Raw genomic sequence first — 850,807 nt, forward strand, 5'->3', positions numbered from 1 at the left:
CTGAGGATCTAATAATGAGTGCATACATCACCAATTGAGTTTTTTTACTTTCAAAATATTTTGTGGTATCATGAAAACATGGTGTAAATCCCAAGGGAAATTTGTCTAGAGATTTGATGAAGCTTTATCTTGCTGTCCAATTAGAAAATGGATGACTGGAAAGATTCTTCTAAAAACTGGCTAAGATATTTATTGCCAGAATTTTCTTGAGGAGAAACTGTTGGTTTGGCTCCACCTACATTCCCTTACCTCAGCCATGTAATCCTGAGCACCTGCTCCTCAGGAGTCAATGCTTTCCTTCAAAGGATCCTTATACATACAATGGAGCTGATGCACAAAACTGCCTTGCCGCATTTTTGAGGATCTCAAATCTGGCCCCTTGTTTACATTATCCTTCTTTTTGTTCATCAAATTTCCAGATTCCTGACTGTTTACCAAACTTTATATTGCCTTCCTATTCCATTCTTGAGGATCCATGGTCACTGCAACTGTCTTTTCAGGTTTGCCCCAGCTGTGGCTTGTGTGACCAGTTTTGATTCCTTGCCATTTGATTCCTGACCACTAGCTCTGTGCATGAAACCTGCCTCGCCCCTTTTAACATCCCCATAACTTGTCACGCACTTTATCCAAACGAGTTCCCTGCTCTGAGTCTACAGCCGTGACTCACTACTGCCTGTATTTCCAGATTACTGGAATTACTGCTCCATTCCAGATTGCTGCCAGAATTAATGCTATTGCTTTCTCTGTAACACTTTGTACTTTTCAAAGGATCATAATTTATCTCGTTTGTGCTTACAGCCCCTTTCTATAATGAGAGCTGTTCATTCCCATTTCATTGGTAAGAAAATCAAGACTCAAAGAGGCCAAATAATTTACTTAACACCACAGTGATGATTTAATACTTCGAATGCTAGTTTTGAGGACCTTATTATTCCCCCAAAATCATGTTTTAGGGAATTTAGCAGTCCTTTAGAGGAATGATTTTATTCTGACTTTAAAACCTTTTGTTTTTTTCTTCCTTTAACATGTGACATTGCCTTGTAATGTAAGTAATCTGTATCAAACTATTGAATGTATTGAATTGTTAGAATTTTTACCTTTTAAGTTCTTTCCTCCTTTCTTTCCTTGAGACATTTATCAAGTACTTACCATGTATCAACCAATGAGCATAGTATATTGCTGCAGAGTTTATTTATAAACTGTAGTCCCTGCTTTCAAGTAGTGCTAATGTAGTCAGGAAAAAATTGTATAACAAATTACTACAAGACTATTCTTTTTCATAAAAATAAATACCATATAAAAGTATCATTTTCTGAAATCATATTATTTATATACATTTTACTAGTTTATTGTCTGTGACCTCTATTAAAATATAAGCTACATGAGGACAGGGACTTTGTTTCATTTACCACTATATTTCCTGTACCTTGAAATGACACATGGCTTGCAAAATACATTCAATAGATACGTGTAGTAAGGAATAAAATGTTTGTTCTCCTTTAGGCTTTTACAAAATTCTCTTATGTTTCTAGCAAATGAAGACTATTTATCAGATACCACATGAGTGGCTCTCGTTGCATAATCGGTTAGCACGTGCTACTTTATAAGATACTACATTAATTCAATGTATTTCACTTAAAGTTTTTGTTCTATTTAGTTGAACTCCTTTTTAGTTTTTCTAACCTTCTTAAAAAGGCCATATATGTTATATTATTTAATAGACACACAATCTTTTAAACATAGAATTCATGTATTTAACAAACATGTATTGTTAGAAATACATAATGTCTCTTTAAAGTTATCCCATTTCATGTTTTGCTCACTGGATGGTCATTAGTATGTTTTCTGATGACTCTATAATGAATGCTATAGAATTGCTACTGTAAAAATTATTAATTTACTAGTTTATTTAGTAAATTTGTATTTCATTTTAGGTTAAGGCTTATGGTCACAAAGCTCAAAGGGTTGATGTATCAATTATATTGACTATTTGTTGTTTATATCAACTACTTTTTGTTTGTAGTGGCTGCCTTCTAAGTTCCGTTGCATCTCTGCTCTTAAATCTGTTCTGTGTTATATGTGATTATATTTTCTTTGGCATTTTTCTTACTTAAACGTCAAACAGATTACATTTCCCAATTTTAGAGTGCTGAAACTATGTCTTTATAGTTATTTTTCAAAATAGTTAACAGTAATATCCACAGGTGTAAAGTTAATATATGTTTTATAGTGATTCAGTATAAGATGTTTTCAGTTTAGGCATTAGTAGAGGGATTTTTTTAAGAAAAAATTAATCATATGACATTTCCAGTGAATGAAGACTACTTATTAGATACTACTTAAAGACATTATGACTTTTATAAATATTCTGGATAGGACAATTCCAAAGAGGTAACAGATAGGAAAAGAAAGTAGAGGTACAAAAATCTGTTGTTGACTCCCATTTTAAAAACTGGAAGCCATATGGATAATCTTAGCCATAGCTAGGAAGTGCATACCATATGAATGCCCACACAGTGTTGTGGGCCAATGTCAACACACACACCGATGAAATAATTTGGAAAAGTTAATGTCATGAAATGCCACTGTCCCTTTAAAGAAGGAAATCAGGGAAAACCCTCTGTCTTGGCATAAACTTAAAAGTACTGAGCTTGTTTACAAAGAAAGCAGTAACAAAAGATTTTTAATGAAAAGGAAAAGGAAATAGATATTGAGAAGTCTGGTTTAAACCATCAGATACATTTTGGTAGACTGTTTACTTCTATGGGCTAGTAAATTGTAAGGAAGTATTTTGTTATTATTATGTCTTTGTTCTTTTGGCTTCTTATTTTTATAAAGTTGCAGAGAAAAATACTTAGTTTCTAATATGCCTTCTTTCCCTATGACTAGCAAAAAGCAAAGAAAAGTTATATTGCCAATTTTACTTAATGTAATTAAAGGGATAAAACATTTGAGATAGGGATGGAAATCATTAAGGCTATCTTAAGATAAACAAATGTTGAATATATATTAGGCTATTCGTTAAACAAACAAAACACTAAAGAAGATACTGATGTCCTATTTGCTCTTTGAAGAAGGGAAAGCCAAGTTAATGAATGAAGAGAAAATAAGTGGAGATTAGTGTATTTAATTATATAATTTGAAAACTCACAAAAACTGTACTAAGCCCTCTTTTGGCACGAATCTATAATCACTTCTATCACCTGTTGAGCAATTATTACAGGCACTGTCTAAGTGCTTTATATGTGTTATCTCTGTAAATCCTCCAAGCAATACATATGAGGTAGTTACAATAGTACCCCCTTATCCCATGGTTTTGCTTTCCATGGTTTAAGTTACTTATGGTCAACCATGGTCCGAAAATAGTAAATGGGAAACTCCAGAAATAACAATTAATAAGTTTTACATATCATGCTATTCTCAGTAGCATGATGAAATATTGCACCATCCCACTCCATCCTGCCTGAGACGTGAATCATCCCTTTGTCCAGTGTGTCCTCATTGTACCTGCAACCTGCCCCTTAGTCACTTAGTAGCCATCTTGGCGATCAGATTGACTGTCACAATATCGCAGTGCTGTTTTCAGGGAACCCTTATTTTACTTACTGACCTCAATGTGCAAGAGTAGTGATGCTGGCAATTTGGGTATGCCAAAGAGAACTTAAAGTGCTTCCTTTAAGGGAAATGGTGAAAGTTCTTAATAAGAAAAGAAAAAAATTGTATGCTGAATTTGCTAAGATGTATTGTAAGAATGAATTTTCTATCCATGAAATTTGAAGTTAAAAGAATTTCTTGCTAGTTTTGTTGTTGCACCTCAAACTGCAAAAGTCATGGTCACATTGGTGATAAGTGCTAGTTAAGATGGAAAAGGCATTACATTTGTGGGTGGAAGACGTGAACAGAAACATGTTCCAATTGATGACAACCTGTTCCATCAGAGAACATTGAGCCTGTTTGAAGACTTCAGCAAGGGATCCTCTAAAAGGAGTAACACTTAGTCATTTACAGCAAGTAAAAGATGGGCACACAGATTCAGGAATAGGTTTGTACTGAAAAATATAAAAATTATTGAAGAGGCTGCATCTGCTGCTGATGAAGCTACTGCCACATTTGTGGCAGAGTTGATGAAATTGATTAAGGAGAAAGGATACCATTCAAAGCAAGTCTTCAATTATGATGAAACCAGGCTCATCTGGAAGGAGATGCCTAATAGAACCCACATTCATAAAAGTGTAAAGGAGGCACCAGGGCATAAAACATGGAAGAACAGATTAACTCTGGTGCTATATGGCAACGCTGCAGGGCATACGATAAAGCCAGGCGTACTGTACAGAGAGAACCCATGTGCTCTCACAAACAAAAACAAAAATTATCTGCCTGTGTTTGGTATAGGGATCAGTACTATCTGCAGTTTCAGGCATCTACTGGAGGTCTTGGAATGTCTTTCCGTCAGATAAGGGAGAACTGCCATATATTTTACAGGTTCAGAAATAGGCTTATAGGTAATTTTTCTGGATTTGAACCCAATCTACCTAAATTCAAAATCCATTCTTTTAGCCACTACACCATAATTTGAAGGATTATTTGGGATTAGAATGGGGATGGTAAAAAACAAAACAAAACAAAACAAGCCAGTGAAATGTTTGGGAGAAATGTTTTATTTTATAATGTAATCATGTGAGCTGTCTTGTGCTTATGAAAGAAAACACTGTGGTATGAATTATGAGGGCAGGTCAAACCAGGTGCCCACTATGCTTACTATGCCTCACTGGATGCAAATAGCCTGAAACACGCTTTGTTATGTGTTCTTGCCACTGCAAAAGAAATCTGGCTGAGCTTGTTTTAATATAAACAGAGAAACTAGTGATAAAGCTGTGGCTAACATATCACATTTCATTCACTTCTCACAATTTTAGATCGGCCAGACAGAAATGAAGTTTTATATGCACATTTGTGTGTATTTAACAGAACCCTAAATACTAAATATGATTAAGCATCTTAATTCTTTAAGATTTGCTTTTACATTAACAACAAATGGGTTATATATAATGTATATTCCAGAATATTTAAGTTTAGACTCTCAGGTAGAAGGTACAGGTCAGATACTGTGTTCTTTCTTTTTACCTCTCTTTTCCCATCCCGACCCTTCTGTCTGTTAAGTGAAAAGAGATACATTATAGTTCTGGGAAATCAAAGTATAAACCTCCAATTGTCTCCATGATAATGGACCTGCTAATAGGACAATGAAGTAGCTATTTCAAGCCATACTTCCACCAGTTAATTCATGGCTGCTAGCAGCAGAGAAAGGCTCTAATCTAAAACTTTATGCACCACTACTAGGCTCAGATTGTTCTATGAAGTTTCTCAGTTGAGCTAGAGTTTGGTAAACATGCTGCCACCTATTTTGAAGAGATTCTAATAATGAGATACCTATTCCAAAGGATCCTTGGATATTTCCTCACAGCATTTCTTCTCTCCCCTTACCCAGGGTGTGTGATTTTTTTATTATAAATATATAGATATGTAATCATAACCTTTTTAAACAAGGACTAGATTACAAATTTTTTTTCCAGAAAAGCATAATAAGGAATGATACATTAGTATGAGAATGAAATTAAATTTTAGTTAATTTTAATGAATAAAAAATAATTTGTTTATTCCAAGTGATTTTTGTCCAGGATTAAAATGATTTCCAGGAAATAGAAAGGCTAATAGCATTTTCTGAACATTTCTAGGCATAGATAAGAGATATAAGACCAGATTGGCTCCAGATATCATTTCTTGGTGGGGCGCTTTCAAATATACATACAAAAACATGATGATGTTAATTTTATATGACCTTTCCTGGTCTCATTAGTATCTTTTGTCTGGTCACTTTGGTAGAAATTAGTAATGGCTTTGGTCTGGGTCCCAGTATAGGCAGTGTGGGATAGGAGTAGAGCTGTGGCTTCAGCCAGTCACAACTAGGATCAAATCCTAATTGTGTCACTTCCTTAAGTGTGACTTCACACAATTGACTGAACCTCTCTTTAGACCAGTGTCCTAGTATGGGGATAATAACTTACTTGAAGGACTATGGTAAGGATTTAGAAATAACACATGTAAAAGTGTGTGGCAGGTAAGAGATAATCAGTGTGTGACAGCTACAATTTTAAACAATTAAGCAGCCAGTAAAAATTAAATAAACTCCTTTCTTTAACATACTTTTCTTTCTCTAGCCTATGTATACCAACCACAATGGCAACTATGGTAAAATAGATATCTGCACAAAACTAAAAGAAATTTACTACTCAATGTTTGTTAGTATGAAAACATTTTATATATAGTTTTTCTTTCTTTTTGAATTTCACTGAAGGAGTTGTGTAGTTGACTACATATATTAACATGAATTTCTTACTCTTGGCAAAGGAGGCAGAGAAGAGGGAAACTAAGTGAAAATTTGTCAACCTATGCTATCTGAAAGAAAAATATTTTTTTTAAAGTGGAATTGGGTACAGTGTTTTAGATCACTTTTTTTTCTTTTTTTTTGAGACGGAGTCTTGCTTTGTTGCCCAGGCTGGAGTGCAGGGACGCGATCTCGGCTCACTGCAAGCTCCGCCTCCCGGGTTTGTGCCATTCTCCTGCCTCAGCCTCCCAAGTAGCTGGGACTACAGGCGCCGGCCACCACGCCCTGCTAACTTTTTGTTTTTCATTTTTTGTATCTTTTAGTAGAGATGGGGTTTCACCGTGCTAGCCAGGATGGTCTCGATCTCCGGACCTCGTGATCCGCCCACCTCGGACTCCAAAACTGCTGGGATTACAGGCGTAAGCCACCGCACCTGGCCTTAGGTCACTTTCATCTGGGTGGGAACATGAATGTATTCATGAAAACAGCACTTCCACAGGCAAGAACTTCAGTAGGGGAGATGAGAAGGATAGGGCTGTGGACAGAAGCAAGAAAATGAGTAAGGCACTAAAGGAGGAAAGCACAGTATATTACTTGGGGATAGAGAGAAATTCATGTTGGCTGAAGCCCTGTTTTCCCACCTGGGGACTTCGGAATTATTCAAAGTGATCCATGAATACTTATATACATCAGGTATTGTTTGTGGACAGAATAAAAGTTAAACACATGCAGGTGAATTTGTTTCCTGGGGCTGCAGTAAAAAAAGCACCGCAAACTACAGGGCTTAAAACAACAGAAATTTATTCTCTCATAGTTCTGGAAACCAGAAATCAGAAAACAAGGCAACAGCAGGCTCCTGCTGTCTCTGGAGGCTCTAGAGAAGAATCCTTCCTTGCCTCTTCCTCACTTCTGGTGGTTCCCAGCAATCCTTTGCTTTTCTCAGCTTGCAGCTGCTTAACTCCAATCTCTGCCTATGTCTTTACATAGCCTCCTTCTCTGTCTTTACAACGTCTTCCCTCTGTGTGTCTCCTCTCTTCTTATGAGGACATGGACATATTTGGTGAAGGGCCCACTCCACTCCATTATCTCATCTTAAGGTCACATTCACAGGTACTTGAGGTTAGAACCTGGATGTATCTTTTTGGTGGACACGATTCAACCCAAAATGATGTGTATATGTATTTCAAATATATGTAGATGTGTGATTTTTTAAGTGAAAATTATTTAAATAGCATTATTAACCTGAAAGTAACAGTTCATCACTGTAAATTTTCTCAATTAATGGATATTAAAGGAATACATCTGTCAGGTAGGAGTCTAATAGTCTATAATTCTTTTTAATGATAAAAAGAGTTGTACACACTGCGAAGGGTTGGGATCTGTGGTATAGGGTTCCTGTGGAAGAGAATGAGATAAAACTAGCAAATAAGCTAAAGTATGAAGGGTCTTTGGTACTGATAGGACTTAATTTCTTAGGCAAAGACAATTACTGGTGATGTTTTCACAGATGCAGTGCATGTATGTAGAAGCTATTGTGACGAATACAGTAGAATCCTGGACCACTAATCTGTCCATCAAGGTGGAACATTAGGAAGACTATCATGTAAGGATGAACTGCAGAAGAGTGAGTGTGGAAACAAGGAGACTAGGTATGAAGTGACTAGAATCTAAACCAGGATGACTGCAGTGAGAATGAAAAATATGAGATGAATGCTAGACCCGCTCCCACGAAGAACGGGCAGAGGTATGACAATTTAATGGTGAATAAGTATGTGTGTATGGTGCATTTGTATGCATATTTATATGATGTTTATGGGTACATGTTTACATTAGGCTGTGTGTATATCTAGTTCATTTATGATTCCAGAATACTTATTATTTCAGTACCATTTGACATTTTTTAATTACTTGCTGATAATTTTCCATGTCTCAACACAATCTTTTTCTAAATGAAAAATTCAGAATCACTCATTTCAATTAGTTTAATTTTTGGCATACAAATATGTATTGGTTGGTAGGCTTCAACATTTTAACCATTCCCAAATTGGGTCAACTTAGGATACAAATATAGAATTCTATTTTGTGTTTGTGTTCCCTCTTTAAGAGGAAATTAGTGGAGCAACAAAGGTAAAAGAAGTAGTGGTAGTTGGAAGAAACTGACGTTTAAGTTTGATGAAGAAATTCTAAATAGACACCTAGAGAGGCTAAATGAATTCAAGTCCCCAAGGCAGGACAAATTGCAACCACTGATCCTAAAAGAATCTGAAAACTAGATCACTGAACAACTCTAATGGTCTTTGAGGAGTCATAGAGAACTAGGAGTGCCAGAGGATTGAAGTGCTAAAGGCAGGGGGAGGTTAATTCTCAAAAATCCATAGCAAGTAGCTTAATATCTCCAAAGAAAGTAATAATACTTCACATCAATATATTTTCATTTAATTTTGCTCAGATACAGAAACAGAGAGTATCCAGACTGCAGCTAGACAGTTGTCAAGGTCCCTTACGGTATCCTTTGGGAAAGCCAGAGGAATATGTGTGCTAGTTATCAGCACACTATGGTAGCTAATTTATTATTGAAGGAGTATACTAAACAGGTGCTTATAAACAACTTAAATCAGTTTTCAAACTTTTTGACTACAATTTGCAGTAAGAAATACATATTACATCATTACCTAGTAAACATACATATGTATTTTTATGTACATGTGCGTGTAATTAAAGCAGATCTTATAAAACGGTACTTACCCTTACAAAATAGATTTTGAAATTTCTCAGTATGTGTGTTTCTATTCATTTCATTAAAAAAAAAAATCCTGTTGGTTGCAACCCACTAAATCAATTTCATGACTTCCTATTGGGTTGGGACCCACAGTTTGAAAATGTGAATTGATTCAAGCAGAGTGATACTGGTGACTGCTGAGCTGTTTTCATCCTGTTCAATCAAACATTTGAATGGAGGTATAGAAGGAATGTTCCCAAATTTGCACATAGGCTAATAAGACAATAAATTATTTGCATGATATAATCAGGATTAAGAAATTCCTAGCAGATGAAATTTAAATGGATAATTAAATAGAAAATTTGTATTAAATAATTTTTTTTGTTTGTTTTGAGACAGAGTCTTGCTCTCTTGCACAGGCTGGAGTGCAGTGGCGTGATCTCTGCTCACTGCAACCTCTGCCTCCCGGGTTCAACTGATCCTCCTGCCTCAGCCTCCTGAGTAGCTGGAATTACAGGTGGCCGCCACCACACCTGGCTAGTTTTTGTATTTTTAGTAGAGATGGGGTTTCACCATGTTGTCCAGGCTGATCTTGAATGCCTGACCTCAAGTGATCCACCCGCCTTGGCCTCCCAAAGTGTTGGGATTACAAGCATGGACCACCACGCCTGGCCTTAAAATAAAATTTAAATTTAAATTGATATGTTCTATTTTGTACTTATATCTCAAAGTCTACATGTAAAGCTACAAATTGTAGATATGCTGCTGCTAAAAAAAACCAGTAATAACAAAAGAAAACACCTTAGTTTTTCAGGTCGATAATTATTTCATGCAGAAGCTATTGTGGTTAATAAAGTAAAATTCTTTATTAATCCTAATTAATGCTTGATGGTCTAATCTGTCCATCAAGATGGAACTTTACGAAGATTACCCATGTAAAGATGGACTGGAGAAGAGTGAGTGTGGAAAAAAGGAGACCAGGTATGAAGTGACTAGGATCTGAAACAGGGTGGCTGCAGTGAGGATGAAAAAAATGGGATGAATGCTAGACCTATTACCAGGAAGAATGGGCAGATCTATAACTAATTTAATGGTGATAATAATTTCAATATGAGGAGAATGGAACCAAAATTATTTGAGAACCTACTACCTGCCAAATTACACGAATCGTTAGTGTCATGTTAAGAAAAAAATCTAAAACCAAAACAAACCAAACAGATCTAATTTGATTTGGGGCAACACTAACAGGAGCTATATTGCTAAAGGTTGAGGGTGAGGTAAGAATTTCTCTCTGTTTTATACAGGTCTAAACCCACATCGAATTTGGAGTATTCTGTTCAGATAAAGTTTAGAGGAAAGCAAGAAATGTGTTCTTAAAGAACAGGTGAAGGAAGTGGGAATATTTAGTGTGGAGAACTGCTGTTTCCATCCATTCATTTTTGAACATATTTATTCAATGTAAATTATGTCAGGCAAGGTAGATGCAAAAAAAAAAAAAAAAACCCCAAAAATAATGACGCAAAATAACTGTGGGTATTTTCCGGCAGCCAATGAAGGGAAACATTATTGATTGTTACTTGCTACTACATTAAGTACCTTAAATGTATTAGCTCCTTTAATCCTATAAAGTAGTATTATCATCCTTACTTTGGGTTGAGTAAACTGAAGCTTTGAAGCTAAAGTCATTTTCCCAACATCACACATATAAGTGGGTGGTGGAACTAGAATCTAAATCCAGCTTCCATTGAATCTGGGGCATGACTTCTCAACCTCTCTGCAATATTGCTTCCTGAAACTCAGATTCACAGGTTTCTTATCTTTGAATGGTTGTCCTTAGGAAGTATGGGTATGCAAAAATGCATAAAAAATTAATATTCACCACATAAAATATATTTTCTAATCTGGAGATTTAAAAATATACATATTAGGTATCTTCTATTATTATGTAGCTTTTATTTCAAAATATTGTTAATGTAAATGTAAAGTTATTTGTACATTTTCAGGGAAAAGGTTTTGTAGGCCAAAAAGAAATAGACCTGCTGACTTTTCTAAACTTTATGCTTTTGGGATGGTATGGAAGACATATAACTGTGCAATTATGCAGACTTGCATGTGGTTATAATTGGTATTACATGTGTTTATAGGTCATGCAACACACATGCCTGTACACTAAGGACACAAAGACACATTGACTATATGCTAGCTGCTCAGCTGAAATTATTTTATGGAATTCTTACTTCCCTATGGAACACATATTATCATCCTTACTTAAGGAATGAGGAGACTGAAACTCAAATAGCTTGAGTAGACTGCAAAGGTAGTAAGTTGTAAGTATGACTCAAAGAATCATGCACTTTCCACAGTATCATAGCGCCTGTGAGGAGCTGATCGTCTACTGGAGAAAGCTTTTTAATTGGTAAGCTCTTTTAAATATCTCTGAAATTGCATTAAGTAGGCAAAAGAAGTAGAGTTTTCCTACTTAGAAATGGTGATATTATCTTTACCCACTCACTATCTTCACTAAAGAAAAATGAGCAGAAAAATACAACCAAGTGCATATACAGACTGCTTAAGAAAAAACACAAGAAAAATTAAAATGGAAATGTTAAAAATGATGTTAAGCTATTCATTCAGAAAGGAAATAGAAAGTTCAGGTTATTACTGTCTCTCAAAGTACTCATGCAAGAAGTCTAAAAATAGCAAAAGGTAGAACCTGCTGCCATATAGATATATGCACAGTGGGTAAAAAAACTTAGTGTGACAACCTTTCAGTCTAGATTTATGTATTTTAAAAAGATATCATTTTAAACTTGCAAATGAAACAGTACTCTTAAAAGCAGATGATACTCACTTGGGACAGACAAAAATGTAGTAGAAGGATATAAATGTTACAGGATTTTTCAATTATATAGTATATCTCAAGTCATACTATTATGACTTGTATGTTTTGTAAATTTCCCGTACAGTTTCAAGCATTCTAGCATTTTATAATTCAATTGCCATTTAATTTAAATGGACATGCTAGTTACCACTGCTTTCAGAAGTGTTTGCTTAACTACTTTAACAATTCAATCACTTTGGTGCAAGTTTAAACAAACAGACATGCAACCAAGAATTCATGCTAAGTACTGGTTTTGAGGAACTATTTTATAACCTATGGTACTTAGAATTTTACCGTGTTCCCATATCCTGGGAGTTAACTTGACTGGCAGGTCCAATTAAATATGAATAATAACAAAACTGATTATGGTGGATTTGTATATTGACCTTTTTCATTTGAGATGACAAAACGATTTGAATATACCTCAAGATACCTAATATTTCTGGTGACTTGCAATAATCTTTATTGAAAAGGGAAGACCTCATGAAATATTAAAGAAAATTATATCCTTCCTTTCAAGGAACAGTCATGCCTATTTAGTTTTAATTCAATACTAGCAGCAAGACTACTGTGTACATTTTAATTTTTAAAAATTAAAGGTTTATTTTTTGTCTCTTGTATCTGTGCAGACATAGATATGTACTTTTCTCACACATCAAGGCTGGCAGTGAGAATCACCCATGTTTTTAGATAATTTCTAAAGTCCTCTGAATTGTACGTGCCTATGAAAAAAGGAAGCATCAATAATTGGCATCATACCTGAGGATCGTCAGGATTTTGTCGTTCCCACCAAACTACCCCAAGTGTCACACACTGCAGTCTTTTTAGGCTGGGAGGTGAGTTCAAGAGCTGTTTGTTGTTCCGAGCTTGATCCAGAGTGGATCACTGTTTGACAAGTTCTATTTTAAGTCGTGCCTGAGTGTGCAGGTGTCAGCCTCTTTCATGGCTGTAGAAAAAGCACCATTACACTCCATCTGTATTCTTCCCCCGACAATGCATGATCGCCCCCCCCGCCCCCACCCCGTGCATTTGTTTCTGCTTTGCCAGCCACTTTTTCTTTGGGAAATTCTAGGGAGGGCAGGCGGACAGGACTGCGAGGAAGGGCGAAGAGGGGCAGAAAGAGGTCGTCTGCCACTCCCCTACCTTACAAGGCACGTGGCACTGGCAGTAGCAGCAGCTGGATGCAACAACGGAGATGAGGAACCTCCTCCCAGCAAGAGGATATTGAGAGAAGGAGGAGGTGGCAGCGAAGGCAAGACATGCACACTGTGTCCTTCCCCACAGGGAGAATCCGCCCTCAAGGGAAAAACCACAAGGAAGCCACTACCCGCCCCGCCTCTGCCAGCTTGCCCCAGTGTCTGGCAGCAGTCCCCATGCACCTGCTCACCTGTCTATCCGTTCGGGGTGGTTGGGGGAGGGACGAGGGGTGTCGGGGTGGGTGGGTGGGAAGAGAAGGAGGGCAGGGCAAAAGAGGGGGTGCACCGAGGGCTCCGCCCCCCCGAGGCTGTGCGCAGGCGCAGTGGCTGCTACCGCAGGCAGGGGGCGGCAACATGGCGGAGTGAGCGGCGGCGTCGGGGCTTCACAACAACAGTGGCGACCGTAGCAGCGGCGGCAGCGGCGTCAATAGCATCGGCCATAGCCGGAGCTTCAGCACCGGCCAGCGTCGTGGCCAGCTGCTCGCGTCCTAGGGCTTCTCGGAGCGGCTGCAGCATCTCCGCGGGGGGCGGGCCGGGCCGGACGGACCGGGAGAGGGAGAGAGCAGAGGCAGCGGCGGCGGCAGCGGCAGCGGCACACCTGCTGGGCGGGCACGGCCGCTTGCCTGGCAGCGGTTAGCGGTACCGCCACCGCCGAGAATAAGCCTGCGGATCCCCCGCCGCCTCCGCGGGGGAGAGCGCCGGAGCGGGCCGGGCTGAGGCGCAGGCGGGGAGCGGGCCCGGCGCCGCGGCGCTGGTGGATGCTGGGGCTCCGAGGCGACGGCCGGGGGGCGGGGGCCGAGGCAGGTATAACGGTACCGGCGGCGGCAGCGCCGCTGCTCTTCCCTTCTCCTCAGGAGGGGGGCCAATGGCGAGCGAGAAGCCGGGCCCGGGCCCGGGGCTCGAGCCTCAGCCCGTGGGGCTCATTGCCGTCGGGGCCGCTGGCGGAGGCGGCGGGGGCAGCGGTGGTGGCGGCACCGGGGGCAGCGGGATGGGGGAGCTAAGGGGGGCGTCCGGCTCCGGCTCCGTGATGCTCCCCGCGGGGATGATTAACCCTTCGGTGCCGATCCGCAACATCCGGATGAAATTCGCAGTGTTGATTGGACTCATACAGGTCGGAGAGGTCAGCAACAGGGACATCGTGGAGACGGTGCTCAACCTGGTAAGGAAAAGGCGTGCTCTCAGTCTGCTTCCCCAGTCCCCACATACACCGTCCCCAGCGCCTTTCGCTCCCACCCTCCACCCCCAGGGTCACACGCGCCGCGCGTCCCTGGGAGCACAGAGCGTTCAGCCGGTATTGCCCAGCGGGTGACCTGCCTGCGCGTTGCTAGAGCCACGCCACCTCCCTACTCTCCTCTTTCTGGTCCTCTCCTGCCACCTGAGCGCAGTGCCCAACTTAACACCGCTTCTTACCACTTTTTAGGACCACGAGTAAACCAGTACCCGCGGTGAAGGTTTTGGGTCGACTTTAGAGTTTAGTTAGGAGGTGAGGAGGCCTCGTGTTCTCTGGGGTTCTTTTTCTCACACTCTTAATTGTCCGTGGTGTCGCTCTCCGAGGATGACAGCCTTGCCCCTGGAGCCTAGATTCCCCCGTGTTGCTGAAATGTGAGAAGCGCATTAGCTTCCAACTTGAGCAGCTGGGGTGTGATGTTTTCGAAGGAGACAGAAAATGATGCAGTTTTGCATCTGTCTTTAAATATTCCAAGGCCATGATGGAGAGTGTTGTGTCTGTATCCATCCCCCTCCGTCTCTGAAGCAGCCGTCCCTTCTTTGTAATATTGCCCTGAATATACTGATCTCTTAGTCATTTTTTGTGCACACAAGGTGTGTGAGGACACCAAATCATACAGGTTGATTTCTGTGGTTACTTTCAGTAGTGTGGCATGTGGGTAAAGACTAAAGGAAAGGTTTTAAACGCAGCGGTAGGTTTTGGTTCCTTTCATGGTAAGAAAGAGTTACTGCAGAAGTGTGTATGACTTAATGTTTTGCGCTATCTACAGAGAGGCTCAGAAGCGTTTAAGATGTCAAGGAAAGAAATGGAAAGAAATAAGGAGAGGAGAATCATACATTGAGGATAATTAACAGTAGTTCATATTTAGTGCTTTGTAAATGGAGGTTTTTTTTTTTTTTTTTTTTTTTAATGCAGCCAAGCTTTTTAAACAGTTTTCTCTGCAATAGATCTAGTCTTTGACATACTGTAAGGTTGGGCTTTGGGAGGCAAGACATAAATCGAGAGCAATCAGTTGAGTATTGTATTTGGTGTGGAGTCACAGGAATGTAACAATATGCTCACAGGGGTACTTCGTTAACACCCATGCAGTCATTTTTCAGCTAAGCAATTATTTTTACTTACTCTGTTGGAAAACTGAGAGAAAGCTGCAGCTACATCAGTGGTGTCCTGAGACATGCATTAGATAATGTCTACGGTTTATGAACCTCATAAATGCACAGAAAAGTTGAAGCTGTTTTTTTCCTTTTGCTAGTGTGTCAGGTCAAAGGTGATTATCTGTCTTTGTTATATTCATTGCTGTTTAAAACAAAACACCTCTTTTTACTTTCGTGTACCTTTCAAATAAATCATCATGAAAAGTCAGTGTAAGTTTGAGGGAATGTCACTAAGTTGATATAACCAAGTTCTTTTCAGAACACTACTAGAAATAAGGTTTTCTTGAATTTTAATTTTAACTAGCTGCAAATAAGAGATCAGTACTTGCCATTTCTTTTTAAAAGAAGATAAATGAAATCTCAAACTGTTAGTATGTTAGCAGGTAACTGTATTTCTGTAATTTAAAGGAACACATTTTTAGTTGCAGTTTTGATCTAACCAATATCATTTATACGTTAGATTATATTAGGCTATTTTAGTAAGTATTCCTATGCTTACTTAATACATTTTAACCTGGTAAGAGGCAGTAGAGCTTTCACAACCTGGAAACTGATTTGAATGTATAACCAGTTTGGACTCTGCAGCAGTAGCAATGTATGCTGAATCAGTTCTTAACAGATGGGGTTTTTTAGATATATGGTAGACTAAGAAAGGAAGTGAAATGTTTCTCTTGAGATAAAAAAGAAATTTAACTCTTCAGAGCAATGAAAATCTGACATGAAGTTTCAGTATGCAGACGTTATTTTAGAGAATTTTACCATTAAGCTTAGAGTCACTAGAAATAAAGTAATACTGAGATAGTATATCCTGAAATCCACTTAAGACTTTGTAACTGCAATGATATTTGGAATTTAAAGAGTTAGGTTTAAAATTTCTTTGTATATATTCAAAGAATGCAATAGATTTTTAAATAGAAACTTTTGGAGAAAAGAATAAATGACAAAAGGAGCTGTTTATTAGTACTAAGTTGTTAATTATATTAATTGTGGAATATAAATTAGTCATTTGAAGTGTAATTTTCTTGAACTGTAGATTTAGAGCTTTATTGTCCAATACACTCATGAAAATGTCATATGAAAATTTAAGTGGATTCTCAAAAATATGTGGAAGTCATGGGCATTTAAAAAACTAATTATCAAACTTAATTCTATTTATTTAATAAGTAAACCAATAAAATTCATATAGGACACTCAGTGACTCGTTAGAGTTTGGAAACCTTTAATATTAAATCTAAAACGATTTTTTTAAATTTTCAGTTTTAATTTAACACATTAAATAAAAATGTAAAGTGAAATAATGAAATACCTATTACTGTGCCCTGAATGACAGAAAAGAATGGAGAACTAATGAAACTTCAAAAAAAAAGAGGAGTTTCTACCTTAAACAATACCCTTGTCTCAGTCACCTTTGTCAGTATATTTTTCTTTCTTTTTCCTGTTTATTTTTTCTTCCTATGTAAGGATACTCATAAATACTTGGTTTTTAGGTGCTATTTCTCACATGCCTTGGCCAAAGAATTAAAAGCTGGGCAGAGTGAAGTTTAAGCATGCACTAAAGTGTAGGACTTCTTCAACAGAGCAGTGGCTGTAATTTTTCTGCTTTGTTTCCCAAAGGTCTAGAGACCTATTTTTACTACTAGGTGGATTGTGGGAGTTTGGTGAAGAATCACCAATGTGATATGATATAAAATGAGTGATTTTTATTAGAGATGTATGTATTTTGTATAATGATGTTATAGTTGACTTAAAACATTGAAATATGGAATGGATAATGTTAGGAAGATAGGTAAATTAGTTTGTGAATAAAGTTACAGTCAGAGTGCATTGTCAAGGATTTTGCATTGTAGGTCTACTAATGAAAGAAACTGATCCTTAACAAAGTTTGGCTTCTGGAGGAATTATTTAAAGTGGCAATATAAGAGAATTTAACTACAGAGAAGAGATTTTGTTGATTGTTTTCAGTTGTAAAGCTGGCATACTACCTAATCTATTACTTCTTTTGTAAACACACTTAACATATGTTTATATAAGCTTTATCCATATTTGAAGTAAAAGCTATGTAAATATCATGTGTTATCGTTGCTTATAACATGGAAGTTTCTTTTATAAACATAAATTTCTAGAAAAATATGTTTATAATAGAGGATTAATATTTACTTAGTGAAAGAATTCATAATTTTTTTGCAATGGCTTTCTTATGTGTATAGTATAATTCTATGATTATAATTATGGAATTTAATTATAGACTTGAAGATTTTTTATGAATAACTGAATTCATGAAATTTTTTTCATGAAATTTTTTCATGGATTTGTAGTTTTTTTTCATGTGTTACTGTGAGTTATATCAGTGTGTCCAGTTGTAGAAAATGATATTTCCTCTGATTTTTTTTTTTACATTCTAAGTGGCATGCTGTTGGCTGAACTGGAAGCCTAACAAGATGCTTTGAGGGGATTTGTGGTTTACTAAATTTCTTTCATCTTGGCTTATGGATCATGGTATTTTGGTTAAAAGGGTAACTTTAAGGTTTTTTTTTTTTTATACTTGAATATGGCAGTAACTCTTCTTCCTTAGAGTTTTTTTAAATTTGCAGCTTGATAGTCATAATTTTCATTTTAAAGATATTTAGAATTTTACAAACAAGGTGTCTTCTGCATTTGAATTATATTTATTTAAAAAATATACAGTTGCATCTTAGAATCATGGAGGTCCTTAATACTAATAAAACCACATTTATATTAAAATAATTTCCTGCATTTTAATTTATGTTGATATGTAAGCCTTTTCGTATTAATTTGAGTTGTATTTTATTTTCATGATTGGGTATGGAAAATAAAATTCAGGATTCATATGTAAATGCTCGAGGTTTCAATATCTTGAGGAATTTTGAGATTTTCCATAGAAATATTAATTTAGTCACATAATGACACTAAGGTAGCAAATATTCTATGGTCAGTCTAAGATCAAGTTATATTAATTTTAAATAAATGTTTTGTGTATTGCTAGCTGCTTTTTGGCAAATACTATGCTGTTAATTAAAAAATATCTCAAGATTCTTTATTCTTTTGCTATACTTTTCCCAAACTGTGTGAAATAATTTATTGGGTCTAACAGACCCAGCCCCCGTTTTGTGTCACTGGTATAGCTGTATTATAAAATTCAGTCATCTGCGTTTTTTTTTGTTTGTTTTTTTGTTTTTTGTTTTTTTTACTGTATACTGAACGTATTGTTATGCATTAGTTCCAGGTTTTCCATTTCTTGTCTTTATACAATGTCAGCATATCTCTTTGGCATCACATATCACCCTGTAGCATTGCAGTTATTTGTGTGTGTTTCCCTTCCTAGGCTGTGAACTCCATGAGGGCAGGAGTTGATTTTATGTATATTTATTTTTTGTATTTCTAGGCCTTGGATAAGTTAAGTGCATTTGTAGTGTGCAGGACACTATCATTAGGCAGTAATGATTATGGTCAGTTTCTGAAGTTATATTCAACATTACGGTCCAGACTTAGGATCCTGAAATAAACTCATATATAAACTCAACTCATATAAACTTCATGTATTTCTTATTCCTCAAACTAGAAATATGTGTTCAATGTGTATGATATTACCTGACTATGTAGGCATTACTGCATATGTAGATGTTATTTTGAACTGGCATCTGTTAGTAAGTTCAAATCTGGTAAAAACTTTTCAGTAAACTTTTATGTATACTCAAATATAATCACATAACAAAGTCATGTTGTTAACAAAGAAAATACGTAATGCATTGAAGAGAAATTATAGAAAATATTGTTAGCATTTGTCATATTGCCAAGAATAGTGGACATCTCTTGTTTTTGTGTGTCTGGCATACATTTCACCTCTTTGTAGTGGTACCTCAGTTTTCCTTTGATGACTCATTCATTCCCCATTTGTAGTTCAGCTGGTTTAGGTGGGTCTACCCCACTGCCTGCCTTAAGGGTCAGACATCTAACCTAGGTGTGGCAAGAATTGTGGTGATTGGTTCAGGGACAAACATTTAACCCAAGGGTAGCGAGCCAGAGTAGGTTCCAGGAATTGTGCTGGAAGGCTTTCTGATGGGGATGCTGAATGTGTAAATTCTTAAGAGTTGTAGGTCCCTGTCTTAGAATTTGACCAGGTGTGAAGCAAATAACCTCATGATTCTGTTGGAGAACCTAGAGTTCTTTATGTCTGTGGTGATTATCTTCTAACCATTAAATTATCTCCTTTAAAATTTACCATTGTTATTTATTTCAAATCAGTGTAAGTTGGGTTTTTTGTCGCTTGTAAACAGAAGGAATCCCCAGTAACATAGACATTAGTATCTGGAAATGACACATTGTAGGAAACACACCTTAGATTTTGAAATGGAGTGGAAGGCAGTGAGAACTTTGTGGTCCTCTAGCAGTTCCTTTTTACAGAGCAGCTGTTTAAATTGTCACCTGTGTTATCTTTGTCAATGGAACTACTGAGGTTGGAATATTAGGGATGTTGGAATGTTTTGGTCACTTTTTGGGGTCTTTGATACAATGTCTTTTAAGAGAGCAGTTAACTTTGGTCCAAGTTAGCATGCTTGAAAGCAAAGCAGAAAGAAAATGTAGCCTTTCCAAGGCAGAGAGGATCTTTCTGCCTGTAGCTGCCATCCAAGATAGCAGAGAATTAGAATATTAAAGCTTTGTAGGTCATAAAGGCCTAAGTTTTTACCCCGTGCTAAAATTGCCGAGTAAAGCCAAGAGTTTAAATTAGAACCAAATAAAGTTCTGTCTGATAAGCTTCTCCCAAGCCTCTCATGCAGTATACGCCAGCCTTCTGACCGAAGTAACAGTAATACAGTTGTGAAGAGCTTTAAGATAGGATGCAACCAGGGAGCAAGTGATAGAATAGCTGTGCCTCCTCACCCAGTTTATTGTTTCACATTGCTTCAAGGAAGATCATTAAGCTGAGGGTTAAGGGGATAAGAGTACTGGGAAGGCCTATTGCTATGAGACTGAAACTTAAAAGCTGACAAGATCCTGACAGGATCTCTTGTTTTAGTTGCGAATTCAACTCCTTTGACTTAAGTAAATTGACGAAAAACTTACCAAAGTTTTAGGGAAGCCATACTTTGAGAGAAACCTCAAGCCTGGTAAACAAAGGCCTGCATTCTTTTACTTCTAAGGCAATTCTAAGCTCCAGCAGTATAGCTGCTAGAAGGAAAATCTGCATTATGGAGGATAATAAGTGAGATCTTCTGAGATAGTGGTAGTGAATGCGTTCATATTGGCCGACCCAAGGAATTCCATTAGCAAGGACAGGGAATTCTTGTTACTCTGACCAATGACATATGGTTTATGCTTTGAAATTAGTTATCATGGTGTTTCTTTAACCTTCTCCAGTCTTCTAAATGCAGTTATTGTTTCTTAATGTTCTTTTACCATTGTATATTAATTAGAAGGTATAGTTAAATTTATTACATAGCTATGTAATTGGTCAGGTTTGAGGTACCACCAAGAAGAATATTGTCATAACACAAAAATTTCAGACTTGAGGTTAGATGCAGTAATTTGACTTTGTCTTTTTTCACTCTCTGGTAAGGTGGTAAGTACACTTCCTATTGTGTCTAAGATAGCCATGTTAAACATGGGTATTTAAGTAGTTATATGTATGAAAAGAAATGAGTGTCTGAGATGGGTGGGTAGCCAAGGACTCTAATGTTATAGATTTCTGCCGGTTTTGGCTGCCTAGCATCCATTCTTTCTGCTGTTAACATTCTCGATTTTTTGATACTCTTTTAGGGAGTCATTCTTGATTTTTATGGTCTGGGGCTTCACTGGACTTTATCCTGCTTTCCTGGACCAGACAGAGAAACTGACGTCTGGCCCAACAGTAACTGGTGTTGGTTATAAAATTTAGCTGCATTTCTGAGACAGCTTGATAACTTCTTTCTGAAGAAAGAAAAAGGTGCTTTCGCTGGGGTTGCTGAAAATGTTAGAATGTAAGTCTAGAATTGATTGCAGTCTGCACCATGAAGGCAGATTCTACTTGAGAACAGAGCTGTTAGAAAGGCATCTAAAACCAAGCCATACATTGCTGATGGCAGCTTTGGATCCCCTCAAGACAGTTCCATCTCCAGATATTTCAGTGCATCATTTTGCTTTAAGCCAGTTTGAGTTGGGTTTCTATCCATTTGTGCCGCGATATTCTAAAGTAAAAAATATTTAAATACTAATGTTTAAATTAAATATTCTAATATTCTAAATTAAAAAATTTAGAATATTCTAATTTTCTAAATTAAAAATTTAGAAATATTTAATTTCTAATATTCTAAATTAAAAAATTTTTAAATACTTTAGGTATTAAATATTACAGGACGAAGCATAAGAAAAATGTTTACTTGTCAAAGGACTTGATATATTTCAAGAAAGAAGAAATATACATGGTTAATTAATATAAAAATACTCACTTTGGCTAAATAAGAACATAAGGTAACAGATAACATGAAAAGGAAGTGATTAAAAAGAAATGACCAGCTGGTCATGGTGGCTCATACCTGTAATTCCAGCACTTTGGGAGTCTGAGGTGGGAGGATTGCTTGAGCCAGGGAGTTCAAGACCAACCTAGGCAACAACCCTGGAGGTTGAGTCTGCAGTGAGCTGTGATCACGCCACTGCATTCCAGCCTGGGTGATGGAGTAAGACCCTGTCTCACAAAAAAAGAAATCATGATTGTTTGCTAGGGCAAGTTAAAATAATCTTAAATGCTCTTTCTGGGCTCGTAAACTGTTACAGCTATTCCGAGTGATGTTTTACCAATATGTATCAAGGATTTTAAAGAGGTTCCTATAATTTATTCTTAGTTCTTTAGGCCAAAGAAAAAAATACCTGCGGACAGGTATGAAAATTAAGTGTATTTTTATGATATAACATGTGGCAACAACTTAAATGTTCAGCAATAGGAAAACATTAAATATATTATTTTTACATCCATGTTATGAAATAACATACAGCTATTAAAACATTCTGTGCCTCAGTTTCTTCGTGTGTAAAATGGGATTTCAACCTTATAAAATAGATATACAGGTTGTACAGATTAAATGGGTTAATATATGTAAAGTGCTTGGTATATAGTAAACTTTAGTTAGTACTTACTATTGTTGTTTTAGTTCTTACCTTGGTCCTGAGAATCACCTGACCATAGAAAGAAGTAATGATCTAACTAAAAGTGATCTGTCCTATTTTAGCTTGGAGTACCTGAGCCTAGTGACCTGTCAGGGAGGGGACTCTTAGGTACACACAGATCATGATCTCCTGCTGAAGCACAGGACATCTGTTGTCTTGAATCCTGCATAGTCTTTATCAGTGCCTGAGGTAGTTTTTCTGATTTCTTACTTTGCATGAGGAGGGTGAGAAACTGGGGAAGGAAGAGGCAAGAGGTAACACCAGTTCCTTTGTGTGGAGTCTCTTCCATCTCTTCTCTCACAGGGCTGACTTTCACATGTTGATGTGGTAAGACATGAATGGTGATCCAAGGCAAATAGTAACTCCCTCTGGGAGTATTTGCTTAAATATTTAGAAGACTACTTGAGTAACAAGTCTAAGGGGCAAGTTAAAGGATTAAAAACTAATTTATGACTATTTTAGAAACTAACATTAGCCTATAGTTTAATAGCTCTTAACTATTTACAGTACACTTGCGGAACTGAACACAGCAGTGTTCTCTAACCCTCAGAATAATTTCCTTTTATAGATACCATTCCTGCTTTACATATGTAGAAACTAAGGCTGTAGAAAATGTGAAGTAATTAGACACGGTTATCTAGGTACCAAGTAGCACAGCTGGGACTCAGACCTTCAGGTTCCAAAGCTAGAGTTCTTTCCCATTACTAAGCAAATGTAGCTAGTACTTAGAAATTATCCCAAAGACAGCATGTATGAAGGGATGATGTTGGAAGGGGAGGGACCAGCCAGCCTCAATGAGTTGATTCTCTGGTAGGGAATGTGCCCCATAGACAACTTAGGACAGGCTATTCAGAGGAAATTAAAAATGAATGCAGGTCAATTGAATGGATTTGTACACTAAAGTGACTTAGCAAGAACTATACCATGAGTTATTAATATTTGAGTTTTGGGAAATAATTGGTTATATGGTAAATGGCTTTGAATTTTATACATTTTCACTGGGCATAATGTGGATACTTGAGAAATTACTCTGAACCAGAATAATAGTATGCATTAATATATTATACAGAAAAAGTAAATTCGTGATTTTCTTGTTACATATTGGAGGTAATTATTTGAACCACTGTATATACCATATTTGCTTGAATAAAACAAATGAGTTATAGAAGGAATTATACTAGCATCTGTGTAATATAATTTCTAATAATTGTGATTTTTCTTTCAGTTTATGAAGGTAGAGCAAACATTGATTAATAGCAAATTTTATGGGAGTAAAAATATCTAGATATATTTCTCTTTAGCAAATACTTTCATTTTCTGAGAGAAATAACTTGCAGCAGATTAAAAGGTGGTATATACATATTTTTATGTTATTGAATTTTTTTACATTTGGGAAGGGAATTGGCATTTATAGATTGGGTTTGGGTTCATATCTTATGTTTTTAATGTCCTCTTCCAACTCCTTTGAAATAATAACTAAACTATAACTGAGGTTAAGGGGCTTGTCCAAGATTGCAAAATTGCTTAGTAGCAGAATGAGATCCAAAGCTGGATCTTCCATATTCAAGTTTTGCTATTTAAATACACCATTACCTTTGATAATGATGATGATGACAGTGATAGAATCTTTACATGTCAGACACTGTGTTAAGCATATGACCTGTGTTATCTTATTTAATCATCTTGACCTATATTGTGAAATATTCAGTGAAATAAAGTCATTGTCTTTCTAAGCTAAGCAAGTCTGCTATCTTAAAAGAGAAGTGTTTTCAACTCTGAATGTATAAACGATACTTGATTATAAAATGTCATAGAATTATTTCGCTTAATTTATACTAATTCTTTATAACTTGATCACCCTTTCAAAGTCCTTGAATTTAAATTAAGTATTTAATTTTTTTTAACCTTAGGAGATATGAGTTATCAGTACAAGAATGTTCCTTTTATTATAATATATTGACTGTTACTTGATAGTGGTTACATTTCTCAAGTCATCATATTCTTCCGTCTTTTGTTCTTTAGAACAGCTCATCTTTCAAGATTTAGCTCTTACCCCTACTTAAGTGACGTCTTCCCTGATATTCCCCTAAAAGCTATTCCTCCCAACCTGTGCTTTCCCATAGAATTTTATACATATTTCAGATTTAGTACCCACACGTTCTATTTTAAATTACAGTTGGCCCTCTGTATCCATGGGTTCCATATCCGTGAATTCAGTTAACTTTGGATAGAAAATACGTGAGAAAAAAATGGATGGTTGCATCCGTATTGAACATGTATAGACTTTTTAATCTTGTCATTATTCCCTAAACCAGGGGTTCCCAACCCCTGGGCCATGGACCTGTTAGGAACTGGGCCACACAGCAGAAAGTGGGCCATGGGTGAGCGAGCATTACCACCTGAGCTCTGCCTCCTGTCAGATCAGCGGTGCCATTAGATTCTCATAGGAGAGCAAACCCTATCATGAACTGCGCAAGCAAGGGATCTAGGTTGTGCGCTCCTTATGAGAATCTAATGCCTGATGATCTGAGGTGGAACAGTTTCATCCCAAAACCATCCCCCCTGAACCCCCCATTCATGGAAAAATTGTCTTCCATGAAACCGGCTCCTGGTGCCAAAAAGGTTGGGGATCACTGCCCTAAACAATATAGTATGACAACTATTTACATAGCATTTACTTTGTATTAGGTATTATCTGTAGAGGAGTTAAAGTACACAGGAGGGTGTGCGTAGGTTATGTGCAAATACTATACCATTGTATACCAGGAACTTGGGAATCTATGGATTTTGGTAACCACAGGGGGCCCTGGAACCAATCCCCCAGAGATATCAAGGGACAACTGTGTTTGTTTACTTATCAGACTGCCTAGAGGCTCTGAATCTTTTGAGGATCAGCACATTATCTTACCTTGCTATTATGAGTATTTAACATAGTATCTGGCATTTTGTGGTGTTTAGTGAACTTTACCCTGAACATTTTCTCTCATCTTTGATATAGTTAGTTTGCTTGTTTCAGTCATGTCCAGCTTGGGTACAAATCTTATCTTTGCAGGCTATTCTGATTCTTTTGATTTCTACATTTGCCTCTTGCTTTAACATTTCAGTTTTTATTTTTATTTTTGAGTGGAGGATGATTGGTATACCTACATGTATACAGTTGTCCCTTGGTATCCATGGAAGATTGGTTCCAGGACCCCTCAGGATACCAAAATCCATGGATGCTCAAGTCCTTTGTATAAAACGGCATAGTATTTGCATATAACCAACGCATATCTTCCCATGTACTTTAGATCATCTCCAGATTACTTATAATACCTAATGCAGTGTAAATGCTAGGTAAATAGTTGTTCTGTTGCATTGTTGAGGGAAGTGACAAGAAAAAATGTACATGTTCAATACAGATGCAACCATCTATTTTTTAAAAGAAATATTTTCGATCCCCTATTGGTTGAATCTATGGATATAGAACTCATGGATACAGAGGGCCCACTGTAAATACACGGTGTATATTTTTAAAAAAGTTTTCTGGATATTTGAGACTGGTAAGGAGTCAGAGTGTTTTCGGATCTGGTCAGTGGACTGACTGTTTCACTTGCATAGTTGAGGAAACTGAGAACCAGGTAGGTTAAGATCCTACGGTCCTTCACAGACTAGGAATTAACACCCAGATTCCCTGACCCTTAGTCCAGTTCTTTTTTCATTTTATCTTGATGACTGTAGTTCCACTTTGCTTAAGCTCATTTTCTGCTTTATAACTTTCATATGGAAACTTCCGTTTTTACTCCAGCAGGCTCAGAATACTTAAAATGATAGTTAAATAAATTACTGAATAATCCTAATCCAGTGTGCTATTGCTAGAGTCAAGATACTTCTTGGGTACATAAAAGAGTAACATAATTCATACCTTCAAATAACTTGAAATTCAGAACAAAGAATGGAAGAATAAACAAATAAATTATAATGGATAAAAGTAATATTGTAGAGATATAAACAAAGTGCTGTGGAAACATTAATGGAACTACTAACTTTGCTTGGAGGAGTTGGGAAGGCTTCATGGGTAGATGTCTTGTGAAAGGGATCTTGAAGGACAAGTAACTGTTCCAGGATTAAAAGAGCAGGAAAAGAACAGCTTTCCACAAAGGGATAGCTTGCACAATGACAAGAGCCACGAAGGAGTGTTTTCATGGTTTTTTGCCTTAATGCTAACTATAGACTACAGTAAATTCAATCAACTTTATTTCTTTTTGTAGAAATCATTTTTTTTTTAAATTCTAGTGGTACAGTTGACCATTCATATCTTTCAGTTAGGAGGAGTTAATTACCCCTACTTGTAGGAGGGTCAGCCTTTTGTTCTGTTCAGGCCTTCAACTGATTGGTTGAATGAGGCCCATCCACATTAGGGAGGGCAATCTGTTTATACAGTATACTAATGCAAATGCTAATCTCATTCAAAAACACCCTCACAGACATTCAGAATAATATTTAATGAAATACAAGGGCATCCTCTGGCCCAGTTAAGTTGACACCTAAAATTAACCATCATAAGAGGTATGTATTTTTTCTATCAACTCTCCCTTTTATTTGACTGTTGAAAGATATATTGTTATACCCATTGCAGAAAAATTATAAATGTGTGCACATGGTAGGCATTTAATAAATATCAAATGAATGAAGTACAAAAATGAATGACTCACTGGCAAAGAAAAAAGACGACTTTAATTTTGAGTATATTATAGTTCTGAAGAGAAGGTAAAGATGAATAGATGAAAATTAACATTAACATTTGGCATTTACGTTCATTTTCAGTAGTCTTTGAGGTGAATGATGATTAACTTTTTAAGGATATTAGTGTTTTGCATTTATAAAAAAGGAAATTTATATACAAATAATTTTTTATGAGAGCAAAAAAACTATGGTTTTGAAAGTCAGTAAACTTTTTTTGTTTTTTTTTTTTGGTCGTTAGGTTTATTCCCAGGCTGGCCTGATATGTTCAGATTCTTGATATCTTTATTTTTTTATAGAGGTAAAATATACATAACATATAATTTATTTCAACCCTTTTTAAAATTTTGTTTTCAATTGACACATAATTGTATGTATTTCTGGGGTCTAATATGATGTTTTGATACATGTATACATTGTGTAAAAATCAAATTGGGGTACTTAGCATGTCCATCACCTCAACTATTTATCATTTCTTCGTGATAAGAACACTCAAAATCTTCTAGTTATTTTGAAATACACAGTACAATATTGTTAATCATAGTCACCGTATATTTTAACCATTTTAAAGTGTACAGTTTGGTGGCATTAAGTGATTTCACATTGTTGTTCAACCATCATCACCATCCATGTCCAGAAATTTTTCATCTTCCCAAAATGAAATCCTGTGCCCATTAAATAGTAACTTCCATTTCTCGTCTCCCATCCTCGGGTGATCCGCCCACCTTGGCCTCCCAAAGTGTTGGGCTTACAGGCGTGAGCCACTGCACCCGGCCAAAAGTAATTTCTATAGGACTCAGATTCTTTAGTTCTGTTTCTTTAAAATCATGTGGAATATATATATATGTGTGTGTGTGTGTGTATATACACATATATACACATACGTGTATACACATACACGTATACACATACATGTATACACATACACGTATACACACATGTATATACATGTATATGTATATATACATACACATATACATATACATATATACATACATATACACACACATATATACATACATATATGTAAACACACACACATACACACACACACACACAGACACACATATATATACCCACCATAGTGATATTTATTTAAAAATTCATTTTTTCCCTTGCATTTGTTTTGTTCTCATAGTAGAGCTACTCTTGATTCTCTTATCTTGAAACTTCTCTGTAATGCTCCACACCTAGCCCTAACCCTGTATTTTCATAGTATTCCATTTCTTTCATCTTTATTACAAAGCTTAAAATAATTAAACTGGAAAGACAATCTTAAAAGGTGAGGGAGGTGAAGAGACTCAGCAGGCCAAACCAGAATTCTGGCACAGGAAAGGAAAGACCACAAACTCTCACACATGTATAATTTTTGTTTTGTCACCTAAAAATCGATTTGTGGACAACAAAACTAATTTGTTATGTATGATTAAGCCTGATGATTTCACTTCCTTACTGAATATTCAGCGATGATTTTATCCCAAGTCATCCTTTATCTAAAGCAAAATACTTGTAATTCATTTGTTCCTTAAGAGATTGTAAACTTGTTACATTAAACAATCTGAATTTTAAAATTAAAAAAAGATAAAGCAAAAACTTTTATTTATCTTTCATACTACCTGTCTATTTATAGGCTTCTAGAGAGCTTGACCAATATCTATTTGAACTTATTTTATATAACATACAACTTCTGAAGATAACGTGTTTTCGCTACAACTCCTTTGTTTTTGTATTTTTAAGAAACAACGTACAATTTGTTACCTTTATTATAGTCCTAGCTTATCTTAAATAACTTAATGAAGACTTATTGGTCATGGATATATTTATGCCTCTTTTGAGTCTATTTATAGCTTTATTTGTCTCTTTGTTTGCTTCTTGTTCTAAAATACTGCTTCTTTTTGTTTGTGTCCAGCTATACTATCCAGTGTGGAAGCCCATTTCTTGTGGCTGGTGAGCGCTTATAATGTGGCTTTTGAGAATTGAGTGTGCTTTAAGTGTAAAATACACACGAATTTCAAAGACTTAGTTAAAAAATATATCTTATTAATAATGTTTTATATTAGTTACATGTTGTAGATATGTTGCCTTTAGGTTATTTTATTATAAATAAAACATACTTATTAAAATTCATTTTACCTGTTTATATTTCTTTTAGTGTGACTACTAAAATTTTAAAAATTATATATGTACCTCACATTATATTTCTTTTAGATAGCATTGTTCTAACTGAGGTAAGTCAGTTATTAGGTCTTATATTGGAGACTTTGGGAGACAAATTCATATTTTACATGATTTTATGAACTATAATAGTCACTTGTCCTTTATCTTTGGAGCAAAAACGATTCATTTTTATTTATAATGAAATTAGAGGATATTCATCAGTAAGAAGGGGAGGACAGATTCAGATTAAGTTGTGACTGGGGGAAGTGACAATGGGAGGAGACCCCCTAATGCCTGGTAAAGTCAGGTATTGTGGCCTAATACATAGTAAACATTTGATACATATTAATTTTTTAAAAATTGGGTCAGGATTTGAAGAAATAGTAATAGGATATTTCACACCATGAATAGAGTTATAGTTTAAATGCATAGGTATTAAGTTTAGGCCCTGGGGAGACTGGAGGTGCTTTTGGTTTTTACTGCCTGCCCTTGAGAGTAGGAGCTAGAACTCCAGACATTTGTGAAAAATGAATAAGAGAAAAGGTGGAGGAAGGGATGAGAGTAAGTAAACTCAGAGTGTTTGGAACTTATTTCTAATTTTTGCAGTCTCATAAAATTTGATTTCCAAAAATTGCAATAGTTTATCAAAGTAGAGTTAAATAAATGGCTTGCTAAAACTTAGAAGAAAATTCAAGTTGGTCTGATTCAGTTCAGTACTCTTAAGATCAGGATCACCATGAATATGGATTTTTCCTTAACTGTTTTGGTAGCAGCACTATTATGTCAAACCTTTCTTTTTCTGTAAGGATATCCTGTCCCCTCACCACCTCCTAAAGGAACTGTTTTTTCCTTTCTGCAAATCGAGTTATAGTTTTCCATTAATCTGCAATAAAAATTGAAAGTATGTTACAGAAAAAATACCTTAGAAGCCAGGTCAAATAGTATTATATGTAATAATACAGTAACTAATTATGAAGTGCTATGTTTATTTGTCATGTTTTTTAAGAGTTGAGGTTTAATGATTCATTTTTTACCAAAATGTGACTTTTCATATTGTAAGTTTCTTTAGAGTATCTATTTCTATGAATAAAATATTCTAAGGTGTGAATTTTATGTTTTTTTCGTAGGCGTTAATCTGTTCACATGCTTGTTTCATTGCTGTTGTTGAAGTCATCCACCTGGCAGACAGGAAGCTCTGCTTGGGTGGGATTGGAGGTGCAGTCTTTCAATACTGGACTATACTAAGTATAGATTCTAATGGCACCTCATTAATACTATATAGCAGTTCAAGATTCCTGGAATGGTCATAAAATTGTTTTGAACTATTAACAGTTTCTCATCCAGGCCTTAGGATAAAAAAAAGCGTTCATTTTTATGGCGACTGACATACTTATTTTAGGAGTCTGTTGAGTAGCTGTGAAGAAGCATTTTTCTCTTTGAAAGTACTCAGTTACATAAGTGTCATAGGGAGTATGTTGAGCAAATAGGTTTTAGTCAGATTTGCTGATGCTGCATAATGACATTTTGGTCTACAATGGACCACATATACAATGGTGGTCCCATAAGATTATGATGGAGCTGAAAAATTCTTATCTCCTAGCGAAGTCAGAGCTATCATAATGTCATAGCACAATGCATCATTCACTGTGGTGATGGTGGTGTAAGCAAACCTATTGCACTGCTAGTTGTATAAAGGTATAGCACATACACAGTTATGTACAGTACATAATACTTGATAATAAGCAGCTGTGTTACTGGTTTGTGTATTTGCTATACTGTACTTTTTATCATTATTTTAGCATGAACTCATGCTTAAAAAAAAAGTTAACTGTAAAACAGCCTCAGGCAGGTCTTGCAGGAGGTATTGCAGAAGAAGGCATTGTTATGATAAGAGATGACAGCTCCATAGGTGTTGTTGCCCCTGAAGACTTTTCAGTGGGACATGATGTGGCGGTGGAAGACAGTGTTCTTGAAGATCCTGACACTTCTTAGGTTTAGGCTAATGTGTGTGTTTGTGTCTTAGTTTTTAACACAAAAGTTTAAAAAGTTAAAAAAGGTAAACATAGAAAAAGGTTATAAAATAAGATACAAAGAAAATATTTTTGTATAGTCATACAATGTGTTTGTGTTTTAAGCTAATTATTATAGAAGTCAAAAAGTTAAAAAAATGAAAGTGTTTATAAAGTAAAAACGTTTATAGTAAGCTAAGGTTACTTTAATATTAAAGAAATAAACTTTTTTTTTGGTAAATTAAGTGTAGCCCAAGTATATACATTTTATAAAGTCTGTGGTAGTTATTGTGATGTCCTAGGCCTTCACATTCACTCACCACGCAACCACTGACTCACCCAGAGCAACTTCCAGTCTTGGAAGCTCCATTCATGTAAAGTGTTCTCTACAGGTGTACCGTGTTTTATCTTTTATACTATATTTTTACTGTACCTTTTCTATGTCTAGATATGTTTGGATATATTAATACTATTGAATTATAATTGTTTATGCAATACAGTAACATGCTGTGCAGGTTTGTAGCCTAGGAACAATAGACCATGCCATAGAGCCTATGTGTGTGGGCTGTACCATCTAAGTTTATGTAAGTACACTCTGATATTTGTACAACAACAAAATCAACTAATGACACATTTCTCAAAATGGAACTCTGTTGTTAAGCGATGGATGACTGTATTTTATCCTAGAAATAATGTTTAACCTTATTAGTGATGTGCACTCTGAAAGATAAACTAATATATTTTAGTTACTGTATGACAGACTGTCACTCAGTGTGACAGCTGAACCCAATTACATTGAAAAATTATGCTGCCAAACTCTGAAATAAATTGAAGATGACCTGGCTGGAAAATATAGGATATAGACATTTACAACAGAGATTTGAATTCCAATGAAAGAATGGTTGTAGTTTTGGATCGATATGCATTTTATATTTTAGAACCTTAATTTATTATCTGTGTATGTAAAAAGATTAGAGCTGTATTAGTGGGAAGATTGTTTATGGGAATAAAATGTAATAATTAGATGTGTCACACTTGTGGCATGTTATTAGTTGTTAAAGAGGGACTCTATTATAGCTTACTCCTGAGAAAAAGCCACAAGGGTAATAAAAGTTTTGCTTTATATTATTATCAGGACATGATCAGATATTAATGTTTAACATACACTCATAAGTTATTAAATTATATCATTGTCCAGTTTTGATTCAATTATTCAGTGTGGGCTACTATATTTAGCTCACAGATGATCTATTCTTTTGCTCCTAGCTATTTCTCTGTGGCTTCCCCTCCTCCTGCACCCACCCCCATATAAATACCAGTCTATTGGATCTAAATATGTATATTCATTTTCAGTCTAACTTCATATCTGGTCACATATCCATTTTATCCCACAGACTTTTATTGATTACTTACCATATGTAAAGCTAGGCACTTAGGATACAATGATCAAGATAAGGTCTCTGCCTTGGAGTTTATAGAGTTGTAGAGGGTGACAAATATGGGCAATGAGATGTGTAAATTCTATCATAGAAATCAATTAGGATTTCTATGATATTAGGGTATTGTGGGCTACACTGAAAAAAGAAATCTGCCAAGTAAGTCAAGGTAAGTCTTTATAAAGGTGATGAAGCTTGAGTTGAGTTTTGAAAGATGGCTGGAGGCTAGATCTGGCTACAGCTGTGTGGTCCAGCATGATGGCCACTAGCCACACATGTGGCTAGTGAGCATTTAAAATGTCCTTAGAATATAAAATGCACACTTAATTTTGAGGGCTAGGTGTAAAAAAAATGTAAAATAGCTCAATAATTTCATAATATTTACTACATTTTGAAATGACATTTTGGATATTTGGGTATATGTACTGAGTTAATAAAATATAAGTTAATTTCACCTGTTTTATTTTACATTTTTCATGTGGCTAATAGAAAATTTGAAGTTATATATATGGCTTGTATCTGTGACTTGCACTATATTTTTATTGGCTGTCAGTGGTCTGGAGATTTCTGAAATTTTTAAGATTTTTAAATTAGATGAACCATTAGAAGTATAGAAAGAAACTGAAAGGTAGTCTACCATGCCCTCTTTCTCTCTCTGTGTGCATATGTGTGTACATGTGTGTATATACACACACAACCTTTATGTTGTTCCAGTCATTCATACTTTAGGTTTTCTGATTATATGTCAGTAAACCTCATCCGAACAGATGCATTGAATTAATAGCAACAATTTAAAAACCACAAACCACTGGGGAAAAACTTGTTCTCCCTACTCTGGTAAAAATTGCTTACATAATTCATGGAAATCAATATGGCAACAAATTAAAATCCATCTTATTGTCAGCAAATACTTTGAAAGGAAAATTGAAAACATTATTATAGAGTTGAGGAAACAATTATTAGAATAAAATGTTGGAGTTTAAGTACAATGAGAGTACTCTTATTCCCAACATGTTTTTATATATTATTTGCTATATTGTTTCTTAATGAAATAAACAACTGCTTTTTGTGAGCTCTATAAAAATATATATAAGTGAATGTACACTTTTGACAGAAATTCCTGTATTCCCTGCTTATTGAAACCAGAAATCAAGAAGGAATTCTACCTTTACCTGGAAAGCAGAAGATGTGTTTTGTGAAGATTTACTTGACTTATCAGAACAAGTCTCTCTTCCGGTATTTAGATTGCTACTTTGTATATTAACTGTCGGGGCACCATATTTTAAACAGGACTCTGAATTGAATACTAGAACTCCAGAATGCTGGTGCTTGATAAAATTTTAAAGATTATTTAGTTTTTCAGATGTGGAAAGCTAGGCACAGAGAAATTACTGATTTAATGTGGGATACTCAGATTTTAAGTTGCCATACTGTAGAACTGGATTTCAGGTCTCTGATTTTCTAGTCTAGCAGTGATCTCTTCAGTTATATTAACGTGAGTCTCTGGGGTTTGGCTGGTGTATTAGTTTGCTGGAGGTGTCATGACACATACTGCAGACTGGGTGGCTTAAACAATTGTAATTTATTTTCTCACAGTTGTAGTGGCCACAGGACTGGTTTCTTCTGAATCTTTCTCCTTGACTTGCAGATGGCCGTCTTTTCCGTGTGTCTTCATATGTGCTTTCTTTTGTGTGTCTATGTCCTAATCTCCTGTTCTTACGTGGACATCAGTTATATTAGATTAGGGCCTATCCATATGATCTCATTTTATCTGACTTATCTCTTTAAAGGTTCTATGTCCAAATGCAGTGCCGTTAGGCTGTACTGTGTTCCCCCCAAAATTCATAATGTTGAAGTCCTCACCTTTAGCATATGAATTTTTGGGGGGATACAGTGCAGCCCATAACAGCTGGTCTTAGCGAAAATAAGGGTAAAATGAGTGATAGTGATAAAAATGTAAGATCTTTTATTAGTAATGCTTTACATAAATTCCTGTAAAAATGACACTGTTTTCTATTTTGTAAACCCATTGCTTTTTTACTTTGAATTATTTCATCCTTGTCCATGCTTCTACTCTTTTCTTTTTCCCCCCCTTATGTATTTTTATTCTCATGTGCCTTCATCTGTGCATCCAAAGGCACTGTTGGTTCAGTAGTATCACCGGAAAAGCCCAAATATTTTTGACTTCAGCTAATTAAAAGGAAACACCTTTAAAAAATATATGCTGCAATGTTTGTAGAAAATCTAGGTCTTTTCTTTATTAATATCAATAATAATAAAAATAATAAACCTCTGTTAAGTGCATATTAGGTACCAGGGATTTTGCTAAATTCTTTACCCTACAACTTTGGTAGTTTTATAGATGAGGGAACTAAAGATTAAAGAAAGTGAAATAATTTTTCCAAGATTTCATAGCAAATAACTGTTAAATTAAGCTTCAGACACAGACAGTACTTGCTATGCTTACTGCCTGTTTGTTAGAATTCTTAGGAATTTAACTTGCAACTGTCTCGAATCCAAGCTATACTCTGATTGAAATTAAGATATGGAAATAGCATCACATGTTGATAGCTTTTGTGGTAACTATCGTGTTTACTATGGCAAGCATTCAGCACACTGAGCTTTGGATGTTTAAATATATTGAAGCTTTGATTCTTGAAGCCCTCAAGAATCTGTTTGCTTACCCAGGCACAAAATCACTCAGCATCTTCACTTGGCACATAAATGCTAATTGAGTATCATGATATACATGGCATGTCATAATTTGCCCCTGCCTGTCTTTCTAGTGACATTTTATTTTTTCTCATAGCTCTACACTCTTTAGTCATAATAAACTACTATACTTATTTTCTGGAATTTAATTATTCTTATGGCTCCTTGGGGTTGCACATGTTCCTTAGTTCCATTTAGGAAATATTTTATTGATTACTTACTAACGCACAATTCAAGGTTTGTTTGTTTGTTTCTGTCTCTGCACTATTGAGAGTGATGTTGGGGCCTAAAAGACCAAAAAGGAGTTGTTTACAGGTGGACTTGGACTGTCCTGAAGAGAATCTGCAGATACCTATTTGTGTTTTGCTAACTAGAGTTTAAATGACAATGGGCCAGAAGGAGCAGGGCTACAAAGGGAAGGGCAGGGGGAGAACGTTATCTGTGTCTTTGGGTCCATTAGTAGGTACGTGCTTGATCCCAGCTGGATCAGGTTAATACTGGAGCAGAATTAGGAACAGAGGGCAACAGAAAGAGTGAGTGGGGAAAGGATTATTGTGGTGACTATCATTTTGGTGCTCCATAGCAGTGCCTAGAGTAGAGGACCCATCACAGAAGTGTTCTAGGAACGACTTATCTAGGAAACTAGCTACTGTAAATTTGGTTGTCTATTTTTTCAGACGTGGTGATACATATTATGGTCTTCCATTAACATACAGTATATGTCAGCAGCATTCTTGTATGGTTTTAAACCCTGACAGAACTATAGAGACCTTTTGGTGAGGAGAAGCAGATTAGTTTAAACATACTTCTATTTCTAGGTACTTGATGGGAGCATAGCATAGGGATGGTATGCCAAACTCTGAGGACAGAACAGGATTGGGAAGATGATTCTTATCTTTAAGGATTTCAAGTTCTAATAAGAGAGACTAATGTATAAATTAAAAAATACTAAATAATGTGTTCGGGCCTTTATGGTAGGACTAGTCAGAATTCAAATCCTGGCTCTGCCCTTTCTTTGCTTGTGACTTTGAGTGAAAGTGTGTATTAGATACCACAGTATCACAGAGAAGAAAGCGATGAACTATTTGAAGCAGTTGGGAAAGACATTAAGGTGGAGGATTCCCCTGAGATTTGCTCGAAAGGGTCAGCTGCAGTTTGCACAGTAGACTGGTGGAGTGAGGGCATTCCAGATAAGGAAATTTGAATTGGCACAGTGTATTCTAAATAGTGTTTTCTTCCTAGAAATGTTTTTCTTTCCCAGAAAATTCATACCTATTCTTTAGATTTAGCTTCTATATTTTTTTATGGATCCTTGTTTAACTCACATCTCTCAACCTCAGGAGTCACATGGTTGGCAAATGCACTTGGTTAGCAAAACTGCAGTTGCCATGATCAAGGTCTCCTGGATGACAAGAGGTGGGAGGAGGAGAAATAAAGATAATGCATTAAATGTGTATATTTATATATAAACACATAACTAAAAGTTCTGGAAAACAGTTGTTTCCAAAACCAGAATTATCTGTTGTTGCTTGTTTGTACTGAATGTAATAAAATGATAATGTAGTTACAAGTTTTTGTAAGGTATGTTGCTAGGCTGTTGACTGTTTTGATTTAATATTAGTAGGAGCTCTTCATGAGAAGAAACACTATTACATTAAAGGTATACATCAATTATGAGTTACATGTTTATTTCAGAAATGTTAAAATATGAAAAAATGTTTCTTGGAAAAAGGAAATATGGTATTCTGAATTAATAACTTTATGACATAGGCATTTGTGTTCCCATTTGTATATAAGAAAAATGAAGTTTGGTGAAATTTGAAGATAAGAACTTTGGGCAATATGGAACAAGAGGCTTTTATAAGAGAGTGGCATGAGTGAAGTAGTGTGCCCATTGCATGTAGATTCATCTGATTGGCTAGAGTAGTATCCTCTTATCCTTTCAGTGTTTCTTATATTTCTTCTCCTGAAACGGGACTGGTCAGAGAGCACAGCCTCTTCTGTAGCGAAGTATATGCAAGTTGGGAGGTGCTTCTTTCTAGCTCCGAGTTGTGCTTGCTTTTCTTAGGTCTTTTATAACTGTAAGCGGATGTACTTGACTCTCTACATTTATATTTGTAGGATTAATGAATAAATACTATTTGAAATCAATCAGTTTTTGTGTCCTAGTTTTCTGTAAATAACTTGGCCTTTGTGGTATGACTAATCTGAATTCAAATCCTTGTCTGTCTTTTCGTGGCTTTGTGACCTTGAACTATGTTACGTATCTCTGAGCCTGTGTTTCTCTCTCTCTCTGTGTCTCTCTCTGTGTGTGTATGTGTGTGTACCTATATATTCTCACATATATGAAAATGAGGTAAATGATGTTATTTTTCCTTTTATTTCCCTCATAAGTGGAAACTGTATATATGAGAGAATTCTATATATAACAGATCATTATATTATTGTTTCTGCTACTATACTGCATGTTCATTTAGCACATTTATTAGTCAAAATGTGGTCCACAGATGAGGTTTGCATATTCGCGAAATATTTGCTGTTCTAAGAGGAGATAAGGAACTTGTGCCAGAATGCAAATCATCTGTGCTAAGTACACTATTTCTTTCAACTAACCTTTCTTTTTTTTTTTTTTCTCATAACAAGACTTTCTTGATGAAGGAAGCAGAATGTCGATTCATATTTTACTTCCATCTCCTCATTGGCTAGCACTCTGAGTAGCCTGAATGTAGAGTGCTTTTGGAAGATATGTTGAACAAAGCTTAATTTTATTTATATTACTTTTCATTTTTGGTGTTAGAAAGGTTTGTTATTGTTAGTGAAAAGATTATTAATTTTGAACTTGGATTCTAATTGTGTCTTTGCTACTCATTAGTCGGGCAACTGAATTAAATCTTCTAGGCCTTATTTTCCTGACTGAAAATGAAGGTTGGGTTAGATATCTGTGGTTTTTGTAGGCTTTAACATGTTAATAATTATGTTTTTTAAGTACTGTTTTTTTCAAAAAGCAAAACTGAGGCCTAGTCAAAGTAGTAGATAAGAAGCACTGCAATAGAAACATACTTTAAGAAGCCCCTTTTTGGAATAGATGTTTTATTAAGCTGTTGTCAACGATATGCCAAGGATTTGATGCTAAGGCTGTAATGATTAATAAGACTGTTTTTGTCTTCAAGTAGTAATATCCTGGGAAAAATAGACAAGTAAATACATATAAATGTAAATACATAAATTGGTAGTGTGTTAGAGATATGGACCAAAAATATGTGAAACAGGAGGCTGTGAAAGACTCTAGAACAAAGGTAAGCAAACATTTTCTATAAAGATCCAAGTATTTTAGGCTTTGTGGGCCATGTGGTGTCTATTACAACTACTCACCCTGCAGTTGTAGTGGAAAGGCAGCCATGTAAATGAAAATACATCATTTTTCAACACCAATTCTCTGGCACTAATTAAGTGTCCTAAAATTCAATCCTGATACTACATAGAGTTAGTGCAAACCTCTTAAATTAGAGGCAAAATCCTTCAATTCTGACACTAATTGAAAGTTAGTACAGACTCTACAAGTTAAGGAGCTGGTCCCACAAGACTGCTTCCATTTCATATGCCAGCCTGAAATAGGCTACCTGCACTTCTGCTCAACTGACCACAAATTCAGAGGTTCCCACAACTTCCCTCAGGTTCTGTAATCACTAGAATGACTCAGAGTTCAGGAAAGTGCTACACTTGCAATTACAGTTTTATTATAAAGGAAACAGCTTAGGAACAGCCAAATGGAAGAAATGTATAAGCAAGACACTGAGAGGGAGTGGGCTACAGAGCTTCCATGCCCTTGCTGGGCACACCACCCTCCCAGCAGATTGATATGTTCACCAACCTGGAAGCTTCCTGGACCTCGTTGTTTGAGTTCTTATCAAGGCTTCAATTATGTGGCCTGATTTATGGAGTACCAGCCTTCTATTCACTTGCTTAGTTTTTTTGACTTGGCCAGCCCTTGCCTTGAAACTGTCTAAGGGCCCCAACATGAGTTACCTTGTTAGCATGAGCTCAGCTATGGTCAAAAGGGTCTTGTTATGAATAGCAAAGGACACTCTTATCACCCAGGACATTCTAAAGATTTTTGAAGTTCTGTGCCAGGAACTGGGGGCAAAGACCAAATATATATTTTAAATTATACGATAGGCAGCCATTACTGATATGTAAATGAATGGCTAATGGCCGTATAATAAACCTTTATTTACAATAAGACATTGAGCTAGAACTGACCTTTAGGTAGTAGTTTGCAGACCCTTGCTTTAGAAAAATATGAAAAACTGCTGAAAGAATGTGACATTTGAACTGTTTCTTCTATTTATTTTAAACTTTTTGCTGATAGGATACTATTTTATAGAATTTTTAAAATTTATTTTCAGTAGCACTAATAGATTTTTTTAAGGTGCTATGAGAGTGAGTAAGGAACTTTTTTTTAACACATATGCTGTGATTATTAATGTGTTTTAATATCAATTATTAATATCAATTGATTATTAATATCAATTGATTATTAATGTGTTTTAATATAAACTGGGAAGGACTTCAGTTAAGTCCTCTTTGTGCCTCTTACTCCAGTAGGTAGGCTTGAAAACTACCTACTGGATCACAACTGGTAGGCTTTATTCTCCTGAGTGATCATGACTTTTATCACATTCCTTGATTAGTGATGTTTTTGTTGAGAATGCTGTTTACCTTCTGTCATTTATATTTTGCATCCCACTCTTGTTTTCAAAATAGTGAAAGGAATTAGAGCCTTGGGTTGGAGTTTTATTCCCCTGACTTAATGGGCCTGTGACTAGGCAGGTTCCACATTCTGAGAGCTGTCCAGTGAGGGATTAGAAATTCGACACTTACTGCTGTGTAATAGGTTAAAGGATGAACATTTAAAATTTTTTGATTTAAAAAAAAAAAACTAAAATTTTTTGGTCTGTTTTTTCTTTTTTTCTGACTTGATGGTTTTATTTTTTATTTTTTAACTTTTAAGTTCAGGGGTACATGTACAGGTAGAGTGCTTTTGGGAGATATTTTTTACATAGGTAAATATGTGTCATGGGGGTTTGTTGTGCAGTTTATTTCATCACCTAGGTATTAGCCTAGTAGCCATTAGTTATTCTTTTTGATCCTGCCACCCTTGACCCTCCGATAGGCCCAGTGTTTGTTGTTCCCCTCTATGTGTCAGTGTATTCTTACCATTTAGCTCCCACTTACAAGTGAGAACATACAGTATTTTGTTTTCTGTGTTAGTTTGCTCAGGATAATGGCCTCCAGCTCCATCTATGTGTCTGCAAAGGACATTATCTCATTCTTTTTTATGGCTGCATAGTATTCCATGCTGTATATGTACCACTTTTTTTTTTTTATGCAGTCTATCATTGATATGTATTGAGGTTAATTCCATGTCTTTGCTATTGTGAATAGTGCTGCAGTGAACGTACGCATGCATGTGCCTCTTAATAGAATGATGTATATTCCTTTGGGTATATACCCAGTAATGGGATTGCTGGGTCAAATGGTATTTCTGTCTTTAGGTCTTTGAGAAATCATTGCACTATTTTCTACAATGGTAATCTGCACTACCACCATAGTGTATAAGCATTTCTTTTTCTCCACAACCTTGCCAGCATCTGTTGGTTTTTGACTTTTTAGTCATAGCCATTCTGCCTGGTGTGAGATTGTATCTCATTGTGGTTTAGTTTGCATTTCTCTCATGATCAGTGATGCTGAGCTTTTTTTCATATGATTGTTGGGCACATGTATGTCTTCTTTTGTGAAGTGTCTGTTCATGTCCTTTGCCCATTTTTTAATGGCGTTGTTTGCTTTTTTCCTTGTAAATTTGTTTAAGTGGCTTATAGATTTGTAAGATGCATGGTTTGTAAAATTTTCTCCCATTCCGTAGGTTGTCTGTTTACCCTGTTGATAGTTTCTTTTGCTCTGCAGAAGCTCTTTAGTTTAATTAGATCCTATTTGTCAATTTTTGCTTTCGTTGCAGTTGCTTTTGGTGTCTTCGTCATGAAATCTTTGCCCGTGCCTATGTCCTGAATGGTATTGCCTAGGTTGTCTTTCACAGTTTTTATAATTTTGTGTTTTATATTTAAGTTTTTAATATATCTTGAGCTTATTTTTGTATATGGTAAAAGGAAGGAGTCCAGTTTCAATCTTCTGCATATGGCTAGCTAGTTATCTCAGCACCATTTATTGAATAGGGAATCCTTTCCCCATTGCTTGTTTTTGTCAGGTTTGTTGAAGATCAGATAGTGGTAGGTGTGCATCATATTTCTGGGTTCTTTGTTCTGTTGGTCTGTGGGTCTGTTCTTGTGCCAACACCATGCTGTTTTGGTTAATGTAGCTCTGTATTATAGTTAAGTTGGGTAGCGTGATGCCTCTAGCTTTGTTCTTTTTGCTTAGGATTGCTCTGGCTATTCAGGCTCTTTTTTGGTTCCATATGAATTTAAAAGTAGTTTTTTTCTGGTTCTGTGAAGAATGTCAGTGGTAGTTTAATGCGAATAGCATTGAATCTGTAAATTACTTTGGGCGGTATGGTCATTTTAATGATATTGATTTTTCCTATCTATGAGCATGGAATGTTTTTCTATTTGTTTGTGTCATCTCTGATTTCTTTGAGCAGTGGTTTATAGTTCTCCCTGTAGAGATCTTTCACCTCCCTAGTTAGCTGTATTCCCAGGTAATTTATTCTTTTTGTGGCAATTGTGAGTGGGAGTTTGTTTGTGGTTTGGCTCTCAGTGGGACTGCTGTTGGTGTATAGGAACGCTAGCAATTTTTGTACATTTATTTTGTATCCTAAGACTTCCCTGTAGTTGTTTATCAGCATAAGAAGCTTTTGGGCTAAGATGATGGGGTTTTCTAGATACAGGATCATGTCATCTGCAAACAGGGTTAGTTTGACTTCCTCTCTTCCTATCTGAATGCGCTTTATTTATCTGTCTTGCCTGATTGCCCTGCTGAATAGGAGGGGTGAAAGAGGGCATCCTTGTCTTGTGCCAGTTTTCAAAGGGAATACTTCCAGCTTTTGCCCATTCAGTATGATGTTGGCTGTGGGTTTATCATAGATGGCTCTTATTGTTTTGAGGTATATTTCTTCAATACCTAGGTCATTGAGAATTTTTAACCTGAAGGGATGTTGAATTTTATTGAAAGCGTTTTCTGCATCTATTGAGATAATCATGTGGTTTTTGTCTTTAGTTCTGTTTATGTGATGAGTCACATTTATTGATTTTTTAATGTTGAGCCAACCTTGTATCCTGGGGATGAAGCCTGCTTGATTGTGGTGAATAAGTTTGTTGATGCGCTGCTGGATTCAGTTTGGCAGTATTTTGTTGAGGATTTTTGCATTGATATTCATCAAGGATATTAGCTTCAATTTTTCTTTTCTTTTTTTTGTGTGTCAGGATGATGCTGGCCTCATAGAATGACTTAGGGAGGAGTCCCTCCCTTTCAATTTTTTGGAATAGTTTCAATAGGAATGGTACTAGCTCCTCTTTGCACATCTGGTAGAATTAAGCTGTGAATCTTTCTGGCCCTGGGCTTTTTTTGGTTGGTAGGCTATTACTGCCTCAATTTCAGAACTCATTATTGGTCAGTTCAGGGATTCAGTTTCTTCTTGGTTCAGTCTTGGCAGGGTATATGTATTCAGGAATTTATCCATTTTTTTTCTACATTTTTAAGTTTATATGCATAGAGGTGTCTATAATATTCTCTGATGGTTGTTTGTATTTCTGTGGAGTATTCCCCTTACCATTTCTGATTTTATTTGAATCTTCTCTCATTTCTTCTTTACTAGTCTAGCTAACAGTTTATGTATTTTATTAGTTTTTTCAAAAAATCAGCTCCAGGATTTGTTGATCCTATGAATCGTTTTTCATGTCTCTACCTCCTTCAGTTCAGCTCTGATTTTGGTTATTTCCTGTCTTCTGATAGCTTTGGGATTTGTTTGCTCTTGATTCTCTAGTTCCTTTAGTTGTGATGTTAGGTTGTTAACTTGAGATCTCTCTAATATTTTAATATAGGCATTTAGTGTTATAAATTTCCCTCTTAACACTGCCTTAGCTATGTCCCAGAGATTCTGGTACCTTGTATCTTTGTTCTCATTGTTTCAAAGAATGTCTTGATTTCAGCTTTAATTTTATTATTTACCCAAAAGTCATTTAGGACCAGGGTATTCAATTTCCATGTAATTGTATGGTTTTGAGTGAATTTCTTAGTCATGAGTTCTAATTTGATTGCGCTGTGGTCTGAGAGACTGTTATGATTTGAATTCTTTTCCATTTCCTAAAGAGTGCTTTACTTCTGATTATGTGATCGATTGTAGAGTAAGTGCTGGGATTACAGGCGTGAGCCACCACACTGGCCTGGTTTTTGTTCATATTCTGAATTCTACTTCTGCCATTTCAGCCATCTCAGCCTTAGTCCGTTTCTGAACCCTTGCTGCAGAAGTGATGCGATCATTTGGAGGAAAGAGAGCACTGTGGTTTTTTGAGTTTTCAGTGTTCTTGTGCTGATTCTTTCTCATCTTTGTGGACTTTGCTACCTTAAATCTTTGAGGTTGCTCACCTTTGGATTTTTTTTTCTTTTAATAGTCTGGCTGCTTTTCCACAGGACTGTTGCGGTTTGCTGAGGGTCCACTGCAGTCCTTAGTCATTTCGGGTTTTCCAGTACCTACCTTAAGGTATCACCAGTGAAGGCTGTGAAACAGCAAAGATGGCAGCCTGCCCCTTCCTCTGGGTGCTCCATCCCAGGGAGGTACGGACTTGTTCCTGGCCCAAACATACCTGTAGGAGGTGGCCGGAGATCCTGACTGGCAGGTCTCGCCCAATCAGGAGGAACAGGATTGGAGACCTGCTAAGGAAGCAGCCTGGCCACACTTTCATAGAGCAGCTGTGCTGTGCTGGGGTACCACTTCTGCCTCTAGTTGGTTTGGGCTCTCTAAAACCTAGAGGCTAGAATGGCTAAGTTGCCCAAATAGCAAAGATGGCAGCCTGCCCCTCCCTCTGAGAGCTCTGTCCCAGGAAGTTTTCAAATCTTTGTTGGCCAGAGAACATTCGCGAGGGTGTCTGGAGGCCCCCCTTGTGAGGTCATGCCCAGTGATGAAGAATGGATCAGTCTGGTCACGTTTTGGTAGAGGAGCTGTGCTGTGCTGGGGAATTCCTTCTGGCCTAGGTTGGTTTGGACTCTCCAGGGCCTGCAGGCTGGAACAGCTGAGTCATCCAAACAGCAAAGATGGTGGCCCCTACTCCCCACAGGAACTCTGTCCCAGGTAGGGGTGACACTGTTGCCCCTGGTTAGCTGGAATTCCAATCCAGTGGGTCTTATCCTGTGTGGTGCCATGGAAGTGGGGTCCGCAGACCATTACTGCCTGGTTCCCTGGATTCAGCCCCCTTCCCAGGAGTATGTATGGAAGTCCAACCTCCTGCCTTGCTGGAGTTGCAGTCACTTTTGCCAGGATACCCAGAGGCAGAGTCTGTAAAACTCCTGGACCCCTCTGCATGTCTGAGTGGCTGCTCTGCTGAGACTCCACACAGCTCTTTGTGTCAGACTGAAGGCCCTGCTGGAGTGGGTTCATGAAGGGATCTCCTGACCTGAGGGTTGCAAAGATCCGTGGAAGAAGCATGGTTTCCTGGGGTTGCACATTCACTCACCACTTCACTTGGTGGGGGAGGTTCCTCTGGCTTTGTGTCACTCTCAGGTGGGCCATCATCCTGTCTGCTTTTCATTGTTCTTTATGGGTTGAGTTGCTTTCTTGATTAGTCCCACTCCAAGTACCTGGATGTTTCAGTTGAAGGTACTGTATTTACTCGCCCCTTTCATTCCTCTCTGTGAGAGCCATGCACCATTGCTGCTTCTCATCGGCCATCTTGGCCCGAATCCTCTGTTTTCTTTTTGCCAGAGTAGAAGTGGTTTCCTCTTCTTACCTGGACGTTTCACAATGGAGTGAATAAGCAAGCTGATATCAATTTATCAGCTTATCTTGTTTGTTTCATTTCTTAGTATACATGAGGTTTCAAATGGTCACAAAGATGAACATTTAAAAGGCCTCCAAACAAGGAAAACTGGCAGTAGGCCAGAACTGACTATTTTAATAGGGATAGAGAGTTTGAGTTTGTTACTGTAAACAGAGGATAGAGAATAAAGAGAATTGCCTGTATGAGTACATACAAAAATGATGATGAAATGAGGGTAATGGGAAAATAATATTTTAGTGATAGAATAAATGCAAAATTCAGAAAAACCAAGGTGGAGTTTATTCTTTTTGTCAGTAGCCACAGATGAGTTGCTAGTATCATCTTTAAACACAAATGGCAAGGACTTAAATGTGTTTATATGTGTGGACTACAGCAATATTCTACCAGTTAGCAGCGCATGAAATAGCTTGTTCACTTACTGGTTCAGTTGAAGTGTTTTTACTTAAATACCTAATAAACATTGTTGATACTGAATTAGGCTTGTTAGGAGAAAAAATAGAACAATAGTTTTCACAATTTTTACCCGGTAGTAGCTCATGCATGAGGCTAAGCATGTAGTCCTCATACTATCACCTTGAGGTAAAGTCCTGTTATTCACAATTTACATATGGGGAAAGGAGATTAAGTAACTTCCCTAGGTCAAGCAGGTAGAAATGGCTGCACAAGACTCAAGCCTTTTACTGGTTTTCTTCCTAACAGACATAATTTCTTAAGTTCTGTGAGAAAATTACAAAGAAATCTGGAAGCATCACATTATCCAGCTTCAAACTATATTATAAGGCCTTAGTCACCAAAATAGCATGGTACTGGTATAAAAATAGGCACATAGACCAATGGAACAGAATAGAGAACCCAGAAATAAAGCCACATACAGCCAGCTGATCTTCGACAAAGCAAACAAAAGCATAAAGTGGCAAAAGGACACCCTATTCAACAGATGGTGCTGGGATAATTGACAAGCCACATGTAGAAGAATGAAACTGGATCCTTATCTTTCACCTTATACTTGAAACTGAGACCTGAAACCATAAAGAATCTAGAAGATAACATTGGAAAAACCCTTCTAGACATTGGCTTAGGCAAAGACTTCATGACCAGGAACCCAGAAGCAAATGTAACAAAAACAAAGACAAATAGATGGGACTTAATTAAACTAAAAAGCTTCAGTACAGCAAAAGAAATAATCACCAGTTAACAGAAAACCCACAGAGTGGGAGAAAATCTTCACAATCTATACATCCAACAAAGGACTAATATCCAGAATCTACAAAGAGCTCAAATCAGCAAGAAAAAAACAATCCCATCAAAAAGTGAGCTAAGGACATGAATAGGTACTTCTCAAAAGAAGATATACAGATGGTCAGCAAGCATATGGAAAAATGCTCAACATCACTTATTATCAGGGAAATGCAAATCAAAACCGCAATGCGATACCACCTCACTCCTGCAAGAATGGCCGTATCAAAAAATCAAAAACTAATAGATGTTGGTGTGGATGTGGTGAAAAAGGAACACTTTTACACTGCTGGTGGGAATGTAAACTAGTACAACCATTGTGGAAAACAATGTCGAGATTCCTTAGAGAACTTAAAAGTAGATCTACTCTTTGATCCAGCAATCCCACTACTAGGTATCTACCCAGAGGAAAATAAGTCGTCATATGAAAAAGATACTTGCACATGCATGTTTACAGCAGTGCAATTTGCAATTGCAAAAATATGGAATCCTCCCAAGTGCCCATCAACCAATGAGTGGATGAAGAAAATATTGTGCATAAATGCCATGGAATACTACTCAGCCATAAAAAGGAATGAAATAAGGGCATTCTCAGCAACCTGGATGGACTTGCAGACTATTATTCTAAGTGAAGTAACTCAGGAATGGAACCCAAACATCATATGTTCTCACTCATATGTGAGAGCTAAGCTATGAGGACACAAAGGCCTAAGAATGATACATTGGAGTTTGGGGACTTGGGGCAAAGAATGGGGGGTGGCAAAGGATAAAAGACTACACATGGGGTACAGTGTACACTGGTCTGGTGATGGGTGCACCAAAAACTCAGAAATCACCAGTAAAGAACTTATTTATGTAACTGAACATCACCTGGTCTCCAAAAACCTATTGAAATAAAAAATTTAAAAAAAATTACAAAGAATTATGACTTTCTAAGGATTGGATAGATATCTTTTTCTTTTTTCTTTGTTTCTTTTTTTTTTTTTTTTTCATGGAGCAGAGACTCAGACAAAACTTCATAAAGGAGAGATGTATAAGATGAAGTGGAAATCTAAGGTGAGGCCTAAGCATGGAGGGCATTGAATGTTAGGTGACAACATGAGGAGTTACTTGAGTCATAGAGCTGTTTTATTTCTTTTGTTCATTTTACCTCTCGTAAACCATTCTGTGCTACTTTTTTCTCTAGGAAGATTGTTCAGATTTTTGAGGCTTTGCAGTTAAATGCTGTTTTGCTTCTAGAGAACTTTTCTTTTTTTCTCTCTCTCTTTTCTTTTTTTTTTGAGACAGAGTTTTGCTCTTGTTGCCCAGGCTAGTGTGCAATGGTGCAATCTTGGCTCACCATAACCTCTGCCTCCCAGGTTCAAGTGATTCTCCTGCCTCAGCCTCCCAAGTAGCTGGGATTACAGGCATGCACCATCACAGCCAGCTAATTTTGTATTTTTAGTAGAGATGGTATTTCTTCTTGTTGGTCAGGCTGGTCTTGAACTCCTGACCTCAGGTGATCCGCCTGCCTTGGCCTCCCAACTTGCTGGGATTACAGGTGTGAGCCACCGTGCCCAGCTAGACCTATTACCTTTGCTTATATATACTTATGTGTAAATACTTAATATAAATGGATATGAATTGTACATAATTATCTTTTTTTTTTTTTTGAGACGGAATCTCTCTCTGTCGCCCAGGCTGGAGTGCAAGGGTGTGATCTTGGCTCACTGCAACCCCTGCCTCCCGGGTTCAAGCGATTCTCCTGCCTCAGCGTCTTGAGTAGCTGGGGCTACAGTCATGTGCCACTGCACCAAGCTAATTTTGTATTTTTAGTAGATACTGGGTTTCACCATGTTGGCCAGGCTGATCTCGAACTCCTGACCACAGGTGATCCTCCCACCTTGGCCTCCCAAAGTGCTGGGATTGCAGGTGTGAGCCACCACGCCTGGCTGAATTGTACATAACTATCTTAAACAGAATAGATGCTAACATTAATCTGTATTGAGAAGTAATCTAATTAATTTTGATAGTTGGAGTCATTTTCCCCTCCAGATGAAGGCTAATGAGGTTCAGGATTTTGTTTCACATTTCTTGTACCTGCCATACACTAGGCATTCAATCACTATTTGTAGAAGGACAATTTTAATTTTAATTTAAAGTTTTTAATTTAAAGTTGTTCTTTTTTTTTGGGGGGGGGGACAGATTTTTGCTTTGTGGTTCAGGATGGAGTACAGTGGTATGATCACAGTTTACTGTAGCTTCAAACTCCTGGACTCAAGAAGTCCACCTGCCTCAGCCTCCTGAATAGCTGCCATTATGCCTAATTGATTAAAAAAATCTTTTTTAGAGAATGGGTCTCACTGTGTGGCCCACGCTGGCCTCAAACTCTTAGTCTCAAGTGATCCTCCTGCCTTGGCCTCCCAAAGTGCTAGGATTACAGGCATGGGCAACCACATCCTGCCTAAAGTTATTCTTTAATCAATCTTCAAACCTTGGGATGGGTATTTTCTAAGCAGTGCTGATCAAAAAGTAAGTAACAATGATTTCAGGGAAATTCTGGAAGACTCTTAAGTCAGCTGTAATTATTAATGGCAAGATTTGGTTCTGGCGCACAGACTTCAGATAATTAATATTTACTGATAGGAAGAATTGAAAAAATTTTATAGTGAACACCCATATATGTACCACCTAGAGTCTACAATTTACATTTTACTAAAATAACTTTATCACATATCTGTATTTTTATGCATCCATCAACCTGTCTTTTTTTTCTGGATCCATTTAAACTAGGTTGATGCCATGCATATCTTTTAACTGAAATTCAGTATTTGGCTACCTCCCCACCATAAAATTACATACAGTGAAAACATCTAATATTCTGTGAGTTGTGACAAATGCATGTACCTGAGTAACCCAAACCTAGAACATTATAGTCATCCCAGAGAATTCCTCATACCCCTTTCCAGTTAATGCCTACTTCTATACTCCCAGAGACGGTCAAAGGTTTTTTTTCCACCACAGATTAGTATTGGCTGTTGTAGAATCTTGTATAAATGGAGTCTTAACAATGTCAATGAACCCTTTTGAGTAAAACTTATTTTATTTAACAGTGCTTTTGCAATTTGTTCATGTTATGCTTATCAGCATTTGTTACTTTTACTGATGAGTTGCAGATCATTGTATAAATATACCAGGGTAAGCTAATCCATTCTCCTACTCATGGAACTCTAGGTTGCTTCCAGTTTTTGGCCATTGTGAATAAAACTTCCTTGAATATTCACCCATAAGTCATTTTAAGATATATGTTTTTATTCCTTTTGGGTAAATACCTAAGAATGTAATTATTGGGTAGAGAGATGGCATATGCTTGGTTTTAAAAACCTGGCAGACCATTTTGTTAAGTGATTAAAACATTTTGTATTTTCAACAATGTATGAAAGATCTCTTTTCCCCAGCATTTCATATGGTCAGCTCTTTTAGACATTCTGATGGCTGTATATTGATACCCCATTGTGGTTTTAATTTGAATTTCTGGGATGGCCAGTGATGTCGAGCCCTTTTTCATGCCTTTATTCACCATTTAAAAATTTTCCCCTGGTGGCTGGGCGCAGTGGTTCACACCTGACTTCGGGAGGCCAAGGCAGGCAGATCACCGGAGGCCAGGAGTTCGAGACCAGTCTGGCCAACATGGTGAAACCCCTTTCTACTAAAAAGACAAAAATTAGCTGGGCATGGTGGCGTGCACCTGTAATCCCAGTTGCTCGGGAGGCTGAGGCAGGAGAACCACTCAAACGTAGGAGGCAGAGGTTGCAGTGAGCCAAGATTGAGCCACTGCACTCCATCCTGGGTGACAGAGCAAGACTCTGTCTCAAAGAAAAAAAAAAGAAAAAAGAAAAAATTTTTCCCTGGGAAGTATCTATTCAAATCTTTTGCCAATTTGTAAATTTTTTAAAATGTAAGAGTTCATTATCCTAGAGACAGATTTTTAAGTCAGATGTATGTTTTTTGGAAAATTTTTTAAAAGTCTGTATATTTTCTTTTTACTTAAAGCTATATTTTCAGGAGCACTTTTAAATATTGATAGAATTTAATTCATCAACTTTTTCTTTTATGGTTATTACTTTGTATCCTTAAGAAAACATTGCTTTCCCTGTAGATCATACAGATACTCTTCTGTGTTTTCTTCTAGAGGCTTTATAGTTTTAATTCTCATGTCTGTTATCTATATGAAATTAATTTTTGTGTCTGGTGAGATAGGGGTTCAGATTTCTTTTTTCATATTAATATCCATTTGTTTCATCACCACTTGTGGAAGAGACTTTGCTTTTTCTATTGGATTGCTGTAGTACCTTTGAAGAAAGTTGAATGATGTGTAAGTATGAGTCTTTCTTGTTCCATTGATCCATTTGTTGGCCTTTATGTCAGTACTGTGGTGTACTGTGGTGTCTTGATTACTGTAGTTTGATGTAAATTTTGAAATCAGGTAGTTTAAGTTTTCCAGTTTGTTGTTGTTGTTTTGCCCTAGGATTGCCTTAGAGTCTAGCTGTTTTTTTTGTTGTTGTTGTTGTTTATATAAATATTTTATAATCAATTGTCAGTTTCTAGCAAGAATCCTGGGTATGTTGAATACATAGTTTAATGAGGGGGTAGAGGAGATTGACTTGTTACATCCTACTGTCTTCAAATCATTAGTATCATGTATCTCTCTAATTTACTAGATCTTTTAAAAATTTCTTCCAGCAATGTTTTCTGGTTTCTGGTTTCTGGTTTAGAGGTATAACTTTTTTTATTACATTTTATTACATTTTTATTACATTTATTTATTTATTTAAATGCTATTTGCTATGGTTGGAATGATGGTGTCCCATGTTGAAACTTAATCCTAATGCAACATTCTGAAGAGGTGTGGCCTTTGGGAGGTGATTAAGTAATGAGGGCTCTGCCCTGTTGAATGGGTACCCTTATATTTAATACAGTGTTGAATGTCGGTGATGAAAATGAGCATCCTTGAGTTGTTAAGGATATTAGGAGGAAATTGGTTACTATTTGATCATTTAGTAGATTACAATTAAGATGTTAGCTATAGGAGTTTGTAGATACTATTTATCTAGTTGAAAAAGTTTTTCCTCTTCCTGGTTTGCTAAGAGTTTATACCATCTGAATTTTGTCAAATGATTTTTCTACATTGATTGAAGTGCCCCTGTGTATTTCTCCTTTTATTAGTATGATAATAGTTATATGTATTTTCTTAAAATAGCTTCATTGAGGTATAATTTATATATCATACAATTCACGTGTTTTTAGCATACAATTCAATGAATTTTAGTAAATTTACATAGTCATTTAACTATAATCAAAATGTACTTTTATAACATTTCCATTACTCTCCAAAGAAATAATATGCTAATTTGAAGTTATTTCCAATTCCCACCCCCAGCCTCAGGCAACTACCAATTTACCCTCTTCATGTTTGCCTTTTCTTGACATTTTGTATCCATGGAGTCACACAATGTGTGGTCTTTTGTGCCTGGCTTCTGTGACTTAGTATAACGTTTTTGAGGCTCATCTATTTTCCTTTTTATTGCCAAGTAATATTATGTGGATATACCACAGTTTGATTATCCATTTACCAGTTTACGACCATTTGAATTGTTGCTGATTTTTGGCTTTTATGAATAATGCTGATATGAACATTTGCATCTAAGTCTTCATATGGATATATATTTTCATAGATACCTAGAAGTGAAATTCTGGGTCATATGGTAAATCCTTGCTTTAAGAAACTGCCAGACTATTTCCAAAGTGATTATACCACTTTACATTGCCACTGACAATTGATTTTTGAGTATTATAAACAATCTTGCATTCTTAGGATAACCCCATGATGTATTTTCCATCTTGCATATTGCTGGATTTGGTTTGTTAACAATTTAAGGATTTGTGTGTCTGTGTTCATGAGAGATTTTGGTCTGCAATTTTATTTTCTTATAATGTCCTTGTCAGGTTTTGTTTATGAATGATTTTTATAGAATTCACCAATAAAACATTGGCCTGCACTTTTCTCTGTGGGAAGGTTTTTTTTTTTGATAATGGGCTTTACTTTTTAATCTAGATTATTTGCATTTTCATTCATCTTGTGTCAGTAAATTGTGTTTTGCAAAGGATTTATCTGTTTCATCTAAGTAATTGAATTTGTTAGCATACTGTTCATAAACATTTCTCTGATATTCTTTTAATGTCTGTAGGATCTGTAGTGATAATCCTTTCCAGATATGGATAATTTATGTTCTCTCTTTTCTCTCTCTCTCTGTCTCTTAAGCTTATGGTTTATCAACATTATTAATATTATTAATTTCAAAGAAATAAATTTGGCTATGTTAATTCTATTATTTGTTTTTTATTTTATTTATGTTCTTATTATTACTTTGTTCTAGTTGCTGCTGTGAGTTTTCTTTGTTCTTTGATTAGCTTCATGAGGTGAAACTGTGGGTCAATAAGAGCTTTTTCTTTTCTAACACTGTATAACTTCCTCTAGGCACTGCTTTAGCTCGTTTTACAGAATTTAATAGTTTTGATCAGATTAGTTAGGAGTGTTGTTTTTAAAGGCATTTCTAAAGATTTTGTTGTTATTGATTTTTTTTTTTTGAGATGAAGTCTCTCTCTGTTGCCCAGGCTGGGGTGCAGTGGTGTGACCTACCTCAGCTCACTGCAACGCCTGCCTCCTGGGTTCAATCGAATCTCCTGCCTCAGCCTCCCTAGTAGCCGGAATTACAGGCATCTGCCACCATGCCCAGCTAATTTTTTATATTTTTAGTAAAGACGGAATTTCACCATGTTGGCCAGGCTGGTCTTGAACTCCTGGCCTCAGGTAATCCTCCTGCCTCGGCCTCCCAAAGTGCTGGGATTACAGGTGTGACCCACCATGCCTCACCTGATTTCGAATTTAAATCCATTGTGGTACAAAGACAGGATCTGTGGACTTTAGTACTTTTAAATTTATTGAGACTTGTCTTATGGCTCATCATATATTTCCTGTTTTGGTGAAAACACCATGAATACTTGTAAAGAATGGTGTTTTATGGTTATTGGTTGTAATGTTTCTAAGCTCTCAATTAAGTCAAGTTAATGATAGTGTTGTTCATATATTTTATGGTTTCACCTATGGGTTTTTTTGCTTAATTTTATCAGTTATTGAGAAAGAGTCTTAAGAATCTCAACTATGATTGTGGAATTTTCTTTCTCCTTTAATTATTTAATATTTCAGTTTTGCTTTATGTATTTTGAAATTCTTAGCAATTGTGTGCACATTTGATTGTTATCTGTTCCTCAGGAATTGACCTTTGTATTATTATTATTATTATTTTTTATACTTTAAGTTCTAGGGTACGTGTGCACAATGTGCAGGTTTGTTACATAGGTATACATGTGCCATGTTGGTTTGCTGCACCCATTAACTCATCATTTACATTAGGTATTTCTCCTAATGCTATCCCTCCCCCTGACCCCCACCCTACACCAGGCCCTGGGTGTGATGTTCCCTGCCCTGTGTCTAAGTGTTCTCACTGTTCAATTCCCACCTATGAGAACATGGGGTGTTTGGTTTTCTGTCCTTGTGATAGTTTGCTCAGAATGATGGTTTCCAGCTGCATCCATGTCCCTGCAAAGGACATGAACTCATCCGTTTTTATGGCTGCATAGTATTCCATGGTGTATATGTGCCACATTTTCTTAATCCAGTCTATCATTGATGGACATTTGGGTTGGTTCTAAGTCTTTGCTATTGTGAATAGTGCCGCAATAAACGTGTGTGCATGTGTCTTTATAGTAGTATGATTTATAATCTTTTGGGTATATACCCAGTAGTGGGATCACTGGGTCAAATGATATTTCTAATTCTAGATCCTTGAGGAATTGCCACACTGTCTTCCACAATGGTTGAACTAGTTTACACTCCCACCAACAGTGTAAAATTATTCCTATTTCTCCACATCCTCTTCAGCATCTGTTGTTTCCTGACTTTCTAATGATCGCCATTCTAACTGGTGTGAGATGGTATCTCATTGTGGTTTTGATTTGCATTTCTCTGGTGACCAGTGATGATGAGCACTTTTTCATGTGTCTGTTGGCTGCATAGACGTCTTCTTTTGAAAAGTGTCTGTTCTTATCCTTTGCCCACTTTTTGATGGGTTTGTTTGTTTTTTTCTTGTAAATTTGTTTAAGTCCTTTGTAGATTTCTGGATATAAGGCCTTTGTCAGATGGGTAGATTGCAAAAATTTTCTCCCATTCTGTAGGTATCCTATTTACTCTGATGGTAGTTTCTTTTGCTGTGCAGAAGTGCTTTAGTTTAATTAGATTCCATTTGTCAATTTTGGCTTTTGTTGCCATTGCTTTTGGTGTTTTAGTCATGAAGTCCTTGCCCATGCCTATGTCCTGAATGGTATTGCCTAGGTTTTCTTCTAGGGTTTTTATGGTTTTAGGTCTAACATTTAAGTCTTTAATCCATCTTGAATTAATTTTAGTATAAGGTGTAAGGAAGGGATCCAGTTCCAGCTTTCTACATATGGCTAGCCAGTTATTAAATAGGGTATCCTTTTATTTATTAAATAGGGAATTATTTCCCCATTGCTTGTTTTTGACAAGTTTCTCGAAGATCAGATGGTTGTAGATGTGTGGTGTTATTTCTGAGGCCTCTAATCTGTTCCATTGGTCTATATATCTGTTTTGGTACCAGTACCATGCTGTTTTGGTTACTGTGCCTTGTAGTATAGTTTGAAGTCATGTAGTGTGATGCCTCCAGCTTTGTTCTTTTTGCTTAGCATTGTATTGGCAATGCGGGACCTTTTTTGGTTCCATATGAACTTTAAAGTAGTTTTTTCCAATTCTGTGAAGAAAGTCACTGGTAGCTTGATGGAGATGACATTGAATCTGTAAATTATCTTGGGCAGTATGGCCATTTTCACGATATTGATTCTTCATGAGCATGGAATGTTCTTTCATTTGTTTGTGTCCCCTTTTATTTCATTGAGCAGTGGTTTGTAGTTCTCTTTGAAGAGGTCCTTCACATCCCTTGTAAGTTGGATTCCTAGGTATTTTATTCTCATTGTAGCAATTCTGAATGGGAGCTCACTCATGATTTGGCTCTCTGTTTGTCTGTTATTGGTGTATAAGAATGCTCGTGATTTTTGCACATTGATTTTGTATCCTGACACTTTGCTGAAGTTGCTTATCAGCTTAACGAGATTTTGGGCTGAGACGATGGGGTTTTCTAAATATACAATCATGTCATCTGCAAACAGGGACAATTTGACTTCTTCTTTTCCTGATTGAATACGCTTTATTTCTTTCTCTTGCCTGATTGCCCTGGCCAGAACTTCCAACACTGTGTTGAATAGGAGTGGTGAGAGAGGGCATCCTTGTCTTGTGCCAGTTTTCAAAGGGAATGCTTCCAGTTTTGGCCCATTTAGTATGATATTGGCTGTGGATTTGTCATAAATAGCTCTTATTATTTTGAGATACGTTCCATTAATACCTATTTTATTGAGAGTTTTTAGCATGAAGGGCTGTTGAATTTTGTTGAAGGCCTTTTCTACGTCTATTGAGATAATCTTGTGGTTTTTGTCATTGGTTCTGTTTATGTGATGGATTATGTTTATTGATTTGCGTATGTTGAACCAGCCTTGCATCCCAGGGATGAAGCCGACTTGATCGTGCTGGATAAGCTTTTTCATGTGTTGCTGGATTTGGTTTGCCAGTAGTTTATTGAGGATTTTTGCGTCGATGTTCATCAGGGATATTGGTCTAAAATTCTCTTTTTTGTTGTGTCTCTTCCAGGCTTTGATATCAGGATGATACTGGCCTCATAAAATGAGTTAGGGAGGATTCTCTCTTTTTCTGTTGATTGGAATAGTTTCAGAAGGAATGGTACCAGCTCCTTTTTGTACCTCTGGTAGAATTCGGCTGTGAATCCGTCTGGTCCTGGACTTTTTTTGGTTGGTAGGCTATTAATTATTGCCTCAATTTCAGAGCCTGTTATTGGTCCATTCAGAGATTCACCTTCCTGGTTTAGTCTTGGGAGGGTGTATGTGTTGAGGAATTTATCCATTTCTTCTAGATTTTCTAGTTGATTTGCATTGAGGTGTTTATAGTATTCTCTGATGGTAGTTTGTATTTCTGTGGGATCGGTGGTGATATCCCCTTTACTATTTTTTATTGCATTTATTTGATTCTTCTCTCTTTTCTTCTTTATTAGTCTTGCTAGCGGTCTATCAATTTTGTTGATCTTTTCAAAAAACCAGCTCCTGGATTCATTAATTTTTTGAAGGGATTTTTGTGTCTCTATTTCCTTCAGTTCTGCTCTGATCTTAGTTATTTCTTCCTTTTGCTAGCTTTTGAATTTGTTTGCTCTTGCTTCTCTAGTTCTTTTAATTGTGATGTTAGGGTGTCGATTTTAGATCTTTCCTGCTTTCTCTTGTGGGCATTTAGTGCTATAAATTTCCCTCTACACACTGCTTTAAATGTGCCACTGAGATTCTGGTACATTGTGTCTTTGTTCTCATTGGTTTCAAAGAACATCTTTATGTCTGCCTTCATTTCGTTATGTATCCAGTAGTCATTCAGGAGGAGGTTTTTCAGTTTCCATGTAGTTGTGCGGTTTTGAGTGAGTTTCTTAATCCTGAGTTCTAATTTGATTGCACTGTGGTGTGAGAGACGGTTTGTTGAGATTTCTGTTCTTTTACATTTGCTGAGGAGTGCTTTACTTCCAGCTATGTGGTCAATTTTGGAATAAGTGCGTCGTGTTGCGGAGAAGAATGTACATTCTGTTGATTTGGGGTGGAGAGTTCTGTAGATGTCTATTAGGTCTGCTTGGTGCAGAGCTGAGTTCAAGTTCTGGATATCCTTGTTAACCTTTGGTCTCATTGATGTGTCTAATATTGACAGTGGGGTGTTAAAGTCTCCCATTATTATTGTGTGGGAGTCTAAGTCTCTTTGTAGGTCTCTAAGGACTTGTTTTATGAGTCTGGGTGCTCCTGTATTGGGTGCATATATATTTAGGATAGTTAGCTCTTCTTGCTGAATTGATCCCTTTATCATTATGTAATGGCCGTTGGTTTAATGTCTGTTTTGTCAGAGACTAGGATTGCAACCCCTGCTTTTTTTTGCTTTCCATTTGTTTGGTAGCTCTTCCTCCATCCCTTTATTTTGAGCCTCTGTGTGTCTCTGCACATGGGATGGGTCTCCTGAATACAGCACACTGATGGGTCTTGACTCTTTATATTTGACAGTCTGTGTCTTTTAACTGGGGCATTTAGTCCATTTACATTTAAGGTTAATATTGTTATGTGAATTTGATCATGTCATTATGCTGTTAGCTGGTTATTTTGCCTATTAGTTGATGCAGTTTCTTCTAGCATTGATGGTCTTTACAAGTTGGCATGTTTCAATTTGGCATGTTTTTGCAGTGGCTGGTACTGGTTGCTGCTTTCCATGTTTAGTGGAGCTCTTGTAAGGCAGGCCTGGTGGTGACAAAATCTGTCAGCCTTTGCTTGTCTGTAAAGGATTTTATTTCTCCTTCACTTATGAAGCCTAGTTTGGCTGGATATGAAATTCTGGGTTCAAAATTCTTTTAAGAATATTGAATATTGGTCCCTACTCTCTTCTGGCTTGTAGAGTTTCTGCCGAGAAATCCGCTATTAGTCTGATGGGCTTCCCTTTGTGGGTAACCCGACCTTTCTCTCTGGCTGCCCTAATATTTTTTCCGTCTTTTCAACCTTGCTAAATCTGACAATTATGTGTCTTCGGGTTGCTCTTCTGGAGGAGTATCTTTGTGGTGTTCTCTGTGTTTCCTGAATTTGAATGTTGGCCTGTCTTTCTGGGTTGGGGAAGTTCTCCTGGATAATATCTGAAGAGTATTTTCCAACTTGGTTCCATTCTCCTCATCACTTTTAGGTACACCAGTCAAACGTAGATTTGGTCTGTTCACATAGTCCTATATTTCTTGGAGGCTTTGTTCATTTATTTTTACTCTTTTTTCTCTAACTTCTCTTCTCGCTTTATTTCATTAATTTGATCTTCAATCACTGATACCCTTTCTTCCACTTGATCAAATAGGCTATTGAAGCTTGTGCATGCATCATATAGTTCTCATGCCATGGTTTTCAGCTCCATCAGGTCATTTAAGTTTTTCTATACACTGTTTATTCTAGTTAGCCATTTGTCTAATCTTTTTTCAAGGTTTTTAGCTTCCTTGCGATGGGTTTGAAGATCCTCCTTTAGCTCGGAGATGTTTGTTATTACCGACCGTCTGAAGCCTACTTCTGTCAGCTCGTCAAGGTCATTCTCCGTGCAGCTTTGTTCTTTGCTGGTGAGGAGATGCTATCCTTTGGAGGAGAAGAGGCACTCTGGTTTTTAGAATTTTCAGTGTTTCTGCTTTGGTTTCTGCAAATATTGCAGAACAGCAAATATTGCTGCCTAATCCTTCCTCTGGAAGCTTCGTCTTAGAGGGGCACCAGCCTGTTTGAGGTATCAGTTGGCCCCTACTGGGAGGTGTCTCCCAGTTAGCCAGTTAGGCTACACGGGGGTCAGGGAGGAGGTAGTCTGTCTGTTCTCTGAGCTCAAACACCATGCTGGGAGAACCACTGCTCTCTTCAGAGCTGTCAGATAGGGACGTTTAAGTCTGCAGATGTTTCTGCTGCCTTTTGTTCAGCTATGCCCGTCCCCCAGAAGTGGAGACTACAGAGGTAGCCGGCCTTGCTGAGCTGTGGTGGGGTCCACCCAGTTCGAGCTTTTCCGGCCGCTTTGTTTACCTACTCAAGCCTCAGCAATGGCAGACCCCTCTCCCCCTGCCAGGCTGCTGCCTCACAGGTTGATATCAGACTGCTGTGCTAGCAGTGAGCAAGGCTCTGTGGGCGTGGGATCTGCCGAGCCAGACATGGGATATAATCTCCTGGTGTGCCATTTGCTGGGGACTGGAGCTGTTCCTATTCGGCCATCTTGGACTGACCTTTATATTGTTATGAAATGTTCTTTGTATTTGGTGATACTTTTTGTCTTGACGTTTACTTTATCTAATAGTTACATTGTTGCACAATCTGTCTTGTTTATTTGCATGGTATATCTTTTTCTGTTCTTTTACTATTAATTTCTGAGTTTTTTATTTTCTTATTTTTCTGTACACAGCGTGTAGCTGAGTCTTTATAAAAATTAAAAATCCATTGTGACATTCAGTCTTAATAGGAAAATTTGTGTTCCAATAGTATTTAATGTAATTACTGATACTGGATTTAGGCCTTCTATCTTACTACTATTTGTAGTTTCTTTGTCCCATTTGTTTTTTCTTCCTGTGTTCCTCCTTTTCTGCCTTCTTTGGATTAGTTGATTAGAATTTCATTCTTTTATATATTTGTTTTTTAGGCCTATTTCCCTGCATCATTATTTTAGTGATTCTTCTACATCTCTAGCTTTTCACAGTCTAGAGTTATTACCATACTGTTTCACTTAAAAAATAGAAATCTTCATCCTTACAATAATAAAAGTCATTTATCTTCCTCTTCTGCTGTAGTTGTCATGTGTATTATATCTACGCATATATACCCAATAAATGTATTAGTCTGTTCTCACATTACTATAAGTAACTACATGAAACTGGGTAATTTATGAAGAAAAGAGATTTAATTGATTCACATTTTCACAGGGTGTACAGGAAGCCTGGCTGGGGAGGTCTCAGGAAACTTACAATCATGGCAGAAGGTGAAGGGGAAACAGGCACATCTTCACATGGTGGAGCAGGATAGAGGGTGAAGGGGGAAGTGCCACATACTCTTAAACAACCAAATCTTATGGGAACTCACTGTCATGAGAACTGCAAAGGGGAAGTCTGCCTCCATGATCCAATCGTCTCCCACTAGGTGCCCCCTCCAACACTGAGGATTACAGTTTGACATGAGATTTGGGTGGGGACACAGAGCCAAACCATATCATTCCACACCTAGCCCCTCCCAAATCTCATGTCCTTGTCACATTTCAAAGCACAGTCATGGCTTCCAAACAGACCCCCAATGTCTTAACTCATTCTAGCATTAACTCAAAAGTCCAAGTCCAAAATCTCATCTGGGACAAGGCACGTCTCTTTGCCTATGAGCCTGTAAAACCAAAAACAAGTTAGTTACCTCCAAGATACAATGGGGTTACAGGCATTGGGCAAATGTTCCCATTCCAAAAGGGAGAAATTGGCCAAAACAAAGGGGCTACAGACCCCATGCAAGTCCAAAGCCCAGAAAGGCAGTCATCAAATTTTAAAGCTCCAAAATAATTTTCTTTGACTCCATGTCACACATCCAAGCACACTGATGCAAGGGGTAGGCTCCCAAGACCTTGGGCATCTGTGCTTCTTTGGCTCGGCAGGGTACCGCCCCCTTGGCTGGTTTCATGGGCTAGTGTTGAGTGCCTGTAGCTTTTCTAGGCACATGGTGCAAGCCATCAGTGGGTCTACCATTCTGAGTTCTGGAGGATGGTGGCTTTTTTCTCACAACTCCACTAGGCAGTGCCCCAGTGGGGACTCTTTGTGGGGGCTGCAACCCCACATTTCCCCTTCACACTGCTTAGTAGATGCTCCATGAGGGCTCTGCCCCTGTAGCAGACTTCTGCCAGGATATCCGGACATTTCTATTCTCTGATAGCTATTTGGAGGCTCCCAATTCTTAACTCTTGCCCTCTATGCCCCCACAGGCTTAGCAACACGTAGAAGTCACCAAAGTTTGCAGCTTGCACCATCTGGAGCAGTGGCCTGAGATGTATCTGGGGCCCTTTTAGCCACAGCCACAGCTGGAGCTGGAGAAGCTAGGATGCAGGGAGCAGTGTTCTGAGGTTGTGTAGGGTAGCAGGGCCCTGGGCTTTGCTCTCAAAACCATTCTTCCCTTAGGCCTCTGGGCCTTTGATAGGAGGGGCTGCGGGAAAACCTTCAAGGCATTTTCCCCATTGTCTTGGCTATTAACATTCAGCTCCTCTTTACTTATGCAAATTTCTACAGCCAGCTTGAATTCCTCCCCAGAAAATGGGCTTTTCTTTTCTCCCACATGGTCAGGCTGCAAATTTTCTTAACTTTTATACTGTTTCCCTTTTAAGTATAAGTTCCAGTTTCAGATCATCTCTTTGCTTATGCATGTGACCATATGCTGTTAGAAGCAGCCAGGTCACATCTTGAAGGACACTTTGCTACTTATAAATTTCTTCTGCCAGATATCCTAAATCATCTCTCAAGTTCAAAGTTCCACAGATCTCTAGGGCAGGCGCAGAATGCCTTCAGCCTCTTTGTTAATGGGTAACAAAAGTGATCTTTGCCCCAGTTACCAATAAGTTCTTCATCTGAGGCTACTTCAGCCTGGACTTCATTGACCATATCACTGTCAGCATTTTGGTCACAACAGTTTAACAAGTCTTTAGGAAGTTCCAAACTTTCCTTGGTCTTCCTGTCTTATGAGCTCTCCAAACTCTTCCAACCTCTGCCCATTACCCAGTTACAAAGCTGCTTCCATATTTTCAGGGATCTTTACCTAGTTACAAACCTGCTTCCACATTTTCAGGTATCTTTATAGCAATACCCCACTCTCCAGTACCAATTTTCTGTATTGACCCATTCTTGCACTGCTGTAAGGAAGTACCTGAGACTGGGTAATTTGTGAAGAAAAGAGGTTTAATTGATTCAGTTCCACAGACTACAGGAAGCATGGCTGGAGAGGCCTCAGGAAACTGACAATCATGGCAGAAGGTGAAGGGGAAACAGACACATCTTCACATGGCAGAGCAGGAGAGAGGGAGTGAAAGGGGAAGTGCTACACAATTTTAAACAACCACATCTTGTGAGAACTCACCCATTATCACAAGAACTGCCAAGGGGAAGTCCACTCCCATGACCCAGTCACCTCCTACCAGGCCTGTCCTCCAACACCAAGGATTACAATTCAACATGAGATTTAGGTGGGGACACAGAGACAGATCATATCAATGTACACTACACAGTGCTATAATTTTCACTTCAAGCAGTCATATGTATTTTAAAGATATGCTAAGGACATATATTCTTCTATGTTTACCAATATGCATGCCATTTCTTTTACTTTTCCTTCCTTCCAGAATATCTAAGTTTCTGTCTTGTATCATTTCCCTACAGCCTGAAGAACCTATAAAAGCACTTTTAAAAAACATGCTGGCAACCAATTCTTTTAAGTTTCTTTCTTTTAAATTTAAAAATGTGTTTATTTGACTGTTCTTTTAAAGGATATATTTTGGGTGTAGGAATTGGGATTGACAGCATTTAAAAAATGTACCACTGTCTTATGGCTGGTTTTTTTTTTCCTGATGAGAAGAAAGTAGTCATTCAGTCGTTGTTTTTCTATATGTAATATGACTTTTATTCTCTGCCTTTTTTTTAAGCTTTCCTCTACCCTTGATTTACAGGTATTTGGCTGCTGAACCTTGTCTTTTTGACAAGTTTTTTGAATTTTTAAATTTATGTATTTCACCAAGTGTTTGAAAAATGTGTGTGTGTATATATATGTATGTGTGTATATATATGTATATATATATATATATATTTTTTTTCTTTAGACAGAGTCTAGCTCTGTCGCCCAGGCTGGAGTGCAGTGGCGTGATCTTGGCTCATTGCAACCTCTGCCTTCTGGATTCAAGCTGTTCTCCTGCCTCAGCCTCCTGAGAAACTGGGAATACAGGCACATGCCACCATGCCTGGCTGCTTTTTTGTATTTTTTAGGAGAGATGGCATTTCACCATGTTGGACATGCTGGTCTTGAACTCCTGACCACCATACCTGGCCAAGAAGCAAATAATTTTGGAATCTGTAGTCCCTTAATGGGGAGAAAAGGAGCTAGGATGAAATACATAAATAAGAGTTAAACATTTGACTTGGTAATGAGGTATTTGAGGGGAATAGTGCCCTTCAGTGTTTATTCTTGCTTCTTTTAAGGTAAAGACTGGAGATACTTATTTTATTTATTTATTTTTTTGAGACAGAGTCTTGCTCTGTCACCCAGGCTGGAGTGCAGTGGTGCGATCTCGGCTCACTGTAAGCTCTGACTCCCAGGTTCACGCCATTCTCCTGCCTCAGCCTCCTGAGTGGCTAGGACTACAGGTGCCCGCCACCACACCCGGCTAATTTTTTTTTTTTTTTTGTATTTTTTAGTAGAGACAGGGTTTCACTGTATTAGCCAGGATGGTCTCGATCTCTTGACCTTGTGATCTGCCTGCCTCGGCCTCCCAAAGTGCTGGGATTACAGGCATGAGCCACTGTGCCCGGCGAAGGCTGGAAATTCTTAATGTGACTTCTGAGCCCTTGCATGATCTCCAACGAGTCTCATCTCCTCCTACTGTTGGATTCATTACTTGCTCCTCTCCCCACTTTGCTATCTATACTGCAATCACACTAGCCATCTTATATCGTATCTTATTAGAGCTTATTCATTTGGTGACCCTGTTATTTCTGCTTTAATTTCTCCTCTTCATTTCCTGTTTATCTTCCTCTGGATACTTTCTTTTCATCCTAATGATCTCAGCCAAAATATTATTTTTTCAGTTATTTCATGGCCTCTCCTAATAAGATTATATGCACCAATAGCATCCTCATTTTCTTTTTTGTAGAATTTCTCATTGTTGCAAATAGTTGTTTACTTATGAATATCTGTTTAACCTTGCTACAATGTAAGATGTATAATGCAGTATTTTTGTGTTCACTGCTGTATTTCCTGCATCTACTACAGACCTTTGCATATAGTAGATGCTCAATAAATGCTGGAATGAATAAATCCAGAGATGAACTGATTATTCAGGATTTCATTTAGCTAATTTTCAGTGAGGAATAAACTGCCAAAGATTAGTGTGAAGACTATCCCCACTAGTTTCTATTTCTGACTCAGAGTGAGGAAGTGAGTCTCCAAAACTAAATAACCAAGATAAATGATGACTGTTTTTCATGGTTTGAGTATGACCCCTGGTTACAACATAGAGTAGTGCCTGCAGGCTATAATGTCTATCACTGAAATGAGCTATAGTGAGGAACATTATGTCCAATATGCACTTAGTCTGTTAACAAAAATTTTCATTTGTAAAAAATACTGTATTTCTACCCTGTACATTTTTTTCCCTATTTTAGCTTAATTTTGATTATGGTTCTTTTGAAAAGATATGTAGAAACAGTAAAAGATTACCTAAAACTATAAAAAAATGGCTTCTATAAGGGGCTGGGCATGGTGGCTCATGACCGTAATCCCAGCACTTTGGGAGGCTGAGGCAGGTGGATCACTTGAGGTCAAGAGTTCAAGACCAGTCTAGCCAACATGGTGAAACCCCGTCTCTACTAAAAATACAAGAATTAGCCAGGTGTGATGGTGGGTGCCTGAAATCCCTTCTACTTGGGAGGCTGAGGCAGGAGAATTGCTTGAACCTGGGTGGCAGAGGTTGCAGTGAGCCGAGGTCATGCCACTGCACTCTAGCCTGGGTGACAGAGCAAGGCTCTGTCTCCAAAAAAAAAAAAAAAGAAAAAAAAGGTTCTATAAGAAAAAAGTAAATAAATGAAGTTTAGTGGTTTATATGAAATAATTCGATTCAAAGGGATGCCTTACATTAATTTTAATTATGTGGAACGAGTTTATACTAATCAGTTATTTGTTTTAATAAATGAATGGGAAAATTAAAATATAGCTTTAAATAGGGGAGATTTATTTCAAATGAAAGGAAAAACATATTGACAGTTAAGAGTGAGACAGACATAGGAATATTCCAGCAATTGAGAGTGTTGATGATGCGTCCTTGGTGACCTTTTAAGAAAATAGGAAAATATCTATTTATTGATATTTCCTCCTGTGTATGTAACTACTTTTAATGGTTATTTTTCCGATACAGTTTACCATATTTTTGTCATTAATTTTTTAAATCCCCTGAATATGGAGAAAATCCTACCTTTACTGTTATGTATGAGCAATAAAACTCATTATAACTAGTCGTGTAAACCGTGACCACCAGGTAACTCATTGATAAGTTGGCATAGGAAGGGACCTCATACAACAGGGAATTCAGCTAAAATATTAAAGTTGCTAATTCTGAATCTTGGCAGATGGCTGGAAGTCCAAGTCATCTTTATTCTGAGACTCTGGTGCATATGGATGGTTTTTGGTTGGGTCTGCTATCTGAGGTATCTGACATGGTAGGTATTATGGGCAAATGATAATGTTCATATTTGAATAGTTGATAATGATTTCAAAGAATTATTATACATTGAAACACAAGGTCAGTCAGTGGCTGGAAATGAATGCACACATTTGAAGTGAGAGGACTGCTGAGAGCTTGTTGGGTGATTGGGACCTCAGTCCTAGGTTCTCTCTGCCCTGACCTTCTGGCAGGAGGAATAGAGTTAGCTCAGGAAACAAAGGTAAAAGCCTATTTTCCACAACTAGGTAAACCAAGTAAGCATTAGGGATATTAAAAAGGAAAAACTGGCTGGGTGTGGTGGCTCATGCCTGTAATCTCAGCACTTTGGGAGGCCAAGGCAGGAGGATCACTTGAGGTCAGGAGTTTGATACCAGCCTGGCCAACATGGTGGAACCCCATCTGTATGAATAATACAAAAGAAAATGAGCCTGGCCTGGTGGCACGCACCTGTAGTCCCAGCTACTCAGGAGGCTGAGGCAGGAGCTGAGATTGTGCCACTGCACTCCAGCCTGGGTGACAGAGAGAGACCCTGTCTCAAAAAAAAAGGAAAAACTTTAAGCATGTTTAACTTTATCAGAGGTTGCCTGAGCAAAAAACAAACAAACCAAAAAACCCAATAACAATGATTTGCGATTAGGCAGCCCTCAGAACTAGAACAGGTTCTAAGAACTGTGTGCTACCTGTTCACCTAGCATTTATGGACAGAAAACAGAGTAGGGCAAAAAGAACAACTTAATTGGTTACAGCTAGGTGCTTTGTCTCACTTTAATCAGCTGACTGTCAACAGTTGACTGAAGCTCAGATACTGTAACTAATAAACTCAGCTTTCTGTTACATGAATACATGCTCAAGTTTCATTCAGCATGAATGACTTCATATTAGTTTGGTCTGTTGGGCCCAGTACAGGAGCCTAGTCCAAATCAATGGCCTCCTGCAAATTTTATTTAACAGGTTAAAAGTTTAGTCCCAGAATATCTGAATTAGAGCATAAGACGGAAAGATGAATTCTCAGTCCTACCTGCTAATGGGACGTGAGCCTTTAGATATTCTGCAGGGCTTGACCAGAATTAGCTCAGAGCCTGAGCATTTGTTAACTTGTAGCTTGTAGCTGTTGAAGCTTGGAAAAGGAGGGATTCCACCTTAGAGAAATTAAATGACTTGCCCAAGATCACAATACTAATTTGAAATTGTGTCAGAATTGGGATCTAGGCCTATTCCTAATCTAGTAGATTTGCTATATAATACCATCTTGAATGTGCAAATATATATATAATATATATAATCTAGTAGATTTGCTATATAATACCATCTTGAATGTGCAAATTACAACCTTGTAGTTACTTCACAAAGTGTGATTATTACTGTAAAGCTTAAAAAGTTGTTGCTGCTTGGAAAAGCAATCCTGAATAATTAAATAAATCTTGTTATATAAATATAAAATTGCATAAAATTTTTAGAAAACTGTTGATAGAGTCTTTATCATTTATTTTACATTCATATTCATCCCATGGTAGATACTTGCCACCTTATATAGAACTTTTGCCAATATTAGGGTTTAATAAATATTGATTGAATGCTAATATCTGAAATGGTAGTCGGAGGACTTGGGCTTTTCACCTGTGCATTTGTGTGCGTGTGTGTGTGTGTGTGTATAATTGTCAACATGATAGAATTTATACTATAATCAAAATTACCTTGGTTTTTAGCAGTGATTTATAGTAGATTTACTTTTACAACTATCTTTTGAGTGGTCCCAGCAATAATTAGTGAAACATAATGTAAGAACCATCCATTATCTTCTTTTTATAAATGAGGAAACATACTCCAAGATCATGTGACTGGAAAAGGAAACATGGGAAAATCATATTTCTGAACATGAGTTGTACAATTACCAGATTTTGTTTTAGGAAGACTCACTATTAAATGTGTGTGTGCCTGTGTGTGTATGTTTTGATTAATGTATGTATTATGTGTTAAGTAAATAGTATACATGCTCATTGCAAATCATTTAAAAATATATGTGAAGAAGAAATGAAAAATTGCCAGTAATCTCATTGCTCGATGGTCACTATTGTAAACATCTGACATTTGTTAAATCTATTATTTATGTCCTGTATTCAAAGTAGTGTGGAGGTAGGCAAGATCACTGGACTAGTCAGGAAATTTGAATATTCTACCTGTCTGTTACCTTAGTTTTTGACCTTGGTGTAGGGATTCTATGATTACCAACATTTAATTTTTAAAATTATTTCTTACCTTACCTTCTTCTCCAGTTTATATTGTTATTTCTATTAAATAAATATGACTTTGTTTTCCAGTGAGATAACTAGATTAACAACATTATCTTTATAGTCAGTGAAGAATAAAATATGATGTTTCACCTAGCTCATGTAGTTCTAGTTCTCAAGAATATGATATGTGATACTTTTTGAAATATTTAAAGTAGTTTAAACAGTATCCATTTGACTCTATAAAAGCCTAGCTAGGCTCTCCATGAAGGGAGCAATTCGAACAGATGGTTTGTAACATCTTTTTCAGTTTTAAAATGCAGATACTGTGATTCCATTTCACAATGATATATGAACTCATTCTTCCTTATTATTATTTTCCAAAATGGCAATTATTTTGCTTCTAGACCAGCAAGCTAATATGTCAAAAACTCTTATATGTAAATGTAGTTGTTTAAAAATATTTATGCTGTGTAATGTCAGTAATTTATGAGTTACAGACATGATATCCCTTATATTTTTGCTTAATAATTCATTTTTAGGAAAAACTAGGAATAAAATTATTCTTTGTATTTTTACCAGTCTTTTCCCAACCAAGTGTTACTGAAACTGTCATACCAAAATCTTTTTACCTTTTAAGGTTCTCACTTTTGAGGCTGAGAACTATGAAGCTAGTATTCCAATTTGCATTCATTGTTGTAATTTCTGGCAGCATGTCCAGTTTACTTCTACTGTTAGGTGCTTGTTTGTTGTACTTATGAAGAACTAAGAAGGATTTTCTAGTAGCCCAGAGTTATGTTATTTTTTGCTTAGTGACACTTTTTACAAGAGACCTTATTATAATGAAACCAATGAAATGCATCATAGTACCTTTTTCAGAGTGCCAGTGGCTTATGAGGTATTTTTTTTTATGTAAACTTGTTAAAGTCATGTAACCAACTATTGGGCAAAATTCACCCCTGATATTTCACATAGGTTCTTTTCTATTTTCCATAAGTGTCGGCCGGTCTGAGAAATAAAGGGACAGAGTACAAAAGACAGAAATTTTAAAGCTGGGTCTCTGGGGGAGACATCACATGTCGGCAGTTTCCGTGATGTCCCCCCAAGCCACAAAACCAGGAAGTTTTTAGTGATTTTCAAAAGGGGAGGGAGTGTACAAATAGGGTGTGGGTCACAGAGATCACATGCTTCACAAGGTAATAAGATAACACAAGGTAAATGGAGGCAGGGTGAGATCACAGGACAACAGGACCGGGGCGAAATTAAAATTGCTAATGAAGTTTCAGGCAGGCATTGTCATTGATAACATCTTATCAGGAAACAGAGTTTGAGAGCAGACAACTGGTCTGACCAAAATTTTTTAGGCAGGAATTTCCTCATCCTAATAAGCCTGGGAGCTCTGTGGGAGACGGGGGCTAATTTCATCCCACAGCTATGACCGTAAGAGACAGCCGCCCCCAAAGCGGCCATTTTAGAGGCCACCCCTCAGGGATGCATTCTCTTTCTCGGGGATGTTGCTTGCTGAGAAAAAGAATTCAGTGATATTTCTCCCATTTGCTTTTGAAAGAAGAGAAATATGGCTCTGTTCTGCCCGGCTCACCAGCAGTCAGAGTTTAAGGTTATCTCTCTTTTTCCCTGAACATTGCTGTTATCCTGTTCTTTTTTTCAAGGTGCCCAGATTTCATATTGTTCAAACACATGTGCTCTACAATATGTGCGGTTAACGCAATCATCACATGGTCCTGAGGTGACATACATCCTCTTCAGTTTATGAAGATGACGGGATGAAGAGATTAAAGTAAAGACAGGCATAGGAAATCACAAGGGTATTGATTGGGGAAGTGACAAGTGTCCATGAAATCTTCACAATTTATGTTCAGAGATTGCAGTAAAGACAGGCGTAAGAAATTATAAAAGTATTAATTTGGGGAACTAATAAATGTCCATGAAATCTTCACAATTTGTGTTCTTCTGCCATGGCTTCAGCTGGTCCCTCCGTTCAGGGTCCCTGACTTCCCTCAACAACTAACCAAGCTTATATCCTTATGGTAGAAGTAGAGACATATTATAAATATTTATAACAAACAAAATTGGGGTAAGAATCCTTCTTTTGTTCTATTGTTTGGTCAGTCAATAAATATATTTTTAAAAATTTTTGTGGGTATATCATATAGGGAATATATGTGTGGAGTACTTTAGATATTTTGATACAGGTATACAGTGTGTAGTAATCACATCAGGGTAAATAGGGTATTCATCACCTCAAACATTTATCCTTTGGCTTCTTTTCAGTAAAAAAATTTTGTGTTCTCACAGCTCTCCCCCAATACTCTCTTTACCCCCTTACCTAAAATCTAAGTGCTTTTTGTTCTCACGAGTCCTCTGTACCTTACGATGAGTGAAGAGCTTGACATTCTCCAGGTATTTTGCTTCTAGACCACTTTTTTAAAAATCACCTTCTTTCAGCAGAGTGTTCTCACTTTGAAATCTGTGTAATACCTGCTTTTCCATGATTGTTCGTATGCTTACTGCCATTAGTGATTTAAAAAAAAATAAGCTTCATAAAAGTGGAAGCCTGTATGTGAATTTTTCTGTGATTTTTTTTCTTTTTTGACTCAACCTTATGGGTTTGAGTTCATTTATTTGAGTATTTCCCTTTAACAACAACAACCTTATGAGATAGACACTATTATTATCCACACTTAACAGATGTGGGACTGAACACAGTTATGTGTTTAGGTAATTTGCATAAGGTTATATATCCAGTAAGTACAGTGTCTGGATTTTAACACAGGCATTCTATTTCAAAGCCCAGACTCTTAACCATTATACAGTACTTACATTCACTGGTAATCAGAACAATGGAAACTAAACTGTGATGCCCGTCATCCGTCGGTCTGTCTGTATCTATCTTCCTTCTGTCTACATACCTTTATATGTATTTAGATTATCAACAGATTATCTGCAGCAAAACTGGGTACAGTAATATCTTTAAGGGCCAGGGGAAGATAATTTTGAATTTAGTAATGTCCTATCCAGACATTAACATTTTAGAATAAGATAGACATAAGGACAATTTCAGGCATACAGGGACTCAGAAACTATCTTGTTCATAGATCATTGCTGAAAGAATTATTAATGGATGTACTCTAGCAAGAAGAGCAATGAACCAGGAGAAAATAATGGGATACAGGATGTAATGATGCACAAAGAAAGCAGTAGAACATGCTGTTAAATTCAAATATAATTGAAAAATTTACATGGGGAATTGGGAGAGAAAGTATAGAGGACAGTAAAATAGTAAGCTATGGTTCTGGTCCTGTTTCGGAGAAGATAGATACACTTGCTTGCTAATGTTAAACTTGGCTAGGAAAAAAATAGATCTACATATAAACTGCTATAATAATACCACCTACAATTTACTAAGCATTTATATGTGCCAGATACTTTCTTAACATTTTACATGGATTATAAGAGATACACACACATTCACTCTATATATGTTGGGTTATATAGATTATATATTTATAATATATATAAAACAGACACACACATGTTTTAAAAGCATACACAAATGCAGGGCTACTGATTGAGCAAACATTTAATAATTGTATCCTTTAGGAAATAGAGGGGAAGGGATTGAGATGGGGAGATGTGAAGGTCAAGTGGAAAATTTTGCTTTATCTTTATAGGTAAATGCTTTTACATTAAAAATGCCATCACATATTATTGTTTTTTTAAAAAACCTGAAGAAGTTTAAGCAGATATACCAAAAATATCAATAGCAATTAAATGTTTTTTTATTTTCCTTTTTTGTTTTTGTTTTTTAGTGTAATTTTGAATTTCAAAAAAGAAAAAGCCTTGAGAGACACTTGGCAGCAATGATAACTTAGTTGGTTTGTTGTTGTTGTTGTTTTTGCTAAGAGAGGAGGTCTTAGTATGTTTCTGAGGTTGAGCTTGAACTCCTGGACTCAGGTGATCCTCTCACCTCAGCCTCCTGAGTAGTTGGGACTATAGGTGCTTGTCAATGTGTCTGACTTGTGGCGTAGTTCTTAAGTCTCTTCAAACTTCTATTAAAAATAATAACTAGGGTAACTGAAGGAAGAAACAAATACTGGGTAGGATACAGAGAAAAGGGAACTCTTATACGTGGTTGGTAGAAATGTACGTTAATATACAACCATTATGGAGAACAGTATGGAAGTTTCTCAAAAAACTGAAAATAGAACTACCATATGATCCAGCAGTCCCACTGCATAGGATATATCCAAATGAAAGAAAATCAACATATGAAAGAGATACTTCATATTTTATTTTATTGCAGCGCTATTCACATGTTTATTGCAGCGCTATTCACAGTAGTCAAAAGATGGAGTCAACCTGAGTGTCCATCAACAGATGAATGGATAAAGAAAATGTGGTATATGTGCACAATGGAATATTATTTGGCTATGAAAACAAGTGGAATCCTGTCATTTGTAGCAAAATGGATGGAATGGAGGTATTATGTTAAGTGAAATGAGCTGGGCACAGAAAGATAAATACCACGTGTTCTCACTCATATGTGGAAGATAAAGTTGATCTCATGGTAGTAGAGAGTAGAATAGCAGTTCCTGGAGGCTGGGAAAGGGAGGAAGGATAGGAAGAGATTGGTAAAAGGCTATTGTAATTTTGTAATTACAGAATTACAGTTAGATAGGAGGAGCACTGTAGGGTGACTATTGTTAACAATTTATTGTGTATTTTGAAATAGCTAGAAGAGAGGATTTTGAATATTTCCAACACAAAGATGTGAAAAATGTTGAAAGCGATAGATGTGCTAATTGCCCTGATTTCATCATTATACATTGTATGCATTGAAATATCACTCTTTACCCCATATGCACAATTATTATGTTAATTAAAAATTAAAATAGGTGACAGTATATCCCCTGTATCACTGAATATGAGTAAAACAATGGATAGCAGCAAGAATTATGGGGGAATAGCCAGTGACCAGGAATGGTTAAAGGAAAGATCAACTATGGTGTATTCTAAGATCTGAGGAAACCAGAAACCACAAGCAAGTGTTCACCTCCAAAAAAGGTACCCTCGGAATGAGAGCTCAGGGGTCCCATCTGAGACCAGCAGTTGCAGTTGGTAGGGAGCTTACAGGTTACATACAGTTTGTGGGTGCAAGGAGACCGTGGAAAGGTCTGAGAGAATAGGGGTTCCCTGGGCCTTCAGTGTTCTCTGACATACTCAATAATGTTTGGTCCTACAATGAGGAAAAATTTATAGAAATAGAACACAATTTCATCAGGGCAGGAACTCTGTGAGTAAAGGAGGGAAATCTTCCAAATACTAATAGAAGAATGACCAGGAAAGATGCATCTCAGAAAGTACTGGAGATGAGGCTATTCTTGAGGCTCTTACTTTTTTATATTTCTTCATAACAACAGTAAAGCTAGGAACTCTATTCTGTCCCCATGTCCTCTCTTCTAATAGTTAAAGAGAAATGATCTCATTTAAACATATGCATTAGAAAATGACTGTATTACAACTCCACAAAAATATATCAGGTCGGTGCAAAAGTAATTGCAGTTTCAGATAGTGAATTTTAAGTCATTAGGCTCAAACACATATTTATTAATCAAAATAGGAACCATTACAATCAACACATCTTTTGCCAATGAGAAATAAGTTTGTTTATTCCTGTAGTATACAAATCTGTTTCGGGATGCCATGAACTCTTGGAGTGCATTTTTTGCCTCCTGCTGGTTGTAGAAGTACTTTCCCCACAAAAAGTTGCCGAGATGCTTTAGTGGTGGTCAGTTGGGGAGAGGTCAGGTGAATATGGCGGATGAGGCAAAACTTCGTAGCCCAGTTCCTTCAACGTTTGAAGTGTTCGTTGTGCAAGGTACATACCATAAGCCAACAAATAAAACCTCAGTAAATTTCATAGAACAGGAATAGTAAGAGAACGTTCTCCAACCACAGTACAGTGAACGAAGAATGCACACACTCAATCCAAAGATGGCAAGAAAGAAGAAAATTATGCATAGAAAAACTTGAATCAACAGAAAACATAAAGATGGTAAAAAGTTGGGTATATTAATAATCAAAACAAATAGTATGAGCCTGGGCAATATGGTGAAACCTCATCTCTACAAAACAAAAACCAAAAATAAAAATTAGCCCTGTGCTGGTGTGTGCCTGTAGGCCCAGCTACTCCAGGGGGGCTGAGGTAAGAGAATTGACTATGCGGTGCAGCAAGCCATGATCATGCCACTGCACTCTAGCCTGGGCAACAGAATGAGACCTCCTCTTAAAAAAAGAAAAAAAGGGTACGCAGTATATGACTGAGGTTATAAGTGGGAAAAAGAAAATGCAGGTATATGCTTTTTACAAGAAATGCCTAAGTAGTAAAAGGATGAAACATGAACTAGACAAATAGCTGCCCAGCCTGTCTCCCCCAAGATACTAGGTGACTTTTAAAGTGCACACATTTGATTTTAGGAAGAATAAAGAGTTCTCTAAATAAAAATTACATTTCAGTTCATAGATATGGAAATAATTTAAATGGTTTTAACTGCATCAAGTTTGTGATTGTTTATATGTTCCCATGTAGTTTGGGAACATTACACTTTGAATTTGTCATCCATATACATTTTATTTCTTAACTTTAATTTTTATCTCATTTAGATTTGGTGGGATGCTTTGTCTTCTTTTTTTAAGAAAATTTAATTTTATTTTAAGTTCCAGGATATATGTGCTGGATGTGCAGGTTTGTTACATAGGTAAATGTGTGCCATGGTGGTTTGCTGCATGTAACAACCCATCTCCTAGGTATTAAGCCCTGCATGCATTAGCCATTTATCCTGACGCTCTCCCTCCTCCCACCCCCACCCGACAGGGTGTGTTGTTCCCCTCCCTGTGTCCATGTGTTCTCATTGTTCAGCTCCCACTTATTAGTGAGAACATGCAGTGTTTGGTTTTCTGTTCCTGTGTTAGTTTGCTGAGGATAATGGCTTCCAGTTTCATCCATGTCCCTGCAAAGGACATGATCTTGTTTCTTTTTATGGTTGCATTAGTATTCCATGGTGTATGTGCACCCCATTTTCTTTATCCAGTATATTATTGATGGGCATTTGGGTTGATTCCATGTCTTTGCTATTGTGAATAGTGCTGCAGTGCACACACGTGTGCATGTATTTTTATAATAGAATGATTTATATTCCTTTGGGTATATACCCAGGAATGGCATTGCTGGGTCAAATGGTATTTCTGGCTCTAGGTCTTTGAGGAATTGCCACGCTGTCATATTGGATGCTTTGTCTTCTAATGTAGATCATTCATATGGTCTTCAAGTCTTTTGTAAATTGCTGAATGTTTGAAATAGTTTGCTGTGATTGAAAAGGAAGTTAAAGGGGAAAAAAGCACTGGACAACTAGACTCTGGTTTGCTGCTACCACTGACAAACTTTGTTACTGCCTCTTGACTAGTTTCTTGTTTCATTTATGCCCTTTGAGGCTCTAATATCCCATTTTGGAAGCAGTTCTTGTGGATTGGGGATATCGCTGTATTTTTCTCTCTGTAGAAAATACCAGTGCATTTATTCGATCTGTGCATTTGCTTATATATTTCAGCAAGTCCACTACTTAATAAAATGATCACAGTAATCCCACTTGGTATATGACATGATGAAAATGAAGGTGCTATCTGGTTAAAGATCCAGAAGAAGAGGATTTATAACAAATAGTGTTTGGACATTTGAAATTAATCATCGAAAAGGATATTAATAGAACAGTGTGAATTTGCAAAGTAGATATAATGCAACTATGCACATGATAGAATAAAAATAGAGCTTTTGTCTTATTTTTTATAAGCTTAGGAGAATTAAGACATGATTTAATGATTTATGATGACACTTAGTATTTTGCCAGTTTTTTATTACCTTACTTATTATATATTATAATGCATTAAGTTGATACTGATTACCAACTATGTGCCAAGCTTTGTACTGTTACATGTGAAATGGTAAACTGTATTTGAGCAGACGATTTCCCATGGCATTTTTGCATGTCTTGTATTAGCATTTGTTCTGGACTATCTTTTCAGGGATTTTGGTGCAGGAAACAGCCTTGAGAGACAGACATACGTTTGGCACAGGGCAGATTTTTTTTTTTTTCCTGACCATGATAATAAAGATGTTTCCCTCTGAGGCAAAGGTTGGACAGGTTTGCTGGCAGCTCCTTTAAAAGACTGGAGTTTTCAAAGCTTGTGGTTCCTTCTCTGTGATGCAAACTCACTGTGTGTGTGCAGCATCCACCTGCCTTGCTTCTGCTTTAACCCTGTGAGACTTTGGAGGAGAGAGGGGACCAATAGAAACATGAAGGTCATGATGTCTGTTGTGCAATGAATAATGAAACCTTTAATCTCTGACCCTATAAACTTAGATCTTTTGCTATCTATGGAACTATCAGGCTAATTTGTTAGTTTGCAAGTAGGGTAAAATATCAGACCCTTTCTAGTTCTTGACCCAGTGGAGATTGATTCCTTGGTATTATAGCATTTCTTCTCTAGTGGTGAAGACAGAGAGTGAAACAGTTACTTACAGTATCCTTGATAATTGTTATGATGGTATGGAAGCACCTAGCTGGAGCACTTAATTCAGTTAACTAGTTAAGGAAGAGTCAAGGATAGCTTAACAGAGGAAGTGACATATGAGAATAAGTTAGGCAAAAGACAGAGATTAGAAAAGAGTTTATACTTCCAGATATGTGTATGCATAATTATTTTAGGCTTCCCTTTTTTGTTTTGTGTTTATGAATTACCTTACACATTTTAAACTCTTGGAAGAGACAGGAACCATTTCATAGCCTCCATGGGTTACATTCTGTAGTTTTCCTTAGGTATAAGGCTTATTTCTTCATTTCTTATAAGCTGCATGTGGTTGATCTTTTGTTTAAAAAAAGTATATATATATTTAAAAATGTATATATCTATCTGTCCAGTTTGCCAATTCTTGTCTTTAAATTAGAGGGTCTAGTCTCTTTACATGTAATTATTGACGTATTTGAATTTAAACATACCATATTACCAAGTAGCTTTTTATTTGTCATGTCGGTTCAGTACATTTTTCTTTTTTTCCCACTACTTTTGGATGTACATGTCTTTTATTTTTATTCAGCATCCCCCTTTATTAACCTTAAAAATTATTATTTTACTATTCTTTTAGTGGTAACCCTAGATATTATAACATGCATGTTTGATTTATTAAAGGGTAAAATAAATTTATACTTTTATTATTTTCTGGACAATTTGTGGATCTTTGAACACTAATTTCATTTATCCTTCTCCCAAATTCAGTGCTATTGTTTTTGGTATATTTTAATCTTTTCCATCTTTTAAGCTCTTCTGGACATCATTGTTATTGATAAACATAGTAAATATTTATTTAGATTTATCCATGTGTTTTTCCTTTTTCTAGCCTTTATTTCTTCCTGCATTGCTTTATTTCTTCCATCTGGGCTCATTTACTTTCTGCCTGAAACATAGATTTTAGTATTTTCTTTGTTGGAAATCTACTTTTCACAGTCTCTTTCTTTCTCTGCAATTTTTAAATTTTTCCTTCACGTTTGAAGGATATATTCCTAGATATAGAATAACAGTTGGCAGTTATTTTCTTTCCTAGGTTTTTAAAGTTTTTGACAGAGTCTCACTCTGTCACCCAGGCCAGGCTGGAGTGCAGTGGCACAATCTTGGCTTACTGCAACCTCCACCTCCTGGATTCAAGGGATTCTCCTGCCTCAGCCTCCTGAATAGCTGGGATTACAGGCATGCGCCACCAAGCCCGGCTGATTTTTGTATTTTTAGTAGAGGACTTGTGTTGTCATCTGACTTCTGTTATTTCAGTTTTTGAACAATATGTTGCTGCTTCTTTGAAGGTAATATATCTTTTTTCTCGTTACTTTTTAAAACAATTCTGATTTTTAGCACTTTTCCTCTGATGTGCATAGATGTGATTTTTTTTGTACTAGTGAAATGGATGATAGATCAGAAATGATTCTGGTATCTATAGCTTAATTTATTTAATTGGCCTTGAAAATTTATTTGTAATGCTGTGTTCAAATACTGCTTCTTTATTTCTTTCTCCTGTCCTTCATGAAGTGTAATTATAGGTATGATAGACCTATTCATTGTATTTCACATCCTTTTTCCCCCCTCTGTTTTTATCCTTATGTCCTCACTATATCCATATGACTGAATATTTTTTTGATGTGTATTCTAGTTCACTCATTACTTCTTCAACTGTACGTAATGTGCTGTTAAACCTACCATTGAATTATCAAATTCGCTTATTTTTCAGTTGTGGAAAGTATGTTTTGTACTCTTCTATGGTTTTTTGTTTTTTGCTGAAATCTTCAATCTGTTTTTTTTGTTTCTGTTTTTGAAACCGGGTCTCACTCTGTTACCCATGCTGGAGTGCAGTGACATGATCTCAGCTCACTGTAGTGTTGACCTCCCAGGCTCAAGTGATCCTCCTGCAGTGGCCTCCTGAATAGCTGGGACTACAGGTGCATGCTACTGTGCCACAGCTAATTTTTTTTGTATTGGTGGAGATGGGGCTTTACCCTGTTGCCCAGGCTGGTCTGGAACTGCTGAGTTCAAGCAATTTGCCCACCTTGGCCTCTCAAATTGCTGGAATTACTGGTGTGCGCCACCGTGCCCAGCCCTTAATCTTGTTTTTCACATTAGTAATTGTTGTTTTATGTTCTGGTTCTGATAACTTCATTATCTAGTCATCTGTGTATCTGCTTCATTATCTAGGAACCTATATGTCTGTTGCTTTCCTTAGCTTTTATTCACTTCTAATCATTTAGTATGGCTGGCTATTTTTTATTGATGTCTGAATAAAGTATATGAAAATTGTAGAGGCAATTTGAGGCTTTGGATACTGTTATCTTCCTTGAGAGAAGATTACTTTTGATTTACGCTGGTGCTGGTGCATAGGCTTGGGACCCTGGCAGTCACAGATTGTTACAATCCAACTAAGAATAGGGATGATTTGAAGTTGTGCCTGGTCTCTGCAAGGACTTACCTATATCGGTTTTTGTTTTAATTGAAATGAAATTCACAATACCTATAGTTCACTGTTTTAACTATTTAAAAATATACAGTTTAGTGGTTTTAGTATACAGTTGTCCCTTCGTATCCTCGGGAGATTAGTTTCAGGACCTCCCATGGATACCAACATCTATGGATGCTCTAATCCCTTAAGGAAAATGGCTTAATATTTACATATAACCTATGCATATCCTCTCATATCCTTTAAATAATCTCTAGATTACTTATAATGGCCTATACAATGTAAATGCTGTGTAAATAGTTGTTATACTGTGTTGTTTATGAAATAGTGACTAGAAAAATGTTTGTGCATGTTCATTACAGACACAGTCATCCATTTATTCCCCAAATATTTTTGATCCATAGTTGTTTGAATCCATACATAGAGACTATGCATACAGAGGGCATAATGCAGGTCTGTATTTACAATGCTGTATAATCATCACCTACTTAATTCTAGAATACTTCCATTACATTCAAAAGAAACCCCTCATCTCCCAATTTCCTCATCTCATCAACCCCTGGCAGTCCAGTAATCTATGGATTTACATATTTTAAATGGAATCATACAATATGGTCTGTTGCTACTGCCTTCTTTCTACTTAATATATTTGGCCTTTTTTTTTAACCCTTACTTTTGGGGTATACTTATTTGCAACAATTCTTGGAAGTCTGTGAACCCTAGCTTTGTCTCACTGTTTTCATGGGCATATTAAAATCTTTGTTCAGGTTCTCAGCCCTCCAACTGTTGTTTTTACAGTGGGCATTTATCTTGAGAGGGAAAATAGCCTTAAGTCTGGGCTTACATCTCTGGGCTTCCTTTCTCTCTTGATCTGCCTTTGCAGTCCTAGTTTTCTTGGTAGCTCTCTAATGTCTTCAAGTATTGTTTTTATGTTTTATCCATCTTTCTAATTCCCAGTGAGAGCTCATTGGAATTAGACTATGTAAATATTTGCTGAATGACTAAATTCATTTATTGAAACATTATTTATTGAATGGAAAATATGTGTCAAGTGCTGGAGGTATAGTAGTGTACAAAGCAACAAAACTCTCTGCTCTCCCACAGGTTACATTCTAGGAACAGTTGATAGAAAATAAAGCATACACCTGAAATACATAGCATGTCAAAAGGTGGAAATTTCTGTGGAGAGCATAACGCAGGGAAAGATAGAATCAGTTCTAGGGTGTTGAGAGCTGTTTCAAGTAAGGTAAGTTAGGGAAAACCTCCTTGATAAGATGACATTGGAAGAGTTACCTGAAGGGAGAGAGCCATATGGATATCAGGCAGAGGGAACAGAAAGTATAAAGATCCCGAGTAAAAAATGAGCTGTCCCACTGTCCAAGCAAGAGTATGGCTGGAGCAGAAATGAGGTGTTAGATTAGCTCCAAGCTCTGGGGGATGGACAGGTCATGTAGAGTGCTGTACAAGTTTGGATTTTATTAGAACAGAGTTGGGAAGCTGCTGGAGTGTCTTGAGTAGAGGAGAGACATGATCTGCTTAGCACTCACATTGATCCTGTTAAAACTGGTATTTCAGAATAAACCAGATCCTGGGTGGTGAGGGTGGATGCGGAGACACCATCTGGAGATTTTTTCAGTAACACAGACAAGGGAGGAATACTCTTTTAGATCAGGGTGCTAGTAGTGCAAGTAGAAAGAACTGACCAGAATTTAGATACATTTTGAAGGTACAGACAACCCAGTTTGCTAGACATTTGAATGTGGGGGCATGAGAAAGTCAGGAGTTAAGTTCTTGGCCTAACTGATCAGAAGGATGGAAGTGCCATTGAGTGAAACTAGAAAGCTCACTAGAGGATCTAATTTGCAGGTGGGATAGGCAGAAGATCAAGAGTTTGTTCTTGGCCCTGTTCAGTTTTATATGCCTGTTGTGCAGCTACAAGGAGATGACAAGAAGTAAGTTAAATATATGAGGCTGCAAAATGGTCTGAGGTTAATATATACATTTGTGAGTTATTAGTATCTTGTTGATACTAAAAAAGCTTTGAGATTGAATGAGGTCATTTAGGGGTGAATGTGAATAGAGAAGAGATGCAAGTACTGAAATCAGAGACAATTCAAATTTTATAAGTCCAGGGCTGAGGAGGACTCAAAAAGAAGAGTAGATGGGGCTCATGCTTATAATCCCAGTACTTTGGGAGGCCAAGGCAGGAGGATCACATGAGGCTAGGAGTTTAAGACCAGCCTGGGTAACATAGTGAGACCTCATTTCTACAAAAAGTGAAACAAATATTAGCCAGGTGTGGTGGTGCTCACCTGTAGTCCCAGCTACTTGGGAGGCTGAGGTGGGAGGATCGCTTGAGCCTGGGAGATTGAGGCTGCAGTGAACCAAGATTGTGCCACTGCATTCCAGCCTGGGTGATGGAGACCCTGTCTCCAAAAAAAAAAAAAAAAAATAGATGGGCCAGGCATGGTGGCTCGTGCCTATAATCCCAGCAGCTTGGGGAATCTAAGGCAGAAGGATAAGTTGAGTCCAGGAACGGGAATTCAAGACCAGCCTGGACAACATAGCAAGACTGGGTCTCTACAAAAAAAAAAAAAAAAAAAAAAAAAATTAGCTGGGTGTGGTGGTGCACACCTGTAGTCCTAGCTACTTGGAAGGCTGAGTTAGGAAGATGACTGGAGCTGAGAACTTTGAGGCTGCAGTAAGCCATGATTGCCTGGGTGACAAAGCAAGACCCCATTTCTTTAGAAAAAGGGCTAGTAGCTCAAGGATGAAGTGGAGCCAATGATTTTTTTTTTTTTTTTAAGTTGGGATAGATTTTACTGTGTTTGCGTGCTGATGTGAATGATCTAGCAGGTCAGAGGTCAGGAACGAGTCTTGTAGCAGTTTTCTTGAGGAGGGGAACAGGTATGGAATGTAGAGGGCGAAGGACATAGGTGGAAGGTGGGCTCTATATAGTCCTAAGGTAGTTCATCCACAAGAGAAGGGAAGGCAGATTATTTTGGTAACCCTACAGAGTTAATAGATAGAACATATCAAAGTTGCCTTTCATCAATAAGAGTAAGAATGGTGGAGGAGGTCCTGTAAGTTAAGCAGGGAAGAGAAGCAGCAAAATAAAAGGAAATAGACCTGGGAAATGGATTGTAGAGGAGCACTGAGATAATTTCACCTTCTCATCTATAAATTGAGAAAGTTTAATTAGGTCCATCTCAAGACTTTTAAGTGAATAAGTAATTGACTAACCACACCTTGAATACTATAATATATAAATTCTTGCTATTATTTGCTGTGACTTAGTTGTCAAACAGTAAAAACAAGTGTTTGATATGGATATAATATTGATATAAACAGAATTATTGTTAGTGCATATACATATGACATTGAAATGCAAATCTTATTGCTAGCAAAAATGTTTTGATATTGATTTCTATATATAGTTGAAGCTATAGATTATGGAAAACAGAAGCAATGCCCATAGTTGGTAATTCACATTTGAACTACATACTGATCTCTTACTATTCCTAAGAATTTCTAAAACATATTTATGGAAGCTAAGTTTAGGTATGTATGTTCATTTCAGGGAATATTCATTTTGGGCTACTTGATATTTTACTTAAGCTTAATTACTCACAGGTGTGCTATTGCAGTTGCATGATAAAGGAAATAACTAAATTTTATGACTATCCAAAACATTCTTTGTGATTTTTTACTATCTATAAAATTTTTTTAATTTTAATTTTTAATATAGTATTGCTCTGATATTTAGCAGTATTAATCACTTGTCATTTGTATCTGTTTATCAGTACATAGTGCCAGTGAAGCTGAAGTCATAGATATTATTCCCAGTAAGTTTTCCTCCTTATTTAGTTCTTGCTGCCCATGTCATACTGGAAAAATAAGGCAACTTAAATTTATTGAGTACTTTTAAAGTTCATTTTATGCCACTGTAACAGAATAGTACAGACTGGGTAATTGATAATGAACAGAAATTTATTGGCTCACAGTTTTGGAGGCTGGGAAGTCCAATATCAAGGTGCTGGCATCTCATCAGGGTCTTCTTGCTGTGTCATCTCTTGGCAGAAGAGCAAAGAGAGGGTGGGAGAGAGAGCAAGAGGGGGCCTAAGTCATCCTTTTATAGGGAACCCATTCTTCTGATAAGGAGCCCTCTCTCATGATAGTGGCATTAATCAGCTCGCTCCACCCTTGTGGCCTAATCACCTCTCTTTAGGACCCATCTCCCAACAATGTTGCATTGGGGATTAAGTTTCCAATACATGTCTTTTGTGGGAACACATTCAAGCCATACCAAGTAAATAGCCTAGGTGAGTCACTTTTGAGTACTTTACCTGTGGTAGAGTCTTTAGTCTTGCAGCTATCCTGTGAGATAGGCGGTGTTATTCTGAAAAGTTCCATGCCAAATTATGGATTTAGTAAGTGACAGGGTTGGGATTTATTTCCAAGTTATTCTAAATCTAAAGACTGTGCCACTATTAATGATCAATTATAGTTCAGTAAAGTCTATTTTGTATAACATTTAAAAATAAAACAATGGCATCCCCGATCCCACAGAAATACAAACTACCATCAGAGAATATTACAAACACCTCTATGCAAATAAACTAGAAAATCTAGAAGAAATGGATAAATTCCTCAACACATACACCCTCCCAAGACTAAACCAGGAAGAAGTTGAATCTCTGAATAGACCAATAACAGGAGCTGAAATTGTGGCAATAATCAATAGCTTACCAACCAAAAAAAGTCCAGGACCAGATGGGTTCACAGCCGAATTCTACCAGAGGTACAAGGAGGAGCTGGTACCATTCCTTCTGAAACTATTCCAATCAATAGAAAAAGAGGGAATCCTCCCTAACTCATTTTATGAGGCCAGCATCATCCTGATACCAAAGCCTGGCAGAGACACAACAAAAAAAGAGAATTTTAGACCAATATCCTTGATGAACATTGATGCAAAAATCCTCAATAAGATACTGGCAAACAGAATCCAGCAGCACATCAAAAAGCTTATCCACCATGATCAAGTGGGCTTCATCCCTGGGATGCAAGGCTGGTTCAATATACGCAAATCAATAAATGTAATCCAGCATATAAACAGAACCAAAGACAAAAACCACATGATTGTCTCAATAGATGCAGAAAAGGCCTTTGACAAAATTCAACAACCCTTCATGCTAAAAACTCTCAATAAATTAGGAATTGATGGGACGTATCACAAAATAATAAGAGCTATTTATGACAAACCCACAGCCAATATCATACTGAATGGGCAAAAACTGGAAGCATTCCCTTTGAAAACTGGCACAAGACAGGGATGCCCTCTCTCGCCACTTCTATTCAACATAGTGTTGGAAGTTCTGGCCAGGGCAATTAGGCAGGAGAAGGAAATCAAGGGTATTCAATTAGGAAAAGAGGAAGTCAAATTGTCCTTGTTTGCAGATGACATGATAGTATATCTAGACAACCCCATTGTCTCAGCCCAAAATCTCCTTAAGCTGATAAGCAACTTCAGCAAAGTCTCAGGATACAAAATCAATGTGCAAAAATCACAAGCATTCTTATACATCAATAACAGACAAACAGAGAGCCAAATCATGAGTGAACTCCCATTCACAATTGCTTCAAAGAGAATAAAATACCTAGGAATCCAACTTACAAGGGATGTGAAAGACCTCTTCAAGGAGAACTACAAACCACTGCTCAAGGAAATAAAAGAGGACACAAACAAATGGAAGAGCATTCCATGCTCATGGGTAGGAAGAATCAATATCATGAAAATGGCCATCCTTCCCAAGGTAATTTACAGATTCAATGCCATCCCCATCAAGCTACCAATGACTTTCTTCACAGAATTGGAAAAAACTACTTTAAAGTTCATATGGAACCAAAAAAGAGCCCGCATCGCCAAGTCAATCCTAAGCCAAAAGAACAAAGCTGGAGGCATCACACTACCTGACTTCAAACTATACTACAAGGCTACAGTAACCAAAACAGCATGGTACTGGTACCAAAACAGAGATATAGATCAATGGAACAGAACAGAGCCGTCAGAAATAATGCCACATATCTACAAGTATCTGATCTTTGACAAACCTGACAAAAACAAGAAATGGGGAAAGGATTCCCTATTTAATAAATGGTGCTGGGAAAACTGGCTAGCCATATGTAGAAAGCTGAAACTGGATCCCTTCCTTACACCTTATACAAAAATCAATTCAAGATGGATTAAAGACTTAAATGTTAGACCTAAAACCATAAAAACCCTAGAAGAAAACCTAGGCATTACCATTCAGGACATAGGCATGGGCAAGGACTTCATGTCTAAAACACCAAAAGCAATGGCAACAAAAGCCAAAATTGACAAATGGGATCTAATTAAACTAAAGAGCTTCTGCACAGCAAAGGAAACTACCATCAGAGTGAACAGGCAACCTACAAAATGGGAGAAAATTTTCGCAACCTACTCATCTGACAAAGGGCTAATATCCAGAATCTACAATGAACTCCAACAAATTTACAAGAAAAAAACAAACAACCCCATCAAAAAGTGGGCGAAGGACATGAACAGACACTTCTCAAAAGAAGACATTTATGCAGCCAAAAAACACATGAAAAAATGCTCACCATCACTGGCCATCAGAGAAATGCAAATCAAAACCACAATGAGATACCATCTCACACCAGTTAGAATGGCAATCATTAAAAAGTCAGGAAACAACAGGTGCTGGAGAGGATGTGGAGAAATAGGAACACTTTTACACTGTTGGTGGGACTGTAAACTAGTTCAACCCTTGTGGAAGTCAGTGTGGCGATTCCTCAGGGATCTAGAACTAGAAATTCCATTCGACCCAGCCATCCCATTACTGGGTATATACCCAAAGGACTATAAATCATGCTGCTATAAAGACACATGCACACGTATGTTTATTGCCGCATTATTCACAATAGCAAAGACTTGGAACCAACCCAAAAGTCCAGCAATGATAGACTGGATTAAGAAAATGTGGCACATATACACCATGGAATACTATGCAGCCATAAAAAATGATGAGTTCACGTCCTTTGTAGGGACATGGATGAAACTGGAAATCATCATTCTCAGTAAACTATCGCAAGAACAAAAAACCAAACACCGCATATTCTCACTCATAGGTGGGAATTGAACAATGAGAACACATGGACACAGGAAGGGGAACATCACACTTTGGGGACTGTTGTGGGGTGGGGGGAGGGGGGAGGGATAGCATTGGGAGATATACCTAATGCTAGATGACAAGTTGGTGGGTGCAGCGCACCAGCATGGCACATGTATACATATGTAACTTACCTGCACATTGCGCACATGTACCATAAAACCTAAAGTATAATAATGATAATAATAATAATAATAATAAAAGAAAAAAAAAAAAAAAAATAAAACAATGGTTATGTAGTCTTGTGCCTGTGAATTGTTCTTTTTTACCTGGCTGTGTATCATCTTTAATTAGTGTCTTCCTGAACTCAGTTACCTTCTTTTAATTAGCCTTTATTTTATGTTCTTATTAGAAACTTGATAATTTCTACATTATTGAAAAACGAAATTTTGTAAGTAAGAGACTGCTTAGGATATTATCGAATAGAACTAGAGGTCGAGAATTGAATGGCATTAAGTTGGCTCCTGATTGTGTACTTTAGGGATAGGTTATTTTTGTGGAAGAGTTAGTAAGAATTCTTTTATCAAATAGATAGTTAATAGACTATAAGGGGTAGATGGTTGAAAACTAAATATTTAAATATTATTTTAAAGCTACTTACAAATATACTGACATCACACAAATGATATGTAATACATGCTTAATAGATATATAATAGTTTCAAATATTTCAGTGCATACTATTTAGGTGCTTCTCGTAGAATGGTCAACAAGACCAATGTGGAACTTATCATTAGAAGTTCATAGTCCAGTGTTTATATATAACCCAACCCTGAGAGATATATCCAGCCCCCACCCCTAGAAACTTACTGTTTTCCCTCTGATTATAAAATATTCTTTTTAGAACATTTATGGAATAGGAAAAAATATAAAGATAAATGGAAAAGATTTATAAGCCCACAGCTCAGAGATACACTTTGGACATATTTCACTTTAGTTTCTTTTTCCTTTATACACATTTATTAGCATGAATTAAACATGTATCTTTTTTTTTTTTTGAGACAGAGTCTCACTCTGTTGCCCAGGCTAGAGTGCAGTGGTACAATCTTGGCTCACTGCAACCTCTGCCTCCCATTTTCAGGCGATTCTCCTGCCTCTGCCTCCCGAGTAGCTGGGTACAGATGTGTGCCACCACGCCCGGCTAAGTTTTCTATTTTTAGTAGAGATGGAGTTTCACCATGTTGGCCAGGCTGGTCTTGAACTCCTGACCTCAAGTAATCCACCTGCCTTGCCCTCCCAAAGTGCTGGGATTACAGGCGTGAGCCACTGTGCCCCGCCTAAACATGTATTTTATAAAGAAAAATCTGTTTGCTACATTTTGCTTTTAGTTTTTAATTTTCAGTTCTTTTTTTTCTTTTTGTCTCAGGGTCATATATGTCATTCTTTTTTCTCCTGTGACTCACTTAATCTTTGTATTTTCTGATGCAATAAATTCTACTTTAACATGTATAATTTCTTTTTATTTACTCGGTTTTGCTTTTTAGAAATTCTCAACTTCATGAGTTAAATGCCTGTCCCGTTTATTGTTATTATTTGCTGCTTCTAATTTTTGTTGAAAGCTTTTTAAAAGAGAAAATTTTGTAAACGCCTTCTCATTAGGATATAAACACAGTTATTTGGGAAGTTACATTCCTTTCCTGTTATTACCAAAAAAACTTTTTTTCATCTCAAGCAGGTTCTGTGAATTGTAGGGACCAGAGAACATTATTTTGTTGTTCTAGTCACATATTTTTTATTTCTCTCAAACAGAAGTTTTGAACAAGTGAATCTTCTCTTTTTCCTTTACCTCATCTGGTAATTTTTGCAGTCTATTTGTGCCATACTTGCAGTCTTAAAACATTTTTTTTGTTTGATTTTTACCACTTTTAGGTCTTCAGATTCTAAATTCATTATGTACTCTGATGCCAAAGTTGTTGCATACTTCACAGTTGTCTTCTTAGTAGATTATTGTACTACTTTGGCATCATAGAACCAGAAGACCTTAAGAGGTCATATAATTTTGATGAATATTATTTTTTAAAGATCTGGAAACTGGGGCTTGGAGAAGAAGTAAACTGATGTACCTAGCTCACTAAACTAATGTACTTCTGCTAAAAGGTTTTAGCAGAATCTTTACTTAAAAGCAGGGGTCTACTGGGACCTGGGCAAGCCTCAGTCCCTACTGTGAGATGAAAGCCAGGCCATCTGCCAGCCCCACCCTGCAAGGTGCCTACTCCCCGTAAACACAGAAGCTTCTTGGTGCTAGCAGGCACCAGACAAACAGGCCAATGTGGGGACAGGGGCGGGGCCCTACCTGGTGGTGCCACTGGGCTCATGAGGTTGCCCAGGCCTTGGCTGCAGCAGTCCCACTGCCAGCACTGGGAGAGGTTGAAGAGCATGAGACAGGCCACCAGGGCCACTGTCAGCAGCATGACCTTTGGCTCCAGGCAAGAAGATGGAGCAGGCAATGAAGCCCAGGACGCAGCTGCAGGTGTAGTACTGGGGAGGAGTTGGTGTCACTCAGGACAGGGCCACACCATCACCTCCTCTTGCCTCTGATCCAGCACTGACCCCAGAGCCCCACTCTCCAGTGCCTCAGCATCGCGCTCTTGCCTTGCTGCCTCCCTTCTCAACAAAAAGCAACGAGACCTGAAAAAAAACAAAAAACAAAACAAAAACACACACACAAAGCAGGGGCCTAGATCTCTTTCCATTTAACCCCATTGAATCTGATTTGAATCTGGTTAGTAGTTCTGTGAGAAGCTATTACAGGATTTCAGATAATAAGATAATTGAAATAATGTAGCTATTCAGATCATAAAACTCATTTAATAATGAGTTATTGAGAAACTAAGTATTGTGATCTAAGTGGTGTTTTAGGAAGGTGAATTTGGCAGATATTGAGTGGTGACATAGGAAGATGTGAGGAGGCAAAAGAGGGATTTTGAAACTGCCTGGCATGGTTCTGTATTCCATCCCAGATATCTTTAACAAAAGCTAACAAACAGTATATACAACTACTTTCCATTTTTTTTTAATGTTGTCAGTTTTCTTTTATGTGGACTAAAGCATTGCATTACTCTAACAAGTAAGATAATATTGCATGATACAATAATGAAATATTATTTAATTCGTCATATAGTCATTATTTTTGAAAAACAAAAATGAGAAAATTAGCCTTCAGAAAAACATTATGAAGATTAAGAATAATTACAAAAATATTTTAGTATATATTTAAATTCTGCATTTTAAAACATCTAGAAACATTAATAACTTTATATTATGAGTTATATTCATAATATAAAAATACTCTCTTCAGTGTGCTCTATTTGAGAACTTACGTAATAACCTCATTTAACATTATGTGTAACGGTGATTCAGGTGGGCAGATTTTATTTCACAAAGTGCAGTTATAATTATGGCTGAATTTTGAGATTCATATAAAAAAAGGAATATAGATATTAGTTTTTCTTATATGATCTTTATCTTTTATTCATTCATTTGAAAGTCATTCATTACACAGTTGCATTAGATTGAAGCAAATAACTAGAATAAAGTTATGTTTTATATCAAAGCATGTAATTCTTAAAACCCCAGATATTCAAGTATTGTTTACAATTAGGATTTAAAAGGTTAGAAATGATGTGCATGTTAACTCTCGTGTAACTTTTGTGAGTTACACTTTGATGTGATTGAGTTTATAAATTTCTTTGTAATTATGTTCTATAATTTTTTTGCCATATGTGTATGTGTGTGTATGTAGATATATGTATACATAGTGTGTGTATACATATATACACATACATGTTAAAATGAGGATAACTTATGAAGAGACTTAAGTTTTATGGTAAAAATGGAGTTTATTATTTTGTTAGAATCTGAGTATTATATCTAACTGGGATGTATACATTGTAGTAATTTATTCATCAGCAACTTGGATATCTTGGACATTTGACAACTCATTTGTTGAGTCTCATTTTAGAGGGGACATTTTCTTGCATGACAGTTGTGAACTGTTATGTATCAGGCACTGAGGCAGGTACTAGGGTATATAATGGAGTGCAGAGCTACAATACAAACTCTGCCGTCCTTCAGCTTGTGTGTGTATACACACACACACACACACACACACACACACATATTTATTTATTTATTTTAATGGGAGACAGATTATATACACACAAATCAAGTATAGGTTATATAGTGCTAGGAATGAAATAATGTATTTTTATACAGAATAATGGAGACATGCGGTATTTTAGGTACTGTAGTCAGTGAATGCCTCTTTGAAGAGGCAGCAGCTCAAACTGAGAAGTATGAGAAAGAGTCAGTCTTGCTAAGAGCCAGTTAAGAGCATGTTAGAAAGAAGGAACAGTGAGCAAAAGGCCTGGGAGTTGGGAGAAACTGTGCCTATTTAGAAACCAACTAAAATCTGAGTGATTGGATCCTTTAATGAGCAAAGGGGAGAGTAACATGATTACATTGGTGAGGTAGACATGAGTAAGATTTATTCAGGTTTTGTGGACTGTGAGAAACAGTTTTGATTCTGTTACAAGAGCAGTGGGAAGCCATTGAAAGGCTTTAGGCTAGGGGAGTGACATAATTTCTTTTATGTTCTAAAAAGATCATCTGCCACAGTGGGAGGGGAACAAAGGCAAAAAAGTGGCAATCTAGTGTAGTGCTTCATTTATAGTGGTTACACAGTGATTTTTTTTAAATTAAATAAAGTGAAGAAACTAGAATTAAGCAGGAATCTGTTGTTTCTAGTTGTTTCCAGTAGGGATGTTTCCATCTGTACACTATTTTTAGTAAAAATGCATAAACCTATGTTTTCATTTCCCTTGGGTACTAAGAGTGCTGAGACCTACCTGTGGGTAAATGTGTGTTTAGTGCCTGTTATAAGAAATTTGCCAAATTGTTTTCCAAAGTGGCTGTGTCACTTTGTGTTCATATAAGAAATGTGTGAAAGGTCCAGTTGTTTTACATCCTCTTCCATACTTGGTGTTGTCAGTCTTTTTGATTTGAATCTAGTAGATAGATAGTGGTAGCTTACTGTGGTTTCAGTTTTTGTTTTCTGAATGCCTAATGATGTTAAGTATTTTTCCATGTGCGTATAGAACATTTTTATATCTTTTTTTGAAATATCTGTTAAGATCATTTGTCAATTTAAAAATGGCTTATTTTTTTAATTAAGATGTGAGAGTTCTTTATATATTCTGGGTACAAGTTTTATCAGATACATAATTTGCAGATATTTTTCTTCAGGCTCCGGTTTGTCTTTCCATTTTCTTAATAGCATATTAATTTTGTAGAAGTCTAATTTATTGATGTTTTTTCTTGTCCTTTTGTGGCTTACTTAAAAAATATTAGCATAATTCAAGACAAGAAAAGATTTTTTTCTTAGAGGTTTTACAGATTTAACCCTTATATTTGCATATGATATAAAGTAAGGATAAAAGTTCATGTGGCTGTGTGGTTGTTTCTGTTGGTTGTAAATACTGCTCTTTCTCCATTATTTATCTTGTCACCTTTGTCTCAAATCAATTGATCATTTATTGATTTGTTTTTTAATTTATGTGGGTTTTTTTGTGTGGGTTTATTTTTGGACTTTCTATTATGTTCTGTTAATATGTATGTCTATTCTTATGGTAATGACATATTGTCTTGATTTTTGTGGCTTCCTTATAAGTCATAAAATCTGGTAGTTTAGGGCCTCTCAAGTTTGTTCTTCAGTTTCAAATTTGTTTTGGCTATTGTAGGCTTTTTGAATTTCCATATACATTTTATAATCAATTTGTGATTTTTCTAACAAAAAGCCAGGCACAATTTTGATTAGGATGGTGAAAGATCAATTTGGAAGACCAAGACATCTTCTCATACTTAAATATGGTAAATGTCTATATCTACTTAGCTTTTTCTTTTCTCTTGTTATTATTTTTTAATCTTAGCAATGTTTTGTAGTTTTGAGTATACACTTTACAAATATTTAGATGTACTTACTACTTTGTATCTCATCTTTTTATATTATAAATGATATTCTTTTTAGTTTTAATTTATTGTTTCAATTGTTCTTTGCCAGTATAAATAAATGTAATATGTTTGTGTATATTGATATTAAATCCTGAGAATTTGGTAAAATTCTTTATTAAATTAGAAGTTTTGGGTAGATTCCTTAGGATTTTCCGAGTAGACGATTATGAGGTTTGTGAATAGAGATAGTTTTACATCTTCCTTTCCAATCTTTGTGCCTTTAATTTATTCATTTTTCTTCCTGTTTTGCATTTGGTTGAGCATCCATGATAACACTGAATAGAAGTAGTCAGAGAGAACATCTTTGCTTTATTCATGACCTTAGTGTGGAAACCATGCAGTCATTCACCATTAAGTATGATGTTAGCTATAGGTTTTTTATAGATGCCTTTTATGAATATCTGGTTGAGGAAATTCTATTTCTAGTTTGCTGAGAGCTTTTATAATGAATATTTTTGAATTTTGTCAAATGCTTTTTCTGTGTCTTTTGACATCATCATGTGGCTTTTCATTTTTGGTCAGCTGATGTGGGGAATTATGTCATTTGAGTTTTTTTTTTTTATTGATGAGCAAATCCTGCACTCCTGGGATAAAACCAACTTGGTCATGATGTCTTTTTTGTTTTTTAGTATGTTGCTGGATTTAATTTGGTATATATTAAGTGTTTTTGTGTCTATGTTCACGATGGTTATTTGGCTGTAGTTTTCTTTGATATGGTTTTCTGATTTTGTTACCATGATATTGTTGACTCATGGGTTCTGAAATGTCCCTTTCATTAAAATTTTTTTTTTGTTTTTTGTTTTTTTTTTGAGACAGAGTCTCACTGTGTCACCCAGGCTGGAGTGCAGTGGTACAGTCTTGGCTCACTGCAACCTCTGCCTCCTGGGTTCAAGCGATTCTCCTGCCTCAGGCTCCCGAGTAGCTGGGATTATAGGCGGACACCACCACACCTGGCTAATTTTTTGTATTTTTAGTAGAGACAGGGTCTCACTATATTGGCCAGGCTGGTCTCGAACTCCTGACCTCAAGTGATCCACCTGCCTCGATTAAAATTCTGAGAAAGATTGTGTAGAATTGATAGTAATTCTCACATGAGTGATTGATAGAATTCATCTGTGAAATCATCCAGATCTGGGGTTTTGTTTGCAGGAAGGCTTGTAACTACAAATTTAATTTTTATAGTAGATATAGGACTATTTAGATTGGCTATTTATTCTTAAGCTTTGGTAGTTTATGTCACTCAGTGAATTTGTCTTTTTAATATAAGTTGTCAAATTCATAGGTATAAAGTTGTTCACAAGAATAACATCTCTTCATAGTGTCTGCAGATCTATAGTCATGACTTTTATTTGTATTAGTGGTAATTTATATTTGTTCTCTTTGTCTCCCTCCAGCCTCTCCAGCTGTCCCACACCTCTTTGCTTCATCTGGCTAAATAAATTACAGAACTAACCAACAATTGGTTTCACCAGTATTCTATATTGTTTTATTGGGTTTTATATCTTTGTTTTTTTCCCTCTTGTTCTAGTTATATTTTTTCTTTGACTTATTTTGAGTATAATGTGCTCTTCTTTTATAGTTTCTTAACGTGGAACCTAAGGTCATTGATTTGCAAACTTCTATAGTAGTGTAAGTCTTTAATGTTATAAATTTCTCTAAAGCACTGTTTTAGCTATATCTAATAAATTTTGATATGTTACATTTTTATTTAGCTCAAAATTTTCTAATTTTCTTGGTGACTTCTTTGATCTATAGGTTATTTGGAATAAGTTTCCACATACTTAGGTATTATTATTCTGATGTATAGTTTTATTGATTTTTAATTCTACCGTGATCAGATATCATACTTTGTATAATTTGTCTTTTAAATTTATTGAGATTTCTTTTGCGATCTCAGATACTCTTAGCTTGATGACTGTTTCTTGTACGCTTTTAAAAGGCTATATTTTCTGCTGTTGTTGGATGGTATGTATGCCCCAATAACAATTTAGTAAAGTTGTTTGATAGTGTTGTTGAAATCTTCTATATTCTTTTGTAAGACAGAGTCTTACTCTGTCACCCAAGCTGGAGGGCGGTGGCACGATCTTGGTTCACTGCAACCTCTGCCTACTGGTTTCAAGCAATTCTCATGCCTCAGCCTCCAAGTAGCTTGGACTACAGCTGCGCGCCACCACACCCAGCTAATTTTCTTGTATTTTTAGTAGAGACAGGGTTTTGCCATGTTGGCCAGGCTGGTCTCAAACTCCTGACCTCAGTGATCTGCCTTCTTCAGCCTCCCAAAGTGCTATGATTACAGGTATGAGCCACTGTGCCTGGCAAATCTTCTATATGCTTATTGGTGGATTTTTTTTATATGGGGGGAGATGTCTTTTTAATCTACTATTACTGAGACAGGTGTGTTGAAATTTCAACAAAAATTGTAGGTTTGTCTATTTCTCTTTCATTTGTATAGGCTTTGCTTCTTGCTTTACGAAGCTATTATTAGATGCATTCACATGTAGGATTGCTGTGTCTTCTTGATGAATGGATTTTTTTTCTCCATATGAGAAGCCATGCCTTCTTCCAGTTACTGTTCTTTTTATAAAGTCTAATTTGTCTGATATTAATTTAGCTCTCATTTTTTGGAGTTTTTTTTTTTTTTTGCATAGGGTTATTCTTTTTGTGTCATGGGCTGGCAAACTATTGCCCATCTGCTGGCTGCCTGACTTTATAAAGTTTTATTGGAGTGGTGGCACACCTTGTCTTTACACATTCCCTGTGTCTGCTTTCAAGTTACAGATGAATAATTGAGTAGTTATCATGGAGACCAAATGGCTTACAAGTCTAAAATTTTCAGTATATGGCCTTTCAAGAAAAAGTTTGCTGACCCTCTGCATTTTTTTTGTAGACAGATTGTAATGGAGTCTTGCTATATTTTGTATATTCTTATAATCTCTGCCTTTTGAGTCATAGTTTTAGATTATTTACATTTAATGTAATTATTAATATTGCCACAATTCTGGCAGTTATCATTGCTGTTTATTCCATATTTATTACATCTGTTTTTCTTTCTCCTTTTCCTATTTTATGTCTGGTTTTGGATTAATTGAATATTTGTTATGACTTCATTTTACATATACTCTTGATTTATTAACTACACTTTTTTTTACATGTTTAGTGGTTTTTCTAGAGTTTATCATATGCATCATTAACTTAGTGCTCTCTAACTTAAAAGTAATATGCTACTTCAAGTTTGGGGTTAAGAACCTTATAAAAGTATACATATATTTCTCCCTCCATGTCCTTTGTGCTGTTGTTGTTACTGTTTTTATTTCTACGTGCATTATCTTAAGCCCATAATACATTGTTGTTATTTTTACTTTAGATAGTTATGTTTTAAAGAGATTTCAAACTGTGGAATTTTTTTTAAACAAGATACTTAACATTCTGGTGCTCTTCAGTTTTTTGTGTGGATTTAAAATTTCCATATGTTTTCTTCTGTCTGATTAAGTTACTTACATTTCTTATAGTAAAAGTCTATGAGCAACAAATTCTCTCTTGTAGTTGCCTGCAGAAGTCTTTATTTTGTTTTCATTTATGAAATAGATTAGGATTTTTACTTGTTAGACTAAGAGAATTTAAAAGCGTATAGTCGTTTGGCCATTAACACTTGTTTTTAACTCATTTTACTTGTCACTTGACTACTGGCAGTCAGGTATCCTTACTGTATCTATTATTATAGACATATAAAGCCATTATAAAGGTGGCTATACAGCTTTTGAAAAATTGCATGTTGCTTTAAATATATTTGAAAGATGTATTTTCAAGTAGGCACTTTAAGAGTATGATAGTCACTCCCTTTGTTTTCCCTTCCCTAGAGTTTTTATAGACTGTATTTGTAGCAGCATTTGATATACTCTTGGGTACAGTTATTTCTATACCACAGAAAATTGCCAATACGAATTACTTGAGAGAGGACCAGTGTAAAAGAAACAGGAACCAAATAAGTAATTTTCTATTTTGCTTGCCTTTGTTTCTTAGCTGGGGTACAGGGTCATTAATGTTTATTATGTTCATGTGTAAATTATAAGTATTTTTCTGTTATTTACTAAACAATTATCTAAAATTCATTTATTTTACATGCTGATGGGGGCAGATCTTAAAGGTTAAATGCTTGGTGGAGATAAATATATATGTCTTGGGCATGGTTTCTCTGGTATTCATATATTTATTTATTGTATTGAGAAGACATGGATTTAAATTCTGATGCTAACACTAGCTTTGGGATCTTGGGCTGGTTATTTAATGTATGCTAACCTCAGTTTCCTCATTTGAGACACCCATTGCACAGAATTTTGAGAATTAAATGAGGCTATACATACAAATTACTCAGCATGTGATAAATGTTCACAAAATGGTGATTCTTAATTATGTTTCTGCTTACATTTTTATCTCTTCATATAATTTCATATAGGTATAGCTTTATCTAGAAGAAGATTTATGTTTTAGAAATTAATAACTCAAGAGCTTTATAATATAGATTGTGCCTACTTTGAAAAATAATTTGAATTGGCTTACAGTAAAAGATAGCAGTATACTAAAGGAAGGGAAGCAAAAACTAGGCAGGAAGACAGATTAAAGAAAGGAGATAATGAAGACAAATATAGTTATCAAAATTTGATCCTTAATTTTTAATTTCCTGGAAACCAAGGCTAAAAGGATAATATGGTGGCTTACACTATTCTTATTGTATATTAAAAGAAAGCATACTAGTTCATTAAGGTGCTTAACATTTTCCCCCAAATTTTATGATAAGAAAAATGTATTTCTTTATAAAGGGACACTGTCAGTGTAACTGATGGGAGAAGTCACCTACAGGTCAGATGCCTAAGGAGATGAGAAATTATACTACTGATCTCATACTATATTCTTAACTTGCTTATATTTTAAAGGGCTTTCATATTTTTTTCAATTTTTATCTTTGTGTCCTGTATAATAAGTTATATTAAATGTAATGTATAGTAGAGCTATAGTAGATCCCATAAAAGTATTCGATCATAGAGGAGGGTAGTATTAATTTTGAAAAGAAATGTTTCATATGATCTCATCAAGGAGGTGGAAATTAAGTTGGGCCTTGAAGACATTACTAAGGTTTAGAGAGACAAAAGTATGTAGATCTGTGTGTGTATGTAAATATAGTTACCTATACAAAAGAAAAAGTGTGAGTAAAAACAAGGAAATGTAGAATAATGCAGTGGTCACAAAGTAGAACATGGCAGAAGTGAGATTAGGAAGACTGGGTCAGGTCAGATCTTGTAGGATCATGAATGCTATTAAGAAATTTGGTCTTTCTTTAGAAAATCGCAAGGCTCTTTTTCTTCCACCTTTTATTTTAGGTTTGGGGGTGCAGGTTTGTTACATGGGTAAATTGCGTGTCTTTGGGGGTTGGTGTACAAGTGATTTTATTACCCATGTAGTGAGCATAGCACCCACTAGGTAGTTTTTCAACCCTTGTGCACCTCCCATGCTCCACTCTCAGGTAGGCCCTGGTGTCTGTTGTTCCCCTTTTTTGTCCACATGCACTCCATGTTTAGCTCCCACTTACAGGTTACTTCCATTTTCTGATGGACTTAAAAGTGAGAGCTTATTTGTGTTCATGTGATAATTTGCTTAGGATAATGGCTTCTAGCTGCATCCATGTTGTTGCAAAGGATGTGAGTTTTTTTTTTATTACGGCTGCATAGTATTCCATGGTGTATATGCACCACATTTCTTTATCCAGCCCACTGTTGATGAGCACTGCATTGATTGCATGCCTTTGCTATTGTGAATAGTGCTGCGATGAACATACAAGTGCGTGTTTCTTTTTGGTAAAACAATTTGTATTCCTTTGGATATATACCCAGTAATGGGATTGCTGGGTCAGATGGTAATTTTGGGCCTGGCGTGGTGGCTCATGCCTGTAATCTCAGCACCTTGGAAGGCCGAGGCAGGTGGATCACCCGAAGTCAAGAGTTCAAGACCAGCCTGACCAACATGGCAAAACTCTGTCTCCACTAAAAAAAAAAAAAAAAAAATTAGCCAGGTGTGGTGGAACACACCTGTAGTCCCAGTTACTTGGGAGGCTGAGGCTGGAGAATCTCTTGAACCTGATAGGCGGAGTTTGCAGTGAGCCGAGATTGCACCACTGCACTCCAGCCTGAGTGACAGAGCGAGACTCTGTCTCAAAATAAATAAAATAAAATAACATGAAATAAAATAAAAGTAGTTTTGTTTTAAGTCCTTTGGGAAATCTCCAAACTGCTTTCCACAGTAGCTGAACTAATTTACATCCCACCAGCAGTGTATAAACATTTCCTTTTCTCCACAACTTTGCTAACATCTATTATTTGCTGATTTTTGTTTTTAGTAGCCATTCTGACTGGTGTGAGATCTTACCTCATTGTGATTTTGATTTGCATTTCTCTGATGATTAGTTATGCTAAGCAAATATACTTGTTGACCTCATATATATGTCTTCTTTTGAGAGGTGTCTGTTCATGTCCTTCACCCATTTCTTAATGGGGCTATTTGTTTTTTAGTTGTTGATTTGTTCATGTTTCTTACAGATTCTAGATGTTAGACTTTTTGTAGGATGCATAGTTTGCAAATATTTTCTCCCATTCTTTAGGTTGTCTGCTTATTTTGTTGATAGTTTCTTTTGCTGTGCAGAAGCTCTTTAGTTTAATTAAGTCCCACTTGTTTATTTTTGTTTTTGTTGCAATTGTTTTTGGAGACATCATCTTGAAATATTTACCAAGGCCTATGTCTAGAAGGCTATTTCTTAGATTTTTCTTCTAGGGCTTTTATAGTTTTAGCCCTTACATTTAAGTCTTGAGTTGATTTTTGTGTATGGTGAAAAGAAGGGGTCTGGTTTCAATCTTCTGTATATGTTTAGCCAGTTACCCCAGCACCATTTATTGAGTTAGGGAGTCCTTTCCTCATTGTTTGTTAATGTTGACTTTGTTGAAGATCAGATGGTTGTAGATGTGTGGCTTTATTTCTGGGTTGTCTAACCTGTTCCATTGGTCTGTGTGTCTGTTTTTGTATGAGTACCTGGTTACTGTTGCCTTTAGTACGGTTTGAAGTTGAATAGTGTAATGCCTCTGGTTTTCTTCTTTTTTTAATGCCTGTGACGTCTTTGTTTTAGACTGAGAGCTCTAGTGGGAGAGTGATGAATTGAATAAAAGAGATGTTTCATCCTTTTATCTCTTACTAGTCACACTTGTCTCTCACTAGTTTATTTTGCTATCACTTACATTTTCTTCTCCATCCTCATTTTGTTTTTTACAGACTCAGGTTATTAGGTTATTCTAATGATCAGTGAGAGGTTCTTTTCTGTTTTAATCTGTTTTACATACTACTAACATGCTGAGTTGTGTGGAAAAAATTTTAATTAGCTCCTTATTCCTATTCTAAGTGAACAAATTCTTTTGCATTTTGATTTTTTTTTTCTTGAAGTCTGATATAATTTGGCTCTGTGTCCCAACCCAAGTCTCACCTTGAATTGTAATAATCTCCACATGTCAAGGACAGGACCAGGTGGAGATAATTGAATCATGGGGGCAGTTTCCTCCATGCTGTTCTCATGATAGTGAGTGAGTCTTATGAGATCTGATGATTTCATAAGCATCTGGCATTTCCACTGCTTGCACTCATTGTGTCTCCTGCTGCCCTGTGAAGAGACGCCTTCTGCCATAAGTGTAAGTTTCCTGAGGCCTCCCCAGCCAGGTGGAACTGTGAGTCAATTAAACCTCTTTTCTTTATAAATTACCCAGTCTCAGGTATTTCTTCATAGCAGTGTGAGAACAGACTAATATAGAGCCTCCTTGTAATCTCACTGTATTTCTCTGCTTTCTGTTTTCTGACTGTTCCTGCTTTGTTTAGCTAGCGTGTTCACTGCTCTTTATGTTTTATATCTCTTAGTTTTTTCTCTAGTACAGGGCACTTTCTGTTTTCAAATGCATGGCAATATCTTTCATAGTTATCCATACCCATTGCAAATCTCATCTTTTCATGAAGATGTATTTTATTGGGCTGCTGTTGTACTATCCTCTTTTGTTTCTGAACTGTTGGTTAATACATTTTAGCAAATGATTGTTCCATAATTGTTTTATATATTCTTTGAATTGGCCAGCTAGATTGTTAGCTTCTAAAACAGCACTACCAATAGAAATATAAAATGAGCCAGACATAGTTTTAAATTTTCTAGTAGCCACATTTAAAAATCAAAAGAAACAGATACAATTAACATTAATAATATATTATATTAAACTCAGTATATCTGCTACTTTGGTGGTTAGCTGTTATTTTGACAGTTACCTACCTAAAATGCCAAGATAGAGAAGTATTCTATTACTACAAATATAGTCACACCCATCCTCTTACCCTCATAACCCTAATTCTTGGTAACTACTACTCTCTTTTCTGTCTTTATTATGTTGTCATTTAGAGAATGTTACGTAAATAGAATCGTATTTTATGTGATCTTTGGAGACTGATTTTCTTCACTCAACATAATGTCTGTGATATTTATCCAGGTTGTTGTGTGTATTGACAGTTGGTTCCTTTTTATTGCTGAGTAGTATTCCATGGTATGGACTTTCCACAGTTCATTTAGCCATGTACTTTTTGGGAGGGCATTTAGTTGTTTCTACTTTATGGCTATTACAAATAAAGCTGCTATTAACAATTATGTACAGATTTTGTTGTAGCTATGTTTCCATTTCCCTGGGATAAATTCCCAGTAGTGAAATTACTTGATAATATGCTAACTGTATGTTTAGTTTTGTAATATACTGCCAAACTATTTTCAGAGTGATTGTACCATTTTATATCCTTACAAGCAATTTATGACAGATCCACTTTTTTTTTTTGCATCCACACCAGCACTTGCTGTTACTACTGTTTTCTGTTTTAATTGTTCTGATATATATGCAGGGATAACTCTTTGTGCCATCCATAGATCCTCTTTGATCAAATGCCTCTTCATGTTTTCTGCCCATTTTCTGATTCAATGGCCAGCTTCTTTACTGTTGATTTCTGTTACATTCTAGATGAGTCCTTTATCAGATATGTGGTTTACAAATACTTTCTTCCAGTCTGTAGCTTATCTTTTCAACTTTTTAACATGATCTTTCTCAGAGCGAAAGTTTTTATTTTTATGAAGCCCAATTTATTAATGTTATCTTGAATGGATCCTGCTTTTGGGGTCATGTCTAAAAACTTTTAGCCAAGCTCTAGGTCCTGAATATTTTCTGCTATGTTATCCTCTAAAAGTTGTATATTTTACATTTAAACTATGATTAATTATGAGTTAATTTTTATAAAAGATATGAAATATCTTATAGGTAGAGGTTCATGTTTTTTGGCCTGTTGATAACCAGTTGCTTTGACATTGTTTGCTAAAAAGGTTGTTCATCCTCCATTGAATTGCTTTTGTATCTTTCTTGAGAATAACTTGTTGATAATCATTTAGGGCTATTTCTGGGTTCTCGCTTATGCTTCATGATCTATGTGGCTTATCAACTCACCAGTGCTACACGGTTTTGAATTATTATAGCTATATAGCAAGTCTTAAAATTAGAGAGTGATTCCTCCCACTTTATTTTTGTTTGTTCAAGAAAAAATTTAAGGTATTGTAATTCCTTGCCTTTCATATAAAGTTCAGAATTATCTTGTTTACATCTACTAAAAATATTTCTGGGATTTATAGAAAATGCATTAAACTGATATGTTAATTTGAGGAGGGTTGATATCTTTATTATGTTGAATATTCCATGAACATAGTATGTTTCTATATTTATTTAGGTCTTTGATTTCTTTCATCAGTGATTTGTTGTTAAGAATGATAGTCTTGTATATAGTTTGTTAAATTTACATAGACAATTCATTTTTTAGTGACTGTAAATGGTATTTTAAAATTTCTGTTTCCACATGTTCACTGATAGTATATAGAAATAGAATTGACTTTTGTATGTTGATCCTGTTACCTAGCTGAACTCACTGAATGGTTAAAGAGATGTTTTCCTAGATTCCTTGGTGTTTTCTTTAGGCATTCATGTCATATGCAGATGGGAGAGTTTTATTTCTTCCTTTTAGATCTGTGTATCTTTTATTTCCTTTGTTTGCCTTATTACTCTGCATAGAAATTCCAGTACTGTGTGGAATAGCAGTGGTTGTACAACTATCAACACTGTCTGCATTGAAAACTTTTTCATCACCCCCAACAGAACCTTTATATTCATTAGGCAATACCCCCACATTTCCCCATTCCTCATCTTTGGTAACTCTAATATACTTTCTTTCTCTATGAACTTGGCCTGTTTTAGATATTTCATGTAATTGGAGTTACATATTTGCCTTTTTGTGTCTGATTTATTTCACTTAGCGTAATGTTTCAAGATTAATCCATGCTGTAGCATGTATCAGAACTTCATTCCTTTTTATGGCTGAATAATATTCCATTGTATGGACTATATTATTAAAAGTTATTATAAATTTTTAATAATTAAGACTGTGTAGTATTGGGATTCTTTCTTTTTGTTTCTGCTTATTCATATTCCTTTGTTCAGTTACAGCAATGGTGAGAGGACAATTTTCTCAGAAACTTTTCTTGTCTATTTGACTATTGAGGGCACAAACATTTAGTCTACAACATTATGTGTTATATATAATATATAACACATATATTTGTGTTTATATAATGATATATAAACATTAGTCTATACCACCACTGCTGTGGTGTGGATGGCTGTAATGGGAGTCCAAGAAAAACCATTTTTATGGGTACTGGGAAGAATTTCTGGATTAAATGGTATCTAAATTGATATTTGTTTTTTGTTTTATTATTATTATTATTATTTTTATTTTATTATTATTATTATTATTATTATACTTTAGGTTTTATGGTACATGTGCGCAATATGCAGGTTAGTTACATATGTATACATGTGCCATGCTGGTGCGCTGCACCCACTAACTCGTCATCTAGCATTAGGTATATCTCCCAATGCTATCCCTCCCCCCTCCCCCCACCCCACAACAGTCCCCGAAGTGTGATGTTCCCCTTCCTGTGTCCATGTGTTCTCATTGTTCAATTCCCACCTATGAGTGAGAATATGCGGTGTTTGGTTTTTTGTTCTTGCGATAATTACTGAGAATGATGATTTCCAATTTCATCCATGTCCCTACAAAGGACATGAACTCATCCTTTTTTATGGCTGCATAGTATTCCATGGTGTATATGTGCCACATTTTCTTAATCCAGTCTATCATTGTTGGACATTTGGGTTGGTTCCAAGTCTTTGCTATTGTGAATAATGCGGCAATAAACATACGTGTGCATGTGTCTTTATAGCAGCACGATTTATAGTCCTTTGGGTATATACCCAGTAATGGGATGGCTGGGTCAAATGGAATTTCTAGTTCTAGATCCCTGAGGAATCGCCACACTGACTTCCACAAGGGTTGAACTAGTTTACAGTCCCATCAACAGTGTAAAAGTGTTCCTATTTCTCCATATCCTCTCCAGCACCTGTTGTTTCCTGACTTTTTAATGATTGCCATTCTAACTGGTGTGAGATGGTATCTCATTGTGGTTTTGATTTGCATTTCTCTGATGGCCAGTGATGGTGAGCATTTTTTCATGTGTTTTTTGGCTGCATAAATGTGTTCTTTTGAGAAGTGTCTGTTCATGTCCTTCGCCCACTTTTTGATTGGGTTGTTTGTTTTTTTCTTGTAAATTTGTTTGAGTTCATTGTAGATTCTGGATATTAGCCCTTTGACAGACGAGTAGGTTGCGAAAATTTTCTCCCATTTTGTAGGTTGCCTGTTCACTCTGATGGTAGTTTCTTTTGCTGTGCAGAAGCTCTTTAGTTTAATTAGATCCCATTTGTCAATTTTGGCTTTTGTTGCCATTGCTTTTGGTGTTTTAGACATGAAGTCCTTGCCCATGCCTATGTCCTGAATGGTAATGCCTAGGTTTTCTTCTAGGGTTTTTATGGTTTTAGGTCTAACATTTAAGTCTTTAATCCATCTTGAATTGATTTTTGTATAAGGTGTAAGGAAGGGATCCAGTTTCAGCTTTCTCCATATGGCTAGCCAGTTTTCCCAGCACCATTTATTAAATAGGGAATCCTTTCCCCATTTCTTGTTTTTCTCAGGTTTGTCAAAGATCAGATAGTTGTAGATATGTGGCGTTATTTCTGAGGGCTCTCTTCTGTTCCATTGATCTATATCTCTGTTTTGGTACCAGTACCATGCTGTTTTGGTTACTGTAGCCTTGTAGTATAGTTTGAAGTCAGGTAGTGTGATACCTCCAGCTTTGTTCTTTTGGCTTAGGATTGACTTGGCAATGCGGGCTCTTTTTTGGTTCCATATGAACTTTAAAGTAGTTTTTTCCAATTCTGTGAAGAAAGTCATTGGTAGCTTGATGGGGATGGCATTGAATCTGTAAATTATCTTGGGCAGTATGGGCATTTTCATGATATTGATTCTTCCTACCCATGAGCATGGAATGTACTTCCATTTGTTTGTATCCTCTTTTATTTCCTTGAGCAGTGGTTTGTAGTTCTCCTTGAAGAGGTCCTTCACATCCCTTGTAAGTTGAATTCCTAGGTATTTTATTCTCTTTGAAACAATTGTGAATGGGAGTTCACTCATGATTTGGCTCTCTGTTTGTCTGTTATTGGTGTATAAGAATGCTTGTGATTTTTGTACATTGATTTTGTATCCTGAGACTTTGCTGAAGTTGCTTATCAGCTTAAGGAGATTTTGGGCTGAGACAATGGGGTTTTCTAAATACACAATCATGTCATCTGCAAACAGGGACAATTTGACTTCCTCTTTTCCTAATTGAATACCCTTGATTTCCTTCTCCTGCCTAATTGCCCTGGCCAGAACTTCCAACACTATGTTGAATAGAAGTGGTGAGAGAGGGCATCCCTGTCTTGTGCCAGTTTTCAAAGGGAATGCTTCCAGTTTTTGCCCATTCAGTATGATATTGGCTGTGGGTTTGTCACAGATAGCTCTTATTATTTTGAGATACGTCCCATCAATACTTAATTTATTGAGAGTTTTTAGCATGAAGGGTTGTTGAATTTTGTCAAAGGCCTTTTCTGCATCTATTGAGATAATCATGTGGTTTTTGTCTTTGGTTCTGTTTATGTGCTGGATTACATTTATTGATTTGCGTATATTGAACCAGCCTTGCATCCCAGGGCTGAAACCCACTTGATCATGGTAGATAAGCTTTTTGATGTGCTGCTGGATTCGGTTTGCCAGGATTTTATTGAGGATTTTTGCATCAGTGTTCATCAAGGTTATTGGTCTAAAATTATCTTTTTTTGTTGTGTCTCTGCCAGGCTTTGGTATCAGGATGATGCTGGCCTCATAAAATGAGTTAGGGAGGATTCTCTCTTTTTCTATTGATTGGAATAGTTTCAGAAGGAATGATACCAGTTCCTCCTTGTACCTCTGGTAGAATTCGGCTGTGAATCCATCTGGTCCTGGACTTTTTTTGGTTGGTAAGCTATCGATTATTGCCACAATTTCAGCTCCTGTTATTGGTCTATTCAGAGATTCAACTTCTTCCTGGTTTAGTCTTGGGAGGGTGTATGTGTTGAGGAATTTATCCATTTCTTCTAGATTTTCTAGTTGATTTGCGTAGAGGTGTTTGTAGTATTCTCTGATGGTAGTTTGTATTTCTGTGGGATCGGTGGTGATATCCCCTTTATCATTTTTTATTGCATCTATTTGATTCTTCTCTCTTTTTTTCTTTATTAATCTTGCTAGCGGTCTATCAATTTTGTTGATCCTTTCAAAAAACCAGCTCCTGGATTCATTAATTTTTTGAAGGGTTTTTTGTGTCTCTATTTCCTTCAGTTCTGCTCTGATTTTAGTTATTTCTTGCCTTCTGCTAGCTTTTTGAATGTGTTTGCTCTTGCTTTTCTAGTTCTTTTAATTGTGATGTCAGGGTGTCAATTTTGGATCTTTCCTGCTTTCTCTTATGGGCATTTAGTGCTATAAATTTCCCTCTACACACTGCGTTGAATGCATCCCAGAGATTCTGGTATGTTGTGTCTTGGTTCTCGTTGGTTTCAAAGAACATCTTTATTTCTGCCTTCATTTCGTTATGTACCCAGTAGTCATTCAGGAGCAGGTTGTTCAGTTTCCATGTAGTTGAGCGGTTTTGAGTGAGATTCTTAATCCTGAGTTCTAGCTTGATTGCACTGTGATCTGAGAGATAGTTTGTTATAATTTCTGTTCTTTTACATTTACTGAGGAGAGCTTTACTTCCAACTATGTGGTCAATTTTGGAATAGGTGTGGTGTGGTGCTGAAAAAAATGTATATTCTGTTGATTTGGGGTGGAGAGTTCTGTAGATGTCTATTAGGTCTGCTTGGTGCAGAGCTGAGTTCAATTCCTGGGTATCCTTGTTGACTTTCTGTCTCGTGGATCTGTCTAATGTTGACAGTGGGGTGTTAAAGTCTCCCATTATTAATGTGTGGGAGTCTAAGTCTCTTTGTAGGTCACTCAGGACTTGCTTTATGAATCTGGGTGCTCCTGTATTGGGTGCATATATATTTAGGATAGTTAGCTCTTCTTGTTGAATTAATCCCTTTACCATTATGTAATGGCCTTCTTTGTCTCTTTTGATCTTTGTTGGTTTAAAGTCTGTTTTATCAGAGAGTAGGATTGCAACCCCTGCCTTTTTTTGTTTTCCATTTGCTTGGTAGATCTTCCTCCATCCTTTTATTTTGAGCCTATGTGTGTCTCTGCACGTGAGATGGGTTTCCTGAATACAGCACACTGATGGGTCTTGAGTCTTTATCCAATTTGCCAGTCTGTGTCTTTTAATTGGAGCATTTAGTCCATTTACATTTAAAGTTAATATTGTTATGTGTGAATTTGATCCTGTCATTATGATGTTAGCTGGTTATTTTGCTCATTAGTTGATGCAGTCTCTTCCTAGTCTCGATGGTCTTTACATTTTGGCATGATTTTGCAGTGGCTGGTACCGGTTGTGCCTTTCCATGTTTAGCGCTTCCTTCAGGAGCTCTTTTAGGGCAGGCCTGTTGGTGACAAAATCTCTCAGCATTTGCTTGTCTGTAAAGTATTTTATTCCTCCTTCACTTATGAAGCTTAGTTTGGCTGGATATGAAATTCTGGGTTGAAAATTCTTTTCTTTAAGAATGTTGCATATTGGCCCCACTCTCTTCTGGCTCGTAGGGTTTCTGCCGAGAGATTCGCTGTTAGTCTGGTGGGCTTCCCTTTGAGGGTAACCCGACCTTTCTCTCTGGCTGCCCTTAACATTTTTTCCTTCATTTCAACTTTGGTGAATCTGACAATTATGTGTCTTGGAGTTGCTCTTCTCGAGGAGTATCTTTGTGGCGTTCTCTGTATTTCCTGAATCTGAATGTTGGCCTGCCTTGCTAGATTGGGGAAGTTCTCCTGGATAATATCCTGCAGAGTGTTTTCCAACTTGGTTCCATTCTCCCTGTCACTTTCAGGTACACCAATCAGACGTAGATTTGGTCTTTTCACATAGTCCCACATTTCTTGGAGGTTTTGCTCATTTCTTTTTATTCTTTTTTCTTTAAACTTCCCTTCTCGCTTCATTTCATTCATTTCATCTTCCAGGGCTGATACCCTTTCTTCCTTTTGATCACATCGGCTCCTGAGGCTTCTGCATTCTTCACGTAGTTCTAGAGCCTTGGTTTTCAGCTCCATCAGCTCCTTTAAGCACTTCTCTGTATTGGTTATTCTAGTTATACATTCTTCTAAATTTTTTTCAAAGTTTTCAACTTCTTTGCCTTTGGTTTGAATATCCTCCCGTAGCTCGGAGTAATTTGATCGTCTGAAGCCTTCTTCTCTCAGCTCGTCAAAGTCATTCTCTGTCCAGCTTTGTTCCATTGCTGGTGAGGAACTGCATTCCTTTGGAGGAGGAGAGGCACTCTGCTTTTTAGAGTTTCCAGTTTTTCTGCTCTGTTTTTTCCCCATCTTTGTGGTTTTATCTACTTTTGGTCTTGGATGATGGTGATGTACAGATGGGTTTTTGGTGTGGATGTCCTTTCTGTTAGTTTTCCTTCTAACAGACAGGACCCTCAGCTGCAGGTCTGTTGGAGTACCCGGCCGGCCGTGTGAGGTGTCAGTCTGCCCCTGCTGGGGGGTGCTTCCCAGTTAGGCTGCTCGAGGGTCAGGGATCAGGGACCCACTTGAGGAGGCAGTCTGCCCATTCTCAGATCTCCAGCTGCGTGCTGGGAGAACCACTGCTCTCCTCAAAGCTGTCAGACAGGGACATTTAAGTCTGCAGAGGTTACTGCTGTCTTTTTGTTTGTCTGTGCCCAGCCTCCAGAGGTGGAGCCTACAGAGGCAGGCAGGCCTCCTTGAGCTGTGGTGGGCTCCATCCAGTTCAAGGTTCCAGGCTGCTTTGTTTACCTAAGCGAGCCTGGGCAATGGCGGGCGCCCCTCCCCCAGCCTCGCTGCCGACTTGCTGTTTGATCTCAGACTGCTGTGCTAGCAATCAGCGAAACTCCGTGGGCGTAGGACCTTCTGAGCCAGGTGCGGGCTATAATCTCCTGGTGCAACGTTTCCTAAGCCCGTCGGAAAAGCACAGTATTCGGGTGGGAGTGACCCGATTTTCCAGGTGCCGTCTGTCACCCCTGGAGAGGGAAGTCCCTGACCCCTTGCGCTTCCCGAGTGAGGCAGTGCCTCGCCCCTGCCTCGGCTGGCGCACGGTGTGCTCACCCACTGACCTGCGCCCACTGTCTGGCACTCCCTAGTGATCTGAACCGGGTACCTCAGATGGAAATGCAGAAACCACCCGTCTTCTGCGTCGCTCACGCTGGGAGCTGTAGACCTGAGCTGTTCCTATTCGGCCATCTTGGCTCCTCCCACCTCTAAATTGATATTTGTAGATTTAATGGAAGTTAACAGATCCAAGGTTTGAGAGGGAACCCTGTATCGTGCGTAGGGAGTAACACATATAAAGGATTTTCTATGAAGTGAGGGATGGTATTGTAGAAACTTTCCTTATGGCAGTAGCTGGGAATTAGAAAAAACTGAGGCTGGGAGTTAATTTGGGCTTTCTGAAAAGTGTTACCATTTTAGAGTTTATCCAAAATAACAAATTGCAAAGAAATCCAGCAGTTTAACAATTGTTCACTTTGATTTAAGTAATGAACATTGAATTATTGCATATGATCCTAATAATCTAAGATTTCAAATCAAGATATTTAAAGACTCACTCTATACCTAAAACATACACAAAAGGTACTTAAATTGCTAGTATTTATAAACCTCAGTGCTCTTAGAAGACAACATGTTTCCAAGTCAGCATTTTGTATTTCAAAATTTTTATTCAGTAAAGTTTATTTGCTTTATGTAAATAAAAGTTACTGCAGTTTAAAAAGCTCAGCTATGATATTTATTTACACAAATTCACTTAAGACTGATTCTTGAGTAGCAAGCATCATTGTGGACCACTTCTCTAACAGCAGTAGTACCTTTTAGAATTTTTAGAAGGCCTGGAGGAAAAGAACACCGTTAACTGTGCAAATAGAGTATCACAAAGATGCATTCAGATTTGTAGGATGTCTCAACTGGTTTATCCTTCTCTTTTATATATGGTCACGTGATTCAACACATCTTTTCAAAGAACAGATTTTTAGTATTTAGCTTTGTTTTTTATTTAGCTTTTTCAGCTTTGCTACATCATTTCCTTTGCTTTTTATGATGTTTTCTTACGTGTTTTTAAAGTATTTTTATTTGATTTTCTTATATTTGAACCTTCAAAATCTTCTTTGTTGCTTTTAACTTTAACAAATTCTTTTAAATTATGGTATACTACATGTAGATGTTTCATTTCTTATCCACAAAAATAATTGTTTCCTCATTTTACTCTTCATAGAGCTTTTATAAATATCCCCTCTCTCTTTCTTTCTTAAATCTACACCTCTGACTTCATAGCAAGTGATTAAGTGCATTTTGTAGTCTATATTAGGATCCTGGATCTGCCGCTTACTTATGTGTGACCTTAGTCTTGTTGCTTAACCTCACTTATCTTCAGTTTCTTTCTATGAGGATAATGAAGCCTCACTGTAGTTCTTCATAGGATCATTAGAGAATTGTTTAAATAATGAAGGTCAACTCTTTTTACTTATTATACGCTTTAGTTGCTAATAAGCAACTCATTACAAGCAAATAAATATTTACCTAATCTTGGGATGATATTTTCATTCAGCAGTTAGCCTCTTTAACACGAATGTATTAAAAGTTAACAATAAAGGTTATAAAACCATCTCACTGTAGAAAGCATAGGCCCATTACAACATCTGTAGTAAATATTTTTACTGCTTCCGGCAATGAAATCAGAGAGCTAAATGATACATAGAAAGGGGCATTGTGTTTTTGGCTGTGAAAGATGTACACTCAGGCTTCACATAACAGAGCCTGATTGTTAGAATTACATATATTAATTGTTAATTCCTTTCACAGCAGACTCCCCCAGCACCCCTGCAATGAGTCCATCTCTGCTATTTACATATGTAATTATTTGGCTATACCAGACTCCGCTAAAGCAGTTACAACTGGTTTAGGAGATTCCTCTAAAAAAAATTCTCCAATACTCTACAATTCAAGTGTATACCCTTCATTCTACAAATTTATACAGAGGCCCGTAGGCATAAACCTCATTATCGGCTTCTATTGGTTCAATCAATAAGTGTCCGTATTGTTGATTTTCCAACCTTTTGTTTTTATATGGTTTATTTCTTGAGAACCTTTTCTGAGTTACCAATCACTAGTGTACAAGATTCACGGTAGTGACAGACTGAAGTCAGTTGGGCTCATAATAATAAACAAAAAGGAGTTTTATAGTAAGACAATGTTATGGTAAAAAAGTGATGTTTGAGTTGGTTTCAGTAAATGTCCAAGTAGTATCTAATAGAGTGCATGATCCACAATAAATTTGATTTTGCTGGAAACGTAAGACTTAAGCTTGCTGAATTTCATGGAACTTCAGAGGTATTCGATTGGAGACTACTTTTTTTCTTTTTTTTTTTCAATAGCTGGAAGCTGGGGTGGTTAGAGAACTGATAATTGCTAACCTTTAACTGAATGTTAACTGTATGTCTCCCATTGTGCCTAAGTACTTAACTCAATTATCTCATTTAATGCTCCCAACAATTCTATTAGACAGGAACTTTTTTTTTAGGTTTGTAGGTACATGTGAAGGTTTGTTACATAGGTAAACTCATGTCATGGGGGTATGCTGTACAGATTATTTAATCACTCAGGTATGTATTAAGCCCAGTACCCAATAGTTATCTTTTTTGTTTCTCTCCCTCCTTCCACCCTCCACCTTCAAATAGAACCCAGTGTCTGTTGTTTCCTTCTTTATGTTAGTAAGTTTTCATTATTTAGCTCCCACTTATAACTGAGAACGTGTGGTATTTGGTTTTCTGTTCCTGCATTAGTTTGCTAAGGATAATTAGCCTCCAGCTCCATCCATATCCCCATAAGAGACATGGTATCGTTCCTTTTTATGGCTGCATAGTATTCTGTCTTATATATGTACCACATTTTCTTTATCCATTCTGTCATTGATGGGCATTTAGCTTGATTCCATGCCATTACTATTGTTAGTAGTACTACAGTGAACATTTATATGCATGTGTTTTCGTGGTAGAATAATTTGTATTCCTCTGGATATATACCCAGTAATGGGATTGCTGGGTGGAAAAGTAGTTTTGCTTTTAGCTGTTTGAGGAATTGCCATACTGCTTTCCACAATGGTAGAACTAATTTACATTCCCACCAACAGCACATAAGTGTTCCCCTTTCTTTGCAACTTCACCAGCACCTGTTATTTTTGACTTTTTAATAATAGCCATTCTGACTGGTATGATATGGTATCTCATTGTTGTTTTGATTTGCATTTCTCTAATGATCAGTTTTATTGAGCTTTTTATTCATAAGCTCATTGGCCACACTTATGTCTTCTTTTGAAAAGTGTCTGTTCATGTCCTTTGCCCATTTTTTAGTGGGGTTGTTTTTCTCTTGTAAATTTAAGTTCCTTATAGATTCTGGATATTAGACCTTTGTCAGATGCATAGTTTGAAAATATTTTCTTGTATTCTGTAGGTTGTCTCTTTACTCCATTGATAGTGTACTCATAGTGTACAAGTGTTCCCTTTTCTTCACGTTTTTGCCAGTGTTTATTATGCTTGTCTTTTGAATGTAAGACATTTTTAACTGAGGTGAGATGATATCTCATTGTAGTTTTGATTTGAATTTCCCTGATGATCAGTGATGTTGAGAATCTTTCATATGCCCATTTGCCATTTGTATATCTTCTTTTGAGCAATTGCTATTTAAATCTTTTGCTCATCTTGGTTCGGATTATTAGATATTTTCCTGTAGAGTTGCTTGAGCTCCATATGTATTCTGGTTATGAATCCATTGTCAGATGGATAGTTTGCAAATATTTTCTCCCATTCTCTGGGTTGTCTCTTCACTTTGTTGATTGTTTCCTTGCTGCACAGAAGCTTTTTAACTTGATGTGATTCCATTTGTTCATGTTTGCTTTGGTTGCCTGTGCTTGTGGGGTATTGCTGGAGAAATTTTTGCTCAGACCAGTGTCCTGGAAATTTTCCTCAATGTGTTTTCATAGTAGTTTCATGGTTTAAGGTCTGAGATTTAAGTCTTTAATCCACTTTGATTTGATTTTTATATATCATGAGAGATAGGGGTTTAGTTTCATTCTTCTGCATACAGATATCCAGTTTTCTCAGCATCATTTATTGAAGAGATTTTCTTTTCCCCAGTGTATGTTCTAGGCACCTTTGTGAAAAATGAGTTCACTGTAGGCTTGTGGATTTGTTTCTGGGTTCTCTATTCTGTTACATTGGTTTCTGTGTCTGTTTTTATGCCAGTAACATGCTGTTTTGGTTACTATAGCTCTGTAATATAATTTGAAGTCAGGTAATGTGATTTCTCCAGTTTTGTTCTTTTTGCTTAGGATAGCTTTGGCTATTCTAGGTCTTTTGTGATTCCATATAAATTTGAGCATTGTTTTTTTTTTAAAATTTTATTATTATTATACTTTAAGTTTTAGGGCATATGTGCACAATGTGCAGGTTTGTTACATATGTATACATGTGCCATGTTGGTGTGCTGTACCCATTAACTCGTCATTTAGCATTAGGTATATCTCCTAATGCTATCCCTCCCCCCTCCCCCCACCCCACAACAGTCCCCGGAGTGTGATCTTCCCCTTCCTGGGTCCATGTGTTCTCATTGTTCAATTCCCACCTATGAGTGGGAATAAGCGGTGTTTGGTTTTTGTCCTTGCAATAGTTTGCTGAGAATGATGGTTTCCAGTTTCATCCATGTCCCTAGAAAGGACATGAACTCTTCATTTTTTATGGTTGCATAGTATTCCATGGTGTATATGTGCCACATTTTCTTAATCCAGTCTATTGTTGTTGGACATTTGGGTTGGTTCCAAGTCTTTGCTATTGTGAATAGTGCCACAATAAACATACGTGTGCGTGTGTCTTTATAGCATCATGATTTATAATCCTTCAATAGACTGCTAGCAAGACTAATAAAGAAGAAAAGAGAGAAGAATCAAATAGACACAATAAAAAATGATAAAGAGGATATCACCACTGATCCCACAGAAATACAAACTATCATCAGAGAATACTACAAACACCTCTATGCAAATAACCTAGAAAATCTAGAAGAAATGGATGAATTCCTCGAGAAATACACCCTCCCAAGACTAAACCAGGAAGAAGTTGAATCTCTGAATAGACCAATAACAGGCTCTGAAATTGTGGCAATAATCAATAGCTTACCAACCAAAAAAAGTCCAGGGCCAGATGGATTCACAGCCGAATTCTACCAGAGGTACAAGGAGGAGCTGGTACCATTCCTTCTGAAACTATTCCAATCAATAGAAAAAGAGGGAATCCTCCCTAACTCATTTTATGAGGCCAGCATCATCCTGATACCAAAGCCTGGCAGAGACACAGCCAACAAAGAGAATTTTAGACCAATATCCTTGATGAACATTGATGCAAAAGTCCTCAATAAAATACTGGCAAACCAAATCCGGCAGCACATCAAAAAGCTTATCCACCATGATCAAGTGGGCTTCATCCCTGGGATGCAAGGCTGGTTCAACATACGCAAATCAATAAATGTAATCCAGCATATAAACAGAACCAAAGACAAAAACCACATGATTATCTTGATAGATGCAGAAAAGGCCTTTGACAAAATTCAACAGTGCTTCATGCTAAAAACTCTTAATAAATTAGGTATGGATGGGACGTATCTCAAAATAATAAGAGCTATCTGTGACAAGCCCACAGCCAATATCATACTGAATGGGCAAAAACTGGAAGCATTCCCTTTGAAAACTGGCACAAGACAGGGATGCCCTCTCTCACCACTCCTATTCAACATAGTGTTGGAGCATTGTTTTATTTATTTCTCTGAAGGATGTCATTGGTATTTTGATAGGGATTGCATTGAATCTATAGATTGCTTTGGATAGTGTGGATATTTTAACAATATTGATTCTTTCAATCCATGAACATGGAACATTTTTCTATTTTGGGTGTCCTCTTCAATTTATTTCATCAGTGTTTTATAGTTTTCATTATAGACATTCTTCACTTCTTGGAGTACATTAACTCCTAGGTATTTAATTTTTTGTGTGGCTGTTGTAAATGGGATTACTTTTTAAATTTCTTTTTCACATTGTTCACTCTTGGCATATAGGAATGCTGCTGATTTTTGTATGTTGATTTTGTATCCTGTAACTTTACTGAATTTATTATTCTAATAGTTTTCTTGTGAAATCTTTAGGTTTTTTCAGGTATAAGATTATATCATCTGCAAACAAGGATAATTTGACTTCTTCCTTTCCCATTTGGATACCTTTTCTAGCTTTCTCTTGTATAATTATGCTAACTGAGACTTCCAGGACTATGTTGAATAACAGTGTTAACAGTGGGTATCCATATCATGTTCCAGCTCTTAGAGAAATGGCTTTCAGTTTTTCCCCATTCAGTATGATACTAGCTGTAGGTCTGTAGTATATGCTTTTTGTTATGTTGAGGTATGTTCCCTCTGTCCTTAGTTTTTTGAGAGTTTTTTTTATCATGAAAGGATGTTGAATTTTATCAAATGCTTCTTTAGCATCAATTGAAATGATCTTGTGGTTTTTCTTCATTCTGCTGATATGATGTATCAGATTGATTGATTTGTATATGTTGAACCATCCTTGCATCCCAGGGAGAAATCCCGCCTGATCATGATGAATGATCTTTCTATTGTATTGTTGAATTTGGTTTCTGTGTTTTTTGTTGAGGATTTTTGCGTCAATATTCATCAGAGGTATTGGCCTGTAGTTTTCTTTCTTTTTTTTAATTTTATTTTTTATGTGTCTGTGACTGGTTTTGGTATCAGGGTAATACTGGCCTCATGGAATGAGTTTGGAAGTATTCCTTCCTCCTCTATTTGGAAGTATGCCCTTCTCCTCTATTTTTCAGAATAGTTTGAGTAGGATTAATATTAGTTCTTTAAATGTTTGGTTAGAATTCAGCAGTGAAGCTATCATTTCCCGGGCTTTTCTTTACTGGGAGACTTTTATTACAACTTCAGTCTTGTAGCTCATTATTAGTCTGTTCAGGTTTTGGATTTCTTCCTGGTTCAATCTTCGTACTTGTATGTGTGGAGCAATTCATCCATTTCTTCTAGATTTTCCAAATAATTTGTGTGTGGTTGCTCACAGTAGCTGCTAATGATCCTTTGAATTTTTGTAGTATCAGTTGTAATGTCTCCTTTTTTATTTCTGATTTTATTTATTTGGATCCTCTCTCTTAGTCTGGTTAAAGATTTGTCAATTTTGTTTAGCTTTCTAAAAAATGAACTTTTTGTTTCATTGATCTTTTGTATTGTTTTCTTCATTTCAGTTTTATTTATTTCTGCTCTGATCTTTATTATTTCTTTTCTTCTACTAATTTTGGATTTGGTGTGCTCTTGATCATTTAGTTCTTTAAGATGCAGCATTTGATTGTCTGTTTGATATTTTTCCTCTTTTTTGATATTGGCACTTATAAACATCCCTCTTAGTACTGCTTTTGTTGTATCCCATAGGTTTTGGTATGTTGTGTTTCTGTTATTATTTGTTTGAAGAAAATTTTCAATTTCCTTCTTAATTTCTTCATTGACCCACTTGTCATTCAGGAGCGTATTGTTTAATTTCCATGTATTTGTATAGTTTCCGAAATTTCTCTTGGTGTTTCTAGTTTTATTCCATTGTTGTCAGAGAAGATGCTTTATATTATTTCATTTTTTTTGGAATGTCTCAAGATTTGTTTTGTGACCTAACATATGGTCTGTCTTTTCAGTTGATCCATGTGCTGAGGAAAAGAATGTGTATTCTGCAGCTCCTGGATGAAATGTTCTGTAAATACCTATTAGCTCAATTTGGTCTGTAGTGCAGATGAATTCTGATGTTTCTTTGTTTATTTTCTTTCTGGAAGATGTGTCCAGTGCTGAAAGTGAAGTTTTGAAGTCTCCAGATATTATGGTATTGGAACCTATATTTGTCTTTAGCTGTAATAATATTTCCTTTATATGTCTGGGTGCTCCAGTGTTGGGTGCATATATATTGAAATTGTTATATCCTCTTGCTTAATTGACACCCTTATCTTTATATAGTGACTTTCTTTGTCTCTTTTTATAGTTTTTTTCTTGAAATCTCTTTTGTCTGATATAAGTATAGTGACTTCTGCTCTTTTTTTGGTTTTCTTTGGCACGGGATATCTTTTTCCATCTGTTTATTTTCAGTCTTTGTGTGTCTTTATAGGTGAAGTGTGTTTCTTTTAGGCAACAGACCAATAGGTCTTGCTTTTTCATCCATTTAGTTAGTCTGTGTCTTTTGATTGGCGAGTTCAGTATATTTACATTCAATGTTATTATTAAGTAAGGATGTACTCTTGCCATTTTATTTTTGGTTTTCTGGTTGTTTTGTGGTCTTCTTTCTTGCATTTCTCTTCTCTAGTGAAGATGATTTTCTCTGGTGATTTAGTTTCATGATTTTTATTTTTTGTGTGTCCATTGTATATTTTTTGGTTTGAGGTTACCATGAGCCTTGCAAATACTATCTTATCATTCATTATTTTAACCTGATAACATAACCCTATTTGCATAAGCAAACAAACAAGCAAAAAGAAAACTAGTAAAAACTTGCCTTAACTTCATTTCCTCGCTTTTTAACTTTTTGTCTGTTTATATCTCATCATACTGCCTATGTCTTGAAAAGTTGTTGTAGTTATTATTTTTGTTTGGTTCATCATTTAGTCTTTCTACTTAGGATAAGAGTAGTTTGCAAACCACAGTAACAGTGTTATAATATTCTGTGTTTTTCTGTGTACTTATATTACCAGTAAGTTTTGTATTTTCAGGTGATCATTTATTGCTTATTAATGCCCTTTTCTTTCTGATTGAAGTACCTCCTTTAGCATTTCTTGTAGGACAGGTCTGGTGTTGATGGAATCCCTTAGCTTTTATTTGTTTGGTAAAGTCTTTATTTCCTCTTCATGTTTGAAGGATATTTTCACTGGATATACTATTCTAGGGTAAAAGGATTTTTCCCTCAGCAATTTAAATATGTCATGCCACTGTCTCCTGGCATATACGGTTTTCACTGAGAAGTCTGCTGCCAGACGTATTGGAGCTCCTTTGTATGTTCTTGTTTCTTTTCTCTTGCAGCTTTTAGGATTCTTACTTTATTCTTGACCTTTGGGCGTTTGATTACTAAATATCTTGAGTTAGTCTTCTTTGGGTTAAATCTTCTTGGTGTTCTAAAACCTTCTTGTACTTGGATGTTTTCTCTAGGTTTGGGTAGTTCTCTGTTATTTGAAGGTTTACTCAAAATAAACTTTCTACACCTATCTGTTTCTCTACCTCCTTTTTAAGGCCAATACCTCTTAGATTTGCCCTTTTGAGGCTATTCTCTAGATCATGTAGGCATGTGTCATTGGTTTTTATTCTTTTTTCTCCTCTGTGTGTTTTCTAATAGCCTTTCTTCAAGCTCATTAATTCTTTTCTCTGCTTGTTCCAGTCTGCTCTTAAAGGACTTGATGCATTCTTAAGTATGCCAATTGCATTTTTGAGCTGCAGAATTTCTGCTTGATTTTTAAAAATTATTTAAATATCTTTGTTCAATTTATCTGATAGAATTCTGAATGCCTTCTCTGTGTTATGTTGAATTTCTTGAGTTTCCTCAACACAGCTATTTTGAATTCTCTGTGAAAAGTCACACACATATCTTTGTTTCTCCAGGATTGATTCTTGGTGTCTTATTTAGTTCATTTGGTGAGGTCATGTTTTTCTGGATGGTGTTAATGCTAGTAGATGTTCCTCGGTGCTTGGGCATTGAAGAGTTAGGTATTTATTGTACTCTTCATTGCCTGAGCTTATTTATAGCCACCCTTCTTGGGAAGGCTTTCCAGTGACACTGTGATTCTTACAGACTTGTAGAGGTACTGCCTTGATGGTCTTGGGCAAGATCTGGGATAATTCTCTAGATTACCAGGCAGAGTCTCTTGTTCTCTTCTCTTACTTTCTCCCAAGCACACAGTCTCTCTCTCTCTTTCTGTTCTGAGACACCTAAAGCTGGGGCAGGTATGACGTATGACACAAGCACCGCTATGATCACCACCACCATGACTGTTCTGGGTCACACCTGAAGCAAGCACAGTGCTGGGTCTTGCCCAAGGCCTGCCTTAATCGCTCCTTGGCTATAGCCTATGTTCACTCAAGGCCCTAGGGCTCTACAATTAGCAAGTAGCAAAGCCAACTGGGCCTGTGTCCTTCTCTTCAGGGTGGCAAAGTCCCCCTGGCCACTAACAGGTCCAGAGATGCCATATAGGAGTCTGGGACTAGAGTCTTAGAAATCTTAGAAACCTTAGAAATCTACCTGTTATTTTGTTGTATTACACCTGAGCTGGCACTCCAACCACAAGACACAGTCCTTCCCCTTTTCTACTTTTCCCCTTTCCAAAGGCTGAGGAGCCTCACCCCTTAGCCACTGCCACTCCTGGCCATGAGGAGTACTGCCAAAGTACCACCGACGTTCCCTTAAGGACCAAGGGCTCTCATATCAGCTTGTGGTGAATGCTGCCTGGCCTGGATTCACCCATCAGGGCAGTGGGCTCCCCTTTGGCTCAGGGCAGGTCTAGAAATGCTGTCCAAGAGTCAAGTCCTAGAATTGGGGACCCCAAGAGCCCACTTGGTGCTCTACCCTACCGTGGTGTTGTTGGTACCTAAGATGCAAGACAAAGTCCCCTTTACTCTTCTTTCTGTTTTTATCAAGTGGAAGGACTTTTGCCCCATAGCCACCACAACTGGTAATGTGCATAGTCTCACCTGAAGCCAACAAGTCTCAGAAACTCACCAAGGCCCTCAGCGTAGTACCTTGGTATCACTGCTGGTTATTCAGGACCCAAGGGCTCTTCAGTTAGCACATGATGAATGCTGCCTAGACTGGGTCCTTTCTTTCAAGGCAGTGGGTTTCCTTCTGGCCCAGGGTGTATCTAGAAATGTCATCCCAGAGCTAGAGCCTGGAACAAGGGCCTCATGACCTCAGGGTGCCCTATTCTTCTGTGGCAGAACTGGTAAACAAGGTGAAAGGCAAACTCCTCCCCACTCTTCCCTCTCCTCTTCTCAAGTGGAAGGAAGGGGTTTCTTTTGTATCCACAAGCTGTGCAGTCTGGGGTTAGGGGAGGGGTGATGCCAGCATTCCCTTAGCTGCCCCAGCTGGTATCTCAGTGTGTCCATGCCACTTTAGTCCACTGTGTTTGGGCCTAGTTCAGCACTAGGACTCACCTATGAGGTGCAGTCCTTATGGCCTAGACTGCCTTTCAAGTTTACTTAGACACCAAGAGCACTCTGGCCTTTGGTACTGAGGTTTTCAGGCACTCAGGTTTGGACCGCTGGTATCAGTGATTCCCCTCTGGCTAGGGCTGGTTGAGATGCCTTCTTGTGGGTGGACATCAGCTTAGTTTGGTCAGGTTTTCCTTTATGCTATAACAAGATGGCACCAGGTTCAGTGCCTCACAATTGCTCTGTTCTGCCTTCACCAGCACCCAGAGATGCTCTTGGCACCAAGCCATGCTGCTGGGGTCAGGGACGGGTGGCGTCAGAGACTCAGTTTTTCTATCTTTTCAGTGTCTCTTTCAGTGATATGAGGTTAAAACCAGGTTCTGTGAGTGCTCACATGACTTTTAGCTCTTATGAAGATGGTTTTTTCTGTGTAGTTGTTTGTTAACTTAGTGTCCTTGCGGTAGGGTTAGAGGAACGATCTGTGGAGTTTTCTGTTCTGCCATCTTGCCTCACCTCCCTCCTAAAAAATATTCTTAAATGAGATTGTAATGTTTGTATGAACTTGGATGAAGACAGAATTCTTATGTTTGGATCCTGGGTCTCTGACCCATTTTGTAACATTCTTCAACATACTTTTAACTCTGTGCCTGTGATTCCTTATCTGTAAAATGAAGATAATAATAGTGTCATAATAGATGTAAAACATTTAAAACAGTACTAAATGCCATGTAAGGTTAAGTGGTGGTATTATTACTATTTATCCTATTTACATCATATTCTGTGGTGATCTGTCAGTATTTGTGAATACCTTTCAGTGATAGGAAACTAATTCTGCTTCTTGATCCTAATTCTACTCCCTGTCTGTTCCTAATCTTGTTTTTCCTTTGCTTCTTCTTTTCTCATCTACTCATATTTTATGTCTTCCTTCATGCTTTATATAACTTTTAGCCACCTTCACTGTTTTTTGGAATAAAGTAATGTATGCATACATGCATATACATCTTTGTTCCTAGAATTTAGCACTGTTAGTGCATGGTTTTTATCTTGGACATTCATATATTCTAGTTCCAGAACAGTAACTTCTAGACCTTAATAAATTATTTATTGAATGAACAAAGGAATCAATGACTTCAAATTTGTCAGACGTTGTATATGATTATTATTTTATTCCTAAATCTTATCGTTCTTTAGACCAAAAGGATATCCAGTTTGACAGTGTTCTTTTTTAAGAATGATGCTTTTAACTGAATATAATAGTTCCTATGGGATTCGATCAACAGAGAGTAAAAGAGTATTATTATGTTATTTTATTCTATGTGTATTTGTCTATTACTGTACTTAAAATACCAAATGGGAGGGGCAGTATGACTTTGGACTCATTTGCCATAATGCTGAAGTCAAATGTGTTGCTGTTAAATCAGCTTTCTTTTACCCAATTCACATTTGCGCTTTAAAAAAAAAAAGCATTACAACACCTTGCATACTTCAACTTATTTTTTAACATTCATTTCATTATTTCAATATTTATTATAAGTTGTATCAGTTTCATATTTCTTTATCTTCTGTATATGGAGATTATGCCCCAGTTATATCTCTTTGTCTGTAAGACTAGTAATGTCAAAAAAATGAATTTCATGTCTTAACATTTATCCTTAGTAAATTCTGTATTTTCTGTTGATTATCCCTTTTAAAGGCCAAACCCTCTTTTTAGGAATTTTTCCTGAATCTCACCCAGGAATCGCATGCTGTAGTTTGCTCTATTTTACTAGATTTGAAATCACCCTTTTCCATTTATGTGAAAATTAGATTTATGTTTGCTAGTTTCGATGCTCACAACACCTTTCACTTATCTGTAGCTCTTATACTTTTGATCAAAATTAATTTTATACCAGAATCCTTGAAATTTTTTAGAGTAGTAGCTTTGAATTCTTGTTATTATTTCATTCTACTGTCATCAGCAACCTCCCATGTTAACACTATTGTTTCTTTCTGTTTACTTTCAGCTGGTTGGTGGAGAATTTGACTTGGAGATGAACTTTATTATCCAGGATGCTGAGAGTATAACATGTATGACAGAGCTTTTGGAGCACTGTGATGTAACATGTCAAGCAGAAATATGGAGCATGTTTACAGCCATTCTACGAAAAAGTGTTCGGAATTTACAGACTAGCACAGAAGTTGGGCTAATTGAACAAGTATTGCTGAAAATGAGTGCTGTAGATGACATGATAGCAGGTATGGGGTTGTCTGACAGGAAAGTATAACTTAAATGTTTATAAAGTTTCACATACTTCTCTTTATATTCTGTAGGTAATGTAGATTTGTTGACATTACTTTGATTTAAAATAAATGGAAATGTATGGAAATTTTACTTTTTATATTAATGGAAAACCTGAAGAGTGGAAGAAGAAAAACATACTATAGTAGACAAACATAATTACTAATGTTGTTTTCTAAATTTTAGAAAATCTCAGTACCGTGGAGTGCTATGAAATCTATCAGAAAAATACACAGTATTTTTTATGTAGTATTTCATTAAGCTTTTACATAATTAAAATACCACAATAGGTATTATAGTTCTGTATAATGAGCATTTTACCAAATTCTTCTAGTTCTGTGCCCCTCAATCTGGCACATATACAACTATGACAGGAGGTACTAAGAGCCTTAGATAAGCATGGTGTATCTTTTGGATATGTCCATTTTTGAAGAAACTTTTGTATTAAAATAAACTAATATATTATGGGCTAGAACATAAAATTCACCAAGAATTTCAGGATAAAAATACTAATGTTTTGCTTGTTTTGGTGATTTCAAACAATAACTTTGAAATCTATAATTTTTTCACCACCAACCCTTTACTACCTTGCATGCTTATTCTCCTGTGTGGCTAGATGCATTTCAGAAAAGTGTTGTGAATATTATTCCAGAGCAAATATCCTTCCAGAAAGTAAGTTTAAAGTTTGAAATGTTTATTTTTTGTAAGCCACGAATCTTCAGCCTAAGTATCTTCTGACATAAAAGCATTTTCATAATTATAAAAGTGCTGATATTACCCTCCACAGTATTATATCTGATCCTGGAAAGTAGTTCAGATACCAGAGAATACTCTTTTAACATTTTGGTTTATGCATTTCATTATTTTTAAAATTTATGGAACAAAACATTAAACAAGAAAGAATGGAATGAAAAATGCGTTAAAAAAGAATGCAAAATTGCAAAAAGAATGCTTTGAATGTAAATATTTCAAAAAATTTGATTTTCTGAGAAAATATATTAAAAATCATATCTAATTACCTTCAGGGTGGCATATATCTTTTTTTAGAATGATTTAGCAGTCCCTGTATTGGGTACTGATGGCTAACTTGATGAAAAATGAGATTCAGACATCTATTTCTTAAAATACCTTTTTAATAAAAATATATTAATAGTAGCATTTCTATAAATTCTAGAGTTACTTAATAGGAATTTATTAATATACACTGAAGTGTACACGTTTTATAGAACATCATATGGTCTTTTAATTCTTATATCTGAGCTTAAGCTCTTAATTTTTTTTTTTGTAAATTGGCTGCTACTCTATGGAGTGCAGTTTAGAGAATGAGCCAAAATTACATGCATAGTAGTTTACTGGTACATAATTCATCAGCACTGAAATGTAAGTGACAGTGAAGATGATTGTACCATAGAAGTTCATATCTTGACATTGCTATTACATAAAGCTCCTTAATTCTCTTATCTTTTTCTCAGTAATAATATTAATAACACAAAGTTTTCACTTTTTGTAATTTCTAGCATTTCCCTTTAAAAGAGCTTGATGATGGAAGGATATGAGAAAAGAGAATAAATGTCAGAAAAATACCTCTGTCTTGCTTTTTAATAGGGAAATTAAACTTTACATATTATACTAAGGAAGAACCAGTGGCCACCAAAACACTACTAACAGTTCATATCTGAATGTATTGTAGTATATTAAATTCAATGGGGTACTTTTTATTTAATCATGTAGTAAAAATGTCACTAGAACGTGGCTAAATTAAATATTTATAGCAAATTGATATGAAAATTTCATGGTCTTAGTATTTTTTCTTTTAAAAAACTCATTTCTGATTACTTTCAATCTTGTTCTCCAGCAAAGAAGACCTTCTATAATAAAATTAAACTGAGCTGCTTGGTTGTGTTACATATACAATATATAAGTAATTCGTATTTTTTCTCTTTTAAAAATAATTTCTGATTACTTTTAGTCTTGTTCTCCAGAAAAGACCTTCTGTAATAGAATGAAACTGAACTGTTTGGTTGTGTTACATATACAATATGCAAGGAATTTTTAAAAATTTCTAATTAAATACAAATTTAATAGATTACTTTTTGTGACATACATGGGAGATAAGATAAAGATGAAGTCTTGTATAACCTGAAAAAATTTAAACGTTGCAAATATTTTTTAAAGTTTTTTAAAAAGTATTTTATGTAAACCTTTAAGAAATCTTCTGTAAAGGTTGCCATTGCAGCTAATTGCTTAAAAATACTTCATATTATAGCAACATTAAATGGACTAAGAAAAAAATACTTCATATTAGCTTAGGGTTTTTATAGTACTTAAATTTTTTTATAGAAACACACTTTTTGACCTATATGTACCAATATTTTAATACATTTTTGTTGCTTCAGTGATGACATGTTTTATTTCATTAAAATATCACTCTGAAAAGTGGCATATCCACTGTCACAATTTTATCATAGAGATTACTTATTGTGTGTTAAATAAAATTATTTATTAATTGATTATTAATTGATGAAAAGCATACTGTTTCAATTTTGAAATATACAAATGACAAATACTTTTTAAAGTCTCAAATTCCAGTTATTAATCTGTGATATGATATTGAATAATATACATTATATATGAGTACTAAGTATTTCAGCTTACCCTAACCTGACCTTTTTATTAACTGATTATAAGCTTTTAGAATATATATGTGTATTGCTTTGTAATAACCTTTGTAGTATGTTTCATTCTTAAGAATTGCTTTAGAAGTTGAGAAAATGAAGTATAAATGTTTAGATGTTCAATTTCTTGCAAAGAACAATGACAGAAGAAGTATTAATCACAATATGTAGAGAAAGCAATCAGAGACGAGATTAAATGTATAATTTTTCTCATTATTAGGTGTGCTGGTGTGTCTGTTATATGTACATAAACACTCACACTAGCATGATGGATACCACTATTAATGTATTTAAATTACACTTCTACTTATAAACTAGTGTGTAAGAGTGAGGGTTCTGAAGCTATACTGTCTGGGTTTGAATCCTGATTCTACCACTTGCTAGGTCTGTGTTCTTGGGCAATGGAAATAAATTATCTGTGCCACAATTTACTCATTTTAAAAGAGGATAATAATGGTACTTACCTCATAGGCTTGTTAGGAGGATTTGTGAGGTTAGTATCTGTAAACCACTTGGAATAATGTCTCACCTGGAGTAAGTGGTAAAAATTGCTAATGGGCCAAGGAATATACCAAGAATATATTAAGAATAGATAATTCTGAAAGACAATATAGTCAGCTGTTACTTTTTCATTTGACAATAACCAGTTTGCAATTTTAAATCTTTGTATTTGCATATTTTACCTACCTTTCCCTGCACACAGCAAGCTGTGTTGTGGTGTGTGTGTGTGTGTGTTTTCTTGGAATATGTAAAATCTATTTTACATTTCTGCTAAGACAGCTTAATTGCAGTGGTAATTTAATGGGGGAAAATCATGTAATTCAAATAAATTCTTTTGGTTATTTAATGAGTTAAAAATTGTTAATTGGAATGGCTATTCATGAGGACATTTAGCTGTATTAGATACATATATATATATATATAGAGAGAGAGAGATGACAATGATAACCTTTATCTTTCAAAAAGTATATTACCTTGACAGATGGCAGCTCATGACTAGAGTTCAGAATAACTTTATTTTCCTTTGAAGATCTTCTAGTTGATATGTTGGGGGTTCTTGCCAGCTACAGCATCACTGTCAAGGAGTTGAAGCTTTTGTTCAGCATGCTTCGAGGAGAAAGTGGAATCTGGGTAAGCTGTGGTCAGAGGGAAAGGTATTCAGTATCAGTCCATTAATACTTAATGTTCAAAAGTTTGTCTCTAGAGAGCTATATACTTGAATTTATAATGGAAATTGCTTTCTTCTTAAATGATTTAGTAAATGTTTTGTAAATGATTTAAAATTAATTTTTCTCTCTAGTTAGAAAACAGTCCAATGGCTAACATGGTATATTAAGTATGATTGCTAAATTTGTACAATGACATTTCTTTCTTTTATTGTTTCCCCAGCCAAGACATGCAGTAAAATTATTATCAGTTCTTAATCAGATGCCACAGAGACACGGTCCTGATACTTTTTTCAATTTCCCTGGTTGTAGTGCTGCGGTAAGTTTTAAATACATGTGCTGATTTTTATTTATTTATTTTTAGGTCAACTTCAGTAAGGTTTAATTTACATATAATAAAATCTACAAGTTTAGAAAGCACAACTTGATGAGTTTGGAAGTCATACAACCACTGCTATATAACAATTTGAACAATTTCATCACTCCCCAAAATTCCCTTGTGCCTGTTGGAAGACATTCCCCTCTACCCATCCCCACTCCTTACTACCTCTGATTTACTTTGTGTTCCTATAGTTTTGCCTTTTCTAGATTGTCATATAAATAGAATCATACAGTATACCATGTTTTTGTTTTTGTTGTTTTTTTTTGACGGAGCCTTGCTGTCACCCAGGCTGGAGTTCAGTGGAGTGATCTCGGCTCACTGCAACCTCTGCCTCGCGGGTTCAAGCAATTCTCCTGCCTCAGCCTCCCAAGTAGCTGGTATTACAGACGCCCGCCACCGTGCCCAGCTAATTTTTGTATTTTTAGTAGAGACAGGTTTCACCATGTTGGCCAGGCTGCTCTCAAACTCCTAACCTCCTGTTTGCCCGCCTAGGTCTCCCAAAGTGCTGAGATTACAGGTTTGAACCGCGGCACCCAGCCTGGTATATAGTCTTTTGTGTCAGGCTTCTTTCACTTACCATGATGCTTTTGAGATTTTTCCATGTTGTAGTTTTAATTACTGTTTTATTCTGTTCTCTCTTTTTTTGATTAGTATGGCATTTTATGGATATACCACAGTTTATCAATCCTATCCATTCACTAGTTGATGGACTTTTGGGTTTCTAGTTTTTGGCTGTTATAAATAAAATTGCTGTGAACATTTGAGCACAGGTCTTTCTATGGACATATGTTTTCTTATCTCTCAATTAAATACCTGAGTGAGATTGCTGGATTTTATGGTAACTGCCTGTTTACTTTCATGAGAAACTGTCTACGTATTTTCTGTATTAGAACATTGTACATTCCTATAAGCAGTGTATGAGAGTCCCACTTGATCTGCATCCTGGACATTTTCAGTCTTTTAAATTTGAGGCATTTAAATGGTTATGTACAGTAGTCCTGCCTTATCCATGGGGGATATATGTTCTAAGACTGGCTCAGTGGATACCTGAAACTGCGGATAGTACTGAACCATCTATATAATACATTCTATGGTTTTTTCCTCTACATACATACCTGTGAAAAAGTTTAAATTACAAACTGTGCACAGTAAAAGATTAACAACAATAATAAAATATAACAATTATAGCAACATATTATAGTAAAACTTCTGTGAGTGTTGTGTCTCCCTCCCTCCCTTCCCTCTTTGTCTCTCTCTCAAAATATCTTACTGTACTGTACTCACCTGTTTTTGGACTGTGGTTGACCATGGGTAACTGAAACCATGAAAACACAGATAAGAGGGGATCTACTGTAGTGGTACCTCATCATAGTTTTAATTTTGCATTTTATTCATGACTGATGATGATGAGCATTTTTTCATGTGTTTATTGGCCATTCTTATGTCTTCATTTGTGATGTTTCTGTTCAAATCTTCTGTTCATTTAAAAAATTTGGTTGTTTTTCTTATTATCCTAAGAGTTCATTATATATTTGGAATGTAAGTTCATCTATTAGATCAAGGTAAAATAATCCCTGTTTTAAAAAGTCAAGAAAAGTTATATATTGTTTGATAATAAAATGTTATTTGTATTGTATGATAATAAAACTGCCTGAACTAATTGCTTAAATACTGAAATCCGAAAGGTTAGTATAGGGTTTAACTCTTCATTTGAAATAGTGTGTATGTGTCTGTGTGTGTGTGTGTATGTGTGTGTGTGTGTGCACGTGCACACATATGTGTGTGTATGTGTATTTTTTTTTTAACAGCAAGCACTTAGAAATCTTTGACTACTTTGGGATTATTTATTGGCCACCTACATCTTCAGTCATTATGCTTGGAGTAGATTACATTCCTTACTCTTGAAAAACTCTGATGGCTAGATATGCAAATACAGCTTGTTACAATAAGAGTTATAAATGATACTGTAGATTTAGGTATGGGAACAAAACTATGGGAACACAATTGAAAAGAGCAACCATGCTAGGTTGAAGTCCAGAAAAGCTTCACAGATGAGGAACATATTAGTCTGCTATTAAAGAATAAATGAGATTTTGTTGGAAGGAAGAATGATTTGGATAGAAGCAACATGGTGTATAGGAAGAGGAACTGTAAAAGAACTAGTGGAATAGCTGGTATATTTAGATGTACTTTGGAATGTGGGGTTGGGTAGTAGAGGAGGATAAAATCAGAAGGGTTTATTGGAGCCATAGCATGTGGGAAGTCTTGTATAACCTGAAGAAATTTAAATTTTATTCTGAATGCAGAAGATTTTTGACATGGAAGGTCCGTGTTGTATTTGAGAAAGGCCATTATCAGCAACATGAAGGATCTGTTTGAGGAACAGATTAATTTTAAAATCATAATGGGTAATTATCTTTTATGTAGAATTTGGATAAAGTCTAGGAAAACAAATAAGTCCATTCAGATGTTTCTTGAAGTCAGGTGAAATAATCAGCTACTTTCTTATTTATTCCTCAGAATGGCTACATTTTATTTGATTGCTGTTTTCAAGGGAGTCCTATATTACTCCTTTTCTGCTTACGAATGGATCTGAATCCTTTTTGGGTATAAATATGAGTAGTTAAGTTTCTGAGTAATAAATGTCATACTTTGCCTTTCTTGGTTTCAGTGTTGTTAGCATTATGAACATTATCTCTTAATGCTTGCATTTCTTCAATATTGATTCCATTAACATTTTCTGGCTCAGTCATTTTTGGAGTTAAATATTCAATCTCCTTTAACCAAATGGATTACTACTGAAAACCTAGCATAAACCATAGAAAACTGAAATTGGGAGGCTTATGTGTGAGAGACTGTATACTGATGAAACTAGATGGGGACTTCTTGGAGTATAGTCTGAAACCCGCTATGTAACCTAGAGATAAAATCTAATTCACTGAGTATTTGAAAATTGAATGTTTCTATAACCAACAAATACTATTTAGGTGTACTGAGAGTGTTTTAATAAAATACTAGCTTTTATTTTATGGATTTGTTTGTGATTTTCTGGTATTTATACTTTGATTGTTATTTAATCTGCAAAAGCCATATTTGACCTTAGCCACTATTACATTTCTTTAACTGATACTTTTGTACCTTTTCTCATTGTCTTGTAGGCAATTGCCTTGCCTCCTATTGCAAAGTGGCCTTATCAGAATGGCTTCACCTTAAACACTTGGTTTCGTATGGATCCATTAAATAATATTAATGTTGATAAGGATAAACCTTATCTTTATTGGTAAGTAATATGTGTAATTTTAGGACTTTTTTCTTTAAGTACTTGAATTCTATAAATGTATAGTCTCAAGGCAACTTAGATAGAATATATGTATATATGTATATATGTGTGTATAATATATGCTAGAACTGTGAAGACACTGTAAATCAGTTTTATTTATGTATGTATATATGCATTTATTTTGCTATTGATTCTAGGTCATCTGCCTCATGATTATCATTCTTTTTCAATTACAGTGTAAAAGTCAAAGGTACAGACTTTCTGTCCTAGTCTCCTTCAATGTATATCAGTTGTGGGATTTTTAGTGAGGATTGCTGGTCCCTGAAAAAAATCCAAACTGTTACCAGATTTCATTCATTTTTGCTTTTTCACTTACTTTGTTCTATGAGCATAACTGAAATATGCTTTAAAATTGTTGATAATAACTATGTAAGATATTGTAAGATAAGATTATTTGGTGTGGATAACTAGAATGAGTTGATCAACCTAACAATGTGTTGATCTGTAAGGGTTGAAAGCTTGGTAATTTTAGTATGCCAGTAATACACAGTACAGCATACTTAACAATAAGAACATCACACATTCATTGATTGCCATACTGCATGCTAGGCATTGTAAGTGTTTATATATATGAACTCATTTAATACTTGCAATACTCTGAAATAAGACTGCCTGTGTTCAAGTTCTGGCTTTACCACCTACTATTCACCCTGTACTTTTGGTGTCTTCAACTATACCAATGAGGATAGTAATAGTGTCTATCCCATAGGATTTAATGAGAGAATCATATTTAAAGCTCTTTGTATAATGGCTGGGTCAGAAATGTGAGCCCAGAAATATGTGAGCTATTACTATCTTCTAAGCTCTATTATAAAATATATATGGATAAAATGAGACCAAGTTTTAAATAAGCATCTGAACTTCCAAACATAAATGGGGTTGGACTTCAAAGTGGTCATTTTGGGAGATCATACATTAATTTCAGTGGTATCTGCATTTTTCAATGATTAAACATTTTTCTACATCGTGATTAAATTTACAGCTAAGGGAAATGCTCCTGTAGAAGAAAACAACTATATTTCGTGGTTACATCTTTTTAATTTTTTAAACTAAAAATATACTGCTTTGCTTGATCAACTGTATTGTTTATCAAACTTGACTCTGACCAAGTTTTTTTTTTTCTTTTTCTTTTTAATTTGTAAGCTATTTTCAAACGTATACCAGAATTAGAGAGCAGGTTGTTATTTAAAATGTGAACTTTGTGTAAATGTGTTCTGTATTTGCTGATTGCAAATGGTCCTTAAAGTCTACTTGGTGGTCGGCTTTTGTTGGCAATTAATTTGTTTTTAAGTGTTTCTGAGATTTTAGATTGAAATACTAAAAGCTGTCTTAGTCTTTTATTTCCTAGTTTAAATTTCTTATATTTACTTATAACTAAACCTTTTATATTTTTGTTTAGTTTTTATTTGACACATATTAAACTGCTTCTACTGTACAGGGAAATAAGTTTTATTTTTATAAGAATGTTTAATAGCCATTAGATGTTTAGTTCTTTTTATCAGAGGATATTATACTATTCTCAGTTGTCTTTGCAGTTTTCGTACTAGCAAAGGAGTTGGTTACTCTGCTCATTTTGTTGGCAACTGTTTAATAGTCACATCATTGAAGTCCAAAGGAAAAGGTTTTCAGCATTGTGTGAAATATGATTTTCAACCACGCAAGGTAGGTAAAAGTAAATATTTTTATAACTCACCTGTTATGACAAAATTCTTAACTCTCCTTTTATGAGCTCTGTAGTATTCTCTTTAACTGGTTTTCCTATGCTTTTAATGGTTTTCTCTTATCCTTGTCTGCATTTCCTTTTTACTTTTATGTCTAATTTTTGTCTTCTGTAAGATCAGTGTTTTGATCTCTTGTGGTGTATTTCTCTTACACTCTCTCATTATCTCAGTCTGATCTGTTCTATGGCATTCTTTCGATAGATACTTATTATTTACTGAGTATTGGATACCATCGTAGGCACTAGGGACTTATAAATATTTGCCTTTTTTTTAAAAAAAAAGTTAAATGTTAAACCCCCAGATTAAGGAATGCACAGATACGTTTTTTTGTGGGAGATTCACCTAATCCTAGTAGTTCTGAATCTTGTTTCCTAAGATTGCAGGTTTTGTTAATTTCTGATGCTTTAATAATGCTGGCTTCAAGGAGAGGAATGTTGCTGTACTGTTAGTTTTGGTTCATGAAATGTGTCTTTACTTAATATCCCAAATAATAGCAGAGACAAGGCCAAAACACATTTTAAAAACTGCTCTAAAGAGAAAATGCAGAGAACTGTGCAACTGTATGATTAGAATTATAAGAGATAATTTATTCATAATCAGGCGGCGTTTTCTAGAGAGATTTTCCTGCCTGAGTAGCAGACTCCATCTTTGTGTCAGAATAACAAACCATCTGAAAATCCACATGAAAGAAAACAAGGACAGAGTGCATAGGAGTTCCCGTCACACATGATTAAGGCTTTGCTCCCCTTCCAGGTTCAGGGTTCTTTCTTGGGTATATGACAGTGAGATTGTCAATGTTTTTTAGGGCACACTGCCTCCTCCTAACAGAAATATTGCCTTACCCTTTGTGATTAATGGTACAATCATAACAGATATGATGAACTCAAATGTGGCGAGGGGGAGGTCTTTATTTCTTTTTCGTATCTTTTTTGTTTGTTTTCTTGTTGCTTATGATTTGATGTGTGTCTTCCCATATACAGAAAAATATATTATTTTGGGTGGTATTTTCAAAAATTTGTTTAGATTTTATATGATTCTAATGAAAATATTTGCTTTATATTTAATGTCAGTTATTGTCATTTCTATTAAAGAATATCAATTTAACAGTAATTCATTAACATATACTTAGAAAATGGTTTAAAAAGCAATGATTCTGAATAAATATATTAATTCATTATAATGGTGAACTCTTTCTTTTTTAATACAATTATTTTAATACCAATCACATTGCCTTTGCTCTGGAAATTCTGTTTTATTAGAATTAAGGTGAGACCAAGATAGTTTGCTAAAAGTGCCAAATTATTTTGAATTTCAGAGGAATAGATTAGAAGTACAGTTGTTGGTATTATAATTTTTCATGTTAGGATTGTGTGTTTTTAACAAATATTCTAGGTAACTTTTCTCATCAGACAATTTTAGGAAATGATGGTTTAAAGAATATACAGTCAAACAATTAGAGTGAAGTTATAACCAAATGAAATTGTCATTAACCAATAAAAAGCACTTTTACCCATTTGTTCTCACTTTTTCTATTTTGTGTCTTCTTCACTGTTCACCTTGTGGAAAACACATTCTCCTTTGTAAAGCTCTCAATATGCAATGATTCTAAGGGGTCTAGTTAGGAGCAGGGCCAGAGAATGATGGGGATTTTAAAAAGTCTTCTGTGAAGATTCTCACAAACCTTGAAAAGTCATAAATATTTGCTTTTACTGTGTTTCATTATTCAAAATAAATTCATTCTCTTATTTATTCCTTTAATTTTCCATAGATGCCCTAGCTAAGTTGTTGTTATCCTTCCTAATACGAGATTTACTGGCCTTTCAAAAAGAAATCTTTACATTAAAACTTTTGCTTTCTCAGCTGTACCACTTAACCAGCTGTTAGAACTTGTGAAAATGGATATCAACCATTAGCATGTTACCTAATGGTAATATGTGCTCTAGACATATTAGCTACTATTGATATCATGCTGTACTTTTTAATCTTCAATTTATTTTCATATCTTCAATTTATAATACATATCTTGTGGATTCTTAATATGGATCTTTTTATTCCTTATTACTGGTTGTGTCGTTTCATAAATTTCTTTTTGAGTCTCAAACTAAATGCAGACTTCACTATATATACATAATATCACTATGCACACATAGTTTCCAAGTTTATTTTTATTTTCTTTAGTTAAAGTATATCAGATCAAAAGTTAGGCTTTTGTTTTTAACCATTGAAAAACTCATTTGTGTCTGTTATCTGTAGAGTACAGTTTGGTGTACCATGGAAAGAGAAAAGTTACTTTTCTTGTAAATAAGTACTATGGTCTTTACTGAGATCAGCTCATTAATGAGTGCATTTGTTTATTCATTCATTTAATTTTATCATATATTATTGTTACAACCAAAAGCAAACCTTGATAAACTCCAAATCTGATTAATTTTTCTGTATTAATTATCTAAGTTAATGGTACCTTTACCCATCTAAGTGAAAATTGGAAGCCATCTTAGACTATCTTAGACTCCCCTTTTATATGTTAACACTTCTTATCAGTTCTGTTAGTTAATTCCCATCCTCATTTAAAAATTATTAGTGCCTTTGTCTTAGTTCCGAAGCTTATGGTGTCTTACCTAAACCTTTGCAGTGGTTTTTCAATTTTATCTTTATCCACACTTGCCTACCTATCTCACCTCCACATTGCTGCCAGTTATTTTCTTTAACTATGGAGCAGATCGTTTTAACTTTCCTGCTCAAAATTATTTAGTTATACCACATTATGCAAAAAACAAAGGCCTAAAGGTCTGTTTACAATCTGGTCTTTGCCTGTTTTTGTTTTTGTGTTTTTCCTGCTAAACCTACACACTGAGGAAAGTTTTGTCAAGCATCTGTGCTGTATCGTATTAAGATTCTGCCTGGAATGTTTTTTTAACCCCTGTCTACTGAACAGTTTCTTTTCATCCTTTAAGCTTAGTCTTACAGTTCATTTTATTCTTTTAGTGAATACTTCTATGATAGTCTCTCTTCTCTATTTGTCTTTCCTTCCCAGTTACTTACAGTATTTACTTTTATTACTCCCAAATCTGTATTTTAGATACTCTCTATTCTCATAACTGTTTCTCTAGTGAAACTTCCTTGAGTGTGTCTATATTGTCTGTCTTTATATACCCATGATCCAAGGTTGGGACGGGGTACTTGGCATAAAGTAGGCTCAGTACATTTTTTGAATGAATGAATGCCTCTGAAAGGTAAATAATAATCAATTTTTAGCATAAACGAACCTCATCATGGGACATAGTAGATAAAAACAAAATAACAGTTTAGTCAATCGTATGTTATTTATGGGTGCCAAATACATTGGGAACTTTTCCTCATAGTTTTCATACATTATCTATTTATAATATGCACAAGGATTCCACAAAGTAGGCATTATTATTCCCCTTTTTCAGAGATGAAAATAGGTTCAGAGATACTAAGTAATTTGCCAAAAGCCATAGAGCTAGTAACCTGGGAATCCAATTCATGTCTTTATGAAGTAAAAATCTTCCTGCCCAGTACATTACTTCCTGTCTAGAGTAGTAAGAACTCAGTAAGTATTGTTTGAATGAGTACTTTTTTATAGTAAGTACACCAATAAGTATAATAATACATCTAGTATTTATCTTAGAACTGTCTTTGGGCAGGAAATCTTTTCCTATAGGCATTTATTTGTGTCTCTTCTCTTTAGAAATGCAAAGTTTTTACACATTTTACTCCACAATATAAAGTTTGTGTCATCTGTGTTATTTAAATAGCATTCTGGTTGAATATTTTCAAATTCAGTGAAGGTAATATATGCAAACTTTAATTCTTATACTTGTAAAATTCTATAAGATTTTCCTTAAATTTATTTGACACTCTTTTTTTACAGTTTTTTCTTGATAATTTTGTAATATTTAGAAACAATTGTTAAATGAATACATTAAAGATTTTCTCTTCTGATTTTAATCAGGGCTAACATATATGTTGGTTTCGAATCAAGTGAAAGACTTAGTTTCCAATAAATTAATGATTACCTGGAATGAAAAAACTTAAAAAAGGATGTGCGTTTTAGACAGTTAAATGTCTTGACCTGACCTTGCTTTTATAGAAGCACACTGTTGTTTTGTATTACTGACTTTTTTGAGTTCTTTAATGCAGTTTTTTTTTTCTTTTTTTTTTTTGAGACAAAGTCTTGCCCTGTCGCCCAGGCTGGAGTGCAGTGGTGCAATCTTGGCTCACTGCAACCTCTGCCTCCCAGGTTCAAGTGATTCTTGTGCGTCAGCCTCCCTAGTAGCTTGGATTACAGGCACATGCCACCACGCCTGGCTAATTTTTGTACTTTTAGTAGAGACAGGGTTTCACCATGTTGGCCAGGCTGGTCTCGAACTTCTGACGTCAGTTGATCTGTCCACCTTGGCCTCCCAAAGTGCTGGGATTACAGGTATGAGTCACCGTGCCCAGCCTATTTTTGTTTTCTAAGTTGAAATGAACAAAATTGAATTTTGCTCAAAGTATTTTAGATACCTTGAAATAACTAATATTTTAGTGATTAAGGATTATTATAACTTTTTATTTCTGAAAATATATATGAAATAATTGAATAGTGCATTTAAATAATCTGTAGAACAAAGTTTGTATTTTATATTTTGGTGGGAGGGAGAAACCAGTTAATTTTCCCCCCTTAACTTCAGAAAGCATACTTGTTTAAATGTTTACAAATCATTTGTATTTTTCTATACTTTAGAAAAAAATATTTCTATATTCTCGATTTTAGGCTATTAACTCTCAGGAGACTAAAGATTGTTTCAGAAATCAAACCATCCATATTAAAATAGATACTTAAAATGCTTTTTGATACCAGTAACTATAAAATTGGCACTTAATATGAACTCATTCATTTATTCTTAATAAATATTCCCACATTAAGTTATTAAATATATAATTATCACTGGATTTACTAAATATAAATTGTGAAATTGAAGCTACCTAAATCTTATTATAAATGCTAAAATGTTGTTTCTTTGACAGATCTTTCCTGACCATGCAATCCAAAGTAGAATCCTTGTTTATTCTTTTTCAGTTTATACTGTTCTTTTTCTCTTCACTGTAGTCACCATGATTTATAACTCTACATTTGTTTAATTGTGTCATATATATTTCTTTTACTAGCTCATAAATTCCAGGAGAACTGGTCAGCCTTGGGTATTTGCAGTGCCTGGCACGATGTAAATTTTAAATGAATGAACACAAATAAATTATATTTCCACAATTTTGAATCTTGGTATAGTGAAAGGAACGTCACGCTGGAGGTCAAGGGGTTGTAGTTCTTGTCTTCTCCAGGAATATTCTTTATGTGCCACTTCTACCATCTGTGAAATGAGAAATGGGAGGGGGAGCTTGATGAAGTGGTATTAGATGATCCTTAATAGTCCTGTCAGCATATTCTTGTAGGGTTTTATGAATGTTATAATTGCATTTTAGACTGTAACAACCAAACATTACATATTGATATATTTAATTTTTTTATTTAAGTGGTACATGATCAGCATTGTCCACATTTACAATCGATGGAGGAACAGTGAAATTCGGTGTTATGTTAATGGACAACTGGTATCTTATGGTGATATGGCTTGGCATGTTAACACAAATGATGTAAGTCTTTATTTTTCTGTCTGTGTTTTAATTTGTTTGAGAGTATGATCTATCATTACAATATGAATTGAATAATAAAATTGGTAGAAACTTAAAACTTTGAAAGTTTATTCTTTTTATTAAATGAATCTTTCATTGTTAAATTTAGTATAAGAAAATTTCTAAAAGACATGATTAGTGATTAAAAAACAGAAACGTTTAGCCAAAGTTTTAAGTTTTTTCGATCAAAAACCGTGAATCCTGTATTCTGTTTTTTCCAGCATCAAGCACTAAAAAATGTGGTTTACCCCTTATTTAGATATGGAAAGAAGACCCTAAACAGAAGTATAACAGATAGTCACTATTATTAATTACATAGTGATACATGCTATGGAGAAAATAAATTGGGGATATAGAAAGTAGGTGTAGGGAAGGGAGAAGCCAGATGGTCCAGAGATGATTTCAGTAGGAAGAGTTGAGCAAGCAAGGTATATGGGGAACTTCTTCTATTCAGTGGGAACAGTGAGTGCAAAGGCTTTGAGGCAGAATAGAAAAGTTCAAGGAAAAGGCAATTTGTCTGGAGCAGAGGGAAGAAGAGACAAAATAATATTAAGAGATGAGGTTAGGCAGAAATCATTTTGGCCTTCATAAGCAAACAAGGCCTGGGTTTTCGCATCTTACTCAGCTTAAAAATCCTTGGAAGGTTTTCAGCAGACAAGTGATGTGTGCTTCTATTTTAAAACCATCAGTCTGCCTGCAGTATTGAGAATATTTTGAAGGGAAATTACAGAAGCAGGAAGATCACTTAAATCGCTTATTGCAATAAAACAAAGAGACTTTATTAGTTTCTACCAGTATGTTAGCAGTGGAAGAAGTGACACAGTTGGATTCTAGGTAGAGAATAACTAGAATTAAAACCTCAAGGGTCCTTATGGTTTCTCTCCTTTGGGCTTTCCATTGTCTACATTCCGGCCTGTCAGAGCCAAAGTGAAAGGTTTGTTTTGATGCTGAAAGTACCTGCAAGCTCAATAATATACAACCCTTCAATCATACCTGGTTTTATAAGAACTTACCTCTTAAACACAATTCATTTCTCAGTTTTGTTTGCGTCTCTCTAGGCTTTCATCTCCCGAAGGGCAGGGATTTGCTTATCCTGTCTTGTATTCTTTTAACTAGCACTGTGCATATGGTCCACAGTTTGTCCCCTAGATCGGGGCTGGGCAGACTACACCCTATGAGCCAAATCTTACCCTCCCCCTGTTTCTGGTTTTGTGTAAGCTGGGGGCTAAGAATCTTGGCTTTTAATTTTTAAAGGTTTTTTCTTTCTTTTTTAAGAGACACAAACAAAATCAAAGAAGAATGGGACAGAAACCAGGTGTGGCAGGCAAAGTTTAAAATATCTTCAGTCTGTCCCTTTATAGAAAAAGTTGCTTTTCTCTGCCGTAGAAACTCATGGTTGAGCCACAACCAATAAATATTTAATAGAATGTTGTTTTCAGAATTAGAATACACAGATGAAATTCTGCTTTTTATCTTCTCTCCAGAGGAGATCTCTCCAGAGTCTTTTTATTATAGAGTGGAAGAAACCCCAGTGGTCTTCTTGACTCATTAAATGATAAGACAGTATCTTGGAAAGAAAAGACTTAGTTTTTTGGTTATTTGTAATAGTGTCCTAAGAAGTGGAGAATTCTAGATAATAACATATATACATACTTTATGCAGTTAAAGTTCTTATACTTCTAATTAAAGATTGAGTATTTAATGGCAATTTTTTTGTCTTTGTACCCCATTCACAATTTTTTTTGTTACTTTATTGAAGTACGAAAAGTACTTCTTACATATGTAATTTTTGCTTATTCGTTCTAAGGTGTGAAATAGCCTGTGGGGATAGGAGAAAGGAACTGAGCCATGACTGCCTTCTCTGGTTTGGGTGGGCGAGGTGTAAGAAGTAGAGGCCGGAAAGATCAAGCTTTTGGTTTCTTCAGTGCTGAATTCCTCATGTGGAGAGCACTGTACCATCGGCTTTAAGCAGCAGATCTTAGTCTTATTGTTTATTTGATTCTGTGTAATTCCTACTCATATATGAGAAGGGATTGATTTTCTTTGCGTCTTTTACTTAATATGGAGGAATAGAGGAATAGATTCGTAATTTCAAAAATAAAGTGAAATAAAAAAATTAGACCCTGTGTGTTCATGATTAAATTTTGGAATAGTCATTCCCTTGATTCAGATCAATCTCTCTATATATGGATCATTATACATCATTACAGTTTTAAATTAGTTTAACTTTTGTAAATAAATAATTATAAGCTCTTTTGCCTTTAACTACAATATTTGAAAAGTGGTAAGTCTGAAGATTGAGTAGGTGGCTATTGTTTGTTTGCTTAAAGTAAGTGTGAAACATGTAACTGATCATTTTCCCAAAAAACTTGACTGGCATTTATTATTAAAATAATAAAGTTTTAATTGATGCTTTCTTCTATTATTATTGTTATATTTTAAAATATTCATGATAATGAAGGCCTATTTAAGGATTTAAACCTTTTTGTCATTAAAAATAATGCATTTTTTTTATGACTTTTAAAAATAGAGCTATGACAAGTGCTTTCTTGGATCATCAGAAACTGCTGATGCAAATAGGGTATTCTGTGGTCAACTTGGTGCCGTGTATGTGTTCAGTGAAGCACTCAACCCAGCACAGATATTTGCAATTCATCAGTTAGGACCTGGATATAAGGTAGTAATAACTGTAATTTTATAAATTCTATGGAGAGTTTTAGATGTAAAATGTGGTGTAATATAATTTTTAGTGAAAATCTTTCTTTAATACGGTTTAAGAGTCATTTCTATTTTTTGGAATGTAGTCAGTTTTTATTATATGTTTCTTTTTGGTTCAAAGATGCTTTTTTCTCAACCATTTTTATAAACTTCTATTCTTCAGAATATTTTCTAATATTGATGGCATGCCTTTTGTTAACGATTCTGAAATAATCTTATAAAACTGTTTTGCTTAATGTATTTAAAATACAAAAATTTGAAATATACATATTACATAATGAACATAATAAAGAACTTGTTAATATTACTGGTAACTTGGAAAGAAGAGTTAAAGATTTAGAAGGAAACCAAGATAATATATTTCATGGGCCTGAAATTATTCAATTTTAGCTTATATTTTTGCTTTAATTGCACTAAGTGAGGAAGTAGGTACAGTAGTGAGTATACTAATTTAGCAAAACTGATTAATGTAATTTATCATATTCTTTTTGTTTTTTAAACTTTAAAAACAAAGACTCTAGGTAAGATAGAGCATGCACATATATGAGTTAGTTTTAAATGTGTAGTACATCTGGCTAGGGGAGTATATAAGGGTTCTATTTAAATCACATTGGGAATTGTGAAGTCTCAAACTACTTGGAGCTGAAAGAGAATTACACATTATAGTCAAAGTGTTTATAATTCTGAAGGAGTACTTGTCTTGTATGGAAGTGTGGTTTTTTATTGAACTTAATTTAAATAATTAATGTGAAGATTGTGTTATGGAAAGGAGTAGTAAATATTAAACAATATTCCCTCTTTGGCCTTTGTATTTTTGCATTGGTATTTCTCTTTTTATGTCATACATATATATATACAGAGAGAGAGAGAGAGAGAGGAAAGTTTGAATTTACCCATATTAAAAGATCTTTTTGTTCTCAGTGACTTTAATAACCATAATAATATTTAAGAATAATAATTCTATTATTTTTATGTCAAGGTAACAATACTTGCTATCATATATTTTCCATATCATTTTTGGTTTTGTCTTACTAGCTCTAGAAATGAATTTGTGCTTTTACAGTTACTCTTTCTTTCATGGGTCTTTTTGTTGGGTTTGCATCCTGGTTCTGCCATTGTTGATCTTGCACAGGAATATTTTTGTAATGCACATTTTTTATTAATATGCTGCATGCTTTTCTTTCCTAGTTCCTTTGAGTTGTTTCATAAAATACTTGCAGGGTCTTTTTAAGCTCTAATAGAATGATATTAAATAGAGTGACAAGCAAACAAATGAAATATAAAAAGGCAGAATATCAAGAAAATACAAATCCAATATGATTGCTAATGTTAAATTTCAGAATTGATGGGAGCTTCCTGGCAACATCAAGGAAAAGGGCTGAATATAAGCAATTTTGTAATTCTTCTATTCACAAAGAAGCAAACTTTGTCCTGAACAGCTTTGCAAACTCTGTAATTTGTAGTATTCTTTTCACACGTCTTTCTTGTCATTATTTTTAACAGCAGTGATAATGAGCAGTAACCCTGTCATCATGTGTACACAGCTCATGTGACATAGTGTATCCTTAGTATCCTAACACACAGTAGAGTACCTAAAGTCAGAACTTTTAAGAGATATACCTGTAAATTTGGGCATTACATCAGAGAGTATTTTATTAAGTTTTGAAAGTTCTCAGCTCACTGCATCCCTTGTTGTTAGTGGGAGTTGATGATAAATCCACGGGTAAATGCATTTTCTCAATTTGTAAATATTTTAAGTACAATTGCTACCATGACAGGCATCAGCAAAAATTTTTTATATTAAAAAGCGCTTTTTTTCAGAAATTCAGAGAATATAGGGAAGGAGGAATGCATATGATCAGATTGTGTTTTGACAGAAAAGCTGAGTAGTTCACACATTATAGTCACAATTATCTTGGTAAAGTCACTTCCTGTGAGTGAAGGGGTAGAGGGCTACAGTGGAATTTTTAAGGTGGACATTTGGATAAATCACAAATAATAACTAGTGGTCATTTGGATAAATCACAAATGGAGTTTAAATTACTTAGTGTTGTATAATACAATAGTATTTAAATTTTTTGCCTTAAGTTATATGGAACTTTCTTTCATTGTAATGGTCAGACAATATTTATGATTCTGAGCTTAGTGTAGATAGCATGTCAACATATGGGCTTCGAAACTAATAAAATAAGTTAATTCTACCTTCAAATAATGTCATCAAACTATATATTCAATGGAGCCTGTCACAAATGATTTTGACTTGTTGGTCACTGGAGTGCTAGGTAATTTTTGTTCTGTCGAATGTTTGGTTTTGAGCATTGCAGTTTATCAGTAAATATTCCGTACTTGGTTATTTTCTGGAAACAGTAAATAAGTTAGGGTGTCACTTATCAACTAAATAAACCATTCAGTTTGGAAAATAAAATATTTAGAAATTCAGAAATTCAGAAATTCAGAAATATTCAGAAATTCAGAAAATATTTAAAATACAGAAAATCTCACTGTAGATTTGTCTAGTATGGTGAAATTTACTATCAGATAAGTTTACTGTGGATCTCTATTTGGGGTTATTTAATGTCTTCGAGATTATAAAATCTTGTGTATCAGGTGGCCCTTTGACATAAGCTTGCAAATCACATTTTAACAAAGTTTTTATATTTTATAATTATTACTAGATATTTTCTCAGTATTATGTTAACCCTGTGTGGCAAGCAGTTAGTCTTCATTGCCAGATATTTGAAAATTTAGCTTTGAGTTCTCTCCTTCATTTATGAATATGATAACAATGGTTTTATGAATCGCTATATCATAATAAAGTTCTAACTCATAAGAGAAAAAGTATAACACAACCTCCAAAATTAAAATTCACTTCAGAGGATTTCCAATACTTGTATGGAGGAGTGAGCTCCTAACAAACTGATCTTCTCACAAATAACCATTTGTAAACTGCACATAATATAGATAACATCTATAGGGTTATGGAGATTGAATAAAAGCAGGCAGGCTTTGGAGGGTAGTCAAAATATGGAACAGTCGGTCTGCAGGGACTGATATCCCTATTTTTTGCTTTTATAGGAAACTTTCTGGCCAGAAAGTTTCTCTACAATATTGTATGGAGTAGTAGTCACACAATTTAGCATATAATCCCAAAGTATTTTTTCTAAAAATAGGAGAATGTGACTTATTCTTAAGGGAAGAGAAAATCATCATATACCAACACCAAGATAACCCACATGTTGGAAATATCACATGAGGTCTATTATAACTAGTGAGGTAGAGAAAAAATTACTTATAATGAATTAAAAGATAGGAAGTATCAGCCATGAAATAAAACAAAGTCAGATGGAAATTCTAGAACTGAAAAATATATCAGAATTAAAAATAAGCTGTATGGGCTTATTAGCAGAATTAATATGATAGAGAAGTAAATGAACTTGAATATAGATTGATAGAAACTTTGAAGAGAGTTGTGAAAGATTGGGGTAAAAAAATAGAACCCTAGAGATGTATGGGGCAATTTTGAAAGGTCTGATAGACACAGTATAAGAGAAAGAGCCAGAAAAAATATTTGAATAAATGATGATAGAAAACTTCTCAGATTTGGTAAAAGGCTTACATTTATAGATTGAAGAAACTCCGAAAACTCCAACCAAAATAAATGCAAAGAGAACCAAAGTAGGCACATTACAGTCAAAGTGTGGAAAACCAAAAATAAAGAGAAAATCTTGAAATCAGGCAGAGGAAAACTAGACATTGATAAGGGAAAAATAATTTGAATATCTGTACACATCTCATCAGAAAGCAGGAAAGCCATAGAAGTGGAACAAAATCCTTAAAGTTCTGAAAGGAAGAAAAAAATCTGTCAACCTAGAATTTTTTTATCCGGTGAAAATATTCTTGAAGTCTTTTGAAAGAAAATTAAATAAATTTGTTGTTATTTGACTGTCATTACTGACTGAAGAAGAAAACCTGGATGATTAGGAGTATATACATGTAATACATATGACAACTAACAGAAAGATTTGTGGAGAGGCTATAAATGCACCTGTGTAGTTGAAAAGTTACTGTATTTTACAACGTGTCTTGATAGAATGATGTTGACTACAATTCAATGGCTAAAACAAAATTAACAAAGTCAAAATTGCATGTCTTTTCTTGAATGATAGGCCAAATATGTATCCAGTATTTCATTTACCCACAGCATATGTTGTAGACCCCTCTTTCAAATTAAAGGTAACAAAAGCTCAATTGAAAGGAAAAACAAAATAAATCAATGCTAGCTACTAGAGATAAGGTAAACTAAATACAAATAATTAGCCTTCACTAATTCATCCATTCATTCTTTTATTAAACAGTTGGGCACTGTTCTAGATGCTAGGGATGTAAGAATTAAAACCAACAAAAACCCCTGCCTGTATTTTGGAGAAGTAGGGTGTGCAGTATCATGGGAGAAGATAGATGACAAAACAAAAGAAAAATATATAGTGTCTATATGGTGATAAGAGCTATGAGACACACAAAGCAGGTAAAAAAGTTGGAAGTTGATGCTAGCCAAGTGGATATACGGGGAAGAGCTTTAAGGGCAAATGCCAGAGCAAGAATAAAGGCCATTAGCAGAAGCTTACTTCACAGATTAAAGAACATTGTGACTGTTTTCCTGTGACTGTCACAGAAGGAGCAAGGGGAAGAGTCAAAGAAGATTAATTCAGAGAACAATTACATGCTTTCAGAGGATTGTTATGACTTTATTTTTGCTGTTGAGTGAGAGGAACAGCCATTGAAAAGTTTTGAGCCTGATACCAATTTGAAAAGGATCACTCTGGTTACTTTGGTAAATAGGGAGAAAAGGTGGAAATAGGGAGACTAGTTAGGGGGCTGTTGTAGTTATTTAGTGAAAGAGCTCTGGAAAGTATTGCAACTCGATTAGATTTTTGATAAAGCATATCTAAAATATCTGACTCTAAAAGGTGAGCTTTTGGATACACTTTGGAGGTAGTGCCAGTAGGATTTTCTGTCACTGTGAACATGGGGTAAGGGAGCAAGAGAGGATTGAGAGGAGCAAGTAACCCCATGAATTTTAGGCTGAAAAACTGAGCTGATGGAGTTGTCATTTACTGAGATGGGGAGGACTATGAAGAAATAAGTTTTGGCAGAGAAGATCAAATATTTGGTTATGGACATAGGTTATAGACATAGTTGTTTGAGATGCCTGATATTTAAATGTAAAAATGAAGAACGTCTGGAGTTCAGAGGCAACATATAGGTTGGAGATAGAAATTTGGCATTGGCAGGGTATGGACAGGATTTAAAGGTAAAGGACTGGATTTAGGTACAATGAAGTGAGTTCAGAGAAAAAGATAATTGAGAAATGAGTCCTTGGGAAAGCCAGTGTTTGTAAGTTGAGGAGATGCAGAGGAACCAGCAAAGGAGAATGAGGAGAGCAAGGGAATAAGGAGAAAAAGCAGGAGAGTGTGGTGTTTTCACTTGACCTACTTGAAGTTAAATCTCCTTTCTTCTTCATTGAGGATACTGACTGTCAAATACACACAGGATAATAGATTAGAAAATCCTGTAATTATACATAAAGAACAGCCTCAGAATAACAATGCCAATGATGCCCAATTGTTATAATTACTGAAAATACAGTTAATTTGTTTTTGCATATGTTATCTTCATTCTCCGTCTTGCCATTTTAAAAATAGTTGAGGTATGTTACAAGGTGAATTATGTTCCACTAAAATTCTAACCCTCAGTAGCCTGTAATCTGACTGTTTTTGGAGACAGGGTCTTTAAAGAGGTAATTAAGATTAAGTGAGGTCATTTGGTTATTGGGCCCTAATCCAGTATGACTAGTATCCTTATAAAGAGGAGGAAATTAGGACACAGCCACACACAAAGGGAAGACCATGTGAAGACACAGGAAAGAAAAGGTGGTTAGGCTGTCTTCAAACCAAGGAGAGAGTCTTCAGAAGAAAACCCTGCTGACACCCATATGTCAGATTTACAGCCTCCAGAACTACGAGAAATTAAACTTCTTTTATTTAAGCCATCCAGACTCTGGTACTTTTTCATAGCAGACCCAGCAAGCTAATGCAAGGTCTTATCTGCATTGTGAGCGCACACAGTTACTACATACCACTGACTCTTAACTCTTACTTAATCATAGTTCTATAAGTACCTGTGTGTTTAAGGCTTATATTATTTCCTTATATTGATGTGTTTTGGCTGTGTTTTAACTCTTTCTGTAGTAGATTCCTCAGGAAGAGTTCATGGAAATAGTATTTCTTGAGAAATGCATTTTGATACTAGTTTGTAAGGGGCTTTATACTTTATACTTGAAAGTCATTTTGCCTGGCTATAAAATCCCTGACTTTTCTTTCTTTGGATGTCTTAAATATGCTACTAATTTTTCTCTGGCATGAGGTATTGGTATTGAAAGTCTGTTGACAATGTAGTATCTTCTCCATTACAAGGCACTTAGTCTTGTTAGATGTTCAAAGGATTTTTTTTCTTTTTCCTTAAATCTAGTAATTTTGGTAGATATGTCTTGGTGCTGGTCACTATGAGTTAATTTCTCAGGTATGTGGTGTCCACTTTCATGTGTAGTTTGCATCTTTTCATATTTTGAGAAATTGTTCTTGTACTATACTTTTAGAATTTCTTCTATTTCCTTGCTTTGGTTTTCTTCTCCAGAGACTTGACTATGCATGTTTATTTACTTTGCTTATCTTTAATATTTCTCTTAAATCACTTCTCATATTTCACTTTCTCTTAAATCTTTATCTCCTTCATTTCTCTCTCATTTTAAAATTTAAAAGTAAAATAAAAATTACAGAAAAGCTACAAGCACTATCCCAGTCAGTTTTTTTCCTGAACCATGAGAGTAACTACTGACATGATGCTCCATCATTCCTGAATGTTATGTTCCTACAAACAAGAACATTCTTTCACATAATTATTGTGTAACATAAAATCAAGAGGTTAGCATCAATGTGTTACTACCATTTAATTCTCAGGCCCCACTAAATTTTTGCTAATTGTTGTATAATGTCTTTTTTAGTAAAAAGATCCAGTTTACTGCATTTACATTATAATGCATCAAACAGCTTCTCAGTCTTTCCTTCATTTTCCATATGGATGCCCTCTTCACCTGAGGCAGGTGTTGGCTTCTTTTCTGGCTGCCTTCCATCATGGATGTCCTCTTAACCCTTCTTCAGTTCTAGCACAAAACACTGAGCTAGGCTGTTGAGCTGTTTCCTTCCCCATCCTTCTGGAGCCCCAGCCGCTGCTGGGCAACCCTCTTATTCAGATGCTACCCTCTCTCTAGAACTCTTGACACCCCTTCCTAGCTTACTAGGAAGCACATTTTAGGCAATATGCTCCCTGCCCTGCTGGTGTTGTGCCGTCCCTTGCCTGGTTGCTCCCCTTTGTGCATATTCTCTCATCTTTCTCAGGCTACAACAACCTGAGCCAGGCATCCGCCCTGTGAGGATGCCCTCCTCTGCCTGCCCAGGCTCCGACATGCCAAGCCACACACAAATGAATGATTTTCAACCTCCGCTTTAGATGCAGCTGCCTCCCAAGGTTTGCCCTCTCCTCTCAGGCAGATGCCTTCTCATCCTTTTCAGGCTCTGACAGAGAAGCCCTTAGTGTACCTAACCTTCCTTACCTTGCACATACTCAGAAACTTTATGTCAAGGCACAACCCACTTGCCTCTTCCTTGTTGTTTCAGGTAGATGCCCTATCACATTTTTAGAATTCTGACATCATGAAATGGGCAGCTCTCCTACCTGCCCTTCCTACCCTTCTTATGCTCTGACATCCTGCAACAAATTGCACTATGTTGTTGGCTGTAGATTTTTTATAGATGCTTTTTTTAGTAGATAGAAGTTCCATTCTACTCCTAGTTTGTTCAATGCTTTCTATAATAAAAAGTGTTAGATTCTATCAAATATGTTTTGTGTATCTGTTGAGATAATAATATTAATATGTTATTCAGTCTAGGTACAGGCTTGTTAATAGTGTTGATCTTTTCAAAGAACTGGCTTTTGGTTTCATTGTGTTTTCACAGTTTTCTTATTCTCTATTTCATTAAGTTCTTCTATAATTCTTTTTATTTTTTTCTTTCTGCTTGTTTTATGTTTAGTTTGCTTGTTTGCTTCCAGGGACATAAGATGGGAGGTTTAGTTGTTGATTTGAAGTCCTCTTTTTAAATACAAACATTTACAGGTATAAATTTCTAAGTGCCTTAACTGCTTATATTTTGGTATTTGTGCCTTTATTCATCTAAAAATATTTTGTAATTTCCCTTTTGATTATTTCTTCTTTGACTCATTGGTTATTTAGAAATGTGTTTATTTCCACATATTTGTGAATTCATCAAATTCCTTTATATTATTGATTTCTAACATTCCAGTTTGGACAGATAATATACTTTGTATTATATCTGTCTTCATAAATTTATTCAGGTTTGTTTTATGACCTGAGTTTGGTCTATTCAGGAGACTGTTTCGTGTGTACATTTTCGTTTTTGGAAACAGGGTCTCTCCTTCTGTCACCTAAGCTGGAGTGCAATGGTACAGTCCTAGCACACTGGAGCCTTAGATTCCTGGGCTCAAGCTATCCTCCTGCCTCAGTTCCTGGGTAGCTGGGACTATAGGCACAAGCCACTGTGCCTGACTAATTTTTCAGTTTTTTATGGAGACAGGGTCTTGCTATGTTGCTCAAGCTAGTTTTGAACTCCTGGCCTCAGGTGATCCTCCTACCTCAGCCTTCCAAAGTGTTGTGATTACAGGCATGAGCCACTGAGTCCAGCTATGTGTACTTTAGAAGAATGTGTATTAAGCTGTTTTAGGATGGTGTGTTCTAGAGATGTCTGTTAGTTCTGTTTGGTTTTTGTTCAAATCTTCAGTTTCCTTCTTGATCTTATGAATGGAAAGTTGAGTATTGAAGTGCCCAACTATTATTTTTAACTTGTCTGTTTCTCCCTTCATTTCTGCAGACATTTCTTCATGTATTTTGACTCTCTGTTGTTGGGTGCACATATGTTTACAATTGCTATATCCTCCTGATAATTGGCCCTTTTATCATTATCCAATGTCTTTTTAATATCTAGTAATATATCTTGTTTTAAAGTCTATTTTGTCTGATATTAGCACAGCCATTCCAGCTTTCTTGTGGTTTCTTGATTTTTCCCATTTTATTTACTTTAAATATGTTTTTATCTTTGAATATTCTATAAACAGTATGTTATTGAATCTTATTTTATTATCCAGTCTGACAATCTCTGCCTTTTGATTTGATTGGTTATTTCGTTCATCTTTAATGTGATTATTGATAGTTAGGTTTCTATCTGTCATTTTATTTTTTGTTAGCTATGTGTCTCATGTTCTTTTTATTTATTTATTTATTCTTTCCTGCTTTCTTTGGATTATGTGCCTATTTTCTTATATAGCATTTTCAATTTTTAAATAATTTTTTTCACTTAAAAACATTTCTTTATAGTTAAGCTTGCCATTTATAGTTGTCTGATCTGTTTTATTCCACAGTTCCTCTCTTCCTGCGTTTTGTAGTGTTAATTTTTTTTGTTGTTGTTTTTTTTTAGATGGAGTCTTGCTCTGTCACCCAGGCTGGAGTGCAGTGGCACGATCTCTGCTCACTGCAATTTCCATCTCCTGGGTTCAAGTGATTTTCCTACTCAGCCTCCCAAGTAGCTGGGATTACAGGCACGTGTCACCACATCCAGCTAATTTTTGTATTTTTGGTAGAGAGGGGGGTTTCACCGTGTTGGCCAGGCTGGTCTCGAACTCTTGACCTCAGGTGATCCTCCTGCCTTGGCTTCCCAAAGTGCTGTGACTACAGGCATGAGCCACTGCACCCGGCTCCTGTAGTGTTAATTTTTTTAGTGTTACATTGTAATTCATCTCTTGGCTTTTTTGCTATATTTCTTTGTTCTATTTTTAGTGGTTGCTGTAGTGATTACAATATACAACTTAACTTTAACCTATAATAGTCGAGTTAATATCGAACTACTTCAAGTAAAATACTAGAACCTTTTAACAATATATCTCTACTTTTCCTATTCTTAATATTGTCATATGTTTTATATCCGTGTCCATTACAAACCCAACAATACAATGTAATTTTTGTTTTGATGAGTCCTATATCATGTGTCCTTAAGATATTAAGGATTATATATTCCTATGTGTTTGTGTAGTACCTATCCATATATTCATCTGTCCATCAGTATTTAGTATTTTATATTTACTCACATATGTATGATTTCTGATGCTTTCATTTTTTCCTGTAGATCCATGTTGTCATCAGGGTCATTTCCTTTCAATGTGAAGAACCTCATTTAGCATTTCTTATAGTGTAAATATAATGGCATAAATTCTGTCTTTTAAATTAAAAAAAAAAATTTCTTTAGTGATTGCAGTAGAGCTTACCATATACATCTTAACTCACTGGAATCAGCCTCAGATTTATATTAATTTTATCCTAGTGAGTTATATAAATGTTACTTCTATAGAGCTCTATTTGTTTTCTCTGTTTTTTATGATATTATTGTTATACATATAATATCTGTATATGTTACGAACCCAACATGACATAATTATTACTTCATATAATTGTGTCTTTTAAAGAAGCTGAGAGAAGAAAGGAGATACAGTATATGTTTGTAGATTTTGTTATATTGATCTTCTGATTTATCATTTATGAATCTCTTCATTTGTTTCTGTGGATTCAGTTACCACTTGGAGTTGTTTCCTTAGCTCAGTACAACTTTGCTTCCATCCACCTTCTTTGTTATGCTGAAGTGGTCCATATTGAAAAGCATGCATCATACTCTACTCATTTGAGTGTAATTAGTACAAAATATATTCATACCTTCTTTTCTTCTTTTAAAATAATTATAAGTTTTACTGAAGTGTAATTTACATGCCATACAAATCATTAATGTTAAGTGTACACGTCAATTTTTTTAATAAACTTACAAAGTTGTGCAGACATCACAACAATTTAATTTTATAACATTTCTATCACCCCAGAAGGATCCTACCTGCCTGTTTGCAATCACTCCTCATTCTCATCCATGTCCTAGTCATACAGTTTTATATAACAATTCTTCCTCTGAAAATCCTTCTGAAAGAAATAATACAGTAAATATTGATATTTATATAAAGGCTTATACTTTTATGTAAAATTTTTTCTTTAAAAAATTTTTTTTAAGAGTCAGGGTCTCACTGTGTCACCCAGGGTGGAGTGCAGTGGCATGATCATGGCTCATTGTGGTCTCAAAATCCTGGACTTGGTGATCCTTCCACCTCAGCTTCCTGAAGAGCTGGGACTACAGGTGTGTGACAGACACCACACTCGGCTAATTTTTAATTTTTTGGTAGAGATGGGGTCTCTCTCTGTGTTGTCCAGGCTGATCTCAACTCCTGGCCTCAAGTGATCCTCCCACCTTGGCCTCTCAAAGTGCTAAGATTACAGGTGTAAGCATTGTGCATGTCCGCCTTTATATATAAATTTAAAGACATAGAAATAACCTAATACTACAAATAAGGAAAGATAAGAAAATTACCTTCATTTAATGGACTCTATGTTTATATTTAAATTACATTATACACTTTTTTAAACCTAAAAGTTTTAGATTTATTACATAAACTTGTTTTCCTCCTACAAACCAAAATAGGGTAGGGTATGTATCATGGACTCAGAAAAACTAAGACCAGTGTTTTTCCAAATAAAAATAGGTTTTATTAGATATCTTACATTTCCACAAAATGATTTTAAATCTTTCAAGAGAATATATTAAAACTTGTTAATTCCAGTGTAAGCAGTATGAACAAAATGAAAGCAAGAGTTTCGTTCTAGACAATGGGATGTACAAATGTTTCAGCAGTGGTAAAATGCAGACACGGAAAGCTGATTTCAGTGTTTAACAACTTATCTGTGTGTTTTAATTCAGTCACTGTTTTTTTGAATGCAGGTATGCTGAGTTCTTAAGCATTCTAGTGATAACACTACCCTCCTCATTCAAAAAAAAGTATTATCAATGAAATACTTCAGACTTCAGCATACACAAATTTTTAATCATTCATGTTGCTCTTGTCTTGGCACATGCCTAATAACTAATGGTTTGCATCCAGTTTTGTTTTAGATAGTCTCTACACACTAGTCCAGAAGTAAAAACTGACATGTTTGGTCTGGACAGTGTTAAAATGTTTGAATTAAATTTTAAAATATAGTGATTTTAGATAAAAATTCAGATTTCATGTTTCTCTTGAAAAATATGGAAGAACTAGCAACATTGAACAGTTGACTTGAGCTGAGGAGTAGGGGCCACTTTTAGAAAGGACAAACCTTCTCTAGTTTGAGGAAGTCCCCATCTGGCCCAATTCACTTATATGCATATCTGTGTGCCTCCCGTAAGAACTTGAGTTTGGGACATTTGATTTAACCTTATAACATTAGAGTAAGAAAATTGGAGCCACATCAGCCTAATGATTTCCTCAGCATGAAAAAGATAATTAGTGTCAGAGTCAGGATTTTAAGATTATTTCACTATCGATACATTGAATATGGACTATAAATCAGAAGACTTAGAATTACGTGCTGACCCCTTCTACATCTTAATTTCTGTAACATTCAGTTTTCATAGTTGTAAGTTGAAATTAATAGTAATACTGATATGTGATTATTGCAAAGGTTAAATATTATTTATCATTATTAGATTCATATCTGCAGAGCAATTTTAACCACATCTAACAGTACCTTTCTTGTTATAGATGGCATATGTTTAGTTCTTGTGTTTCATAAAAAGTAATAACATGTTTTAATGAACTTCTCTTCTGAGTTTTGTATGTATATTGTGATATTATTATTGAGTAGCATTGGTATTTCTTAGGTTGATTTGCTTTTTAATAAAGATGTGAATATTTTTACATGTTAACTTTTTATAGCCTCAAATGATAGTCATTTTTCTCTATAAGTAATTCATGTGCCAGGCACTGTTTATTTACACAAATACTTTTTAAAGTGTTAACAAGAAAAATTCAACTTAAGCTATGATGTAGTCAAGTAAAATCCTATTTATATGTAATATCAGGTTTGATATTTTTTCTAATGAAATGATTTTGCCAGTCATCAAAAACTTTAAATTAGAAAATGAAGATCTGAGCATCTTTGTTGGCATAATAAAACTTAACTCTCATTGAATTGAAGTGACAATAACAAAGTAAGTAATACCACTGAATAGTCCCTGACACATGAAAGGTACACAAGTAGTTTATTATTGTAAATGTTTCTCTGCTTTAAAACTTTTGAGTTTAATTGTTGCTTTTAAAAAGAATGTTTACCTTAGTTTTATGTTTTCAGAGTACCTTCAAGTTTAAATCTGAGAGTGATATTCATTTGGCAGAACATCATAAACAGGTTTTATATGATGGGAAACTTGCAAGTAGCATTGCCTTTACATATAATGCTAAGGCCACTGATGCTCAGCTCTGCCTGGAATCATCACCAAAAGAGAATGCATCAATTTTTGTGCATTCCCCACATGCTCTAATGCTTCAGGTGGGTGAATCGTGGCTTTGTTTTCATGTTCTTGTCAGAATTTGACAGTATCTTTATTTTATATATCAAACATTGCTCATCTATAAATCTATGATTTTTTGTTTCTTTTTTGGCTTTTGCAGATTCTTTTAAGTGAAACTTTAAAGAATATCTCTCTTTTCTGTAGCAGTATACTCTACCCTGGCCTTGTCTCCTTAGTAGGAAATCTGTCATATCTATTATCTTATATATTATATAGCCTTTGAAATTAAATCAATTAACTTAATAAGTTAGTTGTTAGATATAAAAACATACTTTGCTTTAAGAATGTATTACTAATATTCTCTAACATTAAAATTACTTGTCTTTAAATCCATCAATAGTATTTCTGATTTTAAAATAACGTTTGATTTTAACTTCATATTTTTAGTGTGAAAATGTCTCAACCTAAGATTTGAAATTTAAAAGTGATTAGCAAAGGTATTCACTTTTTTGTCTTATATGTGTATAAAAATTATAATCAAAGGCTTAAAAATGTCCAAGTATGTTATTTAATTCTATTATAAAGGTATTTGGAACAAGGAAATAGTGATGAAAATCATTCTATAGAAGTTTAATAAACATTTTTGTTTTTGGACATAGGATGTGAAAGCGATAGTAACACATTCAATTCATAGTGCAATTCATTCAATTGGAGGGATTCAAGTGCTTTTTCCACTTTTTGCCCAATTGGATAATCGGCAGCTCAATGACAGTCAAGTGGAAACAACTGTCTGGTAAGTTTTCTTTGCATGTACAATTGCTGGTATTTTATACACACTTAAGGACTATGCATGGTGTACTCAGTGCTGTGTAAATGTATTACAGTATTTGGGTTCTGCCCTTAAAGTGCTAATAAAAATTTTTTTAGAACTAATGGAGATAGATATTTATACAATAAATAAAACCCTGACATTTAGGTTGTTATATCATAAAGGAATGCCTTTCTTGATAATAAATAGAAAATTCTTACCAAAGATAGTATAATGATTATAATATGTAGTTGAGGGAAAAATATTAATCCTGACCTTATCATTTGCATATACTCATGGTGTGAATTGACCATGAAACCCTGTCAGGTTGAAGAAAATTACTAGGGTAAAGTTATTCAGAAGAATAATATTTATTAGCAGTTACATAATTTATATCTTAAAGAATGGTATTATTTTATAATGCTTTTGTCATGGCATAAGTCTAGCATAATATTAATTGACATCAGCCCTTATTTATATATAGTTTATGTTTGAGGACTCAATCTAACCAGGCAAATCCATGTTTATGTAAAAATTAAATCTCTTCTAATGAGTGTGATTTCATGTGCATTTTTATAGTTTCTCTTTTATTAAAAAAAACCTTATGTGCCAGACTCTTAATTTAATGTTATATCTTAGAATTATACATACAAGAATTTAAAAATGAATTGTAGCAGCTATTTTGACTATACACATTGCCATGCTTGGGGATTTTAATGGGCAAGTTATATAGATAAGCATTAATTTTTATTCCAAAAGTAACATAGTAGTGCTTCATTAGTGTATATATATACATATACATGAGCTCCTTAATGGGTTATCTAATTTTGAATTGATGGCGAATCTAGTGAATGAAGATATGGGAAAAATTTAAGGTACAATGAAATGCTTTTTCTCATAATTATTATCTAAATTAGCTATTAATGAAATTCCATTTTAGTATTTCTAATTATATTATTTCTGTGTTGGGAACATCTTTATGTAAAGTATAAATCTAAATATAGATATGAGATTTGTACATTTATAACATTCACCTCCTGTCTGTGGGTCTTGCCTTCTTTTATATCAATATAGTGTAAAGGTTGGAGTTTTGAAAGTAAAAAGCTTTGAAGTGAAAAGGAATCCTGAGGTTATGTCCTGCTGTGATACTATTTTGCTTGTGAGATCTTAAATAATCTAATTGGAAGGCAGCTCAGCTTAGTGGCAAAATCAAACTTTAAATTTCAGTCCTTTATTTAAATTCAAAACGTTTTGCTATTTATCATCTCAGTGAACTAGGACACATTATGATCAGTATTTAAAATCTAGTCAGTACTGTGAAAAGAAGTGGGAGATGAAGTAGCCACTAGAAAAATCCGTGTATAATTTAAATATTTCTTATGAAATAATATGAAATACATATATTATCAAATCTTACTGCTAAAACCATATGTAATAGGTTATTTGGTTTATTCATCCAAGACACATGGTTACTTTTTACTGTTTTTCTTCAAAACTCATTTAATATTTATATTATATCTTGGTATTTAAAATTGTATTTATTTCATTGTGGAGATAAAAGATAGTGTGAGGAGTCAGCATACCTATTTTCATTTTGGTTTTAGTTCTTTAAATCATTCATCCTAATATTTCCCTATATTAACTAATTCCAACCTTTTCAGTGATGTCTATTATGTCCTTTGTTTGTTTGTTTGTTTATTTATTTATTTATTTGAGATGGAGTCTTACTCTGTTGCCCAGGCTGGAGTGCAGTGGTGTGATCTCTTGGCTCACTGCAACCTCTGCTTCCCAGATTCAAGCAATTCCCTTGCCTCAGCCTCCCAAGCAGCTGGGATTACAGGCAGCTGCCACCATGCCCAGCTAATTTTTTTATTTTTAGTAGACACAGGGTTCCACCATGTTGGCCAGGCTGGTCTTGAACCCCTGACCTCAAGTGATTCACCTGCCTTGGCCTCTCAAAGTGCTGGGATTACAGGCGAGAGCCACTATGCCTGGCCCTGTTTATAGTTTAGCCAATAGAAAACATTACAAGAAAGATACCACTCTGCTCTTTAAATGTAATACGTACTCAATTCCAGGCTACCCTGTGATTTAGTTATGTACTATTTTGAATTCTTATCTATTACTTTTTCATTAATTATTTCAGTATCCTAAATATCTGAGATTTGCTCTTTGGTACAGACAATTGTGTGGACCAGTAATACAGTCTTTTGTTATTTAATGTTTTATAGGGAACCATTATAGAAAAGTATGTGCATCAGTGAAATAGTCTGTGATTTTGCAAGCTGTTAAGTGGGATTTCTCCCTCTATTTGAAAAATACAGATTCATGGCTATGCAGGAGTTATAGAATTTTATGTTTTATGGCTATATCATCCGTTCATATCGATGATTGGGACCTTGAAATAGGATTTATCATCTTATTTAGTCAATAATAAATTGTTCTAGATTAAGGATAATCAATTTGAAGTTTTTAAATCTTACAGAGAAAATTTAGTATACTCCTTTTTTGGAAGTCTGATTGCATAGTAAATAGATGAGTGAAAGTTGCAATACTGTCTAATTTTTAATTACTTTTTTGAGAAATGGAGCTAGGCTCAAATATAAGTTACTTCTCTGCCCTCTGTGTTTCAAGCTGAAGCATTTTCTCTTCCACATACTTTTCTCTACTAAGTAGTACCTTTTAATGAAACTTTTCATTGTTTCTTAAGCCTTACCTCTGTTGGCACTACTACTTTGTTTTATCAACTTTGACGAGTTTTTACTTTATATAGGGGATTTAGAATAAAAAAAAAATTATTGGCTGCGGGTGGTGGGTCACGCCTGTAATCCCAGCACTTTGGGAGGCTGAGACTGGTAGATTGCTTGAGTCCGGAATTTCAAGACCAGCCTGGACAACATGACAAAACCTCATTTCTACAAAAAAATAGAAAAAGTTAGATGGGCATGGTGGCATGCGCCTGTAGCCCCTGCTACTGGGGAGGCTGAGGTAGGATAATCACTTGAGCCCAGGAGGTGGAGGTTGCCATCAGCTGTGATCACACCACTGCTCTTCAGCCTGGGTAACAGAGCAAGACTCTGTATCAAAAAACCACCCCCAAATTATTGAAGGAATAATTTCATTTTCTAGAGTTGTCAAAGATGGATTTATTTTTGCTGGATAATTTTTGTGACTTTTTAAATTATGAAGGCCACTTATTATAGTTATTATATGTATGGACTTTCAAGTCAGACAAACTTGGGTTCAAATCTTGAATTTAGTATTTATTACTAGTGCTACTTTGTGTATGTGATTAATTTTTTGAGCATAACTCAAACTCTGAAGTAATATAGCTTTTGTATTTTGTGTCTAGAATGACTCAAGAAATTAAATAGAAACTTTATTTTCCTTTGAATTGGATGATTGTGTAGACTGAGTACATATTCTTATTGAGTACATGTTATTGAGTACATACATCTTATTGAGTACATATTATTCTTACATTGAGCTATGTTTTTAAGAACATGGGTAATTATGTAGGTGATACAAAATAAAACCTTCCTCATTGTATGACCTAAGACAGTTTTGCTTTGAAAAAAATTTATGTTTTCTGGAACAAGGTATAAATTGAGTTTTGTATATCAAACAATTAAAAATACACCAAGAGAATAGTTTCATTAGAGACCAATGTAATATATTGCATAAGTGTTCTTTTGGTGGAAGACAAATTTGGGCTCAAATCCCTGTCCTGTTTTATACTGTCTGATGTTAGGTGATGGGATATTCATGGGTGTGTAGTAGTGGTACATGGCATTTATTGAATACGTACTATGTGCTAGTCACTTATTTTTAAAAAATAAATTTTATTGCGTATGTTTAAGGTAACAACATGATGTTATGGGATACATATAGATAGTAAAAAGGTTACTATGCTGAAGCAAATCAACGTGTCTGTCATCTCACATAGTTACCTATTTTTTGGGGAGAGGGAAGCGGCTAAAACATACTAATTATGAATCACATACAAAATATAATTCTGTTACCTACAGTCCTCATGTTGTACATTAGATGTACTTGTTCAACCTACATATCTGGTACTTTATTTCCTCTAACCTACATCTCCCCACTCCCAAGCCCTGCGTCCCTTTTCCCTGATAGCGACTGTTTTGTTTTTTATCTCTGTATATTTGAATTTTGTCAGTCATGTATTTTAATGTAATTATTTGCTGATGAAGCAGAGAAAAATTGAATAACTTGTTCAAGATCACAGAGACATAAGTGGCAGAACCAGGGTTCTAATCCTGAAAGCCTGACTCTAGAGCCCTGAAACCACTGCGGACTACTCTGAGAATCACTTTTGCCAGCTGTGGAATGATTTTAATAAGTGCCAACTTTATCTGATTGTAATATGAATTAAAATAAGACATGTAAAGTATCTGTCATAGCGTCTGTACGTAGCGTCTGGCATTTTATGAGTTTTCTTTTTACTTTCCATGAGTACTAGTCTATTGGTTAGATGCAACTTTTTAATTATTAAAACTTAGTTTTAATGTTATTATAAACTATGATCATTTTTATAAAGTAGAAATTTCAAGTGATAATTTAAATAAATAATCTTAAGTATATGAATATTTTTCTAGGAAAAGCATTTTTTAAAATTACAATAAATACAGTTTGTTTGCTAGAAGGATGGAATGTAAGATATAAAAGTGTTTAGAGAATCCCATAAAGCATTTATGTCAACAGTCCTATCATATGAACAGTCCTCTTGTAATGTGAATATTTATGACTCATTAGTTTGTTCAGTGAACTTAAATCACAATTTATTTTTTAATATTATCTTGCTAATTAATCAAAGTTATTCCAGTAATTAACTTGAATTTTACAGCCACTTTAATAATTAAGCAGCCCCTTAATAATTAAATATTTCATTCTAATATTCTGATTAGCACTATTGTAATACGTAAAGCAACAGAATTACCTGGAAAATTTAAATATTTCAGCGTCTAACTGCCTTAGCCAGATTTCCTCATACACTTAGAAGTGACATGAAAATCCTTTATCTGACCATGTTTCCTGATTTTTAATTCAGAAAAAATGTCTATTATATACAGTGTTAAAATTTTATTACATACTCTTAATCCAACTTAATCTGACTTCAAAATAATATGTGATTGTTTTTAATAGGGAAAAGAATTAAAATTAGTACCTGTTTATAATAATTGCTTCTCTTATGGAGGTGGTGGTTCTTATATATAGAATATAATTATTAATTTAGTTTCCAAAAGCATTTAAAATATTTGTATTAGGCTATAGTTTATACAGTTATATTTGCTTAGGTTTTTCAGAAAGAATATACCACTGATATGTCTTAAGATTCATATCTCTTTGTTTGCCTTTAAAAAATTGCTAAATTGGTACTGAAAACATTTTGAAGTGATAAATAGACACAAAAAAATACATTTGATGTACTTGCACTACTACTTTCAGAGGAGAAAAATGAAGTAATTTGGTTAGTGAGATTTAAGCAGAGTAAAATGAAATATATATTGAATTCACTATGCAAATTAACTTGTAAGTAGTAAAAAGTAAAATACATTATTCTGTCTGAGACATCAGGAAACATTACATATAATTTTCAAATAGCTTTTTCTTCTTTTTAAATTTAGCAACAGCCACTTTTAATGCTATACTGCTTTGTGTTGTTTAGTTTTCAACACTTAATTTTTCTCTGTAAATTTTTCTTTGTCTTGTTAAAAGGTTTCTGCTTTTATCATTGACCCTTCACTCCCTCTCTCTTGCTGTGGAAAAAAGGCACCTTTTTGGCAATAAAATTAACTACAAATTATTCCTTGCAGAAATTCTGGCGACCATGGACACATCTTCACTGAATGTGTTGCCTTAATTTTCTTCTAGTTTGCATTTCCACATTCTGTTGTCTTTAATTTTTCAATCTTACTATCTTCTAACAGGAGTATTGTTATTTTACTCATGCCATAGATTTCATTTCTTTTAACTGTCTTACATTACCTTCCTTCATTTATTTTGATTTTATGACAGCCGTGCAGGTATAATGGCATCAGTCCAAAACTAAAGTAAATATTATTTGCCTTTATAAAGAATATTGCCACATGCCATAATTCATCCTCAGAAACCCAGAATACTTTTAACAGAATGTAGCTATAATACTGATTGTCACAAGTGTTTAAACCCTCTTCTTTTTCCATCCAGGGGTGAGATGTGATGACCATAACATGTAATGAATGAAATTTTCAAGAAAAGATTTAGTAAAGCATACTAAAGAGATTCTAGTTAACTTAGTATTATAATTTTATTGGTTTTTATTTCTAATTCTACTCAAATTTTTAGGTCCACAATCTTGTTACCTAGGCTGGTAACTTCCAGTGCTTTATCTCTAGCTTACCTTCAATTTAGGCTTATACACATAAACCATTGATGGAATATTTCCATGTGGAAAGTATCTCAAACTTAACATGACTCAAATAAAAATTCATAAACTTCTCATCTACCCAATTTCTATTACTTTTGATTTTCTAATGTTACTGAGGAACATTGTCTCCAGGCAGTCTCTTAAATTAGAACCCCAAGAGAACTCATCAGTTACTTTCCTCCCTTTGAATAATTAAAATATTAGCTGTTCCTATATTTCCCACATACAATCTATCATGATAAACTATTGCTATTATTCCTTAAATACCTCACAAAGCTACCCTTTCCCCTCCATCCATATTGCTACTGCCTTAGTCTTGGTTCCCATTATTAATTACTTCAGCTAGTATATATCCAGTAATTGCTGTTGCCCTTTTCCAGTAATTTTTTTTTCTTTTATTATTATTATTATTATTATACTTTAGGTTTTATGGTACATGTGCGCAATGTGCAGGTAAGTTACATATGTATACATGTGCCATGCTGGTGCGCTGCACCCACCAACTCGTCATCTAGCATTAGGTATATCTCCCAATGATATCCCTCCTCCCTCCCCCCACCCCACAACAGTCCCCGAAGTGTGATGTTCCCCTTCCTGTGTCCGTGTGTTCTCATTGTTCAATTCCCACCTATGAGTGAGAATATGCGGTGTTTGGTTTTTTGTTCTTGCGATAGTTTACTGAGAATGATGATTTCCAATTTCATCCATGTCCCTACAAAGGACATGAACTCATCATTTTTTATGGCTGCATAGTATTCCATGGTGTATATGTGCCACATTTTCTTAATCCAGTCTATCATTGTTGGACATTTGGGTTGGTTCCAAGTCTTTGCTATTGTGAATAATGCCGCAATAAACATACGTGTGCATATGTCTTTATAGCAGCATGATTTATAGTCCTTTGGGTATATACCCAGTAATGGGATGGCTGGGTCGAATGGAATTTCTAGTTCTAGATCCCTGAGGAATCGCCACACTGACTTCCACAAGGGTTGAACTAGTTTACAGTCCCACCAACAGTGTAAAAGCGTTCCTATTTCTCCACATCCTCTCCAGCACCTGTTGTTTCCTGACTTTTTAATGATTGCCATTCTAACTGGTGTGAGATGGTATCTCATTGTGGTTTTGATTTGCATTTCTCTGATGGCCAGTGATGGTGAGCATTTTTTCATGTGTTTTTTGGCTGCATAAATGTCTTCTTTTGAGAAGTGTCTGTTCATGTCCTTTGCCCACTTTTTGATGGGGTTGTTTGTTTTTTTCTTGTAAATTTGTTTGAGTTCATTGTAGATTCTGGATATTAGCCCTTTGTCAGACGAGTAGGTTGCGAAAATTTTCTCCCATTTTGTAGGTTGCCTGTTCACTCTGATGGTAGTTTCCTTTGCTTTGCAGAAGCTCTTTAGTTTAATTAGATCCCATTTGTCAATTTTGGCTTTTGTTGCCATTGCTTTTGGTGTTTTAGACATGAAGTCCTTGCCCATGCCTATGTCCTGAATGGTAATGCCTAAAGCTGGAGGCGTCACACTACCTGACTTCAAACTATACTACAAGGCTACAGTAACCAAAACAGCATGGTACTGGTACCAAAACAGAGATATAGATCAATGGAACAGAACAGAGCCGTCAGAAATAATGCCACATATCTACAAGTATCTGATCTTTGACAAACCTGACAGAAACAGGAAATGGGGAAAGGATTCCCTATTTAATAAATGGTGCTGGGAAAACTGGCTAGCCATATGTAGAAAGCTGAAACTGGATCCCTTCCTTACACCTTATACAAAAATCAATTCAAGATGGATTAAAGACTTAAATGTTAGACCTAAAACCATAAAAACCCTTTTCCAGTAATTTTCAATGGCTAGAGGAGTTATCTTTCTAAAATACAAATCTGATTATTTCACACCAGTGGTCATTCACTGGTTTCCTGTTGCCTCAGAACAAAGTCATCATCTGATTTGGTCATGCTTACTTATCTTCTCTAGTCACATTTCTTGATAGTCTTTCCAAACCCAAATTCTTATATATAGCAATAAGGACAAAGGGTGGAAAATGCTAGCAGGGGCATTCTAGAACATGTATTTATGAATAAAAGGTGCTACAAATAGGGACAGCCTCAGCAACAGTGTATAGTTGGGAACATGGTTTTTCTGAAGTCCTTGGATTTACAGTGTCAGTGAATTAGGGAGGGGATTTAACAGAATACTTCATTTAAGGTGTCTTGGAGTCTACCTACCTGCTAAATAAAGGGAAGGTTTCTGTGTACTTAAATCTGGCTCTCAGCTTCAGAATAGAGATGGAGTGTCTGCTGTCATGCAAGTGGACAATAAGCAAAGCCATAGGTAATCTGTATACCAAATGACCAAGTATTTGTTGGCCAATACCCTGTTTAACAGATCTTGTTTAATAATGAGCACAGAGAAACCTATCAGCATAGAACTTACATTATCCAGCATTTGCTAGTTATAGCTGTAGTAACAAACAACCTCAAAATCTGGTAGCCTCATAAAACAACAAAAGTTAATTGTTTTTTCATAACTGGTTGTGCTGTGTTCCCTGTGTTTTCTCATTCTGGGTCCTAGATTGAAAGATTAGCTGTGATATGGAATATGTTTTTCTTGTGACAAAGAAGAGCAAGAATCTGAGTTAAACAATACAGTTGCTCCTGTAGCTTTTGGTCAAATGAGATGAATGTCATATTCAATCTGCTAGCCGAAGAATGACCAACCAAGCCCAACTTCAATGAGGGGATTTGGTTGTAAAATATATGTCCTGGAAGTGGGGGTGGAAAGTAAGTCTTTGGCCGTAGGCAAGGAATTATAATCTTTTCATTGAGATGGAAAAGTCAGTAATTGGGAATAATAATGCAATCTCCCATGGGACTTATGAAAAAGTATTACGGTGCACAGGAAGGAAACTCATATCCTGAACACTTGAGGCAAGCCGACTTATAAAACTTGGGGAGGCCCAGGCGGGCGGATCACGAGGTCAAGAGATCGAGAGCATCCTGGCCAACATGGTGAAATCCTGTCTCTACTAAAAATATAAAAATTAGTGGGGTGTGGTGGCACGTGCCTGTAGTCTCAGCTACTGGGAAGGTTGAGGCAGGAGAATTGTTTAACCCGGGAGGCGGAGGTTGCAGTGGGCCAAGATCATACCACTGCACTCCAGCCTGGCAACAGAGCGAGATTCTGTCTTTAAAAACGGAAAACAAAAAACAAAACCTACTAGGAGGAATTCAGAAGAAAATTTTGGTAAAATGTAGGGTACAAAATGATCCTGTGTGAAATAGTAGAATAGCGTAAGGCTGTCGTTGAGACAATACTATCAGAATTTAGAGATGATGGCCAAAGTCTATATTTTTGCCAGACATTGTAGAATATTCTGATATAAAATCAGGTGTGGGAAACAACAAAGAATGTTTTTCTAATTCCTTTTGGTAACTTCTCATTGAATTAAAAACTGTATATGTGCCTTCTTTTGGATTTACTGGAGAAAGTAAAAATTAAAAATGTAATGGTTACAAAAATATGGAAAACAAGGGAATGGGAATAGAACCATAAAACAACTGTTAATATAAAGTAACAGGTTATATAACCTAGAGATACTGTTAACTGTTAAAAGGCAGAAACTCACATATTCATTAAATAAGTCAAAATCCAAAGATGTAAGCTTTAAAGAGAAACTTTCATTTAAAACTAAATGGTAAAGAATATTGGTCTCAATTTTTGGTCTGCTGTAGTCTGGCAATTTTTTTCTTCGTTTACCACTAATAAAAGTGTGGATAGTATACTAATAAAAATGTGGCTATTTTGTCCCATATAGCCACATGGATGGTATCTTTTTACCTAAGAAAGCACATATTCCTCATTTGCTGGTTAGAATAAAATCATTTGTTAAGCTACATAGAAATAATAGAAAATAGTCCACCATGTTTGTTACATTTTATCTAGAAAGTAGGTTAGGTCACTCACTACTAACCTGTTCCAAAACGTTCCCTAAAATTTTACTTCTCATGGGATGTGGGCCCTTTTGCAACTATTCATTTTCACGTAATTCGTGGTGGTTTTATACTTTTTCTACAGGAAGTGTCAAGACATACTGCATGGCTTGAATGATACATTTTCTATAGTATAGGTACCCATACTAAAGAAATAGTAGTAGTAGTAGATTATTATAATAGTAATATTACCTGTTTCTAAAGTATGGGTACAGATGCTTGTTTCTTTCTGCACTGTGTAGTTTTTAGAACAACACAATTCTCCCTTTTCAATGGTTGCCTGATGCTGAGTTGGCACCTTCAAATTATTTTCTCAAGAGAGTGTAGGGGTCATGTACCATACAAAATTAAAAAAATTGTTTAGTTCCATATCCAGAACATTCAGGTAACTTTTGTCTCTCCTAGTACAGCTGTCGTACATATTATTTTAATTGATATCATTGAAGATCTCTTCCTTGGTGGCCTGTGGGTGCCTATTAATAGATCCAGCATTTAGAAACAGGGAAGTCCTTTGCAGGATCATTTTGACATTACTTTACTGAGGATAGTAGTCAGGGACTTGAGTGGGGTCTTACTTATCTGATGGAAAAAGAAGACTGATATATTCTCTGACAAAGAGGTTATGAGCAAAACCTCTGCCTTTAATTATGTAATTTCTAGATATTCTTTATCAGGAAGTCCAAGCTGAAATTGGAGGGTAGGTCACAATAAGGCTCAGTTGGAAGAAGAAAATATTTTTGCCATGGAGAGGAGGGCATATAACCTTTGGGGCGGTAAAGCTGACTCATAGCAGTTGGTATGTATCCCTTGTAACTCAGCCAAGTACACTAGGTAGCACATCATTAATATAGTTGAAGACCAGACTTAAATAGGTTTAAGAACATAAGGAGTTCTAGTAGATGAGCACTGTTAGGAAGCAAAGGGTAAAAAGTTTAGCACTAATTGATTCCTGTGAAATCAATGTGGAAGTCAGGCATGAGACACATAAATTTATTTACTGCCAAATATTTTTATAGATGGAAATGAGATACAGGACTTGGTACCTTTGGTATCTTATGCATAGTGAATAGGACCAGGTATGATCCCTTCCAGCAAGTCTTGGTGGAGCTTTAATGAGGATCCAATGTCAGACCAAAGATGCTGGCATTCATCATCCCAAGTTCATCAGTAGGGCTTTTTATACCTCTAAAAGGTTTGCCTTAACACAATGACTTTATGATTTAAAACATCGAATGAAATATGTATACATAAATCCTTCGTAGGATGGCTTGCTGCTGGAAGGCCTAGAGGGAAGTTTCATGTGTCTCACCCTCAGCAATTCATGGGGGAATAGCAGGAGTCCTATTTTTCTGGTGGCTATATATCTCATCAGGGTTATGAGCATCTGCCTATTAGAGCCTAATTTTTGTACAAATCCTAGCTATTTATTATTTTTGAATTCTATCTTGGCATTTTCTGTATTTGTGTTGAAAATATTGTTGAAGTTGATCTCCTTTAGACACTTCCTTTGCAATGACTTTATTAATGGGCAACGGTACTCTGAATCTAGGTATTAAATATTATATGACAGCTTTTGTGAATGGATTTACTTAGCTATCTTGATAAAATACATATATTATTTTTTGAACTGTTTTTCGTAGAAACAAACAAATTCAATCTAAATATTTATTAATGACTTTCAAGATGGGCAGGCTTTTTTTTTTAAATGCTTATCTCCATTTTGCAACAGGCAAATATGGCAGGAATGACAATATGTGTGAGGCATTTGAGAAAACAATTTGGAGGATATTAACAATGTTTGTTTGCATAACTTTATTTTTTACCTTTTATGCCAACTCATGTGCAAAGAACAGGAGAAGATTTTTTATATAATCTAACAGCAATTTGTGGAGTATAAAAAAGTGAATCTTGTTTTTAAGAGTATTTTTTTCTTTTCTTAAAAATGTATTTTGTTGATTAAAAATACTTTGCCAAATTTATAGGTGTATGTGAATATTTGTTACATTCATAGAATGTGTAATGACCAAGTAAGGGTATTTGATCATCACCATCACCTTGAGTATTTATCATTTCCGTTTTGGTAACTTTTTTTTTTTATTATACTTTAAGTTTTAGGGTGCATGTGCACAACGTGCAGGTTAGTTACATATATATACATGTGCCATGTTGGTGTGCTGCACCCATTAACTCGTCATTTACCATTAGGTATGTCTCCTAATGCTATCCCTCCCCCCTCCCCCCACCCCACAACAGGCCGCAGTGTGTGATGTTGCCCTTCCTGGGTCCATGTGTTCTCATTGTCCATTTCCCACCTATGAGTTAGAACATGCAGTGTTTGGTTTTTTGTCCCTGAGATAGTTAGCTGAGAATGATGGTTTCCAGCTTCATCCATGTCCCTACAAAGGACATGAACTCATCATTTTTTATGGCTGCATAGTATTCCATGGGGTATATGTGCCACATTTTCTTAATCCAGTCTATCATTGTTGGACATTTGGTTTGGTTCCAAGTCTTTGCTATTGTGCATAGTGCTGGAATAAACATACGTGTGCATGTGTCTTTATAGCAGCATGTTTTATAATCCTTTGGGTATATACCCAGTAATGGGATGGCTGGGTCAAATGGTATTTCTAGTTCTAGATCCCTGAGGAATCGCCACACTGACTTCCACCATGGTTGAACTAGTTTACAGTCCCACCAACAGTGTAAAAGTGTTCCTGTTTCTCCACATCCTCTCCAGCACCTGTTATTTCCTAACTTTTTAATGATCGCCATTCTAACTGGTGTGAGATGGTATCTCATTGTGGTTTTGATTTGCATTTCTCTGATGGCCAGTGATGATGAGCATTTTTTCATGTGTCTTTTGGCTGCAAAAATGTCTTCTTTTGAGAAGTGTCTGTTCATATCCTTCGCCCACTTTTTGATGGGGTTGTTTGTTTTTTTCTTGTAAATTTGTTTGAGTTCATTGTAGATTCTGGACATTAGCCCTTTGTCAGATGAGTAGATTGCAAAAATTTTCTCCCATTCTGTAGGTAATCTGTTCACTCTGATGGTAGTTTCTTTTGCTGTGCAGAAGCTCTTTAGTTTAATTAGATCCCATTTGTCAATTTTGGCTTTTGTTGCCATTGCTTTTGGTGTTTAGTCATGAAGTCCTTGCCCATGCCTATGTCCTGAATGGTATTGCCTAGGTTTTCTTCTAGTGTTTTTATTTTTTTAGGTCTCACATTTAAGTCTTTAATCCATCTTGAATTAATTTTTGTGAAATGTGTAAGGAAGGGATCCAGTTTCAGCTCTGTACATATGGCTAGCCAGTTTTCCCAGCACTATTTATTAAATATGGAATCCTTTCCCCATTTCTTGTTTTTCTCAGGTTTGTCAAAGGTCAGATAGTTGTGGATATGCGGCCTTATTTCTGAGGACTCTGTTCTGTTCCATTGGTCTATATCTCTGTTTTGGTACCAGTACCATGCTGTTTTGGTTACTGTAGCCTTGTAGTATAGTTTGAAGTCAGGTAGCATGATGCCTTCAGGGTCGGGTTACCCACAAAGGGAAGCCCATCAGACTAACAGCTGATCTCTCGGCAGAAACTCTACAAGCCAGAAGAGAGTGGGGGCCAATATTCAGAATTCTTAAAGAAAAGAATTTTCAACCCAGAATTTCATATCCAGCCAAACTAAGCTTCATAAGCGAAGGAGAAATAAAATCCTTTACAGACAAGCAAATGCTGAGAGATATTGTCACCACCAGGCCTGCCCTAAAAGAGCTCCTGAAGGAAGCACTCAACATGGAAAGGAACAACCGGTACCAGCCACTGCAAAAACATGCCAAATTGTGAAGACCACCAAGGCTAGGAAGAAACTGCATCAACTAACGAGCAAAAGAACCAGCTAACATCATAATGACAGGATCAAATTCACACGTAACAATATTAACCTTAAGTGTAAATGGGCTAAATGCTCCAATTAAAAGACACAGACTGGCAAATTGGATGAAGAGTCAAGACCCATCAGTGTGCTGTATTCAGGAAACCCATCTCACGTGCAGAGACACACGTAGGCTCAAAATAAAGGGATGGAGGAAGATCTACCAAGCAAATGGAAAACAAAAAAAGGCAGGGGTTGCAATCCTAGTCTCTGATAAAAAAGACTTTAAACCAACAAAGATCAAAAGAGACAAGGCCATTACATAATGGTAAAGGGATCAATTCAACAAGAAGAGCTAACTATCCTAAATATATATGCACCCAATACAGGAGCACCCAGATTCGTAAAGCAAGTCCTTAGAGACCTAGAAAGAGATTTATACTCCCATACAATAATAATGGGAGACTTTAACACCCCACTGTCAACGTTAGACAGATCAATGAGACAGAAAATTAAAAAGGATATCCAGGAACTGAACTCAGCTCTGCACCAAGCGGACCTAATAGACATCTACAGAACTCTCCACCCCAAATCAACAGACTATACATTCTTTTCAGCACCACACCACACCTATTCCAAAATTGACCACATAGTTGGAAGTAAAGCACTCCTCAGCAAATGTAAAAGAACAGAAATTATAACAAACTGTCTCTCAGACCACAGTGCAATAAAACTAGAACTCAGGATTAAGAAACTCACTCAAAACTGCTCAACTACATGGAAACTGAACAACCTGCTCCTGAATGACTACTGGGTAAATAATGAAATGAAGGCAGAAATAAAGATGTTCTTTGAAACCAACGAGAACCAAGACACAACATACCAGAATCTCTGGGATGCATTCAAAGCAATGTGTAGAGGGAAATTTATAGCACTAAATGCCCACAAGAGAAAGCAGGAAAGATCTAAAATTGACACCCTAACATCACAATTAAAAGAACTAGAAAAGCAAGAGCAAACACATTCAAAAGCTAGCAGAAGGCAAGAAATAACTAAGATCAGAGCAGAACTGAAGGAAATCAAGACACAAAAAACCCTTCAAAAAAAATCAATGAATCCAGGAGTTGGTTTTTTGAAAAGAGCAACAAAATTGATAGACTGCTAGCAAGACTAATAAAGAAGAAAAGAGAGAAGAATCAAATAGATGCAATAAGAAAATAATAAAGGGGATATCACCACCGATCCCACAGAAATACAATCTACCATCAGAGAATACTATAAACACCTCTACGCAAATAAACCAGAAAACCTAGAAGAAATGGATGAATTCCTCGACACATACACTCACCCAAGACTAAACCAGGAAGAAGTTGAATCTCTGAATAGACCAATAACAGACTCTGAAATTGAGGCAATAATTAATAGCTTACCAACCAAAAAAAGTCCAGGACCAGATGGAATCACAGCCGAATTCTACCAGAGGTACAAGGAGGAGCTGGTACCATTCCTTCTGAAACTATTCCAATCAATAGAAAAAGAGGGAATCCTCCCTAACTCATTGTATGAGGCCAGCATCATCCTGATACCAAAGCCTGGCAGAGACACAACCAAAAAAGAGAATTTTAGACCAATATGCCTGATGAACATTGATGCAAAAATCCTCAATAAAATACTGGCAAACTGAATCCAGCAACACATCAAAAAGCTTATCCACCATGATCAAGTGGGCTTCATCCCTGGGATGCAAGGCTGGTTCAACATACGCAAATCAATAAATGTAATCCAGCATATAAACAGAACCAAAGACAAAAACCACATGATTATCTCAATAGATGCAGAAAAGGCCTTTGACAAAATTCAACAACCTTCATGCTAAAAAACTCTTAATAAATTAGGTATTGATGGGACATATCTCAAAATAAGAAGAGCTATTTATGACAATCCCACAGCCAATATCATACTGAATGGGCAAAAACTGGAAGCATTCCCTTTGAAAACTGGCACAAGACAGAGATGCCCTCTCTCACCACTCCTATTCAACATAGTGTTGGAAGTTCTGGCCAGGGCAATTAGGCAGGAGAAGGAAATCAAGGGTATTCAATTAGGAAAAGAGGAAGTCAAATTGTCCCAGTTTGCGGACGACATGGTTGTATATCTAGAAAACCCCATTGTCTCAGCCCAAAATCTCCTTAAGCTGATAAGCAACTTCAGCAAAGTCTCAGGATACAAAATCAATGTGCAAAAATCACAAGCATTCTTATACACCAATAACAGACAAACAGAGAGCCAAATCATGAGTGAACTCCCATTTACAATTGCTTCAAAGAGAATAAAATACCTAGGAATCCAACTTACAAGGGACGTGAAGGACCTCTTCAAGGAGAACTACAAACCACTGCTCAATGAAATAAAAGAGGATACAAACAAATGGAAGAACATTCCATGCTCATGGGTAGGAAGAATCAATATCGTGAAAATGGCCATAGTGCCCAGGGTAATTTATAGATTCAATGCTATCCCCATCAAGCTGCCAATGACTTCTTTCACAGAATTGGAAAAAACTACTTTAAAGTTCATGTAGAACCAAAAAAGAGCCCGCATTGCCAAGGCAATCCTAAGCCGTTTTGGTAACGTTTTAAGTCTTCTATTCCAGCTACTTTGAAATGTACCCTACATTGTTGCAAACTATAGTCACTCTACACTGATATTAAACATGAGAACTTTTACCAACTATCTAACTATATGTTTGTACCTACTAACCAACCTTTGTTTATTCCCCCTTCTACCCTCGTACCCTTCCCAGACTCTGTATCTATCTTTCTACTCTCTACCTCCATGTGATCAATTTTTTTAGTGCCCACATATGAGTGAGAACGTGTGGTATCTTTCTGTTCCTGACTTATTTCACTTAACATCATGACCTCCTCCTCCATCTGTGTTTCTGAAAATGACATGGGTTCATTTCTTTTTCATGGCTGAATAGTACTCTGTTGTGCATATGTGCCAAATTTTCTTTAGCCATTTGCCTGTTGATGGAAACTTAGGTTGATTTCATAGCTTTGCTTTTGTGAATAGTGCTGTGTTAAACATGTGAGTGCGTGTATCACTTTGATATACAGATTTCCTTTCCTTTGGATAAATACTCAGTAGCAGGATTGCTGGGTTGAATGGTAGTTCTATTTTAACTCTTTGAAACATCTCCACACTCTTTTCCATAGTGGTTGTATTAATTTACAGTGTGCAGAAGTTCCCTTTTCTTTAGATCCTCACCAGCATCTGTTATTTTTTGTTCTGCTTATAATAGCCGCTCTAACTGGGTTAAGTCGATGCCTCATTGTGGTTTAGATTTGCATTCCTCTTACACTTAGTCATGTTGAATATTTTTTCATATACCTGTTGACAATTTCTGTGTCTTCTTTTGAGAGATGTGTATTCACGTCATTAGCCCACTTTTTAATGGGGTTATTTTTTTTTTTATTGTTGAGTTGTTTGAGTTCCTTGTATGTGCTGGATATTAGTCTCTTGTAGGATGAATAGTTAGCAGATATTTTCTCCAGTTCAAACACAAATTGTCTCTTCACTCTTTTGATTGTTTCCTTTGCTGTGTAGAAGCTTTTTAGTTTTATATAGTCTCATTTGTCTATTTTTGTTATAGTTGTCTGTACTTTTGAGGTCTTAACCATGAAGTATTTGTACTGAAACAATAAAACTACTAGAAAAAAACATGGTGAAAACACTTCAAGATACTGATCTAGGAAGAGATTTCATGTCTATAACTATATTTAAAAATTAAAATATTTATATTAAAATACTTCCCCTAAAGTTGGTACCTAATCTTATATAAGGAAATTTTAGAGTACACTCTGGAGAAGTCGAGTCAGCACAACATTAAAAGTGTGAATTTGGAAGTGGAAGGGACTACAGCTTTGGCGGAAGCATGAGTCACTATTAACATCATCATACAGCTTTTGGTCAGCAATGAATTTTATAATAGTTACGGCAGAAGGAAGTTGTAAATGATGTAAGTCATAAAGTAGCATTAAAATAATATGCCAGGGAGATTTTTTTCAATAGTAGGCAAGGAATTCTTAATTATATGATTGTGTAAAATCATGAACAGCTTCAGAACCATAAAAGAAGTCATGGCATCTATCAACATTACAGCCCAAAAGTAGACATTTATGAAAGGCATGGATATATGCTCCAGAGAGAGCATCAACTTTAGACAATTTCAGACACTTGGACAGAATAATCAGAAGGCAAAATAAGACGTTTTGTTACTTGATGTAGGAACAAATGGTATAACCAGAGAATCTTGTAGACTATATTTGACTTACATTAGAGATAAGATGAAGATTTTGAAGTAGGAAGTTTGTTAAACAATGTTGGTTTTCATCAACTGGTCGAGTTTTCTATAGCTGGAGTTTGGAGTAAAGGGGTTGGTATGGGGCACCAATAGTAATGTAATACAGGGAAGAAGAAGACTTTATATTTTCCAGGCATTAGAAAGGTGCAGTGTTTTGGTATTTTGGATAGGTACTGAGGTATCACCTACCATAGTTAGTGTCAGACAGGAATCTATTACGGAGGTTGAAAAATCCTCCATGATTATTGCAGCCATAGCTACTAAATGCAATCCAAAAGGCAAGCAAGCTGCTATGAGATTAAGGGGAAAATCTGTAGTGAGCAACTGGATGTTGTTTGTTCTTTTGAATCTCCCTTAATGTACCCTAAATAATTCCATACTTCAAAAGAAAGGTAACGGTTTAATATAATTAGGAAAACTCAATATAGGGACTTTAGACAGACGTTATTTAGGAAAGTGATAAATCTTTTCAGTTTTCTGGTTCTGTGATGACAGCCTGCCAGTTTTTATGGTCATTGAGCTATTGTAATATAATCCAGTTTCCATGGTTAACCATAGCCATGTGGATTTGTCAAACTATATGGTCTGGGGGCATCCCAGATAGCTTCTATTTAGGAAAATGCAAGGTGATGTTTTTAGTAGAACTTAGTAAAAATTACGCTTTTCCAGTGTATTCTGGGTCAAGTTTATTGGAGTACTTGATATGAAAGATAACTAAGAATTAGATATTAGGCTGGTAGGGACTCTGAAATACATAGTAGTATACAAGCTTTTTTTTTAAAAAAAAATCTGGCTGTATTAGTCAGTGTAGGTTATATGATATCAAATTAGCCATGAGACCTTAGCGGATTTATACAGTAAAGGTTTATATAGTGTTCCTATGATCAAATGTAGTTTCTTCAGCAATCTAAGGTATTGGGTTTCACCGTCCTATTTCAGAGTAGCCCACTATTCATTGTAGGAGGCAGGGAGAGGGACTAGAGAATTATGCGTAGGCTTTTCATTGTTGCAACCCACAATAGATTTCTGATAACATTTAGTTGATTTAGTCACATAATTAACTATAATGGGGTTAGGAAATGTTTTCTGTATACTCAAGAAGTAGGAAAATGACATGGGAATTATTAATAACAAACATTGTCTCTAGCATACTTGGTTTCTTAGCTGGTAAAATTAGTGGGTTGCAATGGTTCTTGGTTAGAATTATAGGTTCTGGTGTGAAAGGATTTGACAGCTATTAGGGATGTGGTGGCATAGCAGTATTAAACCTGACTTTAACTGATGTGATGCTATATGCCAATATCTGGGCATATTGAACAAGTTTGTCTAATTAGTATGTTGAGATCAAGATGTGGGGACTCAGAAGGATTTTTTGAGTCATCTTAGTTTGGAGCTTCATTCAAGTCAGTAAGAATACAAAAAAATCAGTTCCAGTTCTGGTTAAGGTGGAGTGAGCACACTCTACCCTGTTTCTCCTACTCAATGCAAAAAAAAAAAAACAAACAAACACCTTACATGGACAGAATTCACACAGCCACTATTTCAGAGCTCTGAAAAGTGAATAATAGCAGGTAGAGTGGGGAACAAGAGCAGAATTCACAGTGCCTTTGAACTGCAAGTGAGTTCACTATACTTTTTGCCCCTTCATTATCCCCTAACATGAATTAAATGGATTGAAAACCTGAAATTGTGCACCAGGGTGCAGTGAGAGACAACTCTGGGAGAAATCCTCTAGTTCTAGTACAGAGTGCCCTGTTAATTTTTCTTTTCTTCACCTTGTTCTGTTATGGCCCAGCCCTCATGTGGTCTTACCACCAATGGAAGGCTATAGAAGCCAAAACTCTGAGGGAGGCTTTTCTTTGATCAGTGAAGCTAGAGTCCTAAGAGGGTGGGACAAACACCCTTTTCTTCTTAATCTCTCTGCCTTTCTGCCAGTGGCCCTGGATGTGAACAGACTTGTAGAATACATTGCAGAGCAGAGAAACTAAAGCCCCAGCGTTTTGACAGGAGAACTGAAAAGAAGAGCCCCAGAACTGAAAATATCAGGGATGTCATGGAAAGGGAAGAACATGAGAAAGTAACCCTGTAAAATTTTTTAATGAAATTCAGCCCTGACTTGTGCATACATGGATCTAATCCAAATTACAAGTTGTAGCTGCTACAATAAGGTAAGAAAATGAAAGTCATACAGATTATAAAGGAAAAATAGAATTATCTGTTTTCACAGATGACATGATTGTGTATGTAAAAATTCTCAAGGAAATGACTTATAAATTCGAGCACTAGTAAGCCGTGTTTAGCATACTAGTGTCACAAGATACAAGGTTCTCATACAAAAATGACTTGTATTTCTTTATATTAACAATGTACAATGTGAAACCACATTTAAAAATAACATTAACCGTGGCCTGAAAAATGTTAAATACTGAGATATAAATTTCACAAAACATGTACAGGATGTGTGTGCTGAAAACTACAAATTTCTGATGATAGCAATCAAAGATCTAAATAAGTTTAGGGCTATATAATATTCATGGACTCAACATATAAAGATGTCATTAAATTGGTAGATACATGTAACACAATAACAATTAAAATCCTAGCTGAATATGTGCATTAATATAGACAAGATGAGTCTAAAATTTATGTTGAATGACAAAGTAACTAGAATAGTTAAAACAGTTTTGGAAAAGAATAAAATTGGAAGAATTATACTTAACTGACTTTAAGACTGACTTGTAAGCTGTAATAATGAAGACAGTGTAGTATTAGTAAACACATATATCAGTGGAACAGTATAGAGTCCAGAAATAGTCCCACACATATATGGGCAATTAATTTTTGGCAAAGGTACGAAAGTAGTCTAATGGAGGAAGGATAATCATATGCCAAACAAATGTACTTTGACCTAAACCTCACAATTTATATGAAACTTAACAAAAAACTAAGTCTAAATATAAAACATGAAACTATAAAACTTTTATGGGAAACATATGAGGAAATTTATGGGACTTAGGGTAGGCAAAGCTTTCTTAGTTGTGACAACAAAAGCATAATTCACTAAAAAAGGGATAAATTTCGTTTTGACTTTGTCTGAGTTAAAAACTTTTGCTATGCTAAAGATGCAATGAAAAGACACGGTACAGGCTGGAGGAAGATAACAGCAAATCGCTTATTTGACAAAGGATTTATGTCAAGAATAAATAAAGGACTTTCAGTCCTTAACAGTAAGACTACAATTCAGTTTTTAAAAGTGGACAAAAGAGTAGACACTTCACCAAAGAGAATATAAGGATGTCAAAATAGTTCATGAAAAGATGCTCAACATCATTAACCAACAGATAAATGTAAATTAAAACTATATAAAACCATTATATACCTAGTAGAATAAAAAATAGCTATTGTGCTAAATACTGGCAAGGATGTGCAGAACAACTAGAACCTATTACTGGTGGGATTGCCAGATGGTTCAGCCAGTCTGAAATATAGTTTGGCAGTTTATTATAAAGTTAAATATACACTTATTGTATAGTTTAGCCTTTCTACTCCTGGGCATTTATTTATGAGAAATGAATGAAAATCATGTTCACACAAAAGCCTTTATGTGAATGTTTATAGTAGCCTTATTCGCAATTGCTATTCTGCAACCCAAATGCCTTTACAAATGAGTGGGTATACAAGCTGTGGTACATCCGTTAATACTCATCAACTAAAAAGAATGGACTCGATGTATGTACTTACTTGGATGCCTCTCAGAGGCAATATGCTGAGCTTACAAAGGGAGACTTAGAAGCCTACAGACTGTATGATTCCATCTATGTCACATTCTTAAAAATATATAGTGATAGAGAAAAGGGATAAGTACTAGAGCCTATGGGTGTTGAGAAGTTGTGGCTATAAAGCTGAAAAGTGATAGCACAAGTGAATTTTTTGGTGTGATGGAACTGGGCTATATTTTGATTGTGGTGGTGGTTATACAAATCTATGTATCTATTTAACATTCTCAAACTGGTACACCAAAAAAAAAAAAAAAGAAAGAAATTTCCCTGCATGATCATTTAAAAAATAAAATTAACTATTAAAAGAATAGAAAATTCCTGACCTGTGTAAAGCCTGAGTATTAAAGAATTGTTTCAACTTCGTGTATTCAGCTGTTTATCTGTTTATTTTCTTGCATTTGCGAATTCCAGCACTTCTAGCGTATGTTAATCCTGTTTCTGTTAAATAAGCTGGGGCTTGGGTGAAAGTGGAGCCAGCACCAAGATAAAGGACTGGGCATTTGGCCTTCCTGCTGTGGCATGTTTTGACCTTGAAGGGCGTTAGAGAATGCATAAATGGTTAAGATCATCCATGTGTAATTATGACCTGTTTCCAATTTTTCTTTCCAATTTAGAACTTAAGCTCTCCTTAGGGGTTAGGAAGTTACATTATTAAATTTCTAAAGCATTCATCTATCCATATTTACTATAGTGGTGGCTGCCATTTGTAAAATGTCAAGGACATTTTCATAAAGGGACTATGACATTTAGTCCACTGTAAGGTGTGGTATGTTAGTTGTGGTTAAACTGCAGTACTATTAGGCTTTGAAAGTTATTTCTTTTGCCTTTGAAGGCTTTTAGTAAATATATGAAAGGAGCTTATATTAAAAAGGCGTTTTGCTCTCAAACTATATAAATTTTGTTACATACTATATACTAATATAGTAATATAAGAGATTTAGAATGATTTTTTTACATATGAAAATTTTAACATTTTGTTTTCTTCAGAAGACAAATTGACACATTTCAAGCACTTTTTTATACTTCTTAAAACTATATTTGTCAAAAATAAAATACACTATACAACATAAAATTAAAAATCTCTGACAAGACAAAGGAAGATATAAATGAGTAATAACCTCACTTTTAATAGAGCCTCTAAGGAATGCTCTTAAATATCCATGACAGTGGTAGCAATTCAGTTTATAAGGCTGCCTTGCCTTTTTATCACGATGAAGAAAAAGGTAGAAATTACTGAGAAGAGATTTCATGGCTCGGGGCAGACTTAGTGATTTCATGTGCTATCTTATGTATCCATCTGTCCTTGTATTTTACTGTGTTGCATTTCACAGTTTTCCTTATTTCATTCTGCATTCACCGCCTATGCAGGCATTGGTCTTCTTTGAGATCACATCTTCATGAGGGCGTTGTCTAAAAGTGACTGCTAAATATACCTGGAGTTAGAAACATATGGTTTAGCCCTTTCTAATGTTGAACTGTGAAGGAAATTTAACTCTTACAACTTATTGTGAGTTTTTTGTGTGTCACCGAAAATTATCTTGGATGCGAAATTGTCTTGGGTGTGGACTTGAATTGATTAATGTACAGTGAAATCAATTATTTCTGCTATGATCACTCTCATTTAGGAAGAGTTTTGTAGTGAGACAAATACTGTAGAAATATGATATTAAATATTTTACATAATTTTAATCATCTTTTAAAATATTTCACTGTAATTCAGTCCTAAATTAGGCTTAAGAGATGAAACCTTTTGAAAATGTCAGAAGATTTTTCCCCCTTACTGATACCATAAATCTGATTTGGAACTTAATCTACTTAATCAATTACTTTGCAACATTCTTTTAAAAGGGGAGGAGGTATTGGATTTTAGGGGGAATCTTTACTTTTTATGTAAGGTATTTCCAGTCTTCTTAATAAAAAGATGTTTATTTAAAAAGCCAATTTAGCTGTGGTACTTAGCTTTCTCAATAAAAACCAAATTGAATAGCCAGTTTATGTCTTCAGAGAGCTACCTTTGAACATAACTTAGGTTTATATATTCACTCTTAATCATTTTAATTATGAATTAGTTGTATCTTTATGATATATTGAATTCTAAATAAGTACCTCAAAGATAATAAAACTTTATGGATCACATTACATGAGTTATCTACATTAGTTATTAAAAAAATAAATACAAATTGAAATGGATAAAGTTATAGTAAAATAAGTCAAAATCTATATTTAAATTTTAATGGAATATAACTATATATTTTTATTATAAACAAATTAATTATGTTTATACATGGTTAATAAATATTCTGAGGTATTTGTGGGCCAAGACTGTTGTGGTATTCTTTATCAATAAAGGCCAAAAAGCTCTGGAGAAGTAATAAATATGCTAATTTATAAGAGGTATTATTATACTATTTCTTTCATTTTTTCCCATGGTCTAGCCCTTTAAAATCTGATACTTGAAATAAATATTATTTTCTAACTTAAATGAAGCTTATTAAGAATTACAAGATGGTAATTATTTTTAAGAAAAAACACCCACTAGGTTATTAACATCATTTTCTTAAAAAGATACAGGATTACAAACTCTTATCCATTCTTGAAGTAGAATTGCTACTTATAGAACATGTATTATGGTACTGTCTGTTGAAAAGTTTAGCAATTATATATCATGACATAATAATCAGCATACTTTTGGTCTATGAAGTAAAATACTCCTATGAAAATCTGTTCCTAGGTATTGCTATACTTTTCAAGAGAATTTTCTGTGTTGTATTAGTTTTGGCTGACACAGATACTTGCTTTTTGGTTTATCCTATAGTATATATTTAGATCCTCTGCAGATGAACTGATGTGTTCTAGACAGGAAGTGGTATGTAGGAGATATAGGAATGGGCTGAAGTATCCTTTATATTTGCCTTTGTATCTAGGGGAGTTGGAAATAGGCAAGAATGGAGAGAAATTTTGTATGGCAGTACACAGAATTTTGCAAGTTTATTGTGAGCCCTGCAACAATCCGATGCATTTTAGTTACTGGTAAGTTTGTTAAATTATGTTTGAAAATGTACCCCTTCGAAGATGGCCATCTATTTACTATTACGTCCACCATGTCAATTATACCTTATTGTAAAGATTTTTTTTTTTTTTTTGCAAAGATGTGGTATTGCTATTGCATTGGGTTTCAGGTATAAATTAAAACGACTTTTGTTAGTGAATGCATTTGACCTTTCAATTGGTGTCCTGGTTAATATTGAACTGAAATTAACACTTTATGGATAGCAGAGTCCTGTGTTAAGATTTTGGAATAATAATATTAATATTTCTGTTTTTGTAATGGAACTCCACTGTGTTTAGAGGTCTGAGTTAACTCATTAGATGTTTGAGAATGAGTAGTTATTCTGACATAAAAGAATGAGAAAATCCATGTCATCCATGCAATTTTACATGGTTCTATATAGTAGGGTGATTTACTGTAAGAAATACTTTTTTGCCTTTTTTCATGGATCATAGGGACCATTGTGAGGCATTTCTAGTCGTTCTTTTTGGCAGTGCTCATGTTTAGGAATCCATTTTCCCCCTAAATCACTAACTTTGGTGTATGTAAGAATTCTATGAACAGATTAAGAAATTGTGTAATCTCTATGCATAGTTTTCTTTATTCTTTTTAAATATCTAGGCAGATGTGTTAGGTGTAATATAGTACTTAGCAATTATTCGTGAAGTGGCCTTGACTATTCAATTCATTTAAAATGGACTAGATTGCTTAATAGCTGTGCTTCTTTACAGAAACATTTTTTAAAATCCCAAGAGATTCCTTGGTAGTTGTATTTTTCTTGTAAGTGTCTATCTTTGGCTTAAGGACAAAGTAAAAGAATATCATTGATTTGTGATAGTTTACTTTTTTTTGTGGTTTAAGGATATAGGATCAGTTAATATAATTGAATTTTAATTTCCTGTAATGAAGTACTTTATTTCTAGATACTATATTTTGTCCAGCTGGTATGTAATTCATTAAACTGTGAATTTTTATGATAATGATAATGATAATTTTGCTGTTGGTTCTTGTTATGAGAACATTTCTAATTTGAACAAAAGTAGCCACACTGTGAGAAAAATGTATTATCCCTATTGAAACTGGAAGAGCTAGAATAATTCAAAAATTAGAATAACTTCAGATTCCTTTTGGGCTTTAATAATTTTCAAGTTTTCCTTATTACCAGATTGTCTGAATCACTTGTAAGAATGAGTACTTCTGCATTTAAAATATGTTTAGAAATTTGTGGTTTTTACCCTTTCTTATGAATATAAATAGGTAATTTAGGGTATATTATAAAACATTGTAAATTGATACTATTTTAATTCATGATAAAATCTGGTATATAACAATTTATTTTGAGCTACATTAAGCATATACAATGAAGGAATGTGTATTTCCATTATTTAGAATACTATATTCATGTATCAGTGTTGCTGGTTAAAATCATTATATGTAACTGTGAAGTAATGCATTATCAAAGCTTAATTCAATGCAATCATTTCTTTTTATTTTGTTTCTTCATTCATTCCAAAGACAAATCAAGTGCTTAATCTTTGACACCTCTTTGTCTGCTTTTGTGTATTTGTTTATATATTGTGTAATTGTCACTTTTCATTTCAATATTACATAAATCATTTCTTTGCTCTCATGAGCTTTTCTTAGGGCATACCTGGACATAAGTGACATGTTACATATTTCTCTGGATTTTTTTTAACGAAGGGTTTTTGAAGAATAGTCCTAAATGAAAAGTTTATTTAAAAATAGGGTTTGTTCTTACAAAGCAATATTGCATCTATATTTAAAATTCTCTACAATAGCTTGTTATTCAGAAGAATAGTATGATACAGTGTTTATTATGGAAAATGATATGTGTATGTTTCTTGGGTTTACCTGAAGCCAGACATATAAATATATGTAGAGATAAACTTTGATGTTTTACTTTGGAATGTAAAAAAACTACACAGTTATGATTCAGTTTATTATATTTAATTTGTAAAGGACAACACTAGTTTTCTCATGCTTATGAGGAAATATATTCTTTCATAATATAAGGCATAATAGTCATTGTCAGTAAAATAGAGATTAGATTAGAATATGGTTATCTTTTGGCATAATAAAATACTGAAATGGAACACTGTTTATAATAAACATGTGATGATTACATAATGATGTCTGTACTTTACATGCAGTGCTACTCTTTTGGCATTCCTGGTTGAACTACTTAAAAGTTCAGTAGCCATGCAAGAACAGATGCTGGGTGGAAAAGGCTTTTTAGTCATTGGCTACTTACTTGAAAAGGTAAGTGATATGTGTTGATGGTTTTATTGTGTAGCTTCACAGTTGGACAGCTGACAATCACTAATTATTTTTTTTTTGTAATTTCACTTTCCATTGACTGTATAGAGATTATAATATTTGCTACTTCACAAACGTCTTAGATTTAAGTGTAGACATGGAATTAACTGGGTATCGGAAGTGTAATTAAGAAATTTTGAATAAAAAAAACTAAAGAAAAAATTTACATCTATATCTATTCAAGCAATAAGTATCATTTCTCTTAAGTTTTTCTATAGTAGTGCCCCCTTATTTCTACTCTCACTTTCTAAGGTGTCACTTACCCATGGTCAACTGCAGTTCAAAAATATCATGGAATAAACAATTTATAACTTTTAAGTTGTATGCTATTCTGAGTAGAGTGATGAAATCTCATGCTGTCCTTCTTCATCAAGCCTTGGACGTGAATCCTCCTTTTGTTCAGCTTTTTCATGCTGTATACACTGTCTCTCCATTAGTTATTTAGTAGCTATCTCAGTTCTCGGACTGAAAAATCGTATATATTATCCACTAGGGGTCTTAGAACTATTGCCTCAGGATAAGGAGGGAGTACTGTAGTTGTTTCTTTGCTATCTTTTCACTTAGACTTTTTTTTTTTTTTGAGACAGTGTCTCACTCTGTCTCCCACACGGGAGTGCAGTGGCACGATCTTGGCTCACTGCAACCCCCACCTCTTGAGTTCGATCAAGCGATTCTCCTGCCTCAGCCTCCCGAGTGTCTGGGATCACAGGCGTGCACCACCATGCCTGGCTAAAGTTTTTTTTTTTTTTTTGAGATGGAGTCTCGCTTTGTCACCCAGGCTGGAGTGCACTGGCTCAATCTCGGCTCACTGCAAGCTCCGCCTCCTGGGTTCATGCCATTCTCCTGCCTCAGCCTCCTGAGTAGCTGGAACTTACAGGCGCCCGCCACCATGCCCGGCTAATTTTTTGTATTTTTAGTAGAGACAGGGTTTCACCGTATTAGCCAGGATGGTCTTGAACTCCTGGCCTCAAGTGATCTGCCCGCCTTGGACTCCCAAAGTGCTGGGATTACAGGCATGAACCACCACGCCTGGCCTTAGACTGTTTCTTGAAAGTCTTTTTTATTAAGATAAAAATCTTAATCTATATTTGGTATACATGAATTTACCTGTTGTTTTGTGTTATTTTTTAATCATGCGGTCAAAATTTTCATTTTGTAGTAATAGAAACATTATTTTGTGCTCTTTTTCCCTGCTCTTATTTTGTATTATTTAAAGTAGTTTTTCTGATCTATACATAATATAAACAATAAAAATTAGATGGGTTTACTTTTTCCCATTTTGTGTCATTTATGTTTTATGACCTCTTTTGCTTTAGTCAAAACTGTGCTTTTACGATGAGTGCTGAATTTCTGATTATGATCTCACAAGAGTTTAGTTGTATCATGTGATTTCCTTTGAAAATTAGAGTGAGATTTCATGAATAAGTGTTTTTTTGTAACAAATACCTATGCCCTTTATTAGCACTCTCTGACCTTTTCTTATCAGTTAGTTAACTCTATAATATTCAGCTGCTCTGAAAATGAAATTGTTTGAGAAGTAATAGAAGTGAGATCTCAACTAAGGGATAAACATATTTCCTTTGGAAAAAAATTGAGAAGATATTTTGAAGTAGTTTTAATTTTACCTCCAATTGTTTTACATTTGAAATGTTATCAATTGATTAATGGATAAACAAAATGTGGTATATACATGCAATTGAATATTACTTAGTCACAAAAATAATCAAGTTCTAAAATATGCTATATTTTACATATTACGTATATAACATGTCTTTTCTTTGAATTAAGTGTTGACCTTTCTTTAAGGATTAATGATTGAAGAGTGGTAGATTGTTAAGTAAATTGATCATTGGTAGCATTTCTTTATTGAGATGATTTTTTCCATAAGATTATTAAGAACTTAAGGCTCTTTGGCTTATTTTTTTAAATGATAGAATACTCTTTTTCTGTATCTAGCGTATAATAATTGTTTAGAAGATGTATGATAAGCTACATTTAACTTGAATTTGATAACATATGAAATGCCTTTGTGAGGTTACTCTGTGTGACAGGATTTCTGTGAGGACTTACCCCGTTAAATAATTTTTCATTTGTTTAATGAGAATGTATCAGAAAATTCTAAAGTAAATATTCTTTTACTTAAAACTTAGCTTATAATTAGAAATATTTGTAAAAGCCTTCAAATAAAAACGTATGTTAATATTTCAAATATTATAATGTCAATTTAGTGGATGCAAAATATTATTTCATTGTAGTTTTAATTTGAACTTTTCCTAGATTTCGAATAAGATTAGACATTTTCATATATAATTGTAGAAAATTAATCTTTTATCTTCTTTGTTATTCATTTGCTTTACCAATATTCCCTATGTCTCTTCATGATTCCCACCCCTAGTCAACCCATAATTCACTTTTTGGCTTTATGAATTGCTTATTCTAAATATTTCACATAAGTGGGATCATACAATATTTGTCTTTTTGTATTTGGTCCCTTTTGCTTAGCATAATGTTTTCAGTGTGCATCCATGTTATAGCATATTTTAGAACTTCATTCTTTTTTATAGCTAAATAATATTCCATTAGATGTATATACATTTTGCTTCTCCATTCATCAGTTGATATACATTTGTGTTGTTTCTATCTTTTGGCTATTATGAGTAAAGCTGCCGTGAATGTTCATGTACTGGGTTATATGTGGACATATGTTTTTATTTCTGTTCAGTAGATACCTAGGAGTTGATTTGCTGGGTCCTATGTTTATTTGAGAAACTACTGATGTTTTTCAAATTGACTCCAGCATTTTACATCCTACCAACCATATTTAAGAGTTCCGTTTTTTCCACATCCTTACCAACTCTTGTTCTCGTGTCTTTTTGATTCTGACCCTCCTAGGGGTTGTGAAATGGCTTATCAATTTTAAATTTGCATTTTTGGGATGACGTGATGCTGAATATCTTTTCATATGCTTATTGTCTATTTTCATGTGCTTATTAGCTATTTATTGATCTATGTTCTTTGAAGAAATATCTTTAGATCCTTTGCCCATTTAATAATTGTGATATGTGTCTTTTTATTATTGATTTGTAGGAGTTTTTTTAATATTCTGGATACTAGTCCCTTAATAGATGGATGATTAGCAAATATATTTCTCCATTCTTTGGATCACATTAATTTGTATTTCCCTGATGACAATAAAGTTGAACATATATTTATTTTCCTTTTGGATATCTTCTTTTGTTAAATACCTCTTTAGAGTGCCAATTTTCACTTGGGTTGTCTGTCATTTTGTTACTGATTTGTGGAAATCATATATATATTTTGGATGTGATTACTTCATTGGATATACACTGCAAATTATCTCTTCTTCTTTGGCATGACTTTTCACTCTCTTAATGGTGATTTTTGATAAACAAGTTACTAATTTTAATATAGGTTAAAATTTTCAGTTTCTTTTATGACTAGCCCATTTTAGACCCATATCCTGAAGCCATAAGATTATTCTGTTTTCTTCTTAAAATTTTGTTTTATCTTTCATATTTAGATCTATAATCTATCTGGAATTGAATTTTGTATATGGTATGAGGTACAAAGGTCAAGGTTCTTTTTTTCTATAATCTATCTAGAATTGAATTTTGTATGTGGTATGAGGTATAAGGGTCAAGGTTCTTTTTTCCCCCATGTATGTCATCTAGCTGGCCCAGTACCATTTTTTGAAAAGATGATTTCCCACTGCATTGCAGTCTAATCTTTGCCATAAATCAGATGACCATGTATGACTGGGATGTTTTTGTGTGTTTCAGGCAGTACAACAGTATTTTAATTTGTATAGCTTTTTTAGTACGGCCTGATATTTAAGAGTATGTCATCTAGCTTTACTGTTGTTCTTGAAGATTGCCTTGGCTGTTTTTGGGTCTTTGCATTTCCATATATGTATCAGCTTATCAACTTCCACCAAAAAACATGAAGATTTTTATTGCATTATATTGACTTTTTTCCTATATTGAATCTTTCAGGTCATATACTTGGTATATTCTTTTATTAATTGAGATTTTCTTTTGTACTTTTCTGTATGGAACAGTTTCTGTCTTTTTGATGGATTTATTTCCAGGTATTTGATATTATTTGATGCCTTTAAAATTTCAATGTTTTACACTTGATCTTACCCAAAAGGCCAAGAAGCAATTAAAAGTTTTGATTTTTGTTACTGGTACATAGAATTATAATTGATATTTATGTTGAACTTTTATATACCAGTCTTTCTATTCCTCTGTTAAATCTAGTCATTTGTAGATATTTTCAGAAAAATTTTTGTAGACAATAATAACATTGGAGAATGATAGTTTTGTTTTTTTCCTTTCTAATATTTGGTGTTTTTTTTGCCTTGCCTTGTTATGCCTCCTACAAAGTGCCAGTACAGTGTTGGAATAAAAGTTGTGATAGTGGCCATCCCTATCTTATTCCTGATCTCATGGGCAATGCTTTTAATAATTAGCCACTAAGTATGATATTTTTCATAGATTACTTTGTGTGGATTTTTTAGTTAAATTAAGGAATTATCTATTTCTGGTTTCCTAAGAGTTTTCTTTATTATAAACAGGATTTTATCTAACACCTATTCTGCAGTATTTGAGATGATTATGATGTTTCTTCATTTTTCTTAATTTAGTCAATTACATTGATTATTTTTCAGATTTTAAATCTTCCTGATATTCCTGGACTCTCGTTTACTCCTAAATCTGCTCCTATTCCAACCTGGCTTTCATTCTTACATGTCCTTTTAAGATGGCTCATGTCTTTGTCACCAGTGGCCTTCATAATCTGTCCTGTGATTATTTCTCAGTCCTTATCTTATTTGACCTGTGAATATTTCAGTTGAACATTCTTTCGTTCTTGAAATGTTTTCTTGCATTGTGTTTTGTGATGGCTTGCTTTATTTTTTTTTCTTACTTATTCTCTCTCATTAGTTCTGCTTCATCTTTTTAAATTCTGATGACTGTTCTGTCCCAGTGATTAATCCTGGAAAGCGTTTCACTTTTCCATCTACACAGTACCTTACTCTAATTGAGATTATCCACTTCTACAGCTTCCATGATCCTGTAAACACTAATTACTCTCAATTGTTTCTCCTATTTTTAGTTCCACTTGGATTTCTAGTAATCTTCTTGACTAAATTATCCAAACTGATTTTTCTCTTAATTTTTCATCCTTCAGAGTTATTTATCTTATTTAGTGGCATTACCATTCAACAAGTAGTTGAAACCAAAAAGTTAATTCTTTTTGACTCTACTTTTTTTGCACTCTAGATCCAAACTCAGGAAATCATGTTGTCTTACTGTCAAAATGTATCCAGAGTCAATTACTACTTCCTCTTTACTTCTCAACTCCTTACCATGTCCGTTGATATCATCTTAGTTCAAACCATGATCATCCTTCACCATTGATTACCTACCGTCCATTTTTCACTTGAAGTTAGACTAGTTGTCCTAAAATGTGCCAAGTCTTATTCAAGTCTTCATCCTTCTCATAATGAAGTCATAAGCCTTATACCTCACTTCATCTCTTCCCACTCTTCTTGCTTTCTCTGTTTTAGGCAAAGGTCTTTTTGCCTTTTCCTTAAGAACTAAAATGGTAAGCATTTACCCAAGGACTTTTGCATTTACTTCCCCCATTGTTTCCATCACTCTTTCTTCAGATACTCACAGACTTTGATTCTATGCTTCATTCAGGATTTTGCTTATATGATGCCTTATCACAGAAATATTCTCCGATCATTCTAAATAAATTGGTATTCCTTCCATAACCATCAGTATTTACCTACGCTGCTAATTTTGCAGCACCATTCTGGCATGTTTTATATTTTTTACTAATTTTCTGCCTCCTTCTGCTAGAATGTAGGCTTCATGAAAGCAGGGGCAATGTATATATATTTTTGTCTCCCCGTATTGCTATATCTTCAGCACCTAGAACAGTGCTTAGCTCGGTAAATAGTTGTTGAATTGAGTATATGAAAAGTCCTTGCATGCTTGTCTGATTACCTACAAAGAGTAACTTTTTTACCTTTCTTGGAGGAATGCTCACGTTGTGTTATTTTTAAATAATCACTGGCAAGGTTAGTATTAATAGTATAGGTAATAGAAGTTTCATTTTTTAATTTCTTAACTAATAACAGGTTACTGGTTAACTGCCACTTAGCTTTTGTATCTCCTTGTCATGTAAGATATCTTAGGAAGATAGTATATGAGAGGCCTTTTTATTAAAAACAATTCTACTGTTCCACGAAAAAATTTTAAGGTGTTTTTGTTCTGTTTTGCCAAAATATGATCTTGTGGAAAACTTAGAGGTTATCCAGCATATTCAATAGGATATTTTTGACTGTGGTTAGTAGAAAATTTGATTCAAAGTATCTTAAACATTAGGAAAATATACTAACTAATGTAACTGAAAGTCTAGTGTTAGATGGCATATCAGTTATATTTTTGGCAGGAAACAGATGGCATACTCAACCTAGGTTTTTGAGAAGACTTTAATGCAAGGGTATTTAAAAAGTTGTAAGCAGGGAGCTTGGCAAGATTTGAAGAGATGAAGGAAATAAGTGTTTAGCATAACCCAAAGAGAAAGTTATTGTAGCTATTAGGAAAAGGGTACCTGATGGGAGTGTGGTCTTCAAGAAAGGAGTATAGTGTAAGTGTACTGAAGGGGTAAAATCTGGAAAATACATACCCAACTTCATTTTCTTTCTGTCCTTTAATTTCTTGCTAATGTCAATTAGTCAAACCCAACTGGAAACCAGTAGGCAAGAGAGCATCCCAAGAATGAAAATAGGACAGGTAAGGTTGGAAAGGCAGCAAAAGGTTGGAAAAGCAGCAAACAGTTAAGTTGTGTTTCAGCGTTGGGTTATCTGAGTCTCAATAATGTCATCAGAGACCCAGGTTTTATCTATATCTCTGCTGTACCAGCTACAGTGTTGATTTTATGCTAAAGCTGATACTGTTTGAGGCTGCCAGAGAGAACTGGTGCTATAGACCTTCACATCCAGGTGAAGAAAGCGAGCTCCTTTCTGTCAATTACTGAGCAAGATTCTTCTCTCCAATTTGATTGGTTAGCTTAGAGCTTGGCTAGCCTACCTTTGAACCAGTTGTTGCTATGAGAATGCTAAACTTTGATACTGAGTCTCTGAGCTGATCATTGCCTGCCACCGTCCCCTCCACTCCCTACCAAAACAACAACACATGATTAATCTGGTTGGATTAGGCTATTTGGAGCACAACCTTGGAGTCCTGGGAGGAGCAGAATGGATAATATACTATAATGTACCTCTACAATTACAATAGTTTTACACAATTTATTGAATATATACTCATACACATTATATATATGTGTGTGTGTGTATAATGCTTTCTACAATAAAAATGAACATTTCTGATAACCTGTTCTGTTATGGGCTAATCTAAATATTGGAACAATCTCTCTTTATTGAATAGAAGTTTCTCTTTGTAACCGCTAGTGCTCCTGTTTGTTTTAGTTAATTCTATATAATGCAACTATTTTTATAACTTCTCAGATATTATTTTCAAATATGGTTAGCCATGTCACATATAGTACTTCTTAAAAATTATGTATTCTGCCACCACATGAAAGTAATATATAGATCAAATTCCAGAGCTTACATTTTCTATAAGATTTAAATTGTATTTCCATCTGAAGGTTACAGATTTATAACTGTAAATTATCCAAGTATAGATCTCTTTCTAAAATAGCTTTACTTGAGAAAATGAAACCAAATACCAAAATATAAAAATATTTTAAAACCGTTAATCAAAGGAAATACATTTAAAAGCAGAGTCAGAGATCTTCTTTCTTCTTTTCCCGGGCTGTGTTTTTTCCTACCTATTCTGTTCTTACTGTTTTTGAATTTGACGTTAATTCAGTTAAAACATTTCCTGAGAAATTAGGGTAGGGATCAGGAGGATAAAAGATGAATAAGATAACATCCTTTCTTATATTAGGAAAGAGATTTTTTTTTACACTAACAATAATACAAGGAAGAAGGATAAGTACTACTAAGAGGTAAAGGTAACATGCTGTTGAAGAGAATATTCATTTATACATTTATATACTATTTACAATCCAGAATAGTAGGATTTTGAGTAGGTCAGTAAAAAGACACAATTTTAGAAAAATATTTTCTAAAGAATAATTTTAGAATGCAAATCTGCTACCCAACAGCATTAATTGGTATGTGAAAACAACGCCCCCCTCCCCCCGCCTTTTTTTTTTAAAAGTAATGTAGAAGGCCTTGTGATGCTTCTAGTATACCTTTAATGTCATGGTCCAAGTTCCAAACTTGTTTCTATATTATGAATTCATCAAGTGGATATGTTTATAATGGTCAGCTTGATTTTATAATACAAGTTAATGTTCTTTATAAGGACAGGATGAATAATTTTTATGAGCTACAGTCTGGTCACATAGCATGTTTATCTAGTAACAGGATCTGACTATTCTATTTTAGAGTTTTAAGTGTAAGAGTAGAATGTATCAGATCATGTTCTTGAAATCATTACTACTGAATAAAAATAGAATGTATAGGATAAGCTATGTGAAATTATAATTAGTGAAGGAGCTGGCTACAGTTTTAAATAACTAGTGATCTCTTATTTTAATTTCATTCCTTTACAAATATTTTTTAATTTAAAGTACTATATTATTTTCGTTGATACTCCTTTAAATATGATTACCCAATCTTTACTTTTTTTTACTTTTAAAACTCAAATACTTGTTTTGGTTCCCCCCCTTTTTGACAGTGCCAGGGAGTGTATTTGACTAATAGTAATCAACATGTATATTTTCTAAATGACTAAAAGTCTTGAGTTCTACCTTTAAGGTAAAGGAAATGTATGCAAGGGTGTTACAAACTGGGGGAGCAAGATGGTAAAGCAGGGGAAGCAAACGTGTCCTGTGGGTGAAATTGGCCTACAGTAATATTCTGTAGGACTCAGCAAAGAGGTTAGTTTTGGTCCTCACCAGTCTTTATTGTCTCCTACTCTAGTTTACACATTGTTGTTAGTTATTTGCAATCATTTTAGTTTGTGACCATTTATGTAGAAGTGTGAAAATTTATGATGTGCTTAAGTCAAATTTATTGAGTTGTCCTTATTATGAGCATGAAAAATGTAGCTAAATCATATGGGAGGTGAAATTGGTAAGACAATTTCATCCCTTTTAAACTTAGATTGTCTTAAACTGATATTCAGACTTCAGTCAGTGAAGAATAGGGAGGAAAGATGTGTTGTGTGATGTGTGCTTCAGGATTGAGTGGTAGGTGATTCTTTACCCTATGACTGAAAGGATAGTGATACTACAAAATACTATCACTAGATGAGGAAGAAAAGATTTGTGTAGGAAGATAAATTTTTTGATATTTGAGTTTGAATTATCAGCTTTTTTGAAGAGCATTTTTTAATATTATAGCATTTTTATCTGAAATTGTATTCTAGGATAGCATTGTCCAATTAAATTACAATTCAAGCCTCAGATGTAATTTAATATTTCTAGTAAAAAATTATAGATGGTATTAATTTTAATAATGTATTTAGCCTAGTATTTTATTTTGATAATATGCAAAATATTATTTCAACATCTATTCAATAAGAAAATATGATTTTTAAAAATAATTCTTAGCTGGAAAAACCCAGTTTTTTCATACTTACAACACATCTCACTTTCAATTGCAATATTCCAGCAGCTCAGTTGCCACATAGGGCTTCTGGCTACTGTATGAGATGGTGCAGCTTTAAGGTTTTTTTGGTTTCAATTTTGGAGAATCTGTTGTTTAAATACCATTGGTAATAGGTACATGGTGATAGCAGTTGAAAATTCTTGAAGCGAGTGTTCAGCATAGACATAGTGTTATATGAAGCTGTGAAAGCGTACTATATCATCCAAGGATAGGGTATTTATGGAGAAGAGAAGGCCAAGGAAATAATATTTTAAGCAGTATTTTACATATTTTTAAGCAGTATTCTTACATATTTTAAACACTATCACTTTTTATTTCTGTGTCTAAGATCTCTTCTTGTATGTCGATTTATACAAAAAAATGAAATGAAGCCATTATTTATAACATTTCATTTCTTTAGCTAATAGTAGCATTATTTAACTTGAATTATTTATCTGTAATTGTCTTAGATCAGGCTTCAAATAACAAGCTATCACTCAAAGAAATAGCTAAAATTTTAGATCTCTTAAAGTTATATTTTAATAGCAAAGAAAACATAAATGTTTATTTCATATTTATTAGGGATAGCATATGAAAAATTCATGTGTCCTTATGCTAAGTCAGAAATTATACAATTTGATATTCTGGATGTTTCAAGCTAGAATTTCTGTTTTCTGTCTTAGTCATCAAGAGTTCATATAACTAGAGCTGTCCTGGAGCAATTTTTATCTTTTGCAAAATACCTTGATGGTTTATCTCATGGAGCACCTTTGCTGAAGCAGCTTTGTGATCACATTTTATTTAACCCAGCCATCTGGATACATACACCTGCAAAGGTATGAATTTTATACTTATTCACTTTGTTTTAGTGTAATGTTATACATTATAGTTGCTGGATCTACAGTATTCAGTGGAAAACATTTGAACATTTTAGCTTATTTTGTAGTTAATCTGTGGCAATTGTGTTAGGCAGTATCAGGAGATCAAAATATTTATAAGTAGTAAAACAAATGAAACCATTCTCCAAGCATTCAGAGGGCTGAGGCAGACAAAATAGGCTAAAATTGCCTATTTGGTAAGTAAGAGATTTTGGTTTAACTTTAATAAGGAAATTCCTGGAAGGAATCTAAATCTCTTACTGCAATTTAGCTTAATGTCACAAGGTTAATTAAACACAAACAGGCTACCAAGGAAAGTTATGCAATCTTGACTCTTAGAAAACCACATATCTCAAATGGTTTAGGTTTACTCCTGCCTAGACTTAAGAGACTGGATTAAGTAGGTGCCAGAGTTTGCTTACAGCATATTATATAACTGATGTTATTCCCTTTTTACTTCTTTCATGCATGGGTGAGGCACACATTTGTATGAACTCAAGGGGTGAAGAAAAAGTACAAGAACTCCTATATACCAAGTGAATCTTGAGTCTGATTACTTGACTTAGAAAAGAAAAAGCGTTATTTTTAAATTGGCTCCTTTCCTGAACACTATTAAGGATAAGTCTAGTTTGGAATAATATTTTATTATAGCAATAAAAGATAGCCCCAAATCATTAACATACTGAGTCCATTGAACTATATCAATACCACATTCAAAGTAGTCTGTTTTGCGCAAACAAAGATCTTAAGTAGATCTTAACAATTAACTACAAACAACACCTATTTTTGGCCTTATTAAGAATTTGTCCAAAAAGAAAAAACCCAACCAACCCACATATTTATTGTATTTGGTCAAAACTAAGAACAAAAAAAACAGCCCATTTCTTCACAGTATTAAAGTGGTTTAACGCAAAAAAAAAAAAAAAAAAAAAAAGAATCTTTGTGTAACACTTCATTCTAACATCTTTAGATGTGATACATACTTTTCAATGAAGAAAATTTGCTATACCAATTTTTGGAAGACTAGGGAAGAGAACAGATAACTAATTGTATTATGACTGTAATCATTTTGCTGGAAAATTGCTTTCATTTTGAAGGTAGAATTTATATCATTACAAGTAAATAATACTAATTTAAAAATAAATATATACATGAAATAAATATTTTCCAGGTAATAACAGAAAATTCTTATTATTTTATATACAAGGATTTAGTCCTAGTTGAAATCAATAATGAGGGATATTTTGATTTTGGGCTATCTTTTACAGTTTAAAAATATCTCACCGAGTTATTAATTATATTGCCTAAGCCCAAATCTGAATTTTGAGAACTCTTTTAAGCAAGATGTCTGACATGCCATCTCTATGCTCACATGGTCAGATTGTGAAAGCGAACTATATGTTATGGCCATAGGTGAGGAGAATTTGAAATTGCATGAACTTTTAGGATATATGACAAAAATATATATGTTTTCAAATATGCTTTAGCTGACTGATGTTCTATTGCTATGAAGAAATTTTTACACTGAAAGCTACTGAAATGTACTTTAAGAGCTTTAGTTGACTTTTGAAATATTTTAATCTTTTTATCAGATTAATTTCAATAAATTATTAAATCATTTTAAAATTATTTAATTGCCACAGCTATTAGACTACCTCTATTATGAGTTTATTAGAATATGTTAATTGCAGATTATATATTTTTTAAATATAAATAATATTGAATAAGAAAGTTATTTTTAACCTCGTAATAAATGGTCATTTCTTGGCCTTTACTAATTCACATTTAAATTAAAACTGAATGTATATAATATAAGCACTTGAGGCATTTTAAATTCATTTTAATGATCTGTTAATATTCTGTATTAGGTTCAACTTTCCCTATACACATATTTGTCTGCTGAATTTATTGGAACTGCTACCATCTACACCACCATACGCAGAGTAGGAACAGTATTACAGCTAATGCACACCTTAAAATATTACTACTGGGTTATTAATCCTGCTGACAGTAGTGGCATTACACCTAAAGGATTAGGTATGTATAACACTTCCACTGTATTTACATTTGCCTATGATTATTCTGTATTCTGAGTACTGTTAAAGTGAGCAGTGTACATGACTATGAAATCACTGAAATGTTTTCTTTCTTATGTAGCAAACCGGCATATTGAGAATTGTTTGTGGTAAAGAAGTTTAGGGCTTTTCAATATTAAATTATTTTGGAATAAAATCAGTTAAAAAGCAACAATAGTCTTTATTTTAGCCTGTACGCTTTTTTTTTCATTCAGGAAGATACATTCATAATATTAAAAACAGATAAATGATATTGGTTATAACTGGTGTGTTCTAGTACATCAGTTGCTTTCAACATTTTCAGATTGTTACTTTTTTGTATTTTTATTCCAAATTTATCCTTTGTTCTGACTATAATGGAAACTAATTTAATTCTTCACTGTGATTTCTTTTTTGTTTTGGAAATATAGCCAGTTTTTCTAATTATACAAAAAATATAGAAAATAAAATAATACAGAAGAAAAATTATATTTATGACCCAAACCCCAAGAATAATTACTGATATGATTTTGGCGTCTTTTCTTCCAGAGTTTCTCATTGCATACATATATAAAAATATTTAAACTTTTTAATTATACATTGATATTTTCTCAATTTTTCTATCTTTTTCTTTTCTCAGCTCAATGTAGTAATGTAAGGGGATGTACCATTTACATCATTTCTAAAGTTTTGATTCTGTAAATGTTAGAGCATTCTCTCATTTATATATGTGTTTACCTCCATCTTTGATTTGTTTAAAATTACTGAGAAAGGGGCTAATGACAAATATTTTAAATTTTTTTCAGGAGTGTCATATTATTTTACAGTTTTACCAGTAGTATGTTAGAGTACTTCCTTTTGCGTGCTCACAGTAGCATTGAATATTATAGTTTTATAATAATCCCGTTGATAAGGAAAAATAGCACTTTCCTTTTTTTTTTTTTTTTTTTTTTGAGACGGAGTCTTGCTCTGTCACCCAGGCTGGAGTGCAGTGGCGCTATCTCAGCTCACTGCAAACTCTGCCTCCTGGGTTCATGCCGTTCTCCTGCCTCAGCCTCCTGAGTAGCTGGGACTACAGGCGACTGCCAGCACGCCCAGCTCATTTTTTTATATTTTTAGTGGAGACAGGGTTTCACTGTGTTAGCCAGGATGGTCTTGATCTCCTGACCTCGTGATCCACCCGACTCGGCCTCCCATTTTACTATTTTAATATTTATATAAGCTTACTTTTATTTCTTTTTATTAATGGGGCTTTAGAAGTTACTTATACTCGGATCTGTTATTTTGTCCTTTTATGGCTTCTTCCATTGCTTTTAAGTTAGTAATGCCTAAAATTTATTGGATTTTTCTGCCAAGCACTCTACGTGTTAATTTGTTTAATAATATATATAATATAATTATAGATAAATAGACATATTCATATACATACATAAGACTGCATCTATATATAACTTTGTTTTTGATATTATCCTCATTTTAAAGATTAGGAAACTGAAAGTTGGTACAAACCGAACAGCACCAAAATTTGAATCATATCCATCTGACTCAGAGACCTAGTTCTTAAATGCTACACTATGATAGAGTTTTCTCTAGTCTAAACAAATCATATATTCACACATAATAATTTCTGCCTTAAAATATTAATTTCTAATTTACAGAAAAGTTACAAAGTTGCAAGCATTGCACAAAGAATTCTCATATGTCCCTCACCAGATTCTCAATATTTTACATCTTATCACTTTAACCTTTACTATTCTCTCATGCTCTCTTTTTATGTATATATAAACACACCTACAGATATACACACATATTTTTTCTGAATCAATTGATAATAAATTGTAGACATGATACTCTGTCACCTCTAAATACTTTATTGTGTATTTCATAAAAGGTAAAGGCACTTTGTTAAATAACCAGAGGATACCCATTAATATCAGGAAGTTAGCATTAATACAATACTATCATCTAATTCAAAGACCCCATTCAGATTTCACTAATTACACTAATAATGTCCTTTCTAGGAAAAAGAAAATTCTGTTGCCCTAAGTCTGTTGAGGATCATATGTTGTGCTTAGTTGTATTCTTACTTTTTGTGTTCTTCAATGTAGAATAGTTTTTTAGTATTTGCTTGTCTTTCAGGACCTTGACATTTTTGAAGAATACAGACCAGTTATTTTTTTGAATAACCTTAAATTTGAATTTTCTATTTGTTCATGATGATTCAGGTTTTTTCATTTTTACATGAAATAACACAGAAGTCATATTGTATCTGTCTCCTTGTATCATATCAAGGAGGCACATGATGTTGAGTTGTCCTTTTACAAGTGATGTTAACTTTAAACATTTGATTCAGGTATTATCTTCCAGGTTTCTTCATTATAAAATCACTCCTTTCTCTTTGGTAATTAATAAGTATTTGGTGGAGAAATACACTGAAACTATATAAATATCCTGTTCTTCAACAAAGTTTCACCTACTTGTTTTAGCTTGTTGATGATTCTTACTAGATTATCTTTATTGTGATGACTGACAAATGATGTTTTCTAAGACATTAATTAAGTTGGCATATCTACTGTCAGGAAGAACTTGTTTTACTCCTCCATTCATCTATCTCTCTCTCTCTCTCTCTATCTATCTATCTATCTATCATCTTTTATATCAGTATGGACTCATGTATTCAATGTGTTATATCAACAGTTGGCATACTTTCTTTGCAAAGGGCCAGATAGTGTTTTAGGCTTACGGAGCCATAAGGTCTCTGTTGCACATAGTCAGCTCTGACATTGTATTGCAGAAATAACCACAGACAGTATGTAAACAAATAGGTGTGGCTTGTTCTAGTGAAACTTACAAAAAGAAGTGGCCTGATGGATTTAGTCCTAGGGCTGTGGTTTGTCTGTCTCCTGGAATGTATCATTATTTTGATGCTCAAGATTTGGCCAGTAGGACCCTTCACATGGATTATGGGACAAATGCCCATAAGTTTTTAATACTTTTTTACTTTCTGAAACAAGATGTTTCTGACTTGTCCTACACTTTCCTTATCCCAGCCCTGAAATTAGCCATTTTTCCAGGAAGCCCTGGTTTGCTTGGTGGATACGGTTTTCAGAAACCAAGATCTGGATGTGAGGTGTGCTTCTTGGTTTTTGAATGTCATTGCTTCTATGTACTTTTAGTGGACAGATCTAGGAAATGATGTTTATCTATATGTATATAGGTACATCTCAACTGATTTATCAATATTAAAACCATGAGTTCACAGCAGTACCTTCAATTCCAGTCCAAAGCCACATGGCTCAACCTAGCCTCAAACTTTTTAAATTTGCAGCTTTCTTGTTCAATAGTGAGAAATCTTGCTCCTATTGTCTTTAATATATTTATATATTTTCTTATTCTACTTTATAAAACCAATGTTTTGATACACACGGCATAACCTTCTCAGCTTTAACATTGCTAGTCATCTGTAACCATACCCTCAGATTTGACTCTGAATGGCCCTTGTCTCCTCAGCCCCAGTTGTTTCTTTGGCACTGCCACCCTCCTGACCTCTACTGTCTCCTTGGCCCTGACCCTGAAAGTCCTTCCAGACTCACTTGCCTCTGGCTCTGTAAGACCCTGGGTATCACCAGGGCCTCTGCTCCCTCCATAGAACCCTTGCCCCTGAGGCCTCACTGGCTCTAGCTACATCAAAGAGAGGGAAAGGAAGAGTACCAGTACATATATTTTAAATGAAAATGACAGGAAAGTGGAATCAGCATTTATTTTTCTTTATCATTTAAATTATTATTTTACTTTAACATTTTAATACTTTGAAATTAATTTTGTTACATAGTAGAATGTAAGGTTCTGACTTGAAGTATATAGTTTTCTAAATGACAGCATTTTTCAATACCATTTTAAACAAATGCTTTCTTTTAAGGACACTCTAAAGATAATTTGCACTACACTAGCTTTCGTAGAAGTATTCATGTGTAAGCACTCGCCTTGAGAAGTAGGATATTTTTGCTTTGACTATAACTTGACACTTTTGTCTCTTAAATTATTGTTATATATAGTTAAGTGTAAAAGCATTGAGATATATTAAAAATATTATAGGACAGGTAATACATATTTATGGTAGCAAGTGAAATAATACAAAGGTTTATAAATAAAATGTTACTACTCTCCCAGGTAGCCAATGTTACCAGTCTTGTATATCTTTCTACTGCTTTTTCTCTGCTCATACAAACATGAGCTTACTCATACATACACATAGGTGTTTCAAAGCTTTATTTTGAATACATCATGAACACAAAGTGGTATAATTACGTATATCAATGTAATATATAAACATGTTATAAATATAAATATAAAATGAACCTCATTTAAACATCACTAAGCCTAAGAAACAGAACATTACCAATGAGCCTGAATATCCTCATGCGTGGGCACATCTCTTTTCTATTCCCTGTCATAGAAATCACTCCATCCCAAATTTTACGTTATTTCTTTTCTTTACTTGCGTGCTTATTATTTTTTACTATGTTTTACTCTTTTGCTATTTATGTATGTATTACTAATTTATTGTTTAGCTTCTATATTTTACATAAATAGTATTTGGGGATTTGTTGCTTCATTCAATTTTATATTTGTTAGATAAACCGGTTTCTATTTTATTTTGCAGAAATGGATTTATATCATACACAAAGCACACAAATATGTATATATTTCTTTGCAACATGCTGTTTGTATTATGCAGTATACAATAAAAGTAATTATTGCTAACATTTGAGTGCTTGTGATTAAAATGGGCCTGGTACTAGTCTAATTCCTTTACATATGTTGATCCATTTAATCCTCACAAGACGTCCTATGACAAGCAGTATTATTATTCTTACCCTAACAATAAAGAAGAAAACAAACCTAAGGCATGGAGATGTTATAAAACTGGTCCAATTTTATTAATTGGTAGCAGAAATAGAAGAATAAGGAAATTATTACTAAGACAGTATCTGTCTGTTCTTAGATGGAGTGTGGGTGTGATCAGGAGAAAGAATGTGGCACAGAGCTAAGGTCTGGAGCATGGTGAGGGCTTTGGCATGCAGGGCAGGATGGGACCACAATCAGTTGTTAGAAATTCAGGAATTTTATGAGCTGCTTGTTAAATCATTGGTAGCTTGAACTTGAAATCAGATTATTATTAATATGATAGAAATCAGAAATACATAAATGCTCAAAATCAGGACCTCATCCCTCCACTCTGCAGATAATTCCTTTAGCAACATACCAATGGTTGACGGGTTTCCCTGTCAGGCTACTGTCAGTGTTCAATTTCTTGACCAAAGAAGTGTTTATACAGGTGTTCATTTTATGATAATTCATTAAGTTGTTCATGAATGTTTTCTGTACATTGGCAATATTTTACAATGAAAAGTTTTTTTTAAAGTAATTCCAAGTGTCAATAGGAGGGGAAGAGTACTTTGTGCATCTTGGTGGCAGTGGGGCAATAAAAGATAGAGAGCAGTCTGGGAAATAGGGACGATATTTCTTTTGTTGTAATAGGCGGGATGGATTTTTTGGATAATAACTTGCTTGCGGATATAATAATCTTCATGTAAATATTAAGTGAATAAGCAGATGCTATACATTATAAATGAAGGGATTATGCTTTTAAAACTTGTAAAGCAGTAGATAAATACTGGTTGTTACAAGTAAGGCTTAATGTTACTGGATTTTTATGAATCCAGCTTTGTTTTTTAAAAGTATTCTTTATTGTATATTATGCATATTACATATATTATATTTTCATTTTTATTAGTAATTAAATATTTTGAAATTACTTTAAAATTTGTGCATTATGATAGAACTGATATGTACATTTTAATATTTTATACTCATTTTCACTTATTGACACAGCATAAATGCCCACTATAATATGTATTTTCTGTATACAAGTGACATAGAAGAAATAGGCTGCAAAACAAATAATTGCCATAAAACAGAGTGTCATTTTTTCTGTGCTTTGTTAAATAATGTGTGGGGTGAAAATGGAGAGAGTCCTTAAATGAAGACAAGTTTAATTGAGAATGGAAGACATACTGGGAAACCTATTAATGTAATAAAAACAGAAAAAAATTAAAGCATTAATATAAATACTTGGGGATTACACATTTATAAATGGATATTAATATATAACAACTTTTTAAAAAGTTCTTTTTTCCACCAAATCAGACATTCAGTAAATCATTTGAAATTGCCAAAAATTTGAAAGTTAATTTTTGGATACTCACATGTTATTAAAATTTTATAGCATTAATATAAATATTGTAATTTTAATAAAGATAACTATTCAAGAATGCCATAGTATCCCAACATAATTGCATTTAGCTTATTTAATATCTTGTATTTTTTATTTTTACTTTTTTTTTCTGTTTTGTTCTAGATGGTCCCCGGCCATCACAAAAAGAAATTATATCACTGAGGGCATTTATGCTACTTTTTCTGAAACAGCTGATACTAAAGGTAAAATAATTTTATATAATTTAAAATTATAGTATATTAGGTAGAAAGGAATTTCTGGCATGTTTTAAAATTATTATTGTTAAATTAGTAACAGCTACCTTTAATTCATAAATTGCTTTCAAAATTCTGCACATCTTAGTATTAACTTTTATTGAACTTAACTAACTTCTGGTTAAATGCTCTCTGAAATCTTCCCTATTAAGGGATGTGACAGAAATGGACAAGGAACATATGAATAAGAATTGAGCCCTTATAGTAATTGACCATTATTGTAGAAAATGATCTGTGTGCCAGTTTAAGAAGGCTTACATAATGTATTTTATTGTAGTAGGATTTTTAAATGTTAAGATGAAACCAGAGTGAAAATAAATATAAATTGTGAGATAGTACACAAAAATTGATACTGTATAGTCTTGCATTTATATTGTTTTAAGGAAAGAGTAAGTGATTAGAAAATAGTCATAAGAATACTTAGATGGTCAAAATATGCTAACTTTTTATAGTGAATGTCAATCAAATACTAATGACTTTTAAAAATTGATATAATTTTCTAAATAACGAAATAATAGTCTATAAATTGTGAAATTTGTGGAGATTTTAATTAAAATATCACTACATTAAACTAACTCATTTTCTTTTAAAATGATTATTTTGATGTCTTTTTAAAATTAAAATTTTAATTTTAGATGTAAAGTAATAAAATATTTTTTAAAAATTAGGATCGAGGGGTCAAGGAAGATGAACTTCAGAGTATATTAAATTACCTACTTACGATGCATGAGGTAGGACATGTTATGGGCCTTTTATTTTAATTATTTAAGCCAATCTTTAGAGTAAAATTTTAAATCAATATTGGTGATTTATGCAGGATGAAAATATTCATGATGTGCTACAGTTACTGGTGGCTTTAATGTCGGAACACCCAGCCTCAATGATACCAGCATTTGATCAAAGAAATGGAATAAGGTAGGATTATAATATTAGTATTACTATTAGACTTTAATGGAGTACAGTTGTTCCTCCTAGAATAACTGCTATTCTATGAATATTTGAATAAATATAGCAAAGTCTTGCACATGAGAGAATAAATGGAGAATGCTGCTATTGATCCTCGAATACTCAGGAAACTGATGAAGTGTATAAACAGTAGTCTCAGGAATCAAGAAGAGTAGTTAAATTGTTTTTGCTATAGTAAGGACATTACAAATTGTGAATAGAGCATTTTTTTTTTCAAGAAGACATGAAAAAGCAAGGCACCTTTTACCAAAAGAGGATACAATGAAATTTTATGATATGGGGCCTGAGAGAGATTATAGCCAGATTTGGAAGTTTCGTAGAATGGTAATAACTTGAGTGGGTTTTTTTTTTTCAGCTGGTGATGAAAATTAAAGAATTTTGAATAGGGGAAATGTTGTGCTCAGACTGCTATTTTGTTAGATTTACAATCACCAGTGTGAAACATGAGTTGAAGGACAAACTGATGTAGCAATATCAGCAGGGAGATTATTTTGTTCATCAGTATTAAAGATGATGACTTGAGACAGTGGCAGTGCAATGGAAATAATAGAGATGAAAGATGTTTTGGAATAAGAGGCCAAAGCCAAAAGAAACTGAAAACCAACTTTTGTTGTGGCAGTTGAAAAGTAACTTGGTAGATAGGTGAAATATAATTTCTTAATTAGTATTTTTATGAACTTAACCCTATAATTTAGCTTTTTAAGGAATTCTTTGTTTTTATTTTTCTGGAGTTTTAATTAGTGGGATGAGCAGGATATCGAGGTTATGCCATGTATAACTCAGTGAATTTCCACAGTTTTATTGTGAAAAAGAGTTTAAAAGAGAGTTTGGAAATAATGTATCAGTGACTGTCAAGGGCTTTTTTAAGTGCCTTTTTTACTTGGCCAGTTATATCAGTGAATAACAACTTTCTAGACTTGAAGAACTCCTTTTCAAATTAGAGAAGAAATCACTATCTGTATATGCATATCTCACTTGTGATATCACTATTACCTTTGAGTTTATAATTCATAGGGCTGCCAATCTATTTGAAGAAGATTATACATTTAGTGATTAACAACTGTTATAATTTTTTTTTTTTTCTTTTTGAGACAGGGTCTCACTCTGTCACCCAGGCTGGAGTGCAGTGTGCAGTGGTGCGATCTCAGCTCACTGCAAGCTCCACTTCCCGGGTTCACGCCATTCTCCTCCTGCCTCAGCCTCCTGAGTAGCTGGGACTACAGGCGCCCGCCACCACGCCCGGCTAATTTTTTGTATTTTGTTTTAGGAGAGACGGGGTTTCACCGTGTTAGCCAGGATGGTCCCAATCTCCTGACCTTGTGATCTGCCCACCTTGGCCTCCCAAAGTACTGGGATTACAGGTGTGAGCCACTGTGCCCACCCTGTAATTTTTTACTCTCAAATTTGAACCATATGAAACTGTTGATACTTAACTGATTTTACCAAATAATGGCAATTTCATATAGCTTGATCTAATAATGTAGTACAATTACACTCACTCTTCTGAACTTATATTTAGATTGAATAATTAGTGTCCTTGTCCTTAGATTTTGCTTTGTTTATTATATTACCTGGTAAATTTAGTGAATCAGTTGAAGATATCCACATTACTCTTGTAGAAGATACCAAACTTAGATTGTCTAATATGATGAAATGCAGAAATATAATTCTATTATTTTGACACATCGGAAATATAATCCTACAATTGAGAGTGCTATTTGGTAAGATCTTTAGGATTTACATGTATTTTAAATGTATGGTACGAAAGAACTGATTAAGCACAACAGATGAAAAGGCCTTGTGCTCATGGCTGACCATGAGCAGAACATGTCAGATTGTTACCAGTATGTTAAAAACAATCACACAGATTAAAACTTGACATTTCAGCTTTTCTACTTCAAAAATGTGGAGAAAGCTGGTTCAGAATAGTATAAATGATGAAAAGAATAGGCTTATTAGATAGAAAATATTGAAAGTGGCTAATGCATTTATATGTCTGTATTCTAGAAAATAGCCATTAAAGGCTAACAGTTGTATATGAAGTATTTTGGGTGGAAAATTCTGGTCTGTTGTAATTCATACAGTTGAATTCAGTATAACAGTTGAACAAAAAGAATGAACTCAGTTTAATTCTGATGGTATGCTAATTGGGCTTAAGGAAGCCCTTGTAATAACAGAACACTGAACTAAGCAGCTAAAAATTTGATGTTTTTATATCTGGAAAATTTCAGAGAAAGGAATAAAGAACTACCTGTCTTATATAGCTTAGACCATTTGCTTACTGAATATAGTGAGCTTAAGCAGGTGAATTAGGATTATTGTTAATTAGTAATAATGTATATTACAAGTAAACATTCATTAACAAAGTAAATTTCTTATTCATACTGTATCACATCCCTAGGTATGTAGATGTGGGATGGTCCTAGACATTTTCATGTTTCAACATTAATCATAATTTCTCTTGACCCAGGGTGGGGTCTAATGCCTTTTTTCCTGCTACTCAAAGTTATTCCTAGACGGTAGAAACGCTGTGAGAACTTCCAATTCTGTATTTTGAGTGTAGCCACATTTTTAGACTGTGAGGGGTTTTATTTATTTATTTATTTATTTATTTACTTTTAGACAGAGTCTCCCTCTGTTGTCTAGGCTGGAGTGCAGTGGTACCGTCTTAGCTTACGGCAGCCTCCATCTCCTGGGTTCAAGCAATTCTCATGCCTTAGCCTCCCAAGTAACTGGCACTACAGGCATGTGCCACCACACCTGACTAATTTTTTTTGTATTTTGGTAGAGACGGGGTTTCACCATGTTGCCCAGGCTGCTCTTGAACTTCTGCGCTCAGGCAGCCTGCCCACGTTGGCCTCCTAAAGTGTTAGGATTACAGGCGTGAGCCACCATGCCTGGCCCAGACTGTGAGCTTTTACTTTGGTTCTCAAGACTATTTTTGCTGTTTAGTGTTGCTTCTTATGATTTCTTGAATGTATTTTTTTTTGACATGTCTGACTTTGCTATTCTCAAACTTGTCTTTTTTCATTACTGATCTTGGTTCCTAAAAGTTTTGAAAATGGATTTCAGTGTAAACCCATACATATTAATGAATGTGGGATTCAAAAAAAAAATCTTCCAAAGGAAATAATCACTTTTCTCATAGTTTATTCTTTAATAGATGAAATGCAAAGCATAAAAGAAAAAAAGAGAAAAAGAAGCAGTATCAATAACATCTTTTCTTTTGGCAAAACTAAAAATAATGACTCGGCAAAACTAAAAATAATGACTTTAAGCTATTTGTTCCCCTTTGTATCACTGAAATTATGAAAATTATATTGCATCTTTTACTAGATTCTCTTGTTCAGCTGAGTACTTTACCTCAAAATATGCCATGGCATTTTATTTTTTCAGAAACATATTTAATAAAATAAAGCCCACTGTAATGTTACAGCCCCTAAAGAACTTTCTTATATTCTAGAATTAGTTGCCAGTGTATATAGTTGTCATTGTCCCTTCTACTTTATTGAAACAAATTACTTTTTTAATAGAAAAAATATAGAATAAAATTTCTAAACACTTACAAATATTATAATGAATATGGCCCTACTTTTATATAGTACTTGAAGTGATTGTATAGGTTAGGTTGTATATTAGTAGAGGCTATTTTGCTCCAAGTAACAGAAAACCTCTCAAGCTTTTAAAGTAAAAACTGAATAATATACTTGTTAAAAAAAATCTTACCAAAGTATTATAAATCATGCTGCTATAAAGACACATGCACACATATGTTTATTGCGGCACTATTCACAATAGCAAAGACTTGGAACCAAACCAAATGTCCAACAATGACAGACTGGATTAAGAAAATGTGGCACATATACACCATGGGATACTATGCAGCCATAAAAAATGATGAGTTCATGTCCTTTGTAGGGACATGGATGAAGCTGGAAACCATCATTCTCAGCAAACTATTGCAAGGACAAAAAACCAAACACCGCATATTCTCACTCATAGGTGGGAATTGAACAATGAGAACACTTGGACACAGGAAGGGGAACATCACACACCGGGGCCTGTTGTGGGGTGGGGGTAGGGGGGAGGGATAGCATTAGGAGATATACCTAATGTTAAATGATGAGTTAAGGGGTGCAGCACACCAACATGGCACGTGTATACATATGTAACAAACCTGCACGTTGTGCACATGTACTCTAGAACTTAAAGTATATAAAAAAAAAATCTTAGAGTAGGAACCAGGAATTGTAGGGCTATTAGGAAACAAGTTTGCTTTATCTGCTGCTTTCTGTAAGCTGTTTAATCCTTCCTTCTGTATGTTGACTAGCCTTTCTGAACAGAAACAAAACATTGCTGTTCTAGTTTCTGTTTTAAACAGTTTTTGAATTCAAGAGCCCAGCAAAGAGGAGATGCTGTTTCTTAGACCTCATTCCAAATTCTCAAAAAGGAGAAATAACTAGGCAGGTGTCTACCTATCATCTAATTAGTTATACCAAGAAAACAGGATTAGGGTGCAAGTGGCTCACGCCTGTAATTCCAGCACTTTGGGAGGCCAAGGTGGTCGAATCGTTTAAACTCAGGAGTTCCAGACTAGCCTGAGCAATATGGCAAAACCTCACCTCTATATTAAAATTAAGAAAAAAATTTTAAAAAAAGGAAGAAAATAGGGTTATCAAGTTTAAATGTTGGAGCCAATTCTTAGAGAGAAGAGATGTGGCCTAACTAAGCATGTGTTAGTATGTTGGGAGGCAGTACTTATGAACACCAGTCACATTGCCCTTTTGAGTGTATGGCTGAAGGACATGTTTAAAGAAAAATTATTAAAGCATGCTAGTTTTTAATTTTTCCAAAGAATTATAATCCTGAGAAGAAAATCTTCAGAGTTTTATATTTCACATATGTATAATTTATCTGTAAAGCATATAGTGTGTTTTTGTTTTTAATATTAGTTAAGTTTTTAAAAGATAATTTATATATTTTGTAGGGTGATCTACAAATTATTGGCTTCTAAAAGTGAAAGTATTTGGGTTCAAGCTTTGAAGGTTCTGGGATACTTTCTGAAGCATTTAGGTCACAAGTAAGTTGATATTTGTCGTAATGCATTCTAGAAATAACTATCAAGATTATGTTTTATGAGTTTTGTATGTAATGTAACATGAAATTTGACTTGAAAAATCTAACAGTGGAAAATAATAGCTTTCTGTGGTAGAAATTGTAAAAATGTTTTATAAAATATGTTTTATTAATAGTAGATTATGAAACAAAATTACAATTTAAGTAATTAGTTTATTTCTATATTATTCCTGAAAATAAAGCATTATCTATTCTAAAGATGTGATAAAATATTTTGTCAAGATACAATGATACACATATAGGTATGACTTCAAGGAAAGCTTTCTTGACAAGGAAATACTGTGTATATGTTGAGGTCTTTCTGAGAGTTGATCTTATGCTTACATGCTGAGTCAGTATTTGTTATTAGTTTCTAACAGTAGGGCTTATTGATTAATTTTCTGACTTGAAGATGCTAGAATACCTCATTTCTTTCCCCAAATCCGGAATCTGAATACTTTCTAAGAACACTTTTTGTGAAGAAACTACTGCTGGCTTAATGATTGCAATTCATACTACACTATCCAGTGTAGGAATGTTTTAAGAGTATATTTTCCTTACAATTGAAGCCCAGGAAGTAGTGCAACTATAATTTAAATGTTACTAGATGAGGTTCCTATCACAACCTCATTGTTGCCCTTGTTTTTTTTTTTTTTTTTTTTTTGGTGCTTACTTAAATTTGCAAAGCGCTTATTTGTAATTATCATGAAAACTGCACAAAATTCAGACAAGACCTGTCTAACAAGCTGTATAGCCTAGAAGTTTAAATATTTTTAAAATTTCGGTACCAAACAATAATTAAGTAAGGGAGACTAGATATACTATGGATATGGATATAAGGAATAGTTCAAACAAAGCCAGGATTGTAGAAAAGGATATATATATATATATGTATATATACAGTTCCATATATATATATGGAACTTTAAGTACACTTGGTGACAGATTACTGGGAGTGAGGAAGCATATGCCCTTTTTATATTAAGAGATAAAGCTCACTTATTTAACTTCAGTTAATTAAAATAAATTGACTGGAGAAAGTTAAAGGATTGTAGCCCAAGATGCAGCCTCCTAAAAATGTCAAGAAAGCACATTAAAAAATTTACAAAAAGATGAAAACTCAGTTAATACAAAATTTAAAATAACAAGCAGGCAGTTTCCTGTATAAAGATGCTGTTTAAGATATCCTATTTTCCCTTTTTTTCCTGTAAAATGTATAAATGATATAACAAGAAGTAAAAAATGTACTCTCTATCACAAATGTTATCACAAGTAGAAGACAGATGCAAATGTATGAACTCCAGAATATGGGTATCAGCTTTAAAGTTGCTAAGGTTGGGTAAAAGCTGTTAAGGCTAAAGAGAAGAGAAAATGCAAAGAGTATGGTGAGAGAGTTCACTTATAGCAAATAGGAAGTGTCAGTGAAAGTAAAGTTTCTGAAGATGAGAGGCACACCTTAAATTACAAAAATAGATCATTTGTTTGAAATAATAGATATACATATCATGCCTGATAGCAGAGTTTTTTTGAATCAGACTGGTTTCAGAAAAGGAGAAGATATATCACAAAGAATTACACAGATGAACTGTATTTGTGGCAAGCAGTCTATCTCGTGGCTATAGAGAAAGGAAAGTTTTTGGATTGTGAAAGCAAAAAGGTTACCCTTGTCCCTTCTTTTACACATATGCATGGAAGTGTCCTGTCCATGTAAATTAGACTGCATCAAAAGAATTGGCACATCATCAGTGCACGTGAATCAGATAAAAAACATGGAAAAAATAAGTTAAAGTAACCAGTACGTGAATAGCACTTAGCAGAAAAATATTGCTATGGAATACATAGCATTTTGATTTAAAAATTTACTATCATAAGTTAAAAATAAACAAATGCATATATACATACATACATAGATACATAGCTTCTGAGAAAGAACCACTAAACAGAATTTGGAGAAGTAATCCAGCTACTCAGGAGGCTTATGCAGGAGGATTGCTTGAGCCCAGGAGTTTGAGTCCAGCCTGGGCAATGTAGTAAGATCCCTATCTGGAAAAAAAAAAAGTTGTAAGAAATGTTAACATAGTGATATGGTTTGGTTGTGTCCCCCCACCTAAAATCTCATCTTGAATTGTAATCCCCACCTGTGAAGGGTGGGACCAGGTAGACATAATTGGATCATGGGGGCAGTTCCCCCCTGCTGTTCTTGTAATAGTGAGTCGCATGAGATCTGATGGTTTTGTAAGCATTTGGCATTTCCCCTGCTTTCCCTCACTCCATCTTGCTGCCCTGTGAAGAAGGTGCCTGCTTCTCCTTGCCTTCCACCATGATTGTAAGTTTCCTGAGGCCTCCCCAGCAATGCAGAACTGTGAGTCAATTAAACCTCTTTCCTTTATAAATTAGCCAATCTTGGGTATTTCTTCATAGCAGCGTGAGAATCGACTAACACAGATAGCATGGAAGTATTTAATTATGAGCTAATAAAACATTGGACAAATACTGGAAGAAAAGAACTATACACAAAAAAATAAAATTGGAAATTGCTCAAAGGCAAAACTCTGGCTAGTAGCATAGTGAAATACACAGAAGATAAAACTGAAAAAAAAGCAAATATTATGAATAGATGAAAATATGAGTTTAGGATTAGAAAGAAAATGAGCGACATGGGAGAAAAACAAATTACCATAATGGCATAAATTGGCCAGGTGTGGTGGCTCACGCCCATAATCCCAGCACTTTGGGAGGCCGAGGCGGGCAGATCAACGAGGTCAGCAGTTTGAGACCAGCCTGGCCAACATGGTGAAACACCGTCTCTACTAAAAATACAAAAATTAGCCGGGCGTGGTGGCGGATGCCTGTCATCCCAGCTACTCGGGAGGCTGAGGTAGGAGAATTGCTTGAACCTGGGAGGCGGAGGTTGCAGTGAGCTGAGACCGTACCATTGCATTCCAGAGCCTGGGCAGCAGAGCAAGACTCCATTTCAAAAAAAAAAAAAAAAAGCCAAAATAATAATAATGGCATAAATGGAGTTCCCAAATAAGAAAAGCAGAACAATGGAACAAAACAAATATTTAAATCTATAATTCAGTGAAGTCTTGATGTAAGATTTTGCCATTTTTATTTAGAGGACATATTGTGTGCCAGGGAAAACTGACCTAGAATGGTTAGCATCAAAGTGCATTACTGGACTTAAATATAAGAATACTTTGTATAATAGTGCACAAATAAGGAGAAAAATGAGTCTGGCTTTAGACTCTAACTTTCAATACAAAAAAACTATAACAATCATAAGATAATTAAATGAAGAAAGTTGGAGCCAAACTATCCTTTAAGTAAAAAGGATGCTGTCAAATATTTTTTAGCCATACAGCAAATTATTTCTGTGACTAAATCTTGAGGAAATTGCCGGGAATAAAGTCCAACCAACTAGGAATGACTGGAGAAACTATTGCTGAGGACAGCTGGTGAGCACTGAATAAATTTAACCATAAAACTAAGACTGAAATAAATGTTCATATTACTGTGACAGACCAGAATTTACTTTTTATATATGCTAATAATGTACAAATGACATAACCGTAATGAATTGGGAGGGGGCTGAGAAAAGAAGGAAAGTAGAGCAAGTGCAAAGAGTCAGAATTTCCATGTAAGTGGACAGATGAAATATTACAAATACAGGCCTATTGACTAAAATTTGATGATGTAGATGAAAGGAAAAAATTAAGAGTAAATATGCTGACATTTATATTTCTCCTAGTAGGGAAATGCCCTTTTTAAACAGATGGAGGATTACTTATTCTTTCACAGTTAAAAAGATAAGCAGTTCTATAAAATTATAAAGCTTTCAAAATATTTAAGATCTGTATTGATAAAACTAAGAACAATATATGTAATGGAACTTTGGAAAATCTGTAAAGATCAGTAAGCATAACATAAAATATGACATATCTAAGACCAGTCATACTGTCATAAAAAAAATGTAAAAGCTTTTATAAATCACCTGTTGAAAGGAAAATATCACAATTGATCACAGTAATGAAACCCAGTTCTATATGCAAGAAACATACCAAAAAACCAAAGTGGTTTTGAAAGGTTGAAAGTAAAAGGATGAGTAAACGTTTATTATGTAAATACAAAGACAGCAGAAAGTAGGAATCATGATCTTAATATTGGACAAATTAGAATACAAGCCAAAAAGAAATAACCATTACCATTAGATAAAGAAGAATTCTTTATAATGATAAAATGGAAACATTCATAAACTAGAAATCACAGGAGAAACAGTCACTTAAAGTTTAAGACTTCAAAACAAACTTTAATTCACCTATTTCAGTCCACAAAAAGCCAAGAAGTATCTGAGATGGTGGGATAAATCTTTTTGACCTTAAACTTGTGGGTCGGTGTGTAGGAAGATTGGAGTGCTATCATGCTGGCTCCAGGGGCTCATGGCGCAGGACTTATAGCTTGCTAAGTTTTATACTACAAGTCAGTAAGTTTAAAGGGTGCTCTGCCTGACACTACCTGCAGGGATCTCATCATTTAAAATTCACAGCCATGAGTTTTGACCTTGATTCTGTGGATAGTGAAAAATAGCAACTCATCTAAAGGCGCCTACTAGCCAGAGGCAGGATGAGAGAATCATCAAACTATGTACCCAGTGAAGTAAAACTATGGTGGAGGCTGTTGTGGAACATCTGAATTTCATTTATACAAAGAGCTTTTGAGATTCAAATAGAGCACCAACGATAATATTCTGCTCTTTTAGCTGATGATTTTTTAACCAGTTCACCCTACTTAGTGGATGATCTCAAAGCATGGATGAAAAATAGAGAGTGAGAGAAAAGATAAAGCCTTAGAAAATAAGAGACTTCGCATGTGACTATTAAGAGTTCAAAACCAAACACCGCATGTTCTCACTCATAGGTGGGAATTGAACAATGAGAACACACGGACACAGGAAGGGGAACATCACACACCGGGGCCTGTTGTGGGGTGGGGGGAGCGGGGAGGGATAGCATTAGGAGATATACCTAATGTTAAATGACGAGTTAATGGGTGCAGCACACCAACATGGCACATGTATACATATGTAACAAACCTGCATGTTGTGCATATGTACCCTAAAACTTAAAGTATAATTAAAAAAAAAAGAGTTCTTAGAAGAGAAAAGTGATGGGTGTAAAAACTAGATATCCTGAAACACTTTGATCTACTAAAAACTTAGAAATGTTAGATAAAAATATGTCAAAAATCCTATTAAATATATAGGTGTGCACACAAAAGTAAGGGAAATTCTCACATGCCAGAAATGAAACTCAAGCATACTAAAAGAAACAAGACTTTAAAAACAAGGTAATTTAAAAATAAACCATGTAATTAAAAAAACCCTAAGTAACTTGTGAAAATGAAAAGGTAGTAATTACAATGAACACCTATATGGAAACATTAAACAGATTAGACAAAGCTTCAGAAAGAATTGGTGAACTGAGAGATAGAACTGAAGAAATTACCTAGAAATCAACACCAATAAACAAGATTACAACCATGACATTAAGAGAGATGGAGAAAAAAGGAAAGGTTTCAAATATGGCTAAAAAGAGTTATAGAAAAGGGGATGAGAGAATGAGGAAGAGGCAATATTCAAAGTAAATTACTAAAGTTTTACAAAATTGATGAAAGAGCTGATTTCTCAGATTTTGGAAGTAAAATGAATTCTAATCAGGGAAAATTAGCATGAAATCTTACCACAAAGTGAAACTCCAGAACCCAACAAGGACAAGGAGAACAACAAAGGGAAGTTAGCCATATAATATTAAAAGAAATATAATATTTTAGTAAAGAAAACAATGTAGTACATATTTGTGAATAAACAGAGCAAAGTGCAGTTCATAGATTGACCCAAATACTTAGTGATTTTAGTGCTAATAAAGGTGCCATCTCTGATGAATAGAGTGATGATATACTTTTAAAAAATGCTGTCTGTTAAAGGAATGGAACAAATGATATATTTTTATTTGCATTTAAAAAGTTAATAAGAAGTTATAAAAAATATACCACTCTGGTGAGGGATGTTGACAGTGGGGAAAGCTGTGTATATGTAGGGGTAGGGACATATGGGACTCCCTACATTCTGCTCAATTTTACTGAGAACCTAAAACTGCTCTAAAAATAAAGTGCATTTAAAAGATAAGGGTAAAGTGGTAGGGAAATGAGAAATCAGAAAGTGTATGGGGGAGCTGTGAGTGATGTGGGAATGTAAGGGATGAGTTGGGTGTAAAATCTCTATGTATCTTTTTATGTCATATATTTTTAACTAGGTAAATGTATTACTTATTCTAAAAATTAAATGATAAAAGCTGTTATTGCATTATTTAATTATTTAAATATGTAAATATATATAAATATATATTATATATAATATTATATATATAAATTATTTAAATATATAAAAATAAACTTTAAGGCAAAAAAATTAATGAGGATGAAGGGGGCCACCATATTGTGAAAAAGGTGTAATTCATTAGGAATGTAAAACAGTTTCAAATGCATATACACTTAGTGTAGGTGAGTCATGGAAATCTATTAAAGACTAAATTCGGAAGAGTATTTTACAAATTTTAACATATTTTTCTCCTTAAAAGATCAATTACAAAAAATCTCGAAAGTATAATTTGAAAAAAAAAATCCATTGGCTTGAGTGTCATACACATTCTTTTCAAGCACACAAAACTATAGAAATTATTTAAATGAGGCCATAAAGTAGGCTCAATAAATTTAAACAAATTGTCATACAGATGACTTTCTCTGCAAACAGTGCAATTAAACAAGAAATCAATAACAAAAATTAAACTCAGAAAATAGAAATATATGTATCTTCTAAATAACTATAACAAGAAGTTATTCATTACGCAAATTATAAAATGCAGTAAAAAATATTTAAAATTACGTATATTTACACTTGTGAGATTTGGTCTAAATGATACTAGAGAAAATTCATAGTTGTAAATATTTATATTAAAAGCAGAAAGGTACTTAGGTTTTCATTTTTTTAGGTTCTCAGTTATGCTTACCTCATTAATTGTCAGTGTAAGAAGGCAAAAGAAATAATAAAGGGCAGAAGTGAATGAAACAGAAAGCAAGACTATTAAAAAAGAGTAAAGGCAAGGACAAAAAGCCTTATTATTCACTTATAAAATACTTTTCCATGACTAGCTAAAGAAGGAATTGGCCACTATTTCACCTAATAAAATTAGTACAACCTTGATACCAAAATTGGATATGGATTATCCAATTATAAGGGAAATTTATGGTCAATCTCCCCTATGAACGTGAGTCTATCAGTTACTTTTTTAAAAGTATACAGCATAACCAAATTGAGGGTAATCATAGAATGTAAAGGTGGTTTAACATCAGGACAACATTTCATCTATTTATTAACGAAGGAGAATAGCTGTATAATTATGATGTGTGCAAAAAATTTTCATAAAATTCAGTATCATTTGTCATAAAAATTTTTAGCAAACCACAAATAGAAAATGATTTATTAAATCTGGTAACGTATGTCTACTGAAAACTTTCCGCAGTCCTATTTAATGAAATGTGAGAAGCATCCCCTTTGAAAAACTAACAATTAACAAAAGCCTGCTTTCACCACCCCTGTTCGACATCCTATTGGGTAATATTTTGGCATTTATAAAGCACTCCACTTAAAGCTAGCAAAATTGTTTTCAAGTGCATATGCAGCATTCTCCAAAATGTATTATGAGTAGGGCTGTAAAATATAAGACAAGTCTCAGTAAATTTAGAAACTAATGAATCAAACAGAGCATATTATCTGACCACACAGAATTAAATTTGAATGAAAGAGGTTTGAGAAATTGCAAGATATTTGGAAGTAAAGAACGTAACTAATCCCTGAGTCAAAAAAGAAATCATAAAGAACATTAGACGTTAGTTAGAACTGAATGAAAACAAAACCACAGCATAGACTACTTACTGAATGCTTATGCATTGCTGATGGAATGTAAAATCCTGCAGCCATGTTGCAAAAGGATTTCCTAATTTCTTAAAAAGTATTACCATACTTAGGAATGTATCCAAAAGAAGTGAGAACATGTTCATAGCCAGACTTTGCATGAATGTTCTTAGGACTATTATTACTATTATTATTATTTTGAGACGGAGTCTCACTCTGTTACCCAGGCTGGAGTATAGTGGCACGATCTCCGCTCACTGAAACCTCTGCTTCCCATGTTCAAGCAATTCTTCTGCCTAAGCCTCCCACGTAGCCAGGACTACAGGTGCGTGCCACCATGCCCAGCTAATTTTTTTGTATATTTAGTGGAGATGGGGTTTCACTATGTTGGTCAGGCTGGTCTCAAACTCCTGACCTCAGATGATCTGCCCACCTCAGCCTCCCAAAGTGCTGGGATTACCGGCGTGAGCCACTGTGCCCAGCCAGTATTATTATTAATAGTAGCTCCAAACTAGAAACAATCCAAAAGTCAATCAGCTGATGAATGGACAAACAAAATGTTTTATGTCCATACAATGGAATACTATTGTGCAATTAAAAGGGAACAAACTACTGTTAAATACTATGACATAATGAGTCCTAAAACTGTTATGCTAAGTGAAAGAAGCCAGATGCAAAAAACTATATACTGTATGTTTCTGTTTATATTAAATGTCCAGAATGCAAATAAGTGGTTAAATGGGGCTAGCAATGGGAGTGGGAATTAACTGCCAGTGGGCACAGGGAACTGTTTAGGATGATAAAAATGACCTATAACTGTATTGTAATGATAGTGGCATGACTCTATATAATTTTTTAAATGAATTGTTCATTTTCAAAGTGTGTGAATTTTGTGGTATGTGTATTATACTTCAGTAAAGCTAGTAAAAATGTGAAAAACAAAATTTAAAACCCTTTGAAAGTGCAGGTTAATAGTATTATCACTTTGGATTAAGGAAGGATTTCTAAAACAATAAATACACATAAATCATACAGCAAGAAGATAAATTTGACCATTAGAATAAAAAGTACTTTAAAAGATACCATAAAAAGCGAAAAGACAAGGCACAAAGTGAAAGAAGATATTTGCAGTTTATCTAGGATACAGTGGATTTGTATCCTAAACATATGAAAAAAATCGTGCAAATAAATTAGAAAAAGAAAATCTGTTAGGATCATGAAGAATATAAACAGACAATTCACTGAAGAGGAACTTCAGTTAGCAGTAAACATAGGGGTAATATACTCAACTTCAGTAGTAATCAAGAAAGTGCAAATAAAACATGCATTTAATGCTCATCAGGATGGTAAATTTTAAAACTGTTGACAGTATCAAGTATTGACAAAGGATGTACATCAGTGGTAACTCTCCAGTCACTGGTGGAATTATATACTGGTACAATCACATTGAAGAACAATTTACAATTTTTGAAAAGGATAAAGATACTTATACTCTATGACTAAGGAACTCTCTCCTTGCCATAGAGAAAGTCTCGTGTGTGAACAGTGTTCAATATAATATTGTTAATATTAAAAGTTGGAAACAACATAGAACAGGAGAACAGATAAATAAACTAAGGTATATTCATACAATTGGATATATTCAGAACTGAAAATGAATGATGTAAAGTTACCTTCCACAAATCAAATATAAAGCAATAAAGCAAGTTGCAGAAGGATACATAATAATGATGAAATTTATTTCAACTTGAAAAATATGTGAAGACGAAATTGTAAATTGCATATGAATAGATATTCATCTAATTAAAAGTATAAAGATGTACATGGGAATAAAAAACAAAATTTATGATTATTGGTTATCCCCAAGTAGAGTGTGAAGAATGGGATAATGGACAGGTATCCAGAAATACTTACCAAGTTGGTTGGTGGCTACATGAATATTTATTATGTTTAAAAAAAAACTTGGGTAAAGAAACATATAGCAAACAAAAGTAAAGCAGAAATTTATTGACACTATAAAAATCAGATGGGATTTGAAAGCCCAAAACACAATGAGTTGAACCTCAGGTTAAAAGTTCAAAAGAGAATGTGGAAGGACATTCTGTATTTTGAAAGGAACAACTTAAGTAGATGGTGTTAAGTTCATAAACCTGAAAACATCAAATAGCGATGTCAAAAATATAAAGCAAAATTCATTTGAGATTCAAAAGAACTTGATAAAATATAATAATGGTAGAGATGACATATCTCTCTCAGAATGGGACCAATTGATAATACATACAGATATAGAGAAATTGAGTAATAGATTCATAAAACTTGGCTCAATGGATATATGTTCAATCTTACATATTTTGAGGATATATTCATGGCTAAAGAAGATGTACAAAAAAAAATTTAAAAAAAAGGCGGGTCATGTCCTGGGCCATCAAATGAACAAAGCAGACAGAGTAGACATTTTATTGGACACTACTTCCTGACCATAATGTGATAAAATTGGAAATAAAAAAAGAAATTATGCAAAAATATCTTACCTACTTAGAAATTAAGAAGCAGTGTGAAGATATCCTTTAGAGAATAGAAGAAAATAAAATAAAAATTGGAAATTATCTAAAATTTTCTGTACTTCATAGCAAAAACTTATCAGAAATAAATACCTCCATTATTGAAAAATAAAGATTAAAAGTTAGAGGAACTTTGTACTTATATTACAACATTAATTAAAGTACAACAAAGTAAAGTAGGAAGTACAAATTAGTAAGGGTGGAGGCTAACATGAAGAAACTAGAAAAATAAAAACTGTTGAATTGTTGAAAGGATCAGTAACTACAAAGCTGATGTTTTTAAGGAACAAACAAAATGAATCAAACTTGCCCATACCTCATTGAGATAAAACAGAGAGAAGCTTTTGAATAAGGAAAGCCTTTTTAAATTATAGGACAGATTATAATAATTATAAGAAAAATATAGTACATTATGATGACATATAAGAGGTCCACTTCTAATTCTTGGTAGTATCATTTTCTATATATTTTATGTGTTCATTTATTCGGTTTTTCACACATATACATAGTACTTTTCCATCAATTAAAAAATGGGAAGGGTAATATCAAGTCATTAATAAATAAGATAAAACTACAGGAGCACAAAACATGCCCTGTTTTGCTTCACTAGTAATCACCAACAAACCTATCCTATGCTCCCTTAATGCAGAACTGTGTTTTGATATAGTTTCCGTGTAAACATTGGTGCATGTAGCATTGAGTTCCTATACCTTATCCTCCATTCTAGCCTCAAAATAAAATGCTGGGGAGATGTAGGTTAAAATCTGAAATAATATTACAACTGTCCTGACAGATTGAAGAAGATCAGAAAGTATAATAATATCTACTAGTTGAGTAACTAATGCTTCTTACTACAGAATAATATATACAATGATAGCCAAAGGAAATTGGAAATGTAAATACAATTATAAATTGCTTCCTGAAAACCATTAAAAAATTAAAAATGCAGTAAATGGAGAGCTATGCTGTGTACATTAATGGGAAGACTCAATTATATAAAGATAGAATTGTAATAAATCAATTTGTAAACATAATGTCCTTCTGGTAAAAAAAATTAATTTTTATTTAAAGGTTAAAAAAACTCTTCAAAAGCTAACTCAGATGAACAAATGAGTAAAAATGTCAATAGAAGTTTGAAGAATAAGAATAATGAGGATTATTGTAATAAGTCTAGTAGACTTTACATCAAGGAATAAACTTAAAGAAGGGGTGTAGAATAAAAAGCACAGAAATACATCCTGATAGACATGTATATCTATATCTATATATATGTATGTTTAGATACTAGAAACATAATTAAAATATGAATTATTCAATAATTGGCAGTAGGAAATTATTTAATTTTTGGATTGAAGGTGGAGAAGAAGCCTTCAAACCATATCACCACACTCAGCCCCCTCCCCCCCCCAAAAAAAGAAAACCGAAAACCACAAACATTTTACAAAGAATAAACATTTGGAATTGTGGACTTCCAGATCAAGTTGATAAAGAGAGATGAAAGAATTTCCCTTGTCCAAACCTAATGAAATAAACATATAGTAAAATAGAGACTCTTCCCCCTCCAAAATAATAAATTCAAATGTAACCAGACAAGGAAAGCAGCATCACATAAAGCAATGCATTCAAAATATTGACAGCTAAAAAAAAGAACCCAGAGATTCTGGAGTGACTTCGTAAGTATCCTTCCCTCATTTCTATCCCTGCAAAGCCAACAGAATTCCTAGATTTCTCCCTTAATAATCCCCACATTAGAGTGATAGGAATTGATTAGGTATGCCTGGTTTTTCTTCTTTAGGACTTTTGGTGAGTGAAAATAGTTCTTTTTTGAAACAAGGAGAATGAACTGAGATTAATGTTCTGTGATGAAAGTGGGATTCCAAGTTTTTGTATAACATATCACACTGAGGGATCAAGTCAAGGCCTGAAATAATTTCCTTTTGGAAATGAGATATAGTCCCTTAAGTAATGTATAGAAAAAGCACACCATCTTCTAGGAAAATTTGACAGAGAATGATAACACTAAGACATATAGTATTTAAATAAAAGTTTAGTGATTAAAAAAAATAATTCCTAAAAAGAAAATGAAAAAACTAGGCAAAAAAGAAGTACTTTCAAATGGTCAAACATTTGGCTGGCCTCAGACTTCTCCCAGTTGAATTCAGTGCCAAAAGAAACAATGCAGTGTCTGCAAGTTCTGAAAGAAGGTGTGACCTGAGAATATTATATCCTGCCAGATTTTTAAGTATGTAGACATCAGGTCAGAATTCAGAAGACAGACTTCTTCATCTCCTCTTGAATGGCATCCCCAGTCAATTGAGAGCTGAGTCAAAAGAAAAACCACAAATGGTAAAGACACGGTCAAGGAAGTGAATTCATTTGAAGTAGACGAAGACCCAACAATTCATACATAACAGCAGTGTTACGATGAAAATAATTTAAGTGTTTTAAACCTTGATGTTCAAATAGCAATATAGCTCACAAAAATTAGATGACATGAAGTGTGAGGATGGTAATTATCTGTCTTTAATATAAAAGAGTAAATTGATACTTTCTAAAATTGAAATGTTTAGTTAATTATGTAACACTTTGTTTTATTCGTAATTATTTTTTAAGCCTCATAGAGATTTTTAATTAAAACAAAGCCCTTTGGCCGGGCGCGGTGGCTCACGCCTGCAATCCCAGCACTTTGGGAGGCCGAGATGGGCAGATCACAAGGTCAGGAGATCGAGACCATCCTGGCTAACACGGTGAAACCCCGTCTCTACTAAAAATACAAAAATTTAGCTGGGTGTGGTGGCAGGCGCCTGTAGTCTCAGGTACTGGGGAGACTGAGGCAGGAGAATGGCGTGAACCCAGGAGGCGGAGCTTGCAGTGAGCCGAAATCACACCACTGCACTCTAGCCTGGGTGACTGAGCAACACTCAGTCTCCAAAAAAAAAAAAAGCCCTTCATGTGGTAAAGAAAGTCATCTGAAGTTTTAAATTTTTTTTTTATTGTTTCATGTCCTTTTCTTTCTTTTCTGTTAAATGTGAGTAAAATTATATTTGATGCTTTTTATTTAAAATAAAATTTAGTATGAGTTTCTTCTATCCTTCTTTATTCCCTCTTCCTTCCCTTCTCCTTTCTTGCCTTCTCTTACACTCCATGAAAAGATGTCTAATGTTTATTGTTATTTATTGTGTTACTTTTGGGTAGTAGAATTTTAAGTCTTGTACTTTCTGTTTCCCTACAGTTTATGAATTTCTATGTTGTATATGATTTAACACAACCAATTAAATAATTACGAAAAATGAGTTAAAATAAAAATCATTTTAAAATGCTATAGTAGAAAGAATGAGTATTAAGTATAAATGAAGAAATGACAGGATCAAAACTTGATAGATTTTATTCAAGAAAATTAAAAAAACCTTTGATGCCACAAGATCCCTTGAAATTCAGAAAGTGGAAAATATTTGTCAATGAGTTGACAAAAGAATAATTTTCCTGATATTATTAGGGATCTTATAATTAGTAGAAAAAAGATGAACACACAGAAGAAAAAAATGGATCACAGGACAGTATCAGGAAGTTCTTGGAAGTAGTATAAATGGTTAGAAACTTTCAATTGATCAGCAATTCTTGTCAATGAAAATAAGATCTACTTTTTACATACCAAATTGACTATTTTTCTGATTATTATAATACATAGGGTTGGTAAAATGCATTTATACCTTAATAGTAGAAATATAAATGTGCATATTTTTGAAGGTCAGTTCAGCAAAGTCTCATAAAAATTAAAATATAAAAGCTTTTAACCCAGTCATTTCAGTTTTTATCCTAAGGAAATAACCATGGTTATGCCCAAAGATGTGTCTGAAGGAAAAGTTTATTTATGGTAGAAAAAAATTGGAAATTACATGAATGGCTAACATTAGTTAATGGATAAAACAATTATGCTACTTTTTTTTTTCCCCCCCCCCGAGACGGAGTTTTGCTCTGTCGCCCCGCTTGGAGTGCAGTGATGCAATCTCCGCCCACTGCAACCTACACTTCCCATGTTCAAGTGATTCTCCTGCCCCGGCCTCCAGAGTAGCGGGGATTACATGCACCTGTCACCATGCCCGGCTAATTTTTGTATTTCTAGTAGAAAGAGGATTTCACCATGTTGGCCAGGCTGGTCTTGAACTCCTGACCTCAAGTGATCCTCTCACCTCAGCCTCTCAAAGTGCTAGAATTACAGGTGTGAGCCACTGCGCTCGGCCAGTTATGCTCCATTTTTCTTATCAGTTATATTTTATGACGCTGAAAAATACACAATATATTGTTGATTTAAAGTAAACAAACTATAAATTACCTTAAATAGAACAATTTCCATTGTATTCTTCTCATCCTCTCATTTATATCTATATGTCATATATGGATTTATATGCAGAGTAATTAATCTGTGTATAAAATGATATTTATAATGATTATGTCTGGGTTACAGAATTATGGGGTTTCTTTTCTTTCTTTATTGTTTTCTTTGCTGTTTTCATATATACTCTGAATTTGTTACAAGAAATATCTTTTTTTTTTCTGAGACAGAGCCTAACTCTGTTACCTAGGCTGGAGTGCAGTGACGCAATCTCAGCTCACTGCAACCTCCGCCTCCCAGGCTCAAGTGACTCTCCTGCCTCAGCCTCCCAAGTAGCTGGGACTATAGGTGCATGCCACCAAGCCCAGCTAATTTTTGTATTTTTAGTATAGATGGGGTTTCACCATGTTGGCCATGCTGGTCTTGAACTCCTGACCTCAAGTGATCCGCCTGCCTCGGCCTCGCAAAGTGTTGGGATTACAGGCATGAGCCATCACACCCAGCAATAAGAAGTATCTTTGGCCACCCCACAAAAAGATTGTTTTGTGAAGAAAGAAATTTAAATACATTTCAGTGGAATGTATAGTAAGCTAATACATCTATAATGTGCACGATTACAAGATTCTGTAAAAAAAAAAGATTACACTCTTGATCCATGTGGGCAGAAATCCTGTCAAACTCAAGATATAAAGCAAATCAGCACTAAAAACTGAGGTCTCTTTAGATCTTAAAGTTAATTATGATGTTAGTTTTTCCAGTAAATGTCCCACTGAAGCCTTTCCTGAACTAAACCCATAGAGCTAGGTCTTTCATTAGAAGTCCTATAAGGAATAAAATCATGTGATGTACAGGGCCAGTGCACCATTTCCTGCTTAAGATGATGGATGGCATTTTTTTAATCTCTTGACTGCTGTGCAACAAAATTTATTGGTAAGTATTGTTTTAAAGCAAACTACAGGAGGAAGTTGACTCATCTCTACCATGGTGTATGCACAGCATCTTCAAGTTTCCCCCGAAACTAGAATTAAGCATCTATATAAACGTTTGCACTGGAGGAGATAATCAAGAGGGCATGGATTTCTTCGGAAGCTGTAGTAGTATTGGCACAGTTAAGAGAGTATTCTAAATTTCAGATAGCCTACTTAATTAATTAGTTCACTTTTTTGAGACCAGGTCTCACTGTGTTGCTCAGGCTAGAGTGCAGTGGCACAAGCTCACTGCAGCCTTGATCTCCAGGAATCAAGTCATTCTCCCCTTCTTGAGTAACTGGGGACTACAGGAGCCTGCCACTATGCCCAGCTAATTTTTTTTTTTTTTTTTTTTTTAAGTAGAGATGAAGTCTTGCTATGTTGCCCAGGCTGATCTCGAATTCATGAGTTCAAATGAGCCTCCTGCCTTGGCCTCCCAAACTGCTGGGATTACAGGCATGAGCCACTGAGCTGGCCTTTAGATAGACTAATTTAGACATATGTTTACCAGCTCCTTGTAGCAGAGATCTGTTTCAAGGTCAATGCTTTGTCATTTGTTCTTTCCTGATTGGGAGCAAAGGAACACTTAAGGCCTTCTTTTCTTGGGCGAGGCTTGAGTTGGAAGAGATTTAAACCTTCCCTTCCATAGTCCTATAATACTCATTAGCCCTGTATTTTTTTAAAATAGCCGTTTGACCTTTTTCAGTCATATTTAAGTGTTTTGCAAACACAGCTGCAGAACAGATGCCCTAGCTTCCTTTTGAGTTTAGGTCGTTTTGCTTTTTCCTTGCCTGGAGAGGCAGATGGGGTGAGGGGATCAACAGTCCTGTGTCTTTTGTTATGGAGTGTGGCTCTTGGAGGCTAATGTTAGAAGAGACCTTTTGCAGATGAATGGACCCACATAAATGGTTCATTTGATTTCTGTATTAATTATGGTAACAATAGCTGCCATAACTGATAAATAATGAAATTCTAGTCACTTAGCAGGCTAGTAGTTTATTTCATGTTCACTTAAAATCCAAATAGGTTTTCCCAAGCAGTTGATTATCTTACAGTGATTTAGAGACCCAGGCAGCTTCTCCCACCTTGTAGCTCCATTGTCTTCCTTCTGTGGATTCTGTGTTGCTGGCTTGGGGAAAGAGCATGGAAAATGTGCATGAGTGCTTTTCCTGTGGGTCAGGCCTAAAAATAATCTACAACTTTTCTGTTCACATTTTATTGGCTAGACTCAGTTAAATAGTCACACTTAGCTATAAGAGAGGCTGGAAATGTAATACAGATGTGGACCCAGGAAGAAAGGAACCAGAGTTTAGTGATTACTTTGTCAGGCTGTGTCACAGTTGCCAATCCAGAGAACAACAGAAAATTGAAGAAAGAAATGAAATACTGAGAGTTGGGAGAGAAGATGATCCAGATTTTGAATTCCTTTTTGTTTTTTTTTTTTTTTTGAGACAGAGTCTCACTCTGTCGCCCAGGCTGGAGTGCAGTGGCTCGATCTTGGCTCACTGCAACCTCCGTCTCCCAGGTTTAAGCGATTCTTCTGCGTCAGCCTCCTGAGTAGCTGGGACTACAGGCGTGTGCCACCACACCCAGCTAATTTTTGTATTTTTAGTAGAGATGGGGGTTTCACCACATTGACCAGGCTTGTCTCAAACTCCTGACCTCATGATCTGCCCACTTCAGCCTCTCAGAGTGCTGGGGTTACAGGCGTGAGCCACTGTTCCTGGCCCAGATCTTGAATTCTAAGGAAGTGACACAAATGAGAGGCCTGTAGTAATTCTTGAGCTAGAGCCAAGAGTTCCAGGAGGCCTTTAATGGAACCTTCTATCCTAAGTATGGGTGTGGGAGGGACACAATTAAATCAGGCAACATTAAGTAGAAAGATATTTTTTAAATCCATTGGTAGACCACAAATACAAGCAATGATGAACTCTCTTTAATTATGCAGAATTATTTTGTTTTATGACACCAAAATTAAGCTAGAGTATTTATTTTAAACCATAGTTTTAGTTCTTGATATTAAGGTTTGTTACAGTCTATGTTATAAACTTTGAATTTGGACAGGCATGATTTAAAAATTATGTGGTCTCTATGTTAGGGGAAACCAATAATTTTAACCCAATAAAATAACTTCTAAATAGTTATTTGAAATTTGAAAATAACAATGACATTTATGTAATATTCCATAATTTGTACATTTCACATTTTAGTTCACACAGATATTTTATTGAAAAGTTTTTAACTAATAGTCTTGAAACTTTAGGACACAATTGTGTTACAAACTGTTGTTTCTATAGATGGAAGTTCATAAAAATAATTACTTGTATTGTTCTGTATCTGGTTATAAATTGTTCTCTCTTACCTAAAAGTCATGTGATCAGAGAATCCAATGTGTTTCATGGTGTTTTATTTTTCCCCCTTCTCTCCAGGAGAAAAGTTGAAATTATGCACACCCATAGTCTTTTCACTCTTCTTGGAGAAAGGCTGATGTTGCATACAAACACTGTGACTGTCACCACATACAACACACTTTATGAGGTAAAAATAAAAAATGTGTGATGAAAGTTTTAAGTGTATACAGTGGAAACCCTCTTAATCTATGCACTTGAGATGAGTAGTTGGTCTGTTAATCTAAAAGCTAATTAAACCACAAAATGGTTTAATGGTAAAAATGAATATATACCTTATATTTTTATTTTATTTTAAAACATATCCATGTACAATTTTTGCCAATCTCTTTATGTCGATCCAAGAGCTTTTCTTCTTGTATGGGTTGGCTGACTGGCTTCACACAAAGTCTTTGTCACATAAACTACATCCATTTTGTAGTATATATTAGTTCTACTTCCCCATCCCCACCCCTCTGTTTTTATCCTCTCGTTCCTACTCTCTCTCTTTCTGCTTCTATTAGCTATCCACTGCCAGTATTAAGCTAGAGTTGCTACTGGGATAAATTTCGGTAAGAATTATTTGTAAAAATGATATCTGGAAGCATCTTTGGATCTCATCATTTCAATTTAGAGGTTCCTTTTTTATCACTTCCAACAAATGGAACAATTTTGGGTTCAGTATTTTCTAGGAAGTATGTATACTACCTCACAGAGTGGCTACTTTCATTTTTAAATGCTAGTGAAATGTTAGTAACGTCCCCTTACATTAACCTTAACTCTGCTTTCCTATAACTGATCTTCAGTGGTCCCAGTTCTTTTTCTCTAGCACAAGAGCTAACTGCCAGCATCCATTTTTGTATGGCTCTAAGTTAAGGATGCTTTTTATATTTCTAAATAGTTGAAAATAATCAAAAAAAGAATAATATATGAGTTGTAAAATGTATAGGATTTTCAAATTTCAGTGAACACAGTCACACTCATTTGTTTAGCTGTTGCCTGTAGCTGCTTTTGTGCCACAACCAGAGAGTTAAAGAGTTGTAACAAGAATATTTGTTATGCTCTCCTCACCTTGCACTGTCACTTGGCAAACTAGGAATTACAGTGATGTATTACCTCAACAGTGTTTCATGTACCACTTGTATTGCCAAACCTAAGTTTTCTGCTTTTAAATACCAGTGCATACCCATCATGTCAAAACAAGAAAAGAAAAGTGGATTTTTAATTTCACACTTTGAAATACAGCAGAGTGTAGATTATTTTATTATAGATTTAGATGGCAAGGCCTTGTGTCTGTTATACAAGGGCATTATAGTCATGCTAAGAGAAAACTTACAGGTACTACTAAATATCCATAATGTTATTCCTAACTCAGAAGAGCAGTGGTCAGAATATCTCATCATTGTAGATTTCTTTATGAAAGTGTTTTAAAAATAAAAATGAGAGACATTGAGAAAGGCAGATGCCAAGCTTCTGAATGGAATTGTACTATAATTTTGAATTAACCTGTAATCTCAGCTACTTGTGGGGCTAAGGCAGGAGGATTGCTTGATCCCAGGAGGTCTGCTTGATCCCAGGAGGTCAAGTCTGCACTGAGCTGAGATCGCGCCACTGCACTCCAGCCTGAGTGACAAAGTGAAACCCTGTCCCCTTCAAAAAAAAAAAAAAACAAAAACAAAAACAAATTTACACTTCTCTAATACTTGTTTCTTTTCATGTAAGCCATGGAACAGATCAGGTCAATTGCAGATTTTGCACAGTCGTCAAACAGGATACGTTTTACATTTTTAAATGATGGGGGAAAAAGAGTATTTTGGGATATGTTCAATTATATGAAATTCAAATTTCAGTCTCTGCAAATAAAAGTTGTTGTTTGGGTTCTGTTAAGGAAAAGTACAGAGATTTATTGCAAAGAGAAAAGTACACACTCAGGAAAGGGGAGTGTGGGTATACTTAAGATAGAGTTGCATGCAAGGGTTTTTGGGGCTGCTACCTTTATGAGTTTCTTCTAACCAAGGGATGGATGGAATATTCATAAAGATTACTGTAAAAGGGTAGATATTTCTCAGAACTGCAATGCTATCTAGTTTTACTCCAAATTTGGGTGTTCCTGGAACCATTATGGCGCTGGTGAGTGTGTGATTTAGTATGTCAGTGAGTGTATAATGAGGTCCTAGGTGAAGCTCCATCAAAGCCAGTGCCATACTGGGTACAGTTAGCCTTAGTTATCTTGGCTCTCATCCTGGCTTTTCAGGGTCTTATCAGCCCCTAGTTTCTGAAGCTATTTCAACAGTTTCCTTTTGCTAGTCATGTGAAACTGCTGCCTGGAGTTTTTTATTCTCCTGCAACCACCCTTATTATTCCTGTTTCATTTCCCCTTCCCCTTCAGAGATTTCCATCTCTTATTCTTATGGGTTGATGAGGGAGAAGGTCGGTCTTCTTTATCTACTTCCTGCTGATTAGAGATGTTGGCCCTGCCTGGCAAGGGCATGGAAATCTTTGACTGCCTGGCCTGAGGGTTCTAAGGGTGAGTCATCAGGAGACTCTGAATCCAAGGCAAGGATTGGAATCATTGCATGACCATCATTTTGACATGGAACTGTTGTAATGTAAAAGACACAAAATTTACAAGGAGGTTAAACAAGTAAGGACAAAGATTCATAGTAATAAGAGAGCTATTAAAGGTCGAAGGAAAGAACCATGTCACAGTTGGTAAGTATCCTTTGATGGAGTCCCAGATGGTTTGAGCAGTGGGATTATATTGAAATTATGTAGCCAGGTAGCCTGTTAGTAAATCTTTTGAACTTTCAGTTCAGCTAATCCTGAATTGTTAATATAAGAACAACAGATGTGGTTTATTACTGTGCAAACCCCTCTTTGTTCAGCCAGAACATAAAGCCTCTTGTTGTTTCCTTGACCATTCAAGAAGTTCATGCTTTAGACCTGTTAGAGCTTCATACAGTAGCTTAGCAATGAGCCTAAATCCTGGGATCAAAATTTTGCAAATTCCTGTCATACCCAGGAAAGTTTTGAGTTGCTTCTTCGGTTGTAGAGGCCTGACCTTTAAGATAGCTTCCTTTTGTTCGATGGACATGGTGTAGTTTCCTGGGCTTAGGATGTACCCCAGATATTTTACTTCCAGTTTAGAAGTCTGGGCCTTGGGTGGAGAGACTGGATACCCTTTCTCCCAGGAAGTTTAGAACTTGAATAACATTCTTATCTGAGGCCTCTTTAGTGGGTCTGCATATAAGGATGTCATCCACATATTGGCGTGTGGCTTCCCTTTCTGGCTCTAGTTCCCTTAATTCTCTTGCCAAGGCATTTCTGAACAAGTGATGGCTATCCCTAAAGTCCCGAGGCAGTACAACCCAAGTATACTGCCAGGAAATACTATTTTCAGGATTAGTTCACTCAAAAGCAAACAAATAGTGAGAGTCAGGGCACAAAGGGATACAAAAGAAAGCATCCTTAAGATCTAATATCATTAACCAATTGGTGTCTTCTGATATTTGGGTAAATATGGTAGAAGGATTTGGCACTTTAGGATGTAAGGGAATTACAGCCTGATTAATGGTTCATAAGTCTTGAACTAGACAATATTCTTCATTTCGTTTTTGGACAGGGAGGACAGGACTATTACAAAGAGACTGACGTGGAACTAGGAGGCCATGTTTTAAAAACTTCTTAATTACATGTTAGAGTCTTCACCTGGCTTCTTGTGTGAGGAGATATTGATGCTTATGTGGGAAATTATTTTTGTCTTTTAAAGAGATGATCACTAGCTGACCATGTATTACTTTGCCAGGAGTTTCTTGGTCTCATACTTGTGGTTCCATTTCCAGATCTTACTTTGGAAGGAATCTTCTGTTTGTCTGATACTGGTATCGAAAAAACAAGCATTGCCAATACTTGAAAGAAATGTTTCCCAGGGCCTGATAAACATAAAGTGACTCCAATTGTGGCCAGGAAATCCCATTCCAATAAAGAAATGGGACATAGAGTTTTGTAGGCTGCAGCTCAGGGGTAAGGTAAAGTGTTTTGATATTGGAGTGTCATCAACACCCATGACAATGCAGTTATTGGAAGATAAGGTCCAAGAGTGGCCTTTAGGACAGAGTAACTTGCCCCTGTATCAATTAAGGAATTAATATTCTTTCCTGCCATGTCGAGTCACCCAAAGCTCCTTAGTTGTGATGACCATGCTTTTGTGGGAGCCTCCAGGAACCTTGGGTCCCTTCAGTCCTCAGTTATAACCATTATGGCATAAAGTTTCCTTCTCTCCCTTTGGAGCTGAGGGCATTCCCTTTTCCAATGGCCTTCCTGCTTGTAGTGAGGACAGGGTCTGGTTGTGCTCCCTTGGCTGGGGCAGTTATTGCCCCTGTGTCACAGCTCCCCATACTTGAAGCAGCAGCCATTACCTTTTAAGTTTTCTGGTAGGTCTGCTTGGTCCATGGGTGAAGCGTCCCTCTGGGTGACCCTGAGGTTGCAGGATGCTGCTTATAGTGACTGCTATCATTTGGGCCTGCTGCTGTCTCATTGTTTGCCATGCTAGGTCCTTTCAGCATATTCAGCCCTATTATTGAATACCACGAAAGCCACATCAAGCATTTGATTAATAGGCATTTGGGATCCCAAAGCCAATTTCTGTGGTTTTCTTCTGATGTCAGGTGCTGACTGGCTAATAAAGTGTGTCCCAAGTAAAGTTTGGCAAGCATCAGTATCAGGGTCAATGTTAGTATATTTTCTTAGGGCTTCCACAAGGCATCTCTGGAACAAAGCTGGGTTTTCATCCTTTCTTTATTTCCCTTATTTTATCATAGTCCACAGGCTTGGTGTTACATTTTTTCATTCCCTTCACTAAACAAGTCACCATATGATTTCTTTTTCGTAGATCAACTTGGCCCTGTTGATAGTTCCAGTTGGGGTCATTGTTAGGCACAGATGTGGCCCCCATACCATATTCTTCAGAGTCCCCAGATGACAGATTGTTAGCATAAGCCTGGGCCTCTGCCCAAATATGCTGCTTTTCTTCAGGGGTGCAACACATGGACAAGATGATATGAATATCTCCGCAAGTTAACTCAAATGAGAGTGAGAAAGCCCAGAATTCCTTCATGAATTTAGTTGAAAATCAAAGGTACATGCACCTGATGAATGATCCCAGCATCCCCACTGGCTACCTCCCTAAGTAGACATAGCTTAGAATGGTCCCTTAGGAGGGTAGGAAACACCACTGCAGGTGACCCCAGCAGGGCTCAGTTCCCTTGGTAGGGAAGGTTATATAGGATGTTAAGGAGGCGGACTAGTAGGAGTCTGGGTGCTGGAGACAGTGGAACTAGAAGACTGAGGAGTTAAAGGTGGAGCTGGGTAAGAGGGAGAAGCTGTGGGTGCCAGACTGTGTCTGGGTTAGGAGGTGAGGGAAGGCTCTGGATTAGTTATTTGATATTTCCTAATTCCAACTAATTAGTTTTTTGATATTTTCCAAAAGGGGATCATTTAGGATATCTGGTTCCTCATTTGGTTCCCTTAAAGGAAAGGGTATGAGTATAACAGAGGCGGGAATTCCTACAAAGCTCAGAGTTTTGATAAAGAGCTATGAAGGCCTGTACATAGAATATTTGAGTCCATTTCTTCTGATGTTCACAAAAAACGATCTAATTACAAGATGGTATTAAAATTTAGGGTCCTGTTCTTTGGCTGTTGCATCCCATTTTCTGAAAGAGAGTTAGTTACCCTTGGCTTTGACTTGTTCTTGGGACAACGGACTGCCAGTGATTCTAAAATGAGGCTGATGATGCTCCAGGCTGGCTCATCATAAAGATAATACTGGTGGGCTGGGCGAGGTTTCCAAACACTGGTGGGACCTTGACCCCAGCTGGTGTTCAGGCTCTTGATAATAGGAGTTCAAGGATGAGTCACAAAATAGTGATAGCATGGGGATTTCTTGCAAAGAGAAAAGTACAAACTCAAGAAAGGGGAGTGTGGGTGGACTCAAGAGAAAGAGTTGCATGCAAGGGGGGTTAGGGCTGCTTCCTTTATGCACAAATAAAGTTTTATAGAACATAACTCATTAAGTAAATTCCTTTGGTCACTTGACACTACAGAGTTGAGTAGTTGTAATGGAGATTATATGATCCACAAATCTTAAAATACTATCTGATCTTATCTATAAAAAGTTTGCTGACCACTGCTCTACAGCAGCACAGAGAAATTTAACTCCCCTTTGTTGTTCTTTTTATTACAAGCTGTATTATAGTCTTCTGTCAGAATTAATATTCATCATTGCAAAAATTTGGAAAATGTAGAAAAGCACCAAAATAAAATTTAGCAAATACTGATTAATACTTAAGAATATATACATATTTCTCAACTCATACACATATGCACACAGAACTTTTATAAAATGTTATCGTAAATATGGTTTTCTTATCCAGCTTTTTACACCTATAATTACAAATATATTTATCACAAAATATTTATCTATAGCTGGGAAGGCAAACTCTTCTGGTAAAGGGACAGATAGTAGTATTTCAGGCTTTGTGGGCTATGCAGTATCTGTCACAACTACTCAAATCTGTTGTAGCTCAGAAGCAGCCATAGACAGTATGAACCAGACAGGCCGTGTACCAGTAAAACTGTGTTACAGAAACAGGTGGCAGGCTAGATTTGGCCCACAGGCCATAGTTTTCTGACCCCTGCTCTATAATATTACTTTTAACTACTTGATTTTTTCTCTATTTTATCAGTAAATTTAAGAGTGGCTGCTCTTTAGATTAGTGAAGAAATCTACTGACTACTCTGAATTGTTTGTTTGTTTCTGAGCTTAATATTCCCACTTTGTGTCAATCATTCCACAAATCACAAGATTAGTAGACCATGCCTTTCTGAACAATGCCTTTTTGAATTATAGTAGTGTTTTAATATTGTTTCAATATTTGGCATACAGAACTGAATAAGTACCAACGTAATGGCTTTTCCCTATGCAGAGTATAATGAGGTCATTTTCTTTCTTTATTCTGATATTGTATTTCCCTCGTCATATTTTTTATTGGGCACTTCTTATGACAAACATGGCAAATTCTTTATGTACATTGTTTCAGATCTTATAACTACCCTATGATAATGGTATTTTTATTGCTTGTTAAAACAGACAAACTAAGATTCACAGGTTAAGTAATTTGCTGTATGTCATGCCACTAATAAATAATCATAAAATAGGTAGGTTCCATGATATATATGCATAATGCAAAAATGTCAGAATCTCTCCTCAGTTGACAGCATTAAAGTCCTCCTCTGAATCAAAACCTGTTACAATATCAGATTAGGCTTCTGAAGGCCAGTGCCTAACATTGATGAACGTGTGTTTATGTTTTGATTTTTTGGACCTACTAATTGGTTTGGTCAATGATGCCTGTGTAAGTTTTTAATCATTGTTTTACCTATGTGAATTTTTGAGCATCTGCTTATTTTGACCTCTTATCCATAATAGAGAGTCTGAGTAGTCAGTGAAACTTTATATTGAGTGTAGCATAATAACATAATATGTTGAATTTGAAAAACCATTGTGTTGTAGTACTAACCTTTAAATAAGAAAATTTCATATGCATGTATACACACATATGTATATTTCTATTAAGTCTTCCTGAAATGTGACTCAGCACAAGTACAGCAGCATTTTTACCCACCACCTATACTCCTGTATATTCCTAGTATCCAGATTTTGGTCTCTAGTGATATTCTACACAAAACAAAGGCAACTAATTGCTGTTCCTGTGTCTTAGATGAGGAAAACTCAAGATAAGTTTGAATTCTCTGATACTGGATATGGGATGAGGCAGAGCTCCTGAAATGATGAAGGAACCAACTTACAGGCCTCTGACCAATTTTAGTAGTAATACTTGTTTTTAAAATAGAATACTGTTTATGGTTACTTTAAATAATTTTTTCAGGGACTTTGAGTTTATAATGAACCCATATTCTAAAAAGAAAAGTTTATGTAAGTGTATGAAATGCCAAAAGAGAGAGATGATAAATGATTGGTTATCATTGTTAATCCTACAAAATAGCAGAAAGAGTCTTCAACATAAGCTTTAATACTACTGCCAAACCAAATTTTATTATCAGAATGACAGGACAGTGGATTACTGTTTCTGGATCACCAGAGTTTAAACATTACATCTTTTGCTGTGTCGCATCTAGTTGCAAAAAGATTAACTTGTGTGATGGGTATCAATTTAATTTTTGTTAACATAGTAAAGGAAATTTAACTGAAAAAGGAAATCGCTTCCAGACTTGCTGCTTAGGTTTAATTCATCTTGTTAGCATCAACCAGGTTTTGTACTCTTAGCAAGAATTAGTTGTTTGATAATCCAGAGTTTGAAATGTTTTTTTAATCTTCATTTTCTTTTTTGAGTTTGGGGAAATCACCTTAATCTCAGCAATGCATCAGAATAAATATTACTACAACTCTATGAATGTGTAAAATTAAGTGCAGAAATAATAAAGAACCAACTTATGGTGTTGATAATGATATTTTAGACTAGAGTTGAGTAGAGTAGAGTTGAGTAGAGGGGAGGGGAGGGGAGGGGAGGGGAGGGTATAGGAGGCCAGGCACAGTGACTCATGCATGTAATCCTAGCACTTTGGGAGGCTGAGGTGGGTGGATCACTTGAGGTCAGGAGTTTAAGACCAGCCTGGCCAACATGATGAAACCCTGTCTCTACTAAAAATACAAAAAGTTTAGCCTAGTGTGTTGCTGTTTACCTGTAATTCCAGTTACTTGGGAAGCTGAAGCAGAATAGCTTGAACCTGGGAGGCAGAGGTTGCAGTGAGCTGAGACTGTTCTACTACACTCCAGTCTGGTCGACAAAGCAAGACTCTTGCTCTGAAAAAAAAAAAAAGAAATTTGTTATTTTAACAAATGTTTTTTGAAGTCTTATTAGGATAAAGACTATGTTATAGTGACCTTTGAAGCTTTTAAGTTTGATAAGATGCTTGTAATATAATAAACAATAAATTTGAAGTCACAGGCCAGGCGCGGTGGCTCACGCCTATAATCCCAACACTTTGGGAGGCCGAGGTGGGCGGATCACCTGAGGTTGGGAGTTCGAGACCAGCCTGACCAACATGGAGAAACCCCATCACTACTAAATATACAAAATTAGCCAGGCATGGTGGCGCATGCCTGTAATTGCAGCTACTCAGGAGGCAGAGGCAGGAGAATCGCTTGAACCTGCAAGGTGGAGGTTGCAGTGAGCCAAGATTATGCCATTGCACTCCAGCCTGAGCAAGAAGAGCGAAACTCTGTCTCAAAAAAAAAAAAAAAAAATTAAGGCACAAAATCAGATTTTTAGCAGGACATGTCAAACAACATTGTATAAGTTGTGAAGATGTAAAAATCTATCTTGATTATTTTGAAAACAAAATTAATAAATTATTTATGTGTATAGTTTTCTGAGGTGAATTTATTCTGTAGGATATATACTAAGAAGTGAGTTAACTTTAATGGACCTCTTTTTGAAATTACTCAAAGCTATTTTATATACATATTATTTAGGAATTGTAATATTTATAAAACTTGTGTTTTACATTCTATTTGTATCTTTAGTTTTGCTTTGTTACTCCATCTCTAAATTATGAGTAATTATGTTTTCCTTTTGTTAATGATTTGTAGTACTCTCTAATACACTTAAGAATTGTTTGATTTTAGAATATGTTTTCTGCAGGCAAAACAAGTAGATTTTTATGTTTAATACACTTGTAAATCTCAACAATAATATCTGTTTCATTACTTCATTGTGATACAATTTTTGCTTTATGGGTTCTCTTTGCATACTCTTCCCTTAATTTAGTTAAACATGTAGTGGTGACACAAGGAGCCAAATGTAAGATCTTATAACCTAAATGAGAGCTTTGTTCCTTATAGTAATAACTAACCAATTTAAAGGAAAACATATATTTTTTAAATTAACTGTTTCTATAAGGATATAACAATTTATGAATGCAATCATTTTACAAGTTAGTCAGCTTTAAAACTAAGTACTTAATAATCAAAGTTTTTCTCAAAATTATAGAATCTCAGAGGTGGACAGTATGTTAGATACCATCTTATTCAAACTTTCTCTTCACAGAAAAAAAAAATCACAAAGTTAGGTAGCTTGTCCAAACCTGTAAAAATTCTCTGACCCAAATACAGTGGCAGTTAGATGCAACAGCAGGATTAATAGTTTGCCTTTTTTTTACCACCCCATCTCAAAAAGTTGAGCCTACTAATATTACAAAATTTATGCATGATGAAACTGGGGAGCAGGTGCATCAGAAAGATAGCTTCTGTAGCCCCTGCTTCAGCTTAAAGTTCTGTAACACATGAATTGCAAAATAATTCCATTTATAAAATGAAATTTCAGTGTGTAATGCTGGGCTCAGGTGTATCTCTGTAAATAGCATATAAAGTTACCTCCATGCTTATGATTCATTATTGTTTCCCTCCCTGTCGATTACCTGTATTATAGCCACTGGGGACATGTGGCTGTTGAACACTTAAAATGTGGCTGGTATGAATTGAGATGTGCTCTAAGTGTTAAATACACATTGGTTTTCATGTCCATATCCAGCTCTGAACCTCTGTACAATTTTGTTTTAGTGGGGGTTTGGGGTTACTATGCATATCTCTTACCAATCCAGTCAAACCTTTGGGGCCCATCTTGAGCCCTGCTCTTTCATTAAAATGTTTGGGTCTACATTCATCTCTTTTTATTTATATCTCATTATTCCCTTTCTCCCTTTTTAAACTTATATAGGTTCTTTTTTTTTTCTTTTTTTCTTTTTTTTTTTTTTTTTTTGAGACGGAGTCTCACTCTGTCGCCCAGGCTGGAGTGCAGTGGCGCAATTTCGGCTCACTGCAAGCTCCGCCTCCCGAGTTCACGCCATTCTCCTGCCTCAGCCTCCTGAGTAGCTGGGACTACAGGCGCCCGCCACCAAGCCCGGGTAATTTTTTGTATTTTTTAGTAGAGACGACGGGGTTTCACTGTGTTAGCCAGGATGGTCTCAATCTCCTGACCTTGTGATCCACCCACCTCGGCCTCGCAAAGTGCTGGGATTACAGGTGTGAGCCACCGCGCCCGGCCACACAGGTTCTTAATGATAGTCTATCATGTTTTGTTACTTAATTGGGGCATGCATTTATGCCTGCCTCCAGAACAATAATTAAATAAATTGCTACTAGAAATGAAGTTGCACCTAGCAGTGTATTTTCAGTCTCCAAATATTTAGCAGAGGGAGGGCACATAACTGGTTATTAATAAATACATGTTGAATTGAGTTTCTGAGTATATATTTGTCATTTAAAAAACCCTTATATTTTAATATGTTATAGTTTTCAAAGCACTTTCACATATGGAGCTTTATTTAATCTTCCTAGCAGTTTTATTAGATAGGCAAGGCAGTTATTCTTTTCATTGTTAGATGATAAAGTAGGGACTTAAAAAGACAATATAAAAACTGGTGACACTTTTGTTTCCTGTGCAATGTGATTTCTTCTCTTTTGGTTGAAAACACTTTAACTGTCATGGGAGAGTTAGGTCCTGGTTTCCTTTAAGCTCGTCTGAAGTTATTTTGAATCCTTTATTTATAACCACGATTTTCTTGGATCTCATCCACTGGGCTATAGGTACACACTAGGGTCTTTGGGGCAAGTTGTTGTGAAAACTCCTTATACGTATATACCAAGCAATAAGTGATTGCTCTTTAGTATATGATTTTCAAAGAAATTTTATCTCATGTCAACTCCGTTTGATTAGGAGTGCATGTATGGGGTCCTTTGTTTAGAAAGTTGTGAAACACTGTTTAGTTTTAACAAAGAAGTGTTTAGTTTCGTCAGAGGTATGAGAATGAGGGCAACAGGGATAATTAAATGCTATATTATTTAATAAAATAGGTCAGTTTTTATTTCAGGTCAATATCTTTTTTATGAACATTCCTAATATACTTATGTAAGTGTCCTGTCTTAGTCTGAGCAGAAAGGGAAGGAAAATCAAACTTCTGGACGTTGTGGTCCTTTTCTAATCAGAAGAGACCATCCCTCTCTCTCAATTTGCTTTTTCCATCTTCAGCTTCTACAATATAGCTATGTTCAATTGTCCTTTCAACTAACATTGGTGGTTTTGCAGCAGTTTTTGTACTTGACTTAGGTTTAACTGTTTATTCAGAATTTGCCATGTTAAAGCTAAACAGGACATTAAATCACAGATATAAAATGATGTCTTTATTAAATATAACCTCATTGGGTTTATGTAAGAGATAAACACAAGCTCAAGCCTAAAATACAGTGAGCAGTCATACATACATTATTGATATATAATTAGGTTAGTTATTCTTTAACAAATATTTACTGAGTGCTGTTGTGTGTCAGGCATTAGTGCTGATTACTAGGAATATAACAGTGAAGATGATGTTCAAAATCCTGCTCCCACATTTTAGTGGGAAAGTTAGTAAACGTTTTAGAATTTTCTCTTTCCTTTATTTGGTCATTTTTTTGTATTTGAAAGAAATAATTTAAAAAACTCATTAGTAAATGACAACGAGCCACATTATTAGGAAGAACTTTCCCTTGTCACACTTATTGAAGTAGGGGCCAGATGTGGTGGCTCATGCGTTTAATCCCAGCACTTTGAGAAGCTGAAGCAGGAGGATCGCAGGAGCCCAGCAGTTCAAGATGAGCCTGGGTGATAAAGTGAGACCCCATCTTTACCAAAAAATGAGAAAAATAATCAGCTGAGTGTGGTGGCATGAACCTGTAGTCCCAAGGCAGGAGGATCGCTTGAGTCCAGGAGTTGGAGGCTGCAATGAGCCGTGATTGTGCCACTGCAGTCCAGACTGGGGGTACCGTAGTGAGATTCTGTCTCTAAAAAAAAAAAAAAAAGTAGTTCATAAATAATTTTATGAACACTGAAAAGGCATTTCAAACAATAAATTCATTAATTTCCTAATCTTTCCTTCTATAGATACTGGTTCTGGTTTTGTATGTATAAATAATAAATAAAATTTGGTGAATACACAGTTAAAGAGTTTAGACGTATGTGGAATTCATTAAAAAGTCTCTTTAGGGCTGAGCACGGTGGCTAACACCTGTAACCCCAGCACTTTGGGAGGCTGAGGTGGGTGGATCATCTGAGGTCAGGAGTTCGAGAGCAGCCTGATCAATATGGTGAAACCCTGTCTCTACTAAAAATACAAAAAATTAGCCAGGCGTGGTGGCACATGCCTGTAATCCCAGCTATTTGGGAGACTGAGGGAAGAGAATCACTTGAACCCATGAGGTGGAGGTTGAAGTAAGCCAAGATTGCACCATTGCACTCCAACCTGGGCAACAAGAGTGAAACTCCGTCTTGAAAGAAAGAAAGAAAAAAGCCCCTTTAGAAGAGATGTTTCTTTTGGTTTGGACTGCATTGACATTTCTTTTGCAGGTTCATTGTATATCTATATTTTGCAGTTATGATTTAAATTGTTTTCTAAATGAAGTTCAAATTCTTCATCTTTCAGATCTTGACAGAACAAGTATGTACTCAGGTCGTACACAAACCACATCCAGAGCCAGATTCTACAGTGAAAATTCAGAATCCAAGTGAGCAAATGGCAGTTCTTTATTGTATTGTGGTAGGCGCATGGCAACACATGAGACTAAATCAAAACTTTTCCTAACCCCTTAAATCATTATGGTGTTTACCTAGTTCATGACAATTTTAACTCACCTTTTATAGTGTTAAGTATTTATTTGAAAGTCGGTAATACTTTTTGAGTTGAACATAGGATATGGTTACAAATCTTCAAGTTTTTTTTCTTTGTTTACAGTGATTCTTAAAGTGGTGGCAACTTTGTTAAAAAACTCTACACCAAGTGCAGAGCTGATGGAAGTTCGTCGTTTATTTTTATCTGATATGATAAAACTTTTCAGTAACAGCCGTGAAAATAGAAGGTAAGCAGTTTGGATACTATAACAACACTTTATTCCATAATTAATATTTTCTCTCTTTTAGATTTTCAATTCATTTCAAATCTTTTCCATATTGCTAAATACTTTTAATCATCAGAAAAGGCATTTTATGTTTCTTTGACATAATCTGTATTCAGTATTCTTCTATTTATTCTTATATTATTTTTATTTTGTTACATGGATATTCTATTTTAATTGTATATATGAATATACAGATAAACTCATATTTAGAATGTAATATCCCTTTTAGTGGTACCTGTCTATCACCAATGGAACTTTCCGTTGTAATTGTGTTGGATTTCCCCATTTTCATCTATGCTTCCACCCCATTTTTCTTATGGCTGATTGTTGTGCATTTTTAAGCTAGTTAGCTAGAACATGGGGTAGAGTCTGAGGCCATGAACTCTGGGGTAGTCATTGCCTGAGTCTATAATTTAACAAATATTGATTGAGTGCCCATTGTGTTCAGTGTAAGACCTTGTGCTACACAAGATAGTCTTAGTACACAGTCTCAGTACATTCCAGTGGGAAACAAAACCATAAAGCAATGATTAATTATAATGTGTTAAGTACATTGTCAGTGCTAAAGGTGGTGAGAAAGTAGAGAAGCAATAAGTAAATCTGACTGTGAAAGTTAGGAAAGTGATTTTGAATGATAATTAGGATTTTTCCTGGTAGAGAAATAAGAGAAAGTCATTCCAAGTATAGAATATATAATGTGCAGCATGACTGTACACCTTGCTTTACTGAGGTCAGATCATATTTTCACTATTTTATTTATCAAAGTTTCAAAATAGTAAATTCTAACTTAATTTGGATATTTTTAATGAGATCAAATTTTTTTCTCCCTAGATGCTTATTGCAGTGTTCAGTGTGGCAGGATTGGATGTTTTCTCTTGGCTATATCAATCCTAAAAATTCTGAGGAACAGAAGATTACCGAAATGGTCTACAATATCTTCCGGATTCTTTTGTATCATGCAATAAAATATGAATGGGGAGGCTGGAGAGTCTGGGTGGATACCCTCTCAATAGCCCATTCCAAGGTAACACGGGATTTAACATTTTAATATCATCAGAGTTATTGCGGTGGATTAAATGGCTACAAATATGCATCTGGTGCCATCTTGTGGGCATCTTAGATTTTGACAGATTCCTGTATCTCAGTTTTGTATTTTTTCCCTCAATGTTCATAGACTGTTAGAACTTGAAAGTGGCTTATAGATGAATTAATTCAAATCCCAAATTTATAAATTAGGAGTTTTATACCCAAAGCTGACCTACATCTGTTTTATAGCAAATCTGAGAACTTTAATCTGAGCCACTTGCTCTTTCAACTGGTTTTTGGAAGAATATTTTATGAAATAGTCTCTGAAATATACTTTTTAAGACTTTTTTTTAAGAAGTCAGATTTTTTTATTTCCAAGTGGATCATAAATACAGTGTTTAAGTTTAGTGGTATTTTAATTGCTTTATCTTTTCTTTATTTTTAATCTTAAAAATCTGTATGTCTATTTTAAGTATTATTTGATCTTTGGTAAAATGAAATGGTGAATTAAAGTGTACAAGTATAGACACATTAGATTCTGGAAATTCAGAGTTACGGGTTTCTCATCATGAAGTGTTATAGAAGAAGCATGCATGTTAGAAGTATGGCTTTTAATTTAGTGTGTGCCATAATTGAGTTTTGTGATTTTAGGAGACTCATTAAGTCTTCTTGAACATGAGTTAGAAAAAAAGGTTTAAAAGGATAGATAGTAAATATTATAGGCTCTGTGGGCTGTATAGTCTCTGATGCAGCTACTCAACTCTGCTGTTCAGTGTGAAAGACAATACATAATGTAAATGAATGATCATGGCTTTGTTTGAATAAACCTTTATTCACCCAAAGAGATGATAAGCAGTTTTGTCCCATGGGCCTTATGTTACCAACCCCCACTTTTGCGACTTGCTTTCTTCTTCTGTAAAATTAAGGGGATTTTTGTATTATGAGATATTATTTAAAGGATGGTCCCCCCAATCTAAAATTCTGTTAACTTATTTAAGTATACATTAATAGCACCCATGTCTGTAAGAGAAGGACTATGAACTTTAAAAACTATTAGAAAAGCTTTTGTTTCAATTATAAATTTACATTTTGTGAAGTATTGACACCTCAGATTTATCATTGCTTTAACAAATTTGAAAATAGCAAAGAAAAAGACATTGCAGGTCTTTGTGCAAAAAAAAGTATTCTGATTATTAATAAAGAAGCCTAAGTAAAGTAACAAATCCAAAACAGCTTATATAAGGATAAAACTGTGATGTTTTAATAGCTTGTAAATTTATATATTTAGTGATATGTGTGAATTTTTTTAACATCAGTTGTTGGGAAAGGTGCACATATGAGCAATAGATGGTGAAAACCGACATAGTAATAGTACTTTGGATATTGTATATTATTAGCTGCTTATTCTCTGTTTAAGCTTACATAAATATGTGGAAGTTAACTGGCATATTAGGTTTGGGTAACATTGAAATACTTAGCCTAAAAGAAAATAGCTTTTAATATTGCTGAGTTATCTGTGTGATTTTGGCAATCCTTATAATAAATCATATATAGCTGTATTTATTGATTATTTCCAGTTCCTTAATGAAACTAAGCACTTGCTTTAGGACTAAAAAGTGCCAGCTTTGAAGTCTTAAACTTTCTGGCATTATTTTTTCTATTTCCACAATTTAATTTGTATTATTTAGTTTTTTCTTTTTGATATGTACAAAATGCCTTAATGTTTTCTTTACTTATTCCTAAGGTCACTTATGAAGCTCATAAGGAATACCTAGCCAAAATGTATGAGGAATATCAAAGACAAGAGGAGGAAAACATTAAAAAGGGAAAGAAAGGGAATGTGAGCACCATCTCTGGTCTTTCATCACAGACAACAGGAGCAAAAGGTGGAATAGAAATTCGAGAGATTGAAGATCTTTCACAAAGCCAGAGCCCAGAAAGTGAGACCGATTACCCTGTCAGCACAGATACTCAAGACTTACTCATGTCAACAAAAGTGTCAGATGATATTCTTGGAAATTCAGATAGACCAGGAAGTGGTGTACATGTGGAAGTACATGATCTTTTAGTAGATATAAAAGCAGAGAAAGTAGAAGCAACAGAAGTAAAGCTCGATGATATGGATTTATCACCGGAGACTTTAGTAGGTGGAGAGAATGGTGCCCTTGTGGAGGTTGAATCTCTGTTGGATAATGTATATAGTGCTGCTGTTGAGAAACTCCAGAACAATGTACATGGAAGTGTTGGTATCATTAAAAAAAATGAAGAAAAGGATAATGGTCCATTGATAACATTAGCAGATGAGAAAGAAGACCTTCCCAATAGTAGTACATCATTTCTCTTTGATAAAATACCCAAACAGGAGGAAAAACTACTTCCTGAACTTTCTAGCAATCACATTATTCCAAATATTCAGGACACACAAGTACATCTTGGTGTTAGTGATGATCTTGGATTGCTTGCTCACATGACCGGTAGTGTAGACTTAACTTGTACATCCAGTATAATAGAAGAAAAAGAGTTCAAAATCCATACAACTTCAGATGGAATGAGCAGTATTTCTGAAAGGGACTTAGTGTCATCAGCTAAGGGGCTGGAGTATGCTGAAATGACTGCTACAACTCTGGAAACTGAGTCTTCTAGTAGCAAAATTGTACCAAATATTGATGCAGGAAGTATAATTTCAGATACTGAAAGGTCTGACGATGGCAAAGAATCAGGAAAAGAAATCCGAAAAATCCAAACAACTACTACGACACAAGTAAGCTACCTTATATGAGTTCTAGAAATAAATAAAAATGCATTGAATAGATAGAGTTGTTAGCACCAAAACAGAGTAATTTCTTATCAGTTACTTCATGTTTATATTGAATTATAGTATAATAGTAATTTATGGAACTAAATAGTGTATAATTTCATGTATATAAGAAACTAAAAATATCTCAATTATATTTCCAACTCTGCCACATTCTTCTGTCTAACTTTGCTCAACCTCTCTGGGCCTAAGTTTCCTTATCTAGTACAAGAGGTTGTACTAAAGGATGACCTTTAAGGTCTCTGCCAGTTCTAACATTTTATAACTCTGTGACTACATTTACACATTTTGTACTCAAGATCTTCATTCTGAATACTTGATTAATTTTAACCTTTTAAGCTTCAGGCCCAACCCTGTTCTGTGGATTATAGAAAAGAGGACTTGGAGCCCAGATTGAACTGATAAATGAAGGGGAAGGGAAAAGGGAAGTGTTATTTATCCAGTGCCTACTATGTCCCGGGCACTATGCTATATGTTTTCAGATTTAATCCTCACAACAACCCTGTGAGGTAGGTAATATGGCTGAGAAAAATTAGAATTATTAGCAGTGAGAATTTTCTGTTCAACCACATGAATAGAAATTAGTTATAAGACAATTAAAGACTCTTAGATCTGGTTGTTAGGAAATGTTAGTGCTTCAGTTTTGACCTCACTGGAATAAAGCTAAAAACAGATGATGTTTTCTGATATGGATTTTAATTGTTGAGCTCTGAGTTATGACTATTTCTTTATTTTCTAGGATAAATAATACCTTATGGTTAAGAGTTTAAGAAATAAGAATACATTTACCGTTAATGACTTGGGTTTTGTTATCCTCTGGGTGCCCCACTTGCCTTTTAATGTCATTGAAGATACATTGAATGTGTTTCCATTAGGTTTATACTATGAAGAGTAAACCATGCCTGTCTTGTGTCTTTGTACTCCAGTAAGAATCCTTCATAATATATCATGTGTGTGGGGAAAGTATTTTTATTTTTTCTCTAACTGCCAATTTCCATTTTTGTGGCAGTTGCATTGTAGTGATAATTGGCAGGAGATGAGAATATTGAATTAGATACAGATGTAAAATAAAGGAAAACATCGTGCATTGTTTATTGAACAATAGGCTCGCCTGTTGAACACTAGGCTTGCCTGTTTTTCATTTGGAGTTTATAGACATTTTTCTGGTTTGTTTTCTAAGTTATCAAATGCGTTTGTGTTTTTGAATTGAAGTACTGTAAGTGAAACAGACTTTAAAGTTAACTTGAAACTGTTCAAGTAATATTTTTTCTAATCTTGTGCTTTAGTTACAATTAGTTGTTGACATATATCCAGTGTACTTCACTTTGTATATGCACACTTCATTAAAGAAGTAATATGGTCTAATTTAAAGACTTTTAATGGAGTAAAGGGGTCTGGTTTTCAGTGTGAACTTTGGTGTTAAGTTTAGGTATTTGATTATCTTGCCTAGTTTCTGCACTAGTAAAATAAAAGCAATAATGGAGACTTCAGCCCAAAAAGTTTCCTGTGCAAGGAATTACCAGGTGAATAATATATGTGAAATATATTAAACTGCTAAAGTCATATGCTAAAGCATTAAAGCATTATTCACTTTACTATACTCACAGTTTCATTTTAAAATGAGGTATTTCTTTTGTATTCCACAAAAGTTCATCTTTTCCTTCTTTAGGCTGTGCAGGGTCGGTCTATCACCCAACAAGACCGAGATCTCCGAGTTGATTTAGGATTTCGAGGAATGCCAATGACTGAGGAACAGCGGCGCCAGTTTAGCCCAGGTCCCCGGACTACAATGTTTCGTATTCCTGAGTTTAAATGGTCTCCAATGCACCAGCGGCTTCTCACTGATTTGCTATTTGCATTAGAAACTGATGTACATGTTTGGAGGAGGTAGAAGTATTTCTTTTTTATAAATTAAAAGCAAATATTTAAAATCTGTCATTGCCTATTCTATTTGGTTTTGACAAAAGCAAAAATCTGCCTTGATTAAAGGAATTTCCACATTTTTCTTGTATCCTGTTTAAATTAATACCATGTACTAAATTTATTAGTGATAATATTATAATATATACTGTTTAAAGTTTAAAATCACCCTGTGACATGTGTATTCAGAGCCTGTAGTATTTAAGCAGTTAGTGGATATCAGTTCAAAGATGATAACTTAGACAACAAATCTACATAAATTAAACCATTGCCTTTCTAAATTTTCAATTTAATTTTTTAATAGTAAACGTGAAACAAATTAATTATGAGAGCACATTATTTACATAGGCATGAATACAATTAGGAAGTTGATGGTTATAAGTAACAAGGGCAACTTAAATGATCTAGCACAACATTCTTAGGAATGTTGGCTTCCATGCTTCTCCTCATTTTCCTTTTAGGATTCAAGGTGGCTGCTTCAGCTCCCAACATCAATTCATCATAAGAAACCTGCCCAAATTAAAAGGCAGAGATGACTCTTCTTCCTTCCTCTTCTTCCTATTTTTCCTCTGCCTCCTCTTCTTCTCTCTCCTCTTTCACTTTCTCTTTTTCTTCTCCTCTTTTCTTCTTTTTTTTAAAAGAAGCCTGTCAAGAAATTTCCCCCTTATGTCTCATGAGCCAGCAAGATCACATCCTCTTTCAAAATCAATCACCAGAAAAAGCAAATGGGATTATAATGACTGGCTTTTAGAGACTAATACTGGTTAATTACCTAGTAACTAGGGTTAGGCTAGTCTTTCCTATACCCAATCAAGCTCAATAATAAAATAAAATATAAAATGTGAGTTAGCAGGGAAAAAGTTATGACTGTTGTGGAAGAAGTCAATAAAGTCTGCCATAGAAAGATTTTACTTTTGATTTTATTTGATCAATTTGTTCTTAGACTACTCATATACTTTCATTGCTAATTGTTATATGATAAATTACCTAGAGATGGTAACTAAGGAAACCTAAATACCATGAAATACAATGCTATTAACATGAAGACCAATGTATGGAGATAAATTATGTAATTTAATAATTATAATATCAGTAGCCTCCAAGTGAGTGATACTCAGCTTTTTTTCCATCCACCTACTCTGTGTTTTTGTTTTCTTTAATGGGCTCTCATGAGATTACCCAAGTAGAATTTAATGTAATTTAAATTTTTTAAAGGTAACACTTTATTTTTAGGACAGGGAGAAACATCTTGAAATTTAAGATACACAGTAATAGATAATAATTCACAACTCTAAAAGGGTGAGAATTACTGACTCAATTTTGACCATGGAGTAATTTCTTTTATTTAATCTTATTTTTTTCCCATTAAAAAACAGTTCAGGCCAGGTGTGGTGGCTCACGCCTATAATCCCAGCACTTCGGGAGGCCAAGGCGGGAGGATAGCTGGAGCTCAGGAGTTCTAGACCAGGGCAAGACCCTGTTTTTATAAACATTAGCTAGGCGTGGTGGTGTCCACCTGTAGTCCCAGCTACTCGGGAATCTCCTGGGCCCAGGGAGGTTGAGGCTTCACTAAGCCATGATCCCACCACTACACTCTAGCCTGGGTGACAGCAGAGATCCTTTCTCAAAAAGAAAAAAAAAAATTATATTCTTGACTGACACCAAATGAAAGCAGGGTATTTTTTTGACATCTACATTGTATGTTATGTATGAGAACACTGTACTGTCAACTTGCTTTGAGATTTTTTTCCTTTTCTTATTAAATAAGTTCTTGAATTTGTACTGATTTATTTATACTCCCCTATCATGTCACTTCTTTAACAGTATACATTTTCAATGTGACTAGTCAAAGGTGGGGCTGAAGTCATTGGGGATGTGACAAATTGAAATTGCCTACAAAATAGAACTTTCAGTTAAATTTTTAGGTTTTCAGTTTCAAATTTTATTTATGGTTATGAAAATTTTGAATTGGTTCTATTTTGAGTTTCCATATTATTTTTAACATTAGACATACTTTTTATATTTAAAAGGTTTTGCCTTTCAAGAAAAAACAATCAGATTTGGCAAAATAAATATTTTTAGCCAAATTTGTTGAGTCAGTCATATGTCTTAGAATCTAGTACTGTATTTTTCAAGCAAAATAATAATATAATGAGTTAATATACTTGGACACAACAAAATCCTGTGGAGATGAATGCTTAGTTTTTGGTAATGTGATATCTCAATTATAAATTGCTTTATTTTATAATAATTTGATTTTAAATATGGCTAGCTCCTACAGTTCTATAATTTTTCACTTGTTATTCTCAGTAAATTGTCTAAGCTTTTCATTTAAGTAAGCCGAAACATACTCATTTCTGTTTTCTGTATTTTAGCCATTCCACAAAGTCTGTAATGGATTTTGTCAATAGCAATGAAAATATTATTTTTGTACATAACACAATTCACCTCATTTCCCAAATGGTAGACAACATCATCATTGCTTGTGGAGGAATTTTACCTTTGCTCTCTGCGGCTACATCACCAACTGTAAGTACTTTGCCTCCATCTAGTGGTTATGTTTTATAATTACATGTCTTGAGCATTTCAGTGGTGTTCTAGGCTGTAAACAGATTTTAACCAGACCTGTACTTTTTAGGGAAATTTTTAACTATTTAAATTTCTATTTCCACCACTTTTGTTTATCAGTGTTGGGTTCCACTTATGAAAATATTTCTCTGGTAATTCTGATGAATACTTCATCAGAAGAGTATTGCATTCTTCATCAAAGATATTGTATATCTCTTCAAATCTATAGTATAAATAAACTCTTAAAATCCTTGTTATTTAACATTTTATTTATTTACTGATTCAACATTTATTTTACAAAATCTAGCCTTGTCTTGATTTGTTTCTGTATAAAACATTGAAATGTGTTAATATAATACATTTTAAAGGTATTTAATGTTAATTGTGTATGTCATTTAAAATATAATAGGTCAATGTTAACTTTATATTTTAGTTGTCATTAAAAACAAAATCTTTGATTCATACCAAGACAGGCTCCATAGCTACTTGCTCAGATGGGAAAGAATATAGAATTTTGCTTCCCATATTACCCATGTTCTTGTTGCCGTATTAGAAACTCATCCTTAAGCTCAGAAAGCATACCTTTGCCAGAGGGAAATATTTCATTTTACTAAGATGTCTATTAGTTGGTGAGACACTGTTTCCAAGTTGATCTCTAAGTTTATTTCATCATTAACAAGCTTTTTCTATATGACTCTTTTTCTTACTGTTCTTTTGTTAATGCCACCACCATCACCAGAGCAGCCTTGAAACTTCAACATTAGCAGCCACAGGCTATATCCTCACACACTTTCCCCAGGCCTTACTCTTCTGTTTTATTCATGAATTTGCTCAAGAAGTCCACAAAGGGAAGCATTCCAGTTCAGAAGGAGGAATGCAACAGAGCAAGTCACCAGTAGGGCCTTAATCAAATTAGCAGCTGAACCAAGGAAATGGAGCTAAGAAGAACAGTATAAATGGTTGATGGTGTGTGAAGAGTGCAAGTATGCATACACCACTCCTTTTCTTTAATCTCTCTTTTCCTCTGGTGATTTATACCAAATTCTGGTAAATTGAGAGTTGTGTATGATTTTTAAATGCTTTCTAATAGTGAGACATAGAGGGCATTTTTTTCTTCTCTTTTCTTTTTTTTCTTCTTTTTTTTTTTTTGACAGAGTATCATTCTGTGACCCAGGCTGGAGTAGAGTAGGGCGATCTCAGCTCACTGCAACCTCCACCTCCTGGGTTCAAGCAATTCTTCTGCCTCAGCCTCCCAAGTAGCTGGGATTACAGGTGTGTGCCACCACACCCAGCTAATTTTTGTATTTTTAGTAGATATGGGGTTTCACTATGTTGGCCAGGCTGGTTTCAAACTCCTGACCTCAAATGATCTGCCTGTCTCAACCTCCCAAAGTGCAGGGATTACAGGCATGAGCCACCACTCCCGGCCAACGTGTTTTTTGTTTTATATATTGAAGACTGAATAAATCAATATTTTCTTTGTGACTTTTTCTTGATCATATAAATTGCATTTTATGTTTTATAAATTATCATTTGTTATGAAGAAATTTTTAAAAGGTTGTATTGAAATTCACTTTGAAATGTAATAGTGAATGTTTTTAAATTTTGCATGGAACATAAAATGCTTCTTATGTAAAAAAAAAAAACAAACAGTTTAGCAATAAGTTATTTAAATTTGTATAGGTTTAAAATATTCACATTACCAAATAGTTTTCCAAATTTTAAAAGCAAAAGATCTTTAACTATTAAGATAGAATATTAAAATAATGAAGTAAACTATAACATACATACTATTGCACCAGTCAAATTTGCTTATTTATTTTATGATGATTGTGCAGTAAAGATACTGACGCTTTGAGGTTGGCTTCCAAAATTATTACGATTAAATTTTGACCACTATAGTTTGGAATTTAAAATTATTTATTACCTAGACTATCTCAACAGACTTGAGAATTCATTCAATGATAGAAACCTTTGTTTATTTTCTCAATTTCTATATTTCTGTTATTTTGGCCCATTAACTGTTTGGACCTATGCCTGGCTGTACAACATACCTGATTTTATGTTTTTTGAATGAATTGCTTCCTTAAGAGAAATAGCCGAACCTGTCTCTCATTTTGTATCTGGTAGAACTATGATTGGTGCTGACTGCTGAATGTTGTTTTTCTATTATGAATGTTGTTTTTGTATTACTGGGTTGTATAATATTCTTGCTAGAAGTTGTAACGTAGCAGAGGGAAAAAGTTGGGAAAGAGGAGGTTGAATAATGAGGGAAATTAAACCTGAATATTTGGGCTTTTTATATTTAAATTTAAAGTGTAAAAAGCCAAAAGAGAATTTTGGAAGGGATAAGTGAAAAAAGGAAACATTGGTAACGTGAAGATTACTGAAAGGAAACATTGTCTTGTAAGTACTTTTAGAATTTTAATCCTAGATATATGAAGAGAGATGGAAACATTTGAAACTAAGGTTTGAGTGAGCTGGTAATTTTGTTTATATATATAGTTTTTCAGAATATTCTTATTATGTGCATTTTATGAAGAAATAGGAATAATAATGGTTTGTGGCAGTAGTTCGTAAACTTTTGTGTGTGGGGCCAGATGGGAAATATTTTAGGTTTCGTTGGCAGTATTGTTATCTGTCACAGCTAGTCAACTCTGCTGTGATAGTACAAAAGCAGCAATAGACAATACATAAACAAATATTTTTTGTCTGCTATTTCTATGAGATTGACATAGAAGTGGTCTCTTTTCTGCCCTGGAAATTTAGATGAGTACAGTAATTTATACTAGAGATAACATTTTTGTATTGCTGTTATAGTATCATCATCATGGAAGAAAATTTTTGAACTATTTAATCTTAGTTGGAAGGAACATATCTTAATGGAAACTTAAGAAAAAAAGAATATATATATATATATTGTTTATAATGATAGTTTGAGCACCTTGAACTTAGTACTCTTGAAGAAGCAGCACTTTATGGGAGTTTCAGTTTTGCCTAGATTACTTAAATTCATATGTAGCATAGAAAATAAATTACAAAAATAGTTTCAGATCTCCGGGTTAGACCAATAGTTTTAACTGTAGTACTCAGGGAAAAAAAATAGACCTCTTAGTATGTAGTTTGGCCAATCTTTGCTTTGGGAAAGCAGCATTATTTTTGTTGTTGTTGATTTTTTTAGTTGATGTTTCTGTGACTAGTTAATTGAATCCTTTCATTTATTCTCTAATATATTGTTTAACTTGGTCATAAATGAAAGTGAGAAATTGAAGAAGAAAAAGAAAAGCAAAGAACATGGATCAACCACAAATTGCACACTTTGTGATTTTAAGTTGACCACTTTAGTCAGCCATCCAGAACACTGAATATTATGGAGCTTAATTCAGGGCTTAATTTTCTCTGTCCCAGAAAAATAGTAGAGACTGACATTTCTAGCTCTCCTAATAGTTTCATAATTATAAGAAAGAAGAGCTGCTTTTTCTATTCTGTCCAAAAATAACAAAGTCTTAATTTTAGTTTATTATCAGAATGTATCATAAATAGATTTGGAAAAATTACGAATAATGTTGTTGGTTTTGCTGTTCTTTTGTTTATCTCATAGGACTGATCATACTTTACTATTCTCAGGATGCTTTTATATGTTTTCCTATACAATGTACCATGAAAATAGCATATTTTAAGATTTATACTCACATGTACTTGTCAAAAATTAAAAAGAATAGTTGATGATTTTTATTGTGAAACCTAATTCTATCTGATATTTGAATATAATGAATATAATTATTAATGGAATAAGAATCTTAAACTTAGTATAATACCTATTTAATTACCTTTATTCATATTCCGGCCTCATTTAGTGTATCAAGTTATTTTCTAGCATGGAAAAGTGGTTTATAAGTTATAATCTCTCAAATATTTTATTATTTTATTAACTTATGGGAATTTTCAAGTATAGGAAGGATTCTGTATATTTGAGAATACAAATTACATTATTTCCTTATAGAAAATTCTAGAGGTTGGTATAAATAGTTCATTTCCCTGAGTCATTTCTGCCTAAACCAGAATTGAGGTAGGGATTTTGCAGAGGCATTATATTAGCTTATTTATTAAAATGTTCCATTAATTATAGGAAAAGATACTTGTTTTGTAAAATAGAGTATGCATTATTTCTAATATATGAACTATACTTATATATATATTATTTGGGCAGAGTTACTACAATAAAAAATAAATTGAAGTCTAAATATTTGATATTTAACTTTGATCATGTCTAATTTATAAAATGAAAACCTCTTCTGAGAATTTTGCTTTTAATAAAATAATCAAATATAATTTTTAAATATATTATTTTGTGTTTCAATTTTACATTGTATTTTCATTTAATTTAATAATTTCCTTTTCTTGTACTTTTTTGGTCTGTTGTCTGTTTTGTCTAATGCATGTCCAGGGTTCTAAGGTTAGTATTACTTTTGTAGTAATTTTCAGCTTTTCAGTTTCAAGTTTTATTTTTACTTATTTATGAAATTTTTGACTTGGTTATATTTTGAGTTTTCATATCATCTTTAACATGAGACATATCTTTTGTATATTTAAAAGAGTCATTGAAAGGATTATTTTCCCAATGCATTGATGTATTACTATTTTATTATGCACAATAATCTCTAGATTAAACTATCATAATGAACACAATGGTGTTACAGTCATATGTACAATCAGATTTTAATTGGTTCTAAGGAAAGTAAATTGGATGAAATATATTATTTTAAGATTTAATAATTGTATGAGAGTGATCTTTATTTTTTAGCCCTATCTTTTGATGCTTACATACTTCATTTTTTAAATTACTTTTATATAAAATGGAATACAAATTCTCTTTTAGACTATTGTGTCAAAAGTGCCTTCTACTTTAAAATTTAATTTTTTCAGTCAAAAAAACACTTTGGTGGATTATATGGACACCCTAATAATTCTATTTATAATTCACTCATTTTAAAATGAAAGCATAGTTTGACAGGTCAAAACACTCAAAACCATTAAATAATGAATATAGAGAGATAGCTATCTGCAATTTCAGTGATTCAAAATGATGAAGAATTTCTTTGTGAACACAGATCTAGATATTGTAAATTCTAACATTTGAAAAATTATTTATAGTATTTGATAGACGTAAGAAATGGCCAAGTTCTTCATTCCTTTTTAGAACATTTTAAATTGAAAACAGATTTAAAATGAATTTTTTGCTTTTTCTTATGAGACATGATGTCATGGTCATAGATTTTTAATTGATATTATGAAGTGATGCTGTATATTCATGAAGTGCTAAGAAGTAAAGAATCTGCATTTTAAAATCCAAGTAATGAATTAATCATTTCTTTATGCCATGTGTACTGAATTGGCATAATGTTGTAAAAACTGAAAACACCTTTCTGTCTCTTTCCAGGCTCATTTTAGAGAGAATGGTTTTAACCCTATTTTGTTGTTAAATGGAAGGAGGAATGGTTGTTACATTTTATACATCATTTAAAACTGAGCTTAGTTATATAATGCTTCCAGTAGTCACCTATCATTTTTATTACCCACTTTATGCACAAGAAATGTTTTGAGTATTTTGAGTTCTTTTTTCAGTGTTTTCTGCTCACATTTCCACGTTAATGCTCCTGCTTCTTCCAAGCAGGAAGAAGTTTAGGTGTAATGATGGCTATAAACGATGTCAAAATGGAACATTAAATAGGAGTAGATACCTATTACATATGCTAACCTTGTAGTTGAATTTATCATTTGGTTAAGAGTTAATGTTGATTGGAATAGCTAGTGTGTCCATTTTCAGAAAATTAAATAATATTTTTTTTACTTATGAAGTATTCCCTTCCTTGGTTCCTTGAGGCACTGATAAAATGAGGCCTAGTCCTAAGGAACAAAAATAATTAAAATGCTGTATAGTCCATGGTGCAAAACAAAATAAGAAATGTTGACATTGTTTAAAAAACCATAAAGTTGTGCATTTTAAGAAACACAATACTTTGTAATATTCCCTCTGAAATCAGAAATGTAGTGAAAGTACAGTTTGCCAATCTAGAATGCTATGATTCTTTTTATTACTAGTGTTTTATAAGTCACGAATTAAATATCTGTAGACAAGTTAGCGATCTTGATTATTTTTACCCTAGAGTTTTATTGTACGTGTAAAGTACCTAGTAGTTTCAGTTTATTCTAAAATGGATAAGAAATTGTTATGCATTCTAATTTGACAGCCATCTCATTTTGATACTAAGTTAAATTACCATGTATTTTCCCTATTATTCATCATACATCTATAGGAAAGAAAAATCAAAGCATATATTTTTATTAATGGGAATGAATATTTTAGAAAAGAAATATCAATTTAAAATCTTTATAAATTACAAAACAAAACTAGTATAAGTACATATATGTGGTTCTCTCTAAATATCTTTGTGAAATGATCTTAAGTTTAGGATGTCATTTTTATAACTAAAGACATTTAAAGCTAATGTTGATTTTAAAATGGGCTTTTCCTTTATTCAAGGATAATTGATAGGTAAAGTAACCAAATTTGGTAACCAGCTCTGGTGATATATGGAATTAGTTGAACATTTATTTTATTTATAAAATATGGTAAATATATTAAATTTATGTTCACTTGTAGTATGTATGTATATGTATTATATTTCCAAATTTCCAAATTTAAACAAGACTTAAATCTTCTACTTTTTAAAGACGGAATTGGAAAATATTGAAGTGACACAAGGCATGTCAGCTGAGACAGCAGTAACTTTCCTCAGCCGGCTGATGGCTATGGTTGATGTACTTGTGTTTGCAAGCTCTCTAAATTTTAGTGAGATTGAAGCTGAGAAAAACATGTCTTCTGGAGGTTTAATGCGACAGTGCCTAAGATTAGGTAAGTCTGTTAAAACAATAGTGCATGTCAAATAATTATCTACAGAGCAGCTTTATAAAGCACTATGGTACATAAAATATTGAGGATATAAGTTGATGATTATATAATATAGAGATTATCTTGAGATACAGAGATTATTTTTATAATTAATCAGAATTACTAAATTTTAAAAATTATGCCTTAACATTGGAGATTTCACAGAACTGATCATCTTTAATGGTTCATAGTTTGAAATCAAGAGTGAAATATACTTGGAATTCTTTCAAAATCAATAAGACTAACATTTGTCATTGAAGTGATTTTTAATGCAAATCCATTTACGAATCCAATTTTGGTAAACTAATACTGAGGGTAGTGTCCTGGCCCCACAAACATGTCAGATATGCATAATGCTAGAAGGTTAAAATAAACTATGCTAATCTTACTGTTTCTTGGGGTGAACAAATGTCCCTAATAAACGTTGTTATACCCATGCTGTTCACCTTTTATCTGTGTGGCAGTGAAACTTTAGCACTGAAACCTCTTAGTAAATCTGAATGAATTCTTTAGATAAGAACCATTTCTACCTCTCTTAAAAGGAACATTGATTTACACTACTTAGACTTTCAAAACAACCAGAAAACTGCTCTTTTTGTACTTGCCTTAGATCATGAGCAGGACATAAGAATTGCAAGGCATGAAATAGGAAGGACGTTCCTGATATGTACTGTTTTCACCCATAACTTTTAAAGATTATGTCAAAAATTCCTTTCTGATTCAAGAAAGGAACAAAGACTTGGTTTAAGAATGGTGGAATGAAACCTATTTTTTTTGTTTGTTTCGTATTATTTATTTAAAGACAGGCAAGCTGAGAGGAATCATTTTGTATTCATTATAAAAGAATGTTGTGGGGTGGGGGGAGGGGGGAGGGATAGCATTGGGAGATATACCTAATGCTAGATGACGAGTTGGTGGGTGCAGTGCACCAGCATGGCACATGTATACATATGTAACTTACTGCACATTGGGCACATGTACCATAAAACCTAAAGTATAATAATAATAATAATAATAATAATTACAATAAAAGAAAAAAAAAAAAAAAAAAAAAAAGAAAGATTGACCACATTAAGATCTTTCTGGCAACCAAGAAGTGTGGGTTAACTGACTGTGGGCCATTAAAGACATTTCCATTGACATATAACAAGAGCTTCCAAATGAACTGTGTGAGAAAGAGATATATATATTTTTAAAATGGCTCAATATCTTGAAACCTGCATTTATTTGATTATTCTGTACTTTTATTTTTAAATATAGTCCAAGACTTTACTCCCTATTTCATTTTTATCCTACTACTACTAGCATATTTAGTTGTTTAATCAACCACAGGAAACTTTTATAAGTGAATAATAATAAAACACTTTTATATTACCTCCTATGCTATTTACTATTCTAAGCACTTTCTATATATTAATTCAGTTAATCCTCACAACAGCCCTCTAAGGCAGTTACTTTGTTCATCCTCATTTTACGTATGCAAAAACTGAGGCACAGATAGTTTAAGCAGCTAGCCTAAAACCACACAGCTCCAAACTGGAAAATACAGGATTCAAACTCAGGTGACAGTCTCATTTCAAACTCTGTACTATTTGTTACAGTACTCTACTGCTTCTTAAAATAAATGAATAAATAAAAACATACATATTGAATGCTTATTGACAAAGCCCAGAGACTTTCCCACCATGAAGGAAGGTGGATTTGGGGACCTGTGAGACTTGAGTATACTGATGTACTCTGTTATTGCCTGAAATGGAAAGTTGTGCTCAGTAGAGTCGACAAGGTAGTCTAAGGGCAGAAGCTTTATTAAATTTTTAAATCAAATATGAATTTTATGTTTAAAAATATTTTATTGATCCATAAATTCAGAACTGTGAAACTCAGAGGGTAACAGAATAAGGAAGGATACATTGGGGGTTTCAGAGCCTCTGGTAATGTTTTATTTCTTCAGCTGGCTGGTGGTATATGGGTATTTTGTTTTATTTTTAACTATATGTGTATTTTGTAGGTACTTTCACTACTGTATTTCATAATTTTAAAAATTATTGATCTAGTTGATTTTAAGATTAATAATTTATGAAGCAAGGGGAAAGAAAGGGAAGAAGAAATAAACTTGCAGCTTTTTCCAGGATATCAAAGCCAACAATTTATATTAACAATATGTTTTTGAATTTTTAAATAGTTTGTTGTGTTGCTGTGAGAAACTGTTTAGAATGTCGGCAAAGACAGAGAGACAGGGGAAATAAATCTTCCCATGGAAGCAGTAAACCTCAGGAAGTTCCTCAAAGTGTGACTGCTACAGCAGCTTCGAAGGTAAGTAAACTTTTTTTTTTGGTCAAATATAAATGACCTGAAAAAAATCTTTTTTAAGTTGATGAGAACAAAGTGCCATGGTATTCCTTAGTGATAGAGAGCAGGGGCATTGTCATTAGGCAGCTCTAGGCTGCTTCACAATTTTGTTACCAAGATTACTTAATTTCTCTGAGATTTGTGTGTTTTGGTTATTAAATCAAGTTACTAACAATTTCTACTTGATAAAGTTCTTACAAATATTATAATTAGCACTAAAAACTTATTTCTATTTTTAATAGTCATATATTTTCACAGAATTTAACGTATGAATAATTCTCCTTTTAAATGGGTAGGCATAATAGTCAACAAAAACTCATTGAATGCCTATTCAATGAATGGAGTATTTTGAAATATACTATTAATTTTCTTTCTAAATTAGCTCTCATTATCATATGCTTAACTGGCCCTTGGCGTCACATCCAGTTTCATTAACATGCTTTTCGAGGTTCTGTGCCTGGTCCTTGCTTACTTCTCCAGCAGCAGCTCTCAGCCCTTTACCCTTGCTTGTGCTGTTTTAGTCATACCGTAGACTTCATTCAGTTCATCAAAAGAAGCTATTCCCCCTAACTTCTCAGACTTTTATATGATTTCCTTTCCATAAAGTATTCATCCTTATTTTTTATCCAGCTAAAATCTATGCAGCTACTAGGTTACTTTAAATGCTACATTTTCTCAGGAAAATGTTTTTTGACACCCTCACTACCACCCCAGTCAGTCTAGGGTTGTTTCTTCTGTTTGTTTTCATAAAATTACATAGGTCTGTTATCACTCATTACACTTGTAATTACATGTTTAATATTGATACAGTAACTTTTTGCTGAATAAGTGAAGGTATGAAATAGAAGTTTAATTCATCTTAAAAGTTCTATTGCTTTAAACTTCTGCAGATGGCAAGCAGACTGACCACATGTTTATCCTATTCGTTGGTTATTTGCAGTGTTGTAACTTTTTTCTTTTTCACTACTGTCAGAGAACATTTGTAATTTGACTATATATTATTTACTGCTCACAGGACTCCATAGTGCTCTTATTTGGCTTGGGAAATTAAATACAAATGGATCATCAGTAATGCCTGATATCATTTGTGTAGGCATAGTAGACAGATAGGTACTTGAGGGCAGTGTCTGTGTGTTATAGATCCTTGTAACTTCAGAGTGAGTAATTATGTTTTTTTGAGACGGAGTCTCGCTCTGTTGCCAGGATGGAGTGGAGTGGCACAATCTCGGCTCACTGCAACCTCCGCCTCCCGGATTCAAGCGATTCTCCTGCCTCAGCCTCCCAAGTAGCTGGGACTACAGATGTGTGCCACCACGCCCAGCTAATTTTTCTATTTTTAGTGGAGATGAGGTTTCACCACATTGGCCAGGATGGTCTAGATCTCTTGACCTCATGATCACTCACCTCGGCCTCCCAAAGTGCTGGGATTACAGGCATGAGCCACCACGCCCGGCCACTTCAGAGTATTTATAGCACTATGAGTACTTTGTAAAAAGAGGACAACTCTAGAATCAGACAGTTCTGAGTTTGTATTCCTGCTTTACCACTTAACTGGTTTTGCGACCTGAGAGAAATCTCTTAAATTTCTGTGCCTCCATTTTCTAATCTTTAAAATGGATACAAATCTTAATTTACAGAGTGTTTGTATTAATTAGACAAAAGCCATAATAAACTGACATGCTTAGATTTCTGGCATGCAGTGAACATTCAGTTATTACTGATTTGTTCCCCTGTCTGGCAGTTTGCCACTTAATATATTGTTGTGAAATGAATAAATAGTATTTTGAAGGTGACACCTTTGAGATGTAAGCACTTCAAAATAGTAATGTATTCAGTATTTTGTAGATATACTAAATAAAGTAGATAATAGAAAGTCCTTAAAGATTTTTATAACTAGTATTTCACTGATTGTAGAACATGGACAGAAAAGCCCAGTAGGAAGGAAATTGGTAGTAACTTACTTGAGCTAATCAGTATTTATCTGGCAAGAACTTTGGCAGTGAAAAATGGGTAAGTAGTGATGAATGTAAAAATACTAGGGGAAGATTTGACATTTCAGAACAATGAATGGACCTGAGTGGTGTTTTTTTTTTTTTTTTTTCCTTCCTGTGTTTATGTGTTTCTTATGTGACATTTTAGGAAGTAAATCGGGTATTTTTTGAATGCAATGGGAAAGTTTCTTGCAAGTTTCTTGCATGAATCCCATACCTTCATACGACCTCATTTGTATACTGTGTGAAAAGGAACAATTACACAAGCTTTTCCTATCATGTTGTCTTTATAAGGATCAAATTAGATTGGGGTAGAGAAATACATCATATAGAAAAGAAAATATTTCTAATCTTAAAATCTGCGTTATATTCATTTATGCTGTAAATTATGTATTATTTTCTTTAACCATCCTGTAGTAAATATTATTAGTCTGTTGTTCAAATGATGTAGCTGAAGTTCAGAGAGGTTAGCTTCTCACCGATGGTCATATAGCCAGAAGTTTTGGAATTGTAATGGAAACCAAATACTATCAACCTTTAAATATTATGCTTTTATTAGTATGGTGTGCTGCCAAGGAATCAGACATTTTAATTTTGGGCTAGAATATCATGATTGACATTCATTGAGAAATAGAAGGTACCCTGTTTATTTTTCATTGTTAGAGTAACAACAAGTACATACCTATTATGGGCTGGAATTGTATTTTGCATTATACATATTATCTAATTAAATCCATACAATTTTTAACACACTGTGTAAGTGAGAAAGTACTTGATTGAGTTTCAGGGAACCTAGTTCACTTAATAGTCTACTGTGTGACTACATTACCTGAAATTTGTAGATGTTTTTCCTCCAACTATAAAATGTTTTGTTGGTAATAATCTTTAATGTCTTTCAGCTTTAATGGACTGTGGCTGATTCTTTTTAATCTTACCATTTCTAACCTTGAATAGACCATGAAATGGTTACACATATAAAACTCATACAGTAATGTAGTATAATAATCTCATATATTATAAAAGCATGATGGATAAATGAACCCAGAGACTCAAAGAGATTTGTTAACTAGAGGTAGAGAAAGTGAGGCTCAGGAAATCTTATGAAGTCCAAGATGAATCTGTATTCTACTATAACCTTACCTGCCTTTATGAGTCTATAGTGGTAGCTGTGCCAATAACGAACAAGAATGGTAGTATGGAAACCATGACATGAGTAGAGAGCAGAAAATACGCATTGTAATGGAGGATTATGATCAATAAATGTTGACTCAGACAGGAGGAGATACATGATGTGACCAGTTTAGCCTGAATTAAGAAGTGATACTTCTGTATATTATCTGTAATATATTATCTATTCACAATTCTTTTTATTTTCAAAGACTCCATTGGAAAATGTTCCAGGTAACCTTTCTCCTATTAAGGATCCAGATAGACTTCTTCAGGATGTTGATATCAATCGCCTTCGTGCTGTTGTCTTTCGGGATGTGGTAAGTTATACCTGACTGGTTTCCCTGAAATAAACCTTCTACTGTCATTCATATGAAATACATTTTATAAGAAAGCTGCTTATGAAGACGACGTTCCCTAGTATCTGGGATTGTTGATTTATTGCATACTTCTCATTATAAAATGGTTGAACCTTAGCTTTCTCTGAAAGCTTATTGATAATGTTACTTTTAAAAAATGGTCTGAAATTTTGATGTAAGTTGCTTGCATACTAAGAATAGGACTAGCTCTGAAAAATTATAATTAACTTTATCTTGTATCAACTACTCCTCTCTTAGTATTCCTTGCTCCATTTCCAGGTACTAAAAATTTGTTATTATTAATGATCCTTACATTATGGATGAAAGGGATTAATTCATTAGGTGTTACTGACAATTACTTTTGGAGGAGGGGCAATTAAAGAATAATCTGCATTTTAAAAAATACAGGTATCTATGGGAATTTGAGTTAGAAAGATAGCTTAATAAAGCTAAAGGGAAAAGATAAGTTAAAGAGGTTTCATGGAACCCTCCAATCTTATGATCAATTACTCCAGGCAAATAAAAATAAAATTGGCCTTTTCAGAAATTGCATAGAAACATATATGGTGTTTCACATCAGATTCAATGCTGACAGCATCTCTTAACATAGTTATTATAAACCAGCCACTTTGAATTCTGTTTTTCTTGTTTTAGTTGATGATTCTTATTTAGTTGTTGATTCTATATGAAATGTAGAAGAAAGTTTATATTTTAAATTTATATTTAACAGTAAATTGAATGGCATGCTTTGTACTTTAGAAAATGATTAAAGTATATTTAGGTTATATAAAATAATGCTATATGTTAGGAATGTACAATAGAAAAATCGTCACTCTGTTTAATATATATTAGTTATAAAATGCTAGGAAAATTCCAAACATACCTACAGAAAAATAGGCAATGGACACAAGGCAACAAACATGATAAAAATTCAGTATCCCTAGTAGTCAACAGAATGCAGATTAACACAAGAGTGAGAGATTTTTCACTATTAAATAAACTAAAAATTTTAAAATGATAATACCTAGCATTGTCTGGGTGCAGTGAAACCTGCTCTGTCAAATATCACTGGTGTTTGAGCTTTCAAATAGCTCTTTGCCAATATGGTTAAAACTCTTACAAATCTTGATGTCCCAGTGAACCACTAGAACCCAGTGGTTCTAGTCAGAATTTGTTTAACTTAATGTTTTCATCAGAGATATCTACAGGAAATTTGGCAACATTATAAATATCCAGTAATAGAATTTTGGCCTAAAAAATCTTGGCCTAGTCATTCAGCAGTGACCTATTCAGCCTTTAAGCACATATTTTTGAAGGAAATTTAATGACAAAGGAAAATGATCATGATATATTTTAAGAGAAAGCAACAGCATGTAGAAGTACTAATATTATACAAGTATTACTTATGTATATTGATTGTATGTACATACATATGTGCATCTTTATTTTTAAAAAAAGACTGAAAAAATATACCAGTATTCCACCAATGATTATCTCTAGGTAAACAGATTTTATTTATCCTTTTATGCTTTTTTGTAGTTTTCAATTTTTTATAATAAACCTATATTGTTTTTATAATTAATAAATAATGAAGGTTTTTTTTAAAAAAGTGAGACTACATTAAAGTATAAAAACCACAATGAAAGAACTCACCGTAATCTAAACTCTAACCTAGACTTCGAAAGAAGATACCATTCTTACTGACAGTTTAACCATTTAGAAATGGGAATAGTCTTCATGAAAAAAATGTGTTGTGAAAAGGATTTTTTTTAATGAATGAAGGATTAAAAACATGGAGCACATCTTCATCTCGAAAGGCACAGTCAGATGTAACATATAACATACCGAAGGAGTTTCTATTAAGGGTGACATTGTGTTTAAATTGTTAGTAAATTTTGAATTAGGTTATATGGTAGATGATGATCATTTCCGTCAAATTCATGAATATTTTATAAATATGTTGGATAACCCAGCAGTGGTTGTATCTGTGAAATATGGTGATGAAAAGAGAATGCTTTGGAAAGATTTGGGTTTGAATTCTGACTCTACCTTATACCAGTTGTGTGGTCTCAGTGTTGCTGAGTCTTAACTTTTTCTTAACCCTTAACTGGAAGCTTAGGATAATATGTATTTAGTGCTTGATACATAATATAAAACCAATTAATACAAGTTATATTACCTTGATGTTGTTCGGAAGGTACACCAGGGCAACACTTAAAGCAGACCGGAGAAACATTATACAGCTCATGTTTTCTCAGTAATAAAATACCTGAGCAAGTCAATTAATTTGTATACAAATTTAGTCATTCCCCAGATGTTTAGCCTCTATATATACTGAGCTTCATTTCCAAAGACAGAACTGGGAATAAGAAGCACAATTGACTAGGAGATCTGGGTTAAAAAAAAAAAAAACCTAACTCTTTTCATGCCATATATAAAGGAGATTTTCCTGTAGCTGTGACAGCAGTTTAGTGTCTGTTATTTACCGCTTTGCCACTGTGTAGTTGGCATTCATTCATTCCACACGTATTTGTTGAATGCCTTCTGATTGCCTGGTACTGAGTTTCTAGTGTTAGAAATAGAAGTATTATGGGATATTATGGTCTGTCATAACTTGAGCAATGTGTGAATCCGTTCTTGGTTGGTATCTTTTTTTAATCTGATTGTGCTTCATTTTCCTTTGTAATAACTGCTTAGGCATTTGATTTCTTCACTTCTCTCTGTGTTTATCGTATCATCATTGTAATGCAAGGAATATGCATTTTAAACCGTTTGTAAGACAAAGTATCTCTAGGAAAGCTATAACCCACAATGTATGAAATAGTAAATTAAGAATTATTCGGAACAGATTTTATGTATTTTGGTCATTTTCCCCATTAGCCAGACTGTTTCACAATATTAAATCGTCAATAAATATGTCTTATTTGCTTTTGGCCTGCAAATGCACATAAATTATGAATCTTGTTTGCATTGTGCTTAGATGAATAAATATAAAGTGCCTGTTAATTGAGTTACTAGAATTTATTGCTTGTTTGTTTTCCTTATTTCTTATTCTGCCTATTATCCGTGGGCCACAGTAACTGCTTTCAGTTTCGGTTTGAAAGTATGTTTTACCTAGCTTATAAAAGAAGCTTAATAAAGATTTACATTTTATTCCTTAGATATACTCTAGTATATTAGAGGTCATATAATTTAGACTTGATACTTATTATTTCCCTGAAAGAAGTTTATCTAGGCTTTTTGAATAGAGCTCTCAAGGTTACATGAAGCTTGTTATATTTTTGGAAAGCATACTTATTTTAAAGTTATCTCTCTACCATACCACAGCCATTGTTTTAACTATCATCGCTTTCTGACTTGGCCAGTTTTTTTCAGACCTTTTACCATTTGCTGTTCTCCTCTGGAAAAACTCCATTTTATCTTCGAGTTTGGAAATGAGGAGCCTGAAATATTGGCAGTGTTTTAGAGTCATTTTTCCTGTGCAGAATAATGGACTATTATTTCTTTTAAAAAATGTTTTATTTCCATAGGTTTTCGGGAAACAGTAGTATTTGAATACATGAGTAAGTTCTTTAGTGGCGATTTGTGAGACTTTGATGCACCCATCACCTGATCAATATACACTGACCCCAATTTGTAGTCTTTTATCCCTCACCCACTTCCCACACTTTTCCCTTCTAGTCCCCAAAGTCCATTGTATCATTTTTATGCCTTTGCACCATAACTTAGCTTCCACTTATGAGTGAGAACATATGATGGTTTTCCATTCCTGAGTTACTTACTTCACTTAGAATAATAGTCTCCAATCCCATCTAGGTTGCTGCAAATGCCATTATTCCATTACTTTTTGTGGCTGAGTAGCGTGACATAGTATATATATATACCACAGTTTCTTTATCCACTCATTGATTGATGGGCATTTGTGCTGGTTCCACATTTTTGCAATTGAAAATTGTGCTGCTATAAATATGCATGTGCAAGTATCTTTTTCATATGCTGACTTCTTTTCCTCTGGGTAAACACCCAGTAGTGGGATTCCGGGATCAAATGATAATTCTTTTAGTTCTTTAAGGAATCTCCACACTGTTTTCCACAGTGGTTGTACTAGTTTATGTTCCCACCAGCAGTGTAGAAGTGTTTCCTTTTCACCGCATCTGTGCTAATAATTTATTTTTTGATTATGGCCATTCTTGTGAGAGTAAGGTAGTATCACATTGTGGTTTTGATTTGCATTTCCCTGATAATTAGTGATGTTGAGCATTTTTCATATATTTGTTGGCCATTTGTATATCTTCTTTTGAGAATTGTCTGTTTATGTCTTTAGCCCACTTTTGGATGAGTTTTTTTTTTTTTTGCTAATTTGTTTGAGTTCCTTGTAGATTGTGGCTATTAGTTCTTTGTCGGATGAATAGATTGTGAAGAATTTCTCCCACTCTGTGAGTTGCCTGTTTATTCTGCTAACTGATCTTTTTGCTGTGCAGAAGCTCTTTAGTTTAATTAAGTCCCGCCTATTTATCTTTGTTTTTGTTGCATTTGCTTTTGGGTTCTTGGTCATGAAATCTTTGCCTAAGCCATTGTCTAGAAGGGTTTGTCAAATGTTACCTGTTGATACGATCAAAGATTGAATTAGCTTTTTCTTATGCTGCCATAATCGTACTTCTGGCTCATATTGAGCTTATGTAAATTCATGTTTTCTGCTCCCCCATTGTTTATTTCTCCTTTATTTTGTATTCATATAGTCTCTTGTTCCAGTTACACTAGGATTTTATATGTATTTCAGTTGTAGTTTTATCCTATTAATTTTATTCAGTTATAGTATATAAACCCTTGATTTTTTAAAAATCCAGGACATTAAATTATTCTGTTCAACTTTATGCCATCTACATATTTTATAAGCACACATACTATGTTGTTATGTAAGTAGTAGATAATAATGGACAAAAATGGACAAAGAATGAAATTTTAATATTCTAGTTTTTGGAAATTACATTCCAACCTATGGATGATATATTTTAGGAGTTTTATATTTATAGTTAAATAATACTTATTAAATAAAAATATATATTTAGCAGGTTTTCATAAAAGTTACATGTCATATTTTGCCTCCATAAAGATAATAAAATAGCAATTTCTAGTGCTTTAAGAACTTATACTTCAAAAAGTTTGAGTGTTAAAACTGTCTTTTCATTTTTCATAGGATGATAGCAAACAAGCACAGTTCTTAGCTCTGGCTGTTGTTTACTTCATTTCGGTTCTGATGGTTTCCAAGTATCGTGATATATTAGAACCCCAGAGAGAGACCACAAGAACTGGAAGCCAACCAGGTAGAAACATCAGGCAAGAAATAAATTCACCAACAAGTACAGGTACCTAACATTGTATAATTATTTGAATATTCACCATGATGTATCTCCTTTTTTTCACTTTTACATCTAGATTTAAACTGGACCTCTTCATAATCACCTCAAATATTTATGAATTGTTGGTATAGAAATGCTCATTTAGTATTCCTTAATTCAACAAAAATGTATGAATGGTATTTTATATAGTTGCTACATTCTGATTTTATCAGTATAGCTTTGGTTTCAGTGTTTCTCATTTATTAATACAAATCATTAATTTATACCACTATTTAATATGCAAGTAACTTATATATTGTTAAATATATTACTTTTTTAACCTTTATAAACATGAAAGTAGAAAGTCATTATAGAGTTGTTCAATGCCAAGGACAAGCCAAAATACAAATCTTTGTAGCCAAGCTCAAAAGTTGGATTTTTTTCTTTCTCAGCTGTATACAGTTAATTCAGTATCTAAATATTCTATCAGTGATTTATAATCAAACATGTGTTCTAAACTTTATACCAAAGTGGCCTCAACTAAAATCAAAGACTTGTGGAAAGTTAACATGGACAACAGTGAACCACCTTGGGTCATGCTGCCTTTTTCATTTGCAGAAAATGCTCATGTTGCAGCAGTTCTTGCGTTACTAGCTTTGCCCACTCTACTTCAACAGCATAAACACAGTTTCTGGCAACTAACATTTTAATATTGGACACCTTCTATCATTATCTTTTCCTTCCAGGTGTTTATATCAAGGTTGTTTCTCTATTGTTTGCAGTGAAACCTTGATAACCTAATGGTTATTTCATGTACCACTGGATTAATTTGTAGTTGAAATTTTCTTTCCTAAATAAATGCATATGATTTATAAATAAAATGGATATTTTAAAAAGTGAGTAGAAATTAGTGGTCAAATCTCTGCATCTTGTTTTTCATAAGCATATCCTATTTCATGTACCTTTTATTGATGTCATGGAGATATGGATTATGTTTTAGCTACAGTATTTTGCTGTTGCATGATACATGTACTTTTAACACATAAACATGAGAATATTTCATTATAATATACTTTTGCTTTTAATTTTATTATTCAAATTAAACATCATCCTACCATTCCAGTTCATGTTTTTTCACCATTTAAAACACTAAGACTTATCGTCTTCTTTTTCTTCAATTTTAATGCTTTTATATCCATTATATGTACAAAAAGTAATAGTATAGTGAACCTTCTAGTTCTGATTTTCTTGTGTATTTGTATGTCTCTGTGTATGTTGCTAGAATTACTGTACTTAACAAGTGTATTATTTTCTTTCTCTTAATACATACCTCTTTTCTTCAGATATGCATTTGTTATTGCTAGTATTGTTTGCATGTTGCAGTAATATAGAATTGTCATGGATCTTCAGTGGACCATGTGGCAGGTTGTTACATGCTGGCTCAAATTTGATTCCATGATTTTCTCCACAGTTGTGGTCATACCATCTATCCCTCATCCAAGTTTGAACCATGGATTCCTTGCCAAGTTAATTCCTGAGCAGAGCTTTGGCCACTCATTTTACAAAGGTAATATTGACCTCATCTCCTGACCTGTTTGGGTATTCTTATTTCATGAATTGTTTTAAAATAAATATTCATGATATAATTGTTTATAAACAAGTATATACCTCAGGTTTCATGGAGATTTGATATGTTGTATTTATACCTAGCTATTGAGAGCGAAGTATAGCTTTTATATTTGTATTTTATTACATTTCAAGTATCATCTATAAATTAAGGATACCTAATTATATGTATATTAATATGCATAGTGGTAGCACTCAGGAGAGATCTCAGGAGAGTCACAATTTAGTAATGGGACTAAATGAGCCTAATATAAAGGCTACTCTAGAATAAACCTTAAAAACGTGCCTTGAAAGCATCAAACTGATCTATATGTTATTTAACTTCCAGTTAGAACAAAGCCCCAACACTGTTTAAAGAAATGCGAAAAGTCCTTATGAAAAACCATAAAATTAAATGTTAGGCGTCCAACAAAAATTACTAAACATGCAAAGAAGGAGAAAAATGTGATGCATAAGCAAAAGAAAAAAAATCAGTGAATAGAAACAGATTTTGAGACAACAGAAATGGCAGAACTATCAGATACGGACATTATAGAAGCCATTACATGTATATTCAAGATGTTTTTCAATGTAATGGAAAAAGGTAGCATATTGAGGAGAGAATTGGAAGATATAAAGAAAAGAATGACAATTTTAGAGATGAAAAATACATTAGCCAAAATGGTAATATCTCTGTGTAGGAGTAACATGAGATTACTGACTTCAGAACAAAGGATTATAATAGGTAGAATTCTGTGATAGTGCCAAGATTTTCCTGTGTACGCACTCTGCAAAATTTCTGGGATGGTAAATATGATGGTGTTTACTCCTGTGATTAGGTTATGCTGTATGGCACATTAGTCTTTAAGAAATGGTGATTATCCAGGCGAGCTTGACCTAATCGCGTGAGCTCTGTAAAAGAAGAGAGTTTCCTCCTCTGGTCACAGAACAGGAAGTCCGAGAGACTTGAAATGTGAGAGAGATTTGACATGAAGGAGGATCTTTATTGCTTAGATGGAGGTGACCATCTTATTGCTTAGATGGAGGAGCAAGGACCTGAGAAAACCACATAGCTAATAGCACTCACCAGCTGACAGCCAGCAGGAAAGTGGGGACTTTAGTCCTACAGCAGGAAGGAACTGAATTCTGCCAATAATTGAATGAGTTTTGAAGAGGACCCTGAGCTCCAGGTGATACAATACTTCAGCGTACTCCATAACTGGCTAATCATATGGAACAGCAACTTTTGGAACAAATAAAGCTAGCAAAATATTTTTGTTACAACTTGATGAATGTACAAATATTATTTTTTATAAATGTGCAACCTTTGAACAGCATGATGAAATGAAGGGAAAAATATTGTTTTCAACTTCACTGCTGGCTGACAAACACATCTAGCTCTAAACTGTGCAAACCAAAAAAAAGGATGAGATTGTCAGCAAACATTGCCTGGAGTTTGTCTGGTGGAGTGTGTTCCAAAGGCTCTGCTATGGAAAGTATCCGGATGTATCTGCCCAGATTAAGGAGCCTATATCAGAATATTAATACACATTGTCAAGAAAGTCTTGCTATGAAAATAGTGTCAGTTAAACTGAAAATAGTTTCAGTTACACTGAACAGTGGTGTTAGTAGCATAATAAAATTTTGAATTACTTTAAGGCCAATGTGGTAAACTTGCTATTATTCTTTATATTATGTGATACTGTGGCAGATTATCATAACTGTTATTGCATGCTGTAGTGCAGTGGTTATTGGGGGAAAATGTCAAATATTTTTCATAAACTCAATGCTTCCAAACAGGGAAAGATATTTTTTCATGATAGATATGTTCAAAGAGCACAAACAAAAGTTAAAATCTTAGAGGTACACAATTTCTGTGATATGTTTCACAATTTAATAATAATTATCGGCCCAGCTCGGTGGTGCATGCCTATAATCCCAGCACTTTGGGAGGCCGAGGAGAGAGGATAGCTTGAGACCAGGAGTTTGAGACCAGCCTGGGCAATGTAGTGAGACCCCGTCTATACAAAAAATTAAAAAATTAACCAGGCATGGTGGCATGTACCTGTAGTCCCAGCTACTCAGGAGGCTGAGGTGGGAAGATTGCTTAAGTCCAGGAAGTTTAGGTTGCTGTGAGCCGTGATTGTGCCTACTGCACTCCAGCCTGAGCAACAGAGCAAGACCCTTTTTCAAAGAAAAAAAATTATTAAGTATTCTGATCTTTAGGAATGATCTGATTTGGTTCATCTTTCAAGTTATCACCTGTCATTTTATGGACTGGGCAGACTATTTTATATTTTATTTTCCAGCAATAGAAGATTCACAGATAGCAAATTCATGGATCTAGAATCCATTTCTGTCATTGAAATATAACTTATATCTTACTATGACTATACAAAATGTAGAAGAGTTTTCATTCCATCAACATATCTGTGTGACACTACTTTCTCCTCTTTGAGTGTTATTGACATAAAACAAAAACAATTTAAGTATTTATTATTTCCCGAGTTGCTTTATTGCCAGTTCACCTTAGATTAGATAAATTAACCAGCAAAAAGCTCATAGTCAACATCATAAACTTTATTTATAATCGCAGTGTTTGTTCAAAATATTCATATAGGCATTTGGGAGGTGAGGATCACTCTTTACCTAAAATTTTTTGTTTAGTTATGTTGTATAATGAAGAGAAGTTACAAGTGTAATAGTCGTTGTCTAAATTAATCACCAGTTCACTTTCGGTGAACAACGCAGGCCATTTTTATAATTGTATCCTTTTTCTTTGTGCTATTTTTGTCTGATTATATTTATTGATGTGTAATTTTATGTCTGCCTAATCAAATAACAAAAACATTTGTGCTTTTATTTTGTGTAGTTTTAAAATTTTTTATTTTTTCAGTAATTTGCTACAATTGGTAAATAAAATTTTATATTTTATTTTCTAAACGTATCAGCGAATGATGGATTGAGGACATAAAAGTAAATTTTCACAAATAGTTTGAGAAACTCTTTTCTGGACTACTCTTCAGCTCCTTCACACCCCACTCCCTTCTTTCAGCTCCTTTACACCCCACTCCCTTCTTTCAGCTCCTTTTTGAGACTTTAAGAAAACTCTGAATTAGCTCTCTGGTCTCTCTTTTTAAATTTTGATGTAATCCCTTAGTTCAGACTCAAATCCCTTTTTGAAGTATTGCCATAGTTTCTTCATTGGACTCTTAGTTTCTAGGCTTTCTCTCGGTTTATTACTGACAATTTTGGAAATAACACTTATATATAATACAATATAGTAAGGTAGTAAGTATAATTTATGTACCATTTTAATATAGTAAATATTTTATAATATATAATAACTATAATAAAGTAATTTTTCTTCCTAAAATTCTCAAAAGGCTCCCTGTAATTTTTGGGACAAAGTTAAAATGCCTTAACATGGCAAAACTACTCTAATTCTGACTTGCCTCAATTACAATAATCAACTCCACAGTGGGTTCCTTACTTCTCTTACTGATCGTTATTCTTTTATTTTTACAGTTTTGCTACCAATTTCGTGGTTTCAAAAGATAAAGCAGATTATGTCCTTTCTTGACATAAAATTTTTAGTAGTATTTAGAGTAACATTTCACAAGGGCCCTAGATAAGATGACTGTTGACTACGTTTCCAACTTTATCTCATGCTATTCTTTCTTCTTCTCACTACGAAACCGTCAGACTACCTTCTAGTTTTTTAATCATGCCAAGCATTTTCATGCCTCAGGATGTTTGTATTTTGTTCCTGGATTTTGGCTCTTTTCCCTGTTTTGTGTGTGACTGGTACCTACTCATTCTTCAGGTCACCTTCTCCGAGAGGCCTTCCCTGACTCCTGTAACTGACTAGCTTCCTTTCCATTATTATTCTTTCTCATATCATCTTGTTTTATTTCCTTTCTTCTATTCAATGCTTTGTTTAATCATTTATTAGAATGTATGCTTCAAGAGGGTAATCATAACTAACTTTTTTTTAGTTTATGTATTTATGGTGTACAATGTGATATACTGATATTTGTATGCATTAGGGAATGATTAAGTCAAGCTAATTAATGTCTTCATCACCTCACATATCATTTTTTTTTGTGGTAAGAATGTTTAAAGTTTATTCTCAGCAGTTTTCAAGTACTGATACATTATTAACTATAGTCACCATGGTGGAAAATAGATCACCAGCATTTATTCCGTCTCTGTAACTGAAACATTGGTCCTTTTGATGAACATCTTCCCAGTCCCTAGTAACCACCATTCTACTCTTCACTTCTGTGAGTTCAACTTTTTAAGATTCCCTATATAAGTAAAATTATACCTATATTTGTCTTTTTATGTCTGACTTAATTTAATGCCGTGTCCTCCAGATTCATCCATGTTCTCATAAATGACAGGAGTTTCTTTTTTTATGGCTGAATAGTGTTCCATTGTGTATATACCTTTTATTTATTCATTCATCTGTTCGTCAGTAGACACTTGATTCCATATCTTGACTATTGTGAATAATGCTGCAATGAACATCAGGGTGCACATACCTCTTTCAAATAGTGATTTCATATCACTTGGATATATACCCTGAAGTAGAATTGTTGAATCGTATGGTAGTTCTATTTTTAATTGTTTGAAGAATCTCAATACCATTTTCCATAATACCTCTCCTAATTTTCAGTCCCATCAACAGTGTACAAGGGTTCCCTTTTCTTCACATCTTCTCCAACACTTATATTTTACTTTTTTTTTTTTTTTTGGTTTTTTTTTTTTGAGATGGAGTCTCACTTTGTCACCCTTGCTTGAGTGCAGTGGTGCGATCCTGGCTCACTGCAACCTCCGCCTCCCGGGTTCAAGTGATTGTACCGCTCAGCCTCCCGAGTAGCTTGGATTACAGGCATGCCCCACCGTGCCGGGCTAATTTTTGTATTTTTAGTAGAGACGAGGTTTCACCATCTTGCCCAGGCTGGGCTTGAGCTCCCCACCCCAAGTGATCCACCTGCCTATGCATCTCAAAGTGCTATGATGACAGATGTGAGCCACTGCGCCTGGCCACATTTTCAATAATAGCCATCCTGTGTGAGGTGATATTTCCTTGCGGTTTTAATTTGCATTCCTCTAATAATTAGTGAAGTTGAGCATTTTTTATATACATGTTAGCTGTTTGTCTTCTTTTGGGAAATGTCTATTCAAGTTATTTGCCTATGCTTTAATTGGGTTATTTGTTTTGTTGCTGTTGAGCTGAGTTCCTCATATATTTTGGGTATTAAACCTTTATCAGATATATAATTATATATGTTGGCATTTTATAATTAGTGTTATTGGTTGCCTCTATTGCATTATAAAAGTGCATGATACATTTTAATAGGATTTATGGTTTTTTTTCCTTTGAGAAGAAAAGGAAAAAGAGTAAAAACCAGCTAGGGCAAGAGAAAAGCAAAATACATATATATGAATATATTGTAAGTTCTAGTCGATAATTTATTTAAAATATAAAAATTATAACTACATTAAAATTTGAGTTCTAAACATTACTTGTAAGTGGGACTTTGGGAAGAGCAAAGTAAGAACCTCCAAAATACTGCTTCTCTAAAAGAGCAATGAGAAGAACACTGGCAAAAACTGTCAAAATCAACTTTTTCAGTTCTTCGGAAAGCAATCAGAGGCTTACAACAACCCAGAGGGTGTTAATCCCAGAAAAACTCTAGACCTTTATAAGAACAGCAAGATTTAGAGTGATTTAACTCACCCTGTTGCCATCTACCTTTCCTCAGCTCTATGGTAGCTTTGAAAACCAGAGGCCAGACACCAGTGATAGTTTTGAAAACCAGTAGCCTAGCAGCCACTGAGGATAGGAGTGGGAGTAGGTTAGGTTTAGAATTCCTTAGAAAGTCTCGACCTTAGAGCATTATAACTATTCGAGCTGTATGGAATCTTCCTGGAAAAACTCCATTCACAGGGCTTATTATTATTTGACCTAATCTAGAGTGTGTTTAGTAAGAAAAGCCTGTCTCCAAGGTGTTTGTTGAAAATAATCAGCATTTTTTTTAATGTTGCAACTGCCCAAAGTGACAGTGCCAGTTGGGGCAAACAAGAACCTTGCCTAAAAGCTTAAACAGATGTGAGAATGAGATATCCAGATTCCTGGGGCTGTCCTCAGGCCCAGGGAAGACCTGAGAAGGCCTCAGTCTCTCACCCTTGGCTGACCTTGAGGCCCAGCACAAGAAGGAAGCGCAGGCTAAGAGAGAGTTTTAAACCATGGGAACATTGCAAGCATACCCAAACACACACACACAGAGCCTGTGGCAAAGGGTGGAAAATTTATTGGTTCAAGACATTTAAGACAATGTCTGTGCAATCATTAGCTGACCACTAGGTTAACTGAGCAGAGACTTAAGTGGCTACAGATGATGGAAAACAGATTTTACAGAATTAGTTCAGGAAAATGAATAAAGAGAACAAGAACAAACTGTAGGCGGGGTCAGATTTCCATGATTGCCACATTATGTTATTTAAAATATCCAGTTTACAACAAAAAGAATTACGAGACAAGCAAAGAAATAGGAAAGCATGGTCAATACACAGGGGGCACAAAGCAGTTGATATAAAATGCCCCTGAGGAAGCCCAGATATAGAACTTACTGGATAGACACTTTAAACCAGCTATTTTACATATGCTCAAGTAATTACAGGAAGCATTTTCTAAAGAACTAAAGGTATAAGAGCGATATCTCACCAAAAGGAGGATACCAATAAAGATATGTGTAATAAAGAACCAAATAGAAATTCTGGAGTTGAAAATTGTAATAACTGAAATGAAAAATTCACTTAGAGGGGTTCAGCAGAAGATCTGAGCTGGCAGGAAAAGAATCAGCAACGTGAAGATAGCTCAATTGTGTTTATCCTGCGCTGGGGAACAGAACAAAGAAAGAATAAAGAAAAGTGAACAGAGCCTCACAGACCTTTGTGACACTATTAAGTTGAACCAACATATGTATACTGGGAGTCCCAGAGGAAAGACGAGAAAAAGAATGGAGCAGAAAGAAAATTTGAAGAAATATTGGCCTGAAAACTCCCTACAGTTGATGAAAATCATTAGTATGTATGTCTAAAAAGTTCAATGCACTCCAAGTAGGATAAACTCAGAGAGACCCACATGTTGACACAGTGTAGTCAAAACATCAATTAGAAGATTTTCTTGGCTCTTAATTTTCATTTGTCTCTTATGGGCATATAATTTAGTAATAATATTTAATTCCTGAAGTTGTATTCTTTTCATACACTTAGTGTAGCAAGCAAACAAAATAAATCATATATAAATAATTTCAAACAATTAATTCATTGCAGTATTTTTGTTTAAAATGAACTTTAATGAGGATTTAAAATCTTTTTGTGTATTTTTTTCCTCTTTGGAGTTAAGATATTTAATTAATTTTGCATTTATGGATTTAATATAAACAAAATGTGTAAGTTAGTTACATACAGCTTTTTTATGTTTTATTTTAAATTACAGTGATTTAGTTTGCTTATATTATTATTTGAAGTGCCAAAGCTTAATATAATTTTTAGTGCTATACTAACAAGGTGCTGTATGTTTCGTTCATGATATTCCTTATTTACAGAGTTTGGAAAATGGCAATTTCAGTAATTTAATATGTAAGACATATTGAAATTCTTCATAAATCATGGTAAGACAGGATTTTTGGAGGAAGGAATGTGATACGTGAAGTCACTGTGTAAATATCATGTCATTTGCTGAAGTTGTCCTCATATTTTTCTCAAAATGTATTAGATGAACTCATTATAGTCAATGAAAAACAGTAAGAAAAAGAGACATCTGGCATCCAAATGCCTGTTTCTGACAAGGTTAAGATCACTCTGGCTAGTAATGTTTCTGCTCTGTGCACTGACATTGCCTGTTGCTACAGAAACTGATAAGAGCTATTGAAGACTTACATGCCTGTGATTAATATAACCTACACAGATGCAATCATTTATGGTTTCCCTGCAGTTCATGCCTAACTTCCTATTTAAATCATGGATTAAATCCTCAAAGTACTTTAGTGTCACAAAGAGGTATTCTGGAAACATAAGTTATCTAAGTTGAAGTTTATGGTATCAACTGAGAGCATGTTCTGTTAAAGATGTAAATGCATACTGAGAAATTTGTAGGTTTTTTGACTACTGATCTGTTTTTTTATTGCTATTATAAAATATCCTATTGGCATTTAGTTTTATTTCTATGTAATATCACAGCGTGTATGCTTTACAAAACATATTTATTTGAATAAAAGTCATTGAAATATCAAAATTACTACTTCTTTTTTGAAATCATTCTTTTATCAGCCTCAATAAAAATAAAATTGAGATGTTTTTAGTACTATGTACATATTTTGATGAGCTATTTGAAAATATTCTAATATTTGATTTCTAGAAACTTTTAATTGTGTTTTATAATCTACAGGTCAACATTTATATTGAAGTTTCAAGTATCTAGTTAGAAAGTTAAAGATTTTAATGTCCATTGTAAGTCAAATAGTTGAGCAGAAAAGCAAAATATTATGTAGTTGGTGGCAAAAGTCTTTTGATGTGGTAGCTTGTGAACACCAAATCAGATTTTATAACTTTAGATATTTTGTTTGCTAGTGAAATGCTTATATTCCAGTCTAATATAACTTGAGAAGTTTAAACTTTTTGTGTAGCTGTTAATGTAACATGTCATATATAACGATACTTAGACATTATATTAATGGAAAGTCAAAACACTAGACCATATCTGTAAATTAGCTAAATTCACACTAAGTGTTAGATATGATTATATGACTTTTGATAATTAAACTCTATAAAAATTAGACCATGCTAGTAACCATGACACTGTTTTGTTTTTGTTGTTGTTAAAGTTTTTGTTTCTGCATTTACATTTTCTGTCCTCTTGTCACTGTAACTATTTAAACTATTTAATTCTCTCCTGATATTTTGCTGCAATTGTTTTCTCTCAAAAAATGTACAATCCATAGATGCAAATGTATGTTAAACTGTATTCAGTGGTGTCTCTAATAATGAAAATAACTGCCTCAGTCATCTTATCTTCTTATTCTAGATTTGTAGGTTATTTATCAACTTCCAAAATTTTGACTATTGTCTCAGTTTGAATGATCCCAAAATGTACGTCTATTCTTCTTTTGACCTACAGATATAAATATCTTAGAGATTCTGTAGACTAAAAGTGATTCAAAATTTAGTTAATTATTCTCCTGAAGAAATCTCATTTTATTCCTTTCTCAGTTAGTGACATATTACCACTCTTTTTCTTAACCTAGATATTTCAGAAATATCCTTAGTCTTCTCCTCCTTCTCATTTCTAGGGTTACTATTCTAATTTAAGTCTTAGTCTTCTCTGACAAGATTTCATTAAAAATGCCAGAGTGTTGTCTTTACTTCTTACCTGTTTCCTTCTCTAGTCCTTTGCCTACTATTATTGACATTGTCTTCTCAAATGCAGTTATTTTAATTTTTAATATTGGAAGCAGTAAAGAATCTACCCTGATTTTCACATTGGTCATCCAATATGAATGTTTGAATATTATTATCATATTCCACAGATTAATCTATTCTTTCAGTCTATCATCTTTGACCAAACTAACAAATAAACAAAATTTAAACCTATTCAATAAATATGAGGAAAACTATGATATAACATTGCATTGTGATAAATGCATATTTTAAGTCAGTTTAAATTAGTATTTGATATTAGGAATATTGAATAATATGAAGATGTTATTTATTCCTAATTTAATGTATAGATTTGATATAATTTGACTCAAAAGAAAAGGGGGGGGGAAATGGGAGATTTTATTTCAAAACCTGGCAACATTTTCTGATGCTTATCCTAGAAAAAGTATTATAAATTCACACCCTCAGGAAATTTGAATGGTATGCCATTAGTCTAAATTCAAGCAATTAAAAAAACTGTCTAATAGACAACACCCAAGAATTGAGTCTGTTACTGACAAAATCCCTTCATACTGTTTTTAATTTTTTAGTATGTATGTACAAAACTTTCAGCAAGCTGTGATCACACCCAACAATTCTATCATCAGAACAACACTTCCTTGTGTTCTTACTAGAGATTTCACAAAAGATTTTGTGAGATGTCTTGCTGACATCAAGGTAGCCTATTTTCCTGTTGGGCAGTTTCCTGGTGTCTTGTCCTAACAACCTTTGAATTCAAAGAAACAAGCAAATAATAACAACAAAATCTAAGAGAAGTTATATAGAATTTACTGATTTTCAATTTTTAGGAGATCTTTGAAATAATTTAGTCTGTGCTTCTCATTTTCAAAGATTATGAAACTTTCAAACTTAAATGCAAGTTTAAGCAATACAAATAGCTAACATTTACTGAGTTTCTACTTTAAAGTGAGAACTGCAGTGAATTTACATACAGTAGCTTAATGGTCTCTTACTTTATTCAAAATGATTCAGTTAAGGACTGTTATCTCCATTATACTTAGATGAGATACACTTTTCAAGGTTATCATTTAGAATTTGGTAACATTTTATTATATGGAGAACTTTATTACATTAGCCTTTGTATGATGAAATTTGATAGAAATTTAACATTTTAAAGATTTTTTATTTCATTACTTTTAGTTGTTAATATTATATGTGTATTTCATTATCTGTGTAGTTATATGCACATGTGTGTTTCTGATTTAATTTTCACAAATTGAAATTTATATTTATTTACAAAGAATGAGCATGAGTGTTCCAAAATATAGGCCTTGTCCTTGAGGAACATTATTATATTATTAATGTATTTATTCTTTTGAACTAATCGTTTGACTTGCTTTGCATTTTTCAAGTGTGTCAGAATTTTACGTATTGTAATTTTAAAATTATCTTCAATTATCTTGAATATTTCAGATATTATTAGTTATTGAAGTACCAAAGAAAGTATAAAAATGACTTTATATTTTTAAGGAAACTAATAGAGAAATATAAGAATTTCTCTTCTATGATTGGCAGCTAACAATCAAAGGATAAGAGGAGAACATCATATAATTATTATTTATAAGCTGCTTTAGGAAATTGTTATAGGAACTATTTCCTGATGCTTTTGAAGGCATAAGTTTTGAAATGCCAGATGATTTAAGAAGCAAGAGGATTATTTTGATGCTCCCTGAACAAAATAGTAGGTGTATTGGATGATATCTTTTTGGGTTTTTTTTGTTTGTTTGAGATGGAGTTTTGCTCTTGTTGCCCAGGCAGGAGTGCAGTGGCATGATTTCAGTTCACTGCAGCCTCCACCTTCCAGGTTCAAGAAATTCTCCTGCCTCAGCCTCCCGAGTAGCTGGGATTAGACGTATCCCACCGTGCCTAGCTTATTTTTGTGTTTTTAGTAGAGACGGTGTTTCGCCATGTTGGCCAGGCTGGTCTCAAACTCCTGACCTCAGGTGATCCACCTGCCTCAGCCTCCCAAAGTGCTGGGGTTACAGGCATGAGCCATTATGTCTGGCTGGATGATACGTTTCAACTGAGTTGTGTTACTACTATGCACATCCATTTAGCAATTTTTTGTTTCTACAGGTTTTATTTTCTTTATTTGAGTATATGAAAACATTTGATTAATAATAAAAGATTTTTACTTTCGAAGCTTTTTTCTAACCTAGTTTCTTTCATTACAGAAACACCGGCTGCATTTCCAGACACTATAAAAGAAAAAGAAACACCAACTCCTGGTGAAGATATTCAGGTAGAAAGTTCAATTCCCCATACAGATTCAGGAATTGGAGAGGAGCAAGTGGCTAGCATCCTGAATGGGGCAGAATTAGAAACAAGTACAGGCCCTGATGCCATGAGTGAACTCTTATCCACTTTGTCATCCGAAGTGAAGAAATCACAAGAGAGCTTAACTGAAAATCCCAGTGAAACGTTGAAGCCTGCACCATCCATATCTAGCATTAGTCAAACCAAAGGCATCAATGTGAAGGAAATACTGAAAAGTCTTGTGGCTGCTCCAGTTGAAATAGCAGAATGTGGCCCTGAACCTATCCCATACCCAGATCCAGCACTGAAGAGAGAAACACAAGCTATTCTTCCTATGCAGTTTCATTCCTTTGACAGGTAGGTACTGAACTTACTATTCACAGGGCTTTATACATAAAAGGAAAATTAGACTGTTAATTTTAAAATATAAGGAAGATCTTGAAAACTTCATTAATGTAGATTCTTATTACAAAGACAATCAAAATGATGGCTCAACCTAATCTTATAATAAGATATCTTAATAATACATCTTAAAGAAGAGGTTTCAATGTGATATGATGGATAGCACATTGAATTGGAAGTAGGGAAACATGGATTATGGTTATATTCCATTATCAAAGGACTACAGTACATTGGGGTGTTATTTTTCTCTTTGGACTTAGTTGTTTCATGTATATAATGGGGAAGGGGATGGGTCACATCTGTCCAAGGTTTATCCTTGCTCTGAAATTCCATTATAATATTATAAAGTACTATAATAATTGTTGGAGATTATATAACATGCTTTAAGTGATAACATTTAAATTCGAACCTTAAATGGAAGTATATGGAAAAATTTTAAAATTGTTTGTGATCATCTTCTTTATGAGATTTCCAATACGAATGTAAAAGCGTATTTTGAAGCATGCATTTAAAAGTAAATATTTTTGAAAGGTATTTTGGCATTTCAGGTATCGAAACTATTTATAACTGGCCCATATGTCATATGTCTACATTCAAATGTTAAATCATGCAAGGAATTTTTTTTAAGGAACAATTAATTTTTTATTCCAGTATACATTCAATAAAAATGATACTTCACAGAAGCAGAATAAGATATTTTAGAACCAAATATCCTATGCGTCTAATATCTTCCACTATTTAAAAACATGTGCAAGATTAGAAGAATATTTTAGTCACTAATTACTAACAGTAGTACTTAACATTGATCACTGGGATTAATGTCTATTCCAAATAATGTTTGCATGTTAATGTATTAACTAAAAAATGTGATGGCTTACCTTTTAAAGTAAATCATTGTTATTGATGTTTTAAAACATCTTTTCATACAAAAAATTTATATATATGTATGAGGTGATTGACAAGCAAGTGTTTTTTTGTTTTAGAAAGACAAGATCAAATTAGGAAATAAAATGTTTCTAAATGGAAATGTCAAAATATGTAGTCAAAAAATAATATCTATTCCATATTGTTTTCTTTAAAGTAGCCAGACTGCTTTGTTCTAAGTAACATTTTAGTTTAGGGGTAGAGGATGTGGCAGTATAGTCATTTCAGTTTGGATGAATACCCTTTTTTTTTTTTTTTTTTTTTTGAGCTGGAGTCTCGCTCTGTCACCCAGGCTAGAGTGCAGTGGTGCGATCTCAGCTCACTGCAACCTCCACCTCCTGGGTTCCAGCAGTTCTCTGTCTCAGCCTCCTGAGTAGCACCTGCCACCACGCCTGGCTAATTTTTGTATTTTTAGTAGAGACGGGGTTTCAACATCTTTGCCAGGCTGGTCTTGAACTCTGACCTCATAATCCACCCGCCTTGGCCTCCCAAAGTGCTGGGATTACAGGTGTGCGCCACCGCGCCTGGCCGAATTACCCTTTTAATACACAATATAATTTAAACTTTGCCTGTCAACACTTTTGCCAGTGTTTTACAGATATGTCTTGAAAATCTGTTGTGGAAAATGTAAGTGGCACTGGTTATCATGTAGAATATAAATATGAATAAACTTAGTTTTATCTTCTATGAACTTAGTAGTAAGAAGATGTTTGCAAATAATTGCTATAATAGATAAAATGTGTCAAAATTTTAAAAAGTAAAAAATGGTAGGACTATAAAATGTAAGAAATATTTTTCTTTTTTTGGTATTTTGGTATTAATATTATGTTTGGATGTTCATTCATACAGTGATGTTCCCTGGGTGTTCCTTATGATGTTTCACATTTATTTCACCTTTTCACATATTTGGTTTATGTTTTCACGATATGCCTGTATGTGTGTTTATTAGTTTGTATAAACATATGCATGTAAGTATATGTACTTGTGTATTTCTATAAGCCTATAAGGTAATATATAGTAATTTAAGTTTTGTATTCTAGTTAATTTTAAATTATATCTTTAAATGTTGGTAAAATACAAACCAATAAATACAGATGATTATTGTGATTTACATATGAAAATCCAATGAAATAAACATTAAGTAAAATTTTTTGTTTTAATTTGGATTGTTGTTAGAATGAGTTTTTTAATTAAAACTTTAAAAAGCAGTCACCTGAGTGCCAATATTCTTAGCTACTCAAAATTTATTATACTTTTGAGAATATTGCTTTAAGAAAAATACAGCTTTCTATATGTTCCTATAGCATTTGTACAAAACGCAGTAGGAGTGGACTTATTATTCTAAATTGCATAAGTACAAATGAAATGGAAGAGCACAAAGCATATTTCAATTCTTTTTAGGAAAAGAGTCTCTAGTGTAGTTAATATATGCAGTAGCTCAAGTACTATCAAATGTAAATGATGAGGTGATATTGATGAAAGGAGGGGATTGAGGTCTCAGGGGGCGCTGATGACGGATTGAACAGAAGCGGCCTTGCACTGCACGTAACTCAAGTCTGTCGTCTTCACTGCTCAAAGCCATAATGGGAGGTGGCAGTTTGAAATGAGTTGCCACGGCAGAGAGTATTATTTTTGAAATGCTTTCACACAAATCACTAGGCCCTGCATACAACTTAGTTTCATGCTTTAATGTCATCAGGAGGCACAAATTGGTGTGTCTAATTGTTTGCCACCTGCCAGCAAAATGAGCTGCCAGCCAGCCAGACGGGTTTGATTGTCTGTCAGCCATTCAATAGATTGAGAGTGACAACATCAAAAATTTAACTTCAAACTCTGAAGCCTTGAGCAGCTTTTCAGAGACATCATCCCCACAAGTGCTTCTGGACCAGTGCATTTTTCAATTATACTTCCAGGGTATTGCTACCATTTGCCTTATCTGTCTTAAGGTAGCTATAATTACATTATGAGGTATATAAACATATTTCTGAAGCACTAAAGTCTGAAATCCAAGTTATGACATGTCTTTTAACATCAGATCGAATTCGTTGAAAATGAGATCCAGGATGACAGGCTTTAGAATGAAAGTCCTGAATGCTACCGATTCCAAACACAGAATCTATCATGGGTCTTACTTTACCAATAATGTATTTTTCATTTTAATCTTTAGTTGAAAAGTAGATATAAACTCAGTTGGTTGCTTCTTTGTAACTAAATCATACTCCTAATAATATTGTACAGTCTCAGTAGAATTCATGTAGGATTTTACTTTTGTTAACCAGTTTTTTATTGGTTATATTGCAGACATGCTAACAATGAATTCCTTATACTTATCCTGGATTTTAAATTTGGAAATAATTTCCTAGAACAACTGGGATAATTTGAGTTATGTTAACTTGTGTTCTACATCGAGTGTATCTCACCCCTTAGGATGGCGCATTGGTGAATTTCAGTGTTTTGAAGTTTGTAATAAAAAATTGCAACATCAAATTCTTAGAAACATTTAGACTTAATTAAAATAAGCCTTTTTTCTTTACTATTACATATTTCAGCAGATTATGAAATATTACATAAATGTTCTCTACATATATGGAAAGTACTGATTCTTTTTCTATTTCCTTCAGTCATCTGTGCAGATTAAATATATATCTTTGATTATACTCAGTGATTCCGAACAGATGTGTACTCATGAAGTATTAAAATGCTAGAGATCCTCTAGTACTGTTCTATAATGAGCAAACACTGTATGTAAATAGGAAATACAATCATAAAACTATAACAATATTTTCAAAGTTCTGTTACTGTGAAGCAGAGAGAAATATTTATGATGGTTTTATTTTTAACAGAAAAGCTTAATAATCTCATTTTAGAATTCTTAAATCAGGTTGCCAAGTTCTCCAACAATACTATCTCTTTGGATAGATTACTATATTTATCGATGGTTTATAAAATGTTTTAATTGAGCTATTATTTTTCATGTACTGTGTAACTTTTACTTTGGAGTAATGCTTTTATCTAAAGCCACCAATTAACCGTTTACTTATCTTTTAAACTAAAAATTTAATCTTATATATCTGCATGTTTTTTATCTTTTGAGAGTTTGGTATATATATATCTATGTTTTGGTTCAGTTTTAACTTCCTAGGATTTCCAGAGATCCCACTTAGTTTGAACAAAAGACAAAAAAAAAAAAACAGAGGGCAATGTGCTTCTCATACATTTTTAACTGTTAGTATGTTTTTAAAAATTGTTTTAAGTGTGGGATATCACACAAAGCTTATAATTGTGTTGCTTCTTTGGCTAACACACATCAAACTTACACTTCACTTTTTCAGATTTTGCAAACCTCCTGTACTCAAATTACTGGGTTTGATATATTCAGGGAAACTAGTAGGTATTTTTTCCTCAAAATTTTAGTATCCTTGCTTCCCAGTGTTTAATTCTCTGAAAAAGAAAAATCTATTTTGTAAATAATATAGGGCCAAAAAAGCAATTTAGATAGACTTCATATTATTAACCATGAAGTATAAGCTTAAGCTAGGTATTTTCTCTTTAGTTTCATTAGTATTCTAATATTGATATTAGTGGTAAGGATGAAATTTCAGGGTAAATATTTTTTAAAATGTTGAGTAGAGTTAATGAGGTCTTCTTACGTTGATTTATTTAAAGTTAGAATTAAGTAACTATGAAAAATTATAATTACTTCTGAGGGCTTCAATTTGTTCTTATTACTTTCTATTTTTTTAAAAAAAGTATTTTGACCATATCACTTAAAAGATGAACAAATAAACATAAGCCAAATTGATTATTCATCTTCCAGCCTTTACAATTGAAATTTTCTACATCTAGCCACTGTAATTTCTGCTTTTATTATGCTGCAAGTGCCCTGAGTATATATTTTAAGGTCAATTGCCAGAAGATTCAGTTTTGACTGAGCATGTTTGTGTCCTCATTTCCCCAATGTTGTTGATTTTGTCTCTCCTGGCATTTATAGATAGCTGAATAAAGTTCAGTGAGCTGAATAAAGTATCTCTCATTAATAGGTGATTTAATGAGATTCTTTATTGTTTCTTAAACATATTTTTTATATTGCAATTCTCAAATATTTTACAAAATAAGGAAGCATGATAGATAACATCATGAGAGCATTCACCTTGTGATTTCTGATGAACTGAAGTAAATTGTCATGTTATCCTAGAATCAGTAACAAATTATTTTTCTCTTTTAAGTTTCAACTTTTTCTTTCAAGATATATATTTAACATCCACATCCTAGTTAGAGAGTGATAATCTGGAAATTAGGGGAACTAGATATTAATAGTTGGTCTCTCTTTAATTTGTTCCAGGACCTTGATCCATTCTTTTTGGCTCTCTGGAACTCAGTTTCCCAACCCATATAATATGGTATAAAGCTACGTGATTTCTAAAAAGTCTCATAAATTTCCAAAATCCTATTTAAATGAAATGGGCTTATTGTTAGTCCCCCAAAGCAACAGATAGATATTTTTGAGCTTGGCTAAAAGATTTGAATCCCAGAAAAGGTGCATCTCCATTCTCAAATTACATTAGCCCCTCAGCATCTCTAAGGTGGATTCTTTCTGTTACTTCCTAACTGCCCTCACTATTTCCATGTTTCCTCTCTCACCCCAAATTTGTCTTTTACATTTATGCCATAGACATTTTTCTAAAGTGTGAAGCTGATGAAAATTCTGAAATAATTCTTGTTATTTATATAATAATGGAGGATTATTTTAGTTTGGAATAGAAAGTCCACACCTTTCACCAGCCAGAAGTATCTAAAGCAATTCCTTTAACCTACCTTGTTTTTTCATGTCTCTTTGTCTTGCTAGGTTTTTACTATTAAATTTTTGTATGCACTTTTTCCTACTTGGTTAATTTCTATTGATCCATTTCATTTCAGCCCACTCTTCCTTGATTGTGCACAGCCTGTGTTCCTGAAAGGTCCTGGGCATAACTCTGACCAGGTCAATTATTGAAATATATTGCATTGTCAGTTTGTCTGTCATATTCCTTAAAGTATCTAAAGAATATGCCCCAGGGCATGGGGCATGTATTATTTGTCTTGTGTCTCCCAAACTTAGTGTAATCCCCTGTTAGTGCTCAAACAGTAGAAGGGAACAGAAAGAAAGAGATTCTTATAGTGTGCCATGAATAATTATAAAACTCACTTGCCTTAATGAGTCACTGTTTAAAAGCTCTTTCTTATCTTCAGTATCTCTGTTTGTACTTAGGATAAACCATGATGTACACAGATAAGATAGTATCCCTGTTTTTACAAAATTTACTGAACTGTTTAATGGAGACTGCCAATACTCTATCCTTATACCACTTTTCCTGTCCCTTTGCATTCACTTCTTTGGCCATCTCATCCACTCTCCTGGCGTTAAATAGCATCTGTATGCTGATGACTCTTATATTTATATCTTAGTTTGAACCTCTTTTCTAAACTAGAGACTCATCTATCCAATTGCTTATTCAACATTGCTATTTGGATGATTAAAAAGAGGTATAAAAAATTAGTATAAGAAAGCTGCTCCAACCACATTCTTCCCTATCTTAGTTAATGGCAGCTTGTCCTTTCTGTTACTTAAGGCAAGTTTTTTTGCATAATCCTTGACTTTACTCTCATGTCCACATCCAGTTCTTATTTAAATCTTATTTGCTCTGCCTTCTTAATATTGCCAAAATTTGAATCATTTCTCACCAGATTTTACTTTGCTATTCCACTCCAAACCACCATCATTTCTTGTTTGTATTATTGTAGTCTCCTAGCCATTCTCCACAGTAACCATTGTCCCTCCTAAGACTATCCGTGACATAGCAGCCAGAGTAGTCCTATTATAACCTAAGGTTATATCCTTCTTCTGTGCATAAGCCTTCATGGTTTCTCATCCCTCTCTGAATAAAAGCCAGCATCTATACGGTGGACTACAAGGCCCTGTGAGCTCAGCCCTCTTGCTTATCTCATCTCTTACAGCTCTCCATGTCACCCAGTGTTCTCTTGTCACACTAGCCTTTGTACTGTTACTTCTGCCTGTGATGCTCTTCTCTAGATAGCCTCCTGGCTTATTCTTTCACCCCTTTCAGTGTTCTCTCAAATACTACCATTTTTTGTCAATCTTCTCTGAGCCACCCTTTCAACATTATTCCTTCTTCTTATCTATGCTTTATTTTTCTTACAGCACTTAACATCTGATATACTATATTTACTCATTTATGTTATTGTATTTGCTATATCTCTGTATTGAAATGTCAGTGCCATGAGAGCAGGGATTTTATTCTATATATTGCTATATCTCCAGAACTTACATCAGTTCCACACACATTGCAATGCTCAATAAATATTTGTTGAATGAATGAGTGAATATATCACATCTAGCTTTGAGACAGGATAAATTCAATGATGGAAGAATTCACACTTACATGTATTACTTATCAGTCAATTTATTAAAATCATATAATCATTAATGAAATATTTTATCAAGTGAATTAGATTGAAATATGTCCTAGCTTGTCCCATTTTGATGATAACTTTTACAACCTTGTGGTGTGTGTAGATTCTATGTAGTATAAAAGAATTATCCACTTTCTTGTAGTTAAGAGTCTTAAAGATGTGTGATAGAAGTTTGAAATTGTGTGGAAAGCATAGTATCGAGATTTTTTAAAAATTCAATTGGCAAAGAATATGTAGAATAGAGCAGGGGCCCCCACCCCTGGGCCATGGACTGGTACCGGTCTGTGGCCTGTTAGGAACCAGACAGCAGGAGGTAAGCAGTGGGCAAGTAAACAAAGCTTCATCTGCATTTACAGCTGCTCCCCATTGCTCGCATTACTGCCTGAGCTCTGTTTCCTGTCAGATCAGTGGTGGCATTGGATTCTTCTAGGAGTACAAACCCTACTGTGAACTGTGCATGCGAGGGATCAAGGTTAAGTACTCCTTATGATAATCTAATGCCTGATGATCTGTCACTGTATTAGTTTGTTTTCACACTGCTGATAAAGACATACCAAAGACTGGGAAGGAAAAAAAGGTTTAATTAGACTTACAGTTCCACATGGCTGGGGAGGCCTCAGAATCATGGCAGGAGTGAAAGGCACTTCTTCCATGGTGGTAGCAAGAGAAAATGAAGAAGCAGCAGAAGTGGAAACCCCTGATAAAGCCATCAGGTCTCATGAGACTTATTCACTATCACAAGAATAACACAGGAAAGACCGGCCCTCGTGATTCAATTACCTGCCCCTAGGTCCCTCCCACAACATGTGGGAAGTCTGGGAGATACAATTAAAGTTGAGATTTGGGTGGGGACACAGCCAAACCATATCAGTCACTAGTGCCAAAAGCTTTGGGGACCACTGGAGTAGAGGATTCATGGTATCTGTCAGGATGAATAGCATATCTAAAAGAAGAAGAGCATAATACCTGAATAGTTTAGTTCAATGGCTCTTAACCTTTTTGTGGCTATGTATGCTTTTGAAATTCATTAAAAACTATATGTTCACTCCAAAGAAAATGTTTTTACCACCAAAATTTGTATATATTTTAGTGTATTTATGTACCCTAAATAGGTTACCCACAGTAGGTACCTAGACTTCTAGGTAAGACTTTTTTTGGTGTAGATGGAATAGATAGCCAGTGTGAAACGTTGTGTAACAATCTGATAGAATATTTTGTAAGAGTTGAAAATTTTTACTCTCATATATAAATAGTTGCTAATACCAAGTAACATTTTAAAAGATAATTAATTTGTTATCAACACATATTGGTTGGTGTGGACTTTCAAATTAATTGTAAGATTGATTGCTAAGAAAGAGAATGGTTTGAGATAAAAGGGAAGGGGTAATATTAAGGACAAGAACGTGCAGTCCTTTAATCCTAGATAAACAGTTTGGCCATCTGAATCAAAGCGGAAATAGTTCTTACAAACTCATGATGTTGTAGATGCAGAAAAAGATCAGAGAAATCGGTCAAATACAGGTTCCTGCTTCTCTCAACTAAACCCTTGTAACTTGGTCATCTCAGCCATTTGAACACATCAGTGATTAGAAACTGGAATTCATAAAAATTATCAGAGATTTTTTTCTTCTTGTTGGTCCTAATTTGGTATTCTGAGGTACATGGAAGTTTCATTTTGTTTTCTTATCAGACTTTCAGATTTTTAAAATTGCTGTAACTTTTTCTCACCCTTTTACTGTAATTTTCTGTCCTTTCAGCTTTTCCTCACATGACTTGTTTTCCAGATCAACTGTCATCCTAACTGTTCTCTTAGGGACATCATTCTGTTTGTCATTATTCTTGAAATATAGTGCCTAAAACTACACATATGAGATATGACAATGGCAGAGTATATGAGGATTATTGCTTCTTTCAGTCTGGGTATTTTTGCTGATATAGACCCAGACTATATCAGCACTTTTGGGAGCCATAGCAATACTCATAATAGCTAAAATGTATTGGCTGCTGAGAATATTCCATGGACTGTGCTAAGTACTTTATATGGGTTACCTCCTTTTATCTTTATAACAATCTTATTGCACCCTTTTATAACAATCTTTATAGCAGTCTTAAGTTTATGATAATATTACCATTATGCATCTCATTTTAATGGGGAGGAGAATGAAGCTTAGAGAGATCTATGTGCTCAATACCATGTAGTAACTGCTGAAGGTAGAATTCTAACCCGGGTCTGTAGGGTTAGAATTCTGTGCCATACTATCAAACTCTGCTGAGTTTGCCAGCAATGAAATGTCTGGAGGCTTTCACATCAATTGCTATTAATTCAGTGCTTTCAGATTTTTTAGTAGGCATTTAACCTTTCTATATTTTACTTATAAGTCATAATTACGGGATTTAGAGATTTTTTTCTCTCGCTCTTATAACTTATTTTTCCTAATATATTTCTCATAGCTTCTGCATTAGACAAGATACCAGTCTGTTACAGAGAGCTTTTGCTCAAAGTTAGTAATGATCAACAGATCAGAAATTTATAGTAATAGTTTTTCTACCTTCTGCAAATTCATCTCATAGCACTGTTAATTAGCTCATGATTCTTTATCCATAAATAAGCATCTTTGTGTCTGCTGTTTGTCCTAAAAAAAATCATGAGAGATGCAGAAAAAAGAGCATTATACTTTCACTAATGACTTCTCTTCAAATCAACAGTTGATGGTTTTGTTTTCTTGCTGGAGAGTCAATGAAATAGTACATCTCACATTATTTTATAAGTTTAGAGGAGAATTTTGATAACAAACCCCAAATGTTGGCATGTTCCTTTTTTCTATTGATTTTTATGTAGATCATTATAAGTAGATGCCTTATATCCCATAGACAAAAAATATATTTCACTTTAGACAGTGGTAATGATTATTAACATTTATAATACACTTCATAATTGACAAAGTCCATTTAAATATGATCTCATTTAATCCCCAATTGTGTGTGAAGGAGGTAGCATTAGTCTTACGATTTTACACTCAAAAAAAATGTAAGATCATACAGTTTGAGAGTGGTCCAGTTTTCAAGCCTTAGTTTTGAAATATAGTCCACATCTTATATTCTTTTCTGCAATGTCACACTACCTCTCAATGAAATAAACGAAGACATTAGATGAGGACTTGCCAATATGGGAATTGAAAGCATAATGTGTGCTTTAGATAATTAGATAGATAGTTGAGAGTTAAAGATTGAATCTAAAGAATTTGACACCAACATGCTTAAAGAGAAAAGAAGAAAGTACCTAGAAGGAGATAGTGAAGAAATTTTTTGGCATGAGTAAAACCATTGAAGATTATAATACCTTTGGTCACACAAAATATTTTAAGTATTTCTAAAATTAAGAATAACAATTATTACAAATTTAGATTATTAACATTAAAGAAGTCACTGAGGATGATAACAAAACCACTTATTTGTGGAAAAAAAGTGTTGACATTAAGGAAGTTTAAGCAACAGACTTATTTGAGAAAGGACCATTGATGTAGTTTTCTTTAGGTAGATTTTTTTCATTGAGTAAGTATAAAATAGAGATGCATTAAAAAGATGTAAATCAAGTTGGATATTTTAGTACTGTCAGTTACCAGTTTCCAAGCATTACATTTGATTAAAATAGATCATACATCTATTTGTAGATGAATAAATTCAATGATGGTTGAGTAAGGTTTGGAAGATATTTGTTAAATGAAGTTTGCAGTGCTATAAACTTTGAGAAGAATGAATCTTTACTGCAAGAAGTTTAGATATTTATTAAGTTAGAGAAGTAGTTTCTTTATACATTTTTAAAAATTGACTAATATCCATATTTATTTGTCATTTAACCTTAACACAATGTCAAATTCAGAAATTTTTAAATGAAATACACTTAAAATACGTTAAAGAAACCTGGGGAAATGTTGAACTCCTCTGTTAAAGAAACCAAGGCTCAAAAGCTAAATAAACTTCTAACCAAATGTCTCTCTATCATCTCCGTTCTCTTTCATTATAATAATATTCCTACTATAAAAGCAACTCAATTTTGTTCAGAAAAATAAAGCATAACCTTATTATGACCTTAGATGTTATTTATTATTCCTTGGTTTAATTTTCAGCTTTACTATGAAGAAGCTTTAGAATTTGGCATTTAAAGGCTGGGCACGGTGGCTCACGCCTGTAATCCCAGCACTTTGGGAGGCCAAGTGGATGGATCACCTGAGGTCAGGAGTTTGAGACCAGCCTGACCAACAGAGTGAAACCCTGTCTCTACTAAAAATACAAAAATTACCTGGGTGTGGTGGCACGTAGCTGTAATCCCAGCTACTTGGGAGGCTGACACAGGAGAATCACTTGAACCCAGGAGGCAGAGGTTGTAGTGAGCCGAGATGGCACCACCGTGCTCTGCCTGGGTGACAGAGTGAAACTCTGTCTCAAAAAAACCAACAAACTAAAAATCAAAAAACAAAAAAAGAATTTGGCATTCAGATGTTTTATGTTTTTACATATTTATGAATATTTTAAACATGGAGAATGTGATATGGGTAAGATGGACATTTTTTATGTATATTTTGCCAAAAATTCTATGTGCCTAGGCAAAATCTCCTAACTTTAGCACAAATTTCTTAATATTCTCAGATTTATGATCACAGGCCACATGCCATCTTAAGAAAGGTTTGCAGACTCCAAAGTCTAGAAAAATGTTGGCCAAATCAATTAGGCAACACACTTTATAATATATCCTTAATGTCCATATCCTTTCCACTGACAAAGCTGGACTAAGGAGTTTAAAATTTTTTTTTAATTAAAAGAAGAAAGAGGGAGAAATTCGATGTTGACTGTGTATATTTGTTGCAGCGGGATTATAATTCATCTTCAACCTCATGTTTGTTATTTTCAATCCTTCATTTCTTTGCAGGAGTGTTGTGGTGCCTGTAAAGAAACCACCTCCAGGTAGTTTAGCTGTAACCACTGTGGGAGCCACTACTGCTGGAAGTGGGCTGCCAACAGGCAGTACCTCTAATATATTTGCTGCTACTGGAGCTACACCAAAAAGTATGATTAATACAACAGGTATTGTCCTTATATATTTTTGTGATACTCATCTTTTTATGTTTTCTATATCATTTTTCTGCTTATTTGATCTTAAAAGTTAAAATACCCTAATCATTTAAGATTATCTTAATTTTTAAGAAGGTTATATTTTATGTTATGACTTTTTAGAATTTGTCTATAGTTGTAGAGTGCATTTTTTAGTGGTCATTTTAGAGGACAGTATTGGTTTTGAGTCTTCTCAAAGCAGTGCTGTTTATTTTCAGAGTGAAATCAGATTACTGAAAGATATTTGGGGAGCAGAAGCAAAAGATAATTTGAACCCTGAAGTTGGATATGTAAAAATCAGTAAAATGCATCAAGAATATCAAGATGTACTAAAAATGTTAGTGACAGAAAGCAGATTTGGGGACATGATTGGTTGAGTTCTAACATATATTCTTTGCTAAATCCCCTAAGGGAGGCAGAGCTCCCCTAAGAACCTTGACGATATGCAAGCGCCTCAACTTGATAAAAAGTGCATGTGAATAAGAACCATTGTTTGACGTTGAATTAATTCATATACATAGCTTATAATTTGATCCAATTCATTGCCCAACAAATTCCTAATGAATCTAGGAACAAAAAATTTCAAATCATTACAAATATTAAAAGTCTGCCTAAAATAACCTTTTTTTTTTTTTGTAAATTTCCAGAAATGTTCCTGTTGATTATTAGCTAAATAAATCCTTACCCAAATCTTTGTGATTCCATTTTAGGTATTTATACAGCGCAAGATGATCCCTGACTTTTCTTCCCTGACTATAGTAGTCTTCTCTTCTCCAAACTGTATAGCCTTGAACTTTTCCATTTATTATCATTACTTAGATTCTTCCCATTTTTATTAATTTCATAGCTCTTTTTTGTGCTTTCTGTATCTATCTTGTTTATCATACCACCTGAGTCTGACATACCATGAACAACACATTTATGGGGTTGTAGTAAGTAGAATGTACTCTATTAAGAATATTTATATTGGCAAATAAATGTCATTAATGGCATTGTGTCAAAGAATAGACTATCTATTGTTTACCTGTATTATAAATAGATATTTCTATCTGGCTTGTCTGAAGACTTTAAAGTCTTTCCAGTATTAGACTTTCATTCTTTATACTCATTCAGCTTTCTAGAAATAGGAGTAAAACCGTTTTTCTTTTACTAAAGTGTATACTTCAAAAGTGTAAAGGTTTTAAAAATATGAATAAAGTCCTTATTCTTGTTAGGAGTTAGGTAAATGCAAAATGAAATCACCTTTTGTATTTTTATATGAGACAAGTCATGATGTTTTCTTTTTAATTTCTATTTTAAGAATTAATAATGAATATGGAAAGTGATGGTAGCAAGAGATTTGATGATAGTATGAAGTATATAATATTACAATGAGAAATAAAAATGTAAGTGATAAACTTCTTAAAAATATGTGTGTGTATATGTATAAATTGTGAGCCAACAGCTAAACTGGGCATACTGTTCATTTCAAATATTGGCACATAGGTGCTATAAAATGTTATAGTGGAAATCCCAGTAAGCAATTCAGTTTTATGGGAATTAGTATAAGATGATAATATTTAGGAACACTAGATGTCCCTCAACTCCGCAGCTATTTAGTATACTTACGTGGCGTATGATAGAAAAGTCTTTACTAAAATAGCATCTTTATATCATTGAGGGAAGACTCATTATTTTAAGATCAGATACTAATGTAACTCATTATAGCCCTTCTTAAGCAGTGATCTTATCAAAAGAAACATTAGATGCTGCAGTGCCACAAATTGATGCTCAGATAGTTCACTCCAAACTATGTCTTAAATGATGAAAACCAAAAATGTTACAATGTAGCTATAAAAAGATAAGTTTTTCACAAATAAATTTGCATTGGTTTATCAGCATCATTTTATCGAAAAAATTTTTCATTTGTTGATTTTTTTATTTATACCCTATTTGTAGTACGTAGTTTTGTTAATGTAAATAAATCAATTAGATTTCAATGCAACATCTGTTATATGAAATTATATTTATTAGCATACTTACTAATGGCCAAATGATTAATTGTCAAATTCGGTTTTGAAATTCTGATGAGTAATTCTTTCAAAATCAGATAGTAATGGTGTAATTAAAATGTTTTTAAATAAATTTATGTTTAAGGCTAAAAATTATTATTTTGGGAACAGGTGCCGTGGATTCAGGGTCCTCCTCCTCTTCCTCCTCTTCTAGTTTTGTGAATGGTGCTACCAGCAAAAACCTTCCAGCTGTACAAACTGTTGCTCCAATGCCAGAAGATTCAGCTGAAAATATGAGGTATGCATGACTACTTGTTTTTATTCATTTTAACTCTTTTTAAATGTAGTGAAACAGTACACAAAAATACAAAAATATAGAAAGAGTTCTTGAGAGTGAAGGTTAATTATTTTGTGATTACATTTCACAATTCTGATATTTTTGGCTAGTTATTATGTAAAAATCTGTGATATATTTTGATCTAAGCAGAGATCTTCAGTGATTTTAAAATGTTTACTGTTGTATAGTGTATGGTAATTCACTGTCATTTAGTGCATGTTACTATTTCCAGTAAAGGTTAAAACATGTACAAATGGTAACGTGATAAAATTGGGCATCTTTGGGGGGTGATAAAAAGTTCAAAATATAAACTTTCAGGCTAGGCGTGGTGGCTCACGCCTGTAATCCCAGCACTTTGGAAGGCCTAGGAGGGCAGATCACTTGAGGCCAGAAGTTGGAGACCAGCCTGGAAAACATGGTGAAACCTTGTCTTTACTAAAAATACAAAGCTTAGCAGGGTGTGGTGGTGCACGCCTGTAATCCCAGACACTCGGGAGGGAGGCTAGGGCAGGAGAATCACTTGAACCTGGGAGGCAGAGGTTGCAGTGAGCCGAGATCGCACCGCTGCACTCCAGCCTGGGTGACAGAGTGGGACTGCGTCTCAAATAAATAAATAAATAAATAAACTAACTTAACTAAGTAACTTTCAAAATAAATCTACAATGTTATATATAACATCATTGGAACTTGAATAAGCAAACATTACCTTATCTGTCATGATTAAAGACCATTCCTAGAAGAGACTGGCCCTCATTCTTGGAGTAAGATTGTGTATACGTATACACACACACACGTGCACACACGTGTATGTATTCACAGTTTTTATAGAAGTATAACACAAATATAGAATATAAAAGCTTATTGAAAGAATGAACACACTCATCATCAACCAAGTCAACAAATAGACTGTACACCAGGAACGCCTACTTTGCACTTTTTTCCCAGTCACTGTTCTTGCTTTTCTTCCAATTCCTTACCCTGACTTTTAATACTAAGCTAGTTTTGTCCTTTTTGAATTTTATGTAAATGTAAGTACATCATATGTATTTCTTTGTCTCTGGCTTCTTTTGTTCAACATTATTTTTATGAGATTCATCTACTATTGTTGCATATAACAAGAGTTTATTCATTTATTCTCCTTTTATTTATTTATGTGTCTATACCATAATTTATTAATTCATTTTACTGATGATGGCCATTTGAAATTTTCCATTTCTTAGTTATTACAAATAATACTGCTATATAGATAAGGCCACTTATAATTACTATGAGTATACTACTATTACGTGTGTGTACTACACATTAATATGCATATTTGTTAGATAATTTGGAGTGTAATTGTTGATTCGTAGTGTTTGTATATGTTCAGTTTTACTAGATAATGCCAAATGGTTTTCAAAAGTGGTTGTACTAGTTTACTAACTCAGCAGCAGATTATGAGAGGTCTTGTTGCTTCATATCTTTGTTAGGACTTAGTATTTAGTCTCTGTCATTTTAGCCATTTTGGTGGAAGTATAGTGGCATTCCATTGTATTTTTAGTTTGCATTCTCCTGATGATAAATGAGGTTGAGCACTTTTTAAATACATTGGTCTTTTGTTTTCTTCTTTTGATTTGCCTGTTGAAGTCTGTAGTCCATTTTTTTAAATTGTGGGCTTTTTTTTGTCTTTTTCTTATTAATTTTTTGAAAGATTATATGCCATACATATGTGGATTATATGCCATACATATATATGTAGATTATACATATGTATGTTATACATACATACATACGTACATATGTGGATTATATGCCATACATATATATGTAGATTATACATATGTATATTATACATACATACATACATATGTAGATTATATGCCATACATATATCTTCTTCCATTTTCTGGCTTTTCTTATCATTATCAATATGGTCTATTTTGATCAACAGAAGTTGTAAATTTTAATTAAATTCACTTTATAATTTTTTGGTTTATAAGTCCTTTTGGTGTTGTAAATGCTTTGTCTACATTTTCCCTGTCTTGCCTTCTGGATGCTTTATCCTTTGCTTTTTGTATTTAGATGTGTAATCTATTTGGAATTTTTTGTGACTATAATGAGGTAGGAATAATAGGTATATGAAGATGACCCAGCACCATTTATTTGAAAGACACTTCTTTTCCCTGTGTTCTGTCACTTTTGTCACAAATTAGTTTTTCATATACACTTGATTATGGTTTAGCAAACAGCTCTGCCTCATCTCTTTGTCTGTCTTTAAGTCATACCATCTTAATTAGCCTTAGGTTTAATAAATATTGAGTTGAGTAAGATCTTCTCACCCTGTTATTTTTCCTCAAGAAAGTCTGAGCTATTCTTGATGCTTTGCATTTATATTTATATTTAGAATTATATTTATATTTTGGATATATAATGGATATTAGTTTGTCAATATCCATTTTAAAAACAACCTGCTGGGGTTTTCATAAGTAATGGAGTATTTGGATCTATTGCAACTGGGGCTATATAGGTCTCTTTCAATCTGTAACTAACAAACTGTGATTATCATATATTCCTACCATTTCCTTAGGTGTTCTTATTTTTTTCAGTAATGATTTTTAGTTTTCTATGTAGAAGTCTTACATTTTTCTAAATTGATTTATTCTTAGGAATTGAATATTTTGTATATGTTTCTGTTTTCCTGAAGTTTTCAGATAAACTTCATTGAAACTATTTGTTTATATTGTTTAAACTCAACAAAAAAACACTCATTTTGAGCGTACATTTTGATGAGTTTTGATTAGTTTATGCATCCACATAACCACCACCAAAATCAAGATGTAGAATATACCCATCACCCTGAAAGTTCTGTGTGCCCTGTTTGTTATTCGCTCCCATCTCTGCCCCAGGGAAACACCGAAATGCTTTTTAACATTGTGAATTAGATTTGCCTTTTCAAGGTTTTCACGTAGATGGAATCGACAGTACATACTATTTTTAGTGTCTGTCTTCTTTCATTTATCCTAATGATCTGTGATTTATCGATGTCTTTTTGTTTATGAGTAGTCTATTCCTTTTTATTGGTAGGTATTATCCCATTATATGGCTATTAATAATCTACTCTTCTTTTCACCTGTTGATAGCCATCTGGGTTTTCCCATTTTGTTGTAGTTATAAATAATGATTCTATGGATATTTGAAAACACGTCTTGGTGTGGACATAAATTTTCATTTCTTATGGCTGAACACTAGGAGAAAAATTCTGGTTGGGTAGTGAGTGTATGCTTAACCATATGAGAAACTGCTGAGCTATTGTGCAAAGTAGTTGTATCATTTTATATTACTGTCAGCAATGTGTAGTCCTATTTTTTCCATATTCTTGTCAGCGCTTGGTATTGTCAGTCTTTTTAAGACTTTATAATGGGTGGGTAACCGTATCTCATTTGGTTTTATGTTTTCTTTCCTATTGATTAATGATGGTGAGTATTCTTTTTTGCATATGCTTATGGACCATTGAAATCCCTTGCTATCTTTTAAAATTTTTCTTGAGATATGAGTTCTTTATATATTCTTCGTATATGTCCTTTGTGAGAAACATGCCGTCTAGAATTTTTTGTTCCACTTTGTTGTACATATTTTTATTTTCTTAAAAGTATTAATAAAAAAGTTTCTAATTTGACAAAGTTCATTGTCTCAAATAGTTTTGTCTTTTATGATTTGTGCCATTTGTAAATCATAAGAAATCTTTACCTACCACAAAGTCATGTAGATATTCTACTATATTTTCTTCTAAAATAAAAGTTTTGTAGTTTTATCTTTATTAGGTTTCTGATCTGTTTTGACTTAGTTTTTGTGTCTGTGGTGAGCTAAAGGTTGGGATTTGGGTCTGTTAATGTTTCAGTACCATTCAGTTACCTTGGAATTGATTTAAAATCAATTGACCACCTATGTGTAGATCTATTTCTAGACTCCATTCTGTCCCATGAACTATATGTCACTACTGCACTATCTTCCTGTATCATAGCTTTATATTAAGTTTTGAAAGAGGTGATGTAATATAAGTCCTCTAACTATTGTTTTTTAAAATTGCTTCTACTTTTCTGGGTTAATTTGCATTTTCATATAAATTTTAGAAGTGACTTGTCAATTCTAAAGCAACAAAAAAAGAAATTCTGCTGAAATTTTAATTACAACTCTGTTGAACCTTTAAATTTGAAGAGACTCTTCATCGTAATACTGAGTATTCAAACTTTTGAAATTGTCATTCATTGGGATCTTTAATTTTTTTCTGCAACTTATTGTAGTTTTCATTGTAAAACTCTTGTACTTATTTTTATGTCTTATTAAATTTTTATGTTTTTCTAAATTTTCATGTGTTTGATGATATTATATTAGATTTTCTGCTCTAAATTTCCAATTGGGAGTTAGAAGCCAGACAAAAAAGAGTACACAGTGTATGATTCCATTTTTATGAAATTATAGGAAATGCAAATTAATTTATCTTAAAAAATAGCAAATCAATGATTGCATATGTCCATTTTACCTCAATAAAACTGAAAAATGGGGACAATTTTGTATTAGTGTATTGATTTTTATATATTGATTTTATATTTTATAATCTTGCCACTTACTTTTAGTAAACTTGGTAAGTTGTTTAGAACTTTCTAAACTCGCATAATCGATCTAACATTTTCTGTAATTTCCTTATTATTTTCTGTGCATGAGATAATCTCACTTGTAGCTTTAGTATTATTTATCCTAAAATGTTTGAGAATTCAGTAGAGCCATTTCTGCCTGGAATTTTCTTTCTGGGAAAATTTAAATTATAGATTCAGTTTTTTTAATTGATAAATGGGTATCCAGATAGTATATTTATTTTTGTATCTGTTTTGTTATTTTTGTCTTCAATGAATTTACCCATCTTATCTAAGTTGTTGGATTTATTGCCATAAATTATTTGTAATTTTTAAATTTTTATTATTAATATTTTAAAATATAAGCATGATCTCTAATGATGTTCCCTCTTTCATTTCAGATTTTGTTAATTTTTGTTTTTTCTCATTTTTTCATTATCAAAATAGCTATTGCTTTTCAATATTATGATTTCCCCCAAAAAATGATACTGTGTTCATTAATATTTTTAGAATTTTTTTGTTTTCTGTTATGTGCATTCTGCTCTTATTACTCCTTTCTATTTACATCACGTTTGCTTGCTTTTTTCTTTCCATGTCTTAGAGTGGAAACTGAGATTGTCTATAAACTGTGGACCATGGGCCAAATCATTCTGCCACCAGCTTTGTACATAAGGTTATTGGAATACAGCCACACTCATTTGCTTATGCATTGCCTATCACTGCTTTCACATTACTGTGACTGAGTTAAATAGTTGGAACAGAGACAATATGGCCTAAAGCTTAAAAATGTTTACTATCTTATCCTTTACAGATGTTTCCCAGCCCCTCTCTTGGATCTTTGATTTTAGACCTTTCTTGTTTAATGATATGGTATATGAGCATTTAAAGCCATAACTTTTCCTCCAAGCACAGTTTTACCTGTATAGTACAAATGTAGTATTTTTTATATTCAATTCAATATTTTTTTCTAATTTTCCCTATTTCTTCTTGGATTCATACACTTTACAGAGGTGCATTTTGACATATATCTTTCTTCAGTAAAAATACTGCCATGCAATCCATTCAAGTTGTTGCATGAATTAATAGTATGTTCCTTTTTTATTTCTCAGTCATATTCTATGGTATGGATGACAGTTTAAACATACACCTACTAAAGGACATTTAAGTTTTTTTCCAGTTTGGGCTATTAAAAATAAAGTTACAGTGGACATTTGTTTTTATGTGAACACACATTTTTATTTCTCTGGGATAAGTACCCAAGAGTGAGATTGCTGGCTCTATGGTAAGTATATGATTAGTTTTATAAGAAACTGCAAAACTGTCTTCTAGAGTGGCTGTACCACTCTGTGTTTCCAATGGCAAAGTGTGAGTGGTCCAGTTTCTCCTCATTGTTACCAGCATTTTTTTTAAAGCATTCTGATAGGTATGTAGTGATATATTACTGTGGTCTGAATTTGCATTTTCCTAATGGTTCAAGATGCAGAACATCTTTTCTTGTGTTTATTTTCCATCAGTATGTCTCCTTTATGAATTGTCTGTTCATGTCTTTTGCCTATTTTTTAATTGGATCACTTTTTAACTTTTGAACTCTGAGAGTTTTTGTTATGTTCAAATACAAGTCCTTTTTTAGAAATTTAGTTTGCAAATATTTTCTCTTAGATGTGCTCCCTGTTTCATCCTTTTAATGGACTTTTTAGCAGAGAAAAATTTAAATTTTTTTTTAATCTGGCTTGTCAGATTTACGTTTTTATAGTTAAGCTTTTGGTGTCATGTCTAAGAGCTCTTCACCTAGCTCTACGTTCCTAAAATTTGTATTGTACTTTCTATAAAGTTTTGTGGTTTAAAAGTTGTTTTCCTTTTAAGTCTGTGATCTATTTTGAGCTGATGTCTGTGTAAGGTGTGAGGTTTAGGTTGAGGTACATGTTTTTGCCTATGAATGTCCATTTGTTCCAGCACCATTTGTTGAAAAGGCTATCCTTGCTCATGAGGCATGTTTTTAAGACCTTTTAAGGCAAATTTAGAGAGGCCTCTATTCTTGGATTGCTTTTGCCATGCTTAGGAAGGGTGGACTTGCTAGAATTTCTCCTGAATGCTCAGTGTATTTAATGAGATCTCTCCTTTCTGGCTGGAGGGAATACAGACTATTCCCAGCACTATGCACTCTCAGTGATGTTTGTGTTGCAGCTCCTTCATAATTATTCTTTTCAAAAAATTGTTCTATTCTAGCCCTTGGAGCTTTCAGGCTTCACATAAGTAGATTGCTATTCAGCCTAAGACTCAGGTTTTGGGAAATTTTTTGCTTTATAGCTTCCTCCTCTCAGGGACTCTGTCCTGCAAATTCTATTCACCTTGGCCGTTTTGAACTACAGTCTCATTCGTGTCAACTCAAAAACACTGCAGGACTCAGTATTTGCCATAATATAGGAAATACCTCCATAAAGGAAACATGGATGATGGGGGAGCTCACCTCTTTGGTTTCCCCGTCCTTAGGGTTCATAGTCCTCTACTCCCTGTATTGTCTGAAAATAGTTGTTCCCTGTATTTGTCTAATTTTTTAACTGTTAGCATGGAAGGTAATTTTAGACCATCTTACTTTTTCAAGGCTATAAATGAATTTTATATTTTTATCATGTTGTCAGTGATTTCTTTTATAAATTTTAATTCTTTTAGTTGTTTCCATTTCAGTATGTTGAGAGAATATCCTGAAATGTTAACTCACTTATTACTCCTAATTATTTTTCTGTAGATTGTTTCAAAATGTATATGTATATACATAATTCTGTCATCCATGAATGGGGGAGTTTTTTCCCCCATTAAAATCCTTGCACCTTTTAATTTCTTTTTCTTAACTTACAGTGCCACCCAGTACCTCTAATGCAATTTATTATAGTCATGGTTATAGCAGGCATTCTTCTTAAATTCTTCATCTCAGATGAAAAACATTGAACATTTATCATTAACTATGATGCCTCTTACCTATTAATTATATATAATTTTCAATAAATATTATACATCTCTTATATTTGTATTTAACAAAAACTTGCTATCATGATGTATGTTGAATTTTATCTTATGCTTTTTAAATATACACTAAGATGATCACGTGGTTTTTCTCCTTCTTCTGTTAACATGGTATACTATATTGATTTAATTTTTAAATGCTAAAAGAATTCTCAATTTCTGTAAGAAATCCTATTTCATTATAATGTGAAATAGATTTATCTCTTGAAAGCTTCTATAAGATTATTTTTTGATTTTTTTCCCCTGAAATATTTAGTAAACTTCACAAGCAAAGACAGCTAATCCTGGATCTCTTCTTTTAGGAAAGTTTTTAATTAAAATTTCAATTTAATTAGTTACAGATCTCACAAAATTTTCTATTTTTTCCGGTGTCAGCTTTGGTAGGTTTTTGTTGGCATAAAGCTTTTCATAATACTATCGTGTTATTCTTTTAACATTCATATAATCTGTAGTAATGTCTCTTCTTTTTATTCTTGATATTCTTTATTTAAGCTAGCCAGCTTGTCTGCCTTCCTGCCTTCCTACCTTCCTGCCTTGCCTTCCTTGCCTTCCTTCCTTTTCTTGATGAGCTCTGGCAGTGATTAATCAGTTTTATTCACACTGCCAAAAAAATTTCTAGAGAGAAGTAACAAGAAACTGTTAAGTTGAAGGTTGTACATTATTTGTTTCCTTAGTGCAGTAGTTTTCTAACATCAGCATGCATCAGAATAACATAGAGGGCTTGTTAACATACAGATTGCTGGATACCTGATTCAGTAGGACTCCAGTAGGGCATGAGAATTTAGGGCACCTCTAACAAGTTTTTAGGTGTGTTAGTCAAGCTTATTTAGAGAAACAGATTAAATAGGATGTTTACATTCATATGAATATACATGCATATACACATGATTTATTATAAAAATTTGGCTCACATGATTATGGAAACTGAAAATTCCCAATATCTGCAGTTAGTATGCTAAAGACCCAGGAGAACCAATGTGTAGTTCTAATCAAAGTACCAAGGTCGGAGAACCAAGAGAGTCAGTGATACAAGTTCCTATCCAAAAGCTGGCTGGCTCAATACTGAAGAAGAGCCGATGTTTCTGTCTGAGTCCAAAGGCTGGAAGAGACCAGTATTCCTAGCTCAAACATTCGGGCAGAAGGAGTTTGCTCAACTTTTTTGTTCTATTCATATCTTCAGCTGACTAGATGAAGCCTTCTTACATGAAGGAGGGCAGTCTACTTTACTCAGTCTACCTATTCAAATGTTAATCTTATCAATAAATACCCTCACAGTCATACCCAGAGTGCTGTTTAATCAAATATCTGGACACCCAGTAAAATTGACCCATAAAATTAACCATCATGCTAGATCATGCTGATGCTGCTGGTCCAGAGAACACACTTTGAGAAGCAGTGTGTAATTGATAATCCTCCAGATTGCAGAAGTTGTCCTTGATTTATTGAGGTCCTATTCCCACACAATGCATGGTCCTTCCTTACTCTAGTTTAACTTAACTTACCCCAAATTTTGCAGACATACATGTACATATGTATTCATGTATGCATGTTCATCTTAAATTCACACCCTGCAAGAAAGTATACTTATTTTATTGGTCAACATCTGTTTTGATTTAGCTAAATGACTACCATTTTTTGTTGCTCATCATTCTTTCCTGAATGTCTGACCTCCACCTAGTATCATATTTCTTCTTCTGAAAAAACGCTTCTTAGTATTTTATTTAGTGCAGGTTTGCCTGTCATGAATTTTTAGTTCCTATTTCTCTAAACATCTTGGAAATCCACCTCAATGTTTGAAAGGATATTTTGAACCAACAGAATTCTAGGTTGGCAATTATTTTCTTTTAGGGCTTTGAAAATATCATTTTGAAAATATCATTTTATTGTCTTTTGGCTTTTTTCATTCTGTGTTTTATTTCTTTATTTTATAGGTTAATTCCTAGTCATACTGTTTCTGTTCTCCACTCCAACCCACCTGATGTCTGTTTTAAAGGTGTTCTGTATTTTGGGAGTTGATAAGTTTTACTATGATGTTTTCAGGTGCTGTGGATTTTCTTTGTATTTGTCCTGCTTAAGATTTGTAGAGTTTTTCAAATCTGAAGTTTTATCACTTTCATTCAATTTTGAAACTTCCTAGGCATTACCTCTTCAGGTATTGCTTCTGACCCATTTTATCCTTTTGTTAGATCTTATCTTACATAAAAATTAGACTTTTTAAAAATACACTTCTTACCTATCTATATTTCTACCCCTATTTCTCTCTCAGTGATTTTGAGTATTTTCTTTTAACCTATAGTCTACTTTACTAATTATCTCTTTAGCTGTGTCGAGTCTTCTCAGTTCTTAATTTCAATTTTTGTAAGTGCTCAAATTTCCATTTGACTTTTGTAGTTTAATATTATCTTCCAGCTGGGCGTGGTGGCTCATGACTGTAATCCCAGCACTATGGGAGGCCGAGGTGGGCAGATCACAAGGTCAGGAGTTCGAGACCAGCCTGACCTCTTCATAGTGAAACCCCGTCTCTACTAAAAATACAAAAATTAGCTGCGCATGGTGGTGGGTGCCTGTAATCCCAGCTACTCGGGAGGCTGAGGCAGAAGAATTGTCTGAACCCAGGAGGCGGAGGTTGCAGTGAGCCAAGATTGTGCCATTGCACTCCAGCCTGGCGACAGAGTGAGACACTATCTCAAAAAAAAAAAAATCTTCCAATCATCTATCTTATCCAGTTGTTTATCTTGGTCTTTAATTTCCTTGAATGTAAATATAGTTACCCTAAAGTCTTTGATTATTTATCAGAGCTACCTCTGTCATCTTGTGTTACTTTTGGTATTCAGTAATATCTTCCTGTCTACTTATGCTTCTTTTCTTGTTATTATTATGTGAAAAACCTATGTAGTATCTGAAAGATTATAAACATAATATGAAAGTACAAAGTGGTGTTTTCTTCCAGAAAAAAATATATTTTCTTCTGGTAAGCGTTAGCAATCCTAAAGGACCTCAATGAAGTCAAGGTTAGAGGGCCAGTCTTTTTTCTGATTCACCAGTTCTTTAAAGTGTAGTTCTATAGGATCTCAACTTAAATTATAAGGGTTTTTCTAAGCTTTTTTTCCTCTTTAGTAGGCTCCGAGCTCCAAAAATTTTGTTCAATTTCAGTCATTCAGTTGCTTCTACCAAAACATGTCCATGGGGGAAGAGCAGTCCAGAAACCAAAATCATCTTCTTAGAGTTTCTTCTTCAGGATCATGGTCAAATAATTGACTTCTGTCTTAACTCTCCATTTCCCTCAAAGAAGTGTTTCTGGTTTTGTCCAGCTTAAAAAAGCTTGTTCTCAGCAAGAGAATTTGTCTATTACTAAAGGTAGAAATCCACATTATTTTATATAGTTATTGTGTTTATGATCATATATTAGATGGAGTGTAAATGTTAAAATGGCTTGGTTTTTTTTTAATCACTGATTTCAGCTGGATTATGTCAGATCCATTCCTTCTGATCCTTAATTATGTAATAGAAAAATGTGTAACTTTTTGGTAATTTTTAAGTTGTATAAAGCTCATCCAATTAAACATTTTCAACTCCTTACATGACTTTCTTTATTTTAATGAAGGGTTTTGATGGTAATTTTTTCCTTTCTTTAAACTTGTCTATATTTTTATACTTAAAGCAGTTCTGCTTTTTTAAAAAATCAAACTAACAATTTTTATATTTTAATTGGTATTTCTACATCATTTGCATTCAGTGTAATTACTGACATGATTGTATTGATATCTACCAATTTGGTAATTGTTTTAGAATAAATTGTTACTTTCCATCTGTACTTTATTTTCTTTTTCATCTTTTATGCCCTCTGTTGGGTTAATGGAGTATTTTTTCATTATTTCATTTTCTCTCCAATATTGTCTTATTGGAGACAATATTTCAAACATTTTTAAAATGCTTAAAACAAAAGACAACCTTGTAAACATTTTAGGGGCTTCTCTACGACTTACAATATAAATCCTTAAATTATCAGAGTCAGTTTTTAATATTATTACAAAGTTTCATGTGTTAATAAAGATGCTTGTAACAGTTTACTCCTAATTCCTCTTTCACATCCTTTGTGTTAATGTTGTCATACCTTTTACTTTTAAATATCTTACGAAGAAATAGTAGGCCGGGCATGGTGGTTCACGCCTGTAATTCCAGCACTTGGGGAGGCTGAGGTGGGTGAATCACCTGAGGTCAGGAATTTGAGACTACTAGCCTGGCCGACATGCTGAAACCCCATCTCTACTAAAAATACAAAATTATTTGGGTGTGGTGGCATGTGCCTGTAATCCCAGCTACTCCGGAGTCTGAGGCAGGAGAATCGCTTAGAAACTGTGAGGCAGAGGTTACAGTGAGCTGAGATTGTGCCACTGCACTCTAGCCTGGGCGACAGAGTGTGACTCTGTCTCAAAAAAGAAAAAGAAAAAGAAACAGTACACTGCTATTTTGCTCTAGACAGTGAATTTTATTTTAGAGCAATTAAAAATAAATGCATTTTATAGATTTATTTATCTTTTCTAGCACTCTTGTTTGTATAAATCTGTTTTTGTCTGGTATATTCCTTATACTTGAACTACATTTAAAAGTATTTGTAGTTCAAAGTCAGCTGCATGAATTACCTCTGTTTTTGTTGTCTAAAAAGGTCTTTATTTACCATCTTTTTCTAAAGAATTTTTTGGCTACATATAAAATTGTGGACTTATATATTTTTAAAATGGCTTTGAAAGGGATTTCATCTCATTTCTTCTGGCTTGTACAGATTCTAATGACAATGTCATTCTTATCTTTGTTCCTCTTTATGGAATGTGTTTTTATTCTCTGAATGCCTTCTTCAGATTTTCTCTTTATATTTGAATTTCAGCAGTGTGTTATGTTACATATTTTTTAACTTATTTATTAAAATTCTAGTTGGTGTTTTCTGGGCTTCTTGTATCTGTAGTTTTATGACTTTATTGTTTTTGGAAAATTCTCACTCAGTATCTCTTAACATATTTCTTCTGCTCTGGTATGTCTCTGTGTTAGTTTCTATTGCTAGAATAACACGTTGCCACAAATTTAGCAGCTTGAATCAGCACTGATTTATTAATTATAACACAGTTCTGTAGATTAAGAATCCAACACTCAGGTCACACTGGGCTAAAATGCAGATGTTGGCAAGGCTGCATTTCTTATTGGAGACTGTTAGAAAATGAGCTTCCAGGCTCACTCAGGTTATTAGCATAATTCAGTTCTGTATAGCTATAGAACACATGTACCTGTTTATTTGCCTGCTGTCAGAGGCTTCCCTTATCTCCTAGAATTCACCTTGCATGTGGCCTCCTACATTCGGAATTAGTAATAATGCATCCAGTTTTTCTCAAACTTGGGATCTGTCTGTTTTCCCCTTATACGTATCTTTTCTGCCTTCCTCTTTTGCTGTACTTCTCTAGCCAGAGAGTTTTCTGCTTTTTAGAACACATGCGATTAGACTGAACCTATCTACGTAATCTAGGATAATCTCTCTACTTTAATGCCCATAACCTTAATTTCACTTGCAAAATCCTTTTTGCCATGTAATATAATTTATTCAAAGGTTCCAGGGATTATGGTTTAGGTATCTTTGTGGAGCCATTATTTGGCATACCAGCATACTGCACTTCTCTTTCTGTGATTCCAATCACATTTATATAAAATTATTTGATACTGTTTAATAGCTTTTGAATGCACCAGTGTGCACACTCCATCTGAGTGTGTGTATATTCTTTTTTCTTTTTGTTTTAGTATGTCTATATTTTACTGGCCTATCTTCAAATTCACTGAGTCTTTCCTTGGCTTCATTGAGTCTTTTGACAAGTCCATTGAAGGCATATCATTTCTTTTACTGTATTTTTAATTTCTACCATTGTTTCTTCTTTACAGTTTCTTACTTTTGCTGAAAATTTCCATCTGTTTATGTATGTTTTCTGCCTTTTCAGCTGTTAACTCTTGACATGTTAATCATAGTTATTTTAAATTCTTTTATAGTTCCAACATAGGGTTCATCTGTGATTTTGATTCTATCGGTTTTTCTCTGGCTTTTTTGTTTGTTTGTTTCTTCATGTGTAAGGTAATTTTTAGTTGAAAACTGGACATCATGTATAGGATAGTAGTTCCTGACAGTTGTATTTGTGCTCTAAATGGGTCTGCCTCTCCTTATGCTAAGGCTTTTGTGAGAGGGGTTGAGTCATTTTAGTCTGGAATTGAGCAGGGTTTATGTTTTCTTGTTGTTTTTGTTACTCTCTGTGTACCATGGACTTGAAATTTCTCTACCTTTACTTTGTGTTTAGTTAGGTGCTAGTTTTTCAGAGTGTCTTACTCGCTATTTCTGTTCTACCCTGTTCTACCCTGTTCAGATTCAGAGAGATTCTCTACACTATGTAGTCCCTTCTGCAATAGTAGACTACTGTTATCTGTTACTGGGTGCTTGCAAGCCTGGTGTTCAAGGGCACGGGGTTCTCTTTTGTCCTGGTCTAGACTCCATTTTAGTCAAGTGCTGTCCTGGATCTTGAAGGTAGGGCTTTTTCAGTGATTTTATATATTTCTGTATGATTGGGGATCTGTAAATTTCAGGACTCAGAATGTTTCCCTTCCCCTCCCTCAGAGTAGAGCGTTTTTTATGTTCCTTTCCTCCAGCTGCAACAGGCCTCCTACTGTGCCCCAAAAGTGACAGGAGTTGTTGTCTTTCTCTCAAATGCCTAAGACTTCCATTCTGTAGAGAAAATAGGAAGAAGGATCTAGGCAGAACTTTGTGTCTTTTCTGCAGCAATTAATTCTCCCTCCTTTAATCTGGAGCAAGGAAGGAAGTTTTCTGCAGTCTTCCATGCTGCCTCCAGTTTTTCTCCTGAGTACTGTTTAGGTTTGAGTGGAAGAGCCTGGGCATTGTTGCAAACTCCCCTTGTGTCTATAGCTCTGGGGGTTTTATTCTCTTACAGTTCACACATGGACTTCAGAAATTTATAAAAAAAAATTTAGCTGATTTTTTTCTTGCCAGCTTAATGTGGTGCCCAGTGCTGCTTCTTCCTGTTCTCTGCCTCAGGTTAGCAAGTTCATGCATCCTAAGTCTTCTTGGAGTTCCTATCCTCAGATTTCAAGCTGTTTGGTTGCCTAGCAACCTCAGCTCTCTGATGAGGCCTAACAAAGTTATAATTCTTTAGATTATCTGGCTTTTTCTTGTGATTTTTGTGGGAATGACTCTAGTTTTCTACATCTGAAATAGAAATCCTCTATTTCATTTTAAAAGTTCAAATTCTTAGTTGATTTTTCAATTTATATATTCAAAAATATTATATTTTACTAAATACTACACTACAAAACACTCATTAACTGCTATTCCAGAAAACAAATTCTGTAGGTGCTTTACTGGGGAATATTCTTGATAATATCACCTATAAATAAGTGGCAGTGGAAGATTGGTCTGAAGGAAAAGTGATGCAATTGTAAGAGATATTCCAGGCCACTCCATGGGAAAGCTCTGAAATTGGAATGGCTCCAGAGGTGTCCTCAGTTGGGTCAAAGGAGCTGGGTTTTTATTTTTCTTCTAATTGACCATTGTTTGAATTCACACTGTTCCTAATGAGAGGGCTTAACCTTGGGTGAAGCAGCTCCCTTCTAGGGAGGAATTCAGCTGTGAGCCATCACCCCACAGTTCTCCTCAGAACTCTCCAGGGAAAGAATGTCTCTATCCTAAAAGAGGATCTTGGTGAGATACCACAGCTCCTACTACATTAAAATATTTTTTTAAATATACTAAATATTTTATTTGGGAGGATAAATGTTATTATTACAATTTTCATGTCAAATATTTAAGACACAATTAGCCTTACCCTTTTTATCACTAGATTTGTTGTTTGGTTTTAGTTAGACTTATATTCTTGAGTTTGTATTTTTATTTCACTATAGTTAATTTTTATGTCACTTAATTTAAGTGATTGACTGGAAAGAAGGAATTGTTCTACATCAGTTTTTTTTTTTTTTTTTTTACTTTCGTAATTAGTGCACTCCTAAAAACTTTTCTAATTGTCTAAGGGCATCCCCAAAAAAGCATGACATAATGTCTATTCACAGATGTGATCATGGCACACAACAGCTCTGAATTCCTGGGCTCAAGTGATTTTCCTGCCTCAGCTTCCCAAGTTGTTGGGACTAGAGGTTTGCATCATCATGCTCACGTAGGCATTACACATCTTAAAACTTGAAAAATGTTTACTTGGAATTTAGTTTATGATATAAAGCAGTAAACTTTTTACTTATAAAAATATTCTATTTAGCTTCAATTTCTTAGTCTATAGCTTTATCTACTTTTTTAACCTTTTCATCATGCACTTGAAAATAATTTTGTTTAGGAGTAATAAAGAGAAAATGCCAGTTTTAAATTTATAATATCACAGGGAAATAAAATAAGTAAGCATTTTTTTTTCAATATCATGTTTTCCATAGTGGCCACAACCTTAGAAAGCTATAACTTAATAAAATTGTCAGTAGGTAATTATGTCACAGGTTTGCAGATTTAGGATACATTTACTCATCAACTATTTTGGTATGTTAAATTATATTTAATATTAGAAATTTAGTGACAACAGACAAAGTATTTGAATTCTGTGTCAATTCCTAGTCATAATATATAGCTGATAAGAATTTAACTTTACAATGTGTGGTTGTGTTCTATCATTAATACTCTCTTAATCTTGCCTTTTCATCTGTTTACCTAAACCCAATCAGTTCACTTACCAATGCCTACATTTCCTCATTTACATAGGAGCATTCAATTAATAAAAATCTACTATAGAATTCACTAATGTAATAATTTCTTTTATGTCTGAGTAAATCTTTTAGGTACAGTACTTAAGGGTATGTGATTATTTCTTTTTGTTCTATGTTTTCTTATTATAACTACCTATTTTATATGATTTAAGAAATGAATTAGGAAATTTAAGCACTCTAACCTTTCAAATCAAATTGTTGTTTATTATATTTATGACAATGTGCTAAGTACCTAGGAGAATACAAAAAGTAAATAAAATTAAAAGTAAGTAAAAATGACTTTATGAAGTAGCACAAACATAAGGGAGTTTGTTAAAATAGAATACACAGTGTATGTAGGGCCCTAAATAAGAATAGAATTATTATATTTTTATAGAATTCTAAAACATATAACATTAAGAAAAGATCACTTTGTTATGAACTGTGTTTATAAGGGGATTCATTTAGATGACAGGAGAGAAAAATCTTCATTGTTTTACTGATTTGTGTAATTAAAATTACCATGGCTTTGGATATTTCTTGAGGCCAGTTACATGTGGCAAGATTTGATCATAATTAAGCCATGGGTTTTCATACATTATTTTTCCCATGGATTAATTATATTTTTATTCATATGAATTTCTTAGAATTAACTGTGAATGAGACTTCCTTAATACAGGTAAAAGCCAATACATGATTGCAGTTTTTAAAAACCATAATTGTAAGTTTTTGTGTTTTAAGTCATATTGTTTTAATCCAATCATTGGAGCTATAGAATTTCATCTAAAGCCTTATTATTTCCTTTAAATATTTTGTTTTGAGTTGGTAATTTTGTTAGAGTGGTTTATAATTTCTCAAGTTTCAACAAGAATTTTCTTCATGGAAATAAGTAATTCTCTTTATTTATTTTTTTTTATTTGTGTAAATTTAAGGGATACAAGTGCAATTTTGTTTTGTGGATATATTGCATAGTGGTGAAGTCTGGGCTTTTAGTGTATTCATCACCTGAATAATGTACATGATACCCATTAAGTAATTTCTTACCTCTCGCTCCCGCCTTCCACCCTCCAACCCTTCCAAGTCACCAGCCTCCAGTGTCTATCATGCCATATTCTATGTCCATGTGTATACATCATTTAGCGCCCACTTGTAAGTGAGAACATGTGCTATTCGCCTTTCTGTTTGAGTTACTTCACTTAAGATAATGGCCTCCAGTTCCAGTAATTTAATTCTTTTTCTTAAGAGTTTATACTTACTATTAAGAAAAATAGCCAAATTCAAAATAGTCATCAATCAAGCATCTTAAACACATCATTAGTGTGACTCAAGGGGAAAAAATAGACTGGGGAGAATAGAATGAGTGGCTTGAAATTGTATGCTTTTCAACCCACACTTGATAAAGTCTGTGGTTAGAGCCCAAGAACTTAACCAAATATTAAGTTATTAGAGTATAAGGTTATAAAAGTCACTCAGACTGTGCAGGGCAGATTCCCCTACATAGGGAAATACACCTTTGTATTACTTCTGTGCATAAAATGTCTTAGACTAAATGAATAGTTTTTTGTTTTTGTTTTCTGTGGGAAAATAGGGGTCTTGCTCTGTTACCCAGGCTGGAGTATGGTGTCAGGATCATAGCTCACTGCAGCCTTGACCTCCTGGGCTCAAGCGATCCTCTTGCCTCAACCTCTTGAGTAGCTAGGATCACAGGCACCCACCAGCACACCTGGCTAATTTTTTAATTTTTTAGTAGAGACAGGGTCTCACCATATTGCTCAGGCTGGTCTTGAACTCCTCGGCTCAAGCCATTCTCCTTCTTCAGTCTTCCAAAGCACTGGAATTATAGGTGTGAGCCACCATGCCCAGCCTAAATGAATGTTTTTGAATAAATGAAAATAAACTTTCAGAGAAAACTCAAAAATCACTCTTTAGAATTTTCCCCTAAAGTCAGTACATTATTATGCCAGTTTTTCTTACAAAATAATTTGCTGAAGAATACCTGGTTTTATTCTGGTGGCTATATGTTCTTTGTATTTTTATTTTAAGGAGAAAATTTTATTTATTTTTATAGGACTTAAGGGCATGGGCTTTTCTCACATTAACATAGCTTTTAATTTATTTTTTACATATTAACAGATAGCTGTCTCATGTGTGTCTTGGAATTGGGGAAAAGGAGTTTTACATTGTGTGTTTCTTTGAGATGAGAACAGAAATAACAAAATGGCAATATAGCCACAATATGTCTTTTTTGGTATTTTTTGTAATTAATCCTTATTTTCAGGTGATAAAGGAGGGTCTTAGGCTAAAGTTTATGTTTGTACCATTTTCTTTCACAATTTAAATTGTGTAACAATGAAGCTAATTTATACAGCATTTATAACCTTTGGAATACATTGTGGGGAATCTGTAAAAAACAACAACAACAAAAACTTTCTTCATTGTGAAAAATGAGGATGAAGTTTTTCCATTTAGAATATTTTGCTGTTGTAATTCCAGCAGAATTATTTGATAATGGTTTATATACATAAAACTTCTAATCCCTTGCTGAGTAAAATATTACATTCTTTGCCCCCTATTAGAAAATTCAAATTCTCATTGCAGGATGATATATAAAAGCAACATTTAATATACTAATAAATTTTATAAGAAAATATTTGCAAAAAAATCTTAATAGGGATTCACTTTCTGAGAAATATCTGTTTTTATCTATTACCCTTAAGTCAAGATAATTGGTAATAATGTATATTTATACATACTTACAGAAGTAATCAGTTGCTTGGATTAATTGAAGTTTCTATTTCATATTTAACTTAATCACCAGTATTTTTGTAATTCTGACGCCTCTAAATCACACAGAAATCTGTAAAATAGGGGAGAAAGTTCTCAAACTGGGATAAAAAATGTTCCTAGCTTTAACTCAATAATAGTACATTAAATCCAATAGCTACGATGCAAGCCTCCATTAATCAATAATTTTTCTAAAATAATTTTACTCTCACTTATTAATCTTAAATAAAAATAATCATACTTCATTTAGAATTGAGCATCAGAAACTATTATATCTAGATTTTTCTCCTTTTAATAAACTCACTCTTACCATTCTAACCACTTCTTAGTACAGGGAATTAGTTTAGCTGGGAAGAGCTGTAGGACATGATTCTAGAGATTTGAAGGAATTAATGAAATGATAGATTCAAAAAAGAATCTCTTTGTATTCACTAACAGATAACTTACTGTGATTATGCTTATTCAGTGACTTCAGGTAGCCTATGTTTTGCTCGCTTCTTTGTTAATTCTTTCTAATAGTAAATACTCTCATTAAAACAGTCATTCTCAAAGTGTGTTTCCTGGATCAGCAGCATCAACACCACTGACTGAGAATTTGTACTTCTAACAAATGCTCGCCATACACACAGACCTGCTGAATCAGAAACTAGGGTGGGGCTCAGCAGTCTGGTTAAACGGACTCTCCAGATGATTCTGATCCACACTATAGCTTGAGAATCAGTGTCTTCAGGAGGTCCTTGCTTTAGGAATTACAGAGTAGGGGAGACTATTGAAATCTCTTTATTTCACTAAGCCTGCCAAATCCCCTTCAAATCCCTTTTTCTTATGGAAAATTGTTCCTCCAGAATTTTCTAAATATATGTGGCAGTGATCAAACGAGTTTTCTCCATGCTTTCCCTTTTCTCTAGAGCTGTTGACACGCGTAAGAGGAGACAGAGTTAAACAGAAGTGCTGATGGTGAGACTTAGAGTGCTCAGAGATATGAAACTTGGCTGTTTCCAATTTAGGAAAGAAGTCATCCGATATTATTCTCTAATAGCTATTTAATTGCTTAAAAAATTTAAAAAGATGCCATAGTTTAGTTTTAAACCTTATTAATATATTGCAAATTATTTTATCGTTAATTGCCTTTTTTTCATTTATAAATTTTTGCCTCATATATAACAAAATGTTACCTGGCATTGTGGCAGAACTTGTATTATTTTGTAACATTGTTTAATTGCTAACTTTACATATCTTCTGTGTAGAAGAATGTGTGCTCATCTAATATATTGACTTTGGTTTGTTTAATGTATCAGAATCACATTTTGTGAGTGTAAATATGGGTGTGTTCAAAGTAGAGTCAAAAAAGTGGGCATTATTGACCTCTCACTGTGTGCTGGGTGCTTTTCTGTGCACTTTACATCCCTTAGCTTGTTTAATCCTCACTGGGTAGATACTGCAATCATCTTCATTTTGCAGACATAGAAAGCCTAATGTGCCTAAGGTTGCCTAGCTAGTATATGATAGAGCCAGGATTCTAGTCTAAGCAGTCTTACTCCAAAGCACTTTTATCTAAGACAGATAAATCTGTTACTATGTTATTCATTTGTCTAAGCAGAAATATTTTCCTTCTCCCCAGTTTTTACTTTTACATGTACCAAAGTATTTTTAAGAATGTCAAATAGTGCTTATGTATGGCTATTAACTTAAAATTCAACAGTGAACTATATAATAATACAGCAGTTTGTAAAGAAAAGTAAATAGGCTTATGAAATGGAAAATGCCTACTTTGGCAAAGCATTCAACTGTATTACAGTGAATTTCAGTTATTCCCTTATTTGTCCAGATTTCAAGCAATACCTCCTTGAGAGCAAGAATTAAATTATTTGTAACTGGCACAGGGACCCACATTGTCAGTGTTCCAGATCATTTTCTTTGATGGATAGATACATAGAGAAGGCATACAAAAACTCATTTACATGACACTCATAGAGCGGTGGACAGTCTTTGGCCCTTTTGGGTGGCATAACCTCAATTCTTTTTCATAGTATAGTCATTCCAATTTAGCTGAAACCTTTCAGTAGCCTTATGACTGTATGTGAAACTGTACAGGGTGTCCCTCATACATGAAGCTTGCTATTATTCCATGGGCTAGAAAGGACATGTATGATTTTTAAAGATTTTAATTTAGAAGTAAAGTTTATTTGACATTTTATATTGAATTATATTTATTAGTTTTTATGTCTTAATTTCAACAGCATCACTGCAAAACTTGAAAGAGCTTTAGAAAAAGTTGCTCCTCTTCTTCGTGAAATTTTTGTAGACTTTGCCCCATTCCTATCTCGTACACTTCTTGGCAGTCATGGACAAGAGCTATTGATAGAAGGTATGATTTCTCTCTCTATTATAATTATTTTAGTTTACTATAATGTATGTATTAATCATGGCATAATTTGTGCTTCTGGAGGAATATATATTTCCAAAAGTATGTAAAGGCATTACTTCACAAATTCTAATAAGATATTCAATATGTTTTCTCTTCACTCATTTTTTTTAAATAACATGTTTGCATGGTCAGTGCCAATAAGAAAACCTTGAAGATGAAGAACGTTGAAAAGGTGTCAGAATGAGAGGCTTTGGCTCTTTAATCCATCTATCAGGGCTGACGTACATCCTGTCATTAAGATAACCTGTTTATTAAGCAGTGATCTCTGAAATTTCCTTCTGACTCTGAGAGCCATGCATCTTTAAGTGATTTTTCTTGTTCACATAACATTTGTAGTGTGAGAATCCTTAACTAAGAAGACATTAAAAATCCAGAGAAATACTTAACAAAGAATTGATGAAGCCGTTGTCTCCTCAACAGCAGCTTACATAGAGTAAGGAGGCAAAGCAGATAAATTTACTAGGAGAATAGCTTTGAAAAATATGGTTAATCAAAATCGTATTTCTTTTTAGAAAGTTTTGTTTTATGAATATTTCTGAGCTTCAGAAAGAATTAGACAATATCAAGATGATCTGTAGGTGAATAATGGCTTTAGATGCCATTTCAGGTAGTCCTGGGATTTAGCATCCTTGTATATCTTTTTTGCTTTTCACTTCCTGTTTACTGTAGAAGAAAGAGAGTTTTCCTGTGCCTGTTCTGTTATTGTCCCAACTGCTTCTTCTCAGTGTTTCTATTAGGAAGACTGTGATAGTTAATGACTCGGCATCTGGGAGCTGACTTTGAATCCTAGTTCAACTGCTTTCTTAGCTTTGTGGCCTTTGTGAATTACTTAGCCACTTTGTATCTTAGTTTCCTTTCTATAAATTGGAGTCAATGATAGCACTTTAGAGTTCTTGTGAAGATTAAATTATGCAAGGCATTTGAAGCTCTTAGAATATTGTCATGTAATGAGCTTCTCAGGTTTCCAAAAGCACTGAGTTCCTTCTGGGCTAGGTACTATGTTACATACTTTTGGTATATTAGTAAACAGACAAAGATCCTTTTCTTCAGATGGAGCATATATTCTAACGAGAACACAAAATCAATAAGCATTAAACAAAATGAATAATTAAATTATATAGCGTGTTAGAAGATAGTGAATGTTATATAAAAGGATAAATACAACACAGAGAATTGGGATTACAGAATGACAAGGTGAGGTTGAAGTTTAAAGAGAGTGGTCAATTTTACATAGGCCTCATGGTAAAAGTTACATTTGAGCAAAAACTTACATAATAAGTAATAAAACTTACTTAATAAGTGCCATACAGCTTATTAGAAGAGGAGTGTTCTATGCAGAGAGAATAATCAGTACATTGGCCCTAAAACGAGGATAGAAAGATGTTCTTGGTATGATCTACCAACAGGAAAAATGCCAGTCTCATGTGAACCAGAAGGACAGTAGTCGAATATTAGGGCCAGAGAGGTAATGGGTTCTTTGGCTTTAACTAGTGTGTTGTAGGGAGGCTGCTGATGTTTTAAGTAGGGCTGTCACCCTGGATGCTACTATTGTCATTATTATACTCCCACCTACAAAGTGAAGTATAAAATGCTCTGAAGAATTGGATTCTGAGAAGAACCATGCTAATTTAAAGCAGCCCCAAAATGAACTTTAAAAGTTCTTGGAAGCTTAAAAACTATTGCTTGGCCACAGATTGTATGTATAATTTAAATAGCTTTGTTCTAGATGTGTATGATTGATTACACAAAATCGTGTATTCATTGATTCATTCAAGACAGAAGAAATATTCCTCATGGAGCTTACAGTCTAATGAGCAAAGAGACATAAAAACCAATAATTAAAATTAAATAGGATATGTGCTATAATGAAAGTATATACAAAGGTACAGTGGGAAATGAGACTAGATGGCCTACTGACCACTTGCAGGGCACATATTCTTCTAACTGGGTCAATGAGGTAGTTGTGTATACCTGGTCTTACTCCTGCTGCTATAAAGCCACTTCTTCATCTTTATGAGGACACACATGTTTGAAAGTGTTATGTTCCCTGCTTCTACCTAACTCCTGTAACAGCTCAACCCAGTCTTCTGAATTCCAGACATAGTTGAAGTTACCTAGCATAGACATCTAAACCCATATACTCCAGGGATACCTCAAACTCTGTTTATCCAAAATTTGTTTTCCTTCAATTTACTTTTCCTTCTAAATGTATTTATTTTGTCATTAGCATTACTATTAATGCAAATATTTGAGGTGAAAATTTGATTTTTCTTTAGCTCCTTTCTCCTTCAACTTTAATATTTACAATTACTTCATGAGAATGAATAATTTCCGAAAACAGTAGTTAGAGGATAGTTCTTCAAATATTATTAACATTACAAACATTATATCAATCCATGTGTAAAAACCTTCCAAAGTAACCTAAATATTATGTTAGCTGAAAGTGGTGGCATCATAGTTAGGGATTCTAAAAGGTACTAGGTTATCAGTTGGTCCTTCTTGAGTCCCTTTTTTTGCTTTTAATTCTTTTGATTTCCTGTAGTTAGATGCTATTGAGAAGCAAGAATGCTGGTTATTGATATTTTTATTTTCATGCTTTTCTGTAACGTGTTACTTTATTAAAATAAAGAAGTTCAATAAACATCATTGAAAAAACAAACTTAAATGTTTCCTCATTCCCTACAAGATAAAAGCCTTTTATTTTTTCTGTTGCTATCTTTTCCTAAAATGATTTGATAGGTTTTACAGAAATGTATAAATACTGACCAAAGACATAATAAAACAAAACAGCGAATAAAGTTTGTCATGTATGTAATAATGTTAGTAGTGAGTCCTGCACTGTTATTAAAACTAAGACAAATTCTGTACAAGTTTTCTAGCCGCCAGAGCAAAGGCACAATTATGTTAAGTTGTAAGACTCACGTTACTGGTTCCTAAGTGATAGTTTGTGGCAATTTTACGTTAACTGCTCTGTATTGGAAAATCATGAACCCCTGTGTGTAGCTACTTTCCAGAATCTTCCATGGCCACGCATTCACATTGTTTCTTACTTATTTCTTCTCATCAATGCACAGAGAAAAATGATTGAGTAATTGAGAGCTATTTTTTTTAGCTTCTCTGTTTACCTCACATATTCTGAATTGAGTGGAAAGACCATTAAGAATATGCCTTCATTGTTATCAGTGCATCCAGGTGAACCTGGATTTTTTTTTAACGTAACTATGCTAGAAATGAAATATTGGAACAGGTTAGATATTAAAAAGTTCATTTTGTGTTCCCCTGGCAGTATACAATTGTATCTTATAACTTTCTACATTCAAAGAATTTTAATACATCCTACTTTTTAAACTATATGGGTGTAATATTTATGTCTTTCTTTGCTGATGTTTAAAATGACTTTTCTTTATAAAATGATGATAGCAAATGGTAGATTTTTAGGTTTTGAGTTTTGTTTTTTAAATGCCAGTAACTTGGCAGCATAAAAAGCTGACAACCCTAAAATATGATCCTTTAAATTTTTGCTAGTTCATATAACCCAAAACTCTGGAAACTATAGTTGTTTAAGCGAATGACTTTCAGTATCTGTCACAATTTGGTCATAACCGTCCCTTCCAGGCCCAACTAGTCTTTATCTTCTTGCTATAAAAAAACATTTCTTAAACATGTAAAGAAGTCACATACTATCACATTTCTTTGTTTTTGTACAGCTCTTCTTTCTGCATTTAATCCTTTTTTTTTTTTTTTTTTTTTTTTGAGATGGAATCTTGCTCTGTCGCCCAGGCTGGAGTGTAGTGGCACGATCTCGGCTCACTGCAAGCTCCACCTTCCGGGTTCACGCCATTCTCCTGCCTCAGCCTCCCAAGTAGCTGGGACTGCAGGCACCTGCCACCACGCCTGGCTAAATTTTTTTTTGTATTTTTAGTAGAGACAGGGTTTCACCATGTTAGCCAGGATGATCTCGATTTCCTGACCTCATGATCCGCCCACCTCGGCCTCCCAAAGTGCTGGGATTATAGGTGTGAGCCACCCCACCCGGCCTGAATCCTTTTTTTTTTTAATCTCCCCAAATTATACTCATCCTTTGAGTCCATTTTCAGGCTCATTAAGCAAATTAATGTCATGACTTCTGTGCTCCTACAGTATTTTACTTATGTAATATTAATAAAATTATTTTACACTTATTGAAATAGGAAATATCTTATTGTTTATATTGTCATTACCTAACTTAGATTCTGGTACATCATAAATATTCAGTGTTTTTCCCTTGTGCTTGAATAGAATATTATTTTTCTTTCTTGGGAGGCCGAAGCAGATGTATTGCTTGAGGCCAGGAGTTTGAGACCAGCCTGGGAAACATAGTTCGACCCTGTCCCTAGAAAAAATAAAAAATTGCCCAGGCCTGGTGACATGTGCCTGTAGTCCCAGCTACTCTGGAGGCTGAGGTGGGAGGATTGCTTGAGCGGGAGATTGAGGCTGCAGTGAGCCACAATCATGCCACTGCACTCCAGCCTGGGCACCAGAGACCCTGTCGCTAAAAAGAAAATAACGAAGGACTGGTAAGATTTTATGTTCTGTGGTAAGAATTCCTGGTATTGATCAGTTCCTCATACTTAGGAGTTTGCTGCTGCACTCATCCAAGGTCCATACTTGCTCTCCACCCCACCCTGTAGAAATGCATGTCCTTTTATCTTCTCATTCTTGAGCATGTACTCTTACTCATTCTTTGTTCTTCCCTCTCCTTCTGTTTCCCTTCTTTCTCTAATTTGATATGCTTTTCCTTTCCCTTGAGAAGAAAATTTATCAAAATATTATGAAGAACTCAGGACATTTACATGATAAAAACATATTTACCCTAGCTTTGAATATTTCTGTTTAAGAAATAGTGCTTATGATGAATAAATCTCACTGCATTTCAGTTTACCATATAAATATGTGTGTGTTTGGTAGGAACAAAACTGAATTTAGGTAACTGAAGATACTTTATGAAAACAAAAAGCAATTACTCTTCTAACTTCAAATAGCCATAAAGTATATTTGAATTGCCTCTTTATGTTTTATATTCCATTTTTCTTAATGCACACATTTATTTGTGTTTAAATTATTTCTTATGGGATAATTAATCCTTGGTAGTTTTTATTGTTGGTGTCCTTTCATTTTCTTAATTATCTATTACTTTGATTAGTTAGCTTGTGACTGTATCATTCTAGAACAATGTAGTTCACCTTTTAAGACCATTAACAGTAGCTATTTTTAGGTAGCTTTTGATGTATGTTTTCTCTTAGCAATAATTAAGGATTTTCGAAGACAGTAATTTGAAGCTTACTGGACTTCAAGAAAATTATGGATTTTCAATTTATAAACTAATGCATAAAAACTACTTAGAATAGGTATGTATGCAAGTATCAAAACCTACCAGCCAAAGATAACAAAACAGCCTAAGAATCCAGTTTATGTTCTGTGAGCATTGTTTATGTTCTATTGAGAGCTCACAGAAATATTCAGAGTAACTTAGTTGTGATGAGGATATAGCAGAAAGTCTCATATGTGTCCAAGGACAGGAAATAAAATATAGTTGATCTTCAGGCAGCCTGGAAATGGGAGAAGAGTCAGTAACAAAGACTACTTCCTTTGATTCGCAAAGCAACTTTATAGCCTCCTGTCTTTTATTCTCTCTGTGTATCTACTCAAAATGTTTTTACTTTTCTCCCAGACCAACTTCCCTTGCTTAGTCATCAGAACATATCTTAGCATAGCACCTTAGCCCTGAATCTTAATGCATTTTTAATGTAAATATCCTGCATCATCTAACTATAGTCACTTAACTTATCAAGAGAGAATCTGAATGGCTCAGCCAGGACTATTATTTTGTTCCTCCTGGGGTAGGTGTCTGACCCTGTCATAATCAGCTAAGCCTGAAGTGGGATAGAGGTGTCTGAGATACATGAGGCTCTCCCTTTTAGGCTCTATATGCACGTTGAAACATTTTAGAAAGAGATGTTAGCAGTGCAGGAAATTTCACTGAAGGGTCCACTCTACTTTTGGTGGCATTAATAAATATTTTATTAAAATCTTATAATACTCAAGAATATTTATGGTTTCCAGGACTAGCATTTTTTTAAAGTATATAAATATAGCATGAAATTTCTACCTCCACCAAAGAGGACATCACTGACATATTATAAAATGAATGAGCCTAGTCAAGAAGCTCCATATCATTCACAGATCATTTGTAGTAGCATTATAGACACATAATCAGAAAAACTTGCAGTATTTTTATTTAAAAATTATAGACTAAAATGTAATTTCAGAATTACTGTTTTTAAATTACAATAATGCAAAAAATGTACACAAGAAAATTGGGGTAAATGGAAAATGCTGGCATAATTTTTAAATATTCCTGATTTCCTCCATAAAAAATGGATGGAAGAATAGATAATGAAACAATAACTACAAGAACAATGAATGGACATTTGCAACAAAACTAGGTGACAGGTATCTCATTGGACCCCAAAATACGCCTAGGTGGGGACCATCTAGCTATAGCTACATGATATACATGATATCAGCTGATTTGTGGCAAGGACTCATGGTGGCCATCAAATATAGATCTATCTGGAGAATTAACTAAATGAGGGTTATATAGGAGAAATTAAAGAATATGACTGCTTATTCTGAAAAATTTGAAAAATGGGGCAATAATCATGTTGGTAGTAATATTATCGATATTACAAAACTGTTACATTATGTTGGATAAAGCTACTTGGTAATTATTAATATTCTAATTATTTTATCTCATGTTGTTGAAAATCAGGATTCTGGCTCAAGAAAGGCGATCCAGATATAAAATAGGAGAGTTTAAGTAAAAGCTTTTAATTTGGAATTTGAATTGGACATTTTCATGTGAACTTATGCATACATATGCATGTACATGGACACATACATGCATACCCATATTCTATAGGTCTATGCATACTATACTAGTAGCCCTGTCTATTGTTTTGCCTGGACACAAAAATCAAGTCAGTAGCAGTGAGTAAACTTAAGGTCCATATTTACTATTAAAATATCACTTGCCAATGAAAGAAACAGGGACTTCATAGAGAAATAAGTGATTTCAAGGCTGGGGCAGGAAATATTAATCATTTACCTGCAACATTTTGTGACACCACAAAGCAAGGAAGGTATCAAAGGTTGTCAGAAGAACTCAGGAGCTAACTTAAAGAAATTCCTGTTGTCCCAAGATGGAGCAGTTTGAGCATCCATAAATATATTAGGTTGGTGCAAAAGTAATTGTGATTTTATTAGCAATTGGCAAAAATCGCAATTACTTTTGCACCAATCAATAATAACTGCAATGCATTAAAACACCTGGATATGTTTAAATCTATGTATTCGTAATGATAATTTAGAAAATGATTTTGTCAAATTTAGAGAATGATAGAGAACTAACTTACTTTGAAAACTGAAAGAAAATTAAAAGAATAAAGTATTTCTTATGTCCTTTCTTTGTGAACTGATCATTGTATTATGAAGTTATGAGGGGGGATGTTTTGTTTTTACAAAAATATATTATCTGATAAATAATGGTGGGATATGTGAGTTAGATTATCATTTAGCACCCTCTAAGAATTTAATAGATCTAAGCTTCAATGGCTGCTAAACTCACAAATAGAGAGACAGCTAGACAATTAGATAGGAAAAATACCATCACCTATCAAGACTGTATGTATGAATGAATGAATAAAATAAAACCATATCTGATTAAATCTGTACATTCAACATATTGAACTATACCATGGGAACTCAATAATCAAAATTAATACTGGAGGAAATTCTGCAATACAAATTGAGTTGGTCTCTTCAAAATAAATAACATGGGGAAAAGAGATCTAGAAAGAACCTGTAGCTTAAAAGAGTTTTTTTTTTAATTTCAAAAATCACCAAAACTAAGTTGTTTGTAGAAATAACTCTATGATTTAGGTATTAAAAACTATAATCAAAAGCAAAGTGATTATCATAAAAATCAGAATAATGGTTTGTTATAAGTAGGGAGAGGGTTAGAACGGGAAACATGGAGTACTCCTGGGATACCTGGCAATAATTTATTTCTTTAGCTATTTAGTGGTTTCAAGGATGTTCACTTCATAATATTTTATTAACTGATGTTTTCTGCAGTTTACTTATTAATATTTTGTAATAAAATAATGTTCTCTATGGAGAAGATATAAAAATTCTTGAATGACATTAAAGACCTAAATAATGGTGAACTATATCATATTCATGGTAGGAAAACTCATCACAAAAAAGTTGTTTCAGTCCGTGTTAATATATCAATTTTAATGAAATTTTGATTTAAAATAATTTTTAAATTATTTTCATGGAATTTTATAAGCTTTCTCTTAAATTTCTGAGCAGAATAAAGGGATGAAAATAATCGAGTAATTTTGGAAATTAACAAGCTATTATAATTAAAACTGCATAGCAGTAGTGCAGAGATAGATCACTGTGTCAGAATAAATCTCGAAAAACAGATCCCACATACATATGGTAACATTATGAGACAGAGCTCCATTGTAGACTGGGGAGAAATAGGTGAACAATGGATCTAGATCAATTGGATTCCCTTTTGTTAATTAAGAAGACAAAACAAAGTGGATCTCTTTCTCCTTAAACAAACAAAAGACACTACCAGTGTGGTTGAAAAGCAAATGTCAAATGTTTCAGGAGAAAAAAACATAGGAAAATATCGGTAATACCAAAGGTATTATGTAAACTAGATAGAAAAGCATAAAATGTAGAGGGTAAAAAGTCACCATATTAAAACTATTTTGTTTTATCAAAACAACATTAAAAAGTGAAAAGATTGAGAGTAACACAAGCAATATAGTGACTACGAACCTTGAAGTCCTCATTCTCCCAAAGAAAAAATGCATATACAAAAATATATGGAGCAAATTAGTGTTGTTAGAAAGCTCATAAATCAATTAAGATTTATTAGATCAGATAAGGTGTTGCAGCAATGAAGGAAACACCTAGCTAAGATAGAGCTACTCAAAACGTTAGGAAGTCCGTTGGTATTTTGTTTGCCCTTATCCCACACCCTCCTCAACACAGTGCAGCATATATGATAATGAGGAAATTGCTCAGTTCCCAATTACTCCTTTGGGGTGGAAGGGAAAGAATGGAACTTGCTTGCAACATTCTCACTAAAGACTGAGAAGTGACTATATTTTTTAAAAGCCCAAATTTTAACAAAAATAATACAACACATTCAAAGAAAGAGAGAAACATAGTTCATTCAAAGGAACAAAACACCTTCCAGAAACCACATTTAAAGAAATGTAGGCCTCTGACTTCTTTTAAAAATAATTTAAAACAACTGTCTTTAATATGCATGTGAGCTAAAAGGTAGCAGGGACTGACAACTAAACAAAATTAGGAAAAGGTTTTATGAACACAAGGAGAATATGAACCTAAAGAAATTATTTAAAAGCAAAAACTAATTTGAAGCTGAAAAACACAAAGGAATTAAAAAATTCGTTATTAGAGTTCAAGAGTAGACTCAATTAGACAGAAGAAAGAATCAGCAAACTTGAAGACATGTCATATGAAATTACTGAGCTAGAGGACCAAAACTAACAGAATGAAGAAGAGTGAACAGAGCCTAAAGGACCACATCTTCAGACAGACTAACATAGGTATTATGGTAGTTGCATAAGGAAAACAAAGAGAAAAGGGCAGAGAGCATATTTGAAGGAATAATGGCTAAAAAACTTCTCAAATTTTAGGAATCAGACATATGAACTGAAGCTCAACAAGCTCGCATGGGATAAATTCAGACACACACTGAGACACATTTTAATCCAACTATTGAAAGTCAAAGATAATCTCGAAAGAAGCAAGAGAAAATTGTACATGTACAATGAGCCTCTATAAGTTATCACCAGGTTTCTCAGTAGAATCCATGCATGCTGGAAGGCAGTGGGATGATATATTTAAAATGCATGAAGTAAAAAGCAAAACAAAACAAAAAGAAACCGTCAGCCAATAATACTACCTCCAGCAAAACTGTCCTTTAAAAATGGAGGAGAAATTAAGAATTTTCCAGATAAACAAGAGCTGAGAGCATTTATTACTACTAGATCTAACCTATGAGAAGTGCTAAAGGGAGTCCTTCAGCTTGAAAAGAGGGAGTCTACACAGTAACTCAAAGCCATATGGAAATAAAAAGTTCTACAATAGACATATTACAAATATGAAAACTTTATTATTATAATTTTGGTTCTACTATTCTTTTAAAAGATTAAAATCCAAAAATGTAAAAACAAACCTATGAATCTATGCTAATGGGTAAGCAATATATAAAGATATGACTTGTGACATAAGTAACATAACTTGTGCAGATGACTGAGCTGTAAAGGAATAAAGTTTTTATATGCGATTGAAGTTAAGTTGTTCAGTTTAAAATGAACTGTTATAACTTTAAGATGTTTTATGTAATCCACATGATAACCACAAAGAAAATATCTGTAGAAATTACACAAAAGAACAAGAGAGAAAGCACATCACAACAAAATTCAACTACACACAAAGGAGGGAAGTACGGGAAGAAATAGACAAAAATGCAATGACATACAGAAAACAACAAAATTAAAATAGGTCTTCCTCTTTCAGTAATTATTCAGGATGTAAATGGATAAAAACTCCTCAGTCAAAAAACATAGATTAGCTGAATGGATGAAAAATCAGGAACCAACTATGTGCTGTCTTTAAGAGACACTCACTATAAATCTAAGGACACATAGAGGTTTAAAGTGAAAGAGTAGAAAATGATATTCTGTCCAAATAGTAACCAAAACAGAACAGGGATAGTTAATATAAGACAAAATAAACTTTTGAAACTGTTAAATGAGACAAAGAAGAACAATATATAAGGATAAAAGGGTTATACAAAGAAAATATAACAATTATAAATTTATATGTACCAAACATGAGAGTTCCTAAATATAAGAAGCACATATTGACAGACTTGAAGGGCAAAAAAGTTCTGCAATAATAGTGGGAGACATTCATATCCCAATTTCAATAATGGATAAAACAACCAGGTAAAAGGTGAATAAGGAAATAGATGACTTGAACAACACTATAGACCAATTGGACTTGACAGACCTATAAAGAATACTTCACCCAATAGCATCAGAGTATACATTTTTCTAAAATGCATATGGCGCATCCTCTAGGTTAGACCATATGTTAGGTCATTAAACAAGTCTTAATACATTTAAAACGATTAAAATCTTACAAAATATCTTTTCTAATCACAATGGAATGAAACTAGAAATAAAAACTAGAAGGAAATTTAGAAACTCCATAAACACTTAGAAATACAACAACATATTTTGAATAACTAATGGTCAGGGAGAACTCACAACGGAAATTAGAAAATAAAACAAATGAAAACTGAAACACAACATACCAAAACTATGGGATGAGGGTAAAGTAAAGCTAAGAGGGAAGTTTATAGTTATATATATTTACATTTTTAAAAATCTCAAAACAACAATCTAGAAGAACAAACCAAGCCTAAAGCTAATAGAAGAAAAGAAACAGTAAAAATTAGAGCAGAGCTAAACAAAATAGAGAATAAAAAAGCAATAGAAAAAAATCAACATTAACCAATAGGTGATTTTTTTATTATTTGAATTAAAAAAAAATTGATTTCCATAGGTTTTTGGGAAACAAGTGGTATTTGGTTACATGAGTAAGTTGTTTAGTGGTGATTTGTGAGATGCAGGTGTACCCATCACCTGAGCAGTATACACTGAACCCAATTTGTAGTCTTTTATCCCTCACCCACTCCCACCCTTTCCCCCGAGTCCTCAAAGTCCATTGTATCATTCTTATGCCTTTGCATCTTCATAGCTTAGTTCTCACTTATGAGTGAGAACATACGATGTTTGGTTTTCCATTCCTGAGTTGCTTCACTTGGAATAATAGTCTCTAGTTCCATCCAGGTTGCTGAGAATGCTATATAATTTATTCCTTTTTTCTGGCTGAGTAGTATTCCATCATACATGTATATCACAATTTCTTTATCCACTCGATTGATGGACATTTGGACAGGTTTTATATTTTTGCAATTGCAAATTGTGCTACTGTAAACATGTGTGTACAAGTATTTTTTTCATATAATGACTTATTTTCCTTTGGATAGATACCCAGTAGTGGGATTGCTGGATCAAATGGTAGTTCTACTTTTAGTTCTTTAAGGAATTTCCAGACTTTTCCTTAATGGTTGTACTAGTTTACATTCCCATCAGCAGTGTACAAGTGTTCCGTGTTCACTGCATCCATGCCAACATCCATTATTTTTTGATTTTTTGATTATAGCCATTCTTGTGGGAGTAAGGTGGTGTATCGCATTGTGGTTTTGATTTGCATTTCCCTGGTCATTAGTGATGTTCAGCATTTCTTCATATGTTTGTTGGCCATTTGTATATCTTCTTTTGAGAATTGTCTATTCATATCCTTAGCCCACTTTTTGATGGGATTGTTTTTTTCTTGCCGATTTGAGTTTCTTTTAAATTCTGGATATTAGTCCTTTGTCAGAGGTATAGATTGTGAAGATTTTTCCCCACTCTGTGGGTTGTCTGTTTATTCTGCTGACTGTTCTTTTTGCTGTACAGAAAGCTCTTTAGTTTAATTAAATCCCTCTTATTTATCTTGGTTTTTGTTGTATTTGCTTTTGGATTCTTGGTCATGAAGTCTTTGCCTAAGCCAATGTCTAGAAGGGTTTTTCTAATGTTATCTTTTATAATTTTTATACTTTCAGGTCTTATATTTAAGTCCTTGATCCATCTTGAGTTGATTTTTTTATAAGGTGAGAGATGAAGATCAAGTTTTATTCTCCTACATGTGAATAGCCAATTATCCCAGCACCATTTGTTGAAAGAGTATCCTTTCCCCACTTTATGTTTTTATTTGCTTTGTCGAAGATCAGTTGGCTGTAAGTATTTGGCTTCCTTTCTGGGTTCTCTATTCTGTTCCATTGGTCTATGTGCCTATTTTTATACCAGTACCATGCTGTTTTCGTGACTATGGCCTTATGGTATCATTTGAAGTCAGGTAATGTGATGTCTCCAGATTGGTTCTTTACGGTTAGTCTTGCTTTGGCTATGTGGGCTCTTTTTTGGTTCCATATAAATTTGAGGATTGTTTTTTCTAGTTCCGTGAAGAATGATGGTTGTATTTTGATGGGAATTGCATTGAATTTGTAGATTGCTTTTGGTAGTATGGTCATGGTCATTTTCACAATATTGATTCTACCCATGCATGAGCATAGGATGTGTTTTTGTTGGTTTGTGTTTATGATTTCCTTCAGCAGTGTTTTGTAGTTTTTCTTGTAGAGTACTTTCACCTTTTGGTATTTTATTTTATTTTTTGCAGCTATTATAAAGGGGTTGAGTTCTTAATTAAATTCTCGGCCTGGTCACTGTTGGTGTATAGCGGAGCTACTGATTCGTATACATTAACTTTATATACTGAAACTGCTGAATTCATTTATCAGTTCTAGGAGCTTTTTGGAGGAGTCTTTAGGTTTTTCTTTAGGGTTTTCAGCAAACAGCGACAGTTTGACTTTACCAATTTGGATGCCCTTTATTTCTTTCTCTTGTTTGGTCTGGTACAAGAATATCTACTCCTGCTCACTTTTGGTGTCCATTTGCATGGAATGTCCTTTTCCACCCTTTTACCTTAATTTTATGTGAATCCTTATGTGTCAGGTGAGTCTTTTAAAGGCAGCAGATACTTGTTTGGTGAATTCTTATCTATTCTGTAATTCTGTTTTTTAAGTGGAGTATTTAGGCCATTTACATTCAATGTTAATATTGAGATGTGAGGTAGTATTCCATGTATTATGCTATTTGTTGCTGAATCCTTTTTTTGTAATTTTGTTTTATAGGTTCTGTGAGATTCATGCTTTAAAGAGTTTCTGTTTTGATGTGTTTCCAGGATTTGTCAAGATTTAGAGCTCGTTTTAGCAGTTCTTGTTTTGCTGGCTTGGTAGTAGAGAATCCTCTCAGCATTTGTTTGTCTGAAAAAGAGTGTATCTTTCATTCATTTATGAAGATTAGTTTCTCTGGATACAAAATTCTTCGCTGATAATTGTTTTGTTTAAGGAGGCTGAAGATAGGGTTCCAATCCCTTCTAGCTTATAGGGTTTCTGCTGAGAAATCTGCTGTTAATCTGTTATGTTTTCCTTTATAGTTTACCTGATGCCTTTGCCCAACAGCTCTTAAAATTCTTTCCTTTGCCTTGACTTCAGGTAACCTGATGACAGTGTGCCTAGGTGATGATATTTTTGCAATGAATTTCCCAGGTGTTCTTTGAGTTTCTTGTATTTGGATGTCTAGATCTGTACCAAAGCTGGAGAAGTTTTCCCCAATTATTCCCCTAAATATGTTTTCCAAACTTTTAGATTTCTCTTCTTCCTCAGGAATGCCAGTCATTCTTAGGTTTGGTCATTTAACATAATCCCAAACTTGTTGGAGGCTTTGTTCATTTTTAAATTCTTTTTTCTTTGTCTTTGCTGGTTTGGGTTATTTCGAAAACCTTATCTTCAAGCTCTGAATTTGTTTCTTCTGCATTTTCAATTCTGTTGCTAAGAGTTTCCAGTACATTTTGCATTTGTCTAAGTGTGTCCTTTGTTTTCTGAAGTTGTGATTGTTTTTTATATATGCTGTTTATTTCACTGAAGATTTCTCTTGTCATATCTTATATCACTTTTTCAATTTCCTTAAGGTAGACTTCACCTTTCTCTGGTGCCTACTTGATTAGCTTAATAATCAACCTGAATTCTTTTTCTGGCAATTCAGGAACTTCTTCTTGGTTTGGATCTATTGGTAGTAAGCTAGTGTGATTTTTTTGGGGGTGTTAAAGACCCTTGTTTTGTCATATTACACAAATTATTTTTATGGTTCCTTCCCATTTGGGTAGGCTTTGTCAGAGGGAAGATCTGGGGCTCAAGGCTGCTGTTCAGATTCTTTTGTTCCACGCAGTGCTCCCTTGATGTCATATTCTCCCCCTTTTCCTAGGGATGTGGCTCCCTGCTAGCCAAACTGTAGTGACTGTTTTTTCACTCTGGATGCAGCCACCCATCAGGGCTACCAGGCTCCAGGCTGGTACTGAGGTTTGTTTGCACAGAGTCCTGTCATGTGAACCATCTTCAGTTCTCTCAGTCATGGATACCAGTACCTGCTCCAATGGAGGTGGCAGGGGAGTGAAATGTACTCTCTGAAGGTCCTCAGTTGTAGTTGTTTAATGTGCTAGTTTTGTACTGGCTGGCAGGAGGTGGTGCTTTCAAGAGAGCGTCAGCTGTGATAGTATAGGGAGGATCAGGTGGTAGTATAGGGAGGATGGGCAGGGCCCCAGATCTCCCAAGAGAATATGATCTTTGTCTTCAGCTACCAGGGTGGGTAAGGAAGGACCATCAGGTGGAGGCAGGGTTAGGCATTTCTGAGCTCAGACTCTCCTTGAGCTGGGCTTGCTGTGGCTGCAATGGGGGTGTGTGGTTCCCAGCTCAATGGTGTTATGTTCCCAGGAGGATTATGGCTGCCTCTCCTGTGTCAAGCAGGTTGTCAGGGAAGTGCAGAAAAGCCGGCAGTTACAGGACTCACCTAGTTCCCTCTCAACCCAGATGGCCGGTCTCATTCCCACCATGCCTCTCCCAACAGCATCAAGTTTGTTTCCAGGCAGTGGGTGAGCAGGACTGAGAACTTACCCCAGGATACCGGCCTCCTGTCCCAGAAAGCAAACAGGGCTTTTGCCTCTCCTGCCTGTCAGGTCTTCACACTGAGTTCTTGCCTTCCCCCAAGTTCTGGTCAGGAAACTTCACATTCATTTGGAATTGTTACAAAATTCAGCTGGAGGTTTCCTTCTCCCTGTAGTCTTTTCCCAGTTCCTCTGGCAGCCCTCCCCGAAGACCCCAGTGAGACACATTAGGAATGGCTTCCCTGGGGACCAAGAGAACCCACAGGGCTTTTCCCTGCTGCTTCCTCTACCCTATATTTTGCTTGGCTTTCTAAATTGTCTCAGTTCCAGGTAAGGTCAGAATCTTTTCCAGTGATCTAGACCCTCACGTTCCCCAGTGAGGGTGTGCATTCAGGGGCAGATGATCCCCCTTTCCCACTTTCACAGTTTGGACACTCACAGTGTTTGGGCTGTCTCCCAGGTCCTGCAGGAGCAATCCACTTCCTTCAAAGGGTCTGTGGATTCTCTCAGCTTTCTTGGCATATTCATCTTGAAGCAAAAGTTGATAATGTGAGTCTCCACATTCTGCTCTGTCCATCCAAGTAGAAGCTGCAATTTAGTCTTGCCTCGTATCTGCCATTTTTTCCTCTCCCCTAAAATAGTTTATTTTATTAAAAAGATCAACAAAATTGAAAAACCTTAGCTTGATTTAGGGGAAAAAAAAGAAGATTCAAATAAAGTAAAAAATGAAAGAGTAGGCATTATAACCAATGCCACAGAAATATAAAAAGATTGATTGTAAGAGAATACTATGAATAATTTTATGCCAACAAATTAGATACATAGAGGAAGTGAATAAGTTCCTGGAACCACACAACCTACCCAGATGAAGAAACAAACCATCAACAGACCTACAACAAATAAGGATATTCAATTAATAATAAAAAAATCTCCCAACAAGGAAAAGTCTAGGATCAGATGACTTCACTGTTGCATTTTTCCAGCTGTTTAAGAATAATTAACACCAACCCTCCTCAAACTCATTCAAAAAAAATTGAACAGGATAGAATATTTGCAGACTCATAATATGAGGTCAGCATTGCCTTACTACTGAAACCAGATGCAGTACTAAAAGACAACTATAAAACCAATATCCATTGTGAATATTAATGCAAAAATCTTCAACAAAATACTCTAAACTGAATTTGGCAACGTATTAAAAGGATTATATACCATAACCAAGTAAATTTTATTACTGAAATGCAAGGATGGTTCAGCATATAAAAATTGATCAATGTATTACATCCCACAGAATGAAGAAAAGAATTACACAGATCATCTTATTTAATTAGCTTATTGTGTGGGGAAAAAAACCCTCTTAAAATTCTCATGGAATCTCAAGGGACCCAGAATAACCAATACAATCTTAAGAAAGAACAAAGCTGGGGGACTCACAGGACCTGGTTTAAAAACTTCTACTTACGTAGCCCCACAAGTCAAAACAATGTGGCACTGGCATAAAGACATAGTAGACCAACGGAATAGAATCTCTAGCCAAAAACAAAACAAAACAAGCGAAAAAACCAACAAACAAAAAAAGCCAGCCCTTACTTATATGGTCAAATGATTTTCAACATGGGTGTCAAGACCATTTAATAATGAAAGGACAGTCTTGTCAACAAATCATGTTAAGAAAACTTAATATCCACATGTAAAGGAATGTTGTTGGGTCCTTACCTTTCTCCATATACCAAAATTAACTCAAAATCCTTCAAAAACCTAAATGTAACACCCAAAACTTTAAAACTCTTGGAAGAAAACAGGGTAAAAGCTTCATGATGGCCGAGCATGGTAGCTCATGCCTCTAATCCCAGCACTTTGGGAGGCCGAGGCAGGCAGATCACCTGAGGTTGGGAGTTCGAGACCACCCTGTCCAACATGGAGAAGCCCCATCTCTACTAAAAATAAAAAATTAGCCAGGCATGGTGGCATATTCCTATAAACCCAGCTACTCAGGAGGCTGAGGTAGGGGAACTGCTTGAACCTGGGAGGCAGAGGTTGCGGTGAGCAGAGATTGTGCCATTGTACTCTGGGCAACAAGAATGAAACTCCATCTTACAAAAAAAAAAAAAGCTTCATGTCATTGGATTTGGATTTGGCAATGATTTCTTTCTAAAATTAGAAATATAGGCAACAAGTAAAAATAGATATATTGGACTACATCAAAATTTTAAACTTCTGTGCATCAAAAGACACAATCAACAGAGTGAAAGGCAAAGGCAACCTATGGAAAGGGAGAAAATATTGCACATTATATATCTGTTAAGAGCGTATTATTCAGAATATATAAGAACTGTTAGAGTTGAACAATGAAACTACAAATAACCCAGTTTAAAAACATATAGTCAAAAGCACAAGAAGAAACCTTACATCCATTAAGCACAAGAAGAAACCTTACACCCATTAGGATGGCTGCTATCAAAAAAACAGAAAATAACAAATGTTGGCAAGGATATGTGGAAGTTGAAAACTGTGTACTCTTTGTGGGAATGTAAAATTGTGCAGCCAGTATGGAAAATAGTATGGCATTTTGTCAGAAAATAAAAAATAGAATTAACATATGATCTAGAAATTCCATTTTTGGGTTTATAGCCAAAATAATTTAAAGCAAGGTTTCAAGGAAATATTATTTGTGACCTACGTTTATAGCAGCAGTATTAACAAATGGTCAAGTCATGGAAGCAACCCAAGTTTCTATGAACATATAGATGCATTTCAAAAAATGTAGTATATACATACAATGGAATGGTATTCACTCTTAATAAGAAGGAAGTTCTGACACATGTTGCCACATGAATTCACCCTTAAGGAAATTACACTAAGTAAAATAAGCAAGTCACAAAAACACAATACTGTATGATTCCACTTACACGAGTTATCTAGAGTAGTCAAATTCATAGAAATAGAAAGTAGAATGTTATTTGCCAGTGACTGGGGGTGATGGGAAATAAGAAGTTGTTTAATGGAGTATAGAGTTTCAGTTTTGCAAGATGAAAAACCTCTGGAGATGTGAATATATTTAACACTACTGAACTGTGTGCTTTAAAATGGTTAAGACTGTAATTTTTATGTTATGTATATTTTACTACAATTTTAATTAAAGTGAAAAGTTCACCCATAGACTGGAAAGGTGTATGTCTAACAATGATAATCAACAAATGTTGATATCCAAATTACACAAAGAAACTCCTACCAATGAATAAGAAAAACACAATTCTATAGAAAAAATGGGCAATAAGAATAAAAATCTGTTAATTTGTGGATGGGTTAAATACAAGCGGTCAGTAAACATGTAAAAAAAGTCAACCTCATTTTCAATCTCAAAAATGGTTAAAAAAGCCAAAATGAAACAATTTCACTCCCATCCAATAAGTATACAATTTATACTTAAAATCCATTTATTAGGAAAGGTGTAGAGTTTTCTAGTGGAAGTCTAAATTGATGAAACCACTTTGAGGAATAATTTTGCATTATCATGTAAAGTTGAATTTGTAAATGTACATTGATTCAGCAATTTTATTCTTGGGAATATACCATGGAATAATTTTTGCATGTGTACACAAGAAGATACAGATGTAAAATGCTTATTAAAAACAGTGACTTTACCCGAGACATACTGAGAACAACCTAAATGTATATTAAAAGAAAATTGTATAATTAAATGGTATACTATGCAGTAGTGAAATGGGATTTCACAAAAATATTTACCATAAAAGCTTAGCACATGGATAAGGATACTGTATCTTCTTTAGGGACACATTCATAAGTGGTAAAAATATAAACGCCAATCAAGATGATAAATTTACAGTAGTTATTACATCTAGGGGAATGGTATCAGTGCTGTAACTCTAACGTTCATGGGGAATGCATGTGGACATCAGAATGGAAGCAGGTGTAAGGGTTCCACAGAAGAAAACATGGCTACCAAAGCTCAGCCTGGCCTTAGCCATTGCACGAAGCATGGTGAACTCTGCCTTCTATAATGTGGATGCTGGGCACAGAGCTGTTTTCTTTGATTCTGTGGAGTGCGGGACATTGTGGTAGGGGAGGGGACTCACTTTCTCATCCCATGGGTACAGAAACCAATGGCATTCCACTGCTGCTGTCAACCATGCAGTATGCCAGTCGTCGCTGGTAGCAGATTCATAGTATGCCAGCATCCCTGTGCATCCCCTTCCAGCCTGTCACTGCCAGCTTCCTCACATCCTCACCAGCCTTGGAGAGGACTCCAATGACTGTGTCCTGCTGTTCTACCATCTGTCACTACAGAGATCCTCGTCAGTGGTGGCTCACTTTGATGCTGGAGAACTTACCACTCAGAGAGAGCTGTTCCCCAAGCAGGTGAGTGATGACCTTGTGGAGTGAGCAGCTGCCACCTCTGGGCTCATCCTGGACGTCATGTCCTTGATGCATGTGACCTTCAGGAAGGCGTTCACAGAAGCAGTGGAAGCCAAACAGGTAGCTCAGCAGGAAGCAGAGATGGCCAGATTTGAGGTGGAAAAGGATGAGCAGCAGAAAGAGGCGGCCATCATCTCTGCCTATGATATGGCTCCAGAGCAACTCACTGGTGCCCGGGGATGACTACCCGATGGAGCTGTACGTGCTCAAAGCCACCAAGAGCGTTGCTTACCAGCTCTTGTGCTCTTAGAACGTTACCCACCTGCCCACGGGGTAGTCCATGCTCCTCCACCTGCTCTAGTGCTACCTGTACCTCCGCGGGCCAACTGGGCCACAGCCCTGATGATTGTTAACACCAGCCTTCCTTCTGCTCCCACCCCAGAAATCACTGTGAAATTTTGTGATTGGCTCCAAGTGAAAGAAATAAAAGTAAAATCACTCCAGATCTCTAAATACTCTATCAAATGAAGCCCTTTCATTTTTCTCACATCCATCTACTTTTTTATCCACTTCTGTATTAGTCCATTTTCATACTGCTATAAAGAACTGCCCAAGACTGGGTAGTCCATAAAGGAAAGAGGTTTAATTGATTCACAGTTCCAAATGACTGGAAAGGCCTCAGGAAACTTACAGTCATGGTGGAAGGGAAAGCAAGGTACCTTCTTCACAAAGCTGCAGGAAGGAGAAGCGCCAAGTGAAGGGGGAAGAGCCCCTTATAAAACCATCAGATCTCATGAGAACTCACTGTCCCGTGAACAGCATGGGAGAAATCACCCCCATGATTCAGTCACCTCTGCCAGATCTCTCTCTTGACACTTGGGGATTATGAGGATTACAATTCAAAATGAGATTTGGGTGGAAACACAAAGCCTAACCATATCAACTCCACTGCTAAAAATTCCAAAGTATATATGCAGACTGGCTTTAAGCCCCAATTTGGGGCCTGCTGGAGCTCCGGCCTAGGCACTGGCAATTGTCATAACAAAGGTAGGGCAGTGTGTGATCGACGGGTGAGCACAGTTGTCAGCCTGAGTAATGTGTAGCGTCTATCCTGTCCTTGATGGTTGATTGAAGATTTGAGGATGATTGATATGTAGCTGAACCGAGAAGCCAGGCATCAGTTTTTCTAGCTGTCCCTGCACAGATGCAGCTGAAGAGAGGTGCTAACCAAGGTCAGAGAGGAAGTGGTCTGTCTCTTACCCTAAGATTGATTCTCTCTAACAGTGTGACCAGCCGAAGCAGGTGTGTATAAAGTGGGCATGAACTGAAGAATCTGTTACTGTTGAGCTGGATGGGCCTGAATGTTGCCCCCCAGGTCCCTAAAACTTGGGATGGACTTGAGAGAGGAGGCCTGCACCAAGATGTGAGTCCCATTGAAGACTTCCTCTCTGCTCCCCACCTTGGTCTCTCTCAAATACCCAACAGAATTCCAACTTGAAGGATTGCATCCTGACAGGGCTGAACACGCCTGCTAAGGAAGTACGCATCCTGTGTTCCTGGCTCGCTCATTCACAGACTGCTCTTCTCGAAGGCTCTGTGCCTGTGCTTTGAAGGAAACAACCATGGGAAGAAAACAAATGTGTATAAACTGCTGTCAAAAAATGACACCCAGACCCTCAAAAAAAACCTGAAAATTGGAAATAAAATATATACCCAGGAATACTTCTTTTTATTGTGCTTCGCTTATTATGCTTTACAGATACTATGTTAACAAATTGATGGTTTATGGCAACCTTGCATGGAGCAAGTCTGTTGACACCACTTTTCCAAAAACGTGCTCACTTTGTGTCTCTTTGTTGGCAGTTTTTAGCAATGGTATATTTTTTAATTAAGGTATGTACTTTGTGATTGTTAGCCATAGTGATATCACACACTTAGTAGATTATAGTATAGTGTAACATAATTTTTATATACACTGGGAAACCAGAATTGTGTGACTTGCTTTATCGTGATACTTGCTTCATTACAGTGGTCTCGAACTGGACCTTCAGTATCTCTGAGGATGCCTGTGTCTTTAAAACTGTGTGTTGATCATCATTATATTATGGTGTATACCAGGTTTCAGGCAACTATGACCTAGCAGTCAAATCTGCTTTTGTAAATGGAGTTTTATTGAAATACAGGCAGGCCATTCTTTTATGTATTATCTAGATTGCCTTTGTACTACAGTGGGAGAGTTGATTGGTTTCAGCAGAGACCATGTAGTTCACAAAGCCTAAAATATTTACTATCTGACACTTTAAAAAATTGCTTACCCTTGATCTATACTTCTATACATTTCTGTAGGTAAGAAGTACTAAGAAAAAAAAAAGAACAGAAGAATGGTATATTAGGATTGTCATTGTCATCTGATATCCTTACACTTTTGATGAAGTTATGAAGTTCTTTCGTGGTCCAAGTTGAATAAAGTTGATGATTCCTGGGTATTTAGTCAGGGACATTTAGTTGGAAATTAGTCAGCTACATTTTTTGTTTCTCCTCCAAACTATAGCATTATCATTTATTTCCTATATTTTATAACATATTTTTGTAGCTACATCCTTATCTAATTTTCAGCTGAAAAAATAACATAATCTTATTTCTCCCACCTTTTTGAGGAAATGATTATAATAATATATATAAGAACTTTGCCCCTTGATGAAAGCATTTGATTAATATTTGGTCCAATTTTAGCCAGAATCTTCAGGGGTAATATTCTTACTATAAAATTCTTAAAAAATTAAAATTATATTGTAAAACCTAAAAATTTTAACTAAATTCCTAACATTTTTATTCTTTACTTTTTTTTTTTTTTTTTTTTGAGACAGAGTCTTACTCTGTTAACCGGCTGGAGTGCGGTGGCATGATCACAGATCACTGCAGCCCTGAACTCCTTCCCTAGGTTGATCCTCCAGCCTCAGCCTAGCCTGGGACAACAGGTGTGCACCACCACACTCAGCTAATTTTTTAAACAATTTTTGTGGAGATGGGGTCTCCCTATGTTGCCAAAGCTGGTCTTGAATTCCTGGGCTCGAGCAGTCCTTCCACCTCAGCCTCCCAGACTGCTGAAATTACAAGCATGAGCCACCGTGCCAGGCCTATTTCTTATTTTTGATAGCAGTATTAGTATATACAATACTTTAATTTTGTTCCTATTTTTAAAATATTTTTTTCAGGATAAAGACAGTTTAATTAACTATATAATAGCTTCTGGAACACTATTTTTAGTTCAAATTCTGTTATCTAAATTTAAAAGCACTTAAAGTTGATACAGCAAATATATCTCATTGTTATATCCAAAATTTCAAATTGGTAAGAATAAATCTATGAACTGGATTCTTAGAAATAGTCTCCTTTTTATTGTTAGTTACATTAAAATATTATTTTTTTAAATATAAAATTAGTTTGAAGATTATTTCTCCATAGGGAAGTATTACATAAATAACAATTTAATGGGAATAATACAATAAGATTAGTTTCTGTTGCTAAAGTTTTACCTGTTGCTTGTGAAAACTAAAATTAAAAATAAAATGTGATTTTGTTTCACAGTAATATTAGGTTATCACATTTATTCTTTAATGAATCGACCTCATGTTGCTTGGCTATCAGGGATAAAAGGTATAGAGTACCATTACCAAACTCTAAAACATTACTTATTTTTTTCCCCACTTAATGGTTATACTTAGTCACTAATTTTGGAATAAATATGGACTGTTGCGAAGCATCACTTTCATTCTTTCCGTATTGAATTATAACGTGATATTGTCATGGGATCCTTGGGGTGTCACTTCGCCAACCAGAAACCTCTGTGGCTAGTGGCACTTTTCCCTGAGTTTTGCTCAGGCATGCTGGGCTCATTCCACCCACTTGGCCTGACATGCTGCACTCAGCTCATGCTGCAGGCCTAGATCCCATGCGAGCCAGGCACGGAGCAGCAGTGGGTGCCTGAGCAGGCAAGCACAGGTTCCGGCCACTGTGCACAACCAGGCACGCTGACTGCTGCAGTGGGGTGAAAAGCTCTAGGCACTGGCACAGGCGCTAGCTTCATGCAGGCCTGCAGCTAGATCAGATGCATCATAAGCAGCTTCCACTGCAGGCACCCATGTCTGGATGAGGGCAAGATGATAGCACCTGGAAGCTTGGAGACACCAGAAATTACAGAGCCCCAGAAAGGGTGTCACAGCCCAGGCCTGGGGAGCCCCTAGGTCTGGGCTCCCTGAGTCCTGCAGCTGTTCTCTCCTCATCACCCACAGTGTGGTGAGCAGGGGTGGGAGGATTGTTTCAGCCCTGTTTGTGTTACAGCTTTTCAGTCCCACCATTTGGTGAGTCCCAAGTTCTTGACTCATGTTCAGGAAGAATGAGATATGCAGACAACTAGAGGGTGAGCAAGGTGGAGAAGAGCTTCATTGAGCGACAGAACAACTCTTGGGAGACCCAAAGTGGGTAGCTCCTTTCCGCAGGCAGGTCATCCCAGTGAGTGTCCAGCTCTCAGTGGAAAGGATACCTGGAGTGAGTAGCTCCTTTCCACAGGCAAGTAGTCCTGACAAATGCAGCCCTCAGCAGAGAGGAGACCCAGAGTGGATAGCTCCTATCTGCAGGCAGGTTGTCCCGATAAGTGTCCAGCTCTCAGCAGAAAGGAGACCTGCAGTGGGTAACTCCTATGCACAGGCAGGTTGTCCCTATGAATGTCCAGCTCTCATCGGAGAGGAGGCCCATAGTAGAAAGCTCCTTTCTGCAGGCAGGTCATCCTGATGAGTCAAGGAGACCCAAAGTGGATAGTTTCTTTCTGCAGCTGGTAGTCATGATGTCTGTGTAAGTCTGGCTGATTCTGGGGTCTTTATGGGCTCAGAAGGGAGGAAGCTCATGCTGATTGGTCTTTGGGAGGCCATAGACAGGCCTGAAAAAATCACTGTAAGTTCTCACTCTGGACTGCAAACTATACCCAGAACTGAGAGCCTGGTTCCCAGGCTTCAGGCCATCCCAGGCTTGAAGGTGGAGCTTCACCAGGGTCCCACCCCTTTCTGCCCAGGAGCCTTTCTTCCTCCTATGCCATCAACATGATATCCATGGCACCCAGGCTGTTCATGCTGAGGGACGCCTGCAGGCTCACGCTAAGCCATCCTCAGCACCCTCTCAGCCTCCCTCCTGTGCTCTTTGGCACCCAGTGTCCGGAGGGGGCCAAGGTGATAAGGCTGGCATGTCAGCACCACCCAAGCGTGTGCACGCCCAGCTAGGTTGTGACAATGCCTGGGTGTGGCCACAACTTTGCTCTACCCAGGAGTGGGTGCCAAGAGTAGGGGGAGCCCAGGCAGCGGGAGCAAACACTTTCAAGCCTATGGGGGCAAGGGCTGTCTGCACCCCCAAGAGTGCAGGAATGTCAGGGTCTGGAGCCATGGCTGGGCAGCTGCAGTTGCACCCAGGACTCCTGCCCTGACAACTCGATAGTAGGGGGAGCTCCTACCTGTTCCAGCCCCCATCTAGTCCATGCAGCCCACAGCCCTGGCCATGCCTCCCCCACTGCAGTTGGTGTCTTTGTAGTGGACACTCCAGATGGGCCACCACTGCCATCAATGTCACTTTTTAAAAGTGTGTGAGAGAAAGGAAGTGGATAGAGTATTACAGAGAAAAATGATAGATAGGCAAAATCTGTTAAAGAGCATGGCAGCTTGATAGAATTATAGTAGTAAAGTGGGTAAGTTTAACTTGTTAGCATTTTTATATGAGGCATGTACAGGTCAAATTGTCATTAAATACTGTTTGTGGAAAAATATGTTTTTGGATGCTAACTGTTCTGAATTTTCCTTTTTAGTTTTGCTAATTCTATTGGTATTTTGAAATCTGTTTAAAATATTTTATATATGATTAATTTCTGTACTACTTCTGGGAGGTAACAAGATAAAATAGGCACCTAACTTTGATCACAAAATTTATTAAAATTTGCATTAATTAAGAGCAGCAATGTAAATGACTACTATGGTTATGTTTACTATTTGAGATATTTAAAAAATACTTCATGTGGTTACAGTTTCCATTTTTACACAAATTTGAGCTTATAATATACAACATGATGGTATGACATGAAGAATATGGAAAGGAAACTTAGCTATGTTCAATAATCTAATGAAAAAATATTTTGGAAAAAGTTGTATATAAGTGGTAAACTATTTGAAAATCATTCTTAAAAAAAATTTATTTCCTGCTTTTTAAAATGTGATAGACTCCAACTTATATCCTGTTGGGCCATTTGTCCTTGTGCAAACAAAAATTGGTAATTTTCATATAGATCTGATTAACAAAAATAAACTGAATGAAGTCTGACATATGAAAGGAAAATGCTCCAGTTTTTTTCTTACTTGATTGAATAGTTTTTTCACAATCTAAAATGAGTTAACTCCTACAGGAAATTTGAAAGACTCTTCATGTTTTATGTCTCTCCAAAATGGAATTTTGACTCACTTTTACAAAAGATTTTAATATTTATTATTTTTATTTGTAATGAACTTTACATATAATACAAATTTTCATTTTATAGATTTTTACATTTTACTTTGTTTTCCTAACGTTTCATGAATTGGAAGTACTGTAAAATAAGGTTTTGCAAACTTTTTCTTTGAAGATTTGGGATTGTTAGCCACACAGTCTTTGTCTTTTTTTTTTTTTTTTTTTTTTTTGAGACAACATCTCGCTCTGTCACCAGGCTGGAGTGCAGTGGCGCGATCTCCACTCTCTGCAACCTCCACCTCCTGCGTTCAAGTGATTCTCCTGCCTCAGCCTCCTGAGTAGCTGGGATTACAGGCGTGCGCCACCACACTTGGCTAATTTTTGTATTTTTAGTAGAGATGGTTTCATCATGTTGGTCAGGCTGGTCTCGATCTCCTGACCTCATGATCCGCCTGCCTCGGCATCCCTAGGTGCTGGGATTAGAGGCATGAGCTACCATGCCCGGCCATATTTTTTGGTTTTTGTGTTCTCATATTTTTATGATCCTTAAAAACCATAAAATCTGTTTTTAATTTACTGGCCGTAAAAAAAAAAAACAGTGGCAGAATAGGTTTAGCGCATAGACTACAGTTTGTCAACCCCCTTCCTAGGATAAGAATAACATCATCAACAGAAAAATTAAATTTAGATACTGTTGATAATGTTGGTGTTTATCTTTCGTTTAATTGGCTGTGACTATTATACTATATGATGATGTAACTTGTAAATCTCATATGATATCTGTACAGGCAGTCCTTGACTTACAATGATTTGATATGATTTTTTTAATTTTAATGGTGGTGCAAAAATGGTATGTATTCAGTGGAAACTACTTCAGTACAGCATTCAATAAATTACATGAGAAATTCAACATGTTACTATAAAGTAGGATTTGTGTTCAATGATTTTGCCCCCAAATAGGTTAATATAAATGTTCTGAGCATGTTTGAGGTAGGCTAGGCTAAGCTATGATATTCAGTAGGTTAGCTATATTAAATGCATTTTTGACTTAAGATACTTTCAGCTTACATTGGACTTATCAGTACATAACCCCATTTTAAGCCAAGCAGCATTTGTGGTTCCTTTCCGTGCTAAGCACTTACAAGCTTTTCCTTAATAAATGGTTATGGGAAGTTAATTTTCTCCATTTTGTTTATTATCTGGTGTCCTGAATACCTGTTCTTGAAACCTTTGCTTTGAAATAAATTTCATTTTATTTTTAGCTGGGCACCAGACTCAACTGGTAAAATTTCCTGGCCATCTAAACTTTATTACTATGTTGTTTAATAATGAACTACATTGACTGCAGAAAGCATTTATCTTCCTATTTTTGATAACTAGTTTTCATCAATTTTGTTAACAGGTATCATTTTCAGTTATTTGCATAATTTCTGCCTAACTAGCAGTGAGCAGCTGTAGTTCCTAGAGTTGTTATTAGTTATCTTGTTTAAAGAAAATGGTCACTAACACTTTAAAAATATTTTACAGACATACACCAGTGATGTTTTGTGTAACATTTCATGTTTTTGTAAATGATAGATTCTATTTTCACATTAGGGGAAAAATAATTCACCTATTTTGCTAAATCTCACAAAAACTTACCAATCTAAAATCAATCATTTTTACTCTAAAAATAAAACATTTTGTTAGCAATTTAAAAAAAACATTATAATTATTCTTTAGAGATATCTATTGGCATATGAACAGATAATCATTTGAATTTTTACAAATATAGTTAAGTGATATTTCATCAAAAGATCTCATAACTTTCAAAAAGCCACTGAAATTTTTTAGGTATGTAAGTTATTTGGGTTCTCAAATGGTCAAGATTTTGTGTTATAACATAACTTCAATCAAAGAAATGTTATTTCAGGAATGATATTTAAAATATAGAATATTTGGATAGTCATCAAGATGGAAAAAGATGGCCAGTTGATTAGCTGCATCAGCTTACTCAACATTGACAATCAGTGCTTTAACAATTGATGGCTACATTGCCTTCACATAGAAATTATAATCCAATATGAAGATATGGATGTATTTAATATCTGTAACATAGTATTTTGTATACAATTAAGGATTTTACTTTAAACACGTAAGATGATGTCCTCACTTCTTGGTGCTTTCAGAGATGGGGAAATCAAACTAAAACCCATGAAATAACAAAGTCAGTCTTTAGCCAAGGTTAAAGCTTCTTTAGTAGTCTTGATTGAATATAAGGCCCTACACAGGATATTGACAGGAACAGGGAAAAAGAGGCAGTGACATAGTGTTTTGAAAGAAAATTCTAAAAGACATACTTTGATTTCTTCTTTTTCTCATGATGGCATAACAGGAAGTAGACATTAATATTTTCCAATTATAATCACTAGAAAATTGGACAAAATATATGAATAAGGAGTTTTTATACATTGAACAGTAGGCCTCAGATAACTGTGAACCATGAGAGAACAGAAATAATTGAGTTGGGCTTTTTAATTTCTCTGATTTGCCTGGAGGCACTTTCTGGATTGTAGTGCAAGAAAGGGAATTTCCAGTAAATCACAGCACTCTTGCTGAGTTGAGGAGACAGTGATCAGAGTTCAGGAAGTTATGGAGCAGAATTTTGTGGAAGAGGAAGCATCACAGTAAAATAGCTTGAGAAATCTGCCTATAAGCCCCTTGAATCTTGAATTTTTTTGAACTGCATATGTAAAGGGCAAAATTCCACAAGACTGGGTAAAATATGATCATGGACCTTTAGAGCAAGAAATTTCTAGAGCTCACAGAAGGGAAAGTGTTTTTCTATCTCTACTCAGCCAGAGTGGCTAATCCTAATTGATTTTCTGGGACGGAGAGCAGACAGTCCAGAAGAGTGGCACATTAGTAGTAGAGTTAAATTATTTCTAGAGTAAAGGGTTTTCTAGAACCATTCAAGTCTAAATCTAATCTAAAAGTATCTTCAAAATAGGCCTCAGATGGTCAAATTGTTTCGCCGATAACTCAATTATGAGAACAAAGCCCAACACATTTTAAAGGAATACAGCAAAATGCAGACCCTTAATGTAATCCTCATAATACCCAGCATCCAAACATAATTACTAGACCTGAGATAAAGCAGTAAAATGAAGCACATTACTGAAAGGAAAGTCAGTTGTAAAACTTTCTGGGAAATAACAGGGATAAGGGGTTTAAAAGACAAGGATTGTCAGCTACTATAAAGATGTTTAAACATTTAAAGTAAAATATGGACCAAGTGCCATGGCTCATGCCTATAATTCCAGCACCTTGGGAGGCTGAGGCAGGTGGATCACCTGAGGTCAGGAATTCGAGACCAACCTGGCCAACATGATGAAACCCTGTCTCTACTAAAAATACAAAAATTAGCTGGACATGGTGGAGCATATCCGTAGTCCCAGCTGCTAGGATGCTGAGGCAGGAGAATCACTGGAACCTGGGAAGTGGAGGTTGCAGTGAGCCAAGATTGCATGACTGCACTCCAGCCTGGGCAACAGAGCGAGACTCCATCTCAAAATAATAATAATAATAACAAACTAAAATGTGAATGTGAAGTGAATTGGACAATGTAAAAAAGAAAGAAATGGAACTCTGGAAAATGAAAAATAAAGGCCTAAAATGAAAATTCATTTGATGACTTGAGCCGAATATTTTATACTGATTAAGAAATAGCAGTGAACTCGGAGATGTAGAATAGTATGTTTCCAAACTGAAGCAGAGAAAAGACGAAAAAAGAAAATGGAGACCGGAGCCATAGAAACCTATTACATAAATCAAGCAGTTTAATATACATGGACTTGGAGTTCAAGAAAAAGGGGTTGAGAGTGGAAAATAATACCCAAATATTTTGAAAACTATAAATCCTAATATCCAAGAAATTCAGCTAACCATGAGCAGGATTAACACAAATAAAAATTACCATGTAACATAAGTAAACTGTTTAAAAGCAGTGTTAAACAGCAAAATTTCAAAAAACTCTTATTAACAAGAGACAAATAGCTAATTCACTTAACAGTGACTTGAAAAGACACTTCACCAGTGATTATATTAAATGCCAAATGAGCACATAGAAAGATGGCCAACATCATTAGCGATCAGGTAAATGCAAATTAAAACCAAAATTAAATACCTCTACAAATATATGAGAATTGCTAAAATAAAATTACTGACAATTCCAAGTGCTGCCGAGAATATGCAGCAGCTGGCATCTCATCCATGGTTGTCATCCATGGCTTTGAGAATGCAAAATAGTAGCCATAGAGGAAAACAGTTTGGAAGTTTCTTATTTAGTTAGACAAACTCTTAATTATATGACCGAGTAATCCCATTTCTGAGTATTTTCCCTGGAGAAATGAAAACTTATGTTCACACAAAAACCTATAAATCAATGTTCACATCAGTTATAGTTGTGATACTCAAGAGATGGAAAAACACAAATGTCCTTCATGAATAAACAAACCGTGATTTAAACACAGGAATGCTACTGAACAGAAACAAAGGACCAAACTTATAAACCTGACTATGTAGATGAACTCAAAGACATTATTACAATGAGTTTTCTTGTGAGTAAGAAAACTCATTTCAAAAAGTTATATATTGTGTATTTCCTTTTTTGGGGGAAATTCTCAAAGCAACAAAATTATACTGATGAAAATGGATTAGTGGTGGCCAGGAGTTATGGGTGAGGTTAAGACTTCCAAGGATTCCTTCAGGCAGTGGAGCTATTGTGTGTTGATTGTGGTAGCAATACATAAATCAGTGCATGTGACAACACTCATAAAACTACACAAATACTGATAAAAGACTTGTACAATGAAAAGTACAAACCACTGCTGAAAGACATTAAAGGCAGAAATAATTAGCAAGCTATTCCACGTTCATGGGTTGGAAGAGTTTACGTCAGTCCTACCCAAAGCAATTTATAGATTAATTGCAATTTCTATAAAAGTCCTAATAATGTGTTCTGCAGAAATAGAAAAATCAATCCTAAAATTCATTTACAAACTTAAGGAACCCTGAATAACCAAAATAATCCTGAAAAAGAAGAGCAAAGCTGAGAGGCACATACATCCTAATTTCAAAACTTGCAACAAAGGTACAGTAATCAAAACAGTGAAGTACTGGAATGAAACAGACGTATAAGCCAATGGAATACAATCTCTAGCCCATAAATAAAGTCTCCTATATACAGTCAAATTATTTTTGACAAGAGTGCCATGATCATTCCCTAGGAAAAGGCAATCTTTTCAACAGATGGGAAAAGTGGATATCCACATGCAAAAGAATGTAGCTGGACCCTTCACTAACAACACAGACAGAAAAGATAGACTGCAATCCAATAATCGTAGCAGACTTTATCAGCTGACTTTTAGCAATGGAGAGATCATCCAGACAGAAAATCAATAAGGAAACATTGGACTTAAACTATACTCTCGACCAAAAGGACCTAACCGACATATAGAAACATTCTATCCAGTAGCTACAGAATACCCATTCTTCCCCAATCCACATGGAGCATTCTCCAGAATAGAACATGTATCACAAAACAAGTCTTAACATATTTAGGAAGACTGAAATTGTATCAGGTATCTTTTCTGACCATAAAGGAATAAAAGTAGAAATTGAAAACAGGAGGAACAACTTCAGAAAAATCACAAATACATGGAAATTAAACAGCATGCTTCTAAACAACTGATGGGTCAAAGAAGATATTAAAAGAAAAACTTAAATATTCCTTGGACAAACAAAAATGGAAACAACATACCAACACCTATGAGATACAGCAAAAGCAGATCTCAGAGGGAATTTTATAGTAATAAATGCCTACATCAAAAAAGAAGAAAGATCTCACACAACCTACAGTGCACCTCAAAGAATTAGAAAAACAAGAGAAAACTGAGCTCAAAGGTAGTAGCAGGAAGGAAATAATAAAGATCAGAGCAGAAATAGATGAAATAGAGACTAGAACAACAATAGGAAAGATTGACAACACAAAGAGTTGTTTTTTTTTTTAAGAAAAACAAAATTTACAAACCATTAGCTAGACTAAGAAAAAAGAGAAGACTCAAAATCAGAAATGAAAAAGGAGATGTTACAGCCGATAACAGAGAAATACGAAGGACAACAAGAGACTATTATGAATAACTATATGCCAACAAATTGGATACCCTAGAAGAAATGAAAAAAAAATCTAGATACATACAATCTACCAAGATTGAATCATGAAGAAATAGAAAATCTGAACAGATCAATAATGAGTAGGGATCAAATTAGTAATAAAACATCTCCTATCAAAGAAAAGCCCAGGATCTGATGGCTTTTCTGATGAGTTCTATTAAACAATTAAAGTGTTTATACTCATCTCAAACCCTTTTAAAAAATTGAAGAGGAGGTAATATTTCCAAACACCTATTACAAGCCCAGCATTTCCTTGATACCAAAGCCAAGGACATTATGAAAAAAGAAAACTGTAATACAATATCCCTGATGAACATAGATGCAAAAATCTGCAACAAAATACTAGCAAACCCAAGTTAACAGCACGTTTAAAAAATCACTCACCATGATCAAGTGAGATTCATCGTAGGGATGCAGGGATAGTTCAACATACATTAATCAATAAATGTGATACATCACAATAACAGATTGAAAGACAAAAACCATATGATCATTTGAATAGATGAAGAAAAAGCATCTGACCAAATTCAATGTTTTTGCATGATAGAAAGTCTCAACAACTTCAGAAGGAATATACCTCAACACAATAATGGGCATTCTGACAAACACAACTAGCATCATATTCAATGGAGACAATTTGAAACTTTTTCCTCTAAGATCTGAGAGAGAACAAGTAAACTCACTCTCTTCACTTCTATTCAACATAGTAGAAGTCCTGGACAGAACAGCCAGGCAAGAGAAGGAAATAAAATGCATCCAAATGAGGAAAAAAACAATATTGTCTTTTTGCAGATGACATGATCTTATATGTAGAAAACCCTAAAGAATCCTCCAAAAATTATTAGAACTAATAAATACATTTAGTTAAGTTGCAGAACACAAATCAATATACAGAAAATCAATAGTGTTTCTATATATTGACAGCAAATTATTTGTGAAAGAAATCAAGAAATCAATAATATTTGCAATTGCAATGTTTCCTAAGTAAAACGCTTAGGAATGTGTTTAAACAAGGAAGCTCTCTACACTGAAAATTATAAAACATAGATGAAAGAAATGGGAGAAGACACAAATAATGAAAACCCATGTGATCATGAGTTGAAAGGTTAATAGCATTCAAACTACACAAAGTGATCTACAAATTCAATGCAATCCCTATCAAAATACCAATGACATTCTTCACAAAAGTAGAAAAATCAATTCTAAAATATGTATGGAACCACAGAAGACCCCAAATAACCAAAGTAATCTTGAGTAAAAAAAAAACATTTGAGGCATCACATTAGCTGACTGCAAAACATATTACAAAGCTATAGTAACCCAAACAACATTGTACTGACATAAAAATAGACATACATACCAATAGGATAGAAAGATAGCCCAGAAATAAATCCACACATTTACAACTAACTGATTTTTAACAATGGTGCCTAAAAACAGTGGAGGTAGGCAGACTCTTCAATAAATAGTGTTGGGCAAATTGGCTATCCATGTTTAGAAAATAAAATGAGACCCTCATTTTACATCACACACAAAAGTCAACTGAAAATGGATTAAAAACTTAAATGTAAGACCTACAACTATGAAACTACTAGAAGAAAACATAGTGAGAAATCTCCATGACATTGGTCCAAGCAAGGATTTTTGGATGTGACTCTAAAAACACAGACAACAAAAGCAAAGACAAATGGGATTGCATCAAACTAAAAAACTTCGGCACAGCAAAGAAAACAAACAACAGTGAAGAAGTAATCTACAGAGTAGGAGAAAATATTTGCAAACTATACATCTAACAAGTGGCTAATATTCAAAATATATAAGTAACTTAACTAAGCCAGAAAACAAATAACTTGATTTAAAAATATGTAGGAGAACTGAATAGATATTTCTCAAAAGAAGAAATACAAGTGGCCAAGAGGTATATAAAAGTAATGTTCAACATTACAAATCAGAAAAATTCAAATTAAAACCACAATAAGATATCTCCTTCCTTTTTAAATATAAATATTATCAAAAAGATAATAAGTGTTGGCAAGGATGTGGAGAAAAGGGAACACTTGCTCACTGTTGGCGGGAATGTGAATTAGGATAGCCATTGTGGAAAACAGAATGGAGGTTCTTCAAAAACCTAAAAACAGAACTACCATATGATCTAGCAGTTTTTCTACTGGGTATATATCCAAAGGAAATTGAATTGATATGTGAAAGAGATATCTACACTCTCATGTTTATTGCAGCATTTTTCACAGTAGCCGAGATATGTACTCAGTTTAAGTGTCCATTAACAGATTAATGGATAAAGAAAATATGCTATATATACACAGTGGAATACTATTCAGCATAAAGAAGGAAATATTTTCATTTGCAACAGCATGGAAGAACCTGGGAGACATTAGGTTAAATGAAGTAAGCCAGGCAGAGAAAGACAAATATTGCATCATCTCACTCACGTATGGAATATAAAAAGTTAGACTCATAGGAATAGAGAGTGGAATGTTGGTTACCAGGGCCTAGGGTAGTTGGTTATGGGAGTTGGGGAGATACTGATCAATGGATACAAAATGTCAATTAGATAAGAGGAATAATTTCAAGATATCTATAGTACAACATGGTAACTATTGTTAACAATAAACAGTTATCCCATGAACAACTCAGTGTTCGGGGTGCTGACCACGTGTGCAGTTGACAATACCATATAACTTTTCAATTCCCCAAAACTTAACTACTACTAGCCTTCTATTGACAGGAAGCCTTATTGATAACATAAAGTAAATTAACACATTTTATATGTTAATATGTACTGTATTGTTAAGAATAAGCTAGAGAAAAGAAAATGTTATTAAGAAGATTATAAGGAAGAGAAGATATATTTACTATCCATTAAGTGGAAGTGGATCACCATAAAGGTCTTCATCCTCATTGCCTTTACATTGAGTAGGCGTGGGGGAGAAGAAAGAAGAGGGGTTTGTCTTGCTGTCTCTTGGGTGGCAAAGACGGAATAAAATCCATATATAAGTGGACACAGGCAGTTCAAAGCTGTGTCTTTCAAGGGTCAACTGTATTATATTTTTGAAAAATGCTATAAGGGTGAATATAAAGTGTTCTTACCACAAAAATAACTGCGAGGTAATGCATATGTTAATTAGCTAGATTTAGTCTTTCCACAATGTGTATATACTTCCAAAAATGATATTTACAAAATACACAATTTTATCTGTACATTTGTTAATGAATAAAAATATTCCAAGGAGAAAAGCATCAGGGCATTGGATTTGGCAATTATATCTTAGATATGATACCAACGGCACAGAAAACGAAAGCAAAACTAGACAAATTAGATGTCGTAATAATTTTAGACTTTTGTTGATCAAAATAGAATATCAACAGAGTAAAAAGGCACTCCACAGAAAGAGAAAAATATTTGCAAATCTTTTATCTAATAAGGGATTTATATCCAGAATATATAAAAATCTCCTAAGACTCAACAACAAAAAAAAACTCAAAGAAGCACAAAAGAGTTGAATAGACATTTTTTCAAAAAAGTACATACAAATGGTGAATAAGCACATGAAAAGATACTCAGCATCACTAGTCATTAGGGAAATGCAAAACAAATCCAGAATGAGATGTCACCTTACACCATTAGGATGGGTACTATTTAAAAAAAAAAGAGAGGAAGAAAAAACAATAATAAATGTTGGCAAGGTTGTGGAATAACTTAAACACTGAACTGTTGGTGGGATTTTAAATGGTACAGCTGATGTGCAAACCAGTGTGGTGGTTCCTAAAAAATTAAAAATATAGTTACCATGTCACCTAGCAATTTGACTTCTGGGTACATACCCTAAGGAACTGAAAGCCTGGTCTCAAAGAGACATTTGTATATACACAGGTTCATTGCAGCATTATTCAAAACAGCTAAAACATTGAAATAACCTGGGTGTCCATTGATGGAATAATGAGTAAGAAAAATGTGGTACACATGCAGGGGAATATTATTCGCTCTTAAAGAGAATTCGGGCATATAATGCAACATGAATGACCCTTGAGGACATGAAGCTAAATGAAATAAACCTGTCACAGAAAGGCAAATGATGTGCGATTTTATTTATGTGAGGGACATAGAGTAGTCAAAAATCACAGAGACAGAAAATAGAATGGTGGTGGCCAGGGGCTGCAGGGAGTGGGGAATGGGGAGTTACTGTTTAATGGGTGTAAAGTTTCAGTTTTACAAAATAAGAGTTATGGAGATGGATGATGGTGATTGTTGTACATTATGACTGAACTTAATACCTCTGCCTTGTACACTTAAACATGACTAATATGGTAAATTTTATGTTTTATGTACTGTACCACAGTAAAATGTTGGAAAAAATATACAAACTTAGAATTAAATGAATTCTATTAAAAAAAATAACACAAACACACCAACAACAACAACAAAAAAACATGTAGCCCTGTTGCAAAAAATCTTGAAAACTGACCCAAATTGTATCTGTAATCTTGCCTCTGAACATTATCATTTTGTATATTCATTTCCAGTCTTTTTTAGTAAATATATTTTTATGTAGGAAGACAAGTAAAAAGGTTCATTTTAATGTATGATCATTTAAATTTTAAGTTTTAAAAAATCTATCAGAAGAAAAATCACATCACTTGCAAAAATAGACAGAAATTATGCAAGCCAGAAGATAATGGAACATCTTTAAAGTGCTAAAAGGATAGACTGCCAACCTGTTATTCTTAATTCAGTGAAAATATTCTTCAAAAATGAAGGCGAGATAAAGACTTTTTCAGACAACAAAAGCTGAGGAAATTTATTGCCAGCAGATCTGTATTGTAACACTGTTAAGAAAACGGTTTTCAAGCAGAGGGTTAAAGATACCAGATGGAAACATGGACACATACAAATGAAAAAAGGAGTGCAAGAAATGGTTTCTGTGTGAATATTCAGGTGCTCCTCAACTTATGGTGGGGTTACATCCCCATAAACTCTTTTTATGTAAAAAATAACATAAGTGGAACCACCACAAGTTGGAGGTCATCTGTATATTAAACATTGTTTTCTCATTTTTAGTCGATGCAGAAAATGCATCTGTTAATATTCAATACCTAGTCATAATAAAATCTCAGAAAAATAGGACCTGAAGTGAAAAAAACTGAACTAATTGGTATCTAGGAAAAAACAACTTATGACATATTTGACAGTAAAAGACCAAGTAAGATTGGGCAAGAGTTTTATCTCTCATTACTTTAACATTTTACTGAATATTCTAACTAGTACAGTAAATATGGGGGATGCACATTCCCTCTTACTACATGGAAGTGGTCAATATTATAGAGAAGTCAATAGAAGGAAGATTAGGAACAGACCACATGATGTCATCGTTAGAATCTTTGATTTGGAGACAGACCTCAGAAGAGTAGTGGAAACGAATATAGAACTGTAGGGTGTAAAATGTTTGAATAACAAACTGAGTAAACATAGACCATTCATTGGAGAAATTTGACAATGAAACAAAAGAGGAAAATCGGTGGAGGTTTGTGTAACTGTTGAAGATTTTATTCATGGAAGGGAAAGCTGTGTTTGTTAGGATATAGAGGGAAAAGAACCATTGGAGATGTAAAAATGAAGATTGATAGAGATAAGAGAAATAATGCAGAAAAGCTGTCATGAGTTAAGAAAGGACTCAGAAGAAATAGAGAAGTTTGCTCTGGAGGGGAGCAAGGACAACTTCTAAACTTAGAAGGATAAATTATAGGCTAGGAATAGACATGGGTTGAGGGAAATGTAAATGGAATTTTCTGTGTCCATTTTATTTATTCAATTTACCATCAAGGATATTCTAATTCAGTTATTACTTAATTTTGTGTCCAAAGAATACCTCTTTTTGACTTGACCGGATGTTCTGAGAACTTCTCCAAATTATTTTTTCTTACAAATAAATAGAAATTAAGTAGCCCCCAAAGTAATCCAAATGTTTACTAAATGTAGAAGTTGACAAAGATTTTTTTCATTACAGTTAAATTCTACCAAGAAAACAACCTCCACATAGAGAAATTATACTCTTTTGTCATAAACAAACATTTAAAACTGCACAGTTTAGTATTTCAATATGGAAATTTCCTTTTATATAATAAAGATGGTTAACCCAAAGAAGACATGATTTGTCAAGAAGAATGGTTACAGACCACTTTCAAGATGGCTGAGTGGGAAAAGCTTTGGTCTACAGGTCCCAGCAAGATTTATGCAGAAGATGGTGATTTCTGCATTTCCAAGTGAGGTACCTGGTTCATCATACTGGGACTGGTTGGACAGTGGGTGCAGCCCATGGAGGTAGAGCTGAACCAGGGCAGGGTGTCGCCTCACCTGGAAAGTACAAGAGGTCTGGGGATTTCCCTTTCCTAGCCAAGGGAAGCCATGAGTGACTGTACCTGGAGAAACGATACACGCCTGCCCAAATACTGTGCTTTTCCAACAGTCTTTGCAACCGGCAGACCAGGAGACTCCCCCTGTGCCTGGCTTGGTGGATCCCACACCCACGGATCCTTGCTAGCTGCTAGCACAGCAGTGTGAGATTGACCTGGGATGCTGGAGCTTGGCAGGGGGAAGGGCATCTGCCGCTGCTGAGGCTTGAGTAGGCAGATATATGCTCACAGTGTAAACAAAGCAGCAGGGAAGCTTGAACTGGGCGGAGCCCACCGCAGCCCAGCAAGGCCTACTGCCTCTCTAGATTCCACCTCTTGGGGCAGAGCATGTCTGAACAAAAGGCAGCAGACAGCTACTGCAGACTTAAATGTCCCTGCCTGACAGCACCAAAGAGAGCAGTGGTTCCCTGCAGCACAGCATTCGAGCTCCGATAACGGACAGACTGCCTCCTCAAGTGGGTCCCTGACCCCCATGTAGCCTGACTGGGAGGCACCTCCCAGTAGGGGCCTACGGACACCTCATACAGGTGGATGCCCCTCTGGGACGAAGCTTCCAGAGGAAGGATCGGGCAGCAGTATTTGCTGTTCTGCAGCTTCCACTGGTGATACCCAGGCAAACAGGGTCTAAAGTGGAGGTCCAGCGAACTCCAGCAGACCTGCAGCTGAGGGACCCGACTGTTAGAAGGAAAACTAACAAACAGAAAGGAATAACATCAACATCAACAAAAAGGACATCCACACCAAAACCCCATCCATAGGTCACCAACATCAAAGACCAAAGGTAGATAAAACCACAAAGATGGGGAGAAACCAGAGCAGAAAGGCTGAAAATTCCAAAAATCAGAATGCCTCTGCTCCTCCAAAGGAACACAACTCCACGCCAGTGAGTGAACAAAACTGGATGGAGAATGACTTTGACGAGTTGACAGAAGTAGGCTTCAGAAGGTCAGTAATAACAAACTTCTACGAGCTAAAAGAGCATGTTCTAACCCATTGCAAGGAAGCTAAAAACCTTGAAAAAAGGTTAGACTAATGGCTAACTAGAATAACCAGTGTAGAGAAGAGCTTAAGTGACCTGATGGACCTGAAAATCACAGTACAAGAACTTGGTGAAGCATACACAAGTATCAATAGCTGAATAGATCAAGTTGAAGAAAGGATAGCAGCGATTGAACATCAAATTAATGAAGTAAAGCATGAAGACAAGATTAGAGAAAAAAGAGTGAAAAGAAATGAACAAAGCTTCCAAGAAATATGGGACTGTGTGAAAAGACCAACTCTACATTTGATTGGTGTATGTGAAAGTGACAGGGAGAATGGAACCAAGTTAGAAAACACTCTTCAGGATATTATCCAGGAGAATTTCCCCAACCTACCAAGACAGGCCAACATTCAAATTCAGGAAATACAGAGAACACCACAAAGATGCTCCTCGAGACGAGCCACCCCAAGACACATAATTGACAGAATCACCAAGGTTGAAATGAAGGACAAAATGTTAATGGCAGCCAGAGAGAAAGGTTGGGTTACCCACAAAGGGAAGCCCATCAGACTAACAATGGATATCTCTGGAGAAACCCTACAAGCCAGAAGAGAGTGGGGGCCAATATTCAACATTCTTGAAGAAAGAATTTTCAACCCAGAATCACATATCCAGCCAAACTAACCTTCATAAGTGAAGGAAAAATAAAATCCTTTACAGACAAACACATGCTGAGAGATTTTGTCACCACCAGGCCCATCCTACAAGAGCTCCTGAAGGAAGCACTAAACTTGGAAAGGAACAATTGGTACCAGCCACTGCGAAAACATACCAAATTGTAAAGACCATCAATGCTATGAAGAAACTGCATCAACTAACGGGCAAAATCACCAGCTAGGATCATAATGACAGGATCAAATTCACACATAACAATATTAACCTAAAATGTAAATGGGCTAAATGCCCCAATTAAAAGACACAGACTGGCAAATTGGATAAAGAGTCAAGACCCATCAGTGTGCTGTATTCAGGAGACCCATCCCACGTGCAAAGACACACATAGGCTCAAAATAAAGGGATGGAGGAAGATTTACCAAGCAAATGGAAAGCAAAAAAAAAGCAGGGGTTGCAATCCTAGTCTCTGATAAAACAGACTTTAAACCAACAAAGATCAAAAGAAACAAAGAAGGCCATTATATAATAGTAAAAGGATCAATTCAACAAGAGCTAACTATCCTAAATATATATGCACCCAATACAGGAGCACCCAGATTCATAAAACAAGTTCTTAGAGACCTGCAAAGAGACTTAGACTCCCACACAATAATAATGGAAGACTTTAACACCCCATTGTCAATATTAGACAGATCAATGAGACCAAAGGTTAACAAGGATATCCAGAACTTGAACTCAGCTCTGCACCAAGCAGACCTAATAGACATCTACAGAAATCTCCACCCCAAATCAACAGAATATACATTCTTCTCAGTACCACATTGCACTTATTCTAAAATTGACCACATAATTGGAAGTAAAACACTCCTCAGCAAATGAAAAAGAACAGCAATCACAACAAACTTTCTCTCAGACCACAGTGCAATCAAATTAGAATTCAGAATTAAGAAACTCACTCAAAACCACACGACTACATGGAAACTGAAGACCCTGCACCTGAATGACTACTGGGTAAATAACAAAATGAAGGCAGAAATAAAGATGTTCTTTGAAACCAATGAGAACAAAGACTCAATGTACTAGAATCTCTGGGACACATTTAAAGCAGTGTGTAGAGGGAAATTTATAGCACTAAATGCCCACAAGAGAAAGCAGAAAGCAGAAAAGATCTAAAATCGACACCCTAACATCACAATTAAAAGAACTAGAGAAGCAAGTGCAAACAAGTTCAAAAACTAGCAGAAGACAAGAAGTAACTAAGATAAAGAATAAAACTGAAGGAGATAGAGACACAAAAAACCCTTCAAAAAAATCAATGAATCCAGGAGCTGGTTTTTTGAAAAGATCAACAAAATAGATAGACTACTAACAAGACTAATAAAGAAGAAAAGAGAGAAGAATCAAATAGATGCAATAAAAAATGATAAAGGGGATATCACCACCGTTCCTGCAGAAATACAAACTACCATCAGAGAATACTATAAACACCTCTACTCAAATAAACTAGAAAATCTAGAAGAAATGGATAAATTCCTGAACACATACACCCTCCCAAGACTAAAACAGGAAGAAGTTGAATCTCTGAATAGGACAATAACACGTTCTGAAATTGAGGCAATAATTAATAGCCTACCAACCAAAAAAAAGTCCAGGACCAGACGGATTCACAGCCGAATTCTACCAGACATACAAAGAAGAGCTGATACCTTTCCTTCTGAAACTATTCCAATCAACAGAAAAAGAGGGAATCCTTCTTAACTCATTTTATGAAGCCAGCATCAGCCTGATACCAAAGCCTGGCAGAGACACAACAAAAAAAGAATTTTAGACCAATATCCCTGATGAACATCGATGCAAAAAATCCTCAATAATATACTGACCTACTGAATCCAGCAGCATATCAAAAAGCTTTTCCACCATGGTCAATTCAGCTTCACCCTTGGGTTGCAACACTGGTTCAACATATGCAAATCAATAAACATAATCCATGACATAAACAGAACCAGTGACAAAAACCACATGGTTATCTCAATAGATGCAGAAAAGGCCATTAACAAAATTCAACAGCCTTTCATGCTGAAAACTCTCAATAAACTAGGTATTGATGGAATGTATCTCAAAATAATAAGAGCTATTTATGACAGACCCACAGCCAATATCATACTGAATGGGCAAAAACTGGAAGCATTCCCTTTGACAACCGGCACAAGACAAGGATGCCCTCTCTCACCACTCCTATTCAACATAGTATTCAAAGTTCTGGCCAGGGCAATCAGGCAAGAGAAAGAAATAAAGCGTATTCAGTTAGGAAAAGAGGAAGTCAAATTGTCTCTGTTTGCAGATGACATAATTGTATACTTAGAAAACCCTGTCATCTCAGCCCCAAATCTCCTTAAGCTGATAAGCAACTTCAGCAAAGTCTCAGGTACAAAATCAATGTGCAAAAATCACAAGCATTCCTATACACCAGTAATAGACAAACAGCCAAATTATGAGTGAACTCCCATTCTCAATTACCACAAAGAGAATAAAATACCTAGAAATACAACTTATAAAGGATGTGAAGGACCTCATCAAAGAGAACTACAAACCACTGCTCAATGAAATAAAAGAGGACACAAACAAATGGAAGAACATTCCATGCTCATGGACATGAAGAATCAATATCATGAAAATGGCCATACTTCCCAAGGTAATTTATAGATTCAATGCTATTACCATCAAACTACCACTGACTTTCTTCATAGAATTGGAATAAAAGTACTTTAAGTTTCATATGGAACCAAAAAAGAGCCTGCATAGCCCAGACAATCCTAAGCAAAAAGGACAAAGCTGGAGGCATCATGCTACCTGACTTCAAACTATGCTACAAGGCTACAGTAACCAAAACAGCATGGTACTGGTACCAAAACAGACATATAGACCAAAGGAACAGAACAGAGGCTTCAGAAATAACACCACACATGTACAACCATCTGATCTTTGACAAACCTGACAAAAGCAAGCAATGGGGAATGGTTTCCCTATTTAATAAATGGTGCTGGGAAAACTAGCCATATGTAGAAAGCTGAAACTGAATCCCTTCCTTACACCTTATACCTAAATTAACTCAAGATGAATTGAAGACTTAAAATGTAAGACCTAACACCATAAAAACCCTAGAAGAAAACCTAGGCAATACCATGCAGGACATAGGCATGGGCAAGGACTTCATGACTAAAACACCAAAAGCAATGTCAACAAAAGCCAAAATAGACAAATGGGATCTAATTAAACTAAAGAGCTTCTGCACAGCAAAGGAAACTATCATCAGAGTGAACAGGCAACCTACAGAATGGGAGAAAATTTTTGCAATCTACTCATCTGACAAAGGGCTAATATCCAGAATCTACAAAGAACTTAAACAAATTTCCAAGAAAAAAACAACCCCATCAAAAATTGGCCAAAGGATATCAACAGACATTTCTCAAAAGAAGACGTTTATGCAGCTAACGGACACATGAATAAATGCTCATCATCACTGGTCATCAGAGAACTGCAAATCAAAAACACAATGAGATACCATCTCATGCCAGTTAGAATGGCAATCATTAGAAAGTCAGGAAAGAACAGATCCCGGGGGAGGGATAGCCTTAGGAGAAATACCTAATGTAAATGATGGGTTGATGGGTGCAGCAAACCAACATGGCACGTATATACCTATGTAACAAACCTGCACGTTGTGTACCTGTACCCTAGAACTTAAAGTATAATAATTTAAAAAAAGAAGAGATGAGCACCCAAAAGTTGTAGATGGCATATCTGAACATCTGCTATAGGGCTGACTGAATACATGTAATTTTTAGTTAGTATAAGATGACTTTATCCCTTACTATGAAATCAATCTTCTACTTTGATATGGTGATTAGAAGATACTTTTGTTTTACAAAATAAGAGCACATATGGCCTGTGTCGTATATTCCATGATAATTTTTAAAGGGAATTATTTTCCCTTTTGTTCTAATACAATTGGTGTATTTGTATAAATTTTTAAATGCGAACCAGGAAAATACCAAAAAAAAAAAAGAGGCTATGTTTAGAATTACCCTCATCATCTGGTGCGAGCTTGGATTATTTGGCAAATCAAGACATTTGGGTGCTTAAAATACAAGGTAATATAATGAAAGGTCTATATATTCCATTAAATTTATGTCATTGAATAACAAGTTTGGTTTGGAGGGCATACATGTAACTTCTTTTGAGACGAGAAATATTTTTACATTATGAAAAATTGCATGCTGACTATAATGTCTACTCATGATAAACTACATGGAATCTTCAAGAAGCTAAGCATGAAATTAATGTTGGCTTTTATTATTATACTCTCTGGGATACTAATGCATGTTAGAGAAATATGTAAACAACTTGGGAAAAAACTAAATTGGGAAATTTTTAAAAAGGAAATACATTGCTTAGCACTTATATTGTAGTGTTTAAATTTTCCAAGTAATTTATACACTTATTACAGACATACTGTAGTTCCTAAATATGAGTAGACTAAAAGATACTAGCCTGAGTTTATTTAGTAGCTGATGGCCCTCTGCCCATCCTCAGGTTGCTCTAAGCAAAGTCCACGTTTTTTTAATTGAATTCTGATTCTTTTTGAATAAAATAGATTATATATTTGTTTAAATTTTGTAATATTATATTACATATTTAAAGAAAACTTTAGAGAACTATTTACTTTTTCCTTCTGTTTTAACAGAGTAATGGAAAGCATGCATGCAGAACAATAACAATGCAACATAAGCATCTGTGGCCCCAGGTGGCAGGGATGTAGAGAGAACATAGGAGATACCTATATGTAAAAATTCAGCTAGTTATGGACAAGATTCAACAAAGCTGGTACTTACCTTAACACTGCTTTGTTTCCAACTATATTCTTAAAACAAAATTTGGTAAAGGAAAAATACAGTATACACACAAAAAAACCAAGGTGGATGACATGTAGATCAGGTTTAAACCTGGCAGAGACCAGGTATTAAAGGAAGTAAAGACATCAGAGAGCCAGAAAAACTCATATTTGTTCATGACTTATTAAAAATTACATTAGGCTAGGCGCAGTGTAATCCCACTACTGTACTACTGGGATAGAGTACTGTACTACTGGACAGTAGTACAGTACTCTAATCCTGTAATCCCATCACTTTGGGAGGCCGAGGTGGGTGGATCACTTGAGGTCGGGTGTTCAAGACCAGCCTGACCAACATGGAGAAACCCTGTCTCTACTAAAAATACAAAATTAGCCAGGTGTGGTGTCGCATGCCTGTAATCCCAGCTACTCAGGAGGCTGAGGCAGGGGAATCACTTGAACCTAGTAGGCAGAGGTTGCAGTGAGCTGAGATCGCACCATTGCACTCCAGTCTGGGCAACAAGAAAGAAACTCCGTCTCCAAAAGAATAAATAAATAAAGGGGGAAACAACATATGTATGCAAAGGAGGGTAGAAAGAAAGGAGCAGCGACTTTGCCAAATACACATATTCTAAAGGAAAAAAAGAAACCTAGATTCTAGACTTTCTTGAAAAAAACTTGAATAGAAAGGGACAAAATTAAAATATGATTTAGGGTCGGTTGCAGTGGCTCACACCTGTAATTCCAGCACTTTGGGAGGCTGAGGCAGGCAGATCACTTGAGGCCAGGAGTTTGAAACCAGCCTGGCCAACATGGCAAAACCCCATCTCTACTAAAAAATACAAAACTTAGCCAGTGTGGTGGCACATGCCTGTAGTCCGAGCTACTTGGGAGGCTGAGGCAGGAGAATCGCTTGCACCCAGGAGGCAGAGGTTGCAGTGAGCCAAGATCGCACCACTGCACTCCAGCCTGTGTAACAAGGGCAAAACTCCATCTCAAAAAAAAAAAAAAATATATATATATATATATATATATAATATATGTATAGGCACACATTATATATATGTATATATATGATTTAGAAACAGTAGTGTACAACAAGCGTTAAATAGGAGAGTTTGGGTGTAGGAAGAATAGATTGTATTGAACAAACTCAATAAGGATGTTATAAATTTGAACAATGAAAGAAAAAAGGATAGTTGAAAGGCAGTTTTAAAGTATATGAAAGTGGCTTCATTTTCTCTACCTATTATTGTATTGTAAGTTTAACACATGGCAATACAATGCAGTGTAATTCACCATTTTATGTTCAAACCTAACCCCTGCGAAAAATATTAAGAGCCTTTACTGGTCCCATCAATTAACTAAAATGCTCGAGGTCTACAAGATAAAACCCCATGAACTCACAAAAACAGATTCTATAAATGATTTGTCATCTTTATGCTACCGCCAAATACTGCTTGTTGGTTTAGCCACTTTTCATTCTTGTTTTCAAGTGCATAATTAAATAGAAATTTGATGCCTAAATAACTAAGAACCAATATTTTTCCATATCATTTCATTTCTATCATATATCTTATCTTTGGTACCAGTTCAGCCCAGTAAGACCTGAAGGAAGGACTTAGAACCTGGGATACTCAAGACAGAAAGAACTATGTATGCTTTAGCACAAGGATTGGCAAACTATTTCTTAGATGGGCCAAAATATGAATACTTAGGCTTTGCAACCATGTAGTCTCTGTCATAGTGCTCAACTTTCCTATAACATGGAAGTAGCTACATAGAATCTGTAAAAGAACAAGCTCAGCTATGTTCTGATAAAATTTTATGAACACTGAAATTTGAATATTGTATAACTTTTAAGTATCATGAAATATTGCCTTTCTTTCTGTTTTTCCAGTAACTTTAAAATATGAAAACTATTTTTAGCTCACAGGCCATATAAAACAGAAGGTGGGCCAGCTCTGGAGAACTGATTTTCAGACTGCAGGCTGTGGTTCATTAGGTATACAATGTAATCAATAAAGCAAGCCCTGGTCAATACTTTTTAATGGCAGGCCATGCCATAGCATAACATAGATGAGAATATCGCAGTTAAAGGAAGTACTATTTTGTGAAACATTTGTTTCAGTTACATATACAGGATCATGATATGAAATGTATTGCTGTAGACTGTAATAAAAAAGATTTTAAATCATTAATCTATTTACTAGCAAGGAAATTTAGTGTCAAGAATGTGAAGTGTCTTAGCTCAAGTTTACACAGCTAGTTTGTAGAGACTACATTAAAACCAGATATTCTGATTTTCAGTTCAGAGTTTCTTTGACTTAATTAAAAATTAGATTCGGACTAAAATAATTCTGAAATACTTATAAAATTGCCTAATTTTGAATGATCAGGATAAGCTCTAACATTAAAATATTTAGAGAAATGTAAAAACTAACTGGCTTATTACTAACATTCAGATTATTAGCAATAGTCACCTAATGTGAGTTTAAAACAATACAATGAATTAGAAAGTATAGAGGCAGACTTTTTCCTGGACCTTGATCTGTGCTGTCCAGTTATGTTGTTCCTTGCTCTCTAGTTTCAGACTAGGAGGTCAGGCCCAGGGCATGTCAACTTTGACCATCAGTCTTCAGTCTGTCCTTCTCAGGTATCAAAACACAATTTTTCCCATTACACATGCCCCTTAATTAGGTAGCATTACCACAACATAGGTGGACGCTGGATCACAAGAGAAATAAGCCACCAAGAACTAACTTGCTGAAAAGCCTGAGAAAAATAAGCTGAGGGAATGGACATTTCCTAAGACATAAACCTGGAGAAGTTATCCATTTCCCCTGTCTGCCCACCATGGGTGTGTCAGGTTGATTTTTTAAAGGACAATTTTAACATATAAGCTATTTTCTAATTTTTAAATTATTTGAAATTTATTTTAGTAGAGATTTTATTTGTGTGTTTCTATCTAAATTAATTTATAGGGATATACATGTTATATTATCCATACCTGAAAGGTTGTTCTCTCTGTACTCAGTAGGATTGTCCTAATTACACAAAGTCCAACCAAATATATTCTTCTGATTAAACATATATTTTAGCTTATAAACTATTTACTTAAAAAGATTATACAGGTAATTTCAACAGCAGTACAACAAAGCATTTCAACTGAAAAATATTCTCACATTAAGTGTGCTTTCTATTTACATATTTGTTTTGTTATAGAGAATATCTGAAGCTCTACATCCTCTCATGAGTAAAAGAAGATGTTTAAATTAATTTCAGCAGATTTTCTTTTATAAATTGAATAATATTATTTATAATTACTGATCCTAGAATAATCCCTAGGTCAGTTTTTCTCTAGAAATTAATAGCTGTTCATTATTTCAAGTTAAATATTTCTACTGGTATTTTTTAATTCCACCGTTTTCTAGTAATCACAATAGGAATTACATTAATAACATTATTTAGCTTGCTTACCAAGTCAGTATCCTAAAAAGATTCTGAGATAATACTTGGTCTTATCACAATAAACTGATCAGTTTAACTACCTGTATACTTCATTAGAATTCAGGCTTCTCCAGCAGATGGAACATAACTGTTTTATATTTGTGTCCTGGCCTATGGTAAGTATACACACTACTTATAAAATCAAATCTTTGGATGCCTTTTATCCTTGGAAATGACTGGGTTCTCTTTTTGACAGATTTTTTTTTTTTTTGCCATGTATTTGATGCCCTTTTTTAGATTTCCTAGTTCATCCAATTTCAAAATATAACTCACTTTGTAATAGATCTCCGTCATATTGTAACTGGATTCTAAGTAATAAAAGTACCACTTACTTTTAGTTTATAATAGGTCTAATATTTTACACTAGAAGTGTTTTTTTTAAATTACGAAGTGACTCACATACTGACTTCTTTATTGTATCATTATTGGACTGTATTCCGGTATGTAATATAGAACTTGACTCTGAAGATCTCAGCATGAATTGTGGATAGTTGTGATTTGGATATAGGATTTTCTAGTTAGGCAAAATAATCTTGTTAATTCAATGACATGTAATTTTTTGTGTATGTAGTCTTTGGCATACTATCCCAATAAATTATTCCTTGGGTTGTATCATGGTTATAATAATTTCTGTGACTTTGGGGAATATCTTCAATGTTGTAAAATTGAAGGAAATTCTAAGAACCTATTTCATTCCTATGAATGAATGAAACTGTACTGATTACTCATCTCTAATTTTTTTCTTAAATGGGGGATTCGGTAAGAAAATTCGGCTTGGATTACATTTGAGAATTTATTGCTTTGAGCACAAATAAGGAACTTTGTGAAGTTTAGTTTGTTTTTTCAGGGTATTTCAACAATTTGGCAATAATTATTGTATAAAGTTAATGTACTTTTGGAAGTAAGTGAGGTTCACTTGACTGACCTCTACTTGAACCTGCCTTAGCCTGAAACCATTTTTTTGGTGATTTATGCCTTAATTACAATAATTATCAAATAGTTTCCTTTTACCAATTACATTTTTTCTCTTTGACTTCGTGAATATCTTTTTATGAAGAGTGATAGATAGCATTTCCATTTTACATGATATATTATTTAAGTATTTCAAAGAAAAAACACCAGTGCTCTTTTGAATACAAAAATAAAGATCTTAAAGGTGTATACAATACAAAAGCTACCTGAAATTTATTTAAATTTGTGAACTTGTAATTAGTAAATATATTTATTTGAGAATTTAAATAAATATCAGAATTTAGGTAGTTTGAAACTGTATACAAATTGTTCGTGTATACACACTACGCTTAAAAGGATTTATATTTTATAGAATATAAATTATGTTATGTTATTTATTTATTTATTTATTTTGAGACGGAGTCTTGCTCTGTCGCCCAGGCTGGAGTGCAGTGGCACAATCTGGGCTCACTGCAAGCTCCGCCTCCCAGATTCACTCCATTATCCTGCCTCAGTCTCCCGAGTAGCTGGGACTACAGGTGCCTGCCACCACGCCCGGCTAATTTTTTTTTTTTTTTTTTTTTTTGTATTTTTAGTAGAGACGGGGTTTCACCGTGTTAGCCAGGATGATCTCCTGACCTTGTGATCCGCCCACCTTGGCCTCCCAAAGTGCTGGGATTCCAGGCGTGAGCCACCACACCCGGCCAATTATTTTATTTTTAATATGGAAGCATTACTATAGCCACTTTTATTTAAATGTAACTACTTGTGTAATGTAATCATATGACTAACATGGTATGTGTTCTCTTCTTTTGATTATTAATATTTCTTGAAATGATTGTACATGGTTAAAACACATGTATCATTCTTAATAATTATTTAGGACCAGAGTCTTTCTTGAGCAATGTTAAAATTTGAACCAGACCTAGGTTAGTAACTTTAGAATTTAATTGAGGCTTTTGAAATTTCAAGGAGCTCAGAGAGAAATAAAGAAAGTTGATGCAGAGGAGTGATACAGGAATAACAATTGATTCTATAATTAAATTTAACCCAAAAAGAATTGCAAGATCCAAATGATTTAAGATAGCAAAAATGTCTCTTATTTCCCTTATTTCATCTGTACTCATTGCTGTTGTGATTATATTAGCAAGAAACTCAGGTCAGTCACCTTCTGTAGTAGAAATCTGAGTTACTACTGTGAGTAAAAGTATCTCATTCAATTTCAAAAATAATTGTTTTATATTATTTAGAGTCATAGTACTTTATTGTAATCCTTATTTCAGTACCATATTCTTTAGACTCTTACATAAATCTGTATTTGTATGTCTTATCTCTGTAACTGGTCTGTTAGCTCCTTGAGACCAAAGACTGTATCATTTCTGGATTTCTTATAGATCCTTATAGATAGTGCAAGGCCTATAGCAGTGATGTAATTATTGTTCCTTAAATAAATTTTTAAAGCATAAATTAAAAAAGAGTAAAGTCGGGGCAGTGTTTCACAGATAATAGGTGTTAATAATATTGCTGATAATGCCATTAGAGTATTCTCTTCAGCTCATATTAAAATCAGGTTACTAGTTTAAATCTGTATAAAAACCATCACTATAGATTCCTTTTTGTATTATAATCTGTCATTTTGTAGAAGACTTATCTGTGAGTGTTATGAACTTCAATTCTGGCATTATGTAAAAAATTCTCAGCAGAAGCAAAACTATAAAAAAAGAAAAAGTATTCACAGTTAAATTTCTAGGCTGTATCAACACAATGACAAAAAATTTAGAAAGTTTATTTCAATAAATCAATCAAAATTATTATTTGGGTATTGTGTAACTACAGTTAAACTTAACTTTGTTTCTGAGCAATCTAAACATTCTGGGATTACAATTTAAAAGCACTTAGTCAACCATTCTCATGTGGAAATTGATTTCAGTTCTTCCAAACATCTGAAATTTCTGTAGTGAAATGTGTAATATCAAATTACTTTGAAATTGCAATTAAAATTAATAATATTAATTTCTTTATCAGTCTTCCAAAATATCTAATGTAACACAGTACCACTGATTTCTGACTTTCGATAAGCCAGATGCATTTTGCAATTCAAATATTTTGGATCAAAGAAAAGTAATAAGTGCATATATTTCATAGCATCTTTAGGAAAGGCTGGGAGAGCTCCCTAATAAAACACATTAACATGTCTACAGTAATACATAGAGATTTTCACAATAAATAGAATAACAAATTGTAAATAGCATCACATTATTCAGGGGAAATTTTGCTGATAATTGAATTTGTGATCTTACATGAAAGCTTTCAGTTTTCAGAGATTTTTGGGTTTCAGAATTGTGAAGTATCATGGATGTACAGCTGAAATAATTGCCCCTGCAATTTTTAATATCTATCGATGTATAAGTGTGTGTATGTATGCATATGTTTTTCTTTCTCCTTTTCTCTTACATGTATGTACTCATGCACATGTGTACACAGACACACACACACACCACACAGATGCATGTACACACACATCTTGGGATGGGTAAATAGTTTCCTTGGAAGACAGCCAAACTCATTTGTTTATGTATTGTCTATGGCTACCTTTGACCACATGCCAGAATTCAGTGGTTGTGACAGAAACTTATAGCCACCAAAGTCAAAAATATTTACTATCAGGACCTTTACAGAAAAAGTTTGCTGCCACCTAATATATCTGGTATATCCAGAAACTTACGTTTTGTTCCTATTTTAAAGACAGTAAGACTGCCATAAGTTTGTGATAACTCAGTTTTTAGTGAACTAAAGAGATCAATGAATGCATGAACTCTCAGTGTCTCTACAGTATTTTGCAGGGTTTTTTTTTTGTTAAAATTTATAATCCAAACATGACTGTAAGCTGTATTGGCTTAATTATATTTAAATAAGCTTTTTTAGTCAAAAAAATGAATTTTATTATAGTTTTAAGTTAATATTAGAGTTGATTCCATTTGTAATACAGTTTTAAAATAAAATACTTGAGAGAACACATAGACAAACCTTAAAATGTCCAATTAACATAGTAACTAATCTACCTATATACATCTTAATATTAATTTTAGCAGTAATAAAAATTTAAGCCATTATTGTTATTTCAAAGGATGTTTCATGTCGATTTTTGTTTGTTTTCTTGGTTTTGAATTAGGAAGCCACATGAATTCCTTGCTTTGCTGTTTTTTAGGGTTTAGATCTTAGTAAGTTCAGGTGACTTACATGGTAACATTGAAAGTAAATTTTACAGAGAGAAGCATATCACAGTGAGGGAATAGGAAGATAATTTCATGTTTCAGATTAAAAAAGTAAAAGAATAGTAGAAAATATCAGAAATTACTATTGTGCAGATAGAGGTGTGTAAGTATTACAGGAGTCTAAAAGACACTCATTATGGTAATACCTTGTGTCTTAGAATCCTTCACAATACCATGGGAAAAGTGTAGAGTACAGAATTTTGAAGAATACACCACTGAAACTAAGGCAAATGAAGCATATTGGACATGCGAAATTCCTTTCCACGTCTATAGTTATTCAACATTTGTTACTGAAATGAAGGTATTTCAGTGCCATTCAGCTCTACTAATTTGGGGATTTTTAAAAGTTAAGAATAGGCTGGACCTGGTGGCTCACGCCTGTTATCCCAGCACTTTGGGAGGTCCAGGTGGGTGGACTGCTTGAGCTCAGGAGTTCACATCAGCTTGGGAAACTTGGCAAAACCCTGTCTCCACCAAAATTACAAAAATTAGCCACTGTACTCCAGCCCAGGTGACAGATCAAGATTTTGCCTCCAAAACAAACAAAAAGATTAAAAATCATTAGAAGATTAACTAAAAACTAGTTAGTCTTAGGCATATTTGATTTTTAAAATTCAGATTGTCAGTATAGTCATGTTTATTTGATGGAGAATAAATTGGTATCTTTTATTGTGAGGAGAAATATTGTCTACAATGAAACTGATCACTTTTCCTTCTGCAGATTTGCTTCTTTATTTGCTTTCCTTATCTCAGTTAAAGGTATCATCATCACACTGTGATGGTTCCTTTACCCTGTCCCAAATAGTTGTTAAAATGGTTGTCTAAAATAGTCTGTCTCATTACAGAATGCCTTGAGTTTGTCTCTACTTGCATTGCCACCATCTTGAGCTCAAGCTTTCAGTCGTGTGACTAAACTCTTTAGTTACTAGCTTCTTCCTATACTGCTGACAGAAAGTGGTCTTTCCAAAATAGAGCTAATTCTGTCTGCACGCTGCTTAAAATCCTGTAGTGGCTCCCTGGTGATGATAGGATAGTGTGCCATGTATGGCTCTGCTTCCTGCCTACCTCTCTGTCTTCATTTCCAGTCACTTCCTTTCATCCTTCACACCCTACGACATAACATTCCAACTCCACTTTGCTGACGATTGCATGCTTCTTTATACCTCAGACATTTCTCTGTCACCTGGAATGACCTTCCTTTCTTTCCACTTTTTGCTTATATAGGCTCGGCATTATCCAACCTAAATGTCACATTCCCCATAACTTCTTCTCCTAGACACAGTTGCTTATTACCCTTCCTGTGCTTCTCACACTGCATTCTCTATGAACCCCTAAGATTCTCTATCATGATTATTTGCTTACATTATCTGCCCCACATCCCACTTAGTACCTGCCATGGTATCAGGCACATTAGACAATATGCTTGGTAAATGTTTTTTGAATGATTTGGGATCTTATTCTAAAAAATGATGTTCTTATTTTTGCTCAAAATGTAGTTTTTTCTCTACAGTTGATAGTGAATGATGATTTATAGATTTATTGATTCAATTAATATTTACTGATAATATATTCAAAGCCATCATAGATGTCTGTCAGAGTCTCCTCTCTTGGATCCTTACTTAAAGAAAACTTTGACATTTAAAAGATGAGTTCCATATAAGAGCATGATTTCTTGTCCCTAGAACATGTAATATTCTTCATCTCCCACCATGAGGAACATTCTGCTAGAGATGGAATTTTTCAACAGTATTTTAAAGCTTTAGGGCTCTTTTAACTTGATATTCAGTTCAACAGATGTAAAAAGTTAGACCTGCAGATTGACTCAAAAGAGTCTGACAGTTCTTTATTAAAATAATATCATTGTACCTTTTAGTAGTGTTTGTATTAAATAAAGATAGCTTTGTCCCAAAGGCCAAGCTTCTGACTTTATACTCATTTTGGAGATTTCTTATCTGGTTTATCATTTGTGACAGTTTTTTGTTTTGTTTTGTTTTATCTTGTTTTTTAGTGGGGAGGGAGTGTCATTCTGAAAATAGAAATTGACTCCTACCCCTAGTCAGTGTGAACCCAAAAGAACTGCCAGTTTTTTTGGATAATGGTTTACTCAGCTATATCTGTTTTATTTACTGCCTGGATCTGGACCACCTCAAGTTTGTCCAGCTAATTAATCTTCTCAAGCACTTGTATCTTAGCCACTCAGTGAGCTGACTTCATCTTTCAACAATATAGTTCATAATATATTCAAAAGCTCTTAATGGACGATTTCCTTACTGTTAGAATATCTGCCAAATATACAAGCCTCCTTCCTCATAGGCCCCCACACATTTATTGTCTACATTCCAGGTGTTCATTTTATACTGCTAAGCTGTATGGCTTGCAGTACTGAATCAGTAATTCTGGTTAGAATATTTATTCCAGCAAACATACATATTTTCTGGTGAAATATTCTATTACTTTGCCCACACTCCTAACTATATTTTTGTTGGGGAGGCACATATGTACAGCTCCTTTGGGAGCTACTTCTTAATTAACAAGGCACAGATTGTTATGATAGAATAGGAATGCTATAAACAGTCCTTAGTATCATTTCCCCATTTTATAACTTGCTTTAAATTATTCCTTTTGTCTTTCAAAACCATATAATTTTCTTTCAATCTTAATCTATCTTTGATTTTTACCCTAGCCCTCCAGTCCACTTTAACACTGTTATAGTCTATTCATCCATCCCCCAAGCTATAAAGGTTTTTTTCAGATTTTCTCTTTGTTCTCTGCTTCCTGTGTACCTTTTGCTTAAGCTATTGCTTTTTGTCCCCTTGTCTGACCACAATAAGCTACTTTCACCAGGAAAACTGTCAAAATCATTCAACTTTGAATTGACCATTACAACCCTTCTCGTAATCATGTATTGCCACCTTATTAATGCCAAACTATTTATGTAGCTCTGCAGCAAACAGAATGGGCTTTGAGTTAGATGACTTGAATTTGGGTCCCAATTCCACCACTGACTGAATGACACACCTTTGGCTAGCCACCAAATCTCTTCAATTTTTGTGTATCAAATGAGGTAGTAATAACTAGTTTAAACAGTTATTAAGAGATTCAAATGAGACAGCATATATGTAAGTTATTTGTAAATTCTAAAGCTCTATATAAATTTTATATAATGTTAATTTGAATTAAAATATGGGCACTTGGGAAGATATAAATAATAACTTATTACTCTAAACTCCTTAGTACTAACACTATATTTTGCTCATAAGTGGAGATATCAAATAAGTTAATTTGATTATGAATTTTTTGCCACATACAAAAAGGATACACTCAAACTTTTTGGGACATACATTTGTAAAATATTTGTCTTATGCATATACAGCTTAAGAGTTACTTATAGTATCAGTCAGTGGTTGTATTTTCATTATCTCTAGTAAAATATTGAGTTTACCTCTTTTTTTTAGTAATACTCCCAACCAAAGTGATTATGTAATTTTTGAAGATAGGTCTTTCAAATTTGCCTCTGCTTGTATTGTCATTGTCACATTTAGTTTTTCTTTTGCTCTTGGGAGAATCCATTTATTCCTTCTGTCCAAAACTAATTAGACAAAACACATGAGTAAAAAAGGTGTGAGGTTCTATGGACTTGAAATCACAATGGCCTTTTACAAAATACTGAGAGCACTGTTTGCAATTGCAATTTTGCTATTGTGTCAATTTTTTGTCATTCCTTTTGAACAAAGCATTAATGAAGCATTTGTTTATATTTTTCTTATGATGGAATGATGGTATTTGTAAAAAACTATAAATGGGCTTGTTGCATAGGGTTTTTTATAAGTTCATTTTAAAAATTGGCTTCTGAGAAATTAATGCAATTTCATGTTTTTCCTAATTTTACTTCAATTTGTTACATATTTAAAAACTCGTACACAAAATGTATGTGAATAATTCTTTATATCAAAGCCTTATTGTCTAAATTTACATAAGTTTAATTATGATCCTTTGGCCTTTTACTTGTTTTTTCTTTGTCAGAATTCAAATCTTTGAGTAGTCAACAGGTGATAAATGTCCCATTAATCTTTCTGACTCCCTAGAACCTGAGCATGAGAATTACTGATCAGTTACACCAATTGTCGCTTAAATGAGTTTCTCACATCTGCCTCTTATTTCATTAGTTAACTGTCTGCCCAAATATCTGATAAGATGGAATACTAGTACCTTTTTACAGCTTGTTCTGTCGGTCTGTACAATAAGGAGATAGGGTCATTAGCAAAATGGGCACAAAAGGATATTTATCCATGACCTACAATAAATATACATGCTAGTGTCTAGAAGGCATTTGAGACTGTTTATTGAAATCACCTTAAGAAACGAAAATAACTGGTTTCACTTCGGTTTTCCATTTAGCAACAAATAATGTTAAGACCATGGCCTTCCTTACTATATGATGCTTTTACTAATTACATTTATCATCAAAGGAAGAAAAATCATAGTATTTTTAAAAACCGTGAATGTTCTTGTTACACAGAAGTTATTTTTGAAAGAGGAAAATCTATTAAGTTACTTTAATTTTAAAATTGAAAAAGTTTAGAAAATATTTTCAAATTACCAAACATCATAATTAACGTACTCTCAACAGTGTTTGTAATACTTGATTACCTCATTCTCTATGTTGGCACTTCGAAAAACTACCAATTCAGATCTGCTTTCTTATCATATACATTGTTATACAGCAGTCATACTTTCAATTGGAAAAAATCTTGATAACTCCATCAGTATATATAAGAATTAATGTTTAAACTGTTTATAGGAAATATACGTTCTTAACCTGTAGAATGGGAATAATAATATTATGTCACAGAGTATAATGATAATTAAATGAGACCGTGCACGTAAGGCACTGTGCCAATGTGTTAAATATTGCCCAGCACATACTAAGTGATCAATGAGTACTAGCCATTATTACATAGACATTATTACATTCAATTTTTTTTCTTCTGCTATCTATTTGGGGAGATTGGAAGTGTAACAGTGAAATATTTCATAAGCATTGCTTGATGTGTTAATCATACTTTTTTATTATTTTTAAAATTATTTAATAACTGATAAGCTATTGAAATTACCTATTTGTAAATTAATTTTGTCTTTTGGAACAAAATTTAGGCAGAACTTCAATGATTATTGTTCTTTGCTCCAAGGAAACAGCCATATAATAAATGTCATTGGAGTAATAGCAGCTATACCTAGCTCATCAATTTTAATAACCTTTCCCACCTTGCTTAAATGTAAGAAATGCCTCAACCAAATAAACAACCAAAGCATGAAGTCAGTTTTTGAGTATTTTCACATCATCTTGTGACAAACCCACAGCCAATATCATACTGAATGGGCAAAAACTGGAATTGTATCTGAATAGTTTTAAATTATTGCTAAAAATGTATGCTAGGTGAACATTTTCATTCAGTTTACCTTAGGAATTCTATTTAAAAGAAATTTTTTTCTAAATTAAAATTATATAATGAATTAACTCAGAATGATAATTTCTACCATTGTAATTTCATTTTGTTTTAACTTTTCTTTGTTGTAGGCCTTGTTTGTATGAAGTCCAGCACATCTGTGGTTGAGCTTGTTATGCTGCTTTGTTCTCAGGTACAAAATCTCATTCACTCAGTTACATTAATATATGAGGATTTTTTGTGACTAATAATAAAAAGTATGTGCATATATATGTGTATGTTTATGTATTTTTAAAATTTCCATCTATTATCCTATAGATGGAGAAAATAATTTATGTTGAGTTTTATTAGTATGTAGATTATCTTACCATGTAAATATTGACTTATTCTCCCTCTCCCTTCTTCTACTCTTTTTAGCAATATTATTCTCCTACCCTTTCGATTCTTCCATTGTTTCCTATCATATATGTATATAAAATATGATCTATAAAATATCTTAATTTATAATTTTTAAATGTATTATTAATTATCTTGTTTCTTCTTCTCTTATATTTGAGATAATGAGAAGTTAAGTTTTTAAATTCCATACCCAAAGTGTATGATACAGCTTATTAATGAATGGTCTTTGATATAAGACCTTGCTGCTTTCTCTTTTTTAAATGTAATTTGTATATGTCAGTGTAAATTCTAGAAATCTACTTGAGCTGTTTATCTTTAATAATCAGAATCAAAGATAAATGATAATTATTGGGTATTGTTTCTTCTTAACAATTAACAGGGAAACCAAAAATAAATGTAAACATATTTTCTGATTACTTAAATAGGAACCTATTGGTCTGTCTTCTCACCAGCTCTGTCAAGTCTCCTAGCAGTCCTGATTATCCTGATTATCATATTAGTGTTAAATATTTTTTACTATCAGAATGAAAAAAGAGCTTGTGTGTGTTTGTAATAAGCAGTTATTATCTTTATTCGTAGTTTCCTCAGTAGAAAGAAACATATATCTAAGCTATTCCTAATTACTGGCCTGAGGTTTGCCTAAAGCCACAGCTAACTCGCAAACAAACAACAATATGCCTTCAAGTAATCCTCTAAAACATCAGCAAAACTGAACAAAACAAACGAAAAACTTACCAATTGATTTTCAGTTTTCAGGTTTACTTTCTTCAAGAATATATTCCTAGGAAAATCATTAGGCCCATTTTCCTCTTTATAGCCAGGAACAATATTGGTAAGAAAGAGGTTAAAGAAAACAACATCTCTGTGAGGAGGTCATCTGCAGGGCATTTGAAAATTTTGTCACCTACTGTTGAAGTCCTGAGTTCGAGAGACTATCTGGACTTTTTCGATTCATGATGATGCACAGTTCTGTAAAATGCTTTTATGGAAAAATAGCTTAAAATTCCTTCTTCCATAGCCCTGTGTTTCACTGCAGTTCAGAGAAATAAAGAGGAATGTAGCATTAAGATCTAGTGTCTTTGATGGCCTCATCATCTAATCATAGGTTTAACATTACTCATTTGCTGGCTCCAGGAATTCCTGCCATTAAGGGCCCTAGAGATGAAACTTTGCCTCAGATATTGATTGAAAGGAAGAGTGAGAAATTTAAGCTCTCTATGCAGTGCACTTTCTTTCAATGTTTCAGCAAAGCAATATTGTAAACACGCCTCTTTATTTGATTTTTAAGTTGAATTTTTAAAATAATTCGGTGTTTTTAAATATTTTAAGTGTTTAATTGATTAAATGCACCTCACTTAAGTAGCTTAAGAATATATGCTTATTCTTTAAAATAGCTCCCAATTGTTTTTGTTATTTTCTGTTTAACTGAAATAATGCTTTTGACTAAATATTTTTAATGAAACAAATAATCCCCTTTATTCCTAGTCAGGGGGGATAAGTTTACCATTTTACTGTGAAATTAAGCTTCTAGAACTATCTTTGTAGATCATTAATTGCTCCGTGAATGTTTAAAATCATGTCTTTAGTTGTAAGGACACACATACCAAAAAATGGACATGTCTTCAAAGTTTCTTAAAATAATGTGCCATTTTTCTATACTACTTAAATTCGAGATGATTTATATCCTATTCTCATCCATTAACAGGGCAACATAGCAGTAACATACTTCTGAAAAGAGAAATAAATACAGTTAATGATGCTGTGGAGATTGCTTGGCATAGCTCTCTCCAAAGCAGTGTTCTTCTACAGCCTTTAATGCATCTCTTGTAGAATGAAGCACAGTCCCTGTAGAATTAGTACAGTTCTATAGGCCGTCTTTGTGCCAAGGCAGTAGGTAATCCTGATGACTCTTGAAAGCTGCAGAGTTCTGAGTTCTTTTTGTTTTGCTCTACAGACAGCCCTTTGTAAGTCTTCATAGCTCCGTGTTATTATCATGAGCAGTATTAATACTAATAAAAATAGTTGAAAATTTGAATAAGTAACTTTAAGTTACTATCTTGATATACTATGTGTATATTTTTCCACAGTGAGAAATCCAACTAAGATATTATTCATATTGTCATTTAATGCTGGTTAGAATAAGTTAGAATTCTTCAAATGGAATTTTTAATGTATTTATTTGCTTAAAATATGCTTTTCTTTTTCCGAATTTAGACAAGCCATTGAAAGATAAAAATTTTTTAAGAGACCAGGCAGATAAGTATTAAAAAGGGAAAAGAAAATGCAATATTGTGTTTTTTATAGGATTTTGTTTTTCTTTGCTACAACACATTAGATGGCTTTTATTTTTATGCTTCTCATTTTCATTTTGGAAATTTCCTGTTAGCAACTACATATTATTAAGGATATTAGCTTTTCTTTCTTATCTGAGCTCCTGAATAAACTTACTATTCCTAATAGTTTGTGCCCAAAATATGGTCTAAATTTACGTGAGATCATATTACAAGTGTCTGAAGGTACTTGTCAAGGATAATTCAGTTCATATGGGCAAACTTTTAAACTCCAAAGGATATATCATCCAGTCTACCCCCCAATGTAATTTTTTATCTTTGTGGAAAACATATTTAAGTCTTAAGAAGAAGCTGTTAATATTATCATCATGATATATTTATCATTCCACAAATACCCAAAACATTTTTGACTGTATTCTGGATTTTTTTCTGATATAGATCTTATGATACAAGTATATTTATTCTTCACTTTTATTTTGTATTAAAGTTGTCATTAGTAGCATTTTAAAAATTGGTTTCATATCATTTTGAAGTGATATGAACTAAAGTAAAAAAATTAATATCAAATCAGTGCTTAATTAGGGAATACAAGGTCTTCTACACATTCTTCAGTATATCACAGGTCTGATACTATCTTCTATCATAGCTTTTTTAAAAAAGTTTTATAATTAGGTATGATTGAGGTGCTTATTCTCTATATGTACTTATTGGTTTATTACATTATTTTTACTGTATTGTGCTCTTTGATGAATAGCAGATTTAGTTTTCAAGTAAACTTCTTTAGGTACTATAATAGTTTCTAATTACTTCCAGATTTTTTAAGGAAGTCTCCATAAGATATACTCCAGGAAAAGTGGACTGATGTTATCCCATAGCATTTCTTTAAGTTTTTATAAGTAAAGCTTAGCAGATGTCACTTGCATTTTTCTGTGCCTTATCTGTCAATAGAAAACATTTTATAAATTGAGAAGCTGTACATTTAAAAAATTCTTAGTATTTAAATGCTTTCTGACTGGAGGCAACGATTAAGCAAATGCATGCTTAGTAAGTCATTTCTACTCTTACTGAAAACCTAAAGATGTATAAGTAATATAAAGTAATAGGCCTGCAAGTCTTAGTTTGGTATCTGTGTATGAAGTCACTAACATGAATTATTTTGTGGTTTGTTTGAATTTACTTTTTTCTAAATACCTCATATACTTAAATAAAAAGAATTTCAGTGACTTCATTGATGTGATCAAAGCATTAACCCAGGACTTCTAAGAAAGACAACACTTGTAAAAGAACCACAACTGAAGAACAATCTTTTTTTTTTTTTAATGATTTGGCCTTTGAACATTTATGTTTTTCATTTTTCCTCCAGTGTGATATAGTTGAGTCAAATAGTACAAAAGAAAAAATATACTTTTCTTCTGCTAAATACAATAAACCTGAGGCTGAGGTACAAAGACATAGATAAGAGAACATAGAGGCCTATTAAAAAACATTCATTGTAAGTACTCAGTAGTGAAAGGATTTTTGGTGTGTATAGTAAGAAGATTTCAAATATAAGAAAACCAGGGATGGAGTAGATGTTTTTTCCCCATGTCTTTGGAAATATCATGAAATTCTAATTATCATGATGAAGTTATGTCACATTTAATTTGGTAGTTAGTTATTTAGTGACTACATTTTTTAAGCATTTTAATGGTTACTAAAGACTTACATATTGTTCCATTTCTCACGTTTAGTGTTATCTATGAAACTTGCCAGTTTTGCAGCTGAATTTGAATTCAATTAAGAACAATAAAAAATTATGACCTGATACTTAAAACTGAATATAAATGAGCAGTTACCTTTGTGTGGTTCAGTAAATGGGTCCTATGTACCAACAATAAGATTGTCATGGAAAGGTTTATTGAGGTGAACTAAAAATGAACTCTGAAGATGCAAGATATCCTATTCAGCATAAGCAGAGGAGAATTGGGCTGAAGAAAAAGCCTGAGCCCTGTTTCTTCAGAAACCTTAGGTCTGGAGAGGAATGAGTCTGTTCAGCAGTGTCTAATCATTTGGCTTCCCTGGGCCACACTGGAAGAAGAATCATCTTGGGCCACACATAACATACACTAACACTAACGACAGCTGATGAACCAAAAAAAAAAAAAAGTCTCAATGTTTTTAAAAAGTTTACGAATTTGTGTTGGGCCGCATTCAAAGCTGTCCTGGGCCATGTGCAGCCCATTGGCTGCAGGTTGGACAACCTTGTGTTACATCCTCAAGCCAGTTACCAGCCTCATTTATAGCACATCAGAAATTAAGTAGCCATATGTGATTAAGGTCAAGAGACAGCAAAAACAATTTTTTTAAGAAATAGAAAATTAAAAAAACAGCAGAAATTAAGTGGCCAGGAAATATATAGTATTTATTTGTTTACTTAGGGTATTATCCATTTCCAGGCAATGTGTAATCCAATACCTTCCTCAAGAGTATTTTTAATATAAAATATTGTAGTGTGTTAATAGTATAGAATTAAGGCTAGTAAGAAATATCTAACTTTTAAACAGTATTGGATGGTTCATGATCATTGACTATAGATTCTGTTTTTAGAAGGGCCACTTTTTCATTTTCTAATATCTAAGAAATCCCTGCCTTTTTCTCTAGATGGTGGGTGACCCCACCTCTTATCTGTGGTATAATGTCATTTCCAAGTTAAAGGGGTCAAATTTGGGCATTTAATTTTTTTGCAGTGGCTATGTTATATAATCTTTATTGCCATAAAAGTTTGTAATATGTCCTAAAGTATAAATAAAAGTTAAATAGGAAGGTGAAAATACAGTGAGGCATAAAGATTATAGTCAACTCAGATAACAATAAAGATTTAAAATTATTAGAGAATATGGAGAAAGTTATATACTGAAAACATAGACATTTTAAAGGAAAAAGAGTACCAGTAGGAAATAATTGGGATATCTGTATTTAATATATCTTGGGGAGAATCAGTACAGAACAGATTGCAACAGGAAGACAGACTCTCTCTCTGTTATATGTTCAATTACTTATAGCATTCCTGGATGAAAATTTAATCAAAGATTTAAAGAGCATAGAATTCAAATTACTTTTGATTAGTTCTATGAGATATTTTATTGTTGGATTCTTTTTTTAAACTCTTAGAGAAGTTAGCAGGTATAAGAAATTTTGAGTCAGTCTCTTTCATGTTATAAAATATTTTTTCTAAGCTACCTGTGATACATACAATACTCACACATCATATAACACTTATATATAACAACTTAGCACATATCCACCTCAAATTATAGAGGTAATAGTTTATGAATAAACAAAAAGTTCTGACCTCATCTGTTAGAAATGATAAACTAAGCCTGAGCGCGGCGGCTCACGCCTGTAATCCCAGCACGTTGGGAGGCCAAGGCAGGTGGATCATGAGTTCGGGACCAGCCTGACCAACATAGTGAAACCCGTCTCTACTAAAAATACAAAAATTAGCCGGGCATGGTGGTGGGCACCTGTAGTCCCAGCTACTCAGGTGACTGAGGCAGGAGAATCTCTTGATCCCGGGAGGTAGAGGTTGCAGTTAGCTGAGATTGCACCACTGCACTCCAGCCTAGGCGACAGAGCGAGACTCAGTCTCAAAAAAAAAAAATGATAAAAAAGAATAACAGTCTTTTTTTTCTCATATCTAACTTCTCAGAATTCTAATAAAATTGAGGGAAAAAAGAAATCAATAAGCCTAGGCCATCTGCAGGATCATTTTTAAGAGTGTTTAATGTCTGTGACAGAAGAGAAGGAATGTAGAATATTCTGAATCCCTGAATCCCTGACACTAAGCCCACCTCCCTGACCTAAAATTTCTTTCCATACTTTGCCTCAAAATTCACATTTCCCTTTCTCCCAGTATTTTGGTTTATTTTTCTTTAATCTTTATTTTCCTGTGTCTACATTGCATAAGTTTTTCAGACAAATTACAACAACTTTGAAAAATAGTGAGAACTATATATATATTCCACAGTTTTACCTCTAGTACACATTCTCTTTTTTGGTGGCAAATTTTCTTCATTTTTATTTTATGCGTATTTCAATATGCTTTATTTTTATTAGCTATCATATAATAAGTAGTTTTCCATATCCTCTTTTTTGTTACATTGTACATTTCCTCATGATCATTTTTTCTGTGGTTTCGTTGTTTAAATAATTAGAGACTCACAGGAAGTTGCAAAAATAGTATACAGAGTCCCATGTACCCTTCCCTCAGCTTCCTCCAATAGTAACATCTTACATATAACTGTAGTAGAGTATCAAAACCAGGAAATTGATATTAATGTAGTACTGCCAACTAGATGATAGACATTATTCAGCATTCTCTATTTTTTACATGTGTTCATTTGTATGTGTATGTAACTCAATACAATTTTATTCCAAGTATTAATGAAACCAACATGGTTGTTCCTGTACCTCCTATCTTCCCAATTATTTCAAACTCTTTTATTTCATGAAGCCTTTCTGTATTATTATTATTATAAGGTTCTAATCTCTCCATCATTCCCTTAGCATCTGAGTGCGTAAATCTGGGTGATAAATATAGGTACCTGTTTATATGTTTTAATTGGATGCTCTGATGTGTGATTAAGGTATGATTTTCTTTATCTACCACATTTCAGTTTCCATTAGAATAAGCTGCATTTCTAGTATTTCCTTTCTTTTTGAAGAATTTTATTCAGCCAATAGAGAAAATAAGTATTGGATAGTCTCAATATATTTAATTAACATTTATGAAGAGCATTTAAAAGCATACATTGTTTATTTACAACAATCCAAAAGAAAAGACTACTTAAGGATGACACAGAACTTTGCAGTTTTGTGAAGTCACTTTATGGATGTTATTCATTTCAGTTCTGCTACAAATTTACACCATACTAAAGATCACTTTATTTTTCTATTGCCTTCTGTTGTGCTTACCACTATGTCTTCCACTCCTAGTATAAATATCCAGCATATAGTATAGGTAGTTATTAATGACATTTTGAGTTATTTTATAAATAAAAAGGAATATATATTAGCTAAGGTGATTTGTTATTTATTTTTATTGTGATAAAATACATAAAATGTAAAATGTGCCATTTTTACCCTTTTAAGTATACAATTCAGTGGCATTAATTAAATTCACAATGTTGTGTAACCATCAACACTACAATGTGAAGGTTAGGGAGGCCAGTCCCCCTACACAGTCAAAAATATGCGTATAACTTTTTACTCCCCCAAAACTTAACTACTAATAGCTTAGTACTAGTGACCAGAAGCCTTACCAATAACATAAGCCGTCAGTTAACACGTTTTCTGTTATATGTATTATGCATTGTAATCTTACAGTAAAATAAGCTATAGAAAAGAAAATGTTATTAAAAATATATATAGATACATAGCCTGTGTGTGTGTGTGTGTGTGTATATATATATATATATATATATATATATATATATATATATATATGCTTCTTTTTTTAATTTTAATGTAGTCCAAAAGTACAAGAAGCTGTTTGAGAAGTCCAGAATATAGTAGGTCTTCAAACAAAGGTCAGCTAATTATGTGTCAGAGATTCTTGTACTTAGTTAAAAATGGTGATCTCTAAATTTCTCTACAGCACTAATGTTCTTATACTGGCTTCCACACCTGTTGCTGCATGATCATTTATGAATAAATATGAAATATTTAATATAACTTAGTACCTATTTCTAAATCTTAAACTACATATTTGAATGTGAGAAACTTTTTAACAACTCAAACCTAATATATAAACATGTGTGTTGTATATACTCATAGAATATGCTCTCTTTAAAAATATTATCTTGTAAAACAGTCTAGACTTTTTTATTACAAACACAAATGCAAATACATACACTCATTTTATAATAATAAGATGTGTCCAATTTGAAACATAATTTAGTGATCACCTAAAGTCCTGGAAGCCTCCTTATGTTTATATGATACACCAACTTTTCCTTGAGTAACCAACTAAATATATTTCAGTATTTCCTAATAGTTTTTTTATGGTTGACTATTATATCAGTAATCTTCTCTTTGAATTGATCATTGATTATTCATTTCTTACATTCAGTTTTTCCTGTAATACTTTTAGTAAGATCTTCATAAAAATAAGAAATGAAAATAAAATAAACGGTACTTTAAATACTTCACATATATATTTCATTAATTATGTATGTTTTATATACATTGAAAAAAATTCTCATCTCTATTTTCACCCTACAGAGTGTTTTTTTCACTTCACTCCTTATACTTACTGACTTCAACTTATAAGCACAGAATTTCTAAACATGCCAGTTATAATGAACATTCACTTTGAAAATTTTAAGAAACACACCTATGTATTTTAGTGACAGATAATGATAAATAGATATTAAACATACCAGAAGTATAAAGTCAATTCTGGAATTCTTGAAGACTTAAGATATCAATTTACTCTACCATTTTCCCTTGTAATTTTTTCATATATTCAAAACTTTTATGATGGATTGAATCTCTAAGGACATTAAATTGATTTATTTAATTGTATACAAAGAAGAGGGAATGAAAAATGTACATTGAATTGACATAGATGAGGAGAAACTGATGGGGAGGATTATGTTTTGGATCTGAGATTTCTTCGACTAGTCCATCTAACTACCATAAAGCGATTGTGAAGAGAACATAGGGATTTTATCGTCATCCTTCTGGAACTTATTTGTCTTCAAAGTGTTTAGTTTCAAAGGGTCCTTAACATGAGATCCAGTTCCCTGAAAAAGTCCTTAATCTTGAGGAAATTTTATGCATCCATGTTGAAGAGTTAAAAAATAGTGACAAAACTATCTAAAGACTTGGCAGCTCTCTGCAGGCATTCAAACCCAAAGTTAAGTATTTTCCCCATGAAAGTAAAAGGTTGTTCATTTATTTTTTCAGCAGAAAACTGAGTATATGTCTATGTAGGTGTGTTTTCTCAAATGGAAAAAAATTCTGGAATAATTTGTAAGATAAGACTTTAAAATATACCTTTTTCCTGTCATTGCCAAGAGCTTCTTGTTGATGAAATGACAGTAAATTATTCTTATCGCTTTGCATGTGTTTTCATGTATCTGTGTGCCTTGTTTTAAGCAAATTCTCTAAGTTTATGTATTTGTCAGAGAGAATTGTTAGAGTGCTAGGACAGGGACTAAAGTTGTCTTCCATGTCCACCTCTATCCCATTTTTTAACTTTCAAGGTAGCTTATATCTCAGCATCCACAACAAACAAATACCGTTTCTTCTCTATGCTATGTACTTTTCTTGTCACAAAGTTTTGTTTATCTCTCCTTTCAATATTTTATCCAATTATTTTTTGAAGCTCTTAGAATCAGTTACATAGTAATATGCACTTAAGAAGTATTTTTTGAAATTAGCCAGGCATAGTGGTGCACGCCTGTAGTCCCAGCCACTCAGGAGGGTGAGGCAGGAGAATCGCTTGAACTCGGGATGTGGAGGTTGCAGTGAGCCGAGATCGAGCCACTGCACTCCAGCCTGGGTGACAAAGCGAGACTCTGTCTCAAAAAAAAAAAAACAAGTATTTTTTGAAATTATAAAAAGAAATGTGCATCAGTGTAAAAGAATATAATCATTGTCTACCCAAGTTTGTTACAAAAATTCAGAACCATGTGTATCTCATTTACTTCACACACACGTGTAAAGTACTACAAATATAAATAATTCCATTTCAGAGGCAATGTTTCATGATTAATAAAAGTAACATTAACTGATGAGAAGATGATATAGGATTTATCCCATTTCCTATTTTCAGAGTTTTAAAACTATTTCATTTACATGCTTTAAGATTTGTTACATTGCTAGCATAAATTCTAAGACCTTACTCCTATGGAAAAGAGCGATAGAAATAGAAATTTTTAGACCTGACTCCTATGGAAAGGGACAATAATAAGCATAAATTCTTGTCATAAGTATTGCACTTTTCCATAGGAGTCAGGCCTAAAAATTCATCGGTAGCTTAGGATAACCAATGGAGAAGATGCTCTTTGTTACACTTTTCCTATAGGATACATTTTTCTTCTCATTCCGTTTTTTTCTTTAACTTAAGCATTTTTGTTTGCCACCCAATACTGTGTACTGTTGTCTACCTAGGATGTAAAGGAATTGGACTTCTCAACTAAATATGGTAAAAAAAAAATTATCTTTGCCACTTTTACGACTGTCATTCACAAATTATTAAACATGCTTTAAAAACCACATGCAATCCTAACATTTTCTGAGCAGGAAAATATACCTTATCTTGTGAAGAATATTTTATAGTCCCTTTTCTGTCTCTCATTTAGTAGGTGAAAAAAATAAACTTCTGTTTTCTTCATTGACCACAACAATGAGAGTCCACAATATGGTTGTTGTTTTTTTTTAATTTTACTTTAAGTTCTGGGATACATGTGCAGAACATGCAGGTTTGTTACATAGGTATACATGTGCCATCGTGGTTGGTTTGCTGCACCTGTCAACCCGTCATCTAGGTTTTAAGCTCTGCATGCATTAGGTATTTGTCCTAATGCTCCCCCTTCTCTTTCCCCAACCCCCCAACAGGCCCCAGTGTGTGATGTTCCCCTACCTGTGTCCATGTGTTCTCATTGTTCAACTCCCACTTATGAGTGAGAATATGCAGTGTTTCATTTTCTGTTTCTGCGTTAGTTTGCTGAGGATAATAGTTTCCAGCTTCATTCATGTTGCTGCAAAGGACGTGAACTCATTCTTTTTTATGGCTGCATAGTATTCCATGGTGTATATCTGCCAAATTTTCTTTATCCAGTCTATCATTGATGGGCATTTGGGTTGGTTCCACATCTTTGCTATTGTAAATAGTGCTGCAATAAACATACATGTGCATGTGTTTTTATAGTGGAATGATTTATCATCCTTTGGATATATCCCCAGTAATGGGATTACTGGGTCAAATGGTATTTCTGGTTCTAGATCCTTGAATCGCCATACTGTCTTCCACACTGGTTGAACTAATTTACACTCCCACCAACAGTGTAAAAGTGTTCCTATTGCTCTGCATCCTCGCCAGCATGTGTTGTTTCCAGACTTTTTAATGATCGCCATTCTAACTGGCATGAGATGGTATCTCATGAGAGCCCACAATATGTTTTATGCTAAATCCCAGAAAATAGCTGATACAAACTTATGTTTAAAATTTCTAGTTTTAGTGCTGTCTGTATGTCTAAAGTCGTTAATTCTCCAACTCTTCTACTTGAAGCAGCACCTCATGGGCTGCGGTAAGGAGGAGTTGGAAGGGTGGCCCAAACTGTAACACATGCCACCCACCAGAATCACAAATGTTCTATGCTCTTAGGCTTTCAAATTCTCATTTTACTTTATTTTTCTTACATTCCTTAACATTTTGAATTAGATTACTTTAGATAATTTTTTAATTTTTTGTTTTCCTCTCAGGCTCCAGGGGGGCTGGACATGTAGTATATATCCTGGGCATAGTTACTGCCTGTGTCTTATGTATCTCATACCCCACATTAAATAAACAAAAGCTTTAAACTCTCTTCCTTCAGAAAAGATAATTGGTAACGTTTTTGTGACCTTATACATTGTTAATAGCAGTTCATAATTTTTCATGTAGTTAACAGACATTGACTTGGTAAATTGAAATTATGCAAATAGTTGAAGAATTTTGAAAACCTTCAAAAACTGAATTATATACTTTCTTAATATTAGGTGGAACCACTTTGGCTATTGCTTAGGTCAAGGCCTGCATAAACTGTTCTTGTGCCCCAGCCATATCATGTTAATGGAGCATGTGTGACAGAAAAGAAAACATTCATATCTGGCAAACAAACTAATAATAGAACCTAGGGAAAAAAATGCACCAGGAAATATAAAATTTAAACATTTTTATACATAAGGAATTTTTTTGTGTTTGCCATTCAATGTTGGCTAAACTTCTGGAATTAAAGTCTTGTTTCCTTAATGTTGTAGTATAGTCATTATGACAATTGCACCATCTATTTCTTCTGGCTCTAGTGTCATCACAGATTAATAAAACCTGGCTCTTCCTTTAAAAATACAGTACTTAAAATCTAATTATATAATGTGCACATAAAACACATAAAGAGTAAACTGAACTCATAGAGTCACATGAAGAAGACTATTCAGCCAGCTGGTGTTAAACTCCCATATTGAAAAATTGGTATTTCAATTTAAAGTTGCTTTAAATTCCTATATCAAATAAAAGTATTTGATGTCTACCTACATCAGGACAGGTGAGCAGGACAGATAGCAGGATAGACAGAAGATTTAAATTTCCTGCCAGGCACAGAGGAGAACAAAAAATATCTTCTTTACATTAAAAAAACCTTTCTCATTTTCATAATTAGCAAAACTTTTTCATGTCTTCATGGAAAATGAGAACCCAGTTAGATTCTTTTTCTATAGGATTAAAGAAACACTATGTTCAATTAGTATTGTTCATCTGTAGTAGTATCATTTTAAGAGGTCTCATTACCAGTCAGCTGGTTTCATATCTCTGGCAATAACAAGAGGTGGATTGTATGTTAATCACTATTGACCCAGTAGATCACTAATTAATAATATTTTTTATTATGTTACTCAGACTGTAGCAGGTGTTGATTTAAAATTATATTAGAATTGAAGACCACATATATCTTAAATTCAAAAAGACCAAGACAAATAAGACCAAGGAGTTTACAATTTTCTGGGAAAGAAGTACAGTAAAGTTTACAGTCATGTTACTAAAGTCTGGGTGCTTTCTTGAATAATAACTGGACTATTTTATACATAAACAAGTAAAGGAAAACTTCACACTTTTTACTCTTTTTCTGAAGAATTAACTGTTCTTATCCCTTTTCAGGACACTCCATTCTTTTATGCATTCATCAGGATTTCTGTCACCTTTCATCTCTTGTAATTTTCTGTCTCTCCTTCACCCTTTCATTATGGTCCACAATTATATTTAAGTCTCTTCATCATAAAAACTTCACAAACACTTTCAAACTTGTCTTTCTCTGAGCATCCTGTCCATTGTTTCTTGGCTTTAATCACAAAACTTTTTGTGATTGTTTACTCCAGTTACCACTTTCTCTTTCTCACTTACCAGCCCAGTACAATCAGACTTTCCTCCCAGCATTTAGGGCCTCTCTTTTGTCCTCATCATACCTGACTTTTCTGAAATATGAAAATGACAATGTAATGGCATGCAAACAAATGGAATAGTGATAGTTTTCTAATGATTATATTTTAAAAATATGGAAAATCTTGCAAAATTAAATGAGAATGTGACACAGTCCCACCATCAAAATGAGAAAGTGACACAGTCCTACTGTCAGAAAATGTTTAATATTCTCTTCGACAAGAAGACTTCTGCCACCCTCTCTCCCTCTCTAATAGTGACTCTTCTTTTGGTAGAAAACTAAAAAAAGAGCAACTCAGGCCTTCTGAGAAAGGAGTTGAACACAAATACAGGTCAACAGTATTACATTGTCATTGAACAAATTCAGGAATTACATTGCCTTGACAAAAACAATTCTCTGTGTGTGTATGTGTGTGTGTGTATCTGTGTGTGTGTGACGGAGTCTTGGGCTGTCACCCAGGCTGGAGTGCATTGGCGCGATCTTGGCTCACTGCAACCTCCACCTCCTGATTCAAGCAATTCTCTTGCCTCAGCCTCCCGAGTAGCTGGGATTATAGGTGCGCACCACCACACCCGGCTAATTTTTGTATGACAAAAGCAGTTCTTGAAGGGAAAACATATAATTGCAGTGATACATTTTTATTCAGAATGTTTTCATAAGTCTTCTGTGTTCAGAATCTCTCTCTGTAGGCTGATAAAGTAACTGTTTCCCTTTTGACAGTCTGTTACCCTGCTTTCAGTACAAGTCTCTCCTGATTCATCACAGAAACTCTTTATGGTTCTGTAAAACTAACACTGTTCTAAAAAAAATTGTTTTTAAAAAATTTTTAAATTTACTGTATGTAGTTTAAAGGCACATAACCAACAAATACAGACCCCTACTCCACCACTGAGATCCACTGGTCTAAATCAACCATTTCAACTCTTTTATCTGTTTACTTTATTAGTAAATTGTATTTTCGAAATTACACTGTTATACCAATGTTCTTGGTTTTACAATTTTAAATATTTTTGAAATTTATTATGTATAGTATGTCACCCTTAACAATGCGGCCACTACCACCTACTAAAAAATATGGAGGAAAGTTTCCGCTTTTCTCAGCATTTCCCCATTATAGCCATATCACAGTTTTAAGTGTGTCAGTATTTCTTGTAAGTATCATCTGTAGCTAAACTATCCACGATTTCCTTCCTGAGATAACTATTTTCTCTTAGAGTGAATTGCCTCTTTGCTCTTTATTTGTTGGCCAAGTTTTCTGGATGCCTATTACTAAATTTCCCCCAAACTTTCCAGTAGAACTACTGGAAAGTGCATGTTAAGTATTCTGTCAGCCTCTGCTTAATCCTGTTTTGGTACTTTCATTAACAATTATTTGGAGAATTTTCATTGCCTCTGTCTTGTTTTAGTCTACCGTTTCTTAGATATGGGTCTATCTCTTTTTAAAGTTCTTTTCTTATAGTATGTTTAGGGTTTGTCCCAAGTTCTTTCCATCTTATTGAGCGCTTTTGGTGCGTTTGCATTCCCCTCCTCCAGTGAGATTGGGCTTCATCATAGGACTTTCTCTGGCCAGTGAATGTGGACAAAGGGACATGTGTTACTTCTGGCTGGAAGCTACAAGAGCCAGGGCATGCTTAGACCCATTCTCTTTCCCTCCATCTTGGCTGCCAACAGTGTTTCAGACAATGGCAACATAGTCAGTATGACTCCCAGGATGATGCCAATGATGATGTAGAGCAGAACACAGACAGTGGACACAGAATTTGAGCAAGAAGTCAACTTTCATGTTTTAAGCCCCTGAGATTCGGAGACTAGCACAACATAAACTTGTTTCTCCTGTTTGATATATTTTCTCATTTTGGCAGAGCACACCATCAGTGGGTTCTTCAACAAGAGTCATTGATAAATTTTTATGCATGTGTGAAAATGTGATTATTCTATCTTCATATGTTACTGATAGTTTAGCTGCATAGTTTGTTCTGAGTATTCTATTCTTCATAATTTTGAAACTGGCTGATGTTAAACTCTCATATTGAAAAATTGGTATTTTAACTTAAAGTTACTTTAAATTCGTATATCAAATGAAAGTATTTGATGTCTACATACGTCAGGACAGGTGAGCAGGACAGACAGAAAGCAGGATAGACAGAAGATTTACTTTCTTCCATGTTCTCGTTTTGCTGTTGAGAAGTCTAGTCTCATTCAGATTCCTGATTCTTTATATAAACTTTTATTTTTTCCTGCAAGCCTCTTCCTTAACCCTGGTGTTCTAAAATTTAATGATGATATACTTACTAGGGTATATTATGTATTATATTATTCATCATATAATTAAATCCTAGAAAATATTTGAAATTCCTTTGATAATTTCTTGATACAATGTTTCTCATTCACTCTTTCTAAAATTTCTACTTACTAGATAGTGACCTTTCAAAGGGAGAGCCTCTAATTTCTTTGTCTCCTTTGTTTTCTATCTCTGTCTTTTTGGCTGTACCTCATTATGTCTTTGTTCTGTTTTCTGGGAGATATTTTCAACTCTTTTTTAATGTATACAATATCTTCATATGTCCCAGTATCATTACTACATTTTTTTGGTGTTGCTTCATTGTCTCTCATTATTTGGGTTTCATTCCCTTCCCCCCAACCCCCACCTCCATTATCCCTTTCTAATATTGGTCTGTGTCTTTAATATAAGGTTGCAAACAGGATCATAGGTAGTGACTTTGAAAGTAATATCTGTCATTAAAGGGTGCTTTCTCTTTCTGTTTTCCTGAGGTAGTGTATATACGTGGAGTGTTTTCTTTCAAATAATGCTATAATATTCTGCTTCTGTTCTTAAATTTTGGTAGATCTTTTTCTGTCCCTTTCAATTGCCTCTTTTTTGCAATCTTAAAAATGTGAATCCTTTCCAGCCTAGGAATACCTTCTCAGCCTAGATATTTGATCCTCATTTTGTTTATACTTCTTAGGAGACTTTGCCTAATGTTATGCCTTACTCAATATTTCTATGTAAATAATTCCAAATTTCACATTCTTTTTTGATATACCATTGCCACTGTAAATTCAACAAATTCAGACAACAGTGTTTGTGATTTTCCCCAAATGTATTCTTCAGTATTTTCATAATAATATTACCATTATCCTAGTCATCTACATTGAAAACTTAATAATCTTTTTATCTCAACTTCTCTACATCAGCTCTTAAATTCAGATTCTCATCTAGTTTTGGCATCTCTTCTTTGTAACATCTCTTATTTTTTATTCCCTATTTGAAATACTCATTTAGACTCCTAATATTTCTCTTGTGGAAAGGCATGTAACAACAATCTCCTACAACTTCCTCTGGCTCAAAACTGACAAATTACTCTTCTAAAACACTGATTTATTGAATGAAGTCTTGTGATCATATACTTTCACTGGCTTTCTCAAACTTTAAACTGTAATATCCTTAGCTTAGCTCAGACTTACTTGTACTGTTCCTCCATCAAAGGCTGTAAATTAGTACATCTCATGGGCTGTATGCAGATTCCATATAATTTTAGATTGATTCAAAGATAATTACCTCTTGATTTTTTTAGACAAGGCATAATTTGGGATGCACATGTAATACCTAGATATGTACTCTGTGAAATATCTTACCGAAAAATCTTATACATGTTAGAAGTTTATGGTGACTAAAGAGTCTTAGTGTACAAACACTATCACAGAAAATCATGTGTAAGAAGTTGTAAGAATCTAGTCTTCATAGTGGCATGGGTCTTCTTATGTAAAAATCAGTTTTCTCTTTAAGTTAATATCCCAATGAATATGAAGTATTTCTGAGAAATGTACATATTTTGTAGGATCCTGATTTCCAATAAACACAGAATATAGAATGAGAATAACAAAGAGGCTTTAAATTTTGTAAAAATTTGGGAAAAGAAATTTTCTGTAATTGTTTTATACAGAAGTAGTTTGAAAGTTTCAGTAAGTTCTGTACAATGGAATAGCAATCTTGTCATTTGGATAAATTTTAGTTAAAGGTTATGATAGCTAGAACCCAGTGGCTTTGTACTATCCCCAAGTTACCATATCTCTTTTCACTAGTTGTTGATTTTCTCTCCTTGGGAGATTCAGGATTTGTTATTCTATAATTCAGCACACATTTATTTAGAGCACAGAATATTTATATACACACAAGTACCTACTTTGGGGGACTGTGTTTATTTTCAGAATGAGTGCAAAGCCTTTAAAGGGAAAGGGATCAGGAGTAGAGTGAAGGGTTGATAGAGAGACTGTGTTTTTTGTGAAGCTAAACCCATGGCCAGGGCAGCTGATCACCTCTGTACAACCAACACCTTATTAGAAAAATCATGGGGGAAAAATCTATAGAGGAGGGCCATGACTGGTCAATAAAGATTTTTCTATTAAAATGCATTAGGGAACTTTGAGGAGTATTTAGTTAGAGAACCATTGGAAGGGATATAATTTTCAATCCAAAACACTGCTGTTTACCAGATATATATATATATATATATATATATATATATATATATATATGCACACACACACACACACACACACAGATATATATATATATATTTAAAACCCCTATATATATATTTAACCCCAAATATATATATTTAAATATATATTTAAAACTCCAAAATATGTATATATTTAAAACCCCAAAAATAGAAATCACTAGCATAAACCAAAAACAGTATATAAATTATATTCTAAATGTGCTTTAGGAAGAGCATAAAATAAGCATATGCTTTTCTAATCCAAAATACTTAATTATAATCACTTATGTTCATAATGATGATCCTTACCTTGAGAACTGCCAAATTCACAAACATAATCTAAATTAGCAAAGAGAGATTACATAGTTATCTATTACATATTTAGCCATAGATTTACTATTTTTTTTTAACAATTTTCAAAAAAGTTAATTTGTAACTTTTTTCTAATTAGCATTAAATAATTAGCATTAAGTAATTTGGAATGTACATATAGCTAGAACATTGCACTTCCAAGTCAATTTAAATATGTTTATGTTTCTAATAGTTTATATTTCTAGTATTCATTTTATTATCTTAATGTAAAATTTCTATATGAGGAGCTAAAATTTTCTGTCCCAAATGTTTCTAGTCTTTGTATAGTCAAATTAGGCCTCTTTTGGTCATTTTCTGTCTTTTGGAAAGAAGCTTTGTGCTCAGAACCCCCTATACCTGCAGTCTCACTTTCCATCTCAGTTTGCATCCAGCCTGAAAATTTCTGGTGAATCAAAAACACCTTCTAAACTAAGTGATAAAAGTAAAACTTGATTTTTTACAAAATAATATTTGTTACAAAATCTTGTAAAGACATTTGGAAATAATATAATGTGGAAGTTATTAACAACATCAAAATGATCCTTAAACCAGATGTTACTTTCATTAAATGTTCACTTTTCTCATGTTTGTTTTGGTTTCTTCTTTTAGGAATGGCAAAACTCTATTCAGAAGAATGCAGGACTTGCATTTATTGAGCTCATCAATGAAGGAAGGTAATTAATTTTACAATTTTGGACAACTAGTCAGTGTACATTTTATTCCACTGGGCAATTGCTCTTTCCCACCATCTGTTCCAAAAATGTAGAAGAAAATATCTTTTAGTTAAAAAATTTATCACACAGGTACTTAATTAATCTTTAACAAAGTTTAGAATGCTAAACATTTAGTTTTGAAGAAAAAGCCATGCATGAAATAAAGGGACAAACTTTATAAGGTTTGGTGAGATCTGAAGTACATTTTACTGAGTAGTAAAGTTGTTTTACACAGATCGAGTAAACCCAATCTGCAATCCCATCTGCCACTCCATCTGTTTTCAGAGCAGTGCTCAGTGTTTATTCCTTCAGCTTCTCCTCAGTCTATGTGAAACAGTTTTATCTGAACATGTCATGCATTCAGTGTCCAACTGAAAATGTGAGGGATATTAAATATAGCAAATATATCTGTCTCGGTTAGAAATTTATATATTCTATTATTAAAACAATAAGTAAAATTACATTTGAACCCATTATTATATTTACCATTTTGTGGTAAACAGTTGTTAATTATTATTTTTGCAGTGCTTTATTGGCAGTGGACACATTAAAACAGACGTAGCTGTCACCACGTGACATATATAGCTTCTATCAGCCCAAGACCTGCAAACTTTACAACTTGAATTTCTCGTATGATATAGTGCATTCTTTGGAATATGATGATTATTTGTCATGGCCTATTTATTTCATATTTGAAACCAGCTTTCATTAGATTGATGAGGAAATAATGCTTACTGTATATAAAATTTATCTTTTCAAGTAGGGGAATCATGAAAGTATAGTCCTTGAAAATTAGTTTCTATATGGTATAGATACCCAATTTTTAAAAATTAAATATCACTTAGTATTATTCATTTTTTCCATCAGTGTATTATATTTTGAGAAATATCTTCTGTTTTTATAACAATTTATCTTATTTTATATTTCTCATTTTGATATTTTGTGACCTAATCATGTTAGCCAGTAGTACAGAACTAAAATTGAAAATAAGCTTTGCATTCACTGCAACACCAAAGATGCAGGAAAATATCAGTTTTCTTTTATAACACAAATAGTATTTTACATAACAGCACTCACTATGTCTTACAGAGTTTCATTGTGATAGGAGTTGCTAATAATTATTATCCGTTTTCAGGTGATGAATAAACAGAAAAAAACTATTTGCTAAGGCTAATCATTGTCATTTCAGTTTTAGAAATAACTCTCAGTGACATATCCACAATTATTTTGTTTCAACTGCGAAGTAAAAAATATATATATATATAATTATTATTATCCATAACTCTCCTAAGAGTTATCAGAATTGATCCTCTAAACACTTAAATTAAGATTATAGTAATAGGCTTAGAAAAGGAAGGGGGTGGAAAATTTGCTAATATCAGAGATTTTAAGCTTCTGATAATGCTTTTATCAGTCAGTGGTAGAATTTGGGATTTGCTTTATATTAGGAAAGGTTAGAAATAAAGAAAGTAGTCACAATTTAAAAAAAAATTTCAATCTAGGCTGGGTGCAGTGGCTCACGCCTGTAATCCCAGTACTTTGGGAGGCCAAGTTGGGTGGATCACCTGAGGTCAGGAGTTTGAGACCAGTCTGGCCAACATGGTGAAACCCCATCTCTACTAAAAATACAAAAATTAACTGGGTGTGGTGGCAGGTGCCTGTAATCCTAGCCACTCAGGAGGCTGAGGCAGGAAAATCGCTTGAGCCCGGGAGGTGGAGGTTGCAGTGAGCCAAGATCGTGCCATTGCACTTCAGCCTGGGCGATGAGAGCAAGACTTTGTCCCCCCCCACCAAAAAAAAAAAAATTCAACCTATAATAATCTCGGAAATTCTGTCCATTTTGTTCTCTGTACTCTCCTAAATTTCTGTTTCTACTCTTCATGGGACTCGTTCTTCCAAATAAAAGTGATTTTGGAATAAGGATTCAAATATGAATAGCTGTAAATATATAAGAACAAATCATGTATGCATGAGTGAAGCACCCACTACATGTCTAATACTATTATAAGAGTTAGGAATAGAGTTAGGAATAAGATATAAATGGTTCCAGTTTCTTGGGGAAAGGCAAACATTAGATGAACACATACAATAATACAAGGATACTGTGGTAAAAGTGGTATAGGTAATGATGCAATCGTACCGCAGAATACTTTACCTAGTCTGGAGGGATGCATTCCACTGAGTGGTGGGATTATCAAGGTTTTCAAAAGAGTGCTTACCCAAAGGAATGCCATTTGAGAGATCATTAGGAGACAGCCAAGTGAGAAAAAAAAAGTAGAAATACAATTATTGGCAGAGGGAATTGTATAGTGCAGAAGACTAGGGGCAAGAGAATAGTGAGACATGTTGCCGGAGAGCTATTTTCAGTCAGCCAGCAGCTATTTAAATGCATGTTATATGCCAGCCACATGGAGGCACAGGTCATTGGCAAAGGTCATGCCATGAAGCTGTGCAAAGGATACTGGAGAATAACTGAAAATGTTTAGGTGTAGCCTGCAATGTAGAGGGTTTCACGGGCTCAAGACTTGAAGCAATATCAATCTGAGGTTCAGTAATCTTGTTGAAGAATATGGTGTCATGGACTAATAGTGGCTGTGAGGATGGAAGAAATGAACAAATTTGAAGTATCTTTTGGAAATTAAGTCACTATGATTGCTAATATATTGGATGGAAGAGGGGAAAGAAGGAATCAAGGATATTTTGATGTCAGCTTTAGTAACTAATAGTTTACAGTAAAAGTATAATTCACTTGGCTAGGAGAGTAGAGAAAGTGAGGTTTGAGTTGAGAGTTTTTCACTTTTGGGTTACACTGAACTTGTGGTACCAGTGAAATATCCAGGTGGAGATGTTCAATAGGCATGGGCATTTGAGTATTGAGCTCTCCAAAGAGAGAGCTGGCATGGAGATTTAGACTTATGAGTCTTCATGTTATTCATGGTCAACTGTAGAAAGGATACAGATATGATGCTCAGAGAGAGTGAATAGAGTGAGTGGAGAACCAGGGGCCCTGCTTTTACTCCTGTTTCTTCTGGGAATCCTCTTCTCCCACATCTTCACACGATTGGTTCTCATCTTTGAGGAATCAGCTTAAATGCCACCCTCTCACAGAGGCTCCCCTGACTCTCTTATATAGTTGTTACACTCCCATGACATAATCCTCTTTTAACACATAATAACATCATCTCAAATGATCTGCTCTGTTTGCTTATTTACATCTATTTCTCCTGCTAAAATGTGTTTTCCTTAAGATCTTGCGTCTTATTCATCATCTTATTTGCTGCTATATCTCTATTTTCTGGAATAGTGCCTAGCATGTAGTTAGCATGCTAATGAAATGTTTATTTATTTGCCATGTTAAATGAATATTTATTGAAAGCATAAAGAAAAGAATGTGAGTAGAATGTTTAAGGAAGAATGTATGATCAACAAGAGGATTTTTAAGTTAGTACTAAAGGGACCACTGGGTTCAGCCACAAGGAGGTCATGATGATCTCATCCAAACTTAATGCTGGTGAGCACCTGTGTGCTAAAGAAGCTGGATGTAGATCCAAATCCTACCCTATTAGAGCTTACAGTCTAGTGGGGGCAGCAGCCTTAGATTAAGTAATTGCAAGTTTAATAAATATGTGAAGGACAACTAAAGGATGCTATGGGAGCAGGCAACTGAGAGAGGTATTTTTTGAAAAAGTGATGATTTACCTAGAGTAGAGGGACAGAAGCCAGGTTGCTTTGAGTTGAAGAGCTAGCCCAAAATGAAATACAGACAGCAAGTATTTCTCTAAAGAAATTTGGCCAAGAAGGGGAAAGATAGAGTGGTTGCTGTAGGTGAATAAGGTTTAAATTTGGAGAGAGGGGTTACTTTTTAGAAAGAAGAACCTGTTTTTCAATTTTGATGGAAAAAAGCAATATGGTGGGAGGGAAAGAAGGCAATATTGACAGCATAAACTCTCTGAGAGGGGTGCATTGAGATAGAAGGATTGGCCTTTAGTGGAAGAGCACTGAGAAAGGATGAAGACAATTAAATTGGTGGCAGAATTCAGAAGAGATTTCATATGATGCCTTCTATCTATGAAATGGCAGGTAGGGTCATTTGCTGAGAATAAAAGAAATTGGGAGAGGGTATATACTATCTTTAGAAAAGTAAAGAATACTGAATATAGCGATTGTAAAAGAATAGAGAAGAGAAAAACCTAAAAAAACCTCAGAGGCTTGCCAGGCAATTTGGGGGAGCCAATTGAGGTTGCTCTCTCTTTGATAGTGTAATGTTTTCTTCAGCAGTTCACAGTTCAGAGAAGATAGGCATTTGCTTTAAAGACATTGACTTCTCTTACTTTAGTGAAAATAATCTTTTCACTGAGGACCAACCCCTTCCTACCCCTAATCTGGATTAGGTACCTTTCTCTTGTTCTCCCATTACCTCAATTTTTCCCTGATTTATATTTACCTATCTATAGTGTTTATTTGTAGTGGATTTTTTATGGCTATTCCACAATGCATAGTATAATACATAGTATCCATATGTTAATTCTACTGAGTTCAAATATCAGTTCTCCCATTGATAAGCTGTTAGACTGCAGGCAAGTAATAATCTTCCTCTGACATTGTTTCTCATCTGTAGAATACTGTAGCACCTTTCTTGCTCAGTTTCCCTGAAAGTTCAAAATAATATATATGATATTTATTAAAGCTGCTATAAGTCCTTAAAATGGAAGTTTTTACTTTTGTTATTGCATATAATATGTATTCAGAATTTTGCTTACTCTCACCTTTAGTTTGGATCATCTCTTTCAATCTAGACTTTTCTCTTTCACAAGTATGAACTGGGACTTCTGGTTCAAAAAGTCATATTTAGGTAGCTGGGATGCAGTTCCAGTAAAAAGCCCAAAATTACTCTGTTTATCTTCCTACTGTATGTTGATGCCCATTATGTGCAAAGCACAAATTAGATATTTTATACATGCTTTTATCCCATTTGCATGCACATATAACATTTTTGCAACTTCTTCATATGGCTTAATATGAAATATTTAAAAATTCACTTTATTTGGGTTGTTAGAATATCAGTCTTTAATTTGTCCTTATGGGAATGAAAATAAAAATCTTTAAGTAGAAATTATTATAAATGTTTATCCTACTTAACAGCTACACTCATGAATACAATTCATCAATCATAGCTGGAGAAAGCAATTGTGCAGTTGTCTACAATTAACAGGACAAAAACAGTTGATGAATGTGCATCTGAATTAAAGTACTCCCTAGGACAGGCTGAAATTATACACTGGATCATTTAAAGGAATCTAACAAAGGATCTTTATAATTAAAACAAAGCAAGGTTAATGGGATGTAAAATTGCCTGTAATATCTTGGCAATAATGATTGGAATTTGAATTATTAAAATATGCATTGAAGAATAAGGCAAATAGGAAGTACTTATTTAAAATACAGAATTTGAGTGATCTTTTTAAATAAATTAATCATTTGCCTAAAATAAACCTTTGTCACTCTTTTAAAAGAATATAGAATTTAATTTTTGAATATTCATCAGAAAAGAACTGATCATATTTATGTTTAGCACTGAATTTAAGCTAGAGCTCTCAAGATTCTGATTTTTTGTTTTGTCCTTTAGAATAGGGGAAAATATATACCATGCATTTCTTAGGTTTTTAAGAGGAGAAGCATATTGCATCCAAGTATAATTTTTTAGTGATTGTATGGCACCAGTTTGAATGTATTCTTTAATTTAACAAATGCTAGTTAATATTTTAACCAACAAGCATTGGTTTGCTTCAGTTTATTTCTCTTATGTCTTTAATTTGGCAAAAACTGTATTTAAAAATAAAACAAACCAAAAAAAACTTCCAAAGCTGTAAAATAAGAAACTATTTCCGAAAATAGATATTCTGGTTTAATTTGGAGCCAATAATCTCTGGAAGCTACTGGAAAACAGAAGTTTCTTTTCCATGTGTTTTCTTATAAAATCTGACGTATGCCAGTTTTTCTTTAACATTCTTTTTTAATTATTATTATTTTCTAATATTATACTTTAAGTTCTAGATACCTGGGCAGAACATGCAGGTTTTTTACATAGGTATACACGTGCCATGGTGGTTTACTGCACCCATCAACCCATCACCTACATTAGGTATTTCTCCTAATGCTATTCCTCCCCTAGTCCTCCACCCACCAACAGGCCGCAGTGTGTGATGTTCCCCTCCCTGAGTCCATGTGTTCTCATTGTCAGCTCCCACTTATGAGTGAGAACATGCAGCATTTGGTTTTCTGTTCCTGTGTTAGTTTGCTGAGAATGATGGTTCCTAGCTTCATCCATGTCCCTGCAAAGGACATGAACTCATCCTTACTTTATGGCTGCATAGTATTCCATGGTGTATATATGCCACATTTTCTTTATACAGTCTATCATTGATGGGCATTTAGGTTCGTTCCAAGTCTTTGCTATTGTCAACAGTGCTGCAGTAAACATGTGTGTGCTTGTGTGTTTATAGTAGAATGATTTATAATCCTTTGGGTATATATCCAGTAATGGGATTGCTGGGTCAAATGGTATTTCTGGTTCTAGATCCTTGAGGAATTGCCACACTGTCTTCCACAGTGGTTGAACTAATTTACACTCCCACCAACAGTGTAACAGTGTTCGTATTTCTCCACATCCTCTCCAGGATCTGTTGTTTCCTGACTTTTAAATGATCGCCATTCTAAATGGTGTGAGATGGTATCTCATTGTGGTTTTGATTTGCATTTCTCTAATGACAAATGATGATGAGTTTTTTTTCCTATACTTGTTGGCCACATAAATGACATCTTTTGAGAAGTATCTGTTCGTATCCTTTGCCCACTTGTTGATGGGGTTTTTTGTTTTATTTCTTGTAAATTTGTTTAAGTTCCTTGTAGATTCTGGATATTAGCTCTTTGTCAGATGGATAGATTGCAAAAATTTTCTCCCATTCTGTAGGTTGCCTGTTCCCTGTGATGATAGTTCTTTTGCTGTGCAGAAGCTCATTAGTTTCCTTAGATCCCATTTGTCAATTTTGGCTTTTGTTGCCATTGCTTTTGGTGTTTTAGTCGTGAAGTCTTTGCCCATGCCTATGTCCTGAAAGGCATTGCCTAGGTTTTCTTCTAGGGTTTTTATGGTTTTACGTTTAAGTCTTTAATCCATCTTGAGCTAATTTTTGTATAAGGTATAAGGAAGGGGTCCAGTTATAGTTTTCTGCCTCTGGCTAGCCAGTTTTCCCAGCACCATTTATTAAATAGGGAATCCTTTCCCCATTGCTTGATTTTTGACAGGTTTGTCAAAGATCAGATGGTTGTAGATGTGTGGCATTATTTCTGAGGCCTCTCTTCTATTCTTTTGGTCCATATATCTGTATGCTGTTTTGGTTACTGTAGCCTTGTAGTATAGTTTGAAGTCAGGTAGCATGATGCCTCCAGCATTGTTCTTTTTGCTTAGGATTGTCTTGGCTATACGGGCTCTTTTTTGGTTCCATATTAAATTGAAAGTAGTTTTTTCTAATTGTGTGAAGAAAGTTAATGGTAGCTTGATGGGGATAGCACTGAATCTATAAATTACTTTGGCCAGTATGGCCATTTTCACAATGTTGATTCTTCCTATCCATGAGCATGGAGTGTCTTTCCATTTGTTTGTGTTCTCTTTTATTTCCTTGAGCAGTGGTTTGTAGTTCTCCTTGAAGAGGTCCTTCACATCCCTTGTGAGTTGTATTCCTAGGTATTATCTTAGTAGCAGTGGTGAATGGGAGTTCACTAATGATTTGGCTCTCTGTTTGTCTATTACTGGTGTATAGGAATGCTTGTGATTTTTGCACATTGATTTTGTATCCTGAGACTTTGCTGAAGTTGTTCATCAGCTTAAGGAGATTTGGGGCTGAGACGATGGAGTTTTCTAAATACATAATCATGTCATCTGCAAATAGAAACAATTTGACTTTCTCTCTTCCTATTTGAATACCCTTTATTTCTTTCTCTTGCCTGATTGCCCTGGCCAGAACTTCTGATACTATGTGGAAGAGGAGTGGTGAGAAAGGGCATCCTTGTCTTGTGCTGGTTTTCAAAGGGAATGCTTCCAGTTTTTGCCCATTTGGTATGATATTGGCTGTGGGTTTGTCATGAATAGCTCTTATTATTTTGAGATACGTTCCATCAATACCTAGTTTGTTGAGAGTTTTTTGCTTGAAGGGGTGTTGAATTTTATCAAAGGCCTTTTTTTTGACATCTATTGAGATAATCATGTGGTTTTTGTCATTGTTTCTGTTTATGTGATGGATTACATTTATTGATTTGCATGTGTTGAACCAGCCTTGAATCCCAGGGATGAAGCCAACTTGATCGTGGTGGATAAGCTTTTTGATGTGCTGCTGGATTCTGTTTGTCAGTATGTTATTGAGGATTTTTGCATTGATGTTCATCAGGAATATTGGCCCAAAATTTTCTTATTTTGTTGTGTCTGTGCCAGGTTTTGGTATCAGGATGATGCTGGCCTCATAAAATGAGTTAGGGAGGAGTCCCTCTTTTTCTACTGTTTGGAATAGTTTCAGAAGGAATGGTATCAGCTCCTCTTTGTACCTCTGGTAGAATTCGGCTGTGAATCTGTCTGGTCCTGGGCTTTTTTTGTTGTTGTTGGTAGGCTATTACAGCTTCAATTTCAGAACTCGTTATTGGTCTATTCAGGGATTCGACTTCTTCCTGGTTTAGTCTTGGGAGGGTGTATGTGTCCAGGAATTTATCCATTTCTTCTAGATTTTCTAGTTTATTTGCGTAGAGGTGTTTATAGTATTCTCTGATGGTAGTTTATATTTCTGTGGGATCAGTGTGACATCCACTTTATCATTTTTTACTGTGTCTATTTGATTCTTCTCTGTTTTCTTTTTTATTATTCTGGCTAGAGGTCTGTCTATTTTGTTAATCTTTTCAAAAACCAACTCCTGGATTCATTGATTTTTTTGAAGGGTTTTTTGTGTCTTTATCTCCTACAGTTCTGCTCTGATCTTAGTTATTTCTTGTCTTCTGCTAGCTTTTGAATTTGTTTGCTTTTGCTTCTTTAGTTCTTTCAATTGTGATGTTAGGGTGTTGATTTTAGATCTTTCCCGCTTTCCATTGTGGGTATTTAGTGCTATGAATTTCCCTTTAGACACTGCTTTAGCTGTGTCCCAGAGATTCTGGTACATTGTATCGTTGTTCTCATTGGTTTCAAATAATTATTTATTTCAGCCTTCATTTCGTTATTTACCTGGTAGTCATTCAGGAGCAGGTTTTTCAGTTTCCATGTAGTCGTGTGGTTTTGAGTAAGTTTCTTAATCCTGAGTTCTAATTTGATTGCACTGTGGTCTGAGAGACTGTTATGATATCCATTCTTTTGCATTGGCTGAGGAGTATTTTACTTCCAATTTTGCAGTCAATTTTAGAATAAGTGCAGTGTGGTGCTGAGAAAAATGTATATTCTATTCATTTGGGATAGAGAGTTCTGTAGATGTCTATTAGGTCCACTTGGTCCAGAGCTGAATTTAAGTCCTGAACATCCTTGTTAATTTCCTCTCGTTGATATGTCTAATATTGACAGTGGGGTGTTAAAGTCTCCCACTATTATTGCATAGGAGTCTAAGTCTCTTTGTAAATCTCTAAGAACTTGCTTTATGAATCTGGGTACTCCTGTATTGGGTGCATATATATTTAGGATAGTTAGCTTTTCTTGTTGCATTGATCCCTTTACCATTACATAATGCCCTTCTTTGTCTCTTTTGATCTTTGTTGGCTTAAAGTCTGTTTTATCAGAGACTACGATTGCAACCCCTGCTTTTTTTTTGCTTTCCATTTGCTTGGTAAATAATCCCCTATCCCTTTATTTTGAGTCTATGTGTGTCTTTGCACGTATGATGGGTCTCCTGAGTACAGCACACTGATGGGTCGTGACTCTTTCTCAACTTTGCCAGTCTGTGTCTTTTAATTGGGGCATTTAGCCCGTTTACATTTAAGGTTAATATTGTTATGTGTGAATTTGATCCTGTCATTATGATGCTAGCTGGTTAATTTGCCCATTAGTTGATTCAGTTTCTTCATAGTGTCAATGGACTTTACAATTTGGTATATTTTTGCAGTGGCTGGTACCAGTTTTTCTTTTCCATATTTAGTGTTTCCTTCAGGAGCTCTTGCAAGGCAGACCTGGTGGTGACAAAATCTCTCAGCATTTGCTTTTCTGTAAAGGATTTTATTTCTCCTTTGCTTATGAAGCTGAGTTAGACTGGATATGAAATTCTGAGTTGAAAATTCTTTACTTTAAGAATGTTGAATATTTGTCTCCACTCTCTTCTGACTTGTAGGGTTTCTGCTGAGAGATCCACTGTTAGTCTGATGGGCTTCCCTTTGGGGCAACCTGACCTTTCTCCCTGGCTGCCCTTAACATTTTTTCCTTCATTTCAACCTTGGTGAATCTGAAGTTTATGTGTCTTGGTGTGCTCGTCTCAAGGAGTATCTTTGTGGTGTTCTCTGTATTTCCTGAATTTGAATGTTGGCCTGTCTTGTTAGGTTGGGGAAGTTCTCCTGGATAATATCCTGAAGAGTGTTTTCTAACTTGGTTCTGTTTTCCCCATCACTTTCAGGTACACCAGTCAAACGTAGGTTTGGTCTTTTCATATAGTCCCACATTTCTTGGAGGCTTTGTTTACTGCTTTTAATTCTTTTTCTCTAATCTTGTCTTCACACTTTATTTCATTAAGTTGATCTTCAATCTCTCATATCCTTCTGCTTGGTGTATTCAGCTATTGATACTTGTGTATGCTTCATGAAGTTCTCGTGTTGTGTTTTTCAGCTCTGTCAGGTCATTTATGTTCTTCCTTAAACCGGTTATTCTAGTTAGCAATTCCTCCAACCTTTTTTCAAGATTCTTAGCTTCCTTGCATTGGGTTAGAACATGCTCCTTTAGCTTGGAGGAGTTTGTTATTGCCCACCTTCTGAAGCCTGCTTCTGTCAATTTGTCAAAGTCATTCTCCATCCAGTTTTGTTCCCCTGCTGGCGAGGAGTTGTGATCCTTTGGAGAAGAGGCATTCTGGTTTTTGGAATTTTCAGCCTTTTTCAGCTGGTTTTTCCTCATCTTTGTGGATTTATCTACCTTTGGTCTTTGATGTTGTTGACCTTCGGTTGGGGTTTTTGAGTGGGCGTCCTTTTTGTTGATGTGGATGCTATTCCTTTCTGTTTGTTAGTTTTCCTTCTAAGAGTCAGACCTCTCTGCTGTGGGTCTGCTGGAGTTTGCTGGAGGTCCACTCCAGTCCCTGTTTGCCTGGGTATCACCAGCAGAGGCTGCAGAACAGCAAAGATTACTGCCTGTTCCTTCCTCTGGAAGCTTTTTCCCAGAGTGGCACCTGCCATATTCCAGCTGGAGCTCTCCTGTGTGTCTCTTGACCCCTGCTGGGAGGTGTTTCCTTCAGTCAGGAAGCACGGTGGTCAGGGACCCACTTGAGGAGGCAGTCTGTCCCTTAGCAGAGCTCGAGCACTGTGCATGGAAATCTGCTGCTCTTTTCAGAGCCAGTGGGCAGGAACGTTTAAGTCTGCTGAAGCTGACCCACAGCCACCCCTTCCCCCAGGTGCTCTGTCCCAGGAGGATGGGAGTTTTATCTATAAGCCCCTGACTGGGGCTGCTGCCTTTCTTTCAGAGATACTCTGCCCAGAGATGAAGAATCTAGAGAGGCAGTCTGGCCACAGTGGCTTTGCTGAGCTGCAGAGGGCTCCGCCCAGTTGGAACTTCCCGGTGGTGGCTTTGTTTACACTATGCGGGGAAAACCGCCTACTCAAGCCTCAGTAATGGTGGACACCCCTCCCTCCACCAAGCTGCAGGGTCCCAGGTCGACTTCAGACTGCTGTGCTGGCAGCGAGAATTTCAAGCCAGTGGATCTTAGCTTGCTGAGCTCTGTTGGGGTGGGATCTGATGAGCTAGACCACCTGGCTTCCTGGCTTCAGCCCCCTTTGCAGGGGAGTGAACAGTTCTCACTGGCATTCCAGGCGCCACTGGGATGTGAAAAAAAACTCCTGCAGCTAGCTCATTGTCTGCCCAAACGGCTGCCCAGTTTTGTGCTTGAAACCCAGGGCCCTGGTGATATAGACACCCAAAAAAATCTCCTGGTCTGTGGGTTGCAAAGACGGTGGGAAAAGTGTAGTATCTGGGCCGGAGTCCACGGTTCCCCATGGCACAGTACCTCACGGCTTCCCTTGACTAGGGTAGGGAGTTCCCTGACCCCTTATGCTTCCCAGGTGAGGCGATGCCCTACCCTGCTTCAGCTCACCCCCTGTGGACTGCACCCACTCTCTAACCAGTCCAATCACCCACTGCCTAGTCATCCCAATGAGATGAGCTGGGTACCTTCTGGGTTTATCTCGCTAGGAGCTGTAGACTGGAGCTGTTCTTATTCGGCCATCTTGCCAGCCAACCTCCCATGCTCCTTTTTTGCCATTCTTTTATTCACTTTATACATCTAATTAGTTAATAAACACACTGAGTTTCATATATGAAACATGACTTTTACAAAATTACCTGCATAGATCTTAAATAGTATTTCTGATTTACACATATAACCTTAGACATTGATGATAAATAAAATGTTATTTATCTAAAGTCCCATTTAATAATGGTTAGATTTCAAGTAATAAGGAAATATATTTCAAAATTTGTGATCATAAATTGTATTTGAATTATATTTTGTTTTTTGAGACAGGATCTCACTCTGTCATCCAGGTTGGAGTACAGTGGCATGATCTCAGCTCACTGCAACCTCCATTTCCAAGGCTCAAGCGATCCTCCCAACTCAGCCTCCCAAGTAGCTGGGACTATAGGCACGAGCCACCATGCCCAGCTGCATTTTGTATTTTTTGTAGAGATGGGGTTCTGCCATGTTGCCCAGTCTGGTCTCAAACTCCTGAAATTAAGTGATCCATCTGCCTCAGCCTCCTAAAGTGCTGGGAATACACGCATGAGCCACCATGCCCAGCCTAAATCACATTTTTAACCATGTTTAAAATATATCTACATATGTATGCATATTATTTTTTCTCTTCTGAGCACAAATTTAAATATACTTTTCTCCTTATTACATTAAGAAACATAACATTTAAAAAGTGAATCAATGAAAAAGTTACCTATTTTGGTGTATTCATTTCTATGGCATATTTTTCCATTTCTTATTTCTTAGAGACACATACCATATCTTTTTGTTCTTGGTTTACTCATTGCATGCAAAAGCCAGTCAAAGATTTACATAATCTATGTCTCTATTAGAAAACTTTTATTTAATTTCCATACCATTCGGATAGGTAAGATCAACTTGGCAATAGAAGAGCCTAGAGTTGGCCTTTGCATTTGTGGCTGGTGTATTGCGAAATCACGGATGCAGGTAGAAGTGAACTAACGGGCTACACTAACATGAAGGTATAGATGTTGTGCACATGGCCAAAGGATACACCAAAGGTGAGAAGTGAGGAGATAAGATGAGCAGGACAGATAGGACAAGTATACAGGCATGACCTGTGTCATAGATTTTAGCTTATGCAAGAGTCCTAAAATGCCAGGAGAATTAGAATATTGAGTTATGTGGACTGATTAGTTCATATGTTGGTAAAATAAGAACACATAACTGATTTATATTCCTCATGTCCTGTTGTACAGATCAATATTTGAAAAACCAGAATATTTCTTCTATAACATGTCTCTTATAAAGATCCAGTCCCAGCCAAACAAGGATTAAGAAAAACTTATTGTTACTGTTTTTTAATTACAAAGGTAATATAATACATGGACATGCATTCCTGAAGTTCTTAACACTTACTAATTAAAATATATCTTAAAAAACAAAACCTGAATAAATACTTAGAAAACACTCATTATGTAGTTAGTTTTAGCAGGGACATAAATACAATTTGCACATATTCCTCATCTACGAGTAACTCATAATTGAGAGGTTAGGATTTATGTGCAGAAAAAAATTAAACAGTTCCAAAATATTATAGTCAATATATGACTATTTTCAAACTAAATGATATAAAAATGTCAATGACTTTAGAAGGAGCTATTTCAGTGCACAATAATGATTGCAGAAGCCTTCTTTTAGGAGAGAGGACCTAAGCAAGTATAAGCACAATGTGTGGAATCCAAACAAACAAACAAAAAATCATCCCTGGCTTTTTTGGTGAAAATTAAAATTTAGAACAACAGAAAATACCTTATGAGTTTCATTATCTAATGAAGCAAATGTGGTCCTAATTTTAGTTGTAAAAAATAAAATCTGTCTTTGAAGTTTATATTATTTAAATAGTCAAAGTTTTCCTGATTTTTTAGTGCTAACCAGTAATTTGCTTAATTCTTAATGCTGATAGGGTTTTATAACATTAATCTCTATATCAGAAAGAGTATGAAAATTTTACATGTTTTTCTTTTTTAAAAGAATTACTCATAAAGCAGACTTCAAAACAATAAATTATACCAAAGTCTAGATTTCCGTATTCAAAAAACAGTGTAAGAAAAACAATGGACTTAACTTACTAAAGAACTGGGTTGATGTTAAACAATAAATATTTCTTTTTAATTTTTTAAAATTTTTAGTTTTTGTGGGTACATAGTAGATGTATGTATACAGGATATATAAGATGTTTTGATACAGGGATACAATGCATAATAATCACATCAGGGTAAATGGGGATGAAACATTATTATTTAAAGAATAAATAATACCAATATGCTGAAAGTCTTCCAGAAATAGAAGAGGAGGTAATGCTTTATAGTTCCTTTTATGAGATATCATAATACTGATACCAACACCAGAAAAAGACATAACAAGAAATGAAATTACAGACTTATATCCATCATAAGCATAGGTGCAATAATTTTTAACAAGGTTTGGCAAATCAAATCTAGCAATATATGAAAAGGATTATATTATGAACAAAAGGTAATGATCCTCCAAAATGCAAAGTGTATATAACATTCAAGACTATTTATCATAAATTTTTTCCCAAAGCTAATGTCTAGAATGGTATTTCCTGTGTTTTCTCCTAGGATTCTTACATTTTGAGATTAAATGTAACTTAAATTTTTAATCTATCTTTAGTTAATTTTTATATATGGTGAAAGGTAGGGGTTCAGTTTCAACTTTCCCTATATGGCTAGGTAGCTATCCTTGCACCATTTATTGAATAAGGAGTCCTTTCTCCATTGCTTATTGTTGTCAACTTTGTTGACAATCAGATGCCTGTAGGTGTGCAGCTTTATCTCTGGGTTTTCTGTCCCCTTCCATTGGTTTGTATGTGTGTTGTAGCAATAACACCACGCTGTTTTGGTTACTGTTGACTTATAGTTTGAACTTATGTAATGATGCCTCCGGCTTTGTTCTTCTTGCTTAGGGTTGCTTTGGCTATTCAGGCTCTCTTTTAGTTCCATATGAATTTCAGAATAAGTTTTTCTAATTCTGTGAAAAAATGACATTGGTAGTTTGATAGGAATAGTGTTGAATCTGTAGTATGGCTATTTTAATGATATTCATTCTCCCAATCCATGAACATTGGATGTGTTTCCATTTGTTTGTGTCATCTATGATTTCTTTCAGCAGTGGTTTATAGTTATCCTTGTAGAGATTTTTCACCAACTTAGATGTATTCCTAGATATTTTTGGGAGGGAAAGGGGAACTATTATAAATGGGATTGCATTTTTTATTTGGCTCAAAACTTGAATGTTATTGGTGTATAGAAATGCTACTGATTTTTATATATTGATTTTGTATCCTGAAACTTTACTGACATTGTTTATTAGTTCCAGGAGCCTTTTGGCAGACTCTTTAGGGTTTTCTAGGTATAGATTCATATTGTCAGTAAAGATATGATAGTTAGCTTCTTCTTTTTCTATTTGGGTGCCTTTTATTTCATTATCTTGCCTGATTGCTCTGGCTACAACTTCCAGTACTATGTTGGATGGGAGTGGTAAGAGAGAGCATTCATGTCTTGTTCCAGTTCTCAAGTGGAATGCTTCACATTCAGTAAGTCCTCAAAAGCAATTACAACAAAAACAAAAATTGACAAGTGGGACAAGGTTAAACTAAGAGCTCCAGCACAGTGAAACTAACTGTCAACAAAGTAAACAGAAAACCTACAGAATGGGAGAAAATATTCACAAACCATGCATCCAAGGCCTAATATCCAGAATCTAGAAAGAACTTAAATCAACAATAAAAAACAAACAGCCCCATTTAAAAATGGGCAAGATACATGAACAAACATACCAAAAGAAGACATACAAGCAGCAACAAACATGAAAAAATGCTCAACATCACTAATCATCAGAAAAATGCAAATCGAAACCACAGTAATATACCATTTCACACCTATGAATAATGGATATTATAAAATAAAAAAACAGCAGATGCTGGAGAGGCTGTGGAGAAAAGGGAATGCTTATACACTGTGATGGAAATGTAAAGCAGTTCAGCCACTGTGGAAAGCAGTTTGGAGATTTCTTAAAGAGCTTAAAACAGAGCTACCATTTGACTCAGCAATCCCATTACTGGGTATATATCCAAAAGAAAATAAATTGTTCTGCCAAGAAAACACATGTACATGTATGTTCATCGCAGCACTATTCACAATGGCAAAGGCATAGAATCAACCTAGGTGCCCATCAGCGGTGGACTGGATACAGAAAATGTGGTATGTACACACCATGGAATACTATGCAGCCATAAAGAGGAATTAAATCACGTTCTTTGCAGCAATATCGATGCAGCTAGATGGCATTATCCTATGCAAATTAAAGTTGGAACAGAAAACAAAATACCACATGTTCTTACTTATAAGTGTGAGCTAAACATTGGATAAATATGGACATAAAGATGGCAACAGTAGACACTAGGTACTACTTGAGGAGGGAGAGAGAGCAGGAGACAAGGGCTTAAAGACTATCTGTTGGGTACCATTCTCACTACCAGGGTGATGGGATCAATTGTACCCCAAACTTCAACATCATGCAATATACCCAGGTAACAATCCTGCATCCCCTGAATCTAAAATAAAAATTGAAATTATTTGTTAAAAAGAATATATATCAATGTAATATACCACATCAACAGACTGCAAAAGAGAAAAATATACGATCATTGTCATAGATGTAGGAAAAGCATTTGAAAAAGTCAGCATCTATTCCTGATATATAAAAAAAACTCTCAGCAAACTACAAATTAAGTTGAACTCCCTCAATATGAGTGGCATCTGCAAAAAACATATAGCTAACATTTTAATTAATGTGACAGACAAAATGCTTTCCTTGTGGATCTAAAGCAAGGCAAGGATGTTCTCACCACTTGTATCAAACATTTGACTGGAGTTCTTAGCCAGTTCATTTTGGCAAATAGAAGATCTTAAGATGTATGACAAAAGGTACTAGAACTAATAAGTAAATTTAGCAAAGTCACAGGATACAAGACCAGTGTTCAAAATCAGTTATAACAACAAGCATGTTAACATATATAAAACATTGGAAATTGAAATAAAATAAACTATTATAATAGTATCAAAAATAGGAAGCACTTAGGGGTATACTTTAAAAGTATGCAAAAGACTCTACAATAAAACCTACAACATATTTCTGCCAAAAAAATAAAAATAAATACAGGGGAAATGGGGATGGTTAATGGGTACAAAAAAATAGAAAGAAGGAATAATGTCTAGTATTCAATGGCACAACAGGGCGACTATAGCCAAAATAATTGTACATTTTGAAATAGCTAAAAGAGTATAATTGGATTGTTCGTAACAGAAAGGATAAATGCTGGAGGGGATGGATACCCCATTTTGCATGATGTGATTATCATGCATTGCATGCCTGGATCAAAATATCTCATGCACCCGCTAAATATATATACCAACTATGTACCCACAAAAAATAACATATAAATATATTTAAAAATGTGCGGACACTGTGTTCGTGGATCTGAAGACCCAGCATTATTAAGGTGTTAGTTCTTTCTAAAGTGAGAGACACAACAGAAACCTAATTAAAATTTCAGCAGGCTTTTTTTTTTGTTTTAGGTAGAAATTTAACCAGCTGATTTAAAAATGTCTGTGAAAATACACAGGGCCTAAGATAACCAAAACAAATTGAAAAGGAACAAAGCTGGAAGATTTATACCATTTGACTTTGAGACTTATTCTAAAACTACAATAATCAAGACAGGATAGCACTGATGTAAAGACAGACAGATCAACAGAAGGAAATAGAGAATCCAGACCTTACAACTCAATGATAAAAAGATGAACTACACAAGTAGGCAAAAAATCTGAACAGACACTACACCAAAGAAGATATACAAATAGCCAATCACTGTATGAAAAAATTTTCCACCTCATTACTCATTTGGCAAATTCAATTTCAAACCACAATTAGATAACATTACACACTTACTGTAATGGGAATAAATAGATTGTCAACACCAAGCATTGGTGAGGATGTGGAGCCACGGGAACACTTGTACCGTGGTGGTGGAAGTGCAAAATAATATACCCACTTGGAAACAGTTTTGTCAGTATTTTACAAGGTTAAACATATTTTTACCATATGTCCTAATAATTCCAAGCCTAGGTATTTGCCCAAGAGAAATGAAAAATAAGTCCACATTAAGACCTGTATGTGAATATTCATAGCAGTTTTATTCGTAATAGCCAAGGACTGAAAGTATCCCAAATGTACATCAACAGGTAAATTGTTACTCATTATCATCCATCATTATAAGTAAATTCAACTCCACAATTTAAAAAATGTGAGCTACTGATACACACAATAACATGTATGGAACTTAAAAAATGCTTGTGTGAAGTGAAAGCAGCCAAACAGCAAAGACATACCACATGATTCCATTTATGTGACATTCTATAAAAGACAAAATTATAGGGACAGAAAACAGTTCAAGTTCACTTGCTACAGATGGCAGGAAAAAGTAACAAAAGAACATTTTGGGGTGAGGGAAGTGTTCTTGATAGTGGTCTTGATTAGATGAAATATGCATTTGTCAAAATTAAACTGCAGTTTTAAAGGGTTAATTTTATTATGTGTAAATTGTGTCTCAATAAACCAGACTTTAAAAAAACTACAGTAGCATTTCATTGCTTATAAAGTTCAGGCTCTGTAACACTACCCAGAAGGCCTTCGCTTATCTGGCCTTCTTCTCACACTGAATTAGGAACCTACTTCAGGTTCCATGAAGTGCTCCTATACCATGCTTATATTTTACTGTCATTTACTACCACAAAGAAGGTTCTCAGTAAATTATTGTTCAGTAGATGAATGCCTAACTTTTTACCCCTTGTCTTTACTTACTCTCTGGAAACTATTAGCAGCCACACCAAACTGATAGCTTTTCCCGAACAACATAGTCACCTGTTTCTGTGACTTTGAGCAAGTTACTTAATCTGTTTCAGTTTTTTTTTTCTTTGTGTATAGTGGGGCTAATTGTGCTTAACTAATAAGATATGAAGTGAAGTAAGAATCAAATGAGATGATAACTGTAAAGCACTTAGCCTATTAAGTAGTCAGTTCTCAGTGTTTCTGGAACATAATAAAGACTCAAGAAATGTCATTTGTTTTTATCAGGATTTAGTTATTTAAGTGGCACTTTAGCTGGATTTTGAAGGCTCTGGACAATCGTGAGGAAAATAGAGGACCTTTCACATCCCACGCAGGAGCACAGATGGGTCTCCTATCTAGGGGCTTTCCCTTAACACTTAATTCCACAGGGAAGGGATGGTTTTCATCCAGTGTTAATTCACTCTCGTCACCCTGCCTTCTCTTTTCAATGCTTCTCTCCTTTCCGTATCAAGTCCTTATATTTCAGTGTCAAGCTCCAGGATTATTATTTTGGTTTCTCTTTATTCTCCCTACTTCTCACCCAATCAAAATGAGAGTTCCCATAGTAAATTAATACGTAGTTAGGTCTGATTGTATTTTTATATAATTGTTCATATAATCAGCTGACCCCCAAAGGCATGAATAATTGATAGATTTTATCCTTCAGGAAAGATTTCTATTTTAAGAGAATAACTTATCATTTTTTTTCTAATAGCTATATAGAGGGAGAAGTCTCTAGTGTCTTATTTTTCCATCTTGTTCTACACAAATAGAAAGTCTCAAAATATCCTGCTACATATACCATCATTATGCCTCAGTGTTCAGATCTTTGTAGTTTTACAGCCTATGAAAATGAGTAAATTGGGTCATTCTTCAAAAAAAGAGTTTGATTAGTAGCATAGTTCATAACTAATATGTCAGACTACAAATCTAGATTATGAACATGAAGAATTGATATGAATTCCCCTCACAATCTGGTATGGAGCTTCATAACTAAATAGTAAGATCTGCCATCTCTTTTTCTCTCTTCTAAGGAGCATAAAGATGACCAATCTATTAATGTGTATCTTTCAGAAAAGGGAACTACCATTTTGAGGTACTTTTTAGTGACACCAGAAACTTCATGACTTACTTTTGAGATTTTGGAGCCAGAGGAAATTACACCAAGGTATTAAATCCCCAATCAAAGTCTGTCTTCTTCACTAAGTAAATCAAGATCTTAAAATCTAATCTTACAGTTTGGGCATGCACTCTTTCCCCTAGTTTGTAGGAGATCTGAAATAGTACACTCCCATTCTCTTATGACAAAAACTGAAATTAAGACATAGGGAAAATTATTTGTCCTAAATTGTCATGCTGCTGAACAACAGAACATAGATACAAACTAGTTCTGCCTTTTGTTCTGTAATCTACATATGATGAAAAATGAATTTGACCTATCCTATTGCCTTTTCTATTGATGTATTTTTCATCAAGTAATAGAAATTGTTTATATTTAAAATGCAGGATCTCACAGTCTGAGGTCAAAGACATGCATTTAAATTATAACAAACTGCATAAAGTCAGTTACTTCCAAGAACATCAGAACTTGCTTGTTGACATCTGTTCCATTTGGAATAGGATACTTTGTTCTGTTAACTGACTTCTTTTTTCTGGTATTCATGACAACTCTTATCTGTTATTAAACAGAAAAGAATAGGACTGGATAAACTATTTTCTTCTTCTGTTTCCTATGAAAAATAAACTTGCATTAGAAAATGAAGATCACTTTATTCACTTTCTGTGTTGTATAGATACTCCAAGTAGGAAATGTTCTGTAATAGCTATTCTTAAATTATCTGATGTTTTATTTACCTTGTTTTTTCCGTGTTAAATGTACTGTACAGTTTTATAGCTTTAACAAAAATGACATTATCATTAAATACTATTTTTCTTAGCCTTCTTCTTCCCACATAACATATTCATGCATTCATTCAGTCATTTATCCGTTTAGCTGTATACTATTTGTGAGTTCATACTTCATGACAGGTACCATGCAAATCATACTGGATACTGAGATAAATAGATTTTGTACTTCATTTACTGAATTTTGCAGTTTTAGAAAGAGAAAGACTTTTTAAAAGAAAATAAGAGGAAAAGCAAAGGTAGTGTGATAAATAAATATCCGGAACATTTGAGAGATTGGGAGAGGTCTCTTAGCTCTATAGGGATGTGGGTGTGGCAGGGGTTATAAGAAGAAGAAATGGCATATCTAAAGGCCCTGAAATAGCATGACTCATTAAAGGAAATGCAAGGGTTATTCAAGGATATAGAATAAATATGTTAAATTGGCAGCAGAGAAGGTAAGAGAAGTAGACAGACATCTCTATATCGTAATAAATTTAACTGTTATTTTGTAAGTTGGGAGTAGCCACTGGAAAAATTTAACTTTGGATAACACCAATGGAAAAGTGAAAAGTGTAGAAGTAGACAGACATCTCTATATCATAATAAGTTTAACTATTATCTTGTAAATTATGGGTAGCCATTAGAGAAATTTAACTTTGGATAACACCAATGGAAAAGTGAAAAATGTATTAGAAGGATGGAAGACTTGAGGGAGGCAGAAAATTATATGGCTGTTGTAATCCAAGTGAGAAAAGATTAAGATTTAAACAAAAGTATTATTACTTGGAAGAATTAATAGATTAAAAGTATATTATGGAGGTAAAATTCACAAACCTTGGTGGTTCAGAATATTCACATTCTACATAGAGTACACTCATTGGAGCATCATGAGTCTTAAAAGTGTTAGGACTCCTTCATGGCCAGCCCTCCCCACTATAAATTAGTGCCCCAAGGGGAAGGAATTCCCTCAGTATACGCCTAAAGTAACATGTCATTGGGATTTTAAACCTGCCACCAAAAGTAAAGCAGAGAATCTAGCCTGGTACTATCAGACTAAGCCAAGATCGTTAAGAGAGGCTGATATGTTTCTAGTGGACTCTTCTTGTTATCACCAGAAACAAAAGCAAACCATCCATAGATAAACACTTAATGACTAAATATATGAGACTGAAAGCCAATGTGCATGAGAATCACCAAGGGGGAAAAAAGAATTTAGATCTCTAAGGGCTGCAAAGGTTAGAATTGTGAAATAAAATAAAGCGCAAAGTAGAATGAATAAAAAGAGACCATTAAAAATGAAGAAGATTTGGAAAAACAGAAACGTGGAATTTTTAAAATACAAGTTGGAAAAAAGATGTTTATTGATGATTTATCAGATTAGACAAAGATAAAGGTAATTAGTTAATTGGATTTTTAAAATTTTTTATTTTTGTGCATACATGGTAGATGTATATATTTGTAGGGTATGAGATGTTTTGATACAAGTGTGCAATACATAATAATCACATCATGGAAAATGGGGTATCCAGCACCTCAGGCATTTATCCTTTATGTTACAAACAATACAATTATACTTTTAGTTATTTTTAAATATACAATTAGATTATTATTGGTTATAGTCACCCTGTTGTGGTATTCAATATTAGGCCTTATTCATTCTTTCTAATTAATTTTTTTTGTACTGTTAACCACCCCTACCTTTTCTCCAACTCCTCAATACCTTTTCCAACCTCTTGTAACCATCTTTCTACTCTCTGTCTCTATGAGTTCAATTGTTTTGATTTTTAGATTTCACAAATGAGTGAGAACATGCTATGTTTGTCTTTTTCTGTGCCTGGCCTATTTCATTTAACATAATGACTTCCAGTTACATCAATGTTGTTGCAAATGACAGGGTCTCATTCTTTTTTATGGCTGAATATTACTCCATTGTGTACAAGTACTGCATTTTCTTTATCACTTCATCTGTTGATGGACATTTAGGATGCTTCCAAATCTTGGCTACTGTTAACAGTACTGCAACAGACATAGGAGTGTAGATACCTCTTCCGTAGATCAATTTCCTTTCATTGGAGTATATACCCAGCACTGCGATTACTAGATCAAATGGTAGATATATTTTTAGTTTTTGAGGAACCTCCAAAGCATTCTCCTTACTGGGTTGTACTAATTTACATTCCCACAAACAGTGTATGAGGGTTCCTTTTTCTCCACATCCTCGGCAGCATTTGATATTGCTAAAGTTTAGATAAAAGCCATTTTAAGTGGCATGAGATGGTATCTCATTGTAGTTGCTTGTTTGTTTGTTTGTTTGTTTGTTTTGGGACAGAGTCTCACCAAGTCACCCAGGCTGGAGTGCAATGGCATGATCTCAGCTCACTGCACCCTCCAACTCACAGGTTCAAGGAATTCTCCTGCCTCAGCCTCCTAAGTAGCTGGCATTACAGGCGCCCACCACCGCGCCCAGCTAATTTTTGTATTTTTAATAGAGATGGGGTTTTACCCTATTGGCCAGGCTAGTCTTGAACTCCTGACCTCAGGTGATCCACCCATCTTGGCCTCCCAAAGTGCTGGGATTACAGGCGTGGGCCACCGTGCCCATCCTCGTTGTAGTTTTTGTTTGCATTTCTCTGATGATCAGTGATGTTGAACACCTGTTCATATTCCTGTTTGCCATTCGTATGTCTTCTTTTGAAAAATGTCTGTTCAAATTATTCGCCCATTTCTAATTGGATTATTAGATCTTTACCAATAGTGTTATTTGAGCTCCTTATATATTCTGGTTATTAATTCCTTGTCAGATAGGTAGTTTGCAAATATTTTCTCCCAATTTATGGATTATCTCTTCACTTTGTTGACTGTTTCCTTCGTTGTGAAGAAGTTTTCTAACTTGATGTGATCCCATGTGTTCATGTTTGCTTTGGTTGCCTGTGCTTTTGGGGTAGTGCTCAAGAAATCATTGGCCTAACCAGTATCCTGGAGATTTTCACCAGTGTTTTCTTCTAGTAGTTTTATGGTTTGAGCTTATGGATTTAAATCTTTAATCCATTTTGATTTGATTTTTATATATGATGAGGGATAGGGGTCTAGTTTCATTCTTCTGCATATGGATATCCAGTTTTCCCCACACCATTTATTAAAGAGATATCTTTCTTTGGCACATTTGTCAAAAATGAGTTCACTGTAGGTGTGTGGATTTGTTTCTGAGTTCTCTATTCTGTTTCATTTGTCTGTGTGCCAGTAACATGCTGTTTTGGTTACTATAGCTCTGTAATATAATTTGAAGACAGGTAATGAGATTTCTCCAGCTTTGTTATTTTTGCATAGGATAGCTTTGGCTATTCTGGGTCTTTGGTGATTCCATATAAATTTGAGCATTGGTTTTTTTCTATTTCTGTGAAGAATGTTGTTGGTATTTTGATGGGGACTGCATTGAATCTGTAGATTGCTCTGGATAGTATGGTCATTTTAACACTGTTGATTCTTTCAATCCATGAACACGGAATATCCTTCCATTTTTTGATGTTCTCTTTGATTTGTTTCATCGATGTATTATAAATTTCCTTATCGAGATCTTTCAGTTCTTAGGTTAGATAAGTTAAGTGTATTGAATATATTTTCAACTTACAGTATTTTTGACTTATGATGGGTTTATTAGGACACAACTTCATAAGTCAGGAAACATCTGTGTAGATTAATTACACATATATTAATGTTAATTAATGTTAATTAATTAACATCCTAGGAGATGTTACTGCCTTAGGTAAAAGATAAGAGTTTAGGCAAATAGTGTGTTAACCAAAAGTTTGGGAGGAACAGCTTGGAAATGGGTACATAAGGGCTTTGAAAAGCTCTAACATATTTATGGAAGTCTAAAAGGCCATTTGCATGCCAGGGGCTATGTGCATCCTCTGGACAGACTTAGGAAGGCCTTAAGCTTCACCTTCTGCTGGCCTTGCGACAATATGGAAACAGGAAGTGAATGCTAAGGTAAAGTTGAAACTTGCCTGGTTGATTATTGAAGGACTGTCCCTACTCAGAGTTCCTTAGGAAAATCTGGGAGGTTTTTTCTATCCAGGAATTTAAGGAAATCTCTATTCAATTATTAGCTGACCACTAAGGTAATGAAACACAGATTTCAGTGGCCACACATGACAAAGAATACAAACCATACAAAATTAGTTAAGAAAAATCACTCATCAGATAACGAAAACAACACCAACAAATCCTAGGGAAGAGAGAGAATGAGATTTCAAGAGTTGCCATATTATAATACTCAAAACATCATTGCAAGGAGACAAATTAAAAAGTATGACCCACACACAGCAAAAAACCAAATCAATAGAAACTCTGTTTGAGGATGCATTGCCTAGAACTTTCTAAACACAGACATTAAGTTTTTAAAATATGTTCCACTAGTCAAAGAGATGTGCTTATACGCTACTGGTGGGGGTGCAAATTATTTCAGCTATTGCGGAAAGTAGTGTGGCACTTCCTTAAAGAGCTTAAAACAGAATTACCATTTAACCCAGCAATCCCATTACTGGGTATATACCCAAAGGAATATAAATTGTTCTACCATTAAGACACATGCATGCAAATATTCACTGCAGCATCATTCACAGTAGCAGAGACATGGAATCAACATAAATATCCATCAATGGTAGACTGGGTTAAGAAAATACAGTACCTATACACCGTATTATGAAGCCTTAAAAAAAAATGAAACCATGTCCTTTGCAACAACATGGATAGAGCTGGAGGCCATTATCCTAAGCAAACTAACACAGAACGGGAAACCAAATACTGCATATTATCTTTTATAAGTGGGAGCTAAACAATGAAAACACATGATACTAGGAGGTAAATAGCAGACCCTGGGGACTACATGAGGGTAGAGGGTGGGATAAAGGAGAGGATCAGAAAACATACCTATCGGCTACAGTGCTTATTACCCAGGTGACAAAATTATACACCAAACCCCTGTGACATGCAGTTTTCCCATATAACAAACATGCCCATATACCCTTGAACCCAAAAGTTAAATAACAAGGGAAAGAAAATACTACACTAAAAAATATTTAGTTAGTACCAAAGAAGGCAAGAAATGGAAGAAGAAATAAATAAGACATATAGAAAACAAATAGAAAAATGGCAGAAGTCCTTTCTTATCGATAAATCAGTAATTGCACTAAATGTAAGTGAAATGAACTTTCCAATTAAAACACTGAGAATTGAAGATTGGATTTTATAAAAAGGATCCAACTGTAAGCTGTCTACAGGAAACAGATTAATAGACACAAATAGGTTGACAGAAAAATGATTTTAAAACATATTCCATATAAATAGAACTCAAAAGAAGGGATGACTATGCTAATATCAGACAAACTATATTTTAATACAAAAATCATTACAGTGACAAAGACATCATATAATGTTAATTATGTAAATCCATCAATAAGATATCATAGTTTTAAAAATATATGCACTTAACAAGAGACCCCTAAAATATATTAAGCAAAAACATACAGAACTAAAGGGAGAAATAAATAATTCAAATACATTACTTGGAGATTTTAGTATCCCATTTTGAATAATGGATAGAACACGTAGACTGAAACAACAGTATATACCACCTAGACCTCCCAGCCATCTATAGAATATATCATTTAAGAGTAGCAGGCACATGTTCTTCACAAGTGCACATGAAACATTCTGTAGGACAGACCATATGTGGCCAAAAAACAATTCTCAATAAATTTAAAAAGGTTGAAAGCATGCATTTTATCTTCTCCAACCACAATGGATTGGAATTTGAAATCAGTAAGAGAAGGAAATTTGAAAGATTCACAAATGTGTGGAAGTTAAACAGGAAACTACTAAATAACCAATGGGTTAAAGGATAAATTACAAGAGAAATGACATAATACTTTGAAGAGAATGAAAAAAAATCAAAACTCATGGGATGCATTTAAAGTAGGGCTCAGAAGGAAATTTATAAATATAAGTAACTACTTTTAAAAAGGGGAAATAAGAAAACATTAATATAACCTGCCCCACCCCAAACAGGACAAACTAGAAGAAGAGGAGCAAATTATATCCAAAGCAGACCGAAGGAAGGAAAAAATAGCAATTAAAGTATAAATAAAGCAGAGAATTTGAAAGTAATAAAGCTTAATAAAACCAAAAGTTGATCCTCTAAAAAGACCAACAAAATTGAAAAAACTTTAGCTAGAAAAAAAAGAAAGAAGACTCAAATTACTAAAATTGGGAATGAAAGTCAGAACATTATTAATGACCTTAACGAAAGAAAAAAGATTATAAGGGACTACTTACTATAAACCATTGTGTGTCAATACTAGAAAACCTATATGAAATGGAAAAATTTCTGGAAACATAACTAACGCTAAACTAAAACTGACTGAATATGAAACAGAAAATCTGAATATTGCTGTAACAGTAAGGAGTTTGAGTTAGTAATTTAGCAAAACTTCCAACAAAGAAAAATTCATTACCAGATGTTTTCCCTGGTAATGCTATCAAACATTTGAGATGAAAGAGAATCAACAGCAGTCCTTCTCAAACTCTCCCAAAACACAGAAGAGGATGAAACACTAACTCATTTTATGATGCGATTATTACCCTGAATGATACCAAACCCAGATAAAGTCGTTTGAAAAGTAACAAACCGGTATCTACCACGCTATTAAATAAAGGTTAATAAAACTACAAATCTTATGACTATGGATGCAAAAATCCTGAACAAAATACTGGAAGATCTACTTCAGCAATATGTAAGAAAGGATTATATACCTTGATTAAATGGGATTTATTCCAGGAATTTATAGTTGGTTTAACACATGAAAATCAATCAGCGTAATACACCATATTGCTGAAATGACTGGGAGAAAAACACATGATCACATCTTAATAGATAAAATCATTTGACAAAATTTAATACTGTTTAATGATAAAAATACTCAACATATTAGGAATGGAGGGAAGCTTTCTCAGCCTGATAAGTGAGATTTACAAAACAAAACAAACCAAAGAACCCCGCAATGAAGTCATGCTTATTTATGAAAGACTGAATGTATTCACCCTAAGGGAAGAAGACAACAATGCCCACTAATACTAGTGCTATTCAACATTATACTGCAGGTTCTAGCTAGGGTAGTTAATTAAGAAAACAAAATAAAAACTGTCTAAATTGAAAACGAAGAAATAAAACTCTCTATTTGTAGAAGGTAGGACTTATATATAGAAACCCTTAAAGAAACTCCCAAAAAAAAAAGGATCTGTTAGAGCTAATAAACAAATTCAGCAAAATGGCAGGATATGAGATCAATATACAAAGATCAATTGCATTTCTATACACTAGCAATGAACCATCTGAAAATAAAATTAAGAAGATGGTTCCATTAACAATAAAGTCAAAAATAATAAAATGTAACAATGATATTAAGTAATGCTCAACATCAGTAGTCATTGTGGAAATGCAAATCAAAAGTACAATGAGATACCACTGTATAACCATTTGGATGGGCACTGTAGTAGTCTATTCTTGCATTGCTATAAAGAAATACCTGAGACTGGGTAATTTATAAAGAAAAGAGGTTTAATTGGCTCTTCTGCAGGCTGTAAAGGAAGCATAATGCTGACATCTGCTTGGCTTCTGGGAGGCCTCAGGAAACAAACAATCATGGCGGAAGGTGAAGTGGGGTCAGGCATGTCTTACATGGCAGAAGCAGGAGCAGGAGAGAGGGGGGAGGTGTTACACACTTTTAACAACCAAAGTTCATGAGATCTCACACTCTTATCATGAGAACAGCAGCAAGGGGTATTTCTAAACCATTCATGAGAAACCACCACCATGATCCAGTCACTTCCCACCAAGCCCCACCTCCACCATTGGAAATTACACTTTGACATACAATTTGGGTGGGAACACAGATCCAAACCATATTAGGCACTATCAAAAAATTAGAAAATAATCAGTGTTAGTAAGGACATGGAGAAACTGAAACACTTGTACATTGTTGGTGGGATGGTAAATTGGAGTAGTCACTATGGAAAACAGTATTGCAGATCCTAAGAAATTTAAAAATAGAATTGCCGTATTATCCAGCCATTCCACTGCTGCTTATGTTGCCAAAAGATTTAAAAGTAGGGACTCTAAGTAGTATTTGTGCACCTATGTTCATAGCTGCGTTATTTGCAGTACTTAAAAGGTTAAAGCAACCAAAATGCCCATTGACAAGTGAAGCGTAAACAGAGCTCCTTATACATACAATGGGATATTATTCAGCCTTAAAAACGAATGAAGTTGTTTGTTTTTTTCTTGTAAATTTGTTGGAGTTCATTGTAGATTCTGGATATTAGCCCTTTGTCAGATGAGTAGGTTGCGAAAATTTTCTCCCATTTTGTAGGTTGCCTGTTCACTCTGATGGTAGTTTCCTTTGCTGTGCAGAAGCTCTTTAGTTTAATTAGATCCCATTTGTCAATTTTGGCTTTTGTTGCCATTGCTTTTGGTGTTTTAGACATGAAGTCCTTGCCCATGCCTATGTCCTGAATGGTATTGCCTAGAAATGATGAGTTCATGTCCTTTGTAGGGACATGGATGAAATTGGAAATCATCATTCTCAGTAAACTATCGCAAGAACAAAAAACCAAACACCGCATATTCTCACTCATAGGTGGGAATTGAACAATGAGAACACATGGACACAGGAAGGGGAACATCACAATTCAGGGACTGTTGTGGGTTGGGGGGAGGGGGGAGGGATAACATTGGGAGATATACCTAATGCTAGATGACGAGTTGGTGGGTGCAGTGCACCAGCATGGCACATGTATACATATGTAACTTACCTGCACATTGGGCACATGTACCATAAAACCTAAAGTATAATAATAATAATAATAATAATAATTACAATAAAAGAAAAAAAAAAAAATTATCAATCAGCTGACTTTAGTTTTACAGTTTAGCCTGAAACCTGAACAACTTGTAGGAGTTTGTGCCTTGTGGGTAATAATAGGTATGCGTGGTCAATGTAATACAGCATATTTCTTTCTTTCTTTTTTTTTTTTTTTTTTTTTTGAGATGGAGTCTTGCTCCGTCGCCAGGTGGAGTACAATGGCACAATCTTGGCTCACTGCAACCTCTACCTCCCAGGTTCAAGCAATTCTCCTGCCTCAGCCTCCCGAGTAGCTGGGATTACAGGCACATGGCACCAAGCCTAGCTAATTTTTGTAATTTTAGTAGAGACAGGGTTTCACCATGTTGGCCAGGATGGTCTCAATCTATTGACCTCGTTATCCACCCGCCTTGGCCTCCCAAAGTGCTGGGATTATAGGGGTGAGCCACCATGCCCAGCCATATACAGCATATTTCTTTAAACTATATAGCTAGCTACTTTGGTAACATATATATTTATTTGCAAATAAAATTATGATTATATTTTAAAAAAAAAAAAAAAAAAAAAAAAACGAATGAAATTCTAACACATTCTACAACATGGATGCTAAATAAGATAAGCCAGTAATGAAAGGACAAATACCTCATGATTCCACTTATATGGGGTACCTAGAGTAGTGAAACAGAGACAAAGTGGGATGATGGTGGCCAAGGGCTGAGGATGGAGGAGCAGGTAATGGGGACTTATTAATATTTCTAAATAGGTAAAGAATTTAGATTTTTCCAAATGAAACAAGTTCTGTTAATGGATATTAGTGACAGTAGCAAAACATTGAAAATGTGTTTAGTACCACTGAACTGTACAATTAAATGCTGTAAATTTTGTATTATATGTATTTTATTACAATTAAACTTTTTTTAAAAAAGGAATAAATTTAGCCAAAGAATGTCAACACTTGTCCATCAGAAACCACAACATTGTTGAATTTCTTTCAAACATTGTTGAAAGAAATTAAAGAGAGTATAAATAAGTGGAAATACCTCCCAGGTTTTAATGGATTGGAAAAGTTAATAATTTTAAGATAACAGTACTTTTCATATTTATATATAAGGTCAATGCATTCTATCAAAATTTTAGCTGTTTTCAGAAATGGAGAAGCTGATTCTAAAATAATATGGAATTGCAAGAGACATAGGATAACCAAACCTGTATTAAAAGAATAAATTTGGAGGACTTATACTTCTTAACTTCAAAACTTAACACAAAGCTACAGTGATCAAAACAGTGTGCTACTAGATAAAGATTGTCTTACAGAGAAATTTAATAGAATTGAGAGTCCACAAAGAAACCCATATACTTATGGTCAATTTATTTTCAACAAGGTTGCCAAGACTTTTCAAAATGACTGTCCTTACCATTGTTGAAAGGACAGTCATTTCAACAATGGTGCTGGAACAACTGGATATCAACAGGCCAAGGAACAAATCTAGTCTCCAACCTTACACCCTATGAAAAAATTAATTCAAAATGCATGAAAGACCCAAATGTGAGAACTATAACTATTAGAAGGAAACATAGTTAAAAATCTTCATGACCCTGAATTACCCAATGGTTTTCATAGATATGACACCAAAAGGACATGCAAAAAAAAAGTAAATTGATAGTCATCAAAATTTAAAACTTGTGTGTGTCAAAAGACATTCATTTACAAGATAGTGAAAATATGACAGCAGAATTGAAATCAATGTTTTCAAATCATGTGTCTAATAAGAGTCTAATCTCCAGAATATAAAAGTAACACTTCCAACTCAATGATAAAAAGACAAATGGCCCAATTTAAAAATGAGTGGAAGATATAAGTAGACATTTCTCCAAAGAAGATATACAGATGGCCAATGAACACGTGAAAAGATTCTCAGAAATGCAAATGAAAACCACAATAAGATACCACTTCATATTCACTAGAATGGCTATAATGTTTAAAACAGACAATAACAAGTGTTGGCCAGGATTCACAGAAATTGGAACCCTCACACTTTGTTGGTGAGAATGTAAAATAGTACAGCCACTGTGGAAAACAGTTTGGCTGTTACTCGACAAGTTAAACATAGAGTTACCATATGACCCAGCAATTTCATCTGTAGATACATCCTCAAGAGAATTGAAAACATGTGTTCACAAAAAACTATTCATAATAGCATAATTCCTAATTGCCTGTAAGTGGAAACAACCCAAATGTTCATCACCTGGTGAGTTGGTAAACAAACTATGATATATGCATAAAATGGGATATTATTCACCAATAAAAAGGAATAAGGCACTCATACTTGATGTGGATGAACCTGAAAAATAGTGTGCTACCTGAAAGAAGCCAGACACATATTGTATGATTCCATTTAAATGAAATGTCTAGAATAGGAAAATCCATAGAAACAGAATGTAGAGTAGTACTTACCAGAAGAAAGGAGAAAGAGGAAATTGAGACTAGCTACTAATAAGTGTAAGGATTTTTGCAGAATGATAAAAAGGATCTAGACTTATATAGTTCGTGGTTGCACAAGATAGTGAGTATACTAAAAACCACTAAAGTGTACATTTTTAAATGGAGAGGATTTTGTTATGTGAAATATATCTCAATTTTAAAAATACTTTTTAAAAATTAGCATGAAGTGAACATCTAGCGATAGCCATAATTTTAGTTTATCCCTGAGAGAACAGCAACTAAGAAACTTACAATGTATGCATGTCAGGATAAAATAAGAAAATCTCATAATGACAAAACTATACAAGGAGAAAAGTATGCAAACAAATTTGTAAATGTGTGTACATCTACATAGAAATTGTCTTTATAAAGGGCTAATGATATGTAATATGTGAGTTTGAACTGGACAATACTGGGCAATAGCTTGTAAGTTAGAAGGTATTATTACATAATATTGTTGTAGAAGAGGCTTATGATATTATTTAACTTCATACTTATTTAAGTTAACTATACCTGGTAAAAGCCCAAGCATAGCAATGAATAGAATAAATACGTTTCCAATCAGTAGGGAGGAAAAGGATGGAATCAAAACTAAAGTTTCTATCCCCAACCCCTCCCCACCCCAATAAAAAGCGTTAAAAAACTGGGACCAATGGAAGATTTTTAAAGTATTGGGCTGGAATTAAATACATTATATATCAATAAGCACAATAAATATAAAAGGACTATGATTTCCAGTTAAAAACCAAATTTCTCAGATAAGATTAAAACTCCAGGTGAGTTCCATTTACTAAAGGCAGATTCCACTAAATCTGCCATCTTAGTGGAAGATTTCAACACTCCTATCTCAGTTATCAAAATATCCGGGAGACAAAAAAATTCAGTGAATATATACAAGATTTGAATAACATAATTAGCATTTGATACTATTGATACATACAACTTTTCACCCAATCATAGAGAATACATATTATTCTCAAGCAAACATGTAACATGTGTAAAATCTGATCACATGGTTCAGGGGTCCCCAATCCCCGGGCCACAGACTAGTACCAGTCCTTGGCCTGTTAGGAACCAGGCAGCACAGTAGCGGGTAAATGACTAGCAAGAGAGCAAAGCTTCATCTATATTTATAGCCACTTCCCTTTGCTGGCATCACCGCCTGAGCTCCGCCTCCTGTCAGATCAGTGGCAGCATTAGATTATCACAGGAGCATGGACCCTACTGTGAACTGTGCATGCAAGGGATCTAGGTTGCATGCTCCTTATGAGAATCTAATGGCTGATAATCTGTCACCATCTCCCATCACTCCCAGATGGGAACATCTAGTCACAGGAAAACAAGCTCAGGGCTCCCACTGATTCTACATTATGGTGAGTTGTATAATTATTTCATTATATATTACAATGTAATAATAATAGGAATAAAGTACACAATAAATGTAATGTGCTTGAATCATCTCGAAACCATCCCCTTCCACCCACACTGGCCCGTGGAAAAATTTTCTTCCATGAAACTAGTCCCTGGTGCCAAAAAGGTTGGGAACTGCTGACATAGTTAGATCATAACACAAGTCTTATCAGATTTTAAGAATTAGTGTTATCAATACCATGATATCTGACCAGTGTAAATTTATATTTGAAGGCAAGAACAAAAAATTTATATTAAAATATTCTCATTACTGCTGAAGAATTTTGAACACTTAAATAACTTATATTTCAAACATAAAAAGCATTTAGACTAAACAATAATAGATATACTAAATACAAAAACTTGTAGAATGTAAGGAAAATGAAACTTGAAGATAAATCTATTTGCGTAAAAGCTTATTACTTGAGAGAAAAGCCTAAAATTAATGAACTAAATCTCTAACTGCAAAAAAAATATGTCCAAGTTAGAAAAATAACAGAACCCCTTCACAAAGTAGAAGAAAGCTAATAATAAAGAAGTCTAACAGAAATCAGCAAAATAGAAAAGTAGAAGAAAGCTAATAATAAGGAAGTCTAACAGAAATCAGCAAAATAGAAAAATAAGATACAGTGGAGAAGATTAACAAAGATAAATGTTTATTCATTAACTAATAATAATAAATGAGCAAACTCTTCTAAGATTAAGAACAAAATAAAACAACACAAATAGTGAACATACAGAATGAAAAGGAGACATAATTATAGCCAAAACTAATTAGAAAAGAAAATGAGAGTGCTATCAAAACCTTATGCCATTAAAATTACAAATTTAAATGAAATGAGCAATCTCCTAGAAAATATACAGCTTCCTATAACTGAAAAAGAAGAAACAAAACCCTAAATAGTTCTTTAAGTATGAAAGGAAATTAATCAGTAAAATTTCTTCCTGTAGAGAAAACTCTAAGCCCAAATAGTTTACAGAAATAATCTACCAAATGTTCAAGTAAAACTCTGTTCCAAACTTACACAAACTCCTGGAGATCACAGACACGGAATGATCCAGATCGTTCATTGAGGACTGTGTAATCTTAATTATAAGAGCAAATAAGATGTGTGGGAGAAAGGAAAATCACACGCCAATCTCCCTTATGAATATAGATCTGTAAGTTCTAATTAAAATATTAGCAGAACTCAATTCAACTGTGTATGAAAAGATAACATGTGTATGTGGGGCAAACTGGAAGACGGTGATGAGGGAAATTTATCCCATGGATGCAGGAGTTGTTCATCATTTTAAAAATTTCTAAAAATGTCATTCATTTATCACATTAAAAGTGAAAACTTTTATGATCATCTTAGTAGGTGCAGACATCTAGTAAAGGTCAGTAACGTTCATGATTAGAAAGAATACTCTTAGCAAATTAGGAATAGAAGAGAATATTGAACTATTTTAATTTAAAAAACAATATCTACAGAAAACCTGCAGCTTTATTTGTAAAACTCACAAGCAATCTGAACAACATATTGCTTTGGCATATATACATATGTGAGATAAAATAATTTGTTAAAGAAGCAAGAGACTGATAAACACCAAGTGCAGCAGAGTGGTTTATTTATTTATTTATATATTTACATATACTATTATCTTTAAGTGAGTGAGCTTAGGATAGTAAAGACATTCGTGTCGCCTCTCAAAACCTGAGTTAAAAACAACTTGACTGTGAAAAAATATAGATTTTATCCTCAGTGAAAATTCATTTTGTTACTTTCCTTAGCAGTCTAGATGTAAGACTGAGAAAGGAGACCAGTGTGTTAACCCAGGGTCACACATCTTTAACTCCAGTGCAGCAGGTAGATCAGGAATTAAGTGAAGGTGTTGGCAAGAGAGTGGTTAAAACATGGAATTGTGGGATCCCAGATGGATGCAAAAGGAAGTGAATTTTTAAGCAGAAGAGGAAAGAGAGCAGCAAGGATAGGAGATCATGATCTGAGAGTAGACTTAAAGCATAAAGACGTGAAATGAAGCTACTTATGGCCATTGGATTTCTTTGCTGAAGTAAGGGAGACTTGAAGATCTTTTGAGTTAATCAAATAACTGTGAGCTGCTGTGATCAATGTTTGGTAATTGTGGGTAATGGTGTCATTCAGAATGGTGGCAAGAGCCATGGAAAGATACCTTCTCCTCGTGTAAATAAAACAGCATAGATCAGTTGGCAGAAATCATAAGTGCCCAAGATAGGGGAACAGACTTTGAAAAACTGATACAATTTCTTTGGTGTGTCTGAGGACAGGAGTCTTTTGTTACAAAGCCTCCACCCCCCAGCCATGCTGCTTTGCTTTTCTAATCCACTGCTTTGCTCCTGGGAATGATATGTATTAACCAGCCAGACCATGTGCCCTTCCCTTCCTGCTGTCTCCTGTTAATCTATTTAAGTTTTGTAATCTGCACTGATTTGCACATATTAGATTTCTTCCTGGCTTTCTTCAGCCTTCAGCATGCACTAGACAAAGCCATTGAATGGAATATTCTAATATCACATCCCTTCTCTCTTTTGAAGCCTCTCTACAAAATGTAGGCTGATAATATGATCAAAAGTTAATAATCAGTTTACATGATATTCTTTTTTAGCTTCTTTTAATTTTCCATTTCCCTCAGTGATTAAGACTGTATGTTTGTTTGCCCTCCAACGTCATTTACAGAGGAGTTTTTATCTTTTTTTCCTAAGTATTGTCACATCTAACAGATTTCCATAACCTTTGTATTCTTTTAATCATTTGTGTTGTGGTTAACTTTTAGACTGAAAACTAGACAACTTTCCCATTAGAATGTGTCTGTGTCCCCCTCAACAGATTGGAGACGTTGCTGCTCCATGCTTCTAGGAAATATCTGCAGCTATCCTGCTGCTATGCAAGATTTTACTGGTGCCGCTGTCATACTGTCAGAACCATTCCCACTGGTCCTAGAGTGACAGAGTAGTTATTTAACCTAAATCTCATCAAGGAGTGATTAAATCTATATCTGAGCAGACATGGATTTTAGACGGATTTCTACTGAGAACTGTCTTGAATTCAGTGTTGCTCAATATTTACATTACCACCCTAAAATAAAGGAACCATTCACCTGTCGATTTTTATGGAAGATGCCACAAAGATACTCAAGTAATTTGGTGGAAAGATATTAAAACTTCATGTTTTGTAATTCAGCCTTGATATTAGAAAGAACAAATAAATCCAATATAGTCACACTCACCTCAAAGACATACGTAGGCTTTTAAAATTATATTTAAATAATAAATTAGAAATATCAGAATACATAATGATATTTTGTTTCTTCTGCTTATATTTATGTATCAGTAAAGAAGAAAGTTTGCCACAGGTAGACATGATATAGTGAAGAATATAGGAGGAATTACTAGGACTTAGTATTTAGTAAGTACAGAAATTAAAACAAGTTAAACCTATTCCCATCTGATTTATATTTATGAAAACTTGAGCAAAAAAAAGTTGATATATTTCATTAATGAGCAGTGAAAATAAGTAATGCTGTTATTGAAATAGTACTCCTGATTAAAATCCCCGGAAAGAAAAACTGGACAATGAAGGAATATGAGGATTAGAATGAAATTTAAAAAGGACATAGATAAAGGAACTGAAACCACTTCTTAAGCTTGTCCTTTAAGGAAAACCCAGAAAGACTTGAAGGTAGCCTTTTAAATATTATTTTTTTAATATGCAGTAATTACTTATTGCAAAAAAGAAATTGAAGAAGGCACAAAAAGGCCAAATCATTGTTTTTAATTGACACAGTGAAAAACAAAATGATATCAGTTATTATAATCAATATTATCTTCCCCTCCTCTTCCTCCTCCTCCTCTTCCTCCTCCATCTCCTCCATCATCATCAACATCATGTGGCTTAAACCAGTAATCAGTTTTTTTCTTTCTCATGATTCTCATTGCCTGGGCTCAGCTAAGCAGTTCTCTCTGGCTCCATGTGGAGTTGCCTGGGTCTGCATTGTCCTGAATGTGACTTACTTTGGGCTGAGACCTCATCTAGGCCTGAGAGCCCGAGCAATTCTTTGCTCTTCAGCGTGCTCCATGTGATGTAGGCTTCTCTCAGGGGAGCAATAGACTCTAGAAGAGAGAGTTCAAAAAAAATTAAAAGCTGCCGGACATCTTATGTCCTAGCCTCAGGAGTCACATAGCATCACTTCTGCTGTATTCTGTGGCTCGCAGGAAGTCACAGGGCAAGCTCAGATCGACAAGGAGTAGAAAAAGTCTCCATTTTTTGATGACGAAGTTACACTGCAAAAGAGCATGTGGGATGGGAAATGTTGTTGCAGCCATCTTTGGAAGTAATCTCTGCCACATGTTATAAAAGAAGTTAGAAGAAGCTCCCTGTGTGTACATGTGAAAAGATCTCCAAGATACATTTCTATTTGAGAAAAGCTGGGTAAAGAACAGACTGTATAATGTACTAATAATTATCAGTGTTAGGAAGTGTGGGAAAAGAATATATTTGTGTTTTTATTTATATATTTTAGAAGTCTCTGAAACACACCCAGGCACAACAGTGGGTACCTGCTGAGGTTGAAAATTTGGTGACTAGGGGACATAGTGAGAGGCTTTTCACTGTAAAATGTCACTACACATTTTTAAAATAATCCGAATCTTCTAAATAAGTAACTTCTGTAGTTAAAAAAGTCGGCTCTATGGTTGAACTTTAACTGTAGTTCCATATTAGAATTTGGAATCTCAGCATTTAAAAGAATTTTAGATGTCATTTAGTCCCATCATCTGCATTATTTAAAGTAAGAATCTACATGGTTTATCTGAAATTCAAATTTAACTGGGTATCCTATATTTTTAAAAATTTTGAGGTACAATATAAAAAAATAAAAATAAAGTAAGAATCTAGTCTATTGATTTCCTAAAGTATGGTCATTGAACTTATCTGTGAAAAATTACCTCTAAGATAGTGACTTCTGTTGCATAACCATTTGAAAACACTCCAACCGAAATTTTTTATTTTTGAGTAACCTATCTTAATTGAATTAACTGAATTGCTGATTCACAAGACACACTATTTAACAGAGGAATTGGTGCAACAGTTTCATGACATCTTTCTGTATTTCACATTCTATTGAATCATAATTTAAAATATATTAATTTTATATCTAGCTTTATCTAAAACATATATATTTGAAGTACTGAAATCTGATTATTGAAAAAAATTGAACTAACCAAAGCTATTAAGAATAATATTTCTAAAGGTATTTTTCTTTTTAGATTACTGTGCCATGCTATGAAGGACCATATAGTTCGTGTTGCAAATGAAGCTGAGTTTATTTTGAACAGACAAAGAGCCGAGGATGTACATAAACATGCAGAGTTTGAGGTAACGTTTTGGGAGTAGACTAAATTCTGCCTATTATAAGCCAAAAATCACCTATCTGTGACCTTACATAAGAAGGTTTTTTTAAAAGGAAAATTTCACCGAAAGCATTTCTGTTCCTGTTTTTTAAAAGCATTAGTAAATGTCAAACACAGAGTACGAATTTATTTTCACCCCATTTACAGCATGAAAACATTCCTTCCGCCCTATATATGCCTAACCATTTGGTAGACTGAAGTTAGTCTAATCTACTCGAGAGTAAATGCAAAAAATAATTTATAATGCAACAATTTTAGTTATTTTAAGCTAGCAGAGATTTACACACCAGTAGGTAGATATGAGTATATGATACAGTTATATGAATAAACTCATATAAGATTCAAAAAAATCTTTCAATTTCTATGTTTTATACATAACACTTATTTATTATTTCAGTTTATTCCATTTACAAGACAAAATACGTCCCAGAAATATTTATGTGCCCTGGTGTTTGGCTTAGTTGGACTTGAAAGTAATAAATGACCCACCAATTTATTCTCCTGATACAACAGGCTAACAAGTATGGTGTAGCTAGAAATCAGAGCCCACAATTCTAGTTTTGATGAGGTTTTTATCTCAGTTAAGCAGCTCTGTGAGTCATACAAGTTGATAGACTAGGTCTAGTGATCTCTGACCTAGCTGGCTGAAAAGCATGAGACAGGAAAATAGCCGCTGTTGCTTTCAAACACATGACCTCTGCTTCATTTGGTCAGAAGAGGCACAAGACAAGCAGCCACTTGTCTTGTGAAATTGCAACAACCGTATTCTGAAAAAGATACCAGATATTTTAAACTTTGATAAAAGTATAGTGATCTTTAAGTGTTTATCAAAGTGAAGTTTCGTATTAGTAAATAAGATTTGGAATCTCAACTGAATTCCCTGCAGGATCAGTTTTGAGTCTCTTGTATTTCCACTAAGAAAATCAAGATATTTTGTGAGGATATAAGCAGATCAATATTTGTCATGTGAAAACATTTAAAATAGATTTTCAAGTGGCTAGATATTAGTTATGAGCTTTAACACATTTAACCAAGGTGACATTAAGCCAAGGGCAGTGTTTCTCAACCTTTTTTGTTGTTGTTATTGATTCCCTAAGGAGTCCTTTTAGACATTTTGCCTAATTGGCCTCTCATCCCAGAGAAATTTTATAATACCACCCATAGGCTGTGTATCTGTTTTTGTACTTACATACATTTGTGTTTTATGTACTGAAATAACAATATTTTTATCCCTCACCCGACACACACCAATTTTTCACTCTTAGGAATGAGATTACTCTCGTTGTGGGTCATCTTCCCAAGGTGATAAGAGGTTTCCAAGGAGACATGAAGACTTAGTGTTTTTTAGATTTTATATACATAAAATATAATATTAATGTAAATGTAATTTTGATTATATTGCCAATGTTATTTCATGATTGTACCTTATTTTTTTAACCTGAGATGTTTATATCTCTCCTTTTTGGGTTAGAGCTATTGATATGTGTGTGTTTGTGTGTGTGTGTGTGTGTGTAGTTTACACAAAGATATCCCTTTTAAATGTAAAAGATTTTACAAGTCATGACACTTTGCTAGAACTTTTTGAGGAATTTTTCTATCCCCCATATCAGCCTATAATTAGGAAGAAAAGTATATTTGATTTTAGATGGGTACTTCACAGTTAAGTTTTTTTAGTTAACTACTGTAATTGTTAACGAAGAAAAATGAAAATTTAATTTTACTCTCCAATGAGCTAATGAAATATTAACCTCATTACTGAGGCAGATCATTGTACTAATTGGTGATTCCCTGTACAAAAAGATAAATTGGAAAATGAATTAATCCTTCTTAGATTACTGTAGGGTTATTTCTCCAGAAGAGATTACTTGTGGTAGTAGTGTATATCAATAGATAAATGGGAGGAATATGTTCAAGTACCTTCCATGAAATAGATTTTTGCATAGTAATGATGAATGTGAACTAGGTCTATTTATTTTATCAGATGTATGAGACTTTTTTCTTCCTAGTTATATTACTTGTATTACACGTTTATTAATGTTAAAAGTTATAGTCACACCACTCTGTATATTTATTGTAGTTTTCTGTATAAAAACTGCAATAAAAAGAATCAAATTTATAATTAAAGAAATATTTCTCTTCATGTTTATGTTAAATATTTTTAATACAACAAATGATCCATTGATAGCAGTGTTGCTAACAAATATAAGAATGAATACATGTCAGATAGCTGACATGACAACTGATAATTATCGGAAAAGGGAGGTAAGAATAAGGTAGTAGTTCTCATGAAACCGTTTGAACACATTACATTTTAAGAATGTGGAGGGATCGTAGAAAAAAATCTTGTCTCAACTCCTCGTTTACAAATATGAAACTGAGTACATTAAAATATATGGAGTTTGCATATTTTGTGAATTAAAATCCAGGTCTACTGAATTCCTAAATGACTACATTTTCTTCTAAATCACATTACCATTCATGAAATGGAAAACTATAAATTAAATGACAGATTTTTGATTCATATGTAATTATCAGGAACATACCTCTTATTTTAAGTGAGATATACTATATTGGCTTGATAAACAAGTAGGTTTACATTTATAGTAAGTATTTGTGCTTCTAAAATACATGAAAATTAGATTCTCAGAATTGGAAGAAACCATGAGTCTTTAATTACTTCAATATTATTCAAATTATTTTACATATATTTTAGAAAGAGCACATTTTTATATTTGAAAGGTGACTATATGTATTCTTTAGAACAAAATATCAAAAGATTACATTATTTGAGTTTTAAAAAATTGAATTCCTGTTACCCTTTAAACTTAAATGTATATCATCCTTACTTATATGCAGTAAAAAGTTTATTATTATGCATTGTTTGTATTTCTTTATAGTCACAGTGTGCCCAATATGCTGCTGATAGAAGAGAGGAAGAAAAGATGTGTGACCATCTTATCAGTGCTGCTAAACATCGAGATCATGTAACAGCAAATCAGCTGAAACAGAAGATTCTCAATATTCTCACAAATAAACATGGTGCTTGGGGAGCAGTTTCTCATAGGTGAGTTATAATAAATTCGAGTAAATAATAATTCATAGGTTAATTATAATAGTTGGTAATAAAAATATGGCTACAAATTTAAGTCATTTAGAAAATATAATTTAAAATATAAAAAATTACTTGAAAATTTTCCTGAAATTTTTAATAATTCTTCATCAGAAGAGTTTAAGGGAAAATCTAAACTTTTTATAGTAGCTACAGTGGAAGTTATTTCTACTTTATAATAATATGCAACATAATACAAAATATGGTTAGGCAAGTATTTTAGTCTACTGTCTCTCATATGTAACATGGATGTTTAGGTATAAGAAGTGGCTCTTTTTAAAAAAGTTATCTTTTAGAGTCAACTCTTCCTACTTATTAAATTTATATCATTCTTTTTTATCCAGAAGCATATGTAAGCATATACTACAGAGAAGTAATATGTTCTTTTAAAAAGTTTTCTTTCATAATTTTCTCTTCAGTCTTACCAAGGGAAGATTTTCATCTCAAATATGATTGTTTATGATAATACAGTACAACTAAAACCAAAATTTGGTTGTTTATAAATCACAAATGCTCTCCCTGAAGTTTTGTGGACATACCATTATTTTTGTTGTTGTTGTTGTTGTTGTTATCTGTACAATGAAGTTTTCTGGAAAACTAGAAGTGAAACAGGTCACTATATTTAGATTGCTGATATTCTTCCTTTTTATATTTTTATTTTATTTGACCTCACTAAATGTTTTTATTAAATCTCTGGCAGAGTTTATTAAATCTGTTTGACAGAGTTGGCTGGTGAAATGTAAATGGGATACTACTAAGAAGAGCTTTGGTAAAAATGATTCTGTTGACCTGGTGCGGTGGCTCACCCCTGTAATCCCAGCACTTCGGGAGGCCGAGGCGGGTGGATCACCTGAGGTCAGGAATTTGAGACCAGCCTGGCCAACATGGTGAAACCACGTCTCTACTAAAATACAAAAGTTAGCCAGGCGTGGTGGCGGGCGCCTGTAATCCTAGCTACTCAGGAGGCTGAGGCACAAGAATTGCTTGAACCCAGGAGGCAGAGGTTGCAGTGAGCCGAGATTGTGCTACAGAACTCCAGCCTGGGTGACAGAGTGAGACTTTGTCTCAAAAAAAAAAAAGATTCTGTTAGAGAAAAACACCTAGAATATGAGTAGGATGGTATTTAACCAACTTCCTGGGATTATGAGTGTAAGATGGATTTTTTAAAACTTTATTATTTTTGGATTTAAGGTAAAATTATAACATATGTCTTTAAAATAGTCAAGACTTAATATTTATCATAATAATAGCAATAATCCATGACCGCTAACATTTATTATTTGTTGTGTGCGAGGGACCATACTAAGAACTTTACATGGATTATTTCCTTTATCCTTGAACATTTTTATTAAGGGTGACATTGAGGTATTCTCCATTTTACCAGGAAGAACCTAAAGCTGAAAGAGGTTAAATAAAACTTACATAGTATCACACTGCTTGTACAAATAGAGGCAGATTTTATCAGTCAGGATGCTCCAGAGATATTTATATTCATTAACTAAATTTATTTTAAGGAATTTATTCATACAATCATGGGAGCTGGTAAGTCTGAAATCTGTAGGACAGGCTGGCAGGCTAGAAACCCCGGCAAGATTTCTGTGTTACAGTCTTGAGGCAGAATTTCTTCTTCTCCGGGAAACCTCAGCTTTTGCTCAGGCCTTCGGTTGATTGGATGAGCCTTTCCCCCATTCTTGAGGGTAATATCCTTTACTTAAAGTTAACTGACTGTAGATGTTAATCATATCTACAAAATACCTCCACAGCAACAGTTAGACTAATGTTTGACCAAACAACTGGGCATTATAGCCTAGCCAAGTTGACATAAAATTTAACCATTAAACACACTAACAATAACCTGAGCATTTTACCCATCTACAGACCTTGTCTCCCTTTTTGTGTTAGCTGAATTGGGTTTATCTAGTAATACTTACTTATATGTAGTCAGGACTCTAACGTTATATTGCTACTAACGCAGCTGGTATGATTCAGGATATTGCCCTAGCTGTATAAAGCAGTACATGGTTTGGGTTTTAATTATTTCCTTATGTAATTAGAATACAGCTAAAGGACAGTGACCTCCATAGCAGCAGTCATGTGGTAACATGTCAGGTGCGTCCTGTGCTAGCTGGTCAACAACCTTTCTGACATCTCATTAGACTGACAGAAAGCGTGGCCTGAACCCACAGAAGAGCAGGTGTCTTCTTTCCTGCATGTTAATTTCTACTTCCAACTATCTGAAAAAAAAAAAACACAATTTTTTATGATCATTTACTAACTGTGTCACTGAACTCTAAACCTTTAAGCATAGATTTTGTTCTGTTTAATCCTCCTTAGTATTTGATTAACTAATAGGGCTCAGTCATTGGACCTCTTCTCTTTTCTATCTTATTCACTCTGTAGACAATTTTATCTAGTCCCATGATTTAAAAATACTACTAATATGTTGATAACTCCAAAATTTATTATTCCAAGTCCAGATCTCTCCCGTCGCCAGGTCTGTATGTATATTCATCTGCCCACTTGGCATCTTCTACTTGATTATCTAACAGTCATCTCACACCTAACATATGAAAACTGAGCTTCTAATATTTTCTTCCAAACCAGTTTCTCTTATATTTTGCTCCATCTCAGCCAAAGGCAACTCCATTCTTACTGTTCCCGAGGTCATAAATGTTGCTCTGTCCTTGACTACTGTTTACACATCCCACATTGAGCCCTTCAGCAAATCTTACTGACACTGCCACAAAATATATCCAGCTTTGACTGCTTCTCACCATTACCCTGTATCACCTTAGTCCAAGCCACATCATTCTCACTTGACTTATTGTACCAGCATGATATATAGTATTATTTTTATATTTCACTTGACTTATTGTACCAGCATGATATATAGTCTTTCTTTTTATATTTTTCCCCTGTCCTCCTAAAGTCCATTCTCAGCATAACAGCCTGAGTGACTCTTATTAAAATGTAGATCCCTCTGCTCCTGTGCTTAGAAACCTCCACAGCTGTACTATGCCAGACTGTAACCACTAGTCATGTGTGGCTATTCAAATTTAATTAATTAAAATTTAATTTAATTAAAAATTTGATGCCTTAGTTGCACTAACCAAATTTCAAGTACTCGGTAGACACATGTGGCTGGTGGCTACCATAGTAGTTATCACAGAACCTTTCCGTCATTGCAGAAAGTTCTTTTGAACACTTGCTGCAGAGGTTTAGCATTCACTGAGGGAGAAAATAAGATCTCATAGTGACTTATTAGGCCCTACATGGTTTAGTCTTTGTTAACTCTTCAACCTCCTCTCCCAATACTCTCCCCTTGGTTCTTTTTGTTCTAGTCACCCTGGCTTCTTTCTTGCAGGTCATGTTTGCTCTGTTTAAAATGCTTTCCCAAAAAAATTTATTTGGCAAACTTTTACGTTTTCTTCAGGCCTTAATTCCAAATGATACCATCTCAAAAAAAAACCATTCTCTAGCCACTCTGTCTAAAATTTTACTCTTCCTCCAAATATTTTATATTGCATTTCCCTGCTTTTCAACATCTATTACTTTGATACTTAAATTTCATATATTTTACTTATATATTATTTTTATTGTTTTGTTTTCCAGTAGCATGTAAGCTTCATAATGTAATAGATTTGTTGCTCTTTTATCCATAATTGTATCCCCAGCACCTAAAATAAGCCCTGATGCATAGTAGGTACCAAAAAATTTGTGAATAAATTAATGAATAAACACTTGGTGTATGCCCTTTTTTCAATGACGACACCTATCATGGAATAATAGAAAATAAACTAGTCCATTGGGAATAATTTTATATTTTACTTAACTTTATTAAATGCCAAAAAGTACTTATCCCTGCATGAAACCAAAGTGTTAGAGCCAGCAACACTCTAAAACAGTTGTTTACAAATCCAGTAACATGTTACATAGAAAAGTTTATATATTCTAACTGGAGTCATAAGTTCCTCAAAAAGACAAGAAAATATTTTAACAGCAAAAGTTGCTTTTGAATGCTGTTATTCTGTGAATGTTACAGATTTGGCTTTTGTATAAATTATCAACTTCTATATATTATTCAGTATATGTTTCTACTACAGAATAATGCTCTCAACTTGTAAATGCAAGAAAAATGTGTGGCCATATTTTCCATTGCTAATCCAATGGGATTAATACAGTTGTGCATGTAAGAATATTTATGTCATACTTAGGAGTAACTGAAAAATATTCTTCCATAGTAGAGTGACCGTTGATTTTTTGTTTGGAGTTCATCCTACTGAACTTCTAAACTGTTTTTGACAGTCTTCTGTGAACTCTATTCTTTTGATCTCTTGTGTCTCACCGTTACGTCTGACCTCACATCCTGTGAGCCATGCATCTTCTCAGCCCATGGCTCACTCCACCACAGCCACCCTGGCCTCTGTCTGTTTTGTGTACAGGCCAAGCACTTCCTCCTTTTGTATGCTGTTCCTTCTGCATGATATACTCAGATAGGTCTTTGCACAAGTGTTTCCTCATTAGAGTGGATTTCTGTGACCATTCTATCAAAAATTGCACACCACATTTTTCCCTTCATCACTCCCTAAATTTTCTAAGCTTTAGTCTTCTTCATAGCACCTATCACTTGGCATATAATTTAGTGTTTAAGTATTTTTTACCTGATAACATGGACTTTCATTTACTAGTGTATCCCCAGTGCATAGAACTCTGCATATAATAATTGTTCAACACATAATTTAAAAATTCATGAATCCATGAAAATTTCCATACACATGTATCATGGCACTTGTGTAGATAGCATGTAAGCTGGTTTTGATAAAATAATCTTTCCACATAGAATTTGAGCTTTATAATCAACATTAAGAGCTCAATTACTTACTAGCTGTATGATTTGTAAGCTGTGTAATCTCGAGCAAAGAGGTTTTTTTGTTTTTCCTCTTTTTTGTTTTAACTTTTAAGTTCAGTGGTACATGTGCAGGTTTGTTACATAGGAACACGTGTGGGGGTTTGTTATATAGATGATTTCATCACCCAGGAATTAAGCCTAGTATCTGTTGGTTATTTTTCCTGATCTTTGCCCTCCTCCTACCCTCCACCCTGTCGTAGGCCCCAGTGTGTGTTGTTCCCCTCTATGTGTCCATGTTTTCTCATCATTTAGCTCCCACTTGTAAGTGAGAACACATGGGATTTGGTTTTCTGTTCCTGTGTTAGTTTGCTAAGGATAATGGGCCCCAACTCCATCCATGTCCCTGCAAAGGAAAGGATATCATTTTTTGTTATGGCTGCGTAGTATTCCATCATGTATATGTACCATATTTTCTTTATACAGTCTATCATTTATGGCCATTTTTGTTGATTTCATGTCTTTTGAGCAAAGATTTTACCTTCCTGATGCTCACCTTTTCTCATTCAGAAAATGGGATGAATAGTTTCTACTAAATTGGGTTACATTAATATGAAAAGTTGAAATACTGTATGCAAAATGCTTAATATAATGTCAGACATAATAGATATCCAATGCTTGTTAGTAGTCTCTTCTTTTTTCTGTTAGTCTGCTCTTTGCAAAGACCCTTTTAAAAATATTTTCTGCCTGCTTAATCACTCTTTAACTTCTAATATATAGTTGTAATATGTTGATTTTATTCATTTTATTAACATATAATTCTTTTTTTTAATTGAGATGGAGTCTCACACTGTTACCCAGGCTGAAGTTCAATGGCACGATCTTGGCTCACTGCAACCTCCGCCTCCTGGGTTCAAGTAATTCTCTTGCCTCAGCCTCCTGAGTAGCTGGGATTACAGGCACGCACCACCGCACCCAGCTAATTTTTTTATATTTTTGGTAGAGACGGGGTTTCACCATGTTGGCCAGACTGGTCTTGAACTCCCAACCTCAAGTGATCTGCCCGCCTCGACCTCCCACAGTACTGGGGTTGTAGGAGTGAGCCACCACACCTGGCCTCAACAGATAATTCTTGAGCTCCTATTTGTACAAAACAGATATACTTTCTCCCCAACTGAGTTTATAGTCTAGTAGAAGAGATTGATATTGAATTAATAATTATAGAAATAGGCCAGGCATGGTGGCTCAAACCTGTAATCCCAGCACTTTGGGAGGCCAAGGTGGGCAGATTACTTTGAGGTTAGGAGTTCAAGATCAGCCTGGCCAATGTGGTGAAACCCTGTCTCTACTAAAAATATAAAAATTAGCTGGGCATGGTGGCGTGTGCCTGTAATCCCAGCTACTCAGGAGTCTGAAACAGGAGAATCACTTGAACCTGGGAGGCAGAGGTTGCAGTGAGCCGAGATTGTGCCAGTGCACTCCAGCCTGGGCAACAGAGCAAGACTCCATCTCAAAAAAAAAACAATTATGGAAATAAAAGATATAAAGCTTTGGCAAATGATAGGATAGAAAAGTGCCAAGTACTTTGAAGGAGCACATAAAACAGAGGAGCTTTATTTTAGATTAGGGAGTGAGGAAAGACTTGTTTGAAGAAGCTCTGTTTAAGTAAAAAGATGAGTAGCACGTGTTTAGCAAAGGGTGGCGTGTAAATCATTCAGAAAAGAAATATTACAAAGACTCTGGGCTTAAAAAACAAAATGAACAAAAAGGAGGATAGTTTGGTGCTTAGTGAATATTGGGGATAGTGGCTTGAGAGGAGGCTGGAGAATAACATGAGCCAGATGATTTAAAGTCCTGTTCGATCACGTTAAGGATTTGTGACTTTATCCTAAGTAGCATGAAAAGCAAAGAAAGATTTGAACAGGAGAATAACATGATCTGATTTATATTTTAACAACATCAGTCTGGCTGTTATGTGAAGACACATTTGCAGGATAAATAGAAATATATAGTCACCTTATTTATAGCTGAGTTCAAATACCACCTTTCTCTATAGCATCCCTTGGCTTTCTCTTATCTTTTTCAACACTGCTTCCCCATATTTTGTTGTTGTTATCTGTATTGAAATTAACTGTGATATACCACTTAATGTTTTATAGCCGTGTGAATGTGCCTGTCTCTTTCAACATACTTGTAGCTTCCTAAGCATAGGAATTGAATACTAATTGTTGTTATATCCCTGTTATCAAATATATGTTAAATATGAAGGAATTTCATACCTCTAATTTTCTACTTGCTATTCTACCAAAAAAAAGTTTAGTTATAACATAAAAATCTCTTTTACATCTATCTTTGTATTCAGTGGTGGGGTCAGTTCTAACATACTTTAGCATTTGAATTAATAATATTGATCTTTATTTCTGTGTTGAGGAAAAGCTATGAGAGATCCTTTAACATGCGTATTTCCAGATTCAGTGTTGTTAAATAATGCTCAATGTATATAGTTTTTCTTTGTTTATTTTAGCTTTTTGGATCATATTTTCTATTACTTAAACTATGTAAGCCATACAGCCTAAATTTCAGTGAACAGGGTTTAATAGCCCCTTGAGTTTAATAGGCGTATGTGTGTGTGTGTGTGTGTGTGTGTGTGTGTGTGTGCGTGGGCGATCTCACTTTTTACTATTCATTTTCAAATAAGCATTACTATTGTCTAGTTTTCTGGTAAGATGTTGGCAGCACAGCTATGTATTGACGGTAACTATATTGATACTTAACTTGGAATGTCTTATTTTCATCCTAACAACTGTAAGGAAGACATAATTTTTTCTATTTTACAGATAAAATATGTGAGATTCATAGAGATCAAATGTCTTGCCCCATATTACACAGCTAAGTAATAGAGACAGGAGGAGGATTTGAGTCTAGATTGATCCGACCCTAAAGCTTGTAGTCATTTCAAGGACTAATTACTGATTGTTGTATTGATTATAAAAACTAGCCATTAGAATAATGAAATACAAAGAACTGTGTAATTAAGAAGAAGACTGAAAACTTGGAAATCTGGAGCTTTAAAAAGTATTCTTGAAAATTGAGGGAGGAGCCAAGATGGCCGAATACGAACAGCTCCAGTCTACAGCTCCCAGCCTGAGCGACACAGAAGACGGGTGATTTCTGCATTTTCATCTGAAGTACTGGGTTCATCTCACTAGGGAGTGCCAGACAGTGGGCGCAGGTCAGTGGGTGCTCGCACAGTGCGCAAGCCGAAGAAGGGCGAGGCATTGCCTCACTCGGGAAGCGCAAGGGGTCAGGGAGTTCCCTTTCCTAGTCAAAGAAAGGGGTGACAGATGGCACCTGGAAAATCGGGTCACTCCCACCTGAATACTGCGTTTTTCCGACGGGCTTAAAAAATGGCGCACCAGGAGATTATATCCCGCACCTGGCTCAGAGGGTCCTACGCCCACGGAGTCTCGCTGATTGCTAGCACAGCAGTCTGAGATCAAACTGCAAGGCTACAGCCAGGCTGGGGGAGGGGCACCCGCCATTGCCTAGGCTTGCTTAGGTAAACAGAGCAGCCCGAAGCTCGAACTGGGTGGAGCCCACCACAGCTCAAGGAGGCCTGCCTGCCTCTGTAGGCTCCACCTCTGGGGGCAGGGCACAGACAAACAAAAAGACAGCAGTAACCTCTGCAGACTTAAATGTCCCTGTCTGACAGCTTTGAAGAGAGCAGTGGTTCTGCCAGCACGCAGCTGGAGATCTGAGAACGAGCAGACTGCCTCCTCAAGTGGGTCCCTGACCCCTGATCCCCGAGCAGCCTGACTGGGAGGCACCCCCCAGCAGGGGCAGACTGACACCTCACATGGCCAGGTACTCCAACAGACCTGCAGCTGAGGGTCCTGTCTGTTAGAAGGAAAACTAACAAACAGAAAGGACATCCACACCAAAAACCCATCTGTACATCACCACCATCAAAGACCAAAAGTAGATAAAACCACAAAGATGGGGAAAAAACACAGCAGAAAAACTGGAAACTCTAAAAAGCAGAGCACCTCTCCTCCTCCAAAGGAACGCGGTTCCTCACCAGCAACACAACAAAGCTGGACGGAGAATGACTTTGACGAGCTGAGAGAAGAAGGCTTCAGACGATCAAATTACTCCGAGCTACGGGAGGATATTCAAACCAAAGGCAAAGAAGTTGAAAACTTTGAAAAAAATTTAGAAGAATGTATAACTAGAATAACCAATACAGAGAAGTGCTTAAAGGAGCTGATGGAGCTGAAAACCAAGGCTCGAGAACTACGTGAAGAATGCAGAATCCTCAGGAGCCGATGCGATCAACTGGAAGAAAGGGTATCAGCGATGGAAGATGAAATGAATGAAATGAAGCGAGAAGGGAAGTTTAGAGAAAAAAGAATAAAAAGAAATGAGCAAAGCCTCCAAGAAATATGGGACTATGTGAAAAGACCAAATCTACGTCTGATTGGTGTACCTGAAAGTGACAGGGAGAATGGAACCAAGTTGGAAAACACTCTCCAGGATATTATCCAGGAGAACTTCCCCAATCTAGCAAGGCAGGCCAACATTCAGATTCAGGAAATACAGAGAACGCCACAAAGATACTCCTCGAGAAGAGCAACTCCAAGACACATAATTGTCAGATTCACCAATGTTGAAATGAAGGAAAAAATGTTAAGGGCAGCCAGAGAGAAAGGTCGGGTTACCCTCAAAGGGAAGCCCATCAGACTAACAGCGGATCTCTCGGCAGAAACTCTACAAGCCAGAAGACAGTGGGGGCCAATATTCAACATTCTTAAAGAAAAGAATTTTCAACCCAGAATTTCATATCCAGCCAAACTAAGCTTCATAAGTGAAGGAGAAATAAAATACTTTACAGACAAGCAAATGCTGAGAGATTTTGTCACCACCAGGCCTGCCCTAAAAGAGCTCCTGAAGGAAGCGCTAAACATGGAAAGGAACAACCGGTACCAGCCGCTGCAAAATCATGCCAAAATGTAAAGACCGTCGAGACTACGAAGATACTGCATCAACTACCGAGCAAAATAACCAGCTAACATCATAATGACAGGATCAAATTCACACATAACAATATTAACTTTAAATGTAAATGGACTAAATGCTCCAGTTAAAAGACACAGACTGGCAAATTGGATAAAGAGTCAAGACCCATCAGTGTGCTGTATTCAGGAAACCCATCTCACGTGCAGAGACACACATCGGCTCAAAATAAAGGGATGGAGGAAGATCTACCAAGCAAATGAAAAGCAAAAAAAGGCAGGGGTTGCAATCCTAGTCTCTGATAAAACAGACTTCAAACCAACAAAGATCAAAAGAGACAAAGAAGGCCATTCCATAATGGTAAAGGGATCAATTCAACAAGAAAAGCTAACTATCCTAAATATATATGCACCCAATACAGGAGCACCCAGATTCATAAAGCGAGTCCAGAGTGACCTACAAAGAGACTTAGACTCCCACACATTAATAATGGGAGACTTTAACACCCCACTGTCAACATTAGACAGATCAACGAGACAGAAAGTCAACGAGGATACCCAGGAATTGAACTCAGCTCTGCACCAAGCAGACCTAATAGACATCTACAGAACTCTCCACCCTAAATCAACAGAATATACATTTTTTTCAGCACCACATCACACCTATTCCAAAATTGACCACATACTTGAAAGTAAAGCTCTCCTCAGCAAATGTAAAAGAACAGAAATTATAACAAACTATCTCTCAGATCACAGTGCAATCAAGCTAGAACTCAGGATTAAGAATCTCACTCAAAACCGCTCAACTACATGGAAACTGAACAACCTGCTCCTGAATGACTACTGGGTGCATAACGAAATGAAGGCAGAAATAAAGATGTTCTTTGAAACCAACGAGAACCAAGACACAACATACCAGAATCTCTGGGATGCATTCAAAGCAGTGTGTAGAGGGAAATTTATAGCACTAAATGCCCACATGAGAATGCAGGAAAGATCCAAAATTGACACCCTAACATCACAATTGAAAGAACTAGAAAAGCAAGAGCAAACACATTCAAAAGCTAGCAGAAGGCAAGGAATAACTAAAATCAGAGCAGAACTAAAGGAAATAGAGACACAAAAAACCCTTCAAAAAATTAATGAATCCAGGAGCTGGTTTTTCGAAAGGGTCAACAAAATTGATAGACCGCTAGCAAGACTAATAAAGAAAAAAAGAGAGAAGAATCAAATAGATGCAATAAAAAATGATAAAGAGGATATCACCACCGATCCCACAGAAATACAAACTACCATCAGAGAATACTACGAATACCTCTACGCAAATAAACTAGAAAATCTAGAAGAAATGGATAAATTCCTCGACACATACACTCTCCCAAGACTAAACCAGGAAGAAGTTGAATCTCTAAATAGACCAATAACAGGAGCTGAAATTGTGGCAATAATCAATAGCTTACCAACCAAAAAGAGTCCAGGACCAGATGGATTCACAGCCGAATACTACCAAAGGTACAAGGAGGAACTGGTACCATTCCTTCTGAAACTATTCCAATCAATAGAAAAAGAGGGAATCCTCCCTAACTCATTTTATGAGGCCAGCATCATCCTGATACCAAAGCCGGGCAGAGACACAACCAAAAAAGAGAATTTTAGACCAATATCCTTGATGAACATTGATGCAAAAATCCTCAATAAAATACTGGCAAACAGAATCCAGCAGCACATCAAAAAGCTTATCCACCATGATCAAGTGGGCTTCATCCCTGGGATGCAAGGCTGCTTCAACATACGCAAATCAATAAATGTAATCCAGCATATAAACAGAACCAAAGACAAAAACCACATGATTATCTCAATAGATGCAGAAAAGGTCTTTGACAAAATTCAACAACCCTTCATGCTAAAAACTCTCAATAAATTAGGTATTGCTGGGACGTATCTCAAAATAATAAGAGCTATCTATGACAAACCCACAGCCAATATCATACTGAATGGGCAAAAACTGGAAGCATTCCCTTTGAAAACTGGCACAAGACAGGGATGCCCTCTCTCACCACTCCTATTCAACATAGTGTTGGAAGTTCTGGCCAGGGCAGTTAGGCAGGAGAAGGAAATAAAGGGTATTCAATTAGGAAAAGAGGAAGTCAAATTGTCCCTGTTTGCAGTTGACATGATTGTGTATCTAGAAAACCCCATCGTCTCAGCCCAAAATCTCCTTAAGCTGATAAGCAGCTTCAGCAAAGTCTCAGGATACAAAATCAATGTACAAAAATCACAAGCATTCTTATACACCAATAACAGACAAACAGAGAGCCAAATCATGAGTGAACTCCCATTCACAATTGCTTCAAAGAGAATAAAATACCTAGGAATCCAACTTACAAGGGATGTGAAGGACCTCTTCAAGGAGAACTACAAACCACTGCTCAATGAAATAAAAGAGGATACAAACAAATGGAAGAACATTCCATGCTCATGGGTAGGAAGAATCAATATTGTGAAAATGGCCATTCTTCCCAAGGTAATTTACAGATTCAATGCCATCCCCATCAAGCTACCAATGACTTTCTTCACAGAATTGGATAAAACTACTTTTAAGTTCATATGGAACCAAAAAAGAGCCTGCATCGCCAAGTCAATCCTAAGCCAAAAGAACAAAGCTGGAGGCATCACACTACCTGACTTCAAACTATACTACAAGGCTGCAGTAACCAAAACAGCATGTTACTGGTACCAAAACAGAGATATAGATCAATGGAACAGAAGAGAGCCCTCAGAAATAATGCCACATATCTACAACTATCTGATCTTTGACAAACCTGAGAAAAACAAGCAATGGGGAAAGGATTCCCTATTTAATAAATGGTGCTGGGAAAACTGGCTAGCCATATGTAGAAAGCTGAAACTGGATCCGTTCCTTAAACCTTATTCAAAAATCAATTCAAGATGGATTAAAGACTTAGGCGTTAGACCTAAAACCATAAAAACCCTAGAAAAAAACCTAGGCATTACCATTCAGGACATAGGCATGGGCAAGGACTTCATGTCTAAAACACCAAAAGCAATGGCAACAAAAGCCAAAATTGACAAATGGGATCTAATTAAACTAAAGAGCTTCTGCACAGCAAAAGAAACTACCATCAGAGTGAACAGGCAACCTACAAAATGGGAGAAAATTTTTGCAACCTACTCGTCTGACAAAGGGCTAATATCCAGAATCTACAATGAACTCAAACAAATTTACAAGAAAAAAACAACCCCATCAAAAAGTGGGCAAAGGACATGAACAGACACTTCTCAAAAGAAGACATTTATGCAGCCAAAAAACACATGAAAAATGCTCACCATCACTGGCCATCAGAGAAATGCAAATCAAAACCACAATGAGATACCATCTCACACCAGTGAGAATGGCAATCATTAAAAAGTCAGGAGACAACAGGTGCTGGAGAGGATGTGGAGAAATAGGAACACTTTTACACTGTTGATGGGACTGTAAACTAGTTCAACCATTGTGGAAGTCAGTGTGGCGATTCCTCAGTGATCTAGAACTAGAAATACCATTTGACCCAGTCATCCCATTACTGGGTATATACCCAAAGTACTATAAATCATGCTGTTATAAAGACACATGCACACGTATGTTTATTGCGGCATTATTCACAATAGCAAAGACTTGGAACCAACCCAAATGTCCAACAATGATAGACTGGATTAAGAAAATCTGGCACATATACACCATGGAATACTATGCAGCCATAAAAAATGATGAGTTCATGTCCTTTGTAGGGACGTGGATGAAATTGGAAATCATCATTCTCAGTAAACTATCGCAAGAACAAAAAACCAAACGCTGCATATTCTCATTCATAGGTGGGAATTGAACAATGAGAACACATGGACACAGGAAGGGGAACATCACACTCTGGGGACTGTTGTGAGGTGGGGGGAGGGGAGAGGGATCGCATTGGGAGATATACCTAATGCTAGATGACGAGTTAGTGGGTGCAGCGCACCAGCATGGCACATGTATATATATGTAACTAACCTGCACATTGCGCACATGTACCCTAAAACCTAAAATATAATAATAATTTTTTTAAAAAAAAGTATTCTTAGGTTTCCCAAATCCAAGGCCCAAACTGAACTGACTTTCGAACTGCCTCCCACTGAAGGCATGGAAGAACTTGTCTGAACCTAAGAGGTTCACTTGACTTCCAAAACAAAAATAAACAAACATTCTACAGAGGAAGTTAACATGATCCAGTGTACTACAAGGTAATATTATAAATGTCCAGGATACAATCCAAAATTACTCAATATACAAAGGAAAATCTCACCATTTCTCAAGGACAGACAGTTAACAGATGCCAATCCCAAAATGACTGAAATGTTCAAACTATCAAAGACTTAAAAGCAACTTTATTATCATCTTCCATGAAGTAAAGATAAATACTTTTTAAATGAATAGACTGATAGATCTCAGCAGGGAAATAAAAAGTATATAAAAAAAATGAAAAATCCATCACCTGAAATGAAATATTCACTGGATAAGCTCAATAGTAGAATGAAGATGACAGAGGAAAGAGTAAATGATTTTGAAGATAGATTACACAAAATTTTATAATTGAAGAGAAGAGAGAAATCAGATTGAGGGAAAAATTAACAGAGCTTCAGGCACCTCTGGGATAATATCACACAAAACGTCTAAGTTTAAACACTGAATCATCAGAAGAAGAGGAGAAAGAAATTGGTACAGAAACATTATTTACAGAAAAAATGATTGAAAATGTATCAAATTAGGTGGAAGATGTCAAGTTAGAGACTCAAGAAGCTCAGAGATGACAAACAGTATAAATACAATTATACAAGTAAAGCTAAATCTAGACACATCATAATTAATCTTCTGAAAACCAAGGTAAAGAAAAAATCTTGAAAGAAAATACAGGAAAACACAATATGTTACATATAATAGACAACAGTTCAAAAGATAACTTTTTTTTTCAGAGATAAATGGAGGCCAGAAAAATAATTGGCAACCCAGAATTCAGCATTCAGCAAAAATATTCTTTAGAAATGAAGGCAAAATTAAAACATCCTCAAGAAGTATTAAGAGAATTCTTCACTAATCGAAATGTTCTCAAAAGAAATTCCAGACGACCTCTTTCAGGTAGAAGGGGAACAAAAACATAGAACTTGGAACTTTAAGAATGAAGAAGTGTTTTTTGTTTTGTTTTGTTTTTCCCACAACGGTGCAAAGGCAATGTGGTGGAGAAATGATAGTCTTTTCAGCAAATAATGCAGGAACAATTGAACATCCATGTGCAAAAATCGGAACTTGACCTGCACTGCGGACCCTATAAAAAACTTAACTCCAAATTGACCATAGACTTAAATACAAAATATAACACCATAAAACTTCTAGAAGAAAACATAGGAGAAAAATCTTTGTGACCTTGCTTGTTTTGGGCAAAGAGTTATTAAATACAGTACCAAAAGTCTGCTCCATAAAGGAAAAAATAATTAAAAACATTTTTTCTGTGAAAGACTGTTGAGAGAATGCCATATTCCTTCAGACTGGGAAAACCATAGACTGGGAAAAAATACTTTTAAAACTTAACAATGAGAAACAAATATTGTAATTAAGAAAAGCAACCTAAATATTTTAACAGATGCTTCGTTACTGTAGGCAAACAGATCAGTGGTTTTCAAGGGTTAACACCTGAGGGAGGATTTAACTAGAAAGTGACCACATGAGAGAGCTTTTCGGGATGATGGAGCTGTCCTATATTTTTATTGGGGTAGTGGTTTTATGTATGTATGCATTTGTCAAGATTTATACAATTGTAAGTCAGAATGTGAATTTTACTATATGTAAATTTTAAAATGTTTTAAAACTTTAAAAAATACATGGCCTGGAAAAGGTTTTTTAGGTGATTCTTCAGTTGTCAACACTAGTATTTGTCACAGTCTGCATTATATATTTATTGTAAAGATTTCCATCAAATATTATTTGTTGCTATAAAGATAAATAAGTTACAGCTCAGATTATCTGTTATTTCTATGCAAACACTATTATGTTGGTCATAGAGTCTCAAGACCATAAATTGTATTAGCTTTCTCTATAGCTATACCTATAAATAGGTTAATTTTTACTAGATGTATTTATATATGTGTGTGTATGTGTATATGTGTGTTTTATAGAATCCCAAAGTAAATTTACCATTCTCTAATAGAGATTATGAATTATTAAGACAAGAAAAAAAAACTTTTCCCAGCAATTTTTACATAATGTAAAATGTCCAGGTTTTACCTAGGAATGTGCTCTACACTGAATGAATATAGTTGTTACAAGTATATTGACAGTTATTGAGTTAGACTAAACAGTCTACCAATTGTGATCTCAGTAACACTGTGAGATCTAAGATGACTCACCCATGCCCACCAAACAAACATGCTTAGGAAATAAATATATTTACATCATAGATTATATTTTTAATGGCTATAAAGCTTCACAAAAGGCTGTGTTATAGTTTTATGAGAGCTGTGTAAATGTACATAACAGGTTCAAATGAGAACATGTGTTCTTTGATTTCAGTTTGATATTCTACACTTCCAAAACAAGAATTCTTAAACTCACTGTTTCAAGAATTGAAAGTCAAAATAATAATTTAAATAAATTAGAATGAGGATTATAAGCACAAAATAATAACTTAAAGTGACATAAGGTAAGCACTAAAACATAAAGTAAGCAATGACCAGGTGTAACTGTAAAGTAAAAATTATATGCTTTTTCAGCAAATTTTGGGTTTAGAATATTCTCATGCAGTCTATTCACTTTCACTTCCTGTTCCCACTACTGTTTCCCTTATCTTCAGACCTTCACCATTGCCATTTATGGTGGATGTGCATTGCAACCACCATACTAAGGCGTTTATTCAAATCCAGTTTAATTTGCTCCTAGCCCCTCCATGGGGCTGGTAGAAAATTTAATCCCAGTTATTTATAGAGCCCCAAACACATACACACTCTAGGATTAGGTAGAAATTTTAATAATTTTACTGGTGTAAAGCCCTGGGATTCTTATTTCACTCTGGACTCTAGGAGCATGTTTGATTTGTTCTTAAAGGTAGGTCTGTTTCTGGCCAAAATGCTACATTAGTTTCTGTACTAAGGCAAGGAGCTGTGGTACCTAGCGCATGGCCATATGGGTTCCTGCCATTTCATTAAAAGTAAATGTACCCTATCACTTTTATGACCCCTTTCTTATATTACCTTCCTAGCCTTGGAATTAACTACCTGAACGCTGATTACTTCAATTTCCTTACCCCAAAGAGCCTTCCTGTCCATCCTCTCTTCCAGGATAGTTCATCTACTAACAATTCTCATATCTTTTGAGAAGATAAGGGAATTCTCAGGTCTCCTGAATTCAAGATCCTGCTTGTTCTGAAAGGGTTGGCATAGGATGAAGTGGAAATTTTGCTTATTTTTCTGATCCATTTGGATTCCCTGGCTTCCCTTGCTAGAACCATCCTAAAACATCTATCTGATTCAAAGGTACTATATAACCATGGAACAATTTTTTCTTCTCCCTTGGGTATTTGAACCTCTGACATTTAACTCATCATGTTCTAGCTAAATGATTAATTCTGACTGTTCTAATGAACAGAAAACATAAATCTCACTTTAGGTGGAATCATTGTGACTTACTGATTGAATAAATAGGAAAGAATCAGGAATGTTGCTGTCATCCTTCATTGGGTGAATGGTGGTGCCACTCTTGGAACTAAAAAATGCAGAAGGAACTGGTATACAAAGGAATATGATTATGTTGAGTTTGCCTTGCCTGTGGCATGTTCTAGTGGAAATGTCTACCAGGAAGTTGAAAATAGAAATAGCTCGATGTGACATGAGGTCACTACTTATGCATGTGACAACCTTCTCAGACATATCCAAAACATATTTCTCTTATGGCCAACAAATTTCATCTCTCCTATTTTCCCAGTGAAGGGCATCTAGGAAACATCCTTGATTTACTTCTTTCCTTCAGCCCTTTCTCTGCCTATACAACCCACATACACAAATAGTCTATCAGCAAGTCCAACAACACATGTTGAGTATATGCTCTCTTCTTCCAAGCACTGAAAATAGTTTGAAGATGGATTCTTCCAGAGCTGTGTCTTGCTGGGTGGGTTCACCAAGGCAAACGAACAAGGTAAATATTAAGATACAAGTAAGGAAGTGGTCAAAGTAATAGAGTATACTTAGTCTGAGATAGTTAAAGAAGGTAAGTAGAGAAAGAAGGGGATTGATGAGCAGAAAATTAAGAAGTTAAGGAAACAAGCATCAGTGTTTTAAAAGGATGGGACATTGTAAGATGTTTGAATTTAAGATTCAGAAATACAGCAATTAATACAAGATTGACAAATTCAGAATGTTGTCATGAAAGTGATTAAGGGGGATTGAAGATCATGGTAATGAAGAGATTATGAAACTGAAAGGATAGAATCTTCTGTTGATTTACCCAAGATAAATCCAGGAAAGGAAGATTGTCAGCATCTTCTAAAAGTTTTCAGTAAATAAGTGAAATGGCCTGTGAGGCTGACAGATAATCCCAAATGAGGAGAGGTATAAGATGGTATTGCCTGATTTAACAGGAGCCTTAAAAGAATCCCATCTCAAAGTTCATCTTCCTTAAAACAAAATATAATGCAGGTGCAAAGGTAGAGGAGTTGAAAATATATTACGGAATGACAGAGCTTTAAAAGCCAGTCAAAATTCATTGACCTTGATAGAACTCTAATACAGGTCACATTGGTAAGAGTAACTATTTGAAAGCACTTAGTGATGTAGATCAATAATGATTGGATGGGTCAGCACCAAAAATGTCTGCTATTTGGACATGAAGGAAATTAGGCGGAAACCTCTATGAGCCAGTTCATTGCCATCATCATTTCTGATGCATTTTTTCTAAAATATGTAGATTTTTACAAATTAAGATAATTAGTAAGTCAGAATTATGATACTTTGTAAAATGCCTAATACATAGATTAGAATTACATGAAACAACAAATAATGATAATGAAGAAAATCAGCATGTAAATGTAAAATAACTCTCACAAATATTAAACTACTTTTTCAGCAACAGAAAAGTCATTAGTTTTAAAATAAAAATTAGTTTTTGGATTCCCTACATTAATGAAACTGCTCCTTGGCTTACAAATGGCATGACATTTAAAATTTTTGACCCATTCGCAACAAACATCTGTAGTTAAAGTGAGGCTATCACAGTCCCTTAGTCTATAACTTAGCTGCTTATTAAAATATACATCTACCAAACCAAAAAATGTTTTTCAAAAAGTAACATCTGGAATCTTGTCAGATTCTAAGGCATTTTTGTTGAAATCATTGAAGATGGAACCTTATTAGGCTAGTGAGATAAATCTCTTGACACTTGATGTGATTTTTTTTAGAAGCTTGCTTTTTGGTTTAGATATTTTTATTTACATATCACATTTTCTAAAACAAAATGTTTTACTCAAAAAATGTTTGGAAAATTATGAAAATATATGTTAAAAAGGTTTAGAAATTTGAATTCTGACCGCCTTTTTCTCTATAAATATCCTTTTTTTATAACAACATATATTTTTGCTTTTCGTTAAGTGAAGAGTAAATTGGTTTACAGTGATATTGTTCTATATTATATGCACACTCAATAATGCATTAGATTGTGGAGCATTTTCTGATATTTGTTCTCACAAGTAAGTTAGTGTCATTTGTCAGTAATAAGGCTTGCCTGTGTAGCTGGGAAGTGCCATTGCCCTAGAGTGCTGTATTTCGAAGTCATCTGTCATGGATACATTGTAGAGAGAGAAGACTATTTATGTTTATGGCTTTTTAAGTAACTGAGTTAAAACCCTTTGGAATATAGAGAAATGGCTTGTTTACTGTCATCACTGTTCACTTAATCCTACGACCTTGACATGATAGCATTCCTATAAATCTCCCTGTGGGTAGATCAATAAAACAGATGAACATCAAAATGTAATGATTGTTTCAGCTTTAAGAATTAACTATGTAATGGAATAAATATAAGCCAGTAAGCAATATTACAGAAACATTCTATTATACCAACCCCTTTTTCTAATAGATAACACTTACTAGAACATAAGGAGTTATTATATATTCTATTTTATGATAATGTTTGCAGTATCTAACAGATTATTATATATTAAAAAAATAGATACAAATAATATGCATATTATGATTGAATTTTTAAAAAGTAGTTTAAAATTTTTGGTATACCTATGATTATAAAAATAATGAAGTAGGTTTTTTTTGCAATGATTTAATATAGCTTTATTTTACATTGTTTTTATTGCATTATATCTCCATTGTTAATTTTCTCTAGTTCATTCATTTTAATTTTGTAATTATAGTTCCTCAAACATAAATTTTTAACTACAGTACGTTACTCTTTCCCCCAATGTAAGCAGCTACTAAGGTATTCAGGAAAAAAAATTGAGGAAATTGGAAAACTGAAAAAATAATTAACAAATCACACGAGGAAAAATTAATGGATGAAACTTAAGGGAAGTAACACTCAGTCCTCACTGTACTATATTCCAGAGTCCATGTCCACACACAATAAGAAAATACAACTTAGATTCAACAGCCTCTGAAAAAGTAAATACTATGAGTACTCCCATTGCTTACATAATAGATCTGTAAGATAAAATTATTTTAAAACAAGTTACATTTGCCTCTCACCAATTTTCATGTGTAACCAAAAAAATGGCAATTTGGTTTGGTGTAGTAAGAATCTCTATTCTTTTTGAACGAGATTTTGTACTTTGCATGATAATGATACATTCTAAATACTAAAAGTATGCTATATAATGTGAAATCTGTGAAAAATCATAGAATTTATGCTTTATATAAAGATTATAATAGAATTATTATTATAGAATTATGTCTAATGTAACTGTAAAGACCCTTATAAGCATTTTTAGTAGCTACTTAGGTAGAAACCTAACAAAATGAGGGTTTTGAAGCCTGTCAGTAAAGAAAAGCAATATTACTATGATGTATAAGTCCGCAGAAAAAAAGATGGTAGAGATATCTTTACTAATTTGATCGTAGACCATTAACATCTTCCATGAAGATAAGGTGGATATGTGTCAGTAAATAAATGGTCAACTATTTTACTTTATGTTTAGACAATTGAGCCCCAGGAATATTTTCTTCTATTTTAACAGGCTTTCAAATTGATATAAGTCCTGAAAATTTGATTCATAATTTATCTAGAAGTTACAAATTGTAATATCTCCTTGTGCATACTGTTAGAAGCTGTTGTTGTTTTTTTTTTTTTTCCAATTGGCATTCTTTTCTATTACCATTATTCAGTAAATAGTTACCAAATTGTGGTCAAACACTCTATTGATAAAGATACCATTCAGAGCTAGGGAATAGAGTATTACACAAATAGAATTTTTATGCCTGTTTTGAGTCTTAACATAAGTCTAAAAAATTAAATACATCTGGCTTTTGGATGAAGAAAGACTTTTGAAGGCTAGGCAGTAAAATATGCCAAATATAAACTATCACATTGGCATTTTTACAGGTTGTAAACTAGACTTATCCAACTGAATAAGCTAAGTGTTCTTATGACACTTTAATACACATTACTAAGCAGTAAGTTAACATGCATACGAAGTAGACAACTAACAAAATACCTTGTTAACTGATTTAGGATCAGTAATTAAGTCCACAATAACTGATGGATTGTTAAAATTTTCACCTTTCATTAAATTTGATGTTTTATGGGCAGAGTTATGTGAATATTGGTTCCAAGTATTAATGCTTCCAGGGGCACTTAAGTGAAGAGGATTTTGTAATTATTTTCTTGAAAAGAATCCTATTTGTTGATACCTACTTTAGTTTAATGTAAAATATATAAATCAATTACTACTATGTAATTCAGTATCTTATATAGGTCCTTTCAATCTATATTAATAATAAAGCTTTCTTCCCAGGTAAATTCCAACTATATCTAATTTACTATCACTCAGATTATTTTACGTTAAACTTCAACTGTGGTCAATCCAAATTTGATCAATAAAATAGTAATCATCTCATAAAGAAACCTAAATATACTCCTGTCTCAGACTTTTTGTGACTGGTCTGTGCTATTCTAATTTTGGTGTATAATACAGGACCTAAAGGAATAAAATACCTGTCAGATTTGTTACTTTTCATTGTTTGAATTTCTTCTCTATCTCTATTCTGTCCCACTTGAGATCATGCCAATAAGATATTTTTTATTTTGAAATTGCAATCTCATCCATCTTCACACAATCAAAAATTATTCGTTTTTATTTCATTTATTATAAATATCTTTACTATTATTGATACTACTATTGTTCGTTTGTTATTTCTTGAAACAATCTATACTCCAGATATTTTAAATGGCTGTCTGAAGAATTTTTAATGTTTAACATGAATATTATTTTTAATACACTGTACCTGCCACTTAGGCTTAAAGATTAAAAACATGCAAATGTAAGTAGGTATTAGTTATTATTATGTCATTCCTTGTTACGTATTTACCAAATGAGGCAACTTGTTAATGATATAAAAATATTAAAATATCTAAATTATACCTAAAATCTAATATATATTAATTCAGTTCAATATATTTTTTTCTTTCAGATGCTAAGATTAGAAAGTATGGCTAAGAAGAATCCACTATTTTAGCCTCTGACCAATTAACAAGTACAACCAAACCACCTAAGGCACATCAGTGCTCTGAAGTGTTTCCCCTGCATTTTCTTGTAGTCATTTTATAGCTTTGGGTTTTAACATTTAGGCCTTTAATATATCTTTAGTTCCTTTTTTTATATAGTGAGAGATAGGAGTCCTGTTTCATGCTTCTGCAGATGGATATTCTGTTGTGCCAGCACCATTTTTTTTTTTTTTTTTTTTTTGAAGAGAGTGTGTGTTTCTCCAGTGTGTGTTTGTGACACCATTTTTGAAAATCGGTTGGCTGTAAGTACATGGATTTGTTTCTGGGTTTCCTGTTCTGTTCCATTGGTCTATGCATCTGTTTTTATACCAATACCATGCTCTTTTGAAGTTAGGTAGTATGATGCCTGCAGCTTTGTCCTTTTTCTATAGGATTTGCTTAATCTATTCAGGCTCTTTCAGGGTTCCATATGAATTTAGGACTTTTTTTCTATTGCTGTGAAAAATGACATTGGTGTTTTGATAGGGATTGCTTTGAATCTGTAGATTGCTTTGGATAATATAATGATATTAACAATGTTAATTTTTTCGATCAATGAGCATTGGATGTCTTTCCCTCTGGTTATATTTTATTCAGTTTTGTTCATCACTGTTTTGTAGTTTTGCTTATAGAGGTTGTTCACCTCTTTGGTTACATTGCGAATAGGATTGCCTTCTTGAGTTTTTACTCAGCTAGTTCATCATTGCTGTATATAAACACTACTGATTTTTTATGTTGATTTTATAACCTGCAACTTTACTGAATTTATCAGATTAAAGAGGTTTTTGGTGGAGTCTTTAGGTTTTTCTAGATATAAGATTATGTCATCTGTAAAGAAGGATGGTTTGATTTCTTCTTTTCAAATTTGGATGCCCATTACTTTTTCTCTTGCCTGATTGCTCTGTTCAGGACTTCCAGTACTTTGTTGAGTAGAAGTGATGAAAATAGTCATCCTTATCTTGTTGAGACTTATTTTGTGTCATAACATATAGTCAATCTTGGAGAATGTTCCATGTGCTGATTAAGAAGAATGCATATTCCATGGCTATTGGATGAAATATTCTATAAATGTCTGTTAGACCCATTTGGTCTAAAATACAGTTTAAATTCAATTTTTTGTTGTTGTTAATTTTCTGTCTAGATGATCTAATACTGATGTAAGGTGTTGAAATTCCTAACTGTTACTCTACTGGAGTCTATCGCTCCCTTTAGATATAATAATTTAATAATAGTTGCTTTATATATCTAGGTGCTCCTGTGCTGAGTGCATATATGTTTAGAATTGTTATTTTCTCTTGCTGAGTTGATCCCTTTATCATAATGACCTTCTTTGTCTTTTCTTTTTATTGCTTTTGACTTAAAGTCTGTTTTATCTGATGTAAGTATGGCTACTCCTGCTTGTTTTTGGTTTTCCTTTGCATGGAATATTGTTTCCCATTCCTTTATTTTTAGTCTGTATTGTGTCTTTGCAGATGAGATGAGATTCCTGTAAGCAGCATATAGTTGAGTCATGTTTTTAAACCATTCAGCCAATCTATATATTTTAAGTGGAATGTGTAATCTGTTTACATTCAAGGTTGTTATTGATACATGAGGACTTATTTCTGTCATTATATTAATGGACTTCTGGTTGTTTTGTATATGCTTTGTTCCTTTCTCTCTTTTGTTTATCATTGTGGTTTGGTGGTCTTCTGTAGTGGTAACATTTGAGTTCTTTCTCTTTCTTATTTGTGTGTTTAGTCTACCAGCGGATTTTATACTTTCAGGTATTTTCATGATTGGAGATAGTATTCTTTTGCTTCCAAGTATGGGACTCCCTTAAGTATTTCTTGTGAAGCTGGTCTAGAGGTGATGAATTTCCTCAGCTTTTGCTTGTCTGGGAAAGACTTTATTTCTCCTCCATTTATGAAGGATAACTTTGCTGGGTAAAGTGTCCTCAGCTGGCAGTTTTTTTTTTTCTTTGAATATGACATCTCATTCTCCACTGGCCTATAATGTTCATGCTGAGAAATCCCTTACTAGTCTGATTGGGGTTTCCGTATAAGTAGTTAGATGTTTTTCTTTTGCTGTTTTTTGAATTCTCTCTTGTCTTTAACTTTTGACAGTTGGACTATAATGTGCCTTGGAGAAGACCTTTCAAAATTGTATCTCTTTAGGGATCTCTGAGCTTCCTGTATCAGGATGTCTAAATCACTTACTAGACTTGGGAAATGTCCAGCTATTATTTTCTTAAATAGGTTTTCTGTCTCTTTTGTTTTCTTGTCATCTTCAGGGACACTAAAAATACAAATATTTAGTAGCTTTGTGATGTGTGTTGTGTCATGAGGACTTTGTTTTTTTATTTATATTCTTTTTTCTTTATTATTTTCTTACTGGGTTATTTCAAAATACCTTTCTTCAAGTTCTGAAATTCTTTCTTCTGCTTGAGCTGGTCTATTGTTGAAGCTTTCTAATGTATTTTTTATTTCATTCCATGAATTCTTCAGTTTCAGGATTCCTCTTTGTTTGTTTGTTTGTTATGATACCTCTTTAGTAAATTTCTCATTCACATTCTGAATTGATTTTCTGATTTATTTGTGTTATCTGAATTCTTGCATATCTTACTGTGTTTCTTGAATATCATTTTGAATTCTTTCTCTAGGATTTCATAAATTTCTTTTTCTTTGGAATCTCCTGCTACACCATAATTTTGTTTCTTTGGAGATGTCATATTTGCTTGCTTTCTTCATGGTTCCTATATCCTTATGTTGATATCTGCACATCTGGTATAATTGATGCTGCTTCTAATTTTTTGAATTTGGTTATGTAGTGGAGGACACTTTTATGAAGATGTGTCTGTGCTGTTTGTTGGGTAGGGCACTTTGGCCTGATTCTGGGTGCATGCAGTAATGTACTCTCTATATAATTTCTTAAGCTTTAAACAGCATCAGTTGTATCTATGATTTCCTCAGCAGCTTAGGGTGTGGTTGTTTGTGGAGGCTGTGGTAAAGTTTTGTTGGAGATGGAGATGCCAGGTGGGCCAGTCCTTTGGGCTCTGTGGTAGCAATGGAGGGCCAAGTCTGCCTGTCTTTCGACCCCTATTTGGCATAAGCTGGTACCAGTTTTAGCAAGTCCAGACATGCCAATTTTTGAGTTTCCAGGTGGCTTTCTTGGGTGCCAGCAGTGGCAGCAGAGGGCCAGGTGAGTAGATGGGCAGATTGGCTGATCTTTGGTTCCCTGGGCAATGGGTGTGGTATGAGTGATGGTAATAATAATGACAGGACAACCCTCTGGCTCCCAAGTTGTCTATGCTAGCATTGGCAGTGGCTGTGACAGGCTGGGTAGGCTCGTCCCAGGCCTGCAGGTGGTATATGGGAACGGGTGCTAGCTGTGGTGGTAGTGGCAAGTTGGGTGGCCCATCCTTAGGCCCTCATGGGAAGTACTCAGGTGGCAACAGTGGTGGACAGGGCAGAGTGATCTCCAGGCCTCCAGAGAGTGTGCTTGGGCACTGGGGAGGGCAGATCCAGGCCAGCAGGACCTGTCCTCAGGTACCCTGGTGGTACATGCATATGCTGGCTGAGGTAGACAGGGAGGGGTTTTTCCGCAGCCCCCCATTGAATTGCTTGGGTAGGGATAGCAACAACTGCACTGTGGCCTTTCTGCTGGGGAGGGAGTGGTTGCTTTCAATGTGCAGCAGCCATAAGCAGGCAGCTGGGGAGTGTGCACTTCAGCCCCAGGTAGCAGCTTCGTGTGGTGGTGTCTATCCTCAGCACACATAAAAATGTGCAGTGGCACCATTTCTGGGGACAGTGGGGATGCTACCAATGGCTTGTGCTTCAACTCTGTCGGCAGCCAACAGCAGTGGCAGCTGTGGGTGAGGGATGTCAATGGAAGCCCAAGGATGTAAAGACGTAGGGGCTGTTGGGCCACAGGGCAAGATGCAGTCCAATGGAGACTGGGCTCTCAAAATGGTGCCTTGATGTAGCTGCTTAGGCCTCAGGGGTATGTGGGATCAGTTTGAGATCCTTTTCTCTGGCAGTGTAATCACGTTGTTTCTATGCAGCTTCTTGTTTTATTATCAGAGCCTCCAAGGGCCAAGGGACTCGCCTGAATCTAGGATTGCAGGAGTCCATGGTGGGAATGTGAGCCACTGGGGGTCTCTCACTTACCCTTTTCCCATACTGGGAAGCCTTTCTAGGCTCCCAGCTGATCTCAGCTGAGTGGGCTGCCTCACATCCCTCTCCTTCCTTTCCTTAGGTGTTTCCAGTCACCTCTCTATTGAATTCCAGTATTCTCTTTTAGATGATCTATTGGAAGTGTGATTATCTACTTGCTATTTTGGTTCTTCTTTGTGGAGGGGGCAAGTACCAGATGCCTCTAGTCAGCCATGTTAAAGCCCCACATAACACATATTTTAATTTTGTATGTGTTATATACTGTATTCTTACAAGAAAGTAAGTTACAGAAAAGAAAATGTTATGAAGAAAGTCATGGCCAGGCGCGGTGGCTTACACCTGTAATCCCAGCACTTTGGGAGATCAAGGCAGGCAATTGCTTGAGTCCAGGAGTTTGAGACCAGCCTGGGTGACACGACAAAACCCCATCTCTATAAAAAATACAAAAATTAGCCGGGCATGGTGGTATGTGCCTGTAGTCCCAGCTATTCAGGAGGCTGAGGTGGGAGGATCGCTTGAGCCCGGGAGGAAGAGGTTGCAGTGAGCTGTGATGGCGCCACTGCACTCCAGCCTGGGTAACAGAGGGAGACACTGTCTCAAAAAAAAAAAAAAATAAATAATAATAATAATAATAATAATAATAACAAAAACCTAAGAAAGAGAAAATATATTTATTACAAATGAAGTGGAAGTGGATCATCATAAAGGTCTTCATTTGTATCATCTTCATGTTGAGTAGGCTGAGGAGGAGGAAGAAGCAAAGGGGTTGGTCTTGCTGTCTCAGGGTCTTTTTTGCAGAGGTGGAAGAAAACCCATGTATAAGTGAATATGAGCAGTTCAAACCTGTGTTATTCCAGAGTTAACTCTACTTGAATATCTTGCTTATTGTAGCCTCCCTCATCAGTGATCTGAGCTAGATCTTCTGAATAACTTGCTGCAGCTTCTATGTCAGCACTTGTTTGTTTTACCTTTATGGTATGGAAGCAGCCTTTGACATGCCTTCCTCACTAAACTTGATCATTCTAGCTTTTGACTTTAAATCAAAGACACCATTTTTTTTTTCACTGGAACAGTTAGATGCCATTAATTGGGGTTATTAATTGGCTTAATTTCAGTATTTTTTGCCTCAGGTAATGGGGAGGCCCAAGAAGAAGGAGAGACAAGGCAAACAGCTGGTTCTGGAGCAATCAGAACACACATTCATTAGTTGAGTTCACAGTTAGATATGGGCAACATTCATGGCACCCCAAAACAATTACAATAGTAGCATCAAAGATCACTAATCACAGATTACCATAACAGATATTTTAAAAAGTTTTAAATATTGGAAGAATTACCAAAATGTGACCCAGAGACATTAAATGAGCACGTGGCACCAATAGAGTTGCTTGATACAGGGTTGTCACAGACTTTCAATTTGGAAAAAATACACTTATCTGTGAAGTATAATAAAGCTAAGTGCAATAGAACAAGGTATGTTGTACCTCATAGAATTGTGGAGCATATGTTAGAAAATAAAATCCTGCAGTTTTATGAAATTTGTATTAAATAAATGGATATTTCAAATTGGTGATAAATTTAAAAGGAAACCTAAATAATAACATTAACACTTACTGTCTTATTTTTCTAGTTTAAATATATACAGTACTATATTTAATCATCAGAATAGTCACCAGCATATTTCAAACTAAGAAAATTTACACAAGTTTAAAAGTATCTTTACTGTTCTGATTTTTAACCATTTACTCATAGTTTTCCTTTATTTTTCTCACTGTTATAACGTGAGAAATTTATCAGTTGGCGTTGTACTTTTACAAATTCACAGGAATGCATGCTAGACTATTTACTAGAAATAACTTTCCTAGATAAAACTGTGTCAAAGTATTGTTCATTTGTAAATGTTTTCCAAGAGAAACAATACCAACTTCAATACCATAAGGTGGAAATTCACCTTTGGCTTTAAAATTCACTGGCAGTATTCTTTTTATTTATTAAAATTAGAATGTGCATAAGATTGCTTTTCATCTCTCAGTATTTAATTATAATTAGTCACTTTCGCACTACTTTCCTTCCTTTCAAAACAGTACACACACAACTTTTGAACGCTTCTACTAGTTTTTGTGTTTATTTGCTCAGTTAAAATCAGATTTAAAATTCATGGTAGACATTCATTTCTTTTGGTATTTTAAGTAAGCCTAAAACATGTGTTTTATTCAAGAACTTTTAGTCATGCCATCTCAACGTAAGGTCATCTCATATATCATATTCTTGTGCTCCTTTTTCAGCAGCTTTTTGATACATTGGTAAAATGAAATGTAAGAGGGTAACAATGTTTTTCTGATTTCAAAAGGGGAAATCTTAGAAAATCTCCTACTTATTCAAAAAATAATATTATATCAATCCTCAATTTTTGACTCTGGTTTTTCCTCTTCTACCTTAACTGAATTATGATCAAACATACATATTTACAGATTTTATTCTTTGCTTCCACTACATAAAAGACTTGCAACTATTTTTTATGTAATACAGAGAAAGGGACATGCATGATTATGTCACAGTTTTGCAAAAATCTAGCAAGGTGACAAGTTAACTTGTGTTTCTAGAAACCGTACATGAAATCATAGCATTTGTGATGCTGAAATTTATTGTAAATGACAGACCTTTGTCTTTGCAGCAGAATAACAAGTGATCTTAAATATAATGAGTCAGAAATATTAGGGAATTTATTAAAACATTAGACGTAATTTGTCAGTTACTTTCTAAAATTCATAGTTACCTGAATTAATATGACTGTTATTTACAGTTAATAGATAAATTGTTTCTACCTAAATATTTGAAATGTAATCCCTTTGTGTTAAATATTTTCTCCTCAGAAGTATTTACGAGGGGAAATTGTCTAGGATACAGTTGTCAGGGACTAATTGGATACCCTATAAAACATAAGACTTTATTTTATATATTTATTATTATTATTCTTTACTTTTGCTTTTGGTCAAGAAGGCAATTGGAAAAGAACAAGGACCTGTTGTTTCCATGATCTAAAGATTTTTACTGCAACAGCTAAGCAGCTCAGTTTTATTCAATGCTACATTAACTTTTCCATTAAGGGTGCTGTTGTCAAGTACAGAGCCTTCATACATTATGAAGTTGCTGTCTGGTATTTGTTCATTGATATGATTGCTTTATTTGAATGTTTCAAGTCATTCTGGAGTGAAAGCCTTCATCACTTTTTAAGATTGTTGTCTCTTTCATTTTAAATTTAGTTAAATTTAATTGCACTGCTATAGTTTAAGGTCTGTAAATGTTTTCATAATCCTGAATTCTCTCGTTTTTTTCTTACTTAGAACTACTGTCACTTAAACTAAAATATAATTATAGTGTTACTATTATTCATAAAATCTAGTGTTCAGTGACAACTCTTACTTCAGCAAGAAAGAGAAATACTTTGGTGTCATGATGCCCCTTTATTCATTTTTCTTCTTTTGTTTCTTTCTTTCTATAAATTTTTCCAGTTGTCTACAATTGCTCAAGAGCCGAGTAATATTCTCTAGGAGGCCGGGGTCTTAGGGTGAAACTGATAGGAGGAGGAATAGGATTCCCCCATTCTGGATTAGACTGAGATGTTTAGTCTAGAATGGAGGAGATGGTTAGACTGTTGAAGGAGAAGGAGATTTAGAGTTGTAGAGTGTTTAGGAAAAGGGGTTTTGAAGTTGTGGGCACATGCTGTAATACAGGGAGGCCACAGAAAAGTTTCTGTAAGCCTGCCTCGGGTTGACCATGTGGTACCCCACTGAGAAGACTGGTGAACTTACCTATTGAGAGGCCCTGTCCCGCGTTCCTAGCAAATTTTCAGACCTCCTTCCATACTGGTAAAAGGATAAATTCTGTGGTGATGAAAAGCCTATTATAGTTACATAACCTTTGTTTTTGTGATTCCTTAAAGAGCTAAGACAGAAAATAGATCATTAAAATGAAGTTTGTGTTCTGCAATGTTTTATTTGATGATAGGTTGGTTAGTTTTAAAATTTTGACCAAAATAAAAAAAGTGAAGAGAAGAAACAGATGTCTCCACCAACTGTGGGTGTAAGCTACAGTGGTGGCAGTGTGACTGATGTTCATCAAAAACAGTATTAATCTAATAAACAGCAAGGAGTAGCAACAGCAATGGTGAAACACAGGGCTGGGAAGGAAGCTAATTTGAACACTGTCCAGGGGTTGCAAAGGGAGATGCGGCAGAATACAGTTCCCTGCCAATGAAGGACTACATAGTCAATTTAGGTTGAACTGTTGAGGGTGGCCATGAGAAGGAACTGTCGTTTGGAGATTAGGGTCTGATAGGATATCCCTTTCTTGTATAGCAATAATCTCGATTCACTGTAGTTTGATAGTTAATGTCTCCCAAATACTTAATGCTTCCAAACTTTTACTTCTGAAACATGTCACTGTCTTAAAGCAGCAAGGTGCTATCTCTTATTCCATAACCTTGTTAAGTTTACCTGTTCCATTGAATAAGCTTCTAGCTCAGATCTCAGTGATTTGTACCTATCTATCCCTGATATTTAGCCTTCCAGTTGCCTCTAATTTTAAATTGCTTTCTCAGCCCACTGCTTTACCATACCTTATCATCTTGGAAGCATTTGACTCTTGCCTTCCAGTAACTTCACAATAAATTATGATACTTTCTACCAGTGTAGTCCTATCTTTGTGACCCCTGTTATCCCTGTCTGTCATTTCTCCAATCAAAACAAATAGACCATAAACATATACACAGGTAAATAAGCTTACTCCCTGCCTGAAACAAAAACACTGATTTGTGTCTTTTCATTGAAGTTTCTTATTTATTACTTTGATCTTTATAAGCTCTGCAATAATTACTTTAAGACAGCAGCTCAAAAGAGAGCCCTATCATAGTATTTTTCTAAATAAATTATAGTTATTCTGATTACCATATAGCTTTAGGAATGGAAGAACAAAATAAAATGTCATCATCAAATATTACTGTCTTGGGGAGAAACAGGAATACTTGCATGTATATATGTGTATGTGTGTATCTAGGAATAGGCCAATACAAATAAAGTCTATTTTTGCTTCATTCTTCCTCACATTTCAAATATCTTTGCTTCTAGAAATCTCTTTGGCCCAGCTGGCTGGCCTGGCCTCTGAAGGCAAACACCCTGTCTATGCCTCACAGAAATAAGTCTATTTTGCTAGTAGATTCTAAGAGACAGAGAAAAATTAATAACTCAGGAATGAACACCTGTGGTCAAATTACAGAAAATAAAATAGATCATTCAAAACATATTTTGGTTATATCCTGGTATATTTAAGGCGTATCATGACATTGGGTGGCCACTTAGCCACTGCTTATAAAGTTAGCCTTATACTTTATTTTTATTTGTTGGTAAAGAATCCAAGTTAGAGCCTTTTAGGTCTTGAGTAAGTATTATTTTACAAGTAAATCAAATTGATGGATTTGAATTTCAAATACACATTGAAATGGACCATAGATCACCACAGAATATTTAAAAAGGCAAAGAGGCATGACTGATTTTTTTCCTTTATATTAAAGTATGACATACATACAGAAAAGTACATATGTCATAATTATACAGCTCCATGAATTTTCAAAAACTGAAGGCACCTATGCACTTACCACACTAGATGAAGACACAGACAATTACCGACACCCTATATGAACCCTTCTTGTATTCCCCACCCTGCTAAGGTAACTGCTATCCTAAATTCTAAGAGCATTTATTTATTTTGCTTACCCTTATATTTATAAATGTAGATGGAATCATGTAGTATAAACATTTTTGTCTAGTATCTTTTGCCCAATATTACATTTGTGACATTCATTGATATTATTTCATATAGATTGTTTATTCTCATTGCTATATAGTAGTCCATTGTGTTAATGTAACTGAATATATTTATTATACAGATTTTAACTATTATGAATAATGTTGCTTTGAAATTTCTGGTACATATTTGTTTTTTTTTTATGAATAGAGTTCTGTTGAGCATATACCTAGGTTTGGAATTGCTGAGTCATAGTGTAGACTTGTGTTTAGCTTTACTGCTGAACAGCTTTCCAAAGTATTCAATTGCTCTGTATTCTCTCCTATACTTTACATTTTCTGTGATTTTCATTTTAGCTATTTAGGTGGGAGTATGATGTATTGCCTTATAGTGTTAGTGCATTTTCCTGAGGTTGAGTGCCTTTCATCATGGCCAAAAAAGGTCACTTGCCTATCTTCTTTTGTCAAATGTTTATATAAGCCTTTGGTCCATTGTTCTATTGGATTGTCTTTTTATACTTACTGATTTGTAAGAATTCAGTATATATTTTGGATCTGAGGCATTTGTTTGATATATATATTGCAAATATCCTACTCTGGGTTGCCTTTTGCTTTCTTATTTTTAGTTCTTCTAATCTATCGTTTTATCTTTTATGATTAGTGATTTCTGTTTTTTGTTTCAAGCATCTTTGCCTAGTGTGGCATCACAAAGATGTTCTCTTAGGTTTTCTTCCAAAAGCTTTCTTGCTTTGATTTTTACTTTCAGATTTGAAAACCATTTGGAATTGTGTATGGCATGAGGCAGAAGTCAGGATTACTTTTTTTTTTTTTTTGCATGGATATTCAGTCAACGTATTATTTATTGAAAAGACCATACTTTTTCTTTCTGTACTTAAGATGTTTGTTTCTGGACTCTCTCTACAGTTCTTTTGGTCAGTTTGTCTATTTTTAGACCAATCTCACACTGTCTTAATTACCATAGCTCTATAAATAGATCTTTATACCTGGTAGAGTAAGCCCTTTAGCTTTGTGGTTCTCGCAAATTGACTTGGCTATTCTTGGCCTTTGCATTTTCATGTTAATCTTTTGAATCAGCATGCCAATTTCTGCAAATAATAAGTGTTAGGATTTTGATTGGGATTGCATTGAAGGTAGAGAACAAGTTGGAGGGAAGTGACATCTTTGCACTTTTGATATGCAAATGGCATAATATATTGATATATGCCTTTCTGTATAGGTCATCTGTGATTTCTCTTGGTAATAATTTGTAGTTTTCTCTGGGCATGGTGGCTCACACCTGTAATCCCAGCACTTTGGAAGGCTGTGGCAGGTGGATCACCGGAGGTCAGGAGTTCAAGACCAGCCTGGCCAACATGGTGAAACCCTATCTCTACTAAAAATACAAAAATCAGCCTGGTATGGTGGTGGGCGTCTGTAATCCCAGCTACTCGGGAGGCTGAGACAGGAGAATCACTTGAACCTGGGAGGCGGAGGCTGCAGTGAGCCGAGATCACGCCACTGCACTCCAACCTGGGCAAGACAGAGTGAGACTCTTGTCTCAAAAAATATAATAATAATAATAATAATAATAATTTGTAGTTTTCCGTGTGGAGGTGTTACAGGTATTTCATAAGATTTATTTGTAGGTGTTTGATATTTTTTGAAGCTGCTGTAAATGGTATCATTTTAAAAATTTGACTATGAGCTTGAGACTGATAAAGAATTTGTTTTCCTGCATGGACTTTTATCCAATAACCTTGCCAAATTTGCTTACTGGTTTTAACAGTTTGTATATTTTATTTGATTTTATATATTTTATGAGATTATGAGCGCAATCATTTGCAAATGCTGTCAGTTTTCTTTTTCAGTTTGCATAGCTTTGATTTGTTTTTCTACTTTCTGTAATGACTACGGTCTCCAGTACACTGGAGTATGATAATGAAAATCCTTGTCTTGCTTCTAATGACAGAGAAAGTTTTAAATATTTGTTGCCACAATTGTGATATTAGTCATAGGTTGTTTGTTTCGTTTTGCTTTTTTATAGATACTTTTTACCAAATTAATGAAATTTCCTTCCTGTCCTATTTGTTAAAAGTTTTTATCCTAAATTGGTATAGAATTTTTTAATATGGTTTTTGTGTATCATAATTGCCGTATGATTTTTCTTTTTTTCTACAAATGGTAGTGATTGAATTGAGTGTGGTTATAATATTAAGCTATCAAAAGGTAATTATTAAACTCTATAATGACTTTTCAGACTGTAAACTTATTGACAGTTTAAGTACCTACCCTCTGGCAATGTTTTTGGTACCTAAGTAGTAGTTTTTGTTAGCTAACTGGTAGTTCAATTAATATGTCATTTGGGGGAATATATACTTTCTTTTGTCCAAATTAGTGCCATTAAACAACTATTCTGTAATATGTCACAGCAGACTACTATGCTGTACACTTTGTAAAATGGAAAGATATATAAGAATCAGTCCCAGCCTCAATGAGCTATAGTCTCATTTGTGAGATCATACCAATTCTTAGGTAATTATAATATTAATACAAAGCAATATTTAGTACTATTTGAGTGAGGCATTAACTAACCTGTATGCTCTATAAAGACATACATGAATATTCAGACTTCTATTCCCAAGGAATAGAGTAGCATGGGATGAAATGGCCAGGCTTCTTTGAGAAACATTAAGTTATCTAAAATAAAGTATGAGAGTAATAGTAGTTGAAGATAAGACTGCAACTCTACTGCAAAGTAGAGTTCATCAATCAAGGAGGATCTTGAATGACCAGCTAAAGATTAGACCTGGTTCTACCTGGTTCTGTAAGCAACTCGATTTTACAGATAAGGAAATATATCTTGAGAGGCCCTGACCTGCCTTTGGTGATAATAAATCAGAACTGGAAGTTCATAATAAAAAGAAGGTAATCACCTTAATCCTTAAAGAAATTCTTCACCTTCACCAAACCAGTTTATGTGACTGATTATTATACCGGTGTTGCTTTATACTCATAAAAATAATTTGTTTATTGTCCATTTTTAATTATATTCTTCTATTTCTAATTATATTTCTTAGTTGTAAAACTAAATTGATGAAGAATGGAAAACAACAATTATTCTCTAGCCATGACAGATATAATAGGCATTCATGTCATAAGATACTAAATGTTATAATGAGGTCACAGGGCACTGGAGAAAAGGAAACAAGCAATATAGTACCTCTGAGTGATGAATGTGAGGGGAAACATCTTATATAGGGCACTAGCCAGGATATTTATCATTTAGTACTGAAAGCCTGATGACATGATAACAAGGATTTTCTATGGTAGTTATGATAGCAGAATCCCATAGCATCTCTTCATGATGTCTTTATCCCTTTAGCCCAGCACTTGCTTAAACAAGAGGCAAATGGCCACAGATTTCATTTGAAATGATAAAAACACCTTTATCATTTCCTTTTTGGCTGTTGTTTTAGTTCTCTTAATATTCAGAACAAATAATGTAATTCTATTTTATTTAACATATACTTATGCACAAGAACGCTAGCCTTTGTAGTTGGAAGGAAGGTAAAAGGAGAAACACGAGCCATATAGATGAGAAACTAATTAACAGTTTTGTTGTTTTGGGGAGTATACTGCATTTGGAGTAGTAAATGCTGTCTTTTAGAAAACATTAATTGCACATAACAATTATCAATAAATAATTGTGAAATGAATTAATGCAAAAAGGGAGTGAATTGTTATCATTTCTACGTAAGCCTATATGCATGGTGTTAATCTCTTCTCATTCACTTGTTTTTTAAATCACAACTTTTTAATAGGTTTACATTTTCCAAAAAGTGTATTTATATTATTCACTTTAATAGTAAAAATGCCTGTATTTTGCAACATGATAAAAAATTTCATAAGCTAATTTGAACTAAAAGTGGTTAATTTGGTAACAAGGGAAACTTTAGTTCATCTTAAGCCCCTAGTTTAGACTTTTATGGGCTGTATTTCAAATTCAGACTTTTGCTACAAACAAAGGAAGAGTAATCATTCTGGTGTGAACAGTGCCACTGAAGGACATAATTCTCTCATACCATCTGTCTTTATATAACCTGTAGACCAGCAGGCACTAATTGATAATACAGTTGCTTTTCCCTCTGTCCTTAAATGCATTAATACTGGCCAGATCCACATCTCACTATACACTGATTATACATACCAGTACCTTACAGATTTGAGGAAATTTGAATTGTAAGAGAATTCATGGAAGAGAAATTTAGACATAGGCTTTAGTGGAGGTAAATCATCAAAACTGCCCATCTAGAAAGACTCCGAATTTGATAAATTAGGTGACCTCAAATTGAGGGAGGTTAGATGACTTGGTAGAATTTTTAAGAGCATTCAGAATTGAGAATAGAAGGACGTATATTATCTAAAGTCAGAAAATAAAATAATATCAGCCAGGACCCAGATATGCCTAATCAATATATTAACTATCAATAGCATTATTTAAGGGGGAGAGTGAAGAGCTGGAATAGGGATTGTTCATGTAACATAGTTCAGTCTAATTCAGAGAGCTATAGGGTTTTGCATACCCGGGCGAATGATTGTCAATGTGTAGCTGGAAATAATGCTTTTAAGTGAACTTTTAGATCAACTCAAGGCAGAGATAATCCAAAATACAGCTTTTAGATTGAGAAGAAAAGCAATGAGAGACCACTGTGGGTGAGAGGGTCAGGCATAGCCAAGCGATGTGACTGGTCCTCGTGCAGGCATCCTCCTAGCCCAGAGACAACAGTCACTACGCAGGATCTATTGGACATAGCTGTACTGCTGGGAAAGACATGGAAGGATGTAGTATATAATACAAAAGTTAGGAAAATGAACAATAACTAAAATTATTCATGAAATTTGACCTCGATGACAGGAATAATGTTGGTAAAATTTTTATCAGTATTTTTAAAGACAAGGAAAATAATTTCAGGAAAAAATACAAATTTGTGTGTATGAGCATGTTGAAACATATTTTTATGTTTAAGGTAAATGTATAGTTTCTTCCATGTTTGGGATAGTGATGAAAAAGCCAAGCAGATAGGTATTGGCATATGACTGGCTGGCCAAAAGAGAGTCAATCTGGAAAGATGAATCCAGTATAGAGGCCCAAGTGATTTCTAGAACTAATTAAAAGAAAAATTGAAAAGGAAAGAGATTCTAATACCAAGGCCCAGTCACACCCATACTGAGTGAAGTAGCATGCAGAAGTCACTAAGACACCAAGGAACAGGTTAGAAAATTGGGAGAAAAACATGAACAATATGAATATTAACTTTCAGATGCTAATATTATATCAGTGTTCTGTTACTGAATCAGTTGTAATGTTCTAAAGAGTATTTACTTATCCTAAACTTTTATACCTAAATGGATTCTCTCTACCTTTAGTAAAAATTGCTAACCAGTAAATTACATCTCTGAGACATTAAGTAGTACCTTTGAAGTATGTGAGAGTAATATATCTCCAAAAGTACTTTATATGTAATCAGAGGAGTGATTATTTCTTCAGTGGATTACAGCCTTCTCTTGTCAAAGCTGTCTTATTTAGGCTTTTTTACAAAGCAGTTTTTAAAATGCATCCCATCAGCATCTAGAACCTTGAATAATACTTTTTTTTTTTTTTTTTTTTTTTTTGAGAGGGAGTCTCGCTCTGTCGTCCAGGCTGGAGTGCAGTGGTGGCGATCTTGGCTCCCTGCAACCTCCGCCTCCCAGGTTCAAGCGATTCTTGTGCCTCAGCCTCCCGAGTAGCTAGAATTACAGGCACCCGCCATCATGCCGGGCTAATTTTTCTATTTTTTGTAGAGATGGGGTTTCACCATGTTGGCCAAGCTGGTCTTGAACTCCTGACCTCAGGTGATCCATGCCTCCCAAAGTGCTAGGATTACAGGCGTGAGCCACCGCACCCGGCCTGTTTTTTAATTACTTATTTTCAATCATCTTCATTTTGCAAATGGACTACTTTTTCTGGAAAGATTAAGAATATGATATTGCACCATTCCCATTGTTAATTACAAGTTCAGCTGAGGATCACCAAACAGGATTCAGTCTGAAAATATTATCTACTTTTTGATGTTACCTTTGTCTTTTGAAAGTATACTCTTGCTACTGTTGGCTCAGATGTCCTGTGTTTTAAACACTGCATTTATAGTATTACATTTTTTCCTTCTACTGGTGATAGTTTTGTTCTTCAAGTAAATCTTTTTTAATCTCTGCTGCATTAAAATTTTAATAAGTTCTAAAATAGTTCAGCTTTTTTAGGCTTCAGTAAGTTAAGGTTGGCTTGAGTTTCTGTATGTATTACTTATAGAGTACTTTGTTTTGATTATTCTATGAGGTAAAGGTTTTAAAATTTTTGTTTTAAAATTAAAGATTTTTATAATTAGTTTTTTGCCTTGCTTTTTTTCTTTTTAAGCATTTTGCTTCCACTTGGTTAAACAATATAAATCATACATTTCTCAATTTACAACATTAAGAAATTAATATTTTATTTTATTTAACATACTAGTTGGTCCAGGAATGGTGGCACATGCCTGTAATTTCAAAGCTTTGGGAGTGTAGAGTGGAGGATCACTGGAAGCCAGAAGTTCTAAACCAGCCTGGGAAACAGAGCAAAGCCCTTGTCTCTGCAAAAAATAAAATGAAAATTAGGCAGGTGTGGTGGTGTGTTCCTATAGTACCAGCTACTTGGGAGGCTGATGCAGGAGACTTGCTTGGGCCCAGGAGTACGAGGCTGCAGTGAGCCATGATCACATCACTGCACTCCAGCCTAGGTGACAAAGAAAGATCCTGTCTCTAAAAATAATAATAATAAAATAAAAATAAAGCATGTTAACTGGAAGTGTTTTGTCTTTGGTATGTGCCTAATGCAATAAAATCTCTATTGCTGTTCTCTGTTTCATACTAACTGGACAGGGATTGGCTTTATATAAGGCTCACCACAGTGCCATGCACATGTGGAAGGTGTAGCTTAATAAATAACATTTACCATCACTGATTTACATTGTTTCCCCATCCCATCCATTTTCTAGTAATGTTTTATATAATTTTCTAGAGAGATTCACAGTAAATATAATGGTATTTCAGGTAATTACATTAATGTGCCAGGTTTTAATTAAAATACACATTTTCTAAATATATAATAGAAAACCTACAATGTTTATAAATAGATAAAATAAATGTTAAAAATAAAATATATAATTTGAAGTTGAATGCTGTCAATTTGGAAGATTTTTTTAAAGGCCATGATTATTCCATAACTGTTTATTTTCTCTAGATTCTTAATGGTACTCACAAATAAATATTAATAGCGTGGCAACAAATACTTATACTTTGTTTGCAAAATATATTGATGTTCTACTTTAAACTCTCCAGTACATTATGGATGACTTGAGCAAAATTCTTATTAACAGAATTTTCATCTGTACATTTGTGAATTAAGAAACAATAAGTGTTCTCTGTCCCCAAAATATTTCTACTACATAGTCTGAAATTCTTGCAAAATGCTTTATTAATGCTTAATGTCACTTTTAGCTGTTAGTTAACAAATGGAGGTACTTTGTATGTTAAATAATAATTCACTGACTTTAAAATTTGTCCCTTTTTAATTCTAAATATTTAGAGTAGCTCATTATAAAATAACTATAGGATTATCTAATCCTGTAAGATAATGTTGACCTAGTTAAAAATGGAGAACAGGCAAAATGAAAAAGTAGTAGTTACTTCCCAAAGTATTTTTTAAAATTCAATGTTTTGGTTAACTAGATTAAACAATTAGTTTGTAACCATGATTGACCATCAAGGCAAACAAACCTGAATTTCATTTGATCATTTTATTTTCTTAACCTCTGTTTAAAAATATATTGAGTTTTTTATGATTGTTGATAAATGTGGCTGCCCTAAGCTTATAGCAGAAGATCAATGTTTTAAAAATTGAAACAGTATAGGTTTGTATTGATTAATGTGGCTAAATCAAAACGAGAGGCTTTGTAACAGCTTTCTTAGACAGGCTGCTCCCCAGTAACGGCAACCTATCAATTTTAGCTTTCCACTGATAAATCAGCTTGAAAATTGGATGTCAAAATTTTTTTCACTGAAGTAGTGATTTTTCATGCCCTTTAACCTTTTCTGATATATTAGATTGGTTTATAAGACTAAGCTCTATCTTACAGAAAGCAGTTGTCAGATTGACATTTGGATAGATTTTTAAATGATTGTAACAACTGTTTTTATCCCTGTATATAAAATACGTGTGTGTATAATCATATATATTACCTCCCTAACTAGAAGGATTGTTTATCATGAGAAAAATTCAATTTCACATTACAAAATTATAGATGTGCTGTTTATGGGTCTTGGATATTCAAAGAAGGTCAGAGCCTCAACTGGAAGGTTAAGACACATGCTTCCAAAAGTATTTTAGTTTTCATTGAGTAGGGACACTGATTTTTTTTTCTTGAGAATTGATTTTTCTTTTTTTTCTTTTTATTTTCTTGAAAATATTAATGGATTAATTAATGGCACCTATTCTATGTTGTTATATGGTCAATAGTAACTTGATATGCTTTATTACCAAAAACAAAAATGAAAACAAAAAACTGACAACACTTTCTTATTTATCAGGAACCAGTATTGAGGATTTGAAATAACACTAGAAAAGATTTGATTAACAGCACAGGAAAACAGGCTTAATTTGGATTTAATGGGGTAGACTTCAGTGACAGCTGACAGTACCATACCTTCATGCCTACATAGCCGACTTTAAGTTAGCCTGAAAAGGTATTGATTGTGAAGTTCCTGTTGTATAATTACTTTTTGCTAGGAAAAGAAAAAAAAATGCATGGCGTATTGATCTAGATGGGAGCATTTGAGTAGCAGTTTCCCTTGGCTAACAGTGAGTGTCATCTTTCAGCCATGATAAATGGTAACGCTCTGGCTCAGCATAATTACTTTGTGGTGAAATGAACCTCCTATCCCCTTTGCCTTTTCCCTGCAAGGAGATATAGTAATCATCATCATCTGAAAGCCATGATTTACTGAACTAATCATCCTCTTAATAGAGGAAAATCTTTCCCCCCAGAGTGTGTCCAGTTTTTGCTAACTGAAACAGAAATGCATTATGAAATGATAGAATTTTTTTAAATTTCCAAATCCACAAATATACATCTTTTTAATCAACTATCAATTATTCCTGACCTATGCTTCTCCCCTCTGTCTATTCCCAACCTACTAGGTAACCTTTGATCTTAACATCAAATATAAATAAAAAGAGAAAAGCAAGATGGCCAAATCTTATGTACTCATTTTGACAATAGGTATAATAATTATGTAAAGAAATTTATTACATTTGGCAAAAATAGGAATTTATTTAGTTTAAACATGTCTTGGAAAGCCTTCTGGGTATAACACTTTTTCATACAATTTTTAGTGTTAAGCAACATTATTATTTTTTAGTTTCTGTGATGGTTCTCTACATTAAGAGGCAAATAAGATGCCTTGAATGTGGAAACCAAACATTCCCCCCAATTCTAAAAAACTAAGATATTTTATATTGTGTGTTAGCTTTTTTGACAAAGACATTTAATATGTTATCAATTTTTTATTAAGCCTATGTTATATTTTGCTGAAAATAGATCTGTATTTACTTGCCAGTACTTTAATATTTCCCCTGGGTAATGACTTTTAGTTAAGTAATGTTATTTAAAGAATATCTGGCAGTCATTTTAGATCATTTTAAGACTGCTGTGAAGGGTTTGGATAAAGGTCATTTTCAGTGATTGTGCTTAGTTAAATAAATGTGAAAGGTTTCACAAAGGGAATCTTGCTTTTCAGTGTGCTGTCATAAATTTCCTCTTAGCACATCTGGGAATACCAAGTAAAATGTAGTTGTTTCTGCCTTGAAGGCATTATATTTTATATTTTCCTTCTCTTTGTTTATTTTCTCCTCATAATTGTATTTATTCCCACAACTGAGCACAAAGGTTTCATTTTGTCATAAATTAGATCCTCCACTTTTGACAGTTTGTGGAAACCCCTACATATATTTCTCTAAACGTTTACAAAGAGTAGATTTTTTGCTAAGACTTCTGGAAAAGTCTGGCGGGTTTCTTTTTTTTTTTTCTTTTGGTAAACAATTCCTCCTTGAATGTAACCCTGGTTCACAGTTTGCTCCCACTCTGACCACAGCTGGCCTCTTGCTGTTCACAGCTGAAAAGTGAAATCAATTCTTGGTCTAACAAAATGCCAAAATGCAGATGAAAGCCATTCTGATCATTCATAGTCATTTCCCGTAATTTTATCAGCCTGTGGTACTTATATTATCTCTGGAAAGCATTGTTTATTCAAGTAAATTCAGTCCCAGCTTCTTTGTTGAGTGTTGCTGTCTTCTAGGAAAATAATACTTCCTTAAACCCATAAGCATTGTGAATACTCATCATTATACAGTTTTCTAAAATAACCATTGCTTTTTCCCCCTAAGGAAATATTACATGTCTAATCAAATCCTTTATTATTTAAATTCTAGAATTTCGTATTCTAGACAAAGATGTCTCTCTATTTCTGTTAACAAAATTTAAAATTCTGAAACCAGAAAAATGCTAAAATACCTCAATCCAAATGATCATTGATCTAGTATTTTCTTAAAATTTTTTTTAACGAGATTAGATAGAAAGCTGTATTATTATAGCTGAATGCTTCAGAGGTCACAGAACAACTGAGTTTGATGGAAAACAGCTTTTCTCCTTCCTATTTTAAATGGTTCCTACTTTGATTGCAAGCATTTATTATAATTATCAAGAGATTAGTCTGCTGTGATAGAATCCTTGTAATGGAACCATTTAAAAGGAATATAATGGCAGTTTATTGGATTCTGCAAAAGAAAGGAGCACAGATAAAGAGGTCCTTTTATAAATGGCTCAACTGCTAGCTGAATATACTAATTTTATTATTCTCTCTTAGTTCCCTCACTTTAGTAGTTTTTGTGGTTAAGATTACAGTTTTTTTCTAATATATAACCTGTCCTCTGGTCATTTCTATGGTTTATGTCTTTTGTAGGGTGTGTGTGTGTTTGTGTGTACTCAGTACTCTCTGATATATCATTTTTGTTTTAGAACATATATTTGTACAATATTTTTTCTAAGATTATTTTGAATATTTACGTTTTGATTTTTGAAACTTATAGGCATATTAGATGAGTCCATTCATCACTTCTCATTCATGTGTACTTATTCTCTAGGTACAATAAAGCAGTCCCTCCCAGTGCAGTAAATACCCAGAAAGTGGGACTTAAGACCTATTCCGTGCTAATACCTTTTCTATAAAAATTAATGCAGTTGACACTCAGGGTAGATATATTTGGATTCTTTCTAATTTCTCAAAGGCAAAAATAAGGGCTTTAACACTTTCTTTTTCTTTGGAGACTTTAATCCATTTGGAGCCAGACACAAGAAAATACAAGGACAAAATTTTTGAAGAACCTAAATTCAGTAAACTAGATATTCCTGTTCTTTCCCAAACTGGAAACTAGTAGAATTGCAATGTTTGCTAAAATACTTGAATAAACAATTAGAGAATCGATGCCTGCAGAGAAAAGGCACTAAATGTTGTCTGTCAGAGGTGTCAGGGCTAGATAGAAGACTCAAGTTCATCCAAACAGATTCTTGTGAAGTGGGGGACTGGAATGGGGAAACTTAAATAATGCTAAAATAAGGCTATTTTAGAGATTATACACTTTCTGAAAACAAAAATCAGCTAGTAAGTACCTTGCACTAATAGGTATCTTGAGCATAAGAGGTCTTCAAGAATATTTTTTGGAAAATTTTATTTTTATTAAAGTAGTAAAGGAAGCATCACTTTTTAAATCTTAGATTTTATATTTCTTTGAAGAATTTCAAATTGTATTATCTCCTTTTTTACATTTTATGTTATCAATGTACATGTTGTTATTTTCTTAATATCACTGCTATACAAAAATGCCTGATTGAAGAGGAGTGATGGTTTTATTTCTTCATACTTACCTGAAAATTCTTAAATCAGTTGTCCTATGCCATAAGAAGGCCTTGCATTCCAGGTGCAGTGGCTCACGCCTGTAATCCCAACACTTTGGGAGGCCAAGACTGGCAGATCACTTGAGGTCAAAAGTTCGAGACCAGCCTGGCCAACATGGTGAAACCCCGTCTCTACTAAGAATATAAAAATTCGCTGGGCTTGATGGCACACACCTGTGATCCCTGCTCCTGGGGATGCTGAGGCAGGAGAATCACTTGAACCCAGGAGGCAGAGGTTGCAGTGAGTTGAGACGGTGCCACTGTACTCCAGCCTGGATTACATAGCCAGACTTGATCTCAAAAAAAAAAAAAAAAGAAGAAGAAGAAGAGGGCCATATAGCTTAAAGGTTTCTAGACGTAATAACTCACTGTAAGAGTATACCTAGTTTTCTTTTCTTCATTACTTGAGTTTCATGTTGTACACATAGAAGAATTTGAAATTGTAGTTATGCAACTATTATGATAGATATAAAAGAAGTTATTTAAAAGAGAGAGACATAGTTCAGAAAGACTGAATAATGAAGATGGTTAAAGATTTACAAATTTGTTGTACATTCTACAAGTTTACCTTGCTTTGTTATTCAGTTCCATACTTAAGCTTTGCTTAAAAGAATATTATACATGTGTGTTAATATTTACATGGATGTTTGTAAGTAAATAATCATTGTAGATGCATGAAGTATGTGTATATAAATAAATAAGAATATTGGAAACATGGAACATAAAAGTAATTCAGAAGGGTAATTTCTGTTCACTCGATTCTTATGAGCACTACACAAAATATCTAAACAAGTGAAATAAGGAAGTTTACATATATTAATTGAAAACTATCTCTGGCATTGATTGTCAAACCAAGTCATCAGAAAGTTATTTCTTACTAAATTTTCCTCAGATATAATTATATCTGTTAATTTTGCAAATTAGTTTTCTATACAACTGAATTTAGTTTTTGCTTCTATCTCTGTTGTAAGCAATACCACACATATAATGCTACTTTCATTAATATGAGTTTGATCAATAGTGGAACTAAATTTATATATAGGGGAGATGTAAGAATAATAGCAGTCCGCTTGGTAGAAGGTATCACAAGCACACTGTTTCTCTTAGATTTTATATTATAAATGAATAAAAATAAACTTTTCTACAAATATCATATTTGTATTTTGTATGCAACATTTTTATTAATTTTATTTAGAAGAATTCAGGGAGACTGGTAAGATCATACTTTAATCATTTATGAAAATGAAAGCAAAAGAAAAGATTTATGTTTACTTGCTAATACTGTAATAAGGCAACTGAGAAATATTATTGAAAATAAATTAAGGAATTGTGGCATTTATTCAAGCACTTGGACCAAAAAGGGATAAGAGTTTTACTTTTAGGAATTGTTACAGATCTCCAATCCCTTTAAAAGCCCTGAAGTATGTAAATTTTATAATATGCCTATAGGAAACATTTGGTGGTAAAACCTAACTTGAGCCAGTGTGTGTGTGTGTGTGTGTGTGTGTGTGTGTGTGTTTGCCTTTATCCCACTTAGAGTCAATATTTATACATTTCTTTGCAGAAATATTAATTTATTTGATTACAGAGTAGTAATCTAAATGCTACTAGGAATGACATATAATACAAAGTAGCTGCACCATACTGATCTTCTAACATGAGAAAAATTATGATTTGCAAAACATACTCAATCCCAAGGGTTGTGCATAAAAACCATGCTAACGGTACAAATGGCAGATCAAAGCTGCCGTGAGACCTGGAGCAATCAGAAAGGAAAAATTGAAGTCAGGTCTTTGAATAAATGGGACTTTTTTTGCCCTAGATAATTTCAAATTAAGAATGGTATCGTGCCTAGACCAAAGGTGTTTTGAGGTACAGAAGTTAAAAACTCAGTTGAGTTAGCAGTATTCAAAAGGAAGGTCCAAATAGGACACATTGTGGTTATTAATGACCTCCCAGGTCACAGTTGAACATTCCACTGGGAATTATTTCCTGTCATAGTTGTATTTGTTGGCTATCCAGAGCTAGCACTTTCGGAGTCCTATTCAGTAATTATGATCTACATTCTTTCTGAGAAGCTGTTTTTTTACAACCTCTCTAGACTAACCCTACCAATATGACTGACTGGTTTGAAATTGTATTTAATCAATATAATTTGTCCAGTTACCCTAAAGTGAAAGATAGCAATTGTAATGAATTATTTTTCCCTGTACAACACCTTAAAAAGTTAACTTGGAGCAGTAATGGAAGCTGCCTCTCAAAACACATTTTAGCACATTAAAAAAATGATTTTTAAAATTCTCCTGGTAGACAACTAAATGTAAAATTGCAGAGCATCCACTAGAGTTTTGCTTTCATCCCAGCTGAGATTAATTATAAGAAGTACAATACTCCAAAAATTAGGATAATTCTATGGCATAGAATAAATAGAAAATGATAAACTTAGCTTTCATTGCCAAACATTTAAATTAATATCCTTTGGTATGCTTTTTTCTTTAAAGTGTTTTATTTGGTGAAAATTGGAATCCAAAACATCATTTGAAACACTCATTTATTTCGGAAAATTTTCTGATTATTTTATTGAGATTATTTAAATTTAGAGTCCCTTTTTGTTTTTCAGTTTCAAACATTTATGGAAAATTCAGGTACCACTAAAACATCCTTTTTCCTATTTGAAATTTCTATATGTAAATGGTACCAATGATATCCAAATTTGCAACTATGAAGTAGCTAAAACACTAAGACAATTAGAAATACAATTTTAGTGTATGGTTTTCCAAGTTAAAGGAAAGAAGTATGAAATACATTGTCTATCTTTGCTGTCTCCCTTCCATTTAGATTTGTATTTGATTAGACAGAGCAAACCTAGGCTTAAGTTATGTACCTTATTAGAGAAGTTATTCTCTAATTAGAAGTTATTCTCTAATTGGCTTATTTTCCCTGGGGATATGTGTTAAACAGTATAACTACTACTTTTGCTGCCAGGAGCTTTATCCTAGAGATCAACAGCCCATTCTAGGTATTCTTTTATAATATGCAGCATACCAAGATGACTAAGGCTCACCTTCCTGTTTGAACTATTTTATATCATTGTATAGACACAGATGTACGAAGTGTGGGAAAATAGCATATCCTTCCCTTCCAGAAAAGCAGAGACTTTATTTAGCTTATCTATACTTCTTTTTGCTCCCAATCATTGATGGATTGGCCTATCTCCACCACGCACTTCAGCTGAACACTGTACAGATCTGAAAGGCTTACTTCTGGGAACAGACATTTATGTATTTCTTTACCTAGAAGGAAAGGATTGTCTTTTCAAAACACAAGGGAAAATGCGTTTTGTAATTCTCTCCTTTCTTCCCTCACTCCCTTACTTTTCCCTCTTGCCTTTTTTCCTCCCTTCTTTTTAGTGTTAAAGTAGAGCTTCAAGTATATATGTGATCATTGAAGAAAACTTAAGTGTTACAGTAAAGCTGTAATGTTTAGAAACATTTTTAAGTTGTAAAGATTTTCCAAATCAAATAAAAAGTGGTTCAATTTCGATTTACCAACAAATTCAAAGAATTAATATAAATGTATTTTTCTTGCTACATGAGCAAACTCGCTGGAAAAAAATGAGACATTTCATTCATTCTAGATCTTGGTATCTCCTCCACATAACATATGCATATATACAAACACAGAACATAAACTCACTTCCCTTGGAAATTTCCAAAACTATGCTAGACATGGAACTAGTTAAATTAGCAAATTCTCTACCAGATAATTCCTTGTGGTTTCTTCTCTTATCCTTATTATTTTCTTTTTCTACTTATATTAGGCTTACTTTGTTTTGTTTTCTAATTTTTTGAGGTACAAGCTTAGGTCATTGGTTTTAGATCTTTCTACTTTTTAAAAAATATAAATATTTAAAGCTGTAAGTTTCCTTCTACACACTGCCTTAACTGCATCCCACAATTTTTATCTGTTTTACTTCCATTATTGAGTTTCAAATGCTTCCTACACTTAAATTTCTTTTGTAACCCATGTATTATTTAGAAGTATGTTGTTTAATTTTCCGATATTTGGAGTGTTCATAGAGATCTTGTTATTGATTTATACTTCAACTCCATTGTAGTCAGAGAACATACTCCGTGTAATTTCAATTCTTTTAAATTTGAAGATTGTTTTAGGACGCATTATATATGGCATATCTTGTCAAACATACTGATGTGGTTTGGATCTGTGTCCCTGCCCAAATCTAATGTTGAATTATAATCCCCAGTGTTGGAGATTGGGCTCGGTGGGAGGTAATTGGATCACAGGGGTGGATTTCCCCCTTTGGTGCTATTCCTCTGATAGAGTTCTCATGAGATCTGCTTGTTTGAAAGTGTATAGCACCTCTCCCTTCTCTCTCTTCCTTCTGCTCTGGTTATGTAAGACGTGTCTGCTTCCCCTTCACCTTCTGCCATGATTTTAAGTTTCCTGAGGCTTCCCCAGAAGGAGAAGCTGCTATATTTCCTATGTAGCCTACAGAACTGTGAGCCACTTAAACCTCTTTTCTTCATAAATTACCCAGTCTCAGGTATTTCTTTACAGTAGTGCAAGCATGGACTAATACATATACCATGTTCACTGGAAAATAATGTACATTTTTCACTCATTGAACATAGTGTTCTATAAATTTAAATTAGGTCAACATGGTTGATAGTGTGTTTCAGACTGTTTCTTTACTAATATGTTTGTCTACTCATTCTCCCTATTAAAAGAGAGATGTTAAAATATTCTAATATGATTGTGAGATTATTTATTCCTATGATTCTGTCAATTTTGCTTCATGTATTTTAGGCTCTGTTATTGACTGAGTACACATTTGTGAATGTTATGTTTCTTCAGTAATTGAACTCTTTCTCATTATTAAATACCCCTCCTTATTCCTGGTAATGGTACTTGTTTTAAAGCAAACTTTGTCTGATAATAATATACATAGCTACTCTGGCATCTTATGCTTGTTATCTATATGCTTTTTTATTCATTTATTTTCCACTCATCTGTGTCTATGTTTTTTAAGTGCATTTTGTGAACACACAACATATAGTTGAGTATTGCTTTTTTTTTTTTTGAGACAGGGTCTTGCTATGTTGCCCAGTCTGGCCTCAGACGAACCTTCTGCCTCAGCCTCCCAAGTAGCTGGGGTTGTAGATGCATGTCACTGCACCTAGTGGGTATTGCTTTTTAATCTGTTTTGATCTCTGCCTTCCAATTAGAATGTTTAGTGTATTACTGTTGATTATAATTATTGATGTGATTTGATTTAGCTCTAAAATTTTAATATTTATTTGTTTCTGTGTGTCTAGTCTGTTTATTTCTAGTTTGTGCTCTATTCTCCCTTTCATTCTTTTTTTGAATTATTTGAATATTTTTTAGAATTTCATTTTAATTTATATATTACATTTTTGCTATGTATTTTTGCAGCATATTTTTAGTAGTTGTCCAGGGATTATTTTATACATCCTTAAATTTCAGTTTACATAGAGTTAATAGTGTACCACTTTATGTAAAACATAGAAACATTGAAACCATATAGATTCATTTGTAGCTTATCAGACAGGGTCTTAGTCACCTTGCACCATTGCTAGGGACTACAGTTGAACTCAATCCAAAAGATCAGAAATGGGTAACTCACCAATTCCTCCAAATTTTGCTCACCTCCAAAATAATTCTATTTTTGTTTACTCCCAGAACCCTCACATTGTTGTAACCTCTATTTTGTTCAGATTTTATAATTGCTATCTGTAGGAGATTCAATTTATGAGGCGTTTACTCCTCCAAACTGGAAGTAGAACTCGAACTAGGAGTAATTTTTCATTCATTCCTGTCCTTTACCACTCCTCCAGTAACCTTCCCTGTGCCCCTGTATTATATCAGATAGTCCTGTTGGCTCTATCAATGTAAGATATTCCATTTCTGACCTCATCTCTTCATTTTCAATGCTATGCACTACCAGTGTCTTCATCCTGGACTTCTACACTATCTTGCTAACCGGTCTTTCAGCTTCCACTTTAACACTACCATTTTTTTCCTCACACCGAAGCCAAAGTAAGATAAAGTAAAAATTTAATTTTATTACTACCCCTTCCTTAAAACCTTCAAAGACTCCTTCAAGACCCCAAATGAATTTGCCCATGCCTACCTTTTAGAACACATTTGATCCCCTTATTCACTAGACTTAAGCCATACTAACATTCTTTCTGTTAAACCCACCAGGCTTATATCCAACTTAATGCCTTCCCTGCAGGCTGTCTCTACTGTCAGTGCTTTTACCTTTAATCTTTGGGTGGCTGGATCCTTTTCATCATTGAGCTGTCAGCTCATATGTCAACTTCTCATAGAGGCTTTCCCCAACCATACTGTATATAATATTTCTAGTCCATCTCTATCTCATGACTAAGCTTTATTTTATTCATAATACTTAACATTATCCACAAATATTTTGTTTACATACTCTGCTTAACTACAGGAGAATGTAAACTCCATGAAGGCAGAGACTTTTTTTACTCTTGATCAGTGCTGTATCCTCAGCTCCTAGAAATAGTGCCTGTTATAGAATAGCCATTAAATAGGTATATTTTTATTGAATACACACATACATCAGAGATACTGTGGGTTCAGTTCCAGATCACTACAATACAGTGAACATCCCAATAAAGCAAGTCACATGAATTTTTTGATTTCCCAGTTTACACTATACAGAAGTCTGTTAAGTGTGCAATAGCATTATGTCAAAGAAATGAACACACCTTAATTTAAAAATACTTTATTGCTAAAATGTTAATGATCATGTGAAACTTCAGCAAGTTATAATCTTTTTGCTGATGAAGGGTCTTACCTTGATGTTGATGGCTGCTGAAGGTTGGAGTGGCTGTAGCAATCTCTTAAAACAAGAAAACAATGAAGTTTTGCCACATCAGTTGACTCGTCCCTTCACAAAAGATTACTCAGCAGTATGTGATGCTGTTTGATAGCATTTTCCCATAGAACTTCTTTCAAAATTGGAGTCAGTCCTCTCAAACCCTGCAGCTGCTTTATCAGTTAAGTTTATGGAATATTCTGAATGCTTTGTTGTCATTTCAATAATGTTCACAGCATCTTCACCAGGAGGAAATTCCATCTCAAGAAACCATTTTCTTTGTTCATAAGAAGCAACTCCTCATCCTCAAAAGTTTTATTATGAGATTGTAACAATTGCTATTGCTGTGAACCTGTCTGGTCCTGGACTTTTTTTGGTTGGTAAGCTATTGATTATTGCCACAATTTCAGCTCCTGTTATTGGTCTATTCAGAGATTCAACTTCTTCCTGGTTTAGTCTTGGGAGGGTGTATGTGTTGAGGAATTTATCCATTTCTTCTAGATTTTCTAGTTTATTTGCGTAGAGGTGTTTGTAATATTCTCTGATGGTAGTTTGTATTTCTATGGGATCGGTGGTGATATCCCCTTTATCATTTTTTATTGCATCTATTTGATTCTTCTCTCTTTCTTCTTTATTAATCTTGCTAACGGTCTATCAATTTTGTTGATCCTTTCAAAAAACCAGCTCCTGGATTCATTAATTTTTTGAAGGGTTTTTTGTGTCTCTATTTCCTTCAGTTCTGCTCTGATTTTAGTTATTTCTTGCCTTCTGCTAGCTTTTGAATGTGTTTGCTCTTGCTTTTCTAGTTCTTTTAATTGTGATGTTAGGGTGTCAATTTTGGATCTTTCCTGCTTTCTCTTGTGGGCATTTAGTGCTATAAATTTCCGTCTACCAGAGGTACAAGGAGGAGCTGGTACCATTCCTTCTGAAACTATTCCAATCAATAGAAAAAGAGGGAATCCTCCCTAACTCATTTTATGAGGCCAGCATCATCCTGATACCAAAGCCTGGCAGAGACACAACAAAAACAGAGAATTTTAGACCAATATCCTTGATGAACATTGATGCAAAAATCCTCAATAAAATACTGGCAAACAGAATCCAGCAGCACATCAAAAAGCTTATCCACCATGATCAAGTGGGCTTCATCCCTGGGATGCAAGGCTGGTTCAATATATGCAAATCAATAAATGTAATCCAGCATATAAACAGAACCAAAGTCAAAAACCACATGATTATCTCAATAGATGCAGAAAAGGCCTTTGACAAAATTCAACAACCCTTCATGCTAAAAACTCTCAATAAATTAGGTATTGATGGGTCGTATCTCAAAATAATAAGAGCTATTTATGACAAACCCACAGCCAATATCATACTGAATGGGCAAAAACTGGAAGCATTCCCTTTGAAAACTGGCACAAGACAGGGATGCCCTCTCTCACCACTTCTATTCAACATAGTGTTGGAAGTTCTGGCCAGGGCAATTAGGCAAGAGAAGGAAATCAAGGGTATTCAATTAGGAAAAGAGGAAGTCAAATTGTCCCTGTTTGCAGATGACATGATAGTATATCTAGAAAACCCCATTGTCTCAGCCCAAAATCTCCTTAAGCTGATAAGCAACTTCAGCAAAGTCTCAGGATACAAAATCAATGTACAAAAATCACAAGCATTCTTATACATCAATAACAGACAAACAGAGAGCCAAATCATGAGTGAACTCCCATTCACAATTGCTTCAAAGAGAATAAAATACCTAGGAATCCAACTTACAAGGGATGTGAAGGACCTCTTCAAGGAGAACTACAAACCACTGCTCAGGGAAATAAAAGAGGATACAAACAAATGGAAGAACATTCCATGCTCATGGGTAGGAAGAATCAATATCATGAAAATGGCCATTCTTCCCAAGGTAATTTACAGATTCAATGCCATCCCCATCAAGTTACCAATGACTTTCTTCACAGAATTGGAAAAAACTACTTTAAAGTTCATATGGAACCAAAAAAGAGCCCGCATCGCCAAGTCAATCCTAAGCCAAAAGAACAAAGCTGGAGGCATCACGCTACCTGACTTCAAACTATACTACAAGGCTACAGTAACCAAAACAGCATGGTACTGGTACCAAAACAGAGATATAGATCAATGGAACAGAACAGAGCCGTCAGAAATAATGCCACATATCTACAACTATCTGATCTTTGACAAACCTGACAAAAACAAGAAATGGGGAAAGGATTCCCTATTTAATAAATGGTGCTGGGAAAACTGGCTAGCCATATGTAGAAAGCTGAAACTGGATCCCTTCCTTACACCTTATACAAAAATCAATTCAAGATGGATTAAAGACTTAGACGTTAGACCTAAAACCATAAAAACCCTAGAAGAAAACCTAGGCAATACCATTCAGGACATAGGCATGGGCAAGGACTTCATGTCTAAAACACCAAAAGCAATGGCAACAAAAGCCAAAATTGACAAATGGGATCTAATTAAACTCAAGAGCTTCTGCACAGCAAAGGAAACTACCATCAGAGTGAACAGGCAACCTACAAAATGGGAGAAAATTTTCGCAACCTACTCATCTGACAAAGGGCTAATATCCAGAATCTACAATGAACTCCAACAAATTTACAAGAAAAAAACAAACAACCCCATCAAAAAGTGGGCGAAGGACATGAACAGACACTTCTCAAAAGAAGACATTTATGCAGCCAAAAAACACATGAAAAAATGCTCACCATCACTGGCCATCAGAGAAATGCAAATCAAAACCACAATGAGATACCATCTCACACCAGTTAGAATGGCATTCATTAAAAAGTCAGGAAACAACAGGTGCTGGAGAGGATGTGGAGAAATAGGAACACTTTTACACTGTTGGTGGGACTGTAAACTAGTTCAACCCTTGTGGAAGTCAGTGTGGCGATTCCTCAGGGATCTAGAAGTAGAAATTCCATTGGACCCAGCCATCCCATTACTGGGTATATACCCAAAGGACTATAAATCATGCTGCTATAAAGACACATGCACACGTATGTTTATTGCAGCATTATTCACAATAGCAAAGACTTGGAACCAACCCAAATGTCCAACAATGATAGACTGGATTAAGAAAATGTGGCACATATACACCATGGAATACTATGCAGCCATAAAAAATGATGAGTTCACGTCCTTTGTAGGGACATGGATGAAATTGGAAATCATCATTCTCAGTAAACTATCGCAAGAACAAAAAACCAAACACCGCATATTCTCACTCATAGGTGGGAATTGAACAATGAGAACACATGGACACAGGAAGGGGAACATCACACTTTGGGGACTGTTGTGGGGTGGGGGGAGTGGGGAGGGATAGCATTGGGAGATACACCTAATGCTAGATGACGAGTTGGTGGGTGCAGCGCACCAGCATGGCACATGTATACATATGTAACTTACCTGCACGTTGCGCACATGTACCATAGAGCCTAAAGTATAATAATAATAATAATAAAAACAATTGCTATTGCTATTTCCACTATATCTGCAGTGATTTCCTCCACTGAAATCTTTAATTCCTGAAAGTCATCCACGAAGGTTGAAATCAGTTTCTTCCAAATTCCTGTTAATGTTGATATTTTGACATCCTTCCAGGAATCACAAATGTTCTTAATGGCATTGGAAATGTTGAATCCTTTCCAGAAGGTTTTTGATTGATTTTGCCCGGATCCATCAGAAAAATCACTAGCTATAGCATTACAAAATGTGTTTCTTAAATAACAAAATTGAAAGTTGAAATAACTCCTTGATGCGTGGGCTACAGAATGGCTATTGTGTTTGCAGGCATGAAAACAATAGTCATCTCCTTGTACATCTCCAATCAAAGCCCCTTGGTGACCAAGTGCCTTGTCAATGGGCAGTAATATTTTGAAAATCTTTTTTTCTGAGTAGTAGGTCTCAATAGTGGGCTTAAAATATTCAGCAAACCGTGCTGTAAACAAATATGCTGTCACTAGACTTGATCGTTCCATTTTTAGAGCACAGGCAGACTGGATTTAGCATAATACTTAAGGGCCCTAGAATTTTTTGAATAGTCAATGAGCTTTGGCTTCAACTTCAAGTCATCAGCTGCATTAGCCCCTAATAAGAGAGGCAGCATGCCCTTTGAAGCTTTAAAGCCAAGCATTGACTTTTCTCTAGCAATGAAAGTCCTAGGTGACATTTTCTTCCTATGTAAGGCTGTTTCATCTACATTGAAAATCTGTTGCTTAGTGTAGCCACCTTCATCAGTGATCTTAGCTAAATCATTATATAACTTGTTGCAGCTTCTACATCAGTACTTGCTGCTTTGCTTCATCTTGCACTTTTACAGTATGGAGATGGCTTCTTTCTTTAAACCTCATGAAATAACCTCTTCTAGCTTCAAACTCTTCTTCTAGCCTTCATGGAATTGAAGAAATAGGGCTTTGCTCTGGATTAGGCTTTGGCTTAAGGAAATGTTGTGGCTGTTGTGATCTATCCAGGCCACTCAAACTTTTTCCATATCAGCAATAAGGCTATTTTGCTTTTGTATTAGTGTTTTCACACTGTTATAAAGATACTGCCAGAGACTGGGTAATTTATTAAAGGAAAGAGGTTTAATTGACTCACAGTTTGCATGGCTGGGGAGGCCTGAGGAAACTTACAATCATGGTGGAAGGGGAAGCAAGCACCTTCTTCACAAGGCAGCAGGAGAGAGAGAAATGAAGGAGGATCTTCCATACACTTATAAAACCATCAGATTTCATGAGAACTCACTCGCTATCAAGAGAACAACATGGGGGAAACTGCCCCCATAATCCAATCATTACAGGTCCCTCCCTCGACACATGGGAATTACAATTGGAGATGAGATTTAAGTGGGAACACAAAGCCAAACCATATAAGCTTTCTTATCATTCATGTGTTCACTGGAGAAGAACTTTTAATTTCCTTCAAGAACTTTTTCTTTGCATTCACAACTTGGCTAACCATTTGGAGGAAGAGACCTCGCTTTTGGCCTGTTTCAGCTTTCAACATGTCTCCCTCACTAAGCGTAATCATTTCTACCTTTTGATTTAAAGTCAAAGACGTGAGCCTCTTCCTTTCTCCTGAACAGTTAGAGGCCATTGTAGGGTTATTCATTGGCCTAATATGAGTACTGTTGTGTCTCAGGGAATGGGGAAGCCCAAAGGGAGGGAGAGGGACAGGGGAACCACCAGTTGGTGTAGCAGTCAGAATGCACAACATTTATTGATTAAATTTACCAACTTATATGGGTGCAGTTTATGGCACCCCAAAACAGTTGTAGTAACATCAAAGGTGATGGCTGACAAATAACCGTAACATATAATAAGAATGAAAAAGTTTGAAATATCGCAAGAATTACTAAAATGTGACAGAGACACAATGAGCATATGCTGTTGGGACTATATCACGGATAGATTGGCTAGATGCAGGGTTGCCACAACTCTTCAATTTGTAAAAAAAAAAAAGTCTCCGTGGGTACATTAAAGTAAAGAGCAATAAAACAAGATATGGCTATGCTGAATTTGCCAGCTGGACTTGGTATATGATTTCCTGAGCCTCCTTTCCTTATCTATGAAATTTGGGTATTAAAACATATATCATAGAACTATTGTAAGAATTATATGTTTAAGGGATATAATGTAGTGCCTGGCTCATATTTTTTACTCAGAAAAATTATCTTATTGAGAATCACAAAAAAGAAAAGAGACATCTAATATGCCCTACTTTTTCTCAGAGTAAGAAAAATTATATATCTTTTTTGAGGATTATACCACAGCCTTGAGAGAAAAAGTGAGAGGAAAGAACCTTAGAGCTCATATTATCCAAGATGATAGAAAAATACTTTAAGCAGGCCTGGGAGCTCTGTAAAATCTGATTCAATCCTCCCTCCCCTTACTGCCTCAATCCACAATGAATTTTATATTATTCCATTTGTAGTCTGGGATTTATAATCTGGAAAGTTCTCTGGAAATGTTGGAATGGGATTCAGACTATGGGATGATCAAGGCAATCACAATCTCAAGCAAAATTCATTTATCTATTTGCGGAGCACTCCTATGGTAGGAGAAAAGAAGAAAATCACTGAGAAACCTTTTTTTTTTATGGGAGTTCATAGTTTTTAGGCTCATTCTTTTTCAGAGTGGCTGTACTCCGAGGTAAGTAGCCCTGCTTTCCTCATCCACATGGCACATCCCTCTTTATCATTAAAGGCTCATTTCTAACATCATCTGTCTCTTTTTGCCCCAGCAGAATTCATAATTCCTTCACCTGTGCCCTCAAAGCACTTTATTCAAACATTGATTACATTATATTGTAATTATTTATCTATTTGTTCTTCTCTCCACAATACTGTAAGCTTTTAAGTAGAAAATACTCCTTACTAATATTTATTGTATTAACTCCTAGCACAGTTGCTAGAGCATGGTAGTCACTGAAAAACAGATGCTGTAGCAAGCACTATTTCTGAGCAATGGGAATAGAGCAATGATAACACAGAAAAGACCTCTGCCTTCATGAGCAAGTAGGAGGTGGCATGACTGAGCTAACGTGCTTAGCAGCCCCTGCCTCATAGTAGATGATATTTTTAAGTGAAGAATCACCATCTCCCTGACAACACATTCCAAAGTATAATCAAAGGGCTATCAATAAGTGTTACTTAAATAAAACAGTGTGTGGTCAAATGAATTTAGGAAATGTTGAGTACCCAAACAGTAAACAGTTTTGTTTACTTCAGATTTCCACTATTGCAGAAAACTTCACCGGAGTCCCTAAAGTTAGTTAATCAAGTCTTCCTAAGTGTATTCTAAAACATTTGTTATACCCTCTGTTGCTCTATCTTAAGACATCTGTAAGAGAAAATCTTCTAGCTATTTTACAAAGGGTCATCGCCATCTTTAAATAGTTCAGAATCAATAAGATCTGTCTATTGCTTTGAAAAGAATGTGCTTTTAGAGAAGGCAGAGGTCATTTATTATCAGCTAAATGTACATCATTTTATGTTCATTATTTGTATTTAGAATTAGAAAAAAACTTCCATTAAAGGTCAAATCAATGGATTATGGATTAGTGAGTTGTGAAGTGTGTGCTGAGTTTTCTAGTCATGTTATATGCCGTTGTTTTAAATACATAAGCCTCCTTTATGTGAAAGAGGAAATAATGAAATTGATTACAGAGTGCAGCTGTTCATCTGTAATCATAGGTTGTGTAACCTGTGTACGAGATCTTGGGTTTTTATTAACATGTTATCATTATTAATTTTACATGAACTATTTAAATTTTGGATATTGAGTCAAAATAAGCAAAATTCTGATAATTACCTAAATTGGGGAAATAGTTTAAAACCACTTCAAAAGGTGAACAAGAAAATATTTCAGACATTTTAATATAAAATTTAATTTAAATATAATTGCAATAAAAGATATAAATCTCAAAGTAAATACTTAAAAAGTTTAAATTATATAAATACATCTGTTATGCTGATCTTTAGAAAATCATTTTATACCTGAATAGTAAAAATTAGTTCAAAATTAAATGTTATCTTTAAATATCAGTTTTTAAATAAGTACAAAATCATTTCTCTATCGTGAATGCCATTTTTAAAAATATTTATCCACATTAATGAGAATTTGGAAGAAAAAAATATAATGAAAGATTGCCATATGGATACTGAACTAGCAGCTCTTTTTCTTGTTCTTTTATTATTATAATAGTCTTAATGTGGCAAATATAAGTCAGGGAGAGAAAATTACTTTGAAAATGGCTTGTATTTTTAAGGACTGACATGTATAGGAAAAGAACCCAAGCGCAGAGTGTGGAGAGTTTGATTGTTTTCTGAATGGGCACAAAAGTGAAAACTTCAGCCAAGTTAAGAGGTTTTGTAAATAGGAAGTTAATTGTAAAACTAACAAGTACACTTTTTAATTAGTTTAAAACCAGATGTGTTTGATAACTTTTTGGTGGTGTGGAAACATTTTTCTTTGGCATGCCTCATAAATATCAGAAAGAATCAAATACAAATAGGCCAGATTGCATTTAATTACTGAGATGATTGCATAGCCTAAAGCAGACTTCACAAAGGCAGACTAAATTGTCACCATGTTCTTAATTTACTATGTTGTATTTTCCTTTTTGGGCTAAAAGTGTTATTGGCAAATAATTCCCTCCTACAAAAGAATGATAAGCTTCTTAAAAAGTGATGCTTTTAGTTCCATTATCAGTAATTTCATAACTACTTCCACCTCACTTAGTGGAGAAGCAAAATAGGACACACATGATTTTGTTAAAGTCCATAAGCATGTTTAATACTTAGTAGCTTTCCTCTGCCTTTGAAGACTAGTCTGTGTCATAACTTTGTTTTAAAATTTATATCTACTTTTATTACATGAAAAAACTGTGAGACAGCAATCACATTAACAAAAATAAAAAACTAATTATTTAAAATAAATTACTTAAAATTGTATTTAAGTATTTTCTTTGAAATGGCTGTTAATGTTAATATGATTAATAACAAATATTAATAGCTGCCTATTATTTGCAAACACTATTATAAGTACTATGGGGTTGCAAAGCTGCATGAGGTGAATATCCCAATCTGTTGTTGCTTACAATCTAGTAAGAGTGTCAAAGTATAAATGCATGAGGCATTAAATTAACAGTTGAGATCCAAAAAAAGAACAATACAATGATTAATTGCCAAATTTACAAGCAAGAGTATTTTAGAGAGAGGAATGGCATGTGATACAAAATAAATATTAGAAACATAGCAAAGAAGAATACACAATTAATTGCCAATTCGATCAGCATTAAAATTTTAATAAGAAGAATAGCATAGAACTTGGAATGAACACGATTGGAGGAAACAGTCAGAAGGGAGTAAAGATTCTAAATAATGCAGTAAGAGAGATGATACTGGAAAGAGGGCACACTCTGTGGACCCTGAGAAGCAGGATAGGAAATTTACTTCAATATTTCTATCATTTCAGTAAATATTGCATTAAAAATTGTTATGTTTGAAAAGAAACAAATCTGGATTTTTTTGAAAACATATTGTTGTAGAAATAGAAATGCAAAAATACATGCACTTTAGTCTGTGTAACAGTTGATGTAATTACTATTTATTGGTGGACTCATGGCAAGCACTAGGAAAAGAGAAAGAGCATTATAAGAACTATTACATCCATATGAATGAGAAACGAATACTCAGGGAAGTTGTCATTTACCTAGTAGGTGGCAGGGCTGGGATTTGAACCCATATCTTAGTAGACTGTCTCATGCTGCTGCTGCTGCTACTGCTGCTTTCTTATATGTGCCAGGCACTGGGCTAAACACTTTACATATATTCCTTCTATCAGTTTTACAAAATCGATTTATCTCTATTTTGTGAATGAAAGAACTGAGGTTTAGATAATTGCAGTAGTAAAAATCATGAACTTAATAATTTTAATACCAGGCTTGTAAATGTGACATAGCTAATAAGACATCTTTAATATAAGATATTTTATGAGATTTAAAAAACATTGATTTTGCTGTGATAGACGTAGTTTCAAAAACAATTGACAATTGTACAATTTAGCATTTAAGGATATACCTCAAAGTAAGTCCTTTCCTGTGGGATTTCTAACAGTAATCAAATGCTGAAGTCTTATGGGGAAGAATTTTTAATTACAATTTCTAAAAATATGTAAGCCTATTCAATATAGCAGTAATTTATTAAGATGAAAGAATGCCTACTTTCTTCCAAGTGTGGTAATTGCTCAATAGAATTAGATATTTCACAAATAATTTTACAATTTTGTTAATTAAGATTAAAGTAATTATCTTGGCCCTAAGATTGCTTTAAACTGAGAGTCTAGCTCTACTGGCAGAAAAGAAAAAGAGTGTATATGAGCTCTAAAAAGGTTTGTATGCTATTCCTGCCCCCGCCATCTCCAGAAAAAAAAGGCTGAGTCAGAAAAAGAGCTTGTTAAAGATGCGAAGAGTGAAAATGCAATTCCACATTTGTGGTAATAGAGAGCTTGTTGAATAAAGCTAAAAACAAATCATTTCTCTCTTTTTACTCTCCAGCCCTGCCTTCTTGTTTAATATTTGGAGTCACTTTTTTCCTTCATGTTAATAAAGTGAAAAAATATACTCGTTATACTAAATTTTTCCTCAAATGGCTCCACCTTTAAAACTTTCCATTGACTTCAGCCAAATCTTTTTTTTTTTTTTCATTTATTTCAATAGGTTTTGGGGGAAACAGATGGTGTTTGGTTACATGAATAAGTTCTTTAGTGGCGATTTCCAAGATTTTGGTGTACCCATCACCTGAGCAGTGTACACTGTACCCAATTTGTAGTGTTTTATCGCTCATCCCCTCCCACCCTTTCTTTGAGTCCCCAAGTCCATTGTGTCATTCTTATGCCTTTGCATCCTCATAGCTCATCTCCCACTTATGAGTGAGAACATATGAGGTTTGGTTTTCCATTCCTGAGTTACTTCACTTAGAATAATGGTCTCCAATTCCATCCAGGTTTCAGTCAAATCTTTTATGTAGGATCACACCCTGGTGACCTTTAAGAAATTGAACCATCACAAGAAATCAGTTGGCAGTGCTCTAGTGGGGTGGCTTTTCCTCTTTAGTCATAGATTAAGGAAAGCTCAAGAACCACAACTCTACTGCTCTGTCTGAACACTCAATTGTTAATTTTGTTCCTCTTCTTTTAGCTGAAATTCAGATTTTATAAATATTGTGAATAAATATTTTGTGAGAGTTGAGCTCAATTTCCTGGACAACACACTTAAAATACTTGCTCTTATGTCTTACAGTTGCATACAGAACCTGACCAGATGTTTATGGGGTTTTTTTTTCTTTTTTCTTTGCTTTTATTTATTTATTATTATTTTTTTTTAGATCAAGGTCTCACTCTGTTGCCCAGAATGGAGAGCAGTGGTGCAATCTCAGCTCACGGCACCCTCTGCCTCCCAGGTTCAAGCAATTCTCCTGCCTCAGCCTCCCAGGTGGCTGGGAGTACAGGCATCCACCACCACACCTGGCTAATTTTTGTGTTTTTTTTTTTCAGTAGAGACAGGGTTTCACCATGTTAGCCAGGCTGGTCTCGAACTCCTGACCTCCAGGGATCCACCTGCCTCAGCCTCCCAAAGTGCTGGGATTACAGGCATGAACCACTGCACCTGGCCTATTTTTTTTCATCTGTGGTTATCGCATTGAAATTATCCCTTAAAGACTGTAAAACCACTTTATTCCTTCAGATACCAGAAAATTAGGCTTATAGGGAATGATAACCAAGAGACAAAAAGCAACAGCTAAATATTTTTTTGTTCTAAAAAAAAAACTGCTTTTCCTGAAGAAAGCAAAATAAACTAAAGCCCAGATTAAAGAATCAAATATAAAGACATCTAATACTCTTATCAGAAGATCTTTCTGCATCATTTCAAAAAAAAAAAGGCCGTAAGCCTCTGATATGATTATTTTAAGGACAGAATGAAGATTTCCTCTTGAATGATTTGCTGTGCCCTTTATCAAAAAGACATGTGTCCATCCACTTTAACATTTCTGGTATAAATATACCTTGTCCTTTAAAAATTACTGCATAAGATTAAAATCACGAGCATTGCTATACATCATCAACAGTCAAGCCAGAGAGCCAAATCAGGAATGAACTCCCATTCACAATTGCCACAAAAAGAGTCAAGTACCTAGGAATACTGCTAACTAGGGAGGTGAAAGACCTCTATGAGGAGACCTACAAACCACTGCTCAAAGAAATCAGAAATGACACAAATAATTGGAAAAACATTCCATGCTCATGGATAGGAAGAATCAATATCATTAAAATGGCCATACTGACCAAAGCAATTTATAGTTTTAATGCTATTCCTATTAACCTACCATTGAGATTCTTCACAGAACTAGAAAAAACTATTTTAAAATTCATATAGGAACAAAAATAGCCCAAATAGCCAATGCAATCATAAGCAAAAATAATAAAGCTGGAGGCATCACACTACCCAACTTCAAAATATACTACAGGGCTACAGTAACCAAAACAGCATGGTGGGTACAAAAACAGACACATAGACCAATGGAACAGAATACAGAACCCAGAAATAAAACCAGATACGTACAACTATTTGATCTTTGATGAACCTGACAAAAGCAAGCAATGGAGAAAGGGTTTCTTATTCAATAAATTTGGTGCTAAGATAAGTGGCTAGCCATATGCAGAAGATTGAAACTGGACCCCTTCCTTATACCATATACAAAAATAAACTCAAGATGGATTAAAGACTTAGATGTAAAACCCAAAACTATAAAAACCCTGGAAGATAGCCTAGGTAATACCATTCAGGACATAGGCATGGGCAAAGATTTCATGACAAAGACACCAAAGCAATTCCAACAAAAGCAAATATTGACAAATGGGATCTGTTTAAAGAGCTTCTGCACAGCAGAAGAAACTATCAATAGACTAAACAGACAATTTACAGAATGGAAGAAAATTTTTGCAAACTATGCATCTGACAAAGGTCTCATCCAGTATCTTTTAGGAACTTAAACAAATTTACAAGCAAAAAACAAACAACCCAATTAAAAAGTGGGAAAGAACATGAACACTCTTCAAAAGAAGACATATATGTAGCCAACAATCATATGAAAAAAAGTTCAACATCACTGATCTTAGGAGAAATGCAAATCAATACCACAATGAGACACCATCTCACACCAGTCAGAATATGGCTATTGTTAAAAAGTCAAAAACAACAGATGCTGGTGAGGTAGTGGAGAAAAAGGAACACTTGTATGCTGTTTGTGAGAGTGTAAGTCAGTTCAACCATTGTGGAAGACAGTGTGGCAATTCCTGAAAAACCTGAAGACAGAAATACCATTAGATCCAGCAATCCCATTACTGGGTATATACCCAAAGGAATATAAATCATTCTGTTATAAAGACACATGCATGTGTATGTTCATTGCAGCACTGTTCACAATAGGAAAGATATGAAATCAACCTAAATACCCATCAATGATAGCCTGGATAAAGAAAATGTGGTACATATACACCATGGAGTACTATGCTTCCATGAAAAAGAATGAGATCCTGTCCTTTGCAGGGACGTTGATAGAGCTGGAGGCCATTATCCTTAGCAAACTAACAGGCACAGAAAATGAAATACCACATGTTCTCACTTGTAAATGGAAGCTAAATGCTGAGAACACATGGACACATAGAGGGAAACGACACACACTGGGGCCTATCTGAGAGTGGAGGGTGGGAGAACAGAGATAATCAGGAAAAGTAACTGGTGGGTACTAGACTTAATACCTGGATGATGAAATAATCTGTACAACAAACCCCCATGACACAAGTTTACCTATGTAACAAACCTGCACAAGTACCCCTGAACTTAAAAGTTAAAAAGAACTACTGTGTAACATTAACATGATATTTCAAAGTTCACTGTAAATGAAGAGTTTACTTGCATAGTGTATTTTATGCCTAGATGTTTTATTTTTCATATTATGTAACTAATAATGTTATCATACTTTAACCAAATGGCTCTACCTTTTTCTCTTTTGGATAAATAAGTAAATTTGGAGTAAAAGTGATGCCAAGAAGTAAAATATATTATTGCTGCAGTGAGCAATACAGGGGAAAAGGAAGGCAGAAGGTAGCAGAAACTACAGAGGGGGAAGTGTAGAGAGGGCTGCAGCTTAACAAAGTAGTAACTCAGTAAAAGAAACACGTACTGGAATTAAAATTTTAGACAAAATGTTACTTTCCTATCCACTTTCTTTTTTCATGTCTTTATTTGATTTGGTTGATAACAAACTTCTCTAACAATTAAGTATAGCTTATACCATCTAACCTATACTTTAATTATATTCATGCTTTTTTGCCTAAAAGTTTCATTATTATTAATTGGGGATCTTTTTGATTTGATACTGGCATTTATTACTGTCTTCCTCTAGTGTGAATCCAAAATGTTTCAGAGAATTTGTCAAGAATCATCATTCTATAATAATAACTATATCCTACTGATATGCATGGAAATAAATGAGGATATAAACAAAAAGTTGAAATGCAGCTCAGTGATGTATTTACAATTCTGATTATAGAATCCTATCTTTCCTTCCATGTTTAGCAGTCACATGGAGAAGGAACAAATTAGTCTGGCTTTAAAACATTGAACTAAAAACTAGGATTTGACTGTCTAAGCCATAGCTTTACAGTGTCAGAATGTGAGAGTATACTTTGTAAAGGCAGGAAGGATGCATTTTTCAAGAACTTCACCAATTAATTTGCAATGTAAATTGATGTAACAACCAGATAATAATACACAACCCTAGGTAAGGGTGAATGGAAGAGTGTCAGAGAAGGAAGACCTTGAAATAATACATAGGCAAGAGTCAGAATAGTAGTAATGGCTTAAGATATATATCAGATGTAAGAGGGGACTTCAAAAGGTTCACAGAAAAATGGAATTAAAAGATAGGAATAAAGACATATAAACTTTATCTCTCAACATAAATGCCATCAAGTTCAGGACACTTTTGTAAGTGATACCAGCCATTTAGTCCATCCCTAAAGAACTGAGGGTCTTGGAATTTAACATGTCAGTACAGTTTTTTTTTTTTTACATTATTAACTGAAGAAAAGGGTACCCTTTACAAACTTTTTAAGATTAGGAAACAAAAAGAAGTTACAAGGAGCCAAATCAAGCCTGCATGATGCATGCCTGCTGATTTCCCATAGAAACTCTTTGAAAATTGCACTTGTTTGATAAGGGGAATGAGCAGGAACATTATCAAGTCAGAGGACTCTCTGATGAAGCTTTCCTGGGCATTTTTCTGCTAAAGCTTTAGCTGACTTTCTCAACACACTGTCATAATAAGCAGATATTATCATTCTTTGGTTCTCCAGAAAGTCAGCAAGCATAATGCCTTGAGCATCCCACAAAACTGTTACCATGACCTTTGCTCTTGACCAGTTCACTTTTGCTTTGACTGGACCACTTCCACCTCTTGGTAGCCATTTCTTTGATTGTGCTTTGTGTTTAGGATAGTAAGTTGTATCTCCTGTTACAGTTGTTCAAAAAAATACTTCAAGGTCTTTATCCTACTTGTTTAAAATTTCTGTTGAAAGCTCTGCTCTCATATGCAGCCGATATAGGTGCATTGATTTTGGCACCCATCCAGTGGAAAGTTTGCTTAACTTTAATTTCTCAGTTAGAATTTGTAAGCTGAACCAGTTGAGATTTCTACAGTATTGGTTATTGTGTGTGCTGTTAATCATTGGTCCTCTTCAATTAGGGTACAAGCAAGTTAATTTTTTTTTCATAAATTGTTGTAGATGATTTGCCTCTGCCTCTGCGGGCTTCATCTTCAACACTGTCTTGTCTCTTCTTTTTTTTTTTTTTTTTTTTTTTTTGAGACAGAGTTGTACTCTGTTGCCCAGGCTGGAGTGCAGTGGTGCAAACACAGCTCATTGTAAACCTTCACCTCCTGGGCACAAGCTATCCTCCTGCCTCGCCTCCTGAATAGCTGGGACCACAGGCATGTGCCACCATGCCCTGCTAATTATTTTTTTCTAGTTTTTGTAGATAAAGGGTCATAACATGTTATCCAGGCTGATCTTGAACTCTTGGGCTCAAGCAGTCCTCCCATCTCAGCCTCCCAAAGTGCTGGGATTACAGGCATGAGCCACCACATTTGGCTTGTCTCTTTAAAAAGTCATCCATCAACACCTGTGAAAAGAAGGGGGACAATACAAGTTTTTTATTTGTAAACTTCTGATTTCTTTAATTGTTCCCATGAACGTTTTTTTAACCATCAATGATTTTATCATTCTTCCACCCAAACTTTACCATAAATTTGGTACTTGTTCTTAGTTCAGTTTTAGCAGCACTTACATTGCTCTGAGAGGGGTTTTGTTCAAACTGATGTCTTATCCTTCTTAGTGCCTTAAACTATATCCTGTTCAGACATGTAGCAGGTTAGTACAAGTTTATTTTGGTGCAAAAAATTTGAAATCCATGCATAATATTTTCATAATACACATTTTCCATGAACTTTTTGAAGTCCGCTAGTATATGTATAGATATATATTATAGGTAAGAGATTTTGTGTGTGTGCACACATGCACGCACAAACCCACAGCATTGCAGTACTATATATTACTGGGAATACATCCAACAGGACACAAGACATGTTAAGTAAAAGGGCGCTGACCTTTCTTATGGTGGAGAAAGTGCCAGTAAATATAGACTGTGTCTTTTCAACATATTTTGTAATCATGTTTCATTAGTGATTTCTCATATATATACTTATGCATTCACCTGTGCAGCAAGTGGGTTCCCCCATTTTCATTACTTTGTCTCACCTCTTTCCTTCAATTTGGCAAAAATTTTAACTATAAGTTTGTTTTTATTATGAAATAGACTGAAAGCTGCACAAAGGCTAGAATCATGCTGATATTTACCTAGTATGCATACCTCGTATTTAGTCTGTGGCTTGGCTCATAGATTTGTACAATAAGCATTTGTTCTAATGAATGAACATAGACATTACACATACAGTACTCTATGTATATCGTAGTTATCACTGTTTATCCAGAGTATTTAGTACTGGTTGTAGAGAGGCAGGAAACAGCTATGCTGGTGCTGTCAATGTAGTATTCTTAAGATAGTCCATTTTCTTGGTTGCTTTCTTTACAGTTAGAAGCGGTGCAGCATAAGCAAGGAAGTCAGACTGCCTGAGGACACAGTCTGCCACCAACTAGTTGTATGATCTTGGGCACATTACTTAACCAGTCTGTGCTTCCATTTCTTCATCTGTACAATGAATTAATAATAGTACCTATCTCAAAGGGATTAATGAAAAGTGGTTGAGTAGTGAGTAGATATGTGTACAGTGTTTAGAAAGGTACCCAAACACAATAAGCTCTCAGTAAATATTGGCCTATTTTCTTGATCACTAAAGTGGTAGGAAGGGAATATCGCTAATTATATACTAGCTCTTAAAAGTTTTTGTCTGGAAATGTCTCACTTCTGCTCACATTTTATTAGCTGGAGGAGGTCACATCAACATGATTAAGTTCAAAGTGATTGAAAAGTACAATTTTAAAATGTGTATCGAAGGAGAGGATAACCATTTGTAACTCTCAGTACTTATATTTTTGTTTAATCTTGGTGGGATTAGAATTCATGCACAGAAGTCCTGACCTCAGTGATTACCACTTAACTCTTGTAGCCAAAGGGAAATTCAGTTTCTTATGTATTTTATGTGTGTATTTAGTAAAATATTCCTTTGTTTACTTCACTCTTTCCTCTGTTCCATTAGATAGTTTTTGTTACTACATATTAAATAATCAATTAATTTTCAGTAGTGCTTCACCAGGTAAATTCAGGTTTCTCTGTAGCTTATAAAGGGGAACCATTCCTGAGGGGCCAGGGGGCTTTAAGGAAAATCAAGTACATGCTCATAAGTTGAAAATGCAATTATCAAAAATTTTATTGAGGAAACTATGAGTGCCTAAACCCTATTTATCTGAAAATAACACCAAGTTCCAGCTAATGAACATCATTATATCAATAGTAATATTAATTATCATAATACAACCTAACTGGAAATCTTCCCTTCATTAATTATTCACAGTTCATATGTTCTTTTCTTGCAGTAGTACACTATTCTCATATAGCCACACTCATGAACAAAATATACATATAATGCTCAATGTTTCTGTATAATTTAGTCATTAATGGCACAAAGTTATAAAGAACAAAAAATAAACAAATGAAAAGACAGCATATGATACCACACTCACCTTCCTAGTTGACATTGGAGGTATCATACATGAGATAATAAAAGTATAAGCTAGCAAATCCAAACAGACTTCAGTGTAGCATGACTACCCATACAACTGTGGAGACAGTAGCATAGGTGGCTCCTGTCTGTTCAACTGGGTACTCTCCAAATACAGGAACTCTAAATTAGCCCTTCTTCATGAAAAGAAATGCTTTTATATACCAAACTGAGGACATTCATTGAAACACTTAGAGCAATCAGAATATACTGACTAAATAGTCATATCATAGGATAACATGAAGTTTTGATCATGCTTGCACATTATTAATAATAGTTGCATCTACAGTTACTCTTTTTTTATTATACTTTAAGTTCTGGGGTACATGTGCACAATGTGCACATTTGTTACATATGTATACATGCGCCATGTTGGTGTGCTGCACCCGTTAACGCGTCATTTACATTAGGCATATCTCCTAATGTTATCCCTCCTCCCTCCCCCCACCTCACGACAGGCCCCAGTGTGTGATGTTCCCCACCCTGTGTCTAAGTGTTGTCATTGTTTAATTCCCACCTATGAGTGAGAACATGTGGTGTTTGGTTTTCTGTCCTTGCGATAGTTTGCTCAGAATGATGGTTTCCAGCTTCATCCATGTCTCTACAAAGGACATGAACTCATCCTTTTTTATGGCTGAATAGTATTCCATGGTGTATATGTGCCACATTTTCTTAATCCAGTCTATCATTGATGGATATTTGGGTTGGTTCCAAGTCTTTGCTATTGTGAATAGTGCCACAATAAACATACGTGTGCATGAGTCTTTATAACAGCATGATTTATAATCCTTTGGGAATATGCCCAGTAATGGGATGGGTGGGTCAAATGGTATTTCTAGTTCTAGACCCTTGAGGAATTGCCACACTGTCTTCCACAAGGGTTGAACTAGTTTACAGTCCCATCAACAGTGTAAAAGTGTTCCTATTTCTCCACATCCTTTCCAGCACCTGTTGTTTCCTGACTTGATTTAATGATCGCCATTCTAACTGGTGTGAGATGGTATCTCATTGTGGTTTTGATTTGCATTTCTCTGTTGGCCAGTGATGATGAGCATTTTTTCATGTGTCTGTTGGCTGCATAAATGTCTTCTTTGGAGAAGTGTCTGTTCATATCCTTTGCCCACTTTTTGATGGGGTTGTTTGTTTTTTTCTTGTAAATTTGTAGATGCTGGATATTAGCCCTTTGTCAGATGAGTAGATTGCAAAAATTTTCTCCCATTCTGTAGGTTGCCTGTTCACTCTGATGGTAGTTTCTTTTGCTGTGCAAAAGCTCTTTAGTTTAATTAGATCCCATTTGTCAGTTTTGGCTTTTGTTGCCATTGCTTTTGGTGTTTTAGTCATGAAGTCCTTGCCCATGCCTATGTCCTGAATGGTATTGCCTAGGTTTTCTTCTAGGGTTTTTATGGTTTTAGGTCTAACATTTAAGTCTTTAATCCATCTTGAATTAATTTTTGTGTAAGATGTGAGGAAGGGATCCAGTTTCAGCTTTCTGCATATGGCTAGCCGGTTTTCCCAGCACCATTTATTAAATAGGGAATCCTTTCCCCATTGCTTGTTTTTGTCAGATTTGTCAAAGATCAGATAGTTGTAGATGTGTGGTATTATTTCCAGGGGCTCTATTCTGTTCCGTTGGTCTATGTCTCTGTTTTGGTACCAGTACCATGCTCTTTTGGTTACTGTAGCCTTGTAGTATAGTTTGAAGTCAGGTAGTGTGATGCCTCCAGCTTTGTTCTTTTGGCTTAGGATTGTCTTGGCAGTGTGGGCTCTTTTTTGGTTCCATATGAACTTTTAACTAGTTTTTTCCAATTCTGTGAAGAAAGTCATTGGTAGCTTGACGGGGATGGCATTGAATCTATAAATTACCTTGGGCAGTATGGCCACTTTCACAGTACTGATTCTTCCTACCCATGAGCATGGAATGTTCTTCCATTTGTTTGTGTCCTCTTTTATTTCATTGAGCAGTGGTTTGTAGTTCTCCTTGAAGAGGTCCTTCACATCCCTTGTAAGTTGGATTCCTAGGTATTTTATTCTCTTTGAAGCAATTGTGAATGGGAGTTCACTCATGATTTGGCTCCTTGTTTGTTTGTTATTGGTGTATAGGAATGCTTGTGATTTTTGTACATTGATTTTGTATCCTGAGACTTTGCTGAAGTTGCTTATCAGCTTAAGGAGATTTTGGGCTGAGATGATGGGGTTTTCTAGATATACGATTATGTCATCTGCAAAGAGGGACAATTTGACTTCCTCTTTTCCTAATTGAATACCCTTTATTTCTTTCTCTTGCCTGATTGCCCTGGCCAGAACTGCTAATACTATATCGAATAGGAGTGGTGAGAGAGCGCATCCCTGTCTTGTGCCAGTTTTCAAAGGACATGCTTCCAGTTTTTGCCTATTCAGTATGATAGTGAATGCACTTATTATTTTGAGACATGTCATAAATTGCTCTAATTTTGAGACACGTCCCATCAATACCTAGTTTAGTGAGAGTTTTTAGCTGTTGAATTTTGTCGAAGGCCTTTTCAGCATCTATTGAGATAATCATGTGGTTTTTGTCTTTGATTCTGTTTATATGATGGATTATGTTTATTGATTTGGGTATGTTGAACCAGCCTTGCATCCCAGGGATGAAGCCAACTTGATCATGGTGGATAAGCTTTTTGATGTACTGCTGGATTCGGTTTGCCAGTATTTTATTGAGGATTTTTGCATCGATGTTCATCAGGGATATTGGTCTAAAATTCTCTTTTTTCTGTTGTGTGTCTGCCGGGCTTTAGTATCAGGATGATGCTGGCCTCATAAAATGAATTAGGGAGGATTCCCTCTTTTTCTATTGATTGGAATAGTTTCAGAAGGAATATTACCAGCTCCTCTTTGTACCTCTAGTAGAATTTGGCTATGAATCTGTCTGGTCCTGGACTTTTTTTGGTTGGTAGGCTATTAATTATTGCCTCAATTTCAGAACTTGTTATTGGTCTATTCAGGGATTCAACTTCTTCCTGGTTTAGTCTTGGGAGGGTGTATGTGTCCAGGAATTTATCCATTTCTTCTAGATTTTCTAGTTTATTTGTGTACAGGTGTTTACAGTATTCTCTGATGGTAGTTTGTATTTCTGTGGGATCAGTGGTGATATCCCCTTTATCATTTTTTATTATGTCTATTTGATTCTTCTCTCTTTTCTTCTTTATTAGTCTTGCTAGCGGTCTATCAATTTTGTTGATCTTTTCAAAAAACCGGCTCCTGGATTCATTAATTTTTTGAAGGGATTTTTGTGTCTCTATTTCCTTCAGTTCTGCTCTGATCTTTGTTATTTCTTCATTCTGCTAGCTTTTGAATGTGTTTGCTCTTGCTTCTCTAGTTCTTTTAATTGTGAAGTTATTGTGTCAATTTTAGATCTTTCCTGCTTTCTCTTGTGGGCATTTAGTGCTATAAATTTCCCTCTACACACTGCTTTAAATGTGTCCCCAAGATTCTGGTATGTTGTATTGGTTTCAAAGAACATCTTTATTTCTGCCTTCATTTCGTTATGTACCCAGTAGTCATTCAGGAGCAGGTTGTTCAGTTTCCATGTAGTTGAGCGGTTTTGAGTGAGTTTCTTTAATCCTGAGTTCTAGTTTTATTGCACTGTGGTCTGAGAGATAGTTTGTTTTAATTTCTGTACTTTTACATTTGCTGAGGAGTGCTTTACTTCCAACTATGTGGTCAATTTTGGAATAGGTGTGATGTGGTGCTGAGAAGAATGCATGTTCTGTTAATGTGGGGTGGACAGTTCTGTAGATACGTATTAAGTCCACTTGGTGCAGAGCTGAGTTCAATTCCTGGGTATCCTTGTTAATTTTCTGTCTTGTTGATCTGTCTAATGTTGACAGTGGGGTGTTAACGTCTCCCATTATTATTGTGTGGGAGTTTAAGTCTCTTTGTAGGTCTCTAAGGACTTGCTTTATGAATCTGGGTGCTCCTGTTTTGGGTGCAGTGCATATATATTTAGGATAGTTAGCTCTTCTTGTTGAATTGATCTCTTTACCATTACATAATGGCCTTCTTTGTGTCTTTTGATCTTTGTTGGTTTAAAGTCTGTTTTATCAGAGACTAGGATTGCAACCCCTGCTTTGTTTTGTTTTCCATTTGCTTGGTAGATCTTTCTCCATCCCTTTATTTTGAGCCTATGTGTGTGTCTGCATGTGAGATGGGTCTCCTGAATACAGCACACTGATGGGTCTTGACTCTATCTAGTTTGCCAGTCTGTTTCTTTTAATTGGAACATTTAGCCCATTTACATTTAAGGTTAATATTGTTATGTGCTATTCTTAAAGACATTATTATTAGAGTATTTTCTAGTGTTTTTTCTATAGTGGCTCATATGTTGCAGAAGAAAATGGCAGAAGAATAACTTATTATGTTGAAATACTAAATAGAAGGAGTGATGCAGGAGCAGTTTAACTAAATAAACAGAAGAAACTATGTGCTCGTATAGTGATGAATTTCAGTAGGAAAACAGAGTGAAGAACATATGAGAATGAAAGGAAAGGAAATGCATGATGTTGTTTTACCACAAGAACATATGCTCAGCACTGAGAATATTGCCTAACACAAAATAGATGCTCAGTAAATATATTTTTGAATGAGAACCATAGAAAGAAGGATGGAAAGAAATAGACGAGAAGGAGTTTGAACAGAAAACAGATGGTGATATCCTAGATTGGTAACCTGGCACAGATGCCAAATATAATGGTGTTGGAACATAAGCCTTTTATGAACATATTATTGTACAGTAGAAAAACCTCTCATGATTCATGAGTTGGTGGTAAACAATATTATCAGAAAAATGAGAATATAAGGAGAGTATGATTTGTATACTCTATGTTTTAGTTCATTGAGACTGCTATAACAAATTACAGGCTGAGTATTCCTTATATGAAGTGCTTGGAACCAGAGTGTTTTAAATTTAGGATTTTTTTCAGATTTTGGAATATTTGCATATACATAATGAGATATCTTGGGGATGGGACCCAAGTTTAAAAACAATTGTCTATGTTTCATATATATACCTTATACACATAGCCTGAAGATTTTATACAATATTTTTAATAATTTTGTACATGAAACACAGTTTGTGTTAAGTACTTATATGTGGAATTTTCCACTTATGGCATCATTTCAGCACTCAAAAAGTTTTGGATTTTGGAACATTTTGGATTTTCAGATTAGAGATGCTTAACCTGTTCCATAAACTAGGTAGCTTATGAACAACAGAAATTTATTTCTCGCAGTTCTAGAAGTGAGAAGTCCAGGATCAAAATACCAGTAGATTTGGTGTTTGGTGAGGGCCCCACCACCTGGTTCATAGAACAGTGCCTTCTCCCTGTGTCCTCACGTGATGGAAGTGACGAACAGGCTCCCTTGAGCCTATTTTATAAGGGCACTAATCCCATTCACAAGGGCACTTCTCTCATGACCTAATTACTTTCCCAAAAGCCCCAGAACATCATACCATCACCTTGGAGGTAAGGATTTCAACATATGAATTTTGGACAGAAACATTCAAATCATACTAATAACAGTGTTTCTGAACATTTCTTTATTAGAAACTGCTTTTAGAAAAATGTAATAAAACTCTAGACTTCTCCCTCAAAAATACATATATACATATCCCATAAAATTTTGTAGACCATTTCAGGAGTTTTGTGAATCTGTAAAACTCATCCATTGGTTAATGATGAGTGCCACATTTTTAAATAATGTGAATGTTGGCTTAATATCAAACCCCACCCCCCAAAAAACATGAAAAGAAGAGCACAGAAGTGCCAATGAACAACACAAAGCTCTGAGATAGATATCAGAAGGACCAAAACCCAGAATAACCTGAGGTGCAGTCTAAAAAAGTAATAGAACTCCTCCATCAGGTCCCACAGTATAATAGGGTATAACCCATTATCATTCCATTTAGTGATTATAGTTTTTGTGTCCACATATTCACTGCTAGTATATAGAAATACAATTATTATTTGTGTGTCTATCTTGCATCTTGTGACCTTGCTTAACTCAGTCCTTAGTTCTAGGAGTGTTTGACAGATTTTGCATGATTTTCTACATAGACAGTCATGTTAGCTGCATATAGGGACAATTTTATTTCCTCTTTTTCTATTTATATTCCTCTTATATCCTCCCTTTTGCCTTACTGCATTGGCTAGAAATTTCAGTACTCTGTTGAGTAAGAGTGGTAACAGCAGACATCTTTGCCTTATTCCCAGTTTTAGGTGGAGAACTTCAGTCTTTCACTCAAGTATAAAGTTAGCTAAAGATTTTTGTAGATACTTTTATCGAGTTGAAGAAATTGCCTTTTATTCCTGTTTTCCTGAACTTTTCTAAAATTGTGAATCATTGCTAAATTTTGTCAAATACCTTTTATAATGACTAATATGATCATGTGATTTTTCTTCTCAGCTGTTAATGTAATGCACTACATTGATTCCTAAGGATTTTTTTGTCTATATAAAGGATGGATATTGGTCTGTAGTTTTCTTCTTTTGTACTGTTTTTGGTTTTTGTATCAGGGTGATATTAGCTATAATAATTATTGAGAAATATTTCTTCCTCTTCTGTTTTCTGGAAGAGATTATGTATAATTGGAGTTAATTCTTCTTGAAATGCTTCATAAAATTCTTCAGTGAAACTATCTCGGCCGGGAGATTTGGGGAAAGGGGAGTAAATGTCTTAAATTTCTTTAATTGTTACAGAGTTGTTCATATTATCTTTTTCACATTGGGTGACTTGTGGTCATTTGTGTTTTTTGGTCCATTTCTTCTAAGCTGTCAAATTTATGTGTGTAGAGTCTTTCACAGTATCCACTCCTTCTTTTGATGTCTTCAGAGTCAGTAGTGATATCCCCTTTTTCATTCCTGATATTGGTAATTTATGTCTACTCTTTTTTACTTTGTCAGTCTTTTTAGAGGTGTGTCAGTGTTATTGATTTTTTTCAAAGAAACAGCTCTTTGTTTTGTTAATTTTTCTGTTCTTTTTCTGTTTTCAGTTTCACTGATTTTTATTGATTTCTGCTTTTTTTATTGTTTCCTTTTTTCTACTTGCCTTTTATGTGTTCTTAAGGTGAGAATTTAGACTACTGATTTTAAATGTTTCTTCTTTTCTAATATATGCATTTAGTACTATAGATTACCCTCCCAGTTCTACTTTAGTTGTATCCAACAAGTGTTGATATTTTTTATTGTGATTTTCATTCAGTTCTGTATTCTTTTGGTTTTCCCTCGAGAATTCTTTTTTAAATCAAGGGTTATTTATTTTTTCTGCCTTCCTATGGGTGACTTGGTCATTTTTTAGAATTCTGTTTTATCTATGTTTCTTAGTATGTCCCTTTGTGTAGCTTTTTTAGTGTTTGCTCTAAGTATTACATTTTTTATGCATAGCCTTATCAGTCTACTGGTGCTATCATTCTGTCAGTCCATGTGAAATATACACACTTTACGTCCTTTCGCATCCCTTTGCCTTCCCCCATTTATAATATAGTTATCTTAAATATTACCAGTAAATATACTTAGAACCACATCGGTGTTACAATTTTTGTTTCAACAGTAAAACATAATATAGAAAACTCAGGAGGAAAAGGAAAGCCTATTATAGATAGTCATATTTTGCTTACTGTGTTCTTTCTTCCTAATGTTTCAGTGTTTCTTCTACTACTTCTCTCATGTTTACAGGACTGCCTATAGCCTTTCTTCTAGAGTAGCTCTGATGGCAATAAATATTCTGTTTTTTACTTCATCTAAAAATATCTGCACTTGTTATTTCTGGAGGTATCTTCACTGGCTATAGGATTTGGGGTTGACGGTTCTTCTCTTTTAGCACCTCAAAAATATTTTGCCACTTCCTCTGGTCATCATTGTTTCTGATGTAAAATATATTGTCATTCTGTTTTACTTCTATAGATGAGATGCCATTTTTCTCTGGCTGATCTTTAGACTTTCTTTGCCCTCAGTTTTCAGAAATTTAATTATGATATGTCTTAGCATGAACTTCCTTGGATTTATCATGTTTGGAGTTCAGTAAGCTACTTAAATCTGTACATTTATGTTTTTGCCAAATTTAGAAAATTTTCGGCCATTATTTTTTCTTTTTTTTTTTTTTTTTAGATTCTTCATTCTTTCACATACAGAGCATCTTTTTTTTTAAATTTTATTATTATTATACTTTAAGTTTTAGGGTACATGTGCACAACGTGCAGGTTTGTTACATATGTATACGTGTGCCATGTTGGTGTGCTGCACCCATTAACTTGTCATTTAGCATCAGGTATATCTCCTAATGCTATCCTTTCTCCTCCCCCAACTCCACAATAGTCCCCAGTGTGTGATGTTCCCCTTCCTGTGTCCATGTGTTCTCATTGTTCAATTCTCACCTGTGAGTGAGAACATGCGGTGTTTGGTTTTTTGTCCTTGCAATAGTTTGCTGAGAATGATGGTTTCCAGTTTCATCCATGTCCCTACAAAGGACATGAACTCATCATTTTTTATGGCTGCATAATATTCCATGGTGTATATGTGCCACATTTTCTTAATCCAGTCTATCATTGTTGGACATTTGGGTTGGTTCCAAGTCTTTGCTATTGTGAATAGTGCCACAATAAACATACGTGTGCATGTGTCTTTATAACAGCATGATTTATAATCCTTTGGGTATATACCCAGTAATGGGATGGCTGGGTCAAATAGAATTTCTAGTTCTAGATCCCTGAGGAATCGCCACACTGACTTCCACAATGGTTGAACTAGTTTACAGTCCCACCAACAGTGTAACAGTGTTCCTATTTCTCCACATCCTCTCCAGCACCTGTTGTTTCCTGACTTTTTAATGATCGCCATTCTAACTGGTGTGAGATGGTATCTCATTGTGGTTTTGATTTGCATTTCTCTGTTGGCCAGTGATGATGAGCATTTTTTCATGTGTTTTTTGGCTGCATAAATGTCTTCTTTTGAGAAGTGTCTGTTCATATCCTTTGCCCACTTTTTGATGGGGTTGTTTTTTTCTTGTAAATTTGTTTAAGTTCTTTGTAGATGCTGGATATTAGCCCTTTGTCAGATGAGTCGGTTGCAAAAATTTTCTCCCATTTTGTAGGTTGCCTGTTCACTCTGATGGTAGTTTCTTTTGCTGTGCAGAAGCTCTTTAGTTTAATTAGATCCCAATTGTCAATTTTGGCTTTTGTTGCCATTGCTTTTGATGTTTTAGACATGAAGTCCTTGCCCTGCCTATGTCCTAAATGGTACTGCCTAGGTTTTCTTCTAGGGATTTTATGCTCTTAGGTCTAACATTTAAGTCTTTAATCCATCTTGAATTAATTTTTGTATAAGGTGTAAGGAAGGGATCCAGTTTCAGCTTTCTGCATATGGCTAGCCAGTTTTCCCAGCACCATTTATTAAATAGGGAATCCTTTCCCCATTGCTTGTTTTTCTCAGGTTTGTCAAAGATCAGATAGTTGTAGATATGTGGCATTATTTCTGAGGGCTGTGTTCTGTTCCATTGGTCTGTATCTCTGTTTTGGTACCAGTACCATGCTCTTTTGGTTACTGTAGCCTTGTAGTATAGTTTGAGGTCAGGTAGCCTGATGCCTCCAGCTTTGTTCTTTTGGCTTAGGATTGACTTGGCGATGTGGGCTCTTTTTCTGTTCCATATGAATTTTAAAGTAGTTTTTTCCAATTCTGTGAAGAAAGTCATTGGTAGCTTGATAGGGATGGCATTGAATCTATAAATTACCTTGGGCAGTATGGCCATTTTAACAATATTGATTCTTCCTACCCATGAGCATGGAATGTTCTTCCATTTGTTTGTGTCCTCTTTTATTTCATTGAGCAGTGGTTTGTAGTTCTCCTTGAAGAGGTCCTTCACATCCCTTGTAAGTTGGATTCCTAGGTATTTTATTCTCTTTGAAGCAATTGTGAATGGGAGTTCACTCATGATTTGGCTCTCCGTTTGTCTGTTATTGGTGTGTGAGAATGCTTGTGATTTTTGTACATTGATTTTGTATCCTGAGACTTTGCTGAAGCTGCTTATCAGCTTAAGGAGATTTTGGGCTGAGACGATGGGGTTTTCTAGATATACAATTATGTCATCTGCAAACAGGGACAATTTGACTTCCTCTTTTCCTAATTGAATACCCTTTATTTCCTTCTCCTGCCTGATTGCCCTGGCCAGAACTTCCAACACTATGTTGAATAGGAGTGGTGAGAGAGGGCATCCCTGTCTTCTGCCAGTTTTGAAAGGGAATGCTTCCAGGTTTTGCCCATTCAGTATGATATTGACTGTGGGTATGTCATAGATAGCTCTTATTATTTTGAGATACGTCCCATCAATACATAATTTATTGAAGAGTTTTTAGCATGAAGGTTGTTGAATTTTGTCAAAGGCCTTTTCTGTATCTATTGAGATAATCGTGGTTTTTGTCTTTGGTTCTGTTTATATGCTGCATTACATTTATTGATTTGCGTATGTTGAACCAGCCTTGCATCCCAGGGATGAAGCCCACTTGATCATGGTGGATAAGCTTTTTCATGTGCTGCTGGATTCAGATTGCCAGTATTTTATTGAGGATATTTGCATCAATGTTCATCAAGGATATTGATCTAAGATTCTCTTTTTTGGTTGTGTCTCTGCCAGGCTTTGGTATCAGGATGATGCTAGCCTCATAAAATGAGTTAGGGTGGATTCCCTTTTTTTCTATTGATTGGAATAGTTTCAGAAGGAATGGTACCAGCTCCTCCTTGTACCTTTGGTAGAATTTGTCTGTGAATCCGTCTGGTCCTGGACTTTTTTTGGTTGGTAAGCTATTGATTATTTCCTCAATTTCAGATCCTGTTATTGGTCTATTCAGAGATTCAACTTCTTCCTGGTTTAGTCTTGGGAGGATGTATGTGTCAAGGAATTTAACCATTTCTTCTAGATTTTCTAGTTTATTTGCGTAGAGGTGTTTACAGTATTCTCTGATGGTAGTTTGTATTTCTGTGGGATCGGTGGTGATATCCCCTTTATCATTTTTTATTATGTCTATTTGATTCTTCTCTCTTTTCTTCTTTATTAGTCTTGCTAGCAGTCTATCAATTTTGTTGACCTTTTCAAAAAACCAGCTCCTGGCTTCATTAATTTTTTGAAGGGTTTTTTGTGTCTCTATTTCCTTCAATTCTGCTCTGATTTTAGTTACTTCTTGCCTTCTGCTAGCTTTTGAATGTGTTTGCTCTTGCTTCTGTAGTTCTTTTAATTGTGATGTTAGGGTGTCAATTTTAGATCTTTCCTGCTTTCTCTTGTGGGCATTTAGTGCTATAAATTTCCCTCTACACACTGCTTTGAATGTGTCCCAGAGATTCTGGTACGTTGTGTCTTTGTTCTCATTGATTTCAAAGAACATCTTTATTTCTGCCTTCATTTCGTTACGTACCCAGCAGTCATTCAGGAGCAGGTTGTTCAGTTTCCATGTAGTTGAGCAGTTTTGAGTGAGTTTCTTAATCCTGAGTTCTAGTTTTATTGCACTGTGGTCTGAGAGACAGTTTGTTATAATTTCTGTTCTTTGACATTTGCTGAGGAGTGCTTTACTTCCAACTATGTGGTCAATTTTGGAATAGGTGTGGTATGGTGCTGAAAAAAAATGTATATTCTGTTGATTTGGGGTGGAGAGTTCTGTAGATGTCTATTAGGTCCACTTGGTGCAGAGCTGAGTTCAATTCCTGGGTATCCTTGTTAACTTTCTGTCTCATTGATCTGTCTAATGTTGACAGTGGGGTGTTAAAGTGTCCCATTATTGTTGTGTGGGAGTCTAAGTCTCTTTGTTGGTCACTAAGGACTTGCTTTATGAATCTGGGTGCTCCTGTATTGGGTGCATATATATTTAGGATAGTTAGCTCTTCTTGTTGAATTGATCCCTTTACCATTATGGAATGGCCTTCTTTGTCTCTTTTGATCTTTGTTGGTGTAAAGTCTGTTTTATCAGAGACTAGGATTGCAACCTCTGCCTTTTTTTGTTTTCCATTTGCTTGGTAGATCTTCCTCCATCCCTTTGTTTTGAGCCTATGTGTGTCTCTGCACGAGAGTTGGGTTTCCTGAATACAGCACACTGATGGGTCTTGACTCTTTATCCAGTTTGCCAGTCTGTGTCTTTTAATTGGAGCATTTAGCCCATTTACATTCAAAGTTAATATCGTTATGTGTGAATTTGATCCTATCATTATGATGTTAGCTGGTTATTTTGCTCGGTAGTTGATGCAGTTTCTTCCTAGCCTTGATGGTCTTTACAATTTGGCATGTTTTTGCAGTGGCTGGTACCCGTTGTTCCTTTCCATGTTGAGTGCTTCCTTCAGGAGCTCTTTTAGGGCAGGCCTGGTGGTGACAAAATCTCTCAGCATTTGCTTGTCTGTAAAGGATTTTATTTATCCTTCACTTATGAAGCTTAGTTTGGCTGGATATGAAATTCTGGGTTGAAAATTCTTTTCTTTAAGAATGTGAATATTGGCCCCCACTCTCTTCTGGCTTGTAGAGTTTCTGCCGAGAGATCAGCTGTTAGTCTGATGGGCTTCCCTTTGTGGGTAACCCGACCTTTCTCTCTGGCTGCCCTTAACATTTTTTCCTTCATTTCAACATTGGTGAATCTGACAATTATGTGTCAGAGTTGCTCTTCTCGAGGAGTATCTTTGTGGCATTCTCTGTATTTCCTGAATCTGAATGTTGGCCTGCCTTGCTAGAGTGGGGAAGTTCTCCTGGATAATGTCCTGCAGAGTGTTTTCCAACTTGGTTTCATTCTCCCCATCACTTTCAGGTGCACCAATCAGACGTAGATCTGGTCTTTTCACATAGTCCCATATTTCTTGGAGACTTTGTTCGTTTCTTTTTATTCTTCTTTCTCTAAACTTCTCTTCTCACTTCATTTCATTCATTTCATCTTCCATCGCTTTCTTCCAGTTCATCGCATCGGCTACTGAGGCTTCTGCATTCGTCATGTAGTTCTCGTGCCATGGTTTTCAGCTCCATCAGGTCCTTTAAGGACTTCTCTGCATTGGTTATTCTAGTTATCCATTTATCTAATTTTTTTTCAAAGTTTTTAACTTCTTTGCCATTGGTTCAAACTTCCTCCTGTAGCTCAGAGTAGTTTGATCCTCTGAAGCCTTCTTCTCTCAACTCGTCAAAGTCATTCTCCGTCCAGCTTTGTTGTGTTGCTGGTGAGGAGCTGCGTTCCTTTGGAGGAGGAGAGGCCCTCTGATTTTTAGAGTTTCCAGTTTTTCTGCTCTGTTTTTTCCCCATCTTTGTGGTTTTATCTACCTTTGGTCTTTGATGATGGTGACATACAAATGGGTTTTTGGTGTGGATGTCCTTCCTATTTGTTAGTTTTCCTTCTAACAGACAGGACCCTCAGCTGCAGGTCTGTTGGAGTTTGCTGGAGGTCCACTCCAGACCCTGTTTGCCTGGGTATCAGCAGCGGTGGCTGCAGAACAGCGGATATTGGTGAACCACAAATGCTGCTGCCTGATCGTTCCTCTGGAAGTTTTGTCTCAGAGGAGTACCTGGCCATGTGAGGTGTCAGTCCGCCCCTACTGGGGGGTGCCTCCCAGTTAGGCTACTCAGGGGTCAGGGACCCACTTGAGGAGGCAGTCTGCCGGTTCTCAGATCTGAAGCTGCATGCTGGGAGAACCACTACTCTCTTCAAAGCTGTCAGACAGGGACATTTAAGTCTGCAGAGGTTACTGCTGTCTTTTTGTTTGTCTGTGCTCTGCCCCCAAAGGTGGAGCCTACAGAGGCAGGCAGGCCTCCTTGAGCTGTGGTGGGCTCCACCCAGTTCGAGCTTCCCAGCTGCTTTGTTTACTTAATCAAGTTTTGGCAATGGCGGGCGCCCCTCCCCGAGCCTCACTGCTGCCTTGCAGTTTGATCTCAGACTGCTGTGCTAGCAATCAGCGGGACTCCGTGGGCATACGACCCTCTGAGCCAGGTGTGGGATATAATCTGGTGTGCCGTTTTTTAAGCCCGTTGGGAAAGCGCAGTATTAGGGTGGGAGTGACCCGATTTTCCAGGTGCCGTCTGTCACCCCTTTCTTTGACTAGGAAAGGGAACTCCCTGACCGCTTGTACTTCCCAGGTGAGGCGATGCCTCGCCCTGCTTTGGCTCGCACATGGTGCGCTGCACCCACTGTCTGGCACACCTCAGTGAGATGAAGCTGGTACCTCAGTTGGAAATGCAGAAATCACCCGTCTTCTGCATCATTCCCGCTGGGAGCTGTAGACTGGAGCTGTTCCTATTCAGCCATCTTGGCTCCTCCCCCACCCGCCATTATTTTTTTGGACATTTTTCCGGCTCTGCTGACTTTCTCCTCTCCTTCTAGGATTCCAGTGACACAAATGCTAAATGTTGTGCTCCACAGATCCCTAAGGCTCTGTTCATTTTTTCTTCTATTTCCTTCTGTTATTCAGATTGCATAATTTCTATTATCGTGTCTTCCAATTAAGTGATTCCTTCCTCTGTCTCTTCTGTTCTGCTGTTGAGCACATCTACTGAGCTTTTATTTTGGTTATTATATTTGTCAGTTCAAAAACTTCCATTTGGTTCCTCTTTACATCTTCTGTTTCTTTTCTGAGAGTTTCTATTTCTTTGCTAAGGGTATGTTTTTTCATTCATTTCAAGCATTTTCATAATTGCATATTGAAGTATATTTTCAATCATGGCTGCTTTAAATTCTCTGCCATTTCGATGTTGACATTTTGGGGTGATCTTTTTACATTCCCTTGGAGATTTTCCGGGTTCTTGGTAGGACAAGTGATTTTAGATTGAAACCTAGACCTTTTCTTATTTTTTTCTGAGATAATTTATTTTATTTAAACCTATTTAGACTTTCTGTAACGTTGCTTCATCTGGAAGTGGGGACACTCTCTTATATCTGCTAGATGGTAGTAGAAATCTAAGTTCTTCACTTGGCCTCTGTTGAAACCCAGTGAGTCGGAGGCTCTTCTTTACTGCTTGATGGGGGTGGGAGTTCCTGGTCCCCATGTGAAGTCCACTGGTGGGCTGGCCTCATTGCTGTTTGTCAGCAGTGAAAGTCCTGACTCTGCAGTAGGCTTCCTCTGACACTACCCCAGTGGGGAGGGGGAAGGATGCCCCATTACTGTCCAATGGGAAGTGGAAATTTAACCTCTCCACATGGTCTCCACTGACTCCATGTGAGTGGGGCACCTTGTTACCAGCCAGCAGAGATGAAGCCCTGGCTGTCTACTTCGTGTTCTCTGATACCACCCAGCAAAGGTGTTGGGTATCTCATTACACCTTCATGAGGGTACATGTCTGGGTTTCACACCCATCCTTTGCTGGTGTAGGTCAGGTGGGGACACAGTTTTTCTGTGATGTTTGGCTGGAGTATAGCAGTTTTCTGAAAGTTTTCTATCTTGCTAAACTGCTGGTTTTTTGATCCTTTGACTAGAGGGAGCAGGCTTTTGCTGGGGCTTTTTTTTTGTTTGTTTGCACTCATTGGTCTATCTGGGCTGTTGGCCTCTTTGCCTCCGGGTGTGGGATATATGAAACAAAAAGAACTCATCAATATGTTGTTCCTTAGGTCCTGGGGTCCTTAGCCAGTCTGCCTTCTCTCACCTTTCAGAGTCTTCTCTTTTTTTAAATCTATTTTAATAGGTTTCTGGGGAACAGGCAATATTTGGTTATGTGAATAAGTTATTTAAGTGGTGACTTCTGAGATTTTGGTGCACCCATCACCTGAGCAGTGTACCCTATACCCAATGTGTAGACTTTTATTTTTCACCCACCTCCCACCCTTTCCCCTGAGTCCCCAAAGTGTGTGTGTGTGTGTGTATGTGTGTAAATATATATATATACACACACATTTTCTTTATCCACTCACTGATTGATGGGTATTTGGGCTGGTTTCGTATTTTTGCAATTGCAAATTGTGCTGCTATAAACATGCATGTGAAAGTATCTTTTTTGTATAATGACTTCTTTTCCTCTGAGTAGATACCCAGGAGTGAGATTGCTGGATCAAATGGTAGCTCTACTTTTAGTTCTTGAAGGAATCTCCACACTGTTTTTCATTGTGGGTATACCACTTTACATTCCCACCAACAGTGTAAAACATTTACATTCTCACCACATCCACACCAACATTTTTTTTTTTAATTTTTTGATTATGTTCATTCTTGGAGGAGCAAGGTGGTATCGCATTGTGGTTTTAATTTGCATTTCTCTGATAATTAATGATATTGAGCATTCTTTCGTAGGTTTGTTGGCCATTTGTCTATCTTATTTTGAAAATTGTCTATTCATGTCCTTAGCCCACTTTTCGATGGGATTGTTTGTTTTGTTCTTGCTGATTTGTTTGGATTCCTTTTGCCCAATGTATAGATTATGAAAATTTTCTCCCACTTTGTGGGTTGTCTGTTTACTCTACTGATTATTTCTTTTGCTGTGCAAAAGGAAGCTTTTTAGTTTAATTAAGTCCCATCCATTTATCCTTGTTTTTGTTGCATTTACTTCTGGGTTCTTGGTCATGAAGTCTTTGCCTAAGCCAATGTCTAAAAGAGTTTTTCCAGTGTTATCTTCTAGAATTTGTATGGGGTTTCAGGTCTTCAGAGTCTTCTTATGTTTGTTTTATATACTCTTTTTTTTTTATTTTTTTTCTTGCCAAAATTCTTTATTCTCGCCAAAATTCTTTATTCTCTAGCCAAAGATGATGTCTGTTGTTAGTGTCTTTTTTTTTCTTTTTTTTTTATTATTATTATACTTTAAGTTTTAGGGTACATGTGCACAATGTGATGCTAAATGACGAGTTAATGAGTGCAGCACACCAGCATGGCACATGTTTTATATACTCTTTCCAGAACTGTTCAGCTGCCCTTACAGAAGAATAGGGAAGAGTATGTCTATGGTTAGAAATTTTAGATAACATTAGCTCTCTGACCACTTTTGGTGAATTCAGTGACTTAATTTTAACATAATCTTAATGAAAATCAATATAGCATGATTTTAGCATGGTCTTCCTTAAAATTACTGGGATTAGTTTGTATTTGTAAGGACAGAAATCATCCTATTTTAAATTAGAGAGATATACTATTTATTACTATTATTCATCAAGTAATCATTATTTAACAGAAGAATTAAGTTATAATTATGATGTACAGGAAAAATAAGTGCATTAAAGCATACTTCAAAGACTTACAATTTTAGTTCTTTTTATATGCCCTTTATACTATTGGGTTTTTATAATGAAGTTATAGATAACAAAATTATATAGCCATAAAATCTAAAATGCTTTTCAAAATGAAATTATTTTTCTCAATGGCCATACATTGAAAAAATCCATAGCTTTTTTTTGAAATTATAAAAATATTTTCATTAATTCAATGAATATTTAGTAAAAACATACTGTGTGTGAGACATTGTGCTAGAAATATAATGATGAGCAAAACATACATAGGTCCTGCCTTAATCAGACTTAAAATGTTCTTCTACAGTAAAATATCAAAATAATTAATGAAATGAAATCTTCTAGGAAAGTATTTTATATGTTTTTATGAATAGTGCTGCTCTGGAAAATTAGAATATTATCTTTTGAGTGTATTACTCCACTACTAGATGCAGAAAAACTGACTTCTTAAGCAGTGGTATTTATTACTAATATTTATTGAAATTAAATTGAAAACAAAAATTATATCATGAAATGTTTCATTGGCTATATAATGGGCCTATTTCCATCATTTCTGAAATATCTCTTGGATTTTTAGTATTGGCTTAGAGTATAAAATACAGTGATGGCCAATGTTGGCCATGGCTATTAATGGTTTATATTAGTTGAAAGCTGTAAAATCATCCAAGAACTCTATTAGCATTAGAATAATAATTTACCAAGACAATTACCACATACTGGAAATTTTTGCAGCTCTAATTCAGTATTATTAATAATGGATAAAATTGCATTTTTCTCAGGTTGCTGTGGGCAGCGGGGAATTATTTCAATGAATATTTCAGCACATTATTTTAATCATTTTTCCACCAAATCCAAGTGGGCAATATTTTATACTTCTTAATTCAGCCTACTAAGAAACCATGGTCATTAAATTGTAAACTATTTGTAGTGAGGTCTATTCTGTGATTTACAACCCTTGTTAAAAACAGTGTAAAAGAAAGCAAACTGTACCATTAATACTTGTAATTTGATATTGCCTTTGTTACTAAACTCCACATGATTAATGCTTTTAGTAGAAAGAAGAAAGTTTTAAAAAATAAAAAGCAGAGCTGAGTGGTATAATACCTAAAATATGAGAATGTTATTATTTTAAGTCTTTTTCACTTGTAGAGGAAATATATATATATGTATATATATACACAAATACAAGTGTAAAATATAAGTATCTCCAAAATTATCTTAATTTTTCAATGAGACCAACAAAATAACTTCAATTTTATAGAAAAATGTACTTCCAGTTATGCACTGTTATTAACAGGGATTACTTTTTTTCCCTCTACTCTTAGCCAATTGCATGATTTCTGGCGTTTGGATTACTGGGAAGATGATCTTCGTCGAAGGAGACGATTTGTTCGCAATGCATTTGGCTCCACTCATGCTGAGGCATTGCTCAAAGCTGCAATAGAATATGGTTAGTACCAATGCTTCTTCCACAAAAATACTTCTGGATGTGAGGTGACCCCTTGTGTTTGAGAATTCCTTTTTTTTTTTTTTCTCTAGTATTTAATGTTCTCCATGTCATGAGTCAGAAATATTTTGTTCTGCTTTATCCTTCAGCATCATTTAGGTTACTGTTAATCAACCCAATATTTCTCAGACTAGATGTATTTTTATAGCCTTCAACTTATTTTTAAGAGATAAATGGACTTCACATAGTTAGTTATTAACTAACATTCCTTTCATATATCCTAACACAAGAATAAAATCAATTTCTTTCTTGGTGTCTTTCAAACTTTGATGACCAAGACCCATAGTAAATACTGTGATCCTGTACTCAGACTTATGTATTTTATGTATAAATTTGTTTCTGTGTACACACTTATATATACTGCATTAATATACATATACACATGCAATATATATACATATGCATACTGTGAGTATATGTTTATGTATGCATATACATACTGTATATATAACTGAAAAAATGTTTTATTAATAACCTCTTTATATGATATTTTGTTTTAATCCCACCTATTCCTTTCAGTTTAATAAAATAGTATTTAAAATCTTGTTATAAGCTGCCAATTTAAATTTCCAATCCTCCAGTGGACTACAAATGAAGTTTGAAAAAGATGGTCTCCTACTTATAGTATCATTAATTATCACACTACAGTAGAACTATATCCTAAATTGTTCTTTATAAACTGTACAATAAATCATAAATATCAAAATATTTTTGTAGTTTAATAAAAATGCTGCTACTTTAGATTGTTTTCTACTAAGAAGTATACTTAGGAACACTTGATCTACCTGCCCATTTTTAAATGCTCTAACAAGTTAAAGTTTGATGGGGTATATCAGAATTTTACAAACCACATTCACTAAAGAAATACCAGTAATGAACACTGTCCATGTATTTGTTATCCACTTTTGTTCTTCAGTTACTTGTATTTTATTATATTAATTTTCTTTTATTTGGGAGTATTAGTGAGCCATCTGTTTTTAAATTTTAAAGACAGTTGATAAATAGTATTATATCAAATCATAGTTTATATCATGTAATACCATTCATGTTCTTAATGAATTGAACAGGGAAATAATAAAAAGACAAAATGTGTAAAGCTTTTAAAATTTCTTTTCCCAGTAAGCTTTGAATTGCTACAACTTAATAAGCATCAAAATATCATTAAAAATAGATAAGGATTTCATATGAAACTATTATACCTAAGATAAAAGTTATACAGTAACTTTATACAGTAAAAGTAACTATGGAAAAAATATTCTGGAAAAAAATTGTAGTTTGTCTTCTTTGAATAACTAAAAATAGCACCTCAGGATAATAGCCCTCTAAGGATTTGATACCAACTCAAAATGAGTTATCATTATGATCCTGTAGGAGAGAATCTTAGAAATATCTGCCTACCTAGTAGTGGCATGCTTTATAATATAAGCTTAAAATTATTGAACCTTCATTTCATTTAACCAATAATTTAGACTTTTTCACCAATTAATCCTGAATTTATCTCATTTGGAAGTAGAAACATATAAAGACAATTTGTAACAGAGTTTATACTACAGTGATATCATTAGTAATACTGAGTTGCCAAAGCTTTAATTGTACAGAATTCATATTATATTACATTCCACAATCTACAGATTACTTTTAAGAAAGGCTTTTTTTAGAAAAATGTTTGTATTTCTTCTTAAAAGTGAATACTTTGTGTGTTTAATTTGTAAAATAATTTCTAATAAACCTGTGTCAAAGGCTATAAGAAACAAAATTTAAAATCTTTGAATAAAATCTTTTTCAAACTGATAGTCATATTTTAATAAAATAGTAACTATTGTTAATGAACCTAAAGTAAAAAATAATACCCTAATTTTGAAATAGATAAGAGGTGTGATACTAAATATTCTTTATATGTACTATATTTTAAAATACAGTATTTATGAATTTTCAATGTGGATCATAAGCAACGTTCAGAACCTATTATCTATCCCTCTTGAGTTGTGTTCTTTTATAAAAGAAAAGAGGAGTATGTTTTTATTATACCTGTTAAGAACAAAGATGACACATCTACACAGTAAAATATTCAGGGAATTGACATGGTGGTATTGGAGTTACTCCATGGTCATTCTAAGGTCAGGGAGTGGAAGACTAAAGAGAACTAAAACAATTTTATCTCCAAAAACAATTATCCTCTAACCTTCATCACAGTTCACAAGTCTATGGATTTTAGAACTGAGTGGAGAGTTGGGAGTAAATACAGAGGATGTAAAGAAGGTGAGTGGGAAGCTCTCCCTGGAGTGATCTATACACAGAAGTAGAGGGAAGAATCACAAATTGACGAGAGAAATTTAGTATTGTGCCTTCTTCCTACCTCTTAATGTGCACTCTAACCTATATAGAAAATATCTCTTCAGAAGAAATAGGAAGTACATGTCAATAATTATTACGAAGCACTTAATCCAGTAAATGTTGAAAAACTTAATTGAAAACAGATTTTATACTGCCAAGGACCCAAAAGATAAGGAAAGACTGAGAAAATATTCCAAACTGGAGAAGACCTAAAAAGATAAGATAGATTATTACAGCACGTTTGTTTGTTTGTTCGTTTGTTTGTTTTTTGTGACGGAATTTCACTCTTGTTGCCCAGGCTGGAGTGCAATGGCACGATCTCAGCTCACTTCAACCTTCACCTCCTGGGTTCAAGCGATTCTCTTGCTGGGATTACAGGTGCCTGCCACCATGCCCGGCTAACTCTTTTGTATTTTTAGTAGAGACAGGGTTTCACTATGTTGGCCAGGCTGGTCTCGAACTCCTGACCTCAGGTGATCCACCCACACCTCGGGGTCCCAAAGTGCTGGGATTACAGGCGTGAGCCACTGCGCCCAGCCTTACAGCACATTTTTCTAGATGATTGCAGTTGGTAATATTTGACTGGAGTCCATGATCTGGATGGCAGTATTGTTATCAATGCTAACTTCCAGAGTTGGAGGGTTGATGGTGCTTAGACAGGAATGTTCTTGTTTTGAGAAATACAACGGAGTAGTTAGGGGTAATAGGGTGCCATACCTGCAACTTCTCAAAAGGTTTTCAAAAGATTAGTGATAATGAATATGTGCAGGAGTGGGGTGGGGGGTAGTGTAGATGTTTGTTAATATTGGGAAAACCCGGATAAGGATCAAAATGGGAGTTTTGTACTATATTTGAAATGTTAGTTTGAAATTATTTCAGATTTTGTTTAAATTTTATCCCTGCAAGTTGAATGAAAAGAAAAAGCAATTTTAAAAAGTACAGAATAAATCATTTATCCATTGTAAATGAGCTCAGAAACCTTTTTCTTGTAATATTCAGTATTAGTGGTTTTGCAGTAAAAAATAAAAAGAATCTCATGTAAGTTGCTGAAACAATGTAAATGAGGATTGCTGGAAACAAGTCCTTTGCAAAACATTTTGCCAGTGCACATCAAGAGCCTCAAAAATGCTGATAATCTTTGACCCAACAGTTGCCCATCTAGGAACTTGACCCAAGGAAATAACTCAAAAGAGGGGAAAAAAAAGCTATTTTAAAATATTCACCACAGTTTTATTTGGAAAATCTGAAAAGCAATATAATATTGTGGGAAGACTGGAAAGTTTGGTTTCAAAAAAAAAAAAGAATGGACTCAAAAAAAAGAAAGAAAACAGACAGATTTCATATATTTTAAAGAAAGATTTTGTATATACAAATTGCCAGAACGTCCATGTAAAAGTTAAAAAAAAATAGCCTGACGTCTGGATATTCCGTCTGCCATTAAACATTTACATGTGTTTAAGTATTTTGAAGTCTGGCAGTGTATAGACTAACATCCAAATGACTTAATGTTTTGGAGTTGTATAGATGTAGATTAAGAGTATATTGATAGCACAAACCTGCAAATTCTGACTAAGCTACTAGAATAAATTGAAATTCAACTGATCTCTTCCTCTATGTTAAATAATGACACTATTTCAATTTCCCTGTTGTTAAATTCTACTGTGAAGGCCGGGCGCGGTGGCTCACGCCTGTAATCCCAGCACTTCGGGAGGCCGAGGCGGGTGGATCAGGACATCAGGAGATCAAGAGCAACCTGGCTAACACAGTGAAACCCTGTCTCTACTAAAAATACAAAAAATTAGCCGGGTGTGGTGGCAGGCACCTGTAGTCCCAGCTACTTGGGAGACTGAGGCAGGAGAATGGCATGAACCCAGGAGACAGAGCTTGCAGTGAGCCTAGATCGTGCCACTGCACTCCAGCCTGGGCGACAGAGCAAGACTCCGTCTAAAAAAAAAAAAAAAAAAAAAAAAAAAAAAAAAAAATCTGCTGTGAAAGGTAAGTGCTAACTGTGTAGAATTTCTGCTGAAAACTTTGGTCAAAAAATTTTATATTGATCTACATGGTAGCAACAAAAAAGATTTTAGGAACAAAAGAACGTTTTACAGATGGAACTTTCAGAATGTCTAGAAGTATTTGAATTAGTTATCAAAGTTTTCAGAATTTTCAACATGTTGTGTACACTGGGAGAACAAGCTTAAATTACTTAGAAAGAAAATTTTTACATGACCATCAAAGCAATCCCTGGGATTTGAACCATTGATTTCATCTTATCTATTAATGTAGTAAGTATACTGTAGTTCAAGAATATAAGCCTTTATTAGTGTAATAGAAGTAAAACTGATTTTGCAGACTTCATGTTTTAATAAAAATATCTTGAGTCATTTGATTTTTTCTGATATCCTAAATTCAACTAAACATTTTAAATTACAGTTACATTTTCATGTGATGGGAAGGAACATTTAGCCATCATTTGGATTTCATGACATTATTTTCAGGCAATTTATTTGGTGCCTCAAATATATTAATAATATATTAGCAATGCTTTCTTTTAAATGAACAAACAATCAGAATTGGATATAATTTCAAGGAAATAAAGGATAATAATTTTATTTCATATTTACTTTGAAAAGCTTTCCCTTCAATATCATTATTAAAACTTGGTTGACCTTTTCCAGTTGGAAAATATCCTTTATACTGATGGAGTTTTTCATGCTTTTTTAGTAATACTAATGAGTTGAATAATTTATGAGGTTGTCATGTGCAAAAGATTTTGTGTGATATGATATACTTTCAGCCTCTGGTGTTGGAATGTGATTAATGAAAACCTAGAGGCAGGTAATTTTTTCCCTGATGGTTAGTGTTCTAATTTTGCGTGTATTTAATGTGTTATTTAGGTGTTTTCTAATAGTAAAATCTCATACAAGTGAAAATTTAATTGATTACCATGAATTTTATGGACCATAGCAATGGAACAGTATGAGGAAAATATTTTAAAACTCATAAACTCATCTTCTGTTCTGCAGAATTCTTTTTCTTTTGAGCAAATTAGCTAATAGGGAAATGATTGAAAAAGGAGGGTTTTGTATATTGTTTATATATTAAAATAAAACCTAGACTAGTCAAATTCTGGTGCATTTCTAGCATGTCAATATTGTAGTTGTCGAAGAATGGTACAAAATCTTAACAAGTTTGATTGTCTTTTTGACTGTCAATTATTATTTAGGCCTCTGTTGCCCTTTCATAAAATTATAGTGGAACAATGTTTCATCAAAACCTAAGATTGCAAGCACCTCCATGTCTGTGATCAAAGACAGCATCTTAAATAGGTCTGATCAGGCATCGTAGAAGAGAGCAGGCTGCTTCACCCTGAGGAAAAAAAAAACGTGGAGCAAAAATGACAAAGTTAATCAGTCATTTCTTGGGCAATAAATAATAAGATATGCTGAGAACTGCAAATGAGAACATTCTTACATTCCTCAGAGATGTGTCTGCTTAACACCTGATTTATCTAAGCTTGTGAAGCCATCAAGTTATGACCTTGATGAATAAAAAGCAGCTCTGTAATGAATCTGGAATTAAATTAGTTTTGATGGTATATGCATGGCTACTGTAATGTGCTACTTTCAGTCATCAAGAATAAGAAAGGCAGTAAGAATAGAAAAATACTAAGACAGCTCTACAATTGTTGAGAAAGAAGCTATCAAGTAATCTGACTTCATTTTTCAAGACTTTATAGTTCTTATAACATGTGAGAGAGATGACTTGATTTTGTAAAACCTAATAACCTATTGGTTGTATTATGTGGAGACTCTAGTAAACATCTTCATTATTGTTCATTGATAACTCCATTTTAGTTGGTGTATTATTAATTGGATCTCCTTATTTGAAATGAAGTAGGTAATCTGGTTATGGTTTAAATAATTTATTGAAAGTTAATGATGTAAATTTTTAAAAAGAGAGAGAGAAAGACATGCAGGAAGTGTCTGTCAGCTCTTTTTTGGTGTCAGTGTCATATTTTAGTATCATAGCCTTGTCTTCACCCTATAGTTTTTACAGTCTCTTAAAATAATTTAAATGGATTATATAAAGGCTAAGTTACAAAATATTCTTATAAAATACATTTGACAGATATTATGTAGCATTTTTCATATTAATAAATGTTCTAAGAGGCCACTTAGTTTTCTGTTGAAGGTTCAGATTGTAGATTTTAAACAGATTCAGAGGACTTGTGTAACTTTATTAATTTAAAAGCATTTATTGAATAACTTCTACATACTATGCACGTGCTAGCTGCTGGATTTGGAGATTGAGACAATCAGTTTCTTCCGTCTAACAGCACATAGTTTAGTGTAGTGATTCTCAACAGGGGCAGGGGTAGGGGTGCACTGCTGGCATCTAATTGGTAGAAACCAGGAATGCTGCCTAAAATATCCCACCACATACAGGAGAGCTCCCCACAACAATGACAACAGCAAAATTCCAGCCCAAAATATCAATAGTACCGAAGTTTGAATAACCCTAGTCCAGTGGAAAGGAATAAAGAAAATAAACAGTTATCATAGAGGGATGTAGTAGTTCCTAAAGGGGCACAGGGAGAGATAGTGACTTACTGAGTCTGGTTGGAGTAGGCTTCGTACAAGTTAAGGCTTATGAATTGTCTCAAGACTTGATTATGAATTTACCAGGTTATCGGGGAGTAAAGGCAGAGGTGATAACAGAAATTACCATGGCATGGAGACATAAAGGACCCTTACTCCTTTGAATGGCCTTAATATTTGGCATTTGATGACAAGTCACTTCGTAAAGGTTTCAGAAAGTATTTTTATTTTAGATGTCTCATATTCCTAGATAAAACAAAAACCATTTGAGGATAAGATATACCTAATGTAAATGACAAGTTAATGGGTGCAGCACACCAACATGGCACATGTATACATATGTAACAAATCTGCACGTTGTGCACATGTACCCTAGAACTTAAAAGTATAATAATAAGTAAATAAATAATTGAATTTGCAGTTTAGAAAAAAAAAAGAATCAGATCTTCTATCAGTTCCATTTGGAACATTCACATTAATACAATTCTTTGTGCTTATTACTCAGTTGCTATTTTTTATTTAATTTATAATTGATTGATTTTTTTTTTTTTTTTTTTTTTTTTAAGACGGAGTTTCACTCTTGTTGCCCAGGCTGGAGTGCAATGGTGCGATCTTGGCTCACTGCAACCTCTGCCTCCCAGGTTCAAGCGATTCTCCCACCTCAGCCTCCTGAGTAGCTGAGATTACAGGCATGCGCCACCACGCCCCGCCGCTAATTTTTGTGTTTTTAGTAGAGACAGGGTTTCACCATGTTGGCCAGGCTGGTCTCAAACTCTTGACCTTAGGTGATCCACCCGTCTTGGCCTCCCAAAGTGCTGGGATTACAGGCATGAGCTACCATGCCCAGCCCGATAACTGATTAATTTTAAGGTATACAAACAGATTTTAACCACACCGTTCATCACTTTGGGTAACAACATTGGAGGATGGATTTTCTATAAACTAGGTCTAGAAGGATGGTATTTCCAAATCATTTCTGACTGTCATGTAACTAATTTAGATCATTGTTCAGAATCTTGCTTCTTTTAGACTAATTTTTGGTTAAGTGTACACACAATCACATTTATAAGTGATTACAATATATAATTGTAATATTTTCATCAAAGTATATTAAAAATATTATGGGAGCTCAGTAAAGAGGGTTGCCTAACTGAATAAATATATTTTAGCTGGAGTCGAAAGGATGAATGGAAGTCTTCCCAAGCCAATGAGTAGGAGAGTGTCATTGTGGAAAAAGGGACCACATAATACAACATAATGTATTCAAGGAATGGAAAATGGTACTAAGTGATGGAACACAGGATAGTGTGGGGAAATGGTATGAAGATGAGGCTGAAACACAGTGGCGACCCTGCTGTGAAGGGGATTGTCGTTAAACAATTTTTATTTGGAAAATGACAAACCATAGAAATTAGGTGACATGCTAAATAATAAGTGATAGATAGAGCTAAAACTCAACCCAAATACCAGTCTCTTACTCTACAGTGTGTTGTAGTAAATACATTTGGAATTTCCTTAACTGTGAGGGCATTACCGAACATTTCCCTGCTGTAAAGTTTACCTGCTAATATTTGGTTGGCACTTACAGCCTATCGTCTGTAAAGATACATCAGAACAGATTAACTTAGTATCATTCCCAGGATATGTATTCTATGCCATTTAGGAAAACATTTTTAAATGTTTTAGTGTTTTAAAAAGTGCTTTTAGATAATCTGTATCAGCACCATCACTTAGGTATTTCATTTTTTAATAGTTAAAGAGACTTTTAAAATTATCTCTTTGTTCCATGTCTCTGGGCCAATTGTTTACCTGTCTCAAAAATCTCCTACCCCCATTTTCCATCATCTCACACTTTTAAAGTAAATTGTCCACAGTGGACTTTGTGATATACTTAAAAGAAGACACCAAGCCTCTCATGGAAAACCAGCCCATATTTATTGTCTCCACTTATTTTCCTTAAATTGTCTATACAAACATGAGTTTCTCCCTCACATTTTTAAAATTCCTACTGTAAATTCTCCATTGAAAATTCTATTCTATAGTAATCTGATTTCTGGTTGTTAATGCTGTGTAGAGCAAAACCAGCATTCATTTTTGGCATAATGTAATTAAAATATAAATGCTAACTTGCATGACCTATCAAAGCCTATGTGTTTGGGATATGCCATATCCCAAATGAAGGCCATGTTGTCATTAATGCCACCTGAATTCTTTGACCTCTTGCTGGCTCCTTCTCCCACCTCATGACCCCGGCCACCTTCACAAAAACTGCTGTTCCACCACAGTGATCAATTAGGGAATTGTCAGGTTCGTAAATTTACTAAATGTGCCATGGGGATACCAAAATCACTAAATGAATGATTGGACTGAGATCGAAAACTGAGAATATTGTCTTAGTGCATATGCTGTCTGCAAGATGGAAAAATAAACTTGTTTCCTATTTGAAAATACATGGAATGGAAAAAGTTTAAAACTCTAGTAAACAAGGAATGCTAGATGTGAAAAAAAAAAAAAAGAAGACGACACTGAGGTAATGTCACTTACTGTGCAAGAAAGTCTCCCCACCCTCTCAGCCCACTCTCAAGTTGTCCAGTTAATCTTTTTTTTCATTCTAATAGTTGCCAAACTTTCTAATTCACATTCTGCTGCTCACTAGCCATCTACCCGTCTTGGTACATGATGCAGGTTCCTTTCCTTTGTGCCTCCCTCCTTTTCTTGCTTTCTTTCAGAAAAACATATGCTCATTATAGGAAATACCAAAAAAAGTGCCAACAAAATTTAAAGAAGTCATCCACATAAAGATAGCTGTCTTTATCATCTTCATGTATTTATTTCATGTTAGTCTTTTTCTGTGTGTATTTTATCATAGGGACCAAACGCTATGCAATGTACTCATACAGTCACAAAGGTGAATAGTGCATCATCTCTGCTCTTTATGATATTTAGAGAGTTCCAAAATGACCCAAGTTTTCTATATGTTTTATTACGTTTTTTCACAGTAAAATGTGCCCTGTGATTTTTAATATAATGAAATCTCATTTTAAATAATTAAAAATCTTAACTTCATGGCTAATCAAAATCCTGTCGAGTAATATCCAGTCTAAAATGTGGAGAGAGTCTGCGTTTACCATCATGTATATTCTTAAAATATGGTTTATCAAATTTTCTTTAGAAAGCATAGAATGCAGTTTTCTACATTGACTCCATTAAGATTATTAAGTTAACATTTCATACTTATATAGTGCTTCACTTAAATTCAATAATATTTTCTTGCACTTTTTTAATTGCATTTCTCTGTTTAAAAACGCTGTTTATGAATTTCCCGTGTGTTGGTCTGCTCTAAAAAATATTGCTTACCTATGAATATTTTGAATTAGGAATAAATGAAATTCCATTTTTGCTGTCAGAACCAAATTGTAAGAATGCATTGCATGTCTTTGAAAATCAGTATACTCTATTAGCAGGCCTGTCAATATAAAAAGTGCATTCCATTTCCACCTCTTGCTCTAATAACCTTTTCTGTGTTACTCTGAGGCAGTTCACATAATCAGAGTATATTGTCAGCTTACTGGAGTTGGGGAAGCATGAAATGAAAACCACGTTAATATTGATCCAATTCTTTTGCTTGCAAGTGTCCTTGATGTCCTTTTCCAGTGAGCAATAACTGTTGGTGTTAGGTAGCCATTTTCTTCTCTTCTTTCTTAAATTCCAATAAATTGTTTACAAGCATAACTAATCTGAATAAAAATTTAACACTTGGAATAATTTCCATGTGTTAATTCCCAGATTGCTAATGCTGCACATTTACTATACCACTGAACTGTTTTCCCCCAGCTTTTCAAAACACAGCCTACCTAAAGACGTAATATTTATATCTAGTTTAGAACAGAAGTCTGTACAAGTTCCTTTTTGGTAAAATTACATAAGATGCTGTACTCTGACTTTTATGTAATATAGTCATGTGCTAAAATGGACCATAAGTGCCATGAATTATTGATCCATGTAAGGAATAGCATTTTTGAACCAAGTTTATTATAAATTTGAAGCTGGTGTCTTGGGTTTTTAATTTTATAATGGTGTAGATAATATCTATTTTGGATTATTCAATATATTCTCTGTCAACAAAATTAAATTGAAGTGGGAATCGTGGTTAGATCCAACTTGTTCGAACTAAAATATCCACAACTAAGAAAGGAGGAATTGGATGGCTGAACTATCCAGACTTTATATCTGTATTTATTAAATTTTCTTAGTAAATATTCAGATTTTTACTTCAAATGTGTTTGGAACAACAAATAGAAACAGTCTATTTCATGTGTAGAAATACTTGCTTTCATAAAATAATTTTATATTGATAAAGTGAGGCTTCTGACTCAGTATCAGGTATAAAAGATTGAGAAAATGCTTGAGATTTCTGGTCATTCTTTCTAATTTAGTGTTTTTATTCAGTATCACTAACAATTTTTGCCATTGGGATTTTTCTATTGAAAGACCTGTTTTCTTTTCCTTTTTTAAAAAAATGCTATTTTATAAAGAAGATGATTTAATTTTTTTCCTTAATCTTCATTAGAAAAGGGATCTTTCCTGTTATCATAATTTGTTTCTTAAAGAAGGAGACACTTATACAGTGAAACATAAAATTAAAATTTGAATTTAGATGATTTACAAAGAAAAATATTTACTTATTAGTAAATGATTGTTACAGTAGACTGTTCTAGTGTGTATCTATTACTTTTATCTCACAGATACACTAAGGTAAGCATAAAATGTTTTCGAATAATAGGTTCCTCAGTATAAGAAAAAGCATTCTTTCAGGTTTTTTTGAAATGTTCAAAATTGTAAACTTCTCAGTAATAGATTGATTCATACATATTATTGCACAAAATTATGTCATCATATCTATTGTAATTTTCTGAGAGATATATTTATCTTAAATCTTTTTCCTTTTAGTGGAAATTAAACAACATCATTTAGAGTTACTAAAAGCACTGATCTGAAAAGGTATTTGTTGCTCAGACTTAAGTTTTAATGAGAAAAAGTAATCTTTAAAATTTCCCAAAGTATTCATGTAATTAATGCACTTTAAAAAGTATTTAGGTTTGGAAATGAATTGCAACATTTTGTTCTACTAAAAGAGTGGTAGACTTTGTCAAAATACATTGAACAAGCTAAAAAAAAATTGAGAAATGGCGTATAATGAAAAGAATTTCTTCTTTGAAAAAGAATGCCATCCTGTTCAACAGATTTCTGAATGTTTAGAAACAGAATTACCTGATAATACATTTAGGTAAAAATAAAATAGACCACATTTCTATTCTGCCAGTGTCCTCCCAAAGATCTTTTTCCAAAGGTGAAAAGAAGCCTATATTAAATGCATTATCTCTTCTTGAGAAAGCAGTTCTTTTCCTTCAAATATCCAAGATACTAAACATATTTATGTAATTAAATATCTGTATGCAAAATCAGAAGTACATGTCAAATACATTGGTGCTTTATGTAATTTTATATAATAATATCTTTAAATAAAATAGTTATGGAAAACCTACATTACATTTAAAATGTAAGCTATTTATACTACATTCAATTTCCAAAGTACTTCATAACACCTGTACTTTATGCTATCATTCCTGTCTTCAGGGAGCATCCAATCTAGTGGAGGAGCTGAAGGCTCATTCATGTTTTAGTGAATACGAACACTGTTATAACAGCATGGTGGAAGGAAGAATATTAACTCCAACTGAAGGAAAGGAAACTATCACTTGTTGAATACCTGATGTTGGATAGGCATTGTGCCAAGACCATAGACTCATGCTTTATCTTGAGTTTTTTAATCCTCAGATAAGCCAGCTTTTTTTCCCCCTCTTTACATAAATCTTATGCAACACTATTGTAAGCAATAAAGCATTAACTATGTTCTTTTTCAGTTTTAATTATGTACTCAGTATACTTTTTATCGTCTTGTTTTATCTTACTTATTTTATCAAAATTTTAATAAACATTTTTGAAAGCTTACTATGTAAGTAATCTCCATGCATTTCCATTGTCTCATTTTAACTTTGCAATAATCCTGTGAAAGAAAATGTGGAAAATACTTAATATTACTCTTCTACAAATTGGGAAACTGAAATTAAGAGATTGGTCTGAATTTTTTTAATGTTTCTAATGGATATTAGTGGGGAACAATAACTTATGAATGGCAAATCAAATAGTCCAACTCTCCCACTTATGAGGAAACTGTAAAGTACATGAAAAGAAAAGTAACTTAACTAATGTGCATATAAAATTACTAATATATGAATTGCGTTTGTGTTTTCATTTACTCAACAAACATTTATTACAATTTTGGCATGTGAAATTAAAGTCCAGTAGAGAATCCCTAAAATAAAAACACTCCAAAATTAAACAATGATATGATGACTTATTTCTAAGATATAAATGTTTATATATATTATATATATATATATATATATATATATATAGTACTTGAAATTCTAGGGTACATGTGCACAACGTGCACGTTTGTTACATATGTATACATGTGCCATGTTGGTGTGCTGCACCCGTTAACTTGTCATTTACATTAGGTATATCTCCTAATGCTATCCCTCCCTCCTCTCCCCACCCCACAACAGGCCCCAGTGTGTGATGTTCCCCGTCCTGTGTCCAAACGTTCTCATTGTTCAATTCCCATCTATGAGTGAGAACATGCAGTGTTTGGTTTTTTGTCCTTACGATAGTTTGCTGAGAATGATGGTTCCCAGTTTCATCCATGTCCCTACAAAGGACATTAACTCATCATTTTTTATGGCTGCATAGTATTCCATGGTGTATATGTGCCACATTTTCTTAATCCAGTCTATCATTGATGGACATTTGGGTTGGTTCCAAGTCTTTGCTATTGTGAATAGTGCCGCAATAAACGTGTGTGCATGTGTCTTCATAGCAGCATGATTTATAATCCTTTGGGTATATACCCAGTAATGGGATGGCTGGGTCAAATGGTATTTCTAGTTCTAGATCCCTGAGGAATCGCCACACCGTCTTCCACAATGGTTGAACTAGTTTACAGTCCCACCAACAGTGTAAAAGTTTTCTTATTTCTCCACATCCTCTCCAGCACCTGTTGTTTCTAAGATATAAATGTTATACAGAGATGGAAATAATCAACCTGACTGAATCCTGAAGGAATAGGCACGTAAGAGATTTTAGGTAAAAGAAATTACATAGGTTGGACTTAAAGATTTGATACAATGTGGCATGTATGCAGACAAAAACATTCAGCTTTTAGAGAATATGAGGTACAAAGAGGCCAAATCAGTAAAATAGTGAGGTTAAATAAGCAGAGGCTAGATCATGAGCTTTAAACCATATGTTTAAATGGTACAAAGAAAATAACATTGAAAATGTATTATTCCACTGTTGATATACATTAGATAGATATATATATACCTATATATCTATATAAATATACCTATATATATATAACTATATATATAACTTTTCAATAAATGAAAACCTCATAGTTCCACAGTCAATATAAATAATAATAGCATAAGCTGGTGAAAAGCTGAGTCTACACTAAAACTGGCTTATTATGGGGTTATATCTCTTTTCTTTGTGTGTTAGCCACACATATGATTTATAGCTAACCTATTGTTGTGAATTACTTTTTTCTTTATTAGTATAGATGTTTTAGAGTTGATTATAGGAGGATTTCTTAAACAAAAATAAAATACTGTATTTTTCTTTACATTAATTGTTTATATTTATCGATAGAAAAGAACATAAAGGGCACATGAACTAATTTCTTTGCCTTGATCGTGTGGCCATTCCAGGTAGACATATTCTTTGACGTCGTTAAGAGGAGTTAATGTCTCCAGTTTGTCATTTCTGTATTTTAACTTAGGCTTATTTAAAATAACAATAAAACTTTAAAATGGTAATTTAAAATATATCAATAAGAGTAACAATAATACTGGAATATAGTAACAATACTAGAAACATTTTAGTTCTGCTGTTACTTCACCTTTAAAATATACCTTTTTTCACATGGATTCTTGGTTATTAATAGAAATTTTATGAAAAAGGAAGTTTAGATTTCTGCAGTGCAATATTCTGTATTACATAACATTTTCGTATACAGAGCTTTATATATATATATATTTACTAAGAAGTCAGTCTATAGAGTGCTTTCATGTGTTATTTGTCACATGATGTAGAAAATAACATAAGTGCAGTTTTGGATTTAGCTTCCTTGAGCTATAATTCAGTGGCATTTTTTCTCCTGTAACTTTTAAATTTTTTGGTATTTTAATGTTTTCATAGGCAGTAGCATATATGTCTATCCTACCCAGATTTACACATGATATACATTTTCAGATCCAAGGCGTTCTGGTAGTTTGTGGTATTCGCTTGTTAATTTCTTGATGAATGGCTAAAGAGGCCAAAAAGTACACTCAGGCCAACATGTCTTCTGAAGATAGATGATCTCAAATAAATTCTCTTCCCAATCAGATTTTGATTTGTTGGGTGTTAAACCAATTCTTTCTAAGGACAGTGTTTACAAGCCTTGTAATGAGACAGCCCTTTGAGACCTTACCTCTTTTTGCCTGTAATTTTGATGAATGAAACTCTAATTCATAAAGGATATTGTGATTGAAAAGCACCTTTAGATCTCATACACTTTAATTTAGATAAATGTTTGGTGCAGTACCATAAAATCAGGAAGTTTGCTGAGCTGCAGACTGATAACACTTCAACAAGGATGATAAGCTTAGTGTGTTGATATGGATTAGTTTACTATATATCTTTTAAAGTCGTGTTTGTTTTACTGCTTTAAAACCAGAGGGGATAAAATTGAAAGCTTGATATACATTTCAGAGCTCACCTTTTTTCTACTACATTTTCTTCTTTGGTGGATTTTTATTTTGGTAATACAAAAGTAACATAAAGCTTTTTTACTGACAAAGATTACCCATGATTTTTATATAAGGAAAAACTTGCTTTATTAGATTACTCACACTTAAAAGGCTTTTTTGACTTTATTGTAAAAAACCAAGTTCCTTTTCATGTAAATACATAGATTCTCCGGCTTGCCCCAAACTAAAAGCAAATCACTGAGACTCTGAGATATCCTGGGAACTTCAGACTTTGAAATATGCAGGGGTGACTGTAATGTCTGAGTTTATACATTTATTCAGGATTTATAAGGGCTTGCTCTGTGCTAGGCAGCGTGCTAAGTACTGAGAATACCAAGACAAAAACATGTTTCCAGTCATGAAGGAACTTGGAGGCTTTTGTGGAGTTAAATAAGCAAGCAGTTACGATATCTATAAATTATCAGTAGCAGGGTTTATGAGATATGGTGGAAGCATAAGGGAAAGAGTACACAAGTGCTCTTAAGAAATCAGAGAAGGGAATGGGGTGGTGGGGTGAACTTGAACTTCAGTTCAGCACATGTTTGTGGCACAACTGCTGGGCGCCAGGCACTGAAGCTACAGAAATGGGACCGAGGACAGACACATAGTAGGTAACACCTATACAGTGCAGTTGAATTACGTGTAAGCTGTGAACTTGCAGTAGGGTTTGTTAGGAGAGGCAACTGAAGGAAGTGAGTTTTTAAGGGCAAGTAGCAATTAGCCAGGCCAAGGAGGAAAGGTGGGAACATACCCTGCAGAGGGAATAACATTAGCATGGGTAAAGAGGTATATGAAAGCATGACATATTTTGGAAGCTATAAGTGGTCCAACATTGCTGAGGAAGGTGTGGTGAAAACACAGAACTGGTAATGAGAGGATAAAAGGCCTTGGTAAGCCATGCTAAGAATTTTATCCTCCAGTCTAAGTCTTGGACTAAGGATTTTATCCTCCAGTCTAAGTCTTGCATTAGGTGTCCTTGATTGGGAGGAGTTAATGAATAATTTCAATAGGAAAATGTCCTCATTTATTTGTGTTTTATAAAAATCACTCTGACAAAAGTATGGAAGGTGGTGTGAGTAAGGCAGCTGTTGACACCCTCTAAACCAAAACAGTGATGGCCTGAACTAGGGCAGTGGCAGTCACCATGCAGGATGAATTCCTAGGTTTCTGCTAAAGTACATAGTTGGCCAAAATAGGAGGAGGAGAAGGAGCAAGAGACAATTAGCTTAGTAAGAGAAATGTTCAGTTAATAATATTCAGGCAAAGTCCAGAAATATAGCTGAGAAGACCTCAGGAGAGATTTCTGAATTATTAATCATTGGATTTCCCTCTTTTGTTCTCAGATGATGCAAGCTCTGTATTTCTGTTTGCCAAGAAGCAAACAAGTTATAAAGATAGCTACCCTCAGAAGATTACTCTTGGGCTGGCTTTATATCACCAAAAATCAAACAGAATTAAGATAAGGTTCTGAAGCATTCAGTTATCTATCCCCAATCTTTTATTCCAGAAATAATAATTATCTATGGGCCATTGGAAGAACAATACACATGGAACCCATTTAATTCCCCTCCCCTCCAATGTAGCATTGATTTGTAATAATACTATTTGTCTCTGAAGTATTTATCAAAATATATGTTTAACAATCTATTACTTTATACACTTAAGGTATGTATTAACCATGTGCTCTAAATGTGGTTATGCAGTAGGAGCTAGGATGACAGACTATACCTCTTAGCCAGTGATACTCTGTAATGGGATTGTGATGTGACTATGTTCCTCAACATGTGTTTTTACTCTGGCGGCCTTTGAGTCCATTTTTTCATATTTTAGCAAACAGAATTAGCCTATATTCACTGAGAATAAGAAGTATACAAACTGCAAAGAGAGAAAGGAAAAAAGCCAACTATTTTACAATGCAAGTTGTATGACAGCCAGATGTACTTGGAAGAAAATGGTTGAGGCTAGGCACAGTGGCTCATGTGTATAATCCCAGCACTTTGGGAGGCCAAGGTGGGAGGATCACTTGAGCTCAGGAGTTCAAGCCCAGCCTGAGAATATAGTAAGAGCCCATCTCTACAAAAAATAAAAAAATTTTAAAAAGTAGCCAGGCATTGTGGTATGCATCTGTGGTCCCACCTACTCAGGAAGCTGAGGTAGAATGATTGCTTGAGCCTGGGAGATCGATGCTGCAGTGAGCTGTGATCATGCCACTGTACTCCAGCCTGGGTGACAGAATGAGACCCTGTCTCAAACAACAACAACAAAATGGTTGAGCAAACATCAGTAGGCAGTAAAGGACTGTTGGAAGTTCTATGGTCTGGGCCTGGGTGAATTGACCAAAAGTATTGTAAACTTTCGACCAAAGGCATGACATCATTTGGAGAGTCATTGTCTATGTTCCAACACCGTAATGTCCCCTAAAAATATAATACAATACCATATAGGACTGATTTATAAGGCTCCCATTTCCAGGAATATATCCACCACCCCAAATGAGATATGAAGACATTTTCCTAGTTAAAGCTGCTCCTTAAAGACTATATCCTAATACAGAACACAGTATATTACAATGCTTTCTTCTAAATTGAATTTCAGCTTCAAGTGATACAAAAGTATTTCATTTGTGTGGTGTTTGTGTGGGTGTGGGTGGTGTATGCATGTATAAAATTTGCTTTCAGTTCAGATAATTTTATATTAATTGTCACCTGCCAAAGCAGGTGTTTGAATGTAAATATGAAAATATTTATTGAACAGTCAAATTCTTGAGGGATTCAGATGCATTCGTTTCTAACTTATACATTAATGCCAGGTCAAATCTTGCAATATTTCCAGTATTTCAGTTTTTCTGCTTATTTTCATGTGTTTTGGTTTTGGCTTTTTGTGTTTTTGTTTGTTTGTTTGTTGAGACGGAGTCTCACTCTGTCGCCCAGGCTGGAGTGCAGTGGCGCGATCTCGGCTCACTGCAAGCTCCGCCTCCCGGGTTCACGCCATTCTCCTGCCTGGGCCTCCCGGGTAGCTGGGACTACAGGCGCTTGGCTCCACGCCCGACTAATTTTTTGCATTTTTAGTAGAGTCGGGGTTTCACCGTGTTAGCCAGGATGGTCTCATCTCCTAACCTCGTGATCCGCCCACCTCGGCCTCCCAAAGTGCTGGGATTACAGGTGTGAGCCACTGCGCCCGGCCGGCTTTTTGCATTATTATATATAGCAAAATAAGGCTATTATTTCAGAAAAACCAGTATTTATTTCACTAATTCCTAAAGAAATAGCTATTGTGAAGAAGCTTTTATGTCTCCATCATTTCTAACTCCGCCTTTCTGTAACTTTCCAATGATCATTTTTCCCCTCACATGTGAATGGTTTCTCGTTTTCTGCATACTTATCCACTTTCAAAAATGATCTGCTAATTAGCTAATTAGCAATTGATTAGCTAATTAAGACAAAGTATAATTATGTAAAATAGTGTGATTTTAAGAAAATAAGTTTGGGGTGAAGTACAGACTTTTTGTGCAACATGCACTGATCTTAGAGCCCTAAGACATGGATCTTCGTGTCCTAAGACATGGTAGAGTTCTTTTCTCTACCACTAGCAACTGCTAGGTTCCTCCAAAATGCATGTAGCTTCCTCTGCCTGTTTCCTCATCTTTAAAATAAGGGTAAATCATTACAGCTCCGCACACCCCATGTTTCTCACAGAAAACCAAACAAGATAAAGAAGGTTAAAATGTTCTGTAATTGTGAAGTAATATGTAAATGCAGCATATAATTTAATAAAGCAATCAATTATTTGTAATACCTACTATAAGCAGAAACAATCATAATAACCTAAATTCTTATATTTTTATTGTGATTAGGCACGGAAGAAGATGTAGTAAAGTCAAAGAAAACATTCAGAAGTCAAGCAATAGTGAACCAGAATGCAGAGACAGAACTTATGCTGGAAGGAGACGATGATGCAGTCAGTCTGCTACAGGAGAAAGAAATTGACAACCTTGCAGGTAAATTTTAAAATACATTTTTCCCATTTGTTGTAAATAAACACAAAGCTACTGAATTCAAAATCTGTCTCCTAGTAAATAAATGTGTGTCAATGGTTGTAACAATGCTCAATCACATGAATGTTAAAACCCTACTTTATCTCATTTCTAATATTGAAGAGAGGACCCCAAAGAAATGTGTATTTTATTGGCAATAAATGAATGTCATCAAATTTCTAGGTAATGAAGAGCAATTTTTTATATAGAAGAAATAATACATAGTATCAGTTATTCACATCTAATGGCCTATATTATAATTGGGAGGTGGGACAGAATGACAGTTTCATTGATTTACATGTATCTCCCACATGCTAAGAGCCAAGGTCCTTCACCCAGGTGCCAATTGAATTTGCCATTTCCTCCCATTTGTCATTCTAAAGAATGTCTCTCCCCACTCCTGTTTTGTTCTGTAGCCTCGTATTGCTAAGCCACTAGCAGATATTCTTTCCCCTACCACCTCAGTTTTACCTTGTCGTGATATATGTCTGAGATCAATTCTGGATGTGATTCTACAGTGACCAGATGGGGTATGGATATCTTAGCATATTCACCCATAACCTTTTTTGGGTTTTAAGCCACTTTGAGAATCTGATGAAAGCAAATGGCTTCATGAAGAGGCACATACAATTCTGTATACAATGTCATAGTGATCACTGACCTCCAGAAACCAGTCCATGGAATCATATCCTCAACCTCACCTTAAAAACTCCTGCTTCAGAATCTTAAAAAGTAGCTGAGTCTTAGTTCTATACTTGCAGCCCACACAAGGTTGAGGTGGCAGGTGGCAATAGAGAGGTGGACTTATATTTATAGTTCTTGATACAACATCACACTTGTTGCAAGGAACATACTGAAAATTATCTGGCATGGCTTTATGAAAGTCTCTACTGATTGCTTTCTACCGGTTAGAGAGTTCTCTTTTCATCTCCAAAGAGAAGATGTTACTGTTAATTATAAACTGGAGATAGCACATTATTCTCCCTTTTCTAGATTAAGAAAGAAAATATTTAATAAGTTTATTCTAATGCTAGTTCCTAGATATTTCTATATTATTCACATTTCTGTATTATAAAAACTATTTTTTCAATTTAAATGTACTCTTAAGTCTGTGACCAAATGTTTGCCTAAAATTCTTAAGTAAATGTTCAAGTTTTGGTTTTGTTGTTTTTGTGGTTTGTTTTAGTAGCTCAGAGATTTTATATGAGGCCATTTGGAAATTTAAGCTAATGAAGGTCATTGATTCTGTTTGCCCACAGATGTGTTTTCTTTTCTGCTGGTCTCATTCTTCATCTTAAAGAATATAGAAAATTCACAAATGTTATTTCTGACCCTTTTAGATTATGTGTTGTCTTTCCTATTCATATATGCTAGCAGAGATGTTTAATAATTGTACAGTTCAGATTAGACTCCCTGGTCCTTTGTTCCTACTGAAGATAATTAATTAGTTAGCATAGATTTGCATAGTCCCCTAAAGTTTATTATAAGACTGCGCAGTAATGCCAGTGGCACAATTCAACAAAAACTAATAACCTTTTTATATTTCTCTTCTTTAATGGTAGCTAATTATTAATATTAATTTATTCTTATAAGAAAAAATCCCCCAAAAAAGTTAAGTTCAAACACCTAAAGAACAATGAAAATATGCTTGAAATAAACTTTTTAAAATCAAATTATATGGCTCCTGACCAATTCACTGAATCAAGACTCCTCTAATTTCTGTCTTTTAATGGATTTGTCATTGAGCATACCTGTTCCTATCCATAATATACCTGGTCCTAACTCATACTCTTCTAGCAGGATCCTTGTGTGTTACAGCTGTCCTAAAGTATTGATCCTCTGCCTACTCTGTAGAGTTCATTTTAAAAACAGCAGTCTACAAATGTACTCTGAACCTTGAATACAGTGGAAAAGAAGTAAGGGATGGATGTTTTATGAAGGGCCACAGAAATATGCTGCATATTTTATAAGAATAGATTTATTTTGTAAATGCTGAAGCCTATTAATCTAGACTAACATAATAGTTACAATGTTACATAACATTCATTTTTAGAACTTTGTTACAAGCCAGAATTCTTAGGTTTAAGAAATCAGCTATTGGTTAAAGATGCAGATTACATCAATACGTAACTGTTTTTGCCCTAAGCAATTATTGTCCAAATCATGGTTATCTCTGTTGCAGAAATTAAAATTTGTTTAATAATAATGTCTGTCTTACTCATAACATGTCATTCTAAGTAGCATGACAGAGCTATACTGCCTAAAGAAAATGTCACCCTTACAGGAGACTTAAATTCAAATTAAAACCCAGGCCGGGGGTGGTGGCTCACGCCTGTAATCCCAGCACTTTGGGAGTCCTAGGTAGGCAGATCACGAGGTCAGGAGATCAAGACCATCCTGGCTAACATGGTGAAACCCTGTCTCTACTAAAAATACAAAAAATTAGCCAGGCGTGGTGGCGGGTGCCTGTAGTCCCAGCTACTTGGGAGGCTGAGGCAGGAGAATGGCATGAACCTGGGAGGCGGAGCTTGCAGTGAGCCAAGATCGCACCACTGCACTCCAGCCTGGGCGACAGAGCGAGACTCTGTCTCAACAAAATAAATAAATAAAAATAAAAATAAAAAATAAAAAAAAGGAAATCCTAAAATCGGTGTACAATATTAATATAATGTCATATTTATTTGCTATCTCAGAAATATTATATAAAGTAAAAAGTGCCTATTTCAGTCTCTGAGATAAAAATTATAGGTTTATCTTTTCAAGACAACTTAATGAAATGGCTTGCATATTATTAGTATGAGAAATGTACTTTCAAATATATAAAAGTAATTACAGTTCTTAGATTTTAGAATATATATGAAAGAATGCATTATTACTATAATTGTAAAGGTAAACCTAAACCTGCTGATTAGCATACTACATTTTCCTGTTATTTACAAAACCCTGTTTTGCTGACATAGGCATACAGATAAGCAGACATGCACTATAATTTGCCAATATATAATAAGTTAAATTCAGATAAAAGAAAGTATGCTAATTAGTACAGAAAACTTAGAGAAAGTACTAATTTAGTTAAGATTAATTCTGTTCTTATTTTAATTCAAAAGGTAGATCAATTTCTCTTTATAAAAAAAAAAAAGAAGAAGAGAAAGAAGAATATCTGGCATGAAGTACTAGGAGCCAGACATCAAAACCAGCTTTTTTCTATATATAAATGATGCTGCTATTATAGATTTAACATTTTCTGTAAAAGGAAAATCTGTATTTTCTGCCTGTTGAGAACTGTTTAATAGCAGTTACTCTTCAGTACATTTACATTTTCATGTTTTTAAAACTATTTTCCTTATAGCTGAAAATATTGACAAAGGGATATGGTGAGCTTCTCTAAATAAAAAAGAGTTAGGCTTAGGGTTAGGGTTAGTGTTCAGACAGCTTTGTGTGCAGTAACCTGTTTAATCTAAACAACAACCCAATAAGGTAAAAATTATTACCACAAATTTTGGAAATAAAGATAAAGAGGTCAAGAGATTAAGTAACTTGCCTAAGGTTAAGTATGCAAAATAATGTATTTCCTTACAAATACATAGTGTATGGTTTGAACTAAAATATACCAAATAGTACATTTAAATGTATGTGTGTGAGTGTGTTTGTAGGTATATATCATTAAAGACTCTTCTGAAATGATGTAAAAATGACATCTTCTGTTTATAACTCAATTTTTACACTGCTTCCATTACATTCGAAGTATATGAATATGTATAATAATTAATTTTAGTTTTGCTTATAGATAGTCTATGTGTGGTCCAAATCAATCTGGTAAGTTAAAAACAATATGACAAATAGAATGCTTTTAGTACAATTTTGCTTAAATGTTGGCCTTTTCTTATGTTTTCTCCATTTTGTTTGGAGTTTTCTAGTTTTAATAAAGATAAAATGTTCCACAAATTCTATAGCTTTAAATGTCATACAATTTTCTGTTTCACTTTTAGTTCCCTTTCTTCCCAAGCTGTTCGTCTCAAGAGGCAAGTTAAATGTGTGTGACTACTAATTACCCAATTTATTATGTATTGTAGCAAATGGCTAATACGATTATAATATAGAAGTATGCCAATCAATAAAGTAATTATTATATTAATAAAACCTAACTTAATTTACTTTAATTGCATTTTTAGTTTGTAGTGATTCACCAAAGTGAATTAGTACCTAAATCCCATATGTGACTAAAGATTTCAATTTACTAATTATATTTTTTACTGAAAACATTGAGATTGGTATAATTCAATGAATTTTAATATAAAATCTTGATTACCTATTTTAATTTGAAATTTAGCAAGTTGTTTCTTCAAATAACTATTGAGTAACTGAAATTCAAGATTAACTCAAATTTATATAAATTGATAAGTGAAGGGTTTAATTAAATTGAAAAAATGGCATCCCACCAATGAAACGTATTTCATTTCTTTTAGAATGGTAGTTCTGTCACATATGCTGAGTGACAATAGAAATATTTTACATAATGGAATTGGAATTTATATAGGTTCCTTATTATTTCTTCCAAAAGTTAGTAATTTTACTAATTTAGGGAATTCCGAGTTAATGATAATGATGGTTCTTTATGCTTTGTTATCAGTTTTGTAAATTGTAATAATTTTATTTTTTGTTTGCATATATATTTGCTGTTAGCAATAACAACATATGTATATTGTTATTAGTTGATATATATATAGATAGATAGATAGATGCAGACATATATGTTTTTATTACCAACAGTCCACCCATGTTAATGTCTACTCACTTAAAAATTTCACAGGCCCAAACTAATGTCCACACTTCTTCACCTGAAATATCCTTCCTATTTCTCTGTTCCACTCCCTCTCCCATCTCCTCCTGTTAAAAACCCTACCCATTTTTAAGACCCATTTAAAACACTTATGAAATATTCACTGGCCAATCATATCATCTCCATAATGTTTTGTGTTAGCATATTTTTTGGAAATAGCATTATTGAGATGTAATTCACATATCATATAAGTGACCCGTTTACAGTGTACAATTTAGTGATTTTTTAGTATATTCATTCACAGGGTTATGCAACTGTTACCGAAATCAATTTTAAAATATTTCATTACTCCAGATAGAAACCTTGTTACCATTTGCCTTTCTTCACCAATTTTCCTGTTCCCTCTTTCGCAATCCTGGACAACCACTAATCTACTTTCTGTCTCTATAGATTTGCTTATTCTGGACATTTTATACAAATGGAATCATAGATAGACTTTAGTGACACCACACTTAGCAGGGTGTCATCAAGCGCTTTCCATATTTTAACATGTAGTCCCCTTTTTTTTTTTTTTTTTTGAGATAGAGTCCCGTTCCATCACCCAGGCTGGACTGCAGTGGCGTGATCTTGGCTCACTGCAAGCTCTGCCTCCCGGGTTCACGCCATTCTCCTGCCTCAGCCTCCCGAGTAGCTGGGACCACAGGCACCTGCCACCACGCCCAGCTAATTTTTTGTATCTCCAGCAGAGATGGAGTTTCACCGTGTTAGCCGGATGGTCTCAATCTCCTGGCCTCGTGATCCGCCTGTCTTGGCTTCCCAACGTGCTGGGATCACAGGCGTGAGCCACCGTGCCCGGCCGCATGTAGTCCTTTTTATGGCAGTTATTCTATTGTGTGGATACACCACATTTTATTTATCAGTTCATTAGTTGATGGACATTCAAGTTGTTTCCACCTTTTCACTACTATGAATAATTCTGCTGTAAACATTTTACAAGATTTCATGTGGACATATGTTTTCATTTATCTTAGTTATATTCTTAAGAGGGGAATTGGTGGGTCAAATAATAACTCCACGTTTAACTTTTAGACTATTTACCAAAGAGGCTGCACCATTTTGAATTCTCATCAGCGGCATGTGAGGGTTTCGATTTCTCCATATCCTCCCCAAGACATGTTTTTATCTGTCTTCCTTTATTATAGCCACCCCACAACATTTTGATTGTGTCATTCTTAAGACACATACCACATAAAGCCTTGCACTGTAGATGTTCTTCCACGTTTTCTCTGTCCTTTTAGACTAGATCCTTAAAGACAGCGTTCATGTACTGTGTAGCTTTGAACCATGAAGAAATCTCCTAACACAATTATTTGCCCTCAAAGATTCCCACTTAAAAATATTATGTGGGTAAACTGGAAAGCTGAGATAATTATTGAATTAGTTTATATCAAAAGACAAAACAAAACTTATAAGCTGTTAAAATAAATGTTTGGGGGCTCAAATTATCGACTGTCTGCTCATACTAACTGAATTATTCAGATAATTTCAATACCTCATAATAAGTTTTGTTTTGTCTTTTGTTTTTTGGTATAAGTTAATTATACCAAAAGCTGAATTTCACTTCAGCTCATCACTTGAATTTTCCAGGATAGGAACACCTAAAGTTAAGCTAATCTTTATTGCATTTCCACTTCTGGTAAACGTGTCATTTTAACTAAATGTCTTTGTAAGTTCCAATTTATAAGGTCAAAATACCACAACTACTGTTACTGTAAAAAAAACTTAGCAAATAGAAAAGTTGTTCTATATCCAATGGATTGTAATGCTACTTTGATTTTTTTTTAAGTAATTAGTACAGGGAGATAGCAACACAAGGAAGAAGTATTCAAATGTAAGTGTTGGATTTTTTTTCATTTGGGTTTTTCATAATGGTAAGTTTATATTTCTTTACCACACCCCACACACACACACATACACACACTTACCAAGTTAAGAATCCAAAATTTAGAAAAGTAATTATGTAAATTAAGAATGAGAAAAATACAGAAGTAAGGAGGAGATCTACTAAAAGGCTCTCTGAATTGCCAGTCATCTCCTTCATGACCCACTTTGTTGCCCATGACAGTTCCCAGTTGTACCTTCCCTGATTTTTAGAGGGCAATATATTTTCAAGCTGTTTTTCTTCTTGTAAACTGGTTAGGTTGTATACATATTCTATAGCTATTGTTCTACTAGTTCAAAACAAAATCAGGTATCCAGTGCTGAAAACAGGGCTGGCAGGTGGAAGAGGGGGCATTATGTAGAATTTTTCTTAAAGCTGACTATTTCTGCCTTCGTAAATATCTTTTTGATTACATTCACTTGCTCATTTACTTAACCATTAACATATTCTGAATATCTGCTAAATATATAGAACATTGGTATTCAGATTGTGATAGAAAAAAAAAAGTCCTCAAGAGAATTAGCTCTGCTACCACTACCTCTGGGTATCTCAAATAACCAGGAAGTTATGGCAGATAATGTATCTTCCCTAAGAAATGAAAGTAGACAGTTGAAATAATCAGCTTGACAGTTAGACCTTCAGTGTCCTAACTTCGAATATCCAGATACCAGAGGCAAAGCTGTTTATATATAAATTGAATGTTTTCTACAAACTGACCTAGATAGGAGAGTAAAACAAAAATATAGAGCATGTGGGAAGAAGAAAGAACTCAAGATTCTGGGAAAACATAATTAAAATAAACTATAGAATTCTAAAAGCTAAGAGTTTGTCTAAGAATATGTTCTTTAAAAAAGAATAATAGTATAAGCCAGTGGCACAGAAAATTTTGTTGTGACTGTTGACTGGAATGCTCACTATCGGAGAGAGCATGTTCAGTGCGGATAGACTCAAATCCATCTGCTTAAGCCTAACTCTGTGCATTGCAATTCTGATACAGTGAATGTAACATTCTGTCTCCAACAAAACTAGGATTTTTTAAAGGTTCCTCCATATTTATTTTTATTTCATTTTAGTTACAGAGTCTAACTAGAAGTTATTCAACCTGATACTTGTATTTAGGGGGAAAATATCTCTTAAACATTCTGGATTCTCTAAAATGCGTTTTGCTCAGGATTTTCCCCTTAATTGTTAAACCCATGTGTATTTCAAGGGAAATTTAATCCATATGTCCCTGACTCACTCACACTTAACTCATCAAAATGTTGTTTAGTGAAAGCTATTTGATGTTGAAAAAGCCTTATGAGTCTTTATGAGTCTTTTTTCTCTCTTTGAATGAGGAAGTTGCTTTGCCAGTCATAAATAGTATACCCAAAGGATTCACATTCAGCTTCAAACAGAGAATTCACAAAGCTCTTAGAGACAACATTAATACATGCCTATTTCTTATAAAAGCTAAAGTATTTAAATTTCTAACTTAATTTTTAAATCAGTTAAGGTGTTATAAAAATAAATAAAAGCTTCATCTTGAATATTGAGCCTCTTTGCCTCTTTTCATTATTTTCAAAAAGTCTACAGGCCCTTTTAGAGTGTGCAAACATTTTACTGTAATCCATATTTATTTCCATAAACATATGTCCCCTTCAACCATGATTCCATCATCTATGAAACACTATAAGGTACTCTTAATTGTAACAACATCCCTGATAACCAAACTGTGTAAATTAAAAATATAATAAAAAGACACAATTCAACCATGCTTATTTAGACATTGTCTTAGTTCATTTTCTGTTGTTTGTAACAGGATACCTGAAACTGGACAACTTATAAGAAAATAAACTTATTTTATACAGTCATGGAGACTGAGAAGTCCAAGGTCAAAGGGCTGCATGTGGTGAGGGCCTTCTTGCTGGTAGGGACTCTCTGCAGAGTCCTGAGGCCACACCCGGCATCACATGTGAGGGGCTGAGGGAACTCACATGCTATCTCAGGTCTCTCTTTTTCTTCTTATAAAGTCACCAGTTCTACTCCCATGATAACCCATTAATTCATTAATCCACAAATGGATTAATTCACTCACGAGGACAGGGCCCTAATAACCCAGTCACCTCTTAAGGGCACCACTTCTCAATACTGCCACACTGAGGGTTAAATTTCAACCTGAGTTTTGGAGGGGACAAACAAACATATTTACACAACAGTAGGCATCAACCATAAATCATATATGATTTGCATTTTTTGTTAATTTTAAGAATAAAAGCTACCCTTTGTTATGGTCCGGTGTTTCACAAACCATACTCATAAGATCTGTTCTTTCTTAATACAATGTAATAGTTGAAACCCATTTTGATTTTCTACTTTTTTCTCTGTATGGAGAATTTATCATAAACTAATTCCTCTACAAATTTATAGTCATATTCTCTACCAATCTGGAGAATGGGGCAATAAATAACTAACTTACCAGGAGACCATATTTTTCTAAAATGAGGTGACTAAGCTTTCATGGTTATTTTTAAGCATGTGAATGAGGATATTGATCACCTACTGAAAATATATGGGTCGTCTTGTTAGATCACATTTGAGCGAAAATGCAAGATAACAAAACAATTTTCCTAGTACCAAATTATGAATGTTAGCAACTTGGAAAGGAGGAAGAGTGAGCTCTTCATTATCTTGTCACTGCCATACTAAGAGTGTCCTGGTCCTCTCTCTGAAAGACTTTGCTGCTTACTCAAACATAAGGTTAAAAAGAGATTTTGCCACTACAGTTAGAGCAGTGCTATACAGAAGGATCAATAAGTCTTTTTGCATACTGAAAATATTTTATTTAATTAGTTTATTTCCATGGATTGATATTGCAGAGCCAGGATAGCAGCTATAGAAATACTTAAACAATTAGCCCTAAGGACAAGTATTTACATGGCAGTTAATTTACAAATAGCTATTCCAGTAGAATATGTTCTATCAGTTCAAGTCATCAGTCCAATGAAAACAAGTCAATTGTTTTCTCTTAGAATAAAATCTGATTAGAATAGAAAATGTCAAGATTCACACAAAGTAGGGACAAGGCCTGGAAGGACCTGTTGGACCCTTATTCTCTGATGCTAGATCCAAACTTCATTCAGGTGAATGTGGTTGTCCCACCAAAACAAATATAAGTATCGAATATCAACTCTGTGTAAGACATAATGGTGAGTGCTTGGAGTAAAAAGACACATATGATCAAAATTCTGCCCTCCAGGAAGTTATAGAGGAGAAGAGATAATGAAAAAAATAGTTAACCTAGATATAGAAAGGAAACCATTCTAACACAAAACACTATCCTAGAATAACATGGATTCTGGAAAGCCTTTATTAGAATGGGTATTTCCTTTCTTGAGTCTTGAAAAATAAGTTAAACATTTAGAGAATTGTTGCAGATGGCAGGAAATGTATACTAAAACATTAACTTCTGTGTGAAACTACAGTAGTTCTAAATTACTTAGGTAAAAAGCATGAGTCAGGGAGTCTCTGAAGTTGAGACTGACAAGCTTGGGGAGGGAGCTTTATGTGCCTTAAGGAACCTTGATTTTATCCTGAAGACCACAGTGAGACTGTGAAAGATTTTAAGCATGACAGTGATGAATTTTTTTTTAAAAAAATCACTCTGGCCCCTGTGTAGAATATGCTTTTAGGATGCCCAGACTTGAGGTAAGAACTTGACAGGAGGCTGTTTTCCAAAGCAGCAGTGATGAGAGCCTCAAGTAAATTGACAGCAGGCAGGAAAAAGGAGAATGGGACAGCTACCAAAAAAAAAAAAAAAAATTAGAAGGTAATTTGTGGAGGACTGTAATAACTGACTAGTGCAGGAAGTAAGAATGAGGGGAATCAGGCCTGAGAGGAGAGGTGGTTTAGAAGTTATTAACTGTGTGTGGGAATGTGCTGATGCAAGGTCTTCTGTGGGTGGGAGATGAAGATGCTTGATCTGTTGGGCCTCCAAAATTTTCAAAAGAATAGAAGTTTGAAATTTGAGAGCCAAGTTGGGCATGGAGTTCATAATGGAAACCAGTGAGATCACCTAAGGAAAGTAAGAAAACAGAGAAGTAGTAGGTCAAAATCAGATGCCCTGTGGCACAAGGTTTAAAGGGCAGCCAATGAAGGAGAGCCCGTAATAGGATACCAAGCAGGATGTAAAGTAGTAAGAGAAAAGGAAAGAATCCTATGCTTAGGAGTCAGGAACTCTGGCTCAGCATTTTTCAAACTAATGTTCCTTGTAACACAGGTCTTTTGAAAGATGCTAATGAGAAAAAAGAAACTCTATAGTTAAATGTGTTTGGAAAATTATGAGTTTAAAAATAAGTTGCAGGCCAGGTGCAGTGGCTCATGCCTATAATCCCAGCACTTTTGGAGGGTGAGGTGGGAGGATCGCTTAAGCTCAGGAGTTCGAGACCAGCCTGGGCAACATGGTGAAACCCCATCTCTATGAAAAAATTTAAAAAATTAGCCAGGCGTGGTGGTGCGAGTCTGTGGTCCCAGGTACTCAGGAGGCTGATGTGGGAGGATCCCTTGAGACTGGGAGGCAGAGGTTACTGTGAGATGGCGCCACTGCACTCTAGCCTGGGTGACACAGTGAGACTCCGTCGCAAACAAACAAACCAGAAAAAGTTGCAGACTTTTTAAATTGATGGACTTTTTCAAGCCTTTAACTTACTAATTAATGAGTATTTCCCAAACATCTTGGCCTAAGTAGAGGTTGGACTGAAACTAAAGGAGAGAATAGGAATGAGGAACTAAGAGATGGAAATTCATGTCTAGAGCTTAACAAAGAAGGGAAGAAAGGAGATAGAAATAAGAGAGCAAAGCGGGCAGGGGAGGGTAGGACTAGTAGCACAGATAGAGAGGGTAACTACCTCAAACAAGAAGAAAGATATATTTCCAGAAACTGCTGAAAACCAGTTTAGGATAAATGCAGACAGAGACAGTTAAGGATAAATGCAGACAGAGACAGTTAGGGATAAATGCAAATGCAGAAAAATCTTTAGATAGAGGAAGACAAATGAAAAAAATTTAATTTTTTTCCAAAATATGAATTCTTCATTTATTATATAATCAGGATGAACAAATATATAGGTGAACTTTGCTAGAAAAAAAAAATCCGTGTATTTAACCATCTTCTCGGGAGAATGTGTGACCCAGAAAAAGGGTAAACCCCAGTGCTCTGCACTATAATTTCTGAGCTCTAATCTTTGATTCCTTAACCTACAAAGTCTGACATTCAAGGATATGTATGATTTTTCAGTTTCATCTCACACTGCTTTCCCTTACACATCCTAATCTGTGGCCAAACTTATTTACTGCTCATTTACGCCTACAACTGTGTATTTGTCCATACTATTCCCCCTTGCTCACAATGCTCTCGAAGACCCCAACTTGTCCAAATTTCTACCCATCCATCACAGCTCACTACAGATGTCACTGCCATCATTCTGTCCCAACTGCTCACTCCCCCACCAAAAATAGGCTGGAAATCATGATTGTTCTGTGAATGTCTAGAATTTTTTTCTGTCCCTTTCTTGATAGGAGGCAGCGTATATAACAAATACCCTCACTTTCGAATCAGATCACCAGTTTTGAATCCTATCTCTCATTTACTAGTTGTATGACCCCAAATTCCTCCAACCCAGATTCTCATTTTCTTATCTGTAAAATGGAGATGATAGCAGTGCTATCACACAGGGATGTTAAGAGAAATAAATCATGTAAAGTGCTTTACACAATTCTTAGTTTAACCCTTTCTTCCTTATGTCATAATTATTCTTGTGTATTCTTTACCTTATACTATAAGCTCTTTGTGGGTAAAATTTATGTCTTATACACCACTGTATTCTCTCCTTATATGCAAAAACAATACACTACTCATTAATTTTCGTTGACTACGTGAATGAATGAATGAATGCTGAGTTAAATATGTCTCTACACATTTAATTACAAAGAGCAAGCAAGTTATATACACTAGGAAAAATACAATAGTCATAAAATTATGCCATTTAAAACCATAATAGTATGCATGTAATATAACTAGAATGATCAATTACATTATAACTCTCATTGGTTTTCAGTATATTTTTAAATTTATATTTTCTCTAAAATAGTTATCTTTTATATTTATAAAGAAAAACTTGAAATCAATTTCAGAAAAACGTAAAAGATGTAATATATTAATTTAAGTGGGCTTTTACTATGACATATAAATGCAACACTGGTATATATCATTTTCTATATTCAATTCCACAAACATGGATTGCATACTATATGACAGATACTGTAATAGGTGAACAAGGTAATAACCCCTGTCTTCAATTAGCTTGTGCCAAATGGGAGAAACAAACTTTTAAACACATATATTTAATATATTTTAAGTGCCATAAAGATATGGCTAGGAAACTATGGAAATATAAAGGCAAGCTACTTAATCCAACCTAGGGGTGCCAAGATTTAAATCATATCCTCTGGTTTATTCACTCCTCTAGTCTAGTAGAAATTTACTCTTCCCGACCATTAAATGATATCCCAGTGCCATAAAAGAGTCAATACTCTTCCAGAAGGTGAAAAATGTATTCCGTATGTTGAACTAAATGTAATATAACTAGAAACAGAAATCTCAGCTGGCTCACTTATTAAATCAAAAGGCAGAGCAAATTTTCACATTGAACATTAAAACTATCACTGTTGTTTAGTACTTTTTGTACTAGAAAATAACTCCGCCCTATTTTACTTATAGTATATATGCTTTTTAAGCTTTTTCTTCTAGGAAATCACACACTGCCTTTGCAGAAAATGCAGCAGTTGTTTTTTTTTTTTTTTTTTTTTGGTTCCTTGTAACATAAAGAATTACCTGCTCTACAAACACATTGGTAAACATAGTCGGTTAAAGTTAGAGCATATAAGAGTCTTTCTCAGTACTTTTTAAAATTATGTATTATAAATACATTAAGGTGGGATTTTAGATAATAGTGTAAAAATAGATGATCTACCATGATGAACAAATAATATGCTAAATTTCAGTATTCAGTTGCTCATATAAGAGGGCTCCATTCCTTCCATGTCTGTTTTAGACTGTGTTGAGTTTTTCAGATGTAGGTTTACTCTCATCTCAAAACACCTAATATGTGTTCTTCATCATCTGTCTCATTTTATACAATAATAATGTAAGGAAACTATGATCTGTGGGGATAATTAGTTATTGTTAATCTTAGTGTTAAGGATAGATTATGCTCAAGAAGTCACCTAGCAGCATCAAGAGTCCAATTCCTGAAAACAGTGAGCTTTTGTGTAAAATTTGAGTTTATAGAATATTTATAATGGATAGTTTAGGGGAGGGTACATTGTGTCTTTGTGAATATGTTAGGGAGGAAGTAGTACTGAAGTTTAAATTCATAACCCTTGAGGCATCGTATTCTATGAGTTGTTCAAGTATTTTTATTTTATTCAAGCAAAAACATCCTGTAACTATTTCCGCGCAAAAAAAGTTCAGGGCTGGAGTGCAGTGTCACTGTCACAGCTCCCTGCAGCCTTGACTTCCAGGGCTCAAGGGATCCTCCCACCTCAGCTTCCTAGGTAGCTAGGACGATGCTACCAAACCCAGCTAATTTTTTTAATTTTTCATAGAGATGAGATCTCGCTATATTGCCCAGGCTGGTCTCAATCTCCTGGCCTCAAGGAGTCCTCCCGCCTCAGCCTGCCAAAGTGCTGGGATTACAAGTGTGAGCCACCATGCCCAGCCCTAAAAAAAGAGTTTGAAAATTTCAAAATATCATTACTCTGAAATTTTATCTAGACAACTATCAATATTCTCTGTATATAAATAAAACAGTCACTATCTAGAGACTTTGCTACTATGATTTTTTTAATTTCCTTAAGACACTTCAGGCACCTGAAACCCAGAGAACCATCCTGGATATCTAAAATTTGGGAGTCTAAAATTTTTTACAGTATTTTTTCTAGAACTTCTCCTTCCCTCAGGCATATACACAAATGCCTCCATTTTTATAATGCCCAAAGCTTTCCTAGGATTCCAAAACAAAGTTACAACTTTATTATATACTTCAGTAATTTGTTTTGAGATTAAAACATCTTATTCTTTTATTTCTATGGGGGAGAATGTTTTAGGGAAATTGACTGTACCATACTTAAAAATAATGAGTCTACGGCCGGGTGCGGTGGCTCAGACCTGTAATCCCAGCACTGTGGGAGGCCAAGGCGGGCGGGTCACAAGGTCAGGAGTTCAAGACCAGCCTGGCCAACATGGTGAAACACCGTCTCTACTAAAAATACAAAAATTAGCTGGGCATGGTGGTCTGCATCTGTAATCCCAGCTCCTTGGGAGGCCGAGGCAGGAGAATCGCTTAAACCGGGAGGTGGAGCTTGCAGTGAGCTGAGATCATGCCACTGCACTCCAGCCTGGGTGACAGAGCAAGACTCCGTCAAAAAAAAAAAAAAGAGTCCAAAGCAGTGACAGATATTTTAGATATGTTTAGTCACTCATGCTATGAATTATTTCCCTACAATGTATACCACATTATAAAAATAATTGTAAAAATTTACTCCCTTATTATATTTTTGTCCTGATTTCTTTGGAATAATATTATTTTACATTGAACATAAAGAATTTCAGATTAGTTTTAGTTCTTCTAAATAATGTCAGGATTTTAAGTTTAATAATTCTATTAAGATTAGTCAATATTTATTATCCCAAAATAACAATATTTTACATGTTCTAAAAGCAAATTGAGCATGTAGTTTCCAAGTAATTGAAGCTGAAGAAAATCCATATAGCTAATACAACTTTTAACAATATTAAACTAAGTTTAGGAAATATTCAAGTGATTCTAAAATACATTATAATTTTATGTACCCTAAATATAGTTTACCAATTGAAAGTCATCAAATACTTCTAACAATTCCAATTTTAATTAAACTCCAACTCTTTTTTTCCATACATAGTCTTTGCTGTGCTTTACATTGAAAGTTGTAAAGAAGCTTAGCATTACTTGGAAATTTAATAGCCATCGTTGCCTTTTAATCACTAGAATGCAGTTTACCCCCTCCTGAAAATGATTAATTTACCACCCCCCCACTCCCCTACCCTGAAAATGATTAATCCCTGCAAATGAGAAAAAGAAAAAGCAGCCTCTGACCTCTGGGAACCGGCCTGCCTATATCTAGGCCTCATTCTTTTTGAGAACTGGCCTGGAGCTCACAGCTAGGCCATGGTGTTCTCTTGTTGGACATAACCTCACAGAGCACCAACTTCATACAGGGTTGTATGATGATGGTGTGAGACAAAAAACAACTTTATAATTTTGACTAAGCACAGACAAAAGCAAGATCACTGTGCATACCACAAAAATACCAGACATTCCCCTCTTTTGGCCAATATGAGTGACTGCTACATCTTTTCAATTAGAGCTTTAGCATACATTTAGTCTTCCCTCCCTCTAGGTAAGATTGATTGGAATACTTAATCATTGAATTATTTCTGATGCCTGACAGAGCCCAATCCAGAGCAAAGCCCTGCTTTCCTGAACTCTTCCCAAAATCACTTAAGTAAAATCCAGATCCTACAATGAGTCTTTTAACACCCGTAAGTCACCCCGTGGTTCTTATTGTTGTCAGTTTCTCTCACTGCAATGAATAATAAAACCCACTTGTTCAACTACAGATGTGTTCTTGGTGGTCTTTGGCAAGAAAGCATTGACACATCCAATAACTTAAAATTTGTGAATATTGGACTATTAGTTCTGTAAAAATGTAAAAGAGTTTTGTGGCCGTGCACGGTGGCTCATGCCTGTAATCCCAGCATTTTGGGATGCCAAGCCAGGTGGATCACCTGAGGTTAGGAGTTCAAGACTAGTCTGGCCAACATGGTGAAACCCTGTCTCTACTAAAAATACAAAAATTAGCTGGGCACAGTGGTGCATGCCTGTACTCCCAGCTACTCGGGAGGCTGAGGCAGGAGAATCGCTTGAGCTCGGGAGGCAGAGGTTGCAGCGAGCCAGAGATTGGGCCATTGCACTCCAGCCTGGGCAACAGAGCAAGACTCTATCTCAAAAAAAAAAAAGAATTTTGTAAAGTTTTACCAAAATGTCAGTGTATTATTAAGATTTCTGTGCTTGAAATTTTTATTTTCATCAGGATAATCTAAACCCACAAGTATTTAACATTCTACTTTTAAAATATATTTGATAAATGGTTTCTTTTTAAATATAAAACGTGTACTTTCTACTGTAGATCCATGATGAGGTTTACCATCTCAATTGGTTAAAGATCTTAGGGCTCTAAAGAGAAGTTATTATTTTAAAGATTCATTATGCTTGGGTGGCTTTTGTTCTAGTTCAGATTTTAAATTAGATAAATGGGAAGTAATACCCCTATCCTTTCAAAAATAGTAATGGATCAGTATTTTTTAAGCATTTTGTTGCCAGTTGTAAAAAGTAAATAACATTTATATTTTCCTTTTAATTACCACTTTAGATGGTGGAACTTTAAATTATTATATGCATCAATGCAATAGGAAGAGGTTTTGTCTTATCCATTTGTTTAACATTGAATATCAATACTTCTATGTGTGCCGAGGACATTATAATTTATTCTTTTATTGCTATAGTAGTGATTGGGATGAATATATTTACAGTCATTCCTCAACTCACTACACCAAGCAAAGTTTAGGAGGTTAAATGTGTAGTTACTTAAGTTATCTTCTAGAACAGAATCAGCTAGATCACCATCTCACCGTCATTCAGAGATGCCATTCTTTGTAAACTATTTTTATTTGGAAAGGGATTCGAGGTTTTCAAATAACCAAGTACTGTATGGAAGATCTGCTGGCTTGTGATTGTGCCTTATGTAAACATTTTAATATCGGATCCCTAAAATCCAAAGGCTCCCCCAAAGGGGATTAAAACATAATCCCCTCTCTCTATTCTGTAGTGGATTAACTCCGTATTCTCTCTGCGGCTGGTTTGCTCCCTGAAGACTACAACAAAAAGATTCAGTGCTCCTTAAACATGCTATGGAATTGGAAGTTGTAATTGGAGATTTCCAAAGGACGAGGGTAAAAATGACACACTATTAATGCTGAATATTTCATGATGTGTCTTTCTTAAAGAAAGACCAGTTCGAAGCCCTTTTAACGCCCAGAAAATCTCCTGAACAGAACGATATTGGAGTAAAATCTAAAGGAAGCCGTCTCCTTTCAGAAACACAGAGAAGTAGAGAAGATGTGCTCCCCACGAAAAGTTCACGGATCGTGTACTTAAAATTTTGTAATGTATTTCAATAAATCAATGGGTATGGTTTTGATGTTTCACGATCCTTTTTTTTCATGTTCTCAATTTGGATACGTTAAATTACTTTTTAGGAGAAATAAGTAATTCACCATTTTTAGTGTTTTTGACCATTATTTGTCTCCAAATGCCAGAAACCTCTGTTAAACTGTAAATCTTGGTAGTCCTCTGTCTTTAGAATGGAGACTTTTTTGAGGTTTTTAGCAATGCCCAACAATGTATAACTTTGTTTCCAATGTGAACCAAATCACCTTTCTCACCTTGCCCCAATCAAGAGTAAACCGCATAGATTTCTTCAGAGAGAAGATAGGAAAAGTGGCATCCAAAGGAGCGTCCTGGTTGCTTAAGGGTTAAGGGAGCGGTTCGAACTGGCCCGAGCTTTGGGGGATTCGGAGGAGGGCGCGGGAGGCAGGAGGCGCCGCCAAGCGCGCGCACAGACCCTCCAATAAACACAAAGGAGGGCCTGGGGAATAGAAACCCAAATCCACTTGTAATCGTACAAGAGATTCGGGCGTAATTACTTGAGCAACCTAGATTAAGATTGATGAGCCTTTTAAAGTGGTGCTTCAGATCGACTGCCTCTCCCTTTCCAAAGAAAAACCTTGTGCAACCGAGGTGGACCCCGACTCGGCTGGGCAGAGGCCGAGGCCCAGAGTCCGCGAGCCCGGGGGGCTCATCGGGGGATCCAGAGCAGTGAAATGAAAGACAAGGCTGTGCGTGGGTCTGGCCCGAGCAGTCCCGACAGGGCTGAAAGCTGACACTGTCACAGTTTGATCCTTAGCCACCCCCTTGTAATCGCGACAGAAGCCAGCCCAGCCCTCTGTGTTCCCGCAGCCTCGGGAACGGCCCGGCTTTGTGCAGGACGGTCGCAGATTGGGTGTGTGCTGCGCCAGGAAAAGCCAACTTGGCCGCGTCTCCCGAGCCCGGCCCGGCGGGGGCCGAGAGCGGTGTCGGCGCGAGGAATCTCCGCCCGGAGGCCGAGGCCTAGCGGCCGCGGGGAACCTAACTTTTTATTGCCTTTCTCCGACTGTTAATGTGATGCGTTTGACTGTATGCATTTGAGAGAAGTGGAAGGGATTATGATGCGCCCTTGCTACCTACAAATGAATAGTTATATCCGATCCCAACGTTATGTATAACGTTATATCGTGTTTCAAATCCAGGATTGCGAAGAATGTCTCCCTTTGGGGAGACTTTACAGGAAACATTTAGGTAATAACCCATTTGAATTCATATTCTATACGCGTAATTCGTGATTTTCAACCTTAACAGATTGAGGGAATTCGAAGCAAGCACCCTGGCAGGCACTTCTAGTGAAGCTGTTTCTGTAGTTTCAAAAGTTGAGAAGTAGCACTTTCGCACGGTTTTTTGAGAATCGTTTTGTTCAAGCGTCTTACATTTTCATCACTTTTGATATATTCTCTGTGAGAAAATGACTAAGATTTTCGTTCTTTTCTACATAAGAACTTTATGTAATGTCCGTATGCACGCGTATGTGTGTGTGTGTAGCGCACCTTAGGAGACCGATATTAGATTAATCTTCCTGCAAAAGGCAAACCGCTCAGAAGAGCGGAATTTATCATTTAGATCCTTGCCCCCTTCTCGTCCTCTCGCCTCTCCTTGGGGAGCGCCGCTGCTGAGTGGAACGGCTTCGCGCGATGGCTGGTCTTGGGGGCAGTGCTGACTGCCTAGGGTCTCTGGAAAAGCCAGTGATACTCGATGGAGAATTGGGGCATTTGTCCGTTCTGCACTTTTAAGTAGGTTAATGGCAGCCCCTCACCAACCATGTAGGATTTCTAGGTGGAAATTGAGCGTTATTCGGTATCCTGACCTCCTGGGTTTTCATACCATTTTTTCTCTCTAGTCTCGTTATAAAGTAATGTATAAAAGCTAAGTAGTCCTTATCTTACGTGAAAAAAGAGTTTGCCGCATAATACAGGCACCATTTTTTCTAGTGCATCCTTATCAATAAAAACCTCTGGTATCTTTCTGGGGGGGAGCAGGAAGGGCCACAGGGGCTCAGCCTGACTCCCCTTGTCCTTGCCTTGCAGGCCCAGTGGTTCTCAGCACCCCTGCCCAGCTCATCGCTCCCGTGGTGGTGGCCAAGGGGACTCTCTCCATCACCACGACAGAAATCTACTTCGAGGTAGATGAGGATGATTCTACCTTCAAGAAGATCGACACGAAAGTGAGTTAAAGCGATTCCATGTACAGTATTGGTGGCTTTGTGGCAGGAAGTGGTTTTCAATTTTGTTTGGTTTTACCTGACAGTGGAGGAGGGGAGCACATTCTCCTCTTTCTCATAGAAAATAAAATGAATGAAATAGCATGTTCTCTTTATGGAATTGAAGAATATATTAATGAATTTAAATCCTGTATTACCAGAGCATGCACATTTTAACAGTCTTTCTATGAGTGCCTTTGTTTGCACTTGGGCAGATTTGGTAGTTAAGCCAATTGCTCCCAAGTCCCTGGGGCCCAGAATCTCAGGCTCTGAGGCTGACTACGAAAGGTCTTGGGAAATTTCTTATTAAGATCACTTTTAATTTTCAAAACTTTGTATTGTAATGTGATTATTGAAAATTATAAGGAAACTGGGGGGAGAGCCATTTAGATATAAATTAATCTCCATTAGTACACCCATTTTGTCCATCTCCTGAAATAAGAATGGGTTTTATATGTGGATTTAAGAGAAAAGCAGCTGATTCTCTGAGCTTTGATTTTAAATATATATGCTAGCACTCAGATGTTTAAATATTGTATTCTTTGGGTATAAAGCCAGAAAATACATATTTGGACCATTTAAATGCATATTTATTAAATGTTATTGTGTGGATTTTAAACACCAGAGTATTAGAGTAGCTCTTTCTCAGCATTTTCTGAGATCTATTCTAATGTTTTAACTTTCATGTTACTGTGCAATTTGCAAACTTCTATTCTGGGGTTAAGAATTCAAGAGCATGAAGTGTCATGCTAGAAATTCTAGCATCATTTTGCAAAGATCTTCCTTTATTTGCAGAAGAATTTATTCTAAAATAGTCAAAGACAAATGCTCCCACAGATCCAGAACTTTATTGTTTTTAATTTAGATATTGAAATAAAATGTTATAAAATAGTATTTGTAGACTAGAGCTGAAATCCAAAAATTTACCGTCACCTGAATTAACTAACTTAAGGCCCATAGGTGATCAGCCTTTTCAGCACTTGTTGACTACTAAACTATTCCAAAGGATAGCCATGGGACTTCTTTTACTTCCAACTGCAAATGTAGTTTTTAAAATGAGCTTGAATGCACTGTATTTTAAAATAACTTAAATTTTGTGTTTATCCTTTTATTAGCTTGCCTTATGAAGTCAAAAAGAAATGTTGAATTTCTAATGAATTTATTCTGCTAATGGAACCCTTATTACATAAAATAAGGTTTGACATAAAATATATTGGTCAGAAAGGATCGTTTTATTAGTTTTCATACATAATTTTCAAAGTTTCATTATGACTTTATCAGATTTTTAACTGAATTAGTCAGATTTTTAACTCAGTCATCTCTACTGTCATGATAGACTTTTTTTCTTATATTATCAAAAATGCTACAAGAAGAGCAAGCTTTCAAAGGTAGATTTAAATTGTGTCTGTTGTAGAAAGGAATTGTCTTACAGGCAAGTTAGAGACTGAGAGTAGATTATCTTATGGACCTATACAGAAAGAGCTTTTCTCCAATGTTTTATTTTTAAGGATTTCTTAGCATATTTCTCAAAATGTTTAAGATATTCAAGAGGGTTTGATTTTCAAAATGCAGCATTACATCTTGTGATAGGAAACAATTTAAAGTGAGACACAACAACTTTTATTTTACTTCATTTATTAGCATCTAATTAAATAAAAACCAGCAACAAATTAAAATCTAAATCACAAAAGTAATTATCCAGTGTATTTCAAGTGCATTTTTCAAATATATAATTCAGATATTCAAGCGTTATTATATAAGCTGAATTCAAATTTCTTTGAATATATTTAAATAACATTTCAAGTATATTTATGGAATGTTAGAAATAGAGCAAGCAATATTTGAAACAAAATGTAAACTTTTTAAAGTTCAGACACTTTCAAAGACAGATAAAAGTACCAGGAGGAAATCTACCTTTAAATGATATCTTTGTTAGTGGAAAATGTCTGGAAGTATCCAGAATGGCAATTTAAGCTCTGTTCACCAAATCACAAAACACCAACATCCACACTTTCAAAGACAATGTGAGATCACAATATTTGTTACAAATCAAAATATACATTACAGTTTCTTTCAGATGGCATATCCAAATCGTGTTTACTCACATACAGATGCACCTAAATCATCAGGATTGCTATAATCCTTTGATAGTTAGGCAGAGTGTTTGTCGCGGTCTGGCGTTACAGCTGGGCTGTTTACGGAGTGTTACGGTGTACTTTTCAAGGGAGATAGGAAATCGTGTGGAAAGAAGTCTTCTAATACTAGTGGCTTTGGGTTTTTCTCCATCAGCTTCCCCTACTTTTTCTCCCCTTGTGGGGTTGGGTGAGATGATGTTTAAATATTGTATTATTATTCCTTTTTAAAGGAAGAGATTGTTTGCACTGCGGAGTGGAATATTAGGAATTGAACAGAAGTTTACACTTAATAAGGACTTTGAGAAGGGTGATAATTTCGGCTCTTGATTAAATCATCCTCTAGAGTTTTTCCAAACTTTTCGGGTTGGTCAGGATCTCTCTTGCCAGTCGCCACGTTTGTTTGGCAGCGTTTTCCAGAGCTGAGTGAGGTTTGCCTTGAAACAGATCTAAGTTCGGTAGAAAGTAGTGGGGACACCGCCGGCACTGCAGGCAGGAGATAAGTTGCAGCAAAATCCCGTTCAGCCGATCACCCAGGCAAGACTCGTCCCAGTCCGACTCTCGGGGATGCTTTTCACACTCGTAGGAAACCAGAGTCTTCATATGGTAATTGTTCAAGGGCTGGCCCGGCAGTTCAAGGTGACGATCCCTTAAGGTTTTGAGGATGGAGAGACACTTCTTTCTGCAGCCCCCCATCTGCAGTCTGTTCTCTGCCTCCGCGAACTGCAGCACCCAGGCGTCGCTCTCCGCCGAGCTCTGCTTGCCGGCCAAGGAGTGGCACTCCTTGGACAAGAGATTGAAACCTTCCGCCTTGACCTCCGCCACCCGGTTGGGTCCCGGCCAGGGGATGTGGGGAAGTGGCCAGTGGGCAGCACTCCTCGGCCAGATCCCGGTGCATTTAAAGGCCGGCGTGATCTGCACCACGTACCTATCTCGGATTCTCAGTTTCACTTCGCTGGTGTCTGCCACCATCTTTACCACATCCCGGTAGCTACATTTGTCTACCGCTTGAGCCACCAGCGTCTGAAACCTGGACCGGATTTTGCGCGCCGAGAGGTAGCCGGAGGCGGTAATGAATTCCACCCAGAGGGACATGCTCCTCTTGCGCCCGTCGCTCAACTTCAGCACCGCGCAGCCGGGCAGTGAGCCATCGTCCACGAAGTTGAACACCCCCATTTGGTTGAGATAAAGCACCACTTCAAATTCGGTGGGGGAGATGACCTCGAGGCCCTCGTAGCGATTGTCCAGCTCGTTGAGGGAGCTGATGAACCGTGGCTCCTGCACTTCCACTTCCTTCAGTACGTCGGAAACTACTTTGCAGACTTCCCGGATAGTTTTGGCAATGGCAGCTTTCCTGGCTTGGCATTTTTCGTTGTAGTATTTATTCAGATGGTAGACCAGCTTGGCCTGGGCCGCAATCATGTTGGGGCAGAGATCCGGATTGTACACCGGAGTCTCGCAGTAAGCTGTGGGATCCAATGCGGCTGCTAGAGCTGGAGCCAACTTCGGTGGAGAAACGGGCCGCAGCACTCAGAAATGGATCAAAAATGCCTTTCGGAAGTGCTGCAGCGTTGGTTTCCCTGCTGCTGCTGCTGCTGCTGCTGCTTTTCCCTTCCTTTTATCTTTGAGCCCAGCCGTTCTTAAAGTGAAAGATTGTCCTCCCCCCCTCCTTGTCTCTCTTCCTTTTTTAAAGAATCCTTGTGTGAGAGAACCGCTTGGAGAGATCACCTTCTCAGGAATAAAAAAACAAAAGTTGCGCTGAGACCCAGCAAAGCTCTTCCAGTAGTCAAAATAAGCACCCCTTTCCGTATTTATTTACGCTTTCCCGTAATCATTGTGTGTGCAGCACTGTTAATCAAACGGAGGAAAAGTGTGCTGAGAGTGTGTCCGGGGTGAGTGTGCGTGTGTATATGTCAGAAGAAGCTGCTGTTGGTTTGTCTAAGAGCCCAGATGCACTCGTGTGGAAATTATAAAGGCAGGGCCAGGCAGGCGGGTGGCCAATCGCCACTGGGCTCGTCACGACAGCCTCCTTCAGCTCCAACCCGGCTAATTAATCCCCCCTCATGGATATAGGCACACAAACTAAAGGTAGGAGGCTGCTGCCGGCAGAAAACCACCCAGGCCACCTAGACAGTTTGGAAATCAAGAGGAATCTCTCAGCTTTGGTATTACTTGAAGCATATTGACGTTTTGAAAAGACTTGGCAAAGCGGCTCTCTTCTGTGCCGAAAAACCTGCTTGTCTTTTTACCGCTGAAATGCAAATACAGGTGTCTTAATGGGCATCCATCAATTAGTGATCTAGACAGGGTTTTCTAAAACAAAATCACTAACTTGCATTTAGAGTAAGATGATTAACGTCTGTTAATCCTTGGGGTCTTCTTAAATGCAGGTTGAAAGTTTGTTCTTTCATGCAGACTACTGGCATATGGAAGTTGACTTTAGATGGAGGAGTACCTGCGTAATTTTCTCATTCTGGATGTTCCTATATGTTAAAATGATTTTTTGAAACGTTGAGGTAGTATGCTCTTTTTTTACTTATGTTTTTTTCCTTTTTTGCATTTGTTGAATCTGAAAATTATTGCTGAGTGTGTTAGATGTTCTACCCCCGTTTAAGTTAGGATGTTTAAAAAATATTTGATACATCCCTCTGCCCCACCAGCTGCAGTCTTTGCACTTTAGTGGACTTGCCCAGCATTACAAGCAGGACACAAAGCTATATATGCACTTATAGAAACATTTGAAAAATAAATTGTCTCTGGGATGGACAGAGTATTTTAGCGTTATTTCATAGTGACCTGTATTTTAGTACATAAAATTCAGGTGAGATCATAAGATCACGCTTCCTCACAGATAACTATCCCGAAAAATTGAAGGCTTGGGGTTTCTGGCTTGTTTACAGATGTATAATTAAGGATATATCTCCTGTCTTAAGTGTCCTTAAGTGGTGACCTGGCAGTAGACTTCTAATTTTATACTATTTCGTGTGATTTAATTAAGGGAAAATGGTTAACATTTGCAAAGAAAATTAACTTGCAGTTATCTGGTTTTTTTTTTTTATTTAAACATCATTTTGAAAACAAAAGTGAAATAAAGCATTTCATTTCTGAATTTTGGAACCTGGAAACAGGAGGAGGAATTTTTTTTTCCTAGTTGGTGGTCCAGTTGTGTCCTCAAAGTACAGGAAACTAAAGAAATACTACTTAGTGGTTATGTCGTGGTTTTTAAACCTAGGTGGCTTTTTTTAATTGTCTACCTTTAAATTTAGATGCCACGTCTTTCCAATTAAGAATATTTCCCATCAAATCCTATAACTCCTGGTAACAGGTTTGTAGGCACTTTCAGAGCCACTTTTAACAAGATCTTCTTCAGGGCTTCCACTTGCTACTTAAGCTTTTGATTTTTGTTTGTGTGTTTTGTTTTGCACACGTACAGCATCACAAAACCACCTATTATTTAATTTCTCCTTATCCAACAGTGATAGATTCCAATTTAGCTGAAAATAGTACACATTGGGGTGCGTGGCACCCATCTATTCTATTTCCCAAGAACCTTCCATCACCTTAAGAGCAGGGTCTGGGAACACCCAAAAAGCCCCTCCCCACTTTGCCGTCGTCGCGGGTGAATGCACTACTACCTTTTGGCAGTTGGAGGGGAGACGCATCAGAGCCGGAGAACCTGCAGCCACGACGGCGAGGATGTGCAGTGGTCTCTGGGGAAACGCCGCCTTCTGCCCTCACCCGGCGCGGGTGGCCCTGTGCCGTCCGCTCGCCGCCTCTCTCTCGCTGCTCCGTATTCCCGTGCCCTCTTACTTTCCTCTCTGGGCTCAAGATCGCTACGCTTTATTTCTCCGCGAGCTTATTTGAAAAACTTACTTGGTGTCCCGGCTTACTCTCCACCTCTGCTCCAGACCACGCTCTGCCCACGCACCCCTCAGCCTGGACCGCCCACGTCCGGCCCAGGTGTGGTCGCTGCCAAGCCCCAGCTGCGGGCCCCTGCGCCCTGCGCTCTCTCCCTTGGGTTCAGGCTAGGGATGCTTGCCCCAAGACCTCGCCCCTTGCCTTCTTGGGCCACCTGCAGAACACCCCTGGTTGTCAAGGACGTGAGACAGCCGAGGACGGGGAGGCCCCAGGGCTGTTCGGGGGACCTTAAGTGGGTCCAACGCGAAGGACGCGGGCCTGCGAGGGACGCCGGCCGGGCCTGGCTGGAGCCAGGCGCGCAGGTGGCGCATCTTGGGGGCTCACTGTGCAGCTTAATTGGGTTAAAGCGAAGCTAAACACCGAAGCACTTTGTGCAAACTAATTGGTGCAACCAGCGCCTTTTCACTAACGATTTGCACTTTGAGAAAGAAAAATGAATGGTGAGAAAACGTATACTAGGAAACTCGTTAGATCTAGAGTGTTCAGGAAAGTGAAGTCATTTAGTTTCAAGGACGCCAGGACTGTGTTCTAAGCTGCTTCCTTAAGCACCCCTCACACACGGAGCTGAAGGTGATTTACATAACATAGGATTCACCGGTCCGCGATTATCACTGTGGGTGAACTGGGCGCCCTGGAATGAATAATACTCTAGTGCAAGTACTGCTTGTTGCTGCAACACAGTGATTTTCTATTACACTGAACACGTGAAATGAATTGCCTTCTGTAGCTGAATCCTTTCAGTGATCTTAGACGCCCCTCATTGTTGAAGCGGGAATTAAGCTATTCGGAGAAGTGTGTTTTCCATCCCCGAAATTTTTTTATGGAAATGACCTATAGAGAGGGATTACAAATAACAGTATATTTTTGTGCAGTTCAGCTAATTTTAATCTAGGCTTGGGGGATATATTTATTTTATGGGAATAACATTTAACTATTTTTCAGTAAATTTAAAAAAAATCATTTGACCTATTAAAATAGTTATGTCAAATGATTATGCAGTACATAGAGATGGCGTAATATACATTTATGTATTAATTTGAAAAGTTTTTTAAAAAACTCCAGTTGTACCAGTCTTGCAATATTTTTTGTTGTAAATATACTCAGTGCTACTAGAATAAAATTGTGTGTGTGTCATGCTTTAGGATGTAAATACTTAATTGTTTTCAGTGGTAGGCATGCAGACATCTTTGACATGAGCTAATAATAGAATGATAATTGAGGAAAACTGGCCTAATTGAAGGAAAAAACATCTCAAGAATCTCATGATTTAATGATAGTTTGAAATGCTTATATTGAATGGTATTTAGAATTTTAATGCCTAACTAACTGACTTTTACATTGCATTTACTTAGTTTATGAGGCAGGCTTGATTTAAAATGTACCAGTTAGGGAAAAAAAAAAAAAAACAATAAGGACATAGCACACCATTATCATAAACGTTAGTATTAGTGAATATAAAATAATTAAATATTGTGATCCTTAACACTTCGAAGCATTCAAAATAACAGTGGCAAATCAACTTTTCCTCAAGTACTATTTCCTAAATAACTTGTCTCCACTTCTGTAGACCTGCTTACTTATATGGGATATACAAAGTAATTCACAAATAGTGTCATTATTAAGCTTAAAGAAAAATTCTGTTATGTTGAGAAATACAAGAATGCAAGATTTCTTTGTTTTAGAAAAAAAACCTAATTTAAATTTGAATTGCATGTTCATAAATCTCAGCAATTGTAACCATTCATCTGGAAAAAAGGTATCTGTTAAAGGATGTGCACATACATGTTAAGTGCTTATATAGATATTGTTTGGTGTTTTTTCATTATCTGCTAGCTGCTAGTCTATTCACAAGTATTCATGAATTTAAAGTTTTATTTTTTTAATATGTGCTTATTACACTGGGGAGATAAAAAGAATATGAAGTTGAGTTTATTACATTATTTATCCCTACTGCTGGAGTGGCTTTGAAGGCTCATTGTAGGCATCTGATTTCTTTCCCCCTTCTTTTTTTTAAAATGCACCCAGGCTATTTCAAGTGTTTCATTCTGCCAGACACAATATATTTCTTTTTTTACACTAGAGAAATTAAAGACAGATATTTGTGCAGGGTTTTCTTTATGTGTCACATTAAATAAAGTAAAATAGAGAGAGTTTTTCTGGTAATCTAATTTGATGGCATCTATACCTTTCTTCCTGTGTGATTCCTGGTATAAGAACACTTGAGACAAAAAATAGCTTGAAACCTTTCAAGGTTTCAGTGATTTCTTAAAGTAATTATTTCATCTTTTAATATCAGATTTATTTCAAAGTCAAGCAGAGGATTGAGGTCACTGTTTGCACAATTTAGACCCTATTTTATTTCTTCAACTAGAACATTTTGAGAATTGTGGTTAATTTTTTAAAATTGTTTATTCTTCACTTGACTGATGAAGGCCTTTGCCTCAGTTTTCTTCATCACCCTAGTTCACAATCATATAGTCACATTTGTAGTGAAGAGTACTTTTTTTCTCTACAGTGTTGCTTAATCAACTTGATATTGGTATTAATAGGTTTTTGAAAAGAAAATTTTGAGATTAAAAATGGAAGTTGGGAGTATACTTGTAAGAATTGACCACCACTGCTTGATTTGCAGACTTGAAGTAATACTGGATAACTAGCCAAAACTTTTCTTTTGGTAGAAAAAGAAATTTAAAGCCTGGCTTATTTTCATAATTGTCTCTGTTTCCTCACTTCATTTGCATGTGTACACAGAGGTACAGGATGTTTTTAGTTGTATCTGTAAACTGAAAAAAAAATGGGGGAAGGGAGGTTATCAACCTAAAGAATTTTTTATTGTTCGGCATAAATTGTGATCTCTAACCTTTTCCAAAACATTTAAGGACAATGAAGTTAGTCATTCATTTATTGAATATTATGTAGGAAATATGGATTCCAATAGTCTAATTTCTCACAAACCCTTCAGAAAGTTACTATTATCTTTCTAATAAAACTAAAATCTTTTTGTTAGATTTCAGCTTATAATTTTCTTGTGATATTATAGAAATATTCAGACAGGATAAATGGGCTCATGATTCTTTTCTATATAATGTATGAAAATTAGGTATTTCCTACCCTATAACATATATACAAATCTATGTATGATTTTACATACATGAATTTACATACATTTGTGTATATAGCTACATTTTTAGTACTGTTAATATGCTATATTTTTATTGCATTTAGAGAAAACAAGGGAATCAGAATCGATTAGTGTCTGTTAATCCCTACATCTGTACTAGGTCAACCAGGACTGCATTGCTCTCATTACTGTTTCGTACTGCATGTGATTAAGCCACTGAAAATATTCAACATGACCTTGAGACTAGAATATGGTACATAGATAATCAACTTCCAGTGATTACATGTCTAAAATAACCTTTCCTATTTTTAATTTATAGTTTTGAAGCTTATTTTTTAATGAGCAAAGTAATTCTTCTAAAGTAAGATTTATTTTTTTTAATGATCAGTAACTGGAGTAATAGTTTAAAAGGATAATTACATCAAATAGAAAACGATTACCTTTTATCATGTATATTATGTGCAGTAAAATTATAAATGGTTTATAGAAAAAGAAGGAAATTAGTTTATAAATATAAATTTTCTTTATATCTTTACATATAAATATAGAGATAACTATCTGAGAATATAATACCTGTATAATATTTCATTTCCAGTTACATTTCATTATTTTCACTATTGTAATAATATACATTTTAGTACACCAATATGTACTATTTCTTGAAAGCACACTTTTTTATATAATGATTTGTCAAAAATATCAAGTGTAAAGTAATACTAATGAATAGTTAATACTTTTACATTCACATATCCTTATCCATTTTATTATCTAAAATCCCAATCAAATTAGAAGCATGAACAGCATAGTTTGTAAGATGTAGTGTTCCTGATTTAAAAAAAAAAAAAGTGGGAACCTAGTGAAATAAGATGTATAGCTTCGTTTTTCTGTGAAATTTATTTTTTTAAGTTAGATTTGTTGATGTGTAATTTGCATACATTAGTATTCCATGATTTTTCCATATGATTGTGCCATTCTATGAATTCTGACAAATGTATACCATCATAGAAGCTCTACCACACATGTAGATAGAACATTTCTATTACCACAAAAATGTTTCTTCATGCCCTTATTTCATTATTTTTATTTGGAAATTTTATGATTGATGTATAAATGTCTGGGTGTTTTAGTTTTATATCAAAAGATCTTTAGACTGTAACACCGTTATTTATTTCCCCTAGAGTTTACTATTTTGTCATGCTTCCAATTAAAGACAAGTTTTAATCAAAAAACACTGACACAGGCAAAGTATAAAATATTTCAGATATATAATCAATATGTTTATAATTTTTATTTTATGTAAAGTTCTTTAATTTTCATGTATGTAACAAATTAATACTTGGTAGAAGATTCATTTTTCAAAGAAACTCTTAATACTTAGTAGCTAACATGAATATATGTGTTAGATTTATGAATCTGATTTATAGCTTACACATCAAAATATGCAAGAAAGAACGGGTTTCTCATATAAGTTAGCAACATTTGAGGCATATTTGTAATGTTTCTAGCTTTATGGCACTAGAGAAAGAAATGTCAAGATTTCTCAATATTTTTACTTTACATTTTCAGTAAATTAACCTTCCCTTTGAGTGGTAGGAATTGAGGCTAAAGAGTTTATTAGATCTAATATTACTTAATATATGCACATTCTTGGGACATGTGTATAAATATACATTATCCTAATTTTGTATAAATATACATTATTATGTAAATTTAGATGGTTACAAATACTCTAAACCAAGAATTATTAATTATAGGACTGAAGACATTGATAATGATGCTCTTTCAAATATTTTGCCTTTTTACAACTTGGAGTAGTACACCTAGTTTTTTATTTCTTCCCCCAAGATATACAAATTATTTAAATGCTTTCTGTTTTATATTTTTATTTGGCAGTTACAAAGAAATTTTAATGTTATGCATGCTTACAGGCCTATTAAGAAAGAAGTTATTGCTTTCTTAATAATCTCAAACCATCTTTAGGAAATACACTCTTTTTATGGTTTGCAAAATAGCCCATGCATGCAGGCTGTGTACAGACACACACACACAAAAACACCAGTGTTTAAGATACTAAAAGATTGAATTGGCCTCTATACATTTTCCGTATTAATCTGTTAAAAGGAAACAACTACTAAATATTGGATTCTTGTTGCCACCAGGAAGTAATATCCACATCCACAAGATTGTCTCATAATAACCCTTAACAGTTTTTGATAATACCTGAAGAGACTGTACCTAAATGGATTTTTAAAATAACACGGGAAATTCCAACAGCATGTACTCAGTCACATATACTACGTCAACTTTGAATGTCATAAGCTTTTAATTATGAAATTGAGAAGTTTATTGCTAGCCATTTTGTCCATAGAAAAAATTTACTTAAATATTTACCTACATTAATATGTATGTGTGTATATATATATATATAGATATATATGTAGACCCTCACTAATTTAAAATTGTTTTTTACTTTTTTGCAACGGATCAAGTTTAAATTTTTTGCAACCTTAACCTGCCTTTGATAAACAAAATGTATAACTCTTCAGGGGGAAAAATGTGGGATGTTTTGTTTTTTGTTTTTTACTAGCAATTTCAGTTCTTCATTTGTTTTGCTCTCCACGCTGCATTAGCACAGTTTTCCCCTGTGTGCATCTGCCAGTGTACAATTTAGCCACGGGCATCTGTAGACCTTGTGGTGATCAGTATTGCAGGCAAAAGCCATATGTGTTTAAATAAAACAAAAATCTCTTTATTTCATTTGCAGTTTTAACTGGATGGATAACTTTTGTGCCTCAAGACAGAAGAAGAAAAAATGCAGAAATAATTAATTGCCTCTATTCTTGAGGCAGTTTCATTTCCCCTCCAATATGGAATGCTTGTCAGCTTTCCTGATAAATGACTGCATGTATTTGCATAGATTTTACATTAACACAAAAATTAGTTTTATTTGTGGAAAACTAGTTTACATAATAATATAAAACCCCGTGTTATTGATTATGTTTCCAAGCATTGATGACTTTAGAGGGGTGGTAGTATTCTAAATTTTCAAAAGTCTGATCAACCTGTATAATTTAAACTTTCTTTTGATAAATAGTTTTACATTAAGATCTAAAAGACATATTTATAACATTTTAAAGTTTTAAAACTTCTTTTCTAGATATACTTACCACAACTGTTTCAGACTCATAGTAGCACCCATTTGGTAGGAAGATTTTGATTTTGAACTTTTGCCAAGGAATATTTTTAAATACATATTACCAATTACATACGCTTCAGCCAATTGGAAGACTGCATCTATATGAATTACTTTAATTTTCATATTCATATTATGAAAAAAAGATGGGTGCTATATCAGGTGTGTACAGTTTAGCTAATTCTTGGGAAGTTATGCATTATTTACAACCAAATTTAAAATATATCTGGAGAACTGTCCTCTCCATCTTTAACCTGTTTCCTTCAATATACTTAATTAATCACCCAGCCCTGAAAAAACCACTCTGCTGGAGCTGTTAGGGTACTGAAAACAATTCTGCCTCTCTAAGTGGCAGGCAGTAGATGTTTATTCATACTATAATCTGGCATCTTGTTGTCTAGAGGCAACCTGCTAATTATGTGCTATCATTGTATTATCCATGTTATGGAAAATTCAAATATGTTCACTACTGTTAGTTACATCACAAAGCTTTTCGTAAAATATACTTGATCCTCAAGAAACCTACTATACTTAATGGCAACCTAAACCAAGAGTGTCTCTGCCACTTCTTGATTCTGGGACACCCGGGGTGCCAGCTGTCACAGCTCAGCTAATGATGACAAATGCCCCTCTCTATGCAGATTGCAGAGCTTGCAGTCTGCTGTGAAAGGCAACCAGATTACCTTTCTTCAGATAGTAACTTAACCTTTTAAACTCGTGTCAGAATGAAATGATCAGCTGTGATAGTTTCAATATCTGTATCTTTAAAAACAAAAATCAGAATAATATCAAATAACACCTTTAAAAATTTCCGGTATTTGTATGATTTACAGTGTTTTACCCTTGAATGCTGTAATATTCTTAAATAAGAAACTCTGGGTGAGACATACTTCACAACCACTTTAGAGTGTGTATTTGAACTCTGCATATAAATCAGGTAATAGGTAATTGAGAAAATTCTCCAGATTGTTTAGTCTAAAAAATAGGCTGATGAAATTTTGAGGAAAAATATGTTCTTCTCTTCACCTGAATGAATGGTAAAGCCTCAATTCTCCCACTGCTTGTGCAAGGCTAGCCTGTCCCAAGCCAATAGTTATATTATGTCATTAAAACTTAGTTATTCCAAAATGATTTAGAGAATAATTGTTGCTAATGATTGTTTTCTCTGGGTATTTTCAAATATGGTCTTTTAAGTTATTAATTTGTTCTATAGAAATTTATCATATTACAGAACCTATACTTACATGGATTATTCAAAACAATAATGAACACCATTAACCATAATGTAATTCAGACGGATAAATTACCTATTAAATGAGATAATGCTTTACAATTGCAACATTCTTTTCAATTTACAAAGGATTTATATCCATTAATTCATTTGATACTTAAAATAATTCTGAGCTGGGAAAGATGGGTGACAAGGAACAGGGACCAATATTTAATGAGTATTTAATCTCATTTAATCTTCACAACAAATATTAGCTCCCATTTACAAATAAAGAGACTGAGGTTTAGAAAGTTTGCCTCTTACCAGGGTCACACAGGTAATTGCAGAGCCAGGTCTGTCTGACTGTGGCTGCCGTCAGCACCACAGTTGCTAGACTACATATGTCCATAGCCAGATACAATTCACAGAAACTGCTACTAGGATATAAATGTTATTCCGAAAAGAAATCTACAGGCTTGCATTTACACAAATAATATAATTGATGAGTTTTAAAGATAGGGTTCTTTATAGGATGCTTTTAGATAGGTAAATACTGAGATACTTTTATGTTATAAATTTTAATTTTATAAGGATAATATATTGATCTATCACATTGGGAGAAACTATTTAGGAAAGATATGTACTATTTACTGAATATCAAATTGGACTAATTCACCTAGATAACCACTTCATTGTAAAACTTAAGATTAATGGGATATACCTTTATAAATGTGATGAGCAGAAGCAATTATTTCAATAATTACTTGAGTGAAATATTTATATACATTTCTTTTATAAAGGTTTATCCATATCATAGTTTTACTATGTAATATCAGTGAGCTATACAACCCACAATATTGTTTTTCAGCTCAAGATACATTGAAAACTTCCTTTGATCATGAATTTAAGTGCAGTCATTTCCAAGAAAGCTATGCCAATGCCAGTTGTTTTTATTCTGTAGTAAATTATTCTTTGATATAGATACTAAAATGTGAGGAAATTTTTTCAATGATACATATGATTATATTATTATATAAAGACTGTATTTTATGTACTTATTAGTAGAATTCTATTAGTACTTATATAGAATTAGTACTTATAGTTACTAATCAGTACTTATGCTCAATTTGTATTTCACTCTACATAAAAATTAAAACTTACAGTGAATATTTTACTAAAATGTGTCATGCAGTTAGTATCAGGGAAAAAAGTAATTCTGCCTCATAAGTCAGACATTTTATATCAGGGCAAGAAAGAACTCTGGAGGATAATGCAATGGAACCCTTTTCATAACTGTCTGAATCTTCTCTACACCATTACCAGCCATGGTAACAACCATAGCCAGAGGTGGTTATCTAACCTCTACTTTTACCTCCATGAATGAGAAACTTACTACCTACTCAGATAGTTAATTGCACTTATAACAGTTGTAATTGTTAGAAAGCTCTTCCTAATATTGAACCAAAATATTTCCCCTTGAAACTTTCACCTTTTGGCCCCTACTTTCCCTTCTGAATAGTCGTATCCCTTTAACAAATATATGCTTTTTAAATTCAGCATTTCAGATACCAAGTTGAACATACTCCAGTCTTTCAGCCATTACACCTTTGGCATATTTTAAGTCACCTCACTGTTTGGGACCCATTCTGGTACATGATTTTCTTCAAGTACGGTGCCCAGAAATTGTTACTCCTAGAATGGATTGGTACATGTAAAGTAGAGAATAATAGTAAAACATGGGTCACATTAGCTTTTTGGGCATATCCATACCCATGCAGATAAATGCTGTATGTCAATGAATATCTTATTTGTTTAAACATATTATTACCGAGGTCCTAAGTACATGATTTTTGTATTCATCCAACTCATATCTTGCTATTTTTAGGTATTTTTTCCATGACTTGACTTATAATAACAAGTTATACATCATTATTTTAAGAATCAGTAGGCATAACAGTTCTTTCTAAAAATGTGTTCATAAGCTACACATAGAATATTCAGAGCAAAACAATCTAACTTTAATGAATTTAATGTTTTTGCTCAGTTTAAGTGTAGAAGGAAGCTAATCCACTTAATAAGACCTCAGGATACATTGAATTTACTAAATACTCCACAGCCTTTGTATAGTTTTTTTTCCACATATTTAAAATTCTAATATTAGTTTTTCATAGCTTTATCGAAATGTGTAACTAAGAAGCCTCATTTGGGATAAAGTGTATACTTTATATATTTTGGCATTTATCAATTTTGCTTTGTCAATAAATTTTATATCTACAAATGAAATCTATAGGTTTCCCACATGCTTGATCAATGACCAGCAAACTAATAAACTTTAAATGCAAATAGATGTGCTCCTAGGACTTGTAGACTATTATAGGAATCACCAACATATTGATCTACATATTTTAACCTTTTGACAATAACAAGGATTTCTAAATAATTTAGCATGAGCAGAGGTAAATACTTTTAAAAAGTGATATTTTTAAATAACTTGAAGCCAATGTGAAAATTTGTAAATTAAACCAAAGTAGTCACAAGACCCATTCTGCTCAGTTGTTTTCTTCAAGTGCAGTGCCTAGAACTGAATATTCAGTATCACAGAGTGAGCTGGTGAATGTAGGGCAAAGAGGCCTCCCTTAAGTATTAAATACATTGTTGGAAAAAACGTATTCTGAGAATTCTCAAAACACATTTGAGAATCAGTAGTAAAATACAAAATATATTTTAATATATATTAATTAAGTAATTTGTAAAATACAAAATACATTTATGTCTGTATGGGTGGCAAAAAAAAAAAAATCGCATTAACTTTTTTGTGTTAAAGCCTTGAATTTCTTTAAGTGTAGGCACATGTTTTTATTTGCCAAGTTTTTTTTTTAAATGAGGATGTTTCATTACTACTTTATTTATTACTGCTGTGACATCTAGGCAATAAAAGACAAAGACAGCCTGCCTGAAATTTGGCTTTCTTGCAGTTTGTATCTTGAATGGGGAATAAAGAAGTCCAGTGCATTTACAACAGAAACATTCTCAAGTGAAGAGCTGCCCCATCTGTTTCATCTGGTGGCTTATGCAATAAGAGGTGTTATCACATGAATCTAAATGCACAAGCGGTCGTTTTATGAACTCTTTCTGTGCTTTGAGGAGTTTATAAGTTGCCTACTCTATTGTGTGTCAGTCCCAGCTGACCCAAGTGCATTCTGCGGAGCATATTTGGGGGATAATTAGAACTAATGAAGCCTGGAATACAGCTAATTCTCTAAGTGATTTATTCTTATGCTCTTCTCTGATCCCTAAGAATTCTGCAAATCATAATCTATGCCTCTTACTTTTTCCTAGCATTGTGTTGATACAGCTACTTTATGCTTAGCTGATGGACATCAAAAGTAAATTAGGTATTTGAAAGGCCGAGAAACGTGTTTCAAAGTAAAACTTTACATTACTTATTAGTCCCCAGGCTTGAGAAGAATGCCAGTTCTTCAACATTTTATGTTTTTGTTTAAATCTCAAAATGTTTATGGCACTTGCAAGTAGATAATAGGATAGAAAATGTAAAGCAATAAAAGCTTATTAAAAAATGTACCACTGGGAAATAAAACCTACAAGTAAAATAATTGAAAATTATTAATGGAAGATTCCTATTTCTTAATTATGTTTCCCAAGGAAATCTGAAGTTTAAAAAAAAAAACTTTATGAATAGCTTTCATGTTCCAAAGCTGTTTCATTAACCTGGCTTCACTGTCCTAGCAGTGTTGAAAATGATGTTTCTTTACGTGCCCTCACCAAGTAGTCAATGATTCAGTGGCCTGTAACACTGTAAATCCCATCAACTTGCTTTCCTTTCCTGTTATAACTGTTTCAATGAGTGGCACTTTTGTTGTGCGGGTTCAGATCTGGTAGCTTACTGAGGGCATACTAGAATGAGGACAGACACAAATGCCAACAAAAGAAGGCTATAACTTTATTAAAGCCTTATACTCAGTAAATAAGATAGTGGAGCCACTTCAGCTAAGTAGTTTTATAAGCTATGTCCTATTTGATCTTCTGTTGTCTAGAAACTATAGTAGAATTTATTAAGAATTGTTACTTTTACCTATTGATCCCAGTATTTAATATTTACCATATTCTAGAGCCCAGATAACAAAACCCTTAAGGGCAAGTACCACTTTGTTAGTTAGACATACTGAAATACCTGTACTAATGTAGATCACCAACTAGACTGATTATCGACCAAAGGACCAGTTGGAGATTCCTGAATCTCATTACAAGATACCTAATCCAGCCTCAGATAAATTCTAGTCTTAACTGTATACCCTGACATAAGAAGTTACTGTTTCTCATATTTTACCTTCTGCCTAAAAGTCAGCTAAACACTCGAAAACATGTCTTAGGAACTTGATGAAAAGTTGCAGGTCGTTTTTTTTAAGAACATTTTTACATCTTTAAACAAGACAAAGAACAAATTGGTAAAATTGGCTAAAATTGTTTTTGTTATCTGCAAGTTATTCTGCTAGGTGCTTTATCTATATTACTGTATGTACCTTCATCTTCTCAACACTGTGAAGTAGAAACTTCTGGCCTCATTTCATTGTTAAGAATCTGAAACACAGAGAATTCAAGTAACTCTTCCAAGTTTACAAAGCTAGGAGTTAGCAGAGTTAAGATTTTCATCTATGCCATCTGGCCCCAGGCTCCAGAGTGTGCTTTCTTAGTCATAATATAGAACTTCTCTAAGTTTGTCTTGTCATCTGTAGAACAGGGATAATTCTGTGTCACAGGGTTGTTGCACAGGTTAAATAAATTAATACACATAAAAAAGAATATTTTAAAACTTATATTACCCAAGACCACACAGTAGCTAGCAAAGATAGGATTCAAACCCAGCTTTTTCTGTCTCCAGACTTCTGAGTTTATGTAGCATCATGCTTAGGTATGTTTGTTGAATGAATAATTAAATGAATATCATCTGTTCTGTACTTCCCAGTGGAAGATTTTGTTAATTTTGCCGGTTATTTTGATAGCATATAGCAGGTACTCAGTGCCTGAATGAGTGAAGGATTTTTCAAACAATACTCGCCAATATAATATGTTCTATACATTGATCACTCTTTAAATTTATATCTCCTAGCCAAGACCTCTCCCCTTAATTTCAAGCTGGTATGTTCGGTGGTCTTCTCCACATCATCTCACATATATAAGATGCATTTCAAACTTAGATTCCCAATTGAGCACCTGCTTCTCCATCAGTCATCTGTACCTCAGTAAACTGCAGTGCCTTTTTTCCAGTTGCTTAGGCCAACAACATGGCTGTCATCTTTGACTCCTCACTTGCTTGTGTACCCAATATCCAGAGTATCAGCAAATCCTCCAGAATCTGCCTATCTCTCACCAACTTTATAGCTTCCATCCTTGCAAGCCACCATCATCTCTTAATGTATTTTTGGTGCCCATCATCTTGTATGTGTACTACTGGTTATCTGAGACAATATAGAATGAGAAAAAGTACAAGGAATTATGCTAGGGAATATAGCTTCTCACTGTATTCCTCTGTGAGGAATATGATCCAATAGGAATAAATGAGAAGGAATGTTCAGAAAAGTAAGGAGGAAAACTAACAGATATGACTATCTTAAATGCCAAACACAAGAATATTGTAATAAAAAGTTAGTGGACAACAGTTCAGCTACCACATAGAGTTCAAATAACATAAAAAGTTCTTTGTCTTTCCACATCTCTATCAATGGAATTGTAGAGACAGAAGCAGATCACAATAGGATTGAAGAGTAAATCGCAGGTGGAAAGTGAGGTAGACAATACACTTTCAAGAAAAGTAGGATTGGAGACTATTCTAAGTGAAGTAACTCAGGAATGGAAAACCAAACATTGTATGTTCTCACTCATAAGTGGGAGCTAAGCTATGAGGATGCAAAGGCATAACAATGACACAGTGGAGTTTGGGAACTCAGGGGGAAAGGGTCAGAAGGGAATGAGGGATAAAAGACTACGAATTGGGTTTAATGTATACTGCTCAAGAGATGGGTGCACCAAAATCTCACACTAAAGAACTTACTCATGTAACCAAATACCACCTGTTCCCCAAAAACCTAGGGAAATAAAAAATTTAAAAAAAGTAGAAATAAAGGAAATGTAAGAGATAGTATGGTAATTATGAAGTGATGCAAGAAAAAATTGTAAAGGTATTTGAACATATTTAGGGCATAGAGAAAGAAGCCATAGAGGAGAGGTTAAAGTTAAAATGAAGGACTAAATCATGGAGGTCTCTCTGTCTCCAAGATCAATAGAAGGAAATGGTATTGTCTTGAGGCTACAATGAGAGATGGCTTTTTTCCTTGAAGATAAACTCTACACAATTATTAATATTGCATTTTATTTTATTCCATATGTATTTGTAACAGTGGAGGGTGAGATGTTGGGTTTAGGATAAACAGGTGGAGATCTGAAAATGTAGCAGGAAGAAACTGTTGCATTGTAGATGGTGGTTTTTAAAGTTGGTGGATTATACAACTAGGCCTCAGTTTTCTCTTGGCACTTAAAGCACTGGGACTGAGGTAAACTTCAAGAAGGGACTTAGATGTTTAAACTGTCACTAAAAGGAATGGGAGATAACGATGCTGAATCCTGCTTTACCTGGCAACCCTAGATGAAGGTGAAAAGTAGATGTAGTAAAATTTCTAAATAGATAAGTGACTGAGATAGCTTAAACACAGGCAGAATAGTTTTCTAAGCAGAATATGGACATAGGCATAGACTGCTGAAATACAAAGAAATCAAGGAATTTTAAGATTAAGGTACAGAATAGATTGTCTATATGAATACTGAATTCTCTAAAAGTGATTATAAGATTCTGGGTGGAGAGGGAAAGAATTTTGGGGAAAGAAGACCCATGAAGAGTAGAATGAATGCTGTTAAGTGAATGGAACAGGAGACAATCTGAGTCACCAGAGCCTGCACAAAACAAACAAATGGGCCTAAGAGGGGTTGCTGGGATTTTGGAAGCCAAAAGATAACTTGATGAAATCCTTTGTAGCCTAATGCTTTGAATACTTTTGACAGATTTGATAAGCAGTTTTATCATCAACAACTAATGATATGAGAGTTTATTTAAATTTATTCCTGGAGCCAGGGAATTCATAGACTCTTCTTTTAAAAGACCCTAACATTCCATATGAAAGTATTTTTTAGGTGTCTGCCCAAGTGATAATCCACTTTAGTATATCTGTTCCCAATACTACCAAAGTGTCCATCAGGATATTTTGGTAGGACCCAGTCATATGTTTTATTTGAAGTATGTAAAACTGCCAAAGATACTTTACCCTTAAGTGTCTTCATATCATATAGCTTTCTTTAGTTTCCCAGTAGAGTGAGGAAGCCCTCGATTAGGAACCAGAAAGCTTGGGTTTTAGAGCTTGCTCCTTTTTTGAATAGAATATATAATCTTTATTAATGAGCTTAGTTTCCTGCCCTGTGTGATGAAGGCATTGGAGTAGATGATTTCCCTTCTAAAATTCATTCAGTTCTCAGTATTATTTAACTTTGAGATGAGTACAAAATAGCAGCAGTTTTACCTTTAAAGGTGTATCTCATCATGTGCAACATATACATTCCTGAAAAGTTAGCATATTTTTATTATTTGAATTATATTTAAATATATCTGTGAATTTATTCTTCAAAGGATCCTTACAATAAATCTTTTAAAAATGAATTCATTTTATAAATTTAGTGATTTCTTTATAATGTATAATTTCAAATTTAAATCTTTAGTTATTAAATATTTTTAAAAACACAACTCTATATATTTGTCTTTATGTAACTTTATAAAGGGTATAATGAATATGAATATAAGGAATACAAAACCAATGATAAGTAAGAAAATAGTAAGAAAGTAATTAATCACTTTATGCAATAAAAAATGATAAAGGGGATATCACCACCGATCCCACGGAAATACAAACTGCCATCAGAGAATATTACAAACACCTCTATGCAAATAAACTAGAAAATCTAGAAGAAATGGATAAATTCCTCAACACATACACCCTCCCAAGACTAAACCAGGAAGAAGTTGAATCTCTGAATAGACCAATAACAGGAGCTGAAATTGTGGCAATAATCAATAGCCTACCAACCAAAAAAAGTCCAGGACCAGATGGGTTCACAGCCGAATTCTACCAGAGGTACAAGGAGGAGCTGGTACCATTCCTTCTGAAACTATTCCAATCAATAGAAAAAGAGGGAATCCTCCCTAACTCATTTTATGAGGCCAGCATCATCCTGATACCAAAGCCTGGCAGAGACACAACAAAAAAAGAGAATTTTAGACCAATATCCTTGATGAACATTGATGCAAAAATCCTCAATAAGATACTGGCAAACAGAATCCAGCAGCACATCAAAAAGCTTATCCACCATGATCAAGTGGGCTTCATCCCTGGGATGCAAGGCTGGTTCAATATACGCAAATCAATAAATGTAATCCAGCATATAAACAGAACGAAAGACAAAAACCACATGATTATCTCAATAGATGCAGAAAAGGCCTTTGACAAAATTCAACAACCCTTCATGCTAAAAACTCTCAATAAATTAGGAATTGATGGGACGTATCTCAAAATAATAAGAGCTATTTATGACAAACCCACAGCCAATATCGTACTGAATGGGCAAAAACTGGAAGCATTCCCTTTGAAAACTGGCACAAGACAGGGATGCCCTCTCTCGCCACTTCTATTCAACATAGTGTTGGAAGTTCTGGCCAGGGCAATTAGGCAGGAGAAGGAAATCAAGGGTATTCAATTAGGAAAAGAGGAAGTCAAATTGTCCTTGTTTGCAGATGACATGATAGTATATCTAGAAAACCCCATTGTCTCAGCCCAAAATCTCCTTAAGCTGATAAACAACTTCAGCAAAGTCTCAGGATACAAAATCAATGTGCAAAAATCACAAGCATTCTTATACATCAATAACAGACAAACAGAGAGCCAAATCATGAGTGAACTCCCATTCACAATTGCTTCAAAGAGAATAAAATACCTAGGAATCCAACTTACAAGGGATGTGAAAGACCTCTTCAAGGAGAACTACAAACCACTGCTCAAGGAAATAAAAGAGGATACAAACAAATGGAAGAACATTCCATGCTCATGGGTAGGAAGAATCAATATCATGAAAATGGCCATACTGCCCAAGGTAATTTACAGATTCAATGCCATCCCCATCAAGCTACCAATGACTTTCTTCACAGAATTGGAAAAAACCACTTTAAAGTTCATATGGAACCAAAAAAGAGCCCGCATCGCCAAGTCAATCCTAAGCCAAAAGAACAAAGCTGGAGGCATCACACTACCTGACTTCAAACTATACTACAAGGCTACAGTAACCAAAACAGCATGGTACTGGTACCAAAACAGAGATATAGATCAATGGAACAGAACAGAGCCGTCAGAAATAATGCCACATATCTACAAGTATCTGATCTTTGACAAACCTGACAAAAACAAGAAATGGGGAAAGGATTCCCTATTTAATAAATGGTGCTGGGAAAACTGGCTAGCCATATGTAGAAAGCTGAAACTGGATCCCTTCCTTACACCTTATACAAAAATCAATTCAAGATGGATTAAAGACTTAAATGTTAGACCTAAAACCATAAAAACCCTAGAAGAAAACCTAGGCATTACCATTCAGGACATAGGCATGGGCAAGGACTTCATGTCTAAAACACCAAAAGCAATGGCAACAAAAGCCAAAATTGACAAATGGGATCTAATTAAACTCAAGAGCTTCTGCACAGCAAAGGAAACTACCATCAGAGTGAACAGGCAACCTACAAAATGGGAGAAAATTTTCGCAACCTACTCATCTGACAAAGGGCTAATATCCAGAATCTACAATGAACTCCAACAAATTTACAAGAAAAAAACAAACAACCCCATCAAAAAGTGGGCGAAGGACATGAACAGACACTTCTCAAAAGAAGACATTTATGCAGCCAAAAAACACATGAAAAAATGCTCACCATCACTGGCCATCAGAGAAATGCAAATCAAAACCACAATGAGATACCATCTCACACCAGTTAGAATGGCAATCATTAAAAAGTCAGGAAACAACAGGTGCTGGAGAGGATGTGGAGAAATAGGAACACTTTTACACTGTTGGTGGGACTGTAAACTAGTTCAACCCTTGTGGAAGTCAGTGTGGCGATTCCTCAGGGATCTAGAACTAGAAATTCCATTCGACCCAGCCATCCCATTACTGGGTATATACCCAAAGGACTATAAATCATGCTGCTATAAAGACACATGCACACGTATGTTTATTGCGGCATTATTCACAATAGCAAAGACTTGGAACCAATCCAAATGTCCAACAATGATAGACTGGATTAAGAAAATGTGGCACATATACACCATGGAATACTATGCAGCCATAAAAAATGATGAGTTCACGTCCTTTGTAGGGACATGGATGAAACTGGAAATCATCATTCTTAGTAAACTATCGCAAGAACAAAAAACCAAACACCGCATATTCTCACTCATAGGTGGGAATTGAACAATGAGAACACATGGACACAGGAAGGGGAACATCACACTTCGGGGACTGTTGTGGGGTGGGGGGAGGGGGGAGGGATAGCATTGGGAGATATACCTAATGCTAGATGACAAGTTGGTGGGTGTAGCGCACCAGCATGGCACATGTATACATATGTAACTTACCTGCACATTGCGCACATGTACCATAAAACCTAAAGTATAATAATGATAATAATAATAATAATAATAAAAGAAAAAAAAAAAAAAAAAAAAAAAAAGAATATGGCCAGTCCTAATTGAGGTGTGCTGTAAGTATGAAAGGCACAGCATATTTCAGACTTAGCAAAAAAAAAAAAAGTAAAATTTCTCAATAATTTTTTACAAGATTATATATTGAAATAATGTTTTGGATATACTGGGGTCAATAAAATATATTGATAAAATTAAAAAAAAAAAAAAAAAAAAAAAAAAGAAAGTAATTAATCACTTTAAATGAATTCATGACTTCAGGGTACTAACACAATTTGGAGGTTTGATTGAAGGACCAATCATTGTTGAGGAATTACAGAGACAGTGAGATATGTCAGAAGACTAGATGAGAGCAAAATATTAGAGAATTTTGCTTGGCACCTTCTTGATCAACAATGGTAACAAAAATGTGATTAAGTCTTAAGGGAAAAAGTCAACGCTGCCTCAAATCCTGTGGGTAAGCAAATAAGATCTAAATTTTTGAAAAATAAATCTGTAGTCTGATAAATTAAGATGTATTAGGTTGGTGCAAAAGAATTGTGGTTTTTCCCATTACTTTTCATGGCAAAAACTGCAATTACTTTTGCATCAACCTAATATATTGTAAGCCCTAGAGCCATCACTAATAAAATAACTAAATACATGTAGTTAAAAAATAAGTGAAGGAATGGCAAAAGAAGGCAGTAAAGGAGGAAGAGGTGAACAAAAATGATATGAAAGATACAGAAAACAAAAAGCAAAATATCAGATGTAAATCCAACCATATCAATAATAGCATTAAATGTAAATGGATTAAACAGTCCAATAAAAAATCAGAGACAGACAGGTGCAGTGGCTCATGCCTGTAATTTCAGCTCTTTGGGAGGCTGGGATGGATGGATCACTTGAGCACAGGAGTTTGAGACCAGCCTGGGCAACATAGCAAAACTCCATCTCTACAAAAAATAGAAAAAGTAGCTGGATGTAGTGGCACATTCCTGTAGTCCCAGATACTGAGGAGGTTTAGGTGGAAGGATCACCTGAGCTCATAGAGATTGAAGCTGCAGTGAGCTGTGACCGCACCACTGTGCTCCAGACTGGGCAACAGGGTGAGACTCTGTCAAAAAAAAGAAAAGAAAAAAAAAATCAGAGACTGTCAACTGAATTAAAATAAAAATAAGATCCAACTCTCTGCTCTCTATATACAACCAGATGCTGTTAACTCTGTGTTTTGACCCAGTTTAGGTTCAAAGATACAGATAGGTTGAAAATAAAAAGATAAAAAAAGATATGCACACAAACAGCAACCATAAAAGACCTAGAGATGGCTACAATAATATCAGATAAAATAGACTTTTACACTAAATAAAGCCACTACATACAAAGAGAAACACTTTATAATCAAAAAAGATTAGATTATAGGGGAGTTATAACAATTATAAATATCTTTGCACCTGACAACAAAGCCCAATGTCCATAAAGCGAAAACTGATAGAATTGAAAGAAGAAATATTAAATTACCCAATAATAGTTGGAAACTTCAATACCCTGCTTTCAATAATGAAGACAATAACTAGATGTAAGATTAACAAGGACATATGCTCCTCAGTTTATAAGGGTATTGCATCCTGACAAACCCATCATAAATTGAGGAGTGTATTTTATGTGTATCATTTTTGCACCACTGTAAAGTCAAAAAATCATAAGTCAAACCGTCATAAGTCGGGGCCCATCTGTAAATAGAAGACTCAAGCAACACTATAATCCAACCAGACCTAATACACATCTGCAGAACACTCCCAAGAACAGCAAAATTTCTTAGTGCACGTGGAACATTCTCCAGGATAAACCATATGTCAGGCCATAACACAACCCTCAATAAATTTAAAAGGATTAAAATAATACAAAGATTTTTTGACACAATGGAATTAAAAATCTTTCTACAGTTGACAAACTGAACAGCAAATACTTCGGATGATAGGCAAGATTCATAAACGATATAGAAACCATGCCATGTGACTTGAAAGAACTGAGGCTAGTGTACCCAACTAAGGAGTCTAATTTGGATGGTAGAGATGGGGATGAAGTAGGATATAATAGTTTCCTCTAAGAAGCCTGTCGTTCATAACAAGGAGAATATTAATATGTATACATGATCTTCCAGAGGACACAAGTAAGATCATTGGGTGGAAGTTACAGCACAAAATAAGGAAGAATATTATAACTGTACTTTTCAGTTCAGTAAGATATAGGCAGTATTGTACTTCCTTTTTTAAAAAAACAAGGTCTCATTATGTTGCCCAGGCCTGACACAAACTCCTGGGTTCAAGGGATCCTCCCACCTCAGCCTACCAAGTAGTTGAGAGTGACTAGAGTCACAGGCCACTGTGTCTGGCTCTACTTTCATATATTGTGTTCCTTAAATTGGATTTTTAAAGTCCTATGTAGAAAAGCCAAACAAGGCCAGGTGTGGGGGCTCACTCATATAATCCCAATACTTTGATTGGCTGAGGCAGGAGGTTAGCTTGAGCCCAGGGGTTTGAGACCAGCCTGAGCAACATGGTGAGATCTTGTCTCTAAATAAATGAAAAACTTAGCCAGGCATAGTGGTGCACACCTGTGGTCCCAGCTCTTCAGTAGGCTGAGGTGGAAGGATCACTTGAGCCCAGAAGGTTGAGGCTGCAGTGAGCGATATTGTCACCACTGCACTCCAACCTGGGTTACAGTGAGATTCTGTAAAAAAAAAAAAAAAAAAAAAAGAAAGAAAGAAAGAAAAGAAAAAGAAAAGTCAAACAGTGGTTCTTAATAGCTGTTCTAGCAAGGATGTTTAATTCCTGCAATATGTCTTTTCTCAAAAAGTCAAGGAGAAACCTTAATAACTGGAGCAGCTTGGTGTGCAGGCACCTCTACCCCTCCCAGGACTGGAGCTAGAACTTAGATATCGAATCAGGATATCTCATGTCTTTCTCAACAAAATAATGCTCCCTCCCCCGAAACAAATTTAATAAACTTCTAAATAAATTATTGCACAACTTCCTTATGGTTTGGAAGGAACTTTTTCCTAACTTTATCAAATTTAAAGAACCATAGAGCAACTCTTTCTCCTAAGTCTATGCTTCAGTCATATGCACTGTGAATTACGCAAATAGCTTAGTTAGATATGTAGATGAGTTAAAAATAGAATCTGCGAAACAAAATGCAGATTGTACAAAAATTAAGGATATGATCACCAGTCCAGGATCACCTCCAATAGGTTATCTCATAAGCTGTGAACATTGCCACTTAAAGTGATTCACTCAGGGCCTAAGGAACCTTCTGTAGGAGAAATTGAGGAAGTGCTTATACTCTGTATGATTTCATATACACATACAAAAAAATGGACTGAAAAATATAAATCTGTTTTGCCAGATGTTCTTAACATTTATATTTATCTGCATTAAAACAATGTTTTTGTTACAGGAGAGTGGAATTTTCAAAAAGATTTTAATAAGAAAAATTATTTCATTTGCTATATTCTCTCAGAACATAAATTACACTGTAGCAGTAAGTTAGACTTTCTTTCATACTCTGGAAGTACATTTTAGCATATTATTCTTCTAGTAAACTAACTGATATCCATAGAGTGCTGAAGAAGTTGGCATCCAGATTATTTGGTTTACCTATAAGAGATTAATTTGCATATCACGAAGGTCTTCATAAATCTGGGTGCAGTATCTTCCAGTCTTTTCTCTGTTTTGTAACACTTGACCCATCAATTTAGCTAGTACCTTGCCTGAAGTACAGAAATGAGGAAGACATAGTATATTATCTCTTGTAATGATAGGCAAATGAGGAATCAACTCTTACAGGTGTCTGGGAGATTTCAGACTATGTATTTATAATCTTATTTAATATTATATAACCAAATATTTTTATGCCTTTCCACTAATTTTCTACCAAATGCTTAAAGAGAGTCTATTTAGAATAAAAACCACTTGAATGGAATATTTATGTTAAGAGCTTACTAAACATTCTTTGTAGTATTGGCTATTATTTTTTACCTTGAATGTGTTGCTTAAATTTGGACTTTTTCTCAAACGCTATTGGTATTTTAGTAGCAAAATTATTTAATGGTAGATGTTTAACATTGGAGATCTTAGCATATATTGATTTGCACAAAAGTTCTATTATTTAAAGGTCATATATATCAAATTTCATAAAGGAAATGCATTGGAGATGCTTAGTAGACATTTTCTTGGGCACTAAGAATTACTTGCTTATAAGGATATTTTACTGTTTATGTATAGGTTAAATACTTCACTTGTAATGTCCATCTTCTAAAGAAAGTCCTCTCTGGATTGAAAATTTCTCATTGCTAATCTTGTTTTTTATATGTCCAGTAAGAATTACCAACATATCCTTCATGAGCTATGGCAAATCATTGATAATTACTGTTCAATTTATTCCTCCCTAGGCAAATGGGTTCCTTTGTAGTACCTAGGACAAGGGATCCAGAGGCAGGAGTCCTCTGGCATTGATGACTGGTGGAATAAGCCATAGTGACACATAGCTACTATACCACATGAGAACATCATGATTTGTTTATTTTAGAACTGGTTGTAGCAATATTAGAGGATGAAATGATTTTCTTAAAGCACTAGGAGAGTGGGGACTACATCATCAGGATAACTTAAAGAAAAGCTGCTCAAAAACAAAGTGCCCCATTCTCTTTAATAAATTGTACTCTCTCCTTGACTATTTAATTTATGCAAATGCACTATGAAAATATTTTTGCTTCATATCTGAATCTTCATAAGAAAATGTATATTTAAAAATACTAAAATCATATTTTTCAGTTACCTACATTAAATGCTTTATTCATGTTATAGTTTAATTACATGATAACTGTCTTCACCAATGGAAATGTAATGTGCTAAATGCTCCATTAATTTTTTCCCCTTTATACCTTATGCTCAGTTATGCCTGGTACAAACGACATATACTTTTCTGATATTATTGATGAGGTGTTCATGACCTTTCTGTTGAGATTTGTGTGGTGGTGCTGTTTAAAGAAAGAGTACTTAGTGGAATTTGTGTGACCACACCAGGCAATTGAAGAATAGGTATTATTTCTGGCCTTGGATCTATAACCCAAGTTAATTATAATCACTTTAAGAAGAAAACCGTCTTGCTATAGCAAGCTGTTTTGGGTTTTCTTTTTCTAAATGAGAGAAAATTGATGTGATGCTTTTTACATTGCATTTTACAGCAAAGCATAAGATCTGTTTACCTGGTTGAAATTCAAATTGTTTTATTATGGTGTCAATTCTTTGGTTTTGGCAGCACTTCTGAAGTGTCTATTCACAAAAAGACTCCCATAGTGAATGAATGCTAGTGTTGACACCACCTAACAAGCAGGGATTATGTGTTTACAGAAGAAGTAATATGATAGGTCAAGTATAAGAGGCACTTCTCAAGAGCACTTCAGCACATAATGAGTGACTGACTAGAAAGTGCGGAGCTGCCACTCTTTGGCTTCGAGTCCGTGTTGATGCCTGCCTCTCTTCTCCAAAGCTCTCTTGATCATGTTCAGCTGCTCTGTTCTCATGTGGGGAATAATAGTAGAGTAAAGCTGCTTTTCTGTCTCATTTTTCTTGCTAATTTACACATTCAAGCCATTTTTTGTTTGCTACCCTTATTTGCTATTCCCTTTTGTCCAGGCACTGTTCTCTTTTTTGCCTCAGGCCTAAGAACTAATTTGAGCTTCTATAATTACTTCATGTTTTACACCTGTCTGCATATCATGCACCCGCTTGTCTCTGTACTTAAGCTGTATATTTCCTTGCAGAAAAGCTAGTTTTCATATACAAGGACTCCTAAGTTTCTCCCCTCAGACTTCCTACAGAAGAAACACAATTAAACTGTTGCGATATCCTCAGCCATGCAGCTGACCTTTGCAGTTCATGAAGGACAAATGAACGCTGTCTGCTCAGACAGTTTGTGTTAAGACATTGTTGAGCAGAGAGTCTGAGCTTTGTTCCTCATGAATGAAGCAATGGTTGTAGTCATTTTAAAATCATTAAGACTCTGAATGCACAGTCTCATTCTACAGTGTTTGCTCTACAGCTGCTCTTCTGCTTTAATAGCAGCTTATTAAATTTGGGTCAAGGATACTCTGAAGAGTATCACAATGAAGAAACTGTTCTAAAAGTTACCTGTTTAAAAAAAGGCAATTGATTAGATTTTTAACTTAAGTGACAGCTGCAATTCATTGCCTGTTCTTTGTGATGTCCTGCAGCCCAAGCAGCCTTTTGTAATTTGGGCTTCATTTTGCAAGAGCTTTCCTGAACAATCCAGGGTTGCTTTCCACTCGGAGCCTGCTTCAATCCAATTAGGAGTTTAACAAGGGTCAAATTAAGGAGACTTTACACTTCATGTTTGCATCATTAGCCACAAGACTGTTATGTGAGTGCATGACTGTGTGTCAGGGAAGAGGGGAAAGGCTGCAGGATGGGACAGACACAAAGTTGTCATCCACCGTGTGGTGTGCTCCTTTACCGATGGAGGCTCAGCAGGCTAGCAACAACATTTCCAGTTGTCTTTTGGGGTTGCTGCCTTGTCAAATCAGCTGGTATATAGTTGTTTGGAGGTTACAGGTGCTAGCTAGGGCTGATAAAGAAGAGTGTTTTTTGCCTACTCTTTTCTCTTCTGGTAGTCTGTTGTGATTGGACAAACGACTGGGAAGACATGAAGTTGAAACCTCTTGAGCATTCATTATTTTTGATGAGATGACAACTATCTAGGTTCATGTTCTCACTCCTCGTGCTCTTTCCTGGCTCTTCTTTTTTTTTTTTGAAAACATAATTGTTGGTTCTGTAAAATATTATCATAGGAAATGGAAACTAATTTTTAGGAGAATAGTTTGTTAGAGGCTTTGCAAAGACCAGTTACCTGTTATTCAGGAAAACAGAGTTCACGATAGTATTTTCAGAATTGTGTTATGTAGAATAGCGTTTTGCTCCACTTTGTCCATACCATCAAGATATATTTATATTTAGCCATATTATGTCACTGTTTAAAGAAAATGACCTATTTCTAAAAAGAAGAGACAACAGAATTCTGCTAATCAGCAGTTCCATGCGTGGGATATCGCTAGAGAACTGTTGCTGTGCCCCTTGAGCAAAGCTTTGTGCTGCTACGCACAAAGTAAAGATTTATCTAAAATAACACTTTCATTGTTCCTTTCTTACCTCCTCAACCCATTAATAGGTACTTTAGTATCATGAGAGTTTTCATAGTTTAATCCCCTTTCAAAAGCTTTTCAGAATAAAAGCTCTAAATGGTCCTCAGTATTAATTTGATGTGACTTCTGTACAATATGGTTTAAAACTCTCAGAAGCACATTTTTACCGCTTACCCTTTTTCATCAGAGCAACGTGTGGAAAATACCAGCTAAATGTTTAGTGGAGTCTCTATTGTGAGCCGTTGTTGTTGCTTTCTGATAACGTAGATTTTCAATTAAAAAATTATTGTCATTGTGATATATATGACTGTTAATCCTCAAGAATATTTGGGCTCTCCATTTTTAAAAATGTAAATGTCTTCTTGATATTTTTCAAAGCTGTAGTTTTATAAAGTCTCTGATTTGCTAAGAATTAAGAGCGAGTAATAAAGTCAGCCTGGTAAATAGTAATCAGGCTTGATTATATGCACTCAGTTACATCTTTGTTTATATGTAGACCACAGTAGCTTCAAACACAAGAGCTTCCAGCACTAATAAATAACCCACCTCACCTTTTTTATGTGATGCTTTTGAATACACATTTATCTTTCTTAAAACAGCGAATATATGGTAAATGTAATTCTTGCTGTCTATAAAGCATTTGATGATGGAACTATACATTCCATGCCACCTTCTATTTCCTCGACTTCTCCTACAACTGCAAAGCGTCCAATATGATGGGGGCGGGGAACCCCTGTTAATCCTTTTAAATTCCAGATCCCCTCTCTGAATTTTTTCCACATTGTCGGAGGGGGTGTATGTCTGTGTGTGTGCATGCATGTGTATATACACACGTAAATATCCTTCCACAGAGAAAAAGGTATTTATTTCTAAAAATATTTTTGAAGCACCTGCTAGTGCTAGGGACTGAGCCAGTGAAACAGCAGAGAGAGCTCAAACAATACCACCTTGCCCGCCGGAGATTTAGTGGAGTGGAGAGATAGACAGAAATCACAGGAAACAATGTAAACTTACGACTGTGAATGTGCTCTTATTGGGGAATGTGATGTGGTCAGCAAGTTCAGAGACAGTTTTCCTAAGCAAGTGACCTTAGGCTAACCTTTTGAAAACATCGTGCTATAAAAAATTTTTATTTATTTTCTTTCCAAAGAACTGAAAATATTTCTGCATATGCTTTGAATTCAACATTTACAAACATAATGAAATTTGTGCTGGTAATATATTAGGTAAAAGAACATGTAGAAAAAGGCATCTGGAAGGAGATATAAATAATTATAATTTCTAAGGAAAGTTTTAGGCTTAGTTTTAAGTTACATTTATGGACAGGAATGAGCAAGTGACTTCTAAAACTATTCCTTTTTCTTCATTATGTTTTCCCTGGGTTTTTTTTTTCTTTTCTTTCTTCAACAAAGTTTTTTCCATGATTTATCTGCTTACCAGGTGGAAGCAGATTGGAATCTTCTGCTATTGAATCAACAGTGTGCTGGGACCAGATCCTCTGGGGGTTTGTGGGTCTGTACATTCAGTGACCTCACTATGGTAGCTTGAAATCTGCTTATGACAGTAGAATCTATACAACAGAAATTGGTAAACCCTGCAAATTATCCTCCCCTCCCTGCACTAGCTTGTTTAGCAGCACATCCATGCTTATGTCTGATATAGTACGTGGGATTTGGGCCTGCAAATAGATTTGGGAAAAAGAGTCCATAACACAGCTTCCCTCCATAGCTCCAAAGGAACTATAAATGGAAACTAGAAAGCTTAAAATCAAGTTTTGGATTTTTTTATTAATTAAGTTTTATGAGTTTTAAAATTTAGCTAATTAGATCATTTATCTTTTAAGATAATAGCCACAACTCCTCCCCATCAATTAAGTGATGATTACTTTTTTAAATGATTGTCTTTTGCATGTAAATGTTTACTAGTTTCCAGTGTAATCACAGGCAATATAAATTTGAAGGTATATTTTTAAACAGCACACTAATGATCTTTATCAATCAGTCTTTTTTTTTTCTTATAATGAATTAAATGTTGCTTTGCTTTCAAAACCAATGTACTCTTTGGTTTTTTCTAATATAAAAGTAATACTTGCTAAATACTTAAATATTACAATGTAGTCAATATATAATAGTATAAAAAATAAAATTAAAATTACTGATAATCAAACAGCCCAGAGATAAGAATTTAAAATACTATACATTTTCAGTGTATCTGTCTACATATAGGTAGATATATAATTTTTATAGATCATAGTATAAAGATTATTTTGTAACCTACATTATTCATACAACACAACAATATAATATGAACATATTTCTATATCAATAAGTATTGATCTACATTATTCCTTTTAGTAGCTACATAACAGTTCATTGTATAAATACCATATATTAATAATAACTAATCACCTACAGGTAAACATTTTTTGATATTTTCTCTATTTTAAATACTGTATAATTTTGTAAATACCCTTTTGTATACTTGTTCATTTACCAGGATACATTTCTTAAGGTAGCATTGCTGGTATTGAGAATTCATGGTTTGTTTCATTTTGTTTTTGAGGCTTCTATACAAATTGCTTCCAAATTTCCCTTCAGAAATTTTGTACTAATACATAAAATAGCATATTGGACTATTTATGTCATTGTTCCTTTGTCAATATAGGTATTATTATTCTTATTTATTTTTGTTAACCTGATTAACTGATCATCACACTGGTTTTAAAGAATCTAATTTAAAAACTATTTCTTCCTGCACTATAGCTCGTAAGCTTAAAATTGACTTCCATGTAGTAAAATGTTATTGTATTATTTTTCAATTTTGATTATTCCCTAAGAGAAAGGAACAAGTACATGATTTGAAGTGTGCAAAATTTATGTAAAAATATGAGAATACAGTTTTACATTAAAGAGCTGATAAAATATATATTATGCTATCTAGGAAGAAAGAAGCAATTATTAATATTCATTTACAGTTGGATATTTGAGATATTTCACATTCTTCACATCCATTCATGAGTGAATATTTGTTTTAGAGGAAACATTTTGGATTTTAAAATCAGAATGTGGAGCATCCCTTTGTAGAATGTGGCCAGCTAATTGAAGTTACAAACAACAAAACAACCAAAAACACTGCAATCCAAGCAAAGCATATCTGAAGCAAAATTTGGCCTAAAGCCTGCCAGTTTACAAACTCTGTTTTTTGTGGCTTTCTTCCTATGTAATATAATACACATCTAACCAGTTCTTAACTAAAACTGTTTCTCTTCCTTTCCCTGAAACCTTAGTAACACCTACCTGTTTAGATTGAGCATGCCCAACTTGGAGGCTGCCACAGTTAAGACCATTTTGTCTCTTCTCACACCCATCCCACTTCACTCTTGGACTTCACTTGACTTTATCTGCAGTTGCTGTTTTTGAGTATGTAAAGATAAAAGATAAAAATCTTTTCATTTATTTATTTTTCTTTTTTTCTGATATTGTTAATATTTAAGTATTTTATATTGTAGGTAGGAGGGAACTTTTTTTTTTCCTTTTTTGATACACAGTCTCACTCTGTTGCTCAAGCTAGAGTGCACTGGCACAATTATGGCTCACTGTAGCCTTGACCTCCTGGGATCAATCATAGCTGGGATTATAGGCGTGCCCCTGTGCCAGGCTAATTTTCTTATTTTTTTGTAGAGACAGAGGTCTTACTGTGTTGTCCAGGCTAGTCTCGAACTCCTGGGCTCACCAAACAGTCCTCCCCACTTGGCCTCCCAAAGTGCTGGGATTATAGGCGTGAGCCACTGTGCCCAGCCAATATGTTTTTCATGTTTAAATGCAATGTTGCTTATTTTTTGGTATAAAAGAAAAATGCTACGATTATCGGAACCTCATTTGTATCTCAGTAAATTACTGGCTTGTATTAATTTACTGCTTAAAGTAAATATTATAAATATATATATTATTTTAAAGAATGTGGGCAGAAATCAGAATTCAAAATAACATTTTTAAAAGAGGCTATGCCATTAGCATACATAGTGAGATATGCATTTATTTAAAACGTACCTATACTTGTTTGGAATCATGCTTACTATGTTCATATGAATCCAACATTGAGGTAAAAACTGGCTTTTTAAAAAAAATTCGTTGACAATAGACATATAGAGTTTGAGTTTAGACCTATAAATAGCTAACTGTTATTTCAATGATACGTATTTGGCCTCTGACCTTTGTTGCTTAAAGACTAGCTCACTATGCTCCACAGTTAATCTAAAACTTAGTTATACCATAGCGACCTATTCTGGAGTATGAGAATTGGAAGTGAGAAATGGAAGTAAGAATTCTGAACTGGGAGTGTAATCAGTTCTCACTGTTTAAGGAGTCCAGTTTTATTATTTCTCCTTCAGCTCTTCATTTTTTCATGTAGTGAGCATAAATACGGACTTTTTAACTGTTATATTAGGGATACATCTATACCTAAGCTGAAGCCTGAAGCTATATTTTAAATTTGTGATTCCATCTTAGAAGGAATAACCAGAGTACAATTTTGAAGAAATAGGTTAAAAATGCATTCCCTTAATAACTACATTTTTCTCCTCGAAAAGGTTAATGTAATAAAATAAATTCTCTGAGAAATATTCATGAGTTTTAATATCTGGAAATCTTTTGTATGTGGGACATTTTAAAAGTTCTTTGTGTTTTAATGAATATTCAATTAATTGATTTTAAATTAATTAGGTTTAAAGACAGAAAGCATTCTACTTTAGTCTGTAAGTTCAACTTACAGATTTGATTTTACTCATAAATATTTTGCATATAAAAACATCATTTACTTTCAATTAATCTTTAATTCAAATTTAAATAACTGATAGGTTTGAGAAATCAAATTCCTGTAATCATTTAACACCAGATCCATACTAATTCATCAGATTCTTTTATATATTTCCAACTTCATCTATTAAATTTATTTATTTATTTTATTTTTTGAGACATGTTCTCACTCTGTCACCTGAGCTGGAGTGTGGTGGCGTGATCTTAGCTTACTGCAGCCTTAAACTCCTGGGCGCAAGTGATCCTCCAGCCTCAGCCTTCAGAGTAGCTGGGACTACAGGCATGTGCCAGCACACTCAGCTAATATATATATATATTTTATTTTTGTAGAGAATAGGTCTGGCTTTGTTGCCCAGGCTAGTCTTGAACTCGTGGCCTCAAGTGATCCTCCTGCCTTGGCCTCTCATAGAACTGAGATTACAAGCGTGAGCCACCTCAACCAGACCCATCCATTAAATGTATAAATCTGATTTGTCACTATTTACGGCAGTAGTTTAAATACTTAGAAATTTTTTTTTTAGGTTTATAAGTCTGCCTTATGTTTTTTAAGTGTTTGAGAAACCAAATGTATTGATTCAGCAAGAGTAATTTGAAATTCTTACAAAGAACTGTGATAGCAAAATGCTATAGTTAAAACGGCCCAGGGGTCAGCTGGGTTCGTGTTCTGTCCGTCCCTCACTCATTCCCAACAACACAGTCAAAAGATAAATCCTAAGTAAATTACCCCACAAATTTTTGAGTTAGAATTTGTGATAAATTATTTCATTGCAATTTTTCAAAATAAATAAAGCCTCAACATGATTTGTCACAAGTCATAGAGCCAGTTAGAAGAACTCAACCTAGAGCTCGTCTGATTCCTAGGTCTGTGTTCTTAACTCCAAACCATTTCTCAAATTATAGAACCATTGCCATAGAGTTCGAAGGTATTTTCTAAGTCATCTGGTCTAATTCTACATTGTAGGACTCCTTTCTTGAACATCCCTTTTAATATCCATCCATTTTGAATGTTTATAGCAATAACGACCTCCTGTTAATTTTTCCCCTTCTGACTACTGTCCCCCTTGTCCCCCTTAAAGCTATCTCCAATGACTTCTTTCTTTCTTTGTCTTAAAACCACTTAATATAGGCTTTGCTTCCAACGCTTCTCTGAAAATGCTTTTGTTAAGGTCACCAATGACCTCCCTTTTACAAAATCCATAGGCCAATCTCTATTCTGTTTATGTAATTTATCATACCCTCATCCTGAATTGAAACTGACCTTCCCTTCCAGGACTCCCTACTCCTGTTCTGCCTCACTTGCTTCTCCTTTTCAGTCTTCTTTGCCAAAATTCTGTCCTTTTCTTCAACCACCTGATGTTGGAGTGTCCCAAAGCTCAGTTCTTGGACCTTTTTTTTTTCTTTTTACATTACTCTCCTGTAATCTTATGGCTTAAATATTCTCTGTATACCGAAAACTCCAAAATTTCTATTTCTAGCCTGACTCTCTTTCTTGAACTTCAGGCTCTTATATTCAAATGCCTGCCTGGCATTTCTGCTTGAGAGTCCAATAGTTAAACCAAACTTACCTTGTCTAGTTTGGAACTCCTATTTTCCTTTTCCACTGCCCTTCCCAATTCCCAAAATATTGCTGTACCTACAGTCTTTCTTATCACAGTTCCTTTCAGCTCTTTCAATCCAGTTGTTCAAGCCAAAACCTTGGAGTTAATTTGACTTCTCTCTTTCTCTCACACCCAACATATACAGTCTCTTAGCAAGTCACATTATCTGTACTTCAAAATATATCCAGAATTTAACTTGTCACCATCTCCATGGCTACCATGTAGATAAGCCTCTTCTGGGTATTCTTTAATTTTGAATGCACTCCTTACAATGAAATACTCAGAAATGGCCTGATTGAACATGTTGCAATGGAATTGCTCTATCCCTTTTCCATCATCATAATTCATTCTAGGATTGTAAGGATCATTTTAGTAGTCATATCACGGTGTTGACTGGAGTCAACCAAAGTTCCAGTATTTCTTTTATATTAATTGCTGCTAGATAGGTATCACCATCTAAAATAATTAAGTGACTATCACTTGTTGAGCACCTACATATACAACTTTGTTTCATTATTACCCTTAAAGATAGGAATTATTATCTCAATTGGTAGATGAAGAAATAGAGACTCAGAACAGCTAAGTAATTTGCTTAAGATCACAGGGCTAGAAATTGGTAGAAATGGTAGTAGAATCCAGACCTGTTTCACTTTAAAGCCAATCTTTGGACCATCACATATGAAGGGCTGCAGGTGAGAAAGAACATGATACACTCAAGGATTTGAAAAACATGCAATATATTGGGAAAGTATAAGGGATAGGATGCTGGCAAGAATCAGACCAGAGAGGGAAGTGCTCAGTTTTGAGGGATATTATAAGCCATATTTGAGGGGTTTACATTTTACTGACAAACATTGGGAAGGTACTATTAAGGTATTTCAAGCAGATTTACTTTTCTAATTAATGATTACTCTAATGTTAGCATGAAGAATGAATTGGATGACAACAATGCTGAGTTTTAATGGCCTAAACTAGAATAGTAGCAGTGAAAAAAACAGAAATTGATAGATCAGGTGGATTTCAGGAGTAAAGTGGATAACATTTGTGAACTGACTGGATGTGGGAGGTGAGAGAGAGGATGACTGCCAGGTTTCTGGCTGAGTGGTTGATAACATTCATTCAGAATGACCATTGGAGGAAAGGAAAGTAGTGCTGGAATGGGTATAGGAGATGTGATAACTTTACTTTTGGAAATAGTAAAAGGAATCTAGGAGACATTTCAGTGGTAATACCCAGATGACATCTGATCTAGGATCTAGGGGAGTGGAGGTCTCAGCTGCAGGTAAATCTGTGAGGTAAATCTGTGAGATATCAGAACACGGGTGGTAACTGAAGTCACAGAACTGGATGAGTTGAATGGAGGATTGTTTGGAGATCCCATAGCTAAACTGGGGCTCCAATATCATACTGTCTAGCAATCATGCCCTAATGGGAAAGGAAGGGGAGCTGGACATGGGTGTCTGCTGTGTGCCTTTCAATGGATATGCCTTTTACCTGCAGATGGCCTGATGCCTCGTTGTCCAGCCCTGACCAGGAGTCCTTCCCATGGATAACTGTTTATAATGGCAGATGCCATTGTGTCTCTTGTCTGACCTGTGTCTGGCGTATGCCTGCCTGACTGTGGCTATGGTTCTGCGAACCCAACCTTGTGGTTCCCCCTTGCATCCTAGGAAAAAGCCAGCTGGTAGCTGGCTGGTAGCTGGTTTTTCTAACGGAAGGCACAAATTCGATACACCACCACAACAGGAAATAAGTTCAGAAAGCTGTTACTTATAGATCCTGGGCAGGGAGGGCACCTTGAGTCAGGAGGGAAGTTCTCTGTCCCAGGTCATGTGAGGCAGGCATGTAGCGTCAGAGAGAGAGAGTGAGCGAGTGAGCGCTTGCATGGAAACTAGCAGTATATGTAAGGGAATGGGGGCAGGAGGGTCACTTTAAGTTCGTGGGCAAATGCATGAATGGTCCATTTGAAGGAAATGGCGAAAAAGCTAAGAGCCCAGTCTGCTAGGCCAGAGAGAGGCCTCTAAGTTTTTGTATTTGGCCACCGGCTTAAGCCATTTCTGGTGTTCTCCTTCTAGTACCTAGGCAGCAACATTTGCTGTGTTGTTTCCATTACAAGGATGCCAGTCTTTTAAAGATAGGAAGGAGTTGTTTGCAAATGGCATTTAAAGAATAGATAGAGAGTTAGTGGGAAAAAATCAGGAGAGTGGTAGTGGAAGTCAAGAAAAGCGGTCCAAGAAGGATGGACTGACCGGCGAACAGTGCCAAATCTGAAGGAGTCAGCTAGATAGGGACTGAAAATAGCCATTGAATTTAATAAGGCAACAGTCACTATGGAAAGGGTTGTTTCAGCAGATTGTCAAGGGCTTAAGGATATTAAGTATTTTTTATTTTTCAAGCTAAAAGGGGAGCTCATTTCAGTTTATTAAATTTCATCTTGAAGACTTCAAGCTAACTTCTACTTCACGATTTTGAATGTCAATAGATCTGATCTGAATATGAAATTCTAAGGAAGATTTTTCCTTATAGCCACTAAATGTTTATTAATTATTCTCAACATACTTTTGAAAACATTTGAAATGGGTTTGTATCAGAGGTGACTCCAGAATTTCTATGTAGAGGAGATTAAGACTGTGAGCATTTGAAAGGGGAATTGAAAGAACGATCCATGGAACTTGTGTGTTTCCATGGCCTATATTACAAATCAATAAAAACAGTGAGGTGTTCTAGAGAGGTTTTTATTCACAACTTAAATAAGTTTAAGGAAGGACACATGCAGCCTCGTATAACCGCTCTTTCTTCTGTCATTCTTGACATAGTTTTGCATTTTTGTAGCATCCATGACATGAAAATAATGTTAAATACCTTAGTGTCCATTTATATTTTGACTTAATTTTTCAGCTCTGTTGTTCTGACCTATCTGGGTAAAAGTAATGTGCCTTGTGTTGTAAGTGTTAACACTAAGGGTCTGCCATGCACCAGCCACCTCTCTGGGATATGTGAGGATGATGTTTAGATAGTTCTTGCACCAGATTTTTTACAGTATTACATGTTACTGTCTGTTTTTTGACTCAGAAAAATAAAATCAACTTGCAAAGGAATAAAAAAGAGGGAAGAAAGGGAAAGCAAGTTAGGAAAGAAGGTAAACGAGGGAAGAAGGAAGCATTTACTGAGCGTCTGACTAGGTACCAAACATTATGCTAGAAACTTTCATGTATAGTATCTCATTTAGTCCTTACAATTTTGTTAGGCACTCATTTTACAGTGGAGAAAACTAGAGTTTGAGAAGGTCCAGTAAGATTTATTAACTTATCTAAAAGCTATGTAGAAAGTAAGAAATAAAGCTGAGATCTTATTAATGTCCAAAATGCTTGCCACCACACATCATGCCATCTTACCTGGAAAATTCATTTTCCTCATTTTAATATTTTAGTCCTATTATGACTTCTTAATGGATTTTCAGATAACATAGTAATAAGTAAAATATGGTGGATTATAAAATAAAATATGGTGGATTATAAATAAATAAATATGGTGGATTATAAGTACATCATTCAAGTTTGCTATTGAAGGAAATGTATGTTTCTTTTAAAATAATTGTGATCCATTTAAATATCAGCAATCCCAAGTAAAAACTCAAATAAATACTCAACTAAAAGCTTGGGCTATTTCTGAAAATCATTGTTAGTTTTGAGATGTATTTATTCACATAGTCAACCTGCAATTGTCAAGTGATACAGCACAGGAAGCATTGTTCAAGTTGCTGTGGAATACCTATGCTATTCTCTGCTTACAGTGACTGGACTTTAAACAATTTTTAACCACATAAGGACTTTTAAAATAATGTATTTATTAGTGATTATCAATATATAACAATATGTTGCATATATAACATACAACTCAGAACACATAAGTACTTTAAAGTTGACTTAAACCTACAATGAAATATTAAGTACAGAACCTATTACAGACTTTTCGAGCAAGGAACACATTTGAGAAAGAAAGAAAAAATAATCACTAGCATAATTATTACTGGATTTGTTATTCACATATCCAGTATCTCTAAACCCTCATCAGGCATTGATTGCAATGTATATTTTTACTCTAAAGTATTCTATGCAAGTAGATATCTCTCTATATATGCAGTTAGCAAAGATAGTCAAATATACTGCTATTAGTAAGGCAGCATTACAGTGTATCATATTACCTATGTTAATACACTCTTGAAAGAAGTTATATAATGTTTTAATTTTTTAACTTCTACAAATATTTTTTAAATTATCCCATATCTTGTTATTTGCAATATAAGAAGTTAGGTATTGTGTATTGTTAATATAGCAGTTACCTCCTTTAGTTACCTGAGAGTACTGTTTACAAATAATTAGGAGAATGACAAAAAAGTACAGTTGGAAATTGTATCATCTGTCAGTACCTCTACTGAAAGTTGTTTTTAATGTCCAGTGGAGATGTTTTGATATTTATAATTGCCTCTACTTTGTTTGCTTAAAGTATGTTTTGACTAAGCTACGCAGTGACTGTTTGAAGATAGATATTCTATTCAGGAATTTTTAAAACCTCAATGTCTAAAAGAACTCATCGAACTCACCCCTGTCTTGAACTGTCAGTGAAAGCACATGCTTTTAATTTCTAACGCACATTAGTTGTGTTTGCACTACAGGTACACGACAGGAAGTAAAATCTGGAACCCGTAGCTTCCTAGTATCAATTAAAATCTTTGCTGCATGAAACAGTATTTTTTGAGGATTACCTGATGGTTGAAGGGTTCATTCATTCCTAAATATTCTGTATCCTGGGATTAAACCTGAATAGCAGAAACTGTCAACCTGGACTATCATGTTGGCCTCTGTTCTGGTTAAAATCTTTGGTTACATGGAATAGGCTTCATTCAAGTTACCTCAAGCAATAGACGCTATAGGTATATATGGCCTGGAATTTAAAAATGGAATAGCTGGGTCAGCTTTAGGGACCAACTGCTCTGTTTCTCTTTCATAAACCATTTTGTCTGCTAATCTCTGAGTGTGCTTTTCTTCTTCTCAACAGATAATCTTCCTGTACTTACTCAAACAGCTTTGGTTCCCTTGTACTTTCAGCTTGCCTGAGTCTTATCTTGGCTCCCTGGCCTGTCACTACATTGTGATATTTCAGCTTCAGTTCCTACTGCCACACAGTTCTTTCTGCGTTTCCTTTTTCTAGCTCTCTACAAAAAGAATCCGACTCATTCGACTCCTATTTTTGAGTCAGGCCAAACCACGGACTATTGGCAAACCTCTGGATTAGCTGTCGTTGATTCAGCCTAGAGGAGGTACCTTGCGGTCCTTATAGGTCGACCTCCTTCCACAAAAACTGTGGCTGAGCCCATTTCTCTCAGAAGGCAGCTGCAGGCTGTCTTGTACTACCTCATGGTAGGATTGATTTTTCGAAGTTGTGCTTTGGGAAATATTGTAAGCCTTGAAACTCAGTGTAAGGTTATTGTTGAAGACATTATTGATTATACTATACAGGGTTTTTTTTTAACTCTTGGCATAAATTTATTTCTAGCTTTAGTATTAGGAAATAATTGTGCAATTATTCCTGAACTTGTTTGTTTTTATCTTTATTACCTTTGTGGTGAAATTATTACTTTTTTCTTTTTTTTTTTTTTTAAGATGGAGTCTTGCTCTGTTGCCCAGGCTGGAATGCAGTGGCGCAACCTCGGCTTGCTGCAACCTCCGCCTCCCAGGTTCAAGCAATTCTCCTGCCTCAGCCTCCCGAATAGCTGGGATTACAGGCGCCTGCCACCACACCTGGCTTTTTTTTTGTTTTGTTTTGTTTTTAGTAGAGACGGGGTTTCACCATGTTGGCCAGGCTGGTTTTGAACTCCTGACCTCAAGGGATCCACCTGCCTCAGCCTCTGAAAGTGCTGGGATTACAGGCGTGAGCCACCGTGCCTGGCCTATTACTTCTTTTTCAACATTGCCTGTTGGGAGTTCACAAATTTGTGCCCCAAACACAGGAAGTTTAAATGATTCTGTGGTATGCTTTTTTATTCTTATTATCCAACTTACACCTGAATTCATTTTCTGCTTTTCACCTTTTTTAAATATATTTCTAATTTGAATTATCATTTATATATTCCTGTAAGTCACTTTACATCTTTTCAGAAGTGAGGTATAGATGTAAAGTATATAAATTATAACACATTCAGGAACATGTTCATGTTTCCAGCTAGTTTTTAGTTAAATGTGAGCTAATTTTAAAGAAATGGACAAGTAATTGGAAAATAATAGTATGTGACATTTTTCTGTATTTAAGTAATTTTAAATCATCCAGCTGCTTTTTTAAAAAAACCAAAATTCCCATTGGGTTTAGAACTATCTTTCAATATAATTTGAGATTAGAAAATCTATTTTATTACAGATTAATCATTTTTTGGTCATAACTATTTGTAGCATATTGTTTGTTATGGAGAAGGTAGTAGAAGTGTAATAAAATTAATATACATTTTAAATTATTTTTACATAAACCCGTTTCTAAAACAGCAGCCTCTAGCCCTCCAACAATAACATACTCCTAAAATTATTTTTCCCCAGACTCTACTTCTTGGCTACTCCTTTAGAAAAAAAAAAGAAACTGACATCAATTTTATATAAAAGAAGCCCTTGAAGTGGAAAGTTAGGGAAGACTGCATGAGTTTATAGCAGACAAAATGTCGCTTACGTTTTGCTGCTCAGTAGTTTGATATACTCATTTGCTGATGTGAAATGACGAGGGCTTACAAAACAGGGTTTTGTTTTTTAGCTGCCTGTAGACCTAGTGGGGCCTAACAGAACCCAGTCAGCAGGTCATTAACTCTGGAGAAAACAGCTTGCATTAATATGCTCTAATCCGGTATAATTAGTCAAATTACTGCATGCCGACCAGCTTGTCATGTGTTGTCAGACTTGGCATGTACGCTGGGTTGCCTGGGTCCCTCTGGAATGCCACCCTCAATCAGAGAAAACTGCTCATTTGTAGTGGGTCTTGAACTCTTGATGGAAAAGCCTACTAAAATAGTGGTCATAGAGGAATTTTTATTAATTTTTTGAGAAAAAATTATTTTTGTCAAAAATAATTTGGTACTTTGGTGATTGAAATGGAATCTGTTCATTTTTGCTGTTTTCTGTACCATATCTATGTAATACTCCAAGAAAAATTAACATTAGTGCAAACAAAAAAGAGGTCGAAAATAAATAATTACCAGTTGATAGTTTATCATTCCAGTATATGGCAGTGTGCATTTGTAGGTGTTTGTGTATGTGTGGGTCTTTTTCCAGTAGGGTAAGAGGTTATTAAACTCTAAAAGGGCTACATTAGCATAAATTTACAAGAGCTCTTGTTCTGGCGGCATGATAAAAACCTGTGTTACCTTTGCATTAACACTGAATTGCTTGTTGTGCTTTTGGCAATGACAGATAAGTCAGTGTAATTCCCCATTGCAACAGAAATGATGCTCCAGATTCCAAACGCATCCTGAAGATGTCACTGACAATAATCTTCAAAGAACGGGCAGTGAAAGTGGGCTGTATGTTTGTAGGATGATATACTGCAAATGACAGGAAGAATTATGTGAGTGAAGACGAATCTGTAACATATTATTAAGCAATTTCACGAGAATAACAGGGATAAAAGGATAATGGATGAGGGTGTCATTATTACCTTCATGTAGAGGGAAAGCAAAAGCAAAGGTAGAGAGACAAGATTAATTGAGGAAGGGTGAAGCCTTCATTGCTCATCAGCTCTTTTGTACTCTTTGCTCCTGAAATTCCAGACTGAGGAGGGGAAAAGGTGCTCAGAGCTGCATTTTAATACATCTGGCAAAGAGTAGAATACTGACAAGGCACTTTTTAGTCACCTCCCTTTTTATCAAAATACACATAATGACTGTTACCTTTTGAATGTTCCGAAGTCACAGCAAAAATTCAGCAGAAGGTTTATTCTTTGTGCATGTATGTATGTGTGTTTGGCAGCTTTGATTATTAATTATGCTTTTAAAAACCAAAATTATAAAATACCAAAATGGTTTTTTCCATGCATTGCCAAAAAATTGCTATTTTCAATTAAGAGAATCACGTTCTGTGATGAAACATTTCAAAATCCATTATATTATTATTTTGATTAGTCTAAGGACATTGTGTTAAAAAGGCAATGTATTTTATAAGCAGTTTTTACTCTCTATTTTCTAAGTACATTTCCCTTTCATGTAGTAACTGGTTTTTTTTTTAATGTAAATATATTTTCCCTTTGTTAAATGCAGGGTGTGAGTAATTAAAAGCTTAAAATACTAAATTCTCCATTTATATCTTTTTTAATTACCTGTTTCTTATAACTTCTCATTGGGCCAATTACTCCAAAGCACATATTATATCACACACAATAAGATGCAATATAACATAGCAACCACTATCCTTCTGGTTGCAGAATGGTATCACAGGTGTTTTGCTGTAATCTGAGAAACCTTTTGGGGCATGAAATCCCTTCTGATTATAATTTACTCATGATACGGAGTTAACCTTAAACATTGTAGAAACTTTAAATTATATATATATATTTCTGTGTGCTGGACTAGTAGGAAAATAAAATGATCATATTACAAGCTTAAATACGTATCCAATGGAGATACTCAAAGATTAATTTGGGAACAAGAAGCCTACATTTCATCCTTGTCTACATAGCAAGTTCATATATTCAGGAAAGGTAACAAAGGGTTGAGATTCAGGAGTCAGTGAGAATTGAGAGCCATGCAAGGCTGATATCCAGATAATAATCAAGAGTGTAACGTGTATATTCATACACAGACATTCATAGCAGTAGTGCTATTAAATGCTACATGTATATACCATCTAGTAATGCTATGTTTTATTGCATACTGTCTCTCTGTATGCCTATAATATTTTATCCTTGTCATTTTCTGATTAGCAGAACTAGAATTTCTATTTTAGTTCTATAAATGGGAAATTTGAGGAGCAGAAAATTAAATGAGTCTACCCAAGTAATTTTATAGTAAATGATGCTTCTAAGAATAAAACCATCTTCAGATACCTCATCCAATCTACTTTCCATTTGCTGTTTGATTTTTTAATTTGTTATTCATGCCACATTCTGTTTTTTTGATATTTTGCTAGTTTTGATGTGTGTCTTTTAAATTATCTTAAATGTTTCTTCACTAAAGGAGCATCCTCTGCCTTATGTTCTCTGTAGAGTAAGGGAAAAGAAACTAACATTTGCCAAGTACTTAATATGTGTCAGACACTGTTCCAGGCACTTTGTATATATTATCTAACTTAACATAGTTATAATAGCTAAGTGAGTTAGATATCATTATCACTGTTTTACAAAGGACAAGCAAATTCAGAGATGTTCAGTTATTTCTCCAAGCTCACAACTGGGAAGTGTTAGGGATTCAAATCTAAATTTTCCTGGTTCCAAAGATCATGTTCTTTCAATTACTACATACTCACTTACTCTTGTCTATCCTATATCTTAACATATACAGTCAAAATTATACTGTCTTTTTACGTCTATCCCATGTTTTAGATCTCCAAATGTCTGTATTCAGTGGCCTTTTTCTGCCCACATGTTCCTTGATTTCTGCATAACATTTGACACTGAGCTTCCGAAATCCTAAACGTGCTTCCTTGCTAGGTCCTCCAGTCCCCTTCCCTGGCCACTCTTCCGTCGGCCTAGCCCTCAATATTCTCCCATCCCCAAAGGTATGTCCTTTCAGTCACCTCCATTCTCTGCCGTAGAGATCTAATTCCTTTTCATGCTTTAAACTTTCACCGTGTACAGATAATCCCAAAGGTACTTCTCTAGTCTTGTCTTCCTTCTACAGCTCTATATTCTTAGCTGCCTGCTCTGTTGATTAGCTCTTAGTATGCTTTGCTTATCTCAACCAAGCTCATAATTTTCCTTTTTTCTAATTTCCTTTTAACTTCCCAATTTTAAAAGATGTCGTGATTCTAATCACCCAGGCCTTATTGCCCATTTGAATTACTTAGAAATTCTTTAGCTCAGCATCAGAAGCCTCTCCCACCTCTTTAGCCTATTGGAGTTTATCTCCCATCTCCATCTTTGGCAGATCAACCATCCTTCAAGGCCCATTATCAGGTATCATCTTTAGTAAGAGGCTTGCCCCAAACCAATCAAATGTGTGTATTTCTCACATCTTTGAATCTCCAAACAATTTGTACCTTCTACTATATATTTTATTATAGTTTGTCTTTTATTATTTTTATAGTTGTCTACTCACTTCCTTAGACAGTAAACATCTTGAAAGCAGGAACCATTGTATCTTATACACATAGTACTTGGAACAACCTTACAAGATATTAATAAATATTTGTTGAATTGAATTAAATAAAATTATCTGACAATCTCAATCAAGTATTTTAAAAATATTATTTTTTCTTTTACATGAAAAAGTCTTTACTATGTTGAAATTTAATATTAACCTTTTGATTATTTGACATTCTTGAATGTATTTTCTTTCCTAATTTACATTTCTACATTGCAATTTATTATCATAATAGTTACCATTTATTGAGCATGTACTTCCCTTGGTACTTTGTTAATTCCGGATATATGGAGGTGAGCAAGTCCCTACCTTCATGAAGGTCACTATTTCCTTGAGAAGATACTGCTCTTTTCATATGACATTTCATACCAACAGTCCTTTATAGTTATATGTATGATATATGGAAAAAATTAAAAAGAGAAATCAGAGCACTTTATTATATATTTAGATATATCTGAATCTTAATTATATTAAATCCTTATAACAACTATAAAATATAGGTACTATTTATCCCCATTTAACAAATGTGGAAGCAGACTCTGAGAGTGAAAGGTACTTTTCCCAAATCACAAAAGCAGTAAAATGGCAGAGCCGGAAATGGAATTGAAGATGGTTTAAAGCCAAAGTCTGTGGTTTTCCACTGTGCCACATGGCTCTGCATATCCTTGTCTTAGCAAAGGGATGTTACATGACAGGAGCTCTTAACTGTAACTCCTGTATTTGCCTCAACCTAGAGGAGGCAGGGAACATTAGTCATAATTATGCCAGACGATGGTTAGAATGGTATTACTTATTAAACTTAGGGAAAGCATACCCCCTGCAGTTTTATAAAAGGAAGGAAAATATCTTTCTACTTTTGTGCAAAATGCCCAATCAGGTTGAGCACACATGGTTGCCCTACTTGCTAGCAGCAGTCACAAGATCCCAATTATTGATATAATTTGGGTCAGAGAGAATGTTTTCTGCATCCTACCGAGCTTTGATTTGGGGCGGTGTGGGGGGAAGGTTGCAGGATACCTCATAGAGGCTGACACTTTCCACTGCACGTGCTGCTGCTCAGATGATTATAAGAGAGCAATTCTTCATTCACCGTAAGTCCAAATCAAACGTAGAACATGACAAACAGAATTAGTTCCTCTCTTCCCTTTGCATTAAGCAAATTTGATGCTTCGTTGTGAAAGGAAAAAGCAAGCAAACATCAACAGATTGACTAATACAATTCTACTTAGCCTTTCAAGCAATCTTTCAGACTGCTTCTTATGCCTACATGTCTATTTATTCTTTTCTTCTTGTTCTTTAATTCCAGACCTCCTTTATCAAGACTTCTTTTGTCTTCCTTTCCTGTAAGCTGTTTTTAAATGTATTCTTTGTTTTGGGGAAAAGTAAAAATTTTCTTTTGGTTTCACATTACCCAAATTTCAAAATTCTAGTCCACATTCTCATACAAAAAAATGATACTCCTAAGTTTTAGATAAGGTTAGGATTTGTTTTATTCAATTGCTTGCATCTGTTAGATGATTCTAATTTTATGTTTCAACTTATAAACTTTTAAAGGTGGGATCATACAAGTCCCTTTCATTGACCTTATTACTACCCATCATGGTGACATACCCAAATGTTCATATATTAGTGCTTTTGATTATAAAGATTTTCTCTTTATTTTCAGATTTTCTAGGCATTCATGAAATATTAGTTTCATTTATTTTTTAACATAGTTTTGGCCTTGTAAATAGCATTCAGTGTAATGTAGACATGAATGATTATTTCTTACAGAAGAAATGAAGAGTATAATTCATTTATTTTTTAAAAATTTTAAAGGGATACATAATAATTATGCCTATTTATGGGGTACATGTGATATTTCGATACATGTATACAATGTGTAATGATCAAATCTGAATAACTGGGATATTACCTGAAGCATTTATCATATCTTTGTGTTGGGAACATTTTGAATATTCTACCTATTTTGAAATATACAATACATTGTTATTAACTATAGTTACTCTGCTGTGCTATTGAACACTAGAACTTATTCCTTCTATAACTGTATGTTTGTACCCATTAACCAAACTCTCTTTATCCCCACACCTGCTTCCCATCCTCTGGTAACTATTACTCTACTTTCTTCTTCTTTACAGCAGTCCCCAACCTTTTTGGCACCAGGGATGGGTTTCATGGAAGATCATTTTTCCATGGACCCAGGGCATGGGTGGGGATGGTTTCAGGATGAAACTGTTCCACCTCTGGTCATCAAGTATTAGATTTTCATAAAGAGCATCCAACCTAGATCCTTCGCATGTGCAGTTCACAATAGGGTTTGCGCCTGCTGGCCCATGGCTCACCTCCTGCTGTAAAGCCCTGTACCAGTCCATGGCCTGGAGGTTGGGGACTCTTGCTGTATAAGATCAACCATTGTATATTTGTCTTTCTGTGACTGGATTTGAAGAGCATAATTTAACCTGGTGATTTGATTAGGTAGAAGCCAAGCCTAAGGTGCCTATAGTATCACTATAGTCACCATGTATAATAATACTAAAGTTTAAAAATGCCTTGAGATAAGGCAACCATGTCTCTTCCTATACCAGCGAGATTCTAACATTTCCTCTCCTTAGTACTGAGAAAGGGAGTTTTTATAGGATAAGGGACTGGAGAGAGGTTGAGAGGGAAGATGTGCCAATGGTGATGCTAGCGAGGAAAAGGTTAGAGTATCCGGGGTTACAGGAGTATGGTGCCAAGGAAGTCATGCCACAGAAACTCTGAGGGACACCAACCAAGTGACCAGTGATCTCTCTCTCTTTTTTCCAACTAGCTTCAGGAATTGATTCCCCTATTTCTCTCTTCCAGTGCTATTATAGATTACTTTCACCCAGGGTTTCTTTCCTTTTGACCTCAAAGAGGAAAAGAACACAGTCTTCTAGTGTCTCACAACTGTCCTCTCCCTTTAGCCCTCAGACTCCTTTAAACTTCTATTGGAAAATTCTAAGTCTTTATATCACTTCATTTTGAGAGCTTCTTCTTGAAACTTATGTATGACATACTATAAATGCAACTTTTTTCGGACAAATCTTTACTGACAAGGCAAATTTTTCATTGAGGAAAAAATCTTTTATTCCCTCACATGTCTTCTTTGTCCATAGAGAAGAAAATTCCACTCAAGCTTTTGTTGTTCTTCCCATGGGAAGGAAATTTCTGCTCTCATTTTCCAGAGCATTTTCATTGCTGGGTGTTGGAGGCCTTGTTTTGGTTTCAAAGCACACTGAATTCATCAAGTCTTGCCAGGATAACCTTGCAATAAGGGAGGATAATATTAGATATTAATTTTATTAATATTTATTAATAATTACTATTTAATACTATAGTAATTACTATTAATTTTTATGAAAAGTTCCTAGTTTTACATCTGGTTATTGTTCCCCTGATGTACATTTCCTTAGTCAAAAACCCTGCAGGAAAAGGCAAAATACGATAGGCTTTAAGCAGCAAAATTTCACCCACAGGTTCTAATTCTGATTCCATTATTATTACAAGTATGAATATTCAGGAATCATTTGGTTGCAAGAAATAGAACTCAAACTAGCTTAATGTAAAAGATCATTTATTTTAAGCAATAGGAGTAGCTCATGAAATCCCATGACAAGAACAGGCAGAACCTGAGGAGAGACTGGAACTGAGGATTGGAAAGCCATTTGTCTGGATGTCTCCCCTTCTGAGCCACGTGGTTCTTTGTCTCTGCTTCTGCTTCATTGTTGTTTCTCCTCACAGATAAGATGTCCCTGGATCTCCCTGCTAGAAACCCAAAAGTCACTGCAGGGACATTACAGAGACTGTAATTCACTGCTGCTCCATTACCAACTAAAGTTCCACTTTCAAATTCCAAGCAGAGGGAATTTGGTTGGTTTGCCTCGGCAACAAGTGTTCACCCTGGTCTAAATCAGCTCTGGTCAGACAGAAGTAGGGACACACCTCTGAGAGTATGGGGAAGAGTTTTTGAGAAAGGGGGCATGGTTGGTACATACATTCCAAAAAGTCTCTCCCCTTTAACTATTTTGGTTCCTCCTTTCATCAGCATACTATTCAGAAAGAAGAATGCCCAACCCAGTTTGGAGAAAGATAGGAAGATTCTTAAATATGAACCCATCAACAGGCAGTCAGACAGAGAGGAGCAGGACATTCCATACACATAGAAGGAACAGTGAGTGCACAAGTACAGAGGGGCGAAACACTTCTGAAAACAGCAAGGATTCAAGGGGATGTAGAGCAATGGTATGAGGGGAACCCAGAGATGGATGCTGATACTCAGCAGCAGCATTTGCTATAGGATGCTGGGGGTGGTTGGCTGGGCACAGTGGCTCGTGCCTGTAATCCCAGCAGTTTGGGAGGCCAAGGAGGGTGGATCACCTGAGGATCACCTGAGGTCAGGAGATCGAGACCAGCCTGGCCAATATGGTGAATCCCTGTCTCTATTAAAAATACAAAAATTAGCCAGGCATGGTGGCGCATGCCTGTAATCCCAGCTACTGGGCAGCTGAGGCAGGAGAATTACTTGAACCCAGGAGGCAGAAGTTGGAGTGAACCAAGATCACACCACTGCACTCCACACTCCAGCCTGGGCAACAAAGCAAGATTCCATCTCAAAAAAAAAAAAAGGATGCTGGGGATGGGAGTCAGAGTCTGGAGGCAGGGGCATTGGTAAGGGTTTCTGGAGGTTAGAAAACCACTAAGATGGGGTCCCCACCCTCCCCCGCGACAGTACCAGTCTGTGGCCTGTTAGGAACCAGGCCACCCAGCAGGAGGTGAGCAGCAGGCAAGGAAGCACTGCTGCCTGAGCTCCACCTCCTGTCAGATCAGCGGCAGCATTAGATTCTCATAGGATCGTGAACCCTATTGTGAACTGTGCATTGGAGGGATCTAGGTCGCACACTCCCTATGAGAATCTAATGCCTGATGATCTGAGGTGGAACAGTTTAATCCCCAGACCACCCCACCTCCTCACCCCCTGGTCCATGAAAAATTGTCTTCCATGAAACGGGTCCCTGGTGCCAGAAAGGTTGGGGACTGTTGCACTAAGAGACTTACACGGCTTTATCAGTGAAAATAAAAAGAACAGATGTGAGAAATATTGTGGAGCTGGAATCAACAGGATTAGCCACCAGTTGGATGTAGAAAGGAAATGACAAGAATATTTACAGATGAGTCCCAAATGTTTAGTTTGATGGCTTTATGAATAGTCTTGCCATTCACTAAGATAATGACAAAAACTTACTATTATTATAGTGACCACCCTTTTTGAGTACCCATTATATACAAAGTACTGTGCCAGAGAGCTTTCCATCCACTATTTAATCACTCTATTGTCCCTATGATTGATATTATTTTCACTGTTTTATATATAAGAAATGCAAGTCTTCAAGAATTTAGGTATGTTGCCTACATTCATGTAACTCAAAGTACAGAGTTAATTTTCATGCCCATTTCTGACAGCAGAACCACCCTGCACTTGGGTTTGTTTTTCTTAAGAAAGAAGAACAGATTTTAAAGAAAACAGAAGTTCAGTTTGGACTTACTACATTGAGTTTCCTGTGAGACATTCAGCTGGAGAGGTCTAGTGGACATTTGACTATGGGTCTGCAACTTATGAGCAGTCTGGGCTGGACCTTTCGATTTGAGAGACAGCAGCTTAAAGTGGGAATTATGAGAGTGGCAGAAATCACTCAGGGGGAGGAAGCTGCCCAATGAGTTACTATGTAAAGCAGACGCCTGCCTCTCCTGGGGGTTGTTTGACATCATAAATACACTGACATACAATTTTTCAAGGCATTTGCTTTCAATTTTAAGAATCCCTTCTATATCAGTTATTATAGCCCTGCTTTTTAGATTTGTACTTTTTCTTTCTCTTTTCAAAAATAATTGCCAGGGATTTGTCTTTTCTGAGAACCAGTTTTTAGATTTCTTAAATTTTCACTTTTACATTTTCTAATGATTTTTCTGTTTATTTTAGCTATATTTCCCTCTGCTTTTTTCCTTTGATATGTTTTTCTTTTTTTTTAAGATTTAAATTGAATTCCAAATTCATGAAGTTTTCTTTATAGTTGTAAGCATTTAAAAGTAAAAATTTACATTGGCTTTCTATTTTCATCACATTTCATGGTAATGTTTTAAATATTCACCATTTCCTAAATGATCTATTACTGTGCTCATTCCTAAGACAATGACATTAACCCAAATGAATCTAATTGGTAGGATATCTTTGGTAATAAGGTCTTTCTTGGTGCACTGGAAAGAGGATAATGTGAAGCCTCACATTGCTCCCTCTAGATTCTATACCACATGTTACCCACTCAACTCAGAATCCATAAGGAAGAGCTGTGCTACAGATTCACAGAAAAAGAAAAAGATTCATCCTCTCTTTTTGAGTGTTTTTCAGAACAACAAGTCAAATCTTTTGGTTAAGTTCCAAAGGAACAAGTCAGCAATGAACATTGTGGTCTGAGCGAGGAAGGGAGTTCAGGGAATGCCTCCAAGCCCTTGTACTCCCTTTCCCATCTGTTTTTCACTTTCTCCCATTCTCCCAAGTACTTAGTAGAGTTTTCCATTAAGCTCCACTGAACTGAGCCATTCTCAGCAAAATAACTCCACAAATTATTTATTGCAGTTCAAATAAGTTCCAAATCAAATTCTGTGTCATTGAATATTGATATCATTTTTAAATTCCTTCATGTCAGATTGGTATATTACATTGAGTTTGTCATACTTAACCAACAAACTAAAGCTAAACATTTTCCAAAGGAAAAAAGCAAATGCTGAAATACACCACTTGGATTTTATTTAATATTATTTAAAATAACATTAAACTAGAATATGAGGACATAAATTCTATAACTAAGCTACTGATTTGTATATCATAGAAAAGTAATAAAACAACTCTCTTCTAAATAAAGGCTTATTTACACAATGTTAAATGGTCAGAACTACAGCACTTATCAGGATGTTCCTCGTCAGCCCACAAGGTATTGCAAGAATAGATTACCTGGATGAATGATTTAGAAGGCTTTTATCTAGATAGTCAGCATAATAAAGATAGGACACAGTGTATTCTGGTCCCCAGTGTGGATCCTTTTTCTAATTTAGAGAACTAAATTGATGTCATTTATTTAGAAGAATGCTCAATAACAAAATGTATTACTTTATCCTTTTAAATGTCCTACTATGTTTCAGAAAATATTTAAAGCAAATTAATGCATATCAGAAATAAGTTATCTTGTTACTGTCAAAGGATATTAAATGTAATTGCTTAATATATTTACTTACCTTGCTTTAGTGCCTGGTATATCAAACCACTGAATGTCAATCAAGATATGCATTAAATCATTACAGAGATTAGTGGTAAATATTACTATATTATTAAAATAAATTTGAGGCCAGGTGCGGTGGCTCACACCTGTAATCCTAGCACTTTGGGAGGCCAAGGTGGGTGGACCACCTGAAGTCAGGAGTTCGGGACCAACCTGGCCAACATGGCAAAACCCCATCTCCACTAAAAATACAAAAAATTAGCCAGTCGTGGTGGTGCATGCCTGTAATCTCAGCTACTCAGGAGGCTGAGGAAGGAGAATCACTTGAACCCAGAAGGCAGAGGTTGCAGTGAGCCAAGATCGTGCCACTGCCCTCCAGCCTGCATGACAGGAGCAAGACCCCATCTCAATAAATAAATAAATAAATAAATAACAAATCAAAAACAAATTTTAAAAAACTTGAGAAAACATTCCCATATTTAGAGGGAAGTGTACTCTATATGGGAACTCTGAGGCAGGATACTTGGTATCTTAGTCTTTTGGGGTCACTGTAACAAAATACCTTAGATCAAGTTATTTATAGACAACAGAATGTTATTGCTTATAGTTGTGGAGGCTGGGAAGTCTAAGAACAAGGCACCAGCACATTTGGTGTCTGGTGGAGGCTCTCCGCCTTATACATGGTGCCTTGTTGCCGTGTCTTCACATGGTAGAAGGGGAAGAGGGTTTCCCAAGCCTCTTCTATAAGGGTACTAATTCCTTCCCAAAGGCCCCACCTCTTAGGGATTACAGGTTAGGTTTTGACATACGAATTTCAGAGGGAAGGGAGAGACACGAACATTCGGGCCATAGCATTTGGATTCCAGTCTCAGCTCTCCCACCATTCAGACTTTTTGTGACCTTGATGAAATAAGTTAACAGTTCTAAGTCTTTCCTTCCTCGTTGGTAAAATGGGGACACAAATTCTTGTCCAGCCTATCAAAAAGTGATTTTGTGATGCTTAAATAAAGTTGAATATTTGAAAAATGTGTGGTATGTATAGAGTTATATATTAAGAACTTCTACATTTTGTTTTGTAGATATTTTAAATTATTTTACTATGAAATGGTCAAATCAGTAGAAAAACCAACCAATGTCATGTACTCAACTGCCCAACTTTAACATTTCATAAAATTTGATATATTTGCTTCTGATCATTTTTACAAAATAAAACATTAAAAAAATACAAGTTTTTGGCCAGTGGCCCATGCTTGTAATCTCAACACTTTGGGAGGTCGAGGCCCGTGGATCACTTGAGTCCAGGAGCTCAAGACCAGCTTGGGCAACATGGTGAAAACCCGTCTCTACTAAAAATATAAAAATTTTGGTGGTGCACGCCTGTGGTCCCAGCTACTCAGGAGGCTGAGGCAGGAGAATCACTTGAACCCAGTGTCCTTGGAGTGTCACTTTTCCAGCTGGAAACCTCTGTGGCCTATGGGGCCTTTTCCCAAGTTTTGCTGGGGCCCACTGGGCTTGTTCTGGCCACTCAGCCTAGCAGGCTATGCTAAGCTTGCACTACTGGCCTAGATCCCATGCCTGCCAAGGGCGAGCCAGGCACAGAGCGGTGAAGAATGTGTGAGCGAGCGCATGGTCGGGCCACTGTGCACAGCCAGGTGTGCTGGCTGTGGTAGTGGGGCAGCTCCAGGCACTGGCACAGGTGCTGGCTCTGTATGAGACTAAGGCTGGAACAGGCGTACTGCAAGTGGCTTCAATGGTGGGCACCGGGAAATGCGGTGGCGACAAGAAGCCTGTAGACACCAGGAACCACAGAGCCCCAAAGAGAGTATCACAACCGTGGCTCAGGGAGCCCCTAGGTCTGGGCTCCCTGAAGGGCCCCAGCTCTTCTCTTCCTCTCTCCTTCTCTCTTCTCTCCTTCTTTCTTCTCTCCTTCTTATCTCCCACAACCTGGCAAGCAGGGGCCATGTTTCAGCCCTGTTTGTGTTAACAGCTCTTTCGGTCATCCAGACTAATGTCCAGCCCTTAGCAGAGAGGAGACCCATAAGAAGTGTGGCTGAGTCAGGTTATTTTATGGGCTCAGATGGGAGGGAGTACATGGTGATTGGTCCATGGGTGAACATGGGCGTGCCTGGAAAATGCACCATCTGATTGGCTGAACGGTCATCAATGAAGTCTTCCCTCTGGGCTGTGGACTTAACCTGGAAGTGGCAGGCGAGCCTCCAGGCTTCAGGCCATTCCTGACTTGAAGGTGGGGTTTCACTCGCCCCTTTCTGCCCAGGAACCGGTCTGCCTCCTGCCATCAACATGCCATCCACAGCACCCAGGCTGTTTATGCTGAGAGGTGCCTGCAGGCCTATGTCGAGCTGCCCTCAGCTACCCCCAGCCTCCCTCCTGAGCTCCTCGGTGCCCAAAGTCCAGACAGGGCCCCAAGGCGGCAGGGGGGCTGGCATGTCAGTGCCACCCCAAGTACACACACACCCGGCTGGGTCACAACAGTGCCCAGGCTCAGCCACAGCCTTGTTCTGTACCAGAACGTGCTGGGAGCCAGGAGAGGCCAGGGAATGGGAGCAGGCACTTCTGAGCCTGCGGGAGCAAGGGCTTCCAGGGCCCCTGAGAACATAGGGATGCCCAGGTCCAGAGCCGCAGCTGGGCGGCTGTAGCTCAGTAGGGGGCGGGGCTCCCACCCGTTCCTGGCTTACGCTGCACGGCCGAACACACGACTTCATCCGCACCTTCCGCGCGCGTAGGCCGGAGGCTTCCCAGCGGCTGTTGGAGTCAGGCTGCCTCTGCCATCACTGGGAGGTGAAAGTTGCAGTGAGCTGAGATCATGCCATTGCTCTCCAGCCTGGGTGACAAAGCAAGACCCGGTCTCAAAAAATAAAAAAATATGTTTTACCCCACAATGGTTCCATTTTGTTCCCTCTTTCCCTAGAAACTCCACATTATTATATGGATGCATTATCCTAATATGATCATGTTCAATTTAGGCTTCCTACTCAATTTTCAGTTTTTCATATATGCAACAATTTTACCCCAAGAATAAGTACATCCATTATGATGACGTTTAATAGAAGGGCCAGGCCACTCACATAGATTTTCAGAAACACTGAATTTAGTCATCATCAAGAAAATCTGTAATCAAACTCTGTTTGTCTTTTTTTGTTCTCTTTCTGCATGTTAGTTGATGCCAAACAGAAATAAAGAAGACATTCTTTTAAGTGCATTTACACCGTAAGAAAGATTGCTCATTGAAAATATTGATTTTTAATTATTTCTTTGAGATAGATAAGAACCAGAAGCAATTCCACAACTTGATAAAAACTACAATTGTAGGCAAATTTGGATGACAAATATGAATATTTACTGTATTGGGAATAAGGTTAATATTTTAAAACAAGGTTGACAGGAGAAAAATTGTCTTAGTTTGCAAAAGGAAATTTGTTTCTTTAAGTGAAAATTGGGGTCAGTAGGCCACAGCTCTTCTTGCTTTTACATGCCTGAAATGAATTAAATAATGCAGTAGCAAAGCAGTACTGAGCAGACTAATGAAAAAATTATACATTAAGGCTCAAAATCATTATACACTAGAAATACGTGTTTTATATAAGAAAACATGAAATTTTAAATGCATTCCCGTTTCACCTCCATTATCTTAAGAGAGAAAAACTAAGTCATATCTTCTTATGTTCATTAAGGAACTCATGATCTTTTTCTAGGGAGCAAGGGTGGTTACTGCATTCTCTTTGCTGATTGTGATTTCAATGTGATTAAAGACTTATTCTTCATACAGTAGATGCAGTATCCAGCCCCGTATGCTATTCAAAGTGAGTATAATATTATTTTATAGAGGGTAAGTCTAATTTTGAGTTGTTTACCCTTCTTTGGATTCCCTTAGTGAAATAATGATAGTAAATAACTTTGTTAAACATGTACTTACTATGTTCTCAGAATTGTGCTAGGTACCCTACACCCACTCTCTGATTCACAATAACCCTTTGAGGCAGACATGATTTTCACCATTTTATAGATGAGGACACAGGCTCAGACAGGTTAAATAAGTTGACCAAAGCAACCAGGCTAGTAAGTGGCAGTTATTAGATGCTCACTTCATATTTTCAGTAGTGACATTTTCAGTAATGTATTGCAAATATATTAATATTCAATCCGCTATCAAATTTCATGATTTATGACTTTTAAAGTAAATGTGAGTGGGAGTCTATTTTAGAAATCAAAATGAATAGCACTTTAAGTACACTATGCACTTGTGTACACTTATACACATGGAGCATTGTGTTTGGCTCTTTTGGTTTCAGTGCCAATGCCAGTAGTTACCCTGTGGAAAATGTTAGTGAAAAACACTAAAGTGTAGTAGAAAGTACATTTTATTATATAATTACCATTTTATATGTGGGCATATAGTAAACAATCAACCTATGCATATTACGTATAACTTTACTTTGAAAGACATGTAAATAGAGCAGTCATACTGTGACATATCTATATGATGCTCAAATAACCATCTGATTCACAGAAGTTATTTCATTAGAATGTGGTTTTTATTACAACCTTTCACTCTTTAGTCCCTCGTGTCAAGTTGTATAGACAGGGCCCAAGCTGTCATGTCCTCAGTGGGTTGTATTTATTTATAATGGTACATTTTTCCCAGCATCACAAAAGGCAGAAAATTTGTTATTGCCATGTGAAAATACTCGTTTTGTACCATTATTCTCTTTACACATATTTGTCCTCAGAATATGGGAAATAAAATTAGCACTACTGCTACCCGGTAATCTTTACAAGAGGATTGTTTTTGAAGATAAGGAATTCAAATATCAATAAGCTGAACTGAAACCAATATTAAATTTCCAATGTGATGTGGCTTCTGTTTGGAAAGAGACGGAGCTGGTCTATGTTTCTTTACTCTGTGTTCATAGTATCAAAGTAACCTTTGTATCTGTTTTTCTGTAATGATGACATTTACACTTGGTTGCATTAATATGAAGTAACATGGATTGGGTGTGTTAGTCGGTTCTTTTTAATTACTGTGTAAAAATAATATGTAATTGAAGCAAAAAGCATTGTTTCCAATCCTAATTTTTTTTCCTCAAGTCCATCCTGTCAAGCTGCAAGCGTGAAAGTTATTTTCTGGTGGTGTGATTAGATTGGGGCTGAACCCTCCAGCTGGCAGGCCTGTCTATGACTGGCGGCGGCCTGTCCCCAGTGCTTGTCATTTCCTGACATGCCTGACAGGATGGGGACAGCCGCCCCAGACAGGTTCATTAGATGGTGTTTTCTACAGCTGTGCTATAAATAAATAAATAAATAAATAAATAAATAAATAAATAAAGAAAAAGTCTGTGCTTTGTCAAAGCCCAAGCTGTAGGGGCCCTTCTTGTTGGTTTAAACCAGGGCCTTGTTTTGACAAATTTTGATCTGTGCAGTTTTTAGATTTTCTGACACATTTTTGTTTCCTTCCCCTTTGGCCTGCACTTTGTGCTCTCTGCCTTGTTGCTGCTTCAAAATCCTAACATAGTCTTCCCAAGAGAAAAAGAATCACCGTTACTGAGGGCTTAAAAGAAACAATAGTGTAATACTTCATAAAATAGCAATACTTAATCTATTTCCATGGTGATCTGCACAATGGAGGAAAAACAATCTTGGGACTTGTGATAAGCCAATTACAAGAAAGGTTAAGAGTTTTTATAGTGCCAGAAACATGCCATCTACATGAAAACATAGGATCATTACTAACAGTCTACACTGTCAAATACACTGCTCTTTAGAACTGCCAGAAATTTAAGCTATCTTCATTTTTGAGCTTTTAGGAAGCTGACAGAGTTTTCTGCCTGTGTTCATAGGCTTCGACGTCAGAAAGAGAAATTACGGAAGACTGTAGAATACTTGCTAATTAAAACCAGAAATAAATTCAAAAATCAAATTTAGAAATATGCTTCTTTATCAATGATAGGGCCCCTTTAAGACTAACTAGATTTGCCAAAAATGGAGTGCATTTGAAACATACATTTCTATAGAGTCATGATTTATCATTCTCAACCCCAAATTCAAACTTTTAAAACTGCAGAATTGGAAAGAAAAAAAAAATTTTCAGCGAATAAATTATTCTTCAGGGTTGCACCTGTAATTAAAAAGTAGCTATTGACATCTGTGCCTTAGAGACTTGCCATAGTCTCCCTACTATCATAGTTGCTGATAGCTGCTTTCCATTAAGAGAAACATTTTATCTTAATTTTTAGTAGATAGAACATGCCCAAATAGAACATATCTGACCATATTTGTCTAAATAATCTTAGCGTTGCTGTTAGCTATATTTCCTTTCACATGTAAAGATACAAAATATAATAATGTTTGTATCTCATATGCTTTGTCATTGGTGTAATAAGTAGTGTTGCTGAAAAAAAATCAAATTCCTCATTCACAGAAATCCTAGCCCTTACCTTTCCTTTGTATTGTTAGCTTTCACTGCTTTAGTTCCCCGTCTCTATGACAACTGTTTAAATTGGGATGGGCAACTGTCATCTGGAGTATTACTGAGAGAAAAGTGTTAGTGAGCACACAGTTCCCATAGATAGAGCATTTCAATATAATCCAATTTTAATTGAGCTCCAGAGACTTTGATGTGCTGCAGAAGGTTGGGAGAGAGCTATTCCAGGGAGAAATTAAAGCAGCCCAGCAAGGCTTCCCTACTCCAGACTGTCACCATTTTAAGTAAGCATTAGCATCAGACTTAACCTGCCCCTATGGAACATCTCACTTCTTTTTTCAGCTTTTCACTGATTTATTTTGCCATATGTAAAAGCAAAGCACTTTCATCTTTTTATATACGTTTTTACACCCATTTGATTAGGCTTGAAAAGCTTGTACTGGACCTGAGATTCGTCTTATGCTGTCTGTTGGACTTTGCTTTGGCGGCTCATAAAAGACATAGAAAGGAGAGTAGGGATTAGCTTGAAATTGTCAGCTATTATATATTAAACTTTCTTTTTTAATACTGCTTTGTAAGACCCTATTTTGGAGCTAAAAAGTTGAAGGAAGTGTAATTTGTATTTAGCTTCGATTTGTCATTGAATTTCATTTTAATGGTTAGATTCATGGTCATTTATTAGTGGCTATGATTTTTATTTCAAAATGCATTAAAATATCTTTTCCTCATCACATGAAAAGTACCTTTCAGGGAAAGCTGGTTCGGAGCAGCTGAATACGGACACATCAATCCTTAATAGAGAAACCATTAACCCTTTATTTTTTTTAATGGAGAGGAAAAAGGGGTATTTTTCCACATGTATTCAAAGAGCCTTTTAAATATTTGAAATATAATGTTGAACATACATTAAATATGCTAGTAATAATAAAAATGACATCAAATCACAATGTTAATTATAATTGAGTACTAAATATTTTGATTGTACAAGTCAAAAACTTTGTTACAGGTATGGTAAACTTAAGGGAATTATTATCTATTTGTGACATACTCGACATTTCTGATCTATATGGGCACCTTAAAGAAAAACACATATTTAGAAGTTAAGTAAAATATGATAATAATTAGAAATCAGTTTGAGTCTATGCATCATTCTAGATACTTGTAGTACCAGAAGTAGATTGACTGTAAAGCTAATGAATCTTTAACATCAGGGCCCCCCTTACTCTTCAGGCCTTGGGGATGATGGGAGTTGCCGATAATTGTACAGTGGTTTCAGTTTACTAAGTTGCCTTAAAAGATCTCAGAAGAATAGAACCTAATTTCTAAGGCACTAGTAATTTGTTGAGATTTTTTTTCTTATTCTAAATATTCCTGTGCATAGCTTATTAGAGACAATGCTGCAGTGAGTGATCTGGTACATATTTCATCTGGCTTTTCTGGGAGTATATTCACAGCATAAATTCATAGAAATAAAATCACCAGGTCAAAGGGTACATACAAATAAAATTTTGATAGATGCTGCCAAAATTTTCTTGATATGTTTTATTATTTGTGCAACCACTAGCAATATAGTGAGAACTTGTTTTTCTCACAGTGAGCTCAGTATTAGCAAACTTTTGGATTTTTACCAATCTGATAGATAAAAAATATAGTATTTTCATATAATATTCTTTCTCCAACGATGAATCATGTTAAGCATGTTTTCAGTCAAGGAAAGCCATTTTTACTGTTTTCTGTGATTTATCTATTTGAGCTTTTTGAAAAGGAAAATGTTACCGTCTCAATGTCTGTGGGAGGGGATTATTGATAAATAGTATGGTTTGTCTCATGCATGTTATTTTTCCGTGTTAGTTAACATAAAAATTTATACTACATATTATGAAAATTATATACACATATAGATATGCTTCCAACCTAGATTAATTTCTCATTCCTCAATGGAATTTCCTCCTAAATATTACTGTCATTTGTTCTGAGGATAAGAATTTTTTAAAATTTACCTGCATACCCAAGAAGAATTTTTCTGCTCTAGCATAAATCAACTGCTCTGTTACCTCAAATTCTAGCTCATTACTTATAATATAATTAGCTAAATATATTAACACTCTATTTGCTATATAGAATTCTAAACCAGAAGGGCTGCATCCTTTATAAATTAGTTAGCCAATGTGGATGTCTCTAGTATATATTTTTATTTATTTACTAAACATGCGTACTGGAGAAGCATACACTGGCACTCCAGGCAGCTGCATTCATTGAGTACTTGCTGTGTGCCACACACTATACTGAGCACCAGGGAAAACATTGCACATTAAGGTGGGGTTTTGACTGAAACACAGAAATAACCTCTATATATGGAGAAAATAATATTAGGTTTATTTATATTATCAGTGGAGAGCAAAGCTTTAATAACACTAGATATTTTAATTTATATTTTATTCACTGGTTATCATTCCTTTAAAGTTGTCAGGTGTAGATAGGTTAATCGTTTTTATTGTTAACACATTTTCTTTGTGGAAGTTCATGTTTATGTGAGTGATAACAAACAGAGTGATTGCCATATCTAAACTCTGGACTGAACTTCTTATCTTTTTCATAATACTCGTAAATCTGCCGGTAATCCTAAACCTGGGAAATGGCAGAAAACCCCTAGCCACTGGAGCCAGAAACCCTTGAGACTCCTTACATACCTTTACCTCAGCACAAAACAAAACACTCTAGCCCTATCTGTCTCAGAACTGTCTGCTCTTCCTTCCCTCTTCCTACCTGCTGCAACTCTCTTAAGTCAGACTTCCTCTACTTCCTACTGGCTTCATTCAGATTTCTAGTTTAGCCTCATTCCAAGTCATTCTCCATACTGCTTCCAGAGTGCTCTTTGCAAATGCAGTTTTAATCTTATAACCACCTTCCTCCAGTGCTCTCAATGGCATCACATTCCTCATTAGAGCTGCCATCTATTGAGGGCTAAGTTAAAATCCCCATTCCAGTTCATCCTTTCTGCAGTGAGTGCTCTGGACAGCCTCTTGCCTGTAGACACGTGACCTCTGTACTTAGAGTGGAAACACCTGAGATAAGAACTTTACATACCGTAGCTCATTTAATTCTTTCAACAACCCAGTAAAATAGAATCATCCTATCAATCTTACAGATAAAGACACAAATAGAAAAGCTGGGCTCCATGAAAGGAGGGGCCGTCTCTGTCTTGTTCACAATGTGTCCCATCACCTAGCACAGTATCTGGATCCTAGTACATGCTGATTGAATTTTTGTTTGATGAACAAATGATGTGTTATGCCAACAGGCTTTGCCTAGGATCAGAGAACTTGCTCATGATATTCAAATGAAACAAATAAAAGGCAAATTTTCAGCAAAGTAGTATTTTGCTTCAAATAGCTTACAAAGAAAGAATAAAAACTCAGCAGAAGAGAAAAAAATAATCCTGGGGCATTCCAGAAATGCAGAAGAAACTTTTTGGTTATATTTAACCCTGGAAATACTGTTTTCATTGCCTGCGAGTCGGGTAATCTCTAAATCCTCTTTTTACCCAATTATAGATATTTGTGAAAGGTACTCATTTGCCAGCGAGGGCCATTTACTGGGCTATTTACAGTTAAACTGAGTTGCATTTCTTGAAGAGCTAATTTTCATCTAATGTAGAAAACTGGCGGCAGAAGCAAAAACACCATGGGAAATTCAGTAGGTACATTGTGTAGTTGAACCATGAAGGTGTTTTAAGGTGTTTTTTGTTTTGTTTTGTTTTGTTTTTTATGTTAAACTTCAAATGCAGAAGACAGAACACCCAAACCGTTTAGTAAGTGGTATATAAGAACAAATTCCAGGAAATAATCAGAGCTGATTTGAGCAATGTGACACATAGAACCAGAGACTGGATCAGAGAAGAAAGTGCACTGGAAAGGATCTGGGCTGAGGTCAAGGCAGAGACTGCTCCCATCACTCCTGACTGAGGGTTCACTAAGGTCTGGGTGAGGAGGATCGTGAATTCATTTGTTCAACACATCTATGTAGCACAGCCTTTCTGCTAACCTCTCCACTTGATACTTGCTGTGTTATTTCATTTAATACTCACGGCAACCCTGGGAAGTAGGTGTAATTTGTCCCATTTTATATAAGGGAAACTGTGTCTCAAGTATATTGGGAAACTTTCCTGAAGTTATACAAACTTTAGTGTCTGGCTGTCATCCTCCAAGTCCAAGTTCTTTCTACTACAACGTGGCATACAGATATATAAAAAATTACTTTAGTCTACAAAACTAAGTGCTAGTAAAGTACATACTTATTGCTACATACTGGTAGGATGAGGGAATGTGGCAAGGGTAACATTCATACTGTCTTAGGTAGATACACATTAAAATAGACCCAATCAAAAGGACTTCCAAAATGCAAATTTCCCTGCATGAGGTTATGTTTCATTCTACCACTTCTTTTCAGGAGACGGTGATGCTGAGGGAACTCTAGCTTTAAGAGAAAGAAAAATAAATTCTCGTGAACCCCAAGCATGCACCTGTGAATAGCCAGGGGCACTTGGGTTTTCAAGTGAAAATATGCTTCACAAACCCTGAACTCATACTTCATGATAGCTTTCAGTTGCTAATTGTCACTGAAAAAGAAAAGTCTTTAAAACCTGAAAAATAATTCACATTCATCTTTTCTTTCTGGTCCCTGATGAGCCTACTACCTACCTGGCAGATACTTGATAAATGGTAAATATTTTTTGAATAAATGCTTTTTTGAGCAGTAAGTTTTTAATACATCATAGAAATTTACCAGGTAGACAAGGAAGAGAAGTTATTCTAGAACATAAAGTGTGAAAATGTTTGATATTTGCATATGTTTTTTTTTTAATTCCAATAGACTTTTTTAGAACAGTTTGAGTTTACAGAAAATTGAACAGCTAATACAGAGAGTTCCTATATATGTGTGTGTATTGGTCATGTTTTTTTCCTTCTTCAAAGAACAGGGACATGAAAGTAACATCTGATAATAACACTTTATATTAGAAAATTGTCAGCTGCAAATAACAGACACTCTAAACTGGCTTTGTAAAAAATAGATAAATAGATGATAGATAGATAGATAGATAGATAGACAGACAGTCAGTCTTGGATTCTGGTGGTCTCCAAGGTTGATTCAGCTAGTCGTGGATGCTGTCAAGAACCCAGGTGCATTACCTGTCTTTACTCAGTGATCCTTGGTTTGTCCTAATTCTTACACTGATAGCGATGTGGCTCCAACACTTCAAAAAATCAACATAAGCTCAGAAATATTCAAAGGAATGAGAGAGCATCTCTTCCACTGGCTCCCTCACAGCATGTGGAAACTTTTCTAAATCTGATATACCCCTGGAACCGGCCACGGGGTCAGTGTGTCCTGGCTTGGAAGTGATGTAAGAGAAGTCAATACCTGAACATGATTGGAGTTGTGTCAATCAGGGAAATGGGGCGGGGGGATAGGGTGGGAATAGGAGGAGTGGAATGGTTTCCAAGTAAGTAAGCAGTAGTGTCTACTATAGAGTTTCTTTTAAGAAAGCATAATAAAATACAAATGGTAAATTTTGATCAGGCCTTCTGAAATACTGGAATTTTTTTCAGCTCCAATAAACCACTTTTTTTCTGTCTCCCTCAATCATAGACACCCATTGACATAGCACCAATTACTCTGTTTATACTTCTGCTACTAGAGAATAACTATATATAGACCCTGTATATATACAGGGTCTCCTAGCTTAATCATTAATAGAAGTTAATCAGAAGAACAAAATCAGAAATCAGACTCTATATATACTCTTTAATTCAGTCATTCAACAGATTTTTTACTGAATTTCGACAACATACCAGGCATTGTGCTAAGTAATAGAGATACAGTAATGAGAAGAAAAAAATGGTCAAAAAGCTTATAGTCTAGTGGAGGAGATTAGATTAAAAATGAAATTATACAATGAATTTGCAAAATTACATTTGTGGTAAGTGCTGTGAAGAGAACTTGTCTCATATAGGTGCTATTAGAGCATAAGATAGGGTGATTTTACCTAGCTAGGGAAGTCAGTGGCAAAAATAAAAGCAAAAAGAGACCTTGAAGATGAGTAGAAGTGAACTCGGCAAATAGGGGAGGGAAGATATTTCCAGAGGGGGAAGAATATGTGCATTGGCTGTGTGACAGGAAACAACATGGTAGGTAACAAGGGACTGAACGAAGGCCAGTGTGGCTTGACCTCAAGGGCAAAGTGGAACCTGATTCATCTGGAGCAGGAGACCTCTTGTGTGCACCACTAACCCCATCCCATCTCTTTTGTTGTTGGCTCTGCTTCCTCAGAACTCCTGCTACCTTATGATTTCTGTTGACTGCTTTCTCGCTGTGTTCTAGCTTCTTCCCACTGTCCTCTTCGGGCTGTCTCTGAATATCTTGAATTCAAATCATTAAGAGAGATCCTCTGATTGGACCAGCCAGCCAAATTCGTGATAGCATGGCTCTGATGGTTTTAACAACCACAGACTGTAGCTACCTTACTTAGATAACCACAGGTGGAGTATCCCTTGTCGCAAATGCTTGGGATCAGAAGTGTTTCAAATTTTGAATTTTTTCACATTTTGGATATATATAATGAGACATCCTGGGGATGGGATCCAGGTCTGAAAATGAAATTTGTTTATGTTTCATATAAACCTTATACATGTAGCCTGAGGGTAATTGTATACAATATATTTTAAATACTTTTGTGCATGAAACAAAGTTTGTGCATTGAACTATCAGAAAGCAAAGGTGTCACTACCTCAGCCACCTGTGTGGACAGTCTGTGGTTATTTGGCATCATTATCATTCTTGACACTGAATTTACATGCTACTGATAAGCAATCACTTTCTTACACTTATTCATACATAAGTACATAACAGTAAAAAAATGACACACTGTTAACACCGTGTAAAAACAATGTGTTCAGTGTAACTAAGCAGCACAGTAGCATCACAGAATACCTGGATCAGCTGTTAAACAGCAGCAACAGCAGACAATGTGGGCTTTCAGTCTCTACCTACCATGCTGGGTTTTGATTAGAAGGTAGGAGGTTGTACAGCAACCCCCGTGAGGACACTGAATAAACAGTGCATCACATACCTGCGTTATGACTGTGACCTGTCACCTGAGGTGGGATGTGGAATTTTCTACCTGTGGCCTCATGTTAGCACTCAAAAAGTTTCTGATTTTTGAACATTTTGGATTTTGTGTTTCCAGATTAGAGATGCTCAAGGTGTACTTTTAATATTAATACTCATCCTGGTTCCATGCAGGGTGGTGGCATACTTGGTAATAAACATGGTACAAAGGAACTTTTCAGAAGAGGGTATCACCCATGTTCCATCCAGTCCATAACAAATTGGGAATCACTCTGGAATATTTTAATATGGCTGGTTTTAATCATTCTAGACCATGTAGATTAATAATTCTTTTGCCCATGTTTATTATTAATAAAAATCAAGAAAAGTATTCATAATTCATTAGTGTGTTAAATTACTGCCATGTGCTAGGCTCTGTGCTAAGTATAAAGAATGCAGAGATACACAGAATTCCTGCCCTCAGTGAGTCAATAGGTTAGTGGGAGACACCAAGAAGTCAACCAACAATTATAGTTTGGTAAATATTATAAAAAGGTGGGTACAGGGTTCCCAGTGGGAGCAGCAGGGTCTCCTAGCTTAATCATTAGTAGAAGTTAATCAGAAGAACAAAATCAGAAGGGATCTGCCAGTCAGAAGAAATATCATTTGCAGGGGCACAGAAGTGTGACAGAACATGGCACATTGGGGAGCAGAGAAGTGTTCAGCATGGTTAGAATTTAAGAGCTAGGAAGAATGCACATTGTGGCTAAATAGGGGATTTTATACTACTATTAATAATAACATTTGCCACATTTTAAATACCTACTAGGTACCATAGTATATATGCTTCATATGAATAAATTGTACTATGATTTTGATTTTCATGACATTAGGATGCAAATTTTTAAAAAATGTTTGAAGCTATAATGGATTAAAATTAAAAAGTGCACTAGGGCCGGGCGGGGTGGCTCACGCCTGTAATCCCAGCACTTTGGGAGGCCGAGATGCGCGGATCACGAGATCAGGAGATTGAGACCATCCTGGCTAACACGGTGAAACCCCGTCTCTACTAAAAATACAAAAAATTAGCCGGGCGTGGTGGCAAGCGCCTGTGGTCCCAGCTACTCCGGAGGCTGAGGCAGGAGAATGGCGTGAATCCGGGAGGCAGAGCTTGCAGTGAGCCAAGGTCGTGCCACTGCACTCCAGCCTGGGCGACAGAGCGAGACTCCGTCTCAAAAAAAAAAAAAAAAGTGCACTAGTATTTGTAATACATGCAGTTTTCTTCAGGTTAACATAAAGAAATGTTAACTAGAGAAAAAATGTTTTTTAATTAAGTCATATTTTACTATTGCTACAATCATTACTGCAACTCTACCCTGTAATCTTGTTTCATTCTGGCTGTATCTAAAATTTTAATATGAAATATTTTTAAAAAGAGAAAATAACTTGTCTTGACAATTTATAATATTTGTAAAATCAGACCCTATTACCAAATTAGTTAAAACAAAAACCTCTAACCCAGAACTCCAAATGATCTGAAACAGAAGAAAATAAATGTCTATAGAGAGAAGACATATAAATATAACTAGTTTAAAAAATTAGCAATATGCAGAATAATACATAGAGAAGTTAATGTATTCAGCATAGAAATGAAAATAAATACTGGAAACTAGAAATTTCTTTATTTTCAGTAGTATAGAGTTCTGGTCTCCCCACCTCATCCCTTTGTAAAATAATAGCAGAGAGAAAAATAAAAGATTTTAGACTATGCCAAATTTGAGAAAATGAGGAAACACAGCCAAAGATACAATATTTACACAAGAACATTCATGCGTAGGACAAAAATGAAGCAACTGTGCCAGTATCATTTTTAATTTTGAGAGTTTTACCATGATTTGAGAGTATGTGTTTGAAGATGAAGTAGACACAGAGGACTCCAGCTGCAACTCAGTTTGTTTGTAAATTAAATTTTAAAATATTTTACTCAACAAAAATTGAGTTCCTTCTCTGTGCAAGTTCTATAAGGAATACAAAAATAGAGTACAACTCAGTCTCTATCCTCATTAAGTCCATTTTTTAGGGGATGTATATAATAAGATAGATCAATTTAAAAGGATCTGCCACAATGTAAGAGATGCTATTGGAGAAACACAAATAATGCTCTTTTGAGTAGTTCCTGGTTCTTTACTAATGAATATAAAATACCATTTACATAGATTTGGAACAGTATTGCACTTCTGTAGCCCAAATAGCATCTACCTTGCAGCCACAGCAGTGATTTCTGAAGTGCCAGTTTCATTGTCTCACCTCTTTCTTTGTTAAAAATCTTATAGCGGCTCTCCATTATTCTCAGACCAGAGTCCAAACTCTTAATCTGGGTTATGAGATCTCGCCCCACATCCTGCTGCCCACTGACCCTTTATTGTTCTAATTTTATTTTTCACCTCTCTGCTTCTTACAATATATGCACACACAGTCTGGGTCCATTGCTCCCCCCCACCCCCCCAGCACTGTGTTTATGTATCCTTACCTACATGTTTACATATGTGTTGTTCTTTCTGCTTGGTACTTCCTTTTTCCCCACTCCCCTGCCTTTTCCCATTATTTGTGATTTTCCACCAAACTGTGAACTCCTAGAGATCAGGGACTCTGCTTCTCCTGTTCACCATTGGTTCATAATGGTCAGCTGATAAATATTTGTTAAATGAAAGTAACTGAAGAAAAATAAAATTGATAAACCATGAAGACACTTGGTAGAAAAGAGCTGACCTAATTATGGGCTTTTTATAAAATAGGAAGCCTTCTTGCAGTTTATCACTGCTAATAATGAGACTGGTAGCTGGTGTCCCGAATAGTTGGGCTTCGTAGTTAAGAGTTAAGTACTATGATTCCAATAATGTCTAGGATACAAACTACCACTAAAGAAACAATAAGTGTGGCTTTTAGTTCAGTAAAAGGCTATGTGCTGTGGTCCAGATTTTCTACATCTGTTTTGGTGATGTCATCAACAAAGATTAGAACCAGAGGTCTGCATGGGGTGTGTGTGTGTGTGTGTGTATGTGTTTGTGTCTGTACACATGCACAAAAAGGTAGGGAGTAATTGCAGTAGTAGGCTGACATTTGTTAAGCATTTCCTGTGTGCCAGGCACTGTGCTGAGCATTTTTTGAAAAGAGCTATTAATATCTCATTCAATCTCACAATGACCCCATGAAGTTAGGTAGCATTATTTTTCCTCATCTTTAGATAAGAAAACCAAAACATCAAAAATTAATGAGCTTGCCTGAGGTCTCACAGCTAGTAAGAGAGGCAGACCCAGGGGAAGCCTTAAGTCTAAGGTAAGTAGGTCTGTAAATTGATGAATTAGAGAAAAAAAATCAAGATTATTAAATCAAAAGTTCTCTACGGATGGGCTGCCTATATTTCCCCCAATTGTAGGATGTTTTGACACCCCCCCACACACTGCATACCCATATGCCCATGTACCAATAATGGCTGTGTTTGTAATGGCATATAATAACATTTCTAAACACAGCCATTATAGCAACATTGTTTAATTTTCATTGAGGATATATTTTCTGGAAACCTTCATTTTTCCAGCTTCATTTCTTGATCATTTTTGTTTGCCTCACAGTTAAGCCATTTCCAATTTTTCCCGTTTTCAGTTTTATATTGCTGAATTGTTTTCATCAGGATTAATTCTTTTCCATGGAAGTTTTATGGAGTGACTTGGTTCTGTGATCAATCTTTTGGTCCATATTACATTTTACTGACTATAGTGCCTGCGCTTGACAATTTTATTTTGATGATAGTATTCATTATTAATTGAATAAAAGGCTAAAATGAAACTCTTCTGCCAGATATTTGAAGATTTATTTCTTGTGTAGGAGTGGTCTATAGCAGTTGTTCTCTAACTTTTTTTCACCAATTTTATAAAAGAATTTTATAAAGCTCTATACCACATTGCACATGTTTAAATTAACAGTTAAAATTTTCCATAATTTTAAATATTTTAAAAAGACATGATATCCAGTATGTTCTAAATATTACTATTTTAAAATAAAATTGTTATATTACTTTTCAGATATATCCAGTAGAATAAAATAAGTAGAATAGTGATTGATTACTATTATCATCTGTTTTAAGATATACAAATAAGCTCTTTTTTCAAATGAACATTTTATATAATTTCTCTCTTTGAACTCATACTTCCTTTGAATTCCTTCTCCCAAATTTACCTAATCTAAAATATTTGTGCTTGTGAGTCTTTTTTGATCACTATATTATACTACTCTGCAAAAAGTGTGTATACTTACTGATTAAAGCTTTAGTTTTTTAGGTTCCTAAGACCATAACATTCCAAGTATTTAAAATTTTTATTCTGAAATGAATTGTTACAAATATTATTAGCATACAATCATACAACAGCATAAATATATTGTGAACTTTGAAAAATAATTATTAAGCATAAAAATGAAATTATATTAGAAATTCATCTCTTAATGAGATGAATAGTTAACACATGCACATATGAATATTACTTATTGCTACAACAATACAGGAATCAATATTAGAGCTACTTATAACTTTCTTTTTTATAGAGGTGTTGAAAAATCTTGTTCACATAAGTAAATAGCATGTCAAAGTTGTATTATAGACAATGTTATTCAATGTTTTCTACTCCTTCCAAGTTGTGTGCTAACAATCACATAACAATCTATTGTCAGAAGTTATTTTTAATTATCTCTCAATTGACAGCCCATTTAGATCCAACTTCTCCTCTTTGAAAGTAAAGAATTGGGAAAACATCTGACTTGCAAAAGGATTTTTTTTTTTAGTCCAGTCACTGGGAACATTCACTTTCTAATCCCTCCATCAGGTATTTTGAATCATCCCATTTGATGCTCCTACTCCTCAACAGATCTTATACTCCAGTCAATACACCATAGAGAAATACCATTTTTTATTTTACTTTTTAAGTGGGAGAATGGCAATGTGTTTTTCCCATCTCCTTTTTGGAGGTGGGAAAGAGAACCTGTACTATCTTATGTTTCTCCATGTCTTTGGTAGGGAAATAGCATCACCAAGACATGTGGTGAGAGGTGGGAAGGGAGTGTTCCATAGCTGCTCCCCACATCCTCACCGCATGTGCCACACAGCAGGTATCAGTCAGACATGGTCTTCCAGGTGGTCATTTTGGAAGTCAAGCCTCTCCCAGCTTGTAGATCGATTTTCCTTCAGGGCCTTGGAATCTTCTCCATTCAGCTGACAGTTTAAAAAGAGCATGGATGATCTCATATGAGTGTGGACCTGAAATTTCTTTTGAACTATTCTTCTTGAATATATTTGCTGTAATCCTGAGCCATTGCCACAAATTCCAAATTTATATGAAATTATAAAATTAATAGGGATTTGTAACTTTAAATTGCACCACAACAAGCCCTTTAATTAAACTGTTGAGGCTGCAAGTGTGGATGAATGCGACAACCTTAGGAACTCTAAAAAGGGTTTGCCCAGCCTTCTGCAGCATTTTCATCAATTCGTAACAGGAAATTCAACTGGAAACAAAATTTAGATTTTTTTCACATTCAAAGAAAAAAATTTGTAATACTTGTGCTAATATATGCATTAGATGATTTGAGATCAGCAAAGTTATCCCTAAACAAGTGCTTTTTTAAGTTGCACAATATTTAGCTTCCTTAAAAAGAAAAAAAGATGAAACTTTTTTCTTCTGTGATTTGACAGTCATTTACATGTTTCTGACAACATATACATGTCCGATACACATGAGTGCACAGCAGCCTTGTATTTTTCAACGTGATCATCAGATAATATGTGTTAAACACATATTTGGGTAGGTGGTTTACAAGGGATTTCTATGACATTTGTATTGTATTACTTTCTATGTAGCTTAGTTTCTATGTGCTTTCTATGTACTTTAGTTCATAAGTGAACTAAAATTCATAAGTGAATGGGGCAGACCTCAGGGTATGAGCCTGACACGAACTCTCTTCCTTCACTTCTTTTGGATATTAAGCAGTTAGCTCAGTATAGTTCAGTGGTCACTTAAGAAAATCACAAAGTTCCATAAGATTTGGGGTTAAGATGCTTTAATATTCTTGCTTATGATCTGTATGATGTATCAAAAATTATGTTTATTCAGTTCTCAAAAATGAAACTGATGGGATAGTATTTGTTGATTAGATTTCATTGTATATTAAATAATTTGAAGAAACAGGCAGGCACAAGCTAGATGATATGGGAAGCTTGGCTCAAGAAAGAAAACAAAACCACAAACCTCAAGTATGCATGAAAGTACTTAAATGACTTAGAAAAATATCTTGGACTATAATAAAAAGCAAACTGAAAGAATTATTGTAGAATGTCCTTAAACTTATAGAAAATTATGTAACCGGTAAAGGTATAAATAAAAAAGACAGTTTTATAGTATCAGGCCATATTTCAGACCTGGGCTTGATGCCCAGATTTTTATAGAAATATACCATAAACTCAGTATTCAACTGACTGTGATTGATATTCCTTTACATTTATGAAATGTATACAGATTGATTAACTCATCACTTGCCTGAAGCAGCATCCCCTCCAGTCATTCTGCCCCCATCCCACAGCATTCCACTCTATCCTCCACATGCCTCCCTAGTGCTGTGCCTCAGATCTCACTCTGCCACCTTCCTGCTAAGCTTCAGGACTTTCCCAATGCCTGTGAGCAGAGCAGGGTAACAGAGCCTTGGGGTATACTCCAAAGAAGACACAGTAATCACATTTATCTGAGTACCAGTGTTTTATCTTAACAATTCATTTGTTTTTGCATTATTTTCCAGCCTGTGCTAATTTTACTACAAAACTCTTTTAAATTGCTTACCAGAAATAAAATTGATGCTCAAGAAGGGGTTCCAAATGATATTCTTTGACATACCTTAGTATACATTTTCCCATGTGAGAGGCGTAAGTCCATAATATCAAGTCAAAATTGCTTAGCCTAAAGCCCTGCCATAACTCCTCTGGAGTCAAGGAATCCTTTTATTGTAAAGGTAGTGTCTTCTCAGCATGGGATCTAACCCAGTGGAAAGTTCCATGGTAGCGCAAATTAAACTACTAAAAAAGAGAAACCAGCTGTATTTAGATTACTGTTTTGGTTCTTGATTAAAGTCAGCAGGGGTGTTTGGTGGACTATACCATTAGGACATAAACATGAGAAGTCTGAAGGCCACATTGGAGAGAGCTTCTTCTGGTTTAGCAAAGGAGTCAAAATGCATGTACTTTGTACAATTTCCTTAGAACCTTCCCCATATGTACTATTTCTATCAGTTTCCCATTGTGATTTATTAAACAAACAAATGTATATGGAGCACATATGTGCCAGACACTATTTTAGGCACTGTGTATCGAACAGTAAATAGGATAGATGAGCATCCTATTCTCCTATTTGATGTCACAGGGAGGGGACAGACAAAAAACAAATAAGAAAATTAATCATTTTCGTGTGCAGAATTAAACAATGATAAGATAGTCTGGGTGTTGTGGCTCATGCCTGTAATCCCAACACTTTGGGAGGCCGAGGTGGGCAGATCACTTGAGGTCAGGCATTCAAGACCAGCCTGGCCAATGTGCCAAAACCCTGTCTCTACTAAAAATACAAAAATTAGCTGGTTGTGGTGGCACACACCTGTAGTTTCAGCTACTCAGAAGGCTGAGGTGGGAGAATCGCTTGATCCCAGGAGGTGGAGGTTGCATGAGAGGAGATGGCATCGTTGCACTCCAGCATGGCCGACAGAATGAGACTACATCTCAAAAAAAAAAAAAAAAAAGAGAGAGAGAGTTACATGATAACTCTTAAATTGTGTGTCAGAAAAGGCAGCTGAGAGGAGTAGATCTAAAATTATTATTATTATTTTTTTTTTTTTTTTCGAGACAGAATCTCGCTCTGTCACCCAGGCTGGAGTGCAGTGGCGTGATCTCAGCTCACTGCAACCTCTGCCTCCCGGATTCAAGCAATTCTCCTGCCTCAGCCTCCCAAGTAGCTGGGATTCCAGGCATGTGCCACCATGCCTGGCTAATTTTTTTGTATTTTTAATAGAGACGAGGTTTCACCATATTGGCCAGGCTGGTCTTGAACTCCTGACCTTGTGATCCACCCACCTCGACCTCCCAAAGTGCTGGGATTACAGGCATGAGCCACCGCGCCCGGCCTAAAATTTTTTTAAATAAAAATGTATTATGGAATGAAAATCTTTTTAAATAAAGAAATTTTAGGATCATCTTATTCCGTGATCAATCTTGAAGGTAACAAGCAGGGAAAGCAGGAGGTAGTTTGCTATAAAAAAAAGAAAAGAAAAGAAAATGACCCTAGGCTCTATTGGGTTTTCCTAGCAGGGAATTATGGCTAGCTCAGAACACTGTCTTTCATCAGCCCTTTTAGGATTTCATATGCTTAAATATAACATGGGTTATTGTAAAGTAATTAGGCAGATTTTTTGAAAAGCATGTAAGAACATACATAAAAATAATTTTTCTTCCCATGTCCCCTTTGGTAAGGGCTGAACACTTATTTAAATGATGTTGCCATTGTTCAAAATAGCTTTGGACCTTTGGATCTGTCTTTCAGAATTTGCATCCTAAGCCATTTAGAAGCTACTAGCAAAATCATTTTCTTTTAATTTTGTTATCTCTCCTTGTCCTCTTTGCATTTAAGCTTTACTGATCTTGGGTTCCTTTTTTCTTGCTGCAGAGGGTCTCTAAGGACCATTATGCTCCCAGGCTGTAGCTAAGAGAATGGTGATAGGAAAACTGAGTTTGTGTATTAGTTGGGATCTAGTCAGGGGAGAGGAATCAGAGTGCAATTTAGATAGGAAAAGTGTAATATAATTATCATATAAATTATGCCAGGAGATTGAGTAACAAGGGACTGGCTAGTAAGAAATAAAGATAACTTTAAAGAATATTGGCCAGGCGTGGTGGCTCACACCTGTAATCCCAGCACTTTGGGAGGCCGAGTCAGGTGGATCATTTGAGATCAGGAGTTCGAGACCAGCCTGGCCAACATGGTGAAACCCCATCTCTACTAAAAATACAAAAATTAGCTGGGTGGTAGTGGCACGCATCTGTAATTCCAGCTACTTGGGAGGCTGAAGCAGAAGAGTCGCTTGAACACAGGAGGTGGAGGTTCCAGTGAGCCCAGATCACGCCACTGCATTCCAGTCTGGGTAACAGGGTGAGACCCTGTCTGAAAAGAAAAAAAAAGGGAATTGATGAAGCCGTTTATGGGAGGTATCCCAACAGAAACACTCTGCTACAAAATGGCTTGGGGTGAGGGAAGTACTGAGAAAACTGCTGGTCACTGGGTGCTGGGAGCATCATGCGTCCCAGAGCCGAGTGCTGGAGAACAGGCGCCTGCCAAGTGAGAACACCAGAACACAGAAGAAAAAACACCCTTCCTCCTGTGTGGTCTATTCAGTGCCCTTTCCTGACAAAGTTTAATGCTATGCCAGGTAGCAAAGGAAAAATATTTTAAGGACACAGGTTCATTTTCACAGAGCAAGCAATTAAGGGTGAATTTGCACATGGAAGGCCATAAATGAATAACTGGCACAGTTTATAAAATACAGTTTTACATGGTGCACTTAAGGAGTCAAACTAACATACTTTTTGGAGCTACCTGCTTGCTATAACTAACACAAAAACTGATAACATGCTTAATGGAAATAAATGCTTGGTCAAATTTTCATTACACCACAGCTCCAGAAGGAAAAAATAAGTCAAAATATGACTCTGTGTGTATATACACATGTGAGATATCAATATATCTGGACCTAGAAATATAGATACAGGTATCTTTCTGACATAATGCTATTGGTATAAGGGTGCCAACACAGCTTTCATGGGAAGATCTATCATTTTTTCTGATATTAGATTCACTTTACTGTTTGGGTTTTCAAATGGCCATAATATTTTTAGTAACTTAGTGAAATAATTATTATAATTAAAGATAGATTTTGTTGTTGTGGCTGTTTTGTCTTAAAATGTTTCCTACTTGACAAAAAAAAAGAGTTAATCCTGTGTCACTATCCCTTTCCTTTTTAAAAATCATACTGTTCTATGAAAATCAAATATGGAAACCATTATAGCCAACTAACAATTTATAAATATAAATTGTGGCAAGTCACTATAACCCTTTTGTGAAATGTACAAGAAGAAGTTTTGCATTTAGAAACCAAAAACCACTTGTCACCTGATGCTCAACAACAAGGAGATATAAATTCATCAATGGAACTTAATAGCCAGGGTCATGTACTTTATATTCTTTGTCTCTGCTTAAACTAGCCATTTCCAGGTATCATTATCACTGTTTTTCAGATGACAAAAACCAGATGGAGTTAAATAATTGTTTTTCAAAATACTGTAGTTGGTAAATAGCAGAGCCAAGAGTTAAGTAGGAATCTGAATGGCTCTAAAATGTTTCAGATTTAAATAGACATCTGACTGCCTCCGAAAACCTTTCAATGTCTAGAGAAAGACAAAAACTGAATTAAGGGTTACAAAATGGGATTTTCAAAAAATAAAGACCAAAAGATTATACACTTACATATTTTATGTATATTTCCTAGAGAAAGGAAGTATAAAAAGGAACTTCATAACTTGTTTTCAAATGTATATATGAATATAATGCATGTAAAATGAATATAATGTATGTAAAACTCAGTAGCTGTTTTCATTTCCACCAAAGCAAATATAAGTGCAGTAGAGTATACCACAGCAAGTAGAAAAGTCCCTATGAATTGTTAATACACGTTGGTGTATCAGGAAGGAATGTGCTTGTTGTAGATTTGAGGACAGTAGCTTAATCAAATATAGATTATATACGTGGTTAACCAGAAGTCCAGATATGGATGGTTGCTGTGATTGTTTCAGTAGCTCAGTATTAGATCCAACCTTGGCCTTCCTCTCATAGTTACACAATTGCTGCTACAGTTTCAGCTATCACATCTCCATTCAAGCAGGAAGGGCAAAGTAGTATGCCAGCTACATATGACTCATTTCATCAGCTTTTCGCAAACATCCTCAACTGCTTTTGGTTTTGATCTCATTAACCAGTGCTTGGCCTAATGTCCTTCCACAAAGTTACAAGGGAATTTGGGGAAGCAGGGAATAACATTGTCAGGACTGGCTTAGACCATGGGTCAGCCAAACTCTGCCCTGGGGGCCAAATTCAGCTCATACTTGTTGTAAATAAAATTTTGTTGGAATACCTCCATACCCCTTTATTTACACGTTGTCTATGGCTCCTTTCATGTTACAATGGCAAAACTGAGTAGTTGCAACTGAGACCATATAGCCTGCAAAGCCTAAATGTATTTACTCTCTGGCCTTTTACAGAAAAGTTTGCTGACACCTAGATTAAACCAATCATGATCCTTTGCCTGGGGTTGACCATATGGACACTTTGGGGGTAGCTGGGCTTCCATTAAGCAAGGAAGAAAGGGGAGAAAGGATATTGGAAAGAACCAACAATATATGTCTCACAGGTGGTCACCTGGTCCAATTAATTATATACAAGACCCAAAAGTGATAATATATTTTTGGTTTTAAGTCACAGAGTCTCCTTGAATATGTTTTTCTACTCCTTCTTTTCCTCAAGACCCAACTAAGACACTTTAGAAAGGCAGAAATTTTGCAAATACACAGTATCAAATTATTGACAATGCTGTGACAGACAGTGAATTCATTTCTAGTTTTCTGACTTTTACTAAGATACTGTCAGAGTAGATCTTAAATCCATATTTTATTGATTGACACTTCCCTTTAAACTGTTTATTTTAGGTTCTTGCATACACTGAGGGACTTCACGGAAAATGGATGTTCAGCGAGATACGAGCTGTATTTTCAAGACGTTACCTTCTACAAAACACTGCTTTGGAAGTATTTATGGCAAACCGAAGTAAGTCCCCTTAAATATTTTGAAAGAAAATGTGCTCATATTTACATATTATTCATTTACATGGTATGATAATGTCTTGATTTTTCCCACTGTATTTCTGATGTGCTCTAGCTTAAACAAAAATTCTTTTTAAAAAATAAAAAAAGAATGAGTTTGTTTGAAATGTTAACCCTAAGTTTCTCATGGATAAAGTTATACTGAAAGCTGATTTTTCATGAAGATTCATTACCTTTACAAATAAATCATGATAGGCACTTGAAGATGACTTGTAAAATTGATGGCTAACTTTCCTGTGGTTTTCTAAACTCTGTTTTTTTCTTCTTACCACAGCCTCAGTTATGTTTAATTTCCCTGATCAAGCAACAGTAAAAAAAGTTGTCTATAGCTTGCCTCGGGTTGGAGTAGGGACCAGCTATGGTCTGCCACAAGCCAGGTAATTATATCATATTACATATTATCTATGGCTTGTTAACATATTTGAATCTCAATATTACAGCAATGTAAATGTGGTTATAACATTATAATTATTTCAGAGACCAAAGAATTTTCTTTCTCTGAAGGTTATTTGTAGGGATAGAGATTATGAAAATAGCTATTTTGAGAATGACAGAATGGTTAGGGCAGATTTTTATTTAATACATATAAATAACAAAGTAAAAAACTTGATTACATATCATAGCTAGCATATAATTAAGACATTCTTGCTTGTTAAAATGTTACAGGAAACATACCAAAAGCCTGACGATCATAAATGATTAATTGCTATGTAATAGCATATAAATAATGTTTTTATAAGTGCCATATATAAATGCTTCTTAATTAAAACAATAAAACCCTTAGAGTTTATTAAGGGTAATAGTCATTAATTATGGTATAGTTGTAACCACATTTCCTAGATTTTCATCTTGGTATTTTAGAGGAATCATTTTGAAATCATATATTATTAGAAGATACTAATGTAAATAGAAAATATAATCAGTAGTTACTTATATTGCTGATACCAGTTTGTCGTTTTTGGCTCGAAATAACTGAATACCTTACTAAAAGTGGCTTAAACAATAGGGGTGTGTGTGTTTAATATAAAAGATCTGGAGTTAAGGTGCTGGCAGTATTGGTTCAGAGGTTCAGTGATGTCAGAACTCTGTTGGCTTTGTATTCACAAAATCACCACTACTTCTCCAGCTACTACATCTTCACACAACTGCATTACAGTAGGAAAAAGACACAAAGGATTTCTCTTTAAGCTTCTCTGTTTTAGGAGGAATGTATTTCTCAGAAGCCTAAAGCAATCTTTATCTTAAGTCCCTTTGGCCAGAATACAGTCACCTTCCCATTCCTAAAACAATCACTGCCAAAAAGGTGTGAGTTCTGTTGGCTTAGCCCAATCATTCCCTAGGTTTTATGGAAAAAGATACCTCTGATTCTTTGCCAGCTCCTACATGAACAAAAGAGGATTTCCGTTGATGAGGAACAAAGGGAGATTGACTTTAGGTAGATACAACAGTGTCTACCACATGGACTGTTATGCCCTTGAGAATTATTGCACAGCACTGTATGGATGGAAAGGAAAACTAATCTTTGTCTATCCTCCCTTAAATAGGCTACAGACAACTGAAAGACAGGGACTGTGTTTTATTTATCCTTTAATCTACAGGACCTAACACAGTACCTAATTGCAGCAGTGCTTTTTAAGTGCTATTCAGCTGGGGTTACCTTGTATTGTACCTTATCTATTCTCTTTAAGCTTACAGTGTAAGACCAATTCACTGACATGTATACACATGCTCAAGATATTTGCTAGTAGAATGACAAGATTAAACTAAGATATTAGTAGATAATGAAGCACTTATATAAAATACAGGTCAAAGAAAAATGCACTTCATCTATCAAAGAAAATGAGGTTAGTTCTGCAAGACTTGTTCTTATTGAATCTAAGCTGACTCATAATAATCATTACTTCCTTTCCCAAGTGCTTACATACTATTTGTTTAATCATCAATTCAAGAATTTACTCAGGAATTGACATTAAGAACTTAGGAATGGGTCTAACTTTTTCCTTTTTAAGAATAATCTCCTGTCTTCTGGTGTATTTCTCAATGACCGTGATTCCTGAAAGATTACTAATAGAGGTTTCTATATGGCATGTGTAATTTCCCTCAGTATTCTTTGACTTGTCTGGACCGGAATTCATTTAAAACAATCAGAAGCACTTTTATTTTATTTCTTACCTATTATGAGTATTGTTTCCCTTTTAACCACATTTGGTCTCTTTTTGACGTTTGGAAGATCATTCTTTTTTCTTTTTCTTTGAGACAAGGTCTCACTCTGTCACCCAGGCTGGAGTGCAGTGGCACAATCTCAGCCCACCGCAGCCTTGATGTCCCCAGGCTCAGGAGATCCTCCTACCTCAGCTTCCCAAGTAGCTGGGAATACAGACATGTGCCACCACGCCCAGCTAATTTTTGTATTGTTTCACCATGTTGCCCAGGCTGGTCTCGAACTCCTGGACTCAAGCAGTCCACCCACTTAAGCCTCCCAAAGTGCTGGGATTACAGGCAACAGCCACCATGCCCAGCTGGAAGATCATTCTTTATAAGAAAACTGAAAACAAAAGAGCGGTTCAGTAGTTTTGGTCTCTCTGTAATTCATAATGCCATTCTATCTTCAAACGTCCTTTTGTTGTCCTTTTTTCCCCAAAAAAGCTCAACTAATAGTTTCCTAATAATATTCTTACAGACTCAGTTTTATGTACTTCCCTAGATATACATCCTTAGAAGTACCAAGTGGCAATGGGAAAACACTGCATCTAGGCTTAAACCTGTCACTTAGCTGGGTAACAATAAGCAAGCCTCACACTTAGTAGGAATTCAATAAATACTGGTAGAAAGAATGAATAACACTACTCAAGCAGGATGACACTCTTATCTACTATAAAATGGGGAAATATCTTTCCAAGAGATATTTTGCAAGATATCTTTGCAAGAGATATTTTGATAATCTTTTGTGCTATGTACAAGACAATGCCTATTAAGATTCCATGTGAATACTCATGTTAATAATCCATGAGTAACAGAAATAGCCTTAAGTCTGTTCCCAAACTAAACACCAAGGAGTCCTGAGATATCACAGTGAATTCTCAGGGGTGCTGCAGGGCATTTTTTAATTTTTTAGGGAAAAACAGCAACATTTGTCAGATACCACACAAACTATTTGCTCGAGTTAGTTCCAAGTTTCAACTTAGAATGATTAGATAGGGCTGCATTTTTTTCAGTGACACCTCTGAGAAACTGGTGTTTGGTGGCTACTGTCTTCAAAAACAAGAGCCACATGAAAAATCAGTGTGGAACAGGAAATGAATGTGATGTTGTCAGATCTGATTCCAAGGTTTCAGAAGCTGTGCAGTTTCCAATAGACATACACACCCCATTAGTAAATGTGGTTATTTAAGAATGAAATATAAATATTTCTCTTTAAGTTTATGAGGACTGTATTTTCAAATAGCTACTCAGTTGTTAAGATGTTAAATATTTATTGAGTTGTTTAGAGCTAACTACTTAATAAACAGAATTGTAAGATATTTCTCTTGGTCAAGGAGCACTATGAAAAATTATGGAGATACTAAGGGTGCCATGAATTGAAAAAGTTTGAGAACCTCTGTCAATCAGTTTAAAAACCCAGTAGCTTTATCATACTTTTCTAAATACAACTGCTTTCATTATTTTTAGATGAACACATTGAACCTGGAAAGTTTCATAACTTGGACCAATTATCATGGTTTATTCCCTTAGGCTGTTCCTATGTCCCTTCTTCTGGACCCACGCATTTTTTCAAAGTTCCCAGTTGTTTATATTTTACACCATTGCAGGGATAGATATTGTACGGGCAGAGGCTGTGCATGTGTACACACTCTGTGTGTGAAGGCAAGTCTAAGAAGATCATTGATAGACATTAAGTCAAATGCATGTAAGCAGGTACCTGACTACCTACCTACCTACCTAGTTAACATGGAGCAGATTTGCTGTATTGTTTAAAAGCTACTTGATTTATCTTAAGTATAGTTTTACTTTTTTTTCTTGTTGATTTGTGAAATACTCATTTGCAGCTATGATTTTACAAATAAGGTTGCTTTCAAATTGTTTTATCCTGAGTAATTAAGTATATCTTCTCTATAATAGAATTCTCAAATATTGCTAATTTCTACAATTAAAATATATTTTCTACTTCATCTAAGAAGGATAAACCATAAATTACTTTAAATTGATTATCAAACCAATATATTAGTTAATATTGGATTTTTTTAAGTTATGAGTTAAAGAGACTATGTTTGTTATGCTGTGCTTAATTGCTAGGAGGATATCATTGGCCACTCCTCGACAGCTTTATAAATCTTCCAATATGACTCAGCGCTGGCAAAGAAGGGAAATTTCAAACTTTGAATATTTGATGTTCCTTAATACTATTGCAGGTAAGATGTCTCATTCTTTAATCTAAGAATATGTTTATGTTCATCAAAATCATGGTAATGTAGCCTGATATAATACATTTTTCTCTTTGGAATTCAACTGCAGCATTAGAGTAAATTTTGAAGCACTCACATTAAATTTTATCTGAAACTGTACAAGCTCATACCAAACTTTTAGATGCATTTATTGTTGAAGAGGCTTTTCCTTGCTTTCCTTCTGCCATTTCCTTTGCTGACAGCTTTGTCTGAAGGTTTATTAGAGTCAACAAACCATTGCCAGAGTGTCTGGAAATAATAATGGGAAAAGTAATTTCACTACTTTGTCATTCTCAGCAATAGCAGCTAGACAGGAGAATAACAACAGGATTCTGCCTAGTACAGATGTCACCTGGATTATGGCATGATTAGGTTACAGCATCTTTTTTTCTTAAAATCTTCAAATAAAAATACAAAATCAGATTACATTTTCTAAATTATGAGTAACTGCCATCAACCTTTGCAGTACCATGCTTGCAAATCAAAAGGAGGTAGTGGCTTTGTTTTCTGCTAAATCAGTGGTTAAACATGTCTATGAGATTTCAGTACTTCATCTTTTTTCTTAAGTTAAGCTCCAAAAGCCCTTATTCAGGATGAATTACAAAGAGTTTACTTCTATAAACCAGGCTCTACAAAAAGTTTTTGCAATTAGATGAATTTAAATAACCACATAAATAAAAGTGCTTACCATAATTATTGTTTTGTTATGAATGAATGCTCACAACCGTGTATTTAGAGCTGTGTACTTCTCTGAATCATTACTTTAAAAATATAACTATGTAATATTACTCTTTTTTAATCTATCACTCATAAGTGTGACTAAAGATACTATAGGTATATATTAAATGTGGGTAATATAGATATGTATTAAATAGACAAAACTTGATTTGTCCACAAAAGGGAATAAAGCTATTTGATATATTAAAATGCTTTTTCACTTTAATCCCAATACATTCATGTATATATGTTCATATATACATGCATTTATTCATATGTGTAGTATATACACATATATATCTTGAATAAACCTGTTTACTCCCTCAAAGATAAAAGAAATGTGTTATACTATTTAATTAGCACATTATTTATAAATAGAATGAATTTAAACATCTGAAATGTAAAGAACTTAATTTCATGAGCATATTTAAGTAAATAGCATGGTGTAGCAGAAAGAACGTAACTTTCAACACCAAAGAGAAGAGGGATAGAATCCCAGATCTGCCAGCTTCCTGTCCTGGAGCATAAATTGAATTTTAACTTTTAACCCTATCATGGACTTTTAATATTTTAATAGCAATATTTAATATGTTTACATCTGTTGTAATAACTGGTATGTTTGATCTTATATCATCTTGTTTTATACTATTTTTTTAATGTTCTCTTGCTTTTTATATTGTTTGTTCTCTGGCTTTACAAACAATTTTTTGCTCAGTGCTCTTGTAATTTAAAATGTAAGCACCTTGTTATTAATTCCCCTAGAGATACTACATTTTTAAAAGCCTTATAAACTATTTTTCTTAATTTGAACTCAAAAACGAATTAACATTTTTAAATCATACCTAAGTAAGACAAAAACTTCAACTCAATTTTATTTCTCATTCGTTGCTTATATTCGCAAATATAAATTACTAGCCAGAATCCAGATTATTATTAACTTCATACTCAGGGGTCTACATCTTTTTGCAAATTAAGAAAGATTTCAAACTATTGAAATTATGTGTTCCTACAGTATATTATTTTCAGCTATATGGATCTTTACCTGATTTTTCAGGATGATATTCTCTGTACTTTCTTGTGTAACATTTTTCCATATTCCCTGTGTTAGGTTTTTATATTATCTGCTCTTGAGAGACCTATCAAGACTTAGTATCATTAGACACCATTAGATGGACTTACGATTTTTTTCCCTTGGCTATGCTAGCTATTTGGAGCTGTTGGATATAAAACTGGAGGGCAGGGTGATATACCTCACTTGCAATTCAGTTTCCAATGTAGCAGGCATTCATATTAAATGGTTTTGCTATTCTAAAATGAGATTTTTCTCCAGGCTCTGGATGGAATGTTTTCTAGTTCATTGTTTTAAGGGTCTCTTCTAGTCTCCATCCCTTCCCACTGCATTTTACTCATGTAAGGTCAATTTCCCACAGTGTGGTACAGTACCACCTGTAACTACCACCCACTTCATGCCTGTTACTTTCTTGGAGTCTCTTTATCTGTCCAACTCTGGAAGGTTGCTGTGTCTAAATCTGGATAGAGATAACGTTGTCATCCCTTCTAAAAGTTGCACCTGAGCAGTATAGAGCCTAATATGCTTTTATCTATTTGGGACAATCTTTGGGTTTCTGAGCCAGAGCATGCAGACTGTGGTGGGAATTTAAAAGCATCTTTCTATTCTTTTTTGAATCGTTGAAGTCTGTTTTATTTATAACATGAAGATTATATAGGCCACTGATTTTTTCAAAAATTACTGGGTACTTCCTTTCAATTATTATGACTAAACGTGAAAGCCTGACTATTGTAAGCAATGGGATAAAAATTAACAATAGGGACTAGGAACACAGAACACTTACAGTCTAGATGAATGAGTGAAATACACATAAATAAGACATTTTAAGATGGCTGATAGTAAATGCTGAATCATTGCTACCATGAATGCTGCATGAGCTTAGCAGAGGGGAGGTATTTTAAAATGTGTTTGGGGAGAAAAACAGAGAAGAGCTTCACAAATTTCTGCCAGTTGTGTATATATGGTATATTCAGTGGACAGAATTATCATACCTTGTCTGGAGTAGAGAATTATATATAATATTGGAGCCTTAGAGAAGAGCCAGATTATAAAGAGGCTTTTAAGAGTCAGTATAGTGTTAGAGTAGAAGGGAATGCGATGTGGAGTTTTAGAAAAATTAAACTGATAATTACGTATGGCATAAATCAAAATTGAGATTCCTTAGCATTAGTGCTATAAGGAGAGTATTACAGTAGTAATAGTAAATTGTTACTGAATATTTACTATGTACCACATATTCTATTTTTCCCTGACTACAGAAGCAAGTAAAGTATGGTTTCTGCCTTTAAAAAGATCGTAATGTAGTGAGGAAACAGACATATACCAGTAATTCCACTAAAAAGTATTGGAATGTATAAAATTGTGTACAATTTTATAATGTATAAAAAAGTATTATAATGGGAGTATATGTGAAGCCATGTGAGGTAGTCAAATCTAGGAGCCATTATTTATAACTAAGAGAGCAGAAAAAGCTTCCCATAGGTGACATTTAAATTGGGAATTGAAATATGATTAAGAATTCACTAGAAAGTAGGCAGAGGGCATTCCAAGAAGAAAATGTGAGGTGAAGTATTTGGATGAGCGTATGGCAGCAGGTATGGCAAAAAGAGAGTAAATGACACTTTGTACAATATCATTATACAAAAAAGTTTCACTGTAATTTGTTCTAGTTCAATGGTTATCCAAGTGTAGTCCCCTGACCAGCATTATTACCTTGGAGACCTGTTAGAGATGCTGATCCTCAGACTCCTCCTCAAGCCTACTGAATCAGAAGCTGGCAACCTGCCTTTCAGCAAGCCCTCTAGTTGGTTCTGATACAAAAAGTTTGAGCACAATTGCATTAGCCATTTAAGACCTAATTATCAGGACAAGATTTGCATATAAAACATTTAAAACATACAAGAAAGTACAGGATTAAGTGGCATTCAGTGTAATAAAAGTTTAGAGAAGTGAGAGATTAATATGAAATAGTCTACTCGAGGAAACCTTGGAAAAGATGAGCTTTAAATGAACTCTTTAAGGATTTTGTCAGATGTAGATGACTATCCAGGCAAAATAAACCTTAATAAGTAGAATGACAATTGAAAAAAATTATGAATATGAATATCCTGAGGTACTCTTGCTGGATAAATTCCTATTAATTTAATTCTTCTTTGCTATCATCCTGAAATTTTAAATAGGAGTGCCAGTTTAAACTGAGCACCAGCATTAAAGACATGGGTGATGGTTTTATTAGAGAAGTTTCATTAATGCCATGACTGAATACTTGTTAGTGCAGCAATTAGATTTGCCTGTTTTCCTGATTGGTGGACGGTGTGTATCCATTCATCTCTTCTTATCAAATCACCCTTCAGAGTTCTCTTATGATCCTAAAATAAAGGGTGCTGTAAAGATGTTAAGTTGTACCAGTATCACTTTAACGAACACGGGTCCTAAAAATAATCATACTATTTTATAACACTGTTTTAGGGATACGGTTATTGTTCAGGAAGTATTTATTTCATTTGATTGATTGAAATTTAAGATTTATCATTTCTAGATAGGATGTTAGTCTTCTTTTTGACAAATGTAATTTCTTAGGTAATCTAAAGCCAAGACATGGTTGGCTTATATTTTGTCATAATATGTTTTAAACATTTTTATTTGATATCAAGATTCAGAAAAAAAATAGTATTTTTATTATGTCTTTGTTTCATTTTTCCTATTGAAACTTTCCTTGGCCGGGCGCAGTGGCTCACGCCTGTAATCCCAGCACTTTGGGAGGCCGAGGCAGGTGGATCACGAGGTCAGGAGATGGAGACCATCCTGGCTAACATGGTGAAACCCCGTCTCTACTACAAATACAAAAAAATTAGCAGGGCGTGGTAGCGGGCGCCTGTAGTCCCAGCTATTCGAGAGGCTGAAGCAGGAGAATGGCGTGAGCCAGGAAGGCGGAGCTTGCAGGGAGCCGAGATCCCGCCACTGGACTCCAGCCTGGGCGACAGAGCGAGACTCCGTCTCAAAAAAAAAAAAAAAAAGAAACATTTATTTGTTAACAGTAAGAACTCAGAAAAAATAGTAAATAATAGTTTATGATTATTGAATAATTTATAATGTGCCAAACATTGTTCTAAGGACTTTATATGTATTTGCTCATTTAATCCTCACAGTAGCCCCATGAGTTAGGTTCTGTTCTTATACCCATTTTACAGAGATGAGGTAGAAGGTAGCTAAATAACTTGGCCCGAGTCATAGGGTTAATAAGTCACACAGTCGGGATTCAAACCTAGGCAGCTTAGCTCCAGAGTCTTCATTCAGTTACTACAGCGTACTGTTCCAGGATATTCCTGGTACCACACAACTTCACCTCCAGTCACCAGCTTTAACTTATTAGCTGCTTTTAAAACCTAAATAATTAATGATTTAAAACAATTTTGTAATTTTCTTTTACATTTCATCAAATTAACCCTTTGAAGTTTATTTACTGTCATGACTTTTGTAGATACTGATATTCTAGTACTAGATCTGAGCCTGGAATTATTATCTTTAATGTAGAAGCTGGCACTGTTTTCAGTTAAGCTTTAGATCAAGAGAAAAAGACTCTGAGACAGAGATTTGCTTGAGGATTTTTATTGAAAAGCCCTTGGGATCAGCATCTGTGGGGGAGTGAAGAAATTAGAACTGGGCAGAAGGAGGATTCAGATCTCAGTGCAGTTGTGACAAAGGCTTCAGTAGATCCCACGTGGTGCCTGGGGCTGCGGTAACCGTTCAAAGTTGTCTTGGCTTGAGGCAAGGGAGCCAGGTCTTCATTACCTCCACTCTGCAGTCATTGGATGCAGACTCCTGGGAAGGAGACATGACTGGATTGGGGGCTTGCTTCTAATGATAGCAATTCTTGGAGACGGGCATAGCTGAACACCACCAGCCATCAACACCACCAGCCATCATTGCTCCCAGCATCCACCATACCAGCAGTTCTCAGACTTCAGTGTATCCAAAGCAGGATTGCTAAAACACAGATCTTTGGTCCCCACTGCCATAAGTTCTGATTCAGTAGGCTTGGATTGAGCCTCAAGAAGCTGCGTTTCTAAGAAGTCCCCATTTAATGCTGATGCCATTGATCTAGGGACCACACTTTGAGAATTACTGCCTTGTATCTACATTCTTTAAAAAATATACCTAAAAATAATTTTATTAATCTTCATATAGCACTGTCAGTATCACACATTTTGACTCTTATGATAGGGCATCCTTAGCATTTTATGTGCATTTTATCTTCCCAATGAGAAAAAAAGTTTTGCTCAGTAAATACCCATGAAATTAAGTTACTTAATATTTATTTTTGTAAATATTTGCAGGATGTTGTGATCTATTATGTAAATTCACTAGAATTACTGGATGAGGGATTCTTTAAACCTCTTGGATTAAAGAGAAGTGTTACAGAATTGGAATCTGGTTGACAAGATGAAACAATCTTTTCTGGCTTCACACATTTAAAAATTTAGGTCAATGTGACCTAATAAGTTTCATATTTTCTATAAATATTATCCACAAATATTCTATAAATAATTCTAAGACTTAGATTAAAACAGTACCAAACTCTACATTATTATTACACTCTCAGATTTATCTTCTTTCCCAAAAATATTATTTTAGTATGAAATACAAAGTACATTTTATGACCCATTTCTTAAGGTGTCTCATACTTGACCAATTTCACTTTTCTCCTTTCTAGATGCTTTCAAAAATAAGGTTCTGTATAAAGCACATGGTCTCAGTATCATAGTATTAATGCATTATGCAGACTTTTTACACCCTCCTGTGGTATGTGTAGATGTGCATAATTGCATATAAATAAACACACATTTACTGTATGTAAGTTTTGTAAAGATACTTTACATAGTAAAAGAAGTTTGCCAAATATTCAGGAAACGTATTTAAAAGACATCTAAAATCCCATAAATGTGTTCTTAGGCTTTGTTTTATTCTATTTATAAATTTAATGAATGTTCATTATAGAAAATTGGAAATACAAAAAATGGTAATTTTAAAAATTAAACCACTCAAAAGTCTAACCGTAAATATCACAGTTGACATTTGGGTGATTTTTCTGTTTTTCTTTCTCTGGGTGTGGTGTGTCATTGGGAACCTGTAATGTATACAGGTTTGCTTTCTACTTTTTCCATTTCACTAAATATTCTTTGAAGGCATGACTTTTAAAACTACATGAGAGTCCAACTTAGAAATATGGCATAATTTATTTAACTATTTTTGAAACACTTGATTTTTTTCAAAGAACATTAAATTTTAGATGATTGTGTAAAATAATCTTAATGATACTTAGAGTTCTACTAAAAATGTGGTTTCAATTTTCAGTTCCCAAATTGACCTGATTTCTGTTTGTTTTCTGAAAAATACAATCTATGCCTTATTTTATACCTTGTTAGATAATATTATGGAAAAGATGTTAAAGCCTGTAATTCTTGCATTTTAAAAAATAGGAGAGTAACCGCTAACATAGCTTTGTGTAAATGATTCCCTGTTAAACTTGAGAATTTTTTTTAAGGATTTTGAGTTGTTTTTCATATGATCAGCTAAAGAATTCAGCACGACTTCTCCAACCCCAACCTTTTTCTCCTGTTTAGCATTTTCCACTTTTTTACTCTGTGATGAACAAGCCCTCCCTGGTTAATTATGTATATATTTAGCTACTGCATGTGTTGGGCTTATTATTGTCATCTAATTAGATGTAACTTGAACTGCTTGCTTCTAGAAAAATCATTAAAAATTCTTTCCTAATGACCTAGAGATGACAAAATGTCTGTAAAGTGTGAAGAAGCAGACAAGCACAGGAACATCGCTCTTAAAGAGTGTTAATCCAGATGCTGCAATCATCTAATTAAACAATATTTTGCTGTCATTAACATTTTCACCAAGGAATTGCAGTTATAATTTCTTTGTCAGCTGTCTCTAGATCACTTTACCTTCAAAACCAAAGTGCCATATAAAAACATTAAATTGGATGGTTTAATTAAAAAGTTTTTTTTTAACGAAGAAACATATCCAGTGTTTCTGAGATCTCATTTACTGTGTTTCACTTTTATTATTTGAGTAGATTAGTGTCATAGGCTTGCGGTATTTAATATTCATCTTCTAAGATAAATTCTTATAAGCATAGTTAGCAAAATAAAGTGTATGTATGTGTGTGTGTGTGGAGATAGATAGATAGATAGATAGATAGATAGATAGATAGATAGATAGATAGATAATCTCCACACACACAAATATATATATTTACTTACCACTGCTGGAAAAGGAAAGGATTTCCTACCAATTATAGCACCAGTGTATTTACTAAATATCAACTATCCTAAAGAAAAAACAAAACAATTAGTAATTAAACATCTAGGTATGCCAGAGCCTAATGAGTATTACTTTGGAAATAACTCACTTTTTGGATGATTTAATGAACAATTTTTTTTTTCATTTCACAAAGGTGTTCAGTAGAATAATTAAAGGAGTAATGCTAATTCATGATTAAAACATATCAATGCAAAACCCCAAAGTGCCACTTAATCACTCTTTTTTTCCATGTAACATCAAATACATTGTGCATTTTAATTCAAATCAAATACATATATGACTGTCCATTTTACAAGGCTCTTATGCAGAAATTTTTATTAAAAACAAGCATTAATGTCATTATATTTATTTATAGTTTATTATATTTATTAGAATTAAAATAATGCTATAAATCTCTGATAATTTAAAAATTACTAAAATTTTCTTTTTAGCACTTATTTTCAAAGGACCTCTCAAAGATTATTGAAAGTGAATTACAAAAAAAAATTCAGGACAGAATAATAGACATGAAATATGGCTATTGGCATCATTCATTTTGTGTATATGTGTGTGTGCATTTTTAAATAATGCTTTTCTTCTTTGTATTTTTTTCCAAAAAATAGCATTATATTTTTTTAACTTTTATTTTAGGTTCAAGGAATACATGTGCAGATTTTTTGTAGGGATAAATTACATGTCACAGGTGTTTGGTGTACAGATTACTTTGTCACCCAGGTGATAAGCGTAGTACCCAATAGGTAGTTTTTGGATCCTTACCTTCCTCCTTCCCTCTACCCTCAAGCAGTATCCTTTTCTTTCTTAGAAAATCATTTCTATTAAAAGGCTAGTGTCTTCAAATATACTCTACATTTTTATGCTGTTAGCATTTATACGGTACATTTAAATACGTGTTTATGTAAATTGGCTTTTTATTTTAACAGTTTTCCTTAATATATAAATTATAAAGCTTCATCAGAAATTATTTTAACAATTGTGGTATCTGATTTTCATCTATCAATTAATTTATTTAATATATGTTATATCTAGATAGGTAGCATCAGCATTATTCTATTTTAAAAATATACACTGGAATACTTGCTTTTCATTAAAATCTACAGATTTTTAAGTAGAACGGTTCCCCCCAGAAAATGGAAGAGCTCTAAACTCTGCCATGGACCCATTTAGGATCCCAGAAATAGCTCTGTCTAGCCAATCTGTACTCTTTGTATATATACATATAAAAAAAATACTGAGCCCAATCAGGTGTCATAGGTTAGCATACATATGAACTATTAATAATAAATTTTCAAGTTTAGAATTGTACAGCTTTTATTTTACAATATTGGTACTGTTTTAGCAGATTATTGACATGTCAGAAGACTTTAATATGGCTCCAGACTCTTGTTTAATCTCATCATTATTATTATTCACCATAGACTTAAACACAAGTGGGTTCATTGATTGCTTGAGCTACCTAGCTGTAGATATTTTCTTCTAGTTTAATGTAGACATTTACAATATCATTCTCTCTCATATATACCTCTATGCCTTTGCTTAATCTTCATCTTCTAAAGATAATGTTCTGCAGTTTTCCTTTACTTGACTTATATTTGTTCATCTTCTGAAATTTGGATCATTTTATTCCATTTTTATCACATGCATATCCATTCCATCAACAAACATTTATTGGGCAGATGGCATATGCCAACACACAGAGATTAAAACAAACAAACAAACAAACAACCCAGCCCTGAAATTTATGAGTTTACAGACTGGGGGAGAGGCAGAGAAGTAAACAGCAATGTGTATCCGGTATAATAGAGGTCTGTATGAGAACTGTGGTGAGGCAACACAGGGGAAGCCCTAACCTAGCTGTAACCTCATCCCAGTAAATGCAAAGTGGAAGCAACATTCTGCTGCCATTACACACACCTATATTACATACCCATACCAGTTTATACATTTAAAGCAATATGCAGTTTAGTTGTAAAATGCAAAGCTTCATATAATAAACAGATAAAATAGTCATCAATAAAATATTTTCTAAATGTATTAATTTGGTTTGGTGCTTGCAATTGCAGATTTTGGTTCTTACTCAGATTGTAGTTCTTTTTTTTTTCTATTTCACAGTTATGTTTTCCAAATGCTATAAGAGCAGATATCATTTAATGTAGTTTCCTGATGATGAACAAGATAATATCTGCATATCTATGCTACTGTGATAGTACACGAGGTGTGTGCAACCACAGCACACTGGATGAAACTCATATCACTAAATACCAGTGAAATAGCTGTTTTGTGTGAATTTTAATGGAAATTTAGAAAATTACTGATAATTGGATCATAACCATTTTTATGAAAAATAATTTTGTTCAACAAAAGTTTTCTTAGGATCCTGTTTCTTTAATAGCTATTCTCTTAATTTCACCTGAACATATGTTTTTTCAGTTCCAGTTTATGGGGGGGGGGCACAGCTTGCTCCCCTAAACTTTCCCCATTCCCACTGTGCCTCAATATCATACCTGAAATATTTAAGTCATTCTACCAAAGCATAAACGGACATATTCATCCTGAGATCCAGCAGTTCTTCGCTAAAGTGAAACAACATAAGATAAAAAAAATTCATGAACTTAAGGAGTGAAAAAATGTATGATTGACATCTGCCTCTGTAGTTTTTCATCCTAGCTTCAGAGTATTTCTGTCCACTTGCAAATTCTCTGCATTCATTCTTGATATAAGTTTAACATAGTATTCTGTGTACTCATAATATAATTTCTAGATATATATTCATTATAATAGAATACCATCACGGCCGGGTGCAGTGGCTCAGTCCTGTAATCCCAGCACTTTTGGAGGCTGAGGCAAGTGGATCACAAGGTCAGGAGTTCGAGACCAGCCTGGCCAACATGGTGAAACCCCATCTCTACCAAAAATACAAAAATTAGCCAGGTTTGGTGGCGTGTGCCTGTAATCCCAGCTACTCAGGAGGCTGAGGTAGGAAAATCGCTTGAACCCAGGAGGCAGAGGTTGCAGTGAGCCAAGATCGCGCCACTGCACTCCAGCCTGGGCAACAGAGGGAGACTCCATCTCAAAATAAATAAATAAATAAATAAATAATAAAATAGAATACCATCACATAAGCTGCAGATGTGCAGTTCAGTGGGGTGACTTCCTCCATAATTACTTTCAGGGCCTCTGACTGAGAAGGCTCTGCTTCCAGGGTTGCAATATTATCTACATCAGCAGAAGAGAGATGAGACACACATGCAGGAAGTTTCAGTGGGCCAAGCCTTGAAGAGACTTTGCTCACATTCTGTAGATTAGAACTAAATCCCATGGCCATAGCTACTTCTAAGGGAGGCTGAGAAACGTGGTGTAACACAGGAAGAGGAGAATCAATTACAATAGCCAGCCAGTAGCCTCTATCACAATCTTATAAATAGTAATTCTAGTTACGTCTTAAAACAATTATTGAGTGCATTCACTTGAAATGCATTGTTAGCAGAGTTAAAGATATGGTTCAATAAATAAAAAGTTACTTTTCTTCTGAAATTCAATGGATGCTTTGTAAAAACAGAAACTATTTCATAAGCATTTTGTGTATACAAATTTTTATTTCTGTTTTTCTTTACTAGGACGGACATATAATGATCTGAACCAATATCCAGTGTTTCCGTGGGTGTTAACCAACTATGAATCAGAAGAATTGGACCTGACTCTTCCAGGAAACTTCAGGGATCTATCAAAGGTAACTTTTAAATATATAGAAGTCAGCTTTCTTCATAAGGCTATAGTCTAATAGTATTTCTGTCAGAGTATGTATAGCCAGTTAATGTTTGTAAGAAAGTGAAACTGATTATCTTGACTTACATAGTCATTTTCTAAATCTTACCAATTCTTAGCAGAGGAATTAAGCTACAAGAAGATAACCTAGTACTAGCATAGGCAAAATGAAATGGGTATTTGAGAAATAGCAGATGTAGAGAGAGGTTTCTCATATATCCTAGGCTTTAAAGTCAAGGTTAAAAACCTAAAATTAGTAGAAAATATGATGGCAAATCATTTATATGATATGTTCCTTAGATGATAAGACATTTATATTGACCATAAAATACACACATTGTAGGGAAATACAACACTGAAAAGAAAGTCAGTTAATTTTATCAAGTGTCTGTCTATATATGAGAGAGAAGATATGATAGCCCAAAAGATGGCAAGAAAATGGTGCATAACGGTAATAAGAAATAAAAGGCAAAATTTTTATTAGCTCACCTCATTTGTCCAGAGGAAACTACAGTGTGATACTAAACTGTTTGAAATTCAGTGAAGAACTGGGAACTAAGCCCAAAAAGCTGCTCTATAGTCTAAGCTTACGCCAGAGGCCTGCCTTAAAGTTTATGTATGTTAGAACCCATAGTAAAGCCTCAGCCCATTGACTTTGAATGTATCTCTCTTTTCTGTCAGACTTGATTGTCTGATGTAGCAATCCATAGAAAGTTGAAAGGTATTTGTGTATACATTTGGTTTTGGGGGCAGGTTTAAGGGGCTAATTGACAAGAGCAGCATAAGCCCTGTGATTTAGGGAAACAACATTAAAGCCAATTTAAAATTAATCCCACAGATGATTTTTAACTCAGCATGCCTGCTTCTGCCCCTTTTCTGGCCTTTGAAACCTAGACCTACCCAAGTTGAAGTTCTATATTGCACTAGTTACTAGCTGTGTGACCTAAAGCTAGTTTCTCTTGTCCCATTTGTAATATGAGAATAATAATACTGTCCCATGTCAAATAGTTGTACAGATCTAATGACATGTATATTTAAAGAATATAACATAGTACTTGGCACATAGAAGCACTTCCTGAGTATTAAGTATTATTGTTACACATGGAATATTTCTTAGCCTCTTTTGAAGACTGTTTACTAATTTTTTCATGTTCTTATGTGTCATTCAGTCTCCACTTCTTTTATTTTATATAACTCCCTATTAAATTTTAGTTGGTAGCTCACGGATAATTTTAGCTGTGGTATTATAGATGTTAAAGGGACCTAAAAGATCAGTTAGCCAACATCTTACTGAGAGTCACACAACTGGTAGAGATCAATTGCTAACAAATGAATTCTAATATCCTTGCAAATATAGTAATTCTTCCAATGTGAGTCAACCAAAAATTTTTAACTATTTACCATATTCAGGTAACTAAATTATTTAAGATAAGGTAGATAGAAGCATTGTAATTCATGCAGCCTGCCCTTCAGGAACAAATCTAGTTATAGATTATCTAAATAATAAGATCAGTCCCCCAAAAAATTAAAAATAAAGTGCAATATTTTAGAGAGACCCACACAAGAGACAATACATGCAGGTTGAGTATCCTGTATCTGAAATGCTTGGGACCAGAGTGTTTTGGATTTTGGATCTTTCTTGATTTTGAAATATCTATATATATATTATATACCTACCAGTTGAGCATCCCTAATCTGAAAACCCAAAATCCAAAATGCTGCAGTGTTTCTGTTAAGCATCACATCAGTGCTCAAAAACTTGGATTTGGGGCATTTGAGATTTCAGAATTTTGGATTAGGGACAAGATTAGGAACAAGAACTCTGCAGCTAGACTGCCTACATTCAAATCCTAATTCTGCCATTTACCAGCTGTGGAGCCTTAGACAAGAGTATTAGTTTCTCTTTGTCTTAATTTCCTCACCTATATAATGAGACATCAATAATAATAGGGTTGTTGTGTGGAGTGGTGGATGGGTTAATAAGCATAAAGGACTTAGAATAGTGCGGGGACATCAGTATTAGCTAATGCTATGTATACGACAATAATACAGTGGTGAATCATTGATATAGGCCATATGCTTTGAATTGTATTTCAAATAATGATGATGAATATATGCTACTGCGTTCATATTGGATGAGAATATTTGAATGGCATGCATGACTTGCCAAGGTTGAAGTGTAATTTTGGGGTGTAAAACAAAACCAAACTAACTTATTGATGTGAGGATGAAAACTGTCAAACTAGTTCTTTGACAAAATCTTGTCTGCATGTATTTTATTTAACATTAATTGAATAGCCATTACTTAGACATTATAAAATATATATATATATACAATAAAAATTCAGAATATAGATTCTCAGGTAGCATATTACAACCTCATACGATGACTACTATTATGGCTATTGTATTATTTTTAAAACAAGGAAGGAAGTTCTTTTTATTTGAAATCAACTGGGATGTTCTGTTTAAAGGAAACTTATAGACTGAAGCTCCTTTTTTCTCTCCATCTATTTATTCATTCTTTCAGTTGTTCAGTCAACAAATATTTATCACACATGTGCTATATGTCAAACACTCTACAAGTGAAAGAGTGTACAGGAGTGAATAAAGCAGACATACTCCCAGCCACTTGAAGGGAGTTCAGCTCAGAGCAAAAATGAAAACCCAGATAGTTACCAGTAATATGAGAGGCCAGCATTTACGAGATAGGTATAGTGGGGACTGTGCCTCACTGGGGAGTACAGGCTCAGCCTCACTAAGATGTTTGGACTCAAATGTTCTTGAAACACTAGCCCAGCCAAAGAAAATGTGGCACTCATTATGATTAGTACGGGTTATAGAAGGCATCTGGTAACATATTTGCTGGTAATCATAGATTTTTTTCGTTTATCCATGTAGGAAAAAATGAGTTAAAATAAATGAGGAAGTCACTGTTTCTGCAGTAACTGAAGATATAAACATTTCAAGGTTTTGTTTGTTTGTTTGTTTGTTTTTGAGACGGAGTCTCGCTCTGTCACCCGGGCTGGAGTGCAGTGGTGCAATCTTGGCTCACTGAAGCCTCCGCCTCCCAGGTTCAAGCGATTCTCCTGCCTCAGCCTCCCAAGTAGCTGGGATTACAAGCTCCCGCCACCACACCTGGCTAACTTTTTTGTATTTTTAGTAGAGACAGGGTTTCACTGTATTGACCAGGCTCGTCTTGAACTCCTGACCTTGTGATCTACCCATCTCAGCCTCCCAAAGTGCTGGGATTACAGGCGTGAGACACCACGCCCAGCCCATTTCAGGGTTTTTATGCTAATCTGTGTAATGTGTATTTCCTTTGGCGGAGCTTTTCCTTTTGTGCCTCACATGTGCTCCTCTAATTTTATATAGTGTTAAGTAAATAATACAGGTAAACAGATGGAGCCAAAATAAATTAGGCAATGTGACTACGAACTGTAGTTTTGCAAGCATGTAGTTCTTCATGCTGTGAACAGTTGAATCCATGAGCTCTTAAAAGATAGATAGCTTTTCTTCCAATTTCACTATATTCTGTGCTTTAGCAATTTGTTCTTTCTGTTCTGTCACCCTAGCATGATAGGAAAATGTTAGCAAATTAAAGCCTCTTGATATGTTAATAAATTACTCGTGCGTTGTTCCCATGCTTCATTGACTTTCTTAATAGGAGCTTCTTACAAATGAGCTAGAAACCTGAGACTATCCTGTATAAAATCCATCGATAAACAAGATTTTAATGTATGAAAATATATCTTATTATATGCCTCATGGGAAAATGACATTTGAAGTATAATAATATAATTGGAAGGAAAAATTACTATGGTGCAATATTATCGCAATGAAGAGATGTCCACTAAGAAGCACATGAAATTCTTGTAGTTATAATCAATACCGCAAATGAAAATTGTAATGGAGAGTTTCTTACTCTTCAGAAGCTCAAGGAAGAATTGAAATACTTGAATGATATGACCAAGAACATTCTAAAAGATCTCTAACAACAAAAGTAGTTGTTTCTAAACAAACACTGGGAGTCCTGATCCCAGTAATAATTCTTAGCAGTGAATAATTCTAGAATTTGTTTCAATAAACATGTGGTACCCCAAATACTTTTTATATTCTTTACTATATGAAAAAATTAAGAAACTATGAAATGTACAATGCCAAAAAAATAAATATTTATTTTCTTTCTTTATACCATGACATTACACAGGCTTCATGAAATTCTGTGTTGTATCAGTTGGGAAACTTGAATGAAAGTTTCAGAAAACACAGCTGAAAGTGGCTTGAACAATAGTGGGAATTGGGAAAAAAAATTAAGAGGTTGTAACTGGAACATGAAAAGAATGTAGGCTTCGCTCAAATATTTGTTTCTCTGTCACATATTGTGCAAATTTAAGATGTTTTCTAAATTCTCTGAACTTGTTTTCTCATCTTTAAAATGAACACAATCATACTTACATAATAGGGTTGTTGAAAGATTTTAACACCGTAAAGTAGTTAAGGCACCTAGTATAATGCCTGACACACAAGTGGTGTTCAGTGAGTGGCAGTGACAAAGCAAATTTCCATAATTATCATTTGAGAGTTCACTATCTTTGGTATGATTGACAAAAACCTAGTGAAGGTTATTTGATTCCTCTGATTTATTTTTTATTCTAATAAAATTAAAAAATAATGCCATTTAATAAAATATTTTTAATTCAATAAATAATTCTGTTTTATCATCTATTTGAGTTGTCAAATTATCAAAACTGTAACATCAAAACACTAAGGTTATATTAAATGTTTATTAGAACTTTAGATGCACATTTATTTAGACTGAAATATTTTATAATATTCTTACTTGTTCTTTGGCCCACTTAATTGAACATTTGAAGAGCACAGGAGCAAAAAAAAAGTTCTTTATCAGTAAGATTTTTTAGACCTCTCATTTGATTAGACATCACAGGTTCAAGTTTTATTTATTATGTGTACAGGTTAGAGGCTATGTTTATTGTTTGATATGAGGATCAGCAGATGAAACAATCTGCCTTTGACCTATCTTTTCAACACCAACCAACAGTAGGTTTAGAGATTTCCTCCCCACCCCATTTATATAGGTATTCCTTATGGTGAAATCTATCTTACAACATGATATATGCTAGGGCTTCAGTTATTTACATATACTCATATGAACTCGACTCTTAAATTACAGTGGTTACATGACTTTGACGTGAAGCACAGTCTCTGCTCATTAAAGTGTAAATAGAATTTTCCTATTTCCCAGTCATGCCCTCTGATAAGTGAAATAGTTTCATCACAAAACCAAGTCCTACTAATATTGACATGAACATAAGACATCACATACACACACCCATTCATTGAGTGGAAAAAATATATTTTGTTAACACAGGAGTTGTTTGACTGACAGATGATGATAAGCATAACCATTTTTCCAAATTATTATGCCACTTAATAAAAGGAAGTGATAATGCCTTGAGGCTTTGAAATGTGATAATGCAAATGGATGCACTGAAGTGTGAATACTCTTCAACCATCCACCCTCGATACTACCAAATGTCTATCTACCACACAGAAAAGAGTTTATATTGGTAAGGTGGGGAATGGCATGACTCAGCAATCTAGAGCAAGTTGGGTTTTTTGTTGTTGTTGTTGTTGTTGTTTTTGAGATGGAGTCTCCCTCTGTCACCCAGGCTGGAATGCAATGGCATGATCTTTGCTCGCTGCAATCTCAACTAGAGCAAGTTTCTGTGTTTATTTTATCTTTCTTTTTCACCGTAAGTTAACAACATCTAAAATGAAATTAATTCCATTTACTTGATCATAATCTACCTAATGCTTAGTTTTAAACAACAAAACATGAAGTATGGGCAAAACTACTAGGTGTGTTAGTAGTAGTTAGGATGATATAAAACTAAAAGATAAAAGTGTGAATGTGTAAATTTAATTATATACCATCTGCCAAATAACCCTGCTGCCAAATTTGAAATAACTTGTTTCAATGTATGTTGAATGCTGCCTTAACATATAATCCACAGTATGTTTAAAATTGTTTTCATTAGACTTGCTAATATGGCAGTGCTGAGGGACAAGGTATTGATTGGCAGTGTTTGGATACTGTTTTAAACTCATGAGATATTCATTTATTTAAATTAATACTTTTATTCATTCACTCATTCTTTCATTACACATGTGTTTATTGACAACCTACTCTGTGCCAGACACTGGAGATACAAAGGCAATAAGACTTAGTCCATACCTTTAAGAAGTTACAGTCATTTTTTTGTTTACCCAGTGACATATTAAGCTATTCTCCTTCTGATTGAAAAAAATGGAAGAACCAAGAAAAGTGCAACTAAAAAGGTAGACTTCACAGACACTGGTAACCAGAAATAGTGAAGTGTTTTTGTGTTTGTTTGTTTATATCTCCACTGTTGCTTGTTGGAGACATAATAGGGTGACAGGGAACTTTATAGATTTATACAGAACTTCCAAAGCAGTCCTAGGCTCTGTTTGCTTATACTGAATGTCTCTTTATCCTCTTTTCTTGTTCCTTCCCACTTAGCCAGCTGAATCACCCTTTCAGAAAAAGAGAGGGAAAAAAATCCTATAGAGCTTGTTCTGCTTTGAAAATTTTAGGCTGTTAAAGAAGAAACTGAAAACAGCAGGAACACTGTTAAGTGTATGCTCTTAGAAGAATCCTACCTATGGAAAGGAAAAGAGAGCCTGCTTTATGCACTTTAATTTCACCAGCCACATGTCACCTCTGTGTCTAACCACAGCATTATCATGCAAAACTAGGCCAAATTCAGTCTCCTTTAACCTTTCTTTCCAGCTGAAACAGAATATTAAGCAGTTAGAAGTGATCTTGAAACTAATTTGTAGCCCCATAATTATCCTTCTACTTAATATCTGGAAAACTTCTAGAACTGACACATGAAGATTTAAGATGCTCCACTGTTTGTAGGTGAAAGTATTTACTTTTCACTAAGATATATAAAACTAATTTTCTTAGGAACTATCTTGGGATAATGATAATAATAATAGCCAATATTTTGCATGTGTTTATTATATGCCAGGCATTGTGCTAAGCATCTTCCATGGATTGTCTTGCTTTACCCTCACAATGCTATGATGAATTGCACTGGTTATATAGATTGCATTTTCTTCCATTTGTTACCTATCATTTCTCCATAATACATAGGTAGGATATTCTTTAAAAAAAAAAAAAAAAAAAAAAGCTAGTGATTAATTTCTCTTCTAGATGCCCTCTACCTTTTCTAAATGCCCTGGAAGTTTTTATACACTATCAAAAAAAAAAAAAAAGAAGGAAAGAAAAAGAAAAAAGAAAACCTCTCCCTATTATCCAGTAAGAATTAGTTCTTTTAAAATATCCTGCACAATGCTCAGTCATGTCAGATATGAGCAGAGGAGTCAAAAGAAATGCGGTCAGCAAGCCATTCCACACCTCTAAAGCTTTCGGTCCTATGTGGGACTAGCATTCCTATGAAAGTGCTTAAAGCTGGATGTGGTGGCTCACGCCTGTAATCCCAGCACTTTGGGAGGCGGAGTCAGGAGGATTGCTTGAGGCCAGGAGTTTGAGACCAACCTGAGCAACATAGCCAAACCCTGTCTCTACAAAAAATTAAATTAAAAAAATAAAGTGCTGATAGATTTTTTTTTTTTTTTGAGTTTCACTCTTGTTGCCCAGGCTGAAGTGCAATGGTGCAATCTTGGCTCCCTATAACCTCCGCCTCCCGGGCTCAAGCAATTCTCCTGCCTCAGCCTCCCCAGTAGCTGGGATTAAAGGCATGCACCACCACGCTTGGCTAATTTTTGTATTTTTAGTAGAGATGGGGTTTCACCATGTGGGCCAGGCTGCTCTGGAACTCCTGATCCGCCCACCTCAGCCTCTCAAAGTGTGGGGATTATCAGCATGAGCCACCACACCCGTCCAAGTGCTAATAGATTTTGCTAATCAAATTGCAACTTTAGATCAAAGATTATCTTTCTTCATAATATACTCAATTCCACCCTATGAAAAACTATAAAAAGAAACACATTTAATTAATAGACAAATATAATCTTAACACTTCTCTTTATTAATGTTTCATGACTTCAGGTTCTGTTCCTTAATAATGTATTTGAAAATTGTTTACTGATTTGCTGAAGTTCATCTGATGACAAAAGGCCATATTAAGCCAATTAACAGTATAAAATTGCAAAGGGAATGTTTAATCCACACTTAACGAGAACGCAATTTTAACATATTTTAGAGAAACAAATTTTCAAGTCATTTAAAGCATTCTTATTTAGAACAACCCAAAACATAGGAAAGACTTGGATTGATTGGAAAGGTTTTGCTTGTTTTTGTACTCTGTTTTAATTGATTTTGACTTTACTATGAAAATTTTTAAACAAAGAAAAAGTACCAATTCCTAATAACAATACCCATTAACCAATACCTACATGTTATAATTATTGACAGTTTAGCTTTTATTGGTTTACTGAAGTATTTTTAAATAAATTAAATATATCATACTTTACCCCTAAATATTTCACTATGAAAAATAGTATTTTCCCATATAATCAGATCACCATGATTACATCTAACAAAACCTATGACAGTTCCCTAATATTATCTAACACTGTGCCTATAATCAAGGTTTTCTAATTATCTCCCATGTGTCTTAACAATTGTTTTGCTTAAGCCAGGATTCCAGTCAGCGACCACACAGTACATCTGATACTTCCGTCTTATTTGTCTAAAAGTTAGAATAGCTCCCAGCCACCCTAACACCCCCACCTTTTTTTCATGATATTGATTCATTTAAGAGAGCATGCCAGTTAACTTACAGAACATAACAATAACAGCCAATATTTTGCTTGTGTTTATTATATGCCAATGCTAGGCTTCTGAATTTGTCTTTTTGTTCCTTGTGTTGTCATTTAACTCGCTGTAACTAGTAAGGTTTTGATGTATGCTGATTCAAATATCAATGAAGATTGATAATAGAAGCTTTTTGTTTTGTTTTGGTTTGGTGTTTTTTTTTTTTTTTGAGACGTTGTCTCACTTTGTCACCCAGGCTGGAGTGCGGTGGTGCAATCTTGGCTCACTACAACTTCCGCCTCCCAGATTCAGGCAATTCTCCTGCCTCAGCCTCCCAAGTAGCTGGGATTACATGTGCCCACCTCCATGCCTGGCTAATTTTTGTATTTTTAGTAGAGATGGGGTTTCCTCATGTTGGCCAGGCTGATCTGGACCTCCTGGCCTCAAAGTGATCCACCCACCTCGGTCTCCCAAAGTGCTGGGATTACAGGCATGAGCCACTGCCCTGGCCAATAATAGAAATTTATATTTGGAAATATTTGGTCAATAACACTAGCCAAAATATAAAGTTACTATAGTTAATTTAAATTTATCAAAGTTAAAATGTTCACGTGTGAAATATATTTCTGGGTCATATAATTCTAAAAGCCATCTAAAATTATCTCTATGAGATAAACCAAATTCATGATTAAACAGCAAAAAAAGAGTATATAGGGAAGACTAAAGTCTCCACATTCTCACTGCCCAGAGACAACTATAGATATACTGTCATGTATATTCTTCAAAAAATAAATTATACAAAGTAGAATTACTTGATCAAAACTCTATGATTTTTTTAAATATTACCAATTTTCCCCACAATAAATTTATACTGATTTATTTGCCAGCAGCATTATGAGATATCACGTTTTCCAATACTAAGTATTATAAAACTTAACAATTTTTGACAATCTAGTTAATAAAAATAGTTTTTGTTTGACATTTTAACAATTGTGAGTGTACTTATCACTTTTGATTACATATAATAGAAAGTCAACTTACACTGGCTTTAATTTAAAATAAAAATTTTATTAGCCCATATAACTGAGAAATCCAGGGATGGGTCAGCTCAGGAAAACTGGATCCAAGTGCTCACCAGAATTATCAGGATCCACACCTCTGTTACTTTTCTACATTGGCTTCATTCTCAAACAGGCTTCCCTGTGTTACAGTAATGATGTCTTTGTAACCCGGCTAGAAAAAGAGAGCTTTTCCCAGATAGTTGCAGCAGAGTTTCATCCGATCAAGTTGAATTACATGCCCATTTCTGCTGCAGTCATAGTGCCATTGTGAATAAAATATTATGATTGACAGGTCTAGATCCCATGCCCACCCAGGGAGTCAGGTAGTGAGGTCACCTCACCTGCACCAGGTAGACCAAGAGTGGGGAAGGAATGGTTCACAAAGGAAGAAGTCATAATGAATGCTAAACAGAAAAAAAGAATATATATCCATTACATTGTAGGAACTGGTACTGTCTTTTCTTATATATGTTGCAAATTGGCATTTATTATTCTGTGAATTGCCTATTCATCATATCACTTCCTCATTTATTTAATTAGATTGTTCATTAGCTTCTTATTGATTTGTAAGAGCACATTTTTAAGGAAACTAGCTCTTATGTGCTATGAATATTTTTCACTTTGTTATGTCTTTCGATTTTTGCATAAAATTTTTTTCTAAAATTTCCACATGGAAATTTTATATAATATTATATAATTGGGTTAATCAGTCTTCATTCATTTAGCATTTATTGCTCACTTAAAAAGGTTCAGGTACTGTAGGTGTGAGAATAAAGAGATGAATAAAAGACAGGGAGTTTCTTCGAAGGGCTACACTACTGGGTTAAAAAGGTTAGAAAGTTGCCTGTTACCACATGGTGTCATGTAAGGCTTTACAGATGCAATTTGAAGAAACTCCAAAAAAATGAGTTGAAGTCCCTTAGATAAAAAGGGAGCCCGGGAATTTACTTGAGCACAGAAGCGTCTGTAGGTATGATTTCTATGTTGTCATAACAGAATTTTCAGAATGATGACAGGTAGTTCATGACTGAAAAAACAAAAAAGGTAAGAACTCTCAAAGTCTCTTCTAAGGATTTTCAAGCCCTTGATTACAAAAGATAACTAGATAACTTAGATATGTTAGAAGTTCAATGTCTTAAAAGTATTGAAATAAGTAAAAGCTATCGTTAGAAGCCAGACAAATGAGTCAAATGTACCCAGCTTCAAGCTGTATGTAGCACAGAGCTGCAGCTGGTTCTGTAAAACATCTAGCCACTGACTAGCAACGTGATCTTCATTTGACTTTTCTTCAGTGTACTCATTTGTAAGAGATTTGGTCAAGTAGACCTGAATGTTTCCCTCCATTTCTGTGGATCTATGAGGAATGAGGAATTAAGTAGGAAATTGTGAAAGAAAAAAGTCACATCAAGGGCCGGGCATACTGGCTTATACCTGTAATACCAGCACTTTGGGAGGCCAAGGCAGAAGGATCAGTTGAGGACAGGAGTTCGAGACCAGCCTGGGTAGCATAGTGAGATTCCATCTCTATTGAAAAATAAAGTCACATTAAGATCAGAATTTCATATTTAGCAATGAAAAAGCAGTGCAGTAGTGTGGAATGTGGAGACCCAGGTACCTGTTTCCTCCTCATGAAATTAGGTTCATATTGAATGCCTTGCTGTCCTCAGAGACTTATGAAAATGAGTCTAGAAAATGGATGTGAAGACAATATGTTATACAAATATATAGTATCATCAGCAGTTGTAATAGCAGTAGTGAACTCTTGAACATTTTATGTGTGCAGGTTTGAGTATTCCTTATCCATAATGCTTGGGACCAGAAGTGTTTCAGACTTCAGGTTGTTTCAGATTTCAGAATATTTGCATATACACAATGAGATAGCTTGGGAACAGATCCAAGTCTAAACAAAAAATTATTTCATTTCATATACACCATATTCCATATAGCCTGCAGGTCATCTTCTACAGTTTTTTTTTAACAATTTTGTACATGAAATAAAGTTTGTGCTAAGTACATACGTGTGGAATTTTCCACTTATGGTGTCATGTTGGCATGCAAACAGTTTTGGAATTTGGAGCATTCCAGATGTCAAATTTTTGGACTAGGGATGCTCAACCTATATAACAGTAGAATCCTAGTACCATGAACATCATTACCATTTTCAGTTTTTTATGATATATTAGAATTCAGTGTTATTGACATTGCTTTAACTAGGCCTCTGAGTTCTCCTTGACAAACTTTTTTTCTTGAAAATTATAATGTAGTTTGATGACATTGACCATTCATCAGATCAATCCACATTTATTTATTTGTATTTGTTTAAATCAATAACTCTGTGCTCAGACTTTTATGTTCTCTAAAAGTTCTTCTGATGTCTCATATAATACCATTTATCCAATATGTTTTATTTATATAATTTTTGCGGTCATTTTTACTTATTAAATTTATATATTTTATACCTGTTCTAAGAAAAGGACTTGGTACAATATGCAGGTTTTAAAAGATAGAAAAATATTGATAAATCAAGGCTAAGATGACGGAAAGAGAAAACAGCAAAATGAAACTAAAGAAAAAGTTAGCATGCAGAAATACACACCAAATACATACCAGAAGGTTTCAAAGTACAGTCTAAGGTATTGCATCTAAACAGTTGTTTTAAAAACAAAACAAGTATGTATTTCTCATAAAAAATTTAAAAAATAAAGAGAAACACTGGAATAAACACATTTAAACAATTATATTTACCATAGTATTTATCAGAGCCTTAAGATCACGTAAATCCCCACAAACATCTGGTAGGATTTTTGTTTCATGTAATAAAGTCACAAAGGTTTTTATTTTTAGGAAAACCAAGCTTTCTGTGGCACTGAAGTTTGAGACAGATTTCTCTCTTTGGTCTTCAAAACAGGGAAATTGAGTGATAAGAGTAGAGAAAATTCTCAGCATTATTTCTTCACTAACTACAGTAGTGTTTCATGTGAACATCCTAATGCTACACATGTAATTTCCCGTAAATTTTATAAGGAATGCGAATTTTTGTACATTAGTCACTTCTTTGATTCTTTGATATTGGAAATAGTGCCTTTTTGCAAGCTATGTAGGCTTTTTAGCAGTTTTAAAAACTGAATTATAATAATGAAGTTTTATAGGGATAGAAATTTTATTTTTCATTTTTGTGTTTTTTGCACCATTTTTTCCTATTTGTTAAAGTGTTCACCTGTAACACAAAAACTAAAAAAGACAAAACAGCAATAAATCTAAAAACAGGCTTTAAACTTTCAGTTAAACTGTTGTATATGGTAACACTTAAAAAGTGCAGAAGTCGCTGTATCCAAATGCCCACCGTTTGACAGAAAAGGACACTATTTATTGATATAGTAACTATAATGAAAATTGAAAAATATTGCAAGTAAATTTATAAATTTTATTAAGTGTAGCCTTACCTTTTGACCAGAATTCTTACCATATTCATCTGCCAAAATCAAATGATATTGACATTGCAGTATTTGCTAAAATTTTTAAAGTATAGCAAACTTACAACCTTGTCAGTATGTAGGTAAGTAGGTCATTGATTGATAGATGGAGAAATATGATATGATAGGTATCTATTAGGATCTCTTAAGAAAATATGTCATCTATGACAAAATTCTTATTTCCCCAAACATTTTGAAGCTTTTTGCTTTCTAATTATTTATTGCTGTTTGACTATTAGAAGCAAAACGATAGAAAAATATTAAGCACAACGCAAATCACTTACATTATGTTTCATAAAAGTCGTTTCTAACCTTATTAGGTAAAAATTCAAAATTAGAAATACATTTTAAGAAGTTACTAATGGAGGCATATACAGACTTTAATACTGTGCAGCTGTTTCCTACAAAGCATTACTCTGTAAAACACTGCTATAACATGACTTTGATGAAACTTGTGTAAAATAAAAAATATAAGTATTTACTTTTCCTTTTCCAGAAGTGAAAGAGAAGATTGGAAAAGATTAGAGGAAGAGACATGCTCCTTTTTAAAGAATGTTGTGTGAGATTTTACAGGACAAACAATATCAGATAAGATCAAACCTTAGGGATTGCACAGACATTTTATGCATGTGAGAGGTCTATTAGCATATTCACGACAGAACAAAGTATTAAACATTTTCAGTGCTTTGAAAAATATACTGAGTTAGAAAAACATATCTGAACATCTAGTAAAGTATAAAATATGTAGGTAATTTTAAATGAAAAACTCATTACTTTGGGCCAGGCGCAGTGGCTCACACCTATTATCCCAGCACTTTGGGAGGCCAAGGTGGGCGGATCACAAGGTCAGGAGATCGAGACCATCCTGGCTAACACGGTGAAACCCCATCTCTACTAAAAATACAAAAAATTAGCTGGGCGTGGTGGCGGACTCCTGTAGTCCCAGCTACTCGGGAGGCTGAGGCAGGAGAATGGTGTGAACCCAGGAGGCGGAGCTTGCAGTGAGCCCAGATGGCACCACTGCACTCCAGCCTGGGCAACAGTGCGAGACTCCATCTCAAAAAAATAAACAAATAAATAAAATAAAAACATAGAAAACTCATTTATTCAATTCCATAACAGACCTTACATTCATTTCACTTTATAACAATTACTTTTACCAATAATGTAATTATGTTGTTTTAAATATTATTAAGATTTTATGTAATGTTTAACAAAATTACATTGCCTTTTTTACATCTAAAGAGATTTGAGAGATAATGAAATTTAACACAATAAAGTTTAAACCTTAGAACTTTTTTAAAAATCTAAATTTTTATACTATCATACTTTGTTTTACAAAATGAAGACAAAAAAGTTTAGGAACCTTAAAATATTAACACTTTTGTGCATGAAAAATACAGCTTTTATATAAATAAATTGTTGAGTCTTTGTTAATCATAATTAAAGTTAACAAAAAATGAACATAATTTACAAATAATTTAAATATTCAGGATAAGCACCCTTGCAAATAAGAGTTTATTATGGAAATTCTAACAGACTTTTTACTGCTGATGACCTCATTGTGTTATTTGAATTAGTCTCCTGAGGCCAAAAGAAAAGGCTCATAATAATTTATAAATGAATCTTCCTCTCTTGTGTAACATTATGTGTCCTGTTGAAATACTAATTTTCTACTACTTCTCTTGTTAAAATTAAGCCTTCGAGGGATCTTCATAGTTAATTATAAATATTAAATTTTGAAATAAAGTAGACATTGTACTTAGTACTCTTTTGTTTTCTCTATAAACATACTTAATTTATAGTATACAACTTAAATCAAAATAATGTGCTTATTTGATACCATAAGCACGGACTCTGTATACCATTAATCCAAAATCAGACAAAAACTTAAGCTAAGGCAGTTTGCTATTTGAAATCATGAAGATGGTATGCTGGAAATTCCTAATGATTAGATGTGCTAAAATTTTGAGACTGTGATGCAATTAAGCACATGCTTTTTGAAGAAATCAGTATAGGGATTAGCATCATAATCAGTAAATAGGGTGGTGGTACTGATAGTAGAGGTCTTAGTGGCCTCAGCAAAATGCTTTCCAGGGAATCTGAATTTCCATTCCATCACCCTTAGGTGTGTAGTTTAACAATAAAAAGGATAGTTGTTCCATCTATATACTAACAGAATGAGACTAACATTCTATCAGGCTTCCATATGGAGGGTTGTCTTTCACACTCTGGGTAACTGGCTGTTAAGACAAGGTTTTCACTAATATGGTTGTCATATGGTCAATCTCTTCACCTTCTCTCCATTGGGTTTCCTGTATTCCAAGCTGAATTTTCATTATGTAGCTTATTAAGTAGGAGGAAAATAACAAAACTGTTGGTGTGGCCTTAACAGTTTAAACTAGATCACCTCTGATAATCTAGTTTACAAAAACTTGGTAAAGTCTAGAAACTTTGTACTATGAGTTATCCTCTTGGACAGTTTTTAACAAGTGTAATGATTTGTAATTAATATCAAAATCCAGTATGGTAAAAAACGTAATACAAAATAATGTATTTATGCTGTATGGCTAAAATGAATTAACAGTGAAATGCTGAAAGTATAAAGATTTATTATCTAGGATATCTAATATGACTGTATTAAACAAAATATTTTTTTCTTTTAATAGCCAATTGGTGCTTTGAACCCAAAGAGAGCTGTGTTTTATGCAGAGCGTTATGAGACATGGGAAGATGATCAAAGCCCACCCTACCATTATAATACCCATTATTCAACAGCAACATCTACTTTATCCTGGCTTGTTCGAATTGTGAGTATCTTCATTGAGTTAGCTTGCCTTTGGTACCTTAAAATTTTAACATAAGTAAATTAAATAAAAATCAAATCAGTTGTAATTTGATTAGCAAAGATTAGAGACGAGTGAAGTAGAAATTAAAGATTCCAAAGTAGCAAAATATGAATTTTTAAATGAGTTGTCTCATTTGCAAAATTGGATTAGGAAGATAGTTATCTATTGCTAGGTATTATGAGCTTAAACCAAACCAGTTGTCCAGTTATAAAGGAGCCAAAATTGAGTACATACCTTTTTTTTTTTCAGTGAGAGGGTCTCTTACTCTACCACTGAGGGTAGAGTGCAGTAGCACTATCATAGCTCACAGCAGCCTTGAACCCCTGGGCTCAAAGGATCTTCCTGCCTCAGCCTCCCGAGTAGCTAGGACTACAGGCATGTAACACCTTGCACGTCTATTATTTTTTTATTTCTATTTTTTTTTTTTGAGACAGAGTCTCGCTCTGTTGCCCAGGCTGGAGTGCGATGGCATGACCTCGGCTTACTGCAATCTCTGCCTCCCGGGTTCAAGTGATTCTCCTCCCTCGGCCTCCAGAGTAGTTGGGATTACAGATGCCCACCACCACGCTCAGCTAATTTTTGTATTTTTAGTAGAGACGGGGTTTCGCCATGTTGGCCAGGCTGGTCTTGAACTCCTGACCTCAGGTGATCCACCTGCCTTGGCCTCCCAAAGTGCTGGGATTACAGGTGTGAGCCACCACGCCCAGCCCAGCTATTATTTTCAAACATGGGATCTCACTTTGTTCACCACACTGGTCTCTCACTTGTTCCCCTGGGCTCAAGTGATCCTCCTGCCTTATCTCCCAAAGCACTGGGATTACAGGTGTGAGCCACCACACCTAGCCCTGGAGTGCATTCTTAATACCCACTGCCTCCTTTCTCACAAATGAGGCATACTGGCACTTGCTCTCCCCCTCTCTCATTCTTGCTTCTTGGGCAGCATGTTTTAAAACCAGTTTCCAAATGTTTTGAAAACCTCTTTCTGTTACTTTTCTCTTTCTCCTAAGACATAAATATATATAAGTCTCACTGATCTTAAAAAAAAAAAAAAAAAGCTTCCTGCCAGCCTCTGCCCACTCTGAAGTTCTTTCCCATCTCTCTCCCTGCATAGTCAGATTCCTGAAAGCACAACCTCTGCTGTCCTGCAGTGCACTGTGGTGCCTGTTGCCTCTACTTTATCACCTCCCATTCAGTCTTTAGCCTGGTTGATTTCAGTTCCACATCCATCACTTTACTGAATTGTTTTTGGGGAGGCACACATTATACAGATAGAGCGTCCCATTTTTTACCTATCATGTCTCTTGAAGCATTTCACGCCATTGCTAATCTTCTCTCCTTGAAATTTTCTTTCAAGTTCCTTTTACAATATCCTCTCCTGGTCTGCCTCCTGCCATCCTACCTGTTCTGCTCAGTCTCCTGTTCAGATTCTTTTTCCTTAATGTTCCTCTTCCACAGGATTTTGCTTTATATTTCAGCTGAGCTGTGTCATTCAGTTATAAGCTAGTAATTTCCAACTTCTCTCTTCTTTGCAAACATTTCTCATGGGTTCCCGACCCATATTTCCAAGTGCCTACTAGATATTTCTACCTGAACATCTCACAGTACCATAAGCAGAATTTCAATAAACGAACTCCTCATCTCCCTCATGAACCTGCTGTGGTTAAATGCCATGATTATTCGCTCAGCTGCCCAATCTAGAAACTGGGAAGCTTTTTCCTAGATATTTTCTCTATTTTTCCAACCTCTTACATCCAGTTAGACATCCACAGATTCTACCAACTAAATATCTCTATCTCCTTTTCTGTATACTGTGGCACTTTCTTTAATTTAGATTCCCATTCTCTCTCACCTAGATTATTGCAAAAGCTCTTAACAAACCTCTTTTCCCTTATTCTTGCCTTCTCCATTCTGGTCTAGATAGGAGCACTATAAGCGACTGAGGAGTACTGTAGAATGCTAAATTAAATCTCTTAATCAATAATTTTTCCCCTTATTAAGATATACCTCAGACCACTCTATTGTATGGGGCTGACGTGCCCAAGAAACACATTGGTAAAGCAGAGTATATGAAACTGCATCTCCTGTCTTCGAAAATATTTTTTCCCTTCGCCTAAATGACAGCTCTAGTTTGTAGGTCTTCCTTAGGCACTCTCTCCATTATGGGGAAAAAATTAACTTTCTACAGAAATTTAGTATGAATACGTTTTAAGTAACTTGGAAACCACTGATAGGTGACAAACTACAATTATTTTTGTTAAGAAAAATGTTGCCAGAATTATGATTCTATTTGAGCACAAATTTTATCCCTTTCATAATTCTACACCAGCATAAGAAGTTAAGGAAGTCTGGACTAACTAGTCTTTTGAGAAAACAAACCCAAATCTTATTTTTAAAAATAAACTCTGTAATGATAAACTAAAGGAAAAGACATAAAACTATTTTTAGACCAAAGTTATTAAATCAGTCTAGTTTATCCAAACATTCGCCTTAATTCTGTGAACTTGGATTCTTTTATAAAAAACGTTTGTGAGTTAGAAGTTTCTTAAGAAATACTTTTTAAATCTGGCACTTTTAAAGTATAGATGTTCTCTTTTTTATTTTCTGTTAATTTTGAGAATATTAGATTTATATCATTGCCTATTTATCTCTATAAAGCAATCAGAACAGAGCATCTTTAGTTTCTGGGTGATAATAATAATTCCAGAAGTAGGAAAATACTTCAAACTCACAAGAGGCAAATGCTTTTCAAATCCCAGATACATGGACACATAAAGAGCTTATAACTTCCAACCTGCAGTTTCAGCCACAAGTCAAAACTAAACAAAGTCACAAAAATTTACCAGTCAAGATCTCAAAAGAGCTGGCTTTCTTTATAATAGATATAAAATATGCTCTTAAGTGATTTGAACTCACAAATAGTCAAACAGACAAGAATACAAAAAAACTAATTAATTGGATTCGCTGATCACCAAATGATCAGACCATAAAACCAAAACTAAATTCTCAATCATTACTGCCACCAGTGGAAAATTACCTATTAGCTGTGCGGAAACCAGAAACAAAACAAAAAAATCAGTAGAAGGAGTAAATTTTAAAACCTAGAAAAAAAAAAGTCACTGAAGTTCAAATTCTGTTTGCTGCCTAGGGTCCACCCTGGAAGCCAAGAAAAGATGTACCTGGGCTTAAGTAACCCATGAGATATATTTCTTAAGCTACACAGTTAATTTGAGTTCATCAGATTAGTCCACATGGAACTCTCAAAGGGACCACCGAAACTGTTAGCAAAGGAAATTTTTGGAAAACACTGAAACTAGAGATTTTCACCTGGGAGGCCTTTTCATACCACCTCAGGTCCCATCAATGACGATCATTGCCTTAGTGAATCACCACCATAGAGGGAGCAGGACACCTCTTGCAGGTACTTTGGGGATGAGGAAAAAGGTCAGGAGCCCTTCCTGAGAAAATGTTATCAACTGGGTTGTTTGGAGAATTAAATGAGAGTAGATATATGATAGTATTTTGAAATACATAAAGTGGTGTTCACTGTTTTTTTACCTAATCAAGTTAGTCTGAAGCCAGATTTACAAGACTTCTTCAAGTGTGACTCCATAAGAATACTTGTTATCAACAGCCTAAGTTAACCTCATCTATCCCTAATCAGCTAAACACTTTCTCAAATCATAACTCAGAATTTATCCTTAAGTGGACTTATTATTCCAGCAAAATGGAATTCAAACTTGAATCTATGCAAGGGTATGCCAGAATATTCTACACATTTATCCTACACATGCCCTTGTCTATAGCAGTGCTGCACAACAGAAATATAATGTAAACTACCATGTGACTTAAAATTTCTAGTAGCCACATTTATAAGTAAAAAAGAAACAGGTAAAATTAATTTTAATAAATATATTTGTTAATCTACTATTTCCAAAATGTTATAGTTTAAACATGTAACCAATACAAAAATGTAAAATAAGGCATTTTACATTTTACATTTTTGAAGGGAGGGTACTGAGTCTTTGAAATTCAGAGTGTATTTTATATTTACAGTGCATCTCAATTTGAACTAGCCACATTTCAAGTGCTCAATAGTGACATGTGGCTAGTGGCTACTGTTTTGGACAGATCTATAAAACTGCTTTTTTGGGAACTCAGCCCAAATATCTTATGTCACGTGGTTATAAATAAAAGTATCAGTCTAATGGTTTACTAAGTGTTTATCCTAATGGTCCAGGAAATTGTAATGTCCTCACTTCCATTCCAAGGAGTTTATGAAATAGAAAATGCATTAAAATTTGGGTCACTAAGAATTTGTTGACAAAAATAAAATACACATTAAAATAAGTGTCTGCCCTTTACCTTAGACCTTTTAGACCTAAACTCATTAAGCTTATTTGTTTCAATGTACTTAGTATAACAACAATAATAATTGCTTAAAAATGCTAATTAACTACATACTTCATTACTTTAAATTAAAAATATTATTTTAAACAAACTACCAGTGAAATCACTTGTCTACAATATGAGACCCTGAAAAGACTGTTTTCCTGACAGCTGCCATTGGGCAAATCATGAATAAACTTATAGCAGTGTTTGGAGTTTCTTCAGATATTAATATTAAAAGACACATTTTACTTGGAATGTTTTTACTTTACATCTTACCCTAGACATATAACATGTATACAGAAGTAATTAAATCTTTTTCCCTGGCTTGCTGACCACTCAGTAACTCGTTCACCTTCCAAATTCAGTATATTCAACCCTCCCATTCAAAACTGATTTGTCAAACATTTCATAATTTCCAAGGAAGTGATGTTTAGAATTTGACACTTTCTGTGTAAATTATGGCTTGTTTTGAAAGCTTACCCTAAAGCCTCTTTAAACCATAATGTGTCTTTAAAAGTATATATGTATAGTAGAAACATTTTTGCAAGTGTTGTAACTAAAACCAAAAGATAGTGCTACTGAGTAAAATATTGTTGTTTATCTTGAATACTGAGGCATTAAGGACAATGCATATTTACTCAGAGGAAGATGAGAAATACTTAACCAAGAGCCTAGTGCATGGTAGGTACATAGGTTAATTAGTGAAAACTTTTGGAAGATTCTAAAAGATACTTCTTGGTTCTTGGAAAAGAAATAGGAGAAAATAAACTTCTGGAAATAGACAAAGGCCAGTAGAAATAATGGTTCCTCCATTTGTTAGAATGTGACCTTGAATTTTCTCAGATATAAAAGGGGAATAATTACACCTACTCTGAAGGGCGATAGTAGGGATTCAGTTAACTTAGATAATACAGAGCCTGGCACAGAAAAATGCTTAGTAGTTGTTATTTCCCTTCCCTTTGTATTTTATTATGCTTCCAATCACATCTTTTCTTTGCTATAGTTATGTCCCAGGCACTATTACCCATAAACGAGATTTGTTTTGGCTTTTAAATGGAATGAAGAGAAGGAAAAGAAGAACAGAACTACAAGAAGCGAAGGATGTAAAAGATTATTATGAGATGACTAAGCAAAAATCACGTAAGACAGAAGAATGAAGAAGTTGAGTAAAGAGAAGAGGCAACAGGGAAACAGCATTAGATGCCCACGATGGAATTAGTTGATCTGTAATCATCCAAAAGCAAGAAAGGCTGTTAGTGTCTTCAGAGGGGACTAAGGGGTATGATAGAATACAGAAGGACAGGTACTTTCCAGTGCAGGCAAGGTGAGTTAGTTTTCCATCACTGAAAAAGGGTTGGAAGATATGAAATGATGTTGGAGTGGATGTAATTAGGAGAAGAAAGTCTGCCATTGGCCATTTATATTGCAGGACCTAACCTGAACTTTTTAAAGACTAATGAGTTCCAGAATTGTAATTTCTGAAATTACTGTTTAATATGTATTCATTTATACATCTTATCTCCCATGCCTAAAACTTTTCTAATATAATGGTGAAATGTCCAATCTATTGATGTACACATGGAAAATGGCCCAATTGACAGGTGGTAGGCAAATAAATATCAAAGTTATTTAAGGTTAATATAGCACCTAATCCTCTATGTTAGTCAGATATGAGTCAAATGAAAAAAAAAAGGCTCTGCATTGTGCCTTGAAGGTAAAAGGGAAACACATGGAAAAAAGCAATCTCCACAGTAATCAGAGCTTGAAAGATCAATACTTACTTATAAACAAATAGGTTATCAATTTCTAATAGTACTCTACCACTGTAGCAACTGGAGGCCTTCAGGAATAATGAGAATATATGTCAGTAATGTAATATGTGACCCTAAGACAGTTGTTAATCAGATCTTTTTAAAAGCTATTTAAAACACTGAAATGTGGAATTCAATATTCTCTGCTTTTAGGTGCCACGAGATTCATTCATAACTTTGTTACCGGAAATAAATATAATTCTTTAATTTCAGATTTCTTTTCACTAAGCCCATCTGTGCTATTCTTGGCATGTCTTTGTTAAGAGTTGAAAACTAGACAGGATTTTGTAATTTAGGTTGAGGTGGAGATCAGCTTTTAGCGGCTGATGATAAGAAGTACGGCTTTGCATGTATAAATGGGTTTTCACTCACATCTGTTTAATAGGTTAAAAAACCTAGAGACAAGCCTGATCCCTCTAAATTAATCTCTGCCCACTACCTACAGTGAAAATTAAATGCCTTACATCAGCATCCTGCAATAATAAAGTGGGTTCTGAAGAGACAACTTTTTGGTCAAACCTACTAGTAGTTAAGAACTGAAAAGAAAACCTGTATCTTACTCTCACCCACCATACTCCCATCTCCCAACAATACCTTGTATGTTTAGGTGTATTTAACACACATTTGTTAAACATTGTTAGCCATGTGCTGTGCTTGGGGCTGGGGATAGAGAGATAAATAAGGCCTTAGGAACTGGCAGTCTGGTGGGAAGTCCAACAGTGAATGCTTGGTACAGTGCATAAAGCTGGTAGTCATTTTCATAACTCTGTGTCAGGTAAGATACATCAAGCTTTCTCTATGTTATTTCATTTAATCTTATTTAATCCCATAATTCCCCCAAGGTATTGTCGTTCCCAGTTTACATAGATGAAGGAATGGAGACAGTTACTTGACACAGTTACTCAAGGTTAAGTAAGCTTGCCCAAGATAGAGAAATAGTTCCACCAAGATTCAAACTTAAATCTGTCATATTTCATTCAGTTTACCATTGCTGCATCTAGAATTTTTATATCCCCATTTTATTTAATATAATTTAGTGACAGATATATTATTTTCACTACCTTATTTTTAATAGTGATTTAAACATCTAAAAAGCAAATAAATTAGTGAAAGACATGTCATATAATTTTTTTCTAACTTAATTTCACTAACATTTATTTATTTCTCATATCACTTAAAATCCTAAACAGTAATATGGACTTCTTGGATGCATATCTGATTTTCAGGTGAATCAATACTGTCCTCCTTACTTGTATATTGTTTTTTCATTGTTGATCTTATCTCTTTCATCACCCTTTTCTCTCATCCAACACTGAACATGAAATAGTGGCAACATATTACAAGTTTACAAAATTGATGACATCGGCCATACTAAATTTCAGGGAGATATTGAGGAAGATCAGTATTTGTTGCTCTTACCCCAACAGCCAGCCCTTAAGGTTAGTGGCAAGAAGGGGAGTTTAAGGGGACAAAGTATGTCCCCTTTGTACATACATACAAAGGAATTGTAAAGCATACAAAGGAATGAACAGAGATTACATATTAAAGAAAGAGGACTAAAATATTTTGGAAAATGTCATGTAGGTTTCTTAGCATTATTGAACCTGGGAATGACATGTCATTCGTCCTAGACTTGAGAGAGAAGAATTAAAGCAGGGAAAAGGAAATATGTATCTATCTTTGCTATAATTGTAGTTAAGAAATCCTTAGCAGGAATGAATGTTATTTAATCCTTTTAAACTTGGAAGCAAATTTAGTGATATCAAAAACACAACAACAATCTAAGAACTCCCAGTGTGAGAACTCCCAACTTAAGAATTACAGAAAAAACATTAAAATTAAATGCATTAGGACATTGCAATAAAGTTATTCCTAGGTTTTCTGCTATAGGAACATGTACTGGATGGCAGACACTATGTTATCCAAAGATAATAGTCACAGAATACAAAAAGGTCTGGTTTATCTACTGTCATTTGTACTTACTTTATTCTTCGTTCAACAGATTATATATTTAGCAACTTCTATGTACCAGGAGTTGTTCTAAGTGTTAGAGATAAAACAATGAATAAGGTAGATACGGAACCTACTCATAGTGGGGAATATAGACAGATTAACAATCAATTAAAATCAGTGTGATAAATGTTTCAGTGCTGTTTGAGGAAATACAGATTGCTATTTGAGCATACTGGAGAGCCGTGGTAGCACAAGGAAAGTTTTTCAGGAGAAAATGACATCATGGCTGAGTCTTAAAGGATAAAAAGAACTTAGTCAGGTCAGAATAGTGAAATAAATGGGTAAGTTTATACCCAGCCTAGGGAACATCACATACAAAGGACAAGAGGTGAGAGTAGTGTGGCAAGATTTTAGAATGTGAAGAGGGGAATGGTGAGAGATAAGAGTTAAGCAGGTTCCAGATCATTCAGGCTCTTGTAAAATGAATTAGGTAGTTTAGACTTTCTCCTAATCACTCCCAAGAGCTATTGAAGGTTTTTAAGCAGGGATTTGCATTTTAAAAACATCATCAGACCATAAGGTGGTACTAATACTTTCGTAGTCTTTCACAGGTAATCTAAGATGGACATTCTCTACCTAATTCCACACTGCAGTGATCAGTATCAGAGTGATTTTTGTGATCAGTATCAGAGTGATTTTTCTTATTGCAATGTTAGTATATATATAGCCTTAATTATTAGAAAGAAAAATCCAACTTATGAATTATCATTAATGCAAAATTATTTATCAGAAAATCATAGAGCACTGGAACCACATCATTTCACAGATGAGAAGACCAGAAGCAAAATGACCTGCCAGAGTTGCAGACTGACAACTGCTGCCTTGGCCTAGTCAAGCCCAGACAGGCATCTCCTACTGCCTTAATTTGGGGGCATCTTTCTAGGACCCTGCTCTGCCTCCACATCTTGAAGGATTTTAAAGATAGCCATGTTTCACAAAGGAATGAGGGCAGCTGTGTTTAGAGTGGTCAAATTTCTGATTCTGTTTTTTTGCTTAGGAACCTTTCACAACCTTCTTCCTCAATGCAAATGATGGAAAATTTGATCATCCAGATCGAACCTTCTCGTCCGTTGCAAGGTCTTGGAGAACTAGTCAGAGAGATACTTCTGATGTAAAGGTAGGCTCTTTTATTTGTTGATATTCATTAAATTTCAAAATATGTGGAAATTTTGATTTTTTTAAGTGGGTATGTATAAGACATTTTATATTGCAGCTTTGTTCCATCGTATTAAAATTATATGGTACATCTAACCTTAAAGGAAATAATTTTGAACATTATAGAAAATAACTGAAAATTCTTTTATATTACCCAGTGAAGGTGTTTTCGTTATTTCAAGAAATTCCTACCTAATTTAGATCGAATAATCAGGAGATGTGAAAAGCCTATAAATTGCCTTTCCTGCTGTTAACTCAATATTTGGTCCATTCCATAAAACACAGCAGGAATTGGATTTGACCTTAATGTGTCATATTGTTATAGCTTGCCTGGCTTGGGGTTTGCATAGCCTGGGGCAATTAATAAAGCATTAATGACAAGACTCATTTAAAATGTAGGCTTTTCTGTATAGCCTTAGCTTTTACTTGACTGTGCCTGGGGATACTATGCAACAATACACATTAGATTAAACCAACACACACACAATATCCAGAAACAACCAGAGAGCAGAGTAATTTTACAGTTGGTACTGCTTAACTATTGTTAAATACAAAGATTTGTTATTCATTTATATGGGCTCCTATTTTAAAAAAGAAAAACATTGTATTCAAAGCAATAATATATATTTGTTCTCTCATTTGTCTCATTTTTTTTTCCTGATAATAAGGTTACATGGCCAGGTTATTGCATAGGTAAATGTGTTTCTTATTTTAAGCTCATTTTCTTCAAGGCACATTTTTTTCCCATTACTGTCACTCAGTATAAAAATGTTATGGTATCATTCCATTTAAAGCCTTAAACCAACAAAAGTTAGTGAGTTAAAATCAAAATTGTCATTTACATATTTATGCTTCTCTATTGCAAAACATTTGTAAAAGGCAATTTCAGTATTACTGAACTGTAATTGGATGAATACAAGTTTTGTTCAGTATTTTTCCAAAGCAGAAAATAAAGGAAATGGAGCCAAGTAGATTGTAATGTATCTGTGTGTTTTACTTGTTGTCGTCAAACTTTACATAAATGAATATTTATTCATACAACATATTTACATTTGTAAAAAAAATAAGAGAATTTAATATGCATCCTTACTATATTAAGCTTTGAAGTTCTAACGGTCTTACAACTTTGCTGAGACCTAAACTCTAAAATATCCATAAGCCATCATTTAAAATGATTTGTTACCATTGAAGTCAAGGAGGGAGTCTGTTTCTTATATAATAACACTTTGAGAATTAATACAGAAAATGGGAGTCCATAGGTTCCCATTGAACAGTAGTATCCAGAATTCACACAATGTTCATAAAAAGCACTCAGATATTTTGTATGTGAATTAAATATTCTTATCTATAATTGAAGGCTTCTTATCGCAGTTAAGATTATTGATATTTTAAATCAGAGCTATATCCATATTATATCAGCCTATTTCAAATGAAAATGCCTGCTCACTGTTATTTGACATCATCACACACACACACACACACACACACAAAAACTGGCTTTTCAACTTAATTCAGAGATCCACCCTCACATGCCCACACGCATACTGGGGTCAGTCATTCTAATGTTTTTATACAGTTTTAGATTTCACTTCCTAGCCTGAGAATTTCACTGGTGCTTTATACCACCAGTCTCTGATAACCGATGCCCTGTACCGGGCTTTTTCCTCTAAATTCTCCCAGGAATTTTCCTCTTCAAAAGCCTTTCAGAAACATTTACATTTTATTACTAATTGTATTTGGGGGACTCCTGGGGTCACATCATCCAGGACAAAGACCAATGTGGATATCACTAACTTGGGAGTTTTTTTGTTTTTTTATCCTCAAGCAGCTGTACTGAACACAAACATGCAGATTTTTTTTTTCCCCAAAGACTTAATTAGTTCATAAGAAGCTCATTTCCCCAGGTTGACATTACACAGATTGCTCTCATTTTCAGCTCTCTTACCACCACTCGTGAACTTTTCATATTATATGTTAATACATCTTAGATATCTTGCCATGTAGACCTCCCCTTTCTTTTTAAAGGCAGCATGCTACATATATACAATAATTTATATATGTGATCTCTGGTTGATGGAGAATCTTTCTCCCTGATTGTTACTATGAAACACAAGGCTATAGTGAACATCTTTGCACAGACATCCTGACGGACTACTTCTATATACATAAAGGCTAATTCCTATTAATGGGACTGATGGCTCAAAGACAATATACATTTTTTTATTTTTTAAGATATTGCCAAACCGTCATCCTCAAAGATGAAAATTCACTCCCTACAGCAGTGTGCAAGGGTACCTCTTTCCCCATGCCCCCACCCGTCATCACTATTGTATTAAACAATGGAACTTCTGCTAGTCTGGCAAGTGAAAAATTAAGTTATGTTTGTTTTAGTTTGCATTTTTTTTTTGAGTGAAGTTGAACATTTTTCGTGTACTTATTGACCTGTACACTGACTCCTATCTTTTGCTCACTTTTCAGTTGGGTCACATGTCTTTTTCTTACTGATTTGAAAAAGATCTTTGAAGTTGCAGAAGGTTCCATTGCAAGTAGGGTTTCTCGGTCGTCTTAGCTTTGTTGTGGTTCGTTTAATGTGTGTGTGTGTGTGTGTGCGTGTCTGTGCATGTGTGTGTGCGTGTGTGTGTGTGTCCAGTCAAATATATTTATATTCCCCTTTATAGCATCAGAATTTGGGGTCCTCATGACCAGAGTGTTAAAGAGAAGATAAGACTTTTGGGTAATAACTAGTGCTAACTTGAGAATCTTCTGAATTCATGATTAAACCTGATTTATCAGAGAAAAATATGTCGCTACGAGTAATAATTGTTTTGCTACTTGTGTGTTAAAACCTAAAGTTTTTATTTCTTATTTCTAAGCTGTTAAAACACAGCATTTGATATATTTTTTAAGGAAGTGTGTTTCCATTTCCAGAGAAGAAAAGTATCTCTGCAATGTCTACTAACTTAGTCAGTTAATCACATAGGAGAGAACTAGGATGCAGAAGATGGTTTTATTCTGTCTGTCTCTATTAATGTCAGTCTCTTCCTGTGCTAATGAACGCAAGCTGGGAAGAAGGAGTGCTGCTGAAGTGACCTTTCAGGAGAGAGGTCTCTGGAGTTGAGTCAGACTAGTTAGTTTTTACTTTATTATTATTTTTTAAATTTCTTTCCCTCTAGCCTAGTCTTGGTAACAATGACATTCAACTTACTGAAGTTCTTACACTAATTTTCCTTAATGCCTTCAAAAGTTGTTACATTACTTTTAGAATAGCTATGTAGATGTCAGAAAAGGTAGCTGTGACAAAATGTCATTAAGGTGACATAGTGTAAATTAATACAGTTAATGGAGGTGCTCGCCACTGACTCATTGACCCATTATGAGCTCTTGTGGAATTAATGAATGCCAGGGCATCAGTCTTTTGAAAAAAAAAAAGAAAGAAAAGAGATGGCAGCTTTAAAACCTTGCAATGAATTATATTAGAAAAGTGAAAACGTCTGGATCGGATTTGATTTCACTAGGAAGCCATAAAATGGTGTGCTCTCTCAGCAAAATATATTAAACTGAAATGTCAGATTTGATGCAATAGGTATACAATTATGATAGTGTTAATAGTGGTCTTCTATCATTCTAAGACATACTTTCAGGTCCAATTTCTCAGCAGCTTGAACTTGTCATAAGCTTATAAATTAGGAATTGCATTTGAGGATATGTTCTTATTTTTTGACAGAATGTATATAATACTATTAACTATACCGTGGGGGTTTTAGTGTAGCTGCTAAAATAAACTAGAAATCACATTTATAGACACAAAATGCCTGCCGTAATGTTCATTTTGCCATTTCTTTAATAATATTTGGTGTTTTCCTGCACTGTTTTTCATTTAGGAAATTTTAAACTACTTGGACTTTTTCCTTAAAGAGAAGCTGATTAACAGAAATTTATCAATGGGAAGAGAGTCAGCAGAACAGCAGTTATCTTAAGCAGGCAATCTAGTGTCTAATGTGCCTCTGTAGGAGTACACTTACACATTATAAAAATAAACCCATCTTTTAAAATAATACTGAATAGTTTTCAAACATGTTTTTGTTGGTTGTTTGATACAGTCCTTGAAACAATCCTATGAGGTAGTAGTCATTAACCCTATTTTGTAAAGGAGGTTCATGAATATTAAGTGACTCACCTAAGTTCACACTCAGGCAGGTAAAGAGGAAGCCAGTACTAGCACAGAGTCTGTCCAGTTATTTAAGATGCTTCATATCCAAAAGGATTTTAAGAATGGGAGCTGCAAGGCCACTTCATGCCTAGGCCCGGAAGTCGCATCATGTTACTTCCACAGCATTGTATTGCTCAAAGCAAGTCACAGGGCCCGCCCAGAATTAAGGAACAGTAGACACGGACTCTACTTCCTGATGAGATGAGTTGCAAAGTCACATTTCAAGAGGTCACTGAGGGTGGAGGGATTACTGTGCCCATCTTCGGATACAGTCTACCACAGTCCTCCGAATCTGGTCAAAATTCACATTCCTCCTACATGTAAAATATACTCAACTTGTTCCCCACAAGTTCCATCCCAGTATTTGCATCACACTGAAAACCTGGTATCTCGATGTCTACATAAGCTCCAGATACAGATAAGGCACAGCAATTCCTAATTTGGAGACCAGGGAACCAAAAAGACAAATTATCTGTCCCGTGTACACACAACATGTGGTGGTAAGACAGAACAGTTAAACTTCAGTAGAAACTCCACTCAAAAGGGGGAGAATGTGGAAGGTACATAGCAGTCAATGTTCATAGCAGTTCTGAAACCCAGCCAGGAACAAGTTGTCAATTACCCAGACTGCAGGGACAGGGACTGTCCATGGATTAGGGCCCAGGTCTGTTATCTGGGCTTGGCTCCCTAATTCATTATTTTCCATGGCTCTTGGTTACTTCCTCTGGGACACTGGCTTTGCCCTCTGAATCATTCTTTTGTTTCCAGAAGAAATAAGCATGGTTTGCAGCTGAGTATCTTTCTCTGCATGCTTCCTGACCATAGAAAGTTAGGGCCAAAGCCTCATATTCCCAAGCTGGTACAGCAGCTTTAAAACTGTGTAGCCTTTCTGTGTATCAAATTAGAAAAAGCTAATACTCGCAAATCCTTTTGGAACAGGATTCTCTCTTTCAAGCTGTGAATTAGGATACTGTTTATAATGCCCTAAGAATCCCTTTCCCTAGTGAATCACTCTGCGTAGCTGAGCAAGTCTGAAAAACACTACCTGAAATTTTAACTTTTATAAAAGGGTTTTACAGGCATTCCCTTGATTTTAGCTTTATTCTATGGCCATATTTTACTTGTAGCACCTTGGAATTGATCTTTATCCTGAACCTATGTCTTATTTTGAGAATCTTTTGCCAACTGAAGAGAGTGTTCTAGGCCCTTCTGTTTCTTGAAATACTGCTTCAAAACTGAACAGTTTTCTTCCTGAGTTCATCTCTCTCTTGCATAGCTTATCTCTTTTGCATAGCTTACACCATTAGATGAAACCACTGGTCACTTTCAGCATTCTGCCTGGAAATCTTCTAAGTCAGAAGCACATGCTTATTAGGTACTTTTTCTGTCTTTGAAATTATTGCAGAAGACAATGTTAATTTTCCACCACTACTTAAGAGGGACTGCTTCCAATAACAACTTCCTTGCTGATCTTCCAGACCTCACCAGGCTCCTCACCACCCCTCCCACTTCTGCCTGCTGCCTCATCCCAAGACAGAATCATGTGTTAAATTCTTTTTATTACTTTAGCACTCCACTTTGAGGATTCAGTTTCTGTTTTGGTCATTTATGACTTTGTAACAAATGACCCCAAAACCTATAGGCTTAAAACAACTATTTATTCATCGACAATTATGCAATCAGAGTTAAGGCTCAAAAAGGACAGCTAATCTCTAAGCCACACAGTGACAGTGGGGCAGCTTGACTGGGCAGCAGAATCTACAGTGGCTTTGCTCACATGTCTTGTGCCTCATCTGAGATGGCTGGAACAGCTAGGAACTGCCTGGGCATGTCTGTCTCTATCACATGTTTCTCTAGCAAGGGAGCCACTCTTGCATGTGGTAACTGGCTTCTAAGAGGACTAAAACAAAAGCTGCCAGGCCTCTTAACTCTTAGGCTGCCCTAAGAAGCCTTGCAGTATCACCTTGTCACATTCTATGTGTTGAAACAAGCCAGGCCTTATTCAGACACAGGGGAAATAGACTCCACCTCTTTATGGGAGAAGTAAACTGGAGATGCCAAAGGGCTTGCTCGTGGGATGGGAGGACTGTTATAGCCATCTATGAGAAAACTCTCTGAGTTACCAATTTAAAAAATACTTTAAGTACTAGTTTGGTTTGTACCATTCTCTACAGTCTGAGTGTGCATTTAGACATAAACCAAAATCTCATGAGCAAGCAATTTATAAAATACATCTGATTAGTTTAGGTAATATATGTTAGTCCATATATATGTCAACTTTAGATAACCATATTTAGAAAATATGATTAAGTGTAAAGTTTGAGCTCAAAGCTTGAGAATGGTCACCCCATAACATAGGTTCGAGTAGCCCTGAATATACACTCTGATTAGCAGCAATCATAAATGGGTTTTTAAGAAAAAAAGAGGAGGCAGGTCCTAAGTTGCTTACCAAGAATTTACATTAAAATAAGATAAGCCATTGGCTATGCATTGTTCTTTGTATCACCGATTTCAGGAACATGAAGATAATGGGTAAGGCAGCTGGTCAGAAACAAAATGCCTTTTTAAACAGTTGCTCCCCAGGCTTGGGTTGAGGAGGCAGCATGAGTGACTGAAGTCCCACATGCACGTCTCTCTGGACCTGATGAATTTTTGCATGCCTCACATAACTCAGACTGCTGTGAGCTATTTTTTTCCTCTTATTTGCTAAAAATACTTGCGTCATCTGAACTGTCTACATAGCTATTCATTGAAACACAAACATCCATAGTGACAGAACTTTTTTCCTGAATTACAGGATGCACTTTGGTACTGGGTAAACTCTAGTCTCAGAAGTAATATTTTTGATCTGTGCCCCTAAAAAAAATTGAGGCCAAATAGCTTCTAGAATATATTTTATATAAAGTTATGAAATGTATTGTTTTATAAACATTATTTCATTTATCCTCACATCTACCCTAAGAGTTCATTGCTGACATCACCACCATGTTACATATCAAGAAACTTTTTGTCAAAAGGTTAAGAAACCTGCCCAAGCTAGCAAGAAGTCTGGATTTGAACTCAGACCTATTTGATTCTGATGTACATAAGGTAGCATTTCCCTGGTAGAAGAAGGGACAATCCCAGTGCTGCTACCTGCCCAGCTTCCCCCTTTATCTTCAACTCACTGGTAGCCATGAGGTTCCTCTTCTTTAAGAAACACACTTTGAGCCGGATATGGTGGTTCATGCCTATAATCGCAGCACTTGGAAAGGCAGAGGTGGGCAGATCACTTGAGATCAAGAGTTCAAGACCAGCCTGGCCAACATGGTGAAACCCCGGCTCTACTAAAAATACAAAAATTAGTCAGTCGTCATGGCACACACCTGTAATCCCAGCTACTCGGGATGCTGAGGCTCAAGAATCTCTTGAACCTGGGAGGCAGAGGTTGTAGTGAGCCGAGATCGCACCGCTGCACTCCAGCCTGGGTGACAGAGCAAAACTGCATCTCAACAAAAAAAAAAAAAAGAAACACACTTTGAAAACCAGGCCCTGCAAAGTTTTTAATCAACATTTCAATGCCTGAAATTTAGGATATGGTAAACATAGTAATCTTGATTCATTTTTAATTTCACAAATATTTATGGATTACATATTATATGTTAGCACCATTCTTAGCAAGATAGACAAGGTCTCTACCTTTTGGGATTTCTATTGTGATGGGACATGCAAGCATACAACAATAAATAGAGAAAATAATCATTGCTATGCAGAAAATTAAAACAGAGTAACGTCATATAGAATGACTAGATGGTGGCCGGATGTGGTGGCTCACACCTGTAATCCCAGCCCTTTGGGAGGCTGAGGCAGGCAGATCACGAGGTCAAGAGTTCAAGACCAGCCTGGCCAATATGGTGAAACTCCATCTCTACTAAAAATACAAAAATTAGCCAGGTGTGGTGGCACACGCCTGTAGTCCCAGCTACTCGGGAGGCTGAGGCAGAAGAATCACTTGAACCTGGGAGGCGGAGGTTGCAATGAGCTGAGATCATGCCATTGCACTCCAGCCTGGACTCCAGCCTGGAACAAGACTCCATCGCAAAAAAAAAAAAGAAAAAAGAATGACTGGATTGTTACTTTAAAAGGCAGAATACAGAATATAGGAGCAGGAAACCTGGATTTAAAGTATCTGGGTTTGATTTTTGGCCTTACTACCAATTTGCAGTGCACCCATTAGCAAATTACCCACCCAATCTTTACCTCAGTGTTCATGTCTATAAAGTGGGAATAATAAGAACATCTACTTCACAAACTTTTTGTGAAGATTAAGAAAATATATCTAAAGCACTTAGAACAGTGCCAAGACATAGAGAGGTACCAAAATAAATGTTACCCGCTGGTTTAAAACAGAATGACCACAGTTAACATTTAAGTTGATTCCTGGCCTCGGAGCACAAATGTAGTAATTGTCATCTTCTTGCACATAACTAGTTGAATCTCAGAGATGAAATGCTCATATTCTTTGGTTTATATTTTTAAAATAACAAATCTATTCAATAATGGAATTGTGAATATAAATTATACTAATGTCTTGTTTTTAACATACTAACTTTAAATAAAAATTGCTATTTGAAACAAGATTGTAAAACAATAAAACTGAGACCAAAAAAAAATCTCCCCTCTGCTGCTTCAGCTACTTCTCCCTAGACTTCTTGTGATTTCACTTCCTCTACTATCCCCTTCACAAAACTCCAAACTATCCCCAACTCTGGACTTCAGGTTCGGAGAGCTTTAGTCACTGATAGCTCTGGTGTTTGAAACCTCTAGGGGGCTGCAAATAAGCTGTGCTTCAGAAGTTTCTTTCTATCTGTGTTTAAAACATGTCTGTTTAGTGATTGTTTCCATTATGAGATATCTGGGAGAGTTTCTTTGTCCCTTCAGACATCAAGCCCATAACAGCTTACATCTACTTCTTAGTTAATGCCCTAATTTATGACCACATTTTGGGTGGCCTGATAAGAATGGAGCCAAAAAAACCATCCTTACTTAGAAGGGTATCCTGAAGGCCCTGGTAACACTACTTCTTTCTATGACTAGCCCCAGTTAGGGCCTCCTTGAATGATCCTACTGGAGTATTCTTCCTCCTGCCCTTCTAAAGAACCATCAAGACAGATCTTTCTAGGCCTTCCTTGTTCTTTGGTGGAGGCCAGCTGTTAGTGCCCTTCTTTCTAGACTGCCTAAATGAAAATGGAATTAGTCTTCTGCCTCTTCTGCAGTTTGAGAACAATTCTGATGGCAACTTTAAAAATCAACTTTTTCTATATTTAAATTGAGCTATTTTATACTTTTGAGCCTTTTAAATGTAACTTGAATAAGCAAGATAACATTTTTTAAGCAGAAAAGTTTCCCCTTAAAAGGCAGATTTCATGTCAGCGTTTATATCCTTTTCCTTTTATTTAATAAAGTTCTTCATTCACTCTTTCCCCATCTTGAGTCATTTTTCCGACCATCTGCATATTCCCCAGAAGATTTCTAGTCTTATTAAAATAACTTCATCCAGTATCTTTAATAGTTTAATATTAAATGAGCACAGGCTGCATGCAAAGTATAGCACCGAGAGCTACGAAGGATCCAACAAAATATAAACCTCACAAAATAGGCCCAAAACTTTGCGTTTGCCCAGATTTTATTCATACTAAAATTGCATTTTCCCAAATTTTATTCACATTAATAAATATGACATCCTATGTTTCTTGCGCCTTTGTGAATCTAATTTAATGACTTTCAGTGAAATTGTATTGTAGTGGTAAGTAGGTTAATAATGACCACATATTTTATACAAGAAAGAATGGGAAATAATATATGAAAAACATTATAGAGTGCCAAGATGGTATAAGATAAATTAAGACTATTTGAGTTGTTTAAATAAAACTAAATATATTTTGCTATATACATATAGATATATATGTTCCTCTCTGCCCTCAAGGAAGCTTCTATAGCCTCGTTATAGAGATAGGACATGAGCACAAATAACTGATGAAAGGCAGTAAGGGAAACACCAGATTTATGTGAGTCTAGTACATATAAATCACACTCCCAACCAAGCAGCTGCACAAGCTTACGTTCCTTCCCACTTTGGACCCTTTAGGGTGTTATTGCTATTGTGTCACATGAAGACCAGGTCATATGCAAATAGCAATAGTCTTTGCCTTCTCTGCACCTTTTACTAATTCCTCATGTTTTCCCAAAGAGTGAGAGTAAGAGCAGAAGAAACTGTATATTTTACATTAATACATTGAAGTCATAAGATAATAATATGCATTTCTGATTGGGTGCCAATACATGAGAACAGCAGTGATTCTTTACTTCTACTCTCCTGTCAGCGATCATACCAAACTGCTCCTTCCGTGACAGATAAACACTGTCATGTTTGCCCAGCCTGGAAATCAAACTCATGATAGTCATTGCTGATAGAATAGTCACTGCTGAAGCACCCTTTAGGCTGTCTTATCCTTCAATTAAACTGTATGATTTTTGGCAAATAAACGTGTTTTCTACCGTATGGTTTTTCTTTCAGCCTCTTCTCCATTTCCCCATTCATATTGGAGTCATTGAAAAATTATATTAATTTGTATTAATTCCACTAGAATTCTCTTTTCCTTTTTCGTTGTGGCCTTGAGGTCTTGTGCAGTTTATTGTTGATACACATTTGGCCCTTAGTGTGAGTCATCTAATTCCCTCTCTTTAGCGCTGTTGTAGATTTCCCCTCTTTGGTAAAGTTCCACAGTAGGGCCCCTTTCTCTCCACACTTAGCAGTTGCCCTTCTCTCTTTCTCCTCCCTACACATGCATATACACCACATCTCCCATTCTCCAATCTCTCCTTTACTTTGTCACCCAGTGTCTTGCTATAAAACAAATCTGTGTTAAAAACTCTTTTTTAAAATTTCTAAACCAATAAGACAAAATCCGAACAGCGTATCCTTCATAAAACTTTTCTCATCCATCTGGCCTCATATACCTCCCACCGTCTCCTCCCTCCCTTGTCTTGATCTACCCACAATATACCCTATTCTCCTCTTGTGCTCAGTTTCCCACCACTCCATATAATTCCCTGAGGGTGCCCGGCCCCCTCTTCTGGTTTTCATCTTAGCCATGCTCCCCAACTCCAATGTCCCATCTCCATTGAAGTCTCTCCTGACTTGCCCAGAATCCCCTGCTCTTTCCTCCCTGCTCCCTTCTTCCACAGCTGCTATTGTGTATTATAACCATCTGGTTCTACATCTGCCCCATAGGCCAGACTGTGAATTACTTGACAGTAAGGCCGTGTCTTGTTCATTTTTTGTTTCCTGAGTACATATCACAGTTTCTGGTACTAAAAACCTTTACTATATGCAGAAGTAAATGTCAGAGAAATATGTAAAGGATTTTAGAAATATTTCTATTTAAATAGAAGAAAACTGAGATTCTTAAAAAGCAAAGCTCCATTTATCCAGAAAAATCATTTATATGGACCCGTTGATGCACCCATAACGCTGGAGAAAATGAACATTTATATTTTTCTTATGGCTCACAGTGATCATCATAAGAGTAATGGTCAGTTTCACACAGAGCATTACTAAAATGAACGCCCACTTAAAACAGATATATCAGTTTTAGTGGGAGAACTCGTGAAGAGAAAGATTTTATATATGCTTTTTCTAGAAAGTTAGGGATGCAGTTTATTTGAAGACCTCAGTATGTGGTGGTTTTAATTTTTTCTATGCATTCCTAGAAAAGACTGCAGTGAGATTTAAATTTCAGATGCTATGCCATCAATGTTGATCATATTACACAAATAAATGTGTAGCCTCACAACCCTATCTTGATATTTGAAAAAAGATGATCAGGATGGTACACATAAAAACTACAATAGTTTGTTTTAATTTTCTCCCAATTACTTTTTAAAAAACAACAAAAACTTTCAGGGTATTAAAATCAGTTCATTTCTATATCAGATTTATTCTAAAGTAACAGAAACCTCAAATTAGACACTGTACATCACACACAAGTTCTCTTTGAATCCAGTTGTTTATGCTACACTTACATACAAGTAACACAAGTTGTCTTTGCATCCAGTTTATTGAAAACCTGTCATTTCTATGGCATGCATTAAATATTTAAAACTGTTTATCATATTGGGTATCATCTCTTTTATTGTGTTCAGTGATTGATATAAAAATAATTTACTTTATCAAGTCAAAAAAACTATGAATCTCTTTATAAAAGTCACATATTGTAATTGTCAGTATAGTTAAAAAGAAAAGTAGAAAATATGTGATCTATTACAAATACTGGCAATTAGTTTTTAATTTGGATAATTCATAAATTTTCAGATGAAGATTTTATACAACATAGACTTGTTTATATAGCTTTACATATTTGTTTTCTAATGCTATTGTGAACTGTTGTTAATTTGTATACCCATTTCTCTTCATTAATTTATGGGAGGATAAGATTGAAAATAGGTAACATTTTAAAATATCTATCATAAACATAAATTTTCAAGTGAATTTTTCACAAGAAATGCTTCATCTTCTCAGATCTTTAAATAAAATTAAATGAAGAATAGAATAGAATTAATTCATAAAATATTGGTTTTAAGAAATTATTTTATTCCATTTATAGTTAATAAGTTATAAGTTAATAGTTTTATTCAACTGATTTTTATAAAGTGGCTTAATATGCTTCATTTTTATTCCCGATAGGAACTAATTCCAGAGTTCTACTACCTACCAGAGATGTTTGTCAACAGTAATGGATATAATCTTGGAGTCAGAGAAGATGAAGTAGTGGTAAATGATGTTGATCTTCCCCCTTGGGCAAAAAAACCCGAAGACTTTGTGCGGATCAACAGGATGGTAAGAGAGATTTTGCTTTTGCTTGGGCAGTCATCAGGGAGTTAACATATTCTGTAGTTTTGTTTTGTCCTGTTCTTTACTATAATATTACCAATTGCCACTTAACATCTATAAATACAAGCTTAAAATTTTAAGTGAAAAAGAAAACATTTTACTGTTGTCTTGACAGCATTCCTTATTGTAGAGTGGATTTTCCTTTCATGAGGACTAATAAAGCAATGGTAATTCAGTTATGTTTGCTCCCTTAGGAGAAGGCAATCAGATGAGCATCTGTTGACTAATATAATGTATTCTAAAGTGCTTAAAATAAATGCCTATTTCTTAGTTTTGCCTACTGACTAAATCTGAACACTTTTTTCACTTATAAAAACAGAACAGAACAGAACAAAAAAATTTATTCTGTTTTTCAGAACAGAAAAAAATTTATTTAGAACATATTTATATGTGGGATATTTATGCTGTGAAACGTACCTTATGGTATAAACATTCTGAAATAGAAAACATCTTTTTTTGTTTTGTTTTAGAGACAATGTTTCACTCTGTTGCCCAGGCTGGAGTGAAGTGGTGCAATCATAGCTCACTGAAGCCTCAAACTCCTGGGCTCAAGCAGTCCTCCCACCTCAGCCTCTTGAGTAGCTGGGGTTATAGGCAAATGCCACCATGCCAAGTTAATTTTTAAAAAAGATTTTTTTTGGTAAGATAGGATCTCACTATGTTGCACACACTGATCTTGAACTCCGGGGATCAAGAAATCCTCCTACCTAGGCCTCCCAGAAGAAAACATCATTATTTTAAGCTATATTACAGATATCTGGGTGTTTAAATGAGAAATGTATAAATAGAATGTTCACATATGGGAATTTGATGGGTTTTAATACATTTTACACATATTTAAGGAGATTTTAATCCCAACATGGTTATAGTACATGACAATAAACCACTTTACAAAACAGCCTCTCTAGCGTGCTATTGAATTACATCAATAAAACCAATGACGCCAAATGTATTTTTAACTCTGTTTCATTCACTCCCAAGTTTTTCCAACTGTCTGATAAATATATTTTATTTTGCTTTTACAGCTTATTTATTTGAATCAGAATTCAAATAAGGTCCACACATTGTGAGGGAATTCACATATTCCTTAATCCTCTTTTTTTAAAGAGCTTAATTGAAATATAATTCATATCCTGTGCAAATTGTTCATCATTTAAAGTAAAAAAAAAGTATATTAGTCCATTCACAAAGTTGTGCAACCATCACCACAATCAATTTAAGAGCATTTTTATCACCTCATAGAGAACCCCATACCTTTTAGCATCTTCCCCGATTTTTCCTGATTTCCCCATTCCCCCCAGCTAGCCCAAGGCAAACACAAATCTACTTTATATCTCCATAGATTTGACTATTCTAGACATTTCATGTAAACAGAATCATAAAATATGGGGTTCTCCTCCCCTCCTCTCGATTTTCTGTCACTTTTCTTTTGGACTTTACTGTCAGTCACACATTTTCTTCTATTTTGGAGCTATATGTTCTGTCTCTAAGAAATATTTTACTTTTAATGTACTTTATTTTAGAAAGTTGCTGATGTAATATACCTATGCTTAAAAGCATCATCTAGATAATCTGCAATGTGTTCTCCCCCCTTTTTTTAAAGAAAATTTCATGTTTTGCATAAGTCTTATTGCCAATCTCTCTCACTTCTCAATCTGTTAAATTGGCACTTTCAGATATATGCAGTTATTTCATACTATTCCCTTGAACAATAGCTTATTTCTTCAATTTATATTTTTAATGTGAATGACTTATATTTCAGTAACATATACTTCTGAAAATTTCTGTTTCTTTTTAGAATTGGTATTTCATCACCACATTATTCTCACATACTTAAATGTTATCTATAAATATCAGTGTAAGGATACCAGCGCTACAAATGCAACCCTAAAGGCTCATTGTATATCAATATCTCTCAGTCACATCATTCCATTGTAGCTCCAGAGCTCAGAGCCCTGCTTGGCACATACTAGTTGTTCAGTAAATATTTCTGAGTGAATGAATGAATTAATGAATTATAGAGGTGTAGTAATCTCATTGCTGTTAGCATATAGTCTATTAAGTCCAAACTAGTCAAACTGAATGAATCCTTCACTCAGGCAAGCAAAGTAGCCAATAGTTGTTGGACCAATGCTTTTGTTGATCATGCTGTTGAACAGAATTCTCATATGGGTGCTGATAATAAGTGCCTCTTACCTGTCAGGCATTAAGCAAGGCACTTGATTTTTTTTAACATTTATTTTACAGATAAGAAATATGAATGCCAGACATGTTTCATAATTATCCATGGCAGAGCACAGATTCAAGTACAGGAAAGTTTTAACTCCTAAGGTATACTCTTTCCAGTATGCCAGCTACCTCTGATATTATCTCTTCTTTGTGAAATTCTTTGAGATTATTGGCTCTCTACTTTTAGGTTTATAATTGTCGATCGAGACCTTATTTATTTCCTTTAACTTCGTGGATATGGTTAATGCAGATCATTCACAGATAAAGACTGCAAGTATACTAAGCTTAAATATGCATTAAAGAAAAATAGAGTAGTTATCTTTATTATCCACTGGACATTTCTCATTTATTAATTTGCTAATGTTTACTGATAATGTACCAGGAAATGTATATGATATTTTTTAGACTTCTAAACATGCAGTAATGCAGACTGGATGAGCAGGAGGCCACTGTTGTTTCCCAGTCCCAGGACTAGGCCACATTTCCTGCTAGAAGAGTACTATTTTCAGTGGTACCCATCCCATTCAGTGTACAGATAACTTTAGGAAAGGGATTTGCCTTCTTAATAAAAGACTAAAAGTTCGAGAAGAAAGTTTTAGGATGAGCGAAGATCTACTATGATACAGGGAAAGGACGTATGTTTTTAAAAATTGGGGAAATGGGCTCTTATGTATACGATCTAAACCATCTTGTCTTAAGTTTCTAGTAGAGGCCTAAATTAACAAAATTGTGTTGTGAAAAGCATAGGGCATTTGGTGTTAGCATTTTTGGAAGCAGTTATCTAAGATCAGTTTCTCATTATAGTTATTTAAGGAGAGACTTTTCTGTATTGAAAAGAAGCCATTAGAGAGATAGTATGATGTCTCCTTTCAGTTTTTGCAACAACTCCCTTATCTTGCGTTACCAATAGCAAATTTCAGTGAGAACAGGAGTAACTAAGTATTTTAACTAGTACTCAATTATAATACACATAAATACTTCTCCAGATAGAGAAAGCCTGCGCAGAATGCTGTTTGGAAATAGGAACACAGCTAGTCAGTGGTCTTGGTGAGAAGCTGCCTGCTCTGTAAATGAGCCGAAGTCATAACAAAGATAGGTGGAAGTAAAGGTCCTCCGTGATATCTCTTCTTAGGAGTACGTCTGCACTGATGCTTCCCAATGCAGACGTAGGAAACAGTGGACTGAGTGATTGGTGAAATGCCTCCAGATTCATCTGCTGAAAAATAATTTGTTTGCTATAGAAATTGGTCCCCACAGTTTTTCCTCCTTTTTATTGTCCTCTCTGCTCATAGCTCACGCTGTCTTCTTAGCTGTTCTGCTGTGTTCATTGCTTTACCTGATTAATAGACATGGCAAAACGGGCTTTAAAGATAAATTGGTGAAACCTTGTCCCTACAAAAAATACAAAAATTAGCCAGGTGTGGTGGCACAGTGTCTGTAATTCCAGATACTCAGGAGGCTGAGGTGGGAGGATCGTCTGAGCCTAGGAGGTCGAAGCTGCAATGAGCCGAGATTGCGCCACTGCACTCCAGCCGAGATTGCACCACTGCACTCCACCAGAGCAAGACCCTCTCTCAAAAAAATAAAATAAAATAAAGATAAATTGGCATTCAACAAATGGTGCTGGAAAAATTGGTGCTAGAAGAGTTGGATATCTATATCCAAGAAAAGGAAGGGGAAGGTTTCAGTCCTTATTCACACCATATAAAAAAATTAACTCAAAATAGATCATGGACCTAAGTTTAAAACCTAAAACTATAAAACATCTAAAAGAAACATATAGGAGGAAATCTTTGTGACCTTATGTTAGCGAAGATGTTTTAGGTATGACAACAAAAGCACAACCCATAAAAGAAAACATTAATACACTGGACTTTATTAAAACTTAGCTTGTTTCAACACTACTGCAAGAAAATTAAAAGACAAGCCACAGGCTGAGAAAAAATATTTCAAAACACATCTAATAAAGGACTAGGATCTAAAATATATAAAGAGCACTCAAAAATCAGTAAAAATAAAACAATATTTAGATAATTAATTTTTTTAAAGGAGGGGCAAAAGAATTCTTCAGCAAAGAAAATATATAGATGGCAAATAAACACATGAAAAGATGCCTCATATCAAAAATTAGTCCACAAATTAAAATTAATCAAATTGAAACCACAGTAAGCTACCATTACACATTAGAATGACTTTAAAAATTAAAAGGGGGAAAAAAAAACCTCTGATGTTCCAAGCCCTGGTAGAGATGCACAATAGCTGAAATTCACATATCCTGCTGGTACAAAACAGTTTGGTAGTTTCTTATAAACACACACCAACCATATAACCCAGCAACCCTGCTCCTTGGTTTTAGCCCCCCAAAAATGAAAACTTATATTCATACAAGTACATCAGTGTTTATAATGGCTTTATTTGCTTTCATCAAAAGCTGGAAACTACCCAAATATTTCTCACCTGGTAAATGGATAAACAAACTAAAATAAACTATAGTAACTCCATATTACGAAGTACTAGTTAGCCGTAAAAAAGAACCAAGCACTGATACATGTCACAAAATCACTTTCTTGTTGTCGCTTAGATGATGCTAAACATTTTTAACGGCTTTATTAAAATATAAGTTATATATCATAAAATTCACTTGTTTTCAGTGTACAATTTAATGATGTTTAGTAAATTTTAACAGTTATATGACCATCACCACAGTCTAATCTTAGAATATTTTCACCACCCCAGAAAGATCCCCTGCCCACCTCCAGCCCAAGGCAACTGCTAATCAACTTTTTATCTCCAAAGGTTTGCCTTTTCTGTGTTATTTCTTATAAAAGGAATTATACAATATGTGGTCTTTGAGTTTTACTTCTTTGAGTAGTTTTTGAGATTCACCCATGTTGTAGCATGTATTGGTATTTTGCCCAACTTTTTACATAATAGTACCACATTGTGTGGAATATCGCATTTTGTTCGCCCATTCATCAGCTGATGAACATTTGATTTGTTTCTACTTTTTGGCAATTTTGAGTAATGCTGCTATGAACAGTCATATACAAGTTTCTATGTGAACATACATTTTTTTTTATTTGGGGTGTAGACCTAGGAGTAGAATTGCTGGGTCATGTGGTAAATTTATGTTTAACTTTTTAAGAAACTGCCCAGCTGTTTCTCAAAATGACTTTGCATTCCCCAGGAATGTATGACAGTTCCAGTTCCTCCATATCCTCACTCCCACTTGTTATTACATGTTTTTTTTTAATTACAGCCATTCTAGTGAATGTGAGGTAATATCTCATTAAATTTTTTTTTTTTTTTTTTGAGACGGAGTCTCACTCTGTCGCACAGGCTGGAGTGCAGTGGCGCTATCTCGGCTCACTGCAAGCTCCGCCTCCCGGGTTCACGCCATTCTCCTGCCACAGCCTCCTGAGTAGCTGGGACTACAGGCGCCCGCCACCACGCCCAGCTAATTTTTTGTATTTTTAGTAGAGACAGGGTTTCACCGTGTCAGCCAGAGTGGTCTCGATCTCCTGACCTCGTGATCTGCCCGCCTCGGCCTCCCAAAGTGCTGGGATTACAGGCGTGAGCCACCGCGCCCGGCCTACAATTTTAATATATATTCCCTAGTGACTAATGATACTGAGTATCTCTTCGTGTATTTATTGAATGCTAAAACATTTTTAGATTTATTTTAATAAAACATTTAGTGATTCATTATAGACACAGAATTTGTGTTTTTCATAGTCAAAGAGGTTTGTATGCCCCCAGAATTAATAATTTTATTACTGATGTGCCTAAATGAAATAGAAAAGTCAGTCTTGCTTTTAAAGACAAATCCCCTAGACAGTATTATACCCCAAATTTTTTGAATGTAGGAAAAGCTAATAATTATTATTGATGAGAAACCATTAAATAATTAGTGTTCGTATAAGCTAAACAAGCAAGACCTACCTATATGTGCAGAAAATGCTACATTCAACTAGTGTGTTGGGTGGTAATGCAATCCAACTAAATAAACTTTCCAGATGAATGAAGTTTCTAGATTTTCCTAAGTGAGAACTTTTTTGAAGCATTATGGTTATCTTTTAAGTTTTATTTTATTTTTAATTGACAATTAATGACTGTTTATATTTATGGGGCATACTGTGATGTTTTGATATATGTATACAAGTCAGAATAGTTAGCATATCCATCACCTCAAATATTTATCATTGCTTTGTGGTAAGAACAGTTAAAATCCTCTCTTTTATATATATATATGTGTGTGTGTGTGTGTGTGTGTGTGTATATATATATATATATAAAATTAACTGCAGTCACTTTGCTGTGCAATAGAATACCAGAGTTTATTCCTCCTAACTGTAACTGCACCCATTGACCAACGTTTCCCCTTTCCTTATCGATATCTCCCATCAGCCTCTGGTAACTACCATTCTACTCTCTACTTCTATGAGTTTGACTTTTTTAGATTCCATACGTAAGTGAGATCATATATTATTTGTGTCTGTGCCTGGCCTATTTTATTTAACATAATATCCTCCAGGTTCATCCATGTTGCCACAAATGACAGAATTTCCTGTTGTTTTTTAAAGCTGAATATTATTTCATTGTTTATATATACCGTATTTTTAAAATACATTCATTCGTTGGTAGACACTTAGGTTGCTTCCATATCCTGGCTATTATGAATAATGCTGCAGGGAACATGGGAATGCAAATAACCCTTTAGCATATTGATTTCAGTTCCTTTGGGTAAATACCTAGTGGGATGGCTGGATTATATGGTAATTCTATTTTTAGTTGTTTTTGTTTGTTTGTTTGTTTGTTTTGAGACAGGGTCTCACTCTTGCCCAGACTGAAGTGCAGTGGCGCAATCGGTGACCACTGCAGCCTTGAACTCCTGGGCTCAAGTGATCCTCCCACCTCAGCCTCCCAAGTAGCTGGGACCACAGGTGCATGCCACCACACCCAGCTAATTTTTAAATTTGTTATAGAGATGGAAGAGTCTTGAACTCTTGGGCTCAAGTAATCCTCCCACCTCAGCCTCCCAAAATTCTGGGATTACAGGCCTATTACAGCCACCAACCCAGGCTTATTTTTAGTTTTTTGAGGAATCTCCAAATTGTTTTCCAAAATGGCTTTACTAATTTATGCCACTACTAACAGTGTAGTTGTTCCCCTTTTCTCCACATCTTTGCCAACACTTATCTTTCATCTTTTTTATAATAGCCAATCTAACAGGTATAAGGTGATATCTCACTGTGGCTTTAACTTGCATTTTTCTGATGATTAGAGATGTTGAACATTTTCTCATATGTCCATTGGCCATTTGTATGTCTTCTTTTGAGAAATGTTTATTTAAATCCTTTGCCCATTTTTAATAGGATTATTTGTTTCCTTGTTGTTGAGTAGTTTTGGTTCCTTGCATTATGGTTATCTTTCTAAAATTTATTACTACTTTGTTCCCTGCCCTTTTATACAAAGGATGATACTTAATTTTTTACTTAAAAAAGTCGAGTTTATCATCCTGAGTACCCATTGTTATTCCATGAAGTGATATAATTCCATATCTATTATTTTCTACTTTCTTCTTCAGGTTCTCAGCTATCAGCACAATTCCCTTTAATAGCCCTCAGCCATACCGATGAAAATTGGTTGTTTACAATCTCTTCTAGACTACAAAACCAGATAATTCATTGTATCAAGCCCTTATTATAAGGCTTAAGAATCAGTCAAGTGCTCAGTGAGGCCCTAGAGGAAATGTGAATTTTGTAGCTCTGATAGGGAGTGACTTTAGCCTCTACCTCAAGTTTCACTGGCCACTGCTGATTTGGAAGTTGTGTATCAAAAGATGAAGTGACAAAATCGTCCTTAGTAAATTAATGTAACTACAGGCAGCACCAGGTTAACACTTCTTCAAACAGCTATCTGGCTGGCCTAAGGCACTCTTCTCCCCTAGTGTAGCTGCTTGCATTTCTTTCTCCTCTTTCCTCATTCCAAGACTTAACTGCTGACAACTGCTGCAAATCAGAATGGATACCTTAATCTTAGCCACCTTACCCCATACCCTAGTGATAGTCCTGAGTCATCCTGATATGAAGCTTGACCAGGATATCATAATGGCAATGATAGTGCTTGTAGCATATGCCATTTGAGTTTGTATTCTGTGCCAGATACTGTGCTAGAACTTCAGGTGCATCATTGTTTTAATCCTTAAAAAATCACTTTCAGAGTCCAAGGCAGATCGATCGCTTGAGACCAGGAGTTCAAGGACCACCCTGGGCAACATGGTGAAACCCCATCTCTACTAAAAAATACAAAAAACAAACAAAAAAAATTAACAAGGCATGGTGGTACATAGTCCCAGTTACTCAGGAGGCTGAGTGAGAGAATCACTTGAGCCCAGGTGGAGAGTGAGCCAACATCACACCATTGTACTCCAGCCTAGGTGACAGAATAAGACCCTGTCTCAAAAAAAAAAAAATTAGCTGAGGAGGTATTAACCTGAAACTCATTGAGGTAAAAATATATATATATATTTTTTTGAGACAGAGTCTCACTCTGTTGCCCTGGCTGGAGTGCAGTGGCACGATCTCAGCTCACTGCAACCTCCGCCTCCTGGGTTCAAGTGATTCTCCTGCCTCAGCCTTCTGAGTAGCTGGGATTATAGGCGTGCACCACCACGCCCAGCTAATTTTTTGTGTTTTTAATAGAGACAGGGCCTCACCATGTTGGCCAGCCTGGTCTTGAACTCCTGACCTCAGGTGATCCGCCTGCCTCAGCCTCCAAAAGTGCTGGGATTACAGGCCTGAGCCACCGTGCTCGGCCCCATTGAGGTAAATTTACATGCCAAATACCACCACCTTATCAAGGTGTCAGTGTTCTTATTCACAGTCTCCAGGATAGGTAAGTGGTGGTGGTAAGAGGAGCTGTGGAGGAGAGGAGAAAGGAGAAGAGAAGAAAATCCGAAGCCAGCTCCACAGGGTGAGCAGAAGATGGGAAGAGATGAGAATTCAACCTGGTCCAGCCCCAGCAGCTTTTAGGACCTGACTGTCTATGGTCCCTGTTTCTATGTCTTTTACCCTCCACCCTCACCCATAAGGCTTCCTTTCACGGCCACGAAACCCTCAACTTACAGCTGAGGAAGTACCAGCTCCCTCTGCCCATCTGGTATGAGAGGAAATGTGTCCTCCTTCAATTCTACAAATGGAAGAAATGATATTCATTTACATTCTAAGCTTTGTAGTCATGGGATTTTAGAGCTGGAATATACCTTTATTTGAATGAGGAGACTGAGGCCTAGGAAGGCAAAGTGGTTCATGGAAAGTCTGAACCCAAGTGCTTTTCTAACTAACCATGCTTTGTGTCACAAGTTGGAACTCTGAATGTAGTGTCCCCTAGTTCCGTCTTAAAGTCTGTAAAATTCCACCTGTATTTTGAATTAAATTTAATTTATAGATTGACTTGCAAACAAAACCATAGTAGAATAATACTCTTTCGACTGCAATATATATTCCAATCACCAAATTATAAAGAAACTTGGGAATATCCTGTTTGTTATTTGCAAACTGTCTGTATCTGTGCTTGGATGGCCTCCAAACACCTAATTGTGACCCAGACTTAAAATTCAGTTTTCATCAGTGACACTCTGGTCTATCTCAGTATACATGTGATCAATACACAGGTTTTCTTTTAAAAAGTCTCTTTAAAAAAACAGATGGTTTCATGTCATTTGGGTTTTAGAGAATTAACAGATTATTCATTGAAAGGAATAGCCTGAAAAAATGGTATAATACTATAAAGACAATTTAAACTCTGAAGTAGGTTTTCCCTCTTACTGTAAGAGAGAATAAAACACATGAATACAAATTCTGAGTAACAATTTTTAAAATTTATAATTGCTCAGAGTACTTATATTGCACATAAATGAAATATAACAAATAATTTACTCCTGATACTAACATGACCAGTTTAAGAACTGACTTCTGTTTATATATACTTCTTACCTGTTATAACTTGTCTTTTTAACATCTAAAGTGCTGATAAGCAGACTTTATTCAAAGTGTGCTTCTTCAAAATAAGCCTCACTGTGTAGCATCCCTGTAAATACATATTAATCCAGCCAGCTGTGTGCAATGCACTAGGAACTGTAAGGATTCATATGTAATTCAGTGAAGCCACTGTTCCTCAAATATTTACTCTCGCAGATTCAAAAGAATTAAGTTTTACAACTAATATATGAAAGATACATATTGTGCATCTCTGGAAATATAAAACATTCTCAGAAATGAATAGTCCATTTTAATTGTAAGTAGTAAGTTCCAACTTGTGTGCATGAAGGAATGAAAGAAGCAAGGCACTGCGGTTTCCCTATGTTCTAAACCAAATTCCTGTTATTTCATCATAGGAATTAATGAATCTGGTAAGACTTGTGAACTGAACCTTTATTCCATGGAGCAAAAGGCTTTGTACAAAAGTCTGCATATTCAGGATAATTAAGCTGCCCCAGTCTTTGTTCTCTGCATCACCTGGAAGCAGTGCCGGGTGAAATGGATCACGTGTAGGACTGCCTCACTTGAAAAGTGCTTATTGTTTCTGTGTTGTGCTTCTGGGTTTTCCTTGAAGGAAGCCTACAGAATGGAAAGGGAAAGCTACCTTGTGTATCAACAAAAAGCTGTATCCGTAACACCTATAGCAGCCATTCTTAGTTGCTTCAGAATTAGAGCTAAAGGACAAGCCCACACTGCTGCCTCTGAGAACTGTCTTAAGCATCAATGCTATGCAAAGACATCTCGTGAAATGTGGCTGCGTGACTCTGCAGCTGCTCCTCTCTCAGTGTCTCCTGTGCTGCTTCAACCTGAAGTTTTCCTTCATAGCACCTTTTTCATAGTTTCTGTTGCTCCAATGCCTGGTCGGTTTTCTCATCCTACTACTAGGAAATGATCATACTGATCTCTTGCAGAAATAATGTCAGATATCTGTGTTAAAACTAAAAAGTTTAACCAGTTATCTACATATGTTCATACTTGCTGAAGGAATGTTTATTTGTTGAGTATTTATGTAATATACAAAGTCTAGGCACTAATATAAAATATCAAGTATTTAAATTTTCCATAAATTCCTTGAATATAGGCTTTATTTTTTATGTTGTTTTGTAACTTTAAAAGTTTCTAACTTTATATTGGCTGGGTAATTCATACAGGATTTAGTTCTTATGAAATAGGTTTAGAGAAAAAGTGCTCTAGTACATTTATAATTTTGACTAGGATTATCTTCAGTTATTTGAAAGAGTTCTTTGTAATGAGCCTAAAGTATAAAATGAAAATGTCATATATTCCAAAGAAATGACATTCACAGTGGTAAAAAAAAAACCTCCATTTCCTTGTATGGATTAGTATTCTGTATCTATGAGTATTCCCTCCTTCTTCTTTCAAACTGTCATTAAGAAATTCAAGGCAAAGATGACAAAATATTATAAAAAGTGATATCATTGATGATTAAATGCCCAGCTTTATTACTGCATGCCAGCAATTGAACAGCAGGTATTTGATGCATTTGTAGCAGACTTTACATGTCTACAACCTAATTTCATTTTTTAATTTTTTTAAAAATGAAGCAGTACTTTGTTGTTTAAGTTATGGACAATAACATGTATGTAATTGGTTAGAGTTGTTTGTTTTGTAAATACAGTGCCAAGAATTGTGTTTCACTGAAGAGCTGTGAAATACAAAATTTACTCTCACTAGAAAATCTGGAAAAGTAATGCAGACACATTTAGTAGACATTTCAATGCATTCTAAGGTCATGAAGTTTATACGTCAAGAGTTGGTTTAATTTATCCACACGAAGCTAGGCTTATTAGACTGACTTACTCGTGAAACATTAATAAAGCATTGTGTTTAGTTCTAACCTGATTATAATCTGACCTTTTGACAAAGGACAGAAGTAGAAAGTATCTCTGATAACATTACCCTGATGCTGGGTTCATCCATCATAATCTACCCTTTTAAAAATTTGTTTTAGAAAAAGGCCCTTTCACGGATGTGCATTGATAATCTCATCTAGCCCTCAGCCCAGCAGATTCCTGGTGCTGCTGGGCCAAGTACAGGCTGTCTGCAGTCAGCAGAGCACGCACAGCAACTGAGGCAGGGCAAGCCAAGCTCCAGTGTGGCTCTGCTCGTATTGTATTATAACCTTTACAGAATGTCCATATTTCAAAGAAAATGTTTCCTGTTTAAGCTGGGTTTTTTTTTAAGTAGATTATACCCCAAATGCAAATGTAAAAATTTGCATTTGGGGTATAATCTACTTTTTAAAAAACCCAGCTTAAAAAAGAATTTTAAGCAAATAACATAAGAATTTTTGGAAATCTTATGTAGGAATTCAAAATATCAAGATAGACAACTTGTGTTTGAGTGCCATCTCTGGAACACCTGTTAGCCATGTGTTGTGCTGAACCCCTATTAACTTCAACAGGGATGGCACCAGGTTCTAGAGGCCAAAGAAGAGACCCAGAGCCAGCGAGCATGACGTAGAGTTTCTCTGGGGACTTACCTATCAGGGAAAGTCCAGTGGTAGCAGGCTGGACAGGAGACCCATATGGCTCAGTGGCAGCAGACTGGACAGAAGAACTGCAACCACTTGCAAAAAACCTGCTGTTTATATCACATTTTTATTTAACACTCCCCCACCCAACCACAACAACCTCTATCTGGCAACCTTCATTTAACCCAAAACAAAGGGCCTTGATTCCCATTATGGCCTGAGTTCCAAGAGATGGGCCAGAGGGGGCTCAGATATTCTTCACAGGTAAGGAATGGATCTCCAGGTTGGCCACCCCAATTCCCTAGCTTGAGACTGTCAACTGCATATTCAGGTGTGTCTGCCATACAGGGTCATTCTCAAGGTTTGTTCAAGTCATCACTGTCAGGTGCAGCTTACCACACACCACAACACTTGGAAGTAAGACACCCTATTATCTCTTGGAACTGCAGTGTCCTCCTTATTTCTCAAATTGAGGACTTGTTCATTCCATAAGTCTTTACTGAGAGCTAGTTAGGAGCAAGGCATTATGGAAAATACATAGAATGGCCGTGGATCCTACTCTAAGTGAAGCTAGAGTAGAGAAATTCCTTCGTTCATTCCGTAGTTATGAAGGGGCTATCATGCACTTCATCCTGCTCTGGACTCTGGGAACACAAGGATGAGCAACTCAGTGAGTGGCTTCAGAAGGTGCACTCTAGTTAGGGACACAGACAAATAAACAAACAGTCCCAGTAAACACTGATAGTGTTTATTCAACAGATACCTGTTGAGTGTTCCGGGTGATGTTTTATGTGTTTGCAAGGATCCCTGCCATCCTGGAGCTCACTTTTGATCAAAGGAAGACAGGCCATAGACAGTTTTTAAAAGTGAAATATCTAGTATCTTAGAAGGTGATCGGTGGTAGAAAATAACACTGCAAGAAAAGGGGACCAAGAGTACCTGCAGGGGAGAGAGGTCAGGACAGCCTCCCTATGAAGGGAGATTAGAGGTAGGCCTGGAGGAGCAGAGGGAGGGAGCCAAGTGACTCTCTTGGGGAAAGAGCATTGTGGGCAAAGGGAATATTAGAGCAAAGGCCTTGTGGCAGGGATGTGCTTGGCAAGGAGGCCAGTGGGCCAGGAAAGCGTGGGCAAGTGGGCACACAGTAGGAAAAGAGGACTGAGTAATAGTGGGGGAGCATCACACAGGGTCTTGAAGGCCATCATAAGTACTTTGCCTTTTTACCCTGAGTAAAATGTAAAGTCCCTGCAGTCTTTTGAGTAGAAGAGTGACTGATCTTCCTTATGTTTTGAAAGGATCAGTCTGGCTGCAGTGTTGGGAATGAATGATTCTGCAAGGGTAGAATCAGGGAGATCTGCTAGAAGGTAATGTGAGAGACGATGGTGGCTTCGACCAGGGGTAGCAGTAAAAGTAGTAAGAAATTATTGATTCTGGGTGTATTTTAAAATTTGAGCCTATAATCTCCCTGGGACTTCCTACCAGTGCCCATTTTCCCTCAGGTATCTCTAGTCTTACAGAGGCAGGTGAAGGGCTGGGGATGAGCATGCGTAGTAGTGATGACTACAGTAGCAGAGATAGATAAATCCATCTTAGCAGAACATTTTAGAGAGTTCTGCTAAAATGAAAGCATGGGTATTTAGTTCCTGTTGTCAACTTGGCCCTTTAGCAGAAATTCTAAGCAGCGGAAAAAGCCAGAGTCAACATGTTTATCCTCCACTAGACTGTAATCTTTTCCAGGATGTCGAATGCTTATTCATCTATGTGTCCTTCAAGGCTAATGTCTGACATATGGTAGGTGGTCAGTAATTTGGGGCAGGAGAGAGATTAGACTATAATCACCTTCCTTATTTGCACTTCAGTGGGATCTGCTCCCAGAGATCAGAGGTTTTGTCTTGTTTATCACAGTATCCCAGGGCCTAGAACACTGCCTGGCACATAACAGGTGCTCCATATTGAATGAATGAATGTTCCCTCTGTTTGAAATGCTCTACTCCCAGATGTCTTTACAGTTCATTTCTTCATTGGGGTCCTTAATTGTCACAAACTCAGAGAAGCCTTCCCTGGCCTCCTCCCCTAAACTAGCAATCGTCCCCCTACTGCACATACACCCTACTCCCCATCCTGATTTTCTGTTTCCTTCACACTTGTCACCTGCTGACACACCCTGTATCTTACTAATTATCTTAGTTTTTGTTGGTCTCCTCCCACTACAATGTAAACTCTCTTGCAGGGACTTTGGGTTTTTTTGTTCACTGCTATAATCTTACAGTCTAGAAGAGGGTCTGTCACAAAGCAGATGGCCAATCAATATTTGCTGAGTGAATGAATGAGCTTCTTCCCCAGCCCCGCCCTCATTCCTGACACTTCTTTTATTCCTTCCTCTTGTGATCATCACATCTTTTCCACTGCTTTAATTAAATATTTATTAAACAATAATTATCCAATGATAGGTTAAGAGTTATGGGAAATGCAAGATATGAATTAGATAAAGTCTCTATCTTCAAAAGGCTTACATTCTAATTGAGGATATAGTATTAACTTTGGAAACAATGAAGTGCTAATTGGCAATCATCCCATTCATTTGTACAGTACCTCACAGTTTGTTGTAAAATGATTTCACAAGTACATTTGCATGTGTTATCTTACTCTGTTAAGTAACAAGAGGATACTGATGAAAAGTGTTGGGTAGAAATTCATAGAAAAAAACAAGTGAGAGCTGAGAACACAGGAAGCAAACACTGAACTTGAGTAAGAAGGATGGGTAGGTCTTCAAAAAGCAGGAAGACAATGCTTTCAAGCTAGAAAGAAAGAAAGCAAAAGCTCTGAGGTCATACCAGCTGCTGTGTGCCCAAGGGCTGTGAAGTGTCTATGCTGGGGAAGCTAAGGATTTATATCAGGAAGTCCTGAGAAACAGTGGGGAAAGGTGGGATGGAGGTTTGAAAGGCCTGAGTCAAATAGGTTATGCTGGGAGGAGCAATGGCAGCTTTGAAATAGAGAATGGCAATGTGGACATGATGGCTTGACAAGTCTGTCCCAGAAGCAGGACACCAGACAGACTGGGTTACAGAAGAAGTTTGAAGTATGTTGTAGTAACCCATGTGGAGAGCTGTGAGGGCTAGAAATAATCTTCTGTCTTATACATCCAGAAACAGTCAAGTACTGGAATAATTTAAGCCCCTTAAAATAAACATCAAAGACAACTATATTGTCTCTACTTAAAACAGTTGAATTACTGAAGTTGTATTAGCTACAACTTCAGTCAAATTATGAAAAGAAGATGGCATAGACACTACAGAAATGACAATGTGGCTTTCTGATTATCTACTTGAATATATGCAACTCTATTTAGAGAATTTTTTAATCCCAAAAGCAGATTTTTGAGGTAATGAGAAAAAGGGATGGGAAATAAATATTTTTGCTCTGGTCTAGAAGAAGACATGGGTATTTAATATTCTTAAACTTTAAAATTCAGGAGAAATATAGTCTCCTCACAGTTAAATTCAGCAGTCTACTTTCTTTTTTTCATAAATTTCAGAGAAGCTTTACCCAAAACCTGCTAGAGAAAGAATTCTGTACCATCCAATACTCATGGGACAAAATAGAAATTAGAATGAGGGAAATATTATCCATCTAAGAGATATCCTCTCTAGTTTAAATATCACTCTTCATTTCCTTCTTTCCAGATCCCCAGGGTAGAGCTATGGATTTGGAATTGGTTTATCTAGGCTTAACGCAATTGCTTCTGCCTTTAGATGTGCAAGTAGAGGGTAAAGAAAGCTATGAAGACCATTATGACACTAAAAGCTTAGTAATCAAGTATTTCTTTACATTTTTCCAATGTAAGTATTGTACTAAAAATCCTGTTTCAAAGTGCCAAATGGGTTTGTATATAAAAATGGTTCCGAAAAGAACAAAATAAACAGATAGCAATGACCGGTCCATACTGTTTATAGTAAAGAGTCTTAATGTCAGGCTTCAGCTTTAGACAAGTTGTTATATTTTAATTATTGATAGCTAATGTTCCATTCTTAGATATTTATTTAATTTTGAACTAGATTTAGCTTTTAAATGTGTAAACTGTATCTTCTTTTCTTTCTGCACAGTAAGTGGCAAGATAAAAAATCGACAAGACTTTGTTTAACCTCTTACCTCATTGTTCCTTTGTCATGTAATTTTATAATAAAAAAGACAAAATTATTTAACTACCATTAATTATTTATTGATTCACTATGCTGCCTCTCCAATATATAGAATAGGGTAAACAACTATAGACATAAATATTTTTAAATTTAATTAAAGACTATTATGAGCGTCTATAAGCTAATAAATTTTAAAACGGAAATGAAATGGATGAATACTGAGAAAAATATTTAAAATGTCAAAATTGAGACTTAACAAGACTTATGGAAATTTAAATGGTAAAATCTTCCCATCCCCTCCTCAAAATTCAAGGTCCATATTACATTACACGTAAATTCTACCAAATTTTCAACAGATAATGAATTCATTTTCTTATACAAATTGTTCCAGGAAACATGGAAAGCTATCCAGCTAATTTTATGAGGCTAGTGGGATCTTAATTCCAAAAATAGTGAAGGGGAGGAAAAAGAAATAAGGCTTATTTCATGTACGGCTATAAATATAAAAATTCTAAATGAATTATTATCAATGTTATTAAATGTGTATGTATATGCCTGTGTGTATGTGTGTGTGTGTGTGTGTGTGTGTGTGAATTGCATCAGGAGTAAGTAGAGTTTAACTCTTAAGATCAGGAAAAAGACAGGGATTTTCCACATCACCACTGCTGTTTTACATAGTTCTTAAGGCTAAGAACAATTCTATAAGAAAAAAAAAAAGTTATAAGTGTAACTACTAAGAGTTGCTACAAACACAATCAACTTCTAGAAATCAGTATCATTGTTCTACATCATTAATAACCAAGTATAAAATATAGTTTTAAAATATTACAGTTGCATCAACATTTATGAAGTATCTGGGAATAAACTTAACCAAGAACACTAAGATAAAACTTTTATGGAGAAAATTTTATTTTTTAACTCTAATAAAGGACATAGAAAATGATCTGTATAAATCAAGGTATTTGGGGACTTTGGATAGTAAAACCTAATGTCAGTGTTCACAAATTAATTTATAAATTGATTGGCATTCCAATCAAATTCTTTTGATATATCTATGCACTTAATGTAAAAGCTACAAAGAAGAATAAATGTTCCTGAATAGCCTAGTTTATCCTGAAAAAAAGAATAAATTCTAGCACATATTGAGATATGTAAGAAATAAGATAATTAAGATAAATTAAGGTAATAATAGAAATGAAAAATATAGAAAGCTGGACACACACATATGTTGACATGATAGATATATAGAAGAGAGAGCAAAAGAATATAAAGATAAAGTAGATTAATAATAGAAATGAAAAATATAGAAAGCTGGGCACACACATATCTAGACATGATAGATACATAGGAGAGAGAGCAAAAGAAAAAGGGAGGAAGGAGGCTGGGCTTCTATGTAGATTATGATATTATCTGTAAATAACAGCAGTTTTATGTCTTCGTTTCAAATATATATTCACACAGTAAAGATAATACCATACATCTCTGAGAAAAGGAATTTTTGTTTAATAGATGGTATTGGAAAAACTCACTCACTATATAAACAAAAATAATACTGGACCCATATCTAATATCATATATGAATGAAAGTAGATCTAGATTAATTAAAGATCAAAATATGAAAAGTAAAACCATAAATATAAAGCTAATTGATAAAAATATAGTTATCTCTGTAATTCAAGACAAAACCTCAAAGCATAAACATTTTTAAAACATGATTTGATGATCTCAAAATTAAGAAAATATATCCAACAAAGAACATAGATAAAGTAAATAGATATATGACATTTGGGAGAATGCATTTGCAGTGTTTCAAACCAACAAGGAACTCTTATCTAAAATATATAAATCAGGCCAGGTGCAGTTGCTCACATATGTAATTCCAGCACTTTGGGAGGCCGAGGCAGGCGGATCACATGAGCTCAAGAGTTTGAGACCAGCCTGGGCAACATGGTGAAACCCTGTCCCTGCAATACAAAAATACAAAATACTAAAATACAAAAATTAGCCAGGCACGGTGGTGCATGCCTGTAGTCCCAGCTACTCGGGAGGCTGAGGTGGAAGGATCACTTGAGCCCAGGAGGCAGAGGTTGTAGCGAGCTGAGATCGCAACACTGCACTCCACCCTGGGCCATAGAGTGAGATCCTGTCTAAAAAATAATAATAATAAAATTAAATATATAAATCAACAATATAAAGACAAGAACCTCCAGTTTTTAAATGGGTAAGGGATATGAACAGGAAATTTACAGAAGAGGAAACCCAAAAGACCAACAAGCATATTAAAAAGATGTCAAATCTGTTAGTAATTTGAGGAATACAAATTAAAACAATGAGATATTATTTTGTATCTCTTATACTGGCCAAAATTAGAAACCTGGATAATACTAAGAGTTGATGGAGAAAAGGACATATAGAAACTGTCATGCATTGCTAGAGAGTGGGCACAGATGACTCACATTAAGTTTGCACTCCCAGTTCTACTCCAGATTATAAATCCCAAAGAAATTCTCACAAAGATCCAAAAGGGGCATTTATCACAGGTTTGTGTCATGGGGATTAGAGGCAGCCTGGTGTTTCTTATCAGGGGAGTTTTGTGCAGCCATGAGAAGCAATGGGCTAGTCACACAGTGACACAGATAGATTTTTAAAATAATACTAAGTGAGAAAAGGAGCAAAATGAAATTTTTAACCCTATATATTTTTATAGTTCAAAAGTATATCCACAAAAGAATGAGTAATGTTTTATAAGGGCACATACAAACAAAAGGAGAAACATTAAATACATTATAGTTATTGCCTATGGTGGTGGAAGGAAATGAAAATAGGAGATGAAGATAAAAGAGAAAAAATACATTTTAAAAGCTCAAATTATTGAAAAGTCATCATTCCCACTACCACTCATGATTCCATTAGGTATTTTATGCAATAATGGTTTTACTCTAATAGAGATAATAGTAAACTTCATCAAACCTTTCTTTAGTGGTATCTATAAGATATATTTGTAATGAATGTGCTTAGCTGATCATGTTGGTAAAATCTTCCTTTAAATTATATATCTGATTCCATAACTAAATTGAATTCCTGTGAATGGACTTGAGCAGTAGTTAACTCAATAATGAACCTGTATTTACTCATTTTTTAAATCCCTTCATTTATTGCATCAGACACTGAAAATATTACTAAATAATTAGACTGACCTTTTTTCTTAATTGAATAGTTACAGAGAATTGACAAAATCATTTATACAAATTGACCAAACTAATATAGACATAATACAGAATTTTAACCATCTCTTCTTTCAGACTTTGTCTCATTTCCTATGTTCTACTCTGAACTGTTATTTCAAGATCGATGAGATAGACAATACAGAAATTCTGTTTACCTTTAGTACGGAAACTGTTCTTTCATAAAATGTCATTGTTTACATGCTGAATGAGATTGGTGTAGATGAAATACAAAAAATTTTGAAAGGAGTAAATCAGGAAAGGGATTGAAGGGAATAAATTACTAGTTAAATATGATCACAGGAAAAGTTGAAAAGTATTATTTATAATATTTTATATACTTAAAAAATGAAAAGCAGTTTTTGGCAATCTTAATTCAAGAAATCATTTATTCATTAAGTGAATTCCAAATTGGTTTCAACACCATGGAAATCACAGAGAATGACTTTGTTCACATATTTAGTGACAGCCGTAATTTAGAAATTGTCTTACATGGCTGTGCAGTAGCTGAAATTTACGAAGCTAAATGTACAGCTCTTTTTCATGTTGTTGAAATCAGTGTCCTCTTTAAATCACTAGGAAGTTGATGATAAATGACTGCAGTAAGTGAGAGGCGTAGTGAGCCATGCACCATCACTACTTATTTCACGGACCTGAGCAAGACTCCCTACCTACCTGTCAAGACACCTTTAGGAAGCTTCTGATGGCTTCTTAGGAAATAAAAAGGCCTTTTTTTTTTTTCTGTTTATGGAAACTTGGTATGGGCCTTGACTCTCAGTAATTTATATTTCTTTCCCATTAGCTAGCAAACATCCAAAATTGCCCAGTGATTCCCAAACTGTGTAATAGCTGAGTTAATTCATAGTGGAAGAAAGACATTCCTTTCTAGTCATCTCAGAGGTAAGCTGGAGGACTTCAGGCAGGAAAATAAATGTATATCAGAGTTTCTCATAAAATTGCTTAATTTCAAACTAATATTTAAAAATGAGAAATGAAATTGTAACATGGTATTAAAAAAGGTAATTTAAATTATTTTTCTTTTAAACATGAGTGTGTTTTTATAAGAAATTTATTTATGTTAAATCATATTATGTACCTAATGGAGCCAAGAGAAAGTTTAGCATTTTAGAAAGGGAAAATTTTCGTTTAGGTCTCTGTATTTTCATTTAGGTGTCTGTAAAATACTACTGAGGTAGTATTTTTCCATTTCTAGGAAGTGAAGATCTGATACATATAAATCAATTATAGAAATTTAAAGAGCATATTCTCCTTTTTATATATAATATTTCAAAGTAAAAAAAAAAGGATATGAAGGTGTACTAAGTTTTGATGGTCTCTCATTTCTTTCTTGACGCATTTCAGGCCCTAGAAAGTGAATTTGTTTCTTGCCAACTTCATCAGTGGATCGACCTTATATTTGGCTATAAGCAGCGAGGACCAGAAGCAGTTCGTGCTCTGAATGTTTTTCACTACTTGACTTATGAAGGCTCTGTGAACCTGGATAGTATCACTGATCCTGTGCTCAGGGAGGTAGGTGTTAAGTCCCATATTATTCCAAAAATTTCTGTCATCTCTCAAACACAAATTTGACATTCCGTCTCTTTCTGTATAATTTTGTTTTCAACATAACTTCTTACAAAACAGATTTCAGGTTCTTGACATATGTGGAAAAATTGAAAAAAGTCCCAAAACAAGTAATGCGACCAGTATGTGGTTCCTTTTTAAATTGCAGACACTTTAAATATACTTCTATATCTGTATATTTGTTTTTCTTACTTCAAAATTTACATTAAAATATGTAATCCTTTATGTATGTTAGTAATAAATGAAACCTAGCTGAATATTTAAATAGAAATATTTCACATTAAAATAATCTGCCATTGTGGCTCTTCTTAAAAATAAAAGCACAAGTGCTAGGATTACAGGCTCAGTGGCTCTTGCCTGTAATCCCAGCACTTTGGGAGGCCAAGGTGGGCGGATGGCTTGAGCCCAGGAGTTCAAGACCAGCCTGGCCAATATGCTGAAACCCCATCTCTACAAAAAATACAAAAATTAACAGGGTGTGGTGGTGCAGGCCTGTGGTCCCAGCTACTGCGGGGGCTGAGGTGGGAAGATCGCTTGAACCCAGGAGGCAGAGGTTGCCATGAGCCAAGATTGCACCACTGCACTCCAGCCTGGGTGACAGAGCGAGACCCTGTCTCAAAAAAATAATAAATAAATAAAAGGAATATTTCTACCTTTTAGACAGAATACTCAAAAAAAATGCATGAATGAAATAGATGCAGTTATGCTATTTTATTCTTATGTGTTTTCAATCTGAAATGTTTATAGCTAACAGTTGGGAATTATGTGCTGTAGTATGTATATAGTATTTTTAGTGAAAATATTCATATAAAATATTACTTAAATCACTTCTACATTGCACAAAATGATTTCAGATAAGTGGAAAGAGTGAAGATGCAACAGCTGCTACATAAGTGTTGCTTCAAGGAAGTGATATCCCAGTCTTCCATTCTACCAGATATCTGCCATCTGTTGTATGCAAAACAAGTAATCATTTCTGCATCTCCAGCCAGTGGAATGCTTTTCTTATTTTTTATTTTAAAGGTGGAAAACTTGGAGATGGCAGCAATGAAGCTCTACAGAAAAATTTGCATTCATAAGTTTATTTCTTATACACCTCTATAAAATTAAAATGACTCCATTTGTATGGTTCAAGCAGAGAAGAGGAAAAGGAAGGGAAGAGCCTCATAATCATTGATCCTTGGACCCTTAGGGCAAAATATTGTGAGAACACGTTGCAAGCATATTATTAGGGGCAATATTGTACCATATTGTGTGCACGAGAAGATAAAATTATTGCCTGAAGCCAAGAGAAAAACAGAGACAGAATGAATGAATGAGAGAGAAGGCAGGTATTATGAAATTGGCTGGCGAAATAAGGAATTTTCTCTACAAATCATTACACTCACCCAACTGAGTGTCCCCAGTTGTGTATAAACTGTAATCAGATTATTTGGTAGGAGATAATTCTAAGCTTAATTAGTCTCTTAACTATACACCCTTGCTTATTACATGCCTGTTTTATTAAATACTTTATAAACTATTCTTTTAAGGCTAATACCTTTTAGACTTAGAAAAAAAGAAAACAATTGTAATACTTCATTCTTATATTCCAAGATCAACTGAATTGTCTTTTGACTTCTAAATGTCATAGACATTTTTGCTTTTGGATATTTTGTTATACATTTTTACCCATTATAATAAAGTTCTGTTCTTATAAAGAAAGTTGCAGGTTAATCCTGTTGGGCAAAACAAATTAAATACATTAAACACAAAATAAAATAAATAAATTAAATACAAAATAAAATACATTAAGCATCTTATATGTGATGAAAGTGCAAGGCAGCATTAAAATTGACAGAAAAATAGCAGATTTTTCCAATTTAAATGAGGGTTTAAAAAGAGATAACTGAAAGAATTTGAAAATGAAATTAAAATGGAAATTTTCTTTACATGGATACAGTGTTCATTATTTGAATCTTATCAAAATACCTGTTTCTACAAAATAACACGTCATTGCTTTGGACAGTGAAAGAAATGTGTATAAGGCTTTGTTAATGTAGAACTTCTTAATGAAACATTACATAGAAATGTAAAATTTAAAATGTAAAATGTAAAAATTAAAAATTGTTTTCTGTTGAATGGGAATGATTCAAGCATATGTGGGCATATTATATAGATGGACTGAAAAATATGTTGTATTACAGCTTTATGACCTTCTAGTGATGCAGACTGTCTACTGCTAGGGTGCCTCAGCTCAGGACTCTTGTCTCCTTTCAGCATGCTCATTCGAAGCACATAATTGCCAGACGCTCAGGTTTCATTAGAGAGACCGAGTCATACTGTGAAATGTATGTTCTTTCTCCCCAAACCCCTTGCCCACTTCCTCAACCCTATAATTCTGTGTCAGTTCTTAGAACACTGTACATGTGAAGGAGCGCATACCTGGAATACTCTTACTTCCCTTGCCCCAGCCCCCAGAGGCCTGAGCACACATCAGCAGAGAGGTTTACCATGACCCCGTGGACCTGTGTGGACTCAAGATTGCTTAGGAAGAGCCTCTATCTTGTTGTGACCACTAGGGGGCCATTTAGTACAGTGTAGACTAACATTAAATGATTTCAAGGAATGCTAGTTAATTTCCCCTTTCCCACTTCCCACCATTCGCCCCTCTAACATATTCCCCTTGCTGTTAATGCCAGTTAGCCAAGTAGAAGCTAACAGATTCCCACAAAGACGGTTCTGCACTAACATTTAAGAATGTGAGGAATAGTGTCCTCCAAAGGACGAGAGCCCACCTGAATCCTGTGAGCTGGGTAAGTGAGGCCGAGTCATTCAATCTCACTTTACCTCAGTTGCTCTCTCTGTAAGTACATCTATTGTTATAAGAAAGAACCCAGATAAAATGGAGTGAAGTACAGCATCTTCATTATTTAGTGGTCATTTATGCACCCTTACCTATACACAACCCCTATGAGTAGACCATGTGGGAGGCACAATACCTTTTTTTAAAACATTCTTGTTGAGTTCCTGGAGGTCTTGTACTGCTGTGTCGTGACTTGAGAGAGTTGATTCCCACCTAAGTGGTTGGACACAGACTCTTGGAAAAAGCAGAGTTTAAGATATTAACCCTTTTATTGAGCTCAATACATTTATTTTATTTGATAATGTTTATCTTGGTATTTTTAAAATACAAAGATAGTACATTTCATATAGATAAAACCAAAGGAAGTCTAATTATGGCTACACTAAACTCCAACTAGCCTAAGATGGATTTTTTCATGCTTAAAATAAACACTAATTTAAAAAGAGAAATATTTAATATATGAATATCTATATATGTCTCCTTTGTAAAAAAAAAAAAAAACTACTACCTGCCTATAACTTTGAGTTTTGAAGTTAGTGCTAAAGTTTGAGAAATGGCTTAAGGTTATTGATTCATTCTTCCTTGACAGGTGAAATCATGAAGCAGCACTAACCACAGCAATTATGGCATTAAAATGTCAAGAAATTAGAGGTCAGAATAACAGATAATTTTCTTCTCTATGTCAGATTGAAAATTGACATTCTTTGACAGTTTAGGAACTCTGGCTGAGAAAATTATGACAGCTTAACTTATTTTATACTTGTAAAGCAGTAATTGATAATAAACTTTATCATGACAGCCTTTGGGCAGAAACATGACAGTACAGTTCTGGTACAAATCTCTTCTTAATATGTAAACACTAGATCTGTTGGATAGTAGATATTATTTAAATTGTCTAAAGTCTTGGCTTACATCATAATCTTCTATGCACTTTTTTTCATAGATGAGCTCTACTATTTGAGCAGTTTTTCAAGCATTATAAAGAATATTTTTTCTTATCCATTTTTATATATTAATAAAAAGTATATGATCTGATTTATATTTTTACTTACTAAATGATGACCAAGCAACTTCATCCTATGACCTGCTTAGGAAAGAGAATATTCTGGTTGGTAATCATTTAGTCCCATGGTTTTCTAACACCTTGATGCTCAGATGTGGCCCATAACCCAGCAGAATCAGCATCACCTGGGAACTTGCTAGAACTTCAGCCTCTCAGCCTTCCCCAACCTACTAAATACATGTAATGAGACCCCTAGGCAACTTGTTTGAGACATTAACTTTTAAGAAGCACTGCTCTACTAAAGGTGTGTTAGAATCATTTGGAAAGCTTTTTTTTTCCCCTACAAAACTACAGAGAATGGTATAATGAACCTCCATGTACCTATCACCCAATTTCAAAATTTAAAACCATTTCATCAAAACCTCACCCTCCCCTTGTATTTTTTATTTTTTTTTCTTTCAGAGACAGTCTCACTCTGTCACCCAGGCTGAAGTGCAGCAGCTTACTGCAACCTCCACCCCCCAGGTTCAAGCAATTCTCCCACCTCAGCCTCCCAAGTAGCTGAGATTACGGACACCCACAACCGCCTCTGGCTAATTTTTGTATTTTTAGTAGAGACAGGGTTTCACCATGTTGGCCAGGATGGTCTTGAACTCCTGACCTCAGGTGATCTGCCCGCCTCAGCCTACAAAAGTGCTGGGATTACAGGCATGAGCCACTGTGCACGGCCCCCCTGTACTATTTGTAAATACACATGTCATACCCATCTAACTCCCCATCCACTCTATCCTCCGCATCACATGGGCATCTCAGAATATCCAGGGAAAGGCTTCAAGCAAGTCTTATTTTGAAAAAACAAAAAAAAATTATCTAGGAATTTCACACACATTCCCAATTAAAAACCATTAAGCTAGCCTAACACTCTCATTAAATAATTTTTTGTTTGTTTGTTTTGAGACGGAGTCTCGCTCTGTCGCCCAGGCTGGAGTGCAGTGGCGCGATCTTGGCTCACTGCAAGCTCCGCCTCCCGGGTTCACGCCATTCTCCTGCCTCAGCCTCCCGAGTAGCTGGGACTACAGGCGCCTGCCGCCACGCCCGGCTAATTTTTTGTATTTTTAGTAGAGATGGGGTTTCACCGTGTTAGCCAGGATGGTCTCAATCTCCTGATCTTGTGATCTGCCCGCCTCGGCCTTCCAAAGTGCTGGGATTACAGGCCTGAGCCACCGCGCCCGGCCTAAACAATGTTTTCAGCTGGGCGTGATGGGTCAGGCCTGTAATCCCCACACTTTGGGAGGCCGAGGCGGGTGCATCACTAGGTCAGGAGTTCAAGACCTGTCTGCCTCAGTGTATGATTATATTGTATGCCATAGGCAACAAAAATGGATAGAACGATGAGAATGAGATTATAAGTTGTATCACAGCTCAACCATTAGTATTTGAGTGACATTAAGTCAGTCACTTAAATTTTATGTACCTGTATTTTCTCACCTAAAAAAATGATGACAGAGACGATACCTAATTCATAGGAGAAAAATATGTGAAAATACTTAAACTATAAAGCACTACACAGGCATTATTACCTAAAGGCATAATTAAATGAAGTTATCTTAGAAGAACTTTTGTTTTAATAATTTCATTATATCTGACACCAAAACTATCAATTTAATTTAAAAAAATCTGTTAGCAACAGAGAAAATAAGTTAATTTGTTTTTAATATTATTTAGTAAAAAGAAGCAGTTGTGGCTTTTAAATTTATTTTCAATACTGTCTCCAAAATTTTATAAAGATGGTCTAATTGCAGCCCACTTATTTCCTGTAACATTCTTTCTTGATCTAAATTAGTATTAGCATTTATATCCTTTATTATCCTTTATATTTTTAAAAGTTTTATATTAGGCCAGGCACTGTGGCTCATGCCTGTAATCCCAGCACTTTGGAAGGCCTGAGGCGGGCAGATCACGAGGTCAGGAGATCGAGACCATCCTAGCTAACATGGTGAAACCCCATCTCTATTAAAAATACAAAAAAATAGCCGGGCGTGGTGGCGGGCGCCTGTAGTCCCAGCTACTCAGGAGGCTGAGGCAGGAGAATGGTGTGAATCCGGGAGGCGGAGCTTGTAGTGAGCCAAGATCGTGCCACTGCACCCCAGCCTGGGCGACAGAGTGAAACTGTCTGAAAAAAAAGTTTTACTTTAGTGTCATTAGTTTTCTATTCATATTATCAAATGAATTAGCATCACTAGTACTGGCATTAAAGTTGTACTGGTTCAGCAAGAGAAAAAAATTGAGTCAATATTTCAACAGAAGCTGTAAGCATATACCAGACAAGTTATTAACAAGATACTAAGTTCTGAGCTTGTCATAATACTTGTCATCATTCTATAGTTGACGTTACCAAACTGAAAATGATTTCAATGGCTTCTTTTTAACGGTGAGAGGTATGCACATAAGTCTATCATAAAAGGCTGTTTTGCTGGCAGCTGTTAGAACATATTATTTATAGATATACACATTTATTTATGCTGGAAATATGAAAATATTAAGTAGTTTTTAATATTACCAACAGTCATAAAAATGTGGCATTTTTAGTCTAATTTTCTGTTAATATTTCTTGGTTTTCTTAGCTTATAGTTTCTTTTTCTATCTTTTTCTTAATCTGACAGGGATAATACCGCCTCCCTTTGGATCTGCTATGGTGAAAATATGCCCATAGGAAGTGGGCTAGATTACTTCAGTTTTTACTTTATTTTCTTGCTGAAATGTTCCTTGCTACTACAGAGAATTGACACAATAGGGCTGTCAAGAACCAGAAGATAGATGTGTCTTTAACCAAAACAGCTGCAATGCTGGCTTTTTTGAGAAGATGAATTCATAAAATTTATAAGATAAAAAATTAACACCCTTTTTCATCCTGATGATGTAAATGAAGGGTAATTTAAAGGCCCATAATGACAACATTGGGGGCCTCTACAATCATTGTCTTCCTTGAATTCTTTCTATTATTCTTTATTCTTTCTATGAATCCTTTATCCCTCAGCCTTTCCTCACCCCACTTCTGACTGTCTTTGATATGACAAGGAATATCAACACCACCTGCCCGATCTGCGTGAATGAGTTGTAGCACAAAGTTACCCATTTACAACTGCCATGATGCCTAATTTTCTTCATATGGGGGATATGCAGGGTTCTTCTCCTGGGCAGTTATTCTGAGAAGTGATTGCAACAAATGATCACAGAGTGGTTGATAAAGATTTCTTAAAACCATCTTAATTTCCCCCTATAATTACTGCATGTTTTACTGGGATGAAAATTTTAACAGATTCAAAAGCCAAGTTAAAATGGAAAGAAAACCCCTACATTTTAATTAGTGGAGTGAAAATACGTATTTGATGTTCTTTAAAGCTAAAGAATCATTTTGGGAACACGAAAAATACCATGATTCCTAAAACTAATAAGGATATAGGTTCAAATATATTTGTTATGTGTTTCTCACTGCAAAGGTTTGCATTGAGAGCCATAAGGCTTGCATTGCAAAGGTTTGATGAATAAGGTTTTAATATAGAAATTAGTATCAAGGAAATTAATGACACACATTTAATTTTGATTAGTGAATAAATCTTTAATTTAGGTCCATCTTACCTCCTCATAATTACTGCAGTTCTTCACTAGGCCATGGTCATCAATCGTCCACTAGAAAAGCATAAATAATGCAGCTAGTCAAAGTTGGACGTATGTCATTTATGTGACTTGTGCTTCTTTCTCTGCTTTGTGTTATTTTTATTGTGTGGTGTTGAGAAGTGCTAATTATTGATTTTCAGAAATTAACAGCAAGTACTTTCACAAGCATCTAAAGCCATATTTTACTCAAGGGAAGAAGGGTGAAAATTGCAACCTGCTGTTTATAATAGAAATAGCTGGAAGGGATTTCCTCATCTTCTATTAACATAGATTTCACTTCTATAACACAGTTGTTACCTCAGCACAAATTAACAATTATTCAAAACATATTGCATGCTTCAATTTGTTGAAATAGATATTACTCAATCTAAGTACCTAGGCATTTCGCTTAGATATTTAGAACTCATTTTTAAACATTTTAAACATATTGATAATGAGCCTATTTAAAGCCATTTGAAGTCTCAGTACAGTATATCTAAATTACTGTTGCCCATTTATGTCAAAATCAAGAAGAATATTTTGTTCTGCTGAATACATCCAATAATACTTCATTCTCACTTTAGTATACTAAAAGTATATGATTTCAATTTGGAATATTTATACCAGCACCTGGTAAACCTGTGTCTCAATGTCATTCCACATACCAAACAAATCTATTCCAGCTTTTTAAAAAAATATTTTCCCATGATTAAACACTTCCAGTGAACTTATAAAGGCCACCACTTCTCTCTCATTCCTGCTCCTACACCACCACCTCTCCCTCAACTTGTTTTCCTCCTCCTTCACCTCCTGAATCAGCCAGCATAGAGTTTAGTTTATATAAACTTATTCAACCAGGGAAAATTTGGCAGGGATGTCATACTGATTCTTCTCACCTGTGGTAAAGGATTTGTGGATTGAGTCCTCTACTTAGGTACCATTTAATGATTAACCGCAAAGTGGGCAAAGAACCAGAAACCTGGAAGAATCCTTAAGCGATCATCTGCTAAAATCTTTGCTTCCAGGTAGGCGAATCCCTAAGTCATCTAGAAAAGAGTATTTCAGTTCTCTTCCTGAGTATCAACAAATATTTATTGCAATGAGACTCTACAGCCTTTCCTATATGCTTACAATGTTTATCTCTGAAATATGTAAAATCCTCAATGAAAATGCCCCTTGCTTGGATATAATCTTTTTTTGGTCATTCCTACCCCAACATGTAGCAAAAGGTAACCAGCATTTCTCTCATTTGTTGTGCCTGAATAACAATCCTATTTGTATCAGTCAGGATCTCAGCACATTACCTTTCAAAGCGATAATGAAGACTCCAAAGAAGACATACACATGACCAACAAGTATGTGCCAGCATCATTCATCATTAGGGAAATGCAAATCAAAGCTGCAGTGAGATACCACCTCATACCCATTAGGTTAGCTACTATCAAAATAGAAAACAACAAGTGTTAGTGAGGATGTATATAAACTGGAAACTTTGTGCACCATTGGTAGGAATATAAAATGCTACCACTGGTATAGCTGCTAGGAAAAGCAATATGGCAATCGTTCAAAAATTAAAAATAGAATTCTCTATGACCCAGCAAATTCTACTTCTGGATATATATCCAAAAGAATTGAGAGAAAGGGTTTCAAAGAGACATTTGTATACCTATGTCCACAGGAGCATTTTTCACAATAGTCAAAAGTTGAGGCCAGGCGCAGTGGCTCACACCTGTAATCCCAGCACTTTGGGAGGCTGAGGCAGGCGGATCACAAGGTCAGGGATTTGAGACCAGCTTGGCCAATATGGTGAAACTCCGTCTCTACTGAAAATAGAAAAATTAGCCAGGGGATGGTGGCGGGCGCCTGTAGTCCCAGCTACTCGGGAGGCTGAGGCAGGAGAATCACTTGAACCCGGGAGGCGGAGGTTGCAGTGAGCTGAGATTGCGCCAATGCACTCCAGCCTGGGTGACAAAGCAAGACTCCATCTCAAAAAAGAAAAAAAAAAGTTGAAAGCAACCCAAGTGTCCATGGATGGATGAATGGATAAACAAAATGTGGGGTGGTGTATGTGTGTGTAATGCATTATTAGTCAACCTTAAAAAGGAAGGAAATTCTGACACATGCTACAACATGGATGAACCTTAAGGACATTAATACTAAGTGAAACAAGCCAGTCACAAAAAGACAAATCCTGTATGATTCCACTTCTATGAGGTATCTTAACGAGTCAAAATCATAGAGAAAGAAAGTTGAATAGTGACTCCCAGGGACTAGAGGGAGTGGCGAGTTTTTGTTTAATAAATATAGCGTTTTAGTTTTAGAAGATGAAAAGAGTTCTGGAGATTGGTTACACAGTAGTGTGAATGTACTTAACACTAGTGAACTGTACTCTTAAAAATGGTTAAGATGGTAAATTTTGTGTTATATATATTCTACCACAATTAACTTTTTTTAAAGGATAATGAAGAGAGTTATTAATGGTTGTATTTACAAAGGTACAGACATGGTACAGTGGATGAATAAGGGAAAGTGACAAGGAAAGGGAGCCATTCCCAGAATCTGGCAATAAAAGTGCTCACCCAACAAGAGCTGTGGCCTTAGGTAGAGGAGTACCGGCCAGGCACTGCCAAAACGGGACTTGGCAGAGAGGGGCCATATAATCCTGTCTCTGCTCCTGAGCTGTGTCATTGGCTGAACCCACTGGGAAGGTATAGAGCAAGGGAGCACCGGTCTGTGGAGGCGCATCTTCCAGAGCCAAGGAAGGTGTCCAGCTCGCTGGTCTGTTCCCCCTGGGTTGTTCATTTCTCTAGGCCAAGAAGACTTATTTAAGGCTTCCAGGCCTGGTCAGCCACAATCAGCTACATTAAAATGCACTCACTCTTCCTACCTGAGTTGACTTATACTTATTTTAAGTGGAAAAATTGAATGAGCTTGTCATTGATGGCACTGACCTGATTTGGACAGAAAATATTCTGGATTGAGCATTTTCTATCTGGAGGAAATGATGCTTACTTTTTCACATTCATTTGTTGAGTCAATTATGTAATATCACCATTATAATTCAACATGCCAAGGAGGAAACAGGGATCAGCAAGAGGATAAGTCACATCTTCATTCTGCTTAGATTTACGCTAAAAGAAAGAAACCAAGAATTAAGGCAGGTAACTGGACAAATCAGAATCCCTCCCTCAAATATTGTCTAAGCGCATCTACTAATTAAGGCAAATGTGGTCCCTTTTTATTCGGATTACCAAATATTTGCTTAAATATTCTAATAATTTTGCCAGGGTAGGTTTAGCCTTAATGCAGTTGAAGGTTAAAACAAAAGGAAAAATATTTATTCTTCTATTTTGTGGTTTCTATGAAAAACTAGGAGCTGTTGAATATAAAATAGCATTTTAATTTTTTATATAGTGTAATATTTATAAAGCAAGAAATAACAAAGTGCGGATATTATTTGCTCGATTTATTTTGCTCCTGTTTTTCCAGCATTAAAAAGTAATGCTTTATATGATCTTGTTTGATTACAACAATAAACCAGAAGCAAAAGCTTATCAGTTAAAATACAGTCTGCCATTAAGTAACCTTTCCTTTTATCATTTCAGATTTCAAATTCCATTGTTTTTGTTTATTTTTTTCCTGTTTGGCATCGGTAGAATTGTGGGTGGAACAGAAAGATGATATCAATCAATGTGTTTTTTTATTTTGTGTCAAACTTGTATTTTTTGGTTTAAAAAAGAGTACTTTTAAGTATTAAAAGCCTTGTAAGTAAGAGCTATACAGTGAGATAAACAAAATGCTAAGGAGACTTTGAAAATCTTTTTCTGTTTTCTCAAGCAACCACTTTTACTACTTTTTTCTTGAATTTTCTGAAAATTGTTAGTGAATCTACTGGTATTTGGACGTAGTTTGATATTTTGCATTGTGGGTACCATAACCTATAGTACTTTATAAAATGCTGATTTTTCTGAAAAACAATTTAAAAGTTTATACAGACCAGGGAGATGGATGAATAGGTCATTTGAGAGCATGTATTACTAGCTCCTTCGTGCTGTTTGTCATGGCTCTGTAGACCTGATGGCATTTCATCTGAAAGGTAATACTGAATTACATTTACCAAAAAAAAAAAGCAGTTGTAATCATTCTATGGAGAAAAATGTAAATGGGTTAAATCTACCTGCAATGTGGAAAAGACAAGATTAACCAAAGTTTTTACCTACCACACACCAGAGAAGGTATGGCTTCTGAATTCTGGCTTACTTGGTTGCCACATTTAATTTTACCTTAGTAGGAAGTCTTTTATATTAATAAGCAAATGTGCAACACATAAGCACACAGTATATTTATCGATTTCCTCTTCTGAGGATTTAATTCCAGGTGTGTATCTTTATTCATAGAGGAGGTAGAACTTTCTTGGAAGGGAAGCCAAAAAGGAAAGAAAACAATTAAGAGATACAGAGGTCAAAGGAAGAAGGCATATGTCACATCATAGCTAACACACACGCCCCTTTGTGCACACTTTAGAGGACACCTTCTCTAAATGGATGAATTACAAAAGGCACTCCTTTCTCTGGCTGTCAAGGTAGATTCTATCACTTATTTGCCTTCCAACTGGGCATCTTTGTACAGGGCATAAACAGCATACCCATGCACAGTGGCCCTGGCCTATGAGGAAGAAGAAAGACTGAAGAGAACTTGTTAAGTAAGGAAAAAGGGGACTCCCATGAAGATGTCATAATTTTGTAATTTAGTAGGTGGGTCCTGCAGAATTGTATAAAGGAGAGCCTCACCAGACTAAGGAATGGGATAATCAGGAAGTAGGGAGGGGACAAAAGGGAAAGTGTCCCTAATGGAAACTTTTCCTTAATGGGAGCTCTATATACAGATAAGCAGGTAATAAACATAACTCAGTTATGTGTCATATATGTGTTTGTAATCTGAAAATCATTTATACTGTTCAGATTTACTTATTTTGTTCATTTGTGCATAACTCAGTTCACATTTATCTTTACTTCTCTGCCTATACCTACAAAATTCCGTGTTTTATAACTTCCTCAAGGTGTTCAACCTACCTATCTCTCGGTGGGTCTTAGCTGGAGAGAAAAATAAATGCTAAGCGCATGATGTCGGTTCAATAAATAGTCAGCAAAACAATTTTTATAATCAGTAAAAATCCATAAAACAATTAAAATTTAACACTCTTTAACTTAATTTTCATTTCTACTTTAACAATTCCAGGTAAAGAAATAATTATTATAATTATTTTGTGAGACAATTGAGTTTTGATATATACAAGATTTATTAATAAGTTATCAGTACCCTAAAAGACCACATAATGTAAATCATTACTTTATTTACAGCTTCAACCATTACGTTTTGGGTTCACAAATACTTACAGAAAATAAATACACAAAACCATTTTGGAGAAACATTTTGGCGGTAAAACTAAACTTACTCCTGCCCTATGACTCAGCAATCCCATATCTAGGTATAGACCCTCCAAAAACTGGCTGCTCACCTCCATCAAAAGACATGTACAAGAATCTTCTAAGCAACTTTATTCATAATAACCTGAAACTGTTAACAACCCAAATATCCATCACCAGGAGAATTGATAAATTGTGGTAGGTTAATACAGGGGAATACTATGCAGCAAAAAAAAAAAAATGAACAAACTACTGATACATACAACAAGGTTGAATCTTGCAGACATTATGTTGATCAAAAAAAGCAGAAACAGAGAATATGTAGTGTATAACTCAATTTATCAAAAATTCAAGAATAAAAAATAATCGATGATAAACATCAAAATAATTATTAGCTTGACAGGGTGATGGGGCTAGATAGGGGGAATAATTGGCTGGGGAGGCACACAAGGTTACCAGTATCTACGTATTCTCTCATGTAACCACCACCCAGACCAAGATATGGAACCTTCTAGTTCCATTCTAAAGTCCTCTGTCTTAATCTAGATGGTGGTTAGAAGAACTGAAAAAATGTATACACATACATATATACATTCATCAAGCTGTACACTTAAGATTAGTGTACCTTATACACTTTTATCTTAAACCTTAAAAAATGAGAAATTTGAATAAATAAATAAAAGTGAATGCACATAATAAGCTTAACTTCAAGATACCAAAATCAGTGATTTCTTAATAACATTAAGAAAGAATATTATTTAAGTACAAGCAAATCTATATTTTCATGTTATTCTACTAAAGTGTTGTCTACCAATGGATGCATGGTCTTTTCTATTTGTGAAACATCAGACGTTTTGTTAGCCACATTTGTTTTAAAAAATCTAGTGGTTTAAGCCTGTTACCTATGCTAGCTTTGTATGAAATATGTAAGACTCATGATACCACTGTTTATTTAAGTAAAAAGCTACTATGATTTATTATCAATACTCCAAAATCATAATGTGTCTTACAATCAATCATAGCATAGTTTAATTGATAGCATATTTTACTTATTAATAGTATATAAAATAATGGAGCTTCTAATAATGGATAACATAGATTTAATGAAGTTGGATTGACAGACATTTCCAAAGTTTTAGTCTTTTTCCACATACATTATACATGCTCATGAGCTCACGTGTTCAATGTTAACTCATTTTGGGTTTACTGGAAAGTACAACAGATATACAAAGCAATTGATATCTTGTAATACAAATTAAAGTTTTAATTATTATATTTTAAAAGGATTCACAAGCCCCAAAGCATATAAGAACCAGACAGGGAATAGATGAGTGACACAAGCCAGTGGCAGTGCCCAGGTCACATGAGTGGTGGGCGTTACAAAAGGGCAGTTGTGCAGGAATGCTGATACGGTATTGCCTGATCTTCTAAGTTTTTAAGAGAAGCCAAAAAATCCAATTTATTGTATGCCATTTACTGACCTGTAAATTTTGGCTCAAATAGAAACCATGTCTGTGAGCTGAATCTAGCCCATGGGATGCCAGTGTGTGACTCTGGGCTGAATGTAAGCTCTTTGAGGGCAGGAATCTTTATCTGTTTCATTTTACCAATATCATTAATATCTAGAATGGAATCTAGTATGTAGTAGGTACTCAACAAATACATGTTTTGTGAATAAATAAAGTTAACATTAAATCTCGCTGACCCTTGCAGACCAATGTATAGAGAAATAGATACATGTAGAATTTTTTTAATGACATTTCTGGATAATATAGAAAGAATTCATCTCACAGTTCCAGTAGTTTTTTTTTTTTAACTTGATATATTTGGAAATTTTTAAGGGAAAATTTCTATATGGTAGAAAACCTTTTCATGCTATTGACAAGCTAATTCTTACTTAATCTTCAAACCTGAGCTCTGTCCTTTTTCCAAAAGTCTCTTTCCTAAGAACCTATTCCCCTTCCCCTCTGTCACTCGTCTGGGCTCCCAGGGCAGCCTGGGCTTGTCTCCACTGTGGTCCTGCTCCCTACCATGTGCACTGACACACTCATCATCTTTATTTTGGGGGCTGCTAACTTCCTGAGGTCAGCCTGGTATCTGACTTTGTATCCCTTGGCATAGTAAGCATTCAACAAATGTCTGTTAATTGTTTTTGTGGTATTGAATTGTAAAAGTAAAAAATTCTGAAGTGCTTTTCTTTTTCTAGACCAGGTTTCAGTTTTATACAAATGTCCTGCTTCTATATTCACCAAATATTTTTAGAATCTCTGTTAAGACTAAGTCACCGTCCTGACCTGCAGAGATTCAGTCTGAACAAACAGACATACATAAATAATTGTGTGTTAAAATCTATAGTAAAGGAGAAAAATGTGCTGTGAGAATATGCAGGGCATTCATTATGATTTAGGGAGTCTGGGAGGTGAAGGATTTAGATCCCTGCCCAAGGTTAGTATTTGGGGAGGATTTTCTCCTACATAGGGAGTAGCTCTCAGAACAACTACTTCATTGTAACAATTCATGGGTTGCAGAATGAGTTCTGCTTGTCACCAGGCAACCCTCCCATTCACAAGACCTGCACACTTGACAAGAAAGTCATTGATGACCCCCTGAAAGTGGGAAAGGACAGAAAATCTTACATGGGGAGCAGGCGAAGAAAGATAGTAGGTGCTCATTTCCCCCTCAAACGTTTTAGTAATGACAAGAAGTAGAACTTAAAGGAGACAGCATGCTTTTAAAGATCAGAAAAATCTGTACGTTGTTAAATCAAAGGGTAAGGAATTACTGGAAGGCAGGATTACCAGATAGCTAAAAGGTAAATATTGGACTGAGATCCTTTGGGTCATGAATGCGTGTAAAGTAGATCACAAGGAAGAGGGAGTCAGTATAGTCTCAAAAGAAATAAACATTAAGTGTCGAGAACTGACTGTCTTAATGAAAGGATAAAGTTAGTCACAATCTCATCTTTATCCTGATGCCTGATTGGGGAGCTCTTTTAAATATATATGCATATGCATATGTATTCTGCCTTAGTCCAAAATGGTCAGAGTTGGGACTCACTGAAGAGAACTGCACAGAAGATTTCTAGAAATTTTATCCATTTCATAACATTTTCTAGTACAATTTTAATACTTTCCTTTAAGAAACAAAACTAGAGTCAAGCAAAGCATGTTTGTTGACTAATTCCTTCAATAAACATTTAAAGGCTCCCTACTAAGTGCAAGACACTGATCTAGAGATTAAAACATGTTTAATTTTACCCCTGGCTCCTCGCCCCCACTCGGGTCCTTTTTCTGGGGAAGTAAAAACAGGAGTAGCAGTATCTGTTGTTAGAGAGACGTTTAGCTGTTCATGATACATGAAGCTAGGTATTAAGCATTTGCTAACCAGGGCAGCGTTAACAATAAAATTACCACTTTTCTTTCCCAAATAATTCTCAAGAGTTAGTTATTAAAAATGTGAACCTAACCAGAAATGGTCTCTTTCCCCTTTTAGAATCATAAATCTTGCACTGGGGAGAAATAAGTAGGATGTAAATGCATCATATGTGAATAAAATTTAGTTAAATAGTCACACTTCACTTATGAGTGGACACCATGCAAATAAATGTATACATAAAAATTGGACAGCGCTTAAAGAAATTTAATAATTCATCCCATTGCCTCTGCAGATAGAAGAACCAAAGTCCCATTTACGCCATGGCTAAAATATGGCAGATAATGATGCATTCATGTTTAATATTGCTAATAAATTTGCAGGTTCGCGTTTTTATTGATAAACATTTTTTTGAAATACAGTGTAGGAGGACAGATTTTTAAATGTAAGTACTTTATAAATTAGAATTGTAGATAGCGATGAGATTAGTGGTGGTGCTATGTCAAGAGCCATCTACCAACTCACCTGTGCTTCTGCAAACACTTAGCTATGATTTTCATATTTCACTTTTATGTGCAACCAAATTGCACACAATTTAGGGAAAAAATTAGCATGGTAGCAGAGTAATGATCATTGTAAATATCATGCTTCTCCTTGTTGACATAAATTACATATAATATTTCAGAAAAATATTTTTGTTAGTCTAGCTTAATATATGGAAATATTTTGCCTATAGAATTTATATATAGAGGAAATACTTAAGTTTCTTTTAAGATTATCTATTTGACACACACAAGAAAGGTATATTGTACAGTACAGACAGTTTGAGGGCTAAAATTATTTTTATTCCTTGGAGGCTATAAAATCTCATTTCCAGCTACATAGGCTTTAATGAAATATTGTATAGCTTAGGATACAAAAGATTTATTTCTTTTTTGGGTGAGTTCTCTCTAAAATTTCAGGGAAAAATTTTGAGAAAATGAATTTATACCTTAAAAATAATATTCCAGAATTCATCTTAAAATAGCATAGAAAGCTAAAATATATTTTTGTAATGAAAGTTTTGTTATATTTAATAATTCTATAAAATCTTGGTGTTCTTTCTACTGATTGCCGTCTGAATTAATTGGAACCTATAACTTTCTGAATTTTATTTTGTATAATTGGTAGGCTTTATGTCTCATTCTTTTTTTCCCCATTAAGATTCCAGAAGCTTATTTCATTAGAGACCCCCATACGTTCCTTCTTACAAAGGACTTTATTAAGGTATATGTGCTGTATTTAGTGTGGAAAGTGTTCTTTGGTCTTTAGCTGCATGCATGTATTCACAGGTTAGATTTTCCACATTTAACCCCAGCTTCTGGAAATAAGAATAGTGACTGGGTTAACTGAAGCATGTTTGGAAGGAGAAGCAAAGCTTGTCTACAAAATACTAACACTTGGATGATTCTGCACCCTGAGAAAAGAGCACCCGTTGAATTTTCTGGACTTTTTTTCATGGCTGACTTGGGATACACTTGCATTGTCAAAGCGTGTGTTGGCCTCTCTCTTTGATGCATATTGATTATGACAATCACCCTCCTTCCCCTGCAGGCCATGGAGGCACAGATACAGAACTTTGGACAGACGCCATCTCAGTTGCTTATTGAGCCACATCCGCCTCGGAGCTCTGCCATGCACCTGGTAAGCCATATCAGCATGTTGAGATTTTTTTTTTCTTTCCTTTTTACCTGGGAATAGAGCAAATAAAATTGTGATTTTAACAGCATATTTTAAAAGGGTTCTCGATTTATTGGTTAACTCTTCAGCCTAAGTACAAACTAATACCCCAGGGAGAGACAGAGAAGGAAGTGTAAATCTACCTTTAAGTCCTACTTAAGCTATCCCACTTTTGGATTCACAAAAATAGCCATCTTCTCTATGTATGCCTCTACATAAACTCACTCATGCACACACAGGCATAGAGACACACACTGACACCAGAATGAGACTATATTTGTAAATTACACTGAAAAATATATTGCAGACACAATTTGATATTGCCAAATTTCATGGCAAGATACAGTAGGGGAAGTAGTTCATTTGAAGAAAAGGAAAGAAATATAAAGGTAATTTATGGTTATTGCAAAGAGGTTGAACAGAGTGGTTAAGAGTAAGGGCCCCAGAGCTGGACAGGGCAAACACCATCTCTGCACTAGCTAGTAAATGACTTGGGCAAGGTATTTAACCTCTCTGTTTTTGCATTTCAGCATCTGTAAAATAGAGGTAAAAATAGTACCTACTACTGAGAATTGAATGATTCAATACAGTATAGCACTTAGACCAGAACCTGTCATACAATAAGTTTTTAATAAATGTTAGGTGACATCATCAAAATTAGCTACTGGTTAAACCTTTTATTCCCACTTTGCAAGGGAGTCATATTCTTTTCATTTTAATCTGAATTTAAAAGTCCATTTCCATAAAAAAGTTTCTTTACAGTTTATTAGCAAATAGTAAACATTTTCTTCTTTAAGTAATTTGAAGAAGGTAAAATTTTTATGAACAATTTCTGTAGAATTTTTTTAAAACTGATTTTTCACTATTTTTTTACTGAAGTAAACAATTCTTGAAGGTAAAAATGTGTTCACAAGATGAACTTCAAGACAACAAGTACTCTAATTTTAGAGTAAAGAGCTCTGGAACATGGTCCACAATATATGTGTAAACAAATGTATACACTGTTATTTTGTGATGGAAGTATTAATCACACCTTTCATTTACTCTGTCATTTAACGAATTTTTATTGAGCCCCTTCTGTATGTCACATCTGATGCTAAGCCCTGGAGATACAGTGACAAATAAGTCCTCTAAACTTTCAAGAAATCAGTAGTCAAACTTTTGGGAAACACATAAATGCTTTTTATTTTATTTTATTTTATTTTTTTGAGACAGAATCTCACTGTGTCACCCAGGCTGGAGTGCAGTGGCCCAGTCTCGGCTCACTGCAACCTTCGCCTCTCTGGTTCAAGCAATTCTCCTGCCTTAGCCTCCCGAGTAGCTGGGATTACAGGTGTGCACCACCACCCCTGGCTAATTTTTGTATTTTTAGTAACGATGGGGTTTCACCATGTTGGTCAGGCTGGTCTCGAACTCCTGACCTCGTGATCTGCCCGCCTCAGCATCCCAAAGTGCTGGGATTACAGGTGTGAGTCACCATGCCCGACCTAAATGCATTTGTTTTTAATTTTTTTTTTAAGATAGAGTCTCACTCTGTTGCACAGGCTAGAATATAGCGGCATGATCATGGCTCACTGCAGCCTCAAACTCCTAGGCTCACACCGTCTTTCTTCCCCAGTCTTCCTAGTAGCTGGGACTACAGGTGTGTGCCACCATGCCTGGCTAAATTTTTAAAATTTTTTGTAGAGATTGGGTTTTGCTATGTTTCCCAGGCTGGTCTTGAACTCCTGGGTACCCTCAGTCTCCCAAAGTGCTGGGAATACAGGCATAAGCCACCATGCCTGGTGTGTGTTTAAACTCTTTTTTTTTTTTTAACCTTCCTACAACAGCTCAGCCAAACAGCTTCAGCCTCCTTGGTTAGTCACTAGTGAACTCTTTTGACTGCAGTTGGTCCTTCTGCGTAACTAAACAGAAAGGTTTGCACCAAGCTCAGGCTGTTGCCGTATAAACCCCTCAGCCACATTGTAGACATAGAGATGTGGCCTTGGAGCCTCACCATTTTTAATAAACTGTCCAGGAGAATATCTCTAACACTTTATTTTATGAAATGCTTTGGCAGAAGAGTTTTATTCCCGTGTTAGTTTTCTGTGTTTAATAATAATAATAAAAATATTTATCCTGGAGATATGCCCAGTCAGAATTCATTACTTTCCTGGAGGAAGTTGTTAGAGACTGAATTGGCATGAAACTGTTTATAAAGAAACTCTAAGCTTTCTAAGTTCATGTAGCAGAGAATTCATATATACTGCAAACCATTATGAAACATGTATGAAAGCTAAATAATGGTTATTTCCAGCCTCCCTACTTTATGTTTTTAATATGGTGGTATTTGTAGTGTTTTGTAAGACTTACAGTATCTACTTTCTGTCAAGTCATATGCTAGATGTTTACAAAACAGAGGCTGAAAACAGAAAGAAGAAAACACATGGACACGTGATAGGGAACAACACGCACTGGGGCCTATCGTGGGGGTGGGGGTGGTGGGAGGGGAGCATCAAGAAGAATAGCTAATGTATGCAGGGCTTACTACCAAGGTGAGGGGTTGATCTGTGCAGCAAACCACCATGGCACACGTTTACCTATGTAACAACTTGCATGTCCTGCACATGTATCCTGGAACTTAAAATAAAATAAAATAATTTAAAAAAAAAGAAGAAGAAAAAGCATTGGCCCTCCATAAGCTCCCAGCCTAGAAGGGAGAAACAAGGCTTCAACCATAAACAGTCAATGCCAGAGCAGAACCTGGGGAGCACTGCCAGGGAAGCACTCGGCTGCTTTATGGGGCCATTATATTTTAATTATTTAGACTGTAGTCATGACCCCAGATCAACCAGATAGAAATGAAAGTATTAGTCAATTCACTTTATATTTCGTGTAAAAAATGGGAGTCACTGATTTAACTAACTTTCCCACCAAACTGATTTTTAAGCTGCATTGAATAACTGTATTACATCATGTGGGTGTGTCTGTGAGCTAACTTTTCACGTTGCATTGTGGTGATATTTGAATTGAGGCTGGTCTTTAATGATTCTGTGTCCCTGTATTAGTGCCTTCACAGAATTCTTATTCTCTACTCTCTGTGCCATCCCCAAGTCAAAGCTGCTCGATCTGGGGCAGACATTCACCAGTATGAAAGTTTATGTGGCTTCTTTTCCTCCTTGTGTGTGCTCGTGCTAGCCTTGTCTGTTTAACCTCATTCTCCCTAGACCTTTCACTAACTATGTTATTCCTTTTGTCTTCCTCTGTTCTCTTCCCTTTCTATTCAACAGTGTTTCCTTCCACAGAGTCCACTCATGTTTAAAGATCAGATGCAACAGGATGTGATAATGGTGCTGAAGTTTCCTTCAAATTCTCCAGTAACCCATGTGGCAGCCAACACTCTGCCCCACTTGACCATCCCCGCAGTGGTGACAGTGACTTGCAGCCGACTGTTTGCAGTGAATAGATGGCACAACACAGTAGGTACGTGTGCCTGAGCAAATCACTTACTAAAGATTTCTTTAAAGCTACAATTAAAGTAAAAAAGTGTACGGGGGTTAGCTCATATCCCACATTATCTACAAAAAACAGCAGACTAAATAAATAATTGTCAAACCCAACTAAGTGACTTCTATCTGTCTCCTTCATTTCTGCTGTATGTTAGTGCCTCATAAGATGCTTGGATCATAGTTAAGTACTCAATAACCATTTGACAAACTGAAGCAGTTCTACCAATAATTCAGGTTCTCCTACTCTATTCTGCTATTGCCTAACTGCAAAAAAATACACCCCACTTTTTTCCTATATCAAACAGAAGAGAGTTTGAATATGGGTTTCTGGATGCTGGCTTCAAATCCTCTTTTCTCTATATCAGTAATTTATTTAGCAAATATTTGAATGACTATTATGTGTCAAGTAGTCCTAAGCACTGTATATACAGCAATAAACAAAACAAGCACCAGCTCTATTTTTGCAGAGCTTAGAATCTTTGCACAAAGATAAAATCTAAATTCTCCAGTGATTTCACACTTCACATGTGTTTCTCCAAACTCATTCCTGAAAGTACCAGCCAGTACATCTTGAAGCGACATAATGTTGTGGCAAACATTTAGACATATTGCAGGAGTTCAAGACCAGCCCGGCCAAGATGGCGAAACCCCGTCTCTACTAAAACTACAAAAATTAACCAGGCACAGTGGCAGGCACCTGTAATCCCAGCTACTCGGGAGGCTGAGGCAGGAGAAATGCTTGAACCCGCGCAGCAGAGGTTGCAGTGAGCTGAGATCGCGCCACTGCACTCCAGCCTGGACGACAAAGTGAGACTTTGTCTCAAAATAAACAAACAAACAAATAAAAGCACATATAGACATATTGATGCTTAACCAGGGCAGAAGTGGATATGACCAAATGATTTAGTTGGCCCAGTTCACCACTTGAGATCTCTCAGGAAGCCGAGGACTCCCCGTCTCCAGAGTTGAATAGCTGAGCCATGCCGAAGTAACCTGAATCTTTCTATTCTACTGACCTCTACATTGCTCTAAAAAATACAGTGATTTGTATCCTAGCTTTATCTCCTAAGAGTTTCTAAGTGCACCTATTTTAAGGTTATTGGTGATATTATCAACATAAGGTAATGCTACTTCCATTCCATCAGAGATAGGCAGCACATATCTTAAGGAAAATTTATGACTGTATTATTCTCAGGAGACAGCCTCTAGAAATGTTTTGCATTGAGAAAAACTATAAAGGACCAAATTTTTATTTAAAATTGTTCGAAAGTGTTGTATATATTATATAATCACATGTGAAAAACTATGGCTAATGAACTTCATCAAGCTCTAAACATTAATCCTCTGAAAGTAGCTTTTAGTGAGATTAAGATTTTAGGTGTGGCCCAATTTTATACCTTCAATTTACTTGTCATATGTTGAAAAAAAAGGCCCCATTGAATGGGAGCCCCAGCTTCCTCTGTCCTGCCCCAGGTGAGCCCAGGCTCATACCCATCCCTGCTTGGAAGCATAGCCCTTTCATTGATTTTAGGCTCACTGATTGCTCAGTGACCTTAGCTTTTTGATGGGTTCAATAAATGTTACAAACTTCTATTTATCCAGCTTTTTCTCAACATTAGAACAGAAACAAAACTCTTCCTAGCCTTCTACATCATAAGTGGAGACCTGAAGTCCCTGTTGTGATTATTTTGTAAGGCTGTCTACAGAGACACATATTATAACTGAATCAGAACAATTTATCAAATCATTTTTAAGCAAATATGCATTTTGCAAAATCATCATAAAACACTGCCCATTAGGAAATTCCTTTTTTCTGAGAATTTTATGTTAGTTTTTCTCTCTTTTTTTAATCTTTAGGCCTCAGAGGAGCTCCAGGATACTCCTTGGATCAAGCCCACCATCTTCCCATTGAAATGGATCCATTAATAGGTATGTTAATAAAAAAGAATAAATTTTCATGGATACTATCCACATATTCATGTATAGTTATTTTTCATAAGATAGTTGAACAACATTTTTTTCTACCACAAGATTAAAATGCTAATAATATCAAATTATCATCAAGGAGCTGTGTAAATCATAATATGCCATCTAAGAACTTTTTGGTATTAAAGCAATTGTTTCTTGATATTTTTGGAGGTCATTTAAGTTCTTTATAAATAAGGCAAATAATTCCAAACTGTATTTTCTTTCAGCCTAAAGTGTTCTCTAACAGCTCAGTATTATTTAAAATATAAGGATTCAAAAAGATTACTAAAGGCTGGGGGAGGAATAGCATTAGGAGAAATACTTACTGTAAATGACAAGTTGATGGGTGCAGCAAACCAACATGTCACATGTATACCTATGTAACAAACCTGCACATTATGCACATGTACCCCAGAACTTAAATTAAAAAAAAAAAAAAAAAGGGCCGGGCGCGGTGGCTCAACGCCTGTAATCCCAGCACTTTGGGAGTCCGAGACGGGCGGATCACGAGGTCAGGAGATTGAGACCATCCTGGGTAACACGGTGAAACCCCGTCTCTACTAAAAATACAAAAAATTAGCCAGGCGCGGTGGCGGGCACCCGTAGTCCCAGCTACTCCGGAGGCTGAGGGAGGAGAATGGCGTGAACCCGGGAGGCGGAGCTTGGACTGAGCCAAGATGGCGGCACTGCACTCCAGCCTGGGCGAGAGAGCGAGACTCCGTCTCAAAAAAAAAAAAAAATGGGAACTAATATTGAAGAACATCTTTTCTGGCAGTCTTTTTTTTTTTTTTTAAATAATGTTTGTTCTATCTATATCACTGGATGATTAGTAAAATAAATTAGAAAAAAATTGAAAATGCTACGAAAAATTATTAAGTTACATATTAAAATCAAGGTGTTTTATTCTTAGGTTTTTTTTTTTGTTTGTTTTGTTTTTTTTTTGAGATGGAGTCTCATTGTGTCACCCAGGCTGGAGTGCAGTGGTTCAATCTCAGCCCACTGCAACCTCCGCCTCCCAGGTTAAACCAATTCCCGCATCTCATCCTCCTGAGTAGCTGGGATTACAGGCGTGCACCACCACGCCTGACTAATTTTTGTATTTTTAGTAGAGACAGGGTTTCACCGTGTTGGCCAGGCTGGTCTCGAACTCCTGACCTTAAGTGATCCACCTGCCTGGCCCTCCCAAAGTGCTGGGATTACAGACGTTAGCCACCATGCCCAGCCTCTTATTCTTAGATTCAAATTCATCCTTCGTCTTTGAACCTGGAAATAAGATAAGATGCAGACATTTCAATTAGTTACTTATACCCATACACAAAATACCATTTACATGTCTTTGGGAGCTTATAAGCTTTAGGATTAAGAATATTATTAGTCTAGTCTAGCTATTTCTCTTTCCAGTAGACATTGACAATGAAATATACAGCTAGTGTGTAACCATGGAAAAATTAATAGGTCTATTCTAATTAGTAAAGGACCAATTGTATAGTTTTCAAGTGGCCTGGGACCTTTGGTCTTCTTTTCCTTACTGACTTTTTTGTATAATTTTTTAATTGCTTATGTTTCCTAGTAATTATTTTTATACTGTTAGTAGATATCTACAGATAGTAGTACTTATATTTAACTGGTGTTAGAGAGTGGTGGTGACCTTCTACATCTGCATTTCTGTTTAAGAATTCAGCCCAGGGATTTATCCTGAAAGGATGGCGAGCAGTAAGGGACAGGCTGGCATGCAGACAGGCACTGGGGAAATCAGATGGTGTCTCTGAGTTCCTGACTTTATTCAGATTCAATCCCAGGGCTCTGCACTGATGTTTGCCTGTCTCTTTCCTCCCCAGTCCCTCTCTCATCTTTTTTGTTTCTCTCCTCCCCTGCTAGCCCTTTCTGGAAAGGCCTTCTGTCTGTTGACAATCCAGGCATGTAAAGCTGCTGACCTGAAGCTCCCTGTGGGGCTGCCCACGTAACAACACCCATTGCTCAAATCTCTGCCCTCCTTTTTCACAGGAATTATAAATACCATCCAAAAATGACAGACTGGGGCAAATATTAATATATGTCTTCCTTAATAACATACTTCATACAATATTTAGTTCTCGTGTGATTCTTATAAACTAATGAACTTGTGTATAGTGAACATCTGAAGAATTAAATGCATTAAAATATTGTATTATATTTTAAATTAATTGTCTTGAATTCCACATATTGTTTTTATTGGTGGAGGGAGAACTAAAATTTCTGGCATAATTTTAAAATACATAATGTGGTTCATAAATAATTACTGCTACTAAGGAAATTTATATTCCTCAAGGGAGAATCTTAATCTCGTACCATTAAAAAAACTATTTCTGGATAAATGAAGCATGAAAGTATTGTTTTCCTTCTATGAGTGCTTGACGAAACTCAAATGGAATCTTTCTTCAAATGCTTTCTTCCATTTACTTTTAGCCAATAATTCAGGTGTAAACAAACGGCAGATCACAGACCTCGTTGACCAGAGTATACAAATCAATGCACATTGTTTTGTGGTAACAGCAGATAATCGCTATATTCTTATCTGTGGATTCTGGGATAAGAGCTTCAGAGTTTATTCTACAGAAACAGGTAATCCTAACTATGAAACACCATATTCTCTTCGAAATGACTATTGTTAAAACCAAAGCTGAGTATGAAATCATACTTTTAATGTAGGCATTTTTATCATTTGCCAACTTGAGTAGTCAAGATTCAAATTAAATGTTCACATTGTAAGCAAAGTAACTAACTGTAATTTCATGTATTCCTAACGTTAGCATGATCCCTGAGTTCATAAGACAAATGGGGCTATTTGTTCCTTTCCCACAAATTCATATGCAGTAAAAGATCCTAAAACTCCCCTTAGTCTGGCCCAAACCCTGAAGAGAAAAATCGTGATTGTGTTATTTTATAAAGTCTTTTCCTTAAAAATCTCAAGTGACATTCTTGTATCAGTTTTCAAAAGCAATGCAAGAAAGCAACCTGTAGCCAGATTTGAATAACATTGTAACTTTATCAGCCTATAGATGAACTTTTCACATAACTGGTAAAATAAAATAAAAAACATGGTAAAATTTTTTAAAAATCTGATAAAGTTGCACTTATTACCATTTGAAGAAAAAGATTAAATGAAGCAAACCTGTCATTTCTGTGTTGCAGGGAAATTGACTCAGATTGTATTTGGCCATTGGGATGTGGTCACGTGCTTGGCCAGGTCCGAGTCATACATTGGTGGGGACTGCTACATCGTGTCCGGATCTCGAGATGCCACCCTGCTGCTCTGGTACTGGAGTGGGCGGCACCATATCATAGGAGACAACCCTAACAGCAGTGAGTGTTTGTATCAAATTTGTCCTATCAAACTATAGTTTATTTAAATATATTTTGCCTTTTTGATTTTCCTAATAGTTTTTTCCTAAGGTGTAAGGATTTTAAAATATGAAAGCTTAAGTGGCCAAAATCTGTACTGGAACGTAGCTATGTTCAAAGTGTTAAAATGAGCAGTACTATCACCTACAACATGGAGAGACTTCCAGATCCCCTCACCAATCCCCTACCCAGATCCTCTGCTCAGCAGCCCAGTCGCCAAATGTCCCCATCCTTCAGAAATTTTCTTCAGCTTCACCTTGTCCATTAAACCTCATATTATTTCTTTCAGCTGAAAATAATCTCTCCCTGCTCTGAATTTTCAGAAGATTTTGCCTGTGTCTCAGTCAGGGCACTAACTGCTATCTACCATATACTGTAGTAAATTTATCCATTTATTCGTTTAGCAAACAGTGAATACCCCCTTCACATGAGGCGTTGTAGGGGATGCAAAAACTGAATAAGACAGTCTCCCTGCTTGGGAGGATTCCTCAAGTGATTGTTATTCCACAGTGCACCCTAAGATATCCCATAGGAAGAAAGCATCAGGGGAGGCTGGACTGCTTCGTGAAATAATTTTGGAGTACAGTGTTTATACTCAAACTTTCTACATAAGCTCTGAAAGTCTTACACAAATAAATTTGTTGATGCTTGTTTAATCCACAGCCTCTCAAACTTCTTTTTCCAAGGAAACTTTTATTTATGTAAGAGAAGTTAGTTATTAGTTCTCGGACTGCTGCCCCAAGAAAACACTAAAGTAGATAATGAGTGTCTGTCTTTCTGTCTTAAGTTCCTGTCATAGTGATATACATAATAGGTTTCCAATAAATTAAATGACTGAAGAGCTGGATAAGAGATTGCCTAGAAATAATTACTGCTTTTAATTACTAAGCTTTCAATCGTTCATTCAAATGCATGACTTTCCTGTAAAATATAGAAAGGTTTCTGTGAAGTGATAATGGCAAGTACACAAACCAGGATTATTCAAATTGTCACAGCTTACACAGCACTCCAAAATAAACTGAAACATGAATTTGGGGAATACTTGTAACCCAACAGAGATAAAAATTTTTCAGGAAACCTGTGCATCTACAACTAAAATACTGTAAGAGTAGATAAGAAATCTACAAGATGCCATGTTACATTGTGTGGCTGGCTGCTGCCTCTCTGGTCATTTCCAACCTGTGAGACGGCTAGGGGTGGAAACTGAATTGCACATCCACCCTTCATGTCCCACTCCATCCCCCCAACTCTTATGCATTTTGACAGGAATACTGCAAAAATAGGAAACGGCTTTGGATGGATAAGAACAAAGGCCCCACCATAGTACAGGAGAGAATGGAGAAATATATTTGTATGAGAAGATAGTGGAAGATTGGATTAGATGTCCAAATGTTATGTGAAGTTCTATTCCTGTTGCCCATAGCTAGAGTTGAACAGTGGATGAAGAAACTAGGTGTGTTGTAAAATAGCATATGCCTCTTAGCATAGCTACTGAACAAGAGAGTGTCTATTATACATATGAGTCTCTGTTCTAAATTTGAACAAGATGTGATCTTGGTTTGAGGGAAAAGATATTCAATGTTGCTTGATTTCCAACCAGTTCAAATAGTTACCAATTCTATGTTATTAACAAACATTATACTCTAAATACCAGTAAGATAATCTCCCTATTTACTCTTTTTTAAAGCCATGTCCTTAAAAAATTCATTTTTAACAGAATTCTAGTATGCCTATGTATGCATATGTGTACATGTGTATAAGACATATGACCTACCAGTGCTGGCTTTATTATTCTCAAGAATGGTACATTATCAAGTATATTTTATCTAAATATATGTTCACATATTTCCAGATTGTCTTTATTTCCATAATAGTGTAGCATGTTTTTACAAAGTTTAATTAAGCAGCAGGTCTGTGTAGTATCTTTCATATACATTGATAAAAATTAGAACTTGTTAGAAAAAATTTAAAAGAAACAGAATAGAGCTTTAAATCTAATTAATTACCGTCTTCAAAATGAAGCCCAGAAATGATGCAAGTGTTATTTCCAAAAAGGGGATTTGTTTCTTAAAAGCTGCCATCTGGTAGCAGAGATAAGATGTTTCATATAATGTACTGCTAGGAGGTAAAGAATATTAAAGAAAAATATTAAATTATAGTAATTATCTATGTTCACTACTGTGTTTTCTAATGATATCTTAAGCCAAAAGATGGCTAACTATCAATTGTAGCTTTGGTGCATCAGTTAGCAAGAAAAGCTAAATACAATAATATTTAAATTATTTAAAGCTCCTTACAACACGAGCTGTGTAAATACAAAATGCTTTTATAATTCTTAAGAACAAAAATATGGATATTATATTTGTTAAAAAGCAGTATCATATTTTAGTTTTAAGTAAGGACAAGATTATCTTAAAGATATTATGACAAAATTATCAATATGTATTTTTCAGTATTACTTCCATCTATAGGAATTTATTTTTAGTCAAAAACTGTTGTCATCATTATGAACCTAAACCACCTCCATAGAATCCATCCTGTCAAGACTTTATTAGACATTTAATGTGAACATATGTAGTATGGTACATTAATAAAAGGGAAAAGTGCTCTTCTAGAATAAACAAGATAAGCACCTAAAGTATTAGTCAAGCAACAGTATGTGTTGAGTGCCTACTGTGTGCCTACTGTGTGCCTGGTACTATCTCAGCAGCTGGGAATGCTGCAAAGTCACAACCTCTGACTTTCTAGAGTTTACAAGAATCTACTTTTATACTAATCACAAACTGTTTCTCCCGCTTGGACATACTGAGGATGTCAAGTATTTGTTAAATGAATCATGAATTGTTATCAGGTAATATTTTGTACCACACTTTAAGCATTCATAAAATGCTTAACTTTACATGAAATTGATGATTATGAAAAAAACTGGTTTTAGCTTTTTTCCATAAGGATGATCACGATAGTAGAAAAATGACCTCAGGTTTAGTATTGATTGACTGACTGATTTATGACTCACTTATCTATTTAAAAAGCTAACCTAGTAGCATATATATGCCTGACTAGGGCAACCATCTGTGTTGGTCTCTTCACTCTTTTTTCAGGCAGTCACAGCACACACTGAATTGACTGCCATATCAGTGCCACGCCTGTGGTTTGACATAGATATAGTTGTTGCCATCAGAAAACTCACAATATGAAAGAGATTTTCTTCTGTTCCAGTTTAATCTACTCTAGCTTCCAATTCACAGGTCAGAGAAGCGAGCCGTATGTGTTTTCTATCTCATAATACACTGATACTCAAGACCAGAAAGCTAGTTATGTCTACATTTGTATTAAAGTGTAGGACACAATGCCCTTAGGTTTTGGAGGTTGTATGTATTAACCTATCCTTGACGTGGGAAGTCCTAGCATGTAACATAATATCCTAGTAGCTGTTATAATGCAGGGATTGGCCTTGGTGTGGACATGGAACTGCTTTGTGTGTCACTGAGGCCAAATCACACCTGTTCATCACAACATCATGAAATGATAGGATTTATCATTTAACCTTTACATGCATATCACTAAAATCTTCTCAAGATAAATTCAACTGACTTTAACATATTTGTTTCTCTTGCATTGTCATTATTATATTGTAATAGATAGCTCTATTAATTCCACAAAGAAAAAATGTCATGTTTGTGAAATCTTTTTAGGCAGGTATAGAAAGTATGTGTGGTTTTATTGTGTCAAATATATTGTGAAGAATGCAGACATCTCAGAAATATTAGTCTTTTTCTAATCATTTTGACCATTGTGATGAATTGGTCACAAAGATAATGAATATTTGTAAGCAGACTATTAGATATAGAGTCTCAAACCATAAAAGAGATAAGCAAAGTCTACCTAGTGTAGGTTAGAGTTGAATTATCATTGCTTTATTAATGTATTTTATAATATTATTCATTGTTATTCTTTCAAACTTGTGGCTTTGAACATAGAAATTATCTTGGAGACTTTAAATAGGTCCCTAACTAGATAACAGAATTGCAAAGATGTGAGGGACAGATGCTTTCATCCGAAACAGACTTTTACACAAATTCTGAAACTAATTTGGAAGTGATAAAAATTAATTTGCGCACTTTAATTGGAAGCAGCCTACTGCATGAAAGAGAGCAGAGCAGAGCAGGCAATTTGTGCTAAAAGCTGATTGAATTTTTTGCCAGGTAGGTATCTTGGACTTGACCGCTTATCCTCTTGAGCCTCTCTTTGCAATATGTTACAACCCATCTCTGACTGGTGTTCTTTAAAAGGATCAATGCTATTCCTGTGGAATCCCCGGAGTCCACAATTTCATTGATCTTGGGACTTGACATTTCTCATTACGTGCTGTAGCTTCCAACAAGATAGTCACAAGAGAGGCAAATTAACGTTGTTGTCTCTTCAACAGACACTCAAAATACATCGGGACTTCAGCTCAAAAGCCAATCTGCTTTTAAAGAATGTAGTTTTAATGTTTATACCACATATAAGGTGCTTTGTAGAGAGTTTGATATACATACATACAAAAATTTTTAAATCATAGCCATGTGAAACTTTGAAAGAGGATTTACCGTTCATCTTTTCAACTCAAATCTACAAATATTCATTGGGTAGTTTGTATAACACATTTTTATTATGCTTTTCTATTCCACTTTTTAAAAATAAGTCTTTTAGCTCGTGTACAGGCATTATGCAGACTGTGAAAGGAGAAGCCAATTGCAAAGGAGACTCCAGCTGTGCACACACACCTTCTCTGGACTCACATTGTGTATGCCTCAGCACTGGACGCTGACCCTCCTGCCAGCCACAACCTGTCACCAAACATCTGCCAAATCACATCCCTCTCTTTGTTTGCATCCAGGCTTCTTTTAAAAAGACTATCCTGGTGCCCAGCTCCACAACTGCCACTAACCAGTGCTATTATAAGAAATGAAAGCATGGGCAATGAATAGCCCAGAGAGATTTGTAGAGTGTATTTAGATTTAGATACATTAAACAAGTTTGTATCACTTCTCGGAGCAAAGAATCTTAGCTAGGATTTAGCATATGTTAAACCATCTTTTTAAGATCAGAGGAAGCGTAGCTCCCTATGCAATAGTTCTCACCTTGCAGGGCTTTTTGAGGACCAAATGGTAACGGATGTATTGGAACATCCATAGCGCAGAGCCCATTCTGCAGTAGACCACTCATCCACCCCATCCCCTCATTCTAACACCAGTAGACTTTCCAGGGTTCCAGACTGAGAAGGGACCTGCTTGCCACTCGGCCTCTGCTTTTCCTTTCCCTTTATGGGACTAAGGCTTCAAGAAAGGTCTTTGGCCTAGATTGGAAGCAATATATACAGAGTGACTAATGTGTTCTGATCAGAGAGCTTCAGGTTCCAACCAGGGGGTGTCTGGGCTTTACGCAGAGCCCAGCTTCCTGAGGAAGAGGAGGTGGATGATACTAAAATAGTTGTTTTTAGAAGGTGAGCGTAGAACAGTAATGTGCTGTGACCTAGATCTGGGCTCAGGACTTCAAGAGAAGAAAGGTTGTCCTGCAGTGGCAGTGCTCAGAGGAAAATGTAGTCATTGTTATCTCTGAAGAGGAAAAAGAAGTTGGAGTGAATGAATAAATACTTTCACCGTACCTATCTTCCATTCTTCACTGAATACTCTATGAGTACATAAGGAAATGAAACCACATCATGGGTGAATTTGACATTTTCCAACCCACAGAATGTTTTTACTTGCATTATCTTGGGACCTTGGGAAATGAGGGTCCAAGTGTATTTGGTACTTGCAACAGACCTCCACAGCACCTGCCTGTGGCTGAGGAGTTGGGGTCTTGATAAGGGACTCCTGACTGATACCACTCTTCTCAGCTGTTCCAGCAAATTTCTAACATAATATGTTGAAATAAATCTTGAAATCATGGTAGTAATGAAACTACCATACCCTTTGACTAAATCCCTTATTCTGGGATTTTAACTTTCAATACTCCATCATATTTTATCTAAGTATAAACATGAATAAAAATACCTTCTGCCATGATTCTGCGGTGACTTCCCCAGGGTCAGAAATAAAATCTGAATCAGATTTTATCAGGAGGTTCATCCTCTCACTGTGGAGCAGAGGTCTTAGAAACTCCACTGGCTTTGTTTAAGTTCTAAATCAGAAAGACCACAGCTTCCCCTGCATATCAGTGTCCGACAAATGAGGTTTAAAATAAGACCCATGAGTTCTTTACTTTGGCCATTTCTCTAAAAGCCAGAAACCATCTCACTAAAAAACCTCTCATGTCTATGTGAATAAGCAACATCTAATACTAGTATTTTTTTATCATCCGTTTTGAGAATATTGAAATGACCTTTGATAAAAGGAGGATGGAATTTGTTTATTTTAAGCCTTTTAATATTCAGAGTTTCCAAATGCATGTCTATAAGGAATCTAAAAATTGGACGTGTTTGTTCTTCATCAGTTCTAGTCATTCTAGCACACGGTGAGTGCTTCTGTGGAGGCAGTGGTGGGGCTGAGGGCAACGGCGGTGGCCCTCAGAGGGGCGGTCCACCTGCACCTCCCTCTGCACTGGGCCCTTTAACCCTGAGCTACATCCATCAACTGTGATGTGACAGTGACAGAATATTCCCAGGATTTTGAATGATTGTTGGGGTGTGTAACATCTGTCCCTAGCAACGAAATGAAATATAGGAAATAAGCTTTCCCGCCGCTGCAGATTTCCCAACTCAGAAAGCCTGGAATGGCATTTTATTTGCCTTTCACTTAAAGAAGGAAACAGTGCTTTCAGGGGTTCTAAACAATACCCCCTAATAGTTAAATTCCACAGTTTATTCAGATGATCTGGGGAAATTGTAATGAAAAAAATAAAATATTTTAAACTGTCCAAATCAGACATGAGCCTTTGAAAAACTCATTTCCTAGCAGAAAATGTATAACATGCATAAGGAATATTTTTATACATTTTTTTTCTCAATTCCCTGCAATAGGATCAGATTGCTTTTTATTTTTTCTATAGCATATTAGGGAAAGGTCTCAAAACCATTTATTTTATATAAATGAATTAAGTGTATAATTTCAGGGTTTTCCAGTGTGCTAGTCTCTCCAAGATAAAATTATCATTTAGAAAAATTAAAGCTGATATTACACATAAAATCTTAACAATACTTTTTTAGAGATTTTTTATGGATATGTAATAGTTGTACATATTGATGGGATATGTTATACAAGGATACAATGTGTAATGATCAAATTGGGGTAATTGGGATATCCAACACCTCAAACGTTTATCACTTCTTTGCATTAGGAACATTCCAAATCTTCTCTTCTAATTATTTTGAAATGTACATAAATTATTAGCGGTAGTCACCCTATTTTGCTACCAAACACTAGATCTTATTCTTTCTGTCTAACTGTATCTATCTAACTGTATTGTTCTACCCATTAACCAACCCCTCCCCACCACCCTTGCCAGCCTCCGGTAACCACTATTCTGTTTATTTCCTCTGTGAGATCAATTTCTTCAGCTCCCACATATGAGTAAGAAGATGGGACAGTTGTCTTTCTGTGCCTGGCTAATTTCACTTAACCTCATGTCCTTCAGTTCCATCTATGTTGTTGCAAATGACAGGATTTCTTTTTTTTTTAGCAGAATAATATTCAATTATGTAAATATACCTCATTTTCTTTATCTTTTCATTATTTGTTGGACACAGGTTGATTCTATATCTGAGCTATTGTGAATAGTGCTGCAGTCAACATAGGGGCGCAGATATCTCTGATTTGCTGATTTCCTTTGTTTGGAAAACTCTTATCAATGCTTAAAGCTTATTTTACCAGGGAACCCAGGCCATCTTTGAAACAATTTTTTTTTTCTTTTTCACCTTTTTCCTGCAATGTGAAACATAATTTTATAAATTATATAAATATGTTTCAGGCAAATCCGAGACTGCTGACATTATAAATAGACACTCTACCAATAGTCAAAACACATTACAGCAATATCCATGTATTCAGAAGAAGATGGCAAACTAGCATGAGCTGCTGTCCCCCTTCTCGCACACTCCATCTAAGAGATGCCTCAAAAACAAAATTGGAGCTGATGGGTCTGAGAAAATGCAAATAAAACTGAGAAATCCTTGGGGAGACAGAAGATAGGCGGTCTTAAGAGAAGATAGGCAGGTCTTAAGAGAAGATAGGCAGGTCTTAAGGAAGGGGCTCTTGGCCAACCAGAGTGGAAGATGTGGGGCGCCTTACTGGGTAAGGCCTTGTGATTATGCACTTTCCTCATGAACTGTCTCTGGCTTCCCTCTTGCGACTGTGGGCAGAGAGCTGGAGCAGCAGTCCAGCTGGCCAGCACCCAGAGGTCCCAGAAGTGCCAAAGAAGGGGCTATTCAGGGGGAGGCGCATCTGCCAGCCCTGGAACATTTAACTTCCCCCAACTCCAGTGAGGGCCAGTAGTTCAACCTAGGAGGCAGCTCTAGGAAAGAGGGGCACCAAGACCAAAGTACAGGGTGGTTCTCTGAGAGACAAGATGGGGGATCGGGGGTGGTTACCCCACCAAAAATAGGAATTCACAAAGAAAAACAGGCAAGCATGCAAAGAACACAAGTGCTAGAAAAGAAAGACAGAACAGCCTATGTGGGTGATGCAGAATAAGCTCATTTCTTTCCAATAAAAGAAGAGAAAAATATAGAACTTTTTACAAAAGGCATAATATTCTCTAAGTCGTTCAGTTTATGAAAGCAGTTAGCAGTGAAAATGCTTCTGGGATATAATTCAGCTGAACTTTTTAGCTAGGTTCGCACTAATAAAGTGAAGTAGGTTCAATTCCAACCCTTAGCTGTATGAACTTGGGCAAGTGGAATCACCTTGCAAAGCCTTGGGTTTCTAGGCTATAGACTAGGGATAGTAGGAGTTCCTACCTCATAGAGCATTACCATAAATACATGATGTAACACAGATAAATGCCTTAGCAGGCATTGTACCTGTTTCATAACAATAATGGAAGAAAAAGAATAGCCATTACCACTCTCGTTATGTTCTAAGCATGTCACATACGTTAACTTGTCCTGTCATCTAAACAGCATGTATAATAGATTCGCTAGTTATGCGCATTTCACAGAAGAGGAGAGCAGAGAGGTTAAGTAACTGGCTCATGGTCACACAGCTTAATAATAATGCCCTTAATAAACATGGGTATTTTTTGAATATTGCATTGCTGGTGTAGTTCTTTCCCCCTGCCATTGGTCTGTAGTGCCTCACTGCTACTGTTTTCTTGCAGGTGACTATCCGGCACCAAGAGCCGTCCTCACAGGCCATGACCATGAAGTTGTCTGTGTTTCTGTCTGTGCAGAACTTGGGCTTGTTATCAGTGGTGCTAAAGGTCAGAAGTCATTTCTTTCATTTTCAATGTTTAGAAGATGACCGTTTTCTCACACTAAGCATGATTGTCAGTTTATTTCTTCCAGGAAGCTTCCCATAGACAAATGGTATCCCAAAGTTATTTGTAGATGTTTAGTTTTATGATTAATATTTACTGGCACTAATATAAAATATGTATAAAATTTTATGTAGTATTTTGTGGTCAACAGCGTTCTAACCAGAACACTGATAAATTACAGTGTATTCATATGATGCAGCCATTATGAAGGACATGTAAAAGACAAGGGGAAAGTATCCCTGATGTAGTGGGGGAGGGGGTGGTCATGTCACTCATCAGACACGGCTTTGGATCCCCTCCCTCTGCAAGTCCCTTTCTTTATAAGGCCAGGGGCTGTGTAGAGGTTGGTGGAAAGGAAACAAAGATTACTTGGTTCTTTGGAGGTTTTGTTTTGTTTTGTTTTGTTTTGTTTTTGAGGCATACCTTCACTCTTGTCACCCAGGCTGGGGTGCAATGGTGCAATCCAGGCTCCCTGCAACTTCCGCCTCCTGGGTTCAAGTGATTCTTCTGCCTCACCCTCCCTAGTAGCTGGGATTACAGGCGCCCGCAACCACGCCTGGCTAATTTTTTGTATTTTCAGTAGAGACGGGGTTTCACCGTGTTGGTCAGGCTGATCTTTAACTCCTGACCTCGGGTGATCCACCCACCTCAGCCTCCCAAATTGCTGGGATTACAGGCATGAGCCACTACACCCAGCCTCTTTGGAGTTTTTGTAGAAGACATTTCATTTCAGGAAGTCAGGAAACTTAGGTCCTAGTTCTGGCTCAAATAGCAGTTCTCTGTGGGAAGACTCCCAGGCAGAAAGGAGCCTGATGCTTGGAGAAACTGAAAGGAGCCCTGGGTGCTGCTGGAGTATCACCGTGGTGCCACAACCTGGAGGAGTGAGAAGGCTGAAGGGATGGGAGGGGCCTGGGGCACAAGCATTTGCAATTTTTTTTTTTTTTTAATGAGTATAGTAGGAAACTATTGAAGTTTTTTAATCGAGGTGATGAGATAGATAGGTTTGGTTGTAAGAGCTCATTTCAGCTTTTCTACGGAGAATGGATAGAGCCTGAAGGCTGGCACCATGTTTTTAAAATTTTGGTATCTAGGAATAAATAATCCAGAAATGGACACATAGGATATTTTCAGTCTTTTAATTTTAAAAAGTAATAATATGTGTAATATCGTTTTACCCTCTGAAGTTAAAAAAAAAAAAGGAAAATAAATGACACATAGTAGGCACCAAGAAAGAGACATTTCCTACAGGGGCTGCGTGATGTTAGAGATGATTGCTGGTGTTTTCCTAATTTTCTATAGGGCAAGTCTATTACTTTAGTAATCAGGACAAAATTTAATAGTGTCACTTGCTTTGTAAAATATGTGTCTATTCAGCTCAATTAAAAATAAACATGTAATTCATACACTGTTTTGGGGAAATCTTTTTGGGAAAAGGGAATAGATATATAATACCAAACTATAGTGACCAATTTTTATGAATTGATCGTGAATTTTTTACTTTATCAGCACTATTTTATAAGGGCAAAGAAACCCAGAAACCATCAGAGCCAAATGTCACTCCTTACCCTCCTTTCACACTCTTGCCTCACTATTCATTTATTTAAAAGACGAAATATCTTTCTGTAGGCTGAAATACTTAATAAGTTTTCTCAATTTTGCTTTTACATTTTATGTATAGATGACAGAAAAAGGTAAAATGTACTTGACGGTAATGTATTGATGTGGTACAACGTAAAATTTTGATGCTACTTGAGAAAATGAGCAGCTGTTCTGATAATTCTATTAAACTTTCAAGAAAAGTTTCTAAAAGTGTATTAAGAGAAAATGTCTGGCACATAAAGTATTTTATTCTCATGTAATCTGTGAGCTATACCATTTTATTATGAATATTACCTGACAAAGGAAAAGACCAAGTATTTACCTGGTGAAGAAGTGTGCGGCATAGGAGTGTGATATGTAACAGGTACTCTGGCTTTGCTCTGTTTAAATGTAGCATCAGCGCTTGGCCTGGCCAGCCTACCTCTTTCCTGTCCTCTTTCATCACATCTGAGTGCATACCCAGCGAGGTTTTCAGGTTGGTGGGAGCTAGTATGTCATTTGCCATCCCCAACTGACCCTGGCATTGATGTCCCCACTTTGCAGAGGGCCCTTGCCTTGTCCACACCATCACTGGAGATTTGCTGAGAGCCCTTGAAGGACCAGAAAACTGCTTATTCCCACGCTTGATATCTGTCTCCAGCGAAGGCCACTGTATCATATACTATGAACGAGGGCGATTCAGTAATTTCAGCATTAATGGGAAACTTTTGGCTCAAATGGAGATCAATGATTCAACACGGGTAAATCTGCATAGTTCGTGCTAAGTAGGACTGAAGCCAAGAGATTAAAGATTGATTGTTTTACATTAAATAATTCATAATAGAATGTCTGTGCTATCCAGATAAATGTGTTCTAGATTAAAAGTATATAACTTCATGTGGACTGCTACTTTCAACAAACCCAAAGTTCATTTAATTGCAAGTAATTAACTCAGTGACTTAGACTTCAGAAATGATAGCTGTTGTTTGATTAAAGCTTAGACCCTCAGGAGGGTTTTTAAAGCTCCTTTTATAATTGTTTCAGTGCTGCACCCTCACAACATTAAAAGTGAGTTTATTTTCAAAGATTTCTATCTTTAGAACCCTAAACAAAAATTACATATACCCATTTACCCTTCATTCATGAATAAATTATAATTGCTGGGTTGTCATTATTAAATACTGTTTTCAAATATGTTTCTTCCGTTTGTTCTTTAATTCTCTATAATGTTAATATTCAGGATTTAACTAAACATGTTACTTAATGCTCAAATTCTTCCTGGATTAAATTGATAATATTCTCTTGGGAATTTAATTTTGGTTTTAATAAGATCTTTTGTATATGTAAGAACTTCGATGAATTCCACAATGGAAATTCTGTGGATTGAACTTGATTGTGTTGGACAAATGACTGACAGTAGGCAATAATGATAAGGGAACTGTACTGAGTACTTTTCAGTAGTGACAGTTGGCTATTTAGGAAAAATTGAGAGAAATGGTTGTTGTGTATTTTATTTTGTTTTGTTTTCTTTTACCTTTTCTGAAGGCCATTCTCCTGAGCAGTGATGGCCAGAACCTGGTCACCGGAGGGGACAATGGGGTAGTAGAGGTCTGGCAGGCCTGTGACTTCAAGCAACTGTACATTTACCCTGGATGTGATGCTGGCATTAGAGCAATGGACTTGTCCCATGACCAGAGGTGAGCTGCGTCAAGGACAAGTGTCATCACTGAGAACTGTCATTGAAGGTTCTCTTCATTCTACCAAGGGTGAATTGTGCTGTGAGTGCAATTCCAGCATCCAGATGGAAGAAAGACTGGCAAAGAAAAGGGGAAAATGAGGGGAAGAGTAAGGATTCTAGTGAGAGGGAAACAGAGGAAGAGAATAAGAAGGAAAAAAAAGAAAAGGATCTGATGAAGAACAGGCGCCTCCAGACATGTTTTAAGGGCCCAAGACATAGAACTTACTCCCACCAAGTTCCCTGTTCTCAGGTCCCTGCCTAGTCTCAGACAGGCCACCCTGGCTTATATGATGTGAGGGAAACACGTATTTTTCAGCAGAGGTGGGATTCAGTGTGAGACCTACTTCTTGCTAACCAGTTTCCAGCAAAGTGCATAGTGTGGGCTGTAGCTGGCCTCCCTTTCAACAGCATGTGGCACTCATGCATTACCCAGAACAATTTTTTTACCCCCATGTTCTTATTTACCTGTTTCTCATTTATGTTATTTTGTTTTATTGTATGTATTTCCCTAAAACACGTTAATCCTTTAATCCAACTCTTTCTTGGAAAGAGTTGATATGAATGTTAATCAGTTAATAATGATTTTCCATTGTTCTTCAATTTGCAATAGGATTTTATTATTTCCTAAAATTTACCTTTGGGTTTCTTATAAAGTGAAAATAATATTAGAAATATAAAGTCTAAAGTTCCTAAGCCTTTAAAATAAACTACAACCCTATAATCTGAATATGGCATGTGATTTCTAATTTTTGCTATTTAACAGAAATAAGCTTGTTAATCAACGTTTTTCCCAACTATATGTAATATTCCTCATAACAGTATTGGTTTTAAAATATTTTAAATATTACGACATAATAAAGTTAACAAAGCATCTTCACAGTATAATAAAATGGTACTGAAGTCATCAGGAAATACACTGTAAGCTAATTTAGTCTGAGAACGGATGTTTGGTCTGCAGCCCAGACTGTTTTTAAAGAAGGTTTAAGGTTATTATTGGAGTATCCCAAAGTGCTGCAGCCTATACTTAGGAATAAATGGGAATGGTTTATTGTGTTATTATTTGTATATATGTGTGTGTTTCCAGAGTGTTTGAAATGATTTGTGTTTGTAAGCAGTTTCAATACTTCCCTGATATTCTTACTCGTTCATGTATTCATTTTGCTGCCATCCTCGTAGGTTGAGTGCAATGCAAAGTACTAAGGATCCATAACAAGAAACTGACCCCAGAGAGCTCAGATCCTCATAATCATTGCATATGAGGGCACCAGGAACAGACTAACAGAAGAAGGAAGGGATTAACTCTTCTTGAGGGCTGGGAAGGGCAGGAAAGACTTCAGAAGATGCTCATCCATTCACCAGGCATAAACAGAGAGGGTGGATGGAAGAGCATATTCAAAGTTGCAGTAGTATTAGGGGGTCTCCAAATGAAGGGGGGAAAGATACTAAGTTTCTATTTCTATTTTAATCTCATCCTTGGTTTTGATTATTTTGTTGTTTTATAATGAATAGTACATGCATATCAATTATAAACTGATAAACATATATTGGGGATATTACTCAAAAGGTATTTATTGGATGAGGTGTCTAATCAAAAGTGAAGCAACACTTTATGTAGACAGAAATCCTGAAACCTGAGTTCCGTCAGTGGCAGTGGGACTAGGGAGGAATATCCCTGAAAAAGAAGCCTCAGAGCTGAACAGCTGATCAATTAGGAGGGAGAGGGAGAGGAGACAAGGTGACTTAACCAGCAAAAGACCAGCAAGGTCAGAAGGTACCAGTGATTCATGGTGGACATGTTGAATCTGAGGGTTTTGTGACACAGCCTGGCAGTGACCTCCACTTGGCAATGGGAAATCAGCATCTGAGGCTTCAGAAAGAGACGTCATTGTCTTTACGTCCAGGGAGACTGTGGACCGAGAGGACAAGAGGTGGAGTGATTCAAGGGGGCAAAGAAAAGAAAGGGCAGAGAGATAGGAAGAAACACCAGATAGCCTCAGAGAAGCCAATAGATGCCTAAAACAAGGCAGTGGACAGGCACGTGTGTGATTGCTGAGAGAAATGGGGCACCCAGCAGAGGCTGGAAATGTGGTTCTGTGGGCCCCTCATGCTCTGCAGCAGGGCTGGCTGTCCAGGCATGTGCAGGCTAACTGTGCTCCTCTCAGCAGAACCAAGAAGTTTCAGTCCTACTTCCATGAATACAAAATTAAGACTTGGCAGACTTTGAGATCATGATATTGTCTAGTGTAAAATGCCAAACTTTGAGATCACAATACTGTCTAGTGTAAAATAGCAACCACAGAAATGATTTTATATCACTCTTAACTGCTGTTTCTGCTTTTCCAGGACTCTGATCACTGGCATGGCTTCTGGTAGCATTGTAGCTTTTAATATAGATTTTAATCGGTGGCATTATGAGCATCAGAACAGATACTGAAGATAAAGGAAGAACCAAAAGCCAAGTTAAAGCTGAGAGCACAAGTGCTGCATGGAAAGGCAATATCTCTGGTGGAAAAAACTCGTCTACATCGACCTCCGTTTGTACATTCCATCACACCCAGCAATAGCTGTACATTGTAGTCAGCAACCATTTTACTTTGTGTGTTTTTTCACGACTGAACACCAGCTGCTATCAAGCAAGCTTATATCATGTAAATTATATGAATTAGGAGATGTTTTGGTAATTATTTCATATATTGTTGTTTATTGAGAAAAGGTTGTAGGATGTGTCACAAGAGACTTTTGACAATTCTGAGGAACCTTGTGTCCAGTTGTTACAAAGTTTAAGCTTTGAACCTAACCTGCATCCCATTTCCAGCCTCTTTTCAAGCTGAGAAAAAAAAAAAAAAAAACACGTTTGATACTTTGTACATCAGATGCATCTTATTTAAAAGGGATACTTTTGTAAAAGTAAAACCTTGTATAAAGAACAAAATGTTTCTTAATTTTATTGTGGAGTTACAACTTGCATGTTCCTTACTCCTGATGGCTTGATGGAACAGGTGCATTCACACTATGAAACAGAAAGATCTGTCCAAGGACACAGCTTGTATAAAAGGGTTGAATTTGGGCTCCATGAGTAATTTTTGACATTTTCACCAAAATATAGTTTGCACTTTTTAATCTAAATTCATCCCTTCTGAGTGAAATTTGCTCATAAAGCATTTGGATACTAAGCCATTATTTGCCATTTTGGGTACTTTATACAAAGAAAATTCAGCCCTACCCTGCATAATTTGAAGACACAGCAGAAAGGGGGCTTAGGGATGAGGTCCTGGTTTTTCTTGTATAAATAGGAGTCATGGGCGTTAGTTCTGTAGTAATAACTTCCCAGCACCTGGACATCTCTTCCAGAGTCATCCCACTGGCTTGGTGTGTATACATTAGGGGAGGATAATCTGATGCTAACTTTTTTTTTCTCTTTGGTTCTTGAATAGCTTAGTTTCTTTAATAACAAGTCAGACTTTATTACAACAATAACTGAAGTTATTCTTTTAGGTTCTCGTGAAATTCTCACTGAAAGCCACATTCTTAGCCTAAGGCATTTCATCTTTTATGATATAAAATGATGGCTATCAAATGATTTTCCATACATTGTACTGATCAAGTTATACACCCAGGGGTATATACACTTTCTTCATGTTTCTTCTTTGTATATTTGGTGACTGTATCGTCATAGATGTACATATTGTGTCGGTAGGGCTATGAGGCATGTTACAGGAATGTAATTTTCTCCGAATTTACACTCACTTGCAGTCATTTATTTAAAAAGATAAAACAAGATAATGGGTTCTTTGTATTGGCACTTTGCACCAGAAACATATCATTATTTATTGATGTGATTACTTATTTGTTATCCACCTTGTACTAGTAAGTTTTAGCACTGAATTCCTTCTTCATTGTTGTTTGTATTTATGAAATTCTGAAATTATGGGGAATCAGCATAATGATTAAGTTATTCATCACCAGGCTGTAAGCAATATCTTGAGTTTGTAGCTTAGAATTGGGAGGATACTGAACATCTGGAAGACAAGTTCATTTCATCTTGAGATCATGGTGAAATATTTTGGATATATAAATTCCTTAAGCTATTGTAACCATGTTTTATTGCAAAGATGTAAAATATGCCAGATGTGTGTGAGTTGGAAATCAAAAAAAGAAAAATAAAATATGCAAAGAATTCACGGACTGTTTCAGATTTCATTGGACACGTCACTAGCATGCTTTCATTGTGTTGTAATACAGGTTTCAGAAGTCATCATCATCTGATGTAGAGCCTACAGCATCTAAAAACATGAAATCAAGTCCTAATGAGGTTCTGCAATTTTCTGAAACCTGAGCTGCTCTGCCAAGCCATCTGGCAGGGATTTGGGGCAACAGTGACCATGGGGAAACGGCCCTCATTGTCTATTCTGCATAATCCACTTTGGGGATTGTCTTTATTTAAAAGGAACTAAGTAGTGAAGGTTATAATAGCTCCTTTTTTGAGTGTTATCACATAATGCCTTTTTCATCTGAAACCACACCTTCTAGAACTCATCAGTGACCAGGCATGGCACAGGCAGGGACTGAGGACCTGGAGAGGCTGAGCAGCTGCTAGCAAGGGCAGCCACGAGTGGGCTAAGGGGGATTCGGTCACGCAGATTGGCGTGAGTGGTTGGGGCAGCGGCCCAGACACGCCCAGAGAATGACAGAACTGCAGGCCGTGCTTCCATCTGCATTCCCGAGACTAAAGGGACAGACCCAACAGTAGCCTAAGGAAGGTTTGCGCTCTTACTTTCCATCCTATCCCCAAACCAGAAATCTGTCAGTCATCTGCCATGCTGGCTCCCTCACCCAGCCCTCCTGCCAGGCACTCCAGCCAACTGACTGATCACTGCCTAAAGTGTCTTTTGAAACTGCCCCTGCTCTTTCCAGCACTGTCATCTGGACTGTCCGAAAACCTCCTGACCTCTGACCTGTCCCCTCCCATCCCTGCTCCGCCCTGCTGCGGAGGCACCCATCCAGTGGGTGCCTCCCTGCCGCCCCGCGCCCACTAGTGCCCCCCAGCGCCCCCCAGAACCCCCCAGCACTTTGAAAAACCAATACCAATGGCTTAAAATGGTATTCTTAAACTCTGGTGGGTTGAAAATCACCTGGGGAGCTTATTTTTAAAAGCAGGATCTAGAGTCCCACCGCTCCCCCTCCCACCCCAGGCACTTCTTGGGCACATTTTCAACAACACTGATTAGAGGGATAAATTCTAAGCTCAGTGAAGTGCAGAAGTCCTTCAGGAACCACTCCCAGCAGCCAGCACCCCTAGTAAACCCACCTTTTTCCAAGTCCCTGAGAACTCTCTTGCACCTGAGTCCCTAAGGTTCCTCCTGCCAGGTGGCCCCTCTCTGCCTGTGCCACTCGCCTACTGCCTTGTTGTGGATTGACCTAAACCAATTTGGTCATGCAGTCTTTTTTTGCAGGTAAAGGTAGCCCCTAAAACACCACATCTTCACTATGTCATGATGAAAACAACTTTTAGAAACAGTTTCTGCTATGTGTGGGGAAACCTTTTTTTTTTTTTTTGATTGAGACAGAGTATCACTCTGTTGCCCAGGCTGGAGTGCAGTGGCGGAATAATCTCCGCTCACTGCAACCTCCGCCTCCTGGGTTCAAGCAACTCTTCCAGCTGAGCCTCCCAAGTAGCTGGGATTACAGGCACGCATCACCATGCCCAGCTAATTTTTTTTATTCTTAGTAGAGATGGGTTTCGCCATGTTGGCCAGGCTGGTCTTGAACTTCTGACCTCAAGTGATCTGCCCACCTCAGCCTCCCAAAGTGCTGGGACTACAGGCGTGAGCCACGGTGCCTGGCCGGTATACTTTTAAATGAAACACATTTTAGCAAGCAAGCAAAAGAGTGCCTGCAACTCTTCTGTGAGTTTGGTGAAGTCGAGAGCTTGGCTTTTTTACGTGATCTCAAAACCATTTTACATTTCCAAAGGTACACTTGAAGCAGGTGCACTAATATTCTAGAAGTAGCATCCCATAAGCCTTGTAATGCCATCAGCAGCCTCAATCCTCCAACCCAACCATCAAGCCATCAAGCCCTGGGCACCACCCTAAAAGTATGTGCTAAAAGCCTCAGTAGATTGTTAAACTCTGATTATAGAGAGGTAGGAAAAGTTCAAATACTTTAGCCAGCATATACTGAATTTATATGTATATTTAGCATCAGTAATTCCATCAACAAAATAACATTTCTATCATCCATTAAACTAACTTAGAAGCCAATAATTTCCTCTGCTGAAAAGCCATTTCTAGTATTTACTATCCTAACTCATAGAGCTTCCAGTTTCTTTAGGATTAGGAAGATGGATTGTTGGAATGACACCTTTCTGAAATGTATATTTCTGATCAGGGCAACTGACTATCCCTAGAATGCAGTACAAATTAATACATCACATGTCTGTACTGGATATTTTAAAGTAAATTACAACATCGTAACATTCCTACTTACTCTTACAGGCTCCCCACTCTGGGAAGTCTTCTGTGACCACTGGCTTAGAGTCCTCACCCCTGGTGGTGGGCCTGGCACGGCGCTGAGCAGTGCATTATTGTAACTCACATGTCTTTCCTCCATGTGGCTATGAGCTTCAGGGGCAACACGAAGCTTATATCCTTAAAGCAGTGTTGGATTCAGAGTAGATTCTCAACAAATGTGATTTGCAGAATGTATAGATAGAAGCAGACAGATACCACGTCCCTAAGCAAAATGACAGAGTGGGCTGGGATGGTCCAGAGCCCCCAAACTTCCCTCTTCTCATTGCCCCAGGGCCCCACAGCCTCATGTCACCCTCTCTCTCCCAGTCTGCATGACAGTGCCTGCCAGGGAACCTCCTACTCCAAGTACCACCTCGGTCATGGGCCTATTCCATCAAGGTTCAGAGAATCAATTTCCAATAAGCACCAAAAGAGGGAATATTTTAAAATTTTAATTACCGCTCTTGACCCACATTCATCCAGTGGGAAGAAAAAGGAGCTGACAGATGATTTGGGGTAAGAGCTTCTGGTATTGCAGCCCATTCAAGCTGCCTAAGAACAAAATCCAATAACTGGGCTCTTCACTCTGAGAATAACTTGTTGGCTCCCTCATCAGTTAAAATAGGCACGATAGCTACGTTAAGTATTGTTTTGAGTATCAAAATACAGAGCATGTGCCAAGCACCTAGTAAAGCACCTGGCTCCCAGCAGAGTTCAGCAGATGGTCATTGCCTCCCACCTTCTGGTGAGCATGAATTATCCTCATCTGCTCAGCATCCCTTTCCCTATTTACCTGCTATGGATCTTCCTGTGGGAAACTTCTCCTCCTCTTTTCATCATGGGATTTAGTAGGACTGCCAGTTGTACCACCAGATTCCCGGAACTTCCTGGACTCAGGCCTGGCCAACCATGTCACCTTCATTTCTGGGACCTCGATGATTGGTCAGGGTTGAACATGACCTGAGTTGGGCCAATGAGAACCCTTTTGAAAATTTTTATATTTTGAAGTCAGAAAGAAAAGTCTTTTTCTTCCAGAGTCACTAACCTGTCAATAAGAAATCGGGGACTACTGGCAACCCTGTTCTCCATTGTAGAGAGGACCTGTTTGCAATAGGTAAGAATAAAGCCACGAGAAATGAAAGAGCATGTGTGCGCTTGTATGCCAGACACAAGTTTCTGGGAATGTAAATTGCCCTCATATTTACAGATGTCCCAATTCTGGATGTTTGCTTTAGTAAATGACCAATAAACACTTTTCTCTCCCCCTTACATTGATTGAAGCTGTATTTAGTTTGTTTATTTATTTATTTATTTTTAGTACTTGAGAGCAAATCAAATAACCCTTAAGTCATACAGCTCCCTGCCCCCAGCTCTCCACCTTTGCTTAGAAAAATGTAACATATTCCAAATTTGGTAGGAAACTAAGCATATTCCTAGCCTATGTATGATGCCATAATCCCACATTTAGATATAGTTCCAACATAAATGCTTTTTCCATCCGTCAACAGACATGGAAAAGAATGCTCCTGTCAACTTTGTTCCTAATAACCAAATATACCTGTTGAGTTTTTTAAAAATCCAGACACTGATAGATGCTGTTAAGAATCAGAACAGTGGTTACTTCTGGCCAGAGGTAGTGACTGGTAAGGGCCCTGAGGGGGTTTGGGGCTACTGGAATGCTATTCTGGGGTGTTGGGCTCTATCTCAGAGCTAGGAGTGTTACAAAGATGGGTCTGCTCTGTGAACAATCATTGAGCTGTGTAATGATAATTTTTCACTTTTCTGTGTGTATGTTACACTTCAATAAAAAGAAGTTCACTTTTATAAATTTTTTTAAAAAAAGCACTGGCTCTGGTCACCACTCTGAATTTGTCTGCCCATCATCTGAATTTGGGACCACCATCACCACTCATCCCTTTCTCCAGTGCTTTTTAGGTCTGCCACCTTGGCTGCCATGTCCCGATGGGCACTTTTCTTCTGATGACAGCCTGGCCCCAGTGCTTCCTCCTCCAGGCAGCCTCTCCTCCACTGTCCAGTAGGAACCTAGCTCTCTGTGCACAGCTTGTACACACCCCTCCTTTAGCACCTGTCTTATTGTAACTATAAAAAAAATACTGAATTTATATGTATATTTGGCATCATTAATTCCATCAACAAAAGAACATTTCTATCATCCATTAAACTAATTTAGAAGCCAATTTCTATCATCCATTAAACTAATTTAGAAGCCAATAATTTCCCCTGCTGAAAAGCCATTTCTAGTATTTACTATCCTAACTCATAGAGCTTCCAGTTTCTTTAGGATTAGGAAGCTGGATTGTTGGAATGACACCTTTCTGAAATGTATATTTCTGATCAGGGCAACTGACTATCCCTAGAATGCAGTATAAATTAACACATCACATGTCTGTACTGGATATTTTAAAGTAAATTACAACATTGTAACATTCCTACTTACTCTTACAGGCTCCCCACTCTGGAAAGTCTTCCCTGACCACTGGCCTGAGAACCGCAGGAGCTGAAGGTGTCGATCTTAGTCCAAGCACCGGAGAAGGTGAGATGAGATACCCTCAAACAGGTGGGAGGCAAAAGGGGCGGCTCGCTCCTTCCTCCACCTTTTTGTTGGATTCAGGCATCTGTGGAGGGGCTGATGTCTGCCCACACTTGGGAGGGACAGAGTCTCACTCTGTCACGCAGACTGGAGTGCAGTGGCACAATCTCAGTTCACCGTAACCTCCACCTCCCCAGTTCAAGCAATACTCCGATTCTCCTGCCTCGGCCTCCTGAGTAGCTGGGTTTACAGGTGTGCACGACCACGTCTAGCTAATTTTTTATTTTTAGTAGAAATGGGGTTTCACCATGTGGGCCAGGCTGGTCTTGAACTCCTGACCTCAGGTGATCCATGGACCTCAGCCTCCCAAAGTGCTGGGATTACAGGCATGAGCCACCACACCTGGCAGTAGCACCACTTTACAGAGTGCAAATCCCATGAAGAAACAGCCTCAAAGACACACCCAGAGGTAATGTTGAATCTGGGCACCCAGTGGCTGGTTAAGACAACACAGAGAATTAACCCTGCTGCAGATACAAACACTCCCCCAGGGGCAGACGGGTGGGCTGCCTAGCATCCCTTGAGTCATTAGACCAGCTGTTCTCAACCCTGATCTGAGGGCCCAGGACAAAGATGCCCTTGGTCTAATGAGAAGTTAGACAAATAAGGGCCATACAGCGAGCTTGTCCCAATGCCTAGATCACCCCATTGTGTTTATTCTGAGGTTATGTCTTTTGTATGTGCTGAAAGTTTCCTGTCAAATGAAACCATAGATGATCGCTATTCATGTCTTTCTTGATCAAATAAATTCAGTGTCTAGAATGTTTTTGAAATGTTACTTTTTCCTGAAATTCCAAAATCAACTTGATTAAGACCTGGCATCTGTCTTCCAGAGAAGAGAGGACTGGGAAGCCCTGGAAGAGGTAGTCCCAAGTCCCCAAACTCAGGATGCTGTGGCTAAAAGCAGCCAGGGTGGCCAAAGTCGGGGTGGGTGCAGAGCCGGGGGCGTCACGCTTCTGCTGAACTCAACTAAAGTAACTCTTCCTCTGTGCCTAGGTTGTTCAACAGAGCTGAGATCTGAATGGACGTCTACTTGAGGTAGCAGGAAGCTACTGGCTTAGTTCTGCCCACAGAAACAGAGTCCATCACAAAGCTCCTGCAAAGGACCCCCTGCCCCAGCTGCTATGTGTCCCTGCCCCTGGGAGTGATTACCCCAAGCTCTGGCTTTCTACCTGGGGTTGCATAGATGAAAGGAACCCCCTGTGAGTCTGTCCCAAAGTCCTTTGTGGGGCTATGGCCAGAGGTCTTGGTGCCAGGCTAGGGCTGGAAGCTGGCAGGATGCAGAGAGAACTTTGAGGCTCCAGGCACCCACCCTTCATGATCTGAAGTGGGGTGGCGGGGGATGCCCAGGTTCAGGAGCTGCACCAGGAGGGCTGCCCAGGGAGCTGGAACGTCAGGTCCAGCACACACTGGGAAGCTGGGTGGACCATCTGCCAAACTCAGAGGATTTTGTCCTTGGAGACAGGGTCTGCCCTGCATCAGCTGTGCTTCTTAGAAGCAAAGAAGATCAGCTCTTGGTAACTGAAGCAGAAAAGTGGTTTATCCAAGGGGTATTTGGGAAAATCCTTGGCCGGGTGCAGTGGCTCATGCCAGTAATCCCAGCACTTTCGGAGGCCAAGACAGGCAGATCACCTGAGGTCAGGAGTTCGAGACCAGCCTGGCCAACAGGGCGAAACCCCATCTCTACTGAAAATACAAAAATTAGCCAGGTGTGGTGGTGCACGCCTGTAATCTCAGCTACTTGGGAGGCTGAGGAGGGAGGACTGCTTGAACTCTGGAGGCAGAAATTGCAGTGAACCGAGATCATACTACTGCACTCCAGTCTGGGCAACAGAGTAAGACCCTGTCTCAAAAAAAAAAAAAAAAAAGAAAGAAAGAAAGAAAGAAAAAACAGAAAACAAAAGAAAAAAAGCCTCCTCTACTTCAGGCTGTGGAGTGGACCAGAAGCCCTGGATGCCATACCCAAATGGAACAACTAGAACATTGCATTGGATCAAATACAAAAACCAGTGTTTAAATGCACTGCTGGGTTGACACTAAAGGAGAGAGTCCCCAGAGGCAAAGCACAAAGTGAGAGGAGGAAGCCTGGGTCCCCTGCAGGGAATTGTTTTGGAGACCAAAGGAGGGTGGAGTGGGTCTGGCTGCCCAGAGGCCCAAGAGCTCTCAGCAGGCAAGGGATCTAGGCCAGTGCATCTGCAGCAGGAGTTTTTATAAACAGACAATACCCGACCTACGATGGTTGGATTTAGAATTTTTCCACTTTATGGATGTCTAGGGTATTAAATGTATTTTCCACTTCATGATGTTAACTTATGTTGGGTTTTGGGGGACATTGCCTCATCGAAAGAAAAAAAGCATCTGTATGTGTTGGTTCAGTGTTTGGTTTGGTTTGGTTGTGAGTGAGGGAATAGGAGACTGTTGCCTCCCTCAGTAGAGATGGAGTAGTCAAAATGTGAGGCCCGCGGGTAAGGATGAAGACACTCGCAAAGCACAGGCCCATGCAACAGGGATTTACACACCACAAATCTCAAAACTGATGATGTTCAGTCATAGCAGTAGCCATCTCTTTTGGTTAGCACGGTTGCTATTCTTCCTAGCTTGCTCTTTCACAGGGACAGTCAAAAACAAAAGAGAAGCATAATCCTCATAATAATGGTTATTATTAGTAACTCTATCGAGGCCATCACTGTGGCTCACACTGTAATCCCAGCACTTTGGGAGGCCGAGGCAGGCAGGTCACTTGAGGTCAGAAGTTCAAGACCAGCCTGGCCAACATGGTGAAACCCCATCTCTACTAAAAATACAAAAACAAATTAGCTGGGCATGGTGGCGCACACCTGTAATCCCAGCTACTCAGGAGGCTGAGGCAGGAGAATCGCTTGAACCTGGGAGGCAGAGTTTGCAGTGAACTGAGAGTGCGCCATTGTACACCATCTCAAAAAATGAAGAAGAAAAAAAACTATTGAATAGCCTACTGGGTACCGGGTACCTGGCACAATTATGTGACTTAAATACATTATTTCTTATCCTCACAACAACCATGTACAGTAGACACTATCATTCCAGTTGTTCACATACAGGAACTGAGGCCCAGAGAGGTTAAATATCTTGTCCAAGGACATACACACAACTCTGAAATTAATTTATCATTATATATGAGACACTGAGAAATCAACAAGCAATGCTTTTACAGCACGTGCAAACACAGTTTTTACGTGACCTTTCCCAAAAGAGCATTTGATAAAATTCAAGGATACGATGTGAAAGCAGCTCAGTGCATCAAACCCTTGGACATGCTAAATGAGCAGGACCAGGTTTGCAGCCTTCTGGAAATCTAACTTGATAAATTATCTCTACGTTGGCACATTGCAAACAACTTGAGGGCAGACAACCTCCCCTCACAGGGGCCTGAAGAGGCCTGTCTGCCATAGTGGTGGTGGAGGCAAATCTGGAAGGTTTTTTTTTTAATTTTTTTAGATGGAGTCTCACTCTGTCACCAGGCTGGGGTGCAGTGGCATGATCTCAGCTCACTGTAACTTCTGCCTCCCAGGTTCAAGCTATTCTCCGATTCTCCTTCCTCAGCCTCTTGAGTAGCGGGGATTACAGGTGCACACCACCACGCCTGGCTAATTTTTTTTAGTACAGACAGGGGTTTCACCATGTTGACCAGGCTGGTCTCAAACTCCTGACCTCAAGTGATCCGCCTTCCTCAGCCTCTCAAAGTGCTGGGATTACAGGCATGAGCCACTGTGCCCAGCCAAACCTGGAAGTTTTAGAAATCACGAATGCAAGAAATGGGGGCCACCATCTCTCATAAATGTTGAGAAGCCTGACGGGTGTCCTCACTGAGCATGAAGCCCGCCTGCATCATTAATTCATTCACTCATTCAGCAATTATGTCTTAAGTCTTTATGGTTTGCCAAGTTCTGTATGAGGCCACGCATTCAAAGCAGTAAGCAAAACCCTCGAGTTCAGTGGGGGAGCCCAACAACGCACGCATCGTTTCCTTGCCAAGTATCACTGCTGCGGTGAGTGACGGCAAAACAGAGACAAAATGACAATGCAGGTCTCTCACTTCATGGATCACATCCTGGGATCCCAAAATCACCACATTAATACTGATACACTGTATTTTATCTTAAAATAAACCATGTCCAAACTGTGTACCTCTAGCTAAAATAACTATTCCAAACTAGTCCGTGGTCTCTGTTCTTACTAAAAGCACAGCTGTGTTTCTCCAGGTAGGATAATCGGGAAAGACGGTACAGGCTGAAATAAATTTTCTCAGGCCAGGAGAAAGGAGGCTCCAGGGACTGGCGTTAGCTGAGAAAGAAAACAGAAGGGGATGGAGGATGAGAGGAGAAAAGAACCACCTGTGGGAGAAGGGACGTGTCTGGCTCCAGGTGAAGAGATGGGAATTAGGCTGGGAAACTCCCCGGCTCCTGTCTCCTTCCCTCCTTCCCCTCGCTGCCATCCCCTCCTCTAATCCCCTCACCATACCCCATCCTGTTTGAATTATGGTCTGTTTCCACTCCACCCTCATTCTAAATGATTTTCCAGTCGACAGAATTTCACTGGAACTCAAAACTGCTTTGAGGAGACATGAAAAAGAGGAATAAGCAGAAGAAACAATGAGAATCCAAGGGAGATCTTTCGGGAGGGGTTTTAAACTGAGAAGGGATGTGATCAGAGCCCTTTCTAAACATGTGCACCTTTGTTCAGTTTGAATGTAAAGACCATATGTCTTTATTTTATGTAATTGCATATCAAGATATAAATGAATATTACTTCAGATTGAAATTCTGAAAAATCAGTATTACACCAACAAAAGTACCATAACCTGGTTCCGAAATGTTGCTTGTTAAGCCAGAATCCTGGACGCCAATGGATATTGTCGTCGCCACTCTGGTAGGGCTGTGGGCAGAGTGCAGAGGCACAAAGTGGAGAACCTCTGCCCAGGCTGGGGTGGGCTTCCTGGAAGGGGTGATGACCAGAAGCTGAGATGTGAAGGATGGGAAGTTAGAGAAGAAAAGGACGTGAATGTGGAAAAGAGATGACCTCGCACCTTTGGGTGCTATGACTTTGCTGTTGGTGCTCCGGCCACACAGGGAATGCTGCAAGCAGTGCCAGGGTGCTCCTCAGGAGGCAGTTCAGGACCCACCTCACTTTTACTTTTTTTTTTTCTTTTCCTTTCTTTTTTTTTTTTTTTTTTTTGAGATAGTGTGTCCGGAGTTTGTTCCTTCCAGTGGGTTCGTGGTCTCACTGACTTCAAGAATAAAGCCGCGGACCTTCCAGGCGAGTGTTACAGCTCTCAAAGGTGGCACGGACCCAAAGAATGCACAGCGGCAAGATTTATTGTTAACAGCAAAAGGACAAAGCTTCCATAGCGTGGAAGGAGACCCAGGTAGCTGTGGCTGGCTGGGGTGGCCAACTTTTATTCCCTTATTTGTCCCTGCCCATGTCCTGCTGATTGGTCCATTTTACAGAGTGCTGATTGGTCAATCTTACAAACCTCTAGCTAGCCACAGAGCACTAATTGGTGCGTTTTACAATCCTAGCTACAGAGTGCTGATTGGTGCATTTTATAGTCCTCTTGTAAGACAGAAAAGTTCTCCACGTCCTCACCCAACCCAGAAGTCCAGCTGGCTTCACCTCTCAATAGGGTCTTGCTCTGTCATTCAGGCTGGAGTGGAGTAGCCCAATCTTGGCTCACTGCAACCTCGACCTCCTGGGCTCAAGCAATCCTCCTGGCCTCAGCCTCCAGAATAGCTGGGACTACAGGCATGCAACACCATGGCTAGTTTTTTTTTTTTCTTGTAGAGACAAGGTCTCCCTACATTGCCCAGGCTGGTCTTGAACCCTTGGCCTCAAGCAATCCTCTATCCTGTGTCTCCAAAAGTGCTGGGATTACAGGAGTGAACCCCCTATGCCCAGCCCCATCTAACTCTCTCGCTGTCTCTTTTTTTTTTTTTTCAGATGGAGTCTAGCTCTGTCACCCAGGCTGGAGTGCAGTGGCGAAATCTTGATTCACTGCAAGCTCCACCTCCCAGGTTCACGCCATTCTCCTGCCTCAGCCTCCTAAGTAGCTGGGATTGTAGGCACCCCTACCATGCCCAGCTAATTTTTTTGTATTTTTAGTAGAGATGGGGTTTCACCATGTTGGCCAGGCTGGTTTCGAACTCCTGACCTCAGCTGATCCCCCCTGCCTGGGCCTCCCAAAGTGCTGAGATTCCAAGTGTGAGCCACTGCACCCAGCCCCCATCTAACTCTTAATGGACTGCAACATACACTCTAGAAGAGATGTCTGAACAATCCTAAAAACAGACAATCTTTAGTATCCACTTCAACCCCTCAGAACATTAGCAGCACCCTAGGCACGACTGATGCCCAGCGGCAGGGTTTCTGCTGTGTCCCCTGAACCTAAATGTATGAATTAGCACTTAAGTAACTCAAAAATCAATGTCAGAGAATGCAGCCGCCGATGTTGAAGTAGGCAGTTGTTTCCTAACTCTTAAATTTCACTAATAGATTGTAACAAAGATGGAAACAAACTACGTCTTTCTGCTTATAGAGGGTTCTTTTCCTCCATCACTAACATGGACTTACAGGCTTCCCAGAAGAAATCTTCTTTCTGGGACTTTTAAGAGATAGAGAATACAGACAGACCTTGCCCCTTTGCTGGACAGATTCAAATGTTTTACTTGTTTTTGTCGTTTATTTTTTAAAAAATTTTTGGTAAGAAATAGGGTCTCACTCTGTCAGCCAGGCTGGAGGTCAGTGGTGCAATCTTGGCTTACTGCAGCCTCGATCTCCTGGGCTCAAGCGAATGTCCCACCTCAGCCTTCTGATTAGCTGGGACTTGATTAGCACACACCACCACTCCTGGCTAATTTTTGTATTTTTTGTACAGACAGGGTTTCACCATGTTGCCCAGGCTGGTCTCAAACTCCTGGGTTCAAGTGATCCGACCACCTCAGCCTGGGCTTCCCAAAGTGCCGGGATTACAGGCATGAGCCACTGTGCCTGGCCTTGCTTTTCTTGTATAGAAAAAAAAAATTCTACCTTGTTGTCATTTCCAAACATACCCTCAGTTCTGCCCCTGGAAGCAAAACAAATTGGTACTGGAAAAAATGAACAATCCTCCTGGCATCAGGAGCCCCAATTATTTTTGGAGAGCATTTGTTGCTTATTAGAGGAACCTTAACAACAAAAGCCTCACAATTCATTACTTAACAGGAGAATACCCATCTTCCTATCAGATTTGACAAGGGGGCTATAATAAGTTCTTCTAAAAGCAAGCCCAGACCACTAGTTATAAATTGTAAATGAGGAAGATTTTTTTAAAATCCTTATTTCACAGAACTTCAAACATCCATGTACAAAATCAAAAGATTGTGAGTGTCTACACTGATTTTTGTTAAGTGTAGTGCAGATTTTTATAAGGGCATTAATATTTGGTTCATGGAGAGACCAAAGAAAAATTTAAATAATTGTTGCATTATCCCTGGCAGATTTCTCCATAAGATGAAGGGAAATATGGAAGTGGTCAGTGTTTGGGAATGAAATCCAATTGTTTCTCATATAAAATACGGTAATGAGAAATCCAGACCCAAAGTTCTAAGGAGAAAACGGGCACAAGTTTAGAAGGAAAAACTATCGAAGTAAATGAATGGGCATGTGGGATCCTGACATGGGGATATTGGGAAAACAGAGTAGACTGCATTTTAAGCTTATAAAGAAGGGCATATAATACAAGAAGTAAAGAGACATAAACAATTTAGCAAGAATCAAAGCAAACCATTTAGATTCTATTTTGGCAATATGGAGGCTTCGCTATTCTCAAACCATCCCATTAAAAAACACCTAAAAATGTTGGAGCCCATGAGAATGTAAGGGAGCACACAAGAGGCCAGTATCAAAGCTCAGCTGTGAATTCCGAAATCTAAATTCTTCAAACTGCCCTAAGGCTATTTGCCAATCCCGTTTCCACAGCCCTGTGGAGAAATAAAGATACAGCCCCAGACCCATCAAACTAAAGAGTTGAAACAGAGCCCACCCACCTCCCCCGCACCCACCCACTCCCTCAACACACAATAAAGCCAGAATTCCTAAAAGGCTATTCTTAAGGTGTAAGAGTGAACTAGGAAAAGAAAAAAAAAAAAAAATGTAACAAATTTGTTTCTTTTTGGCTTTGTGTGGAGAAGGGGAACAGTCTCTACTGAAAATTCATGATCACATCCCAGCCCATGATCTGCGTGATGTTGAAAGACTCAAGCCAAGGCTTCCATTTAAAGTGGATCTAGTTTGTTACTTCCCTAGGCACCTGGAAAAAATAAATGCAAATTGTCCTTGGAAAAATGGACCTTAGTCTTCAGTAATTTTCCATGATTAAATTTGCATGGAAAATGAGCTCTTGGGAGAGAGAGAGAGAGAGAGAGAATGAGAGAGAGAGAAAGAAAACATTCTAGGAATAAGAATCAGTACAAGTAACCAACAGCTGAATTAGACTCCTAAATACTACAAATATGAGAACTACAAATATCAAAATGTATTAAAATTATGTTTAATATGCTGTACATTTTTAATATGTATTTTCATATTCTGAAATTCTACTGGTTATGAAGTGGCTACACTGTCTGGAGTATGTACCCTGGGGTTCGTTGTCATGCTCCAAGAAAGAATTCAGGACACAGACACACGTGGGTGGGTTAAGGAGTGGAAAATTTAATAGACAGAAGAAAGGAGAGAGGAGAGCAGCTCCTTGCGAAAGAGAGAGAAAGATGTCCGAAAAGGCGGGAGGTGGTAGACTGTATCAGATTCTATAGGCAGTCTGGAGAAGGTGGCATCTGATTTACACAGGGCTCACAGATTGGTTTGATCAGGTATGATGTCTACATAGTGTATGGGGAAGGCTGGTCGCCCCACCCTAATCTTCTTATGCAAAAGGGCTTTCTAGATGATCAGTGCCATCTTGTCTGCTCCTTTACAGTACAGGTGGCTAGCAGAGAAGAGAAGATGGAGCTGCCATCTTGAACATGTCTAATCCTTAGTTCCCGCTGGCATTCACCCATACAAGCTCCTAGCTTGCAGGCTGTTCTTAGTTAGAAAATGATTTGGGGCTGCTTTTTATTAAAAAAAAAAAAAAAAAAAAAAGCCTTACAGAGGACTCTCATATTCTTGGTATCTGCTAAGTAATTCTTTCTTAACTTCCATATCAGTTATTTTTAAGGAAAGGAAAACAAGAAAAGAGAATTAATATAAAAATAAATTTAAAATGAATATAAAAGAATGAATTTAAAACAAATATAAAAGAATGCATATAAAATTAATATAAAAGAGTAAATATTAGAAAAAAGAAGAACACACCATCTCAAAAGACCAGGCTGATTTCAAAACTAACCAAAGCAAACTTCAGAAAATAAAATATACAATTAGTAAGACATGGGCTTAATGGGTTACACAGCAGATTAGATTCAGCTGAAGAAAGAATTAGTGAACTGAAATTTAGATCTTGCTAGAATACAAGACAGAAAGCAATGAGATGAAAAATATGAAGACATGGAGGATAGAATGAAAAGTTCTACATATATCTGATTGGAATTCCAAAGAATGGAAAGAAAGCAATACTCAATAAGATAATGGCTAAGAATTTTCCCAAACTGATAAAAGAGTTGAATCTTCAAATGCTGGAAACATAATGATTCCCAAACAGGATAAATAAAACACATGTACACCTAGATTCATTGCAGTGGTAATATAGACCCTGTAAAACAAAGAGAAGATTCTAACAAAGACAGATCACCCTATAAACCATACAATCAGACAGAAAATTGACCTCTCAACAAGAAACACAATGGAACCAGAAGACAAAAGACTAATATTTTTAAAGCACTTCAGAAGAAAAGAATAGGTAGTGTGTTGTATTTTAATCATACTATATTCACAGCAAAATTCTTTTAAGAATAAAAGTGAAATAAAGACATTTTCAGGTAAATAAAAATGAGAGCTGGCCAGACACGGTGGCTCACGCCTGTAATCCCAGCACTTTGGGAGGCCGAGGTGGGTGGATCACCTGAGGTCAGGAGTTAGAGACCAGCCTGGCCAACATGGTGAAACCCCGTCTCTACTAAAAATACAAAAATTAGCCGGGCGTGGTGGCAGGCGCCTATGATCCCAGCTACTTGGGAGGCTGAGGCAGGAGAATTGCTTGAGCCCGGGGGACAGAGGTTGCAGTGAGCCGAGATCTCACCACTTCACTCCAGCCTGGGTGAAAGAGCAAAACTCTATCTCAAAAAAAAAAAAAAAAATAGAGAGAGCTTAACTAAAACAGACCTTTATAAAGGGACTTAATATTCTTCAAGCAGAAGAAAAAGGATCACAGAGAGAAAGACCTGAGCTGCAAAAAGAAATCCTGTGCAAGAACCTGGTAAGTGCATAAGTAAATGTAAACAATAAGCTGAACAAACAATAATGACAATGTCTAATATAGGGAGTTAACAAAAGGTGGAAACCAAGTCCTAGACAATGAATGGTATCTTGTAAGCGGGTAGTGACTGGTGGTAAAGCATTTTTAGGGTCCTTGTGTTGTCTGCTGGGATACTGATAAAGGAGACAGCTTCTTGGTGATCTACAGGCGGCCAGAACCCAGCCTGCTCAGAAGGGTTTAGAAGCCCTAAATCCTTATTCTCCCCTGGGCTGATAGCAAGAATGGCATTAGATTTTGTTTTTACTTCACTCATTTTAAAAAAGTAAAAGAAAGGCTCTAAAGAGTTCAAATACAAAATATTTTTTCTTGGGACTTTGTTCATTTTAAGGTGGTTGATCCAATGAGGAAAAGGGATCAGGTCTGTGATGGTTAATGTTGTGTCGACTTGACTGTGCTGAAGGATGCAAAGTATTGTTCCTGGGTGTGTTGGTGAGGGTGTTGCCAAAGGAGATTAACATTTGAGTCAGTGGAGTGAGAGAGGCACACCCAACCTCAATCTGGGTGGGAACCATCTAATCAGCTGCCAGTGTGGCCAGGATAAAGCAGGCACAAGAAGATGGAAGAGCAGACTTGCTGAGTCTTCCAGCCTCCATCTTTCTCCCGTGCTGGATGCTAGGAAGCCCTCGAACATCAGACTTCAAGTGCTTCAGCTTTTGGACCCTTGGATTTACAACAGTGATTTACCGGGGGCTCTTGGGGCCTTTGGCCACAGACTGAAGGCTTCCCTACTTCTGAGGTTTTGGGACTCGGACTGATCCACCACTGGCTTCCTTGCTCCTCAGCTTGCTAACGGCCTACTGTGGGACTTTACCTTGTGATCGTGTGAGTCAGTTCTCCTTAAGAAGCTCCCTTTCATGTATACGTCTATCCTCGGCTGGGTGCAGTGGCTCAAGCCGTAATCCCAGCACTTTAGGTCAGGATATCGAGACCAGCCTAGCCAACATGGCGAAACCCTGTCTTTACCAAAAATACAAAAATTCCCTGGGCATGGTGGCATGTGCCTGTAATCCCCACTAGTCAGGAGGCTGAGGCAGGAGAATCGCTTAAACCCAGGAGGTAGAGTTTGCAGTAAGCTGAGATGGCGCCACTACACTCCAGCCTGGGTTACAGAGTGAGACTCTGTCTCAAAAAAAAAAAAAAAATGTGTATATATATATATATATATATATATATCTCCTATTAGTTCTGTCCCTCTAGAGAATCCTGACTACTACAAGTCTCAGGCTGCACAGTTGTCCTGGGATCAATGAGACTTCAGATTGTCAATGAGGAATCTACTTCCACGATATCCATTCCTAAAACCACACCACTATCCCCTAGATCCCCAATTACACATTGTTTATTAGTAAAAAAGGAATAGTTTCAGGATTTATTTATTTATTTATTTTTCTTTTTCTTTCTTTCAACAGGGTCTCACTCTGTCGCTCAGGCTGGAGTGCAGTAGCACAACCATAGCTCCCTACAGCCTCGAAATCTTGGGCTCAAGTGATCCTCTTGCCTCAGCCTCCAGAGCAGTTGGGATGACAGGCACACACCACCACACCCAGCTAATATGTTTTTTCTTTTTTTGTAGAGACGGGGTCTCACTATTTGGCACAGGCTGGTCTCCAACTCCTGGCCTCAAGCGGTCCTCCTACCTCGGCTCCCAAAGTGTTGGGATTACAGGCATGAACCACTGTGCCTGGTCACTTTTGCCATTTATTATACACAAGTTTTGCTTAGGCAAAAAAAAAAAAAAAAATGTATAGTAGTAAACTCATGAAAATCTTCTTCCATGTTGCACCTGAGGTGTTACCTCCTAACCTGCTTAGCCTTGTTTTTGTTTCTGGTTGTTACTAAACCAAGAACTAGAGGACAGAGGCCCCTGTGTACCAAAGGAAGTCCTCGTAGGAAGGGGGAAAGCACTCGATGAGTAAGTGTTGGCAGAGCCGGCTTACATTTTCTGCAGCTGTTTGGAATGCAGTCAGGATTAATAATGAACAGCTATCTTTTTGAACTTCATTACGGGGCAGCGCATATAAGAACAGGCACAAAATGGTTTTTGTTTTGTTTTTTAAATAACACCCCTGGATGCCCACAGCTGGAGGGATGTGAAATAATATCACACAGGGAGGACTCTGGCTCAAACAGCGGATTCGTTTCCTTGTGGATTCCATTAGCAATCGCTCTTCTGTGAAGAGCTGGGGAGGTGCAGCAGAGAACCAACTGGGATGATGGAAGAACTGTCCAGCCGATGGAGAAGGAGATCATCAACAACCAACCTCAAATGTTTATAAGAAAATATAGCAAGGAAGAAGTCTCTTTAGAAACACTGATAACAGGATGTCCTGAAAATGAATCCCAACAATTGCACATCTACGGACTAATTTCTTTTTAAAAAATTCAGATATACAAACTGCTGTTGCAATAAGCAAAACAGGACACGGTCAAGCGGGTGGGGGGGCAGCCTTATAAGAGGCTGAGGTTGGGCAGAACTTGGGTTTCATCAGAGTAACACCCTAAGTCATATCTCTTGGAAGGTTTTCACTAGTTTTTAAATCAAGTAGAAAATAGAAGTTAATTTCATAATTTCCCTGTGTTTCACTAGTAATGTTTTTTTTTTTTTTTTCAGGCCATTATGGTTTTCATCTCCAATATGGGTCCAGTCATCTAATGTTTCACTTCTTCCATAAAGTCCTAAGTTCAAGAACTTCTCCAGGTTTTGTCATAATGGCTCCTGCACAGAGTAAAACATAGGATGCTATTAAGGGCAAAAGTCTCGTTCTTCCAAGGGGATATAGAACTAGGAAAGCAGCCCCCAGCCAAGATCCCCAACACAATTGTATTAGTCTGCTTGGCTGCCATAACAAAATATCACAGACGGGTGGCTTAAACAACAGAATTTATTTTCTCACGGTTCTAGAGACTGCAAGTATAAAGGTCAAGTTGCTGTCAGGGTTGGTTTCTAGTGAGGACTTTCTCCTTGGGTTGCAGAAGGCACCTTCTTTTATATTTTCTTTTTTTTTTTTTTTGTCATTTTATTTTATTTATTTTCTTGAGACGAAGTCTCTCTCTGTTGCCCAGACTGGAGTGCAGTGGTATGATTTTGGCTCACTGCAACCTCCACCTCCCGGGTTCAAGTGATTCTCCTGCCTCAGTCTCCCAAGTAGCTGGGAGTATTGGCGTGCGTCACCACACTCGGCTAATTTTTGTATTTTTAGTAGCGATGAGGTTTTATCACATTGCCCAGGCTGGTGTTGAACTCCTGACCTCAAGTGAGCCACCCACCTTGGCCTCCCAAAATTCTGGGATCACAGGTGGGAGCCACCGCGCCTGGCCAAGGCACCTTCTCATTGTGTTCTCACATGGCCTCTTCCTGTGTGAGAGGGGAGGAGAAGGGAGAGGAAGGGAGTAGGGAGGGAGGTCCCTGGTCTCTCTTCCTCCTGTCTTATTAGGGCTCCACTCTTTTGACCTCATTTAATCTTGATTACCTCTCTAAAGGCCCTCCCTCCAAATACAGCTGCAATGCTGGGGGATAGGGCTTCAACGTATAAATTCTAGGGACACGCGATTCAGTTCATAAAAAAAGTATTGCTTTATGGAGGTTCATTTGTGACATCTGAAAATGTGACAAGACCTCAGACTTGTTCGAACCTCCCAGTTGAGAGGAAAAGCACTGCCTTTGTCTTCACAAGATGTGGTTTTGAATCTTCTACCCCTTACCTGCTAAGGTGATGTTGGGCAGGTTCCTGAACAAGCATTTTGGGAGGGTCATATATGATACATGAAAATGTGTAGTCCTGGGCCGTATGAATAGCAAGAAATTAATACCTGATAGTTCAATGACTCTTCTGGATGATTCTGTGTGTGCCAGAAATGTGAAGTCAAAATGCTGTGACTGAGTTGGGTCAAATATATACGGCTATAGTATTGGTTATTGTAGGATAAAATAAAGCAAGTTGAATTTATTTCCAGGGCTTTTCAGAGTTTGCTAATGTTCTCATATTTGTTCTTTTGTACCAAAATATGAACAGCTGGGCTGCCAGAAATATGTTCTTCACCCTGTTTTCTGAAGCTAGCTGCATTCCTTTTCCTTTCTAAAGTGAAAGAGGATTAGGATCAACAGTTGGACAAACTAGCGTATGTGTGTCTTTCTTGGAGAAAAGCAGAACTCACTCAGTTAGCCATTTTTCTAATAACCAAACACTCTGTCCTAAAGCCCTTTAAACTGATACTGTGTTGAATGATGTCACTAATGTTAATTGACAGTTTGCTGGAAACCATCTCTTGAAAATTCTCCTTTTCCGTTCAAGTCCTGTTTATTTTGTCACAGAATTAGAAATCAAGAAACTTCCAGAAAGAAAATGTGTGTGTGCATATGTGTGTACGCACATATGTTCTGGCTTTTAAACTAGGAAGGTCATTTGCAAGAGAGAGAGAAAAAAATGCAACAAGTAGAAATGAAATTAGACCTGTGTTTATACAGTTCTCCTCATTGGCCCAGGACTTATTTTTGAAAGTTTGTAAACTGGCCTTCCAGTTTAAATTGAATAAGTAGGTGCAGCTGAGTAAATGGAGAGACCTGGGTTTGCAGCCATGTGTTTTCACTTTAAAATTACATCGACAAGGAACAGAGGGGGTTAGAAACAAAAATAAGAAAGGGAGAGAGAAGACAGTCTACATTTAAAGGGAAAATGTGAGAAAACGAATAGTCAAAACAGAAGTCCAATCTGCTTGGCCCCAAAGGGGTCGGCAGCCACTCCACCATGACAGGGGAGACAGAACAGCCTGCCCAGAGCTATCCCCACAGACCTGGGGACGAGGGGAGAGCCTGCAGGCAAGGAACACTGAGGTGCTGCGCGGGGCCTATAAAGGCCTGGAGACTTCCAAGCTGGCGTGGATTTAAGACACCTTCATCTGGAAGTCTCCCCACAGCCTCCTGGGGGAAATCCACTCTTCTGTTCAACTTAAAGACCAACTTAGCTGATCCTCAATAAGTAAGAAAACTGACTTTCTCTGTAGCTACTTGGTATTGGCTGAATTGTATCCCCCTTCCCAAAATTAATATTTTGACGTCCCAAACTCCAGTATCTCAGAATGTAACTATTTGGAAAGAAGGGCTTTAAGGAAGAAATTGAGTTAAACGAGGTCATTAGGGTAAGACCTTATTCCAGTATGACCGATGGCCGATGTCCTTGTAAGAAGAGGAAGAGATACCAGGGGCCCGTAAATGATGAAAGGCCACGTGAGGACCCAGTGGGAAGGCAGGTGTCTGCGAGCCAAGGAGAGGCGCCTCATGAAACACTGACCCCGCAGACACCTTCACCTTGGACTTCTGGCCTCCAGAACTGTGAGGAAATATGTTCCTGTCGTCTCTGCCACCCAGTTTGTGGTATTTGGCTTGTGGGTTATGGCAGCCTGAGCCACCTGATACACTACTGAAGACAACGCTACCTACGGCTCCAGGGAAAGATGGGCCACGTTTTTGCTGACACTGACACCAGGAGAATAGGGCGGCTTCTTCCTCTGACACCAGCGGAATCGCTTCATTTCTGCCTCCTTAACGGCCCGGGGCGCGTTGTAAAAGCCATCTGGAGACTGTAATGATTCATGAACTTCTCGGTGATCCTAAAAGACTTCCCTCAGCTTACCCCTGCCACGTCCCTGCTACGGGTAGAGCTGTGTCCCCAGCCCCTCCCACTCCAAAAGCTATGCTAGAGTCCTAACCCCCAGGACCTTAGAATAGGACCTTATTTGCAGATAAGGTCCTTAGAGAGGTGATCGAGTTTAGGTGAAGTCATCAGAATGGGCCTAATCCACTGTGACCGGTGTGCTTATAAAGGGGAAATGTGGACACAGAGACAGGTGCAGATGAAGGCCATATGCAGATGAAGGCAAAGAGTGGGTGATGCAGAGGCGGAGGAACGCAAAGCTTGTGGGGAAACCCCCAGAGGCTGGGAGAAGGCCTGGAAGAAACCAACCCTGCCCCCACGTTGACCTTGAACTTGCAGCCTCCAGAATCATGAGACAATACATTTCTGTAGTTCTGCCCCCCAGTCTGTGGTACGTTCTTATGACAGTTCCAGGAAACAAACAGTCCCTCTTCCCAGGGTCCATCTCCTGGGAACCTGATGAGAATCAGCTTCGGGGCGTCCAATCCACACGTGGCGCTCGGAGAAGCTGTGGGGCCCGATGGCTGCACACAGTTGGTGAGAGCTGAGAGCTGCAGTAGCCCTTTGTCTGCTCACACTCAGCTCACCAGTCCCCCACCCACCCCTCCTAATGGCTCTGAATCTCCCCCATGCCTCTCTGCTTCTCTCTCCAGGCCCTACGTGCCCACGCCCTTCTCCACTCCTGTTTTAGGCTTTAGTTCCCCGAAGTCTTCTGGTTCCCTCTCTGGCCCCTCCCGGGCTGGCGCCTGCAAACCCACCCCATCCCCCATTCCCAACGCCCCCACCCCTCCCACCCCGGGCCCCTGCCTTCAGCGGATCCCTGAACTCGAGGCCTGGCGCGGATTGCAGATACTCAGTAAATATTCGCTGAAAGAGTAAAGAAAATGAAAAATCGTGTTGAAGGGTGTGATGTAAAGACAGACGTATTTGTCTATGACTATGTAACCAATTTCCCCAAACCTCGCAGTTTATTCTCGCGGTTTCTGTGGGATGGGAACCAGAGGCTCAGCTGGGTTCCAGGCGGGCTGTTGGCTGAGCCTGGCTGCCACACCAGGGCTCTGCTTCCAGCTCGCTCACAGCTGCTGCCTGGCCTCAGTTCCTCGCTGGCAATGCGGAAACCTTGGCTCCTCACCACCTGGGCCTCCCCGTGGGTGGCCTGCCTGTCCTCGGGAATGGTGGCCAGCTCCCTGGGCGAGGGTGAATGACCAAGCTGGAGAGCCCGAGATGAAAGCCACAGGCTCTTGCCACCTAATTGTGGACAGGACGTGTGGTCACTTCTGCTGGATCTATGGATACAATATGGATATGGGGGACAGATTTTCCAGGGTGTGAATTCCAGGAGGCCAGGATGACCAGAGCCATCCTGAAAGCTGCCTACCCAGAGAGACAAGGGTTCAAATCCCAGACTTTCTATCAACTGGCTCAGGGCAACACTGGCCCCTCTACAGATCTCCTTGGCTGATTTTTAGCTGAATCATGACGGCTAATAATTGGAAGGCGATGGACTGTTCAAGTGGTTACATATGTTGCCTCACTGAATCCTCGCATCAGCCCCCAGAGCCAGCTAGTACTACCCGAGCCTACTTCAAAGGAGAACCGCTGCAGGTCACTTGCATGGTAAGGGACGGGGGCTGCAGCCTTGAACCTGGGTCTGCCTCTCACTCCCTCCCGTGGTTTTCATTTTTGTTTTTGAGATGGAGTCTTGCTCTGTCGCCCAGGCTGCAGTGCAGTGGCGCGATCTCGGCTAACTGCAACCTCCGCTTCCCAGGTTCAAGTGATTCTCATGCCTCAGCCTCCCGAGTAGCTGGGATTATAGGTGCCCACCGTCATACCCGGCTAATTTTTGTATTTAGTAGAGACGGGGTTTCATCATGTTGGCCAGGAACTCCTGACCTCAAGTGATCCTCCCACCTCAGCCTCCCAAAGTGCTGGGATTACAGGCGTGAGCCACCATGCCTGGCCCACACCCATGTTTTTAATGTGGGAAACTGAGACTGCCGGACTGCTGAGCCTTGTGCTGAAGCCTCGGGCTGAGGAAAGGGCTTCCACCTTGCTGCGGGCTCTCACCCCGCACACATTCTGTCTGCTTTTCCTGTGCTAGGAGCAGTGCCATGGGGCCTGTGGATTCTCAGGCAACACAAACGCTCATCCTGTGGGGAGAGCCTGTCTCCTCTGAACAGAGGTGGGCGGTTTGGGCTGCTTCTCGGAGTCACAGTCTGCAGGAAATCAACTCTGGCCTGATGGCACAGTGTCCAGTGGCCGCTTGGACACTGGCTCAACATGCACCAGAGCCAGGTCACGAGCTGTCACTCTCAATTCACCTTTGTTTCCAAACATTTGTTTCTGCCACTTTAAAGGGAGGGAAGGGTTTTAGACCAAACAAACTCATGGTTTGGAGCCACTCACTGGAGGCCGAGGATACCTCCTGGGGGCAGTGAACAGGCAATGAGAGGGACTGGAAGGTCACATTTGCGGCCAGAGCCCAGGCTGCCCTGGCATGTCCGGCAGGACCATGGCCCATCCTCCTACTGGACAGCCGCGTATCCCCTTTCCCTCGGTGACCACATTTCAGGACCCTTGATTTCTTTGCAAATCCCACCCTGCCTGGCCAACCCCCTCACTCTCATGCCGACTGCAGAACCAAGCCTGCGCCCCTTCAAAGGCAGAGTTGGGGTAATTTTACTTGACAAGACTGCTGCCTGCCCTCCTCCTCTTTCCTCATCTGCCTTCTTCTCTCCTGACCCTTTATTATTATCAGGAAAAAACAATAGGTCCACATTTAAACTTCAAAGAAAAGCAGGGGCTCGGGTTTCAAACAACTGCAGAGGCCTTGGCTTGGGACAGCTCCATCCCTCTCTCTCCCCTGAACTACGGGGAACCTGGGGACAGATTTCAACTCTCTGCAGCCCAGCACTCAGGGTCAAGGTGAGGCCCAATCTGTGACCACGGAGGAATTCTGGAATGTGGTGATGACCAACAGGAATTTGATGAGTGTCCCTCTGTGGAGGAGCCTGGGAGAAAGGCTCACGGAGGGCAAAGAGTGGACGGCGTGGGACCAAGTTCCTCAGATAAGGCTGTGGCCCCATGGTAAGGGTCTGGGCGGGGAAGGTCAATGTTAACCCTTTGAAGCGCCCCTGGGGATTGGATCAGGTTCAGAGCCCAAGGCTTTCATACATAGGTGTGTTCTAAAGCTGGTAAAGCCTCTGATCATCAGCCAGTGTCAGATGTCACAGCACAGCCAAGCAACCAGACCAGCAGATGAGACCTTGTTAATCCCCAGTGGTGATGAGTAACTGTTCTCCCTATCACATATCACATACTGGGTGTGTTAGGGGGCCCTTAGGACTCACTCCATTCTGCCTTACCCCACGGTGACTGGAAGGCACAGCTCCTGTTCCCTAAATGAGTCTCAGTGTGTTGTTCTCATTCCTGACCTTTGAGTACATCTACCCAAACTACTGATTTCCCTTGTTTAATAGCATTTAAAGCTGGGTGCAGTGGCTCACACCTATAATCTCAGCACTTTGGAATTTTGAGACGGGAGGATTGCTTGAGACCAGGAATTCAAGAGCAGCCTGGGAAACATAGCAAGACTCCCATCTCTACAAAAAAATAAGATAAAATATTAGCTGGGCACAGTTGTACATACCTGCACTCCCAGCTACTCAGGAGGCTGAGGCTAGAGGATGGGTTTAGTCCAGGAGATTGAGGCTGCTCTCTAGCTATGATCACGCCACTATACTCCAGCCTGGGTGACAGAGTGAGACACTGTCTCAACAATAAATAAATACATTAAAATAGCATTTAAGCGATGGAGGGAGGGAGATCCTTTAGGCCTTTTCCCTGTGTTGCTAAACGGACCTTCAGAACTCCAGCTAACATGTCAGGGACACCTTGGGAAGGTAGAGTGGGATAACTAAACAAGACTTGGTGCTGATGGCAGACAGGCCCCACTCCAATTCACCTCCACTGCTAGCTGGGCCTCTTTGAACAGGGCCCATAAGATAATTGAAACTTTCAGTTTATCTCTAGAATGGGGAAAATCATAACTATTTTGCAGGCTTTATTCAGAGGGAAAGAAATGCATATAATATGCCTAGCATGGAAGTCAATGTTCAATGTAATAGTTTTCTTTTTCCACTTTCCCCTGGAAGTGATTCATCCAGGTGGCGCTAGGAGGGATCTTCGCCACAGAGGGCATTCGAGAGATGACAACTCTAGACATCTATGCAACTTCTGTTCTTGTGCTCCTGCTGTTTTCAAATTCCACAGTCACAGACTGCACCCTGGAAAACTCAGGACACCCTAGAGTGAACTGCTCTGAAGAACAAAGTTGCTACTTGCTTGCTACCTCTGGTTGCTACCCCTGGTTGTGTTTGGTTGCCACATAATGAAATGATTTTCCTTCCCTCTTTTATTTCCTTTCTTTCTTTTTTTTCTGAGACAAATGGAAAAATAATTTGATCCCGTTGAATCTTTTCACCCTTGGTATTCTCCCCCTTCACACCCGAGCACCGCCCCTTGATAAATGAGAACACATGTACTGAAATCGCGGACTTCACCCTCCAGACTCATGGTCCTCATGCTCTCAGGGGGACACGTTTCCTTTCAAACCTCCAGAATAAATTCATCACAGCAGAGAGCATTGTTTTTCTTAAAAAAAAAAAAAATCAAATCCTGTATTATAATTACTTTATTTCAGAGGGAAAATTCTCCCCTTTCATCTGAAACTTTCTTCTCTCCAACTCTGCAGTCTTTGACCGTGGCGATCCGGCACCCTCGGCCCTGCTGCTTTTGCAAAGTCCACACTGATTCATTATTTCAGAGAGCCAAAGGGTGACACATGCATATTTTGAATATTACCCTGTATGTAGATCTGCCTCTGGCTTGACTTAGGGGCTTCTAACTGCCTGATGTATTGGCACTCGCATGCTTTCAATGGTGTGTGCATTTAACAAATCATCTTCAATTCTTTCATTTGGAGGGTGAACTTTCTGAAAAGGATGCTGGGAACCATGTTATTTCACTGTTATTTCTCTACTATGCCAGACCCTTTGCAAGCAAACCCCTTTTTCCTTAATGACAACACACAGTGACAAATGCCCAGTGCCGTAAATGTGAAGCTCCTTGGTTTGACTGAGACAGTCTGTAGCTGACATCGAGAAACAGGACATCTTCTTGAACGAAAATATCCACTCAAGAATTCCTATAAACTTCCTTACACTTTGTTTTAAGGAAAACCGCCTGACAAGAAGCATACTTGTTCCTCGCTGCCAGGCATCTTTCTGTTTATGTAGCCTTTGTTTACATGTATCCCCTGTTAATAACAATCAATATTTAACAGATGCACTCAAGCACCTTGGAAACTAATTTTCTTTCAAACACAAGCACTTTCTGGGAAGGAATAAAAGGAGAGGAGAGTCGGCTTGGCAGCCCTCCATCGCGTGACCACTTATTGTCATGGAATGTAGCAGAAGACGGCTTCTGCTATTTCCTTTTGATTTCAGTGTGTAAATCTGCTCTCACCTAAAGCTTGACCGCATGACAGTGCAGACACACATTAAACTGATTATTTCTGTCTGAGCTGTGTGTAGAATGTGCACTCTAAATTGCACATAAAAATGTTCTCCAAAATAGTACCACCTGCCTGCACGAGGATCATTTTCTTTCACAAAGGCAGACTCAAATGTGTTTCTGTGATTCTGCAGCCTCTGGGCTGATGAGGGTTGTCACCCTTTCTGTATCGGGTGCAAGCTGGGCTGGATGGGGGCTGCTGCTCTTCTTAGCCCCCTGCCTTCCCCTCCAGAGGGAGATGAGGACTCCGGTGGCCTCGCTGTGGTGTCTTGAGCTCTTGCTTAGAAGAGGGTCTCAGATTCCCAGGGAGCAGCTTCTTCTGATCAAAACGAGAGAGAACAGAGGAAAGCAGGGTGGGTGGGCAGAAGGGGCTGGAGTGAAGCAAGTGGAGAACAAAGAGGCAGAAGAACATAAAAGTATAGCACAAACCATCGCAGCCCAGCGAAGAGCACCTAGAGAAGAGGGGAGAGAAACAAACCTAGTGAGGAAGAGAAAGGAGGATAAAACTAAACACTGGGAGAGTGGCTTCATTTTTTACAAGGCAGAATGAAAACTAACCCCAGAAAAGGCAAGATCAAATTATCATGATTTCTCCAGATTAGCCCATGTTTCTCCAAACAAATGCCATGCCCTTGCCAAGAAAAAGAAGAGAAATATGTTCAGAAGGAGAAAGAGAGGTGTTTTGCCTATACAGGGGCAAGCTATGGGATGTCATTCTCAACATCAGCGCTTCCCTGACTCACTAACTCACACAAGGACCAGAGTAAAGGAAGTCATCTCATCCCAACTTTGAGGGCTGGGCTTGCAAATGCTTCTAATTTTCTAATATTTGGGTTATGTGCGGGAATTTTCTTGGTCATGTTATGCTCTGGATACATAGCTTTGAGGATCTAAGCATGGAAGATAGAGGCTGCCCCTTCAGTTATAGTTGAAAAATTGAGGACCACAACTTTTCTGTCATGTCTTTATTAGCTCGGAGGGCTGAGGCTACTCTGCTCTCTCATAGACCTTAGGACTTTTTGTTTCAGCCCCTAAAAGTCTGGGGCCTTTCATCCACACCCACAGACTGTGCTTTTTGCTTCTATTTTCCATTTTAGCCAAGCTTCTAAGAAGTAATCTATATCCGTCTGGGCTCAGTGGATCATGCCTGTAATCCCTGTCCTTTGGGAGGCCAAGGCAGGAGGATCTCCTGAGGCCAGGAGTTTGAGACCAGCCTGGACATCATAGGGAGACCCCATCTCTACAAAAACAATACAACAAAAAGGCTGGGCACGGTTGCTCATGCCTGTAATCCCAGCACTTTGGGAAGCTGAGGCGGGCAGATCACCTGACGTCAGGAGTTTGAGACCAGCCTGGCTGACATGATAAAACTCTGTCTCTACTAAAAAATGCAAAAATTAGCTGGTGTCGTGGTGCCTGCCTGCACTCCCAGCTACTCGGGAGGCTGAGGCAGGAGAAGTGCTTGAACCCGAGAGGCAGAGTTTGCAGTGAGCCAAGATCACACCACTGCACTCCAGCCTGGATGAAAGAATGAGACTCTGCCTCAAAAAACAAAACAAAAACAAAAACAACAACAAAAAATAACATTCTATATCCCTATTTCTGCATCTGCAGCTCATGTTCCCATATCAGACATCTGTAAGTCAGCTTCCCTCTCCCACACCCTGCTATTCCCCATACCCTGGCAAAGTCTAAGCCCCATGCCCGAGGCAGAGGGAGCTTTTCAGTCCATTTCTTGTCTTAGTGGTGACACCTAAAGATGCTGAACGGTCCCCTCTTGAACCTGCCCCTCTGTTGAGCTACCTGACACCATCCTCTCCTGTTCCCCTCTGCCTTTTCTGACTCGCCGTTCTTCCTCTTCCTGTCAGATACCTGTTTTGTTTGGCTTGGTTTGGTTTTAGCTCTGTGGTGGTTAATTTTATGTGTCAACTTGCCCTGATATCTGGTCAGACACCATTCTGAGTGTATTTGTGGGAGTGTTTCTGGATGGGATGAACGTTGAATTGGTGGAATGAGTAAAGCAGATGCTCTCCCCAGTGTGGGTGGGCCTCATTCAGTCTGTTGAAGGTCTGAATAGAACCAAGTCCTAAGGAAGGAGATGTTCCTCTCTCCGCCTGGTGGTCTTCAGGCTGGGACATTGGTCTTCTTATGCCTTCAGATTTGGACTGAGACTTACACCATTGGCTCTCCTGCTTCTTTGGCCCTTGAACTATATAGATCTTGGGATTTTTCAGTACCCCTGAGAGGGAGGGGGAGGGAGAGAGAGAGGGGAACCTAATGGTTCTGTTTCTCTGGAGAACCCTGACTAATACAAGCTCATTCTTAAGTGTTGGTGTTTCCCTCCCCTACATCTCCCTCATAGCCAAGACTCAAATGGGTCACCCAACCCAGGTCCCAGGCACATCTCAGCCCTCTGACTTCTGCTGCTGCACCCTAGCCGCGGGTAAACTATTTTCACCAAGGTCATTGCCATTGGCTGAATAGTGGCCTCACAATATATCCATGCCCTAATCCCCAGAGCCTGGGAATGTCACCTTATAGGTCAAAAGGGACTTTACAGATGTGATTAAATTAAGGATATTGGGATGGGGAGATTATCCTGGATTGTCTGGGTGGATCCCACATGTTATCATAAGTGTCTATAAGAGAGAGAAAAGGGGATTCAAATTCAAAATTAGCCCCCGACTGGATCACAGACCTAAGTGTAAGAGCTAAAACTATAAACTACTTGAAAGAAAACATAGGAGTAAATCTTTGTGACCTTCAATTAGGCAATGGTTCTTTATATCTGGCACCAAATGTGTAAGTCACAATAGAAAACAGATAAACTAGACCACATCAAAATTAAAAGTTTTTGTGCTACAAATGATAGTATCAAGAAAATAAAAAGGCAATCTACAGAGTGGAAGAACATATTTGCATATCATAGATATGATAAGAAACTTGCGTTTGGAATATGTAAATAACTCTTACAACTCAAAAATAAAAAGACAAGTAACCCAATTTAAAAATGAACAAAGAATCTGACTAGACCTTTCTCCAAAGAAAATATACAAATGGCCAATGTGATTATGAAAGAATTTGCAACATCATTAGTCATTAGGGAAATGCAAATCAAAACCACAATATCACTTCACACCCACCAGAAATGGCTTACATAAAAATGACAGACAGTAACAAGTGTTGTCAAGGATGTAGAGAAATTGCTACCCTTATTCATTGCTGGTGGGAATGTAAAATAACATAGTTACTCTGGAAAACGTTAAACTCAGAATTATTATGTGACTCAGCACTCCCACTCCTAGAGGTGTGTGTGTGTGTGTGTGTGCGGTTTATAGATACGTACGTGCCTATGTATGCATGTATATAGAAAGATGGATAAAAGATACATATGTGTATATATATCCAAGATGAATAAAAACAAACATGTACACGAAACTAGTATGTGAATGTCCATAGCAGCATTACTCATAATAGACAAAGAGTGAAAACAACTTAAAGGCCTATCATCAACCGATAAATGGATAAGCAAAATGTGATCTATTCATATGATGGAATATTACAGAGCAATGAAAAGAAATAAAATCCAGATACAATGCTATGCCATGAATAAACCTTGAAATATTATGCTAAGTGAAAATAGCTAGCCACAAAAGACCACGTATTGTATGATTCCCTGAATATGAAATACCCAGAATTGGCAAATCTAGAGAGACAGAAAATAGATTACAGGTTGCCTAGTGCTGAGGTGAGGGTGGGAAGTGAAGAGGGCACAGAGGGTACAGAGCTTCTTTTTCAGATAATGAAAATATTCTAAAATTAGGTTCTAGTGATACATAAATTTGTAAATTTACAAGAATCATTGAATCATATCTTCCAGTACTGGAATTATATGATAGGTGAATTATACCTCAATAAAGGTGTTAAAAATTAAAAAATAAAAAAGAATGCCACAGAAGTGATGTGTCCTTTGAAGGTATCATATCCTCTGGGGGTCCCCATGTCCCTTTATTTGCTGACTTTGATCATTTAGATAAAGGGTCATCTGCCAGGTTTCTTCACTGTCACCTTACTATTTTTTCCTTTGTAATTAATAAGTGCTTTGTAGGGAAGTCCACTGAAAATACATAAATATTGTCTCTCATCACATTCCATGCATTAATCTTAGCATCCATTGCTGATTCCCACCTGAAACAATGATTACTGTTGGGTTTGCTGAATGGTAATTTCCTGTTTCCGTCATTCCTTCCACATTTAGTAGCTGGAATTCTACTGGAAGGAAGACCTGTCCTTCCCGTGCCCCCATTTATTTATTTATCCAATTGTTTATTTATATTACCATGGACCCATGGGTTCTTATTTTATTCTATGGGTTGTAACAAAGGCACACACATTTACTCACTGACTCATCAAATATTTACGGCGCTCCTAGCACATGTCAAACACTCTTCTGGACTTTTGGATTTCGCTGTTGAGCATGATGTCTTGGCCAAGTCAGCTTTTACTGTCCTTGGAGAAGTGTCCCCTCCTCCCTGAGCTGGCACAGGCATCGCCCTTTTCTGTGTCCTGTGCACATGCTTGCACGGGTCCATGCACTCTGTCATCTCCCTGTTTCTGGATCTCTCTGCCTGGCCCGGAGGACCCTGAGGGCAGGTGCCCACAATGAGGATCTGGAAGACACAGCACTGATCTTCGAAGACACTCAGCTCTTGCTTGGGCCTGGGTGAGCTAGTGAGGGAAGGGGTGAAGGAATGAACAAACATTGCTAGTGCTCAGATGCAAATCATAATATTAGAACATTGTCTAAGAAGCTCAAAGTTTAACCTTTGTTTGTCCTTGAGAGTCTGCCAGCTATCTGTTATATTGGTTTTCTATCCAGACTGGATATAGAAAAAAAAGGAAAGAATTCAATATGCCTCCGAGATTTCTGGCTATAAGCCATTAGTAGAAGGAGGTGCACCCACTTGAACTGGGGATCCGTGTAGAGAAGATCTGTGGGTTTGGCAGTGCTGAGCTGAAGTGGAGCCCCTGGGGCACTCAGGTGGGAGGTCTAAGAGGCAGCTGCAGACCTGGGCTTGAGATCCCGAGAGGATAGGGTGGGGTGGGGGGGATGGTGAGTCGTGGGCCTCTGTGGGGAGGAGTAAGCCATTGGAACATGGGCATGAGCAGAGGGAGGAAGGAAGAGGGCAGGGAGCGAAAGAACCTATGGCAACACCAAGGGTGACACCTTGAAGCCTGAGGAAGAGGCTGAGAAGACTTTCAAGGAGAGAATGGTCAACGGAGCCAAGAAGAGCAGCAAGAGTCCCCAAGATAGAGGCTGACATGGGCCAGGACCTAGGTGGGGTGGGGAAGTTAGGGGGCGGGAGGCCTATTTCAGAGACTGAAATGGGATGATGGAGAGGTGCAGTAGGTGGAAAGGAAACTTATTCCCTGAGGTAACTTGAATGCCAACAGGACAGAGACCTGGGGATACCTTGGTGGAAGCAAAGGATCAACTGATTAATGCTTTAAAGGCCATGGAGGGTCTCGAGTATGTTCACACAACAGAAAAGACTGGACCAGGCTGGGCATGGTGGCTCACACCTGTAATCCCAGCACTTTGGGAGGCCAAGGCAGGCAGATCACCTGAGGTCAGGAGTTCAAGACTAGCTTGGCCAACATGGCAAAAGCCTGTCTCTACTAAAAATATAAAAATTAGCCGGGCATAGGGGTGTGTGCCTGTAACCCCAGCTACTCGGGAGGCTGAGGCAGGAGAATCGCTTAAACTCAGGAAGCGTGGAGGTTGCAGTGAGCCGAGATCATGCCATTGCACTCCAGCCTGGGCGACAAGAGTGAGACTCCGTCTCAAAAAAAAAAAAAAAAAGAAAAGAAAAAAGACAAGACAAAATAAGATAAGACTGTGCCAGTAGAAAAGAAGTGTCCCGGTAATGGATGGAATCATGATCAGCAGGAGGCTAAAGACGCAGGAGGAGAAAGGGTTCAGGGCCTGGATGGCAGGGACATTGGACAGGGAGGGCCCCGCCTTCCTACGAGACACGAGGGAAGAGCGGGGTGAGCGAGGTGCAGAGGGGCTTGAAGGGGGAGGCGCAGGGGCAGGAAGCCAGGGCCACCTCCTTTGAAGGCCTCCGTGTTTCCATGTGAGGAGGAGGGGAAGTCACCTGCAGGGAGCAGGAGTGGCAGGCCACAGCCCTTCATTGCTGAATGGCTTCCAGAGACATCACCGATGCCCGACCCCACAGCTCCCAGCAGGCTGCAGGAGAGAGAGAGGGGTGGGTGGTGTGGGAGGAAGAGCTAGAGGGAAGGAAGTTAGAGTAAGAGAGCAGCTGAAGGGCTGACTTGTGGTCTAGGGAGGGAGCTGGGAAGCAAACCCAGGAGAGCCAGGGAGGGAGCTGGAATAATGGGGCTGTGGCCAGCAAGCGAGAGGATGGAGCAGGGTGGGGGGAAGGTGTCGGAGGAGCAGCGGGTGATGACAAGATCTGGGTGTGGCTGTGGGTGTGAGTGGCTGGGTTTGCCAGAGCCTGCGGGGGTTTAGGAAGTGAAGGGGGCATTCCAGGACACCCGAGGTGGGGGCCCACCTTGGAGACCTCAGCTAAGGCCAGCCAAAACAGTGTCCAGTGTGTCCAAAGACAGATCCTGCCCCCACCCTGGGGCATGGGAGCAAAGGAAGAGGACCGGAGAGTGATGGGCGGGAAGGGGTGGGCCCACAGAGGAAGGGAGGAGAAAGAGAGGAAGGGCCAGGGGACAGGCACAAGGGGTGGGGATGGACCTATGTTGCCTCAGTGGGGACGCTGCTTCAGAGAAGCAACACTGCTTCCTGGCCTGCGATAACTTGGAGCCTCGCCTCCCAAATGTGAACTCTGCATGCACCTATTCTAAAGGCAAAGGATTCTCTGTGAGTCCCAGTTTTTTGTTTGTTTGTTTTGTTTTCTTTTGTTTTTGAGACAGAGTCTCACTCCCTTAGCCAGGCATAAGTGCAGTGGTGCCATCTTGGCTCACTGCAATCTCTGCCTCCCAGGTTCAAGCAATTCTCCTGTCTCAGCCTCCCAAGTAGCTAGGACTACAGGCACCCACCACCACGCCTGGCTAGTTTTTGTATTTTTAGTAAAGATGGGGTTTCACCATGTTGGCCAGGCTGGTCTCGAACTCCTGACCTCAGGAGATCTGTCCCCCTACAGCCTCCCAAAGTGCTGGAATTATAGGCCTCAGGTGAGCCACCACTCCTGGCACCCAGTGTTAAAGGGGAAAAGGGTTAAATTCAGTACAAGCGCTTCAGGTTCTTCAACTCCTGTGAAACCTACACACTGGTGTCCAACTTTTATACCCAGCAAGAGGCTGATAATGGAATTTTGCTGAAACAAAATCATTGTTTCCATCACGGCTATCATCCAGTCTACTGGAGTCCAGTTTCTTTTTACTTTGGCCTCTTGCCTTTTGTCCTCATGACGATTCAGATTCTCCTGCCACTGGATTCTGTCTGATCTGCTTTGAAACCTTTGATCTTGTGGGATGTGTCAGTGGCACCTGGTTTCTACCTGACGGGGTATAGCTTGTGTGTTCTGGAGGTGCTGGTGACTGGCAGCTCTTAGCACAACTTCTCACTTGTGGATTCACCTTCCCTGAAGAGCACCACCTTGCCCAAGGTCACACCCCCTTCCAGGGTCCACCTACCCCCAGTGATGGTCGGTGTCAAGTACTGATATGATTTGGCTGTGTCCCTACCCAAATCTCATCTTGAACTGTAATTCCCATAATCCCCAAGTGTCATGGGTGGGATCCACTGGGCGGTAACTGAATCATGGGGGTGGTTACCCCATGCTGCTGTTCTTGTGATTGTGAGTTCTCAGTAGATCTGATGGTTTTATAAGGGGCTCTTGCCCGCCTCTTGCTCAGCACTTCTCCTTGCTGCTGCCATGTGAAGAAAGGCATGTTTGCTTCCCCTTCCACCATGATTTTAAGTTTCCTGAGGCCTTCCCAACCATGCTGAACTGTGTGTCAATTAAACCTCTTTCCTTCATAAATTACCCAGTCTCAGGTATGTATTTTTTCAGTAGCGTGAGAACGGACTAATACAAGTATAAAGCCCCAACCACCTCCCTCAATGTGAGATGACTCTGAAGGGTTGCCCCAGCTCAGGAGCCCCTGTATGGGGTTGGCTGAGGCCTTTGTTGCAACTGCATCACAGTTCAACTTCTCTCTGCTGGGTTCCGCTGCCTTCCCTCCCCGACAGGTGTTGGTCCTTAGAGCATTCCCCATTAAACTTCCTGTATGCAAGCTGCATCTTGGAGTCTGATTCTTTCTACAGTTCTTAGACTTAGTGCATAAAAATGCAAGGGTCCAGTTAAATTTGAATTTCAGATAAACAATGAATAACTCTGTGGTATGAGTATGCTCCAAATACTATACAAGACAGTATACTAAAAATTATTTCCTGTTTTTCAGAAATTTAAATTTAACTGGGCACCTCACATTTTATCTGGCAACCCTACTTCTTAGGGAGCCCAAGCTGGGTCATGAAATGATCCTTCATGGCCCTCATAGGCTGTGGAAGAGGAGCCCTGTGGTTTCTATAGCAATGAAAGAGCACAAAGGTTATCGGAGGCATGAGTGCCAGGGACACTTCAAGATCAATGGAACATCCCATCTGGAGAATGGGTTGAGAACCGGTATTACTGGTGGGGCTGAATGATTCTCAGTGGTGGAGGTGAAACTGAACGGCTCTCCAAGGAGAAAGCTCCCACACTGCTCATGTGAAGGCAACCACCTCTGGTGAGGCCTCCAGGAGAGCAGAGCATGAGCACCCAGGGGCCAAAAGCATGGCCCCACCATGACAGTCACGAGGGTAGACTGCCCGCTTCCTGCCCAGGAGTTGGGGAGCCCACTCTTACTGAAGAGGGGACTCAAAGCCAAATCACACCCACTCCTTTGCTCCAAGCAGTTATAGCCCTTTTCAATGATAAGGACTGAGCTTTCAGTGCTGAAATAAATCTGTTTTAGTAACCAAGAATGACGAATAATTATAGAATCAAGTCAAAATGGTGTGATGAAGGGACCTTAGTTGGCCTTTGGTAAGAAAAAGTTTCAACATGACATTATCAAGGGGCAGTTATTGGAAGGAATAAAACCACTTTATGCTTATGTCCAATGAGTTATACTCTCAATAAATAAGTTACTATTGTTATTATCATGTCAAAGGGCTTTTAGGCCTGAGAAACTAAGTTTTCTAACATCCTAAGCAAATATGCCTGCTAGTAACGCTTACCAGAGATAAAGGAGAAAAGATCACAACTTGGAAAAGACCTCGGTCCTTACTCCTCGGCCAGGCCACCCCCTCTTCCTGCCCTCTCAGCCTGTTCCCACTGCACTAGCACTGGGAGTCAGGGAGGAGAGTGGCTTTTGGACCAAAAATGTACTCAGGTCTTCCTAAAGAGCTTGCCTCATCCTATTACTCCTTCAAATTCTTCTCACCCACACCCAGCTCTGCAAGTCACTGCCAGAGTGGGTCTCTTGGGGACATTGGTGACCTGGTTGGATCATGCCTTTTGTACTGGTTCGACTTTTCCTTGACCACTTGGCAGTGCCTGAAGCAGCTGCCTGCCCACCTCTTCTGATGCTCCTCCTGTGGCGGGACAGGACCTCCTGCCTCTCCCAATACCCACTTAAAAAGTCTCTGTTGATTACCTACCTCCTCTTTCCACCTTGGGGAAGGTACTCATTCCCCAGAATGCCATTCTCAGTTTCCTTTCATTATTTGTGTTTTTCTTTGTGATACTTTATTTTTAATACACTTTTTACATATCAGCTTTATTTCAATGTAACTTACCTACCATAAAAATCATTTTTTTGAAGCGTTTGATTCAGCAGCTTTTAATAAAGTCACACAGCTGTGCAACTACTGTGGCTGTGGGCGTGAGTGACTGGGTTTGCTGGAGCCGGGGTGGGTGTAGGAAGTGAAGGGGGCATCCCAGGTCACCCGAGGGGGCAGCCCCGCCTCCATGGCCTTGGCTGAGATCAGCCAAAATAGTGTGCAATGTATGTGCAGACAGATTCTGCCCTCAGCCCTCAGGTGGCATCATAGCGCTTGTGTTCAAGTAACACTTACTTTACTTAATAATGGTCCCAGAGCTCAAGAATACTGTGCCTAATTTATAAATTCAACTTTTTTATAAATATGTATGTATAGAAAAAAAACATAGTAATACAGGATTAGGTACTATCCATGGTTCCAGGCTTCACTGGGTGTCTTGAAAAATGTATCCCTCTGGATAAAAGGGGACTACTATATGTCTTACTTCTCTTTTGAGGTTTTTTTTTTTTTTTTTTTTGAGACAGGGTCTTGCTCTGTCATCCAGTCTGTAGTGCAGTGGTGCAATCTCAGCTCACTGCAACCTCCACCTCCCAGGTTCAATCGATTCTCCTGCCACAGCCTCCTGAGTAGATGGGATCACAGGTGCACCCTACCATGCCCAGCTAATTTTTGTATTTTTAGTAGAGATGGGTTATCACCATGTTACCCAAGCTGGTCTCAAACTCCTGCCCTCAAATGATCTGTCTGCCTCGGCCTCCCAGAGTGCTGGGATTACAGGCCTGAGCCCCTATACCCAGCCTGTTTTGAATTTTGAATCTGTGGGTGGCGATGAGCCTAGCTGAAATTCAAGAGTTCCAGTCTAATGAGAGAAGAGAACAGATGCGTAGGACAACTAGCAGACTCTACTACCATAATAACTCAAAGGCAAAACTCTGTCTCTTGCTGTGCCAGTCAGGGTCCAGCCAGGAAAACAGAATCAGTAGGACACACACTCTCAAACCCGCGCATCCCTAGGGATTGATCTTGAGGAACTGCCTGGCTAAGAACATCAGAAATCTTTAGGGCAGGCTTCAAGAAGGCAAGATCAGAAGCAGGCAGGGCTCCACAGACACAAGCAGAAGCTCATGTCTGGAGAAGGCTGAAGCTGTCTTTAAAGGCTTTACAAGTTATGCCCATCCATGGTAGTTTCCGTAACTTAACGCCAGCTGATCAGGGGCTTGAAGCACATCTGTGAAGTTCCTTCACAGCTGCATCTATATGAGTGTTTGAGTAACTGGGAAGAAGGGTGTGTGTGCTACACAGGGCTACTGCTTCTTTTCCGTCCTCACAGTCTCCTAAAAGCATGTCTTTTCTGGCCCACCCTGTCTGAAAACATACAGGAGAGGGAATTCTAAGAAATGCAACTCAGTACAGTAGTGTATCACAAAGCCATCACACCTGTGGTCCCAAATTGAGAAGTCCCATAAAAGACCCTAGTTGGCCCAACTCAAGTCATATGACCAGCCCAAGTTCAACCACTGTTGCCAGGCAAAGGGGTAGAAAGATTGGGCTGAACCATGTGACTGTCTCGTGACTAGAAGGGGGAGGATATCATGATGGGTGGCCCCATAGCAGCACCTGATTGGGATGGGGAAGGAGGAGAATCCCAAACGAATTGGGGATACTGAAAACCTAACACAACCTATATCACCATCTTGGATGCCCCATAGGACTGAGCACTATGCTTAGTGCTTAGAAGGCCTTCAGAAAGCACAGCTGGCAACTGAGGTAAGAACTCAAGTGAGACCCATGGATTATATTAGCTCGACCATTTGTCCACTCACTGACATTGGCTGGACCCGGCCGAGACCCAAGAGAAGAGCAGTCCTGGAGATTCCCACTGACACTTTGGTTTCTGCACATCAGGAATGGCTTCTCAGCAGCCAGTGCCTTTCCAATGTTCAGAAACAGTTGTTACCTGCCAAGACATGTTACATATCTCCACCGCAGACTGCTGCTTGTTCACACTCAGTTTCCTCTGGAAATCTCTGGCAAACACCATCTGGCTGCAGCGGGGGACTGAGCCCTGGTCTTTTGTTGCTCCATGGCCTCCTACTCAGGGGATTTCACCCCTCCTCATGGCCCCCAAGGAGAAGGCCCTCCAGGTCTGTGGGCCCCATTTGGCAAAGGTGGCCAGTGTGTGCCCGAGTTCCGGTGGCATCATCCCCTTGGTAAATCTGGGTCGGGGAAATGGTGCTTAACTGTTAACCCATCAAGGTTTCATGATCCTTTTCATCTGTGCAATTCCAGCTGGGAGAGGAGCTGTCACTGTGTATTAGCCTGGTCTTATCCTCCACGATGTTGTCAACTCCCTGGCAGGAGAAGCGATTTTGCATCCTGCCTGTACGTTTCCTCCATGCCTAGGATGGTAGTTTGATTTTAAAAGGCACCAGGTAAATGTTTGCTGATGAATATTAAACGAAGGAGGAAATGATTTTCCAGCCATCATGGGAGGAGGTCAGGAGGGGCTGGACTCCACTTCCCTTTAATCAGAGTCAATAACTGAGCTAAAGTTCTAGCCTGCAATGCGCGGTACCCATGCAAGGTGGGTTGGTGGTGCTAGTGGCATGACTTCTCCCGTTGGATGTTCTTTGCAAGCCCCCTGTCCTTTTCTTTTGATGTACTTACTGGAGGAGTTTGTAATTACTTATAACACATGCCTTTCATTCTACCTCTCTCTCCTCCCGGACTATAAATTCTGTAGGAATCGGGACAGGGTCTCCTCACCTGGCCCACGGCAGGCACTCAGTAAAGAAGTGATAAGTGAATGAACACATTCTTCATGCCATCTGGGGAGCATATTCAATTAAAAATATCAGTGCTTTCTAGGAAGACAAATGAGCTCTGCCACAATCTTTTTCATTTGAAATTCTACTTCTGATTCTGACTTTAAACCAGTAGTGTTTATTGAGTACTTGCTATGTGCCAGGCATTGTTCTACACTTTTCACTTGTATACTTAAAAAAAAAAAATCCTCCTGGCTGCGTTTGGAGTACACAGTAAAGAACAAAACACCCTCACAGCATCCCTGCTGGAATGCTCACTTTACTGCTGAGGAAACAAAAGCGCAATGAGCTCAAGTACTTGCCCGAGGCCATGCCGCTGGTAAGAGGTGGAGACACCCTAAGAATGAAACAGATCTGCCCCTTCCTTTGTGTCTAGACCAACAATGCAATAAAGTGAGTCTATCAACTCACAGCAAGGCCACAGGTAGAGGTCTTGAAAGGCACCATGGAGCCCAGAGCTGAGCTGACCCTTCAAACTCATCACTCTGATATTTCACTTCCTGTATGAACCACCCAGCAACATTCCTAAACTCCCCCTTTCTTGAAAAAAAAAAAAAGTTCTACATATACTTGCCAAATGACCCAGCAATCCCACTAATGGGTGTTTACCCCCAAGTAAGTGAAAACATATGTCCTCACAAAGTTCACAGCAGCTTTATTCTTAATAGCTAAAAACTGGAAACAATCTAAACATCCATCTACTGGTGAAAGGATATTCAAATTGCAGTGCGCCCATATAAGGAAATACGACTCAACAGCAAAAAAGAAATCAGCTGCTGATACGCGCAGCAATGTGGATGAGCCTCAAAGGCGTCCCCTGTGTGAAACAAGCCAGACACAAGAGACTCTATAAAGTATGTGCTTCCATTTATATGATATTCTGGGAAAGGTAAACTACAGGGCCAGAAAACAGATTGACGGTTGCCAGGGGCTGGAGGTTGTGGGGTGGAAGGTTCATTGCAAAGGGTCACAGGAAGCTTTTTTTCTTCCTTGGGACAGGATCTTGTTATGTTTCCCAGGCTGGTCTTGAACTCCTGGCCTCAAGCGATCCTCTCCCCTTGGCCTCCCAAAATGGTGGGATTACGGGCATGAGCCATGGCTCCTGGCCAAGGAAACTGTTTTACAGGGTGGAGAGAAGGGGCTGAAAATTTGATTGCAGTGCTGGCACTATATTTGTTGCCAAATTGTACACTAAAAAGGATGAATTTTACTATATGTAAGTTAGACTTCAGTAAACCTGATTCTTGTTAAAAGTAATTTTTAAAATCTTTTATTCCAATGTATGAAATTAGTTCTTCTATTCCTTTCCTTATAAATCCAAGCAATAGTTTCATTCTTTAAAAATGCATAACGTAAAAATAGCATTAGGAAAGCTGCCTTGAAATATGGATACTAAATGCATCCCACTGGGCAACTTCAGCAAACTGCTGGGTCTTCCACCACAGTTAAAATAGCTCCTGCTGTCCCCGGGGCAGGAGTGGCTTAAGAAAGCATTTAATCCAGGAGTGCGTGTCTGGAGCTTTGTGTTAATCAGATTCCATATGACTGAATGACCTTTGTTTTCCCTCTGGTGGAATCGTGAACATTTGGGAAAACCGGTTTATTTTAGTGAGTGTTGCAGGGTGCAAATGAAACTGTATTCAACCTAGGATTCGACTGGGAGAAAAACAGGAGAAAGGCCATAGGATTGGTGCAAGGACAGCAGGTCAGTGTCAGGGGCTAGGTGACTGTGGAGAAAGTGTGCTGTCCTCTCTGAGTCTCCTTCCCCAAACCTCAGCCTCCCCTCTTGGGGACCCATGCCATGGCCCTGGGCAACAGAGGCAGCAACACAAATAAATAGAAGAACTGTTTCATTAAAACCTCCTCCAGACAAGGCCAGCTCTGGATGCAGTCTTCTGTGACCTCTGGGCGAGAGGAGGCGGTGTGTTAAAGACAGGATTACCCCTGAGGCCAGTCTCTGCAGCGGGACAGGGACAGGGCAGCCAAAGGTCAGCCAGGGCAGCTTCCAGCTGGAGGGGGATGGCAGGCCTCAGCGGCACCAGCAGCTTCCCAAGGAGAGGAAGCAGCTGCAGCTGGCGCAGGCAGGAGCCTGGTGCGTACCCGGAGGTAGCAAGCTCACTCAAACCCCTGGGCCATATGATGAGCTGGGGGGAAACTGAGGCAGCCTGGGATTCCTGCAAAGTGGGTAGGTCCAGAGTCACACAAAAAACTGCTTTCTTACTGTGATATGTATCCCTCCCCAGCTGGTGTGTGGCTGGGGATGGCACAGACCACAGGCACAACTTTTAAGTTACTGGATTCTGTGCTGCAAAACATGGATGTGCAGCCACATGACACCTCCCATCCTCCAAAATTCCTACCTGCATTACATACAAATCTCCTTAAAGATTTCTGTGTATGTCTTTCTGCCTCGGCATGAATTTCCCGGGAGCTCTGGTGCATAGCAACTGAATTAGCATCCAGGCCTGCTTAATTAATAAAATGAACCTGTGTACATCTGCAATCCTTCCAAACAATTTCAGCATTTCTCTCATTTCTACATGGAATTCAGCCTGTTAGCACAAAAAACCATGGTGCACCAAATGCTTGTTTTAGCCTTTAAAAGAAAAATTCTTTAAAATACAGGTTGTTTCAGCTGAGACCTTTCAGGAATTTCTTCTTCTGAACTGTGCTCACTCTGCTTGGTATCTGGGAAACCCCAGGCCTAGCACAAAATAGAGGCCTGATATGTGCTGAATAAACTGTGACCTTGGGTCTGTTGCTTAATCTCTCCCCGAGCCTTAATTTTGCCATCTTTAAATAAAGAGAATAATACCACTCCTGTAGGACTGAAGTGAAGATAGACACAATATATGTAAAACATGCAATACACTGTAGCTGTGAAGACATTTAGCACTTTACATGTCAAAAACCACTGAAAAGGAATAGAGACCTGCCTGTTCATCCCAGACCTGCCATCAAATTGTTGGTTGACCTTCAGAACATCCCCAATCTTTCTGTCTTGTTGTAGAGACACTGACACCGGTGACTTCAGGATTTTTCTCTAACATTACATGAGACTATCCAGGTTGAAAAGCAGGTTGAAAAGTAGGAATTCTTATTCAATTTCTATAGCTCTGGGATCAGTGTGCTTCCTCCATAGTTCAACTTTTCTTGCTCTGGGAACTGACCCTTCTTAGCTATCAAATTGATCCATGTTTCTGTAAGAGTTCACCTTGGTCCATCTATACATTTCATCTCCAGCTGAGTCCAGCGCGAGCACACCAAGCCCTGCCAGGGTCTCACAGCCCTCCTGAGAAACACAAACATGCCTGTGTTCATAAATAAACACTGTTGTCCTTCTTGGTTTTTTTCCTAGGAATTGCTACACACGCATTCCCTTTTCTGCACCTCAGTCTGTGGAGGCAGGGCTGTATTTATTTATTTATTTTGCTCGGCCATTCTCGTTGGAGGCTGTTTCCCTCTCGTCATCTTTTGGAGCTGTCACCCTTTGTAGATCATTCTTATTAAGCATTAACTTGGTGAATGGATGAGCATCACTTGGGAACAGCTCTGGGATATTACAAAACATAAAGCAGTCAGTGCAAACATCTGCAAAACTTGGCAATCCACTGTGGTTTCAATGAGCTAGGGGCCAAGTCCTTGACAGGCCTTGAGGTCCTCAGAGAACGCTGCACAGGAAAGATTTATTTGGGGAAAGGGTGAGAAATGTCACTTTACACTTCAGGTATGAGGTGGAGGCGGTCAGCGTTTGCAAGCATGAGTCATTGTCTAATCTTTGCCTTCATGGGTGTTGGCTAAGCTGCCCTCACCCCCATTCCAACAAGTCCTCGTAATGGCTTTGAAAGAAGCTTAAAATCCAGGATCACTTCTGGAAGGAGATTTGAGGAGCAGGTGCCATCTCTGGGCCGGGCTCCCTAAATCTCTGGGTTCCAGAGCCTGTCCTCCCACCACCTGGGTGCTAACAGGGGCTGGCATCCCACTCTGCACAATCGAGTCCCTCTGAGGCCAACCAACGCTCTGGGCTCCAGCTTTGGCTGTCGAAGTTGGGAGGCCCTGACTTATACCATCAGCCTGCCTCCCCAGCCAGCAGCCACCAAGGCCTCCTGTGCCCACTGACGAGCAGTGACATTTCAGCGAGTGAGCCGGCTGAGCCTCCTCCTCGAGTCCCCAGCAGTGCGACGGACACTCACCTGTTTCCAGAGCATGACTTTGCTTCTTGCTGCCTCACTCACATCCTCGTTCAGTGCAGGGAGAGCAAGCAGGCCCCTTTCCCAGCAATTCCTGAATTCTCCACAGAAACTCCACAGTGATGCTGTTTGGGTTTCATGAAGGGGATGCTGGTATTTGAAACTTTCTTCTTTCCCTGGGCTTTTAAGGCAATGTCTCATGCTTCTAAGATCATTTTCCTCTGAAGGTTGGACCTTGAGATATTGGATCCCCATTTATGATCATGGATAAAACATTCCCTCCAGTTTCAAAGTATGTACTTCAGAGCTGAGGAATGTTTTCTGTACTTTATAAAATCCCATATGCGTTGAATAGCTAATATTTAGCTGTCATTACAGGGCCACATGGTGACTTTCCTGGGCTCTGGGCAATTTTGCTTTCATGGGCTTCTTCTTCTGTTCATTAAATAAATACATATTTGTATTTGTAAGGGGTGCCAGTGCAATTTTTTTACATGGATCTATTGCCATAGTAGTGAAGTCTGGACTCGGTACATCTATCACATCAGTACATTGTACCCATTCAATAGATATTGTTTTTATGACTGTGTTGATGTAAGACAAATATAATTCAAGGTGGGTTTATTATTATTATTGTATTATATTCATCATTTTATTCTGATTTTAATGAAAAATATAAAACACTTTTTGTTTTGTTTTTGTTTCTTTTGAGACGGAGTCTTGCTCTGTCGCATAGGCTGGAGTGCAGTGGTATGATCTCGGCTCACTGCAAGCTCCGCCTCCTGGGTTGAAGTGATTCTCCTGCCTCAGCCTCCTGAGTAGCTGGGACTACAGGCATGTGCCACCACACCTGTTTAATTTTTGTATGAAAAATAAAAAACACTTTTGGGGGCCCTAAAATTGTCGTGGGTCCTGGGCACTTTGCCCACTGAGTCTGCAGGGTGAGTCAGCCCCGCGTAGAGGCTGCCCGTGGTCTTGGATTTGGTCTTGCAGCCTCACCAGGAGCCCAGAGGTTCTCAGTACCTGCACTGCAGCACCAAGCTGGTTGCAGTTTTCTATTCCAATTAGCAATGTCCCACGGCTAGGGTTCGTGTCTGATTTATCTTTGAATCCCATCCTCACTTCTATACCTTCTGTAGATATTCAACAAAAGTTTATGGAACTAAATTGAAGTTCTAAGATAAAATTTCACAGCCACATCCCAGGAAGGTTTGGGAAGTCAGCTAATGACACTAACTAGGGGCCACACGCGCACAGTGCTGTGAGATCATCCAGAAGACAAATGATGGTGCTGGTTCCTTCACAACCACATGGTGGAGACACACCAGGGGAAAAGCCTTCTTCTGCTTAGGCCACGGATCTGGAGCCATCAGCCTTTCCTTGACCCCCAACTGCAAGTTCCTTTATCTTTGTTTTTTGTTTTTTGCTTGTGAATTAAGGTGATAATAATAACAGCAACCTTGTTAAAAAGAGGATGGATGTGAAGATATTAGGACACCACCTGAGACACAGGGAATATTCAAGATGTTCGTTCACTATTTTCAGTAGTATAATCTTGTCCTGTATCTGTGTTGAATTGTCACCTACATCTTAATGGCTATATTTCCAGAAATTTCTGCAATCAGCTAATATAGTGTGTGTTCAAAATCGAACTCCTTTTTTTATATTATATTGAAACACATAAGGTGTGTCCTTTTCGCCCATGCTGTAAGCTGTTTGAGGGCTGAGGCTGTGCCTCTTATTTTTGTTCTCTCAGAGCCTAGTTAATTCCATTTATGGGGGCAGGTGTGACACAGATACACCATGAGGCTCCCAAGGGACTGTAGCCTGAAGGATGTTACGTGGTGGATTTAACCAGAGAAGCGAAGTGGTGTTTGGGCTCGTGGCTGATGGGTTTAGCTCAAAATTCTATGGATAGAGGCTTTCCCATCAAGCTATAGCATATCTACCCCTTTGCTGCCTCAGGGACTTGCCATAAAGAGAGACAGGCGCAGGCTGGGGCAGCGGATGTAAATCTGGAAGCAAACTTTCTGCAGCACCTATTGGAGCCACACACAAACTGTTCTAAGAGCAAACTTGGAACTTCTGCAGAAATAAAAACTATGGACATTTGATATGGTAGAATAACATTTTTGAGATTTTAATGGAGATAGTATTAACTGGTTTTGAAAATCTCTCCTGGTAAATCTTCCTTCTTTTCTCTCCTCCGCTCTGCTTTGCCTCAGGGTGAGACAGCACAGCTGTGAAAATCTAGAAGGCAGAGGGGAGCTGACTCTACCTTGGCTTCCTGAAGCCTTGACCCACTAAGCTATCGTCAGGTGCCTCCAAGGCAAACCGGAAAGTACAGGAAGTTTCTCTCAGGGAAAAACCTCAAGAATGGAAAAGAACTTCCTCCACTGGTGTCTAGAAAAAACATGCTCCTCAAGACTGGGAATTAAATCCCAGGGAAGCTGGCTGAGGTGGATCCTGAACATTTTCCTGGACAGAGTCTTGAGAAGTCAAGACCCCAGAGAGGGTTTGCAGGTGGTGCTGAGTCTCATGGGAGCAGCACAAAGAACATCACCTCTGCATCTTGGTGCAGGGCAAAGAGAGCCTCATGCCTGTGGACAGGCTCAGCAGATGCCTCGGGTGGGGGGTGCCTCCATGGACACATGACTCAGGGACCATGTTTCCTCCAACCTCCTTGCCACAACACTAGTCAAGTTCCTGCAGCTACAACATCACCTTGGGAAAAATGGGGATTGGAATCCCTGGATAAATGGAAAATGTGTGTCTTTCAGTCAGGTAGAATAGCACCTTGAAACATAAATTAACTTACAGAAAAAAATGGGAAAAGTACTATTTCTAACACTATTGAATTTGTGGATGAGACTCATTTTGGCCACAATAACGAAAACCCATGCCAAAGATGTGAGCCCCAGCAGAGACAATCCCTCGGGATGGCCAATGGCCTGGCACCGGAAGAGGACATAGTATCTCCACGGATGACAGAAGAGTCCTTTTGATCACACTGCCTGAGTCTCTTGTGAACAAGAATAAGAACTTGCAAAAACTCATATAGTAAATGATAGAGATGTACTTCTCTTTCCAAAGTACCAATCATTTCAAACAAATTCTCTTGGCAGCTTGGTAAAGATTTGAGTTAAAGAAGCCCTCCAAGATTGCTTCATCTATAACAGTCAGGACTGGGTGAATGCTACCTGGCTACTAGAGTCAAGATTTTGGGGCCCAATGTAGGTACAACCAAATGAGCAGTCTCTCTATGTGATGAAGAATGCTGCCCCAGCCTGGCTTATTTCTGATTCATTTTGTTGCTGGGCACATACTAGGTGCTCAGTAAATACCCACTGAATGAATGAATGAATGAATGAATGAAGCCTCCTTGGTTGCCCTGGGCCAATGAAGTCTAAGCCTCTCTGGAGCCCTTTGTTGCTCCAGGGCAGTAGAATTGCTTCTCGATTGGCAGGGCCTCAGGCAGCCAAGCTGCTGTTGATGATTCTGGCCCAGGTATACTCAGATGTTACAGAGGACTGGCTGGATGACGTCATTCTGGGCTGAGTCAGACAGTGCCTCATTTTATAAATGACTAGAGTACAAGTATATCCCCAGCACAATGCCTGGCTCACATTAGGCGCTAAACAAATGTTTGATGAATTAAATGGTCATGTGCTAAAATCATGCCAGATGAACCTGATGGCTGAATGAATGAATGAATGCAGAAAAAACTTCGCATAGTCAAGGGGCAGTAGGTTGGCCATCTCTGATCTGGGCTACTTTTCACAAGGTGCTTACATTTTTAAAAACTCCCATTTCTGAAGTTTTTGAATTTCCAGTGGGAAACTCTATGTCAAGCAAGCCAGCGTGGCTAGGACTCCCAGGTGCTCAGGCCAGAGCACAGGCTGGTTTCCCGACGCGGGACAGTCCTCTGCTCCACCATGCACTAAGGTGCAAAAAGTGGGACGGTGAGGAGATGGGAGGAGTCTCTGATTATGCTCAAGAGATGCCTGAGAGTCGGAGAAGAATCCTGGAGCTCAGCAAACAAAATGCAGCCTAGCAGATACTGCAGGCTGAGTTGGCTGCTTCTTCAAGTTCGCTGGGGGGGCTGGAAGAGGGATCCTGTTGGTCTTCCGGTCCAGTCCCTGGGGACTGCGATGATGCACGGGTGCCCCCTGGTGGTCTTCTCACCAAACTACAGGCTCTGAATGCAGGGGGGTCTCTGGCTGGGGAGTGGCCTGTCCACCCAGAGGAGGAGCATCACCTGTTAGGGAAAGAAAAGAATCAATCAGGGGCAGAGGAGCCAGAGCGCCTTAATTAAGTGTCTGACATTGTGGAATGTCTTCTTAGTAAGTCTATGCCCAGTTAGTCTATGTGGATTGATTTTGTGATTACATCTTGAAGTCTGGCCGCCGGGAGCCTTGATAAAATCTTTACATCTACATTAATCAGGAAAACCAGGTAGGCCCCTCGGAGTACTTTCCAGATGTGTCCGGCAGATGAAGGCCTCCACGAAGATCAGTGTTCTCGGGGTCGTCATGAATTGTCAGATCCAGTAGCCAAAAGGGGCTGAGCAGCCAGAGTGGGGAAAGAAGATCAGGGGTGGGGCTGGCGTGGATATTTGGAGACCTTGCTGAGAACCCAGCAAAGCCAGGCTCTGTGGAGGGGCCACAGGCCTTCATCCCTGAGCTTTCAGCAGAGGTATGCCCCCTCCCTCGAGAGTGGAGAAATGGGGTCCACACCCAGGCCACTGCCAGCTGACACTGAAAAATCTTCAGGATTCTCCCAGAGAACTGGGAATTATTTCACATATTAGAACTTATCCTTAGGGGGAAAACCAAGGCTCTTTTCATCCCCATATGCAGACGAATCATCCCATGGAGTAATATGTCTTTTAAACATGTATGTACCAGGTTATGTGTTAATCTGATATATTTAACCAAAGGGATGTTAGAAAGCAGGGAATTGCATGGTTCACAGGTGGATGAGACATGTAGGTAGATGATGTCTCTCACCAAAAACCACCGGATTCAGGATAATAATGATAACCAGGAGTGGTGGCCTACAGTCCCAGCTACTTGGGAGGCTGAAATAGGAGGATCCCTTCAGCCCAGAAGTTCAAAACCAGCTGAGCAACATAGAGAGACCCTATCTTGGAAAGGAAAAAAAACCACACACACAACAACAAAAAAAACCCAAAAACGATTTCATACATTGGGTCCTCTTCAAGAATCTGGAGAACCAAACACTTACTCCTGAGCCCAAACGATCATAGAGTTTGAACTGTTTCATCACAAATTTACAGCTTATGCCCCTACAGGTTCTTTTGCTTGTGCCTCTACAAGTGACTAAAACAGCTGTTTAAATATTGTGGCTGCTTATTTTCACAAAGGCAAATGGCAGTTTTAAAAGTATGAGATAAGCATGCTCCACCTACAATAATCACACACCCATTCAACAGATGACTAAGCTGAGGCTCTTAGGATGTTGCTGTGTGTTTCACGATAACTGAAATGAGGAAGGACAAAGCGAATCTAGCGTCCCTACATCCTTTCACAGGGAGAATGCTTCCCTGGTGCCCCCTGAATGCACGGCCACAGCAAGCGTGCTTTCCTCTGGCTTCTTGGAAAAGACAGGCTGCGAGAAGTGATTTCTGAGAAAAGCAATACCCCTCAATGAAAAACTGGTCATAAAACATAAAAGAGGAACTGCCCTCCTCTCATCAACAGTAATGTGCCTTCTACTGTATCCTGCCTTCCAAAGGCTTCAAATGGTAAAAGAGCCGAATTTGAAACATTTGCTGCATTAAGGCAAAATTGATCTTAGCCAGGATCTTTATGGCTCTTATAAATATTTATACTTAATAACATCTGGGCCCGAGCTTTAGTTTCTAAGCTTGCATTTGCTCAACAAGTCTAGTTGTGTGTGTGTGTCTGCGTGTGTGTGTGTGTGTAAATGAGAAATGAGGTTCGGAAGGATACCTTTAGTTTGGTATTTTTGTTTTTATATTCGTTTCTCTTAGCATATCTCATAAGAGCCAAGCTAGGGTTGGTTTGATTTATTCATTTTACTACTAATCAAGAGGCACAAAGTGAAGGAGGATGGGAAAAAGGGCGAATGGAAGGTGGGAGCTCTCTTAGGACCAGCTCACACAGCTGAGAGTTTCGCAAGTATCTGCAAATGTCAGGCCCCCAAATCTACTTTTGCCTGAATTATATGATTGGCTGTCCCAGAGGTCCTGAATTTCCTCTGAATAATTGCATAATGTTCTCACTTTCTTTTAGCTAAGATGACTTAGTCATGAGAATCAAACAAATGTTGTTGAGCTCTTCGTGTTTTCCAAAAGCTTTTCAAGGACTTGATTTATTATTTTTGGGTAGGTCAAGATCAGCCACGTTTGCATAGCCAGAGAGCAATTATGTCTTTTGAACTTAAAGGACGAATATGAGTGAACGCAAATGAAGTCAGCCCTCAATTTTCTGCACTAGGAAAAGCAAGATGATTCAAAATCACTGGTATTTGGTTTGGAAATGGGTTTATGCTTTTAATCAAATCCAATACTTTTTAATTTTGTGGACATTCACCTTTAGGAAGGAAAGGAATCTTGCTTTGAAAGACTGACTTGGAGCTTGGAAGCGCTTTTCTTCTCTCCTCTTCTCTTGTTTCTCAATGAACAAGAAGAAGGGGAGAAGTAGGCTTCCTTGCCAGCTTCAAAGGTTTTAGAGAAACTGTACTGCCTTTCTAAATATCTCTGCCGCAAAAACGGCAGTACAATTCATTTTGCAAGGGGCTCCCCAGCAAGGATGAATGTTGCAGAAAAAGCAAGTGAATACTAGAAGATCTATATGTCAGTAAAGCAAGGAATTAAAATGTTAGTGTTTCCTGCAGAAAGAGTGAGCTGTCAACTTGGAAAATAATTAAATGGTAAGTGCTGTCAAAGAATTTGAAAGATTTGCCTGAGGTAAACCAAAATGCAGACAATTGATGCATACAATAACACAGCAGATACACACGGCTAGATGCCAGGGAGGATATTTTGACATAGAAAATGGAAGTGACTAGTTCAAGGTCACTTGGGAGTTAAATTCCACAGCTTATCTCCCTGTGACTGTAGTCCCCTGGCCGCCAGTACTTACGTTCCATTGCCTTGTATTGTTGCATAAGCATTTAGCTTTGTTTTCTGTTCATCAGTGCAAGTGTGATGCTACCAATTCCATTCTTAGCACCGGACTTTTCTGACTCTAAGCTCCCTCTGGGTGTCAACACCGTCTCTCTTGAAAGCAGAGATAAGCCTCTACTGTGTTATTAGAAGCAAAGGGTTTGAGAAAATGTTTTTTCCCCACCCTCAGCTCATCCTCCAACATGTGATGGAAAGTGAGAGTGAAACAGAACATAAATGTCCTCCTCCTTGACTTGGAAGTTGGTTTTTGTCCAAAGGTAGAAGTCTTTGGAATGAGATAGCAGGTAGAATTACACCTCATTTTCCTAACGATACAGGCACTATAATAACCTTGGAAAAGTAATCCTCAACACGATACCCATAGGAATATTTCTAATAAGTAATTTGAAATCATATAACATTCCTGCTGTGGTGCAGTGCAAGGGAACCGTGAGGAGATTAGATTTATTTTCTCATGTTTTTCTAAATGAGGCCGAGAGGCAGGAAAAGGGACATCGCCTACTTAATACTAATACTCTGACATTGTGTGAGTATGTTCTTAGGCCCAGATCCAAATGGTGCTCTGGCTGAGAGAAACCAAAGCTGAAAGCTGAGAACCATCAATCTCTGAAGCTGAGCTTTTTCAGATGCTTTCTGAAAATTGAGTATGCACATGATGGCTGGTGCATCCTGCGATTTCTAAAGGCTGGGGACTCCGGGAATGCGCTGATGAAAAGCAATCCCAGAAGGAATCGACAAAACCGAGTCTTTGAAACAGAGACTCAGATTTCAGGGGTAAAACAAATGATTGTGTTTAATATAGAAGGAAGCAAATGCTACTTTAATTTGTTAGTTTCACAAAAATTCATTATGCCAGAAGGAAAAAGGGATAGAAAAGATTTCTAATCTAGCATTTTAAGTATAACAAAAATAAAATTTGTAAAATGTGAGTACAAAGTATCAGGTGGAGGAAAGAGTTACATGAACAGTTTTCACCTTTAAGTCTTGACTATTCTGTTAGGCATGCTCACTTAGAACCATGGCTACCATTTTGGGGCACTTGCTAGAGATCAGACACTAAATTAAGTATGTACTTGATGAGCATTATCTTGATTAATCCTCATCACAATCCTGTGAGGCAGGAGTTAGTATTCTCATTTTCCAAATAGGAAAATTGAGATTCAAAGAGGTAATTAATTTTCCCCAAGATCATGCAGTTAGTCTTTGGAGTAACTAGGATTCAAACCCAGACTCGGGAGCCATCAGTAGGCTGCCTACATCCCAGAATGCATCACTTTAGTAGTTCAAGGCCCCTCCTCCACTAAAAAAGAAGCTAATTGTGGAAACAGAGCTTAATTCAGGCCCAGGGGAAAGTTTGGGCCCTCTTAAAACTAAGATGACTGGGTGTGGTGGCTCATGCCTATAATCCCAGCACTTTGAGGGGCTGAGGCTGGACGGGGGGATTGCTTGAAGCCAGGAGTTCTAGACCAGCTGGGGCAACATAGCAAGACCCCCTCTCTACAAAAAAAAAAAGAAAGAAAGAAGGAAAGAAAGAAAGAAAGAAAGAAAGAAAGAAAGAAAGAAAGAAAGAAAGAAAAAGAAAGAAAGAAAAAGAAAGAGAAAGAAAGAAAGAAATCTAAGGTAACCAGCCACTTGGGAGCCCTGTTTTAATAATATAGGTTAATGAAGAGCAGGGCTCTATAGATTTATGAAAACCAATATTTTAAGGATATTGTCAGAATTTGATGAGAAGAAAAGACAAGGCTTGTGGTCACTCTGAATAATGCCCAGAACATGAACCAGAAAAGGCAAGGAAGAGGTGTTCACACCAGATTGAACTTGGGCTGAGAAAGCAACAGAAGCAAGGTCTCTAATTGGGAGCAATGCGTTCACTTTGAGAGAGCAAAGAGGAGCGCTTCTGACGAGCCTTGGTGCCAAGACCAATATTATCTTATATTAAAAAGTAATTGAAACTGATACAAGGCTTTTGCAGGTCCAAATTCACCATGACCAGGAGAAGAATAGGGGGTGGGGCAAGCAGCTGAGGATAGCAACCAATTTTCAGTAGCCCGGGGAAGGAGGAGAAGAGGAGTCGACGAAATTCAATATTCCAGAAGTTAAAGCCTCATGCTTGTACAGAACAAAAGAAAACACGCCTAATGGAGTAGAATAATAAAGGGAACACTCTGCATTCAGAGGGATTGGGTCCTTCAAAGACCTTTGCTAATAACACAGGGGACTCCGTCTCCTTACACCTGTGGGGCATTATTATTTGCAGGCTACTCTCTATTGCAAACCTGGCCATTGACAATGGTAAGAAAGTACCAACTGGACGATTGCATTCTAGCCTTGACAGGATTAGGACCCAAAGCCACCTGGGAGGAGAATAAGGCAGCAATAGCTGGGGCCCCACTGCCTAGGTGCTCATTTCGCCAGTGGGTGGGGAATTTTCGGTGTGGTCTCGTGAATGATGAGGTCGCCCATTCCCTTCCTCTCTCCGTCCCTCACTCTTTCCAGAACAGCTAAAAAGTTCTGCAAATAACTCTCTGTTAACCAGCCACATGGTTAAGGTTAACAAAGTGAGTTATTTGAGTATGGCTAATGGAGAGTTGTATATTTTTTAATAGATGGCTAGTTTGCAAAGAATGAGAATATACCAGAGCAATTATCCATAACCATTTTGGTTTACGTACCCTCTAAAATAGTCTGAAAAACTTTGTACCCCCACCCATATTTTTCAGTTGACATCTAAGTTTTTTCATCATAAGTTTGTGTAATTGCAAAGGATTTAACTTCGTAAAATTCTACAATTCAAAATATAACTGTTATTAACTTTCTTAAATGTATCCAACTGAATGGTTTAATACCCACCATCATCCATTTAAAAAATACAAGTACGAACTCTTGTTTAATAGAAGGAAATTCCACATCATTCCCTTTTCTCCTTGACATTTTATCTGTATTCTAATTCTCTTTAAGAGTCCTCTTAATGTATTATATTTTTGTTTGTCTTGTATACTCTATCCTATGGTTCTGTGATAAATATATATATGAATGTTTATGTATATGTATGTTTTTAAATTTATAGGCTTAAAACTTTTCTTCTGGATTGAGATGCCATTCTAATTATTAATAAATTATTTGACATAACAATATACATATTTTACAAATTTAAAAAATAATTATAAGCACAAAACTAAAATTTTTACTGGACATCTGTCTTAATGAAATGGAAGAGAGTTTATAGTTTTTTAAATTGTTCCTGTGTTTGATGCCCTGGAGGATTTTACACCTGGAACAATGCTGCATAATAAGCCTTTGTTGTTGTTTGTTTTTGTTTTTTATAAAATAGGAGAAGAAAAATTTTGGCAGGAGAGGTGGGAAAGGAGAAAAACAAAGCCTTGTCCTTAGATCAATCAATTTTTAGGAGAGAGAGGTCATAGAAGTTTAAGAGTTGAAAATTGATTTTCTTTTTTTTTTCTTTGAGACAGAGTCTTGCTCTGTTGACCAGGCTGGAGTGCAGCGGTGCGATCCTGGCTCACTGCTACCTCCGCCTCCCAGTTTCAACTGATTCTCCTGCCTCAGCCTCCTGAGTAGCTGAGACTACAGGTGCACACCACCACGCCAGGCTAATTTTTGTAATTTTAGTAGAGACAGGGTTTCACCATATTGGTCAGGCTAGTCTGGAACTCCTGACCTCAGGTGATCAACCTGCACTGGACTCCCAAAGTACTGGGATTACAGGTATGAGCCACTGCACCTAGCTGATTTTCTTAAAATTATCCAAATGCAGGTACCAGATGGAAAGATTTGGTGTAGGGTCAGACAGGGATCTGTACTTTGGCTTGAAGATGATTGCCTTAAACTGCACTGTGGATTGCCATTTACTCTTTCTCTGGGGAGTCAGAGAAGACAGCCAGAATCTTACAGTGCAGGCTGACAGTGGAGATGTCAGACAAGCCTGTGCACGCTCCAGCTCTGCCACTTGCTAACCATGTGACTTCAGCAAGATGTAAACTCCGCTGACACTCAGCTCCCTCTTCTTTAAAATAGTTCCACCACAGGGCTCTAGAAGGATTACATGGCTAATATGTATTGGGTAATATGTAAGTGTGCATGTTGAATGTGGATGCTCAGAGCATATTAGTTTCCTTTCCTGCTATAGAAATATTCAGATTATGGCCAGGCGTGGTGGCTTATGCCTGTAATCCCAGCACTTTGGGAGGCCGAGGTGGGTGGATCACCTGAGGTCAGGAGTTCGAGACAAGCCTGGGAGGCATGGTGAAACCTCGTCTCCGCTAAAAATACAAAAATCAGCCGGGCGTGGTGGCACATGCCTGTAAACCTAGCTACTCGGGAGGCTGAGGCAGGAGAATCACTTGAACCTGGGAGGTAGAGGTTGCAGTGAGCCAAGATAGCGCCACCACACTCCAGCTGGGCAACAGAGTGAGACTCCATGTCAAAAAAAAGAAAAAAGAAAAAAAGAAATATTCAGATTTTTTGAAATTAGCTACATGGACATTTATTCTATTCCCTCAACTCTTAGGGGCAAAGCACCTGAGAATAGTCCCCTGCCATTATTATTCAGAGTCAGTCCACCAGGAAAGAAAATAGTCACTTTGTGTGTCTTCATCCCTCTCTCTTGCTACGTTAGACACGGTAGGGGAGCCAGTCCAGCCCTCAGCCCCTTCGCTCTGGGATTTGCCTTCTTCTCTTCCTCCTTCTTGTTTAGTAATTGTGAGTAGAAACCCCACCCACGGTTGCAGAGGGTCGGGGATGTGGGTGCATAGAAGCACAGTGTTGTCAAACTTAAAGAGCTATCTTAATGGCAACTCAACCATTATTTGGATTATTATGCATAAACTACATACATGCATAGTTACTATTCACACACTTACTTGGGCCTCCAGTTTATCCAGAAGGCATTAGGAGCTCTTCACCCTGTCCCCATTTGGAGGGGCAGAGGAATTCCTTAGAAGCAGAGAGGAAACCTGGAATATAACTGAAGACCACGGGCTGTGGAATCAGAAAGATGCAGGTTCAAATCCAAGTTCTGTGACTTAGTTGGGAATCCTCAGCAGGTCTTTTCACCTCTGTAAGTCCAAGTTGGCTTATGCACAACATGTGATCAGTGGTGCCATTTTCTTCACAGGGTTGTTTGGAGAATTTAATGAAATGATGCACATGAAACACTAGCACAGTGCCTGGCATAAATAAGTATTCAATAAGTACTGGAAGTTCTAGCCAGGAAAACTAGCCAAGACTATGAAATAGAAGGCACCTAGAATGGAAAGGAAGAAGTAAAACTATCTACATTTGCAAAGCAGAACATTTGGTCAGCTTAGAACATTCCCATGATTTATACTGATTAATCTCATCTTAGAAGTAATAATTGTTTTGGATAAATTCTAGGGTATAATTGGCAGAACCGTGTTCAAATATGACAGCTCCTGGGAAGAGCCTTGTGAAGAAATGTTTGTGAAATTGATCCAGTGTTCTAAGGAAGGAACCCAGGATTACTCCACCAAAATCTGTTGAAAGATCAATGCTTATATCCGAAGTGTGTATTTAATATTTAATAGAAACTCACAGGACAACTAAGAATGAGATTCAGGTGGTTCTGCTTGTGGAAGGGTGAACTGGCAGAAAGTACTCATCTGGAAGATGGGAATACTTTATGCTACTGTTTCACATACACGTGTGAGTGAACATAGCCCTCTTCATTTTTTCCCCTGTTATTTCTAATTTTTTATTAAAGTACAACCACTCAAGCTTCCCATAATGGCACTGGAAGTCCTCACTGAAATGTTGAGGACAAGATGGACAAATCCATGTCAGCTCAGGACTGTCTGTTGTCAAACTGGAAGCCTGCCACCATCCCTCTGCCAAATGGTCCCCAGCAATGGCCCCTCCCAGAGCTGGCCAGTGGGGTCCATGCATCAATGACCTGGAAGAACAGTTTCCAGCTGTGTAGAAGTCCCCTCGCTCAAATCAGCAGCACTTGGCAGAGCCAGTAAGATCTGTCACACTGTGGTATTTGCACGCTTGGGCTTGGTGTCTAAAGGATTGGTGTTTAGCTTCAAATTTGGTGGGAGGGACCTTGAAAAGACATTGGTTCTGTTCTCCATCCATCAGGACAAAAGGTCATGGGTCCCCTTCAGTGTGCTGACTTGCTACTGCTAAGAAACAAAAGCAAAAGCAAAAACCCAAACCCAAAGGTAGCAAAGCATGGCTTGTTGAGCCCCTGCCTGGGTAAATTGAAACAAGCCTGTGGCTGCACTGAGAAAATACTCATTTTGTGGTATCAAATGTGGATTCCTGTTTGCTTTTTAAATGAGCCTCTGCTCTGGGCCACATGAGCTCTTCATGCTCTGTGCTGTGGACTGAATGTGTATGTCCACATATGTTCACAGTCATATGTTGAAGCCCTACCCCTCAGTGTGGATATATTTGGAGATGGGGCCTTATGTAGGGGGAAAGTTCTCAAACTAGTTTTTTCCTCTGCTCTCACACCACCACAACAATAATCATGAAGACTTCTGTGATGATGATGAAGACTTCCGTGACCAAATGCGTGTGGTTTTCTCCCATGCATCAAGCAGTGGACACCAGCTGGGCGTCCTCCAATTCAGTTCTGACAGTATCTACCGGAAGATGGCATCAGATCCCACTAGTTAGGGGCTCAGTCCCCAAGAATGCCCCCTACACCCTCAGATGCCAGTTGCAATTTTGAGCCTCCAGAACTTCCCACCAACTGGCTTCAAGTTGGGGTCGCATGACTCTCTTTTGGGTTCAATTAATTTGCTGGAGCAGCTCACAGAACTCAGGGAAACACTTACTTATGTTTACCAGTTTATTATAAAGGATATTGCAAAGGATGCAGACAAAGAGATGTGTAGGGCAAGGTTCGGGAGAAGGGGCACGCAGTTTCCATGCCCTCTCTGGGTGTGCCAGCCCTCCAGGAGCCTCCATGTGTACAGCTATCAGGAAGCTCTCCTAACCCAGTCCACTTGGGTTTTTACCGAAGCCTTCCTTCCCCCAGGGTATGAGGCAGGACCTTTGCAAAGGAAGGTCTTAAGACCTACAATCAGAAAAGTGGGGAAAGATTAGAGTTCCGCCTTGGGGCAGGTGAAAGGAAGGCAGGAGAGAGATTCTGTTTCCTGAGGCCCGTCCCTGAGGCCTCACACACCCAGCCTTATAACAAAAGACTGTAACAATGGGATATGGGAATTATGAGCCAGAAACTGTGGACAAAAACCAATATATCATAACACCACAGGCTTCTAAGGAAATAATTAAGGTTAAATTTAAACGAGGTCATAAGAATGGGGCCGTGATGCCATAGGATTAGTATTTCTCCCCCAACCCCAGCACACGAGCACTGAGGAAAGGCCAAATGAGCACATGGCAAAAAGGCGGCCATTTGCAAGCCACAGGACAGCCCTCACCAGAAACCAACCCTGCTGGCACCTTGATCTTGGACTTCCCAACCTCTAGAACAGTAACAAAATACATTTCTGTTGTTGAAGCCATCTGGCCTGTGGTGTTTTGTTACAGCAATCCAAGCAGACAAATGCCGTCTGAGAAACTTGCACAGGTAGGGGAGCTCAGGCTCTTCCCTGGTCCTGCATCCTTTACCTGTCTGCCTAGAAGCAGCAACTCAATCACCCAGTCTTTAGGATTGCTGATTATAAACCCCTCCAAGCAAATAAGACTGTCTCCCAGGTAGGAAACTTTGAATGAGAATTTCTTGCCATCCTACTGCCATCCCTCATCTGTGGGCTGCTCTGACCGTGTCCTCAGTGGAGACATAGAAAGGATTTCACTTTGGCAGGTGAGCTCTGCAAACCTGGGCCATCCACAAGGCAATCTTCTCCAGGTTGCATGATTTTACTACCCTCTGGACTTCTGTGTAAATTAATGGTGTAAAATGTTCTCTCATGTCCTTTACAGATCTAAAGCCACAGCATTTCTTCTTTTTATTCATCTTTCTTTCTTTTTTTTTTTTTTTTTTTTTTGACAGAGTCTAATTCTGTCTTGCAGGCTGGAGTGTAGTGGCACAATCTCAGCTCACTGCAACTTCTACCTCCCGGGTTCAAGTGATTCTCCCACCTCAGCCTCCAGAGTAGCTGGGATTACATGCATGCATCACCACACAGCTAATTTTTGTATTTTTAGTAGAGACAGGGTTTCACCATTTTAGCCACGCTGGTCTCGAACTCCTGACCTCAAGTGATCCCCCGACCCTCGGCCTCCCAAAGTGCTGGGATTACAAGAGTGAGCTACTGTGCCTGGCCTTCATCTCTTCAAGAGACATCATTTTTGAGGTAAAAATCAACACACACGAGAATTGAGTTTTCCTCAAATATAGAGTAAATACTGTACCTATGGGTGTATAGGTGAGAATTTACATAACAGGATGAACGTCCTGCACTGAGTATTGGAAGCACAAAGACAGATAAGATGGTCCCATTTTCAGGGGCTTAAAATACACTAGACAACATCCAATAATTAGTCCTGCTTTTTATTTTAAGCTTTTCAAACAAGAAGAAAGAAACGTAGCAGCAGTTTGTTCTTCGACCTTTCTTACCTCACTTATAGAGCGTGCTTCAAGTTTAGAACATCTGAGCAATAACAGCAACAAATGCTAAGTGCTTTTAGCAGAACTCGGCACAGAGCCTGGCTGACATTCTAAGTACGTTGTGCACTTTTATTAAATTACTATGTTGAATATATAAATTCATTCATGGCACATGGTGAAGGTTCAACACAGCAGCTATTAGAAATACTAAACATCAGCACAAGCTAATTGTCATTTTGGAGCTAGATAGAGGTAGTGGTTGCATAATGTTGTAAATCTACTAAATGCCACTGAATCATGAACTTTTTTTTTTTTTTTGAGACGGAGTCTCACTCTGTCACCCAGGTTGGAGTGCAGTGGCATGATCTTGGCTTATTGCAACCTCCACCTTCTGGGTTCAAGCAGTTCTCCTGCCTCAGCCTCCTGAGTAGCTTGGATTACAGGTATGTGCCACTACGCCCGGCTAATTTTTGTATTTTTAGTAAAGACAGGGTTTCACCATTGTGGCCAGACTGGTCTTGAACTCCTGATCTCAAGTGATCCACCCACCTCGGCCTCCCAAAGTGGTGGGATTACAGGCGTGAGCCACTGTGTCAGGCCTTAATCATACATTTTATAGTGTTAAGTTTCTGTGATGTGAATGTCACTTCAGTTTTTTTTTTTTTTTTTTTTTTTTTTTAAAGCTAATTGCCATTGCACCGGGTGCTGGGCAAAAATAAAATTAAATACCCAAGATTCGAGGCTGAGAGTTACCACTAGAAAGGAAGAAGGAAATCACAAGGTTAAAATAAAAAATAATTATGTGCACAGGAAGGCCTGGTGCCCCCCGAGATGAGCATACATCCACATCAGACAGTCTGCAAACATTGAAGAAACACAGTAGGGAGATGAAAATCATAGGCCCTAGAGGACTTAGGCCAAGAAGCCCATTCTTACCTCCTCTGAGCCTGGACTTGACCACATGCAGGCAACAGAGATGCCTGGTGGGGTGAAGCAGGTTTCATAACTTTCTTCACTGTCACCATCTACCGCTCTCAGAGTTACCCTCTTAACTTTTCCCATATAATAGCATACTTAACTCTGGCCTCATCACTGCCTTTGCTTAATCTGTAGTTTTCTAGACCTGAAATGCCTGGCAATGTGCAATGTAATATTACTCTTATCATCACTGTGTTACCATTTGCCTTTTAAAAGACTTTGGAAAATGCCTTTACTTTTAAGTGCAATGCTTTATTTTCACGCAGATAGACACACCTCCTTTTTCCTCTTGGATTCCTCCCAGTTGGGGGATTACGCCCCGGTAATTTAATCACTTGGCCTCGTTAGCCTAGTTTCTATCTCCCTGTTTACATCAGAATTTCCTTTCACTGCAGAGTGTGTCTTCTGGTCAACTATCTTGTTTCTTCTGTTCTGCGCAACTGTGGGAAGACAACACAGCCAATGCGACTTTAAGCTCTTGTTTCTTTTCTTTAGGCAATGTTCAAGCTTTCACACTTTTTCTTAGCTCCCTGAACTGCTCATTTCTTTCTGCTTCAATGAAACATACTTGTCAGTGCTCACGAAATGAACCTTTCTACCTTGTCCACTCCTCATTATTCAACCTCTGATGTTTTGCCGTCTGGGGTTTCTCGTCCCCTCAGGGCCGATGGGGCTGCTGTTGGATTTTTGTGTTTGTTTCTTTTCTTTTTGTTTTCCCAACATAAGCAAATATAATTTTAATTGAATTAATACCACAATTTTTTCCTTTTATTTTTAGTTGACACATCATAACTCTACATACTTATGGGGTTCAAAGCTGAAATGTCACTCTTTGTTTCTTTAATCGCTGTTCTTGCCAGCTTCTGCCCTCCAAGCATGTTCCGTGACCTTCAGTGGATCCCAAGACATTTAGGTTTGTGGTTGCTCTTCAGTACACAAACCGTGGGATCCACAATTTATATCCCGATATTGTCACTCACTAGTCTTTTGATTCTAGGTCTGTTTCTTACTACCTATTTTGCACAGTTGTGAGAATTCAATAAGGTTATGCCTGTGAAGGCAGGCAGCATAGCGTCTAGGGGATACTAGGTGTTCCATAAATGTGTGTTGGATTGAGAGTAAACTTATTTTCATCTCATGAAATATTTTCTCTAATTTGAATCTCTGACCATACAGGTGCATTTAAATAAGTGTGCAAGAAAACAGGCACTCATGGTGGTGGGAACATAAATTAGTACAACCTTTGTGGAGGGCAATTTTATCGCAAGTATACAAACTCACTGTCTTAGTCCATTTTGTGTTGATATAATAGAATACCACAGACTGGGTAACTTATAAAGAAGCGAAATGTATTTCTCACAATTCTGGAGGCTGGGAAGTCCAAGACAAATGACTTGCATGTGGTGAGGGCCTTCTTGTATCATTCCACAGTGGAAGGTGGAAGGGCGCGTGAGCATGTATGTGAAAGAGAGAGCAGGGAAGGGGCAGAACTCATCTCTTTATCAAGAACCCATCCCTTCAATAATGAACCCAGTCCTGAAATAACGATATTAATTCATTCATGAAGTCAGAACCCTCATGACCTAATCACCTCTTAAATGTCCCACCTCTCAATACTGTTGCATTGAGGATTAAATTTCCAACACATAAACTTTGGGGAACACATGCAAACCATAGCACTCTCTGTTCCAGCAATTTCAATTTTAGAAACTGACACTAAGGAAATAATTGATCTGCACAAAGATTTTGCTATGAGGTTGTAAAAGATAGGAAAATCCCAACTGTTTTTGCTACTTTCACACTCAGCCAAACACAGAACACTTCTGTATGTGGATTCTCCAGTGGACGCCAACTGGATATCCTATAATTCAACTCAATTCTGACAGTACAGAAGGGTCGGATTCCACAGGTTGAGAGCACAGTCCCATAAGACTTCTCCAATTTCATATGCCAATTGCAAGTCCCAGGTTGTGAACTCTGCTTCTAATCAGTTGAGATCCCCATAACCCCCTAGTTGAGTTCGATTATTTGCTAGAATGTTTCACACAACACTTTACTTACAGAGAAACGCCTTACTTACATTTACCCATTCATTATAAAGGATATCACAAAGGATACAAATAAACAGGCAGATGAAAAGATACATAGGACAAGGTTTGGAAGGGTCCTGCAGGCAGGAGCTTCTGTCCCCATGGTGTTAAGGTGAACCACCCTCCTGGCACAAGGATGTATTTGCCAATCTGAAAGCTCTCTGTGTGCCCTAGTTCCAGGATTTTTATGCAGTCTTCATCACATAGGCCTGATCCATTATTAACTCAATCTCCAGAGCCTCTCCTCTTCCCAAAGAATGGGAGGTAGAACTGAACATTCTAAGCTCCTAATAATGGTTTGGTTTTTCTGGTGACCAGCCCCATCCAGGAGCCCACAAAGAGTTGTCTCATTAGAAAAAATGATACTCCTACCATCAAGGAAGTTCCAAGGGATTAGTGGCTCTGTGTCAAAAATTGGGGCCAAAGATCAAATATTTGAACAAAAGATGCACCTAGAACACCTATTGCTCAGGAAATTACAAGGATTTTAGGAGTTCTGTGCCAGGAACTAGGGACAGAGGCCAAATACATATTTCTTTTTTGATGTTGTTGTTGTTGTTTTGAGATGGAGTTTTGCTCTTGTTGCCCAGGCTGGAGTGCAAGGGTGCGATCTTGGCTCACTGCAACCTCCTTCTCCTGGGTTCAAGCAATTCTCCTGCCTCAACCTCCTGAGTAGCTGGGATTACAGGCGCCCACCGCCACGCCCGGCTAATTTTTGTATTTTTAGTAGAGATGCGGTTTCACCATGTTGGCCAGGCTAGTGTCGAACTCCTAACCTCAGGTGATTCACCCACCTCGGCTTCCCAAAGTGCTGGGATTACAGGCATGAGCCACTGCACCCGGCCCAAAAACATATTTATTATTGTCTCATGATATCAGAAGATATTCTCTGAAGCCTTATTTATATTCATAAAACATTGGAAACAATTTAAGTGTTCATCAGTAGAGAATGATTAAAAAGATAATGCCATATTATTTAAAGGAATGGAATACAATCATTAAAAAAGGTGTTATAGAAGAATACTGAAAGGTAAGTATGATATTCATAACATTTTGACTGAGAAAAGAAGGTTAAAAAAACTTGGATATTTAATAGACAAAAATTAAACTTGTATATTTAAAAAACATAAGTCCTGATTTTCCCGTACTCACCAAACGTGCTCTACCTGTAGCCACTACCTGTCCAATTGCTCAGGGCGAAACTTCAGAGCCATCTTTGATTGTCATAGCCTATGTTCAACTAATCAGGAAATCCTTTCACCTCTACCTTCTAAGCATACCGAGAATCTCAGCCTCACCAGACTCATCACCATTGCCCTAGGGCAAGCCACCACCATCTCTCAGTTGGATTATTGCAATAGTCTCCTGCTGGTCTTTTCACTATTATGCCTCACAAGTTATTCTCAACACAGCAGCAGAGTGATCCTGTTAAGGCATTAAATCTCTTCATGGAGCTCTTCTGCTCAACAGCTTCCCATCTCACACAGACTCAAAGACACATAAAATGACCAGTAATAAATGGGCTGAACGTAGTTTATTCAGCCTGTTTGTTCAGTCACTTTGTGGCCTCCCAGTGCAAGGCAGGACCCCTTTGGAATGAAGGTCTGATGACCTACTTTCAGGGGAGGTAGGTCAGAAAATTCTTTTACATCCTGTTTCAGGGGAGAAAGGTGAGAGAACGTCAGAGAATGATCCTCCTTTTTCTGCAATTTTCTCAATTTCCTTCAGTTTAAAATACTTAGTATGTGCCAGGCATGGTGGCTCATGCCTGCAATCACAACACTTTGGAGGCTGAGATGGGAGGATCTCTTGAGCCCCAGGGGGTTCAGAACCAGCCTGGGCAACATAGGGAGACCCTATCTCTACATAAAATCTAAAAAATTAGCTAGGCACTCATTTGTGTTCCCAACTACTTGGGAGACTGAGGAAGGAGGATCGTTTGAGCCTAAGAGGTCAAGGCTGCAATGAGCCACGATCACATCACTGCAGTCCAGCCTGGGCAACAGAGCAGACCCTGTCTCAAAAACAACAACAACAACGAAAAAAAACAAAACAAAACCAAACAAAAAACAACCCAAAACAAAAAACAAACAACTCAGTATGCTAAGGTGCCATATTTTGAGGCATTATGTTCTGAGCCCTGACATAGAATATAAACTTCACGAGGGAGAGATTTTTACCTCTTTAGTTTACTGATGCGTGCATCTCCTCCACCTAGAGCACTCAATGAATATTAGTTGCATGTCTTGAATGCCTTAGTATGGGATGAACCTATGTTTGTTAAAGGCTAAAAATATAGTTGGTCTTCATATTTGTAGACACTGTATTTTCTTTTTTTTGAAATGGAGTCTGTCTCTGTTGCCCAGGCTGGAGTGCAGTGGTGTGATCTCTGCTCACTGCAACTTCTGCCTCCTGGGTTTAAGCAATTCTCCTGCCTCAGGCTCCTCAGTAGTTGGGACTACAGGCACCCACCATCATGCCCAACTAATGTTTGAATTTTTAGTAGAGAAGGGGTTTCACCATGTTGGCTAGGCTGGTCTCGAACTCCTGACCTCAGGTGATCCACCCACCTCAGCCTCCCAAAATGCTGGGATTGCAGATATGAGCCACCGTGCCCGGCCGATGCTGTATTTTCTGATTTGCCCACTTAATAGAGATATTGATAATCCTCAAATCAATAGCCACAGTGCTTCCATGGTTTTTCTTGAACATGTGGAGACAGCAAAATAGTTGAGTAACCCACTGTGAACTTCTTCAGCTGAGGTTGAACAAGTCATCATTCTGCCTTCTTGTTTCAGCTCTCATACTGTAAACAAGTGTTTTACAGATGGTCTATTTGGTGCCATTTTTTTTGCATGGCAAAAAAATTTTTAAACCATGCAATAATAAAATTGCAACTCCACTAGCCATTTGTTAAAGGCTAAAAATACTAGCCACTTCCGTTTGGGGGAAAATTCCTTCTCACCTGCAGGTTCTAGTCTTATGTTATTTTCATGTTTTGGGTATCTGGAATTTCTAGGGTTAAAGATACAAACATTTAAGCTGACAGGGAAAGTATCAACTTTCAACAAATCCCTAGTTTAGGGCTTGGGTCTATTAAAATTGTTGTTATTCTAAAAGTTTTTCTGATTTGCTATTTCAGTTCCATATATGCTAAAATGTAGTTAATACCTCTCCTTAGTGTTAACCGATCACTACAGTTCTTATTTGCAGCTATTAGCACATTAAAATGGTGTCTGTTGTTTGGAGAATCAAGAAACTGCCTGTTTGCTTTTGTATACTCAGGGTTTATGTGATGGTTAATACTGAGTGTCAACTTGATTGGATTGAAGGATGCAAAGTATTGTTCCTGGGTGTGTCTGTGTGGGTGTTGCCAAAGGTGATTAACATTTGAGTCAGTGGGCTGGGGAAGGCAGACCCACCCTTAATCTGGTGGGCACAATCTAATCAGCTGCCAGCAAATATAAAGCAGGCAGAAAAATGTGAAAAGGCAAGATGGGCCTAGCCTCCCAGCCCACACCTTTCTCCCGTGCTGGATGCTCCCTGCTTTCGAACACAGGACTCCGTGTTCTTCAGTTTTGGGACTTGGACTGATTCTCCTCGCTCCTCAGCTTGCAGACAGTCTATTGTGGGACCTTGTGATTGTGTAAGTTAATACTTAATAAACTTAATAACTTAATAAACTCCTATATATATATCCTGTTAGTTCTGTCCCTCTAGGGAACCCTGACAAATATAGTTTAATATTTGTTTATTGAATATCTTTTATATACAACTATAAAAAGCCTATATCTGTATAACTACAGATTTGTAGTAACTAGATAAATAAACCCTTAGATTGAAGAGGGTGGTGGGGCTTACACCTTCCCCCTCTTCCACAATCGATTTGTTCATCATTGATGAATGTTTATTGTTGGTGAACTTTGGCAAATGTGCCAGCATAATAATTGTTATTTCTTCAACACTTTAACTTACAGACTATAGTACTATATGAGAAATTAAAATAAAATTAAAATAAAATTCTAAGCCCCCTAATTGACTGAACGAACTACCTCTTGACCAAGAGGAAGCCAGAGAAACTTAGAAACTGAGCTCCTGGTCATTGCAGAACGGGACGGCAGACATGGCTTGTTATACCCCCTCCCTCACTAACCACCATTAGACTTCCCTTCCTAAGGGCTAAACAGAAACCAGCCTTTTGGAAAGATTTGCTCCACTACTGACTTCAACCAACCAACTGACCCTTGCTGTATCCCCACTGATATTGTTTCACTGTGTCCCCACTCAAATCTCATTTTGAATTGTAGCTCCCACAGTTTCCACAAGTTGTGGGAATGACCTGGAGGGAGGTAATTGAATCACAGGGCCAGGTCTTTCCCATGCTGTTCTTATAATAATGAAGAAGCCTCTCGAGATCTGATGGTTTTAAAAAGGGGAGTTTCCCTGCACAAGCTCTCTTCTCTTGTCTGCTGCCATGTGAGACGTGCCTTTCACTTTCCACCATGATTGTGAGGCTTCCCCAGCCACGTGGAACTGTGGTTCATTAAATCTCTTTCTTTTGTAAATTGCGCAATCTCAGGTATGTCTTTATCAGCAGTATGAAAACGGACTAAAACACCCTCCCTTTTTGCAGTTTCTGCACAACTGACCGGCATTCCTTCCTGATAAGAGACAACTGACCATGGACTGGCTCCAGCCAGTTTACAGAGGCTATGCATAGGATGCCTCTGTTTCACTTTTGCCTAATTATAATGTATTTAAGTGTAAATTCTCCACCTGAAACTCAACATGGGACATATGTAACATGCATGTCTGCTTACTACACATGTGTGTGTCCACCTTCATGAATATTCATAGTTTCTCCTATAACCTGTTGACTATATATATGTAACTGGCCCATTCAGCATAAATTGTGATCTCAGCCTTTCCTCTGAAATGCCTGCTTGTGGTTTCTACCAGAAGCTACACTTCCCAGCTTGTGGGTTGGCCAGCCGGCAGGCTATAATCCTTGATAAGAAATAAAGCTTTTCTGGGCAGGTGCAGTGGCTCATGCCTGTAATCCCAGCACTTTGGGAGGCCAAAGTGGGTGGATCACCTAAGGTCAGGAGTTTGAGACCAGCCTGACCAACATGGGGAAACCTGGTCTCTACTAAAAATACAAAAATTAGCTGGACGTGATGGCACATGCCTGTAATCCCAGCTACTCAGGAGGCTGAGGCACCAGAATCACTTGAACCCAGGAGGTGGAGGTTGTGGTGAGCAGAGATCACACCACTGCACTCTAGCCTAGGCGATAGAGCAAGACTCTGTCTCAATAAATAAATAAATGAAAGCTTTCCTTTCTAAATTTATGAACCTTGTGATTTTTCAGTTGACTTGGAGGAGACCAAAAATATGTCACTCTGTAATATGACTATAGGAAACCAGAATATGCCACCCTAAAATGTTACCAGAAAGGGGTCGCAGTCCAGACTCCAAGAGAGGATTCTTGGATCTTGCACAGGAAAGAATTTGAGGTTAATCCATACAGTAAAGTGAAAGCAAGTTTATTAAGAAAGTAAAGGAACAAAGAATGGCTATTCGATAGACAGAGCAGCCCCAAGGGCTGCTGGCTGCCCATTTTTATGGTTATTTCTTGATTATATGCTAAACAAGGGGTGGATTACTCATGCCTGTCCTTTTTAAACCGTATAGGATAACTTCCTGACGCTGCCATGGCATTTGTAAACTGTCATGGTGAAGCAGCTACGTTGTCTTGGGTAAATACCCAGGGTTTGTCATCTCACACCAGGAAAATTTAGGACACAGACACACATGAGGAGTTTAGGAGTGGAGGTTTAATAGGTGAAAGAAAGAGAAAGGAAAATAGCTCTTTCTCTCTCCAGTGAGAGAGAGAGCTCTTCTGAAAGGAAAGACTGGCCGGTGGTGGATGTGCTGGATTTTATAGTCAGGCTGGAGAAGGTGGTGTCTGATTTACATAAGTCTCACAGATTGATTTGATAAGGTATGATGTTTACATAGCACGTGGGGAAGGCTGGCTGCCCCACTCTAATCTTACGCAAATGGGCTTTCCAATTGACTGACACCATCTTGTCTGCTCCTTAGTGTACACATGGATGACAAAGAGAAGGGAAGATGGAGCCGCCATCTTGAACATGATTGGCACAACAGCCAGCATCTGTCTGCAGCTCGATTTTACAGGCTGCTCTTTGTTAGAAGGAAAATAATTTGGGACTGCTTTTTATTAAAAAGCAAAGCTTACTGAGGACTTCTGTACCTTCACTATCTGCCTAAGTAATTTCTTCTTAACTCTCGTATCAATGGCACTGGTGGGAGTGTAGTAGTGAGGATGACCACATGTCACTCGCATTGCCATCTTGGTTTTGGTGGGTTTTAGCTGGCTTCTTTACTGCAACCTGCTTTATCAGCAAGGTCTTTCTGACCTGTATCTTGTGCCGACCTCCTATCTCATCCTGCGACTTAGAATGCCTAACCATATGGGAATGCAGCCCAGTAGGTCTCAGCCTTAACCCAGCCCCTATTCAAGATGGAGTTGCTCCGACGCAAAACACCTCTGACAAAAATATATTCCTTTGGCATAAGAATTATTTTGCACTGATTATTTTGTGACCCTGCTCAAAATAATCATAGGAACATATGTCTATTATTGCAGACATAGGAAAAGCTCTGAAAACAGAGTGGGTTACCCCTTTGTGAAGGAAATATACATCTATAAAAGAAACCTCCATTTGTATAATAGGGTCTCCCTCTCTGAATCAGGAAGAGAAGGGTAACTTAATCACTAGAGACTCTTGCCAATGGAAAAGGAATTGACTTAAGTGTGCATAGCAAACATTATCATTTTACCATACTGTGTACTATACCTGGATACTTCTTCATTTTGTTTAAGTTGAAGATGGTATTTAAGCCTGAACTCAAAGTCGCCTGTTTGAGATTTACTCATTTTCCCCCGGGTATCTCCCACATACACAGGAAGAATACATTTTTAAGCTTCTGTTGTTTTTTCTCTTGTTAATTTGTATTTTGTTGCTAGGGTCTGTCTCCAGTAAGAGCTATGGTGGGTACAGAGAAAATTAATTTTCTCTCCTATAGTACTTGACAACATTTGGAAGCTTCTTCTTCTTCATTGACAATACAATTGCCTATTAGGGCATTCTTTCTCTCTCTATCTCTCCATCCTCTGTTCCAAAACATTTGCTAATGTAGGGGCCAAGGGAAAACTTCCCCTTTGCCCTCTGAGGTTTCACTGAAAAATCAACTCACCAAAGGCAGATTAATTGGAGAAAAGGTGTACAAATTTATTAGCATTGCAAGTTGGGGAGAATCACAGAGTGATTGTTCAATATCCTAGTGGGGCCTCCAAACTTACATAGCCTTATTTCAGAGGGAAGAGGGAGATGGGGAATATAGGTAATTCTACTGAGGGTCAATCAGTGATTACTAGTGAGAACGAGTGGATGGAGGGGTAGGGATTAACTCATAAATCGTTCTCTTTAGAAATGGAGTGAACCTGAGACAGGGACATTATCTTGTGAACGGGTCTGTTCAGATGTGGTTACATTCTTGGTCTTCTTTTCTGCAATAGATAAGGAGATAACAGGAAGGGGAAGGAAAAACTATTGCTGTCCTCAGTCTGGTCTTTATGTAGATAGGGAAAACGCCTCTTTCAGTGTCTGTTAATCTTTGAGGGTTTTTAACTCAAAATACTCATTGTACCAGGGAGGCATGTTTTAGGGTGAAGTCCCCTGCATTATTTCACTAAGCATCACTTTTTTTTTTAAGTGTAGTGTTAAATGCTACAGAGAAAAACATGGGTGAGACAAGCCAGTCCTCTCAAGAAGCTCAAATGGGTGAGACAGGCATGGAAACAAAATAGCCGTATGATGAGATGAGTTTTCCCCCATCACTGACTGAATTAACCCCGATCTCAGTCAATGAAACCCCAGAGAGAGCTTAAAAACTGGATTCCCTGCCACAATAGAGAGAGAGGTCTGACACATCTCATTGTAATTCCATCCTTATGGAGTTTAGGCGCAACTGACCAGCATTAATGTTAAAATAAAGATCATAATGTTACAGGAAAGGGGTTTCCATCCAGACCCCAAGAGAGGGTTCTTGGATCTCCTGCAAGAAAAAATTCAGGGTGAATCCGTAAAGTGAAAGCAAGTTTATTAGGAAAGCAAAGGAATAAAAGAAGGGTTACTCCATAGACAGAGCAGCCCCGAGGGCTGCTGGTTGCCCATTTTTATGGTTATTTCTTGATTATGTGATCAACAAGGGGTGGATTATTCATGCCTCCCCTTTTTAGACCATATAGGGTAACTTCCTGTCATTGCCATGGCATTTGTAAACTGTCATGGTGCTTGTGGGAGTGTAGCAGGGAGGATGACCAGAGGTCACTCTCGTTGCCATCTTGGTTTTGGTGGGTTTTAGCTGGCTTATTTACTGCAACCTGTTTTATCAGCAAGGTTTTTATGACCCCTATTTTGTGCTGACCTCCTAACTCATCCTGTGACTTAGAATGCCTTAACTGTCTGGGAATGCAGCCCAATAGGTTTTAGCCTCATTTTACCCAGCCCCTGCTCAAGATGGAGTTGCTCTGGTTCAAAACGCCTCTGACAATAAGACAACAAAATTGACTCTTTGTGACAACAAGATAACAAATTATAAATAGAACCTAAAGCCATGCCAGACAAGGGTGAATTCACACAGCCCTGCCAGTCACTCTGACCCAGTGTATTGGTTAACAGAATTCCTTACCTTAACTTAAACAGTCATTGCTGCTGACCCCAAATTTTTAGACAAAGCTTTACTCATTTAACGAATTGTAAACTAAAGAATCTCTGAATCCACCTCTAAGCCCCTGTTTCAAGATATCCTGCCTTTTCAGCCTGAACCAGTGTATACCTTCCGTGTATTGATTTATGACTACCTGTAACTCCTACTTCTCTAACATGTGGAAAACCAAACTAACATGTGGAATCTGACTGCCTTGGGTGCGCTTTCTCAGCACTTCTTGAGACTGTGTATCTCCAGGCCAAGGTCACTCATATTGGCTCAGAATAAACCTCTTTAAAATAATTTACAGAGTTTGATTTTTCTCTTAACAACTTGCTGGGAATAGAAATGCATGTGGTTAGCAAAGTCTTCACCAAGAAGGAGATGAGCTAGGGGGCTCTTCCAGAGTGAGTGGAACTCTACCAGCTGGCAGAGGAGGTGTGGGATGCATTCCAGGCTGCGGAGAGCACACTGATAGAGAAGCATAACACACACAGAGAGCTGTAAGTCATTGGATTTGACTGACACAGCCTGTGCTGAGGAAGGGGAGGAGGCACAGCAGCAGATGTGGCAAGAGAAAGGGAACAGGGATATATAATCTTAATTTTTAAAAATAAGAACTTTACTGGGATATCATTCACATGTCATATAATTTATCCTTTTAAAGTCCACAGTTCAAGAGTTTTTAGCATATTCACAGAGTTATACAACTATCACCACTTATCATTTTAGAACATATTCAACATTCCCCAAAAGACACCCCATACCTGTTAGCAGTTATTTCACACTGCCAGATCCTCCTAGCCCCTGGAAACCACTGGACTACTTTCTAACTCTGGATTTCCCTATTCTGGATATTTCATGTAAATGGGCTCTTGCAATGTGTGGCCTTTCTGACTGGTTTCTTTTGTTACTAGAAAGGGGTCCTGATCCAGACCCCAGGAAAATGTTCTTGGACCTTGCAGAAGAAATTTAGGGCAAGTTCATAAAGTGAAAACAAGTTTATTAGAGAAGAAACAAAAGAATTGCTACTCCATAGACAGAGGAGTGGCATGGGCTGCTTGACTCAGTATACGTATAGTTATTTCTTGATTATATGTTAAACAAGGAGTAAATCATTCTTGAGTTTTCTGAAAAAGGGGCGGGCAATTCTAGGAACTGAGGGTTCCTCTGCTTTTTAGATTATATAGGGTAATTTCTAGACATTGCCATGGCATTTGTAAACTGTCTTGGTGCTGGTGGGAGTGTCTTTTAGCGTGTGAATGCATTATAATTAGCATATAATGAGATGTGAGGAAAACCAGAGGTCTCTTTTGTCACCATCTTTGTTTTGGCTGGCTTTATCACTGGATCCTGTTTTATCAGTGGGGTCTTTGGGACCTGTATTTTGTGCCAATCTCTTATCTCATCTTGTGACTAAGAATGCCTGACCTAGGAATGCAGCCTAGTAGGTGTCAGCCTCATTCTACCCAGCCCCTATTCAAAATGGAGTCACTCTTGTTCAAACACCTCTAACACTTTCACTTAGCATGTTTCACTTAGCATGCATCCATGTAAAAGTATGACTAAGTACTTCATTTCTTTTTATGGTAGAATACTATTAGATCATAAAAATATACCCTACCACATTTTGTTTATCCATGCATCAATTGATGGACATTTGGGTTGTTTCCACTTGAAGTTTAGCATAAAGATTATTTTAAAGTGAAAACATTTGAAATCTTATCTAAACTTTCCTTATCTGACTATTGCAGGGTCTTTTGAAAATTGAACTGCCGTTACTCTCCACTCCAAAGGACTTTCCAGTAAGGAAACAGACTGCCTATTCCCATCGGCATAAAGAAAGGCCAGTTGAGCATTCCAGCTTTCCCATTAAAGCCCTTGGGTATTCAGGGAGTCACTCATTACTGAGTGACTTCTGCCTGCACCTGTGAATAAAACTTGTCTTTTCTCTTATTAGTCTGTCTATTGTCAGTTCTTTTGCATTCCCCAACCATGGTAATTTAAGTGGATAGAGGAAAAATTTTCCTTCCAACGAACTTTTTGGTTATTATGAATAATGCCACTCTGAGCATTTAGGTATAGGTTTTAGAGTGAACAGATATTTTAAATTCTCTTGGGCATATATCTAAGAATGGAATTGCTGGGTCATATGGCAACTGTTGCTTGAACATTTTGAGGAACTGCCAGGCTGTTTTCAGAGGGGCTGCAGCATTTTAAAACCCTACAAGCCATGTATTGTGGGTATGAGGTGGCATGCCAGTGAGGTTTAGATTTTTATTCCCTAATGAGTAATGTTGAGTCTTTATGCATTTTTACACTCATTCTTCTCCCTTAATGTGTACTGTTTGCTTTGCTTGCTTGCTTGCTTGCTTGCTTTTTTTTTTTTTTTTTTTTTTTTCTGGAGATGTGGTTAACATCTGTCATCAGGCTGGAGTGCAGTGGTGCAATTACAGCTCACTGCAGCCTTGAACTCCCAGGTTCAAGTAATCCTCCCATCTCAGCTTCTTGAGTACCTGGGATTATGGAAACACAGCTTATTTTTAAATTTTTTGTAGTGATGGAGTCTTGCTATATTGCCCAGGCTAGTCTCGAACTCCTGGCCTCAAGTGATCCTCCTGTCTTAGCCTCTCATAGTGTTGGGACTGCAGGCAGGAGCCACCACGTCTAGCCCTGCTTTCTAATACATTAATGCTTGTCCAGATTTTAAAAGAGATAACACAATTAACTCATTCCTTTCCATTCACGTCTTACCTCTAGCCTTCCATTCTCAGCCAATGTTTTCTAAAAGGTGAGTTCTATTTGTCTGACTTTATTTCCTCATTTTATACCTATCCCTCCAAGGCCACCATGTCCCACTGCTCCAGGTGACACCATTCACTTAGAATACAATGGGTTTGGTGTCCCCAGAGCTGTACAATGGTAGCTGCCCTGCCCCTCACCAACTCCCCTTGCATCCCTTGTTATCAGGCTTCCAGAACTTTTGCTCTCACTCTTGGAGGCTTCCCTGGAAGGCAGAGCTTCCCAACTGCGTCTGCTGAGATTAGGCAGATGTGTGTCTAGCTAAGGATCCCTTAGGCTTCAGGGCTGCCAGGTGGGTCCCGGAAAGCTAGAGTATCTGAGATGGTTGCATCTGGCCTCAGGCAGCCTTGCCTGGTACCTTTTGGTATTATACAAATATCATTTTCTATTCTGCTCTGGTCAAGGACTGAGAAGTTGTGCTAAGGTAATGAATCACCTCCAAATTGCCAAATCCAACCGATATTTTTTTCTGGTCTTCAATGTCCTCTCCTGGGCCCTTCCTATGTCTCCAGCTGCTTCTGTTATCAGCCAGGTCTAGGCCCGTTCAAAGTAAATCAAGCACTGTGACATGGGTTTTGTGAAAGAGAAAAGATTTATTTTCAAGACTGCCAAGCAAGCAAGTAAGCAAGCAAGCAAGCAAGAGAACAGCTCTCAAATCTACCTACTAAAAGATAAGGCTTAGGGATATTTATGGGTTAAGGAAGTGGGGTGGCCTTAGGAAAGGGGGAAGGTGATTGGCAGCGGGGAAAAATGAAGTAACAGGTTAATTCTGCGCAAGTGTAGTCAAGGTTCATGGCATTTCATAAACATATATACAGAAAATGGTGGTGTTAGCCTGATCTGAGGGTGGAGGTTTTGGCCCTCTGACATCAAAAGTCCGCCTCTTGGGCACTTTTGCAGGCCCAGTGGAAGGGTCAGTGGTCTGATCTGGTTTGAACTGGACAGGAGCTGGACCAAGTTCCTGAAAAACACTAGAGTGACCATTAGCATGGTGACCTGTGAATGTTATCTATAAAGTAGCCAGGGAAGGTTAAAGTTAAGTTTCAGCATTCAGCAGGGCAACCTTTAGGTACTGTAGCCATCAGCTTCATGGAAAAAGGGGGGGAAATTTCCACAAAAAGGAAGCAAACACAGTCAAGCAGGGCAGGCAGACCTGATTAAATTAACCTGTCCATCTCACTGCTTTGTCTCTCTCTATCTTAAAAATTTTTTTAAGTTTTAATTTTTATGGGCACATAGTAGATGTATATATTTATGGAGTATATGAAACATTTTGATACAGACATGCAATGTGTAATAATCACACCAGGGTAAATGCAGTATCCATCACCTGAAGCATTTATCATTTATCTGTGTTACAAACATTTCAATTATATTCTGTTAGTTATTTTTAAATGTACTATAAATTATTGTTAACTGTGGTGACCCCCTTGTGCAATCAAATACTAGATCTTATTCATTTAATCCACCAAATTTTTGTATTCATTAACCATCTCCACTTCCTCTCTCACCCTACCCCCCACCACCCCTTCCCAGCCTCTGGTAACCATCCTTCCACTCTCTTATCTCCATGAGTTCAATTGCTTTGAGTTTTAGCTTCCACCAATAAGCAAGAACATATGAGGTTTGTCTTTCTGTGCCTGGCTTATTTCAGTTAACATAATGTCCTCCAGTTCCATACATGTTTTTGCAAATGACAGGATCTTATTCTTTCTTATGGCTGAATAGTGCTTCATTATGTATATGTATCATATTTTCTTTATCCATTCATCTGTTGATGGACACTTAGGTTGATTACAAATCTTGGCTATTGTGAATATTGCTGCAATAAACATTGAAGTACAGATATCACTTCAATGTACTGATTTCCTTTCCTTTGGGTGTATTATATTTAGCAGTGGGGTTGCTTGATTGCATGGTAGCTCTAGTTTTAGATTTTTGGGGAACTCAAAACTATTCTCCATAGTGGTTGAACTAATTTACATTACCACCAACCATGTACAAGAGTTCTCTTTTCTCTACATCCTCACCAGCATTTGTTATTACTTGTCTTTTGGATAAAAGCCATTTTAACTGGGGTGAGATGTCATCTCATTGTAGTTCTGGTTTGCATTTCTCTGATGGTTAATAATGGTATGTACCTTTTCATAAGCCTGTTTGCCTGTTTGCCATTTGTATGGCTTCTTTTGAGAAATGCCTATTCAAATCTTTCGCCCATTTTAGAATCAGATTGCTGGATTTTTACTATTGAGTTGTTTGAGCTCCTTATATACTCTGGTTTTTAATCCCTCGTCAAACGGATAGTTTGCAAACATTTTATCTCATTCTGTGGGTTGTCTCTTCACTTTTTTTATTGTTTCCTTTGCTGCGCAGAAGCTTTTTAACTTGATGAGATCCCATTTGGCCATTTTTTGCTTTAGGTATTACACAAGAAATCTTTGCCCAGACCAACGTCCCGGAGAGCTTTCTCAATGTTTTCTTTTAGAAGTTTCTTAGTTGAAGTTCTTAGATTTAAGTCTTTAATCCTTTTGGATACGATTTTGTATATGGTGAAAGAGGGGGGCCTCATTTTGTTCTTCTGAATATGGATAACCAGTTTTCCCAGCACCATTTATTGAAGAGTCTGTCCTTATTCAATGTATGTTCTTGGCACCTTTGTCAAAAATGGGTTCACTGTAGTTGTATGGATTTATTTCTGGGTTCTCTGTTCTGTTCCATTAGTCTATGTGCCTGCTTTTATGCCAGTGCCATGCTGTTTTTGTTATTAGAGCTCTGTAGTATAATTTGAGGTTAAACAATGTGATTCCTCCAGTTTTGTTCTTTTCGCTCATTATGGCATAGGCTATTTGGGTCTTTTGTGGTTCCATATAAATTTTAGGATTTTTTATTATTTTTGTGAAGAATGTCATTGGTATTTTGATAGCGATTGCACTGAATCTGTAGACTGCTTTGGGTAGCATGGACATTTTAATAATGGCACTCCAATCCATGAACTGAAACATCTTTCCATTTTTTTGTGTCCTTTTTAGTTTCTTGCATCCATGTTTTATAGTTTTTATTGTAGAGATCGTTCCCTTCTTTGGTTACGTGTAGTCCTTTGTATTTTATTTGTAGCTATTGTAAATGGGATTACTTTCTTGACTCTTTTTTAGATTTTTCACTCTTGGCATATGGAAATGCTTCTGATTTTTGTATTTTGATATGATATCCTGCAACTTCTCTGAATTTATCAGTTCTAATAGTTTTATGGTGGAGTTTAGGTTTTTCCAAATATAAGATCATATAATCTGCAAACAAGGATAATTTGACTTCTTTATTTCCAATTTGGATGCCTTTTATTTCTTTCTCTTGTCTGATTGCTCTAGCTAGGTCTTCCAGCACTATGTTGAATAACAGTGGTGAAGGGGGGCACCCTTGTCTTGTTCCAGATCTTAGAGGAAATGCTTTCAGTTTTTCCTTATTCAGTATGAAACTAGATGTGGTCTCTATTCTGTTCCATTGGTCTATATGTCAGTTCTTGTACCAATACCATGCTGTTTTGGTTACTGTAGACTTGTAGTATAGTTTGAAGTTCAGTAGCATGATGCCTCCAGCTTTGTTTTTTGCTTAGAATTGTCTTGGCTATTTGGGCTCTTTCTTGGTTCCATATGAGCTTTAAAATAGTTTTTTTCTAATTCAGTGAACCATGTCAATGGTAGTTTAATGGGAATAGAATTGAATCTATAAATTACTTTGGGCAATATAGTCATTTTTATGATATTGATTCTTCGTATCCATGAGCATGGGATGTTTCTCCATTTGTTTGTATAAGACTGCACAGCTACAACCATTGGATCTTTGAAAAACCTGACAAAAACAAGCAATGGGGAAAGGCTTTCCTATTTAATAAATGGTGCTGGGAGTGCTGACTAGCCATATGCAGAAAACTGAAACTAATGTGCAGATTCCTTAAAGAACTAAAAGTAGAACTAACATTTGATCCAACAATCCCACTACTGGGTATCTACCCAGAGAAAAATAAGTCATTACATGAAAAAAGAGACTTGCATACGCATGTTTATAGCAGCACAATTCACAATTGCAAAAATGTGGAGCCAACCCAAATGCCCATCAATCAACGAGTGGATAAACTGTAGTATGTATACACAATGGAATACTACTCAGCCATAAAAAGGAATAAATTAATGGCATTCACAGCAACATGAATGAGATTGGAGACCATTATTCTAAGTGAAGTAACTCAGGAATGAAAAACCAAACATCGTATGTTCTCACACATAAGTGGGAGCTAAGCCATGAGGATGTAAAGGCATAAGAATGACACAATGGACTTTGGGGACTCAGGGGGAAAGGGTGAGAAGTGGGTGAGGGATAAAGGACAACAAATTGGGCTCAGTGTATACTACGTGGGTGGCAGGTGCACCAAAATCTCCAAATCACCACTAAAGAACTTACTCGGCCAGGCATGGTGGCTCACGCCTGTAATCCTGGCACTTTGGGAGGCCGAGGTGGGCAGATCACTTGAGGTCAGGAGTTCAAAACCAGCCTGGCCAACATGGTGAAACACCATCTCTACTAAAAATACAAAAAAACTAGCCAGGCGTGGTGGTGGTTGCCTGTAATCCTAGCTACTTGGGAGGCTGAGGCAGGAGAATCACTTAAATCTGGGAGGCAGAGGTTGCAGCGAGCTGAGATTGTGCCACTGCACCCCATCCTGGGTGACAGAGTGAGACTCCATCTCAAAAAGAAATAATAAAAAATAAAAAGAACTTACTCATGCAACCAAACACCTGTTCCCCCAAAACCTATGGAAATAAAAAATGTTAATAAATAATTAAATAAAATAAATTCAATATCCCTTCATGATAAAAACCCTCAAAAAACTGGATATGGAAAGAACACACCTGAACACAATAAAATACATTACATATGACAGCCTCTAATGATCCTTCGCATTTCTGCTGTATCAGTTGTAATGTCTCCTTTTACATCTCCAATTTCATTTATTTGGGTCTTCTCTCTTTTTTTTCTTAGTCTGGTTAAGGTTTGTCAATTTTGTTTAACTTTTTAAAACTCCGACTTTTTGTTTTGTTGATTTTCCATATTTTTTTGTTTCAATTTCATTTATTTTGGTTCTGATCTTTGTTATTTCTTTTCTTGTACTGATTTGGGGTTTGATTTGTTTTTGCTTTCCTAGTTTTTAAAGATGAATTATTAGGTTGGTTATTTGAAGTTTTTCTATGTCGTTGATGCAGGCACTTATTGCTGTAAGTCTTCCTTTTAGTACCACTGTGTTTGGCTGTTCTTGTGTTGCTGTAAATACCTGAGACTGGGTAATTTATAAAGAAGAGAGTTTTAATTGGCTCAAGGTTCTGCGGGCTGTACAAGCATGGCACTGGCATCTGCTCAACTTATGGGGAGGGCTCAGGGAGCTTTTACTCATGGCAGAAGGCAAAGGTGGAGCAAGCATACCATATGGCAGAAATGGGAGCAAGTGAGAGAGTGGTGGGGGAAGGTGCCACACACTTTTAAGCCACCAGATCTCATATGAACTGAGAGTAGGAGCTCACTTACCACCAAGGGGATGGCCCAAGCCATTCATGAGGGATCTGCCCCCATGATCTAAACACCTCCCACCAGCCACCATCTTCAACACTGGGAATTACAATTCACCATGAGATTTGGTGGGGATACACATTCTAACTATATCAACTGTTTTTGCTGTATCTCATAGGTTTTGGTATGTTGTGTTTCCATTGTCATTTGTTTCTAGAAATTTTTGATTTCCTTCTTAATTTCTTCATTGACCCACTGGTCATTCAGGAGCATATTGTTTAATTTTCATGTGTTTATATGGTTTCCAAAGTTCCTCTAGTTATTGATTTCTGATTTTATTTCACTGTGGTCAAAGAAGATACTTCACATGATTTCAATTTTTTTGAATTTTTAAAGCCTTGTTTTGTGGCCTAACATGTGGTCTATCCTTGAGAATGATCCATGTGCTGAGGAGAATAACCACTTTGCAGTCATTGGATGAAATGTTGTATGACTATCTATTAGGTCCATTTGGTGTCATGCAGATTAAGTCTTACGTTTCTTTGTTGATTTTCTGTTTGGATGATCTGTCTGATGCTGAAAGTGAGGGTTGAAGTCTCCTGCTATTATTGTATCAGGGTCTATCATTCTCCTTAGCTCTAATACTATTTGCTTCATATATCTGGGTGTTTCAGTGTTTGGTGCATATGTATTTACAATTTTTATACCCTATTGCTGAATTGGCCCCCTTATCATTATATAATGACTGGCTTTGTCTCTTTTTATAGTTTTTTGTCTTGATTTTATAGTTTTTATATTATTTTATCTGATAAAACCATAGCTACTGATCTTTTTTGGTTTCCATTTATATGGAATATATATTTTTCATTCCTTTGTTTTCAGTCTATTTGTGTCTTTACAGGTAAAGTGTGTTTCTTGTAAGCAACAGATTGTTGGGTCTTGTTTCCTTATCCCTTCAGTCACTCTGTGTCTTTTGATTAGAAAGTTTAGTCAATTTACATTCAATGTTATTATTGATAAGTACTATTGCCATTTTATTATGTGTTTTCTGGTTGTTTTATCCTTTCTTCCCTCCCTTCCTCCTTCCCTCTCTAGCTCCTTCTCTCCCTCCCTTTGAAAGTGGTTTCCTCCTATGGCACATTTTAATTTCTCTTTTTTTATTTTTCAGTATCTGTTTTATTTGATGTTACCATGAGGCTTGCAAATAACATCTTATAACCCATTATTTTAAACTGATGATACCTTAACTCTGATTGCAAAAATGAACAAGCAAACAGAAAACTAAGAACTCTAAACTTTAACTTTATCTCACCTGCTTTTTAACTTTTTGTTGTTTTTATTTATATCTTATTATACTGTCTATGTCTTAAAAAGTTGTTGTAGTTACTATTTTTGATAGGTTAGTCTTTTAGTCTTTCTACTTATTATATGAGTAGGTTATACACCACAAATACAATTATAACATTCTGTATTTCTGTGTGTACTTACTGTTACCAGTGAGTTTTATATCTTCAGATGATTTTTTATTCATTAAAGTTCTTTTCTTTCAGATTGAAGAATTCCATTTAGCATTTCTTGTAGAACAGGTGTGGTATTGATGAAATCCTTCAGCTGTTGTTTGTCTAGGAAAGTCTTTATTTATCCTTCATGTTTCAAGGATATGTTCACCGAATATATTATAGTATAAGAGTTTTTTTTTCTTCAGCACTTTAAATATGTCATGCCACTCTCTCGTGGCCTGTAAGGTTTCCACTGAGAAGTCTCCTGCCAGATGTATTTGAGCTCCTTTATATGTTATTTGTTTCTTTTCTCTTGCTGCTTTTTAGGATCTTTTCTTCATCCTTGACTTTCGGGTGTTTGATCATTAAACGTCTTGAGGTAGTTTCGTTTGGGTTAAATCTGATTGGTGTTCTATAAACTTATTGTACTTAAATATTGATACCTCTCTCTAGGTTTGGAAAGTTCTCTGTTATGATCTCTTTGCTTTTTTTTTCCCCCTCTACCTAATCACTACAAGTTCCTCTTATTCTACATTTATCAGTTATTTTTTTGTAGATGACTTATACTTTTATATCTCCTCTGGGCTCCAAACTAATGTAGCCTTACTGCATCCTTGAGGTCTCTTGGATGTTTCAAAGTTACCTAAAAAACAACATGTCTAAAATTAATTTAGCATCTACCTCCACTCCTCCAACTGGTCTTCTTCCAGACTTCCCTACCTCAGGGAATGGGAGCATTATTCACTTTTGTGCACAGGAAAGCTAAAATCAGCTGTGATCTCTTGTGCTCAAACCGCTTATGTTCAAGTACTGTTAAGAATAGCTCTTTAATATTTGTTTTCTCCATTTCCAGGACCACTACTGAGTTTATCTACTCCCATCTCCTATCTGTACCGCTTTCTATTTCTGTCTTCTAGGCTCCATACCCTTGTAAACCAAAACGTATGTGAGACAAGTCTCAATCAATTTAGAGGTTTATTTTGCCAAGGTTAGGAACATGCCTGTGACACAGACTTAGGGTCCTGACAACATGTGCCCAAGGTGATTTGGCTACAACTGGCCTTTTACATTTTAGAGAGACCTAAGACATCAATCAATATATGTAACATTTATACTGGTTCCATCTGGAAAGGCAGGACAATTGAAAGCAGGAGCTTCCAGTTCACAGGCAGGTTCAAATATTTTCTGATTGGTAATTGGTTGAGTTATTATCTGAAGACCTGGAATCAGTAGAAAGGAATGTCTGGGTTATGATAAGGGGTTGTGGAGACCAAGGTTATTCATGCAGGTGAAACCTCCAGGTAGCAGGCTTCAGAGACAGTAGATTATAAATGTTTCTTATCACACTTAAAGAGTCTATTCTATCAGTCCTCAGGTCTGTGCTAATGTTAATGGTAATGAGGCCTGTCTGACTCCTCCTTCCCATCATGGTCTGAGCTAGTTTTTGGGTTAACTTTGGAATGCTCTTGGCTGAGAGGAGGGCTCCTTTCAGATTGTTGTGGGGCTTAAAATTTTATTTTTGGTTTATATCTTTAACTCTCCAGACTGCATCCAGCATGATGTTTTTGAAATGAATATCTGATCACATCACCGTCTCTACCTCCTGCTTAAAACCTAACAGTGATGTAAGGACCAGGACACTTGGCCCCCTGAAGGTTTGCTGAAATTCACTGACATGAGACAGGTTGATTAACAGGAGAAAAAGCATACGGATTTATTTAATGTGCATACA

General features: G+C 36.0%; 2 protein-coding genes and 1 long non-coding RNA gene across 11 annotated transcripts; 1 reads left to right on the forward strand and 2 right to left on the reverse strand.

Moving 5' to 3' along the window:
* Nucleotides 1-5,677: 5,677 nt before the first annotated feature.
* Nucleotides 5,678-13,383, reverse strand: LOC129011385 (uncharacterized). Its single transcript, XR_008493313.2, has 3 exons — nucleotides 13,129-13,383; nucleotides 12,745-12,931; nucleotides 5,678-6,920 (listed from the first exon to the last, which is right to left on the reverse strand). It is a non-coding gene; the product is annotated as an uncharacterized LOC129011385 (long non-coding RNA).
* A 118-nt stretch (nucleotides 13,384-13,501) lies between these two features.
* NBEA (neurobeachin) lies at nucleotides 13,502-768,144 on the forward strand. Of its 9 annotated transcripts, none has more exons than XM_054446222.2 (58): nucleotides 13,502-14,340; nucleotides 122,647-122,878; nucleotides 126,627-126,727; nucleotides 126,986-127,081; nucleotides 130,303-130,424; nucleotides 132,020-132,146; nucleotides 137,744-137,863; nucleotides 140,433-140,579; nucleotides 154,005-154,202; nucleotides 154,824-154,957; nucleotides 182,628-182,736; nucleotides 193,195-193,347; nucleotides 195,258-195,426; nucleotides 201,865-201,944; nucleotides 202,664-202,726; nucleotides 202,813-202,910; nucleotides 207,949-208,041; nucleotides 226,337-226,445; nucleotides 239,834-239,915; nucleotides 240,143-240,266; nucleotides 241,137-241,329; nucleotides 243,076-244,092; nucleotides 245,816-246,033; nucleotides 248,442-248,595; nucleotides 255,370-255,550; nucleotides 257,769-257,899; nucleotides 261,306-261,413; nucleotides 266,650-266,818; nucleotides 268,263-268,358; nucleotides 280,084-280,522; nucleotides 292,890-293,044; nucleotides 295,234-295,360; nucleotides 316,836-316,963; nucleotides 376,153-376,214; nucleotides 395,354-395,418; nucleotides 434,839-434,947; nucleotides 437,880-438,046; nucleotides 526,061-526,185; nucleotides 545,946-546,089; nucleotides 566,220-566,356; nucleotides 647,392-647,509; nucleotides 647,840-647,942; nucleotides 651,859-651,974; nucleotides 663,750-663,862; nucleotides 679,931-680,071; nucleotides 689,321-689,440; nucleotides 702,414-702,566; nucleotides 724,108-724,275; nucleotides 741,836-741,898; nucleotides 742,226-742,315; nucleotides 745,621-745,813; nucleotides 747,697-747,768; nucleotides 750,253-750,408; nucleotides 750,979-751,149; nucleotides 760,489-760,590; nucleotides 762,790-762,986; nucleotides 763,771-763,922; nucleotides 766,307-768,144. In XM_054446222.2, the coding sequence occupies exons 1-58, from the start codon at nucleotides 14,047-14,049 to the stop codon at nucleotides 766,395-766,397; spliced, it is 8,895 nt and encodes a 2,964-aa protein (XP_054302197.1). In that variant the 5' UTR covers nucleotides 13,502-14,046; the 3' UTR covers nucleotides 766,398-768,144. The 9 variants fall into 9 exon arrangements, with proteins under 9 accessions (XP_054302197.1, XP_063506825.1, XP_063506826.1 ...); XM_063650755.1 differs by having other exon boundaries at nucleotides 13,533-14,340; nucleotides 745,636-745,813; XM_063650756.1 differs by having other exon boundaries at nucleotides 13,533-14,340; nucleotides 292,890-293,026.
* On the reverse strand, nucleotides 568,025-570,472 carry MAB21L1 (mab-21 like 1). Its single transcript, XM_054446223.2, has one exon. It carries the CDS (start codon nucleotides 569,944-569,946, stop codon nucleotides 568,867-568,869), a length of 1,080 nt encoding a protein of 359 aa, XP_054302198.1. The 5' UTR covers nucleotides 569,947-570,472; the 3' UTR covers nucleotides 568,025-568,866.
* Nucleotides 768,145-850,807: the final 82,663 nt, after the last annotated feature.

This window comes from Pongo pygmaeus, chromosome 14, assembly GCF_028885625.2.
Source record: "Pongo pygmaeus isolate AG05252 chromosome 14, NHGRI_mPonPyg2-v2.0_pri, whole genome shotgun sequence".
Taxonomy (NCBI): domain Eukaryota; kingdom Metazoa; phylum Chordata; class Mammalia; order Primates; family Hominidae; genus Pongo; species Pongo pygmaeus.

Bases quoted from the DNA above. Each gene is read 5' to 3' on its own strand.
- NBEA (XM_054446222.2), top strand. From the start codon at position 14,047: ATGGCGAGCGAGAAGCCGGGCCCGGGCCCGGGGCTCGAGCCTCAGCCC. The intron at 226,446-239,833 runs GTAAAAATAAAA...TTCATCTTTCAG, and splicing joins CATACAACACACTTTATGAG to ATCTTGACAGAACAAGTATG. The intron at 741,899-742,225 runs GTATATGTGCTG...CTTCCCCTGCAG, and splicing joins TTACAAAGGACTTTATTAAG to GCCATGGAGGCACAGATACA.
- MAB21L1 (XM_054446223.2), bottom strand. From the start codon at position 569,946: ATGATTGCGGCCCAGGCCAAGCTGGTCTACCATCTGAATAAATACTAC.